Source organism: Alligator mississippiensis, chromosome 3, assembly GCF_030867095.1.
Source record: "Alligator mississippiensis isolate rAllMis1 chromosome 3, rAllMis1, whole genome shotgun sequence".
Lineage (NCBI taxonomy): Eukaryota > Metazoa > Chordata > Crocodylia > Alligatoridae > Alligator > Alligator mississippiensis.
This window is the reverse complement of record NC_081826.1, coordinates 35,511,114-36,609,773: the sequence shown is the minus strand read 5'-3', so window position 1 is coordinate 36,609,773 and position 1,098,660 is coordinate 35,511,114. Positions and strand designations below refer to the sequence as shown.

The 1,098,660-nt window shown below is 43.1% G+C and overlaps 4 protein-coding genes and 1 long non-coding RNA gene across 13 annotated transcripts; 3 read left to right on the top strand and 2 right to left on the bottom strand.

The window, feature by feature from the left end:
* The first annotated feature begins 18,659 nt into the window (after positions 1–18,659).
* On the top strand, positions 18,660–28,389 carry CTHRC1 (collagen triple helix repeat containing 1). Its single transcript, XM_006277334.3, has 4 exons — positions 18,660–18,886; positions 25,040–25,261; positions 26,582–26,798; positions 27,937–28,389. Exons 1-4 carry the CDS (start codon positions 18,749–18,751, stop codon positions 28,077–28,079), a joined length of 720 nt encoding a protein of 239 aa, XP_006277396.1. The 5' UTR covers positions 18,660–18,748; the 3' UTR covers positions 28,080–28,389.
* SLC25A32 (solute carrier family 25 member 32) lies at positions 28,376–44,403 on the bottom strand. 2 transcript variants are annotated; one of them, XM_006277335.4, is made up of 7 exons: positions 44,141–44,403; positions 42,267–42,417; positions 41,110–41,195; positions 39,713–39,873; positions 33,524–33,637; positions 32,814–32,959; positions 28,376–31,851 (listed from the first exon to the last, which is right to left on the bottom strand). In XM_006277335.4, the coding sequence occupies exons 1-7, from the start codon at positions 44,316–44,318 to the stop codon at positions 31,716–31,718; spliced, it is 972 nt and encodes a 323-aa protein (XP_006277397.1). In that variant the 5' UTR covers positions 44,319–44,403; the 3' UTR covers positions 28,376–31,715. The 2 variants fall into 2 exon arrangements, with proteins under 2 accessions (XP_006277397.1, XP_059579809.1); XM_059723826.1 differs by having other exon boundaries at positions 31,687–31,846.
* A 7-nt stretch (positions 44,404–44,410) lies between these two features.
* Positions 44,411–91,904, top strand: DCAF13 (DDB1 and CUL4 associated factor 13). The gene is made up of 11 exons (XM_006277329.4): positions 44,411–44,540; positions 48,507–48,706; positions 50,170–50,277; positions 52,393–52,482; positions 58,436–58,591; positions 63,758–63,835; positions 70,802–70,884; positions 74,602–74,766; positions 78,614–78,749; positions 90,047–90,210; positions 91,128–91,904. Exons 1-11 carry the CDS (start codon positions 44,471–44,473, stop codon positions 91,213–91,215), a joined length of 1,338 nt encoding a protein of 445 aa, XP_006277391.1. The 5' UTR covers positions 44,411–44,470; the 3' UTR covers positions 91,216–91,904.
* A 51,516-nt stretch (positions 91,905–143,420) lies between these two features.
* On the bottom strand, positions 143,421–144,588 carry LOC132249248 (uncharacterized). Its single transcript, XR_009460647.1, has 2 exons — positions 144,496–144,588; positions 143,421–143,961 (listed from the first exon to the last, which is right to left on the bottom strand). It is a non-coding gene; the product is annotated as an uncharacterized LOC132249248 (long non-coding RNA).
* RIMS2 (regulating synaptic membrane exocytosis 2) lies at positions 144,075–1,077,885 on the top strand. 8 transcript variants are annotated; one of them, XM_059723817.1, is made up of 37 exons: positions 144,075–144,587; positions 276,292–276,324; positions 276,722–276,808; positions 314,777–314,987; positions 387,110–387,420; positions 557,911–558,836; positions 655,534–655,742; positions 658,400–658,519; positions 663,019–663,118; positions 664,159–664,282; positions 671,255–671,301; positions 672,343–672,455; positions 683,316–683,363; positions 694,867–694,997; positions 697,549–697,720; positions 700,299–700,452; positions 718,587–718,613; positions 724,764–724,832; positions 765,386–765,542; positions 770,183–770,299; positions 794,764–794,829; positions 795,451–795,558; positions 800,671–800,736; positions 804,849–804,911; positions 824,890–825,069; positions 826,157–826,266; positions 881,067–881,099; positions 897,682–897,717; positions 905,027–905,127; positions 943,354–943,526; positions 944,456–944,737; positions 979,441–979,658; positions 1,070,791–1,070,932; positions 1,071,993–1,072,105; positions 1,072,823–1,072,924; positions 1,074,335–1,074,474; positions 1,074,952–1,077,885. In XM_059723817.1, exons 1-37 carry the CDS (start codon positions 144,436–144,438, stop codon positions 1,075,168–1,075,170), a joined length of 5,460 nt encoding a protein of 1,819 aa, XP_059579800.1. In that variant the 5' UTR covers positions 144,075–144,435; the 3' UTR covers positions 1,075,171–1,077,885. The 8 variants fall into 8 exon arrangements, with proteins under 8 accessions (XP_059579800.1, XP_059579801.1, XP_059579806.1 ...); XM_059723818.1 differs by lacking the exons at positions 655,534–655,742; positions 683,316–683,363; positions 718,587–718,613; ... (4 more) ...; positions 897,682–897,717; positions 944,456–944,737 and adding an exon at positions 655,341–655,408 and having other exon boundaries at positions 979,417–979,658; XM_059723823.1 differs by lacking the exons at positions 655,534–655,742; positions 683,316–683,363; positions 718,587–718,613; ... (5 more) ...; positions 897,682–897,717; positions 944,456–944,737 and adding an exon at positions 655,341–655,408 and having other exon boundaries at positions 979,417–979,658.
* Positions 1,077,886–1,098,660: the final 20,775 nt, after the last annotated feature.

Here is a 1,098,660-nt window from a genome sequence, read left to right as displayed (position 1 = left end):
GTAGAAGGACATACAGAAGATAATGATCCTTTCTGGACTTCTTAAATCTATGGAATGTCTGTACCACACTGCTTCTCCTTTGTCTTCTCCTCTTCCTTCTCCTTATTTTATGCAAAGTGGATCTCTATGATAAAGCACTCTAAATGGGTATTTAAGTTGATTCCTAGATTAAACGTGAAATATGTTTCAAAGATCAAAATTTATGTTTATTACAGTATACTTTCTGTGCTGTAACCCATTGGCTAGAATCGCCAGTCTACCAGTTATTTTGCAGTATTTTCTGTATAATGTATTATATATATAATTTATAAGCTGTAGTTATTTTTTTATCAGACAGCATTCTGATGTGGTTTTCCTGGAAGATGCAATATAAAAGAGCTGTAGGATGTATAAACTGAATATAAACCAGACCAGTTTTGCAGTCAGCTTACTAGGGACATGGGGGCTGGGGGTGGAAAAGTAAATTACTTTAAAGGTATTACAACTGAAAGAATTTAATGTGGAAATAATAAATGTTATAAGGAAAGCAATTGAATATGATTTATCTCTTTAAAATATCCCTTTAAACTCAAAAATAAACTTGGATGACACAAGACCTGAGTGGAACAAACCAGTTGACTAATCCTTCCCCCCCCCCCCCCCCCTTTTGAGGTTTGGCCAGCTGCTTCACAAATGGTGGTCCTTTCTTTTTGTTGGACACAGACCTCACCAGTGCTTCAAAGGCAGCCAGGTTGCATCTTAGTTAAATTTAAGAAACTAAATCAGGAATTGTTTAAATGTTCCAATAAAGTAGCTGAACTCAGAAAATTTTAGCAAATCTAATGTTTTATAAAGTACTGAAGAGTTCAGTGGCTGAATGGGCTAAGGAATCCTTTTTTCCCTTTTGAAGTTTGACCACCCACTGTCAGAGGCTATCAGAAAACCAACCACACAGCAGCACAGGAAAATGCTGCATCTGTCAACTGCCACTGACTGCTGTGTTCAGTAGCACTTTGAAGATCTCTGATTGCTTTGTTTGGCTATGTTTATTAGTAAAAGTCTTTGCCAATATTAGCAAAACCTTAGATGATTGGGACCAAAGGTGATTCATGGTTTAGAGTCTCACGGGAGTAAACATTCCTCCTGCCTCTAGCTCTTTTACACTTTTGCTTGCTTTCTTGCATTACCCCTTTATCATGTTCACCCTCTTTCTTATTTATTTTTTTCAGATAGATTAAAAAACTCATACAAGCCTCAAACTCTCTTTAATATAAACATTTTTATTTTAAAACCAGAGACCCAGTTTCCTGTACCTCATGTCTGTGAGTTGTCTGATCTGTATCCAGGCAAGCTGAGTTAGGAATCTGTTTCTGATGTACTTCTACAAAAGCATGCAATCCTACATTCCCCAAATGACACTTTGCTAGTGAATGCAGGAGAAATCTGCATACTCCAGATACATCAGTGAATCAGTCCAATTTTATTTTCTGTCACTGGTAGTTTGATTATCACACTTACGATATTTGAAATATTTTTGTTGGAATGTTCTGGATATCATCATAGCATTTGTTTTCTGCAGTTCAGTTTTATTCATCAAGAAACGAGAAAGTTAAGTTGCATTGCTTGTAAAAGGGACTGCAGACATGAGGACAACCAGTAGCTGCTTTTACTTTTAGTTTTAAAGCTGATGTGACATGTATACATAAAAGAGGATATTCTGATTTCTATTCTTTAATGAAGCCTAATTATTGAATTTCATTTTATTATCTTAATGTTGAAAGGCCCCAAACAAGGCTGGTGCATTTTTAGTTTCGGTATTGGTAGAAACCAGATACAGATCCCACTTTGTCTTATCTGAGATCACGAGGAGCAAATTGACATGAAAATAGAAAGAAGTGAAGGAAAATCAAGATAAAAAATAAAGATAAAAAGATTGCATATAGGTTAAGTGTCAGCGACTTAAATGTGTATCTTTTATTAGACCAACTAAATAGTTGGAAAAAATTTTCTTAGCAAGCTTTTGGGTTTAAAAACCTTTCATAAGGCTGAGGAAGCATCTGCAGTTGGTGTGTGCTTTTCCTGGATGGAATGAATAGTAAAGAAGCCAGAGGCTGGTATGCATGCAAAGAAGCCAGTCAGTGAAGATGTAAATTGAGAAGTCAGTGGGTGAGACAGGATGTGGGGGTGGGGAGAAGAGGGATGTAGCAGGTAAAAGTGGAGAGGTACCAGGGGAGTTGGATGTCAGGCAGGTTATAATGTGTCATAATATAGACATCCAATGTGTATATTTAGTCCATGATTTTTTTTGTATCCAGGAGATTGAAGTTCATAGGCTCGTCTGTGAAAAGTGTTTTATAAATTTCCTTTGAGGATTAGAACTGAGAGATTGAAGAGAGAGTAGTTTTCTTGTGAGAAATGTGCCCCCACAGGTAATTGGGTATTCTTGTTTTTAATAAATTTCCGGTGTACATTCATTCTGGTTCACAGTTGTTGTTTGGTGTCTCCTACATATTTTCCACCAGGGCATTTGGTGCATTGGAGTTGATATTTCTGGAGGTGCAGCTGTAAGATCCGGGAATGCTGATGGTTCTGTTGTGGGGTGTAGTAATTGTGGGAGGTGGTGGGGATATGTTGTCAGGTTTTACATTTCTTGTCATGACATGGTCTGGATCCATTCGGTGTGTTTTGGGCCATAGGAAGCTTGCTTCTGGTGATGAGGTTAGTGAGGTTCAGTGCTTGTTTGAAGGCTAGGATGGGTGGTTCTGGGAAAATCTCTTTTAAGAATTGGGTCTCCTTCTAGTATGGGTTGCAATTGTTTGAGGATTTTCCATATAGGTTCGAGGGAGGGGTGATATGTCATAACCAGTGATGTGTGATTTGTGGGGGTTTTCCTTCTGTACTGCAGCAGGTCTTCACGTGGTATCCAGGTGGCTCTTTCAAACATGCGATCTATCTCTCTGGAGGAATGTCTTTGGGTGATGAAAGCCTTTTTAAGATTTGTGAGGTAGCAATCCCAAGTGTTCTCAGTGCAAATTCAGTGTTATCTGAGGGCTTGCCCGTATATATCACAGCTTTCTTGGTGTGTTTAGGGTGATTGCTGGTTCTGCGCAAATATGTATGTTGGTTTGTGGGTTTCTTGTATACTGCGGTCTGTATTTTGCCATTCTGGATAGTGATCATTGTATCTAAAGAGGAGATGTTGGTGCTGAAGTATTCGAGAGAGTTTGATGGAAGGGTGATGATTGTTGAATTTCTGATGGAACTCCATCAGATTGCAGATTTTCAGTCCAAATGATGATGTCATCGATTTATATCTTAAGTATAGCAAGGGTTTGATGGTGCAGTCCTTGACACATTCTTTCTCCAGGTGGCTTATAAAAAGGTTGGCATACTGTTAGCATTGGATTTATGACACATGCCTGACATCTGACTCTCCCACGTATCTCTCCACTATTTACCTGTTAAATTCATCCCCCCTTCCTCCCGCTGCCCCTCCTCCACCTGCCACCCCCAGCCTGTCTCTCACCCACTGGCTCCTCAATTTACATCTTTGCTGACTGACTTTCTTGCATGCATAACAGCCTGTGGCTTTACGATTCATTCCATCTAGAAAAACACACATCAACTGCAGATGCTTCTTCAGCCTGATGAAGGGTTTTTAAACCTGAAAGCTTGCTAAGAAATTTTTTTCCAACTATTTAGTTTGTCTAATAAAAGATATCAGATTTACTCAAAGAACCTTGTCTGCCTATGTCCTTAGACCAAGACAGCTACATCCTACACCTGAGAGACTTAAATGGAATCTGATGATTCCAAATTATCTTAATTAAAGAAAAGACATGACTTGCCTTAACTGCCCCATCCCATGGAATGATACTGGAGGCATCATAGTACAAATGGGTGCTATGGAGGGATAGGAAGCTAAAGTCTAGTATTTAAAACCAAACAACTGCGTACCAAAATGAATGCACACCGAAAATCTATCAAAGACGAGAATCCTCAATTACCTTGGCACATTGCTCACAAGAAAACCGCTCTCTCTCTAATCTCTCAGTTTTAATCCTTAAAGGCAATTTACAAAAGACCTTTCACAGACCAGCCTACAAACTTCACTTCATCAACCTACTGGATACAAAAAATCATGGACTAAATATAGACATTGGATTTATGAGACACAATCTGCCTAACATCAGACTCCTCGGGTAAACTCTCCACTTTTTACCGGCTATATTCAGTCCTTTCCCCCCTGCCCCTTCCTTTGTATACAGCTGATTCATTCCCCACATGTCTCTCACCTATTGACCAACCCAATATACATTTTAACTGACTGGCTTTCTTGCATACATACTGGCCTATGGCTGCTTTACTACTACATCCAGGAAGAGCACAGGCCATTTGCAGATGCTTCCTCTGCCTGACAAAGGGTATTTGTACCTGAAAGCTTGCAAACAAGAATGTTTCCAACTATGAGTTGGTCTAATAAAAGATATTGGACTTAACCAAGGAACCTTGTCTGCCTGTATTTAACTAATTCATTCATCCATTAATCTGCTTCAGGGAGGTTGTAGAAGAAAGTAGAAAGCAGTGGGAGAAGCAGTCAAGTGGACATCCAAAAAGGCTTTGATGGAGTAGAGCAACTGGTGGTGATACAAGACATGAGGAGATAAGGAGGTGCAAAGATCTGCAGAATCTCTAAAATGTGCACAAGTAGTTGAAGAGAAGAGGGAGCCTATGCAGCAGTAGAGAGAGAGAAAGGTAACAATATAAACATTACAGGCAAGAAAGGGATGATCCGAGTATCTGTGTTTTGAAGGGATTGGAGGGAGCATTATGTATGTTTTGGGTTCTTTCAAAGAGGAAAGTTGCAAGACAAGAATTGAGTTCTAGCAATGTGGACAGAAAGTAATGTTGAAAGGAGAAATGAAAGGATAAGCTTTGTTACAGGCCTGAGTGAGAGAAGATGCTTGTCTTCAGAAGTTGTGACAGTGGTGGTGAAAGGTAGCTGAATGAAAAATAAATTAATTGTAGTCCATGTATCTATTTTTATTAGCATCTGCGTTTCAGTTTCTGCTTGGTATTACTGTGCTTGACTACATAGTGATAAATTAAGAGGCTGTTAGGAAGGAAAGCAACCTGAACCTGAAACCATATGGCAATGTACAAACATTCAGTTCTAGTGGTGGAAAACTTCCACTGCTAGTCTGGGAGAAGGAGCAATTCAGATGATCAGTGTGCAAATGCCCATGTTTCCCTCCCCACCCTTGCATCTTTCCCAGACCAAGGCAATCCCAGTCTGTGGACAGTGTGGACTGCTCCAGTCCTGCCACTTCCAGATTACTGGAGCAGCAAGGCAAAGCTTCCTGTCTGCTTCTCACAACAGGGACTCTGAGAGAAGCAGATAAGGAGCAAACAGCAAGCTAAGCAAACAGCAAAGCCCCTGCTCACTCCGCACAACTGGTGCTCTGGTATTAGGGGTGAGCAAGGCTTTGCCTAGCTACCCAGAATAGAGACTCCCTGAGCCTGGTTATTCCCTGTCTGGCTGGCTTCTGAGTAGCAGGAGGGTTGGCAAAGAGAAGCAGTCTGGTTCAGGACTGGGCTCGGAGGCTTGCCCTGAGCCTGGGTCCTGGCTCTGCCAGCTTTTAAGTAGCTTCCCAGCTGAGCAGCAGGGGTCAAAGGGAAGCAGGCAGGTGGGGGGGTGGGGGGCAGTACTCCTTCCTGTGCTCAGCATCTGGTCCCCAGAAGCTGAACAGATGGAGGAAGGCAAAGCTCTGCCTGCTTCCTTTGCTCAGCCCCTGGTGCCTAGCACTTAAGTGGAAGGAGCAGTGCAGCAAAGCCCCTGTTTACTTCTCCACCAGAAACTGTGGTGTGAGAAGCATGTGGGGAACAGCTGGTGGCTGTTCCTTTTGGCCATCCCAGTTGATGGGATGGGCAGGAGCATCTGCCCCTGCACTTCTCCAGACCAGGGTGACAGGTCTCTGGAAAGCATGGGAGCCTCTCCCCCAGCTCCACTCCTTGTTCCCAAGACAAATTGTTCTGGGAGTGATTTCTACCTTGTTGTTGTTTGGTGATTCCCCCCCCCCCCCCCCCCCCCTTCTGGAAGAGCCATTTTTGCTCCAGGGGAAAAAGCTTGAATATCTGTGCACCTTGTTTTTTCCCAGGATGGCAATTCTCTCAGTAGAAATGGAACATCTGTACATGGCCTATGATATAAAGACAAGGTGCCGTCAAGTTCACTAGGAAATAATGAGGAATATTCTAATAAGGTTATGTCCACCCACCCAGACTAGAAATATTCATTCATCCTCTGTCCAAATGTAACATCAGAGGGACTATGTAAACCTTAAAGGGATGGCGTATGGAAGAAGAGAAGGTGAACGAGCATACATTAGCCTTCTGTTGCTTTATCCCCTCTTGCTGCTTGCTGTATACTAGATGAATAAATGATACTTGTGTTTTGAAGCAGCTGTGATTTTGAAATGGTTTTAACCAGCTGCTGGTCAGAGTCCCATAGAGGAAAAGGGCTCATAGGTGCCATGCACAGTTGGGAATTGGGGTTGCCAGCCAGAAATCCTGTTCATGAATAGAGGTTAAATTTGATGGGTTAGAAGGGGTCTAAAGTGCAGCATGTCCTATAATTTAAGGGGAAAAAGTAAATTGCCAATAAGACGTTTATGAGATGTTTTCACCTGACTGACTTCATACCTTGGCCTCTCTCAGACAAGTCTGAAATAGAAAGGGAAATTATTTTGTAATCCTTTATCCTAAACAGGTGGTTTTAGGTAAGATTGTCCGGATCAGGGGAACAGCTAGAGAGATCCTGGGTGAGCTTGGTAACATTCCCATGGACAGTGGAAAGAGGGAAGGAGCATCACTAACTGAAAGAGAGCCAAGGAAGCAGTAGGAAAACCAAGAAATTACTGCATAATAAAATTTAATGAGGGACTTATCCTTTCAAATGAAGATAGACCCTGTGGCCATCAAATTTATATAAGCTGCAAGTATTCAAGGCTATTGCACCTGGCAATGGGAAATAAGACATGACATTTATAATACCTCTAGTTATTTAATCACTCCATAGGAAGTACTGCTTCAGTAATTCCAGTGCAGTATCCCTTAGGTAGGGACAGGAGTCAAGAAACAAACTTAGAAATAAAATATTGCAATAGGGGTAGCTAGATGAATAGCCAAGGTAAAAAAAAAAAAAAAAAAAAAAAAAAAAAAGGCTGATTAAACATGATCTTTCCAAAAGTCTTGCATTTGAAAGGGAAGGCATCTGTCAGCATTCCCAGAAGACTGTTTGGGCTCCACATGGGGCTAGTGAGTCAGTGTTGCTGTGTTCAAAGCAATTTCTAGATTAATTATTCCAGTCAGATTTAGCTGCAAGTGCTTAGGCCCCTGGAAGTCAGACAATATGATTTAGGGTCACTGCTTTGTTTGTGTTGCTTTAAAAATGTGTTTTGTGGTGGTGTGTTTTTTTTGCTAAGTGTGCTACCCATGACTTATTTATAACCACATGCACAAAAGAGGGCTAGCCACCCATTCTGGTACCAGTTGCCATTGCTTCTCCCTTACCCAAATCCTGCAGATTTTGTTTATGATTTGACTTGGAGGATGCATATTTCCATTCCGTAGTCCCATGGGAGTCATTACCCATGGTTCATAGTAAAAACTCCTTACCAATTCAGTGTTACTCTTCAGTTTGCTATAATTCCAAAGATCTGTTAAGTGACTAATGGTTATGGTAGTTCACCTTTGCAGTCAGGCATGTTTATCCTTGACCATGGTTATTGTAGCAAGTCACCAAATCCTGTCTCTTTTCCTTACTATGACTCAGCTTGGTCATCAGAATTAATGTGAGAAATCCTGTTTGAGGTCAGCAAAGGCACATCATCTTTATGACAGTCACTATGACTCATGTTGGGGTTTCAGACTCGCCAAGGACATCGATGAAGGTCTGTCTCAGTCGGTTGGATCATATGATATCTTACCAAAATGTACCAAACAGAAACAACATGAATGTATAAATGTTTTCTCCCAGGAATCTCCTTTTTCACTGCTCTGTTGGAAAGATCCTTAGAACATCTGAGAGAGAGAGAGAGGTTTGTCTCCACACTTGGTAACAATGTCTCCAAAGCAGGCTAGGGAACACTTGTGAATAATTTGAAGACCCAAGGTTGTAGTCCTTCATTTATGTAGAAATATACCAGAATCATAAATGCATTCCTCTAGCTTGCAAGGCATTTTTGCTTATTCGGGGCACCATTGTCCAAGCTCTGAAGGACAAATCTATAGAAATATACTACATAAAGGCAGAGAGGGTCAAAATCCTGATCATTATAAACTCCTCACCTTGGACATTTTAAGAGCTGTCTTGTTTTATTCAAGTAGGACAAAGCTGTTCCACAAATTGCCAAGGCAAAAAGAGCAGAAAATTGGCTCTTTCAATAGCCTCTCAAAATGGGTGTCGACACATTTAAGATTTCTTTTGAACTGAATAAGATAATCCTGTCACTTCATAAAACCTGACTTGGAGCTCCACACATACCTTTATAAGCTGCTACTCTCTAGTTGCAACTTTCAGATACAGATTTGCAGGGTAGCATTTTACCACTTCATTTAAATAGAACTAACTCTCACCATCCATGGAAAGCTAACAGCTTGCTAGTCAGCTAGGGTGGGAGCCATGTAGACAAATATTCAAAGAGGGAAGAATGGTTATTTTCCTCACTATAAAAGTTTATCTCTATGGTGATAGTGGCAGCATAGTGTTGAGACTTGCTGTGATGATTCTGCAGGTTCAACAGGTTCCACCCTGGATATACTGTAGCTTTAATAGTATGGGACTGTGCACAGGCCAATAAGCTGCTGAGTTGAATTTATTGCCTTCATGAAGTGCCTTGCTCACACACCTAATACTTCCTTCCCCATTAATGCAGAGTTCTTCAGCTTTGGGGATCCTTGGTAAGTGAAGGAGTTCCTGCAGTTGGGGATGGCCCGCCAGTTTCATAGATTCATACATGTAGGGTTGGAAGGGACCTAAGTAGATCATCAAGTCTGACCCCCTGCCCTGGGCAGGAGAGAATACTGGGCTCATATGACCCCAGCTAGGTAATTGTCAAGCCTCCTCTTATAAGTTATTTTTGTTGTTGTTTGCCCTCATATGAGGGAGGCTTGGGGGTATGTAAAAGGCATGTGTGGTGTCAGTGAAACCTAGTGACCAGAAGAACTTGACTGCACGCATGGGTCATGCACAACTACAGTTGGAGCCAGATGGACAAAACGTCTTTGGTCACTTACCCTTCAGAGTAATTTTTCTTTCTCATGAGGTAAGTATCAACACATGCCAAAAGAAGGGTAGATTTTAGGAACAGTAAAGTTCTCCAAAGTTTGGTGAGTTTACTAGCAAAATAACTTTTCTGGCACTGTAGTTATCCAATCTTTTGAATTATTGCAGAACCTTCTGGGTTCAGGATTAGGTGAAGTGCTGTTTTTAACTCTTGGGATGATCAGTATTTGGATACCTGAAGTAGTGGACACTGATGGTTCACAGTTCAAGAGTGTAGATGCTTCTGCTTTCGTTTCACTGCTGCTAGGCAAATTTCATTTAGATTAGATGAGAAATTCCCAGAAATTTTGAATTGTTGCATGTTTCACATGCATCTCACTCTCTAGATTACTTTCTAGTAGTTTACTGTCCTCAGATATGTTAACAGTTTTCTGCTGTTCTGAGCAAAAAGAGAAAGTTTGAATTCAGGTTGGTGAAATTCCTCCCTCTGCAGAGATCCTGCACTGCGTAAGCCTAGGGCTCAAGTAGTGCATAATTTCTGAGCAATATCTTCTGTCTGGGGATGAGTTCCACCCAATGTGCATTTCAATTCTTGCTTTGCTTTTCAAAGAAAAAAATCAAACCAGGGAGCATCATGAACAGATTTAACTGTAAAATAATAATAATAATAATAGTAATAAATGTCTCTTTGAAAAGCACCACTTCTCCAGTCAAGTTGTTAAAGAAAAAAAAAGTTACTGTATCTACTGATCCCCCCCCCCAATGCAAAGCTGTCATTTTTTAGCTCATATATCAGGAGAAACAAACTGTCAAATACAAGTAATAGAACAGAAGGAGAAATGTTCTAGTTTACCTAAAAATATTGCCCTTTTATACAAATGGAACTTATTTAATTAAAAGTTCATATCTAGCTATTTTAAAGGTTTAACTAATTAAGGGCAAAATCATTTGGGATGTCTTGAGAGTTTCTGTAAGAAAAATGTTTTTCTTAAACCTACAGTAAGTTTTAGTTTCTAAGAGTTCACATTTTGGCTTGCTTCTCCTGTAGTACAGACTGTCCTTTGTTTCTTAAATTAGCCACACAGCCTGCACAGAATCTTCTGAAATAGCCAATAGCTTTCTCTGATCCCAACCTTTTGAATCTGATATATTTTCACATACTACTCTCTAGATGTATACAATACTCTCAAACTCCTACTCCTCAATCTATACCATATCCTATACCAGCAAAAAAGTTAACAGGAATTAAAAAGCATGACTGGTGAAATTTAAAAGCACATAGAGATAGAGAGAGAACCACAAAAAATATGATTTGAAATCCTGAGTGTTGCAGCACCTAACTCGGGCTCTAACTCTCCTTATACATAGAATCATAGAAATTAAGGGCTGAAAGAGACCTCGAAAGATCAAGTCCACCCCCGCTCTGGGCAGGAATACTGCTGAGATCAAATGATCCCAGCAAGGTCCAGTCTCCTCTTGAAGACTTCCAAGGCTAGGGACTGCACCATCTCCTTGGGAAGTCTATTCCAGATTCTGGTCACCCTTGCCATAAAGAAGTTCTTCCTTGCATCCAACCTGAAACCATCCTCTAACAGTTTATGGCTGTTGCTCCTTGTCCTCCCCTGGGGCACCCCAGTGAACAGGTTGGTTTTCTTTCTCTCAGCTCCTGATATTCACCCCTTATATACTTATAGACCGCCACAAAGTCCCCCCCACCACTCTGTCTTCTCTTCCCCAGGCTGAACAGTCCCAGATCCCTTAGTCTTTCCTCATAAGGTTTGTCCTCCAGGCCCTTAATCATTCTTGTGGCCCTTCTCTGGACCCTTTCAAAATTCTCTGCACCTTTTTTGAACTGTGGTGTCTAGAACTGGACACACTATGTTGCATAATGAAAGGGTCCTCAGAAACCAATTGAGCAGACAACTCCTAAAATAGCCAAGAGGTTAAAGCAGAAGCAAATGAGGTTTCGGCACTTGGTCTGGGGGCAGCCAGGCACCTAAGTCTTGTTTTCCTACTTTCAGAGAGACCCAGAATAGCCAAAAAGTGTAATGGTTAAAGTGCTCCCCTATGATGTGGAGACGCAGGTTCCACCTTCGGCTTACAACAAATCAGGTAGAACTTTTGACTCATTCCTGGAGACTGTCCAGCCACCAAGCTCCTGGGCATTCGTAATCTCTCCTGTAGGAACTGTTCTATTTTGTGTAGGTCCTTATGCATGCCCATTGGCAGAAGCAAGACACCTTATAGTTTCACAGTAGCTAGGGTCAGGAGGGACCTGAACAGATCATCTAGCCTGACCCCCTGCCACAGGCAGGAATGAATGCTGGGTTCACAAGATCCCAGACAGGTGATCATCCAACCTCCTCTTGACTTTGCCCAAGGTAGGGGTGAGGACCACTTCCCTGGGAAGCTGGTTCCAGATTTTGGCCACCCTAACTAAAAAATTGCCTCCTGATCTCTAACCTAAACCTGTTCTCCATCAGCTTATGACCATTGTTCATCACCCCAAGTGGTGCTGAGGAGAAAAGAGCTCTACCTATTTGCTGTTGATTTCCCCTGATGAGTTTGTAGGCAGCCACCAGGTCCTCACTCAGCCTCCTCTTGCTGAGGCTGAACAGGTTCAGGTCCCCCAGTCTCTCCTCATAGGGCCTGTCCTGCTGCCCTCTCACCAAGTGGGCGGCCCTCCTCTGAACTCTCTCCAGGCTGGCCACATCCCTTTTCAAGTGCGGTGCCCAATACTGGACGCAGTACTCCAACTGCAGCCTGACCAAAGTCGCATAGAGGGGGAGTATCACCTCTCTGGACCGGCTTGAGATGCATCTTTGGATGCATGACAAGGTATGGCTGGCCTTGCTGGCTGTGGTCTGGCATTGGCAGCTCATGTTCATCTTGGAGTCAATAATGACTCCAAGATCCTGTTCCACCTCTGTGCTTTCAAGAGGGGAACTCCCCAGCCTGTATGTATGCTGTGGATTCCTTCTCCCAAGGTGCAGCACCCTGCATTTGTCTACATTGAACCCCATCCTATTCTCATCTGTCCACTTTTGTAGTCTGTCTAAATCTATTTGCAGCCTCTCTCTCCCTTCAAGTGTGCCCACCTTGCCCCACATCTTAGTGTCATCAGCAAACTTGAACAGTGTGCTTTCCACCCCCTCGTCCAAGTCACTGATGAAGATGTTAAACAGTGCGGGCCCGAGGACTGAGCCCTGAGGTACCCCACTGCTTGCATCTCACCAGGTTGAGTACAACCCGTCCACCACTACTCTCTAGGTAAGCCCCATCAGCCAATTTTTTTACCCATCCAACTGTGTAGGCATCAATGCCACAGTCGCTTAATTTATTGATGAGGATGGGGTGATAGACAGTGTCAAAGGCCTTCTTAAAGTCTAGAAAGACTACGTCCACAGTGACACCATCATCCAAAGATTTAGTCACCTGGTCATAAAAGGCAACCAGGTTGGTCAGGCAGGACCTGCCTTTGATGAACCCATGCTGATTGCCGCTGAGCATGATCTCCCCTCCAGGCCCCCCACAGATGTGCTCCTGGATGATTCTCTCCAAGATCTTTCCGAGCACCGAGGTGAGGCTTACAGGCCTATAGTTACCTGGGTCCTCCCTCCTCCCTTTCTTGAAAATTGGGACCACATTAACCAGTTTCCAATCCCCCGGCACCTGGCCAGATGACCACGAATGCTTGTACAGCCGGCCCAAGGGCTCCGCGATGACCCCTGCCAATTCCCTCAACACCCTTGGGTGGAGGGCATCTGGACCTGCAGATTTAAAAATGTCTAGCCCTTCCGGAAGATCCCTAACTACATCTGCACTGACTGAAGGCCTGACAGAGCTATCCCTGAGATTGTCCCTACCTCTGGTAGGTGGGATGTCCTGGTCCCTGTTCAGGAAAACAGAGGCAAAGAAACTGTTAAAAATATCAGCTTTCTTGTCTGGCGTAGCCACAAGATTACCATTTGCGTCTTGCAGGGGCCCTACATTGCCTGGTGCCCTCTTCTTGCTCCCAATGTACTTGAAAAAGGACTTTTTGTTGTCCTTAATCCTGCACACTACCTTGAGTTTCATCTCTGCCTTGGCCTTCCTAATAGCCCTCCTACACTCCCAGGCCGAGGAGGAGTACTCCTCCTTGGTGATAGCTCCTCCCTTCCACTGGTTGTACGCCCCCCTTTTAGTCCTCAGGCATTGCTGAATGCCCTTGCTGAGCCAGGGGGGTTTCTGAGCACTCTTACCCCCCTTGCTTCTCTCAGGGACTGTTATCCTTTGGGCCTGGAGGATTGCCCCCTTACGGTACAACCATCCCTCATGGACTCCCATCTCCTCTATCTTCTGGGCCCTCAGTGCCTCCCCCACTAGTCTCCTAAGCTCATTGAAGTTGGCCTTTCTGAAGTCGAGGGCTTTAGCCTTGGTGCAAGCCCTTGACGCCCTGCGATGGGTAGCGAAATCCAGCAGGTGATGATCACTATTGCTCAGGTTGTCAAGGACCTGCAGTCCTCTCTCCAGGTCATCCCCCGTGGCCAGGACCAGGCCCAGCAAGGCGTTACCCCTAGTGGGGCTGTGCACTTCCTGGATAAGGTGAAGGTCCTGTAATACAGCCAGGAACCTACGTGAGCGGTCAGACCTGGCTGTCTGCTCCTCCCAGCAAATGTCTGGGTAGTTTAGGTCACCCATGACAATGACATCCCTTGACCTAACCGCCTCCAGGAGCTAACTGAAGAAGTCCTGGTCCAGCTCTTCCCCCTGGGTGGGTGATCTGTAGTAGACACCCACCATAAGGTCCCTTTCACCACACCCCCCTTGTAGTTTGACCCATAGTGTCTCTGCCTGACCCTCCTCTACCCCAAAGCTAATTCTTGATGATGTGAGGTACTCTTTGACATAGAGCGCAACCCTCCCACTTTGCCTCTCTGTCCTGTCTCTTCTATATAGGGTGTATCTCTGAATGCCCGCCACCCAGTCCCAGGTTTCTGTGAGCCCTACTAAGTCTGGGTTCTTACTCGCAATCAGGAAGCACAGTTCCTCCTGCTTACTCCCCATACTACAAGCATTAGTGTAGAGGCACTTGAGGCCTCCTGAGGGTGCACGTGCCTCCCTCCCACTCCCAGGACAGTTCTGGCCCCCTACTCCCAGGATGTTGATGTTTACCTGGGCTTCCCTTCCTCTTGTCACCCTGCGTACTGGTGAAGCATCCTTTCCACTTGAAGCGGCCCCTTCAGGGTTAAGTGACAGCTGAATGGTAGTTTTGAGGATTTTAACAATATCTATTAGACCAAAATTAAGGCTCAGCTTCTCAAAGGTACTGAAAGATGTCAAACGCATTTGGTCCTACAGACTGGATCCAGACTGCTGCTTGTGAACCAGATAGCTCACCTCTGGCAGTGGGCCAAGAAGCAGTGGCATTAATCCCCTGGGTGCTGGCCCTACAGCACCTCTGATAGCGGTGTGGGTTAACACTGCCATAGCTCATCTGCTGCTGACTTTATGGCTCTATAGGCCAGATCCAGAGATGGGTTTTCTGGACCACTAGAAACCCCTGAGATTGGGTGTGATTCTGCCCATGGGTCTTATGTTGAACAGCCCTGCTCTAGTCCAATTAGATGGGCTTAACTGATGGAGTTGCTAGGTAAACATTTATAGTTTGAGTTATGAAAAATGTCTATTCATGAGAGTAAAACAAACTCATCCATTTGATTATGCTGGTGCAAGCTAAGTACCATACCTATGGGGTATGTGTATAAGGAATGACACCACATTCATTTGAGTGCACACACGCACGTGGCTGGCATGCAGCCTGGGCAGCTGGATGCAGGTAAATCTATAGGGGGTGGGGGCTGGAGGGCTAGGGCTTGGGGATTGTCCATGGTGCCCTGTGTGTGTGGCAGAGGTGTGTGAGGGGGAGGGGGTGCCTGCCAGCACTGGGGGAAGGTGGCCAGGTACTTGGCGGGAGGGGGGGAGGCATCTGCACCTCCAGTAAGGGAAGGGGATGGGTGGGGGGGTGCCTTTTGGGGGCAGTGGGGAATTGCGTGGCCAGGCCAGTGGCACCAGGGCTGGTGCCTGAACTCAGAGGAATGGGGCAGCCAGGAGACACTGTCCAGGGGGGACTGTGGCCAAGCCTCCTGGCACAGTGTCAGAGCCCCAGCCCAGGATGGTGGGGTGCCACAGGCCTTTCCTCCTCCCCTCCAGTCCATGCTGGGGCCAGACTCATTTCACTGCTGCCTGCACAAGACGGAGCTGCCACAGCTGCTAATCTCCGGCCTGGGCGGGATGGGGCAGCTGGGGGCCCCCTCTGGCAGGGCTGGGAGAAGGGGTGGGGGGCTGCAGGTCAGGAGTGAGGGCACGAGCAGGGTGAGGGGCTGCTTTCTACTTAAATTATTTATTGGGTTGGGACTGGCCATTGATGGTTACAAATGGGTCCTGGTACAAAAAAAGGTTGAGAAGCACTACTTTATACCACTCTGACAAAGTAAATGGACCTAAAAGAGAGTGTAAATCTAAATCTGCATAGGCAGAACAATGTGAAGGGAGCCTGGTTTAAATAAAAATGGGCCTTGCATTTTTCTAAAAGGGAAAGGTTCTGTTAGTAGCACAACTAGGGTGGCATGAGAGGGGCACTATCCCCTGATGCCAACTATGAGGGGGTACCTACATAGTTGTCTTTTCCCAGGAGCCTTTCCACAGCAGCCATGGCCATGCCCAGCAGTGTATGTAGCCGGCAGGACATGGAATGATGCGCCTTCCCCCGGGGGGGGGGCTTTGCCATGGGAAGGTCAGCGCTGCCCCATGGGCTGGGGCTATGAATTGGGTACCAGGAGGGACCTCTGGCACTGCAGCTGATCTCTGTGGGAACAGCCCAGCCTGTGCTGTTAAAACAGCAGCAGTAGTAGTAGCAGTAGTTACCATTCAAGTGAGGAGAGCCTGGGCAGATGAGATTCCTTTCCCTCCTCTTCCTCCCCTGCACTTTCAGTGGTCAGTATAATTTCTCCTTTACCCTTCCCCCTGGCACTGAAAAAGCTTGCTATGCCTCTGGTCTGTCTCTGCTAACCTGTGCAATCTTGCATTTGAAAAATAGGTTGAGGAATATGTGGTATTGCCTAATGCTTTAGAAAAGACATTGAAGAGTATTTCGTTCTGCTGTAAATTTTACAAGCTTGCTGCTTGCACTGCTTATTTTTCATATCGGCCATTTCCAGTCTTAATGTGTGGCAATATTTAATATACTTTATTTGATGTATCATCTCTAACATGCTTTCATCATAAAATAGTATTTTAATTAAATGCAGCATGAGATGTCTTGTGCTGGGTTATAGTTTTAATATTCAGCGAAACTGATGGATCAAAAATACTCAGTGGGAGGCAGTTTAACGTCATCTTGTAAAAGTCTAATTTTCTGCTCTTGGGCAGAAGGATTTTGTGTCCCTTCTCCTCCACTCCCATGAAAATTAAATAGATCCTGTCATCTAAACATTTGTACTTAAATACTATTTTAGAAGTAATTATGCTCATAGCCTTATGCCTCTAATGGGAAATTATACTTTGACATCATGCTGCCTTTGTAGACTTTTGAACTGCAGATTCCTGGAGAAACAGCACTTAAATCAGAAGGGGATTCTCTATAAACAGGGTCTTGAAGGTTTAAAATGAGATACTGAGGGATCATTAGGGCAGTAACAAGAATAAAGGAAAAATAGGTCAGCTATAAAGCTACCTCCTGAGTATTCAGCCACACTGTAACGTTCTGTTCATCTGTCTTCTGCACTGTGGCCCCATGGCTTACTGGATATTGCTGCAGAAATGTATTTTTTAAATAGCGTCTGAACATGATGTGGAAAACTTAGAGAGGGTCCAGAGGCAGGCAACAAAGGTGGTCAAGGGCTTAGAAGGCAAGTCACAAGGAGAAGCAGAAGAGGCTGGGCATGTTCAGAATGTGGAAAAGGTACTTTAGAGGGGACGTGATAGCAGTCATCAAATATTTGAAGGGCTGCTATGAAGAAGAGGGAAAGCACCTTTCCTCTTGTTGCAGAGAGGAGAATGTGGACTTGAAATTGCAGAAAAATAAGTTTAGATTGAATATCCAGAAAAACTTCTTCAGTTGAGACAGTGCAGCCGTGGAATAGTCGCCTAGGGAAGTCGTGGACTCTCCATCAGTGGAGGTGTTCAAGAACCGGTTGGGAATGATCTAGGCATAGCTATGCCCATGTTCTGCCATGGGTGTTTCCTATGCTTCTGGCCCTTGCAGGTTGCCTGTGCCCCCCTCGCCCCTTGCTTTCTGTTATATGCCAAGGTATTTTTAAGCCTTCCCTGAGGCACTGGGTGCTGGTTACAGCCAAGGCTGAGGACTTTGACTGGGATGTCAGTGCTCCTGTGGGGACCAAAACCAGAGGTTCCTGGCTAGACGGTCTTGCTCCTCCACTCAGTGTTAGGCCAATCGTCATATTTGGGTTCAGGAAGGGATTTTCCCATGTGGTCAGGCTGGTATGGACATTGTGGGTGTTTGGCTTCCTCTATAGTGGAGGGCATGGTCCTCTACCCTGTTTCGCATGTATATTGACAACATTTCGTAGAAGCAGGATGTTGGCTGCCAGGTTGTCCTGCTTTACCTGTGGCAGGTTAGGGTGTCAGGTCTGTGCTGTGTCAGGGTTGAGGGTAGCCTCATGTAGTTTTGAGTATGGAGCATATGGGATGGTTTGGATAGGGATGATTCTGCCTCGGGCAAGACAGGTTTGGACTAGTGACCTCTGGGGGTCCCTTCCACCCTGCGTCTCTGTTGCTCTGTGATTCAGCTCAAGGTTTGCGGTGGCTCCTTGGGTGAGTGATCCCATGTTCACAATCAATGAGGGTGCAGTGGAGCCAGTAAGGTGCAGCCAGGCACGGGAGTGGGAGGGCAGGAAGGGGCTTTGGGGTGCAGGGCTGCAAACAGACACCCAGCTTCGTGCACAGCCTCGTCTCCCTCTGTGACTGGTCTCACAACCGGGGGGGCAGCACGTCCCTCACGCCTGAGGCTTGGCGCAAGTAGCGGGCGCTAGCTGGGCCTGCTCAGGGGCAACGCGTCGCCGCGGAGAAGGGCTGTGAGGCGAGCAGCAGCGGTGGCCCAGCGGAGCGGGTCAGCCGTCCTTGATCTGCTGCGGCGGGTCGCCCCTGGTGCGGGACGCGGGCCCGGGCGCTCCGGCGGGGCTGGGGGAGCCCGACCGCTCTCCCTGCCGGCGGCGGGGCCGAGGGGCCCCTGGCGGGTCGCGGTCGCGGCCCGTGTGGCGGTGGCGCGGGGGAGGCTGGTGCCCGGCGCCCGCACCTGAGACGAGAGGGGCCGTGCAAGGCTGTGCGAGGGGCGGCGGCGGCGGCGGGGCCGGGGCTGTGCCCGGGGCGGGGCCGCGTCCACACGGGACGCTCCTGGGGCGCGGCGAGGGCTGAAAGGCTCGTGTGTCCGCTCCGCCTCGCCTCGCCTCGCCTCGGCCCGGCGGCAGCTCCTCGCCCCGCACCATGCGGTGTCCTCCGGCCGCCGCCGCCTCCCGCCTGTTCCCGGCCGCGCTGCTGCTGCTGCTGCTGGCGGCGCCCGGCGGCTCGGACAGCGCCAAGGCCAAGCAGAAGGCGCCGCGGCAGCGCGAGGTGCTGGACGTGGTGAGTGTCGGCGAGGGCGGCCCGGCCCGGCCTTCGCCTCCCCTGCCCTGCCCTGCCCTGCCCTGCCCTCCCGCGCCGGGCGCTGCTCGCCTGGGGCTCCGTGCCGGCCCCGGCCCCGGCCCCCGCCCCCGCCACGGGCGTCCCGGCTCCGGGGCACCCCGCGGGCCTCGTGCGGGGCCGGCTCCGGCTCCGGCTCCGGCTCCGGCCCGGGGAGCGGGGAGACTGGAGCCCGCCGCCCGGCCCTTGCGCGGCGCCGGGGCCGTCCTGCCGGCGGGCCGGAGGAGCCGGCTCAGTCAGCCGGGCCTGCCCCCTGCTGGGCCGCCAGTCGGACGTCCAGGTGGGCTGCAGGCAGACAAGGCTCTCTGGGTAAATGGGAGCTCTTTTCCAATACTTCGAGAACTTGTTCTTTGCAAGGTTTCGGGCACAATTAATCACCCTTCTTCAGGCAGAGGCTGCCGGTGTGTTGTGCTGTCCCGGCTGGGATGGAAGCCAGTCCGCTGCGCAAGTGCGAGTGCAAACGCGCTGTGGACAGGCTGGCCTTAGCGGGACGGTCCGAGCCTGGTGCTCCGCCGGCCTCAGCCTGCCTCGGGGGCATCCGTTGCAGGACAAAGCGGGACCAGACAACAGTGCAACGGGACTACATAGGAAAGGAAAGAGCTGGCTGAGCACAACCGGGCTGTAAAGGTAGCAAACAGCATCAGGTAGCTCTCGCCCGGGTTGAAAGCGGCTCTGACCTTCACTGCATCTTTACAAGGACCTGAACAAAGGTGTCGTTGTCACTTCCCATTACTATTTGCTATTAGGGCATTCACTGAGTCTATGCTCTTTGAGTATAGCGGGCCAGTGGCAAAATATCTTTTTTGTGAGTCTCTCTGCTGCCTCAGGAGGACTTTATAGGTATTTATGGCAAAGGGGAAGTTGAGAGGGATTTGATAGGGACTTATTATTTACTCTCTCCTGATAGAAGAAGTAGGGGACACAAAATGAAGCTAGTAGGTAGTAAGTTTTAAAACTAACAAAAGGAAGTTTTTTCACACCGTGTGTGATTGAAGCGTGGAATTCTTTGCCCCTAGATGTTGTCAGCAGTTTAGCTAACAGTTTAGCCAAGTTCAGAAAGGGATTGGACAAATTCCTGGAGGAAAGGGGCATCGGTACTAGGTAGGGCTGGATTAATCCTTGAGTGGGCCCTAGGCAAACAAACTCATGGGCTCCCAGGTGAAGATGAAATGTTTATGTTACTTTTTCACTCAATAATTATAATATGTAAAATAAGCACAACTGGGCCCCTTCTTCACTTAGGGCCCTAGGCATGTGCCAGTTTGCCTATGCGTTAATCCGGCTCTGGTACTAAGTATTGAGCCTGAGAGTTAGAGATACAACCTCTGACTCAGAACTTCCTAGACTATAAAGGCTGGAGATTGCAAGTGGGAGAGGAACAGTGGAGAAAAACCCTGGTCATACTCAGTTCACTCTCCCTTTCAATATCCACTCTCTGCCACTGTGTGACACAGGATACTGGGGGACATGGACCATGATCTGACACAGTAAATGGCAATTCTTCTGCTCTTATTTACAGTAGACTCTTCCCACTCCTTCCCCCCCTCCCTTCGTCTTGGTTCTGTTCACACAAAGCAAGAGACAGCCCTTGCCTTGAAAAACTTAGAAACCACATAGACAGCAGGACTATAGTAACAAGTAGGCTGACCCATGTGATGTTTTGTGGGTGTTGTCAGAGTCTGACCATCCTTTTTTGATTTTGGCAAGGGTTTTTTTTGGATGCAGTTGTGTTAGTTGGGGATTAACCAAACAAGGAAGATGAGGGAGGTAAGTGAGGAAGAGAGGAAAACAGAAGAGCTGAGTATGGAGGGCAGTAGGAGTTGGCTGATATGAAGAGACATGGTGGAGGGGTGAGGACTGGAACAAGCAGCCAGTCAGCAGATGGCAAAAGAATGCTGAAAATTAAAACTGTAGTTGAGTATCCTGACCTCATCTGTCTTCGAAGTTTCCTACTGCAGCTGCTTCTGTCCCTGCTCTGCTAGGTCTGTCCAACTCCACTCCTCCCTGGACTGACTCACCAGAACTCGCATGCTTGGGGTGAGTTGGAATTGCATGAGTCTGCACTGCACAGTTCAGGGTCCAGAGATGGAGCGGGACACAAGAGGAGGTAGTCCTAGCCAAATTGTTCTTTCCTCTCTCCCAAACATTCTGTTTATGCTGTTAAATGCCATATTGTCTCATATACAACATGCATCTTCCCCCCCCAAAACAAGCTGCTGAAAATTGCAGTGTGCATTTATATGCGAGAAATATAGTAGAGAGCAGTTTCTGACTTACCAGGTGAAAAGCAATATTAACATTTGAAGAAGAATCATTGGGAGCAGAACAATCGCCAAGCTCAGTTCCGTAAGCAGCTGCTACTCAGGCCCCTGGTAGATGTTACACTTAAGACATGATGAACTCGTTAATCACGCCTTAAGTGGTAGCCTGGCCACACATTCAAGCAATTAATGGCATGATAGGGAAAATAAGATACAAAATGATTATTCATCATTAGGGATCTACTCAATTTGCAATTTTGCAGTTCTTGTGGAAACTGCAACTATGATAACTGCAAAAACTGCTGTTCCCCACAATTTTCATAGATTTCATAGACATTCGGGCTGGAAGGGACCTGGAGGATCATTGAGTCCAGCCCCCTGCCCCAGGGGCAGGAAGTCAGCAGGGATCATAGGATCCCAGCAAGATAAGCATCCAAATGTGTCTTGAAGGCATTCAAAGTAGGTGCTTGAACCACCTCCGGCAGCAGTCTATTCCAGACCTTGGGGGCTCGGACAGTAAAGAAGTTCTTCCTTATGTCCAGCCTGAAACAGTCGCAGAGGAGTTTGTGACCATTTGATCTTGTCATCCCTTCAGGCGCTCTGGTGAACAGACGTTCCCCCAGATCCTCGTGAACACCCCTAATAAACTTATAGGAGGCCAGATCACCCCAGAGCCTGCACTTTTTCAGGCTGAAGAGTCCCATGGCTCTCAGCCTCTCTTCATAAGGTCTGTTTTCCTGACCTCTGATTATGTGCGTGGCTCTCCTCTGCACCCTCTCAAGCTTCTCCACATCCTTTTTGAATTGTGGAGCCCAAAACTGGATGCAATACTCCAGCTGCAGCCTCACCAAGGCCAAGTACAACGGGAGAATGACGTCCCGGGATTTGCCTGAGAAGCATCCATAGATGCAAGCCAGCGTTTTGCTCACTTTACTAGCCACAGCATCACACTGAAGGCTCATGTTCATCTTGTGGTCTATCACGACCCCCAAGTCCCTTTCATCTGTAGCACTGCCGAGCCTATAAGCATGCTGCAGGTGTTTCCTCCCAAGGTGGAGAACCTTGCATTTTTCAGTGTTAAACACCATCAGGTTCTCATTCACCCACTTCATGAGCCTGTCAAGATCTGCCTGGATCACCCTCCTGTCCTCAGGTGTGGATGCTTTACCCCAGAGTTTGGTGTCATCGGCGAACTTAGCGAGCCTGCTTCTGACACCAATGTCTACATCATTGATGAAGATGTTAAAAAGTAAAGGCCCGAGGACAGAGCCACGAGGGACCCCACTGGTCACTGGGCACCACAACTGACTTCCGTCAACCCACCACCCTCTGGGTCCTACCGCGGAGCCAATTCCCCAGCCAGTGGATCGTGGTGAGGTTGAGGCCGCAGTTAGCCAGTTTTGCCAAGAGTTGATCATGGGATACCAGATCGAAGGCTTTTTTAAGTCAAGATATATGACATCAATCTCTTCCCCCTTGTCCAGTTGATAGGTCACCTGGTCGTAAAAGGAAATGAGATTGGTCAAGCAAGACCTACCCGCTACAAACCCGTGCTGGGTATCCCTCAGGATATTGCCGTCAGCTAGCTTGTATAGGATGGCCTCTTTGATAATCTTTTCCAAGACCTTCCCCAGGATAGGGTCAGGCTGATGGGTCTGTAGTTTGCCAGATCCACTTTCCTCCCTTTTTTTGAAGATAGGCACCACATTGGCCTTCTTCCAGTCGTCGGGCACTTCACCAGAGCACCAGGAGTTCTCAAAGATCCGTGCCAGGGGCTGAGCTATGATGCTTGCCAGCTCTTTGAGTACCCTTGGGTGTAAACAGTCAGGGCCGGCTGACTTGAAGGTATCCAGCCTGTCAAGGTGTTCCTTCACGAGGTCAGCTTTGATGGATGGTAAGGAATGTCCCTCACCTGGGCCTCTCTGTCCCGCAGTGGGCAGGGGCGTCCCGTGGGACTGGTGAAAAACTGACACAAAGTACCCATTTAGCAAGTTTGCTTTTTCCTGGGCATCAGTTGTCCCATCTGGTTTAGCAGGGGTCCAATGTTGCCCTTGCTTTTCCTCCGGATCCCCACATATCTAAGAAAGGACTTTTTATTGTCCTTGATATTTGTAGCTAGCTGGAGTTCTGTCGCAGCCTTGGCTTTCCTGGTTTGCTCTCTGCAGGTCCGGACCAGAACAGAGTATTCCTCCTTGGTGGTGAATCCAGTCCTCCATCCTTTGTAGGTCTTTCTTTTAAGACGCAGGAGGTCCGCTAGTTCTCTGGAGAGCCAAGAGGGCTGCTGTGCCCTTTTGCTGCCTTTCCTCCGAGATGGGCTTTGCTTGTGCATCCAGGAGCAATCACTCGTCATGAACTCCCCTCCCCTTTGGGTGGATTCCATTTTGCATGGAATCACCAGAAAAAAAAAACTTATTAAAAATGAAATGTTTAAATTAAACATTAAAAAAAAGTTGATGGTTTTTACTTACCTTTTGTGCCCTCTGTGTATTTTAAGTAGATCCCTACCCATAATATGCATAATGCATGTAATTTTGTTGTTGGTTACCATCATACCTTAATTGAACATGTGGTTGGTAGGCTTCTGGAACTAGGAATGCCAGTCAGCTGATTGTCACACCCAGCCCTGGGAGCGTACCAGAGCCTTTCAAGACTGGTGTGCTTTCAGTGCTGGGAGCACTGGGCACCCACCTTGCTACTTGCCAGTGCAGGGGGTGCCTGGGATTATGATCTCAGGTTCCCTCTGCCCTGGCAAAAGGTATGATTGGGGTCTGATTCCCAATCCCACAGTCGCACCTTCTGCCATGCATGTATAGCATAGCAGGAGGTGTGATGGTTGGGATCACGGATCAGACCCAATCGCACCTTTAAATAAACATTTGTCAGTGGTCTCAGTTTCATAGATGTTAGGGGCTGGAAGGGACCTTACAGATCATTGGGTCCAGCCCCCCTGCTTGTGGGCAGGAAAGACTGCTGGGATCAAATGATCCCAGCAAAATGGGTGTCAAGTTACTTTCTACAAAAGATTTTTTTTTCATTCTGCCCTTCAAAAATGAGGTTAACACTTTATTCCAGGGAGCATATGAGAGAAAATATGGTATTTTTGTTTAAAAGAAATTGTTAATATGTGAAAGCAAAATTTGCTATCAAATAATTTGGGGCCAACATTGGACCCATACTGACATTGCATTCCTAAAGGCTCTGGGGCATTACTGTACAGTTTTGTGCACATAACTCCTGCAGGTGTGAGACAGTGTCCTGAATGCAGGTTCATTGCAGATTATGGTTGTCAAATCCACATCACTCAATTTTTTTAAACCTGCCATTTAGTACTTAACCTCCAATACCTATGTTTGAGCGCTGTGGTCTGCCTTGCTCTAGGCAACTGTGTGTTTCTGCCCCCTAAAAAAGAGTGTGTTGACTGTAGCTCCACAAGAAAAGTTTGCTAATTTATAAGGAAAAATGTTTCTACATAAGTATTACAAACACTGGAGGGAAAAGTGAAAATTAACTAATTTTAAGCTGACTGAAAAGTAGTCTTTTATATTTTTCTTGTCTCCTTACTCTTAGGTTCTGAGAACTTACACTAACTGCACAAAAAGATTCTATATGTTTTTTTTCTATTAACAAAATAACCATTGCTTTGGACCTGTCTCTGGTACTTCATTTACAGCAAATGCAACTGCCAGTGCTAATATATTCACTTATGTGTTTGAGAGGTATGTGACACTGCAGTTTCTTTATAAACAATTGTTCACTTGAGCAAAGCAAGCAGTCTTGCTTTCTTAAGCATCAGAATTAGTAAGCAAGTTATGAAACAAATGTTGTGTTTTTTCAGTATAACGGGATGTGTTTACAAGGACCTGGCGGTGTTCCTGGACGGGATGGGAGCCCTGGAATCAATGGAATCCCGGGGACACCTGGAATCCCTGGTCGAGACGGGCTCAAAGGAGAAAAAGGAGACTGTATGCGAGAAAGCATTGAGGAGTCTTGGACGCCCAACTTCAAACAGTGTTCATGGAGCGCATTGAACTATGGCATAGACCTTGGGAAAATAGCAGTAAGTTAGTCCCATAAGGAACCTTATGTTCTTACATTCAGGAGCACCACAGCACATGGTGAAGATGCATGTCTATAGAGATGCATTTAAAATGCATATTTCCGGTGAGAACTTCCTTTTGTTCTTGTGAGTGGTCCCATTTACAGATTTAGTTTAAGCACCTGTATTATTCATTTCTGTATAGACAACTAGGCACCTGTATTACTCATTTCTGTGATAGTTTTAGGTGAAAGACAGGTGGTCTGATGGTACGTGCAGCAGACCTTGGTTGAGGCGGTCTCATGGTATATGCAGCAGAAGATAGGGTCAGCACCCCTTTCTGAAGCAGGAGGCTGGAAGCTGAGCTATGGCAAAGCAGTATGTTAACAGGCTGAGGTTTTCAGCCTGTGCTACAGAACTGACCCGTGGGAGAGGTTTGAGGTTGAAATTGTGAAACAGGAAATAAAGCTTGGACGCACAAAATGACTTTGTTAGTGTAGTCTTTGAGGCAACACAGTTGTTGGGCATTACTGCAGAAAGAGTCAACTAGACATAGCCTATTTTGCCAATTTCTCAGGCTGGAAATGGGTGCAAGCCTTTAATGATGAAATTTTAAAATAAGAAAACACAAAACAGTTTGTAGCAAGAGTGCCCTACAAGCAAACAAAAATCCTAGCCTCAGAACAACTAGGTGAAATGGCTGCTGTTACAAGAACCACCCCTAAAGTAACAAGTAGTATTTACTTCAGAATGGCCTATGGGTTGAAGCTCTTTAGCACTATATGGGAAAAGCAGCATATTTTAGGAAAGAGAAAAATTTCTTATCCAACTTTGTAATGTGCATCAGAATTAATAGAACTTTATGGTTTTTACTGATTTTGTGATTGCTAAATCCAAGGTGCCTACTAAGGAGAACTCAACAATGTTATATTGGGAGTTAGAAGTCAAGTTTGGATATACTTACCTTGCTTAGAACCACAGTAATATAGAACAGCATCTTTCTACCAACTTTTCCTGGCTGCTAGTTGGTGTGGCCTGTGGACTGTCTTGAGGGAGCTGATAACATCATTAATATTTGCAAGGAAGGGAAAGTGCTTGAGGTCCAGAAAACATAGAAAGATATTTAAATACCTAATGTTCTAGCACGTTCCTTACCCTCTTTGGTGATTGAAATACAGATGAGAATTTTGTTGTGGCATGCCTCCCCCTCCCCCCTTTTTCCTTTTTTTTAGTGAATGGGGGAGAGGGTGGTTAGTGTATTCCCAAACTAGTTAGTAGAAATAGGTTTAGAAATTAATGCAGTGCAGTAGCCAACAATTTCCCTCTCTCTTCTCCTATTAGGAATGCACGTTCACAAAGATGCGTTCTAACAGCGCACTGCGAGTTCTCTTCAGTGGCTCACTTCGACTCAAATGTAAAAGTGCCTGCTGCCAGCGCTGGTATTTTACGTTTAATGGCGCTGAATGCTCTGGGCCACTTCCTATTGAAGCTATAATTTATTTAGATCAAGGAAGCCCCGAATTGAATTCTACTATTAATATACATCGTACTTCTTCAGGTATGTATGTCAAGGCTATGTGAGTAGGGATAGATTGAAAAAAGAGTCTCTGAGCACAGTGGGAATCCTATAGAAAGGTGCACATTAGAAACCTGAAGGCCCCTGAAGGGGAAGCAGAGGTTCCTGGACTATTAAATACAGCACTTGCATTAATTTTGTTGTGGGTTTGGGTTTACAGTTGAGTTCCATTTTTACTGTGGTACTTGCTTTAGTCAGACTTCATATCCTAGAAGTTATAAACATAAGAGAATGACCTCTAATCAAATCGACTGACCTTTGACATACCCGCAACTGTTTTAAATTACTGTAACGGGGCATACTGTATGAAGCCAGCAGCTCAGCTCTTTGTGGAGAAAGACATTGCTTTCCTTTAAACAGTACAGCTGCTTGCATATGTTTAAACAAAATTAAAAAAAAGCAGCAAAATATGTGCTTTACCAGAAGCAACAATGTTACTTTGACCGGGCTCTATAGCATCTGTATAGATTGGATGCATTAGCAGGGTTTTTGACATTTTTTATCTAAAGCCGAGTCGGTTGGCTGCTAGATAAAAACACCAAAATGTCCTCCTCCAGCTTCTGATCTGTGTAGACACTGGGCAACTCAGGTCCAACTAAGGCACTGCGCCTCTTTTGGACATGCATGGGGCTTGGTGTGGGAGCCCGCCAAGTTAAATTCAAGTGCAGTTTTTTTGTGTTTAACATCTGCAAGCACTGTATTTCTTCAGTAACAAAAATAGTGAGACCCTTTCTGTATAACCATCATGGACTGTTTTGGAAGGGGTTCATTACCACTATTTAGTCATCTCTGATTGCCGCTGCCAATATAGTGGAGACTGACAAAAGTGGAATGGTCATGCACGATTCAAAAGCCTACTTCCTATAGCAGTATCATTAAAAGATTAAAAGACTATTTTGCTACATCTATTTTCTGTTGAGGCCAAGATATACTGTGATGGGCTTTTACCTTTTTAGAGAATTACCCAGTTAAACATAGAAGTGAATAAAATTTTAACACTGGCAATATAGCACCCCTAACTTCAGATAGCTATGGTAAACTGCTGGTCTTTGATTTAAAAAAGTTAAGGGAATATTAGGCAATATTACACTGGTTGAAATAATGTTTTCTCTTTAAACAGTGGAAGGATTATGTGAAGGAATCAATGCTGGGTTGGTGGATGTTGCTATCTGGGTTGGTACTTGTTCAGATTATCCAAGAGGAGATGCTTCTACAGGATGGAATTCAGTCTCTCGTATCATAATTGAAGAGATGCCAAAATAGATTTTCTTCCAACACCTATTTTAACCCATCATCTCCAAGACTTTATCAGACTTTTGACATATATTGCATACAATTTACTTTGAAAGTGATTATTTCTATAATTTCGATAACTATTGAACAGAAGGCACAGGTTTGCTTAAGTTTAACACAAGTTCTTATGATAGCGTTTTAGCGCACAAATATCGGAAAGAAGCTTATTAAAGTTTTTTTATTCATTGGTCAAATTTAGTTATGGATATGTATCACTTTTTTGTAATAGCTGAAATTACAGCTTTTTATATCTTAAATAAACACACTTTTACAAAACAAACAGGATATTTTATTGTCAGTATAATGCAAAGAGTTTTTCAATGGCTATGACAACAAGTGCATCAGTATATACAATTTTTGATATTCAGAATTTTATAGGAAGATCTGGACAAAACACTAAACTTTAGCCTTCATTTCAGATTTCAAGTGCACTACTTATCCTATATTATCTACAACCTTACTACACTTCCAAGCCAATGTCCATTGACTTCGGTGAGAACTTGCTCAGGGACAATTTTAACAGAATAAGTTCAGCAGACCTTCAAACTCTTTTCCTGCTCCATTCAGTAAGTTAAGAGGTTGTTGGCACCCCCTGTTTTCAGTATAGTATTTGAGAATAATAAATGTGCAGACAGTAATAGTAAATAATTTTACTGCTATAAACTAGTAAGTAATTTTAGTGTTATTTCAGTTTATCAACTAACTTGGATAAGAGGCACAAAATTATTACATAAATACTTGCATTGCAAGGAAAGACGACAATAACTATTTAAGGATAGGCTCAAATGCTTTGAGCTTTATGGCCTTCAGGAAAGTGTGCAAATAATTGTTAAAAACTAAATCTCATTTAAAAAACTTTGCAATCAATCAGTCTCTCAAGACTAGATAATAAATTATCATACCGACCATTCAACAACTCACAGCCATGTAAAACATGCTAAACAGTCACTCCAACAGTGCAATATGTCCAATGATAGTACCAAATAAATAGTTTCTTTGTTTTAATTATTACAAAATATTTAGGAAGGAAAATTGCTTGGAACATGAAAGCCAGTTCTATACTAAAGACATAAGAAATCAAAGGAAATTACAAAAGCATGTATAACATGCAAAAATGTAACAGCTGCATCTCTCAGATCTTTTTTAAATGCCCATGTCAGTCTGTCAAGTTATGCAATATTTGCTTTTCAGACTGCCCCTGCATCTCTTCAATTCCCAGCTCCTAGTTTCAGTTTTATTCCTGTAGGACTAACCCACTTAAACCAAGGGCAGCCAAGTTTTAATTCTTGGAAGCAATGGATGTGATGCTGCTGAGCACTAGCAAGTTATGAAGCTGGCATTTTTCTCCCAAGAAGTTTGTCCTTGGTCCATTTTCAATGTTGTGATTGGTAGATTTCAGAGTAGTTCTAAGCCTTGCGCTGAATGATTAATAGCTCAATGCCCTATTCAGTCAGTTGTACATGCTAGCACATAGCTTTTTAAAAAAACCACAAACACACTTTCTTAAGGCACAAGTTAACACCTATTAAAGAGTAATTAGTTAATATAGTAATTCACCTGGTAACCTTTCAAGTACACATGAAAGGTAAATATAGAAATAAACATGATGAAGCCAGTAGACCCCATCTCTCATCATTTTCAAAATGAAGAAGTTCAGTTAAGTGTGAGTGTGTGTATAAAAGAATTAAACATTACTGAAGAAAATATTCCCCTTCTACTGCAAAGGAGCTCTTTGGATGGCTTAAGTATTTTAAATTAATTTTTGTTTCCTAAATTCCAGACTTGTAAGCTAAAACTAGTTCTGTATGTGTAAACTAAATCTTACTCAGATCAGTCATGGGTTCCCTCATAGATTATCCCACTATTGCATAGCAAACTTGCCAAGTTTCTTCAGGAACAGAGACTGCATGTCAGCTGTCTGGCTTGCAGAGATCCTCTAACCTACATTCTGCATAAAAGTGTTGCTCAGAGATTTATTAGTTCCTGTCTCCCTCAGTTAACTGATATTTTACACAAAACCACTGAATGTCTTATGGCACTGTTAGAAGCCTGATTATTACTAGTTTTCCAGATGCATAATTAAGAAAAACAGACCACTGAAAAACATTTCCCTTGAAGAGTGTGTTCCCTTGCTATTTTTACAGATGAATTTCTATGAAATGTACTTTCATCCACTTATTGGGCAAAGGGCTGCAACAGATTAGAAAAGGGATACATGACACCTGGTCTGTGCAGCTTGTGCCCCTGCCCAGTTCCAGGCGAGGAGCTCCACCTGTGCTGCTTCTCCTTGCCTTCTCAGCTGTACTCAGATATGGGCCAAATGGTTTCAGCAGCCTGTTTGCAGCTGGGGGCTTTGCCTACAAAGGGGGCTTGGCAGCTGGGAGCTGCATCTGCATTGCCACTTCCCCTGGCCTCCTGCTCCCTGGCATGGGTACAGGGAAAGCCCTGTCCCCAGAGGCAGTCCCAAAAGCCACCTAGCCTGTGCCAGACTGGAGGCTAGTTGTTCTGGCCCACAGCTTACAGAAGGTTGCTGGCTCCTGGGTGAGAACAATCATTCCCTTAAATTATAAAAGAGAAAGCATCTGTTGTTTTATTCTTAAATAAAAAAAGCCTTCCCCTGTTCAAGCTAGTTTTGAGACCACATAAGGACATGTATACTCTACTGAGCTGTCAGACCATAATGCTCAAAAGAAAGATGATCTGCACTGAAAAAGCCATACTCCATATTGGAAAAATGCAATTTACAAAAATAAGCACCAAGTTTTGTTTTTTAAAATTAAGTCCATCTAAACATCCATTTATTAGCTCATCCCAGAGTTCAAATGTAATGCATTAACAAAGATAGGAAGAAAAAGTGGGGTAGATGGCCAGTGACAGATTAAAATGACTTTGGTCTGATGCAGTAGAAATGCCCCATTTTGCAAGATACTGTGGGTGTTATCCTAAAACTGGGACTTCAGCAGATTATGAAACATGCCGAGTAGATAGCATGCCCCTCCCACTACGCTGTACTGGAGAAAACCGAATCTCTGCCTTTTTATACTGTACCCAGCTGCCTCATCTCATGCAACCCTTGCTGCAGTGGAGGACACTGGCTTGGGACATTCTAAGCAATGAAACTTATCTGTGCAATTTGTCAGGATTTAGGAGATCCTGAATTTCACTGAGAAGTGTATATACGATTTCACAAGGAGACAGCAGACAGAGGACCTGCACTAGCAGATTTGAAAGCCATCAAAATTTTGACACTACACTGTGGACACCAGCAACTTCATTAGAGAGAAGTAGAAGTTAGCTCCCTTTCCTTTTTTGAGGGATCAGTTCAAAGGACTGAGATAATCAGAGCTGTTGCAAGACTGTTTTTATCCAGCCACCATGTTATTTCAGTTCCACTCAGAGGTTGATTCACAGAGAAGAGGTAAATGGAGTGATCTGGGGACAGACACTGCCACACAAGACAAGGAAGCTAGAGCTGCTGTCTCCAAATTCTCTCATCAAATCACTAGATCAATCCACAAGCAAGACAGATTTGTGTACAATATTTGCCCTAGATGAAAAAACACTTTAAGACAAAAGATAATTTTTTCTTGATGCAAATGCCTACGTTTAATTATTTTCCTTTTTTAAACCAAGCAAAAAACTAGATACATGTTCATACATTGCAAAGGTAATACAACAGGCAGGAGTCACTCTGATCACATTGGGAACAATTCCTTTATAAAATCCTCGAACTCCTTCTTTCCTTCAAAGACAAAAAAAGTATATTTACTTTTACCATAAAAAAGAAGAGTAAAACAAATACAGAACCTCAGGATGTCTTTGCTTTATGCATTTTAGAGCCACTTTAGATTAAAGCTATATTTCCAGATTTATGGATCTTTATATTCTTTAAGGTGAAAGAATGAAATTTTGGAAAAACCTTACTCTTTTCATTGACCTGTAAAACTTTCTGTGCAGATGTCATTTATTGCACTCTTCTCTTCCTGTATTTTTAGATACAAAATAGCCCACTGAGTTTGTACCTGCTTTTGCAGCATGATACAAAGAATGTATGCAGCTCTGAATCCAGACAACATCCTTATTCTAGAAAATTTAATACATGCTAACTCCTATCCTAAACTGATAATGCTTAAGGGCTTTGCTGAACTGAGGCATTAACAGCTGAGAGGAGACTGAGGGGCAATAGTTCTGTTTAGTGAGCTGTAGTTGATGCTTTCTTTCCCCCACTATAAAAGATTATCACCTCCAGACTCTTCTGGTCTCACTGGCCAATAACTAAGGACCTCCAGCTATTCCCACCTGCAGATACACCACCTATGTTAATGCTGTAGAAATTCAGAGAGCCCATTTAATGCAAGAGGCACTTTTGTGACTAATTCTGAGACAGATTTTACATTAGAGTATATGGGGCTTAGTTTCTCACCTTTTTATGCAATACAAGTCAATAACAGGTTTGTCAGGCTAAATTATGTGTTCACTTATCCCCATCTTTTGTCTTCACATGTAACCCTCAAATGAAACCCATAAAACTCCAGACTTGAGTGGCTTTGTACAGCTATAATCTAATATAGTTCTAGCTAGGTTGGTTTTGCAGGACTAAGAAAAATGCAGTAGCAGGAAACCCCTCATCACTAGAAGCCAGCTTTGACTACACAGGGTGGTTTCATTTACAGCGGAACCGTGCTTTTATTTCTACAAGCTTACCTCCATGTCCTGCATATAACATCAACCACTCCAGAGTACGTATTGTGCTGATCCTGAAGACGAGCTCGTACTACTTGATATGGATATGTTGCTGACACAGCAAATATTTTGGATAGTGCTGCCATTGTAATGTATTCTGCAGTGTTCTAAAATAAAAATTACTAAATTTAGGTTAAATCAAGTTACAGACAACAAAATAAGATGCTGGGAAATATCAAACTGCTTTTGAAAGTCTGAGCTAAACAATACCCTGTTTTTTCCTCCCGAAGATACATATATGCGCTGTAACAAAATTTACTTATTACACATTAATACATACCACTTCAGGTACCAACACAAATTTAATTCGTGAACAAAAGTGTACATAAAAAAATATCTGCATAGATTTTACCTTTTTCTGTTTGTAACTGTGAAATTACAGGTGTTCCAAAGGGAAAACAAATTTTTAAAAAAATCTCCAAATTTTCGGTCATAAAATACTCAGCAAAATTGAAGTGGATTTCCCCAACATGCGAGAACAATGCTAACTGGCTAGCAAGGAAATAATTACTTTTACCGAGTAAGTCAAAAGTGAAAAAATATCAGTATTTTCCATTTTTGTGCTTTATAATCTGCCACAAATTGTCAAAACCTACTAAAATGACAACTGCAGAAACAACAATCTAAATGCTCCCAGACCATAAGAGACGTTTTCTTTTCAGCTGTCTTACCAATTTTGTATCTGATGGTCTGTTTTTATATTTATTGTATCTTGTTTTCAAATCCTCATATGCCATGAATTGAAGTGCACCGTGTGAAGTTCCAAACAGACCAGGCACAAATCCCTAAAACATATAGACAAATAAAAATCACAAGTTAAACTGCAGCCCCAGCAAGACAGGCACCCTGTTAGATCAGCTAATGTTAACATATAGCCCCTACCATAAAATATGTACCAAAAAAATACATTTACAACATAGTAAGAGTTATAGTCTACAGCAGGGGTGGGCAAAATGCAGCCCACCAGGCCATTCTATACAGCCTGCGGGGCCCCTAAAAAATTTAGAAAATTAATATTTATCTGCCCCTGGCTGCCTATCACGCAGCCCTGAATGGCTTGCCAAAACTCAGTAAGCGGCCCTCCGCCCAAACTAACAGTCATGTTTAGGTCTGTTGTCCAGACACTAGAACATGCACATACAGCCAACCAAGACAAGCAATTATGGTCTTTCAAACCATGTTCTTCTATGATTCAGGGTACAGGTGATGGGAGTCAGGGTAACAAGCTAATGGGATGTATACAAATCTCAGCTACCCAGTAGCAGCAATCATTATTGTTGGCTGCCTAGTCACTCTTCTGTTGTGCTCCTGTGAGTAGGTCACAAATTGGCTGGCCCTTTTAAGGACAGTGGCTCCACTTTACCCGATTAGTCAGCCAGCTCCCAGCAGAGACTGATCAGGAGCACAAAAGCCAGCCAGCAGCTTAGCTGGGAAGCCAGCTGGTATGGAGTGGAGAGTAGTACACAAAATAGGATGGCTCCTGATAGGTCCTAGACCATGTCAACCCTTAAACAAGCTTTGATTTGTGAAGAAATGCTATCTGAATTGTTCTGTTGTAAAGAAATGCTGAGGCTCCTAAGAGATGGCCTGAGCCAGACCGGGGAGAGAAGACAGGAACAACAAAGCACACTCCAGCATAGGGAACTTTTGAAGAGAAGGGTATAGTGACTCTATGGATTTGGATGAGGCTTTTCTCATTTGCAAAGGATAGTGTGGGAGAAAGCAAGCTACAGAAGCTAGAGATGATTTTAAGAACCTTGGAAAAAAGCTGAAAGAGGCAAGTTCAAGTGATATTCTTGGAGACTGCTTCCATTCTTGAGAGGAGGCAGAAAGAACACAGTGGAGAAGAATGATTAGCTACATGGCAGGATGGGAGGGTGACCGTTTTGGTTCTGTGGAATTACAGGGAGAGATTGCAACTGGGAGATAGAGGGGACATTTTTGTTTGGAAACTGCATGCAGCAGTTGGGAGTGCTTTAAACTGATGATCAAGTGAGAGTGTGGAGATGAGAGCTGTAAGAAGGCAAATACAATACAAGCTTGGCATGTTAGGGCAAGATGAAGTGATGAAATGGAAGAGAAGCTTCAACTGCTTTTCTGCCAATGGTGGGAGGTTGGATAAACCAGGAGGAAATGGGATGAAGTCTCCTCATTGTGAGAAAACTGAGCAGTGATTGGCATTGCAGAAACCTGGCAGGACAATTCACATTCTAATCAAGTGGTTCTTTCAGAATCTGGATGAAAGGATAGGTCTACAGTAACACTTCACAGTAAAACACCATGATATACAGTTTAAATCTGGAGTGCAGGCTCTTGAATGCCTATGGATCCATGTGCTAAATGGACAAAGCCTGGGATGGTACAGGTCGGGGTTTATTACAGACCAGCAACTCAAACCAGAGAAGAGGGTGAGCAGTGTAAGGTGCATTTGTATGCTGGATGTGGTCCACGGGCCTAATCCAGAGCGCAGTGTTGGCTCTGCCAGACCTGATGCAGCCACAAGGAAATGGCTCAGGTGGGCCGTTCCTGCATGGCAGAAACAAAAATCGGGGGCAAATTTGACATTCAGCCCATAACAGTTCAGTGGTGAAGTGAAAGTAGTAATTAGAAGTTAATAAATAAATAAATAAATAAATAAATAAATAAAAGTGCCAAATACTGAAGAAGGGAACAGCAGGTAACAACCAAAGTAAACCAGCAGCATGGGGGAAAGTATATAAACATCTAAGGACATCCGTTCAGTGAAAAGTTCAAGCTGGCAGAGTCAATGACAATAGGTATACTAGGAAGAAAAAAATAAATAAAATCTAGCAAGAGCACAGGTCCATTACTACATGAAGATGGTAAACTTATTCATTTTTGTAGAAAACAAAAGCAGAGGACAAGTGTTTCTTGATTGCTATTTGGAGAGAAGTAGGATGGACTTGGAGGACAACTCTAATCTGCTGGTAATAAAGCAGTGTGTTACACATCTGCTAGGGAAAAATATTGCCCCAGCATCCTGTTTGCCTGATGCCAATCTTATCTTCATGTCAATCTTATCTGCATTTTCTAGTCCCAAGCAAAATAGTACAGAAAGCTAACACAGAATCCCACCAATACAGTAAAGAATAAAGATGATGATAAAAACCAACATGATTTTCTGGAAATTCTTGGCAAACAAGCCAAAATTCACTCTTTGAAATTACAAGTTTGGTTGATAAAAGGTAACCGAAGAGATATAACAGACTTCTGTAAGATACTTAACTTAGTACTTAATGGATGAAAACTAAAAACAGACTAAAAACAACTAACACTAGACAATGTCACAGCACTCTAAATATGTTTTATTTGAATGGAACTGGCTTGCCAGTCAAGCCATGCCACATAACACAGCCAAGCGTGAAGTTATACACTTACAAAGAAGGAATTCCTACAGAATAAGGGGCCGTTTACAGGAAAGCCACGACTCCAAAGAGATGGGAATCAAAAAACATAGACTTAGTAAGATCTTTGAGCATGAGGCAGAGGTGAGTGAGAATCCACCACTTCCCTTGTTCAAATTGTTATTCACTCTGCTTAAGATTTGTGTGTTATTTCCACTTTAAATTTGGTGGCTGGTTTCAGATATTGAATCAGTTTTTCCTTTTTCCTGCTTTACCAGCTGAATCCTCTATCAGCTCTTACATTTTGCTGGGATCAATAGCAAGCAAACCAGTCTACCAATATGCAAATAATCTGATTTACCTAGATCAGGGGCAGGCAATTATTTCGGGTGGAGGACCGCTTACCCAGTTTTGGCAGGCTGTCAAGGGCCACATGGGTAGCCCTGCCCCTTGACAGGTGCCCCACCCCCTGGTCACCATCTTGGGACTAATGTCCCAAGGCCAGCAGCCGTGGGGCCCAGAGCAGGGCACAGGCTTGCAGGGGTCTGTGGAGCCAGGCTGGACTGCATCAGCAGGGAGAGGGGGGAGCTGGCCCGGCTCCATAGAGCCCCTGCCGACTGGAACCCTGTGCTCCTGCCACCCTGCTCTTGGCCCCACCAGCACTGGCCCTGGGACACTGGTGTGGGCCCCATGCCTCCACTGGCTCCCCACCCACTCACTCCGTGCCCCCTAGCCTGGTGGTATAGGCAGGGGGCAGCACACACCCCCAACCACTCCCTGCTCGCTGGCAGGGAAGAAGCTGGTGCTGAGCACAGGGAAAAGCAGCCCCTCGCCTGCCCCATGGTCAGCACTCCCTGCTGCAGGTGCTCACAGCCCATGCAGGGCTGTCCTGAGCAGTCACAGGAAGCCCCACGCGGGCTGCAAGCAGCTGCAGCATGGGGCCCTGGCCACAGGTGAGCTAGGGGCCGCTTTTCCCCATGTTCAACACCACCTTGTAACCCGGCCCCACTGCCAGCCTGGGCCCCGTGCTGGCTCCAGGCTCATCCATCAGGGCTGCGCATGGTGGCAGCAGCAGCTGTGGCCCACCCGCGTGCCGCGCTGGGCAGTGTTTGCTGCTGCCTGCCCGAAGCTCACACGCTGGGCAGCACAGAGGCAGAGGTGGCAAACACTGCCCAGGGCGGCAAGCAGGGGGACCATAGCTGCTGTCGCCACATGCAGCCCCCATGGGTGAGCCTGGAGCCATGCGAGGCCCAGGCTGGTAGTGGGGCTGGGTTACAAGGTGGTGCTGAGCATGGTGGCCAGGGGAAGCAGCCCCTTGCCTGCCCCATGGCTACCACCCCACGCTGCAGTTGCTCACAGCCTGCCTGGGGCTGCCTGTGCCTGCTCCAGACAGCCCCATGTGGGCTGTGGGTGGCTGCAGCAGGGAGCACTGGCCACGGGGCGGGGAAGGGCTGCTTTCCTCCATGCTGGGAAGGAATAGGGAAGGAGCCCGGGGAAAAGCTGGGGGGGGGGGGAGTGGCCGGCACACCCTGCTGCAGCTGCTTGCCGCCCCTGCGGGGCTGTCTGGAGCAGGCACAAACAGCCCCAGGCAGGCTGTGAGTGGCCAGTGCCCTGCGCTGCATCCACGGGGCAGGGGAGGGGCTGCTTCCCCCGCTCCGTTTTTCCCCAGGCTCCTTCCCTCCCCTTCCCCCTTATCTGTGGTTCCGGCGCAGGGCTCCCAGGCCAGAAGCCCCCACTGGGGCTTCCGGCTGGTGGGGCAGGGCTGGGTATGCCCTGCTGTTGCGAGAGCCTGCCAGGGCTTCCCCTGGGTCCTACTGCCCTTATTTCCTGTCATTTTTGACAGGAACCAAGGGCAGAGAAATATTAATTTTCTAAATTTTTTAGGGGCCCCATGGGCCGGATAGAATGGCCTTGCAGGCCACATGTGGCCCGCAGGCCATATTTTGCCCACCCCTGACCTAGATACTGGCACATTAGCACTCTCCCAATCTTTGGGAATTTTCCTAGCATTCTAGCATTATTTAAATTAACACCGGTGGCCCTGTGGTCTCCTTGACCAATTTATACCAACTCCTCCAAATATGGAGGTGAACAGTCAGGGGGAAAGGCTAACTATAGCCTACGGTGTAGCCTGTTTATTATAGCCAGACACCTGGAGAGTCCTAGCCTGGACTAGAATGAGTTGAAGCAACCATAATCTGAAGATAAAGTTGCTTGGAGTAGATTGTTACATGGGGTACCAGGAATCTGGGGTACCAGGAATCTACAAAGGCCACTTCCTGTACAGTATTGCAGGCAAGTCATTTGCTTCGGCCAAGAAAATACTTTGCTTAGCTTCCCCAACTGAAGATCAGTGAGTGAGAGAACTGCTTGGTGCCAAAGCAACGCTTATTAAACCACATGAAAAGTCTTAATGGTCATTCGCTGGGAAGAGTTTAAGTAGGTCCAACAAGAGCAAGAAATAAGAACCTGTGTTCACAGGACAGAACATGAAGACAGGAAAACAAAAAGAATCTCCATCAATTCTGGGTTAGGAACAAGATATTTCACTTACTCCTAAATCTGCCAGAGCCTGGCATTCATAAGCATCTGCTTTCAAAATAATGGGATTAGATTTCCCTCGGCAAATAGAAGAGGTGAATGCTCAGTAACTTAATCGTTATTCCCCATGCAAGAGACCCTGTTTCTTCACATTAGCAGCATTAGAGAAACTGAATCAAAAAAGCCCAGAGTTCTTCAGGCCCCTCTAGAACTGGTAATTACCCTAATGTCAGAGCTTTGGGGAATGACATGCACTATGGAAGTCTAAACTAGCTACTGCTTCCCTAAATTCTCCTGGGGGTGAGGGGGTGCAAACAAGCATTTCTGTGTAGCCATATTTAAAATCCTATAAAGCACATGGGTCGCATGCTGACAAGACCCAAGATGACAGATTGCAGAGTGGTGTGTGACTGCAGCACTATCCATTGTCATGGAGAAGGAAGGGGGAAAATTAATAATTGTTTTAGCTGAACTGTGTCTAAACTGATAATTTAAAAGAGAAAAATCAGACAGACAGAGACAGAGGGCAACTACTTTCCATCTAATTCAGTCAGCAAGAGCAGCAAGCCTGCAGCCCAATGTGTTCTGCCCTATCTTTTAGAAAACAAATGTTAAGTTGTTAAAATGCAGTTCTTGGTCCTCCTTTCCATTTCAGTCACATTCCTCTCAACTGAGTGCCAGCCCACAATGCAAGTGTCCATACATATACTTGCAGTCTTCTCTTCACTGATTTCACTACACTTCAGCAGTCTGCTGGCTTTACTTTTCATTAAGTTTTTTTTGCTGAAATCTTGCCGTGTGGGGAAAAGATTAGACAGAAGAGAGGGTAGCTAAACCGGGACATGTAACAACTTCCCAGATGATAATATGTTTAGGAAGTCACCAAACCCACAGCACCATGACATCCATGATAAATTACAGAATTACTATCCATTAAATCGCAAATATTATTACCTTGTATAAACCACGTATGCCCTCCTTCTTGTATATCTTTGCAAGAGCATCAAACATTCCTTTGTACTGACGCTTTGACGGATCAACACCAGCCTCATACTGTAACACAAGCCGTGTCTTCGTTACCCATATTGGGTTTGTAATGCAAAGGGTCATGACTCCTGAGAACAGATGGAAATTAGACCATTATGCCAGCTCTGAAAGTTTCTACCTGCTTGTTTAGTTCAATACAGCACAGGCTTCTATGACAACAAAAGCTAATCGTTCTAGAGGATTACTCGTGTTACTTACAACAAACAGAGTTTAAGTTTAAACACATGCTACTACCTCCCTTTTCCTCAGCCCTCAAGGTTGAGCGCCACAACTAGTAAGTAAATAGCGTTATGGCAGGCTTATCCTAAACTGAGACACAATTTTGCTAAAGTAGAAGCAACAGCTGGTAGAATTTGAGGAGTCCATGCAGATGGCATATGCTGCAGAAGCCAGGGGTCCCTGTCCATCTCTTGCAGAGGTGCTAGAGAAGATACCCCTCCTTTGCTCCATCTTTGCACAATCCATAGTGGAAGCTAAACAAACTAGTCATTTCATGTGCTTCCAGATTTTCTGAGTTTGGTCTTCCAAGTGCATGCATTTTCAAAATTGCTTAGTCCTGTATAACAGCTGTTCAGCTATGAACCACAGATTTCTTGCAATGACTGACCTGATATGGGTTTATACATTAGTGGAAAACACTATATTTCAACACAGTCAAACTACTCATGTAATTTGAGGTTTACATCCTAGTTTAATACATGGCTATCAACAAAATACAGAAATCTGATTTCTTGTCTGTGGTTATCAATTTTTCATTCCTAACGCATGGTACAAGTTTCTCTACTTGAGAGGTCAGTCTAAGGAGCTTTGGAAGACCACTCCAAGTAGTGCTGCACCATACATTCCTCTTCAATATTAGATAGGCTACATGTCTAGTCCAGTGCCTATTGAAGACATTCCATTCCAATGCTGGATTTCAGTGCGTGCTGAATTAGGCCTTGGGTTGTCTTTTTTAAGGGGAAAGTGTTCAAGGTAAACTTTAACATTATAGCAAAAACTGACAACAGTTCTGCTTTTTATGCACAGCTGCTTGGTCTGGAATCTGCAATTTTAATGTATATAAATTAGCTCATTCTTGCATGGGGCTGTAAAAAGTTTTAACTGTTGCTACTGGTGAACACACACAAGGAGTTCGGCCAGCCAACCCAACATCATTAATTTATTTACATGCATTAACCCAGTGCAGCTGGACCGAAACGCTTATACTTGCCACCTGGACAAAAAACAGCACTGACAGACAAAGACAAAAAACAGCGTATGGACAGGCTAGAGGTAAATGTCAATCTTATCTGCATTTTCCTCACCAGCCTCTGCAGCTGACACTAGGTGTTCGGTTGCACTAAGACTTTCTAGCTTCTCCTCCTTCTTGTAGGCTTTGATGGCATTATAGCTGGAAGAAATGAAACAAATTTAAGTAGAGATGAGAAAAATCCAGATCACTTAGATTCAACATTAAGCAATGCCCTTACAGAGCAGAGGCAGAGGTGAACAATCTCAGATGCAATACAAATTACTGAATTAGTTTCAGGCTACTTAAAGCACAGAGTTGTGGTAGACAGCTGGGTAATAAAATATTACTGTTGATAAAAAATAGGACTGCCTCATCACATTTAAAATTGAAGAATTAGTTTGGATGAAATGCTAACAAGACAGATGTCTCCCAGCAAGGTTTTATGAAAAGGCAGTCTATACTGTCATCAGCTTTATCTGCTGAACTGGTCCTCTGGGTTAAGTAAGCCATTGAGAGGTGAGCAATATGCAGTAAGATGAGAAGTGAAAGTCAGAAAAGAATGAGGACTAGAAAACCAGTAGGACAACTTCATATAAACAAGTAACTGGTTTCTTTGATTTCCTGCTGCCCTTGAGTTAAGTAATTTACATATTAGTAAATATAAAATGCAAGTGATATGACATTGAAAAGACCCTGAGGACCAAAAGAAAAAACAACAATTACCTCAAAAAAGTAAGCTAACTTGCAAAAACAGATTTGTCCAAGTACTAAATGCTTCCAACTTTAGCAGACTAAATCATTTCAGGAGCCAAATTAATTCCCCCAAATCAGGCTAAGGCTAAGTTCTTTTCCCCCACAAGGTTTATTTATATAGCGCAGCTTCTGGCAAGATTCTTAGTGGATGAAACCATACAAACTACCAGTGCAGCTAGTTAACATTTCTGCAGCAACTTGTGCAGGCATTTGCTTTACAAGTGTGTCACGCTGCTCTACCCAGCAATTTATATTACATATAAGATATGAAACAGCAAGTGATGACTGAGGGTAAAATGTTCAGAAGTGATTTAGGTGCCTCTGAAAGTTCTGCCTATAGATTATATAGTTTGTAAAGCTGCATGAATCTTTCATAAAATGTATTTTTTATCTTTTTACCTCCCTCAAAATGAAAGTGCGACCTACAGTCCACAATCACTTTGCATAAAACATCAAAGGTTTTATGGTTCTACTTACAAGAAAAAGTACAGGCCCCAGGAAGCACCTGCCCCCCACATGTTTGGAGTAACCCCCTGGTACAGGCCACGTAGTCCTTCATGCTTCCAGACCGTGGTCAAACAGTGCAGAATCCCATTGTACTTTGGTCTAAATTCCAATCCGTCACTCACTGAATAAAAGAGAGATTACACTGGAAAAACAATGTTCTAGAAAGAGTGAAGCCAAGTGGCATAAAACTATGATGCAAATACACCTCCCTGTTTATCTTGAAGATAACATGCAGAGTTGAGGAAAGTCGCAGAGAATAAGCAAGCCTGACTAGCTGTATTCTGAAGGCACACGAGAGTTATGGTCTAAGAGCTCATTAGGAGAGTGCCTTACCCTGGGTTGAAGGAGAAGTCTGGCTGACCTGTTCCAGGTAAGCAGTCCTTTCCTACCAATCCAAGATGAACTCTACTGCTGTGTACTGCAGGCAAGTAGCAGCATTGGCTTAAAACTGCCTCCTTTTCTTAGTGCCCCACAGCTCTGTGCAATCTCTAGCCTATAACCTTTAATCTTTTTGCAGGGGGACCACAAAAATGTTATTTCAAAAGAACGTTTTTTTTTTGTTCTTTGCAGGAAACCCCCAGTTATATGCACCATGTGTCGGAGGTATAATTCTCAAAGTATCATGACCCAGTACGTTCAAAGTCAGTGTTTGTAAGTGCATTCAGGTGGTCTTCCCCCCTCCCACTGCCACTGACTGGGTCACGTGATTTAAGAAAAGAGATGCATCAAATTACTTCAACAGGAAAAAGTAAATCCTGCCCCCTTCCCACCCCACAGATGCATCTACTTTTCTCCTATTTGAGAACTACCACAGGTAACTGGTGTGGGGGGGGGTCCCCCCCCCCCCCCGACAGTGCCCAGGAGCCCGGAGTGTCAGAGAGCGCTTGCTCGGCCAACCAGAGTGCTGCCCCCCCCCCCCCGCCCAATCTGGACCAACGACGAATGGGGGGCCCCCGAGGGACTTTTGGCCCGCCCCCTGGGCCTGCCCATGGGTCTGCCCACAAATTGTGCCCCCTCCCAGACTCAGGAGGCACCAATTGCTCATGTGAACTACTTTACCCAAGTTTTCTGAGGCAGGCACGTAGGGCGCCTACAGAGCAGGGAGGCTGTGCCACCACGCTGCAATTCCAGCACATCAGAGCTGGCTTGATTAATTAAGTCTGCCGGAAAGTGGCAATTACCACACTCCAGCAGTCTCATATATTAGCGTCCCCATGCTCCAAATAGCGTGGAACGAGCTTTACATAAAGCACCCCGCCGCCGTTTTGGAGCATGAGGACGCTGATACACAAGATGCTCCGGGCGCTTTAATTAGAGCAGTTCTTGGAGCTGCTCAAATTGAAGTGTCCCCCCCAACATGTGTATAAGCAGCCTTAAAGTTTCAGCCCAATAAGGTTCAGTGAGAACAGAAATCCTGGTGCACCCTGAGCTGTGGCACTCGCTTTCGCTGCTACGATACAAGAGCTAACACTGCTGCCTACAGCATTTGTGATCCCACACCAGGAGTTTCTCGGGTCTGACTCGAGAGGGAAAAGGAAGAGGAGGTTCAGCAGGGCCTGAACCGTGAGGATGCTGTCTCTACCCACGGCGACGGGGCAGGACTACAACACGTGCACACGAGCGACTGGACCACAGCGCAGCCCCCGAGCTACCGACCGACGGCCGTGACGCTGCACCCGTGTGCGTGGCGGGCCGTGCCCGGGCTGCCCGTGGGCCGGGCCAGCTGGCGTGGTGGGGGGACGGGCCAGCCCCGAGTGGCTTTGCAGGGGAAGGGGACACGACACGGCCCGGCCCCGGCCCCGCAGAGAGAAGAGGGTGGGTTAGGAGGCGCGGCCGGGGCTCACCGGCGAAGCGGATCTTGACCAGGTCAAGCGGGTGCAGCACGAGCGTGGAGACGACGCCGCCGCTGAGCCCCGCCACCAGGCTCTCGTAGCGCACGTGCCGCAGCGGGGACTGCGCGGGCGGGGCGGACACCGCGCACGTAGAGCCCCGCGGCCCCTCCGCCTCTGCCACCGCGCTCATAGCGCCGCTGCCCGCAGCCCGCGCCCCGGAAGCGGAAGAGGAACGTCCCAAGCGGCTTCTTCCGCCCGCCGCGGGTCTGCGCCGGCTTCCGGTCACGTGGGTCCTGCGCTCCGGAAGAGTGGCGGGCCGGGGCTGCGTGCTCTCGGGCGAGGATGCGGGTGAAGGTGCTGAGCCGGAACCCGGACGACTACGTGCGCGAGACCAAGCTCGACCTGCAGCGCGGTGAGCGCCCGGCGGGGTCGCCCCCTGCCTGCCCCGCCCCGCCCCGCCACGGCCTGGCCGCGACCGCGCGCGGACTGCCGGGGCCGGGGCCGCGGCCGGGAGTGAGGCTGGAGCAGAGCAGAGCAGAAGCGGGAGAGACTCGCACCTCACCTGCCTCTGCTTCGGGTTGTGTGTGCGTACACGTGTGTGTGATGTACACATAGACACCCACACATCTATACCTACACACACATGTATATTTGTGTGTGTGTGTGTATATGTATATGTATATATATATATATATATATATATATGTGTGTGTGTATTATAGTACTTCTCCCTTAACGTCATCCCAGTTACATTGTTTCATTATTACATCGCTGATCTGCTGGAGAGCGCACTCATTTAAACTCGTGCATCATTCAGTTATAGCGTTGTTTGGCCGCCACCTGCTAGTAGGTAACTATTGTGATGTAATTGGATTTGCTTAACATCCTTTCACTTAGTTGCATTTTAACTATGACGTCAAGGCGTGGCTGTATATAAAGAGACTTGTGTCCTGAAACTCCTGCTAGGTACATACATATACATATAACGTATGTGTGGATGTGTACAGGTTTCCCTTGCTAACCATGGTTTTGAGTATCTACGCTTAATATTCTGTATACTATTTTGGCTGCCACGGTGTACAGTTTTGAGTAACTGCGTTCTGTTTTCCCATGTTGCTTTGCACTTGCATAGAGCTTGTTCTTCTGTGGATCTCGTCTGTCATTATGAAGTGCCATATGTCAAATTAAGATAGGTTCTTTGCGTAGATGTGATATCTTTTATTAAACCAACTGAGTAGATGGAAAAAAGTTATTTGCAAGCTTTTGGGCACAATCACCCTTCTTCAGGCATAGGGAGTCTCTGCTGCTAAGTGTGCTAAGAGAAGCTAAGAGTGTGACAGGATGTCAGTGAGACTGTAAATAGCTGGAAATTAGGAAGACAAAAAGGTAGAGCAGGGAAAGGGGGGTACTTGAGTAATGGAGACTGTACAGTAGTAAATTTTCAAGGAAGAAGAGAGGCTGTCTGTGAAAAAAGTAAATAGCTGGAAATCAGGAAGACAGGGCAGAAAAGGAAGGGAGGAAGGAGGGAAAGAAAAGTGTAAGAGTTCAGGTCAAGCCAAATTCCTTTCCTGACACAAAGGAATGGTCTCACAGTTCTGTCCTGTTTTTTAGAAGCGTTGTGATTGCCATATAGTGGATGAGTTCTGGTATGTAAATTTTCCCAGCTCTTCCAGAAATGATCTCATGCTTTCTATTTCTTGGTTGTCCTGTGTGTCACATGAGGGAATAATGAATCACTTAAATTTCAAGGTAATGGAGAAAATTATTGTCTCTTGTTGAAACAGATGGGAATAGACCTCCTGGCTTCTTGGTTCTGATAAATCAAAATACCTTTGACCTAATTTTAAGGAATGTCTCATAAGAATTTCAGACTGCATCTACTCATTGCAAGGGCTAAGTTAAAATTATGCAGTTGTATGTAAAGTAGCACCATAAAGTATACTACTTAGTTTTTGTATGCTTAAGATATGTGCTTTTTCTTAATATTTGCTTGCTTCTCATTCTCTGGGGAGATCCTGGCTGAGCACGTTAGTTTTCTGATGCATATGCGTGGGTTTTAGAAGACATACCCTGTTGTGTAGCACCAGTCTCAACTCTGTCTTCACAAACTGTTTAAGTGACTTTGTTATGCCTTGCATTGTAGGAAGTCAGTAACCTCATCTGTATATTGAACCCTGACAAATAAGCTAAATGGTAGGGATTTTACGGTTTTTAAAGACATTTTTTGCTTCTTCCTGTACTCATTTGTCATCTTTGTGTTTCTTCATTTAGGTGCTGTAGATAGCACTGAAGTGAATTCTTTACTCATGTGATTTTTGTCTTTATATCCAGCACAGAACACAGAAAGCAGAAATAATTATAACAAACTATCAGTATTGGAAAACCTTTTAATATTGGTTTTGTTTTGGGTCTTGTGAGCTTGCTGTTTGATGAAGGAAGGATCCTTTTAATTTTCAGTTCCCTGGTAGTTGTCATCAGGGGGCTTAACCAGCAGCCCACATAGCTGTATCATTTGGCGGGCAGGGATCCCCGAGGGTCCAGAACTTTGGTGGAGGGCGAGTGGTGGCAGTGTTCATTACCACTCCCCTGCTACCAGATGTCCTGACTCATGGGCAGCCCCAAGAGCTAGATGATGTGCCACTGCACACCAGATTGTCCTGACACAGGGGTGGACAATTATTTGGGTTGGAGGGCCACATAAGTTTTGATGAGCTCTTGAGGGCTGGGGGGAGGGGTGGGAAGATGCCAAATGATCCTTTCCAGCCCATTGGCTGCCACCAGGAGCATGGGAAGGGTGGGCTGGGCTGGACTGGACCATGCAGCATGCCAACTCCTTTGTCTTCCTGCATCCATTTCCCCTCCCCTTCCCCTCCTGCCCACCTACCTGTTGGTGCTGTGTAGTCCTGGCACAGTGGCCACCAGCACAGGACAGGGTGCAACACAGTGCGCTGAGTGGCTGTCCTACCCGCCTCCCTGTTCACTGTGATGAGCTGCTGCTGCTGCTACCTCAAACTAGGAAAGTCAGGGGCAGCTGCGCCAGACTGAGTCCCCCCAGCCCTTCGTCTATGGCCAGCACGGCCTCACCTCCTAGTGGCACTGTAGTGGCAGCAGCTTATTGTGGCGGGCAGGTGGGATGGCTACTTGGTGTGCTGCATCACTCCTCATTCTGTGTGGGTCTGGCTGCTAGTGGTCGCAGTGCCAGAACCACGCAGCGCCAATATGAAGCTGGGTGGCAGAATGGAGTGGTATAGGGCATGCGTGAGCTCTGGGTAAGCAGCAACAGCAAACACTGCCCAGCGTGGCAAGCGGAGGGGGTGCAGCTGCTGTCGCCGTGCCACTGCCCTGATGGGCTAGCCCAGAGCCGGTGCGGGGCGTAGGCTGGCTGCGGGGGTGGATTACAAGATGGTGCTGAGTGCAGGGGTGGGGGGGGTGGGAAGGGAAGGGAAGGGAGGCGGCCCCTCCCCCGCCCCGTGGCCGGTGCCCTGCACTGCAGCTGCTCGCAGCCCACATGGGGCTGCTTGTGCCTGCTCAGGACAGCCCCACGGGCTGCAAATGGCTGCAGCAGGGAGCATGGGCCATGGGGCAGGCGAGGGTTCGCCTTTCCCCTGCGCTCAGCACCTGCTCCTTCCCTGCCAGCGAGCAGGGTGTCGGGGCTGCGTGCTGCCCCCTGCCTGTACTGCAGGGCCGGTGGGGGAGGGGGGGGCACTGGGAGTGAGCGGATGTGGAAGCAGGACCTGCACCTGTGTCCCAGGGCTAGTGCCAGCAGGGCCCAGAGCAGGGCAGCAGGGGTAGAGGGTCCAGCTGGCAGGAGCTCTGTGGTACTGGGCCAGCCCCCCCCTCTCCCTGGTGGTGCAGCCCAGCCCAGCTCCACAGATCCCTGCCAGTGTGCGCCTTGCTCTGGGCCCCACCGGTGCTGGACCTGGGACACTGGTCCCAAGATATTGGTCCCAAGATGGTGACCAGAGAGCAGGGCACCTGTCAAGGGGCAGGGCTACCCATGCAGCCCTCGACAGCTTGCCACAACTTGGTAAGCGGCCCTCTGCCCGAAATAATGGCCTGCCCCTGTGATAGATGGACAGTGTGGGGACAGATTTTAGTCTTGGAAAAAAAATTAACTAGGAACAAGTAATCTGATAAGTAATTTATAAAGGACACTGTCAGATTTTTAAATTTCTGAATACCTGTAATGCCAATGGGGCAAATTCTAAATACAAACAAACAGGACCCTAACAAAGGAGCCAACAGACCAATTTTGAAGAAGAACCAAAAGAAGTATCAGTGTTGCAGAACACAAAATTACAAAACATTGGTTGTATTGTTTTCATCCTGGCAGAGAACATCAAAGAATTCATATAAATTTGTATCTGTTTTTTTCCAGTTCCAAGAAACTATGATCCTGCATTACACCCTTTTGAAGTTCCACGAGAATATGTGCGGGCACTGAATGCAACAAAACTAGAACGTGTGTTTGCAAAACCTTTTCTTGCTTCATTGGATGGCCACAGGGATGGGGTTAACTGCATGGCCAAGCATCCAAAAAGCTTGTCTACAGTGCTTTCAGGGGCTTGTGATGGAGAGGCAAGTGCAAATTCATAAACAAATGGAACCCTGAAAATGTTTGTGCCTTATCTTTTGGCTCTTTCTTTTATCTAGTGGGCCTTTTTTTTAGTAACTAGGGTTATATTTTTACTTATACACAGAGAAGGTGGATAATTAACTGTTAATTTAGCATGGTACGATAACTATAAGTCAGTCTGACACATTTTGTATCATTGTTAATATAATGGCAAATAAAAGTACTACAATAGGAAGTGATTACGGAACAAACACCGTACCATTCACCTGTGCTTTTGGTTTTTATACTTTTTATGTAAAGTATATAAAATATTTATGTAATCAGCTGTTTCCAATATGTGTACTTTCACACAGCAATACCGGGAAAATAAACTTGTCTTAAAATACAGTAAATATTCATCTGGGTGTATTGCTAATGCAGTTAGAATGGAAGAGATATTGGGCTTTAACCCAGAATGTAACAGACTCAAAATCTGAAGAGGAAAAGAAAGTTAGGCTTTTTTTTGATTTAATGAACCACAAAAAAACTAACAAATATTTATCAGCAGTAAACCAGTATTGGAGAGGTTATTTGGAAAATGCCAACCTAATACATTCACTGTGAAACTGTAAAATTGCAAAACTTTAAATGGACTGTTGGAATGAAGATTGCTTGTTGGTTCTAAAGATTTTTCCAGCTTTCTTCTTCATAAGCTGACTTGGCTTTTTTTCAAAACAGAGATTTGTGGTTTTTTTCCCATTGTATATTTTTAATTTTTTCAAGAGAAATAAAAAATTACTGGAGGTAGCTGAATGAATTTAAGTCACAACTGCTGTGGTGAGGATGAGGTTATATATGGTGAATAGTTAGATTGTTAGTGTCACACAGAAATTTCTAACTGGCTAAACTGACATCTAATTAGAGTGCTCTTTTTCATAAATATTTTGAAATGCAACTATATGCAAAACAGTCCTTTTCATTGTATTCCATATGGTCGTTACACTACAAGCCAATCCACCTTTTTGCAGCAGTTGACAGAATTGGAGCATATGCAGAATCAGATTCTTGCTAGCATGGCATCAATACTCATTTCAACAGTTGAGTTTTTTGGGTTTTTTTTTTTTTTAAGGAATTATGATTTAGAAAACCAAAAAACACAAAAAATCTATGGGTAGGTTTTGGTTCGAACTGTCTGGAACTAACTTTCTTAAAATCGATGAACCTTCAAGCAAATGGTTTCATAGTTTCATAGTTGTTAGGGGCTGAAAGGGACCTTACAGATCATCAAGTCCAGTCCCCCTGCACTTGGGCAGGAAAGACTGCTGGGATCAGATGATGTGTTGAGATGCTTTTTGAAGATCACCAGGGTAGATGACTGTGCCATTTGACATGACTTGCTATGACATCTTACAGTTTTATTATGAAAAGAAATAGGGAGCTAGGAAACTATCATGTAAAGAAAATAATTCTGGTATATATTTTGCAGGTTAAAATTTGGAACTTGACCAAGCGACAATGCATCCGTACCATACAAGCACATGAAGGCTTTGTGCGAGGGATGTGTGCCCGCTTCTGTGGTACCTCTTTCTTTACTGTATGTATAACTTTAGCATGATTTTTCCAGTAGGAAGCCTATTGTGTTGTGTTGTAGTGTATTCCCTGTGGTGAAATATTAACATATCTGTAGTGTTTAGGACTAGAGTCCTAACTCAGGGTTTGTATTCTTTAAAGGTACACTGATACATTGTTCCATATATTGACACTGATAAAAGGAAAATTGACATTACTGGCAGTCGGCTTTTTTTTTTTGGCTGATGTGGCTGATAATGCCACCAATAAATGCCTCGTATGCGCAGCCAGGAATGCATCCTAGCAGCTTGGAGAGCAGCATCTGGCTGGGGTAAGTCTGAGGGGAAAGGGTCATGGCGGGGCAGATCGAGGCCCTCATGGTGAGAGAAGGAATGGGGCTGGGCTGGGGAAGGGACAGGTGCTGCCCAGCTGGGGTGGAATGCTAGGACAGAGCTGCGGGCTGCTCCTCTTGGGGGGTTGGTGGTTGGGGGGGGAGGCTCCTGCTGTTGCACACAACACCAGGAGAGGCATGGGGGAGCATGTGCCCCCTGGGTCTGTGCATGGGGCAAGGGTGGGCTGTGCCAGCATTCTCCCAGCAGTGGGGGAGCTGCACTTGGGGAGGGTGGGGGTGGGCAGTGGCAGCGCTGGGAGGGGGCCCTACAGGGAGGCTATGGTGAATTTTGGGGTCTCTGTACCCCTCTCATAGCCAGTCCTCCCAGCGTGGTCGCCGCCTGAGTGCAGCCCTGGCCCCTCCCCACCCTGCCCCTGGAAGAAGCTGGCCCAGTCCTTGGCCCTGAACCCTCAGCAGGCAGCCTGCACTTGCCCCATGCACAAATCTCGGGGGGCTGTGCCCCCCATACTTCCCCTGGGGCGTGCACAACAGCAGGAGCTACTCATGTTCCCCCAGACAAGCTGCCTGAGGCTCTGTGCTGTGTCCCGCCCCACCCCAGCTGTGCAGTGCCTGCCCCTGCCCCAGCCCCACTTCCTCCCTCACTGTGGAAGTTGTGATCTGCCCCCCATGTATCTTTCCTGACCCAACAGGCTTACCAGTTGGATACTGCACTCCAAGCTGCTGGGCTGCATATTGGCAGTTGGATTGGTATTGGCCAATATAACTGGTTAATAATTGGTATCGGCCTATAAAATGTTTATTCGTGTATCCCTAGTATTATAAACCTACTTTTTTTTGGTTTCTGTACAGAAATGTTTGGTGATACAATGCATATGTTATTCAAGACTAGCAATTTTCTGGTGTTCACCTTTTCATAAGTGCAGCACAATTAATTAATTAGAGTAAGCTAGTTCACCATATTAAACAAATAGGTAAAATGCATTCATTGAAAGACATGTGAATAGTTACATTTCCAGGTGTTTGATTGAAGATGAGTTGCACTATGATTAATTCAAGCTGGTTCTAGCTGAGTAACTAGGTTCAATAAAGTTCTGTCAGTAAAACTTCCTTTTGTTGTCACCTTATCAAGTATAATAGGCTCAGGTGCATGCTAACTGATTGTCATGAAATACCCTAATTTGGCTGTCAGATGAAAACAGGACTAAGAAGATACAGTGAAATAAACAGTGAATAGAGAATAGATGACATTGACAGCTGCACTTGTTGCTAGCTGGACATACAAGAGTCCTCTTAACTGTTGTATTTTTTTTTTATCTACTGCTGTGAAGCGGGCATCAGATGGTGTTGTGAGGACAGTGGCTGCAATGCAAGAACTGATCTAATTTAGAGAGACTCTCAACTGAAGTTTGTTGTAAGATGAGTAAGACTTTGACACAGTGGGGAAAGATGACAAAATATAAAAGCCTAAGTTCAAAGGAGTAGCTTTTTCTTGTGTTGAGTCTTGCCTTCTCCCATAATTTTGCTCCATTTATTTTTAGTATAGCTTGTGGAGTACAGGGTTAACCCACTGTAAACAAGTGTTGGAGAAACTAGTTTAAAATAAGTTTCCCCTTCTCTTTGTGTGTCTTTTTGAAACCGGGAAAGTATTTACTGGATACAGTAGTTTCATGGAACTTCTAATATTACCTAGAACTCCTCCAGTATGCAACAGGCAGTTGCATAAAATGGAAATGTGTGCAAATTGAATAATTTTGTGTTTATCTGTACATGCTTTCTCTGAACTTTTAGGTGGGTGACGATAAAACTGTAAAACACTGGAAAATGGATGGTCCAGGATATGGGGAAGAAGAAGAACCAATACATACAATTCTTGGAAAGGTATATAGTTTTAACTTCACTTTCACACTTGTATTCTCTTGAAGGATTTGTTGATGGAGTAGTGAGTAGAAGAAGCAGGGAGATAATTTCAAGTGATGCTTCTGGATATAGTGCTGGTGATGTCAGTACCAGGGTCCTGTATCCAGTTCTGGTGTCTATATTTGAAAAAGATATTGCACAGTTGGAGAGGGATAAGAAGTGTCACAACCATGATTCAGGGGCTTGGGTTGAGGGTGAGAGACTGGCTTATTTTCACAGTAGCTCAGGTTCACTTCTTGGGTGATGTTATGTTACAAAACAATAGTTGGGCAGTACAGCATGTGTATTAGCAGCACTGCATGAATAGGTTGAGGGTCGGCAGTAGGGTTGTTAATATCCTTTTAAAACATATTTGTTTAACCTCCTCTAATTATGCCCATTAAAGATTAACCAATAACACAGCAGCTGCTGCTGGGAGCTGCTCCAGGCTCCAGCGGCCCTTTGACTCTGGGGAGGAGGGAGGAGGCAAGCCCAGCCAGACCCACCTGAAGCCCTGCCCTGGGAGGAGGGAGCACCTGTGAATGAGCAACTAATTGCTTAATTGATGAGTTGTTAGGCTGCTTGCTGTTTTCTTCTTAGGCTATGGGTACCCCTTGCCTTTCCCCCTCCCCTCCTCCTTGCTCCTTCCTCCCCCACCTTCCTCCTGCTTGCCCTGCTGCCTTCTGATTTCTGTTGTGGCGTCCTATGGTTTCCCTTCCCCCTGCCAGACTGCCCCACACCCCAGCCAATGGATAACCAGTACGCTAACCGGTTATCACTGCACTTACTGGTTAAATGATTAATCGATTATCACTTAACCTTTCATATCCTTAGTCAGTAGCTCTCTAGCTTTAACCCTCCAATGGGTCAGCACTCTCATTCATTAACCCTGCAAATAAAAATAATTACTTTCATGCTTAGAGGAGTCTAAGTTCTGGACCAGGGCCCCTTTAGAGCACAGATGCCCCTTAGAGAGCACAGCTTAAACTGAAGATTTTTGCGAGGAAGAGGGAGTCAGGTAGGGGCAACAAACATATATATTTTACAAGCTAGGCCTGCCGTAGAACCTGGATACTTCATAAGGTTAGGTTCCTAATCCCGCTTCAAAGATGAAGGTTGCCATTTAGCTGGGATTCACATACAGCCACCACAAAAGCATGTGGGACTTCTCAGGTGCTGCAGCTATTGACTGTAGGTTTTATTTCAAGGGATACCACATCTGTGATCAGTTATGGGTGGGGACAGCTGCTGTGTTCTAGCTGACTGGAACAATGATGTCTTTTGAAGTAAAGCTATTGCAAACACCTGAATAGCTTGTCTTTAATTCAGCAACCTTCTGCAATTGATACAAATGATCCAAGTTTTGTTGTATTGGAAAGTTCAGTCTGCTCAGTTTCTTAGCAGGAAAATAGAGAAATTACCAGTTGGAAGAAGGACACAACAAGAACCAGTGGTTGAGATTTTAAGCCAGACTATTTTGAAATTAGTAATAAAACACAAATTTTTTAACAGAGTGCTATAAATGCTGCTGAAACAAGCTGCTAAAATGTGGTGGGTTCTTTGTCTCCTGATGTCTTCAAGACTCAGTCCTTTTTTTGTTTTAGCCTAATGTGTGTTTGTTTTTATCTGACTCGAATTACTGAGCAAAGTGCAGGGGTAACTGGATGATATGTCATGGCCTTCTCCATGTACAGGAGAGTAGGTTAGATGACCAGAACTTCTCTTTTGGTCTTAGATTTGTAAATCTGTGAAACGTTGCCATGGTTTTACTCAGTGTAACTAGAGAAAGTAATTTAAAAAATACAACCTGTTTTTAAAGCAGTTGTCCAGCATAGCCAAGTTGGCTTGTGTGTAATGTATGATAACTATGAAAGTATTCTGAGTGGGAGAGAGAGTTTACACTTTTAGCTTCAACCATGAAGAAAATATTAACAGAAGGTTTAACTACTACATATTTGCATAATGGTATGGAGCCTGTTTCATTGCTACTCTGAAATTTTTTTTTTTTTAACGTCTTAAAGATAAAGTTTTTTAATTTCTCCTACTTTGTAGTCTGTGATACTGCAATCTTTTTATTTGTTGTGCTTCAGAGTAAAAGATTCAATCAAGGCGATCTTAAATATGTACAAGACCAGACCACATACCTTCTTATTACATCTATAACCCTTAGATCAAGGCTGTCAAATTCATCCAGTCCGGTAGGCCGGGTGAGCCATAAGCAGGCTGGTCTGAGGATTGGACTAGGACTAGTCCTGTATGCAGCATCTGTGGCTCCTGATCCAACCCATGCATCACATGCAGCATGCACTGCCTCTTGGGACTATCACAGGGCACATACTAGCTATCATGCGTGGGTTGGGCCTGCCCTCATGCACACTGTCGGCAACACGGGCTCTCGGTCTAGAACGCTGCGTGTAACCTGCACCGCAGGCCCTCTGGGCTGCGTTCAGTGAGTGTGGCGACTAGACGTGCATGCAGCCTCTCAGGCTGGCATGGGGTGCATGCTGCCTGTGGCACGTGGGATGGACCTGGTACTGTCCAAAGGGTCTGGGATGTGGGCTGTATTCAGAGCCCCAGATCAACCCCCTGTGCTGCCTGCTGTGCCCACAAAGCCTGGTCCAGCTGGGCTGGGGCTAAGCCTGGGGCCAGCACATGGGGTTGATCAACCCACAGACCATATGTATGACACCTGTGCCCTAAATCATAGCTGAAGAAGAAATATGCAGATTGCATTAGAGGCATCAATTATAGTACAACCTAGTAGATATCCTAGCAAGACTATGCGTGTTTAATATGTTATGTTTATCACAAAACTAGAGTTAGGGTGGATTTTAGTACTTTAAATTTCTCTTCCTAATTGTTTCTAACTTTTTTTTTTAGAAGAAGCATCTCATAATTCTTAACGCAAAAAGATTTTTTGAATCCTTTAAAAAAAAATACGCTGGCTTTATGTCCTCCAAAGTCGGTGTCCGGGAATGGTTGTCATCGATCAGTTAAGAATTGTGCTTCAACATTTTTTTGTTTGTATAATTCACCACCTTGTAAAACAAAAATACCAAAAAGCCTCCAAAAGTCCACCAAAAAACAAAAGAACCCTTGAAACTTAACAGGATGTAAGTTAAGCTAGAGAGTTTGTTTTCTTGTCTGCTCTCCCTAGTTTACTGGACCTTGAGTTCATTAAAGTGACAGAACTTCAACACGAGGGATGGAGAGTGTCTCTGCCCCTGAATACCCTCCAGCAGTGTGGGTAGGGCACTTGCTTGGGAGATACTGCTTTGAATACTCTCAGACTAAGGAGAGCACTGAATACAGTCTCTCTCTTCCTTAGTAAGCACTGTAAGCAGTAGGTTATTGTATAAAAGGTGACTATTTTTAAAGGAAAATGGCTGCTGCATGTGCATTTTGTCAGCATGTTAGGCAAACTGTAGGAAATTTTGTTGTATTGTGCCCCTTAGGGAAGGAGGAATGCCTTTTTTCTGGATCCTTGTCAGGTTTAGGCAGGAAATAGTTGCTGAGCTACTCAGACTGAAGCTGTTCTGAGTGTTCATGGAAGCAGAACTTAAGTGCCTAGGGAACTGTAAAGTCAAATAGGGTAATGCCTACTGAGTTTGTTGCAGGGTCAGGCAGTAGCTGAGCAAGGGGTTTTTGTATTGCAGCTTTGGACTTTGGCATCTCAGTTCCATTGATGTTCTTTACTGGATTTAGCCCCTTGTGCCACAACCTTCTGTCTACAAAATACAGCTAGTAGTACCATGCCCATATTACTGAAAGAGGTGTCTTGAGGATGAATATGTTAAAGGTGATCGGATTCTGAGATACCGTAGAATGGCATCAGGGTTTCAAACATGATCATTCCCAAATTTCCAGCCCCACAGTGGAGACCCCTGTCTTAAATAAAGCAACAATAACTTGCTAAGTTATGTTGCAACTTTTTGTCTTTACCAAAATAAAATAAAAATGTTGACAAGTAAATAAATCAATCTAAATAAAGATTGATTCCCCCCCCCCCCTCATTTCTGTAAAGTTAGATTTTCTGGAGCCTTGAGTCTGATTTCTGTTGTAATGGTATAATATACTTCATTACATGATGACCAAGGATCCAGGTTTTCCATTCGCCATGGAAAAACACAGATTTTTCTCTTTTAACATGGGAAACTGTGGGTTTCCCTTGTAGGCTGGCAGAGTTTCAGCCTGCAAGGGCTGCTTGGGGCTGGGAGCATCAGGGCCCTGCTGGGGAAGTGGAAAGAAGCCATGTGGGTGGCTCATCTGGGGGATTGAGGGGATGGCTTCCTACTGCTGTATGCACTCCTGGGCAGGGGGTATGGGGGCATATGCCCCCTCTTCCCCCCCAAGATTTGTGTATGGGGCAAGGGTGGAGATGGGTTACCCATTGTGGGGCTTGGGGGTCTTCACCCTGCTGCCCTCCCCCTGGGGGCCTCCGCAGGCCAGCAGGTGGGTCCCACTGCGGGAAGTTGGAGTGAGGCAGGGAGGCTTGGGGCTTCTCCTGTCCCCACCACCTCTTGGGAGCCCTGCGTCAGCCATGCCACCATGGTGAAGCACCATCTGCCCTCCCAGCTGCAGCGGTGTGGAGTTGTGCCCCTTTGCTGCTGCCGGGCAGGAAGGGGGCAGCTTGCCATGGTGACGTGGCTGGCACAACTCCCAGCAGCGGTGGGAGCAGTACCGAGCCTCCCCATCCCGCTCTGTCCTTCTGTGCCAGGTCCTGCATGCTGGCCCACAGAGGCCCCTGGGGGGAGGGCAGCAGGGCAGGGAGCCCCGAGCCCTGCAGTGGGCAGCCCACATCCTCTCCTGCTTCCCATGGGCTCCGCTCAACTCTGCTCAGGCTATGCCACATGGGGGTGGGCTCTGTGCTCCACTCCAGGTGCAGCAGCTGCCACCTCCTGTGCGTGGCATCCAGGGCTCAGGTGCTGCTGGAGGGGCAGGGGTTTATAGGCCCTGGCCCCAGCCCTGTAGTCTTGGCAGCTGGGGGCTCCCTCTGGCAGGGCTTGGGAGGGTAGCGGGCTGTGGGTTGGGAGTGGGGAGCACCAGCAGGGATGGGGGAACTGGGATTATTTAGTCTGGAGAAGGCAAGGCTGAGGAGTATCTGATGATAACGTTCAAATACTAAAAAGGTTATAACAAGGATGGTGATTGATTGTTTTCTGTGTCTACAGGGAATGGGCAAAAAGCAATGGGCTTAAATTTCAACGAGGACATTTGGGTTGGATATTGGCAAGAATTTTCTAACTGTGAGGGTGACAGGCACTGGAACACACTATCTAGCACTGTGATTCTTAACCAGGGTGCCATGGGGTGATGCATAATGTTAGCACCGTTGATTTTACAACTGTGACTTCAACATAAACCCAGAGATTTCCATAGACATCCACAATTATGGTTTTTCAGAGTCTTAGGCCTAATGAAAAAGCTCCCTGTTTTAAAAAACATAATGCACTGACAAGCATTTGGGGACTCCTTAATTGTTAATTTTTGAAAAGTGTAAAACTGTATCATGACTAACTTATAAACCAGTCAGATTGCATTATTCATTTGTGGTGGTCAGAATATTTCAGCCCATTTTTATTTAGATTCTTCAGGCAAGAGAACAGGTTGGTAGCGTTCAATTAGACCAGTGGTAATCAACCTCCAGCCTGTGTGACTGTGTTGTCTGGCCTGAGGGGAGCTTTGCAGGCCAAAAGACAGTCTTGTGCCCTGGATCGTGCCAGGGCATAAACTTGCTTTGTAGCCAAATCAAGCCCACAGGACCAGAAGTTTGAACACAACTATGATGTTAGAACAATATAAGTTGCAAACAGTTCAGATGCATTTGTCATTAGTGAGAGAGTCATCTGGCCAACTCAGATAGTAAATGTAACAGGATGAAACCTTATTGCACAATTCTGAATACTTTTTCTAACTGAACTTTTTGCCTTTAAAGACAGTGTACACAGGAATTGATCATCACTGGAAGGAAGCCATATTTGCCACTTGTGGGCATCAAGTTGACATCTGGGATGAACAAAGGACCAGTCCTATATGCTCTCTGACATGGGGTGTTGATAGCATAAGCAGTGTGAAATTTAATCCAATTGAGGTAACTTTTTCTTTATATACATTGTACTGTCTGTTGTAAATTCAGAATCGATGTAGAAAAGTTCCATCATAGCAAAACTCCCAGTCAGCCTCAGATAGACAGCTAAATTAAAGACCTAGAAAAATTCAGCTCTTCAGTGAAGAAGTTGTGAAAGCAAGTTGACCTAACAACTCAGCCACCGAGGCATGGTAAAGCTTAACAACTAATGCACGATGCTGTTTTAAGAGCTTTTGGCAAAAAATTGCAAGAAAAATGCAGACTGGTTTGAAGAGCACTCTGAGGCCCTTTTACCACTGTTTGAGAACAAAAGGACAGCTGTTGTAGCCTTGGCCATTTTTAGAAGGGCCTCGGCTAAGCTGCAGAAGTGTTGCTAAGATGAAGGCCCTAAGCCTGTTTTCGAGTGGCTGTAGTGTGAATCTTTGCAGGTGTAACAACTAACTTGCAGCAAGTAAGGGAAACCATCAAACACAGTTAAACAAAACGCAAAGCCTGAAAGGACATAAGGAAAGACTATTCATTAAATAATCCTTATACACTATATCATGGCTTTATCTTAAAATAGTAGTACAGATGACCCTTACCATTCATGGGGGATATGTTCTCATGGCAAGGGTTTCCTGTAGTAGTAATTGATGTAACCAAATGTATTACATGTTATTTTGCATATTTTTGTTAAAATGCTTAGATAATTTTAGGCATAATAGATGTATTTTTGTTTAAATGTTCACCGTATTTTCAAGCATATATCCCATCCACGGGTATAAACCACACCCACGTATAACCCGCGGGAAATTGTATTTTTGTAAATAAATCCATGTATATGCCACACCCGTGTATTCACTGCGGTGGCGTATACACAGGGAGGCGGCGCAGCCCGGCCTGCCTCAACAGTGGCGGCACAGCCCCGCCTGCCTGGGCCCAGCGGGGAGGCAGCGCAGCCCACCCCGGCCCCCTCAGCGGCAGCGGCGGCGCAGCCCAGCCTGCCCTGGCCCTGGTGGCAGCAGCAACACAGCCCGGCCTGCCCAGGGCCCAGTGGGGAGGCGGTGCAGCCGGTCCTGGTCTCCACAGCAGCAGTGGCACAGCCCAGCCTGCCTGGGCCCAGCGGGGAGCAGCGAGGCACAGCCTGGCCCGCCCTGGCTCTGGCCCTGTCCCCCTGCGGCGGCGCAGCCGGCCCTGGCCCCCACAGCAGCGGCAATGGCGGCGCAGCCCGGCCCCAGCCCCAGCCTCTGTGGTGGTGGCGGTGCAGCCTGGCCCTGGCCCTGCAGGGGAAAAAAGTTTGTGGATAGCCCGCACCCCCGTATAGCCCGCACCCATCCATTTTTTTTTTGTAAAATCGCGTATACCCCGTGGGATATACGCGCAAAAATACGGTATATAATTTGTAAAAACAAAACAGCCTTGTCAGAGAAGATAATAAAATAAGGTAAAAAAATAGGAACAGCATTCCATAATGGGGAAGGAAAGGAGATGAGAAACCCTCCCTCTTTCCTAAGAATATAAATCCCAACTAATTGACACCTTCCAAGTTCACACGAGATCTGGTTCAATCTAGTTCCAAAAATTTCAGTGAAACAGAAATTTAAATTAAAAAAAAATTAAAATAAATACAAAATCAAAGATAATTTATTAGAACAGGGGCTGTCAACCAGGGGTACATGCACCTCTGGGGGTGCTTAGAAAGGCCATAGGGGGTGTGGGCAGGCAGGAACAGAGCACGCCCCAGGGCATGACAGCGGCGTCTCCCCATCACGTTCCCACAGTTTGCCTCTTACCTGGGGGAGGGGGAGGAGTGTGCTGGGCATCACTGGCCCCACATGGCGCACTGCAGTGCCTCCTCCCCACACCTCATCTCGCTGCCCTGGCCCCAGCCCACCCCGCATGCAGATTCAGAGACATGCGCCCCCCCCCATGCCCTCCCTGGGTGTGCACAGTAGTAGGAGCTGCTCCCCCTGCACCCTCTGGATGGGCCGCTGGCGGCTCTGTCCTATGCGCATCCCCTTGGCTGTGCAGTGCCTGCCCCAGCTCCACTTCCTCCCTCATCGCGGGGGACCTTGATCTGCCCCTCCCCTTCCCTTCCACCACAACAGACTTAACAGCTGGATGCAGCTCTCCGTGCTGCTAGGCTGTGCTCCTCGCTGCCTGTGTGCTGTGCTGTGGCTGCGTTCATGCACGGGTCATTTATCAGCCACATCAGGAAAAAAAGGCCGATTTCTGATAACAGTCAGTATTCTTTACATTGGTACTGATCTGATATCGGACCAATGTATCGGTGCATCTCTATAGAATATTGAAACCAGCCATCTATAAATGTTCGACATAGACTGGAGGGAAATTTGGAGAACTCGGCAAATTCACAAAGACCCACTGTCAATCTGTGAGCCATCTTCCTCCCTCCTCTTAAGTCTCTCCAGCCTGTATAGGTGAGAATCTATGTTCTGCTGTCATGGGTAGCCATATAGACTTTGGGATAAATGTTTGCTTTCATGTTTTAAGATGCAAGCAAATGAAAGGTTGGGCTGTAGACCTGTTTCTGCCTCTTTTTTTTTAGTTGGTCTACCCATAAGGTTGCCTGTAATCTGGGCAACACACCACTAACCCACTATAAGAATCTTGCAACACCATAATCCTAGGGAATGTGAGAGAGACTCCTTTTGCATTTCTCTTCAAGCCTAAGAGGTGTGCCCCAGATTTTTGGCTGAATCTCTGTGATGATATTCAGAAAGCAGCTGATGTAGGTGATAGTCATGGAATGTACAAAGACATCAATGAGCTACTGGTCTAGTCATTCCTAAAACACCTCCACTGAAAGACTTAAATGGAAATGTCATTACTGATGAACAAAAATAGTTTGAGTATTGGATTGATTTATATACTCCAGTGCGACCCAAAACCAAACGCAAAGAGCTTGAAGGATTACCACAGTTCAAAGTTATGATGGATTTAGACAGCAAAGCCTACATAAAAGATTTGCAGAAAGCCATTAAATTAGTTCATGGGAACAAGGCATCCAGCAACAACTATTTGCCTGCTGAAATCTACAACTGTGCCAATGGCGAATTACTTCAAAAGCTTTGTGAAGTTATACTGCTCTGTTGGAAGGAGGAACCAGTATTACAAGATTTCAGAGATGCTCAGTTTGTACAATTCTGCAAAAACAAAGAGGATAGAAGTGACTTGACAACTATAGAGGTATTTCTCTGTTGAACATCATTGGAAAAACTGTCATTGGCATCATGCTCCATAGGCTGCAATCTCTAGGTGAAAGAATCTATCCCTAAAGTCAGTGCAGTTTTCACTTGAGACGTTCCACCATTGATGTATTTTCAGTCAAGTAACTGCAAGAGAAAAATGTAGAGAAAAATAAACGAAGGTCTTTTGATACAGTCAACAGACGGGGCTTTTTTACTGTTCTGGAGAAACTGGGTTGTACCCCGCAAACTGTTGGGCTTCACACGCTCACTTCATCAAGGCATGAAGACAACTGTAGTGTGTGAAAACAAAGAATCAAACACTGTGTCAGCCTGCCTGCCTTTTAACATCTTTTTTCATTCCTGCTTCTGCATAGATTAAGGGACAGCAATGATGGCATCCATCTTTGAACCAGACTAGATGGAAGGTTGTTCAACGTTGCAAGGTTCAGAGAGAAAACCAAAGTTCAAGAACTGATTCTGAGAGATTTCCTGTTTGGATGATGTGGCCTTGGTTGCCCACAGTGAATCTTCCCTGCAAAACATTTTGGGCACATTTTCTCAATCACACAAGTAATTTGGGATGGCAGTTAGTCTCAGGAAGACTGATAATCTACCAAGGGGTGGAAAAACCAATACCTGACATCACTTTGGTGTAGCTGACAATTTTTGCTACTTGGGTTTTATAATCAGTGGGGAATCTTAACCTTCAGATTGAACTGAAAAACAAAATCAGAAAAGCAGCTAAGATTTCAGGCTATTAAAGAAACATGCATGGAATAAAAGCAGACTAAGATGAAGATATGGATCTAAGAGACTTGTGCGCTGTCATTTCTGCTTTATGCTTCAGAAACATGAACTATATATGCTAGGCACATCAAGAAAGAGACTGAACAGCTTCCATGTGATATGTCTATGCAGGATTCTGAAAATAAAGTGGGAAGACAGAATAACAAACACAGAGGTATTGGGGCATGCAGGATTGACACACTATCAAGAAGAAAAGGTTGTGATGGATCAGGCACATCAGGAGAATGGGAGAAGGTTGTATCCATAAGAATATTTTATATAATGAGATTTGAGATGGCTCTAGAAAGCTGGGTCACCTTCTGTAGCGGTACCACGATGTATGAAAAAAGGATATGAAGTCATTCAGCATCAACATAGAAAGCTGGGAGGAGCATGCATCTGGCACTGGGTGTAGCTCAGTATAAAGCAGCTTTGATCCAGAGGATGTAAACAAATTGAGAAAGAAGAAAGCAGTATGCTATAAATTTGGATTCCAACTTAGACAACATGTGGATCCATGAAACTTGTCACAAGCTGTGTCATTCTTGAATTGTGCTTGTCAAACCTACATCAGCATCTGACTACACCTTTTACGTGTATATCATGATCGATGGTTGCATATTACTGTCGGCACAATATCTGAATGATGTTGATATGATGTTTTAGCTATTTCTTCCAAATATAACCTTCCAAAACAATGCTTTTAACCTCTTGATGTAATGAGGTTACAGCAGTAGGTAAACCAGTGCTAAACCAGAAACCAACATGAAGCTGGAAATATTTTCTTGTTAGATGTACTGTGTTTTATTGGATTTGATGGAGTGCATGTAGAAGACTAGGACTTGCTAACAAAGCTACTTTGTGAAAAGCCTTAGGGTTGAATGGTCAGCTCTTTATAACAAACAAACAAATTGTGAATGTATTTACTAGAGGTTAAAACAAATAGGAAATATTTGTAACCAGCATTTTTTTTATGTAAGAGTTCAAGATCACATTCCTATTCTATGAGTGCCCCACTTTCTACAGTCTTCCTGAATTTTTACAGCTTTATGTGAGACTCTTGCAATATCTATTCTTAAATTAACAGAATGAGAGTTGCTTAAGTATCCTATGTAAAATGCACATCATTGCTTTTGTGAGACAGTATTTACAAAACAATATTTGATAACACATTATGATTATTTTTTAGACATACCTTTTAGGAAGCTGTGCTTCGGACAGAAATATTGTGTTGTATGACATGAGGCAATCAACTCCATTAAAGAAGGTAACTTCTTCTGTTTAATAACTTCTTCGTAACATAAATAACACCTTGAGGCACAAAACTATAAATAGTATTTTAGTATGGAGTTGCCCAAGATGATGAAAGGTAGACCCCTGACAAATAGAGGATTTAGAACCAAATTGGAGTTCCACCGAACATGTTGTCTTTAATTTGAAGCTTTTAATATAATATGCAGAGTTAATTTGGGGATTTAAATCCTGGTAAATTTAGAAAAATACCTTCTTCTTAATTCAGTTATTGTGCTCAGGAATTGGCCTATCTTGACAGTTGTGCCTCCGTGGGAGTGCAGTATTTTAACTTTTAGATGAGCACGGAGGCCCAGATCCCGTTCTACTTCTGTAATGCCCAAGTGACACTTGGGCGTCTCTGGACAACCATACTCATGTCTCTGGAAAATTGTTAATGAACCAACTTTTGTAATGCATCTTCATCTTTGTCTTAAGACATCTAAGTTGCAAAAAGCAGAAAAGAAAAGGAGAACCATCACACTGTTTGCCCAGCAACAGATTAGTGAGGATACTTGCCCAGGAGGTAGGAGACCTGGAGTTTAGGCCACCACTCAGCCTAATGGGATTTGAATTCATATGTTCCACTTTTCAGGAAGTGTCCTAAGTCAGAATATGGAATAGGCAGGGCTGAGAGCATGATTCATCACTGCTGTTGAAGCATGGGCCACTGAATGGAAAGGAATGCAGGAATTGTAAAGCTGAGAAAGCAAGTGAAAGGGAATGTGACCGTAGTTCAGTGAGGTGAACCCTAGCCTGGAAGGTTTCCTATCCTAATGCTGTTTATGCATTTTATCCAGGTCAGTTTAACGCAAAATGCATTATGTTGCAGCTCTGAAGTTACTTTTATATAACAGAGAAGGATTTGGACCACTGAGTCTGTTACTGATAGCCAAAAATGCAGAAGAATAGGAAATTAGATTCTTCATAAGGATCTATGCTATGTGACTTATGAACATTTGTATTCAACATTTTATTGCATCTAACTCCTTCAGCTTTGATATGCTGTTCCTGGTTTGCATGAAAAGTTTCTAAAGGAAATTGAAAGATGTAGTTAGGCATGTTAGTATTCGAGTATAAATTGCTTTCTCGCATTTCATACCCTACTTTGTTCATGTCCTTCCACAGCATTGGATGAAGTGAGTTTGGGATCATGAAAAATTATGCTATATATATTTCTGATTTTAGTTAGTCTACAAGGTCCAAAGGAGATCTTAACTTTAGTTATACGTATACATAAACAAATATAGAGCTCCTCTTTGGGAAAAAAAAAAAAGGGAAGAAGGAGGATAATGGGGAGTTTACACACCAATCAGTCTGATTCCAGTACAGGAAAGATTACTGAGCAAATCTTTAAGGAGCCTGTTTCTAAACACCTGGAGAACAGGATGAGAAAAGCATGTGAACAAATGGATGGACTCAATGATTTTCTGAGGTCCCTTCTGACCCTAGAAATCTATGAACATTTAGACCAATTTAAATACAATTTAAATCTGAAGTGGACAGATATCAAACCAGCTTAAAGCTACCTGAAATATGTATCTTCTGAACTGGTTCACTGTGAACTGGGTTTGTAACTTGTGGACACAGTGTTCTGTGATGTGAGTCTGATTAGTCCCACACTGGCATCCCACATTGAATTGCTCCCCACGACCACCTGCTGTAACAGGCTGCTTTGTCACGTGGCTAGAACTTTATTCCCCCACGTCCCCCTCCTTTTTTTCATCCCTTTTGTTGGCACTTTTTATCAAAGAGTTGCTTTGCACTTTTGCACTCTTGCTTATCAAGTGCAAGTCATGCCTGACCGATTTGATTTCCTTCTATGACAGGAGACAAGCTCTGTGGATAGGAGGTGAACAGTAGATGTGACACATTTTTACTTTAGCTAGGCTTTTGTTACCAGCTCTTAAAGCATGTTCATTAGTAAACTAAGTAAATAAGACTAGGTGAAAATACTGTAAGGTAGACATATAACTGATTGGATCTTTATGTTCAATAAGTAGCTAGCAATGGCCCAATAGCTAGTTGGGAGCAGATATCAGATGGCATTCTCCAGGGGTCTGTCACTGGTCCAACATTGTTTAATATCTTCATGAATGATTTGGAGGGTGGGATTGAGCATTAATTTAACAAATTTGTGGATGACACCTGTTGTGTATTGAGTGTCTGTATATAGTGTATTTACTCAAATCTAAGACAACCCTGAATTTAAGATGCAGCCCCCCCAATAATTAGCTACTCAGAAAAGATGTGAAATCTCCATCCTTAGATGTTTTAAAGACCAGATTAGATAGACATGTGACTAGGGTGGTTTAGTTAGGGATGATCCTACCTTGAGCAGGGGGTTGGTCTAGACCAGGGGCGGCCAACCCGCAGCACTTGTCACAGGTGGCACAAGCAGCCTTTATGTATGGCATGTAGATCCAGGATGGAGCAGGGGACACAGTGATAGATGGGAAAGGGAGCAGAAAGGAGAGCTACTGATTAGAATCACATTAGAATCACTGTTCTGTGATTCTATGCATCTTGCTATCTGCAATAGAAAGAAGGAACTAGAAATAGCACATTTGAAGCTCAAATAAGAATTAAAACTGTTTACCATAAATAACACCTTGGATCTTTCGAGCGGAAGCATTACAGCTACTTGAAAAGTATAAAACCTAGAAGGACTGATAGTACAGAAATATTTGGGGCATAGGTGAAATCATGCAAGAAAACTGGAAATCCAAAAAACGCAGAAGACTTTTTAGGAGGGATTTAATCACTGGAAAAGTTTATACAGAGTTTAAATCAAAGAAAATATGAACAGGAGACAAGGTTAAATATCTGACTAGGTTATTTGAATTGTGGCAAGATTTGTCAGTTACATACAGTATATAATTATGAAACCAGAATTACAAAAGTGTTTCTGCTATGTTTTGAAAGATTATCTGCAACTGGCCTAATCTCATGCCTTAGCATAACTGATGACCTAGAAAAAGCAGAGATCCCTGTCTGTACAGATGCTTTTAGTTTAGGAGATAAGATTCAAGTGGTCAGAAGAGAACTGTAGCTGTACAAAATTAATTTCTTACAGTGGACTGTGCATGTCCTGTCTCTCTCACTATGCACTGTTTTCTACAATTATTTCATGTGAGTCATTATTTATTGTAAAACTATAATGTAATAACTAGCCATATGAATTTCAGAGCCTGGCATAAAGGTAATGTATTCTTATCTTTCTAGTTCTGTTGTCTTGTATTTTTATTAACCATGTGGAGAAAGGAGTCAACAGTTAAGTGACAAAACTTGCAATTTGGGATAGTCATCAGGAAGGATATTGAGGAACTTCAGGAGTGACCTATTATCTGAATAAATGGGCAGTGTGATGGTAGATGAAATTCAGACTTGACTAATGTAAGGTAACAGTGGAAGGATGCTTAAATCGCTCCTGTTTACTGGGTTCTAAATGAATTAACCAGTCAAGAAGGAATCGATGTAAAGATCATTACAGGCAGCTTGAGGAAAACATCTGCTCCATGGGCAGTTAAAAATACATAGCAAATATTGTTTCAGTCAGCGTAGAATAAATGGGATAAAAATCAACACTGACAATTTCTGAATGCTGTAATGTTAAGTCAAGGGTCAGCAATCTGTGGCCTGTGAACTGGACCCAGCCTGTGGAGCTAGGGGGCTTCAGTAGCATTTTGGAAGTATGGGGTATTGCTTGTGCCTCATCCAGCTGGTTGGGGGATGCAGCAGCAGCCAGGTCCTAGCAGTGGCACACCTCTGATCTAAGCTGGGTCATTCTGGCCCACCACTAGAAAATATTGCTGATTGCTGATATAAGTCCAGGGGTACTAAAGAGGGTTATGGCAGAAATAGGAGGAGGTTCAGAGATGAGGAGTGAAAATAATTGCAGGCATGGTAAAACTTTCATATAAAGAGGATGAAAAGACTGACCTGGTTAGTTTAGAGATGACATGAGGACAGTATGAAGTCTATATAAAATGAATGATCTAGAGAAGCTTAGGGAAGGGTAAGTGGGACTACTTATTCTCACAATATGAGAATGGGAGAAGAAACTAGTGAATCTGGAAAATAAGAAACCTCATGTGGACAACTGTTATACGAACCTGTAGGATTCACTGCCAAATAGATCACTGAGGCAGAGTTTAGGATATTTAAATAAAGATTAAGTTCCTCTGCAGTGAACTGCCACAGAGAACAAAATAGTGTTATTTCTTGTTTGAAATGGTAATAAAAGCCTTAGCTGCTCACATCAGCCCAAAATTTCAAACATACTAAAATAGAAGAGATTAAGAAAATCTCCTTATACATGGACAGTCTGCTTTTGTGTTACTTTAATCTCCAAGTCTTCAAACTTTTTACACAGGAAACTACTAGTGCATATTCATGGCTTAAAAATAAACCAACAAAGCTGGTACCCCCAAGGACTTCAGTGCAGCATGCCCCAGTAAAGATTTCTCTTTTTTAAACATCTGAGCATATCTATAATTAATTAAAACGAGATTAGGAGATGGTTCTTAGAAATTTAAATGTTACTGTAGTGGCAATGTAAATATTGTATTCACAGTAGCATAAATATCCTTAAGGCCTGGACTTAACTTCTGCAGTTAGATACCTGTATATGATATTAGCTGTTTATAGAATGCATATACGGTAATGTCCAGACAAAGCTTGTTCTTATTTAAATAATTTAAAATTAAACCATCAACTGCTCAAGAAGCTGATGCATGTTTTCTGATCAAATACCCTTTTGAAACCAAGTCCCTTTCTCAGTCCTTGTCTTCCCCAGTGACACAAAGCACCCCGCCTCCAAGAGTTCCTTATTTTAGGTTAGCTCCTGGGAAGCAGGGAGTGTTTTTCTCTTTAAAGAGTAGTGGTCTCAGAGTGCCAGTGTCCCCAGACAGCACAGCAGGCTGCTTCAAAACTAGAGTGCCATTCCAGTGCCATCTGTCCTCACTTGGACTTTACTCTGTCTTCCCGGAAACTGCTCTCTTCCCTCTATTCTGTTTTCCCTGGGACTTTCTCCATTCTTTCAGAGCCTCACTCCTCTGGTACAGTCAGCCTCACTTGCAGCAAAACAGTTACAAAACTAGTTAACAGGACCAGTACTCGCCCAATACAATGAAACACCTTGACACGAGGAACCAATCAGCTAGCAGTCTGTGGTCTGCTGTAAGGCCTAGACTGCGATCTGCCCTTGTGGTGAAAAGAGCAGAAAGGTGTCTAGCTTATGAAACTTGACAGCACAGCCTGCTCACACTGAGCCCCCACAATGTGTTCACAACAAGAACTGCAGCCTAGGAACTCAGCCCACTCAAACCTTTTAATCATAAGTGTGTAATTTGAGCTGCTTCTATTGTTTAATGATATGGTCATTCATTTCTTATAGATAGCTTGCTGTCTAGAAGGCATCAGAGAATGAATTCATAGTGACAAAGTAACACTGTCTGAATTTGATTGTGTGGATTTAGTGTACATCATTCAAAGTTAGTTTATTGTTTCTGTTAACTAATTTATTCTGAGTTTTAGCTGCACAATCCTATTTTGTGGTGCCAGAGAACCTAACATTTGCATTAATGTAAAATAAGAATAATAAAAATTTGAGTGTCATAAAGAGTAGGCATTCATATTTTACCTTGGATTTCCATTGTAATAGAAAAGTTCTGTTCTAATTGTTCAGTTTGTTAAACGTTTTTATATTAGTTAACATGTGCAAGTGCTGTTTGCTACTGTGATTAGAAACCCCTTCGAGCCTCGGGAGAGGCTAAAGCTATCCTGAAAATCTAGGTGTCAGATGATTCCCCCCCAACTGTTCCCACCTGTCTATGTTACCATTACAGTATTCCAAGGTGGGGCACAGAACATGTGGTGTCCTTATAGCTTTCATCTAATCCAAGGGTGCTCAATACCTTGCCCTAAAGCCAGATTCGGCCCACAAAGCCATGCCATCCAGACCACTGTGTTCCATACAAGTTCTAAAATTTGGCAGTGGGGAGTATTAATTGCCCCTCCTCTACTGCCAAATTTTAGGACCCACGGGGAGCCTGGCAGGCAGACAACATGGCTCTATGCACCATCCCATGAGGGTACTGACCCATGGTCTGGCTCTGAGCCACTCTTCTGGGCTGCAGGGCCAAAATATTAAGCACCAGATCTAGTCTAATCAGTTGCCAGCAGACTTTGAGAGGCAGGTCTTACTAGGTTAGCTGTCAGCTTCATTCCTCCTGCTCTAGGATGTGATTTACTTCTCTTGTAACACATTTGCAGTAAGTCTACAGGTCCTTAAAGCACATGAAACACAATAATTGGCTTTAGGGAATTATGAAATGTTACTTCATACATAACACAAAGAGGAATTGATAATTGATAAGAGGAGGGGCAGTTGCAAAAACAGCAGGAGCAGCATCAAGGCAAAGATTAGTTCACAGCATCATCAACCAGAGTTGTCTTTTAATGAAATAAATATATATATTTATAAGGTTTTTGTGGGTATTTTCATAGATTCATAGATGTTAGGGTCATAAGGGACCTCAATAGATCATCGAGTCTGCCCCCCTCTGCCCCCCCGATTTTGTAAGAGGGGGCTTTAGGAATGATTTATAAGGGACTTGGGTAGCTCAGGAATGGTGTTACTTGGGTTAGGAACAGTCCAGAAGGAACTTTTTTATATGACTCATCTCTGAAAATGTAATTGCAAGACTAGCCAAGAAGCATAACCAAATAACTGGGGCCAGGAGGGCATGCATTCTTCTGCTGGTTCTATCAGTGAAATGCTCTGTGGCCTTGGATATGTTATTTGGCCTCTCTGCCTTAGTTTCTGTATCTCTAGAATGGAATTGCTTACCTGCCTCCCAGGTGTTGGGAGGTCTGGTTTTGGGGAAAAGCAACCACTACTTTTTGTTTATAATAATTTAGCAATATGTACATTTTCTAGGTTATCTTGGACATGAGGACAAATACGCTGTGTTGGAATCCCATGGAAGCATTTATTTTTACTGCAGCGAATGAAGACTACAAGTAAGAATGATCCCAGTCATTTTTTTCAGCTAGATCTTGGAAACTTGTATAATTTTTATAAATCCACTTACCCATTTTGATTTCAAGTCATCTAAGGAATTGTCTTATCTTTTGCTGGATTTAGAACTTTGTGTTAAATAGCAAATTCCATCCCCAAAGGAATGGTCTTTTACTTGGAATTGCTTGGATTAAATCCAAGTTCATGTATAGCAGTAAGGGTCTTTGTCTTTAATGTGTCTGTACTTCATCAGCACTGTAAGCTTTGCCTGTTCATGAAAACCAGAGCAATTATGTGAGGAGGTAAAAGAAGAAAGGGGTGTAGAAAATGACAACTTCATTTTAATTCACAATAAGAAAGACTAGGGAAGTGATGCAAATATCTTATATTGGAACTGGACAGTTAAAACCTCAGTGATCCAGCCACAGGCAGTAGAAATACTTATTTACTTGCCAGCTACCCTGAGCCCTGCCCCAGGGTGCTGATTACCTATTTTGACAAATTTATTAAAAGAAAAAAAATAGTCTCTTGATATTTGTGCCCCCTTCCTCCTAGATTTATTTATTGTGTGGTAGCTCTTTCTGTTTCCTATAGTGCTTTTCTGTTTTCATAAGGCACTGGCCTTCACAAGCCTTTGCTAGTTACCAATTGTTTAAAACCACAGGCACCCAAGATGCAAATTGTACCTTTCTTCTCATGAAGCCAGTGGTCTAACAATGGATCACTGCTTTCTTTGGGAACACAAGAGTATCATGACTTCTTGAGGCTCCTCTTCAAAGGAGCTTAGAAACTAAACTTGAAATTGAAACTGCCCTTAAAGGGGATATGCATTGTGTATAGTCTTCATCCTTTATTTTGGTGACAAGAATGGCCTCCTAAGCTATTTATTACAACTCGTATCTAGTGGCATCACTGAAGTGAAAGTAGCAAACTCTTTCAAGTTGGCAACCACTAGTTCTTGCCTACTGCTGTACATCAGTGAGCTGCACAAGCATTAACTAATTAAGTAGATCGAAATAGCAGGTTGAGTGTGATGCTGCCATTTTTGTTCCTGGGGAATTCAGAACAAGGAAGTGGTGGTTGGCAATAAGCCAGGGAAAAAGACTGCATCAAATTAATTAATCTGTGGTGGAGAGGGTGCAAAGCCTGCTGCTGCAAAAAAATCAAATACCCCAGTCCTACTCCATAATGTACTTAATGTTATCTGTAGTCATGCTGGCTTAATGCTGCTGTGTGCATGTATTGCAGTTGCCCTTGGTCTGAGCTATATGCTGGACGCATGTATAGAGAAGGAGGCCTTGCCCCCACTACTGCATTTAGAGCAGCTGTGTGGAATGATTTTCTATATTCCATAGCAGGGTGAAACCAAGACTTCTCAAAATTTTATTTTCTGTGCATAAAGAACTACAGAAAGGGTGAGCTGCACGCTTACCAACTTTAGGATAGCCGCTACCTTGATGTACTCGAACAAAGCATATGCTGAGAAAGCTAAAGGGCAAACTAGTCAAAGTGGAGTTTATGTATATGGACAGAAAGGAAAGCTGAATCCTAAATGTTGGAGAGATTGAATCCACGTCTTGTTGTTTCTTTCTATGTGTATGGCACAAGGGGAAGTGAAAGGTCTGAAATTTCATGTGATGCTGAAATAGAAGGATTTCAGAGGGAGGAAGGACATTTATTTGTGTTCATATGACATTAACATTGAGACATAGAGGAAGGAAGAACAGAGAAACATGCTGAGGTGAGGCATTGAGTGAAGGGAGATTAGTGGGTCATTAATATAAAGAAGCTATTTGAAGCTCAGTGGATAAGATCAGTTGTAAAAGGAAGTGTAGAAAGAAGAGGCAGGAGCCAGTCTTGAGATGCCTTTGTATATCTGGGTGTCGGGGTACACCAAAGGAAATGCCAAAGAGAAGTCCTTCATTAAGAGGTGAGCCCCAGGAAAGACACTACAGTGGAAGGAAGGGTTCTCCTGAGGGCCTCTGTGCCAGGCCTTTGAGTGTTGCTGTGAAGCCAACCCAGTTGTCTTACTTGCAGGCCAAATGTACCAAATTCCAGAAGTGAGACAAGGTAGCCACCTGCTTTGACTCTGTGTTTCTTGGTATGTGCTCAGGGTCATTGCAGGGTGGCTATCCTGCCTCATATCTGGAGTTTGGAGCAGGAGCATATCATGGAAGCACTCCAGGGCTTAATTTGAAGGCAATCTAGACAAGCCTAAAGGGGGAGAATTACAGGGTTGACAGTATCAGACCCTGGGATAGCAAGGGATTTAAGATATTATGTAACTGTAAGGAAATATTCTCGTTTGCTTAGATATGCCTATATACAGAGAGAGGGAGAAAGGCAGGTACAGAGTGGACTTTCAGTGCTTTTCTTCAGTTGCACTTCAGTCCTACAGCACTTAATTTTTTCCCCCCCTTTTCAAGCCAAGCTCCTTAAAATGGAGCTCACCTCTACTAATAAAAAAACCCCTGTTTGTAGAGGAAAAGATCCTATCCCACAGCTTCACGTGTTAAGAAGAAAACAAAATCTAAGTATTTTAAAGGACAGCCATAAAAACTGATATTGCATCTCTCACTCTTATCCTATACTTCAAGCCAGGTTAAACTTTCTTTTTAAAAGCCAGGGTGGAGGGACATACAGTTCTTACCTGTCCTGATTGATTCACTCTTGCCCCATTCCTACTCTGAGAGTTCATGCAGTAGGAGTTTGTGTAGAAAGCGCAGAGCCAGCAGCTGCTCCACGTGCTGAGATGCCAGACTATGCCCTTGCACCTGCACTGGTTCCAAGGCTAAGAGGTTGGGCAGTGGGGATGGGAGTCAGTCAGATAGGGATTTCTCAGTGGGCTCTGGCAGAGTCATCTTCATGGAAATCCTGTGGAGCTGGCAGGGCTATGCTAATAAGGGTAATTTAGAAGAGTTGAGGGGGACATGCTGGATGGAGCTGAAATGGAGAAAGAAGACTGAGTCAGAGATCAAAACCAGATACTGAGGGTTGAGTGGTGACAGAGACCCACCTTCACTGAAATGAGCAGAGGAAAAACCTAAATCTGACCAGACAGATAAATCTGTCAGCTAGTAGATAGATGTCTTGTAGATTTTTTGACCCTGGGTAGAGGCATCTTCCTTTCTTTTTGTACTTTATTAGCAGTTGTCTGGTTTAAAATGAATGGTTTTAAGACACTGCCTTAAAACCTGAGCTGTGTGGATGCAAATAGCTATGTACATAGAAGAAATCTATAGCAATGTAATCTACCTGACAAGTTAGTTCTTTGATTGAAGAATCATAGGTATTTGATTCACAAGAGAAGGCTGAGGGGGGATCTAGTGGCCTGTTACAAACTAGTCAGAGGGAACCAGCAGGGATTGGGGGGAGTCCCTGTTCCCCCGAGCACTACCAGGAGTGATAAGAAATAACGGTCACAAGCTGGCAGAGGGTAGATTCAGGCTAGACATCAGGAGGCGCTACTTCACAGTCAGGGTGGCTAGGATCTGGAACCAACTTCCAGCTGGCTCCTACCTTGGGGGTCTTTAAAAGGAGGCTGTATGAACACCTTGCTGAGGTCGTTTGACCCCAGTACCCTTTCCTGCCACGGCAGGGGGTCAGACCTGATGATCTGTTTAGGTCCCTTCCGACCCTAAGCACTATGATGATTTACACAAAGCTATATGAAGTGTTATATGAGATGGTATTTAAAATGTGACATGTTTCTTTTACAGCTTATATACTTTTGATATGCGCTTTCTGGAGACGCCTGTAATGGTGCACATGGATCATGTGTCTGCTGTTCTTGATGTGGATTATTCTCCCACTGGGAAAGAATTTGTGTCCGCCAGCTTTGATAAATCTATTCGAATTTTTCCAGTAGACAAAGGTCATAGCAGGTCAGTAATTTTATAAATAAATCTGTCTCATGGGCCCCATTTATTCTCACCCCTCCTGAAGATTCTTCACTCTTACATTAACCTATGTAACCTATAGGTTCTCTTGCTGTGGATATTGAATCTCAGTCTATGAAAAGTTTCAGGAGTGATATTTGACCAAATAATTACTCTTATTTAATGAGCAGTGAATTTTGTTTCTGGTAAGACTGGCTTGTGAAACTGGTTTTCTGCTAAAATTACCATAGGATCAAGGGAATAAAATCTGTCATGTTTGTTAAGACAAGGTTATTTAGGTAAATGTAATATCTTTTATTAGACCAACTAAATAGTTGGAAAAATTGTTCTTTGCAAGCTTTAGGGCACAACACCCTTCTTCAGTCATAGTTTGCTGGTGTTTTGTGTGCTCTCGTGTCTGTTAAATCACTTTTTCCTTGTTTCTTGATACCTAATTCTAACATGCCCAGAGCTGTAGTATGAGAAGTACAGCAGTGTATATTTTGTATAGAACAGGAGACTTAACACTTCTTTGTTGTGTGATATTATTTGCCTTATTTAGGCAACCTGAAGTTTATGGGTCCCCCTTTCCCTATTTTTCATTGCAAATGTTTATTTGGTTTCTGCTATCACTTCAGGTCCCTGCTGACATTATTGCTTTTCAAAGGTATCTTGTGTAGATGTTGGTTCTGAATTACCATATTTTCTTACATACACCCCTTGTTTTTGGAAGGTAGAATGAAGAAAAAAATCTCTTTAGAGAGTGTCTGCTGGGGGTGGGGAGGGTTTGAGAGAGAGCGTCTGTAGTCAGCAGCTAGGGAACCCTGTGTGCAGCAAGTGCAGATATACTTTTACTTTCTCTTGGCAGACACCTAAGCCACAGAAACTGATGCTACTATATTTCCTTGATTTATAATGGGCACCCCAGTTTCCATCAGGTGAATTGTGGGAAAAGATGTGTATTGTGTGTGAAGAAAATGTGGTATTATTTTTGTGTGTTGGTGTGTATTTTATTTCCTGCATATATTGGTAATCTATGTAGGCGCTATTATATGACATTGCAGTGCTTCCCAGTATTGTGGTATCTGTCTTTTATGAGTAGTTTTCCACTCTTGAATGTTTTACTAAAGATGTTGCATAAAACTGTATGTAACACAGGTGCTTGTGGAACTGTTCTAGATGCTTGTTCTATCTGATTCCCTTCCATCTAATTCAAACTTAATTTACAACCTTTTGTGAGTGCTTCTCTGACTAGGTTTTAATCTGTGTTTGTGTGTTGTTATCTCAACCAGTCTGAATTAATTTTTATGTGCGATTTTATAAAGCAGCATATTAAATTTGACATTAAATTTTAGATCACATTTTTTTCCATTAGTTTGAAATAAATGAAAGTCACTAGGCTTATCCAGTGTCACTTGTTTTTCATAAACCTGTGACCTTTCTTGCAGCTGGTTTAATTTCATTATTCTATTGTATGTGCTTACAGTTGTTCTTTTATTGCTTTATTTTACTAGCAGAATTGAAGTTGCCAATGGTTTATTAACTCTTTTCCTTTACGGTTCTGGAATATGTATTATCCAGACCTACTGATTTGCAGGGAGTCTGTTTTGTTACAGATAGCCTGTACCATGCTCGCTTTTTAAAACTGTTTATATGCCTCTTTATCTTACTGAAAGTCAGCTTTTTCAGTTTCCTTGATAATTGATCTACAAGTGTTCTTTATTTTCTTTCAGTCTTGGAATTGTTTCAAATTGCAGTTCCTCCACCAGTTTTTGACTTCTGTATTACTAAGCGAAATGTACTGACAAAGTAGCCTTTTGCCTAAACACTCACGTTTCTCTGAACCAGTCTCTAAGATCTCATCTTGTCCTACCTTCTGCCTAAAAACAGTGAAATATGAAATTTTATTAATGCTATTTTATCAGTGAGGGGGAGATATGAGAGAGTCTATAATGCCATAATAATAGACATCCTTTTTCAATAGTGTGGAATACTACTAGGCAGCCATTATCATAACATTTACCTAAAGAAACTGAAAAATACAATTAGACTAAGGAAGCTGGATTCCTATACACTGTCTGGAAGCAAACTGGGAAATCTGCTGCTCTTTAAAAAGTGGGATGTTGCATGATAATACAATTGAGAGGAGGGTTTTGGAAGAGGAAATATAATCTTGGACTGTTAGTTTTCCGGGATTAGAGAAATGAAATAGTAGTGAATAGTAATTGATTCATCTGTGCTTGTGGAGGTAGAGGCCTGATTTTGTTATCTGTTCACTTCTTTGCACAGTCACTGCCAGAATTGCTCTGTTTAGCTCTGCAGTCCTATATCTGTAATGCTTGCTCAGTATGACATTGTTCCAATGAATACCATTACAGATGCAATTATATTAGCCAGTGTCTGGATGAGTACTTTTGGTAGAATAAGGAGTAAATTTTTAGCTAGTTATGCGTTTGAAGAGAGAGTATATTTTTAACATCTTTTCTAGGGTTGACAGTAGTTTTACAAAGAGTTTAGATTAGGGGTGCACTGATAAAGGGTTTTTGGGTTGATACCAATGGTTAATTATTAACTGGCCACATCAGCCAATATCAATCCAATTGCCAATGTGCAGCCCGGCAGCTTGAAGACCAGTGTAAGGCTTGTAAGTCTGTTGGGAGGAAGGGCTGTCGGGAAGGGAAGGGGTGACGGGAGTGCAGATTGAGGCCTCCGCGGTGAGGGAGGGAGTGGGGTAGGGACAGGTGCTGCACAGCCGTTGTTCAGGGGAAACGGGATGGAGTCATGGGCGGCTCGTCTGGGGGGTGTGACTTTGCCACTGCGTGCACCCTGAGGAAGGTATGTGGGGCACATGCCTTGCCTCCCCCCCCCCGCCCCCCCCCCGGATCTTTGTGTGGGACAAGGGCAGGCTGCCTGCTGCACGCTCAGGGCTGGGGGCTGCAACAGCTTTTTCTCAGCAGGGGTCTGAGTCAGGGCTGTGCTTGGGCCAGATGGGATGGCGTGGGCAGTGACAGCACTGGGAGGGGAAGTTACAGCCAGGAGGGGCTACAGCAACCCCAAAATTCAATGCTGCTACGTGCTCTTGCCCAGCCTGAGCACAGCCTCAGCCCTGCCCCCCTGCCGGAAAGAGACTGGCACAGTCCCCAGGCCTGAGCCTGCAGCAGGCAGCCCAACCTGCCCTGTGCACAGATGTAGGGGGCCCATAACCACCATGCCTCTCCTGGGGGTGCGCACAGTGGCAGGAACTGCCCCCCTCCCTGCACCCCTCAAATAGGCTGCCTGCTGTTCTGTCCCATGCCCTGCCCCGGCTGGGCAGCGCCTGCCCCAGCCCCACTCCCTCCCTCACTGTAAGGGGCCTTGATCTACCCCGCCCCACAGACTTATGGGCTGGACACTTTTCCAAGCTGCCAGGCTACATTCCTAGCCATGTGCATGCTGCAGCTGCGTGCATACACGTAATATTTATCAGCAACATTATTGGCCACATCAGCCAAAAAAAGCTGATTGCCAGTAATTTCAATTTTCCTTTTATTGATGCTGATACATTATGGACTGATATTGGTGCACCTCTAGTTTAGATTATGGATTTGTACAGACTAGTTTGCATAGGGATGATCCTGCCTCAGGCAGGGGGTTGGACTAGATGAGCTCTGGAGGTCCCTTCTAGCCCGACTTCTCTATGATCTGTGATTCTAAATTTTTGCCAGTCTAGTTGGTATGTTGTGCTTGCATTTAATTTGTTGTGTTTCAATTTGAAGAATGTTCTGCGAGTCAAAGAAAAAGCGCCATGATATTTTAAACAGAAATGATTGATAAGGCAACTGTAATACTTCTTTAATATTTCTTTTTGTTTTAGGGAGGTATATCATTCAAAGCGAATGCAGCATGTCATCTCTGTAAAGTGGTCGTTTGACAATAAGTACATTCTGTGTGGGTCAGATGAGATGAACATTCGTCTGTGGAAAGCTAATGCTTCTGAAAAACTGGGTGTGGTAAGAAATCTTTTGTTAATTGTCCCAGTGATTTTTTTTTTTTAGGCAGCTGGAGTGTTTTGTTTTGTTTTTATCAAAAACCTCCAGATATTCCATTTCTTTTAAATATTCAGAGCTTTCCGGATGGAAACATTTGTTGAATTATTGTTTTTAAAATGTGTTAATATGCAAATTAATATATCCAATATATTTAGTATTTCAGTCATTCAGTCAGTATTTCAATCATTATGGACAAAACAGATGAATGTTTGCTACCTTAGGCATTTTCTTTTCAGTCCAGGGCAGTAGAGACAAAGGGCAGAATCCTGGCCTCATGTATCTAGTGCATTCTGCAGCGTCATTACTGTCAATGATGTTCTGCAACCAACATGAAAGTTTTGTTTCATTTCCAGCTGGGGTAGGTGTCTGTGTCACAAAGGTCTTATCTATACTATACAATTTATAGTGATGTGACTGAAAATCTCATTAGCTTGTACCTCCCCTTAACAGAGTGTGGGTTAACCTAGGGGCTTAGCACAGGGGTGGGCAGTTATTTAGGCCTGAGTGCTACATAGGGAGCTTTCCCTATTTCCCCCACCCCACAACAGCTCACCAAACCTTCCTATGTGGAACAGGATTGGGGGAGGAGAACTGGTGCGTGTGTAGGCGGCAGCTTCCGTCTCCATCCTTCTGTCCCAAGGAGGGGCTCGAGCAGATGCCCCGATCCCCAGGGGAAAGCTGCCACCTGTTTGTAGCTGTGCAGCTCCCGAGCTGATATAAGTTGTGGGATGTGCTGGATACAATCTGTTGGTGGGTCTCGTCCAGCCTGCAGGCCATATTTTGCCCACCCCTGGGTTGGCAGCATACAACTCGCAGGCCAAATTCAGCCTGTAGCTTTGCCCGTGCATGCACCTGGGCTGGGCAACTTCCAGTTTATGCCCCCTTGCTGTTGACGGGGTGTTGAAACCACCTGGTCTGCTACGAATCAGAGCCAGCTTGTTCCAGTCTGTGGCTTGTTAAACACTGCTCTGCTGCTGGCTTAAACCATTTAGCTCAGTAAAATAAGCCACATGGGTTTGTGTGCGTCTTTAAAACTAGAAGTTAATATGAGCCCATATAGATGGGTTTTCAGTCATACCAGCAGAAGTTGCATATTATGGATAAGGCCAAAATCCAGTACCACAATTGCTGCTAATTTATATCCTCTTGAGTAATTTTAGTAAGAATATCAAGGCTTGAATGTTCATGGAGACTAAAATTGCCCTATCTGCTGCTTATTTGGAGCAGGCCCTTCACATCATGGTGGAGTCATACCAGTAAGGCCCTTTGGGAGTGCTTGCGTTGCTTGTTTTTAAATTAGTCTGCGGAGTAGTCGGTCAGCTTTAGTTCTCTCAGCAATGTATTTTTCTTTGTAGAAGTTGGAGAGGAAAGAATCTCAAGTTGTAATGTGACAGGTAAAAATGTATGTAGCCTCTAAAAATGTTTATGATAACAAATGATTGCTAAAATTGAATTTTTGTAAAATGTTGCCTGCTCATTTTTTTTTTTTTCTTATTTAAGCTGCCTTTGTAGTTATTTTAGTCTGTTTTGGATGTGTTTGTGGTGATTTTTGCAGGTGCAGTTCTAGATAGGGTTTTTTATAAATATCAGTCCAAAACACCTCTAGGTCTAAAGGCTCCAAGGAGTCCTCTTGGGACTTTACTATGGCTTTTAATTTTATGTTAGGGGTATTGAGGCATTGCAGTAATAGGAGGCTGTATAAAATCCTAGTATCAGTTTATTCACCTGTCTACTCATCTTGCATGTAGTACAGAAGCACCGCATTGCATCTGGCACCAAAGTGTGAACCCAAGTCCATCTCCTTCATTCACTGTTTGCATACAGACCAGAAAAGGCATTGCGTTTACCCCCTTAACCTTCCCACATTGCTCTAAAATTGTGCCAGAAACAATTTGATATGCATCTTCATACTCTGCTCTTAGTGTGAAGAGTGGGCAGAGGACAATGTCCAAATCATACTGAAACTTCTGCAATGATTCTGATATTTTAATACATGAACCCTTAACTGTTACACTATTTAGAATGTTCCTGTGTTCCATTAGGAGGCCAGATAAGGAGTTAGATTTCTGCTTTAATTTTGTGGTTTTTTTCAGTTTCCTGACTAGTAAGGGACTTGGATCACAGTTGAGGCACTGCTGTTTTGAGAAACTACAGGAGGAATACTTGCTTTTAAGAAATGTTAGATCAACTCTGCATCTCTCTTGTAAATTGTAAATATAGCATACTGGATTAGCTATTTCAAATTATTTCAGAATGGATAGTATTAAGTATCTGCCATTTTCTATACCATCTGTATAATCTAATTTAATGTGATGAAATTACATTGATTACTGTTTGTATTCCTATATTTTTCAAAGGCACTAATGGTGTACATAGATGCTGTACAAACACCTAGAAGGAATGCCTTTTTAATTGATCTATTCTAATAACAGGATAAAAATAACTCCTAAAATCCATTCTAGGAGTTGATTTATGCCTGCACTATTTAAAACCCAGTGGTACTGAGTTTCAGAAGTAAAGTTTCAAAAGTACCTCAGTGATTTAGTCAAAAGGTCACAAACTTTTAGTTTACATGTCATTTGTGCTCAGAGCCCCAAAGGGATGTAGGTAGAGCAGCACTTAGTGTCACCACACCTGACTTTTAAGTGCCCAACTTCTGAAGCAGAATTCATAAATGCAAGTGCAGAGTTCTCCATCCTATTCATGGGGAGAGTTTGATGTACACAGATGGCATTCACAACAGCAGGATGCCTGAGCTATCTAATAGGAAATATTGAAGGAGGGGGTGTGAAATCCTGCCTCTTTCTCCGACTGAGGTGCCTAATTTCAGCATTGAGTTAGGTTGCTATATGAGACTGGGATTCACAGTTTGAAAAATCCTTCTGGCTTTAAGTGTCAAAGTTTTCACTTTGGGAGCAGGTGATTGGCTCACCTTTTTCTACCTCAGATACAGCCAGACAAGGGATTGAAGGTGGTGATGATGGATGGTTGTGGGCCCATGTATTTGTGTTAGAGCCCTGGAATTGGGTGACTGGAGTTTTAGGTCCTTAACCTGAGGGGTTTCAAACTCACATTAGTTACCTCCCTAGAAAGTGCCCTGACTAGAGGCCTTGTGCACTTCTCAGTTGAAGCTGCTTTATGGGATGGAAAAGAATCCAAGACTCAAGAGTTTCTCGTGGGAGAGTGAATGTCTGCACATGCTTGGGTTTCTTTCAGAAAAGAATGCAGTTCTTCAGCATCCCCTCCCTGCCCAGGAAGAGACTGTGTCACTGGCTGGACTCTGCTACTTCAGCAGGGATCAGAATACAGCCCCTTCACAATCCTCACATTTTGTTGAAGGGAAAGAGGCTCACTGTGGGCAGTCTGGGTCAGCCAATCAGTGTTGCCCTAGGCAGTGCTGACATCTTTCACCAGGCAGAGTAAAGGAGTCTGTGGAACATCCTGAAATGTGTGTACATCGCTTCCCCTGGCCGCACAGTGTCAGTACTGCAAGCTCTCCACTCAAGGGCCTGAGTGTTTGAATGTGTGTACACATGACTCTGGGTAAATTTCTTTACCAGGAGAACAAACCTGGGAGAATTCTACTAAATTATTTGAATGTGTTTATGCAGTTGAGCTGGGAGTAGGAGTAGTCCTGGGTTCCAGTCTCTACTGTCAACACTGTTTTATGATTTTTTTTTTTTAAATTCAGTAACTCAATGCAAAATACCTAAGCAGTCCTACAATACAAAACTTGGGCATTACTTCTACTTTTCTGTCTTGTTTTATACAAGACCCAGTGTTCTCAGGGTATGTTTGCTAGGCACATTCTGAATATATTTGATACAGCCTCTCTGGGGACTTAGATGCAGGGACACCTAGTTAGTGAATCCCAAATAAGCTGAAGCATGGTAGGTGCTGAACTGCTTAGCTCAGTCCAGCCAGGCAGAATTCCAGCTGCCTAAGAAACTATATTAGTCAAAATTTAGGTACCTAAGGCAGGGGTTGGCAGTGTTTTTCAGCAGCTGGCTGAAATAAACTAGCTTAGGTCAAAGGTGGGCCAGCACTAGGACCCAGTTGCTGCCATCATTGCTTTTCTGCTGCCAAGCTGCAATGCAGCATGGGTAAAGCATCCAGCCATGGCATGATGCAATGTGGTATAAACCATGCCCCCTTGGCTCCATGAGCCTGATTCAGTGGCTCCGTGCTGATTCCTGACCTCTGACCTAAGGGATTAGGCACATATATTGTAGATAACTCTCTTGGGTTTAGGCAGAATTTAGACACCCAAGTGCTTCATAGCAGTGCTTCTCAAAGTGGTGGTCCGCGGACCTGTGCTGGTCCGCAAGCCACCGGTCGCCAGTCCACAGCGAGTTGCCAGGAAAGAAAGAAATATAATTTCAGAAGCATAACAATGATATGTCAGAGCACCACAGTTCATACGTTCCAACACTCCAGGTGACATCATGTTGTGTGAGGTGAGGAAAGAGAGAGAAACAGCCGGTCGCGCATTTGTGTAGCGCTGTTGCATGCAGTTGCTGCCACCGGCTGAACCGGGCACTGGTCCCTGGCCCACTGGGAAAAAAAATTGCCAGTCTGCCACATCAGGTAGTTTGAGAAGCACTGCTTTATAGGATCTGGGCCTTGGGCACTTTTTACGCTCATCTGTAGTCTAGCAGGTTGCCTGAGAGATTAAGGTAAATTCTGAAGATTGGACACAAAGTTAAATGCTAGCACAGATTCACAAATATCAAGGCTAATCACTAACAAGTGTAGTTGAAAGCTGTCCTCCCCTGAACACTGTGCAGGGGTTTCTTTACGAAGGGCATTGCCAAGCCCTTTGGTCTTTACTCTTTAGTGCTCTTACGCTCTTTGCCCCAACACTGAATTCTGTGTAAAACACCTTGCCCAGATTATTTCTGTTGGGATTAGGCAGGTAATGTGCCTTTCATGATGGTATCAAAGCACTGTAATATGTTGATTTGGAGGTTATACATAGGTTTGATTGCTAAGTCAATGCGAGTTCTTTATTAATATAGATTTTGTAGTGTGTGTGTCTGTGTGTAACTTGACATGGTTTCAGGAAGCCCTGAAGTGTGGGGTACTATATAGTTGGTCCAGTAAAAAGGTATCACCCGCAAAAATCCTTCCCTCTGTTTACAGGCATTTATGACAAATCAGAGCATAACATGATTTCCTTTATGACTAAGTTCATAAGATTGTCTGCTTAATACATAAGAATATGCCATTTTATGTAATAACCAGAGATCATTGCTTTGCCCTTATATGATGTTGCAGCACTGATCCCCCTGTCCCAAAACGGATACTGCAAAATTAGAGAGGGTTTTGAGAGAGACAACAACAAATATTTAAAAACATGGAAAAACTCCTGAAGAATTGAAATTGGGGATTATTTATCTCAAAATGCAGTTAAATAAGAGGGGATATGATGAATTGGGAGCTTGTTCTCCTTGTCTCATCATAACACATGAATAAGGGGACACTATAACTATAATGAGGCAATTTTTTTGCAAACAATATCTCACTGCCTCATGCTCCTTCTTCAGATTGCGTTTAGAAAGATTTAATGAAAGTTTGGAGACAACAGGTAACAAAGTTATAGGCTGGAACCCTCAGGGCAGAACCGATATCTCCCCTCTGCCTGCTACCAAGTTCTTGCATCTTTCTTTGTAGCATCTGAAGTTGGCCAGTGTCAGATCCAGGATACTAGACTAGATGGAACTGCTGTCAGTTCCTATATAGCAGTTCCTGTTAGGTGTTCAGCAGTAACTATTTACAAGGTTCAGTTTCCTGTAGCATTTGTCCTTCCTGGCTTTAGTGTGCCTATATTAGTGACAATAAAGGCAGGAGTGCTTGCATTTTTATAAATGTCCAGTCTTCCTGTAGCATGTTGCTAGAGTTCAGAAATGAACATTCAGTAATTCTGGAGAAAGTTCTGAAGTACTTGTTCTGAATACTTGGCTGTTTAGGTGGCTGTATTTTTCTTAGGTGTCATTCTTTCTTGAATGACTCATCCCAAAACGATTGTGTTTTTAATAACACGACAGCATCTTTTTCTGAAGTGAGGTACTGTGTTTTAAAGATTAATTTATTCTAAGGAGGGGTGGGTCCTTTCTTGTTTGCTTACTTCTGATAGCAAGTGTAGCAAGACTTTTACTTCTCATTTGGATCCTGGTTCCAGGTAAATTAGACTAAATGTGCTGTTGTTGTGGTGGCTGGCCAATATTTGTCTCATAGGAAAGTTGTAGCACTATGACTGCACAGTTAGTCATCAGTTATGGCATGCATTTTACCTTTGTTCTTTTAATATAATTGGCATTTCACTCATTACACAGAATCAGTGAAATAAACAAGATTCAAAGGCTGAAGGAGCCAGAGGCATGCTATGCCCACAGTCTACTGACAATTGAATCAGCATGATTCTGTGTTAGGACTCGAATTAAACTAAATTCAGTTGTTCAAGTCATAAGAGAGATTGGATTTTAAAAACAACTTTAGCACTCTGGTCTGTTCTAAAACAAATTGTACTTTTTATATAGTTGTTGGGAGAGAAGAAAAAAATAGCAAATTTTAATATAGGACTTCTAGTTCACAGTGTGCTTTGTTTACCCTACAATTATCCGTCAACCACTATATATACAGTCTGGAGTACCAAGAGTCAATTTTTTAATATGCTCAATGTACTAATATCTTAATCTGGAAGAGGCCTAGAAATTTAAGACCAACTACCTCTGGTTTACATGGGGAAATTAACTCTTAAAAAAAAAAAAAAAAAAAAGTGTCTGGGAGAGAAATGGGAAGTTTGCTTTTTTATGAAGAGGTTTATTTTTCTGAACTGTAGTAGTAAGATGCACAGAACCTACACAAGAGCATCAAGGATCTGTGTGGCAGTTGGTATGTGCCTTTTTTTTTTCATGTCCTTGTGAAAAAGTATTTAGCAGAATTTGCAGATTCATTGGAATCTGACAGGCCGAACTATGAGCACTTCTGCTGTGATCTCAAACTTGTGACCTTTGGGTTGTCAACTGTACGCCTTAGCACCTATGCCACCCCAGCCCTGACTTGACATGTTAAAACATTACAAAAATTCTGATCCAGCCCCCTGACATGGTAGTTCTTCTGTCACATGACAAAAACAGTGTCCGTATCTTTATTTTTGTGCGCTTTGGCATTTTTGTCTGTTTGGGAGCCCTCGGCTGTCAGATGTTATGAGGGATCACTATGTGGAAGTAGCTCTTGTCGATTCCCACATGGTTACTATTCTGCATATTGAGAAACAGGCCCAGATCTGCTTGTCACTCCTCCTTTAGAAGTAAAGAACTGACTGGGAAATAAAGCAGAGTACAGAACAATTCAAAAATGCTTTTTAGTTGGGGAATGGTTTGTATTCTGGCAAGCATAAAGTATTGGTATGGAAAGAATCTTTAATCCATATGGCATGTAGGGTTACTGCTTATCTGCACTATTCTGAAAAAGGCATGAAAAGAGCAAAAGCTCTTGACTTAAGTAACAGAAAAGAGTTGATGGGAAGTTCAGTTACAGCTCCTTGTATTCTGGTTTAGCAAACCACATTAGCAAGAGAGCATCAAGGCTGTCTAAATAATTGACTGTCCTTTCAATCTACTCTGAGCATTAAATTCCATTTTGTGACACAAGGCATTTACATACGTAGTCCTGGGTGGTATAAATGGCATCATATTAGCTTGAGTGACTTCTATTCTTCTGGGGCTGAACTTGCTATAATTTGGGCTGCTGTTTAACATCCATATTTTCTTTACTGTTAGTGTTCTCAATTCAGATGTAGTAAGCTTTAAATTAAGTTGAAAGGTAACAATTGATGACAATTAGTAGCAATGCATATAAGAGGTTGCTTCATTAAGGCAAGAGGAAGTGTAGAAATAAAGACATGCTGCAGCCAGAAATATTTCCAGAATCTGTTAATATTTTATTAAATATTGCATTTGGGCTCTAGCTCCCCTAACCTAAAAGGAATAACCTGGACAGGTTAGATAGCACTTGCCTCATGTTCTCCAGGCTGAATTACAGCAGTTTCATTGCATCCCCAGAATAGTGCTTTTTGAACAGATGTACAGTGCAAATGCAGGCCTATTTAAAAGGACATATTTTTAGCTTCTTAGTTGTCCCCTTGCATCAAGGTTCCTTTGGAAAATGCTTACCAGGATATATTTTATAGAATGGAGAAAGCACCAGAAATGACTGGGTTCTGCCTCTCCCATTAAGGAAGACAGCGATAGGAAAGGGTTGACCTAGGACACACTTTGCCAGTACAGACAATATAGGTGCTACTTCTGTTTTCCCCTTGCTTTTCACTTCAGATCATTGCTCCCATTAAGTGGCACAATTAATCTCCATCCCTCCCTGCATTACTTCTCATGTTTTATCCCTTGTGCCCCCAGTTGCCATTGGCCTAAGGATCAGGATTCTTCTGGTGGTCGGTCATAACTTAAGGTTGTTCTACGTGACAGCATAACACTGCCCTTCTCTGATTTACCATTCATCAAGAGGGATGGGTGTTCTGTTTTGATGAAAACAGAGCTTAGACTTGTCAGGGACACTAGAATGCAAATCTTTTTCTTAATGGTTAAGAGGGTACGGGTTCATTATAAGCTCCCCAGGGCAGGGTCTCTTCACCCATAGTATTATATAAATTCTAATGATGTCTCAAAGTATGTTGGAGTATTTTAGTCTCTAAACACCATGGCCCCAGTCCAGGAAGCCTGCTTTGCTTGAGTGGACCCCATGTTTGCATGAGGCATCACTGAAGTTAGTGGAATGTTGGGTGCTTGTATCCACCATTGCAGAACAGTTATTGGCAACAGGGCTTTCCCCTTTCTGTGCAATATCTTTCTTTCCTCTGGTATCTTAGGCCTTCAGCTTTGGTATTTAGACAGTAACTTTGACCCTTTGGCTTTCTTCACTTAGAGGATAATTCTGACTATAATAGGTGAGATCCCTTTTACATAGCATTTCCCACAGTTAAGTCCCAATGTAACTATCTTTATCAAAAGTATATAAAAGAACTTACAAAACTTGCAACAGACTTTGAAGTATCTCACTTTGCATGCACATATATATATAATATAATTTTTTATTTTTTTTTTTAAACAAGACATCCTGGATGCATCATAAATTAATTTACAGAATCACTTTTGTCTGCAAAATCAGCAAAGTTGTAATAAATCATCAGCAGTTTGTTCCTCTTAAATTAAAGAAAATCATTGCTTTTAATTAAAATAAAAGGTCTTTAATTTGGATTATGCTGGCAGTTTGCTACATAGCAGGAACACTGGGGATTTATTGACTGAAACAGCTATTTAGGCTGGCTCAATAAAATGAACTTGACTACAAGGGGAATATATATATATTTTAACTGGTAAGGACTGCAGGATTTGCTTGCTTGTTGAAATTAAGGGATTATGGCAGGTATTGAAAGGAAGAATTTCTTTTAGGGATTAGAAACCCAGGAAACAAAAATTCAGTGTATTTTTGTGCTTTGATATTTGAATACATTTTCTATTCAAAGGATGGATAAATTACAGCCACACTGATGACACCTATGTTTTTATAGTCCAAAAGAGAGAAACTTTTACCATGTTTTATTAATATAATTGAGGACTTGGAAGCAAGATGTTTCAGACCAAAAGAATGTCTGACTCTGTAGCTGAAGTATCTCTTCAGAATATATTAAAATTTTAGTTGGGGAGGTTATATATTAAAGGTGACCTCCAAAAGGAGAAAGATTTATCCACGTGCCTTTAACCCTCCCCCCAAAACACCTCAACAAAAGAATGTTTTCATAAAGTGGAAAGAAGGTCCAAAATCATTCGTTTAAAAATACATATGTGAATGGGAGTGTTTCTGCTTGTTCTCGCATATTAGAATTTCAGGTTTGGTCTGCCTTAGAAGGTCCTACAATAACTAAAGAATGACTGAAATTATGAACCAAGGAACTGAAATGAGTAATACGAGCAGTGTATATTATCCTTTTGTTCTTAATTTTTGCTACTGAAGTAGTTGCAAAAAGCTGCTGTCAAAATCTTTTGGAATGGAAAAGGTTTCTAGTCAGAAATAGTTTTTTTCTGAGTGGGAAGCAAGTAGAATACAAGAAAGTTGGGGCTGGGAAGAGGGTATGTACAGCTTCGAGTTAGTTTGATAAGCTTGTGACTACTATAGAGAGAAGGTATTTCTGATAAAGATTCAATATGCCCTGCCCTAGGAATGGCGGTGTGAAAGTGCACACAGTACACAGATCTTCCAGCAAACCCACGAAGAACTGAACTTGACATTTCTGGTAGCTGTAGATCTGAATCAGCAGGGTATTTAAACCAAAGCCAAAAATTACCTGTCTTCCTTACACTGCCAGAAAAGGAAGCACTAAAGGGTCACAATCTTCATTTAAGTAACATCCTCTGCATGTTACCCAGAAAAGAGCGAGATCTCACTTCTAATGCTCAGTGCAAAAGAACTGTCAATGTTTGGGTTGTCTGTTTTAAAATTACAATAGTAATAGTTCTTGTAGCAATTTTAATTTGCCCACATACCCTGTACTCTTTACACTAAAGTTTCATTTTATCTGCCTAATAAAAATTCAAACTCAATATGTGCAAAATGAACAATTCAAGACTTACATTTCTCATTTGTACATCCAATTTCTAACAGACTGGTTTTGTTAAAATAGATGTAGATCCTGGTTGCACAGACCCAGTGAAGATACTATTTTGCCTTCAGAAGAAGCTATAAAAAGACATTTTCTTCAGAATCTACGTTGTTAAATGGGAAATTGGCTATGCATCTTTGTTTCATAGCAGAAGCTGATAACCAGCTGGTGCTAACACTCGTTTGCAGTTTCATGTTCTTCTGCTTTGATATAAGATGCCAAATCCTATTCCCCAACCCACTTAGAGCTACTAACAAGTTGGTAGTCTCCATTTCTTCTCCATTCTCTGGGGGTTTTTTGTTTTGTTTTGGGGGGTTTTTTAAGTCTGCTACTTGAGAAATAAAATTAACTACCTGGGTAAAATTTAGAATATGGTGCCACTTTTGCATTTGAGCAATGGAGTCACACAAAACGTGTTAAGGATTGCTATTAATTAGCGTCAAAATCTCTGTTTTTTGGGGTGGGGGGAGGGGTGGGGAGGAGATTGTCAGAGGAAAGCCTGTAAGTTGTCTCCTGTATTCAGGTTTGTTTTGTAGCGGAAGTTATATCATCACAACTTTAACACATCTGTTTTCCACAGCTTGCCCCGCGAGAGAAAGCAGCTATGAATTACAACCAAAAGCTGAAGGAGAAGTTCCAACACCACCCCCAAATCAAGCGCATAGCTCGTCACCGTCACCTACCCAAAGCCATCTATAGCCAGGCCAAGGAGCAACGTATCATGAGGGAAGCTCGTCGGCGAAAGTAAGTTTCCTCTATGGTTTTGTTTGTTTTTTTTCCCGTTTGTTTTAGTAAAACATGCTGTTATGATACTGTAACAATAATGCATGGGGCCTCAACAAGGGAGCAGCTCATGTTAAAAAAAAACAAAAACCTGATATGGATTTGGACAAACTAATATCAGTTATTGGATTAATCATCTCTAGTTTTGTGTGAAGTGCAGGGCAGCCTGCCAGGAGCAGCAGCGGGGACCATGTTATTCCCCAGGCCCTCTGAGGAGTTGGAAAGAATATCAGATTGCGGGGAGAGGCCTCATTCCCTTCCCAAATCTTCTGTGGACTCCAATGATAGAAGGATTAGTCTTAATGTGGAGGCAGGATCACATTTCACTTTGTGAGGTGCCAGGCCCAGAATTTTTGTGAGAGACTTTTTCATTCCCATGAGGCATCTGTACAGCTACCCTAGGAGCAGTAGAAGGTGGAGTCCAAAACACCTGGGTTCCCTTTTCCATGCCAATGGAAGAGGAAACGTTGGCATATGCACAGACAGAAAATAGAGGAGTGGGTGAGTCTGATCAAGTTTATTGTTACTCTGGTCCTGGTACCCTTCCTAGCCAAAGGACCCTCCACCCCACCCCTGGTGCTATAAATGTCTGCAGAAAGTCTTGTTTATAATTAAAAATAACCAACAAAACCCAGTGTTCCTGCTCAGAAGGTAGGTTCTGTTTAAAAATATGGACTTTTTCTAAGTTAGTGTAACAGATTTTCAAATTTTGAATGCAAATATTAATGAAAGTTAGCTGCTTTATTTATTTTTTACTCTGAAAACACTCATTTTTAGGAACTGTAGGATGCTTGCAGTAGTGACTTAAGCAAAAATCTAGCATATCTGACCTTCTGATACTTGCCATTGGGTTTCATCTTTCTCTTGTCTATTTCCAGGGATTTGAACCGCCGTAAGCACAGCAAGCCAGGATCCTTGCCATTTGTGTCGGAGAAGAAAAAGCATGTTGTGGCTGTAGTGAAATAAACCTTTGCAGGTTTACAGCTTTGAATGTTAATTATTTTTACATTTTAAAATAATCACATTTGTAGAATGGTTGGAGGCACCAGCTTTGATTGATGTGACTTCTAATGGATCACGTTTCTTCTTTATAGAGCCCCACAGGTTCTTAGGTTATTTTCCAATTTGGGGAATTATAAGTGGCCCCTACACAGTCTTCTAGCCAAACATGCAGTTGGTATAAATATGCCTGAGGCAACCTGAATATTTTTTTGTGTAGTTTCACCCTCCTAATGCAGGTGGGAGTTTGCCCAGAGAGCAGTGCACCAGTGATGCTGACTCCACTTTTTCAGTTTTTTCTGTGGCAAATAAATTAGTATTTCCTCATCTTAGAAATTGCAGGCCATGTTTTTAAAGGCTAACTTTGTATGAGAAAAACCATCTTCATTAGTTATCTTTTGTACAATAGGGACAGATTATGATTATGCTCAATGACAGTACATTGCACTGCAATGTGTTCTTTTTTTCCCCTTTGTTTATAAGGGATTCAACCAGACTGTCTCAGGCCAAGGACGTAACAGGGTTTTGTTGTGTACGAACCCTTCTGTGGATATAGGACTTGTCAAAACCTAGGAGTCAGGATATTGTGCTAATAGTAATAAAGGTGTTGAAAACATGTCTGTACTTTTCAAGCAAATTAAAACATCTTAAAATGATTTTTTGTGTGTTTCATCAGGTCTTAGAAAACACTTCAGTTAAGATTTATGATAAACATCTTATTTATACATGTAAAGCTTTTTTGGATACAGCTTAAGTATCTTTTATTTCGTCGTTCCCTAACAACTATTTGAAAGATGCCTAGCTTCCATTTTGGGGGCGGAGGTTCTGATAGGTTCTGGTTCCTATAGAGGAATTTGGGTAAGTATATTGATAAATATGAACAGCTTTAACCTGGTGTCCTTCTTAACTGCATGATGATGTTAAGAGAGAGTGGGCTGTGAGCAGTACCGTTTTAGGATAAGACAAACAGAGGTTCTGATCACCTGTGCTTTAAAATTTTGGGTAAAGTTGTATCACTTAATACCTCCAAAGTACCTCAGGTTTATTTTTAAAGTGACTTGAGCGCTTATGGCGAGATCCGAAAAAAACCCCCAAAACTTGAGCACATGAGTCATCAGTGTGACAAAATCGTCAGCAAAGCTAACTGCTCTTTAACATGCATCAGCAGATGCATGACAAATAGATCCAAAGAGGTGATACTTCCCCTTTATGCGGCATTGATCAGACCGGAGTTGGAGTACTGCGTCCAGTTTTGGGTGCCATACTTCAAGAAGGATATTGATAGACTCGAGAGGGTCCAGAGGAGGGCCATTCATATGGTTAGGAGTTTACAGGACAAGCCCTGTGAGGAGAGACTGAGGGACTTAGACCTCTTCCGCAAGAGAAGGCTGAGGTGATCTTGTGACCGCCTACAAATTAATTAGGGGGATGCAGCAAGGGATCGGAGATGCTCTGTTCACCAGGGCGCCTCTTGGGGTAACAAGGAACAGTGGTCACAAATTCACGGAGAGCAGATCTAGGCTAGACATCAGGAAAAACTTTTTCACGGTGAGGGTGGCCAAAACTTGGAATGGGCTTCCAAAGGAGGTGGTGCTCTCTCCTACCTTGGGGGTCTTTAAGAGAAGGCTGGATAGGCATCTGGCTGGGATCATCTGACCCCAGCACTCTTTCCTGTCTAGGCAGCGGGTTGGACTCAATGATCTGTTGAGGTCCCTTCCAAACCTAGCATCTATGAACCTAAAATAGAATTTAGGTAGACTTTAGGATCATAGCAAAGTAGGGCTTGAAGGGACCTCCCAGGCCCATCTACTCCAGTCCCCTGCCTAAGGCAGTATTGTCCCTGACTAAACCTCCCAGCCAAGTGTCTAGCTAACCTGCTCTTGAAAATTTCCAGAGGTGGAGTCCACAACATCTTTAGGTAGCCTGTTCCAATGCTTGACCACCTTTGTAGTCCAAAATCTCCAATCTAACTTTTCAGTGCTGCAGTTTGAGTCTGTTGCTCCTACTCCTGTCCATTACAGCCATAGAGAATAGTCTATCTGCATCCTCCTTATAAACACCTTTCAGGTTTTGAAGACTGTTATCAAATGCCCCCTAAATCTTCTCTTCTCCAGGGTAAATAACCCTAGTTCTTTTAGCCTTTCCTCTTAAATCATGCTTCCCAGGCCTCTAATATTTTTGTTGCTTTCCGCGTTGCTCTTTCCAATCTGGCCACATCATTCTTGAAGTGTTAGGCCCAAAACCACAGTACTCACCAGTGCATAGTAGAGCAGAAGATTCACTTCCTTTAATTTGCAATTGGCACTCCTGTTAATACAACCCAATATAGTGTTGTCTTTTACAAAAGAGCACACTGGTTCATAATCACTTTATGGTCTGTGTAACAGGGGATTAAGATATGCCTGCTCCTTTAAGGCCTAAGCAGCCTGGCCAGGGAGCTCTGCAGGTTAAGCAGAGCTCCCTAGCTGTGGGTCGCCGGAGTAACTGCCTAAGGGGATAATTGGGCAGTTCCTGCAGGCATCACATGACATCACACGAGCCAGGGTTTCGGGACATATAAACCCAGGGCTGTAGCTAGCAGTCACATGGACTCTCTCTGGCAACTTCCATAGAAGGAGTTCCAGCATAAGGAAGCTACCTGAGACCTGGTGCTGCCTGCTTTGCTACCCAATAGGGGTGTGCAAAACGGGCCCTATTGGATTCAGATTCAGCCTGAATCGGGGACAATGATTTGATGATTCGGATCACTGTCCTTGATTTGACTCGGCCAAATCCAAATCTGAAGATTCAGTGCTGATTTGGAGAATCAGCGATTTATACGTAGACACAGCTTTAAATGTTTTTTCTACATACCTTGAGGTACCAGGTGCAGCTCGTTAATGCTGCTATGCTGGGGCAGATGGAACGTCTCACAGGAGCACGGGGGGCTCCCCCCTGTGTACTTGATGGTATCATAGCGCTGTTGTCAGTGATAATGTTTAAGTTATAGCCTAGGGGCTTATGCTTGTGTTTCTGTTTATACTGGAAGACTGGAGCTATGGGGGCATAGAGAGCCCTAGCACCAGAGAATGGCGCAGCTACGAGGGTGCAGAGAGCCCTAGCACCAGAGAGGGGCACAGTTACAAGGGCACAGAGAGCCTTACCGTAAGAGGAACTCAGAAGTGACAGGCAGTAGTATTACACCTGTGAGGCTTGGGACATTATAAAAAGAGGTTGGAGTTGTGTAGTACGCCCTGAGTATTGGGGCATAAATGGGCAGCCTCCTGCCTTAGAACCAATTTATTAATTCTATCAAAGGCATGGCAGGGAAGACAGGTGGGCAGGCTGCCCTTGACAGGTGGGTGGGATGGGCTGGTACTGGGACCAGCCCCAAGACTGCCTCCGGTCACAGTCTACTGCAAACCTAGGTCATAGATTCATAGATGTAGGGTTGGAAGGGACCTTGCAGATCTTCTAATCCAACCTCCTGCCCTGGGCAGAAGAGAAAACTGGGCTCGAATGACCCTAGCTAGGTAATCGTCAAGCCTCCTCTTAAAGACCCCCAAGGTAGGAGCCAGCACTACTTCCCTTGGAAGTTGGTTCCAGATCCTAGCTGCCCTGACTGTGAAGTAGTGCCTCCTGATGTCTAGCCTGAATCTACTCTCTAACAACTTATGGCTGTTATTCCTTGTTACTCCAGGAGGCACTGAGGGGATCAAGGTCTCTCCCATTCCCCGCTGGTCCCCCCTGGTAAGTTTATAGATGGCCACCAGGTTCCCTCTCAGCCTTCTCTTGTGGAGGCTTAACAGGTTAAGGTCTCATAGCCTCCCTTCGTAAGGCCTGCCCTGCTACCCCCGATCATGTGAGTGGTCCTCCTCTGGACCCTCTTGATGTTGTCCACATCCCTCCTGAAGTGTGGCGCCCAGAACTGGACACAGTACTCCAACTGTGGCCTGACCAATGTTATATAGAGGGGGAGGATCACCGCCTTGGACCTGCTCGTGATGCATCTATGGATGCACTACAAGGTGTGGTTAGCCTTCCTGACTGCGTCGCCACATTGGCTGCCCATGTTCATCTTGGAGTCTATAATGACTCCAAGATCCTTTTCTGCCTCTGTGCTGACTAGAAGGAAGTTCCCCAGCATGTAGGTATGCGGCTGGTTCTTTCTCCCTAGGTGCAGTACCCTGCACTTGTCGGTATTGAATCCCATCTTCTCATCTGCCCACCCCTGTAACCTGTCCAGGTCCAGCTATATCCTGTCTCTCCCTTCTAGCGTGCCCACCTCACCCCAAATCTTGGTGTCGTCCGCGAATTTAAACAGGGTCCTTTTCACCCCCTCGTCCAAGTCGCTAGTAAAGAAATTGAAAAGTGCAGGCCCAAGGACTGAATCCTGGGGGACCCCCACTGCTCGGATCCCTCCAGGTTGACTATGACCCATCCACCACCTCTCTGAGTGTGACCCCTCAGCCAATTTGCAATCCATCTGACTGTGTAGGCATCAATGCCATAGTTTCCTAGCTTTAGGCCCTTCTCTGCAGTACTACAGCCTAGCCAGTTATTCCATGTTCTGTATATGTGCATGCAGTTGTTCTGTCCCAAGTGCAAGCCTTTGTGCTTTTCCTTGTTGAATTTAGTCTGATTGAAGGTGGACCACTTCTTCAGTCTATCCAAGTCCTTCTGGACTCTAGCCCTGCCCTCCAGTGTCTACAACTTTACCCAACTTTATCTCATCTGTTAATCTGCTAAGTGTACATTCAATCCCATCATTAATGGAAATGTCGAACAATACTGGACCCAGGACAGGTCCCTGGGGAATCCAGATTTTAGCTGTTGATGATTACCTGTTGAGCACAATGATCTGACAGCTGGGCTTTGCTGCCTGGCTGGAGCTGGAGGTGGGTGGGTAGGTGGAACGGAACCCCTTGTCTCATGGTTCTACCTCAGCTACCCCAGCTGGAATACTGGGGAGAGCCGAGCCGGGCCAGGCCAGCTAGGTGGGGAAGCTCTCTTCTACCCCTACCCCCTCCATCTTCAACTGGGCAACAAACCCTGGCTGGCAGCTCTGGGGGGGGCGGGGAAGACGAGCAGAACTAGGGAGAGGGGTGGGTCGGCAGCCTCCTCAGAGGCTTCTGTAGCTCCTTGGAGGCTCCAGCCCCCCCTGTCCCAATCCAACATGCAAACATGTTGGTTCGGGGGGGCAGGGGAGGAGAGTGGGGAGGTGTTCTAACTCATGGCACTTTGTATAAAGCGCCATGAGGTTAGAGCGCAGCCAAGGTACATCTGGCAGCACACCTTGTTCTACCTGCTTTACAATATATTCCTTGAGGACCTGCTCCATGATCTTACCAGGTATTGAGGTTAGGCTTACTGGTCTGTAATTCCCCAGATCTTCCTTCTTCCTATTTTTATAGATGGGTACTGTATTTGCCTTTTCCAATCACCTAGACCCAACTTCCATGAATTCTCAAAGATGATAGCCAATGGCTCAGAAATTACCTCAGCCAATTGCTTCAGTACCCAAATGTGCATCCCATCCAGCCAACTTGAAGGCATCAACTTCTCCTAGTAATCCCTAACTGGCTGGGAATCCCCTCCCCCCTGCTAAATTCATAAAACCCAAGCCTATCGCAGCCAGTCCAGGTTGGGCCAGACTGGCCTGTGACCCCTTCCCCTGCACAACTGGGCTGTATTGCCCCCTGCTTCTGGATCAGCACCAAGCTACGCCCCTTTCCCTCCCTGTGGGGCCATGTTGGAGCTTGATCATGCCCACTCTTCCCATAGGGCCAGGGTACATCCTCTTTTCTCTCTGTGGGGCTGGGTTGGGGCCTAGCCATACCCCCTACAGTCAGGCCACACCCTTTCTCCTTCCTGTGAGGCTGGGTTGGGACCTGACTATGTACCCCTTCCCCCACAGGGCTGGGCCACATCCCTTCCTCTCCATGGGGCTGGGTCAAATTCCTTTCTCCTGTGGGGCTGCGTTGAGACCAGCCTGCTCCTGCTTGCTTCCACATGGCCAGATGGTGCCCACTGTGCCTGCTTAGGTGCTGGATCAGGAACACTGGCTGGATCAACCCACAGATGGACCAGGCACTGCCAACCTGGCCTGCCAGGCAAAAAGGTTGAGCACCACTGCTCTATGCTGTTTGTTTCCTTCTGTGTTTTTGTTGCCAACTGTGCTTGTCATTTGGTAACTGACTCTCTTTGTGAAGATTGAAGTAAGAAAGCCATTAAATAATTCAGCCATTAAATACTGCATCATCTGTAAACTAGGTTACATGCCTTGAGGAATCTATGGTTTCTTTGGTCCTCTTCTTTTGTCATACTTGTTTGTTGCCTTTTATGTTTCTTGCCACTTGCATCTAGAAAGGTGTCTTGGCCTTTCTAATTTTCTCTCTGCATGTCTGTGCAATACTCTTATACTATTCTCTAGTCATATGAGCAGGTTTCCACTTTTTGTAGAATTCCTTTTGAGTTTCAACTCATAGATGTGTAAACCCAAAATTATGGTCCCCTAAATCCAGCTCTCAATTACTACATAATCTTAGAACCACCTAAAACTCCCTAGGGTGGCTGCAGTTCTGTTTTGGTGTGTGGCCAGAGCATCCCTGGGCTGAGTAGCTAAGTGCCATCCTGTAGGTGTAATCTAAGCACACCAAGAAACTTACACTATTAAGCCCTTCACAAAATGCAGTTGGGGAAATTTCATTTTTAAGACATGGCCGGAGGTGGTGTCTGGTGGGTAGAGCACTAGTTGAGGAAGTATGAGAGCCAGCTCCTAGACCCTCCTTTAAAGACTTCTCAGAAAAGTTCCCTAATCACCAAGGATCCAGGTTTTCCATTTCCCATGGAAAAATGGCAAAACCTGTGGATTTTCCCTTTTACCCAAGAAAAACATGGATTTTTCATTTTAATGTGGAAACGCATGGATTTGCAGTTTTGCAAAGAGCTCTCTGCAGGCTGGCAGAGTTCCAGCCAGCAAGGGGCTGGGTGGAGCAGGAGGAGGGTGCTCAGGCAGGGGGTAGCCTGGAGTGCCACTCTTGCAGGTAAGTCTGGAGTGGAGGGGAGGGGGGAATTGAGGCTACCATAGGGATGGAGGAGGGAGGGAGTTGGGTAGGATTGGGTCTGGGGCTGCTGCCCCATTGGGCAGTACATGGAGCCTGGGGCTGGAATGTGTGACCACAGGGCCCCAGCAGGGAGCAGGATGGGGCTGTGGGCAGCTCGTCCAGGGGGCAGTGAGGTGTTGTACCCCTTGCTGCTGTGGGGTGGGCAGGGGGTACGTTGCCAGGACAGCACAGGGCTCGCAGCAGCAAGGAGTTTCCCCACCCAGCTCTGCTGTGCCCTGCCACACTGGGTCCTGCCTGCCAGACCATGGAGATCCTGGCGGGGGGCATCAGGGCATGGGGCCTGAGTCTGCAGCAGGCAGCCTGCCCCTGCCCTGACCCTGTGCACAGATCTGGGGGGCACATGGCCCACACCCTACCCAGGTGCACACAGCAGTGCAAGCCACCATGCTACCCAAGCCTGAGGTAGGTAGCCTGCACCCGCCCCCCCCCCCATGGGCTCCGCTCTGGCTGCGCCACTCATGCTGGGCTCTACACTAACTGCAGCAGCCGCTGCCTCCCACAGGCAGCAGCTGGGGCTTAGGTGCTGCTGCAGGGAGCAGGGGGCTGCAGATCTGGGTCCTTGGCTCTGTAGCCCTGGCAGCTGGGGGCTCCCTCTAGCAGGGTTGGGGAGGGGCAGGGACCTGTGGGTGAGGGACATGGCTGGGGGGCTCCCTCCTGGTGAGCAAAACCAAAATCAAATACCAAAATGTATAGGTATTTAGAAATGATTTTATTATAGTTATTGAGGCCCTGGTAGGCTTCCAAATAGCTTTAAAATTGTAAATATTATCAATAAAACATTGAGTTCAATCAATACCTATATGTATAGTGGTGTTTCATTTTAATTGCAGATTTGGAGTGGGTTATTAGAGAATTTGCAATTCCTTATCAGAGAAAATGAGGATTGCTGCTAATCACTAGGCTAAAGGCTAAGCCTGGGGTGCATACCCTGTATCCCTCCATCCCTGTTGTTGAGGCTGTGCCACTGTGCAGTAAGGAACATGGAGTCATTTGAGGCAGGAGAGGCATGTATAGCATCAGCACTTAGTATGTGGAATCATGTGAAACCAGTACTGGAAAAAAACCAGAAACCACATAATCCAGGGATCCAAGGATCTGAATCTGGGAATATCTTCTTGCAGGAGAGTACCCTAATAACTAGACTGCATTCAGGCTCTCACTATTGTTGTCTACTTCAGGCTCCATGAACTTGCATTCCTTTCTCATCATGGTGGAACTTCAGCACAGTGGATGAAGGATGTCCTTAGCCTCACATGTGACAATTTAGGGGAATCTTCTGAGTGGTGGGAGATGTGGCTCTCAAACTGAGGAGTGTCTAGCACAGTAGAAACCTCTGTAGACTCAATTCACTCTTCACTAACTTCTGAATATAGTGGCACCCTGTCTGGATGCAGGCAGATGGATGCTCTGTCCCCCCCACCTCTACCTTGATGTCAGGGGCTAAATACAGACAATCAAAAAGCTTGAGGCTGAATTGATTCGGTCTTTGCAGGCTAGTCTAGGATGCAGAGATTAAACTGAGGCAACAGCAACATGTAGGGGGTACATGGAGGTGCACATGCATCCCTTCAGAGGGCTGGTGCATCCCCTAATCAGCTGCACTCGCCACTTAGGTGATGGGTAGGGGTGGCAGGTAGGAGCACTGGTGCCCCCCTCCCCCCCCCCCCCCCGCAAGCACCAGCCAATCGCTGCAGCCACTCCTGGAAGCAGCTGCAGCGATCGGCCATGGGGGAACTGCCTCTGGGCAGCGTGATCTGCCACTGGGGGGGGGGGCATGTGCCCCCCTAACTAAGGTGGCACCAGTTGCCCATGAACTGAGGAACAACTGGACAGATGTTCATTTTAGATTCAGCCACATACCTGCAATGTACCTGCAAAGATATGGGCTTAGAGATTAAAAATGTCAAACTTGAGCCTGGGTCCACTTAACTGAATTCAAAGGCCACGGGGTGTCTGCTAGTTCAAACACCTTTTGCTTTAAAAAAAATAAAATAAAGGAGGAAAAAAAAAGGGGCCTGCTTAGCTTAACATGTTTGAACAGTTTCATTACATTACTCATCCTCAGTCATGACCTCAGCCTGAAACTAAATTCCTGCCCTACAGTTTTAATTACAACAAAAAAAATAAAAAAATAAAATAAGAAGTACAGTATACGAGGGTAATACCACAAAAGAAGTAAATTTAGATTACATTTATACCATCTTATCGTTCTATAAAAAGGTACTTAAACTATTTCTTTTGCATATAAAGAGATTAGAATATTTGGTCAACTGGAAATATTGCTAGGCACAGATGACAGCAACTGCATCAAAAGTATAATACAAGGATTAAAACAAAAGCTCAAATGCTGAAGACATGCTATAAGAACGATGGCGGAGCTACGCTGGTCTTGTTAATTTCTCAAATTAGGGGCACGAAGGTGACAGATAAGCACCTTTCTAATGTGGGATATCCAATAATTCTTGAAATCCTAGCCAAGTATTTAGATGTATGTACAATTTAGAAATGCAGCCACATACCTGCAATGGCTTAGGCCAGAAGCCCAGGGGTGCTAGAGCATAGCCAGAGACATTAGACACACACAATATGTGTGCTCTGACACACAGCCAGCATGGGCTGTGTGTTCACTTCCTTTTCCTGCTGCCCCTGAGGTCTCTGGGATTTGCAGTCAAGACTTACAGCAGCAGGACTCTGCAGGGTTGCTCATCATTTCCTCTTTCTGCTTTCAGGTTCCTCTGGGATTTGTAGTACAAAGTCGTAGCCAGCACTACATTTTTCGTACGGCACGGCAGCTCTGTACTCATGGTAAAGGAAGTTTAACCCCCCTCCCTGACCCCAGCCCCCAGCTGGGGTTTGCCTGGGGGGGGCAGTACCTGCCTCCCCTCCTCCGCCCGCCCCCCCCTCCACCGTCAACCCTTCTCTGCTGGAGCAGACAGCACATCCCAGCCCAGGGCTGGAAAGCATGCTGCGATGCAGGGGGACTGTGATTTAACTTGAACCAGGAAGGGGTCTGGGACAGAAGTTTTATAAACTGGTTTGACCCAAATCAGTTAAGTCTGATACTACATTCAACCAGGCTTATCTTAAACTAGTTTCATTCGTTTTGAAACTGGTTCACGTGCACTGAGCTTCTGTTCTGTTACAGGTTTAAACCAGTTTCTAATGTCTTAAATCAGTTTATGTGTAACTTCTGTCCTTAGCCAGGAAGTCCAAGGTTAGGGGCAACATTCACTATATCTTATCTGTGGTGGTTGTATTGCTGGTCTGGGTTCTCCACCAGGCCAGCAGCAACCACCTCATGGCAACACCTACCACAGGCTGGACTACAGCAGCACATCCCCTCCTGCCACAGCTGTTTCCCAGTCTGCCCTGACACCTTTAAGAGGATCTCATGGTACCACCCCAGTTGAGAATTACTCATCTAGAATCTAGGTCTCAGTCTTACTTAGTTAAATGCTCTGGCCACAAAACTAGTAAATGTCTCTACTGTTTTTTTTTGAAAGAATGGTTGTAGGCGCCTCCCCACAAGAGGGACTTCAGACTCAGGATCCTGAGCGGACAGAGGCTCTTGGCTGCAGCTGAGTCAGGCACCTAAGCCATTTAGAAGGGGTAGGAATTCAGATGTGCTCTGCTGTTTAGTGTTTCTTTAGGTGGTTTCATGCTCTCCTTGTGCAGTTTTTTGGCTACCCCTTCTGAGGCCACCTGTCTTGCCCAATCTATTTTATAGGGAGCCTAGAAGCCTAACTCATGTTTTTGGATAATACTTTGGGGACTAAGTGTGTAAAAGTTACATATTTCAGCACCTAAGACTTCCACTGCACCTAGCCCTCACATAAGTTTCATATACTTTAATGAGACTTGGGTTTGTAAAGGCCGGAGTTTTAAAGCTGTTATTACCTAAAGATACACATAAGCACTAGGGCTGTGTGAAATTTCACCGGTTGTTTCGATTCGACACTGTTTTGTCTCATTTTGAGGTCGAAATGGTGAAATGGTGAAATCAAATCAAAATGAAGGGCTTCGAAATAGCCTTGAAACAAAACGAGGCTAGTCAAAACGTTTCGAAAGTTTCTCTTGCTGCTGGGTTGCGGGAAGCCGATAATAGCTTGGGGAAAGGGAATGGGCTCAGTCCCCCCCCCAGCACTGCAATTGGGCTGGGGGTGGGAAGTCAGCCCAGCTGGGCTGACTCCACATCCCCGGTCGATCTAGCAAAACAGAGTTGAAACAGCCTCACTGTTTTGATGAAGCAAAACAAAACAGCTGTTTTGAATCTAAATGAAATTCGATATGAAATGCTGTTCCATCAAAACCTCGGAACGCAAGGCGAAATGGAATGGTGCCATTTTGCACAGCCCTAATAAGCACCTACACAGATTTTTAGCTGATGCTTCAGAACTTCCCACTAGGTGCCATTGTCCCTTTTTCAGAGTGGGATTGCAGGTACCTCTGAGAACTCTGTGCCTGGGTGAATATTAAAAAACCAGATCAGGCATGTTAACCTCTGGATCCTGGCTAAACCACAGTTCTGGGTAACTATTTTGCATCAATTAGTTGCACGCAGGAAGAGTGAGTTTGAGATTAAAAAAAGTATTAAAGTGTCTCTCATGTGGAAAAAACCCCCAACACAACTGCATTATTATAAATTGTGGATTTTGTTCTGTGTGTTTTTCCCCAGGAAACTAAATTCTTTCTTGAGAAATACCACTTAAGGTACATGCATTGTTTAATGCACCTAATAAGTACCATCCACATGCATGTGTAGTAACCCTCCTCATTGAACCCTATTGTTCATGCTCCAGTAATTGTTTGTGCTCTGTAGACCATGGGTCCACTGCTTGACTCCTTATATTCCCAACAAATCTAAGTGTGTACAAACTAATCTGTAGCAAGAATCCCTAAATTGCTAGGGGGCAATTTGTGACACAGCAAGCACATCTGTATAGGGGTATACAGCACTTCTGTATTGTCTGATGGCTATTCATATCACAAGGGGAAGCAGTCTTTGCAGTCACCTACTGAAGGGTGGAAGTAGAACAGGACTGGGAATAGGCTGTAGAGGTCACAAGTAGATAGCAGGGCATGTGCTAAACCAGGTGTAGACCTAAGGTAGCTTACACCTCTCCTGGGGCAGTGGGGAAAGCATAAGGAGGTTATAACATGGTTGTGGCAAAGCCATAGTTGAGCCATGAGAACCTGGAAGAGCTAGGGAGATTGTTCTGTTTCAGCAAAATGTTTTGCAACCTTCCCTTCCCCTCTATTACCCCTGGGTTTTTTGTTTTGACTTGTAACTTCAAAGTAGGGATACAGCAGTATCCTATGGCCCTGTGATGTGAAAACTTTATAGATTCTACTCCCATTTGTTAGTCTTTCTTTGGACTGTCTAAAGTTGAAGGGATTCCTAAAACAGTTACTTGAAGGGTCAGATTTTGTGTCCTTGTGAATATTGCCTTCTCTTAGCTGATTGCAGCTTTAAAAGGTATTAAAGTTGTCTTACAGCTGTTAAATAAAAAGCTCTTTTAGAGTTAGTTGAGATTTTTGTGTTTTGATCCATGATTTCCAGAATTCTAGTCTGAGTTCTGGCATGGGATTTGTGATAGATTAGCATTGCCAGAGCTGACGTGTATCTTGATTCCATCTCCTCTCCAGCCAAAGCAAATTCTTAAATTAACAGCAATTAAATCTCACTAACAGTTTTCAAAACATATATGAGTTGTAAAACTCTTAAGCTTTTCAGTCATTGGGAGTCTTTTTATAAAAAAGGCATTCTTTGTCAGAATGTTTGCAAAGTTACTTCTTGTATTGCACTAATTGCAGCTCTGCCTTGGAGCAACAGTCATGGCCAGAAACCTACTGTGCTGGGTGCTGAACAAAGAGACTGTCGCGCCCCAAAGAATTTGCATCTAGATCATCCAACACTTTGTATCTGTGTACTAAAAGTATTTAATACCACAATATTTCAAGTGTTAGCTTTTGAAGGCTGGAATGATGGTGTACATGCAATTGTTTGAAAATGTAATTTTTCTCTTGCTGAGGATGGAACAAAACCATTGAATGTTCTATTCTAATACTACCTCTTCCAGCTGTCTGTCCTATCAGAGGCCTTTCCTTAATTAAGTCAATGGCAAAGCTTTCATTTATTTTAATTATGCAAGATCAGGGCTTTTGACCACACAGAGAGACTGGGACAATCGTCTTTTCCAGTGCATTTTGCTGACAAATTCTTTATAAAGAAATGTAAATCGGGGTAAAAGAATGTTGGTTTCAGGTATTATTAATTCTGTAATCTTGTTACCATTCCCATATATCAAAACTTTAAAAGCTACAAAATCACAGAGTCTAAATTAGGAAATTCCAAAAAGAGGGAAGCTTTATTTAAAACAAATTAAGATTGCAAAGTGATGAGAGTATCCTTCAAAATCCATCCATCTAGTTTGTCACCAGGGACCTCTCAAAAGTGGTTTGTTTTCACAGGGCAGAAACACTGTGGCACAGTTTATGGATTTTAGTTCGTTTCATTCAACTAAAAGGTACTAGGTGAGTGTGTCTACATGAGATGCAGTACACTAATCTACTGCGTAGTAAAGTGTTACCATTTACACATGCTCATTATTTACCTCACAGTGAATTCTGTGCAGTAGGAAACTAACTGTGCACTAGATACTGTGCAGTAGCACATGTGTAGATGCTGACTGGGAGAAATTTGTTCCTGGTCAGCCTGAACACTAGGGGCCCACACGGGATGGTAACTCCCCAAGTCCTGGTGCTGCTCAGCTCCCCACAGGAGCCAGGAACCAAGCAGCACTGCCCCCTGCTATCCCAGTGCTGCTCAGCTCCTGGCTCCCAACACAAGCCAAGCAGCGCCGGGACTGGGGAGCTCTGTGGGGACTGGGGAGACTAGAAGTGGGACAGCTCTTGGCCAGCCCCAGACTGGTTGGGGAAATGCTTGCTCAGCCTGGGGCTGGCTGGGAGCTGCCCCAGAAGTGGGACAGCTCCCAGGCAACCCCCAACTGCATGGGGAAACCCTGCTGGACACAGCTTGTACCCATAAGCAGAGAGCTGGGAGAGCTCTGTAGTGGCAGCTGTCTCCTGGCCCTCTTCACCTTAGGACTATCCCTGATGTGTATGGGGCAAGGAGACAACTGCTACTGCAGCTGGCAGAGCTCTCTTGGCCCTGTGTTCATGGGGACTGGCTCTGTGCTCCCTGCCAGCCCCTGGGATACCGCCTTGGCTGTTGCAGGGAGCCAGAGCAGGGTAGGAGCAGATTTGCTCTCAACATGGAGCATGTGTAGATATGCTCCCAGGGAAGGCTTACTGCACAGTATTTTACTGTGTATTAAGCCTTTATACCATTAATACCATGTGTAAATGTGCCTGGTATGTATCCTGCATTTACTTGGATAATTTCTGATGTCATCCTTTAAAAAGTTCCAGCCAGCAGCACTTTATTCGATCAGAACTATTCTGATTCAGCTTTCTTCTTTCAGAACTTCATGGAATGATACAGAGCTTACCTAAAACAAACTTCTTTTCCAATAAAAATGGAGGATATTAAACTTGGGGCTGCTAATTCTGAGAAGCACTTGGCTTTGGCCACAAATTATTCTCCTATGTGTAATTTCTTTGACTGGCATTCTAGGAATTTTGAAAATGATGGGTTTTTTTCCTGATCATGACCACTTGTATCAAAATCTATACTATCTAAGGTGGGCACTGGAAAATTCACAGACTAGATCATAAAGCAGAGGCTACATATTTGACCTCATGCATGGAAGTATGTATATGTGATAATAAATGTTAATTGTCTACAAATTTTTGTACTCGACTAGAGCTACAAAAGCTTTTGATATGCCCTGCCCCCAGGCTTTGGAACATATACATATTTTTAGAGCTTATAAACATATAGAATGGCAGGAAGTGTGGAGAAAGAAAGCTAGACAAATTTTCCTATATCAGCAAAAAACCAAACATAGATTGTGACTGAAATAAAAAGAATAATATTTATGTTTGTTTACCTGTTTTGGAAGGTAATTTCCTGTATAAAACAGTTGCAAAATTCTAATATAATAAAAGGCTTAGTCTGTCCATGTGTCTATCTGTCTGTCTGTAATGCTTTTGGGCAACTGCGCATGCACCACCCCAGGTTTGAGCCACTGTCAGGGAAGTTTGTGGCAGTGGTAAATACACCCTAGTCTCCTGAGTGCAGGGTTTCCCCATGCCTCCCCGCCTAAGGGTGAAGGAGGGATCATGGTGGTGGTGCCCCACCCACCACCTGGCCCCAACACCCCCCAGAACAGCTGGCAGGAAGGGGGAGGTAGCGGGGAGGGAGGGAGGGAGGCAAACGTAGAGCGGTGCGGGGCGGGTAGAATGGGGACAGACCTGGAGCAGTGGGGAGGAGGGGTAGAGTGGGGCTGGACCTGGAGCAGCTAGAGGGGTGGATGGAGTGGTTGGGGGGTGGAGTGGGGCTGGACCTGTTGCCCTGTGAGGTTAGGCCAGCTCTCAGGATCTCAATATTGTGTTGTTAGACAGGAGGGTGTGACACAATTGCACATATACAAACACACACATCAATTGGATGCATACACACACACTACCAACTCAGGCACATACACGTCCAAACTAGCCTAGGCACATGCATACCTATCACCAATTCAAGCACATACACTAGACACCCCAAAAGTTAGACAAAAATCACTTGTCCATACCAGCACACGCAGTACACATACACAGATCACTAATTCATATATCATACACACAATGATATATATATATACACAAACACACACACAACCCGCCTACACATAGGTAAGTTCCTAACTTGGATGGTATGGTATATATGTGTGTGCTTGGGGTACCTGGGATACTTGGGGGAAGGTTAAGGTGAGAGAGAGAGAGAGAGATAGTGTGGGAGTGAAAGTTGCCAGAACTGAGATTAGAACCGGTGACCTAGAGAGAAGCTGGCTGAGGAACTGAGGCTTGGGGTTACTTAAGGTAGATTGGGGTTGGAAACAGGCAGATAGCTGAGATATTTGGGGGTGGGGCAGATAAGTGGTGGCAAGGAGGAGACAGCCAGGAAAGAGAGAGAGAGAGGCAGAAACCTGGGAGCTTGGGGCTGGAAACAGGCTGACAGCTTAAAGACTGGGGGGACAGATTAGTGGTGGCAAGGAGGAAACAGTCAGGAAACAGACAAAAACCCAGCTCGGGGTTTCAAAATAACAGGTTTATTAAACAGTCAACTCACTACACAGCCCCATGAAGTTATTCTCTCTCTCTCACACACACACACACACACACACACACACACACCCACCCACCCCCCCCCCCCCCGGAGAAAGAGACTCAGTGGAAGCGTTGGAGTCCAGGTGGGGAAGAGAAGCAGAGTCCAATCCTTGGTTGAAGAGGGGGTGGGGGGTGATAGCTACCTATCCAGGCTGGATAGGGGTCCTTGTCCAGTAAGTGTTGTCCAGAGGGGGATCGCTGGCAGGGCCTCTGGGTGGATAGGTGGTGTGGCATGGTGCTGGTCCAGATGGAGAGGGCGTCCCAAAGAGTCAGTCTTCACTACCCCTTTTATGGGGCAGACTACCTCTGATCTCCTATGGGGAGGGCCTGTCCAGGCAATGTCAGTCCTGTTCCAGAGGGCTCCAGGTGTTCTTACTAAGCATGTGCAGCCTTGGCAAAATGGTGGGTTGCCTCATCTTTTGTTTCTTGAATGCTGAGGGTGGTTCCAGGGGCTGGGTCGTTGATCCAAGTATTGGTGTTCATGGTTCCGTCATTCAGAGGGAGCTATTTTTAGACCTACTGCCATTGTCTCTCAAGCACCCTCATTCATCCCCATTCATTCAGGAATCAAGTTACATAAGAGGGTTAGGTGTGAGTCATGAGTTACACAACTGGGCCTGGGGACAGGATGGAGACTTGACAAACAAAATGGAAAGCTGACATGACTTATGCTAACTTACATATGTAGGCCTAAATCATATAGTATCAGTAAAACAGTAATATAGAGCAGTAAAAATCAATACGGACATAACAATTATACAATATAAAGAAGGATAAAAAACAAAACAAATACAACTTGCTACCAAAATAAAATGCTGAAACTTATCCTAGGTCTTAAGCATAAGTGAGCTATCTATAGGGAACAGAGAGGGAAAGAAAAAGACAGAAATGGTTGGGGAAGGGGAGGGGAGTGCATTTTAAAAGAAAAAAAAAGAACTGTGGGTTTTGCTACAGACCAAGAGCGGTGGGGAGGGGGTGGAATGGGGCTGGACTCAGGGTGGTGTGGAGGGAGGGGTGGAGCAGGGCCAGACCCAGAGCAGTGGGGAGGGGGGTAGAGCAGGGCTGGACCCAGAACGACTGGTGGGGGATGGGGACCCTGCCCGCTCCCTCATCATTCTTGACAGGCAATTTGCTAGTACTAAAATATTTCTCCCAGAAGAGCCACAATCAGCGCTTTGCAAGGTAGATCATTTTCCTTTTGCACAGACTTCCAGCCAAGTCAGTAGAATATGTTTTATCCTAGCCAGACCAAATAAATGTAATCCTTACAGATTTTCAGTATGTAGCAAATGATTGAACCAAAATCTTTCACTGGGCGTCTTTTGTATTTTTTGGAACCAGGATTATTTTGAATATCATGTAAAAATCAGTGGAAGTCTAGGTAGAATTGAAATGATTTTTTTCTGTTTGTCCGTGTCAAATTATGACTTTTGATGCACACACAATCAAAACGTGAAACATCAGTAGTTCAAGTGAGACATAAAAAAAATATTGCATCAATGAGGCAAAATACTGCATCAGAAATATGCCTGCTCCTGGCCCTTACCCCACTGCTGCCACATCATCCCTGGCCCACTCTTCCCCCCTTCCCCACTGCTGTGGCACCCCTGCTCTTCTCCCCCCTCCCTGTATCAGGCCCGCTCCTCCCCCCACTACTGCCATGTCAGCCTTCCAGTGGCCTTGCCCCCGCCCCTTTGGTGTCCTGACCCCGCTCCCCCCCACGCTGCTGCCGCCGCCACCACCTCCAAGAAGCAAGGGGCAGAGGGTGGCGAGGCCAGCTTTGGTGGCCTCATCCCCACTTTTGCTCCATCGTCACCACCTCCAGGGAGCAGGGCGGGGGGGAGGGCCAAGGCCAGGGCCCCCCCTCTGTCCCCTGTGTCCCTGCCACCTCCTGTCCCAATGCCATATTTGCATTCTGGTTGTTTCAGTCAGCCAATCGGAGTGCGACTAAAGCGATATGGACAGACAGACAGACAGAGAGATTAAGGTTGTTATAATATTAGATGGTGAAGGTTTGAATTAATGCATAGAGTTCATAGAATCATAGAAGTAGGGTCGGAAGGGACCTTGCAGATCTTCAGGTCCGACCCCCTGCCTGGGTAGGAAGAAAAACTGGGCTCAAATGACCCCAGCCAGGTAGGCATTGAGCCGCTTCTTAAAGACCCCCAGGGTAGGAGCCAGCATCACTTCCCTTGGAAGTTGGTTCCAGAGCCTAGCCACCCTAACTGTGAAGTAGTTCTTACGGATGTCTAATCTGAACCTACTCTCCGACAACTTGTGGCCGTTATTCCTTGTTATCCCGGGGGGCGCTAGGGGAAACAAGGTCTCCCCCAAACCCTTCTGGTCCCCCCTAGTGAGTTTATAGACAGTCACCAGGTCCCCCCTCAGCCTTCTCTTGTGAAGGCTGAACAGGTTCAGGTCCCGTAGCCTCTGATTGTAGGGTCTGCCCTGCTGTCCCCGGATCATGCGGGTCGCTCTCCTTTGGACCCTCTCAATGTTGTCCACATCCCTCTTGAAGTGGGGTGCCCAGAACTGGACACAGTACTCCAGCTGTGGCCTGACCAGTGTCACGTAGAGGGGGAGGATCACCTCCTTGGCCCTACTTGAGATGCACCTGTGGATGCACGATAGGGTGCGGTTAGCCCTGCCGACCGTGACCTCGCATTGCCGGCCCATGTTCATCTTGGAGTCAATAATGAGTCCAAGATCCCTTTCTGTCTCCGTGCTCTCAACAGGGGAGTTTCCCATCTTATAAGTGTGCTGCTGGTTACTACTGCCCAAGTGCAGCACCGTGCACTTGTCAGTATTGAAATGCATCCTGTTTTTGTTAGTCCACCCCTGCAACCTATCCAGGTCTTGCTGCAGCCTCTCCCTCCCTGCTAACGTGCCCACCTCTCCCCATATTTTAGTATCATCAGCAAATTTGAACAGGTTGCTTTTCACCCTGTCGTCCAAATCGCTGATAAAGAAATTGAACAGTGCGGGTCCAAGGACCGAGCCCTGGGGGATTCTGCTGCCCACTTCCCCCCAGGTTGAATATGACCCGTCCACCACCACCCTCTGAGTACGACCCTTCAGCCAATTCGCAATCCATCTGACCGTGTAGGCATCAATGCCACAGTCACCTAGTTTTTTAATGAGGATGGGGTGGGAGACAGTGTCAAAGGCCTTGCTGAAGTCCAGAAAGACTACATCCACAGCGACACCTGCATCCAATGCTTTTGTGACCTGATCATAAAAGGCAATCAGGTTGGTCTGACATGACCTGCCCTTAATGAAACCGTGCTGGTTGCCCTTAAGCATCATCCCCGATGCCGGCCCGTCACAGATGTGCTCCTTGATGATCTTCTCAAAGAGTTTCCCCAGGATTGAGGTAAGACTGACGGGCCTATAGTTGCCTGGGTCCTCCCTCCTCCCTTTTTTAAAGATGGGGACCACATTGGCTATCTTCCAATCGTCTGGCACCTCACCCGAGCACCATGAGCACTCGTAAAGCCATGCCAAGGGCCCTGCAATAATCCCTGCTAGCTCCCTCAACACCCTGGGGTGGAGAGCATCTGGACCTGTTGATTTGAACACGTCCAGCCCCTCCAGTAGCACTCTAACCTGGTCCTTCTCAACCTTAGGTCTTGAGGCATTCCCCTTGAGTCCTTCTTGAATCACAGTGGGGGAGTCCTGGTCCCTGCACAAGAAAACGGAGGTGAAGAATTTATTAAAGAGGTCTGCCTTCTCCTCTGGCACGACCACCAGATTGCCCAGCGTATCTTGCAGGGGTCCCACATTTCCCAGTGCATTCTTCATCCTCCCTATATATTTGAAAAAGGACTTTTTATTATCTTTGATCTTGGATGCTAGTCCTAGCTCTATGTCCGCCTTAGCTTTCTTAACAGCCCCCCTACAGGCCCCCCCCCATAGAGATCACCCCCCCCTTCCACCGGGTGTACCCTGCCTTTTTGGCAACCAGGCATTCCCGGATGTCCTTGGTGAGCCAGGGAGGCTTTTGGGCACTCTTGCCCCCTGTGCCCACCTCCATTCAACTAAGCACTCCTGCGCAGCCTTCGCCCAGACTATAGATCGCATCTGTCCCGGGCTCACGGGTGGACCCCACAGGCTACCCCTGCTGACGTCAGAGGGACCCCTTAACTTGCCTGCCATGACTTTGTATGTTGCTTCAGTGGAGGGGTTCCCCCTTGGGGCAGCCTCCCGGATCGTCGCACCTTCCAGCGGGCGCTCACAGGGCTCCGACCTCCCCTACACCCCGGCCACTCACCACCTTGGGCTGCTGATCTCCGGGCCCCCTTGGTGTCCTCGGCTCCTCCCCAACTTCTGCCTATGGCTTGCCAGCCACGCGTTTGTGTCTTCGGGCCTAGTGTAAGGTCCACGAACTCCCACGGCCTAGTCCCTCCAATAGGGCTCCCTATCACCCTATACTAAACACCCTGTGACGTGACGTGCCTGACCACCACTGTGATAACTAAGGCCTCTAAACTACTGGGCCGAGAGGCCCAAAGGGGTGCCTCTGGCCTCTGGGCCGTGTGGATTGCCCTGGGCTCGGGTTCCACCGCCCTAGAGGCTCACCCACTGGGGTGTTGAATCACCGCCTCTCCGTAAGGCTGCTATGGGACCCGAAGGTCCACCGTCCAACCCCACTCCGGGTCTTCGTCTGCCCTCTGGTGCGGCCTGACGAGGCTCCGTTGGACTCGCCCCTCAGTTACCTCGTCTCCGAAGCCCCCGCTGAGGCTCGCTTCTTGGCCTCAGCACCGGCTCGCCCCAACACTGCTCTCTTGGCTCCTCCTTCCGGTTCCTCTGAGGGTGCTGCCGCTGGCCCCGCTGCGGGTGCAGCTGCTGGATCTCCCACCGGTGTTGCTCCCACCTGCACTGCTGCCTCTGTGGCTGACGTCCCTGCTGGCTCTCCTGCTGATCTTCTGCCAGCATTGCAACCAGCTTGCCTGTCGGCTCTGCAACCGATGCTGCAGCCGGCTTCCTTGTTGGCTCTGCCACCAATGCTGCAGCTGGCTTCCTTGTTGGCTTTGTAACCAACGCTGCAGCCGGCTTCCCTGTCAGCTCTCTTGGAGCCCCTCCTGGCTCCGCCCTCGGCTTCCCTTGCTGCTGGGCATGGCGGCTGATCCCCTCCGAGTGAAGGCTCGTTCCTCCAGCCTCCACCCATCAGCCACCCCACCACGTTGTCGGGGCCGCTTTTTATTTCTCCCCGGCGGTGTCTCCTGCCCACGCTGCTCGGCTGCAGCTGTATAAACGCGTGGCAAATCACTATCACCGGTGGTTTTGCCGCACACCTCTCCTCCAGCTCTTCAGGCTCTGCGAGAGGCAAGTGGGGCTCTCTTTCGGCCCGGGGTCCTCCTGCCACCCCAGCTCCCCTGGGACACCCCCTTTGTTTCTAGTTGGGATTGTCACCTCTTGGCCCTGAGTATCGTCTCCTTAAGGAACAACCACTCATCTTGGGCACTGAGTTCCCCTGCCCTCGATAACCCCAGCACCTCTCCCACCAATCTCCTCAACTTCTTGAAGTTGGCCCTCTTGAAGTCTAGGGCTACCGCCTTACTGCAGGCCCTTGTCACCCTGCACTGGATGATGAATTCCAGCAAGCGATGATCGCTATCACTCAGGTGGTCAAGGACCTGGAGGCCCCTTACCAGATCATCACCTGTGACCAGGACCAGGTCCAACAGGGCATTTCCTCTGGTGGGACTGTGCACCTCCTGGGTTAAGTGGAGGTCCTGTATCTCAGCCAGGAACCTCCTGGAACGGTCTGACCTGGCTGACTGCTCCTCCCAGCAGATGTCTGGGTAATTTAGATCACCCATGACAACTATATCCCTTGCCTTAAGTGCCTCTGCAAGCTGGCCCGAAAATTCCCAGTCCAGCTCCTCCCCTTGGTTGGGGGGTCTGTAGTAGACCCCCACCGTTACATCCCTCTCCCCACGACCCCCTTGTATCTTGACCCAAAGCACTTCACCTTGCCCCTCCTCCGACCCCATTTTGCTGGCAGAGGATGTGAATTGTTCTTTGACATAGAGCGCCACACCCCATCCCTTCTTTCATTCTCTATCCCGCCTTTAGATCCTATAGCCCCTAATGCTCACTGCCCAGTCATGGGATAGTTAGCAGATGATGAAAATTTAGTTACATTTAGATCACTAATTGACCTAGTGTCAATAGTTCTACTTAGAAGTGGGTGTGGTTTGAAAGGACTACTTATACCAGTTAGCTGAATTTTTGTTTGTATAGGGAAATTTATTCTTCACTTCATTACATTGGGACTGTGATTGTGACTTCACAAGATACATTGTGACTGTTGAGTTCATTCCTTTGAAATACACTTGGGTTTGTATGCGTACTATTCAGTAGAAGTGAGTGGAAGAAACAAATAATCTGAGGGAAGTGGTTTCCATCCAATATAATTATCTGTTAGCAAATGCATATAATGGGACTACACCTTTTTGCCAACCAGATTACTCTGTCGTTTCACTTATTTAATTAATTTATAAAATATTAACATATATAACATAATTTAAAATTAGTGAACGTGTATTTATATTTCTAAATTGAAAACATTATCTAGGGAGAAAATATATTATATCTATGTTAATGGATCTTGTTTAGAATGTATAGGTCCTTAATATAAAACTGTTGATTGAGTTAATTCAAACCAATGTAGGAATAACCCCTGATGTGGAGGAGGCAATTCACAGGCTAAATTTTAAATATTTACATGTGAATGTAGACCCAGATTTTAAAGGCTTCAGTATATGGATAGCATACACAGTGGCTATACACAGACATGGACATGTTTCACGGGCCTTTTAATTACATAAAAGAATTAAACAGAGGTTTCTCTTATGCCTGTTATTTAATTTAACTACACTACCAAAGGGCAGTTATTTTGGGAAGTAATAACACTATTAAGAGAATTACATTTGAGTGAGAATACATAAGGGTATTCTATATGCAGACAGTACTCTTATTTGGGATATCAAACCTCAAGACAATACATTTAGCTTTGCATCAGTTTTGAGATTTTACATATTACGCTGTAAGCTTCATTATGACTCATATGATTTTTTTCCCAGTTTAAAAGGATGATTCCAGCAAGGCTGCTTAGTTTGAACGTTAAACCCTTCTGCTCTGCTGAAGGGGGCACCTAAAGGAAAAAAAGATTAAGGGTTTTCTGTGAGAATGTCATGAATTAATGTAGAATAATGAGGGGAAAAGGAAGAGGCCGAGAAGCAATTAATGATAAAATGACCTGAAATCCTATAAATGATTGCCTGAGCGAGTTCAGGGTCTATAGAAGCTAACAAAGGCAGCATCCATGCTGGATATGTGCACTAATAATTGAACCACATCTAATAATCTTTATCAGAGGTTCTCATATTGTGATCTATGTACTACTTACTGTCCAATATTTCTCACCATTTTTCCAGCTGCAAAGTTTTTGAGAGTACAATAAAATATGCTACAAGGATGTTGCTTGTAGCCGTGTTGGTCTAAGGACATAGGCAGACACGGTTCTTTGGGTGAATCTGATATCTTTTATTAGACCAACTTAAATAGTTAGAAATTTTTTTTCTTAGCAAGCTTTCTGGTTTAAAAACCCTTTGTCAGGGTGAGATGCTTCCTAAGCTTCGTAACCCAAAAGCTTGCTAAGAAATTTTTTTCCAGCTATTTAAGTTGGTCTAATAAAAGATATCAGATTCACCCAAAGAACCTTGTCTGCCATAAAATATGCTAAATACTTTACTGTTATTACTTTTCTGTAATAGGAGTTAGCTGTGTTTCCAAGGGTATTTATATGATTATGGAGTGGGAAAAAGGAAGGGTTAGTCAGTGAAACTGGGAGTGCTTTTTATTGCCCAAATAAGTAGTCCATGCTTTAAAAAACCCCCACAAAGAGTGGCAGACTCCCAAGTGTCATGGACTCTGGCAAGTCTTACTTCACTATCACATTGTCAAATGAAAAACTTACACTATCTTTTGGAAGCTTTTGCTCTGGTCTTTGTGAGAAGATTAGGAGCCTGTAATATCCTGTATCAGATGGCTTTCTAATCCCATAAGCGACTGATTCTATTAATCAGTAGTAAGAACCTTGATAACATGCCTTCAGTGCCAGAGATTGTTTGTATCCCGTAGCTGTGGTGCAGAAATCACTGGTGAGGAGGCAAGGTAACTTTACACACTACCTTTCTGCCTTTACAATCCTGGTTTTATCTGTAGGCTAGAAAAGGGCCCTGGTATAACTAAGATGTACTTTCTACTAGAAAAGGTCTACAGATTATACAATACAGGCAAACTGTCCTACTGTAGACACAGCACAAAGTAATGCTTTGGCTGTTAATAGTTCTTAACTGTTCCCTAAATAAAATACAATACACTGGTAAAAGTAGTCCTTGCCAGTTTGAAAATACTACAAAGAATTACACTTCTTTCTTACTTTACTATGGCAACAAAAGTTTTAAGTGTAGGTTTGGAAAAAGCAGCTACTCTATTTCTCTTGGTCCCCAGAGAGAGTGAAACAGTAGGGAAAAACTCCCCATGCCTTTCCTAGTGCTGTCAGGGCCAACCCTGGCATAGCCCCAAGCTGAGATTGAGATCTGGGATAGTCTGGGATGGGCTGGCAATCACCTGATTGCTGTCCCAGTTCCAGGATCACCCAGTTGCACACAATTTTTAGAAACTCGGGAGCACTGAGACTCCAGCATCAAGGAACCTCTCCCCTACACTAGGGTCAGTGGGTGCACTTACATGAGACACTTACTGCATAGTAGCCTAATAACACGGCGTAGTAGCGCAGTAAATGTAGTTAATGGACATTCAGTTAGTACTTAATTAAGGAAGTACTAAACTAAATGTGCAGTAACTACAGCACATTAATGAATGTCTAGACATGCCCACTGTGTCAAAAAGCTGCTCATATAGCCCGGCTCCCCATCAGCTGGCATTTTAAAGTGCCTGCCCTGTAGCTCTTGCCTGGCTCCCCTGCCAGGGAACCTTGCAACTCCCATTTTTCTACTTGCTACTTGTACACCTAAATAGAGGGTAAAGTTACATATTACATTTGGACTAAGGGCACTTAAAAAGCAAGTGTTTGCATATTAAAGCTTGTTAACTTATGCTAAATGCCCTCTAAAAGTCTCAAAGTTATGCTGCTTCAGGCAAGGGTTAACTCTGGGCCATGCTACCTAACTTGTGTTAGGGTACCTTCAATTGTGCTCCACAGAGATACAATGAGTAATTTGCAGTCCTCCAGCATCCCAGGATGCAGTTTCCCATGCACCTTCACCCTCCCCCAAGTAAGGTTAGAGCCCAGGTAGCATGGCTCCTTGCTATGCCCCTGCTTACCAGTCCTATAGTGGCAAATCAGACCTGTGCAGGCAAGAAATATCATTAACCCTTAACATCTAGCTGCTCACAGCATGTTTTAACTTTAACAGTACTTAACAGTACACAGATTTAGTATGGTCTAAGTGTAGCATGTAACTCAGGGGTGGGCAAAATGCAGCCTGCGGGCCAGATGTGGCCCACCAAGCCATTCTGTCTGGTCCGTGGGGCCCCTAAAAAATTTAGAAAATTAATATTTATCTGCCCCCAGCTGCCTGTCATGCAGCCCTCAATGACTTGCCAAACTCAGTAAGCAGCCCTCCGTCTGAAATAACTGCCGGCCCCTGAGTAACTTCACTGAGAAATTGCATTGATTATACAACCAAGGGTCCCCTTGAACTCCTTTGGCAACAGGCAATTTAAAAAGGCAACTTATGTTTAGCTGATCTACCATTATCTACCATGACTTCTCAAATCTGAAGTCACTGCTTTTACTATAGACCTTGTCTTACAAGTATGGCCTGCATTCTTTGTTCCTAGATGCATGACTTTACATTTTGGTTTTACTGAAATGCATATTTTTTGCACCCAGGCTGCCAAATGATCAACAGATCTCTTAAGGATTCCTTTAAAGATATTAATTTGACAGGATCTATTTTCCATGCTTATGTAAACATTAGTTGCACTCTTTCACTTATATTTCTCTTTTAATCCATTTTATGATTTAATAAAATGTACGTATTTTAATAAATTCGTCTTTATAGTATAGTCCAGCACTGGCTAGTCCATTATTTTGTCTGAGATTGAGGAGATTATAATAACCCAGGTCATACCATTAACCCTCTCAATTTTTGCTGTACATTAGCTTACTTTCAGTTTGTGGCCCTTTTCAGGCTTCTAAGTGTTCATGAAAATCAACATTAATTAACCCCCTAAAGAGTTCCACAGCTAGTTATTTTAAAATTCTTGGTTGCATATTGCCTTCTGATTTTAAAAGATTTAACTTTCATTAGCTGTTGTTTAGCATTCTCCCAAGTTACTATTGGAACAGAAAGTATTGTCCTAGTTAAATGAATTGCCTGTATCATCTGACTTTTTCTAAACACCGAATGCAAAGATTTACTGGAAAATCCTACTTTTATATTTACTGAAAGTAATTTACTTTTTATGCATCATTATTGACAATTTCTCCCCACCCCTGGTCCTTTTAGAAATGATGAGCTTTGAGCACAACAATAAATAGTTTCTGCTCATTTCACTGTAAATGTAGTTTTCCTTCAGATGTCACTGTCCACTACGGCTTGTAAACAAACCAGTGGTTGGGATGTGAGAGTATAGAAAGAGAAGGGAGTATCAAGTCACAGATTAAGGGATGATCATACCGGAAATTTTTCTCCCTTAGTGAGAATTGTAGTGACAGAAAAAATTAATCTCTTCTGCCACAGGGATGTACAGCAAAATAATCTAAAATGCCTACATTTATTTTTTCTCAAAATGGATAATCCAGCATTTAAATTTGAGGTCAAAGAGATTCATTGACTCAGCTGGATAACTAAAGGTGTCATATTTATAGACCAGCTATTTCAGGAATGGAACCTGTGTTCTTTTGCATTACTTAAGGCAAAATATAACCTTGGCAAACAAAACCACCGGCGATATTTGCAGTTGTGTCATTCTCAAGAGAGTCTTTAAAATAAAATATATGAAGATGTTCCTGATAAACAACTGTTTTAAAATAATCCTGTCTGTTGTGGCTGTCTGTAAGGATCCAGTTGCTCCAGTACAGTATCTTGAATTGTTAATGCTCACTATCAAAAATGAAAGCTGCACAGAATAGATAATTGGATTAAGATATTGATGTAAAATACTGGAATAACTTTAATGCAATTATTGGGAAAATTTAAATGTGATTTGAAATTAAAGTTTATTCAAGATGTGGGGTTTTTTTCAGGAATGGAAAGCATAAATACAGGAATTTGGCCAATGACAATTTCAGAATTTTGGAGCCACAACCTAATTTGCTCTATCAGACATGCCATTTTTTGTCGTGCTGCTTCATTTTATAGAGGCTTTAATGCAAGCTATGTACTCAACATAACCTTACTAAGCTGCATATGTTGTCAAAGAGTCCATATAACGAATTTTGTGGCTGGTCAAAATTCAGCTGGATAAACTGCAAAGCTCAGTTGTTATGGTGATGGGCATGGTATAAAACTCAGACAGAGCAGACTTGAGATTTTTCTTAACTAAATGCACTAAAAGTAATTTTGCTTAATAACCAAGAAATTGATATCCAAGCTTGAAAGAGTTGACATATACTGGTATTAGAATGCTAAAATAACTAGTTAAATCCTCTTTTGAGAGTTTTCAACTTGGAAAAAAATGCAAATCGATCAGGCCTTCATTTAATATACATTAATTTATAAATATAGTACTGTATAGATTATCAATCCAATTTACTTGCACCATCAGCTGTGTAAGGCAGAGGCCAGTTGTTGCTAGTTCCTTTTTCATTTGCTCAAGTTGTTGAACTGTAAGATTACTGCTTTGGTCTTTATCATGTTGTAAAGGGTCCTTCTGGGTTGATCTGTCTTTTGCCTAAGGCCATCAGGACAGGGTGTCTATAGGGAGCCTGTTTCTTTTGCCACGTTTGATGAATGCTGGGTAAGTCCACTGTGCTACTTGTAGCTGTAGGCAGTCATGCCTAATTGCAGCTTTCTTTGTTCTGTGCAACCATTTTACTCCAGTTATTTAATGTAGGCATCCATGCTGCAACTTGTTCCATTACATAGAGTTGTTACCCTCCCATGACTCCACTCCATCCCATGCTTTTTGCCTATATTGCTACTAATCACTGTTAGTGCTAACTGTGTTAGATTTCTATACTGGAGTGAGCTTCCAAAAAGCACCACTTACCTTATCTTCTAAAGCTGTTATACTGTAGATACAGTAACCTATTTAAGTACTGCCTAAATAGGTAATTCATCAACAGTTCTAAAGTCTTCTGGTTTATCTAAAGTCATATCTGGGAATGTGTGTGTATCTTTTTACACACATTCCTGATGCACCGCTGGGAGCTTTTAATTAGCGAGTCATGCTAATTAAAAGCTCCCAGCACTACATCAGGAGCACATTTATCAGCAGCACAGCATGCCTCCGTGCTGAGAAAATGGTGGTGGTGTGCTTTGAACTAAAGCACATCAAACGTGTTTGTTCAAAGCGCACCGCCACCACTTTCTCAGTGTGGAGGCGCATTTCACCACTGATACACTGTAACAGGTTGAAATCCCACTGGTGTGGCTGTGACACCTTCTAGTGGAACTGTGGCTCCTGTCTAGCTCAAACTCTATGGCTTCTCCCTCTGGTTTGCTTGCCCACTGTGCCTTGATCTTACTATTCAAAAGTGATTAAGGGAGGCTGCCAACAGACCTCAGAGTGAGCTTCAATCCTAATAGTTCCCTCCCAGCTTGACTAGGCCCCTGTAGGGCACCTGTTGCCTTAGGGGCAAATTGTGTGGCTCCTTTTCCTCCCCTACACCATGCTCCAAGTCTCGTTGATGTTATGATAATGTTGTTCTCTCCTGTTGGGGCTTCAGCCTCCTCGGCCTCCACCCCTTTATTCTTCCTAGGCCTTCTTAACCTATGCCCATGGCATCAGACCTGGCTTTGAGGCACTAGCATCTATCTACCGCCTTCAGTCTCTGGGCCCCTGGCCTATGTCTGCCAGGTTCCTGACCTGCTATGGGTTGTGCTCCTCTGGCACCGGGCCTTTGGCCCCTATCTCCTTCAGTCTCTGGATCACTGACCTCTGTCTGTCAGGACCTTGACCTCCTCCTATGGTTGTACTCCTTTGACGCTGGGCCTGTGGCCCTTATCTTGCTGCATCCCTTGCGGGCACCAGGCCTCTGGGCCCCCTCTGCTCTGTAACCTTTCACTGCCCCCTTCACTGGGCTAAACCCTGACAGTGCTCAAAGCAATCATGTACCTCACAGGCACAAATGTTACCTCCAAAACCACCCCTTACATTCCTAGCCCAAACCACTGGTCTAAATAGTAACAAAACTGTCAGCCCTTAGGCTATAACAGAAACTCCACGACAGCTAAAGCAGCTCTCTCTGCCCCTTTAAGAGGGCAAACTTTCTTTATCTCCTTTTGGGCATATCTTCCCACCCGGGCTGTTCCCTAGACTATGTACTCAACCCTCTTGGGCTCTGGGCCTCTCTACTGGCACCTCAACCCTCTGGGATTAACAAAACTAAGGCCACTTGCTTGTAAAAGCCTACTCTTTCTCAACCCAGGGCACTTGCCTTAATTCCCCTGTCTGCAGAAACATTCAATATAATCACTGCAGTCTTGCAGCCAGGAACTCCTCCCAGCATGGTAGCTGGGGAAAAACTACCTGACTGTGCAAGCCCTGGGCTTATATAGCTCCAGCCTGAGCCTTCTTCCGGGCAGATGAGCCTCCCATTTGCTCCCCTCTGCCACCTGCAAGCAGTCTCTCAGGTGACTTTTTCCCTTAAAGGAGCAGGCACATCCCAGTGCTCTGCTACACATGCGTGATGCGCGAGGCTGCCAGAGTGTGTCAATTTATGTATTCCAGCAGACTCGATTAACCGAGTCTGCTCTGACACACTGGATTTCCTTGCTTTGGAGCAGGTTCTCCATATGTGTTAAGTGCCCTGCTTTTGTAAGATTACAAACCTCCCAAGACAGAGTCCACAACCTCTCTGGCTAACGTATTCCTTGTAGTGAGAAAGCTTTCCCTGTTATCTAACCTAAACTTCCCTTGCTGCAACTTGAGACCATTGCTCCCTGTTCTGTCATCTGCTACCACTGAGAACAATCCGGCTCCATCCTCTTTGGAACCCTCCTTCAGGTAGCTGAAGGCTGTTATTAAGTCCCCTCTCTGTCTTCTCTTCTCCAGACTCAGTAAGACCAGTTCCCTCATCCTCTCCTCATAAGTCATGTGCCCCAGCTCCCTAACAATTAGCATTGCCCTCCACTGGACTCTTTCCAATTTATCTAAATCCTTTCGGGGGGGGAGGGGGGGGGCAAAACACTTGACACAGTACTTCAGATGTGGCCTCACCAGCTGAATAGAGGAGAAGAATCAATTCCCTTGATCTGCTGGCAACACTCCTACTAATGCAGCCCAATATGCTGTTAGTTTTTTTCACAACAAGAGCACACTGTTGGCTTATATTCAGCTTACTGTCCACTGTCACCCCCAGGTCCTTTTCTGTAGAGCTGTTGCTTAGCCAGTCAGTCCCCAGCCTACACTGGGACTCAAAGATATTAAACTCTTTGTGGAGGAAAGATGTTCCCATCACAACATGATGATTTAATTGGCACAGTTCTGCAAGCCATTTATAACTGGCATTCCATGTACCAATTCCATATGTGCCAGTGACAGTACCTAGTCTATGATAGTCCATTCCAACTTGCACAGTTCTGTCAATGGGGTGCCATGTTGTGGGAATGCTGATGAGGTCCTGTAGGATGTTAAGTTATCTTTCTCTTCATTGTGCTCACTTGTAGGAGTGCTGCACTGGATAATTGTGATTTTCATTTGTCTGGAATCTTGCACATATTATTTGACTGTTAACTGGTTCCTAGGGTAGTACAAATTTTTTTGCAGTGTCACTCATGATCAAGACAACTCCCCCTTTAATTTTTCTTCATCTGGCTCAAGTTCCTGAGTAGATCATCCTTTTATTATTTTTCTTTAATTTGATACAATCTGTTCTTGGCCATCTGCACTCACTCACGCCAAGAATATCAGTACTGTAATTTTCCATTTCTCTCATAACTTGAGCTTATTTTTCAGCTTGTAGCATTCATATTGAATGGACCTGGAGTAGCAGACTCTTCAATATACTACCTTCTTACTGACGCAAGGGTTGGCTGGTACCTGTCCTACAGATTTTCTTGGCTACTACCCACTGACCCAGGGATCTGCTGAGATTGGTGAGAACTTTCCTTTGTTTTCTTTAATAAAATGTTTTTTTAAAGGTGGAGGTTGTCAGCTTCATGCCCATCTCCTAGATCTGTAGGGCTTGAAGATTTGTGTAGTGTCTACCCTTTAACATATTTAGTCTAGGTCAGCCTTTTGGGAGTTGAGCTTTACATGGCTTAGATTATAGGGGAGAATGTTATATGTATATATCCTAGGAATACATCTAGTTAAGTTCTTCCTACTATTTGTTCATATCTAGCTTATAAAGGGTTTCTAAAATCTTAGCCTACAGTCTGGTTTAATTGACCTAGAAAGCAATATTTTTTTTTCATTTTGCTTTGTAGACTATTATAAAATGGTTTTCTTCATACTTTTTTATCATATGCATCTGTATCCTAAAGTACAAACAAACTGATTATGATACATAATCTTTTAATTTTTTTCTATATAATGTGACACTAACCTAATGAATTTTACCATTTTGGTATTGAAACTAATCCTTCAAAAAGTTCCTAAAGATTTTGAGTTATGCCAGAAAAGTCAACCAAAAGGGCTGAGATGGAATAAATTATGCATACTAAAGCTATAACGAGAGGTTGCAATGATGTCATAAATCACAGAAATAAAGTTCCAATCCTGTAAAGGTACCAGAAACTTTCAGTGGAATTATGTATGTGTTAATTAAAAATTATGTTGATTATGTTCTACATATGGATCTGACTCATGGATCTATGTCGTATACAGTTTTCTATTCCTTCCTGAATCATGCTAGCGGTGGCTTCTATTCTCCCTGATATTGCTTTCTCCAAGCAGCTAACCTTATTTTATCCTCAGCTGTTGTCATGGACAGCATTGTTAAGGAGCATTCTACCTCTTCTGCTCCATGTTGAACAGTGGAAAAATCCCTGGTCAGACCCAGTTCACTCTCCCTTTTAGCATCCACACTCTACCACTGTGACACAAGCCTATTTGATGAGCCAAGGTCCATGACCCCGCGACACATCACAGAAAACTATAAGCCTCCCTTAGGAAGGGAGGCCACTGAGGACACATCAACTGAGTACTTGGGATGACAGAAAAGAAAACAGGAATGGGAGTGAGGTCATAGGTTATTAACAAGGGATTTAGAAGGGGACACTGAGCAGAGCACACCAGCCAGTGTCCACTGCCCCCTGATTCAAGGGAGCCTGTTAACACCAACCAGTGAAACTCTGCCCAGAGATGTGAGCAGAGAAGTGACAGGAAGACAGCTCTACATTTGCCCATATTCCCTCCACCCCCCGCCCCCCCTTCCTGGCCAGAGCCTCATTTCTGGTCTTCGAGATGGCCAGCTTGGCCAGAGCCAGGAGGAGTCTGACCAGGAGGTCCAAGGGCTTGGTGGGGCTGTGGATGGGAAGTGCACAACAAAAAAAGTGCAGGGAGAAGTGCAGCCAGAACTTCAGCAGGAGGTTCTGGAGGAGGTAGAAGAGGACCTGCAACCTGGTGCACTTGAGGTAGGTGTATGCCAGGGCCTCCCTCTGTTGGCAAAAGGGGCAGCTGTTGGGAATGTCCATAAAGCACTCCAGATATACTCCCATGGCAGTGGCTCCATGGAGGAGCTGCCAGCTGAGGCCCCTGCTAACTCATGGGATCAAGGTGGAATATAGACTTGTCTGCTGGGGACCGTTTCCACTGCCTTTCTTAGGGTGTCCTGCCACTTGTTGTCGGGGCAGGATGCAAGGAGGGATGATGGTGTGTGCAGACCATGAGTGCATAGACCTGGCAGCAGTGGGCTGTTCGGAAGTGGACTGGCTTGGTATCCCCCAGCCTGCTGAGATAGTGAGGTGGGGAGCGCTGTGGGGGCCTACTGAGGCAGTGGCCCCATGACTAGCTCCAGAGGCCTGGGGGATACTAGGGGATGGGTACCACCCTTGCAAGGGACCTGCTCAATGTAGGTGAGAGCAGCGGGCAGCAGGGCAGTTTTCACCTTCTGGAGTATGTGGCAGGGACCATGCAGCATGGGCAGCTCCATGTGTCAGGTGAGTACATAGAAATCTGCCCACCCTTGCCTAGTATAGTTTGAGAGGTCTCTGATATGAGAGAAGTTGGCCAGTACCATCCTGCAGCACACCCAGAGAACCTATATTACTGGCATACTAGCTGGGGGGGTTTCAGAAGGGGCTCAGTGAGGAAATTGGTGCCCTGGCTGACCATGTCTGAGGACCTGGAGGCAGGGCCAGCCCACAATTTTTTGGGGCTCCCTGCAAGATATAGTTTTGGAGCCCCCTGACCTGAAGAAACCAGTGGTGGTGGGGGTGGTGGTGGTGGCAAATGGCTGGACGTGAAGCCAGTGGTGGCCTTGGCACTGGGGGGAAGGTGGCAAGCAGCTGGACATGAAGTTGGCGACAGGGGTGGGGGGAGGTGGCAGCGGCGGCAGCATCGTGGAATGTTCACAGCCGCAGGGGGCCCCTTGGCTGCGGGGCCCCCTGCGGTTGCAGGTTCCACACAATAGGACAGGCCAGCCCTGCCTGGAGGCAGAGACCAGCCTCCAGGCCCTGAACAGGTTCTGGTAGAAATCTGGCAGCTCCTCCAGGTCCTGCTTGAGGAGATCCTGCAGGTAGAAGAGCTGTTGGTCATACCAAAATCCTTGGAGGTGGTGGAGAAAGGCGCAGCTGATCAGGCACCATGTTGCCTGGGTACCAGCACCATACAGTAACCTCTGCAGAGCCTGAAGGCAGAAGGTATAGGCCTGACTATGGAGGCAAACCAGGCCTTGCCTGCTGTCCTGCAAAGGGAGTCTCGGGACAGCTTCAGAGACCCAGTGCCATTCTGCCCAGAAGAGCCTCCACGCCTGTCTCTGGCCAGGAGCTCTGGGGTCACAGCCAGGGTGTTGAAGCAGTGCCCGAGTGTGGACAGGACCAGCTGGTTGATGATCAGTGCCCTCTCACTGGGGAAAGACACTGCAGCAGGCTCACCAATGCCTGAAGCTGCTCAGACACCCTGACTTCCAGCTGGTCCCAGTTCTCTGGTGAAGAGGGGTGCCTGGGGAACAAGTAGACCTCCAGATAGAGCAGCAAGCCTACACTCCATTGGATGTTCTGGAGTGCAGGTGGGAGCAAGCTCACCCATCACTTACCATCAGGCCAGAGCTCTAGACCCAGTTGACCCAAGCAGAGGAAGCTGCTAAGAAGATGGACTGGCAGGCCTCCACCTGCATTAGGTCACCCATGTCTTGGACAGTGAGAAGCACGTTGTTAGCAGACACTGACAGGACCACACTCATGGGTGGCTCCTCAAGCACCAGCCCTGCCACCCACTTGTGCAGGAGGCAGAGGAAGGGCTCAAGGACAATGGTGTAGAGCAGGGGTCAGCAAACCCTGGAATGCGTGCAGATCATGGCACACAAGGCCGTTTTGCTCGGCACATCACAGCCAGCTGCGTGCACCTGCGCCTCAGAGCAGGCAGCGGGGGAGGGGCCTGAGGCAGTGCAACCCTGTTCTCTCCCATGCTTCTGGCACAGAGCTGGTGACTGGGCTCTGGAGCCCGGTGCAGTGGTTTGTAGCCAGCCTGGGCTCTGGGCAGCTGCAGCAAGTAGCAGGCACGCTGCAAACAGTTGCGCCGGGCTCCACAGCTCCAGCATCAGCTGCATGCTGGCAGTGATTGCACGGGCACCTCAGAGCAGACAGCAGGGCAGTGCAGCCCACCCCAAGGTGCCCATGCAGTTGCCACCAGCATGGAGCCAGAGCTGTGGAGCCCGGCACAGCTGTTTGCAGCCTGCCTGCTGCTTGCTGCAGCTGCCCAGAGCCCAGGCTGGCGGGTGTGTGCCCTCCCTCACAGCAGGTAAGTCTGTGGGGGAAGGGGCAGGGGGAGGGGAAAGGGCCATGGGGGTGCAGACCATAGCCCCCACAGTGAGGGAGGGAGTGGGGCACAGGTAGGAGCAGCGGCTGGGGTGAGTGGGGCCCTGGCCGGGCTGGGTGGTGGGACAAGCGGAGGCCCAGAGGGCAGATGCCCCCCCGATCTGTGTGCAGGGAAGAGACAGCTGCACTTTGCGCTGTACTACATGCTGTACTTTAAGCTCCACTGCCCCAAGAGCTACACAACAACATGCGGCAGACAAGCAGTGCAGCATAGCCCAGTGGTGGGACACATGTGGCATCAGTCACTCCTGGGGCAGTTGCAGCAGTGGCAGCTGTCCCCACCCTGTGCACAGATCTGGGGGGGGCACATGCCCCCTGGGCTTCTGCTTGTCCCTGCTTCTGCCTGTGCCTAGCTCCTTCCCTCACCTCTGGGGCCTCAATCTGCCCCACCGTGCAAGGCAGTGAGGGAGGGAGTGGGGCTGGGGCAGGCCCTGCACAGCCAGGGCATGATGTGAGATGGAGCTGTGAACGGCTTGTCCGGGGCTGCAGGGAGGGGGTGGTGGCTTGCGCCACTGCATGCACCCTGGGAGGCAGGGTGGAGGGGTGTGCCCTGGAACTGTGCACAGGGTGAGGGTGGGCTGCTGCTGCGGGCTAGGGCTGGGGGGCTGTGTTGGGCTCTTACTGGGGGGTGGCCTGGGCCACACTGCACTCAGGGTGGGCAGTGGTGGTGCTGGGAGGGGAGGTTGGGGGGGCTGTGGTGCATTTTGGTGTTGCAGCCACTCTATAGCCCCCTTCCAGTGCCACTGCCACCTAACCTGAGCATAGTCTGGCCCAGACCCCCACTGGGAAAATCCCTGTGCTGCCCCCGATCCCAGCCCACAGCAGCAGCCTGCCCCACTCCGCGCACAGATCCAGGGGCACATGCCCCCCATGCCCTCCCAGGGTGTACATAGCAGCAGGACTTACGCCCCCTAGACAAGCTGCTCACAGCTCTGTCCCACCCCCCGCCCCTCCCTTCTCCCTGGCTGTGCAGCATCTGCCCCAGCCCCAGCCCCAGCCCCACTCCCTCCCTCACTGCTACATGCGCACCACTCCCCACTACTCTGCAGCCTCCCAGAGTCTGCCTTGTGGTGCTACCTGCTGCCCTGCGTTTGGGTGAGCTAAGCTCCATTAGCCCCAAACTTCTACCACCTATGTGCGACCCAGTAAATGGCTGTTCTTATGCATTTGTACCATATGAGGAGAAATCTTTGTGTATATCTTTCTTTGCTCACAAAACAGTTTGAAGCTGATGCCTATCTGATTAAGGAATACATATAAGATGTAACTAGTGGAAGTTGCATAAAAGAAAAGAGAGAATGGATCAAAGCACAAAAACAGAATGTTTTATTCTCCCCCCTGAACATGGGTATTTGAAAACAGCAATACCAGTGATGCTTATAAGACCTCACAGGCACTACAATATAGTGTTGTCAAATGAAAAGCAAGCACTGAGGTAGGAAACAGTGGGCTGTTCTCAGTTTGGTTTGTTCTATGAGCTTATAAAATAATGCTGTCTACACACCCTTAAAATATATCCTTTACTTTACATGCTACTATTGGAAAACCGGGGCAGTCAGGATACTTGGTAGTTAGGCACAAACCGAACCCTAAACAAACTCAAGGCCAGTGTAATATAAACTATGGGAGCCAAAAGGCTGCTAAGAATGTAAAATGAAAATAAACAATTCTAGGCACATACTGCCACATCAATGTATTAAGCAGAAATGAGAAGAGAAACCAGAGGGAAATGTATAGCCACACATCCAATCCTTCCTCTCTGGTATCTAGACGCATGAGCTATAAATTCTTTCTTTTAGTGTTTGGTGTAGAGATGTACTTTGGTTATCTGCTACACTTAGTTTTTGAAATTTTATTCCATATGTACTGGGGGGAAGTGAGTAAGGTAGCTTTCTTCTCCATTATGGAAACTCTGGAGTATTGGGTGCTTGGGTGATAGGTTGACAAAAACCTGTCTGTGGTTGCTTCCACCTTGTTAACTCTGTGATTTTCATAAATACATTGTTGTCCTGGTAGAGAGATTAACACAGATGGCATTATTTAAACTGGAGTGAATTAGTTGCCTCTGAAGTCTCTTTGAAATCAGACCATAGGAGACAAATACCTTATCTTTTTTGGTGGTTTGTCTAATTTTGCTTTAGTTGAGATGCCAGAGACCTTGCTGAAAATGCTTCATCTTGTTACTTGTAAATTGGATTCGTGCCCCACAAGGCTAGGGAAAGCAAGCAAGGAGTATTGGCCCTATTATTGATGTAGATTGTTAACGTTTCTGGAGGGAGGGAGGTTGCCAACTTTGCTGAAACGAGGTGGTGTTAGGAAACTTTTTTTGAAAAAAACTGATTTGCCATTTTTGACCAGTTCCCAACCTTTCTTCATGGGGCACAATGATTATAAAACTGGCAGCAAGGCTGGCAATGATTATAAAACTGGCATCATTGCCATATATAATTTTCAGGGTTCTTTTTTTTTTTCTTTTTCTTTTCAGTAAATTTTCAGGCCTAAGTGTAGAGCAGATACTATTAGTCTCTGTGGATGATGAACTCCTAATGATACAAATTAGATGTTTGTATTTTATACTTCTAACAGTAGCAGTTACTGAGGGATGCTCATATATTAAATCCACAACAGTCATCAATAAGATGCTAAGAATTAATATTGCTAATTTATTATTTAATTACTGATATGCTTGGCACAATAGAAGATGCACAAGTGAGACACTGTGTGACAGGTACACGATCTGGGCCGCCCTTAATGTGGCCCACACACCTGTCCCTGGGGCAACCGCCCGCCTACTCTCCTGCCACGCCTTGTTCTTAATTAATTGTTCAGTGTTAATCAGCGAGAGGCTGCCCTTATACTGCCCCGCTGCTAGGGGCGCTATCTGCAGCTCCGTTTCCTCCCCTACACCGCAGTCCACACCTTGCCGATGTTAACTCAGGTCTATCCCTATCTTGGCCCCTTCCTGTTCTCTCTGGGCCTTCTCCATGATGCTCACGCCCTCTCCTAGGGCTCACTGTGCCCAACTCGGGCCTCTTACTAATGCTGCCCCCTATCTGGGGCTCGCCGTGCCCAACTTGGGCTTCTCAGTTGTGCAGCCCCCTATCTGGGGCTCACCATGCCCCGCTTGGGCTTCCTAGTAATGTTGCCCCCTATCTGGGGCTTACCGTGTCCAACTTGGGCTTCCTCAATCATGCTGCCCTCTATTTGGGGCTTGCCATGCCCATACTGGGGCTTCTCAAACACCCCTCTCTGGGGCTGGGGCCTATGCACCCCGTATGCTGTGCCCTCACTGGCGCTGGGGTCCTCACACTCTGCTGTGAGTCCCCTATGAGGCCTCCTCCAACCCCTAATAGCCTCACCCAAACCACCGGTCTAACAAACAGCAACACAAACTTGAGCCTCCTGGCTATAACTCAAACATAAGCTGCCTGGCTACAACAACATTGCTCAACTCAGGTCAAGCTGTACCTGCAGTTAGGCTTCTCCTCGCATCCTGCCTTAAGGAGCTTCTGCCTCTCTGGCTGCTGGCAGGGAACTGCTTCTAACCTCAGCTCCTGGGCTTTATATGGGCCAGGCCCTGCCCTTTCTGGTCAGCTGACTTTCCCTGGTTGCCCCGGCAACCCACAGCTGTGCTCCTTAGTTTTCCCCTCTTCAGGCACAGGGCACCTCAGTGCTCTGTGACACACTGGTACCTCCTCAGAAGTTGTTATAGTTTAAAAGACTGATGCGGAGAAGCTAAAAACTTCAGGGAGTACCAGAGAAAGAAGGCATATTTTCTTTCTTCACATAATATTGGGGCAGAAGGATATGACCTAACATGGTAGGATATATGAGATACAACAGAAATTATGTAGGCATTGTGAGGAACTGAATTTTATCCTTATAGTACCTGCAAACAGCTGAATCACAACACTGTTGCACATACCCTTGTATTCCTATAACCCAACAGGTTTATGGTTCTGTAGGTCCAAATGCAGAACAGAGCCACTTCCTTGTTGATACCCAAGTTTTGAATGCTTAATTTTTTCTATGGTAAACCTTGGAAATTTGCCAGGAAATTAATCTCAGCGATATACAAGGGCTATGACATCTACCTTTGCAATATGTATTGTTTTGACCTGCTGCCCATATCAGACCCATAACTTTTAACCAGAATTGTAGCATGCTGCATAATGATATGATGGTCTATAGTTGTTTGGTGCAACTATATTGTTGTACAGTCTCTTAAGTACCTGTGGAGTTACTGATTTTCTTTCCATCTTAAAGAAAGCTGGTCCTGATAGATTACACCCTAGAGTACTCAAGGAGCTGGCAGGTGTCATAGCTCAACCATTGGCAAACATATTTGAAAACTCGTGGTGCTCAGGTGAAGTACCTGAAGACTGGCAGAAAGTAGATCCCAGGAATTATAGGCCAATCAGCTTGACCTCGATCCCTGGTAAGATTCTGGAGAAAATTATCAAGGAGACCCTTCTGGATAAGCTGGCTGAGGGCAACATCCTGAGGGATAGCCAGCACGGGTTTGTCATGGGTAGGTCTTGCCTGACCAATCTCATCTCCTGCTATGACCAGGTGACATATCACCTGAACAAGGGAGAAGAGATTGACATCATATATCTGGACTTTAAAAAAGCCTTTGATTTGGTGTCTCATGACCTCCTCATGAAAAATTGGCCAACTATGGCCTCGGCTACACCACAGTCTGATGGCTGGGGAATTGGCTCCGAGGTCGGACCCAGAGAGTAGTGGTCAATGGTAGCAAATCATTATGGCACTCCGTGAGCAGTGGCATCCTCCAAGGCTCTGTCCTTGGACAAGTTCTCTTTAACACCTTTATCAACAATGTGGAAATCGGTGTCAGAAGCACACTGGCTAAGTTCACCGATGACACTAAACTTTGGGGCATAGCGTCCACGCCTGAGGACAGGCTAGTGATCCAGGCTGACTTTGATAAACTTAGTAAGTGGGCGGATACAAACCTGATGACATTCAATTCTGATAAATGTAAGGTACTCTACCTTGGGTAAAAAAAACCCACAGCATACTTATAGGCTCGGCAGTCCTACACCTGCTAGCACCATTGCTGAAAGAGACTTGGGGGTCATGACTGACCACAAGATGAACATAAGCCACCAATGTGATGTCACAGCTGGTAAAGCAAACAAAACTCTGGCTTGCATCCATAGATGCTTCTCAAGTAAATCTCAGGATGTCATCTTCCCACTGTACTCAGCCTTGGTGAGGCCGCAGCTGGAGTACTGCATCCAATTCTGGGCTCCACAATTCAAGAAGGATGTTGAGAAGCTTGAGAGAGTTCAGAGGAGAGCCACGTGCATGATCAGAGGGCAAGAGAATAGGCCTTTTGAAGGGAGGCTGAGAACTATGGGACTCTTCAGCCTGGAAAAGCGCAGGCTCAGGGTGGACCTGGTGGCTGCTTGTAAGTACATAAGGGGTGTACAGCAGGACCTGAGAGAACGTCTGTTCACCAGAGCGCCACAAGGAAAAACAAGGAACAATGATCATAAACTCCTCCAAGACCGTTTTAGGCTGAACATAAGAAAAAATGTCTTTACTGTCTGAGCCCCAAAGACCTGGAATAGACTCCTTCCAGAAGTGTTGCAGGCACCTGCTCTGGACTCATTCAAGAAATGCTTGGATGCTTATCTTGCTGGGGTCCTTTGACCCTAGCTGACTTCCTGCCCCTGGGGCAGGGGGGCTGGACTCGATGATCTGCGAGGTCCCTTTCAGCCCTAACATCTATGAAATCTATGAAAGTTGATTTTGAAAGCATGACACTTTTATATTCAATGCAAAAAGGATGAACAGACTTTGAAAGCTGACACTATTTATGTAATGTCTCCTTGGCACAAACTTCACCCTCAATAAGACTGAAAAAAAACCATTTACTTTTAATGAAACCGAGCTCAACTGAATTGTCTTTTTGGGTACAAGTGGAAATTAAGAAAATTAAAAATTATTATTTTTAACTTCCCAGGAACCCAGCATAGAGGTTTACATGGAGATAAATGCAAATAATTTATTCAAGTAAACTTTTTACTCAACCCCTATATCATCAGGATAAACTAGAATCAAACATTATCAAAATTAATATTTTTTTTTATCATTGAGCATGCCCAAAAATATATGTCCCCCATTGATTTTGAGATTCTAGTGACCAGGATATACTAAGGAATGCTTTCTGACTTCTCATGTGCATTTGCTTCTGTGGAAATATAACCATTTAGTAAAATCTTACTCTGATCATACTGTGATTCTTTCCATTAATATCTGGCAGACTTGTCTTCTGGAGGGGACTAACTGTAGTGTTACTATGCATTTGCTGACTAATTTGGTCTAATGCAATTTTCCCCTTAGCATAGTAAAATGCCAAAGTTGATTAATGCTGTTCTTTGTAAACTTTCATGCTGCACTTTTGTTTGATTTTAGTCTGATGTATGTCAGCCGGCACTGCAGGGACCATCTTTATAAAAAGGTACTAGAAAGTGTCAAAAGACTGCTAATGATATCTGCACACAAGGAAGAAAATGTGACCCAGTTTAGATATTAGTGTATGTCAATCTAGTGGATCCTGTATTCGGAGTGTAAAATGAATTGCAAAAACTACAGCCTTCTTCCCTAAAGGCAAAGAAAACTAAAATTGCAATGAAAACTCTATTTACTTAAATATAATCAAATTGGCTGTTTATTTCACAATTTTTCTTCTTGTGGCAGTTTAGAAATGTTTCTATCTTGACACTACATATTACCTGAATTAAACAAGGTTCCTGATTGATTTTCCAACCACTTGCAGATGTGAAGATAGAGATAGCATTCTCCATTCTATGACCATCCTTCTTGGGTGTAGTCTATTACTAAAGCTGCCATACGGCCTGTCTTAGTTAATCTTGGAAATCTTTGCTGCTGTGCCTGAATTTGGACCACAACAAACAAACTCAAACTGAAAAATATTCACTTCTCACTAGTCTACAGGCCAAAATGTTAACATGTAGGTGGATAAATCTGACATCTAAATAATGGTTTGTTTGTTTTTTTCAGATGCTGAGTATTCACAGTTCCCACTGACCTTAGCAGGAGCTGTATATACTCAGCACCTTTTGATCTCTGCCCTGTAGTAGCACCAGAGAAAAGAAAAAATATCTAGGTTTTTTTCTATAAAGATCAGTCTAATATAACCAGGCACCCTAACCATTAAAGCCCCTTAATAATAATCCAAAATCATAACCATAGAGTTGTGTGGTGCCACTGTTGGGCAGACTTAATGTTGTTTGAATGTCCTGTGTATTTCTGTACCTAGTAATTTTAGATTTCCTTTAAATTTAACCTTAGCTGTTGAATTTCCCAGACTTATATGGTTTGGTTTTGTGACAATTAAAACACCTTTATGAAGCATTATGTTCTAATTAACGAATATATGCCTTTGATTTGAATGCCACATTATTGTATCATAGATTTTGTCTGGGAGCTTTTTAATTATCTGGAAATGTCGTTGAATAGCAAAGTCGCAAAAATATTTATGTTAGTATATTCCAGAGACTACTAGGGGGACTGCTCCTTACACAGCTTTGCTAGGTCTTTTTCTAATATGATAGCAGATCAAATTGAGTGTGATACACATACGGACACAAAATAATACATGCTGGAATGAGTTAACTGCCATTGGCTTAAGTCCACTGTAACAACTCAGGAAAAAAACAAGGCCTCTTTGTGGATCAATCAATTAAAGCTTCTGCTCCAGGTGCAGCTGCAGTCATATAAGCAAGGAAAATACAATAGATAATATACTGAAAATATTGTAATGCTATTTCATGGTTCTCTTGTGTAGTGCAGGGTTCTGTTTTGGTTAGTCTATTTCAATGAAGAAATCAATAGAAAAAGAGGAATGCAGGAAGGGGTGAGAAGGTTGATTAGTAACATAGATAAACTTCCAGATGGAGAAAGATTTATTTTTTCCTCTAAACCAACTAATAGCCTTAAAGAAGAAACATGATAGAGAGAGATATGTAATGACTAGCACAAAGAAAATAAGCATAGTGGTTCTTGTAATATAGTAACAAAGGAGCATTTACTGACAACTGAAAGGCAGCAAGTTTAAAACTGATTAAAGGGAACACTTTTTTAAACACTACATTTTTGGACAGCGGAACTCCTTGTTACAAATTATCACTGAAATCAGTTATCAATCCAAACAAGAGCATCCGTAGTTACTCTGGATAGAGTGTTTTTAAAAATCTCTCCTGGAAGAGAAAGACATCTTAATGCTTTAAAACACAAGTCATTTTCTAACTACTTGGGGATTAAAGAAAATTACCAGCAGCAGGTTATTGCATAGTTGCCCACTTTGGGGTTTCTTGTGCCTTTGCTGAAGCAACTGGTACTATCTGTTGCTGGTGACAGACTGTGGACCACTGGCTGGTCATATGTGGCAGTTACTATGTAATATTTATTTTAATAGGATTCCTTCAACATAACTATTGTTTCCCAAGGTATTTGCTTATTAAATAGATTTTTTTTACCTTCCAGTTAGTCTTCCATTTAGCTGGTTTACTCATGTACATCATAGTGTTTGTCATATTCATGTCTGTCAGTCCCATAACATAGATCTACAATATTCCGAAACTCGCACAAGAGAGAGAGCATCCAGCATTTGGATCAACATGTTGTATAAATCCTTGATTTGGATCTTGGTAATACTGGGTAGTTTGTAATTTCAGGTACTCGGGTCAAATGGTCTAAATGTAATCTAACTTGCTGGAAGTTTGATAGTGCTGGTCCAATGTTTTCCCTATCTGATCTCTACCCTCTTGCTAACTTTTATTTTATGTTTTATGGAATAACCCCTGTTTTTATAGAATAATCCCTGTTAGTGCCATGTTTATTGCCTTTTATTTGTATTTCTGTTTGTTATTCCTTCAATTGCTTTAATTGTATTTAAAAATCATCTTTGGTATAATATTTGTATATACACATGCACAATTTACACATGCATATAAAATAGGAAAAGACAAAATAAAGTGCATAATGCAAAGCATGAAAAATTTTACCAGTACAGACTTGAAGTGTCTAATTTCAAGGGAAATTTATAAATGTGTTTTTCAGACCATCCAAAGCAAGTGCCAATAAAATCTTTATTCTACACTATACCTTCATGTACTTTTTATGTATCATGTGTTACAAACAATTTTCTTAATGAGTAATAGGGTTTTGCATCCCACCTGCAAAGCCAGGTATTTTAGTTACTGTCACTCAGTATTAGGCTTGGCCTGTGTCATAAAAACCTTTAAAAATGAACTGAAAAAACCATTCTGCGCCTTAAACCCTGTCCTTCTCAAATATGCTATTAGTCAGATTGTGTATATGAATTCTGATTTAAGCTTTTCTGTTAACTTTACTTCATTGTTATCTCTTCATCCTAATCTATCCTCTACTGTACTTGCCTGTTTTATACACCTGCTGCATCTTCTCTGATTTTGATTGTAAACTATCTGGGACAAACAGTGTCATCTTTGTTACTGTTCTGTATAGGACAGTTGAGCCCTGGTCTTTGGCAGATGTTTCTAGGCATTACTGTAAGAATAATAACGGGAGTTTACAGAGCAGAATCACATGGTGACTCTCTAAAAAAGAATGGGACTCTCCTCTTATCATGTTATTTTGAACTTTCAAGCTATCACCGCATCAGGAATGAATATCCTGGATTTAATCTAGGAATTTCTTAGGGCAATTTCATCACAGGGAGAAAAAAAAGAAAACATTTATTTAGCAGGTAATTAAAACTAATAGTGATTCTTGGAATCAGTATGAGGATTAGGAAATTACTAGGAGACAGGTATTCACGGGTAGAAGGCAAGCTAAGAAATCCAAGGTGCATAATAAATTGTAGGATCATGTGACAAAATTATATGATCCCTTAATGTTGACTTGAGGATACATCCTTTTTATGAAGTAAGTAGCCAATTGCCCATCAAGTATGATGGGAGGGCTGCGGGAGAAGGGGGCTGGGAAGGAGTGTAGCCACTTAATGCCCCATGCTGCCACTTTTCTGCCTCTTGCAGGGAGCAGGGTGGGGGAGCCAAGGCCTTGGCTCCCCCACCCTCTGTCCAGTCCTCAGCGCAGCTTCAGAATCATGGTGGTGCTCCGCCATGCTTGGAGAACTCTAATGGGCTGTTTCCATCAGCCAATAAGACTGCGAATAAAGCATTACACAGACAGACAGACAGACAGACAGACTGAGGCTTTTATAATATTAGAACTAGCCAATTGCCCATCAAGAATGACGGGGGCCGGGGGGGAGCAGATGGGGACAGAGCCCAGCCCTCCCACCTAGATCCGCTCCCCCTTCCCTCCTGCTGCTTGGGGTCCAGGCCTGCTCCCCCCTCCCTGCTGCAGGATTGAGGGGAAGGGAGGAGCAGGCCTGGGCCCAATGCGGGGGAGGACTGGGCTGAAGGGTGAGGAGAAGCTGGGCCGCCGTGGCGGAGGGGTGGAGGAGGAGCAGCAGGCTCGGGTCAGCCTAGCAGTGGTGGGGGGATGGGAGGAGCGGGCTTAGGGCCAAGGCGGGAGAGCAGGAGTCGGGGAGGAGTGGGCCCAGGCCTGAGGGGCAGGGAGGAAGCCCACTCCTTCCCTTCCCCAGCTGCTGCCATGTCGGGCTGGGCTTGCTGTTCCCCGCTCCCCCGCTTGGGCCCACTCTGCACCTCCACGTTGGGCCTGGACCCGCTCCCCCGCCTGTGTTGAGCCCAGACTCGCTCCCTACCTTGTTACCTGTGGGAGGGGTGGGGGCAAGGCCCCCTCTGCTGGCCTCACCTCCCCTTTCATCCACTCTGTTGCTGTCACCTCCAGGGAGCAGCGGTGGGGGTGGTGGGGGCAGCACAGCTGGCCTCGTCCCCCACACTTAGTCCCCTGTGTCCTCACCACCATGTCGCTGGGCTGCCTTCTGTCAGAACACTTCTTCGCACTCTGATTGGCTGTTTGTCAGCCAATCAGAGCATGGATAAAGCATTACAGACAAACTTAGGCTTTTATAATATTATAGAATTATTATATTAGCCTCTGATTTGAATATCTTCTGAATATGAACAGTGTGTTTGATTGATAAAAATTGTCAATCATTTCACAGTTATTAAGGCAAGAGATATATTTAGATGTCAGAAGTCAAGCAGAAGGCAGGGTAGATTTGCACTTTATAGACTAACCAAAGTTACTGAGGTACCCAAAGGTTTGGGACAAATTTCATGAATTAGTGTAGTAGGAATACTATAGGCAGTTAGAACGGAAAGATCTTGCATATTATTGATATGTTTCTTGAAACTGAATGAGTGAAACCCTAAATTTTTAAAAACAAAATCCATGATTCACTGGCTAATGTCTGTCAGAATCAAGGGATTCACCTATTGTACAATTATTCGGAAATAAATTAGTTATGGAAATCAAACATTTACAGCTAGATTGTTAGGAAACGCATGATTAAATCCTGTAATTATGCAGCAGTAGTAAGTACAATATCTTCACTTGTTTAATTTTAAGTAAGTATAATGCAATGGTTATACTATATTGTCTTTGGGTAGGTGCAGAAGTTACATTTACATCCACCTAACTAGGGTTAGGTTGATCTATATACTGATCTGTGCAGACATTTGGGGAGGTTAAATCAGGCAAAAAAATTCATGGGCTTGATCTAAATTAGTTCACCTGAGGAGGCGTACTGAATTCAATCTGGCATGGGTGAGCCTGATCTAGTAAATGTTGGCACATGTTTGGAACATAGCCCCAGGGGCTGGGAAAGTCCAGCCGTTTGGCCTAGCCCTGGGACTATGCTCTTCCTAGGTTCATGGCCCTGACCTATTTTTAGCCCCCCAGTCCCTCCACCACCTGGAAGGACAGTTCCCTGTGGACCCGCTAGTTTCTTCCCACCCTCCCCCCACCCCAGAGTACTTGCACTGGGTTCCTAGTGTGGCTCCTAGTGCGGCAAATGTCTACACATGCTACTCCCAATCTACGAGTAAAGTAAGCCACATGATCATAGACCAGTGCAGCAACTGTCTGCACATACCCTTTGTGTACCTTGGGCTGCTATGTATTATAATAATGAGTAGTATTCTTATAAAATATAACTTTAATGGCATAAAATACTTATTAATGGGGAGAAAAGAAGAAATAGAAAGATGCAAGAACTTCTTCAGTAAGAAAAAAATTAATTTCTATCCCAGTAATTTTTACTTCTCATAATGAGTGGGACATTTATAATGTCTAGCTTCTTGTTCCACCAAAATTAAAGTTGATTTTAGTTGCTTTTTAAAAAAAGATTATCATTTGAGTTCAGTACTGAAGCAGCACACTCAATTCCATTAATGACTTCTAAAGCTGACACCATATAAATTAAATGTGGAAAATAATAATAAGTCCCTGATCTTGCAAAGCCTCCAAAAAGTCACAAAAAAGACCACCAATAAGGCTTAAGGTTTAGATGTATTCTAAATCCAAGACAGAAATAAAGGAAACTTTTGCCAAAAGTACAGAATATCACCTATGTAGGGGGAAAGGCTTTTAAATTATTGCTTTGGATGTTTGGGAGCCCGTGAAATTTGGCTAGACAGAAAAGTACAGTGTAATCTGCCAAGGTGCCCTCCTCTTTTCTGCAGCCCAAGAAGAGGGCTGAATATGGGGAAGGACCAATTTTTAAAGGGGCAAAAGGCTTTTTTTTTTCCTTTGCTTTCCCAGACAAGCCTCCCCGTCTCTGAAGCTGGGGAAAAGGCATTTCATCCAGAACTGATCTTTAGATATTAGGTGTTGAGAGGAGGGATGTCTGTAGGTTAGTGAATCTTGTAGCAAATGCTTCCACTAAAAGTAAATGGAATTGGTCAATCAGTCAATTAAATAATTGAGTCTTTTGATACTGACTCAGTGTAGTGGACTAGATTTCAGGATAAATATAAGTATCAAATAATTATGGACATCAATTTACTCTTTCTTATTCATGAATATCCAGTGGTCTGCACATCACTCAGGAAAGAACCAGCTTCTTGGAATGGAAGGAAAATCAAACATATTGTAATTTAAATCCCTTTAACTGAAACAAAATGGAAAGTATCGTTTACTTTTTGTCATTTTACTTGCTTTGCTTATTTTGAATGGAGGAGACCCTGAAAGGCTGCATCAATCAAGTAGTGGTATTACTTTTGTGGTGCTTAGAGAAGGAACTACACATTTCAAATTGCTGCAGTGCAAGGCTTTGCGTTTCCTGGTGCAGGATTTTGAGGGTTGTACTTTGAAGCCTCCAGGAATGGTTTTATTGAATTATTAGCAAATTGCCCATCAAGAATGATGAGGGGCAGGGAGGGGTGGGTGGGGATGGAGACCCATGTCAGGCCCCACACCCCCTCAGCTGCTCCGGGTCCAGCCCGGCTCTATTCCCCCTGTTTGCTGCTCCGGGTCTGGCCCCGCTGTACCCTCCCTGCCGCTCCACCCCTCCCTGACTGCTCCGGGTCAAGCCCTGCTCTACTCCCCCGTGCCCTCCCCACTGCTGCTCTGCATCCACCTGGCTCATGTCCACCTCCCTCTCTACTGCTTCCCGCCTACCACTTCCCGCTCCCTGCCGGCTGTTCTGGGGGGCATCGGGGCCAGGCAGCAGGGGGTGCTGCCACCACGATCCTCTCCCTTCACCCTCAGGCAGGGAGATGTGGGGAAGTCTTGCTGCTCGGGCAGCCAGGGCATGTTTGCTGCAACCACAAACTTCCCTGGCAGCAGCTCAAACTTGGACCCTCACAGCCCAGGCCATGCAGCCAATCACTGCCCACTGTCTCTGTGGCACATGTGCAGTTGCTCAAAAGTGTTACGGACAGACAGACACACAGACAGACGAAGCCTTTTTTTATATTAGAATGTTGTTTCTTTAGTGTATGACTGATTTGATCCATCAAGAGCCTGACTATATTCAATCAAGAGTGTAAGAGTGTCTTTCTCCACTTGGTCCCCCAATAGAGACTTTAAAGCTCTTTTCATACCAGACATGAAAAGAGGTTTTGTCAAATGGATATTGGAAAAATAAGGGGAAGAACCAGAAAAAGTAGAATTCTGTGTATGTGAAATTTAAAAATCTGTATTGAACTCCATCTTTTTAAGGAAGAATTGAACATAGAATTCGTATGGAATCATTGGAATGGAAGGATCCTCATGAGATCATATAATCCAGCTCTGCATTAAGGTAGTTTCAAGATACTCATTTCCTTAATTGAATGACTGACCCATTCTATTTGCTCTTTGTTGAAGCATTTGCTACAAGGTAGGAAACAGAAACAAACTCATTTAATGAGACCTCTATCGAAGGAGACTCTATGAGGGTTTGTAACACCAAGTTGAAACACTGCTGTTTCCCTTGGAACTACTCTTGTGCCACAGTACTGAAATAATTAGATACCAGTATGAAGATGTAGAAGAAGGCTGATATGAAAAAAAGCTTTGGTTAAATACCTTCCAGTGTGTACATGAGTAAAAAATTAGGTAACTGGAGCTTTGTCCTTTCTGGAGGTTGCCCAAAGAAATTAGAAGATGTTTCTGATACATAAGAGAAGTGAGAGGATAGTGCTGCAAGTGAATAAATCTAACCAAACGAATGGAAGGATTAAAAAAATGGAGACTAGATTTTTAAAAAATATTGAGCATCCAGACCACTTGTTATAGTAAAAAGAAGTCGTATGTGCTTAAAAGGGAGGAACTTTGAAAATCAAGCCTAAATTTATAGAAGCTTCATTAATGAAGGAATTACTGATATAGTTTCTCTTAAAAGTTAGTTCCATAATTGCTAACACCAAGTCACGTATGTTGTTTAGTTGGTTCATTGAGGACTACTTCTGATGCAATTAGTTTGGACTGTTTGGGGGGACAAGTTTGGCTTTGATCATACTTTCAATAGTAAGTTCAGGTAAGATTTCTATATAAATAACAGCATGGAAGAAAATTTTATGCAAGGTGGCATGGACCCAAATAGATGAAGTGTTGGGAAAAGAGAAAACAATGTGCCTGAATCAAGGTAGAATTTTGGGAGGGTAAAAAGATCATGGGGAGTTTTCTTCAGTAAGTTATAGTATATTTTTTGCTCTGAATTTTGCTTCTCTTACAGAGTAAATAACTGGGTAGGGTAATGGGGAATTGGGCTCCAATCTCTGATTTAATTTATTTATAAATTACAATTTCACTGGCATAGGATAATAAAGGAAAAAGCTCTTGAAATTCTACACTTATGTTTAGAATAATGTAAGTAATTTACGGATAATGTCAACATGCCAATGATTTTCATCACAAAGCCATTCATTATACACCCAGACATTTCAGTTGTTTGTACTCAGAAGAAATTCCAGTATGGTAAGGTGAGTAATGGACATAACCTTAAAACTACATTGTAGTGATGTCATGCAATACCTAATTATGATTTAGGCAGTTTTACCATTTGTAGACTTACATTACTTTTTTTTTAAAGACACATTAGCACTAAAAAACCCTTTTTATCACAAAAGAATGGCAAAAAGACTTGCTGGAAGAATTTCCAGGTGCTAGTTTATATCATAATAGCTGAATGGTCCAGTTACTTCAAGGTCTAGCTCACTATATCAGGTTTACCATATGGTCTGCATACCTTCAGAACACTAGCCCTTGTTCTCTCAAAGGAGTGACATGCATGGATGCTAGTGGCATTTTTTTGGTTAGTAATTCTGCACATTATTTTTCCAGAAGGAATGAATTCAGGGGCAGGAGTAGGAGTAATGGCCTTAAACTGCAGCAGAGGAAATTTAGGTTGGAGATTAGGAGTAACCTTCTGAATGTAAGGGTGGTCACGTGTTGGAACAGGCTACCAAGAGATGTGTAATGTCCATCCCTGGAAACTTTCAAGAGCAGGTGAGAGAGACCCTTGCCTGGGATGGGTTAGCCAGGGCTGATCCTGACTGCAGCAGGGGGCTGCAATAGAGTACCTCATGAGGTACCTTCCAGCCTGATTTTCCTATGATACCTTTGGCTACTTAAAGATGAAACATCAACCTTATCATCAACCTTCATCATGGAGTATCATAGATAGCAGTCTTCTGAATTAGAGGTGGCTGCTGGCCCATTTTGTGAGCAAACCACAGGGGTGGCAGCTGTTTTTGTGGGATTTAAGCAGATGGAAGGGGAGCTGGGGTGTAGACAGTAGTCTTGGGTATCTATACACATACAGTTGTCTACTCCGACATGCCAGAGATTAATCAAGTGAGTTGAGGCACCTGGAGCTGTATCGCATGCATTAGGGCAGAGAAAATGGCAGTGGTGCACTTTTGAACTAAAATAGTTTAGTTCAAAAGTGGGCTGCTGCCACTTTCTCAGCCCTAACAGGCATTTTGCTGTTTGTAAAAATGCATGTGCTGCAGTGCTGGGTGCTTTTAAAAGTTACATATTGCGATTTTAGGCAGTCTCCACCACAAAGCACCAAATTGTAGGGCAAGATTTTTTTTTTTTTTAGTTAAGTTCTTTAACTTAAGCTTCCCAGGGTTATAGTGGAACATAAATACAAGTTTGTAGTAGTAATAAAGCCAACCAGAAACAGTTCCTGTCACACATCTGGTGAAAGAACATGGGTTTTTTATTAGACGTAATGAAAACCGAGACACAGACTAAAGCTGGCCCTTTCCTGGTTGCCACAGGCTGCGGCTAGGGGCTACCTTGGCCATCTTCCTTCTTCACGTGGGACTGAGGGGGAGCAGAGGAGGCCACAAAGACTCCCGAGCGACCTCGCCCTCTTGGGGGGACAAGGGCTCGCGCGTGAGCCCCCCTCCCCCTCCCTCATGACTGGTTTCCGCGCCCGCAGGTCTCCCGAGCCCCCCCCCGGGCCGGGCCCGGCGGCCCCTGCCTGTTGCTCCGGGCGGGAGCTGCTGGGAGGCGGGACAGTCGAAGCGAGGAGGAGTACAGGGCAGTCCCGTCCCGTCCGTCCCGTCCCGTCGCCCTCGGGCGGCACCTGTTGCAGCCGCGGGCGGGCGGGCGGGCGGGCCCGCGCACCTGTTGGCAGCGGGGGAAGCCCCGGCTGGGTCCCCGCGGCGCGCTCGCGGCGCTTGGCTCCTCCTCGTCCCTCCTCGCGTGATTTTTATCGCGTCCATTTTTGTGCGCGTCTAAATAAATAAATAAATAAACCAGTCAGTCCTCTCCCTCTCCCTCTCCCCCGCCCCGCTCCGCCCCGCCCCGCCCAGCAGCACCCGGCAGGCGGCGGCGGCGGCAGCTCGGGCCCGGCGGAGGATGCGGAGCCCGCGGCCGTGACCCCCGCGCCGCCCGCCCGCCGGCCCGCGCGCCATGCGATGGCTTAGGCGGATCGCGCCCCCCCACGCGAGCAGCGGAGCGAGGCGGTCGCAGGCGGCTGGCGGCAGCGGCGGCGGCGGGGAGGGATGAGGCGGCTCCGGCTGGCGGCGGCTGGGACCGGCGCTCGCCCGCACGGGTTTGCAGCCGCTCCGCGCCCGCGGGCGCCCCGGCCCCGGCCCCCGCCCCCGCCCGCCCGCGCCTGCCGCCTGCGCTGACCGCGCCCGCCCCAGCCCCAGCCCCAGCCCCGCGCCGGCTCCGTCCCCGGGCAGCAGGCGGCGGCGCTGCCCAACATGTCGGCTCCGGCCGGGCCCCGGGGCGGCCCCGCTCCGCCGCCGCCCGACATGCCGGACCTGAGCCACCTCACGGAGGAGGAGCGGAAGATCATCCTGGCCGTCATGGACCGGCAGAAGAAGGAGGAGGAGAAGGAGCAGTCCGTGCTCAAGTAAGGCGCGGCGGGGGCTGGCGGGGACGGGAGGCTGGAGGCGGCGGCGGGGCCCAGCGCCCAATATGGCGGCAGGGGCAGGGGCCCGGCGGGCCCGGGCGGAGACGCGCTGCCGGGGCCTAGGCTGGAGCCGTCTCCGGGCGGCTTCGCCGCGGCCGCCATCTTCCCCCAGCGCCGCGGCTGCCGCCCGCCCCGGCCCGCTGCTCCCCCGGCCCGGCCCGGCCCGGCCCGGCCCGGGTTCAGCACCAGGGAGCTGTCCGCGCCGCGCCGCGCCAGCCTGCCCGGGTCGGGGAATGAGGCGCCTCGGGAGTGTGAGGGGACCTCGGGGCACTGTCCTGTCCTGTCCTGTCCTGTCAGGAGTGAGAGCTAAACCAAGCGGGCTAATCCTGCCTCGGCCCCGTCCCTGCCCCGCACTCTTCCTCCCTCAGGATCCGGAGGGGAAAGTCACCACCTGAGTCTGTAGCTGAGATGGATGGATGGGAGCGTGTGTGTGTGTGTGTGTGTGTGTGTGTGTGTGTGTGTGTCTGTCGGGGGCTTTGTTTCCCTGCCAGCCTGGTCACAGAAACGAACCACCAGTTCCTCAGGGGGGAAGGAGTCCTTTCCTGAAACCCTGGACAGTATCGGGCTGGTTCACACTGCTTTTGCTTGGTCAACGTTTCCAAGCGTGCTGCTGCGACTCGGGCACGAGACTTCCAGCTGCACATCTCAGATTTCCACTTCAGGTCGAAATAATCCAAAAGAATCCACCACATCAAATCATTTGCAGTTATACACTTGATTACTATGCCAGTGATCGCGATTCATTTTGTTTGCATTTCTGAATGTACGTCCACACGAGTTTTTGCTTAAAAAAACCCCAAAAAACCCCAACCCACCCATTAGCAATGAATTAAAGTTCAGAATATTCAGCCTAGATATGGCTGCGAGAGCACCGTTGTAGCATTTTACTGACAACTCTGTTTTGGAGTTTATAATGCTTGATTTTTAAATTGTGTTTGCAGTAAGCATATAAAAATATAACCAATTATAGTGCACACTTCTTATAGTAATGCTAAGTTGTTGATGTCTGTTTTAACTGTGATTGTAATACGCAGGAGTAACAAGTTACCTAAAAGTTTAGAAATAAGGTTGTTATAAGGGTAGAAGTTCATAAAATATCATTGATGTATACGTTTTACAGACAGGAGTATTTCCCAGCACATTAAGAAATGGAAGGGGAAGCAAACTTGTGTCAGATGGTTGAAGTTCAAAGGTTACAAATAAAAACAGGGATTCTAATACTTTTTAAAAGGTGTTTGCTCTGTTTTATTATATGACAATGCTTTCAGCACAGAAAGAAGTTTACTAGGGAAAGGAATACGTGGTGTTGCAAAATAAAGACAGACTAGTGGTGTCAAGCCCTTCGTTAGAACTTGGATATATATAAACCCTACATTTCACGGGATTTTGTTTCTCATTCTTTCATGCTTAGTCTCCTCTGGTTGCAACAAGATATACCATAATGTATTCTGGAAGGCATATGCTGGAGCAACTTTTGAAAATATTGCTCCCAATGAGAAAGAAATGCTTTAATAGGAGTTTACAGGATCTTGAGAAGAGATACAGTGTCAGGTAAAAAAGTTTCCTATTGAAGTTAAAAGCATGTTTCTCTGAATAAGAAATGAAAGGTTGTATCAGTCTATTTAATGGGAAATACATAGGAGAATAAAAACTATGCTGGAAACTTTGAACAGACACTTGGGGAGTTGTTGTGATAACATCCCTTCTGGGGAGCAGAAAGGGACAAGGATAGATTTCCTGTAAACTTTGTGGAATTTATGAGGGTTAAACCACAGTATGAATGGTTAGCCCTTCAACAGTGCTTTCCCCCTCTGTTCTGGTTTGGTTCTTATACAGAATTTATATTATTATGGTATTTGAACAGCTTTCCAAATACATTAGGTAATGTGATTATTACCGGTCAGGCAGATTTTTCTTTTATTCCTTCTCCTTTCTCTCCCTGGTAGAAAAGACACATGTGGATTATTAAAAAGTGTATTTATATGATTGCCTTCTCTGTGCATGCTCTACTGGTTTTAAAGGAATATAGGTAGAAGGTACAGAGTTGGAAACTGAAGCAGCTTATGCTGGCCAGGTCAGTGTGAACTACTGGGTTTATAAGGAGCAGATGACATGTAAAGTGTCTGTTTACTAAATAAACTACCTCCTTCTGGTTAGCTCTGACTCCAAAGTGTACACAGCTGTAGTCATCCAGTGTTCCCATGGAGGAGCTTCCATAGTTTTGAAGGGGGAGGAAAGGTAGGATACTGTGTCACTTTGAGTCTCTCAAAGTTTTGGGACCGTAAGTAACATGTCTTCTGTTTTTTCCCCCCATCCTTCATTTAAGTAGTAGAAATGTTGATATGATTTAAGAGTTGCTGGAGTTGACCCATACATCTGATATTATGTTATTGGCTCACACTGTTGTGTGTGTTATTTTGAATCAATTAGAGATTCAATAAATTTAAGATACCTTGCTTGTGCTGATTTGTTTGTGAACCTAAAAGTTATTGTAATATATATTGTTGTGATTTTTCAGTAATGAAGTCTGTCTTAGCCAAACATTACTGTATTGTCCATTGGACCAGTTTTTAAAATCTAGAATGCTGCTTTTTAAAAAAAAAATGTTTCTTTCAAAAAATATTGGGAGTTAATAAGTTATTTGAATGAAAGAGAAGTGAATGTAGTGTGGTAAGAGTGTATATTTATAATAAAGTTACTTATAATAAAGTATTTTTTGAGTAAGTTGAGCCTATACCTGTATTTGATTTGTTGTAGCAGAGCTCATTTGAAGGGAGTGCTTTTTTGGGTAGTAGGATGGCAACTTTATTGTGTGACAGAGTTGGGATTAGCTTATGTTATACAGATCTGCTTGCCTACTTGCAATTTCACTAGCGGCTGGTAGCTACCTTGGGTATTTTTATAGCTTTTTATAGCTATAAAATCAGTAAAAATGCTATTTTTTGTAAAACCAACAGAAACAGCTAGAAACATGTATGTTTGAATTTTTTAGGGTTGTTTAATGATCTTGTTTAGCTATGAAACTGCAGTTGGCCTGCTATTCATTTGATGCAATGTGGGCTGTGACATGATTACGGGATTGAAAGAGGAGATAGATTTGTATGGCACACTGGGCAAGTAATATCACTTTTACAGCCATGGTTTTGGATGAAGTAAAGTGAGTGCCAAGGTGATCTAAGGAATTTTTGGTAGGAAAGATCAATGGCAGGAATAAAGACAAATAAACTGACTTTGGAGAAGTAGGGGGAAAATAGTCAGGATTTAATGTTAAGGGATAGGAATCAAATTACATGCAGGTTGCTAGCCAGAGAGTTTTAATCATTATCTGCTGATATTGAGCAAGTTACATAAACTCTGTATGAGCTACTCAGTAGTATAATTAAGGGGGGAGGGTGACTGTGATGAGCACAAAAATAGTAGCTGCTGCGCTGTTGGCCTGTCTCTGGAAATACTACAGTGTAAAATATGACTGACATTTGTAAGTCTCACAAGAACATTGTGGAGATTGAGGCACATCTAATCACCGCTTTTTGGAAAACACTAAGTGTGTGTAGAAATGGGATTTTGTTGGGTAAAGGTAGGGAGTGATGATTTTTTTTTTCCCCTCCAAAGTGTAAATGTGTGTATGGGGTAGAGTGGAGGGGCAAAGTCCCTATGACTCTATTGTTATCTCCTGAGTACACGGTGCAGGATGGAACAGATGGTTGTTATGCTTCTTTCTGTTTGCTTATGCTGTGAAACATATGCATATGGTAAAGATTACTCTAAAAGCAGTGGCTTGAAATATTGGAAAATAGGGGTAGTAGAAGAAATAATAGATTTTGAGGAAGGACACGAAGCTCCTTTTTTCCCCCTGTCTGGTCTTTGCATCTCAAAAAGGATATCATAGGATTAGAAAAGGTGCAGAGAAGGGCTTTGATGACATGTCAGGGATTATGGAGTCAGTATGCAGTAGTGGCAGTGCAGAGTTGTGCCCCGCTGCTGTGGCTGGGGCATGGTGTTGTGCCCCACATTGGCAGCACTTACATGTTGCCTATGCACAAGGGCAACCAAGATGATCACCAGGGATCCTTTGTTTTATTTTTTTAAATCCCAAATTCTCTGATTTAAAAAAAAATCCCCAAACCCTAAAATCTGTATTTTTCTATGATTGAAATGAAGTGCTACTATACATATAGGTATCAGTTGAACACAATGTTTTATTGATATATTTACAAATTTAAAGCTATTTTGAAGCCTACCAGTGCCTCAACCATGGTAATAAAATAAAATAAATAAAAAAAATACCTATATATTTTGGTATTTGATTTTCAGTTTTTTTATCATGGAAAATCAAAGCTCCCCCTGCCCCCTTTTGCTCACCAGGTTGTGGGTCCAGCTGCAGCTGATCTTTTGATATAAATGCCTGAGATCACTGTTAAGGTTTTGCATTAGAGAGCAAAAATGCCATTACACTAAGGGTTATATACCTCTCTTGGCACCTTTTGGAGACTTTGTAAGAAAAAGCCTCATAGAGCATTGGAGTGCCGCATCCCCAGTGTCGCAGGCAATATGAATGTGCAAAGGAACATGTGATCTCTTCCCTTTATCATCTAGTTTCCATGATATTGGGATTTGGGGGCAGATTCAGTGCACCCTGCAAGCAAACACGCTGCCAGTCCACACAGCAGTTGTGGGTTAGGATGCTAGGAAAGTAGTGGCAGGGGTGCTCAGGGCTAGGGCTGGGGCTGGTATGCAAAACTTGCAGGATATCAGATGTGAGCTGTGTGCGTGTTTGGGGGGAGGAAACTCTTGTGTGTGTGTTTTTGGGGTCTGTGTGTGAGGCAGGGGCCCTGAGAAGTATGTGTAGGGGGGAGGGCAGGGGGAGTGGGATGGGGCAGGGGGCCCTGAGGGAGTGTGTACGGGGCCTGGAGTGAGTGGGTGGAGGGGAGAGGCCTCTAAAGGAGGATGGGGGATAGGGCCCCCTGAGAGTAGTATGGGGGAGCAGGGCCCCCCCTGAGAGGAGGCAGTGGCCCCTGAGGGAGGGGGCAGGGGCCCCTGAGGGTGGGGACATGGGGGGCCCTGAGTGAGGTGTGGGGGCTGGGACCCCTGAGGGAAGAGTAGGGGGAAGGGCAGGGGCCCCAGAGGGGCACAGCTGGGTTCTGGGCATCTATTTCATAGGGTAGTGGCTGTGTTTGGGGGCCTGAGGGTGCTCCTGATCTGCCAGCAATCAGCTAACTGGAAGTACATTCAGGCTCAAGCTGTGAAATGCTCGCAGTCTGCTGATCCTCAAGCCCCCAGGTGCTCCCACTACCAATCATTAGCTCATCATTGGCCAACTCCAGGGACTGCGCAGTAAGTGACTCAAACAGGCCCATGGTTCCCACGAAGCAACTGACAATCAGCTGGTTGTCAGGCAGCTTGCCAGTGCAGGGGGAGCCCAGGGGCTGTGGGGGGCCCAGGCTGATCAGCCCCTTGCGTGGGGGGGCAGGGTGGGGTAGGGCTTGTGCCTGCTGGCCACTGCCACCTGCGCTAGGGGCTTGGGCAGGGCACTGCTGAGTTGGGCCTTGGGCATTAAAACCTGGCCCCAACCCTGGCCTTCAATGTGGTGATCACCTGGTGCTACAGCACCCAGGGTGCAGCAGTGCTGGGTCCCGGTGTGGGGATGCTGCCTGGGTTCTCCCATGCCGGCTTGACAGTGCCTGTGGACCCCTCCCTGTTCTTCCAGCCCCCACCCACACATTCCTGCCCTGCCATGCTTTGCCCTACCCTGCCCCCCATCTCTCCAAAGGCACCCCCTCCCCCCCAGCCCTGGTAGTGTTGCCTGCACCTCCCTGACCTGCCCCTACCCACCCTGCTGGCTTGCCTCACAGGCTCCTCTCCCAGCCCTGATGGTGTAACTTGCACCCCCCTGCCCTACCCCCTTCCACCCTGCTGGCTTGCCCCACAGCCCACCCACCTCAGCCCTGGCAGCGTGACCCACACCCAACCCACAGGAGCCCCCCCCCCCCCCAAGCCTGCTGGTGCCTCTCATTCCCCACTTGCAACCCCCTGGGCCCAACAGCCTTGCTGGAGGGGGCCTCCAGCTCTGCCCCCCTATACCACAAGCCCTACTTACCCCAAGGCTGCAAGAGGGAAAGTGAGTCTGAGCCAGCCCTGGCTGACTCTAATTCTCAGGCTTTGCCCCTGCCCCTGCCCCCTCTCTCTCCCTCTACCCCTTGGGACATGGCTTAGGACATCCTCTGCTCTTTGCAAGCAGGTCTTGCAGGCTGGAATTCTGCCAGCCTGCAGAGACCTGCTTGCAAAAGGGGAAACCCATGGTTTTCCACTTCAAAGGGGAAAATCCGCAATCTTCTCCTTTTTCAAGGAGATTTTCTATGTTTTTCTATGTTTTCCACAGAAATGGAAAACCTAGATTCCTGATGATCAGAAATATGGAGCAGCTGCCATATCTGGAGAGATTTTAGTTTGGAAAGGAGAAAGCTGATTGGGGCGGGGGGGGGGCGGATATGATAGAGATCTGTAAGATTATGAAGGCTGTGGACAAAGTGAACAGGAAACTGTTATTCACAAAGTCCCAGAATCCTAGACCTGGAGGGGCAGCTGCTGGAATTAGCAGAAGACAGGTTTACAACAAGTGAAAATACTTCTTTACACAGTGCACAATTAATCTGTGGAACTCATTACCATAAGAGATTGTAGAGGCGCAGGAGTACAGCTAGGTTCAAAAAGGGACTAGGCAAATTTATGGATGACAGATCCATTAATAGATCTTGATCCAATGGAGTATAGTCAAAATTGTATCCTTTGGCATCTCTAAACCAAAGATGGTGGATACTAGGGAAGATAATGAAGAGGTGCTAGATCACTCCAGATCAGTAATTTTCAACCAGGTGCCACAGCAACCCAGAGTGCCTTGAGATCCTTTTAAGGGTGTTACAGGGTATCATGCAGTTTTAGCACTGTTAGATATGCAGACCGGATTCAAAAGAGAAACCCAGTGATTTCTAATAGGAATCCCTATTATTAAATGCATTCTGACCTGTTGTGGTGTTTCTTAGTCCTTTGGACAAGAAGAATTACTCTATTATCTTTCTGTAGACAAAAATGGACTGAAAACTAAGAGCTGATATTCCCTGAGAGATACCTTGAGTCTAGGGGCGGAGCCAGGAGTTGGCAAGGGGGGGGGTGCAGCAGCCACCTGTGCCCTAGGGGTAGCTGTCCCCCGTATCCACCTTCCTCCCTCTCACTTACTGGTGTGGACAGACTATGCCATAGGAGCCTCTGAGCACTTTTAAAAAGTCCTCAATCATGTAAGAATCATTCCCCAGTTCCCTTCTGTGTTCAAAGGAACATACCCTCTCCTCCCCCAGTCCTGCCTGCCTCTACTGCTTTCCTTGTGGTCCGGGGGGTGAAGGAAACTTCAAAGCCACTCCTGTCCACTGCATCCAGGCAGCAGCGGGACTAGGCTCAGCTGGGGACAGCAGCAGCAGTGGCAATGACCTGGTAGGGGTTTTCCCCTCCTTGCACCTGTTCCTAAGGAATCCACTGCCCATTACTGCTATTGCTGTTCTTGGCTGGGCCCCGCCCCCATGCAGCCCAGCTGGAGCAAACAGAAGTGGCTTTGACGCTTCCCTCACCTTTGGGACCATGGGGCAGGCAGGGGAGGGGACATGCCTTTGAACATGGAGGTGAAGGTAGAGGGGATTCTTATGTGCTTTGGGGACTTCAAAAAAGTCCCCAAAGGTTCCCATGGTCTGGTACTGCTTGAAAGGGGGTTGCACAGTGCCACTACACACACCTTCTTGGTCTGCCCCTACATGAGTCTATCGAGGGGTGTCTTGAGTGTAAAAAGTTTGGAACCACTCTTCTAGATGTATCCTGTAATACTCTCCTTTTACACAGTCCACTATTCCTACAGTCAGAAACAGGACTTGGCTAGGTGGACCATTGGTCTGACCCAGTATGGCACTTCTTATGTTCTTAGATAATGTTCTTTTCTCTTTTATGGGGGTATAGATATTGTGTAGGAGGGGGCAGGAAAGGACAATGCCTCAGGCTGCCGGTTGCTTGAGGACTGTCTAACTGTCAAAGGATTCCTTTTATGTAAAAATGATTACAGATCCCTATCAAGTGCACTCTGACTCCCACAACAGGATAACATAGGGCATGGCTTGCCCTCTTGTTCCCCTCTCCACAATAGAGTGGCTCCCTCAAAATTTTGCCCTACTTCTATGAAAACCTATATATACCATTGGTCTTCCCAAAGAACTGTTTTCTTTTTTTTTCCCACTTGTTGGTGCCTCAGTGTCTTTTCCTCCTATTTGCCCGGCCTCGCTTATTTTTCCCTTCATTTTAACAATTTTTAATGTCTCACTTGCCTCTCCAATCTCTCCTATTAGTCTTTAGCGCTCTTCTTATCTTAAGTATTTAGATATTTTCATACTGTTAAGATGTTTGCCTGGATGTTACAGTTAGCCAAGTTTGCTCAGCTAGAAGATCATGTATTTTGTCTGTTCAGTAAAGTATCTAGCATGCTTTTGGGTACTGTATAGAAAAGCATAGTAGTAGTATTTTCTTGTCAATTAAGCAGAATGTGTTTGGAAACGAAGTAGACTAAAATTAATGCTGCTTATTACAGGTATACTGATGTAACTGTTTAATAGATGGTGGAATACCAGGGAAATTCTAGAGGACCTAAAAAGTACGAATGTTGTGCCAGTTTTTAGAAAGGGTTAGCAGCATAAATGAGTAGCAGTAATCGGTTTATTTGCCAAGTTCTGGACAAAATAATGGAAAAGCTGCTCTGGGTTTCAGTTAATAAGGAATGAAAGGATACAAACCTAATGAATTTCAGCCAATATAGTTTTACAAAAAATAAGTCTTGTCAACCAAATTTTATTTGAAATAAAAAAAAAATTGATTTCATTCTTAATAGAGCCAAAATACTTCTACAAGCCAGGAATGCAGACCACACCGGCATACTAGGGAATTTATATCTTGGAAAGCAGTGACTCTGAAGAGGATTTAGGGGTCATTGTAGACAAGCAGTTAAGCACAAGCTTCTGGTGTGATGCTATGTTAAAAAGGGGTTATATGATTGATCCCTGGCTCACGGGAGTAGAGAGCAGAAGTTCCAGGAAGCATTTTTTACGTCTGCACTGGTGTGACTGATTCTGTCAGATTGTATCCTGTTCTAGTGTGTGTGCATAAAAAAGAATATTGTAAAATCAAAGGGGCTATAGAAAGAATCCACAAAATGATGCAAGAGTAAGATAAAATGCTTTCTAGTAAGAGACCTAAAGATTTCAATCTGATTAGTTTATAAAAAAGAAGACTGATGGATAATTACAGTGTATAAGGGCCACCATGAGAAGAAACCACTGTATTTAAAGGCATTTTATCGTAGTGAAGAAAGGCATAGCATGAACCAATGGCTAAAAGCTGAAGCCAGACAAATTCAAATGAGAAATGACATTGAGAGGATTAATCATTGGAGCAAACTATCAAAGGAAATAGTAGATTCTCTATCTCTCGATAGCTCTGAATTGAGAGAGGATGCTTTGCTGGAAGATATTTTTTATTTAAATGCAAATCATGTTTTAATCAAACCTATGTTATTTGAGTCAGTAAATTCAGTGGCATGAGATGCACAGGACATCAGGCTAAATGATCTGATCATCAAGCCTGGCTTCATACAATGTACTGTGAGTCCCTGAGTTAAATTATTTTAAAGCATAGAAAAACTGAAAGATTGAACTAAAGCCTAGTGACAATACATATTGTCAATTCTCACTTATACAGAACAAATAGATAATTACAAAATTGTCAAACTTCTGATTTGATTTAAAATATGTATTTTTCCTGAAAACAACTTTTGATGTATTTACAGTGAGTTCTTTTTTACTTTCCATAATGAGAGGAAAAAAACTAATAAAAGGGCTTTAACTTTGAAATTTAAGCCAATGGGTCTACTCATGCAAATTTATTAATGTGCATAAGCACCTTTAAAGCAGACATGAGAATTCCCTTGGGAGTTTTTTCAAGCTGAATGCTGTATCTTCCACCTCTCTTCCATCCTCACTGTGCCTGAGCCAAGTCACAAAGGAATGAAGGTTCTTTAATACGTTAGCTGGCTTACCTTTTCAGGAAGGATTTTTTGTCTTTCTCTCCTTCCCTCTTGTCCAACAGCTGCTGTGATGGCAGGGGGTAGGAAAATGAAAAAAAAAAAGAAAAAATAGAACACAAGCAATAAGCAGTTATTTTGGATCTTTTCTCTCTGTGTCTCTGTGGAGAGCTTTCAACCTAGATTACTCCTCATGAGTGGGTCCTCCTTTGGAAAGGATACAACCACCCTCAGCCCATTAAATTAAAATTATTACAAGAATAATTTAATCTCTTAGTATTTTTTCAAACTTCATCAATTCCATCTCGCATACACTATTAAAGTCTTGGTGAATTGGAAGGTTGCTGGTTGCTTATTTTTGATAATATGCTGTGGCTTCTTACTATTGCTGTTTGCTTTAAGGTGGAACAAGCTGAGCAGACTAAACTGAAAATGTTGAAAAATTTAAAACAAGGCAGGAGGGTGTAAAAATGTTAATGTAAAAATGTAGGAGATTAAGAGAACACGTACACACTATATTATAGTGGGTTTTGGCTGGGTTTTTTTTCTGTCGTCACTGAAGTGGAAGCAACTTTTTTTTGCTGTTTTTTTTTTTTTTTAATTTTTTGACTGGGATCAAAAGCTGCTACTGTCATGTTTTACTGGCTCAGGAATAATCTTAGTAGCATCTACAGTTTATGAACACACAGTCTGCCAATAGACATGCAGCAGAGTTGTAATCCTTTAGTTTTATATTGCTTTTGACATCTTGGGGGAAGTTCATAGAATGTTTTTAAACTTTGAGTTTTAACTTTTTTATTCAGTTTGTTCTGATATATCCCATTAATTCCAGCAGAGTTTAGTAAGAATTGAAGTTCTGCTTCAGAGGAATCCAAACACATTTTCTATATAAACATGCAAAAACATTTTATGTCTGCATGATTTCAACTATTAATAGAGTCTCTTAAAATTTAGAGAGTTCAGGAATAGCCTTTACACTTAAAAGAAAGGAAAACCTGTGATGATAATTCTAACTATCCTTGGACACATGGCTCTTGTCTTCCTGAGAAATTGCTTAAGTACTGTCAGGTAAATGATTCAGTAGTAATTAACATGAATATTTTTACACTCATCGTTTTTATATAGTATTTTGTTTTATTATTGGATGACCTGGCTCTATTTGTACAGAAAATATTTGACTAGTCATACAACAGTGTATTTCAGGTATTTATTATATTAAGGCTTTCGTTTAGATACAACATACCTATAAATACACATATGAAAAGAAGATAGTGTCATTTTAAGCATTTGTGGGACAACAAAGATTTTGACTTTAACCGGAAACATGGTTTTGGTTACTTCTAATTGTTCTGTAAAACATTTATTTATGGTTTATTTTGAAAAATCAATTTTACTAGAAGTTATTTCTTGCATCTGTACCAAACTGGTGCGTTGAACAAGGGAAGGCATCCTGATCTTTAAGATGACAATCTTTTTGGTGTCTTGCTTTTTGACCAAATGACTCCTTGATTAACAGCATACCGTTTATAAGTATATTTATAAACGGTAGTGGGTGTGTCTACACATTCATTAATGTGCTGTAGTTACTGTGCATTTAGTTTAGTACTTCCTTAATGAAGTACTAACTGAATACGCAGTAACTATATTTACTGCGCAGTAATGCTGCTGCACGTTTTTTTGGTGATGCTTACTACGCAGAAGCCTAAAAACACTGCACAGTAGGTTATTAGCGTGTTTTTTTATCGACACACTACTGCACAATTTTATTAGGCTACTGCACAGAAAGTGTCTCATGTAGATGTGCCCACTTAAACTTGCACCGATATTCTATGCAAGGCAAAAGCTAATGGTTAGTTACATCTTTCAAGTGAATTAGGAAAAAACCCAATACTGAGTAGTAAAGCAAAATAGAAATTATAAGCTGCATTTCAGAATCAGTGAAACATACATGATAATAATGAATAGAGTTCTAGGGCTAAGGTAGTATTGCCTCTCTGACACGTCTGGTGTCTGTCACTGATTGACTGAAAGGAGGTTTCCTACAAGTTTCTTTAATTCATTTGAGCAGTCTATTTAATAGATTTTGATTCCTTCATCAAACTATGAGCTGTTATAGCCTCTGAATACTGTGAGGATGAAAATAATTGTATCTCTTAAATTCAGTAAGGGCACCTTGGGCACATCCAGACGAGCCCGCATGTGCTTCTTGCAGCATTTCAAACTCCTTTGAGGTGCTCCAAGAGGCAAGTGCAGGAATGAGAAAGTGTTCCCTGCTTTGCAAATTTGCAGCGCGGGGGTAAAATTAGACCCCGGGATATCTAGGGGTCAAAAAAACCCATAGAGGAAAAAAAGCAGGGCAGGGCACGGTCCTGGACTATGCCCTGAGAGAACCGGAGGCTGGGTCCTCTACAGAGATGCTCTGGCTGCCAGAGGGTCTCTATGGTTGGCCCTTGCTCTGGTGCTGAAGCACATTGCCTGCCCTGCATGGGCTCCAGTGCTGGTAAGTAAGGGGTCAGTGGGGGGGCTGGAGGAAGGGGGAGGGGACCATGGGGGGACCCCCACTGGCCCTGCCTGGCCCCATCCCCCACCTGCCTTGCCCCCAACCCCTGCCCTGCCTGGCCCCATCTCCCTCCTGCCCCACCCGGCCCCATGCCCCCTGAACCCCCCCGAACCCTCTATCACTGCCCCACCAAGGCTCCCCTTCAGCCCCCCAAACCCCCTAATCGCTGTCCCCCCCCCCAGCATCCTGGCAAGGAAACCCCCCCAAACTCCCCCCTTGGCACTCATCGCAATTCCAGCTGCTGTTGGGGTTGCTGGGCCCCCCTCCCCGCCGCACAGTGTGGGGCCAGGTGACAGCTCCAGTGGCCCCAGCCTGGGCCCTGCTGCCCTGTCCTGCCTGGGGGCGGGGCTCTTCCAGGAGGCCCCAGAGCCCCTGCTTCTGCGATTAGAGGCTTTTTTTCTCTTTTTTTAAAGTGCCAGAGGCTGGGAGGAGGGCAGCCATCGGGGGGCTGGGGGAGCGGGCAGGGGGTGGGGCTGGTAGGAGCAGCCATGGGGCAGGCTGCAGGAGCTGGCAGGGGATGGGGCCAGGCAGGGCAGCAATCCAGGGGACTGGGGGAGCAAGTCGGGATGGGGCATGTGGGCCCTGCAGGGAGGGTGGTAGCTCCTCTGGGGGCCATTTGGCCCCTGTTGGGGGCAGCAAAAAATATAGGTATTTAGAATTCACTTTATTATGATGATAGAGACACTGGTAGGATTCCAAATTGATTTAACACTATAGATATACCAATAAAACATTGCCCAACTGATTGCTGTCTCTGTCTCTCTGTCTATATATATATATATATATATATATATATATATATATATATATATAGTGGTCTTCTGTTTTAATTGTGGAGGAACATGGATTTCAGGGTATTTAACATAGTGACTTTGTGATTTTTTTTATTAGGGATTTTTCAGTTTTCAAATGGGGAACACCAGAATTCCTGCTAGGGAGGCCAGTGGCAGGATCCTGTCTGCTCAGAGCTGGCACCTTGGACCCAGCTGGAGGTGGCTGACCTCCTGGCCAGTTGGGGCCAGGAGGACATGCTTTGACAGTTCAAAGCAGGCTACCACACCCGGAACGTCTTCTGGGCGATGGCTGCCCACATGGCTGGGCAGGGGGCACACATGGCAGTAGTGCCACACAAAGGCCAACTCTGCAGCCACAGCCCACTGGCAGCTGGCCCAGAGGGGCAGATGCCTCTACTGGCTGTGCAGTCCCCATCTGGGTTTGGCAGGTGCGCAGCAGGTCAGAGCCAGGCAGCAGCCCCTACTGCCAGACTGCTGCAGTGGGTAAAGGGTGCAGGGAACTCTCAGGGCTGCTTCAGCAGTCCAGCTGGCACAAGGGGTGGTGTCCCCAGGTTGGTTGAGTCCCAGAAGCTCCTGAGAGCGAGTAGCCCTGAGCTACTTGCCAGGGCAGCTTTTTGTACTGATGGGGCCAGGACAGGGCAGCTTTTTCTACTGCTGGGGACAGCACAGGTGCTGACCTTGGGCTCTAGCTCCCCTTGGCTACAGATCTGGGAGGAGCCAGGCAGGATTATTTTGCCCCAAGTGGCACAATTTGTCCCACACCAAAGTGCATGTCTAAGCACGTGCACGGAGGTAAAAAGCCCTGGCTCAAATCTGAACTGCTTCTATTTGAGCTGCTGCAAGTGCATGTGTGGACGTGTCCCTTGGGTGCATCCAAACAAGCACGCACTTGTGCTTTGCAGCACCTCAAAGACTTTTGAGGCACCCCAAATGCATGTGGCATGCATGAAAGGGTTCTCCACATTGCATATTTGCAGTGTGTAGGCAGAATTAAATACGGGGAACTCCCAATATCTAAAAAAAATAAAATAAAAAAAATGCAGAGAAAAAAAATGGGGCTGCAAAGTGCACTACCTGAAACTGGAGCCTGGCTGGCTGGAGCCATGTTCTGGCTGCTGGCCAGGTTCTGCATGCCTGGATTGCTGCTGCTACAGCCTTGGGAGGCCCCCCTGGGCCTCAGGTGAGACTGCTGAGGCCAGCCCAGCCCAGCCCCAGCCTCCAGTACCCAACCCGAGGCAATCTGCTGCATGCCACAGTGAGTGTGCAGGGGTGTGCCCAAGGACAAGTAGCTGCGGCACAAACATGTGCTGCTGCTGTTTGTCCCTGGAAAATGCATGTTCCTGCTCATGGGGATGTGCCCCTTCAGAATTGTAATATTCCACTGATTTTAGATTGGATATTAATTTTCATAACATTTTCCATTGATATGATACCCCTTCATACCATCTGGAGCTAGACATCAGGATTGAGTCCAAAGAATCTTTACACTGTTACTTAGTTTTTGTTCAGAGAAGAACTATTCATTACTTGATACAGTAAGAAAATAGCAAAATTTGTTTCCACCACCCAAATCCTTAGGCCTGAAGAGTGAACACACTGGCATGGGCCTTTTGCTACATTCCTCTAATTACCTGGGTGGCAAGGAAGATAAACTAAATCTGAGCAAAGGTCAGTCGAGGCATTACTCTCCAAACTGGCCTTGATTCTGGTTCCTCAGATTTCTTCAGAATTCTCTTTGTTGACCCTGATCCCCTGTGATTTTTCTAAGCCTTTGTTCATCAGGGCATTTTTCACTTGCCCAGATTTTCAGCATCTGAGACTCACTGCCTGGAATCTGAACAATTTTGCTTTCTAAACCCTTTTTGTTCTTGGCACCTAGTATATGATTTTCTCAAGTTCAGTCAATCTTCAGTGAATCTGGCTTATAAACTCTGGAATATGTGATAGACATGATTATGCTTCTTTGCTAAAGAAAACTTGGAATGGCTCATGGATGGCTATGGTGTGCTCTTCTAAGGAGACCTTCTAAGTCATGAAATGGATATTTTACACCATAGGACAGAACATCATGGTGAAGCTGGCTACGTCTCTAGATTAAATGTTAGAAATACAGGAGACAGTTTTTCTTTTAGATTCTTCCTCCACCAATAAAAGTAAGGAAACAATTTACGGTTGAGCTTGACATACATTTTCAATGACCAGGAAGCTCAAATTAAGGTGGTCCTTTTTCTCCTTAACTCACATATTGGCCTGCTTATCATAACATTATGAGTTAGAGCCTTCAGCTCAGCTTTTAATTTCTTGCTTTTGTAAGGTACCTATTGCCTTAACACTACATTAAAGTAGTGAATGTTACTGAATTGATTCCAGTATCTGCAGTCTAAGCTCAGTGCTTTTATACTATTAGAGTCTAAAAGAAAAAAACCTCTGATATCTGTGTTCTTGTGTGGCAGGGAAATTGAATGTATTTTTGCTTAATCAGGCCCTACAACAGTTTTTTTTTTTCCTTTGGCTTACTTTCATTAATATTGTTAGTCATTTTGATTATGATTCTTTTTGTTCTATGCAACCAACTGCTGCACAGTAAGTGACAGCATGCAGCAGGTAGAAAAGTTGCATCCCTGTCACGTTCAGAAGTTTGAGAGTTACATTTTACGGAGCATTGATATGTCTTGTACAAAGGTAAAATAGTTAATGAAAATCCTTATTTTTTGTAGTGAACTATAACTACAAAGAGGTATAAGCTATTTAAGAATAAGAGTTCAGTTTTTGAAAAAAAATTCTGCTTTTTGCAATGTTTCATTAATTGCAAAAATATGTGAAGGGGCTTTGATGATTTTTCACATGATATGAACAGCAGGTTCACACAGCTAAATATAATAGGGTGGGAGCTTTTCTCTCGCCACTCATTTCTATATATCTGGCACCAGAAGAGAATGGTGAGAGAAACTATAACTGTTACTTATTACCTTGAATATATAGGTACATGAGCTTATTGATTATAAATGTATATTAGCTAATGTAGCCAGAGTTAATGGCTTTAAAATAAAAGAAACCCTCATGGAGTTGTTTCTTTGTAATTTATATCTTTTTATCAGTTTATATCTTTCAAGGTCAAAGAAACACAGATTTTTTTTTTTTTAAAACCCTCATTCTGGCTTTCTTGACCCAGAGTTTTAGAGAACGTTCCCCAGGCATTCAGCAACAGTGTGGCATTTCAGGATGGTGTGCGAGGACTGTGTTTAGCATGTTTTAACATTATTGATCTAGCAGTAACAAGAAGGCATCTTCTCTTTCCAGATGATTCTGTTTTAGAATGATGAAAATGTGCATTTATAGTGTTACCTGGATTATAGGTGACCTGGTAGGTTGGCTACTGATAAATCTAACTTTTTATTTCATTGAATAAACAGTTATCTCAGCATCTCCTGGTTAATCACAACAGCTTAACATAGGTTCTTACCTGTACTGCCTGGATAGACTCATGGGCAAAGTACAGACAGTCAAAAAGCCCAAGGCTGAATTGATTCAATCTTTTCAGGTTAGGCAAGCTGCATTGATTGAAGTGATAAGCAATTGAACTGACATTCACTTTTGATTCCAGAAATGCAGCCACATACCTGCAGTGGCTCAGGCCAGAAGCCAGGGGGCACTAGAACACACATCCCTGTTCAACTGAAGCAGGCAGCTTAGGCAAGGCTAGCTTGGCCAGCCTGTGAGGGGGAGTTTTTGGGAAAGGTGCAAAGCATCCTGGGATGCTGGGGGACTGTGAGTTGACTTGAATCTGGAGGGGATCTGGGACAGAAGTTCAATAAACTGATTTAACCCAAATCTGTTAAGTCTGATACTGCATCCATCCAGGTTTATCTTAAACCAGTCTATGTGTGCCAAACTTCTGTTCTATTACGGGTATAGACCAATTTCTGATCACTTATGTCAGTAAAAGTGTAATGTCTGCACCTGGCCCTGTTGTGATATGGAGTTGAACTGGTTTCCAATCACGTGTACCTGTTTGTGTCATTTCTGTCCCTAGCCATGACTGAGGAAGAGAGTGGCATGCGGACTGTTATAAGGTCATCTTGGCTTTGTTGAGTTTTCCAACTTTTCCTGCAGTCTATACCCTATATTCATACATAGTTTATTTTAACAAACACTCTTGATTGGTTTATTTAAATTTCTTTGTTTCCTTGAGGCTTTTGGAACCAGACTGAACCAATCTTTCTATGGATTTGGAAGGTGTCATTAGATGTGATTTTTGCATCCTTGTTAAAATTACAGTTTCAGAAGGGAGGAATTTTTTCTTGTCTCTTTCCTTCACCATTTTGTAATACTGCTTGCCACCATCCTGTTTTCTTTTCACCTTTTCAGTGACAAGATTGCTTTGGCTTTACAGCTTATCTAAGAAACTTAACATATACATCTGTTACAGCAAAATTACATCTAATACATTTCGTTATATCATTTTTTTACTAATATTTTCAAATAACAGTTAAGACATATACTATATTTGGATGGTCTATTTTAAGGCTTTCTAGTACAATGTCTCCTTTCAGGCCTTTTGCTGTGTTTAATTTGATCTCACTGCTGGTTTAGCTGTACATATTAATTGTTCTCTTTGCTTTGCTGACCAGGCTTGTACTATATGCAAAACTTCACTCTGAAACAGGTTTTGGGGCCTTTGCTTTAGCCACATTTCTGCAGCTTAGACTAAACCCACTGAAACTGGCCAAGACTAGCAACAATAGACAGGCCTGTTCAGGTGGCTACACCTGAATGGAATAAATTGTGTACAGATGAATACTGATATTCCATTGTTAGTATATATTTTGCCCGGTCTGGATTTTGTTAAGGTAACGTGACAGCATTTGGGTCTTCAGTTTGTGTTGTGCTGTTTACGAATATATATGTTATCCATTGTAGATTATGGTTGCACTTTCGTATGTTTTTGTCAAAAATATGTTGCTTAAATATCTGAAAAATGTTTGCAATCACAGATACTGTTTTATATGGAAGAGATCTTAAATTTGTGTAGGAGTTTGCCAGAGTTTTACCTATTATTAAATAATAAGCCACTTTCTGTTGATGAACATTTCTTTGCTCTGTTCAGAAGGCTAATTGTAGTTATTAAAATAAACACATTTTTTGCATTGTTATGTATAAATAAATTTACTATAATTATTTAGGCTTTGATTCAGCAAACACTTATGCCTATGCAAGTAAATAATCCTTTTTTATCTTAGTGAATCTACTTATACGTGAGTCTACTTATACTTTATTCTTATAAAACTAAGAATAAGTCTAAGATGGGGTTGGCAACCTCTGGCACCCATGTGGGAGCAGGGCATGTGAGGCCATTTTGCTGGCACGCTACAGCTGGCCTGGACTGTGGGCAGCTGCCACTGGCCATGGAGCCTGGGCTGCTCACAGCAGGTAATGGGGAGGCTGCAAACCCTGCAGCAAGCAGCTCAGGCTCCATGGCAGGCAGCAGCTGCCCTGAGCCTGGTCTGGATGTGGCAGGCATCTGGGGGACTGCAACTGGTGCACTGGGTAGCCTTGGCCTGACTCCGTGGTGGCGGCAGCTGCACATGCACCTAGATTCATAGATTGTAAAGCCGGAAGGGACCTTGGGAGATCATTGGGTCCAGCCCCCTGCACCAAGCAGGAAAGATGACTGGAGGTCAGGTGACCCCAGCAAGGTGACTATCCAGTCTCCTCTTGAAGATTTCCAGGGTAGGTGATCGTACCACCTCTGGTGGGAGCTTATTCCACAGTCTGGACACCCTGACTGTGAAGAACTTTCTCCTAATGTTGAGCCTGAATCTATCATCCAGGAGTTTGTGGCCATTACTCCTGGTTTTCCTCTAGGGTGCCCTGGTGAGCAGTTGCTCATCAAGCTCTTGATGTACTCCCCTGGTGTAGCGGTAAGCTGCTACCAGGTCCCCTCTCCACCTTCTTTTCCTCAGGCTGAAGGGTCCCTGATCCCTCAGCCTTTCTTCATATGGCTTGCGGTATAAGACCCTGATCATACGGGTGGCTCTTCTTTGGACTCTCTCAAGCTTGTCCACATCCTTGTTAAAGTGTGGTGCCCAGAACTGGATGCAGTACTCCAGCTGCGGTCTCACCAGTGCCGAGTACAGAGGAAGAATCACCTCCCTGGCTTTGCTGGAGATGCATTGATTGATGTATGCCAGAGTATTATTTGCCCTACTGGCTACAGCATCTCACTGCCGACTAATTTTCTCATTGCTGGTGGTGGCTGCGTGCGGTCCTCTGGGTAGACAGTGGGGAAGGGACTGGAGCTGCATTACCACAACAAGGATTGGCCCCTTTGCAGCTCCCCTGCCATCTGCCTCTGGCCTGCCAACATCTTCCAAGTTGACGTTGCATGGTTTTTGGCACTCTGTCCCAAAATGTTGTTGACCCCTGGTCTAAGGTCTACAGCCACAAATGGATTTGGACTGGTGACACATGGGACCTGGTAATTTTTAGGCATCTGGCTCTGGTATTGGAATTAACAAGCCTTAATTAAGCACCTATCGGTACATTCCTTATGCACGGAATGGGGAGAATTAGATCTCTGAGAATGGGATGCACAATAGGTGAAGGCTTTGTTCCAGCCAGTAGAAAATGGTAGAGTGGGGTATGTCTGAAATCTGTCTTCTGTCCCAGGCTTAGGTGTCTGTGAGACTGGAATTCAGAGGCTGAAACTCCCTGCTAGCCTAAGACAGCCCTGCTGGCCAGGGTGAAGGCAGGGTTGGGAAGGGACAACTTTCTGTCCCTTCTGTTGAAGCTGTGCCACTCTATAGTCAAGAGTGCAGGATTCATGGCATGATGCAGACAGATGGGAGCATGGTTCTGTAACCTAGAAATAGAAAGTCCTTTGCAAAGATGTAGTTCTAGATTTTGGTCTCTCTTCCAGGGATTGCTTATGCATTTTGCATTGAAGGGCATATTAACACAGCTTAAGGCTGTGCCTGTTCTGTGCATGCTGGTTTCTGAATGAGAAGTAATGCACCTGAGCTAGTGAAAGACTTTATTGATTTCAGTATGTTCTGATGAGAGACAAAATTTATTGATGTAAGCATATTGCCAATGTGAACGTAGCCCTGTTGGTCCAGTTCTGAGGATGCACCATACCTGCTCCAGGCATGCTATCTCACGACAGTGACAATATGTCTTGATATGGAGCTGCCTTGTGCTGTACTGACAAAATACAGATAAAATACAGAAAGTGTTGGGATCATGGAGTGGAACCAATTTTTTTATCCTCTAAGAGCAGCAGGTAGCTAATTGTATTAGTCCAAAGTCAGGCAGAAGGCAGGGTAGGGTGGCACCTTAGGGCACTTGTACATGTGATGGGGGTTTAATCCCCAAGGTTTTATTCTATGCCCCCTAAATTGAAATCGTGGGGCATAGAATAAAACCCTAAGGACTAAACCATTTACACTTTTCTATCATGTTGCAGTGAGGGGCCTGATCCTTTTTTTTTTTTTTTTTTTTTTTGGTCAGTCTAAATCTGCCTGTGGCCGGGGTAGGGGGCAAGCTGCTAGCAGGCTCTGAGGCAGCACCCAGCCTGATCCAGCTCTTCCCTGACAGCTTACCCTGTGGCTGTGGGAGAGGCAGGCAGGCTTCTCCTCCAAAAAATAGAAAAGCCACTTCTGCCTTCAGCAAGGGGCCCAATCTTTTTTATCTGCAGAGCCTGCCTGCCTCTCCTGCAGCCAGGGGGTGAGCTAACAGTTGAATCACTGCAATTTGCAACATGGTAAACTAAACTACATCTGCATGTAGTTTAGTTTTTAGTTTGCAATGGTGCAAAGTAATTAAAAAAACCCCAAAGTCTTGCATGTGTACACTGTGATGTCATTAAGTTGCACAGTGACATTTTCATCATGTGTACATGTTAATGGCATCACGTGTGCAAGTGCCCTTAGAGACCTAGTCATTCAAAGGGTCTCATAGGATGATAGGAAAGCAGGGCTCAAAGGGACCTCAGAAGGTCATCTAGTTCAACCATCAGCTCAAGGTAGGATCATCTCTAACTAAACCTTCTCAGCCAAGTGTCTGTCCAGCCCACTCTTGAAAATTGCCAGGGATAGAGATTGTGTAACTTCCTTAGGTAGCCTATTCCAATGCTTAACAACCCTCGAAGTCAGAAGGTTCCTCCTAATCTCCAGCTTAATTTTCCTCTGCTGCATCTTGAGGCGATTGCTCTCAGTCCTGTTCCTTATGGTCATGGAGAAAAGCCCATCTCCATCTCCAGTCTGACAGCTGACGCCCAGGAAAAAGCCAACCTATTAAATGGGTACTTTGCATCTGTCTTTCATCAGTTCCATGGAATGCCCATGCCTGCTACGGGACAGGGAGGTCCGGGTGAGGGAGATCCTTTGTCCTCCATCAATGCAGACCTCATAAAGGAACACCTTGAGAGGCTGGATACCTTCAAGTAAGCTGGCCCTGACAATCTACACCCCAGGGTACTCAAGGAGCTGGTGAGCATCATAACCCAGCCTCTGGCACAGATCTTTGAGAACTCCTGGTGCTCTGGTATAGCGCCCGAAGACTGGAAGAAGGCCAATGTGGTGTCTGTCTTCAAGAAAGGGAGGAAAGTGGATCCAGCAAACTATAGACCCATCAGCCTGACTTCTATCCTGGGGAAGATCTTAGAAAAGTTTATTAAAGAGGCCATCCTTAATGGACTGGCTGACACCAACATTCTGAGGGATACCCAGCATGGGTTTGTAGTGGGTAGGTCTTGCTTGACCAATCTCATTTCCTTTTATGACCAGGACAGGACCTTTTATCACCTGGACAAGGGAGAAGAGATTGATGTCGTATATCTTGACTTCAAAAAAGCCTTCGATCTGGTATCCCATGATAACCTCTTGGCGAAACTGGCCAATTGTGGCCTTGGGTCCACCATGACCTGTGGGCTGGGAAATTGGCTCCATGGTCGGACCCAGAGGGTGGTAATTGACGGAAGTCAATTGTTATGGTGCCCTGTGACCAGTGGTGTCCCCCAAGGCTCTGTCCTTGGACCCATATTGTTCAACATCTTCATTAATGATGTGGACATTGAAGTCAGAAGTGGACTGGCCAAGTTCACCAATGACACCAAACTTTGGGGCAAAGCATCCACATCTGAAGACAGGATGGCGATCCAGGCTGACCTGGACAGGCTCAGCAAATGGGCGGATGAGAATCTGATGGTGTTTAACACTGAAAAATGCAAGGTTCTCCACCTTGGGAGGAAAAACTTGCAGCATCCTTATAGGCTTGGCAGTGCTACTCTGTCTAGTACTATGGAAGAAAGAGACTTGGGGGGTCATCATTGCCCACAAGATAAACATGAGCCTGCAATGCGATGCTGCGGCTAGTAAAGCGATCAAAACGCTGGCTTGCATCCATAGATGCTTCTCAAGCAAATCCCAGGATGTCATTCTCCCCTTGTACTCGGCCTTGGTGAGGCCGCAGCTGGAGTACTGCGTCCAGTTTTGGGCTCCACAATTCAAAAAGGATGTGGAGAAGCTTGAGAGAGTTCGGAGAAGAGCTACGCGCATGATCAGAGGTCAGGAAAACGGACTTTACAATGACAGGCTGAGAGCTATGAGGCTCTTTAGCCTGGAAAAGTGCAGGCTCAAGGGTGATCTGATGGCCACCTATAAGTTTATCAGGGGTGGCCACCAGTATCTGGGGGAACGTTTGTTCACCAGAGCGCTCCAAGAGATGACAAGGTCGAATAGTTATAAACTACTGCAAGACCGTTTCAGGCTGGACATAAGGAAGAATTTCTTTGCTGTCCGAGCTCCCAAGGTCTGGAATAGCCTGCCATCTGAGGTGGTTCAAGCATGTACATTGAACACCTTCAGGAGTAAATTGGATGCTTATCTTGCTGGGATCCTATGACCCCAGCTGACTTCCTGCCCTTCGGGCGGGGGGCTGGACTCGATCTTCTGAGGTCCCTTCCAGCCCTAATGTCTATGAAATCCTGTCTATAGCTGCCTGTCAGGTATTTGAGGATTGTTATCAAATCCCCACTCAGTTTTCCTTTCTCCAGACTAAATAACACAACTTCCTTCAGCCTTTCCTTATAAGTAGGGACCTACTCAGTTTGCGATTTTGTGGAAATCATAAAATTGGGCATTGTCCGTGAAATTGGGCAATATCCACAAAATTAATGACAAAAAACTTACTAAAAATAAAATGTGGGCTCCCCAGTGGAAGCTAGCAGTTCTCATGGCTGTTGGGGGCGGGAGGGGAGGTGAGTAGAGAGGGGAGTTTCCGGCATGAAGGGGAGCTGCAAAGATGGCTGCTGTCCCCATTCCTCACCACTGATTGGCTGAGAAGGCTGCCTGTTGTGTGGCCTTGACCCTCTTCTCCAAGCAGTGGTGAGGGGCAGAGCCACCAGGGCCCCTCAGCCAATCAGAGGTGTGGGAGGGCCTTGCCACAATAAACCTGCAAAAATGGTTGCTGGCCCCATGGTCTCCCTGTAAAATTGGCTGCCTGCCTCTTTGATTTGGGTAAGTCCCTACTTCTAAGTCACCTCACCTGTCATCTTATCATAGAGAGAAATCAGGTTGGTCAGGCATGATTTGCTCCAAGTAAATTTATGCTGGCTGTTCCTGATCACTGCATTCTCTAGGTGCTTCACAGTAGATTCCCTGAGGATCTGATTGGTGGTCTTTCCAGGTATCAAGCTCTGACTGACTTATCTTTAATTCCCTGGATTCTCCTTAAAAAAAGTATGTGCAGCTGGGCCAACACAGCCTTGAACCCAGGAACTTGTGTTTAGGAAGCTTGCAGGCTGGCCCCAGACTACATACCCAACCAAAGTTAAATCCTGTGTCTTGGCTGGGATTTGAACTCACACATCCTTCAGCAGACCAGAACACCCACAGGAGGAAAAACAGGTTCTGTGTGTGGAGTCTTAAACCACCCAGCCATTCTGACCATATGAAAACAGATATGCAACTGCAAGGATTTTTGGTCAAGGCAATCGTGAGTTTGAATCCAGGATTTTGGGCTTCGAAAGCTTTGGGCTGACCACTAGGCTATGACTGCAGGCTCTTACAGATGTCCTTTTCTTGGAGAGTTATCATCCAAGCTTCCACTCTGCCCTGCCTACTCCCAGGGAGTGCTCACATCATTGGCCCCATGAATCTTGTATTCTTGGCCGCACAGTAATATAGCTTCTTCCAGAGGCACAGAGAGTAGCCTTTTTTCTCACCTGCTGGTCAGGGCATTCTCCTGGAAAATGTGGGTTTGTACTGTGAAAGAAGGCTGCTGAACAAAGGTTTTTCATGTTTAAATGCTAAGGTATTATATAAGAAATGGACACCATTGTCACCACTTAATCCTTTTCTTCCCCTGCTGCCTATCATGTTTTTTCAGTGAAAGTGGGCAATAGTGCTGTGCTTTGTGTTGAACTTGAGATTCTTAGTGTCTTGTTAGGCATGGTCAGTCCATTCCTATGGAACTGGGCCTTGATCTCAGAAGCTGTAGGAGTGGGAATACCTCATCTGTCATTTCCAAATGGCCATAGGCGTCAGATAGATACCGAGACACTCAGCTTTGCCCAGGTGTCAATGCTATAGGGCATGTACAGTAGCAGAACTTCTACTCCAGAACTCCAGTTGCTTATTCAGCACACACTTAGAAACTGGGAGGCTAAAATGTGGTCTGAACTGGATTTCCTATTTCTATGTTTTAACGAGAAGCCTACTAACTATTTTGAATGTGTAGGCTATCTCTTCTGAGAGGGGCAAGGCCAGATGTGCATCTGTGATATTCCATACTTGTGAAAATTGATCTGTTTATGGACAAAGTATTTGTTTGGAAGGTTTTGCTTGTTCCAACATTATTTTTGTCAAATTCCTGAGTAGCTCTGAATCCTGAATTTTGTAAATGTTGATTCTACTCCTTCTGCACCTCCACCTGTAAAAATTCCAGATTTGTCTCTCTAAAGTCTATAAACAACTTTATTTTATAGGCCTTTAATACCTTACACCTGTTTTAGTTTTGAGGAGGAGAAAAGAAGTAAGGGTCTTGCTTTGACACTGAACACTTTTATTATCCATTTGCCATACATGAGGGCAGACTGCTGTAATAACTGCTTGAGCTGTTTATTTGGTAAATTGTGCACTGTCCCTGGCTGTGGTGCCATCAAGTGCTTTGTATTTCTCCAGGTAGTTCACTCTTAAGCAAATGGAACTGTAGGAGCCCTCAAGCTAATTACAGCAGCTGCAAGCATGCAGGCAGGCTACTTCTAATTAAGGAGGTAGCCCACTCAAAGCAGGGCAGCTTGCTTCAGCACATTGTTGCTGGGACTGCTATGTTTGCTGCATAGACATAAGTGCCAATCAAGACTGTGTTGTTGAACTCTCCATTGTCTGCTGTCTCGATTCTCTTGAGATTGCTGTTGCTGAAATCTGCTGTTCTGATCAACTCTTTCCCTAGTCTGAATTCCTCTGCAGATTTCTTGCTCTTTATTCTGTCTGATTGTTAACTTTTTGTCACCCACAAATCCAGTAGCCTTGTGCCAAGTGTTCTCATTTTGTTCTAGTCTGGTTTTTGTTCTTTACTTCTCATTTGACTCTTTTCTTTGTATTCTTTGTCTATGCTGCTTTTTGCCTTCTGTCATGTTGTTCGTCACCTGGAATGCTTTCCTTGTCATCATCTGTCAAGCATTCTTTCTCTCTTCCTTCAAATCTCACCTTAAACACAACCTTTTGAAATGATTCTTTCTTCCTTCCTTACCAAAAATCCCCCACCTGTCTGTTTTGAATCATTTCATGTCTTTTCGCATTTAGATTGTATATGCATCAGGACAGGGAGTAGGCTTATTTAAGTTAGTAAGTGCAACATTTGACTTATTGTGCTGTAGACAGGGCAGGGTAAAACCTCATAGCTTCTGATCACAGCCTTGCTTCCTCCCTCTGGCCAGCTGTAAACTTCAAAAGGGGGGGGGGGTGTGGAAGTAAGAAGGGGGTTTCTTCCTCTGCAGCTGCCCTAGCCCCATGGTTTGCCACAACCCAGCTTGGGAGAATGTGAGAAGAGAGAGACCAGACCCCTTCCATTGCGGCTCCCTGGCTGGGTTGCAATGCACCATGGGCCAGGGTGACTATAGGGAGTGAGAGCCTGGACCCATTCCCCTGTGGTCCACTGGCCAAGCTGTGGCACACTACAAGCTGGGGTGGATGCCAGGGAAGGAGTCCAGGGTCTGGCTGCAGCTGTCAAAAGGCTGGGGTGGGGTAAGAGTGCCCCCATGTGCCCAGCCCAGCCACTGCCCCCTTGACAGAACTCAGCTATGTGGAAATGGGGATGCAGGAAGTGAACACCCTTGCTGTGTGGCCATCTCCCAGTTGCTGTAACTATCCATGTGAGTTCTAATATTTTTTCACAGGTGATAGAATAACTGAAGGATCTGTTTATTGGCTGAGATAACAAGAAAGCTGAGTTTCTCTTAGTATTTCAGTCTTGGACGCTGAAAGACCTGATTGTGCCAAATTATGTAATGATGTTGGCTTTAATCTTTAAGGTTTTTTTTCCTTTTAATACATTTAATATTTTAAATGTGTAGACTTTCTTGTTGTAATGTAATCAATATGAATAAAATACTTTAAATGACTAGTCTTATACATTTCAAAATGTATAGATGTATGTAACTACTATTTAAAGGTCATAGGCTGCTGAGGATATTAATATAAATTAATTTTAAAGCATTTTGTTGTTTATATTAGGTAGTACCTAGGAACACCTGACAATAATTTATTGTACTAGGCACTGTGTAGGTGTATAACAAAAAGATGGACCTTGTTCCAGTTTACATAATTTTAATCATAGTGATTTTTCTTTTCATTGCAGATGGTATTGAACTTTCAGGTTAGTTTATAGAAAACTTCTTTGAAGTAGCTATTTATTATAGAAGGTTCCACAGTTTAAACAAAATCCATGTAAGCAATGACTTCAGATGTGTACTTTTCCATAATGGCAACATTCCTTTTATTTTTCACACATTATAATACCATATTTACTGAAATGTAAGGCAAAGTCCCTTCACCCCCTCCCCCCCCCCGTCCCCTCAAATCAGCATAGGAAAAAAGCTCCATGTCTTATATTTGCATATGAAGTAGAGAGGGGAGCAAGTGGTTGTTGGGGCTTTGACTCTGGCCCTGAGCCTGGGTCAGGGCCAGACAGACTCGCAGCAGCCTCTTGACCACTGCTCCACTTCCCCTCTGCACATTCTGTTCTCTGCACCCCTCCTGCTTACTTCCTCCCTCTCCCTCACTATGAGGCACACTTGGCTCTGGCTCCGAGAGATTTCAGATAGGAATCCATGGTGTCAGAAGCATGCTAATCTGTTGTGGTCTTTCTGAGTTTTTTGCAATAGAAGAGTCGCTCTCTTCTTTTTTTCTCCATAGGCAGAAAGCAAGTGAAACTAAGAGCTGGCATTTTCTGGTGATGCCCTTAGTCTAAGAGGGCAAAAACTACTGCTGTAAGGGCTAATGTCTGCATTGGACAAAACTTTAAGCAAAAAATTTGCTCTGTCTTCTTAGCTTTCTCTACATCAAGGGATAACAAAATAAATGTATTTTCCTTTAGTCTGTGCTTTTAAAAGTATGACATTAAAAGCATGCTAGGACCTTATCACACATTAATTTTAGGTGGCTCCTAGAGCTCTTAACCCCTAGATTGTCCACAAGTTAATACCTAAAACTAGTTTTAAGTACACTTTTAAGTGGCTTAAAGTTATGCTATTTCAGGGCAGGTTTCTCTCTGATCCCTGTTGCCCAGCTTGTGTTCTATTAATGTGTGGCCACTCCCCACAGAGGAGCCATCCAAGTTGCAGTCCTCCAGCATCCCAGGATGCAGTGTCCCCATCTTCTACACACTTGTTCTACGTGGACAAACTTTCTACCCCCTGAACTTTACTGCCCAGAGGGCAGTTTTGGCCCCAAGCCAGCTCCCCCTCCTGTCCTTGGGCATGTGATCTTCCCACCACCAGGGAACGTGCCAATAAGCGCTTGTGTTTGCTTATTTTTGTGCATACACATTATCTCTCTGTCTCTTGGAGACCTCTTGAGTAAACTTATTAGTGCGCACACAGTATTGTATTAAGGTGACTGTTACTTCACTTTCAAGAAGTAGTATGCATGGGAATGGTACCGCATGCCTTACATAGGGAAGGAACTTAATTATTCTATTTGAACAAAATAATAATTAGGGCTGTGAATTGCAGTTAACATGTACGATTAACATGTTAATCAGTTCTTGAGTTTATTTTTTTTAACGTGTTAATTACACTTGTGGTTTTTGAGCCTGTGTCCAGGCTCCACTCTGCTGCCTCTGGGACACAGGCACCCATGACCAGCCGTGCCTGCACGCTGTGTGTAGAGCAGTGCTGCACCAGTAAGCCTGGGGAGGGGAGGGGGAGAAGGAAGGGGTGGGGCACAGGTAAGCATTGTGAGGCCCCCATGGTGAGGGGGGGAGTGGGGCCCCAGCACCAGGGCGGGTCATGGGATGGAGCTACGGAGGGCTCATCCAGAGTTGTAGGGGGGTGGAGAGTGTGGCTTCCCACTGTTGCGCTCACCTCTGGAGGAGGCATGGGGGGCACCTGCCCTCAGACTTGTACGTGGGGCGGAGGTGGGCTGCCCACAGGAAGGCTGGGGCTCTGTGCACTGCTGCCTTTGCCCCGGAAGTCATGCACTGGCTACACTGCACATCTCCTACCTGTCCAGTAGTGGGAGGCACAATATGGTGTTGTATGGCTCCTGGGGCAAAGGCAGCAGTGTGCAGAGCCCTAGCCCACAGCAGGCATCCCAACTCCATCCCACGCACAAATCCGGGGGGCACATGCCCCCCTGCTTCCCTTGGGGGTTTGCGCAGTGGTGGGGAGCCACTCGTTCCCCTCCCCCACAGCCCTGGACAAGCCACCGGTGGCTCCATCCCACGACCTGCTCTGGCCCTGGGTCCCATTCACTCCAGCACCTGCCCCTGTCCCACTCCCTCTCTCACTGTGGGGGCCTCGACCTGCCCCTTCCCTCTCCTCCTTCACAGACCTACTGTTGTGGCTCTGTCTGTGTCCCTCACTTCCAAGCCACAGTACCCCTGCATCCTGCCAGGGTGGGTGGGTGGGAACCCCTCCTCCCCAGGCTCCAATCCTTCCCCCAACACACACATCCCAACCATACAAAGTACCTGTATAATTTTGCATAATTTTGACAGTCCTAATAATAATACCTAGCTTTTACATAGGAGCCCCTGTCAGCAGATCTCAGAGCATTTTATAATGGATGTAGGTATCCCTGTTGTGCAGATGGGAAAACTGAGGCACAGAAAAATGCTACAACGTTGGAAGCTAAGTTCAGGAAATACTTTATATACAGTAAGTATAATCACAGTTAGGAATCCTAACTCCTCCTTATCTCCACAGTAATGACATAATTTTGCATTTACTTTAATTACCTTCTGATATACATCTTAGTTTTCAGTAGATTCCAAAATGAAAGGAGCACATTGCTGCATCCAGTACTTCTTAGGTTTATTACCAACTACTAGTTAGACTTCCAGAAGATGTTATATGCTTTAATTACTCAAACACTCTTTGTATAAGTTGTTCTAGAGGGTTTTAAGAAAGGACTGATTCTGGACTGTGAAGCCAGAATATCAAATATCTTGAAAAAAAAAATGTATAAAAATGAAATTGTTCATTGCACTTGCCAAACATTTTGCTTCTGGAATGCACAGACAACCTTTCCAATGAAGATAGTGAATATTTTCATAAAATCTTGCTTAGGAGACCCTCTTACTTTTTTTTTTACTCATAAAACATTGCAGTACCCTTTTTATGCTATTATCAGATACTCACATTAGTGTTGACTCATGCTGTTTTCCTTCTTTTCATTAGGCCTTCATGTAAGAATGGCATTTGATTGCCTTGAATTATCTTTGTCCGAATATCTTGCTTTTAGCTTTTCTTTAGTGTTGAGCCTGTGAGTGCCTTTCCCTAAAGGAATGAATCTCAATGGGTGGTAAGGACAAGAATAGAATCCAATTTGGAGTTAAATACATCTAATTTAGTCAAGTGTGATACAAAGTACGGAAATTTGAAAAGGAGGTATTTAACTCTGAGATACTGCCACCATTTGATGTTTGGTATTTTTAAACTTTTATTTCTGTACCTTCTGCACCACCAGTTCAAAGGGAAGGCCTGTTTGTTACTTATAACAGACAGACAGGCAGCAATACCAATCAGAATTGGAGATACTGGTTGAATTTCTGCTCATTTTCTGGCTTGCTTTCAACCCAGTTTTTGCACAATTTCAAGCTGTCAGGTATGTCTTGGAGCAGGGGTGGACAAAATATGGCCCATAGAGTGATTTTGCCTGGCTTGTGGCAGGTTCCTTGGCCCTGCCTGGCCCAGGCATGGGGGCAGCCTGGGCTGTGGTATATGCCTGACATGCAGTGGGGCTGAGGTGGTATGGCTGCTGGACTCCATTTTCTGACAGCCATAGCAATGGCAGCAGCTCCTTCTGGCTGCCACTGCTGCTAGACCTAGCCCTGCTGCCAGGCACCCTGGCCCATCCACCCCACTCCCACCCCCAAGGGTGGGACCCATGTGGGCAGGGTGCTTGGCTGGATGGCTGGGATGGACCTGTGGGCCAGCAGGGCAGTGTTTGGGAGTGGGATGGATGGGTGGGTGGGGTCAGGGGGACCTCAGAATCTTTGGGTGGTGATAAAGCAGGGCCGGGGACAGAGTCGTGATATGCTCAGAGCCATGCATGTCCCTGGCCCTGCACTGTCACTGCCCCAAGATCCCAGGGTCTCCATGGCGAATGGTTAGGAGCATTGTGGTAGGGTACTCCACTGGATGGACATGATGGGAGCACCCTGCCTGTGCAGCTCCTGGCTGGTCCCTGTGGAGACCCTACCCCAAGATCCTGGGGTCTCCATGGAGACTGGCTGGGAGCTGTATGGGCAGGGCATTCCATTGGACAGATGTGATTGGAATGTCCTGCCTGCACAGCTCCTGGCTGGTTTCCATGGAGACCTCGGGATTTGGGGCAGTGACCATGCAGGGCCAGGCTGGGGGCAGAGCAGTGATCTGTTCCCTGCATTCCCCTACCCATGGAACCTGCACCTGTTACAGGGACCCCGGGTCTTGGCTCTGCGCTGTCACTACCCTGTGACCCCTCCCTGTGATCCTGGCCTCACCTGCTCCTCCCACTCCTGAACACCACTCCCTGCTGACCCGTGGCCCCATCCCACATAGGGAGTTTTTGTGAGTTGTTGTGTGGAGGGTGTGGGGTACTGACCTGGCTTATGACACCTCAGTTAAACTCCTTATATGATCTGTGGGCCCAAATAATTGCCCACCCCTGCCTTAGAGCCAAGCTTAGGCCTGATTTCTATAGCAGATATAGCTTTCCTTCTGTTCTTCCCTTCCTAGTGTTTCTAGATGCATATTATCCAGTTACTAGTAAGGAATAGGGCTGCAAAAAAGAAGAAATAGTGATGAGCCTGCATTATAGTTGTGGAAATGATATTCAAAACTTGCTATTACTTTCATACTTTGGAGGAAGGAAATTGGGCCTCTTTAATCATTTTACTACATGCTGAATTTCACACTGCTCCAGCTTCCTTTGTTTTAGGTAGAATAGGGTTTCCTACATTAATGTATACCAGTTAACAACACTGGGTCTATAAATATAAGATATCTGTAGCAGTAGTACCAAAATATTGAATGCCTAGTCTAAGGTCATAACTGTGACTGAGCTTGTGTGCCCATGCAATGGACTCTGAAGGGTATGTATGCTTCTGCAATGCAGCCTTTGCAGGACTATATCTGCTCCTTCCATGTAGGTGTATGATGCATTTGCTGGGCACACATGGGAATGGGTGGACTTGTCCCCAGATGTGCTGAACAGTGGGTGGGAAAGAAGGGGTACATGGCTCGAGTTAATATTTGAATGCTCTACCTTTCCAAACATTTGTAGCTTGGAGCAAATGGGTTGCTCCTGGAATACATAACTAGATGCTGCCACTTTCTTAGGACCTGTAGTTAAAAGAGAAGACGACAATCAGTACTTACATTTTCTAGGGTTACCTTGTGTCTCTGGTTCTATCTTTAATAGGAATATGGAGGAAAAAGATACTTTCTGTCCTTGAGAAAAGACGTCATTACTATAGGAAGATTTCAATGGATGCTGGGTAATACATTGTAATCTGGGAATCGAGTTTAGGTTCAGTCTAACTTTTGATATGGAATTGTAAAATGGTGACCTATAGTTGAGGATGCTCTGTCTCTGATCTGTGATTGTACGTATATGATGCAAAACAGCACCATTTTAAAGGCCTCTCAAGTGCAGGTAAAGGCACAATATAATCTAATGCAGTGCTTCCCAACCATTTCATCAGCATAACCCAATTTCCTCAGCATGGCCCTTTACTCCCAGCTTACAGCCCCCTGCCCTGCCAGCAGTGCTGGAGGGGGTCCCTAGCTGCCAGAGCTACAGGACCAGAACCAGGGCCCACAGCCTCCTGGCCTCCTCAGCACTACCTGAGCCCTGGCTGCCACCCGTTAGAGGCAGCGGTTGCTGTGGCCAGAGCAGAGCATGAAACCAGCCTCCTCCCCTGCCCCCTACCCACACCGGTGACATGGCTGGAACAGAGCCCATGGGGCAGGGGAGTAGATACGGGCTGCCCGCTCTGGGCACAGAGCTCCTCGCCCTGGTGCCCTCTCCACCAGGGACCTCCATGGCCCAGCACGTGGGACCTGTCATGGGAGGGTGGGGAGGCTCAGTGCTGTCAGCAAGGGCCTCCCAGTGGTCATACTGCCATGGCAAAGTGCCCCCTACCTACCTGGCAGCAGCAGCATGGAGTTGTGCCCCCTGCTGCTGCCAGGCAGGCAGGCAACACCTTGCTAAGGTGGCACAACTGGTTTGAGATTCCTAGCAGTGGCACCAAGGGACCCACTTTGCTGCAGAGGCCCTAGGAGGTGGGCAGCAGGGTGGGCACAGTGTGGGCATGTGGGGTGCATCTGCCTCCACCCCACATGCAAGTCTGGGGGCATGTGCACCCCCCTGCCTCCCTCCCTGGGTGCATGTGCAGTGTTAGAGTTGCCTCCCACTCTGTCCCCCAGATGAGCTGCTTGTGGCTCCACCCTGCTCCCCCAGCCAGGCCCTGCATTCCTGCCTAGGCCCTGGGTCCCACGCACCTGCCTGGCTGGGCAGAATCCCCAGCCCCAGCTCAAGTGGCTAGAGCTTTTAAAAAAAAATTTTTTTTTTTTTTTTTTTTTTTTATGGCATCACAGGTTTTCCTTAGAATACAGCTAGTTATCCTTCTCCCTCCTCCAGTTCAGCCCTATAGTTTTTGTTGACGTGTGTTATGGAACAGTATTGCTTAACTTAGTCTATGCAGACACTGATACCCTTAACAGTGTAAGCTAACAAGGTTAGTTTGTAATGAGGATAGGCCTTTAATTATCTGAGTAACTGGGGACAAAGCATCAACATGATTATTCTAACTTGGGCTGTGAGCCTGCAAATAGTATACATGTGCTTAATGTTGGTTTCAAAGGAACTACTCATGCTTAAAGTTAAGTATGCACATAAGTGTTTGTAGGGTCAAATCAAACCATGTCATGTAACTGGGACTTATGTGGTTTGGGAGTACTGTTAAGGTTTCTTCTGTATAGCATGATTCCATCTTGCTGTAATGACTTGGTGACATGGAGAGAGAGAAGGCAAATTTACCTTATCTGCACGGCCTCATTTTAGAGGAAAGTGCCCTTACCTTACTTAGGAGTTTAATCTTAAAATTGAACTACTTAATTTAGAAGAATGTAATAGTCAAAATATATAATGATATTTTTTGCAGTTCAATTAAATTCAAAAATATTTCTAAAATAATATTTAAAAATTAAACATTTGTTTAAAAAAAAAAAAAGTGAGAAGCACTTGAAAAATTTGCGATGGAAATTTAGCATTCCAAGATTTTTAAAATTGCAAACAATTTTTCATAAAGTTATGCAATGGAATGTTTTGCAATGGCTGCAGATAACTAAATTTAATAAATGTCAACTACCTACATGTTTCTAGGGTAGATCAGCATACTTCAATTTTTTTTTTTTTTTTTTTTTTGCTTTTCATATGGTTATTTTCCAATTGACTTTGTAGTGACGTATGAAAAAGAAATAAAAAAAGCTATTTTTTCATGCAGTAATTACAAAACACATTTGCAGCTGCAGACTAAGTAGTTGATGTTTTTGGTGAGCCAAAATCTGCAATCTGTAAAGACCAAAATTCATTTTGGAGTCTGTTAAAACTTAGTGCTAGTAACTAGTCTTATCCTTCCAGACAGAAAACTTTTAAAAATGTTCAAATATTTTTTATTCTGAATCAAAAATTGACTTTGGGCAATCTGTCTCTTTCACTGCAATTACAGTTCTGTTATGGGGATTATTTAAATTGAGTATTCCCAACTTGCATATCTGTTTCAAAAGTAAATGTATTCCTCCTTTGGTACATGTGGTCTTCAGGTAGCACGTTATAGTAGCGTTATGGCAGGGGTGGGCAATTATTTGGGCTGGAGAGCCACTTAATGCATTTTGGTGATCTGTGGAGGGTTTGGGGAAGATGAGCCAGGGAGATGCCAAATGATCTTATCCAGCCTGATGGCTAATGCTGGGGGCCTGAGGAGGGAGGGCTTTGCCTAGCACCCCTCTGCTGTGCTGCAGCTAGGGCCAGGCCAGGCCAGGCCAGGCCAGGCCAGGCCAGGCCAGGCCAGGCCATGTAGCCCACAGACTCTTCTGCCCTCTGGCCCCTCATCTTTGCTCCTCGCCCCCCCACTTCCTGTTGTCACTGTGGAGTCCTGTCACTGGCTGCTGGCAGCTGAACCCACATGGGATGGCATGCAATGCAGTTCACCGAGTCCGTCCCACCTACCTGCCTGCCACGATGAGTCCGGGGCCACTACACTTAGAGTCACCATCTCTGTTTGAATCTATTCTGGGAGGTTTCTGGAACTCCAATGTGCCCACAACACACAATGCCCACATGTTTACATGCGTCAGTTATGGATATGGTGCATGACTTTGTCAGGAAGGCAAATACACACTACTATTACATTTTAAAAATCCACTGGACTACCGTCTGTTGGATTCAACATTTAATGAATAATTTTAATGAATGCCCTATCATCTCCTCAGCAGTCTCCTGGAGTTTTATATCCAATTCCTGGAAACTCTGGGGCAATCCTGGAGGGTTAGCAACTCTAGCTATGTTGCACTGAGAAAATCAGGAGCAGCTACCTCAGGCTGAGCCCTGCACTGGCCAGCACAGATTCACCACCTTGCAGCACTGTAGTGGCTTATCATGGCAGGTGGGTGGGATGGCTACTCAGCATGTTGCATTGTGTCCTGGCCCATGCAGGCCCAGCTGCTGGTGGCCATGGTGCCGGAACTGCACAGTTACAGTGCCAACAGGAAGCTGGGCAGGAGGAGTGGAGGAGTCTGTGCTGTGCAGCCCAGCCCAGCCCACCCTGCCTGCAGCAGAGTGGAGCAGTGCAGGACACAGCACTTTTTCCCTTAGGTTTCTGGTGATGGTTATATGACCCACAGGACATATTTTGCCCACCCTTTGTTAGGGTGATGTTGTAGCTCTGATGGTTCAAGAATTATGCAAGCAGCAAGGATTTTTGGCGGTTTATATCTTTTTTTTTTTTTTTTTTTGGCTGGTTGGAGTAAAGTTAGGCAACTTTTATTGCATGGTTAGACTAAAGTTAAACAAGCTTTCAAATGCAAGCTGTTTTTCATCAGGTATCTGATGAATGTCTTGTATTCAAAACCTTGTCCAACTTTGGTTCAAGTGCATGGTTGGAATAATAAAGGATATCATCCCCCTCAAAAATCTTTGCCTCTCAGATAGATAGTATGTGACGTTTGCTCAGAGAACAAGCGGAAACTTGTTTACATAAAAAAAAAAGCAACTTATTCACAGCTGTTTAATAAACGGCATAACTAAAGTATTGTCTTGCCGCTATCCAACACAAATATACTTTGGATAAGTTCCCAAAATATTGTGAAACCTAATTTCTGTTCCTGGAACTATATATACCCAGATAGAAAAGTGTCCGTATCTTGCTGTTGGAGGACTGTCAAGTTGCTAAACAACACCTAACAAAGGAAATAACTTTTAAAAACTTGGTTCCAAGGAAATTCAGTTTTCATATCAGAAATGGACAACTGGACAGAAAGAATTTCTCTGAGACAGAGACCTGCCCCAAATAAGACATGAACCTTGTTTTTGGAAAGGCAGAAGGAATAGAATTTTTCCCAGAATTATGGCTGCATACAGCAGGGACAGAGCCTAATCTTCAGCTCACTCACCTTCCCTGTCCTGCTCAAGCCAAAACAACAATTAACTTTTTCCATAGCTGCAGTGTCAACAGCTTTTTGGCCAAAAGCTGAAACTTTAACTGGTGCGACTCCATGGGTGGGTGAATCTAGGATTTTGAGAGCTAAAAACATTCTGCAGAGCTGTCAGATAGGAAAATCAGGAATAGTTAATAGATGGCAAAATTGCTGAAGAAAGAATAGTTTGATTAATGGTCTTGAAGTTCCATTAAAAGGAGGAGAGGAGCATTAGCACCTGTGGAATGAAGAGCAATAGAACAGGAATCAAATGAGCCATGAAGTCAATTGACTCCATCAGCACTGCCTGAATAGCAATGTCACTGCTGCTTGTGGGCAATTGGTTTTAAATTTTGGCTAGTGAAAAAATAAAAACAAAGTATAACACCACCACTTTGAACCTCCCTCCCCACCCCCTCACCTGCACCTAGATCTGCCCCTGCTGTACTCTGTTCTTCCCTCCATGCAGGTGTTGGAAGAAAAAGAGAAGGAAAAGCAGCAGCAGCTATCTTATACGGCCTCCATGCTTCTAGTCTGGTTGGGGGGGGGGGGGGGGGGGGGGGGGGGAAAATCAACTTGTGTTTAAGATGCATACCCCACATTTGGAAGGCTAAGTTTTTGGTTTTTTGGTTTTGTTTTTTTTTCGGGGGGGGGGGGGGGGGGGAGGGAGTGTGTGTCATGCAAGTAAATATAGCATACCAAAACATAGCTTATAGTTTAAGAAAAAAAAAAAATCTGTTTAACAAAAAGAAGAAATATCATAACTAAAAAGGGAGATTTGTTATTTAATAAAAGATATGGAGAAGCTACCAAATTATACTAACTTGAAGTGTGGGAAGGACTACAAAGCATCAGCTGATCCACAACATCTGTTTTCTAATGTCCCCTCTAATGTCTGGCAGCTTTACACAATGATAAACTGGAATATTCATTTTAGGGAAACAAAGAAACAAAACCCAAATATGGCAAGATTTGAAAGATAATGTTGCACTCCAAAAAAAAATAAATAAAAAAGTATTCATTTTAAACTTTAGTTGTAGGCATCAGTAATGGAAGCATAACTTTGGAGAGAGGCATCATAAAGAAAAATACAAAGTTATGTTCATAACGTAGTGGAAACCACCACTTGACTTGCTGTTTAGATTTATTCAAGTTCACTGAATTTGATTGGGGGTTGTGTGTGTAATGAAATACAGTTTGGCCTGTTGTCTGCATAATCTGGCATGTTCAGTTGTTTAGTAAAACAGGTCTGTGCAGTCATTCTATCCAATGAGAATGGGAGTCTTATGACCCAGGTGTGCTGTCTGACAGCAGGGTTTAGAAAGCCTTCAATTATCAACTATATCATACATGTGTAAGTAGATAAAAGCTTTCACCCAGAACGAACATATGGCTTCAAATGACATCTGTTTATTCTACCTAGATGGCGATTCTTCTTTGCAATTAAATCACCTGCTGAAATCAACATTTCATCAGTATGGGAATCTGACATATCGGACCAGATCTTCAGCTGTGGAATCTGGCTTACAATTTAAAACCTATAATATCTAAATATTCTCTTCCGTTTATAGTTACATGACCATTTAATGATTTAAATACATTTCTAGCTTTTGATAACACTTTAAATAAGTCTCAGTCATCTCATCTGGTCCTCAGTCATCTCATATGAGAAGTTGTATTTAAATCTTCATAAAACTAATTTATTCTCAAGCTTACATGAGAAGAGTGATCAAATTAAATTGGCATTGCCTTCTGCCACTCCACCTGATCTAATTTAGATTGTGAGCTCCTTGGGGCAGGGACAGTACCTTTTAATGTCATCTTTGAAGTGTTTGGTATAATTTGGGGCTTTGTCAAAATCTAACTCTAATTTTCTTTTGCGATTAAAAACTCAAAAGGAACTATTCTGTTACATACATCATTATTCTCATTCATTTTAAAACAGTCCTCAGTGAATGGATTTATTATGAACATAGGAAAAGGCAACAATAAAGAGAAAAAATAGTAAATAAGTGTACTTTCAGCACCAGTATTCACTTCAGACTAATTTTTTTTCCAAAGAACTTCTAGTTAAAGAAACTAGTGATTAGTAAAGCTTGAGCTAGTGCTGAGTGATTACCAATTCCAGACATTTGTTTTTTCCATGTATTGCTGGCTAAAATTCAAACAGGTTATGGCAGGAATTGTTTTATACACTTGTCTCTTCTTTTGTTTCCATTTGTGCTTTAAAAAAAAAAATAAATAAATAAATAAAAAAAAATTGAGTACTTCTATCATTGTAGTATCACCTCCAATACTTGATAGTTTGGCTAGGAGATGTTTTCCAAACAAGCGGGGGTTTCTTATCCCTAGCTTTCTTTGCTCACTGTGAATAGACTCACATGTCAAACTCCCCTTCAGTCAGTAGCTCCAGTGATCCACTCCTTGCCAGCTACCACCTCTATTAGTAGTATCAAGCAAAAGCTCTGCCTATTCTCTTATATTTAGAGGGAGGGAGTACAAGAAAGTCTGCTCCTGAGAAAAACAGCTAGGACATGAACAAGAAGACTGCTGAGATAATGGGAGATAATTAGATGGGTGAAGACATGTTCTACTACATAGACATTGATTGAAACAGCAGTGCCCTGGGATTGGTTTTGAAAACTAGTAATACTTGGTCAAACAGGGTCTTTTAGATGATGCTGACTTACACCAAGTGAGGTTCTGGTTCTGTGCAATCTCAGAGGGATAATATAGTCAGTGCCATCTACTTGTAGACATCTTGTTGAAATTGTCAGCTGGTGTTCTTGAAAGATCTTGGCAGAAGTTCAAGAGGAATTGCACATTGGTTTAGAAACTGTTTGGAGACTGCTGCGTGATTATGTTCTTTTACTCTAGGACAGTGGTACCCAAACTTTCTGCCCAGAAGGCCAGAGTGGCAGTGCCTAGTCCATCCATGATGCTCCTGATCCAGTGCCTGATGCCCAGCGGGACACAGCAGGCACTATCTGGCCATGCAGGGGTGTGGGGAGGGGAAGGAAGGGGACAGACTGGCCTCAGAACAGCCCTGCATTAGAAAGGAACTTGATCCAGCCCTGTGGACAGGAAAGGGAGCATGGCCAGGCCCCAACCCAGTCCCATGGCAGGAAAGAGGCATGGCCCAGTCCTATTGGGAGGGAAGAGGGCATGGCCCTGCCCTGCAGAGGAAGTGGGGCATGGCCAGGCCCCAACCTGGTGCTACAGAGAGGAAAGGGGGCATAACCTAGCCCTGGACATGGGAAGGGGGCATAACTAGGACCCAGCCTACTCCCCAAGAGGGAAGGGGGCATAGCCCAGCCCCAACAGGAGGGAAGGGGGTGTGCCCAGCCCCAGTCTAGAAGTTGGGGGGCATGTTACAGCCCCACAGGGGAAGGGGGCATAGCTTGGCTCCAACTGTCTGTGCAGAAAATGGGATTTAAGGATTTGGGGGGAGGGGGGGGAGGATGGGTGCATTAATGAGCACCACTCCTCTGCTGTCAAATTTCCTGACCTGCAGGGAACCCGGTGGGCCAGAGGTTGAGCACCTCTGTTGCAGGATGTTAACTCCCCAAGCACCAGTGCCAGTCTCTGTAATAGATTGCAACATCTGGTTTTCACTTTCCCAGGTGCAAATAAGGAATCAAGCAGACTCTAATAGTTATGAATATATTCAGGAGGTGGTGGACCTTCTGGTTAAGGTCATGATGTTAGGAGAACCTGATCAAGCAGATGTCCATCATCACTTCTATAAAAGATGAGAAGCTTACCAAAGAGGCTTTGGATAAAGCTTTTCAGAACTGACATAAAAATAAATACAAATACTACTACTACTACTACTACTACTACTACTACTACTAGATAAGGTTCTGGAGGCCTATCGGGCAATAGTCTGAAGGAATAGACCTAGACTGGCAAAGCCTGTTAAAGTGGCCCTGCAGAGATTTTGATGCCAAGGAAGCAAGTCTTCACTACCCTTCTTGCTTTGAAAAAGCAGGTTCTGTTTCTTCGAGCAGGAGTTCAAAAGATCACAAAGGAGCACTGGATACAAATGTCTTGATAACATTCACAATGAGTATGTTCACAGTATTTTTCTAGTTGCCATACATTCAGAGGTGGATCAGGGAGTGCAGTGGCACAGTTGTACCCTGCTTGCACTGCATGCTGGAGACAGCTCTTCAGAAGTCATGCTGGCTGGCTCCAGTTCTCTATGGCCCTGGATGCTTGGGTCCCCTGGACACTCCAGACAGGTGCTGAGGTCAGACCATGGGGGGAAAGGAAATGGCAAGGCATGGATGGAGCCCCCAGACTGGCAGGGGACACAGTGGATGAATAGGGAGCAGGTACAGGAAGGGTGAAGCCAGAGTAACTTACTGGAAGTGTGTGGGACGCCAGCCCCAAGGTGCTGACTTAAGGGTGCCAAAATGGTTCTCTGACCTCTGCAGAGTCTGTGCCCCAGCAGCAGAGGCAGCCCTGTGCTGTTGCTATTGCTATTGCAGCAGCATCCAGGTGCATGCACACCATGCTGTTGCTTTTAGAGCAACAACTGAGATGTGTAGACCAAACTAGGGCAGCAGCAGCTGCAAGGGACTGTTTTTTTTGAGTGCCTGGAGTAGGTAAGGCCTCTCCTCTGGTACTCAGTGGAGAATCTCTTCCCCTCAGGGTTTTCTTAGGGTGCAGATCCTGCTTGCTATCCCTGGCTGTTATGGGCCTGGGGTTGGGGGGGGGGGGGCGGGGACCCCCAGAGCTACTCCTGCCCTACTCCATCCACAGGCAATGGGGACAGGCTGTTTAGGGAGCTGGCCTGAGCCAGGGGCAGTAGGTAGTGGCCTTCAGAGTCCTTCTCCTTGACCCCCACCCCCCTACCAGATAGCAGGGCGTGGAGGACTGGGCAGGAAACAGGAGCAGGAAGGGAGGTTGCCCCCTCTGCTGAACCCAGCAGCCAACACAGCTGTTCCCCACACTTGGAGCCCCCAGGACAGTGGGGGATACCCAATAGGATTGGGCAGGGAGCAAGGGCAGGAAACAGGGTCTCCTTTGCTACCCGAGGCATTGGGAGAGGTTCAGGGTTGCTTCTGCCCTGCTCTAACCTGAGATGCAGGGAAAAGCCAACTGGTGCTGGGCTCCACAGAAGATAGTGACAATGGCAGGGAGACTCCTTTTTCTTGCCACTGCTCCCTGCTTAGCCCTCCTTCCCTGCAGTGTCTCCTGCTGGCCCAAGGACTCCAGCCATGCCTTGCCCCTATTGCCCCATGGTTTGAGGGGCAGTAGATGGTATCTGCAGCACCTGCTTTCTCTTAATCCTGGGTCCACCCATGCACATATTTATTCCAACTCCTATTACTTGCTAGCCAGAGGAACAGGAAGTAGTCAGAGGGCCTTCCTGACATTAAAAAAAAAATCCTACTGGGGTTAAAATGTTTTGCTTCTTACTACGTGCATTTTTCATCAACCCCCTTTTTTCTTTGCATTAGTAACCAAAGCAGCATAGCTTGTCTCTTTCAAAAGTTGGCTTGTGAAAGGACCTTAGAAATAGTAGAGTAAGCCATTTCACCCAAGTTTTGTTATTAATAATGAAAAAAAAAAAAAAAAAAAGACTTTCTTCAGAAATAGTTCTCTTCTTTTCAGTACCACCTTTTTTTTTTTTTAAAAAAAAAAAAACAGTTTCACTTCATAGGGTCTTTACTTGCATTAAATCAGTTACTTATCTCTTCCGCTTGCCTAATCACCTGGCAATTCGTTATTTCCCCATATAAAAAAAAAAAATAAAAAAAAAAATCACCAAATAATTTAATGATTAGTTGTATAATCATAGTCCATTAGTTAAAATCCCATCAATTCTAATTTCTAAAGTTGCCACCAATTTGTCAATCCATTAATCCAGTGAATGGACAACTTCTCTCTCTCCCCCTTATTTCAGCTGGATCACCTCCAAGTTTACTGGGTCTGACCAGGGCAACTGGGATTTCCTAGGTCACAAAGTCTGGTCCCTTGCTAGCATATTGATCCCTTTTAGAAAGTGATCAAATCCCATTATAACAGGTTGCTCTCCCCATCATCATCTTTTGCATCATCTGCGCCCTATGTGGAGGCATCCTTGGAGTCCCCTTAAGGTTTTCTGCTCTCTACTCTCCTGCCATATCTTGATGGAAATATTATAAGCAGGAGACTGCTTATTGTTTTTGTATGTTGGGGTCCTCTGCCAACACTGGCCTTGACCCCAGTCTGTCTCTAGCTAGGCCTCCCCATCTAAACCCACCAGGTAGGGTTTGACTCCAAGGCTCTAGCTCTCTAGTCATAGATTCATAGATGTTAGGGTCGGAAGGGACCTCAATAGATCATCAAGCCCAACCCCCTGCATAAGCAGGAAAGAGTGCTGGGTCTAGATGACCCCAGCTAGATACTCATCTAACCTCCTCTTGAAGACCCCCAGGGTAGGGGAGAGCACCACCTCCCTTGGGAGCCCGTTCCAGACTTTGGCCACTCCAACTGTGAACAAGTTCTTCCTAATGTCCAATCTAAATCTGCTCTCTGCTAGCTTGTGGCCATCGTTTCTTGTAACCCCCCAGGGTGCCTTGGTGAATAAATACTCACCAATTCCCTTCTGTGCCCCTGTGATGAACTTATAGGCAGCCACAAGGTCGCCTCTCAACCTTCTCTTGTGGAGGCTGAAGAGGTCCAGTTTCTCTAGTCTCTCCTCATAGGGCATGGTCTGCAGGGGGTTCTCTCACGAGGCTCTTGGCTCTCCTTTGGGCTCTAGGCTGGAGCACAGCCTTCCTAGCCCAGAGGCCCATCCACCAGCTGCACAGCCAGGGAGGTTGCAAGTTCAAAGCTGGGCAAATGCCCTGGCCCTCCAACATCCCAGTTCAAAGGGGGGGGGAAAGAAAGAACAAAAAAAACTCTACACATAGTCATACCCTAGGTGCACCAGGCCCCCCCTGGCCTTTTAGGCTTGCCCTCTCTGGCATTGGGCCTGTGCCCCAAATACTGCACCTTCTCTGTCACTGCGCATGTGCACCTGGAACACTGAACCTACAGAGGTGCCAGAGTTTCTATGCTATGGTGGGTCTCCAGTGAAGCCTCCTCCTTCCTCAAATAGCCTCGCCCAACCCGGTGTTACTCAGTAACAAAACAAAACAACAACAACAAAAAATGAATAGTCCTGTCCCTGGGCAATAACCACCACTAAGAGAAAATGCAATTAAAGAAGGCAGCACACCAGCTTACATTCACACAGGGGTTCCTGCTTTGGCTCCCCACCATCAGCTACAGTCCTTCTGGGGTTGCTGCTGTCTCTCAGGGGTCCTCCATAGTTCCCCTCCTCCAGTTTGGACTGCTCACCAAGCCTCTCCACAGAGCTCTAGAACACACTCCTTCCCCCTTGGCTGCTGGCCTCTACTGTTGTCCAGCCCAGGGTTTTTATAGTCCCGGTCTGCCCCCTTCCAGTCAGCTGACTAGCTGTCCCGGCGCAGCCTTTAACCCCCACCTTACCAGCCTGCTGTGCCCAGAAAGTCTGAGTCTTAAAGGGAACATCCTGCCTTCTGGTAATAGGGCTAGGGTTCCCTGTTATACCCATCAGAAAGAGTTAGGGTTTTTTTGTCTATTAGTTCTATTGGGAGGCTGCTTCAGAAACTTGCTCCTTTGAGAAGAATGTTTGTAAGCATATCCAAGCTAAACTTATTGATGGCTACTTTATATCCATATCCATTTGTTCTTGTGTCATTGTTGTTCTTGGGCTTGCTCCCTGATGTACTTGGAGAGAGAAGCCAACTTTTTTAGCCCTTGTTTTAAGAGATTTAGTAAGCCAACTTATTGCAGAGTAGGGTCTCCATTTCTCCATCATCCTAGTGACCCTTCTCTGCACTCTCCTCAGTTTGAGGTCACCTTTCTTGAACATATAAGCAAATTTGGATGTAGTATTCCAGCTGATATCTTATTAATACATCTCTATTTCTGATGGAAAATTTAATCTGATACAATTTAGACCTGCATGTAATTTTTTTTCCCCAGCCATATTGCACTGATGGCTCAGTCACCTGTGATTGGATTAATATACCTGTTTTTTTATTCCTCTCTGTCATTTACAAGACCCTACTCCTAGCAGGAAATCATGTAATTGGTCCTTAAGTGCATGATTTTGCACACTGTACTATTGAATTTTATTTTATTTCTTTTAATCAAGTCCTCAAGATTATTTCATTCTTTCATATGACATTGTGATCCTCTTATTCATTGACAATATTTCCCAAATTTCGTGACCATGCTCTTATTTTCTGTGCCAATATCATTACTGCAAACATCAAATAACCTTGGTCTCAAGACTGCTCCTTTGAGTAACTACACTGGTAACCTTTTTCTGTTTCAGTAGCACCTGTTGTGATTTCCCTTTATCCAGTTTCTTTACTCTTTTAGTTTTTTTAAAATTCTTTTACTAACAAACCCCATGTTATAAACCATCTTCTTTGGCTTAACTAACAGTTTATTAAAGATAAATATTAGTTATTCTGGCATTTTGTCTTATATACAACCCATGTTGCTTTTTATCCTATTTTTCATTCTCACATAACTTCTTAATTATACTTCCCCTCAAAATTGTTCTAGTCTTGTGTACTAATGGTGCCAGTCTTACAGACTTGTAGTTGTCTACATTACTTCCTCCTCCCCCTTCTAATATATGCGGCATTTGTTCCTTTTCAATTATAAAGTACCACCTCTATTTTGATATCCTATTCTGCAATATTTTAATATATTTATTTAAAATATTTGCTACTGGGTATCAGGAATGGACTACTGCAATATTCTGGATTAATGCTTGGCAAAGCCTTTAGAGATTTCCAAGCAACAAAAGTCATCCATTCAGGCAAGAATGGAGGGTGGTTAGTGCTCTGGCACTGTGGATATTATTTATGTATCCAAAATTGTACAGGAGAAGATGCATGGGTTATAATTGTGTGTGGAGCTCAGTCAGAGTAAACAAAAACAGAACAAGTAGCTGCATGCATTTTGACAGCCAACTTAAGCCATGACAATGTCCAGTATATACAAAAAGATGTATGAAATACAATTGATCCCATCATTTAGCAAGAATTTGCAAATCTCAGCAGAATGTGCACAGCAAGAACAAAGGATGACAGTTTCACTGCTAACTTAGATGCATTTCTTATGGGAGTAATGAACTACTCTTCAGAGCAGTGTGGGTAGGCTTTCAACTTGGAAGCTAATGGAAAGTATAGTGCTTTAAAATTGAACAGTGTAGTAAGCTGTGTTGATAAACCCTGACTTTAAGTCTAAAAGTCACAGATTGTAGAAGGTAAAAGTCAGGGCTTACAAAAATGAGTGTATTTATCTTAAAGAATATATAAAATAGATTTGTGGGTACCTAAACTGGAAAAATGTTCTCTGCAATAGTACCAGTGGAAAAAAGTATCCACTATTGTGTTAAAAATGCACATATCAGGGACAGGACACCAAAACAAGTTGAGATGCTGTAGAGAGGCTTTCAGTAGAGTACAGATTAGAATTGAGTGTAAATGCCCCACAGTTTACACTTCTAGAAAAGTTCTACTTTTCAGTAGTCTGATTAAGGCAGAGACTAACAACATAGTATGGACAGTATACAAGGTTCTATGGTTTATTTGGATGATGTTTTAATTTCATGCAAAATAATAGAAGAACATGATCAGAGATGCTTTAGAAAGTATTGAGGTTGTTGTGAGAAAGCTAAACAAACAGAAAAGTTAAATTTCATGTAATGGAAAACATACAGTAAAATGTTTTGGTAGTTTAGTGTGGTAAGACCATTCCCAACGGAGAAGGAATGGTTGTAAAGATTTTTTGGAATGGTAAACTATGTAGTAATGGTAACTTTTTTGGAATGGTAAACTAGGAAAACAGGAAATTTGTGCCTAATTTAACAACCCTCAACCAGTACTTTGTTCCTAAGGTGATCAGGATGGCATTGTTGCCAGGGCATGCACTCTGTAGGGCTTGGTTGCGGTTCTGGCATCTCTTGCCCATGCCTATTTGTGCTACAGTTGCACACTGTCCCCTGCCACAGCCCATAGCTGGAACAGTTCAGGAGTGGCTTTGGGGTTCCTCTTGCACCTAGATCAGCTAGGGACAGTGGCACGGGCAGGGTGTGTCTACACTGCCTTACACTCCTGCATCCACCATTTTATAGACGTGACCTGGAAAAATTGTATATGTGTTATAGCCTATTGTTCTCTCTTCGGTTTTCTCTAAATCTAGTCTACTTGGTATAATAATGCCTAGAGAGGTAGTTAGCTGTGTTAGGCTGAAGTTAGTCAAAAGGCAGGTAGATATGCACCTTTTATAGATGAAATAAGATACACACACACACACACGGGGGGGGGGAGAATTTTCTCTGTATATATCTTATTTAGTTAGACTATAGAAGTGCATAGTAATGTCTACCTATGTGTAGACATAGTTTATGAGTTCATGCAATTTGCAGTGAAATTTGGGTTTAGACAGGATCCATTATCTGCAATACAACAAGTTGGTGGGAAATGGTATCAAAATCCTAAAGCACCTACTGGGAAAGGATGGGGGGCAGGAAACTGTTCCATATTTAGTATTGTTACATGCACGTGAAGGAAGAATTGACATTGTATGATGCTTTATTCAACAGAAAAATGAGAACAATAATGCCTGTAATACCATAAATTGATATCAGAAGAATGCAGATTTGCAGAAGTATAGAAAAGTAGATAAGGCCAAACAAAAAATAAATTAGTTAGATTTGGGGTCCTGGAATCAGGACAAATACATGATGCAGTGAATGTTGGTGATGGAAATCTATAGTTGCAAGTGGTTATGACTATGTGAGGCTGTCGTCACAGATAAACACATACTGAGGAGGAATGGGAAACTGATAAGGGAGTCCAGGCCCAGCATGGTATAAAAGGAGATTCCCTGAATGAACAGGGACAGCAAACAGGGGAAGAAGTTTGCAAGCAGTTCGCTGGGAGCAAGTGGAGGAAGGGGAAGAAGAAGAGAAGCCAGGGTGTTCGTTCAGGTGCTCTAGGAGGAGGTAACCAGAAGGGTTTCTACAAGCATGGCAGTTACAAGAGAAGGATCAAGGAAAGTGTGTGTCCCTTACTGAACAAGGGAGGCAGCCTAGTAACAGAGGATGCAGAAAAAGCTGAAGTACTCAATGCCTTTTTCACCTCAGTCTTCACAGGCAAGGTCAGCTCCAAACTACTGCACCTGACAGCATAGTTTGGGGAAAAGGTGAGCAGCCAACTGCAGCAAAAGAACAGGTTAGGGACTATTTAGAAAAGCTGGACGTATACAAGTCCATGGGGCTAGATGGGATGCACCTGAAGGTGATGAGGGAGGTGGCTGATATGATTGCAGATCCACTGGCCATCGTCTTTGAAAACACGACAATTGGGGGAGGTTCCAGACAATTGGAAAAGGGCAAATCTAGGGTATTTATACACATACCTTTTTGTCCCATGATGCACTGGAGATCTGCCAATTAATCGAGTCTGCTCTGCATGCTAACTGACGCACACTGCTGTGTGCTGCATGCAATTGTATAAGCGGTAAAATGCATGTCAGTGTGCAGAAAATGGCAGTGCTGTGCTTTTGAACTAAAGCACCTTCCAGGAGTTTTAGTTCAAAAGTGCACCGCTACCACTTTCTTAGTGCTGACGTGCATTTTGCCGCCTATATTTCGCAACTGTATGACTTGCAGTGCCGGGTGCTTTTCAAAGTGCCTGGTGCTGCGGTGCTTTCACATGTAAAAAAAGCCCCTAGTGCCCATCTTGAAGAAAGGGGAAAAAATAGGATCCAGGGAAGTACAGCCTCACCTCAATCACTGGAAAAATCATGGAGCAGGTCTTCAAGGTTTATCTTAAACTGGTTTTGGCCATTTTGAAAACGGCTTAAATGCACTGAACTTGTGTTGTGTTAAAAATTTGAACCAGTTTCCAATCACTTATACTGGTTTATATATAACTAGAAAGGGAGGAGGGGTGACTCAGGGAATTATAGACCAATCAGTCTGATGTCCATCCCTGGAAAAATCCTGGAGAAAATTGTCAAGGGATCCATCAATACCAGACTAATGGAAGGCAAGCATTTGAATGCAAGGCTTTGTGACTAGCAGGTCTTGCCTGACCAACCTCATCTCCTTCTATGACCAGGTAACACATGCCCTGGACAAGGGAGATGACATGGATGTCATGTATCTGGATTTCAAGAAAGTCTTTGACTTAGTTCCCCATGATGTTCTCATGGTTAAGCTAGGGAATTGTGGCCTTGATCATCTTACAGTCCAATGGCTAGGCAACTGGTTATGGGGTTGGACCCAAAGAGTACTAGTTGATGGGAACAAATGAACATGGCAGAGGGTGACTGCAGTGGAGTCCCTAAGGCTTGGTACTTGGGCCGGTACTATTTAACATCTTCAATAATGATCTGGATTCTGGAGTCAGATGTGAACTGGAAAAGTTTGTGGATGACACCAAATTATGGGGGAGGGTGGTCACACTGCAGGACAGGCTGGGGATACAGGCTGACTTGGACATGCTCTCATGGTGGGCTGACCAAAACCTGATGGCCTTCAGTGTAGAGAAGTGTAGAGTGCTGCACCTTGGTAGGAAGAACCTTCAACATACTTACAGACTCGGCAGTGCTACGCTCACTAGCACCGTGACCAAAAGAGACTTGGGGGTCTTGATTGACCAGAAGATGAATATGAGCCACCAATGCGATGCTGTGGCTGGCAAAGCAAACCAAACTCTGGTGTGCATCCATTGATGCATCTCAAGCAAAACCAGGGATGTCATCCTCTTGCTTTACTCAGCCATGGTGAGACCACAGCTGGAGTACCTCATCCAGTTTTGGGCCCCCCACTTCAGGAGGGATGTGGAAAAGCTTGAGAGAGTCCAGAGGAGAGCCACTCGCATGATCAAAGGCCTGGAGGGCAGGCCATTTGAGGAGAGGCTGAGGGACTGGGGACTTTTCAGGCTAGAAAAGAGAAGGCTTAGGGGAGACTTGGTAGCAGCCTACAATTACATAAGAGGGGTACATCAGGACCTGGGAGAACACCTGTTCACCACAGGTCCCCAAGGGATAACAAGGTTTAGTGACCATAAACGCCAGGAAGGCCAGTTAGGACTAGACATAAGAAAAAATTTCTTTACGGTGCGAGTGTCCAGGATCTGGAACAGACTCCACCCAGAGGTGGTGCAAGCTGTTACTCCGGACTCTTTCGAAAAACATGTGGATGTTTTTCTTGCTGTAGTCACTTGATCCTAGCTGATTTCTTGCCTATGATGAGGGGCTGGACTCGATGATCTCACAAGGTACCTTTCAGCCCCTAATGTCTATGAAATCTATAATTTCTGTCCCTATGGAGTTTCTGGTGGAGATAGGACAAACTAACAGTGTATTTTTAATAGCCAAGAGGCCAAGCATCTTTGGTTTTGCAGTTAATACAAAGAGGAAATGGCTTGAGTGATCCATGGATTTCCTCTCACATACCTATTTGCTTTTTCTCCTGAAGAAAAATCAAAGCAGAAAAGGTTAGTCTGATCCTGACTGCTCAAAATGACTTAGTTGGTTGTGATACTTCCAACTCCCCTCCACCCCCAAAAGTTCATTTCCTCCCCATTCCCAGTTCTCCGAGTCAAGTGCCAGTGGTAAAAGTTCCTGTAATCATTGTTTTAGGAGCATGATTTCCTTAAAGGGAATCCCCAGCTTCCTAGACCTTCTTTGACAAGGGTACTCATCTTTTTGCTAAAGTCCAGCAAGACTCCTGCAAACAGAACCTAATCTTGAATCAACTGATGGGTGTGCTAATAAAGGGTTGAAAATCTTCTCTATCTCATCTTTTATTTTCTGTTTGTAGACTAATGATTATTTACAGAGTACTTCCTAGAGGTTTGAACTCCTCTCCTTATTTCAACCTGTGAAATAGCATCAAAAGATGGCTAAGGTTTTTAAATGAGTTTTCAATCTTTTTCATTTATGCAATTGCTGCATTTGCTTCAGTAATGTTATTTGATTGCAAGAAAGAAATTGATCCATAAGACCTTCTCTTTCTGAAAATATGGTCTATGCCATTCTAAACTTGGAGAGATCTTGCTGTAAAGCTTAAGCAAGTAAAGCAGAGACAGGGTAAATAATTTTAATTATTAACCATTATTTGGTTCTTGTAGTTCTTTGCTAACTGAGCTTAAAGTTACAAAAATGAAAAGTTATGGCAATATTAGAAGTTCAGAATGAAAATAAACACTGTTTACTCATACTTGCAATAGTTCAAGTAATAAATTTAACTCAGCTTTATTCAGAATCAGTTAATCAAATTAATAAATTACTTTTTTCACATCAAAACATATCACAAAATAATAGTTTATTCTAATATATTGATAGGACATTTTAATATCAATAAAACTATTGATCAGTGTAACTCAAGGCTCTCGAAGGTGACAATATCCCTAGAGAACTGCTACATTTGCATTCACCAGCTTATCACTTGCTAAAGTCCAGATAATGCAGATAATAATCTTTGCTTTAATAAACATATTTACATAAATTCTGGGCAGTATTTACTTTCTTTTATAGAGTGATGATTCAATGAATTGATAATATGCATACATAAGTCTGCTATTTATCTGATAGATCCCTTGGCAAGAGGTAGTGATATGTTTTCAAAGTAAGAAAGAAGGTAGTTCAGATCAGGTTTCATCCTAGGTATTATTTATAGCTGTGGTATTGTTCTTGATGTCACTGACAAATTCCCTTAAAAGAGTCAAGAGAGTAAAGCTTTGTATGTCTTTTTGCATTATTTCTTCTTGTGTCTTTGAAAGCTGACCAGTCCTTTCAGTCTTCATATTGTTTTCTTGGGTGTTTTGGCTTATGTACTCAGACATTTCACAGCTGGAAGTGTACATTTTACCTCTGGAAACAATGTGTATCTATGAAGATATCTGTTACTCCTTCCTTGATACCTCCACCAGGATTCTTCAAAAAGTCAGTGTTAGACACAGTTTGGATTCATTTGACACAGTCCACTGAAAAGCTGTATTTGGACATTTCCCCCCAAATCACAAGAGATTCCAGGTTAGCAGGTCTGATTAAGATTTGAAAATATTTTATCATCAACATTGTAAAAATTCTGAGGCCTGCCATGATCTCACTTTCAGGCACTGACTTTAGCATTACTAACTTTATATTCTGATGAATCATTTGGTCATATTCTGCATTCCAGTAGTATAACATGTTTCATGTATAATCAGCACAATACAACCAAAAAAGTCATGGCATAAACCAGTAGTGTAACTGGTGGTGGGGTAGAAGGGGAAAAAGGGGCACCAGCTCCAAGTACCAACTTAGAGGGGATGCTGAAATGGTGCCTCCCCCCCCAAGTCTTTGCTATATCAGGAGCAGCCCCATGCTGCCTGGCTGTAGGAGCAAGGCAAAGAAAAGCAGCAGGAATCTGAGTCTTTGGGACAGGTAAGACCTCCCCCTTCCCCATAATTCAAATAAGAGAGCAGATGGAGTGTTGTCCGCACCAGATGCTGGTATTTTATTTAGTTTTAGTCTGTAACAGCAATTTCCATTTCTTTCATTGCAACTTTTGTCAGGTTTGGCATTATTACATTTTTGACACCACGGGAAGCTTATAAAATGGTTTGTGTATATCATACTTTGTTTGTACAGTATTTTAATATAAAAACAAGAGGAGAACTTGAACTTGAAAAATGTGTTAGACACCTATTAGCTAGAGAGACAGTCTACTAGTCAGAACTAGATTTGGAACTCTAAGGTGATAGCCTACCAGTGAACTCCTGGATCACCACTTTTTTTTTTTTTTTTTAATAAAGCCTATACTCTCCACTATTTCTGCTTGCTGCTGGAATGGATAGGAATGATGAATTTCTATCTAAGTCATGTCACTGGGTCCTTGCTGGGGGGTCTCCGTATTTTGAATCATCCTGGGGTTAGTAGATACATTAGAAATAGAAGCTGTAACCCAATGTTGATGTTAAAAGGGAAAATGAATTTTTGTCTTTCTGAATCTCCTTAATGCTGCAGACAAGAACTGGGGACAAAGGACTGGAAGGGAATTCCTGGGTTATCAAATTCAACCCCCTATTATGTTAGGCAACAGCAGTAAATACTTCCTTTAATAAACTGGTCAAGTTCCATTGTAAAAGAAATTGGTTTTTTTGCTCCCATTATTCAGATTGGAAGAATTTTTTCTGGAACCTCATTCCTCTGGTTAAAAACGTTATTCTAATTTTAATTTACACTCTTATTAATGGCCTGTTTATATCCATTTGTTCTTGTATCAACATTGTCCTTTGACTAGAATAGCTCTTTTCCTGCTTTGGTGTTTACCTCCTATTACATGTATTAGAGCAGTGGGGGCCAGTCTTTTTGGCAGGAATGTGACAAATTAACTTCGCACCCTTCCCAAGTGCCACTGATTCCCTTCCCCTACTCAATCCACTGTTCTGCATTCAGCTTCTTGCCCTGTGCTCCCTATCCCATCAGCTGCTTCTGCTTCCTGTCCTATCCACCATTGTAATGCTGCATATATCACCCAGAGGCAGCCCATGTCCATTGTGGAAGGTGGGCCATCCCTATATTAGAGAATGGTTATTGTTCTTCTTAGTAAGTATTGTCATCTCAGTCTTCTATTAGTTTATGGGCCATACCCAGATTATTTGAATCTCTACCCCCTTTTTACTGCATCAGACCCTTATTTCTTGTTTTTGTTCTCTTTTTATTCATATGGATGAAGAAATATTTTTGATTTGCAGCGTTTAAATCTAAATTTTGGCATTTCTTACTGTTCTTATACTTGTGAAGTCAAAATTTATTTGATTAGTCCTTTATCTCATTGCTTGTTGGCTTTCTGCATATTGGTAATATATTTTAGTTAGTGATTCATCCAGTTAAGTCTGGAAAGTATACTAAGTGCATTTGGTACCTACAGACCCGACAGCAGAACTGAGCTGAAGTAATTTAATTTAAAAAAATATAAAAAATGTCCCCAATATTAGAGAAATTAAAAAGAAATATGTTGTCAAAAATCAGAAGAGTGCACGTGTGGGTTTTGGGAGAGAGGTTGGGTAGGATGGGACCCACTCTGAGATTGAATCAGGATTGTGTAATGAAGAAGATTTCTGTTTATAGGAGCCCTATTTCTGTGGCTGTAGAAGTTGGAAGGTGTGTAATGATGAATGAGGTAGTGAATTGAAGGAAGGGCAGTAGTACTCTGTCCTGGAGAGCTCAGTTATATCCCTGATGCTGCTATAGAATTCGTTTGTGATAAAATTACTTAAATCAAACTTTTCATTAGTAGTCACTAACTTTGTGCTTCTCATTTTTTGGGTGCCTGACTTAAGACCAAAGGTATTTGATTTGCAGAAGCACTAAATACTCTCAAAGCTCTGCTTTTTACATAAAAAGTGCTGTATAATAATGTGCACTCTGAAAATTCAGATAAGTATCTCAAGTTGGGGTATCCATAATTAGAGGATTCTCTTGAACTTAATTTCTCTGTGTTTCATTTTTTCTTCCATAGACATGGCGATAATGTCCCTTTTTTAATAGGTATGTTGTGAAAACAAATTTAATATTTGTGAAAGACTCAGATATGGTAGTGATGCATCATTGAAGGGTTCATAAGAAAATAAATAATTCTTCCTTCAGAGCATGGTGGTGTTATATTCTGATTAAAACATAGAACCACATGCTGAACAAGAGTTAGAAACAAAATATTGAATAGCTGCTTGTGAGTTGAGCACAGTCCATTCTGTGTATTTCTGAGTATTGAATGAGATAGGGACCCTGTGGAAGAACAGTATGTGCCCATGTAATTAAAGATTGTATCAGAATGCAAATGTACAAGAGTCCAAATTAAGTTTGCATAAGCAATCTTTATTTTAGTATTTCCTAATCTTTGAGCACTTCTATTCTGGAACCTGAATGTAGTTCTTTTAAGTGTGTGTGTGTGTGTGTGTGTGTGTGTGTGTTTGTAATATCCTAGGTTTTTGTAAAAAGTAAATTGGCAACCACCCCCCCAACACACATCATAAGGTATCATTTTGACACTCTCCTGGGTCATCAGATATGCTGGAATCTTTATCCATACAGTACTTATCTCTGTCCCTTGGAAATATTGTTAGCAATATTAGGTTATCATCCTAGAAAGGGTAAGACAGTTTGTCAGTGCTATATTGACACGTGTTTTTACAGTATAGAACTGTTGAAACTCAGAAGTCTTATATACCAGGTACTAGAGGAGATTATTCACTAATGGGCACTCCACCCTTCTGCAAGTATGACTCTTTTCGCATTACTCCCTTATAGCCACTACTGTCTCAGCTTTTCAAAGAAAATGTCACTAGAATATTTTAATGCTGCTAAAACAGTACATTTTTCCTGAAGCTTTGTTCTTGGAAACAGCTGAAATATTTTTGCTGAAATTAGAAAATGAAAACAAAACAAAATAAAATTAGTTTGAAAAACATACTTAGAAGAGAGAACGTTAATCCAATGGCTAAAGTCTGACAAAATTACAGGTAGCTGAAAACTAGATCTTATTAAGATATGTGGGAAATTGGAGATAAATACTTTTCAACACCAACTTAGGTTTTACAAGTATGCAAACTTGATATTTTATCTACAGTTTTCTGCGATCAGTGTCAAAGATGTTTGTTTTATTACATCATAATTCTATGGATTAAAATAGTTGGTAGTTTTATAAAAAGCTGATGTGACATTTTTAATTCAGGTTGTCTTACATGTCTGCTATATTGTAATTATTACACTGGAGAACCTAAGTATGTTAAGAATGTCTGTTGCAACAAAATGTTATGTCTGAATTTAGGAAAAAGGTATTCAGTGGTGACTTTTCATAAATCATATTTTATTCATGTTGAAATAAAACCCTTTTTTGGCATGCCAAATGTATTTTTCCTGGAGAATGAGTATTTTGCTATAGCTTTTGTATCTGAAAGATAGTCATTTATCCATGTAAAATTGACATTTGATGCAAGTGTAGCAGTCCAATTGATATTCTTTCATGTTATTTAGGAGTTCAGAGTAATGAAAGTTTTATGGATGTGGCTAACCATTTAGCAAGCATGTTTCATTTTATAGAAACACAAAATAAGGTAGGAATAATCTTCTGATCTCAGGCTAAAGAACTTCTAAGGCTAGGCACAGATATTCAAGAAGCCCGAGGTGGAATTGATCAAAGGTAAGCAGTTTTCTACAAACCGCGTAGTTTTAGATTGGTAGCCAAGAGAACACACATTTGCCCTTTGGTGTGGGAAGGGGAGGGAGAGAGGGTTGGGCAAATCTTAGACAGGTTCTGTCATACTTAAGTTAGCCTGTGTGTCAAACTTCTGTTCTGCTATGGGTATAGACCAGTTTCCAGTCACCAGGAATACTGGTTTTCTCTGTTTAAAAATCACAAATTCTCTGATTAACTCCTCCCTCCCCCTGTAAATTCTCTGATTAAAATGAAATACATCTATCTATCTATCTATCTATCTATCTATCTATCTATCTATCTATCTATCTATCTATCTATCGCTGTCAGTTGAACACAATGTTTTATTGATATATATACAATATAAAAGCAGTTTGGAAACCCATGAGTACTTCAGTCATTATAATAAAATAAATTCTAAATACCTATACATTTTGGTGTTTGATTTTGGGTTTTTTATCATGGAAAATCAGAGCTCCCCCAGCCCTCTTGGCTCACTAGGATGTGGGTCCATCTGTGACTGTCTCCCCCACTGCTTTTGTGGTGCTGAGCAACCCTGATAATCCTGTGCCCTGTCCATGCTATTGCTCCTCACTCCCCACTCACAGCCCCCCAGGCCTGCTGGTACTCCTCACTCCCCAACCACAGCTCCCTGGGACCTGCTGGTGCCGCTCACTCCCCACCCACAGCTCCTCCACTCCTCCAGCCCTGCTGGAGGGGACCCAGTTGCAAGAGCTATGGGGCCAGGGACCTGAGTCCACAGCCCCCTGCTCCCTGTAGCAGTGCCTGAGGTCCGGCTGCTGCCTGTGGGAGGTAGTGGATGCTGCAGCACAGTGGAGTTCAGAGCCTGGCTCCCCCTCCTCCACGGGCAGTATGGCTGGAGCAGAGCCTGTGGGGTGGGGAGTGGATGTGGGCTGCCTGCTACAGGCTTGGGCTTCCTCCCCTGCTGCCCTCCCCCTGGGGCCTCCACAGCCCAGTGGGTGGGACCCAGTGTTGCAGGGCAGAGCGGGGCCAGGCAAGTAAGCTTGTTGCCACTGCTGGAAGCCCTGTGCCACCATGGCAAGGTGCACTCTGCCCACCTGACAGCAGCAAGGGGCACAACTCTGCTCCATCACCCCTGCTGCGCCTTGCCATGGCAGTATGGAGCTTGCGGTGGCAGCATCATGCATCTCTGCCCCACTCTGCCATGGTGGGTCCTACCCACTGGGCTGTGGAGGCCCCCCGGGGGCAGGGCAGCAGGGTGGGAAGCCCGAGCCTGCAGCGGGAAACCTCCTTCCACCCCATCCACAAATCTGGAGAGCACAAGCCCCACAATCTCCTCTGGGAATGTGAGCAGCATCGGGGAGCCAGCCCCCCTGGACAAGCCCCCCTCATCTGATCAGCATCTGTAGGGTCGGGGGAGGTGCTCACCACAAAAAGACTCTGAAAATGGCACCACGAGTGGCCTACAATTTTTTCCTTCGCCTCAGTGAGCTTAAACAGTTCAACAAGGAGAAATGCAAAGTGCTGCACCTAGGGAGGAAAAATGTCCAGCACACCTATAGCCTAGGAAATGACCTGCTGGGTGACACAGAGGTGGAAAGGGATCTTGGAGTCCTAGTGGACTCCAAGATGAACATGAGTCGGCAGTGTGACGAAGCCACCAAAAAAGCCAATGGCACTTTATCGTGCATCACCAGATGCATGACGAATAGGTCCAAGGAGGTGATACTTCCCCTCTATCGGGCGCTAGTCAGAGCGCAGTTGGAGTACTGCGTGCAATTCTGGGCGCCACACTTCAAGAAGGATGTGGATAACCTGGAGAGAGTCCAGAGAAGGGCCACTCGTATGGTTAAGGGCCTGCAAACCAAGCCCTATGAGGAGAGACTAGAGAAACTGGACCTTTTCAGCCTCTGCAAGAGAAGGTTGAGAGGCGACCTTGTGGCTGCCTATAAGTTCATCACGGGGGCACAGAAGGGAATTGGTGAGTATTTATTCACCAAGGCGCCCCTGGGGGTTACAAGAAACAATGGCCACAAGCTAGCAGAGAGCAGATTTAGATTGGACATTAGGAAGAACTTCTTCACAGTTCGAGTGGCCAAGGTCTGGAATGGGCTCCCAAGGGAGGTGGTGCTCTCCCCTACCCTGGGGGTCTTCAAGAGGAGGTTAGATGAGTATCTAGCTGGGGTCATCTAGATCCAGCACTCTTTCCTGCTTATGCAGGGGGTCGGACTCGATGATCTATTGAGGTCCCTTCCGACCCTAACATCTATGAATCTATGAATCTATAAAGTAGAACCCTAAGAATGGGGGATAACTGGTTGGGTGGTTGAATGGGGTTGATCTCAGCATTGCTGAGAGAGATCTGGGGAAATAGAGTGAATCACACATTCAGTATGAGTTAGCAATGTAATGCCATCACCAAAACTGTAAATGCAGCTTCAGGTTGTGTTAGGAAAAACATATTATTCAAGGTTTGGGAAGTGATAGTAATACTCTCCTTAGCACCTAGGTAGGTGGCAGCTGAAATACTGTGTCCAGCTTAAGGTACCGCATTATAATGGGGATGTAGAGAAACCGGAGAGGATGCAGAGGGAGTAGTGAAGAACAGTGAGTAATAAAGGGTTTAGAAAGCAACTTGTAAAAAAATTGAGAGAGCTTATGTTTAATTTGGAAAAAAAAAGAGATAAAGGGAGGTATGAGAGTTTCAAATATCTGAAAGGCTGTCTGAAAGGAGACAGAGAAACATTATTTTCCTTTGCCACATGACAGGACATGAGACAGTAGGTTTAAACTGCAGCAAAATAGATTTAGATGAAATTTCAGGAAAAAATTCTGAACCACAAAAACCATAGCACATCGGAACAAGCTGCCAGGGGAAGTTGTGTAATCTTATTCTATTGGAAGAGGCTGGATAGGCAGCTCTCTGGAATGGGTTATGAGTATTAGATCCTGCATATGGTGAACAGGGTTAAACCAAATGACTTTTGAGACTATTCCAACCCTAAAATTCTGTGATTCTCTCAATCTGTCTCTTTCTCTCTTTTTCACGCTTGACTCTTTGGAAAAGTCAGCTTGAATTTGTGAACTGTTTTGGGCTGACTAAAACTGTGTGTTTCTATGAATCAGTTGTTAACTAGAAAAGACTTATTTAGTCCTATTCAATATGCCCATTTACTAGGTAGTTCGCTGTTGGAGTAACAGAACTTGTTTGCATTTTAGTTACAGCACTGGAACAGCTAATCCAGAGAGGCTCTGGTACCTCCATCCTTGGAGGTTTTTAAGACCTGGCTAGACAAAACTTTGGCTGGGATGGTCCAGCTATGAGTGGGGAGGGGGTTGGACTAGATGACCTTCTGAGGTCCCTTCCAACCCTAATTTTCTGTGATTCTATGAAGGTAGAATAGAAGCCAGAGTTTTCATATTCATATAGTTCACAACCTGTTTAATTTGAAGCAGGTTACTAAATTAAGGATAACTACTTAGCTCAGCAGTTCTTTGGTGGTGGGCTGGAATAGTCCAGCTTGACGTGGAGGTTGGCTGTAGAGTGGGCAAAGCCCCTTGCCACTGGAAGCTGGCCCCTTGCCACTGGAATACTACTGAAGCCCCCCAGCTTTGTAGCCTGGATCCATTGGCTCTGTGGGTATGACTCACACTAACTATTTTGCATACATTTGACGCAGGTAAAATTGAGATGTTCTGTGATTTTTGGAAATCATGTTTCACTGCAAGAGTATGTGAATATTGGAGTTGGAATTTTTTTAAAAGCAGATTGTGCAAATTATGACTAACTAGCTATTGTGAAGCTGAGCATGCTAGAAGAGAGGGACAGGCTACAAGTAGATCTGGACAGGTTACAGAGGTGGGTGGATGAGAATAGGATGGGTTTCAATATGGACAAGTGCAAGGTAAGGTATTGCGCCTGGGGAGGAAAAACCAGCAGCATACGTAGAGGCTGGGGAACTCCCTTCTTGTCAGCACAGAGGCAGAAAAGGATCTTGGAGTCATTATTGATTCCAAGATGAACATGGGCCGCCAATGCGGGGATGCAGTCAGGAAGGCTAACCACACCTTGTCATGCATCCATAGATGCATCACGAGCAGGTCCAGGGAGGTGATCCTCCCCCTCTATGCGACATTGGTCAGGCCGCAGTTGGAGTACTGCATCCAGTTCTGGGTGCCACACTTCAGGAGGGATGCGGATTGCATAGAGAGGGTCCAGAGGAGGGCCACTCGCATGATCAGGGGGCAACAGGGTAGGCCCTATGAGGAGAGACTACGGGACCTAAACCTGTTCAGTCTACAAAAAAAGAAGGCTGAGAGTGGATCTGGTGGCCACCTACAAACTTGCCAAGGGGGGCCATCAGGCAATGGGAGAGTCCCTGTTCCCCTGAGCACTACTGGGAGTTACAAGGAATAACGGCCATAAGCTGACTGAGAGTAGATTCAGGCTAGACATCAGGAGGCGCTGCTTCACAGTCAGGGTGGCTAGGAGTTGGAAGCAACTTCCAAGGGAAGTGGTGCTTGCCCCTACCCTGGGGATCTTCAAAAGGAGGCTAAACAGTTGCCTAGCCGGGATTGTTTGACCCCAGCATCCTTTCCTGCCCATGGCAGGGGGTCGGACTTGATGACCTCCTTAGGTCCCTTCTGACCCTACCAACTATGAAACTATAAAAGCAATGAGAAAGTAGCTGATGTATGAAAAGCCACATTTGTAGAACCAGTTTCCCATGCATAATATAAATTATCAGATTTTTGATGTTTTATTTTAGGCTTCATGTGCTCTCTACCCTTTTACTGCATTAGATCATTGGTGTTCTACCTTTTTGGTTGATTGGCTGAATGGGCAGTGCCTACTCTGTCTCCAGGCTGGATCTGGCCAGTGGTCTTGATCTGGTGCCCAGGATGGGTATGGTGGGGCCCCATCCAGTCATGCATATGGGGGCAGAGGTGCAGCCTTGAGGGGATAAGGGGGCATGACCTGGCCCTGACCCAGCCCTGCTGGGGAAAAGTGCCAAGGCTCAGCTCTGAGAACTGCATGGGGCCTGGGAATAGGGAAGTGGGGTGGGGGTTGGTGTTAATTGCCAATGCTTCTCCACTGCTATATTTTCTGACCTGTGGGGAACCCTGTGGGATGGATGCCTGGTTCTGCAGGCCAGATTTGGCCTGCGGGCCAGAGGTTGAACACCCCTGCACTAGATCAACATGGATGCCATACCTTCCGTGTCTACATATAATTAAACACTTTGTGTATCATGCAAAATACTTTTTACTTGGTCTTTTTTCTCTCTCTTTCAAAGGATATTATTCAAAATACAGTTTTATCTTAATAACATAAATAGGGAGATTAAATAACTGTTGTTCTTGGGTCTTTCTGTCTTTGAGAGGGAACCTGCACTTCTAAAATTTATCCTACTTAAAAAAAATCATGTCCATTAAAATATACATGTTTTCCCAAGCTTATACTGTAAAACTCAAATGACTTTTGTGTATACCTGAGCTCACATTGTTCATGATCAGCTTATTTGTTGCATTACTTCTCCCATTCTTCATCTGTTTATTAAATGTGTAATGTCTGAACTCTTTGGGACAGAGATTGTCATCTTGTGCTTTTGAACACAACTAATTTGAGATGCTGCCACAAAACAAATAACTAACACAGATAGAATAACTGAAGTGTGATTAGGAAAGTGGTTTTATTCTATGTTGATGAAGTAAATGGCCCCTGAGAACTGAAGATGTGAACATGACTCCTTAAGAAACCTGAACAGTTAAAGCTAGTTCAAGGATTTGAGTACAGAGATCTTGGCCTGATTAGTACAGGATTCCCTCGCTTTATGTGGGTTCTGTATGTGTGAATTCGCTCTTATGCAAAGTCCCTTTTTATACAAAAAATTTGTTATATGCGAGGTAAATTCAGTCTTATGCGATTGGTATGGTGGAAGCTTGTAGTCAGCTGCTTTGTGCGGTGCATTGTGGAAGTGATGAACACCAAAATATAGTCTCCTGTGTGGATCTGTGCTCCTAACTCATCCAAAATATAGTCTCCTGTGCGGATCTGTGCTCCTCACTCATCTGCGACACGTGTTTCTGTAGTTGCCATCCCCATTATGATAGTGCCCTGTGCTTGTGTGTACTGTCTGCTGTTGGTGAGTACCAATATTGTCTTGTAAATGTGGTAGAAATGGGTCTGGGGGTCAGTACAGTTTAGATCTTGGAAGTATCCCTATTTGTTACATTGTAAAGTGGGTTCCCTTTGTGCAAATTCAAGTTATGCGCATTTTCCAGGAACGCATGTATAGCACAAAACAAGGGAAACCCATATCATGGGGAAAAATGGAGGTTAAAATAGAAGGAAATAGAATAAAATAGAAAAAGAGGAAAAACAGTTTAAGTATTTGAAAATATAAGTATTAAGTAAGGCTTTCATTTTAACTCTATCTCTTAATGCTCTCCAGGAAAGGGAAAAGGACTTTTATAAGGACTGCAAATTATTGTCTCCTGTCTGACACTCTTTTAGATAGTGTTAAAGGTAACTTTCTCTTGAGGAAAATAGCTCCAGCCCATCACAATTACTTTTTTCTGTTATTATTAAAGTCTTTTGTGTTGATTGTTACTTGCAGTCTCACTACTAGAAAAACACAGTTGCTACACAGTCCTGTAAGCCATTCCAAACTTTCACTAGTACCACTGCCCTACCTTTTGTCCAACTTCAGATTAACACAGCTAACTACCTCTGTCTTCAGCTGTTTGGGTTATTGCTTTCCGCTGCCTCACTGGTCCTGGGCTCACAGCAGTGTTTCAAAAATAGTGTTCTTAGCCATTTCTTATCAAGCAGAAGGCAATCGGAGAAATCAAAAGAAAAGTTAAATAGAATATGAGGAAGGAAATGGACACATGAGGCAGGAATGATAGCAGGAACCCAGGATCATGTTCTAGGTTGCGTTTAGGATTTAGCCAAAGCTGGTGGGGGTGATCATCTGAGTCTCTCTCCTGGCTTGGTCTGCTAAAGGATTCTTTCAGAGTCACAAGTCACAAGTCACAGAAGATACCAGAATCCTAGGAGATGTGCAGTCAGCAGTCATATTGTTAGAGTTTGTTGCTTTCCCAAACTATACTTGAATTTTGATCCTTGCTCATTCGAATCTTCTCTTTAGAGTCCTGAAAAGGGTGTCAGGCAGAATAACCATTGTGGCTTTATTTTGTACCCCAATCAGACCTAGTTTCCAACAAAGCAACAGGAATCCATTAATTTCCAATTTAATTTTTGTGTCTATGAGAGAGAGTCTTTGGGACAGAAAGAGATGTTTTTGTTAGGACTAAGTCTTTCTGTCTTTCTTTTATACCTTTTTCTATCAACATCCATTGCTGTCGGTCATTGATGCATTTTATGAAATGTTGCCACTTTCCATCAATTAAATTCATTATTGGTGGAAGCCTCCAAGATATAAATGATTACAAGAATGCCATTGGCTTGGCTCTGCCGACCTCCACAGTTTTCATGACCAGGGCGGGTATTGAAATGAAACATACAAGACTGTTGTTGCCTTGGAAAGGTAGGGTTCATACCCTCATAGGAATGAATCAAATGGACAAAGCTAAGGTACAAAGCAGAATGCACATTTTTCCAAAGCAAAAACACAGGTGGTGTTGTAGATCTAATGTAGGTCTTTGAACCTTGACAGCGTCTGTTGTGAACTATGGTGTTCAATTTGAAAAATCTTCTTTTACCCACAGTTATCACTTTGGTATCTAAAACACCACAGTAACCTCTTATTCTGAGCATGGTCTCCTAGATGAATAGTGGGTACCCTTTATGGTGAACACTGATTTTTTTTCTACAAGTTCTCCCTCTTTTGTATATTTCTGTATGAAAAAGAGGACCTCAAAACAATGAATATGCAAGAGTTAATTGCATGTTACAGGTTCAGTAATGCTTACTGAAAGACTGAATTGTTTAAGTATTGAGCTTGGTTCTGATCTCATAGTAGTATGGGCTAGGAGTAATTCTGCTCAAATCAATGCAGTTTATCAAGTGTAAATCTATAAATGGGCTGTGTCATGCTCTGTATTCATTGTAATAATTAAGATAAGTGCCTAGTTATTCCTAAAGACTGTTAATATACACATATGAGGTAAATAATTGCCATAAATAAAGCAAATGTGTAAGTGTTCATTGTCACATTTTATCATATTATGAAGATTTTTTTCATGATTTTTACTGTGACATTTCGCTATCAAAATTATTGTACCTATGTTCTTTTAAAAATTCTGTCTCTGACTAGTAGATAATGTGGTCAACATTTGTTGAGATTCCTCCTCACAAATATACAAAAAATTACTAATTGTGATCATAGAGAGGGTTTTTTTAAAACTGGTATATTGACATTTTAGGTCCCCATTTCCTATGTTTGCAATTTGGAAGCTATCACTTCTTTGGAAAATTTAGGGGGTGGGAATATGAATCCAACCAATGGTAGATTTTGAGTAGCTTATTTTATATCAAGAGTATGATGCAAAATAGCTGATTTCTATTGTTCTTGGGACGAAGTGTTTTGATAGCACAATGAAAGCTAATGAGTCATTAGCATACAGGGACAGTTTGAGGCCTTCTGCATTCCAACTGATATATATATATATGATTTGCTGGCAAAAGGTTATTTTTATTTTTATGTTGCATGTTAGTCATAGGACCTTCAGGTTTTTCAAGGTAAGTATTACAAACTCTGTTTTCTTTTCAGATAGCATGACAAAGTAGGTTGCTGCCTATGAAAGGTTATCCCACTTGGCCAGTTAATTTCTAAGGGGCATCCCTGCCTCTACCTACTGCCTGATTAGTTCAAACTATCAAGGATTACCCCTTGTGCCTTCAGACTGTAAAAACCTATTTGTAGTTATGATTCATGGATGACTTATTGTGTCATTATACAAGGGTGGATCCAGAGGGGGTTCAGTGATGGGGTCGCACTCCCCCTTTCAGACCAGGCTGCCAAAGCAGCAGCTAGGGACTTCACTTAAGTTCCTGAAGCAGGTAGGAATCCCTTCCCTCAGTATCCCTTCCTTTTCCTTCCCTGCTCAGTGGCCTTTGCCCCCCACTCCGCTACCACTGTCTTTGGCTGACCTGGGGACAGGGGAAGCTCAAGAGACACTTCTGCCCTGCTTCAGCCAGACTGTGCGGGAAGTAGGGTTTAACTGGGAATAGGGGAAGCAAACAGGTTCCCCCTCCTTGCCCTGTCTCCTAAGGTTTTCCCTGTCAGCCCAGGAGTAGGTGCAGGGTAACCCATTTGTTGCTACTACTGTTCCTGGCTGAGCCTGGGTACTCACACAGCGACTGCCCATAGCCTCAGCTGAAGTAGGCCTGGAGTGGTTGGGACGGTAACAGCACTGGGTAGGTCATCCCTTCTGTGCCCAAAGTGAGTAGAAAGGACAAGGTAGGAGATAAGGGGAGAAGAGCTACTGCTGGAGGGGAAGGGAGGAGGTGTCATGAGCAGTGGGAAGCTTCTTGAGTTGGGGACATGAAATGTCGGGTGAGGTCCTGGACAAATGGAAAAGGGCAAAACTAGTGCCCATTGTGAAGAAAGGGAAGAAGGAGGATCCAGGAAACTACAGATCAGTCAGTCTCACCTCAGTCCCCAGAAAAATCATGGAGCAGGTCTTCAAAGAATCAGTTTCTAAGCACTTTGGAGGAGAAGGTGATTAGGAACAGTCAGCACGGATTCACCAAGGGCAAGTCATGCCTGACCACCCTGATTGCCTTCTATGATGAGAGAACTGGCTCTGTGCATGTGGGGAAAGCAGTATACATTGTGGGCATAGTATACATTGACTTAGCAAGGCTTTTAAAACAGTCTCCCACAGAATTCTTGCAAACACGCTAAGGAAGTATGGGTTGGATGAATGAACTGTAAGGTGGACAGAAAGCTGGCTGGATTGTTAGTAATCAGTGGCTCAATTTTTAGCTGGCAGCTGGTATCAAGTAGAGTGCCTCAGGGGTCGGTCCTGGGGTGGGTTTTGGTCAATATTTTCATAATGATTTGGAAGATGGCCCGGCTTGCACCCTCAGCAAATTTGTGGATGACACCAAGCTGGGGCGTGTAGTAGATACGCTGGAGAATAGGGCTAGATTTCAGAGTGACCTAGACAAATTGGAGGATTGGGCCAAAAGGAGTCTCATGAAGTTCAACAAGGACAAGTTCAAAGTCCTGCACTTAGGACGGAAGAATTCCATGCACCGGTACAACCTGGGGACTGACTGGTTAAGCAGAAAAGGACCTGGGGGTTACAATGGACAGTAAGCTGTCTGGACTGGACTAACCTCTGGCTAGTTTAGTTTAAAAGCCTGTCTTTTAGTTTAGTTTAAAAAGGTTTTTGATCTAGTAGGGAGACCTATTCTCATGAAACCTACTCTAGGCACTTAGAATAGCACAGATATCTTTCCATCTATTGTGTAGAATGGCAAGGGATCTTAGAGCATTTTTTTGGTTTACTTTTTTCTGTCTGAGTTGTTAACCAGTTATTGGATGCTGTCAAGATTGCTTATAGATCTGGGAGCAATAGGTTTTTCATGGTATGCATGCACTGAGGATATGTTTCCTAATAGATATTGGCTATTTCTACCTAAGACGCTGACTGTGTACAGTAACTCATTACTACCATGAAGCGTGTGCAGTAGTAATGAGTTACTGTGCAGTTGGCATCACCTAAAAGCCATTCGGCAACACTACTGCACAGCAACTCTGGTTACTGTGCAGCCATTTAATACTGGTATATGCAAGTACTAAATGACTGTGCACTAGTCAGTGGTCTTGTGTAGATCTGGCCAGTGTGTATGTTTCCCAGTTCTCATCATGTGACACTGACTAACAGGACCACTATGCTCCTGGATAGAATTAAGTGGTTCATTAAGGGTAATTAAGAACAGAGGTTCAAGAAGTGTGAGGCAGAATAGATTCAGTCTTCTCAGGTTTTTCTAAGCTGTGTAGATTGGGCTGATAATGAACTGAACTGACATTCAGTGTTCTGGTGGCCAAAGCAGACAGAAATCTGCATTGGCCCAGGCCAGGAGCCTGGGGACATTCGTGTGTGCCATCTTTCATGCTGGCATTGCCAAAGACTGCCAAACCCAGATTGTTGGCAGCCCAGCTTGATTGGCTGATGGACATGCCCCCTCCCTCTTCTCTCAGCCTCGGGAAAGGGGAGAGCCAGCAGAAAGTGTTTTCCCCAGACCCACCCCTTCCCTCTCAGAGAGGCTGGTGGCTGGCAAAGGGGTGGAAATGGGAAAATTCACCCCCTTGCCAGCTGCCAGCCTCTCTGAGAGGCAGGGGCGGGGTGGGAAACACTCCTTCCCTCCCCCCGCTCAGCTCGGCATTGGATCCCCAGCAGGGCTCTACATGGTGCGGAGGGAAGGAAGCCCCTGTGGGGGGCTTTTCTCCCCTGCCCACAGCCCAGTAAGCTAGGCTGGGAAAGCCCCAGCCCTGTCCCCTTGTCAACTGGTGACTTCTCTGAGAGGCAGGGAGCAGAGGGAGAATGCAACCCTGCCCCTCACCTCTCAGAGAGGCTAGCAGCTGGCAAGGGAGAAAGGCTGGGGTTTTCCCAGCCTGGCTCACTGGGCTGTGGGTGGCAGGAGAATCCCTCTCCCAGGGGCTCCCCCACCCCATGCTGTGCAGACCCCTACTTGGTGGAGGGCAGTGCAGGCCTAGAAGGGTCCATTCTCTTTCCCCCACCTCTCAGGCCAGCAGCTGGCAAGGGAGTGGGGCTGGGGCTTTTGCAGCTTGGGGGCTCACTGGGTTGGGGGAGAACACCTTGGGGGGTGGGGCTTTCACCCCCACATGGTGAAGACCCAGACTGGGAGGGCCTGGGGGTCCTGTTCTCTGTCCCTCAGTCCCGCTGGGCTGACAGGCGTAGGCAAGATGCAGGGTAGAGAGCAGGGGCTTTGCTGCCTCAGCTCTGTGACAGCTGGCGTTGGGGCTGGCAGAGCAGGCAGCATTGTCCAGGGCTGCAAAGCATCCTGGGATGCTGGGGGACTACAAGCTAACTTGAGTTGGAAGGGGATTTGGGCTGCAAGTTTGATAGATTGATTTGACCTAAGTTAGTTAAGTCTGATACCAGCCAGGTTTATCTTAAACAGGGTTCGGCCATTTTGAAAACAGTTTATGTGCACTGAACTTCTGTTACGTCACAGGTTTGAATTGGTTTGTGATCACTTATACCAGTTTGTGTAACTTTTGTCCCTAGGCTATATATCATAGAGTCATAGAGAAGAAGGGCTGGAAGGGACCTCCAGAGGTCATCTAGTTCAACCCCCTGCCTGAGGCAGGAACATCCCTATCCTATACAACTGTAATCTAAACTCGACATAAGACTACCCTCAACCCTGATACAACGTAGTCCTAACTAATGCCCTAACCTGCCATAGGTAAAGCAGGAGGACCATAGCAGCCAATGTAAACACCTTTCAGGTGTATGGGAGCAGTGAATATGCTTACTAAAGGTAGAAAGATAAAATGCAAATATAAGCAATCAGCTTCATATTATTAGAGAAGCATTAAGAAATAGCACTTATTGTATAACTTTAAAACTTGTATAACACAAAATACATGGAATTATGGGTTATTTTTATATAAATCTCCCAACTGTGACAAACATTTCATAGTTTGTCTCCACTTTTTAACGAGTTGTACATTTGGATGTTGGATGAAAAGACAGATTAATCAAAACAAAAGCTATTTAATATTAGTTAAAACTAAACACACTTTTTGACATCTGTCTGTTTTCTCTGGATGAACCCAAGACATTTTCTATATTATATTTTTAACATATGACTCACTGTTTGCTTTTTCCAATAGTACTATTGATACAGATTAATCTATAGAACACTGATTTTTTTTCTCACTTTAGACCCTTCTTTTCTTTACGAAGTGAATAATGCTTTTTCAGTAGGCTACAATGTTTATGGATTGTGAGGATTTAGAACTATCAAGTAAAATCTTTTATATAACTTTGCAAAGTATTTATTAATCAGACTTGTCATAATATAAACAACTGGCCATGGGAATATAGTTGTTATAAGCCCATCTCATGAGTCCGCTCTATACGAGGCCTTATACTGTAGTGCAGGGGTGGGCGGTTATTTTGGTTGGAAGGCTGCTTAAGTTTTGGTGAGGTGTCGAGGGCCGTAAGGGTAGCCCTGCCCCTTGATGGGTGCCCGGCCCCCTGGTCACCATCTTGGGCCTGGAAGTCCCTCCCCTTGCCCTGGAAGTACACCTTTGGGGGTGGGGGGAGGGTACCGCTGTCTTGAAACTGGAAAAAAAACTAATTTTATACTAAAAAAAAATTCAAATGCCCACTATAGCTTATTTTAATTTTATTTAAAAATTAAAATATTTTTGTCCTGATTTATGTGTGTTTGCATAGTATATCTAGAGGTGATTGCATAATTACTCTAAATAGTCTGGCTCTTATATATTGTGTGTGTATGGGCGGGTAAGAGGGTGTATGTGGGGGTGGGTTGGGGAGTGGGTGTATGTGTTGGTGGGGTGTGTGCTCATGGTGTGGGTATGGTGGGTGGGAGTGGGTGTGGAGGGGTGTGGGGTATGTGGTTGGGGTGGGGGCTGTAGGAGGGGTTGTGTGTGTGGGGGGGTTATGGTGGGGGGTGGGAGTTTGTGTGGGAGGGTGTGGGTGTGTTTGGAAGGGATTTGTCCTTGGAGTCCCTGGAGTATTCTAGTCCCTGGATCTGCATGTAGTAGTGGGGAGTGGGGCCAGCCCCACCTGGCCCCATAGCACACAGCTCCCTGTGCGCTCACCCAAGTCCCTGGCTGCACATGGCAGCAGCTTGCAGAGCCAGCCCCGTAGCACTTCTGCTTGAGTCCTCGGCCACACGTGGTGGCAGGGTGTGGGGCCAGCCCCAGCCAGCTCCATAACATGCAGCTCCTGCACTCCCATCCCGGTCCCCAGCTGTATCTGATGGCAGGGTGCAGGGTCAGCCTTACCTGGCCCCATAGCACACTACTGCCTGTGCTCCCACCCCTTTCCCTCAGTGGGAGTCCCTGGTTGCGGTTCGGTGGGGCCCATACCAGAATTCCCACTCTTACAGGCAGGGAGGTCAGGAGACAGCCTTGGGGTGGCCAGGCAAAAGCCTCTGCCAAGCAGAGGTTTCTTGTCTTTCTCACCCCCTGGCTTGAGGCTAAGGCTGGCCAGGCCAGGCTGGGGTGTGGGGTTGGCTGCTTAACAACCAGAGCTGCACCTCCTGCAGGGACCTGCTGCTTGTAGAGGGGCAGCTCAGGGCCAGGGCTAACAGAGGAGCCCCATGGGCAGGATGGAATTGCCTGGTGAGCCAGATCCGGCCTGCGGGCCATATTTTGCCCACCCCTGCTGTAGAAGGAAACTCTTCTCTACATTGGTTTGGTAGTAGGAGAATAGAAAAAGCTCTCCTTTTCTCTTTCCTCTTATTTTATTTTTTACAATTTTAACTACGATTGCTTCCGCTGTTACACAGTGTTCTATCTGCCAAACTCCTGGGCTAGGGACACACATTAAAAAAGCCGGAGCCTGAATTGATTCAATCTTTGCAGGTTAGTCTAACCTGCAAAGAGTGAACTGATTTGCAAGTGAATAGACATTCACTTTTGATTTTGTAAATGCAGGCACATGCCTGCAGTGGCTCAGGCTAGAAGCTGTGGGGGTGCTAGAGCATACCTCCCTTCCCGTTGCAGCAGCCATAAGTCTGGAGGGAAGCTGACCTGGGGGGTGTGATCGTGAAGGGGTTTAAACCCCTACCCTGGCCTGTAGGGACCTAGCCAGACTGTGCCTAGAGTAGGAGGGGAGAAGCAGCCCTTGCCAGGCTTGTCCCCAAGGCCAGACACCAGCTAGGGCAGCACCTCAGGCAAAGGGGGCAGGGGGTAGGGATTAAACTTCCCTGTCTCCAGGCACAGAACCACAGTCAGGGTCTGCCCAACTTTCCCTCCTGGTCTTGCTTGGGTGGCAGGGGGCTGGCCAGAGCTTCCTGGCATGACCCTGCTGTCCGCCAAGGGCTGGGGCTGCAGCTGCAGCTGCAGCTGCAGCTGGGATTGTGGGGCTGAGCCCAGCCAGCCTGCAGGTGTTGCTGAAGGTGGCAGCAGAAGGGCAGCCTGGGCTGGGGCCAGCACAAGCCTGGGGGGTTGTGCAGCCAGATTGTTCCTGGCTCCCTGTGCCCAAGCTGGGTGGGGCTGTCATGGAGCCCCAGCTGACTGGGTAGGGCCCTGCAGGGTTGCCTGTGGGAGCAGGGCCCTTCCTAGCCTGCTGTGGCTGCGTGACAGCCTGGCCCGGTACCACAGGCAGGGGCTGGCTGGGGAGTGGGCTTCCCAGGCCAGCTCAGACATGCTGGCAGGCCCTGAGTCCAGCAGCTGATGCTGCGCCCCCTGCCCTATGCAGCACCCGGGGCTGCAGCTGCGGAACTAGCAGCATTCGGGCCAGGGCTAGGGCCAGGGCCAGGGGGACTCTTCTGCCCCCTTCACCCCCAGCTGCTGCTGTCTTGGCTGTGCTGTGCCTCTCGGGGGGGGGGGGGGTATGGGAAGCTTCAGCCCTGCAGCTTCTCCCTGTATGTGGAGCTCTGGCTTCAGCTGCTGGATGCCTTGGAAGCTGGAAGGCATCTGGGTGGAAAGCATCCAGAAGCTGCAGCCACTCCTGTTCAGGGGTGGGGGAGCTTCTTTCAGCTTGGCCATTTCAACCAGCTAGCTTCACCTTGCCTCCAGTGGCTACTACCCCTCCCATTTCTGCCATTGCTGCCATTGCTGCACTGCTCTGGGAGGCAGCAAGAAGAGCTTCAGCCTGGCGGTTTCTGTTCTATGCATGGAGCTCTGGCTGCAGCCCCTGGCAGCCTTGGAAGGTGGAGGGCATCTGGGTGGAAGGCATCCAGGGCCTGCAGCTGGAGCTCCATGCATGGGGCAGAAGCCACTGTTATGCCCCCCTGACCTCCAGCTGCTGCCGCCGTGGCCACACTGCACTACATTGCTCAGGAGTGGGGGGGCAGGAAGCTTCAGCCGTGTGGCTTCTGCCCCACATGTAGAGCTCTGGCACTAGCTCCAAGATGCCTTGGAAGGTGGAAGCCATCTGGGTGGAAGGCGTCCAGGGGCTGCAGCCAGAGCTCCACAAACACAGCAGAAGCCGCTGGGCTGAAGCTCCCTTACACCCCCTCACTGCCTCCCAGAGCAGCACAGCAGCAGGAATGAAAGGGTGAGTAACTGCTGGAGGCAAGGGGAAGCTGGCTTGGCTCAGCAGGACTGTTTTTTATCCCCTCAACTCCAGCTGAAGCTCCTGCTTCTGTTACACTACACAGCTGCTGTCGCTGCAGGTGGATATCAGGGGCCATGCCAGGTGGCTCTGGCCATGGTTCTTCCCCTGCTCTTGTTTTGGGGAGAGGGGGAATTGCTGACAGGGACTGCATCCCCCAGTAGAGGGGGGTGAAATAAACCCCCTCCCTGCTTCCTTTGCCTCAGGGGGCCATGCATCTGGCCATGCCTCCACCCCTGCTTGGGCTAGACAGCAGAGGGGAGGGGCCAGGCCTGCTTTCTGGAGCAGAAAGCACAGCCCTACCCAGGGCTGCAAAGTAGATGGGATGCTGGGGAACTCTGATTTAACTTAAATCAGGAAAGGGTCTGGGACAGAAGTTGCATAAACCAGTTTGACCCATATCAGTTAAGTCTGATACTACATTTAACCAGGATTATCTTAAACCAGTTTTGGCCATTTTTAAACTGGTTTATGAACATTGAACTTATGCTCTGTCACAGGTTTAAACCAGTTTCTGATCACTTAAACTGGTTCATGTGTAACTTCTGTCTCTACCCCTAGTGGCAGTGGCTGTTAGCATTATTATTAGCAGTAGCAGTTTTATGGTAGTGCTTACTGATCAACTGAGCAGGCTCTTGTTGTGTTAGGCACTGAACAAACGTAGAGGAATAGACAGTCCCTGTCTCAAAGATATTGCAATATAAATTGACAAAGAAGGGTAGGGGAAACTTGTATAACATACAAGCAGAGTGCTCTGCATAATGCATTGCAAATGCCATATTAGCACCATAATATTTTATTTTTCCTCTTTTCAGGGGGAGGGAATACTGGTGATTTTGATTTATTTGTATTCTTTGCAGTTTTATTAGGAGGGGATTAAGAATACAGAAAGGATAGGGGAAGAAGAAAAGAGGAAGGTATAAAGGGCAGGCAGGATGAGGTTAAGGTGATTTGACTTAAAGGTAGGCTGCAGGAAGAGTTTGGAACAAACAGGCAATCAGCAGAGAACATTCAAAGAGAAAACAGTAACAAATAATGTCATCACCTATATCCATCTGTGTCCATTAGTCCCCGCTTTGGTACGCAACAAAGGTGTTGTTGTCTGTTCCTGCTGGCTTTGGTTTCTTTAATTTACAGGTTTGGATCCTCCCTGGAATATCTTTCTTCCTCAAAGAGACTTAGAGTGCAGTGGAATAGGTAGGGAGATAATTACTCTTTACTCTTTCTGACTACTCTGAAAATTCAAGTGATAATTATGACATGTTTATAATTTTGATCAAACAGACCACAGAGAAAAATAGGAGAAATTCTCAATTGCAAACCATTTTTAAATGATCTTACTTTACTTGGATTACTTCCCAGGTTAGAGTGATATTTAAGGTCTGACTTGCTTTCATGAAACTGATGGTCAGAATTTGCATTTTTCTCAGACTTTAGTGAAGGTAGGATCAAGCCTATGAAGGAGAAGTCTCCATGTGGTGTGATGTCTCTGCTTAGGTTACCTAAATACTCACTGTTGTCTTTGCCATGTTGAACTCACAAACTCAGCTATTAGTCCCTGTAAACATCTCTTTTAGAAGCAATGTTTCCAGGTACCTTCTTCTTTTACAGTTTGGATCCAAGAACCAACATAATTTTTTCCTTTTAGTTTTTATTCCTGGTAAAACTAGTCAGAGTACTTTATTGATTAATTTCCATACTGAATTTTTCAGACACAAATATTTTGCATACATTTCTAGAGTCCCATGTTGTCTTCTGTTTAAATATTTTAGCTATGCTTAATCATATTCTCATTATATTCTTGCTGTCCAGAGTCTCATGCTCACTAAATTATAATCTTCACCATTCACATTATTCTAGATATTTGTTATAACTGCATTTTGTATGTACATTGTTCAGTGTATTAATATTTTTTTCATATATTTAATCTTTTATTGCAGAACAACAGTAGTAAGGAGTATATTATTTGAGTTAAACATTTCCCTACCCCATATTTCCTGTTTAACCTAATAAACCTTGCTGCTTTTGAAACCCTGAAGCCAGGGTTCTCCGATTTGAGAAGAAATATTTTTTTTCTCCTGATCTTTATGACCAGGTTTCTGTCTTATCGTGGGTGTCTGCAGTCCTCAGCATGGTAGGGCCTTGTTCATTTTTGGGATTTCTGGTATTCTTGTAACCTAATACTAATAACCAGATGATGAAGAGTGTTGAAATGAATATTTTACTTGAACAGGCCCCAAAGAATATCGAAATATAAAAATGACTATTAATCTAACAGAATTAGATGCTAACACTTAAGACACAAAAGTAATTGTTACAAAAAGAATGCATTAGAGGTGCATGATGCATCAGTCCGATATTGAATCAACACCGATTTAAAGAAAATTGATTGTATTAGAAATCGGCCTGATGTGGCTGATTATTAGGCTGATAAATACCCGTGTGTGTGCACAGCTGCAGCACAGGATGTACGTAGCGAGGAGCATAGCCCGGCAGTTTGTAAATCTGGTGTGGTGGAAGGGAAGGGACATGGGGGTGCAGATCAAGGCCCTCATGGTGAGGGAGGAGTGGGGCTGGGGCTGTGGCAAGCTCTACCTGGGTGGAGTGGGGCAGGTAGCGGATGGAGCTGCTGCTTGTCCAGGAGCCTCTGGTCTGGTGGCTCGTCCGGCATTTGTCCACTCATCCAGTGGCTCCTCTCACTCATCTGGGAGGGCATGGTGGGGGGGGGGTGTTTGTGCCCCCGGATCTGTGCAGGGTGGGGCAGGGATCTGTTCAGGGCAAGCTGGGCAGGCTACAGCTGTAGGCTGGGGCCGGAGCTGTGCGGGACTCTTTCCAGCCCACCTTGCCCTGCCCCACGCAGATCCAGGGGCACATGGCCCTTCCCATGCCCCCCTGGACAAGCAGTGCGAGCAGTGGCGGGAGCCGCCAGATGAGCAGGCGAGCACTGGATCAGTGGCTCCTAAACAAGCAGCACACAGAGGTGGGAACTGCACCCCCTCCCCGCACCTCCGGGACGAGCTGCAGCTCTGTCCTGTGCCTGCCCCGCCCCAGCTGGGCAGCGCTTTCCCCAGCCCCACTCCTCCCTCCCTGTGGGGGCCTTGATCTACCCCCTCCATGCCTCTTCCCTCCCCCCTCCTCTTCCACCACACCAGATTTACCAGCTGCACACAGCTCTCCAAGCTGCTGGGTTGGTATTGGAAATCAGATCGGTATTGGCCTATATGCCTCCTTAAAAATTGGCTATTGATATCGGTCCCAAAAATCTCTATTAGTGCACCCCTAGAATGCATATCTAAAATACTTAATAATAGTAACCACTATAATACGTTGCTAAATTATTATAATGTTTAGTTTCTTTTGGTGTTAGATTATTGGTAGTTTACGGAGGCTAGAACAGGAACTGCTTCTGCATAAACTTTGGACTCTGCCTTAATGCATTATCAGAGGGGAGATGAAATGGTCACAGCCAAACCATCCTCACCCACGGCAGATTTCTGACCCTTATGGCAATGGTGTTATTTACTGCAGGGATAGAGTTGCAAGGTGAGGGGAATTTATGTTTTTTCTATGCCTTCTTTGCATTGATTTAGCTGGCACTAAAGTACTGTAGTATGATGATGACCTTATTCTGGGTATTCTTACAGCTGCACAGCTGCAGTTACAGAGGGTTTCCTTAAGAGGGATGAAATGTACTTTCTAGCTGTATTATCTTCTGTGTGCAACTCCTTGAAAAAATTGAGGAGAGCAAGTGACAGCAGCACAGAGATAACCATTTTCACTGCTTACTTATTCCTGTCTAGGGTATTAGGAATATAACGCTCTTACACTGAAGATAAGGTATCTTTCATGTGTAGATTTATGGACAAGACTGTCTCAGGTGATTAGTGTCAGTGCTTCTCCTTAGGGAGGTAGAAATACTCGTGTGACAATACCGGTTTAGTATTTTTGTACCTCTTCCACAAATTGTTTTTAAAGTGTCATTGAGCAATTATCATTTGAATTACAGGGATTTCTTTTACTACTTGTTAATATTTTGCTAGAAAGGTAACACAATCATTCTGTAATGAGTTCTTCTGATGCTGAAGTCACCCTACCCATTTGCCATTCTCAATGCATTTTGTGAACAGCAGCAAACGTTAGGTATGTTTTGTTCATGATGTTACTTAGTAACAGCTTGTTCAATATTAAACAAAGAAAGATCAATGACATCTGTCCCAGACCACCTGTCATGTTGCTTGGTATTGCTGATTGCTGAGGTGTGTTTTGTTTTAGGTAAGAACACTTACTGGCAGTGTGTTGCAAGTGGTTTAGGTCAAATATTTATTGTCCCAGTTTAAAAAATTTCCATTGTAAGAAATACATAAGAATATGTTTGAACAGTCTCAAAAAAGTGACTTCAGTAGATTTTACTTTTAAACATGATTTTAATTTTCTCATCATTTAAAATTATAAAACTAATTTCATTTTACACCTCCTTGAAAATATTTTCCTTATGGACTTTTTCATTTAGCTGTTTTTACAGTAGTACTTAGGAAGTTCTCACTTTCTTAATTTGCAAATCTCTTTATTTTTCACAAAACTATTCCTGCATCCTCATCCTTATCTTAAAAAAAGATGTGCTAGCAGAGTGCTGAAATGCGGTGTAATATTGCTAAAACTTGACTACTTGTGCAAAATATGCTATAGCATATTTACTACCACTGTAGTAAATACTGTAATTAAACAGAGAATATAATTAATAGGAAACAAAAAAAAAATGGAATGGTAAGAAAGACACATACTAGTCTGGGAGCTAAGGCAGTCATTTCCTATTAAAATACACTTACAGGAACAGTGGTGGTGGTGTTTCAGAAGGAAAGCACTACTCCCTATGCAAGTCAGTACGCACAAGTATTTCAGAGACAGCTTTTTAAATTAGTTTGCTGTAAGAAACTGAACTGGGAGCTACTTTAATAGTTTGAATTTAAATTATTTTAGCCTGGAAATTTTTGCATAATGGACAAGAAATGAGAGGAGCTGACAAAATTTAAACAAAAGAGATCACAGGTAGCTGCTTAGCTTTTCTTCTGTGAGTGGTTTCTGAAATCAGCGGGACTACTCACAGTAGTCAAGTTAAGCATACGCAAAAAAATATGTACAGGATAATGGGCTTAACCATCTGTCATTAAAAGACTTTATGTGCACTTACTTCCAAGCATATGTATAAATTTCTGCAAGATCCCTCCCCCTGAGGGAATGGAGTTCTGTTTTACTATGCATATAATTTCTAGGTTTTTGGGACCTGACCTCAGTTGGGCCTCTAGCTGGTACCATAATGCAAATAAATGATTGAATCTATGCACAACTGTTTAAGAAGTTACTGAGATTCTATGGCTGAAGTAGAAATAGTTTAAATGAGACTAACCGAGCTCTCATGCTGATTAGCTATAATCTCTATCTGTGTCTGCTGAAAAGTTTTCAGCTAATGGAGGGGTCCAAGACTAGAAACCCTGTAAGAAGAGTTCTTCGGAGAATCAGTACAGGTAAGGAATTTTCCATTTTTTTCCTAGAATGCGCATGGTATTTGATTAATTTTTTTCAACTTGATTACTACAAAAGACTGATGCTTTTTTTAATGACCTAAAATGATTTACAACATCTTTAATCAATTTTTTACATCTGTAGAGCTCTATTAAGTCTTTCGTTGAAATTAAAACCAGCTAAATGACATAAATAGACCTCTAACTTTGCATACGTGGAAATGGTAACAAAATAAGCTAAGTCTTAGAAAATCATTATTGAAAGACTACTATTCTAATCTACATTTCAGACAGTTGTACAGGTTTTTTTGAGAAATGACAGTTAAAATCTCAGAGTTAAAAATACAAAATTACAAATCAATGGATAATTAAATGTTTCTAAGATTATTAATGATCTCTTTAGGAATTCTGTTCACTGTGGCATATGTTTTAAATCCCACTGACTTTAATAGACTATAAAGACACTTAAAATTTATCTGCTTTCTTTAGTAGGGATTATAGGAGTTAGTATTTATGTTTTTAAAAGTAATTACAGCTATTAAATCTATAATGAACATTATTTTAAACATTTATGTTTATTATTTTTAATTATTGGGTTTTTTTGGTGCAAATTTAGACCCTTTCCAGACATGACGGTAAAGGCATGATGGGATCTTAAGCACAATTCATAGAATCATGCTTCCTGACTGGGCTTCCAGTCATGGGGGTGCTCTGTAACTAGTATTGGTATTTCTTTATTGTTTCTAGGAATGATATAGGTGTTCAGGTACAGTTTTAAGGACTTATCTGTGCCAGCCTTATAATAAAGTCTCTGCATTTGTATTCTGAAGTCATAAGTAGGTACAATAAAAAATTGCATAAAGTGGGGAGGATGGCTATAGTAATCTGAATGGGGGAGGCAACCTAGTGACAAATGATGAGGGAAAAGGCTGAAGTACTCAGTGCTTTTTCTGCCTCAGTCTTCACAGGCAAGGTCAACTCTCAGACTGCTGCACTGGGCAGTACAGTTTGGGGAGGAGCAGTTGTCAGTGGTGAAAGAACAGGTTAAGGACTATTTAGAAAAGCAGGACATGTACAAGCCCATGGGGCCAGATGGGAGGCATCCAAGGGTGCTGAGGGAGTTGGCTGATGTGATTGGAGAGTCACTGGCCATTATCTCTGAAAAGTCATGGCAATTGGGGGAGGTCCTGGATGATTGGAAAAGGGCAAATATAGTGCCCATCTTTAAGAAAGGGAAGAAGGAGGACCAAGGCAACTGCAGACCTGTCAGTCTTATCTAGGTCCCCAGAAAAATCATGGATCAGGTCCTCAAAGAGTCTATTTCTAAACACTTGGAGGAGAAGAAGGTGATTCAGGGATCCTGGTTTTCTTTGTTTAAAAATCACAGATTCTCTGATTTAAAAATAGCACATTCTCTTATTACGAACTCCCAAATGTGTATTTTTCTGTGATTAAAATAAAGCACAACTATATACATAGGTATCAGTTGAACACAATATTTTATTAATATATTTTCAATTTTAAAGCAATTTGGAAACCTGCCAATGCCTTAATCACTATAATAAAACACAGGCTAAATACCTATACATTTTGGTGTTTAATTTTGAGTTCATCATGGAAAATCATAGCTTCCCCTGCCCTCTTTGCTCACCAGGATGTGGGTTCAGGTGCACCTGTCCCCACCCACTGCTGAGCAGCCCTGATATGCTGATGCCCTGCCCATGCCATTACCCCTCACTCACCACCCACAGCCACCTAGACCCTGCTGGTGGTCCTCACTCCCCACCCACAGTCCCCCAACCCTGGCTGGTGAGTCTCATTCCCCATCCAGAGCCCTCTGAGACATGGAGACCCTGGGGTGAGGGCAACAGGGCAGGGAGCCCAAGTCTGCAGCAGGCAAACTGCCCCTGCCCCATGCACAAATCTGGAGGGCATCTGCCGCCCATGCCCCTCTGGGAGTGTGTGCAGCGGTAGGGAGCCAGCCCCCACACTGCCCCCAAGATGAGCCGCCCATAGCCTGCTCCCCCTTCCCCTCTTCTTGCCTGGGCTCTGCAGCCACACATTCTAGCCCTGGGCCCCAAGCTCCACGCACCACCCTAGCTATACAGCAGCATCAGCCCTGTCCAACTCCCTCGCTATGGGGGCCTCAATTCCCCCTTTCCCCTGCCACCAGACTTACCTGCAGGGAGCTGCTCTCCAGGCTGCCTGGTGGCCATGTCCATGTGTACATTCTTACATGCACATGGCACCCAACTGCCTAAACACCCTCCTCCCGCTTCCACCAGCCCCTTGCAGGCTGAAACTCTGCCAGCCTGCAAGGGGAAACCCACTGTTTCCTACATTTTTCTCCTTTAAAGGAGAAAATCTGGGGTTTACTGTGTTTTTCCATGGCGATCCCTGGTGATTAGGAACAGTCAGCATGGATTCACCCAGGGCAAGTCATGCCTGACCAACCTGATTGCCTTTTGTGATGAGATAACTGGTTCTGTGGATGCAGAGAAAGCAGTGTATGTGGTATACCTTGACTTTAGCAAGGCTGTTAATGGAGTCTCTTACAGTGTTCTTGCAGACAAACTGAGGAAGTATGGGTTGGTTGGATGAATGGATTGTAATGTGACTAGAAAGCTGGTTGGATTGTCAGGCTCAACGGGTAGTAATCAATGGCTCAATGTCTAGTTGGCAGCTGGTATCAAGTGGAGTGCCCCAAGGGCCAGTTCTAGAGCCTGTCTTGTTAAATATTTTCATTAACAATCTGGAAGATGGGTATATTGCACCCTCAACAAGTTTGCAGATGACAGCAAGCTGGGGGGGGGGTGTAGAAGATATACAGGAGGGTAGGGCTAAGATTCAGAGTAACCTAGACAAACTGGAGGATTGGGCCAAAAGGGATCTTATGAGGTTCAACAAGGACAAGTACAAAGTCCTGCACTTAGAACTGAAGAATTCCATGCACTGCTACAGCCTGGAGAGTGACTGGCTAAGCAGCAGCTCGTAGAAAAGGACCTGGAGGTTATAGTGGACAGTAAACTGCATACGAGTTTGCAGTGTGCTCTTGTTGCCAAGAAGGCTAACAGCATACTGGGCTTCATTGCCAGTTGGAGTGTTTCTAGCAGATCAAGGGAAGTAATTATTCCACTCTATTCTGCACTGGTGAGGCCACATCTGGAGTATTGTGCCCAGTTTTGGTCCCCGCACTGTAGAAAGGATGTGGACAAGTTGGAGAGAGTTCAGTGGAGAGCAAGGAAAATGGTTCAGGGGCTGGGGCACATGACTTTTGAGAAGAGGCTGAGGGAACTGGGTTTATTTAGTTTGGAGAAGAGAAGACTGAGAGGGCATTTGATAGCATCCTTTAACTACCTGAAGCAGGGTTCAAAAGAAGATGGAACCAGACTGTTCTCAGCAGTAACAGATGACAGAACAAGGAGCAATGGTCTAAAGTTGCAGCATTGGAGGTTTGGGAAAAACTCTCTCACTAGGAGGGTAGTGAAGCACTGGAACAAGTTACCTAAAGAGGTGGTGGAATCTCCATCCTTGGAGGCTTTTAAGGCCCGGCTTGACAAAGCCCTGGCTGGAATGATGTAGTTGGGGATGCTTCTGCTTTGAGGGAGGGGACGGGGCAGGGAGGCAGAATGAATTAGATGACCTCCTGAGGTCCCTTCCAACCCTAATTGTCTATGATTCCATGATTCTATATTGGTACCATTAAACAACATGACTGGCATCTGTCATGTTTCATTTGCTTTCTCTCTCATTCTCTTCCCAGGGGGAGAATTGAGCGTACAACCTAATGTATTGTTTTAGAAGAGCTTTTGTTTTAAATAGGTATACTTCTTTAATTTTGCCTCCTTTTAACATAAACAAAAACAAATACACCTTGAACTTGGAGCAGAAGGAACTAGTTTTTTTGGATTAAGGACAATCACAAGAAAACTGTCTTCTGCACAGATAATATTTACCTTTATAATTAATGTTCCACTGTGCCTGAGATGCACTATTGTTGACCAAAGTCCTCATCAGATACCAGTCTTCAGGTATTGCATAAAATAGGGTGCAATAATTACGTTTCAAAGAACTTGATAGGACTTCTTTTTTGTTTTCTTCTCCTCCTTTTGGGATACCGATTATGCTTAGTATTCTTACAATTCAATCCAGTGTTCTTGAATATAGCTTTAGTTTTTTGTATATGTAGTTATGGTTCATAACATTTTTAAGTTCCATTGAATGACAAGGTATTATCATTCAGTATTTGCAGTAATAAATATAGAGCATCACATGGAATACTGAAGTAACAGTATTTAGGGCAACATTCAAAACATTGACCACTATAATTCTTCCACAGTTTACAGACTTGTAGCACTTGGAAAAATATAGTGGCTGCCTGAAAAGCACAAATATTCCTTTTTTTAATCAGTCAAGTTCTTCATAATTGTTTACAGAATAACCATGAAGAATCTACTGTGTCAAAATATAGCATAGTCCTGTAACTCTTCGGCTGGAGGGAAAAAAAAAGTCTGGATAGGAGTAGTATTGCTTTGCAGTATGTGTTGTGGGAGATTTTTAAATTGTTAAAATGGGACCAAATATCTAAAAAAACCCAGCTACCACGTAATTACAAACTTGTCCCAATAAAACAGTTTTATTCCTGATACTGGATGGATGACTTTTAATCTGAGTGGTGCAATTTAATGGAAGAACAACATTTTGAATGACACCAATTTTAATGTAAGAGACTGTGGCGAGGTGGCATCCCTCCCTAGCCACAGCTAGCTCCCCACCTGCCTCTGGGCACGCCGCACAACTGTCTCGCCTGCCATGCCTTGTTGGTAATTAATAAGTTGTTAATTAAGGTGGGAGGCTGCCCATTGTTACACCCTGATATTAGTGGGGTGTCTGCAGCTCTGTACCACCGCTACACCATGGCCCAGGCCTCACAGATAGCATCTCAGGCAGTTAGTTGGACCCTCGCCTTCACCCATTAGCTGTGGCCCCCAAACATGGGGACCTTGGGCTTCTGTAAGCCTTGGCCCAGTCTCATAGATTCATAGATTCTGGGGTCAGAAGGGACCTCAATAGATCATCTAGTCCGACCCCCTGCATAGGCAGGAAAGAGTACTGGGTCTAGATGACCCCAGCTAGATGCCTATCTAACCTCCTCTTGAAGACCCCCAGGGTAGGGGAGAGCACCACCTCCCTTGGGAGCCCGTTCCAGACCTTGGCCACTCGAACTGTGAAGTTCTTCCTAATGTCCAGTCTAAATCTGCTCTCTGCTAGCTTGTGGCCATTATTTCTTGTAACCCCCGGGGGCGCCTTGGTGAATAAAACCTCACCAATTCCCTTCTGTGCCCCCATGATGAACTTATAGGCAGCCACAAGGTCGCCTCTCAACCTTCTCTTGCGGAGGCTGAAGAGGTCCAGGTGCCGCAGTCTCTCCTCATAGGGCTTGGCCTGCAAGCCCTTAACCATACGAGTGGCCCTTCTCTGGACCCTCTCCAGGTTATCCACATCTCTCTTGAAGTGTGGCACCCAAAATTGCACGCAGTATTCCAACTGCGGTCTGACCAGCGCCCGATAGAGGGGGAGTATCACCTCCTTGGATCTGTTTGTTGTGCAGGCCCGGTCAGGACCCTGAGCTCCCTCGCTCATCGTAGGCATCCCTCATGGTGTGCCCCTGGCCCTTTTGACCCTTAGGTCCTAGCCCCAGCATTGACCAGTTGAGTCCCTCAGTGGGGTCTTCGCCTCCTGCCTGCACGTTCTGGAGTGGGGTTCCCCATTCCTGGCTCAGGTGCTCCAGGGAGCATGCCTGGCCCTGTGGGGTCTCTCCTCAACTGGATCAGGTGCTTTCCGAAGCTTACCTGGCCTCTACTCCTCACTTTGATCTTATTTCCAATGCATACACCATGGCTGGTGCTCCAGGGTTTTTCCAGGGACTCTCACTCCCCCCCCACCCTGGGGCAGTAGGGCATTGTGCTTGGCCTTAGATGTTATTTCTAACCCACCCGAAAGTGAGGGCTAGGGTTAAGGCACCTCTACTCGCCTTTCACTGGTGTGATCACTGGCCTGGCATTTCCTGGGGCTCCCGCACCACTGGGAGCCCCACCAGGCCACCCACTCCTGGCAGAGTGCAGTTTTAGGTCATGCCCAGGACCAGGAGCCTCGCAAACCATCCCCTACAGCTCCTTCCTTACCTCCAGGATGACACCAGTGGCCTTGCAGCCAGGCACTGTTTCTGCCTGCTCTGCCAGCAGGGAACTGATGAAGTTATAAAGGCAGCCAGGGATTTAAAATGGCTGCTGCAATCAGGCACCTGCTGGCAGCTTGGCTCAGGCCATTAAAGTGGCAGGCACCTACAGTGCCCTGCCACAGAGACAAAATAGGAAAAACTGAATTAAGTACTTGTGTACGCATAAAAATAAAACTAAAGGAAAAACACTGAAGTTAGTTCCTGATGAATTAAAGAACTGTCATGAGCTAGTTTATGTTGGTCAGTACATTTTAAGGATTCATATGTATCTTCCTGTTAAGTAAGCTAGCTGAATTGGTAATAGTTTAATTGTCTCCATTAAAAGCCCAACATTTTCCAATACTTGTCATTGGACTTAATGTGATTAATTTGTGAAAGTCCTTGAATAGATCTGCAGGAGAACTATTACCATATCATGACTACGATGTTGAAAAGCAAATCTTTGAAGTATCTTTACAGCACGGCTCTAACAGCACCACTACTGTAAGAGCTCCAGTGGTAGGAAGCTCAACATGAATAATAATTCATGATGAAGCACTGCTTTGTACATCTTGCACAGATATGCTGCCAGTCTTAAGTAAGGCAAAGTTGGTTGTCATGAAATTTTAAAAATATATATTTTCTTTCTTAAAGCCCAGAATGAAACTCTGGGAAGAAGAATGTAAGAATTAACTAACTTTAAAATCTCACAATTGTTAACTTATTTTTATATACACTGGTATAGAATTCAGATTTTGTTTACAAAGAACAATAAAGATGAGGAAAGAGGTGTGACAGAAAACCCTGGCATTTAAAGTAAATTACAATGAGTTTTGCTTTTCAGCAGAACTTACTGGTACACATAGGGTGTGTCCCCACAAGCATGCACATGCAGGGTTGTGTGTTTCCCATGGGACAAATAGCAGTGGCACGTATTTGTGGTTACCACAAACCATACATGCACAGTTGTTGGGACACGCTCATATAGTGCTGCATGAAATGGGGCTACACTACTTCCAATTCAGGAGGAAGGTAGTTGGGTGAGAATGGTGCCTCTCACCACAGTGACAGCCCATCTCATGCAAGGTGGCTTTGTGCCATATAGACATAGTACAACATTCTAAGAATTAAGTAAAATGGTCTCAGCAATCATTCTGCCTTGTTTTCTACTTACAAACCTTTTCCCCTTGCACAGAATTTTCACAGAAGTTGGGAACTACCATTGGTGTATCTACATTTTTTTATCATCTTTGCTGTTGGACCTCTTTATAAAGTTTACTAAAGCAGAGAGGTGTCATTAGAAAATACAGCAGTTTTTACTTTCTACTAGGGAGAATCACCATTTGCCTGGTAGAAACCAAAAGCATGCAAACTTTAAGCTCTTTCTCTTGCATCAAAAATGGCATTTCCCAGAGAAAAATAAATGGACTCAAAGTCGACCTCGGAGAGTTCCTGCTGAATGCCAAACCAGGATCACACCAGATTTGGGAAAGCAGAGACCAGGGGAGAATGGCAGCTGTAACTTGAATGCCTGTACACACCCTCTCTGACATACTTAATGAAAAGGCTTATGACATGATTGCCTACTACAGCAAGGTATTGGATAAGATGGCCCAAGAGGTTCCTTCCAGGCCTGTTTTCTGTGTTCATAAGCCATTATAACAGACCTTCAGATTGTCTTGTATTATCAGAGAAGGGAATTGAGAAGCTAGCTCATACTGACCATAAACAGACATTAATTTCTACTGGAGAAAATTTCTGAGAAATTTCAAGCTGCAGAAATCTTTGTCAATCTCCATTTTAAAACTACTTAGATATTTTATTTGGAAAAGGATGTGATGTCTTTTGTAATGGAATTTGATGAAGTAATGGCAAATTACTAAAATATTTTGCTGTTGCAGGGTATACACATTTGCATCTGTTATCCTGTAAAAGAAAAAAAAATCTACTACCCTTCATACATCTGGCAGAATAACATAAATTGTATTTTACAGGGTACTTTCATGCATGTGAAAACCATGTTTGTTTTCTTTATCTTTTCACTTACAAGGATCATTCTTTCTTCAGACAAACTGGGCAATAAAATTATGGGAGATAGCATTTCTACACTGGTCAGTGCAGCTAGCCATTAGTTGTCCTCATGTGTGTATGGGGACAGTTGATTTCTTTGTGTGATATAATATTTAGGGCCAGCCCTGCTTATGCTCTAATTCTGCATGAAAAATAGTTTGTAACTGAGTGATGTCAGTGACAAAATTAATGACGTAATTAAACAGTTGATATATTGTGTTCTATAAATCATACTTTAGGGAAAAAAATCAAATGAAAGAAAACGTTTGTGTTTGTACTAAACACTTAGGTGAAAAAAATTCAGGGAAATCCTAACGTTACTTTACAGGTATAAGAAATAAAGCTTATATAATAATACATTTTGGGGTCTAATGCAGGGGTGGGCAAAATACGACTCACAGCCCAGATCCAGCCCACAGAGGGGCTTTGTCTGGCCCATGGCAGGTCCCTTGGTACCCCCTGGCTGAGGTGTCACCCCCTGGGCATATGGCTGGGCTGGGACTGGGGCTGCTCTGCAGCAGGCCTGCCTTTCTAGGTAGCCTGGCCATGGCAGCTCTTTTGCTGCTGCCACTTTCCTCAGCCCCGTGGTACAGGTGGGGACCAGCTGGACCCGCCACGCCATCTCCAGGCTTGCCTATCTGGGCTGAGGAGCAGCAGCATGGGAGAGAAAATGCTGCTTAGTAGAGGCAGAAAAGTTGCCTCTCCGCCTCGTGGTCACTTCCTGGTGCAGCTGCACGAAACCTGTACAGGGCTGTGGTGGCAGTGCAGGGGCAACGGTGGTGGTGCAGAGCAGATGTGGGCTCTGGGCAGCTGCATCAGGAAGTGCCTGCGAGGGGGAGTGGGAGGGGCCACTTTTGCCCTGTGCTGAGCAGCAGTTTCTCTCCCGTGCCACTGCTGCTGAACCTGGGCATCAGTACTGGCTCTGGGCTTGCCCCTCTGGGCTGAGCAGCAGCAGTGGCAGCTGCATCAGGTGGAAACTGTTGCTCAGCATGGGGGAAAGCGGCCTTTCCCCCTTGCTGCTGCTGCTGGGCAGTTTTTGGTGCAGCCGTCTGGAACCCATGCTATGCTGGGCTGCAGTGCAGCTCTGTCACCACCACCTCTTAGCTGCCCTGCAGCTGTTCCACATGTCACTGCTGCTGCACAGGGCAGCCCAGAGGTGGCAGTGATGGAGATGCACTGCAGCCCAGTGCAACGTGCTCCAGGTGGCTGGAGCAAAAACTGCCTGGTGGCAGTGAAGAACCTTGCCCCATGCCAAGCAACACTTTCTGCCTGGCACTACTGCTGCTGCTGTTGCTCAGCCCAGAGGGGCGAGCCCGAAGCTGGTGTGGGGTGCCTGGGATCGGGGTTGTGCATGGTGATCCCTGCTGTTACTGCAGGACTGGGGCCAGCAGCAGCAGCTGGAAGGATCTGCCCCAGCCTCGTTGCATGCCCACGGATGGCAGGATGCACCATGGCAAGGCCATTTGGAGTGGGTGCGGGGCACACTGGGACTGCACACTGTTGGTGATGGTAGGGAGGTGCCAGGGTGCACGGGCTCCAGGCTGTTGTTAGGTGGGGTCGGGTACTGACCAGCTCAGGGAGGTGTGTGCAGGGGGGCTCTCATGGACACCCCACATACCCTCAAACTCTCCCCTGCATACCCTACAACCACACCCTTTCCCCCACACAGTCACACACCACACAAATACTGTACCTACACATACATGCATGCACCTCTGGGGGGAGCTGTGCTCACTGCTACATGCATACACCCCACCACACATGCACCCACGCACACCCCACAGCCCATATCCACACATCTCCACAAACCCCCCCATATCTCCCTACCCATATCCACCCATACCCCCCTATACACCTCCACACACCACACAGTATAGAAGAGTACAACTTCATTTTGAGCTATTATGTAATCACTTCTATATATACAGCACAAACACACAAATTAGGACAAAAAATATTTTTTAATTAAATTAAAATATATTATTATGGATGTTTGAATTTTAGTATATAATTTGTTTTTTTTTCCAGTTCTAAGATGGCAAACCCTCTTCCCAAAAGAAGTACTTCCATGGACAAGGGGAGGGGCTTCCCTATCTCAGGAGAAAGGGAGGGAAAGCAGCTGGTTCCATGACAGCCTTCCAGGGAGTGAAGCGGCTGCCCTGCCAGGCCCATGGGCTGCAGCCCTGATCACCACAGTGGCGGGAACAGCTGCTGCCATAGTGGTGATTCTTGAGGCTGCAGCAGCAGGTGCTCCTCGCCACCTTTCCATGTAGGGCAGTGGGCTGTTAAAGTCTGCTACTGCCCCAGAGACCTGGGAGCTGCAACTCTGCTCTCTCTGTGGCAGCAGCAGTTCCCAGTGCTGGCTGATTAATAGCCTGCCTGGTGGTCCCCATTGCCCAGCAGGAGAAATGGCAGGCAGTCAGTGATCAGTCTCACTGTCAGTTCCCCTTGGGTGGGGAGGGTGGCAGAGAGGCAAAGGAACAACCCCCAATTGCAGCGTACTTTCAGTGCTATAACGTGCTGCAGCACTTGTGCTATGAATGCTTGCTTCTTCACAGCCTGTGATTAGTTGTTGGTAGACACAAAGTTTTCTTCTGCTTCTGAACCTAGGATTTAGTTCTAAAATTATACACATATGCACGAATTGGGAAATTATGTTAAGCTTATTGCAACAGTAACTTAAGCATGTGTCCTATTTATAGTACTTTGTGGGGGGGGCGGTTATACAGGTGAAGCCTCTTAATATACACTGTAAGCAACACAGGCAAATTACATTGCAGTGTAAAATTATGCGTGTAAAATATATTCTTAGGATGGGTTTTTCAAAAATACTTAAATGATTTAGAAGTACCTGCAGCACTAAAGTACACCCAAACTCATAAATCACTTGGGTACTTTTGGAATCAGAACTCATGGCAGAGGTAATATCTTTTATTAGACCAACTAGATATTTGAAAAAAAATCTTTCTTTGGATACTTCTGCAAATTCAGCCTTTAATGTTTAATTAAGTTAAGCTTTTATATGTACTTAGTATTCTTTCTCAAAAAAGAAATGCATTTGTTTTCTTGCTTTGATAAAAGAAAACTACAGATAGTAGTGATTGTGTGCAAATACAATGTCTCAGTCTGTAAAACAAAGAGGAGGCATGAGTTCTTTCCTTGAGGAGTTTACAGTTGAGAGTAACTATGAATTAAGGGTTGGCATTCTTTTACTGAGTAAATGCATATAAATTCATTACTTTTAATGAATTTGAAAACCTACTTTTTCTTTTGTAAGTGTAAGCCCTTGTTGGAATCTGTTACGTTTCTCATTATCTTGATAGCAGGAGTCAAAATATTGAGGCAGAAATTTAATTTTCACTTGTGCACTGATTTGAAATGGGTTTAAGAATATTTATAAACATGTCTGTGCCTATGTCTGTTCATTACCACTTACTTTAGTATAGGATGATGCTAACATGATGATGCCCACATTCTTATGATTGTGTTGGACTGTTTATCTGGGCTACCATTGATTTGATTTAATTATGTATTTACTTATTGCCATTTGCATAGAATTTTTTTATGAATGACAGTCCTATTCATTTTATGTGCACACCAACTGCAAACAGACACGAATGAATGCTTCTGATTAGCTGGTAACAAGAACAGTGAGTTCTTGCTTCACAATAATGATCTATGAGTTAAGTGGTCTGAAACTATAACTTCTGTTTAATTTATTAGACATTTAACCTGTTCTCTTCAAAAGGGTTTTGTGTGTATGGAGTGATGTTCACAAAGGTGCATATTGTATGAGAAACATGACATTTATTCTTTTGTGTTAGAATCATTCTTATTTGTGTGTTGGCAGCTAAATATCAGCATAGGGATATTTAAAAAATAAAATAATGATAAAAAACAGCTATGAGGAGACTGTGAACCATGAGGTAAAAGAGATGGGCAGTTGCTACATTTCATCTGCTCCATGGTAACTGCCAGTTTGCACACATTACACACAAGAGTGGACTGGGCCTCCTGGGACACTGAATACAATTCCCAGCATTCACAGGAAATCATTAATCCATGTATAAGGAGATACAGTCTTCATGGCTAAGTACAGACAATCAAAAAGCCCAAAGCTGAATTGATTCAGTCTTTGCAGGTTAGTCTAAACTGCAGAGATTAAATTGAAATAGAAGTGAACAGACATTTATCTTTGATTCAGAAAATGCAGCCACATGCCTGCAGTGACTCAAGCCAGAAGCTGGGGGGCACTAGAGCATGGCTGTCTGGCATGTAGCCAGCATAGGGTGTGTTCACTTCCTCTTTCTGCTGGAGATCCAGGTATCAAAAAATACCTTGGGGGGAAAAAAACAAGGCAGGGCAAGGTCCCGAACAATGCCATGAGGTAAGTATGATATTATTGATTCAGGTTCAGTTTCTGATCTGCTCAAAGTCTCTGATTTTCAAGAGGCTACATGAGAACCAGTTATTTTAAGTTTGTGTTATGGCCAGTTCTAAATACATTTGTAAAACATTAATTTTATGATAATTTTCTGTTTGTGGATCTTATAAACATACTATTTTTCCTTAAAACCTTTGCAGATCACCTTATTAACTCTTCAGTTAATGTATTTTTGGACTATCATGGTTGGATTATCTAAAACACTTTCATCTAGGTTATCTAACTCTTTGGTAGTCAGCCAGAAATTAATTTTTTCTTTGAAATATTTGGATCTCCACTGACAATTTAGCTAAATTTATAAGCTATCAGAAGAAAAGTTAGTGAAGTTCAAGTAATTCCAGAAATATAACTTCTGATAAGAAAGAGATCTTTTTGACCTATGAGTTAAGTTTTTTCCTCTTGTTGATCCAGTGTTTTTAAAATACCTAACTGTAAAATATTTCTGTTTATATAAGGTATAAAAATGAAATCTTGTTTGTCTTATTGCAAGTAGTGCCACTGATGTTGACTTGAGATTATTTTTGTATGGTGATTAAGATTCTTATGCTCATCAAAAAAGACCAAGGTCTCTAAATATATAATTTAAATTACATTAATATCCAAACCATGATAAGGCTGCATCCAACACAAATAGAAAGACAGTCAGTGCCTAGAAGTGCATATAGGTGAATGGTGAGAAAAAGGATATTACATACAGAGGATTTAAAAGACAAAAAATTACTTATGCACAAATCTTATCAAGTATGTCTTTGACATTTTGTATTACTTAAGCACATGAGTTTTTCTTTCCACAACAATTTCCAGCTTTACTTAAAATCATAGAATCATAGGGCTGGAAGGGACCCTGAAGGATCATCAGGTCCAGCCCCCTGCATGAGCAGGAAAGACATTTGGGGTCAGACAACTGTCCAGGTGACCGTCCAGTCTTCTCTTGAAGACCTCCAGGGTAGATGGTTGTACCACCTCTATGGGGAGCTTGCTTTATAGTCTGGACACCCTCATTGTAAAGAAGTTTTTCCTCATGTTCAGCCTGAAACTAGTTGTAAAGAAATTTTTCCTCATGTTCAGCCTGAAACTATCTTCCAGGAGTTTGTGGCCATTGTTTCTAGTTTCTAGGGCACACTGGTGAACAGTTGTTCACTGAGCCCCTGATGTATGCCTCTGATATAGCGGTAAGCCACAAACAGGTCCCTTCTCAGCCTTCTTTTCTCTAGGCTGAAGAGTCCGAGATCCCTCAACCTCTCCTCATATGGCTTGCCATACAAATCCCTGATCACACGGGTAGCCCTTCTCTGGATCCTCTCGAGCTTTCGCATGTCCTTGTTGAAGTGTGGTGCCCAGAACTGGATGCAGTACTCCAGCTGCGGCCGCACCAATATTGAATAAAGTGGGAGAATCACTTCTTTGGATTTACTGAAGATGCATCGATTGATGCATGCCAGAATTTTATTGGCCTTAGCGGCTACTGCATCAAGTTGCCGGCTCATATTCATGCTGGGGTCTATTGTTACCCCCTTTCATTTGTAGTGCTGGTCAGGTTAGTGATGCCCAGCCTGTAGGTGTGCTGGGGGTTCTTCCTTCCCAGATGCAGCACTTTGCATTTCTCTACGTTGAACCTCATCTGGTTCTGTTCTGCCTAACATGCCAGCCTGTCTAGGTCTGTTTGTATCTGCAGCTTATCGTGGTGTCGTCTGTGAACTTGGCCAATGGGCTTTTCACCCTCTCATCCAGGTCGTTGATGAAGATATTGAATAGCACTGGGCCAAGTACTGACCCCTGGGGTATGCCGCTGCCCACATCTCGCCAGGATGACAACAATCCATTCATTTGGATTGTGTCCTACCCTGCAACCAGTTTTGCATGCACTTGATGGTCCCGCAGTTGAGCCCGATATCCTCCAGTTTTCTGATCAGTACCTCATGGGATACCAGGTCAAAGGCTTTCTGGAAGTTGAGGTATATGATGTCAACTGCTTTTCTCTCATCCAGGTGATGAGTCACCTGGTCATAGAAAGAAATGAGGTTGGTCAGACAAGATCTGCCCGCGATGAAGCCATGCTGGCTGTCATTCAGTATCATACATTCTGCAAGTTTGTGACATAAAGCCTCTTTGATGAATGTTTCTACGATTTTCCTTGGAATAGAAGTTAAGCTAATTTGCTCGTAGTTTCCCGGGTCTTCACGCTTTCCCTTCTTGAAGATGGGCACAACATCGGCCCTCTTCCAGTCCTCTGGGATTTCTCCAGAAGCCTATGATTTTTGAAAGACCTTTGCTGTGGCTCTGTGATTACTTTGGACAACTCTTGCAGCACTCTTGGGTGGAGTTCATCCAGTCCTGCTGATTTAGATACATGTAACTTCTTTAATTGATTGTACACCAGTTCTATGGCAATGGTGGGAACGGTGTCAATCCTGCCGTGCTCATTCTGTGCCCTACCTGGCATGTTGTTCCCCTTGGTCTTGTGAAAGACCGAGGCAAAGTACTCATTTAGGACTTCTGTTTTTTCCTGAGTGGTAGTGACCAGGTATCCTGAGGCACTGAGCAACAGCCCCACACTCCCATTAGGTTTCCTTTTACTTGCTATGTAGCTAAAGAAGGACTTCTTGTTGTCCTTCATTTTTGTAGGTAGTTTTAGTTCGGTTTCTCCCTTAGCTTACCTAATCTGTTTTCTACAAGTGTGGGCCATTGTCAAGTAGCCTTCCTTAGAGGCTGTCCTAAGCTTCCATTGTTTGTATGCCTTTTTCTTTTTCTGTAGGAGGGCTGCAACTTCCCTGCTTAGCCAAGAGGGTTTTTTGACCCTTCTGCTACTTTTTCTCCTCAAGGGAATGGATTTTCTCTGAGCCTTAAGGATTGTATCCTTAAGGAACAACCATTCTTCTCATGCTCCCTTTACCTGTGGTCCTTGGTCTCTCAGGGCATTCTTCACTAGTGACCTGAGCTTATTAAAAATTGTGTTTTTGAAGTCTAAGACTTTAAGGTTGGTATCTGTTTTGTCAGCCCTGTGATGGACTGTGAATGTCATGACTTTATGGTCACTATCGCCTAGGCTGCTCTCTATGTTTAAGTTGGTCACCAGGTCATCCCCTTTGGCCAGGACCAGGTCAAGAACTGCATTGCCTCTAGTTGGCCTGTGCACCTCCTGAATAAAAAAAACCCCTCATCTCCACCTCTCTTCCCTACCCAATCCTTTCTGTGAAGGACATAGCCCTTTATGGCTACTTTCTAGTCATGAGAGGAGTCCAACCAGGTCTCCGTGATCCCTACTAGATCGTAGTGCCCAGTGGAAAGCAGGAGGACTAGTTCCTCCTGCTTGTTCCCCTTGCTTCTGGCATTGGTGTACAGGCACCTAAGTCCTTCTACTGAGGTCACTGGCCACCTGCTGCATTGAAGGGGAGCTGTTTTCTCAGCTCCAGTAAGAGTGGCTTGCTTGGTTTCATTGTTGATGGAGCTTTCCTGTATATTGCTCTCTGGGTAGGCTCCAGTTAGCATTTTCCCTATCTACCTGCAATCTTGGTTTAAAGCCCTAAGAGATTGGCCATCCTGGCCGGGAAAAGGGACTTACCTTTCCGCGTGAGGTGGATGACGTCTTTCCCCAGGAGTCCTCTGTCTTTGAAGTGGGTGCCGTGGTCATAGAAGCCGAAGCCTTTTGGTGGCACCACCGTTGGAGACGCCAGTTCACCTCATCAGTGCATTCTTGCCTCCTTGGACCGGGTCCTGCAACAGGGAGCACAGAGGATTGGGGACTCAGGTAGCTTTTTCCTTTAAGCCCAGCTCCCAGAGCCTTGTAGTCACTCATGACGTGGTCTGCATTGCTCCTGTCCATGTCATTTGTTCCCACATGAATAAGGAGCGTGGGGTAGTAATCTGTGGGCTGGACAAGCCTGGGGATCCTCTCTGTGACACAGACCCGTGCCTTAGGGAGACAGCAGACCTCCCGTGATGTGGGATCCGGGCGGCAGATGTCTCCCTCCATTCCTTTCAGCAGGGAGTCGCCTACTATGATTATCCAATGTCTTTTTGTTGGGTAATATACTTCCTAGTGTTTTCCAACTACTGAGAAACACTTCCTAGTATTTTTCCACTGCTGTCTCAATAGAGATAATCAGCTCACTCAGCAAACAGCACATAAAGTAGGAGAGTCACATGTCATCTTTTTTTGTAGGCTTGCTTCATGGAAGACAGATCTTCAGTAATGACTTAATCCCACATGTGCAAATTTGCCTGGAGTGGTTTAGGGGCCACTTGGAGTAACTTGCAGGAACGGGGCTAAAATGAAGAGGGAACAATATTTTTGCAGGCCAGTTGCAAATATTTTTGCAGGCCTTTCATACATAGTGGGCAGAATAAAAGAAAGCTTGAAAAAAAGTATGGGGGAAGTGGACAAATCTGGGGCAAGGCCTAGTTTTTTGGGATAGCAGAAGGAATGAGAGAGGGTGTGCAGTGAGAGAAAGGGATAAGAAATAAAGGATAGGTTTATGATGGACCTTGGAGGTAATCACAAGAATCCTTAATTTGATGAAGAACAGAGATCCAGTAGTGAGAATAAAAGGAGTAGATATGGTAAGTTTATAAGGTAAGGATAACTGAATTTTGCTTGGCTGGAAACTAGTGATGAAGGTGTCAACAAAGCCCAGCACAAGGTCTCAGTAAGCAAGAGAGGAGCAATCTGGACAGAGGAATCAAATTCTAGTTGTTTTTCACTAGTCCAAAGCTTTGTAATATACAGTTGAAATCAGACCATACTATCTCTGTGTACCAGTAGTATATCTTACAAAGTTTGGTATTATAAAATCATAGAAAATTAGGGCTGGAAGGGACTTCCAGAGATCATCTAGTCCAGCCCATTGTCAAGAGACAGGATCATCCCTATCCAAATCATCCAATACAAAACCATTGTCTAACCTATTAGTAAAATTACACATTTAGTCCTGATACAGCCACAAGGCATAATGCCCTAACTTGCCGCAGGTAAGGCACGGGTACAGCCTTGAAATTGCTTGGAAGGAATTTATTGTCGAAACAGGAAATATCATGAATACGTTTTAAAAAAAAAACAACCCTCTTGGGGTTAAGTTTATTTGTCTTGAAGAATTTGACAGGCTGATTTAGAATCTGTTTTGAATACAGTTAGCAGAGATTAAAGTAACTTCTGTTTTTAAAACAAGGAATATCTTTTGAACATTAGGTTTTATATCCTATAGTTGAATTAATCTATAGCAGTAGTTTTCAACCTGTGGTCTGCGGACCCTGGGGTTCTGCAGACTGTGTCTAAGGGGTCTACAGAAGATAACAATGATCAAAAGTATGTAACTACCTACACTTACAATTCAAAGTGGTCTGTACTTCCATTCAAAATGTTTTTAGGGGTCTACAAAAGAAAAAAAGGTTGAAAACCACTGATCTGTAGTGTGTAATGGAAACTCTGAAAATGGATAGCAGTACTTTCAAGTTCTGAATCTATTGGTAGTATTGTATCACAATCATTACCTGACTCTGATGCATTGATTTAGTGACTATATAGTATACTAGATCAGTGGTGCACAACTTTTTTCCCCAGGGAAGTGGGGTGTGGCCCAGCCCTGCAGAGGGAGGCTGTGTGGTCTGGCCCTATTCTGGTTGTGTTGCTGGGGAAGAGGCGTGACTTGGCTTTGAATCCACACATGGTGCTTGGGAATCTGAAAGCAGGGGAGCACTGGCGATATTGCCACTGCTCCAAGCTACTAAATTTGACCTCAGGCCATATGTTATGACTCCTCAGCTGGCATCTGGCCTGTGAGCTGGCTGTGAACATCCTTGTACTAGATGCTACAAAATTTCCAAAACCTTAAAATGCATGTGGGCTGTGAATCTACTAATAGCAGCATACTCAAATATTTCTGGTGAAGAGACCCTTATCCCTTACAGCAGGGGAGGGCAATTATTTGGGCCTGTGCGCTACATAGGCAGTTTTGTTGAGGTGTCACGGTCTGTTTCAGCACTGCCCCCACCTCTGTACAACTTACCAAAACTCCCTATGTGAGATGGAGCCATGGGTGGGCTGAAAGTGGTGTTTAGGAGCAGGAAGGGCAAGCAAGGCTGGGATTATGGGGCGGGCTTGTGGGGTGGTGACAGGGTGGGGCTGGGCCCAGGGCAGAGCCATGTTCTGCTGCCTCATGCCTCTGTGACAGGCGCACTTTCCATGGGCAGGGATGTACAGAGAACAGATCACAGCTGTGCCTTGGCCTGGCCCCGCAGTCCCGGGGTCTCCATGGAGACTGTCTGGGAGCTGCATGGGCAGGGTACGCCAATCATCTCTGCCCAGCGGAACGCCCTGCCCATGTGGCTTTTGGCTGATCTCCATGGAGACCCCGGGATCTTGGGGTGGGCTGTCAATGGAGACCAGCTGGGAGCTGCACAGGCAGGGTGCTCCAATTGCATCTGTTTGGCGGAGCACCCTGCCTGTGTGGCTCCCAGCTGGTCTCCATGGAGACCCCCAGGATCTGGGGGCAGTGACAGCACAGGGCTGGGGCAGAGCCCTGGTTCTATGGGCTGAGATGTGTTTGGAGCACATCATGGCCCTGCCCTGGCCCCACACTGTCACTGGTGTCTCCTCAGCCTTACACCTGCTGCTGTCCTGTCCTGCTCCCTGTCCTGCTCCCATACGCCACTCCCTGATGGCCACTCAGTTGAGTACCCTGCCCACACAGATTCCACCCTTAGCAGTGGGCATGGGGCAGATAGGCCGGGGTGCCTGGGCAATGGGGTTGGGTCTGGTGGCAGCAGCAACCGGAAGGAGCTGCCACTGCTGCCAGAAAATGGAGTCCATCAGCTGTGCTGCCTTGACCCTGCTGTGTGCCTGGGCACACACCATGGCCAGGGCTGCCCCTGTGCCTGGGCTGGGCAGGGCGGAGGGATTTGTCATGGGCCAGGCAAAAATGCTCCACAGACTGGATCCAGTCCACAGGCCATATTTTGCCCACCTCTGCCTTACAGCATTTGATGCAAGCCACATGGGTCAATAAGAAAGCAAAAGCCTATAAGAATCATGTAGAATTCAAAGTCTTGTACAATCTTAATTTGATTTTAAAATAGTATTAAGTTTTGATGATTAAATGAGCAAAAGTGGACCGCAGCAGCAAATTAATCGGTGAAAAGAGATTAGTTTTCTTTTTTCCAACTTGGATATCAGAACAGACTCTAAAGCCAAAGGACATTTGTCTTTCAGTACATTTTTGGTATGTGCTCATATAACTATATTGCTGTTTTCATCTATAAGCTGCAACATTTCACTGATTTCATCCATTTCAGAAATAAGGATTTACTGTCATTTACAACCAAAAAGTCGGCCAAGTTGCAGGATGTGTGGGTCTAATACTCTTTGCTTTCCTTCTTTAATACGTAAATAGGTGTCATAGTTGTTTCTCATATCTTTTGTTTGTTGTTCTGTGGATGAGATCAGGTCATACTTCAGTGTGACCTACAAAGGAGATCTTATTAATTTATGACTAAATAAAATTACTCAAGACATTTCTGAACAGAGAACTCAAGATGTTGAGGCCAAAATAGCTTTCTGTTTATGCTTTTGTTCTTTTCTTTTACTTATATTTCTATGAGAATATATTTATCTATACTGTTTCCTTAACCAAGAGTGTATTGATAGTGTTGAAGTAACTTCCTTCAAGAGTCTTTTAAACAATAACTGTCAATAATAATATTTTTGCATTTGTCCACAGACCAGCAGTAGTAAATCTGTCAGCAGAAGAGTCTGATTTCTTTTTCTCTTTTGAAATCAAATGCTATCTAATAGAGTGCAAAAACACAAGCAGTGTGGTTTTATTTCTAATTGTTAACTCAGTCATCTGAATAAGGCACGAGATCCTCACTGCTTTGTTCAGTTCAGTTCAGTTATCTTTAAATCGCAGTGATACTTGTGCTGAAATTGCATGAAAATGGGACATAAAGTTTATTACATACATTTGATCAGTTTAACAACAACTACATTTTATTTTTTAAGAAATGATAGCCAAGGTATCTAGCATTTTCCTCCTCTCAGTGCTGTGGGTCATTCTTAGGTGCATTAAGGTTGATCTTCCACAGAAGAGGTTTGTTGGCTATGCGTTCAGGATCAGAGGTATATTAAGTTTTGTGCCTTAGGTAAAACACTGCAATGGGAGAGTGAGGGCAGGGGGAGTTAGGGATCAGTCTTAACCTACCTTGGGAACTGAAAGTCCCCTGATGGTGTTAACACGGAGCAGTCTAGCAGTTGCTCCTGTTGCTGCTAGAGCAGCGTCAAGAATCTCTGTACCTGGCTGTTGCTGCTGTAGTTGTGGCATGCAGTTGCTGCTGCAGGATCTCTTATTTCCAAGGGAGGTGCCATTCTAACATCCCCTTTAAGTCAATGGTAACCTGTTTGCCCACTCCTTGTTACACTACTCAGGATGTTTCATAAGGCGGCAGAAGAGCACATTTGCATGGTTGTTTGCGTGCTTCCATGGTTTTCTAAACATCCTTTCATTTAAGAGAAGGATCTCCCTGGTTTTAATGCTAGAGTGCTAACACAATTCTCTGAGGAAGAGGCATCAGGAAAACTTATGAAGAGGAAACCTCATGGGGTTTCTACTCCCATTACATAAGTAAATCCCAAGGAGATGCACCCTCTGTAATGACAAAGTCTTTTTTGTGTCTTGCATACTGGGTTAAATAGAAGAACATGGGGATTGGAAAATATAGGTATATAACCAAGGTTTATCTATACTACCGAAACCACCATTATTTTAAAATAATAAAAAATAAAATAAAAACAGCACCACCAGTATAGATGGTTATGTAGTTTTGTTAAAGGATTTTATTTATAAAAGAAACCTTAAGACTAAAATCACATTTGACAAAAGTTGCATTGTGCTTGCACTGATAACAGAACTATTCTCATTGCAATAGTTTAAATGTGGCATTTTATAGTTTCTAAGATTTGATCATCAGAATACTTAAGCAGATGTTTTAATTTTTTGCCCAGAATGGGACATGCTTAAAGTAGTTTGCTACATGGGGACTTTTAAAGATATTATTTACACCTAGCTCTATTACAGCATTTTTTGTTCTTTAATATGCCAATACATTATTTTTGTTACAGATTCAGTTACTGAGGTACAGGGATAAAACTTGCCTATAGCATTAAGCAGGCTGATACCTGTGATTAGAGTAGGACCTGTGTTTTGTTTTTTTTTAAGACCAAACCGCCAAGCTTATCTATTGAATTGCGGTAATGATATAATTGTGATTTTAACTGTGAAAGTAGAGAGAAATATTTGCAGGAGAATAACATCCTTTTTCATATTCTTTTAGGAATTGTATCTCAACCCCAAATCCAGCATTCTAATCAAAAATATTTTTCACAAATTTGCATTAGAATAGAGAAATTGCTTGATCTTGTTTTTGTAATGTTGTGCACCATTATCCTATCTCCCCATTTCTTCTTTCTCCTCTGTCCTCTCTCTCACTTTTCATGTATAAATTCTAGATTGTAATCTTATTTTCCATGTAGAGACTATGTTAATTGGTTCAATGAGGAGGTTTTGTTTTTCACTGAGTATAGTTATTAATAGGCTATCCTTAACTGCTATGTGGGCACATCTATATGTGTGCCTGACTAAATGACTGTACGGTAACTGCCATTACTGCGTAGTCCTGGTGGAGTACGGGTTGTTTCCGACCCTACTGCAAGGTAGCTATGAGCTACTACACAGTAGCTTATTGCTACTGCGCAGTAGTGTCGGCATCATGGTTTGTGCCTGCTGATGCTAGGTCACGATAACCCATTGCTACAGCGCCATAGCATCTCGTGTAGACACACCTTGTAACTACAGAGTAATGCTGTCAGTTTTTACAACTGGTTCAGTGGAGAAAATTATCCATCAATCAGAGATGTCCTTGCTGGCCCTTGAAGCATTAACAGAGTCATTACAAAGATTGAGCCCCACCCGCAGAAAGACTTCTTAGGAGGCTGTAACCAACAGTAGTGCTCTTTATTTCCTGCATCAATCCTTGGCCTTTTTTTCCTCGTATTTAAGACCTTGTACCCGCTGGGCCTTGTACATCTTACCTCGGGCTTCCTTGCTCTGTCTGAGTGTTTACTGGTACTCGCCTTGCCGTTGCAGGTGGCCTTACAGGAGGTCCTCACACACGCCGCAGGTTGCCCCTTCTTGCCTGCCATGACTTTGAATTTTCCAGTGGGTGGGACTCCGTACGACACAGTTACCCTCATCAGTCACCTGTTTCGTTGATGTCTTCTGCGAGGTTCCTCCTCCCCTACACCTCACCCTTTTCCCAGCCCGGCAAGTTCTGGTCACTTTCTTGACGGACCATACGCATCCTTAAATTCTTAACAACGTGCCTGCCTCTCACTCCCTCGGTCTGTCTAGATACCTCCTCATCCCCTTCTAAAACGGGGAAAACAAATGGAACACCCTTCACAATTCACCTTAGCAACTTAGTAAATATCACGAGAGGCATAACCTTGCCCCCTGTTGGGCTTTCTCAGGGAACACGGCTAACCCCTCTACACCCCTACTTATTGACTGAGCTACCTCTGCGGGGAGCAGCTCTGTGCCCCCACACCACCTATCCTGGTTGAACGTTACTCCTTCTCCCTGGCGAGACCCTCTCTCTGGATCCCTTGAGGGCAGTGGCCCTCTCTCCAGGTCTCTGCCAAACCGTCGCCCTCTCTCAGGGCCTTCACTACAGAGTTGCCCTCTCTCTGGGTTTTCTCCACCCTGCAGCCCTCTCTCTGGGTCCTCCTCAAGCTGCAGTCCTCTCTCTGGGTCCTCCTCAAGCTGCAACCCTCTCTCTGGGTCTTGCCACAGCAGCAGATCTCCCTCTGGGTCTTCCCAGGTCCGTTGACCTCCCCACGCCCTGGGGTCTCCTTCTGCCTCACCTCCTGGCTTGTGTGCAGGTATAGTCCTTGCTCGAGGCGCTGACTCACTGCTGGGCTCCGCAGCTCCCTCGCAGTCTATACGTGGAGTTGCTCCCGGCATCTCATGCCCCCAGCTAACACTACTGGCGAGGCTTCCTCCCGGCACATACGCGCGCCCCCTCCGTCTCACCACCGGCCCTTTTACATCTGCCGGCCGGCAGTTGCGAGTGACCTCATCCGCCGGCCGCAGGTGCCATAAGGCATGATCAGCGCTCAGCGTGGGCTTTCCCCGCCATCCCTGCTCCTCCACCGCTCCTGCGGTGAGTAAGTTTCCCTTTTTCTCCATTCCACCCCCAGCTCCTGGCCCTGGGGTTCCCCTAGTGGCCCCAGGAATCTCCCTGGTTTTCCTCTCCCTGTGACAGACCTTTACTCATTTCCTGTTCAGGACTGATCTTAGTGTATTATATTCTGTCTCTACCACTTCTTCTGCAGTTGTTTTTTGTCTTGGGTATGATTGTACTTGTCTTAAAAGATGTTTGAATATTACTTAGTTCAGGGGTTGGCAGCCTAGGGCCTGTGAGCCAAATCTGGCTCTCAGAACCTTTGGATTCAGCCTGTGGATCTGGGCTTTTGGTGGCATTTGCCAGTGGGGGAGCCTTCTAGGGGTGCTCTTCCTGTGCTGCCATAGGGAGGAATGCCAGCAGTGAATGCTTTTCCTGTTCTTCTGTAGGGAGAAGTGCTAGCTGAGGGTGCTTTCTGTGCACTGTCAGGAAGACAAGCAGCAGCAGTGGTAGGATCATAGTAACCCATCTCTGACCTGAGGTGGGTCATTCTGGCCCATAGCTGTAAAAGGTTGATTACCACTGGCTTTGGTAATTAAGCCACACAGACTGAGAAACAATGATTTAATGTCTTATAGTCATGCAATAGGTACAGTGTTAATATGTATAAATTCAACCAGCAGAATAATATGATTTAGTATCTGTTGATATATTTTCAAACTTGTATAGTGATATTGTAAAACTTAAGAGAGATCCTGAATCATTAGCAGAATATTTGGCATAGGAAGACTTTTAAAATTGCAACTACAATCAATTATGTAGTTTGAAAATTGATTTTCTCTTGAATCTGTCTTATAAGAATTAAGTTCAGGAACCTAGGCATGCCTTGAAGCAGCTGGTGACACATAAGTACTTCCTGCAGTGGATGGCTAGAATGCCATCTGCTGTTGAAGAAGAAACACAGAAGCACAGAATATTGAATTGAGGCCATCTAACTACATGTCAGGAACTGTATTTTGTTTTATAATGTAACTTATTTATAACTTTTGAGTCTATACACATACACGCTTTGCAGTATACCTTTAAATGCATTAACTATGGTACATTTTATATTTCACTTCAAATAATACTCTAAGATTTTAAGTTTTATCTTGATTTCATTATTAAAACTTATGATTTTGTTTAACACTCCATATAAAAAAATTAAGAAATTTTACCCAGTCTAAAAAAAATCTAAATAGGTAGACACTATTTGCAGTATAGGAAAAAACCATGGCAAATGCAATGAAAGTGAAATATGCTATCCCAAACACTCTAATAAATCATATATATGAAATATATAGCTAAAAATAAAAACAGCATTTAAAAAAAGTAATGCATATCAACTTAAGTGGATTCCATTTATTTGAATTCCATTATTTGTATAGAATTGCATACAAGCAGCAAAAGGAAAATCTCTTGAAATAAATTATGCTTTGTTCATACCTTTATTAAATACAATTTTTTGTAAAACAATTTGCTTTCCTCGTAAAGCAAATACAGAATGGTGAGGGTTTTTTTTGGCGGGGGTGGGGGGGTGTTTGTTTATTTTTAAATTAAATGTATAACACCTACACTGGTATATTTTTCTCAGATAATTGATATAGCCGGAGTTCAGTTTTGTAAAATTGTTCATAAAGGGTGTAGACTTACAGGAATGATTCTGGTAACTTTTTCATATTGTTCTGAAAAAGCATTTTGTAAAGCAGCTGTTTAATACACACATATGAAAAGTTTCATTTTTAATGATATTATGCTTCAGGTACTTAATCTTACTAACTCCTGAAGCCAACAACTCTGAAAAAATTGAGGGAGCAGTGTTCTTTACTATCCAACAGTGAATCATGATTCATCCTACTGTGGGTAGTGTCATACATTGCGCACTTTCTCTAACAATGAGTGAAAATACTTTCCTCCATTATACAAACTCTAAAAGATTGACTGGGCCATACTTGATTTAGCTACCTGATTTAGCTGATTGACTAAACAAATAGTACACACTTTCTAGTACTTCTCTAGTGCATATGTATTTCTTGAAAGAACACATTTCAACTGTAATATAAGTTTTTGTCTCAGGAGTGATACCTGAAGAACACTTTCTAAATGACTGTGTTCTGTTTGACTCATAGATATAATAAAGTCTGACCATGTCAAACAAACAAACAAAAAAGCAGCCTTGGAATTTTTCTGAGTTTGTTAAATAGAAGATTCATCCCTTTGAAAAAAAAATATAGATTTTAAAGTTAGTGTCTGCTACATATCACACTTGATGGTTAGAAATCTGTGCCAAGAAGCACACAAAATTAAGTAATGCGCATGTGATGCAAATACCCTTTGACTCATGCCTCTCTATGGCCCTTTTAGGAGTCTCCCTCAGTATTTGTCCACTTCAGTATTTGCAAGATCAAGACAATTCTGTTGTGACCAGGGACTGAGATTAGTTTAGGTCTTAAAAATTCATACCCTATACCACTTCTCTTGAAAAGGGGTTAATTTTTTTTCTCCTTGAATAAGCTACATGAAACAATCAAGTGTCAACATTATTTCTTGATAGAAGACTTATTAAAACAGAAAGACAATGTATTTCAACCAAAAAAGTTTACTCAACACAACTAAATTACCTGTTTTATAAGATAAAGTAGGTAAGCTATTCTTACCTTCTCTGTAGAAATGAAAACAAGTTACGTGATTGGAGTGTGGTTTTCTTTCAACTTCTTGGTTATCCTAGACTTTAAAAAAAAAAAGATGAGAAGAAAAAGAAAATGGTCCCACATACAATAAACACAAAACAAACAACTCCTGTTACTTTCCTGCTTTGTCCAAAGGACTCTTTCATCAAATTCATAGTGGCTGGGTAAATGGAATGCCCTTGTATCCTTTTTGATTTATGGGATTACCTTCTATATGCAGGCCTTGCAGAGGTATGTTGGTGGAACTAAGCTATATTTTGTTATGTATTTGTCAAGTGGTGTGTAGTGGAGCTCTAGGGATGTAGAGTCTTTCTGAGACACGTGGCAGCTTTTTGATAATTGTGTTAACTCTTGCCTGTTGACTAAGTCAAGCCTGAGGAATAGGTGGATTAGCAAGTCCTGTTTGGGTGTGAGGTATTGTTGCTGGAGCTTTACCCTTCCAAAAGGCCAGTTATGCTTTAACTATCCATTCATTTTTTCCTATTGTCAATGGTTACTTTGAGCACATCTGTGGAATTTTGTTGAAAATTGTCTATGCACAAAAGATTCCCCCAAAACATTATAGCCACTGAACTGTTCCAATAAATCTTATAAGAATGTTATGAATCTTTTAAAAAGACCAAGTGATTGAATGATTGTTAAACCTGCATGAGAGCCATAAAAGTAAAGAGAAATAAAGAAGGAAGCTATAGCATGGAAATTCAGTACTTGTTAGTGAACAGAATTTTAAAGTAGAACAGTTGTTTTTTTTATGTATGAAAAAAATGTTTCTATATGTCATGACTCTATTGCATTTAAAAGTTATCTGCCTGCTGGCTCTAAGTAGCTATTGCCACTAGAGGTATGTAAGATTTCTAACTGCTTACAGCCTTTGAATACTACAGGTTAATCAGTCAATGGATCATTTGGTGAGGGAATGACTGTAAGGCATTTATCCCTCCTGACTATATCATGCTACATTGCTTTTGAAAGTACCAGGCTAAACAGAGACATTTTTGTTGTGGCATCAGATGTGTGCCATTCCCAGGGCACACAGGATTGGACCCTTTAAGTCCCTGGATTTCCTGCCTTGGGGCAGGTGGAAAGTGCAGGCAGATCCAGGGTGCCTGTGCTTTTCCACCCTGAAGCAAACAGACATCCACCACAACAAAGTGGTACAAATTTATACCACTTATTGTTATGGCCATGATGTTGAGCATTTGTGGTGTGACTAGGAGCATAGTAGTCCATTTGCTTGGCCTTTGTGCTGCCATATTTTGTTATTTATGGTGGCACAAAGGTGACATCTATTTCCAATGACAACAAGTTTCACTGATAGCTGTAATGAAAAGTGGCGGGGGGGGGGGGGAGGGGGAATAGAATTTTCCTTATCTTTTAATATTCTTACTTTGAGCTTCTTGTGCCAGTTCAGAATTTGAAGACAAATCCTTTCTTTTACAAAGTTTCACCCAAGCAATATCCCAAAAATCAGTGAATGGGATATCTATGTGTATAGCTTTGTGTTATTTAAAAGATAACATCCTGTGACTACACAGTGGAGACCAAGTTCTGCTTATCAAAATATTATATTAATCAAGAATGTTTGATTCATATTGAAGAGGCAATAGTATAACATAACATGGTACAGAACAGAGGATTCAGAATCTCTATTCCAATTTCTCTAACACTATGGCTCTATAAGAAGAAGAAATTTTGTATTTATAGAAACATTTGAATGCATTTAAAAGGGCTTATCTTTTTTGTCTAAAAAAGAGTCTAGCAATAGAATGGAGGAGACGTTGTTGATGTTTCTTGCTCTCAGAATTGAACTTAAAATAGTATGGTATCTATACAGCTCATGGACTATTTGCGCCTGTTCTTCTTGAGCCGCCTATCTGACAGCTTTCAGATGTTTATAATTACTTCTCTACTTTTTTTGTACTGAATCTTCTATTGGAATTCTTACACAAAAAACAATGGATTTTTCTGGGTAACTTATGGCTAGTACCTGGCTTTTACCTTTTAAAAGCTACCTAATGTTTTTCTTATAATCATTATGTGTGTTATATCAAATTTATCTAACTAGTATCATAGTATTGCATGGGAGTTAGAAGTGAGGCAGTCTAAAAAAAAGTATTTCTGGAATTATACAGCAACTCTTTTCCCCATTCTTTGTTTTTCCTGAACATTTTTACGTAGGATAAAGAAAAAATGAAAAACTTGCCTTTGTCTTTTCATATTCTAAATTATTTTAGTTGCCAGTTCTGTATTATTTTATTCTAGCTTGTATTTTTACTGCTCTGAATTAGGCAGTTTTGCATGATCCTGCAACTTCCTGGATTCAGGAATTACTGCTTTATCAATTTTTTTCTCGTTTTTGTACTTGCATCATTTGTTCACCAGACACGAGATGCCCAAGTGTGAAGCAGCTGGCATATTTCACATGATAACCAATTATAATACTCACAGTTAAAAAGTCACACTTTAGACTGTGCCGTCTAAAATACCATTTTTGTTTGCTTAAATATAAAGGAAAACTTACAGTAGCTCATATTAAACAGGGTGGTGATTTTGGGCAAATGATAGTTTTCTAATGTTGATCTCTTGGTGTTATGTCCATGATTGAGCCTTTTTGCCCTCGGTTTTCAATCACAGGCAAAAGAGAGGACTGATCTTAAGTCTGTCACCACTTGGTTTCTGAAGTAATAGTTGAAACTGCACACGATGCTGAAATTAACATGTATTGTGGGTCTGGCTTCTTTTATTGCAGTTTCTCTGCCTCCTTTTCCTTATATGTTGACCCGTGAGCTTTACCCGTATTTCAAAGGCTTCATATGAAAAACGCCGTTTCAAAGGAAGAAATCTGACCAAACTAGAAGATTTGTAAGTGAGAAGCCTGGGAGCAGACCAGCATTATGAAATAAGAGGAGCTCAATAATGTCTTCACAGGTTTTTGCCACAGTCTTTGAGAGAAATATTTTCTGGTTCTCAAATGACAGAACTAGGAAGCTCCAATGATGACCTTGTACCTAAGTAGCTTCTACCAAAGACTATTCCAAAACAATTTGTAAAAAATGTTGCTATACAGTAGAGAATGACTGTATTTGCACCACATACAATATATTATTAAGACAATAAATATATACATGTTGTTGCTATATAAATGTAGAATAAGAAACATTTTCCCCCAAAGAACTTACATCCTAAGATTAATTAAGTTGTAAGTCTGGTTTTGAAATAAATTTTGTTTTTTTACCAATCTCTTTAGTCTTAGAATTTTAAATACCACACACAGGGCTGTTTACTATTATGTATTAAGCTGTAATGACCCACCTTTTAGTAGATATTTTCTAAAAATGTTGCTGTCAAAAATCCACCTTGAGAATTGATTTTTCTTGAATTGTTTTATCTGAAAAATCTTTGGTAAAGCCATTCATTTTTTTAAATTGTTATCTAAATATCAGAACAACTTTGGTCTCAGATTTTGTTGCAATAGTTCTCTTCCTATATTTCTTACAGTTATGTCGTGAGGTAATTGTCATTTGAGGGTCCATTTGAAGTTCATTCAACCAGCAGTACTGTACAGCAGCAAGAACTAGTGTTGGGTTAGTGTTGACTCTTGAATGCTGTATACTGTTCTTTATATATCTCTAATAAATATTACTGCCTCATTTCAATTCAGAAGGGTTTTTAATTAATTCTGGCTGTGTTGAAGATACTATTTCTGTTCTGAGTGCTTAACTTTCCTCACCTGCTTGTTTGCTAGTATCAAATACCCATTATCATTGCTCCTGATCTCAAATGTGGTTTTGTGATGGAACTTTTTTATATTTTATTGATTATGTGAACAGGTCAGAAATCACTTGCCTATCAAGGAAGCTTTTTTTTATAAACAAGACCTGAGAGGAGGCACTAACATGCTGTCATGTTGTCCAAATGTGAAAACCTTGTTAAGCTAATGGACCATATTCCAACTGCTCATGCTTACTAATCTAATAAAAGACTCAACAGCTGTATAATACAAAGATGTTGACTTGACTGAAAAATATAATTAAGTTTATGATGATCTCCATTGTTTTGTTTTTAGCATAATTAGGCTAATCAATTCAGTTTGCCCTGAAGATTTAAATCTTTCACAGTTATCCAATTAATGTGCCAATTACACTTAACCTGCTTAACTCTCTATTTTAGGAGTCAAACATAGCTTATTAAATACTTTAATTACTACTTCTTACCCATGACAATAACTGAGCAGTCCTTTGATACTATCAGTGTCTTTTCTTTGCCTGTCCTTCAACTGAAGAAGTTCCCTTTTCTGAGAGAGCATTTTTAACAAAAGTTTGACTAATTGTATTATATTAACTTGTGTAAAGATAGCTATGCTGCCCTGTCAGATTTTGAAACATCCTTTCCAAAGTCTGTAATGTAAGCTGCTTCTTGCCTGTTCCTTGCCTGTTAATTTGTGGAAATGGTTGTCGAATGTAAAACAAACAAAAAAGCCCTTTTTTCTAGAGAAATAACTAAATGCTATGGCAAAATGTCTCTTACGTTGTCCAAACTTTAGGTATGCAAATATATATTTATACACATAGGTACATTAAATCCAGAGGTGTAACTAACTACCAGTCTGAGACCAGGCCAGTGGCCAGCAGCATGGGCTGGGCTGAACTAAGTGGGTTCCTGGGCCTGGAACACCAGTTGCTTACCCCTCATTATGTTAGTGATCAAACTCCTGAAGAGTTAATCACTTCATTGTAATCCTCAGAAAAGACACTTGTCTGCCAAGGAATTAATGTCAACAGACTTATATTATGAAGATAAGCATAAAGGAAAATGAAGGCCTAGAATGGACAGGCACAGAAGAGTCATAATACTTCTACTTAGACTGGTAAACTTCTTGAGTGAGCATATACACTCTTGTGTATTCTGTTCTCATAATTTACTAGAACAGACAGTAAGATAAAAGGACACTTTTAGTTATATGTAATCAGTGGGGGGTACTATTTAACATTTTTGTAGAGCTTTCCAAATGCCTTCATTAACTGCTTTGCTATATGTATACAGCTTTTGGAATGATACACCTATGCTGTACCTTTGTGGGAAGGTTGACTATGCCAGTAGTTTTGGTAGAAGGTAGGGTAGATGCATACCATACTGACTTCAGAGATTTAGGTTCAAGTCCCTATTCAAAATAGATTTCTTGTGTGATCTTGGGCACATTAGTTTCTTTGTGCCTCAATTCTCTCTTCATAAGATTGGGATAAGAGCATTTCTTACCTCACAGGAATATTATGAGGGTAAATACATTTAAATGTTCATGAGATACTTGGATGCTTTGATAATGGGGGCTGTATAAATCCTTAAGATAGGCATATAAATAGATTAATGAAAAAGCTTTTTCAGACATGCCAAAGATTATTTGAGTTGTTCATGCAGTCAGCAACCAGTATGAACCAGAGAAATGGATTTTCCCCAGTGGCCTATTTCCACTTATTTATCTTTTTTCTGCAGTTTGATAGTTTTGTATTTTTTGTATTTCAAAAAAATCTAAATTAACTTTTCAAGATCTTTTGTCTTTTCAAGAGAACCCCTCCCAGAAGGATGCAATAAGTAGGATTTTTAATTTAATATAACAGTCATTATTTTGTGCTGATGTCTCAAACATACACAACTCAGTTTATGCTTTTAGTTTCTGTCTTGTTAAAAAATAACATGATTACCTAATTATAGGCTGTATTGTAATACATACAGATATGGGGGGTACTGTATGGGCAGTCTTAATTTTGAGATTGAGTTTAAGATTGAGTTGCCTACTGGCCATAGCAGGGGATGGGACTACTTGTGGGTAAGGCATCTTTTAGGTATTTTTCCTTACAGAATGTTCAGGAAAAAAATGTATTTAGTAATTGCTGCTTTATTCCATGGGAAATTTCATGAGGGGTTTTATCCTCTTTCTTCTTCTTTAATGTGTAAATAGGGCCTAAACAAAGATTAATGAATGAGGAGTCATGGGTTTCAGTACTTCCAACGTGTTAATGAAGTGTGGTTTTACCTTTCCATTTCATCTGAATTAAAGTATGTCTATATGGCACTGTGCAGTGCTGTGTAAACATTACCTGAATATATTGGTTCCTTTATATTTTTTTTAGCTCTGTTTGAGGAAAGGGTGAAAACTAAGGGCCAGGGTCCTATTCAACCTGTTAAGCATGTAAGTGGATTTAAGTATTGTATTTAAATTCAAGACAACCTTGAATTTAAGACAACTCCCCAATAATTAGATTCTATACATGGACAAGTTATACATTTGTTATAAATTTCCATATGTAGAATCTAATTATTGGAGGGTCACTTTAAATTTGTGCATCCACTGCTGCAGCAGGGCAAATGACAGGGGAGCAGGCAGTAGGGAATCAAGTGGCCTGACCCCCACCCCTTGCTCCCTGTTGCCTGTCCTCCCCACCACTACCCCCTGTTGCCTGTTTTCTCACACCTGCATACTCTAGTCCCTGGCCCCCTGTTGCTTGCATCCCCATGCTTGTATGCCCTAATCCATGCCCCCCACCCACCACTATTTCTCTACTATTTCTCCTCTGCTGCCTGCCCCTTCCCATGGTGCCTACACCCCCTAGTACTTGCTTCATTTGCCACCTGCCTTGTGCCTATGCCTCCCCCTGCGGTGCCTATCCCTTCAACACCTGCCCCCACAGTTGCCTCCCTGGCACTTACCCACTTCACAGTGGTTGTGATGGTGGTAGCTCAGGCCCCAGTGCTAGAGCTGGAGCCAGTGCTGCTGCTGTCACTGCTCCACAGCTGGGTGGGGGCTGGAGTGACTATGTGCTCTTTGCCCTGGGCTAGAATGAGTGCTGTGATGGAGGGTAAGTGGTGGCAGAGTGGGGGGCAGGTGGCAGGGGAAGGGGAAGCCCTCCAACTCCAACCCCAAGCCTGGGTCCTGGCCGGAGTCAGAGTTTTACCAGCCACCTGCCTTCCTCCTTGTACTCAAATCCAAGATGAGGGTCCTGCCCCCCCACCGTGTTAAATGAGGAAAATCCCTCTCTTGGATTCCAGTAAATATGGTGTATAAGCCTGGTCTTGTTCCATTTTGTTCTAGTTCCTGAATGTCCATTAACATAAAAGGTGGATAGATCTTCCTCTTTCTTGATATATTTTGTGACTTAAAGCTAACAGAATGCATTACAAAAGGAGATGTGCTAATGATTTTTCAGGGACTTGAGCAGGGTAGAATAGAATTGCACTTAGATACTTAAGTTCACTCAGGTGCCTAATAGGTGGAATAGGATCTGGCCTTAACTGGCTGAGACCTAGTCCCAATCAAATGGAGTGGAGGATCCTGAGTTGGAGACTGCAAGGATAATAACTTTCCTTATGTTTGAGTATTTTTGTGTACCATTATTACCTCAGATTTGTTTATAGTGGTCAGGTTCACCAGCAGAACAAGGATATTGAAAAGGTGGATTGGAAAGCAAGGTCAAGCAGGGCACGGTACTGCTGCAGGGGCAGGTGTTGCTACCAAAAACCAAATTAACCCTGCCCTGGCTCTGTGCCGCTGCAGTTTTATATATCAAGTGAAGATCAAAAGCCCTACATTTTGACAGCTGCTGCTGAACCAGCGAAGAGTTAACCTGGCTTTTGCTGACAATACCTCCTCTTGCAGCAGTGTCCTCCTGGTCCTGCTCCACTTTGCCACTAGGAGGAGGAATTGAAGTGGGGTGCGACTGCACCTTTCTAAATCTATCCCGGTCTAGTTATACTCCCCAACTGATACAAAAAATATTAGGAAGTGGCAAACTGAAGTACTGTGAGGAGAGCATAGATGTTTATAGTGAAGAAGGATATAGCTAATGTTTCTTTCCATTGTAGGCTGTCTGACTGTTTTCCATGCCAGCACTCCAAAACTAACCCTAAAGGAAACAGGTGCTATTTAGAAGTGCTTCAAAATGCAATGCTTCCTTTTACAGATGCTTGACAGGGGACCCCTGTGTCCTCCAGGAAGTCCACAGGGCTCCACTTTCCTCCACCTCCCTGCACTGGGAGAGAGGAATGTGATGTTGGTGAGTTTTCTCCTGCCCACTTTGCTTCTGCTCTCCTGGGGTATCTCCCCACCCTTCCACTCTCCTGGAACTGACAGACTGGAGGCCCGGTGATCCCCTTACCCCACACCAGAACCAGGATTCCTGCTCTCCAGTCCCTTATTCCTACACACATCTCTGCATTCAGTCTTCTGGTTCTGCTGGGGCGTGGAGGAGGCATGGGGCTTTCAGTCTCTTGGTTCTGGCAGAAGGGCACTGCAGGAGAGCGTGTGTGAAGTGGACAGGAGAGTGCTCACTGACACCAGGTGCCCTCCCTCCCACCTCTCCTTTGAGGAAGAATGGAGTTGCAGGCCCTGGAAGACTGGGGACTGACACTGTCCTCCAACTTCCACATGGCCCTCCCTTCCATATTTGGGGGATGGAGGCGGGGGAATGAAGAGAGTCACAGGTTGCCAGTCTTCTATCATGTCCCCCAACTGCAGCCCCAGTTTTGAAATGCTTCACCTGACGGACACAGCAGGGGCTATACTTTAGTCTGCAGCTGAAAGACTCCTTTTCTGAAGCACTTCAAAGTGTGCCTCGTCCTGAGTATAACACCATACATTCTCCAGTCATAATTGGCTGATGGTTTCAAGGTTGATCTTAGGGTTTTGACCTAGATAGATGTAAGTGAGCTGCAACCTCTGCATCTGAAAGAGTGTCTCTTTTTCTGTGCCATGTTGCCATAATTGGGACCAGCAAAGCTGCTGAAGTAGAAATCTGCTAGATAAAGAATTTAGTGGTAGAGTGCTTTGTATTGGAGCTCATTCATTTTATTTTCATTTTCCCCAGACAGAAGTGTGAATCCAGTTTCTTTTTAGATCATACTGTAAGTCCCATCTCTGTTTCCTGACTTTTGGAGAGCTTGGGTAATGGTAGAATCGTAACATGACTGCAAATGTAGTTTTAAAAATATTTCTTATGGCCAGGCTTTTGTTACCAGTAGTGTTGTTATAGGAGTTGTATTCCTTATAATGAAGATTTAAGAAGATTGTTGCTAGAACCTAGAACAAGGGGATATTCTCTTTTATCTGGTTTAGAAAATTAAGTACGTGACAATGCTTGCAATTGCTTGCTTGCTAAGTAGTATCTGCATTTTGTACATTGGACATAGAAGCAGAGAGTTTAAATGACACCAGAGGCTATGCAAAAGATAGCAGCTTCACATTCTGTTTTCTCAGTATCTTTACATTGACATTACAATCCTGATTATCAATAGATCATTTGATAGTTGAAAACACCTGGAAATTAGGAATTTAGTTAATTAGAAGAGTCATAATAAAGTATTTCCCTCAGAGCCCGCATGCTGGCATCCCTTCTTTTGAACTAACTGCTAGCTTTTTATTACCATCCGAGTTTTGGAACCTGGAGTGTAAAGAAGAGCAAAACATAAGTCCTAAGGCCAGTGCTGAGTATAATCAACTTCGTAATGTCAGATAATTGGAATACAGATAGTTGTGTTTTTGTAAATGTTACCACCTATTCAGGTACCTTGGTACACATGCATAACTGGATATTTTGTGTTTGAGATAAAATTATTTTCTCAAATTTGAAATATTTGGAGTTTACCTCTGATACTTTCCAACTGTTTTTGTGAACACTCTGAGATCAGTGTCTTTATTATGCACAGGGGGAAACTAGAAAGCAACATGCTTTCTACAGACCTAATGAAATTCCCTAATTGTTCTGTGCTTTTTCTTTACAGAAAATAGAGTACTGTGCATGCTCTGTAAACAATACTTATTCTCCTCTTTATACTTAACCAAACTATTTCAACACTAGCAAAGCATATATTTTTTTCTTTGAGGACAAGTTATGTAAATGTTTCATTAAACTTTCTGATCCATCAGTCTAACAAGCTTTTCAGCTTTGCAGTTTCATCCAAATTATCTTATGAATGATAGAGCTTGGGAGGAAGTGTTTCCACACGTTGGAATTCATAGGAGCTTCTTCCCTTCCGGACTGGTGTTCAGAGGCTCTCAATACATTCAAAGAGGGATGAGCAACTGAATAGAGATCGCGGAGTATGTAAAGCATTATAGTGGACTAAATAGCTAGTCCATGTAATTGATAAAAATCCATGGTCCCCTTTGAGACCAAAGTTAATACAGTTCAGTCTGTAGATGATTTTGTGTTCTGCCATTTTATGTTCAATTTTTTTTTTCCTTAGGTTTTTTGTTGTTGTTTTTTTGTTTTTAAAGGACAGTTAATTTGAGGTTCGTGATAGAATGTCTCGGGAGGTTAAAGTTCTGCCATGGGCATTTGTGTGCCTCTGGAGCTGATGTCAAATCATTGTCCATTCATTCTTTTACATAGGGATTACCCTGCCTAACCAATGTAGACAGCAGATTTGCACTGAAGCAAGCAATGACGTATGGAACATTGGTGAAGGAGCAGGTGAATGAACCTGGGATGTTATAACGTGCATTGCTCATTCCAGTGATGTTTTGGTCTTTGTTGATGAGAATGCACAATTGGTATCTGGGTCTGTAGCCAGGTCTGATAGTTTGGTGAGAATTAGAGTTAGGTAAACTGTTGTTGGAGAAATGTTATTTGAGGTTGTGGGACTGCATGTAAACCAGGACATGCCTATCCTCTATGGCAGTATTTTTCAACCAATGTGTCATGAAGAGCTCCCTGTTATGCCGCAAGAATTTCAGAACTGCTAGTAGGGGTTTAGGTTGCAGCCGTGTTGGTCTAAGGACATAGGCAGACAAGGTTCCTTGGGTGATTTTGATATCTTTTATTAGATCAACCCAAATAGTTGGAGAATAGTTATTAAGCAAGCTTTCAGGTTCAAAAACCTTTCGTCAGGCTAAGGAAGTTTCAGCAGTTGGTGTGTGCTCTTCCTGGATGGAATGAAAAGAACTGCTAGTAGTTGTTTGTGAAGGTGAAATACTTTAAGTAAGTAACCTTAGAGGCTTTGCAGCATGCTTCAGCTGGTGAGCTGCTTGGTAAACTACCAGCAGATTTTGGCTGTTACCTGTCTGGAAGTGGGTGGCTGATAGTTTTTCAAGGTTATTTTTGTTTTTATTTCCTTTGGGGATCTCGCCCATGCCACCCACCCCCTCACCTGCCAGCGAGTCAGGATTCCACCATTTTGTTTGATGGACCTGCAGCTTCGTCCCCCCCCGCCCCTGCCCCCTCCCCCTCCTCCCTCCTTCCACTGTGCCAGCAAGTCTGTGGCCACCATTTTGGGGAGTACCTTCACAGTGGCTCCCAGCTTGTGAGCTGTGTAGCTGTCCACTACCAGCTGATTTTGTCTGTTTCCCATCCTGAAACAGGAGGCTGGTAGTATTTTCTACGTTTGTTTGTGGACCTCCAGGGCAGCTTACCTTGTGCCCCCCTCCAGTGAGCCAGTTGGCCCTTCTCCCCTTGTTTGCCTCCCATCCCATGGGGGCTGAAAACTGCTCTCCTTTCTCTTTTTCTCATTCTCTGTCTCAGGCACCCTCTGCCTGTGGCCCAGGCAGGTCCAACTGCAGTTGGCTGGGCCCACAGAGGCCTGGTCTTGCCTTCCCCATAGAGGGTAGACATGATATAATAAAGGGGTTGTGATACTCCTAGCTACCTAGTGCCTTGCTAGTGCTAGGTGGTCCTTACTGTGCAAAAACCACTTTGCTGGTAATCTGCAATGGCAGCTAGCCAAAATGAGGTGGCACCGGTGTCAGCCTTGGGTGAGGAGAGGCGGTATGACAACTACCAACCCAAAAGAGACTGAACCTTGTGCAATTCTGTTTGGTGAGTACCCAGGCAGGGACTCTCACAGCGCCAACAGGTAGGCTTTGCCTATTGGACAGCATCAGGCAGACAGAGAAGACTTGGGCATTTATACAAATGTGAAAGGAATGGCGGGGGGGGGAGCGCTTTAATTAGAGTGGCTCTCAGAACCTCTCTAATTAGAGTTCCTGGAGCATCTCGTGTATTAGCATTCCAGTGCTTAAAAAAGATTGTCAGACAAGTTTTAGTTAAAGCGTCCCTGCCACCATTTTTAAGCATGGGGACACTGATACACAAGATGCTGGTCTATAGCAGACCCCCACTACAACATCACCCTTTTTGCTCTCCCCCCTAATCTTAACCCAGAGACTTGCCACAGGCCTATCTCCAGGTTCATAATGGAGCTCTGAGCAATCATATAGCTCTTTTACATAAAGTACAACTCTTCTTCCTCATTTCCCCTGGCTGTCCTTCCTGAACAGTTTGTACCCATCTATGACAGTGCTTCAGGCATGCAAGCTCCCACTGAGTCTGTTATTCCAGTCATGTCATAGTTCTGTGATGGTATGAGGACTTTCAATTCTTTTTGCTTGTTTCCCAGGCTCTGCACATTTGTGTACAGGCACCTGAAGCATCTAGTTGATTGCCCTGATTTCTCAGGAAGTATGAGAGCACCTCCTCTGTTGCCCCCTCCTGCTTGCTCTTTCTCCGGGTCTCCTGCTTCCCTACTTACCTTAGGGCTTTGTTCTCCATCCCCTGGTGAAACTAGTTTAAAGCCCTCCTCACTAGGTTAGTGAGCCTGTCTGTGAAGACGCTGTTCCCTCTCTTTGTCAGGTAGATCCCATCTCTTCCCAGCAATCCTTCTTCTTGAAACAACATCCCATGGCCAAAGAAGCCAAAGCCCTGCTGGCAATGCCACCTGCGCAGCCAGGTGTTGATCTGCAGGATACACCTGCTCCTGCCTGGGCCTTTTCCCTTGATAGGAAGGATTGACGAGAACACAGTCTGAACCCCAGATTTTCTCCACCCTGTAGTCACTTCTGATATGCTCAGGGTCTCCCTTGGCAGTATCATTGGTGCCCACATGGATGAGCAGCATGGGGTACTAGTCAGAGGGCCAGATGAGTCTTGGTAGACCCTCTGTGACATCTTGAATCCAGGCTCTGGGTAAGCAGCAGACTTCCTGAGACAACAGGTCAGTTCAGCAGATGGCTCCCTCCATCCCCCACAGAAGGGAGTCTCCAATCACAACCACCCATCATTTCTTCTTGATGGTAAATGGACAGCAGAATGGCAGATGACCAAAGCTGGTAAGTGCAAAGTGAGGCACATCAGAAAAAATAATGTGATGCACATATAGGATAATGTGTTCTATGTTAATTGTTACTAGTCAGGAAAGAGATCATGGAGTTATTGTGGGTAGTTCTATGGAAGCATCAGTGCAGTATTCAGGAGCAGTCAAAAAATCAAATTAAACGTTAGAAATTATTAAGAAGGGCTTTGAAAACAAAGAAAAAACCTTCATCTTGCCATTGTAAAGACCCATGGTACATCCACACCTTGAATACTATAGAGAAGAGTAACAGCGATAAGCAGACATGTGGAAAGGCTTTTGGATGAGGAAAGGCTCAATAGGTAAGAACATTTTAGCTTAGAAAAAATAACAGCCAATGAGGGCTGTGATAGAGTTCTATAAGATTATGAGCTGCATGGAGAAAGTAAGTAGAGATATACCATTTACTGTGTCACAATACTGTAACTAGTGGACATACAAGGAAATTATTAGGGAGAAAGTTTTAAACAAATGAAGGTGAATTGATTTTCACACAACATGTACTATATTTACCCAAATCCAAAGCTACTTTACATTTAAGACAACTCCCATCAGTAATTTGAATCTATATATGAAAAATTATAAGTCCCTTATCTAATTATTGGAGGGTTCTCCTAAATTTATGTCTGGTCTGAGGTACCTTGTTCAGCCAATGGAGGCACTGTATATGTGTATTTCAGGTGTCTGGTAAGATGGGATCATACAGTTGGTATCTTTCCACCCCTAATTGGGATTTTTAGGTACCAGGATAGATTAATCCTTGGAGCTGCGCTCTTATCTTTGAAACGCATGGGAGATAGGGCTGCTTTTCTTCTCAGGGCTTGTTAGATACCCTCTATGCCCCCCCCAAAAAAACATTTCTATCTCTGGAATGTGTGAGAACTGCCTTGTTAAAAAGGTGCTCCCCTGCTAGGCTGTGAGAACTTTAGTGTGCTAGAAAGCAAAATCGTTTGTCACAGTTGTATTGACTATATTGAATGATAAGCAATAAGCGCTAAAGATCTAAAACTTTGACATTTTAGCCATCACCCCCATGTCTGTTCCTGTCCACCCTGTCACTTGCCCCTTGCCCCCCATGCCTGGGCCTGACTGCTGCTGCCTGCCTCCTCATGGCACTTGCCCCTCTGTGCCTGCCCCCTCCCTTCCTGTGCTCCCCACTGCTGCCTGCCTTCCCATGCCTGTACCTGATCCCTGCCTCCTGTATCTGCTCCCCATTTCCTGTCCCTCCTCAGCTTTCCATTTCCGCTTACCTTCTGCTGTAGCTCTGTTCCAGCTCTGGAGCAGTGGCAGCAGCTCTGGGCCTGACTGGATCAGTGCCAGAGGAGCTGGAGCTGGAGCAGGAGGTATGTGGCAGGGGGGAGGGCTGCGGCAGATTGTGTAGAAAGCAGACCATGTGGTATCCTTTGTGCTCCATGAAGCTGCATACTGCAAATATCCCCTGCATGCTGCTGGCCATGAGCCTCCTCCCAAAAGAGCCACCCTGGCCCAGGGCAGATGGCAGCTCAGCTCCAGCTTCAGGATGGTACCAGAATCTAAGGCTGCTTGTACATGTGATGGGGGTTTAACCCCCAAGGTTTTATTTTATTCCTCCTAAATTGAAATGGTGGGGCATAGAATAAAACCCTGCAGACTAAACAGTTAACATTTTTGTGTCACCTTACAGTGAGGAGCCTGTTGCTTTTTTTTGAGTCAGAGCCTGCCTGTGGCGAGGGGGCAAGCTGTCAGTGGTCTGAGTGGCCCTTAAGTTGTGGGGGGCCCCAGTCCTTCCCTCCACACCAGTGGCGCCCCTTGGGAGCAGCTGGGTAGGCTGCTAGCTGGTCAGGTGCTGCCCCAGCTTGGAGGCAGGATCTAGCCAGATCCAACTCTTCCCTGAGCCTGCCGGGGCTTCCAGATCCCTGTGCACTGTTCCTGCTGCCTGGGACCGCCTGGTAATGGGCTGGCTTACCTGGGACAGTACTTGGAGGTGGCAGGAGAGTGACTGGGTGTGCTGGCAGCAGGAAGGACTGGGGCCTCCCACAGGTCAGGGCCACTTGGCTTGCCAGCAGCTCGCCCCCTGGCTGCAAGAGAAACAGGCAGGCTCTGTGGAAAAAAAAGAAGAAAGGATCAGGCCCCTGAAGGGAGAATTAGTGAGGACCCCAATCTTTTTTTTTTTCAGCGGAGTCTCCCCACCTCTTCTGTGGCCAGGGGGCAAGCTGTCAGATTAAAAAGTGCAATGTTATGAGTGGCAGTGTTGCAAACTAAACTACACGGGGATGTGGTATAGTTTTGCGGGGATGTGGTATAGGTTTGCAACGTTGCAAACTCATTTGAAACCCCCAAGCCTCACATATGTGTATTGTGTGACTCCATTAAGCCATACAAAGGACTTTTTTGTAATGTGTACATGGTGACAATCATCACATGTACAAGTACCCTAAAACAAGGCTTTTCTTCACCCATGTTCATTGGGAAAAAACCTTGTCTTGGATTTGAGTAAATATGGTAATTATGAAACTCATTGCCACAGGAGGTTTTGGAAGGTGATAATTTAATTGGGTTCTGAAGTGGACTGGACAAATTTATTAGCTACAGCATACTGATGGGTGAGCGAGCATGGCACAAGCCCTGGGTACTTCCTAAGCAGGGTGCTAGAGCAGTGCTAGGAGTTGCTTTATCTTTCTGTCCTCCATCCATCTCACTCTACCCCTTCTTCACCCACATCCTGCACCTTCCTTGCAGCAGCTCTGGCACATGGTAACAAGCAGCATAGAAGTAGTGGCTGAAGGGGGTTATGTCACTGAAAATCGGTGTTTAAATGACTGCTTGACATGTGTCAGTGGCCAAAAAAAGGAAGTGACATTTCCTTCCTACTCCCTAGCAGCAGTGAACCCCTGGCTACTGCTCCTCATCAGGGTGAAGCCTTGGCCACTTATGCCTCTTTTAGTAGATGTTAAACATGACAGCTAGTGGGGAATCAGCTTCAAAATTAGGACTTCCTAGGCCTTTAAATGCTGGAAGCTATAGGGAGAAAGGAGCAGGGGACAAAACAGTCTGGATAGGCTGTGCATGAAAACTTTTCCCTCAATCATCTGGTATCTGCCATTCTAAGAGAGGGATAGCTAGACAAGGTGATCTGACCCAGTATAACATTTCTTATGTTCTTAAATCTCTCTCTAACTATCACATCAGTACTGATAAAGTTTTCAGATGATGTAAAATTGGGTTTGTAATAAGGATAAGTCAGTTCTATAAGGCAAGCTGGATTAAATGGAAAATGGAACAACATGTCTTTGGATTTAAAGTTGTATGAAGGTATGTTCTATGGAGGATTTCATAGATTCATAGACATTAGGGCTGGAAGGGACCTTGGAAGATCATCGAGTCCAGCCCCTTGCCCCAGGGGCAGGAAGTCACCAGGGATCATAGGATCCCAGCAAGATAAACATCCAAATCTCTGTTGAAGGTGTTCTAAGTAGGTGCTTGAACCACCTCTGGCAGCAGTCTATTCCAGACCTTGGGGGCTCGGACATTAAAGGAATTCTTCCTTATGTCCACTCTGAAATGGTCATGGAGGAGTATGTGACTGTTCGACCTTGTCATCTCTTGGGGCGGTCTGGTGAACAGATGTTCCCCCAGATCCTGGTGAGCACCCCTGATAAACTTATAGGCGGCCATCAGATCACCCCTGAGCCTGCTCTTTTCCAGGCTGAAGTGTCCCATGGCTCTCAGCCTTTCTTCATAAGGTCTGTTTTCCTGACCTCTGATCATGCACGTGACTCTCTGCACCCTCTCAAGCTTCTCCACTTCCTTTTTGAATTGTGGAGCCCAAAACTGGATGCAGTACTCCAGCTGCGGCCTCACCAAGGCCGAGTATAGCGGGAGAATGACGTCCCAGGATTTGCTTGAGAAGCATCTATGGATGCAAGCCAGCATTTTGCTCACTTCACTAGCAGCAGCATCACGTTGAAGGCTTATGTTTATCTTGTGGTCAATGATGACCCCCAAGTCCCTTTCGTCCATAGTGCTAGCCAGCATAGCACTGCTGAGCCTGTAAGCATGCTGCAGGTTTTTCTTTCCAAGGTGGAGAACCTTGCATTTTTCGGTGTTAAATACCATCAGGTTCTCATCCACCCATTTCCTGAGTCTGTCAAAGTCTTCCTGGATCACCCTCCTGTCCTCAGGTGTGGACGCTTTACCCCAGAGTTTGGTGTCATAGGCAAACTTGGCCAGTCCACTTCTGATACCAATGTCCACATTATTAATGAAGATGTTGAACAATATAGGCCCAAGGACAGAGCCTTGAGTGACCCCACTGGTCACAGTACACCACGACGATTGACTTCCATCAACCACCACCCTCTGGGTCCTACCACAGAGCTAATTCCCCAGCCAGTGGATTGTGGTGAGGCCGGGGCCTCAGTGTTTCAAAATCTGGCTTTGTTGTCCTTTGGAAGGAAACCTTTGCATTTTGAAATGTTTAGCAAAAGGTAATGGAATCCAGCTCTTTGGTTGTGCATCTGGTGGCCTATCCTGGAGCAGTGAATTAGGGCCCCTAATTCTGAGGCAGTCTGGCTGGTAGACTGCCCCAGGCTAATCACTGACCCTGGAAATCCAGACTTTGAGGCAGTCCACTTGGAAGGCTGTCACAGATCCTGAGGCCCAGGGGCACAGGATTTTTAAGCATTTGGCTCTCTGGCAGTCTAGTAGCTGAGCAGTTTAGGAGCTAGATGATTGGTCTGGCAATAAATTTAGGCAGGCCTCCAAAGGAATCCTGAGTTCTGAGTCTGAGTTCTATCAAAGTGTGTTGAAACTGAACTTCTCCACTAAAAACAAATCTTTTCTGGAATTGGTTTGACCAGGTCTAATTTTAGTACAGCTAACTGCAAACCTCAGAAGATCAAGACCTTCATTATGGAAAACACTTAGTCTGAAAAGGACTTGAAATAGTGGTGGAAAACCAACAGATTATGAGCTTGCAATTTAATGTCGAGAATGAGAGAGCAAATGCTATCCTTGGATATATAAGTAGGGAAATAGTGGGTAGAAATAGAGTCATATTTATTGCAGCTATATATGGGATTAGTGAGACTATTAATGGAATAGTGTGTTAAGGTTTTAAAAAGGACGTTGACAAATTAGAAATGGGTCAAAACAAGTGAAATGTATAAGATTCAAGGTCTGGAAAACCTGACTTGCTGTCAGAAACTGAAGAGACCCAGTCTATTTAGTTTATTCAGGGGATAGTTAAGAGATTGGAGTACGTAGGAGAAATGGTGCAATCTTCTCTGAATTTGAGGAATACTCTATTTTTGGGCACATTGCACATTTTTATTGGTTGGCTTTTAGATGTTAGATTTATGAGACACTCAGAAAGAATGCTGCTCAGTTGAGAGATGATTCTCTTGAAGGCTGTATGGGACACTGTGGTGATCTTTATTCCTTAACTATAATGCAATGATCCATAAATACATTTTCTTTCTTTATCATCATAGATCTTTGTGTGAAGCAGGGACTATTAGAGGTAAAGTAGAAAAAGTAATGGTTGGGGTATTCGTGGCATAACTTTCAGTCTGAATCTTACTAACTGTGGCAGAAAGTATTTTTGAAGATTAATGCCATAGCTCTATAGGAGGTAAACAAGGTTGTCTTTGACTCCATTGACTCTACCATGTCATTCTGAAAATCCCAGTCATCTAAATTGATTGGATTGTGGTGATTTATTGTTTTTTTGGTTATCTCCTTTTAATTGAATTATTGTTATCATTTTAATTGCTGTATGTACTGTTGTACTGTACCCATCCATATGAAAGTTTATTTTTAAATTAGAATTTTTTATGGGCAGGATTACTTGGGTTTTGAATGAATTTTTTTGGCTTTTGTGCTAAGAAAAGTATATATGGGAAGGATAGTTGCCCATTTCCTCTGCTGATTTTGGCTAGTGTTGTTCAGCAAAATTCCTGGGAATCATGTTTTCATCTTGTGATCTAGATTCCTGTTTTTCCTATCATGATGGTATTCAACCTTTTTTGGATGGCAGGCCGGATGGGCAGTGCCCAGGCTGTCTGGGCTGGATCCAGCTGGTCCTGATCTGGCATGGGGTGGTGGTGGAAGGGCCCAATTCAGCCTCATAGAGGGGGGCAGGGGGCATCCCAGATCCAACCTGGCCCCATCGGGGAGGGAAGGGGTATGGCCTGGCCCTACGGGGGAAGAGGGTGTAGCCCAAACCCAACCTTGCTCCACCAAGTGGAGGGGGCATGACTCAGTCACACAGAGGAAAGGGGAGTGGCCCAGCCCCAACCTGGTCCTGCAGGGGAAAGGCGTCATGGTCTGCCCCATCCAGCTGCTGGGGTGGGAGAAGGGGGCATGACCTGGTTTCAACCGGCTGCATGGAGCTTAGGGTTTGGGAATTTGGCAGTGGGGGAGGGTGCCTGAGCAAACAGTCCATTTCTTTGTTCCCAGTTTAAATGCAAGAGGGTTGAGGTAGGATGTATTCACTGAAGGATCATTGGCTTTGTAAGTCATTTTCCCATACTTCCTTTGGTAGTGTGACAGAATCGCTTTGTATCTTGCAGGGTATGTGTTTTTGGTTTTAAAAGATTTACAATTGACATCTATGGTGGAAGTATTCTGTACAAAAAGTATTTGCATGAGCCTGTGAAGCTCAGGATAGGCACATTTCTAGATTCTAGCAATCTAAATTAAAAAAATGAAGCGGTTGCTCAGTGTTCATGTTCACTTCACACATGATCTGTAAAACCACCTGAGGAAGGAGCAGGTGGCATGATGAACTGAAACAGAGCTAAGAGGCTGAAAGCTACATCGATCAAAAACATTTAATAGAAAAGTATGCTGATTCATAGCAACCATAATTCCATTTTATATTTTTTTATCTCAAATTCTTTGCAATATACTTTTTCTTATATGTAAGTGCTGTTTCTGTCTCTAGGCTTCTTGTTTATTTGTTTTCCCATCAGCAAAGCTAACCTTACTTTATCATGCATCAGCAGACTCATGACAAATAGATCCAAGGAGGTGATACTTCCCCTCTATGCGGCATTGGTCAGACCGGAGTTGGAGTGCTGTGTCCAGTTTTGGGTGCCGTACTTCAAGAAGGATGCTGATAGACTCGAGGGTCCAGAGGAGGGCCACTCGTATGGTTAGAGGCTTACAGGACAAACCCTATGAGGAGAGACCGAGGGACCTGGACCACTTCAGCCTCCACAAGAGAAGGCTGAGAGGTGATCTTGTGGCTGCCTACAAATTCATTAGGGAGATGCAGCAAGGGATTGGAGATGCTCTGTTCACCAGGGCGCCTCTTGGGGTAACAAGGAACAATGGTTACAAACTCAGAAAGCAGATTTAGGCTAGATATCAGGAAAAACTTCTTCATGATATGAGTGGCCAAAATTTGGAATGGGCTTCCAAGGAAGGTGGTGCTCTCCCCTACCCTGGGGGTCTTTAAGAGAAGGCTGGATAGGCATCTGGCTGGAGTCATCTGACCCCAGCACTCTTTCCTGCCTGGGCAGGGGGTTGGACTCGATCTGTTGAGGTCCGTTACAACCCTAGCATCTATGAATCTGTGAATCTTTCTATTTGTTCATTGTTTAGAGGATGAATAAAAGGTGGGCTCTTAATGCATGCACATCAAGGTTTTATCATGGAAACCAACTGTTTGGCCATCCTAACTTCTCTATTTATAACTATAGAACTATAACTATATTTAGACATTTCAGTTAGTTAGAGGTTCCAAGCTAGAATTTGTCCTGTATACCAGAGAAGCAATGCTGTTAGTAGAGAAGCAGAGGTTTGAGTGTTGGGTCTAATAAGTTAATTTCCTTCATGTTACTTATTTGATGTGGAACCTTGCCCATTAACATCCCCCCTAAAATAAGGCATTACATTATGTAAGGATGACAGAATTTGACTACTATAGACCACCAAACTGGGAGGAGGTTGATAAAGTTTTTTTCTGAAACAACTAACCAAAATATTTAAATCACAGGACTTGGTACTTATAAGGGACTTTAGGTACTGTGACATGCTGGGAAGGTAACAGTAGTACATAGAGTCTCTTGATTTGCTCTTCTCTATAGCAAGGACTTGGTTGAGAGAGCCAGGTGAAAGGCAGCTTTGCTGATAGTGATCACATAATGATAGAGTTCATGATTGTAAGGAAAAAAAGGAAGGACAGCAGCAGACTAAAAATGTTGGTCTTCAGTAAAGCAGACCTTTACAGACTGTTAATCCTATGGGGAAAAGAAGTCCAGGAGAGATCTGTGTACCTTAGAGACAATACTAAGGTCACAAGAACATGCTATCTTGATGCGAAGGAAAGATATCAGCAAGAGACCAGCTTGGCTGTACAGTGAATTGATCAGTGACTTGAAACTGAAAAGAGAGTCTCAGAAGAAGTGGTAAGTGTTAGTAATATATTACTAAGAACAAATACAACAGTTTAATATTGGCATGTGGAAATAAGCAGGAAGTCCAAGGCACAAATTTAGATTCAGCAATGAAGAAACAAAAGGCAACAAAAATGGATTTCATAAGTATGTTAGAAATAAGGGAAGTAGGTGAAGAACAAGAAAAGTATGAGTCCTGTACTGAATGAGAAGCTGTGGCAGCTAATAATGGAGGATGTAGAGAATATTGAAGTATTATTATTTTTTATTTCAGTCTTAAAAAATAATATCAGCTCTCAGATGACAGGCATATTTAGTAGGAGGTAATCAGCTAAGAACTGGAAAAAGAATATGTCAGAGATTACTTAAATTGGATGTTTTCAGTTCAGTAGGAACAGATGATTTCATGCTAGAGTACACAAAGATTTGGCTAAGGTAATTGTAGAGCCATTGTCTGAAAGAGCCATCTTTGAAAACTCATGGAGATCAGGTGACATCCTAAATGACTGGAAAAGGTAAAATATAGTGCAAATCTTTTAATTAAAAAAAATTATGGGTTGGTTGGTAGGTAGATGGGTGGGAGGGAGGGAGTAGATATGGGGACAAGGAAAATTCAGGGAATTACAGACCGGTCAGTCTAATCTCAGTACCTGGAAAGATGCTAGAGCGTGTCAGCAATGAATCTATTTCTAAGCATTTAGAGGACATCAAAGTGATAAAGAATAGACAACATGGATTTATCAAGAACAAGTCATGCTTAATATATCTGATTTCCTTCTATGACAAGTAAAAGAGGGTTTTGTGGATTGGGAGGAGAGAACTGGATACAGTATATCCTGAATTTAGCAAGGGTTTTGACTGTTTCCCTTATAAAAGTATCAGTAAGCTAAGGAAATACGGTCTAAATGAAAGTACTGTTAGATGGCTACAGAACTGGTTGGATATGCTTGAAATGTAGTCCTCAATGGCTTGATGTCTAACTGGGAAGAGGAATCAAGTGGGTTCCCTAGGGCTCTGTCCTGGGTCTGATATTGTTTAATATCTTCATTAGTGGCTTGGGCTAAGTACAGACAGTCAAAAAGCCTGATGCTGGATCAATTCAATCTTTGCAGGTTAGTTTAAATTGCAGAGGTTAAACTGAGAAACGAGTGAACAGACATTCACTTTTGATTCAGGGAATGCAGCCACATACCTACAGTGGCTCAGGCCAGAAGCTGTGGGGCACTAGAGCATGGCTCCCAGCCTGCCAGCCACTGTCAAAGGGAAGGGACTGAAGCTCCAAGGCTTTTCCACTCTCTCTGTTTGAGCGGGCTGGGGGGGCGCATGGGCATAGCCATGCCCTCTGTTCTCTGCTCGAGTGGGAGTGGGGGACAAGAGCCGGAGAGGTACTGCCCCCCCACTAAACCCTGGCTGGGATCCAGGGTCAGGGAGGGGGTTTAAACCCACCTTCCCTGGCTTCTTGCACAAGTCCTGGGCTGGGGTGTGACCATACCCCCTGATCTCAGCTGTGTACATGTGCTCTGATAGACTTTATGCTGCTGAGGGGCTGGAGCCTTTGCAATGTGCCTGTCCCTTTAAAGAAGGGGAAAGCTGCCATCTGATAACCCCCAGTAACCTGCTTGCATTTTACTACCTACATTCTATTCCCAGTTCAACACCCCCGTCCCCTGCCCCCCGCCCCAATCTACCTGCCTCACACCTATTGTCTTTCATCCCCTCTGGTCCTCACTGCTATGCATGTGTATGTTCACAACCTGCATTTTGCGTATTGGCTTCTATTCTACCCAGGAGAACACACAAACACCAACAAACACTCCGTATGCCAGAAGAAGGGTGTTTGTCCCCAAAAGCTTGCAAAAAACAAAATTTCCAACTATTTAGTTGGTCTAACAAAAGATATCCTATCTACCCAAAGAATCAAAGCTGCTTCTCCCACTCTGCCTCTGTGGGTGGACACAAGGCACTGGTATCTGATTGCTTGATGCTAGTTCAAGTGAGTGTGGAGACAGATTGCTGAGACAGAACATGAAAGAGGAAACCTGCTGCAAAAGAGGTGAATGAGGGCATAGAAAAGAATAAGTAACACTGTAGAAAGGAATAGTTTTGAGGGGGGAGAATGTTTGAAAGGAAGACCTTTGGCTGGATGGATCAAAAAATATAGTGAACTATTTTCTCTGAATGCGAGTAATTAATCTAGCTTGCTACTGTAGGTAGCAGGAGAGTTCAGGATTTGCCGCTCGAGTGGAGACTCTGGTTTCCCAATCCCACCCCTTTGTCAGCCAGCCCTCACTGCTCTAGCTAGGGAACAGAGGAGCAGGGCCAACCCTGATTTGCTAAAGCAAATGGCATAACACAGCCCAGGACTGCAAAGTGTTCTGGGATGCTGGGGGACTGTGATTTAACTTGAACCAGGAAGGGGTCTGGGGCAGAAGTTTCATAAACTGGTTTGACCTAAATCAGTTAAGTCTGATACTACATTCAACCTGGTTTATCTTAAATTGGTTTTGGCCATTTTGAAACTGGTTTGTATGCACTGAATTTCTGTTCTGTTACAGGTTTAAACTGGTTTCTGATCACCTAAACTGGTTTATGTTTAACTTCTTTCCCTAGCTTTGGAGGATGAAACTGAATGCACATTTAGTAAATATGTAGATGACAACAGTCTAGGTGAGGTACAAACTATCAGGTTGAATCTTAACACCATCCTCCAAAGAAAGTGGACTACAAATTACTCAGTGGAAGTGCCCTGAAATTAATTAGAAGAAATTCAGTAAGAACAAGTACAAAGTACCACAAAGAGACAATCAAATGTAAAAATCATGGAATCATGGAAATGTAGGGCCAGAAGGGACCTCTGACTCCGGCACCTGCTCTGGACTCACCTGTCTGGCATGAGCAGCAGCAGTGGCAGTGCCAGGAAGAAACTGTTGCTCAGTGCTGGGAGAAAGTGGTACTACCCCGTTACCACCACCTCTGGGCTGCCCTGCACTGCAGCAGTGACAGTGCAGTGCAGCTGCAGGGCAGCCCAGAGGTGGTGGCAATGGAGCCACAGGGCAGCCTGACACAGCGCAGGCTTCAGATGGATGCACCAAAAACTGCCTGGCAGTGGCAAGGGAGAGGGGTGACTTTCCTCCAGCACTGAGCAACAGTTTCTTCCTGGCGGCTGCTGCTGCTGCTGCTCAGCCCAGACAGGTGAGCCTGGACCAGCGCAGAGCATGTGGGGCCAGGGATGTACACTCATTTATGTGGCAAGATGCACCATGGTTGGGTAGTGCAGAGCAGGCGTGGGCTGCACTGGGGTTGGGTGCTGTTGGCAGTGGCGGGGAGGCGCTGCAGGGCGTTGCAGGGCAGGGGTGGTGGCTGACCAGCTTGGGGGGGGTATATGTCAGGGCTCCCATATACACCCCACATACCCTCAAACCCTCCCCCCCAACCCCACAAACACACCCTCCCCCACACAATCACATACCCCACAAACACCACACTGATCTCCCCCTCCATTCACACCTGCATGCCTCTGGGGAGAGCCCTGTTCACTGCTACACACATACACCACACACACCCCGCAAACACCATACCCACCCACACACATGCCCACCCATACACATGCCCACCACATCCTCAGAAACCCCGCCACACCCACCCAACACATCCACACATACCCCCACACCCTTACATACACACACACATCCACCCAATACCCCCACACTTCATCACACACCCCACAATATATAAGAGTAAGATTTCATTTTGCGCTATTGCTATGTCTATATATACAGTACAAATTAACACAAATCAGGACAAAATATTTAAAAAAAATAAAAATATATTATTATGGATGTTTGATTTTTAGTATACAAATTTCCCTCCCTGGTTCCAAGATGGCAAACCCCCTTCCCAAAAGGAGTACTTCCAGGGGCAAGGGAAGGGACTTCCAGTGGCAAAGGTCAGAGGTGAGGGGTAGAACTTCCAGTCCCAAGATGATGACCAGGGGATGGGGCCACCCTTGTGGCCCTCAACAGCTCACCAAAAGTTGTTAAGCAGCCTTCCAGCTGAAATAATTGCCCACCCCTGTCCTAGAATATATATACATGGAGAGATGTAGAGTTTCTTAGTGGAAAAGTTGTAACATATATATATATATATAGTGTGTGTGTGTGTGTGTGTGTGTGTGTGTGTGTGTGTGTGTGTTTGCACGCACACACCCACCCACACACACACACACACACACACATATATATATATATATATATATATATATATATATATATATATATATATATATATTTACAATGATTCCACTAAGAAACTCTCCATCTTTATACTTTGGAGCATGGAAATGAGAGATTCATTCTGGAGATGGGAAATTGCTTTCTATCTGCGTGCAATGTTTGCCCATATTTTTCCAAGTTACAAGCATTTAAAATTCCAGAGTTTGTATGTTGTCATTTCACTTGTTGGAATTTGGGAGTTAAATTCTCAGAAGAATTGAGAAATCATGAAGTTGGGTGATCTCTATGAAGTCTACAGGGGAAAAAAGTAATAAAAATAAAATGCTGACTTGCCAGTGGGAGCGAACAGTTCTCCCAGCCGTGCAGACAGACCGGGGCAAGGTGGGAGGGGGGCTGCCACCTTGGCTCGCCCCTCTCCACCAATGAGAGGCAAGGGGCATGGCCACATGATGGACAGCCCTCTCAGCCAATCGGTGGTGAGGGGCAGGGGCATACAATGGACAGCCCTCTTCGCTAATTAGTGGCAGGGGGTGGGGCCACCAGGGACCCTCTGCCAATCAGAGGTGACAGTAAGCCCTTGAAAATGGCAGCCAGTCCTGGAATCTGCCCATTAAATTGGCCAGCTGCCTCCTCGAGTTAGGTAGACCCCTAATTATAACTATTTATGGCCTTTATGAGGTGAAGGGGAATTAGATATTGGTAGAGTACTGGTCAGTTGAAATGTTTATCAAAGATATTTATAAATTGTTGTGGTAATACACAGCTATTTTCCTTTCAGTAAGTTCTAGTAAATTTTATTTAAACAGAAGTGGGCTTGTTTATTTTTCATAGGTATTTTGTAACTGATATTGATATGATTGATGTAATAAGGATTTATCTTCTAATTTAGTGTACTTCTAATATAAGCTACTGGGTCATAATAGTAGATTTTAAATAATTTGCGTAAGGGTTCAAGTTAACTTTTAATTATGACAGCTGAAAATGTAACTGTTTAGTCCAACCTGAGTATTTCTATATATTAGAAAAATAAAAGTATAAAAAAATTCATTTGTAATTATAATTTAAAATTTTCTTTGTGATTGTATAGTCTAGTATATTTTTAAATATGTTATGATGTAGTAAGCTATTCTGTCTAAAGAATTAGGAACCAATTATAACATATCAGGGTACCTATTTTAACAGAAAATATTTATCTTCAAAATATTATATTACCTCACTTCAGTTTTAGTGGAAGTTAGCACAGAATACATTTATTATAAATATATGGGCATGTATTAAGTGGGTATATTTTACCACAAAATACTTTTTCTTGCCCATTTGATATAGTTTATAGATCTGTAGGTAGATATTGTTTTGCAGTACATTGCACTCAGTTGTGCAAACTTATCTTTTTAGGGTCAAAGAAGAACAAAAACCACAACCGACACAGTAAGTAACATCTCTTAAGAGTGTAGTAGGTTTGACTTTTCTACCTTTGCCATGTTCTGCTTCCTGCACCTTTGATGGTATTAGCTTTCACTAATACCTAATAGGCTGCAGCTAGTTTGTCATCTGCTTCCTGACTGGCTTGTAAGAGAGCTGCCTGCAGCTTCTTACTTCATCCACATGTTAGTTGGATGTAGTTTCTTGCTGCCTGCTTGTGAACTGGTTAAGTGTAAAAGTTTATTTCCCTTACATCCTTAATGGCTGACTTACTATTGCAGCTAACATTCCCATTGGCTGTAGCTTTTCCGCCTGTATATTTCTATTATTATTAGATAATAAAATATTTAAATTAGTGTGGTTTATTTGGTTATTCAGTCACATTATTTGCTTATTTAAACAGGTGGTTTCCCTTTAGTGGGATCACTGAGCTGGTAAATAACGTTCTTCAACCACAGCAAAAACAACAAAATGAAAAGGAGCCCCAGACGTAAGTAAGCTGCTCTCTGTAGCCTAAGTAATGTCTCTATAGCATTAGAACATACTGGAGTGTATGTTTAAAATAGTTGCCCATCAATAAAATTCTTAAAAGGGCATTCATTATACAAGTTGACATTGCCTCTGCTATATGATCTTTGATTGGCAAGGAGAAATCTGAAAATGAAGTGAGGACCCACATTAGCCATCAGGTGTATGATTAGATTAGAGTAAAATTTGTGGAACTCTTTCTGCTCCATTTAAGATCTCTTCTGTAGGTGATCAAAAATGCAAGCCCTGCAGTGAAAGTAATATAAGAATGATAAGAAGCATAGTATTGGGTATAATATAGCTATGCAGAGGCATAGCCAGGCAGTTCCATACCCAAGGCAACCATATGACACCTGGAGCAGCACTGGCTGCCAAGGTGCTGATTGCAATGGTACAATTAGCTACTGCTCTGGTCACACTATCTTTACAGTTCCCCCTCCCCTCAACAAAGGCAGTGCCTGGGGCAGCTGTTCCAGTTGGCTTTCCTCAGTTATGCTGCAGTGTCTAAATATAGCACATATACTGTATATGTGATAAAGATCGTGCATAGAACACTATACAGCTATATGTATTTTTTATAGCAACATAAACCTAATAGCATAAGTGCTTTTTGAAGATCAGGAATATTTTGAACCATTTTTTAATGCTTTTCTAAAATACGTAAAATTTCTTAGGTTTTGGAGATATGAGAAGAAATCTTGGCCTGTTTGCAGTCAGTAGGAATTTTGACTTAACTGGGGCCAGTATTTCAGCCATGGTTTTTTTACGGTGCTAAAGCAGCATGATTTTTCCTTAAAGGCAGCTGTATGAAAAAATAACCATTCTTGCCATTTGAAACCAATACGGTTGAACAGAACCTGGCAAAGCTAGGAGATTCAATCTTATCATTTAATTTAAATACTGCAGTTGCAAATATACTTCTAAAAAGAGGAAAGCTGAGAATAATTTTATTTTGAATTTCCTAGTTTTCAGAATGCTAAATTTCATTTAGGCATACGTTCTTTACTTCTGGTATATTTGTTTTATGCAGAAAAGTATTAACGGTTTATATGAAAATTTTGGTTTTACATTTTGGGTTTAGGAAATTTTAAGACATGCAGATTATTACTTTTCTTGTAGTTTCAGAGACAGACATTTATAGTCTTAGCTAAAATGCATATATTTAAGTTCATTTACTTTTAATTAAAATCAGCTGTGACTAATGAGAACTTACCGTGAAACATAGGAACATAAGATTCTTATAGTTCATGACTTCATAATTAAGTCTTTAAGTATACAACTTTATTCCTAAACAGATACATGTAACAAATATTTATTTATAAAGATGTATATGTACTGTGTTGTTCTTATATACCTATACTTTTGCTTTGACTCGCAACTTTATTTTAATATCTGAAGTAATTCTGTATTGTACTTAATTGCATTGCAATTTATGATACTCTCTAGTTTTCTTCACATCTCTGGCTGGCTGAGAAGGAGGTGGAGACTGCAGCTGGGAGATAGGAGCATCTGCCTGGTTTCCCCCTGCCCTGCCCCTCTTGCAGCTTGGTGCTCAAGCAGGGATCCCCCCCGCTCTCCCACAGCATGGACCTCAGTGGCATGAACCCCAGCCGGCACCTGGTCATGGTCATACAGCCCCCATGCTAGCTAATGCTGAGAGATGTCTGTGTGTTTGTCTCCAATTTCACTGCAACAAAAACAGAACAATGTCCACTTAGGGCTTTTTGGAGCTAATTAACAGGTCAGCTGGTAATATCCCTCTGTTCTTCCTTAAAATCCTTTGCAAAAAGCTGTTTAAGAAGAGCTTGAACTAATGAGAGAGAGGCTTTGCTATCTTGATGGCCTGATAAGCTTTGTGTTTTTATAAGCTCCCTGCTGGCTTGCTGTCAGTGTTCAACAGGGGACAGAGAGAGGTGTGAGAAATGACCTGGTTTGCAATGAATGCAGTGCCTGTCAATTTGCTGCAGACAGTATGAAGAAGCAGGGAGAGGGAGATTGAAGATTGAAAAGATCAGTATCATCAACATGTGTATGTAGTCCACACAAGCAGTCCCCCCTCCTCTCCCCATGGCAACACTCGTTCCTCTTGAGCAGCAAGTGAGGGGGAGAAGCCTGCCAAGGGCTGCTTCCCTCTTCCCCTTCTAGGCACACCCCAGCTGGGGACTCTGCAAGCCACGGTGGGGGCCTCCCTAATCATAGTGTCCTGCCAGGGCCTGGCCATGCAGCCCCTCAGCTCAGTATTGTGGAATAGAAGGGAGGGCTTGCTCTAGTGCCCCCCTGGCTTCTAGCCTGAGCTACTGAAGGCATGTGCAACCAAAAGTGAATGTCTAGCCACTTGCAAATCAGTTTGATCTCTGTAGGTTAAACTAACCTGCAAAGATTGAATCAGTTCAGGATTTTTAAATGTCTGTCCCTAGCCCAAATGTGCATATCTGAACAGTTATTACATGCTAATCTTAGACAGCAAATGAGAGAGAATGTAAAGAACTTCCAGATAAATGACTATGTGGATATGATAATTTTGCTATATTGACCTACTGAAACTAGAAGTACCATGTTCTAGAAGTAGATTTTCTTAATGTGCATAAGTAGTAGTCTGTAATATGAATTAGTAAAACTGGAGGAGAAAAACCGAATTGATAGTTTTTTTCATTTATTATTTGGAACATTAATAGATTTAAGCATACCTGTTTTTATGTGTGATTTTTTTGTTGCAAGAGAGAGAGAGAGAGAGTGACAAGTTTTCTTTTATTTGGTTTGGGTGATACCTCTGTTTTGCCAAGGCAAGTTTAAGGAGAAGCTCAAATCCACTAAAATCATTCATTTGGGTTGCTCACTGTATGGGTGAAGGTTCTGTACTGTCCTCTCCCTAAGCCTGCTCTGTCATGCCAGCAGGGAGAGGAGGAAGGAAATGGGTAATTGTTGCGCAGTTGTACCAGTTCTAAACAAAGGGTAAAAGTGGATGGAAATGTCATGTAAAATAGAAGTAAACAGAATCTGGCAATGACCCACAAGTAGAACTGTGATAGAACAGGTGACATACTGATTTCCCAGGTGGGGACTCAAGTCAGTAGCACCACAAAATTCTCATTGTGAAGCAGCTTGCCCTGCACTGTGAAGTTCTGGACCCTTAGAAGTAACACTAGCATTTCAATCCTTTTGGGTTCAGTTACTAGTATAATTTAGCTTTGGCTTGCTAGCTATTTTTCTGCCTGGTACTGGTCTTCAAGAGGTTTATGCAATTGGGGATTGATATGTGAGAATTGGGAGCAGCTCACTACACTAGTTCTCTCTGTCATAAAGTTTTGTACTATCGCCTGTTGCCATAGAGTCTTGGCACCTTCTGCCTGAAGTTGAGATAACAGTTTGCGCTAAACTTTGCATCATCTCTTGCTTTGCTTTGAGGTAGAAACTCTGCTTGTACTGTTTTGAGGCTGGTGGGGGATGAAATGTATTGTTGCATCAATGTTGCTAATTTCACTCTTGCTACAGCATAAAAACTTGCTTGGGAGGAAAGTTTTAGCACATTACCCAATCCTGGTCAGATACAGGATTTATCTGATGTTCTATGGAAATTTATTCTGTAACCACTGTCTCTTGACTGAGAATGTTTTGATCCTAGTTTTCATATACTTCATCCTGGGCTTGTGGTATGCATGGTCCAGATGTTTGTGTGTCAGTCACCTCCAGTGGCAAAATCCTCAGCTGCCCACGTAAGGCAGCTATATGGCTTCTTTTCACTTCCAGCATTTGATCCAATATTTTGATTACTGCAGATAGCCAAAGCATATATTTTTTACGAAAAGTAGATTCATATGATTATTTCATTAGGAGTTGAAGATACTCAGCATGCCTCAGGATATGGCTTTGAATGTATATATGATTACGTTTTGTTTTGTAAATGATTTGAGACACTGCAACTGTATTATACTCCCTTCAGAAAAAGAAAGTTTTATAAAATGTACTGTTTAACGATATGTTCAGAATATCAGTATTTTATTTCTGTGCATGAATATTTGGTTTGTTGAAATGTTAGTATATATATGCATTATTGTTCTCTTAAATGATTGATTTCTTAATTTAGATTTAAGACTATTGTAACACTAACTTTAAATATAAGAAGGGGCCAAAAGTTACATTTAGGATTAAAGAAATAAATGAAAAATAAATATAGTCAATGGCTAAATTTATCTTTGGAAGTACGTAAACATTTTTTTTTACAGCACATGTGTAACCCTCTTATACTATTAAAGGAAGTTCTGTTTGCATATCAGAGGATAACGTGTTGCTCACTTCATCCATGGCTGGCAGTGTTTTTAAGTTCATTGCATACAGTTCTGTCATGTGTGTTCTGTTCCAGTGGAATACAATGGTTGCTGGATAGAGTGGAAAAATGTGGAAGTTTGAATATTAATAATACAACCAACCTGCATTGTATCTGTATCAACAAATTATGTCATTGTTCATCTCCTCACTTTGAAGATGCGGTTGCTTTGATTAGAAAAAAGGGATGAAAAATCAGGAAGAAATTATTAGAAAGAGCAGTTTTCACAATATGACCTTAGTGCACTCATTAACCCTGAGAGCTTAACAAATGAGCATTTTTAGATACGTTCTTTTCTTTAACAAGAATGTTCTTAATCTTAAGCAGTATATGTTGGCTCTGTCTCAAAAAGTTCAGTTCTCAAAATGAAATTTTCAGAATTTATAAGATTTCTCTTAGAGCAGTGGTGCTTAACATTTTTTGGCCAGCAAGTCAGCTGAGCAGTGCCCAGGCTGTCCATGGGCTGGACCCGGCTGATGGTCCCAGTCCACTGTTGTAGCACGGTAGAGATCCATTCAGCCACATGGAAGAAGGCAGGAGGCTTCCCAGCTCCAACCTGGCCCCACAGGTGGAGGGAGGGGGCATGGCACAGTTTGTGGGGGAAAGTGACATGGCCCAGCCCCAACCCAGCCCCACGGGGGGAAGGGGCTTGACCTGGCCCTGCAGGGGTGGGGGGGGGGTGTTAGGCTTGAGCCCAGCCCAGCCCAGTGGGGGAAAGGGGACATGGCCCAGCCCCATCCTGCCACATGGGTGTGAGGAGGAGACATGACCTGGCCACAGCTTGCTACAGATCCATCCAGGAAGAGCACTCGCCAACTGCAGAGCCTTCCTCAGCCTGATGAAGGGTTTTTAAACCCGAAAGCTTGCTTAAAATATTTTTCCAACCATTTAAGTTGGTCTAATAAAAGATAGCAGATTTACTAAAAGAGCCTTGTCTGATTACAAAAACACCTTTTCGATAAATGTATTCTTTAAATTTGTTTCCAGTATAATATAAATCTATCAGGATAGTAATTGCTTTGCATCCATCTTGTGCTTTTTTTCCTTAAACATAGTTTCTGTCGGTTGGATGAGAATAAGAGGAAATGCGATGGGCTTTAAAATGCTTATAACTTACAACAGTGTAGGTCAGGGGCAGGCAGTTATTTCGGGTAGAGGGCCACTTACTCGGGTGGAGTTTTGGCAAGCCATCAAGGGCTGCATAGGCCCTCGATAGGCCCTGACAGGCCACCAGGGGCAGATAAATATTAATTTTCTAAATTTTTTTAGGGGCTCCATGGGCTGGATACATGGCCTGGTGGGCCGCATTTTGCCCACCCCAGTGTAGGTTGTAGCTATGTTGGTCTAAGGAAATAGGCAGACAAGGTTCTTTGGGTAAATCTGTTATCTTTTATTAGATCAACTAAATAGTTGGAAACCTTTTTCTTAGCAAGCTTTCAGGTTCTTTACTAGTCATTCCATCCAGGAAGAGCACACACCAACTGCAGATGCTTCCTCAGCCTGACAAAGGTTTTTTAAACCCAAAAGCTTGCTAAGAATTTTTTCCCCAACTATTTAGTTGGTCAAATAAAATGCATGAGATTTACACAAAGAACGCTTATAATTTAGAAGAATTTTTTATTCTGTTAGTGTGCAAGAGAGGGGGTTTTAAGCTCCCTCATGAACAAGTAATAATCTGGGAAGATGAGCTGTTGTAAAGGAGTAGGAGCTTCTTTTTCATGTTCAAAGACTTCATTGTTCATGTTATCCTGCTTAAAGGTGTCTCTGCTAATGGGTTTTCTTTTTGGCTCGTAGGCCTGAACTACCCATTTAACTGGCCATCTGATCTAACATAGTTCACTCAGGTGCAGATAGATTCCTAGTTAGGTAGATCTAAGTGTGACCTATACAGAAGTTCAGGAAGTTTATGTTGATCTAGAACTGGCTGATCTGCTCTGAGTTAACTGTACCTTTGAGGTAGTCTAAATTAGATCGGGTCTAGTGATAGCAGCTTAACTGAACTGTACGGTTTTCAGCACAGCACTGGGGCTAGGAAAGCCTGGCCCCAGCCCTGGGGTTGCGCTTTTCCTACCCACTGGCACTGGGTTATTTTTAGCCCCCTGGCCTTTACTCCTCCCCTAGATGGACAACAGTCTCTGTGGACCAGCTGTTTCTACCCCCCGACCTCAAACCTGCCAAACCCACATCCCGCAAGCTGCTCCTGGTGCCAGTTTTACAGGCATTCACTTGTGCTTGGAGCTGATCATAAGAAGTTGGGGTGGACAGAGGGGCAGGTGGGATTAGGGGGCAGTTGCTTCACCAGGAGAGATTGTTCATCTTGGGGGTGGGAGAATCAGAGGGGCTAAAAATACTCCGGGTCCTCAAGGGGTAGAGAGTTCCCTCATCTCCCCAAATCCCCCTGTGGACTCTGCTTGCCATCCTGATTTCCCTCCCACCCATGGACTCTGTTTATCTCTTTGATATCCCCCCTGCAGACCTGGCTTAATCCACAATTCCCCCAATCTTTTCATGGACTCTGCTTGCTCCCCCACCCCCCGGTCCCCACTTTAGACTCTGTTAGCTCCCCCATCTCCCTGATTTCGCCCCCCCGACTCTGCTTGCCTCCCCAATCCCTTCTGAGGACCCTGCATGCCCACCTGATCCTCCCAATCCCACTTCAAACTCTGCTTGCTCCCCCAATCCCCTCTGCAGAGTCTGCTTGCCCTCCCAATCTCCTACATGGACCTGCTTCCCCCTGGATCCCACCAAGCCCCCCACTAGCCCCCCTGCCCTCACTTACCTTAGATCTGTTGGCCATTGCTAACTTGATCTAAGCTCCCCCATACCTTTCTTAATGTCTGTATGTACCCTTTGTAGCACTTGATTCCTAAGAGTGGTATCTTTCCATAGTGACAGGGGCTGCTTTATATTATCTTGGAACTGACAGTGACTGAAATTTTAAATGAATTGAGCTGAGATACCATAAGGCTTGAACTGGGAGACTCAGTTCTGATTTGTTAAAGTTCTTCAACTCCAGTTCATATTAGTGGGAGCTGTAGACATTCCCCCAAATTTTAGCCATTTATCAGCACCTCATAGGTTCAGCCTAGAGACAAGGTTTAAAAGCAAGAGAAATCATGCTGTCCTTAAAAAAATCTTACTGGGGATGAAGAAGAAATACCTCTGTCTGAGACACCAAATATAAATGTATTAGAGATTTTTGTAGAATTGGTGAATAGAATTCCTGCCTCAAGTCTCCTCCTAACAGACTCTTTTTCCCCCTGGGAGGCCTGTGGGCACTAATGCTATTCCGGTGTAAACATATGATGAAAGTGTAATAAACACTTGCATAAAAAACAGGGACACTGTTGAGTGAACGTACAAGTGCCTACTTTCACTGAAGAGTTACCCTGGGCTGATGTAATTCAGTGTTGCTTGGGTCCCCGCTCCCATCTACTCAGAAAAACTCTGAGTGGTCGTGATAACTTTGTACGGGCTTAGTTGGCTTATGTGGGGCAGACTAAAGCTTAGGTGTAATTTTAGCTTGAGTTCTCAAGTCATCTACTTCTCAGGGAGGCTGCAGGTTAAATCACTCAAGTGCTGATAGGTTTTCTCATAATTTTCCTCATGTGCCCAGAAGGACAGATGCATTCTCCCATAGCTCACTAGGAAAGACACTTAAAGTATCTTAACTTACTTTGAGACAAAGGGCTCTGCCTCCCATTCAAATTAAAGCTGAATAGAAACCAGCTTTAATTTTTTTGTAGGCTCTTTTTATAGCTGGATAGTTATTTTTATGGTATTTTTTATGTTATTAATTTGCATGTGTGGCTCATCTAAATTTACTGTGCAGTTAACCAGTTAATTGCGTGATGATTATTTTGTATTTGTGGCCAGCCTTACTTTGCATGTGTTGCGGGTCTAAATTTATCATGCGATTAATCAGTAAATTGCGTAATATATGTAAAGTGTAGCAGGGGCCAACAAAACATGAGAGAACCCCCCTCCCATTCCCCCTCAAAATAAAAATGAAACAATTCTACCAACACATAATAGGTGAGTGCAGCTTCAGTGAGAATACAATAACTTTAGAATTGTTTTTCTGTGCAGTAGCTTACAGTTGGGACAATATTCATTCTATCTTATTTTGGTAACTGTTTATAACAAGAAAATACAAACAAAATGCTGGTGAATTTCCTTTGTTATGTGTTCAAATGATTGAGAAAAGCTTTTTGTTACGTGTACAAACAATTGAGTAAAGAATTACATTTCTTGTATTTTTAAAAATAATTTGAATAAAATTTGGGGAAAGTTTTTAGATTACTAGGAACAATTTTTAATTTAAATCAGATTGTTTTGGAAATAAATTTTCTAAGCGTTTGATTAGTTGACACTAATAAGGGAATTCCAATATTAATTGGATAGTGATCAACAGGGATCTAGGTTTTCCATTTCCCGCAGAAAAATGGGAAAAAAAATGGATTTCCCCTTTTAACCAAGAAAAATGCAGATTTTCCATTTCAGTGGGAAAACATGCAGCATTTCCACTTTTACAAAGAGCTCTCTGCAGGCTGGCAACGTTCCATCCTGCAAGGGGCTGGGGGGAGCGGGAGGAGGGCAGTCAGTCAAGGGGTGCCATGTGCATGTGCACAGTCACACATGTACATGGCTGCCAGGAAGCCTGAAGAGCAGCTCCTGCAGGTAAGTCTGGTGTGGGGAGGGAGGAATGAGGCTCACACAGGGAGGGAGGGAGGGATGGAGTTGGGCAAGCCTGGGGTTGGGACTGCTGCCCAGCTGGGACGCTGCATGGGGCTTGGAGTCTGGGAGCAGAAGGCATGGCAGCAAGGCCCCGGTGGGGGGTGGGATGGAGCCATGGGTGGCTCGTCCACTGAGGCAGTTGCAGGGGGGGGGGGGGGGGGGCTGGCTCCCTGCCACTGTGTACACTCCCAGTGGGGGCAGAAGCAGTATGTGCCCCCAAGATTTATGCATTGGGTGGGGGTGGGGGCAGGCTGCTCACTGTGGGCTTGGGCTCCCTGCCCTGCTGCCCTCCATCCCATAGCCGCTGCGTCCCAGCTGGCAGGACCCGGCATGTCAGGGCAGAGCGGGGCAGGCTGGGGAAGTTCCTTGCTGCTGCAAGCCCTGTGCTCTCTGCCTACCCGGCAGCAGTGGGGTAGTGGCATGGAGTTGTGCCCTTCATTGCTGCTGGTTGGGCAGGGGGCACCTCACCATGGCAGCATGGAGCTCCCAGTGGTGGCAGTGAGTGTCCCTGCCTGGCTCTGCTCTGCCCTGCTGTGCCAGGTCTTGCCCTCTGGGTCGTGGAGGCCCTAGAGGGAAGGCAGCAGGGTGGGGATCCTAAGCCCACAGCAGGCAGCCTGTCCCTACCCCCACCTCCCACAGGTTCTGCTTCACCTGTGCTGTCCATGGGGAAGAGGGAGTTGGGCCTCACGCTCCTCTCTACCACAGCAGCCACCTCCCACAGATGGCAGCTGGGGCTTGGGTGCTGCTGTGGGGGCTAGTGGGTTGTGGACTGGGGTCCCTGGCCCCATAGCCCTGGCATCTGGGGGTTTCATCTGGCAGGGATGCAGGGACAGGGGGCTGTAGATGGGGAGTGAGGGGCACTGACAGGATTGGGACAGCTGTGGGTGGGGAGTGAGGGACACTGGCAGGGCTGGAGGACTGTGGGTAGGGAGTGAGGGACACCAGTAGGGGTGGGGGGCTGTGGGTGGGGAGTGAGGGACCTGGACCTGAGTCCTGGTGAGTGAAGAGGGCAGGGGGAACTTTGATTTTCCACGATAAAAAAACCCAAAATCAAATACCAAAATGTATAGGTACCTAGAATTAATTTTATTATAATGATTGAGGCACTGGTAGGCTTCCAAATTGCTTTAAAATTGTAAATGTATCAATAAAACATTATATTCAATTGATACCTATATATATAGTGCCATTTTAATTGTGGATTTAGGGATTTTTAATCAGAGAATTTACAATTTTTTTTAAATTGAAGAATTTTTGGTTTCAAAACAGAGAAAACCAGGATCCTCAGTGATTAATATTAATAGTTAAGAATTGGAATCAGATTTCATGAAGTAATCTGAATTGTTAAGAATAAAAACAGTAATGCGGAGATAATTTTTATATAACCAATAAAATTCTTGTGACTTTGGTCTTCACAAATAAAGACTTATGAAATAGTTTTATTGACTAGTAATATTGGTAACAAGTGTTCTAATATTATTGCATTAAAAGTGATGAATGTTCTTAAGGAAATGGTAAACAAGACTATAAAAAAAAGTGTGGGGGAGATTTTAGCTACTATGGTGAGAGTTAGCTTAAATTTCCAAAGTTTTCTGATAGCTCTTCTCTAATAAATTTGGTAAGTTTAAACTCCTAAAAAAAGAAATCTAGTGCCAGCAACCAATTTTACAACCTGTAAGCAGTACTTTTTAAATACTCAAAAGTGTTACCAGTTTAGAGATGGAACTTGTGCTGAATATCCTTTAATTCCACCTGATTTCTTCAGGATTGAGTGATGTTTGATATCTCACAAACTAGGTCTGATGTTTAAGCCTGTCACATCTATGATTTCTGCTTAAAGAGATGCAAAACCAAAGTGCTAATGATTAGTGCCAATGCACAGAAATTTTTGCATCTGACTCAGTTATGTGACATGTGCTGCATATACTGGCTATTTTCTGAAGTGTTGAGCACACTCAACTCTTCATGATGGCAATGGAAATTGATATTGTTCTTCATGATAGTACCCACATATCTATTACAACAGATACTTCAATATGCTAGCGTTTAAAGGTGGAACCAGTCCTGCAGTCACTGGCAGTAGGGAATTATTCTGTCTCCTAGAAATTCCTACAATTTGTTTGCCACCCCAGAAGGTCAGCCAGATCCCCCTGATGCAGAGCTTTTCTGAAATGGTGCAGTCTGACATAGTCACTTTATGCTGCCTCCCCCAGGCAGAAAATGAACCAGCCTGGATTGGAAAAGGTCTTGCTTCCCACATCCCCATTTCCACAAGAAGCAGTAAAACTGGTAGGGCAGTGCTGCAAAAAGAAAATCATGTTGAGTTTCTGCATCGCTTGCTAGCAGCCACCTTTCTGAGTTCAGAGTTACTTCTATTTAATTTCCCCCCTGCCAAGTCATGGCTGGAGGGCACTGGACGTATTACTGAAGGTGCCAGTGGTATCTAGTGCAAGAAAAGCTTTTGGGCCCTGCTTCCCCCAGGGGAAATGCACACCTCTTTGGCCTTTGTAGATTCAATACAATAGAGGAGGGGAACCGATTCTTGAGGCCAGAACCTTCCTGGTAAGAGACAGAAGGGTCCTATGTAGGGGAAAAAAGAAAAATCGGATCAGTGGTGACTTGAAATATTTTGGATCAATCTCTGAACGCAGCTTGGCTCCCCATTCTGAATTGGGATTATGGAGACAAATTTCTAAAGGGGTAAAAATGAATGGAGTAAAAATATGAGCATGGTTTCTCCTACCCTCATGGGTGCATCCAGGATCATGGTGAGTGTGCCCCCCACTTTTAGCTATGTGACACAAGTGCAATGAGCTTTCTTCACTACGCATGCCATGATCCTGGATGTCAGGGAGTTCTCAGAGCTCACCAGCATGTCAGTGCAGCTTGTACCCAGAGCTCCACATGTGCCATGAACTCTGAGTTCACCAGCTGCTCAATGCAGGGTCTGGCCAACGTCTCTGCTTTTGCAGGACTCCAAAGCCCAGCAGGTGAGCACTGCTGCTATTCACCTCCTCTCCCCTCTCCACTCCTCCCAAATTCAGTAGCAGGGGGAAAGAGGGGAGGACTGGAGGCTGGGGTGCTCAGGCTCTGTTTTCATGTAGCTCAGGAGCCCAGGGGTTAAGCACTGCCACTGCCACTCATTCCCTCCTTTCCCCTGCTGTTGAGCTAGAGGGGGTGGGGGTTGGTAGGTGAGAAGGGAAGGATGAACAGCAGTCATGCTCACTCTTGGGCTCTGGAGCTGCTCAGACCTTGGCCAGACCCTGCACTGCTCAGCTAGTGAGATCAGAACTCACAGAACATATGGAGTTCCTGGCAAGAGTTGCACTGACATGCTGGTGAGTTCAGAGAGCTCTCTGTACAAGTATCACACAGACAAAGGTGGGGGTCTGACTTTGCCACCCTACCTACTCCCTTTCATGGAATGCATTAGGGCACATCATTCTCAACATCTAGTTTCTTTATCATCTTAATGGACTACAGCATGGCAAAGCAAGGTAAAAACAAGGAATGCAGAAGGCCACAGAAATGTATTCATTCCTCTATCAATGTACATGCTACTATTTTATCTCCTCAGATGCATGTACAGATTCCTGCATACATATACATTAGGGCTGTGTGAAGCTTCAGGTGCTGATTCAATTCAGAGGAGATTTGGCCCGATTCAGTGGCCAAATTGCCGAATCAGAATTGAATCAGGGGACCAGTTAAAAGGTCCAAATCAGTTTGAAGCTCTCTGAATTGATTCACAAAAGATTCAGAGCTTCGGCAATTCAGGCAGTCCCCGCTGGCTGAAGCAGGGAGCTAGACCCAGACTCCATGCTGGTAAGTAGGGGGTGGGGGAGTGGGGGCTGGAGGAGGGTGGAGGGGACCATGGGGGGGGCCCTTCCAGGCCCCATCCCCTGCCTCCTCTCCCAGCCCCCATATGGCTGCCTTGCCTGCCCCAGCTCCCAGCCCTTTAAACAAAACAAAACAAAACAAAACAAAACAAAACAACCCCCCCCCGGACTCATTGGCTGCTGCAATGGCCTCGGGGCTTCTGGGGGCTTGTGACAGAGCCCTCCATGTAGTGGAGGGCAATGGGGGGCAGCAGGGATCACCCCCACCCCGCTTGGCAGGAGTCGGTGAGTCAGGGCTTTTTTTAAGGGCTGGGAGCTGGGGCTGGGGGGGGCAGCCATGGGGGGTGGGAGAGGCTGGGAGAGTGGGCAGGGGTTGAGGGCTCATGACAGAGCCGTCCACACAGCATGGGGCAGTGGGGGCAGCATGGATCTCCCCCTCCCTGACAGCAGCCAGTGAGTTGGGGATTTTTTTTTCAAAGAGCCAGGAGCTGGGGCCAGGCAGGGCTGGGATAGCAGGCAGGGGATGGGGCCTGTGTGATTCTGAGATTTGTCTGATTTGGCAGCAGCCAAATCTCCAAATTAGATTCTGTTGAATTGATTTGGGACAGTGATTTGAATCACTGAATCGAATTACTGTCCCCTGAATTGGCCAAATCCAAATCCAAAGTGAATTCTAGCTGCTTCGTAGAGGCCTAATATACATGCACACAGGAAATTCTTCATCTTTACAAAAGGAAAGCCAGCATTCCAAAGAAGAGTTATAAAACCAGGTTGTATAGCATATTAACAAAATAAAAAAAAGAAAACAAAATACCCACAAAGGGCTTTGGTCCTTATAATCAGCTGCTTAGGCAAATCAATTCTCAGAAATACTATTGATAAAATGGAAAGTGTTGTGGAAAGCTGACTCTATTGTGAGTCATTGGAAAAATCTCAAACTGTGAAACACAACAGGAAAAAAATATCTCTTTGCATGTGGTAGCTAGAGTAAGGCCAGAAAACTTGAGAATATCAGCAGGTCTTGCAAACAGCCCTAACTTGAGTAAGACTCCAGATTAGTTCTGGGGTCCCTCAATCTGGGACTAAAAGGACTATCTGCAAATTTAGGGATCTGTTAAAAAATTTCAGGAATTCATTATTTAATTCTTGTCTCAACAATCAATAAAATATTTACAAAATGAATGAAATTATCATTGTCTTGCTCAGATAGCATTGCAATCTGTTCCTTACCCTGTTTCTACAGCCATAGAATCAGGGCCAAGCAAATCTACTTTCTGAGCCATCTAAAATTGCTAAAGGAAGGTTATCTTTAAATCATTTCTCTTTCCTCAAACAGGATTTTTTTTATATTTATATTTTAAAGCTGGACAGCAGCCTTGCCTTTTACCATCTTCAGCCATTGTCATTTGATTTTGCATGTGTTCCCACAACCATGGAAGCAACAATATCACATTTAGGCATGAAGGAAATCCATGAATCTTTTCCTGGACTTTTTTTTTGTACTGTGGCTCTGTACATTTGCTTCAGCTTTCCCTCTCTTCAATGTTGTGGCTCCTGGAGCATCTTGGATTCAGAACAAACATAGACAGATGGCGCCAGGGCAAGTCAATCAGCAGCCTGAGGTGAGAATGAATATTATCAGGTACAAAGTCTCATCTAAGGATAATGTCAACAGAAGATGAAGATTATTATAATGGAAAGCAAGTGGTTTCACAAAAGCAAAAATCCATTTCTTACTGGGATCTCATGGGAATCCTGGTGTTATAAGCAGGCATACTTCAATGATCCAGAATTCACAATACCTATCCAATAACTTCATGTATTTACTTTGTAGAGCCTTATTGCTAACAGTATATTTTCTACTTCTGCAACTCATGACTGCGGAGAAATGGAGTATTCTTATAGTACTGATGTTCCCAGTTCAGTTCAAGGATGGATAACATCCAAAAACAACCCAGCATCCATCAGCCAGGACATAGTGATTCAGCTCTGTCCATGGCTATCAGACTTATTATGGTCATGTGTGATAAGGTTTTCCTAACAACTAATAAGTGATGTCTTCAGTTGCACCTCGGAGAAACTGAATAAAGCTAATTTTCCTGTCTTCAGGTGCACTGCCCACTAGTTAGGTGATGAACACCAAGACTTGCATGGTAGAAGTTTGATTATCAGTGTAGTTACTGTACTCAAAAATATCATATTTTCTCAAATACAACATGCACCTTGTTTCCCCAAATCAGCACTACAAAATTGGGGTGCATGTTTTAAGTGTGGAAGCTGTTTTATTTGCTGGAAAAGAAACAAGCTTAGAGACAATGTGCATGCCGTGCAGCATCCAAGATGGTAGAGTCCTGTGTTAATCTATTCATAGCCGTAGCTATTGGCTGAGCATTGTAGCTTGTGCCTGAAGTAGCAATGTTCCTGCTGGTAGTACCTTGATGAGGCTTGTGGTGTAGAAACAATAGTTTATTTATTGGATCCTATATAAAGAACTACATACAGTAGAGAATTGAGCAACTTGCTACTGCCCCTGCAAAGGTTTGGGGCATAACTTGTGAGACAGAGTAAATCCACCTGGAAACACAAAAGTGTCCAGGAAGTATTTGGGTGAGGCAGTTGGCACTAGGAACTTCCTGGTGTCACACTTCCTTGACACTATATGTTCCCAAGACTACTTGCTCTTTGTCACACGATCGACCATACCTCTAGCAAAATCTTTTCCCCCCTGTGTTCTGCCTTCTAAAAACAAGGTCTGTACTTTACTTGGAAGCATGTTGTATGCAAGCAAATATGGCATCTCACTCATTGTGAGTCAATTGGTGAACTTGTGATTGACCTCTTAGCACTTGGAAACAGTAAGTAAAGTATCATTTGGATCTGAGATGGTAAATGATGTCTTGTAAGGTTTAGGAAAACCTCTGGTATATTTTCTTACCTTATCCACTATTCCTCAGGACAATACCAAAGATACAAATGAGAGAACTGCAAAGATGTTTTTGCAGCCCTTCTGTCTGAAGAATGCATGGCCCTTAGGCTTGATTAATTTAGAACCAGATCTTCAGATGATGCTAGTTAGTCTCACTGGCTAGGGACAGAATTTACACACAAACCGGTATAAGTGAGTGGAAACTGGTTCAAATCTGTAACACAACAGAAGTTCAGTACACATAAACTGCTTTCAAAAAGGCTAGATTGCTTTAAGATAAACCTGGATGGGTGTAGTATCAGAATTAACTGATTTAAGTTAAATAGGTGTATTGAGCTTTTGTTCCAGATGTCCTCCAAATTCAAGTTAACTCACAGTCCCCCAATATCCAAGGATGCTTTGCACCTCCCCTGCAACACTGGAGGGGGGGAGGGAGGGGGGAGTGGGCTGGCCTTGGCCCAAGCTGTCTGCTCCAACCATGCAGGGAGGTGTGCTCTAGCACCCCCTGGCTTCTGGCTTCAGCCAGTGCAGGCACGTGGCTGTATTTCCAGAATCAAAAGTGAATGTCTGTTCACTTGCTTATCAGTTCAATCTATGCATTTTAGACTAACCTGTGAAGATTGATTTGATTCAGCCATGGACTTTTTGACTGTCTGTACTTAGCCACTGAGATTGCAAGATTTATCATCTATCTGGGAAATAGTAGATTTACAATGCACATCTGACTGGGGTAATTATTGCTGTCAGGAGACCTCAAAAGAAAACATGACAATCAGAATTTACGTTACTGGTGCAAAGTAAAATAAATCCATAGTTTTGCAAAGTTCATAGTTTAACTTCTTTGTAAACCAGTAAAAGTGTCTTGCATTTTCCGGGGAGGGGTTTGGAAAGTGTCCAAGCAAAAGGTCAGATTTCAGTATCATCACATTCATAGAACGTTCCTTAAGAAAAGGAGATTTTGTATCAATCCCAATTGCAGAAATTGTGTTATGGAATCATCCTTATTTTAACCCTGCCAGGTCAGTATACACCATCTCATTCCTTTTTTACAGCATTTCTGAGATGATCCCCTGAAGAGTGAGGTTTTCTTATTTGAAGTTTTGGATTCTTCCTTAGGAGATCCAGACTTTTAATCTAGACAAGAGGTCCTAAAAACTCTCATAGTAATCTTTCCCTAGGTAAACTCAAGAAATATTCCTCCTTTGTTAAGTACCAGAGACCAAACCCGTGGGTCAGGAGGAGAATAATCATGTCTCCTATGGTAAGATTTGTTAAACAACCGTTAACCAAATTCTGTCATCTAGTCTTGGCTAATGCGATTTCCTTTCTTTTGGTTTCTCATTCCTTTTCTCTCCAATGGGAAGATGAAGAGAGATTTGTATATAATCTACCTTGTTTTGGACCCACAATCTTAATTCAAGTTTTGTGATTTGCTTTTGAACTGCAGAAGTACTTCAGACTGAATAGTGGGTATAAAATTGCCAAACAGATTCATCACAATTCTAATATTATAAAAGACTTAGAGTCTGTCTGTCCAAAATGCTTCATTCGCACTATGATTAGTTGACTGAAACAACCAATCAGAGTGCTCCAAGAGCATTCTGGACAGGAGGTGGTGGTGGAGCACTGCTATGATGGTGGGGACAGTGGGGCGGGGGGGCGAGGTCAGCACTGCTTGCCTCACCTATCCTTGGCCCTGCTCCCTGAAGGTGGTGGCGATGGCATGGGGGGGCGAGGCCAGCAGTGCTGCCCTTACCCCTCCCCAGCTCCTTGCAGGCGGCAATGGCAGTGATTCTCTGAATCAGCATTGAATCTTCAGATTCAGCTGAATTGAATCAGGAACAGTGATCCAAATCAACTAATTGAATCATTGTCCTTGATTTGGGCCGAATCCAAATCTGGATCCAATAGGGCCCATTTTGCATACCCCTAATGCTTACCACTGCTGTGCAGGTGTGAAATTTGGCCTTTGTACAGAAAGTCCATCTAACTAGAGACATTCCACTAGAGCCATGTTTTGTGCCATACTGTGAATGAGGTACAACAAAGTAACCAATAACGATGCCCTGTGGTGTGTTGGCCTTATCCACCGAGGCATTGATAAAGAATTTCTAGCTGCAGTGGGTGGAACACATGGCTCAGATGGATGAATCATCAACTGGAGTGTGTAGGAAGCAGAAGCATAGCTGCCCAGGGAAATGCTTTAAGGACCTTTTAAAAATGAATTTGACTGAGTGCAACCTATTAAATTTTTTGAACTCTTACTCCTAAATAGGCAGGAATGCATTGTCAAGGTGAGAAAAAGTGAGGTTCTGAACAGCAACTATGTCTCTGGGCAGGAAAAATGTGGAAAGTGAAGGATGTATCAGCACACTGAGTGATGCTGTGAATTTTTTTTTTCAAGGTGCTTATCCAGGGGCAACATGTGGGAGGTGCGTGCGGGTGCATGTGCACCCCCTGAGCATGGTGGCGCACCCCCTACAAAAAGGCACTACTGATGCTGTCAAGGGCGGTTGCCGCTCGTCCCCCTGCCACCAACATCACCGGTGGCATCTGTGGGTGGTCCATGATCGCCGCTGGCTGTTGACAACACTGCTGGAGGCATCTGTGTATGGTTGGTGACTCCTGGTCGGCACTCGCCACCCTCCCCCCCCACAGTGCCGACGGCATCTGTGGGTGCTTCTGCCATGCTCCCACCACTGCTGTGCCCCGCCAGCCACCGGGGGCACACGTCGTTCATGTGCTTATCACATGTTGGCCTGTACAGTCCTCAGAGCACCTAGCACACTTGACTCAAATACCCCCTGTAATGGCACTGTCATACTTAACTACAAGGGACTTGGGACAATGACTTTTTTTGGGTGTCCTTGTTTTTTTAATCTGTTTTGCTCTGGAAGCAAAAGAATCATCTAGAATAGAGATTAGAAGTAATGTACAAAGATCTGGATTTCTTATTGTTAGATGGGATTTACTTGCTTTGCAGTAGAAAACATTGTTGTGGGGTTTCTCCTCCACAAGGTATATTTTAATTCAGTTTGTAGTTTAGGAAAGTAAATTTGAATTATCTTAGTGGTGAAAGGTATCTCAGCTGGAGGGAACTGAAGAGAGTGAGCAGAGGTGTAACAGGGCAGTGGGCTCCACACAGGGCACCACCAGCTGCTGCATTGCTGGTGGTGGTTATTTTGGCACTTCCTCTGCCCCTAAAGGCAGCAACTCAGGCTGCTGCCTCAGCCACTTCCCATTCCCCCCTCCCCCTGGTTGCACAAGGTGGGGAGTTCCTGCTGCAAGTGACTGCCAGGTCTGGTTCTGACCCAAAACTGCAAACAGGCTGAGGTACCCATTGTAATGGTTCTATGGACTTCCTTACTGAGGAAGAAATTTTTCAGATAGATTTTCCTATTTGAGAATTTATACATAAAGTATACAGAGACATGAGCACTGTTCAACAATGTGAAGAAATGTCAATTATATATTGAAGTGAGGATTGTTAAGCAAGAAGAAAATGGATTAAACAGAAGGCAAAGATAGAACATGGTCTTACCGTAGTGTTTTGAAAGCAGCCTACACAATGAAAATTGTAAGTTATCCTCTGCTTTTAGAATTGTCAGTTACCTCTGTTTCCAAATAGAAAATGCTTCAGTAGAGGGTGTTGAAAAGATGCATTCGGAATAACAGGATGTCAAGCTTCTGAGGTAAAAAAGTTTCTAAAGGTTATAAATAAACAGAATTTCACGCAGTTGTCTAAGTGGCTCATGACATTTGCTCCATACAATGTTCTTTATCATCCAACAGCAGATAAATGCCTCCTACTAGCTGCTTATTTCACCTTAATGGAATATGGGTAACAAAGCAGGTTCACCAGTCCTGCTTGTGCCTCATTAGCACTCTCCTGCAGCCCTCACTTACACCCCGGTAGGACTGAGCCTTTAATGATTAATTGATAAGCTTTAATTGAGAGGTTAGTGAATTAAGTATAGGACTGAATTCTAATCCTGTCTATGCCATTGACTTTGTGTTTGTGGCTTTGAACAAAACATTTAACCTCTATGTCTAAATATCTCCATTTGAAAAATGCAAGTGATACCTCTTAGGGATATTTTGTGATTAACTTGTATTTATACTGTGCTATAAAGATACTAAGCAATAGTCACATTTTATTATCTAATTTTTCAATTACTAAGATAAAATGGGGAAGTACTTTCATGCTTTTTCAACTGACATATTTTCATTGTATTGCATAAAGTTATGAGTTCCTTTTGAGGAAACTGTAAAGGACCAGCGTTATCTATAAATGACACAGTGCCAGTTGCTTTCCACCTTACCCAGGCAAATAGTCCCTGAACATTGAAAGTGAACAAGATTTGTCCAGTCTGTTAATCTCTTACTAAAATAAAATTGAAATTCCTTTCATTTTAGATGGTGAAAGGCAAGATTTTTATTTCTTTCAAGGTCGTTACTAATTTTTTTCTTGATGATATATGTTAAATGTAATGAAAAATACTGAGTTTCTGAACCTACTTTCTATTATTTTAAATATATGAAAATTGTCAGTTTCTTGGACACTCAAAAGCTTTGTCTGTACTTAAATGTTTCATGAGATTTCCTATCAGTATAGCTCCAATGTGCAGCTGTGGGAATGCTGAGGCAAAACTCAGACTTCTTTTACTAGTAAAGTCAACTAGGACTGCAGAGTTAGACAGCCAAATAGTAAATACAATTGAACCTTGTCTACATTAACTTTTCGAATGTTGCCCACCTGTTCATTAAAAAAGAAAACTAGAAAGATAAGAACAGCACTGTCACAGCAGTAAAAGGATAGGGGTTAGTTAATAATTGAAAATGCTCATGAATGTTGTAAGTGATGTGGAATGAACCCATTCTGATCATGATACTGTAATGTCAAGGGGTGTTAAGTTTCGGAGCTAAGGCTGATTGACCTATTATTTCGTGCATATTTATTTTGAACATGATATAATGAAGTCTTATAGAAAGTAACATCCCAAGGAAAGTTAAAAAAAGTCCTTTAGCATAGCAGCTTAGTAGTATTTTGGGTTCTTTCAAGCTACAGAGTGAAATTGATGGTTATCTATTTGTACATCAAGTGATGATGCAAATAAGGTAACTTGAGTGACTTTTAAGAAATATTATCTCTGGTAGTGATGCTCTTTATAAATGTAATAATGTTTCAAGGTGCTTAACAGCCAGTGACTTAGTAATTCTGAAAGGTACATTTTGTAAATATTGTATGCCTTTCAATAGGAAGTGTTAACTTAACCATGGTGTAAAGTAAATAAAAATATATTTTACTGAAACAAGTGAAATGGAAAGTTAACTGAAGCCCTTTTATTTTGGGAAACTTACTCTGATAAAGCAGTAAACTGTGTAATTGTTAATGAACAGGTTGAAGTTTATTTTAAAGATCTGTTTTCTTAATTTGCCAGGGGGAAAAATTCTGTATGATATTTAGTTTCTTCACTTGAAATAATGTTTGATTGTTAAAAATGAGATCAGGGTCAAATTCACTGATTGACATAAATCATGTCTAGCTTAGCCTCAGCTTTCTTGATTTCCAAAATTCAAATGGATACTGAATTTATCCAGCATCAAATATAAAAATATATTTCTGCCACTCTTTGATTACTATAACATGTTTATGGTAAATTACTTAAATGTATGCCTAAAAGTAACAATAATCTAATACTGAAAATCTGTATCTGTGTTCAGTTCTGGTCATCCTATCTCAAAAAAGATGTAATCCTCTGAAAGAGAACCTTTGGAGAGGGGATGAGATGTAATGTTGATATGGGCTAGTAACATGGATTCCACCCAGCTGTAGTAGGTCTTGTTTTACCCTAACAAAACCATCAGCAACATAAAAATATCACAGTGCTTACTGTAGGATCTGCTTCTTGCTGAAGAATATATGGCTCACAGTAAATCCAAGCAATACTAAGCTAAAATCGAGTGAAAGAGGAAAATGCTATATTTAACTAGACAAATTCTGTACTCCACTTCTGCTGAAGACATTGAATCTCCATTCATAGTTAATGAAAGCACTGTTAAGGCTTGGAATTCTTTTCAACTTTATTTCTACCTAAAGGAAATCCCATAAGTCTGAGGCGTAAAATAAGCTATCATGTTTTTTAAAAATTTATTTACAGTTTGCTAAGAAAATCTGACCCTTGAAAAGGATGTAGCTATACTGACCTGTGTGTTTTGTCACCTTTAGTCTAGATTATTTTAATTCATTGTATCTGGGACAAATTGAAGATAATGACAGTAAAGACACTCAACTCAGTGAAGCAGGCTACCATAAGCATAGCATTTGTCATAAGGATCAGTTAATAGAAATGAAAAGTAGCACATGTAAAGATATGAAATATTTTTACACAATACAGAATTGACTTGTGGAGCCTTTGGCTAAAGAATAGGGTTAAAAATATTTAGAGAGGAATATGGATAATGAGTATGTGTTTCAGAGTTACATTAGAGTAGAACATCTAAGAGATATAAAACCCATATAACTTTGCATACACAGATCACTACCTGGGGTTAGTAGTAGTTCTAAGTGTATTTGATTACTTATTTTATTTTGAAAAAGCAAGTCTGAAACATTTTAAAAATGATTTCTTATTCATTATGACATTCTGCTTTTTTTAAAACTTGAATCTAGTCTCAGGTTTTTTTGTATATAATATAATGTAAAAATGCTATGTACAATCCATTTAATAAAATACTAATTTAAAGATAGGAGGAAATTATTTGTCATTAAGCTATTATCTTGCAAACAGTTAAGATAGTTTTAAAATTAGATTGAGCAGAGTGCCAAATAAATCAATAAAAATACATAGTTACATGCTTTTCTGAACAAGACTGAAAACAGTGGGTTCAGTGAAGAGTTAATTTTTTATTTGCTTACATGTAGTTTAACTTAACTCCAGTAAATCAACAGAGAAATGCCATAGAATTAATTGGGCCAATTTTTAAGTGGCCATATGGTCCTAGCCTTTGTATTTACTTTTTCCTCTAGCCTTACACACACAGACCATTGTACTTGCAAACAACTACTGAGTGGCACTGCCAGCAAAGGTGGACATGGTTGATTAGTAAACAAAGGCCCCAGCTTTATTCAATACTAAATATTGTAAGTAGAAAGGACAGGTAAAGTAGCCTTGCCAATTCTAATTCAACTTTTTTTCTTTTCCCCAGCAGCCAGCAGCCCATTAATTCAGGCACTACAGTGACTGCACATGCCTATTTAGCCAGTGTCCTAAGATTTTTCAACTGTATCATTTATCTTTACTCTCTAGTATTGAAGTTCAGTAAATATGGAGCCCTGTGATTCAGCCTATGGGTCTTGAACCGACCTTGCGCCTGGATCCTGTCTGGTACCTAAGCTGGACTGAGCACTGTGGGCACTGCACACAGCACAGGGGGGCAGTCTAGGGCATGGGCTGCATGCGGTGCCCATGCCAGACTAGCCCTGAGTGCTGGCTCCTGGGCTAGGCTCTGCAGGGCCAGTGTAGCTCAGTGTATGTGCCAGCTCTGCTCTGAGGCTTGAGCTTTAGTGGTACATTGGGTATGTACTGCCTGGGATGCGCCACTGGACTGGCCCTACATGTTGGGTCTGGCACGTACAGACAGCCTGAGGCATCCAACCGTGGAGTTACTTGGTAGGACTAGTCCAGCAGGACACCCAATTCAGTGTACAACCCATACACCACATGCAGAGTGAACACTGGAGTGGGGCTGGTGCGTGTTGCACATGGTACAGGGGGCTGGCACAGGGTACATGCTGCATGCAGTGGTCAGGTCCTCTGCTCTGGTTTGGCCTGATCCAGCCCTCAGACCAGCTCAGTGACCCTCATCTTGCCCATGGCCCAATGAGTTTGATACACCTGGGCTATATAATACAATATCTTTCCTAGTCCTGTCCTTTTCCATATGCTGTCCAATGGTTTCTGCCCTTGTCTGGAAGCACAAGGATGTAAAATGCACTTGTGCCTCCAGCTCACATACCTTAGATGGAATATGGATATGGGCTATCTTTTGCAGAATAACAAAAACTTAATGAGGTCATGTTAAGACAAGTAGGGGAGGTATCACTTCAACCAAGAAGAGGATTTATTTGAGATTTTCTCATTCCAAGAATAAAGGGCATTTGTCACAGTGAGCTTAATGTTCTATTGAAAAGATCAAGTTTGGAATTGTCTCTCTAGTTGCTTTTACCACATCCCTGAGATCCCCAAGATCCAAAGGACAAGTCAGCTGCCCCAACCTTAATGTTCCATCTCTTCACATTGCTGTTCATCTGGCACACAAATACTTCCCTAGATTTATTACAGGCAGTGACATCACTAACGTCCCCTTTGCATCCCTCTGGACTCTTTAATTGCACCAAGAGTGTTCACAAAGTACCTAGACATCAGTGTAGACTGACTGAAGCACCAAGTACAGGAAGAATTCAGTACATTTTTAATCATCAACATAAAAAATTTGTGGCCCAATGGTGTTTTGTATTTTTGTCATCCAACATGGAAGACTTCATTTCTGTCAACTCCAAAGTTGGATTGCATCAGTTTATTTGCCTAAACAAGTCTGTACGCATTACCATGAGGATTCCAAAGAAAGTTCTTCAATCTCTAACTTGGTGGAAATATGTAAGAGGTGTTTATGAAGGCATTTCCATCAACCTCATTCCTCCTTGAAGATTATGTTAATAGATACTTCCACACAAGTCTGAGGGGCTTGTATGAACAATCTAATAGTTCAAGAACATCAAGCCCTGCACATCAATATACGGGAAGTGAGGGCCATCCACAATATCTGCAAGGCATTTTAAGGAATATAGGAAAATATTGTAGTTGTCAGGTGATGTGAAACAGTGCAAGAATAGTATTCCAACTAAACAGACAAGTGGAGAGGTAAACCCAGTTATGCTGGAAAGCTTCATAATAAAACATGAACTTGAGCTGATGATTCATGATCAATCACAAATGGTCACAACAAGGCTGTGTCTCGCAATGTATTCAAGAAGAGGCTTCCCTCACTTGAGTCTATTACAACACTAGAAAATAAAAAATGTCTTCAGATCTGCTTAATATCTGATCTAAGCCATCTATCACTGTACCATGTGTTTCTCATTCTTTGTACACCTGGCCTATTTTATGCATTTCCTCCTGATTCCCAACTCCCAATCACGATTCAGAACATTAAACACAGCACGGTCAATTTTGTTTTACTATCCACTTCTTGGCCATAACAAAGAATGTATTTAAACCTTCAGTCTTTGATTTCAGAGTTCAATTCTCAAGGCTATGGACAAATTCCACCTTTGAATCTATAGTCACTACATCTAAAAGTATGGATATTTAGTGTTGATAGGGACATGAGAGAGAACTTAATAAAGACTTGACACAATTCACTTACCTTTCAAATTAAAGAGGATCCTTCATCTGATCGCATCAATGCCATGTTCCTGTTACTTTCCAAAATAGATTAGATGTTTAAACTGTTTGCTGTATCTCAACCTGATTGGGTTATCTCTAAATTCTCTGAGAATACATTTTACTGCAATGTCTGATGTGCATCTGCTGTTTCAAGTTTTCTCGGTATTCTTTTATCCAATAGTGAGAAGGTTTTTAAAGTGTCTCCAAAGTTTATCTTTGTGTTAGGTAACCTACATCTGTATAGGACTTAAATCTAGTTCTGTCCAATTTAATGGATGCCCCTTTGACCCTATAGCTTTGTGTCCTCTTCCATAAGTCTCTGTAAAGAACTTAATTCATAGTATCTGATGAAGTAGGCTGTAGCCTATGAAAGTTCATGCTGCTCTGAATGAGCTAGTCTGTAAGACGCTATGCTATCCTACCCTACCCTGAAGGAGCTGTGCTAACTTCAGACTAACATGGCTAACTACCTCTCTCTCTCTTCAATATTTAGCAAGAAGACTAGGTGAACTTCATGCTCTGATTGTATAGAGCTTTCTGATACTATCATTGATGTAGAAAAAAATCTCTGAGACTGCAAAAACATTTCTTCCTAATATAGTCTTGGAATTTCAGTTCACTTGCATACATTCTTTCCAAAGCCACACATTAGAAAAACAGAACGGGCTCTTTGTACTTGGGATGTTCATAGGGCTCCATAATGTTGTCATATCTGGACACTTCAGGAGTTCCCAAGATTTTCTGTGACACATGTGAATGGTATCACAGGTGAACTGGTATCAACTTTAGTTTCTTGAGCTATGTCACCAACTGGCTGGGAAGTCACTTGATGGGAAGATTGTTTATTCATTCAATATGGGTATGCTTCAGTCTGAGTACATCAACACAAGATGCTGTTGCACAGTGGTTATTGCACATTTATTTAGTACATATATAAGCAAGTACTTGTATAAACAAGTATTAAATAAATGTGCAGTAACCAGAGTTACTGCACAGTAGTGCTGGCGAATGTCTTTTAAGTGATGCTACTGCACAGCAGCCTAATAATACTGCACGGTAACGTATTAGCACTGTCTGCGCTGTGGCGCACTGCTATGCAGTATTATTAGGCTACTGTGCAATCAGTGTCTCATGTAGACACACCCTCTATGTACTTTTTCCAAAACTAGGAACTTATGCAAGCTTCAAAAACTGTTCTGAAATTTGGCTGTTCTGTGCTGTATTTGCTGTTTACTTAGACTCTGCTTGGGAGTCACCAGTAGTAGAATTAGAATACAGAAAGTGACTCAAAGAAGGAAAAGGGATCTAGAATGTTATTTGTATAGCCTGTATGTATATTGCATAACCCACCTTTATCCCAAATACTTTGAAATCTTTGAACCACTAGCTCCTGAGATAGAGAGGGAACTCAAACTTGGCTAGAGGTATGAGGATGTGAAAGGCACGTCTACCCCGCTAACAGATGCTGCTGTTGAGAAACATCTCTGGTCTAGGTGCTTTCCTCTTCCTCTTCCTCCTCCTTGCCAAAAAAGTGGAGTATGTAGATGGACTACACATTTCAAAGAGTATCAGTTACTTTTTAACTTAAGCAAATGGGACCATGAAATTATTAATAAAGTAAGCATAAAGAAATGTAGTGCCCATTCCTTGTACACTAAAAACTGCTGTGGAAGTTGATAGGAGTTCTGAACATATAAGATATGTATGGTCAGGTCAATATTGTTAAGTTTTATTAGCTACAGAAGGCTTGCACTTGCATATTGGCATTGTAACTATTACCTTCATAACTGCATAATAGCCGTGTGATAATTTGTTAGGAGCAGTTTCTGCTGCAGCCTCAAGACCTGTATGAAATCCTGGTTCCATTTTAGGCTGAGTACTTGTAGTTTCTATTAAAATTAACGAGAACCTGGAAGTGCTTAGCACCTCTGAAAATTAGGTTATAGGTTGGTATTTCTAGAACCCTTGTAAATAATTTCTGTTTGGTTCCCTTTCACCTTTCATTTTGCTCTAAGCATACTAGTTTAACACTGTTTCTGATATTTCATAGCTTTTATTCCTTAGACTTTAAGGTTAGGGCCCCGCCATATGTTCAGATTAAAACTGGATAGATTAATGTTGTAACAGCTATAAAGCTGTTACACATTTTTAAGCACTAACTTTGTAGCTGATTGACTCTTTTACAGTGGAATGGACATTTTTATGGTGCGATAATTACTTTGTATGTGTGGCTGGTTTACATTTATTGTATGTTTAAACATTTAATTGCATGAACATTACTTTGCACATGTGACTAGTCTAAATTTATTGTGCAGTTGACCAGTTAATTGTGTAATATATGTAATGTGTGGCAGGGGCCTTAGATCCATATTGTTCATATAGGGCTAGATTAAACTAATTTTCTTAGTGTGTGTCTACATTGCCTATGGCAATGTTGTTACTGCACTGTGCTTTAGCACTTCCTCTTGGAAGTACTAAAGCATGACACAGTAACCACCCATACTGCTCCATACATGTGTTGCATGGTTATGGTTAGCAACTATTTTACCACACTGGCATGCTATAACAGGGGAGCGCGCCGCTATTGCACAGTAGCTACCAGTCATGCTTGGACACCTGTGAATGTTACGTAGTTGTAGTATGTCACTACAGTGATGTAGTGCCACATGTAGATGTGCCCTTTATTTCTGAAACATGGAAGATATTGTAATTAGCCATTCTGAAATGAAAACTTTATAATTTTACAAGAAAGAAGCAAAATTCAACACTGAGACCTGGAAGCAAATGCCCCTGTTCTAGCCCTTTGTTTCAAGCAAATTGACATTTACATGAGTACTTTTCATTACCAGTCCTCCTGTGAAATATGAACCATCTTAACAAGAAAGAAGAAAAAAATCAACATCCTGCTTGCCATCAAGACACTTTTGAGGTAAACAGACTGCTCAAACTTTTATCCAAGCCTAATTTGTCTAAAATGAACTTTTCCACCCATGAGAACTTATACCTCCTTCCAGTTCTCCTGTGCAATATGAAGTTTCTTTTTTACCTGGAAGAAAATTTACAATCTTTGCATTCTCCTTCACCTGAGGAGAGACATGTGAGCCTGAAAGCTTGCAAATAAAGAATATTTTTTTGCAACTATCTAGTTGGTCTAATAACAAATATCTGTACCACACTGATGCATCCTTAGGCACCTAAATAGACTTGGGAAGAATTTAGGCACTTAAGTGCCAAAAAGTGATGTAGATCAACCCCACTCCAGAACCTGCAAAACCACTAAAGGTCATAGACTCCTAAGGAATCTCCATTTTGGCTGGAAAAGTTACAGCCATAATTTGCCTTGATTTTTTTAATACATTTTCTCAAAAGCAGTCTAGATGAGCCACCTGGATAACTCCTGCCTGAGTTTGTTGGAATATAGCCTGGGGTTGGGAGGGATGTAAAATTAGTGATTCCATAGACACATGGCTATCTGCTGTTTGTTGCCAAGAGCATCATTTGTTTAAAATCATTTGTTTCATTCATTTGTTTAAAACACATAGCTGGTGGTGATTGACTGTACTTTTTACATTAGATAGTAATTGGATAACAAACTGGGGCGGCAGGAGCCAGAAGCCAGGATTCCACCCCACCTTTTCAAGGGAGTAGCCTCAGCAGTGAGTCAGTGTCAGGTTCCTACTTCTTTTCTCTTTTTCTTGCCTTATGAGTCTTATAAGTCTTTAAGATGTGATTAACAAGGGAGTGGTAGATTTTCTTTGTGTCTTCTCAGACTGAGGATTCCTAGAACTAAGGTGTTCTATTTCTTGGTTGAGTGTTCTTATCAGGCAGTTGTGCAAAAGGTGAGCACTGCCACTGTGACTATGATGCTTGCGAGTGAGTATGAGGTTCTGTGCCCTATGCTGAACTCAGTGCTGCTGTCAGAGTCACCTAAGTAGTCTGGCTCAGGTTTGTGCTCCCCTCTCACCCCCATTCTAAGTACTCTGAATTCTGAGGTGATATAGGTGCTTAATGTGCAGCTCTGAGTCAGTGAGATGTTAAGGACCTTTGGTATTACTCCATGGAGCATTCCCATTATTGCATAGAATGTATTACCTAGCACAATCTGGATATGCTTCTTGCCCAAAAGCTTCTAACTTTACTACTGTACAATAGTACTTAGCCTGTGTTTTCCTACTTGAATGCACAAATTTAGTATTTTAAGTGCAGTTAAAGTACTACACATCCTAAGTGTAATGTACAACAAAGCTATGAGAATGGGAATTGCCAACCCCAGTGTATGGAGAAAGAATTGCCTAGTCTAGGCGGTGAGGAATTCTAAGGAGCACTTCAAGCCTTGCAGGGCTGGCCTGTCCTATCCTGCAGAACCTGTGGCTGCAGGGAGCCCTGCAGCCAAGGGGCCATGTCCCACTTGCCCCCCGCTGCCTGCGCCATGTTTAAAGGGCTCAATGCAGGCAGGGAGGCCCTTCTCGGCCAAGTGGGGGAGGAGTTCATGGCTCCACTCCTGCCCTGGCCCTGGCCTCAGGGAGGAAACCCAGGCATACCCAGCAAACCCAGGCATCCCCAGCACATGCTGCCCCCACCCCTTGCCCCCTGCAATGTAGCCCACATGTGTGCAGCCTGACCCCAACTATTTTATTTCAGTGAGTTTATACAACAGTTAACTGCAATTTTGATTTTTTTGATGGATCATGGGCCCCAAAACTACATGTTGCAGGGGCCCCCAAAAAATTATGGGCTGGCCCTGAACCTTGCCCCTCTCAGTGGGTTAGGAACCTAATTTGGCTGAGATGAGGCACCTCCTTTCCCTTGGATTTACAACTAGGAAGCATCAGGCAACTAAGATAGGTGAGGCCTTTGTCATACAAAATCAAGAAACAGAAGTCACCTATGTTGTCTTTTTTATCCAGTAACCTAATGTCCAGAGCATGTATCTGGTATGTGAGAGATTCAAATCTGCTTCTGCCCAAGGCAGGTATCCCACCTCCCAGGAAAATACCCGAATCTCAAGGCCTTTGGGTATTCTGGGACATCTCTCTCTCTCAATCTCTCCTACTGAAGGTGCTGCACTTTGTGTAACTAGTGAAATATTGACTGGGCCAGGGATGGACTGAGGATTACTCTTATAACCTAGTAGTTACCATTCGTAGGGAACACCTGGGTTGTGGTTCCTGCTACAATAAATAATTCTGTACAAATGTAGATGCTGAGGGGGTAATACCAGTAGACATTTAGGTACTGAGGGATTGTAAGTGTCTTCAGTGTTAGGGAGCAGCTTAGTGGGAGTTTTGAGGATTCCAATACATAAATGTTGAACTTGAAGACATAACTGCTCCTTTTGTATCTATCTTTTAAATGAATTTGAAAACTCTCCAGGGGCGGTGCTAGGGGGGATTTGGGGGCCTATAGCCACCCCAAAAGTCACCTTAGCCCCTCAGTAGCTACCCCTCCCAGTGCCACCCCTGTCCAAACTCCCTGCCTCCCCACCTGGGCTGCTGCTAACCTTCAACATGCAGCTGAGCCTGCCTCGCTCCTGCCTGCTGTGAGGATTGCCCCATGACCCAGCCCAGCCCAGCCGGGGCCCCATTTACATTCGTTACCCTCCCCCCAGCTCCCCTGCACCATGCCCCTGGATGAGTTGCTGGGCTCTGATTGCCTCATCACTTGGCCCAGTTGAGGCCCCCTCCACAATGAATGGGGACCCGGCCGGGTCTTGGGACAATTGTAGCCCGTGGTTCCTCCAGAGCTGCGGTGCGGGTAGTCAAGGGGAAGGGGTGCACATGGCCCTCGATCTTTGCATAGGGCAAGGGCAGACTGCAGCTGTGCCCTGCCTGCTTCCTGCCTCTGTGTCTCGCTGCAGCCTTTGAAAGTGGTGCCTTGTGCCTTGCTGCCTGGCCCGCTCAGTGGCAGGATGCACATGGCACCATGCCGCTCTCAAAGGCTGCAGTGAGGGGGCGGGGAGCAGGCAGAGTGCAACTGCAGCCTGCCTTTACCCTGTGTAAAGATCAGCGCGCTCCTATGCCCTCCCAGACTGGCGGCGTGCAGTGGCAGGAGCCCCAATCCCTGAATCCTACACTCCTCGTCCCGGCTGGCCAGCTTGTCCCAGCCCCAGCCCCAATCCCTCCCTCACTGTGGGTCATTGATCTGCCCCTCGCCACACCCCTTCCCTCTCCCCTCTGCCCACTTATGCCCCTTCCCTCCCCCCTCTGCCCAAACTTATCAGCTGGAGGCAGCTGTGTCCAGTGTGGTAAGGACTGCTGCCTGTTTAGTCCATGGCCGAATCTCCAAATCAGCGCCAAATCTTTTCCAAGTCGATTCAGAGGCTTCCAATTTGATTTGGGGATTCAGAGATTCAGCCACTGAATCGGGCCAAATCTCCTCCAAATCGAATCAGCTATTGAAGCTTCGCACAGCCCTGATAGACAGACAGACAGACAGACAGACAGACAGACAGATCTATATAGATGCCTCTGCAGTAATATGTATGCCCAGGAGGAATGCAATTTTGTATTGATATGAACATGAAAACAGTAAGATGCATTGTCATACCTCCCCATGCTGGACCACATCAGGCTGCTGTTTGTGTCCCATCATAATAGACTGTGTAGGCTTTTGTTAGGGTATAATCTAGCACTGTATCTTTCATTTGCTTCCCTGTCTCATTGTGTCTTTCATTGGCCACACTGTCACACTTTAATGGGCATGGCCTGTTTGTCTATTACCCCTTCAGAGAAGTGGGAATTTACAACTCAGCTGCCCTAGGACTCCAGGACTAGTGTGGACCCCCCCAAATATCCCAACGTCTTGGGCATGTCTTTTCCCAGAGTCTTGTGGGCAGTGTACCTTACAACTTATGTCTTTGAGGATGTACATGATAGCTGAAGCACACAATATACAGACTTTGTAAACATTTCCACCAGAATTGCTTTTTATTTTTGTTATTAGATAGCACAAGAAATTAACAGATTTAAGTAAAAATCATTAAGCATCTATTGCCAGGCTACAGGGATGTGTGCAGTCAGTCCCGGTGTCTAGGGCAAAGGCTAAGAGCCGGAGTCGAGTGTTAAGCTGAGGTCAAGAGCCAGAGTCTGAAAACTACAGAACAAGCCAGGTCAGAAGCTGGAGTCTAGAAGTCACAGGACAAGGCAGGATCAAGATCCAGTATTGTAATCAGGAACAAGCCTGATTTACAAGTTCTCTAGGAGGCCTGTGCAGATTGTCACTGTTTGGTTTTTAGGCTCTGTTCGGGTTAAGGTAAAGTTTTGGCAAGCATGGCTGCCAATGGCTAGCCACTACAAGGATAAAGGGCATGACAGAAGGATGACTCCTTTCCAGCTTGAACAATAATTCCTTTGCACCATCCCCTGCCTCAGCTACTTCTCCAAATAATGGATTCTCTCTGTATGTCTCCCCCTCCTCCTACAGCAGTTTCTTCTTCCTGAGCTGGTCCCATAATTCTAGACTTTTAAATCAGAATGGATCAGCAGATCCTCCTGTCCCAGCATCTTGTATATCACAGGTCATTGCATTTTACCATCTTGCTTCTTTACCAAATCCAATAACTTGTGTTTGGTTAAAATACATCTTCCAGTAAGGCACCCCCTTGAATTGGAAAGATCAAGATGGTGAATCCCCTACTTCAGTTTTTTTACTCAGTCTCTGTTGTTTTCAAGACTCATTTCTTTTGTTTTTCCCCTTTCTTGGAAAAGTCTTATGCATCAAAGCCCAACTGTTTATCAATACATTTGAGAAAGTTGGTTTCACTAAGAATACGGTCCTTTCCTTGTCCTGAGATACTCCCATGGGAGCTATTCATATTTATGAGTCTCCATTTTTCCTTTGTCTAAGAAAGACATTACATTAGCCCTGAGAACATATGGATGACTTACATCCATTGAAGCAGTTTTTAAATCAGAACATGTAAATCCTTCATAGACAGATTCCATAAATTATCACAACTTGAATTTGGTGAAAGCCACAGCTTTCTTACCCAGCTAGGGTATTCACTCCTGAGTACCTGCCGGGATTGTCCTATTACTCAGCTGGCACCAATGACCCAATATGCTACAAACATGAATTCTGTCAGTGTGTTCTCTGTGAAGGGTCCTTGACTCTGGGACACCTTTGTGCTTAAGTATCATGCTGAACTGGGCTCTAAATGAAAGTGATAATAGCATGCATAAACATCTAGATATTTTTTTTTAAGTGCAATATACAAATCAAAACAATAGAGTAAATGTCTTGCATTTCTTATTTTTGTCATACTGTCATCCCCTTCTGGGGTTTGGTACTTTACAATCACAGAATAGAAAAGGGACATAGTTTCAAACCACTGTTAAAGGACCGACTTATGAATCCATACATTAGTTAAAATGTGACTTTCTGTGTCACTGAGAATACTGTCTTCAATGAGACCTGCTCTGGTGTAACAGGGCAACATTTGGCCTTTAGTTCAGTCAAATTTGAAGTAGTGTAAAGAAGAGCGAAGAGATGGCACTATGAGGAGAGTGTTGGTCAGAGGAAATGTGAGCCAGGGTGCAAGTAGGAGTGAAGCTGTGCAGGACCTGGAAGGCGAGGACAAGGAGTTTAGCCTAATATGAAAACAAGCAGAGATCTTGAAGGGACTCCAGGAAATGGAGGATTAATAGCATGTCTGGAGAGTAAAAATTGATCCAGACTATAGGTATTATACATATGCATATGCTGACCAGTGTTTGCTCCTCTTGTTACATGTCTCCTTCTGTACCCTTCCCACAGTTCAAGGAGAAGGAAGAAATGAGTGATAGTACTTGGAAAGAGAGAAAAAGTGACAGTATTGCCCAGACCACTCATTCAAAAGTCATGATTTAGATTCTCTGAAATCATGAGATTTAAAGAAATATAATGTGTAGTTTTTTTATTTGCCTTCTGGTTTTGGAGCCTTTAGGATGTACTTCTGTGAAATTTTCAAGCCCTTTTTTTCAAAAACCATGAGGACTAGAAACTTAACTCTTTAACATTATAGGTAGGATTCTCATTTAATACTTTGATGCCAGAACCTGTATCTTTAACAAAAATACCTATTGCAAGACTTGTGCTAAAATTGTTGGAGTTGGCAATATTGAGAGAACTTTCCTGTGTTGAAAAGGGAGCTACATAAAATTTGACTTTAATGTTGGCAAAGCATGATTTTGATAAGAAGTTTAAGAATAATTCATCTGTCCCATACTAGAATGAAAAAAGCAATATAAATAGTCTAGGTATATTTAGTACTGAATAATAGAAATAGGTAAAGCTGCACTCTGAAAGAATCAGTCAATCAATCAGACTTCCTTTAGCATAATAATGACAAGTTTATTATCTTGCAGTCTTGTATCTCAGCCAGGGTATTATGTTTACCAGTAGTTGGTCTCACAGTAGAGTGAAGTTACTGTATTTACTTGAATACAAGATGACCTCCCCAAAATTAGATTCTATATATGGAAAATATATAAATGTATTATAATTTTCCAGGTGTAGAATCTAATTATCAAAATATTATTTTGAATTAATCCCCCTCCCACTCCTACAGCAAGGAAAATAGTGGCTGGGAGGGTAAGGTGGCCCCCTTGCCTTCTGCCCTTGCAACTTCTTTCCTTCTTCCCCCTGTGGCCTTCTTCCCCCCCCCCCCCCATTGCTGTCAGGCTCTGTTTCCACCCCCCCCCAAGCAAAATGTGGAAGTGAGCTACATGTCACAATATGGTGGGGGCGGGGGAAGGGACAGACAGGAGGGAAGAAACTGCAGAGGGGAACAAGAGACTGCTGTGGGTCTGATTGGTTGCTGCAAATTTTAACACAGGTACTCCATAACACAACTTTGATATCACTTTTGTACCGACTTATACATCATAAAAACTGTGCTTGGTATTAGCTCAGAACCAAAAGGCTCATGACTTATGATATTGGGCTGGGCCCCAGCAGAGTCAACAGCATTTCAAGCCATTGTGATCCCACAGTTAGCACTGCTCAGTATGTGTGTGTACTCCAGATACTCCCCAAAAGGAACTGTGTGCTAATTAGCCCACTGCTCATAACTGGAACCTGATCTTCTTGTAACACAGGGGTGGGAAAAATATGGGCTGTGAGCTGGATCCAGCCTGCCAGGTCATTCTATCTGGCCCATGGGGCCCCTAAAAAGATTAGTAAATGAATATTTTTTTGCTCCTGGCTGCCTGTCAAAGCTGACAGGCAGCCAGGAGCAGTAGGATACAGGGGGAACCCTCAACAGAACTGAGCAGCCCAGCCCTGCCCATCCCCAGCCATTTCACTCTCTTTCTGCCCCTGCCCTGCTGTGCCACCACTTGGCTCCCAGCTTCATCACTAGACTGGGGAGCATGGGGCCCCACTGGTAAGTGTGTGTGTGTGTGGCGGGGGGGCAGGGGCTGTGTGTATGTGTGGGGGCGGGGGCAATGTGTGGGCAGGGGCCATACACATACACCCACACCCCCCTTACACTGCCATACATTCAGACCCCCACACCCACACCCCCTCATATACCTCATATACCTTTCTCCACACACAATCCCCCACAAACCCCATACCCACCCAGATTCCATATACCCACATATCCACAGCCCCCCCCACAAACTTATATGTATCCCTCCACAATATACAAGAGTAAGATTTGATTTTAAGCTATTGTGCAATCACCTCTGTGTACACTACACAAACACATGGAAATTGGGACACAAATATTTTTTGAAATCAAATTAATGAATGCTGTAGATGTTTGTTTTTTAAAATATAGTTTGGTATTTTTCTGGTTCCGAGATGGCAAAACCCCTTCTTCTGGGGGCAAGGGGTGGGACTTTGGGTGACAAAGGTCAGGGGTTAGGGGGCGGGACTTCTGATTACAAGATGGCAACCAGGGGGTGGGGCACCTGTCAAGGGGCAGGGCTATCCATGCGGCCTTCCATAGTGTGCCGAAACTCAGTAAGCGGCCCTCTGCCCAAAATAATTGCCTGCCCCTGGTGTAACAAGTCCTGGGACCCTCCAGAAATGTATATGCAGATGAGGCTCAGGGCTGTCTGGTCTGTCTCTACGCCATAAAGGGTTAGGCCACACTAATCACATGTGATAGGCTGAGACAGGGGGCAACAGAAGTTTGGTGTTGTTTGCCAGACATTTAAGGTTCATGAGGAAACAGGAATAATTGGAAATGGCAAAGAAAGGCACAGCTCAGCTGTGGGAGTGAAGATGAAGTTGAAATGTATTTGATGTAGTGGCTCACTATGATTGGAATAAGAGCTGGTGGTGATGGGGGCTGAGCGTAATGGGAACTATGTTATTCAGATGGGCTGTACTAACCCGCCCTTTTGGCTAAGATTGAGCATTTTTGATCAAATGCACCAAGATAGCCCTATGGAAAGTGCGCTCCTTGTTGGCTCTAAAGGGGTTGTGCTTTTCCACGACGGAGTGTCTGCAGTTAGCAATGCACGAGCTGCACTTCTATAGAGTCAGAGAAATGAATATGAAAGAAGGAGGGGATGAAAAGTTCTGGCAAGGGCTGGACTTCAGGGGGTTGTTTCAGCCCCGCATAGGTATAGGCTAAGCTAAGAGTCAGCATTTGTGGATAGAAAAGGCGGACGAGGGTTGCATATGGGATAGGGACAACAGAGGGGACCTCTATTGCACACAGTGTTTTTTTGTTTTTTTTTCCTGAAAAAGTACAGGATGACTGACACGACAAGTGTAATATGTGCTTGATAGACAATACTAAGGGATGTTTGTATATGCCGTGTATAAATGAGACAACGGGCAATATGATATCAATTACGATGTGTGTATTCTGTAATTTTTGAAATCTTATGTTGTACTACCTCCTGTGAGCCCTCTGTTGGGGGCTGTTTTGAGACTGTTTGCTATGGTCTGTTTTCTAATAAAATGTAAAAAAAAACAACAAAAAAACCAAAAAACATTTTTGGGACCTAAGGGGAGGGTGTTAGGACGGGTTCTGTTCCTCTTGGTGCCAGCCTGGTATTTCAGTTCCTTCAGACCTGGTGCCAGTTTTCTGGGGAGGGAATACCTACCCCTTTTTTTTTAAGGACCAAAAAATAAAAAAGGTTGCCATCAGCATTTTTGGCACCAGGGGAGGGTGTTTGAGCTTCCTCTGATCTCTCTGAGTGCCTGCCTGGTATTGTAGTACCTCAAGGCCTTGTGCTTATTCCCTACTGCCCGTTTTTTTTTAAGGGACATGCAAAAAAAGAGAAAGAAAGAAAGAATGTATTTTATATGCTCAGCTCAGCATGGGCTGCATTCAGTCAACTCAGTCAACTTTATAGTTGGTTTCCATGTTTGAGCACATGTTGCTTCTAGCAACAGTTTAATGATACCTAATGTATTTAATGTGGCTGGTGGGGGGGTTGCTGGTACATGACTAAGATGACGATGGGGGGAAATCTCATCTTATATTTGAGTCAATATGGTATTTATCCTTTATAGCAGTTGACTTACAGTAAATTGTATGTTGTCAGTGCTGAGACCCTTAACTCCTTTGTTTTTAGCTATATTTCTATATGAAATAAATTAAATCTCTTCATTTTGTTTACTCTGGTATTTTTTATTTGATTTGTTTTGAAAAACGTGTTGTGTCAGTGTATGCACAGATAAAAAAGCTTTTTATTCGTGTTTTCTTTTGTAGGAAATTGCATCAACAATTTGAAATGTATAAGGAGCAGGTGAAGAAGATGGGAGAGGAATCACAGCAGCAGCAAGAGCAGAAGGGTGATGCCCCAACTTGTGGTATCTGCCACAAAACAAAATTTGCCGATGGCTGTGGCCATAACTGTTCATATTGCCAAACTAAATTCTGTGCACGATGTGGAGGAAGAGTGTCTTTACGCTCAAATAAGGTAGGGATTGATTTTCTCTATTGATGTTGATTCCTTTAAAGTGTGATGTTACTTGATACTGAAGTATTTTGAAGATTATTATAATAATTATTCCACAATTATGATGCTTTTCTTATTGGAAAAAGATAGCTGCTGAAAAATGGCAGTTGTCTGTACCTGCCAATAAGTTTGGTATCTGTTGTTCAGAGTCTCTTAAAATGCCTTGCCTTCATTATTTAAACAGCTTTCGTTTCAAGAAGTAAACTACATTTATTTTATAATCTATGAGTTTTTTTCCCCTTTGTCAAAAAAAAAGTCCATTAAAATCTGGTTCCCTTGTGGACCAATAAATGTGGCTTTCATTTTTAAATATGCTTCAGTTTTGCTATTGAATCCATGAAAGTGCATCCTTGGGCCTGTGTGGATGGGTTCTTATATCTGTGTAAAGGTGCTGAAGGGTTTCCTTGAGCTTGCAAGCTCAAACAGGGTGTTTGCACTCTTGGGACAAGGCTCTGCAACAGGCTGTGCACACTGAATGCATGCACGTGATTGGACAGCTGGAGCTCCAGGGCGGGAACCCTGGGAAAAACAGGGGAGACTAGCTGGGGAGAGGGGAGTTGAAGCTGTGTGGAGAAGGGCTGCTTCTGAGGGGGCTGCTACCAGGACGAGTGCTTCTGAGAGGACGACGGGCAGAAGAATTGTGACTGAGTGAGCTGCTACTGAGGGCAGAGGAGCCACAAGCTAATGAGTACCCAGGATTGCCTGGTATTCTTTACTAAAGGAGCAGGGGTTGTGCAAAGAGGTTCCCCTCCCCACTCTTAAGATCCCTGGGTGCAGGGAGTCACTGGGAGGGAGTCAGGGACAGGGATTGCTAGAGGAGGTTTTCTGGGAGAGCTAGAGAAAGGAGCAGGGAATCGTGGCTGTGTGGGAGCCCCAGCAGAGAGCTCTATAATGTACAGCTGAGAAGGGGCACTCCAGGTGCCAAACACAGGGGAGCTGCCTTGGGAAGTGTCTGGGGAATGGTGTGATAGATTGCAGGCACCCAGGAAAGACTGGAAAAGGGAAGAAACCCTGGTCTCCAGAGCAGCCACACCTAAGGTCCTGACAGGCACCCCCATCTTCTGTCCAGATGATGGCATCGCCATCTTTCTTCTGAGGCAGAGCGAGCACCGCTCCCCACTGCAGGCACTGCACAGTGGGCTACTTTGCTGCAGGCAGAGTGATTTTGTGGAGACCTGGCTGACTAAGTGTATATATACCTGTTATAAGTTGCCTGAGTGTTAAAGTTGATACCATAATTGTTTTTGTTACATGATAAGTATTTACTTTATCTGCTGGTATAGATTATTATTGAGCTCATTGAAAATATTTTGTTTTTTATTTATGGGATGTTGAATTTGTCAACCTCTCAGTTACTACTATTGTAAATAATGAATTATTGTAAATAGTTATTTAGTGGTGTGGGGAGGACCATGGGAGAGTGCTCCAAGAGTGGTGCTCCCAGCTTGTAGATGGAGTGGGAGTAGACCCAGACCTATTGGCACCCCAGAATCCCAAAAATTTGGACATGGCTTCAGGTAGCACTGCCGCCAGGGTCACGTATGTAATAAAAAGGAATTTACCTTTTGATAACTATGTTAGGACAAAGCAGACAGCAGTGATTCTCAACCAGGGTGCTGTGGCATTTTGGGGTTCCTTGAGATCCTTTCCAGTGTGCCATGGGGTGCTGTGTAATGTTAGCAGTATTAGGTGTGCAAACATGATTCACAGGGTAAACCAGAGATTTCAAATAGAAATGAATGGTATTAAAAACATCCTGACCTCTTCTGGGCTTTCTGAATTCTTTGCAACAGAAGAATCTCTGTATTATTTTTCTGTAGTTAAAAACACAACTGAAAACTAAGAGCTGGCATTTTCTGAGGGGGTCCCTTGAATCTAATGAGGGGTGCCTTGAGTCTAAAAAGGTTGAGAGCCACTGGGATAAGGAGAGTGATTGTGTACCCAGTGTGAGCACAGGTTCCCCAGGTCCCACACCAAATGGATGCCACTCCCTGCTTAGCATGTGCACATGTGCCCCAGCCCCACACTCAGTCGCAGCCCTTTGATTGTGGGATCCCCTGCTGCACCACACTCTGGGCTCCCCTAGCCCTGTGAGCAGCACTGTACCACCCCACCCTCTGGGATGGAGGCAAGAAATAGAAGCCAGCAGAGTGAGGGGGAACCCGGAGACCCCAGCTGCTGCTGCAGCTAGAGCAATGTAGGGAGCCACAAATTAACCCCTCAGAGGCGGCCTGCAGAGTGCCATTTGGACAGCTCTGGATTACCCGTTCAGAGAGGCCTGAGTTTTCGTAGGCCAAAGCCAACCTGTCCTGTCTTATGTTAGGATAGTTAGAGGATAGAACAAGGATTTGTTTCTGGTTCTGCCTGCCCCAGATTCATTTGAACAAGTCTTTTAGCATTGTAGCCTTAAGTTAGGCATTTAGGAAATTTTATTATTTATCTACTTCCTTGTGTTGATGGAGGTAGTTAAATGAGCTTTGTAAACTGCTTTTAAATTTTCACATAAGAAGTAGTACAAAATGCAGCATATTTACAGAATGTCACTAGAAATGATACTGAGAATAATATTCTTAATTTTTTAAGAGAGCGTTTTTTTCAGAAAATTTATTTTTTGTTTCAGCAGGACAGTTGCCAGACATGCACATAGCAGTGCTCCTAATCTGACTAATTGTAAGAGAAACTTGATAGGAAATTGTTTTCTTTCTAGCATTAAACTAAAGAACGCAGTTGAGATTCAATATGCAAATTGTAAATCAGAAAGTATACAGAAAGTAACAGAGATTATATATTGCGTATATCTATCAACCTGCCTTGAATGTAATGAAAGTTGTAATAAATATATTTCTAAAATTCATGAAGTGCCTTTTATGCTGATGGATTTCACGTGCAATTACTGCTTTTGATAACTAATTAATGTTACTGCAGTATTCAATGTAAAGAAAACAGTCATTGATGTGATAAGTTATCAAAACTAGCTGGAATTTTCCAGTCAAGTACAGTATGAAGAAACATTAATGAAAGGAAGTTACTTCTAAGGTCAGAAACTATCAGTCATTTGGCACATAGAAAATGCTCAGAAGTGGGTAGTAAGGGAAGAAAAATCAGTCAGGTGGTATGAAACACTTCCCTATTCTTAAAGAAGTTTTGTGAGAACTTTGATGCAAAAGATCATGCAGATCAGATAGTATTTAAAGTCATTCACGAAAGACCTATGGATAGCAAACTGCATGATACTTATGGAGCTAAGTACAACTCCTACATGCTTCTGCCACAGTTGGCTCTTTCCTGATTGTACCCTCAAGGCTTTCACATTGATTATTAAAGATATTAGAGGATGGAAGCTGTACTTACAGTTAAGGAATGATTGACAAATGATTGATATCCAGCCATACAGGAGTTTACCATGGAACTGGCTTATTTTATTTATTCTGTCTGAAGAAATAAAAGTTCTCCAATGGTTGTGGTTTGAGGTCTTTGTTATCTATTTAGTAATTCCAGGCTATGGGCCAAATTCTTACATCTTAAAACAGCTTATGCTGTTGTACATTCCAAGGCAGATCCTTGAAGGTAACATATATATTTTAAGGGGAGGCTGCAGAAGTGCGAAGCAAATACAACCTCCATTCTCTTGGAGTGTCCCCAGAGGGACAATACAGCTTAAAAAATGTGTGCTTGTGGCTAGAAATGGAGGATGGCAACAAACCTGAAGAATGTGCTGAAATTGTTCTGGAAACTAAAATCTTTCAATAAATTCAGGGCAGGTATAGATATTACACTTTTACCAGTACAAGTGATTGGAAACCGGCCTATACCCATAACAGAACAGAAGTTTGGCACACTAAGCCAGTTTATATCTGTAACAGAACAGAAGTTGAGCACACACAGAGACTGGTTTAAAAATGGCAGAACCCAGTCTGAAGTTTGCCCCCTTCCCCAACCCCACAAAAGACAAACATGTGGTCTGTTTGCTGCCAATCTAAACTATGCTGCTTATAGAAAACTGTGTAACTTAGATCGATTCTGCCTCTGGCTTTTTGAATGTGTGTACCTGACCTCTGTGACTACAGCTGGTATAACGTTTCCAGAACCCCAGGGAATTTAAAGCTGTCCCTGACTTTGAGTTGTTTAAAAATTCAAGGGTGCAGACAGAAGTGCAGCACCCCGCCTATAATTGAAAACACTTTGCAGGAAGTGTTCTGCATTACAGTGATCCCCTGGAACAAACAGAAGTTTACTGTTGGTTCTAGGGAGGAGGGGAATCTATCTGTTAGCAGGCTGGCTGCCTACAGTCACTTTCTCTTAGCAATGGCCTCTCTTCCCCATGAGGCTGCAAAGTTTTCAGAATGGGAGGGGGGAAAGGGAGCAGAGGGAGCTGGTTCTAGGGGTTCCCCAGCTAGGGCTGGAAGGTGGGGTGAGTGAATTGGAGCTCCCCTCCAGTAGGGGCTGAAAACCCCCCAGACCGAACTCCCTCCACTCCCGTTCCCACCTCTCATTCTGAAAACAGCGGTAGGCTGGTAGGCAGGCAGACAAATTACAGAAGTTGCTCTGTTCTAAAACATATATGAGAACATATCTCCCTGGCACGCTATTGCAGGGAATCAGTTAGACAGGCCAAGGTGGGGCTTGAGCTCAGGCTGGCTTCAACAATCAAGGACAATAACAAGTCCTTCTTCAGGTATATAGTGGGCAAAAGGAAAGCTCAGAGCAACATAGGGCCCCTGCAGGACAAATCAGGACAGTTGGTGGTTGACTCGGGGGGGGGGTGGGGGTGGAAGCAGAGCTCTTCACTGAGTTCTTCGCTTCAGTATTTCTGTGTACCGGCCAAGCCAATTCCCCCAACTCGATCATTGACGGATGTCCACATGGCACCAGTCCGCCTATGGTAAGTTCTGAAATAGCTAAGGAGCTCCCGGAGGAGCTGAATGGGTACAAGTCAGCAGGCCTGGATGACCTCCATCCATGACTGCTGAAAGAACTGGCCAGAGTCATAGCTGATCTGCTGGCACAGCTGTTTGAGCACTCGTGGTGCTCCAGCCAGGTCCCTGAGGACTGGAGAAGGGCCACTATGGTGCCCATTTTCAAAGAGAGAAGGGATGAGCCGGGTAACTTTAGACCAGTCAGTCTTACCTCTATTCCTGGGAAAATGCTAGAGAAAATAATCAAAGAACACATTTGTGCAGGCCCAGCAGGGGAAACGATGCTGAGGGGAAACCAGCATGGGTTTGTCACAGGTAGATCCTGCCTGACAAACCTTGTAGCCTTCTATGACCAGGTCACACACTGCCTGGATACACGAGCTGAGGCTGATGTAATCTTCCTGGACTTTAGGAAGGCCTTCGACACAGTTTCGCACCCTATCCTCATTGGGAAGCTAGCAGACTGCGGAGTGGATGCCTACACGGTCAGGTGGGTGGCCAACTGGCTTAAGGACCACACCCAGAGAGTGGTGGTGGATGGTTCCTTCTTGGCCTGGAGGGAGGTGGGCAGTGGGGTCCCACAGGGTTCGGTCCGTGGACCGATATTATTCAATATCTTCATCAGCGATTTGGACGAGGGCGTGGAGAGCACCCTCTCCAAGTTCACTGATGATACCAAGTTATGGGGCAAAGTTAGTACACCGGAGGGCAGGGAGCAGATTCAGGCTGATTTGGACAGGTTGGATCAATGGGCAGAGAGAAATAGGATGCAATTTAATAAATATAAATGTACGGTACTCCACTTGGGAAGGAGGAACCCCCAGCACATATATAGGTTAGGGAGTGTCCTTCTCAGCAGCTCGGAGGCAGAGAGGGATCTTGGAGTCATAACTGACTCCAAGATGAACATGAGCTGGTAGTGTAACGAGGCCATTAACAAGGCCAATTGCACCTTGTCGTGCATTAGCAGGTGCATGACTAATAGAACAAAGGAGGTGATGCTCCCCCTCTCTGCAGCACTGGTCAGGCCGCTGTTGGAGTACTGTGTTCAGTTTTGGGCGCCACACTTCAAGAGGGACACGGGGAATCTGGAGAGGGTCCAGAGGAGGGCCACTTGCATGATTAGTGGCATTCGTGATAGACCCTATGGGGGGAGGTTGAGAGAGTTGAATCTCTTCAGCCTTCACAAGAGACGGCTGAGGGGAGATCTTGTGGCCGCCTATAAATTTATTAGGGGAGGTCAACGGGGAATAAGGGAAGCGCTGTTTACTAAGGCACCCCAGGTAGTGACTAGGAATAACTGGTGTAAACTAGTTGAGAGTGGATTTAGGTTAGATATTAGGAAGAAATTTTTCACAGTAAGGGTGGCCAGGATCTGGAATGGGCTTCCAAGAGAGGTGGTGCTATCACCTAGCTTGGAGGTCTTCAAGAGGAGGCTAGATAGTCACCTGGCTGGGGTCATCTGACCTCGGCCCTCTTTCCTGCCAGGGACATGGGGTCGGACACGATGATCCATTGTGGGCCCTTCCGACTCTACAGTCTATGAATCCATGAATCTTCATCTGACCCTTCATGCTGTGAGGGTTCAGATTTTCACCCGATAGGCCAATTTTAAAGTGGTCGGCAGCTGTGCACTCATGTTTGGTCACAGCTGTAAACTGCTTTCTATGGCCAGATCATGCCAAAATTGCCACTTCTGTCTGTGCCCTAATAAGTGTTCCCAACTGCAGGAACACTCCTGTCCTTTCTTGAGTTGAGTACTTCTTGAGTCTCCTGATTTTCCTCTACTATTGACCTGTTTCACTTTGTGATCTGATGGTGGTCAAGCATTAGAACAGGTTACCTAGAGAAGTTGTGGAATCACCATTCTTGGAAATTAGCAAGAGCAGGTGTGGCAGACACTTGGGTGGAATGATTTAGTTGGGGACGATCCTGTCTTGAGCAGGGGGCTGGACTTGATGACCTTGTAAGGTCCTTTCCAGACCTGCGTTCCTGTGATCTCTGACTCATAATAAGTACACTTACTTCTGCCATTTCCCTAGCCTCTGTATCTTCCTCTACAACCAACATTTAAAATGAAAATCATAAGTTTACTTAGAATTCTTCTTTCTCTTGTTCATTCCTAGCTGGAGTTTGTCCTGTTTCCATTTGTAAGGTTTTTTGGAGCAGAGAGTGCCTTCATATGTGTCAAGTACAAAGAAACTCCTATTCCAACTGTGACCTTTGAGCTTTACTACAGTGGAGACAATTATTACTGAGAAAATAGTGAAATTTTTAAAGGCAGATAAATGATCTAGTACAAGATCTCATGTTGCAAAGGTTTTTGGTAACATGTACAAGAGACAGCTGTTTTAAGTAGTTGCTTACTGTAATAGACACCCAAACACATCCATACTATCCATATTAAGACAGCTTATCTGTTCCATTCCTTTTTTTGCTGTTCAGATGCTATAAAGTGGATGGGAACTGGTGAAATCCCCCTAGTTAGGGGTTCTCCTTTGTTTTGTGTTTCTAATTTTTAAAAAATTCAGTTGAAATTTTCAGCAAATTCTTCCCAATTTTGTGGATAATTTTCAGTTGACCAGAACCCATATTTTTGGGAATAAAGTATATGCTAAAAACCAAATCAACCTCAAGTATGCTCACCCTACTCGGCAGCAAAGTGTATATTAACAGACATACTACATAGTGACGAATGAAATACCTACTGAATGAGACATTGTCCAATAGTATCCAGGTAGTGCAGCTGAAAAAAATTAAATAACCTATTCGACATATCCAGCTTCCATGCCCTGATAACTTTGTATCGATTAGACACAGGACAAAGTGACAACTCTCTGAAGCAGATATTCTGTGATCAGCTTCTTATCACTCTCCCCCTTTACTTATAGAGGGAGGGAAAAATTATTGTCCAGACAGTCAACTTTCAAGTTAACCATTAAAGTATGCCCAGTATCCCTTTTCAGAGTGGTTGGCACTAATAGCAGCAGCCAAAGCATTCTTATCTCTATGGTTAGGGACAAAAAATTACACACAAACTGGTATAAGTATCAGAAACTGGTTCAAATCTGTAACACAATAGACATAAACCGCTTTGAAAATGCTCAAAACCAGTTTAAGATAAATTTGGATGGATGTAATATCAGACTTAACTGATTTAGGTTAAATTAGTTAATTGAACTTCTATCCCAGATCTATAAGAATATGAGCATCAAAACCTGAAATGTTTTTGAGGCATTCTGGAAAATATAGCAGGTCTGCTAGGTGCTTCTTGTTGAAATTAGGGTGAGGGCACTTTTAATTTCCTTTGTTGTCAAGGAGGTTGCTACATTAATTTTTCAGCAAACCTTTCTACCTCAAGAATACTATTTGACATCCTTTACAATTGGAGAGATGCTGCAGGAAATCTGTTTCTCCTGGCAAGAATGTTATCAATCCTACACTACTGAATAAAAAAGAATGGAAAAGATTTCTTGACCTTTTGATGACAAAAACATCTTAAAAACTCAGTTTCATTCTCCAGTTCAGGAATGGGAGTCAATATGTGATTTATAAAAAGTTCAAGAAGGTTGTGTTTTATGTCTCTTGAAACTACTTTCATTTGAGACCTGAAGAAGGAAGTTTGATGTCCAAAAGCTTGTCCACCAGCTCTCTTGACTATACAGTTGGTTCAGTAAAAGATATGGTAAAAAATCCTTGTCCCTCATTTCCTGGACCAGCATGGTTACAATAATACTCCATACATTTGTATAAGGATGCCTCTAAATACTGGAGTTATCTCATGGATATTTGAATCACCAGTACTAGTTTACTATATTGCGTTTTGGTTTAAAATCCATACAAGTTCACAAAATTCAAAGCAAATGTTGTGGCCATACTTGCCTTGGAAGCATTTCTGTTTCCTTTCCTAAACAATTGGCTGAATAAGTCATCACTGTGGGAAGTACCCAAGAATCCTGTGTTACCACTAGGATTCAGAAATCATTAGGGTTCAAGTTAGAATTAACCCTTGGTTCTCATCTGCAGACAAATGAATCCTGGTAAGATGTAGCTCAATTATTTTTTTTCTGACCAGGACAGGATCTGGGCTACTACAAGCTTATAGAAAAGGATTTGTCCAATCCAGCAGGTTTCTTTTGCTCAGACCATGCAGTGATTATAAGGTCTCACAACCACAAATGTATTCATCGTGTCTATGGCACTTGTACTCTTTAAAGAACCTCAGTTTAATGAACTGAGGTGTTTTAATGAGTACTTGTGGATTCACTGGAAACCTGAGACCCAGTGAAAGCAAGCAGCACGTTGACGTTCTCCAGCTGATGGGTATTTCTAGTGACAATCTCCAATTATCAGTGGGCTTTCACACATTCCTGTAACTTTCAGTGGTATCATCCTGATTTGATTAGTGCACAAAGATAAATTTCACACCTTGGCCTCTTCAGGAACTAGGGATGGTTGATAGTAATAAATATGTATTAAGTCTCAGTATCTAAAATATAGTCCTGATTCATAGAACAACCAAAATAATATGATAAGGAAGACCAGCAGTCTGGTCACTATATTTAGTTTTAGAAAGGAAAAAGGCACTATATTGGAAAGCTTCAAAGTTATAAGAATGGTTGAATAAAAAATTTCTGGTCACTATCTACATAGTGGGAAAGAGCAATAATACAGGTGAAACAAATTATGTGGTTGATCAAGTAATTCTGCTAATACGGCACACTAGAACTGATCTTCTTTTCCAAATCCAAGAGCAGGAAACAATCTTACGTTCTGGTTCTGGCTACAGATTAAGACATCTATAAACTGATGAGTTCATGATGCTTCCCAATGTTATAACTAAACTAAGAAGAAACAGAGTGTACGCTGTCATAAAAGCAATGTGCTACTAGCCCACTGGGTAGTGAAGGTGTTATGTAGTTCTCAAAAGACCAAGGAGTTAAGTTTGTAGAATGATAAAGCTTGTATATTGAGAGAGCAGTACTCTTTCTACTGTTTTGCTATTCCCTCCTGCAACCTCCAGGCAAATGTAACAATGTATACATGCAGGGATTTAGGTTGTAGCCGTGTTGGTCTAAGGATATAGGCAGACAAGGTTCCTTGGGTGAATTTGATATCTCTTATTAGACCAACCCAAATGGTTGGAGAATGGTTATTAAGCAAGCTTTCGGGTTCAAAAACCCTTCGTCTATACATAACACTCTTAAAGGTATCCACACATCTCCCCCCTTAACATGTAACATATCCCCATGTAAATACTAACATTGGAAGTTTAGTTCAACCCATAGTTAAAGCACATTTTAACCTGTCTCTATTAGTCTTTGTGTTGGGTTTTTAGCTCTAAGTGATGATCTCAGTTTCTCTGCATTCTTAGTCCTTATTGGTTCAATTCTTGTTTGGTTTCCTTGTTCAGATGTCTCTACTTCTGTGTCATTTTCAATCTCCTCTGTCATTTCTTGTTGCTTTGATGTTAGCTCTGTTTCCTTGGGTGAGTCTCATAATACTACTTCTTTTCTCCCGTTTATGAGCTGTAAATGTCATCTCTTCCTTCTTAACACCTGTCCTTCTGGTGTGACTACTTTATAGGATCTGGGAGCTACTTGATGGGAAGCTAGTGGTTTTTTGTTCCACGTTCATCCATCTGAAATAAGCACCATATCTTTCTTGTGCAGTTCTGGTAACTCCCTGGAACCCCTTTCATAGTACCATTTTTGTTTGAGTTTGTCAATTTTTTTAATGTTTTCACATTTTGCTTTTCACTCTGATGAGCATCATCCACAAGATTTGGCAGCCTGGTTTTGTATTTCCTGTTAAACAGCCTTTTTGCTGGGGACAATCCATGTTTCATGGGTGTTGGCCTGTAATTTAAGAGTGACAGATAAACACTGGTGTGTGAATCTGTAGCTTTTCTCAATGTTTTCACTATTTGTTCAACATTTTCCATGAAACCATTGGATTGTGGGTATTTAGGACTTGAAGTGTTGTAACAGAATCTATATTTGTGTACAAACTCTTTAAAATCAAGACAGTTGAATTGAGGTCCATTGTCTGTTCTCACAATTTGTGGAATTCCATGCCTAGCAAAAATCAATTTGATGTGAGTTATTGACATGGTTTGCTGTTGTGCTTTTGAGCAATGCAACTTAAGGATGGTGAGAATAATAATCCAGCACTAATACTTAATTTTTTCCCTGCATGTATGAATAAGTCAGTGCCCACTTGATATCACCAAGCTACAGGCTCCTCCATGACCATCAAGGAGCTTTCATTACTTTTTCCTTCAAGTTTTTAAATTCAGCTTCATGTTCATGTTCCCATATCCATTGAGCATTCTTTTGTAGGAGTGATCTAGGGTGTTTGATCTGCTCTCCTAAATTAGGTAGATATTTCCTGATAAAATTGATCATTCCCAGTAATCTTTGTACTCCTTCCTTTTCTGTAGGGGGTGGCATGTTTGTAAAGGCTCTAACCCTTGCAAAATCGCTTTGCACTCCTTTCTCAGAGAGCTTTTCTCCTAGATATACTATTTCTTTGACCTGGAATTTGCATTTGTGTTTGTTCAGTTTCAAACCTGCTTTGCATTCTCTTTCTAGTGCCTTTCTTAGCTTCAAGTCATGTTCTTATATAATATTCCCTGAAAGTAATACATCATCAATATAAAGCATAATTCCATCAAGACCTTCAAAAATTTGTGGCACCTTTCTGTGAAATACTTCAGATGCAGAACACAGTCCAAAAGGAAGCCTATGGAAGCAGTACAAAAGCAGTACATAATTTAGTGCTATTCTTTTCTAGGGGAACTTGCCAAAACCCAAAAGAGGCATCAGAAGTGGAGAAATATTTAGCATTGGCCATGTTGCCAAACAGCTCTTCCCTGGTGGGAATGGGAGAATGCCCCCTTTTGGTGTACCTGTTCATTTGCTTAGGATCCAGACACAATCTCACGGATCCATCTTTTTTTTCTATTATGACCAGTGAATGAACCCAAAGCAGTTGTTTGTTCTACTTTTTCTTATTATGTCCATCCATGTTGACTAATCTAATTCCTTTTTCAGTTTCTCTGTTAGCACAAGGGGAACATTTCTTGGAGCATGGGTGGGAGTATTTAGTTCTCTTAATTCTATTTTATACTCAGTTGACAGTTTCCCTATTCCTTGAAACACATTATAAACTCTCATTCTGTGTTCTTGCTTTATAGTCCCTCAGTGGCATCCATTCTCTTAATCAAAGCTAGAGTTTTATACATCCGCAACCCAGTAATTGGTACTAGCTTTTTTGGGAGTGCTACAAACTGAATTTGTACTATATTACAATGCAGTATACAAACATCCTTGGTTACATTCTAAGTCTCACTTTCTTATTCTCATAGTACACAGCTTTAGTTTTTATTTTTTGAATGATGTATTCTGGTAGTACAGTGACCTGTGCCCCTGTGTATCATTTAAAAGTTACCATTAGTCCATTGGTGTCCAGGGTGACTGTTCAATCCTCAGAAGAATTAACTTCTTGCATTGTGCCAATGAGGAATTTTTCCTTTTCTTCATTGCATAGAGCATGCATCTGCTGTTTTTCTGTGGTACATCCTGCTTTTTTATGCAAACTCTTGCAAAATGATTACATCTTTTGCATTTGTTGCAGTGCTTATCAAATGCAGGGCATTGGATGGCTTTGTTGTATCTCCCGTGACATGGGTTTGTTATAACCCCCACAGCATCTGCACCTGACCAGTGTTTCTTCAAGAAATTATCTTTGGGCTCTGCTTGCCTGCGTCATAGTGAGGTCCTCCTTTCTTTACTGTGTGTGTGGTGCATTAGGTTTTTGTAGTCTTGTAATCCTGTCTAGTTCACCTTGTTCCGTATTTTCCTCCAGCTTCTGCAGCCTGGCACTTGTTATCTCAGCTGTTTGATACATTCTAACTGCCTTTTCCAAATTAAGCTCAGAATCCTCTAGCAGTCTTTTCCTGAGGCTTGTATAACTTATACTCAATACTATTTGGTCTCTGATCATGGACTCCAAAGTTGCACGTCTGGCTCAACAGTCTGACGTCTTTGACAAACTCCTCTATTGTCTCACATTCTTTCTGCTGTCTCGTGTGGAAATTATATCGTTCCAGTGTTTCATTTTGTTTGTGTATACAGTATTCCTCAAGCTTTTTTATTACTGTGCCATAGCTTTTCTGTTCTGCTTCTGACAGTTGTAGGCTATTATAAAGAGACAGAGTTTCTGGGCCAGCTATATTTAAAAAAAGTAGTTACCTTGAATGAATCACTCTTCTCTGTAGCTCCATGGATCATAATATATATGGTGAAGCTCTGCTTAAATTTCATTCAGTTTTCTGGTGCGTTATTGGGCAGCTTTAACTCCTCTGGAATGCTGGAATTTTTTGTCTTTTCTTGTACCCTACTCCTGGTATCATGTGTAGTTGTCGGAAGACTCAAGAATTTAAGCTTATAAAATGATAAAGCTTGCTTATTCAGAGAGCAGTACTCTGCCTACTGTTCTGCTGTTCCCCTGCAATTCCCAGGCAAATGTAACAATTATACATAATACTCTGAAAGGTATCCACACAGGCATTATCTACAACTGTCTGTCTGTCTGTTCATTGTCATGGCTTTGGATAGGCATCTGTGTCTGTCTGAAGTCCCATTGACTTCTATTACACTTTTTGTAGAGTGACTTACTGGATGTGGGGCATTTGGGAGCCTCAGTACTTCTAGTTCCTTGTTTCATTAAGGATGTTCATATCTGAGTTGGCCCAATTTAAAGATCTTTGAGGTTCTTTTCAATTTTGCTGAATATTATTTAGAGGTATTTTCTATCTCCTTTTAATATATGATGCATTTGCCCTTTTAATTTATATTATAAATACTAGTAAGTGCTTTTTTGTTTGTTCCCATTGTCTGTTTCAGTGTTTGTTGCTTTGGGATATCAGTCAAACTATGATAGAGTGAGATTCCTTTAGAGTTGTTATGTTTAATTCAGGGAAACTTACTCTCCTATGATTCTCTTCCACAGAATATTTTCAATAATTTACCAGTGGAGTTTCTCATTAGACGCTGTGCCCCTCTGGCCTCAAACATCCAGTCCCCTGCTGCTCTGGCCCGGATGTTCGGTGGTGTTTGCCTTTCTGTCACAGGTGTTCCGTCGAATGGATATTTACCTCTAGTGTAGTCTTTCCCAATCTCGCCTGCCACAACTTTGAATCTTCCTTCAGTGGAGGGTCTGACCACTGAGAGTCTCTCGACGGTGGGATGTTTGTCTGGCTGTCTTCTGTGAGGCTCCACCTCCCCTCTACTTCGCCCTTACACCCAGCCTTGACAGGTCACCGATGTTCTCTTGCCCTGATCCCCGACTGTTGAGTCCCTGAATATGTTTGTCAGGGTGGTCCTCTCTGCCTACAGGTAAACAGCCTGCGATCTTCCACCCACGGCCCGAGGCCGTCCCCTTTTCTCTGAGGCTACCCACTACCTAACGGCTCAACTAATAATCAGACTCCACGAGCTTTATTCCTCAACCCCTCCGACAGTGGGAAACGTAAAATACGTTTTTATTTTATGCCTCTTATTTCTGCCTGCCCTGGCCTAGTCAACAATATCTGCCCTCATATACTAGTGGGTCTAAGTTCAGCCCTATATGTATCCGAGGTAGGCTACGGGCCACTCCCTCTTCTTGTCCCTCGTCGCTCAGCCTTCAGTTACGCTGGACCTGCCGTGATCCTCCGGCAGACATTTGTCCCCACGTCGCCCGCTGGGTCGGCTCTATGCCCCTGAGGGCTGTGTTTTGCAGCCCCACATGCTGCTCTCGCCTCCCGTCTCCCACCTGGTGCTCCTCTTTGGTTCTCCCGGTGCCCTCAATGGTCCCACCTGGTCAGGTGTCTTGCAATGTGTGGACCTCTCCAGCTCCTCTGCCGTGGCTACCAGCATTGGGATCTTGTTCTCCTCTACCCCTCCGTCCGGGTTCCTGGTCTTGGGAAGCCGCCTCCCGCTCCTGGCTCCTCTCACTGCAACCAGCAGTGTCTATCTTGCACCGTGTCTTGCGGTGTCTTTCCCCGCTGGGAGAAGCAGCCTCCAGCTCCTTTTGCCCTCGCAGGAGCTTTGGGAGGTCCTCTTCTGCTGCTGTGTCTGCCGGCATCGCTCTTCTCCCCACCTCCTTGCCGGTGGCCCGTTTTATTTCTGCGGGCCGGTGATTGCAGCTGACGTCATCAGCCGGCCGTAATTGTATAAAGGTGCGGCTAATGAGCCATGTGGGTCCCTCCTCCGGCTCTGTTGCGGGTCCTGCTGCAGGTATTTTTCTTTTTCTTTTCTTTTACTTTCGGTTCCCTCCGAGGGTTCCTGCCCCTGGGGTTCCTCCTTGACCTCTTTCCTGTGACAGACACTAGAAGCATAAGAGGAGTTTGAGTACTGGGTTATCACACCCACTAACTTAAACTTTACACGGATATTATTTTTTGTGCATCTCTTACATCTTTAATGTATTTTGTTTCTGATTTAATTAGATTTATGGTGAAAAATTGTTTCTTAATTATTTAAAAAATTTAAAATTTTACTGCATATTAAAAATGCTTTTTTATCACTATTTCTTTGTTGAATCTTAGTAACTTTTCTATTCCTTTTTGTGTATTGTAAGTTTTTCCTTCTGAATTTTAAAAATCTTTAAAACATCTTTCTCTAAAGAGAAAGTTACTAAATATGATAAATCTGTTTGTGAACCAGAGGATTATTGAAATATTTCAAGGTTAAAGGCTAGAAAGCACAGTATATACATTTTCTCAAAAGACATCTGTCCATAAACGTATTCCAGAAATTGGATGTAAATTATATCACTTGCAACCTTTGGAGTAAACTCTAATAGAAGTGGGAAAAAATCCCGATGCGTAGAAACGCAGCCTTCATAAATATCGGTATATACATATTTATAGGGGATTAGATTTGGAAAATAACAACAAAAATTGATAATCTAAGAGCTAATTTTTAATAACTAAGAGCATAGGATCAGTTTATTTCAACAACTATTCTTATACAAATTATAGCTTCCATGTTGTCTTAATTCTTTTGAAACAGTATAATTTTCAGTGTATTTCTTGAAATATTATTTACGCTAGTTATGATGCAGTCTCCTGCTTTTCAGGATGTTGTTCATAGTACTAGTGCATAAAGAAAGATAATCAGAAATTAAGTTGTTTATTTTTTAGTAACATTAAGAATGAATGTACTGGGAATAAACATTTTCCCCTCAGAGTTCACAGCTTGAATAGATAGGAAAAACAAGTAACAGTATATTTGAAATGGGCAAGTTAACATATGTGCCATTGATCACATGTTGTATTAGATATTTTATAATCTCTTGCTTCTTTACTAATATGGCTTAAGTTTTATACCCTGTTCATTTGCATTTTTAAAATTTTCTGGTGGTCTCCTTTGTTTGAAAAAATATTGCCTAGTTTTCATTTTAAATATTACTTTTATCTTTTTTCAGTTTTTTTTATTACCTTTTAACTTCCTTCCTCACCCCTATTTCTGGTCTGTTGTTTTATTTCTATATTCACTTTTCCTTATCTGTTTTTTTTTTTAAATTAACTTGCTTGCTCTGCCATGTAGGTAACTTTTTAACCATGCCAAGTTTCTATGATTTTAAAATGAAACCTACCACTCTCACTCCTCTGTTCCCAATTAGTTTGGGACCTTAATCTATTCCCACCCCATTGTCTATCTTCATTATTACATACTCAACCAGAATTCCTTGTTTGTGGCTGAGACAGTCACAGAGGAGGCCGCTAAATGGTCAGGCACTTCTAGGTTTCAAAGGTATGCGTTGCCTGTCTGAGACACTGTGTTTTTTTACTAGAGGCTTCTGCTATTGCTTGTGCTCCCATAGTAGGGGAAGTATTTTGTTGGGCTCAGTATGGTAATGAGGGGCATAGGACTTCACATGGCTTCTGCTTTTCTATGTCTAAACTTCTCCAGTAGTTGCCCCTGATGCTTGAGACAGAGTCCCCCTCTCAGGCCAGATAAAATGACAAAGAATCTGCTGCAATATAGTTAATTTAGGCATCTGCATGCAGAGTGGTCACTTTTTAAAAATTTCATGATTTAAAATCCTTTGTCACTTTCAGCTACACCCCATATCTGTATAATGAAGATATACTACTAGAAATGACACACTTTTGAAAATGCTTCAGATCACTAACTCCCTGTACACTGATATTTTCAAAAGCTAGTGTCAAACACAACGCTATATACAGGTACCTGAATGAGAGCACTAGAACAAAAAGAAAGTAGTCTGTCTAGGCATTCAATTGTATTTTCAACACAAATACTAATTAATCTGTATATTGATGTGTGGAAACTGTTGACTAATTGAAGATCTTTTCATTTTAAAAGTTTTATTCTCCACTCACAACAGATGGATTGGCTGAGAATTTTGATTTAAATAATTTTTTATTTTCTCCTATACTGTTCTTTGTGTTGCAGTTTTAGAAAGCTAAAAGGTAATCTTTTTTTCCCAAGAAAAATAGTGACCAGTGGAAATATTCAGAACTCCAAATGAAGTACTAATGAGTAGCTAAAGAAAAAAAAAGACAATTAAAATAATGGAAAATCTATACAATGCATAATAAAGGCCTGAGAAAATTGTCTTTCTTTACACCTATATTTTAAAAATCTAATATTTTATGAGCTACTGAATGATTCACATACAGTTATATCATTAATAGTTTCTTATTCCAGTTGCCTTACAACTGTAATCCTTCAAATCAATCTCTTCCCCCTCCTCCAGGCCCCCGCAAATCTTTTTGACTTCAAGTCATTGAGTCCTGTGCAAGATAGTACAGTGTCCAACCTTGCTGATCCTTTAAAATATTGGGACTCAAGGCAGTTAGGCCCAAATGTTTGTACTCATTATTAATATAAGACAAACTGACTCTGTTTTATTAAGGGATGTAGGATATGATCCCTAAATTGTTTTTTGTGACAGTAGTTTTCTTTGTGCATGTGATACTTTCTTTAAAAATTTAATCCATAAACAACTTAAAGCCAATCATCCTTTTCCTCATATACCCTTCACAATTAGAAGAAACAAAGCCTGTATGTTAGTCAATTTTATAATATTTGTTTGCTCATTTTACTAATAAATACTACTGCTTGCTTTCAGAATGACAGTAACTGTCTTCCCTTCTTTGTCTTTTCTGTCCTTTCTCTCTTGCTTTCGTGGATATGACCTCAAGGAGGATAAAGTGGTTAGAGTTTTTTTTTTCTGTCTGAATTCATTTCTTATGAGTAGTCTTATTGCTGAAGGCTGGATCTACCTTCACTTACAGTGGTGCAACTCCCATTGAAGTCAAGAGGAGTTGCTCTCATTTAAGTGAGAGTAGAAATAGACCCAATAGTTATTAATATATCATCTTAAAAACATATAAGCTTAAATGTGTTGTAGATCATATGCATGAACAATTCTGTGTATTAATAGTCTTATGAGCATGCACCTATTTTTTCTCCTTTAATTTTGCAATATGATGTGTGCACAGTTGAAAAAAAAGAAAAAAGAAAGAAAGAAAATGAATAATTGGAATAGTACTCATGGCTTTTTTTAATCCAAAAGTACAAATGTACACTTGCATGGCATAAATTTGGTAATATCAGCTTTGTTCACAGTGGTAGCCATGATTGCATAATTAACTGCATGTTGTTAAAATTGTAGGGTTTTTTATTCTTCTGGTTTGTTTGGAATTACAGTTCAGTCATTTAATTTTTTTTTTTAAAGCAGTAATATAAAACATTAATCATTTATCAATAAAGTCAAGAAAACATCTGCTCTAAAAATATCTGAATAAACAATTTACTTGATGCTTTCTAATACCTATAATTTTATAGTCAAGTTAGCAATTACCATTTAACTTATTTGGCTTTTAATTAAACTGAGCGCTAAACATTAATTTGCCATCCACAAATCCTAGTGCACATATTATATTGAGCCTAATGCTGAAATAATGTTAAAAGTTGTGCATGCTACAAATATTTTTTTGGTTTGTTTTGTTAATACTAAACTGAAAATGTCCTCTTAGAACCCAAATTTATTAATTGATGTTTAGGAGAGGATGTGTTAGAGAGAATATGAATATGCCTGGACAGATTTAAAGATTTTATCAAAAGGAATGAAATTTTATTACAAACTGGAACCAAATAAAAATGCCCTGTGTAGAATAAATCTGTTCTATGAAGATGACTGTCACATATTATAAAACCATCTGCAAATATGGGAGCAAGAACTCTTTAGTTCTTGGCAATTAAATTTCTGCCATTTGGTCAGATTAAAGAGGTTTTTTGTAGTTTGCACATGTTCATGTAGGGGCATACAGAGCAAAGTCTTCAGTTGAATTTAGTCTTCTTCGTTGTGCTTCCAGTCCAACCTTTCAATATGGTCTACTCTCAATATTCTGCACAGGCCACTGCTTGTGGTGTTGGCATTGTCAGATCTTGTAGGGTGTATCATGGTGCTACAGGGCAACTCAGGAGATGATCCATGATTTGCTTCTCCTGTCAAACACATTGGTCACTTGCATTGCAGCCCCTTGATTTCATGGGAAAGTTGCATCTACTGAGACCCACTCTCAATCTGTTCAGGCTTTGCCATGTGTGCCATTTGTAGTTGGAGCCCGATGCTAATTCCTCACTGGGGGTAATTCCTTGCCAGCTCCATTCAACAGCTTTGTTGCCTAGTTTCTCCCATTCTTTTTTTGCCAGAGGGTAGCTGTGGCTGATTCTGGTGATGTGGTCAATGGTATGGTACAGGACAAAAAGCTATTTCTCAATGAGAGACGATGGTGTTCTGGTTGATGTCTATATAACAGGTGGTGGTCATCTGACTCTTGTACCTGCTGGTCAATGTTGCGTGCTGCTTTCCTTCTGAAGTAAGGAGGTACTATGCCAGATAGTACATATAGGCAGGGAACAGGGGTGGGTTTTAGGCAGCCAGTTATAATTCTGCATGTATCATTTAGTGCAGTATCAGTATGTTTACTGTGACATGAGGGTCCCCAGGTGCTGCAGGCATATTCAGCCACACAGAAGCAAAGTGCTAAGGCAGTAGAGCATGGTGGGGGGGGGGGCGGGGAGGCAGGCAGGGGTGGGGAGGATGGATGGGTGTATTATAGAATCATAGAAAATCAGGTTTGGAAGGGGCCTCAGGAGATCATTTAGTCCAACCTCCTGCTCAAAGCAGGACTATCCCCAACTAGATCATCCCAGCCAAAATTTTGTCTAAATGGGGGTTAAAAAACCTCTAAGGATGGAGAGTCCACAACCTCTCTGGGTAACCTGTTCCAGTGTTTTACTACCTTCCTAGTGAGAAAATGTTTCCTAATATCTAACCTTGCCCCCGGGGGTTACAAGAAATAATGGCCACAAGCTGGCAGAGAGCAGATTTAGATTGGACATTAGGAAGAACTTCTTCACAGTTGGAGTGGCCAAGGTCTGGAATGGGCTCCCAAGGGAGGTGGTGCTCTCCCCTACCCTGGGGGTCTTCAAGAGGAGGTTGGATAAGCATCTAGCTGGGGTCATCTAGACCCAGCACTCTTTCCTGCCTATGCAGGGGGTCGGACTCGATGATCTATTGAGGTCCCTTCCGACCCTAACTAACACCTAACATCTATAACCTAAGCTTCCCTTGCTGCAACTTGAGACCGTTCTGTCAGCTGCCATCACTAAGAACAGTCTAGCTGCATCCCTTTTGGAACCCCCTTCAGGAAGTTGAAGGCTGCTATCAAGTCCCCTCTCAGTCTTCTCTTCTGCAGACTAAATAAGCCTAGTTCCCTCAGCCGGTCTTCATAAGTCATGTGTCCTAGCCCCGAATCATTTTTGTTGCCCTCCGCTGGACTCTCTCTAATTTGTCCACATCCTTTCTCTAGCTGGGGGGCCTAAAACTGAACACAGTAGTCCAGATGTGGCCTCACCAGTGCAGAACAGAGGGGAATAATCACTAGGGCTATGCAAAATGGCACCGTTACATTTCAACAGAACAGCATTTCATTTCAGATTTTGTTTTGAGCCGAAACTGCTGTTCTGTTTCGTTTCATCGAAACAGTTTAGCTGTTTGGACACTGTTTTGATGTTTTGCCCATAAGCTATAATGGGGAAGCTTGAAACAGCCTATAACTTTGTCATTTCTAGCCTGATTTGGATGAAACTTGCAGGATTGGTATCCCCTTCTGAGGGCATGAAGCCTGCCAAGTTTTAAGGAGATAGGTGCAGGGGTTTCAGGGAAACTGCACCCCAAAGTCTTGAAAGCAAAAGCACATCACGTGTATGTGTTAAGCCACAGCAGGGTCAAAACTGCAGGCCTGCTAGGCCCTGCTGCTGTCACAAAGCCTGCCAGCTGTCAAGAAGATAGGTGCAGGGAGAGCCTGGGTTCTGGGGCCCTGCACCTCTAGCTGCTGACAGGCAACACTTGTGACATGGGTGGGTGAAACTGTGTGTGTAAAGGTATGCCCTCACTCAACTGACACCAAGGCAGAAAGCAGGGCAGTTCAAACAATGCTGCCTTTTATGCAGTTTTTCCATCCCTCCCCCAGAGCACTGGGATTGGAAGGGACCTCGGGAGAGGATGACAGTCACTGGTTAGCTACACAGTCAATAATGAGAGCACTCCTTTCCCTCCCCCCCCCCTTCTCCCTACTTTAGTTTCTGTTTCCCTGCAGGCAACCCCCCTTGAGCTTCGAAACATTTCAAAAATTTCAAAACATTTCAGCTTGCCTCGTTTCGAGGCTGTTTTGAAACTTTCTGTTTCGTTTCGATTTTGCTGTTTCCAGCTCAAAATGGGTTGAAACAGTGTCAAAATGAAACTGCCGGTGAAATTTCGCACAGCCCTAATAATCACTGCCCTTGATCTCCTGGCAACACACCTACCAATGCAGCCCGGTATGCTGTTAACCTTCTTTGCAACAAGGGCACACAGTTTATTGTCCCCTGTAGCCCCCCAGGTCCTTTTCTGCAGAGCTGTTGCCTATCTAGTGAGCCCCCAGCCTGTACTGATGCATGGGATTGTTTTGTCCTAAGTACAGGCCTTTGCACTTGTCCTAGTTGAACCCCATGAGATTTGTTTTGGCTCAATCCTCCAATTTGTCCAAATCACTCTGAATCCTAGCCCTACCCTCCAGCATATCTACTACACCCCCCAGCTTGGTGTCATCTGCTAACTTGCTGAGGGTGCACTCTATGCCATTTTCCAGATCACTGATGAGGACATTGAACAAAACTGGTCCCAGGACCAACCCCTGGGGCACTCCACTTGACCAACACCTGGGGCACTCCACTTGATACTGGTTGCCAACTAGACATCGAGCCATTGATTACTACTCTCTAAGCCTGATGCTCCAGCCAGTTTTCTGTTTACCTTACAGTTCATTCATCCAGCCTATACTCCCATAGCTTGCCTGTAAGAATGTGGTGGGAGACTGTATCAAAAGTCTTGCTAAAATCAAGGTATACCACATCCACTTGTCTCCACCTCCTGTGTCCACAGAGCCAGTCATCTCATCATAGAGGCAATCAGGTTGGTCAGGCATGACTTGCTGTTGGTGATTCCATGCCGACTGTTCGTAATCACCTTCTCCAAGTGCTTAGAAATGGATTCCTTGAGGGTCTGCTTCGTGATTTTTCCAGGGACTGAGGTGAGGCTGACTGGTCTGTGGTTCCCTGGATCTCCTTTTTCCCTTTCTTAAATATGTGCCCTACGTTTGCCCTTTTCCAGTTATCCAGGACCGCTCCTGATTGCCATGAGTTTTCAAAGATGATGGCCAGTGGCTGCAGTCTCATCAGCCAACTCCCTTAGCACCCTCGGGTGCATTCCATCTGGCCTGAAGGACTTCTGTACGTGCAGCTTTTCTAAACAGTCCATAACCTATTCATTTGCAACTGTTGGTTGCTGACTTTCTCCCCAAACTGTGCTGTCAGGTGCAGTAGTTTGGGAGCTGACCTTGCCTATGAAGACAGGCAAAAAAAGCATTGAGTACTTCAGCCTTTTCTGCTTCCCTTGTCACAAGGTTGCACCCCCTATTCAGTAAGGAACCCACAGATTCCCTGATCCTCCTCTTGCTACTGACATACTTGTAGAAACCCTTCTTGTTACCCTTCACATCCCTTGCTAGCTGCAACTCTAGTTACGTTCTGGCCTTCCTGGCTTCATCCCTGCATGCCCAAGCAATGCTCGTATACTCCTCCCTAGTTATTTGGCCAGATTTTTACTTAGAAGCTTCCTTTTTGTGATTATTTTACTCAAGAGTTCCCTGCTAAGCCAAGCTGGTCTTCTGCCATATTTTCTGGTCTTCCTCCACATCGGGGTGGTTTATTCCTGCACTTTCAGTAAGACTTCTTTAATGTACAGCCAGCTATTCTGTATTCCTTTCCTTCTCAGGCTGGCTTCCCAGGGGATCTGCCCATGACTTCTGTGAGTGAGACAAAGTCTGCTTTTCTGAAGTCTGGGTCTTTACTCTGCTGCTCTCCATCCTTCTTTGCCTCAGGATCCTGAGCTCAATCATCTTGTGGTCACTGCTGCCCAAGTTGCCATCCACTACTACATTCCCCACCAATTCGTATCTGTTTGTGAGCAGCAGGTCAAGAAGAGCATGGCCCCTAGTTGGCTGCTTCAGCACGTGCACCCAGAAGTTGGCCCTAACACTCTTCAAAAACTTTCTGAATTACCTGCACACTGCTGTATTGCCCACCTAGCAGATGTTAGGGTGATTTAAGTCCCCCATGAGAACCAGGGCTTGTGATCAGGAAACTTCCACCTGCTGTTTGAAGAAAGCCTTCTCCATCACTTCCTCCTGGTCTGGTGGTCTATGGCAGATACTCACTACAAGATCATACCTAGTTGCTCTCCCCTCTAGCTTTAACTAAGAGACTTTCAACAGGCCTATCTCCAGTTTCATACCGGAGCTCTGAACAATCATATGACTCTTTTACTTAGGGCGTGTGTAGACAAAATGGGTGCCCTAAATTGAAGCGGTGGGTTTTAAAAAACACCGCTTCAGTTTAGGGCTGATTAAACCCTCGTGTTGTGCACACACCCTGCTGACTTACCTACCTCTCTGGCAGGGAAGGGAAGGTGAGCTGCTGACAGGCAGCGTGGTCTCTGGACTGTGGGGGGGATGGGGGAGGGGGCTGGTGCTTCCCTCCACAGCAGTGGTGTCTCCCCCCCCTCAAGCAGCCCCCGACCGTAGGGATCTGGCTCAGGCAGTACCGGGGGCACCACAGCCAAGGAGGGAAGCACTGGCCCCCTCACAACTCAGGCAGTCAGGCTCTGGGGCAGGGACGGAGGGGAGAGATCAGGCTTTTCACTTTTCTTGGATAGAGCCTGCTTTCCCACGCTGCTGCTAGTCTGCCTGCAGGGCTTCCTGCAGACCCATGGAGCTGCACGGAGCCTGGTGCTTTGCTCTGTGGCTGTAGGGGCAGCAAATTAAAACTTCTTGAAGGAGTTTTAGTTTGCTGCGCCCCAAGTCATTTAAGGTGCATTATGTCGCTGAATTTCCTACAGCAGCTGGAATTAATGTGCAATACACCGCTGAGGCATGCAAACACCAACACCATTAAAGCGGTGCAAAAACATTTAGCCCACTTCAAAGTGTCATGCACACATGTCTCGTTTCATCTACGCATGGCTTTAAAGTGCAATTCCTCCTCCTCTTCTCCCCTGCCTGTCCTTCCTGAACAGTTTGTACCCATCCATGACAGTGCTCCAGGCATGCGAGCTCCCACCAAGTCTCTGTTATTCCAATCATGACATAGTTCCATGACTGTGCAAGGATTTCCAGTTCTTCCTGCTTGTTTCCCGGGCTATCTGCATTTGTGTACAGGCACCTGAGGTAACTAGTTGATTGCTCTGATTTTTCAGGAAGTATGAGAACACCTCCCAGTTGTCCCCTCCTGGATGCTCTTCCTCTAGGTTTCCTGCTTCCCCATTTACCTCAGGGCTTTGGTCTTCATCCCCCAGCAAACCTAATTTAAAGCCCCAGTGGAGTTCTTGTACTTTAATTTGGAATTTGTGAGCTTATGCAGAATATTGTTTTGTATGTTGACTTTGGCTTTGGGATTTAATATATGATTTTTGTAACTAAGTGTATGGTCCAGTGTTACCCCTAAATAGACTGGGTGTTTCTGATGTTTGAGACTCTGGTCACCCCAGGTGACATTCAGGGGTCATTCCACATCTCAATTTCTCAGATGGAAAGCACAGATTTGGGTTTTGCTAGGGTTGGGTTTGAGATAATTATTTAGGTAATAACTTGACATCTTGTTCAGTGCTTTCTCCAGGATCTTCTCCATGTCCTCAAAATTCTGCTTTGTGGTAATGCAGAGATCATCAGCATAGATGAAATGCTGATATGTGGCAGGAAATGACTGATCATTAATGTAGATGTTGAATAAAAGTGGGGTAAGCACACTGTTTTGTGATAAGTAAAGCAGTGTGCTTTTTGGGAGATCCATCTACTTTACTGGCCATTTAGCTCCATGTAGAAGTTCCTATTTTCCAAGAGGTTACGAATGATCTGGCTTAGAACTAAGTGATCAGTCATAAATTACAATTTGTGAATCATGATGCAGTGTTGGACAGTATTGCATGAAGCAGGTAGATCAACAAATGCTGCTCCAGTGATCAACTTATGTTGGAAACCATCTTTGATATGCTGTGTGAGGTTTAGTAGTTGGCCTGCACAGGACCTGGTCTAAAACCTGCTTGGTCTAGTGTATGCTTAGAATCTGCCAAGGGTGAAATTCATTGCAGGATAAGACATTTTTAGAGTTTGTAGGTGATGCTGAGGAGGGAGATCAGTCCAGTACTTTTTGGTGATGAAATGTCTTTCCCTGGTTTGGGCAGAGCTATGACTCTTGCCTTCCTCCATACCAATGGTATTTGTTTACTTATGCATGTGTTGAATAGATCAAGGGGTCCTAGGTGTTGTATCATCTCAGAGCATATGACGTGTGCTCCTGCTGCCTTCCCATGTTTCAGTAGGCCTATGCCAACTGTCAGTTCCTCCATAGTAAATGGATGGGTTAGGTCTTTAGGTGGTTGCTTGTCAGATGGTATAATGCAGTGATGGTGTTCTCTGGTATTTCTTTTGTGTGAGTGCTTCCCATTGTTGAGCAGTTGTTGTGCAACCTTGGTGGCAGGAACATTTTGATATAAACAGAGGTGTGATGTTGTCACCTCCTAGTTTTCTTATAGTTGTCCAATCTTTCTTGCTATTATAATGTGTCAGATTGGTGTTCTAAATCATCTATTTCCAGGCATTACATCTCTTTACTCCTATATTGTCTATTAGGATTTCTCCCAGTATAATGGTGGATACTGAGAAGGTGTTGAGATGGTATTCTTTCTTATAGCGTGTGTACAGGTCAGATGTTGAGCTTGATATGCCTGGGATATATCTTGTACAGCAGCCCCTTGGGATACAGTGGCAGGAACTTCTCTTCATAGCCCTTGCAAAATTGTTATAATTCTCATGGGTAGGCGTAATATCCCTGACTTATTCTTCCATTGCCTCTGTGAAGGCTTCCCAATTGGCTTTCTTCAGGTTGAAGTGACATTTTGCACTGTTATTGGGTACCCTAGCTTGATACTTATAGAGCTATAGTGGATGTGAGGTATGGGCTCCAGCACCCCTTTCTTACACAACTGGCTGATTCCACTGCTCACGAAGTGGATATCTGGGTCGTATCCTCTTCTCCAGTGACTGCTGTTAAATGACTTGGGTTGTTTAGCATCATGTACCAGCATCAGGTTACTGGTCTCTGCCCATTGTTCAACTAGGATGTCGTTGTTGTTGTTATCATATTCTCATGCTGTATTTTAGAAGTTACAGTTGCTGATCACAAGGCTATATTTGAAGTTAGTGGGAGCTTGCTACTTGTATTTGTTGGGAACAGATTAAGGTTTTACATAATGTATTTTCTATAGTTTAGAAATATGTTTCTTCAAACAAAATTATTATCAGAGCACCCAAGTCATGGGTGACAGATCAATCAAAGGAAATATCCTCAACTCTGAAGACCTTAATAAAATAGTGATTACTAAGATAGCAACAGGCATATAGTGAAGGAAATTACTGTGGTAAGATTATTTGAGTTCCTGGTTTTATAATAAACACATTGTGGTTGCTTCTTTTTGAAGGAGAACTTAGAAGTTTTAAAGTTTCTGAAGTTATGAAGATTGAGAGCAGAATGCATATTTTGCACCAGATTCTTGTTGGGCATGAGATGATGGTATGGGATAACCTCTTTTGTATATCTGAGAAGGGGACAGCAGGTGTTCTGGTCTTGGTTTCTGTAGTGGCACTAGGGTTGCTGTAGCTCCTTAGCACCTTGTACTCAAGCATCCTAAAAAATGGATATTCTACATCAGGGGTGTCAAATTTGATCAGCTCCTTATGGGCCAGATCTGGACCTGGTGGTGGAGTGAACACTGGCAGTGGTAGTAGCATAGGCGTTAAGGCAGCTGTTGCTTTTTTCTGTCCATCATCGTTCCTTTCCTCCCCACCCACCACCAGTATGCATTCCCAATGGTTCTTTGTACCTTGAAATTCAGTGGCAGGCCCTGTCCCTGCTTGCTGTCTTCCCCCCCCCTCCCCTCCCAAGTTCCCATGCCCTCAAGGAGACCCATGGACCAGGTAAAATGGCTCCATGGGCTGTATCTTCGGCACCCCTACCCCACATAATATTGACTTTTTAAATAATATGGCATATTTACTTGCATATTACATGCAGCTTTCTCCTAAAAATCAGCCACCCAAAACTGAGGCAGGTAAGTTGATTTCCACTTTAGGCAGGTAAGTTGATTTTCTTTGCTAGAACTTCACTGCATGGAGGCACAGAAGAATAGACAGTGTTGTACAAGATGGCAGCTAACTTCTCTGTCCCTTCCAGAAAGCAGGAGGAGTGGGCTGCAGTCCAGTGTTAACCTTTCATAGCTGATTTTTAGGTTGCATCAGGTTTTGGCAAATTTTATCCCATAACAAAGGGTTGGGAGACATGGAGCATTGTGGTAGATGTGACCTCAGTAGTACATTTCTCCCAAAACCTTGTTATGGGATAAAACTTGCCAAAAACTGGTACCCATTTGAGAGTGGCTGTGATAGGGCTAACACTGGACTGTGCCCCCTCCTGTGTCTTGGAAGGGACAGAGAAGCTGGAAGCTGTCTTGTAGTAGTGTCTTCATGAAACACCACTCTAGGTAGAGGTGCCTAGATAAATCAGTCCAATATTGGATAGGTACCAATATAAAGAAAATCAGCTGTATTAGAAATTGGCCTGATATGACTGATAATTTGGTTAATAAATGCTTGTGTATGCGCAGCTGCAGGGCAGCATGCAGGCAGCAAGGAGCAGACCCTGGCAGCATGTGGAGAGCTGCGTGCAGCTGGTAACTCTGGTGTGGTGGAAGAGGAGGGGGAAGCAAGGGGTATGGGGGGCAGATCAGTGCCCCCACCCGTGGTGACGGAGGGGGCAGGGTGTGAGATGAAGCTGCAGCTCATCGGGGGGGTGGCTCCCACTGCTGTGCACACCCTGGGAGGGCACAGGGTGGGTTATGTGGCCCCAGATCTGCATGGGGCGGGTGGGCTGCAGTTGTGGGCTAGAGCCAGGGCTGTGCTGGGCTCTTCTCAGCGGGGGCTGGGCTCAGGCAGGTGGCTATGGAGGGGGCTGCATAGCCTCCCCCCCCAGTGCTGCCGCGTGCCTGGTGCAGCCCTGGCTCTTTCCAGCATGTGGGTGGAGGTGGAACATTGAGCTGGAGCTGCGCTGGGTGCACGGCACAGGAAGCGGGGCTACAGCAAAATTTGGGGTGGCTGTAGCCCCTCTGTAGCCCTTGTCCTGAGCCCAGCCCCCGCCAAGAAGAGCCCAGTGCAGCCCCAGCTCCAGCCCAGAGCTGCAGATTGCCCACCCCGCTGGTGGCACACACCCCACCCGCCCATGCCCTCCTGGGATGCATGCTGCAGCAGGAGCTGCCCCCACTGATGAGCCATGGCTCCATTTTGTGCCCCGCTCTGCTCATATCCAGCATTTGCCCTTGCCCCTGCCCCCTCCGTCCCCGTGGGGGGCATTGATCTGTCTCCCAACGCCCCTTCCATCCCCCCTCCCCTTCCACCACAAAGGACTTACCAGCTGCACACAGCTGTATTAGAAGTTGGATCAGTATTGGCCAATATGCCTCCTTAAAAACTGCTTATTTGTATCAGCCCCCAAATTATCTATCGGTGCAACCCTAACTCTAGGCCATGATTGGAAAAATCAATGTTTCTACATTCTGCCTTCCAAAAACGTGGTGTGTATGTTTTTTGGAATATATGTTATGTGAGAATATATGGTAAAAGATTGGTTAAACCTTATGGTAACTCCTCGGGTGATTGGCATTTCATATTATTTGTTGTTCTTCATTTTTCTGGATTGATGTTAAGGATTTGAAGACTATGTCAATCCAATATTTAAGAACCATGTTCCATTTTTGGTAACTCCAGTATGGCAGACTGAACCTAGAAAGATTTAAGTATAGCCATAGAAATCTGGGTAAGTATTGGTTGTACACTGAACAACATGGATGAGGAAACTCCTCCCATAGATTTATCTGCACCATTCAGATCCATGCTGAGGTGGACAGCAGATGGGTAGTACAGTATGCCCACTGTAGTAGAGAGCCTTTTGTTAAGGATTTCTAGAGAAGGCTAGGCCACTGCTCAGATTTGAATGTGTGCGGCATTTATCTGCAAGTCTTTGTATTGATGGAAGTTATGGGAGACAGACATAGCCTCGGACAGGAAGAGTGTCCCTGTTATCTTTAAATAGACAGGTGGCTGGTGGGTTATTTGGATGTATCTACCAGGACACTTACATGTTAAAAGGGTTCTTTCTTCGCTGTTTATGTGTAATAAAGAGACTCCCTTTGCACTTATCTCTTTTATTAGCTCTTCCTCCTGCATAAAATGACTTTTCCCAGATATTGTAGTCGATGTACAGACGTCTGATGAATATCATTGATGATGCTGGTGTAGTAAGGCCAAGCTAAAAAGCAAAAACTAATCCAAGACACAGTATCTCTTGTCAGAGAGTATAGAAAAATGTTTACTAAATGGAGGACCAAATATGTGGAGAATGAAAAGCCATATTTTTTCTTATATGGAGAATGCTGCAAAATTGGATATACTCTTTGTTTTGAAAGGCAGAATGAAAAAAGAAAAAGATCTTCCCTCATAGTAAGTAATTGAGTAGCAGCAGTAGCTGGGGAGCTGAGCCTTTGTTCTATTCCTTGTGGATCATGTGCAGAGTTACTTTTGCTTTTTCCCAGCTTTGCTTTTGGAAACTACTGCCACCATAATTCCTAACTTTTAACATACACCCCGATTTCCAGCAGCTAATTTTTGGAAAAGGTACATGTTGTATGTGAAAATTGTGGTAATTTATTCCATGTTCTAAAAGTGTGGGGTCATCACTGATGAGTACAACAGCTAAGATTGATGGATAGACTGCTCTAATTAAAAATAACCTATTTAATTAAAGGTTTTCAAACTGCTTAGTTCTTTTAAAATAATTAAAGTACTATACAGAATTTTGTGGCCTTGTGTTAACATGACCGTACTTCATCATTAGTGTTATAATTGATGAATGTTCCCAGGGAATCGAAATCAGACTTGGGTCTGATAGAAACAAAATTATTTAAATAAATCAGTATTCAAGATATTACTTTTTCTTGCTTAGATTTTTAATATTATCTCCTTAATTACATTGATTAAAAGCAGTGCACACACTAAAAGCATAATGAAAATATACCTAAATATTTGAAAACACATGACAGGCCCAAAGGTCAAAGTATGAGAAAGAAATTGCTGTAAAATTTGTCGAAGATACAACTTTGCTGCAAGCATTAGAGAATGAATAAAGTACCAGCAATATAGCTGTAGATTCGAGCCTTTGGACTGAACATTTTTGTAAATTTAAGTCAGTATTTCTTCTTACTTGCAATAGCTTTAAAGTAACTATCAGGGCTTCTGGAAAAAGTCAAGTGAGTAAGCAATCTCACCTAAGAAATCTCCAAAAACAACTGAAAGAGTTTGGGAGTATATGGTCCATTGGAACTAAATGATACTCTCCAGACTATAACATACCATTATTGCTTTAGCAAGGTATCCCTATAAAATATACAGGTTTGGACATTTGCAGCGTTTTTACACCATGAAAAGACTATGCATGAATGCTGCAGTGAAATACAGTGGGTACCTGTAGCTGTGTAGTATGCCTGCTCTGACACACTGTAATTACAGTGCATCAAAGCAGACTCAATTAACTGAGTCTGCTGGAGCGTGCTAATTAGCCTCAGCATCTTGTGCATTCAACAGCTCCGTGCTTAAAAATGGTGGTGGGTGTGCTTTAACTAAAGCTTGTCAAATGAGGTGTGTAACAGCCTGTCTGACAGATGTGTAACAGCCTGTTTGATGAGCTTCAGTTAAAACGCCTGCCAGTTAAAGCATGGGACACTGATACCCATGATGCTGCAGGTGCTTTAATTAAAGCGGCTCCCAAGAGCTGCTCTAATTAAAGTGCCCCTTGCCTTGCGTGTTTTGTGCACACTACACCCTTATATGTAGCTGCTTTCATGTGGTGCCAGGCACTGCCAATAAGCTTGCTGTCTTGGGCATGTTTATGATACCCATCTGGTGACATATTAAGGGGGCTACATTATATCTATTTTAGGGTTTAATGTCCATAGAGCATGTGTTCCATGCTTTGCTGTGGTGCCTCAAAGCGTGGTCATTTAACAGTGTAGATCTTTATCAGTGTAGATATAGATGTATCAGTTCAAGTTTTGTAAAGGCTCATTTTCATTTACTTTCTTTCATAGATTTACCAGACATACAAGAAGAAAGATGAGATGCAAGGATGTGTTTTCATTTTGCTGACACTTTATTAGTTCATCTAGGAAAATTGCCCAGCAATAAATTGGATGGTGCAGTTCATCATTCTTTCCCTGATAATTTCTACCTATTTTGAAAATGCTGTCACCAACCCTAACCTATCCCAAACCAAAGATGGGTGCTGGGACCACATTGTCTTCCACTTATACTAGAGTTATTAAAAAGGCACTGGTGGAAGGGCGTTGTCTTAGTATTGCATCAATTTTAAGAACCCGGTGCCTAAGAGGAAGCCTTTCCCGAGCTCCTAACTTGCTTGGGGAAAGAGGGGAAAAAATGCTACATTGATCGGTGGAGCAGTGAGGGAAAAAGTCCTTTCCAGTCCCAAAAAGAAGGGGATTAGATAATGCCCACAGCAGATCACAAAACATGTCTTCATCTGTTGGTAAGGTTTAAGGATAATTGCATGCTAGTCCATTTTTCCTGTTACAGTGCACCCTGTGCCACTTTTGATTAGTTCCAGCTTTGGAGATGCATACTTCCTATATTGCATAATGTGAAGGAAAAAGGCCCCTAAAGGAGCCATAACCCTCTCCCATTTTTTTGTTTGGCAAGATAAGAACCCCCTATTCAGATCATGAGCACTGTCTCTTGAAGAAGTTAATTTAAAATGTACAGTCTAATCAGAAGCCCATAAAAAAAATGGAAGACTCAGAGCTGCATACACACATTCAAATAATTTGGAGAATTCTCCCAGGTTTATTCTTCTGGTAGAGAAATTTATCCAGAGCTGTGTGTACAGACATTTGAATGCTGAGGCCTTGAAGAGTGGAGTGCTGACACTGTGAAGCCAGGGGATGGAGTTGGGGAGGGGTGGGTGGGCAGTGTGCTGTGTACACATCTCAGTATGCTCTGCAGGCTCCCTTCTGCCTAGCAACAGATGGTAGCAGTGCATAGGACAGCCCTTATTGGCTAACAGCTATTCATAAATTCATAGATTGTAAGACTGGAAGGGATCTCGGAACATCATCGCATCCAGCCCCCTGCACCAAGCAGGAAAGATGACAGGGGGTCAGGTGACCCCAGCAAGGTAACTGTCCAGTCTCCTCTTAGGGTAGGTGATTCTATCACCCCTGGAGGGAGCTTATTCCACAGTCTGGACACCCTGACTGTGAAGGATCTTTTCCTAATGTTGAGCCTGAATCGATCTTCCAGGAGTTTGTGACCATTAATCCTGGTTTTCCCCTCGGGCGCCCTGGTGAACAGTTGCTCACTGAGCCCTTGATGTACTCCCCTAGTGTAGCAGTAAGCTGCTACCAGGTCCCCGCTCAGTCTTCTTTTCCTCAGGCTGAAGAGCCCCAGATCCCTCAGCCTTTCCTCATATGTTGTGCCTTTTAAGACTGTGATCGTATAGGACAGTTTCCTGGATACTGAGTTTCTTTTTTCCATGTCATTCTCTTGAACTGTCCCTGTCTCCACTCAAGGACTGATGGGCCAATGAAGTGCCCTCCAGGAGACCTAAGACACCAGAGGATTTAGCTATGGTGATAATTGATTTTTTTCCCCAGGACTATTTCCTTTCTGTCCAATTTTTAGACAACGGGTAGCCAGACTTCTAAATTGTTCTTAATTTGGCAATTACTTTGGTATAAGCTTTAAAAATACAATAACTTCTCTTTAGGGAGAGATAAGGCTCTGTTTTCACCAGCTTCGGTATTCTGGTAACTGGCACATGACTATACATGAATGCGCTCTGGACATAGAAAACACATGCATTTCTATGCATGCATTTCTGGCTCAAGTGTGAGGCTAGCTGGAGTTTGAAAACTGACCAGGAGATGAAGTAGTATGCAGATGTGAAAATACTTTCTCAGTCAGGTATACATACTAGCATGCTTTTATAATAAGGATAAAATTAGTAGTGGTTTGCCTGATGCTAATTTCTAGAGATCCAAAAAACATCAGGTATTAATGCAAAGGCTCCTAGAATCAAAAAGGATGGCTTTAGTATTTACAACTGTGCCTATTACCTTGACAGGAAAAGAAGATCTAGGCACCGGCAGATTTTTCTTTTATTAAGCAGTTGCAATAGTTAAATGTGTTTGCCTCTTCAGGATTTAGCAAGTGTATATATTGCTTACTAGCTAGTTTACGTTGTTGCCACTTATTTAAAAGTATTTTATCAACAGAATGTGACATATCATATAGCCACATCAGTAAGGCTGCATTTTATCCTTGTTTTTACAAAGCCAGAAGTATAAACAGTTCTTGAACATTAAGTTATATTTTGCTGCCTGTTGCAGTATCCAGAAGCTATATCAAGTGCTGTTAAGTTCCAGGTGTAGACCTTTATCAAAGTTAGCTCAGCAAATCCCTTGTTTCAGTCACAGGTGTGTAACAGCACACCTAGGATTCTTTGAGCACAGTTGGGCATTATGGCACAGCGGGGGACTCTATGAATATTTAATCAGTTAGATTCGACTTCAGTGGCTGGAAACCAGTGCCTATATATATAAATAATGAAGACATCACTAGTAATAGAGTAAAGCAGAAAACATACCAGGGTTTTCTTTTTTTCCTGAGCAGTTTGCTTAGAGCTCTATTTGGATAGTGTCTACAAGAAGTACTTTACTGATAGCCTGAGGATTTAAACGAAAAAGAGTTTATACCTGGAATAAGACTCCTAATTTAATATTGAGTTAATGTGCTTGCCTGCTGTTTCTATCTGCTGTATGAGAATAGGAATTCATGTGTCAAGCATCTGTTTTACATTAAATACATCGCATTTTGGATGTTCAAGCGTGACAGTTGTTACCAAGCTAACACAAGTGACTTTATGCAGACAGCTTTAGCAGATCTTGGACTTTAATGTGTTTATTGTGAGAGATGTAAACAGGGAAAATACTGTGTTTTAACAAGGTTCTTGCACCTAAATATAATTAATCAGGATTTGGAAATTACAAATTTCGTGGTTTGTATAATTATAAAGATGCCTTCATTCAGGAAAAAGGAGATCAACGGAGAAGCCTGGATTTCAGGTAGTTAATTCAATTTCAGTCGATTCACTTGTGATAATGTTTACAGGTTCCTGTAAACACATTTCTGCATAGTTAAGAACATATTTTTGTGACTGTAGGTCTTTAATGCATACATTTATAGCATGTTTAAAGCCATATATATAGGAAAATTAATAAAAGTCTGAGTTAGGCTGGGAATAATATACCTAATCATGTAGCTGCAAACGTTGTAATGATGGAAGAGTTATAAATGTCAATTTATTAACTGAAATGAAAATATTATCTATACATTTGATTAATTTTCTATCTAAACAGACATATCGACCACACATTTTTCAGTGTTTGTGAACATGTTGGGTATTATTCATCAACATCCTCCTTTAATCTGCTCATCTTTCAGTTTCTCCACAGTTCCCATATAACTTTAGAGTCATGACCCAGTTAATCAAGGTGTTCCTGTTACCAGATATTTCAGTCATGAGATTACCAAAGACTATCTTGGATGTCATTACCGTTTTTTAAATAGATTTCCTATACCTTTTACATTGGTAAAATATAACAAATAGCTGTAGTGTCTTCCCCCAAAGTTATGCAGCTATGACTGTGGTTTTTGTTTTGGAGGTGGGTTAAAATGATTTTATTCAGGATTTGTGTAATAGTTTATTGATATTGAGTTTGTAGCTCATTTTTACAATTGGAAACCATGGGAGGAAATTATATATTCATTAATAAATTGTTTTATGTTCCCTACATTAATATATTTCCCTCTTTATATATTGACTTGTTCTCTTAATGTGCTTCACCTAGTTTTCCTCTTGTAATTGTAATTCTGGATTATTTAATAGATAGAAAAAAAAATTGGTGTATTGACTGTTCTGGCTTTCTTTGAAGTAAAGAAATTTTGTTGCCCCGTGGATTAGTTAAACACATGCTTTTATGGGAATGGATAACAACAGCTTGCCATTTTTCCTCTAGGAACAACTATTATATTACTTATTTAAACCCAATATACAGTACTTATTTAAAAAGAACTACAAAACACAGTTAATTTATTTTATCTCCATATGTCAAAGTGCACTGTTATTGAACAGGATGCATTTGATTTGGTTTTGGTGATAATTTGAGTTTGCAGATTCTTTCTAAACTAATGGTTGCTTTTGTTGTGTAATTTCCTTACTGATTCATCCTGATGGAGTCAACATAGTTCATTAGTCAAATGAAACTCCATCATAAAAATCTATGTCCCCGTAATGTTAGTCTTATTGTAATTTAATTATGCCAAAGGCCAATTTTATACAGTGTATATAAAAGCCACTGTGTACTTTAAACAGTATTATGGTACTTGTATTATAGCAGCAGTAGGAATTTAATATTATCTTATATCATAACAATTTAAAACCATTTAGTCCTTTCCTTTGATTATGTTTCTTATTATTTCTTAAATGCAAAAATCTAGAACTCTTGGTTCCCAAATAATACCTCTTATAGACCAACTGAGATTTCATATGCATTAATGATTTTTAGTGCATCCATCATTGTGGTATCCATGCGCCTTACATATTTAAGGACTCCCCCCCCCCCCCCCCCCCCCCGGGTTTCTTTTTTAAAAAGATTTGGCTATCCCACTCAGTGCAGCACTGTCAACATAAATTATCAAGAGGTTATTGGGAAACACCCACATGGTAAAGGTGAGAAGACTTGGGTTCAGGCTTATCTTTCATGGTATGAAATGTAGAGGTGTGTACTTTCTTCAGTTGGCTTGCATGCAGATCAGCATGGGTTCTTGCACTTGTGCATCCCAGTTGAGCACAGCTGACTAGAAGAGCACAAGGTAGTCACTGAGGTAACTATGTTCTGACTCGGTTAAAACTTTAATGCTAAATGAAAGGACTTTGAAGTAGATGTTTTTGGGTCCATGCATTAAATGTTTAGCACTGATGTGAAGTGCTCCTCTTGTGCTTCATTCAAGAGACACATCAGCTGTAGTTTTTAGGGAAGCTTCATGACAATTCTGTGTAGAGATCTAGACAGTATCTTTGTATGGAAATAAATGGAATGTGGGTAATTGATTATATTTGCATCAGACATGAAGTTTGTAGACCAGTTGAAGATACACAATAGTATTGGTGGCCCTCACTATAGTGATGGATTTATAAGCCTCAGTAATTTATTATGCCTCGTGTATGAGACTGTATGCCCATAGTTGCATAGTTGGTAGGGTTGGAAGGGACCTGAGCAGATCATCAAGTCCGACCCTCTGCCATGGCAGGAAAAAGTACTGGGGTCAAATGACCCCGGCAAGGTGTTCGTCTAGCCTCCTCTTAAAGACCCCCAGGGTAGGAGCCAGCACCACTTCTCTTGGAAGTTGGTTCCAGATCCTAGCCGCCCTGACAGTGAAGTAGCGCCTCCTGATGTCTAGTCTGCATCTACCCTCTGCCAGCTTGTGACCGTTATTTCAAGTCACTCCTGGTAGTGCTTGGGGGAACAGGGACTGCCCCAATGCCTGCTGGTTCCCTCTGACTAGTTTGTAAACAGCCACTAGATCCCCCCTCAGCCTTCTCTTGTGGTGGCTGAACAGGTTTAGGTCCCTTAGACTCTCCTCGTAGGGCCTGCCCTGCTGCCCCCCGATCATGTGAGTGGCCCTCCTCTGGACCCTCGTCATGTTGTCCACATCCCTCCTGAAGTGCGGCACCCAGAACTGGATGCAGTACTCCAACTGTGGCCTGACCAGTGCTTGTAAAGCTGTGCCAGGTGTCCCGCAATGACCTCTGCTAATTCCCTCAGCACTCTGGGGTGGAGATCGTCAGGACCAGCTGATTTAAATACATCCAGTCCCTCCAGAAGTTCCCTGACTAGATCTTCACTGACGCTAGACCTGGGTGCACCTCCCCTGGGGCCTACAGGAGTCATGTTGTGGGGGGGGGGTGACCCGATCCCTGCTCAGAAAAATGGAGGCAAAGAAATTGTTAAATACGTTAGCTTTGTCATCTGGTAGATGACCAGATTTCCTAGCGTGCCTTGCAGAGGCCCCACATTACCTGGTACCTTCTTTTTACCCCCTATGTATTTAAAAAATAACTTTTTGTTGTCCTTGATCCAGGTATCTAGTCCCAGTTCCATCTCCACCTTGGCCTTCCTGACCGCCCCCCTACAGCCCCGAGCAACCAAGGTATAGTCCTCCCTGGTGATGGTCCCTCCCTTCCATTGGGTGTACGCCTTTTTTTTTAGCTAGGAGATGTTCCTGTATGATTTTGGTGAGTCATAGGGACTTTTGTGCCCTCTTGCCCCCTTTGATCTGTGTTGGGATTACCTCCCTTTGGGCTTGAAGGATTGTCTCCTTAAGGAATGACCACTCTTCTTGGACACCTGACTTTAATTTCCTCTCCCCTCCGGGATCTCAGTGCCTCCCCGACTATTCTCCTTACTTCATTGAAGTCCACCCTCCTGAAGTCCAGGGCTGCTGCCTTGCTTCAGGCTTTTGCCACCCTGCGCTGGATAGTAAATTCCAGCAGGCGATGATTGCTGTCGCCCAGGTGGTCGAGCACCCGCAGACCCCTCACCAGGTCGTCACCCGTGGCCAGAACTAGATCCAACAAGGCATCTCCCCTGGTGGAGCTGTGCACCTCCTGGGTTAGATAGAGGTCCTGTATCTTGGCTAGGAACCTACGTGAGTGGTCAGACCTGGCTGACTGCTCTTCCCAGCAGATGTCTGGAAAGTTCAGATCAACCATGATGACGACGTCCTTTGACCAAACCACCTCTGTGAGCTGACTGAAGAATTCCCAGTCTAGCTCTTCCCCTTGGTTGGGTGGTCTGTAGTAGACCCCCACCGTTAAGTCCCTTTCCCCTCAACTTCCTTGTATTCTAACCCAGAGCACTTCAGTGTGCTCCTCGTCTGACCTTGTGCTACTTGTTAAGGATGTGTATTTCTCCTTGACGTAGAGCGCCACCCCCCACCTTTCCTCCCTGTCCTATCCCTCCTGTGTAGCCTATAGCCCTTGATATTTACTTCCCAGTCATGCGTTGGGTCCCACCACGTTTCTGTGAGCCCCACTATGTCTGGGTTCGTGTCAGCTAGAAGGAGGGTAAGTTCCTCCTGCTTGTTCCCCATACTATGAGCGTTTGTGTAGAGGTATTTGAGGCCTCCTGAAGATGCGTGCCCTGGCCCCCTAAGCACAGTACTGCCCGGGCCCCTGTTGCTTACCTGGGTATTTGTTCTGCTCATCGTTGGTCTAGGCTGGGCTGTTCTTGTGGGTGACACTTGATTTAGTGGTCCAAGGCTTCCTCCACCCTTGCCTTCCCCTTCCCCCGACAAGCCTAGTTTAAAGCCCGCCGGAGGAGATCCGCCAACATAGAAAAGAACACACTACTCTTTGAATCTGCTCTTTTCTTCCAGTCAACAAAAAATCATTCTCTTTTTCTGATCAAATGTATTTGCTCACTTTTTTCAGGTATTTTATTTATTCAGGACAGTGTTTCCTAAACATTTGCTGACATGGACAAGAAGAGCTGGATATTATCTACCTACCAATAGTGGATAACATATAGCATTATATAACATCCACAGTCATGTTCATTTAACAGTCATGTAATATGAGTAATTGTCACAGCACAAGCTGAATTCATAAGAGTAAATTTCTGTGCTAGAGGAAAATGATATACATAATTCCATCTTTTTCCTCTGACTTCCCTCTCCAAACCCATCATTTCTTACCTTGACTAACAGTAGTAATTAGACCTGAGAGGTGTTGGCACTGGATTTATGACCCAGATACCTTGTTCTGGGCACAATGCAAACCCTCAGACTGACCACAGCTTCTTCCATTCAATAATAGGCAAACGTTATTGGTATACAGTGATAACAGGTAAGAATAATGCAGGCAAGGCAAGAAAAATGACCACCCATGATTCTATATCTACTAGGTCTAGGGTTGTCACAGAGAGAAGGTACATCTGGTCAGTATGCAAGCTTCACCCTGTGGTTCTTTCTTGAATGTCAGATGTCAGCAGCCTGGAGGTCAAGGGGTGAGGCACACTCCCCCCTAGAGGGGTGGGTGAGAACTGGGCTGGTGGTGTGCTGTCTGTCCACCATGGGTTCTCCCCTCATGGACTCTTTGTTGCTCTGAAATCCCTCATTTTGTATTCTTTTCCCCTCCTGATGACTCTTCATCTCTGGGTACCATTGATTGCTTTCCCTGTGGTCATCGTACTAACCATGTTCTGTTCTGTCAACATATTCCTTTGTTTCCCACATGCACACATCTTAATTTGGTCATTTACCGGTATCTTAATTTGGGCATGTCCCAGCCTCCTAATTGACTCCATTCACCAAAACTGGAAATCCCAAGGGCTCTGCACCGGGCACTGTGTCTAATGCCACCTTATTTCATGTTTTAGGTACACTGTTCAAATTTCCCAGCCTGTTTATGGCCACTTATCTGATGACCTCAGTCACGGTGTCTGCCTTGAAGGAAACTTTGTTGCAAACAGACTTTTAGAAACCAATTAACCCTTGCCATTCCCTTGGACCATTGTTCTAATGCAATGACTACTTTACCTTCCAGCCAATTCCTAAAAGTAAACTTCTAAATATCATTTTCTAGCCATCAAGAGGGAGCTTTGAAGCTCCTTCCCTAATACAGGGTCTGGAATTTTTGGGGTGAGAAAACTCCAAGCACTCCTTCTAGCAGGGTAGTAACAATGGGTATCTTTACACATGCTCCAGAGTAGGGGAAGGGGTGCTTTAATTAGAGTGACTTGTGGGAGCCACTCTAATTAAAGTGCCCACAGTGTCTTATGTATTCAGCATCCTGAGTTTCAAAATGGTGGTGGGGACACTTTAACTAAACCTTGTTTGATGAGCTTTAGTTAAAGTGCCCCCATTGCCATTTTGAAGTGTGGGGGCATTGAATACACTAGATGTCAAGGCTGCTGGAGTATGCTAATAGCATACTCCAACAAACTCAGTTAATCAAGTCTGCTTCCACATGTGCTAATTGGCATGCGTCAGTGCAGGCACCAGGCATGTGTGTCGGTGTTTAATGTTTGGATGGATCTTTTAAGCAGTGTTAAATTTGATATCTTATATAGCTTTGCATTATTGTCTATCCCACATGTACCAGTACCTCTGTGCCCATATTTCAGTCATTACTTCTCACCAGATAGAACAAAAACATTCATACAAAAATGAATAAAATTATTACCACTGCATTCAAAATAACACAGCAAAGCAGGTTCTCCCATTGTATAAAAAACATGGAGTGGGTAGGATTCTTTGTTGTGTTTCTGACAGGAGCAGCACAAAACTTAGTCTGGGGAGAGATTTTTAAGTCATCTCTGGTACTTTGATCCTGTGCTGCAGCAGTGTCCGGTATAATTGCAACAGCTTCTAAGTCTGAAATGGGCACTTATTTCAGCTGGTGGGACACTTAGTGAGTTTTGGTGAGCTGTCAAGGGCCACACACACAATCTTTCAGAAAATATCGTTTTAACAAATTAGATAAAAAATCATATACTAAATATCAAACATCTACTGTACTGTATTGTACTGTATTTTAATTTTAATTCAAGACATTTTTTGTTGTGGTTTATTTTTCAGTAGTGTATATAAAGGCAAACACATAATAGCTCAAAATAAAGTTTTCTTGTATATTGTATGTGTGTGGGAGTGTCTGGGGAAATGGGTGTGTGGTGGGGTTGGGGTGTGTTTGTGTGGGGTGCTGCCAATGTACTAGGTCTTGGGAGCTGGCCAGGGGTGAAGGGAAGCGAGGGAAGGGGGTACATGCAGCAGAGCTCTCCCAGGCAGTGTGACGCAAGTGCAGGTGCAGTCTGCTCCCCCTGTCTGGCCCACAGCTGCCCCCATGGCACTCTGCATAGGGCTGAACCCAGCCTGCTATTGCCCACACCATGCTCCTGTCCCATGCCTGCTGGTGGCACTGCCTTGGCTCCAGCCCCAGCCAGTGTTAACAGGCACTTTTCAGATTCCCCTACCACCCAGGTACTGCTCAGCTGCCGAGGCACTACTTGGTACCCCCCACCTCCAGAAGTTCCTTCTCCTCCTCCTCCCCTGTTGTGCAGCTCTGGCTGCCTTCCACTTACTTAGCCACCTGCAGGAGGCTGTTCATCATGCTGGACAGGCAGAGCTGGTGGAAAATAGCCATGAGCTAGAGCTGGAGCCCTGTGCATTGGAGCAGGAGCCACCCAGCTACAGCTTCCCCCCTGCCTGGCTGGGTGTGTGGGGCCCAGCACATACCCCCATGGCTGCTGCTGCTTCCCCATGCTATCTGCTGCTTGGGGTGTATAGCAGGGGCTGAAGGAGGCAGAAGAATTGCTGAAGGCAGGGGGAGTCAAGCAGTACCTGCGTGGCTGCAACAGCAGCTGAAGTAGCCCTGCAAGGAAGCTGTGTGCGCTGGTTGGGGCTGGGGCAGGTGTGGGCATGGGCTGCCCAGGTGGGAGCGAGTGCGCCTCAGCTTCATGCAGAGCACCATGGGGGCAGCCGCGGACCAGATACAGTCAGTTGTTGGGCCATATCTGCCCTGCGGGCAGTATTTTGCCCACCCCTGTTCTAAGTGCTGCTTTATTGGGCACAGTAATCCATAGGCCAGAATTTCCATAGTGGTGTACATTGAAGGTCCACCCCAAAAGATCACATACTACAGCTTTGGATGGATTTCTTGGAGCAGGATGAATAAAAATTGAAGTTCTAAAAGAAACAAATTTCTTCCCATTTTACCATTCTATTTTCCTCTTAAAGCTCAGCCTTCCATCTCCCATATTTTTTTTCTTTTTGCTTATAATATCTGTCATTCCCATCCTGGCCCATACACTTCTGCTTCACTGGCTCAGCTCTAATCTCTAGTATACTTTTCCACTCCACTTAACACTTTCTTTTTAAGGGTTCCATTTTCCCTGCCTCTCTTCCCTTGCTGGTTTTTTTTTCAACATTCCAGTTCACATGCTGTGTTCTTTGTATTCCTGTATGTCTTCCTTAATTCCTTTTTTCTCCAATGTCCATCTTTCACCTTTTGTCATGAGAGAGATTCAATATATTTTGCCTTCATCCTTGATTCCTTTTCCTTTATCCATTTCTCTTTACCCATTATTTCAGCTGCTTACTTTCAAATCTTACAGTAACATCTCCTGTCTGCCTGCAGGTGCATATGTCTTTTGTCTGTTTCTTTTATACTGACTCACTTAAGAAACACTATGTTGCTGGGTTTTTTTTAGGGACACCTTACTTGCCTAGTATCTGGGAAACAGGTCAACTAATTGCCTGATCAAACTACAGGGTTTTAGGAGCCTAGTAAGAGAGCCCAGTAGGATAAAATATCAATTGAGTATTGGCAACTCTTGCAGTTTTATTCCAAGTAAGGCAGTTTCTCCCAAGGCTGGGGTCTGTCACATGGTGATGAAGAAGTAGCAGCTCTCATGAACTTCATGGCTGGAGGACCACCCTCTCTGATTGTTTTTTCCACTTGCTTGTGTCCTGGTAAAACAATCAGCAGCAGCATTGGAGTTTTCATCCTTGGTTAGTTGGGAACAAAAGCCTTCCATATACTTCTTAAAACTAAGATAAGGGTATGTACCAATGCAGTTGGGGGCTGAACAAACATACATTTTTGTGTTTTTAGTGGTGTTAGGGGCTTCTTGCCTTCATTGATGGTGAAGATAGGTGTTTGGTGGCATAGGGTGAAGCTAAAGAAAGTGGTTGCGGGGTGGGACACAGCTTCCTGGTGGCAAAGAGAAGGTTGAATTGTTCACTTTGAGGTGATAGCTTTGCCATATTAGGGAGTTTGGGGTGAGCTTATTTTCTTCAGGACATGCTTTAAGTTTAAATTCCTATGGTTTAGATGAGCCTATAAGGAGGGCTGGCCTGGGTACTAGTAACAGTCCTTTCTAGATTAGGTTTCCTTTTTATTGGCATATCCTTCTTCCTCTTGAGCTTTTAATATGCTTGTATTACTTTTTACACCATATTAGATTGCATGTAATTACATTGTATTTAGATATACTGTAGTTAATTAATTACATGCTTCAGGGCTTCTGCTTGTTGCCTGTAGGGACTAGAATGAAATTTCTCTTTTTGCAAATGTAATTTGGCTTTTGCCTGTCTCTGAAGCCTTGGAGGCTGGCCATATCTACATATGGGAAACTAAGGTGAAGTAGGGTGGTGATAATGTAGATGTGCTACAAGGGGTAGTGAGAAACATCTTAGGTGGTGACATGTTTTGCTTAAATGCCCAGGATTAAATTGATCACCAGATTGAACATCACAAAATAATTTTCTCCTAGGTCATTCTGGGAAGGACCATTGTAATTTTTTTAATGTCTGTGGGGCACTGTCCTCTTCCTAAAATAATCTGGGCATATTTTACTAAATTCCTTGTCATTTCAGGCAGGGGCTTAAGGCAGCAATAGTGTTCTTCTTCTCTTCTGCTCTCTTCCTAAGGCACATTGCTATTTTTGAAGCTGCTGCTTTTTGGAACTAAAGGGTGCCTATATGCGTGCTTTGACATGTTCTAATTAATCGAGTCTGCTCCGTGTTCTAATTAGAATGCTCTAGCATTTCTGTTGTATCACATGTATAAGCCCCCGTGCATTTAAAAATGGCCACTGGGGCACTTTAACTAAAACTTGTTGAATAAGCTTTAGTTAAAGCATCCCGAAGCCACTTTTAAATGTGTGGGAGCTTAATACATGTGATGCTGCAGCATTTTAATAAGAGTGGCTCTCCAGGAACTGCTCTAATTAAAATGCCACCTCCCACACCCTGAGCATGTATATAGGCACCCAAAGATTGTGATAGTGTATTAGGAGCTTTGTGGTTTGTTCATGTGCTGAAGTGGTCTGATTTGATTTTCTTGTGGATCCTTTTGGATTTAATGTGCATTATATAATTATATGTGATTATAGGGGACTGAATTCAATGGCTCAAGTGTTTCCATCCAGTCCTTTGTTCCAATGTATAAGCTTTGGTCCATATCTACTTAAAATGTAATTTTATGATTAAATATATTATTGCTAATTTATATTCTGTCAGTACCTAAACTGTGCCACATGCTGTTCACACACAGGTGGTTAATCTTGATTGTCAAATTGGAATGAAGATAGGAATGAACCTGAAGAAATTCTGCAGCTTAAGGTTTTTGGAAAAGGAAAGCAGTTGCTAATGCAATCAGTTTGGTTTCCAAGAGTGAATTGAGTCACCTTAGTATGACCCCATCCAAAATAGTGAGATCCTTGATGACAAGGAACAGAATTTGATAGTCAGTGGTGTAAAGGTTGGGCCTATGGGTTTGGGCACTTTTGTCTTCATAACATTTGTTCCTAAGGGTTTTTCATTCTAGAGTGATGAAAATAGAATAAACATTTAAAAAATTGGCTAAGTGACTTAGGAACTTAAATTTCATTGACTTTAGGTTGGACTTGAGCTCCTTAGTTACTTAAATTCCATATTCTGCCTCTTAGGGTGTGCCCAGACAAGTGGCAGCATGTGTTTCCTCAGGAAAATGTGTGTGTGGAACACTTTGTTTTGCTGCTACTTGTCCTCGGGGAATGCTTGTGCCATTTATGCTCTGGAACGTAGCAGGTTGCCCCGGGGTGGGGTAGGGGAGGTGCTGGCCCTAGAAGCCTTACCTGGGGTCTTGGGGGCCTCTGGGAGCTGCAGCCACAGTATTCCTGCAGCAGGGAATCTGGCTAGCAGCTAGAGCATGGCTTTGGCCAGCCAGGCTCTGGTTTTGGGCAGTGTGCACTGCCACCATGTGCACTGCCCCACTTCTTTTCAGCATGGATGTTTTTGACCTGGAGATTTCCCAGGGCCAAACACTCTCAGAATATGTGTATAAATGCCCTCTAATATGAGGTACTAAATGCACATTAGGCTGCCCTGTGGCACAGTAGCAGAAGTGCATGCTTTTTTAGTGATGCTTAATGCACAATGGCCTGTTTTTACTGCATGTTAGCGTTTTAGCAGGTATATATGCTTAAGCTAAAGAATTCATTAGCTTACAGTGATTGCTGGGGTAGAGCATTCACTTTCACATACTCATGCATTCTGGCAAGATTGTAAAGGGGGCAGCTGCTCACTCCTCAGTCTCTTTTTACCACCTATGCCTAGTAGACATACTTCTTTGAACCATTTGCTTTTATTGTCTGTAAATAGCCAATATATTGTGTACATAGCATAGTTAGGAACAGTAAGTTAAATTAGTGTGATGTTAAGGTTCTGCTAGTTTCTTCCCAATTGAAAAATATATATTTTATTTTTACACTATAGTTGGACATCAATCACTGGGCTCTGATCATTGCTCAGTCTGCAATGCCATTATGTCAGTAAGTGATGGGTGCACAAGATGTAGATTTTGTCTTAGTGAAGATCATATGCCTTATCAAGCTGATATTTAATAAGTCCTTTTCAGAAAGGATCTACTGCTACAGGCAGTCTTTAATAAGAGTGCTTATTTAGGAGCAGTCTGTGCACCCAGACTCTGTTCCTGATCTTTCTATTCAGAAGAACCAAGGCTTCTGCAGCTAAATTGGTTGATTTATCTGGTTTTGTCACCTAAATACATATCCCATGATGAACATAAAGAGAAGTCATGGAGACCATCATCTTGTGGTCTGGTTGTGAGGTCTCATAAAACCTCTATGCCTCCAGGTGCATAAAATTTACTAGATGGTATCACACATAGGTGACTGGTAGGGAGGGAATGGGGGGCATGTGCCCCCCTGAGATTGCCCACTGCCGCCACAGCCACTGGCTTATGCGGACGGCTTCCACTGACCACCCCCCCACTCCCTCTGCTGCCACCACCATTGCCGGCTTCTGTGGGTGGTCACTGCTCGCCTCCCAGCCGCCAATGCCGCCACCCACAAACTGTGCCCGCCCAGTCTCAGGCGGCACCCCATGGTATCACATTTAACACTGCATCAGTACTGGTATCTTTTCAGTCATCAGTGGCCAAGATATCTGCTCAGATATCTGGTTTGATCTTCAGCTTTGGGGAAAAAACGTCCTTGACAGCCTTATAAGCCCCAAGAACTTACCGTGCTATCAGAAACCACTTCATTATTTTGATATGACATTCACCACACATTCCTCAAGGATGGTTAGAAGTGACTCAGTTTTCTATATCAATGCCAGCCTCTTCTTGATGACAATTCAGTCTTCACTAGACTCTTTGACAGTACTACCAATTCCTTATCATCCTCTGGTGTTAAGAAGAGAGCATTTGCCTGTTGTGAGATCACACAGATCTGTTGTCACATCTGATCCCAACTTCAGGCTCAATATAAATTACAGAAAATTCATATAGCTTTTGAGATTCTTGGTATTATTCACCATGGCTGCTAGTATCTTATTATTTTCAATGCCTGTGTAAATGTTGGGTTTTTGTTGGAGCCATTCCTATTATAGAAGATAGAACCAATCAGCTTATTTTTGACGGAGATCAATATCCTGTGTTAGCTGAGAATGGAGATATCTCCCTTTCGCAGACAAGAATTGGGCCATGATCTTTTCACCCACAGAGAAATTTCAGAAACTGTGACAACCAGCACCTGCTAATGTTTCTTATTTATCTTCAGACAAAGCTGTGGTACATGATCAGATAAACTCTATTTAAGATTACAAAATCTTCCAAGACATGATAAGGAGAATGACTACAGCTACAATCCTTTTGAGGACATAACAGACAGACATGCAGGCAGACAGCACCAGGTATCAGCCACTGATTTTGATCAGTTTTAATCTTGTCTGGTATTAGGATCCTTATGAGTCTCAACATCCAATGAGAAGTCTTGGCAAGGCCAGTAAAGGTTATCTTCTGAGGAAAAAGAGCCGAACTCTTGCACCCTCTTTGCCAGGAAATCCTATTCAACTTCCAGCCTACAGATGAGGTGAGACTAGCAAAATATAGTCACTTTGTTGTCTTGTAGGGCCAAGTCAACTCTCAGGATCTCAAAATTGCGCTGCTAGATGGGAGGGTGTGACACAATTGCACATATACACATGCAAAAATCAGTTAGGCACATGCACACACACTAGGCTCATACACACACTACCAACTCAGGCACATGCACATCCAAGATTACCAGTCTAAGCACATGTACACCTATCACCAATTCAAGCATCTACACACTATACACACCAAATGTTAGCCAAAAATCAATTGTCAATACCCACACATTTAATACACATACACAGATTACTAATTCATATACCATACACATGATGATATATATATATATATATATATATATATATATTTGCCCCTTCACACACACACACCACACCTACACATACACATAGGTGAGTTCCTGACTTGGGTGATGTGGTGTGTGTGTGTGTGTGTGCGTGCGTGCGTGCATGCGCTTGAGGTACTTGGGGTACCTAGGGTGCTTGGTGACTATGGGAGGGGGAATCAAGGGTCAAAGATTTCCAGGAGAGGAAGGAGGGAGATAGATGGGGGTTAAGATGAGAGAGGGAAAAAATAAGAGAGTGAAAGTGCCAGGATTGGAACCGGCGGACTGGAGGGGAGCTGGGGTTACTTAAGGTCAAGTGGCCCCGGAGTTACTCGGGGTCACCTGGTGCCAGGGTGGAAGCAAGGGAAAAAGCCTGGTAGCAAGGAGGAGACAGCCAGGAAACAGAGGGGCAGAAAGCTGGGAGATCAGGGGGGCTGGAAACAGAGGCAGAAAGCTGGGAGATCAGAGGGCTGGAAACTGAGAGGCAGAAAGCTGGGAGATTAGGGGACAGATAAGTGGTGGCAAGGAGGAAACAGTCAGGAAACAGAGAAGCAGAAAGCTGGGAGATGGGGCTGGGAACTTAGAGGCAGAAAGCTGGGAGATAGCCGGGAAATCAAAGAGGGTCGGGAGGTCAATAAGACAAAAACCCAACTTGGGTTGTCAAAATAACAGGTTTATTAACTAGACAACACACGACACAGCCCCTTGAAGTTATTGGTTCCTACACACACACACACTCACACACACAGACACACGCACACACACACACACACTGGTTGCATGAGAGAAAAAGGCTTGGTGAAGGGATTGAAGTTAAAGTGTGTAGAGACAGAGTCCAGGTCCTTTGCTTGGGGAGCGAAGGTAGGTGATAGTTACCTATCCTGGGCTGTGAGTTGATCCTCGATGGCCAGTCGGGGTCTTTTTCAGCAAGGTGTTGTCCAGAGGGGGTCGCCAGCAGGGCCTCTGGGTGGATAGGTGGCATGGTGTAGAGCTGGTCCAGGTGGAGAGGGTGTCCCACTGGGTCTGTCTTCACTACCCCTTTTTATAAGGGCAGACCTTCTATGACCCTAGTGGCAGGGACATGCCCAGGCAAGGGTCAGCCCTGGTGTACTGAGCATGTGCACTCCAGGTGAGGACATGCAGTTCCAGGTGTCTGTGTTGTAATAGTGGGTTGGCTAATTTCTGTAGGGTCTTTGTCTTTCAAATGCTGGGTCCTTGGTTCCTGGGTGAGTAAATGGAAGGCAATGGTTTGGTCGTTGAGCTGATGGTCCAGTCGTTGAGATGATTATTCAGTAGAGGCCTGATACCACTGTATCTCAAGCATCCTCATTCATCCCCATTCATTCAGGAACCAATTTACATGAGACTGATTAGACATGAGTCATAGGTTACACTGGGCAGAGGACACAAGATGGAGACTTGACATACAAAATGGAAACTTGACATAACTTGACATTACTTGTGCTAACTTACACATGTAGGCCTAAATCATATAGTATCAATGGAAAAAAAGAAGTAAAAATCAGTAAAACAGTATAAGCATGATAATTATACAATATAAAACAGTGGATCAAAGAAGGAGAGAGAAAAAAAAAACTTGCTACAAAAATGCTAAAGCTTATCATATGTCTTAACATACCCATACTTATCTATAGGGAATAGAGGGGGAGAGAAAAAAAATCATAAATAGTTGGGGAAGGGAGGGAATGCATTTAAAAAAAAAAAAAACAGAAAAACTGGGGGTTTTGCTACAACTTCATTTGGTGTGTTATGAAACAGCTGATTTATAGAGAAGCATTTAGATCAGACATATAAGGGGATCAGCTGGTTAAAAAGACTTCCCTTCCAGTTGCTTTTGATGTAGCTGTTAAAACTTCTAGAACAGGGACAACAGATACCAGTGTGTCTTTCTTTCCTAGTTATCCTGTTTTATTTTTTTTTCCTCAAGGAATTTTGTTTCTTGATAAAAGCAGATGATACATTAAGAATTCTACAAGATGCAAGGGCAACTATAATCCTTAGGTGTCTGTACAGTAGCATAGAACCACAAGCATTATATGCCCTAGATATACCAGGTTGACTGTATACTGTTCATGCTGTCTGCCCACAGCTTGCAAAGTCTCTCAGAGACAACATTCTCCATGGCTGCCACATCATCTCACAAGCCTCCTTTCTATACCACATACCAGATTGGATTTCCTGCTTGAGGCTAGCCTACTTTTCACTTTAGACTGTCCCAACCCCTTTCACGCTTGTTTTCCTCAAGTGTCATCTACCATAACTATTGGGTGTTTAGAGATAGTAGTCATGATTTGTGTGATATAAATCCCCTCCCCTCCCATTGCACCTCTTTAACCCTCCTTTCCTGCCCATATTTAGGGAACTCTTTCATGAGACTGCATTACAATGGAGGTGTCAAACACATGGCCTGCAGGCTGTATTTGGCCCATAAAGCTGTCATTTGGCCCACAGGACTCTTAGAGGAATTGAAAATTCAGGAGTCATGTGAGTGGTGTGGGGCCACTGCTGAAATATGGGGTATGAAGCCCTGTTGGAGGTGTGTTGACGGTGGGGGCGTGTGACAGCTGCATCAACCCTCCACAGCTCCCTGACACTGCTTGCCAGACCACTAGCCACATGGTCCAGATTCAGCTCCCAGGTCTGGATCTGCTCTCCCTCCTCCAGGACAAGGGAGGACTCAGAGACCTTCCATTCTGTCTAGCCCAGGGCTTGGACCAAGGTGGCCAAGGGCCCCAGGGCCCGCCACAACAAAGTCCCTGTCCCGTTGGAACTCTGCAACAGGTATGAACCTCTTGCAGCCTCAGCAGAGCCTGCTGAGTTGCCAGCTCCTGCAGGCAATACAGGCTCTACTGTAGCTACCACCCCCACTCTCCCCAAGACAAAACATAAAGTGTTTGTCTAGGGGGACTGAGGGGACATTCTGCTGCCCTGACCCCTTAACCTGGGAAGTCTGTTGTTTCCGGGAGCCCGAATCCAAGACATTGCAGAGAAGATCCCTAAACTCCCCCAGCCCACTGACCACTACCCTATGCTCCTTATTCATGTGGGCACCAATGACATGGCTCGGAGCGCTCCCAGCCGGGTCATGAAGCACTACAGGGATTTGGGAGCAGGGCTTAAGGGTCTGGGGGCACAGGTGGTGTTTTCTTCGATCCTCCCAGTCTCAGGTTATGGGCCGAGGAGGGAGAGGAGGATCCAGGTAGCGAACCAAAGACTGTGGTGCTGGTGTCATCGGGAAGACTTTGGCTTCCATGACCACAGTCCGCTCTTTGGTGAGAGAGGCAGCGAGCTGCTGGGAAGGGGCGGCCTCCGCCTCTCTCTGCTGGGGAGGAGGCTCTTCTCAGCCAGACTGGCTGATCTGCTCTACTGGGCTTTAAACTAAGCCCGCTGGGGGGCGGGGGGACTACCACCACTGCTGGCCCACTGAGCAACCCCTGCAAAGCCAACAGGCTAAGGCACTTAAGGGAGTCCACCCCTGCCCCAGCCCTGAAACAATGTGTAGGCAAGGCAAGGGCCCCCAAGGGGACACTTGCCTGCCTGTACACAAATGCCAGGAGTTTGGGGAATAAACAGGAGAAACTTGTCCTCCTGCTTAACACGAAGGAATACAATGTCATAGGGATAACGGAGACCTGGTGGGACTCCACCCATGACTGGACTATGGGTATAGAGGGGTATACCCTGTACAGGAGAGATTGAAGGGACAAAAGGGGCGGGGATGTAGCTCTCTATGTTAAGGAGAGCTACGCGTCCCTGCAATCCGGTATTGGCGACCAGGGTGGACAACTGGAGACCCTCTTGGTTAAAATCCGTGGGGAACATGGCACAGGGGACACAATGGTGGGAGTCTACTACAGACCTCCCACCCAAAGTCAAGAGCTTGACCAGGAGTTCGCCAGGGAATTGGCTAAGGCTGCATGCTCCCAGTCCATGGTTGTCATGGGAGACTTCAACTACCCAGACATCTCGTGGGAAGAGTGCTCGGCCAAATCCGAGCAGTCGCAAAGCTTCCTCCCATGCATGGATGATCTCTATCTGACACAAGAAATCTGTGGGCCAACGAGAGGTAAAGCGCTGCTTGACCTGGTACTGGCAACCGGGGATGACCTAATCAGCAACCTAACGATTGAAGGGAAGCTGAGTGACAGTGACCACGAGCTGATCACCTTCACCATCCGCCATAAAGCTGGTAAGTCAGTCAGCAATACAGAAGTCCTTGACTTCAGGAAAGCTGACTTTGATAAGCTTAGAAGGCTTGTCGGTGAGGCCCTAAGGGACCATGACCCCAAGGGTGGTGGAGTTCAGGAAGACTGGTTGCTCCTCAAAGGAGCGATCCTAGATGCACAAGCTAAGGCTATTCCATCTCAGAGTAAAGGCAGCAAAAGGGCACAGCAGCCCCCTTGGATCAGCAAGGAACTAGCGGGCCTCCTGCATCTAAAAAGAAAGTCCTACAAAGGATGGAGGATGGGATTCACCTCCAAGGAGGAATATTCCGCACTGATCCAGACCTGCAGGGAGTGAACCAGGAAAGCCAAAGCTGCGAGAGAACTCCAACTGGCTACTAGGAGCAAGGATAATAAAAAGTCCTTTTTTAGATATGTGGGGAGCTGGAGGAAAAGCAAGGGCAATGTTGGACCCCTGCTAAACCAGATGGGACAACTGATGACCAATGCCCAGGAAAAAGCCAACCTACTAACCTGGGTACTTTGAGTCAATCTTTCACCAGTCCCATGGGATGTCTCTGCCCATCATGGAACAGGGAGGCCCGAGTGAGGGAGATTCCTTGCCCACTATCAGTGCTGACCTCGTGAAGGAACACCTTGAGAGGCTGGACACCTTCAAGTCAGCTGGCCCTGACAATCTGCACCCCAGGGTACTCAAGGAGCTGGCTAGCATCACACTTCAGCCCCTGGCATGGATCTTCAAGAGCTCCTGGCGCTCTGGTGAAGTGCCCAAAGACTGGAAGAAGGCCAGTGTGGTGCCTATCTTCAAGAAAGGGAGGAAAGTGGATCTGGCAAACTACAGGTCCATCAGCCTGACTTCTATCCCAGGAAAGGTCTTGGAAAAGATTATCAAAGAGGCCATTCTTAATGGACTGGCTGATGGCAACATCCTGAGGGATAGCCAGCATGGGCTTGTTGTAGGTAGGTCTTGCTTGACCAATCTTATTTCCCTTTACGACCAGGTGACCTATCACCTGGGCAAGGGAGAGGAGAATGATGTCGTATATCTTAACTTTAAAAAAGCCTTTGATCTGGTATCCCATGATCACCTCTTGGCAAAACTGGCCAACTGTGGCCTCGGGTCCACCACGATCCGCTGGCTGGGGAATTGGCTCTGTGGTTGGACCCAGAGGGTGGTGGTTGATGGAAGTCAATCGTCATGGTGCCCTGTGACCAGTGGGGTCTCTCAAGGCTCTGTCCTTGGACCTGTATTGTTCAACATCTTCATTAATGATGTGGACAGTAGAGTCAGAAGCGGACTGGCCAAGTTCACTGATGATACCAAACTTTGGGGTAAAGCATCCACACCTGAGGACAGGAGGGCGATCCAGGCTGACCTCAACAGGCTCAGAAAATGGGCGTACGAGAACCTGATGGTGTTTAACATTGAAAAATGCAAGGTTCTCCACCTTGGGAGGAAAAACCTGCAGCATGCTTATAGGCTCAGCAGTGCTACGCTGGCTAGCACTACGGATGAAAGGGACTTGGGGGTCATAGATTCATAGAAGTAGGGTCAGAAGGGACCTTGTTGATCTTCTAGTCCAACCCCCTGCTCTGGGCAGGAGAGAAAACTGGACTCAAATGACCCCAGCCAGGTAAACATCGAGCCTCCTCTTAAAGACCCCCGTAGTAGGAGCCATCACCACTTCCCTTGGAAGTTGGTTCCAGATCCTAGCCTCCCTGACTGTGAAGTAGTGCCTTCTAATGTCTAATCTAAACCTACTCTCTAGCAACTTATGGCCATTATTCCTTGTTACTCCGGGAGGTGCTCGGGGGAACAAGGTCTCTCCCATTCCCTGCTGGTTCCCCCTAGTAAGTTTATAGACAGCCACCAGGTTCCCCCTCAGCCTTCTTTTGCGAAGGCTGAACAGGTTAAGGTCCTATAGCCTCTCCTCATAGGGTCTGCCCTGCTGTCCCCAGATCATGCGGGTGGCCCTCCTTTGGACCCTCTCAATGCTGTCCACATCCCTCCTGAAGTGTGGCGCCCAGAACTGGATGCAGTACTCCAGCTGCGGCCTGACCAGCGTTGCATAGAGGGGGAGGATCACTTCCTTGGCCCTGCCTGTGATGCATCTGTGGATGCACGACAAGGTGCGGTTAGCCCCACTGACTGTGTTCTCGCATTGTTGGCCCATGTTCATCTTGGAGTCTATAATGACTTGAAGATCTCTTTCTGCCACTGTGCTTTCAAGAAGGGAGTTCCCCAGCCTATAGGTATGCTGCTGGTTCCTACTGCCCAAGTGTATCCTGCACTTGTCAATATTGAATCCCATCCTATTTTCATTTGCCCACCCCTGTAACCTGTCCAGGTCCTGCTGTAATTTGTTTTTCCCTTCTAGTGTGCCCACCTCACCCCAAATCTTGGTGTCATCTGTGAATTTAAGCAAACTGCTCTTCACCCCATTGTCCAAGTCGCTAATAAAGAAATTGAACAGTGCGAGTCCAGGGAGTGAGCCCTGGGAGACTCCACTGCCCACTTCCCTCCAGGTTGAAAATGACCCGTCCACCACCACTCTCAGTACGACCCCTTAGCCAATTTGCAATCCATCTGACTGTGTAGGCATCAATGCCACAGTCACAGTTTTTTAATGAGAATGGGGTGGGAGACAGTGTCAAAGGCCTTCCTGAAGTCCAGAAAGACTACATCCACTGCGACACCTGCATCCAATGGTTTTATGACCTGATTGTAGAAGGCAATCAGGTTGGTCTGACAGGACCTGCCCCTAATGAAACCATGCTGGTTGCCCTTGAGCATCATCCCCGCTGCTGGCCCATCACAGATGTGCTCCTTGATAATCTCAAAGAGCTTCCCCAGGACTGAAGTAAGACTAATGGGCCTATAGTTGCCTGGGTCCTCCCTCTTCCTTTTTTTAAAGATGGGGACCACATTGGCCCTCTTCCAGTCTTCTGGCACCTGGCCAGAGCACCACAAGTGCTCGTAAAGCTGTGCCAGGGGCCCTGCGATTAACCCCTGCCAATTCCCTCAATATCCTGGTGTGGAGAGCATCTGGACCTGATGATTTGAACACGTCCAGCCCTACAGAAGTTCTCTAACCCAGTCCTCCCTGACCCTAGGCTTGGTGGAGTTTCTCCCGAGTCTGTCCTGAATCTTGGTAGGGGAGTTCCGGTCCCTGCACAAAAAAATAGAGGTGAAGAAATTGTTAAAGAGGTCTGCTTTCTCCTCTGGTGCAACCACCAGATTGCCAAACGTATCCTGTAGGGGCCCCACATTGTGGTCTACATTGTGATTGACCACAAGATGAACATGAGCCTTCATTGTGATGCTGCTGCTAGTAAAGCAAGCAAAACGCTGGCTTGCATCCATAGATGCTTCTAAAGCAAATCCCAGGATGTCATTCTCCCATTGTACTTCACCTCGGTGAGACTGCAGCTGGAGTACTGCATCCAGTTTTGAGCTCCACAATTCAAAAAGGATGTGGAGAAGCTTGAGAGAATCCAGAGAAGAGCCACGTGCATGATCAGAGGTCAGGAAAACAGACCTTATGACGACAGGCTGAGAGTTATGGGACTCTTCAGCCTGGAAAAGCGCAGGCTCAGGGGCAATCTGATGGCCACCTATAAGTTTATAAGGGGTGTCCACCAGGATTTGGGGGAACATTTGTTGACCAGAGTGCCCCAAGGGACAAGAAGGTTGAACAGTTATAAACTGTTGCATGACCATTTCAGGCTGCTCATAAGGAAGAATTTCTTTACTGGCCAAGCCCCCAGGATCTGGAATAGCCTGCCATCGGAGGTGGTTCAAGCACTTTGAACTCCTTCAAGAGAAAACTGGATGCTTATCTTGCTGGGATGCTATGACCCCAGCTGACTTCCTGCCCCTGGGGCAGGGGGCTGGACTCTGATCTTCCGAGGTCCCTTCCAGCCCTAATGTCTATGAAATCTATGAAATCTATGGTCCGGGGAATTCATGTGAATTTGACACCCTTGTATGAGAACAAAAAGTATAGAAGTTTTCATTAGCTTGCCCCACAGATCCACGTGTTGTCTGAGTTGGAGTTCAAGTTTACAGCACGTTGCTTTCTTCTTTCTCACTTTGCCAGCATCCTCTGGATAAAGGTACTTTGTGTTGATCCAGAGCAGTGCCAGATATTCCCTGTAGATCAGACAGGATTTTGTGTGCTCCACCCAGCTTTCTTCATTGATGTTGAACGACTTCCTATAACTTTGCACATATGGTACTGCTGTAGAAGATAACCCCACTTTCTAGAGCTGCCTCAAATCCCACTATACAAAATATTCTTGGGGATATAGTCTTCTCCCATTTTCCCGACACGGCCAATCCATTGTAACCTTTTCTTCTTGACAGTGGTTTCTAAGTGTGTCAGTCTTGTGTACTTCAGTACCTCTCTGTTTGTTATTCTGTCTTCCCACTTTATATGCACGTGTAGATGCTGACCAGGGCTGGCTGGGGCATGAGGGTTCTACAGTATGGGGCCAGTCCCTCTGCAGCATGTTGAGCTGTGTCAGAGTAGTCCCGGGCTAGCATGCTGACCCCCGGGGCTCTTTGCCAGCTGGGGCTGCTCTGCTCTGGCTAAACATGCTGCAGTCCTGGGTACACATGTAAATGCTGCACCCAGGAGCAATAACCTCTAGCGTGATCTGTGCCTGAGTTTATTGTGTCCAGTTAATTTAATGTGTAGACATGCACAGTAATGACATTTCTGTTTAAGTTTTTCAGCTGAGATTTTTTTCTTCTTGATTGGACCACTTGCTCATTTGATGCCGCCGTATACTCCATGACTATCACCGGTCAGCTGCTTTCTGAATATCACCATAGAGTTTCTGCCAAAAAATCTTGGGCCTACCAGTTAGCCTCCTTTTGCATGTCTCTTTGAGCCTTTCTCAGATTTTCTAGGATTATGGTATTGGGAGATTTTCTTATAGTTGATTAGTGCTGTCCTTTTGCTCTCATCTGGTGGTAGAAGGCTTTCAGAATGCTCTTTAAACTATTCTACATTTTTTCTTGCATTATTTGCCAAACATTGTAACCATGATGGACCAGAAATTATGTGAGAAATTTGTGTCGATTCTTACACAAAGAATAGACTTTATTAGAGTTATTTTGGACTATGCAATCAAAGTATGTGCACCATCAGAAAGGGTTCAGACAATCTTAAACACCTAACTCTCCTTCACTATTGGCCATTTTATTTTCATTTTCTTCTGTTTGCCATCCCAGTAAGGATTGCCTGGACAGGGTAATGTGTTATCCCACCCAAATTTCTTTACTCTCTAACCTACCGGAAGGAGCCCTGGAATGTATGCTAAGGTATTCCTTTTATCCCTATTCCTCTTTCAAAGATAATGGTTACAGGTTTCTCCATACTGGCCTGGGACATACTCCAACAACTCAGTCTGTGGTTTGCACATGGAAAAATTACAAATAAGACCCATAGACAATGCATGCGAGACCTTTGTAATGGACATAAAATATTGCAAGGTTCAAATGATATCTAACAGTATAAATGTTGCCTCCTGCCTGAACAAAGAGGAAGATATAGCAGGCACCCTGGCAGATATAGTACATCAAGTTTCATTCTATAAATCAGAGCAGTAATCACCTGACCTTTAATTCCAGATCTCCTTTCTCAGAACAGAAGAACCCTCACCCCCTATCAAAACTTATAGTCACTGCATGAAGCCACCTGGGTGCTCAGTGGCTGTCATCTGAAGAAACAGAATGTTTTAAGGAGATTAAAAAATCTCATAAGTAGGAGGAAAGACTATCAGATCCATATGTCTCTCAAAGTAGAACAGAATTTCTATTTAATCTGTAATTATTTGTATTTTAAAGTGATTGGGACATTGTTAAGTTTTTTTTTAAATATTTTTAGCTGCCAGGTTAGGCATGTTTGGTGATCAGTGGGTGTATCTACATGTATACTAATGTGCAGCAGTCTATTTTACTGTGCATTAGAGCATCATGTCAAAAACCGTGCTAATATGCTAATGCACAGTAAAATTAAGTTACTGTGCATGAAGCACCACTAAAAAAGTGCGTGCTTTTGCTACTGTGCATTAGGGCAGCCTAATGCTTATTTATGTAGTACCTCACATTAGAGGTATTAAATTTAACGCACATCAGGAAAAGCACATTAATGAATGTGTAGATGTGTCAAGGGATCATCCAATGATAAGAAGATTCTCTGAAAGGTATCTTGAGAGTTTACTGTCCAACTAGGCTGAAGGCCTCTATAAGTCATTGAAATCTATTTTTTGTCCAAACTTATTCACATCCCATTTGAATTTAGGCTGTGTCCCCTTCTATATTTCTCTGTGACAATGGCTTTTTTTTGGGTAACTCTGTCAGTTAGAAGAGTGCCAGTCATTGATAGCCAAGGCTTGTTATATAGTCATTAATAAAGGCTATGGGATCCAAACCAAGGTTTCTTCCTAAAGTTGTAAATCAGAATTTTATCATAAGGAAGTTATCCACTTGCCTGTTTTTTTTTCAAAGTCTTATGCAGGCAAATCAGAGCATATATAGAACTTTGACAGAACCAGCTAGCTTGGAAAGACATCAAGATTCTTGGTAGCACATGCTGAGAGAATGAAGGAAGAAGCAGTATCCATATATATATATATTCTTAAACCAGCGAGGGCCAGCCTTTTTGGTAGGCATGGCACAAATTAGACCCAGAACCTCCCTGACTGCCACTCTGATCCTCTCTGCCTGTATTGGATCTGTTGCTCTGCTTTCTGATTCCTGCCCTGTCTGCTGCTGTGCTCCTGTCCCCTCCCTAATCTGCCATGTGCTACACACAGTGTGCCCATGCCACTTGTGGTCTACATATCTTGGGTTGGGCCCCCCTTACCTTATAACTGGATTAAGTAATTCAGGGATGATTGTTAGTGGGGTCAATATCTACAGACATCTTTTATACGTTTAGCTGGAACACATGTAAAGGGTACATGTTATTGCTGGCTAGTTATGGTTGACTAGAAAGTTTTACCTGACTTGAGCACACCAGGCATGAAATATGTAAGCAGAATAGACATCACAAAACATCAGTAATTGTACAGGTAAATAAACTTTTTTTTAATTAAAAGAAAACATGGGCACAAGTATTGTCAGCATACAGATGATATTTCAGCCTAGAATGTCTGGCAATCTTTCCTATGCCTACCACAAAGCTTTTTTTTAAAACCTAAATACAGTGATTATTCTGCCAATTTTCATAGGAAAAATATCACACCAAAAGGACTGGACCAAAAATAGACATGCTCACATCCAGTCAAATACACACTTTCATCAAACACACAAGGTATTAAAAAGAAAGGAAGAAAAAATGAGGCATATATTAGCATTTTGGAAAGTTCTTAATTTCTTCAATTCATTATTAATTTGCCAATAAAGCTTTATATGTCCATCAAAACTTATGGCATACCCATCGATTCAAATATTGCTCATTAGTTTCATGTATGTTTCGTAGTTTCATAGTTGGTAGGGTCGGAAGGGTCCTGAGCAGATCATCAAGTCCGACCCCCTGCCATGGGGAGAAAAGAATATCTTCTTACAGCATACCAAAGTATGCTTTTAATAATTATTGAGAGCCACGTCTAGTATCTGTAGATATTGACCAGTAAGTGTAATGACATTAAAAAACCCCCCCAACAGTTTTCTTTCACTCTTTCCACTAAAAAAGCACTGACATCACAGGAATGATAACTTTTCAGGTTACCCTAATCACAACATGATCATCTGTTGGATAGCAGCTGTGGTTTTATAAGAAAAGTCCCTTTTCTTTTTTCCTCCTTTTCATTGTCTTTTTAACCCCTCATTCTTACTTCCTCTCTTTTCATTCACTTCTACTCTCCTTGTGCACTTTTACTCAATCACACTTTTCATTGTTCCATCTTTTTCCAACTCGATATGCCTTATCCCATTTTAGTCTCTCACTTCACTCTGATCTTACTGTTCACACTCTCATGCACAAAAATTAATTCCTGGTTACTACTATCCATGCTCATTTGGGTTCTAGTTTTTTTTCTCTTTTGATTAATCTCTCCAGGTTTTCCCATTAATCCTGTACTGTTTTCTTGAATCTGTTTTTGTCTACCATCTTCCATTACTCTCCTTCACAAACTCCTCCTTTGTTCCGATCAGTTCTCCCAAGTGGTAGGTCATTTACTAGGGGTGTGTGAAACAGGTTGTATTCGATTCGGATTTGGCCCGGATCAGGGACAACAATTCAATTCGTTGATTCGGATCACTGTCCCCGATTTGATTTAGCCGAATCTGAATCTGAAGATTCGATGCTGGTTCAGAGAATCAGTGATTCGGCCATAGACACAGCTTTAAATGTTTGTTCTACATACCTTGAGGTACCAGGTGTGGCTTGTGAATGCTGTGATGGTGAGGCAGATGGAACGTTCCACAAGAGCATGGGGCGGTCCCCCTGTGTACTTGGTGGCAAACCCAGAAGTGGACCAGAAGTACTTCTGGTCTATTTCCAGGACCACTATGGGGGGAGCGTGCAGGCCACCCCCCACCAGCTCAGCAATCAGCCACTCCCTGGCGGACTGGAAGTGCTGGGGACCACCCCTCCCGTGCTCCTGTGGGATGCTCCATCTGCCCCACCTTCTCAGCGTTCACAGGCTGCGTGGTACCTTGCGGTATATAGAAAAAACATTTAAAGCTGTGTCTATGTCTGAGTTACTGACTGAATCTTTCTGAATCTCTCTGAATTGATTCGGAAGGGTTCAGTTCCATTTGGAGAGATTAAAGGGTCTCCTGATTTGATCTAGATTCAGAGATTCGGCCACCGAATTGGGTCAGATCTCCACTGAATCATATCAGGGCCTGAAGCTTTGCACAGCCCTATCATTTACCTCTGTCTCCCACTATCAAGTCAGCCTTTCTCTGTACATTCATCTCTATTGCTTCATTGAGAGAATCTACTTGTGCACCGTTTACTTTTCCAACATAATGACCAAAGACTGAATTTAGGAATAAGAAATTAGAGACCTGACCTCATCTGTCACATGATCAAACTAGGGGCATCACAACTGATTACAGATCTCATGGCCTTAAAATTAGATCAGCTTAAAAGCAATTTGGTTCACCCATTTTATATTTCTCAAAGAAGTTGCAGTCACTTTATGATTAACTATGCTGAAAGCTGCTGACATATTTAATTAAGCTAACATGGATAACTAATATATTCTTACAGCATACCAAAGAAATATTGAGCATTGGTGACATGGTTAGCTGTAAAGACAGATAGCTAAAGATCCAAGAAATGAGACACTTGGGTGTGTGGCCATTTAAATGAATGGCAAAGCTGCCTTTAACTTTGGCTGTGCAGAAGTGCTATTGACAACCTGGCTGCAGCTGTATTTACCTTGCCGCTACCTTCTAAATAACTCTTCTTTCAAAAGGGAAAGGTTGAATCGGGATAAAAATGGATGTGTTGTTAATTTCAAGATACATTTTCTTGAACTGGGTTCCTAGAACCACTTGTTTTAGGAGAAGCAAACTGAAACACAAATAATTCCCATCAATAGTATGCTCCAGTCTCTTGCTGCCCACTGATTTATTCCGATCATATGGGGGAAGTATTTATTTAGATTACTTAAAATTCTGTTTCTGACTGGAAATAGTCCAACTCCAGTAGGCTTTGTGTATATCAGAAAAATTCTGAAGGCTTAGACTTCCAGATATTAAAGAAGAGGAAGTGTTGGGTCTGTTTAAGACTGATAAAACTGTGGAACATTTACCACACCTACTTCTCAAGACAGCTACTACTTTAGAATGAAAAAGGCAAATTAACTTTACTCTGGATGCTGGCTCCCTTTCAGTTTCCCAAATATGAGGATGTATTTTCTATTTAATGTTCCTATAATTAATAAATGCATTTATTTATTAAATGCTCTCCACAATGTATCCATATCTTTTTTAAATCATGCTTTTTTTGCAAACATTTTACAAAGCGTTTTTTTTAGTATCAGCTTAAGCATATATCTACCCTGCAGTCACAGTATGACTGCAGCTTGTGTCGACATTCCTATGGTAGCTTTAAATTGACCAGCTCAGGTACTGTCAGCAGGATAGTTGTGCTAGCATACAGCATAGTGTGTGCTAACTGAATGAGGATTTTACTTCAGGATTTTACTCCTGTAGAATTAATCTACTGTGCATTAGTGTCACTTAAAAAGTGTGTGCTGGCGCTATTTGGAAATAACAACAGTGACTGTAGAGTATATATGGCCTTTGTTTGGTTGGTTTAATTCTTTTACATTTTGTTTTAGTTGGATCTTGTATTTGTTCACATTTGTAAGTCAATGTAATTAAGGGCCAAATGCACATCTGGTCTATTATTCCATTCATTTCTGTGTAGTGGTATCTCCATTCATTTCAATGTAGCCCAGTCAGAAACAAAAAAAATGTCCTCCTGGTGTGGTCTCCTGTTGATATTTATGACAGAACTCATAATGGTAAAGGGTACATAAACACTTATATAGTGCTTTCCATCTTTAAACACGTTTACAAACAAACAATTGAATATATTCAGCACCTCTGTGATGTAGATAGTTCATCATTTTTAGTAGTCAGCTCCATAATGAAACAATGCTGTAAGTATGTCACTTTTAACCCACAGTGCAATAAATAACATCTCATTTAATTTATCAACATCTCCAGGTAATCACATAGTCTGTCAAAATCAGATCACTCTAAAACACTGGAACATACAGTGAAGGCACTTAGCAGACCTGTAGATCCTTCCAAGTTAGAACAACACAATACTGTGGTTTGGATTATTTAAAAAGTAGCACCAGAAATTAAGATAATAATTATTTTTATCTGAAGCACCTGACATAAAATGCACTGAATGAACAAAAAATATAAAACGATATATGATATGGCGCCTACTTTGTGCTATAGTGTTCTAATGCTGCACGATAGTTTTTGAAGTCACTGTAAGAAAAGAAAAGTTATCCAGGCAACTACAGGTCCATTATGCTGACTTCAGTAGTATATAAGACTTAGGGAAAAAAGAAAAGAATAATTAGGGACATAAAGGTAAATGAAACTAACTATACCCAAAATAGATATACCCAAAGGTACATAGTGCCAGATTAATCTAATCTCTTTCTTTAATGAAAACTTATTTTTTAGCTGAAGGGAATATGGTAAATGTAATGTGTGTGGACTTCCCTGAAGCATTAATGTTCCCCACATGGGGAATTATTAAAGACAGAGAAAATAGGAATTAGTACAAGAATTGTAAGGTGGGAAAGGAACTGGCCGTAAAGGAAGAGGGCAATGAATGGAGGTTATTAGTGGAGTTCCTCAAGAGATGGTCTTTCAGTAATTTAATATTTATATTAATTACTTTGGTGCAATAAAGAGTATGCAAATGAAATATTCTGGTGATGCTTTTAAGGCTTCAATTGGGCAGATCCAGAGGGGGTGCATCTGGAGCAGTGGAAGCAGTAACTGGGGCCTTGTTTCAAGTCCCCAGATTGAGTAAGAGTTTTTCCCCCACACACCTGTCCATGCTCGGCACCACTTCCTTCCTCTGCCTCTCACCCACTGCTGCCACTGTCCCTGGCTGCTGCAGGGGCAGGGGAGGGTCCAGAGCTGCTCCTGACCATCAGCTAAGCTCCAGGGGGAGGTGGGCTCAGTCAGGGACAGTGGCAGCAGTGGGTGGGTTTCTCCTTCCTGCTTGGTCACCTTTGATATTCCCTGCCAGCCTGGGAGCAGAAGCACGGGAAGGGAACCTGCGATAAGCTGGGAAACTTAAATCACTGCTGGGAATTCTGTGAGCTTATTCAGTAAAAGCACATTCTCTTCTGTGGCTTTCTTAGGACTTTTACTGATCTGAGACATTTGTAAAGCTGATATAGTACCACACGGTAAATTACTAATTAAACTAGAGAGTATGGGAATTGGTATGTGCATGAGGAATTGCCTGAAGGGTAGACAGTAGGGTTGTGCGAAGCTTCAGGTGCTAATTCGATTTGGAGGAGATTCAGCCTGATTCAGTGGCTGAATCTCTGAATCTGAATCAAATCAGGAGGCCAATTAAAAAGTCTGAATTGATTCGAAGCTCTTCAAATCGATTTGGAAAAGATAGGCAGGAAGCTGGACCTGTACTCCATGCTGGTAAGTAGGGGGCAGGGGAGAAGAGGCTGGAGGAGAGGGGAGGGGACCATGACGGGACCCCTGACAGGCCCCATCCCCTGCCCACCCCACCGCCCGCTTTCCCAATTCCCCCCATTGCTGCCCTGCCCGGCCCCAGGCTCCTGGCTCTTTAAAAAAAAGCCCCTACTCACTGGTTGCTGTCAGGCAGGGGGGCAGTCCCTGCTGCCCTGCACTGCCCTACACTGCATAGAGGGCTCTGGCATGAGCCCCCATGGCTGCCCCACCTGTCCCAGGTCACAACCCTTAAAAAAAAAAAAAAAAAAAAAGTCCCCACTCATGGGTGGCTGCAGTGGCCTCAGGGCTTCTGGGGGCTCATGGCAGAGCCACCCACACAGCGTGAGGCAGTTGAGGGCAGCGGGGATCTCCCATGTCCCACCTGGCAGTATCTGGTGAATGGGGGCTTTTTTTTTTTCCAAGGGCCAGGAGCTGGGGCGGACAGGGCAGCCATGGGGATGGGAGGGCTGGGAGAGTGGGCAGGGGTTGGGAGGCTTGTGGCAGAGCCCCCCACATGGCGTATGGCAGTGGGGATTACCACCCTGCTTGGCAGAAGCCTGTGAGTGCGGGCTTTTTTTTTTTTTAAAAGAACCAGGAGCTGGCAGAGCAGGCAGGGCAGCCATTGGGAATGGGTGGGGGATGGGGCCAATTCAGAAATTCGGCCAGTTAGGCTGTGATCGAATCTCTGAATCAGAGTTGGCTGAATGGATTCGGGACAGTGATTCAAATCACCGAATCGAATCACTGTACCCTGAGTCAGCCAAATCCGAAGCAAATACTAGCCCCTTCACACAGGCCTAGTAGACAGTAATGGATAGTATTGAAAGTGTCAGGTTGGAGGGAGATCACTAGTGGTCATCACCACCTAGCTTTTCAAAGCATTCCACATCTGTGCAAGCTTTAAGGGTCAATGAAAAAATTGGCAAGACTGTTATACTTCTGCTGTTCCATGAACCTATAATCCATCCAGTTTTAATGCACATTATGTATCTCAGAAAAACTTTCATTCTCACATAATGCCCATATAAGAGAGAAAGCATGTGTATTTATAAAATTTCCTACTTTGAACACCTACGTATTGATAAAGATAGAGAGACTGTATAATTATAGAATGTGATGCAATTGGTTTGCTTCATAGTTTATGTTGAGTGGATTACATGCATATGACAGGGACAAGAAAAAGCTTCTTCAGGTCATCCCAAGTAAGTCAGCAAACATTATATAATACACACACACACACACACACACACACACACACACACACACACACACGCTCTGTTATGTGAGAAGGAAATTACACAGTGTCTGTCTCTCTTCATACACATGTGTACACATATATGGGCACTTCGTGAGAATGAAATTAGTCTCATATATATATTTGTTCTCTCTCTCTCTCTTACATATATATGTGAGAGAATGAATATGTGTGTGTGTGTGTGTCTGTGTGTGTATGTATATGAGAGAGAGACTGATTCATTCTCACAAAGTACCCAAATATATGTGTGTGTATGGAGAGAGAGAGAGACGCTATATATAACAACATCTCACACATGCACATGCACATACGTGTGTGTGTGTGAGGGAGAGAGAGAAAGAGACTAATATCATTTTCACATATGTGTCTGTGCCCATATATATATGTGTGTGTGTGTGTGTGTGTGTGTGTATGGAGAGAGAGACCGTGTATAATTTCATTCTTACATGATGCCCTTTCTTATCTTTTGCTTAATAGCCACTGGAATCCTTGTGACACTTAACAGAGTTGTTTTTTCCCCTAATTTTTACTGGGGCAAGGATAAACAGCTAAATGGATCCACATGATTATGGGACAAGAGAGGAAGAATTTTTGGCACTTGGCCAAAATCATTGTCTCTTCACTACTGCATAAAAAGGTCTATAGCACAGACTAGTGGTATAGTACAGTACTTGGAAAAGAATAGCTATAATTTTAAGAGCCAGTTCTTCTCCTTTAAAAGACTTCATGGACCAAATCCATCCTGGTGTAGCATCTCTGAAGTAAATTGTGTCATACTGGGGATGGATTTGGCTTACTTGTGTGTTAAGATATGGTTGAATGGATGCAAGATAAAATATAACCTCTCTTTGCTGTGGTACAGTAGCAGGACACATGGTTATTCAGTATCAGTATAATTATCATTTTTTTCAAAATTCAAAATGATGCACATAGTGTAATACTTTCCAGATCCAATGTTTACATGTGTGAGGGTAAGCAGTGTTTAGTTATTCAAAATAAATCATTCTTAATGAATTGATTGAATTTAAAATAGTATGTGATTTATTAGTTGTTCATAATTGTCACTATATATATTCTGGTAATTTGGGGTTTAAGACAGTGCACTTAAATCATGAATCTTGGCATAGCAATGCTTGGGACTGCTGAAAATGTGCTGCTGTCATTTTCCAGACAGTGAATGACTAGATGGGCATTTCTGTTTGGAAGCAACTTGCTTGTCCTCTCAAGTATATGGGGGTAGTTTCTGTCAAATTAGGGAATATGATTAATTGAGGAAAAGCAACATTGCAAATGTAGAGGTAGATGCAGTCAGACATGTATGACATTATGTCCTGCCATATTGAAGAAGTTAAGGAGAATCTGTGCTAAAATGTTTGAATCTCCTTTGTTCCTTGTTGTACAGGTTCAGCCTATGAAGAATCAAAATGGGGTGGAAATTTGAAATAGATTTCTAGTCCTGTTTTGGAACACTACCTACCTGAAAAAACAATTGGGTAAAACCAAAAGAAAATGTGTTTTTAACAAATATACTCACTTCAAAGTTAGAATGGAAATATATTCTCTGTTATACAGTTTTTAGTTCCTTGTTACATGTTTCCTTGCAAGCGTTTCAAATCATTGGAGTGTAGTGACCTATTAGTACATGTTAGGAAATAACCCTCCCTGAAAAGGAACAATTTTGGAATGCTGTGAGGGCACTTAACACATGCTAAATTGCTTGAACGTGCATCTGTTGTATTTAACTGTACTTGGTAAGCATTAAGTTGAAAATGACACCACCATTGTGATGCATTACTTAACATTTATTTTTTTTTAAATATCAACAATTCTTAAAATAGGCACTAGGTGGTGTGTTAACCTTTACTGTGAATTGATGTCTTTCCGTGGAACCCATCGGTATCTTTAGGATGCAGCGTTTCTTTTTTTAAACTCATCTCAGAAAAAAATAATTTTTAAAAGCATTAGATAGCAGAATTTTGCCAGGTTTTCTTTTAACCCAAACATTACTCCTGATTTTAAAGCAATTAACTTCTGTACTTTGCACTGTTGATATGGTAGGTAAAATATTTCTTAAGTATATCTTTGGCCACTACTTGGTTGTCAATAGCTAGATGAAATACAATACCATTTCAGTTTGCAAATAATTTTTAGTGATTTCCTCAGGCCTATGCTTCTATTGAAACATATTACAGTATATTGTGGGTGTTGTCATAAATATTTTTTTAAAGAATAGGAGCTAGTAGAGATTTTAAAAATAAGAAACAGAAGGCAATCCTGTACTCTAATACATGAGTTTTAATTTCTTTTTCTACATTGTGTCAGGTATCCAGGCTGTAGCTGTATTGGTCTAAAGGCAAAAGGAATCAAAACTCATGGAGTAGGCAATATTTTTTAAAATTTATTAATCATAAATAAATATGTCCAAAACTCATGGGAGAGGTGATATTTTTTATTGTTTACAGATATCTAGTTGGTCAAATAAAATATATCACCCCTTCCATGAGTTTTGATTTCTTTTTGTATGTTGGCATACATATGTGTATGTATGCAAAAGCATCATTTTGTTCGCTCTTTAATTTTACTTTTAAAGACAATTGTTACCACTTAACACTTAGTGATCTGAAAGTCTAATTGTAAAAAACATTTTTTCTCATGAATTACCTTTGAAGTCTTTTTGAAAATAAGTTCTTTTTTTAAAAAAAAAGGCATTTCTGACTATAGGAAATACTGTTTAATGACAAAAAGTACCTGAAAAGCAAAGTGCTCTCTCTCCATTTCTATATGTGAGAGGCGAGGATATTTTTGGAGTTATATCTTTTATTGGACCAACTGCACAGTTGGGAGAGATATTAGACAAACTTCTGAGCAAAAGTTACCCTTCACCTCAGACCTGAAGAATATGGGATATGATTATAATTGCTTTGCTGAAATGTGATAAGAATCAAAGGATTTGATCCAATCACAGTGGCAGTTGAGAAAAAATAAACTCTGTACTTTAGAACTGGAAATAAAATGGCAAGGTATGATACAGTGCATGTCTCCCACTAAGATAGGGATATATCTTTAAACATAAGGACAAACAGATGATCAAAATTTTATCATCAAATGTCTGTTTTCTCAGTTATGCTTTCCTGTGCTGAGCAAAGTCCTTAGCTACCCAGCTCTGCAGCACCTTTGGATTTTTGTAGAAGCCAGTCACTAGCACAAGGGGGGTTAAAGTAAAAAAAAATTCTGCACATTTCTCTTTGGCAAACCACAGTGGCTGAACTAGGAAGATAACATGGACACATCCAAATATCTTCTGTAGGAAGGACCAAGTATTATAGCACATGCTTGGGGGAAAACTAAAAAAGTTGATTGTTTTGAAGTGTTGTCCTCTGAGGCAAAATATAGGACTTCAGGATTTGTATGCAGAGTGATTTGACTGGGGATACCACATTTACTTGAAAGTAAGATGAAATTTTTGCGCAATCAACATGCGGGGGCAATGGGGGTGGGGAGAGGAGGGGGAAGCCTCATCCTGGATTCATGTAGTCTCCTGGGACAAGCAGCAGCTCAACTTTGCTTCAGCCCTGGGCTCAGGGCTAAATCTGGAACTGAGCTGCTGCCTGCCCTGATCTGGGGTGATTCGTTTTACAGGGAAGGGGGCTCACAGATGGGGGAGACCTACCTGTATGGCTTGTGGGGAATGCAGGGGACACTGTGTAGCCTGCCCTCCCTGACTGCCTCCTCCTCACCTTACCTTCTACTCTGGCTTTGGTCCCTCTAGTCTGACCTTGGTCAGCAGCAAGCTGCAGCTGCTGCTTTTCTGTGGCTGGGCTGGGTTTGGGCTAGGCCAGAGTTGCTGCTGCTCTTGGCTGACCCAGAGCTGGAGTAGAGCTGCAGCAGAAGCTAAGCAGGAGGGGGAAGGCACAGGGGGACAGATGGCAGGGGTCAGGCGCAGGCATGAGGGGAGGGGCAGCAAGTGGAGGGGGCAGGCACAAGCACAGGGGGCAAGGTACAGGGGCAGGCAGCAGGGGAGGTAGGCCCCAGGGTGGGAGGAATGTGGCAGGGGGGACAGGCAAGGAGTGGGGGTCTGGTACATCGGCCTCTGCCACTCTTCCCCGCCACAACAGTGGGGTGGACAAATTTAAGACAGTCTTCCATGAATTAGATTCTATACATGGAAAATTATAACATATTTATAATTTTCCATGTATAGAATCTAATTATTTGGGGTTTATCTTAAATTCAAAGTAATCTTGGATTTGGGTAAATATGGTACTTGGTTTTAGTTCCTTTTTAGGTACCTAAAGACAAGCTCTGCTATGTCTGTTCCTCTCCCAGAGATCTGAGGAACAGTACTGTGATACCTGAAAGCTTGTCTATGTCTATCCCAGCCATGCAGTTGGTCCAATAAAAGATATCACCCACAAGAATTCTTTCCTCTTACATTTCCTGAACCATCATGGCAAAAACTTCACTTCAACACTTACTCATTCAAAACTGTTGTACCTGAATAATGACTTTGATTGGGGTCTTTCTCTTTGTTAAGCTTGGGCAACATTTACATAATTTGTCATGTCAGTAAAATATGGTTGAATAGAGCTGAGAACTTCTCAAATGTTTCAAATTACTATTAAAAATGATTGAAAGTGAAATAACTGAAGAGGTAAATTGCTATGGTGAGCTGCAAAGTAACCCTCCTTTTAATAGCAGTCTGGTGGTTGATGAGAGTCAAAATCAAATAGTCCAGCTTTAGCAGATGGTCTCTACTCTAAGCAGCCTTAAAAGTGAGCCTTGTGTAGAGACATTTTTTGTTAATCTTGATTAGGAAGTCTTACCTAAATTGTCCTTTGGATAATTCATTGGAGAGTAAAAGTAAAATACATTTTGTAGCTTCTCTGTAAAAGTCTTCTCATACTGGATCTTTTCTGGTAGATTAAGCCAGATGTCTTATGGAGATGAGAGCTAAATTTGCAGGATGTTGTCTTTCACTGTATTGGATCACTGTCTAGCTAAGTTGCTGAGTGTTATACCTTTATGTTAGTTACAGTCATATTGTCATCTAGTTAAAAAGAATGTTCATGAGCCTTTAGTAGGCCTTGGATGGATATTTTATAGTGCAAAATGAATGATTAATTGAACTGTGGTTCATGGGGATGATTAACCATATTCAAGGCTCAGTGTAGATATTCTGGAAATATAACATATTTTTATATGATTTATAAAAGCAGCATCACATTGTCCATAAAGCAATAGAAAGAAATATACAAAAAGAGAAAAGAGCTTGATTAGAGAAACTAAAGACAAGTGAAAGGAAGCGCTACTTCACAGTCAGGGCAGCTAGGATCTGGAACCAACTTCTAAGCGAAGTGGTTGCTGGCTCCTACCCTGGGGATCTTTAAGAGGAAGTTAGACGAACACCTTGCCGGGGTCGTTTGACACCAGTACTTTTTCCTGCCATGGCAGGGGGTCGGACTTGATGATCTGCTCAGGTCCCTTCCGACCCTACAAACTATGAAACTATGAAAAGAGGAAGGAATGAAAAGAGTGGCTATATAGTGGATGAACATATTTTAAAACAAATCAAAACAGTTACATTGTTTTGTTAAATACTGGAACTCTTCATATGAATGTGACGTAAATGGGGTATAGGAATCCACCAGCTTTGTCATGTGACTAATGTAACTAATTACAATGCCCAGATCCTATAGGCAACTACATTTTATAATAATAATAATAACTAATAACTACATTCAAGATATCTAACAGGTGGGAACTGTCATTAAATATTTGAATAATCTGCTATTAATGTAACACCAATGGGATTAGTCACTAGTTTCCACAAATATTTAATTTTTATTTCTTTATTTACAAATCAGATTTATTTACAGTGGTTTTAAAATCAAGCTCATGAACTCCTACAATTAATTAGATACTGATCCTAGCACTATTGCAGTCAATATATATTTATTCACACTACCTGAAACTCTTTTCCAAAGTTCCAAACCTGACTTTAATCCATTTTCTTGCTTCCATTCCATTTCTGTATTTATCTTAATAATAAACCTTACTCCTCTTCTTACACAGTATGCAAATACATTTATGTCCATTTTTTTAGAGTACTCTAAATGAAGAGATTAGAGAGGAAGCAAAATTATTTTCATCTATAGGAAACTTTTCTTCCTATATATGTCCAGGCATATTTTTTTGTTTATAAATAACTTGTTTGTAATCTTTATTTAAAGAGATAATGTTTTATTTCTCTTTCTACCTCCACATATAACAGTGGTCAAATGGCATATGCTTGGCTAAAATGTTTTAACATTGCTTTCTTTGACAAAACTAATGCATTTTTCATTTAAATCTCTGTACAGGTAATGTGGGTATGTAACTTGTGCCGAAAACAACAAGAAATCCTCACAAAATCAGGAGCCTGGTTCTATAACAGTGGATCAAACACACCACAGCAGCCTGACCAAGAAGGTATTAGAGGGCTGCGAAACGAGGAAGCACCTCAAGAGAAGAAAGCAAAGCTTCAGGAGCAATCCCAATACCAAGGACCCTCAGGTGACATATCCACAGCAGCTTTGGACAGAAACAGATCTCAAGGGCTCATGAGACAAGAATCAATCAAAAATGGTTCAGAAGTAAAGCACCAGATTGTGAGTGACACGACTTTAGACAGGTAAGGAACTGTTTCCTCTGTTTATTGATAAGAGTTTGTAGAATTTAACTTTATGCTATATATCTTACATCAGTTGCTTGCATTTACAAACTATGTGTTGTAGGGTTTTATAATGATTCTACTTTAATTAGTAACCAACTGAGGAGCCTTTCATCATGTTCAGAAGGGGAAAAGAGAGGGCTTTTTTTTATATCCTTTATTTCTTTGAAAAGGTATTTTAGTCAAGAAATGACAATGACACTACAGATATTAAAATGTGATGCTAACAGTACTCATAATCCCTTTGCTTAGTTTATCATCTCTTTACAATTCCCCACCCACATGCCGTGTGAAAGGAATAATCCTCAATACTGTGTGACAGTGGCATAACAGGTAGGGTTTGCACCTTGGACAAACATGGAGGGGGGTGGAAGGGGATGGGTTGCAAGGGTCTTACCCAAAACAGTCCTTGGTGTGCAGATGCTGCTGCTGTTGCTACTGCATGTTCCGCTCACCCAAGCTCTTGCTCTTAAAGCAGCAGCAGTGCAGTGCCTGTGCACCAGCTGCTACCGAAAAAAAATGTGCTGTGGGGCTGTTCTTGCTTCTGGGATGCAGATTCCGTGGGGGTGGAGGATGATTTTGGTGCTCTTCCTAAATCTTCCTAAGAGCTGATGCCACTGTGGTCCACCCCTAATTATATTACTGCTGTGTGATATAATTTTATGGCATAATTATTGTGATTTTTTCCAATGTGTAAAAATAAGGCTATGGAAAGTGTTTTGCTGGTGGAAGGAAGGTGGTAGTCAAGCAAACTGTTGGATCATAACTTCATGTAGTGCTTTTGTATTTTGAATGGGAGATTGCAGTGTCTTTGAGTGATGGTGTCAGCATAGAATCTTCTCAAGTGTTTCCAATTTCTTGAACCTTAGTTCTCTTTATTAAAGAAACCAGTTATTCACACCCTTTTCATCTTAATGCCATCTGTCAATGTTTGTAAATTCACCTGTTTTTACATTAATATAATTAAAATTTTCTTTCAACTCAACAGGTATTCATTCTTTTTTCATGGCCTGGTTTAGAAATACATTTAATACAATTGGTCTAATCTCTTTTTGCTTCCCTTATTTTGCCTGATGCCCTTTGCTCCAATCTCTGTTGACGGGTTCAGCACTGAGCGTCTCTGAGTGTTCCTTAATTATATTCATGATCTCTGAAGCTGGCAGCTCAGCTCATTGCTAAGGAGCATTGGTCACAATGGGAGAAAGAAAGAAAGACTCATCATTGCACATTTTTTCTTAATTATTTCTAGAAAATGGAATCATGTACCCCCTATAGTATAATATTGATAATAAAACAGGTTCTTTGTTCTCAACTGCAATTCAGTTCTCTCTTAAAGGCTCTTTCTTCTCTCTCTCTCTCTCTCTCTCTCTCTCTCTCTCTCTCTCTTTCTTTTACACACACACACATATTTGAGAGAAAGAAAGAAGTTTTCTAGTTTCTTTAAATCTAAAAATCTATAGTTATCTAGATTTTTAAAATGCTGTTATCTAAACTCTAAGTATAAGTGTAATATAAATGTATACAGTACAAAGTTAAATAGGCCAATGGGAAAAATGTAGACTCTACCTCTAAAATTATTATTCCTTCCACCCACTGAGATCAGAAGTTTTCAGCAGAGTGATATCAGTTCATGGTTGCTATGCATCCCTCTCAGTTTGTGTCTTCCTTAATAGACACACAAAATCAAACTTGGAATTGTGCCCATAAGTTTGACATACCCTCTTGAAGTTGAGAGGTAATGTCCATCAAACTAACCCTCCTTTCACTGAAGGAGATCCTGAATTGAACTCCCAACGCCTGATCACCTCTCCCTTGATTACAAAGTTGTTGGTAGAGAGGGTTAGAATTAGAAATAGAGAGGGTTGTACAGTCTTGACATTCCCTCTGTCAGAGTCTCTGAGGCATGTTAACCTAGAATTCAGTAGCTGAGCAAAGCCTTAGATTTGGATCATTGTGTGGCAAAACCATTTTGAAAGAGATTTTTACTTATAAGTATTTTTCTTTTTGTTTGTTGTTAAACATCTCTTTCCATTTTTATGTTGAACGTCCACAGTTTCTGTTGGCACTGTGATAATCATTGCTTAGCACTTCTGCATATGAAGTGCTGTATGTCTTAATTTAGGTGGTCAGAAAGTGAGGAACCGAGTTTTCCTGGGAACCAATTTTTGGTTATAGGAGCCATATGGTGTGTGTTTCTGTGGCACTTAGCACATTTTGCAAAGCAATTTAATAGTAATAATGTTGATTAATACACTATTCAATATTAGCTATATTAGCATTCTGTTTTGCCTACATGTATGGCACTACACTGTGGTATGAATGTGAGCACAATGTAGGCATGCAGGGCAAACCAATAGAGCAGTAGCATCATGTGGGGTGGGCGCGCCTCTGTGGGAAGGAAGCCAGAAGGATGGGGGAGGAGGAACTTCACTCTGGAGCTACTAGGGTGCTTGCTACTGCCTGCCTGCCTATCTTGCTCTACTTGCCCCCATTGTAAACAATATGTGTCTCAGAGTACAAGGCGTTCTGGAAATCATAGTTTTGTTGAGTAGCAGTGTAGTTTGCTGCTCCTGGGGAGGGAATTGACTCCATTTTTTACTCCAAAATCAGCACTTTTTTGCCCTCTGGAGAAAGGCTTCAGTGGCAAAAAGTGGGGTGAATTCTCCCTCTCTCTCCCAGGCAGCAGCAAATTCCACTGCCACTATAGATTACCTATGATTACCAGAACAGCTTGCCCAGACAGCCACTTGCTGTTGTTCTTCCACTTGCAAGTCAAAAGATACTTGGAGGAGGCGGAAAGATGAAAGAAGACTGCTCAGGATGCATTTTTTCCATGCTACAACTTTGTAATGGAGTGGAGAGCTTGTTTTATTGATCTGGGATTAGAAATTTACTTTAAAAATATGAGATAGATTTGGACTACAGAACTGGGATGTGAACTTCCCCAAGGCTCTTTAATAAAGGGGTTTTAATTTGGGCTCATCTCTGCTAAAAATAGAAGTAAAAAAATCTATATGATAGATAGCTGTATGTGTTACAAACATATTAGTCTTTCATTATTAAATGTATTTCTAGTCTATATCTGGTATTTCCAATGTACCTCACAATATTTTACATGGCTTTTTGCTAAATAAATTTATGGAGAAGATACAACCAAACGTTTGTGATGGGACTAAGTGTGACACTGTAACATTACTTTGAGTTACTGACCAACCTGTATCTGACAGTGATAGAGCCTAAAACAACCTTGTGACATGTAGGGATTTTAGCCTAGGGCAGTTATAAAATGGTGTTTAAAGATTTAACTAGGTTTTGGGCAAAGTATAGATATTGGAGGAAGCATATTGTAGGATTCTGACAAATGGTGAATCTAATAAGTTTAATGCTAAATGATTCAACATGCTAAATGATTCAATGGCTGAGAAGAGCCTCCTCCCCAGCAGAGAGAGGCGGAGGCCGCCCCTTCCTGGCAGCTCGCTGCCTCTCTCACCAAAGAGCGGACTGTGGTCATGGAAGCCAAAGCCTTCCCGATGACACCAGCACTGCAGTCTTTGGTTCACTACCTGGATCCTCCTCTCCCTCCTTGGCCCATAACCCAAGACTGGGAGGATCGAAGAAAACGCCACCTGTGCCCCCAGACCCTTAAGCCCTGCTCCCAAATCCCTGTAGTGCTTCATGACCCGGCTGGGAGCGCTTCGAGCCATGTCATTGGTGCCCACATGAATAAAGAGCATAGGGTAGTGGTCAGTGGGCTGGGGGAGTTTAGGGATCTTCTCTGCAATGTCTTGGATTCGGGCTCCCGGAAACAACAGACTTCCCAGGTTAAGGCCTCAGGGCAGCAGACTGTCCCCTCAGCCCCCTTCAGGATGGAGTTTCCCATGACAAACACTTTGCATTTTGTCTTGGGGAGAGTGGGGGTGGTAGCTACAGTAGAGCCTGTGTTGCTTGCAGGAGCTGGCAACTCAGCAGGCTCTGCTGGGGCTGCAAGAGGTTCATACCTGTTGTAGAGCTCCAGCGGGGCAGGGACTTTGTTGTGGCGGGCCTTGGGGCCCTTGGCCACCTTGGTCCAAGCCCTGGGCTGGACAGAATGGGAGGTCTCTGAGTCCTCCTTTGTCCTAGAGGGAGACCGTGGTCTACCCTCCGCCTCCCAGGGGAGAAGGGCCTGGCAGTAGGAGTCGATCTCCTGCTCACGGTCCCTGATGGCATGTGGTCTCTGGACTGCGGCCTGGAGCTCCTCCAGCTGGCATGCTAGAGACCCCAAAAGGGAGCAGACCTCACAAGGGGAGGTGGCCATTTATCCGGACCCCAGAGCCTGAAAAAGTGACAGGCAGACCCTGCAGCCAAGAGCCAGAGGCTCTGTCTGCATGGAGCCCAGAACCATGAGCTCTGTCTGAGTCAAGGCCTCTGAGGAGCCAGATGGGGGGGCCGCAGACGCCGAGGGGACCCTCGGGTTGTGGCGCATGCCTGTCCATATCATGCAGCTGGTAGGCCAGCTGCAGCTTGGACTGTCTACTCTAGGGGGCTCACAGGTAGGGCCTCGGGCCTTCCCGCTCGCCCTCCTATGCAAACTCCATGCTAACTCACACGCTGGGCAGACAAGCACGCCTGTTTGCGCAGCCTGTTTGCATGGCTGCGGTCACGTGGCTCCCTGGGGGGCTGGGCGAAGTAGGGGTCGGGGCAGGGCGAGATAAGAAGTCATGCTTCTCACCAACATCAGCACATGAAATATGACTCTGATAACATAAAAGTGACTCAACTAGGCATTAGGAATGGGTTATCCAGTTCAGAGAGTAAGTATAGGCTTTTTCTTATTCATCTATTGCTTATCCACTGTCAAAGCAAAATGCTTTCTTGAAAAAGTTTGGCTAACTTTAAAAATAATTTTATTAGTAGGTACCTACTGAATTTGTGATTTTTTGGATTCCACAGATTCTGTGAAATTTGGCATTACCTGCAAAATCTGTGAAATCTTCAAGAAAAAAAGCAAACTTACAGAAAATAAAATGCTGGCTCCTTAGAGCCAGCTGCCCCTGCTTCACACCAGTGATTTACTCTGAGAGCTGCCTATCATGTCGCCCTTCCCTTCTCTACCAGTCAGTGGTGAGGGGTGGGGCTGTATGATGGACAGACATTGCAGCCAATCAGTAATGAGGGGTGGGGCCACCAGGGCTCTTCAGGCAATCAGAGACAGGGGGAGGGGCATCATGTTCCACCTGCAGAATGGCTGCTGGGCCTTGCATTCTGCCTGTGAAATGCCTTCCCCCACTCCCATCAAATTCAGTAGGTCCTTAGTTAATATGTCTATGTTTCCTGGTTTGTGCCAAAAATCTGACTAGAAGACTATTCTCAGGGTATGTTCTATGAGGTCCAGTGCAAAAAGTAGTAGTAAAAAACCTTAGTGTTTTATTGAGATGTCATGGGATTGCTTTGCTATTGTTGCATCTATTTAATAGCTTCCTTTGGTGGAAAAGAAAGATGCTTGTTCTCTGGATGAAGTAGGTAATTTTCAGTAAGTGCTGACAGGTGTGCGTTTCCCGCTGTAACACATGGCACTTTGCAGGAAGCACCATGAGTTGCATTGATCCCCTAGATCCAACAGATGTTTGCTCTTGGGTTCATGGGGTTGGGGGATTGAGCTCCAGTTTGGAGCTGCTGTGTGTCTGCAGCTGCTCTCCCCTTGTCCTCCCCCCTTCCCCTCGTGCAGCTCCGGTGTTGTCTTCAGAGTGGGAGGGGGACAAGGGAGGGGAGGGAGTTCCATATAGGGTTTGCCCAGCCTGTGCTGGAGGGTTGGGTGGGTTGATTAGAGCCCCCACCCCCCCCTTCCCACTACACTGCTTTCAGAGGGGGGCTCCAATCCACCCGCCCCACCCTCCAGTGTAGGTTGGACAAACCCTAAATGGAACTCCCTCCCCTTCCTTGTCCCCCTCCCATTTTGAAGACAGCAATTTCATAGATTGTTAGGGGCTGGCAGGGACCTTGTAGATCTTTGGGTCCAGTCCCCGTACACTAGGCAGGAAAAGACAGCTGGGGTCAAGTGAGCCCAGCAAGGTGACGTTCCAGTCTCCTTTTGAAAATTTCCGGGATAGGTGACTGCACCACAACTGGAGAGATTTTATTCCACAGTCTGGACACCCTGACTGTAAAGGAGTTTTTTCTGGACTTGAGCCTGAAGTGGCCTTCCAGGAGTTTGTAGCCATTGCTCCTGGCCTTCTCCATGGGTGCCCTGGTGAACAACTGTTTACCAAGTTCTTGATGTACTCCCCTGATGTAGTGGTAAGCTGCTACCAAGTCCCTTCTCAGCCTTCTCTTCTGTAGGCTGAAGAGACCCTATTCCCTCAGCCTCTCCTCGTATGACTTGTCTTGCAAGTCCCTGATCATATGGGTGGCTCTTCTCTGGACCCTCTCAAGTTTTCCCACATCCTTGTTCAAGTGTGGCACCCATAACTGGATGCAGTACTCCAGCTGCAGTCTCACCAGTGCAGAGTATAGTGGGAGTATCACTTCCTTAGTTTTGCATGAGATGCAATGGTTAATGCATGCCAGCGTGTTGTTTGCCCTGTTGGCCACAGCATCGCACTGCCAGCTCATGTTCATGCTATGGTTGGTCACTACCCCTAGGTCCCTTTCTGCCATGGTGCAAGTCATATTGTTGCCACCAAGGGGGTGGGGCTGGCTACATCAGCCCAGCCCTGTTCCTGGCGTGCGCTAATACAAGTTAATGAAGGCACTTCACTTCAGAGTGCCTTCATCTGAACCCTCATGTAATGTAATGAGGATTTACATTGTCATGTGATCAGGTACTTTTAAAGCACTCTGCAGCCATGCACTTCTGTAAGGGCATGGATGTAGAGCACTTCAGGGGCCGACTGCATGACAAACCGTCTCTTCTGTCTGCTCCCAGTATCATGTTTGAAGAAAGACTAGGGAATAGGGCTCTCAATCCCCTTTTCAGGCTAACATGGAAACAAGATTAAATCAATAAAGCAAAAGCAAAAAGTACAAAGAAAGAAAGCAGATACCAGGCAAAACATACACCTCTACCCCCCCCCCCCAAAGAGGTACAGATGGATTTTATGGGTGCTGTTTTTCTCCCCTTGTTTTTTTAACAGTAAAAATGGATTGTTTACATTGTCTTCCTTTGATAGGGGCCAAGGGGCAAGTAATGCACTCTGTTCTGGCAAAGAGCTGCAAACAAGGCTGTAAGTTTGTGGAGCTGTAATGGCTTTTATGCAAACTTTCCTCAAGTAGGTAAGTTGCTGTGAAAGGGAAATCAGTGAGGATTTCTAGTGCATCCTTCTATACCCTCCTTCACTCTACTTCCTTATCCAAGGCAGTGTTAGGAATATTTTTGTTTGATGTTGCATTACTTTTGTCAGGGCATACCTAAGAAAGATACCATTTACTGTCAGCTTTAGGGAGGTTTATGTTTGACGTTAAATCATAAGAAATATAGCCAAGTTACTTTTCCCCAACCTTTCCCAACTGCTGTCTGTTTTTCTTTCTTGACTCCTAGGGGTGTGTACATACCCACACACATACACACACCATTATTAGGGCTGCTTTTAACATATACTGAGTATAAGCTTTTTCTCTTCTTGGATAGCAAAAATTCAGAATAGTTTATACCTTACATTCAGTAGGGCTTTGTCTTATTTATCACCACAGAGCAGAGCCTTGCAGTCCCCTCTTAGTTCTCTAATCTGTCAGCCTTTGGCTTGGTTCCAACAGTTATTTTGGCCCTTGTATCAGATCTCCCAGCTCTTTTAAATCCTTTTTGTGGCCTACTATACAGAGCTTCCTACCTCTCCATTTTTAGAAAAATTGTGATAGAGGACTGCACTTGAGCTGTTGATACCAGAAGCAGCAGAAGGGAAGTGAAGTACCAAGCATGATTCTCAGTTACCTTGTTGCTAGTGGCATAGGGAAATGGTAGACTATATTCAGGAAGCAGGTTCAGAACTGCTGCTGCTGGATGGGCAATCTGAAGGAATGACACACCTACAGGGAAGAAGAGCCCATGCCTCTCTCACCCTCAGATTTCCCTGCAATCCAAGGGTCATGTTGCCAATAACATGGGGATTTTTTTCCTCCATGAAAAAGTATTGGAAGGAGATGGGACCTGAGGGAGAATGGGAACCTTCCTCCTCAATTTTAGCAGGGCCTGAGAAATAAAGTCAAGAGCAGAGTTTTACTGTCCTTTGCTGTGTATCTACCTAATCTCTGTAGGAAGCAGAGCAGTGGAGTCAAGGAGAGGGGAAATGGAAGTGGTCAAAGTTCTTGTGCTTGCTACCCCAGGGCACCATTTTGAAGCAGCAGTCCAAGATTATTAAGGAAGGTTATTTTTCCTCCTTTACAGTGTCTGGGACTTTGGGAGGAATTCAGTTTAAAACACTCAAGACTCTTTTCTTTAGCCTGGGGAATTTCTAGTAAATGGGATGTTTGGTCAATATATACATGTGCTTTCTACAGATGAAGTTATTTCTACACCATCAGCACAGGCAACAGAATGAAACTGATACACTATCCTTAACACTTTCACTCAATTCTTCTGAAGGAAGGCAGACAACATAGACACAGTATTTTGAAATTGCAATTGGGGACGTTAGGAGAGGGATTAGAGAAAGAGAAAGGTTAGGGATGTGGAGAAAAGAAGCCAAAAATTAAAGGAGATAGAGGGGAAGGACAATAGAGAAAAAACAGGCACAAACTAAGGGGAGTTGAGAGACAGAAGTAAGCACTATGAATTATATTGATTAAAACACATGTCCTTGTCTTTTTTCTATTATATCATTCTCAAGTGTCCCTTGTCTGGATACTAAATGATAAGCAATAATGGGCAAATGGGTCATATTTTTTCTTCAGTAACAGAAGGAGCCTTAGTCAGAAACAGATGTAAGAACACCTCCATGAGTGATTTGAATTTAAAGACAAATATAGATGTTTCTTCTAAATGGGATTTTTCTACTCCAGATTGTTTGCCACAGATTCACAATATGCTTCCTTCTTGTCCAAAACCCAGAGGATCTATCTCTTGTTCTCATAACTTTGAATATGCTCAAGATGCTCAAGGGTGATTATTCTTGTACTGAAAAAACTAATTCAGAAAAATAACTAGGATTCAAAACTAAAGCTATACAAACCTTGAAACAGATTTTTTGTCTGCATATAAACATTTAGTATTGTCTGAAATCTTGGCTATGATAGCAACATTCTGAAAATCAAAGAAAAAAACACTTCTACCTGAAATCAAAGATTCTTCTTTTTTCAAATAACCTTTTTACCATGCATGAGTCTCAGCAGGTATGTCAGACTGTGTTGAGCTCACTGCTATTTAAAAATCTTGTGTTTTTGAGATTTCCATGGAGACAGAGGGATGCAATAAATTCTGGATCGTCTTTGACTCAAGAAAAATACAAAGAAAGCAAGATATGGAGACTGCAGACTGCTATAGCACAGCAGTTATGCAATCTGCTGAACTGCTACAAAGATCATATTGGGTAAAAGAGGAGGGGACAGAAAATAGTAGTGTGACACTAATAGACTAGAGAATGACAGTAAGTTTGTACTGAAAGAGAATTAGGAAATAAACTGATAGGGAGAGAGAGAAATGCATTTTGAAGTGGGGAATTAGTCTCCTAAATTAGTATCCTACATTTTGGAGCAGTCTGAATCCCAAATTTCACAAAGCAGCATTACAACCAGAACCAATATTTGTAAGATTTTTTGCCTATTCTCTGAAAGGATGTAATTAGCCACAAGAGTTCATGAGTTCAGTGTTTTTGTATTCTCTGTTGTTCAGCTACTCTGTTTTGAGTTCATACTGTATGTGTAAACAGATGTGAGTACATATCAACATAAATGTGTGCTGCCAAGTCTTCTATTTTCATACAGAAGAAAGACTTCCAGAGTAAGTGGTGGCATTTCTAACATTATGCAGGTGATTTATTAGAAGTCCTTGTTGCCTAGCTCCTGTATCTTCAAGACAAACCTCATTAAATCGTTGAACCTATAAAGAGCCATCATAAAAATGGAGATGAAAGTTGGGAATCTGAATCTATATCTATGTAAAGAAAGTAGATTTTGGAGGCAGAGTTTCCATGTTGAAATGTCTGCTTGCTTTGAGATGAGAGGACTATAAGGGGGCATTGCCATTGTTAATTCAGCTTTATTTGTATTGATCTAAATAAAGAAAAAATATCCCATTCCCATGATCTGTACAAAAATAATCCTGATTTATATATAGCCCAAATATAATTAGTGTTAGTGGAGTTGCAAGAGGAATTCTAATATAGTATTAGCTCTAGTTTATAGCTCAGTGAGAAATCTCTTTGAACGGGCCAAAACAAACATTATTAGCTGGAGTGACCTCCAACTCAAAATTGACAAGATGCAGAAATGTTTTCTAGTAGTATTAGAAATGTGTAACATCACATTGGAGTAGAGTGAGTGATATGAACAATATCAGCATGTATCTGCTAAGGAAGGACAGGAACACTAATGAATAGGATTCAAAATATGGATAAACTTAAATTTCTTTGTCCAGAATAATTAATTATATAAAAAGAAAAACTGCCAAACGAAAGGTGTCAATATACAAATGACATGAAAACACAAACTACCAAATGCAAGTTGTTTAGTGTTTCAAGGAATTAATGAACCTCTAGGTGCTGTTTTGTTTTCCTTTGTCTTTTATTCTGAGAAGTGGATTTGATAAAAGAGAAGAGCAGTTGATTTTATTCTGAGAAGAACAGCTGATAAAGGAGTATCAAAATTCTATTTATTAAGCATATTTTGGTGTGCTTAGTGCTTTATTTACACAACTGCATACAACATGACAACTTTTATGATTTTGAGTTTACTTAAATTAGTTCAAATGGCAGGCAGTAACATAGTTTTTCAGATAGTTCAGGCCAGTAGTTCTCAACCTTTTTAGACTCAAAGCACCCCTAATTATATCCGAGGTACCATTCATAAAGTATTAGGTCGTAGGCTAAGAACAGTCAGTCGAAAGACCCAAGGTGAAATTGATTCAATCTTTGCAGGTTTCTCTAAGATGCTAAGATTGGACTTATAACAAACTGAGCTCTTGTTCACTTTTCAGGTGGGAAAGGCAGCCAGGCCAGAAGGCGGGGAGCACTAGAGCATACCTCCCAGCCTGCCAGCCATTGCCAAGTAAATCTGAGCCTATCTGAGTGTGGGCCACCCCTGATTGGCTTCCCAGAACATGCCCTGCAACACCTTGCTGTCCTCTCCCCACAGGAGGGGGAAAGGAGCCCCCCCCCCCATTCAGGAGCAGGCTCCCACAGCCAGGCATTTGCTCATGTGGGGGGAGCCCCATGCTTCAGGGTTTTTTTCCCACCCCAGCCCAGGCTCCCCCAAGCCCTGGTCTGCCCTGCAGTGGGAGCAGAGAGGGATCCCCCACCCACTTCCCTGCATGGTCAGGCCATGGTTCAGCCTGCCTCTGCAGGTGGGAGGGGGAAGCAGTCCCCCAGGTTGGTGCTGGTCCCCACCCACAAGCCAGGTGTCTGCCCTTGTGGGGCCAGCCTCATGCCTCAGTGGGTTTCTTTTGCCCTGGCCTGGGGTCCCCTGAGCCCTGGTCTGCCCTGTTGAGGGAGCAGAGGGAGATTCTCCCCTCTACCCCTTCCCCTGAGTGGTTGTGCAGACTATGGCTCAGGGGACACTGGGCCAGGGCAGGAGAAACCGCTGAGGCATGCAGCTTTCCCCATGTGGACAGATGCTTGGCTGCTGGGATAGGCACTGGCTTTGAGGGATTGCTCCCCCAACATCCACCTCTGGTGGTGGTGTTAGGGTAGCTTGTCACATTTAGCTTTAGTTGCACCTACCTGAGTAGTGAATTACTGTATTATCTGAACTTTTCTTCTGCATTTTGGATTTGCACTGTCAGCTGTTAAGCTCACTTTCACATTATGTTTTTTTTATCAATGTGAGAAGTCAGCTTATGTTCTAGCATTACCAATGTAGAATGTGTAGAATGTGAGCCTTGTTACTAGGTCAGATTAACTGAACTTGGCACTAACCAATTAAATCAGAGGAATGAAGTGACTGGATATGTTAATGAAAGGTGATAAGAGGAGACCAATTGGACAGTGCCCAACTGCAGAGCTCTTGGAATTTCTGGTGTTGTGGACAGACCAAATTAAGATGTGTGCATGTGATAGGTTTGTTGGAGCAAAGGAATATGCTGATAGGATAAACACATGAACAGTATGATGATCACAGGGGAAACCAATCAGTGGTACCTGAAAATGAAGTCATCAGAGGAACAAAGTTAAAGAAAAAGCATAAAAGGAGGCAGCAAGGAAATTAAGGGTATGTCATTGTCTATCCAGAAAACAACATTTGTCTTGACTGTGCCAGCCAAAAAGACTTCCCACAGCATATCACCCTTCACTTGTTATAATCAATTGGCCTTCTTTTCTGTGAGTGGAGTAACATCTGGGATTGTGTGAGATCATTGGACTAAATCCTTCTCTCTCTCTCTCTCTCTCTCTCTCTTTATATATATATAAAATTACCAAGATAACACTTAACATATTAATAAAGTTAGTTTTTAGCTAAGTTGAATGGTGGACCACACTCATATAGGGCTCGGATGGGCTCAGCAATGGCCGGCAGGCTGGGAGGCATGCACTAACACTCCCCACCTTCTGGTCTGGGCCAGTGCAGTCATCTGGCTGCCTTTCTCAACTGAAAAGTGAATAAGAGTTCAGTTTGTTATAAGTGTTGCATAATCCGTGTTGACTCTGGGTTGATTATACTTTAGTGATCCTTTAGTGTCATCTGATGGATAGTTGGTACAGAAACGGTGGGCCTGAGCAGCAGCCTGACTGTATGGGGGAGGAGGTGGGGAGAATTCCTGTTTGTTCCCAGGGCAGGGTGCACCAGGTTGGGGGACCCTGGGCTGAGGCAGGGGAAACCCACTGAGGCATGGGCCTCCCCCCCACATGGGCAGTCACAGTGGCCCCACAGTCAGGCTGTGGGGGCTGGTACCAGGCTGTGGGAGTGCTCGACAACCCTCACCTGTTGAGGGGGTGCTGAGCAGTGGCCTGACCATGTAGAAGGGGTGGGAGGGGAATCACTATCAGCACAGGGCTCCCCACATCTGGACAGATCAAGGTTCTGGCGCTGGATCTGTGGGTAGAGACTCTGTTCCCTCTTCCTCCTCACCCCTACTGTCTCCCCCTCCCCTCCAAACTGACAGGTGCAGGCAGGACGCAGGCTGGGGAACAGGGGCTTTGCTGCTCAGGGTTGGGGCCAGCCTGCTCTGCTGGAGCAGACAGCATGGTGGAGGCTAGCCTGCCCACCCTGTGATGCACAAAACTTCCTGCAGTTCTTGGCAGCTGTGAGAACTTGAGTCAGGAGGGGATCTGGGACAGAAGTTTGATAGGCTGGTTTAAGCTAAATCAGTTGAGTCTGATACTACATCCATCCAGGTGTATCTTAAACTGGGTCTGGCCATTTTGAAACCCATCTGTGTGCATTGAACTTCTGTCCTGTTACAGGTTTAGACTGGTTTCTGATCTCTTATACCACTTTATGTATAATTTCTGTCCCTAGCCCCAGTTTTAATTTGTTTTTTGACTACAGAAAAATAATAGACCAATTGTTCTGTTACCAAGATGTGAATCATGTTTGTGCATCTAACAGCATTAACATTGCATGGCATCCTAGAAAAGATCTAAAGGCATCCCAGGATGCTGCAGCACCCTCATTAAGAATCACTGGTCCAGGCAGTTCTTGTATGAATCTTAAGGAAATTTACTAAATATTATTGCATCTCCTCATACTTAAAAATGAAGGATCCTGAAATTCTAACTGGAGTTTATCAGTAAAATTTCTCCCTGAGTTTAGGCAAATGATTACAAAACTATTGTGCAAGAATTAAACTGAAAGATGGTTATTTATGAAGGTTATCAGTGTTAGTTTATTGTAACCAAAACATTTGCTCCAAAATACTGTAATGTGGCCTTTGTTTTCTGTGAGCCTGATTTGAGATAGTCTTCAGTGACATCAGTTAGAGTTGTGGTTGCTAAACACACTTGAAAATCAAGATCTAAGTATCTCATGCTGAGTAAACCTAGACTGATATGCTTCAACATTTTTAGTATAATGTTTCTTGAAATAACAATTGAAATATTTTAGGTTCCTGATTTTAGGATGACTTTCATTATTATAGACACATTATTATAGAAATACTATGCAAGAATCAGTTTGATAATGCATCATATGTATTTCTAATATTTATAGACATTAGCAATTAATGAGCGGTATTAGGTGAGGAAAATGGTGCATCCATAAACCTTCTTCAGTCTGCAGGGCTAAGTACAGACATTTAAAAAGTCCAAGGCTGAATCAAATCAGTTTTCTTAGGTTAGCTTAAGCTTCATAGATTGAACAAGTAAGCGACTGAACAGACATTCACTTTTGATTCTGGAAATGCAGCCACATACCTGCAGTGGCTCAGGCTAGATGTTGGAGGGGAGGGGGGCAGGGGGTGTACTAGAGCCTGCCTCCCTGCTCAGCTAGAGAAGACAGCTTGAACCTGGAAGGGATCTGAGATAGAAGTTCAATAAGCTAATTTAACCTAAATCAATTAAGTCTGATACTACATCCATCCAGGTTTATCTTAAATTGAGTTCGATCATTTTGAAAGCAGTTTATATGCACTGAACTTGTCTTGTGTTACAGATTTGAACCAGTGTCCAATCATTTATACAGGTTTATGTGTAATCTCTGTCCCTAGCCCAGGTGTGTAATTTGCATATGCAAGACTATTTCATTATTAACTTTTTTTTTACTATATAACTGAATAAGAAATTAATTACTGAGAAAAAGAAATATATTATTTAATTTATTCCTGAAGTGTGCATTTTTTATTTTCATAGGTGATTATGAAACTGAGTCTTGGGCCTCAATTCTGGCCTTGGATGACTCCCATTAACTTTTGTGGGTGCTAGAGCAGGTCTAAAACTGGGAAATGTCAGAGGAACGTTACCCGTGATTTCACAAGTAGTTAGGAACTAATTTGGGATCTAATTTTGTGGGGCTTCCATGCAGGTATTTGCAGATAGCATTTTGCCCTGTGCTTCTATTGTATTCTTCTATTCCATCAGGTTCCATCACTTGTTGTCTCTCTTGCTTATCCTCAGTCTGCCCTTTTTCAGAATTCTGAAATAAAATTTACATCTGTAAGCAAACTGCTGTTTCAGTACTTCTTTGTCTTGTTCCTGTGCTCTTTGCCTCTCCATGCCAGGGTGCCATATACTTCTGAAGATAATAATGTCAGAACAGCTCCTTTTAATACAAGCTCAGCCCTTCCTTCAAATACAAAGTAATAAAGGTCTTTTGGGGAGCATATACATGTGCAGTTAGTGCATCAAATAAACTCTGGAACTTATTGCTCCAGAGATTTTTGCTCCCAGGTGCCCTGTTTGAATGTGCTCCGAGGAGCAAAAAACTCTGCAGTATATTGCTCTAGAGTGTATTTGTACACAGCACATTGTGCCCAGTTGGAGCAACCCTGGCTGCTCCATCCAGGATCAATATGCTGCAGAGGGGCTAGCTGGGGCATGAGGGTGCTCCAGTGCAGGCAACCCCTCCCTGATGCACCCTCATACCCTAGCCAGTTGGGCAGCATCTACATGTATGCTGATGCACCTGAACAAAACTCCAGTCCTTGTATTTACAAGTACTAACCTGCTGTGGAGTTTATTAGTATAGTAATAGGGGTGCATGTGTAGAACACAGAGACATTTACTGTAGAAATAACGATGCAGCTCTGCAGTAATTGTCTCATGTAGATGCACCCTTTCTCCACTATCCTATGACTACTCCCACAGTTTTTAGTCTCTGTCAGTGCCTTACTTTCTTCCTGCTCATTGTACTGAAGATAGAAGTGTCAATGCTGTGACTGTCACGATTCTTGACAATAGCATTGCTACCCACACAGTCAGTTCTGCTGTAGTGCAGCTAAAAGGGCTTCTTAATTCTATTCTTGTGCTGATTAGCTCATAGGAAGATGACCACTATCCCTAAAAGAAAACAAATTTGTAACATGGTAGTTCAGAGTAAATGCAGTGTTTAAGTTCCATTGACTAAAAACAATGCTGTGTTTATAAGCTTATTATTGCTCTTCAGGAACACAACTTAATGACCTGTAGGCTAAAGCATGGGCTTTACTGTGTTGTGATAAAGATACTGATTTACTTTGGATAGTATCTTAAAGATGGAATATATGATGAGACAACCTCCTGGCTTGGCAATTGGCCACAGGGGGAACCCAGGTGCCCCCCTCCCAGACCCAGAAGGCACCAGTCGCTGAGCTGGGGTGGGGTGAGGAATCCCCCACGTGCTCCCTGGCGGACCCAGAAGTGGACCAGAAGTACTTCTGGTCCACTTCCAGGTCCGCTGCTGGGCGCACTGGGGACTTGCCCCCCCCACCATGCTTCTGTGGGATGCTCCATCTGCCCCAGCATCTCAGCATTCACGAGCCACTTGGTACCTTGAGGTATGTAGAAAAAACATTTAAAGCTGTGTCTATGTCTGAATCATCGAATCTCTCCAGATTGATTTGAGAGTTCCAATTTGATTCGGCGAGATTAAAGGGCCTCCTGATTCGATTCGGATTTGGAGATTTTGCCGCCGAATTGAGCCGAATCTCCACCAAATCGAATCAGAGACCGAAGCTTTGCACAGCCCTACCTAGTATCTATCTTGTTTGTTACAACCCTTCATATGTTCAAAGATGGTTCTCAAATTCCCCACCAGTCTTCTCTTCTCCATACCAAATATACCCATTTCCTCCAATCTTGTAAAAAAAATTCAGGTTTCCAAGACTTTTAATCAAGTTTGTTGCTCTTTACTAGACTCTCTTCAATATGTCTGTTCCTTTCTTGAAGTTCACTGCCTCAAACTAGACATGTTATTCAAGGTGAGACCTCTCCAATGCAGAAGAGTCAGTTCTCATGATTTGTGTATAACACTCACGTTAATATATTTCATTATATTATTGGCCTATTTTGCAACAATAACTCTGTTGACTCATCTGCAGTTTGTGATCCACTGTAACTCGCAAGTCCTTTTCTGTAACGCTGCAGCTTAGCAAGTTCCTCCTAATTTATATTTGCATTTGTAAGGTCAGAGAAAGAGAAAATTGAAGAGAAAGAGAGAGCCATCACCACCACCAGGGCATCTTTTCAAACTGATGTTTAGTTGACCTGTTTAAATGCTAGAGCTCACTGGGTGGTCACAATCCTTTGTTGCACTATACTTTCACTGGTTAATCTCGTTTTTTAGCAGAATAATTAAAAAGGTTTATCTGGTGTGTGTGTGTGTGTGTTTTAAAAATTGATGAAGAGAGAAACAAGTAGCTTCTACAGACTGCAGCACAGTGAGGTAACTGACACAGTTTTCTGCTGTCTCATGGTTTTTGGCTGTTGGCAGCGAAGTGGTTCTAGAACTTGTGGTAGGCCTTTCAGAATACCCTCCTCTATTTTCATGTTTCTATCCATTAACTGTATTTACCATAATGGAAAAAACAAATTAAAAACCAATATTATGAGCCTGAATAATTGTTACTGATACTACTTCTTTTTCTTTGGTCTGTAGACAGAAGCTACAAAACAATTGATTCTGTAGTGTAATTTAATTGTCATTAATCTTTACATTGCAAGATTAGTTGGTTTTACTAGATTTAAATCTATTCCATCTAGTCAATAGTGTTTAAGGAAAAAAAAAACTGGAAAATGCATATAAAATATATTAATGAGTTTAGGATGGCCATATTTTTATAATAAAAAATTACCACATGTCAGATTGACATTTTCTTCTTAACTCCTTACCTTTAACAGATTTATTCAATTCAGTTTCTTCTGCCCTTGTATCTTTTGATATATTTATGTCCTCAACACTGCTATTTTTTTCTTTTAAATCTTCTTTCAGCACCAACTCCTTCCATGTATTTGTCTCTCTATCGTTTGTTAATCTTGGTCTTTTTTCTATTTCCACATTTACCTTCTCTTTTTCTTCTCACTTGTTTCTGACTTCTGGCAACCAAACTGGCCAAATGCAAAAATGGTTTTTAAAGGCAGACTAGGGCAGGTCCTCTGCATCTTTGAAGATTGTTTCTAATTTACTCTCCATCTCCAGGTTTTTTTCTTCCCATTTCATTCTCTTTCCCCAGTGTTCCTCTCTTCTATTTTGCATCAATTCTGCGGTCCCATGCAACACTCCTGCCAGAGTTGCAGAAGATCTGCAACTGTTCTCCTGGGTGTTTATGCAGATCTTTTTGTACCTTTTAGCTAAAAGCAGCCCCCAGTTTGCCAGCGAGGAGACAACAGTTTTGGGGGAGTTGCTACTTGTCTCTGATAAAATGTACAGCACAGACAAGTCTTTCAGCAGAGGTGGCAATCACAGTTCACCTCATGTCCTACAGCTTCTGTAGTAACTGGCTAGAACTTTTTGTGAAACCCACAATGGTCTAGTGTCTGATTGCGCTTCAGTTAAATTAATGGAAATGTTACCCTGTCATTCCAATGGATGCAGGCTCAGTACTTGGAGAAACAGGTTCTTATGTTGCCCTCAGTATTGTACCCTAATTTCTGCTCCAGTGGTATGTCTCCTAATGTTTCAAGAGTAGATTGGTCATCCATTGCAGAATACCAGTGGAAAATAACTTTAGCACTCATGCTGCCATTGGAGTCAGTTCAATTCCACAGAAGAAGTCTTGTCACCTTTGGCAGAGGCAACAATGGGCACAGCAGACCTGCTTTTTATTTCAAGTTCAGATCATGTACAGCAAGGTTTACCTGTCAAATATTCATTCTGGAATGTTTCGTTACTTGTAATAAAAAAAAAATACATGTTGGCTAGTAAGGTAGAAGATCCTAAGCAGTTTTTAAAGGTAACTGCAATAGTGACCTGTGTTCTAAGTTAACATGAGCTTCATTGAATAGATCATCATCAGAAATGCTATCTTTCTAGGTTAGAAACCTCAATTGGCATAAAATTTGACCTCTCTTGGGCATTTGTTAAAATATCTTAGAACTTGCTTAATTTGGGAGATGTAGAAGGATCAATGCCAACATTCTCTAAAGTACAACTAGGTCAGGCTTGTCCAAGATATGGCCTGTGGGCCGCCAGGCGGCCTGCCAAGCCATTTTCTGTGGCCCACGGTGCTACGATGGGAAACGAAAGTAAACGCTGTTTACTTTCGTTCCCACCCCTTGTCCCTCCCCCAGCCCCTCAGCAGCTTCCTAATGGCTGCTGAAGGGCTGGGGAAGGGACGAGGTTCCCACATGCACCGTGTCAGCTTGACATTGCTGATGCGGTGCGGCTCCTCCCCTCCCCCTTCATTTCACTGTGCCCCATCCTAGCCCTGCCCTTCCCTTCCTCATTTGCATGCTGGCCCCACCCTGTGCTGGTCCCGCCGGCCACGCGGGCCGGAGCAGGTCATGGTGTAGCGGACGGGTGGGTGCAGAGGGTTCAGATGCCGGTGCGGAAGGATGTTGCAGCCAGGCCCGCGGGAGATGCTGCTGCTGTTGCTGCTGTGGCTGTTGGGGCGGGAAGCTGGCATCACTTCCGCCTGCCCACATCCCCTTGCGCCCACAGACATCGCACTGGGAGTGGTGAGTCATGGGCCCTGGGGAGGGAGGGAGCCCTGCCGCTCGGGCTCGGGCTGCCCCAGGGAAGAGGGAGCAGGGGGGTGTCCTTGCATGTCCCGCACCCCCCTGTAGGGTCCTGGCATGTCCCCCTGGCTGCTGAGCCCAGGCGCGCAGGTGTGGAAGCATCCTCAAGGCCACCCAGGTCAGAGGGAGGACACGGCAGGGTCAGGGTGCACCCCTTGACCCCTGCCCCCCCCCAGGCCGCGGCCGGACTGGACAGGCTGCACGAGTGCCCGCTCCTGCCGGCCCACTAGGTGATAAAAAGTTCATGATCTGGCCCCACATTCAAAAAGGTTGGACACCCCTTGTCTAGGTAATCAATTACGGTGCTAGACATGGTATATGTGAATATAAATTTTTTTTAAAAGCATTCAGTCCAGTGGCTAGACAAGATTTTTATCATGTCAGTGGTGCTTGCAATATTAAGACCAGTGCTAGTAGTTTTCAAACCCTTCTCTTCAACAAAGATGCCCTGGAAAATGAAGGGCTAGAGTATCTTACTGATTGCTAAAATACTACTGACCTGCACTGATTAAATATGATATGCTTATCTTCTGACTTCTATAATTCTTCAAGTCATGGGTGTCAGAGATCCAGCTTGTTGGATAGATCCAGGGTTTCAGAGCAAGCCTGTATGACAAATGTAGCAAACATAAGCCCTGGCCCTGTGTGCTGGCTCTGCAGCTGGATCAGGCCCGCAGAGTGTCCCTATGAGCTAGAGCCCAAGCATTAGGGACAGTCTGGCACAAGCGCCACATGCAGTGCATACCCTAAGTATGAGCCCTAGACTAGTACAAATGAATACTGCATACAACACACAAGGCTGGTTTGGGACCAACAGTACATGAGCTGCTGATGACAGACTGTTCCTGCACACTTGCTCTGACACATGGGGCCAGCCTGTAGGTGCGATCCAGACCTGAGAGCAGCCCCCTTCTGCTCATCTGGCTCTCAGGGCTGTATGAGTTCAACACCCCTACTTCAACTAATTAAAAAAATAGGAACTCTGTTATATTAGTAGTTGTACTCTGGTCTAGAAGGCCACCATTCTCAGACATAATCCTGATGAAAGTGACAAATCTGCTCAAATTTCCCTTTAGACCAGATTTGTTGAAATAAGACTTAGTGTGATATATGGATATATTTTCCCTGAGCTTAACTTTTTTTTCCTGAAAGGAAGATTATTTATTTTGAAATTTAGATTGTCATCCATTAGCAAGCACCTTAGAACCTTACGTAAATAAAATCAATCAATTATAAAATAACAAAATATGAACCTTTTAGCTTAAAGGCCAGCAATAAAACAACCATTATTTCTATTTAAAAATCGCTAATATTAGAGTAAAGCAGAAATCTTTCAAAAAGAGAGTGCTTTCAATATTGTTTCAAGCTTGTAAAACTCAGGCTCTGGGGGTCTGCCCAGTTTGTTCAAGAAATGTGCCCTTTTCAGTAAAATGTCACCCTATTATCAGTTAATTGTTTTTGTCTCAGAAACTGAAGGCAAAAGAAACCCCAAGAAACATAATTCCTGTAATGTGATAGAAAGAATGTAAAACAGTTTCTCAAAACTGTTTCATAGAGAATATAAGATTTTAGAATGTAGTCAATGCCTCAAATGTCAATAGCAGCGCATGGAGCCTAGAGACAGCTTACAGCATCTCCCCTGCCCTCTGCAACGTCAAAAATGCCCCAACCAAGTAATCGTTTCTCTCTTTCATTCAGCAAAGGTCCAGTGGTTGTTTGCTAAATAATTTGTTTATGATATCAATACTGTAGTGCAAAATATATCTAGGGCACAATAAACACTAAGGCTGCATCCAGACAAGCGTGGCTGTGCAGTATGTGGTGCCGCAAACACATCTACGATGCCACATACCGCACATTTACATGTTCTCCATGCTGCCCATGCATGCACTGCTCCGCTTTTTCCACCCCGCAGGTTTTTTTGACCCCTGGATATCCAGGTGCCATTAACTTGAAGCCATTAACTTGAAGCAGCCCATTATGGGCTCAGAAGTATTTGCAGTTTTTCAAGTAATGTAATACAGCTTCATAAACCTATTGCCACATATTGTTCTGAAAATGTTTACTGCTATGATATATATTCATTGTAAAAGGAACTAGCTAATGTTATATCAAGTCTGAAATTTTAAAATCATAGAAAAAAAATCCCTATGACAAAATATACTGTATCAGTGTGTATACATCTTGATGAAATCTTTCAGTTTATATTTAAAATATGGTTTGCTATGGATTCAAACTTATGTTCTTTACTTTAGCAAGGTTTCTACTAATGGTACGTGATAGATTTCCTGATAAACAATGGCAGGAGTAGGAGCTAAGTTTAGTAGTTAGATGAGGCACATATTATGAAATAAATATAGCAGTAGTAATTTCTTTAATTTGGAGACAATGTTGCTAGCCTTCCAAGAACAATTCAAAATTGCTGCTAATTATATGCTATTTGTGAAGGACTGGTGGCCTTATTGCAGCAAGAGAAATACAAATTTTGCCTTGCATATTTTCTTTCCACAAAATAACATCTGTGTCTCATGCACCATTCAATGTAATATATGTGTTTCCTCAAATTCTCTTGAAAAGCATCTGTCGAATTGCTTGCATGGCTATGCAAAATTAATTATATTAATATAAATGTGTATGTTCCATATTTTTATGATGTATAGTATGTGTCTGTATATATACACACATATATAACTGGATTATATATATCAGTATATTTAATTACTGGACATGTATAGTAAAGTATACAAAAACTTTTAAAATAAAGTTATTAAGATTGCAAAATCAAGCACTCAAAAGTTAGGGTGTCAGATGTAAGAAATGTTGTCTTACACAGGCTTCTGCCATCTCACCTGGAGAAATAACTGTATTAGCTGTCTGAAACAGCAAACTTTATCTTTTATGGATAAACAACCAGAGGAAGCTATGTAAGACAGAAGTGATAGGTTACACATGAAAGAATTGGCATATCCTGCAAATGGAATGATCTAATTAATAGATTTTTCTGATTCTAAGAGGCTGTGTGTCTAAGTTTATGAGACCTGCCTCTGTCATATTCAAAGTTTGTTTTTGTCTCCAAGTATATTAGAAGGACTTGCTGAATAAGTAAGGGGCAGAGAATTATTAACACAATGCTCTGCAATGCTCTAGAATTTATGACCTCCTAGAGCACTATCCTATAGGCCAAAAATTATTTTGATAAGAAAAGCAAGATGATCTATTTTATTTATATCCCCTCTGAAGGTCTGGTAGTATGAACAGCTGAAACCACATTAAAACAAGAGAGGATTTTGTTCAATATTTAAAAATGAAACTAAATCAGAGAAAAGCAAGGTGGCCACCTGTGGGTAATCATAATTAGGGGTCTACCTAACTCAAGGAAGTGGCAGGCCAGTTTCATGGGCAGATCATGGGGCCAGTCACCATTTTCATAGGCTTATCATGGCAGGCCTCCCACACCTCTGATTGGCTGAGGGGCCACGGTGGCCCTGCTCCCCACTGCTGATTGGTGGAAAGAGCTATCTGTCATACAGCCCTACTTCTTGCCACATATTGGTGGGGAGGGGCAGAGCTGCACTACAGACAGCCCTCTCAGCCAATCAGCAGTGAGGGATGGGGTCAGCAGCCATCTCGCTTGCTCCTTTTCATGCCAGCAGTCTGCACCCTCCTTCCCCCTGGCAGGCTATGTGGCCAGGAGGACTGCTGGCTCCCACTGGGGCATCAGCATTTTATTTTTAGTAAGCTTTTTTTCCCCTCACAGATTTTTCGGAGATTACCCAATTTTTCAATTTTTATGAAATTGAGATTTGAATAGGTCCTTAATCATAGTGGATCTAAGGAGTATCAGTCCTGGGGTGGGCAGTTATTTCAGCTGGCAGGCCACTTAATCAGTTTTAATGAGGTGTTGAGGGCTGAGCACATAAAATATTTCAGAAGATATCATTTTAACAAATTCTAGATAAAAAACAAATCATGTGCTAAAAATCAAGCATCTACTACAGCATACTTTCATTTTTTCCAAAAAATGATATATGTCCTGATTTATGCTTTTTGAGTAGTGTATATAGAAGTGATTACATAATAGCTCAAAATAAAGTCTTACTCTTGCATATGGCGGATGTGGGGGAGTGGGGTAGGGGATGGGTATGGAGTGGGTGTGTATGTGGGGTGTATGAGGGGGTGGATATTTGTGTCTGGGAGTGTCATGTGATAGATGTGTGTCTGAGAGTGTGTCTGTGTGTCATGTGATAGGTCCTGGGAGCCAGTCAGGGGTGGGAAGAGTGGAGGGGAGGGGACACGTGCAACAGAGTTTGCCTGGGTAGTGTGGTGCAGTGCAGTTGCAGTTTGCCCCTCACCCCATCCAACCTGTGGCTGCCCCCACAGTGCTTCACATGGGGTTGAGCCCCACCCACTCTCACCTGGGACAGCCTGTGCTGTGCTACCTCCTGCACCCACTGATGGCAACACACCTGGCACCACCCCAGCCCCACCCTCAGCCCCAGTCAGCATGCACAGCACTGCTGCTGCATCTATAGTTACTAAACATAACAGGTATATTATTAAGATGATACCCTTTAATGTTGTGTAGGCTCAGCCTCAGATTCACACCTTTATTTTGAAATTCCCTAATGAAGATACATATAATAGAACATATAAGTATAGAATCATTGGAGTTCAAATTATATTATTAATATACATAATATTAATTAATTCATAGCCTTCCAGATTATTTTTGATTCACTAGATAAAATTACTTTGTACAATCAATCAAACAGAAACTATGAAAACATGAAGAAAAGATATATAATTATTTTTAGACTCTTCATACACTTTTATAAGGGGTTTCTCTTGTTTTGTATTAACTTTTTCTGCCATTCCTGAGCCCTATGCCCCTCTGAATTTTGGTTGAGTGAACATGAGCTCCAATATAGATGTTTTGGAAATCTGCTGCTTTGGGTTTGTGGAAGGAGAATGTCACAGTTCCTGAACTATGAGACATCTGTAGACTTCCATGCACAGAGAAATGCTACAGAGCTGCTATGGGTGGGTATACATTTTACACTTAATGCACTTTAAGCACGCAGAAAGCACTTTACAGCAGTAACAGAACAGAAGTTCATGGCACATAAAGGGCTTTAAAAATGGCGGATCCCACTCTAAGTAAATCCTTGATGGATGTATATTAACCTAAAGCACTTTCTGTTAGACTGCTTTATTGAACGTCTGTGCCAGATCCCATTGAAGGTTAACTTAGAAGTCAATCACCACCATCTCAGGCAGTGTTGTACAAGGCTGTGCTCTAGCCTCAGGCATGGCTTGTGTTATGTCCAAGCGCTAGGCCAGCCCTGCTCTCTTGACTGTCACTGACCCAAGTCAAAGACAGCCTCTGATCCCAGCCTTGCACACAGCCTAGCAGCAGGGGGAGGAGGGGCTGCATGGGAAGGAGTCTGGGGTCTGTCTCCCAGCAGTTGCTGTGGCTAGGGTGCAGTGCACCACTGCTTGGTTGTAGGAGGGAGCTGTGGGAGAAGGCTCTGGAGTTTGTGTCCCTGCAGCAGCTCAGGTCTGACAGAAGAGCCACTGGCTGGTTGAGGCTGCTGCAGGGAAAGGGCTCTGGGGTTTTCTCCCCACTCCTCCCTGCCCACCCTCACCTCCCTCTGCAGCAGTGGTGCATGGCTGCCTAGTCAGGACTCCTTCAGGGAAAGGGCTCTGGGAGAAGGGCTCTTGAGTCTCTCCCCCCTGTAGCAGCAGTGCACTGCTGCCTGGCTGAGGCTGCTGTAGGGTAAGTGCTCTGTGGTGTCCCTCTCTGTAGCAGCAGCTTGCCCCTGCCTGGCTGGGGCTGCTGTGGGGACACAGACTCCCCCATGTGGAACTAGCCTGCCTCCCCAGATACCAGCCAGTGAATTGTGGGAGGGGGTTCTCACAGTGGGGGACTCCTTTTCTCTCCGCTTCCCCCCAGCCACTGCTGAAAGCAGCTGGCAGGGCAGGGGGCTGGGGAGAGGAGCTTCTCTAGAAGCTTCCTGGGAAGCTTGCAGAAGTGCCCCCAGTGGCCATTGTGGGCAGGCTATAAGCCCCTCTTCCCCCCCCCCCAACTGAACAGCAAATGTCTGTTTGGTTCGCTCCTGCTCTAACTTATCACACTTTGAGTAAAGTGTGATAAGTTAGAGTGCTTCCATCAGGAACTGTCTGAACATCTGTACTTAGCCTATATCCACCCCAGGACCTTAGTCTTTGGGCATTTCTACACATGCTTCAGGGGTGGGGCAGGGGCGCTTTAATTAGAGCAGCTTTAAGAGCGGCTCTGCAGCATCTTGTGTACCAGTGTCCCCGCACTTCAAAATGGCAGCAGGGATGCTTTAACTAAAGGTTGTCTGTACCCAGTGGGTCTCAAGAAGCCACTCTCGTGCAGCTTGGGATCAATTGGTCCTGTCCCACCCACGATTTTCCTTGGGTACTTCTGCTGTTCAGGTGCCACCTCCCCAGGGAGACCACTGATACTTGCTCACCATGACTAGATGTTATCTTTGAAGGTGGGAGGCTCCCTTGTTGTTGGAATATCAGCGGGAGATGTCACCAGTGGATGTTCCTGGGGCTCCACCTCCCCTACACCCCTGCCATACACCAGCCAGCGGTGTTTGGCTGGATTGTGGTCAGCCTGGGTACAATGGTCACCGTTCCTATTGACTTGGCCCCAACCCGTTCTTCTTATATGACAGGCTACCATCAGCACTCCCTTCTTGGTATGGGTTGTGTGCTTCCACCCCTTCTATAGTGGGCCTGGGAGACTCCTGTTCTGTCCATCCTCTGTAGGCCATGATACGGCCAGTTAGAACTTCTTTATGTCTGGGCCTGGAGTCTCTGAGGGCCCTGCTTTCCTCAGCTTCAGGGACAACCTGGGAGTTCACCTACTGCCCCAGGGGAAACTTAACACACAACTAAGAAGAAACAAAACAAGATTGGGGAGGTATAATATCCTCCCCACTCACATGTCTCGCATGTGTTGGAGGGGCCTGTCCCTCAGTGTTACTCCTGGTCCACAGTCAGAGTGCTGGGTGACACTCCTCCTCCGAACCCCTTTCTGGGTCCCAGTTCTGGCCATGCTGGGAGGAGCACATAGCAGCTGCCTGGCTGTTGCTCTCCCAGCATTTCCCCCGCCACTGGCTCTTATCAGTGCTGCCTCACGTTCTTCAATGACGTCATCACCGCCCACCAGTCCCAGCTGCATTGAAAAGTGGCTGATGAACTGCTTGGGCAATTTGCTTGTTGGCGGTGTGTTCCCTCATAAAGGTAAGTTATCAGACCACTGTGCCTGATGAAGGTAAGCTTTGTCCTGTTTTGAGGCTGTTCCTTTGCTGCCATGGTGGGTTTTCCCTGCTGCGATCCTGATTGGGGGGGGGAGGGGGAGGCACCTTCCAACCCTCTCAACTCGCCCCCCTGGGGCATTGTCAAACACGCTTTGGTTAAAGCACCCCCTATTGCCGTTTTGAAGCATGGAGACACTGATGCACGAGACTTGAAGGCACGCTAATTAGCATGTCAGAGGCACCCTTTATTATCATGTTCTTTCTTTTTCCCAACAGCATAAGTCAGGAATAATTTTAACACAGTGGAGTTTTGTCAGTTTATAAGTAGGATTAGAACACTGAAAACAAAAAGAAAGAAAATCATAAATGCTCTGACTTTTGTTATTGAGGTTATTAACATTTAAAGTTTAAAAAAGATATATTTTGCAGTTTCCCATGTTTGGTGTCTGTTTGTTTATTTCTTGTATTGCCCTCTTTTTGGACAGTGACACTGGAATGGTATGGTCAGTTTTTTTCTCATGCAAGGCAAGTCTGGTATTGGCAGGTTTTCCTGTTTGAGCTGACAGCAGGTTTCCTGTTGACTTCAGTGGGAGCAACATCTGATCCACAGTTCTGTTGCTTGTTTTAAAAAACTGAATTCATTTACATTAAAAAAACCTCACTCAAACATATCTCTTAAATTATATTTTACAAGTCCTCTCTTTTTTAACAAACTTTTACTCTGGGCAGAAAAGAACTAGACAGGGAACCTTTTCAAAATAGAGAACTTTTTTTCCCAAATTGTAATAAATAGGTAAATAATTAGTTAAAGCTTGTACTTAAAAAGCATTCTGTCACCTTTTATATGGTTAAAACCCCAGAGTGATCAGTGTTTAATAGCTAATCCTTTTATTTTTTTAACTTCTGAGACTGGAACTGGACACTTGAAAGTGAATTGTTTGGTTTCATCACACAAATGCAGCTAATATAATTAGGCACAATTTGCACTCTCTGTTTAAACATCCAAGACTGATCTGGACTATCTCCTCCAGAGTTGGCCTTTGGGACTTGTGAAGTCTATATTCACTGACTTCCTTAGGATTCTACAAATGTCAGGGTTAATTTTGGCTTTAATTTTAAAAAGAAGGCAAATGGTTGCCTTTTCCCTGTGAAGATAGCATGTGTTACATTCAGATACCTCAATGACAGTCATGTTAAAAATATCCAAGTTGGATGGTTTGGGGGCAATGCACCAAAAACCTTGGAATCTTTTGTGCTGATTCTTAGGCCCATTCATGGCCGAGCATTGTTACTCATATTGCATCTGCTAGCTCTAGGTTCATTTCAGTGCCCTTCCAGAAGCCTGCTGTCAGCATGTAGGTGTGTTGCTCTCCTGAGGGCTACTGTAAAACTCACTGAAGTTAATGGCATGATTCCCACTGATTTCAAAAGCTTTGGATTAGGCCACTAGTCAAAGGGAGGGGAATCTTAGTAGATTCAAGACTTGCATAATCCAGCAGACTAGTATATACATTTGAAAAGAAGTGACTGGGATTCTTGAATCTTAATTTGCACTCTGACAGTACTCTCACTAGTGGCTTTAATTAAATAATTTAAGATTTCCATCCTAATTTCTCTTATTATATAATGAACAATTAAAATACTTTTTAGGGCTTTGTGGTGATTGATCAGTTTATTTATAAAATGCAACAAGAATAGAAACAAGGAAAGAACACACTTTTAGGTAGATGGATCAAATATATTTATTTTATTATACTTTCCTGACTAGTGTCCTGTATCTCTGTATGTTTAGAGGTAAGGGATAGCTACTTTAGGTTAGATTCACAATGGGTGATTTAGGTCCCTAAATGTCTCTGTGGGTGCTTAAATCTAACATTTGATATCTTTTATTACATCAGTTCAAATAGTTGGAAAAGTTCTTTGCAAGCTTTCAGGTACAAATATTGAGGAAGCATCTGAGGATGGTCTGTGCTCTTCCTGGATGGAGTAGTAAAGCGGCCAGAGGCCAGTAGGTATGCAAGAAAGCCAATCAGTTAAAATGTAAATTGAGGTCATCAGTAGATGAGAGACAAGTGGGGGTGGGGAGGGGAATGAATGTAGCAGTAGTCAATGGATGAGAGATGTGAGCGGAACGGGGGGAGAGAATGAGAATACATGGTAAAAAGTGCAGGGTTTACTTGGGAAGTCAGGTGTTAGGTTATAATTCCAATGTCTATATTTAGTCAATGATTTTTTTGTATCCAGTAAATTGATGAAGGGGAGTTCATAGGCTCGTCTGTGAAAGGTATTTTGTAAATTCCCTTTGAGGATTAGAACTGAAAGATTGGAGAGAAAGTGGTTTTCCTGTGAGAAATGTGTCCTGGGTATTCTTGTCTTTGATAGATTTTCAGTGTGCGTTTATTCTGCTATGCAGTTGTTGTTTGGTTTTTCCTACATATTTTCCATCAGGGCATTTGGTGCACTGAAAGAGATATATAGCATTTCTGGAGGTGCAGGTGTAAGATCTAGGAATCTTGATGGAGCTATTATGGAGTGTAGTAATTGTGGGGGTGGTGGTGATGTTTTGACAGGTTTTCCATTTCTTGTCATGGCATGGTCTGGATCCATTCAGTATGCTTTGGTCTGTAGGAAGTTTGCTTCTGGTGATGAGGTTGGCAGGGTTTGGTGCTTGTTTAAAGGCTAGGATGGGTGGTTCTGGGAAGGTCTCTTTAAGAATTGGGTCTCCTTCTAGTACGGGTTCCAATTATATGAGGATTTTTCATATAGGTTCCAGAGAGGGTTGATATGTCATGACCAGTGGTGTGCAAATCATGGGGGGGGTTTCTTCTGTACTGCAGCAGTTCTTCACATGGTATCTGGGTGGCTCTTTCAAAAGTGTGAATGCTCTCTGGAGAAGTGTCCTTGTTGAGTGAAGGCCCTTTTGAAATTTGTGAGGTGACAATCATGGGTGCAAATTTGGTAATATTGGAGGGCTTGGATGTATATTGGATCAAAAAGTGATCAGGAACAGGTAGCATGGATTCCCCAAGAGCAAGTTATGTTTGACCAGCCTGATTTCTTACTTTGATAAGGTGACAGGGTCTCTGGATTGGGGGAAGTGTAGTGGATGTAATATACCTTTACAGGAATGTCCAGACAAGTATGGACGTGCAGTATGCAGCACTGCAGACCCATCTGCAGTGCTGCAGATGCAGGCGTTCCCCATGCTGCCAAAAAAAGTGGGACGGTGCATGTGAAAGCTGTGTGAGCTGGCCCCAGTCTCCTGTACTCCACCTAGGGCAATGTGCTGCATGCCAGAGTGTGAGTGACATGGACTTTCTCTGTGGACAAGTAGCAGCTGCACACATTGTGTCACTGTTGTTTGTCTTTGGGGAAACAGATATTCCTGCTCATGGGAATGCACCCTACCTTAGCAAGGCTTTTGAAACAGTTTCCCAAGACGTTCTCACTAACAAGCTAAGAAAATACAAACTAAATGAAAATACAGTAACATTGATATATAACTGCATGGATTATGCAGTTCAACATCTGCTTGGGAGGAGGTATTAAGTGGGGTTCCTCAAGGATGTGCCCTGGGTCTGGTATTATTCATCTTCATTAATGATTTTGATGATAGGGTTGAGTGGACACTTAGTAAATTTGTAGACAACACCAAGTTGGGTACAGTTGCAGACACTCCAGAGGGCAGGGCTAGGATCCAGAATGACCTGGAGAGATTGCAGAAATTTTCTGTAACCAATATGAGACGATTCAACAAGGGTAAGTACAAACTCCTGCATTTGGGATGGAATAGCCACATGGACAAATACAGGCTGGGGAATGACTGGCTAGGTTGCAGTACTACAGAAAAAGACCTGGTGGTTAGAGTGGACCATAAGATGAATGCAAGCTAACATTGTGCTCTTGTTGCAAAAATAGCTAACAGCACACTGGGTTGTAATAACAGGTGTGTCACTTGCAAATCAAGAGAAGTGATTCTTCTGCTCTGTTTAGCACTTGTCTTGAGACCAGGTTTTTGGAAGGGATTAGACCCCAATTTTATTGGGCTTGGGAAACGGCTGACTAAAGGGTTAGAAACTAGCCAAGGTGACCAGCCATGCCACCTAACAGTGCTGGCTCAGAAGCCCAGCTTGGTTTACTTGGTATATATGGCACAACAATCACAATGAGAACCCAGAAAGATTTATTAGTGGGAAAGGAAGTCAATAACAATAGGCTTCAATACAGTTTGGAATGAACAGGAACAGTGAGATAACAGAAGTCAGTATGCTACCGGAAATAACCAGGATTCAAGAACAGGAGCTGACAGGAGGTGAAGCTACTCACTACTGAGATCACCATTCTCCAGAGGCAAAGCCAAAAGATGAATAAGGAAATCACCACTCTCCTTCTTCAAAACCCAGCAAGATCACCACTCTCCTTCCGAGAACATAAGCAAGCATTCAGATCCACGGATTCACCACACATGGACCCAAACTTGTTCTCACACAGATTCAGTTCTGGAATGGTCTAACCACTTGCACAGAGCACCCAGGTGTGCCCAAAGACACCTCTGCAGTGTATTTTTATAGCAATAATACCCTCCAATTCACTGCCTTGTTGTCGGCCAATTATGGGCTGACAATGCCCATCAGTCATGTAAGTTGTTATAATCTTTCATCTTTTCTTTCTGAACCAATTACAGCTCATACTTTGATACTTCTTGCTTTCAATCAAAAGCTGTTGCTTACATGTACCTCAGGATTTTCCCAGCACTCTTACAGACCCATTTGTGCAGGCTCACCCCTTCTAAATGGGTTAATAGTTCCAAGATTCAGCTCTTCTGGGATAAGTACAGACAGTCAAAAGCCCAAGGCTGAATCAATTTAATCTTTGCAGGTTAGTCTGACCTGCATAGAATGAACTGATAAGCACGGGAACAGATATTCACTTTTGATTCCGGAAATGCAGCTGCCTGCCTACAGTGGCTCAGGCCAGAAGCTGGCGGGGTGCTAGAGTATGCCTCCTTGCTGGGCTGGAGCAGATGGCTTGGGCCATGACTAGCCCTCCTCCTCCCCTGCAAGGGGTGTTTGTGGGGGAGGTGCAAAGCACCGTGGGATGCTGGGGGGGACTGTGAGTTAACTCTTAGGATGCTGGGGCACTGTGAGTTAACTTGAATCTGGAGGGGATCTGGGACAAAAGTTTAATAAAACAACCTAAATTAGTTAAATTTGATACTACATCCATCCAGGTTTATCTTAAACTGGGTTTGAAAGCGGCTTTTGTGGACTGAACTTCTGTTGTGTTACAGATTTGAACTGGTTTCCAATCACTTATACCAGTTTTTGTGTAATTTCTGTCCCTAGCCCTAGAGGGTTTCCAGGCCAACCATCACTATGCATGTGTACAACTCAACATTAACCTTGACATTACCAGTACCTAAACAGAATTACAGGTGAGAAGCCCTCACGTGGAGTACTGTGTTCAGTTCTGGGCCCCATACTTCAAAAAGGATGTGGACAAATTCGAAAGAGTCCAGTGCAGAATGACAAAAATTATTAGGGGCCTGGGAGTTAAGACTTATGAGGAAAGGATGAAAAAATAGGATTATTTAGTCCAGTGGAGAGAAGACTGGAGGATTTGATAATGATCTACAAATACCTGAAGATGATTATAGAGTGAATGGAGAGTGGCTTTATTTGGGGCTGTGGGGAGAGGGCTAGGAGTAATGGCCTCAAGCTTCAGCAAGGGAAATTCAGGTTGGAGATTAGGAGGAACTTTCTGACTATGAGGGTTGTCAAGCATTAGAACAGGCTACCTAAGAAGTTGTGGAATCTCCCTCCCTAGAAATTTTGAACAGCAGGGTAGGCAGAAACTTAGCAGGGATGCTTTAGTCAGGGACAATTCTGCCTTGAGCTGCTGGCTGGACTAGATAATTCTGTGAGGTCCCTTCCAGACCTAGTTTCCTATGGTCCTAAAACATCATTGAACTACTTGGTATATCTCTCAATGTGCTGTGCATCTCATTCAGAAAATTGGTGTTCCCTTGGCAAGATCATTTATGGGGATTGGTCCAGTACTTTGAATCTACAAAAGTGGAAGTGGTTTCCTTTTTATTTGTCCAACAATAACATCTCTCATCCTGCACCAAGGTTCAAGGCTCTACTCTGCCTGAGGATATTTGAAACCACATCTCCTGTCTCCCAGTTTTTATAAAATATCTAAATATTCATTAGAGCTAGGACTTGTGGGAAGGCCCAAGCCTTCTCTTTTTGTTCAGGTGAATCCCCAAAATGTTGGGTTATGGAGTCATTTTCACTTCATTATTCTTAATGAATATTTAATGAATTACAAAGACCAATGAATATTGAATTATTCCCTGCAAGGTTATAGGAAGGCACTTCCACAAATCTTTTGAAAGAAAAGATTGAAAAAAAGGGCTTAGTCATTTGACTGGAGGAAAGGCTTCATGGTTGTGAATTGTGAACAGAAACAATCACCTTTCTGCATCCTCGAGTTAAGCACCTAAGTGTTTGAGACAAGTGCATTTAAGTCATGTCCCTCTCTTTGGCAGGGAGAGAATATGTGCTCCACTCTTTCCTTTCTTATGAATTAGTTTAAGCAGCTATCCAGTCTCCTTGTTAGCTTCACTGAACTCACTTTCATAGGTACATAATTTTCTCTATGCATTGCATAAGAAGCATAGATGCCTAACTTGAGGCTTTGAATTCTTTTAGCCTGCAAGGCAGCCAGAAATAAATCCCACTCTTGAGTGCTGATGTTAAACTGTCAGCAAATGTGCACGTTTCCCCAACACAGGCAGTTGAATTGCTGTATTCTTGTAGCATAAGTGGGAAAACCTGCTTTAGAAATTCAACATGTCTATATAGAAAAAAAAAGGAGCTGGGGCGTTTCTTGTAATATTTAATATCTATCCATTAATGAATTCAATAAAGGAAAGTTTATTTAAAGGTGCCCAATTTTATCTAGACTTTAGATAAAATGGGATAAAATATTTAATTTTCCTTACCTAAAGAACTCACACTTCTTTGGCAATCCCTCCCAGTCAGGGATGATTATCTTCCATGATTGTCTTATCTGTGAGTCCAAAGATGGCTGACAAGGCCAATCTGAGATCAACAGACTCTGCTGCAACTCAGGCATGTGTGTCCATGTGGGGTGGGGTAGCTCCGGATCCTTGATTTGGTCTGTGACATACAGTTTCTGCCACTCCCACTTCTCCATAACTTGTTGTTGTAAGGTTTCAAAGTATAACCCGCTATAGCCAACAATCAACAAGAAATCCTTCTCTACCATCTCCCACCTCCTAACAAAAAAACCAAAAATATACTTTATGTCATACTGGATAAATAAGAAGTAAAATTTAATTGTAAATTGTACCTGATATGGCTTTCCAGCAAAGGAAACAATCTTAAATACCATGTGAGTTGCAATTCATAGAGGTAATGAGGTTTCTAACTTTAGTGTTCTTTGTGCGGGCCAGGAGCGATCCGGGCCCTTTTTCGCGCTGCGCGGGCTGTGGCCAGCAGCCCGGGCACGCTGGGTCGGAGAAAACAGGCGACACGCTAAAATTAGGCATGGACGTGTAATGGTTAATTTAAGATTATTTTACTTACACCGAAGATGGTCGCGGTGCAGGCAGGAAAACTTGCTTGAGTTGCGGTTACAGATAGAAAAGAAGAAAGGCGGACTAGAGTTCCTTCCCGTGAACATTCTTCTAGCCTATCCGGTTGGAGGCTCTAAACTGTGAGCCCATCGCACCAACCGAAGAAAGTACTCGAAGTAGAGAGCTCTGAATAGACTCACACGAAGTTTGCTAGGCTCCGTGGATCTTTTTTGCACACAGGGAAGAGGGATACGTCGAGGATTGCACTTGGCGACAGGGAGAGGCTAGAGGCTGATCAGACCCCTGTTGCCTGCTTGAAATACGCTGGGTCCGATAGGCTCCGCAGCGCTTAGAGATCTTCACACAGTGTGAAGTCTCCTCCTCCTGGTGTTCATGGAGTCCTCCAACTTGGGCGGAAACCACTCAAGCCTCTTATACGGCCAGCAAGCCAATTGCTAGCCACCACGTGGGAATAATTTAGGAACAACCAATAGTGGGGCACGAATTTAAATACAAATGGCGGGAACTCCTTGCAACGTGCATTTCTATGCTGCAAAGAGGAAATGCACCCTGCAAAGAAAGCTTCAAACGTCGGGAAAATAATTCAGTGGTGCCAAAGCACACACAAAAACAAAAATCACACCTTTGGGTTGTGACATCCCCCCTTGCTGAAGGCACAGCTGAATTATGCTGCACGCTCATTATTCGAGTGATCAAGAGTTTTATCACGAGTCGCCAAACAAAACAAACAAACATAAAATTTACCAACATGAGAAGTTCGTCCTCCAGGGATCAAACCAAACAATAACCAACACAAATACACACACATAATCAGATTCATAACAAAAACTGTACGATCAGGGCTTCAGTGGGTGTTATGGCGAAGTCGCGCGTCGGGGCCTCACTTCTCGGTGATGTTATCCTTCTCAGGGCTTCTTTTCACCACGCGCTCTGAATTCCGGATCTGTAAACAAAAAACTCTCAAAAAAAAATAAGTTAACGCATCACATATTCATGAAACTTTACTGTTATTTCTATAGGGTACAAGTGGTTGCTACTCTAAACTATCCTCTCTTATACACTTAACTAGATGAAATCGTCGAGGATCCGTCGTCTAATTCTTCTAGGTAACGGAAACCTAGCTCATAGGCCAGTTGCCATTGGCCTGCGTCTCCTAAAATCCGAAGTTGCCGCTTATTGAGTCCAGAACGCTGTAGGAGAAATTCAAACATGTATCGCTCTTCTGGTGTTCTCTGTGGCAATGATGGAAGATCGGATTTGTGATGTCTTGTGCCTTGAATTCCGGTCGGGTGTCGACGGTCCCGATCACCGGATAATCTTGGCTCCATCAGGATACGCAGTCGTGACAGCTGACGGAGGGGCCAGCTAGTCAAGCTTAAACTCCATGGACATGAGCTCCAGTCATGAGACTATAGCCTCATCGGACTCCATTTCAGATTCTTTGTACAGCTGCTGTAACTTCATCCAAGCACGAATGCGACTGGTGGCAGCATCTTGCTCATCAATCACTTGGTTGATTGTGGCTGTAGGACAAGCTGCTCTTTCAGGAGTCGATGTTGTTACAGGCTGAACTGCTGCTGCGGGAGTCACTGCTGCTGTTACTGCTTCAGGCAGGAGGGGCGGATGCACTCCTCCACTCGACTCTCCCTTTCATCGGCAAGAAGGCGTGGTCGTCAAAGGCGGCGCTGCGTCGCTGTGCGGGGTTGCCGGAGACGACGCTGCATTGATGGGCGGAGTCACTGACCGAACTCTCGCGGGTTCCTCCGAAGCTCCACCCTTCTTTTCCGGTTCTTCCACGTGGTCTCCCTCTTGCTCGGCGCCATCTTGGGCTGGCGTTTCAGGATCCCTTCTCTCAGCCGCTTCTTTGACCACTTGAATAGCCATATGCAGCTGGGCTTTCAAACTTAAATTCTTGTTCATTAAATCAGTTACAGTGCAAAAAGTTGCAGTTAACACTCCCCCCTTGTTGTATTGTGGGGCCACCCTCTCATCCGCGGCGCGTTCCTCCGTCTCCAGATCTTTGTGGAGCTCGGATGGAAGCTCGCGACCCCTTAATCTAGACACCAGCATAAAGGGGGCGAACTGGCCAATCGGCACGGGTTCTTCACTCTCCTGAGCACATCTTAGGGAACGGGCACACTCCCGGGTGAGGGTTGGGTTTACTTCGCCCTCCGGGTTGACTCTGGCGAGGGACACAGTGTCAAGGGGCCTGAACAGGACCCGCTCGTCGCCCATTATACACCTGAATGCCGTGGGGTGCAAATACACTTCCCTCTCTTTCGGGGCTCCGTCTTTGGAAGCTCCCTCTTCTCCCTTCAGCGAAAGACGTCCACTGATACATCTCTCACCCGTTCCGCCCGCCTCATGGTAAGCGATATGTGCCTCCAGTTCCATAAAACTTTTCACTTGGCGTTTTTCACCGCGCCAAGGGAAGTTCTTAACTAATTCTAGCTCTAGTGTGCTTTCTTCTGATCCCATCCTCATCGCCATGTCTCAGGCGGCCAGAGCCTACTCGAGGTGATTTAGAAATTACTCAGTCACTGGGCAGGCTGGTGAATGGAGAGGCAGACAAAGCTTAGTGGTTGCAAAAACTTTATTTACGCCGCTTGTAGCCACGATGCAGGTGGTCCGGTCACTTGAACAACTATGTGAGTTGCTCCAGCTGGCAAGGCTCAGGCCAGCTAATCCGTCCACAAATTAAGCCGGCGGGGAAAGGGTACGTCGAGGATTGCGCTCGGTGACGGGGAGAGGCTAGAGGCTGATCAGACCCCTGTTGCCTGCTTGAAATATGCTGGGTCTGATAGGCTCCGCAGCTCTTAGAGATCTTCACACAGTGTGAAGTCTCCTCCTCTTGGTGTTCGTGGAGTCCTCCAACTTGGGCGGAAACCACTCAAGCCTCTTATACGGCCAGCAAGCCAATCGCTAGCCGCCACGTGGGAATAATTTAGAAACAACCAATAGTGGGGCATGAATTTAAATACAAATGGCGGGAACTCTTTGCAACGTGCATTTCTATGCTGCAAAGAAGAAATGCACCCTGCAAAGAAAGCTTCAAACGGCAGGAAAATAATTCAGCGGTCCCAAAGCGCACACAAAAACAAAAATCACACCTTTGGGTTGTGACATTCTTAAGCACAACTTTCTTCTGGCATTCTATGTGTATGGCATTAATATGTAAGTGATGCTTCTAAGTAATATTTGAGATAGTGTATTTGTGGATGTTATCAGCTTTCATTGTATAATAGTTTTATCTTAAGAGTTTTTTGAATACCAGTATCGAAGTTGAAATATAGGTTTAATCTCATCTTTCAAACATAAATATATGTTTTCTGTAAATTGAAAAAATCCAGAAGTTTTGAGGAACAGAGTCAACTAATTTTTCTTCTAAATTATTTGAAACAAGGTATTTTCTAGGATTAAGACCCAAGTACAAATTTATGACTGTTGGAGACTGGTACACCTTTCCTGAGGTCTTTACTACTTCATCTACATATACCAGCAGTACTCTCTCTACAGGTTCCTCTATTTATTTGGAATGGCTGAATGAATTGCCACCTGTAATAATGTTTTTTTTTATTGTTGTTAACTTCTTGATCTATAGATACAATTATATTTAAATGCAAGTTATAACTACTTATCTTCAGAAATAATGTGTGCATTTATAAACATTTGTATTTGTATTTGTGTATGTTATATAAGCCCACAAAATATTACTTTAGAAGAACATTATTAAGATAGTAAAGCCAATGAGCATATGTACACATGGTTGCACTGCAGCGCCAGGTTCTTTTCAAAATTGCCTGGTGCTGTGGCACATGCATTTGTTTAAATGGCGAAATGTGCATTGCACTGAGAAAATGGTGGTGACACATTTTTGAACTAAAACACAAATGCGGTTCACATTTCACTGTTTATACAAATGCATGTGATGCAGCACTGGACGCATCAGCTTGCATGTAGAGCAGACTTAATTAATCGAGTCTGCTCTGGCACGTCAGAGCAGAAGAATATATGTGTATAAATACCCAATCATTCCAATGGTTGGTGTTGTGTTTGCTTAAAAACATTCATAAATAAATCAAGGCCCAGGTGTGAGTAAGAGTGCTAGCATGCTGGCCAGCACTGAATATATAAAGTAATGCTATGGGTTAATTGCCATCAGTAGATTCAGAAAACAAAAAGTTTCCTGATATTTTAATGAGCACATTCAGTACATTCACATGCCTTACAGTAGGAAATGCCAGAAGTAATTTTTTTTTACATACTACTAATCTATTTTCTTGAGCAAATGCATTATGATACAATCTTAAATTCCATGAGTACATATTGTTTCTTCTACATGACCTTTGCTTCCTTCAGTGCACAGAATGGGCCTGGTTAGAGGATGAATCATGGTTGTGTAGAAAAGGAGGCTATAGAATCCTTATCTCATTTGTAACAGATTTTGATGGATGTGCAGTGACTGAGGCTGTTTTTCCTGAGCATATGGCCCAAACTGGGCAAACGTGTTGATGGGAACTTAAAAAAAAAATTAAACTCAATATTTTATTTAAAAAACCAAAACCTCTTATTTACAAACATCAAACATTTATATCATCCAACAAAACCAGGGATCCTGGTTTTCCTTGATAAAAAAAAAAAGAAGCAAATTCTCTGATAAAACCCCCCAAAATTCATGATTAACATTAAAGCCCGCCCCACCCCTAGCCTTGCTGGTGCCCCTCACTCTGCCCCAAAGCTCCCCCCAGCCCTGCTGGTGCCCCTTCCTTCCCCATAAAAGTCCCCCCCCCCAGCCCTGCTGGTTCCCCTCACCCCCAAATCCCCCCAGCCCTGCTGCTACCCCTAAGTCCCCCCCCCAAGCCCCTTCCAGCCCTGCTGGTGCCCATCACTTGCCCCACAACAGCTCTCCCAGCCTGCTCATGCTCCTCACCCCTACCCACAGCCCCTGTCCTCCAGCCCTGCTGGAGGGGGGCCCCAGCTGCCAGGGCTATGGGGCCAGGGCCCCAGGCTGCAGCAGAAGGAGCATGAACCAGGTCCCCCAGTGCTGCTGCCTGCTGCTGGCTTTGTGGGGGGAGGACAGGGCTGGCTCCCACCCCCAGCCAGCCTTGTCAGTACCCCTAGCCATGACCTGCAATCCCCCAGCCCTGCCATAGGGGGCCCCCAGCCCCCTACAGGCCCCGCTTACCTTAGGCTCCAGGAGCAAAGAGCGAGCCTCAGCTGAGTCATGGCTGACTGAAAGCCTCAGGCCCTCCCTTCCTGCTCTCTGTCCTGCTCCAGGCAGGGCTGGGGGTTTCCCGTCCTTTTTGCAATCAGCTTTTGCAGGCTGCAACTCAACCAGCCTGCAGAGCTCTTTGCAAAAGTGGGAAATCCGCAGGTTTCTCTGCTAAAAGGGAAAATCCATGTTTTCTCTGATAAAATGGGAAATCCATGTTTTTCTCTGTTTTTCCACTGGAAATGGAAAACCCGGATCCCTGCTCATAACATATTAACTCCTGCTCATCTCCTAACAGTTTATAATACCAACATTATCTCATCCCACAACTATCCCCCTTCTTACCCTCCCCTCTGTCTCACCCCAATCTCTCAGGTACTCCTTAAGTGAATACATATTTCTTCTTATCTTTCCTCCACATCTCCTCTCTTACTCTCATCTTCTTCCTCATCATCTCTTTGCATGTAATATTTGAGCTCAGAGCTAGCTGTAAACATTCTGTTGTAGTAAAGTCCATTCCCTTCATGATCAGCAAGTTCTTCATCGTCCACAGTGCTGCATTAATACCAACCATCCATGCCCATATCTTCCCTTCTTCCCATCCTTTTTTAACCAATCCATATATCACTGTCTCAAAAGTTATCTTATCCCTCACTTCTAAAATTTGTAAAAATCTCTGTCTCATCCTCCAAACTTCCTGTGCAAAGTTGCATTCCCAAAATACATGTACAGTAAAAGCTGTGCTATTTGGCACTTTACTAACAGGCATGATCTATTAACCGGCATGCCGATTGATGAGGTAAAGGTGAAACCAGAAGTCCCACTGTGGCACTTCCGGTTTTGCCAAGTCCCATGGCCTGGGGCAAAGCAGCCTGCGCAGGGTGCCCCTCCATGTCTCCCGGCATACATTGATATGGGAATAGTAAACTTTTCATTAAAATTCTCTCCTTGCTACTCATCATTTCTCTTCAGGCCCCCCTCCCTGTCCCCCGGCACACTGACACACTGGACGTGGTGGGAGGAGCAGCAGCCTGAACAGGTGATGGCCCAAACAGATGCCTCTCAGATAACCACTGTCATTTTTGATTAACTGGCACTCCACATTCCCCCTGGATGCTGGGTAACACAGTTTTTGCTATACCACTTATTCTTAACCCCCTGTGCTTCCCCCACTTCTCCCATGGGCATTTTGCTGTTCTTCCCAAACCCCACCTATATTGAACCTGAACCTCTCTTATTGTTAAACCCCTCCTCACCAGTCTCCACATCAGGTTTGCATATTCCTCTTTTAAATCTTCCCCTGTTATCCCTTTCCACACTTGCCTTGCTTGTTGCTCTGACAAATCACCCACCTCATTTACTTTGTCTTTCCATCTGATTTCCTTCAAAATCCTTCTTTTGTCTTTCAGACCTTGTATTCCTAGCCCTTCCAAACCTCATACTTTAATAGATTTTCCTGCTGTCCCATAATATATTGACAGTTTCCAAGCCTACTGCCCCCTACATCCTGTCCCATATAGGCCCATCCTCTGCAGCCATTTCCCTGCCTGAAATCTGCAAAAAATTCCCACTTTCCCACTTCCTTCCAATGCTTCCCTCATCACCATTCTAACAGTGTGTGTGTAGATAAATGTCTCTGTGTCCAGTAGTTCCCACCCACTACTTTCTTGTCTCTTATATCATTCCTTCCTGACAATCCATTCTGTTTTAGAACCCCAGAAGAACATGCCAATCAGTCTCTGGATTTTCCTGGTTTGAATCCATGACAGAGGACCCTGGGCTTCTCAGAAAAGCAGACTTTGACTTACTCAGGGAACTCATGGGAAGGATCCCCTGGGAAGGCAGATGACGGGGAGAGGAGTGTAGGAGAGCTGGCTGTATTTTAAAGATGCCTTACTGAGAGTGCAGGAACAAACCATCCCAACGTACAGGAAGATTAGCAACTGTGGCAGAACTGTGGGTCCCTTATTGAATTGGGGAGGCAATCTTGTGCCAGAGGTGTCACTGCCGTGCACTGCAGTGAAGGGTACAAGATCTTTGAAGGCCATCAGGTGGGTACTTATGACGCTTGGAGTGGAATTAGGCACAGACGCTTATCGGTTGCAAAGCAAGATTATTTACTCACGCCGTTAAGGTGGTGAAAGACGGAGGTCAGAGATATTTGGTTAGTTACAGCCTAAGGTTCGAAGGTCGGTCTGCATGAAAGTCTTTCGTCAGGCAGATAAACGGAAAAAAAATCGGGCCGGCAGGTTGGTGATTTACGTTTTAAGATTGGGTCGAGACGCGAGGGGGGCACTGGCAAGTGATCAAGTTGTCAGTTACTCTGATACGTGTGATCAGAGGTCTCCAAGGTTCGTACGGAGGTCCCCCTTCTTCACGGAAGTGAAGATGGGTTTTATTTGTATATTCGCCAATTGTTTTTCGCCATGTCATAAATTTAGTGAGAATTGCCAATTGTATAGTGGTCTTCGCTAGGGTGTTATCATAGGAACACTTCCGGACACTCCCCTGTCATTCCGACCAATTACAATGATTTGTATAAAGCAAAGAAGGCAAAAGTTTTTATCTCTGTTAGCGGCGCAGTAATAAATTTCTTTTTGACATGCGCAGAAAAAACCCTGTTATTTTCATCTTGTTAGTTAACCCTTAGTTACCTTGTATAGATTAAAACTGTTTTGATTAATATATTTCTTGCTTGTGGCATGGTCAGTACTTAATTTGGTTGTGACAAGAGGATGTAGAAAAGGCTGAAGCGCTCAATGCCTTTTTTGCCTCAGTCTTCATAAACAAGGTCAGCTCCAAGACTACTGCACCAGGCAGCACAGTTTGGGGAGGTGAGCAGCCCTTAGTGGTGAAAGAACAGGTTAGGGACTGGTTAGAAAATCTAGACGTGTCTAAGTTCATGGGGCTGGATGAAATGCAGTCAAGGGTGCTGAAGGAGTTGGTTGATGTGATTGCAGAGCCATTGGCCATCATCCTTGAAAACTCATGGCAATCAGGAGAGGTCCTGGATGATTGTAAAAGGGCCCATATTTAAGAAAGAGAAAGGGAAGATCCAGGGAACTACAGACCAGTCAGCCTTACCTCAGCTCCTGGAAAAATCATGGAGCAGGTCCTCAAGGAATCCATTTCTAAGCACTTGGCAGGTTGTCAGCAATTCAAGGGAAGTGATTATTCCCCTCTATTCAGCACGGGTGAGGCCACATCTGGAATACTGTGTAGTCCCCCACTACAGAAAGGATCTGGATAAATTGGAGAGAGTCCAGTGGAGGGTGACAAAAATGGTGGGGGAGCTGGGGGACATGACTTATGAGAAAAGACTGAAGGAACTGGGCTTATTTAGTCTAGAGAAGAGGAGACTGAGAGGGGATTTAATAGCAGCCTTCAACTTCCTGAAGCGGGGTTTGAAAGAGGATGGAGCTAGATTGTTCTTAGTGGTGGCAGGTGACAGAAAAAGGAGCAATGGTCTCAAATTGCAGCAAGGGAAGTTTAGGTTAGATATTAGGAAGAATTTTCTCATGAGGAGGGTTGTAAAGTACTGGAATAGGTTGCCCAGAGAGGTGGTGGAAGCTCCATCCTTCAAGGTTTTCAAAACTCGGCTAGATGAAGCTTGGGCTGGATGATCTATTTGGGGATGGTCCTGCTTTGAGCAGAGGGTTGGACTAGATGACCTTGTGAGTTCCCTTCCAACCCTAATTGTCTATGATTCTATGATACACTACATCCACAAAAAACACAATGTGTAATAACATCTTTTTCACCAGCTTCACCTTTCCTGAAAATGACAAACATCTTGTGCTCCAAACCACTAAAACTTTCCTAACCCAGGACCCTATCTCTTCCCATGCTTTTGTGCCTTTCCCTTCTATATCAAGAACCACCCCTAAGATTTTTATCTGATTCTTAACCATCCTTATGCCAAGCTTCCCTAATTCTCCCCAATTTCCAATCCCCAACACCTCGCTCTTAGCTTTGTTTACTTTTGCTCCTGAAGCTTCACCATAGTCCTCCATATGTTTCAGGATTCTCTTTAACGAGACTGTATCTTGCACCATCAGACTGTCATCCATATACAGTGAGTATTTCACTTCCCCCCACCCTTGGGAATATTAACTCCACTGATTATTTTGTCCAGAGGTTCCATGGCACATATAAAGATCCCAGGTGACAAGGGGCACCCTTGCCTCAGACCTATTTGTATCCAAAAGGCTTGATTCGAGTTCTCAAACATTTTTCTACCTCTGTTATCCTTATCCTCCCTCCCCGCAAGTAATCATTCCTTTCATCCTCCATTGTCTCCTTGATGTCCACCAAAACCCCTCTCTGCTACTTGCTATCAATCTTGAACTTTCTGTACAAATCCTTATAGGAATCTGCCACAGTGTTCAGTACCTCCTCCTGGCCTTCCAGTTAGTCTCCATTCTCCTTTTTCACTCTTTCCACCACTCCCTTTGTTTTCCTGACTCGTGTGGCAAAGTGTGAGTTACATTCTTCCCCTTGCACCACCCAAGGTGCTTTCACTAGGAATATCTTTTCAGAGGCTGTCTCTTTAAACCATTCCTCCACCTCCAACTTTGCCTCTTCCAGTTTATCTTTCAATTCTCTCCCCCTTCCTGCTTCCACAATCAAGTGCTGTACTCTCTCCTGGCTCCTTTTCAGCTCCCTCATCTTGTCCCTCACCCTTCTCTTCTCAACGTTTATGAAAATGTGCTTTTTCTTCTCTTAGTCATACACCACCATTCCCACCTGTTTTTATAACACTTGTTTAAAGCTCTCCATTCCTCGTACTCCTTTGTAAACTCCTTACATACTTTTTCATCATGAAGCAGCTTAACATTCAATTTAGGCCTTTCCTTTTTCTGTTCTGTCCCCCCATTCCCATTTCCACCCATAGCACTTGATAGTCACTAAAACCCACATCTCGTATCTCTTTCTTGTGCACCACCACTCCTTCTGAGACTAAAACAAAATCGATTCTCGAAATTTTTCTTTCTCCTGGCTCCACTTTTGTATGTACTTTCCCTCTTACCCACATATTCTTGAAAACTTCTTCCTTGATAATTTTCATTAACATTTTGAGGAAACGTCTAACTCTCCCTCCCCCTGTCTTCTTTCTCAGTTATGCAGCTGAAGTCACCAGCTACGACTCTGTGCCTCCCCCCACCACTGTGTACAATAAAGCCATCCCCCTGGCTTTCCATGAGTGCATATACATTAAACAACTCTACCTTCATCTATTTTGTTTCCAACAACACTCTCTGCATTCTTCCTTCTACTAAGACTTGCACTTGCTTGACTTTAACCCCCAGCTTTTTAATTAACCACCCCTGTTGCCTTGTACGTGTTTGTCTGTAGACATATTACATCCACATCAACGGACCTTAGAGTTACTGCCATTTGGTCCCGCCTCTTCCTTGTTAATAAACTTCTCACATTTAAAGTTGCAACACATAACACCATGATAAAGAAAAGGTGGAAGCCACTGGTCCTCATCTCTCTTGTTTTACAGGTCATCCACATCACTTCTGATGATCAGTGACTCTGTCCCTCATCCCTGTCACTCTCACTAGATTCTCCAGGGCTTCTATATTGAGAGAGGCTGCTGCTGTCCTCTCCGCTCTACTACTTTCTTCCATCTCCATTTCTGACATATCGTTCTCTGCTAGTGTTGCTTCTCTCTTCTACCCCTTTTTGTCCTCCCATTTTCTTCTTCTGCAACCGTGACAGCCTTTGTTTCTTCCTTGTTCCTACCTATCGCTCTGCCCCCTTTCTCTTTCTGTAAAGTAGAACTTTCTTCTCGGTAAATCTCTGGGATTTCTTTCTCTACTTTTGTTTCCATGCTCGCGCTTCTACATTCCTCCTCCTCTTCCCTCTCTTCCTCTAGTTGTTGTGTTGCTGCCACAACACTCATTCTACCCCTTTCCACCTCCAGTGTTTCTTCCACCGTTTTTTCCTCCAAAACCACTCTAACCTCCCCCACCTTTTCCTCCTCCACAGTCATCAGATCGAAGTCACCCCCCTTCTAGGTTGTTCTCTGTTAGAGAGAGAATCTCAGCATCTGTTCTGCATGTACCCTTCCTTCTGACATAGTCCACATTTCGGCACTTTCTGGCATGCATGGGCTCTGTGCCCTCTCCCACCACACTAGTAGCAAATTGTTAGGCTACCAAATGCCTTTTCTGCCTGCGTTTGCTACACGGATGGGGCTGCCTGTGGTATATGATGTAGCCCCGGTGCCCTCCTACACAAATAACTGATGGCAGGTGCCACACCTCTCCCGGGCTCCCCTCCTTCCTTAGACTTACCTGCACCTGAAACACCCCAGTCCACACATTATATTTGTCTCTCACTTTTTCCACAAACAGCATTCTCTGGACTCTCCCCTCAAACTATCTCTCCACATCCATTTCCTCAAGGATGTCCAAAAATAGTTTAAACACAATCACTTGCTCCCCTTGACTCCTGTTCAGTGGCAAAAATCAGTCCTTGCAGTTCTTCCTTCTCTTCCATTTCCTTGTAGTTTCTCCAGAACTGCTCCTAGGCCCCTCTGTGCCAGAAGGTGAAACTCCATGACCTCCCATTTGGGTAGGCCATCATACATTGTAAGTACTCGGGTTCACTTTCAAAATATCGATCAAAATCTAATAAAAAAAGTCATACCTCTCCATGGTCCATCTCTCCTATGCCTTCTCCCTAGTCATTGTCTCATGTACCCTGAGCCTCAAAGTCTCTCTGGGCTCTTTGTCCCCATTGTTCCAGTTCTGCTCGCCTCCCATGTCCAGATTTCATCACCCGGATCCTCCTCTCTGTTCTTCTTCAGCTCTCTGGTTCTTACTGCTTTTTTGCATGGTCTGGCTGCTCTTCATCTTCTTCCTGTCACTCTTGTTCTGGCTTCCTTTTCCCTGTGCAGTTTCAGCTGCTTTTGCTTTCATCTTCATGCATCACTGCACCAGCTGCCAATCAGATTCCAGCTCTTGGTCTGAATCTCCATATTCATGACTCTGCTCCATCTGGTCTCTTCTCTCCTTCTCTGATCTTTGCTTCTCTGCTCTCATCCCACCATCATTCATAGCCACTGCCATCTCTCAGCTCTCTACTCTTGCCTCTAGGGTCATTAACTGACGCTGCTGTGATTGATCTGAGACCACAAAAGGCCGACAAGCAATATACTGATGGGAACCTACCATAAGGATAGGTTAGTGCAGCGCATCTGAATAAATATATGGTAGCATCCGTTGAGCGCAGTTCTCCTCAGCTCTGACTTTTTCAAATCACAGTGAACAACTACATTGCAAACATTTTGACTTCCTCTTCACTTCCACAGCTGAGCTATGCCTTTTTTCCCCATTTCCAATGATTCCTGTTTCTTCACTAGTCTTAAATGTCTGGCAAACATCACTGAATATGGCCCCAAAAAGTTCACCCAGAATCTCTTTGTTGCCTCTTCTCTCAGCCTGGTGCATATGATTAGTGTCGTCCCACCCTCCATGAGGTGCAGAGGGACAAGGTCACCCTGATTCGCATTTGTATATAGATTTTTGGAGGATCCCAAGACCCATGACAAGAATACCCAGTTCTAATTAACACATGGATCCTTTATTGGGGTTATCTGGAGTACATACACATACTGGGCGGGTCTACATGTGATGCTACATTGCCATAGAAACACGCTACGGTGACTAAGCATCAGCGGGCACAAACTGTGATGCCACAGCTATGTTACCGTAGCCACATACTCCCTTGGTATAGTGTGTTGCTACAGTGATGTAGCAGCCAAAAGTAACTGTGCACTGCCGGCATGGTGCAGTACAGGCTGTTACTGCACCATCATTCAGTACTTCCAAAAGGAGTACTAAATGACACCTCAGGAACAACAGTGCCATAAAGGCATGTGTATACATGTCCATAGGGTAGAGGTGAGCTGTAGGATCACCATGGCTTGAAATGCTGTTGACTCTGCTGGGGCCCAGCCCAATTAACTATATGGGAAATCATGAGCCTTTTGGCTTTGGAATAATATCATGCATAGTTTGTACTATATATAAGTAGGCACAAAAGTGTTGCTTAAATTTGTGTTTATAGTGTACTTCTGCTAAAGCTTGCAGCAGTTTAAAAAAATGTAAATGTATCAATTTTGGATTAAACTAAGGATGGGTAATAAATGCAAATTACTACAGCTATGTTTATTTTAAGGTCACTTTTCAAATTTTGTCCTCCTTATGCTCGGGAGATCAGGGACTGACAGTAAGAAGGGAGGGAAGGGGCTGCAGGGGGCAAAAGTTGCTGGGGCGGAGAAGGGAAAGAGAGCAAGGGGACATTTGACTCCCCAGATTTATTTTTCCTGCTGTAGCAGTGGGAAGAGGACAAATTCAAGGCAAACTTCCTATAATTAGATTCTGTACCTGGAAAATTATAACAAATTTATAAATTTTCTATATGTAGAATCTAATTATTGGGGTGTCATCTTATATTCAGAGTCATCTTATACTTATGTAAATATGATAGTAGGTGGTACTATTGTACAAGTTGTAATATATGGCTGGGAAAAGTATTTGAAAAAGGCTGCAAGGCAGAGAGAAGATGGAATGGTTTGTTTCTTTTTCCGTAACAATCTCTTAAATGTTTTAACTAAAAATACATGCAGAAATACATTTATTTTTCAGTCTTGTAGTGTAACTGTTGCATTTATTCAGGTGAGCATATGATTAAAATTTTTACAAAATATGACACTAATTCCAAACTAATATATAAGCTGAACTATATTAAAAAAACGCACCCTTCTCTTCAATGAGTAAAAAGGTCTTGTAATACAGCCTCAGGTTGAACAAATTATGGTTTTGTCATGCCAAAACAGATGTTTATATTGTTTGAAAGATTTTAAAGCAAGGGCTAAGGTCACAAAACTTGAGTTTGTACAGAGAAGAGTAGATGTGATGATTATTCTGTTGTTTAATCTTATTAACCAAATTTTCTGTTAGTACTGAGTAAATTCTACTTGACGTGTATGTTATTACAATGAAATGATAATAAGTACTATAATCAAAGAAACAGAAGTATGAAAAAGTATTTACATGTGTGTTTTCCTATAAATAACCAATTACTTTCTTGTCTTTTGGGAAAGGCTACTCTATAATGGGTGCCCTGAAGAATTTTCCATTTAAATGCTTATAATTAGGGAAGGTATTATTTACATGAGTAGATATTTTCTTCACTTTGAAGAACAGCACCTTTCCAAACTTAAGAGTAAGTCATTACCTTATCTATGAGTAAGAAGATATGTAGCACATTTTTCAAATGATAATTTTCAAAAGTGTTTCAGAAAGGAAAGAACATATAATTTCCATTTTATCATTTTGCAAGTGAAGGCATGGAGTATCTAGTATAAAAAGGTGCAAATCAGTGATGTACTTAGAGTGGGGTAACTGGGGGATCCTTCTTGGGCACTGACTTGGGGAACAGGTAGAAAAAATGGCTGCCATTGCAGTTGTAAAACTGCACTAGTGGTACAGTGGCCACTTGAAGTTCCACAGCCCCTGCATGTGGCATCTGCTCAAGGTGTCTGGGCGTGTCCTTATGCCTCTGGTGCAAACTGTATGACTGTTTTGGCCTTCATGATCTGACCAATGTTACTCAGAGATAGTAGTGGCATAACTGGAATAGTGAATAAAACACAGATGCCAGGCTATCAATGTTGTAGCTTATCAATGAACCATATTTCCTCAACATTGTTAACTGATTTTACAAGGGAAGCAATAGTGGGACAGTACTTTGAACTACTTTTATACATCTTGGAGGAACTGATGTAATGGAACTTTATATCTTTCTGATGGAATATAGATAGACTAATTTCATGAGATGGACTTAAAAATGTCCATTTCCCCCTCACATGGATTAGTTAGTTTCAGGAATTAACGTTTCTTTTCTTAGAGGAAAAAATCCATAAAAGCTATGCCCCAGAGTCTGAGGAGCCCCATGCAGCTAGCCTACTACTTTTCACTATTTTTATGATGATACATTTTTCAAATATAAATATTTCAATGATGCACAGTATGATGCTATACAGTGAAGTATAGAACCTAAAGACTATATCTTACAGTATTTTGTAGGTCCCAATATTGACTTTGATAATTCTTTTTTCAGTTGCTGTTTTTCTCCATTATGTTTTTTGAAAGATCTAACTCCAGTGTCTGAGGACAAGCTTCTGGACTCGCTTTAAAGCCCTGAAAACATTTCTGTTTCCCATTTACCTTTCTTTCCTCTTTCCTCTGAAAAGCTCAGCGTTGTAAGCACCATCTTTCTGGCTAAGGAGGGCTGTAGTCTCTTCTGAGCACATCAATGCAGCTTTTTAATTAGCTATACTGTTGCTTATTTCCTTTTCCACGGGAGTTAAACTTGCTTTTAGTGCATGGACTTTAATAATAGCCCTCATTTTGTGTTAGTTTGTTTGCAGATTTGTAATTAGTGAGTAAAGTGTTAAAAGCGGTGGATAGAAAATGAGATACTCTAAGGAAAATCTTATTATTTTTTATTCTTTAGTTTGGCAGCTATGGGATGTATTGCAATAGTATGGTATAATTAAGCCTGAATGTTGAACAGAAAGAGTTAAAAAATAATCTTTTGCCTTTGTGAACACCTGTTTTTCAGATTTTAAACAGTATTCAGAGTGCACATTACACTGCAAAATCTGTGTTCCATCAAAATGAACGGTTTTACTATCTGCTCATTGACTTATTGTACTGTATGGACATAAGAGTAATAGGTTTCTAAGACCAGGGTTTCCTTGGGGTTAGGAAGGAGTGGATTACTTGATAAAATGATTGTTTTGACCACTGCTAACATAGCTGATTGTATGCAATAAACTTTCAAAAGCTGCTGCAGACTTATTGTTTTGGTATCTACTGCATATGAGTTATGAGTTGCCATTTATTTTGAAAGAATATTTTAAATTTATGTCATAAATCTATTCCTCATGTCTATATGTATTGTGCCTAATTGAACCATATAACAGAATAGAATGTACAGTATGTTGTTCATTTTACCTGTGCACTGCGCATAAATTAATATGATTAAGATCTGAATATCTTATACATGGTACAGAATAGCTTTTCAAATACTAGAGACAAAAAGTCTATTGTTATGGTCTCATTACTACATATTATCATATGAAGAATATGGCATCTATTTGGAGTGGTCTTTCTGTGTTGTACAGCTGCCTCCACATTAAATGAAAAAAGACCTACATACACGGTCACTGGTGTTAGTCATTTTTACAGGGGAGGAAAGGAGGAGGGGAAGATGCAGAAATCCTCCTCCTCTTAGAGAGTAGTAACAGTGTGAGGATGCCTTGTCCTCATTTTTATTACTTCTGAGATTTTATTGCTGGCAGCCAGATGTGCTGAAACTCCTGACGGCAGCATCTATTCACTGCATGTTTTTAATAGGCTTGGAGAAATATGAGTAGAGTACATGAAAGCAGCTCAGCCTCACACTTCAGCTGGGAATGCCCAAAAAGCTTACTGCTGTTTAGAATTCTTGCTACAGTCAGGAGAAAGCCGCACGGGTACTAAATCTTCTACGACTGAATTAGAAGAATAATGACTGTACAATTAACTATCAACCCTTGCTCATTTAGGCACAGTTTTTACAGAGATCAGGAGAAATATGGAACTTGATTGGCATGTTTGCATTTGATGGTGTCTGCAGAACAGATGACTTTTAAGACAGGTGGTGAGGAAAAATAGAAGGGAAGGAAAGAAAGAAAATGCAATTTGAGACATTGCGCCAGGTCTGCAATTCTGTTTTATCTCATTTTCATGGGGTTTTCTCATCCCCTCCAAATATTTTACAAAATGATCTTTTTGGACAAACACTGAACAACGCTAGGTAAGTAGAAATAAAGTATTTATCCTTATTCATTGCTATGCTAGTCATGACAGTCTGTCTACATGCATGCTCTCCAGTAGGCAGCCCTTATAATCATACTTTAAAACATTTGTATTTTTATTGTGGCAATCAGTCTATTTCATTTGTAATTGTCTGTTCTATACTAGGATTAAATTAAACTTATTCTGCAATAATAAAAACGGCATAATGAAAATATATTTAAAGAGGCTATGTATCTTTGAAACACATTAGGTATCATTATAAGGTAGCATTATTAGGTATAATCTTTAAAGCATATTAAATATGCAAAAGCAAATATGTCCAGGGAAATGATTTCTGTGTGGATGAAGCAGTGAAAGGATTAAATGTTCAAGGATGTGTCTATTTAAGCATAGATAATTTGTTGGAGGATGTAAAAATCGCAGTCCTGCATACAATTGCAAAATATGCAGAAGGCAGTCTCTTGTTTTAAGACTTAGTATCTCTGTGTTGTGTTTTTCAGTAATCTTTTAACTAGCCAAATGATAGATGATCAGTAGATGCTTTGCAGTACCTCAGTCAGTTTTGAAGCCTATTCTTTTTACAAATAGCTATTGTTTTATGGGAAGTGGAGATAGTAGAGAAAAATATTGTTTGCTGCTGTGATGAGATTGTTAAATTATAAAGAGATTTTTAGCTTTATTTTTTCAGGGTAAATTCCTTTAAATGTTACCCATTATCTTTATTGCATTGTTGGGTAAATATTTAGAATGTTTTTCACAATAGTATTAAAGATTGAAAATGAAAAAAATGAAGTATTTTATGTGAAAGACTACCTGGAGGCAGATAAGGGAAAGGGAGGATTCTGTAGTTTTTTTATAATGATAGTGCACTGATGGAAACATTCTGGAAAAGGGGAAGTAATGCACAGAATATAGAGAACATTTTTATTTTCTCTCTGTGGGAAAATCCCCTATGAATGGGATTTCCTCTCTCAAATACCACCATTTTACATTTAGTAAATCATAAAATTATTATTTTATTTCATAGAATATTATTTTTAAGAATTATTATGGTTGCTAATATCTCTTGTACTTATGTATTCATTTTAAATTGTTCTTTTAAAGTTTTATTGCCGTAGGGGTAATTTCCTAATTAGACATGCAAAATTATGTAGGCATATCTTTAATTAAGATACAACAGGAAATTAAAATCAATACACTTAAAGAATTAAAGTATTTTTCCCAAAAACAACGAAAATTCTGTGTCAGAGGTAAGGTTTTTATCCTAAAATGCATTTTTTGTACCCCTTGACATCTTTGAAGAGCTACAAAATAGAGCAATAATTTGTATACTGTCAGTTGTGCTTATAAAACAGTGGACATCTCAAAGTGCAGTCTCAGGCCTGCAGCCACCACCAAAGCCTAAGCAATTGTACTCATACTCCACAAACCTATTCTTGATTTACTCATATCTGCTTTTGCAGTGATCAGAATATACGCTGCATATAAAATAATTTATTTTATGCTCCTGTGTGTATGATTTTTTGCGTAGAAGCTGCGAATGATACCATTTACAAATCTTGAGCTATATTATATTACATTTTATATGTCTGAGATTTGTGTTTATTTCACAGGAGTGGTTAATGAGAGACTCACTAGGAACCCTAATCTTCAACTCAGTATGGTTTATAATTTTAGGCTGCCATGTAGAGTATTTCAAGCTAGATGTGCTCTTGGTGTAAAGAACAGGTTGTACTGTTTTGTAACAGTATACAGCAGTAACAGGGATAGCCTAAGCCATGCTTACTGTGGTAATTACATTTAAACTCTTTTATTAGTTGAAAGTTATTTAATGTTGTTGTGTAAATACGGTCTGTCTGGCTTTGTGTTTTAAATTTGTTTTGATAGGAGGCCTCCAAAGAAGTCATATTTAATAGTCACCAAAGTATAGGTCCTGCTTATATTTGTTTTGGAGATAACTTACCTATATTATTTATTTCATTATTTTAAGTAAGTGATTTTCTAATTAAACCATTGTATACTGCATCTTTCGTTTTAGATGGGTTTTTTTTTTTTCCACTGGAAGGTTTGGTTGGTTAGTGTCAAGCTATTGCTCAAAACTAATTGCTCTGTGCAAGCATTAACCATTACTTTTTTTAGAATTGTGGAGAAGGAAACACCTTTAACAAATAACAGTTTGTGCTTTTGAGATATATAAATACGGTCTTTATCTTCAAACTTAAAAGTCTGTTCATGACATTAAGCAGATATGATCCTGCTTTTCAGGTTTCCATTTTTGTTTCTATTTAGTTTTCAATTTTTATTTTAAAATAACACAGACTATAGAAAGATAACTGCTGCCATGAAACATAACAAGACCACCTCTGTTAATATATTAAATACCACTATGGAACAAGGATATGAATGCTGTATAAAATACAATGTAAAATGCAGACTAAGGTTCATAAAAAGGGGAAGGTAGTTAATGCATATAATTTAAGCAGGAAACACGTACCTGTTAATTTCTTAACATGATCAAGGGTCTTAAACTAGGGATCATTAATCTTTTTTGGAAGGCTTTGGGGTGCTGCAGTTTTGTTTTGAGATGCCCTGATTATTTTAGTATTGGCTTCTCACACCCATGGTACTATATAGCAAGGCCATAGATAAAGCTGTCTTTTATCCTTTCACCTAGGAACCCCGATTGGACAGGCCTTTTATTATTTATTATTTTTATTGCAGGAACATGTAGAAACTCCAAGTGAAACAGTGCTTCTTTTCTTTTAGATTGATATTACCTTTTAAATGGGAGTTAAATGGGAGTTACAGATGCTATAAGGATCTTAGGGTGCAATATTACTGTTTGGCTCACCTGTGCTATCTAAACATTATTCTTCAGATATTGTGGGTGCAAATCTGATTTGCTGATATTTACTTTTCACAGAGCCTGAATGGCTCTTCCCTGACATTACCAAGTGTGGCCAGCTGAAGCAGTAAGAGCTAAGAGTTTATTTCAAAACTCTGGTTTTCTTGCATTGTGGATCATAATGTTATGTACTTGCACACTGGTTTACTTTCTCTTTAACTGTGATTGTTACAAAATTTCAGGTTTGAGAAAGTCACTAGAATTTTTTTGGAAAAAAAAAAGTTCTGTACTTAGTGAGTAGCTAGAAAAAGCACACCTTCCTTATAGTTTTTTTTTCCCTTGCAGTATAAATAAGTGCAGAAAACGAAATCTGTTTATGCTTTATTCTGTTTTACACAGTCATCTGATGTCCTTATAATTATAATGCCTGCATTTGCCACAGTCCAATTTTTAGGAAAGAATCTAAAGGACCCTTTGATTTTTGGCCTCTACAATGGTTTGATGACTTAACTCATTTCTTTTTAAATTCAGATGACTAAAGACACCAAATGAAAGCAGTTTTTTTTAATAAAAGGCCTTCATTAATTGGATACATTAGCTGGATTTTGTGCTTGTATTTAAAGCAGAATGTACAACTATTGTGCTGTATTTTAGCAGCATGCTTTGTCCTGCATTGGAGTTCACAATAGCTTTGGGCAATATTCAGATTATCACATCACTGTATAACGATGAGTATCCTTTGTGACTAAAATTGATACAAACTGTACAGAATGAGTCAAATTTTACCATTTTCGCTATATATATTTACAACTTTTCTTTGTGAATGGAAAACCAAATATTTACCTCAAACTGGTTTCTTTCTTTCTCTCTGTTCCTGTTGCTTCTCTCTCTTTTTTTTCTAGAGCAGGGCGAAGGTGAATTTGTTGTTCAGGTTGGCCACATAGGGGCATAAGATGACTAACATCTTCTCCGAAAAAATAGTAAAAACGCTGTTCTTATCACAGACTCAGATACACAGCAGTGGCCTATGGTTTATACTATAATATGAGAAAGATTTCAGCATTAAATTGTAAAGTATATTTTTATTTAACCAAAAAATAATTATTGGAGATTCTTAGCCTCGCAAGCTTTTTAAGCAAGGTGATAAGCACAGATGACAGTGATTGCTTTTTTTAGAAGATGATTTCTAAAAAATATAAGTGCCTAGCCTGCAAATAAAATCAGATCTCATACTGAAAATACAATAATTCTAGCAATAGCATATTATCTATTTTAGCCTACACATTTTGACTTTTAGCTATAACTATCAGCTATCTAACTACCAGTTTGTTTTCTAATGAAATTATCATGTGATGTTCAGGATTATTGACGTAGAGGTTTGCTATATTAATAATTACTTTGGAACTGAAGGAACAAAAATGAGCTCTTTTTCTTATTTAACAGCAATTTTGAAATTCTGTGTATGCAGTATGCACAGTTTGTGTGTTTCGAACTCTGTGCCAAATCATACGTATATATAATGTATAACATGAGAACTGAAAATATTGTCTGTATTCTGACATATAGTAACGAATATTAACCAAGTATGCCTCCACTTATATTAGACATGTATATTGGCTATCCTTCTTTAATAGTTTTGTTGCTGAGATTTTTCATCACTTCCCTCACCTTTATTTTTTTTTTTACTTCTTTACTAGATCACCTTAAGTCTGTTTTTACTTGTTTTTTCAAAATTTGTGACTGATCAGCTTTATCAGATACAAAAATATGCTGTAAAGGAGTATTTATTTGCATTCTCTCTGTCTTAAGAAAGTACTGTTAAGTGATTGTTAGTAATCAAGAATGTAAAATGTTATCATATTTTTAATTTATCAGCTTTTGTCTTACCTGGTAATCAGGGCTCTAAGCTAGCAGCCTGATAGCAAAACATCTCTGTTTTGCTTTAGCACAACAGTTGCAAAGCAGTAGGCATTCGTGTTATGCACCAATTTTTTGTTTATTCTTTTTGTCGTAACTAGTTTTTACAGTTTCATGGGGCTAATAGAGGCCTAGTGATACTGATTCAGAACCAATGTTTATATAAAGATCTTTGTATAGTTTTAAAACCAACAAAATGTTGTAATGTTCAGTAGATGAGTTCTAGTTTGAAAAAAAAGACAACATTTAATGTCCACATTTACACTTTACATGTTTCAAAAAAGCTGCATAAGTATTTCTAATTACTAGATTGAAAAAAAAAAATCTCCTAGAATGAAAATAGGGTTTTACCAAAAATTATACTTTTGAAAAAAAAATGAGGGTTGAGTTATAATTAATGCTAGTCCTACAATATAGTGACTGTTGGAAGTTGATGGGCTACATGATCATTCATTTAATTTTCTATAACTTATTTTTTTTCCCTAAATCTATGGAAGAAGCCCTCTTAAGATCCACTGCTGTATTATGAGATGGGTAAGGCCAACTGGGACAGAAGCAAGTACCTAAAAAGGGAGAAGCTTCTCTCACAGAATATCAAAGGGGTAATAGGACAATGGCTGTCTGTAGTCTTGAGAGAAGTAAGTTAGCTGTATTAATCTGAAGTTAGGCAGAAGTTTTGTTGTCTTTGTGTGTAGTCTTGGAAGGAGTGGGCAGAAGGGTAGTGGTGGAGTTCAGGTTCAGTAGCCAGCATCTGCATCTTTGTTCTGCATCCCTTTTGCTATATTATCTCTGAGCCAAGGATGACCCAGAGATATTAGGTCTTACTGACCTCCTTCCATTCCTGTAGTGTTCCATTTATAGAACAAGTGTGATAGCCAACATAAGTCCCCTCCACTTAGCCCATCCAGCCTTCCATTTTATCTTGGAAGAAGCAGGAATGGAGCTGCTACTCATCCTCTGGCTTCAGGCTATTAGTCTTAGAGAGGTTCTCTGTCCCATTCCCTCTATCTGTCTATTCCCAATACCCTCCCTCTTATCTACTATCCTATCTCTAAGAAGATCCCTTTATCTTGCTATCACATTTTTCATTGCAGAAGGTAAGGAAGAGGTACTGGTGCTTCCCACTTATCTATCTACACTTTCTATCTCTAAAATTTTTAGTAGAATTTCCCTGGTCCTCCAACCCAGTCCATTCAGATTTCTTGAAGGCACAAAGGTACTCTCTGAGTCTCTTAGGATTGTGTGCCTTCAAAGGATCTGAAGTAGGATTTTTTTCTTTACTCTTCAGGCATCAACTGCTGAAAGTATAAATGTCCACCTATGTAGGCTTCTACTTCCAATCAAGAAGAAAAATAAGAGGGGTCAGGCATTGCTTACTATAATGTTCAGGACTTACATAATATATTAAGCTGACAACTTTAAACACCCATTACAGGTTTCCCTCGATTTTATGTGGGTTCTTTATATGTGAATTTGCTCTTATGCGATGAGCATATTTAGACCCATAATTCGTTATATGTGAGGTGAATTCACTCTTATACGATCAGCATAGACGTCTCCCCCCCCCCCCCTCCAGCCCAAACAGGTAAGTCTGTGGGGGGAAGGGAAAGGGCCGTGGCCCTGCTCACACCAGCTCCAGCTGCAGCAGCCCCACGAGTGGCCAGTGCCAGCAGCCTACAGCTGCTGGGCTGCACTGTGCTCCTCCTGTTTCCCTACACCTGGGCTCACCAAAGCTCCTGTGCTGTGCGATGCTGTGGTGTAGGCAGCTGGTGATTAGTCAGGAGTGCTGTGAGAGGGGTCTGCTGTGCAGGCCAGTCCCTCCCCCCACAATCCTGTATAGAGTCCAGCCAGAATAGTTTAACTGTTTACAGGTTTATTAATACACAGGTAACCGTATTTGGAGACTTATAAGAAAGTATTGGTAAATATATACAATATCAAGATCATTCAAATACCATTATGCTCTATAATCAAAGACCCAAGGGACCACCATCTCAAGAGGGCTTGGGTCTCTATGCAGGTAAGCAGCTGTCAGCAACAAGTAAGTATAACAAAAACAGATTAACACAGGTATCAACAGGTAAATTTAGACGAGCAACAAGAAGTAATACAGACAAATCTTAAATAGATGACATAACCCAGGTCATATTAAAGGATAACAATACATAAATAACTACTTACAAAATATGAGGCACAAGTCCCGCCCCCTTCCAGGTACCCACATGGATGGATCCACTGGGCATTCCCTAGGGTGTCTAACCCTGGCACCTCTCCTAGGCAAAATAGTGGGAGGGTTCCAGTACCTTCTCAGCCCCTGATGGGCCCCCCGGTTACTGATCTCTCGGGGCCCCCCTCTCAGGGCTTCCTCCCTTGTGGGGACCTGTTTCCCAGGTACTCAGATCCAGGGAGCAGACTGGGAGGAGCTCCCGGAGCCACGGGTGCCTTTTTGGGGCCATCCGGGGCCCTACCTTTTGTCCTTCATTGGGGCTCAGGCTGTCTCATGCAGGTGCTGAAGCCCAGGCCTTGCCTTCTGTCCTTCATAGATTTCATAGATTTTATAGACATTAGGGCTGGAAGGGACCTAAGAAGATCATCGAGCCCAGCTCCCTGCCGCAGATAAATGTCCAATTGACTCTTAAAGGAATCCAGAATAGGTGCTTGCACGACCTCTGGCGGCAGTCTGTTTCAGGTCTTGGGGGCTCAGACTGTAAAGAAGTTCTTCTTTATGCCCAGCTTGAAATGGTCTTGGAGAAGTTTGTGGCTGTTTGATCTTGTTATCCCTTGGTGCACTCTGGTGAACAGGCGTTTCCCCAGATCCCGATGTACACCCCTTATATACTTAAAGGCAGCCACCAGGTCCCCCCTGAGCCTGCGCTTTTCCAGGCTGAAGAGTCCCGTAGCTCTCAGCCTCTCATTATAAGGCCTGTTTTCCAGTCCTCTGATCATGCGCTTGGCTCGCCTCTGCAGTCTCTCAAGCTTCTCCACATCCTTTTTAAATTGTGGAGCCAAGAATTGGATACAGTACTCCAGCTGTGGCCTCACCAAAGCTAAGTACAATGGGAGGATGACATCCTGGGATTTGCTTGAGAAGCATCTATGGATGCAAGCCAGAGTTTTGCTCACTTTGCCGGCTGCAACATCACATTGTTGGCTCATATTCATCTTGTGGTCAATCATTGTGGTCAGAAAGGCCAAGGTGGAGATGGAACTGGGACTAGCTACCCAGATCAAGGACAACAAGAAGTCCTTTTTTAAATACATAGGGGATAAAAAGAAGGTACCGGGTAACGTGGGACCTCTTCAAGACATGCTAGGAAATCTGGTCATTACACCAGACAACAAGGCTAACATATTTAACAATTTCTTTGCCTCCGTTTTCCTGATCAGGGACCGGGTCACCCCCCCTCACTGGGACCTCCGTAGGCCCCAGGGGAGGTGCACCCAGACCTAGGGTCAGTGAGGATCTAGTCAGGGAACTTCTGGAGGGACTGGACGCATTTAAATCGGCTGGTCCTGACTATCTCCACCCCAGAGTTCTGAGGGAATTAGCAGAGGTCATTGCGGGACCCCTGGCACAGCTTTACGAGCACTCATGGTGCTCTGGTGTGGTGCCAGAGGACTGGAAAAGGGCCAATGTGGTTCCCATTTTCAAAAAAGGGAGGAAAGAGGACCCAGGAAACTATAGGCCAGTTAGTCTTACCTCGATCCTGGGTAAGCTTTTTGAGAGAATTAGCGCATGTCCATGAGGGGCCAGCAGGGGAGATTATTCTTAGGGTCAACCAACACGGGTTCATTAGAGGCAGGTCCTGTCAAACCAACCTGGTGGCCTTCTATGACCAGGTCATAAAATCCTTAGATGTAGGGGTAGCAGTGGATGTAGTCTTTGTGGACTTCAGGAAGGTCTTCAACACTGTCTCTCACCCCATTCTTATTAAAAAACTAGGGGACTATGGCATCAACATGTACACAGTCAAATGGGTCACTAACTGGCTGGAGGGCCGCAACCAGAGAGTGGTGGTGGACAGGTCATTTTTGACTTGGAGAGATGTGGGCAGTGGGGTTCCGCAGGGCTCAGTCCTCGGGCCTGCGCTGTTCAACATCTTTATCAGTGACTTGGCCAAGGGGGTAAAAAGCACCCTGTTCAAATTCGTGGGCGACACTAAGATGTGGGGGGAAGTGGGCATGCTAGAAGGGAGGAATAGGCTGCAATTGGACCTAGACAGGTTACAGGGGTGGGCAGATGAGAACAGGATGGGTTTCAACACTGCCAAGTGCGAGGAACTGCACCTGGGGGGGAAGAACCAGCAGCATACCTACAGGCTGGGGAACTCCCTTCTTGTCAGTGCAGAGGCAGAAAGGGATCTTGGAGTCATTATTGATGCCAAAATGAACATGGGCCAACAGCGTGGGGATGCAGTTAGAAAGGCCAACCACACCTTGTCATGCATCCACAGGTGCATCTCAAGCAGGTCCAAGGAGCTGATCCTCCTCCTCTATGCGACACTGGTCAGGCTGCGGTTGGAGTGCTGCGTCTAGTTCTGGGCACCGCACTTCAGGAGGGATGTGGACAACATGGAGAGGGTGCAGTGGAGGGCCACCTGCATGATCAGGGGTCAGCAGGGCAGGCCCTACGAGGAGAGGTTAAGGGACCTGAACCTGTTCAGCCTCCACAAGAGAAAGCTGAGAGAGGATCTAGTGGCCGTTTACAAACTAGTCAGAGGGGACCAGCAGGCATTGGGGAAGTCCCTGTTCCCCTGAGCGGTACCGGGAGTAACTAGAAATAATGGTCACAAGGTGGCAGAGGGTAGGTTTAGACTAGATTTCAGGAGGTGCTACTTCACTGTCAGGGTGGCTAGGATCTGGAACCAACTTCCAAGAGAAGTGGTGCTGGCTCCTACCCTGGGGGTCTTTAAGAGGAGGCTAGATGAACACCTTGCTGGGGTCGTTTGACCCCAGAACTCTTTCCTGCCACAGCAGGGTGTCGGACTTGATGATCTGTCGAGGTCCCTTCTGACCCTACCAACTATGAAACTATTATCCCCAAGTTCCTTTTGGCTGTGGTGCTAGCAATCTTAGCACTGCCAAACCTATAAGCATGCTGCTGGTTTTCCTTCTCAAGGTGAAGTACCTTGCATTTTTCGGAGTTCAAGGGCATCAGGTTTTTGTCCACCAATTTTCTGAGCCTGTCAAGGTCGCCTGGGTCACCATCCATCCTATCCTCGGTGTGGATGCTTTACCCCAATGTTTGGTGTGTCATCAGCAAACTTGGCCAGTCCTTTCCTGACATCAATGCCCACATCATTAATAAAGATGTTGAAAATGATAGGCCCAAGGACGGAGCCTGGACATCCTGGGGTGTAAGCCAATTCTCTAGCCAGCAGACTGTGATGTAGCCAAAGCCGTAGTTGGCCAGTTTTTCTATAAGACGATTGTAAAACACCAGATTGAAAGCTTTTTTAAAGTCAAGATATATGATGTTGATCTCTTCTCCCTTGTCCAGGTGATATGTCACCTGGTGGTAGAAGGAGATGAGATTGGTCAGGCAAGACCTATCCGCAACAAACCCATGCTGGCTATCCCTCAAGAAGTTGCCTTCAGACAGTTTGTCAAGAATGGTCTCTTCGATGATTTTCTCCAAGATCTTCCGGGGGATGGAGGTCAGGCTGATGAGCCTGTAGTTCCCCAGATCTACTTTCCTCCTTTTCTTGAAGATTGGCACCACATTGGCCTTCTTCCAAAGCTTGGACACTTTGGCTGAGCGCCAGGAGTTCTCAAAGATCCATGCCAATGGCCGAGCTATGATGCTTGCCAGCTACTTAAGTACCCTGGGGTGTAAGCTGTCTGGGCCAGCTGACTTGAAGGTGTCCAACCTCTCAAGGTGTTCCTTCACATGGTCAACATTGATGTGGGGTAATAGTTCTCCCTTGCCCTGGCCATCCCATACCGTATGGGGCAGGGCCGTCCCTTTGGGGCTGGTGAAAAACCAACGCAAAAGACCTGTTGAACAGGTTGGCTTTTTCCTGGGCATCGGTTGTCAGTTGACCCATATGGTTTAGCAGGGGTATAGTGTTACCCTTGCTTATCCTCCAGCTCCCCACATATCTAAAAAAGGACTTTTTATTGTCCTTGATATGTATAGCCAGTTGGATTTCAGTCGCAGCCTTGGCTTTCCTGGTTTGCTCCCTACAGGTACGGACCAGTGTAAAGTACTCCTCCTTTGTGGTGGGTCCATCCTTCCATCCATTATAGACCTTTCTTTTTAGACACAGGAGGTCCACTAGTTTCCTGCAGAGCCAAGGGGGCTGCTGTGCTACTTTGTGGCCTTTCCTCCGAGACGGGATAGACATTGCTTGTGCTTTCAGGATCGCTCCATTGAGGAGCAACCACTCTTCCTGAACACCCCTCCCCTTTGGGTCGTGTTCCCTTAGGGCCTCGCCAGCAAGCCTCTAGAGCTTGTCAAAGTCAGCTTTCCTGAAGTCAAGGACTTCTGCTTTGCTGACTGAGTTGCCTGCTTTACAGCAGATGGTGAAGGTGATCAGCTCATGGTCGCTGTCTCCCAGCTTCCCTTCGATCGTTAGATCACTGATTAAGTCATCCCCTGTTGTCAGTACCAGGTCAAGCAGAGCTTTGCCTCTTATTGGTCCACAGACCTATTGAGTCAGATAGACCTCATCCACACACATGAGGAAGCTTTGCGAGTGTTCGGATGTGTCCAAATGCTCTTCCCACGAGATGTCAGGGTAGTTGAAATCTCCCATGACAACCATGCACTGGGAGCGTGCAGCCTCAGCTAGTTCCCTGGCACATTCCTGATCAAGCTCTTGATCCTGGCTAGGAGGTCTATAGTAGATCCCCACCATTGTGTCCCCTGTGCCTTGTTTGCCACAGATTTTGACCCAGAGAGTCTCCAGTTGTCCCCCCTGAGTGCCAATGTCAGCTTGCAGGGATGCGTAACTTTCCTTGACATAGAGAGCTACCCCTCCCCCCCGCCCCTTTTGCCCACACGATCGCTCCTGTACAAGGTATAGCTATCTATACCTTCGTTGGGGCTTGGGTTGCCTTGTGCGGGTCCCAAAACCTAGGCCCTGGGGGACCTCAGCCAAACTGCACCGGTGCCTCCCGGGTACCCAGCCTTCTGCTGGGGAGTGGGTTGCAAACCTGAGTGGCCTGGTGCTGCTCCCAAGCTTTGGGATGCCATGCACCACCATGTGCACCCGGGCTCTTCTGGGATACAGCTGCTGCCCACTAGGCAGCTCTCCCTAGGTCTTCTTATCCCCACTGCTGCTTCTCTGTCCCTTGACACATCTCCTGTGTGCTGGGCAGGCATCTCCTTTTATTGACTCCCGAGGCTCTGCCTCTGAAAGCTTGCTGGACCTGCAGGATGCAGGCTTCAATCAGGTCTGGGAGGCTCTTTGCCCCACACTCTGTGTAAGGGGTGGGGCCGGCCCCTCCCAGCCTTTAGCTGATTGGTGGATGGACTCCCCCAATCGAAATGAAGATTTTCTGAGCCCATTTGAGCCGGGCTGAATTGGCAAGTCTGCCACATGTGAAAATCTTGGTCAGAGAACTTAATGGAGTTCTCCAAGATCACACACCAATTACTAGCACACTTGGTATTGAAACTTAGGTTGTCTCTCATCCTTTCTTTCACATCTCTCTGTTTATCCTTCAGTTCTTTTTTGGAATGTGACTGATGTTATGTCTGCTGGACTCTTTTTAAATTTATGGAATTATATAGATTGATTATGACAATTCTTATCATTTTCCTCCTTAGCAGTAATAGTGGTAGTGCATTGTGGGAACATGGTTATCCAAGAAATCAAATGATCCCTATTCGGAGTATAGTATTTGGGATATAACCTGCTTCAACTATTCCTTTCCAAAGTACCAGGTCTAGTGTAAGGCTTTGCTGCTTTTATCATTTATGTCATCTCTAAACATAAAAAGTATGACTTCATAATAGTTTGGCAGAACTTTTTATTGCATAGGACACTGGATCCAGAAAGCAGGCCTAAGTCACAATACATAGTGATGCACACTGGGCCTTTAGAACAGTGGTTCTCAACCTTTTCACAATGAGGGCACCCACCCCTCCACAACTTCCTTGAATGTGGCAGCACCTGATTAGAGAACCAGTGTTGTTCTGCCTCAGCTTACTTCACTGGTTCTCAACTGAGTGATGCTGCTGCCAGGTAAAACTGCCCCCACCTCTGCTGCAGAGTCAGACCAGGAAAGGATGCAAAATGTATGTACTTTTGCCTGCATTAGGGCTCTCTGATCAGCTTAAAGCAGGCCCAGCTCATGCTGTAGCTGTTTCCAGTTTGACCATGCAAGGGGTCTCCTGGAAACAGAGGCACAAAGGGTAGACAGGTGGAAATGGCAGTGTTTCCAGGAGGAGAATGCCAGGGAGCCAAACTAGGAAGGGCAGCAGCACGAGCCAGCTTTTCTGACAGTTTTAGAGTTACAAGAAAACCCAAATGTAGGCACAGTGTGTGTGTATGCCACAGTCTTGCACATACACAGATTTCACAGACATTAGGACTGGAAGGGACCTTGGAAGATCATTGAGTCCAGGCCCCTGCCTGAGGGGCAGGAAGTCAGCTGGGATCATAGGATCCCAGCAAGATAAGCATCTGAATTTCTTTTGAAGGCTTTCAGTGTAGGTGCTTGAACCACCTCCGATGGCAGGCTATTTCAGACCTTGGGGGCTTGGACAGTAAAGAAATTCTTCCTTACGTCCAGCCTGAAATGGTCTTGCAGTGGTTTATAACCATTTGACCTTGTCATCCCATGGGGCTCTCTGGTGAACAATCGTTCCCCCACATGGGGCAGTTTTATTTGGTTACAGCAGCAGCACCTGTTTTGTGGTACCCTGAGAGGGTCCCATAATACTCTGGTTGAGAACTACTGGTTTAGAAGAACAAAACATTCAACATAGTGTACACAAGGAAATCTACACACCTCTAATTAGTACAGAAGTGTTACAAATCAAGTGGTGTCTGCTTTTCAAAACAATAGCTAAACAAAATATTGCCTTAAAAGCTACTCTGCATCATGCAGCCTGGCTGGAAAAAGCTGTACAATTGCTTCTGCTTGCAATATTGGCTTGCTAAAGTAGTCTAAGAGATGCAGGAATACTACTTCCTATAGTTTGTTCTGTCTGAGTTATTGATTTTTTGATTTACTATTTTTTTCCCCTTTTGATTTTGTAGGACAGTGGTGGTACTTCTGAGGGAGAGATGTTTTATATGGGAAACCCTGCCAGAAAAAGCCTGTCAACTACTGCTTGATCTGAGAAAGGGAAGCATAGAAATAAAAAGGGGAATTCAGTTGTCCTTCATCTGAAAAGTGAAGTTTTCTGAAACAAAGTACAAATTATCAACACAGATAAAGACATTTTAATAACTGAACCTTTAAAGCCTTAGCATAATTTGCAAGACTTTAAGAAAAGTAATTCCATGAGAGATTGGAATACTGGTGAATAAGATTAGGGTCAGAAATCTATGGGGATTTTATGAACAAGAATAGTTAGAGAATGGTAATGTTTAACAGTATCTTCAAGAAAATAGTAGATATGAAGTATGATGCAAAGTTGGAAGAGTGTTTAAAACCCTTGGTCTCACTTCAGAGTATGTTTTTGTAAAAAAGGTACTGAAATCTGCTTTAGTGTCATTGTTTTCTTTTCTTAAACTGATACGAAACACATTTTGAAGATGAGAAAAAGAAAAACTTATTCTTTTTATTTAGTCATTCTTTTTATTTGGGATGTTCTGTTTTTATGTTCTAAATGTAAATTAGATTTTGAATTGAAACCCATGTTTTTAAATTTGGAGTAAGAGCTATGAGGAGTGTGGCAGAACACAAATTGTGCCTGCCACTATAAGAGGTTTAAACAGGCTGTGGAACAGCTGGCAGGTGCAGTCAGGCCCAGTTAGGTGGTCATATGACCACAAGGGGGCTACCTGATTGGATGAGGACTGGACAGCCAGGGTATAAGCAGAGCATGCAGTTACATCTAGGGAGCCAGTGGAGTAACATTGCAGTCTGAGGAGAGCAGCTCCTGCAACATCTGGAAGTTAGTGTAAGAACTATGGAGATGGAGGAGGTTCCTTCTGGTCCTGGGTAAGATATGAAATTGCACCCTGGTGGGGCTGGAGGTGGGGTGTGGCAGCCCCCAGGAAATGCCACACCTGTGCCTTCCCAGTGAAAGGCAAGGATGGGGCACCAGAAAGCCTCAGCCCTCACGATCTGGTGGGTTACCCCGTAGAGGAGACAGGCTTGGACAAAGACATGCCTTAAGGCATCTGAGGCCACAGTGGGCCAGCGGCCAAGGAGGGCCCAGTGCGGGGCAGTAAGCCTAGAGGCCAGTGCAGACTAGGGCCTGGGTGGTCTGAAGGTCTGCACAGGCTCAGGCCTGAGAGCATGGAGGATGTAACTGAAGGGCTGTGTAGAGTAGGGCCTGGGTGAGCTTGAAGGACTATGTAGAGCAGAGTGGAGTGAGTGAGGCCCGGTGAGGGGCACCATGAGTATGACCCAGTAAGGGGCAGAATAAGTGAGGCCCAGAAAAGGGGCAGAGGGAGTGTGGCCCTGTGCGACAGGGGCTAGCTCAGGGCTGAGTCTTGAGCAGGCCTGCCCACCTGTCTTAAAGGGGCAGTCCACCCAGTCTCACTTACTATGACTTTGCTGTTCTGTCGACTTTGCTCGTTCTGTCCTCTGTCACTACTGAGAACAGTCTAGCTCCATCCTCTTTGGTACCACTCTTCAGCTAGTTAAAGGCTGCTGTCAAATTCCCTCTCAGTGTTCAGTTCTGCAGACTAAACTGAGTTCCCTCAGCCTCACCTTGTAAGTCATGTGCCCCAGCCCCTGAACCATTTTTGTTGCCTTCTGCTGGTCTCTCTCCAACCTGTCCACATACTTTCAATAGCGGATGCCCCAAAAATGGACACAGTACTCCAGATGTGGCCTCACCCATGCAGAATAGAGTGGAATAATTACTTCTCTCAATCTGCTGGCAACGCTCCTACTAATGCAGCCCAGTATGCTGTTAGCCTTCTTGGCAACAAGGATACACTTCTGGCTGATATCTATCTTACTGTTCATTGTAACCCCCAGGTCCTTTTCTTCAGAGCTGCTGCTTACCCAGTCAGTCCCAAGGTTGTACCATTGCATGGAATTTTTCTATCCTAAGTGCTTGGCACTTGTCCTTATTGAACCTCATGTGATTTCTTTTGGCCCAATCCTCCAATTTGTCTAGGTCATTCAAATCCTAGCTCTACCCTCCAGTGTATCTATTACACCCCACAACTTGGTGTCATCTGCGAACTTGCTGAGGGTGTAACCCATCACATCTTCCAAATTGTTAATGAAGATAGTGAACAAAACTAGCACCAGGACTGACCCCTAGGGCACTCCACTTGATACCAGCTGCCAACTAGACATTCGGCCATTAATTACTACCCATTGAGCCCTACAAGCTAGCCAGCTTTGTATCCAATTTACAGTCCATTCATCCAACCCATACTTCTACAGCTTGCTTGCAAGAATTCTGTCAGAAATGGTATCAGAAGCCTTGCTAAAGTTGAGGTATATTATGTCCACTGCTTTCCCTGCATTCATAGAGCCAGGTGTCTCATCATAGAAGGTAATCGGGTTGGTCAGGCATGACTTGCCCTTGGTGAATCCTTGCTGGCTGTTCCTAATCACCTTCTCCTCCAAGTGCCAAAAAACTCAACAATACCATCAAATCATTTCCACCAAGATTACAAGAAAAACTACAGACCTTGATCCCCCCACTACCTAACCCAGGGACTTTTTACATGCTCCCTAAAATCCACAAACAAGGGAACCCTGGCAGACCTATCATATCCAACCATGGGACCCTAACTGAAGAAATATCAGGTTTTGTTGAATCCATCCTAAAATCGCTTGTCACCCACAGAGCAAGTTTTGTCCAAGACACCACAGACTTGCTACGGAAACTTAAAAACATAGACCACCTTCCCAGCAACACACTCCTCGCCACCATGGACATTACCAGCCTATACACCAACATCCCACACCAGGATGGCATCCATGCCTGCCTTACATATCTACAGGAACAAGATTACAACCCAGAATACAGACCCAAAGACAACACTGAGCTTATACACTTCACCCTCACACACAACAATTTCACTTTTAATAATCAACACTTCCTCCAGATGATGGGAACAGCTATGGGCACTAAAATGGCCCCACAGTATGCCAACCTTTTTATGAGCCACCTGGAAGAAGACTTCCTCAAGAACTGCACCATCAAACCCTTGCTGTACTTACGATATCTCAATGACATCTTCATCATTTGGAGTGAGAACCGGGAATCTCTAATTGAGTTCCACCAGAAATTCAACAGTCACCATCCCTCCATCCGATTTTCTTTAGAATACTCCAGCACCAACATCCCCTTTTTAGACACAATGATCAGTATCCAGAAGGGTAAAATACAGACCACAGTATACAAGAAACCCACAGACCAACATACATATCTGCACAGAACCAGCAATCACCCGAAACACACCAAAAAAGCTGTGATATACAGCCAAGCCCTCAGATACCACTGCATCTGTACTGAAGAGAACATCCGGGATTGCCATCTCACCAATCTTAAAAAGGCTTCCACCCAGCAAGGACACTCCTCCAGAGAGGTAGATCGCACGTTTGAAAGAGCCACCTGGATACCACGTGAAGAACTGCTGCAGTACAGAAGAAAAACACCCACAAATCGCACACCGCTGGTTATGACCTATCACCCATCCCTTGAACCTGTACGGAAAATCCTCAAAAAATTGCAACCCATATTAGAAAAAGACCCTATTCTTAAAAAGATCTTCCCAGAGCCACCCATCCTAGCCTTCAGACAAGCACCGAACCTCGCCAACCTCATCACCAGAAGCAAACTTCCTCAAGCCCAGAACACACCAAAAGGATCCAGACCGTGCCATGACAAGAAATGCAAAACCTGCCCCCACATCTCCACCACTCCCACTATTACTACACCCCACAACAGAGCCATCAGCATCCCAGGATCTTACAGCTGCACCTCCAGGAATGTAGTATACCTCATCCAATGCACCAAGTGCCCTGATGGAAGATATGTAGGAGAGACCAGACAACAACTGCGCACCAGAATGAATGCACACCAGAAATCCATCAAAGACAGAAACACCCAATTACCAGTGGGGGCACATTTCTCACAGGAGGGCCACTCTCTCTCCAGTCTCTCAGTCCTGATCCTCAAGGGAAATTTACACAACACAACCCAGAGACAAGCCTATGAGCTCCATTTCATCAACCTGCTGGATACTAGAGATCAGGGACTAAACATAGACGCTGGATTTTTGATACATTACAATCTGCCTGGCAACTGACTCCCCAGCCCAGCCCAGCCCAGCCCAGCCCAGCCCAGCCCCTGGCTTCTTTACTTTTCATTCCATCCAGGAAGAGCACGCAACAACTGCTGCAGCATCCTTAGCCTGATGAAGGGTTTTTGAACCCGAAAGCTTGCTTAATAACTATTCTCCAACCATTTGGGTTGGTTTAATAAAAGATATCAAATTCACCCAAGGAACCTTGTCTGCCTAAGTGCTTAGAAATGGATTCTTTGAGGACTGGCTCCATGATTTTTCTGGGGACTGAGGTGAGGTTGACTGGTCTGTAGTTCCCTGGATCCTCCTTTTTCCCTTTTGTAAACATGGACACTATATTTGCCCTTTTACAATTGTCCAGGACCTCCCCCGATTGCTATGAGTTTTCAAAGATAATGGTCAGTGGCTCTGCAGTCACATTAGCCAATTCCCTTTGCACCCTTGGATGCATTGCATCAGGCTCCATGGACTTGTACACATCCAGCTTTTTGAAATAATCCCTAACGTGTTCTTTCACCACTGAGGGCTGCTTGCCTTGTCCCCAGACTGCACTGCCTGGTGCAGTAGTTTTGGAGCTGACCTTGCCTGTGAAGACTGAGAAAAAAGGCATTGAGTATTTCAGCCTTTTCATCATCTGTCACTAGGTTGCCTCCTCCATTCAGTAAGGGACCCACACTTTCCCTGACCTTCCTCTTGTTCCTAACATACTTGTAGAAACCCTTCTTGTTACCTTTCACGTTCTTTGCTAGCTGCAACTACAATTGTGCTTTGACCTTCCTGACTTCATCTCTGCATGCCTGAACTATATTCTTATGCTTCTCCCCAGTTGTTTGTCCAAGCATCCACTTCTTGTAAGGTTCCTTTTTGTGTTTAACTTCACCAAAGAGTTCTCTGCTAAGTCAAGCAGATTGCCTGCTATATTTGCTATTCTTCCTGCACATTGGGATGGTTTGTTTCTGTGTGCTCAGTAAGATTTCTTTAAAATACAGCCAACTGTCCTGGATTCCTTTCCCCCTCAGACTGATGTCCGTGGGGATCCTGCCCATCAGTTCCCTGAGGGAGCCAAAGTCTGCTATTCTGAAGTCTAGAGCCTATATTCTGCTGTTCTCCTTTCTTCCTTTCCTCAGTATCCTGAACACTATCATCTTGTGGTCATTGCTGACCAACTTGCCATCCACTTCTACATCACCTACCAATTCTTCCCTGTTTGTGAGCAGGAGGTCAAGAAAGAGCACGGTCTCTAGTTGGCCTCTTCAGCTCTTGCACCAGGAAATTGTCTCTAACTCTCTCGAAAAACTTCCTGGATTGCCTGTGCACTGCTGTATTGCTTTCCCAGCAGACATCAGGGTGACTGAAGTCACTCATGAGAACCAGGGTCTGTGATCTGGAAATTTCTGTTAGTTGTCTGAAGAAAGCCTCATCCAGCTTATTCTCTTGGTCTGGTGGTCTATAGCAGACACCCACCATGACACCACCCTTGTTGCTCTCCCCTCTAATTTTAACCCAGAGACTTTCAACAGTTCTATCCCCAGTTTCATACTGGAGCTTTGAGCAATCATACAGCTCTTTTACATACAGCACAACTCCTTCTCCTCCTCTTCCCTGCCTGTCCTTCCTGAACAGCTTGTACCCATCCAGGACAGTGCTCCAGGGATGGGAGCTATCCCACCAAGTGTCTGTTATTCCAACCATGTCATAGCTCCCTGATTGTGCAAGGACTTCCAATTTTTCCTGCTTTTTTCCCAGGCTCCATGTGTTTGTGTTCAGATAACTGAGGTGACTAGCCAGTTGCCATCAATGAGGCCCCCCTGTCACCCGCTCTTGCTTCTTCCTCTAGGTCCCCCACTTTCTCACTTACCTCAGGGAAATGTATCTTACGTATCTTTATGATTTTGGACCTAGTTTAATCAAACTGAGGGATGCATACTTAAGGAAAAGAGAGCAGGCAAATATGCCAAGTATCTCTTGCCATTGGCCAGACATTGCCTCCTTTTGCACTATATTCAAGCAAAACCCTAGACAGTTTGTAAAGATATTCTTATGCAGGCCTCCAAATGATGCATGATGACTCAGCTAGCTAGGCGTCCTCCTGGCACTGGGTGTCGCAGTTTTGACCAACGTGGTCTTCTCTTGCTTGGTGATAGCTTTCCAAATGTAAGTTTTTCCCTGTGCTTTTTATATTTTTTACAGTCCTCTTTTGTATATTCCATATATGGTCATGCTATAGCTCCTTATCAGTTACCTTTAACAGCATTTATTTCCTCATCAATCTGTCAGTCTTAGCCTCTTGGTTTTTTTAATTTTGTTTTTGTTTAATTTTTTTTTGAGTGGTAAAAACTTTTGCAACTCTGAAGCACAGGCAGAAGGGGCTATTGTTGGGACCGGTACCCAAGGTTTTATCTGCCTCTAAGGGGAAATTTAACCCCTTAGTAGTGAAGGCATCTCAGAGTAATGGACTATTAGTTGGACAAGGTTCTTTGAGTAAATATATCTTTTATTAAACCAACTGAGTAGTTGGAAACAAGTTCTTGGCAAGCTTTCGGGCACAGTCACCCTTCTTCAGGCATTAGTTGGAGGAATTCCAGCTGCCCCAAGCAGGAGAGAAATTTCTGGAGAATTCTGAGAGTCGTAAGCACTAAGGACAATGCTGATGGGGTGGGGGGTGGCTTTAGGGGCTCTTGCTGAGATAGTGTAGATCTCTGGATTTATCCCAAGCTTTACTGGGGTAGGGGGGGAGTCTAAGTCCCTAGTGGTTGGGACTGGCAGGATCAGCAGGAAGTCTGATCTTTGGAAATAGTGGCAGGACTCTGGGGGGCAAGGTGCTGTTAGCTTGATTGTGGGTGTGTTTACACATGCAATTAATTTGAAGCAGTAAACTCTAACATATATCCACCAGAGTTTATTGCTCCCAGATGCCACTTTTGAATGTGGGCCTGAGACCACAGCATATTGAGCCAGATCAGAGCAGCCCTGGCTGGCAGGAGATCCAGGTGGTCAGCCTGGTGGTCAGTCTGGGGCTGTCTGGGATGTGAGGGTGCTTCAGTACAGGAGGGCTGGCTGCCAGTTAGTTAGCCCTGCACTAAAGCACCTTCATGCCCCAACCAACCCTGTCGACATCTACACATTGTGTTGCTGTGCAGTAAATAACTTTGCTGCAGGACAGTACTTGTATTTACCGGTACTATCCTATGGTAGAGTTTATTAGTTTACTGCACACTAATAGGGCTGCACATGTAGATGTGCAGACTTAACTACAGAGCTAATTTGGGAGCTCCACAGTAAAAGTCTCATGTAGATGTGCCCAGTTTGTTCTGTCTTTAAACTATATGATCAGTTTTCTTGTATAATTCTTTTTTCCTGTACATAAATCCTTTTGTTATTTTGTCTTCTTATGATTGCTTGTGGTGAAGAGTGAATTTAGGGCCAGTGGTATTCCATGCTAACCCATTCTGTGGAAAGGGGGACTGTAATAGGGTACCATCTCCAGGGGTGGCTGTGAAGCCCCTGGAGGCCTAGCAAATTCCTTGCACCCTGCTCTCGGGGCAATTTGCCCTTTTTTTTGCCCACAACGCCTTGATGTAAATTGTTATTAAAGTATAGGAGGCTGCCCTGATCTTATACTAATGACCCTGAGCTGCCAGGGGCCTGTGCCTTAAGCACTAATTGCATGGCTCCATTCCATCCCTACACCATGCCTCACGCCTCAGAGTGTTTTGAGTCACCGGTCAGGTGGGACACTTGTCCCAACATTTCCAGGCCTCTTCAGGCCTTTCTTTCCTTGGGGTTTTAGCCTTCCCAGCTTCTGCCCCACTACTCTGGCTGGTCCCGTAGCCAAGGCCCACTGTTCTAGACCTGGTCTCTGGGACTCAGCCCTGGTCTTGCCACTCTTGGGCACTGGGCTCTTGGGCCCTGCCTCGGCCCTACTCTGGCCTCTGTGGCCCCACACTCTGCTCTGGGCTCAGCACCTGCTCTGCTTTGAGCCTGCTCCCAGCAGGGCTTAAGGCAATCATGTGCCCCTAGAACACTAATGGGACCTCCAAACCACCCCTTTAGCCCCATACCCAAGCCACCAATTAAAACACTTCAGCCTTCTGCTAGTCACCCAAGTCCTCCTTGGGCTTAGCATAAAATAAAGGCCACTTGCCTGCATAACAAGCCTCTATCTCTCTGCCCTGGGTAACTCTTCCTTGTTCCCAGTGCTGCAGAGCTACTTTCTTTCAGTTCCCCTGTAGATTTGGGGACCCTTGCCATGCTGCTGGCAGGGACTCCACAACTCTCATGTCTGGCCTCCTTGACTGGGTCAAGCCTTGGACTAGGCTTATATAGTTTAGGCCTGAGCCCTCTTCCAGTCATGTGGCACCCCAGTCAGCTGACCTGACTACACGGCTATCCCTTACCCCCCGTTCTGCTGGCTGCCTGTGCTATAAAGTCTCTGCCCTTAAATGGACCATGCTGCTCTTCAGTAACAGGGCCAGGATTCCCTGTTACAGGGACCTAAAAGTATTTCACAGTCCAAGGGGAATCTACCTGGAGCTTGTAGAGATTCCCCTGCTGCAGCTGTGAGGTCTCATATAAGGGCAGTAAAGCTGAGGTTTGCGGAGATAAAGAGTTATCTTAGGGAAAAGCCCAGTCTGTTCCTTGGGACAGCAGTAGAGATGGAGAAACATGGGACTCTGCAGGTACCGTGTGGACAGATTCGTGAATGACATCTAAACTCTGCCTAAGTCCCTGGGTCCTTAGATGAGGTCAGGGGACTCATGACTGTTTGATGTTGAAACACTAATCAATGTAAAATTCAGCCAGAAAGAACTGGTGCAGATGATCATCTTTTGCCTAATACCTTAGGGCCCTGGAAGTCCAAGACACCAGTTCTCTTTCTTCCCCAGCCTGAGGAGAAGATATGCATTTGAATCCTTTCAGGAGATAGACCACATACCCAAGTTTTCAACTTCCTGGGCATGTGCTCTTACTATAAAGCATAGTTACTACAACCATGAGGCCCATTCAAGGATGAACATATGGTGCCATGCTCTATACTGAGCTCAGTGTTGCTCTTCAATAGGCATCTGACCAATTTGGATGTCAGCATGATGGAAATCCCTCTCTTGTAGCCCTGAATCTATGCTCCAAGAAGGAACGGAAGTTCAGACATATCCCTATGCTTTGTGTTTTATTGGCTACAGCTAGGCTTCTTTGCTGAGTAACTACGTGATCTTGATCGCTTTTCAGAGGCATCTAGATCTTCCTGCTTGCTGTTTTGGAAGCCCAGGCACCTAATAATTCGGGCTGTGCAAAACAGCATCGTTCTGCTTCGACTTCTGTTTTGATGGAACAGTGTTTCATTTTGAGTTTTGTTTTGTTTTGAAAGCACTGTTCTGTTTCATTTCATCACAGCTGTTTTGCTGTTTCAATGCTGTTTGACGTTTCATCCACCCAGTGCCGGGAAGATCAGTGCTGCTGCTGGCCCCAGCCAGCAGCGCCAGCCTCCTGTGATTTGGCAGGCAGAGCAGGGGTCAGCTGCAGCACCAATCTTTCCAGCACAGTCCCAGCCAGCAGCAGCAGCCTCCGGTCATCCAGCAGGCAGATTGGGGCCTGCCTGCATCCCCGGGAGGTCTGTGGGGTCTGGGCTGAACTGCTCCTGGAGGTGCAGGCTCCTGATCTGCCTTCCAGATGACAGGAGGCTGGTGCTGCCACCTGGGGCCAGTGGCAGGTGGGCCTGAGACAAATCGGCTCATGCTGGGACCCACCCCCACCCTGATCCCGTGCTGCATCAGTGCTGCTGCTGACCTGAGCTGGCAGCACCAGCCTCCTGTCATCCTTTAGGCAGATGGGGGACTCTCCTTAACCCCTGGGAGGGCTGCGGGAGCTGTGCTAGACTCTTTTGTGGGGTGCAGGCCCCCAATCTGCCTGCTGGATGACAGGAGGCTGGTGCTACTGGCTGGGGCCAGTGGCAGCACTGATCTTTCTGGCGCTGGGTGTGGGCTGCTCCCAGCTGGCAGCAGCAGCCTCCTGTCATCTGGCAGGCAGATCAGGGGCTTACACCCCCGGTAGGAGTCCGGTACAGCCCCGCTGCCCTCCTGAGGTTGTGGGCAGGCCCTGATTTGCCTGCTGTATGACAGGAGGCTGCTGCTGCCAGCTGGGACCGGCACTGAAGCCAAGTAAGCCTGGCTTCAAAATTCAAAATATTTCAAAACTTTCTAAACATTTCAAGTACCCTTATTTCATTTTGAAGATGTTTTGAAGGCTTTTGTTTCATTTCGATTTCGCTGTTTTGAGCTCAAAACACATTGAAACACCTTTGAAACGAAACACCGGGCAAAATTTTGCAGAGCCCTACTAATTATACTGATTTGGAGTGTCCTCTGGGGAAAAGTGAATGAATTTTAAACATTGTGGTATGTAGCTGGAGGCACCTTGGTGGTCATTTAGGATTTGGCTCTCCATCATGGAATCATAGAAAATTAATGTTTCTTTGCTTGAGTTTACCATACATAATGCAGAGAGAGTACTTCAGAGGGGAATTGTAAGGCTTATTTTTAAATATTTGAAACATACTTTGAGATCCTTAGATTGAGAGTTCTATATAAAAGCACTTCTATTTTATTCTTTGATTTGGATTTTATTGCATTTACAATACTCAACTAAACCAAAGATAAGTTAAATATAAGCTCTATGTTTGCAAGAAGATTCTTAGTAAGAGAGTAGAGAAGATTATACTGAATGAAATGTCCAGATCTGTTGCAAGGCCTATTAAAATCCTGCCTGCAGACTACCAACATAATCAGCTGGTTGAGTTGTTGCACAGAAATGTCTGTTTTGCTCTTGGTGTGTCACAGGAAAGTCATTCACATAGCCTAGCATAAGCTATGGAAAGTCTCACAAAGGAAGACTAAAGGAAGGACTAAATCTGCATTTTATAGATTGTATGACTTCAACACTGCCATGCAACTGGTGCAAAAAGATCATGGCCTGTCTTCTAGCCCAGTGATTAAAGTAGCGACTACATGGATACTGCAGAGCAAACCCATTCCCTGCTTCTGATTCAAGAGCATGATGAATGATGTCTATTGCTGCTCGTTCTGACTGCATAGAGCCAGAATACTTTGTCTTTATGCAGGTGAAGTAGATTTCATCCATTATGAATATGTCCATATTGTTTTGCCCATAGCTAGACAGAGCTAAAGATATCTGAACATCTTCTTTTCCTCTTAGTGAAAATATTAATTTGGAATCCATGTGATTACAAGCATCCAAGTGACATAACAATTAAACACGTCACTGCTGAGGCATGCAAAATGTAGGCAACAAATGTACTGGTTTGTTGACTTGGGAAGTATTTGGAACTGTTCTTATATGTTACAGAAAACTTCCACTGAATATATCCTAGTAGCAATGTTTAGGAGTTGAATCAACTGATTTGGGTCAGAGTGAAAATGAATGTGGATGCTCAGAGATGATCCTAGCAGGGTGCATGACCTGGGGCAAATCAGCCTGTGCAGGGCCCGGATGCGAAGAAGCCGGCAGGGGTGGGATGGCTGGGGTGGGGTGGCGAGTGGCCAGAAGTGAAGCTGCCAGCAGCAGTAGCACAGAGTCACCAGCACTAGGCGGGCTCTGCAGGAGAGGCTGCAGCCGCTCCGCCCAGCTCCACAGGGCCTGGGGCATTTGCACTGATTTGACCCCCCTAGGGATGGTCCTATGGCTATTCTAGCTTGAACTGAAATAAAATGAAGTAAGGAAAAATGAAGAGTTCATATGTAAACTTTAATAGGTATATAATACATGCACTACTCAAGTTCTATAGGTTAAGCTTAAGAATTTTCAGATTTGAAAGTGAAGGTCTACCACATGATATATTTGCTTGTCATTTTTAGAAGTTCATGTGCAAAGGTTTGTTGTTTCACTAAATCTTTTGAATGAAAAAGCTCACATTTAGCTTCAGGAAGAAAGACAGTATGAGGAAGGAGACAGAATAAAAATTGGAGTGCCGTACTTAGTGCTTACTGCTGATTTGCAATCTTCTCCTCCCTCCCGCCTCTCCCCCTTCCCCCCCCCCCCTTTTATTCTGTACAATTTTTCTTCTTAAGTTTCACTGTTGCCTCTGGCTTCTCCTCTACCAATCAAGTGATAGAATATTACTGCTTCCATTTTATCTATACCAAGACTGTTAAAACTATGACTGTGCATTGATGGCTGATACTACACAATTTATGTGAATCTAAACACTTAATGCATGAAACAGTCGTTCTCTTTCTGATCACTTCACACTGCCCTTTTATCTAGAAGTGTTGCTCCTCAGTCCTTCTGTTAGAAATTATTTTTTTTCTGACTTGTGTGGTCAGTTAGAAACAAAGAACTTTCTTCTGTTTTCCTAAATTATTCTGAATTAATGATCAATGTGGATTTTTTTTGTTTTTCGGGAAAAACTATACTGCTTCTAACCATATGAAAGTAAAAGTTAATATACACCAATTAAAAAGTACAGACTGCAGATTTCTGAACTGACCAACATTTTTATCAGCAGTGTTACTAGGCTATTCTGCGTACTGATCTGGATCAAAATGTAGTTTTGTATACTTTTGACATGGTTCTTTAATTAACTAATTAGAATAATAGAAAATTAGGGTTGGATAGGACCTCAGGAGCTCATCTAGTCTAACTGCCTGCTCAAAGCAGAACTATCCCCAACTAGATCTTCACAGCCAGGGCTTTGTCTAAAAAGCCTTCAAGGATGGAAATTCCACAACCTCTCTGGTAACACATCCCAGTGTTTTACTACCCGTCCAGTGAAAGTCTTCCCTAATATGTAACCTAAACTTCCCTTGCTGCAACTTAAAATCATTGCTCCTTGTTCTGTCATCTATCACTACTGAGAAGAGTCTAGCTTCATTCTCTCTGTAACCACTTATCAGGTAGTTGAAGGATGCTGTTAAATTCCCCCTCAGTCTTCCCTTCTCCAGACTAAATAAGTCCAGTTCCATCAGCCTCTTCTCAGAAGTCATGTGCCCCAACCCCCTAACCATTTTTGTTGTCCTCCACTTAACTGTCTCCAATTTCTCCACATCCTTTCCGTAGTGGGGGGCCCAAAACTAGACACAGTGCTCCAGATGTGGCCTCACCAGTGCCAAATAGAGGGAAATAATCACTTCCCTTGGCAAGTTTTCTTGGCAACAAGGGCACACTGTTGGCTCATGTTCAGCTTATTGTCCACTGTCACCCCCAGATCCTTTTCTGCAGAGTTGCTGCTTAGCCAGTTACTCCCAAGCCTCTCTGGTGCCTGAAATTGTTCCATCCTAAGTGCAGGACTTTTCACCTGTCCTTACTGACCTTCATGAGATTTCTTTTGGTCCACTCCTCCAATTTGTCAAGGTCTATATAAATCCTAGCCCTACCAACCAGCATATCTACCACTCCCCCCAGCTTGATGTCATCTACAAACTTTCTGAGGGTGTACTCTATCTCATCTTCCAAATAATTGATGAAACTATTGAACAAAAAGAGCCCCAGGAGCAATGCTTAGTTTAGTCTCTTGATACTGGCTGCCAAATAGACATCAAGCCATTGACTACTACCCTCTGAGCCCATGACCCAGCCAGTTGTCTATCCACCTTGCAGTCCAGTCATACAACCCACACTTCTTTAGCTTGCTTGCAAGAATGTTGTGGGAAACCATATCAAAAGCCTTGCTAAAGTCAAAATATATCATGTCCAAGTCATCTTGTCACGGAAGGCAATCAGGTTGGTCAGGCATGATTTTCCCTTGATGAATCCATGCTGACTGTTCCTAATCACCTTCTTCTCCATGTGCTTAGAAATGGATTCCTTGAGGACCTGCTCCATGATTTTTCCAGGGACTGAGGTGAGGCTGACAGGTCTGTAGCTCCCTGAATTCTCCTTCTTACCTTTCTTAAAGATGGGGAGTAGATTTGCCAGTTTCCAAACATCTGGGACCTTCCCTAGTAGCCATGAGTTTTCAAAGACTACGGCCAATGGCTCTGTAATCACATTGGCCACCTCCTTCAGCACCCTCAGGTGCATTCCATCTGAGCCCATGGAACTGTACATGTCCAGCTTTTCAAAATAGTCTCTAACCTGTTCTTTCACCACTGCTAGCTGCTCACCTCCTCCCCAAATAGTGTTGCCAGGTGCTGTAGTATACAAGCTGAGCTTGCCTGTGAAAGTGAGGTAAAAAAAGCATTGAGTCTTTTCTGCATCATCTGTAACTAGGTTGCCTCCCCCATTCATTTGGGACCCACACTTCCTCTGATCTTTCTCTTGTTACTGACATACTTGTAGAAACCCTTCTTGTTACCCTTCATGTCCCTTGCTAGCTTCAACTGCAATTTGGCCTTCCTGATTTCCTCCCTGCATGCCCAAGCAATACTCTTATGTTCTTCCCTAGTTGTTTGTCCAAGTTTCCTCTTGTAAGCTTTTTTGTGTTTTAGCTCCCTGTGAAGCCAAGCTGGTTGTTTGCCATACTTGCTAGTCTTCCTGGATGTTAGGACAGTTTGTTCTTGTGCTCTCAGTAAGGTTTCTTTAAAATACACCCAGCTCTCCTGGACTCCTCTCCCACTCAGACTGGCCTCTGAGGGGATCCTGCCCATCAGTACCCTGAGTGAGTCATGGTCTGCTTTTCTGAATTCCAGGGTCCTTTCTCTGTTGCTCTCCGTCCTTCCTTTGCTCCAGATCCTGAACTCACTCATCTTGTGGTCACTGTTGCCCAAGTTGCCATTCACTTCTACATTCTCCACCCATTCTTCCCTGTTTGATAGCAGCAGGTGAAAAAGAGCACAGCCCCTAGTTGGCCTCTCCAACACTTGCACCAGGAATTTGTCTCCAACAATCTCCAAAAACTTCCTGGATTACCTGTGCACTACTGTATTGCCCTCTCAGCAGATGTTAGAGTGATTGAAGTCCCCCACGAGAATAAGGGCCTGTGACTGGGAAAGTTCTACTAGCTGTTTGAAGAAAGCCTCATCCACCTCAGTCTCCTGGTCTGGTGGTTTATAGCCTACAACCACCTTGTGCTCTCCCCTCTGACCGTAACCCAGAGACTTTCAATGTGCCTATCTTCAGTTTCATATTGGAGCTCTGAGCAATCAATAGCTCTTTTTTACATAAAATCCAATGCTTCCTCCTTTTCCGCCCTTTCTGTCCTTCCTGAACAGTTTGTACTCATCCACAACAGTGCTCAAGGCATGCAAGCTATCTCACAAAGTCTGTTATTCTAATCACATCACAGTTTTGTGACTGTGCAGGGACTTCCAATTCTTCCTGCTTGTTTCCCAGGCTCCTTGCATTCGTGTACAGACACCTGAGGTAACTAGACAACTGCCCTACTTTATCAGGAAGAATGGAAAGGCTTCCTCTGTTGCTCCCTCCTGCTTGTGTTTCCTCCAGCTCACCTGCTTTACCACTTACCTCATGGCTCCATCCCCCAGCAAACCTAGTTTATCATATCTGTATACCGAATGTTTATACAGAAAGTTGATCTGGGTACACTGGTGAAAAATATAAAACAATACTTAACAACTAGGTCTGTGCGAAGCAGCAAGTGTTCTATTCATATTCAACCAATTCAGAGGGACAGTGATTTGATCCAGTGATTTGAGTCACCGTCCCGATTCAATTCAGCTGAATTGGATTCAGAGATTCGGTGCTGTTTTGTAGATTTGGCCATAGAGTATAATGGGGAATCACTAAAATACCTATAACTTTGTCATATTTTTGCATATTTGGATGAGGGCATGAAACCTGCCAAGTTTCAAGGAGATAGGTGTAGGGGTTTCCATGAAAGTGCCCCTCAAACTCTTGAAAGCAAAACTTGTATCACTTGTGTGTGTTAAAGGGTGTAGGTTGTAGGACATAGGCAGACAAGGTTCTTTGGGTCAAGGACATAGGCAGACAAGGTTCTTTGGGTCAATCTGATATCTTTTATTAGACCAACTGAATAGTTGGAGAAATATATCTTAGCAAGCTTCTGAGTTTAAGCTTCATCAGGCTGAGGAAGCATCTGCAGTTGGTGTGTGTGCTCTTCCTGGATGGAATAGTAAAGAAGCCAGAGGCTGGATTGTAGGCAGGAAAGCCAGTCAGTGAAAATGTAAATTGAGGTGTCAGGGGTTGAGAGACAGGCTGGGAGGTGGGGCTGGGGGGGAAGCGGGGTGTAGCAGATAAAAATGGAGAGGTACCTGGCGAGTCAGATGTCAGGCAGGTTATAGTGTGTCATAAATCCAATGTCTATATTGAGTCCACGTGTTTTTATATTCAGTAAATTTATGAAGTGAAGTTTGTAGGCTTGCCTACAAAAGGTGTTTTGTAAATTCAAACAAGCACCAAACCTTGCTAACCTCATCACCAGAAGCAAACTTCGTATAGCCTAAAACACACCAAATTGATCCAGACCATGCCATGACAAGAAATGCAAAACCTGCCAACATATCTCTAGTAACCCCACAATTACTATACCCCACAACAGAACCATCACCATTCCTGGATCTTACAGTTGCACCTCCAGAAATGTAATATATCTCATCCAGTGCACCAAATCCCCTGGCGCAAAATACATAGGAGAGACCAAACAACAGCTGCGCACCAGAATGAATGCACACTGTTCATGTATTAAAGACAAGAACACCCAATTACCAGTGGGGACACATTTCTTACAAGAAAATCACTCGCCCTCCAATCTCTCAGTCCTGATACTCAAAGGGAATATACAAAGCACCTTTTGTAGACAAGCCTACAAACTTCACTTCATAAATCTACTGGATATAAAAACCTATGGACTCAATATAGACATTGGATTTATGACACGCTATAACCTGCCTGACATCTGATTCCTCAGGTACCTCCACTTTTACCTGGCTACTACCTGCCATCCCCCTTTGCCCCTCCCCTCCCAGCCTGTCTCTCACCCCCAATGCCTCAATTTACATTTTCACTGCCTGGCTTCCTTGCCTGGAGCCCAGTGTCTGGCTTCTTTACTATTCATTCCATCCAGAAAGAGCACACACAGCAACTGCAGATGCTTCCTCAGCCTGACGAAGGGTTTTTAAACCTGAAAGCTTGCTAAGGTGTAAATAAGATATATTTCTCCAACTATTGAGTTGGTTTAATAAAATATATCAGAGTCACCCAAAGAACATTGTCTGCTTTGTGTGTGTTAAGGCAGAGCAGGATGGATGCAGCAAGGATGGTAGCCTGTGAGAAGGGGCCTTCCACCTGCTGGTTAGATCTCAGCCTGCCTACCTGTTTGTGGGCCCACCACGCACCCCTCTTTCTCCTGCCATGCCTTGATAGAAAATTGATTCAGATGTTACTCACATGGGAGGCTGCCCATTTAGGCCCCTGATGTCTAGGGATGACATCCATTCCGTAGCTCCGTACCTTCCCTACACTGCAGCCCATGCCTCGCAGATGGCTTTCCCTAGCCAGGATTGGGCATGTGTGTGGTGGCTGGAGGTTATCAGGTGTCCCCTACCCACCTTTCACCAGGGAGGTTAGTGGTCCTGGGGCTGCTGCACCACCGGCAATCCCACCAGGCCTCCCTACCCTGGCAGGCTGCAGTTTTAGGTCATGCCCAGGACCTGGGGCCTCCTCCTTCCCCTTAGCCCCAGACCATATCTCCAAGATTGTCCTGGCACGGGAGCTCAGCAGGAAGTTGTTCTTCCCCTGCTGGCTGGTGAAAAACTAAACTGCCACCTCCAGCTTTGAGAGTGGGGCATTAAATGGTAGTGAAAGCAACTAAAGAAAGGAAATAGGTGCAGAGTGAGGAGGGTGGTACTCACTCCATCAGCATGTGGAGCTTGGGAACCCCAGCAGTGGGAGGTTTCATAGATTCATAGATGTTAGGGTTGGAAGGGACCTCAATAGATCATCGAGTCCAACCCCCTGCATAAGCAGGAAAGAGTGCTGGGTCTAGATGACCCCAGCTAGATGCTCATCTAACCTCCTCTTGAAGACCCCCAGGGTAGGGGAGAGCACCACCTCCCTTGGGAGCCCGTTCCAGACCCTGGCCACTCGAACTGTGAAGATCTTCCTAATGTCCAATCTAAATCTGCTCTCTGCTAGCTTGTGGCCATTATTTCTTGTAACCCCCGGGGGCGCCTTGGTGAATAAAACCTCACCAATTCCCTTCTGTGCCCCCGTGATGAACTTATAGGCAGCCACAAGGTCGCCTCTCAACCTTCTCTTGCGGAGGCTGAAAAGGTCCAGTTTCTCTAGTCTCTCCTCGTAGGGCTTGGTCTGCAGGCCCTTAACCATACGAGTGGCCCTTCTCTGGATCCTCTCCAGGTTATCCGCATCCCTCTTGAATTGCGGTGCCCAGAATTGCACGCAGTACTCCAACTGCGGTCTGACCAGCGCCCAATAGAGGGGAAGTATCACCTCCTTGGACCTATTTGTCATGCATCTGCTGATGCACGATAAAGTGCCATTGGCTTTTTTGATGGCTTCGTCACACTGCCGACTCATGTTCATCTTGGAGTCCACTAGGACTCCAAGATCCCTTTCCACTCCCATGCTACCCAGCAGGTCATTCCCTAGGCTGTAGGTGTGCTGGGCATTCTTCCTCCCTAGGTGCAGCACTTTGCATTTCTCCTTGTTGAACTGCATTCTGTTGGTTTCTGCCCACTTGTCCAACCTGTCCAGATCTGCTTGCAGCTGTTCCCTGCCCTCCGGGGAAGATGTGTCCACATCTCCCCATAGCTTTGTGTCATCTGCAAACTTGGACAGAGTACATTTCACTCCCTCATCCAAGTCACTGATGAAGACATTAAAGAGTATCGGTCCAAGGACCGAGCCCTGCGGGACCCCACTGCCCACACCCTTCCAGGTCGAAACCGTCCCATCCACCACGACTCTCTGGGTGTGACCCTCCAGCCAATTCGCCACCCACTGGACTGTGTAGTCATCCAAGTCACAGCCTCTTAACTTGTTCACCAGTATGGGGTGGGATACCGTATCGAAGGCCTTCCTGAAGTCTAAGTATACGACATCCACCCCTCCTCCTGTGTCCAGGCGTTTCGTAACCTGGTCATAAAAAGAGACTAGATTGGTCAGGCACGATCTGCCTGCCATGAACCCGTGCTGATTTCCCCTCAGCATAATTTGCCCTGCCGGGCTCTCACAAATGTGAGCCTTGATAATTTTTTCAAAGACTTTGCCAAGGATGGAGGTGAGACTGACAGGTCTATAGTTGCCCGGGTCCTCCTTCCTCCCCTTTTTGAAAATGGGGACCACGTTGGCCCTTTTCCAGTCCTCTGGGACTTGGCCCGTGCGCCATGAGCTTTCAAATATTCCCGCCAGTGGCTCTGCAATGATGTCAGCCAGTGCCTTCAGCACCCTTGGATGGAGCTCATCCGGGCCTGCCGACTTAAAGGCATCTAGTTCTTCCAAATGACTCTGCACCATTTCAGGGTCTATGCGTGGAAGTCTGGTGCCTTGCTGCTGCCTCTCTACAATCCCAGTGAGAGACTTGTCATGCCCCTCACTTAGGAACACTGAGGCAAAGAACTCATTGAGGAGTTCAGCCTTGTCCCCCCTGTCTGTCACCAATTGTTTCTGCCCATTTAGCAGGGGTCCTATTCCTTCCTGGGCCTTCCTTTTACTCCCTATATATCTAAAAAACAATTTCTTCAGAAACACTAGCTGCTCCACCAAACCAGGATCTAACAAGGTGCGGTGGGGTATCGCAACACCCCAGCAATGCTGAACACCCTTACGCTTGGAACACTGGTTGATGGACAGGATAGGTGTTCCCAGGCAACCGTGGCCAGATCCCGTTACATCTGGCTGTGGGTTGCCTAATAGGCCAAGGGGTTGCACTGCAGCAGCTTCACATCCTCTACAAGATGGGTAGCTACCAAGGCCTCAGCGCTACCTTCTGGATGGTGGTGTCTGGTGCCTCTGGACCCCAATGTTGAAGACATGCCCTTGGCCCACATTGGCAGCGGCTGTAGTGGAGGAGATTGGCTGGTGCTTGGAGTGCTGGCATGGAACAGTGGATCCCCCTCTTCCACGTCCCCCTGCCTCTGCCCCTCTGACTCTATTTACCAGCACCTCCATCCAGTGATCAAGGGTTTTGCTGCTGCAGATGCTCCCTTTCACCCTCGGGTTGCACATGCCCACCAGCTCATGGACTGTACTGGACTGCAATGGATCCAGCTGTATTTTGATGCCCTCCTTCAGCCACTTCACGAGTGCCAGCACATCTGATGGAAGCTAGCATGCTCCAGCCAGGAACATTGATCCCCTGGAACTTCTCCATTTGGTTCTCAAGCTCCTTCACTATGGGGATTACATGGCTAAGGAGGGCATCAGCAGCGTTGATGTTCTTGGTGGCCTCAAGGAATGGCTTGAGGACCACCAAGATCTGGGAGATGGTATTCCACTCTGTTTAGTTAAGGGGCTTTCTGATCCCAATCTCCCTGACCAAGGCCATCACATGGATGGCCTTCTGCTGTTCCACCAGCCTTTCCAGCATCAGGTATGTGGAGTTCCACCAAGTCTCCACATCCTGCATAATTTTGTGCTGTGGGATTCTCAGCTCTGCCTGTTTATCCTGTAGCATCTTGCCCCCCTTGATGCTCTGGTGGAAGTAGCCTGCCACCTTCCTGCATCTTGAAATGAGCTGGCTGATAGTGGTAGTGATGGCACCGTCACTGGCCTCCCTGTCCCCCTCCAAGGCTTGTTTGACTATGAGGTGGAACTTTTGTGCCACACAGTGGATGCCAACGAAATTGGCATCACGGATCACCTTGACCATGTTGGCCCCATTGTTGGTGACCATGAACCCGCAGGTGAACTCACCCTGCCCAATGAGTCACCCCAGCACCATGCGGTTCATGGCCACCGTGATGTCCCTTGCCATGTGGGACTCATCCATCACCTCCACTTGAAGGGGAGCCCACCGACAGCCTGACTGACTGTACCAGTGCCCCGTGAGGGAGAGGTACGCATGATCTCCACCCTGGCTGCTCCAGATGTCTGAGGTGAAGTGCCAGGCTACCTGTGGACCTGCCTTGCATAGCTTCTCCCTGAAGTATTCCCTGCATGCCTCATACAGGGAGGACACCACCGTTCTGCTAAAGGTGGTGCATGCGGGCACTTGGTAGGATAGGGCCATGAGCACAATGATCCACCTGAAACCTGGATGCTCAACAAAGGAGAAGGGCTGGCCATCCAGAGCAAGCATCTCCCCAATGCTCTGGGTAACCTCACTCGCCCTTGCAACACATCCCCCTTTGTCTGCGGCTTTCCCCCACCAGTCCAGGGTGGTCTGTTTAATATATATGTGTGTGTAATATATGTGCTTTCCTGCACAGTGATGGATGATGCACTGTCAGGGAAAACACAGCTTTCTAAAAAAAAAGTGTGGGGGGAAAAAAATAATAAGAAGAGGATTTTGGGGGAAAAATAAGTTGAAAGGAATGGATTGGATAGGGATATGTAGAGGGATTCTAGGCAAGGGTATTTAGTAAGGTGTATCCAATCCTTTCCAAGAAAAGAGACTAGCAAGAGACTGACTAGGAAGCCAGTACCTTTGACACACTGTTGTTTCCAGGCAGACAGCTCACAAAAGGAAGAGAAAGGCTTCATACAGAGCCTTATATGTTGTTTCTGTGTCCTTCCCCCAGAGCACTGTGATTGGAAGGGAACTCAGGGAAAGATCACAGTCACTGGCCAGCTACAGATGTCAATGTTAGAGCAGTCTTCTCCCCCTCCCCCAAACCCCCTCTTCTCAGTTTCTGTTTCCCCACAAGACTGCCTTCTGACTCACCAAATCTTTTCTGAATCGATTTAGATGCTTCAAATCAATTCAGAGCTTTTAATGGGTCTCCCGATTCAATTTGGATTTGATGATTCGGGCGCTGAATCAGGCCAAATCTTCTCTGAATAGAATCGGTGACTGAAGCTTCACACACCCATATTAATAACCTGTTACTTTTTCTTAAGCAGTTTACCCTGACTGCAATCAAATATTGCCAGTATGAAACTAGTATAATAGTCACGGGAGATAATACTATAAAAGCAGGATTCTTTATCTACTCCATAAAGAAATTAAAGATACCAGGGTATTTCCAGCATGGACTAATTTCAAACAGAATTACTGAAGGTGATTGGCATGCAGGTGTAAGCAGCTACATTACAAGCTTTCCCTGAGTTAGTGTGCCTTTAGTGGTGCTGCCATGACCCTGAGCACTAGATTGGGTGGATGGGGCATGATCCTGGTCCACAGGGGCTGATCAGCAGCAATGTAGGACCCCAGAGCCTGATCCTAGCCAAGTAGTGGCAACATGCAATCTCTGGAGCCCAATCCTGGCCTGATGAGGGCAACACGGAGCCTCATGCCACCTCTGCCCAACCCCTGCATGGTAGGATTGGAACTGTGCTGCTCCTGTCTGGCTGGGATCAGGTTCTGGCTGGGCAGAAGTGATATGCTGCCCTGTGGCCTGATCCTAGCACTCAGGAGCAACACGATACCTGATTTGGCCTGTGGACTGCTCCTGTGCCATTCATCTGGCCTACAAGGCCAAAACAGATTTAGCAGGAAAACTGCTGATACATGAAGTGTGGTTGTAAACAGGATGGTAATAGACTATTCTCTTTGACTGTAGGGAACAGGTCAAGAAACAAGTTTGAAGCTGAAACAAGATAAATTTAGATTGGATATTAGGAAAACATGTCTCATTATGATGGTGGTTAAACTCTGGGATAGGTTATCTAGAGAGATTTTGAATCCCCATTCTTGGAAATTCTTATGAACAGGTAAGAACATTTGCCTGGAACAGTTTAAACAGGGGGTGATTCTGCCTTTAGCAGGGGGTTGGATTAGAAGACATCCTGAGGTCCCTTCCAGTCCTATTTTTCCATGATTTGATAATTTTGTAATTCCTTTTATTCTTATGGACTTTCCCATCCTGACTACTACTCTTCTGTCTGACAGCAAGTAAAAGTGACATCTTTTTTTACTTTTTCCTATCGGCTGTTTAATTTATTACATTGAAAGTTTGCAAGGAGACTGATGTTTTTTCTCCTTCCTTGTAGTAGGAGCTATAACACTGATTATTCAGACTGTCTGTGTTGGTAGGATGGGAAAAGAAAAGCTAGCTTACAATAAAAGGGATGATGGGTAACTTATTTCCCCTTCTCTTTCATCTCCATTTGTTCTGCATAATGCTTATTCCGTGGTTAACTCAGAAGTCCTCACGCAAATGAATTTAATACAAAAGATCAAATAGTCTTTAATAGTAACAGTGCCTCATTATAGTAATTCTTAGCATGTAATGTTCTTACTGTTCTTGGGCTGTGACTTAGCTCAAGGTATCTTATGCAAATCACTTTTATGTGATTGAGCTAATAGTTTTTGGTAGCATTGGCTTCTTCTGTTGAAACTTTTGATTAGTTAATTTTAAAATACTTATGGGGTAATAATTCTTGGAGGCAGCTTTTTGCTTCTATTTTTCCATCATATTGTTAAATTGTAACAACAGAGTTTAGAGGGTGTGGGTCAACTCCTGAATCTGAATTTCACTCCAGGGCTGTTACTAGGAGATCTGTGTTTAGAGAACATCTATTGGATTAGGCTCTCCTGAGGCTTTGAGCAGAGTTTACACGCTCTTCTGCTTTGCACCTGGATCAAAATGGAGTTTAGGCAGAGCAAGGTATGTAGCTGCTCAGCCCGGAGCATTTCAGTGTATGTACAGAAATCTTTTTAAGCACTTATGAGATTTTATGGTCCAAAATGTAGGTGCCAAATGAATTTAAGTATCTCCCTAGTTTTGTGACTGTCCAGGAGAGGGTTTTCTGGAGCACTTTTGTGGATTTAGGTGCCTAAATTTCACCAAAATTCTGATTTCTATACCTGAATTGCTTCTCTTGATCTTTCCCTAAAGCCATGAATCAGGACTGTTAACCTTTGAAGCAGTTGGGTGCTACACACCCCATGAGTAGCACCAGCAGGGGCTGCATGCCCCACAGGCCACATCATGCGTCTGCGATCCCTCCTGCTACACCATGTGCCCATGCAGGCCCCCCATCTCTTCAGACAGTCCCTGTAACTCCCCCTGCACCCACTGCACTGTGCACCGCAGGCTTATCCTCAGCTCCCTGTGCTGCTGCACAGCCCTGCCCCTGGCACAGGAGCAGGAAGCAGCATCTAGGGAAGGGAGGGGGAGCCCATAGTTTTTGGCTGCTGTGGCAGCTGGGGTACTAGGGGTGATCAGTAGCCAAGAGGAACTAGGGGTTAAAATTTAACCCCTTGTGGACTGCATGTAGCCCATGGGATACCAGTTAATACAGGGTTATCGAAAGCAAACAGTAACAGCCATAAAGGTGTGAAATCTAATCTTATATTAAGTACAAAATCTAGTTGGAATGAATTACATGCCAGCATTGGGTTTAAGAGGACTTTCTAGGACCACCATAAAGATACACTTCAGCATATTTGAGAGACATTTTTGTCACTCATCCCTTTCACAGGTACCAGGAAAATATGCCTATTCCTGCACCACTGCTTCTCTAATGTTGGCCAATGGAAATAGAAATGGCTGTACTTTTTATGGGGTAGCTGGTACTTACAAAGAAGCTTGAGTGCAAGGGCTGCTATTCCCGGAGCAGATTCTTGCACCGTGACACCCCACTTTGTGTCTAAATTGGCTCAAAATTTTACAATAATAATAAGCACTTTTATAGAATTGTATATGTTTAAGCATAATAAAAGCATAATAAACATATTAACCAATTAATGGTAATTATAAAGTTAAGCATGTATAAGTTGAAGTACTCTAAAATTTAGTGCAAGTCTCAGACAAATGTGAGCCAAATAGATGTTAATTTAATACATATTCCTCGTAAATAGGTTGTTTGAATACTATAAGTGAAGTTTTAGTTTACCATTAGCTCTGATCAGTGAAAGATGGCAGTATGCATACCTATATCATGATGATATAGGTTGCTGATGCAAAACATACAAACTTTCAGTGATGATGTAGCCTCTAAGGAAAACAGGAAAGATTAAAAAAGGCTTTACTTAAGATTAATTTTTCCACCCCAGAGTATTCTTTCTGTATTTGTTTGCCTCAGACCAAATGTTTTCTGTTCTTGCTACCTAGATTGGAAGAAAAATAGAAATATTTTTAAGGGAACATACCTGAATAATGATATAAAGAAATCCCAAGCCTTCTTTTCCTTTTAGTAGTTGCGCTGTGGTCTCTGCTCAGAGATAAATGGCTTCGTCATTCAACTAGTCCTATTTTTAGCAAAGGGGCTCTGTAGAGTGACAAGGTTATACTCTGTATTCTTATAGCACAAGTAAAACATTTTCAGTTTGCACCATTTTAGAGCTAGTGATAAAAGGTTAATAAACTCTAATTTTGTTTTAGCTTCCAGCTTGTGGGGATAGAAATTCTGTTTGCAGCCAGTACTATTAGAACAAGTTGCAGAGGTATGAAAATGTCCTTCTCTTTTTTTAAATACTTAGCCCTAATTTGAGCCAACAGATAGTGCAATAGAACTTCTCACAGTTATAATTCCTGCCACTGAAGACAGCAGAAAGTTTCTCGTTGCTTTCATTAGGGCTAGGATTTCATCCTGGCAGAATAAAGTGAAACATGTATATAAGTTGATCCTAAGTTTTTGTTGAATAAGATCCCCACAGCTCAGATTTGAGCCCACATTGGTCTCTTTGTAGGAACCAATCACTTGCTAGTTTGCTTGCTTAGTGTCCTGAATGGTATGTGGGACTTACAAAGAAGTACCTTCCCCCATCTCTGTCAGTTGCAGTCTTTCTAATATTGATTATCATATCCTACTGTTTTGGTTTATAATACTTGTATCCTGTCTCTAGTTTCTGTCTCTGGTTTCCCCTTCAGGGCTTTTGCCTGATGCACTTGGAGCTCTAGCTAGCTGACTAGATATTGCTTCCTTGAGTGAGACTTGGGTTTCTATAAGAGTTTTGTTTCAAGAAGTGTAGTTGACCCCTTTCCTCAACCCTTCTCACTTTTCTGAGTTTGGGATTAGCAATGAAGGATTCGAGTAAACCACACCCAAATAAACCATTGGCTTTCTCTCAGAGCACTTGTTTGAGTTTTAGATGCTTCATTGTCTAAACTTCACTAAAAGTTTATATACAGTTAAAGTATATAAATTCCTGTTTTGTGACAGAGATAATATGACTCCTTCAATCTAGAGAAAAATCTCAGATACTGTCTTTTATTGAAATGATCAGGAAATGGAGTCACAAAGAAGTTACACATTAAACTCAACAGTCTTGGTGCAATAGAATGTCACCTATATCTGTTCTACCAATTTAGTCATACAGTTTTAACCCAAGTGTTTTGATAGTTACTCTCCATCTCCAGAGGAAAACCTCCTTTTTTTCTCTCTTCATTGTTAGCATTGGATTTATGACCCAGATACCTTGTTCTGGGTGGACCCAAACCCTCAGACTGACCATGACCTTTCCATTCAATAATCGGCAAATTTTATTGATACACAGTGACAGCAGGTAAGAATAATACAAGCAATCATATATCTACCAATTTGAGGCCTGTCATCAGAATCAAGGTACATCTGGCCAGGATGCAGGCTTCACTGTGAGGTTCTCTCTTGAATGTCACATGTCAGCAGCCTGGAGGTCAAAGGCCGAGGCCCACATGTCCCCAGTGGGGTGAATGAGACAGGCTGGTGGTATGCCCTCTGTCCATGATGCCTCAGGTTCTCCTCTCGGGGACCCTTTGTTTCTCTGAAATCCCTCTGTTTGTATTCTTTCCCCCTTCTGATGACTTCATCTGTGGGCATTGCTGGTTGGTCTTTCTGTGGTCATCATATTATCCATGTTCTGTCCTGTCAGCATAAGCTGTTATTTCACAAACCCATTACATGCACACATCCTAATTTGGGCTTTCGCAGTATCTTCCTAGTTTGGTGTGTACCCCAAAACTGGAAAGCTCAAGGGCTCTCAGTTGGGCACTGTGACCTGGTACCACCTTATCTCATGTTATGGAGCAGTGTAGAACATGCCTTCAATTTCCCAGTGCGAGTGTCTGCTCGCTGCTTCCCTGTATCAGACACAGCAGGCCGTGGAGAAACTTTCTCACAGACAGGCTTTTTAGAAATCAATTAACCCTTGCTGTTGCCCAGACCATTATTCTAATTGATATCTACTTATAAGCCAATTTCCAAACCTCTAAATACCATTTTCTAGTCATCATTCATCTGATCTCAGCTTCCTTAATTGCTGCTGCTTTCATACCAACTTCCAACACAGGAAACACTTATCATTGAAGTAACAACTCCAAAACAATTCAAGTTTTAAGTAGGATGTTGGGGCAGCATACATGACTTAGGATGTTTGAGGGCAACTTCAAAATTGAGCCTAACTATCAATGTAGATGTACACTAAGCTTTCACATATCAAGTAACTAAAATCCTGCTACAGTGAATGTTCAGAGGCATTACAGTTTTGGAGGATATGAATATCTCAACATCTCTCTCATACATAAGGCTATTTCAGTTTCAAATTCTTACTAGGGGCCCAATCAGTATGTTTGGGCCCAATAAGTACTGAAGGGCCCAATCAGTATGCTTATTCAGAGCACATCTAATTCACCTAGCATGGGCGCATCTACATGAGATGCTACAAGGGGGGACAGTGATCACCAAATAATAGAATTCATCATAAGACGTTGAGTGGATAAGGTAACTAGTAGGGTGAAAGTGCTAGACTTTAGGAAAGCTGATTTCAATGAGCTCAGGAGATTAGTCAAGGACGCACTGCAGAGTAGGAGTTTTGAAGAGATGGGAGCCCAGGAAGGGTGGCTGTCCCTTAAGGAAATGATCCTTCGGGCACAGAGGGAGACGATCCCGATGCGAGGAAAAAGATGGAAAGGGGCCAGGAGGCTTCCTTGGCTGACTAGAGAAATCCAGGGCAGACTGCGGACTAAAAGGGGAGCATATAAAAAGTGGAAACGGGGAGAGATTACCAAAGAGGAGTATACCTCCTCTGCTCGCACGTGTAGGGAGGTAGTTAGATGGGCCAAAGCTACGATGGAGCTGAGGATGGCATCCCAAGTAAAGGATAACAAAAAATTGTTTTTTAGGTATATAGGGAGCAAAAGGAAGGCCCAGGGTGGAATAGGACCCCTACTAAATGGGCAGAAACAATTGGTGACGGACAGGGGGGACAAGGCTGAACTCCTCAACGAGTTCTTTGCCTCTGTGTTCCTAAGTGAGGGGCACGACAAGTCTCTCACTGGGATTGTAGAGGCAGCAGCAGGACGCCAGACTACCAAGCATAGACCCTGAGATGGTGCAGGGTCACTTGGAGGAACTGGATGCCTTTAAGTCAGCAGGCCCGGATGAGCTCCATCCAAGGGTACTGAAGGCACTGGCTGATGTCATTGCTCAACCACTAGCGGGAATATTTGAGCAGTCGTGGCGCATGGGCCAGGTCCCGGAGGACTGGAAAAGGGCCAATGTGGTCCCCATTTTCAAGAAGGGGAGGAAGGAGGACCCAGGCAACTATAGGCCAGTCAGTCTCACCTCCATCCTAGGCAAAGTCTTTGAAAAAATTATCAAGGCTCACATTTGCAAGAGCCCAGCAGGACAAATTATGCCGAGGGGAAACCAGCACGGGTTCGTAGCAGGTAGATCATGCCTGACTAATCTAGTCTTTTTTTATGACCAGGTTACAAAATGCCTGGACGCAGGAGTAGGGGTTGATGTCATATATTTAGACTTCAGGAAGGCCTTCGATACAGTATCCAACACCATACTGGTAAACAAGTTAAGAGGCTGTGACTTGGATGACTACACAGTCCGGTGGGTGGCGAATTGGCTAGAAGGTGGACCCAGAGAGTCGTAGTGGATGGGTCGGTATCAACCTGGAAGGGTGTGGGCAGTGGGGTCCCGCAGGGCTCGGTCCTTGGACTGATACTCTTCAATATCTTCATCAAAACTGTGGGGAGAAGTGGACACGCCGGAGGGCAGGGAACAACTACAAGCAGACCTGGACAGGTTGGACATATGGGCAGAAAACAACAGAATGCAATTCAACAAGGAGAAATGCAAAGTGCTGCACCTAGGGAGGAAAAATGTCCAGCATACCTACTGCTTAGGAAATGACCTGCTTGGGGGAACGGAAGCGGAAAGGGATCTTGGAGTCCTAGTGGACTCCAAGATGAACATGAGTCGGCAGTGTGACGAAGCCATCAGAAAAGCTAATGGCACTTTATCGTGCATCAGCAGATGCATGATGAACAGATCCAAGGAGGTGATACTTCCCCTCCATCGGGCGCTGGTCAGACCGCAGTTGGAATACTGCATACAATTTTGGGTGCCGCACTTCAAGAGGGATGTGGATAACCAGGAGAGGGTCCAGAGAAGGGCCACTCGTATGGTTAAGGGCTTGCAGGCCAAGCCCTATGAGGAGAGATTGGGGCACCTGGACCTCTTCAGCCTCCACAAGAGAAGGTTGAGAGGCGACCTTGTGGCTGCCTATAAGTTCATCACAGGGGCACAGAAGGGAATTGGTGAGGTTTTATTCACCAAGGCGCCCCTGGGGGTTACAAGAAATAATGGCCACAAGCTAGCAGAGAGCAGATTTAAACTAGACATTAGGAAGAACTTCTTCACAGTTAGAGTGGCCAAGGTCTGGAATGGGCTCCCAAGGGAGGTGGTGCTCTCCCCTACCCTGGGTGTCTTCAAGAGGAGGTTAGATAAGCATCTAGCTGGGGTCATCTGAACCCAGCACTCTTTCCTGCCTATGCAGGGGGTTGGACTCGATGATCTATTGAGGTCCCTTCTGACCCTAGCATCTATTAATCTAAGCTTAGTAGACTAATTCTACTGCACATTATTGTAGCAGGCAAAACCTGTGAGTGTGCTCATGTGCAGTAGAATTACTGTACTGCACATTAGCATCATAAAGAAGTGTGCGCCAGCACTGATGCTCAGTAGTGCCAATTACAGTGCACAAAGTTAGTACCTGTAATTACAGGTACTAAACTTAATGCACCATAATTATGGTGGATTAATGAATGTGTAGATGCACCCATTGTGTTATGAATAGCATAAAACATGGCAGCCACAATTACTTTCATTCAGAAACATGGCCAAAGATGGTGGAAGTGCTGATGCCCATCTTTTATCTAGTAGCCTAACGGTCAGGAAGTAGAATATCTGGGTTGTAAGCTGTTCTCAGCCTGAGGAGATGGAAATCCATGTCTCCCATTTCCAAGACAAATGCTCTAATAAAGAGCACTAATGTTCTAATGACATTAATCTGGCTGGATTCACACTCTACCTCTCCTGAGGACAGCTAAGAATACAGGACCATAGGGCCAGAGAGAAAATAACAGGAAGGAGCATGGTTCTGAAATGCACTGATAAGGTTTCTTTGCTGGGTGGAGTTAGGTGAAGTTGGGTGGGTTGATGCTTGGTATTTCCAAGCCCGGAGATGCAACATTTCTGGAGATTTTGAAGGCATAACAAAAATATTTAACTTTTATTTTTTCAGGAAAAAACAGATATGTTGGGAAACGATGAACTGTCTGCAAAACTAAACTTCACTTCTTTAAGAACAAGACATTTATGTAATATTTAGCACACAGAAAGTATTGCAAGGTATATAGTATAAGGCATAAATCCTTTACTTTTGAATAATGCTGGATTAGAGATGCCGCTGAATACTAAGGTACTTAAGTACATTTTTTGTCTGTTGACATATCTCCAAAATAAAGAAAAATTAAAATGCTGAAAATAAAAAGCATCAATAATGTTGACTTCTAAACGAAAAGAAAAGTTATTAAAAGGCAGAGTTCAGAAGTAGGATGGAAATAGAAACCTGATGTATAATACCGATACAGAAGAAACTCAAAAAGCTTGGAAAACGAATATGTCTATATATATATTCATTATAAAGTAGTTAATAGAGCACAAGATGAAGGACTAGTAATAGGTTTGGGTATATATCTAAACTTGATAGTAAACAAAAAAACTTATTGAACAAAGCATGAGCATCCAATATATAGAGTGCCATTAGAGGGAAAAACTAGTCATCTTATACACAAGTATAATATAATTTAAACAGTTTTGTTACTGTTATATTCTTGGAAATACTAATATATTTCAAGTTTTTCTTGTGATTTCTTGTGAAAGATCCATAGCTTTTGATTCTGAACTTTCTGTTTTCTACATGAACTTCATGAAACTGGAGATTTGCATAAATTGAAATAAGCTTCTAAACTTTTTTAATGTTAGTCTGTTTCTTGACTTTGTGTACAAATTGCAAATATCAACCAAATTTTTTTTCACATGTTCTAAGATATGGAGGAATCCAAGCAGGCAAGTAGCAAGAGAAGTAAAAAGGCCTTGTCACCATGTTGTAGGAGCAATGTGCTTCGTAAATTCCCAGATTTCACTTCTAAACCAAGTACCTGAAGAGCTTCTGTATTCTGAACTATCAAGTACTTTGCTTTGTTTGGGAGTGAAATAATAACTAGTACTGTTACCTTTAAACCTTGTATATACTTAATTTGCTACAACGTATACTGGTTGGCAGCAAACTTCCTCCCATTAATAAATCAAGTTCTTCACTTTTACTACTTTTATACTTATGAGTGGAGATTTAGTTAGATGTTCAAAAACAGTTGATCTTACCTTGCCCATGAGTTCAGGAATATCTGACAAAACGCTTTGTTGGATTAAAGTATGGTAACTGCAGAAACAATTGACTGTAGAAGCTTTAGAGAGTTTTCGATATTTCTGTAGGTAAACACAGAATATGTCCTCAAGGACTGCGTCCAGACAAGCGAACACATACATGTGGCACCTCAAAGCAGTTTGAGAAACTGCAAGAGGTTTGCTGGGAATGAAAAAATGTTTTGCACAGTTCATATTTGCAGTGTGGAGTCTAAATAACACTCTGGAAAAAAACAGCACAACCTGAAGCAACTGGAGGCTGTGTCCTATAGCTGCCCCATGCCCCTGCTGCTCCAGCATGCTGCCTCAGAGTGCTTGGGCAAATTGGAGTGGGACAAGGTTACAGCAGTGGATTCACCCAGGCTCTGTCCCAGGTAAGTAGGACGTGGGGGTGGGGGGATTACCTGGGGATGGGGGGATTGTGTGGGGATCAGGAGGGCTGTGGGGGTGGGGAGAGTATGTGGGAGGGGTGGGTTCCCTGCCCATACTCCTGCATGGCACAGCCCCCCCCCCCCCCCCCGCAGCAGCAGCAGTGGCCATTGGGGCACTCGTGCCCATTCCTGGCAGAGGCCCCTGGTGGCATGGCACTATCTCAGATCAGTGGCTGCACATGGCGCTAGGCTGGCTTGGCCCACATGCCCATGGGCAGAACCAGGCTGGCTCCTGCTGTCACCCGGGGCTTCCAGCACCACAGGCAGTGTGCCCTCAGGCTGGATTGGGTCCTGCCTCCATGTGCCCCGCATGCTGCTGGGCCAGACCAGCTCCATGCAGGTGAGACCCAGTCTGGTCTGGCCTGAGGGCATGCAGCTTCTGCCTGTGGTGCCAGAAGTCCTGGGTGACAGCAGGAGTTGGCCTGCTTCTGCCCATGGGCACATGTGCTGGGCTGACTGTGGGTCAGCCGTGGGAGGCGGTGGCGGGGCTGTGGGTTGGGATTGAGGGGCAAGGGCAAGGGCAGAGCACTGGCATATCAGTGCTCTTCAGCACCTTGCATCCTGGTGAGTGAAGCACACAGGAGCAACTCTGATTTTTTATGATAAAACCAAAAGCAAATGTCAAAGTGTATGGGTATTTAGAACTCATTTTATTATGATGATAGAGGCACTGATAGGCTTCCAAACTGATTTAAAATTGTAAATATATCAATAAAACATTGCCCAACTTATCTCTTTACATATAGTGGCATTTCATTTTAATTGAGGAAAAACATGGACTTGGGGAATGTTAGTAAGATAATTTGGGTTTTTGGGGGGAATTTGCAGTTTTTAAACAGGGAACACTAGGTTCTCTGCTAGTGAGGCAAGTGGTGGGACCCAGGTAGAGGAGCCTGCCTAGGGCCTGCACTGAGGAACCAGCTGGAGGGCAGACAAGGTGGCTGACCTTCTGGGCATTTGGGGTCAGGAGGATATGCTTCAACAGTTCAAAGGGGGCCACCTCAATGAGCACCTCTTCTGGGCAATACCTGCCCAGATGACAGAGCAGAGACACCAGAAGACATGACAGCAGTGCTGACCAAAGGCCAACTGTGAGCCAAGGCTCTCTTGCAGCTGGCCCAGAGGTGCAGGAGGCTCTGCTGCAGTGCCTGCACCACAGCTCAGGTGGTTGTGGGGTCCCCATCTGGGTCTGGCAGGCATGCAGCCATGGAGCCATAGGTCCAAGGGGGTGGATGCTGTTGCAGGTCCAGCTGGCACAAGGGGCTAGTGGAGATACCAACTGTTAAAGCCTGAGAAGCTCCTGAGGACAAGTAGCTCTGAGCTGCTCATCAGGGTAGCTTTTTATACTGCTGGGGCCAGTTCCCCTTGGCTGAAGATCCGGGAGGAACTGGGCAGGGTCAGTTTGCCCCAAGTGGTATAATTTGTCCCACACCAAAGTGCATTTTCACACGTGTGCTGAGGCACAAATCTCCAGCACAAATTTGTGCCACTACTCTTTGAGCTGCTGCAAGTGCATGTGCCTGCATGTGTAGACGTGCCCATTGTCTGTTTCTTGAAGGTCCTAAGTTATTACTGTTTCTCAAAGAACTTCTTTAGGTTTTAATAAACATTTATATTGCATCCATATGCTTCCCTATCTTGTTTTGCTAGAAAACATCAGTCTTGCCACTTTAGATTTACCAACCGTTTCTTTCTGTAGCTACAATAGGAGTTGTTTTCCTGCATTTTGTCATCTATTTTGCTCTTTTACAGGGTGATCAGAAGAACCATTAAGAAATAAATTTAGACTTTGAGAAGCACTTTATATAGCAGTAATATATAGCTGTTTGTCTGTTATGTCTAAAACTGCTTCCCCATTACTGACATTGTTAGTCAACAAAGTGAATATCTTTTTTGCTTCCAATAATTTCTAGAACTTTACATGTAGCATTACTCAGATGCTGTGCAGTACGTCTGTTCTTTGCCGTTTCAAAATTCTTGTAAAAACCCAAGACAATTTTAAAATGAAGTTCATGAGTCCTTTTCCTTGTATATTTCTACATCTGAAGTACTGCCAGACAAAGTGCTTCATTGATTTTTTTCTTGCACAGTTTGCATATTCTGACCGTACATGAGGCTTGCACAAAGAATGTCAAGGGAGCTAGTATGGTAGTTTAAATTTGCCTGCCAATAACTGTTTCCAGTGACTGAAAATCGAGCAACAGAGCTGTGCATTATTTTTCCAAGAGATGGGTTAATTGTCTGTTGATATTCAGATATAATCTCCTTAGGAAGCTATATTTGAGTATAGATAGTTGGGATGTTGCTCTCTCTCTTTTGTCCCTGCTGATTTGAAGAGTTGATCTTGAGTGTTTAGCTCTTCCAGATGGTTATGGCACAGATTTCTGGATCAAGAACATTTGTTGAAAGTGAAAACATTGTTAGTGCTATCTGCCTAGTGTTTTTGACCTTCATTTTCACTCATGGATGATTTTTTGTAGTCTGGAGGACTTTACGCATGAGGATGTGCTTGCTTATTCTAGTGGCACTTGGAAATGTATATTGCATTTGACAGTATTTGCAAAATGTGGTTCTCTTTTTGTCTGAATGACTTGCAATATGAAAATGCGTTCATGTTAGAGGTTGGTTGAACCATTTTTTTGTGAGGGAGAAGAAAAAAAATCATAAGAGCTGCTTTGTGACACACATGGTTGGTCCTTCCTGTGGATCTCAAGGTTAAGACTTGGACTGAAGAGCCATTCTAGTTTTTCAAGATTCTTCAGGGCCTTGAAGAATCCTGCCTACCTGTATAGTTTGCCTCAGTGACTTCAGAGGCTGGCAAACAGCAGACTCTTTTCCGGCAGGGCAGAAGGACAGAGGGTATCAACATCTCAGTCTGCTGAGGAGAGGTGATGCATCTGGGATGAATAGGCTTCAGCAAGGCTAGTTGGGAAGATAGCAAGTTTAGTGCGACACTTTCTGTCCACTAGGGTCAGGTACAGACATTACACTTTTACTGGTATAAGTGATTGGAAACCCGTCTATACCTGTAACAAGTTCAACATGCATAGACTGGTTTAAAAATGGTGGAATCCAGTCTAAGATTTGTCATTCCCTTCCTCTCCTCCCTACCAAAGGGCATATGTGTGTTTTGTTTACTACTGATCTAAACTATTCCACTTACAGAAAACCATTTAACTTAGACTGGGCTTTTTGAATGTCTGTACCTAGCTTAGGTCTCCACAACACACTCCACTGCTAGGACAGAAGTCACTTTATGCAGGAAAGAAGAAATCTGCCAGAAAGTGACCGTGTACTCACTCCTGTTCTCTAGTAAAGGTGACTGAGGGCTGTATTTAATATGTGCATGAAGTAATGCATATTTTCATTGTATGTAGGCCTACAATACACAGGAATTACTATATTGCCAAATAACATGAGTATTTTTTTTAAATAACTTCATTTGAAATACTTATTTCAGTAGTAACAATAATAACTTAAGCATTAATCCAAACATTCTTTCACTGTTTATTCTGAAAGAACAAGAATATGTAAAATTTCTTTGGTAATGCTGAAGTGATGTTGTAGCTGTGCTAGTCCAGGAAATTTGTGACAGGCAAGCATTTTTGTGTGTGACATTTTTTATTAGACCAATTGCATGGTTGTTGGATCTGTGAAGAAGGGTACTTTGGTACCCAAAAGCTTGTCTAAGTCTATCCCAGTAAACCAGTTGGTTCAATTAAAGATATTACCCACAAAAATTCTGGCCTCTCTAAACGTTTCTTCCTTGTTTGCCCCCAAGATTTCCAATTTTTGCATTCCAGACCTGGGAAAGTAGAAAAGGGAGATTTATTTCTTCTTAAAGTTTCCATTTTTTTCCTGGAAAACTTAATCGCCATGTCTACACATAGTGTGGATGTTTGGTTCCCTGGGGTCCACCACTGCTACTGGTCCCCAGGGAACACCCATGCCATGCACCCTTTGGTGCACGGCAGATTACGCTGGATGGAGTAGGAGAGCCTGGGGCTAGCATTGGGCTAGCCCCAGCAGCCTTACCTGGAGTCCTGGGGACCTCCTGGAGCTGCAGCAGCGGTGATTCTGCCCCCCACCCACACACATTCCCCCTCACCCATAGGTGGAGAGGGACATTTTTTGTGGGGGGAAGCTGAGTGTGTGTGCATGCATGCACATGCCTCCTGCCCCCAGGTGGGAAAGTGTGTGGGGGAAGGTGGGGAGGTGGGAATGGGGCTTGGGCTGCAACCAGGTAGGGATTCAGGAGGGAGCAGAGCTGAGCCAGGCCGAGGATTGGAATTGGTGCCAGGACCTGCTGTGCCTGTACAGCTGCCCCTTCCCCAGCCCCAGTCCCAGCTCCAGCCCCACACTGCCTCGAGTAGCCCGGAGCTGGGAGCCAGAACAGAACGAGCCTCGGCTGCACTGCCGGGACAGAGGGAATTGAGCTCCCGGGACCCCAGTGCCCACCCCACCCCAAGTTGAAAGAGCCTGGTGCAGCCCTGGCCTCAGCCCACAGCGTCAGCCTGCTGGAGCAGTAGGGACATGCAACAGGCATAGAGATGCTCTGGCCAGGTGCTAGAGCATCTCATTGGAGGACCCAGCCCCCTGGTTGCTTTAGAGCATGCTCTAGGATCGTGCCCTGCACCACTTTTTTCTATTGTGTTTTGTTGGTTTTTTTTATACCAGGATTTCCCAGTATCAAACTTAGAGTTCATGCTGCAAATATGCAGCATAGGAAATATTTTTTCATTCCTAGCATGCCTCCTGCAGTGTCTCAAACTGCTTTTTGAGATGCCGCAACAGGCACATGCTTGCTTGTCTGGACACAGCCAACGTGTCTTTTGATTCTCAACTGAGATAGATGATTAGAAAAGCTTGGAACATGGAATTTTACTTGTTTGGTCTTACATGCAATATTTATATTTGCATATAAGTTTCCATACATGCCCAAGAATAGATAAGAAGCAGGTATGTCTTACATCTACTGTTTTCCATTTCTTTAAAAATTAGCAGATGAAGACTTCCAGAATTTAAAAAAACAAAGAATGATTAAAAACTTTATATAATTGCAATTTAATTTTATAAATTTAAAACTTTATAAAATTGGAAGCAATATAAAAGAAGACATTGTAGATGTATAAAGAGACTGTATATTCATTATTTTATCAGCTAATCAGTTTTACACAGATGCATAGTTTTTTATATTCTGCGGTCATGTTATGAATTGTTGAGATTTTAAGAACTGTAGTTAGGCAGGTTGTAAACAGTTTAACCCACAACTGCTCTGCACTGCACAAAATATGGTTGCTAAGCACTAGGCCTGTACAAGTGGCTAGTATTCACTTCAGATTCGGATTCAGCTGATTCAGGGGACAGTGATTCGATTTGGTGATTCGAATCACTGTCCTGAATCGATTTGGCCGAATCCGATTCGGAGATTTGGCTGCCGCCATATTGGCTGAATCTTCAAATCAAACAGAACCCCATCCCCAACCCTCTCTCCCAGCCCCATCAATGGCTGCCCTGCCCAGCCCCAGCATCCCGGCTCTTAAAAAAGCCCCGCACTCATTGGCTCTTGCCAGGCAGGAGGGCAATGCCCACTGCCCCCCACTGCCCTGAGCTGCATGGGGGGCTCTGCTATGAGTCCCCATCCCCCAGCCACTTTCTCAGGTGTGGGGGGTGATCCCCGCTGTTCCTCACTGGCCCATATTGTGTGGGAGGGCTCTGCCATGAGCCCCCAAGAAGCCCTGACTGCTGCTGCAGCAGCCAGTGAGTGCAGCGCTTTTTCTTTTTTTTAAAGAGCCAGGATGCTGGGACCGGGCAGCGCAGCTATTGATGGGGCTGGGAGAGTGGGTGAGACTTGGGGGGCATTCAGGGGGAGCAGGCAGGGGATGGGGCTTGGTGGGGGTCCCCCCATGGTCACTTTCCCCCTCCTCCAGCCCCCTTCACCCCTTACTTACTGTCATGGAGTCTGGGTCCAGCTCCTTTGCGGCAGTGAGTGGGGACTGCCCAAAACTCTCCAAAGCTGTCCGAACCTTTTCTGAATTGATTAAATAGATTTCATAGACATTAGGGCTGGAAGGGACCTTGGAAGATCATCAAGTCCAGCCCCCTGCCCTAGGGGCAGGAAGTCAGCAGGGATCATAGGATACCAGCAAGATAAACATCCACATGTCTCTTGAAGGTGTTCAAAGTAGGTGCTTGAACCACCTCTAGTGGCAGTTTATTCCAAACCTTGGGGGCTTGAACAGTAAAGTTCTTCCTTATGTCCAGCCTGAAATGGTCACAGAGGAATTTGTGACCATTTGACCTTGTCATACTTTGGGGTGCTCTAGTAAACAGACGTTTCCCCAGATCCTGGTCAGCACCCCTGATAAACTTATAGGTGGCCACCAGATCACCCCTGAGCCTGTGCTTTTCCAGGCTGAAGAGTCCCATGACTTTCAGCCTTTCATCATAAAGTCTGTTTTCCTGATTTCTGATCATGTTCATGGCTCTCCTCTGCACTCTCTCAAGCTTCTCCACATCTTTTTTGAATTGTGGAGCCCAAAACTGGATGCAGTACTCCAGCTGCAGCCTCACCAAGGCCGAGTATAATGGGAGAATGACGTCCTGGGATTTGCTTGAGAAACATCTATGGATGCAAGCCAGGGTTTTGCTCACTTTACTAGCCACAGCATCATATTAAAGGCTCATGTTCATCTTGTGGTCAATCATGATCCCCAAGTCTCTTTCGCCCGTAGTGCTAACTAGCATAGCACTGCTGAGCCTTTAAGCATGCTGCAGGTTTTTCCTCCCAAGGTGGAGAACCTTGCATTTTTCAATGTTAAACACCATCAGGTTCTCGTCTTCCCATTTCCTGAGCCTGTCAAGGTCTGCCTGGATCACCCTCCTGTCCTCAGGTATGGATGCTTTACCCCAGAGTTTGGTGTCGTCGGCGAACTTGGCCAGTCTGCTTCTGATACCAATTTCCACATCATTAATGAAGATGTTGAATAGTGTAGGCCCAAGGACAGAGCCTTGAGGAACCCCACTCGTCACAGCGCACTATGATTGACTTCCATGAACCGCCACCCTATTTGGGGAGCTTTGAATCTATTCAGACTCTTTGATTGGTTTCCTGATTCGATTTTGATTTGGAGATTTGGCTGCCGAATCGGGCCAAATCTCCTCCAAATCAAATCAGCACCTAAAGCTTCACACAGCCCACTAAGCATGTTAAGCAAGATCCAGTGCGCTGCTTGGAGGTAAATTTGTTTTAACAGTAAGTTTACTTTCAAATATCACAGATTTTAAATGGTGAAGTGACGAAGCAGGGAGATGAATATTCCATAGTACAGAGACAAGTGTTGTCCAGTCTTGTCAGTCTAAGGGCAGAACATAGTCTTAAAAATGACATTAGACCACAATCAATACTTGGTATAGATTCTGTACCCTGTTTTATTTTATGTGGCAGCAAGAGTCGAAATGAGTAAATCCATAGTAGTTTGACAAGTTGGTACTTGTGTGTGGGTATGTGATGACCGTGAGTTTTGTTCTATAATTTAAGCTTCCATTCAAACAAACAAACAAACAAGTAAAACCCCCCAACTCAAAAGTGTGAACCCCAGGTAAAAAGTGTGACCAGGATATAAATTGATGCACTCATGTGGTAAGAAGGTACTGTTATCTTTATACATAAAATTAGTCAGACCAGTAACAAAGTACATCATCCAATTCTGGGCCCATACTTCCAAAAGAATGTTGACAAGTCAGAAGGGCTTCAAAAATCTATAGGAATGAGTCAGTCTGAAAAACCTGCTGTAGAGGTGCTACTGGTGTCAAGACGGTACAACTGCTTTTATAGACCTCTACTCATGAGTGCCCCTTGTCTCCTTGGGATCTCTCTCCCCCTTTGTATTCTCACCTTCCACACCTTCATATAACAAATTGACAGAGAGGCTGCCCTAAAGGCAAAGAGAGCTTTGAGTAGTGGGCCTTTGTCTGGACCACGGCTCCCCTAGCCTTGTCCTGCTTTTGCCTTGTCTTGCTTTTTCTGGCTGTGCCCTCTAGCTTGGTGCCCACTGCTCAGGGCCACAAGCTTCTGGCTCAGTTTGAGTCACACCCTTATGATTTCAACTTCTAGGCCCCATAAGACCCTTACACAGGCCCCAGGGCCATGGGGCCCACTTTCACATGTTCTAACCCTGCCTTTCAGTCTCTGGCAGGCTTTATCCCTGACATACTCTATCTTTTGTCCTCTTAACACCAACTCTGAGATCTGGGGTGTCCCCAGGTACTTCTTTCAGTGGTCTCCACCTCCCCTACAGGCACAACTGATCCACTGGATGGAACAAAACCCACAAAACACAGGTGCCTGCCCTGGGTCAAACAACTACCCCACATGGGTTAGCCTTACCCTGCAGCAGTGCTTGCAAAGCAAAACAGAAACAACTCAGAATACTTATCTCACTCCCAATAAGGTTTCTTAGGTTCCTTTTACCCTGGTTGTCCTTTCATAGTTTCATAGTTGTTAAGGTCATAAGGGACCTCATTAGATCATCGAGTCCTGACCCCCTGGGCAGGAAAGAGCGCTGGGGTCATATGACCCCAGCCAGGTGCTTGTCCAGTCTCCTCTTAAAGACCCCCAAGGCAGAGAAGAGCTCCACCTCCCTTGAAAGCTCATTCCAGACTCTGGCAATCTTTACCATAAAGAAGTTCTTCCTGATGTCCAACCTAAATCTGCTCTTTGTTGGTTTGTGGCTGTTGTTCCTGGTTATTCCAAGGGGTGCCGTGGTAAACAGAGTATCTCCTATTTCTTGCTCCTCCCCCCCTCCCCCTGCATTGAATTTGTAAACAGCCACAAGATCCCCTCTCAGCCTTCTCTTGTGGAGGCTGAAGAGATCCAGGTCCTTCAGTCTGTCCTCATAGGGCCTTACTTGTAGGCCCTTAACCATATGAGTGACTCTCCTCTGGACCCTCTCAAGGTTATCCACATCCCTCTTGAAATGTGGTGTCCAGAACTGGATAAAGTACTCTAACTGCGGCCTTACCAATGCCACATAGAGGGGGGAAGTATTACCTCTCTGGACCTGTTTGTGATGGACCTGCTAATGCATGATAGAGTGCAGTTAGCTTTACTGATTACTTTGTCACACTCACGGCTCATATTCCTCTTGGAGTCAACTATGACTCCGAGATCCCTTTCTGCCACTGTGCTGCTGAGAAAGTCATCCCTTAGCCTATGAGTGGGTTGGTGATTCTTTTTCCCTAGATGAAGCACTTTGGACTTGTCTTTGTTGAAGTGCATCCTATTCTTTTCTTGCCACTTTTCCAAAGTGTCCAGGTCCACCTGGATTCAATTCTTTCCCAATAGTGTGTTTATTGTATCCCATCATTTTGTGTCATCTGAGAATTTGGATGGAGTGCTCTCCATGCGCTCTTCCAAGTTGCTGATGAAGACATTGAATAGCATAGGTCCAAGGATCGAGCCTTGGGGGACCCCACTGCCCACATCTTTCCAGGTTGATACTGACCCATCCATCACCACTTTCTGGGTATGATCTTTAAGCCAGTTTGCAGCCCACCTGACCATGTAATCATCTGTCACAGTACTTCCTTTCAAGTCCATCCTTCATAGTCTGGGCTTCTCTGTCTGGAATTCTGTCTCTTTGGCCTGAGACTTGGGCTTATAAAGGGTGTTCCGGGTCACCTGACCCTCCACTTTTGCCCCTGGGCCATCAGAGGCTGCCTGTATCTAGGCTTGGTGGCCATCTTGTCTCAGGCTTCTCTGCCTGCTAGTTCAAAGGAAGCTGGAGTAAAAAGGAAGAAAAGAGGGGGCAGGAGGTAAAAACAACAAAAATGGAAAACAGCAACAAAGGAAAGGGATGAACTGTCATGGAAGAAAGGACCAGGCACCCCTAGACCTTTTCCCTGTTTAGTAAGTAAAAGTCGTAACAAGGTTTCCATAGGTGAACCTGCGGAAGGATCATTATAACAAAATAAGAGTAGAATAATATCTCTATCGGGTGCTGGTCAGACCGCAGTTGGAATACTGCGTGCAGTTTTGGGCGCCACACTTCAAGAGGGATGTGGATAACCTGGAGAGGGTCCAGAGAAGGGCCACTCGTATAGTTAAGGGCTTGCAGGCCAAGGCTATGAGGAGAGACTGGGGCACCTGGACCTCTTCAGCCTCTGCAAGAGAAAGTTGAGAGGCAACCTTGTGGCTGCCTATAAGTTTATCACGGGGGCACAGAAGGGAATTGGTGAGGTTTTATTCACCAAGGCACCCCTGGGGGTTACAAGAAATAATGGCCACAAGCTAGCAGAGAGCAGATTTGGACTGGACATTAGGAAGAACTTCTTCACAGTTAGAGTGGCCAAGGTCTGGAATGGGCTCCCAAGGGAGGTGGTGCTCTCCCCTACCCTGGGGGTCTTCAAGAGGAGGTTAGATAAGCATCTAGCTGGGGTCACCTGAACCCAGCACTCTTTCCTGCCTATGCAGGGGGTTGGACTCGATGATCTATTGAGGTCCCTTCTGACCCTAGTATCTATGAATCTATGAATCTATAATGGGGTAGGGGCTCTATTACCCCTGCCTTACAGTGAAAGATTGAAGGGGTCAAATTATCTAGAAAAGGTTAAAAGGTGACGATTCTTAAATACCAACATGTGAAGAAGATAGTAGATAATCCCTGAAAGGTAGTGGGCTAGAAAATCTAACAAAATCTAATGGCTATATGCAGAAGCTAGACATATTCAGACTAGAAGTAAGGTGCAAGTTTTGCTTGGGGATAAGAGGATTCTCCATCACTTGAAGTCTTTAAATCCAAGTGGATGTTTTTCTGAAACACATATTATAGCTCAACTTTGAATTGTAAGGCTGATGAAAGAAGTGTTACAGATTGTGTTATTCAGGAGGCAAGACTACTTAATCAGAAATGTCCTCTTTTGCTCTTAATGTCTATGAATGTATAGGGTTGACAGACACTACTGTGGAAAGAAAAAACAATACAGGTAGAAGAAATGGTATTTTCCAAGGATTGAGAGGAAAGGTATAAAGGAGACAGGACTGTAACTAGAGAAACACATATTAGAGTGAAGACAGGATTATGCTTATAGGAAGATGGAATGGAGTCAAAAGGAAGAAATACAGGATGAGATGAGAGGGGGAAGAGTGGATAGAAAGAAAATTACTTGGATGTTAGCTAACGTTAAATATAGCACTAACATTTGTCATATTTAGGAACACAAATGTGTGACAGAAGATTTATCATTTTGGATACATAGCATAGGACCAGACATAGGATTGGAATATGTGGCATGACATAGGATTTTCTGTACCAGAAAGACTAATGGTGGTTCAGACACAGTATCTTAGAATCATAGAAAATTAAGGTTAGAAGAGACCTAGGAGGCCGTAATTCAACCTCCTGCTCAAAGCAGAACCATCCACAAGTGGATAATCCCAGCCAAAGCTTTGTCTAGCTGTGTCTTAAAAGCCTCCAAGAACGGAGAATCCACAACCTCTATTGGTAACTCCTCAGAAGTCATGGGCCCCAACCTCCCATCCATTTTCATTGCCTTCCACTGGACTCCTCCCAGTCTGCTCACATTCTTTTGTAGTGGGGGTCCGAAACTGGATGCAGTATTCCAGATGTGACTTCACCAGTGTTAAATAGAGGGGAAGAATCACTTACCTCAATCTGCTGGTAGCACTTCTGCTAAGGTAGCCCAGTATGCTGTTAGCCTTCTTCGCAACAAGGACACACTGTTGCCTCATATTCAGCATACTTCCACTGTAACCCCCATGTCCTTGTCTTTACAACTTCTGCTTGGACCCCTAGGAGGCTAGGGGTCGGGAGTGAGGAACACCAGCATGGGGGGGTGAGGCACCGGCAGGGCCAGTGCATGGGATTGTTCCGTCTTAAGTGCAGGAATTTGCACCTGTCCTTTTTGAACTTCATGAGATTTCTTTTGGTCCACTCCTCCAATTTGTCAAGGTCTCTTTGAATCCTAGCCCTGTTGGCTGCTCAGCCCTACTTTCCAGCATATCTACTGTTCCCCTCAGCTTGGTGTCATCTGCAGACTGGCTGAGGGTGCAATCCATCTCATCTTCCAAGTCATTGATGAAAATATTGAACAAAACTGGCCCCAGGAACAAATCCTGGTGCGCTCCACATGATACTGGCTGTTAGGGGTGCGCAAAATGGGCCGTGTTTGATTCGGATTCAGCCTGAATTGGGGACAGTGATTCGATTAGTTGTTTAAGATCACGGTCCTCGATTTGATTTGACTGAATCCTAATCTGAAGATTCAATGCTGATTCAGAGAATCAGCGATTTGGCTAGAGACACAGCTTTAAATGTTTTTTATATGTACCTCAAGGTACCAGGTGTGGCTTATGAACGCTACAATGGTGGGGTGGATGGAACATCCCACAAGAGCATGGCGGGCGGGGGGGGAGCATGTGTTCAGCAGCAAACCTGGAAGTGGACCGGAAGTACTTCCTGGGAGCCCCTGCTCGGCGATCAGCCGCATGTGGACCCCAGGTGCCCCCCACCCCCCAGACCCAGGACGCACCAGTTGCCAAGCCAGGGGAATGCAGGGGGGACCCCCTCACACTCCCTGGCAGACCTGGAAGTGGACCAGAAGTGTTTCTGGTCCACTTCTGTGTCTGCTGTCGAGCACGCTGGGGATTCCCCTGCACTCCTGTGGGATGCTCCATCCACCCCACCATCTCAGTGTTGATGAGCCGCCTGGTACCTTGAGGTATGTAGAAAAAACATTTAAAGCTGTGCCTATGTCCAAACTGTTGAATCTTTCTGAATCTCTCCCAATTGATTTGGAGGGTTCTAGTTTAATTCGGAAGATTAAAGGGTCTCCTGATTCGATTTGTGTTCGGAGATTCGGCCACCAAATTGGGTCGAATCTCCACCGAAATGAATCAGCGACTGAAGCTTTTCACAGCCCTCCTGGCTATCAACTAGACATTGAGCCATTGACTACTGCCCTCTGAGCCCCATGATCCAGCCAGTTTTCTATACACCTTACAGTCCACTCATCCAACCCATACTTCCTTAGCTTGCTTGCAAGAATGTTGTGGGAAACTGTATCAAAAGCTATGCTAAAGTCAAGATATATCACATGCACTGCTCTCCCCACATCCACCGAGCCAGTCGTCTCATCATAGAGGGCAATCAGGTTAGTCAAGCATGACTTGCCCTTGATGAATCCATGCTGACTGTTCCTGATCACCACCTTCTCCTTCAAGTGCTTAGAAATGGATTCCTTAAGAACTTGCTTTATGATTTTTCCAGGCACTGAGGTGAGGCTGACAGGTCTGTAGTTCCCTGAATCTTTCTTCTTCCCTTTCTTAAAGATGGGCACTAGTTTGCCCTTTTCCAAACATCTGGGACCTTGCCAGATCACCATGAGTTTTCAAAGATGACAGCCAGCGGCTCTACAATCGCATCACTTGATGTCCTCAGCACCATCAGGTGCATCCCATCTGGCACCATGCACTTGTACACATCCAGCTTTTCTAAATAGTCCCTAACCTGTTCTTTCACCACTGTTGGCTGCTCACCACCTCCCCAAACTGTGCTTCCAGGTGCTGTAGTCTGGGAGCTGACCTGGCCTCTGAAGACCAAGGTAAAAAAGGCATGAGCACTGCAGCCTTTTCCTCATCATCTGTCATTAGGTTGCTTCCCCCCATTCAGTAAGAGACCCACACGTCTCTGACCTTCCTTTTATTACTAGCATACTTATAGAAATCCATATTGTTTCCCTTCACATCCTTTGCTAGCTGCAACTCCAATTGTGCTTTGGCTTTCCTGATTTCATGCCCAAGCAGTGCACTTATACTGCTCCCTAGTTGTTTGTCCAAGTTTCCACTTCTTATAAGCTTCCTTTTTGTGTTTGAGCTTACTGGAGAGTTCCCTGCTAAGCCAAGCTGATCTTCTGCATTACTTGCTAGTCTTCCTGCACATCGGGATGGTTTGTTCCTGAGCCCTCAGTAAAGTTTCTTTAAAGTAGAGCGAACTCTCCTTCCTCTCCCCCTCAGACTGGCCTTCTAGGTGATCCTGCCCATGAGTTCACTAAGTGAGTCGAAGTTTGCTTTTCTGAAGTCCAGAAAATTAGTATCCTTCTTCTAGCATTGGCCTGTATATGGTGCTTTAGCATGAGACAGCTGTCCCCTTCCAAAATGTGCCTGGCCGATTGTTTAGTAGTATGGAAATGGAAACAAAGATAATTTTCAGAGCAGCATAACATATTTCAGAAAACTTTTCATAATTTAGAGCTGCGGTGTAAAACTCGTTTGGCCCCGTGGGCTGAATCTAAACCATAGGGTTTCTTGTGGGGTGGATCCAGACGGAGGGACTTCACCTGTCGGTGGTCCCAGAGAGGTTGTATCCCTGGGTCTTTCTTCGTGGGGCTCCAAACCTTTCCTTTACCCCACCCTTACCACATCCACGGCCTAGGAGAGCTGAGCCTCCTTGTACCTTTCCCCAGGGTGATCTCACCCGCGAGGCCCGCCCTGAGTGGGGTCGGGTGTCCAGCCCGTCAATTGCCACTGGATTGATCCTTAATCTTCAGGCCAACCTGCGAACAAACTAAACATGCCTGGGTCTGGGGTAACGATAACTCAAAAGGTCCTTCGCTCGCAGCAAAGGCATTCAGCATCTACTGATGAAGTACAGAGGACTCCGGCTCCCCGGACCCTTCTGCCTCGCTGGGGTGGGAGAGAGACTTGACATCAGTCCCTCTGCTTACTCTTCCCAGGGACCCACAGGTTAGGGGCTTATTACTCCTTTTCCCACCACTGGGTGGGAGTTGCCCCTTCCCCACCAAGCTGTGGGCAAGTTGCCGCCTGCTTCTCTTTCTTCACCCGCCAAGTCTTGTCGTCGCTCACTGCCCTTCCCCACCGGGATACCTGGCCGCTCCCACGGAGCCTGATCTTTGCCCGTGACTGTGGGGACAACCTTCCTCTCCCTGCTGTGCCTCTCTGGCCAACTCTGGCTCCTTGAACTCAGCCCTGGGGGTTTTCCTGCCAGGCTGCCCTGTCAGATGTGGGGGACGCCCTGTGCCCTGCTCTGCCGCTCCTACCTGGCTCCACCGTGTGTGGCTCCTCAATGGCATCCTGCTTCTCTCTGCTGGCACTCTGCTTTTCTCCGCTTGGCTCTGCCTCCCGGGGCTCCTCGCTGGCATCCTGATCCTGCTCGCTGGCATCCTGTTGTTCCTTGCTCAGCTCCACTGCCCGCCTCATGCCGGCAGCCTCTGTTTCTCCCTCCTGGCAGCTGGGTGTCTCCCCAGCTGCCTTTTGAGCAGCCCATGCTGCTCTTAGGCTCTGCCCGCGGGGTTCACCAATCCACAGGCTGAAGCAGCTGTGGAGCTGCCAAGCCTGCGTCGGCATCTCCCAGCTGCTGCTCATCCCAGCCCCTGCGGTAAGTATCAGGGCTCATTGGGCGGAGTCCTGGGACATGCTGGGAGGGGGGCTTCTGTCTCCACTCCCACAGGGATCTTTATACGTGCTCCGGGGGTGGGGTGGGAGTGCTTTAATTAGAGCAGCTCAGATTGCTGCTCTAATTAAAGGGCCCACAGTGTCTCATGTATTCAGTGTTCCACAGTTCAAAATGGCAGTAAGGGATGTTTAACTAAAGCTCATTTGATGAGCTTTAGTTAAAGTGCCCTCTGTACCATTTTGAAGTGCGGGGATGTTGAATAATGAGATGCAGAGGCTGCCGGAGCAGCTAATTAGCATGCTCCAGCAGACTCTGTTAACTGAGTCTGCTCCGATGCACTGTAAGCATGTCAGAGCAGCATCCCTGAACAACTACAGGCACCCTATGGTATCATCCTGCCCTATCTTCTGCCTGACCTCCAACTAACACAGCTAACTACCTTTCTGCAAGGTTGTAGTGGCTCAGTTTATGGAAGGGATGATCTGACAGGACAGACAGTTCTGTTTTAGCAATCACTGTGTGTGTGGGATATGTTTCTAGTCCCCTGGTTGGATTATAAAGGTAGATCTTGTGCTGTGAAAGGTGTTTTGGGCTGTCACTGGTAGCCCAAGTGATTTTGGAGAGTCCTCTATCTTGTAAGTATGGCCTACATTGTTTTATTCTTTCACTAGGACCTAATGTTTGGCTTATAGAAACATGTGTTGCTTCCTTGAGCCTATCCCTCAGCTGATGGCCAAAGTAAATTGTGTAATTCACATTAGACTAACTGGTATGTAATTACACAGGCAATCCAGATTACATTCTTTAAATATTGGCCCCAAATTAGCACTTCATTCTTCTAGTCCTCTCAAATTTCCCTAGTGTTCCAAGATTTATTGGAAACCAGTAAAATCAGTTTTGAGCATTCCTTGACCAGATGTTTTAAAAGACCTGTTAGTTATTAGGTTCCAGTAACTTTAAAACATCTCATTTTAGTAACTGCTAGTTAACATTCTCCCTAGTTTACTGCTGAAATGGAAAAAAAATCGTCATTTTCATAATCTGAGAAGTGTTATCTGGCTTCTTCTCTAAAATACAGAGTAGAAATATTTATTGATTTTTTTTTTTTTTTGCTTTTTCTGCATTATTATTGGCAATTCTACCATAGACATTTAGAAATGGAATCATATAATTGTTAGAATTCCTTTTCTAATCCTAACATACATAATTCTGCTGGCCAAAGATTTTTCTTTTCTGTTTTGTTCCTTCCTTTACAATTTTCTGTAATTGTTAGCTTCTACTTCACTTTTTCAGTTGGTTACATTTTATATCTGATTTCACTTTCTCTCTAAGCCAGGCTGGTTTTGGACCAATTTGGCCATCTCTTTCAGTTTTGAGCATGTTGCTTTTTGGACAGTTAGCAGAATGCTCTGCAACCATTTCCAACCATTTTTTCTGTATAAATTCCTTCTCCTGGGTGTGTTAGCTCAATTGTTTTCAGCTTTGTGAACTTGGCTCTCTTAAAGCACCAGATGCAGCTATTATCAGTTGCATTTATATAACAAATACAATTAAGTCATGATCACATGCACCTAAACAACCAGTAATTTTTAGTGCTATGATGAACTCCATTTATCTGTCAAGATAAGATCTAATAAAGAATCCCTTTGTGTTAAATATAACACTTTTTGAGGTACAAAGCTGACATTTATAATGCTTACAAATTCTGAGGATATTTTAGGATTGGCAGCTTGAAACATGATTTAGGATTGGGTCTTCCATGGTAATGCAGTTTTTCTTCTTACATATTATAGGTAAATACCTAAAATTGTTTAAGTTGGCTGTTTTGTTTACTATTGTTTGATGGCTTGTAGCAGCTACCCTGTGCTTTATGTTAGAACATTGCTTCATAAATATTCAAGGTTATTTGCTTCTGTGTCATCAGGGATTCATAAACAGATAACGTTATTTTTCACATACACTGCCCTTTTTGTACACTCACTTCTTGCCAAACAATGATTTTAACACGCAAGTCTTTCTACCTGGTTTCCTTAATATCAAATCAAAGTAGAATTCATGGTCGTATATATTCACATGAAAACTTCAATTTTACAAGAAAGAAGCAAAATTCAACAACCTAAGACCTGGAAACAAACACCCCTGCTCCAGCCGTTTGAGCTGAATTTGCATACTTGCAGGGCAGCTTCATCGGAACAGAACTTCCTTACCCAGGAGATAGGCAGACAAGGTTCCTTGGGTGAATCTGATATCTTTTATTAGATCAACCCAAATGGTTGGAGAATCCGGGGGTGCTGGTGGCTCTGTTGTGGGGTGTAGTGGTGGTGGGGGTGGTGGAGATGTGCCGGCACATTTTCACCACCCCCACGGTTGCTGCGCCCCACAGTGGAGCCATCAGCATTCCTGGATCTTGCAGCTGCACCTCCTGAGGTGTGGTGTATCTTGTCCAGTGCACTGGTGCCCTGGTGGAGGGTGTGTGGGAGAGACCAGGCAGCGGCTGCGCACCAGAATGAATGCACACTGGAAATCTATCAAAGACAGAAATACCCAATTACCGGTGGGGGCACATTTCTCACAAGAAAACCAATCTCTCCAATCTCTCAGTCCTGATCCTCAAAGGAAACTTACAAAACACTTCCCAGAGACGAGCCTATAAACTCCACTTCATCAACCTCCTGGATACTAAAAATCATGGACTAAATATAGACATTGGATTTATGACACATTATAACCTGCCTGACATCTGACTCCCCAGGTATCTCTCCACTTTCATCCCCCTTCTCTCTCTCTCTCTCTCTCTCTCTCTCTCTCTCCGCCCCTCCCCCCTCCCCCAGCCTGTCTCTCACCCATTGACTCCTCAATCTACATTTTCACTGACTACCTGTCTTGCATGCAGACCAGACTAGAAGCTGGCTTCTTTTATTTTTCATTCCATCCAGGAAGAGCACACACCAACTGCTGAAACTTCCTTAGCCTGATGAAGGGTTTTTGAACCCGAAAGCTTGCTTAATAACTATTCTCCAACCATTTGGGTTGGTCTAATAAAAGATAATCAGATTCACCCAAGAAACCTTGTCTGCCTATGTGCTTAGACCAACACGGGTACAACCCACACCCTTACCCAGGAGACACATTCCATCACCAATCCTCCTGTGCAAAATGAAACAACAAGAAAGAAACAAAATTCAGCATCCTTCTTGCTATAAGACACCTTTGAGGTAAACAGATTGCTCCAACTTTTATCTGAGCCTAATTTGCATAAAATGAACTTTTCTGCACAGGAGAACTTATACCATCCTCCAGTTCTCCTGTGTAATATGAAGTTCCATTTCTACCTAGGAGAAATTTTACAGTGTTTCCATTCTCCTTTGCCAGAAGGGCCCCTGAGCCCGGAAGCTTTGCAACTATCTAGTTGGTCTAATAAAAGATATTGCCTCTACCACAAGAGTTCTGACTGCTGGTCACATATAAGCACTCTCAGGATATTATCATTGATGTGTAGGCTAATAAAGCATTTCTTTCCTTGATGCTCCTGGTGTCTTGGCTAATATTTTTCTCAACATTGTGACAATTGTGCTATATAAATATTCATTTGTTCGCTCTTTTTTAAAAATTTCTTTTATTAGAAATTGAATTCCTTCCAACTATTCTAGACAGCCATTCCTTAAAAGGTCAGTTCCTTTTCTGGATAGCCCCTGCTCTCCTTAGAAGGTGCAGCAATGTTCCACAAAACCAAAATTATATCCCTCAAAACATTTAGCTCACTAATAGTTCACTTCCAGAATAGTTCTTTTTATTCAAGGGTCAGAAAAGATCTTCAAGAAGGTCATTTGAACATTCTTTTCATTTAGCACCCTTCTGAATTCTCTAAAGTCATCTATGATCTGTGAGGTTCACAAGAAGTAGTATCATGAATGCTGATATGCAACATAACAAGCTCACCACCTTAACGACCCTATTGGGCTAAACCTCTGCTGAATCGAATCAGGGGCTGAAGCTTTGCACAGCCCTAATAGCCAGTATATGAAATGGTTTTGCTCACACTTGTGCTTAATGAATACAGTAGTCCATTCTTCAGTTAAATGTGCATTTCTTGGCAGGGTCACATTTGGTGCTTGAATATTGAAGAACAACATTACAGATAATAAAATTCAAAAGTTAATGAGGCTGATTCTCTACCATGTTATTCTAGTTTTACATTACTGCCAATCTGTTGACTCCAGTAAAGTCACTGTCGTGAAAGAGAATAGAGAATCTGGCTTAATATTGTTACTTCTAATGTACGTGACCTGCTTTATAGTTACACGAAAGCTGAATCTTAGTTTTCTATATTACAGCTTCTTAAAAAAACAAAGCAATTTGTTTGTTCCCATATAGTGCAAGTAGATAATATTTTTGGCCTTTAAAATTCTAAATTGATTAGAGCTCAACTAGTTCATAAACAGTAATTTTGACACTTGTATATACTTCTTTTTTTACTCAGGGTGTCCTTAAACATGTATATTAACTGTCTTTGAAGGCCACATAATTAGCTCCCATAGGCATCATGAGGTTTGGTCTATAATTTAATTTTTTTAAGAAATTCACATTATGACTGTTTTTTTTTAAATTTCATTTACCTGGCTAAATGGCAACTTGTCATACTTATATGATATCATACACAGGCTTAGCATGTACATCATGTCTTCTATCCCTTCTATCTTGTTTTTGTTTATAAACTACCCAAAAGCACATAGTTTGTATAGCTATTAAGTAAATATGGGTAAGTATCAATAGTCCCTGTTTGCTCTGCCAGTGTTTTTAGGAACTGATTTTATAAATGAGAACACACTGTACATTAATTAGTTCATCATGTTTTATGCTTGATAAAGTATTCATTTAGCTTCTGGTTTGAACAGGAAGATTTCTTCATATGGAAATACTGTTTACGGAGAGATATGAATAAGTCAAGTATAATTTTAATTTTATCTTCTGGCATTTATATTTTTATCACAAAGGAGAAATCATTCACTTGATGAGTCACAGGATGAAGGACAAAAAGATTAAATGCATTGCATAAAAACATTTAACCCTTAAAATGTAAGCCTTAAATATCTACATGACACTATTTTTGAATAGCTGAATGGTAGCAGACATATTAAATCAAAATGTTTATATGGTATTTGATTTACTTATGCTAAAGAGCCAAGTATCTGCAATTTTTGTAGTTACAGAACAAGTATGTTGTTATACCTGTATTGTGTTTTAAGTGCTTTATTAGCTATTTATAAGCTACTGTAAAAAAATTACATCAGAAATTATGTAGATTATTTAAAATGTCAATTAAAATTGATAATGGTGTTTGGGGTGGAAAATCGGACCCTAAAAATAAGAGTGCTCTAGGTAATCATATTAGGGTAAGATGAAAAAGCACAAATCTGTTGGTTATGAAGAATAATCAAAATTCAGAATATTTTAAATCTGCACATATTTCAATTAAACATCTAACAAGAGCTAGCTGAATGATTTGGCCAATGAATCTGGTTGCATTATGTTTAAGTAGGTTGGTATTTTCTGAACAGAAGCATCTCTTTTTATATGTACCTGTTTATTACAACCACAAAAATGTTCATTTATCCTTTTGAAATCAAATTATTATTGAAACACATGATCATTCACAGTTTCATGAATCAGTGTTGATTATAAAGGTTACTTATAATGTTGAGAAGAACTGTGCTGAAATTTGGTTTCTACATTCTTTTAAAGATCTCCAAATTTGAATGTTTGGACTGAGAGTGAAGAAACAAGGCTGAATTATGTTGATAGTCTGCTCTTTCACATATGGTAAACCAACAACTACCTACACTCCTCTCAGCTTTTCCTTGAACAGTAGAGATGTGGGGTGCGTTGGCCACAGATGACCTACATGGTGTACAGCATTGCTGATCACATCAGGCTCATCGTGAGAAGTCTGTGTTCATGTTGCCAAACTGCAGAGAGAGGAATGCTTTGGTACATATGTAAAAGAGGGCTGATTCAGAGAATAGACAAAGAGAAAACTGCTGTGGTGGAGTTAAAATTACCTTTTATTCTTATATAAATTACACTGGGATTGAGGAATGAACAGATGTGCACCTCTCCCAGGGTAGCTCCTACTGTAGGTGGCCAGTATAGTCTTCCACCATTAAGTAGCAGAAGAGCATATAGTAGTCTGTTTGCCTTTAACAAACAGCTAGTTGGGATGGGTGTGGACAAGCAAAACCTAAATCAGTGTAACTTACACCTTTAGCACCCTTAATTCTTTCAGAGTTCTCTTACTAGCCTCGGTGAAGTTACCCTAGCTTTGAAGTTTGCAATGTCTCCCCTACTTTTTTAAAATGGGCCAAGTACAACATTATAATTTCCCATCTATCCATGTCCTTGCTAGAGAACAACATGAAAGAATAAAGAGGTTTTCTGAATGGTGCTATGAAGCTGTAGTATGTAAGTGGCTTGGTTTTTTTTCTACTGTAGAGATATTTAAGTCACCTTATTCTAATAGATTAAACAGATGAGGAAAGGGGTCCACAGACAGCCATAGCCAAGCACTTTGGTGTCTGCACACGTCATGTTCGCAGTGCCCCGCTGCTTGCTGTTAAGTAACATTACTTCATTTGATTTGGCTACCTCTGTGTAAGGGTGCCCATTGCCAATGCACCACTGGCACTGTCTTTGCTATGGTCTGTCCACAAATACCATAGGTACAAGAATAGCTGCAGCAAATCAAATCAGGGGACAATCGTTAGCCTCTGATGTAATTGTGGAATAGTGCCAGAATTTTCTACTTCAGCACAGATCACAATGTGTTCTTTATCTGCCAAAGAGTTTGGAATTTCACCTAAATCCTTGAAAACATGGCCTCCACTTAATAAGTATAATCTATCTTCATGTTTCGTATAGCACTGAAACTTATTATTGAAAATATCTATTTCCCTGAGGATCCATTTTGTGATAATTATGATAATGCTCTGTAACATTGGAAGATTCTTAGCCAAATTTTTGAACCACTTAAAAGGAATTAACATTTTTTATCACTATCCTTGGAGTGTCCCTATTTAAATAATAATGAAACAGATACAGAGAAAATAAGCTAATTTATGCCACAGCATTTTCGTAGGTTGTAAGGCCGGAAGGGACCTTGGAAGATCATCAGGTCCAGCCCCCTGCAGCAAGCAGGAAAGATAACTGGGGGTCAGGTGACCCCAAGCAAAGAGTCAGGTGACCCCATTTCATTTTATTAAATGAAAATGTACAGACAGGGGTTATTACCACAGATCATTTTCATTTCAGTTTACTCAATATGCTTTTTCTTTAGACTTTTTTTCAATTGAAACTTCATGAATACTGGCTAAAAATGTTGGGGGGAAATTTATTCGAGTATACTAAAGTCTTAAAGCTTGTCTAATATGGACTGTGAAACCATTTGGCATCTTTGAAAGCTGTTAATTGAAGAATCCTCAGTACTAAACAGAATTTTTATTAGGTTGATGGTGTAGTTTCAGAGTACAGATGATAGTGCTTCCAGAATCACAAAAGAAATCATGGAGAGACAAAAGAACTTGCATGCCAGTTGAGTCCATTATTTTCAGGTGATGGCATCTGAGGAGGAAGTGTGAGATGAAGGAGAAAAGAAATATAGATGTAAATAGCATCTGTAGAACAACAAAATAGATATGAACGCAGGGTAAAAAGATCCAGATTTCAAAGAGATAAGTCCTGGGGTTTCTGCATGAAAGAGACACTGTGAGAGTGGGTGAAGTGTGAGAGACCCTCGTGAGAGGAGGGCGGTATGAATGTGTGTGTGTCTGAGGCCTGACAACAAGGGTAAGCTTGGTCAGGCTGTAGACCAGGAGCATTGTGTCATCTGGATGCCATCTGCAAGGCCTGGGCTGCGGTGTAGGGAAGGAACGGAGCTGCAGATAGTGCCACCTGGTATCGGGGCAAGAATGGGCAGCCTCCCACCTTATTAAAACTAATTAAGAAACAACAAGGTGTGGCAGGAAAGGAGGTGGGTGGTTGGCCCAGAACAGGTGGGTGGGCCAATGACAGACCGGCCCCGAGAAAGTCCCCTGTTACACTGCCACCAAATCCCCACAAAGTCTTCTCTTTTCTAGGCTGAATAGTCCCATATCTATCAGCCTTTCCTCGTATGGTATGCTCTTCAGGTATCTGATCATACAAGTGGCTCTTCTCTGGACTCTCTCAAGCTTCTCCACATTCTTCTTGAAGTGTGGTGCCCAGAACTGGATGCAGTGCTTCCTTCCATTTTTTAGGCTTTCCACATAACTGCTTTTTAGAAAAAGAAGTACTACAGACCTTGTTATGAACCATCAGGTTGTTCAATTCTAAATTTGTTCCTATCAGGATGCTCTTCCTATCCAATTCTTCCCATCAGGATGCTCAATTCTAGAGTTGTTTGTCTACCAGACCAAGGGCTATCATTGTTTTAAAACATCATCTTTTCTGGACTCTATTTTGATTAAAATTATTGTGAATGGGATTAAGATTATAGAATGCACCAGGCTCATATGGCTTTAAAACCATTTGTTCTTTTAATAAAATACTCCATACCCCAGTTCTTTGATGCGTTTCCATACAACTCCTTGTCGTTCTTTATTTTCTAGCTAGTAAAGATGGCTTCCTCAACATCTTTGTTGGGGTTGGTAAGATTAAGAAAATATCCTAGACTTTATTATGTGCCATGCTATTTGTCCTTACCTGGAAGTTGGTGAGATTCTTCAGCTCTCTCAGGGAACCGCATGTCCTCTCTCAGTGGTGAGTACAGTCTCTGAAACCTTTCACTGACAATAACAACATCAGTGATATTGGGTCAATAATCAGTGAGGCCAATTAAGATCTTGGTGGTGGTATTAGAATTGAGTTGCAGTTACTGACTTTTTTGTATAACGAGAGGGATTTCTGAAATGGAGACACTCCTTCTATAAACAGAAACTTTAGGGCTGTTAGTCATAGGCTCCTTTAATGGATTGCTTCACTATAAATTCATTTCTTTGAGACTTTTATGACTTGAACAGTTACAAGTGCTGCCAAAGTGTAGATGAGACAGATCTCTAACTATGATGCACCATTGTTAGGGTTACATGTTGCTTAAGTCCAGTCCCATATCCATCCATTCCTGACCCACCAGCAAACCACCATAAATAGGAGGATCTAGGATTTTGAAAACCGGGGAACAATTGATGTGGTGCATCATCACATACAACACAATACATATTTTTCTCCAATTAAAGAGAAACTAGATGCTTTACTAATATGCTAGGGGTCTAGCACTATATTATTCAGTTTAAGATCAGCTCCTTCAGAGCTACTTGAATAGAAATGCCATTGCCCCTCCCAGGCAGATGCCTTTAAAATTTGGATGGAATAGGAATCAAAAGAGGGTACAACTGCACCACTTTACACCCCCCTGCCAATCCATCCTTGCTACCATACAGTGCATAGTCCACTTCTGCCCTCTCAGTCTAGGAGTTAATGATAGGTTTTCTTATTATGTTTTCTTAAGAAATGTTTATTATTCCTTTGTATTTTACCAAGTGGTACAGAAAATATGCTTAAATTCTATCTCTCTATTGTCTTCCTGGTGGCAACTATGCTTCTTTGCAATTTCTTAGCATTTCCTTGTTTCCACCTCTAGTTTATGGCCTCTTAATATATATTTGGTGAGTTTGTCTTATTAAGTATATGAAGTAAAGTATGATTGTTGACACCCTTTTTGCAATGACTTTTAAAAAAATGCAGCCTTTCTGTGGAAGCTAAATTGATGTAGTCTTCATACTGTTTTGTTTTCATGATCAAAGCCTCTTTTTTACTTATTTATTTGAGTAGGTAGTTTGATAATGTCAGAAACAGAAATGTAAAATTTCTCAAGGTCTTTTCAGAGTTCCATGCGTATGTGATTGATTCCTCTTTGATTTGATTTTCAGATGTGGGTGGATGGTGGGGGGGGAGGGTCTTAGGGGCAGAGAGATGCTCAGGAGGGGTGGGTCCCCTGCCCTTTGCAGAGTGCATCCCCCCTGCATAGCTCACAGACTGCCCCCCCACAGGGCTACAGCCCCTCCAACAAGGGCCACATCCCCCATGTAGTGCCACCGCTCCCCCAGAGGGCCCATTTGCCCCCTCCCCATCCCCCCATCCCCTCCAATGGCTGCCCCATCCTCCCGGCACTATTTAAAAAAAAAAAAAAAGCCCTGTACTAACTGGCTGTAGTAGTGCCTGTCAGGGCCTCCTGGCAGAGCCCGCCCGCCCAGCCCCCACTTCCCGATCACTCCCCCTGCCTGGCCCCACCCCTGTTTGCCCTCCTGTCCTTCCCCAGCAGTCCTGGACTCGAAAAAATGAAGCAAAAAGCCCAAAATCCCTACACATCATCCGTAGTAGCAGCCATCAGGGTCACTGGGGCCTCCTGGCAGAACCCTTCTGCACAGCATGGGGCAGCAAGGGACAGCAGGGAATGGCCCTGGTTGCCTGGCACTGGTGCTGCCATTGCCCCATTGTATGGGTGTGGCCCCAGATTGGCAGGGCACTGCATGGCTCTGCGTGCTGTCAGGCAGTTGGGGCCACTGTGGCTGTCCCTCAGGGCTCGGCACTGCCTCGTCTGACTGGCCCCAGCTGCCTGACAGTGCACAGAGCCCCACAGCGCCCTGCCAACCTGGGCCACACCTGCACGATAGGGCAGCAGCAGTGTGGGTGCCAGGCAGCTAGGGCCTGTCCCCGCTGCTGGCCACCGCCCCGTGCTGTGCAGGAGGGCTCTGCCAGGAGGCCCCAGCGATCCCGACGGCTGCTGTTCCTGCTGGTGAGTGCAGAGGATTGTTTTGAGTCGTGGACTGCTGGGGCTGGGCAGAGGGGGGTGATCAGGGGTGGGGCTAGGCAAGGGGGCAAACAGGGCCTGGGGCCGGGTGGGACCCTCCCCACATTGTCCCCTCTCCCCTCCTCTAGTCCCCCCCACCCCTTACTTACCTGGCACGAAGCTGGGTCCAGCTCCCTGCAGCCTGTACTGCTACTTGCCCTGCACAGGCAGGCATTGTGTTTCAGCAGCGGGGCAAGGGTCAGCCGTAGAGACGTTCTGGCTGGCTGCCAGAGCATCTCTGTGGATGACCTGAGCCTCCAGTTTCCTCAGGGTACAATCCTAGATCGTGCCCTGCCCCGTTTTTTTTTGCCCGGGTCTAGTTTTGCCCCTGTACTGCAAATTTGCAGGGGAACTTTTTTTATTCCCCACACGGGCTTTGACATGCTGCAAGAGGCACATGTGTGCTCATCTGGACATGTCCAACTAATTGAGCAGGTCTTCTCATGCACTAAGTCATGTGGAAAATGTTTGTTGCTAACAAAAAGATGAAAAAATTATAATGCTATCTTCACAACTTTAAAATCTATGTAAAATTTGCTTTTGTGCCAAACTCTAAAAGAAAAAAAATGCTTCCCTATAATTATTTTATAAGTGCTCTCATGTAATCATTAAAATTAATTTACCATTTTCTCTCTCTCTCTTTAAGTGACATAAGTAGAAGGAAGTATCATGTCAAAGATAAAGTACTATGAAATGTTGGGAGCTTTTATATCTTCTTCTGGATTGCAATTTTAATATTCCAGTATATCTCTCAGTCTGAAATGCATTAGTTGAAGATCTACTAGGATCTAAATTCTCAGATTAGAAGATTAACTTTAATATTTTTTTTTATAGTAATTGTTCCTTTGGAGTATGGGTTCATTCTTTACCCAAGACATTGAGTCATTGGAATTTTAAATGATAGAAAAATATATGCTGCTAGTCTGGTTATTCAATTTCTAATATATTAGATCCAGAAAACTGATTATATTCACATTTTAATAGACATGAGTTCATTGAGTTATTTTCTAGGTTATCAAAAGATCACATCTTATCTCCTATGATCTATCATGCACAAGATTTAATAAGAGGTGTAATTCTAAAAGAGAACTCTTCCCATAATTCCTGGTGGTTAGGATTTATGTTGTATTAGGGTAAAGAGAAATAAAGCAAAATTGTACACTTCTTAATTTTGCTGCCAGTTTAAAAACAGTATATTAGTGTCCTGCTCTTCCAGTTATTTATTTCTGTCTGTTTAAACACTCTCACAGGCCAAGATCACACCTGTTACAGGGAAACCCTCAGCAGGTGTGTTTCATATAACTTGCCTGGAAACTGGGATGAACCGTTTCCCAACCCCTATTGTGGTCCCTGAGGCCTCTCTCTGGCCTCCCTATAATGAGGCCTTGGTGACTAGACTAAGGGATAGTTCTTAATGCTGTGCTTCCAGGCTTCAGGGCCTAGAGGGAAGGTGCTGAGACTATCTGCAAGCTGGGAAAAACATACTGGGCACGTGTCCCTATGCCGCCGTTGTTACTGAGCTGTCATTTAGTACTTCCTTGTGGAAGTACTAAATAATGGTGCAGAAACAGTCTGTATTATGCTGTGCTGGTGCCACACGGTTATTTTTAGCCACTACATTGCCATAGCAATGCACTATACCAAGGGAGTGCATTGCTACAGTGACATAGGTGTGGCGTCATGGTTTGTGCCCTCTGATGATAGGTTTCCATAGCACATTGCTACAGCAATGTAGCACCATGTGTGGATGTGCCCACTGTCTCTTGCAAGCTGAAATACAGAGGTGAGATGTCAGGTCTAATAATACTGATTTGCAGAACCTCTGCAGATGGATATGGCTCCCCAGGGATCTCCAGGTGTGGGGTGGGCCCTATGCTGGTTTAGTGGGAGGTTATGGGGAACAAAGCACCCCAGTAGAATGAAAGAGAAGAGGTTCCAGGAAGGAACCCAGCAGTGGCTTCATCCCACTGAAGGGCTTCTTCCAGGACTTAAAGGCTAAGAACAGACAGTCAAAATGCCCAAGGCTGAATTGATTCAGTCTTTGCAGGTTAGTCTGAGCTGTGTAGATTGAACCGATTAAGCAAGTGAACAGACATTCACTTCTGATTATGGAGATGCAGTCACATGCCTGCAGTGTTTCAGACCAGAAGCTATGGGTGTTAGAGCATGCTTCCCTGCTTGGTTGGATTAGACAGCTTGGGCTGAGGCTAGTCTGCCCACCCTGTGAAGCGAGGTTTGTGGGGGAGGTGTAAAACACCCTGGGATGCTAGGTGACTGTCATGGCACGGGGTCCTGCAGGATGGCCATGATCTCCCCAAGGCCCCCTTCCTGTGCCAAGTTGGCCCAAAGGGCACCCTCAATTCTTGCCTGCTAGGTCTTTGATATTAGAATACGTTAGGGAGGCTGCCTTTATGTCTCCTTGGACACGGTTTTTGATGTACTCTGAGTCCGTGGACTCTTGGACCTCTTGTAGGCCCCATTCTGTAATGGGTGTTTTGGGGCACCCTAGCCTTATGGGCTATGCATGGCTCCAACCATCCCTTTACCACGCCCCAAGCCTCGCAGATAGAACTGATGTTGTCCAGTCTGGGCCTGTTTACGATTTAGCCCCCTTGTCCTCGCTGGGCTCTCCGCAGCCCCCATTTTCTCACTGCACTCTCCTGGTGCTCAGGCCCTCTGCGGCTGTCTCACTCTGTGGCCTCTCAGGTACCTGGGCTCTCCACCACCCTGCAATGTGTGGCGCCTTCTCAGGCGCCTGGGCTCTCCACTGTCCTGCAACATACGGAGCCTTCCTGGGCGCCTGGGGTCAGTGTACCCCCAAAACGCAGCCCTCTTCTCTGGGGCTTCTCAAAATACAGCCCCCTTCTCTAGGGCTGGGGTCCTCCTGCTACTGTGAGTCCCCTATGAGGCCTCCTCTATCCCCTTATAGCTTCACCCAAGCCTCTGGTTAAACAGCAAACCAAAACACAAGCCCCTAGGCTATAACATGAACTTGAGCTGCCCGGCTATACCAACACTATGCAAGCCACCCCAGGGGTGTTCCATCCCTCACCAGTGTCAGAGGTTGTACCTGCAGTCAGGCCTCTCCCCTTTGCTTGCTTGCTTTGGGAGAGCTTCTTCCCCCTTAGCTGCCAGCAGGGAACTGCCCCTTCTGGCCTCAGCCCCTGGGGTTGATATGGGGCCAGGCCCTGCCCCTTCTGGTCAGCTGACCTCTGGCAGCTGTGGGCCACTAGCTCCCTCTGGTTGTCCTGGCAACCAGCAGCTGGGCTTCTCACTCACTGCTAGGGCTCTTTCCCTAGCTGTTTTTTTTTTCCTACTCTTAGGAGCAGGGCACCTAAATGCTCTGCAACAGGGACTGTAAGTTAACTTGAATCAGGTGGGGAGGGATCTGGGACAGAAGTTCAATCAACTGATTTAACCTAAATTAGTTAAGTCTGATATTACATCCATCAAGGTTTATTTTCTAATAGAATTTTCTCCAAGAAATGTGTGATTTTTCTCAGGGCCCTATGTATAGTATATTTGGAATTTCTTCTATAAGACAAGAAAACAGAAATGTTTTCTGTAAGCCTGTGAGGGTAGATAAAACGGATATGTATTTACATATTATAGAGGTTCTATCAACTTGAAATCTACTCAGGTTTCTGAAGAGAGATTTTTACAGACCCTGATTCTCCTAATGGATAGCAACCAGTTTGTTGTACTTGAACCCAAACATTGAATCCCATGTACTTCTAAGCCAGCTGTGTCTGGGCAGAGTCCAGTAACTGTTTCTATCTTTTGATATGTAAAGTACCCTTTTGGGTTCAGGCTTTTTGTCTAGCTATCTTGCTTGGAATATGGTACTGCACAGACCAAGTACCGTAAGCCTTGAAACCAGTGTATTATTCTCATAAGGATGTCTCGTCTCCTGTGCATGCTTCCACCCCCTTCTTTACCACCCCAAGAACTCCAGAATTTCAGCTGCATAGATGTTTTGATTTTTAATTTTATTCTTTGGAACCTTATGACAGGGAAAGTAAAGAACATTGATTTGCACAGTAAAAACTTCAGTAATCTTTATCTTCAAAGCATGTAAGAGTTACAAATCTTTAGACAAACCCATATGCTCTGTTCTCTTAATCTGTTCAACCTATCTTGTGAGCATATGCCTCAGGTGGATAGGCCTCCTGCAGGCCTTCTGTTGTCAAGCAATAATTAATTAATGACACAAGGGGAAAGCCTGAATAGATCATGTCCTTTGGGTTTCTATTTGTCTATCACATAACTAATGAACTTCAAAGCCTCAATCAGTTGGTTAAATGGGGAGTCCCAGTCATTCTTTCTTTGTCTTCCCAGAGTACAGCCATTCTCTAATAAACCTATTGTTATGAAAATTATTTTTGATGATTGTTGTGTTTATTGCTTCGGGAAGATATCAAACATTATAATGAGATGCCTTGGCTTGTGCTTGGCTTCTTCAGTTACAATTACATATCCATAATGTAGGTCACCTTTTTCAAAATGATGGTTACCATATCAAGGGAAGGTCCTGGTTTCATACAGACTATTACAGACATGTATGAATTAGTAACAGAGTTAGTAGTAGTATCGGGTATTTATTGACAACTAGCCAATTGCCCATCAAGAATGATGGGTGGGGGGTGTGAGCGGGGACAGAGGCCTGTGTCTGGCTCCCCCCCCGCATGGCTGGGCCCATTTCTCCTTTTCCCCACTCTGCCTTGGGGCCGGGCCTGAGCCTCCCACCCTCCCCACTGCCATTGTGGGCCTGGCCCGCCCCTCCCCCTACATCCCTGCCATCATTTTGGGGTTGGGCCCAACCACCCCAACCTTCCAAATGCTGTGTCCAAGCCAGGCTGAGCCTGGCACGCCGCCCCATACCCTCCGTTTTGGGGCCATGCCAGGCCCAGCATGCCTCCTCCCACCCACCCCACCACTGTTGTGGGGCTGATGCCAGGCCCACACCCCCAACCTTCCCTGCCGCTGTTTCAGGGTTGGATTGGGCTGGCCCAGGCCACCCCTCCAACCCACCATTTCAGGGTCGGGCCAGGCCAGGCTGCCCTCCCACCCTCCATTTTGGGGCATGTCCTCATACCCTCCCTGACACCATTTCTGGGCCAGGCCTGCTCCTCCCATCCCCCCACCTCCCTGACATCAGCCTGGGTCTGCTGCTCCCCACCCCCACGACCACGGTGGGCTGGCTTCTCCCTTTCTTCAGGCTTGCTCTTCCCACCCCCCGGCACCACCATGTTGACCTGGGCCTGCAGTTCCCTCCCCCATATTGGAAGGGAGCAGCATGGGAGAGAGAGAGGGGGTGAGGCCAGCAGTGCTGGCCTTAGCCCCCCCGCTTCCATATTTGCCTCCTGCAGGGAGCGGGGGGAAGGGGCAGTGAGGCCAGCAGCGCATCCTCCCCCATGGCGTCCTGACCCCACTTCCCCCTGCGCAGCTGCCGCCACCTCCAAGGAGCAAGGCGGGGGAGACGAGGCCAGCAGAGCTGGCCTTGCCCCTCCCTTCCATCTGCTCTGTTGCTGCCACCTCCAGGGAGCAGGGCAGGGGGTGCAAGACCAGCACTGCTGGTCTTGCCCCCCGCTCCTCTCTGTCCCCTGCGTCCCCACCATCATGGTGGCACTCCGCCCCCTGCTGTCTGAACGGTGTATATGCGCACTTTGATTGGTTGTTTCCATCAGCCAATCAGAGTGAGAATAAAGCGTTATGGGCAGACAGACAGACAAACTATGGCTTTTATAATATTAGATTGATTATGTACAGTAAAAGCTTTGTTATCCAGCACCCATGGGGAATGGGGGGTTCTGGATAACAAAATATGCCGATTAATTGAGAGGCCCAAACAGGTGTCTTTGCCTGTTTGGGCCACCAGTTCTCTCACCACGTCCAGGGTGTCACTGCCCTTCCTATGGCATAACCGCCCCTCCCACCACATTGACACCCCTCCCATGGGCCCTGAGGGACAGGGAAGTGGGCCCCATGCAGCCTGCTATGCCCCGGGCCATGGGGGCTCAGCAGCACAGGCTGCTTTTCCCCAGGCTGTGGGGGCTCAGAGAAACTGAAGTGCTACGGTGGGCACTTTCAGTTTCACTTTACCTTACAAGCCAGCATGCCGGTTAATAGAACATTCTGGCTTGTAAGGTGCCAGTTAACAGAGCTTTTACTGTATTATGAATACATATGAATCAATTCTAGACCTAAGTCAGTTTGGGCCCTACTGGGCAAAGGAACAACCTTTGCCCTGCAAATCTTACAAGTGAAGATTCCAGCCCTTTAAGCTCGTCTACAAAGGTTCATCACTGTGCCTCTGCAGGCACTGTTGGTGTCTAGGATCTGTACAGGCACAAAACTCCCTGGCTGAATTTCAGGGTCAAGTCCATAATTAAGAGTAGATGAGGTTGTAGAAAAGGTAGCATGCATGCGAGGTTGACAGTAATCACAGTTACGCAGATGATATATACAATTTGTAGCTTTCAGGTTAATTATTTTAAATTACAGATAATAAGATCATTATATCCTGCCTTAATTGTCTTTCAACAGGCTTCCCTGCCAGTTTTTGTGGCTTAACAATAACATTTTATTCTTTGAATCACTGTCTTAATATAATCTACTGGTGCGTATGCACCCCATGAATTCAAGAGAGGAATATTTTGGTCAGCTCTGTCTGTTCTAGTCTACTTTCACCCTGAGGATCTTTTTTGCACCTTTCCAGCTTCTAACAAAGATATAAAGGTTGGAGGAGGGCCAGATGCCCCTCAGTTTCCCCTTTATTTCCTGTGGTTGTGAGAATAAGTTGCATTAGTTGCATAAAGTAGTTAATGTATAAGTGGTTTTCATCGTTTTTTATTTGAGTACAGGCAGTCCTCAGACTTATGACACAATTGGTTCCTGGAAACTGCGTCTTAAGTTGAACTCAGAACCAAATTTCCCATAGGAACCAATGTTATAAATGGGGGATTGGTTCCTGAACCAGGGCCCGATGCCCTATTTTCACCAAAAATAACCCAGAATTTTGTACTCACTCAATTATGGATGAGTAATATAGTTACGTTAATGTATTTATATTGTTAATAGCAATCATATTGATTTGGAAGGACTTCTTCGAGGTGACTTTGCTGGACTTTTTGAAGGGCTTTTGGTTGGACTTTTTGAAGGGCTCTTGACTGGAGTCATCTCAGGAGTCTTTGCTGCAGGTTTTTCTGGAGTCTTGTCTGCTTTCTTAAAGAAAGTGTCCAAGGAAGTTTGGACAGATGTTCTCCAGGGAAATGGGTGATGCAGCAAACTTATTTGCTGGTGTGGCATCGGATCAAGCATTGTAAAGTCAAAATTGACATCAGAGTTGAAATAGGGTGTCAATTTATAAACGGTGTAAGTGCAAAAATTTGCAACTCAAAACATTTTAAATCAAGGTCTGCCTGTATTTCTGTCAGGTTGCAGGTATGTTACAAGGGGGAAAGTGGGAAATTTCATTTGCCTAGGATGGCAAAAATCCTTCCGCCATTCCTGTCTATATGTCTAAGTTCATGTCTCCCCATTCTAAATTTTTATCCCCTTGTGATATGGCTGTGACCCACAATAATGGGCAGACTAGATATTTATTTTGTTAGGGAGAGGAGTAGGTCACTGAAAAGTGTGAGGTACACAGTGTTTTCAGCACAAATGCAGAAGGCAAAGGAAATTCACCTACAACCTTTTAAAATTAGATCAGTGAGATTGACTTTGGGTGTATGCATGTATGACTCTCATGAAGCAAAATAAACTTTGAAGAGTGCTTTGGTGAGCACTGACTTCTCTGTTAGTGTCTGAACATTTATTTTAAAAAGACCTGTGCTGCTTTTCCTCCCCTAAAGCCTTCCCTCTTGACCACCAGGAGGCATGGGACAGAGCATTGTTCTACAAAACAGCACAGGTATAAGTTATTTCTGGCAGAACTATGTAAAAATAAATAATCAAATTTCACAATAATCAGAGGTAGCAAACATCCTCAAAGTCCTGCTGGGACCCTGAGGACTTTGATCACTAAGCTATGACACCAGATAAGCAGCAGCTTAAAGGTGATCCATTTCTGGAACTGTGGTGTTATCACTGGAACTCTCAGTACTGACTCTGGGACTCCCAGTGTCAACTCCAATGCTTTTGATACTAACATCTTTGGTACTAACTAGCAGCTTCCACTCTGTTGCTGTTGATTTCTAACAAGCAAGAATAAACAACAGAGCTGTACCAGCTGCCATCATTTTATCATCTGAGGAAGCCAGAGTTCCTGACACTCTATTTCATCCTGCAGTTAAAGAAACCTTTTCAGGGTTTTCAGATTCTATTGAGGTTGTACAAGTCACTTTTGGGAACTCCCTACTCCTGTATGCCAGACAGTTGAGCTATGCCAAATAATGAAGCCAGTAGGGGTGTGCGAAACAGGCCGTATTCCATTTGGATTCAGCCTGAATCAGGGGACAGTGATTCGATTTGTTGATTCAGATCACTGTCCTGATTCGATTCAGCTTAATCCAAATCTGAAGATTCAATGCTGATTCAGAGAATCAGCAATTTGGCTATAGACATAGTTTTAAATTTTTTTTCTATATAACTTGAAGTACCAGGTACAGCTTGTGAATGCTGTGATGGTGGGGCTGATGGAGCATCCCACAGGAGTGCCGGGGGGGGGGGCACATGCTCAGTGATGGACCTGGAAGTGGACTAGAAGAACTTCTGGTCCAGTGCCGGGTCCACTGCTGAGTGTACAGGGGACGCCCCCCGTACCTCCCTGGATTGGCAATCAGCCACGGGAGGTCCCCGGGTGCCCTTCCAGGCCCAGGAGGCACCAGTTGCCAAGTGGGGGGTGGGGGGAGGGTCCCCTGTGTGCTCCACGGTAGACTTGGAAGTGGACTGGAAGCACTTCTGGTCCACTTCTGGGTCCGCCGCCAAGCACACTGGGGACCCTGCCACACTCCTGTGGGATGCTCTATCTACCCCAGAATCTCAGCATTCATGAGCCACCTGGTACCTTGAGGTATGTAGAAAAAACATTTAAAGCTGTGTCTATGGCCAAATCAATGAATACAAATCAATGAAATCAATGAACCAAATCTCCCCAAATTGATTTGGAGGGTTCGGATTTGATTCGGAGATATTAAAGGGTCTCCTGATTCAATTCAGATCTGGAGATTTGGCTGCCAAATTGAGCCAAATCTCTGCTGAATCAAATCAGCAACCAAAGCTTCGCACAGCCCTAGAAGCTAGCATAACACCTCTGGAAGACACTGGCATCAATCCTATCTGCACCAGAGAAGGCCTACAAATGATAGCAGATGACTTCATATGTTTTTAGAAACTTTTACATGTAACCAACCATACCAAGTGGCTGGTGTGGTAACCATGAAGGAAAGATTATGCCTAAACCTAAACAGTTAACCTGCTTTGGAGGACTTGTTACTCTTTTGTCTCAAGACACCATCTGTGATTTTTTTCAGATACATTCTCATCTGTGAAATCTGTAGAGCAGCTACCATATTCAGTACATACATTTGCCAGGTAGTGTTCCTTTGTAAAGACATATAGGTGACATGCCAGTTTGGCAGAGCTGTCTCACACAGTTAATACTTAGGGTAGACTAAAAACACCCACTTCCTATACCTCGTGTTACTGCTTATGAGTCATCAGGACTCAAATGCTATAGACAATCACTCAGAAAACAGGAGCTACTGCGGTTCTTTGAGATGTATTGTCCACATGGATTCTGTACTAAAAGACCCGAGGGATAGTTGGCCTTTCTCCCCACTCCTTTATGCCTTTTGGGTCTTGGGGAGGATAAAAGCACACAGACACTGCTGGCTATAAGATTATGTTCTTGAATGCGTGGGGTGCATGTGCACCCATAGTTGAATATATACGAACAATACACCTTAAAGAACTGGTGTTAGTGCAAGCTAATTATTCTCTCTAGTTTTATATTTCCCTTTCATATTTAATAATGTTAGGTATTCCAGGTAACAGTAATAGGTCGACATGTCAAATGGAAGTGTAATTATGTTGACAGTGTCTCTTTTAAGCTTTAACTTCGTTTTCTGCTGTACATTGATAGTCTTCCATGGAGTTTACTGATAACATTAATCATCCAGTTAATAAGTGCAGTCACATTCATTAAAATACATAAACAGACACAGTTCGTGATGGACTGATCTTCTCGTCATCTGATATCAAATGCCCAGAAGATAACAGATGTTCAGATGTCTAGCCTCGGCTCATAGTCATTGTAAGTTCACCAGCATTGTGTGAAGCAAAGAGCATATTGCTCTCAAAAAATCTTTTAAGTTATAGCTAAAAACAGAATGCCTGACCAACCTAGTCTCTTTCTATGACCAGGTTACGAAATGCCTGGACACAGGAGGAGGGGTGGATGTCGTATACTTAGACTTCAGGAAGGCCTTCGATACGGTATCCCACCCCATACTGGTGAACAAGTTAAGAGGCTGTGACTTGGATGACTGCACAGTCCGGTGGGTGGCGAATTGGCTAGAGGGTCGCACCCAAAGAGTCGTGGTAGATGGGTCGGTCTCGACCTGGAAGGGTGTGGGCAGTGGGGTCCCGCAGGGTTCGGTCCTTGGACCGATACTCTTTAATGTCTTCATCAGCGACTTGGACGAGGGAGTGAAATGTACTCTGTCTAAGTTTGCAGATGACACAAAGCTATGGGGAGAAGTGGACACGCCGGAGGGCAGGGAACAGCTGCAGGCAGACCTGGATAGGTTGGACAAGTGGGCAGAAAACAACAGGATGCAGTTCAACAAGGAGAAATGCAAAGTGCTGCACCTAGGGAGGAAAAATGTCCAGCACACCTACAGCCTAGGGAATGACCTGCTGGGTGGCACAGAGGTGGAAAGGGATCTTGGAGTCCTAGTGGACTCCAAGATGAACATGAGCCGGCAGTGTGACGAAGCCATCAGAAAAGCCAATGGCACTTTATCGTGCATCAGCAGATGCATGACAAATAGGTCCAGGGAGGTGATACTTCCCCTCTATAGGGCGTTGGTCAGACCGCAGTTGGAGTACTGCGTGCAATTCTGGGCGCCACACTTCAAGAAGGATGCGGATAACCTGGAGAGGGTACAGCGAAGGGCAACTCATATGGTCAAGGGCCTGCAGACCAAGCCCTACGAGGAGAGACTAGAGAAACTGGACCTTTTCAGCCTCCGCAAGAGAAGGTTGAGAGGCGACCTTGTGGCTGCCTATAAGTTCATCACGGGGGCACAGAAGGGAATTGGTGAGGATTTATTCACCAAGGCGCCCCCAGGGGTTACAAGAAACAATGGCCACAAGCTAGTAGAGAGCAGATTTAGACTGGACATAAGGAAGAACTTCTTCACAGTTCGAGTGGCCAAGGTCTGGAACGGGCTCCCAAGGGAGGTGGTGCTCTCCCCTACCCTGGGGGTCTTCAAGAGGAGGTTAGACGAGTATCTAGCTGGGGTCATCTAGACCCAGCACTCTTTCCTGCTTATGCAGGGGGTCGGACTCGATGATCTATTGAGGTCCCTTCCGACCCTAACATCTATGAATCTATGAAGAATCTCCTGGTGAAAATGAACATCATTTTTTCTCATTAAAGAGTATTTTTCTTTTTGTAAAAAAAAAATCTTTTTGCTTGTCCACTTATATTTTCCTGTCTCTCTTGGGGTACATACAAACATTTGGGAAGGTTAGAGAGAAGTTAGATTGTGTTAAAAATGGTTATCTGATCTAACCTAGTTTATCCACATACAGACCTTACACTTACCTCCCTAGTTAGGTTCATCTAAGTGCGAACTATACAGAAGTTCCAGGAAGGTTAGATCAGTCAAAAAATGACTGACCCAATTTAACTGTTCCTTGGAAGTGCACTAGGTTAGATCTAATTGAACTTCTGTACAAGTTTGGAGTGCAGGCCTACAGCTGGGAAAGTCCAGCTGCTGGCCCCAGCCCCAGGATTGCACTTTTCTTACCCCAACCTGTTACTGGGCTATTTTTAGTTCACTTGTCTCTCCACTCATCCCCAGATGGAGAACCTCCCCCTGCAGGCCAGCCAGCTCCCCCTCCCCACTAAAGTCTGCCAACTCCTGATTCTATAAGCCACTCCAGGTGCTGGTTTTAGCAGCATTTGTTGGTGCCAGGAGCTGATCAAAGTAAATCAGGGGCAGGCAGAATTGGGGAGTTGGTTCACTGGGGGCTGTTGTTTATTTGGGAGAAGGGAGTTTGGGGAGGCTAAAAATGGCCATTGGATGGAGGGGGAGAGAGACCCTCTGATCCTGCCAGCACACCCCACAGAGCCACCAGCCCCCCTGATCCCATGAAACCCACCCATGAAGCTGCCAACCCCTGATTCTCCTTTCCCTCCCCTCACCCCAACTTATTTCATTTGGGCTCCTGGGACCAGTGAATGCTGGTAAAACTGACCCTGGGAGCCATTTCCAGGTTTGGGGGTGATTTGGCAACATCGGGGGGGGGTGGCTGGGGGGTCCTAAGGCATTTGGCAGGATCAGAGAGCCTCACCACTCCCACTAAGCTCCCCCAAACCTCCCCCCCATAGACACCACTAGCCCCCTGATCCCCCCCCAAGCCTTCCCACAGACCTAACTAGCCCCCCCCATCCCCTTCACTCCCCCCAGGCCCTCCCACTATTACCCACATCCTGCCTTCCTCTCCCTCCATCCTGGCTTACCTTAGCTCAAGTTCTCAGCACCTGTCTAATAATAGGTTATATTGGGAGGGGGACGGGGTTGTTTTAATCTGATCTAAATCCCACACCTTTAACTTCTGGTTTCAATGTCTGTATGCAGCCCCCTTGCATTAGGTAAATTAAATCTTAATTACTATTAGTCAGAGTATCACATGTTGTACCTGGTACTACTGCAAAATTATTTAGAGGGTTTAAGTAGTGAAATATCAATTTTTGTAAGTGTTCAGAATCTTCCTTTCTATCCAGTGTCATGCGAATCATTTTTGGAATGTAGTGCTCCTGTGTAACTAATGCAGTTCTTTCCTTGTAGAAAATAAACACTTCAAGAAAATGTGCATTGATTTCTGGAGCTATTGCTTCTGAGTATTTGCAGTTTGGAAAAGAAGTCTAAAACAGGCTGCTTTGATGCTACAATATTTTTTCCTCTGGTGCTTTTATTTCCATTGGGTCACTGTGAGGCCTCTGCTAAAACATTGTTTTAGTCTGCAGTACACTGAATACCCCCCAATAATAATTTATCTTGGACAATTGATTACATTTTTAAAGCTATAGAAATATAGATTGAGTTGCATCATTTATATTCTTGGATTGAAATGGCCTATCCAGTAGAATGAAATGCATATTTTGTTTTGACAGGGTACATCCTATTAAATGATTCTCTAAAAGAGCATGCCTTTGTAATATTAAGCATGCAATTACATTTTGTATATTCACTGACCTAGTATTTTCTGACATCTTATATGTGCAGTAAGAGAGTCAACAAAAACTAAATACAGGAGCTGTTATTTGCTGGAAGGATCTTATGTTCACATTTTTATTTTATCTCTGAGAGTGAACCTTTTTAAGAACATGCTGGTTGTTTCTTGAATTTTTAAAGGTTTTTTTTAGTGAAAATCAGAGTAAATTGTGCAGTTTTCCTATTCCTTCAATTGTTTGAGTATCATTCAGTCTCAGCATGTACTCTGTGTTCTGATAATGTCATGAAAAGCATGAAGAGGTAGAGTGAGCTGACTAACTGCTGTTAGTATTTTAAAAACCTTATCCTTTTCCTCAATAAAATTTTTTTTGAACTTTTCCAAAAATACATACATTAATAGAATTTAAAAATACTCCAGTACTGAACCTACCATATATGATCATTGTTCGTGATGTACTGATGCTTAAGAATAGTTCCCAACTTGGTCAAAAACATTTGAATAATTCATATATTTGCTCAGAAATAGAGCAGAATAAAATAATTATATGCTGTTCTCAATTTATTTTGGGGGTTCTAACAGCAAATTTAATTTCTTGTCTCATTTTGAATGGGAAAAAATACTGTGTGCCCCAAGAAATACCTTCTGTACCTGATCTGCTAGGGCATGTATACATGTATCTTTTTGTCCTGCGATGCACTGGAGATCTGCCACTTCAGAGCAGGCTTAATTGAGTCTGCTCTGCACGGGAGCTGACATACACTGCGCTGTGCCACGTGTAGTTGTATAAGTGGCAAAACGTGTGTCAGCGTGCAGAATGGTGGCAGTGCACTTTTGAACTAAAGCACCTCTGAGGTGTTTTAGTTCAAAAGCACACCACCACTATTTTCTTCATGCTGTCGTGCATTTGTCCGCTTGTACAACTGCGTGCGTCACAGTGCCAGACACTTTTCAAAGTGCTCGGTGCTGTGGCACTTGCACATGTGAAAAAAGCAACTAGTGACTATTAGACTTTGTTCTCACATAGAAATCAATATGATTTCACTTTATCTTCCACCATTCTTCTAAACTTTTCATAGTCAGCAGTGGCTCAATTGTTAGATGGTATCAAGTGGGGTTCCCCAGCAGTCTGCCTTGGGTCTGATATTAATATCTTCATTGATGGTGTGGTGATGGGATCCAGTGCATGCTAACCAAATTTGTGGATACCATGAAGTTAGGCAAAATTACAGATACTTGGCAGAGTAGGGCCACGATCCAAAGTGACCTGAATAGGCTAGAGAAATGGCCCACAAGCAAGCCGATGAGATTCAACAAGGACAAATGCAAAGTCCTGCACTTGGGCTGGAATAATTGCATGTAGAAATATAGACTGGGGAATGACTGGCTAGGCTGCAATACTGCAGAGAAAGACCTGGTGGTTATGGTAGACCAGAATCTGCATATGAGCCAACGGTATGCTCTTATTGCAAAAAAAAGCCAACTGCATACTTAGCTGCATTAACACGAGTGTCACTTGCTAATCAAGGGATGTGGTTCTTTCATTCTGTTTGCCCCACCTGAAGTACTGTGTCCAGTTTTGGGTGCCACACTTCAAGAAGGATAGTGGACACTTTGGAGAGAGTTCAGCACAGAGTGAAGAAACAATTAGAGGCCTGGGAAGCAAGATTACAAGGAAAGGCTGAAAGAATTGGAGTCATTTAGTCTGGAGAAGCAAATGCAGAGTAGGATTTTTATAACAGTCTTCAAATACCTGAAAGGTGATTGTAGAGAAGATGGAGATGGGCTGTTCTTTGTGGCTGTAGGGGACAAGACTAGGATCAATGGCTTCACACTTCAGTAGAGGAAATTTAGATTGGAGTTTTGGAAGAACTTTCTGACTATAAGGGTGGCCAAGCATTGGAACAGGACACCTAGAGAAACTGTGGAATCTTTGTCTTTGGAAGTTTTCAAAAATAAGTTTGACAGACATTTGGTTGGGATAAATTAGTCAGGTATGATCCTGCTTTGTGCAGGGGGCTGGAGTAGATGATCTTGTGAGGGTCAGCTCCTGTGGTCAACACACTACAGCAGGGAACCATGTGGTGCTGGAGTGGTTGGCAGGAAGGCAGAGGAGCGGGAAAATGGTTGCGGCAGGTGGCAGGAGAGTGGCAGCGAGTGGGTGCATGGGACTGCAGTGACAGCTGGGCGGGAGCGCGTGGTCTATACCAGTGCCCTGGGGCCAGTACTGGTGGGGGCCCAGGGCAGGGCAGCAGGAGTGTGGGGATGGGCTGGCAGAGGCTCTGTGGAGCCATGCCAGCTCTCCACTCTCTCTGCTGATGCAGCCCAGACTGGCTCAATAGAGCCCCTGCCAGCCTGGATCCATGCTTCTGCTGCCCCACCCTGGGACACTGCTGGTGCTGGCCCTGGTGCACTGACACAGGCTCTATGCTCCCGCCCAGCTGTTGTTGGGTTTCATGTACCCACTCGCTGCCACTCTGCAGTTGCCTGCCGCAGCCATTTCCCCACTTTCCTGACTACCGCTGCTGCCGCTCTCCTCCCCACCCCACCCTCAACCCACTGCTCTGGCACCATGTGGTTCCTGGTTGTGCTGCAGGACTCAGCAGGAGCCAGCCTCACCCCCATGATTCTTGGCTGGCTCTGTGTGGTGCTGGCTGGGCCAGAGTGGTGAGCGGGGAGTGACAGGGAAGCAGCATAAGAAAGGCAGTGGTAGCAGACAGTAGGGAGAAGTGGCAGTGAGTGGGAGCTCAAGGCCCGCACTGGTGCCCTGGGGCCAGAAGCAGCAGGAGCGCAGAGCCCAGGCTTGGAGGACTGCTGGTGGGGGCTCTGCCTGCCATGTGGGAGCTGTGGGCAAACCCCTCCCTCCACACATGCCACAACTCTCCCTAGCCACCCTCCCCACACAGACTTACATCCCCCTACAAGCCCCATACCCACCCATACCCCCCACACCTATCAACTCCCCCACAAACACCAAACACACACCCACACCTTCCCCCACACTCCACATACCCACACACCCACAAACCTATACCCACTTACCCATACATGCCCCCAGAATATACAAGAGTAAGACTTCATTTTAAGCTATTATACTATCACCGCTACGTATACTATACAAACACATTGGGGTGTGTGAAGCGGGCCCTATTTGATTCAGGTCCATTTCTGGGTCTGCTGGGGAGCGTGCTGGGGGGACTCCCCTGCACCTGCCCAGCCCGGTGATCAGCCGTGGCGGGGACCCCAGGTTCCCCCCCGACCCAGGAGGCACCAGTCACTGAGCTGGAAGGATGCGGGTGGGCCTGCGTCCCCCCAGCTCAGGGGTCCACTTCTGGGCCTTTTGGTCCACTTCCGGGTCTGTTGCCAAGCATGCTGAGGAGCCCCCTGCGGACCTGTGGAACACTTCATCTGCTCCAACATCATAGTGTTAATAAGCTGCCTGGTACCTTGAGGTATGTAAAAAAAACATTTAAAGCTGTATCTATGTCCGAATCTCTGAGTCTTTCTGAATCTCTTCGAATTGATTCAGAGGGTTCCAATTCGACTCAGAGAGATTAAAGGGTCCTCTGATCCAATTCAGATTTGGAGATTCGGCCACTGAATCGAACCAAATCTCTACTGAATTGAATCAGGGACTGAAGCTTCACCCAGCCCTAAAACATGTAAATCAGAACAAAAATATATTTTTAATGAAATTATGAATATTGTAGTACATTAGATTTTTAAAATATAATTGGTATTTTTCTGGTTCTAAGATAGCAAACCCCCTTGCTGAGAGGAGTACATCCGGGGGGCAAGGGAAGGGATTTCTGTTGGTAAAGGGGGTAGGATTTCTGGTCCCAAGATGGTGACCAATGGGCAGGGCACCTGTCAAGGGGCAGAGTTACCTTGTGGACCTTGATGGGTTCCCAGAACTTGGTAAGTGGCTCTCCACCCAAAATAATTTCCTGCCCCTGATGATAATCCTATGAAAGCTGGGTAAACATGGAATTCAATAATAGATGCCAGAAATACTGAAATCATGATAATATTGCTACAGCTATTTTAACCGACAGAATCTTCAACAATTTATATCTAAATAATACAAACATTTAATCTTTTCACATGGAGCATTTTGTTTTCCTGGCCCAATACTAAGAGAAAGGTTTCCTTATCTCATTTGCCTTGAAGACATGGATCAGCGAATAAAATGTTTCTTATGTAAGAAATCACCTTTTCTTTTCTTGAAAACTATAAACCTGAGCAATAGGAAGGTATCTTCTGTACAATAGTGAATACAAGATTGCACAAGATATATATATATTTTTTTCTAGGTGTTCTAAATACAGTAAAAGCTCTGTTATCTGGCATCCCCCAGGAATGGGGGATAACAAAATATGCCAGTTAATTGAGTGGCCCCAGCCGCCACTTCTCCTGCCACGTCTGGGGTGTCCGTCCTCTCCTCCGTGGCATTGCTGCCCCTCCCGCCACATTGCCGCCCCTCTTGCGGGGCCTGCAGGCAGGCTTGCACAGCCTGTCATGCCCACAAGCCATGGGGGCTCAGCAGCGCAGGCTGCTTTGCCCCGGGCCATGGGGGCTCAGAGAAACTGGAAGTGCCATGGTGAGCACTTCCAGTTTCACTTTCTCTTACAAGCTGGCATGTCTGTTAGAAGAGCATGCTGGCTTGTAAGATGCCAGTTAACAGAATTTTCACTGTACATTGGATTATAGGAATTCAGATACTCATATGAACACTGTTAAGATTGCTGCTGAAGCAGTGATATCTTGTATTCACTATTGTACAGAAGATAGCTTCATATTACCCAGGTTTATGGCTTTCAAAAAAATAAGGTAATTTGTTACATTAAAAACATTTTATTCTGGGATGCAAGGGAGGAATTTATACTCTAAAAGTTATTTAATTTCATATACCTTCCTTACATACTTATCTTTAAGCACATGATGGGAACCTTTGCCTTGCAGAGAAGGAAGTAATAGAAACATAGCTCTTAATCTCGCATTTGGATCTACAGCAGGCTGCCGTCCCTCTCCCAGAGCACTGGGGTTGGAAGGTACCTCAGGGACAGATTGCAAACACTGGCCAGCTATGGCTGTCAATATCAGAGCAGTCCTTCCCCCATCTTACCCTTCTCTCTTCTTAGTTTCTGTTTCCTGCAAGCCCGGTTCCGAAATTTTCCAAAATGTTTTGGATGGTTTCGTTTAGTTTTGGATACGTTTCAGAGCCTTCCATTTCATTTTGGATTCGGTGTTTTGGGTGCTGAAAGAGGCTGAAACACCTCCAAAACCAAATGGCTGCCAAAGTTTCGCATAGCCCTGGTCAGCACAGCTCTGCAGACTGCCTCCTGGTTCCTTTTGCTGTTACACACATTACATTCATATTACAGTATTTATAGGCATGATTATTCATTTGTCTCAGCCAGTTTTCATCTCATAGGCGTATATCTTTCTATATACAGAAAATCTAGTAGTATCTTTGTCTATCCCTGGAGTCACAATCAGAGGTTTGCATGTTTGGATACTAAATATTTCAAAATATTTCAAACTGTCAGGATCTCTGCGTAAGCCAAGTTTAGCCTTATCAAAGAAGGAGACAAGAAAAAGGTAGGGCCTATCTGCATGGATAGTTTTCTTTGCTGTGTAATTTTCTGCAGGTGTAATGATAACTGTGTAGAAAAACATTACGTATATAGGAATTAGAATATCTTTAAGTGTTGTCAAAACTGTTTTGGCATGGGTCCTAGTAAAAGGTGCTCAGCCACTGTTTTGAATGGAATTATACCACAATTTTCCCAGTATTTTTTTTCCCAGGCTGCTTTTACTTCCAGCAACAAAATCAAGTAAATTGGAAGTTCTAGCATGGAGTGTAAAAGGTCCAGTGAACAATGGAATAATTATTTACAGTTCAGTCCTGTAGGCTTTGCTGGAACATTGATCAATATGTACTGCTCACACAAAGGTTTGCTAAAACATTGGCCAGAGTAGGCCTGACCAACAAACCTGACTGATGCATGAGCTCCTTACATAAGCAAAAAATGGCATGTGGGTACTCCTGCCAGAAGATGTGGGGGAGATGGCTGTACAAGGTGAAGGATAGTCCAGTGCCAGCATGATGAGATTAGAACAGGATCACCCAGGTAGGATGTGAAACAAGTCCATGGTACAGAATGATTTGAGACATTCAAGATACAAATGGAATGCAATAAGTAATTTGTTTTGATCATTGTATAAAAGGAGGGTTGGAAAGTATGGGAACTCTGTAACGGCCTAAGGGAGCCTGTGTGATATTGTGCCAGCTACCTTGTCACTTAACTCCTGGCCTGATGTACTTGTTAGGCCAAAACATGTTAGAGCTGTGTTTGTAGACAAACCTGGCTGAATTTTTGCCACCAAACCAAGCCTGTGGGTGTTCTTGAAAACAAAATTGGTGTTGGGATCTCCTAGCCAATGCTTTCCCCAGAACTGCAGTTCCTGAGACCTCAACACTAACAACACATCAATCACACCTGACAAGGAAAGCAGCAATAAGGACACTATTAATACCTGACAAGTCCATTTTATTGTTGAAACAATGACCCTAGTTTTAAAGTTTGAAGAGACTGAGGGGATCTGTGAATATATTCTAGTAAGTCTTGGAAAGGTAGTTGACTGGCTAATATGTTAGCTTGCATTGTGTTACCAAACACTAGAATGTAGGCGTTTTTTTCTGAACAGAGCTATGCTAAGCCTCCAAGGTTTGTTCAGGGAAGTATGACTTTTGTGTTGCAAGCATGTGATACCAGAATAGATAAGATATCAGTCCCTCAATCATATGGGATAAAATAAAATCTTAAAAAGTATATAATGACATTAATCATATAACCATTTGCTTAGCTGTGTAGACCAACTGTACAACATTTTCTTTTTGCTTTCCTAATTTTCATATACTCCATATTCAGTGTTTCAAAACAAGGATGATAAGTCAGGTAGTCTTAATAGTATTTGACCATATGAGAACTACATCAGTAGATTATTTATTTTACTAGAGACAGTGTCTTATTTTAAAAAGATATTTTGCTGAAAACAAATTTTCACTGAGATTTCTGATTGGCTGACTATTATTTACATTGGTTTGCTAGGATGCGTCTCAATTAATTAAAAAATCATGAACATTGCTATCTTTACCTGCCAGTGGCACTTGTTTGAAAAATAATGGCTTTCCCAAACTGTGGTAGTGAGATCCTTAAATATACAGTTTTCTATTTTGGAATATTTGGCACCATTTTTCTGTTTTTTCTTTTGAATTTTATTGAATTATACTATAACGACTTTCTCAGGGTGAAGTTGAACGTTATACTTAGACCAGACACATTCACTTAGACCAGGGCATTTAAGATGCAAAAGTCTGCATGTGAAAACTAGTTAAACTATACTAAGTGTCTCCTGAGCATCTCAAAGTTGTGTCAATTAAGGTTAGGTTATCTCTGGGCTGTGCCACCTAGCTCATTTTAAAGTAACTTCAGTCTGCTTCACAGAGATAAAATGAGCAATCTGCTGTTCTCCAGCATCTCAGCTTCCAAAACTGCCCCCTCCCGCCACCAAAGCAGAGAGAGAGGCCAGGTGTCCTGGCTTCTAGCCACATACTACTCAGTACACTAATTATCTGTGCAGTGCAGTAAACATCTCAGTGTCTATATGTGCGCCCCTATTAGGTTGGATTAAACTAACTTCTCTGCTAGCTGGGGCTGTTCCAACCCAGCTCAGCATGCTGTGTTCCCACGCACATGTTCTAACAGCAATAAACTCTGGGGCAATAAACTTCACATTAATTGCATGTATAGACACACCCTCTGAGCCTGAATCCTCTTCAAAAGGTCACTTTCAAAGAATTCAGTTTCTGTTGGGTCCATTCTTTTAGTAACATGTTCAAAGACGTATCTTCCACATTGCAAGGATAGCTCTCCTTCTCTTTGATGGGCCTTGCTGGGATTGGTGAGTCCCCATCTATACATTAAGGCTCTGGGACCTATCCCACCCATTTCCAGAACCAGGTGATTAATTCCTGTTTCATGGAGAGATTAAGTACTTTGGTACACTTAAGCCAATGGCCACTGTGTGCTCTGTGCTTCAATTTCATTTTTCCTATGCTGAATATTTTTGCTGTATTGTTGGTAAAGCTTGGGCGAGTTGTGGGCCTAGTAAGAGCTTTTATCCATAAGGCAAAATTGGCAAAGTACTGTATTTTACCACAGGTTTAATTTATGGCAGATAAATGCAGTAATTGAAAATATGCCAGAGTCCAGTGCAGTCGGGTTTTTTTCTTTTTAGGCATATGATCACAAAGCAAGGAATTCACAATTTTATGTTCAGATTTTGAAGCCAGCTGATTGCCTCAGGTGTAATATTGTACAAATCCAATAGAGTTCCATTAAATGCATGGAGAGGGCATTTAGAGATTATGTGGTTCAGAGTTTGAAAAGGGGTGCCACAGTCACAGTTCAGTGATCTAGTCCAACCCCACCGATGTAACAGAAATCCACATCTTCCGTGTTCTGTCCTGATTCATTTTAAAGAAGACCAAAGATGTTGAGGGAGATCAAAGCCAGCTGGTCTAATGGTGAGATTTATAATAATAATTTCTGTATTAAGGAGTGAGGTGAGCAGTCTTGCTCAAGTTGAATTGTTGTTCTCCAAGAGGGATGTCTAGATTTTAATCTGGATGTAGTGGGTCTAAGAGATCAATATGTATAGGCAGCTGTGTGTTATTTTTTATTTTAGTCTGTAATTTAGTTAAGGCATTTTTTCTTCTTAATGGGAGAGGATGTATGTTACTAAGACTAGGGAGCCATTGCAGAGGGATCAGATTGTTGCTGCAATGATTCACATTGCTTGGTTGAGTTGTATGTCACCGTTGCTAGTATGAGCACTTTGAACCAGATTGGGGCACAGTATTCTGCTGAAGAGTAGACCTGTACTAAAGCTGTTGTTCTCAGTGCCCTGGTATTGGCTCCCCAAGAAGTCTCAGTGAGTTTCTGGAACAGATTATTATGAGTTTTTAATTTAGCTACTGTCATAGTTAAGTGATTTTTATAGGGCAGTGTTCTATCTAGAATGATTCCTAAATATTTAGGAGTACTGTTATAATGTAGAAGCTGGTTTCTAAAAACCATAACGGTTTGATAATTAGCTTGTTTATTATTCAAGTGAAATGTAGACACTTCGGTTTTCCCAGGGTTTGGGTGCAGATGCTATTGTTTAAAGTAGGTATCTAAAGTATTCAGATCAGATATGAGTATTATTTCTGCTTTGCAGAAAAAAGGTTGTTGTGCAACCAGGGCAATGTCATCACTGTATATGAATTTTCTTGAGGTGGTACCTGGGAGATCATGAATGTAAAGACTAAACAGAAGAGATTCAAGGGCTGATCTGTGTGGGAGTTCATTGTTCAATTGATGTGGTCTACTCTTAATGTTCTCAGAAAAAATCTGGAAACATCTACCGCTAAGCATGTTGTGTTCTTAATGGAAATGAGCAGTTTTAAAACAAGTTACAATTTCCAAAAACTTTGAGATGAGTCTTGCCTCCAGACTGTATCATATGCAGCCAGGAGATCAAGGAAGACGGCTACATTTTGTAGTGACATTTCAAAGCCGTTTTCTATATTGGTAGTCAGGGCCATAATTTGATTGCAACATCCTCTGTTTGGTCTAAGCCCTGCTTTACTTAGGGGGAATATGTTCATTTATGGTCTGAAAAATTCTATTATATATCAGTCTTTTTAACAATTTGTAAGTTGCACTTAATAAAGCCATTGGGCAATAGTTCTCAGCTTTATTGGAATCCTTGCCAGGTTTTACTATTGTTTTTATTTATGTCCATTTAAATAAAGTTGGTAATTTTCCAGTTTCCAAAATATTGGTAAAAAACTTAGCTAGCCACTGAATTATTTTTGTGCCACAGAATTTTAAGAATTCTGTGAATATCTCATCCATGCCTCTGGCTTTACCTTCCTTTATGGCTAAAGGGGCTTTGATAGTGCAGCTGGTAATCTGTAAAGTGCCCAGTTGTGCTCTCTGTAACCAAGTGGGCTGCCTGGGCACTGTTCCTGAGCAATCATTGCATGGTAAGGGTTATACTAATATGTAACTTTATCAAGAGGAGGAGAGAAGGTTGGGGCTCCAGCTTCATGTCACAGCCTCTAGCCAGGCTTGGTGGTGTGGAAGAGATATGCCTTCACTTTCACCTGACTCTAAGTCAATTTATGTCCACTGAAAATCATTAGAACAGTCTACCTAGGTATTTTGGGATGGTTACTCCTTTAGATAATACTATTAAATGAATCAGTTGCCTTTGCTTTAATCATGTTGCTATAACTGGTTTATTGTTGCCATGGCACAGTCCAGGGGTTCCCAACCTTTTTATTCTGCGGACTGGCAAACCATCTAATTTTCGCATTTTCATTTAATTTGCGTATTTAAATTTAATTTTTACATGAGGGGTGGGAGTTGGGGTTGCGAGGATTGGGTTAGTTTGGGGCACTGGGGAACCCTGGAGAGGAGATGCGACTGTGCAGGTGGTGGTCTGGTGGGACCTAGCTGGGGCTGACCGGGAAGAAGGGGCTCTGATGCTTTTCCTAGGAGCAAGCAGCAGAGCCACCTCCCCACCCTCTGCCCCAGGCATTTCCCTGCCTGCATCCCCCCACAGCCAGCCATGGGCGGGGCTGAGGGGTCCTGCCCAGCCTGGCACAGGCCCTGGTACCTGTTTCGTCAGCAGCGCCCCACTGGGCATGGCCATGGCAGCGGGAGTGGGACAGGGCACACAGACCCGGTTGCCTCCCTCCTGGGGCTGCCTTACCGCCTGCACGTGACTGCCAGTGGTGGAAGCCATGGCCTGACAGCTAACCCACCACAGCTTGGCACTGGGCTTGGGAGCCATTAGGTCATAGTCATATGTCTGTTTGTGTTCTTAAACAGCACTACTCAAGCAAAATTGCTGCTTTTATTAACTATATTCTGTCCTTTAAGCAATACCTACAGGTACCAAAGTTATTGCTGAATTTACTTCCATCCTTCCTCGTGGCCTTGTGTGACAAAGTATTTACCAGAATTCACAGTTTTTATTAGAATCTGTTAGGATACACTACATGCACTTCTGCAACAGCCTTGATCTTGTGATCATTGAGTTGTTAACTAGGCACCTTAGTACCTACGCCACCCCAGCCAGCTTGACTTGACTTAACTTATTTGGGGTGTTTTGTTTTCCTGCTTTTCATTATGCAGTTAATTCCAAAATTTAGCGTTATTCTTCTTTAAGGAGCCAGTTCCTTTTTTTTCATCCATTCCAACAGTTAAGAGACAAATTCAGAGATTATGTGCATAGAAATTTTACTAGTGAAGCAAAGTAAGTGTGTACTGTGCATCAGAATAAGTGTGCAAGTATATGCTCAGGAAAAGGATGTAGATACTCCAAATGTGCATCAAATGCCCTTCCTTGAAAGGCTAATAAAAGATATCACATGAAACCCTTGCCTCTCAAACCATTGTTATTAATTTATCATAGGAACATTCTTCGTCTCATCACCTCTCCTTGTATTAGTTCCTCCTTCAGTGGTGTCATTGGCTGATTTTTTTGTATTCTGCTCATCACCTGGAATCAAATATTCTGGAAACTGCTCATTGTATGAATTATATCCCTTAGATTTCACTGTGTACATTGCAGCCACTTCTGTGAAATCAGCTTGTTTCAGTGTCGATTTCCCAAGATGTTTTTGGATTATGACTCAGAAGAGATCTGCATACACCTGGCTCAGGTGAGAAGAAAGAATCCAACCTGAATTTCTAGTTTTTGAAACAATCCACTTCAGAACTGGGGATCTTCACAACTGATTCTCCAAGGCCTTGTGGCCACTTGACATTCCCAGAAGCATTTCAATATGTATTTTTTAATGTAAAACATCAAACACAAAATGCTGTGTTGATGAAGAGAAAGCCTTTCCCTTTTTCAAGGATTTAGAGATGATTTGCTTGACATGAAAGCTGGGTTTAATTGTGGACAACAGTGCAGCACACCGTACTGTGTTGTTCAGAAAACAAGAAGGAAAGCGAAAGATATCACTGCAGGGTACTTAAAGTAAAACTGAGGATGTGGCTGAGAATATGCTATGATCGCAAGACATTGTCTCAGCTAATGTCAAGAAAAGGAAATGCAAACAAGTTGAGACAGAGGAGTAAAGGAGATGTGATATTCTTCATAAGGTATGTTGCTTTTAAATTACTTTTTTGCACATATGGGTGTTGAGGGTGGTCTTTTTGGGCTGTATTGTCAATGTATTTGTGGTTGAACGGGCAGGTGCATTGTTGCAAGATGGTGGAGACTTCATCCATTCCCTTTCCTGACTCTTCTACTGCAGTGTAAGTGGCAGCATTCTCCCTGTTCTGTTTTTTCACAAAGCAGACTGCAAATCTCAGTTGGATGAGATATTCTATACCATGTGGCCAGGGTCAGTACCACAGCCTAGTGAGGAAAATGTTTACATCTAAAGTCATGTCTATAGCCAAGCATTTAATAAACTCAGTTTGTAGATAACGTTGTCTGAACCAGGTTGTTTGTTGCTGTCGGGCAGCTAGCCTGGGACAACTGTCCAGTGGGATCACATTTCATTCTGCTTTCCTGTTAACTTCAGGAAACACTTGCATAATTATTGTTAGATAACCATCTGCTTAGCAAAAGGCAGAAGAAAGCATGACAGGAGGGGAAACAAGGCATCTGTTGATGCCAGTACATCTAGAAGACCAAGCTAATGGACTAATTTTGCCTCAGTTTTTGGAAGTGCTTTGAAAAAACCCCCATCGCTAGTAAGTCAGCATTTGAGTTTGGCAGTTAAATCAGGTGTTAAGCCTACTGTTGAAGTTGTCTTCTGGTTGCCACTAGCCAGTACATCTAGAAGACCAAGCTAATGGACTAATTTTGCCTCAGTTTTTGGAAGTGCTTTGAAAAAACCCCCATCGCTAGTAAGTCAGCATTTGAGTTTGGCAGTTAAATCAGGTGTTAAGCCTACTTTTCTCTTGTCCCCTATCAAAATAAACTTATGAGTCTTCTCTTCCTGAGACTGTCTAAGGTCATTGGCCTTAACCCACCATCACTGTAACAGAATTTCTTAAGGCACCTTTCATTCAGAAGTAAGTAAACATGGAAGCTTTGCCTTTTCAAACTCCAGTACCTCTTCTCCTTTTCAAACTTAATTAGGTTAATTAATGACAAATACATTATAGGAGGACATAGGTGATAACATTCATGCCATCTTGAATCCTCCATCATACTGCCTTCCTTTGAATGTTAGAACTAAAATGTGAATTTAAACCAATCTTATCATTATGTTTGTTATTATAAGAATGGTTAATGCATTTGTTTCTCAGCTGACCTTCTTCTTCTTTATTTGTTTACAGCCCATAGGTGCACTAGTGCTCTCCCATCACAGATCAAGAGACTGAATACCCATGGTATCAATACCAAGAAGAGGACAACACAGGACAGTCATTTTTGAGTTTAAGACCGTGGAAAGCAGATGGAGGCAGCCTATCACGTGCAAGGGCTAAAAGCTTGAGGACAACAAGGAAACAGAAGTCTTTTCTGAATCACCAGGTTTGAGGATAACAATGCCATAATGAACACGTCAAGACAGAGAAAAGATGTGGGAATAGGAGTTCATCAGGGAATACGTATAGATAACAAGACAAACTACAGTAACACAGCATATTTCCACATAAGTACTTCATCATGCAGCATGTGCCAGCTCCTGAATTCAGTGCCATGACAGTATTCAACATTGCCTTGTCCCTCAAGAGCATTTCACTCAAGACTCACAGAGATTGGAGAACAGCAATCCAAACTTTCAGCATTTCCATTCAGTAGTGCCCAGTACTGGAACACTTGCATAGGGCCATATTTTGTTTCATGTATAGTTTTCTTGCATTTTATTTAATTCTCCTTTTTCTTGGTTTTATAATTTATTGCAGCTGGTCTGCACACTTTGTGCTAAATAAAGTTGTTTTTCAACTTTTACCTGTCAGGATGTCAGTAGGAAAAAAATTATTAACCTTCCAAGTACCATCTCATTAATTGTATTCTGTACTTGGCTATTTCACTCTTTACTATTCCATAATCTTCCTTGGCCAAAATGTTGTGTAATCAAATTATTACTGTCTAAGGTCAAACCTATGAAGAAAACAATCTGAAATAACAGTAAGCAATGGAAACTTTACTGGCTGCTTCATTTATGTTTGAATTTGTTTGTGAGCTTAGAGTTCTATGAATTTACAAAATAACACAGTATTACTGATCAAGTACATATTCCTGATCCTTGCAGCATTTACCATGTCAGTCTCGTCTGTTTGTTTCCCTAGCTGTGAATAAATTGCTTTAACTTTTGTGGCTTCCACAGTCTTTTAAATATATCATCTTTACTTTCATGGATGCTGTGTAGAATATAACAGGAGATATGTATGGACTTCATGTGGATTGCATGGTCATTGGATATATTTCCGTGTTTTAATAATGTTCTTGTTGCCTTTTTCCATGGTGGCCAGAGCTCATCTTTCTGATAGTCTAGCACTGAAAGGTCAGGTTAATCTCCCCACATAGATAAAGGTCTCCTTCCTCATTCAGACTTTCTGCACCCAAATTGCTGTTTCTCCCAGACCTTAAGATCAACATGGTCCCACCAGGATGGCATTGAAGACCCAATCCAAAAGGAGCATGGCATCTCAGTAAATCCCCTCTTCCATTCACTTATGGAGACAATAAAATTAATATGAGAGCTTTTTCATTGAGTTACAGTATGAATTCCATTTTCCATTGGTCTTTGCTTCCAAGTCTCTGAATGTGTTCCTGAAGCAGCCTCTACTTGTGATCTTGAACCTCTGATAGCTGTTGACAAAAAATGTTCATGATTTGTAATAAAATATTGGCTCTCTGACTTTTGAGCAAGGTCTGATTGTTTAGGTCAATTAGTGTTTGGGGAATGTGTTGCTGAAGTGTGACATTTCCTAGTGAGTTAGGGGTGTTTCAACTTTGTTCTTATATTTTCCATGCTCACTTAAAATACTCCCTGTGAATTACTGTTTTAAGGAGGTGTTCCTGAAGTTGTGGGATGAGTACATAGTGACCACTACAGCTGTAATACCTGACAAAAGTAATGCATGTGGATATAACAAGAAAATAGCAAAAGTAGAGTGTCTCTAATCTGTCAGTTGGTTACAGATAGTTACTGTCAGTGCAGATGCATCCTTATAGGGCATATGAGCCTTGTTGTAACATGAAGGCATAAAATAAAGCAGAGGGCTCTAAAACTTTTAAAGTCTAAATCAATGCTGTCCAAATAGCAGCCCATGGGTCATATGCACTGCAGAACTGGTTAAATCATGGCCCTCAGGGCTCAAAATTCTGCACTGGGGTAAGTGGCGGCAGAATTAACCCTAGCCTGAACCACTGTCAGTGGGGCCAGCAGCTGGTGAGTTAACACCACCACAGCTTGCACCACTGCAGAATTTCCAGGTTGAGATTCCCATTGAGGACACTTCTGGCTGCAGTCTCATGAGCAGTGGTGGCATTAACCCCTTTGTTGTTGGTTGTCTTACTGCCAAATATTCATGTTGGGATCCTTATTGGGGAAACCTTTTGGCAGGAAAGCCAGCAGTGGCAATATGGTTGACATGTGTGATTTAACACCACTGCCACTTGCCCTGTCACTGGAGAGAGGATGTATGGCCTTTAAGAAGCCCTGTGGTCTGGATCCAGTTGTCACTCCAAATGAGTGGGACAGTCCTGGTCAAAACAATTTAGAAAGGAGGGAAGGCATAGCATTAAATGTGTTCTCCAGCAGACAGGATGTGCCTTATTCTTTTATTTCTGACCTGGAAACCTTATTGCAAATGACAGTTAACAGTTCTCTTTGCTGGGAAACAGATTCATTTCCTTTTCCTCCCATATTTCCACTGTTCTTTGAAAATTATCCATTTAGATCTGTGTGTGTGTGTGTGTGTGTGTGTGTGTGTGTGTGTGTTTATATTGTTAGTGCTTATTAACAAAATGTCTCCCACTACATTATTTCTCCTTGGACATACATAGTTGAAAAATACCAATTCTTGCTCAGTAGTCTTTGGATATTTGAAAGAACAGATTTCTTAATCACGCCAGCCAGTTTTTTAAATTTTTTTCTTTCTTGTTCAGGAATGGTCCAAATACTACTACAGTAAAAGCTCTGTTATCTGGCATCCCCCGGGAATGGGGGATGCTGGTTAATCAGATATGCTGGTTAATCAAATGTGCACGGTCTGGTGCACTCCCCGGCATCAGTGTGCCAGGGGGACAGGGAGGGGGGCCTCACACAGGCTGCTTTGCCCCACACGGGCTGCTTTGCCCTGGGCCGTGGGCCAAAGAAATGACAAAGAAAAACTCGACCCACGGCGGTGAAACTGGAAGTCCCTGGAAGTGGTACTTCCGGTTTTGCTTTTGCCACGTCCCTTGGATGCCGGTTAGTAGAGTTTTCTGGCTAATAAAGTGCTGGTTAACACAGTTTTTGTTGTATTAGTTAGCTTTTAAAATTACTGCATGAATTAACAGTAGAATTTTAGAAGCTGGTAGAGGCTTCCAAATTGGTAATGATGGTTAGCTTGTGCTTTGTTTCCCCTTCACTGTTGACCAGTAACCTTATCTAAGGTATTCATTAGAGAGTTTCTCTAACACTGCATTGGAAAAACTGTCTCCAAAATTATGAGTGGGGAAAGTAACAGAACAGAACGTCTAACCAGGCTAGGCTGAATCAGTTTGTAACTGCATAGACATCCCAGAAATGTAGGTACATGTCTGTAGTGGCTCAGGCTAGATTCTAAGCTGGGGGGTGCTAGAGCACCCCTCCCTTCCCTTTGATAGTGCTGAGCTGAAGGGGTGTGGCCAGGCCCCAGCAGGACACTCTGATTAAGGAGGGGTTCTCTTCCCCTGTTCTGACCAGCTCAGCAGGGAATTTATAAGTGTTTATCACCCCATGAACAAAACAAGACAGGGACATTACCATTACCAGCTACTTGTTGATTTTGCCTTTGTTTTGTCTGCCACAGCAAGGACCATAACCAGGATGTGGTCTGCTAACTAATGCCAAGAGGTGTCTGTGTACGGCAGAGGGGATGGGGGAATCCCTGCTTAGCAGGGAGTGGGGAGGGGAGTAGGGCAACAGGGGGAAGCCAGGCAGATGCCTGCAGTCTCTGCTGAGCTCCAGCCAGGGAGCAGAGGGGAGGAGACAGCCCAGAGAGCATGCCAGAATCATGCTGGGGGAGTGTGGTTTAACTTAAACCAACAAGGGGTCTGGGACACACATTGCATAAACCAATTTGAGACATATCAGTTAAGTCTGATACTACCTTCAACCAGGTTTATCTCAAACTGTTTTATGTGCACTGAACATCTGTACTGTTACAGGTTTAAACCAGTTTCTGATCACGTAAACCGGTTTATGTATAATGTCTGTCTGTAGCCTAAAGGAGCATTGTTTGTGACCTCCAGTAGATTTGTGACTTTGGTAGATTTTTCCTACCCTTTCCTAAAACTCTAATTTTGTCATGCCATTTTTTCTCCTTTTTCTTCTCCTAACATAAACATGATTGCAACCCTGCTTATAAAAATTGTCACCTAATAGGTAGTGATGATGGCTGTTTTCCCACATGCTTATCTAACAGTCCTTAAGAGTTTATATCATTGTTATGATTTTGACATAGCTGTAATTATTTCCAGTATCTCCCTGGGAATTCTACAGATAAGTAAACAAAATTGACAATTAATCCCCAAAATTCAAAGCTCAAAGTAGCATAGCCTTTTTTTTGATTAACCACTAGTCCTAATAAGTAGAGGCACGATGAAGCAGCCGGGCGCCCAGGGCAGTGGGATGCATGGAGACAGTGGTGACTTCTGGCTGCTGCTAATACGATTGGGTGTCTGCAGTGGCAACTGATATTTCTCTCCCCTCTCCCCAAGTCAGCACCTGGGGTGGCTGCTCCCAGTCACCCCACCCTAGTCACACTGTGGTGATAAGGAAATAGCCTATTAATTTGCAATGGAAAGATAACAGATCTTGAGGCTGTGCCATTAGTAGTGCACCATCTAAAAATGAATAATCTAATACTATTATTGCTTAAGGGAAAATCACCTTAATGGTACTTTGGTGCCACTGATAGACCATGTATTATGGATTTAATTTGGTACATTTTCCTTCTCCAGCATAGTGTTGTTTAATATAGCTTCTGAAAAAAAATTCTGTCTTGTTTCTACAGGAGGTCAGACTGGATGATTATGGTTATTCCTTCTAGTCTTAGAACCTCTGAATCTTATACCTGCCTCTTATCGGTTCACTTAAATGTGCATTTAAAAAAATCTATATTTATTGTGAAGCATTCTTTGCAGACTGTAACTATCAAATCTTTTGATTGTTTTTATCAGTTAGAAAGCATTTAAATTATTCAGAATCCCTGTAGGCTTCCTTTATTGTAAAGCAGATGCCTCATCTGAAGCCTGCTTCCCACTTTCTCCTTCATCTGTCAACTTCAAATGTCCCAGAGGTCAGATGGTCTTTTATAGCCTCTATCCTAAGTTGATCCATCTTCATTTTCTAATCAAACATCTAGAAACTCTCATGCTGAAAAGGACTTTGTGTTGGCAGCTTAACAATGAATGTCCTGGCTAACTTTTTATAGATGATTACACCTCCCAGAACTGTACTGGTGTTTGTTTGTTCACGTGTAGTATGAAACTTACCACTAGTCTTTTAAAAGCTGCCATCAGCATTTTCACAAAGTGATTTAACTCATCTCATTGCTTCTCGGGGAAATTATCATTTTCTGTTAACTGACGGCTCATATTCTACTGGGAGGCCAAACCACAGTACAATATTCCATTCACTTCATTTGTTGAGTATACGATAAGCATAAAACAAGCTACCAACCATGCCACTTGCATAAGCTGCCTACCTATATTTCTCTAGCAAATGATTGGGCCTCTTGATGGCTTTGGTTGGTCTTTTTATTGCTCTTGGAAGACTTCCAGAAAGGGCTAGCTTATAGGAAAAAATAATGATTGAGAACAGAAATTAGACCTCAGAACTTTAACATCCTTTGTAGACCAGATGATTATGAAATATCCAGCTTGTCAGGAAATAAAAGGTGTTTTAATGACAGGAGTTGTGAAGCTGGAATTATTTCTGATGTATTTTTTATACTGTTTTAATGACTGAGATGTAAAAATAGAGGTACAGAATAAGCATGCTTCCAGGGTGTAAGAAAAGTCAAGTCTGTTTTGTTTTTAGTTAGGAGTGAGGCAAGCTGAGCCTTTCTCTTTGCAAAAGAAACTCCCAAAATGTAAGAGTTCATCTCCACAGGGATGTCAAATCATATATACTTTAGTTACATTACATGCAATCTTTTTTTTAAAGCATATTATTTGGTATTTGGTTCCACTAAGTATTTCTCCTTGGGACACCAATTCCACTTTGCAGTAGATTTCCTTGCTCTAAGAACTGATTAGATACATTCCTAACTACTGGGTGCATCCACACAATACTGTATAGTGCTGATGTTACTGTGCTGTCATTTAGTACTGCCTTTTGGAAGTAATAAATGACGGCACAGTAACAGCCCATACTGTGCCATGGTGGCCATGCACGGGTATTTTTAGGTTCTATGTCACTGTAGCAGCATGTTATAATGAGGGAGCACGTGTTTCCTTTCCAAAGAGGAAAATGAGCCTGGGATCTCCTGGTGTCAAACCACCCCTCCGCACTACAGGATAGCAGTGCAGGGAACTCCTTCATGTGCGGTCTGTGGCACCATAGATGGGTCTGCAGTGCCACATATTGCATGTCCGTGCTCATATGGGTGCAGCCCATGTGGGAAATGCTAATAGAGCTCTTCTTAACCTAATCAGCCTGAAAATGCTGTGGAGCCATGCTCTGGCAGTAAGTGTCACTTGCTGTGCTACATTATAGCTGCGTAAGGGTATTTAAGGGGTTTGGGTTGTAGCTGTGTTGGTCTAAGGACATAGGCAGACAAGGTTCTTTGGGTGAATTTGATATCTTTTATTAGACCAACCCAAATGGTTGGAGAAGTTATTAAGCAAGCTTTCGGGTTCAAAAACCCTTCGTCAGGCTAAGGACGCTTCAGCAGCTGGTGTGTGCTCTTCCTGGATGGAACACATTTAAGCTACTTTTCCCAGGTATTGGCTGTCTGCTGGCATGTTGAACATAGCTAGCAGCCTCTCTCCACCTGCTTGGCATTTAACCTCCTCCTTGCTAGAGTGCTAAAAATAGCATTCAATCTGAAATTTACAGCTTTATTTCCTTGCAGTATCCAATCCTATAACCACTGGGCACATTTGCAGGCTCCAGATCACATGTGTTAAGTTGTTTCCTGTTTGATTTCCCATCCCCTGACTTTCTCTCCTCCCTTTCTCAAAATGTGGGTACCATGGGAATTAAATAGTCAAACACATTGCATGAAGAGCATGCCTGCTGTCATGCTAAATACTGTTTCTTGCATGTAGTCAGGTCTTTTAGTAATTTTAAAAGTTCATGAAGTAAGTGGCCACAATCAGGCTGTAGAAACACTTTGAGGCAAAGCAGCTGCCTCTCAGCCCATTGAAACAATGTTTCCCTTTCATTTTTTGATTGTGAAATAATTTTGCATCAAATGGATTATTTCTTTGGAAGGTGTGACAGGTATCCACTCTGGGCCACCCTTAATGTGGCCCACACATCTGTCTCTGGGGCAACCGCCCGCCTACTCGCCTGCCATGCCTTGATCTTAATTAATTAATTAGTATTAATTAGCAGGAGGCTGCCCTTATACTGCCCCACTACTAGGGGGTGCTATCTGCGGCTCCGTTTCCTCCCCTACACCGCAGTCCACACCTCGCCGATGGGAATCGCTGTTGTCTCAGTTCTCTCGCTATTCGGCCCCTTACTGTTCTCCCTGGGCCTTCCTTTCTTTACTACACACTCCCTCTGGTGCTAGGGCTCCCTCCAGCCCCCTCTCGCTCTCTGCCCTCTTTTCTGGGGCCTTATCTACAATGCTGCCCCCTCCTGGGGCTTTCCGTGCCCACCCTTGGGCTTCCCAGTAAAGCTGCCCCCTATCTGGGCTCTCCGTGCCTATACTTGGGCTTCTCAATAATGCGGCCCCATTTCTGGGGCTCACCGTGCCCAACTTGGGCTTCTTAATAATGCAGCCCCCTTTTTGGGCTCTCTGTGCCCACACTTGGGCTTCTCAATAAGATAGCCCCCTTTCTGGGGCTCGCCGTGCCCGACTCGGGCCTCTCAAACACCCCTCTCTGGGGCTGGGGTCTGTGCACCCCGCATGCTGCACCTGCTGGCGCTGGGGTCCTCACACTCTGCTGTGAGTCCCCTATGAGGCCTCCTCCAACCCCTTATAGCCTCACCCAAACCACTGGTTGGTTTAACAAACAGCAACACAAACTTGAGCCTCCTGGCTATAACTCAAACATAAGCCACCTGGCTACAACAGCATTGCTCAACTCAAGTCAAGCTGTACCTGTGGTTCTCACTGTTTCTCACATCATTACTCCAGAAGCTTCTGGCTACTGGCAGGGAACTGCCTCTGGCCTCACCTCCTGGGCTTTATAAGAGCCAGGCCCTGCTCCTTAGGGTCATCTGACCTTCTCTGGTTGCCCTGGCAACCCACACCTGGGCTCCTTATTCCCTGCTAGGGCTTCTTCTCTAGCAGTTTTCGCCTCTATGGGAGCAGGGCACCTCAGTGCTCTGTGACAGAAGGACAATTACCCTCTTCACCAGGCAGTAAGGATTTCTCTGAAGCCTTCGCAAACAATGTGTTTTAAAAAGGTTGAGAAAATCTACAGAGGTTCTGCTTGTAAGATATCTCAAGGCTTTTGACCTCACAGACTGAAAATAGCCTGTAAATATATATGGCCTTACAGGCTGGATCCAAACTCGTGTGGTTTGTGGTTCTGCAAACCTCTTTGCAGTGTTACAGACCGCACGTGCTGCACATTAAACCATGCATGGCACTGCTAATTTGCAGTGCTGGGGCAAGAAAAATTGCTACTGGGATTTCCCAGTAGAAAAAGAAAAATGGAAAAAAAAAGTGGTGCAAAGCACACCAAAGTAGCTGGGACAAATGCGGAAATGGGTCACATGTGGGACAAACCCCATCTCTGAATGTTGAAAACCCCTGTGGTGAGCCAGTGTGCACCCCAGTCAGCTGCTGCATGGCTGGCTGGGGCACAGCATGCCTTGAGACAGGGGAGAAGGCAACCCAGGGAATGGCTTGCTGGGGTGCAGGGTGCCTCAGTGTGTGGGCTCTACAGCATGTGGAGACAGGAGACCAGACAGCCCTGGGCTGGCTGCTCTCCCATCTCCACATGCTGCTGCCTGGCTGGCTGGGGCACAGCGTGCTTCAGCATGGGAGGTGTCTGCTGGCTAGCCCCACTCTGAGAAACCCTGTGCCCCAGCCAGCCCCACCCTGCAGCACATGGAACAGCAGGACAATGTGTCCCACTGTAAAGCACACAAGCAGGGACGTGCACTGTAGCATAAAGTAGCAATACAAATTTATGCTGCTACTATTTGTGCGGCTGCAAGCGCACACTCCTGCTCGTGTGGACATGGCCATACAGACATTCAGTTTCTCCTGGGAGAATCATGACTCTCCCAAGAGAAACCATAAGTGTACAGTTGTTTACACTTTTTCTCCCAGGGTAAACATGGCAACTTCAGGTGTAAACCCCCCCAACAACCTGGAAACAACCGGAGTTAAATCACTCCAAGGAGAGTTTATCTTGGGAAAGCAAACATCTGTATATGCTGTGGCTTTTCTCAGAAAGGAACAAAGTAGGGTTACTGTACATCTGGGTTTTCCTGGTCATGTCCTCTTTTTGGGTGCTCCCATCTCTGCCTGGGTCATTTTTTAAAATTATTAACAAATGTCTGGGATTTTGCTCTGCCTCTGCTTTCCAGACACTTGCAAGCTTGTCCCAGCAATAAACTGTTTAGGCTGGGGGCAGTGGGGAATGGTGATTGGAGGCTGGGCCTTCATGTGGTCTGTGCATGGGCCTCAGCCGCTGCAGTCAGGTATGTCTGTGTATGTGTGTGTGTGCACATGCACATGTGTGTGCCTACTGGTACTGCGGCTTCAGCAGGATGGGGAGGCAGGGGAAAGGGGTGGGAGGGTTCTTTAGGGGCAGCAGGGAGCTGCATGGACAGCAAGGCTGGAGGGGCAGGGGGCTACAGGTTGGGAGTGAAGGGGTATCAGGAGGGAGAGGGGGTCTGCAGATTAGGAGTGTGGGGCACCAGCATGGTCTGGAGGGTAGGGTACTGTGGGTTGAGAGAGGGGCAGCAGAAGGGCTGGAGGGCTGTGTCTTGGGAGTGAGGGGTAGGGACAGGGCATGGGCATATCACTCCCCCCTACCCCCTCCAATCATATACCCCTCTCCACCCCCCCCCCCGTCTTCCCACAGATGTCTTCTTTTTTTAATTGGAAATATGGTAACCCTAGAACGTAGTCCTTCAGCATCCCCGCAAGAGACAGTATGTCAATTGCTGGATTCTGCTGCTCCAGCAGGGAGCAGAACACACCCCTTCACAATCCCCACATTCAGGGAAACACAGGCTGACCACAGGCAGTCTGGGACAGCCAGTCAGGGCTGCCCTAAGCACTACTGCCATTTGTCACAAGGCAGACTAAAGGAGTCTACAGTGATGTTGAGATGTGTGCACTGCTTCTTTCCTGCTCCTTCCCCCCAGTAGCTGTACAGTGTCAGCATTGCAAGCTCTCAACTCTTTAGGGCCTCAGCTTTGAATGTCTGTACACACGGCTCTGCGTAAGTTTCTCTACCAGGAGAAAAAACCTGAGAGAAGTCTTCCAGATTCTTCGAATGTGTGTAAACAGTCACAGTCCTCCAGCATCCCCTTCTGCCCTAGTGAGAAAGTGTATTACTCTCTGGACTTTGCTCCTCGAGCAGGGATCAAAATACACCCCCTTCACAGTCTCCACTTTGTGATGCAGGGAAACACAGGCTGACCATGGACAGCCTGGGGCAGGCCAATCAGGGTTGCCCTGTGCATTACTGCTGTCTGTCGCCAGGCAGATTAAGGAAGCCTGCAGATCATAGTGACATGTGTGCACAGGACCCTCCCAGGAGAACAAACCTAGGAGAATTCTCCTAGATTATTTGAATGTGTGTACACTGCCTATGACAATATGCTTACATTTATGTCTGCAAAGACCATTGAGATATGTAAATTTAATTTCTACAAGCATCTTTTTGTATACTCCACTCAGGAGGCCGAAGTAAAGAATTGTTTTTGAATTTGAGCTTTCCCATGAAATACCACATTGACATGGGTAGTATATTTTCTTAAATCAGATTTAAACTGAGAAACATACAAAAAGTGAAGCAATCTAATTTTAGCAGACAAATGGAGCTGTACTTATGAAATAAGTAAACAATGGCCTATGGGTATTTTTTAGAATATAAATGAGGTTATCATATATTTGCTTTATATTACTACAGCATTCACATTGTTTTCTGAATGTGAGTTCTGGTGCTTACCTGTCACTAGAATTAATATCAGTACATTGATTTTCACTAATCCTTTCCCTATATTTATATTTTGAAGAAAGAGACAGCATGACAGTTTTCAATTCTGAAATATGTTCAGCATAAACTGAAGCAGGTTCTGTATCTGGCTTTAACCTAAACTGTTGAAAATGATGTCAAAGTTTGCCCAGTGAATATTTTAAAACAATAAATATTGAATAGTTATATTTGAGACCTATCATAACACAAAGTAGGAGATTGAACATCCCTACCAGTTTGTAAAGTACAAATACTAGAATTAGGCAATTTTAAGAATCGTTTTTTAAAAAAAACCTGGGGCCAGAGTGTACATTTTGCAGTCAGTACTACTGTAGCAAGGCACTAATCAGCTAAGTACCATAATCCTCCTTATAGGGTAAATTCTTACTTGACCTCCAGCTATATACAGTACATGGTAACAGCATTAAACTGTAACCCTCCTCCCATATTCTCAATAGCTTCTCTACTGGGTCAGCTGTCTGGCTTGAATATTTATATTAGTGTTGTTCTATGCCTGTACCCTTTTTTAGATGCCTTATATCCTGTAATTGTATTTTGGAGAGTGGAAGGGATCACAAAGAAACATTTAGGAATTTGTCTCTCCTAATTAAGAGACTATTCACTGAAGCTAGAAGGATTAAATGACAGTGCTAGGCAGAACAGAAATTGATGTATTCTCATGAACATGATGCTTCCTTCTTCCCAGATGTGCAATGGCTGATCAAAAGGTAAAGCAAGGAAGATGTGTACTGCATATGTTTTGTAAAAACAGTGTTTTATGCTCAGGATTTGTTATTCTTTTGGATGATTAGGAAGATTTTTTTTTTTTTAAGCAAACGGTTGGTTGAAGGGATTGGAAGATAATTTACTAAGCAATAGGTACAGGACTGTAGTTGTTGTGCCTTTAGCAAAACCATGTATGCATGTTACTTTTAATTCAGTATTTTAACTTGAATAATACTATTTGCAACTAACACTTTATTTCAAATACTGGATTTCTTTTAATAATAGTAGTTGCAGACTTTTGGAATTCTGCTAACAACATCGTGGTGATTTTATGACTAGACCTCTATTTCTTAAAGTTCACTGTATTATATATTGGGTATATTTCCATTTTATTCACCTGTTCTCTTATACTATTCCCATTTGTTTATTGTTGAGCACATTCTTCATTTTTTACCTTAGGTATTTTGCATACAATAGTACAATGGCTGATAGAAACCCCTCTATTTTTATTGATTTCATTGGGATCAGAATTAAGACAAGTGATGTTAATATGCAAAGTATCTAGTTAATTGAGTGAAAGAATTTTAGTAATTTACAGTTGTTTCTGTTCAATACATTGAATGAAAGGCTTTACTGGAAAAGTAGGTCAGCTGACTGCAGTCCACATAGCTTTTAAATGTAGAATGTTTAAAAAAAGGCAGGAGTTTTGAAAATACAATAAAATAATCCAAGAAAGATAAGTTTTAGAAAGTTTTTTCTTAAGAATGGTTACCATTCATCTGTTCAGCTGACTGAATAGCTTTCAGATTAAAATAGTTTAGCTTGTATTTTATATCTGTTAATATTTTTGAAATTTTTTGCTCCACAAACTCTGAGAAATGTGTGTGTATTTCCAGTTACTGGGCTACAATTCAAAGTTGCCATAACATTTTTAAAGAGGACCGTTTCTTAACTTTGCCTTTCATAATTATGAATTTCTGATCATTTTTGCTATGGCCAAATGTGTTCAAAAGCTTGTATATTAAACAGTTAAACGTTTAGTTTAAACATTTGGTTTAAAAATCTGCCATAAGGGCTAAAGTGTCTTTTGTTATCAGAAATTACTTTGCACATTCAATGCTTTTCAAGCAGAAAATAAAATAAATTGTTTACTTGAAAACTGATTTTAAACAAAAAGGAATCATATATCTGTATTAGAAGATTTGTAGACTAACCAAGGACTATTTCAAATAATTTGAGTTCTTTAACTAAAAATGATAGAATATTTCAATATTTTAGTTACTAGGCAGTGGTTTCTGCTATTCAGTGATTTAGCCAGCTCTCCCACACATCCTTAATTATTGTCTACAAAATAGGTGGTGTTACACTTGTGTTGGACTACATTGATTGTTTAGGATGTGTGTGATTCCAAGCATATGATATTATTTTGTATCTGTGCAATCACACCAAGTTCAAAAGAAAGTTTTTATCAGTGGTAAATTTCATTATGATAATGATTTTGCTACCACAGATTCCCTCCACTAAAATCAGGCTGAATCCACAGTCAGTATTGTTCTATATACCATTTGAAGCTAACATCTGCAGTCTGATTTTTGATGCTTTGGTATGTTTTATAAGCATTGTAGTCTTCCTTAATTATTGCTCAGTAATACTTAGGTAGAAAGTGTTAAAGTGATGCATAGTATTGTAATTTGTACACAGATTGCTGTACTGAGAAACAGGCATAACTAGTGATTCTCAGGGGCTGCCTGGATAGTTGCTTTGCTGGACCAGGGCTGGAGTTGGTTCTGTACACCCTGCTTGTCTGCAATTGCTGGACTACGGGCTGGTGCCTGCTCCAAATTGACACTAGGCATTGGTACTCCTCCTTATATCCCCCTTTTCTCCTCCTGTTATACTACTACTGAGAAATCAAGCAATATTTCAGATAGTTCACTTAATGAATTGCTTACACAACTGAATTCTAGACATACTTTAAGTAGTGCTTTTGAGGAAATACAGGTTAAAATAGCCTGATAAACACAATACTAATAAAAACTATCACATTTAGCCAAAGAACCTCATCTGCCTATGTCCTTACAACAACATGGCTACAATCAACACCCGCCGATACATTCTCTTGTGTAATATAGAATAGGTTGCTGAAGTGATTTAGCATGGAAAGCACAGGGTCAGCTAGCTGCCTGTTTCTTTTTTCTCTGGAGTAAGAAACCAAAGAATAAGACACAGGCACCAGGAAACATTGTATACCTTGGAGTACTGCATGATGTGTGAGAACTGTAAAAGGTGTTCTGCAGAATAAATGAAAGGAATTAAAGCAAAAAAAAAAAAAAAAGCTTATTTTTCTGAATACACAGGAACAGTGTCTGTTTTTAGAAACGTATACAAAATGGTTGCTTACATGGGGTGTGACTCAGCATTCCACAAACATTGTCTGCAGAACAGAAGGAAAAGAGTAGAGACCCAGCCTACTTAACAGTAAGAAACTGCCAACATTTGCTGATTTGCCCTGGTGAGAGGAAAATCTAAAGAATTTTTTAAATGAAAGAATCCTGTTATCGAAGAATAGAAAAGACTGATCATTCAGCCTGATCTTCTGCATTAGGCAGAGTCCTGCAAATCTGAGGTCCAGTTCTGTAGGATTTTGACCTCTCTCAAATCCAATGCCTATCATTGGCTTCTGGGGATGCAGCACCTTACAGTTGTGTAATTAGCCCTTCATTGCTTAGTGACCAAATGTTTTCTCATTTTAGGATCCTGAACTACAACTTCTTGGAGTTCTCTAGCCCCACTTCTCACAGGATTTGGCCCTTTTTAAATGTCTTTTGTGATTGAGTCTTATCCTTCCCCTCAATCCCATTGATTTAAAGTTATGTATATAGTGCTTCTAAAAATCCCATGAGTGACTTGTCTCCATCTTTAGCCATCTGAACATCTTTGAATGAAATGAAGCATTCTAAAATGATCCGTCAAAGTACCAACTGACATGGATATTCTAACAAGAAATTTTCTAATAAGGCGAAAGAAGAATTGTACTCGTTGTGTTCAGGGTTTCCCTGGGTGGTCCTTTATACTAGGTTGCATAATAAGCTTTGTCTCCTACAGCTTGCACTGTAGATTGCCAGTGGAAAATATTTAGCAAGTATAATTTTCATACCACTTCAGAATGACTCATTTGTGTACAGAAAATATCACATTTTGAAAATAGTTAAAAGCTTTTTTTGTACATAATTTTATAATGAGCCATGACTTGTATGCAATGTTTTACTTGTTGTATTCTCATTTTTGATGCTTTGTTTACATGGCTCTGAATAAGTTTTTTCCTCATATACAAAATAATGATCTCTACAACTAAGAAGTAAGATTAGTTTTACTAATACCGAGACGACTGTCAACAAGAAGAGCTTTCTCAATAAATTCCTTTTTATGCTTCATAAATATTAAAGAGAGTTTGTCATGCTTATAATTCTGAAACACTTACCATCATTAAAAATCAAAAGAAAAATAGTTTTTCACAAAAACAAGTACACAGCTAAAATCCTTAACAGGGTGAACCCGTCACTTTTCAAATTCTCTTACATTTCATGTGATAGGAATATTTTAAATTTAATTTTCAAATACGTTTAATAGGAAATGGAAATCAAAGCATCAGAATGCTTTTTTCTAAGTCCTATGTAGGCTATCCATTAGGTGAGTTATTAATGTGCTTGCAAATACTTGATTAGGCCAACACAAGTATTTATTTATTTACTAAATTATTTAGCCATAAAGTAACAGCTCAAGTGTATGAAAACTGAAAGTATATATAGATAAAGTTGAATACCTCTACTGTTTACACATGCAGCACAACTTCTTGAACATTTACTTTTGTGTATGCAGTGCAAACAGATATGACAGCAGTTGTATTGATTTGCATTCTACTGGTTTGAGAACAGAACTGGGATCCAGAAAGAGCTGAAAACCAAGTTTGATTGTGCAATGGATACCATTTGTGTTAAAGGTTTAATAGACTGCAAGGTATTTTTCCAAATTGATGAAAATTTCTCTCAGCATATTTTGTTTCTCCATAAACTCCTGCACTGATTTTTTAAATATTGAAATAGAACTTTAGATTTTATTTTCTGGAATCCAAGTGAAGTTGGAGAATCTCAGCAGGCTAAGTCTCTATCCCGTGAGATTATTGTCCACAAAGGCAGGAAAAGTTATCCCTGTCTTCTCTACCTTGCTTTAAGTTCTTAATTTACCCTCTAACATGAAGTGGGGCTGGAGAGTTTCATGAATTGACTATCTGAAAAGACAACATGCACATTACAATGGACTGCTTGCATTTCCATAATTCTAATGATGTCATTACTGCACTGTAAACAAGGTTTTTCCCAAAACAAAGGTAAAAGGTGAGACAAAAAACTATGTATGCATATAGAAATAAAAACAAAAAATGAAAAAGTTTAAAATATGTGAGCACAAATCAGTAGCACACCAATATTTGAAGATCATAACGGATTACGTTTCTTTGCTGCTCACGTTTATTCTTTGTTTCAGTTTCCATATCTGTAAAACTGCTTTCTTATTTATAGTTTTTATATATTTTATAATAGAAATGATCAGTTACATGCATAGAGTAAAGATATCTTTGTAGTAATTGGAAGTTGAAAAGTGCTGTATAAATATTAGATATGTATTTTTATCACTAATTCAAAGGAGCAGAAATCAAAGCAGCTTTGCTGACCCTAAAATCAAAGGTGACCTTTACAAGAAGTTCAGCAGTTGTTCTGAAAACTATCATATATTGCATTGTTGAGCTGAAAGTTGCATGTTGCACATCAGCATTGTTGGCACATCCTCCAAGTTTTTCAATTTTGAATGTGCCTGTAAACTTCTTCAAGGGCATGAGTAATGATTTTCCTTGGTGCATCTAGTTCATGGAGTGTGATGAAAGGATTTTATAAGACACCTTAAGAGGTAGTTAACAGTAAGGAATGGATTAGACAGAGGCTTATGATGGTCAGTGGGAATTATTCTAGGATCTAAAAATAACAGCAGCTTTGTAATAAAAATGACTTGGCTACAAATTTCATAGGTACTATAGATGCTAAAATGTTTCAGTTGTTCTGGGCATTTAAAACTGGATAACATATTTAGCAAATTTAATATGTAGTAGATATTGTTAGTACTCACAACAAACTATATCTATAGCTAGCAGTGAAGGCAGCCAGAAAATACCCCAAGGGTCATTTTTTTTAAGGGGGAAGGTATGTGGTGGAGCACCAGTGGAGTGCTCACCATTATGGGGCTATTACAAGCTCTGTGGGAGCTTGCTTGCAGAGCAGCAGGGAAAAGCCTCCCACAGGAACCAGTTTAAGGGGGAAGGTGGATGGCAGAACACATTGGGTGTCTGCCACTTTAAGAGCTGGGGGTAGGTGTTGCCCCAGCTCTGATGAGTGGCCATTTCATATCCAGGCCAGCAGAGCTGGAGGCAGCAGTTTGCTGCCTGACACCATTGAAGTAACACCACCTGGTGGACCTGCTGCTCTTGCAACAACTCGGAGGTGAGGGAAGAAGCTTATGGGGAAGGTTTGGAGGCTCTTGGTCCTGGTCATGACTTGAAACTGCACCTGCCAGGGAAGGGTGGCTTGCTGGGGCTCCTAGTGGCTTGGGAGCCCCCAGGAAATGCCAGGCCAGTTACCTCCCTGGTGAAAGGCGAGGAGGGGTGCCTTAACCCCAGCCCCCACCTTCGGGTGAGTTATTTATCATTGTTGGTAATAGAGTGCCAGGCATGCCCTGGTGTGGCACCTGAGCCTGTTTGGGGTGCAAGACCCGAGAGAGTGGGTAGGGGGGCCAGGCATGGCTTAGGCCACCTGAGCCCATGTGGGTACAGGACCCTGGAGAATGAGAAGGGTGGGCCAGGCATGCTGGTGAATGGCACCTGAGCCTGCAGGGGGTGTACAACCCCAGGCCCCAGCATAGGGGGCAAAGTAGGTGTGTCAGTGGAGGTGGGGGTGCAGAGGGGCACCTAGTGGCCTGCACCAGAGTGGCAGTTGGGAGGCCCTGGAGAGAGGGGCGAGCAGAGAGTGGGAGTAATGAGGCCCCGCAAACAGAGGGGCCTGAGATGAGGCCCTGTGAGGAAGAAGCATGACGTGGGCCCCAGTGAGCAGGAGGCTTGAGAGTAGGTCCTGCTAACATGGGGGCCAAGTTAGGCCCAGGTAAGCCTTTGGGCACCTGAGGCCACAAGTCGGCTGGAAGCTGATGGAGTGGGGTGGCTGAGGAAGTGCCACAGACAAACAACAGGGTGAGTCAAGAGCCCCTGATTGAGAGCAGCTTGGTGAGGGACCCGGTGAGAGACCAGAGCCAAAGCAGTGTTTTGCAAACCGTCCAGTGCTCGCTCGGATGAGGGCAGCGGGAGATGCCCGAAAGGCCAAGCGATTGCTGGCCAGGGAGTGCAGGGAAGCAAGCCTGAGGACCCTCTTGAGTGAGGGTGGGGTAAGTGTGGCCCCGGGGAAAGGAGGGGCGGTATGAGTGAGGCCCCACAAAAGGGTGGCATGAGAGGTGGTGAAGAGAGAGAGGCCTCAAAGAAAACAGGGTTTCTTGGCAAAAAGATCCTGACTTCTTTGTTGTACTTAAATGCTCAAAAGTGATAATGAGTATCAGGTGTAAGGATGTAAGAATTTTCTCTCTAGTCAGATTGCCAGGGACTGTGCAATTTTATTGCCTACCTCTGCATGCCTGCTGGGACCATTTGGGTGTATCCCACCTAACCAATTCCCTGCCAGTTCAAGGGACTTGCATGTTGGCTGTAACTTGGTCTTCTGTGGTACACACTCGAGTCTAGGAGGACTGAATTTTTTGGAATAGCAATAAGTAATTTTGGGATTGCTATTGGGTATTTGAGTGATACTTAATGGCCCATTACAAACAGGTAGTCAGACTAAGTGATCCCTGCTGGCCTTCATTTCCATGAAGTTTATGAAATAACAGCATAAGGTCAGTTTAGATTAGCTTGAATATTTTTCCAGGAGTTATAAACTATGTATATTGTTATGGGATGGCTGCAAAAACAATAACAGTGGTGTTAGTATTTATTGTAAATTAAAAAAAAATATTTTTAGTGAAATATTAAAATGTTTTCTTCCATAAAGTTATTGTTTGCTGAAGTGATTATCAGCTATTAATTGATATGCAGCATAGCATATTCCCTTTAGTACAAATAAATGTGCAAGCACACTCAATATTAGAAAGAGCCAACAAAATTATTCTCTTTGAATCAGCTGAACACTGTACTTTCTTAATAAACTTCTGGTAGCAGATGTGTTTATGCTTTGCTGACAGAATTATTTCTTTTTGCCTTGATTGCTTAGGAAAAGAAGTCCATCGATATCAAGAGATCAGAACAGAAGATACGACCAAAGGGACGAGAGGGACGAATGTTCACAGCATGCAACATCAGACAGTGCAATGCCAAGATCACCATCAGATTATACAGATAGGCGATCACAACGTGGGCCTCAGCTATATGAAGAACCTGAACATGGTGACTACAGAGATCCCAACAGAAGAATTCGCAGACGTTCCAAAGAGTACCCTGTAGAAGATGATGATGTGCGTAACAGGGAGGAATATGAAAGGCAGAGGCGGGAAGAGGAATATCAGGCACGATACCGAAGTGATCCTAATTTGGCTCGTTATCCAGTCAAACCACAACCATATGAGGAACAAATGCGTATCCATGCTGAAGTGTCCCGAGCACGCCATGAACGAAGACATAGTGACGTCTCATTGGCAAACACTGAATTGGAAGATTCCCGGATATCTATGCTGAGGATGGAACGACCATCAAGACAAAGATCTATATCTGAGCGCAGGGCTGCCATGGAAAATCAGCGTTCATATTCTATGGAAAGAACTCGAGAGGCTCAGGGACCAAGTCCCAATCGTCAGAGGACCACAAATCATAGTCCTCCTACTCCTAGGAGGAGTCCAATTCCTCTGGATAGGCCTGATATGAGACGCACTGATTCATTAAGGAAGCAACACCATTTGGATCCTAATTCTGCTGTACGGAAAACAAAACGTGAAAAAATGGAAACTATGTTAAGGAATGATTCTCTCAGCTCAGACCAATCTGAGTCTGTTAGGCCTCCACCACCAAAGCCCCATAAAACAAAAAAGGGAGGTAAAATGCGTCAGGTTTCATTGAGCAGCTCAGAAGAAGAGTTGGCTTCTACTCCAGAATATACGAGCTGTGATGATGTAGAGATTGAAAGTGAAAGTGTTAGTGAAAAAGGTAAGAGTTCTCATTTTATATGATTGAAATAGATATAATTTAATTTTTATTCCATTCTATTTTAATCTTATTTAATATATTTGATTAAGATGATAGGTTTTACAGTTGTTCCCATGCAAGTTTCAGTTTCACATAGTGAATTTTAGGGGGGTGGTCCTTTGTTTTATATATTGTAATATTCTTAATGGTATATTGCACTAAGAATCACATGGAGAAGAGTACTGGAGACTAAGTGCTTTTGAAAATGCTGATCATTTTATAAGGGAAAACTGTGCCTGCTGAAAACTTGTCATTAACTCTCTGAAGTATTTGGGCTGTGCTGTCATGTAGGATTCCCTAGGTCAAAATAATTGGATGCAATCCCAAATCTGTTAAAAGCTAATATTTCCTGTAACAGGAAAACATTACAGACTAGAATTATTTGAATTTGCTGATGCAGAAACCAAGTTAATTCAGTACAACAGAACTGGACTGGGAATCAAAGATTCTGGACAGGCAACAAATTTATACCAGTACGTTCTGCCTTTACACTATCGTAAAAGTGGAGTGCCCAAAAGCTTATTCAACATCTCTCCCAATTATACAGTTGGTCCAATAAAAGATATCATAAAAAGATCCTTGCCTCTTGTACACTTCTTGGAGACTACAGGAAAACACCAACCGTATTTGCCACAGGCTGGCTTTCTTCTAACTATTATCTGCTTCCTCTTGTCCAGTGGCTAAGTAAAGATGTAAAGATCTGAATTATATATTGGTATCACTGGAAATATTTGGATTTATACAGCCAGCTGTCAGAAGTGGCATTCAAGGCCATTTCACGGATGGAAACCAAAAGTTCCATCCCTCTAGGTCTAGTTGTGGAGCTTACACGTGTGTAACTGCAAGTAAAATCTGAACCAGAGTTAGTTGGGTACAGATTCATTCAGATTCCTAGGATGAAATGCTGGCCCCAGTGAAATCAATGAGAGTTCTGCTTTTGATTTCATGGGGTCATGGTTTCATGGCTAGTTTTTATGACTTAAATAGGAAAAAGGCCCATGGCTAGGATGAATGAAAATTTCAATGAAGATTACATATAAATATAACTTAATGTAGAAAATGTGGTATAAAATAATGTTACAATACTCTGAGGAATCTGGACAGTTCTTAAGTATTGACCATCCAGGAAATGTAGCAATAATAATTGTTGTTATTTTACTAGTAATAATAGTAGTAACAGTTGCTGGTTTAGGCTGAAAACTGGGGCAGTTCATCACTGAAATTAAACTGAGCGTGTTTTTAATGTTTGTGAAAAATGCATGCAAAATGGAGTAAGAAAAATAATCTTTTATGTGTTGATGACCTGTTTTAGTTAATACATACAGGGCTCATCTACACTTGGCCCTGACTGTGCAACTGTGCAGTTGGTACTGGGGTGTAGGTTGTAGCCATGTTGGTCTAAGGACATAGGCAGGCAAGGTTCTTTGGGTAAATCTGAAATCTTTTATTAGACTAACTCAAATAGTTGGAAAAAATCTTCTTAGCAAGCTTTCAGGCACAAACACCCTTTGTCAAAACAAGAATACACAATTAACTGTAGGTGCACATTTCTCACGAGAAAACCACTCTCTTTCCAATCTCTCAGTTCTAATCCTCAAAGGGAATTTACAAAATACCTTTCACAGACGAGCCTATGAACTTCACCTCATCAGTCTACTGGATACAAAAAATCATGGACTAAATACAGACATTGGATATATGACACATTATAACCTGCCTAACATCTGACTCCCCAGGTAAACCCTCCACTTTTTACCAACTATTCTCATCCTCTTCCCTCCCCTCCCCTCCTGTCTCTCATCCTTTGACTACAACTACATTCATTCCCCATAACCCCCACCTATCTGTCTCCTACTGACCAGCTCAATTTACATTTTAACTGACTGGCTTTCTTGCATACATACTGGCCTCGGGCTGCTTTACCACTCCATCCAGGAAGAGCACAGACCATCTGCAAATGCTTCCTCAGTCTGACAAAGGGTGTTTGTGCCCGAAAGCTTGCTAAGATTTTTTCCAACTATTTGAGTTGGTCTAATAAAAGATATCAGATTTACCCAAATAACTTTGTCTGCCAGTTGGTACTGAGCAGTCAATTAGTACTTGCTTTAGCTTTTAGTACCAGTAGTGCATGAGTCATTTCCAACCATACATCACCATAGTGATGATCTACTGCAAAGTAGCTCATTGCTATGGCAACGTACTGGTGGGGTCATGGCTAGTGCTTGTTGACTCTACATCGCTATAGTGATGAGGTATGTCGCTGTAGTTCATTGCTATGACAACGTAGCATCTCATGTAGATGTACCCAGAGTTTCCTATTTTATAGCATATAGCTCAAATAATGTGCTGTTCATTTTCGTGAACAGCAAGCAGTATCTTTTGACTTAAAGTAACCAGCGTTCAGGTTGAAATTGTTGTAGAGATTTTTCTGTAAAACTAACACTGCCAATAAAATCCCAGAATATACAGTAACCATCAGTAGAAGTATTTATTGCAATATTTTACAAAGAGCAAATAGTTATTTTAAGTGTCTTGTCTCCCCCAACAAAACCAGAGTCAGCTATCCCCTTAGGGCAGATTTAAGATCTCTTTAGCTAAGGGTCTCACACACTGGGACAGAAAATAGAAGTAAATTGATAAAGGCCATAGATCATGGGAGTGTTTATATCCCCGTGAAAGCCTACCAAATCATGACTGAATCATAAACATTTGGAAAAAAAATATCACAGTTTACGCAGCAGTAGATACTTGCTAGAGTTTAACAGCTAAAATTTTTCAATGTTCCATTCTCAGCAAGCATTGGCAAGCCTCTCCTAGCTCCTAGTGCTAACCAAACTGTACATGCACCATCCCTACACAGTGACTATGCATACTATACCCTGTAATGGCTTTGGGGCAAGATTCCTCAATCTTTGGGTGACCCTAGGGTCTCAACTGCTCACTTGCATGCCTAGCTTGCTATCTCCCACTGACTGGGCACTTGATGATGGCAAACTAGTGTCCCTCAGTCCCAGGTAGGGAAGCAAGCAGTCTGGTGCCTTATATCTAGTCTTTCATCACTGGGTGCCCTCCAGCATCCAACTAGGTTTGGTTCCCCGGGGTTGCTGCTCCCAATCAGATTCCTCTTCAGTGGGTCTTCTTCCTCTAGTTTTTTCAGATCCTCTGAGGTCTTTAACCAGCCCACAGCAGTTAAAGGGCAAACTTAAATCACCAATAGCCAGCCTGGGTGTCCACCAGGTCTTTTTAGCCTTGTTGCCTACTAATAGCTCTCACCAATGCCGTCTGGTCTGGAAAATACTCAATTTCAGTCTTGCAAGCCTCCCTCTAGCTCACAAGCAATAGTCCCAAGCTAGTGCTCTCCCCCCTGGTTCACAAACAATAGTTTCCAGTTTTCCCTGTCTGATGGGCTCACTATCTAGCTCCTGGATTTGCCCTCCAGCTCCCTGGCTTCCCTGATTCCAGCTAGCTCTAGGCTCCTACCCTGTCTGGGTTCCTTCTCCTTTACCATCCTGCAGGCAACTGCCTAGCTCATCTGACTGTGGGTCTATATAGCTAGCCAGAAAGGGTCAGGGCCTAGTTTGTACCCACTCTTAAAGAAATTGTCTCCTTTTCTCCCTTTCTTATGAATTGGGGCCTTATGTAAGGGGGTCATTACAACTCTCCACCCCTTAGTTCCTGTGAGTATCTGGACTGCACATTTAATAAGCATGCATCTTCTAACCTGGAGAAATAGAAGCAAAGCTGAATTTTCTTTCTGAAGTTTACTTCTAACTGCTGTAGACAGGGGTACATATGATGTAAACTGGGCTGCATAGTGAGTACATAGTTCATAGTGTCTGTTCTGTGATCACAATGACTATTCTGGTGATAGACAGTATAGAGGAGGAATTTTTTTGAATCAGCTATAGGGGTACAAGAGTCAGGTTTAAGACACTGGGAATGGCTACACAAAGGAAACTGAAAGAGCAAAGCACACTGGGAGACTGGAACTAGACAGGATGTCTTGTAGGGGGAACAAAGAGATTGGGTCTGAGATAAAAAGCCTGAGGAGTAGAGACTCAGGTTGACTAAGTGAGAAGGCTGGATGTGAATGAGAGGCCATTTCACTGGAGAGAGTTTACTAGAGCACATTTCCTCTTAGAGCTTGGAATGAAAGCCAAGATTCCAATGTCAAAAGAGTTCCTCTCGTGCTTGACCATATAAAGGAGAACAACTTAATTCTGCTCCACCTTACTCTATGAACGTAGGTAGCAGAGATCAGTATGGCAGATCTAAATGTTCCATCCATGTGGATGTCAATGGGCATGTTTTCACGTGCAGTTAGTGAGCATGAGCTCTGGAGTTTTTTGCTCCTGGGCATGCCATTTGAAAGTGTGCCCAGGAGCAATAAAGTACAGAGCAATCTGCTCTGGAGTTTATTCGTGTGCATCATGTGGAGCCCAGTTAGAGCACCCCTGGCTGGTAGGGGGCCCCCGGGGTCAGCCTGCCAGCCTGAGGCTTCTCCAACTGGGCTCAGTGTGCTGCAGAGGGGCTGGCTTGGGTACAAGGGTGCTTCAGCATGGTACTAGCTGGTAGGCAGCCCTTGCACTGAAGTACCCTTGTGCCCCAGCCAGTTGGGCCAGTGTCTATACATGTACTGCTGTGCACAAAAAAACTCTGCATTTATTAGCTTCTGCACCCTAATAGAGCACACGTGTAGAGGCTGAGACATTTACTGCAGAGCTAGTCAGCTCCTCTGTAAACGTCTTGTGTCAATGCACTCAATATGATTCCATATGATGAAGTTTGTGTTTCTTTCATTTTGCTTTAAAAAAAATCCTGGAAATAAAGAATGCATGTGCAAATACAACAACCTTGGTGAAAACTACATCATTAAAGTTGCATAGTCAATCGCTGTAAAATTGGAAATGGCAGAATTAAGACTGTGCAACATGAATTTGTCCTTCTTGTATATAAGCATTCTGATACAGTCTTGATTGTGTGACAATTTTCTATTTTTTTTTCTAGAGAGCTATCATTTCACTGAGCACACTGCATGGACAGTTCTTATTTAATGAGCAACTATTCACTCTCTTATTTTTCCTACCTTTTCAGCGTGTGGCTCTGTGACTTGCTGACTGCATTTGATATATGGGACCTTTATTCTCATTTTCTGCAGAAGTTAAGTCTGCAAGATTGGGAGGCTGCAGTTCCCTTTTCAACACTGCTGTCAGTCCTGAGGGATGATGTGGCAGGCTGTTTGATGTCTATAACTGAAGGGAAGCACCCCCTCCTGTATAGTTCTAAGTTGGTAGTATAAATAGAACAAAAAGAATATGTACATCAGCAACTATGGAAACCAAAATATCCTGCCTGTTTATAAATCCTCTAAAATTACAGGAGCAAAAGCTCTTAACCAGTTAGATAAAATGATAGTTGAAATGTCAGTGTGCTTAGAAGTCATTGGTGCGAAGGAAAAAAAATACCTTCAACATGAAAACTTTATTTTTGCTTGTGATTCTATTTGTGAATGAATTCCAAGTTTTGTTTTAAATTGATTTTTAAAAAACAGCTGAAAACCACAAAAATCTTTCTCAAAATTCCAGCAGTTTTCAGAGCCTAGTCACAACCCCCTGAGATACATGCACTTGTAAAGTTGTCACAGTGCCATATTTACTTGAATCCAAGATGAGGTGGCAGGGAATGCCTCATTTTGGATTGGAGTACCAGCCTGGGGCAGGTAGTGGCTCAGCTTCAGCTTTGGCCCCAGGCCCTGGGCCCTGGGCTGAAGCTGGAATTGAGCTGCCACCAGCTCTGGGCTGCAATAGCTTGTTTGGTGAGGGAGGAGACAACCTGCAGCCTGCTGCCCCACTGTCTGCCCTCCATGTCTGTGCCTGCCCCCTCCATCCCCTGCTTCCATCCCCCCACCTGCTTCTTCACCCCTTTACCGTCAGCTCCATCTCTGGTCCCTGCAGCCATGACTCTGCCTGTCTAGGAGCTGCTGCCACTTATTCCTAGCTGGGCTGCACTTGGGTCAAGCTGCTGCTGGGTACCCCAGAGCCTGAGCCAGAGTAGATGTGCAATAGAAGATACGGGTGGGGAACAGGGAGTGAGTGGGGCAGGCATAGGCATGGCAAGTGGTGGAGGGGCAGGTTGTAGAAGGAGGCATGGGGTAGAGGAGGCAGGGGCTGGGCCGGGCTGGGCCCATACTGCTGCTTACTGCCCCAGAGGAGCAGCAGCAGAAGGTAAGAGTAGAAGTGGGAAAGGAATGGAGGACAGGCACAGGATGCAAGGAGTGGGGGGACAGGTTGCAGTGGGGAGCAGGGACAAGGGGGCAGGCATAGGCATGGGGGCAAGGGGCGTAGGGGCTGGGGGCAGACAGTGAGGGCAAGCACAGGCACAAAAGGGAAGGCGGCTGTGTGGGGCAGGTATGGGGGGGACAAGGGACATGGAGTAAGGGGCAAGGGCTTGGCTCCTCAACCCCTGCTGCTTTTTCTGCCAGAGCAATGGGGGTGGATGATTTTAAAGGACCTTCCACTAATTAGATTCTATACACAGAAAATTATAACCAATTTATAATTTTCCATGTTTAGAATCTGATTATTGAATTTACTGATTATTAAATTTGAAATCATCTTGTATTCAGGTAAATATGGTATTAATTGCTCAGAACTGAACAGTGAAATATATCACCTGCAAAATTTCAAAACAAGATTAGTACTGGGAGGTGGACACTTCTATTACTCTAACCTTTTACTGCTATGGGGCTATTTGAATCTCTTTCAGGGTGAGGAGATTTTAAATGGTTTGTCACCTATATTCACAGTCTAGGGTTCAGTTGGATCCTGTCTTAGATGTTGTTAGAAATTCATATAAGAGCAGTATTTGACTTTCTTCAGAACATCATGCTAGAGCTGCGATCAGTTCTCAGCCTGGATCCTTCTCAATGTAGAAAAGACAGGAAATAAAGTGGCTGTTGGTTCTGGAATTAACTCCCATCCTGTGCTGAAACTGCATACTGCAGTCGTGAGGCTGAGAAGTGGATAGGTGTTGGTTCTGTGTTGGAGGAGGGTGTCATGTTATTTGTTTCAATTTTATTTTTTTATTAAAATATGCCTGGGATGCTGAAAGCTCTAGATAAGTTCCCTTTGTATTATAGTAGAAATTCAGGGTGCTTGTACACATGATGCCATTAACATGTACACATGATGAAAAGGTCACTTTGTGTGGCTTAATAGCATCACAGTATACACATTCAAGACTTTTGGGGGTTTTAAATTACTTTGCATTGTTGCAAAATAACTACATTCAAATGTGGTTTAGTTTGCAAATTGCAATGATGCAGTTGTCAGTTTACCCTGCAGCCATGGGAGAGGCAGGCAGGCTCTGCAGAAGAGAAGGATTGGGTCCTTCACCACTTCTGCCTTCAGCAGGTACTTGGAGGGACCCAATGCTATTTTTGTTTTGGTGGAGCCTGCCCACTTCTCTCATGGCTGGGGGGTGAACTGCTGGCAGGCCAAGCAATGTCTGAGCTGCGGAGGGCCCCAGTCCTTACCTCCATGGCAGTGGCACCCCCCAGGGCCTGCCTTGGTGGGCTGCTAGTGGGCTGGGTGCTGCCCCAGCTTTGGGTTGGGGAAGAGTTGGATTGGGCTGGGTGCTGCCTCCGAGCTGGGGCAGCACCCAACCCACTAGCAGCCCACTTGGGCAGCCCCAGGGCGCACTGTCACCGCAGAGGTAAGGACTGGGGGCCCTCACAGTTCAGGGGTCGCTTGTCCCCCCACTGAAGAAGACATAGGCAGTAGGCCTGTGCAAATAGGGAAGTATTTGATTTGGATTTGGATTCAGCTGAATCAGAGGACAGTGATTTGTTTTGGAGATTCAGATCACTGTCCCGAAAGAATTTGGCTGAATTGGCTTCAGAAGATTTGCTGCTGATTCAGAGAGATTTGGTGATTCAGATCAGCTGGGGAGAGGCACACACAGCTGAGCAGCTGCAGCTTCTCCCACGGCTCCTCCAGCTGTGCCTGCCTTTCCCCAGGTGGGGGGAGCCATGGGAGAAGCCCCCCTGCCTGCCCTACTGGCCCCATGCCCCAGCCTAGTCCTGGCACTTAAAAAAAAAAAATTAAAAATTAAAAAGCCCAGCACTCACCGGCTGCAGCAGTGGCAATTGGAGCCTCTGGGAGCTCATGGCAGAGCCACCGCACATAGTGGGGGGCAGTGGGGATTGCCCCCCCTCTGCACGGCAGCTGTCGCATTGTGCAAGTGCAGCACAGCTCAGCAGGACGCCATGCACTGTCTAGGAGCTGGGGCTGCTGGGGCTGAGCGGTGCTGGGCTCCAGCTGACAGGTGGAGCTGCCCCAGCTCCCAGACAGTGCGCAGTGCCCTGTCAAGCTGTGGTGCACCTGCACGATGGGGCAAGTGCTGCACAGGTGCCAGGTGGGGGGGCAATCCCTGCTGCCCCTCCAGTGCCCCTTGCTGTGTGTGTGGGGGGGGGGGGGGGGGGCTCTGCCATGAGCCCTCAGAGGCCCCAAACACTGCTGCCAGAGCCTGTGAGTACGGGGTCTTTTATTTATTTATTTTTTAAGTGCTGGGAGGCTGGACTGAGTAGGGGATGGGGCCAGGCAGGGCAGCCATGGGGACTTCTTTTGTGGCTCCTTTGGCTGTGCCTGCCTCTGCCCTAGCGGGGGTAGCTGCAGGGGCTATGCCCTGTTGCCTCTTGCCAAGCCAGCGCTGGGAGTAGGGGCTATGTCCCGCTGCTGCTGGCCCCTTTCCACCTGGAGTGAGCTGTGCCCACATCCTGCCCCACCCTGCCCTGGCTGGGCAAGCAGCAGCAGGGCACTCTTCTGGACCTGTAACAGAACAGAAGTTTGGCACACAAAACCAGGGTGTACCCACAACGGAATAGAAATTCAGCACACACAGATTGGTTTAAAAATGTCAGAACCCAATCTAAAATTTAACCCCTCCACCAAAGGGCAAATGTGTATTCTGGTCACTGATTCATACTATGCTGCTTACAAAAAATTGTGTAACTTAGATTGACTCCGCCTCAGTCTTGAATGCCTATACTTGGCCTAGTCTGGTAAACAGATACAGCAGTAGATAGGAAGTTATATGCGTAATGTCAGCTCCTAAGAATCCAGTGCATAATGTATGTAACTAGCCAGATGAGAACCCATACTTAATCCTTGCCATGGGTGCAAACTTTGTCTTTCATTTTTTCCTGGGACTAGGGAATGACTTCAGGCCCTCAGCTAGCAGGCTGAGTGAAATACGCTGACAGGAGAATTTTCAGGGAGCCCATGATTGGAAGGTCAGAGACAGTAGTTGATGTTGAGCAGAAGCTGAATGATCAGGTTTAAGGTTCAGGGTTAGATCACCTTTCTGATATTTCTTCTTCTTTGTTTATTTATGTATGACTGTTTGTATCTTAACATATTGTTACTGATTTCTTATGACTCCTCTTGTTTTTTTATAATAAATGTTTTTGTTATCTTTTATAACTTACTTTAGTGTAAGTGGTAAGTGTGATTTCAGAGTATTTGACCATACAGGCAGGCCTCTTCAATGGAAAGGGGGGATCTAAAATTTCTGACCACACAACTGGACTAGGGTGTGCTTCTTTTAGCTGGTGAAATCCCTTCAGTGAAGAGCTGGCAGGACCTAGCTGAGGCTGATAAAGATGAGAGGACATTTGGAGCATCTAAGTCTATTCTCGTCTGTCAAGTGCAGACAACAGAGAGGGTCTGGAGTTGAAGGGCATGCCTGAAGATGTGAGAATACCTCAGGCATGTCTCAAAGGTGCAGTGTAATGTGCTAATTGAAAGGAGTCTCTATATTTTCACTTTTTGTTTAATTCTACAATCATGCAGAAGATGGATATAGGTGAAGGGTGCTCCCTTGCAAGAATGAATTTTATGTATTCTGACATTTCAGTATATGAAAGTACAGTATGGCGATTACACAGAAGTACTGGAACTCAGCAGATTTTAGTTCTATTTTTGTTTTTGCTACCGATTCCTTATATGACTGTAGGCCAATCTCTTACCTGCAGCATGACTTACTTATTTTACAGATGTTAAAACTAAAATAATACTCTTTTCCTCTTCAGGCATGTTTGAGTCATATATAATGTTTGTAAAAGGAATCAGACCTCTGGGTGGAGGTGATATCTTTTATTAGACCAACTAGATATTTGCAAAGAAAAAAATTCTTAATTTTTTTTTTTCCAAATATATAGTTGGTCTACTGATAGATATCACCTCTCCCAGAGATCTGATTCCTTTTGCCTGTAGATCAATATGGCTACAACACGTATCCCTAACATTTGTAAAGCGCTTACTATGTGACTGGAAGAATTAAAAAGAATTACTGGAAGAATTCTGGAAATAATCTGGAAAGCAATTTAATAATGTAAAATTTTAGCACTGACAATTTAAAGAAAATGCTTACAAAAGATGGTTTGGATTGCATGCAGAGGAGCTGAAGTGGCCTGTTTGAGACTATGCTAAATTAGAAAAATGAAAAGCTGCAGTAATTTAAGAGTAGCTTTTGCCAACTTCTTTGCATCCTATTCAGAGGCATAGGAATGCAATGGGGGTTCCTGGGCAGCAGTGATAGAGAAGCACTGGTGACTTCTGGCTGTCGCTGTGAAACTAGCACAATTGTGCAGCTTGCGGTAATAGTGTTTTATTATCACCCCCATCCTAAATCGGTTTGTGGGCTGGCTGCCTCGATCACCCTACCTTAGATACACTAGTGCCTTAGTTCTGCTTTGGGAATTTGCTGAAAATTTGGATAGATTAAAAGTAATATTTTTCATCTCTTTCTCTTCATGGGACTTCCTTGGGCTAAGGATATAACTAGTTTTTGTTATAGCCCTCTATTCTGGCATATTACTAGAAGATTATTTTGGTCAGAAAATTGTACATTTATTCTGAAGGCTAAGTAGATTTATTTTCTTGTTGTAACTTCAAAAGAAACTCTTTAAATTATGTTAAAGTAAAATTTGACCTTTGATATGTAGTAACCTCCTTTGTTTCTTACTGTATTTATTACTTTTTTAAAGGCTTGTCCTTTTGGAATTCCATTTTGTGTCTACAGAGTATGTAAACTTTGCATTTCTAGTACTACAATTTACTTCATAGTTTGGCAAATTTTTAATTCTTCCAGCAGCATTATAATATGGTATTAAGTATGGCATGTGTATCTTTGTATAGGGTTTGAAAGAAGCTAGCTCATTTTTGGACTTTTCACTCCAATATAAATAGGAAATAAAAGCAATAATAGTTAATCCCTAGTCACTATTTGTATCTAACACAAACTACAACTTGGAAATTGTGCTCTTAGTTTTATATAACTATTATTATGGGACTGCAGATATAAGCCAAATGGATTATTTTCTGTATATTTACAATTAAGTTAATCAGAGTGAAAGTCATCATATAATTTATTTCATAGTGTTTTGAACATTTTATTAAATGTTGTTGCATTGTAAGTTAGACTATGGCTTCAATAATACAAATACAATAATACAAATAATAATGGTAATAAACATTCCATGTGGTTAGTGCAGAGTATGTAATGTTTGCATTTCTGATACTTTAATTTCCTTTGTAGTATGGCAAATTTGTTATTCTTCCAGTAAAACTATAATACTCAACTAAAATCTGTATCTCATTGCTAGATAAGTAGATGAGTTTCAGTGGCATTTTTTAAATAACTTTGGTGCTTTACTGCAAGATATTTAAACAGATACTCTTTGTAATGTTGCTGAATTGCTAGGAAGTCTTAAAAGATAACAAATTGTTTAATTGCCTAGCTTAAAACAAATCTAGATTTTGGAGAGTTTGAGGGTTTTAATTTTGGGTGATTTTTTTTTTTAATGAGACAGCACTATGCAAATACAGTATAACCTCATAAATTTGGATATCAAAAAATGGAATTACTGAAAATCCAGCATTTTTTAAAAGTACACTCCATCAGGGAGTAGCAGTAGTAGGTAGCAGCTCCAGTCCTGGAGCAGCAGAGGGGGAAGCTTGCATGCGATGGCTGCTACCACCACCCACCACTCCACACTTCCGCTCAATGTGTGGCCACTGCTCTGGGACCAGACGCCACCATCCTTCCCTCCCACTCCCACTCTGGGGCTGGCTGCCACTCCGGTTTCAAAAACCTGGAATGATCACATTTCTGGCAGGTGCTCAGAGGTTATACTGTAGTAGAGTCTGATTTTTCTAAAGCCCAGAACACAGTTATTTAGTGGTATGATGGGGTCTGATCCCTAATCCCAACAATCCCACCTACTGCCAGGTCATAGGCTCACTGTGACCCTACATCAGAATGCGCTTTGCTGTAGTAGTTGTGGGGCAAGGCAACCAAGTCATGGTGAGTCTTGCAGCTTGCTGTGATCCAGCACCATGCTCTCTATAGGCAAGTGCCGTGCCAGGTTGTGTTGTGCTCTGTGGCTTCCCATAATCTGGCACCCCAGACCAGCTGATGAATTCCCCTCCACTTAAGTCTAACGTCTGCCAGGGACCTAATTAACTCCTTTAATTCTTTTCTATTATTTAATGGTCTTTTAATCAAGGAGCAGGCTAATTGGGGAATGGTGACACAGAGTATAATAAAGTGCTATCAAATACAAACAATAAAGAAACTGGAAATAGTCCTAGAAAATGATCTTTTTTCTTTGCTATCTTCTTTCAGATCTAGTAATCTTAGAGTATGTAGTGGTTCATATGTTTTGGGAGCTTAGATTTGGCAAAAAATGGCTGACCTGATCTAACTTAGTTCACCTGAGGAGGTGCACAACATAGATTTGTAGGTGTTAGGGTTGGAAGGGACCTCAGTAGGTCATTGAGTCTGACCCCCTGCCGTGGGCAGGAAAGAGTGCAGGGATCACACGACCCCAGTGAGGTGCTTATCCAGTCTCCTCTTGAAGACCCTCAAGGTAGGGAAGAGCACCACCTCCTTTGGAAGCCCATTCCAGAATCTGGCAACCCTTACTGTGAAGAAGTTCTGTCTAATGTCCAACCTAAATCTGCTCTCCATCAATTTGTGGCCGTTGTTCCTAGTTATTCCAGTAGGTGTCCTAGTAAATAGAGTATCTCCTATTCCCTGCTGCCCTCCCCTGATGAATTTATAGGCTGCCACAAGATCACCTCTCAGCCTTCTCTTGCGAAGGCTGAAGAGATCTAGGTCCCTGAGACTCTTCTCGTAAGGTCTTGCCTGCAGGCCTCTGACCATATGAGTGGCCCGCCTCTGAACCCTCTCAAGATTCTCTGCATCTCTCTTGAAGTATATAGATCAGGTGGAGCCATGCCTGATCTAACCAAATGTGCATACACTTTTGGAGTGCAGCCCCAGGACTGGGAAAGCCCAGCTGCTCACCTCAGTCCTGGGGCTGCACTTCCTACACCTTCCCACCCTGATAGGGCTATTTTTAGCCCTCCAACCCCCACCCCTAGATGGACAACCTTGCCTCATGGGCACATCACAACTCCCCCACCACCCTGGTCTCACCTGCCTTTCCCTCAACCCTGACTTAAATCGAATTCCCGGCACCAGTGTATGTATGCACAAGTGAAGACCCAATCTATGATCATGTGACTTAAAGTAATCTATGTGATCACAGATTGGGTCCCAGGAGTATCTGCATGTGCTGAAATACTGTATCACTCAAACTGGAAACTGTGTAGTTGTATTTCTGAAATGCTGCTGGTAGGCTAACTAGCCACCCAGTGTTTGACAATACCATTGCCTGCCCAGTAAATCTGCAGTGTAAACATGTCCTTAAGATTTACAAAGAACTATAATATGTTTAAACTGTTGAAATATGACTTTTAAATAGATGTTTCATTAAGTATTTATGTTCCCTTTGTATACATATATAGATTTTTCAGTCTGAATTACACTTGAGTCTACTGAGTGGTGTGTAATATCTCACCAGAGTAACTGAACCTTTTCTAAGTTAATTCAGTAGTGATAAAAATAGAAAGTATTTTGTTCACTTCACAAAGGCCCATTTTCTTCTGTGTTTTTAGGTATGATCAACCTCACTCATTAAGAAATCATGAAACAGACCAACAAAATCATGAATTTACTTAGAAATCACCAGGGTGGGTTTTTTTTTTCATTTTATTTTTTAGTTGGACCAAAATATTAACAAATAAGTGGCCAAATTTAGGTTCCTAAATCTTTAATTAGACACACAAATAAGTGGCCTGATATACAAAAATGCTGAAAATGCAGAAAGCAAAGGGAGCTCCTGGAAGTTTAGTACTTTTGAAAATCAGACCACTTATTTAGTTGTGTTGTGAAAGTATGGTATTATTTCATAGGATCAATGCAATATTTCATCTAACATTGTTCATTCTTTTAATTAATATTATTTTAGGGGGCAAAATACCACCAAACCTTGCAGTAATTGCAATGTCTTCTTTAAAGAAAGAAAATAAAAGGATTTCAGATATGTATTGGATAAAATTGAGATACTGTAGTTTATCAAATTTGTGTTTAGCAGTTATGTTGTAAACTTCTATAGAGAAATTTATTTTGACATGGATAAGACACAGACATTACCTCTGTGAAATTTTAAATATGATGTGCTAACATTTTCTAGCTTTCCTACTGATCTAATCCTATTTGTCATGGAAAGGTTAAGGACAGAGTAATGTAGAAATGAATAAGAGAAAATTAAGACACATTCAAAAAATGGGGGCTATATCTTGCATTACTTTGCTTTTCTTTTGATTTTGTTTTGTTTGCTCAAATCATATAAAATTTTATGGAACAATAATATCTGAATCACTTTCTTAAATATAATATTCTTTTTCACATTGACTTTAAATTGAAAAATGAGTGTATGTGACAACTCTAATTTATTATATTTCTTTAAAAGTTTCTGTAAAGTTATCAGCTTCTGGTATAAAATAGCTATCTAAATGCCTGAAACCCAGATGTACTGAGTCTGAAGTATAGCTGTTGTGTTTCAATTTTTAAAAAAATAAGGGGTTCACATCATTGGGCACTGTATTTAAATATATCAGAAGAGAAGAGCAAGAGAAAGAATGCCTTCAGGAGCTATTTGTGCTGTATAGTAGTAGACTTCCATTTAGTGTAAATTAGTCAAATATTGACACAGTAATATTTCCTGAGTATACTGTACTGAAATTTGCTGTTATACTAGTGGTCATGTTTAGTTCTTTATGTGTATATGATTCCCCATTCTACCTTGAAAAATGATTCATTTTCAAGTATATACTGGGCGTGTCTGACGATTGTAGGTATTGTAGGTCTTATAGCCACTGCTGAGAGTTTGTTTACATACAGGTGGTGACAGGGTGGACCTTAATATCGGATCGCCCAGTCTACCAGCAGACTGATCTTACTTTTCTCACCTGCCACAACTTCGTTGGTACAATGTCTCTGTCTTCAGAGTCAGTCTGTGTCCCCTTTACCTTGGGATCAGTCTCTCATATTCCAAACTGATTAATCTAATTCTGCTCATTAGAGATCCGCATACGTCTACAGGTGAGCAAACACAGTCCCTTGGTAGGATCTCTCTTCTGAGCAAAACAGAGACCCACCAGGGTGCCTCTAACCTTAGAAGGAAGTCTTCCTTGCTTCCCTCCAGGGTTCTTAGCAGCTACTCCATTTAAGTGCTTTCAAAATCCTCGTGTAGTCATGCTTCTCCATGCCTCCTTCTTTTGGTCACTCCCCAGTGTTGCTCTGACAGGGTCAGCAGTACCTGCTTGCAGGATTGCTCATCCGCTTCTCTCAGCAGCTTGCAGGGAATCAACCCTCTCTGCCCCTCTCCAGGACCAGAAGTACCCCCTGACAGCTTCCCTCCTCCAATCCGAAGTGAGAGGCTGGTCCGGAAGTGTTGCTGTGATTCCTTTCATTTTCTCTGGTCTCAGCTGCAGCCTTGCTGGCTGCTCATGCTTTAAGCTCTGTTTACTTTTATTTTCCCTCTCTGTCACTGCCGGCTGCTCTTCCTCCCTTCGTCTCAGGTGCTTGGTATGTAAAGCACCTCAGGGGCTTTATTTACTTCCTTGCACTCCTTCACAGTGTGTCTACATGTGAATTTAACTGTCTTAAATCTAATACACATTAAACTAATGTGCATTAAGCATTTTTTGGCAGGTGTCTATATGTAGTGGGACTGGGGGGATCTCCAGCCTCTGCCCATATGGCTGCCAGAACTTGGCAGCCATGCTGAAGCCAGAGCCAGCTGTTAGCACTTGGCAGCCATCTTAAAAGCTCACCCTAGCCCTGCTACCTCTGGGCCTGCTGCACCAGCCAGCACTGATGGCAGTGCATTGTGCTGCAGAATAGGACAATGACCACTGGGTCAACACATTCCAGAAGACCCAGGGCACCTTTGAAGACCCACCTGGAGCTCCAGGACATGGAGCCCAGCCCAGCCATCCCCATCAACACCCACCCACCTGCCCTGCTGCCAGCACACCCCCTACCCCATGCCCATACCCCAGCACCACTCCAGGACACAGACATGTTTCTAATGAAAACCTTTATTCCCCTTACAACCCCCATCCACATCCCCCCCACCTCCCTCCTCAACTAACAGAGCCCTTTCCCCACCTCCCTCACCAATACACAGAGCCTCTTCACCACCCTTTCCCACCAACAATAAAAAACCCTCCTCCCAAACTGTATACTTCAGTCTCAGTCTTTATCTGAGTCCTGGAGTGGGGGCTGTGTAGTGGAGATGCCCAAGGTGCAGAGCCTGACAGACAGCATCCTGGCCACAGACAGTACCCCCCACTGGTCTGGGGGATATGGAAAACAGGGGCTCCTGTGGACAGGAGGTGGTAGAGGCCCTCCTCCAAGGCCCAGGCAGGGGCCTACTGAGGAGTGATGGGTGGGACTCAGGGGCCCTGGCTGGCCAGTTGCTGCTGGAGCAGCTCTATTCAGCACTGTTCCAGGGCCTCTAGCTGGGCCCAGTGTGTCTGCTGTACCCCGTCCTGTGCCTCCTCCTAGATGGTCTCCCAGGTGATGTCTTCATCCCATCAGGCCAGCTACCATGTCTCCCACACTTGCTGCTGCACCTGCTCCCATGCTGCCCAGTTCACCACCACCACCACCAGCTGCTGGAGCAGGAGGGTCCAGTCCCTGGTGTGCCACTGGTACATCCAGAGCATTTGGGCGGCTCCAGCAGTGGGTGGTGGTGACCCTGCTGTGGCACTCCTGCAGTGCCCTGCAGACGGGACTCGCAGAAAACAGGGGTGTAGGGCTGGTCATGGCCCCACCCTCCCCACAGGAGGCCTCTCCAGGGATGTGCCATGGGGACACTCCCCCCATCCTGCCACTGTGCCCCAAGTGTGCCCCTGTTGCGTGTGCCCCAGGAGGTGTGTGATGAGCTGTTTGTGCAGGGAGAGGGCAATCTGAGCCACTACTCCCTGCTGCTGCTGATCCTGCTGGTGCCCCAGGCACACCTGCACTCCTGGTTTGCGACCCTGAGCTACGATGACGTGGTGGGCAAACTGGGGCTGCCCCACAACCTTTGCTGCCACCTGGAGGGCTACCTGTCACAGCATTACATGACCCTGCCCCCCACTGCCCAGGAGGACATTACCAATGGCATCAACACCTTCTTTGGCATGTGAGAGGCCTGTGCCCACCCATCCGTGGGAACATGGGCTGCTCAATAAAATTTTGAACTGTGTCCCACCTCTCTGCATCCTATGTGGTGGTGGGGGGGGGAGGGGGGATCTTGGGGTAGGGGCAGGGCCAGGAACTGGGAGGGCCCTCTCAGTGCAGGACTTACCATGTGTCTAGGGCTGGCAAAGCTGGAGGCTCAGCATGAGGCTCCCCATCAGTGATGGCATCTGTCTGCACCCAGTGTCCACGGCCTGTGGTGAGCAGCAGGCTGGCACCCAGGGTACCCCCACAGGAAGGAGCTAGCACTGATGGTGCCTGGTGGTGTAGCTCAATGTTCCTCATGGCGGGGTGTGGGGCTGGGCTGAGGGCAAGGCAGGCCCTGGGCAGGACTGTGAGCTGCCAGTGGATGCAGCATCTGAGGAGGTGGGCAGGGCAGGGTGCTGAAGACCCAAGGTCCCTTCCTTTGGTGACACATCACTGGAGGCATCAGGGTGGGGTGTAGGTGAAGGCAGGCTGCCCCTGCTGGTGGCACTCACAGAGGTGTAGCCTGTCTCCCAGGGCATCAAAATGTGGGTCAGTTCCTACACAAAAGTCATGGTCTTCTGGGCACAGCCAGACTGATGATGTTGGTCACAGCCATCCACTGTGCCCACAAGACCTTGGCCTTCACATGGCACTCCCGCGCCATCTGCTAGTGGTCTTGCACATGCATCCCAGCTGAAATGTCCTCATAAAATGGTGCATTTGAGTGCCCACCCTGCATGAACTGTCTCTTGACATTAGCCCCACCTCAGAGTGCTACAAGGTTTCACATCTCCTTCCAGGTCCAGTTGGGGCACTGGGTGTTCGGGATGGGCATTGGGCATGCAGGTGGAGCCAGGGCTTGATGGGGACAATGTGCTGCACATTTCAGGCTGTCTCTGCAATGCTGGCCACGAGGGCTGCCAGCAGCACACAGGACAGTGGCACAACCAGGGATGGGGAGTCACTCAGCAGGGGCACTTCAACACAGTGCCTGCAAAGAGACAGAGCTGGGGTTGAGCAGGAGCAGGGAGCAGGTGCTGTTTTTGCTGCCATAGACAGTAGGGCCAGCAGCCCTGGAGAGAATCTCAGGGCTGGGCAAGGGACATAGCAGGCTGCAGCCCTTTGCAACACTCACCTGTGGCCAAGGAACAGCTCTGGCTAGGGGACAGGATGGGCAGATGCTACTTAGGTCCTGTCCTGGGGGCACATGGGGCCTGATGGGCTCCTGCAAAGAGCACTGGTTCCTTCAGGCTCCCTATGCTGCATGCTGAAAGGCACAAAATGGCTGGAGGGTTTTTTAGCCTGCAGGTAGGGGCTGCCAGAGAGCAGCTCAGCCCTGGAAGAGGAGAGGCAGCTAGCCAAAAGCCCCAGCCCCCTAGTGGCTGGGCAGACTCAGCACTAAAGTCTCTGCGTTAATGCACATTAACACGTCTACACATGCATTAATGCACTTTAACTAATCTCACCTAAATTGGATACTTGCTTGGATACGCATGTGCAGACACATGCCCTTAATGCACCTTAAATTGGGCTAGTGCACATTAAATGTCAATGTGTAGACCTATCCACTAAGCACTACTTAACTACAGGGAGATTTTCAGGTTACTGTCGAGCGATGGTTCTCAACAAGTTACTTAACTAGAGTGGGGTGACTGGGGCAGCTGCCCTGAGTGCTGACTTTGTGGGAGAGGGGGAAGAAACAATGGCTGCCACTGCAGCCACATGATCAGGACAGTGGCAACCAGAAGTAACTACTGCCTCTGTGTTTCACTGCTGGATTGACTGCCTGGCCATATTGTCACACGTTTGTTCTCAACTTTTTTAGATTCAAGACACTCTTCTGTAGGCAGAAACTACTTCTCAGAAAATTCCAGCTCATAGTTTTCATTTGTTTTTTTTTGACTACAGAAAAATAATAGAGCAATTCTCTTATTGCAAGGAATTCAGAAAACCCACAATAGGTTAAAATATTTTTAATACTGGATTTCTGTTTGAAATTTCTGTGTTAATCATGTTTGCAGTGCTAATATTGCATGGCACCCTTGAAAGCATCTCAAGGCACCCCAGAGTATAGTGGCACCTTGGTTGAAAATCACTGATCTCAAGTGCATGATGGTGCATTTTCTAGGTTGTGTTTCCCATTCTGTATCAATGGATTAATTCACTTTGGCAACTTATATTAATGTAACAATAACACTTTGTGCATTCAAATGGAGTGATTGACTATTGCATGGTTATATAGATAAATTAAATTAGTGACTGTGTGGATATGAAAATAATTGAGTTCCAGATTGAAAGTTAGTTCAGATTTGGAGTGGCACAGTGATTATTAATAAACATTACATAGATCAATAATATTCTTAAGCAAAATTCTTTGAAAAATGAGTCCAGTGGCACATTAGATGCTTTACTGAACATTTGGATTATGATTCTCTTTGGGAGCCCTAGTTATATAATGTGTTTACTTGGAGAAGAGAATATGTGGATATCAGTTATGTAATATAAATTAAAGTGAAATTTCAGCTTCTATCACATAGCTATAATAATTTTCTATTTTATGTGCCAGTTCATTACTACATACATCAGGTTGTTTCCATAACAACAAAGGAAGGCCCCTGTACATGACAAATAATTGTGGGTGCCTGGGCAACCTATGCATGCTGACTAGATAATGCACAATCCATTATATAATTACAAATATGATTTTATGTCATGGATATCAGAAGTTCTAGTGTCATTTAGGATATTAACATTCCTTTCAGTGCACTTAGGCCAGATTGTCAAAAAACCCTCAGAATGTGAAGCAGTAAGCTGTTCTCATAATCTGACTGACTGTCTCATTGGGAGCTTTTGGGAACTAAGCTCTTTTGAAAATGTGGTTTTGAGGTTTTGTCTTGCAAGTCTGATATACCTATAAAACACAAACAATTAAAACAAATATTATTTATTTTTTCAAACCTATATATTGCTAAATTGTAAGAGATTACATTTGTTCCTTGAATGTGCATGTTAAAAAAAGACCACCAAATATATAGTCAAACCTCAACTTGATGAACTGGGATCAGTAAAAATAGGATTTACAGTATAAAAAAATAAATTTTGGTGGGCTAAAAGTTCTTATTTTATTAAGACTATCTCATTAGTTCCAAACCAAGCAATTTGTCTAGTACATAGAGCCAAGGCTGGTCAATAATAACAATCCTGATTACTTTTATCCAATATAACCAGGATACAGTAGAATAGATTCTCTCTGGTGGCCTTTCTGTGATGTCCTGAATTTGGGCTCAGTGCAGGCAACATACCTCCTGGGCCCCCAAATCTGGATGAGAAAATGGTGTCTCTGTGCTGCAGAAGGGAGTTACCAACCACCACCACTTTTCTCTTTCTTGGTGCAGTAGTCCTGGAGCTCCTGTCTTTGGGGCCTTGAACTTCCTGCTTTCTAGGCTGCTACCTCCTCTGCCTCTTCCTCAGCAGTTCCACCACAGAGTGCCTTATAGCAGTTGCAGACTTCACCTTGCTCCTCTTCAATTCTGGGAGCTTGTCTTCTTCAAATAGTCACAGTTGCACACATGCAGGGAGCCTGGTCTGGTGCGCTGGAAATCCAGTGTGTCAGAGAGGACTTGATCAATTGAATCTGCTAGAACACACAAATTGACATGCTTTGGCATCCTTGTGTGTATCGACGGCGCAGTGCACCTCCGCTCTGAGAAAATGGCTGTGGTGCGCTTTGAACTAAAACATGTTTGATGTGTTTTAGTTCAAAGCACACCACCGCCATTTTCTCAGTGCAGAGGTACACTGTACTGCAATGCTTTTAATTAGATAGCCGTGCTAATTAGAAGCACCCGGCGCTGTTGGGAATGCATATAAAAAATGCCTATGCTGCCACTTCTCATTTGGCTTCTCCATTACCAGCTTCTCATAACTCTTGTCCCAGTAATCTTCCTGGTCCTGGATGCAATGCAGTGTCGATACATGTGCTTCCAATCTGTGAATCTTCTTCACAGCAGACAGCAGGTTACACTTGGTGCATATGAAGTGCTTCAGACTCTCTGGGAGGAACACAAACATGGCATATCCCTTACAGGTCATAACAGCTGACCCACACTTCATTTGTACCTTTTTTAATCCCTGAAGCAAACCTGTGCTATGAGAATAAAAAAAAAAAGAAGGGGAGGGGGGGGGGAGACACACCACAAGAGCCTGCATGACAAGCACTTGCACCAGGGCCCTTGCCTGCCCACCCACCCACACATACAGACAGATGATCAGAGTCTTTTCATCTGTGGCTCTCTCCTACGGAGAACTCCCTGGGCAAACTCCCTCTCTGTTTGCTGCCCTCTGTTCCCTGTTCCCACAGATCACTAGGGGCTGCCTTTTTATAAGGCTGCCTAGCTTAGCTCCACCCCTCAATTACCTAAACTAGCTGCACCCAGAGCAAGCCCTGTCACTCAGTCACTCAAGAAGAGGGAAGGAAAGAAAAGAATCAAAGGAGGAGAAAAAGAAGGAAGGAGAGAGAAAGAGAGAAAAAAAATCATATACCTTGGGGGGAGACTCCCCAAAAATATACCAGGCACTAGGCAAACACTCCACTGCCAATTAGCCACCCCAAGTCACTAGCACAGAGAAAAGCCTCTTCAAGTAAGTCCCACATCTGAGCTGCTTATCCCAGAGCAACTGCTCCCTGCTTACTGCTTAGCCAAAGCTCATCCATCCTTCGGACCACTACCCCTTCCTGTTTATCTATGTAAGCTCCCGTAATACTGCCAGGAATGACACTGACCAGAACAGAAGTGACTATGAGACTCTTGTCAGGAGGATTAAAGAACTTGGAGCACAAGTTGTGTAAGTAAGGTGGTGGTGTCAATGTGAAGGCTTTGGTTTCTTTGACAATGGGCAGATGTCCTTGGGAGGAGGGCTGCTATCAAGAGATGGGATCCATCTGATAAGAATGGTGAAGACCATCTTTGTGCATTGTCTGGCCAAGCTAGTAAGGAGGACTTTAAATTAGGTTCTATGGGGAATGGTTATCAAAACCCTTCATTAACAGGAAATGCAGTCCAGAGGGGAAAGGACTCATAGATTCATAGATGTTAGGGTTGGAAGGGACCTTAATAGATCATCGAGTCTGACTTCCTGCATAGTCAGGAAAGTGTGCTGGGTTCAGATGACCCCAGTCAGATGTCTATCTGACCTCCTCTTGGAGACCCCCAAGGTAGGGGGTGGCCCTGCTCTGGACCCTCTCCAGACTCAGAAAAGCAACTCAACTCTGGGAGAAGGTCAGAGACCTACAGGACTGCAACAAGTAGCATGAAAGGGAAGTGAGGAGGTCAAAATGCAAAGTACAGGTCAGTCACATCTTACTCAGGGGTTAGGTTTTGAAGTCCGTGTGTAAGGCGAAAATTGCGTATAGTCAAATCGCGTATTACTGTGCCAGCAATTTGACTAGCAGTGACTGCCTCTGCCTCCAAAACCTCCCACTGCTGCTGCAGAGCCGTGCTTAGAGCTGTGTGGCCAGCGGCAGCGGCGCAACGCGGGGTGGTGGTGGGGTGGCTGCGTGCTGCCCAGCCACCACCACGCTGCCAGCGGTGACTGCCTCTGCCTCCAAAACCTCCCGCTGCTGCCACAAACTCAAGCCCTGCCCCCCCTCTCACCCCGCATATAGTTGAATTTGCACAAGTTAAATACGCATGTGATGCAACTGACCTGTATGTTTGATGCATGTATACAAATGTGAGAAGCATGGGGAATAAACAAGATGAACTGAAAACTGCAGCCTGTGAAAAAAAAACTATGTTCTGCTTGGCATCACAGAGACCTGGTGGGACAACTCGTAAAACTGGAATGTGAACATCGAGGGTTACACTCCCTTTCAGAAGGACAGGGTTTGGGGAAAAGGTGGTGGTGTTGCTTTGTATGTCAAAAACATATACACTTGTTCTGTGGTTCAGGAGGAAGAAGACAGCAAACCAGAATGCATTTGGGTGAAGATGAAAGGTGAAAAATATGACACCAATATATTGGTGGACATTTATTTCCTAATCAGGAAGAAGAAGTGGATGAGGAACTCTTCAAGCATGTGACAAATTTATTCAAAAGCTGTGGGATGGCACTGATGGGAGACTTCAGTTTTCTGGAAATCTGCCTGAAGAACAGTGCAGCCAAACATAAAATGTCAAGATGCTTCCTAACTTGTGTGGAGAACAATGTTCTCTTCTAGAAAGTAAAGGCTGCAACTAGGGGATCATCTATCCTGGAGCTTTCCTTGGCCAACAGGGAAGAATTGGTTGTGGATGTGAAGGTGATTGGTAACTTGGGGAGGAATCAATCACAATATGCTAGAATTCCAGATCCTGAGACAGGGAATGCATGAGATCAGCAAAGGATGTTAGACTTCTAAAAGTTGAGATCTAGGATGTTAGATTTCTAAAAGCTGGATTTATTCTGACTCAATATGTTAATAAGCATGGTGCCCTCGGACAATAGATTGAGGATAAAAGCACCAACGAGGGCTGGGAGCTTCTAAGGGGCATGATATTGGAAGCCCAACAAGAAATTGTCCCAACACAATGGAAGCACAGGAAGATTGTCAAGAGACAAGAAGCTTCTAAAATGCCTCAAATGCAAAAGGAAACCATACAGGCAACAGAAGAATGGGCGGGTTACCAAGGATGCATACCAGGAAATAGCACAAACCTGCAGAGAAAAAATCAGGAAGACAAAGATAAAGAATGAGCTGTACCTGGCAAAAGAGGTTAACGACAACAAGAAGAGGTTTTATAAGTATGTTGGCCAGAAAAGAAGGACCAAGAAAGCTGTGGGTCCACTGTTAACAAGCCAGGGGGAACTCCTAACTGAAGATGCAAAGGCAGAGCTACTCAATAGCTATTTTGCCTCAGCCTTCACTAAAAAATTAAGCTGCCAGATGCCTAATAGGGATTATCTGGATAATGGGGAAAGCTGAAAGAGGAGATAAAAGAGACAGAAAACTTTTGTTGGGTCTGAATAAATTCAAGTCTGCAGGGGCAGGTGAGCTTCATCCCAGGGTCCTGAAGGAACTGGCAGAGGAGATCTAGGATACCTTGGCAATGATCTTCATGAGGTCATTGGAGATGGACCAAGTATCAGAGGACAGGTAAAGGGCCAATATAGTGCCGCTCTAAAAAAAAAAAAAAGGCAAGAAGGAGGACCTGGGGAACTACAGTCCAGTTAGCTTCATGTCAATAGCTGGGAAGGCTCATAAGGAAGGCCATTTGCAAACACCTGGAGGAAGAAAGGCTGATTGCAAGTAGCCAGCATGGATTTTTTGGAAAACAGATCATGTCAAACAAACCTGATCTCCTTTGACAAACAAACTACTTGGGTGGATGAAGGGAATGCTGTGGACATAGTGTATCTGGACTTCTGTAAGACTTTTGACAAGTTCTTGCACAACCTTTTAATAAACAAAGAAACGTGGACTGGATAAAGATGGATAAAAAGCTGGTGCAATAGCCACAAGTAAAGAGTAATTATTAATATCTCCATGTCAGAATAGCAGGAGGTTTTGAGTGCACTCCCACAAGAGTCTCTCTTTGGCCCAGTGCTTTTCAATGTTCAGTGCTGTTCAATTAATGATTTGGATGCTGGCATAGAAAACTTCTCACGCAAGTTTGCGGGTGACATGAAACTAGGTAGGATTGTGAACATGTTGGAGGATGTGAGTGTGATTCAAAAGGATCTTGATAGATTGAAAAGTTGGGGTAGAGCTGCAAGAGTGGCTTGAAGTTGCCACAAAGTAAGTTTGGGTTGGATATCTGGAAAAAAAAAATCTTCACTGTTAGAATAGTGAGGCAGTGGAATAGACTGTCTAAGGAAACTAGACTGTCCATCACTGAAGGTGTTCCAGAAGAGGTTGGGTAGCCACTGGTTGGGAATGATCTAGGTGTAGCTATACCTATTTTCTATCATAGGTATTTCCCATGCTTCTGGACTTTGCTGGATGTCCCTGATCCCCTCCTCCTTTTCTGCTACACGTGTTTGGGTGGTTTTAAGCCTCCTGAGAGGCATTGGGTGCTGGTTACAGCTAAGTCTGGGGACTTCAACTGGGGTGTGTTGATTCTCCTGATAGGAGCAAAACAGGAGGTGTCTGGCATTGGGGGCTCCTCCACTCAAGGTCAGACTGATCATCATATTCGGGGTCAGGAAGGAATTTTATCCCCTGGTCTGATTAGTACGGACAGGGGAGGAGGAGTGGGCGGGCTGGTCCTTCCTCTGTAGCAGGGGGTGTGGCCTTCTACCTGGGAATTCTTGAGCAAATATTAACAACATTTTATAGAAGCAAGATCACCAAAGACGAATATACCTCCTCTGCTCATGCTTGTAGGGAGGCAGTTAGACGGGCCAAAGCTACCATGGAGCTGAGGATGGCAACCCAAGTAAAAGACAACAAGAAATTGTTTTTTAGATATATAGGGAGTAAAAGGAAGACCCAGGGAGGAATAGGACCCCTGCTAAATGGGCAGAAACAATTGGTGACGGACAGGGGGGACAAGGCTGAACTCCTCAACGAGTTCTTTGCCTCAGTGTTCCTAAGCGAGGGACACAACAAGTCTCTCACTGGGGTTGTAGAGAGGCAGCAGCAAGGCGCCAGACTTCCATGCGTAGACCCTGAGATGGTGCAGAGTCACTTGGAAGAACTGGATGCCTTTAAGTCGGCAGGCCCGGATGGGCTCCATCCGAGGGTGCTGAAGGCACTGGCCGACATCATTGCAGAGCCACTGGCAGGAATATTCGAACGCTCGTGGCGCACGGGCCAAGTCCCGGAGGACTGGAAAAGGGCTAACGTGGTCCCCATATTCAAGAAGGGGAGGAAGGAGGACCCGGGCAACTATAGGCCAGTCAGTCTCACCTCCATCCTTGGCAAAGTCTTTGAAAAAATTATCAAGGCTCACATTTGTGAGAGCCCAGCAGGACAAATTATGCTGAGGGGAAACCAGCACGGGTTCGTGGCAGGCAGATCGTGCCTGACCAATCTAGTCTCTTTATATGACCAGGTTACGAAACGCCTGGACACAGGAGGACGGGTGGATGTCGTATACTTAGACTTCAGGAAGGCCTTCAATACGGTATCCCACCCCATACTGGTGAACAAGTTAAGAGGCTGTGACTTGGATGACTACACAGTCCGGTGGGTGGCGAATTGGCTGGAGGGTCGCACCCAGAGAGTCGTGGTAGATGGGTTGGTTTCGACCTGGAAGGGTGTGGGCAGTGGGGTCCCGCAGGGCTCAGTCCTTGGACCGATACTCTTTAATGTCTTCATCAGTGACTTGGATGAGGGAGTGAAATGTACTCTGTCCAAGTTTGCAGATGACACAAAGCTATGGGGAGATGTGGACACATCTTCCCCGGAGGGCAGGGAACAGCTGCAAGCAGATCTGGACAGGTTGGACAAGTGGGCAGAAACCAACAGAATGCAGTTCAACAAGGAGAAATGCAAAGTGCTGCACCTAGGGAGGAAGAATGCCCAGCACACCTACAGCCTAGGGAATGACCTGCTGGGTAGCACGGGAGTGGAAAGGGATCTTGGAGTCCTAGTGGACTCCAAGATGAACATGAGTCGGCAGTGTGACGAAGCCATCAAAAAAGCCAATGGCACTTTATCGTGCATCAGCAGATGCATGACAAATAGGTCCAAGGAGGTGATACTTCCCCTCTATTGGGCGCTGGTCAGACCGCAGTTGGAGTACTGCGTGCAATTCTGGGCACCGCAATTCAAGAGGGATGCGGATAACCTGGAGAGGATCCAGAGAAGGGCCACTCGTATGGTTAAGGGCCTGCAGACCAAGCCCTACGAGGAGAGACTAGAGAAACTGGACCTTTTCAGCCTCCGCAAGAGAAGGTTGAGAGGCGACCTTGTGGCTGCCTATAAGTTCATCACGGGGGCACAGAAGGGAATTGGTGAGTATTTATTCACCAAGGCGCCCCCGGGGGTTACAAGAAACAATGGCCACAAGCTAGCAGAGAGCAGATTTAGATTGGACATTAGGAAGAACTTCACAGTTCGAGTGGCCAAGGTCTGGAACAGGCTCCCAAGGGGGGTGGTGTTCTCCCCTACCCTGGGGGTCTTCAAGAGGAGGTTAGATGAGTATCTAGCTGGGGTCATCTAGACCCAGCACTCTTTCCTGCTTATGCAGGGGGTCGGACTCGATGATCTATTGAGGTCCCTTCTGACCCTAACATCTATGAATCTATGATATTGGCTACCATGGTTCCCCTGCTTTACCTGTGGCATGTTAGGGTGTTAAGTCTATGTTGTGTCAAGGTTGAGGGTAGTCTTATCTACATAAGTTTAGATTATGGTTGTATGGGATAGTTTGGATAGGGATGATCTTGTTTTAGGGAGGGGGTTGGACTAGATCACCTCTGGAGGTCCCTTCCAGTCCGACTTGTCTGTGACTCTGTGACACTTCTGCTACTGCAAATACAATAAAACCTCCACTACTTTCTACTACTTTCTTCTAACACTTACATCTTTCTTACTGATTGTGTGGTACTGTTTTGGAATTACATACAACCTTACAGTTGAGGAAAACAAACTTTTTAAAGGAAGTTTTGGGGCTTTTGTTAAATGTGATTCACTTCACAGGTGAATAAACAGGGAGGGAGTGGTTAAAGGAATTGTATCCATATGAAGATGAAACTTCTCCCCCAAAATATTGTACTCTGTATGGATTCAATAACAGCTAAGATTACTATTCTCAGTAGGTTAATATCCTTGAGTATGGAGGGGAAAAGCCCACACAAAAAGAGAGAGAGAGAGAAAGAAAGAGAGAGTTGGTTTTTCTTTTTATTCTCTGTTATTTGTGTATGCTTTTCATGCATGGAAAGATGAGACATTTAAAAATAGGGATTTTGATTGAAAAACCACAAAAACTGTTAAGGAACTAAGGCTAGGTGCCATGATTTAAATTATTTTCAATTCTTTTTTTAAAATTGACTTTATATCAAATTGATGGTATCACTTTAAATGACTTACATGGCAGGGAGAGCAGGAAATGGAACTGAGGATGTTCAATCCTGAGTCTTCTGATTTAAATGGCAGATAATTCTACCATGTACAAACTCTACCAGGTATAGGCAAAAAGTATAAAAGTACAAAGTGGTGGAGCCTGACAGGCGATGAAACAGATATGTGGGAGCTCATTGCTACTCTGAAATTATGTTTTCTTAAAATCAAAAGAAATATCTCAATGAAGGGTATGGCTATGCCACAGTTAAATGTGTGGCTCCACTTACTTAGACATACTTGAGTTTGCTATAAATTAGCTGTCTTATTTACTGGTAACAAAGCAGTTTGAGCAATATATTTCCCTGAGAAGCTGGGGTAATATTTGGGTAATTATGTTGCGCTCAGCTTTATGCTGATGCAGTTTCAGTACACCATAATAACCAAAGTATTTATACAGACATTGTAGTGACTGCAGTGCATGCATAGCCGAAAAGAAGCATCTTTGGTCTCATGGCATAAGGAGAAAGACTTCTGCAAGGTATGTGATTGAGCAAATGTTAGCATATGCCACAATTTATAGTAACTTCTGGAAGTAAAATTGGAAACACTGGCTATGGAGTTAATGAAGAATAATGGATAACATGAGTCACAAGTAGAACAAACTAATTGTAATGGTTTTTATTTTACACATTTCACATTGAGACCTCTAATAAAACAAAGGTTTTGACTAAAAGCTGTATCACTTTGGAACAATACCTAGTGTTTTTGAGAATGAGGTCTGCTATTGCAGTGGAGCTACCAGGTAAGTCATCTTTTGATATATTTGCTTTGACAGGGGTTTTCTTATCCACTTTAGTAGTGGGCACTCAGTGACTGGCTATGCATGTAATACAATATGAAATTCAGAATAATGTATCATTTGGTCTATTGTCAAGGTGAAGGCTGACCTTAATCTAGATGGAGGCAGGAATCCTCCTGCAGGATTTCCCTCACATTCGATGTATGGACCAGGCCAGCTGTGCCTAGGGGTCCAGCATCCCCCTGCACATGCACATGTGGTGACAGCTCTGATATATATATATATACCTCTAGCAGCTTTACCCATCTGCAGATGTCTCTGGATAACAGGTCTCGACTTCCTCAGCAAGGTCTTCAGGGTTACCAAATTTCCATGCCTCAGTGCAGCACTCCTGGGAAGCCACAAGTTTATGTGGCTTAGCAAAACACAAGCTATGCTTTAGGCAAACAACCTATTAGGTTCAACACATGGGAGTTTTAAAGACCTGTGATCTGTGGATGGTCAGATTACATGGGGTGATGGTATCTTTTTGCCTTACACTCTGAATCTCTGTACCCCATTTTTCTCTGATATTTGGAATAAAAAGTGACTCCCTGCTAGTGACCTTATGTTTAATTTAGAACACAACCGCAAATTATTTAGTAAATGCTTAGCTTGTCACCTGAGAAAGCTGTCATTATACTTAAAATCTAGACAGTACATGTAACAAATTGCCCTCTTGTTAAATAAAAATTTAGTACTTAGATTGAGCTCTTATATTTTCATAAACTATTGTCCTTTGGAATAATTTTTTTCCCCCACAAACAAAAGGGGTCAACACGGTATAGAGATGCAATTTGCATCTCCTAATGCCAGGAACTGTGACTCGCTCCCACCAAATAATAAAAAACACATTACCATCACATAATCAATGGTATTCAATTTCAAGCAGCAGAATTATTTTCTATCACTCTCCTCAAATTTTAGTCTAATCCAGATGTCACGACGGGGTCCTCGCGGAGGGCCGTGATCTCCTGGAGGCCCTCTCACCGCGCTACTCCGGCCCGAGGGCACCCTCCATTCTCGCCCGCCGCGTCTTGATCGAATATGTAATAGGGAGGCTGCCTTGTGTTTCCTTGGGCCTGTCAGCTCCTGGACCCCTCGTGGGTCTCCCCGTACAATGGGCGCTACCCAAGCGCCCTAGCCTTATGGGCTATGCGTGGCTCCTACCTCCCCTGATACCACGCCCCAAGCCTCGCAGATGTAAAGGACGTTGTCCGGTCTGTCTCTCTACTGTGGCCCACCCTGGGCTCCCTCTCTCATGCCTAGCCTCTTGCTGGGACTCTGATCTAGCCCACTCTGGGCCTCCCCTGCCGGTGTGGTTCCGCTCCGGGACTCTCTAGCGGGCCTCCGGTCCTATGGGCCAACCGCACGGATACCCTCCCTGACTCTGGCTCCCCGCGCTGCTACTCCCTGTCTTCTCAGGGGCAACCACAGCGCCCTGCCTTGGTCTGAGGGGGATTGTCGCACTAGCCTGTGGCCAGGCTCGCTATGCCCGTGCGCCCACACTGGGCTACTCAATAAAACACAATGGCGTTCCCCCTTTCTGGGGCTCGCCGTGCCCACACTGGGCTACTCAATAACGTACAAGGGCGTTCCCCCTCTCTGGGGGCTCGCCGCGCCCACACTGGGCTACTCAATAACGTACAAGGGCGTTCCCCCTCTCTGGGGCTCGCCGCGCCCACACTGGGCTACTCAATAACGTACAAGGGCGTTCCCCCTCTCTGGGGCTCGCCGCGCCCACACTGGGCTCCTCAGTAATACCACCCCTGTCCTGGGGCCGGGGGTCTATGTTCCCCCACACGCAATCCGGGGTCTCAGTCCCCATCCGCAACCTACGGGTTGTGCCTGCGACCCACTGGCCGCGCTCCTTGCCGCCAGCTGCTCGCGCAGTGGCGTGCGAGCTGCGCCTTCCCTGGCACTATGAAAATAATGCGCCCTCTTGGTGCTAGGGCACCCCACACCCTCTGGGGTCCCTGTGATTGAGGCCTCCTCCAACCCCTACAGCCTCACCCAAGCCTCCGGGTGTAATATACAGAGCCAAACGTAAACTAGAGCCTCCTGGCTATAACACAAATGCAAGCTGCATGGCTAAACTCTAGTGCCCATCCTCTCCGGGCTATCATGAGCTGTACTTGCCACATCCTCACTCTCAGAGCTCCTACCTCCCAGGCTGCTGGCAGAGAACTGCCAGCCTGGCCTCAGCCCTGAGCTTTATAAGAGCCAGGCCCTGCCCCCTACAGGCAGCTGGCTCCGCTTGGTTGCTCCGGCAACCCGCAGCTGCGCTCATTACCTGAGCAGCCTCAGCTGGGCTTGTTATGTCAGGCCAGGGCGCGCTCACTCGCTCCCTGGCAGTTTCTCCACTCTAGGAGCAGGGGCACCGAGGTGCCTTGCGACACCAGAATAAACAGGTTAGGAATGGAGAAGGCAAGCAGATTTCTAATGCACTGTAAAATGTTTGGGTGAAAGAGAGAGATTCTGAATCAGAATGCTGATGAAGGTGAGGTGTAAAATGCAGTAATATTTTTCCTGTTTGTTTACTTGTCATAGGTTAAATATTATTTAAGAATTTCAGTCAGGATTTTTTTTCAAAATAAAATTTATTTTAAAAATATCTTCAGTTTTGACTTCTCATTAAAAATATATATTCCATTTTGAAGTGCTTTGATTTGGATGTGTGTATAGTACAGTACTAGTTAGTAGTTAATAACTTTATGTGTAATAGTTCAAAATTTGCCATTCTTTAAATACAAGAGTACTGAGTTTTTAATCTGCCTAATAGCTATAGAGAACTTTCTCTTTTTGACAATTTTTGTTTCTGAAAATTTCCTACATAGACCTAATTGATACACATTTCAAAATATCCTTTAGTTAGCCTTAATAAATATATTTTCCTAAGTATTAGAGTACATTAGTCTTCACTTTGTCTGTGGTAATGACAGGCCGCATCTACATGAGATGCTTACTGAGCAGTAACTCATTACAACTGAGCAGTAGCGTTGCTGGGCACAAACTGTGATGCAATTCTACTATGTAGTAGTAACGAACTATTGAGCAGTAGGCATCACTAGGCAGCAGTGCTGGGATGCTACAGTGAAGTAATGCTCATTACTATGCAGTCATTTAGTATTTGGTTATGCAAGTACTAAATTACTGTGCAGTAACAACTGTGCAGCAGGTGTCTCATGTAGACGTGCCCGCAGTGTGCTAAATTACTTTTGAACAGCTATTTAAAAATGAACTACTGGTAATACTCATTTATTATTATCACTGTTAGAGTTGTTGCTGTTACCTTTGTCATTGTCATCGTCATCATCATACCTCTTGATTCAAATTAATTCTGTTAGTTGAGTAGCCAAAATTTCTCCATCCAGTGGGTTCAGTCTCTTGATACTAATGTATTAACAGTTAGTGTTAGGAAATAGTTATTTCTAATAGTCATTATGGAATAGCTAATACCAAGACGATAACATAGTTCTGAGAGACTGTCTTATCCATTTATACAAAAACATCAGACTATTGCAATGTGATAAAGTAGGACCTGGTAGGGGAGCTGCAGATTCATGGTCACCTTGGGGACAGTGACCACCAATCAATTGAATTCACCATATGGTGTAGGGTGGGTAAGATAGCTAGTAGGGTAGAAGTGCTTGACTTTAGGAAAACTAACTTCAGTGTGCTTAGGAGTCTAGTCAATGATGCACTGCAGGATAAGAGTATTGGCGAGATGGGAGTCCAGGGAGGGTGGTCGTTCCTAAAGGAAGCGATCATTCGGGCACAGAGGGAGACTATCTCAGTACGAGGGAAAAGGGGGAAAGGAGCCAAAAAACTTCCTTGGCTAAACAGGGAAATCCAGGGGAGCCAAAGGGCAAAAAAGAAGGTATATAGGTGGTGGAAGCAGGGGGAAGGTACCAAGAAGGAGTATACCTACTTGGCCTGCACTTGCAGGGAGGCAGTTAGAAAGGCCAAAGCAACTACAGAGCTGAGGCTGGCAACACAAATTAAAGACAACAAAAAGTCTTTTTTAGGTATGTAGGGAGTAAAAGGAAGGCACAGGGCAACACAGGACCCCTACTGAACAAGAAGAAGCAATTAATGACAGACAGGGGGGACAAGGCTGAGCTATTCAATGAGTTTTTTGCCTCAGTATTCTTGAACAGGGCTCAAGATAAGTGTCTTAATGGGTTCTTAGATGGGCATCAGAGGCACACCGGCCTACCAGCTGTCAACACTGACTTGGTGCAGAGTCACTTGGATGGACTGGATGTGTTTATGTCAGCAGGCCCACATGAGCTTCATCCAAGAGTACCGAAGGAATTGGCCGGTGTCTTAGCAGAACCACTGGCATGGTTGTTTAAGTACCTGTGGCACTTGAGTCAGGTCCTGGAGGACTGGAAAAGGGCCAATGTGGTCCCTATTTTCAAGAAGGGGAGGAAGGAGGATCTGAGTAATTATAGGCCAGTCAGTCTCACCTCCATCCTTGGAAAGGTCTTTGAAAAGATTATGAAGGATCGTATTTGTGGGAGTCCAGCAGGAAAAATAATGCAGCAGGGAAACCAGCATGGAGTCATAGCAGGTAGATCATGCCTGACCAGTCTGGTTTCGTTTTATGACAGGGTCACAAAATGCTTAGATGCAGGAGTAGAGGTGGATGTTGTTTTCTTGGATTTTAGCAAGGCCTTTGATATGGTATTTCATCCCATTCTCATAAATAAATTAAGAGGCTGTGACATAGATGGTTACACAGTCTGGTGGGTGGCAAATTGGCTTAGTGGTCGCACCCAGAGAGTGGTAGTAGATGTGTTGGTATCGACCTGGAAGGATGTGGGTAGTGGGGTCCCGCAGCGTTTGATCCTAGGACCTGTACTCTTCAATATCTTCTTCATCAGTGACTTAGATGCAGCTGTGAAGTGTACTCTGTCCAAGTTTGCGGACGATACTGAATTGTGGAGTGAAGTGCACACTCCAGAGGGTAGGGAACGATTGCAGGCAGACCCGGACAGGTTAGAAAAGTGGGCAGTACATAATAGGATGCAGTACAACAAGGACAAGTGTAGAGTGCTGCATCTAGGACACAAAACTATCCAGCACACCTACTGGCTGGGAAGTGACCCTCTCAGCAGCACAGAAGCGGAAAGGGATCTCGGAGTCATAGTGGACTCCAAGACGAACATGAGTTGTCCGTGTGATGAAATCATCAGCAGATGCATGACAAATAGATCCAAGGAGGTGATACTTCCCCTCTATGCAGCACTGGAGTACTGCATCCAGTTTTGGGTGCCATACTTCAAAAAGGATGTTGATAGACTTGAAAGGGTCCAGAGGAGGGCCACTCGTATGGTTAGGGGCTTACAGGGCAAGCCCTATGAGGAGAGACTGAGGGACCTGGACCTCTTCAGCCTCCACAAGAGAAGGCTGAGAGGTGATCTTGTGGCTGCCTACAAATTCTTTAGGGGGACACAGCAAAGGATCAGAGATGCTCTGCTCACTAGGGCGCCTGTTGGGGTAGCAAGGAACAATGGTCACAAACTGACAGAGAGCAGATTTAGGCCAGATATCAGGAAAAACTTCTTCATGGTAAGGGTGGCCAAAATTTGGAATGGGCTTCCAAGGGAGGTGGTGCTCTCCTCTACCTTGGGGGTCTTTAAGAGAAGGCTGGATTGGCATCTGGCTGGGGTCATCTGACCCCAGCACTGTTTCCTGCCTAGGCAGGGGGTCGGACTCCATGATGTGTTGAGGTCCCTTCTGACCCTAGCATCTGTGAATCAGCAAGCTAACAAACAGTGTTTCAGTTGCTCACTGCAGTAGAACATATTCCAGCATATTTTGGTTTACTAATAAACGTCATTATCTCTCTCTTTTGCAGATACATAAGGCTTTACGGTCTCCTTTAGGGTCTTTTGGATGTAGACACTTTCTTTCCTTCCACTACCTTCAGAAAATTCTTTGGTTATGAAAATGACAGTTGAATGAGATTTATCTATGTAACAGGAGTAGTTAGTGCTCTTGGCAAAATATATTTTGTATTTATATTTGATCAACTTAATCTTAGTTGGTATCTTTGCAGGCTTTCATTCCATATTCAGCTATTGTATATATCTTTTTTCTCCTTAAACTATTTGTTTATTTAATACATATTTGGGAATTATACATTGCCTCCAAAGCTAATGGAAGGTCAAAAACACTCCCATCTCACAAGCTCCATGCCAGGTGCTAGTATATCTGGCTTTGCTGGTTCTATGCCACACGGTGATTTACCACCTCTCAAGCTGGCAAAACATCAACTGGCTTGTTAATCCTGTTTAGCTACTCTGTTGTGACTGAGGAGTGGCACAAAATATCTGTTTCAGGGTCAAGGATCTGGCCCATTAATTAGTGTGTTAAATTAAATGTTAAAGATTTACATAGAAAACAAGTTCATATAGGAAAAAGAGAATGCAAGGTAGGAAGAGGAAATCAGTGTAGTATTTGCTAAGCTTCTGAATTTTTTTCATACTGTCTGAGAACAAAAGTATTCTTTGGCCTCTTTGATTTCTACTTAAATGTACTGTGACTGTGACAGACCCTGTAAAAATTAAACAGCTTGCACTGAATTCCACAATACTATCAGATCATGTATATGAACTACTTATGAGACAAATATAATCCTAGTATTATGACTGTACTTCTGAATGATATTGTGGTCCATACAGAAGGTGGCCCTGGACACAGGCAGATCCAGGACTTTATGCAGGGGGGTGTGGGAGCAGTGACCAGTGTTGCAGGGGTGGCTGTATTTCTGCTCCCAGCTCCCCTTCCGCCCAGCCCTACTAAGGCAGGCAGGCAACACCATGGAAGAAGTAGACAGGAGCTTTTTAAAATCCTGAGGCAGGTAAGATTTCCCCTCTATCTGCTCTTGGCACCCACTCCCTTCCCTTCTGTGATTAGCAACATGTCCCTTCCCTTCCCATTCCTCTCTGGCCTGCCATCTGTTGTATCTGGCTGACCTGGGGAGTTGGGGCCTCCAAAGCCATTCCTGCTCTTTTCCAGCTGTGCTATGTGTGAAGCTGGGCTCAGCTAGGGACAGCGGCAGCAGTGGCAGGGACAGGTGAATTTCCTCTACCTGAACCTTCTCCTGGGTTGGCAGGGAATGCCCAGAGAGACTGGGCAGGTAGGATCTATCTGCCCAGAGCTGCTGTCTCCAGTTGAGCTCTGCTTCCTGTATATTCTGGCTGAAGTAGGGCAGGAAAAACTCTGGATCTCCCCACCCCCAGGTCAGCTCTAGACAGCAGGGAGGAGATGTGCTGTAGAGAATGGAGGAAAAGGGAGAGGGGTTTCATATCTGCTTTAGGGACTTAAAAAAACCACCGTCTTCAGCTGCTGCCCGTGAGATGATTTGAAGCGGGGATGCAACTGCTATCGGGATCCACCTTTGGGCCTGGATCTGAGATTGGCTTTCTTAGGTGCTGTTGCACCTGATGCCAGTGTTCCAATCCAGCCTGGTTTGTGCTTTAAATGAGTATTTTGTCCAGGGAGTATTTTGTCCAGGGCCTAAAGCTTGTAGAATCAGGGCTAGGGATTAACCTTCATGACTCTGTGATCAGTGAGAAGAAAACTATTATAAAGTGGAAAAACTTGATTTGTGTCATGAGAGTTGGTTATCATCTACTAGTTGGATGATCATTCACTAATTATGACAGCTCAAAGCAGTGAGCTCAAAGAATGAGAAATCTTTAGTTTGATTTGTAAACCATGTCATCTAACATACTGGGGCTAGATATTGTTTAACCAGTCATTTTTCAATACTTAATGTCAGTAATTCTGAAATGAAATTGTGGGGGAGAGGGGAGGGGAGAGGGAAGAGGAAGGGAGGGGATGGCTAAAGAACTGCTTTGTATCAGGTAAAAAAATATTGCTGAAGAAAATAAGTGGTATTTTGTTTGGTTGTCTACTGGATTTGGCTGGTTGGATTCAGTTTCCAGTGTTTATGCTTTCTGTATGTTTATATGTTGTGATAGTTGCCCTGTAATTGGATTAATTTTCTTTTAAGAAAAAAATTTAAAGGCAAAGGTAAATCCAGCAGAATGAATTCAGACAGGCTATGCAGTAAGTAGGTAAAGAATTTTTCATAGCAAATGTTTACATTGTTTTAATTTAGTTTATTTAAACCAGTGTGATTAATATTATCCTGACATTTAAAAGGTTGACTTCAGAAATCAGTAGTGATAAAAGAATATTATGCTGTCACTTACCTACACATCTTGTGAGGAAAATATGCAAAGTGAATTTAAAATCAATGGGAAGAGATGTTGCTGCAGTAATATTAGAAGAAAACATGGAATCTAAAATGTTTGCAACCTCTTAGATTCAATGTATACTTCAAAGGAAATAATTTGTTGATAGAATTACTTAATTTGTAACTCAAGGCTGAGGTTTAACATCACACTTTTACCATTGTATACAAATCTAAGTGCTGCAGACAATGCTGGTAGTCTCAATTTAGTATAGTGTACACAGCATTTAAAACAAAATGGACTGGATAGAGCTGATAACTGAAAGCAAAATACCAAAGAGGGAACAGTGATTCTCATCCAGGATGTTGGAGCACCTTGGAGTGGCACCAGATCTTTTGAAGGGTGCCCCAAGTTGTGAGGAGATAAGCAGATGATCTTAGCAGATAAGTGCAGGATCAGGCTTGTCCCTGCCTGGATGATCCATCCCCATCTCCCCCCCCCCCCACTGCTAGATCTTTCTGTAAGGAGAGATACATCCCCATTGTATGCTCTCTTTATAGGGATGAGAAGTTGTGCTGGATTGGTATATTTTTCTAGCATCTTGGCCTGCAGTACTTATTTTCCCAGGTACAGCAGGGTTTGCAGATGCTTTGAAACACTTCTGACCTACATCAGAAAGATTTTATATAAATGATAGTGCCCAGCATTTCTGAGAGCGCAGAACCTACAGTGATTCAAGCTCTCATTTAGAATTTAATTACATGCAAGAAGTACTCCAAGAACCCTTTTTTTTCATGCAGCATTTTCTACCACCTATACCTTGTAGCTTTTCCAGGAGTACTATCTTATACAGAGCATTACAGTATCTCACTCTGTGCCAGCTAGTTTTATTCAAAAAACATTGGATAGAACAGAGTCTTAAAAAATTAATTTGATTCCATAACTTTATCAAATTTGATTAATTTCCAAGTGACAGAAGGGTGGAACGTACACCTATTTGGGTGAAGCTGTGTCAAAACAGGGACTCAGGTTTGGGAGGAGGGCAGTACAGAGATAAATACTGGCCATGGGTTTTGTAGGTGCCTTTCTGATTAAAGCTTCTCAGGTCATATATTGAGGTCTCGAACATACAACATGCTTACAGCAATGTAATAATTGTTTTCACTGGTGTAAACAAGGAGCAGACAGCCCTATGCCAATGTAACATATTTCAATCTGGTACAGAATTACCTTGGAGAAATCGGGTTAAACCTCATGGCTGTGAGTTACCTTCGTGTCAAAGGTCTTGTATCCGGAGCTGTCCAATGTATCCATTTTTATAGGCAACCAAGATATTACCTGTTCCTAGTGATGAGGCATTGTAATATCAAGTAGCTTCCAGTAATACTTGCTTATCTGCCTGCCCTGGATTCTGGGATAATTTACAGAAACAGTTTAAATTACATTGGTATTAATGAGTCATGTGTTCAGATCCTCAATTACCCCATCTATAGACGTCTGGGTTACATTACCTTACAGCTAGCCCTGCCCACTTTACAGGCCTATTGCAAGGATACAATAATACATATGAAGACATTACTCCTGTTTTACTCTTGCAGTAACAAAACAGAAAACTGTGGCCTGCAGGATTTATGTGACAGGTTTCTGGTATTTTACTATAAAACTACACTGTTAGTGCTCCTATAAGCCTTACACATCCAAACAAAATGGAATATTTAAATCTTTAGAATGTAAGTGTTAAATAATATTGTACTTTCTTTTGTATTAAATAGGTTATTTCAGAGGGAAAAATAATTTTTAAATGTCTCCTACTACTGAATGACTTTTTGGGAAAAGAGAGGCACTGCAAGACTGAATTTTATCACATTTATTTTTCTTAATGTTATCCTTGCTCCTTAGAAAATGATGACAAACAAAAGAGGGAAAGAGGAAATGAAAAAGAGAAATTTCTGTGTATTGGTATTTACTTTACCATGTGGTATAGATAGAGGTTATTCATGAAGAAGCATGCCTTTATATCTGGACCTGAGCTCTCTTCCCAGTCTAGGGTGACAGCATTTTGGTTTGATGTATTCCCCTCTTACCACTTCTCTATATCCTTGGAAAAGATTTCTTATTACAGCTTATGATAGTAGTAGTATAACAGTTATAGATTCCAAAAAGGTGGTCAGTCGTAGAAAGGGAAAAAGAAAGCCGAGAAAGAGAGATTTAATGAAAAGGTTCATGGATAAAGAAGTAAAGACACTTCATGAAAATGGGGACACCAACTCCATAAATGGAGAATCAAAGAGTGTCTGGGTTGTGATCGTGGTGCAGTTTTTCAGAGTGTAAAACTTTGTGAATGATTGCCCATTTTGATCATTTTATGGCAATCTAAAATCAATCCATGAATCCCCCAAAGCAGTCAAATAGTTATCAGATTTAGATATTAATCTATGTAGTCCTAAAATGTCATGTGAAAAGAAGAACCATGCTTCTGAAGGCTGTTCAGGTTTCAGCCAAGTAAATATCTTCACTGGTTTCTGAGCTGGTCTCTGTAGCAGTGCAACAAGGCATTTGTGGCATGAATTTATGGAAGTGAAAACGTTTCAAAGGCAAAGGTGTTGACTACTGATGAGATTTGATCTGAAGGTCCCTGAGGCATGATGGCACTTCTGTGTGTCTAATGAAGGGTGAAGTCCTGGTTTCATTAAAATCAGTAGAAGTTTTGCTACTGACTTTACTAGAGCCAGATTTCATTCTAAATGTCTAGAAAGAGATGGCCAACCGTAAATTTCATCAAAATGTCCAATCTAGATGGCTTCTATAATCCAAATATTACCACATCTTTTTATTTCAAATCATTTTTATTTCTGTACTAAGTTTTATCTTCCATAACAACTTCTGGGATCTACCTTACTACCATATTTTCATGCAAGTGAGCTAATTTCACAGTTTGTTTTACACCTATTTTGGTTTTCATCCAGATTGTTTTATGCAGTACATTAAGATGTTTTTCTTTTAATTTTGATCTCTTTGAGTGAAATTCTAGAGCAGTGGTTCTCAAACTTTTACACTCAAATTACAGTCAAAGCATGGCCTGAAAAATGCCAGCTGTTATCTTGCATTCGTTTTTTGACTATGAAAAAATCATAGTACTATTCTTCTGCTGCAAAAAATTCAGAAAGACCACAACAGGTCAGAATGTTTCATCAGACATTTCAGGAGATGTTTCATTTGACAGCATCTGATGAAGTGAGCTCAGGCACATGAAATCTTATGTTATACATCTCTTGTGTAGTTAGCTATAATTTACAAATCTATCCTGGCTTTCGCCCAAAGGTTTTTGACACTATGGCTTCCTTTTTGAAATTTCTGGATTTATCTTGTGAATCATGCACTGTTGTTTGCATGCCTAACAGTACTAATACTTGATGGTACTCCAGGGTACTACAGTACCCCGATTAAAAAATCAGTATTCTAGAGCCATGAGCCACTGAAATTAATAGGAAAGATGCCACTGATTTGAATGGGGCCAAGATGTACTCTCCCTCCAATATATATCTTCTTCTTCCTTGACTTATATTCCTCATGGAACAAATAAGCAAAAAAAAAAAAAAAGGAAAAGCAAGCAATCTATTTTGCTTTTTTACGTAAATAACAAGCAGCCACTGAACAAAAAATTTTTTTTTACATCATCACATTATTAACTCTGATAAAGCTAGGAATACTATTTTAGATTTTAAATATTTAATGTCATGCTCAGACCAAAATGCAGTGAAAGCATTATACTGTAATAGAAACCTGTTCAATCCATAGTATATCCCTAATTTTCTGTCCCCAAAATTGATTGTAGTAGTAGATATCTATGTTTAAAAGAAACCTTTGTTTCCCTTAGCCAAGTTTTTCATGAAGCTTATTAGCACACAAACTTCATGCCACTAGCCTTTGTTTGGCTTTCCTCATTCTTATATTAACAAATGATATGGAATGGGTTGTCAAATCAGGGCCTTGAGGCAAATAACAAGTGAGAGGCTTTTTATGAAGAACAAAAAAGGACTGAATGACAGTGATGATAATGTGGGGAACAGGGCATTGAAATGAATTTAAAGATAATCTGGCTATTCCTTATGACCTTTTCTTTAACATTGTATTCCTTTTTAGTGTTTAGGTTTGTTATTATGGATAGAAATAACCAAGATTTACCATAGGCTACAACTGCAGTATAATATTTAGGAAAGACAGAAGTATTTGTGGGAGATAACCAAATATTAGTAATATCCAGGAATCCTGCAGTACCTTTATAATTGTATTTACTAAGCACTCTAGAATTTGAAATTTCTATATTTCTTTTTAGTAGTTTTGAGATTTTTAGATTTGTAGTTACTACAGAGGCAGTGACTTATCTCTTATTTTTCTGTTTTTATACTTTGTAGCATGAATATCAAAGCATCTATCCTTATAGGATCTTCATGATGGTTAATAATTTTCTGTTTGTAATTAAACACATTTTATCTGAATCTATTCAATCTGAATCTAATTCAGTCTGAATCTAATTTTTACTCATCACTATGTTGTTCTCTGTGTGTCTGCTGTTTTTTCCATAGATATTGTTTTTCAAGGAGACAATCTTTTTAATATAATAGACATTTTTTTAGGATTTATGTAATAATGCCAAAAAAATTCGAGTCTGCCCTTTCAGTATTTAAATTACAAATGGAGACAGAAACTGAAGCTTGTTGCTATAAAAGAAGTGAAGTTGGCTGGACCTGAGTGAACTTTTTAAAACCATGAGGGTACTAGATAAAATCTAACAGAAGCAAGTTCTTCATGTGTGTAGAGTTTAAATTTGCGTTGTACAATCTGAAAACTATAGATGGAGTTGAAAACAATGCACCCAGCTATGGGAGCTATCCTGGGCCATGGTTTGTGTTACCATCCTCATTAGCACATTGGATTCAGTTCTTCAGAACATTTGTTAATAATAGGTCTGGCAGATACTTTCTAAGAGGGGAGCCAGCATGGACCAAGGCAGTGAAAAGCACTGGGCAATGAAATCACTCTACAGTACATCTGCCAGCCTGAGGAGAAACAGCAAAAGCCCAGAGAAAGCTTTTGGCTATGTTGATATGGCATTAGAGGGAAGGGCAAAAACAAGTGGAAAGCAGCATAGACAGAAAAAGGAGAGAGCATGAAGAGGGCAGCTCTGAAAAAGAAATTGGAAGAAGGACAGGACTAAAGGGATAATATGATTGCTGGTTCTGCAGATTTGGGAAGGGGCTCAGTGAATCATGGTTCTAGTTCTGGTTTTGCATTAAAGATTAGTGATATGCTGTGAAATGAATGAGGAGGTGGTCAGGTTTTGTCATCCACCTAAATAGGAACCAGTTTAGGCCTTCAAGTAAATAAAACTGTTTCTTATGTTAACCACTGTATTATTCCTCTTACAAGTGCCAGCCTTATGACCACTTTTTTCATATGTACTATATTAAAAAAAGATTTCTAGCATTATGTACATCTTATTCATGGATCCTTTTCACTTTCCCAGAAAGGTCTGTGGTGTCCACACTTTCCATAAACATTGGCCATATATTAGTCTTTGAATGTGTTTCCTATCCTTACTTGATTATCCTAAAAGATGTCTTTTAAAGCCTACTGAATTCTTAAAAGTTTGTGCTACAGTTCAGCATTTTTATTTTCCCCTTGTGTTATTACTTAAAGGAACTCTGTCAAGTTTGATTTTGAAATTATTCTTTTTTTTCTTAATTTTTTTATATACCAGTATGTATCAGCTTTTCAACTTCTTGAATTCTGGACTCTTTTCCTGGAATTTGGCAGGGGTTTGGTTAAGAAATATGAAGTTGCACAGTATAAATTGTGATTTTTACAGGGACTTGTTATGGAAAGGAATATATCTCCATTCTGAATATTTATATAAGATTTGTTTACAAGCAGAATGAAATAGGCTTCCCAAAATAACAACAAAACTATGCATGTTTAATTAGGCACTTAACTATGCTCAAGAAGAAAAGAATACATGCTTTACACATTTCTTTCCTCCTTTTTGGCTAAGATTTGACAAAACTTGTGGGAGTAATGATTTATGAAAAATATGTGTGTAAATCTTCTGCACTGACTGGGTTGCCACTATTTTGTAAATCAAAAAAATGACACATAATCTAAACTACTTGAAAAGATGGCTTATAATAGAGGCAAAAATGTTAACATTCTCAGCTACTGAAATGTGTTATTGTGTGATTTTATAATGCATTATATATTATATATTTCTAGGAGGCTCATTCCAGTATTGTATGTAATTGTTGGTTCCCCATCCATAAAATGCTGATAAGAATGAATAGAAAACACTACAGGCAGATAGTGATAACTCACATACAGATGGCCAAATCTAAGCAGCCTGGATTTAAGGGTACCTGCCTCCAAGAGATTTCATTCCAAAAAGATAAAGGAAAGAAAGGGTATATAGATATGGCATAATGCAGTGTTGCACAGGTGTAACTCAAGCTTGTTCTGCATGTGCCAATGCTGGAAGTTGACCAGTATAGCTGCATTAGCTTGGTTCTAGGCCCTGGCTTCTCAGCAAATCTAATGGGCCTGAAAAGAGCACTATAGTAATGCTGCTTCTATTTCCAGAGCTAGCTCTGGATGGCACTGCTATATTCTGTGTAGCACCCTAAAAGTTTCAGCTTCTGTTCTTTTTCCTTTTCCCTTATTCCCTTTTTAAAATTAAAATAGTATTTACTAAATCTAAAAACTGTTATTTAACTGTATTATCTGCTATGCAGACACAAGAACATGAGCACTTAAAATATCTTAATTGGAAAGCCAGTGTCACAAAATGTAGTTTCTGAACCTGTTTTAATGTTTTACATTAAAAAAATCAGACCTCATTATATAACACCTGCTCACACTAAGAAATAAAGGCGGGAAGAGGAATAAAACTGTTATTTGTCTTTGGTTTTGGTAGCTATACTTAATATATTTAGTGATGGAAATCCTGGACAGTCATTCCTAAGCTCTGTATTTTTATGTTATGCTGGGAATATGACTTGATGTTGACAAGTGGTGATAGAGATACTGAAAGTTAACAGTATCTGAAATGACAAGTACTTTGTAAACTATAGACTAGGTTCTGTTCCATCTATTGGGCATCTAAGTGGATTTAGGCATCTAATTTGATTCTGTTCCACCCTTTTCAAGTTTCTTAAAACCATTAATGCATCTACTTTTGCAACACAGCATTATCTAACTCTCAGGATTGAGTAACTACCCTCCCACCAATCCCTCCCCCCTCCAAAAAAAAGAAAACCAATCCCCATTCCCCCCAGGAATTAGGAAGAGGACCCACCCACTTCTTGCATAAGCAGGTTTTCAGGGATTTGAGCAGGGTGAAATATGATCACATTAGATGCATAACTCTATTTACATGTCCAATGTAATAGAATCTGTCTCCATGTATCGCCTGTGTATCATTATATTATGTAAGTTATTTAAGGTGTTGGGCTATCAATATGTACCTGCATGTCTCCATATAAATACAATTATCAGTGGCTGAAAAAAGGAAATGACAGAACATGAAACTGAAAATCTGAATGAAGCAACAGGATGAAGTTTACATTCTATGAAAGTTGTAAATATATACTTCTCATTTGTTACACAGTCAAGATATAGGGTAAGATTCAGAATTTGTTACACAATACTAGGACATGGCTCATACAATGTGTCCCCCTGTATATGTTGTAGCATTGATTCTCAGTTTTGTGTACTGTGTTTGACTGTACAGGAGCCATGTTTTAAAGATTATGAACAATGGACAGATTTGGGTTTTGGACATTCACCTGAAGCTTTTAGCACATAGATTTTCACTGCTTGACTTCTCAACCTGAACCTTTCATTATTATTTTTCATTATTTGTTTTTATTTATTTTAATGACAGCCATGTTAGTGAGGACTTTGATTAAGGTTTTCCTCCCAGGTTCTGTGCAGAGATTTTGGGAAAAAGAACATGTTCATAAAGCTTATGGGGCTGTTTCTTTTGTACATCACAATTCTCAAAAGTTGTGCAATCTTCTCCATGTACAGCTAGAAATGTGTCTCTCTGTGAAAAGTGACTGTGTAAAACTGAAACTATTCTGCTTGAGACACCTGTACAGACATTTAGGGAGGCTGTGTGGAGGTTAGATCAGGTTAAAAAAGGCCACCTGATATAAAGTAAGTTGGGATGGGGGTTAATGGGAGAGGTTTGGAGTGGGGGGAGGATCAGGTAGATTGGGGGGTCCAGGGGGGTTTGAGGGAATTGGGGGGGGATAGCAAGGTCTTCAGGGGAAATGGGGGTGGGTGGGTAAGTGGGATACACAGAAGGTGCTAGTGGGGTCCATGGGTTGATTAGGAGTGAATAGTGGGATCTCAGAGGGGGTTAGTGGGGTCTGGGAGGGTTTGACGGGATTAGGAGGGCTAGCGGAGTCTGTGGTGGATGGGGGGCTGCAGGGCAGGCAAAGAGACGAGGGAACAAAAGAGGAAAACAGAGAGCAGCCTAATGACTCATCAGTTAAGCAAGTAGCTGCTCATCCACAGGTACTCTCTCCCTTCCAGCACAGGACTTCATTGTAGAATGGATAGTGGGTTTGGCAGGCTTTTTATGTGATCTAACCTCCTGCTTACCTCCCTGAACATCTGTATGTACCCCTGCTGTCAGAGTGACATCTCCTCAGTGAGCTGACAGTTTCACTATACTGCTTGTTTATATTGCAGCGGTAATATAGATCAGAGAGAATGAGATGGATTCTATCCTGGCTACCTCATCAGTAACAGAATTGTTAACAAAGTTCCGGTTGCAAAATGATTTGTTAAAAATGCATGTGCTAGAAAAGACTGCTTATCTTTCAAATTGCAAATTGACTTTGTAGGCCAGGCAGTAAGGGAAAAAAGTAATCTCTTTTTATGTGTAGAATGGGCATATTTGGTGTGTAAATCACAAAGTTAATAGACATGGAGCTCCACAATGATATTTTTATAAAGTCACCTTAAAGATTGGAAATACACTTGTAAATTTATGCTTTAATGTGATGCTATTGTCAATATTCCTTTTTTATTTGGGACAGTCTCTTTTTTCCCATTTCCAGAATCTTGGTTAGTTACATTTCTGGCTTGAAGTGTGGGAAATGAGTAGTGTTTTCATTGCTCTTCCTGTGATACAGGTGTTGGAGATGTGATGCTTGATTCTTTGGTGTTACGCACCTTGTTTAATTATTTATACTGATGCAAACAAAGTGACTATAGCAAACCAAACCAAATGATCCAGCTTAGAAACCCAGAGAACTCTGCCAAAAAATGAGGAATCTACTCACAAAAAGGATTATTAATTTTGGTGCACTCATGTAGAAATTAATTTTAGTCATGTGGTGCATACAGTTTCTCTGGCAGAAGGGAATATAAAAGTTTGAATTCATTTTTCAATTGGACATGCTAGTATAAATTAGAATTCAGTAGTCTCAGCCAGGAATAAAGAGCATGGCCTACCAAAGTGCAACATGTACAAGTCCTTAATTGAGAATCTCTCTACTTCGTTTGGAAGTATTTACATAGCTTAGTACTACCTTTCTCAGTGAATTAAGTGTTAAAGAACAATCAAATCCTGCAATTTAAATAATGAATTGTTTTACATTCATATTTAGCCCCACAACTTATTCCTTATACAAAAAGTAAATAATATAAAAAAAATGTGTCCCCAGGAAGAGATCCTGGAATAAAAGTGAGAACCTTTCTAAGGCCAGGTACAGACATTATACTTTTACTGGTACAAGTGCTTGGAAACTGGTTTAAACCTATAACAGTACAGAAGTTTGGCGTGTACAAACTGGTTTAAAAATGGTGGAAGATAGACCTGGATCGATTTGTACTCAAACTTAATCAATTTAGGTTAGACTGGTGCATTGAACTTCTGTACTAGATCCCCTATTGATTCAAGTTAAGTCACTGTCCTCCAGCTTCCCAGGCTCCTTCTCACAGTGAGGCCCCATCCTTCTCGCAGTGAGGTATGCTAGCACTTTCCCTGTGCTTACTTGGCTGCTGTGGCCAAGCACCAGCTGGCCCCATCCCTGGGATCTTACAAAGCTGAGTCAGCACAGTGGCTGATGATGACTAGGGCAGAGAGGAGGGGTGCTTGGCTTCCCCTGCAACCTTAGGGCTTCCACCATTCACAGGGTCATGGAGGTCCCTGTGTGGGTGTGTGGGAGCTAACTGTGTGAATGCGCTAATGGACAGTAGAATAGTCCAGTGGGAATTAAGCATCACTTAAAAAGTGTTCATCTGTGCTAATGCACAGCAGCGCTGATTACGGTGCATTAAATTAGTACCTATTACTGGAGGTGAACCGATATATTGGTCACATATTGGATTGGCACCAATAAAAGGAAAATTAATACTATTGGCCATCAGCCGTTTTTGGCTGGTGTAGATGAGAATGTCACTGATAAATGCTGCATGCATATGTGCAGCCACAGCATGCACGCAAGCAGGAATGTAGGCTGGCAGCTTGGAGAGCAACATCCTGCAGGTAGTCTGTGGGGGGGAAGGGGCATGGGGCAGGCAGATTGAGGCCCCCAAACTGAGGTAGGGAGTGGGGCTGAGGTTTGGGGAGTGGCTGCCCAGCCAGGGCGGTGAATGCACCCCCAGGGTGGGACGTGGGACGGATCTGCGGCTAGCTTGTCTGGGGGGCACAAGAGGGTGGGGAATGGGGTGGCTTTCCACTGCTGCACACACTCCTGGGGAGGCATGGGGGACATGTGCCCCCCAATTGGTGTGCGGGCTCTGGCAGGCTGTGGGCTTGGGGCCAGGGGCTGCACTGGCTTCTTCCCAGTGGGGTGGGGCTGGGAGCAGGACGGTCAGTGGTAGTAGTGCTTGGAGGGATAGCTATGGGGGGGGGCTATGGGAAATTTGGGAGTAGCTATAGCCCCCCCAAAAAACCTCCTCCATTGTGACCTCTGCTTGGGGCATGCCACTCTGCTGCCTTTCCCTCGGGAGCCCTGGATCACCCGCACACCCCCTGCCCACCCCACAGCAGGGGGCCCCTGAGGGAAAGTGGAACTGAGCAGGGTCTGCACTAGGGGGGTAGCTTGGGGGGCTATAGCCACCGCAAAATTCCCCATAGCCTCCTGTATCCACTCCTCCCAGTGCCACCATTGCCCCCTGTCCTGCCCCCACCTGCCCTGCTTGCAGCCCCAGTGCAGCCCCCAGCCCTGCTGGGAAGAGGGTGGTGTAGCACCTGGCCCCAAGCCTGCATTGGGCAGAGCTCCCTCACCCCGTGCACAAATCTGGTGGGGCACATGCCCTCCATGCCTCCCCAAGGGGTGCACACAGTGACCCCCTCCCTGCATGCCCCAGACAAGCTACCTGCAGCTCTGTCTCACTTGTAGCCCCAGGGTCCCATGCACTGCCCTAGCTGGGCAGTGCCTGCCCCCCTCCCTCACTCACCATAAGCGGGGCCTCAATCTGCCCACCCCATGCACTGTCCCTTTCCTATGCCCCTCCCTCCCCCCACAGACTTACCGGTAGGGCACTGCTCTCTAAGCTGCTGGGCTGCATTCCTGTAAATTGGCTATCGAATCAGTATTGGCCAATACAGCTGGTTATTAGTTGGTTAAATAGCTGATTAAATTAGCTATTAGTATTGTCCAAGAAATTTTTATCAGTGCACCCCTAGTTATTACAGGTACTAAAGTCAATGCTCCATAATTACATTGTGGTAATGAATGTGTAGGCACGCACAGTAAGAGTAATGCTCAACTGTAATACCAGTAATTTTTCTTTATCAATTGTATTACGTTCTGTACCAGCTATGATAAAATATATGAAGCATAGATTTGGGGACTTGCTTGTATACTGTAAAGAATAACGAAAATGCAAAATGTTACTATTGAATGTATTAAAAATGGTGTAACTTAACAGTCAATATACAATAGACAGATATCACTTGTAGATGAACTAGAGACTGTTTTTGTCTCCTTTAAGTGTTAACAAAATCTATGCATGAGATTTTTAAATTCATTTGTCCCAACCTTAGCTCAGTAACTTACTTTATGACCACATCCATGCAAATCAATAGAACACATTTGCTAATTCCAACACAAGTAGAACACATTATCAATATATGAGACATTATTATTAATTTTAATGCCCTACCAACTAGTGTTCTTTATCTATTACATGAATAGTTTTCTTACCTGTAAATCTGGGTTTTGACTTGAGAGACTTACAGAATCACTTTTTAGCATCCTTAAGCTTATATAGTAAAGTATATTATTTAACTAGGTTAAAAGGGATCATTAATATGAATGTAGGATTTTTCTTGTAATTTAATTCTTTACAGTTTTCATAAGGTCAGTTAAAATCACATGATATTGTTTACCCAAGGCATAATTTTTTTAAATCCTAACAATAATTGAACTTGGTAAATGGAAGGAAAGCATAGCAATTCAGTTTCTAGAGTACTTTTTAAAATTCTACTTTTACATTTTTAAAAGTATGAAATACATTTCCCCTGTTGTTAACACACCAGAAATCTGTTTCAGTTTTTAAATTGTTGATGGCCTTTTACTAGTTAGAACATGATTTATTTTGTTTGTAAGCTTCTCACTTTTTAATATATCATATAAAAAGCAACTGTTAGCACTGGCCAGTGAGCAACACTTATATCTGTACATGTTAGAGGATAAAAGAATGCATATTAATTCAAAGAATGAAAGGAGTATTCCTAAGACAAATGATAACAAAATAATGAATTTATTAATGTGTGTTGAGAAATTCTCACCAAATTTTAGCTGATGTTAATTCTTGCTGTTCCAGCTGAGTACATTTGGGCCGATGTCCAGTGCAGAGTGAAAGCAATTTTTTATTGTTGTTAAGTAAAATATGACATTCTTTTATACCTTAATATTATAATAAATATTATATTAAATTGGGTTAGATAACTAGATATGTCTAAATTCCAGGTCTCTCCACCACCATTATATGTATACATTGTATACTTTAACAAATAGCAACACATATAGGTGGCAGATGTTCTGGCTTGATTTTTCTGGCTCTAATTATTCTACTGCATTGAAGTATATAGTGACAATAATTATTTGTAAGCGTTGCCTTTTACTCTTGCTATATTAGCCCATTTAAATATTTGATGCAGAAATTTAGAATTTTTTCTGAGTGGAGGCTTGAAACTAATCTCCCCTTCCTGCGCTGACTAGGCTAAGCACTTGGCAAAGTGCTGTCCCACAAGCACTCCATTTTGAACATCACCCTTCCATTTCCCAGTTTTCCATCTAGACCATTAACATTAGTGCTTATTGTCATTAGGCCTGTGCGAAGTGGTCAGTATTCACTTCAGATTCGGATTTGGTTGAGTTGGGGGACAGTGATTCGATTCAGTGATTCGAATCACTGTCCCAAATTGATTTGGCTGAATCTGATTTGGAGATTTGCCTGCCGCCAAATTGTCTGAATCTCTGAATCAAACAGGCCCCATCCCCCACGTGCTCTCCCAGCCCTGTCAGTGGCTGCCCCACCCGGCCCCAGCATCCCAGCTCTTTGGGGAAAAAAAAAGCCCCTCACTCTCTAGCTCCTGCCATCCCTACTGCTCCCCACTGCCCCACACTGCATGGTGGGGGGGAGGTTCTGCCACAAGCCTACAGAAGCCCCAATGGCTGGTGAAGCAGTTGGTGAGTGTGGCTTTTTTTTTTTTTTTAAAAGAGCTGGGACACTGGGGCCTGGTGGGCAGCCATTGATGGGGCTGGGAGAGTGGGCAGGGGTTGGCAGGTGCTCAGGAGGTCTGGGGGAGCTGGCAGGGGATGGGTCCTGGCAGAGGTCCCCCCATGGTCCCCTCCCCACTCCTCCAGCCCCCCCCCGCCCCTTACTTACTGACATGGATTCCAGGTCCAGCTCCCTGAAGCAGCAAGTGGGGATTGCCCGAATCTCTAAATCATTCTGAAGTACTCTGAATCTTTTCCAAATCAATTCAGAAAGCTTCAAGTCAATTCAGACCTTTTTATTGGCCTCCTGATTCGATTCGGATTCAGAGATTTGGCTGCCAAATTGGGCCAAATCTCCTCCAAATTGAATCAGCACCCAAAGCTTCACACAGCTCTAATTGTCACGTGTACTGAAGTTGCTAAGAATTGCCTGGGTCTGCTGCTTAATTTCCCATGGGTCACAAAACAGCCATCAGATGATAAATTTCAGGAACCTGTACTGCGTTTGAACCTTTCTTCTGACTCTGTGTGCACGTGCTTTATCATCCATCTTCAGTTACAAAATCCAAACTTTTTTATTTAGCAAGGCCTCCATCTGATTGAGCATAGAGGATGCATGGTACTCAGGAAATGAGGCAGCTGGTCAATCTTATCTTCATTATCTTTCAATTAGCAGTATTTAATGCAGCCGTCCAATTTCCTGATGGTCTTTGTGGGTGTTCCTCACCATAGAACTGAATGCACTGCAATTCAGTTATCTCTATGGTGACAAGAGAATTTTCTTGTCTCCATTTTACAGATGGGAAAACTGAGACAAAGACACTTGCCTGAGATCATTTTGTCCACAGTGACAATGGCAGAGTCAGACATAGTACATAGGATCCCTTAATTTCAAACTCTGGGATCAGGAGCCTGACCTGATTTGGCTTTCTCTACTTCCACAGAAGAGGTAAATGAGTCACTGGGGCTATGTGCTGGTTCAGAGGAGAGTAATTTTGGGTGAGGGCCAGCTCAGTCTTCTCTTCCCCATATGGAAGCATCTGTATGCTCACAGGTTCCTGGTGGAGTGTGTGCTCTTTTGGCAGCAATATTACTCCAGTTGTTTAGAATATTCATCTCCAGACACTATACTGGCAACTTGCCACAACCTTGATGGCAAATGAAGACAACAAATGGCAACTATTTTCAAAAGTTTATAGTTTCATAGTTGGTAGGGACCTAGGCAGATCAGCTAGTCCGACCCCCTGCCATGGGAAGAAAAGGATGCTGGGGTCAAATGACCCCAGCTAGGTGGCTGTCTAGCCTCTTTTTGAAGACCCCTGGGGTAGGGGCAAGCACCACTTCCCTTGGAAGTTGGTTCCAGCTCCTAGCTGTCCTGACAGTGAAGTAGTGCCTCCTTGTATCTCTCAGTCACACCTGAAAAGAATGTCATGGGGCAAAAAATCAAATTTTCAGGGTTTTTGCCATGACAAATTTCAAAATCTGCTGCAAACAGTGAGGTGGTTAGAGCCTCTCAAAAAGAGATTGAAGGAATAATTTATAAATGATGGTAGTTGCTCACTTAAATGTAGTCAAGAGGTGCTGCAAGTCCCCTCTATGTACTGTGCAAAGTAGTCAGAAAAAGTTGTTAATGATAATAATAATGATGATAATATCCTGAGTATTTCTATCTGTATAATGTTCAAAATATGTAAGAACTTCCTAAAATGGATTGTAGGGCAAAGGCTTTTTCTAACAAGAACCAATGACAGTAAAATTTAGGGTGAAGTTACATGTTACACTTAGACAATACCATGGGCACTTAAAACATGAATATCTGTATATTAAAGCTTGTTAACTTGTGCTAAATGGCCTCTGAGCATCTCAATGTGAAGCCATTTCAGCAAGGGGTAACTTTGGCCACGTTTCCCAGCTTGTGTTAGGGTAACTTCAGTCTGCTCTGCAGAGATAAAATAAGCAATTTACTGTTCTCCAGCATCCCAGGGTGCACTGCCTAGCCCTCCCCACTTCTTCTCCATGGATAAACTTTGCACCCTCCTGAACTCTGCTGCTCGAAGGTAGAGTTGCCTGGGAGCAACCAGGGCAAGTTCCAGGAGGGGAGTTGCAGTGGCAGGAGCATGGGGCTAGAAAGAAGAGAGGCAGGGAAAATGGGGGCTGTGGCTTCCTTTTTCAGGCCCATGTGTTCCTGTTCTGGGATTGGAGAGAGAGGGCTTTGCTGCGGGGAGCTCTCCACCAGCCCCTGCCAGTTGATTCCCAGCTCCCTCCCCTCCCCTCCCCTCCTTCCTGACCCACTGCACCCCTAGTCTCCCACCACCTGAGGATGCGCTGCTTCCAGCTATCCCACCTATCTAAAGCAGGGATAGAGCTCAGGTGTCATTGTCCTTAGCCATGGCTTTGATCTCCAGCCCTCTAGTGGCAAGTCAGAGTTGTGAAGACAAGAAACGTTATTAACCCTTAGGTTAGGTACAGACATTACACATAAACCAGCTGAAGTGATCAGAAACTGGTTTAAATCTGTAACAGAACAGACATTCAGTGCACATAAACCAGTTTGAAAATGGCTGAAATAGGTTTGAGATAAACCTGGTTGAATGTTGTGTCAGACTTAACTGATTTTGGTCAAACCAGTTTATGCAATGTCTGTCCTAGATCCCTTCCTGGTTTAAGTTAAACCAGAGTCCTCCAGAATCCTAGCATGCTCTTTGGGCTGAGCTTTGTGCTCCACAGCAAAGCTGGCCCTGCCCCCCTGCTCCCTGGCTGGAGCTCCGGCAGAGACTTGCAGGCACAGGAGGGTATGCCTGGCTTCCCCCTGCCCAATCACCCCCCTCATTACTTATGGCTCAAGCAGGAATCCCTCTCTCCTCTCTCCCATACCACAGACCATAGCCAGCATGTGGTATGCTAGCTAATGCTGAGAGGTGTCTCTGTAAGGCAGACAGGACAAAAGCAGACAGGACAGTGTCCATTTAGGGCTTTTTTGAGCTAATAGGTAGCTAGTAACATCCCCCCATTCCTTCGTTGGAAAAAGTTGTTTAAGAGGAGCTTGAAATAAGGAAAGACATTTTTTGTTGTTGTTGGGCAGATAAATGTTTTGTAACTCCCTGCTGAGTAAGTAAATTCTATATAAATCCTTGCTGACTGAGGGGGGTGTGGGGAGGGAACCCCTCCCTAATCATAGCATGCTGCTGGGGCCTGGCATGGCTCCCGCAGCGCAGAACTATAGATGGGAAGGGAGGGCTACTGTAGCACCCCCCAGTTCTAGCCTGAGCCACCGCAGGTGTGTGCCTGCATTTCTTCAGTCCAGAGGGGATGTCTATATGGTTACAAACCAGTTTAACCTAGCCAGCCTAGACTAACCTGCAGAGATTGAATCAATTCAGGCACAGGCTTTTTTAATGTTTGTCCCTAGCCTTGATGTGCGACTGCTTATAAATTTTCTAACTTCAACACCACTTAACATTCCACAGATTTAGTGTGGTCTAAGTGTAACATATAACTTCACTCTTAGATGGAACATAACAAAAGGAGGCAAGAAATCTGTTAATTTAGGGCCACCAAGTATTGTGAATATTTGGTGACTTCAGTACATGCTGTACTGTATAGGAAACAAGCTTTATTGTTTTCATTTCAGTCAGAGAAGGAATCTTTTAGGACGGGTGTGAATGAGGTGAAGATAGTGGCTTGACAAATAGGTTTTAAGAGAGTATTGGTGAAAGTATTGGTGTCAGTCTGAGAAAGTTGCTAGAAAGACAACAATCAAGACAAAGTCTGTAGTTAGGGCTTTTGGCTGAGAGAAGTGGTTTTTAGTTCCTGCTCCCAGACTGGGTATAAAATTTACTTTAGACAATGATTGAGAAAATTAAGAAATAATTCTGATAGCAGGGACTAGAAAACAGATCTCCTTCTCAACAGAGGGCTCTAACAGCTAGGCCACAGAGTCAGAGTCCCTCTTGCAACACCTAAATTAAAGGTGCCTAAAATGGCATTCTGAGTCTTACCCATATTGCTTCCAAAACTATTAGAAGACATTCTAAGTGTGATGCAACCCGTTGCATCATTTGTCAGGTCTGTCTCACCTTCCCAGACCACATGGAAAATGTCATATTCAGAAGAGAGAGACCCTGACATTTTCTGTAGATTAGAGAAAGGCATGTATGTTGAGAGCCCACAAGTTTTGGCTGTATTCTTTCACTAACTGCTATATAATTTTTTTTTTTCACTTGTTATACTTAATCAAGGTGTTGTTCCTATTCTGTGGGAGAGGCATTATTTACTTACTGCAGAAGGTCAATGCAGATCTAGCTGGAACAGAACCCTAAATCTTGCCCATTTAACCACACTACCTTTGAGAAAAAGCATACTACACTGTTACTTGCCTGTGCTGTTATCAGACCGTTCCTGTTATTGAGAAGATAGCCCAGAAAACCTCATATACAGCTGCTTGGGGTCATTCCCAGGAGTTGTACAGCCCACTGGGAAAGTGCTGCTCCCTCCATTGCAGGTTGGTCTACATAGAGGTTGCCCCTTCCCCCTATTCATTTTAAAGCTGCAAAGAAAAAAAAAACTCCATGCTGTGGACACTGGAGTCAAACCTTACTGTTGACACATGGGAAAAATATATATTATATATATAATTTATCTTGTAGAGCACATATTTGTATGCAGTATTTAATTCAGTATGGATTAACTCAGGGCTGTCCAACTGGTGGTCGGAAGGGTTAATATGCAGCCTGCAGGCTCCTTCTGATCACTGCTACTTCCCTGCATTCCTGCTGCTATGGAAAGCCTGGTTCTCTGAGTCCCTCCTCTCTTCTCTGGCTTCTGTTTGCTGCCCCTTTTCCTGGGGTTTTGGTGGCCTGGGGAGAGGTCTGTGCAGTTTATGCTTTGTGCGTGGCCAGGTAGAGGTCCCAGCTGCCTTCAGTGCCCGTACAGCAGAGGGAGGCAGATTGGTCTGCTCATGTATCCAGGGGAAGCTGGGCTGTCTGTGCTGCTTGCATAGCCAGGAGACGAGTGGACAGTTTGACAGTTTTTGGAGGATATTAAAGTTTCAGAAGGTGGCAAGGTACAGAAGGGAAGATTTTGTAATTCAGGCACCAGCAGAGCTGAGTTTAGTAAAATTTTTCTTTTGAATTTTTTTTTCTTGCCACTATGTATCTTTGTAAATAAAGTCAGTGTCAAGGTACCTGTAGCTCTAGTGGAGATTTTAAAATTATTATTAAGATGTAAAATAATAACATCATATGCAGATTTTTATTACATGCAAATTAAATATACAAAACGTAACATCTACAAACACTCTTCTAATTCTCTTCTCTGAGGAAACAGAGATCTATTTTAACTGTTTGTATGTGGTAGTCCTGGAACTTGCCATTTGAAAATATTGTCATATATGCAACAAAATATTTAAGAAAGTGAGTAGTTTATAGTAGTACTTATAGTTAAACATATGCATTGCCTATTTTGGGCTTTTTTATGCTTAGAAAACTGGGCTGATCATAAAAGTGTTTCTTCTGTATTTCTCTCAAAAACACTGAATCAGAAAGTGTGTGTGTCACTTGCTGCTTTAGTCTGGTACATTTGTTTGCATTCTTGTAAGTTAATTATGTAATACTGGTCATATCTATAGATTCATAGATTCATAGATGTTAGGGTCGGAAGGGACCTCAATAGATCATCAAGTCCGACCCCCTGCATAGGCAGGAAAGAGTGCTGGGTCTAGATGACCCTAGCTAGATACTCGTCTAACCTCCTCTTGAAGACCCCCAGGGTAGGGGAGAGCACCACCTCCCTTGGGAGCCCGTTCCAGACCTTGGCCACTCGAACTGTGAAGAAGTTCTTCCTTATGTCCAGTCTAAATCTGCTCTCTACTAGCTTGTGGCCATTGTTTTTTTGTAACCCCCGGGGGTGCCTTGGTGAATAAATACTCACCAATTCCCTTCTTTGCCCCCGTGATGAACTTATAGGCAGCTACAAGGTCGCCTCTCAACCTTCTCTTGCGGAGGCTGAAAAGGTCCAGTTTCTCTAGTCTCTCCTCGTAGGGCTTGGTCTGCAGGCCCTTGACCATACGAGTTGCCCTTCACTGTACCCTCTCCAGGTTATTCGCATCCTTCTTGAAGTGTGGCGCCCAGAATTGCACGCAGTACTCCAACTGCGGTCTGACCAACGCCTTATAGAGGGGAAGTATCACCTCCCTGGACCTATTTGTCATGCATCTGCTGATGCACGATAAAGTGCCATTGGCTTTTCTGATGGCTTCGTCACACTGCCGGCTCATGTTCATCTTGGAGTCCACTAGGACTCCAAGATCCCTTTCCACCTCTGTGCCACCCAGCAGGTCATTCCCTAGGCTGTAGGTGTGCTGGACATTTTTCCTCCCTAGGTGCAACACTTTGCATTTCTCCTTGTTGAACTGCATCCTGTTGTTTTCTGCCCACTTGTCCAACCTATCCAGGTCTGCCTGCAGCTGTTCCCTGCCCTCCGGCGTGTCCACTTCTCCCCATAGCTTTTCATACCCTACTGGTATGCTATTTTAACAAAATGTACAAAAGCTATACTTTTACCTGTATATCTTCTTGACCACAACCCTTCTGACTAAATGAAACAAGCTTTACCAGTAAACCTGAGATTGTGTCTATACCTGCATCTATATTACAAACTGTTGTTGTCATGGCGATTAGGGGTCATACCTCCTCTCACCTCTGATCAAAATAAACACTTATTCACATACCCCATACCTCCAAATAAGAAGTGCAACTTGTTTTTGGGAAGGCAAAATGAAGAAGCAAGATTGTTCCAGAGTTCTGGCTGCATAGAGCAAGAATAAAGTTTAATCTTCAGCTCACTCACCCTCCTTTACATGCTCAGGGCAAAGCTACGGTCTTGATCCTTTCACAGCTGGATTGTCAGCAGCTCTTGCCCGTCAAAAGTTAAAATTGTAGCTCCAGCTGATTCTGCTGAGCACTGGACCCCAGTGGATCTGGGTGATCTCGGGTTTTGAAAAACACTAAGTGTGCAGAGCTGTGAAAGAGGAGGGGAGAGACCAGGAGTTGCTAACAGACCAAAGAATTACTGGTTAAGGGAAACCATTACTTTCTATTATTACTTGATTAGTAGAACATCAAGACCATTAAAAAGGGAAAGGGTTATTAACACCTGTGAAGTAAAAAGCAGTTAGCAGGAATTAGGTAAATTATAATGAACCCTGAAGTCAATTGACTCCATCACTACTGCCAGAGAAATGTTGCTGATGCTGCTGAGCATCAAACTAAGACAGGTATGACTGCACCACAGGACCCCACTTTGGATCTGTTATTAGTAGCAAGTTAGGACTCAAAACACATCTCGGGGTTTACTGAGAGAGGAAATGACATCAGCCCAAGTACTAATTTACTTTTCTTGAAGATTAATTAATATACAGAGACAATTTGCGTTTAACATTTATTAAGTACAAAAAATGTGGCAAGTAATTTAATAAATTAGATGACAGTCATCTTTTGGCTGACTCTCTTGTCCTTAGGATGAATAAATCATCATAGTTCAATTAAAGTCAAATGGCATATGACCTACACCAACTGATCATAGAGTCCTTCAAATCATCACTCTGGTAAATTTGTTTTCTCTGCTTTTGAAACATTTCCTAACCCTTTTTGACCTAAAATCATGTTGAAACTGAATTGGGAAAAACAAGATGTTCTGATATCTTGTAAATCATCAGTCCTGGAAAAAAACTATACACTCTTAGAAAATCATGGTTCACATCATTCTATTGTTTAACTTTAACTTGTGAGTAGGACTTTTGCTTCTGCTGACACCCATTTGTATTGTTCTTGTGTTTAAAGAGGATGGTAAAGATGTGGAGCAGTCCTATCAGTTAATTAACATGCAGCATAGTAATGTAGGCAACCTTACATTAACCCCCTGGTGGAAGAATATCCTTTGAAATGAAGGAGGAGTGCAGTAGTGAAACTTATTTCCATTCTGGGATCCTCTTTTTCCTACTTGAGACTTTTTCCCCCTCATTGTAGACTAGAGCTGTGCAAAATTTTGCTGGGTGTTTTGTTTCAAAGCTGTTTTGACATGTTTCATCCTTGAAACAGCAAAATTGAAATGATACAAAAGGCTTCGAAACTACTTTGAAATGAAACAAGGGCACTTGAAACATTTCAAAAGTTTCAAAACGTTTCAAGTTTTGAAGCTCCGCTTACTTAGCTTCAGCTCTGGTCCCAGGCGGCAGTGGCAGCCTCCTCTCATCCAGCACATAGATCCAGGGGCCCGCACCCCCGGGAGGGCTGTGGAACTGTGCTGGACTCCTCCCAGGTGTGCAACCCTTGGATCTGTGTGCCAGATGAGAGGAGGTTGCCACTGCTGCCTGGGACTGGTGGCAGCAACAATCTTCCCCAGTGCTGGGCACGGGCTGTGCCCAGTGTTGGTCCCAGGCAACAGTGGCAGCCTCCTCTCATCCGGTGTGCAGATCCAGGGGTCAGACCCCTGGGAGGTCTGTAGGGCTGTGCTGGACTCCTCCCAGGGATGTGGGCCTCCAGATCTGTATGCCGGATGACAGGAGGCTGCTGCTGCTGCCAGGGACTGGCAGCAGCAACAGCAATCTTCTCTGCCAGCAGCAGCAACCTCCTCTCATCTGGCATGCAGATCCAGGGGCCACACCCGCAGGAGGGCTGCGGGGCTGTGCTGGACTCCGCCCGGGGGTGCACGCCCCCAGGTCTGCGCACAGGATGAGAGGAGGCTGCTGCTGCTGGCAAGTGTCATGAGTTTTGCTTTGGACAGTTGGTGGTGAAGTTTCCCAGAAACCTCTGCACCTATCTCCTTGGAACTTGGCAGGCTTCATGCCCTCAGAAGAGGCTACCATCCCTGCAATTTCAGGCAAGAAATGACAAAATTTTAGGCATTTTTATGATTCCCCATTATAGCCTGTGGGCGAAATGGCAAAATGCACCGAAATAGTGAAACATTGTCCTTTCGAAAAGGCAAAACAGAAATCGAAACAAAATGGTACTGTTTTGCACAGCCCTGTTGTAGACCCTCTCTTGTTTTCTGGGAAGGGCAGGCTAGTTGGGAATCTGTGTGTGTAGAAAAAAGCAACAAGCAATTTATATTTTTTAGATGAATTTTACTTACTTCAGTGCAGTTACAATGAATTTTGCTGCCAAAAACAAAATCACTGGTTATTGTTCTTAAGAACCCAGACTCATATATGAAAGTCTTTTAAATAGAATTTCATTTGACAAGAACAAAGTAAAAAATGTGACTAAACAGTGTCTGAGAAACAGTTACATTCTATAAATGTTAGTTGAAACCTGCAGCTTGCCAAAGTTGTTATTCCTAAAGCATGTCACATTTGCCAGTTCTCCATTGGCTTTGACAGAGGGTGAAGTCCTAATCTAAAAAAACTGGCAGGAGCAACAATGTCACTCTAAAAGGTCATTAACTGCTTGATGTGTTGTTTACATTAGTATATTGATGTCATTGCCAAGCTCACTACTGCTAAAAACTTTCATGTCACCACATTTGAAAGACCATAGTTTTGAACTATATAAAATATTAAATGTAAGCCAATGGCACTTTATCATGCATCAGCAGATGCATGACGAATAGGTCCAAGGAGGTGATACTTCCCCTCTATCGGGCGCTGGTCAGACAGCAGTTGGAGTACTGCGTGCAATTCTGGGCGCCACACTTCAAGAGGGATGCGGATAACCTGGAGAGGGTCCAGAGAAGGGCCACTCGTATGGTTAAGGGCCTGCAGACCAAGCCCTACGAGGAAAGACTAGAGAAACTGGATCTTTTCAGCCTCTGCAAGAGAAGGTTGAGAGGCGACCTTGTGGCCGCCTATAAGTTCATCACGGGGGCACAGAAGGGTATTGGTGAGTATTTATTCACCAAGGCGCCCCCGGGGGTTACAAGAAATAATGGCCACAAGCTAACAGAGAGCAGATTTAGATTGGACATTAGGAAGAACTTCTTCACAGTTCGAGTGGCCAGAGTCTGGAACGGGCTCCCAAGGGAGGTGGTGCTCTCCCCTACCCTGGGGGTCTTCAAGAGGAGGTTAGATGAGCATCTAGCTGGGGTCATCTAGATCCAGCACTCTTTCCTGCTTATGCAGGGGGTCGGACTCGATGATCTATTGAGGTCCCTTCCGACCCTAACATCTATGAATCTATGAATAGTAGAGTTAGAATGATGTTGTAGCCATCATGTTCCAGGAATTATGTGAGAGGCAAGGAGATTTTTGGGGTGATATCTTTTATTGGACCAACTGCATAGGTGGGATAAAGGTAGGCAGACTTTCCAGTGCAAAGAGTTTTGTTTCCGTCTGGTGATGAGGAAGGCACAGCCACAAAAAATCCTTACCTCATGCAAAAATACTCTTCTCACAAATATTAATATTGCCATTTAATGGAACAATTAGCAAAGTTCCTTTTTATTATACTTGTCTTTTCCTTTAAAAGATCCAAACAGTCCAACATTGCTTTGATAAATATATGAACCAGATCATCAGTGCAGTTGGCAGTAAAGATAGGGAAGGAGACAAACAGGATAGAGTAGTAAAAGAACAGGTTGGAGTTATTTAGATAAGGTAAATGCATTCAAGTTCATAGATTCATAGATGTTAGGGTCGGAAGGGACCTCAATAGATCATCGAGTCCGACCCCCTGCATAGGCAGGAAAGAGTGCTGGGTCTAGATGACCCCAGCTAGATACTCATCTAACCTCCTCTTGAAGACCCCCAGGGTAGGGGAGAGCACCACCTCCCTTGGGAGCCCGTTCCAGACCTTGGCCACTCGAACTGTAAAGAAGTTCTTCCTAATGTCCAATCTAAATCTGCTCTCTGCTAGCTTGTGGCCATTGTTTCTTGTAACCCCCGGGGGCGCCTTGGTGAATAAAACCTCACCAATTCCCTTCTGTGCCCTCGTGATGGACTTAGTTGGCAGGTCTGGATAGAATGCTCTCTAGGGTACTAAAGGCTGAGGTATTGGCCATCCTCTTTGATCACTCATGGAGGTAGAATGAGGCCCAGATGATTGGATAAGAGCAAATATAGTGCCCATCTTTAAGAAAGGGAAGGAGGAGGACCTGGGGAATTATAAAATCGGTAAACCTGACCTTGATACCTGGAAAGATCATGAAGTGGGTCCTTTAAGATTCTATATAAAGATCCAGGTTTTCTGCTTCCCATGGAAAAGTGGAAAATAATGCGGATTTTCTTGTTTAACTGAGAAAATTGCAGATATCTCATTTTAACAGAGAAACATGCAGATTTTCCACTTTTGCAAAGAGCTCTCTGCAGGCTGGCAGAGTTCCAGCCTGCAAGGGGAAGTGGGGAGTAGAAGGAGGTGGTCAGGTAGGGGACACCATGTGCACATGCACATATACGCATACACGTGGATGCCAGGCAGCCTGGAGAGCAGCTCCCCACAGGTAAGTCTAGTGGGAGGGGATTGAGGCCCACATAGAGAGGGAGTTGGGCAGGGCTGGGGCTGGCACTGGGGCTGCTGCCAATGCCCAGCTGGGATAGTACATGGGGCTTGGGGCCTGAGGCCATTCATGACTGCAGGACCCCAGTGGGGAGTGGGATGGAGCTTCAGGCAGCTCATCTGAGGGGTGGGGGGGAGATGGCTCCCCACTGCTGTGCCCATTCCGGGGAAGGTGGGAGGGGCACTTGCCCCCCAGATCTGTGCATGGGGGGTGGGGTTGGTCTTCCCACTGTGGGCTTGGGCTCCCTAACCCTTCTTGTAGTAGTTTTCACAAACTACTACAAGATCGTTTCAGGCTGGACATAAGGAAGAATTTCTTTACTGTCCGAGCCCCCAAGGTCTGGAACAGCCTGCCGCCGGAGGTTGTTCAAGCGCCTTCATTGAACACCTTCAAGATGAAACTGGATGCTTATCTTGCTGGGATCCTATGACCCCAGCTGACGTCCTGCCCTTTGGGCGGGGGGCTGGACTCGATGATCTTCCGAGGTCCCTTCCAGCCCTAATGTCTATGAAATCTATGAAATCTATGAACCCTGATCCCCTCCCCTGGGCAGGACCCAGCATGGCAGGGTAGAGTGGGGCCAGGCAGGGAAGATCAGTGCTGCTGCAAGCCCTGCGCCAGCCTGGCGAGGTACCCCCTCACCACTTAGCAGCACCGGGGGCAGTAGTGCAGAGTAGTACCCCTTGCTGCTTCTAGGTGGGCAGGGGGCACCTCACCAGGGTGGTGCAGAGCTTGCAGCAGCAACAAGCTTCCCCGCTTGGCCCTGCTCTGCCCTGCTGCGCTGGGTCCTGCCCACTGGGCCACAGAGGTCCCTGGAGGGAGGGCAGCAGGGTGGAGAGCCTGAACCCACAGCTGGCAGCATCCCCCCATGGGCTTCCTTCTGGCCGTTCTGCTTGTGGGGGAAGAGAAACCGGGCTCTGCACCTTGCTTCACTGCTACAGCCACCTTCTCCCATGGGCAACAGCCAGGGCTCAGGTGCTGCTGTGAGGGGCAGAGGGCTGCAGACCCAGGTCTCTGGCCCCATAGCTCTGGCAGCTGCTGGCCCCCTGTAGTGGGACTGGGGGGAGGGGGGGGACTGTGGATAGGGAATATGGGGCACCAGCAGGGCCAGGGGATGTGAGTGGTTAGTGAGGGGCACCAGCAGGGATTAGGGGCTGTGGCTTGTGACTAAGGGGCCTGGATCTGCATCCTGGTGTGCAAAGGGAGCAGGGGGAGCTCTGATTTTCCATGATAAAAAATTCAAAATCAAATACCAAAATTTATAGGTATTTAGAATGTATTTTATTATTGTGATTGAATCACTGGTAGGCTTCCAAATTGCTTTTAAATTGTAAATATATCAATAAAACATTGTGTTCAATTGATCATAGAATCATAGACAATTAGGGTTGGAAGGGACCTCACAAGGTCATCTAGTCCAGCCCCCTGCTCAAAGTAGGACCATCCCCAACTAGATCATCCAGCCCAAGCTTCATCTAACCAGGTTTTGAAAACCTTGAAGGACGGAGCTTCCACCACCTCTGTGGGCAACCTATTCCAGTGCTTTACAACCCTCCTAGTGAGAAAATGCTTACTAATATCTAACCTAACCTTCCCTTATATATTGTCATTTTAATTGTAGATTTTGGGTTTTTTAATCAGAGAGCTTGCAATTTTTTTATCATAGAATTTATGCTTTTTAAACAGAGAAAACTAGGATCCCTGGATCAGGAGCAGCCAACCAAAAGCAAATCATGCCTAACCAACCTGATTTCCTTTTGTGATATGGTGACAGGCTCAGTGGCCCAGGGGAGAGTAAATTTGTGGACCACACCAAATTGGGTGGAGATGCAGACATTCCAGAGGGTAGGTTTAGGATCTGGAATGCCTTGAATAGACTAGAGAAATAATCTGCAGTTAATTGGATGAGATTCAACAAAGACAAGTGTAGAGCCCTGCATTTGGGACAGAATAATTGCATACACAAATACAGGCTGAGGAGTGATGGACTAAACTGCAGTACTACAGAGAAGGACCTGGGGATTACTGTGGACCATAAACTGCTCTTGTTGCAAAAAACCCCCAAACCAATAGCATCCGGCTTGTATTAACAAGAGTGTCACTTGAAAATCAAGAGAAGTGATTCTTTCACTCATTTTAGCACTGGTGAAGATTCACCTGGAGTATGGTGTCCAATTTTGGGCCCACACTTCAAGAAGGATGTGTATAGATTGGAAAGACTGCAGTCTGTCTTTCCAATCTGGCCACACCCTTCTTTGTTGTAGAGCAACAAAAATGTTTAGCAGGTTTGGGGTTTTTTGGGGGGAGGGTGTCAACATTTATGAAGAAATGCTAAAAGAACTAGGGTTATTTAGTCTTGAAAAGACAAGACTGAGGGGGGATTTTGATAACAGTCTGCAAATACCAGACAGATAATTACAGAGAGGATGGATATGGTTTTTATCTGCGGTCATAGTGGACAGAACTAGGAGCAATGGCCTGAAGCTGCAGCAGAAGAAATTTAGGTTGGAGATTAGGAAGAACTTTCTGACGACGAGGGTTGGAACAGGCTACCTGGCGAAATTACAGGGTCTCTATCCTTGGAAATTCTCAAGAGTAGGTTACACAGACATTTGGCTGTGACAGTTTATTCAGGGAGGATCTTGCCTTGAGCAGGGGGCTGGACTAGATGACCTTGTGAGATCCTTTCCAGCGCTGCTTTGCTATGATCCTATAATATTTATCTGCAAAAGAATATTGCAGATAGAAATGCTTAAAATCTCAGCAATATACATAGATTTATAAATACATTTTAAAACATGCCAGAGCTCTTTTAATGAAGGAACTGGGTAAACACAAGATAGAAAACACTTCTGTAAATAATGTATTAATTACAATTTATTAATTGAATTGTATTATTATGTATTAATTTAATTTATGACCTTAGTCTTATCAAGAAGTTTTGTGTGGGTGGAAAATGACTGCAGCATTTTCAGAGCTGAGCAAAAATGCTGTCTCTGTGCACAGCAGAGAGGCAGAATGCTCCAGGAAATTCTGTGAAAAGCTTGAGGAGCAGCCCTTACATTTAAAAATATTCCTTCTATTTGAAAGGACCAGTGGGTGCTTGTCCAAGTGCATGCTGCTAAAACAAATTAGAGGAGTGGGCCTAGTTCTGCTGGAATCCCAGTCAAGTCGCTGAAGGCCAATTGGGCATGCTAACTGGCCCCACAGCCATCTCCATTGTATTTCACTGGCCATGTCTACACAAGACCTTACTAATTTGTTAGTCCTGCGTGGTAATGTCACATGGCATGAAGCATGATGCAATGCTACTGCGCAGTAGTAACGAGCTACTGCGCAGTAGTAACGAGCTACTGTGCAGTCAGCATCACCAAAAAGCCATTTGGGGATGCTACTGTGCCATAACTTCAGTTACTGCACAGTCATTTAGTACTTTTGTATGCAAGTATGCAACTGTGCAGTCAGCATCTTGTGTGGACATGGCCATTGCCCTGCAGATATGCTGGAAACAGCTGACAGGGGAAAGGAAGCTGTCAGTGCCCAGTTTCTCCTGTACTTCATCCGCCAAGTGAACCATTTTATTCTTAACCTTTTTTTCCCTAATATTAATATATTTCTATTGTACATAACCCACTGTGTATTAATACAGATGGCTTTCAGGCATTATTAATGTAAGACAAAGAGAGAAAACTACTTGTGCGTATGATTCGTTATGTTGTCCCAAATAGGTTTTCAACTTTACAGCTCATTGAGAAAAACAAGGTGCCGAGCAGGTAAGGTCACAAGATCCTGAAAGGTTGGGCTGGAGAGAGGAGTATTCTCACCTGTGGTACTGCTGTAGTTTAGATGGATACATTTTCCTGTGATATTGGCTTAACAAGTTGAAAATTACTGTTGTGGGCAGCAGCAATAAGAAAGAATAGTAACTTTGATCTTGTTCAAACCACAAATACTAGCAGGTTGTTTGACCAGGCAATAAAAAGACTCAACACTTTTAAAGCACTGCTGTATTTTGTAGAATAGGTAGAACTGTAAACATATCCATCTTGGATATGCTAATATTTGGATTAAAATTAAAAAAAAAAACACACATAAGAAAGTTAGGAGTCTAAGAGCAAAAGCAGCATAGAGATGCATCTCACAGAATAACAGAATTAGAGATCATATTATGGGTGTGCAAAGCGGGCCGTACTTGATTCAGATTCGGCCTGAATTGGGGACAGTGGTTCAATTTGTTGATTTGGATCACTGTCCCCGATTTGATTTGGCTGAATCAGAATCCGAAGACTCGATGCTGATTCGGAGAATCAGCAATTCGGCCATAGACACAGCTTTACATTTTTTTTTCTACATACCTTGGTGTACCAGTGTGGCTCATGAATGCTGTGATTCTGGGGTGGATGGAGCATCCCACAGGAGTGCAGGGGAGGTGTGGCCCCCATCTGCTCGGCGGCAAACCCAGAAGTGAACTGGAAGTACTTCCACTCCACTTCCAAGTCTGCCGCCGAACATATGGGGGGGGGCCCTGCGCCTCCTGGACTCGGCGATTGGCCGCAGGGGGACCCTGAGTGCCCCCCGCCCCCTGACCCAGGAGGCACCAGTCACTGAGCTGGGGGGACATGGAAGGGGGCCCTCCCGCATGCTCGGCGACAGACCTGGAAATGGACCAGAAGTGCTTCTGGTCCACGTCCAGGTCTGCTGCAGAGCATGCTGAGGAGCCCCCATGCTTCTGTGGGACACTCCATGTGCCCCAGCATTGCAGCATTCACATGCCGCCTGCTACCTAGAGGTATGTAGAAAAAAACATTTAAAGCTGTCTCTATGGCCGAATTGCCAAATATTTCCGAATCTCTTTGAATTGATTCAAAGGGTTTTGATTCAATTTGGAGAGATTAAAGGGTCTCCTGATTCAATTCAGATTTGGAGATTTGGCCACCAAATTCAGCTGAATCTCCACCAAATCGAATCAGGGATCGAAGCTTCGCAGAGCCCTAATGCATATGCTTTATGAGTCCAAGTGCCATTTTCAGAAGTGACTCAGGCTGTGCTGAATTCATAGGTGTGATGCAGATAAATTTTAAGCATATACATGTTTTGGAGGATTTTTCTGGGGTTTTTTCAGTGAGAAATTAGCAATTCCTCTCCTGTAAATTGCTCAGCAGCCTTGTATGGACCTATGAAACTCAGTTTTATGTTGATTTGTAAATTGTAATTCTTGTAATGAACATTTTCTGGATGGAAAATTGGCCACTGGGATGTCAAAAAATGATAGGGTTCCATTAACACTTGTCAACTGAGATTACTTAAAAGATTTCGTAGACATTAGGGCTTGAAGGGACCTTGGAAGAGCATTGAGTCCAGCCACCTGCCCCAGGGGCAGGAAGTCAGTAGGGATCATAGGATCCCAACAAGATAAACATCCAAATTTCTCTTGAAGGCATTCAAAGTAGGTGTTTGAAGCACCTCTGGTGGCTGTCTATTCCAGACCTTGGGGGCTCAGACGGTAAAGAAGTTCTTCTTTATGTCCAGCCTGAAATGGTCCTGGAGGAGTTTGTGACCGTTTGACCTTGTCATCCCTTGGGGTGCTCTGGTGAATAGACTTTCCCCCAGTTCCTGGTGAGCGCCCCTTGTAAGCTTATAGGCAGCCACCAGATCACCTCTGAGCCTGCGCTTTTCCAAGTTGAAGAGTCCCAGGGCTCTCAGCCTGTCTTCATAAGGTCTCCGTTTTCCTGACCTCTGATCATGCACGTGGCTCTCCTTTGGACTTTCTCAAGCTTCTCCACATCCTTTTTGAATTGTGGAGCCAAAAACTGGACATAGTATTCCAGTTGCGGCCTCACCAAGGCTGAGTAGAACGGGAGAATGATGTCATGGGATTTGCTTGAGAAGCATCTATGGGTGCAAGCCAGCGTTTTGCTCACTTTACTAGCCGCAGCATCACATTGATGGCTCATGTTCATCTTGTGGTCAATCATGACCCCCAAGTCCCTTTCGTCCATAGTGCTAGCCAGTGTAACACTGCTGAGCCTATAAGCATGCTGCAGGTTTTTCTTCCCAAGGTGGAGAACCTTGCATTTTTCAGTGTTAAACACCATGAGGTTCTCATTCGCCCATTTCCTGAGCCTATCAAGGTCAGCCTGAATTGCCCTCCTGTCCTCAGGTGTGGACACTTTACCCTAAAGTTTGGTGTTGCCGGTGAACTTGGCCAGTCCACTTCTGATACCAATGTCCACATCATTAATAAAGATGTTGATTAGTGTTGGCCCAAGGATAGAGCCTTGAGGGACCCCACTGGTCACAGCACACCACAACGATTGACTTGACGATTGATAGTAGAGGGAAGCAAGGAAGAGGAACATAGGAACTACCTCACTGGTTCTATACCTCCTGGAAGTCCCCTGTTGATGTGGTCATTTTATGGCTGGATACACTAGATTTAGGGCCACATTGTCCAACTGGTGTGGTGCACAGCACAGCACCCAATCTTGACCCATGAATAGGTTATAGTTTTCTTTTATTTTTGACTGGCTAGTAAGCTGAAATAAAATTTAAATTCTGTGCAAGATTTTTTTCCTTCCATTTTCCAATAATTTAAAGCTGTTGAAAGGAATTTCCTTAGATTTCAAAATATCGACCTGTGGCTAAGACCAGTTATGGGGAAATGTAGTCTCAAAGATACATTTTTAGACAGTTATGAGCATATGAAAACAGGCAGGTTGAGATGAAATCCCTGTGCAACACTTACTTTAGCTTTCACTACCATGAAGGCTATAATTATGGCAGTTGTTCACTGTGACAGTACGAAAGTGTCTGAGCAACATGCTTATTTATAAATTTGACTAAATGAAATAATTACATAGCTCACAGTAAAGCAACACTGCTTCCTTTGAACCTTCCTGTGTTGTGCTGAATTCCTTTGAAACCAAGAATACATTGAAAGTTAGTATTAAGTAGTATTTTTATCATTAAGATTCAAATTTAATTAAGCCACTCCAGGAGTACTCCCCACAATCTCCCTTGAGATGATGGCACCACCTGGCATTTGAGAGCATTGCCTAGAGATGATCCTGGACAGCTTGCCTCACCATTGCTTTTCTGGGTATAATGTGTGTAAGTAGAATTACAAGGGTGGGGCATGTTTTCGGACACTGCTGCCTCAGTGTAGACATTAGGGGTGTGTGAAATGGGCCATATTCGATTTGGATTCAGATTTGTCCGGAATTGGGGACAGTGATTTGATTAGTTGATTGAGATCACTGTCCCAATTCTATTCGGTCGAATCCAAATCTGAAGGTTCGATGCTGATTCAGAGAATCAGTGACTTGGCCATAAATACAGCTTTAAATGTTTTTTCTACATACCTCAAAGTACCAGGTGTGGCTCGTGAATGCTGCGATACTGGGGCAGATGGAGCATCCCACAGGAGCGCAGAGGGGGGTGGGTCCCCCCACACGCTTGGCAGTGAATCTGGAAGTGGACTGGAATCTGATTGGCTATGAAGGGACCCTGGGTACCCTCCAGACCCAAGTGGCACCAGTTGCTGAGCCGAGGGTATGTGGGGGTGGGGGCAGCACGCTCCCCTGGCGGATCCAGGGAAGTGCTTCTGGTCCACTTCCGGGTGTGCTGCCGAGTGCACTGGGGACACCCCCCCGCCCCCCCTCCCCTGCTGCTGTGGGATGCTCCATTTGCCCCACCATCACAGCATTCACGAGCCACCTGGTAACTTGTGTTATGTAGAAAAAACATTTAAAGCTGTGTCTTATATCTGAGTCGTTGAATCTTTCCAAATCTCTCTGAATCGATTTGGAGGGTTCTGATTTGATTTGGAGGGATTAAAGGGTCTCCTGATTTGATTCGGATTTGGAGATTCAGCCGCCAAATTGGGCTGAATCTCCACCAAATCAAATCAGTGACCAAAGCTTTGCACAGCCCTAGTGGACATATCTTAAATTAAGTGGTATTTTTGTGGATTGCTAACTTGGATTTAAGAGTTCAAATTCTACTCAAGTTGCAGTGGATGTGTGGATCTGTGTCCTTCTCATGGACTTGCTCTGGGGATGAAGAAGGTCTGGGTACTAAATAAAGTTATTGTCTGTAAAACCTTTGCCTTATTTATTTCAAAATCTGGAAGCTGTGTAGTGAATAAGTGAAAAACTATAGGAAGAGATAAGATGATATTGTGATTAAAGGTGAATGCTATTCATGTTTGATTCTCTGGCTGCCACAGAGTTCAGGTATGATTTTGGGCAAATTAGATACACAGCATTTTCAGAGATGGCTACTGTGTGTTCTTTCTTTTCTATATGCTGCACTTGAGTTATCAGGGGTAACTCTATTCTCTATAAAGGAGGATATAAGATTTACAAACTGAAACAAATACAAGATGTACTCTGAACATTCAAATTGTACTACAGTGCTTGGAGTGTTGTTGTAGCTGTAATGGTCCAGGAAATCTGTGAGAGGTAAGGATTTTTTTGGTGAGCTGTTGGACAAGTATTTCAGCATCCAGTGCCCTTCCTCAGTTCTAAGAAAAACCTGGGACCTGAGGACGGATATTTGATACTTAACAGCTTGTCCAAGAGCTCTTCTAAACTACTTAGCTGGTCCAATAAAAGATACGACAGAAAAATCTTCTCTGTCCAATAAAATGCTAAGCACTCGGGAAAGTCAGGCTCTGGGCTTCTGAAATTTGGTCCGCCAATTACTTGGGACTTTTGACAATTTTGGCTTTAAGCTGTCTGCCTCAGCACATATGTAAAATGGGGATAATTGACCAGTGTCATTTCATTTCTGAGGCATGCAGTTAAAAAAAAAAAAAAGAATAATTGATTATTATAAAGAACTAATATGCTACAATGAGACCACCATAGACAAGCACTTAAGGAAATAAATAATTCTGTATTCTGTGCAGTATTTAGATGATGTGTGGTAAATAATGTATGAGTTCACTCATTGATAAGGATCAAAAGAAATATTGAATCGCTCCCAGTAGTGGATATGATATCATTTGTGTACTGAAAAAAATAGCACGTAATCATATGGTAAAAGACTGTATCATAAAACGTTTGTACATTAGGGGCTACATTAATGTTTTGTGGGCAACCTTAAATCCCATATTTTACTAATTTTTGGGTGCTTAATTTTATAATCCTATCCTGTAATATGTTGCAATCATAGTTATAATGTTATCTTTCTCTTAACATGGTATGTGTATGTGTTTCTGTGTGTCCATGAGTTTACACATGTAAAATTTTATTATGTATTATTTATTTTATTCCCGCCCCATTTTTCTTTTCAATTGTAACAGGACTTCACAGATCATACCCCAGGTTAATTTGCTTATGCAATAGCATCCTGATCTTTTTTATATGATCATCATTTTGCTGCTGATTTTCTCATTTGTACTTGAGAAATATAAAGCCACCTTTGCAAAATGTTATTGTTGTCATTATTATTATTATTATTATTATTTGAAATTTAAAGGAGCTTCATTTTCAGTCTTGCTGCTTCTGCTATTAGTCTTTAAGGAAATACTTACCCTCATATGAACAGGCTTGACAAAATAGCATGTAACCAAATTCAGGACAAGAACTGTTATTTAAATATATCAAATTGCTCCTTTTATGGCAACTACTAAAGGGGAGGATCAATAATTAATGCTCCAATTACTAGTTTACAGAGGCTTTTATTGAGGTGTCAAAGTGATGAAAAACTCATTGGCGCAGAGTTTACTGAATCAGCAGATGAACTGTGTTATTTTCAGGCAGTGTGCGGGACAAGTGTACTGTCAAGTATAGATGATGCTTTGCATTTACCGCTGTGATGGGCTTCCTGCTTCTCATGCCATGCCATTTTAACAGAGAAGTGAGCTTGTTTTATGGCTGCTCCTGTTTCAAAACCACATTTTTAGGAACTGACATCTCACGTTAATTAAACGTTATCCTTGCTTAAGCATTTAGGAACACTATGGTTGGTATTCTATAGTATTAGTATAGTTAGTGTTCTAGGCTATTGTTAGTGTAATGTTAGACAGCCTGAAGGAAAATATAGGAAAGAGTGGTATGATTTCTATTTGAATGCTGCATTTTATCCATTCTGAATTGCTTCTCCTTAGCCAGATGATTTATATTGTTGTGTGTATCTCCATCCTCCTGGTTAGGTAGAATTTTAAGTTTACCTATGGCTTCCTATAAAATGCAAATTATAAGCAGGAAATTAAGTAAACAAAAATCCTAGGCAGGAAATTGCTAGTCAGTATACTTTACCCATTAAAATTTTACAGGATATGTTATTTCTATTTGTATTTCTGTAATAAAATAATTTATATTTTCAGTCACTAAGCAACACAGAATAAATATGGAGTTCTTTCTTGCAGCCACTACCTGGGGATTACTCTTTAAATTTATCGGAAATACTATGCATAGTTCTATAGACTTGGGCTCTTTGCCAGTTTATTGATTTCTGTGCTCAGGACCTGACTTCGTGCCAGTATAATTATGTAAAGGGCTAAGAGAATAGGACCTTTTCTAATCACCATGCAGCAATTAACAAGCAATCCACCAATGGCTGCAATGAGCTGGAAGACAACAAGGCTACGTGTTAGTGTTTTCTATTAGAAATTGTGCAGACTTTCACTTCTGAAAATGGTTCAGATTCATACTACTTAATCCGTTGTCCAAATATACAGCTAACATTTTTATTGTTTTAATTTGCTATAAATGCATATTTTTAATTTGCTCATTGGTTACTGTAGGGAGCTAAGTCATGTGATCCACGCTTCTCCATATAGTTGCAAAAGATCATCGAGCTTGGTGGGGAAAAGGGGGAACCAAGTTTGATCCATGAAACAGCTAGCAGATCTTTAGTCATGGTGGATAGACAGCCATTATGTTAGAGATGGGAATTGATTTTGGATGATGTGCCCACTATAGGAGTTATCATCATGTTAGCACTGTCTCCTTTCATTAGAACAATCTCTGTAAGTCTTCAGGGATAAAAATACAGGAAGCTTTTCTGAATTAATGTTTTTGTAATACAGACTCCAAGTATTGATTCAAAGCAAACTTTTCTTCTGCTTGTGATAGTAGCCCTGCTGTCACCTTTTAATCCTTGCTCAGAGTTGATCATTTTGTCATTACAATTAATACGAAGTTATCAACAATATAACTCAGAGCCAGCTTTAAAATGTTTTTGTTTGTGCCCTTGATAACATCTTATAAAGGAGACAAATCCATTCCCTTACCCAATGTACTGATTCTCTCCTGTCTGCAGCCTGAAGCTTTTGAGTCTTATTTACAATAGGGATATTCTGGTTCCACATGATTTAGGTTATTTTTTATAATTAATTAGTGTTGATTTTAAATTGATACCAATTTGAAGTATATAAACAGCTAGTGTGGGAGGTTACTTTACATCTGGGAAGTATTCTCCAGAATTGTTAATTGGGGGGGGGGGTGGGGAAGAGAGAGAGAGAGAGAGAGAGAGTGAGAGAGAGTGTGTGTGTGTGTGTGTGTGTGTGTAACATAAGCCCTGTGTTTATTAATTTATTTTGCTTCATTTATTTATTGCTTTTTTGCTTTAAAAGTTTATACTTCACTAATTGAAGAAAATATTAATAAGACCTAACTACGGATGTACAAGACAGTTTATAACTAGATGAATGTTCAGTTCTATTAGACTTGAACTGGCATAAATGAAGAAATAACAAAAGCTGTGAATATCAAAGATATATCAATGCTATATATTTATATATATATATATATAAAAAAATAAAAGGGATTAGTCTGTCTCTCTGTCTATAATGCTCTTGGAGCACTCTGATTGGCTGTCTCAGAAGCCAATCACAATGCTTACTGAAACAACCAATCAGAGTGTTCCACGCAGACAGACACACACAGCAGAGCATTGCCATGACAGTGGGGATGGAGGGTATGCAGCAGGGAGGTGAGGCCAGAACTGCTGGCCTCCTTCCTCTCCCCTGGTACTGCTCTTTGGAAGTGGTGGTGGCGGCACAATGCTAGCCTCTCTCCCCTCCCCACCTCCATCATCTAGCGAATTGCCCATCAAAAGTGATGGCAAGGACAGAGGGAATGGAGCTGGGGGAGGGGGAGGCCAGTGCGATGCTGCCACCACCCCTCACCGCCACCACCTCCAAGGAGCAGGCGGGGGGGTGGCAAGTCCACCACTTGGAGGTGGCAGCAGCGCAGAGTGGTGGTGGAGGGGACTTGGGATTGCCAAAGGGTGGCAATCCCAAAATGGATCAAAGGGGGCAAGGTGCTCAAAAGCCTCCATGGCTTACCAAAAGCATCCAAGAATGTCTCAAAGCTAAGAAGGAGGCATACATCCAATGGAAGGGAGGGGCCATCACCAGGGAGGACTATACCTCCATTGCTTGGGATTGTAGGGGGGCTGTTAGGAAGGCCAAGGCAGAGATGGAACTGGGACTAGCAACCTGGATCAAGGATAACAATAAATCCTGTTTTAAATACATAGGGGGTAAAAAGAAGGTTCCGGGTAATGCGGGGCCTCTGCAGGACACACTTGGAAATCTGGTGGTCTCACCAGACAACAAAGCTAACATATTTAACAGTTTCTTTGCCGCCATTTTTCTGAGCAGGGATCAGGTCATCCCCCCACCAGGATCCCTGATGGTCCCAGGGGAGGTGCAGCCAGGCCCAGGGTCAGAGAGGACCTAGTTAGGGAACTGGATGTGTTCAAATCATCAGGTTCGGATGATCTTCACTGCAGAGTGCTGTGGGAATTAGCAGAGGTCATTGTGGGACCCCTGGCACAGCTATATAAGCACTCGTGCTCTGGCAAGGTGCCAGAGGACTGGAAAAGGGCCAGTGTGGTCCCCATTTTCAAAAAAGGGAGGAAGGAGGACCCAGGAAATTATAAGCCTATTAGTCTTACCTCAGTCCTAGGGAAGCTCTTTGAGAAAATTACCCAGGAGCACATCTGTGAGGGGGAAGCAGGGGAGTGTATGCTTAGGGGCAGCCAACATGGGTTCATTAGGGGCAGGTCCTGTCAGACCAACCTGGTGGCTTTTTGGGACCAGGTCACAAAATCCTTGGATTCAGGTGTTGTGGTGGACATAGTCTTTCTGGACTTTAGGAATGCCTTTGACACAGTCTCTCACCCCATTCTCATTAAAAAATTAGGAGATTGTGCTGTCGATGCCTACACAGTCAGATGGGACACCAATTGGCTGGAGGGCCACACCCAGAGAGTGGTGGTAGATGGGTCATTTTTGACCTGGAGGGATGTGGGCAGTGGGGTCCCCCAGGGCTCAGTCCTTGGGCACGCACTGTTTAACATCTTCATTAGTGACTTGAACGAGGGGGTGAAAAGCACCTTGTTCAAATTCTCAGATGACACTAAGATGTGGGGAGAAGTGGGCACGCTAGAAGGGAGGGACAGGCTGCAATTGGATCTGGACAGGTTACAGGGGTGGGTGGATGAGAATAAGATGGGATTCAATACTGACAAGTGCAGGGTACTGCACCTAGGGAGAAAGAACCAGCAGCATACCTACAGGCTGGGCCACCAATGTGGGGACACAGGAAAACTAACTACACCTTGTCATGCATCCAGAGATGCATCTCAAGCAGGTCCAGGGAGGTGATCTTTCCCCTCTATATGACATTGGTCAGACCGCAGTTGGAGTACTGCGTCCAGTTCTGGGTGCTGCACTTCAGGAGGGATGTGGACAAAATGGAGAGGGCCCAGAGGAGGGCCACTCGCATGATCAGGGGGCAGCAGGGCAGACCCTACGAGGAGAGGCTATGAGACCTTAACCTGTTCAGCCTCCACAAGAGAAGGTTGAGAGGGGATCTGGTGGCCGTCTATAAACTGGCCAAGGGAGACCACCAGGCAATGGGAGAGCCCCTGTTCCCCCAAGCACTACTGGGAGTAACAAGGAATAATGGCCATAAGTTGACAGAGAGTAGATTCAGGCTAGATATCAGGAGTCACAATTTCACAGTCAGGGCAGCTAGGATCTGGAACCAACTTCCAAGGAAGTGGTGCTCACTTCTACCCTGGGGTCTTCAAAAGGAAGCTAGATAGACACCTTGGCGGGGTCGTTTGACCCCAGCATTCTTTCCTGCCTATGGCAGGGGGATGGACTTGATGATCTGCTCAGGTCCCTTCCGACCCTACTAACTATGAAACTATGATGGAGGGGAAGGCGGGGTAAGCTTTTCCCCACCCCAGGAGTCAGTGGCAGTGCGGGCTGGTGAGTGGTGGTGCTCGATCCCTGCCCACGTCCCCTTCCCATGTCATTCTTGACAGGCAGTTCACTAGTATGTTACATCACGGCTTCTGTTACCTTCTCCAATTACGTTGTTTTGGACAAGGCTCATTGTGGCAAAGTGGGGCTCCCCATCTAGCCACAGTGCTAGGTTCCCCACTTGTCTTTGGGCACACCACCCACCTAACTCTCCTGCCATTTCTTGTTCTTAATTAAGATGTTAATTAAGGCAGGACGCTGACCATTTGTTCCCCATTGCCAGGGGGCGCTATCTGCGGCTCTGTACCTCCCCTACACTGCAGCCCATGCCTCCAGATGGCCAGCAGATGGCATCCAGCTGTTAATCTCACCAGCCCCACACTGGGCCCCAGAATCCTCCAGTCATCCCTCTAAGATCCTGCCATTCAGATGGCCTACTCTGCCTTCATTCAGGCTGTCTAGCTCCCTGAAACCATTTCCCCTCTCGGGTGTGGTCCTCCCAGAACCTTTGGCCACACAGGCCCTGGCCTCACCTCCAAGGCCAGTCAGAACCCCAGGCCTCCAGCTCTGGGCATCCCTCGCAGTGGGCCCCTGGCCCTTTTGACCTTTCCGGTCCTGGCCCCAGCATTGACTTGTTGAGGGAATTCTACCTCAGTCCTCTGAGCCTCCAGCCCCACTCTCTCTCTGGGGTCTGCCTTCTGGCCCCTACTAGGCATTACCCTCCTGATGGTGGGAGCTGAGGTAACTTACACCATGACTGGTGTTCCAGGGTCTCACAGGGACTCTCACTCCCCCCCCCGAGCAGCAAGTCATTGTGCTCACTAAAGGTCTTGCCTTTGACCCACACTTGGCCTCTCAGTAGTGGAGGACTTACTGGGGTCAGGACTCGCCCCTCGCTCTTAGGCTGAGCCCCCTTTACTCAGCCTCTGGCCCAAACTTCAGCTTCAGGCATTTAGAGGCATACCTTGGCCTACTCCCCTCACTTGGAGCTCCACACTGCCCCCTTCACTCAGGGCTACTCATCTCTGCCCCCCTTCACTCGGGACCATGGGGCTTCACTCCCCAGTGGGCTCAGGTGGCCATAGCTATCCCTGGCCCCAACTACCTTTCCTTAGGGTCTTACACCCCACACAGGGCTCAGGTGGTCGCAGCTGTGCCTGGCCCCCTACTACCTCTGGTGTTACCAGACCCACCCAAAGGTGAGGGCTAGGGTTAAGGCGCCCCTTCTCACATTTCACCAGGGTGATCACTGGCCTGGCATTTCCTGGGGGCTCCCGTGCCACTGAGAGCCCCATGAAGTCACCCACTCCTGGCAGGGTGCAGTTTTAGGTCATGCCCAGGACCAGGAGCCTCCTAACCATCCCCTACAGATCCTCCCTTACCTCCAGGAATGTTCCATGAAGTGTTGCAGCTAGGCAATGTTGCTGCCTCCCCTGCCGGCACCAAAATACTCTGCTTATATAGGCAGCCTTGAATCTAAAATGGCTACCACAATCAGGTACCTGCTAGCTGCTTGGCTTAGGTCTTAAAGTGGCAGGCACCAACAGTGCCCTGCCATACACCTTCCCCCTTAAAATGGTACCTGGGGGAGGTTTCCCCTGCTGCCCCTCCAAAGCAGACTCCCCTTGGAGCTTGTGAGAGCCCTCAAGTGGCGAGCACCCCCAAATGTGCTCCACCACACTCATCTACATGAGACATTTACTGTAAAGTTGACTAATTAGCTCTGCAGTAAAACATCACCATCTACACGAGCGGTGCTATTAGGCTGGAGTAAACTAATTGACTACGCCGCAGGATAGTACTGCCAGAAACAAGTGTTAGCCTGTGGCAAAGTACTTTACTCTACCTCAGTACTCATGTAGACAGGGACCAGGCTGGCTGGGCACAAGGGTGCTACAGAGTGGGGTCTGTCTGCTGGCTAGCCCCACATCAGAGCACCCTCATGCCCAGCTAGCCCCTCCACAGCATGCTGAGCCAGGAAGAGCAGTCCCAGGCTGGCAGGCTGACCCATTGGGTCCCCTACCAGCTGGTGCTGCATCACCCCATCTCAATGTGCTGCAGTCCTAGGTACACATGAAGACACTGCACCCAGGAGCAATACACTCCAATGTGAACTGTGCCAGAGTTTATTCAGCTGTCTTAATATCACGCATAGATGTGTTGAGTGAACAGAACAAAAGATTAGCTTGCTGCTGTTGCTTTCTTAATTTTTTTTTTATTTTAAGTTTTTATAAAGCTAATTCTTTCTTCCTTGGACTAGTGCAACCTCTCACAGCAGGGATAGAAAATTGATAATACATCTGAAAAATCTAAAAGGAAACAAATACTATAGGATGAATAAGGTTAATTCTGAGGCTCTTATAGCAGTTCTAAAAATCCATTGTTATTCTTCACCACAATCAGTGTGCAATGCTCCTGTGCAGTCATAGAACCTGAGAGACAAGTATGCTTTTGTAGCATATAGCAGGAGTAACACTTGGGAGCATTATTCTCAGTCTTCCTTTTTTAATAGCTTTTTTTTTTTTGCTGATTGATAAAGAAATCAAGCTGGCCAGAGCACAACTGGTGAATCCAAGTATAAAAGACTCATTATTAAAATGATTTTATCTTTGAATTTCCATACGTGCTTATCACAGTTTTCTGGACATATGTAGAAATCTAAATAATATAAACTTTAAAGCCTAGTAAATCTACATGTAGGTATGATTCTCTGTCCTTCACATAAATGTTTAAGCAAATGAAGGCAAGGGTTTTTGGGGTGATATATTTTATTTGACCAACTGCATGGTTGGGATAAAGTTAGACAAACTTTCAAATACAGGGCATTCATCATCAGATCTGAGGAGGGAAGCAAGCAGAGGAACTGTTAAGAACAGTACGTAGATGTGTGAATTTGGAGCGAGGAGAAATTCCCAGGTGTAGCAGACAAACAATTACCTGCAGAAAAGAAGCTTGATACTGGAAGATTAAGACCTATGGAATGAAAAGGTTATCATCACCTGTATTGTGAAGGAAGAGTTTCATAAATCAAGTAGATTATAGTGTCATAAAAATCAATATCGCTGTTCAGTCCATGGTTTCTAGTGACTAGCAAGTTCATATATTTTTGTTCTCAAGCTTACCTTTTAAAGGTGTTTGGTAGATTTCTCTTGAGCTCAAGGTTAGTGAGGTCAGAAAAGGAGTGGTTGTTCTGTGAAAAATGTGCTCCTACTGACATCTGTGTGTCTCTGTCCTTTATATTTTTTCTGTGAAAGTTCATTCTGGCATGTAGTTGCTGCTTAGTTTCACCCACACAATTACCATGAGAGAATTTGGTTCATTTGATCAGTCATAGCACATTTTGGGGATGGCATGTATAAGAGCCATGAATTCTGATGGTATCTCAGTAGATTGGAAAGCTGCTCTGAAGCTAACAGGATGGAGTTCAACGCTGGCAAATACAAGATGCTACACCTTGGGAAGAATAACAAAAAAACAAATACAAAATGGGTTATACCTGGCTGGTTGGAAGCATTATGGAAAAGGATCTGGGAGTCTAGGTAGATCACAAACACAACATGAGCCTGCACTATGATGCAGTTGTAAAAAAGGCAAATGAGGTTTTGGGATACATCAATAGAAGCATTAGATGTAACAGATGGGAGGTGATAGTGTCTCTCTACTTGGTACAGGTTAGGCCTCATCTGGAGTACATGGAGAAGTTAGAGAGGGTCCAGAGGTAAGTGATAAAGATGATAAAGTGTTTGGAAAGCAAGTAATACAAGGAAAGGCTGAAAGACATTCAGCTTTTGGAAAATGTACTTAAGGGGATATGATAGCAGTCTTCAGATACTTCAGATTTTTGTGGAGCAGATCCTCAAGGAATCCATTTCCGAGCACTTCGAGGAGAAGAAGGTGATTAGGAACAGTTAGCAGGAATTCACCAAGGGCAAGTAATACCTGACTAACCTGATTTCCTTCTGTGATGAGATGACTAGCTCAGTGGTTGTGGGGAGTGCATGAGGTATACTTTGATTTTAGCAAGGCTTTTTGTATGGTCTCCCACAACATTCTCGCAGTCAAGCTAAGAAAGTACAGGCTGGATGAATGGATTGTAAGGTGGCTAGAAAACTGGCTGGAGCATTGGTCTCAGAGGGTAGTAATCAAAGGCTCAATGTCTAGTTGGCATGTGGTATCAAGGGGAGTGCTCCAGGGGTCAGTCCTGGGGCTGGTTTTATGCAATAACTTCATCAATGACCTGGAAGATGGCATAGAGTGCACCCTCAGCAAATCTGCAGATGACACCAAGCTGGGGGGAGTAGTAGATACACTGAAGGCTAGGGCTAGAATTCAGAGTGATCTAGACAAATTGGAGGATTGGGCCAAAAGAAATCTTATGGGGTTCAATAAGGACAAGTGCAAAGTCCTGCTCTTAGGACAGAACAGTTCCATGCACCAGTACAGGCTGGGGGCTGACTGGCTGGGCAGCAGCTCTGCAGAAAAGGCCCTGGGGGTTACAGTGGGACAATACACTGAATTTGAGCAAACAGTATGCCCTTGTTGCCAAGAAGGCTAATGGCATACTGGGCTGCATTGGTAGGAGTGTTGCCAGCAGGTCAAGGGAAATTATTATTCCCCTCTGTTTAACACTGATGAGGCCACATCTGGAATACTGTGTCCAGTTTTGGGTCCCCCACTACAGAAAGGATGGCAATGAAAATGGTGAGGGTGCTGGGGCGTATGACTTACGAGGAGAGGCTGAGAGAACTGGGCTTATTTAGTCAAGAGAAGAAAAGACTGGGTGCGTCTACACATGACGCTACATCGCTGTAGCAATGTGCTATGCCAATGTAGCATCTGCAGGCAAAAACCATGATGCCACTGCTATGTTACCATGGCAATACTCTCCCTTGCTATAGTGCATTGCTATAGGTTCCTGTCTAGAGGGTCTTGCCCCTCCAGTCAGAGTCTGACTGATAACCACATTTGGGGTCAGGAAAGCATTTTACCCCCTGGTCAGGTTGGTATGGACTCTAGGGGTTTTTGCCTTCCTCTGTAGTGGAAGGCAGGTTCCTCTTCCTGGGATTTCTTGCACATACGTTAACAACCTCTTACAGAAGCAAGACATTGGTCATCATGGTCCCTGCGCTTTACCTGTGGCAAGCTAGGATGCTATGTCTCATATTATGTCAGGGTTGACTATGTAGTTTTAGTAAGAGGTTAGATTAAGGATTTGTATGGGATGGTTTGGATAAGGGTGATCCTGCCTAAGGGCAGGGGTTGGACTAGATGACCTCCGGTGCCTTCTAGCCATGCTTCTCTGTGATTCTGTGATTCATTGTGCAGGGGGTGTTGATTGCAGTGGCACTGGAAATGTGTTGACAGGGTGTGTATCTATTGTTAAAAAAACAGTTGTCCCCTGTATTGCCTGTTCTGAGTAGTGGAGAGTTTATTTTGCCCAACTCATCATCAGAATCAAACTACCCATTGCTTAGCAGACATCAAATGGGATCTTGTTGTGAAGTGAGTCCTTTTTAGCTCTCAAACTAACTAGTTTCCATGTAGATGACATCCGAGAAGTTATTAAATTATTTTAGGGGTCATTGTGTTGCCGGTGAGGGAAATGCTAAAATGAGTATTGGATAGTATCACAGTATCTTGACCAGGCCAAAGAAAACAGCTTGTTTGATCTCTCTGGTCCTTTATGAGCTGGAGTCACCTGTTCACAAACCTTTGGTCCCTGCTGTGCCTCCTTTCTCTCCTGCCATGCTTTTGTTCTTTGTACTTCTATTCAGGAAGGCTAGCAGCAAAGATGGAGTGCTCTCTCACTGGGCATGTTTGCTAGGCTTCTCCCTTTACTTCCTCTGTCCTGAACTCATGGGCAGGTTCTCACTGTCAGGTCCATTTCTCTATCTCCTTTGTTGATTGTGAAGCCTTCCTGTACCTGTAAACTTTAAGTCTCAGTCTGCTAGCCTTGGGCCATTAGCTCAAGGTCCACTGTTCTGGTCCTAGCTTCTGGGGCCCCAGCCCTGTCTCTGCCCTTCTCAGGCACTGTTTTGGCTCTGAGCCCTAGGGCCCTGTCTCTGACCCTCCTAGGGCACCATTGAGACCTCTACCTTCCCAACAGTCCCAAGCACAAACCACTGGGTTAGGTTATAAACAAAGAAGCAGTGAGAAGGAATGAGCTAAGTGTCCACTTAGCAACAGAAAATCCCAGCCTCATGGTACAATTACACCCCCCTTCCCCCATTAAACAAAACAAAAATCCCAGAAATTGAAAGTAGCACTCCTGCTAACAACAGTCACTCTTTTGGCATTAAAGCCGCACCAGCAGTCTGCCTTTTCCTGCTTGGCAATCTTTATCTCAGCTTCCCTGCATCTGTGTCCCCATGCTTTCACTTCAGGAACTCCAAGCTGTGGCTTCTACCTTTCTCCACAGATGTTGACTCTGGTCCTGCTCAGGTACTCTTCCCTCCCCCCTTTCTGCTCCTCTAGTTGGGGTTTACATAGCCAGCTGTTTCTTCCCTCTCTCCTGGGCTCAGATCTCAGCACCTGTGAATGATCCACTAATCACTTAATCTGTGAGCCACACTACTGCTCGCTGCTTGCTGTTTCATTTTTAGAAACTGGCCCTCTGTTCCTACCCTTTGTCTCTCTCTCACTTCTCAGTCCCTCTCGTCTCTGCCCTCCATCTCTCTCTTTCCCTTACATTCAGTAACAGGGTAAGGGTTCCCTGTTACAGACGGCTATTCTTTACTGGAGTGAGTCCTTATTGGCCCTCTTCCTTTTCCCTCCTCTGGCCTGTGCTGTGACTGTTACTTGTTTTGTTCTGCTGGTGGATGATGTGGGTTCTCTCAGGATGATAGTGGCCTAGAACCCAGGTCTTCCATTTTGTTTTGAAAAAAATTCTTGTCACTGGGCCACTATACAATGTGGGTGTCACCATCACATTGTCTTCTTTTGAACTACATGCATCTTGTCAGCATCAACCATGCAGTGTGACCTCCCCATCTAAGGAATTGGAATTAAGTGGAGTTTATGAGTCTCCCAGACCGAGTTGGATTGAAACAGAGTGTCATCAGGAGTTAGGTTTTTGGTAGCTGGTCTGTATTGCTTCTAAGCATGCAAAGTAGGCCAAATCTAAGCATCTAGGGTGCTTATACACGAGTGCAGAGGCTGCTCCAATGCACTATAAATGCTGTGTGTTGGAGCAGACTTGATTAATTGAGTAAGAAAAAAGGGAGGACAGGTTCAATATAATGGACCATACAGGCCCTTTTCATTAATCAAATCTGCTGGAGCATGGTAATTACTGCAATCCAGCTAGCCCCTGCATCTTGTGTATCAGCGATCCCATGCTTCGAAATGGTGGTGGGGGCACTTTATTTAAAGCTTGTCAAACAAGCTTTAGATAAAGCACCCTCACTGCCATTTTGAAGTGTGGGGATGCTGGTACATGAGATGCTCTGGGTGCTTTAATTAGAACAGCTCTCAGAGCCGCTCTAATTGAAGCATGCCCCAACCCCTGAAGCACGTATATAGATGCCCCTAGGGATCTTTTTAGGCCAAATAGTGGTACCCAATTAATTCAAGTACCTAAACAGCTTTGTTGCTGTTAAGTGGTATCAATTTAGATAGCTCTTGTAACTAATTTTAGTTTAGTGATTTAGAGGAGTGATTCTCAACCAGCGTGGTGCAGCACCATGGAGTGCTGCAATATCCTTTAATGGGTGCCATCAGTATTATCACTTCTAGGTATACAAACCCCTACAGATGATTCACAAGATAAACCCAGAGATTTCAAATAGGAATCCACAGTGTCAAAAATATTCTGGCCAGTTATGGTCTTTATGAGTTCTTTGCAACAGAAGAATGACTATATTATTTTTTCACACTCAAGAAAAGAGTGAAAGATAAGAACTGGCATTTTCTGAGGAGTGCCTTGAAACTAAAATGATTGAGAACCCTTGCTTTAAAGGCTGTTTAGGATCTGGCCTGTATGGTCCTTTATATTGAACCTTTTTCTTACTCAAGCCTCTGGTTCAAATACCTACCAGGATGCCATTGCAAATCATACAAATTTTGTTTTCCAGTTTGATATGCCTCCCTTACTTTCATTCCTAGTAAAATTTTGATCACGATATGTGTGATTGATGGATTGACTTTAACTTACTTTAAATGTAGAAATATATACAAAAATTAATTTTTCAAATGAATTGCCTGCAGTCAAAACCCTTCTGGGAAAGCACACATAAGAAAGCAGTTGCAGAATGCCATACCAGAACTCTGAACATTGATGCTGAAGATCTCTAGGTAAAGGGTAAAGTGAAAATTCACAAAGAAACCCATTTAATTCTACTGAATTGGAAGCCTTTACATTACAAGTGAGCTACATGTGTAGTTTTTGGAAGCAAGCACTGTATTTGGTTTAAGGGTAAGTTGTTCCACTTTTATTTTAAATTTATGAGGATGGTCAAGAGATTTTTAAATCTAAGTCTAAATAGTTCTAGTGTACCTTCCTAATTATGAACAAGGAATTCAATATAATAAAGGCTCTAATTCTAAACCCACATGTCTTGATGATTGTACTAACCACTGAGAATGCATATTTATTGAAATCATGACATAAATCACCTTGTTTAATCTATCTGCCCTGACTATTTAGCCATGAAATGGACTGGGTCTGTCATCAGCTGATCACAAGCTGATCACCTTCACCATCCACTGAAAAGCTGTCAAGTCAGTCAGCAGTACAGAGGTCCTCGACTTCAGGAGGGCTGACTTTCACAAGCTCAGGAGACTTGTTGGTGAGGCCCTAAGGGACCGTGACCCCAAGGGGAGGGGAGTCGAGGAAGAGTGGTTGCTCCTCAAGGGAGCGATCCTAGATGCACAAGCTAAGCCTATTCCGTCGCAGAGGAGAGGCAGCAAAAGGGCACAGCAGCCCCCTTGGCTCAACAAGGAACTACCAGTCCTCCTACATCTAAAAACACAGACCTACAAAGAATGGAGGACAGAATCCACCTCCAAGGAGGAATATACTGCATTGGTCCAGACCTGCAGGGAGCAAACCAGGAAAGCCAAGGCTGCAATGGAACTCCAAGTAGCTACAAGTATCAAGGACAATAAATAGTCCTTTTGTAGATATGTGGGGAGCTGGAGGAAAAGCAAGGGCAACGTTGGACCCCTGCTAAACCAGAAGGGAGAACTGATGACCGATGCCCAGGGAATAGCCAACTTAATAAATGGATACTTTGCGTCGGTCTTTCACAAGTCCCATGGGACACCCCTGCCCATTATGGGAAAGGGATGCCTGAGTGAAGGTGGTTTCTTGTCCTCCATCAATGCTGACCTCATGAAGGAACACCTTGAGAGACTGGACACCTTCAAGTCAGCTGGCCCTGACAATCTACACCCCAGAGTCTCAAGGAGCTGGCCTGCATCATAGCCCAGCCCCTGGCACGGATATTTGAGAGCTACTGGCACTCTGGTGAAGTGCCCGATGATTGGAAGAAGGCCAATGTGGTGCCTATCTTCAAGAAAGGGAGGAAAGTGGATCTGGCAAACTACAGGCCCATCAGCCTGACCTCCATCCCAGGAAAGGTCTTAGAAAAAATCATCAAAGAGGCCATTCTTAATGGACTGGCTGATGGCAACACCCTGAGGGATAGTCAGCATGGGTTTGTTGTGGGTAGGTTGTGCTTGACCACTCTCATTTCCCTTTACGACCAGGTGACCTATCACCTGGACAAGAGGGAAGAGATTGATGTCATATATCTTAACTTTAAAAAAGCCTTCGATCTGGTATCCCATGTTCACCTTTTGGCAAAACTGGCCAACTGTGGCCTCAGGCCCACCACAATCCACTGCCTGGGGAATTGGCTTCGTAGTCGGACCCAGAGGGTGGTGGTTGATGGAAGTCAATTGTCATGGTGCCTTGTGACCAGTGGGGTCCATCAAGGCTCTGTCCTTGGACCTATTTTGTTCCACCTCTTCATTAATGATGTGGACATTGGAGTCAGAAGCAGACTGGCCAAGTTCGCTGACGATACCAAGCTTTGGGGTAAAGCATCCACACCTGAGGACAGGGGAGTAATCTAGGCTGACCTTGACAGGCTCAGGAAATGGGCGGACGAGAATCTGATGGTGTTTAACACCGAAAAATGCAAGGTTCTCCACCTTTGGAGGAAAAACCTGCAGCATGTCTATAAGCTCGGCAGTGCTACGCTGACTACGGACGAGAGGGACTTGGGGGTCATGATTGACCACAAGATGAACATGAGCCTGAAATGTTATACTGCAGCTAGTAAAGCGAGCCAAACCCTGGCTTGCATCCATAGATACTTCTCAAGCAAATCCCAGGACGCCATTCTCCTGTTGTACTCAGCCTTGGTGAGGCCGCAGCTGGAGTACTGTATCCAGTTTTGGGCTCCACAATTCAAAAAGGATGTGGAGAAGCTTGAGCGAGTCCAGAGGAGAGCCACACACATGATCAGAGGTCAGGAAAACAGACCTTATGACAAGAGGCTGAGAGCTATGGGACTCTTCAACCTGGAAAAGTGCAGGCTTAGGGGTGATCTGGTGGCCACCTATAAGTTTATAAGGGGTGTTCACCAGGATCTGGGGGAACGTTTGTTCACCAGAGCACCCTAAGGGCTGAGAAGGTCAAACAGTTATAAACTCCTACAAGACCATTTCAGGCTGGACATGAAGAACTTTTTTACTGTCCGAGCCCCACAAGGTTTGAATAGACTGCTGCCGGAGGTGGTTCAAGCACCTACTTTGAACGCCATTGTCACAGGGAGGGAAAAACCAGGGAGATTCCTGGGGCCACTAGGGGAACCCCAGGGCCAGGAGCTGGGGGTGGAATGGAGAAAAAGGGAAACTTACTCGCTGCAGGAGCGGAGAAGGAGCAAGGGTGGCGGGGAAAGCCCGCGCGGGGCGATGATCATGCCTTATGGCACCTGCGGCTGGGAGATGACATCACACGCAACCGCTGGCGGGCGGATGTAAAAGGGCCGGCGGTGAGACGGAGAGGGGGCGCGTATGTGCCAGGAGAAAGCCTCGCTGGTGGTGTCAGCTGGGGGCACGAGACGCCAGGAGCAACCGCACGCATAGACTGCCAGGGAGCAGCGGAGCCCGGCAGCAAGCCAGCGCCTCAAGCAAGGACTGTACCTGCAGACAAGCCAGGCGGTGAGGCAGAAGGAGACCCCAGGGCATGGGGACTTCAACGGACCTGGGAAGACCCAGAGGGAGGGCTGCTGCTGTGGCAAGACCCAGAGAGAGGGTTGCAGCTTGGGGAGGACCCAGAGAGAGGGCTATGGGGTGGAGAAAACCCAGAGAGAGGGCAGCAGCTGGGCGGAGACCCAGAGAGAGGGCAACTCCGTAGTGAAGACCCAGAGAGAGGGCGACGGTTCTGCAGAGAACCGGAGAGAGGGCCGCTGCCCTCAAGAGATCCAGAGAGAGGGTCACGCCGGGGGAGTACTGAAGAAGGAGTAACATCCAACCAGGATAGGTGGAGTGGGGGCATAGAGCTGGACCCTGTGGGGTAGCTTAGTCAACAAGTAGAGGTGTAGAGGGGTTGGCCGTGTTTCCTGAGGAAACCCAACAGGGGCAAGGTTATGCCTCTAGTGATGTTCATTAAGTTTCTAAGCGGAGTTGTGAAAGGTGTTTTGTTTGTTTTCCCCGTATTAGAAGGGGCTGAGGTGGTATTTAGACTGAGGGAGTGAGAGGCAGGTGCGTTGTTAAGAATTTAGGGATGCGTACAGTCCGTCAAGGAAGCGACCAGAACTCGCCGGGCTAGGAAAAGGGCGAGGTGTAGGGGAAGAGGAGCCTTGCAGAAGACATCAACGAAGCAGGTGATCGACGAGGGTGACCGGGTCATACGGAGCCCCACCCACTGGAAGATTCAAAGTTGTGGCAGGCGAGAAGGGGCAACTTGTGACGCGAGTGAAGACCTCCCGTAAGGCCACCTGCAACAGCCAGGTGAGTACCGGCAAGCACTCGGAGCAAGGAAGCCTGAGGTAAGATGTATGAGACCCGGCGGGTACAGCCTTCAAGAGAAACCTGGATGTTTCTCTTGCTGGCATCCTATGACCCCAGCTGACGTCCTGCCCCTGCGGCAGGGAGCTGTACTCGATGATCTTCTGAGGTCCCTTCCAGCCCTAATGTCTATGAAATCTATGAAAGTCTGTGAAATCAGGACAAAGAAGTCTCACCAATAACAGTGTTGACTGCTGCTTGAACATAGGCAAAGATTAGTGTTATAAAAGGCTTTCCTGGAGAAAAACAAGTGTTACTTTTTCATATAGTAATCATAAGTTCATAAATCATACCCCAAATCGAGTTGTTAATATTGATGGAATCGTGCAAAATGTGTATGCCTCCTAGTCATTTTATTGAAGTCATTTATTGAACCTCAAAATCAGTGTGGGTGTATATGGTGATAAGTGCTTCTTATGGTAATGGACAATTTCTCTTCACATAGTCTGTCAGACACTACTCGTAGGGATATGGTTATTAGTTTATATTTTCTAATAAATAATAATTATACTCCATTTCATTAATTTACATAGTATTTGGAGCTTTTGTTTGGATGACTCATACTGTACTGATAAAGGAAAAGTTTAGATGACCTAAAATGTCTTTTTCATCCCTTAATTCTATGATCATTCTTCAGACTCTCATGGAGAGCTGCATGTTTTAATTCCTATTCCCAGCTATCACAGAATAGGATCACCCTGCATGTATGCCTATGGGAAAAAAGTACAAAACAGCAGGGCATACATGATGAGAAGAAGACTTTCTGGTTGGAGTTGCTGCTTGTTTTTCATAGTTTGAAGTGTTGAGATTTTAGTGAACATTGTGCTCATTGTAGTAGGCCAGACTAAACTGAGAAGGAAACAATTGGCTTCAGAAAAGTCCTGGATAATAACAGTAGAAAGAAAGAACAAAAAAGTAGATGGTGAATTGTGAGTGGTTTTAAAGGAGCCAGCAATAACCTCCTCTCTCTATTTCTGTCTCTCTCGTTTCCATTTTACTAGTAATTACCTGAAATAGACATTTTGTCTGAATAAGAATTATCTATTGGAAGGATTAAGATAAGCAGCAGTAATGGAAGAACAGAGCCAGACAAATTATATCTGTCAAAATACAGGGTGGAATTATTGGGAAAGATATTTTACAAGCTATAGGGACAAACTGAATCAACAAAATGAAGTTTTTACTTCTGATTGCTGTTGTCTTTACTGGGGAACTTGAACCCTGCTCGGCTGTGGGAAGACTAATCTCTGTTGACTTTATACCAAATATGTCTTGCTGACTAGGGGGTGCATGCAATAATTATCAGTGCAAATTTAGGTTCTCTACTTATAACTTACTAAGGAATAATTGTTGTTGCTACAGATTTTAACATAAATGTGAAGTACACGTTTAAATGGTGTATCAAAAATTGTACCAGACATTTCTGTTTATATTAGAACATTCTGGTAAAGCTTTTGGGTACCTATACACCTGCTGGATATCTGCTCTGACTTGTGCTAATTAACATGCATCAGAGCAGACTTGATTAATTGAGTCTGCTGGAGCATGCTAATTAGCGCACTTCAGCAGCCTTCGCATCACATATATTTAGCATCCCTGCAATTCAAAATGGCAGCAGGGCTGCTTGAACTAAAGCTCATCAAACAAGCTTCAGTTCAAGCACCTCTGCCACCATTTTGAAGCATGAGATGCTAAACACACATAACACTGCAGGCGCTTTAATTAGAGCAGCTCTCCGAGCCACTCTAGTTAAAACTCCACCCCCCCACTCCACCCTGTAGCGTGTGTATAGATCTCCTTTGATTGTTGAATTTGCTATTTTTGTACCTTGGTTTCTCAGGTCTACCATAAAACCTTGAAGTATTTCATAAAGAATCTTTAGATTTTGTAGGCTCACCATAATTGAGTACTTCCCATGATCATTTGGGGCATTTATACATGTGATCTGGGAGGGGTGGGGGGCCCTTTAATTAGAGCAACTCTGAGAGCTGCTCTAATTAAAGCCTCTGGAGTGTCTCATGTATCAGCATCCCTGTGCTTAAAAATGGTGGTGGGGGTTCTTTAACTAAAGCACGTTTGATGAGCTTTAGTTAAAGCACCACCACTGCCATTTTTAAGTGTGGGGACACTGATACACGAGATGCTGGAGTCTGCGCAGTAATTACCATGCTCCAACAGACTTGTTTAATTGAGTGCATTGGAGCAGACTCACTGCTTGTGTATAGGTGCCCTTTGACTCTTACTTTGTTATATCTACCAGTAGTTTGTGCTTGTGCTGTGGGCACAAGAATGCCCAGTTTCAAGTAGAGTGGAACCTGGATCTTTCCTATCTGCTTAGTTCACAATCTGCTTTATTTGCAGTGGCTTGCTCACTGATGGATAAGCAACTCAGCTGTTTGCTGAGGCTTTTACTTCAAAGGGCACTGCTTCTCCACTCAGTTGGAGCTGATCAGCAGTTCTGTGTAGCTCTTTGCTAATGCTCTCATATACTCCTGGTTAGCTGGAAAATCCTCATTTTTGAAGGGGGTTAAGCAATTTTACTGTATTATAAATTGGATATAGAAAATTTTCTCATGCTTAAAAATAAATGATATGTCTAAAGCGCCAGAAAGAAATTGTTTCCATCAGCTTGATAAAAACTGGAGAGGTCAAAGCGCCAACAAAGATTGCAAATTATTTGTGTTTATGATATTGCTTAGAGATGTGAAAGTGAAGATTTTTTTTCATTCAGGTAATCACATAATACAGATTACTTAGTTGATATATGTATCTGTGACAAAGAAAACTTTAAAAATATTCAAATTATTTACCCATGTATAGACTCATGTTTACAAGTAAAAGTTTTAACAGATAGGGATTTGGGCATCTACGTTTTACTCTGAAAAATGGGGCAAATACAGGTTGTGTATATTTCAGTGTTAAGTGTGCCAGTGTAACCACCACAAACTGCATTTGTACTAGGAGGGGGTTTAGGAGGCATGACTGAAGCAAAGGGATACCTATGTATGAATAAAGACCACACCCCTGGTACTGTCTGCTGTGGTCTACTAACCACCCAACAGGTACGCCTCAAGGTTCCTCTTCCAGTGACATCATTTTGGCATAAACATAAGCTGTGATTTGGTGCCTTAAGTTCTAAAACCTCACCTGAACCAACTAGTTTAAATGTAGTTCTCAAATGTTAGATATTTACGTCTGAGCTAGTTATCAGAATAAAAATGACCTGGTTGTCAAAAATACTGCGCAACAGCAGCTCTGTATTTTGGTAAGAAGTTGGTAAGAATTATTAGTGCACCTTGAAAATAATGCCAGTTATGTTTAAATGCTCCTTCTGGATTTAAGTGCCTAAATTTAGAGACTCAAGGGAGAAAATGCTGTGAAGAAAGCAGTATAGTCCATCATACTTTTAGTCACTAGTTTAATACATGCTTTAGGGCACAGGTGTCCAACATTTTTGGCCTGTGGGCTAGATGATTGGTTCCTGTTCCCCTCTCAGGCTGGATCTGGTTTGGAGGCCCAATCCAGTTGCACAGTGCAGTGCTTGCCCAGCTGGGACCTAATTAAACCTCAGGGAAGTGGTCTGGCAGGGGCTTGATCTTGCAGAGCTGGACCACTTTTGTGCAGCTGCATCAGGCCCTGGCTCGATTCAGCTGTGCGGGAATGGGTTCCAGTCCGTCTGTGTGAAGCTGGCTCAGCAAGGGCTGATCCAGCTACATGGGGCTTGGAAATTTGGTTGGGTGTGGGGAAGGAGGGAGGGCACTTACAGTGTTAAGTGCCACTGCTCCCTCACTGCCACAGTTCTGGACCCAAGCCAGATTACATGGCTCCATGGGTCAGGGTTGACAACCCCTACAGGAGAGTCTTAAAATCTTTGATTGTGTAATGTAATTAATTTTCCTTTCATGTTAAAATGCTTTCTAATATACTTCTACATTAGGGCTTAAAAGGGAGATCAGATGGTCTAGGAAGGAGCTATTCCCATTTTCCCATTAGTAAGGATGATCATTTACAGAAAGCCCTAGCTGTGACTTATTCAGTAAGGGTAAAACTCCCTAGGGCTCATTTATGACTTACCTCTGCTTGCATTGAAACCCTGTCATTGGTAGCAGAGGTAGAGCAACACTGTATACTTTAAAAAAGAATGTGCTACAGGTTTATGCAGAAAATAATTTTGAATACTAGAAGGAATGTTCTGAGGGAATTTTTAATTTAATGTAAAAATAGGATATTTGTATATTTAATGATTTTTCATTTGTGGGTGGGAATACCAGATATATTTTAAATATTCTACTTTTTAGTAAAATGGGAAAAAGAAACATTTACTTTAAAACATAACTAATGCATGTGACAAACCATAGGGAGTTTGATGGGGGTCTTTCATTTGGGATCTTGTTTTGCTTTCAGATAAATCAAGCAAAACTACAGTGACAACCAGCTCCAAACTTTGAAAAGTTAAATATTTGGAAAACTTAAATTTCCATATACTTTCCATTAGATTTTTTTAACACTAGTTTTATGAAATCAAAGGAAACTTTACGTGCTTAAATAGGTCAACAGAACATTAGTAGTTAGACTTTAACTGTAAATTCAGCTGTGATTAATATTTTATTAATTGGGTAAAAGGGCATCTTTATAAACTAGTCTTTCTTCCATGTTTTGCATGCAGAAATCAACTCTGACCTTAACTATGAAGCTGCCACTATTGCCTCCATAATTGATATCTTGGTTAAATGTGCTCCTGGAGGTTCACATACAAGGGAATTTATCTTGCAAGCAGGAAGAGAATAGTTATGGCGCTTTGAAATTTCTGCTTGTCCTTTGGATTATAGGAATGCACAGAGATGTAACAGCCAGGGGCCCAGGGCAGTTGCCACCTACAAAGGCAGTGGTAACTTCTGGTTGCTGCTGCACTTCTGGCATGATTTTGCAGCTGTGGCAATAGCCATTTTCTTCTGATGCCCTTCTCCTTTCCAGGTTGGCACCTCGGGCAGCTTTCCCAGTCATTACATGCTAGTTATGCCCCTGGAAATGCAAAGGGCCCTTTCTCACTCCTCAACCAGAAATGTATCAAGGACAGCTCATTTTATGGGCTTTCAAAGAGGGGGCACTAGGTTGATCCTGTTTCTTTTGTGCAGTAGCTTCCATCCTCGAAGAAGTGGAAGGTAATATGGTCTCAGTAGTCAGCTGGGACAAGTTTTTAAGGGAGAGGGCTTATGGCAGCCCTTCCTAACAGGTAGGAATTACCAAGGAATGAATAACGACCTATATTGTATAGGTTCTTGCTTGTTAATGAAAACAGATGAGTTATAAAATTATGGCTTAATTAAATCACATTCCTTACATCTCTTTTCTCTTTCTGTGTGACCAACACAGAACTTAGTTGCACTTTCAGATTGCAAGTAAATATGCTAGGCTACCAATCAGGAAGAAAGACACATTGGGCTAAATCCTATTTTATCTTCATGTACTGAAGTAGCACTTACATAGCTACATAACTGCAATTTTTGGCACTTATGCACAATTTTAATTCCATATTACTATGCTTACCTTGCATTTCCCTGCAGAATGTGCTCAGTGGCTGCACTCTAGCTGCATAACTGTCTAGAGGGAGCAGCCACACACAGACATACACACACGCAGATGCAGACAGACACACACACAAACATACTCAGATGCAGAAACATACACAGACACCCCCCCTTGCCCCCAGCAGGTAAGTGTGTGTGTGTGGAATGGGTAGGGCGGGGCCAAATCGAGAATGGCGGGGTGGGAGGGAGTGTGTCTCTGTGCCCACTCCTAGGAGCAAGGCCAGGGGGGCAGGGCAGTGATGGGCTGCACATGCACTGCCCAGATGGCCAGATGCCCACCCCCCCATGCCACTGATGCTGCCATGCCCTGCATCACTTTCTCACAGACAGTTGCACATGCAGCTTCGCAGGCTGGTGACTGGCCTTGCGCCTGGCCAATCGCTTGCCGCCTGTCACCAGCTCATGGAGCCACACATGCGACCGGCCATGAGAAAGCAGTATGGGGCACGACAGCAGCACAGAGCAGTGACAGAGTTGTTGACAATGATGGTAATGATGGCAGTGGTGGCTGCAAGCCCTCCCTCCCCCTCTCCCCCCACAGCTAGTCAGGCACGTGTGTGCGGCCCACAGAGGGACACCGTTGCCTTTGACCCCTGGCCCTGGTCCTGGGCGTTGGCACAGAGTGAGCTGAGGTAGGTGGCAGGGAGGCCCTACGGTCTACCACATGGGGCCGGCAGTGCCCAGCGCACCCCTGCCACTCCCCCTCTCCCAGGTAAGAAGCAAAGTGTGGGAAGGTGCCAGGGGAGACACCACCATGCCCTGCGGTGCACTGTGTTCCCACCCACCCACCCATGCGTAACCCCTACAGCCTTTCTAAGTACTCCTAGGGGTACATGTACCCCCGGTTGACAACTTCTGAGCTAGTGTATGCCCTAGTCCTCCCAAATATTTATCTAGCTCAGAAACACATAACCATTTTTATCAGCAATAGCATTAATTCTTTGGATCAACTGTTCAAAAGCATGGATATCTTTCCATTTAGATAAATCATCAACTTTCCAGTATAAAAATTGCATTTAAATTATATGAACATGTTTTTAAAGATTATTATGGGAAAATACAGCCCAATGATTCCATGTTTAATATTGACTATAATTCTGCCTATGTAAATGGATAAATGTTGTGTCATACAAAGTGATTATCAATGTGCATTTCTTGCAAAATTATTTTATTTTTTTGTAATGGTATTAACATTCTTTTTATTTTTCTTAATCTATCATCTCTTAACAGGTATTTTGACATTCTGAAAAATATTAATACATAGTGGGATATAGTATTACATTGTTTGAAAGGTTTCATTGTAACAGTTAGAGAAAAGTCATTATTTTGTTCTGAAAAAGGCAAGAAGGCTCTTCCAACCAGGCATAACTGTTTTCTAGATGTTAGGAATACTTAGTTGTCTTCCTGCCAGAAATTTTCCAGTTTGTATATATTATGTTCCATATAGTTGGTTATACTGTAGGTATTTTCAAAAGATATTTTAAGCAACTATTAAGTTCACTGAATCAATCATGCTATACTATCTATATTGAATGTATACTCTCTTCTCTCTTTCTCTCTCTGTCTGCATTCCATGTATCCCATTGTTTTGGAGTCAACTTCTTGGATACATTGTAACAAGTGCTACTAACAAAGGTTCTGAGTCAGACAGGATAACCAAAACTCTTACAAAGTTTTTTACCTCTTTCTTTCACTTTTCCTTTACTGCACTATCTTGTCTGATTCTCACAGGAGACATGGATTACAACTGGTTGGACCATACGTCTTGGCATAGCAGTGAGGCATCCCCAATGTCTTTGGTGAGACATGTGGAGCCTTACCATTCAGTTTCCTTTATCATTTATCATTTCACATTTCCTTTGTTTTATTTACACCTTTGCATGTTTTCTTTTTTGTATCTTTTTTTTTTATCCTGCACCTGTAGGGAACAGTCAAAGGGGAAAAAGAAAAACTAGTGAGCAGGCAGTTTTGTTGGATTCTAACACCTTGTCTGAGAAACAAAAGAAAATGGTGTGCTTTGGTGGCCACTCTTTGGAAGAGGACTTGGAATGGTCTGAGCCTCAGATTAAAGACTCTGGGGTAGATACGTGCAGTAGCACAACTCTAAACGAGGAGCATAGCCATAGTGAGAAGGTACTGAGATTGTGGAGCCTGCATTTTAACCTGCTCATTTGGTCTTTGTTTGCTCTCTGTCACTCATTAAAGCAGTACATAAAATAAAGACAGGGTGTTTTAGAGACAATGTAGCATTTCTCAAGGTGCAGAAAAGAAAAACAAAATAAAAAATTCCTGCATGCTTTGCCGCTTTTACTGTTTGGCAGCAAAAGAAAAAATTTATTCAGGCACAAAGGAATGCTTGGTCTTATGGTTGCATAATAATAGTACTTTGTGGTGTTGCATTAAAAACAAAGTGATTATCAGTAAAGATTCTGTTGGATTGGCTTATTTGATTCCCATATATGTATTCCTGGGGCTGAAATTAATTCCATAGTTTAATTCCCAGGTAAAAAGGGAAGAAAATTGGGTCTGTTTGCACAGAAAAGTTGTTTTTCTTTTTTCCCTTTAACTGTCATGTTGGTTCTTTTGTTTTGTTGTCATGCCATTTTTGTGCAATATTGTGTAGTATGAAGTCTTTGCCATCTGCTTTGGTATTTGTTACCTTTGCTGTTAGTTGATGGGGTATATGACAAATCTTTTTGGAGCTATTACATGTAATGGGAGAGTATTTGTCCTTGTGCCTGCTTATTTTGCATGGAATAGAGCATGAAACTAGTGTTTATCTGGGAAAAAGTGCTATGATTACACAAAAAATCCAGAAAGATTATTTAGAATATTTCTCATCACATTATAACAACATACAGTAATGGAATGATGGAATGAATATTCAGTACAAATACACAAATTAGTTAATGCAAATAGTTGCATTAACTATTATCTATCCAATTCTATTCTAAAATATGACATATGAGAGTATATATACTACTATGCCTTTTAATATAATTTATTCCTTTTTATTTTTTTGGATCTTAAAGGATTCTGAGAAATCTGATCTATAATCTGAAAATAAAACTGATATCAGTATATCATATCCATTCAATTTTGAGTTATATTTCCTTTTTGGCATCAGGATTATTTTGTTAGATTTAAACTATTTTTGACATTATTCAATGGTGATAATATATGTACGTACTATATGTACTTGTATAAATATCTGTACTGATTTAGCAAGAAATAAAGATGATTTGATTTTACCAATTGGTATTAGCAATAATTTTTTTAAATGAAGATTTTTATTTAATCTTTAGAAATACCATATTTACTTGAACATAAGAGGAGGTTCCTCTCCCCTCCCATCAGCATGGGAGAAAAAAATCTCCTCATCTTATATTTGCATACAAGGAAATCTCATTAAATACATTTTCTGTCATTAAACTGCTGCCAAAAGCAGCATGTGCCCATTTCCAATTATCTTTCTTTCCCATTTCCAATTATCCCCTTTTCTTCACCAGCCTTAAATGTCTGGCAAATATCACCAAATGCAGCCCCAAACAGTTCACCCACAATCCCTCTGTTACCTCCTCTCTCAACCTGGTTCATATGATTAGTGTGGCTCTGGTTTCCATGAGGCGGAGTGGGAAGAGGTTGCCCTGAGCCTCATTTGCATATACATTTTTGGAGGACCCCAGGACTCATGACAAGAACACCTGGTTCCAGTCATGAATGGGGGGCGCTAATTAGCACATAAATACTTTGTGGGGGTATCCAGAGTACACACACATACTAAGCACCACTGAGCTATGGAGTCAACATGGCTTGAAACACTGTTGACTGGTAGGGCCCAGACCAATGAACTGTATGGCAAATCATGACTCTTTTGGCTTTGGACTAATATCATGCATATTTTAGACTACATATAAGTGGGCATGTCTACATGTTCATTAATGTGCAGTAGTTACTATGCATTTAGTTTAGTACTTGCCTAATGAAGTACTAACTAAATGTCCAGTAATTACAGTTTCTGTGCAGTAGTGCTGACGCAAGGTGTTTTTGTGATGCTTCCTGCACAGTAGTCTAATAACACTCTGCAGGAGCATATTAGCATGTTTTTTGACTGGCAAGCTACTGCACAGTGTTATTAGGCTACTGCACAGTAAGTGTCTCATGTAGACGCACCCAATAGGTACAAAAGTGCTGCTTAAAAGTGTGTTTATGGAATACTTGTGCTAAAGCTTGCAGAAGTTTCAAAAAAGGTAAATGCATCAATTCTGGATGAATTAAGTCTATGGTTACCCACATTAATTTGCTTATAAGTCAGTGTCTTTAAATTTGCCCCTTCCTTCCATGTGCTCAGGGAGAGCAGGGTTTGACAGTAAGGGTGGAGGTTGGAGCTGCAATGGGAAGAAGTTGGGAGGACAGAGGACAAGGGGGCTACCTAATCCCCTCAGATTTATTTTCCTGCTGTAGCAATGGGAGGGGGGCAAATTCAAGGCAAACCTCTGATAAATAGATTATGTATTTGGAAAATTATAACAAATTTATAAATTTTCCATATATAGAATCTACCTGAGGGTCTTATATCACGGTTGTCTTATGTTTGAGTAAATACGGTATTTTGGGATGGATTAACTGGCTTTGTGGGTTTTTTCTAACACTAATTTTTATGAATCTAGTAATTAATAATGGTGTAATCATAGTGCTTTCATGGTGTTTTAAAAATTAGAAATGAAACATGATAAGAGAATTTTCCAAAAGGAATGTTCACTATATTTTCTGTTAACACTATATCATAGCATCCTGTGACCTGGCAACCATCCAAAGATGGAGACCGCCTAATTGGTCGGATTTTGTTAAATAAACGACTCAAAGATGGAAGTGTGCCTAGGGACTCAGGAGCAATGCTTGGATTAAAGGTTTGTAATGGACAATTTCTTCCTGTCAAGTAGTGCCATTTATAGTACAGTAAATGCAAGGTAAAATTATTATACACAGATATATTGAATAATTATTTTTTTCTCTGCTTACCAAAATGTTTGCTTTTCAGGGTCCTAGATGTGCTTAAGAAAATAAATCCCTGGAATTTGATTTTATGTTCATAACATATTTTAGGATTTCATTCATGAATTGTGATTTAGTTATTATATTTTTGTCTCATTGACTTTCAGATGATGGTTTGCAATTCTAGAACTAGGTAACATAGAATGCAAAGAAGCCTGTCATTTGTTTTGAATACATTTCTTCATTATGGCAAATTATCAGCAAGTTTAATTAATCTAATATTCTTCTTTTGGCATCATACTGGCTTCTCTTCAAGTGCACAGTTTTAACTAGTTGTATATCATAAATAAGATTTATACCAACCCAACTAATTAAGAGCAATATTAATCTCATTTAGAATATATTTTGATTTTTTATGGTTACATTTTAAATGGTTACCCTATGAGGAGAAGGGGCAGTGGACATGGAAACTTGAAGCACTGGTATACTTTTCACTGTTCAGATCCAGAAAGCTTAAGAACAGAATAATGTTTGTTAGACATGATTATATTTATATATTGTACATTTTGTTATATTGCTGAATTCTATTTTGTGAAATACATTATCATTTTGATGAGATCAAATAATGTCTGTTTTAATAACGATGTATAATAGTTTCACAATTGTTTTAAACAATTTTGCCTTTCATAACATTTGATTTTGTCAGGTTTTTCTTTATAATGTTGATGCATATTTGATATAGTGTTAGTTCCAGCATGTGTCTGACATTGTTTTGGGTCCAACATTGTTTAACATCTTCATTAGTGATGTGGATGATGGGATTGAGTGAACGCTTAGCATATTTGTATATGATAGCAAAGTGGGTGGAATTGCAGACACTTTGGAGAGCAGGGCTAGGATCCAGAATGACATATATATATATTGGAGAATTGGTTCAAAATCAATCAGATGAAATTCAGCAAGGGCAAGTGCAAAGTTCTGCACTTGGGATGAAATAATTGCATGCACAAGTTCAGACTTGGAGCATGATTGGCTAGGGTGCAGTAGTGCAGAGGAGGACTTGGGGGTTACATGAGTCAACAATGTGCTTTTGTGGTAAAAAAAAAAGTGAACAGCACACTAGGTTGTATTAACAGGCGTTTCTTGCAAATCAAGGAAAATGATTCTTCTGTTCTGTTAGACACTGGTGAGGCCTTACGTAAAGTACTGTGTCCAGTTTTGGGCCTCACACGTTAAAAAAAGATATGGAAATAGTAGAAAGGCTTGGCTTGACGAAACCGTGGCTGGAATGACCCAGTTAAGGATGGCTCTGCTTTGAGTAGGGGCTTGGACTAGATGACCCCCCTGAGGTCCCTTATAGTACCTAATTCTATGATTCTATGAAAGAGTCCAGCAGAGAGTGAAAAATGATTAAAGGCTTGGGAAGCATGACTTATGAGGAAAGGCTGATATAAGTAGGGTTATTTAGCCTGGAAAAGAGAAGACTGGGAGGGGTTTAATAACAGCCTCCAAATACTTGAAAAGTGATAACAGAAGGAATGGAGATGGGCTTTTCTCTGTGGCTGTAGGGGGCTGGACTGGGATCAATGGCTTCAAGCTGCAGTAGAGGAAGTTTAGTTTGGAAATTAGGAAGAACTTTCTGACTATGAGTGTGGTTAAGCAATGAAACAGCCTACATAGGGAAACTGGAATCTCCATCCTTGGAAGTTTTCAAGAGCAGGTTAGGTCATGGGCGGGCAAAATATGGTCTATGGGCTAGATCCAGCCTGCGGAGTGATTTTGCATGGCTTATGGGGGGCCCCAGAGCCCTGCCTGGCCCAGGTATGGGGACAGCCTGAACTGTGGTGCAACAGCTGGTCTGGCCACCCCTGGGTGCATAGTGGGGCTGGGCAGCCAGACTCCATTTCCCAGCTACCACTGCCAGACCGGGCCCCACTGCCCAGGCACCCTGACCCATTTACCCCGCACCCACCTTTGGGAGGGGGACCAGCACAGGCAGGGTGCATGACCAGGTGGATGGGATGGGGCCATGGACTGGCAGGGAGCAGTGTCCCGGAGTGGGATGTGTGATGGAACTGGAGAAACCCCAAGATCTTGGGGTGGAGACAGCTCAGGGCTGGGGCCAGGGCAGAGCTGTGATCCGCTGCCTGCATGTCCCTGCAATGGGCACAGGTTCTGTGGGCAGGGGATGTGGGGCATGGATCATGGCTCTGTCCTGGCCCTGGCCTTGGCCCCAGCCCCATGCTGTCACCACCCCATGATCCTGGCTCTGACCCTGGCCCTGGCCCTGGCCTTGGCCCTGGATGCAGCTTCCTATCCATCCAGCTGCCAGCCCTTCCCACACAGTCTCCATGGAGATCCTGGGATCATGGGGTCGGGATCAGGGCAGAGCCCCGGTTTTGTGGGCAGGGCCATGTAGGGAGCACATCACAGCTGTTTCCTGCCCCCATGCTGTCACTGCCCTGAGATCCCGGGGTCTCCTTGGAGCCTGGCTGGAAGCTGCTCAGGTGGGCAAGAAGCTGCATCCAGGGCGAGGGCTGGGATGTTGGGGTGGTGACAGTGCAGGGCCAGGGCCGAGGTGGAGCCATGATCTGCTCGCTAGCCCTTCTGATAGTCTGGAACACCTACCCTATGGGGCTGGGGTTGAGGCCCTGTTCTGGGGCAGGGATGTGTGGGGAGTACATTCAGTGCACAACAGTGCATCCTGTGCTGTCACCGTCTCATGATCTTGGTGGGGCATGTGGGTAGATAAGGAGCTGTGTCCAGGGCCAGGGTTGGGATCTTGGGGTGGTGACGATGCACACCCCCGCCCACTGAACCCATGATTGTCACAGGAGCATGCAGGCAGTGGATTGTGGCTCTCTGCTTGGCCCCTGTCCTGTTCTGTCACTGCCTCACAATCCTGCCCCATCCCGCTCTTGAACGCTGCTCCCCACCCGACCATGGCCCCATCTCATGTAGGGAGTTTTGGTGAGTTGTTGCCGGGGGGGGCTGATCCAACCTACAACAGCTCAACAAAACTCCCTATGTGGCCCATGGGCCCAAATAATTGCCCACCCCTGGGTTAGGCAGATGCTTGGGTGGGTTGGTTTAGTTACCGATGATCTTGCTTTGAGCAGGGGACTGAACTAGATGACCTTGTGAAGTCCCTTTCAGCCCTACTTTCCTATGATTCTATGAAGGCTACTAAGAAATGTCAAGTATGTATAGAATTTCAAGATTAACCTTTATAATATTTTCTCTTCTGATTCTGAGATATGCTTAATAAGGTCAAATCTGCTTGCTGTCCTTACAGAGCAAATGCTTAATATGAAATGTATTCAGACATGCCAAACCATAGTTGATTTAACTGAATAGTTAAGAAATTTACTCCTTAGAATAAACTCCTCTGTGTGATTATATGAGTTTACAAATTACTGTACTTATCTCTTGAAGGGAGAGATTTATATCCAAGGGAAATAATGCAAGCAGCAAAGAGAGTTAAAAGCACAAAAGCTACTGTTATGCGATCAAGGTTTCACATTACATTTAAATAAAACAAAGGATCATTTTCATATAGAGTTCCTCATGAAACTACTTTATTTTCATTGCTAAGGAGAAGCAAACCAAAACCAGTAGAGAGTATAGAAAAAAGATGATCTATTTTGCCAAATGAAGCACTAAAAGATGTTGCTGTTTGTGACTTCTGTGAGTCTTTTGTTGAGAAGAGAGATTTTTATTGAGCCTAGTAGAAAGTCTGATAAAAAACAGTACATTTTGAAGACTTGTTTTCTTTTGGTAATGGTTGACAGTTACAATATTTCCCTTGAAGAGAAACATAAGGGTATAAAATAAACTTTTGAAAGTAGTTTCTTTTGTAGATAAATGTTTTAAGATGATAATTACTTCTTCAGTTAGTAGCAATGAGTTTTCTGCCTGTCAACTACTAATTAAGAAGTATGATCTCCACACAGTACTCGCACTTAGGCTCCTTTAATGGCAATTGGGAATATTTGACTATAATGAAATCAGCATATACTGTGAAGAGTTTCTTTTTGCTCTAAATCGCAGGTGTGAGGGTATAATTTTTAATGAAGTAAACAGCTTATTCAGTGGTATGTTAATGCTTTTTAACAGCTCCCATTTCTGTGAAACAGTGCACTTAGACTATTAAGATGAACAATACATTTAAAAACCTTTACCATTCTGTATGTGGATTATCTTTAAGGCAGATAAATACCCAGAGTGGTAGTCTCCCAGCCAATGTTGGTCATGTTTTTTTGGATGCATATCTGTATCTGTCTCCTCTAGATTATATCAATACATTATTAATCAATAAAATAATGCATTATTAATTAATTACTGAATTATTGTATACTGCCAAAAAGTATCAGTCTAAAAATTCTTCTAATTTCTTTCTCCCCTTTCAAAAAAGGTTGTAGGAGGGAAGATGACTGAATCAGGTCGACTGTGTGCATTTATTACCAAAGTAAAAAAAGGAAGCTTAGCTGATACAGTGGGGCATCTTAGACCAGGTATGTATTTGTTTCAGAAATACCCAGCTCAGCTATTATACAACAAGGAAACAAATCCTGATAAGTTTAGCTGAAGTACTTCTGTCCACTAAATGTAACGAGCTACCACAGCATGTCTGACAAATTAGAAAGTTCAAAATGAGACACATTCAGTCACTAGATTAACCACATTATCACTCTAGCAGACTCTCTCAAGTCTCACATAATTTTTAAATCAAGTTTTCATTTTTCCTCCCATACCACTGTTGCCAGTAGTTAAGATTGTGTTGTGTCTTCAGTGATGCATATTTGTCCCCTCATTGTATGAAATATATTTTAATTGTAGACCCAACCAAGCCACCCCAAATCTGCTCTAAAGACCCAGCACAACAAAGAAATGTTTATATTTTATATCCTGCCCATACCTCTGTATGCAATCCAGCTCCCTTTAAAACTGCTAAGGATTGCTATCTTCGGAAATTTACAAGAAATATTGTATTTTAATATTAGAATAGATTTAGGATTCATGGAAAGACTGTACAACTGTAAAATGCGAGTAAGGCTTCAAGCTGCTGGTTAAGGCTGTTGTGTGATGACCTGAACTTTTCAAAAGAGCAACTCACCTTAAAAAAAGACTCCCCCCACAAACACTAGTAAAGAGCTATATCTGACATTGGTAATGGCCCAACTGGGGGCAGTAAGTAGGACTCAGGTGGAATTTAGGTACCTAAATTCCAAAAAGTACCCCTGTTTGGCCCCGCCCCATAAGCCACAGAGCTTGGTAAGTACCTAAATTAGATACCTCTGAGACCACACTGTATTTGGCTCTAGATGGGTTAAGTGCCAATATTAGTATTTCCTTGATATTTATTCAATCAAAGCTGAAATATGGAAAGCTTCTCACTGGCTTTTGTGTATTTGAGACATTGTATTTGTTCTACAGTACAGATTGTACAATTCAGAAAACTTGTAGTAGAATGGTGAGGCTGTTGTTGTAAAGGCTGATCATAGGATAAGTTTTCTTTCCTAATTATTCCTTCCTATTATTACTGCATTTGTAGGTGATGAAGTGTTAGAGTGGAATGGAAGGCTATTACAAGGTGCCACCTTTGAGGAGGTGTACAACATCATTTTAGAATCCAAGCCTGAGCCACAAGTGGAGCTTGTAGTTTCAAGGCCAATTGGGTGAGTTGTTTTGTACTGCTTAAAATAAGATGCCATTAGATTTTATTTTAAGCCTCAAACATATAAGACAGCTTCACAGAGATTGTAAAAAATGTAAAATGGTATATCACTTGTAATAAAAAAGTAAAGTGTGTTAGGGACACATTAAAACTCGTGGTGGGGTGGAATCTCATATCCCTTGAGAGAGGTTCAGGAGGCATTTCCCGGTTCACAGAATGAGCACAACTGCTATTATAGACTCATGGGAAAGTGTAAAAGGGCTGGTGAATACCCTGGATGGGGAAACAGGTGACTTTTCTTCAGAAGAAACAACTTGTTTTTTATCCCTTGCACACCACTTGTGTCACATACAGGTCAGTTAGCTCATAATGAACCTGGACTCATTTGCTGATCTTCTTCAATGTAATTATTTTTGTCAAAATATATACTGTATTAATATAATGCATACTCTCATGTAAGGGGTGATTCTTTTGTGTATGAAATCCATTTTTTTTTGCTTGTAAGTGAAAAGACTAATCAACTGTTGGTTAGCATCTGGGACATAGTATACCTTAATGAAGTATTAGCTGAACCCACCATATATATTGTAGTTAAGTCTTAAATTGTTTACCACTTTCCTTTTACTCTATTACATTGTCTAGTTGCTCTTACCTTTGGCACGTAGTTGCTTATATCTATTCTAAACTTTTTTTTTCTATGGTTTTAGGCTCTTTCCTTGTTCTGCTGTCTTCTGAGACTATGAATAATTCTTTTCATTTATATTTTTATTTAAAGGTACTGGTCATGTTCGTTTTCCCTCCTAGACTTTATACATTTTGTTCACTAATTTTTTTTCAGCTAATACCTTCTTCAATACTTGCATCATTTTTGTTGCCCTTTCAATTTTCTCTATTATTTTTCTATTTTTTAACCCATGGATCCCAGTTCTGTATGCACTGTTCAATGTGTGGTCACAGTAGGGCTGTGAAGACAAACATTAGTAGTAGTACCTCCCTAGTTCATTTATATTTGCTTTCCCTAGTCATATGGTTTTGCATTATTTTGTTGTGTATATCCCTATTTGTTTTATACATCTGTGATTCTGAAGTATTTAAAATATAGTATATATCAAGGATGGCAAACATATGACCTGCAGACTGGATCTAGCCCATAGAGTTGGATCATCTAGCCCCTGGGGTTTCTCATAGCTTGGGACACCTACTTCCATGGGACAGATTTGACCCATGCAGCTGCTGGGTGTACCTATGGTGGTGGCATTAATCCATGCTGTGTCAACATGGCTCCAGAACCCAAGGAGTTAACACTGTTGCAACTAAGGCAGCAGTGGGGGAGCGGGGGGCGTGAGTCTCAGTGGCCTAACTAGCTTGGGGTTTGGAGACAAAACTGAAACAGCAGCTCCAGCAGCCATAGAATTAATACTTTTGCCACCACATATAGGTCATCTGGTTTATGGGAAGCCCTGTGGTCTGGATTTGGTCTGTGAGAAGCCCTTCAATCCGAACTGGGTGAATGAAGCCCAGTGAGTTTGACCCTGATATGTATAACTATAAAATTGCTCTAGCTTCAAAATACAATTAGTGATCCCTGAGTATCATGGTGACCAATGACCAAAAATTTAAAGAAAAAAATAACTTTAGTATAGGCCATTCCAATGGGGATATTTGAAGGTGGGCTCAATTTGACATTATAGAATTTATATGATTAAAATTGTGAATTCTGAAGTTTGAAGGTGAAGGTAATGTTCAAAGATTTAATGTGGGTCTTGTCCATGGGGTTGTCTCTTATGTTAATATTAATAAGCTCTTCAGAGCAGAACCAGGTCTTACCATATGGTTTGGAAAAAAAGTCTAAAGTGCTTATGGGGGCTGTAAATATTATAATAATGATAAGTTTCACATGAGGAGATGAGGAAGATTAAGTATCTTTTTTATATACCAGCAAATTTTATTTCTTAGATTCTTTCAACAAGCTATTTAGCTCTTGAAGCCAAAAGAACCTCAGTGGTGATCCCCATCCTAGTATTGTCTTATTTCATCTTTTATTTTTTTCATTTCTGTCTTCATTTTTTTTCTTTTCTTCCCCTCTCTTCCATGTTAGCATCTCTTCTCTGTTGCTCCCTCTTTCCATGATCTCCCTTTTCTTAACTGTGCCATTATTGTTGTCACTATAGTGGGTTTTCTGTAATTGCAGTGAGAAAGGTGATACAGGCTCTTAAGTAGCTTCCACTTTCTATATCAATAACTGCTTGCCCCACTGGTGAAGAAATAAGCAGGAGCAGAGATGGGAGTGCCTGCTTTACATGTGGGCCTCATAATCCCTTTATTCTGGCCTTATGTGTTCCTGTTAGGCTGTCAAAGAAGTGAGGATTTTTATCTTCCAACTCCAGTAGCTAATTTAAATGTATTTATAACTGAGTTCCCAATTGAAAATGTTTGGCTCCCCTTTGCACAGCTGTTACTTGGCCCTCTGTATATTTAATTCTATGTCTCATTTAAAGATAACTGTCTTGGGATACAGGTTATACATCAGTTACTCTTTGTGGTTTGAGACTAAGACAGAATAAGATTTAAGTTTTGGTAGCACTGAAAGCTCAGGATGTCTTCTGATGAGGTTCCATTGTATATGGTGAACTTATTGCAGCAGGGGCAGGTCAGGGGATGTGCAGTAGTAGCCCATGGAACTCTCCGCCCCCAGCCCAGCAGAGGACAATAGGGGGCAGGCGCAGAAAGGGGGGATCTATCCACTGTCACTGCTGTAGAACCCAGCACCCTGCGCAGTTGCTCCCAACAGCTGGAATCTCCAGAAACAGATGCTGGAAAGGGGGAGCTTTCCCAACACTGCTGCCACTGTCCCTGGCTGACCCAGGTGTGGAGGGAACCACAGGACCATTCACTTCAGGGGTGGCTGTCCCACTCGAACCGGGGATGGTGGAGAGCAGCTTTGAGAGGTGCCATGTTCAGCTGGGGACAACAGCAGAGGCAACTGTTCCTCCCTTTTCCTGTCCCTGTTCTATTTCTCCATCACTGGGTCCTCTGCCAGCCCAAGGGCTCCAGCTGCAATTAACAGCTGTGCAATGCTGGGCTCTACCAGAGATGGTGGCAACAGAAGGCAGGTTCCTGCTCCTTGCCCAGCCTCCTCTCAGTTTCTCGTGCCAGCCTTGGGGGCCCACCTGCCCCTGTCCTCCAATTCCCGCCATGGTCAAGCTATATACCCCTTTTTAAAATCCTGAATCCACCTATGTATTGCAGTATCACTGGGCTTCAGGATATTCCCAATCACAGCTAAAATGGGGCTGGAAGCAATGCATCTTATGGGTTTATATCTAGACAGACACAGCCTTAGGCTAGGTTTTGACCTAAGAAATCAAACGTCAAACCATTTAAAATTTTGAAGGATTCATGTTTGGTCAAATCAACAGAAGTCATTATTTCAGTTAGGATAACTAATATCTTGTCCCACCATTTATTCTTATATACTATGTCAGTGCATTGTGGAGCCATTTGGAAAGCTTGTATTTAGACTCTGGCTCAAGCTAGAGCTTTCCAAACTGGCTGAGACTGCAAATTGTCTTCTGTGAGATAGAAAACATATTGTGTCACTCTTATGTGACTCTGACATTCAAAATACATTGACAAATTCTGATGAGTCAGTTTGCTCTGACTGTACTGTGGGTTGTCTAATATGAAAACTGAAGGTGATAGGAACAGGTAAGAAGCTGGGTGAAATGGTAGATCCTGGAGGATCTTCCTCAAAAAATGAAATGAGTTAGTAATTTCTTTGCATACAATTTCCCCCTCTCATTGTTTTAAAATGAATTTTAAAGGATGAATGGTCTTTTCCTCATCTATGTAACTTTTCAGCTGTTTTTTAGTTTTAATATATATTAGCTGTTCTAAACATAGTTAAGACCCATACCAAAGAATAATATCATGTTTTAAGTATGCTATCAAATATGTTTATAGTGAAACATGCTTTGAATGACAACTCAAAAGCCCAGCAGAAAAAAGATTGTATGCTTAATAATGATGATATTGTAATAAAGATGGAACTGAACTGTATTCTATTTGGGGATGCTCCAGGGTAGTTACTAGAGGAGGATGAAGAGGAGAAAGGAGGTTGCAATTAGCATGCTAGATTTCATGGCATCTTGGTGCACTTCATTAGAAATCATAAATCTACTTTAAAAGAGTTCTTAACTGAATATGGAAATGAAAGAATAGTACAGTAATCCCTGTTATGCTGTCTTTTATATCCAGTTTATTTTACAGTGTTACTTCATTTTTAGTGTTCAGTGTGTCAAAAACCTTTCATTTGACAGTACATACCTGAATTGTAGATTCTTTCAAGCTTGAACAGAAGATTTTTAGTCAGTTGGTAGGGGACATTTGGGCCTTTTGGAACCTGAGGAGACTGGGGATAGTTTGGGATAAGCACATAAGTAGCGATAGCATTTTAGGTAATGAAACAAATTGGTCTCATTAGTTGTTGAGGGCTCCCAGGTATCACACATTTTCCTTGACATGCATTGAAGCCCTGCATTCATGCAGCCTGCCTAGATACTCACGAAGTCAGGTAGACTTCAGGGGTTTCTCTGCGCTTATTCTTCCTTCCTGTGGAGGTCTGCTGTGGAGACACTGTTTGGCAAGCAGCCTCTTTGCCTCTTCACCCTACTGCCCACCCACTTCCCTTTCTGAATCCATGTGAAGAAGTAATGGCCAATGGGGACATATTTTGAGATGTCCATTTTTGGCCCCAGCTAAACTCTTCAGCCCCCATAATTCGCAAGATACTTCTTACAATTCAGGTATCCCCTCATATTGCTAACCTCTCTTGTCTGGTTATCCACTCAGTGATACAACCCCAGGAAGCACCTATAAACCACAGACATTTTCAGACTCATTCATTCATTTACCCTAGACCACTTTCCTAACTTGTGACTGAAAGTGAGGGAACTTAATGACTCTCATCTGTAAGAATGATCACATACGCAATTACACAATATTTGTTAGCTATAGTTTCAGGGGGATGAATGGAATAGATCACATCTTTCAAGCTGAAGGCTTTAGCTCTTTACACACCAAGAAGAAATTATTTCATCGGTTCACAGCGGTACATCTTATTGGTGGCTTATTTATAAACATGCTAGAAAAAAACTTAAAAAAATAATAGCTTAGATTCTGGATCACGTTTCTTCCCCAAAAGGTAGGCAAGTAATGGATTTTTCTGTAAATTCTATCTGTGTAAAACAGGTAAGCCCTGAATATGTCTTTATGCAGTAGCCCCAATACGTTTTTTACATATGTTTATGTATTAAGATGACAGAAATAAGAATTCCTTAGTCACTGCATTTTATTATGCCAATTGTATCTCTTTTGAAACATTTGGTTTATTGAATACTGCAGCACCACTGAACTTGGAAAGATTCCTCCATCCATTAAACAAAGGTATCTTTCTAATGATCCGTATCTCATTGAGAACTGTTTTTTCATCAAATTGTTTTTGCATTGTACTAGATTAGCTTTTATATATACATTCTATAGATCTGTTTCATTGTATTGCCAGAAGGATTTATTAACAGGCCCCTTCCCTCATATGCATATCAAAAAAACAAACACATTTAAGCACAAATAATTACTTTAAAGGCTGTTTTTAGTTTGACTCAGAGCTGAAGTCACTATTCTTACCTCATTGTGCCCAGATACCCATTACAGCACTATTTGTTTTTACCAACATATTGTTAATGGAAACTATATATGGGTAGCCTGGGGAGAACAGTCCTCGTTGTGCACCCATGGCCTAATGAGGTGCTTAGTCACTGGAACATGGATGCTTCAAAGTGACATAGCCATATGCTTTGCATCTTCTCGTAGAAATATGCTAGAGCTTTAAATGGTTATGTCTGCTGTTTTAGCTGGAACAACAAATAGCCTGTGTTCAGGGATTCAAATCAAGTCCTTAGTGTTAAATTTATTTGTGACCTACATGGTTTATTATCTGCATTCCAGAGGCATAACTTGACAGCTCTGTGCCCAGGGATGCAGGGCAGGGAGCAGAAGCAGCAGATATAACTGGGCAAGGTGGTGCTGCTGCAGGGGTTAACATGGAAGCCGCTGCTGAATTGAGTATTGAGAGGCAATTTAAAAGGTGAAATTCTGCGGCAAAAAAAAGAGGAAAGAAGATTAAATGACACCCCCCCAGAGGAGCAGCTCTGCCTGCAAGGAAACCTCTGGCCAGGGCCAACTGTATAGTGACTGCTCTGCACTCCTCTCACATCTCGCATGAGTACTGCATCTGGCTGTCAGAGGCACTGAAAAAAAGGTGGAGGGTGGGGACAAGAGGAGGCACACCCCCCTCCCCACGGCCACATCCCAGTACTCTCCCCACTCTTAGTTATGCTACTGCTGTATTCCCATCCAGCTTGCTAATAGTTATCACATAATAGAAAATACTCAGGCTGCTCATTTTTGTCCAGTTGTCAAACAAACCTCATATTTAGTGGTCCCATAGGAAGAGTAAAAGTTTCTTTGTACATTATCCTTATTGAATATCTATTGCCAGCAAAGAACATAGACAACACTGGCAGTGAACCAACATGTGTAAAGTGGTTTATGTTGTCATAACAAGGTCATCTCTGAACAATTCCAGACTATGTTGAACTTTTGAATGATTGTATGATTTTCGTTAATGTACTTGTCTATCTGTGGCTTTACAGGTTCTTAGCTGCATTCATTAAACTGTTTGTTATATAAACCTTTACTTGTTATTGAACTATAAATATATTATGTTTGCATATATGAATTTAGGTGGGAGTAAATCTCCCATTTGGTTGTGGGCAGCCCATATATATATAATCATGTATAAAATGATTTCTTGAGGTATTCTGTGGTGATTTTGAACATTTTTATGGTTGACTGAAGCTTTTATATTACTGTTAGATAAAGGATCAGCCTGTCTTGCTTTTCATGATTTCAGGGATATTCCCAGAATACCTGACAGTACACATGCACAACTGGAGTCCAGTAAGTTTCATTTTTTGGTAGTAAATTTCTTTTACATGAATGCAAACAGAGAAATTGAAAAGATGGCTCTCTCTCTGTCTCTGTATCACTCTAGCTGCTGATCACTCTTTAATAATACACATCAGAAGTCAGGGGCAGTTAAGGTGGCAGTCCTCATTTTTAATTTCCTGTGTTGAAGTTTTATTTATTAAACAAAAATAAATAAAACTTATTAAACAAAAACATAGGAGATGTTTGGGCCACTCAGTATGACTTAAAAATTACCAAATCAAAATTTCTGTGGGGAGGAAAATAAAGATTTATCTTTGCCTTTGACCTTGGATGTCAAATTTCTTTCTGAATGTATTTTCTATGGCCATCTTATAGTTTATTTATTTATATATGCTATTATTAAAAGTATAAACATGTTCATTACAGAAATGTAAACAAACACACTAACTCTCTAGTTATGAATCAGGCCTCAAAATAAATGTGCTTGTGTTTTGCAAGAAATTGGATATTAATATCCATTTTTGTACGGTATACTAACTTATGGTCCTCCTCTTGCTCTATCTGTAATGTCACAAATCTGTTCTGTCCCACTATTTGGAACAACAAACCAAACACCCAAATATTATCACCTGTCTTCTGGTATTTTTATAAAATTTCAGGATAATTTGATTTAATTCAACAAAGTTCTGAGTGCCTTGTGAAACGTGCAGAATGCCTTGAAGACCCAATTAAATCAGTGGAAACTGAGGGGATCTAGCACATAAGCATGTTTTGAAATATCTAGCAAATATTGAAATATACCATTTATTCCTTATGCGTGACATGAATTTTCACAACATATTTTAATTGGATTTTTCTCTGCATCTTGAGAGGCATTTGGTAATTCTAAATACATTACAAGAATGCCAGTTTTCATTACTATAAGCTGCATAGTTATTGTATAACAGGCTTTTTTGATATACATGCCTTTTGTATATCTTAATGTTTTACAGGACTTTGAGAGTAAAAAACATTACATAGGTTTTAAGGTATATACATTTGTATTTTCAGGTTCTAGCTCATTTGAATCTCAAAAAATGGATCGACCTTCTATTTCAGTGACTTCTCCCATGAGTCCTGGCATGTTGAGGGATGTTCCGCAGTTCTTGTCTGGACAACTTTCAGTATGTAAACGTTTGTTTAATATAATCATTTTGAAGTTGGTAATGTGGCCCATTTTTAATGCTCAGTGCCATCTAGTTATAAAATAATATTCCTGCTAGGCATTAGTGAAGAAAACAGCATTTCTCAGTATAGGTAGAGCTGTATGTTTTTAAGAGCAGCCTCTCTCTTTCTTAGCAGGGGTGTGTGTGTGTGCTCATTAAACTGTAATACTAGTGTTTTGAGACTTGGGGTCAAATTTGCAAATGGATCTGAAGTTGGTCTCCTGTCATTGTGCAAATGGGCACACTGACACACACACTTTTAAGCAATAATACAGGAATGCACAGTTTGTAAATTTTATCACTTGAGTGTGTGGAGATTTTCCCATTGTTCTTTTATCATATAGCGGTTCCCCTCTAGCTCTTTCCTCGGATACTCCTTTGCTTGTTTGCTGCTGCTGTAGTCTCTCCGCTGATCTGTCATGATATTCACTTACCCTCACTGCAACCAGAGCTCATCTGTTAGCTCATTCTCTGAAAATATGGCTTTTGGACTAAACTAAAGGATTTGGAGCTTTGTGTGCTTTCCTGTGTTTTTCAGAATATGAAGATGCGATTTTCGAAAGAGCAGCCTTTTCAAAAGTGCTGCATTATGCCCTGCAAAGTCAATGGGGAACGACTTCAGTAGAAGTAGTTAGATCAGAGATAAATGATTTTGAAAATACCGTCTTTTTATTTTTATGTTTTGATTTGTAGGATGATTTGGGAGATATGAACATATACATAAAGTCTAAAGAAAATTTTCATGAGATTCGCAGAAATGATGTGATATGTAGACGAGATAAGACTATATACTATTTCCAGTCCGGTCAGCAGTCTTGTTTGCTACCAGTTTGCTGCGGATGGGATACTTGTTTTGCTTATCAATATAATCACCTGTAACTAGTGTAATTTAATTTCCTGTACCACTTTGCAAGACTAGAGTTAGGAATGTAGATATCTTAAAGAGCTTCTTGGTAGAGGCTCTATTAGGTGTTGAGGCTCTGGAGCTATTTGAAGTGGCTCAGAATACAAGAACAAGACACATGAATGCATGTAATCTGAGCTATTAAAGATATAAGCATTAGGTTTTTTAAATTTAAGAACTAATATATACTTTTCAAGCATTGCAAGAGTTACATTATTGATAACATAAATACAAAATAATATAAAGCTAAATCCAATAAAGGTATTTAGATGTTTATAATTTAGAAGCTGTAATATCTAACATTTACCTTCTGGAATGGAGCCTACAAGGTAGAAATAGCCATTTAGGCTCCTTATACAGTGCATGGAAGAACTAAGCAGATAATAATAGCAAACAAAAACACCTGCACAAGCTGCACAAGGAGCTGGGAACCACCTAGAATTAGCCAGTAGGAAACTCTGAGCAGAGGGTCTGGGGAGGAATCTTTTTCAAATAAGGTTCGTGGTGAGCTCGTGCCCACCCTGTATATAATAGCTTAGGGTTGAAGGACTCATCCAGTTACATTAAGCAGTTATCAGATAAAATTCAGAATGAGTCCCTGGAGCAGGATCCAGAACTCTCCCAGATGAGTGCCCTAACTGCAAGACTAGACTCAGGCTACTTTTGGTGTTCTCCATTTGGATCCACAGCTCTTGAATTCCTTTCTGTATAGTGGCACAGCTTTAACACCGAGTTCCTTTCCAGGCAGACTCTTCCAGATCCTGTGGTTAGGCTTCTGGGAGGTGGAAGATATGGGTTTAAAATATCTCAGGTGGAGGAAGACATTGAACCTGTGCCTCCTATTTCCAAAATGATTCTATAATGACTAATCTATTACAGAAAAGGGGGGCACTGCCAAGATCCTTTTACAAAGTGTAAGATCTAAACACTAGCTTAATATATAAAGGATATGTAACACCACAAGGCATTTCATGAGAGGCTGATCCTCTCACTGTGAAATATGTCTATACTAGCTTGCTGCTGTGTCCAGGACCTACTTACCTCCTTTCAGCATACAGCCAAGCCAGGAAAATTATGCCATGTCTAGAACACCTTCCTGCTGACCCTAGGAGTGCCATCAAGAAATATAACCTTGTCCACACATTTCTGGTGAGCATGCAGTCAGAAACCCTGAGAATGGTACAGGAGTCCATGTTCAGGACTGCTCCAAGGTTTGGCTTATTTGTGGGCTTGGCCACAGACTGAGTGAGAGAGAGCAGGAGAGGCTCAACAGTGGTCCAGCTGAAGTGGTAAGTATGTTTAGAAGATTTTTGTTGAGTCAGGCCCCTCAGGGTATTTAGGCAGAGTTCCCTTGTTCTTAGATCCTGAGTGGAATTCAGTAGGAGATAAGCACTGAGCATGCCCATGGACTTTAGGGGTGTTTTTACATGTGCTCTGGGGGTAGACAGGGCGAGAGGGCACTTTAATTAGAGTGGATCTGAAAGTCACTCTAGCTAAAGTGCCCTCAACATCTCGTGTATCAGTGTCCTCATGCTTCAAAATGGCGGCGGAGGTGCTCATGAACGAGCTTTAGTTGAAGCATTCCTGCTGACATTTCAAAGCATGATACATGAGATGTAGAGGCTAGCTGGAGTATGCTAATTAGCACGCTCCAGCAAACTCAGTTGATCAAGCCTGCCAACATGTGTACGGGCACCCTAGGTGCCTTTATCTTTTATTGGATCTAGTCCTTAGCCAGTTATATGGAGAAAAGAAAAATGTTATGTGCATAACTGCTGTTTTTAAGACAGGGGCAAGCCAAGACTGATTTCCTGGCTTTCTGAATTCCAGAAACACCCTCAGCTATACTTAACTATGGAATCTGCAGGGACTCAAAGTGAGATGTTTAAGAAGGGAGAAATACTGTTGAATAATGGCCACAAGCTAGCAGAGAGCAGATTTAGATTGGACATTAGGAAGAACTTCTTCACAGTTCGAGTGGCCAAGGTCTGGAACGGGCTCCCAAGGGAGGTGGTGCTCTCCCCTACCCTGGGGGTCTTCAAGAGGAGGTTAGACGAGTATCTAGCTGGGGTCATCTAGACCCAGCACTCTTTCCTGCTTATGCAGGGGGTCAGACTCGATGATCTATTGAGGTCCCTTCCGACCCTAACATCTATGAATCTATGAATCTCCAGAATGATAAGATCACACTTCGCAATAATTAAGGCTAATATCAGGGAGTCTGGCATTATGTTCTAATTTAATCAGAATTAAGGATTTCTTTAAAGGAAACACAAATCTAACAAAGGCATATACATTCAATATCCTTCCTGATACCTGAACTCGCTTTAAACTAGTTAACTCAGTCCAAAGAAGCTGTATTAATGCTGCATTCACCAACCTAATTTTTTCTTCTGAGAGGGGTATTAAATTTCACACTGAGAAGCAGAGCATATTAGCTTAGGCAGAGCGCTATATTAATGTGGATATACTGCTTCCTGTCCATAAGATAGCTCTAAATGTGCAATACAGCACCAAATTATGCCGTGTAGATATTTCCCAAGTTTTACTCATGCATATTTTCCTTTGAATCCCTTCTGTAATCAGAGCTTCCTTCATTCTTTGAGACAAACAAATCCTCTAAGTCACACAAATGCTTTTTCCCTTTCTTTTTGTTTGCATCTATAAGTTAACTTTTTCTTTGTCCAACCAGAAATTATTTCACAGTATCCACCCATAATCAGCCATTTTGCAGAATGCCAGGCATTGACTGAAATGAAAGCTGAAGTTGCCCAATAAATGAGACCCAACTGTCTTAAGTTAGGTTCTTCACAGTAATAGGTACACACTTGAAAAGTTAGGTATCTCTTGTCTGTCAGTAGTAGACAGATGGCTAAGGATAAAAGCTTGTTAGTGTAAAATGTAATATCCTTTCAAATTTCACTGGGTAATTTTCTGCTTGAAAATATATTTAATCCTCAATATCCTTTTATTCAAAGTGATATAACCTTAGTAAGCCTATCCATATAGCATTTTGGTGCTGCAGTATTCCCTGGCAGCAGGCACTGGCACAATCTATGTCCTGTACAGCTGCCTCAAGGCTTACAGGACTTGCAATGAGGCCCTGTAGTTACATCAGTAACTGTGATGGGGTATGGATTGTGCTAGTCTGTGTCTTTTGCAGGAAGAAGTCTACTGTCATGCCAAAAGACTACATAGGTAAAGAAAGGTGCAGCATATGCCAGGCAGCTCTTGTACTCAGCCATAGAGCTAGGTAAAAATTTTCAACTTAAATATGTACCCGTAAGAAGATGGAAGCTTAAAAATGAAAATGACTTCAAAGTCTTTTCAAAATTACGTTTCCTTCAATTTTTTATCAGTGTTTTTGTGGCAGTTTAGTGTGCTGGAATTATCATCTGATTTCACAGGGAGCCAAAGAGAGAAAGGGAAGGAAAGACTAATTTCCTAGCTGTCAGGAGTGAGTTTGGCAAGGTGGTTGGATAGGAAAGAGAATGTCGGGCCTGGGGGGAAAGGATTCAGGAAAATTGCTAGATGTTAGCGTATAATGCTGTCATAGTGCCAGTGGTAGAAAGGTTAAGTGTACAAGCATTCAAATAGTTTCTACTTCACCAAAAATGGTGGATCTGGTGGAAACTTCTGCCTCATCCAATGAGGCAGAAGTGGTCTCTGGTAGAATTCTCTGATAGAAGCCTCCTTGCTACCCTCTAGCATCCCAGCATACCTTACCCCGTCCCTCTCAGGGCGCAGACAGAAGTGATATTTTTGAGTGATTCGGCCCCTGAAAGCAGTCTACAGCCATGTCATAACACATATGCATGGCTGCAGAGTTCTTTTAAAATGGCTGGTTGTGTGAAGAATTGGTTAAATCAGGTATTACATTAAGTCACTGAAAAGCAGAGCACCTTAGGGAACTTGTGTTCCTTCTAGGGCTAATTTATCATGCAGTCAGCCAGTAGGGGCTGGGCTGGGCTGACCACCAGCTCAGTCCTGCCATACTCCACAGGCTGTCAGGGGGAGGGAGGGAGAAGGAGAGAGAGGGAGCTTCCGGCTGGTTTGAATGGCCAGAGCTGAGGGGGAGGGGTGGGAACGGAGCCCCCTCGCCTTGTGGGCTTGACCTGGCTCCTCCACGAGATGTTTAGGGTACTTGAACTAGAGTGACTTTCAGAGCCACTCAAAAACCAAACCAAAACAGGTCTGTTCAAAGGGTTTAGGATTAGGTGCATAAATGTTGATACCTAAATTCCCAGTTTACACTCTTAAAGTGACTTACACTCTTAAACGGACTGCTGCCCTGGCCACTGCCAGCACTTGGGACTGTAGTCCCAAATTGAAGCCAGCTGCCAGCACTTGGAACTAACTTTAGTCACAAGTTGAAGCCAGGAGAGGTGGCCAGCCAGGAGCCCTGGGGCTAGGCTGCCCCCCTAGTGGCTGGGCATACCCATCAGGGAAGCCCCTGGGTTACTGCACAGTAACGTGTCTACGTGTGCATTACTATGCAGTAACTAATTGGGCATCAAATTGACACATGCGTGATATAGATATCAAAATTATGTTCAGTCAACCTAAGTTGTAATATTTAGATACACATCCATAGTTCACATCAACTTTGGTTACTGCACAGTAAATGTACATGTGTAGATGCATTCAAAAAGACCAAGCAGCAAACATGCCTATTGAAGTTAATAAAAACATGCCACCTTTGAAATTATGGCCCATTGCATTCATGTCTTTGGAGTTCTGATCCTAAATTCATGCATTCAAGTTTTACATTTAGAACTGATTCCCAAACAAATGTAAGAAAAACTTGGGAGTGTATTTCTGAAAGATGAACAATGTGCTTCTAGTGTCTACTGTACTGTATCTCAGATCTCAAAGGTTGCGATTAAAGACTTTTTTTAGCCAGATTGAGTGTAGTGCTGCCACGTTAGTATTTTGGGCTGCCCTTCTCTGTATATTCCTCTCCTCAGTCATTTTCCTTTCATATCAGTTAGTCTCCATTTTTATTCTGCAACAGAAGACAGTTTGTTTCCCCTGAGGCTGCAGTGTAGCTCCAGCTTCAGCAGTTAGGAACATATTGCTGGTCTTGCTTTTCCACCAAGAGGCTGAAAGTATTACTAGGAGATTACCCTGTGTAACCAAAGAATTTATAAATATTTTCTGTTTAAAACTACTGTTTTTAAATGCATATTTCATTTAAATTAATTCTGTGTACTTGCACAGAATTGTGGATGTTATAATTTATTAACTCATTTGAATAATATGCTGTCTGTGTTTTGCACAGGTTACATTAAACTATATTTTGGGTACTTCTCTTTGTAAGAGAAACTTTTGTTGCTACTACTGTTTTTATTATTATTTGCTTCTCTTGGTACCTTGTTTTTTACTTTTCACTTATTTGCCTTTCTTTAATTGCAGAAAAGGCAGTATTCTTTGAGCATTGCTGCTGTTTGCTTCATTACTGCATTCTGGCTATTTCTTCAGTGCTGCATGAAAAGAATAGCTTGGAGACAGTACTGCAGTGGTTAGCATTTGAGACTGAAAAGATGACCTTAAGAATTTAAAATGATTAGAGATATAAAATCACAATAACTTGCTTTTTCAGGAAATAGAAACCCTGCAGGGAAGAGTGATCTGTCATATATCTTAAGGGGTTATTTGCCTGTACAATTTTACACAGGAATTTTTTGCCTGTACAGAACCCTTTGTGCCTCATTATACCTACTGTGTATATTTTGCTTTTAAAACATTATAGTTAAGACATTAATTCTCATACTTTTTGGCATATTGGAAGATTGTTAGTTGCAGTAGACATGCTGATCCACATATCCTCTGTGTGTGGGGGGAGGGAGTTGAGGGTTGGGGAAGAAGTTAGATCATATGAAACCAACTACTTTCAGCATTTGTTGAATTCAGTAGAGGAAGGAAAAAGAAGCTGGTTCAAGTTTTGTATATTTTTTAAACTAATGCGATTTGAACTAAAGTTGTCTCTGTGTATGAAATTGTTTTCTAATGGTAAAAGGTAATTTCAAAATTAATTACCTGCTTTCTGAAGAATCAAAGCAGAAATGCCATTGTTGCCCTAGGACTCAAATGTGCAAGGCTGTAAGCATGCGATGCACTCGTTGCCCTCAGAACCCACTGCAGTGAGTGAGAGTAAAGGGTGCTAAGCACATTGTAGGAGCTATTCAATCTCTCAGTTGTAGGATTGTGCCTGTATTGCAACATAGACCTATGGCAGTATAATTAGGGGTGGGCGAGCCCTGTGCACTGATTTGGAGGGGTACAAAACTGGTGACTGCTGCTGGTGTCTGCCTGATCAGCACTGCTGCCATGGCCGCTGCCACTGACTGCTCAGGAGGCAAACATTGCTTGTTATACCTCACCAGACCTATAATAAATTTGTTGTTTTTTATGTCATTGCAGTACACAGGTGTCATTGACAGAATTAAGTCCTGTTTCTTACTTTAGTAGAATGGGCCATATTCTGACAAGCTTACTTTTGTTGGGCAACATAGTAATTTCACATTCTGCCCAAGATGAGCAGTGATATGCAATTGCATTGGCGCAGGAGAGGACCAAAGAACAAATTGTGAGGAGTCATGGCTTTTCTTTTGCTCTCTTTTCTCAAGGTGTAAGACTAATGACCTGCTCCTGGCATCAGCACACTTAAAAAGTAGACCTCCTTTTTCAGGAAGGTGGTTCAGATAGATAGGGTTAGTCACCTTGGATCCCTGGATAGTGAATAGAAAATGTTAGGCTCTGAGAAGAGAAAAGCCTAGAGCTAGCCAGTAGGAAACACAAAGCATGGAGGTATCTGAACTCTTGAACACTCTTCAAAGCTTAGGGTTTGCACATTAGGCACTTCTATTCAGTATGGATCCAGGACATCTAGTCCTCTGAAAGTAGACAGGATCATGGTCATGGTGCCTGCCTTGTGCACAGTAATTAATTAGGATCAGAGTACAGTACTTAATTAGGATCAGAGCACTTACCTAGGAAATAGAAGACTTGAGGTCTAGGCTGGGGTGGTCAAAATGGTGGATCCAGTGGGCAGCTGGACTCCATTTCCCAGAACCCCCTGACCCTGTTGCTAGGCAAGTTTCCATAGAGACCCCAGGAGTGGCAGCACTGTGACAGAATGGGGCCAGGGTTTCCATGGAGACCGGCCCCAGCAGTGCTGGCATGGCCCGGACCTGGGCAGGGAGCTGCTCTGGGGCCAGGGCTGGGATCTTGCAGTGGTGACAGCATGGTTTGGAGCCGGGGCAGAGCTGCAACCTACCCGGGGCTTGTGGGCAGCAGATCACATTTGTGCCCTGGCTCCAGACCATGCTGTCACCACTGCAAGATCCCAGCCCTGGCCACAGAGCAGCTTCCTGTCCAGCTGTGCGCCTTGCCAGTGCAGCTGGGGCTGGTCTCCATGGAAACCCTGGCCCCGTGCTGTTGTGGCACTGCCAGTCCTGGGGTTTCCATGGAAAAAGGCCATGGTGACATGGGTTGGGGCTGCTGGGAAATGGAGTCCTCTGAGAGCCCAATCTGGCTTGCAGGCCATATTTGCCCACCCATGATCTAGGCCCTAGGTCAGGGGCGTGCAGTTATTTTGGGTGGAGGGCTGCTTACTGAGTTTTGGCAAGCCATCGAAGACTGCATGACAGGCAGCCCAGGGCAGATTAATATTAATTTTCTAAATGATTTTAGGGGCCCCGCGGGCCAAATAGAATGGCTTGGCAGGTCGCATCCAACCTGCAGGCCACGTTTTGCCCACCCCTGCCCTAGGCTGTCCCCAGTCTTCAGAGATTCTGACTCAATCTCCTACTTCCCAAGAGAGGGCTCTAAATGTCAGGATACAGGATTGTCTGGATGGAGGCATACTCCACTGCTCATGCTGTAGCTTGGCTACTGCAAAGCCAAGAATGCAGCAGTCATGGGAACAAGAGAGCATGCAATGTTGAGTATTACTTTATAGCCTAGTGATATGGGCCCTCCCCTGTGGGGAAAGTTTTGCATTCTGGTCCCTTTGTTACTAATGCCTGAGACTGTCATTGGATTAATAACAGAATAACCCTAACAGCAGGTATTGAACGGGTATTGGTACCACCTTTTCTCCCTTCCTCTGTGGTGATTACTCTCATCACCACATTTTTTTAATTAAAGAAATTATGGGTGTTCAGTTTTGTATGAAATTTAATTTTGTCACTATGTTTTAGGTATTCTTGGAGGAAATGCAATGGATCAGGCCTCTTTGAGGACTTAGGTAGAGGTTAGCTACTATATTTCTCGTCACTGAAGAAGTGAGAGTTAAGAAACCTAGGTGCTCAGACTGGGATGCTTCTGGACTTACATTTAGTTTCCTAAAGCACATCTACACAAGACATTTACTGTGGAGATGCCCAATTAACTGTGCAGTAAATGTCTCAGCATCTACATATGAAGCCCTATTAGGTCTCTGTAAACTAATAAACTCCACAGCAGGGTAGTGCTTGCAAATACAAGTACTACCCTGCTGAAAAATTTTTTAATGTTGACCCAGCTGGTGGGGACACAAGGGTGCTTCAGTGCAGGGGCTTCCTGCCTGCCAGCCCCAGCCAGCCCCTTTGCATGTTGAGCTGGGCAGAAACAGCCCTGGGGTGGCAGGCTTATCCTCATGGCCCCTTGCCAACTGGGCCTGATCTGACCTAGCTCAACATGCTGCGATCCTGGGCGCACATTCAAGCAATGTGCCTAGGAGCAATAAACTCTGATAAGCACTGGAGTTTATTGCTTTGCATTAATTGCACATGTAGATGCACCCCTAGCAACTTGTTTAAGGCCAGAGTATACATGCCAAATGAATTTAGGCACCTAAGGGTTTTTGAAGTTGATGAAGCAAAAATATTCAGAATCTCTAGTGATTTTGGTATCTAAATTTCGTCTAAATCCCATATAAGCACCTAGTTTATCAGTTTGGATCTAATCCTAAATTACTTCATCCTATTTTATGGAGCTGCTTAAGTCTTCTTGTGTGCAAGTAGCTTCTTATTTCCCTCACTTTCGAGTAAGAGTAACGATCCTGGCTGGTTAAGTCAGATCTGAAATGGGATTTAAATCTTTCTGGAATAGCCCACAATTCTGATCTTTGTGGACAGTCCCATTGACAGCCATAAGAGTACCTTCAGGGAAAGGTACTCCTTATCATGAATAAGGGTGACCAAGTTACCAAATTGTGTATAGTGTGACTCCTAAGGATCGTTAAATTCTGCAAGCCCCATTCCACACAGAGGTTTTTTGTATATACCATATGTCATTCCTGTTCTGGTCGCTAGAGAATTAAATATATTCATTGCACCTTCCTTCCCTCCTCTGCTAATATGAAACAACTCCAGCTTTGTATTAAGGGTTGTTACAGGGTTTGAGGTATGTGATTATTAATGCTGCTTTATACTGCAAAAAGGAGGAAATCTAGTATTGCTTTTCCCTGTTGCACAATGAAGTTGGAAATGTATGAACTGTCTTAGTTTCCAGCCCGTGAATATACACTTACAATATTTCTGAGAGACATTGAGTCCGAAATAATATTTTCGTTTTAAATCACTTTGTATTGACATTGCTTTCGTTAATATTATATCTTAATCTGTTGAAAACGTAATCCAGAGACATAAAGGATGAAATCCTTGCTCTTTTGAAATCAGTGGTAACACTCCCATTGACTTCATGAGGGTGCAGTTTCACTCCTAGAGTTTGGATACATGTTAGTAACATATTTGCAGATTTAATTTATACACTGCATTATAAGTTTGTTTTAGATAAATGTAATTGGTGTAAAGTTGTGTTTAAAGTAATAGTTGTGTGTCTTTGTTTTTACTTTTGGTCTTTTAGTTTCCAGCGTGTTGTCCTTTTTGGTTTTGTTTTATTGCTTTTTCTTTAATTTTGCTTACCAGAGCCAAAGCCTTAGTAGAAGAACAACGCCTTTTGTTCCTAGGGTTCAGGTAAAGGCTTCGTCTGCCTGATAGAAACTAAAGTTGTGTTTTTCTTTCTTTTGTTTGTTTTGGAAAATGCATAGTAGGAAAACGTTATATTTTAGTCCGTTTTCCCATTTTAGTGTGTTGCTTCAAACCATATTAACAAGTTTCATATCATTGTGTGAGCAGCTTGTAAAGTTTTGCATGGGGATTCAAAGTATTAAATTAAAATTTAAAGAGACAACTTGCTTTTGTTTTACTATTTACTTGATATATCATTAAATTCATGCAGGTTTTAGTAGTAATAACCAGCATGCAACTCCATACATGCATATATATGTATATTGTATGAGTAGTAAATAATCTTGTACTGTTGATGCCTGATCTCATTTTACTAAGGTTGCTGTCTCTTTAAATCATTCATTATCATTATTTAACGTGTCCTTTTTTTGCATTTTCCAAGTAATAGTAGCACCTTGAGTAGAAGATTGGCAAATAAATTTGTACCTTGTCTAAAGAAACAAATTTGTATATTTTATACCCAGTGCTCACATTGAAAAGTATGTTGAATTAGCCAAAGCTTGCTGAACTTCAAAAATGATTTTTGTCTGCCACTGAATTTATTTAGCTTTACAGATCTATTTGGGTACAAGTTGTTTGCCTTTTTTCATTAGGAAACCCTTAAGGTACTGTAGATTAATGCATATGTAGGTTGTACTTATATGTTACAATGCTTACTTTGCTTTGCTGCATGTTTTTCAGTTTTTTGTGTGTAGATTATTACCTGCTTTATTACCAGATATTTTTACAGTAATGTTAATCTTTTATGTAAGCGTTGTGTGAATTTTGATTATTTTCCTCAATCACTGATCAAAGAAATGAACAGTCCTAAATGCTGACACTAAAGATATTTAATTATCATATAGAAATGAAAAACTGAAAATATTAATTTGGAAGGAAATAAATATGAGACAACGGAAGATGGGTTTATTTGGGACTAAGGTTCATTAAGTAAAGCCTACTTTTTGGATAATATTTATGTAAAGTGGTATAAATTGGGAATAAAAATGGACAGGATAAATTGAGATTAAAAGACTAAAAACCTTGATGATAATATTAAAAATAATTATTCTTTCCATATGCTACCTACATGTACTGGGTATCTACTAAGAACTTCAGTGCATATCTTTTATTATGTGACTACCTGAGAATACTTTTTTCTGATAGTGATAATTAAAATTAAAGAAAAAGTACAGACTCAAACACAAATTGTTAGAAGGTCATACAAGGCAGTACTGGCCACTGTCATATTTATCATTTAGGTAGCTCATTTATGTTTTAATCTGATATATTTTCAAAAGTATGAAATAATCTGACAATTCAGTGTTCAAATGCAAAAGCAAGTTAGCCTAAATGCTGTGTTTTTAATGCAGTATTGTAATAAGTGACACATGGTATTTCTACAACTTTATTGAAATTGCTTACAACAAACACGATAGAAAGCTTACTAATGCTGTTAACAAGGTATTTTTCATTTAAAAAACATAATTTTATTTGATTAAATGATCATGTTAGTAATTATTAAGAGAATAAAATTATTATAACATAGAATGTAGAGTATATGGCTAATGACAAAAGTCCAGAAGAGCCTCCCATACTGATTATTAATTATGATATCCCCACAATGTTCATGAAGCCTTTATGGAACCTTCTGCACAGTTTTTGTAGAGAGTAATTCTAGTCAAAGAACCAGAGGAAGCTTGTCACCATTCCTAGGGAATGCTACCTTGTAGTGTTGACTACATCCTGAGTAGCGTGAAGCAAAACTCAGGCCTCCTATTATGCCCATATTGAGTTGAGAAGATAGGTGGCATTGCACGAATTAATCTAAAGGTACGTATATACTGTAAAAAATGGGGTAGTGTAGAGGTACCCATGGTATTGTGAATGAGCTAGTTCCTGTACTAGGAGCAATCAGGCCACAACACCAAGGGCTAATAATATCATCTAAGAAGCAGGTTATATTAGCTTGCTCAGAGTTCTATGCTGCCAGAGATACACCGTCTGATATCTGAGCTTGCTTGTTTAAAGCTAGCTCTATTTTTTCTACACTCAAGTTCAGGCTGCAGTTTAGATTGTCTGCAGACATCAGCCACATCTTATTTTAATCACTGTTTGCTTGATCAGTTTGAAGAGGCAGCGCACATTCTTACTTCTTACTTTGCTTATATCTTGCTTATACCCAAAGTGCAGTTTGAAACTGAACATGGGGGGGTGGGGGGGTAGTGTCCCTGATTACTCCGTCAAGTTGCCTCACTGTTCCTTCCCTTGCTATCTTCTGAGTCTTCAGACATTTATCTTTGAACACTGTTAAGTTCAAAACAACCAGATTTTTTTTTGTATTTATTTTTTATTGCAATAAATACAATCAGTTTCATGGTTGCCTTTGCTTTGTACTTTCTTCCTTGATTTCAGCTGGTTGTACAGTTCTTGGAAAAGTACAAAATTATCCTGAACTCTGACCTATTCATAATTTCATGGTTCAGGTGAAGATCAGCCCAGTTCAGGTGAACAGGATTCTAACTTATGAGGAATATAAGTTATGTATAAGTTATACAGCATGGCAGTGCTTTCCTGGAATATTATATAGTCTTAAACATTCCTCATATTCATTTAGGCTGGCAGCCAGAATTGTCTTTGAACTCCTGTTTTTCTTGAGCTCACATTGTCTAGTATCACTTATGTTTGGTTGACATACGTCAACAGATTTAACCAAGTATAAAATGCTACACGGTGCCTATATGAACCTGTTTAAGAAGGCATTTTACTTATGTGATACTTATAAGCAGCCTCAATAATTCCATAATTTCCTAGCAGTTATGCCTGAGTAAAATCAAATGTGCACAAGATGGGCATTAATCTTAATGGCTTTTTGTGTGAGTAAATTTCCAGAAGACAAATTTCCTGTCTGCACTGTTACAAAGCACATGTCTATCTCCAAGTAAATCTTGTAACATCTGTGCTCACAACAGTTTTAATTCCTACCATTCTACTGTATATATAGAAAGGAAATATAGTTTATGCAGCTTACCCCATGAAGTTGAACTTTCTGTTTCAGCATCCCAGTATGCTTGCTCAACCTTGAGTGATGGGTCTATCCTTTGTTACTTAACAGCCTCCTCCCATATTGTTCCCAGGGGCCCAGAAAACAGCCAAACAGTATTAATTAAGTTTGTACTAGACTGGGCGTGTCTACATGTGCAATTAAGTCGAAGCAGTAAAGTCTGGCACTTATCACACTAGCGTTTATTGCTTCCCAGGCACCATGTTTACATGTGTAAGCAGTTGTGCAGCACACTGAACCCAGGCAGAACAGTCCCAGCTGGCAGGGAACCTGGGGGGTCAGTTTGCCAGCCTGCAGCTGCTCTGATCCAGCTCAATGTGCTGCAGAGAGGCTGGATGGGGTACGAGGGTGCTTCAGCATGGGGCTAGCTGGCAGGCAGCCCCCACACTGAAGCTCCCTGTACACATGTGCTGCTGTGGAATAAAAAAATGCTGGAGCAGGATAGTACTTGTATTTACTGAGTTAAGTAGTATTTACTAGTTGCATTTACTATTTAATTAGTAACTAACCCTGAAGCAGAATAGTACAAGTATTTGCTGAGTTAATTAGTTTACTCCTGCTTAATTGCCCTGCAAGTGTACACGTGAGACATTTACTGCAGACCTAATTAGTCAATTCCACAGTAAACGTCTCATGTAGATACACCCACTCGGTAGATATCACTTCATAGGTTAATGTTTAAGAGTAGCCAAAACTCATCCTGGCTACACCAGTGAAGTGACATCAGTATATATAGAAACTTAATCTGAATAAGATTTTGATTATTTTATTTCTTTTTTTAAAAATCAAACAAACTAAATATCCTTTTGAGTCATCATTTGCTTCAGAATGACCTAAAACAGAAATGAAAGCATTATTTTAGCTGTAAGACGTTATATGTTTCAAACAAAAGACACATTTATTCCAGAATAATGTACCTCAAATTTTACTCTGCAATAAATTTACTGCATTGTAAAGTACAGTCTTATGACCAGGGATCCTGGTTTTCTCTGTTTAAAAATTACAGATTCTCTGATAAAACGACTACTGCAAATTCTCTGATTAAAAAACCTAAAATCCGCATTTTCCTGTTATTAAACTGAAACATCTCTCTCTATATAGGTATCACTTGAACACAATGCTTTATTGATATATTTATCGTTTGATAAATATTGATCAATTTATTAATTGGTACATTTTATTGGCATACAAAAACAATGTTTTGTTGGTATATTTACACTTTTAAAACAATTTGGAAGCCTACCACTGCTTCAATCACTATAATAAAATAAACTCTAAATACCTATACATTTTAGTATTTGATTTTGGGTTTTTATCATGGAAAATCAGAGCTACCTCTGCTGCCTCCACTCACCAGGATGTGGGTGCCACTGCAGCTGTCCCCCGCTGCTGCTTTGTGGTGCTGAGCAGCCCTGATACACCAGTACCCTGCCCCTGCCTATACTGTTTCCCCTCACTCCCAAGCCACAGCCCCCTTCAAACCTACCAGTGCCCCTCATCCGGGACCCACAGCCTCCCAGGCCCTGCTGGTGCATTTCACTCCCAACCCACAGCTTCCTAGCCCTGTCAGTGCCCCTCACTCTCAATCCCCAGCCCTCCAGCTCTGCTGGTGCCCCTCACTTCTGAACAACAGCCCCCTGGTCCTGCCAGTGCCCCTCACGCCTGACCTGCAGGCCCCTACCCCCAGCCCTCCCCAGTGTGAGGAAGGGAGTGGGTGTGTGGGGAATGTGTGGGGGGACAAGCAGTGCAGTGGGGGGACATGTGCCCCCCCAAGATTTCTGTGCCCACAGTGGGGTGTGGGGCTGCAGCTGAGCCAGACCAGCTCCAAGCAGGAGCTGCCTCTGCAGTCCAGCAGATGGAACCCAGCACTGGAGGGAGTGCTGTGCTGCCATGATGAGGTGGTGCTGATTGCCCTCCTCCTGCTCCCCCCAGCCCATTGCAGGCTGGAAGGCAGCCAGACTACAAAGAGAAACATCCATGGTTTCCTGCATTTTTCTCCTTTAAATGGGAAACTCTGCAATTTTCTCTTTTAAAAGAGAAAATCTATGTTTTTCCCCATTAAAGGAGAAAATCTGTGGGTTTTTCTCCATTTTCAGCAGTAAACAGAAAGTCTGGATCTCTGCTCATGGCTAGCTCCCTAAAGCTGGTTGTCTGCAGTAGGTATCATTACTGTGCCATGTCACAAGGACCATTTGTAGATGGGCTCACTGTTTTCTAAACTGTGTTAACTGATTCATATCACACAGTTCAAATCAAATTCCAATTCAAATTAAGGGTTGATAGATGATCATTGACCATCAGGGAGGTTTTGTGCATTTCTGTACTTCAGGGCCACAAAACTGCTCATTTGCTACACCTGGTAGTGGACACGAGCAGCAGCAAACCCTAAATACCTGCCATATATACTTGTTAATTAATACGGTTTAAATTGCCTAGTTTGGACTGCCCTAGTCTGCATTAATTTTAATCCTCATTCAATAAGGTTTAATTAATTTGGACTGGAGCCAATTTTAATTCGGACTACAGACATCCATGTGTATATAATGATGGCTGTAGTCCAAATTAAACCTAGAAAAAAGTAACGTCTATAAATGTCCCAAGTGCCTGAAAGCCACTTTGCATTGAATAACCCTGGAATCAAATTGACAGTGGTAGCAGATGCACAATAACTGTATTTCTGATTTCTGCAGAGGTGATTTCAACCAGAGAACAATATTTACTATTTTCTGGCAGAAACTCTGAAACAAATTCTTTGTGTTGTGCGTCTGATCCATTTTTCTTCCGGAATAAATTGAAACTACTCCAGAGCAAATACGTTATGTGTTCCTGCTGATAGAAAAACATTTACAAAAATTATGCCAAAAATTACAAAGGAAAAAACAGAAAGAAACCAAGATTGCACCAACACCCAGTGTCCAAGGAGCTAATAATAGCTTGCTTGAGCCAGAGTTCTCCTGGCAGTGTGCAGAAAATACATGTGGTTAGCCCAGCCTCTGCAAACAATTTTGTGACCTCATCCCTCTGTTCCATTAGACATATTCAGCAATCACTGGGATAGATGGGTAAAGAAATAAAATGGATCATAAAATTATGTGGTGTAAATATTTTCTCTTTTTACATTTGAAAGCTACAAGTGTATATCAATGACTCAAAAAGCTACATTAAAAATAAATTATTATGGTTGATAAGTCAAGCACTCAAAAGTTAAGAAATGCCAGAACATAGGTTATATGTTAACTCCTTTAAATGTATGTATCAGGATTCAGCATTCAATTACAGGATAACATACTCTTTTTTCTAGAGGATGCCTGTCCCATCCAGTGCACAGGATGGATGGTAATCATTTGTTGAATAGCACCTCAATTATTTTTTTGCCTTCTGATTGTTCACCACATGGTCCTAAGCCTTGTTTATTGCACTCGATTCAAAATGAGCTGTGAAGAAAAGATTTTTAATTTTCTTATGGGCCTTCGTATGGGATTTATTTTAATATCCAAGTATTTCATAAACATTAAGCATATTCTCTTTACAACACTCCTGTGAAATGAGGAGATTTTATCTCAAATTTACAGATGTTAAACTGGGACTCAGAGGGTGTGTTTACACAAGCCACTTTACTATGCAGTAGATTAGTTGTTGTGCTGTAAAGTGTCTCTGTCTACATGTGCTCACATTTACTGTGCCATGAATTAGTCTGCTGTGCAGTTAGATACTACCTGTAAATACAGGTAGTAAACTAACTGCGCAGTAGATACTGTGCACTAACATGTAGTTGTTGGCCAGGAACAAATCTGATCCTGGTCAGCCTAACCAGCAGGAGGTCATAGTGTACGGGGAGCTCTCTGTCCCTGCTCCTGGCACTTCTCAGCTCCCAGGCTCCCCCCAGGAACTGAGAGTAGATCAGCACCAGGACTGGGGAGTTCTCTGCCCCCTGTCTCAGCTCCTTGCGTGGAGCTGGTTGCTCTGGGGAGTGAGCAGGGGCTGGCAATCCAGCCCTTCCCTGTCCCCTGGAACAGCCAGCTGTGCGCTGCATGAAGCTGGCTACTCCAGGGGACAAGTGAGGGCTGGATTCCCAGCCCCTGCACACTCCCCAGAGCAGTCCGCTCCACATGGTGCCACTATGTCAAGATTAAGCATTAAAAATAATTATTTAATAATAAGATTGTGTGAGACATTGTGCACACTGGGAGGGAACCTGATATGCCCAGGGCCATAAGAGAACTGCCCCTGCAGCAAGCAGCATGGAGGCAGGAGAGCTCTGCTTGCTGCAGGCGCAGTTCTCTTATGGCCCTGGGCATATCAGGTTCCCTCCCAATGTACATGGGGCCAGGAGACAGCTGCCGCTGCAGCCAGCAGAGTTCTCCTGGCCCTGTGCCCACTGCAACCACTCAATGCCCCATGCCAGCCCCCCGGCTAGGACCAGTGGTGAGAAGGGGAGCCTGGAGCTCTCCCTGGCTGCTGCAGTGGGGCAGAACAGAGCAGAAGCAGTCTTGCACTGGTCTGCTCCCATTAGGAGCAAATCTGCTCCCAAGAAGGAGCATGCGTAGACATGCTCCCAGGTAGGCTTACTGAGCAGTATTTATACTGTGCAGTAAACCTACTTTGAATTAATAGCACGTGTAGATGCGCCTAGAGAGTTTAAAGTGAAAAAAAATACACCAGTTTGGATTGCCCAGTTTGAGGACATCTACAACCTGGTTTTTCAAAGTTATTTGCATTAACCTTGATGTAATCAGCACTTTGGCAAATTAAGCTACAGTATCTCAGGTCAGTAATCTAGAAAACGGAGACCACAAAATCAGTGAATACCTTTTGAAAGTTTTAATCAACATATTTAGCATCACACAGAAACTTTGTGGAACAGTCAGGGATAGAATCCAGTTTCCTACAGCACTCCACTGCATTGACCATGACACTATCCTTTCTCTTCCTGCACATTGAGAGGCAGGGGTTTTAAAGAAAAATTACATGTAATTGTGTTCAGACTATATCATAATGCATATGCACAAGGCAGCCAGAATGAAGGCAGCAAAAACAACTTTACTTCTGGCATTTCCTAACTTGTGAATACTTTACTTTGTAACCTTCTGTTTTTAAACATATTTTTAACTGGGAAAAAAACAAAATTTATCATGTGACATTATATTGACACTAAGAAGGGTCATCAACAAGGTTGTAACTGTTAAAGGTATTTCTCTCACTTGATCTATTAGAGCAAGTGCTAACAGTACAATATTGCTATGCTGTATGTGCACTACATGGAGTTGGGGGCACGTTGTCAGCAGCTTTCAGATGCTTACTAAGAGAAGAAAAAGACTGAGCTTCAGGAACTTTTGGCTTCATTTGAGGTTCTGGAAGTGAACATGCTGCAGTGGGCTCTCTTCCATCTTTCCAGGTGTGACCCTTCTGCCACTCCCATGTGCTCCACTCTTCCCTCTTCTTCACCCTCTTCACTCTCATCATTGCCAGTTCCTCTCAGTTCTCTGGCTTCTTGTCTCCAGTTTCCTTTTCCAGCCAGGCTAAGCCCCCTTTACTCTTAATCTGTCTTTCTCCTTACCCTATGTGTCTTCCAGCTGTCAACTGCCACCCCACCTTATTTCCAGTCCGAGACCCTCTTCCTGACTCTTTGTCCAAGATTGTTTCACAATCAAGCTCCTGGTCTCTGTCCTTTTCCCAGCTCATTCCACTTCTCCTTTGTCATTATTATTTCTCATCAGATGTCTTTTCTATTTCTCTGCCCCACTGGTCTCTAGTCCTAGTCTCTTTGTCCTGCCAGACCCTGCCTGTCTCAATGTCCATGCTGCCTGATAATCTCTTTCTTTCATGGTTTCCCAGTATCACTCTCTTTGCCCAGCTTCACTCTCTTTCAGTCCCACCAGCCTCCAGTTTAATTCACCCCTATATCTACAGCTGGTTATTCGTCCAAGTCCACTGTTCTAGTCCCCCTTCTCCCTTTTGCACTCAGGCCAGCTATTTGCTTTCTTCACAGTGATTGAACCAAGCAAAAAGGGGGCTGAACACTGAGAAAAAAAGGAGAGACAGGCTTCCAGCTCACAGTTCCAATGCTGGGATTGGTCCATAGAAATACAGACTTGAAATAATGTCCTAATTAGCCTTGGGCTAGAGCATGCCCAGTGTACACAGAATTTTCAGAAATTTTAGAAGAGAAGTTCTAAGAGTACTTTTCTGAGCATTTGAAAACTGAAACCTTTCCAGGAGTTTATAGTTTGCCCAAATGTGGGCAGGTTTTCAGGGGAAGAGTAGAAAGTACATACTAGGAATGAGTTTCAAGTCCCTGCTCCAAAATGTGGGCATACTAAAGTAACTCATGGAAAAAGTTGCCTGATTTTTAACATGGTCAAAGTATCGTATGTCTCTTTTGCCTCATTCTCAGAAATAAGTGCACCATTTTGGGTGAAATTTCCCGAAAATATTTCAGCATGATTCAGGTACCTGGCACAGAATTTTTTAGCCAAAATAGGTAAAATATTGCAAATTTATAATCAACTGAAAACAGCCTTAAAATGGAAAGTTTTAGTAAACCTTAATACTAATACTATACCTTCATACCAGCCATGCCTAAGATCTGTATGTATGCACAATGCATGTAAATGTAAATATATGTTAACTTTAGAGAGAGAGAGTGTGTGTTTGTATATATATATATATGTGTGTGTGTGTATATTATATATATATAAACACTATTCTGATGTTCTTTTCATATATATATGTAATATATATCTCTATATATAGAGATATATCATGTATATCTATACATCTCTCTCTCTCTCTCTCTCTCTCTCTCTCTCTCTATCTATACACACACACACATGTTACTATGATATCAAATAGAGGGTCATGCTGGAAGTCAAATAGAGGGTCATGAAAAGAGCACCACAGTAGTTTCAGCAATAGTTGGAATAAGTATTTTGTCTCAAAATATTGCATCAGGCTGGTTAATATTGACAGAGTGAGCTGTTGTAGACACAAATGGTTCTGGATGTTCTTTCTCAGAAACCAGTAAACCACTATTTGGATGGTGAGAGGAAAGCACTTTTTCCTACAGAGCCTTGTGCATTTAGTGTCAGGGAACTTCTTGGATTATACCCGCTCATAGCTCTAGTCCATGATCATTTTGCACTCTGCTTAGCCTTTGGTGGTGAGAGCATCGTAGTTACCATCATAGTTACAATACCTTCCATGTAAGAGGGTGATTTTGGAACTGTCCCTACCCACAGAGCTCTGTATTTGGGAATGGTGTAGTAAAGCAGCACCTTCACCCTTTGCTTGGGTAGTTGGGAGCACCCAAAGCTTCTTTATGGGAAGGGGCAGCTAAAGATGGTCACCAAGGACCTCCTCTGTTTAGCCTATGCAGACTTTGAGCTGGAATCAATAGCAGTGGCACCTTTCAAATCAAGAGATTTACCACAGTTGGAACATACCTATGACTGAGTGGGCGTGCAGTGGTAGGTCTGAACACTATTTTCCCTGGGTCTCATGAATGTAGAGAATAACAGTCACATCATCTAAAAGCAATTTTCTCACTTCTGTCTAAAGTGGATTTCCTCATAGAAATTGGCTGTTTTTTTCAGCTTACAAATAATGATGTCATAGTAATGACAGCACACAATCTTATTATTAAATAATTATTTTTAATGCTTAATCTTGACATAGTGGCACTATTTGTTCCATAGTGCTATACTCTAATGTAATGCCCTCTATTTGAACACTATATCATTGAAAGCATCATGCTTTAGCTAGAATGTATAAACAGCAACATGTTATAAACTTTTATAGGGATAACTGGAGTGTCCCTATAGTTAAGGGTGCTCTATAGCTAATCTGATTCTGAAATTCATTAATTCTAAAAGAATGTATATAGATGAGTAACATAACTTGTTCCTCTTTGATTTATTATAATTTGTGTAAGGTTGTGTTAGGTGAAAATGCCACTTGGTTGGGGAAGGCTTTTCTGAATCTGACATACGCCTCCATGGCTCTTCTGAATGTCCTGTGAACAGAATGATAATGTTCACAGTCCTGTTCATTTATTGTTAACAGAATTCCTAAAAATGGTAGAATGTTTAACGAACACATATGAATACTATTCAGTAGTATACACGATGACAAAAGGAACATTCTCCTGAGCAATTCACCATTTGGAAGGCAAAGAAAGTGAAATAATATATTTAGATTTTTAGTGCAATTACTTTTGATACACACTGAAGTTATTACAGTATATCCTTTCATTTTCTGCCTCATTTTAATTTATAAAACAGAGCAGCATAGATGAACTTTATTATAGTAATCCATAAAATCATCAACTTTCAGTAATATTGATCTTTAGGAATAATGTGTTACATAGTTGAAGAAATTAATTGACTAATGAATATTCTCTCTTTACAGATAAAGCTGTGGTACGACAAGGTTGGTCACCAGTTGATAGTCACAATATTGGGAGCAAAGGATCTTCCTTCAAGGGAAGATGGGAGGCCAAGGAATCCTTATGTTAAAATTTACTTTCTTCCAGACAGAAGGTAGGGTCAAGGGACTTTTGAGTTAGAATGAATTTAGCTAATCAGAATTCAGGCATTCAGGGTTGATAAAAGTTTGCTATCTGCTACTTGTCATGCATATCTTCTTGACTAGTTTTAAAGATTGGCATTTCATAATTAAACATGTTATGTAACAAAAAAGAATGTTTTACATAGACATTTCTTTACACACTTTCCGTTAAATTTATTTGGATGACAGAGAAAAGGTAGACTTACCTGAATTGCATGAGGATCTTTTATTTGTAAAGATTGTTATTGTTATGATCAGGCTATTTCTGTGGAGTGGACAGCAAATTTCATGGGTTTATGCTCATGAAATTCCTGACTGAACATTTCTTCAGAGTCCCTGGTTTCCCCTACCTCTGCACAAAAAACAGGTTGAAGCCCCTGTCATGCAGTTGGATCCCTGCACAAACTCACTACACCATAAGCTAGAATATTATGAAATTAGATAAATAGCAATTTATTATTAAAGCAATATAGAATGTCTATGAATTGAAAAAGTTAAATATTTTATTTTATAATGTTTAAAAATAAAAATTTCAAGTCATCCTTTTTCCTTTTATGCAAAGAATATAGAATTTTCCCCTTAATTATTCCTGGCACTTCCTTTCATACACATAAAAACCCTAGTAGCTTATGTTAGTGAGTTAGTTTTCTTCTGACAGCTAAAGTGCTTTTTCTTTTATCAGAAGCAAAAGCCTAGTGGGCAAAAATAAATCTCTTGTATAAGGAAAAGTAATATGCTAGAAGTAAAGTACAATTAAATAACTCAAGCATTTAATTAGGTGAGAAAAGGATGCTCACTAACTAAATAAATTTCACAGGAAAAAACTTGTCCGGTTTAACTTATTTTAGTTCTCTAGGCCATAGAAATCTGTAGTGTTAAAATAAATATTTAAGTTATTTGTTTTAATAATCCAACACATAAATTGTATTTATGAATGAATGAATGAATGATTGAATGAACAAGTAGAATCTGGATAAAATGCAACTTTGTAGTTAACATGTTCTTTCAACTTGTAGCTAGCAGAAGCCCACAAATACTTCAATTTTTATCAATATAGGTAGTATGTTAAAGTTAAGATCATTTACAAATATGACAGCATCTCACTATACCACTTTTAAACCATGAATCAGTACAGCAGTACACAATGCAAAACCTTTAAACTTAAGAAGTTTGACAGTTCACGACACACTCATTATCATGAGCAGAACTGGTTGGGAAGTCTCTGCTGGAATGTGATATTGTCAGAAAAAGCTGATTCATCTAGACAGACGTGTTTCATAGATACAATGATTTCAACAAACTTTTCTCAAGTCATAGGCAAGCTTCCCATGGAACCAGCTCACCTGGAGGCTTGCTTAGGCTCCTGGGCTTCAGGATGTAGGGCAGCATGGCAGCCCTGTGTGCACCCTGTGCAGAGGCTGTGGACTCCAAATTTCCGGGTCCATTGTCCTGTGGCACTGCTGCTCACTGGCTGCATTGACACAAGATGCTGACTGCACAGCTATTACTTTGCAGTCATTTAAGTATTTCCATACACAAGTACTAAATTACTTCACAGTAACCAGAGTTACTGCACAGTAGCATCCCTGAATTACTTCTTCGTGATGCTGACTGCATAGTAGCTTGTTACTACTGTGCAGTAGCATCACGTCATGCTTCATGCCATGTGACACTACTGCACAGTAGTAATGAGCTACTACGCAGTCAGCATCTTGTGTAGATGTGGCCACTGTCCAGATGGGAACCTCAGTAATTTGGGAACACCACCTCTAACTGGGGCTTTCAAGGCTTCCAGACTCCTTGTCATTCCCTGAAATTCCTGAGACTGGCTTCCAGGGTATGCATCTATGGGGCAGCCTAATCATGCAGACTGTTCCAGGGGAGCTCCAACATGTGGGCTGCAATAAGGCTTTAGATTCCAGGATTTCTGGATTACTGGTCCTCTGGCTTGCCAGGCTGGCTAACTTCATAGCATGGGGAGCAGGCACCCTGAGATTTGGACAACTTGGGGAGCCTGGTGATTGAGGAGTCTGGAAACAAGGCTTTCTGGGAACTGCAGGTAATGGAAGTCATGGCTGAAACTGAGTGAAATTAACAAGACTGATGGGGTCCCAGGGAGCACATTTTAGTTTGAATATGCCACGACTGCTGTTTTCAGAACAAACTTAATCAGCATTTATATTTTGCTGGAAATTTCTAAATATTTGCTTTTACCCTGAATTGGAACAGAACCAAATTTCAAAATGCCAGTGTTTTTTATGAAATAAAAATTCAGAGATTTGATGAGCTCTAGTCATGGTTAACAAAACTATGACTTACTCCCATACGAATCCCATACAAATCCTACAGTTTTAGTTTAGCATAATTGCCTCACTGGGTTTTTGGGGGCGGAGGGGTTGAGGGGGCAGAGGCTTTTTGTCAGTATTTCAAATTAGTGTTAGTATAAGAGATCCAACCTGCTATAAAACACTTAGAACAATGTAAGGGCTTTTGCAAGTCTTTAATTTTAATTGTCCTTTGCAGTGATAAAAACAAAAGAAGAACAAAAACAGTAAAGAAAACTTTGGAACCCAAATGGAATCAAACATTCATTTATTCTCCAGTTCATCGGAGAGAATTTCGAGAACGAATGTTGGAGATTACTCTTTGGGACCAAGCCCGAGTTCGGGAGGAAGAAAGTGAATTTTTAGGAGAGGTATTTGAAACTGTTTTGACTCTTCATAATCAGTGAGCAAAATGCCAGTAACACATGGATGGATGGTGATTTGTCTGGCTCTTCTGAATAAAATCATAGAACCATAGAAAGTTAGGTTTGGAAGGGACCTCAGGAGGTCATCTAGTCCAATCTCTTGCTCAAAGCAGAACCATCCCCACTAGATCATCACAACCAAAGCTTTGTCTAGTCAGGTCTTGAAAACCTCCAAGGATGAGTCCACCACCTTTCTGGATAACCTGTTCTGGTGTTTTACTACCCTCCTAGTGAGAAAATTCTTCCTAATATCTAACCTAAACTTCCCTTGCTGCAAATTGAGACCACTGTGCCTTGTTTTGTCATCTGCCACCACTGAGAATAGCCTTCAACTCCCCTTCAGGAAGTTGAAGGCTGCTATTAGGTCCCCTCTCAGTCTCTTCTTTTCTAGACTAAATAAGCCCAATTTCCTCAGTCTTTCTTCATAAGTCATGTCTGGATGCTTATCTTGCTGGGATCCTATGACCCCAGCTGACTTCCTGCCCTTTGGGCAGGGGGCTGGACTCAATGATCTTCCGAGGTCCCTTCCAGCCCTAATGTCTATGAAATCTATGAAATGTCCCCCAGCTCCCTCACTATTTTGTTGCCCTTCTCTGGACTCTCTCCACATCCTTTTTTTGTAGTTGGGGGGGCCCAAAACTGAACACAGTACTCCAGATGTGGCCTCACTAGTGCTGAATAGATGGGAAGAATCACTTCCCCTGGCCTACTTGCAACATACCTACCAATACAGCCCAATATGCTGTTAGCCTTCTTGGCAACAAAGGCACACTGCTGGCTCATATTCAGCTTATTGTCCACTGTAACCCCCAGGTCCTTTTCTCAAATTTTATTTAAAAAATGAAATCCTTAAAAGCTGACATATATTTACTTAGTTTATTGTGTAATGGTAAATCTAACAAACTGACATTTACCATGTGATGCTGATATCAGATTAACTCTATAATTATTTTATCTTCAGAAATATTAGCATGCATATATCTATATTTGTCCCTGGTACAATTTTATAGAAGAGAGTGGACTAAGATTGCTATTTAATTGTCATTAAGATGCTTAGACATTGTTAAGTGTCATTAAGGTGATCAGATTGGTATTAAAGCTATAAGAGGCAATCTAAAAATGATGGAAGTATCCAAAGTATAACTTAGGCCTTTTAAGTTCACCAGAAAAATTCAGCGCCTAAAGTTATGTAACTGCATATGCCCAGAACTGCTGCCACCTTAGGTGAGGTAAGTGACTACCCTGGAGGATCTGATTTGGTAAGCATCCTCTAAGTACATCTAACATTTTGCAAGAGCATTAAGCTCAGTATAGAGTATAAGAGCCACAGTGACTTCCATTAAAAATGTAGCAGAAGGACGAAGAGAATGACAAAGAAAGGAGCTGGTACTGATTGTGACTACTGTTTTTTTACATAACAATCTAGTGTTTAGGGGATAACCCAAGACTAATGCCTAAACAGTCCCGGACATAGTGACCAAACCCAGAATTCCGTCCACTCCCAAGGGAGTGCCCTCATCACTGAGCTACGGAGTTATGCTGCTTACTTTCTCACCCCATGTCTTCTGCATTCCTTTCTAAGAAGTGACCAACTTCAGCGAAAGGAGTGGAGAGTGCCCACCCCAGCTGAGGGCTCTCTCTTGGGAGGTGAAATGTGTATATTTGAAGCTCTTTAGACTGAAGAGGGTCTAGAGCCAGTCTCCCAACTCCTGGGTGGGAGCTCTAAATCATTAAATTATTACATAGACAAGGGACACTGGCATCATCTCTACCTCTACCTCCATCCGTGTCTTATGGAGAAGAGTAAGCCAATCCCCTGTACTCAAAGGGACAACCCAGGTGCCTTAGAGGGGTATTTGACTATGAATCCCAGTTTCACATAAGTGCCTAAACAGGTAGTCACCAAAATCCAGGAGGAATTCAGACACATCAATCTCTTTAGCATTTCCTATTGGCTAGTTCCTTCTCTTAATCCTCTTCCTAGTCACTTGACTCTCCTCATTTGCTACACAGGACATGTAGGTCCATAACACAGGTTTGTGATTTCCACTCCTGGAGATGGTTGCCCAAGTCCTTTGCTGGATCTCGCCCTAAGAAGTTTTAGCTTATTCAGGGTCATGGTTTGCTGGAAGTGGTATGTGCCCATAAGAGGTATGTTTGAGTGGCTGTGTCTACATGAGACTCTGACTGCACAGTCATTACTGTGCAGTCATTTAGTATTTGTATGAACAAGTTACTGCACAGTAGCACTGACGAACGCCTTTTTTGTGATGCCACTGCTCAGTAGCCTAATACTACTGAGCAGTAGTGCTGTGTCGGTTGTTGCCATGCAACACTACCACACAGTAGTATCAGGCAACTGCATAGTCAGTGTCTCATGTAGACACGGCTGGTAAGTACATAATTTTTGTTTTATTTTCAAAATGTGTATTTTTACGGTAAGATAATGAATAGAATAACATATGGAAATGACTATTTTAAAATACTTTTCTACTGTATAATGCTTTTGCATGTTCCTTTTAAGATTCTTATTGAGTTAGAGACAGCATTGCTAGATGATGAACCTCACTGGTACAAACTTCAGACGCATGATGTCTCTTCATTGCCACTTCCCCACCCCTCACCATATTTGCCACGCAGACAGCTACATGGGGAGAGCCCCACACGGAGGCTACAAAGTAAGTTGATAATTTTACAAATGTTGCATATATTTTATCTGAACTCCTGTGTACTTCATACTGCTTCTAGGCCCAAGATTTGTAAGAGCACTAGCTGACATTGTATGTGTCAGTTTTCTGTTCTTATGAAGCACATCTTTTGTGATTACCTCTGAGATTCTTAAGTGCTCAAAATACTAACAGTGAAAATAAAAAGTATTATCATATTTGCTTCTGTACTAAAATGCATTAAAATAAACATTCCAACCTGGAATTTAGTCAGTGGGCAATGGTATAAGTTTGTGGCAGCTTACAACGTGGTCCCTCTTTTATTTTTGTCATTTGATTGTACAATCCAAAGAGAAGGTAGTACTTCAGCCTATTTTTTAAAGGGAAACTAATGACTAATAATGAATTTAATACAGTGGCTTGTTACTGTCTTTTGATGCTGCTATAACAGAGAGACAGATTCTTGCCATAATAGAAAGAAAGACAGATTTACATTTGCTTAAATTTCTGAGAAGTCAGCATTGTCAAACAATGTGCCAGGGCAACATGAACATTTTGTAAACAGAAGTTAGATTTGTATTAGTATTTTTCATCTTTCAGTATAAGTGATTCATGATAGACTGGAGTAAGTAGTAGAAATATTTAAATGGAATATTCATTGTGTTGGTAAAACTGGATCTTTAAGACAGAATATGTGATAGTTATAAATTAATCATATTTTACCATCACTTTCTTCATTTCTACTGCTTAAATTACCCACTAACATTAGGAATTCAAAGCTGTGCTACATTGATGTAGCTTTAAAAATGTCTATAGGCATTGTGAAAATCCTTTATAATTCCTACATATTATTTTATAAAACATTAAAAATCAATTTCTAAGATTTTTTTGCATTTCCTTCTCTATCTCACTGTATGAGCATTTGGCATAATACACATAATTATATTATATTTAATAAATGGACTATATTTCTATGTGTGCATGTGCATATATGCACACAAATCCACAAAATGGGCAGAGAATTCTTTAAAATGTTGGGGTATGGGGGATCAGTTAACTTCCAGTAATTATAAATTCTACATGGATTCTCTAATAATAAATTTACACAGGTAAGTGTTTGTAATAGTTGTCTGCTTTTGGGTTAGTACACTTAAATGTGAGAGGAAGTAGAATGCTCCATATCATAATATTTTGAAATTAATTAAAATGAGTCATGTTTATGATTTACAACCTTGTAGCAGTGATATTATCAATACTTCTTTCTTTCTAAAAGAGTTTTCTTTCTAAAAGATGAGGGTCTCTCTTTCAATCCAGCATTTTTCAATGCCCTGGATCCAGTTTGGGATACATTCTTATGGTATTTAAGTGCTTTCCTTCTTTGCTTTATGCTATTAACTTTTGTGAAATGTTTTAATAAAATAATCATGGATAGTGTAGTAGAGCAGCTTTACTTTTTAGGGTCCATTTGTTTTCAGCATTAGTTAATTATTTCTAGTTTTCACAAAATAATAAATCCCTACAAGGAACCCCACTGGCTTTTAGTATTTCCCATCTGTTCAATCAAGTGTTGGCCATTAGTGATGAATAGAACAACTGGTTGCTTTGTTTTGGGGAAGATTATAGCAATGTTAGATTCAGGATTTATTCAAAGATTTTGCCTCAAATGTTGAGACTCCAAAGGAATAGCTTGCCTTTTCCTGGACTCATTTGAACAGTCTTGTAACTCTGGAAACAGTCATGGAAGGTCTTATCAAACACGGTACACTTAAATATTTGCTCTGCTGAGATGTCTGGACTTTGTGCAAAAATTAAACTTATTCTGATTAGCCCCAAAGCAGTACATAAACATTGTAAAGGTATGTTGCATTTTAAAGGTATGTACAGATGTACAGATGTTAAAGTGCATCCTTTGAAGCCTTTCAAAGGGTGAGCCATACAGTTGTACATACTCTTTGAAGCACTGCAAAAAATGGCTGCAGTGCTCCAAAATATTACTTGTTAGAATGTGATACTATTTCAAAGTGCCTTGTTTCTTTATATGTCTATATGCTTACAGGAAATTCCTGAGTCCTCCAAAATCCCACAGTGCCCTTCTACTACTTCTCCCCAAACTGTCAGTGGGATCTGTCCTACTGCTTCACCTCTGTTCTCCCAGAGGCCCCCTGGTCCCTCATTCTTTCATTCCCTTGTTGCCAGAGTTGGTGACCCCCTGCACTCCTCCCCCCCGACACTGGGAGATCCCCTGTGCCCCCTCCCACTGAAGCCAGGATTTTGGCTCTCTAGCTCCCCATCCCTGCCTGCCTGTCTGCTTCTGGTCTCTTGGTTCTGGTGGGGTGGCACAGGGTGTCCAGTCTCCTGGTTCCAGCAGGAGAGCAGAGGCAGAAGATCAGGAAAACACTTACTGACATGGGCTCTGTTCACCACACTGCATCCACATGGAAGTAGAGAAGTGCAGCCATAGCCCCAGGAGAAAGGGCTGCAGAGCAGCATTGGCGATTCCTTCCACTCCCCCTACTCTGTGGGGGAAGGGGGGAACAGAGGCACAAGGCACTGCAATCCCCTGTTTCTCCCCTGGCTGGAGAGCATGCTGCCATATGCAACTGCAGTTATTTTGAAGTGCTTCAGGCAGGGGGCACAACAAGGACTTCTTGTCTCTCTATTGCCTGAAATGGAATGTTTTTTAAATGTTTTCAAACCTGTTACCCTTAGAAATATCCAAAATGTTATGTCTGTGCACGCACAAAATGTTCCAGAAGCTCCGAAACACCGAAGACAAGAAGAAGTTTTCTGTGTTCCTGGTAAATGATGGAACTCTCACAGTTTTCCCTCTGGTGTAAGGCTTTGCACCATTTTGGAATGATACACACCCAAACTTAGCTGAGGAGCCCACTCAGAAGGATTTCGCACCCAAACATAATCCCTCCCATAGCCCACAACTTCACCTCAGGGTTGTAGGACTGTGCATATTTCACATAAGTTTTCAAGTTATGTAAGTTATTCCCAATTTAAGTAGGAAAAGATTTTGAAAGAGAGTATATTTTGAAAACGATACCCTAGATTTGGTTCTGGGAAAACCTTCAAACTGATTTTTGGTAGCTACTGTAGTTAAGTAGGAATTCTTAAAGGTAAAGAATTCCTACTAAAGCTAGATAGCTAAGAAACTCCATTAATCGGTAACAAGTCTTATGACTAATACATGAATCAGCAGTTTAATAAAAAGCTTCCTTGAATTGTAAAATACTTGTGTTATATTCATTTGCCTGAATCGAAAGTTACAAGTATCTTGTGGAGGAGTGTGAGTGGGCCATAGCAGCAATGAGGGGAAAGAATGCATAAATCTTTATAGAATACTAACAGCATTAAACAGGTGAAGAAAAATTTGGTGTAAGTCCTTTTTGTTGGAGATTTCAAGAGAAGATTAAATTAAACTAAAAAAAATATCACTATCTCTTGTTCTTTATGAAGGTCCTCCATTAAAAGCATCCGTCATTAAGAAGTCTTCTAGGTAACTAAATATTAATACAGATCTCAGATTATAACACTTTATCCTGAGCAAACAAATACTTGTAAGATTAAGTTTTTTACTTTGAAGATATTATTGCTGTTGTCAGTTAATTCATATTATACAGAAGTTGAGTTCCAATTTTTTTGAAGTCTGAGTGGATAGATCATTTAAAGGTCCCCTGGTTTTATTCTGGAGTAAACCCTTAGAAAGTAGGTCTAGCTTGTTTCTTTCCTGTGGCCACAATATATGCAATAGGATATGTACAATAGTGTGCAATAAGAAATGCCTCACTTCCTGCATATAAAAATAGCTACTATGAAAAATAAATTGTTTGTTTTAAAGATATAGGCGTATTTATTTTTTTGAACAATCTTTATTTTCCAAAGGAAAAGATATTGTAAAATATAAGGCTGTTTGTTTTTTCCATAAACAGACAAATCTGGGCTTTATTGTCTCCAGGAGTGTAGGTCTACCTATAAATATGTACCATAAAAGAACTATAAAAAACCCCTTCATTTTTGTTCTCTGAAGACAGTATAATAGGACCGCCTACACTTACTGCTTGCCTTTCTTGATGGAGTTGGAGATGTTTTATTTGACTTAAGGTACTTTCTAGTCTCTTTTTCACTTCAGTGAATTTTAGTGCTCATGAAAACTGCCAGAATGACAGCCCTGAAGAATGCAATCCTGTATTTATGGACAGCCAATGGTGTGTAATGCAAGCTTCCCACAGTGTCCCATATGCTGTTTTTCAGAGACCAATTCTAATAGGGAGAGCTTCCACATCAAATTTCCCCTCATCAGTGTGAAAAAACATGTTATATTGTAGATATGTTCACTAGAAATTGATCTAACCTTTAGTCTGTTTTCATTCATGTCACTGAATGCAAAATAGATGGTGTCTTCTAATTGTGCTGGATTTGAACTGGTGCAGAACCCCAGGAATATCAATTAACCTCCTTTAAAAAAACAACAACAAAAAACCTATTACCTCAGTAACCACCTGAAACTCTCCACCCGCTCTCATCAGTCCTTTCTGCTGGTTCAGTGAAACAAGTGTGTCTAATGCTTTTCACTTCTTCTCCACCTCCTCTTCTCCAATCTCTTCCTTGTCCTGATCAATGTAGTATTTTAGTTTATGCATCCCTCAGCTTCAGACACTCTTTCAGTGAAAGCCAACCTCTTAAAAACCCAGAAGTTTCTTAATTTCCATATACTGGTTGTAACACTTGCTAACACTGCTCTTAATATTGTTTCCTTGGGTCCCTTTGGTATGAGCCCATACAACACCATCTCTTGTGTTAAGGACTGACTTATTTTTGTAACACTTTCAAAAAATGATGTACACTTTCCCACACAACTTTTGCATATGTATACTCCCAAAACATGTCCCACCTTTTTGTCATCCCTGCACCTCTCCCTTGGATACTTTACTGTTCTTGCTAAGCTCCATTTATGTTGTATCTCCCTTACCAACAAGATATTTCGTTATGATCAGCCACACTAGATCAGCATGTTCTCCTTCATGTCATTCATCAGCCACCGTCTTCCACACCTTTTTCACTTGTCCTTCTGTAAGGTCCCCCACTGATGCCATCCTGTCTGTCTCTCTCTCTCACCTTTTTTGTCAGCCGCTTGCAATCTTTCAGGACCTCCAGTGCCACCTCTCCTATTCTGTACATCCTTATAAAACGTGCCATTCTTATGTAATGAACAACACGTTGCAACACCCATGGCTTCTTCCAGGAGCCCCCATATATTCCCCATCTTAAGATCATACCTGCCAAAAATTGGCTAAAGCATATGGCTCTCCCTTCCCACTTCAGTGTTAGTTTACACACTGCACTTATTGTTTGTGTAAATGAACCACCCTATGTACAGCTTCCTCCGTCCTCCCAACTCTCTTGCTCTTGTAGTTCCATTCCAGCTGGCCTTTGTCTTTTCACTTTTCGAAAGAACATACACATTTTCCCTTGTACTTTCACTAACTACAGCCATGATGGGGGAAACACAGTTCTGATGTACAAAATGATCAGCAGTAACAGCACCTTAATTGCTACCACTTTTGCAGCAAAGAACAAGTGTCCTTCCTGTGCACCCCCATAATACTTGCCATACCCTCACTGTCACCTTTTCCCACATTTTATTTATTTTCCCTTCTACCTTGATTGGGATTCCCTAAAACTGATCTCTTCCTCTACTACTTGTATTCCAAGCTTCTTTAGGTCCCTCCAGTTTCCCACTCCCATTATAGTGCTTTTTGTTTTGTTTACCTCCAGTTGCTTCACCATACTCCGTTGTATGTTTCAGTATCCTTTCATTTGATAATTTGTCTCTAACCACTAAATTGATGTCATCCATATAGACTGAGCACATTACCTCTGCCCTTCCCAGTATTATTACTCCACTTACGACTCTATCTTTCTTTATTCTTTGCACCAGTGGCTCTATTGCACATGGGAACAATATTGGTCACAGTGGACACCCTTGTCTTACCCCTGTATGGATTTTAAAGGTTCTGCTCAGATGTCCATTTATTAGCAATTGGCTTTCTGCCTCTCTATATAGCAGTCTTATTCATCCTGTCAGTTTGTCTGAGAAACCCATTTTTGTTAACACTTCAAATATAAAATCACTCTATCATATGCTTTCTCCAAATCCAAATTTGCTACTGCCATATTTGATTTTCTCTCCTGAATGTGTGTCAGTGTATCCCTTATCAGCCTAATCAACTCAGAATTCCTCCTGCCTGGGACTGCACAGGTTTGCTCTTCATGTATTACTTTTTTCAGGTTCTTCTGTATTCTCGAAGCCACCGTCTTTGCTAACAACTTGTAATCTGTATTTAGCAGGGTAATCAGTCTCCAGTTCTTCAGAAGCTTTGTCTCCCCTCTCTTGAATAGTAAAATTGCTGTTCCACTTGTAAAGTCCTTCCTACTTCTCCCTTTTCCTCTATTTCTTCGAAAACCTCTACTATATCTACTCGAAAAACTCTACTATTGTACAATTCCATGGGTAGACCATCTACTCCTGGAAACTTTCCTCTTTTTCAAGATTTTAAGCACTCCTCCACTTCCTTTAAAATTATCTTTTCTACTATCTTCTGTATCTCCTCTTCCTCTACTTTTTCTTCAGTCTCTTACAGAAAATTCTACATTTTCTTTCTATTTCCTTCTTCTGCTATAGTTCTTCATAGACTCTTCTTTTCATTTCCAGCACCTCCTCCTGCATTTCCACTTAAGCCCCAACTTCTGTCTGTACTGCTTTTAGATCTCTTTTCACCATCTTCACTCTGGCTGAAAAGAATTGGGATCATTCTTTGCTTTCGTCCATCCACGGTGCTTGTGCTAAAAATATTTTCTCTTTCGTCTTATTGTTAAGCCATTTTTCAGCTCCTGCTTTTCTCTTCCAGTTCCTCTCATACCTGTCTTTTTTCTGCACCTTCCTTTAGCAGCTCCTATATCTTTCTTTGCAGCTCTAAAAGTTCTTTAGTTTTAGGGTCTTCAGTTTCTTTAGTGTCCTCTTCATCACCATCATCCACCATTTTTTCATACTCTTAAAATTTCTTCAATGTTTTCTACCCCTCCTGTTGTTTTATATATGGTGAAAACACCTCTGCATCTTGTAACAGTTGTACATTTAACTTCCACACTCCCTTTCCTATTATTGGGCTCTCATCCAGACTAATTTCTGCCTTCAGCATGTGGTGATCAATAAATGCCATGCTTAAGGTTTCTTTTTTCCCCCATATCTTTATTTCTTTGTATATAAACACAACATCAATTCTTGATTGCTTCTTTCCACTGGGTTTTGCTCTAGTGAAGGCTTTCTCCCCTGCCCATGTGTCTATTAGTGACTCCACATTTATTATTCATGTTAATCTGGATAAATTGTCTAATCTTCCCCTGTTTTGTCACCTGCTTCTGTTATACAATTGAAATCCCCCACTATTATCTGCAGTCTCCTTCCAACTGCATATACCGCTAGTTTTCTGAGCAGAGCTTTCCTCCCCTCCTACTCTGGTGGTGCATCTACATATAAAATAGCTAATTTTGCTCCCCTGGCTGATAGTATCATTCACTGTAGTTTGTCATTGACAATATCTTCCACATGCTTCACTTTCAACTGTGGATTGTTGAAAAGTACTGCTACACCTGCTGCTTTGTTATCATGTGTTCCTTACCACCAAGACAGTCCCCATTTCCACCTTTAATCAGTGTTTATATTCCATCTCCCTCAATATATCACAATCTTGTAGGCAGATTATGTCTGCCCTTATCTGTTTTAAAACTGATTCAATCTTTTGCCATCTTTTCTTTGTTAAGAAGACTCGTGGCATTAATCAGTGCTATTATCAATGCTTTTGTGCTTGCTTTAACTGATTGTGTCTGTCCTTTTAAGGTTCATCAGTACTGCTGCTCACTGTAGTTGACTCCACCCCCTCCCCCACTTGCATGTCAGCTGCATTAGCTAGCTGATTGATTGCTTTTGCACTCAGGAAGCTTTCCACTTTTCCGCCTTCCCACCATTTCCTGCCTCCTGCTCTCCACTCCAAGCTGGAGCCCAGGGGAGTTAATCATGGGAAGCTGCTCTCCAGTTCTGACTCTGGCTCTGACTCTTCTTCCTCTTTATGAGGTTTTTTTCTGAATTTTCTTTCCCCTCCACCCTGACTTCCAGGCTCTTTTACTTGCCCCAGCTCCATTCCTTCTCCTTGTTTGGTTTCTTCTTTCTTGCCCTCCCCCACCTCCATGTCTGGGCTATCTGCTGCTCCCTCTTCCCCTTCTTTTCCTGTTTTTTCTTATGCCACCTAAATTGCATAAGTCTTCCCCCTGCCCCCCTCTCTGTTCTTCTCTCCTGCAGGATCTCTTCTACCATTTTTACCTTGCTCTCACCCTCTTTTCTCCCCTGCTGCCTCTTTCTGATTCATACTATTCCTCAGAGGTCTGAGCTTACTTGCATAGGTATCGGAACATCTGTGCTGTGAGTAGGGGGCTACTCAAATCGAGGAGGCAGCTGGCAGTTTGTGGGGCCAGCTGCCATTTCTGTGGGCTTATCATAGCAGGGCTCTCCCATGCCTCTGATCGGCCAAGGGGCCCCAGTGGCCTCGCCCCTTGCCACTGATTGATGACTGTCCCTGGTGGGGTTGTCTGTCATGCAGCCCCACTTTTTACCACTGATTGGTGGACAGGGGTGGGGCTACATGACAGGCAGCTGTCTCAGCCAGTCAGCTGTAAGGAGTGGGGACAGCAGCCATCTTGGGCTCCCCTTTCAGCTGGCACCCCACTTCTCCTTTTCCCCCACATGAGCTGCGTGGCCAGGCTGCAACAGCCATGAGGACTGCTGGCTTTCTCTGGGGAGCCAGCATTTTATTTTCAGTGGCTGCATCTACATAAGTGGCAGACTGAGCAGTTGTTACTGCATGGTCATTTAGTACTTGCATAACCAAGTACTGTGCAGTAACCAGCATTAAGGAGGTCCCCACACATTTTTTCCTTGACACTACTGCTCATTACTACTGTGCAGTAGCATCACATCACAGTTGGTGAACCCCAGTGCTACTGCAATAGCATCTCATTTACATACAGCCAGTAAGGATTATTTCCCCCCAGATTTTGCAGGTATTGCCCAATTTCACATGAAATCATGATTTGAATAGGTTTCGAGATATGAGTGATATCCCCCCCCCCCCCCAACCTAGTGCATTTTAGGGACTCATAGCACTCTGCTACTCTATGCCCCTTCACTTTGCACCTGAAACACACTGCATGGGGGCAGTGTACAGACAGGTGTTCCTCCTTTCTGCACTTGCTGTACTGTTTCAGTTGCCTGTCATACATTATAAACCTCTGGTGTTGCCCCAGCAGGATCACAGATGAGAGGTGCTGCATCCCACCTGGGCTCCACTTATTCACTTTTTTACACTACTCATGCCCCCATCCCGATACTATATTTATCCGATGCTTTCTCTACCCATATTACTCTTTGAACATACCATTTCATCCACCTTTCTATGTCTTCGGCCTCTAATAAATCTGTATACAAGCACACTCACCATTGACATTTCTCCTGCTATGGATTTTAGATTTTTTAATTTTTTCCTACTTTCCTCTGCATATCTCTTCCAGAAATTTTCATACATTTCTGCATTCCAGTAGGTGAATTCCCAGGTCTTTTAGTTTTGGAATGTGATCAAGCCGGTTCGGTGCTTTGCCTATACCTCCAATATCTCAAACAGTACCTTTTCTAAAAACTCATAGAATCATAGAAAACTAGAGTTGGAAGTGACCTCAGGAGGTCTAGTTTTGCTCAAAGCAGGACCATCCCCAACTAGATCATCCTAGCCAAGGCTTTGTTTATGTGGGTGTTATAAACCTTCAAGGATGAAGAATCCAAAACCTCTCTGGGTAAACTGTTTCAGTGTTTTACTACCCTCCTGGTGAGAAGTTTTTTCTAATATCTAACCTAAATTTCCCATGCTGCAACTTGAGACCTTTTTTCCTTATTCTATCATCTGCCACCATTGAGAACAGTCATATCTGTTCATCATCTTTCCCATCCCTTTCCCATCTTTGACTAATATTGCCTTTATCCACAGTCTCTGATCCTCTCTGCCACCTCTCATTTAATTTTTGATGTCTGCCTGCCATGCCACTCCCAGTGGGCCAGCATGTCATCATGCCTCTGTTGTTCTCTGCTTCTTGCCCGATATCCCTTCTCCTGATGCTTCTGGTCTGTCTCCTGCTCTCCTCTGCTCCTGTCTTCCCTCTCTCATCATCACCCCTGTTGTTGCTCTGGTTATCACTGCTTTCACTTTTGCTCAGGCCTTCTCTTTCACTGACATCTTTCCCCACTTCTCCATCTGTGTCCATTCTCTAACTGTTTCTGGCAGTTCTTCCCTACTCTTCATTCCTCTCATGGTTACTTGCCACCACTGCCATTTTTTTTGAGCTTCAGGTCTCCCTCCTCCACTCCTTGTACTCCAAATGCTCTGTAGTGTTAATCCATTTATCTGTCTTTAAGACACTGATCAGGCTTTCAATGCTGATGGTAACCTACCACAAGGACAGGTTGGTGCAGCTCTTCTGACTAAGAGAAATGGTAGTGCCTGTTTAGCACAATCCCTTTCACCACTGACTCAAGTCGTGGTGAGCCACTACATTGCATGCATTTTTGCTTCCACAGCTGAGCTGTGCCTTTCTTTCCAATGTCTAATGATTCCTGCTTCTTCCCAGCCTTAAATGTCTGGCAAACATCACAAAATGGGGGCCCAAACAGTTCATCCAGAATCCCTCCATCTCCCCCTCTCTTAGCCTGTTGCATATATTTAGCCTGCCATAAGGTGAGGCCAGACCAGTGTCCTGGGCCTCATCTGAATATAAATTTTTGGAGCATCTCAGGATTCTTGACAAAAACACCCAGTTCTAGTCATGAGTGAGTGCTAATTAGCACATGGATCCTTTGTGGAGCGGGATATCTGGAGTATGCACACATACTGAGCAGAGCTGTGGGATCACCATGGCTTGAAATGCTGGACTTGAAATGCTGGACTCTGGTGGGGTCCAGCCCAATGAACGATGAGGTAAATCATAAGTCTTTGGCTTTGAGCTATTACCATGCATAATTTGTGCTACATATAAGTTGGTGCTGAAGTGCTGCTCAGAAGTGATTTTATGGAATAACAGTGCTAAAACTTGCAGCAGTTTCAAAAAAGGTAACGTATCAATTAAGAATGAACTAAGTGTATTGGTACTACATGCCAATTACTACAGGTCTAATTTTTCAAATTTGCTTCTCACTTCTGTGTGTTCAGGAAGAGCAGGGTCTGACAGTAAGGAGGGGGAAGGAGCTGCCAAGGGCAAAAGTTGGGGGGAGGCAGACAGCAAAGGATTACCTGACTCCACTGATTTATTTTTGCTGCTGTAGCAGGGGGAGGGGTACAAATCTGAGGCAGACCTCCTATAATTAGATTCTATACCTGGAAAATGTTAATGAATTTATACATTTTCCTTATATAGAATCTAATTATTGGGAAATCGTCTTATAAGCAGGGTTGTCTTCTAGTCAAGTAAATGCCGTAAGAATTTGATTGTGATATTATTATTATTCTTCCAACTAGGATAGCTTATGATATAAATAAAGAAAAATAAGTAGCAGTTATTGTCTGGTTTTGCAAATTAAGCAGCTAAGATCAGTGGTAGTGAAGCAAGTTACTTTTGTCTAGTCTTGAGATGCTGTAAAGACAGTTTTCGGTATTATTTGTAGAAAAATTAGGGTTGGAAAGGACCTCAGAAGGTATCTAGTTCAACCCCCAGTTGTAGGCTTACAAATATGAATCCTAATTCTGTATACCTATCTGTGCGTGTGTATAGTATTCATCATATTGAAATTTAAGATATTTTGGTATGTTTTACAGTTAGTTGCAGATGTTGTAGAAGTGTAAGGCAGAATTCTGTCACACTTCCTTCATCCAAATGGCAGTTTTCTAGTTGCATGTGGTGTTTTTGACCCTACGTGCAGAGTGAGATTCTGTTACCCTATATTGAACATTTGCCATTGACTATGTGCTGGGTAGACAAGTACATGGCTGTGTGTGTATTCCTGTAGTGTCTAAGTCATGAAAAAGTAGCTGGCCATAAATCCATGACTAAATGTGCATTAGATTCCAGAACACCCTCTCTAAGTTTAGCCCCTGAGAGTTTGGGATGCTCAGTTAGTGAGGCAGGAAGCAGGAGACTCAGGTTAAGGCCTTCCTTACCCAGAAGGGGTTTGAACATGCATCTCTGTGACTTCCCATCACAGTTCTGAAGCTACTACAGCATAGGTTGAGCACTATCCAGATCCTTGTCCAGCACTCCTTTTGAAGTTGCCTCCTGCTCCCAGGCTGGCCAGGGAGGGAAATATGTGGGGCCAAGATAAGGAAAGCAAGCCAGAGGGTATGTACTTCATTGGGATGGCTGCCACTCGGGACAAAAGAAGGCTTTGGGCACTGGAGTACTGGAGAAGGGTTTGCATCCACAGTGTAGAGGTAGTGGCAAAAATGTCCAAGTACGTAGCTCAAAAACTCATTTAGGTGCCCAATGAAAGTAGAATTCTACTTGTAATGTTTTATAGTTGACCCATATAGGTTAGTACTGATTATTAGGAGGAGGATGTAACATTATTGCCTGTTTTGGGGAAAAGTGATTTAAAAAAAAAGTATTAGTTCTACTTTTGTTTTATAACCATATTTCTCTTGTTTATTAATATTTATTTTTAAATATATTCAAAATATTTATTTATTACAAACACAGCTGACTCCTGGTTTCAAAGTAATTTATTTTAGCTTTAAAACTCCAGTCTGCTCTGAGTTATTGATCCACTAACCACAGCATGGATGGATAGCAGTGATAAGGGTAAAATACCATTAAAGTAAAAAATGTATAAAACCAATAAAACAAGCCTTTTCAGTCCCTGTGGATTTCTAGTACTAGTACAGAGATGGAAACCTGAAGACTTCTGGAGAATGCACAATATGGTTGAGATACTGCAAAAAAAACAAAAGTTTTATATGGTGAGCACAGTGACTAGGGGAAAATGACTACATACCAGATAAACTCACCTTTGAAGAAATATTTAGAAGATTTCAGAAATGGCAATGTTTGGAAATCAACTCCTTGAAGTCCAGAATAGTGGATCAAACTGTGTCATCCCCCCAAAAATTTGAAAATGAATAGAAATGCCAAAAGAGTTTTCAGTATTTAAAACATGAAATTAGGGTGTTCAAAATGCCTTGGAAAAATTAAATTATCAATTATATTTCCTAGTTGGAGAATTTCATATTGTACATCCTTAGAATTGCTGTGCTTGACTTGAATTACCAAGCGGTATGATTCCAAAATGTTATACAAATTAAAACCCCAGGAAGGAATCATAGTCATAAGTGTTTCAGATCAAGGGGACAAGGAATGAATACTGCCAAATGTTATAAAAGACATCTGAATATGGCATATACTTTTTCAAAATCTGGCCTACTTAATCTGAATGACAAGGAGGAGTTTAGAAACTCCATGGGAGTTTCTATAAGAAAACATAAGAAACTTTCTTTTCATACTTCACCTGCCTAAATAAGACATGCTCCTTGCTTTTGGGAAATCAAAAGGCATAGAGTAGGGACTGAGTCAACTGATTCACCCTCCCTTTCCTGCTCAGCCAGAAGCTGAAATGTAGCTGCTGCTGAAAACTTGTCCCCACAGGCAGATCTGCAAGTTTGAAAATAACTAAAAAAAAGTCTGTATGGCTATGAAATGGGAGACAAGAGACCAGGAGTAGCTACCAGACCACAAAATTGCTGAAAGAAAGGTTAGTTTGATTCATGGAACATCTAGACCATTAAAAAGGAGTGATGGTTGATGACACCTGGAGTAGAAATCACTGAGCCATTAAGTCAGTCGAATCCCTCAGCTTCCTGAGCACAAATACCATTGCTGCTTCTGGGCTGTTGTTTTTAAATTTTGGATGGAACAGAAATCAAAACAGAGTGCTTCCATTTTGGGCAGAAAATCAACTTCGCTACTTAAGACATTCATCTGAGTTTGGGATGGCTAATTTTTGGGGAAAGGTACATGTGGTATGTGAGTACATATGGCATTTAGTTTGGCCTGTGTCTGCTTTGTTCTTAGATGTGATGAAGGCCACTTTATGTCTAAAAGCTTATGCAGCATCCCTCACAGTGGTACACATGGTCCAATAAAAGATATCACAAAAATCTCTTGCCCTGGCTAAAGCACTGAAACACTTTTAAAATATTATAATATGGAGCATTTTATGTAAAGAAGCACAGACCCAAAGTGGATTTTCTAGAAGGAATAGTTAACTAATGAACAAGAAAAACATTTTTTTGTCTTTCATGCTTTTCACATAATATTTCTCTTTCTTTTATGGAACACAATCCTTGGGCATGTTAACTTGGTTTGCATGTATGAATGTTTTGTTCATAGGATATGTATATCAATATCAGAATTATACTTTTATTGTACATGGATCCTTTAACAAAATCCTTTAACAAAAAGGTATTTGACATGATACAGGGGTGTCTGAAAATGCCTTAAATCATACAAATCTTTTCATATCAGAAAAATGTTTAGTGATGGTTTTTTTTCTTGTTTTGAAATATTAAAATTAAACCACAAAAATATGTCATGCCTTTTGAAAAGTTTTGAAAGAAGTGAACATAAATGTGGTTTTTATTTATCATTCTTTGGAGCTGACTAGTGCATATAATCAAGTTACTGCATTGCTTTCACAATAATTTAATTTAGATTTGTTTCAGATGGGAAAAATAGAAACAGAAAAATTATTTTTTTCATATAACATTTAATCAATTTAGATGCTAAAGTTTCTCTTCTGTATACCATATAGCTAGTAAATTAGATGGCCTTTAAAAAGGTACCTAAAATATCTGGGTTAGAGCTGGGGTTATTTGGAAAGTTTTTCCCAGTTTATTTTTCATATTTTGCAAATCTGACAGTTATCATGAAATGTGAGTATTGAAAGCTATTTCCACTGAGCAGCACACAAATTAGGCTAGGTACAGAGGTTTACTCATGTTAAAAATGGCCACCCAATCTAACTTAGTTCCCCAGGTGCAGACCTTACACTTAGATCCCTAGGGTACAGATAGAATTGGAGCTCCCAGCTGTAACTCCAAAAGTGTTCTGAGTTGCCACGTTACTCCAGACCAAACAGAAGTTCACTGGTGGTTCCAGGAGAGAGGGGAATCTAGCTGAGGGCTGGGAGCCTACAGCCAGGTTCCCATAGCAACAGTCACAGCTCTCTGCCAGTGCTTGCTGTTTTCAGAATGGGAGGGGGGAAAGGCAGTGGAGGGAGCTAGCTCTTGGGGCTCCCCCCTGATGCAGGTGGATGAATCGGGTCGCCCACAACCTCAGTGGGGAGGGGGTGCCTTCAATACACCTGCCTCACCCTCTGGGGGGAGTGACTGAAAAACCTTCAGACTGAACTCCCTCCACACCCTTTCCCTCCTCCCATTCTGAAAACAGCCACAGGCTGGGAGCTCCGTGGACACCAGTTACAAAAGATGCTCCATTTTGAAGCATCTTTATCCGATACCTCATTCAGGAAGGGGCCAGATTTTCACCCTACTGGCCATTTTTGAAGCTGTCTGCAGCCATGTACTTGTGTTTGGTCACATCTATAGACTTATTTCTGTGGCCAGACTGGGTGAAAATTGTCACGTCTGTCTGTATCCCTAATTTGGTTGATCTGAATAGAAATGGTACAGAAGCTCAGGAAGGTTAGATTGTCCTTAAAATTGCCAGCCTGGTTTAAGTTAACTGTACCTTAGAGGTAGTTTAACTTAGATGGGGTCCAGTGAGATTGATCTAACTGAAATTCTGTGCAGTGCCTGGCATAGCCCCAGGGCTGAGAGCGCCCAGCTGCTGGCCTGAACCCTGGGCCTGAACTTTTCCTATCTCCCCAGTACTAGGTTATTTTTAGTGCCCTAGCCCCTTGCCCCATCCCCAGATGGACAACTCCCCCCACTATGAACCAGCCAGCTCCCCCTCCCATGCCTGCCAGATCCTCCATTCTACAAGCCACTACTAGTGCCAATTTATGCAGCATTCACCAATTCCAGGAGCCAAGAAGTAAGTCAGGGGAGGGGGAGGGGGACAAGATGTGGGGGATTAGTTTGCTGGGGGATTGTTCATTTGGGTGTGGGGTAGAGTTGGGGATCTAAAAATAGCCTCTGGTACCAGAGCTTCCCCAACCTGCTAAACCCCGCCAATGGAGCTGCCAGCCCCCCTGATCCACCCACCCCATCCCTTACCCCAACTGACTTCAGTCAGGCTCCAGGAGCTGGTGAACACTGGTAAAGCTGTCTCTGGGAGCAGTTTGTGGGATCAGGGACTTTGGCAGCATTGGGCAGGAGTTGGGTGGTCCCGTGGGGGGTTGGCAGAATTTGAGAGTCTCTCTGATCCTGCCAACCCCTTCCTGATCCTCCCAAGCCCCTCTGCAGACCCCACTTGCCTTCCCAATCCCCCCAACCGCTCTTGTGGTCCCACTAGCCCCCCAATCTGGCCAAGCCCCCCTATTAGCTGCCCCATCCCAATTTACCATAGATCAGGTGGCCATTTGTAACTCAGTCTAATCTCCCCTTAGCTCCCCAAATGTCTGCATATACCCCTAGGGAAGTTAAAGTTGACACATAGGGAATTTTTAAGAATCTATAAGAATTCCTGGCCATGGCAACTGTTGTTTCCTTAAGATCACGTGCTCCAATGGATTGAGTTGAGTACCCAGTAATTAACTATTTTTACTAAAACCAAAGTATACTAATATGCAGAATGAAAAAAATGCCAGTGGTATGTAGATAAAGGGCATCATACTGTGAAATCAAGACCAACAGAGGGTTAATTGCCTTATGATGCACAGTGATATAGTGGACTATTGTAAGGAGTTTTGAGTTCTGATCTGACAATGACACTGACATCTGGGCAAATCAGTGCCTCACTGAATTTCAGTTCCTGAGGTCTCAAATGGGGACAGTTATATTAAACAATTTAATTGCAATGCTGTGGGGCCCACCTAGTATTTTAAAGCTGCTATTCATAGACAAAATATGACAGCTTGTCAAAGGCAGAAAATAACTCAGGTATCCCAATCCCTGGTTTCCAATCCTTATGCAGACAATGATATCAGCACCTTTCAGGCTATTTTTACAAAATATGAAAATATAGAAAGTGACTTTCCATTTTTTTCCACAAATGTTCAGACAGCAGCAAGTTTGACATATGTAATTGTTTGAACATTATTGAAATTTTGAAAATGAGTTCAGGTTCGCAAATTAACTTAATAAAAAACCCCCCAACCCTAGCTAGATTACATTAATGCTTTGGTATACTCAGCTGTTTCATGGGTAAGTGTAGGAGGCATACAAACAGCAATCAAATTCCTGGAAGTGCTTACCCACATAAATAACTTCACATACATCAGGAGTCTTAAACTTAATGGGAATACTGAAACATAGAGTTATTCACAGATAAAAATGCCCCCAGAATTAGGGCTAATGAGTTACTAAATCCAGAAGTTTCACAGGCATCATTTTCTCACTAAATTTAGAGCACAATTCATGAATATCATCCCATGACAGCCTGTACTTGAGTATTGCTAATAACATTCAATTAGTGACCCCTTCAACACAAAAGTACTATACAGCTATTAAAAGATAGTAATTCTGTGTTAATGTGTATCTCACTATATATTAGTTCAACACTTTGATGGCTGCTATTAAAAGGCACACATTTACCTACAGTGACTCTGCAAATGTATTTCAGAATAGAAACTACCACAAGTATCTCTGGAATATCTGTGCTACCAAATATAAAAGCTGACTTTCAATTGGCAACCAAAGTAACATTTTGTGGTTTAATTTCCATTAAATTACTAGGGTTTTCAATTTTCTGTTTTAATTTTCTTTAAAATATACTTTTCTGGAAATCTTTAAGCATTAATATGGTTAGCATTATTTGCTTCTTCACTCTGACAAAAACAATCTCTTGTTCACAAATTCTAAACACCCCTGTTACATGTATAGCTTTTACATATTTTTTCCTGACATCACTTCATTTTAATATTTGTTTTCCAGATAAAGGCTTATATTCATATAATTCAGGTAATTTTTAGCATGCCTGAAGTACCTATTGCTTGCAGACATATGCACAATTTAATTTGACATTCTCTTGATATGCTTATGCTATATATTGTGCATATGTTAATTTGCTAGAGTTCCCTGGCTTCCTTGTCTGCTTTTCAGTTGTAGCCCTTTGCATTGGCTTTGTTTCTACATTTGTAGCATTTTAGTATTAAGAGCTCCTTGCTAAAATTCAAATGATTTCCAAAGTACTACATTTGTTTTGTTTGTCTGTATTTGAGGTGAAGCTTTGGTAGTTAAGCTGTAGTATGCTTTATTAACTTCATAGGGAAATGTTAAATATTTTGGTCAGAGCTACGTTAGAACTGAAGACAGCTGTATTGCAGCTGTTTTGTAAACTTTCTGAAATAGTTTAACAAAATGGAAATATGGTAAGTAAAATACTATTAATATTGGTTCAAGTATGGTTTAAATATTGAATGGTTTAAGTATTCATTTTTATATAGCTGTGTTATAGCTCTTCAATTTCAAATCATGTTGCTGTATCTGAGAAAGGGAAAGATGATCATAACTTTTCATGTGGGACTTTTCCTAGGTCACAGCTAATACTATGGCCAAATATACTATTGCACACTGAGGGGGGAGGTACACAAAGCAGCCAGTTGTGACTGCCTAATTCAAGCATTTGTGTCCATCTTCTTTGCAAAAACCAGAATTTAGGGTCTGAAGCTAATTTTTGGACTATACCCTCCAAAAGCTACCTGCCAGTTTAAGAGTGCCATAGCATAGCATTCCCCTTATTTGTCTCCTCTCTGTACATTCAACTTTACTCCCAGGGCTAGGAGAGGAGAGATGGGGTAGGCAGTTTGAAAACAGACTATGCAAGCTATGTATGTGTCCACTAGCGACTCTCTGTGTTGGCAAAGTCCCCAGTAGGCGAGATCCATTTGCTATTACTTTTTTTTGTGTTCAGTGACACAAAGAGAAGACATGGGCCATGGAATCTGACCTCTTATAATCAATGCTAACATTGGTTTTTGGGCATATATAAATTAGGTTTATTTAAATTCTTAATTTCTGTTCCCTATTATCTCATTCTGTTTCTATAGTTATATTGTCCAGGGATTGCCTATGAGGGTTTTTGCCTAGAGTTTTCCTCAAATTTAAAGTTCTATATGATACCCTTTATTTGTTGAAGCCTATTTCCATATCTGACAATGGACAGCATTTAGGACCCTGTGATATTTCTGTGAAAGAATTGGCTCCCTCATTTATTAATGGTAGAACTATGAAGAGATCTCTCTCTGCCTTACTGTCAATTTTTTTTTGCCCAATATGCAGTGTAAATTGAGATCTTTCAGAATGCTCTGAAACCCAGAAATTGTCTTACCTAAATATATTTATGAAGAAAGAGAGTTTGATTCAAGTTTTGAAAAAAAACATAGTCTTTAAAACTTTATGATGACCAGGAATGTGACCATCTAAAACTAATGTCTAGATATGATGTATTTATTTTTCCTTAATGACTTCCATATCACATTCATTCAGATGCAAACCAGAAAAGGTTTGGCTTAACACAAACCTGATCAGCACATTCTGACATAACTGACCAGAGAAGAAACTCATCTGTATTTGATGCCCAAGGAAGAATAAAGTAGCTTGCTTTTTCTTCAGCTTTATTGTTTGCATATTAAGCTATAAAATAGAGAGAGATTGGTAGAAACTTATTAACCATATCTAACATTTACAGAAATAAGATACCATATTTACTGAGCCACTTTTCTATTCAACACTTATTTTCAAAGGTGTATTGTGGTATTAACTAATTACTATTAGACGGTCCACAGATTATTAAAGTCAATGAGCTTATTGCCACTGACTTTACTATGCTTTGGGCTAGGCTAGTAATGCTATGAGGGAGTTTTTGAAGTCTATACTGGCTAATGATTTGTGATGGGCTTTATTTTGCTGTCAACACATAAATGCAATAATCATTAATGCCAGTGGAAGTTATAGCACAAGACATTCAGGAGTCATTGTTTGCCATCTGGTACCACAGTTATCATACTGAATGACAGCATTTGCCCTAGAGTGGAATGTTTTGTTAGCAAGTTGTATTCCAGTATCTTCATGCTGGATCCTGATTATTGCTGTTTCTTTCTTTCAAAGGTAAAATTAATTGCCTAAAAACAAAGGTGGTTTTCCATTTATAGTAGGTAACACAGTCCTGTCTGGGAAGCACCCATGCATTTGTCAAAAAATGGGTTTAGCATGCAGATCTTAATGCACTAGAATTGTAGTAGATGTCAGAGAAATTCCCTTTTTGTCCTCATGTCATACACAAACACATCAGGAAATACCTTAAGATATGCTAGAGTTCGATTTCCTCCATGTGGTGGTGGCATTGGAGGGATTTTGTAACTGTGATGGTCCAGCTGTAGCCTGGACCATCACAGCTACAACCTCTTTCCACTATCTTTAGCTACACAGAAGTGAGCTATACCCCCAGCTACAGAGGAAGGCAACCCTCTTCCCCCCAGTCTTGGCCAATCTGGCCATAGGGTAAAATTTCTTCCTGACCCCAATTTTGATGATTGGTCTGGCCCTGAGTGGAGGGGCAAGACCCTCTAGCCAAGAACCTTTGTGTTTAGGTGCCAGCAGGAGCACTGGCACACAGCAGTTAAAATCCCCTGCCTTAGCTGCAGCCAACACCCAATGCTTCTGAGGAAGTTTCACATCGCCATGACACATGTAGGAGCAGGAAGAGAAAAAAATCTCCTTTCCAGCCCCATATGGTAATCAGCAAAGCCTAGAACCATGAGAAAGACCGGCAATACAGCATAGGCATAGCTCTATCAGCATTTAATACCCCATCAGAAAACCAAGCCTTGCTCATTAAAGCTCTTCTTAAACAGCTTTATTCCAAAAAGATGAATGCAGGGCCATTACCATCTGAGCTGTTGATTACCTCCAAAAAGCCTAAAATGACACTGTCCTATCTGCCTTACACAGCATTAGCTAGCATACCACATGCTGGCTACAGTCTGTACTGTAGGTGAGAGAAAGGAAGGGGGCATGGGGAAGCCAGCAGACCCTGCTGTGCCTGAAAGTCTTTACTGGAGCTCTGGCTAGGGAGCAGAGGGGAGGGGCCAGCCCTTCTGTGGAGCAGAGAGCCCTGCCTAGCCAGGGAGCAGGCTGGGATGCTGCGGGTGTCTGGCTTAGCTTAAACCAGCAAAGGGTCTGGGACAAACATTGCATAAATTGGTTTGACCCAAATCAGTGAAGTCTGATACATTCAACCAGGTTTATCTCAAACCAGTTTCAGCCATTTTCAAACTGGTTTACATTACTGAACATCTGTTCTGTTACAGGTTTAAACCAGTTTCTGATCACTTAAGCCAGTTTATGTGTAATGTCTGTCCATAGCCAAAAGGTTGAGAACCACTGCTCCACAGAATCAGAAATCTTATGAGGTCCCTTCCATCCCTAATGTCTATGAAATCAGATCAAGTTCAGGTTAGGATTTGTAAGATACCAGGGGCAAGTACACACCATTTTGGAGCCCTGTATTGTCATTCTTTTCTACCCCCTGACATCTCCATCTTCAGGACAAAGTTGGTCTTCTAGAGACATACTTGACTGATTATCCTAAATATTGTTTGGGTAAGGGTGGATTATGTGCTCATAGCTGTCTCCTGTCTCTTTCATGTTCTCCCCTTAATATGTCTGACCCAGTAGAAGGTCTACTAGGTCTAAAGCATCAGGGACAATATTACGGGTATGACTGATCACCTTACCCTGTGGGGCAGGACACATTTTCATTGAGGGCCTCAGACGCCTTTCCTTAAATGCCATTACAATTAAGAAAATTATCTGATCCAAGTCTGACTTGATTACTTTAATTACCTTTATTCTCAGCATGTCCTTAAGGAGCAGAAGTCTTCTTTTTATTCATGGTCTCATCACTAGACCTTCCCTAGTGGTAAATTTTTAATAATCTGCTTGTTGTTTCTCCTTGCCTTAATCTGATCCATGGAACTTCAAAAGAAAGGCAACAAATTACAGTTCACAGCTTTTCAAATAATTTGAAATACTCTGTTTAATGAATTATACACTGTGTTAGATTCTAACAACTCAGTATACTAGTTATGGCTTTTCTTAAAGTATTAATTTTAAGATGATTAAGTATGATTTTTAAAAATCCTACATTGTAAATATAGCACCAAGTAACACCTTTTGGTGCAACTAATAAACCATGGTGAATATTCCAATATTTAAAGAACAAAAAATACCTTTGCAAGTATTTTCATGTCAAGCAACTTTCAACTTAGCAAATGATAGAATCAGAAGGGAACTCCAGGGCCATCTATTTCAGCCCATGCCCAAATGCAGGATATGCATTTCCTAAAGCAACCAACATATATATTTGTCTAGTCCTTATTGAATGCTGCAATGAAGCAGATTCTGTAACTTCTACAAACACTTTGTTCAATTCTCCTACTGATTTTACAATTAGAAAGATTTTTTGTAAGAGTTTGTCTAAATGTGCTTTGCTGCCGTTTAAATGTACTTCTATACATCCTGTCGTCTGTAGTAAAGGAGAGTAATGTTTCTCCATCTTTTTAAGGCATGCTTTCATATATTTGAAAACTGCTCTCATATCTGTCTGTAATCTCCTGTCCAAAGAGAAAACTCATTCATTTGTTATTATTTGATTCAAATATTTCCTAACAGGTTTTTTTTAACTGAAAACTGTCTTAATTCTTTGAAAAAAAGAAACCTTACTCTAAATGTATTGTTGAGGATTGAATTATAGATAGGGGAATTGAGTTGTGCAATGACCCAGCACACTGGTATCATCACAAATCCACCTGCATTACCCTCCAAAATCCCCTGCCCCCTGTACAGTGGTATACTATACTCAGAAAATATGGATGCCCAGTTTGGGATCCTGAAATCCCAATACTGCCTACTTCTTGTACAGAAAGGTTGTCTGCAAGTTTGGAGGACAGGGTTAACATTCCTGCCAGAAGACATTGAACTATCATTATTCCCTGTCAGCTGAACAAAGTGTTAATTATGACTCTTTTCAGAGTCCCCATGTCTTTACTATATTGAACAAAACTGGTATTATCAATGTCTTTCAGAAGGATAAGTCATCCCTTTCCTACATGTTCAAAACTTTGTAAACAATTCAAGGCCTGGAGATTTAAGTTAAATCTGATAGCTAGTGACATTATCGGCTGATTGCAAAAGTGCAGAACAGATACTCAGTTGTGACCATATTGTTTGTTAATATATTTGCATTGCATATCTTATTATGGAATATTGAGTAACTAAAGTTTCCTTGTCCTGTTTTCACAAAGTACATATTTTTGTGTGTAGTATAACCCACAAGCTACTGTTCAGATTCTAACGTATTGTCATCAGTAATAAAACATGTAGAGCAGCATATGCTCCATTCCTGCTACTTAGAAGATACCAGAGAAGAAAGCGATAAGTAAAATTAAGCTAAACAGAACCTAACATGTTTGTTTGTGCTACCTGATATATATTTTAGATCTCATTATGGACTTATAGCCTACTTTTGCCAGCTAAGGTCTAACCATATTAAGAAATGCTGTGCTTGCTGCAACAGCACTAAAATACCTTTTTCCCTTGAGCCTTTATACCTATAATTTGTCTTGCATGATGCAAACTATTCATATGAAACTTATGGGGCATAATAATGATTATCAATGCCCCGTAGAAAGCATAGTGTTAGTTTAATATAATAGCTATAATTAATCTTCTGACTGTTTGTATGCATAGGTTTAGACATATTGCAAATAGGCACAAAAACATATTCAAACATAGCACAATGTCCGTGATTTAAAGCTATATTTCATTATTTCTTTCCTGAACTATTACCTTACAGTTATAAAATAGTTAATGCAACACCAAATAATAACCTTTGCTATAATATATATACAATTCTGTCCCAATATTCCTGTAATTATTTCCCCTTGCATGTGTGTGTATATGTATATTAACACATAGTTACACTAGGCATATATATATCTATGCCTAGTTGTAGTATCTTATTTCTTAATCTATTATTGCCTAGGAGAGAGCAGTTTCAGCCTGCAATAATAATAATGATGAGTTTGTGACTATTATTTGTTTTGACAGGGTCCAAAAGAATAAGTGACAGTGAAGTTTCTGACTATGACTGTGATGATGGAATTGGTGTAGTTTCAGGTATGAATTCCTACATGCATTCTTCTGTGTTTCATAAAGAGCTTTCTTATTTATAGTTTACTATGATGAAATTGAATAGTGCTCTTCTATATAATAAATTGACCCTAAATATGTATTTTTCTAATTAAGCCAAAGAATGTTTATTTAACACATTTCACTTTGTGTGTCCTGCAAAGGGAAAGAATGATAAGCCATTTTATGCTTCATTTTGATGTATAAAAATAATGTTTTAGAACATGTGATCCCAAATAACCTCTGACAAAAACAAACAATAACAACTAGAAGGATGGATGGCTGGATGGATGCATGTGACATAGAGTAAGTCCTCCTGGAAACACAGGAGTGTCCAGAAAGTGTGACATTCCAGGAGACAGTCTGGGTGGGGCAATTGGAACATCCTGGTATGGCAGGACAGCAACAAGGCTAGACCCCAGACTCTTGCAAGGGCAGTACAAAGAGTGTTATTTCTTTACTGTAAATAATTCTTTATATAAGTTCCTATAAATAAAGAAGTGTTGCTTCAACACCACAAGCCTCATCAAGATACTACAGGCTGAATGCAGCAACTCACTTGCCTTGAGCCAGTTCAATTGTTGCTTCAGGCACAAGATACAGTACACAGCCAATAATTACTGAGAATTCTGCTAGGGCAGCTATGAGAGGGTTAATGTTGGACTCTGCTCTTTCTAGTTGCTGAGCCAGAGAGAATATGGAACCCTTTTGGCAGTCTGTAAAACACAGTAGGCGCATCTACACAAGGTGTTTATTGCGGAGTAGACTAATTAGCTCCACAGTATTTGTCGCACATCTACACACGTGCCCTTATTAGGCTGGATTAAACTAACTCCACAGCAGGGTTGTACTTATAATTACAAGTACTATCCCACTGTGGAGTTTGTTACTCCACAACAGTGCATGTGTGGACACTGCTCTGCTGGGTAGGACATGAGGGTTCTCCAGTGCAGGGGCAACTTGCCGGCAATTGCAACATGGAGTTTAGTGCAGGCTAATTTACTCAGCTTCTCAAGTGGGTTTTGCAGCCTGTGCTGGGACTATACTGCTGCCACTGCTAGATTGCTACTAGCTGCTATCACATTAGTTAATTGCACTATTGTCAGTACTAATGACTGTGGTGTAGATATATCCTAAGATCAAGAATAAATATTTAAAAAAACAACTCCTTTTGAAAAATAATAAAATAAGAAGAAGAATATTCTACACACTACATGCCTTATGGTCACACAGAAGCAGCTAGGGATATTGTGTAAATGGAATATAAAATCCTTTAACTCTTTCTTCTGTAAGAAGTAGCACTATTTGGGAATGGAATACACTTCTTGGTGTCTGGTTTGTTAGCTCAGTCCTCTATGGGCGCAGACAGAAGTGGCAATTTTCACACAATCTGGCCACAGAAAGTGGTTTATAGCTGTTACCAAACACATGCACATGGCTTCAGGTAGCTTCAAATATGATTGATTGGGTGAAAATCTGAACCCTCATTGTATGAGGGGTCAGATTAAGTAATTTCAAAACAGAGCACCTTCTGTAACTTCTGCCGCCAGCCTGTTATGGTTTTCAGAATAGGAAGGGGGAAAGGGAGTGGATGGAGTTTGGTCTGGGGGTTTTCCAGTCCCTGCTGGAGTGTGGGAAGGGTGTATTGGAGCCCCCCAGGGTGTAGGGCCTCCAGTTCACCCACCCCACCCTCCAATGCTGACTGAGGAACCCTTAGAATGAGTTCCCTTTGCAACCTTTCCCCCTCCCATTTTGAAAACAGAACAGGCACTCATGGAGGAGGGGCAATTGCCAGGAGAAACCGGCTGCAGTCTCCCAATCAGCAGCTCGATTCCCCTTCCCCGTGGAACCAGCAGTGAACTTCTGTTTTTTTCCTGGGGGATCGTTGTAACTCAGAAGACTTCCTGCAAATTGTTCTGAGTTACAGTGGGGAACTGCACTTCTGTCTGCGACCTATATTCCTAGACTTTTTCCCCCTACCACTCATCCTTTGCTGAAGCCCACATTTCAGTGCTTCTCTATTGATGTTTCCTGAACTGAGACCATGTCCATATCTGGAAAATTCATTATATTGCAAACTGTATTAATTATTAATTAACAATCTGTTGAACATAACTTAACAGTTAATGCAGATGGAGCAAATCAGATTGCTAGTGTGTTCAGCAGTTGTGATTTAACTTTAGGGATCCCTACAATCATGGTTAGAGAGCAAATTTTTAAACAAAATTTTTCCTTGTCTACACTAAGGGCTAAGTAGTGTTTAACAGTCTAGAAATTAACATATTTCTAAAATTATGTTTTCCTTATTTAGACAACTTGTTGAGGGGTAATTCAGCTCTATTATAGAGACAACCAAGCTATAGTTGTGCCTTTGGAAATACACATTGGTGGGATTGCAGCTGGGGTATGGTTCCATCTTTAGGTAACCTCTTTTGTTCTTTTGGTCTTCTGTGCATCCATTATATGTCTCTTTAGAGGAAATTTCATTCAGGTCACCCTCCCTGGAAAGATATTAGATAATCATCTTGGCTTCTATGAGATGAACCAGGATTAAGACAGAGACCTGAGAAGAGGTTAACAAAAGCGGGCCTGAGGTATAAACTGAAAACCTTTAATCACAGATAAACCCCTCCACCATTGTTTTAAATTCAGCTTTCAAGGACATAGGAATCCTTGTTCTTCTCTCCCCCTAAACTCCTGTATGTTTGGGAGGACCAAGGCGATAATTGCATGGCATTAGCTGTCCCCCTACAAGGTGTCCTTTAGAAATTCCTGGTCCCAGACACAATGGCCAAAAGACCATACATTTGCCCACTGCTGTAAGCCTATCTCCCAGTCCACAAGGACATTGAGAAAATTGTTGAGGAATCCTGAATAAACATGACTGGAAGTCAGCTTTTCTTGATGATTGTTTGGGCTTGATGAATTTTTGCTTACCAGCAACTGAATGAGCAGAAGACCTTTTTTGGAAAGCAGAATTCAGGCTTTATAACCAGCCCATTTAGGAGATAAGATATTTTAGAAAGATAATATAGGGTATGTGCAGAAGTTACATTTAAATGTCCATCTGTGCAAATATTTGGGGGTTTAAATTGGGCCAAGAATGGTGGGCCCAATCCAAGTTAGTTCACCTAAGTAGGTGAATTAACTTAGATTGGGAATTAGTTAACCTGATCCGGCAAATGTCTGCACACATTCGGAGTGCAGCCCTGGGACAGCATTCTTTCTACCTCATGACTTTGACAGCTATTTTTAGCCCCTTCCCCTCCCTTCCCCCCCACACACACAGACAGACAGACCTACTAGCCTCCTGTGCAGATCTGTCAGCCCCTCCACCTGATCCTGCCAACTCTGTCCCCTGGAACAGCCAATCCCTTCGTGGACCCACTACTCCTCATTATCCCACCTGCCTGCCCCTCCCCACACCTTGAGAATGCCTGTACATACCCATAGACTTCATGGTAACAAATATTTTGTCCCAGTGACCCCAAACACCATGCTTACCTTTACAGCATAAAGTACATTCAAGTTTCTGTTGGCTGCCTCTGAAGTCTCTTCAGAATAAAGTTCCATGGATTCCACCAGGGAAAGTTCCTAGGAACATGTCCAAACTGGTAGAGTTTGCAAATTAAGCCACAGAAAACTTTGTACGCCAGTTCCCTTGAGACATCTCCTTTTTGAGAGAAGTCTTCTATCCACCTTTAAACAGCAATGGAGAAAGCTCTGATAAGATCATTAGGTTTGTTTGTTGATTCCCATAGGAAAAATTGTAGATTTTGTACATTTCTCGCCAGGCTTCCTCCTATATGTTCCTATACATAAAAACAGAGAGGAGATTAAGTAGGCTTTACATTGCTGCTGGAAAGACAGTAATTCTCAAATCTATTTCCTGTGGTATGGTTGTTTAGTTTAGATCTGAAGTGGTTCAGCTTCTAGTGTATACTGAATTGTCACAGCAGTAAGACCTGGCAATCATCCTTGTCTTTGTACATTCTTAAAGGTGTTTTCATATCCCAGTTGCTCGTTCGCATCAGAATATCTCTAATTCTCAGGAACCCTCTGACTTGATGTTAACATCCAGAATGCTTTCATGGATGGTTCTTGGCAGTGAAAATTTAATATCCTCATCTAAATCTCTGGAAAGGCCCTAGGATCACAGAAGGTTTTACAGTTATTTTATTTGAGAATGGTGGCCTTACTCTGAAATACCAGGGATTTATAACGTAGTGACAACACAAAGCCAGTTCCTTATTAGATCCTGAAATGTGTATTTTACTTGACGTTAGATGTAGTTTAATTTCTCAGGAAAGAATCCTCAAGGCTGGTAGTTCATCTCTGGGGAACCTGAATCATTCAGTTAAACTGGTGCTTCAGCTCCAACACACAATGTAGTCCATAACTTTTCTAATTGTGGCCCGGAAAATCTGCTTATAACCTTTGCAAGGGAAACATGGTGCAAAAGAAATCCCAAAATGGTGACTTACCCATAAGAATCTTATTGTCAATTTTTGGTCACCAGGTATTTTTTGTCAATTGTAAAGTGTTACCACTACATAACCTGCAGAGTCAAAAAACTTCAAAGGTTTTTTTCTCCCTAAATGATGGGGAGAAATCACTCTTAGTCTGGCTAGACTCTTTTGCTCCTTGGAAAAGACCTCTCCAGATAAATCAGCAGGAAGCTGAGGTTTCACTTTTTTTAATACTGATTTCTGAATTTCATAGCCCTGTCCTGTAAAAACAACACAGTAGTTATTTATATCAGTAAGCAAGGAGTCATCAGGAGTAGGACATATGTAGAGAAAATACTGATTTTTTCATGGTGGTGGACAACATCTGTGGTTCATCACAGCATTCTGTGAGACAATAGATACTGTACACCTTGAGCTAAAGGATCCAGTACTGGACACTGGGTTACATAAGCAATGATTTTTTTTGTGCCTGCAGACACCGAGATTTTTAGATTCTGTAGTTAGGACATTTGAAATTTCAAATTGAGACGGTGCAAGCCTTCTCAGTCAGCTGAAGAGGCTTTGGTGATATATGTAATTTATCTTTTCCCACTGATGCCTTTGGTTCCATGAAAAGACAGGATGGACATACAGGCATGAATGACTGGTGCCTCCCAAGACTAGGGGGGCACCATGGCAGTGAGTGGCAAGTGGGGACTGCCTGCAGCCACCAGCATCGGTCTCAACAGTGATGGGGGGCGGATGCGGGTGGCAACCTCCCGCAGAAGCCGGCGGTGGCTTCGGTGGCAGCCAACCTCAGGTGGTGGCAAGTGCTCGCCCCCCCAGCATGTTGCCTATGCCACCAGGGACTCATTCATTAGTCTGAGGATCCCCTTCTTAGTCATGGTATTCAGAGTTAATGACACTGTCAATCAAAGATCTGATGTTTTTCATTTTTATAGATAAACTGTATGTAAATGAAAGGAAAACCTTTCAAAGCTATTGGGGATTATGAGGATTTCAAATAGCTTATCCAAGCTCATTTGAATATATTGAGGATATCAGTATATACACTGTATTGAGTCAATGCATCCAACCAAGTGACCCCATTGCTAGTTACAGCTGCAAGGAAATGGTTGTTCCTGAAATTTCAGCTCCATTTTCCTTCACCAAGAGTGGGATGAGCAGTTGGTACAGGAAGTTAGGGAGCCACCTGAATCAGCTTTTAGCTGGAGAGAGTCCAGCAAAGAGCAAAGAAAATGGTGAGGGGGGCTAAGGCACATGACTTCTGAGGAGAGGCTGAGGGAACTGGGCTTATTGAGTCTGGAGAAGACAAGACAGAGGGGATTTAATAGCAACTTTCAACTACCTGATAGGGTGGTACCAAAGGGAATGAAGCTAGAGACTGTTCTCAGTGGTGACAAATGACAGAACAAGGAGAAATGGCCTCAAGTTGCAGCAAGGGAAGTTTATGTTAGATATGAGGAAAAACTTTCTCACTAGGGGGTAGTAAAGCACTGGAACAGTTTACCCAGGACAGTTGTAGAATCTCCATCTGTGAAAGTTTAAGACCCTCTTCATCCTCACCATACCACACCGCTTCTGTACCCCCGCAGCCTCGGGCCCCTGCTTTCCCCCTTTTCTATTTCTTTTTTGTGCTCCCTCCTGCCTTACTCTTGATTTGGTGCTGGCAGACTCCATCACCACTGCAACCTGGGGCATGGGGCACGGCCCCAGCTTGGCATGGTAGCAGCAGTGCTGGCTCTGCTCTGTTTCTTTGGGGGTGATGCTATGTTCCTTGCCACAGGCTGGAGTGGGGATGAAGCCTGCTAGACTGGAGCAAGGGTAAATGGGGAAGCTGCATGGGGTAGAGCCTGCAGGGGGGAATGGGGAGAGGAGGAAGGGCCTGAGACTGCAGGGCACATCAGACACAAGAGGGGCTCAATGAGGGGAGAGGGGCAGGCAGCAGGGGGCAAGCTGCCTGCCTCTTACACACTGCCTGTCCCCTACTACCTGCTGCCCCTACTGCCCATCCCCACTGCGATCCTTGCCACCCTTATTGCATCCCCCACTGCCTGCTCCCCATCTGCCTCTCCCACTCCTCCACCTCCTGCCTCCCCCACTACCTGCCTCCCCACTGCCTGCCTCCCTACCATTACACTGGCATGGGGATTAATTTAGGATGACCTCCTAATAATTAGATTTTCTACATGGAAAATCATAGCATATTTATAGATTTTTCATGTATAGAATCTAATTTTGGGGGGGGGTCATCTTAAATTCAAGACTGTCTTGGTTTTGGGTAGATATAGTAATAATTTGTGAATTGAACTCACCAGTTAAAGTTTATGTAGAATGTAATTTTTCAGAGTTGAATCCACTCAAGATAGTAATAGAAGGTGCTAAGGAAGTTATCAGTTTGACCTACAGCAAGGAAGAGAGTGGGTTAGGAACAAACTAGCTGTATCAAAGAGTGGTGGGGTGCAGTTTTTTTTGGACCAACTGCATGATTGGGATAGACTAAAACAAGCTTTTGAATGAAGTGCAGTCTTCTTCAGATTCAAAAGCTCATCTATGAGCTTGTCTCATACCCCCCACCCCCATGCAGCTGGTCCAATAAAAGATATCATTCATTAAAATCCTTGGCTCACATATTTCCTGGACTGTCACAGTTGCGGCAGCCCTCCAACACTATCAAAGAGTAATGTGTTAATTAAAAAGGATACTGGGACTGCATACTGTGTGAGAAAAAATGCATAATTTGACTTTGAAATTCCTTAGCATAGTAGCAGTCCATTCAGTAGCAGCTACAGTTTGGGAAAGCTGGGACCAGGCCTTTATCTCACATGGTTGCAACACTCATTTTCTTAGGATGTTGATAACATTTGCAATTTTCTACCTTTAAATATTATTTGAAAAAAAGGTAAACCTCATAAAATGCTAAATTATTGCTGTGGAGCTTTTTAAGGATTGATTCTCAAATAAAGAAGAATCACTTACCTACTTCATCTAAAATGTGTTCATTTATCTATAGCATTGCTTTTTTTTTTTGTTATGCAATATGTTGAAAGACTGTGAAACCTGTAAAATTAACAAGATTGTTCTTCATTTTTTTTAAGTTTGCAGTATGCCTCAGCAAATTCTTTTGGTACTTTTTAGCTTTTGGTTTTCTACTGACAATTTGCTGCCTTGATTGCATGGTAATTGAGACAGTCTGTGTAGGAGGGAAAGGTATAATGTTCTTGTGGTTTTGAAAAATCTATTTTATTGCCCCTTTTCTGTACTGCTATCAGTCTGTGAACTGCTTTTTGATTTTTTCCTTGTTGTCTTGTCTTACCATTCATATCCATCTCTCAATTAATGTTCTTGTACTCAGCTTGCCAACTCATCACAATGTCATCTTGATTTAAATATCTGCCTTCACTTCATCAAATGGAATATTTCATCTAGTTGCCTCTCCCTTTTTTGTTCTTTTCTTCCTTGTCCCAATTCTTTCATTTTGTGTTTTCAGGTTTTATATAACATGACACTTTACTTTGCTCTTTTCCCCTTCTGTCATATAAATACTGTATCACTTCAGATGAGGTTGCTAACATCTGTCAAGTATTGGTCTTGATCTTTCCATAACAATTCTTGCTTATTCAAAGTATTGCACTTGCTACCCAGGTCTGCAGAAGCCTTTAACCTTTCTGTCAGCCTGTTTCCATGCTTAGAAGCAATTACCTTTGTCTGTCCCCCATGTGGTTGTCCTGAAGTATAATCCAGTGTCAGTTTAGCAAGGGTATTTTACAATTTGCTGAAGACAAGGGCCTCCTTTGATGTTAGTCTGCATTTCATTCTTATTAATAACTAATATGAGAACATGAGAAAATGCATTAAGCATTTTGTTAATTCAGTTATGCATCTATTATTATCCAATAGATGACAGTTGCACTTTATCTACTGTAGCTACATTTTATGTAGTTTTAAGGCCTTGTTATATGGTAATTTTGTGTGGTTCCTGGAGCTCTTAACACCTGGATTGTCCACACATTAACAGCTGAAACTAATTTTAAATGTTTGTTAGGTGGCTCAAAGTTATGCTACCCCAGGGCAGGATTCTCTGATCCATGTTACTTGGCTTGTGTTACACTAGGACAGGGGCAGGCAAAGTCTGGCCCGCAGTGGACTCCATTTCCCAGCAGCCCCTGCCTGGGGGCCTGGGCCAGTTTCTATGGAAACCCCAGCAGCAGCCATGCTGTGATAGTGTGAGGCTGGGGTTTCCACAGAGACTAGCCCCAGCAACACTGGCAGGCAGTAGTGGCATCAGCTTCTTCCTGGTGAGGGGGCTAGGGCGAGGGCTGTGCTGAGTGGGAGGAGGGCAGGCTCAGGTGCTGCCACCTGTGCAGGACCGGTGGTGGCAGCACTGGGAGGGGTGGCTACTTGGGGCTACAGGGAATTTTAGGGTGGCTGTAGCCCACCAAGCCCCTCCCTACTGCTGCCCCTACTGGCAGGGTGCACAGCAGGACGTGATGCTGCTTCGCAGCTAGGCTGGGATCTTGCGGTGGTGACAGCATGGTCTGGAGCTGAGGCAGAGCCATGATCTGCAGCGTACATGCTTCAGGCAGGAGCACGCAGGGAAGGGTTAAACTTCCTGCTTAGCCACCACTGCTGCTATCTGGCCAGGCTCAGCCAAAAGAGCAGCAGCTAGGCAGCAGTGGCAACTGTTGGGCAGGTAGTTTAACCTTTAGTACAGTTTAACCTTTATCGTGTGGGCAGCCACAACTAAAGGGGGGGGGGCGGGCAGAAGTGGGAGCCCCAGGGGTGGGGGAGGGGGGAAACAGGGGAACCCTAGGAGGTGCAGAGGTTAATATTTCAGTTTATTAAGGAAAGTATTGCTCTTTACCACCACAGCAAGACTATATCATTCCTAATACTCAAAGAAAATACATGTAAGACAAACTGGAAAAACTGTTATACTCCTTTCTCTGTTCTGCCTGTTTATCTATTCTGCACTAGTGATTATGAGAGCAGGTCACAGTGATTGAAGAATAAATATGGTGCAGTCAGAACAAGAATATAAAGTGCTTTTTGATAAATTGTAAAACATAGGTCATTTCATCTGCAACATAGAGGTCATGCTTTAGAATCTAGAGATATGAGGTCCCAATTTCTTCTGGGTGTTATGTAGTGATAACAACAAAAGAGCCACTTGCAGCTCCCTCATTCTTAGATTGGCTGTACATTGACCCTGATGCAGAGTAGTGTTTGGGCTGTCATAGACTACACCAGCTAATATTTGCCTTCAGGGAGCTTTCTGCCATCTGGAAATAGCTGGGACACATTAGCAGCGGGCTTTCCCTCCTGTCCTTCTGGTGCAGCATAGGGATGGTGGGGGTGCTTAGTATGCTAACTATATGCCAATAGATTATTCCATCAAACTTAGAAAGGATGTCCAGTGCTTGACTTATTTGTGTGACATCTGAGAGCTGGGGTGCAAAAGCATATCAGAATTATTTTTGTGGATCTCTCCATCGTTACCAGTATAAGGATTTTATTTGATAACTAAGCCAGATGCTTTTATCTTGGGAACTTTGCAAGAGAATTCTGTATTGCTTTATTTAAATACATTATTTAAATTATTCAAATAGCCAAATTGAATGAAAAACTAATATATTTTTCTTCAGTCCTATTTTAAATGCCAAATCTGATGGGTTTCTGCATTTAGAAATGCTAAGTAGGCTTAACAAATTATGAAGCATAACTGGTAGGAACCATTCCTTCTGTAGGTTGTGTGTTGGACAAGATAAGTAAGTAATCTATTGATTCTGACATCAGTAAAGAGCCAAGGACATTTGGTGATAAGAGAGCTGTATATTGGGTCTCATTCATTAAGTGGGTTACAAATGTTTAAACTCTAAAATCAGTACCATGAGAATGTGAGCAACTGTGTTCTGCAAGTGACACCTTGGACACTTTTATGGAGAAGAACTCTTGTAAGTGAAGAATTGCAATAGTCCAGCCTTGAGAAGACAGAAGTGTTATCAGTGATTCTACACAAAGTCTTTCTCATTGTGCAAAAGATAATGAGATGTTTTAGGAACAGAATAAGAATACAAATTAGGGATTTACTCAGCAGGTGTTTGGAGCCAGATAGATTAGAAAAAGTAACAACAGAATAGGAAAAACTCTTATCTAACTCACATAAACTATTCCTTTACCAAAAGGAATTAAAAACAGTGATTTCTCCTTTCCTTGCTTCCTGAAATATTTGATCCTCCTTTTGTTCAAAAAACTGACTTACTTCCTTTCTGATGTTGCATCATTTTCTGAAATGGAAACACAAAGTTCATCCTTTCCCACCATTTGTTTTACAGTAGTTCTCTTCAGTTTTCAAAAGTGCTGGCAATGTTGTCTGAACTCCCATGTGTAGGTTCTATAGGTCAGCTACAGTTCAAGCAGATATACAATGTTAGATTACTTTGGCCACTGCTTGAAACCTTCAAGCAAATAATTAATGTGCAGAATTCTACACTCTTGACTTCTAGATATTTAGCTTTCCCTGATCTTGAATATGTATCAGTCAGAAAGCCAAGTAATTCCTCATACAAAAATGTACCTGATCTTTTATTTTATTTTCTAATGTTCACATCCATACAATTATCCTGGCTTATGTCGATTTTAAAACCAGTTCCTGTGTGTGTAATTCACCTCAATAAGTGTAAAGGAAAGTCCAAAGCCTGTGCATTCAAAAATAGATTCAAAGTGTAATGTATGTGACAAATAGATCTTGAAGGATCTTTCATTCTGGGGTGACTTTACCTTAGAGGTATTTATTACTGGCCACTTATCAGATACACAGAGGACATGTCTACACGTGCTTAAATTTCCCGCTCAGTAAGCGGGAATAAGCCAGCATGTATACACACAGGCGATAAAGCGCATTCACGTTGTATGTGGATTGACTTGGGTCTTAGTCCACACACACAGTGGTACTGCACAGTAAGGCATCTACACGTGCATTACTGCAAAGTAACTAATTAGGCGTAAATTTGATACCTTTATTCTGCAGGTATCAAATTTACGCTCAAGTTGGTGTAAGTCACCATATTTAGTGCTCTGTACAGGCACACATGTGTACGTGCACCCGTACTGTGCAGTAATTTTGGTTACTGTGCAGTAAATGCACATGTATAGATGTGCCCAGAGAGTATTTATTACTTAGAAATACGTTGTTTTTACTTACTGAATACATTTTGTCTTTGTACTTTAGCAACACACAATTCATGGGCTTATTTCATAGATTTCATAGGTTTCATAGATTTCATAGACATTAGGGCTGGAAGGGACCTCGGAAGATCATCGAGTCCAGCCCCCCGCCCAAAGGGCAGGACGTCAGCTGGGGTCATAGGATCCCAGCAAGATAAGCATCTAGTTTCATCTTGAAGGTGTTCAATGAAGGCGCTTGAACAACCTCCGGTGGCAGGCTGTTCCAGACCTTGGGGGCTCGGACAGTAAAGAAATTCTTCCTTATGTCCAGCCTGAAACGATCTTGTAGTAGTTTGTGACCATTCGTCCTCGTCATCCCTTGGGGCGCTCTGGTGAACAAACGTTCCCCTAGATACTGGTGGTCACCCCTGATAAACTTGTAGGTGGCCATCAGATCACCCCTGAGCCTGCGCTATATATTCCTCCTATATAGAAAAACTCCTTTTTATATTTACCTCAGTGAAGCAAAAGGCTAAATAACCAATGATGGAAATTATGTAACTACTAATAAAATAAAGTCTTTATAACTTGCATCAAAATTCCTTTAAAAATCAGTCTATGACCAGAATAATTTATCAACTATACCATACTTACCCAAATCCAAGACATCTTCATATTTAAGACAATGCCCTAATAATTACATTCTATATATGGGGGATTAATAAATATATAATTTTCCATGTACAGAACCTAATTATTGAATGATCATCTTGAATTTGCCCCCCCTCCACCAACCCACCAATATAGCGGGAAAAGCAGCAGCAGAGTTGCAAGCAGCTTCAGGAGGCAGGAAGTAGGGGGGCAAGCAGTGGGAAAGTCAAGCGGCCTGTCCTCTGTCCTATGTCCCCCACACCTTTTCCCCTTCTCCCTCACCACTTGCCCAACCCTTTTTGTTCCTGTGCACCACGGTGCCTGCTACCCCCCTGGTGCTTGGCACCCACCTTCCCCCACCCCCGCACCTACTCTCCTGTACCATTTACCCTCAGTCATGCCTCTGGCTTCAGCCTCACTCCAGCCTAAGGTACAGAACACATGGTGGCTCTAGTCCCTACCTGGCCAGGCAGTGGCGGTTGTGGCAGTGACAATTCTAGCCCCAGCCCTCACCTCAGGTCCAGACTGGATTGGAGCTGGAGAAGAAGCTGAATCTCCCACTACTGCCACTGCTTTTGCTGGGCAGGCACTAGAGCCACTGTGTGCTCCATGCCCCAGGCTGAAGCAGAGTCACAGTCAGAACCGGAATCAGAACTGGAGCTGCAACAGAGGGTATGGGGTGGCAGTGTCGGGGGCAGAAGCAGCATGGCACAGTGAGGGAAGAAGAGACAGCAGGGGGAAAGAGGTGGGGAGGGGGCAAAGGCTGAGGCTCTGACTCTGATCCCAAGCCTGGTTCAGAGCCAGAGCTGCAACAGCTGCCTGCCCCTCTTCCCATGCCATGTATTCAAATTTAAGACAAAAGGCTTTTTTCTCCATGTTGGGGGGGGGGGGCAGGCAAAACCCCTTTTCTTGGATTGAAGTAAATATGGTAATCAATATTCTTTCTTGTTTTGCAAGTCAATACTTTTTTTTCCCCAGATGTGCATATTTTAGAGAGTTAGAAAATTTATCCAACTCTTTCTGAGATGGATTTTGATACATAAAATGCCAACTTCTTTTCTCCGCCAATGGAATTTGAAGCAATGTCTTTAAAAGAGGTCTTGCATCTTCTATGTAGCATTTTTGGTGGGTTATCTCTTATTATTATTATGTTAGTAGATAGTTCCCTAGGGGAACTTAACTGGAAGTTATTTGACTCAAGATACTGCTGCTAAGAACTCCTTTGGAGTTTTATTCATATTCCTCTTATAGATATCAGCTAAACTCTAGCAGGGCCTTCCTTTTATTTTTTACCCCTGCTTGGTTTAGGTACATTTATTTTGTAAGTATTGTTACAGGATAGTTTTATTTAGCTTACACCATATGTACATATATTGTTAAGATTTGAGCACTAATTGTAGTTCCTTTTTAATGATAAAACAATGCAAAGAATCTTTATAGTTCGTTAATCAGTAGATCCTAATGTTTTTTCTAAAAATTTCATAATGTTGACTAAAAAAAATCATGCTTTTATTCTTGCAATTTATAGTAACCATGTTTAAAGATCTCTGTAAACTGTATTTATCATTTTATTCAAGCACACTTTAGTTGTGGTGTTTTCTTGTTTTCAAGTTTGCATTTCAGTCTTTTTTTTGGGTGCACAGTTGGTCTTCGTCCAGCACTGCTGTCATGTCTTCTGGTGCTCCCACTCTGCCATCTGGGCACCTATCACCTGGAACATGTGCTCGTTGCAGTGGCCTGTTTTGAACTGTTGAAGCATGTCCTCCTGGCCCCAAATGGCCAGGAGGTTAGCCACCTCATCTGCCCTCCAGCTAGCCCTGGGCAGGCTTCCCTATCTGGGTCCCACCACTTGCCACACCAACAGGGATCCTGGTGTTCCATGTTTAAAAGTAGCAACATCTATCATCAAAATACCCTAAATCTTTGTTTTTCCATGATTAAAATGAAGTGCCACTATATATAGAGAGATAAGCTGGGCAATGTTTTATTGATTTATTTACAATTTTAAATCAATTTGGAAGCCTACCAGTGTCTCTATCATCATAATACAATGAATTCTAAATATCTATAGTTTGTCATTTGCTTTTGGTTTTTTTTATCTTAGAAAAATCAGAGCTGCCCCTGGCCCTTTCACTTACCTGGATGTGGGGCACTGAACAGCACTGGGATGCTAGTGCCCCTCACTGCCAGTCCACATCCCCACCAGTGCCCCTCACTCTTGACCCACAGCCCCTGTGTGCCCCCACTAGCTCCCTCCTGGTAGCAGCTGTGTCCCAGCACCAAGACATGAGTCCAGCTGCAGCTGTCCCACCCACTGCTTTATAGCTCTGAGCAGTGCCAGGCCTTGCTGTTCTGCTCCCTGAGCCTGTGCCCAGGCCCTACCAATCCCCATGCTGTTCCTGTGAATCCCTCAACTGGGGCTTAGGACCTGGGCTGGGCAAGCCCCTTCCCTTCAGGGCCAGACTCTCCCTGCACAGGCAGCTCTAGGGGGGCTCTAAGCCCCGCTCTGGCAGCTTCTCCTATGTGGAGCACTCCCCCATCCCCTACCCCATCTTTCTCTCTCTCTCTCTCTCTCTCTCACACATACTCTTGGTGCCACCTCCACCCCTTGTCCCAGCCCATCACACTCCCAAGTGGTTCCTGGCACCAGGAGCACCCCAGGCTGGGGCTTCATGTCCCAGCACCAGTGTGGGTATGGGTCAGGGCTGCAGTGTAGTAGCTGTCTCTGCAGCCATGGCTCGTGCCAGTAGGTCCTTTCCCAGCTGGTGGCTGGGCATGCAGGGTGTGAGATTTGTGCGGGGATGTGATGTTTGCAGGTGTGTGTCTGTGAGATTTGTGGGTAGGTGTAGGGTTTGTGGGGGTGAGGTTTGTGGCAGCAGTGTGGGGCTTGTGCGGGGATTTGTGGGTGAGTATGTGTTTGGGGTGGAGGGTTTGTGCATGGATTGTGAGGGGGTTTGTGGGGGTGGGGGGACTGTGGGTGTAGGGAAAATGTGGGGTGGTTGGGACAGTATGGGAGGGGTGGATCCCCCACCCACCCCCCTGCACGACTCCCAGACCTCCCCCAGCAGCAGTCAGCAGAGGACCATTGGTGCACTTGTGGCTCACTGCTGGCAGAAACTCCCAGTGGCACACAGCACCGTCTGAGACCTGGGGGCTCCATACGGCGCACAGCACCAGCCCGACCTGTTGGTGCATGCCTTCAGGCAAGACCGGGCCAGCTCTTGCTGCCACCTAAGACTCCCGGCACCACAGGCAGGAGCTGCATGCCATCAGGCTGGCCCGGTTCCTGCCTCCATGGAGCCAGCCTGGCCTGATGGTGTGAGGCTCCTACGTGCAGTGTCGAGAGCACTGGGTTGCAGCAGGAGCCAGCCTGGTCCTGTTTGAAGGTGTGCGCCAGTAGGCTGGCCCAGCACCATGTACCACATGGAACCCCTGGGTCTCAGGCAGTTCCACATGCCACTGGGGGTCTTTGCCAGCCATGGGCCACAAGTGCTCTGATGCCCCGTTGCTGGCTGGTGGTGCTGGTGCTGGAGGGGGGGGCTGTGCACCATGCAGGGGTGGGCGGGGGACCCATCCCTCCCACACAGTTTTTCCCACCCCACAGTCCTCCCACACCTACAGTCCTCGCAGTCCCTCTCTACCCCCATGTCTCTGCTTATCTGGGACAGAACCACTGCTGCCAGCCTGGTCTTGTTTCTGTTTGCTCCAGCACACTGCCTCAGCATGCTGGAGCAGAAAGGGCGCATAGCAGGCATAGAGATGTTCTTGCTGGGTGCTACAACATCTCTCTGGAGGACCCAACCTCAGGTTGCTTCAGGGGATGCTCCAGGAGTGCACGTTGTGCTGGTTTTTTTCAGCGTGTTTTTTTTTTTTTTTTATACCAGGATTTCCTGGTATGCAGCATGGGGAAGATTTTTTTCATTCCTAGTGTTTCTCCTGTGGCATCTCAAACTGTTTTGAGACGCCACAACAGGCACACACTCAAGTGTTTGGATGCAGCCCATATGTACAAAGTAACCTTTGATTTAATAAACATAAAAACTACAATTCCACTTTTAAAATAAATCCAATTAAGATTTGAATTCAAATTATTTTCACAAAAATTATATTAAACCGATTTTTTTATTTTCTAAAATTATCAAGATCTTTAATTGATCTTTAAAGCATAAGCATAAATAGGAAAGTGACTCCTGTTCTGTATTAGTGTGCTTGTTCAATGGATCTTCCAACAAGAGACAATATATTAGATGATATTTATCCATAAAAGAAAAATTAACATTGCTTGTAAACATTTAACATTAACAATTGTTCTTCCTCAAATGTGTGTCTATATGTATTTTTACTGTTGGTATGCACATTCCAGATGGATTTTTCTGCTTAGCATTGTCTCTTGGGGCCATGCTTGCACCATGAGTGCACTTTTTCCTCCAATTAAGGACTTAAAGTATAGAATATGGGGCTAGTCTAATCTTTCCTCACTCCCTTTGCACTTCTTTTGCCCCCGAACTACATCCTGCCATGTCCCAGCATCTTCAAACACCATGTGGTCTTTCTCTTAAATTGTAAAAATTAGTAAAGAGGCAGATAATTATTGCAGGTCTTTGGGTAGTTAACATTTTTGCCTTTCATCTTTCTGTGACAAACTTTATGATTATATTCTCTGTGGAGTATTTTCAACAGAGTTTAGGAAATGTCTTAAGACTTCATTTTTGTGTAAGGTGGCAATGTCTTTAAATTATGCTTTCCATCTCTAGAAGCAAGCCACATTCCAGAGAGATGTAAATCATTTTCTAAACGATGCTTCAGGACTAGGGAGTCTTAGCTGAAAATGTGTCCCTTGCAAAGTGTTCTAGCCCCAGTCAGCGAGTAAGTGAGAGCAGAGCCCAGTGATATCTAATCAAACATATTTAAGTTATCGAGAAAGTGCTCTGAGATCTAATAGTCTCAGATGGTTAGGTAAAAGGATTTGGTGTTCTTCAGAACATTGAAACAACCTACAGAACAGTGTAGGTTGTTGTCACACTGTAGTCCACTGTGAGTTTAGAGGGGATAATGCTACCTACTGAAATGCCAGTGCCACTTCCTGCTACAATGTGTCATAAGAATGTAAGAGATTCCATTGCCATTAACTGGGTCACACATAGATCCATTTTGCCCAGTGTCCTGTATCACACAGTGGCAGAGAGGGGATGCTGAAAGGGAGAGTGAACTGGGTATGACCAGGGTTTTCTTCCCACTGTTCCTCTCTCACTTGTGGCCTTCAGCATTTAAGGCTAGGAAGTTCTAATTCAGAGGCTGTAGTCCTAACTCCAATGCTATATAACTACTGATGCCTCTTTCCTCTAAAAATGTGTCCAATCTCTTTTTGAATCTAGCTAAACTGTCAGCTTCCAGAACATCTGGTGGCAATGAGGTCTACACTTTAATTACATGCTGTGTGAAAAATAATTTCCTTTTGTTAGTTTTAAATATACTACCTACTAGTTTCATTTTGTGACCCCTAGTTTCTTATATTGTAAGAGAGAGTATTTAATACATATCTATTTACTTTCTCTTCACCATTTAGTATTTAGTAAACCCTTAGCATGTTCCCCCCTCAAGCATCTCTTTTCTAAGCTGAATAGGCCTAGTTCTTTAGTCTTTCCTCACATGGAAGCCCCTCTGTACAGTGGAGTGGCAGTCATCCTTGTTTTCTCTGTGCCTTCTCTAGTTCTTCTTTAGCCTTTTTGAGATGTGGGCAGAGACGATCCCAGCAGGGTGCGGGACCCAGGGCGAAGCAACCTGCACGGAGCTCTCCTCCTTGTCCCATGGCACACTTATGCCAGGGAGTGAAAGCCCTGGCAAAACAGACGCAGCAGGAGGGGTGGCGGCTGGAATGTCCAGCCAGAACAGGCAAGGGGATGTCCAACCTGCTGGGCAGGAGGGTGGGCTAAACTTCAAATGTGACAGCCATGGCCTCTCAGCCTGGTTCTGTGAAGCTCCCCAAAGCATGGGCCCTGGGGCGGTTGCCCCAGTTCATCCCCCCTAGGGATGCCCCTGGGTGTGGGGACCAGAACTGGGCACAGTATTCAAGGTATGGATACACCAAAGATTTATAAAGGGGTAAAATGATACTTTCTATTTTGTTTTCAGTTCCCATAATAATCCTAATATCTTTATGATGGCTGCTGAGCACTGAGCTGATGTTTTTAGCAAACTATTTACAACGACTTCCAGATCTCTTTCCTGTGTGGTAACAGCTAATGTAGAGCCCATCATCGTGTAGATATAGCATGGGTTATTTTTGCCCATCACTTTGCATCACTTTATGCTTATGTATATTGAATTGTATCTGTCATTTAGTTGTTCATTTGCTCAATTGTGCCAGATCCTTCTGTAGTTCCTCACAGTCTGCCTTGATCTTTACCAAGTTGAATAATTTTGTCATCAGCAAATTTGGCCACCTTGCTATTCACCACCTTTTCCAGATTATTTATGAATATGTTAAATAACACTGGTTCCAACACAGATCCCTGGGGGGATTGCCTCTTTCCATCCTGAAAACTGACCATTTATACTCTGCTTTCTATCTTTGAGCCATTTTCTAATCCATGAGTGGATATTCCTTGTAATCCCGTGTCTACCTAATTCAGTTAAGAGCCTCTCATGGGGGGTTTGTCAAAGGTCCTTGATCCATTGGTTTATTGACACCCTCCAAAAACTAGTAGTCAGTGAGGCATGGTTTCACTTTGACAAAGCTGTGTTGATTCCTCCCCAGCAAGTTATGTTCATCCATGTGCTGAACAATTCTTTTTTTTATTGTTGTTTCTAACAATTTTCCAGGAACAGAAGTTGGAGTTAGGCTCACTCGTCTGTAGTTCCCTGCATCCCGTATAGAGCCTTTTTAAAATATGGGAATCACATTGGCAGCTCTCCAGTGCTCTGGTACTGAGGCTGTTTTTAGTGATAGGTTGCAAACTACATTTAGGAGTTTGGCAATTTCTGATCTGAGCTGCTTCAGGACCCTAGAGTGAATGCCATCAGGTCCTGGTAATTTGCTACTGTTTAGTTTATCAATTTCCTGTATGACCTCATCTATTGAAACCTTAATTTGGGTCAGCTCCACTAGCTTGTCCCTAGAGAGGAGTGGATCTGGTGAGGGACTTTTCCCTAACATTTTCTACAGTGAAGACAGATGTAAAGAATGCACTTAGTTTCTTGGCAATGGCCCTGTCATCCTTTATCACCCCTTTTACACAATTATCATCCAAAGGCCCAGCTGATTCCCTGGCAGGGCTTTGGCTTTCACTATACTTAAAGGAATGTTTATTATTACTTTCTGTCTCTCTAGCAAGTGCAAGTTTCTCCTCAAATTCTCTCTTAGCTTGTCTTACTACAGTTTTACATTTGCTTTACCAGGGTCTATGCTCTTTTTTATTTTCTTCATTAGGATTGCCTTCCACTTTTTGAAAGAAGCTTTTTTTATCTGCTCACTGCCTGTACAACTCTTCTGTAAAACCATGCTGGCTTTCTTTCAATCTCTTTCCTTTTCTTTTTTATTTTTTTTTTTGATTTGCAGAATGCATTTCCTTTGGGCTTCCAGTATGGTGTTCTTAAACAGTACCCATGCTGCCTGCAAGATCTTCACCTCTTTATGGGACCCTTTAAACTTCCATTTAACTAGCTTCCTAATTTTGGTGTAGTCTCTCTTTTTCAATTTAAAGGCTACTGCGGTAGGTTTTCTTGCCTCCCATTCTACGTGGACTCCATTATGGCCAATATTGCCAGGTGGCTCAGTAACACTTACCATTTACACCAAATCCTGAGCACTGCTTCAGATTACATCAAGAATTGCCTTTCCTTTTGTAGGTTTCAGGACTAACTGCTTCAGTAATTAGTCTTTTATAACATCAAGAAATTTGGTTTCTGCATCTGGGCCTGATGTTAGATTCACCCAGTCTCTCGTCTCATCCAGAATTGCCACACACACTTAAAGTAAACATGCTACTGCACATTTCACCCCAGATCCTGTCATCTTGAAAGTAACTAAGGAGTCTGATACAAGTCCTTTGAGAAAGTTCCATTCTCCCTATGCATCAAGACTCTGGTGACACGTGCTTCCACATTAAATTGGGGAGCCCACTTTGACAACCTGTATATTTGGGGATATGCAGTTCTCAAAAGGAAAGACTTCATATAAATATCCTGGAGTGAGGAGGTGTTCTTTGAATATGGCATGTGTGAGGCTCGCGCCCCTCTCGCCGCCCAGTCTATTGGGGTCTGCCCCTCCCCTCAACTCGCCTGCCACGACTTGGATGTTAAACGCACTTTAAGAGAGGTCTACAGTGGAGATCTTAGCATGGATGGGACCTCCCGATAGATGATGGTACTCACGGTCATTCAACGCGGTGTTCCATGGGGCTCCGCCTCCCCTACACCCTGTCCACACACCAGCCGTTGGATGATGCGTTACAGATGTTTCCTGGCCTCGTATGATGTCCTCAGACTGGTTCCAGGGTTCCAGTTGCTCTCCCTCCCTTCTGGAGGGAGCTTTCCTTATTTTTATTTTTTTTTTTTAGAAAATATTCCTCCGGGTCAGGAGGAGCTGCAGGGTTATCCCCCTTATTCCAGCTTCCTCCTGGATTCTCAGCTGTTTCCTCTCCCTTACCACAAGCAGGGAGCTCCCTTGCCCCCTGAGTGCAAGCTCCTTCAGGTGTGTGCAAGAGTGCTTCCACCTGCTCTCCTTGTCTGCCTCCTGCTCTGCCTCCCACAGGAGGCTTAAGGCCCTTCCCTGGGCTGCCTGCTAGAGCCTCGCAGGCTGGGTTGCTTCCTCCCCGTGGTGGAGCTCGCCTCACGAGCTGCCAGCGCGTGCTCACTGTCTCCGGCACTCCCCCCACCCCCGCTCCGACGGGGTTTTTAAATCTTCCCACAGCGGCCGATACAGCTACTGGGATTGGCTCAGCTGTTCCCCTCGCCCGGAACAGCTGATGCCACAGCCGGCGTAATGCCGGTTCATGCGGCTGCAGCTGCGAACGCGGCTCCTGCTGCTCTCCAGGAGGTACGTACGCCCCTCTGGGGGCTTGCTGCCAGGGTCTGGGGTCCGCGGGCTCTCTTCTCTCCCCCTTGAGAGCCTGTGGGGGCACCTCACCGCCACACCATGTTTTCCTTTCTTGCTTCAATGGCTTAAGTGGTCATGTACTCATACATTTTTTAAACTTGTGCATTTGTCTTGAAATCATTAATTGAGCATTTCCTCTGCCAAGTATAAACACTTTGCCCATAAATGATGACATAGTTTGATTTTTATTTCTCAAATGGAGTCTCTCCATGGTATGTCTTTTTGTCATGAAGAAACAACTGGCTCCTTACTGTTAGGTTGTTGGGGACAGTAGATTCCCCATTTTAAGTCCATCTGTGGCAGCAGACTGCAGGCTAGCCCATAGTTGTATTTGAAGGTCTGCTATTATAGGTCTCTCTGGATCTTGAGCTCTTTGCTTTCCTGGGTTCTGATCCTGCTCAGGTCTGCTTTTGGACTGACTTTTGGCAGTTCTGCTTGGTTTTGATAACTTTGTCCCTGACTCCAGAACTGTGACTTAGTTTATGACTTGGAGTTTGCCTCTGGAATTCTTCCATAAATTTGGTAACTTGGACTCTAGCTCCTGCCCTTCACTACCTCTTCCCCCATATGCCCCTGGGTCTCCCAGCTCCTATCTAGCCCTCTACCGTTGACCCACTAAGTCAGACTGCCTATGACCCAGTCCTTACAGCTTTCACTTCAATCAGATTATCCATCTTCTGATATTCTTTCCACAATCACATTTGATCAAGGAGGAGGTGTTCTTTGGGAGTTTTTACTTTGTGTTGCTAAAATGAAGTCATCAAGAGCACCCCACCAAACTATTCAGAGTCTATGAAGACTTTGTTAGAGGATAGGCTAAGTCAGTTTAGATGCTCTCCAACTAGGTGTTGGCATACATCAAACTTTAATACCTTTTGTTAAATAGCCTTACCACTGAGGATTATAACTCATTTCTGTAGAGTAAAAGCAATTTTTGTCACTTCTCTAAAAAATTAACCAATCAATGATGTTTGTAGAGTAGCTGCTAGAAAATATATGCAGTCCTATTTTATTGCAGTGGTGTCTAGCTCTAACACAAACTTTGTCCAGGTGTCCTGTGTTCATTATTCTGGTGAATTCTTAGTACCTACCTCTTCCAATTAGATCCCCAGCTCCTTGGAAATCATCATCAGTGGAATATATGTGGGGGTACACACAAGGAAGAAGAATTACTTACATTACAGTAACACTGGTACTTCAAGATGTGTTATTCATATATACAGTCATGCTACTAAAGAGACCATTTCTGTACAGTGAAAATGGAGAGGTAGTTGGGTCAACTCCATCCTCCTTTCCCTTCAGTAGAAGTTTAATGGATTCTCAGTATTGAGGCATGTTCCCAATAGACACCACTGACCAAATAAATTGTCTCAAACATGCTGGACACATATGCAATAATATAGCTAGACAATATATTTTAAAGAACGATAGTTATATAGAATTAGTTCTTTCTCTTCACTATCAATCTTTCATGTTACTTGTCTATATTCAGTATATTTCAGTACAATAAATCAAACCTTTACAATGTGCTTAATATGCATGAAAATATTAATCATATCAATCAATGTACATGATTAATTATTATCACAGTTCTTTTATAGGACATAATGATTCTTCACTGTATGCTCAAATTATCATTAAGCATGAGTTTGCATCTACAAAAGAGTGATTCTAGCTGCATGGCAGGGCTTGGTTAACAGCTCCTGGCATCAGTCTTGAATGGCTGCCATATGGTCCTGGAGCTGAGCCTGACAGTCAGTTGATTATTGGCCTAGCCACAGCCTGGTGGGAGGGAGTCAACCAGCTTCCCTCCCAGGGACTTTAAACCCCATACCAGGTAGCTCTGCCAGGCTGCCTGGCTCAGGGAAACAGAAACTCCCAGCATGGGGGAGATGAGGCTTCCCATACTGGGGACTTTAAACCCCACTCCAGGCAGTTCTGGACAAGCTACCCAGCACAAGAGAGACTTTCACAACACTGGCAAGCACTGGTGGGGAGACTGAGATCTGATCCTCTATCCCAAAATTGTGCCTCTTGCCATGCACATGCGGCATGGTAGGAGGCGCAGTTGTTGGGATTGGGAATCAGATCCCAATTGTGCCATTAAATGAACCTGTGCCAGGGGCCTGACATGTTCATGTATCAAATTTTGGCATGTTAATTATTTCTGGCAACTTGACTATGTAAACATTTTTAGTTGGTACCTACTCTAAGCTCCAACATTGTCATTCTTAACTTACATCAGGTAGTACAGATATTCATGAAGGGAATCTCATTTAGTGTTACAATGTGAAACAAATCAGGAAGGTACTGTCCACCCTACCTCACCTATGACTTAGTTATTAGGGCACTTTTTTTTTAAAGTAGATATAGGTTCAACCTGCCTCTTGCTGTGGTGAGGGGAAGGGGACTAGATCCTGTATATCCCACGCCCTGGACAAGCATCCTAATTAGGCTGTTAAGCTGTAGATTGCTTTTGAGCATGTGCAGTTGGCTATGCCTAGATGCACAGGATGAAATATGACATAATATTAGAGTGAATGTGTCTGAGAGTGACTTACATGTCTGGGAGGAAGAACAGAATTTGTCTGGGACTTAAATGTCTAAGTAGAACTTACATAGCAGGTTAAGTTGGATTATGTTTGAAGTAGTTGTTAGAGTCAGGAACCATATTAAATGGCCTCCAAGTCTAATAAGCACTGTACAAGTTATCCCTTTCCCGCCTAGTTCCTAGAATTCACTCCACTTTTCACTCCTAGTCTCTCACTCCTTCCTTGCCCTGGATGAAGCAGGGTTAAAGTTGGAGCAATTTTTGCTACATTTATATGGCTCCCAGCTTGTCTACATGTAACTGTTACAAGGTAACAACTGCTGCTAACTCCTAGTCAGCAGCTCCCCCTCCTCCTTTGAAATCACTCCTAGTGTACATTTGTCCATGCCCTGGTAGTACACCAGCTGCTAGTTGCAGCTAAATACAAACTCACTTATAACTTTCCATAATTTATATCCTGCCCTTAGTCCTTCCTAATTTAAAACCAGGGTGCTCTAAGACAGTATTTCTAAAAATTTTCCTCAGCAAGACCCCATTTCGTCAGCATGGCTCTTCACTCCCAACCCACAGCCCTCCACCCTTGTGACCCCATCCACTGATGTTGCAAACCCATTTGGGGTCATGACCCACAGTTTGGGAGCTACTGCTCTAAGAGGTGCAGAAATTCACTGCATACCCTGACAGTTTTGCATTAAAAGAAAAAATCTGTTTCAGTCTGTAAAATTGATGAATGGCCAGATCTGAAGCATCTAGGAAATATAATTCAAATTATAATTTCATGATAGGGCAGGATAGTTGGGGCAACAACAACAGAATGGTTGCTACATGCCCCAACTGTTTCTTCTGTAGTACAGGGTGGGAATGCGAGATAAAAATTCCCTTCCTCCTCTGCCCTTCCTTGATGCAGCCTAACTGATTCCCACAACACATCTATAGTTTACCATTTTATCATATTTATGTATTCAGACATGATATCTCCATTTTCTTGATACAGATATTTTACATTACAATTTACAATACATTTGCTGCCAATCCAGGCTATATACTTAACTTTTTTTTTTCGTTAAGCATATATATAGGTGATTCTGCCACAATCAAACATTTCTAAAAGAGTTGATATAGTACTTCTATTCCTGTATTGCTTTTGGAATTTCTATGCCAGGAAGAATCCAATAGACTTTGTCTTTTTAATGAAATTATGAAGCTTGCAAAGTTCTTTGTGAATGTGCCTCTGCAAGAAAAACAAATAATTTAAAATTATATCATAGTTCCTGAGAAGCACAAATTAGATTACAAAGCACTTCAAAGCAAATAATTACAGGACTCAGCATTTTGCATATGTGAACGTAAATTAAAGTGTGTCATGCTTTCTAATACAAAATCAAAATAATGGTAGCTAGTAATATTCTGATTTTAAAATAAGTTTTTGGGGTAAAGTGTTATTGATTTTTTAAAAACAATCTATTGATGTTGAAGGAACATCTTCTGTGGGCATTCCTTTGGCACTGAAATTTGTTTCAATAAGAGCTGAAGACTTTTGGCACATTGTAGAAAATATTAATCACATCATACAGTGGGACCTTAAGTTCTTTTTGAAATGTGCTTTCATTTCACTCTTGCTGTAGTTTAAAAATGTTTGAACAAAAATGTATTAAAAAGTGTAAAATGTTTATGTTCAAATCACTCTTTTTATGATATAGAGAAAAGTTTTAAAAAGTTTGTTATCCTATAGCTTAGCCAACAGCATTTATAAATCAGTTATTTTATAAGGTATTTCGCAACCATGAACATCTAAGTGTTAGTATGCACTGAAGATATTGGAATTCACAGAAAATATAAAAATTGGGATGAAAACAAAAAATGTAGAGGTGAGGTTCAGTAAAGGACTTGTGATCTCCCCCCACTCCATGTGCCAGGGAAGGTTGTAAAACCCTACAGGCCAAGGTGGGGGTTTAACATCTCCTCAGTCATACTGAGGCCTGCCAGGGCCTGGCCATGAACCCCCCAGCTCAGCTTCCCTGCGGAAGGGAAGGGAGGGCTGCTCTAGCACCCTTGGTCTTCTGGCCTGAGCTATTGCAGACATATGCCAGCCTTTCCAGAATGAAATTTGGATGTCTGCCTACTTGCAAATCGATTCAGTCTTTGAATTGAATCAATTCATGCTTGGGCTTTTTGAATGTGTGTCCCTAGCCTAAATATATATCTGTACATGGCCTCAGTCTTTATTACAAGCAGCTCAAAGACCCTTATTCAGCAAAGGATTTTAGCATATCCATAGCTTTAAGCACGTTTGTACTTCTGTAACTTCACAGTATTCACAGGTTTTTCTCTACCACAATTAATTTAATTGGAAATATTCATTTGCTTATACTTAGGTAAGTTATTACGGTCCTGATCTTGCAAACACTCATGTACTTACCTTATTTTAAATATGTGAATAATCAGTTACTTTATTGACATTGTCCTTGTAGTTAATCTTAAAAATGTGTGTAAATGTCTGCAAAATTCGGGCATTAATGCTTTTCTGGATCATAACCTGTGTGTTGCTTGTGTTGCCTGGAGATGAATATCACAGTTAAGACGGCCTTTGGCTCAGTGGTTATGATCTCCCAGTTATAGCTGCAAACAGGTTCAAATACAGTCCTTCTGTAACTAACTAGTCTGCTTTTTACTTTGTCTTAGTTCCTCAGCTGAGTTTCATTTTAAATCCTAATTTTAATTGTCCTTATAATGTTCCACAAAATAAGGGTTTTTTTTCCTTTTTTCATCCTGTTATCATGCTACACTAGATTTTTTTTAAAGCTTTGCAGACAAATAGTAATTTTTTAAAGATGAAGGTCTTAAAATAATACTTTTTAGAAATGTCAGCCCTAATATCAGAGGCTTGAATTTTCGATTTCCTGGGAAAGCAAATTGCCTAGAGGGGATTTATTCCCCAGGTCAGAGCCAGCAGGCAGTTTTTGCATCTCATTCCATTGTGACCAGTTCTTAGCAGATCTGAATACAATTTGGATTATGTAGGAGCCTTGGGTAACTGTTGCCCACAACGTGTGATGAATTTGGACAACTGTCTGTCTCTATCCATGGCTAGTACTAGTTGGTAATTAATACCCGACTACATATTTCACCAAAAGATGGGCTGGGATGCTTGTTTTACAGCCCCAAGCTTGAAGTAAACATAGCTATACTGAATCCTAGCAGAAGATCTGGCCACTTTTTTCTCTCTGTCTTCATCTTTAACAGCAGCAAGGGAGCCAGAGACATCCTAACTTCTCCCTCCACAGTTTCAAGGGGAACAGTGAAAGACACACATTTACCACATGCAACGGTATTCTGTCTAGCCAGTAGATGCTTATTACAGCAAAGGTAGTGGAATCAGTTTACAGAAGAATAAAACTATAAGAAGAATACTTCTACGAAATAAGATGCTAAAAAACAATACTGTTTTCTCAAATTGAAAACTACTTTTTTAACTTTGGTTGAAATGTAATGTGTAGGCACAAGCTGGATCCTGAAAAAAAATACTTAGACATCTAAAAGCGAAGCTAACTTTAGGCATCTGGCCTCAGGAGTGGAGTCTAATGTCAAGTCTTAGGTGTCCAGGAGCCTACCTTAACTATAAGATTATCATTTGACAGATCCTGGGATACAGATGCACCTTAACAGAACAGGAGCTGGGTAGAGAGGATCAGAGATTCATAGATTCATAGATTCATAGATGTTAGGGTCGGAAGGGACCTCAATAGATCATCGAGTCCGACCCCCTGCATAAGCAGGAAAGAGTGCTGGGTCTAGATGACCCCAGCTAGATACTCATCTAACTTCCTCTTGAAGACCCCCAGGGTAGGGGAGAGCACCACCTCCCTTGGGAGCCCATTCCAGACCTTGGCCACTTGAACTGTGAAGAAGTTCTTCCTAATGTCCAATCTAAATCTGCTCTCTGCTAGCTTGTGGCCATTGTTTCTTGTAACCCCCGGGGGCGCCTTGGTGAATAAATACTCACCAATTCCCTTCTGTGCCCCCATGATGAACTTATAGGCAGCCACAAGGTCGCCTCTCAACCTTCTTTTGTGGAGGCTGAAAAGGTCCAGTTTCTCTAGTCTCTCCTCGTAGGGCTTGGTCTGCAGGCCCTTGGCCATACGAGTTGCCCTTCTCTGGACCCTCTCCAGGTTATCCGCATCCTTCTTGAAGTGTGGCGCCCAGAATTGCATGCAGTACTCCAACTGCGGTCTGACCAGAGGGGAAGTATCACCTCCCTGGACCTATTCGTCATGCATCTGCTGCTGCACGATAAAGTGCCATTGGCTTTTCTGATGGCTTCGTCACACTGCCGGCTCATGTTCATCTTGGAGTCCACTAGGACTCCAAGATCCCTTTCCACCTCTGTGCCATCCAGCAGGTCATTCCCTAGGCTGTAGGTGTGCTGGACATTTTTCCTCCCTAAGTGCAGCACTTTGCATTTCTCCTTGTTGAACTTCATCCTGTTGTTTTCTGCCCACTTGTCCAACCTATCCAGGTCTGCCTGCAGCTGTTCCCTGTCCTCCGGCGTGTCCACTTCTCCCCATAGCTTTGTGTCATCTGCAAACTTGGACAGAGTACATTTCACTCCCTCGTCCAAGTCACTGATGAAGACATTAAAGAGTATCGGTCCAAGGACCGAGCCCTGCGGGACCCCACTGCCCACACCCTTCCAGGTCAAGACCGACCCATCCACCACGACTCTTTGGGTGCGACCCTCTAGCCAATTCGCCACCCACCGTACTGTGTAGTCATCCACATCACAGCCTCTTAACTTGTTCACCAGTATGGGGTGGGATACCGTATTGAAGGCCTTCCTAAAGTCTAAGTATACGACATCCACCTCTCCTCCTGTGTCCAGGCATTTCATAACCTGGTCATAGAAAGAGACTAGATTGGTCAGGCACGATCTGCCTGCCCCAAACCCGTGCTGGTTTCCCCTCAGCATAATTTGCCCTGCCGGGCTCTCGCAAATGTGAGCCTTGATAATTTTTTCAAAGACTTTACCAAGGATGGAGGTGAGACTGACTGGCCTATAGTTGCCCGGGTCCTCCTTCCTCCCCTTTTTGAAAATGGGGACCATGTTAGACCTTTTCCAGTCCTCCGGGACTTGGCCCGTGTGCCACGAGCGTTCGAATATTCCCGCCAGTGGCTCTGCAATGATGTCGGCCAGTGCCTTCAGCACCCTCGGGTGGAGCTCATCCGGGCCTGCCAACTTAAAGGCATCCAGTTCTTCCAAGTGACTCTGCACCGCCTCAGGATCTACGTATGGAAGTCTGGCGCCTTGCTGCTGCCTCTCTACAACCCCAGTGAGAGATTTGTCGTGTCCTTCACTTAGGAACACTGAGGCAAAGAACTCGTTGAGGAGTTCAGCCTTGTCCCCCGTCTGTCACCAATTGTTTCTGCCCAATTAGGAGGGGTCCTATTCCTCCCTGGGCCTTCCTTTTACTCCCAATATATCTAAAAAACAATTTCTTGCTGTCTTTTACTTGGGTTGCCATCCTCAGCTCCATGGTAGCTTTGGCCTGCCTAACTGCCTCCCTACAAGCACGAGCAGAGAAGGTATATTCATCTTTAATGATCTCACCCTGTTTCCACTTTTTATGTGCTCCCCTTTTGGCCCTTCAGAGATAATCTTTCCCTGGAGTGGTATAAATTTGGGCCACATGAGTGCTTAAAACCACTTTAGGGTGTTAATATGCAGACAGTCCAGGGGTTAATAGCTCCAGGAGCCACCCAAAATTACTGTGTAACAGCACCAGATCAACATTTGTGCAGCTCACAATGTAAGGTGTAACCAAGCCCTGACTAAGATCCAGAAACTAGGTCCTAAGCCTCTGAAGGGGCCCAATCCTGAACTGGGTGGAGCATACTCTAGACTTCCAAAGTAGCTTATAGCTCTGTGGTTACAGCACTCTCCTGCATGGGTCAAGCCATTGAACCCGTATCTCATATCCCAAATGAATGCTCTGACCTGCCTATTATAGAAGAGATGCGCACCACCATCCTCCTCTCATCTTTTAAGCAGAACTCACATGTATATTTTTGTGAGGATACTTCCTGTTCCATATGTGTTAGGTATGTTCAAACCATCCCTACCTGGCTCCTATTCTGTTAAGGTGTGACCACTCCCCACAGATGTGCTGCCCAAGTTGAAGTCTTCTAGTATGCCAGGATCTCTCATACCCTTGCCTGTAGTGCAGGGATAGAAGTTGCACAAATGATGATCAGTGTTAGTGCTTGTTTGGAGTTTGGAGCAGTCACACCCTTACTTTAGAAACCTTCTCTGACTATCCCCCACCTGCACAGTTGTGGCTTGCCACTAGAGGCCTGGTGAACAGGGGCAAGACTAGGAGCTCTTGCTGTGAGTTGTCACTACATGGCTGGTGAGCCAGGACAGGTATCTATCCCTGCTTTACAGGCAGGGGTGTGACAGATCCTGGGATATTGGAGGACTTCAACTTGGGCAGCACATATGCGTTGATCAGAGAGAATCCTGCCCTAGAGTGATGTAACTTTAAGCCACATAGCAAGTGATTAAAACCACTTTAAGGTGTTCGCATGTGGACAATACAGGGCTAAAAAGCTCCAGGAGCCAACCAAAATTACTGTATAACCATGCCCTCAGACTTACAGGTAAGATAGAAATTTAGCTGCTCAAACTTGGACAGGTGTCAGCATACAGAAAATTGCAAGACACTTGGACTAGTGTCTTTCTCATGAATTAAAGGTGTCTGGAGTCAGTTTGAGTATAAGTGGTGAAAAATTAATATCCATATCCACCATATTACTTATATATATTTAATAAGTTGAATATCCTTATTGTAAAAAATATTTTTTTATGGAAAACTAATTCCAATGATGTCATAAATCCCCAGAGAATTGAGGACATTTGCAAAATATTTAACAATAGAAAATACAAGTCAGTGATGACTAGAAAGTCATCTGGATCTAAACATACAACAGGCCAGTTATTAATTTGTCTCAAAATCCTTGTATTTCCATATATCCACACTAAAATTAAAATTATTTTGTGTGTTTAAAACAGTAGAGAATATCCATTTTAACTGAATGCTAATGATGGATCCTACAGATGCTGATAGAAAAGTATATGCAGTAGAAGCCTGCCCTATTTTTCTCTCCAGTCATAGTATGGTGTGTTGCTTTGGCTTGAAGCTAGTGGAATTTTTTCATAGGTTATACTAGAGGTTGGGTGCATTTAACTCCTAAGGTGAAATGTTACAGTCAGTGTTACTGTTTAGTGCATCATTGTTTTGTTAAATTGTTAAGAGTTATAGTTATTATGACAAGGCTTATTCTTTCAAATGAATTACGAATTTGAGTGTATTTTTTTTAAAAATGGCATAGGACATATTAGTTCAGTCTCGGAGCAATAACTGACCTATTTTATGGCTTACTTATATTATAATTAACTTGTATGAAGTGGTGTGCCTGAGGCAGTTCCTTTAAAATTGTTATAAGGGAATGTTATTTAGCAGCATTATAAAGTCTACTTACATTTCAATGTAGAACATTCCAGATCATTGTTTTACTTGTAAATTTAATTATGAAGTGGTATCTTTTGTTTTAGAATGGAAAAAATGTCTGGTCTGGTCAAATATAATAAAATTGCAGAAATTTGAGATGGGGAAAAACTTATTAGATCTGCTCTACAAATGTAGTTTCTAACATATTAATAGACTCAATTTAACCAATCTCACTATTAGGAAAAAATCAGATTATTTTGCCTGCCTTTTTCTCTGCTAATTTCTTGTTCCTTCTAGTTATATTTCATTTACACTACTTCTTTCTCTACTGCTCTACTTAAACATTCATAGTTTTTAAAAATTGTATAAAATAACTGATTGGAAAATATTGTTGATTAAGCTACAAATAATTAAGCTTTTTAAAAACTTTCTTTATATATTGTTTTTTTCTGTGCCTTACATTTTATTGTTCTTTAAATTTTCCACTTTCAAATAATTCCCATATCTGTATGCAGGGGTTTAGGTTCTAGCCGTGTTGGTCTAAGGACATAGGCAGACAAGGTTCCTTGGGTGAATTTGATATCTTTTATTAGACCAACCCAAATAGTTGGAGAATATTTATTAAGCAAGCTTTTGGGTTAAAAAACCCTTCGTCAGGCTTAGGAGGTTTCAGCAGTTGGTGTGTGCTCTTCCTGGATGGAATGAAAAGTAAAGAAGCCAGCGGCTGGGCTGGGGAGTCAGTTGCCAGGCAGATTGTAATGTATCAAAAATCCAATGTCTGTGTTTAGTCCCTGATCTCTAGTATCCAGCAGGTTGATGAAATGGAGCTCATAGGCTCGTCTCTGGGAAGTGTTGTGTAAATTTCCCTTGAGGATCAGGACTGAGAGATTGGAGAGAGAGTGGCCCTCCTGTGAGAAATGTGCCCCCAACAGTAATTGAGTGTTTCTGTCTTTGATGGATTTCCGGTGTGCGTTCATTCTGGTGCGCAGTTGTTGTTTGGTCTCTCCTACATATCTTTCATCAGGGCATTTGGTGCATTGGATGAGGTATATCACATTTCTGGAGGTGCAGCTGTAAGATCCTGGGATGCTGATGGCTCTGTTGTGGGGTGTAGTAATGGTGGGGGTGGTGGAGATGTGTTGGCAGGTTTTGCATTTCTTGTCATGGCACAGTCTGGATCCTTTTGGTGTGTTCTGGGGTTGAGGAAGTTTGCTTCTGGTGATGAGGTTGGCGAGGTTCGGTGCTTGTCTGAAGGCTAGGATGGGTGGCTCTGGGAAGATCTTTTTAAGAATAGGGTCTCTGTCTAGTATGGGTTGCAATTTTTTGAGGATTTTCCGTATAGGTTCAAGGGATGGGTGATACGTCATAACCAGTGGTGTGCTATTTGTGGGGGGTTTTCTTCTGTACTGCAGCAGTTCTTCACGTGGTATCCAGGTGGCTCTTTCAAATGTGCGATCTACCTCTCTGGACGAGTGTCCTTGCTGGGTGAAAGCCTTTTTAAGATTGGTGAGGTGGCGATCCCAGGTGTTCTCTTCATACAAATGCGGTGGTACCTGAGGGCTTGGCTGTATATCACAGCTTTTTTGGTGTGTTTCGGGTGATTGCTGGTTCTGTGCAGATATGTATGTTGGTCTGTGGGTTTCTTGTATACTGTGGTCTGTATTTTACCCTTCTGGATACTGATCATTGTGTCTAAAAAGGAGATGTTGGTGCTGGAGTATTCTAAAGAAAGTTGGATGGAGGGATGGTGACTGTTGAATTTCTGATGGAACTCAATCAGAGATTGCAGGTTTTCAGTCCAAATGATGAAGATGTCATCGATGTATCTTAGGTATAGCAAGGGTTTGATGGTGCAGTTCTTGAGGAAGTCTTCTTCCAGGTGGCTCATAAAAAGTTTGGCATACTGTGGGGCCATTTTAGTGCCCATAGCTGTTCCCATCATCTGGAGGAAGTGTTGATTACCATCTGCCTGGCAACTGACTCCCCAGCCCAGCCCCTGGCTTGTTTACTTTTCATTCTGTCCAGGAAGAGCACACACCAATTGCTGAAACTTCCTTAGCCTGACGAAGGGTTTTTGAACCCGAAAGCTTGCTTAATAACTATTCTCCAACTATTTGGGTTGGTCTAATAAAAGATATCAAATTCACCCAAGGAACCTTGTCCACATATGTGTATGCAGCATCTTAAAAGACATCTCTTAAGACTGTAAAGGACAGGACTATCATGTGCTTGATACATTACATTGTGCCTGTGTCCGTGCAGGAAAAAAATCTCATCAGCATTTTTGCCATCACATTACAATGTCAATCCATATCAGATTTGATATTCACAATCATTGCTAGGTCTCTTTCACCATTAAGACATCCCAGGTTTCTGCTTCTCTCTGAATATTTCACTGATTATTTTCCCCAAATGTATTAAGTTGACTTTCTCCACGTTTAATCTCACTCTCTCCATATTTCTGGCATCCCTTAGGACTTCTTTATTATTTCTGTCCTCCCTAATGATGTAACACCTTCCAGTTTAATATAATCAGCAGATTGAATTAACATGCCACTTATCCCCTCTTCCAGGTTTTTAATGATGTTAGATATTACCAGGGCTAGCAGGATCCCTGTGAAACTAGAGAAGGTGCATTGTAAGCATCCTGGCTGTAATACATTACAAATTAGTATATTTAAAGTGCAGCATATTTTTAATTATTCCAGGTTCTCTGTGTCAGTCTAGCATTTCCATTATAAACTTATTTTTCATTTGTCATTTTATTTCAGAATATGGGAGGATAACAGTGAAATGGTTTTAACTCCTACATCAGGGCTGTCCAGTTTTTTAGCCCTTGGGGATCCCACCAGCAGGGGCTGCATGCTGCATGGGGCACAGCTCACCAGGCTGCCCACTGCATGGATGCTCCCTACCCCTGCCTTGCATGCCTATGCAGGCCACCCTGATCCGTACCTCCTTCCCCCCATCTGTACCGCATTCCCTGTTGTAGTGCTGTACTGTGTAGGTGTGATTGTAGCAACTGGAGGAGGGAGCTGGAGCCCAGAGACTCTGGGCACTGTTGTAGTCAGAGCAATGCGGGGAGCAATGCCCAAGTGAGAGCCCAGGGGTCTCAACTTAACCCTTGCAGGCTGCATGTGGCCCATGAGCTGCCAGTTGGACAGCCCTATCTAGATCATTAATAAATATTTTCACAGTGCCATTTAATTCATTGAGCAAATGTATACATGGCCTAGTTTCTTAATAATTAAAAAAACAAAATATAAAAAAATTGTGTATGAGAACATTTACAGTAGTTCTACTCAATCCAATATATTATGCACAGAATTCTCACTTCTGCGGCATATATCCCCAGTGTAGCTCACAACTCTTTTCCCTCTGAGGCCATGTTTGGTTTGCAGACTTCTTCTGCCCAGCAGTGGTGCCCTTAATCACACCCCACAGCTCTCCATGGGCTACTTCCTGAACAGCAGCAGCATAGCCATTTCTACATAGCACATGAGGGAAAGAAACCTATCTCATTTGCATACCCAAATAACACTTCCCCAGCCTTTATTACATTTGCTAACAAGTTTTTTATCCTATTCCATATGCAGTGCAGGCCTGCAAATGTCCCCAAAGCTTCTAAGCATGCACAGTAGGCTGTGCTTGGGCCAGGAGAGTATGAGTCTGTACACAAGTGCCTGAAATGAAAGTCCTAAAACTGAAGCTTGGCAAAAACAGAGAAGATGAAGCTCTCCCGTAATTTATCCCAACATCTTAGTGACCAGAGCACTCACCCAGGAAACAGAAAACACAGGTTGTAGGGCCCCCACACCCAGAGGGCATTGGAACATATAGGTCTTTGCCATTCCTGCCTCATATACTAACCACCAGTACATAGGTTAGACATTACCTAGTCTCTATTCCAGGCCTCCTCTTGAATCTACCTTCCTCATTCTTCAACATCTAGTTCCTGTTAGTCATGATTTTTTTCCATACTAGAGTGTTGGGATTTACACTTCCCAAGGTATGGAAATACAGAAATGCATGCATGTCCAGTCAGAGTGCAGACTACTGTGTTTGCTGAATAGCCATGCAAACGTGTGTATCCACACTGTGCATGGAGTTGAACCACAAACTGTCAAAATGCACTTTTCCTGCTGCCTTAGTATCATTTGGATATGTAAAGTGAAATAAGAATCTGCTTTAGATGGGTTAATTATTGCTGTTAAATGGCAGTACCAATTAGACCACCCCTATGCTAATAAAGCCACTGGCAATGGCATATGGATATGGCTGCATTGATTCTGGTTCAGAAGGCAGAGTGGTGTGTTTGCAAGGACTGCCACTGGGCACAGTAAGTTTGCCAAGTAGATATAGCGTGATGTAGCAGATACTCACTGGTTTGCCATATGCCAACAGTTGCCCCATCCCTGTCATACAACTTTTCAGTCAGTAACATTTTTACCACAGTCATGTAAATTGACTCCAACTTTGGATCCACATGAGTGTTGCCCAGTCACATACCACTTGTATGTGGCTTAATCCATCAGCCGACTGACAATGCTGTGGGGCATGCCTTCCAGCTCCTTTGATTCCAGAGATCCCAAATAAAAGTCTGGGATCAGATCCTACTCCACCTTTTATGTATCTAAATGTAATCTTATTCCACTCCGCTCAAGTACCTGGAAAAAAACTGATACAAAGGATGTGCATTTTCTCCTCCTCTGTATTTTTGTGACTAAGTCTTAAGGCTAAGACAACAGTGACAAACATGGATGCATTTGTGGAGTTTTAGGGACTGAAGCAGGTGGAATAAAATTGTAATTTAGCACATAAATCCACTTATACATCTAATACATAGAATAGGACCAAGCCATATATGTCTATTGGAAGATGGAATGCAAGAAAAAAGATGCCCTCTACAAATACCTTTCCTTCCCCTGCTTTCATTAGAAATTCCTAGTCTGTTAATGACAAATTAATCTCTGTTCATTATACCTTTGCGGGGGAAGCTTTATTTGTTTAGTAAATTGATACACGTATCTATGACTCTATGTAAGTAATAAATAATAATGTATTATGTATTAAAATACATTTTAAATAAAACTAATTTATTAATTATTTATTTATTACTAGGTACCATGCCCAGGCTGCCTGGTGCAGTGCAGGAGCCCCAGCCCAGGGCAGTGGGGGGATGGGGTGCAGCTGCCATAGGCATCCCTTTCTCCTTCCTCCAGCCTGTGTGCTCTGTGGCTGCCCTCACAAGCTGCAGCTGGTACAGCTACTGCACTCTGGCCCAGGTGGGATGGACCTTCTCCTCCTCCTGCTGCCCACAGCATGGCCTGGGCCAGAGCCACACTCTGTTTCATGCTGCTGCGGTGGGGCATGGTGCTGGCCTTCCCCACTGTGCCGCAGCCCCAGCCCCAGCCCCAACCACAGCTGGTGTTGTGGGGCAGTATGTGGTGCCCCAGCTGCTGCCGATGCTTCAGCATGAGGTGTGCTGCATGCATCTCATGTGGGAGGCTGTCCCCACCATGTCCCCACAGACCACCATCCTGTGTGTCCGGGCAGGACAGGGTCAGGCAGGGTGGACAGCACCTGGGGGCGCCCTCTAGGAAGTCTGGTGGGGGGCAGGGGGCTGCAGGTCTGCAGTGAGGGGCACCAGCAGGGGTGGGAGCATTGGGGGCTGTGGGTCAGGAGTGAGGGACACTGGCAGAGCTGGGGGACTGTAGGTTGAGAGTGAGGGGCATGGGCATGGCCAGAGAGGGTGGAAGATTGTGGTTTGGGAGTGAGGGTCACTGGTAAGGCTAGGGGTCTGCAGATCAGGAGTGAGAGGTACCAGTGTAGACATGGGCCTGTGGGTTGGGAATGAGGGGCAATGGCATGGGCAGGGGAAGGGCACTGGCATATGAGGGCTACTTAGTGCCACAAAGCAGCAGGGGGACAGTTGCAGCAGGATCTGCATCTTGGTAAGTAAATGGGGCACAGAGAGCTCTGATTTTCCAGGATAAAAAAACCCAAAATCAAATGCCAAAATATGCAGGTACAGTAAAAGCTCTGTTATCCGGCATCCCCCAGGAATAGGGGATGCCAGATAACAAAATATGCCGGTTAATTAAGTGGCCCAGGCCACCACTTCTCCCTCCATGTCTGAGGTATCCCGCCACCCCTCCTGCAGCATTGCTGACCCTCTTGGCGCATTGCCACCCCTCCCACACAGGGAGGCAGGTCCTGCACAGCCTGTTATGCCCCTGGGCCATGGGGGCTTGGCAGCACAAGCTGCTTTGCCCCAGTCCGTGGCAGCATGGAGAAACCGGAAGTGCCATGGTGGGCACTTCCAGTTTCACTTTATCTTGCAAGCCGGCATACTGGTTAATTGAGCATGCTGGCTTGTAAGATGCCAGTTAACAGAACTTTTACTGTATTTATAATTTATTTTCTTATAATGATTGAAGGGCTGGTAGGCTTCCAAATTGCTTTAAAACTGTAAATATAGCAATAAAACATTGTGTTAACTGATACCTATATATATAGTGATGTTTCATTTTAATCATGGAAAAACATTGATTTGGGTGGGGGGTTAATCAGACAATTTGGAATTTTTAAACATAGAAAAGCAGGACCACTGCTTATAACTCTGCTAGTCATGCTATTGAGAGTACAAAGAGGCTATTGAGCGTCCAGTACCAATATATAATGTGGTGGTTTATGTTAAGGACTAAAAAATTGCACCACTGACAGCTAACTACATCTTGGGATAAACTAAATATGGCAGGTAAGACATAAATGTGGTGCTAAGTCTTGTTACAATAGGAGAAAGTGCTTGGTTCTCCTAGCAGTCTCATATAGGCCAAGATCTGTATGTTTCTCAGCACTGCTGCAGCTACCAGTGACCCGTCCCAGAGCTGATTGGTCAGAATTAGGTCGTTTTACTGTTTCTCATGCTACAAACCCTGGTTTGGACATGGCTGGTTCTTGACAGATTAGCAGATTTCCATCATTCTGCTGTATTTCAAGCCCTCCTGGTATTTCAGAAGTATTTACCAGAAAGATTTATCATTTTATCTGGAAACAATTTACAGTGTAGTGAATTCAGACACATCTCACTAGCACAACTTTTCTTTTAAATGAAGTCAGTTAAATTGATGTTTATTAAGGTCTGTCATAAGCTGTTTGAAGAGCAGTCTGCAATATCTTGTCTTGGGCTACAATTTTTAAATTCCTTTCTCTCTCATATTCCAAACCTCCATGTCAACTGATATTAATGTAGTCCTGACAAACTTGATGAAAGCTTCTTCAGAGCCTTGTGCATTTTCATATTTCTTAAATAGAAGGCACTTAAATAGAAGCAACTTCAGTCTGAAGAACTAGCAAATTTAAACACAAGATGCTGCTATTTTTTGTCATCTTCCATTAAGTCTAAAGTAGGGGACAGATTTCTATCCTAATGACTGTGCATCCTGCCAACTTCTTCTTTATAACTACTGGTATAGGGCCATTCTGGTGAGATCCTCATTAATATATCTACTATTAAAGGTATAGTGCATAGAACAATCTTAGAAAATCTGTTTCTTTCATTCCTTTTCTCTCTCTTGATCATATGTAAAATCCCATGTAATTGCACTCTGTACTGTTACTTAGTAGGCCTTTAATTATGTCTTTTTGTTTAGCACACTGACCCTTGAGGCGGTTAGTTTCAGGTTTATATATAAATAAATAAATAAACACACACACACACACACACACACACACACACACACACACACACACATATATGTGTGTGTGTGTGTGTATATTTATTTATTTATATATATATAATATGTCATCTGCATAGTCCTGCTTACATATATTTACAAAGTAGTCACTATAGTTTAGATCAGTATTTCTCAAACCACGGGCTGCGAGTGCGACCCAAAAGTGGATCACAACAATATATGAAAGGGTCTCGAACAAACTTAAAAAAATGGATCAACAAACTTTTAAAATGGATTCTCCTTTAAAGGAGAAAAATGTGAGAAACTGTGGGCTTCCCCTTGCAGGCTGGTAGAGTGGCACTGGGGGAGCAGGTAGAGGGCAATCAGGCAGGGGGTGCCACACGCATGTGTACATGCACACATGCACATGGCAGCCAGGCAGCATGGAAAGCAGCTCCTGCAGCTCCCTACAGGTAAATCTAGGGGGGGAGGGGCATAGATAATGGATCAGGGGGTAGGGGGACACAGGCATTGTGTTAGGACGGGGTCTGTGGGGCCATGTCCTCCCCCACATTTGAGCACCCACATCAGGCACAGGGCTGAAGCCTGGCCAGACTGGCATGGGTAGGAGCCACCTCTGCAACCCAGTGGGCATGACCCAACACAGGAGGGCAGGGCGGGGAAGGGAGACTCATTGTTGCCATCACTGGGACCCCTGCATCAGCTGTGCTGCCAGCAGCATGAGGAGTAACAGATGGGGTTGGGAGCATACTGTCCTCACCTCCTCCCACTGCCAGTTACTTGCATACTGGGCTGCATCACTACCCCGCCAACATGGCCTGGCCACCGCTGCCACTCCCCTCAGGCTGCAGCTTTACCACAAAGGAGAGATGGGGTGGAAGGCAGCATGGGTGGCCTGAGAGGAGTAGTAGTGGAGTAGTACCCTTTCTGCTGTATTGGGGCCCTGCAATGTGTACCTTTCTTTAGGATCACCAAATTTAAGGGCTTCAACTTAGCAAAATTCTTCTATGTGAGCAGTTATTATGATATTATATTTTATAATCACTACAACAGAGTTTGTGAGAAAACACAGTAACCCATTTTGCATTTATGCTTGTTCTAAATAAAAATCTTGTTTAAATGAATGTTTTCAATGCATTGTACTCTTCACAGATAAATGGTAAATCAGATGCTTATTTGGATACTTAAAATGGATTCTATAATAACTGTGGAAACTACTACACACATTTTTATGCACATCTTAAAACAGGCGTACCACAAATGGTTAAAACATCATTTGGGCTCTAGGATGTGCTCTTTATGGGCATCTTCTGTATGTGCTACAGGATTATTAAAATAGGAAATAAACAAAGGAGCTCAAATGTCATTTCAGTTACATTGAACTTCTGTATTTACTTTTAGATTACCGACATAATGGGAGAGACCTTCAGAGTTCAACACTATCAGTGCCAGAACAAGTGATGTCATCCAATCATTGCTCTCGGTCAGGGTCCCCTCATCGTGGAGATAGTATAGGACGGACTAGGTCATGGTCTCCTAGTGTCCCTCCTCCACAAAGGTAAATCATTGCGCAGGTTTAATGCCTGCAAGGTGTAAAATGAAGTGCTGTTGGAATCTGTGAGGATATCAGAGATAAATATGCACTACACAAAGATAGTGAGTGGCAGATGCATTGGTTTGCTATTATGAAATAATACTCATTTATAAGTTATACTAATTTATAAGTTATATTTTCTTGTTATTGGTTTGATCAGAAGTACAATACAATACAATCTGAAACAAGAGTGGGGTTTTTGGGGGTTTCTAAAAATTATTTTCTACCTTGGAAAGACATACAAGGTTAAATGTTTATGATTAATCATTTTGTCCTTTAAATCAATTTGGTAATGGCTATTTTATACTACTGTCTCTATGCATGAATAAGCTCTGGAAATTTCAAAGGTCCTTTTGTCACTAGTTTTTCTGACACATGCCTGAAGCAACAAAAATACATTAACATTTTTACAATCACACTTTTTATATAGGAAATACACATTTTTTTTCCTTGGGAAGTCTCTGAATATTACATGTGCTGTGAAAGAAAAAGATCAGGTTACTTTTTCTGTACTCCAGCCATTTAAGATAATGCCTCCTAGAGGACTCAAAATACTCTTAAAGAATAATCTGGTTCAGCATGGACAGACATTACCTTCATGAGAGTTTTTCTTTAGGAGACAGAAAATTGGATGTATAAAATGGATTTTTTGTTGGTGTTACCAGTATCTAGGACCAGTCTTCATCTGGTGTGATTCAGCAGAGCTCTACTGAAGCTGGAGTTAGAGATAGATATATGTATGCTTTCTTCCTAGAGCCATGCTATTTTTCTTTATTTCTATTTTCCATTTTATCCATTTTAATAATTTTAAACTAATTTTAACCTATTGATATTCTATTCCTTTATATAGTGATTCACTTTTTTCCTCACTAACAATACAGACTACTTTCCTCCCAATTATCGATAGGCAGGTAACATCATATGTATGTTATTATACACTAGGGCTGTGTGAAATTTTGGCAGCCATTTTGTATCGGAGGTGTTTCAGCCTGTTTCGGCACCTGAAACACCAACTCCAAAATGAAACAGAAGACTCCGAAACATCTCTGAAATGAAACAAAACCATCCAAAAGGTTTCAGAGGTTTTGGATGTTTCGGAGCCGGGCTTGCAGGGAAATGGAAACTAAGAAGAGGGACAGAAGGGCTGCTCTGATATTGATATTTGTAGCTGGCCAGTGTCTGCAACCTGTCCCTGAGGTCCCTTCCAATCCCAGTGCTCTGGGGTCAAGATGGCAGCTTGCTGTCATCCTGCTTGCAAATTCGGGGGCCAACACCCCCAGGGAAGAGTCTGGCACAGCCCTGTAGCCCTCCTGGGGGGCATGGGACCCTGGATTTGTGCACTGGATGACAGCAAGCTGCCACTGCTGACTGGGGCCAGCGCCAGCACCCAAGTCTGCTTGGTGCAGCCTGTGCTGAGCACAGCCGGGGGAGCCTCAGGAGAAACCCCCGTGGCTGCCCTGACTGGTCCCATCCCTCTCCTGGCACTTAAAAAAAAAAAAAAAGCCCACACTCACCAGCTACAGCAGGGGCTGTGGGGGCTCTGGGGCCACATGGCAGAGCACCCCCATACAGCCTCCACTCCCCAATCTCCCCCCCACCCAGTCCTGCCACTGATGGGCCTCCCACACCTGGCCCCAGCATCTCAGAACTTTAAAAAAAAAATCCCCGCACTCACCCTGCCCTGCCAAGCTATGCTGCACCCACACCATGGGCAGCTGCTGCACAGGTGCCAGGTGGGGGAGAGATCCCCGCTGCCCCCCACTGCCCTGTGCTGCACAGGGGGGGGCTCTGCCATGAGCCCTCAGAGGCCCCGATCACCACTGCCAGAGCTGGTGACTGTAGAGCTTTTTTTTTTTAATTGCTGGAACAAGGCTGGGTCTGGGCAGGGGCTGGGACCAGGCAGGGCAGACATGGGGGCTTCTTCCACAGCTCTTCCCCCCCACCCCCAGGAGAGGCAGGCACAGCTGGAGGAGCTACAGGAGAACCTTCAGCAGCCTGGCTGAGCTTGCCGTTCCCTGGCTGATCCAAATCTCTGAAACAGTGTCAAAACAGATTCTGGAACAGACTTGGCCAAATTGAAACAGAGCAGTGATCCAAAATACTGAAACAAATCACTGTCCTCCAAAACGACCAAATCCAAAATCAAAATGAGACATAGCCATTTCGCATAACCCTATTATACACCATCACACAAAAGTAACTGATTTTAGGTTTGCACATAAAAATCCAATAAAAGAGATATGACACGAGTATAAATAAAACCTCACTTAATAAGTCTCTAAATACATGCAGACTGGGGCTTAATTTGATTTTAGTTATACCACATTAAACTAGTATCATTCTATTAACTTTAGTGAGGTTACTCCTGATTTAAACAGGCATAAATGTAGTCAGAACCAGGCTCTGTGTGTTTGTATATACATTAACCAGAGTTGTAGGGTAGATCTGTAGTTAAGGCTGCTTGAAGCTTTCCATTATAAGATCTTCTTTTCAGTTGCTTATAGCTTTGCCCAAGTGTGGCGTTTTGCGCCCTTCGTGCTGCCCAGCCTGTCGGGGTGTAGCCCCTCCCCTTGACTCGCCTGCCATGATTTTGATGAAAAACAACTAGGAGAGGGGGTTTTTCCCAGTGGAGATCTTCCCAAGGGGCTCTCCCAACAGCCAGCAGTACTTACGGTTGTTTGGCGCGATGTTCCACAGGGCTCCACCTTCCCTACACGCCGTCCACTCGCCAACCGGGTGGATGTCTGTCAATAATGATCTTTGGCCCTGTAGGGTGGCCCAGGGCCTGCCTTCTTGGTTGTGGTGGCTTTTTCCCCCTTCTCAGGGTTTATCTTAATTAAAAAAAAAAAATTCCCCTGTGGAGGAGAGGGCTGCAGAGCTGCCTCCTCTACCCCTGCCTCCTCCAGGGGGCTCAAATGCTTCCTCCCTCCAGCTGTCTGCAAGGGACTCCCCTGCCTCCTTGGCCTCCACTTCAGCCGGGAGCTGGAGAGAGGCCCCTGCTTTGCCTCCAGCAGGGGGCTTAAAGATTTTCCTGGTGTTGCCTGCGGGAGCTGCGCAGGCTGTGTCGCTCCCTTCCCACGCCAGAGCCGCAGCATGCTCAGTGAGCTGCTGGCCCACACCCTCCTTCTCCGGCTTTCCCCCCACCCTAGTTCCAGCGGGGATTTTAAACTTTCCCACAGCGGCCGGTATGGCCTCTGGGATTGGTCCAGCTGTTTCCTGCACTGGAAACAGCTGATTAAACAGCCGGCATAACACCGGTTCGTGCGGCCGCGGCTGTGCTCGTGGTTCCTGTTCCAGCTGCTGTGCAGGAGGTGAGTCATCCCTACCAGGGGTTCTGCTCCTGGGGTATGGGGCCTACGGGGTCTGCTCTCTCCCCTTCAGGAGCCTGTGGTGGTGCCTTGCCGCCACACCAAGATTAACTGCTTAATCTGAATTATTTTCATGATTGCTGTCTCTCAGGTTGTCTTTTTTTAAACTTTCAGCAAAAATGGTTCAGCCATTTATTAGATTGAGCTAGGAATAAAATATTTAGTTTTACACATCATTTTCCCTATTTTTTTTAATATTTAACTTGAAACTTGGTAGAGGCATAGTCCTGGTGTTGAAGAGATGCCTTCTGTTGGCCTAATAGGAGTCTAATTTGTCCAAATAATTAGCCTCTGATTATCACTATGTCCATATGATAACTACAAATTTAGTTTTGCTGTTAAGATCATTCTGTCTCCATCGATCATGGTATAGACCTGAATAACTCCTTATATGACATTTGTAATGAGCTACCTACATCGTAGACTAGAGGTCTGGGCACAAGATTCAGAGGCAGAAGTTACTAGTACCCAAGAGTTATAGTTTCAGTTCTTCCACTGGCTCACTTTAATAACTATGTATACTTTGCCATGCTTATAACTGAACAATGTTTCATGCTAACAGACAAAAAGTATCCCCCTGAAGTCCTATTTTAGTAGCATAGCAATGGAGAAAATGTGTATGGTTATTTCTGGTACAAGGGGGTTTAGAACAAAAATCTGTAATGTAGTAGACAAAGTCTGTTCTGCCATATTTATACAATAGGCTGTGCTATAAAAAGGCCAGGAATATAACTTAGTATTCCTGCCTTCTAACATTTCGATGAGATACTCTAAATGTCTGTGAGGGATATGGTAAAGTATGTTGTTGTCTAATTGCTTTTTCATATAAGGGATAAGAGTCTGTTATGGTTCCAGTTAGTCCTTTAGCTTAAGTGCAAGAAATCTTATTACTCTTAAGAATTCATATTGTGGTACTGCAACTTGGTTGAGTCCCATTGTGCTAGGTACAAGCCTGTACCACTCTGTTAGCAAAGGTCATCTTGACAAATATAATGGATCAAATCACTTTGTCCACTAAAATTGCAATATTTCTGGTGCAATAGTGATGTAGTTTTTTCTCTGAAATATTGAAAGGCATTATGCCAGAAATTTACCGTGAGGCTTAAAATTGTGTGGCAATACAAGACATTTATGTTAATGCATCTTATGGCTGACATTTCATTAACAACTAATTTTATAAGTCAGTAAAAAGGACATGGTTCACTACCCTCCATTTGATGTTGCGTATTTCCACAGTAGGAATGTGGAACAGGGACCTCGAGGGACACGATCTACTCCTGCACATTATAATACCATGAACCGAATGGATAGACATCGTGGATTAGATGACCACTACTCCCCAGACAGAGAGAGGTAAATATAGTGCAGGAATTAGAAATTAGTTTATATGATAGTCATAAAAAATAAAATATTTCAATGCATTATAATATTCCTAAAATTAAGTACACTAAAGTAAATAATAGAAATACCCTGCTTTGGTTTGGTATGATATAAATGTATCAAAAAATCAGTGTACACATGACTTTCAGAACTGTCACATTATTTTTCTTCTTCTGAAGAGAAAATGCAGCTCTAATAAAAATCTGTTATGCAGGTGACAAATGGATTCACTGCATTTTGGCTGTGTGTAGACAAAACGAGGGGCATATGTGCACAAGACTTTAAAGTGGGCTAAATGCTTTTGCACCACTTTAAAGGTGTTGGTGTTTGCACACCTCGATGGTGTATTGTGCATTAGGTGGTGTAATGCACCTTAAATGACTTGGGGCACAGCAAACTAAAACTCCTTCAAGGCGTTTTAGTTTGCTGCCCTATCTACCATCCGCAAAGCAAAACACCAGGCTCTCCGCAGCTCAGGGGCTCTGCAGGAAGCCCATGCAGGCAGCCTGACAGCAGCCCAGGAAGGCAGGTTCCACCCAGGAGAGGGAAAAAAAAAGTGGTGAGCCTGATCTTTCTTTTCCCCCCCCTGGAGCCTGCCTGCCTGCCTGCCTGAGCTGCGTGGGGTCTGGTGCTTCGCTCCATGGCTGCAGTGCCCCCTGAGACTGCCTGAGCTGGGTGCCTGTGGGCGGGTGCCACCTGGATGGGTGGGTGGGGGGGGTGCAGCTGCCGGGGAGGGAAGGACCAGCACCCCTCGCCACAGCCCAGGGACCTCTCTGCCTGCCAGCAGCTCGCTCTCCCCTCCCTGCCACCGGAGAGGCAGGTAAGTTGGATGTATCCATGACACGGGTGTTTAATTGGTCCTAAAATGAAGTGGTGTTTTTAAAAACCCACCGCTTCAATTTAGGGCCCCCGTTTTGTCTACACATGCCTATAGGCATTTTAACTATTTTATTTTTTAACAACAGTGTTTACTGTATTTTTAAGGACTCTAAACTGATAGCTATTTTGAAAAATATGTTCCACTAGTCTTAGTTGGTGATCTATATAAAGAACATATAAAGGACATACTTTGCACTCAATATTTATGTAAAACTACTATTGAGTAGTAGGCATCTGCCTGTCTTGTGAGACAATATAATTATACGAAATTAGACATCAACTTGCTGAATGTAATCCTTACTTGAAAGATAAAGGTAAGCTGGAGTGAACTCTCTGGGGCGCAAAATGGTTGAAGTAAAATGCGCATAAGTAAAGTAGAATATAACACTAACCATTCTTATCTGTTCATAGCTTTAGGAACCATTTACTAATAAAATCACTTGTATTGGCACTGTAGTGGAGATGAGAGTTGAATTCTGTGTGTTTAGCTTTCATATCTTACCACGATACACATTTTTGCCTAACAGAACTTTGTAAATTGTGAGCTGAGATGTACTAACCTATTGGAATTTTAATGGAGTAGAAGTGAGTCACAGGTCATAGTTTGCTAAAATAGCTAATTTTGCTGCATTACCTCAGGTATTTTCTGTCAGTTGTTACAAATAAAGATTGGGTGTTTTCTACCTCATTGACTCTGGATCATGTAAAGAACCTTTCTCTTTGCAATATGCCTCTATTTATAAGTCCATTTTATATATCAAGTTGGCAATATTCCCTTTGAATTATACAAGTAAGACTGCTGAATCCTACAGTACTTCTTATTTTCAGATATCAATTAGCAATACTGGTATATTTTCCCATTTGCACTAAGCATGTTTTTCTAGCTCTCATGTAGTTGCTGTAATTACTGTATACCAAGGTAATATATTCGTACAGCTGATTACTGCAGACAGATAATCCCATAAGTAACATCAAAAGTACATAATTTAAGTTGTTAATGAACTATTTTTTATAGAGAATCAGTGGTTTAATTACTGATTTACTGAATAGAAAAGATAATTGTATTTTAAAAGATTAATTGTCTTGTTAATAAATGCAAGTGAGACACCAAAATCTTTAAAGAGACTGCAAATCATAATTTATTTTACTGTTATATTTTTTTAGTACTTCATATTAGAAAAAAGCATTACTCGCAGTAACCAAAACAGAACAAACCTGTAAGTTGGTTGGGGGGAAAGGGAGAAAAAGGGAATGAAATGCAACCAAAATGTTTTCATCTTAAATTTTAACTGTATCACTTAAGCTGTAAGTAGTTCGTATAGTTGTGTAGTTATCTTTCAACATATTTTGTGTTAAAATATTTGCTACTTTCATACCATTACTACAGGAGAGATGTTACTTAGTTGGCTAGTTAGGCCAATTTACTGATTTCTAATGTCATAAAACAGTGAATTGAGAAATCTAATTGATTATTTTTTCACTTAAAATAAATCAGCATCCTTGCAAGAGTTATAAATTTAGATCAATAACCCTTAAAACTGTGGATTTAGATTTGTATGTATCCCTTTGGAACACATACATATTTTGCAGAGTCTGCTTTCCCTTTACTACCTTTTCTTTCCCTATAACATATACCCTAGTGTATGGTATGCTGAACAGAACCACTAGAATCCTTCTCATCAGTTCATATGAATATTTCTTGCTCCACTCAGCTTGGGATACCAGCTAGATATTAGACATTTTGTTAAAAGGTATGGCAGAAATATGTCAAATAATTAAAAAATGCCAGGACTTTGGTGCCACTACATACATTCCAGAAATTGGACAGATAAAATCGTGCACTATGCTCTGTGCAGGCAGCAAATACAGTAATAGAATTTCACAGTATTTTTTCCTTAATATTTTTCCTCAAGACTCCTTGGAGCTTCATTATTTCACAGTGTGGATTTTTAAGTTCCAGGATTAACTGTTTTTCATGTCCATGAAATTCTTGAGTATTTATGTAGACACTTTTCTAATAGTTATTTTTACTTCGCTTTTTCCCCTCTGAACAAATGCTTCATATACTGAAATATCTGTGCATGCATTTAATATCAATTAAAGTATCAATATCAATCAAAATATCAAAGTATTGACCATACATTCTCTATTGTTAAATGTATTTTTGAAATGTTAATGGCTATGAGCTACTAGAAAAAGGAAAGAAAAAAAGATTCAGACTAACCAGTTGATATTTTTTACATATCTAGCAACATAAGTGTGAATAGGAAGATAAGTCACAAGTTAGAATAGATAATATTGGGCATATGGCAGATGCTTCCTTGTGCTTTATAATCTATATGTTTACAGTAAATTCTTGCATGGATTCTCTGTATGGATAACCCCCACCACAGACCCACCAACTTCTCCTGCAAACCTGCCAAACTCTCCCAGACCTGTCAACTGGATAAACCCACTATCCACCCCTTCTCCTACCACCTGTCCCTTCCCCTACCGCAACTTACTTAGATCATGTTCCTGGTGTGACTTCCCACACCAGCTAATGTCTAAAGTAAGCTGAATGATCATAGATTGGGTCCTATTTACCTTTGCATAATACCCTCAGTGAGAATCCCACTGCAAGTCAGGACCAGAGCACTGATGACCCCAATGTCCTCAGATATCCTTGAATTAGTTAAGGATGGGAACAAAAAAAAAAAAATGAAGAAATCCAAGTAAAAATTATAATACTGAGACTAAGCCAGCCTCTTATCAGAGGATATTACAGTCAGAGAAAAGCTTAGAGGACAAAAAGTCAGAATTAGCCAATTAGAATCCTTCAAGAAAAGAAATTAGGGAGGCTGGGTTTTTTGTTTTTTTTTGTTCCCTTAGTATCTGAAAAGCAGTCAGAATAATATACCTGTTGGATTCCCAGAAGGAACAAAGGTAAAATTTAGGGAAATTTTGTGGAAAACCTGCTAAGATCTTTTAGGATCAGTTTCCAAGAAGGCTTACTCTACATCTTATAAGGTTAGGCCCCAGACCCTTGCGAGGGCATAGTTCTTTACCGTAAGTACCGTTGTAAATCAAGTGTTGTTTCTACACCACAAGCCTCATCAAGATGCTACTAGGAGCTCACTTGCTGCTTCAGAGACAAGCATCAGGGCTCAGCCAATAGCTGTGGCTGTGAAAAGGTTAATACAGGACTCTACCACCTTTAGTAGCCATCTTAGCAGCTCCATGGCATGCACAGTAGGGCTGCGTGAAGTTTCGGGTGCCAATTCAATTCAGAGAAGATTCGGTGGCGGATTCTCCAAATCCAAATAAAATCAGGAGACCAATGAAAAGGTCTGAATTGATTCAAAGGTCTCTGAATTGATTTGGGAAAGATTTGGAGTGATTCAGCGATTTGGGCAGTCCCTGCTCACTGCTGCATGAAGCTGGACCCGGACTCTATGCTGGTAAGTAGGGGGTGGGGGAGGGGAGGCTGGGAGAGGACCATGGGGGGACCCCTGTGAGGCCCCATCTCCTGCCTGTTCCCCCAGCCTGCCCTGAGTGCCCCCTGGCTCCCGCCCATTCTCTCAGCCCCTCCCCCCATGGTAGCCCCACCCAGTCCCAGCTCCCGACTCTTTTAAAAAAAGCCCCCACTCATCTGCTGCTGCCAGGCAGGGGGGGCAATCCCCGCTGCCCCCCACTACCTCAACCATGTAGGGTCTCTGCCACGAATCCCCCAACCCACACCTGCTCTCCCAGCCGCCCCCCATGGCTGCCCTGCCCAGCCCCAGCTCCTGCCCTTTAAAAAAAAAAAAAGCCCCCACTCACCAGATACTTCAGCTGCCTCGAGGCTTCTGGGGGCTTGTATCAGAGCCCCTATGCAGCGTGGGGCAGTGGGGGGCAGCGGGGCTCATCCCCCCCCCCTGCCTGGCAGGAGCCAGTGAGTGGGGGCTTATTCTTTTTTTTTTTTTAAAGACCAGGAGCTGGGGTGGGTGGGCCAGCCATTGGGAGGCTGGGAGAGTGGGCAGGAGTCTGGGGGCTCCTGGCAGAGCCACCAACATGGCATGGGGAAGTGGGGGGCAGCGGGGATTGCCCCCCCCACCTGGCAACAGCTGGTGAGCCAAATCCAAATCCAAAGCGAATACTAGCCGTTTTACACAGACCTAATGCACAGTGTCTCCAGGAGTGCTGCTTTTCTGGGGAAGAAAATAGCTTCCCCACTTAAAACATCATCCCCAATTTTGGGGAGCTGGTTTTAGGGGGAAAGTTATGTTGTATGCAAGAAAATATGACATACTAAAATGTAAAATTATGTAAACTATGTATCCTGGAATGCCCATATGGTAAGCGGTCCAAAAAATGTATTTTTTCACTTGTTTTGTAAGAAGCTCATCTCTTGCAAACTGATACCAGTAAAAAGTAGATATGTTTGGAAAACATGTATAGCCTGCTGTCACATGACCAGTTTGGGGGGTTTGTACAGTCATAGAAAACACATGTAAAAAAGTACACTCAAGGCACACTCCTAGCAATTTGTGGGTTTTTTAAAAGAAGAGGATAAACAAAGCCATATGTTCCTTGATACATGTCCTTGCCTCCTTTTCTTTTTTTTCTTTTTTTAATTTATACTGGTTCTGAAGAGGAGGTATAAGTGAAGTCCCTGGTGATTTTAGGATGAAACAGCAGCCCAACCATAAATCTCAATTTGGATCAATTTGCTGTAGCACTGCCTGAATGGAGAAAAGTTAGACCCTTAGGGCACATATACGTGTGCCAGATATCTGCTTGATTATAACTGTATTAAGTTCATGGTTTCAGGGCTTGTCTTATGGCTGTAATAGCTAGCAACTGAACAGTGTATTTAAAGAATTAATCCAGTCTGCTGGGGCATGCTAATTAACATGCTCCAGCATCCTCCACATCACGTATGTTCAGCATCCCCATGCTTCAAAATGGTGGCAAGAGCACTTGAACTAAAGCTCGTTGAACAAGCTTGTTGAATGAGCTTTAGTTCAATCACCCCTGCTGCTGTTTTGAAGCTCAGGACTCTGAAAACACATGACACTGCAGGTGCTCTCAGAGCCTTCTAATTAAAGTACTCCCCCTCCACCCAGAGCACGTGTATAGACACCTTAAATACTCTGTTCAGTTGCTAGCTGTCACAGCCTTAAGACAAGCCCTGAAACCATAAACTTAGTAGTTATAATTCATGGTTCTCTTTTTTTCAGTGACTATTTTTTAATTCTCAAGACATGGCAGTATATGTTGAATAAATGCTCTGATCGCTTTCTGACCATAATACAAATTGCATTCACTATGCCCCTCATGAGATTGGAGACGAGACTTCACCCTCTTTTTCCTTAGGAAACTGTACTGCAGTTTATTCCTGTTTTACTGGTTCTGAAGAGGAGGTATAAATTAAAACTAATTTAATTTATAAAAATCAATAATAAAGGTATGCTATCAGAACAGTTATAGGAAACCATGCTGATATAACATGGCATCACATATAATTTCAATTTTTTCTTAATAAATATTTCCTTCAGTCCAGACTAAAAGACACAGATGTACCTATCTTGAGAAAAGAAACCAAACTTCTCAGTTTCTCAAATCACAGGAAAATGTTAGAAACAATCAGAAGATGATGCCATCTTTCTGAAATCAATCTCAGGGAAAACTTCATGTCAAAGGCACAAAGTCTGGTTATGAAAGGGAAGGAATCAATACAAGTTATTAGTATGGGTCCAATGGTTAAAAAAGCAGTGCTAAAACTGAGTCACCATACTACTTCCTGATTAGTGTATCTGAAATTAATGAGAAATTCTATTAATGTTACAAAGAATTATACTCAGACCACAGCAATAAGAAATTTAGATATTCTCTAGCAAGCATCAATTTCACTATACTCTTTCTCTCTGAGATGTGCTATTTTTGCAAAATGAAGTTACCCAGAGTAAAATTAGCACATCTAAAATGGACTTTTTATTCAGAGGATGAATCACCCCAGTTATATAAGCAATAATTCCAAGAACAGCATGTACCTTTATTAAGTATTTACATTTACACATTTAATGGCATTGACATTTGTTCTGTCCTTCCAATTGATGTGGAGGATTTTCTGAAGATATCACTGATGGTAACATTCCAAAGCTTTCAGGTGTTTCTGATATGTTGTTCATACAACAGGATAGAGATAAAAACATCCCCATAGATGAGAGGTTTAGTTTGGGTCTTGATATGATTATTGAAGAGACAGTTTCAGAGATCCAGAGGGAGCAGTGTAGATTTTATCTGGTGTTGAATATCATTATCTCTTTACTTTATGGGAAAGGGAGCTACCCAGGTAGGGGAAATGCTCAATATTCTCCAAGGATTTCCCTCTAATTGTAGTAAGCGGAGAAACTGCTGGTTGGTTTGGGGTGGGCTGGTAAAAGATCTTGGTTTTCATGAAGTTGACAAGGAGTCCCAGTATTTCATATACTTCACTGAAGCAATCGAGAGTGACTTGAAGTTCTTCAGTTGAGTGGGCACAAATGACACAATCATCAACTTAATGAAGATCAGTAATGGATCGGTATTTATTATCTTGGATTTGGAACACAACCGTTTGATATTTATTCCATGCAATACTGGATGCCTACTCCAGATGGAAGTCTGTCAGCAATAAGATGATGAATAGCTGTGATTCATATGGAAACAACTGTTTGTGCAATCACACATCCTTGTTTGACTCCACTTCTAGTAGTAAAGGGGTCCATTTCCAAGCCATTGCTTAGAACGGCTTGCTATCATGTCATCATGAGCAAGTCTGTGATGGTAAGAAATTTTGGTGGGAATTCAAATCTTTTCAGGATCTTCCATAGGGCCTCTCTGTTGATTGAATCAAAGGCCTTAGCCAGATCAATGAAGGCCATGTAAAGATATCTGTCTTGCTCATGGCACTTCTTCTGCAGCTGCCTAGCAACAAAGATCATATATATTGTATGTCTGAATGATCTGAAACCCCACTGAACTCAGGTAGAATCTTCCCAGCGAGGAAAGAGAGTCTATTGAGGAGAATGAGGGGTCAGCTATGGAGAGAACTGCAATACCACGATAATTAATGCAATCCAATCTTTCTTCTTTCTTTAATATGGTAATGATTCTGACATCCATGGCTGATAGACTTCTGTCTGTTCATGTCTCCAGTTTATCGTAACGTAGTTCATGAGAGAGCTTTGTTCCACTATGCTTATAGATTTTAGCCAGTAGTCCATTAGGACCACATGCTTTGTTGTTCTTCATCTGCTCAATGGCTTTCACGACCTCTTGATAGGTTGCTGGGTCTGCATGGTGCTCCTCAATGGGATGTCATAAATGGCTTTGATGGTGTTATCTTTGATATTAACATTTTGATTCAGAAGCTCTTGAAAGCATTTTTGTCACAGGGCACCAATGGTGGTGGTTCTATCATAGAAGAACGTTAGTCCATCCTTGGACCTCAGAGGGATGCCTCCTTGTGTGCTTGGCCCATAGATAGCTTTGGTTGTACTGAAGAAACTACACATACAGGGGTGACTAGTACCTCCTGAGTCTGGGGCAAGGCAAAATTTGTGGGCAGGCCTGGGGGTGGGTCAAAAGCACCATATTCACTCCTATACTTCTGTGCCACGGCTTAGTGTCCCCACCCCAACACGTTGCCAGCCCACATGGCAAAAAAACTGCCCCGTCCTGAGCAGTGCTAAGTCAGGGGCCAGTCTCAGGGGGGCATGTGCCCCCTGTGCCTCCCCTACCAATTATACACATATTATGGCTGTCAGCAGATCTTTGGATTTCTTTTGCTTTGCTTCTTTGCTTTGTTCTATTGCTCTTGAATTTTCCTCTGGGTCTCAGCTTTAATGTGGTGATAAATGTATTGCTTCTGTTCGGAGTTGATGTCATTCTGTCAAGCCTTGAAGGGTCTCCTTTTTCTATCAACGAGAGCCTGAATTTCCCTATCATTCTCATCAAACCAGTCCTGATGTTTCTTTGTGGAGAAGCCTAGAGCTCCTTCACATGGTTCATGGATGCTATTCTTGAGGCTCTCCAAATGATCAGTGGTGTCAAAATAATGAGAGAAGTTGGAAAATTTGAGGGTCTTGTTTACACAGTCATTTTGAGTGGCTCCTGGAGCTCTTAACCTCTGGATTGTCTGCACATTAACACCTGAAGGTAGTTTTAAGCATTCATTATGCCACTCAAAGTTATGTCACTCCAGGGCAGGATTATCTCTGATCTGTGTTACCCAGCTCGAGTTACACTAAGGTGTAACCACTCAAGGTTACACCTTAGTGGAAACATCCCACCTTCCTCTCCTCCCCTGCTAGCTCACATTGGACCCGCTGCCCCTCACCCAGTCTCATCAGCACCCTGGATCTCTGCTCCCCACCCCCTTGCTTGTGGCTATGCATGCTGTCTATCCTGGGGAGCAGGCAGGGAAGGGTTAACCTGCCTGTTCAGCCACTACCAGGACTGCTTCTGCTCTCTTACCTGGGCTCACTCTAGAGAAGAGCAGTAGACTGGCAGTGGCTGAACAGGCAGGCTGGTTAACCCTTCCCTACCAGCTTCCCAGGACAGACAGCACACACAGCCACAAGTGGCTGCATGTGGGGGCAGGGGAGCCCTGGGGGGAGAAGTGCAGGGTGGGAGGAGGGAGGATTTTTGCAGTCTTCCAGGTCCCTGCTGGCCTGAATATATGACTGCTTCAGACTCAAGCTAGCACTAACACAGATCAATATTTGTGCAGCTCACACTGTAAAATGTAAGAAGGTCCTCTATGAGGCACTGCTGGAGATGATTGCTTTTAGCAGGGTCTTTCAAGCACTTGATATTGAACCTCTTCCTTTACATTGGTTTTGAACAATATGAATGATCATAATGGAATGTATGAAATGATGATATAGACATGGCAACAGTCCCAGGCATGCACTGTGCTGGTGTTTTGAGAAGGGATGCATCCATGGTCTTCCTTTTGTTGCTTCAGTAGAATATGGAAACTGTAATGAAGAACACGTGCTCAGGAGAAGAATCCCATTTGAATTAGCTTCTTCCACCCCTTAATATTCAACTGTTCCTTATCATAGCTCAGAGGCCTGTCCACTCTAGCTCTGAAATCACCAAGAAGAATCATCTTATCTTCTGGGGAACAGATGACAGGACTTGGTTGAGTTTAGAATACAATTCGTGTTTTGTTGCGTCATTTGCATCAAGGTTCAGGGTATATGCAGTGATAACTACTGCATGTTGTCTTTTGGTCAGTGGAAGACAAAGGGTCATGAGGCACTTGTTGATACCATATTCTAGCCTCTTGAGTAACAATCTTGGTCTTCATAGCAAACCTGGTGCCATGGATGTGTCTTTTTTTCAGCTTTTCCTTTCCAAAAAAAAGATGTAGTCACCACCATGCTCTGTGGGTTACCCCTCTTCTGCATGGCTGGTCTATGTGCAGTGATGTTAAGATCCAGTTGTGAAGGTTCTCTAGCCACAAGTGCAGTCCTTCATGACAGTCAATCACTGTTACAGTTGTCCATCAGAGTGAGGATGTTCCAGGTTGCAAACATCATCACTTGATTTGGACCACAGATAGAGGGACACCACATGAAATGAGACATGCTATATTTAGGGTACCTTTTCTAGCCCCCTCCCTTTACGGGGTGAGCAGAGTGGATCCTAAATAGGCTATCTGAGTTGCCACCAGCATTGAAGTCATGTTTATACAGCACCAGCTCCATTGGTCAGGCCAACTCATAAGGATTTCTTATGTGAATTTTTTGGAAAGCTTATACATATTGTATCAATAACTTGACATAGATTCATAGATGCTAGGGTCGGAAGGGACCTCAACAGATCATAGAGTCTGACCCCCTGCATAGGCAGGAAAGAGTGCTGGGTCTAGATGACCCCAGCTAGATGCTTATCTAACCTCCTCTTGAAGACCCTCAGGGTAGGGGAGAGCACCACCTCCCTTGGGAGCCCGTTCCAGACCTTGGCCACTCGAACTGTGAAGAAGTTCTTCCTAATGTCTAGTCTAAATCTGCTCTCTGCTAGCTTGTGGCCATTATTTCTTGTAACCCCAGGGGCACCTTGGTGAATAAAACCTCACCAATTCCCTTCTTTGCCCCCGTGATTAACTTATAGGCAGTCACAAGATCGCCTCTCAACCTTCTCTTGTGGAGGCTGAAGAGGTCCAGGTGCCCCAGTCTCTCCTCATAGGGCTTGGCCTGCAAGCCCCTAACCATACGAGTGGCCCTTCTCTGGACCCTCTCCAGGTTATCCACATCCCTCTTGAAGTGTGGCGCCCAAAACTGCATACAGTATTCCAACTGCGGTCTGACCAGTGCCTGATAGAGGGAAAGTATCACCTCCTTGGATCTGTTTGTCATGCATCTGCTGATGCACGATAAAGTGCCATTAGCTTTTCTGATGGCTTCGTCACACTGCCGACTCATGTTCATCTTGGAGTCCACTAGGACTCCAAGATCCCTTTCCGCTTCCGTTCCACCAAGCAGGTCATTCCCTAGGCAGTAGGTATGCTGGACATTTTTCCTCCCTAGGTGCAACACTTTGCATTTCTCCTCGTTGAATTGCATTCTGTTGTTTTCCACCCATATGTCCAACCTGTCCAGGTCTGCTTGCAGCTGTTCCCTGCCCCCCAGTGTGTCCACTTCTCCCCACAGTTTTGTGTCATCCGCAAACTTGGACAGAGTACACTTCACTCCCTTGTCCAAGTCACTGATGAAGATATTGAAGAGTATCGGTCCAAGGACCGAGCCCTGTGGGACCCCACTGCCCACACCCTTTCAGGTCAATACCGACTCATCCACTATGACTCTCTGGGTGCGACCCTCTAGCCAATTCGCCACCCACCGGACTGTGTAGTCACCCAAGTCACAGCCTCTTAACTTGTTTACCAGCATGGTGTGGGATATTGTATCGAAAGCCTTCCTGAAGTCTGTGTATACGACATCAACCCCTACTCCTGCGTCCAGGCGTTTTGTAACCTGGTCATAAAATGAGATTAGATTAGTCAGGCATGATCTACCTGCTACAAACCTGTGCTGGTTTCCCCTCAGCATAATTTGTCCTGCCGGGCTCTCGCAAATGTGAGCCTTGATCATTTTTTCGAAGACTTTGCCTAGGATGGAGGTGAGACTGATTGGCCTATAGTTGCCCGGGTCCTCCTTCCTCCCCTTCTTGAAAATGGGGACCACATTGGCCCTTTTCCAGTCCTCCGGGACCTGGCCCATGCACCACGAGCATTCAAATATTACTGCCAGTGGCTGTGCGATGACGTCAGCCAGTGCCTTCAGTACCCTCGGATGGAGCTCATCCGGGCCTGCCGACTTAAAGGCATCCAGTTCCTCCAAGTGACTCTGCACCATCTCAGAGTCTACGCATGGCAGTCTGGCGCCTTGCTGCTGCCTCTCTACAATCCCAGTGAGAGACTTGTCCTGCCCCTCACTTAGGAACACTGAGGCAAAGAACTTGTTGAGGAGTTCAGCCTTGTCCCCTCTGTCCATCACCAATTGTTTCTGCCCATTTAGTAGGGGTCCTATTCCTCCCTGGGCCTTCCTTTTACTCCCTATATATCTAAAAAACAATTTTTTGTTGTCTTTTACTTGGGATGCCATCCTTAGCTCCATGGTAGCTTTGGCCCGTCTAACTGCCTCCCTACAAGTGCAAGCAGAGGAGGTATACTTCTCTTTGGTAATCTCTCCCCGTTTCCACTTTTTATATGCTCCCCTTTTAGTCCGCAGGCTGCCCTGGATTTCTCTGGTCAGCCAAGGAAGCCTCCTGGCCCCTTTCCATCTTTTTCCTCGCATTGGGATCGTCTCCCTCTGTGCCCAAAGGATCATTTCCTTAAGGCACAGCCACCCTTCCTGGGCTTCCATCTCTTCAAAACTCCTCCTCTGCAGTGCGTCCATGACTAATCGCCTGAGTTCATTGAAATCAGCTTTCCTAAAGTCTAGCACTTTCACCCTACTAGTTACCTTACCCACTGGACATCTTATGGTAAATTCTATTATTTGGTGATTACTGTCCCCCAGGTGACTACCAATTTGTAGGTCCCCTACCATATCCCCTGTTGCCAATACCAGGTCCAGTAACGCATTCCCCCTAGTGGGACCGTGTACCTCCTGCGTCAGGTGGAGGTCCTGTACGCAGGATAGGAACGTGCGTGAACGGTGGGACTTTGCTGTCTGTGTCTCCCAGCAGATGTCTGGATAGTTTAGGTCCCCCATGACTACCGCCTCCTTAGTTTTTATGGTCTCTGAGAGCTGCCTCAGGAGCCCCGAGTCTAGTTCTTCCCCTTGGTGTGGGGGTTTGTAGCAGACCCCTACCACCAAATCCCTTTCTCCTTGCCCCCCATGTAACTTAACCCACAATCCTTCTACTTTCTCCTCCTTCGATTCCGTCTTGATAAGGGTCGATGTATATTGCTCATTGACATAGAGCACAACCCCTCCCCCTTTCTTCCCCACCCTGTCTTTTCTGTACAGCCTATAACCCTCAATATGTACCGCCCAGTCGTGGGAAGAATCCCACCAGGTTTCAGATAGCCCTACTAAGTCGTAGGTGTTTTCTGCAAGCAGGAGTGCTAGTTCATCCTGCTTGTTCCCCATGCTCCTAGCATTAGTATATAGGCACTTGAGCCCTGTGACTGGTGCCTTTTTTGCCCCCCAGCTCTGATTCCCAAAGGGCCCCTTATTGCTTACCTGCTTATTGCTTACCTGTGCTTTATTGCTGGCCGCTTCATGGATTGCAGGTTCCCGATGTTCTCCTTCTTCAGGCTGGGCTGTCCTTGTGGGTGCCACATGGTTTGGTGGTCCACAGCTTCCCCCGTCCTCATCTTCCCCTCCCCCCCGGCGAGCCTAGTTTAAAGCCCGCCGGAGGAGATCCGCCAACCTAGAAGAGAACACATGCTTACCTTTGGGGGACAGGTGAAGCCCATCCCAACTGAGCATGTCCCTTGTCATGATGTGCGGGTCATTGTCCAGGAAGCCGAAACCTGCCTCGAGACACCATTGCCGAAGCCACCAATTGGTCTCTCTAATGCAGTTCTTGTGCCGTCTTCTGTGTCCACTCACTGGTAGGATCAAAGAGAATACCATCTGTTCACCGATCTCCCTCAGCACGCTGCTCAGAGCATGGTAGTCCGTCACCAGGTGATCGGGGCTTCTCCTGGCCGCATCATTAGTACCCACATGGACTAGGACCATGGGGTAGTAATCAGTGGGCTTAATCCCGGCCTGGATTATTCCTGTCACATCCCGAATCTTTGCTCCGGGCAGGCAGTAGACCTCTCATGTTGAGGGGTCCTGGCGACAGATGGGTCCTTCCGTACCTCTCAGGATGGAGTTGCCTATGACGATCACTTGACGCCTCCTCCTCTGGGTCTGCTTGGATCTCTTGACCTATTGGGAGTGTGGAGAATGTGGTGTTGATTCCTGCCCAAGGGTTTCCTCCTCTCCTTCCATCTCCTGCAGGGTCGCCAGGGCCGCGTACCTGTTCTCCAGTCAGACTGGAGGAACTGGTACTGGTTTACTGCAAGCAGCTCCGGTCCTGGATGTGACTGTCTGCCACTCTGCTTTAGAGGGCACTCCCCAGGGTGCTTATTCCTTAGGTGTCTGGTCCTGCAGGGAAAGGAAATAACTGTCAATTTCATCCTCCACCTCCCTGATACCCCTCAGCCTACTAACTTCCTCCCAGAGCTCCCTCACCTGCGCCTCCAGAGCCCTAAGACGGGCACCTGCCGGACAGGTGTGGGGGCCCCCAATCTCTGCCCCCCCCGGCCCTGCTGGGGATCCCCTGCAGGCCAAGAGGCAGGGGGACACCGGCTCCCCCATGGGCTCAGTCTGGGTGGAGACATATTAATAGTTATATATTTAATTTGCCAAACATTTATTTGCAAAAGTAAAGATAATAAAATAAGTTGTTACAAAGATTGGAGGATTCTGATTTCACCAATGTTATTTTATTAGGTGACAAACTAGAAAATCTTGAAAATCAGATCAACAATATGCCAGTGGTGAACATTTGCAAGTTTGGCCAGGTTCTGTTTGCTGCAGGACTCAATGGAAAGGATTATTGGATTATGCCACTATTAAGTCTTGTACCCAGCTTCTGGGGTTAATTAAGGGAGTTTCTGAGAATCATGTGAATGAAGCAGTGTTTCAATCCTGCTTCTTAACTGTAACCATACACCTGATTCAACTATCATGCTGGTGTGAGGGTGAGATCATTAGTCAATTCCACAGGACCTGGTGACAGAGGAAGACACTGACAGAGTCATTATTTTCTAAAGGCTCTGACCTTCTGTTGGAATATATATTATAAAAGTTAAGAGAGAAGTCTTTGAAGCATAAGAAGATGAGAAAGATTGTCAATGCAGTGTACAGTCTTTTATTTTGATGCCTGTTTTTGTGCATTCAGGTCTGGAGTTTGGTGGGGATGAGCACTCCAGAGTATGCAGTTCATCTGTTGACTTGTCAGAATATGGATTTGGTATTTGGGTTGTGTCCCTAGTCACCCAAATCACATAATATGATTTCTGTTTCCTTATTGGCTCTTTGAACCCATATGAAGAAGTGAAGTATCTGAAGAAAGACTGTTTAAAAATATAGAAAGATTGGTATGTCAATAGATAAGTGGATCCAGGAAATTGTAAGACATATGCAATCTTTTCCTGTTCATTTTCACATATGATAAAACATTATACAGTATTTGGTTACATATGTGGAACTAAGATACAAAGACAAGAGGATTTCTTCCTGCTTGATTTATTTGTTTTTTCACAGAGTTTCACAAAGAGTAATTTTATGCCTGTGAAAATGAAGGGTCAGATTTATGAAGGTTATAGGCATGGCTTTATCTTGCTTATTTAATCACTTGAGTGTACTTAAAGTAATTTCCTGCTGCGTATTCTTTGTGTTCTGCACATATCACAATGCACACTCTTGTCTACCTGACAAGAATGTGGCCCAAATCTGTTAGTCTCCATTTTCATCACAAGGCTTCGTGTGATGCTAATCAGATCATAGTTCATTTCACAGCTACAGCTTCCAGCTCCTCCTGCTTATTCCCCATACTTCCTGCATTTGTATGTATGCACTGGATGTATTTTGCATTTTTACTTACTCGCTTCCCTTTTTCACTGTTTGTTGGAGTCTTGTAGGTCTGACCCTTCCCCAGAGTTAAGCTGTTTTATTAGAGAGGTCCTGCTCTGCTAAGGGTTAATAGTGGCTAATTTGAACTTCCTAACCATGAGGGTAAGGAAGCACTGGAACAGGCAAAAGAAAATGTGGAATCTCTATCCTTGGAAGATTTTACAAACAACTTGACTAGGGAGTTAGATTAGAGAATCTTCCGAGGTTCCATCCATATGCCAACCATAGGTATTGATGCTTTATCATCTATGTAACACATCATCATGTGTTACAACACTGCTGAATCAATAGCTGATCTCGGGACTACCCAAAGCAGGATCTTTTCCCCCCGAATACACTTGTCATATCTTGATGTTATTAGAATCTTTAAGGAGGGGTTCAGTGGTGTAGATAAATGTTTCCCCACTAGGGGTACTCATGGCTTGAATGTGCCTGACCTTGGGGCCCTGCCCCCCCTATGCCCCATCCACACGCCAGCTGTAGGTATTGATGCTTTATGATCTATTACAGCAGCTTCAGCCTTTTCAGATCTACTTGGCAATTGTCAATTTATGTCCAATCTTCTGATGCTTCAGTGGGTTGCTGCCAGATTTTGATGAAGTTTACACAGTGCCCTCCCGGCTGCTTGCTTTTTCCCTACTCTCTGGGCGTTACACCCGAAGCTGGTCCTTACTAAAGACCACAAGGATACTGGCCCAATGGGCTCTTAGAATGATAATAGAAAATAAAGAAGAAAGCCTCCACTGCAGAGGAACTATCTATAAAGGGGCTCAGCAAACCCCTTTGGATTTATATTCTTTATCTCCCCTCCTTTGGGAGATAGCCCCTGAACAAGGCTGGAGCCAGAATCCCCACTTCAGCTTGCTGGGCCTTTCCTGCTCCATTCTAACAGGGTCCCTGTGGCCCAAGTGCCCCACTGCCTCGGCTCCCTGAGGCACCTTCTGCCCTGGCCTCCATTGGCCTGGTGGCAACTACCTGGTCCCTCTCTTTGGCAATATTTTCAGTGTGCTATGCCCAGGTATAGGCCCAGTGAAGTCAGAAGGGCTTCGGATGAATATATCACTCTAGTTGCATGCTGTAACTTGTAGGATGAGAGACTTTGATTACAAACTCTTGATTTATGGATTTATCTGTACACGATTGGCAGACCTGAACACAAAGATCTCATGTGTTGTATTCAGTCAAAAAGACAGGTACTTTTAAATATGAAATTAAGGCCAGTGGCATATTTTTATCCTATTGCTTTATCAGAATGCAAACACCTGGCAAAATATTTGTATAAGATGATATGGGACTACAGTAGAACTGCCAATCATGGGTGTGTGTTTAGTGTTCAGTAATTTAGAAAAAAAATATTGAGAAATGTATGAATGTAAACAAAAAAGAGTTCCATAGAATTCAGAAATACTGTTTTCCATATTTATAAAAATGGCCTGTGTTAGTAGGCTGGACTTTTACTATGTTTACTATGTGCTATTAATGTGGGAACCCAATTTTGAAGAACTTTTCAATGTCACTTTTTGATGGAGTGATGACTTGCAATATACTCCATTTTATTAAAAGCCAGCTATAATGAGGTGACATTCTCCTGTCATATGACAACCAGGTCCTGTTGGGTGAAAGATAGCGCCGTCTTTACGCAAGCTTTAATTGTGAGTCTCTCCTGAGACTTGCAAATCATGCTGCATTGCACTAAATTATATGTAGGTGGTTTCTGATGAAGGCTGCTGCCTTTTATAGAATTAGCTGAAATTGCCAAGAGGAGATTCCTGAGATGAAAAGACTAGTGCCTGATCCATAACTTTGTCCATGCTTTAAAATAAAACAGTTTAATTGGGGGTGGGGAGTCACCTTAGTTAGGCTGGCACCGAACTGGAACAATCTAGTTTTTTCTACTTCCGCCTTCCAAAATTGAGCTAAACATCTGATCTCAGTGAAAACACAGACGCTCACTAGAATGATCCTTAACAAAGGGATGTTTGCCTAAGCTGGTACTAGAGAGCATGACCATATTTAATACTACCCGCAGCATTACTTATAAATCAATTTGATTGTTATCTAGAAAAAGTCATTGCTTTCCTGCTTATCCTTTATGCCTTTAAAATCACAATAAGGCATTGTTAAGCCTTTTTGCTCATTTCTTTTTTAATGATAAATATTTAATAGTAAATTTAAAAATATTAAATTTCAGAACGTGCATCAACTTATTTAACTAGTCAGATCTGCAGCATGCTTTTCTTTGTCTGTCTTTGTTATTACATTTTGAAGGTGCAGTTCAATGTTACATTTTACACTCAAATAGTTATTAACTCAAATAATGTAATTATGTTATGCTATGTTATAAAATTGTGAAAGATGTAGATTCAATTAAAAACACCTTTACCTATTCTTGATAGAATCAAGAAACTTCTGAGGGGGTGCATATACACGTGCACTTTAATGCTGTAGCCTATTTTTTCATTAAAGCATCACATAAAAAACATGCAGTTATGCTAATGCGCAGTAAAATAGGCTACTGTGCATCAAGTGTCACAAAAACATGTGCTTTCGGTACTGCAGATTAGCACAGCCTAATGTTCATTTATTGAATACCTCACATTGGAGGTACTAAATTTAATGTGCATTAGGAAAAGCATAGTAAAGCATGTGTAGATGTGCCCAGAGAAACATAAATATTTCAAGAAATTAAATTTTTTACTGTTTTTTCTTTATTCTTAAATATGAGCATTAATGAAGCATAAAGGACTTGTGATCCTTTAGATTTCAGATTTTGACTGCAATGTTTAATTCTATGTTATTTTTGTACTTGTTTAACCAAATGTTTATAAACATGGTTTATTGCTATCATGCTGTTTTGCAATCAAGTCACTTCCTTTTCTTAGGCTTAGCTTGATATTGTCAGCATGTATACACCACTGCCAGCAGGGAAGCACTGCATGTTTATTGAGGTTCCTTACTGATCACGCCTTTATGAAAGAGGTCAAGAGACAGAAGTACAGATGACTCTGGGAAAAACTGGAATTACATATACTGAGTTGCAGTAAGGGGTGTGTGCATGTGCGTGTGTGTACACACATTCACATGCACATGCATGCATACACGCTGACTTACATGAACTGACAGGAAAAATCCCTCATCATGATGAAATTTTGAATTTTCAAAAGGTACATATTTTTGAAAAGTAGATGAAGTTCTGACATAATCAACTTCTGTCAGTATTCCTTTATAAAACATGGTATTTTTCTGTCATTTTATTTAGCATGTCACACATCACCATAAACAATACTTGGACAAAAACTAAAATTCATTTAGCATCAAAATATGACTTGTTATTTCTAAATGTGAAAAAGCTTATTTGAAAGTTCTCCTTCATTAAGTTTGTCTTAAAAAATCCTTTCTTTTATACCATATATTTTACTACATGTTCTCATACCAAGATCTTTCAGCAGTTACTTTTTAAGCATATCAATTTCAAGCCTTAATTTTCTGTATTCAAGTATGTAAAGTACAGACTAGAAATACTGTACAAAAGGGATCTAAAGTGACATTTTTTTTATTTATTATTGTTACACTACAACATGCATGACTTTTTATGAAATATGAGAGAAGGTTTAAAAATAAGCATTTTGTTTTACAGAAATATGCAGTTTGAAAAACCCCATTAAATTTCATTTTGGAATAATTGAACTCTTTTCTTTAAATCATGTCAAATTATTTAATTTAAATAAGATAGAATTTATTCAGTAATATCAAAACATTATAGTATAAAATATAAGATATAAGATTATAGCTGGTACTTTAAAATAAAAATAAAACAAAATGAAAAAGTTAACATGCAATTTTTTACCCTACTTAAAAGAAATATTGTGACATTAACAAATGGAATGAAAAATTTAAGATGATTAATTTTAATTCAATTATTGCTAAAAAACATTAGAGTTAATACATTTGATACATCAATATTAACACAACTGTATTTTCTGATGGAAAGCTGTTTCATCATATACATCTTGTTCACCCATACAAAGAGTCTGTTCTTTGCCAAAGAAAATACAGCCTAAATTAATTACTCCCCTAATTCAGAACATCTACGTATCTGTCACTTTGCATTTATATACAATAAAATATATTGTTTGTAAAAGTTTAATGATAGGATAATAATGTATTATGGGTTTTGTCATTGTTTGTTAGTGTACTTTTCTTTGAAACATTTGTCTCAGATTGTTAAAAAATGACTACTTTTCTCCATTGCAGAACAGTAGTAAGAATCTCTGAAATTTTCCTCTGTAGGTAAGATCCCATGGAATTCAGTTATTTGGGATCTCACTACATAATCAGTTGCCACTAAAGGGGAATAGAGTAAAAGCTTATTTTCTTGATTGTTAATAGTCATAAAGGTCATAGAATCATAGTAAATTAGGGTTGGAAGGGACCTCAGGAGGTGATCTAGTCCAACCCCATGCTTAAAGTAGGACCAGCCCCAACTAGATCATCACAGCCAAAGCTCTGTGTAGTTGGGTTTTGAAAACCTCCAAGGATGGAGCTTCCACCACCTTTCTGGGTAACCTGTTTAGTGTTTTACTGCCCTCCTAGTGAGAAAATTCTTCCTAATATCTAACCTAAACATCCCTTGCTGCAACTTGTGACCATTTGCTTCTTGTTCTGTCATCTGCCACCTCTGAAAACACTCTAGCTCTAAAAACACTTAGGGAATGAAACACTTAAGAAATGAGGAACAGGGCACACAATATCTTAGGGTGTTTATAGATGTGTTTCAGGAGGCAGAGGGGGGCGCTTTAAATTAGGGCGGCTCTGAGATCCGCACTAATTAAAAGTGCCAGGAGCATCACGTGTATCAGCGTCCCTATGCTGAAAAATGGTAGCGGGGCACTTTGAACTAAAGCTCATTGAACAAGCTTTAGTTTAAAGCACCCTGCCACCATTTTTCAGTATGGGGATGCTGATACATGTGACACTGGAGTCTTCTGGAGAACAGTAATTACCATGCTCCAGCCAGCTCAATTAGTTGAGTTTGCTCCAACGTCCTGTAATTACAGTGCATTGGAATAGCCTCCCTGCACATGTATAGGAGCCCTTAGACACCAACATTTCTTTTTCTGCCTGTTTCTTAGTCTCCAGATGAATAAGATACCTTAATATCATATTTTATTCAGTAAAATTTAAGTGTTATTGGATATGTGTCTACCTTTTAAAAAAATTATTTAGGGCATAGATGTTACACTTAAATTTATGTACAGAAGTTACACTTAAATGTATTTAAGTAGGATTAGATTGAAAGTGCTAAACCATATACGAGTTTAGGAGGGTATATCAGGTCTGACCTAACTTACTTCACACAGGCCACATCTACTGTAGACACTGACTGAGCAGTAGTGTCGTGTGGCAGCAACCATGATTTGATACTACCGTGCAGTAGTCTTGGGCTAGTGCGCAGTCAACATTATGAAAAGGCCATTTTTTCATCCATGCTATTGCACAGTAACTTGGGTTACTGCCCAGTCATGTAGTACTTGTATAAACAAGTACTTGTTTATACAAGTACTAAATAACTGCACAGTAATGACTGCGCAGTCAGTATCTTGTGTAAATGCAGCCACACATGTGGATCTTACAGTTAGAGGGCATGTTTACATGAGACACTTTACTGTGCACTAGACTAATTACTGCACAGTAAAGTGTCACTGTCTACACGTATGTGGCATTTACTGTGCAGTAAATTAATCTACTGTGCAGTTAGCTAAAACCTGTGAATACAGGTACTAGATTAACTGTGCAGTAGTTACTGCACAGTGGGCACATCAACAAATTCATTAATGCAATGCAGTTACTGCGCATTAATTTTAGTACTTGGTTAACCAGGTATTAAAGGTGCATTAACTCACGCTACTGCACAGTAGTGCCAGCACACAGGTTTTTAGTGACACTTTCTGTGCAGTAGCCTAATACTACTGTGCAGTAGTGTATTAGCACAGATTTTTGCCCGGCACACTACTGCACAATATTATTAGGCTGCTGTACAGTTTGCATCTTATGTACACCTGTCCAGTAGTGCTCATGTAGATGGTGACTGGGAGCAAACTTGTTCCTGGTCAGCCACACCAGCAGGGGACCACAGGGGAGTTCTCTGTCCCTGGTTCTGGTACTGCTCAGGTTCTGGCTTTCCACAGGAGCTGGCATTGATCAGTGGTGGGATGGAGTTGCTCTGTGCTCACCCAACCGTCCCAATGCTGCACAGCTGCTAGCTTCCAACAGGAGCCAGAAGCCAAGCAGCACTGGGACTGGGGAGCTCATTGCTTCCGTGCTCAGCCAGGGGCTCACTGGCAGTTGTCTCACTTATGAGGCAGCTGCTATCAATCCTCCAGCTGGCTGGGGAAGCCCCATTGGACATGGGGCTTGCTGGCAGCTGTGTGTCTCAAAGTACATGTGGCCAGGAGAGCTCTGGCAGTTTCAGGGGCAACTGTCCCAATGTGCACAGGGCCAGGAGATAGCTGCCACTGCAGCCCACAGAGCTCTTCTGGCCCCAGCACACATTGAGATCATATCTGTGCCCCCTGCCAGCCACCAGGCCAGCAACCTGTGGGGGAGCCTGGAGCTCCTCCTGGCTGCTGCAGTTGGGCAGAGCAGGGCAGGAGCAGCCCTGTATCGGGCTGCTCCCATTGGGAGCAGGCTTGCTTCCAACAGGGTACACATGTAGATCCGCTCCTGTGGAAGACTTACTGAGCAATATGTTACTGTGCAGTAAACCTATATCACATTAATAGCACATGTAGTTGCTCTCAGATTGACCTATCTAGGGGTTAGGTTAATCTAAGTACTGAACAGTACAGAAGTTCTGGAATGTTAGACTGGGCAAAAAATATACCTATTTATGCCTATACTGAGTGTGACTATAAAACATATAACCCATATGGGGCAAAAATAATAATGGGAACCAACCCCAAGGATAAGTTAATATAACCCATCTGAATAAGATATATGGTAGTGCCCTCCCTCAGCACTGACTCTTTTTCAAGTCATGATGAGCCACTACATTGAATACATTTCAACTTCCCCTTCATTCCCACAGATGAGCTGCAACTTTCTTTCCTATTTCTAGTGAGTCCTGTTTCTTAACCAGCCCTAAAGTTTTGGCAAACATCACCAAATAGGAACCCAAACTATTCACCCAGAATCCCTTGGTCACCCTTCCCCCCCCCCCCAGCCTGTCACATATGATTAATGTGGCCCCACCATCTGTGAGGTGGAGCCAAACCAGGATGCCCTGTGCCTCATCTGCATATAGATTTTTGGAGGATCCCAGGACTTGTGACAAGAACACCTGGTTCCAGTCATGATTGAGGGGGGGGGGGAGAATTAGCATGTGAATACCCTTGTTTTCTCCAAATATTTTTATACATAAACCTTGGTGAAAATGGTAGGTTTCACTTGTAGACTTCATTTAAGAGTATGTGTCAGGCAAGTCATTGGTGCTTCCATGGAGCATTGCTCCTGAGTAATAAGATGAAATTCAATAATATAACAGTAAAGAATTACTCTTAGGAAGGAACATCAAATGATCAAATTCAAAATGATAAATAAGCACCTAGGTAATAGTACTGCAAAATAGAACCTTGGATTTATAGTGAATCATGTCCTAAATATAGGTCAGCAATGCAGTGCTGCATTGTGTTAATAGGTAGGCCATATATAGGGTCTTGAAGATAATTATTCTGCTCTGCTTGTCTCTAACGTGGCCTCAGCTGGAAAAATATGCCCAGTTGAGCACCACACATTAAGAAAGATGTAAAAATTGAAAAGAGTCCACAGTGAGAACAACAAGAATCAGAAGAGGCTTAGAAGATATGACCTGTAATGGAAGGTTGAAGGAACCGAGGATTTTTATTTAAATTTAATTAAACTCTGAATTAGGTTAGGAACAGAAGCTGTTGAATGCCTAGCAATGGAGACCTTTAAGAACTGATTAGACAAACCTCTGTCAGAGTTATTCTAGGTAAAGCTAATCCTGTTTCAGAGTGTGGAACTGAGTTTCCCTCCAGACACATTTCTATGATTTCTGTGATAAATAGCTGATTTGGTCACCAGTTTCCCCTTCTACTTGGAATAATTTACTACACACTGAATTTTAGTAGCTACTCAAGTCAAAAGGAGTAACATGCTATTAACATGTTCATATAATAAAATATACAGTATTTTACCTAGTTTTGATTTTTATTACTTTGTTTCAAATTTGCCATTTCAGTAATTATTTCAGTATTTCTAGGCAATTTGTTTAAAGCTGCTCTGTTCTCATGCTTTCTAACATTTGTTTATTTTCTATATGCATTATTCCATCTTCATTTTATTGTCTCATTTGTATTTTTGTTTCTGCCATGCTTTCAGTCACTATCTCACTCTACCTCGGTCCCGATACACTCAGTCCACTGACCACCAACACAGAGATGCCAGGTATATATTTTTTCTGTGTGACTCTGTGGATAAATGCTGCATGTACCTGTGTGTACCTACATTTCCCCTTGCTCTTTAAAAATCATTGTATAGTGCTAGAAGATAAAAGTAAGAAGCACTGAATTTAGTATCAAAATAAGAAATATAATTTTTTAAAAAACATATGTACTATCAAGTGGTAGACATTTGGATATTAAGTCTTTATTCTTTACATGTTTTAGTTTTCCAAGTCCATATGTGGTAAAATAAAAATGAAACTATATTGCACTGTTTCCGTTGTGTCTTGAAGGAGTCCGTTAAAATTATATAAAATCAACCAGCCTGAGCATCTAATGGAATTAGAGATGTCATATGCAGTTCTTTCTTAAACAGTATGAGACATTAATAAAAGACAGTTCCAAAGCGTGATCATTATATTTTTACCTGCAGGTTAATTTATCTTATTTTTTTTCCTTGTGATTTTACTAAATTCATCAATACTCTTACTTCTCCTTCTGTTTTATATTGGCTGAGTTCTATTTCTGTTAACCCCTTTCTAAAGTTTCCTACTTTTCATGTGTGTCTGCCCTCATTTCATCTTTGTGTTGCTTTTCATTGTGTTTACTATTTATGTTTTGGCAGCAAGGATCACACAATATATCCTCTCTTTTGTGAAGATGCAATCAGATTACTTCGTTCCCGTAAGATGTGCCGTACCTATTCTGAGGGTGCTTACTATGATCTTGAGAGGTATAATTGGTGTAGAGTACTTTATTTATTCTCCCACTTATAGTTTAATCATTCAGGTTCAGAATGAAGCAATCTATGCTTTATGCATTAAACCAGTACAATAAAAATACTGTATAATTTATTGTGATTACTTGGTAAATATGTTAATTTAAGAGTGATTATGCAGAGCTAATAATTGCAGCTTTAAATTCTAAGAGAAAGTAAAAGATTTGCTAACAAAAAACAACCAAGTTCAGAAAGTAGGTTATATCAATGAGTATATGGATTTTTCTTATAGCTTCCACATTTTGTTAGGATTTTTCACAAGTGTGCATTGTTGGCCCTAACTCTTCTCTTTTTGGAATCAATGGTAAAATTTCCATTGACTTCAAAGTAATTAGAGTTAGGTCAAAACTAAGTCTCTTGAAAATTCCACTCTGCTTAGCTGATAAATTCTGGTAGAGGTTTATTTGAATACTTACAGAGTAATGAATATTTTGTTATTCATAGGTATTTGTGTAATGATCATTCTCTAGTTGCTAAGTCCCTGAGATGCATTAATAAATTTAGTTTCACAGGTCCCATCATTGTTCCTATTTACAAACAAGGAAGCTGAAGCAGAGGGAAGTTTAGTCAATAATAGCTTATATAAAATATTCGTAAGATATAATATCTAAGAAAAGTGGTGCTGGTATGGTGTTGCATTTGGAAAGAATAACTAATGTCATTATAGTATTTTCAATGGAACATTAGATATAAAACAATTCCAAAGAATTGTGTGAATGATGCAATAGGAAAATATTTCTCTGAGATGTGGGGAAGAAAAACTGAAATAACTAAGGTCAGCTTGTAATTGCAGATAATGGTAATGTATTACTATTGTTTTAACAAGGGACAGATAATTGGTTCCTGTGCAGAACTCCATGGCAGAAGCTGAAAAAATGTTGTTACAAAGCTCATGATTACAGTCTTAGGGCCTTCTTACACTTTACACTGTAAGCTGCACAAATGTTGATTGGCTTAGTGCTAGCTTGGAGTTTGGTGCAGTCACACATTAAGGCTAAAAACTTTTGTTTCCCACCTACACAGCTGTGACTTTTCTCTAGAGGGTTGGTGAACGAGGACAGGATTCTATCCTTGCTCTGTGGGCAGGGATGTGAGAGAGAGGTTGTGGGGAAGGGTGGGAACATGTAACTGTCCATGTCACCTGCCTCTGTTGGAGCCTGTCATGGGCATGGGCTGGTGGCTCACCATGATGAGGCAGCACCTTCCCCTACTCCTTCCCCCTACTCCACCTCCACTTCCACCTCCTCCTCTCTGCTGCTGCCACTGGGGCTGTTAAGTTCTTCTACCAGTCATGGCATGGTGCTGTGGGAGGAAACCAGCAGGGTGGCACCATGCAATGCTCCTGGGACAGGCAGCAATGGAGCTAGGATGGGCAGCAGAGACTATACCAGAGACTCATTCTGCAGCACCATCTGCATCCTCAACACCGCCTCATGTACCTTTCCTCTTTCTCTAATGTTTGCCAAAGTAACATCTATGTGCCCTGCAGTAGCATCTTGGTGCACTGGCTCCAGCTTTCCATGCCTTACCCTCCTCCCCTTTACTCCCCACCGACCCTGACCTGCTTCGGACTGTTGCTATCTTCAGCTGCATGCAGAAACAACATGTGGGGGAGGGGCCACTGCATCCTAGGATACTGGAGGACTTCAATTTGGGCAGCACAGCTGTGGGGAGTGGCCACACATTAAAGGAACAGGAACAAGGTTATGCAGATCAGAGATAATCCTGCCCTGGAGTGACATAACTTTGAGCCTCATAATAGGTGCTTTAAGACATTTAAAGGTATTTATGTGCATCATAATCCAGAGGTTAAGAGCTCCAGGGACAGTGTAAAACAGCCATGTTGTTTTAAAATTTAGGAACAAATCCTCACAGGATTCAGGAACAAATCCTCACAGATTTTTTTTTAAGTTTCCATCTATAATAAAACTGAAACCAGCTTTACTGCCACTTAAACTGCTTTTATTCTGAGACAAAAGCAAAATGGTAACCAGAACTTTCAGTCACACAGGACTCTTCCCCTTAAGCAGTGGTTGGCAACCTACATCCCGCAGGCTGGATCTGACCCATGGAGCCATTGAAGCTGGCCCATGGGTGTTGGACTTCCACATATTCAGTGACAGGCATCTCTCTGGTGCTGTGGTGGGGAGAAGCAATGGCAGCTGGGTCCTAGTACCACCCTATCCTCTATCACCTAAGCTGGTCATTCTGTCCCACAGCCTGAAAAGGTTGTTGATCAGTGCTAAAGCAATTGGCTATAATGTCAAACCTTGACATAGCAATCAAAATCTATAATGTCAAAATCTTGAAACCTTTTTAATCTTGAAACCTTTTTAAACTCAGGAAGAATATTTCTGTTGAAGTTAAGTTGCTTTATGGGTATAATTCTGAGATTTAACCTGAAAAAGTCATGCTTTTTAGTAGTTTAGATCAGAATGATAAGAGGGAGAGTCACTCAAATTCATTCAGGAAGTAACAGAAACAATAATTTAGCATAATATCCAAACAGAGAAAAATCAAAAGGTACCTCAGTCATCAATACGTAACTGGGTGACAAAAATAGTAGTAATAAATTAAAATCTCTAAAGCATTTTTTATCTGAAGACTCAGGGCTGCATACAGGTATTAATTGGTCCTCACATTGTTCCTCCACGTGGAAGGTAAACATGGCTATTAACAGTTTAGAGATGAGGAAATAGAGGCCTGGAGCAAGATTGTGTCCAAGTTGTCTGAGGTATCAGAACAGTTCTCCTTGAAAGCTGTATATTCCTGGGGCCAGATTTTTAGGTGCGAAAAAATGTGCTGGCTTAATTTGTGCTAGTGGAATTATGCTGTTTTATACCTACTGAATATCTGATTTCATGTCTTCTGAATAATAGTCATGTATTCTTAATACAGTCAGATCTCTTTAAGTGAATATGGCAAAATTAAAGAAGATAATTCAAGCAAAATCATTGTGTAAAGTACTTTTGAAAACATGAGATGAAATCAGCTAATTCATATGTTTAGCTACATACTTAATTTTTACATAAGAGTAAAAAGGTATTTTCCCCTATTCAGATTTCAGGACAAATTAGAAGGAGTAAATTAGTGTAGCTAAAAAATGGAGTTAAGCCAAATTTTACTAACTCAGAGTCTTCTTACAACAGAAGTGTTTCCTAAATCCAAGCTCTGCCAGTTGCTATTTTTTGTTTTTTTCCTGACCATTTCCTATCTCCTTTTACCTAACATGGATTATCTAAAAAGATCACCTACATCACCCCAAATTCAGTTCCTTTCCTAGGTCCATGAAATCTTGCAGGATTATATTAAATGTTCCTTCACAGATGTCATTTGTATTATACACATGATAATGTTTGCAGATTTTATACTATTTTTCAGGATATCAAGCATCATTCTGTAATATTCCTTGTATTAAAGCTTAAGAAAAAGTCCTATCTTTTTCATCTTAAACAAATATGTATTTTCATCTTGATAAAAAAATTCTATATTCCTTAATGTATTACTTGCTGCTGCTTTCTTTTTGATGTTACCGTTTCTGCGTTAGTGTCTTCCCCTGATTCAGCCACTTACCTTCATCAGTCTCCTTCTTGGGATCTTCTTTTTTGTCGAGCTGGAATACCTCTTGGGAGTATCAGTCTTGGACAGCTGCATGCATTTTCTTCATACTGCTCTTCCTTTGGCTTCTAGTCTTCCTAGACACTGTATCCTTCAGCTTTACTTCATCTTATATCTCCAAGCCATCCAGATTTCCAGCTTCCTATATCTCTCCTGTCATTCCATTTGCTCTCTATTCATCTTTTAGTGATTTAAATGTCATTGAATTTTCTTTCCAGAATAGGAATCTGATCGAATTTCACGTATGCGTACCCCTTGTGCTCACAAAAAGTCTAATATCAGACTGCCTTTAGACCATTTCACAGCTTTTCTTTGTAGACTTCGCTATTACTGTGGAATGGCTTTTGCTTGGAGCCTGTTCTTGTAAATATACTGTGCAAACTAAAGAACCCCTTGGTTTCCAGTAACCTACTCAAATTCTACTTGACTTTGTTTACTGTAGTAGCAAACATGGTAGTACCAATTGCCAATATGGTAGTGCTCATACCCAACTCATTTTAGGCACAATTTCATTTGCCCTTACTTACAGAGCATCATTTCCTTTTCATTATCTTGTCTTTTTTTAAATGTTGGCCAATCATTTGGCTGTGTCCCTCTTATATTTACCTCCCCCAATTGACAAGCTCAGTACAATTATTTAGGTTCAGACCTCAGGACATATCTCCACAAACACCCCGTTTAATTGCACTGACAGTTGGATGTGCTCACAATTACAAAACAGTAGAAATGTTCTAACACAAATATATTGGAACATGAAATGATTCCATTAATCTAGTATACCAGTACTCACTACTTACACTCTATTAAAGGGGGCTGGATTCGATGAGGGGGCTGGACTCGATGATCTTCCGAGGTCCCTTCCAGCCCTAATGTCTATGAAATCTATGAAATCTATGGAAGTCTTTTTGGACTTACTCAGTTTCTTTTCTCATTTGCCATCTCAAAGCCCCGCTCAATTTCTGAGGACACCACATAATTCCTTATTCTTTAAATTTGCCTCTATGTTCCTCTTATTATCTTCCTTCCTTTACATTAGAAGGATTGCGCTTTAATGTCATTTGCTGTTCTCTTGCATTGCACTTAAGAATATACAAGCTTTTGATTCATGTTACCAATCAGGGATTTCTCAAAGTCCATCCCATAATTTTTCTAAAATTTCCTCAATTCCTCACTTAAACGCACATACATTCTCATATGACTTTAGCCTGCTAAAAACATATCTGAATGCATCACAAGTCCTGAATACATCATGGCAGAGCACTATTTGAATGTAAAAATGTATTTTTAATGAATTTAGCTATTAATATTTGTTTGGTAGATATTGTTGTACATGAATCAGATTATGTACAATATGTACATCAGTATGGTGATAATGCAGTGAGGAAAAACAGAGTAAAGTAGGCAGTATTAAAATGTCTAAAATATTTGTGCTGTTTATTTCATATTCAGGAGGACTAGGCAGGAGAGAAGAGTGCCTAATACATATTATGACGACACTACTCATACTCCAGAAAGGTACTTCGTTTATATAATAGAAATAGATAAGACATAGTATTTAGAATACTTACAGACTAAGCATACTTACCATATAACAGAATTTTGAATTGGATAAGATTATGGTATCTAGATTAAAAGGGCACATCAAATAGTGCTTATTTAAATTCAGAACAATCTGTGAATCTCTGCCTTGGTTCACATCTACTGTCATGAGGAGATCATAGATCAGTTAAACCAGTGAAGTATTAGTTGCAAACAGGTTATAGTAAATCTACCACTCCAGATATTATTATATTTGAGTCAATATCACCATCTCTGTAACTCAGTTCTATGACTTAAATGTGTTCCCATAGTCCATGATAAGGCAGTTATCATGGGGTTTCTGGAAGAATGACAAATATTTCAGTCAGAGGTCACATTTGCTCCACATCTCTTTTCCTTTTTCCATTTCCATATATCAAATGGAGTAATTTGAATACTTCATGGGCCGTGTCCATATGGGTGAGTACGTGTCTATCGTGGCACCTCAAAGCAGATTGAGACACCACAGGAGGCACGCCTTGAACAAAAAAAAATGTTTCCTGAGCTGCAGATATGTTGTATGGAATCTAAATTTGATACTGGGAAATTTGGGAAATCCTGGTATCAGAATAAAACACCCTGGAAAAAAAATGGCACAGGGCACGCTGCTGGAGCTTGCCTCAAAGCAACTGGAGGCTGGGTTCTCCAAAGAAATGCTTTAGCACCCAGCCAGTGTGTCTCTATACCTGCCACATGTCCCTGCTGCTCCAGCATACTGCTTCAGCATGCTGAAGGAAATAGAACTGGGGCATGGCTGGCAGCAGTGGCTCAGATCTGGCTGGGACCCAGGCTCTGTACCTGGTAAGCAGGGATGTGGGGGTGGGGGGGTGATTGTGTATGGGTGGGGGAACTGTATTGGGGTGGGGGGACTGTGTGGTAAGGGTGGGTCCCCCCTCTGCCCCCCACATGGTGCACAGCATCCACTGCAGCAACCGAAGCAGCCAGCAGTGGGCCCTCATGGCCCGCTACAGGCAGAGCCTCCTGGTGGCAGACAGAACCCCCCAGCAGCAGGCAGAGCCCCTTGGCAGTGTGTAGCACTGCCTGAGACCTAGGGACTACATGTGGTGCACAGTCAGCCCAGTTCACTGGTTCATGCCTTCAAGCAGAACTGGGTCAGCTCTTTCCACCACCCAGGGCTCCTGGCACTGCAGGCAGGACCTGCACACCATCAGGCCGGGCTGGCTGCTGCCTACACATGCCTACCACGTGGAGGCAGGACGTGGCCTGGTTCTGATTGAAAGTGCATGCCAGTGAACCAGGCCAGCTCTGGCTGCCATGTGTAACCCCCAGTTCTCAAGCGGTGCCATGCTGTGCTGGGGGCTCTGCCTGCAGTGGGCCATGAGTGCCCCAAGGGCCTGTTGCTGGCTGCTGCAGCAGGGGCTGTGTGCTGTGAGGTGGTGGGTAGGGGGTCCATCTGTCCCACAAATTACCCCCACTCCCACACAGTCCCCCATGAAGCCTGCACTATCCACCCACAAACCCCATGCCCACAAACCACCTGCACAAACCCCCACTCCACCTACATACCTGCCCACAAAACCCACACTCATGAATCCCCCTAACCCCTCACAAACCCCACACCCAACCCCCCACATCCCACCACAAATCCCACACCCTGCATGCCCAGCCACCAGATGGAATGGGACCTGCTGGCAGGAGCCATGGCTGTAGGGGCAACTGCCCCACTGCACCCCTACCTTTTGCCTACACCAGTGCTGGGACATGCAGCCCTGGCCTGGGGGGACTCCTGGTCCCAGGAACCACTTGTGGGGTGTGTGGTGAACTGTGGGGAGGGGTGAAGGTGGCAGCAGGGGGATGGGTATGAGGTTTGGGGCGGTGGGTTGTGTGGTGATGGGCAGGGGGGTAATTGAGGTTGCAGCGGGGTCTATGGGTGTATATGATGGGCCAGGGGTGGCAACAGGGGTGTGTGTGAAAGAGAGAGAGATATGGAGGTAGCGATCCAGGTAGGAGAGGCTGCTAGAGCTGGGCTTGGAGCCCCCCCTAGAGCAGCCTTTGCAGAGGGAAGCTGGCCTGGAAGGGAAGAGGCTTGCCCAGCCCAGCCGCTAAGCTCCAGTCGAGGGCTTCCCAGACCCAGCATTGGATCACTGGGACCTCGGCATAGGCGCAGGGAGCAGAACAGTAAGGGCTGGCACTGCTTAGAGCTACAAAGCAGTGGGTAGGACTGCTGCACCTGGACCCATGTCCTGGTGCTGGGATGGAGCCACTGCTGGGAATGAGAGAGTGGGGTCAGAAGTGAGGGGCACTGGCAGGGCTGTGGGTTGGAAGTGAGAGGCAAGGGTATGGGCAGGGGCAGGGCACCAGCATATCAGTGCTGCTCAGTGCTACAAAGCAGCTGTGGGTCCAGCTGCAGCTAGCTCCACATCCTAATGAGTGAAGGGGGCAGGGGTAGCTCTGATTTTTCTACGATTAAAAAAAAACCCCAAAAGCAAATGCCAAAGTGTATAGATATTTAGAATTTATTTTATTATGATGATAGAGGCATTGGTAGACTTCCAAATTGGAACATGGATTTTAGGATAATGAGAGAATTTGGGGTTTGTCAGAGAATTTATATTTTTTAAACAGGAAACAAAGGATCCCTACTGGTGAGTCCAGTGGTGGGACCCAGGCAGAGGAGCCTGTTTAGGGCCAGCACCAGGGACCCAGCTGGAGGGCAGATGAGGTGGCTGATCTCCTGGCTATTTGGGGCCAGGAGGACATGTTTTAACAGTTCAAATCTGGCCACCACAATGAGCACATCTTCTGGGCGACAGCTGCCCAGATGACAGAGTGGGGACACCAGAAGACATGACAGCAGTGCTGCTTGAAGGCTACCTGTCCACCCCTGGCCCATTGGCAGCTGGCCCAGTGGTGTAGGCAGCTTTGCAGAAGTGCCCATATCACAGTCCAGGTGGTTGTGCAGTCCCTGTCTGGGTCTGGCAGGTGTGCAGCCATGGGACCACAGGTCCAAGGGTCCTCATGCAGTCGCAAGTGGCAACAGGTCACAAACCAGGAAGCAGCTCCCACTGCTAGACTGCTGCAGTGAGTAGAGGGTGCAGAGGCAGTGGGTTAGGGCTGTTTCAGCAGTCCAGCTGGTACAAGGGGCTTGTGTCCCCAGATACCAACTGCCCGGGCCTTAGAAGCTCCTGAAGGCAAGTAGTCCTGAGTTGCTTGTCAGGATAGCTTTTTATACTGCTGGGGCAAGCACAGGTGCTGGTCCCAGCCTCTAGCTCTCCCAGCTGAACATCCAGGAGGAGCTAGGCAGGGTCAGTTTGCCCCAAGTGGCACAATTTGCTCCATACCAAAGTGCATGTTCAGGCACATGTGCTGAGGCACAAAATCTCTGGCACAAATTTGTGCCACTGGTACTTGAGCTGCTGCAAGTACACCTGCCTGTATGTGTGGATGCATCTATGACATTGTCTTCAACTAATTTTGCTAAAATCACGTTACAAATGTTTTGACTATGTAGCTAATAAAATATTGCATAGAATAATATTAATAGGAAGTCTCGTTGATTTATCTTTTATTGTTCAAATTGAACTGAATACAATCTCCCCTCTTTCTGAAAAATAAACAAATATAATAAACGGTACGAAATACTAAATAGAAAAAATTAAAAAAAAGTTTTTAAAGTGTTTGCTTCAATATTTAGAGGAACTTTTAGTACATAAAGAAATGTGTTGATTTATAGTGTATATGGTATGCTGTATATAGATTTCAAGTTAATTAGGAATAGTATTATTCCACACAAAGAGCATAAATTGTAGGCAGTTTTGTACCAGGGAAAAATTAGGGACATTCCTAAATAGCACAAATTGATAGTTAAGCTAACTGTTGAAAATAATAGAGTTAATTTACTGAAATAAGTTGAGTATTAGGAAAAAATATACATAACCATTTTCAAAAAAGGGGTCCATTTTTCTTTTGGAAAATGTATTAAAAACATATGAAAAATTCCAGATTAGTGAGTAGTGAATATGTCATATGAATTATAGTGTTATTAATATATTTTTATAACACCTCTTTATTTTAACTGCATTGTAAAGGTGTTACAATGGTGCAAGTTCATGGGCAGATCATGTAGTCAATGGTACAGATGAAAACTATGGGTAAGTAAAGAGCATAGTGTTACAGAATATACCTGAAAGGAATATATTCATAATTTAATGTGGTTTGATTTATTTTAGTACTGCACAAAAATAATTTATGTCCTTCAGTTTTCTGTATGCACCTGAAAATGCATGTTTATATATTTGTCTATTCTCGGGATTAAAATATTTCATTTCAGTTTGAGGATAGAAAAAACAGGGGCGATGTTTGATTGATACTAATCTTTTGGACTTTTAAATTTTCATCTTTTTTTAATGTTCTGGGTTGTTTTTTGGAGGGAAGGGAATTCAGAAGAAGAAGCAGTTTGATATAAACTAATGTCCAGTACCAGGAAGTGGATTTAAACAAACTAATATCTGATTATTGTCAACCCTTACTTTAGTGAGCAATACATTTCAATATATATTGAGTGCAGATTTTTGGAAGCAAGTATATAGTGTAAGTTTAATGTAGTGTAATGCATACGGTGACCAATTGTAAAGTCTCCTTAGACAAAATGCCCATTGGTTTACTGGGAATTCGCTGTAGAAAGATCTAACTAAGGTCTTCAAGAAGTTTTTTGGCAAAAAGCTGTTACATTTATTTGAGGATAAATGCAACAGCATCATGGAAAAAAAGTGACCATTGATCTCCCATCCTGTAATATATTACATTTATGATCCTTCTTCCCCCAGGTTTTTAATTTATTCAAAGCAGAGCCTGTAGATCTTTAAACTACTACAATTATAATGCCAAAGTATAACCTATTAAATGGTACAGAAACATATCCATGAATATTAAAATAGTACAAAGTTATATCTCCATTTTGTTAGTAAAATTAATTCTGACACATTTTAAGATTATATATTTGATCACTTTTCTGTGATAGCATAATGTGATGTTTAACTTTGCAGAAACAGTCAAATGTATGTGTACCTGTATATTACAGCTGTATAGTTGTTGGAATAAAAATATTTGGATTAGTGATCCCTTAGAGATTATCTTTGGCCCGAAAGATATTTAAGATAAAGTATTCAGTGTTAGTTCTGTGTGTACTAGCCTACAAGAGAAATTTTCTAGTTTTAGGAAGTAAGAGTAAAGAAGAGCTAAAGTGATCCTAATAAATTGGCCTTTGGAAAATCTTGTGTATTTCTCAGGTAAAAATTGTGATTTTTCTTTAGTCCATTACAAAACTGTTTCTTTAATCCATTACAACCCTGCTAGTGTTATGTAGGTTTACCGTTCCCTCCCTGTTCTCTCTCTGGACAGCTAGATTGGGGTGGGGGAAGAGACCCCCCACCATGCCACCAGCTCTTCCTGCCCCCAATTCTTAGGTCAGGTGGGGGTGGGCCAGGTCTGCAGAACAGGGTGGGCTCCCTTCCCCCACTGCCAGTTTCTGGTGATGCCAGGCAGCCTCATGCTGCAGTTCCTGGCTTCAGCTGTGAACAGGCTGGGATGAGGTAGAAGGCAGCCCTGTGCCATGTACCCTCCCCCCAAGATTGCTGTTCCAGGTCTAGTGCGGGGAGGTGGGCCAGGTCCATGCAGTAGGAGGGCTCCCTTCCCTCACCCCAAGTTCCCACTGTAGCAAAAAGTTGAATCAGGCAGCCTTCTGCCATGCAGACCCAGTGCAGTCCCATCTGCCCCCACAAGACCTAACCCAGCAATCTGGGTGTGTCCCATGTATCATAAGGGCTCCCTTCCCCCACCCCCAGTTCCCAGATCAGTGAAAAGCTGAGCCAGGCAGCCCCACGCTGCAGCTCCTGGCTGCAGTTGTCAAGTGGCTGGGCCAGGTGGGGGAGTAGGCCCCACTGCCATGCAGACCTGGCCTGGCCCCCCAGACCTAACACAGCAATGTGGTGGGGAGGGGGGGCACTGTGTGGTGTAGGGGCTCCCTCCCCACTAGCCGCTGATGACAGTCACCTTTTGGTGAGGGGGTGGGCTTTGGAGAGGGGTCACTCCAGCAGCCTTCTGGGAGGTGTGCAAGAGCACCCCCAAGCTGCTGACCTTGACCAGTGAAGGCAGGCTCTGAGCCTGAATATCTGTTCAGTTGGTCTTGCTCTAACTTACAGTATTTTAAGTAAAGCGTGATAGAGTGCTTCTGGCTAGGGGCTTTTTGAACATTTGTACTTAGGTTCTGAATACAATTTTGGTTACTGACTCTTCCTTTTTGTTTTTTCTATTACTGGTGTCCCTTTTGCAGTCCTATAAGAGAATGCATGTGAGCTCCCTTTGGGAGCTGTACAGGAGCAAGTGGGTCAGTATGCTCAACAAAAGTACTATAAATCAACAAAACTATTACAAATTGCTGTCAGATGTACCAACCAAACATTAAAAGGAGAGGGACAGTTTTCTTCATTCTGGTGTACTCATTTAAGCTATTACTTATAACATGCATTCATTCTCCCATTTAGTTGATGATGTAGTTTTCAAATAGTTTTTCTTCATTACAAGATTCCATCACTACTTCTGCAATGATGTGATTGAATATTGTATAAAATTTATTATTCAGCAGTTTATAGCATAATTAACAATATATTTGCTCCATACTGACATAGTTGGCCCTAGCTTCTATTTAGTCTAAATTAGAAAAATATATATCTAGTCAATTTTAAATGTGGAATTATGCTATGGAGTACAAAGCAATTGTAATTCCAGGCTGCTTTTTCCACTAGAAATTTAAAACAGCTGAATTTTACCTGACATTTCTTAAGCCTAGTACATGATAGAAACTAATATTGTTAGGTACTGGGGTAGAAATAACCCAGCCTTGTAATTCAGGAAAGCAAGCTGTCTGTGTAAGTAAACTTGTGTGCAGAGTTGAAGTAAGGTCCTGCAAAGCTGAGACAAAAAAAAAAAAAAAAAAAAGGGGAAAAAGGTTTTGAGTCCAAGATGTCATTTCAACAGATCATAAAGAATATTGTGTACTTTTTATAAAAGTCTCTAATATTATGCAAGCCATGCTGGTCCCCTGTACTGTGTGCAGGGTGTGCAGCTCTGGGTTCTACCTGCACACCACATGCAGCACACAGGGCCTGGGGCAACATGTGGTGTTGGTCCAGCAACCACAGGCTGGATCATACAGCTCTACAGGCCAGATGCAGCATGCAGGCCATATATCTGATACCTCTGTTATAGGAGATTAAACAGTGGCACTGATTCAGGAAAGATTTGCATAGCTGTTTAACCTCACAGACTGAAATCCTGGCCACAGTCAGTGGCTTCTGTTAGGTCAGAATTCAGAGACACATAGAGCACAAAGTACATCAAATGCATGGATCTTTGCAAAATCAGAACCTGTCTCTAGACTTCTACTAATACAGAGTTTTTCAGGGACTCATTCCTTTAAAATAGCAATTTATTGAAAAAGAAAGGAGATTTAAATAAAAAAATTGTTATCAGTAACATGTAGGACAGTGATTCTCAACCAGTGTGCCAGGGCTGAAAGGTGTGAGGAGATAAGCAGATAAATGCTTCAGGCTTGTCCCCCACTGTATGCTCCTTAGCCAGAAAGTAAGCACCATAATAGATCATTTAGTTTTTGAAATGGGGTTCCTTTCAATGCACAAAAAATATGGAGTGGTGCCTTGAGTCCAAAAAGGTTGAAACCCATTGATGTAGGATCTGGAAGAAAACTATGACAAGAAGAGAGGTTGAAATGGTTGTAAACTATTTTTAGATTCAGTTGTGTGTGTATAAGAGTGTGAGAGGAATCACTCTTATAAAGCGCTTACCACTCTAACCCAATCCAACAGTTACCGGTAAATGCATGCTTAATTTTAAATCCATTAACAATCCCATTCAAATCTGTGGAAATATTGAGATAGCTGACTTTAAGTATGTGCTTAAGTGTTTTTCTGGATTGGATTAGAGCATTCCCCATCCTCGAGGACTAAACCTTACTGAGCATTGTTTATGAATGTACTACCCTCCATACATTTTTCTGTTCATTCATAAATTACACATTCCTTCCAGAGTTTTGAAAATGGCTTTTATTGTACATGCATCTTTCCTTATTACAGGACTTTCTAGCAAGCAGGTGAATTGATGTGTTCTGAAATTATATATTACTCTCCAAGAATTGTATATTAAAGATATAATATAAGGCTCAGTTCTAAGCTTGCATACCTGAGTACCTGGGGCATTTTATTAATCTTTATGTGATTATTTTTAATGATTAGTAATATTCGCAGCTCTTGGAATGGTCTGTTGGGAAGGATGAGACAACAGTAAGGAAATGAGGACTAGAACCTAAGAATTGGACTGTCCACTGTTAATATTCACATATTTTAGTTTAGTTTTTTGTATTAGTAGAAAGTGAGAGCTGAAAATGGCTATTGAGATATGATGTATTGCTGAAAGATTGCTGGGTTCATGACATGAATGAGGAGAATGATAAAATGCTCCATGAGTATAAACAGCCTACAATAAAAAATACATTCTACAGTAAATATAGTTAAAACTATAGCAAAAGCTTAAATCTATACTGTTATCTCATATTTTGATATGAATAATGAAACTATACCTTCCATAAATGTCCTGTCCCACAAATTGGTTATTCAAAAGCTTTTTAAAATGACATTTAAAATGGAATGAACCATACTGAAATAAAAATAGCAATATATGCTAGTGTGTACCTTCATGGGCCATTGGTATACTTTGTTGGCACATGGAAATATTTTATTTTCTTTTTTGAGAAATTATCTTATAGTCTAAAATTTGAAAGTATGATCCTTAATGTCAGGCTAATAAACTGAATACTTCATTGTACTCAATCAACTTGCCTCTCAATGTGGTATTAAATATGATCTATAATGCTTGGATATTATACACATAGAAAGTCAGGAATCTCTTTCCCTATAGTACATATTCCAGTTGTGTCAAACCTTGGTAGACTGTGAGAGAGTTTTATATTAAAATTTTCATATCAGCTAAAGAAAAACAAGTTAGATGATGTTTAGATTTTTTAAACATGAATTAGTCATGTTTCCGTTTCTTCTCAGCCCTATATAACTGGATTCATATTAACAGTCTGGCTTTAGAGATGGAAGAAATAGGAAATACTGTAGGAAATACATTCTTGGGAGCACTCTATAAGCTTTCTGTGCTAGTTGTTCTAACATGAACTGGTGATATGATAGCATTGTCTGGTATGTCATGGTGATGACTAGTATAACTATAGCATTGCTGTTCATAAATAATGCAACTATCCTTTACTAATATCAATGAGGAGCCAGATTTCCTCAGGTGCAAATCAGTGTAGCTCCAGTGAGAATAAGTAGGCTATATTGTGACATCATATGTTCTATTTGTAGTGAGTATGTCTACATGTAAGACTACACATGTAGTGAAGAAATATGCAAGCAGGTTTGAAAGTAGGTAACTCATTCTGATAAGTCTAGAGAGGTAGTTAGCTGTGTTAGTCTGAAGTGAGGCAGAAGGCAGGGTAGATATGCACCTTAAAGATATGTGCTAACTCAGGGCTGTCCAACTGGTGGCTTGCATGCTGCATACAGCTCCTGAGGGGTTAAATTGTGGCCTTTGCATTCCCATCTGGTTGCTGTTCCCCCTTCTGTACCAGCTGCAGCAGCAGCTAGAGGCTTCAGGCTCCCCATGCATCTGGCTTCCCCTTCATGCCCCTGCTTCTACTCTAGGGATCAGGGTGGTGCAGCATGGCACAGCCTGAAGTGCCAGGGGAATTTGTAGCCTGGTGGTGCACCAGGATGGGGAGGGAGGTTCACAGTTGGGGACCTAAAAGTGAGTTGGAGCTCCCAGGGAGGCAGACATGGGGAGCAGCAGAGGGGCACAGAGAGCAGAGGGGAGGCACAGAGGGCAGTAGTGGGGGGTTGTGTTGCAGTGGGGAGGTATGGGGAACAGCAGTGGCAGGCCCTATGGTACAATGGGAAGGCAGGGGGGCTCTAAGTGCAGCAGCGGGGCATGCAGTGCAGTGGAGAACAGTAACAGAGGGACACGGGAACTAGTGGGGCAGTGTTTGGTGCAGTGAGGTTGCAGGGTGAGGAGCAGTGATGAGTAGGGATCAGTGGGGCAGCACACAGGTACTACATGCAGTGAGGCAGGGGAGTTTGCAGCTCCTGGGGCCCATGGCCCCCTCTAGTGCAGTTCTCAGCCCCTTAGAAATTGGACTCACTAAATCAGCCCCTCCCGACACATGCACATAAAGGCGTGATGGGTTCTAATATGCCACCAACACAATCATCCCCTCTACTACAACCTTGGGCATCATGGCTGCTGCAGTCTCCTAGTCTCAGGGGTTTCATGCAACCCAGAGCCTGGGAGATTGCAGCAGCTGTGATCACTGAAGCCTGGGGGTTTCACGTTGGGCATGGTGCACCCCTGAGGCTGGGAGCCCAATCAACGGACAAAGCTCCCTGCTCCAGGGGAGACCCTGCTACATGTGCAAATTTAAACTCATTAGAGATTGTAGAGTCAAAAGGGACCACAAAGGATCGTTGTGTCTGACCCCCTGCCCCAGGCAGGAAAAGGACCGAGGTCAGACGACCCCAGTTAGGTGCCTATCTAGCCTCTCTTGAAGACCTCCAAGTTATGTGATAGTACCACCTATCTTATGTGATAGTACCACCAGATTCTGGCCACCCTTACTGTGAAAAATGTCTTCCTAATGTCTAACCTGAATCTACTTTCCACTAGTTTGTACCCATTATTCCTAGTTACTCTTAGGGGTGCCCTGGTAAATAGTGCATCTCCAACTCTCTGTTGCCCTCCCTTGATAAACTTATGGGCTGCTACAAGGTCTCCCCTCAGACGTCTCTTGTGAAGGCTGAAGAGATCCAGATCTCTCAACCTTCCCTTGTAGGGTTTTGTACGGAGGCCACTAATCATACAAGTGGCCCTCCTCTGGACCATCTCCAGATTCTCCGCGTCCCTCTTGAAGTGCAGCGCCCAGAACTGGACACAGTACTCCAACTGCGGCCTGACTAGTGCTGCATAGAGGGGGAGCATCAGCTCCCTCAATCTGTTGGTCATGCATCTGCTAATGCACGATAAGGTGCAATTGGCTTTGTTGATGGCTTTGTTACACTGCTGGCTCATGTTCATCTTGGAGTCAACTATGACTCCAAGATCCCTCTCAGCCACTGAGCTACTGAGGAGGTCATCCCCCAACTTACAGGTGTGCTGGAGAGTTCTCCTCCCTAGGTCGAGTACCTTGCATTTGTCTTTGTTGAATTGCATCCTGTTTCGTTCCGCCCATTGACCCAACCTGTCCAGATCAGCCTGAATCCGCTCCCTGCCCTCCAGTGTGCTGACCTTTCCCCATAACTTGGTGTCATCTGCAAACGTGGACAGGGTGCTCTCCACACCCTCGTCCAAATCACTGATGAAGGTATTAAATAACACCGGTCCAAGGACTGACCCCTGAGGGACACCACTGCCCACCTCTTTCCAGGTCAAAATGACCCATCCGCCACCACACTCTGGGTGTGGTCCCTAAGCCAGGTGGCCACCCACCTGACTGTGTAAGCGGACTCCACAGCCTGCTAGCTGCCTTATGAGAATAGGATGTGAAACAATATCAAAGGCCTTCTTAAAGTCCAAGTAGATGACATCTGCCTCAGCTCCAGTGTCAAGGCAGTATGTTACCTGGTTTGTCAGGTATAAGGTTTGTCAGGTAGGATCTACCTGTGACAAACCCATGCTGATTACCTTTCAGCAGCATTTTCCCTGCTGGGCCTTCACAAATGTGCTCTTTAATGATTTTTTCCAGTGTTTTCCCAAGGATAGAGGTTAAGACTGACTGGTCTAAAGTTACCTGGCTCATCCCTTCTCCCTTTCTTAAAAATGGGCACCATGTTGGCCCTTTTCCAGTCCTCAGGGACCTGGCTGGAGCACCATGAGTGCTCAAACAGCCGTTTATTGTGTGCTAAGTACTTTGCACATGTAGCTGGTCATATAAGGTAATTGCATAATACCTGTAACATGTAGAGGAGGCCTAAGATATATATATAGAAAGAGAGAGAGAGATGCTTGTCCTCTTACAACATCTGGTGAAGTGAGTTTGAGTTCGCTACAGCTTATGTTCTCTATGCATCTTTTGTAGTTAATCTATAAGGTGCATATCAGTCAGCAGGCAAGGTAGATAAGTCTAGCCATGACTTCATGAAGTCTAGTGTGGTCTTGGGTAAATTAGTTCATGCTGAACTCACTGACAACATGGTGCAGTGAGTTAGATTGCTATCAGTATCTAAGTTAGCTAGTTTCAAGCAAAGTTTAGTGTTTCTAAACTATTCTGCAGTGACTTTGGTGAGTACAGTGTAGATATACCTTATAATTATCTAAGTTGCTCACTCTTGCACGCACCCCAGTTATGACATATATTACTTGACTCAATACTCAGATACCTTAAATTATATTTCACTCATTGGGTCAATGTTTATTTTGAATTGAATTATTTTTTCCCATTAACATTTCTTAACACCTAATGGTTTTATAACATTATGCTTCTGTATAGCTATTTGACTTTAGAACTTTTGGTACTAGCCAAAGATTGCTTTGTGCTGTCACAGAGTACTGCTTCTTCAGATCTTAACACTTGATATTCTGTATTTATATCTGAACATTTCTGTCTGAAATGGATCAAAATTCAGTTGGTGCTAGAAATCTTAGTTGTTTGCAGGCATACATATTTATGTTATGCTAACAGAGGATCTTGTGTCTATGGCTAAACAGAAAAGTTCCTATAGCTAGTGGAAGAACAACATGTCCAAGGATTGAAATCCAGCAACCTTCCACAGACACTGACAGGTATTCCCATTGGATAGTAGCTGGCATGTACTTGAAGTTGTGACTATTAGATATTGCACCTTTGTATTCCTCTTGTTATGTGCTCAGTGTTTCCAGAAGTAGTGGAAGCCTGATATGGTCACTACCATTGCCATAGAAACCTTTGCATAGTTTACTGGGATTCTTCTCAAATTATACTTTAATTTCTTCATTTCTTTGTTACAATGACATAATCAATGTCTTTGAAATTTTGAATGAACTATAATTTTAACAGTCCTGCCACTATAACTTGTTTTTTTGTATATTGAACCCAGTAACATGAATATTGTACATGGGATGGCAACTAAAAGAGCTTCCAATTGTTTTGGGAAACAAAAGTTGTGTGTGTGCTTTTGTTGTAAGCTTTTATAACTGCTTACTTTTGTGCAGTGTTTGCCTCCTATAGGACTTTCTGTGTGAATAGGCTTTGATCAATACTGTTTATTCATATGGTGAAGATTCTTTCTTAAGTAACATTAATCCTGAATAAATTAGAAAGAGCAACTTTCTGCATTGAGAAAAATACTAACTTTTGGAAATCCCAGGTTATGAGCATGAAGAAATATAGATAAATTAGTAGTTAACAGAAGTCATCATAACCCCTTGGATTAGATATTAGTATAAAGAATTTTGAAAAAAAGGGTATCATGAGACTCTCTGTGTAGGATCTTGGTCATTCTAATTTTTAGTATTTATTTGAAGTGGGATTTTTTTGGTATTTTGAGTAGATGTGATATATTTTATTAGACCAACTAAATAGTTGGGAAAAAGTTCTTAGCATCCTTTCAGGTGCAGTCACCCTTCTTCAGACATAAAGAGTCTCTGCTTTTCTGATACTCCAAGGAATAAGAGAAGCTAAAGGTATGGCAGGATGTCAGTTAAAATGTAAATAGGTAGAAATTAGAAAGACAAAAGGTAAAGCACAGAGATAAAGCAGAGAGGGGAGGAGGAAGGGGAAGAGAAGGGGAGAAAAAAGACTAAAGGGAAACATTATAGTAGAATACAAGGTAGCAGAGGCCGTCAGGGGAAAAAAAATTGGAGATCAGGAAAACAGGAATGGGAGAAGCTACAAGTGTAGAAGGATGTAGTGTAAATATAAATAGGTAAAAAGGGGAAACAAAAGGTAAAGCGGGGGTGGGGGGAGAAAGTGACAGAATTGTGTGCACATGTCACCCATACATTGATAAGAGAATACAATACCTAATGCAGAGGTCAGCAGCATTTTTAATAGTGACACAAACACCTGCAACCTCAACATGTAAGATGTTGGAGTGCTGGGGTGGATAGCAGGGGAACCATGAGGGACCCAATCCTTCTTGTGGCAGCACAGCCCCAGCTCCTTCCCTGAGGCCCATGTGGCAAGTAAAATGCCTGAGCATGCCATGCTCTGGTATGTATATAGGAGGCAGAAGGCTGGGGGTAAGGGGTGTAGTGCCCCTCAAACACAGGCAGCCTGGGCTCTGGGAGGGTGCAGCAGGGGGAGGGGGAGGAACATGCATAGACAGTCGAGCAGCCCGAGCCTGCAGGCACCTGGGAAATCAGCCCGGCCCAGCCGTGTGTGGACCAGCACCCAGCTGAGTAGGTAAATGTGTGGATGGGAAGGGGAGTGGGCAGGCAGCTCGAGGCCCCCTGGGGGTGGTGAATGGGGCCCCAGGGTGGATCATGGGACACTTGCTGCCTGGCTGTCTCCACCCCCAGGGCAGACACAGGGGCACATGCCTCTTCGAGCTGTGCTGTGTGCGGGGTGAAGGCGGCTACTGCTGTGGGCTGTGCTTCGCACCCAGCTGCCAGTCCCCTGGCAACCGCATGATGCCACATGCCTCCCACCACTGGGCAAGCAGCACGGGCAGTGCGCAGGAGGCATATGGCATTGCACAGGTGCCGGGGCACTGACAGCGGAGGGGCGTGTGCTGTACTTATCCTGGGAGTACCGTGTGGTGTACTTATCCTGGGCAGTGGCAGGAATCCACCCTCTTCTCCCGCTCCCCTGGACAAGCCGCTCAGGCTCCGAGCCTCCCACAACCCACCCCGACCCTGGAGCCCCATTCACCCCTGGCCCTGTTTTTGCCCCACTCCCTCCCTCACCGCGGAGTCCTCAGTCAGTCCCCCATGCCCCTTTCCTATGACAGACTTACTTGTTGGGGGGTGTGTGCTTGTGCATGTGCACACCCAGCTCCCCCAAATCATATTTTCTTCCTCCACCTATGGGCACATGTGCTGGAGATTGCCTATCCCTAACCTAACATGTTTTTTCCTAGGAAAGATAGATTTCATAGACATTAGGGCTGGAAGGGACCTCAGAAGATCATCGAGTCCAGCCCCCTGCCCAAGGGGCAGGAAGTCAGCTGGGGTCATAGGACCCCAGCAAGATAAGCATCCAATTTTCTCTTGAAGGCATTCAATGTAGGTGCTTGAACCACGTCTAGTGGCAGGCTATTCCAGACCTTGGGGGCTTGGACAGTGAAGAAATTCTTCCTTATGTCCAGCCTGAAACAGTCTTGCAGGAGTTTATAACCGTTCAACCTTGTCATCACTTGGGGCACTCTGGTGAACAATCCTTCCCCCAGATCCTGGTGAACACCCCGATAAACTTATAGGTGGCCATCAGATCACCCCTGAGCCTGTACTTTTCAAGGCTAAAGAGTCCTATAGCGCTCAGCCTGTTGTCGTAATGTCTGTTTTCCTGATCTCTGATCATGCATGTGGCTCTTCTCTGCACCCTCTCAAGTTTCTCCACATCCTTTTTGAATTGTGGAGCCCAAAACTGGATGCAGTACTCCAGCTGTGGCCTCACCAAGGCTGAGTACAATGGGAGAATGATGTCCCAGGATTTGTTTGGGAAGCATCTATGGATGCAAGCCAGCATTTTGCTCACTTTACTAGCCACAGCATCACATTGCATTTTTCAGTGTTAAACACCATCAGGTTCTTGTCCACCCATTTCCTGAGCCTGTCAAGATCCGCCTGGATCACCCTCCTGTTCTCAGGTGCGGATGCTTTACCCCACAGTTTGGTATCATCGGTGAACTTGGCCAGTCTGCTTCTGACTCCAATGTCCACATCATTAATGAAGATGTTGAACAATATGGGTGAAAGGACAGAGCCTTGGGGGACCCCACTGGTCACAGGGCACCATGACAATTGACTTCCATCAACCACCACCCTCTGGTTCTGACCACAGAGCCAATTCCCCAGCCAGTGGATCATGGTGGGCCCAAGGCCACAGTTGGCCAGTTTTGCCAAGAGGTGATTATGGGATACCAGATAGAAGGTTTTTTTTAAGTCAAGATATATGATGTCAATCTCCTCTCCCTTGTCCAGGTGATAAGTCACCTAGTTGTAAAAGGAAATAAGGTTTGTCAAGCAAGACCTACCCACAACAACCCCATGCTGGCTATCCCTCAGGTTGTTGCTGTTGGCCAGTCTGTTAAGAATGGCCTCTTTAATAATCTTTTCCAAGACTTTTCCTGGGGTAGAGGTGAGGCTGATGGGTCTGTAGTTTGCTGGATCCACTTTCCTCCCTTTCTTGAAGATAGGCACCACATTGGCCTTCTTCCAATCTTCGGGCGCTTCACCAGAGCACCAGGAGTTCTCAAAGATCCGTGCCAGGGGCTGGGCTTTGATGCTAGCCAGCTCCTTGAGTAACCTGGGGTGTAGATTGTCAGGGCCAGCTGACTTGAAGGTGTCCAGCCTCTCAAGGTGTTCCTTCACAAGTTCAGCATTGATGGAGGGCAGGGAATCTCCCTCACCCAGGCTTCCCTGCTCCATAGTGGGCATGGGCGTCCCATGGGACTGATGAAAGACCGACGCAAAGTACCCATTTAATTGGTTGGCTTTTTCCTGGGCATCGGTTGTCAGTTGTTCCATCTGGTTTAGCAGGGGTCCAGTGTTGCCCTTGCTTTTCCTCTGGCTCCCCACGTATCTAAAAGAGGACTTTTTATTATTCTTGATTCTAGTAGCCAGTTGGAGTTCTGTTGCAGCCTTGGCTTTTCTGGTTCACTCCCTGCAGGTCTGGACCAGTGTGGAATATCCCTCCTTGGAGGTGGATCCCATCCTCCATCCTTTGTAGGCCTTTTTTTAGCTGCAGGAGGTCCACTAGTTCCCTGGAGAGCCAAGGGGGCTGCTGTGCCCTTTTGCTGCCTTTCCTCCGAGGTGGAATAGCATTAGATTGTGCGTCGGGGATCACTCCCTTGAGGAGAAACCACTCTTCCTGAACTCCCCTCCACTTGGGGCTGTGGTCCCTTAGGGCCTCACTGACAAGCCTCCCGAGTTGGTCATTCCTGAAGTCAAGGACTTCTGTATTGCTGACTGACTTGCCAGCTTTATGGCAGATGGTGAAGGTGATCAGCTCATGGTCGCTGTCACCCAGCTTCCCTTCGATCATTAGGTCGCTGATTAGGTAATCCCCAGTTGCCAGTACCAGGTTGAGAAGCGCTTTACCTCTCTTTGGCCCATAGACCTCTTGTGTCAGATAGAGGTCATCCACGCATGAGAGGAAGCTTTGCGACCTCTTGGATTTAGCTGAGCACTCTTCCCATGAGATGTCTGGGTAGTTGAAGTCTCCCATGACAACCATGGACCTGGAGCATGTGGCTTCAGCCAATTCCCTGGCGAACTCCTGGTCAAGCTCTTGATTCTGGGTGGAAGGTCTGTAGTAGACTCCCACCATCGTGTCCCTTGTGCCGTGTTCTCCATGGATTTTAACCCAGAGGGTCTCCAGCCAGCCACCCTGGTCGCCAATGTCAGCTAGCAGGGACGCATAGCTCTCCTTGACATAGAGAGCTATGCCCCCACCCCTTTTGTCTACTCGATCTCTCCTTTGGATGATGGATGGTGAAGTAGATAATACTAAATGAAGGAGTGGGAGGCCACACTGATATGTCATTAAATTTATAAATAAAAAAATTTGCAAAAATGTTGCTGGCAACGCAAAGGAGTTTCAAATCACTTTAAGTAATTCCATGGGTTTTGGATATGTTGAATTTTTTGACCATTGGAATGGCTTTTAGAGTTCCTACCTAGTAATTTAGGATTACATTTTGAGTGAGATTTTCAGCAGCAGTTGAATTTGGGAGAAAAAATCATACTGAAAGTAATTTAAAAGCAGGACTTTTCCTCCTATAAGTAAATCTCTATCAGTATTTAGGACAAGTCTTGGGTTTGTCATCTCACACTATGAGGTGCACAAGCCATCCCACTTTTATCTATATTGTCTTATTGTTCTACACACATTAAAAAGAAATAGTGAGTGGAGTGATTCCTTAGAAGAGCTCCACCATAAAGGAAAACCCCCCTGAAGATAGTGTCTTTTTAGGAATTATACCAATTATTGGTCTCTCCTTCTGTGCTTCAATGTTATTCGGGGAAGTAGAGACAGGAAGAGAGGCTTAGAAGAAACTGATGGATTCCCCATGTATCTTCTTGCTTAGGTAGGTGACTGTTGAACACATTTCAGAAAAGACCCAGCTAGGGGAAAGTTCAGCTTCAACAACTGCTGCTCAGGAAACCCTGGGGGTAGGAAGAACTGCTGAGGGAAATGAGCTTAACATAGATGTTTGTCAAGTAAGGGCTATGGTAAGGCCTGAATGCCCGTATAGACATATGCTAAGTAATTTAGGTCATGTCTTTGTGCTAAGCTACCATTGTCAGCAGTAGTAGTCTGAAACACAATGCAGTGCTTCAAGTGGGCTGCATTCTAAACCAGAATCAATTAAGTCACTTCTGGACACTTCTACATGTGATGCTTAACTTCTCATTAGCATAGTTTACTGCATAATAAGCATGTACATCTACATGTATACGTGCTTACTTCACAGTAAATTTCCCTAATACTGAGTAAATTTGCTATGTGCAAATGCAAGTAGCAAATTTACTCGGCATTAGTAACGGCGCTGTTGAGCTCATGTAAACACCTGACCAGGAGCAAAATCTGGTCCTGGTCAGCTGCCCATTAGGGGGTGGGAGATAGTTCCCTGCCCATGGGAGTTGCCTGCTGCCAGGGCAGACTCTGTCACAGGAGCCCAGGCAGGGCTTATGTCCTCCTTCCCTGGCATCAGGAAGCTCCAAGCCCCCTGATCACAGATCATGATCCTTATCTCCCAGCTCCTGCGTCACCATAATGATTGGGGGTCGGGGGAATGGGAGACCCTTATCTCTGAGCAGCAGCTCCATGACAGCTGTCCGCTGCTGGGAGATGTGTATTTCCTAGCCTGAGCTCCATGGACTTGGGTCTCAGGCTGGGAGACCTTTATCTTCCAGCCTAAGCCCTGTTGTCATGGGGCTCAGGCTGGGAGACCCTTCTCTCCCAGTCTGAGCCCCATGACCATGGAGATCAGGATGGGAGATAAGCATCTCCCAGCAGCAGTCCCACAGTCATGGAGCTGCTACTGGGAGATAAGGGCCTCCCAGCCCAAGCCCCATGACTGTGGAGCCAGCACTGGGAGCTCCCTGCTGGTGGGGGCAGGGGAGCTAGGTGGGGAACAAGCTGCCCAGCCCTTGCCCTGCATGCCTGGGTAGGAAAAATGTCCCCCTGACCCAGCAGCAGGGAACTTCCAGCCCCTGTTCACCACTTTGCAGTCATGTAGCTGGGGCTGGGAAGAAGCTAGGAGCTTGATACTAGCCCCCACTCTGCAATCACAGTTGTGATTGTGGAGCAGGGGCTGGGAGCTCCCTGCACAGAGACAGTTCCCTGCCCAGTCTGGAGCTGGCTGGGACCTGCCCCTGGCTGGGACAGTTCCCAGCCAGCCCCAAGCTGCACAGGGAAGCACGTGCAGCCTGGAGGTGGCTGGGGACTGTTTCAGGCAGTCCCCAGTGAGCTCCAGGCTGCACATGCAGACTTCCTTGTGCAGCCTGGGGTTGGCAAGGAACTGTCCAAGTCAGGGCCAGGTCCCAGCCCCATGTCCGAATTGAGTGATCAAGGCACAGGGGTTGAAAAGAGCTTCAGGAGTGGGGTAGGTGACAGTCCCCTGCACCAATCTGTTGGTGGGCCAGCTAGCAGTGAGCTAGCTGCTAGCTGCCTCACTGGCAGATTGGGACAGGGGGCTGGGACCTGCCCCACCCCTGCAGCTCTTTCCAATCCCCATACCCCTGATTGGGAAGCCAGGGCCAGGAGCTCCCCGTTGCTGGGGCAGGTGGACATTGTCCCTGCCCCAGCATCAGGCAGCCTTCCAGGGCCAGGAGATAGCTGTCTCCTGGCCCACTGCTCTCTGCTAGCTGCTAGGCTAGTTCTTGTTGGTAGCAAGCAGGGGGCCATTGCAGAACTGCAGAGAGCTGGGAGGAAATCTCCCTAATCTCTGCATGTGTAGACACCTACCCAAAAACCCTTACTTTGCGGTAGCTTACTGCTCAGTAAATTTAGGCTGGAGTAAATGCACATGTAGGCGCACCCTCTGTCAGGCTCTGGGGCAGATAATTAGCACTATTTAATGGCAGTGCTGTTGCCACACTTCCTCTTGCTTGCTCTCCTTTTAATATCATGACTCTTCACTTTTGGCTGCCCTTTTGGCCAGCTTCACCAGACGTAGAGTAGCCCTAGCTCCACAACCAATCCTTTCGGAGGAATGGCACCTAGGGCACAGTAAATGGGAGATGTAGCTTTGGAGCCCCTCAAAGTATAGAGGGACTAGAACCCAGTCATCTTACGTCCTACAAAAGGGTTTTTTCCACCAAGCTATTGAACCATATGTGGGCACCAGCACCACCTTCTGCTGTAAGGACTGTGTTTTGTATAATGTGTTCAGTATCAAGCAGTCACTTAGCATCATCTGTCATGATCTTCACATGATCTAAGGAACTGAGGACTCAAGCAGAGTTTACGTGCCTCCCAGCACTGCTTTTTGTGTACTTAGGTGCTTGATCTGGATTGCTCTTGAGCATGCACCGTAGCTGAAGTCTAGGTGCAGAGAGGTCTTTGTAGGATAAAGTGGATGTGCCATAAGAACTGTGTGCTTAAGGCTAAGTACAGACAGTCAGAAAGCCTGAGGCTGAATCAATTCAAACTTCACAGATTAGTATAAGGTGCATAGATTGAACCAATAACCAAAACATTCACTTTTGATTCTAGAAATGCAGCCACATGCCTGTGGTGACCTAGACTAGAAGCCAGTATTAGGGAAGCTAGAGCATGCCTCCCTTCTTGGCTGGAGCATACAGCTTGGCCCAAGGCTAGCCTGCCCACCTGTGAGGGATGGTTTGTGGGGGAGGTGCAAAGCATCTTGGGATGCTGGGAGACTGAGAGTTAACTTGAATTTGGAGGGGACCTGGGACAGAAGTTCAATAGACAGATTTAACCTAAATCAGTTAAGTCTGATACTATATCCATCCACGTTTATCTTAAACCAGTTTCAGCCATTTTGAAAGAGGTTTATGTGCATTGAATTTCTGTTGTATTACAGATTTGAACCGGTTTCTGATTACTTATATGAGTTTTTGTGTAATTTCTGTCCTTAGCCTAAGTGATTTTTAGGGGGATTTTGTGAGGTTGTTTTAAAGACAAGTAGAGAGTGGGGTCATTTTAGATTACTCTTTGTGATTTAGATGCTTATTTTCTGCCTTGATCTTATTTAGTTGCGTTAGAGGTCAGTTGAATCTGACCCTATCCTTCACATATTAATCTAGCTGTGTGTAATTAATGCTGTGAGGAAGAACCAAAAAAAGCCTCAGCCAATTTTGGCATCAACTGAAAAAAAACATTTCTTGACACAAGAACTAAGCAACCTGACCCACAGAATCCTAAAAACACAACACTTATATGACAGTTAAAGAGACTGAGGGAAGGGCAGTAAGGCAGATCAAGAGACTCAAGACTCCTGGGCAAGCATTTCAGTGAATTGTGCATGAGGAGGAATACAGGCTAATCAGGTTCAATTAGTGGATGGGTGCTCAGGATGAATCAGCTCCTCAGTCCCTCTGACTGGCCAGTGAGAAGGAGAAACCTTTGACAATTCCTGCATTGCCCAGTGTCACTTCACCCCACTCTTTCTCTTGGCTATTCTTCACCCACAGCGCAATCAATTTCCCACTTGAGAAAGTGTACTGGAGAGAATGTGCCTGCCCCCAATGTGGGAGACAAAAGGATTAGAAAGAGAGAGAACTCAGGCAGAGTTCCCTGGGCTTGCTCTCTTTCTTCGACATGTGCCCATGGCCCTTAGGCATGCACTTTTTTAGATTTCAAATTTGGGGAGGAATTCTTTCCTTAGAATTGGTTTTATGGTCAAAGAAAAGTTGTTTCTTCATCAACATATGGATGCCTGATTCCCTTTCTCACCATTTGTAACACTGAAACCTTCTTAAATGGTTATCTAAGCTAAGTAACATCTATTACAAAGCTAAGGTTGCACATCTTTGTTTATCCACAATGTTAAAGAAGCGAGACAATGGATGTTTTGGCAGATCAAGCTTCCCACTCAGAAACTGAACTGATAGAGCCAGAAGAAGAATTGAGGTAATCCATGTGGTTTTGTGCCAAGCTAGTTGTACTTTTCCCCTGATTTTTAGTGTGTTCAGTTTATAATCACCATTACGTGTCCTATTGTAGTGTGTTTGCTTGCTAGGAGCTGTAGATGTAGGTTGTTGGTGGTCAGTATTATTCTGAAGGAGTCTGTGGGAATTTCATTTTCTTCTCTAGGAATCCATTTACTACCTCATGGAAGGCATGAACAGACGTTCATTTTAATGACTCTTTTATCAAAGCATGTGGCTAAGTTTTCAGCCCTAGAGAAAACTTTGCTGTCTCAGTACAGTCTTTTAGAAATTTAATGCTGTTAATAACATAAGACTCTTCATAATGAGTTTGCCTCTGGTAGGTCTCTCTCTTTTAATACTAATTAAAACTTGGTTTTTTGTTTGCATTTAATCACCATTGACTCATTCTTCTTCTTAACTAATTTCATTGAAAAGTATAGGACTTAGTTGTAGGTAGTGGTTTAAAAATTCCACTTCCGCTTAGGTTAATGCTGTACAATTCTGTGGCAATTTGATAAACTCCATTGTTGCTGGAGGGGTGCCAGTTATAACAAAATAAGCCTAATCAATGTATAAAATTCATTTTTAAAAATTTCTTATTGATAGTTTTATGTATTTAAGGGTACTGTTATCCAAGTTATTCCTCTTTTCCTGTTTAGCTTTTTTTTAAATACTGCAAAGTAAGATTATGACATTAAGTGGTGATGGTCAGTTTATGGTATGAATCTTATGAAGAGTGTGTCTGGGATAATCCAGAAGATCCTTTCTAGTCCTGTTCTTAAAATACAAATGTGCTACATAAACCAAGTAAATATTTAAGTAGAAATTAACTTAAGTCCTTCTAACAATTTTATTCTGTATCTTAATGGAATGACTTGTTTTTAAACCTCCTTTAACCTTGGCCAATCCTCTTTGTGTCAATTCTCCATTTTTTCCTCCTTTCATCATTATGTTGGTGCCATAATTTAGGTTAAAAAAAGGGAAAATATTTTACAGAAAATCTTCAGGTTTACTTTGAATCAGTGTATTTTTGTTAACTAAACTTTCTGCTGTTTTATTCCAAGAGCCAAATATTTTATAGCCTAGGATTCCTCTGTATTTCTAACAGCACAAATGTTAGAAATAAATTCATTCTCACCCTGTACTATTTGGGCTGTACACCTCTTCATCAACCAGAAATTTGACTGCTTCAATTGTATGAAGCCATCCTTAGTTCATGGCCTATATCCTTGACCTTTTTGATGAAGTTAACTATTACAGCTGATATCAATAGACTATAATTAAAATGTATTGAGGTTGTCATAATTTACTGTGGGTCTTATTCTGTAAACTTTTGCTTAAGCGAGTAGTACTATTTAATGTAGTCCATAAGAGCTACTGAACTACTCATATGAGTGAGAATTCAGAATCAGGCATTTTATTAACTTTAACTAGGATTAATCTGTAATCAAATTTATATTTTTATTAGAGAATTGGTGCGCTGATTAAGAAAACAATACTTTTTTTTAACCAAAAATTGCACTATAACAGCATGTATGGTCATTATTGAGACATTGAAAATATTTCAGCCCATTTATCAATAGTTTGAATCTGTATGTTATCAAGAAGCGAACTCAGAAACATTGTTCAAAATGTATTTAACAATGATTTTTCTCCAAACCGGTACCCATAATGCAGCGTATTTTATAACTAATAGAAAAGCTAAAGGTCAACTGAGATGCTTTTTGACTAACATTACAGGAATTGTGAAGCAGCAGATAGACAGCCATATCAAAGATCCAGATCAACAGAACAACGTCCTGTATTAGAGCGGACCAACTCCCGCTCCCGATCCACAGAGCGTCCTGACTCAAACCTCATGAGGTCGATGCCTTCATTAATGACTGGAAGATCAGCCCCTCCTTCACCTGCCTTATCGAGGTGAAACAGACAAATCAATCAGACTAATCCCCTTCTGCCCCACCAACTCACCATTTTATTTTCCCAGTAGCTAATTGGTATCGCCTTCCATCCTTGGCTGATCACAAGTAGCAGTAGATACTAACCCTGTCAGTGCCAACACACTATTTATATTCAGCTGTGGATATAATGGTGTGGCTGCCATTGTAATTTGTTTACTAACAGTATTTAACTACATTTGTTTTGTGATTTCTCATTTATCAGGAATCCTGGGTGGTTTCCCACATAAAGCACTTCATAACTATCATATTCTTCTCTTACAGAATGAAAAATTGTTTGTGTCCATTAGACATCGCTTATGGAACAACCATCATAACATTAAATGAAACTATTTTTTTTAAAAAAAGTTTCTTTAAATGGATTGTACTAACTTTGTGTTAACCACCATTTTCTCTGACTACATTTTACTGTGCCATAGTCTGTTTTGTTTCTGTTTTGAGTACAACAATATATTTTTATTGATGAAGTTTGTAATAATTTCTGTAAATTAACATTAGTAAAAGTAAAGATTATACAGATATATATATGGAGTTAATTTGGTTGAGTAGGAAGTTGAATTAAACTTATTCTAGTACCATGAAATGTGTTCTTTTTTGTTTTCTGAAAGTGAATTATATTCAGGCCCTAATCCTGATGTCATTCCTCTATTTTTGTTATTTCATTTTTGCCTAGTCAGGCCCCAGGAATTCATTGTTTATTCAGTAGGAGCTTACCTGAGTGTAAACTGAGTAAAAATATTACAATTTGGCTTATAGATGGTTTTGTTCATATGTGTGCAATATATTCATGTATGCATGAATATTCACATGAAGACAATATGCAGATTTAGCTATATATACATCTATCTTATTGATGTTGAGTTTTATTTTGGCATTTTTTCAAACATAAATTTCTCTTTTTAATCAGGTCTTTCTATGAAAAAGACAGCAGTTTCACTACAGTATCACAAGTGCACCAAAAACAATCTTATTTTTATCAGCTCTCATGGGTATCTAACAATGAATGTGGCTTTTAATGGCCATGGTTTGTTTTGATGTGTGTCCTGTAGGTCACATCCCCGAACTGGGTCTGTCCAAACAAGCCCATCAAGCACTCCAGTAGCAGGACGAAGGGGCAGGCAGTTACCCCAGCTCCCACCGAAAGGGACAATGGAGAGAAGTAAGTGTGTTTTTGTTTAACGTGACTTCAGAATTGCTAGGGGAGTTCAAAAATGAAGGAAGGATTGGTTATGATTTGCTATTGAGGGAATAGAACTTAAAATTCTTCTTTGGATCATTTCAGGATTTCCAGTTGTTTTGTATTTTATATTGTCATTTGATACTTTCAGTCTGTTTCATCATCTCTTATTGTCTTAAATGATGCTAATATATATCATCAAAGCAACACAATAAACAGAGACCAAAATGTACTATGTACTGAATCAATCCTGTTCCTACTCTATTAATTTCAGTATGAGCCAGAGAAAGTCCTATACATATTGTTTAGCATTTTATTAATAAAATTCTCACTATACTGGAAGTTAACAGCATAGCAGAATCTTTTGCAGGGTCAGGATCAATGTGTGTTAGCTGATAAGTAAAAAGCATGTGCACAGTAAATAAAAATCACCCAAAATACAGGGTGATTATCAGATGCACAAATATGGTGATGCCTCTTGAAATAATAAGGAACAACTAAAAAAGGTAATTAAAAAAAATGTCAGCAAGATATTTGGTGATGCACATTGGACTGAACCTGTCATTGCTTTTATTTTCAATGCTTCATGAAAACCTTGTTCAGTTAGGGGGAAAAATATTGCAGAGTCTTATAAATCATAGAAATAATTTTTTTTGCCATCAAATGTGATTTCAGCTTTTCTATTTATAGTATCTAAATGTGCTTTGCAAAACCCACCAATGACCATATACACTGGTTTTTTTCATACAAAGATGCATATTGTACCTTTTATAAAATTTCAGTTGTTTTTAACCCCTGTGCTTTGGTTCCCTTTTTGTTTTATTTTTATTTTCCCTAGACAATGGAGACAAGGAGATAGAACCTTTTGAAGGTCTGTACATAAAGGAGGGTTTGTTTTCTGCTTGAAAGTCTTTTTGGGAGGCTGTATAAGCAAAAAATAAATCCAACTGCAATTGATGTTGCTTGGTTGCATAGACTTGTTTTAGATCAGCAGAAGGATTTTTGTGATAATTGTCCAATCACAGTTTTCCCAGTTTTGTATTAAACAAATTTTACAGTGGTTTCTCCTAAAAACTTACAACTTTGCTTTAGAAAACAATACCTAGATATGGTCCTAACTCAACAAGATACATATATACCTGACGTTAAGCTCATGAGTAGATACACTGAAATATGAGAGGACTTAAATACATGGACTTGTACCTTACTGAATCAGGGGTAATATATTACGGTATATTATGATATACTGTACTATATTGTAATAGAGAGCTCTCCATATTCTACTAAATTAGCCCCTAATCCTGCACAAATTTTACGTATGTGTATGTTTACTTCTGTTAGTTGTCCCACTGAAGGCAACTTGACAACTCACGTACATGATGTTAAATGTAAAGGGCCAAATCCCATTAGGCACCTAAGTGGCACTTTGACATCTAAGTATCTAAAGTTCAATCTACTCCACCCTGCTTGAGTCCCCGAAAAACTTAATATGAAAGCTCCTTCTTCTCCTCACTGTTTGTTTGTTTTGACTTAGCGTAAGGGCTAAGATGAAGGTGTGTTCCAAAGTGAATGTGTTAAGGTTTCATCAAGGAATTGAACAGACTGGAATAGGATCTCACTTAGAGACCTTAATGACTGATGCACTAGCACTTCGGTTAAGTATCTATATTGCTGCTTTCATGATCAAGAATTTCTGCACATATATAAATTTAAGCACTTTGAGTAATCCTTTTAACTTCAGTGTGGTGACTCCGTGTGCTTTATGATATGCATATATGTAAGGATGTTAGGCATACATGTAAGTTTTTACAAGATGCCTTATTGTTTGCTGCAAAGAGCAACACAACATTATTTTGTTGTCTAAAGCAATTGCTGAGCTTTTTGTCACACCCACTGGTGCTGGAAGTAAATAATTCTTGAATCAGGGTAGATGTGTTTTAAAAAGTTTTTTTTTTTTTGAGAATTAATCTCAAATGCAAATGTGATAAAAAAAAATGAATACCAATTTCATTAACCCCATCTAAGTTCCTTCATGATGAACTAAAAGATATCAATTGCAGTCCTTGTTTATGTCACTGAAGGTTTATATGTAGTATTACTGTACCTGTCTCATCAGATTTTTTATTTAGTGCTTATGGTCCTTATATCAATTTTGGAATTAGAATTTCATTAATAAAGAAAACGGTGTTTTCTGGGATCATCTTCCTATTATGCACTTTTCTACATCGAGTTTTGTGTTGTGTAAGTGCTTATATTAAATGTAATCTGGACATGCCAGGAGATAATCCAGTATACTAACATAGGCTAAGTACAGACATTCAAAAAGCTTGAGGTGGAATGAGTTTAAGTTTTCTGTAAGTGGCATAGGTTAGATCAGTAGTGAACAGGATGCACATTCATCCTTTGGTGGGGGGGCACACAGGCTGCCTGCACTAGCCAAGGCCAGCAGGTTTGGGGCACTCCTGCAGACCTCCCAGCAGGCCCTGCAGGCTCCCTGGGCTGCCAGAGACTACTGGGCACAGCTAAACAGCCAGGCCACCACTGATTGGCTGCTGAGAATGGGTGAGCATTTCCCCCTCCTCCTTGCTGCATTGCCTATCAACCACAGGCATCTGTCAGCTGCAGGCTTGCAGCATGGGGGAGGGGAGGAGGGAGACATTAGTGTCCCTGCATGAACCCCATCACAAAGCACCCACAATGTACACACAGACCTGACACTAAGTTCAGGAGAGCCCCTGAGAGCAGGCGCAGACCCGTGAGGCTACTAGGCATGGGCAAGCAATTCCTCCCCCCTGCCACCTACCCCCTCACCACTGCACTACCTGCCTGCAAAATGACATGGCAGAGGGAGGGGGAATGTTCGCCTGAGCCCAATTGTCTGCTCAGGCTCCATGGGGTCGTGCTCACTCACGGGGGTTCTCCTGGGCTCAGTGTCAGGTCTGCATATACATTAGGGGTACTTTGTGATGGGGGGGGCTAGTACTAGTGTGCCTCCCGGTGGGGGGCGGGGAATAGCAGGGGTCTGCAAAGGAGCCTGGGAAGCCAGTGGACAGTGATGTAACTTGAATAGATAGGGAAACTGGGAGTGAAGTTCGATGCACTGGTCGCTCTAACCTAAATTGATTCAGTTTGAGTGCACATCAATCCAGGTCTATTTTAGACCAGGGTCTGCCATTTTTAGACCAGGCTATGTGCACCAAACTTCTGTTCTATTATGGGTTTAGACTGGTTTCCAATAACTTAGACCGGTAAAAGTGTAATGTCTGTACCTGGCCATAACATTTGTTGCCATTGTTCACTATGCTTATGCATTTTATTATTTTCCCCTACCTTATGTGTGTCTTACCTGTTTAGATTGTAAGTCCTTCGGGGCAGTGATTGTTTCTTGTTTCATGTTTGTACAGTGCCTAACATGATGGAGCCCTGCTCTTAGTCATCTCCATGAAAATCATTATAAATATTTGTAAAATATTGTATTTAGGAGAAATCTAGATTTCGTAAATGTGGTAAGTACTGTTGTTACATGAGAAGTGACATTGTTGGCATAAAAACTTAAAGACCTGTTTGATTACTACACAGGAAGCTACAAAGTAGATTTTCAGAAAATCTGGTTTCCAGAAAGCTGTAAAATGCATAGATATCAGATTTTACAATGCAAGCAAAGTATGATTACATGTTCAAGTCAGAATGGCTAAACCTATAGCACCTTAAGTTTTGTGCATATTTTCTTTTTTGTAATTTGTGAAGAAAAAGTATAATATTATTAAAAGAAATCCATAGAATAAATATAAAGGTATTCATTTTATAAACTGTAATTCATATTTCATAATGTTCAGCCATGGAATCTTAGACTCAATCTTCTATATAGTTTTCTTTTATATGTCACGAGTAGCTGACGTTCTGTTCATGAACCAAGTACGTCCATTGTTTGGCTCATTCTATTCTTCTTTGGGGTGGCCACTGCTTGTTCAGAGGCCACACTCTTGACAAATTACAGTGAGTGGTAAGTAAGCTCTGCCAGTGACTCAGCAAAGGTGCATTTTCTGTATTGTCATTCTTTGTGACTGGACTGGAGAGGAAGATTGCATTCTCCAAAATATTGTATGCATTTGTAATTATAAGTATAAAAGGGGCTGGTGGTATCTGCATCAACTTAACTTAAAACTAGTGGAACCTTAAATATCAACTAAAGTCAACAAGTTACTTAATTAACATAACTGAACAGAAAATTAAGGTAAGAGAACAAGATTAAAGAAAAATAGAAAATAATGCCTGAAACTGGATGGGCATTCCATGGATTATTATTTAACTTTATTGTGAAAGTGCTATAAAGCAGAGTCAAGGCTCGGAAATTCGTGTTAAGGACTGTACTGACCTCTAGGAAAATACCATCCTGCATTTACCCTGTAACCATTGTAGATACCTTTGCTATTCAGGGCTATTCAGAATGCACAAGGGTAGACACATTCATAAATTTTGGTAGGATTGATCAGTGTGGCTTATTATCCCTATAGGAGCCCCACTGAAATAAGTTGTCCAACTGGGGGGAAAAGGAAGAGTCCAGCAGGTAGCTATCCAGACAAGTTACATATTTTTGATAAAAAAGCAATTCTGTATGATTTATCTCAAGCAAAAATGCAGTTTAATAGAAGAAACTTAGATCTTTCTTTTTTGTCTTACAATTACACTGTTTTCATTAGGTATAAAATAAAACCACCCTAAGAAGAACTATAGTTATAGACTCTTTAGTTTGAACTTATTTTCTTTCCTGAGAGGGTAGATTATCTCCGTCATATTACTGTATATGGCTCAGTAGCAATTCTGTCATTTTAGCTGTTGGTTGGACTAAGATGACCAGAAATTCTAAAGCCAATGGGGCAGACAAGGGCCAGTCTCTCGCCTTTCCATCCTACTGGATCTTACTTAGGAAAAGTATTGTTTTCTGTGTAGCCTGGTTGTCACCTGGCTGGGGTCACCTGACCCCCAGTTATCTTTCCTGCTTGGTGCAGGGGGTTGGACCTGATGATCTTCCAAGGTCTCTTCTGGCCTTACAATCTGTGAATGTCATAGCTCAAACGGTGATTGCATAAGTGCCAGGAAGCTGTAACAGGAGGAGATTACTGATAAACATATAGACCCCATGGATCCTAAGGTATCCATCAAGTTGGGGGTGGGGAGTGTTAATTTTTCTGTGACTGTGGTCATATCTCGCAAAGCAGACAATGAAATGGAGTATACCCAAAGTATACTCCTCACTGCATGTTTTTTGGTGGGGCTTCTTCCCCTTCAGCCAAATTCCACAGCTTCTTTTTTTCTTTTTAAAGAAAAAGACATTCTGGCCCAGAGTTACTTCTTAAACTGATTTTAAGAGCTTCTAATGTAAATTCAATCTTTTAAAATAGAAAGACTTAGGGTAATAAGTACTTTAATTTCTACTCACTCAATATGGCCTATTTCAGTACCCACACATATTGTAATTATCTATTTAGTTAGGACAACATCCACAGTACTATAGGCATCTTAGTCATTCAGGATGGAATTGCTGCTGCTGCTGAGAGCTCCATAATCAGACAAAGAAACAAAAATTAGAAACAAGGGAGCAGCAAGTTAGGACTTCTTCATGCAAGCCATTTAGATTTATTCTAAGTGGCAAGTTAATAGTGGTCTTTAAAGAAGGACTTAAATGTGAATGGGAAGGAGACAAACTGTCTCATGTCCAAAGAAAAATACCATACTAGAAGTTCTAGGGTTCTAATGGAAAGCAAAGGAGCTGTTTGTAAGCATACACGTCTGCAGCACCACACACCGCACATTGAGTTGTTCACCACACTGCAAGGGAGCAGTGCAGAAGGTCAAAAAAACCCATGGAGAAAAAAAGTGAAGCAGCACATGTATGGGCAGCATGCACTGCTCAAAAGTAGAGCTGGGTCACCCAGAACCACACTGTGGCTGCCAGCCAGGCTCCGCACAGCAGACTCATGGAGCCATGTTGCGGCTAGCCCCAGCCTCCCCTTCTGCCCCTGGGGTAACTTGCTGCGTGCCAGAGCATGCATGGCATGGGTGTTTCCTGGGGACAACTAGCAGCAGCACAAGGTGCACCACTGCTAGTTGTCCCTGGGGAACCAAATGTTCACACCACATGTGGACGTGGTCTATAGGTGATTTCTATCCAGCTTTAATTTGAAAATGTAGTAGGGCTCTGAGCCTCCTTTAGTTTTAGTCTAGTCCTCAGAATTGTGCCATGATTACAACGGGTTGCCCTCTAACAGGAAGCTTTGATGCAAACGCCTGGAGGTAACTTCCTCAGGACAGTTGCACACAAATAGAGAGTCTGAAGAAACTACTTGGCCCAAGTTAAAAAATATCCTGGATTGGAACCATAGTAAAAATGTCCAGATTTGGGCAAATATGTGTTAATTCAAGAGATTATGTTACGAGGTTGCAGTTTTTTATTTCCTTGGGGAGGCTGGCATAAGGCAGGTTTGCTATGGCCTAAGTAAATATTGCTTTTAGATAGTGCTGCCTCTGGGCCTCTGCCAGGGTCCATTCTAGCAGTTGGGGTTTTCATAAGCAGAAAGCCATACCAATTTTTTTGTTGCCCTATACTATAAACTGGAGAAAATCAATGGCTGACTAAATCTACCATGTTTACAACCTCTTCATGCTAATCAACCAGTATGCTGAAAGTATGCTGAGTATGCTGAAACATACCAGGCTGCTCTGTGTAGGTTTTTAACTGAAGCAGAAGCAGGTTAGATATTCTTCTAATGCTGTAGGCAGTATAATTTGCACTGACTCAGCACTCCTAATTGGCTGCTGGTTGGGGAGTTTGTGTGCAAGAAATAGCTTGGTATGCTTGAGCAGATTGCTGCCTGGTATGGTAAATCTGTGGTGCTGACATGCCCTACAGATGTGTTTCCACCAGACTTATTAACTCAGTATAGCTAACACAGCTATATTGTTTCTAGTATTGCAGGTAATTTTTTTAGAGCTATCCTGTGTATCTCCGCATGGCACTGCATTGTTTAGACAGGGTGCGCCCTAAATATCTGACTTTGGAAAAGTGGATATTTTTGGTTTTATTTATATAATTTTCAAAGTCATTTTCAGGGTGGAATGTAGAAAAACACTTTCCTTCCTTCCTTCCTTCATCTGTTATATATATTTTTACTGGTTAGAGACATGAATGATGTTTTCCATTTACTTTGTTTTTTAAATATCTTTATGTTATTTTATAGCTGGAGATTTTGCCTTATATATTTAACCCCATATTTTTCCTGCTATTTTTTAACTCCGTATCTTTTTAGCTATTTGAACACTTTTAGTGTTAAATAGCATCTGTTGTTTGCACTGAATTGGAAATAGACCTCCTAAATTTTTGTGTGAATATTAGAGCTGAAGAAAGCATATTAACATTAGGGTATTTAGCTATTGTGAGAGTTACGTAAGAAAAAGAAAAGGTTTTTCATTATACATGGCTACAGTGCTTTCCTTGATTCTAATTGGTACCGGCTAAGTTCACTAACTACTTTTGAACACCAGCCTTCCCAGTCTCCTACATGTTAACATAGTATACTCAATGTTAGCAGTAAGGCTTCCAATTTTGAACCAGTTTTAAGTAGTAACTGCATTGTGTATGTTCTCTGCCTTGGGCTAATTTTTTTTCATTTTTAGTGAAAATAGTTCAGCCATTTCTGATAATGAGATGAGTAAAAAATAAGTAGTTTGTCAGCTAGTAAAATGTTTTCAAACTGTTTCTGTGTAGAGCTCTAGAAATTCTAGAAGTTGTAGGAAGACAGTCCTGGACTCAAATCCTTTTGAAGTTTTTAGAAAAATCTACTCACAGATTCATACAAGATGTGAGCATTCACACGTGCTCAAAATCACTTGTCAGAAAGAAGCTGCTGAAATTTTTGAATGTTCCGGTTACATTCTGTCTTCTTCATTAGTTCTTTACATGCTGTCTCTGGATTAAGGAAGCTGAATTCTCTCTGTGTTAAGCACAGATCAAAAACTCCAAACAAGAGATGCAGTGCTTGTAGGTATTTCTCTGGCTTAGAGAAAGGTGCACTAGATTGGGAACCTAGAAGAGTTCCAGTTTTTCCATTGTTTGAAATTATTTCTTGTCATTTTACAGACTTCATTACTGTGTAAAGATTTAAACTTCTCCTTTAACAATATCAGATCTGCATTTTACACAAAGGGCAACAGAGATTGCCCAGAGTCGGTTCTGGTGGAAACAGGACCAGCATACAGGACAGAGCTTCACTGCCTTTAGGAGTGAATATACTGAATATTAATAGCACAGCCACTGAACAATCCCCAGTAGTTAGGAACTGAACTCTGGATTTCTAATTCCAAACTTTCTTTTTCTGTTGAGCAAATATTTGTATAGGATGCTGATACTAAGTGTGTTGCATCCCACGGTGTGGTTTGTAAATCCTTTAACTCAGTATATACAGTTCTACTGTGCATTTAAAGGTGCAGGTTTCTAATTCTGTTAATGACCGGTACTGGAAGCAAGGCATTAATATGTTTTAATATATTACATTTTCTGGGATTTTCTTCATTTGCTCTTAAAAACACTGGGAAATTACATATGAAAAATCAACTTTAAAAGAACATTAAGGTTGTTAAGTAAAGAGCATAGAAGTTAGGAAACAGAAGTGGTAAACTTGTCTATTCTCCTTTCATTTGTCTTGCTTGCACATATGCACTAAAATACCATCTTTAAGTTAATGATCACATACTTTTTGGGACAAGTCATGTCAAGGCTTGTTTACACTTGGACAACTACTCTGGAAATAACTGTTCTGGAATAAAAGTGCCAACATATGGGGTTAATCTGGGATAGTTAATTAGGAATGACTCCACGTATAGACAACCCTCATTCTTTCTGGGTCTCAAGTCCAAGTCTGTAAAACAAGCATTATAGAACTACCCTACCTCACATGCATGTTGTAAGGATAAATATATCGAAGGCAGTAAGATGCTCAGATTCTACAATGATTGGGGACCATATACATACCGGGCTGGTTAGTGAAGAAGGGAAAGGGTTGCAAGATTAGTTGAGATAAGGCGTGTTTCAGACTGGATCAGTAACACTGGAGAGCTGGGTTATGTTTTTGGTTTTGCCACAGACATTCTTATATGACATGGAGTAAGAAAATAGTAATGAAAGACCTGGAAGTAAGATATGTCTGACAACCTGAATGGTATTTTCTGACCATAAGGTGCTTGTCTGTATCATATTAATGTTCTTTCAACATGTTTGTTTTACTTTTTAAGATAACACAGTTGTATTTCCCTTTGTAGGAGATGGTTCAAAATAGGTACAGTACACATAAATTAAAAGATGTAGAATATGTTCAAACAATCATGCAGTACACAATAATATGATAAAAGAAAATATCTATTTGTATGTGCACAAGGAAATTACTTGAGTCCAATAGCTCATTGGGATAGCATAGTTAAGGAATACCATGCTAATGGTACTCAAAGAAGTAGTGTGGCTCACACTACTACCAGCCACCCTTGATTCACTAGGCCAGATGACCAGCTACCCAGCTACAGCTGGGCCAACTGGTATCAGTTTTAGACATCAGTTTAGAGCAGGGGGTGGCAACCCCCCCAGCATGCATGCCAGAGCATTGCATATGAAGATGGGCTCTGTCCTTGGACCCATACTGTTCAACATCTTCATTAACGATGTGGACACTGGAGTCAGAAGTGGACTGGCCAAGTTCGCCGATGACACCAAACTTGGGGGCAAAGCATCCACACCAGAAGACAGGCGGGTGATCCAGGCTGACCTGGACAGGCTCAGCAAGTGGGCGGATGAGAATCTGATGGTGTTCAACGCCGATAAATGCAAGGTTCTCCACCTTGGGAAGAAAAACCCGCAGCATCCTTATAGGCTCGGCAGTGCTATGTTGGTTAGCACTATGCAAGAAAGAGACTTGGGGGTCATCATTGACCACAAGATGAACATGAGCCTGCAGTGCATTGCTGCAGCTAGTAAAGCGACCAAAACGCTGGCTTGCATCCATAGATGCTCCTCAAGCAAATCCCGGGACGTCATTCTCCCCCTGTACTCGGCCTTAGTGAGGCCGCAGCTGGAGTACTGCGTCCAGTTTTGGGCTCCACAATTCAAAAAGGATGTGGAGAAGCTTGAGAGAGTCCAGAGAAGAGCCACGCGCATGATCAGGGGTCAGGGAAGCAGACCCTACGATGACAGGCTGAGAGCCCTGGGGCTCTTTAGCCTGGAAAAGCGCAGGCTCAGGGGTGATCTGATGGCCACCTACAAGTTTATCAGGGGTGATCACCAGTATCTAGGGGAACGTTTGTTCACCAGAGCGCCCCAAGGGATGACGAGGACGAATGGTCACAAACTACTACAAGATCATTTCAGGCTGGACATAAGGAAGAATTTCTTTACTGTCCGAGCCCCCAAGGTCTGGAACAGCCTGCCACCGGAGGTTGTTCAAGCGCCTTCATTGAACACCTTCAAGATGAAACTGGATGCTTATCTTGCTGGGATCCTATGACCCCAGCTGACGTCCTGCCCTTTGGGCGGGGGGCTGGACTCGATGATCTTCCGAGGTCCCTTCCAGCCCTAATGTCTATGAAATCTATGAAGATATTTTTCTTGGCACACATGCCTCAGAGTGGATTAGGGGAGGAAGCTGTGAGGGGCCTAATTCTTGTTGTGGCAGTACAGCCCTGACCCCTTCCCCGCCGTCTGCCCTGGGGTGCACATGTACCTGCTGCCAGCAACTAGTTAGGCTGGAACTCCGTGGGCCCTGGTGCAGCTATGTGCAGCCTCTGCTCTGTCTGCTGAGAGCAGCCTGGGCTCCGTGGCGGGTGTTAGAGACGTGCCCAGGCCCAGGACTGGCTGTGGCAGGCAGCCATGAGGCTGCAAGCAGCTGCACCAGGGTCCTCAAAGCCCAGGCCAGGTTTGTTGCTGGTGGCAGGTGCATGCACGCCTTGGGGCAGATGGTGGTGAAGGGGCAGGGTGGGGCTGCACTGCTATAACAAGGATCAGGCCCCTCAGAGATCCCTTGGCATCTACCCCTGGCACTCCAACATCTTACATGTTGAGATTGTGGGGTTTTTTTGGGAGTCTGCCCAAAAATATTGCTGACCCCTGGTCTAGAGTGACACTCAAACTCATGCTGCTGAAGCTGTAGTGAGACATGTTATCTACTCTGCCACACTTCAAGAACAGAGTGGCTCAGCTGGTATATGATTCCAGATTGCTTATCAGGCCATGTGACAATATGGTTCTTGGGACTTTGACTTTGACTTTCTTGGGACTTTGACTTGGGACTTTGAGCAGGGCTGTGCAAACAATTGTATTTTTGGTTTGGTAGCTGAACCAGCAAATAAAATTAATTTAAGATTTTCCCCTAACAATTTTTTTAGAATATTTGGTGAGTCAGAGCTATCTATTTTGAGTCCAATTGAATCTTTTGTTTGCCTCAAAATGAAATATGAACTGTTTTCTTTAGTTTGGGGCATTTTAAACCAAAAACAAAGGTTTCTGTTCACCAGGGGGCTTGGGAAACCATGGAGAAGGTGGCTGTGTCCCTTCCCCTCCTTACTTTTTCTAATCCAGGGGTGTGGGAGATCTGGTTTAAAACACCCTCTCTTCATGAATCTGAGCAGGGGTATGTGCCTAGGTCTTCCGTATCTTGGGAAGCCCTCGAACATTCAGCAATAGGTTATGTGGTGAGCATCTCTAGTTATCCTGTTTAATCTGTTCCCTTCTGTATAAAACACATATCCAATGGGCCAAAAGGAAAGAGAGAATTACTTTATAGCTTGGTGGTTAGGGAATTTTCCTGGGAGGTGGGAATCTGTCCCCCAGTCCTTGGGTCTAGTGGTTGGGCCTTTATAGAGATAAGATCATTTAATTTAAATCTCTGTTCTGAATTGGGCTGAGAGAGAATTTGACGCAGGCCATCTATATCTCATTTGAGTACCTAACCAGTGCACGATAGGAAAGATGTTAGGATATCATAGCTTTTGTTTCCTATTTTTGATGCTTACATTTCCTTGTGAATCTGGTCCTGAAAATTTCTAGAAATGTTCTTCCTTTTTTCTTTGACCAAAACTATTCACCAAATTCAAGCCAAATTCACTCAGAGTTTCTTGTTAGCTAGAATAGAATAGAATATTTGACAAAAAAATTAACCAGTCCTACTTATGACAGCCACATCAGAGCATCTATTAATATACATGGACACAATAATTCAATTCTGCAAAATTCTAATGGAATCAACCTTGCATCTCCATTAATATAATATCAGACCTGAAGATTTTATTCCTTTAGGTACCAGGAGCAGGCTGACTACATAAAATGTATAATTGTTGACTCCTTTGTAATATGTTAATAATAATGTGCACTATCATAAATTTACTGTGACATTACAGAGAAAAAACAAATACCTGTCACTTTCTATTTTACTGATGTTATACATGGCAAAAACATCTCTTCCTATTGGTATTAATCCATTAGCAACTTGAGGTCATGTACACATACTCTAAAATCTCAGTGTAAACAGGTATAGTGATCTAGTTATTTGGATAATATATTCACAAGTAAAATTGTAATCAATCTGGGCAGTGGTGAAATAATTGACAAAAATGTAGAAATACAGAATATAAAAAATCAGTGCAGAAGCAAAATGCAACACCAAGAAAATATTTGTTTAATAATTTCACAAAGAACTGTCAACATATAAAAGTATAATGTGTTTGTATTAAAATAATTTAAAAGTTACAAGTATTTTATTCAGATTTGTGATAAGATGGGAACATCTACATGTGCAATTAATGCGGAGCAGTAAACTGTGGTGCACATTGTGCTGGAGTTTATTGCTCCCAGGTGCCATATTTGAACATGTACCCAGGACTGCAGCATATTGAGCTAGGTCAGAACAGCCCTGGCTGGTAAGGGTCCCCAGTGGTCAGCCTACAAGCTCAGGGCTGCTCTGGCCCGGATCGACATGCTGTGCAGGGGCTGGCTGGGGCACTAGGGTGCTTTAGTGTGGGCCTATCCAGCAGACAGCCCCCACACTGAAGCTCCCTTGTGCCCCAGCCAGCCCCATGAGCATCTACATGCATGGTGCTGCAGAATAAAACACTCCATAGTAGGGTAGTACTTGTATTTACAAGTACTAACTTACTATGAAGTTAATTAGTTTACTCCATCCTAATAGAACACTGCACATGTAGGAGCTGGGACGTTTACTGTGAAGCTAATTAGGCAGCTCTGCAGTAAACATCTCATGTAGACACACCTCAACTTATTATATTTACTTGTTAATTATTGTAACTAAAGTGGCCTTAGATAAGTCTTGTCACATAGAAAATTTTTCTGGTTCTTTTTATGTGTATTGATCAGGACAGTAATTAGTAATCAAATACAGTTTTTATTTTATGTTGTTTTCTTTAAGTGGTATACAGCCTTGTGTAGATTTTACTAAACCTATCACATTATTTCAAGCTTCAGTAATATCTTCATGAACTGATCCTCATAGTTTAATTGTAACTATAAGTTCTGACAAAAATCAATTACGCTCCTTTTTTCTGAACTCTTTTTATTCAGAAATTCAGCTAAATTTCTCTTTGTTGCAAATTGATATTTTTATTTCCTTTCTTCCTTCCTCCCTCCCTTCCTTCCTTTGCAGTTGGTAACTTTAGAGATATACTCTTTTTGTGTTGTGTTGCTTTTTGTAGACATAACCAGGCAACTCACATTTTTAAGGATGGTTTATCCATGAATATAAATCAGCTTTTTAACAACAGAGACTTACTACAAGAAGAACAAAAAAACCCCAGACAATAGATGCTTCTGTTTGAATATTAACATATGCCTGGTTTTCTCCACTTTGCTAATTACTGTCTGCTTTCCTCTGCTTCAGTAACTAATTAAAGAGCTACCAGGCCAGAAATATCAAAAGCCACACCCAACCATCATTCACTCCAGAAAGCACTCATTGAAGTAAATGAGAATTGTGCAGAAAAAACAGTAACAGGATTTCTTGTTGGATGATTTATGTCAGTTTGTATACACAAGATTTTCTCATTAATTAACTCAAAAAGTCATTTGTGCTAAACACTGAGGAATCATATGTTTATTTTATTCTGTATGTCTTTTGTTTGACATTTATCTTTTATTTGATTGGCTTGTAACAAGGCCCGCGTGTTTTTGTTTTGCTTTTTCCCCTCATCTTGCTTGTACAAATGCAGAAGGAGAAGAAGAAAACAAACATATTGGAGAGCAGGGGTCAGAAGTCGAGGCAGGTCTGTCTGGCCACATGTGCATATCCCTTTTAGATCTGTTTTCCCATGAGCACATAAGCAAGCTTTCCTAGTGTTCTTGGAAATATATTAGGAAAAGCCAGATAGCAATAATTTCATTACATTTAAGTCCAAGGAAAATAGTGCATCATATATGATCTAAGGATATTAAAAAGATGAAATTAACACTGTCAAGTATTCTGCAGCCATAAGTTCAGCTTTTAAAATTATTGTATTTTTGTCATTGGGCTTGCCATTTTTATATAATATAGTTTCCAAGAGCAATGCTTACTAAATGCATAGCAACATTTTTTCTTATGCTACTGCAGGAATACCCATCCAGTCATTTGTAAAAACATAGGTTATTTAATAAGCTGTGTTCCCCGTCATTCTTGACAAACAAAGAAATAAACAAGAATTTATCATATTGCTTTGTTTTCCACAAGAAATATAGTTGTTCAGCCATGGAGGAGATCAGTGATTGCTAAGTACAAAAATAGGAAGAAGCATTTTATTTTAAAGCTAGAAATAGACATAGCCTTTGTGCCATAATTTTATTTTTATGGCAGCACAAAGCCCAAGAAGATAGACATTCATGCCCCTTCTTGTGCCATGAATACACATAACTGTGGCTGTGACAATAGGTGGTAAAAATGTGTACTGCATTTTTGCGATAGACGTCAGTTTGTGTTATGGCAGGTACTCCCAGGACTCCGGGGGCCTGATCCTACATGCCCTAGGAATTCCCCTGCAGCACAGAGCTCTGAAGTCCTGGGTGTTTCTGCCTCTGTTTCCCCACTTGCAGAGGCTTGTGCCTGGCAGGGGATTCCTCAGGTGTGCATTTCGTGCTGGTGCACCCTGATTTGGGACAACTGGTGACATCTGTGTCACCCCTTCAAGTGGATCATCTGTTCTGGGACACATCCTGGCACAGATGATCCCACTCCAGGGACAGTGTCTGTTCTTATCCTAAAAATGCACCAATCCTACTTGTATGAACAGGGCTGGGGATTTGGCCCATGGAAACTAGAAACCAAAATTTGAAAGTCTTGTGTAGTTGACATTGTCCCTTTAAACAAAAAAAGATGCACGTGATAAGGACATTAAAAAAATTCTCCTAAATACTCACATGCAGAAAATGTTTCTGATTTCACTTTCTTCTATCGTTTATGCTTTTGGAAGCTGGCTTTCAAAATTCTTCGTTAAACAGTGTTGAAACAATATAAATGCATAGTAACATGCATTATAAACACAGTGAATATATATCTAAATATTACAATTTTCAGGCCAAATTTCAGCTCACAAATAATTTACTTCTAATAATAATATAGTCTTTGATCTGATAGCAGTGGTGTAATTTCACAATGGAATTAGTAGAGTAACGTGTTTTTGTGGTCATCAATGCTTCTTGTTTTTTAATTTAGTTTTATTTTACATTTTTCTTTTTTGTTATGATGTTTGTGTTTGTGCATGTGTGTGTTATTCACTTGTGTGCAGTTTTGTGGTAGCTCAAGAATAGTGCATGGAATTGTTTTCATAATGTTTATAAAATCATCTTGTGTGAAATGATTGCATTTTCTTCATATTAACATTCGTCTTAATTATTAATCATCATTGTCTGTTTTTAATATCACAAAGATTATGAGGAAAAACATCAAAATGCACCTGTTAATGGGAGAAAAGGCAAGTGTTTGACATAGTTAATGGATACAGGTGTCTGGAGATTTACCAACTGTATTTTGTATTACATGTGACTGCTCATTCCTTACATCAATTTAAAGCCATTTTCAGCCTTGATATTTTGTCTCTCTCACACATCTTTTAGAATTATTTTTATCTGTGTGATTAAAAAATCTTTACTGGAACTAAGAGTTCCAACATGTTTTATCTTTATTTATTATGTGATACTGAAAACAGAATTTACATGACTTATTTGGGTAGTCACGTGTAGTTACTTCTTAAGAGTTGTTTTTTTCTATTAGTGCTGATACAAGAGGTCCCAATCTCCCCAGTCCTAAGAGACTGGTTAATTTGCAGAGTAGACTACACTGTCATTCAGTTCTGATTATATATTTACCTAAAGAGACTTTATACTTTACAAGTTTGGCATATTTTTACTTATCTGAATACAACAGAATCTTCTTAATTGGCACATCCTGGTGGAAATAGGGTCCGGCAGTTTTCCCAATTATCCAGACCTCCTAGGTCTACATTGTACTTGATATTCACTTATGTTTCATTCGTTGCTATGAAAATAAAGATAAGTATTGAGATACTAAACATGCAGTTTTATTTATCTGCCATAGACCAGGAAAGCCACAGGACTACAAAACAAGATTTTTATATTAGAAAATATCAATTTATGATTGTTAATTACCTTGATAGCTTTGAAAATGTCAAATGTGTCATTTATCCATATCCAGTGTTTACAGTTACAGAAATGGACCACATTGCATTGGTTGCTTTGCAGTCTTTCCATTAAGAAGGTTTTCTTTTGTTAATGAGTTGATGAAAGGTTATGTAGTGCCATTCCTTTATGCAACTAGGCAACTAAGCCCAGCACATGCCCAAAAGAGGCATTGCATTAGCTGGACCTGGCTCATCCAATGTCTGTATATCTTGGGTGCTTTAGTGGAGCTTTTTTGGTGCTTTGATCTAATAGCTGATTGAATCAGCTTTAGATAAAAGCTCCAAAAAGCCCTGATGAAGTGCCTAATGTATACCGGTGCTGCAGAGCTGGATCAAAATAATGTGTTGCTTCTCCTGGTAAAGCTTGTTTTGGTTGGGTTTTTTTAATGTCTTCAAGCAGCCAATGCCTAAGTTCAAAAACCCCCTATGTGGAAGCCTACAGACACCTAAAATTTACTAGGCACCTCCCTATTTGGCCTGAAAGGTCTCTAGAGACCTGGTTCAAAAAGGCATGTAGTCAGCTTAGGTTTCAGTATTAATGTAGGTACCTTAGAACTTATCTAAACCATTATGGCAGCAATGATGGCTAAGACAAGCCCAAACACTTCTCTCATGCCCTGCCTGCCTACATCTCTAGTTATAGTCCAAACCTAGAAGTTCACTTTTGAGGACATTCAGGAGTATACTTGTGAAGCTGCTCTGGAGTTCTTGGTGCTGGTATGTGTAACAGCAGCTTCTGGGAACACCCCAGAGCTACCTTCTCAGTGGCCTTGTGTGCTGTGTGAGCATAGGTGGGTAGGACATGCTTGAGTTCATAATGGCCTGGACATACTGCTACTATAGAATAGATAAATTCTATGGCACTTAAATCACCTTTTACCTGTGGATACTGGCAATTCTTGGTATATGTAGTTAACAGAACTGATGTGAGCAGCTGGGTATCTATGCTCAGTGTGGACCCTGGAATAAGACAGAGTGGGTTTAAGTGCTCTGAGGGGACGTGATCCTAGAGATGTACTCTGAGCAAGCCTAGCATGCTGATAGGATCAGGACAAGATGCCTCAGAAATGCAATTGTAGCTGTCTTATTTTTAAAATGGGATGCCACACACCTTTTACGTAATAGCCTGCAGGTTAAAGCATTTTATCAGGAGGTGAGATCTGTATTTGGGGCTTTTCTCAGCCTGAGGGGATTCAGACCCACATTTTTCACCTTCTAGAAGTGTCCTATCAGCTAAGGGATATGAGCATGTGTGTATGTTGGATGGGAGGGAAGTATTCACCCTGTTCAATTGAACCTTTGTCACTATGTGAAAAGGAATGCAAGATTCATGAGAGTAGAGCATTCAAGGGAGCCTGATTCCACAACTTAGCAGTGACAGCACTCTTCTGGGAAAGGGAGTACTGGATTCTGGTCCTAGTTCTTAGGATGATTTTTGTTTATTTCCAATGACTGTTTATTATAAACTTGATAAATGATGACAAGAGGAAGGATATAAATCCTGGCTTACTACATCAGGTGAGTACCCTGACTACTAGGTACAGAGTTAATCCCTCTTTTCTGCCCTCTTGCCCTGTCTTTCAAGCCCTGAAAAATCTCACCTGTTTTTTGTTGTTTTTTTTTTGGGGGGGGGGGGGGAGGGGGGTTTGCACTGTATCATGGCTTGTTCAGAGGAGGTGGAGATTGCTATCCTCCCACTCTAGCCTGTAGTCGGGTGGGTTGGACATTTTCTGGGAATGGGGAGCTATAGGTTTGAACCCCCTCAGGCTGTAGATGACCTAGAACTGAGGTCTCTCACTTCTTGGGCATGTGATCTAGTGACTAGGCTATTTAAAAGTGTACCCCCACCTGCCACATTTTAGAAGGAAAACAGGAAGCCCTGCTCCATTCTTTGAAAGAGCAGTTGTGCGTGCCTATCATCAGTAGAGGACAATGGGCTCTGGATTTCTTAGGTATTCTCAGAGACTACTTTCCAGGTCACATTCCACACTGAATATGACCGAGAAGATGCAGATACATGTTCCACCTGCCAAAACAGTATTCTGACTTTTAGGTGTTATAAATAGGTCTCCTAGGATAGGGGGTCTCACTGTTTCCTTTGCTGAAGTAGTTGATTTTGCATGGATTAGGTTTGGGATTTATTAAAACAGAGAGATGATACTTTAATGGTTCGGCGTTCTCCAGAAAGAGGGGCATATCCTAATTGCTAGGGTATTAACCTGAAAGACAGGAAACCTGGGTTCCACTTCCTGCTTCAAAGAAAAAAGAATGTTTCAACCCCAGATCTGCCTTGCCCCTTGAGTGCCATGACCACTAGGCTACAGAGCCTCTCTGTCTGGCACCATGAATATTTAATTTCCTATGCAAAATTCAATTCCTTCAATAAGAGAGTGTGAATTCCCCACCCAGTGATAGCCTGTAGCACAATGACTGGGGACTCTCCTGGAAGATGAAGGATTCAGTCTTAGACAGAGATTGTTTCTTATCTGCCCAGCTACTGGATAAAAGTGTATTACTACCTTCTCCAGTTGCGCTGTGACAAAGTGCTGCCATTGTGCTGAACTCTGGGAGTAAGTTCAGGGTTCTGAATAATAGCTACTTAAATGCTTAACTCCCTGGGAGAGGAGTGATTTAAGACACAGTGTGTACATGTACATGAGACGCTACTGCCCAGTGGTTACTGCACATTTATTTAGTACTTGTATATTGCACAAGCTATTGTGCAATAATACCAGTGAACACCTTTTAAGTGACACTACTGTGCAGTAGCCTAATACTACTGCATAGTAGTGTCTCGGCATGTTTTTTGCCATGTAATACTACTGTGCAGTAGTATCAGGCTACTGAACAGTCAGAGTCTCGTGTAGACGTGCCTACTGGGTGCATCTACATGTGCATTAATGTGTGTTTCCTAATGCGCATTAAATTTGGTACCCCAATGTGAGATACTAAATGAATGTGCATTAGGCTGCGCTAATGTGCAGTAGTGCAAGCACATGCATTTTAGGTGATGCTTAATGCTCGGTATCCTTTTTTACTGGGCATAAGTGTAACAGCATGTTTTTTTACATGTCACTTTAATGCTCAGTAAAATAGGCTATTGATCATTAAAGTACATGTGCAGATGCGCCCACTGCTTACCATTTTAAACTGGCTAAATTAAGCATCTTTCCCCTTAGCATTTTGTGGCTCCTGTTCTTAAGCCCTTAAAACACTCTTTGCATTGTATAAGTAGCCTAGGAATCTAACTTATCACTGTACATTCCACTAGGCAGTGCAAAGGCTAAAAGTCTGGCACTGCAGTGTTTAGCGTTTGGATGCCCATCTCTTTTTAGTGGATCCAGCCTTAGTATGCCAGCAAAGCTGTGCTGTTATAGCAGCATAGCAGCCAACAGCAGTCCCAGCAGGACTTAATAGTGTGTAAAGGCTGAATAGTATATTCAGGATTTCAGGTGAGAATGCTGTGCTGTGGAGTTGATTTTTCTACTCCCATATTCACACACTTTTATGCCTCCTATTCCACCATTTTTGTTTTCCTTCCACTTTTTAGTCAAAGTGGAAAAACTGTCCATCTGAGTTCTGTTGTTTTGCTTCCACACCCACCTGTACTTAGTTTGTCTTTATCAACCTATGTAAGATATGGCTACATAAAGTCTGAACTATAATATTACATTTTTCACTTATTATACATATGTACAGGTTTCCCTTGCTTTATGCTGTACATATGTTCCTGGAAAACAGTGCATAACTTGAATTCACATGAAAGGAACTCACTTTACAATGTAACAAATAGGGATACATTCCAAGACCTTGACTGTACTGACCCCCACACCCATTTCTACCACTTTTACAACATAATTTTGGTACTCATGAACAGCAAACAGTACATACAACCACAGGCCACTGTCATAATGGAGATAGCAACTATAGAAACACCTGTTGCAGACAACAAGCGAGGAGCACAGATCCACACAGGAGACTATATTTTGGTGCATATCATTCCCACAATGCACTGCACAAAGCAGCTAATTGTGAGCTTCCACCATACTGATCGCATAAGAGTGAATTCACCTTGCATATAATGAATTTTTAGTATAAAAAGGACCATCGTGTTCGCTCATACAGAACCTGCATAAAGTGAGGGAAACCTGTAACTAGAATTTATTTTTTTGTGGCACAGAGCACAAGAAATACTCATCTGTCTTTAAGGATCAAAGATTAGATCCAATAAAAGATAATTGCCTAAGAGCTAGGTGCTTCAGGACCAACTTTTAAATGCCTGGATCCCAGAATATAATCTAGAACCCAGTGTTGGGGTCCTTGTATGGTGCACAGAAAAACTAAGAATTCCCAAACAGATCCAAATCAGCCAGCCCATAGGGCAAGAAGCTATCTAAAGTCAGCACCCTTAGCATGCTAGGGCATTTATACATGTGCTTTGGGGAGAGCACTTCAATTAGACTGACTCCAAGAGCCAGTGTAATTAAAGCACCTAGAGCGTCTCGTGTATCAATGTCCCCATGCTTAAAAATGGCTGCAGGGGCACTTTATCTACAGCTTATTGAACAAGCTTTAGATAAAGCACCCCCACTGCCATTTTTAAGCATGGGGACACTGAAACATGAGACACTGAAGGCTGCTGGAGCACAGTAATTACCACGCTCCAGCAGACTTAATTAATCAAGACACGCTACAATTACAGGGCATCGTAGCAACCTTGCCACTCATATATAGATGTTCCTAGTGCCTAGAGCAAGCCATAGAAAACACTAAATTTTTAGTGTGCCTGAGATTTAGGTCTGTGATGAGTTGATCATTATGTGACTCCTTATCATGGAACTATTCCTTTAGTCTTAGGTGCTGGAAAAAAAGCCTTAAGGACTCCATACAGATGCATCTTATTGAGTTGTGTAGTGTAGTGGTGCCCAACCTGCTTGCCCAGCAGGCTGGACTGGTGGTGCCCAGTCCATGTATGGGCCAGATCTAGCTGGTGCTTCCAGAGTGGACATGGCAGCCACCATGGGAAGGCAGGACAGCCACAAATCCATTGGAAGGCAGGCGGGTAGGACAGCACAGAGGAAAGGAGCTTGACCAGCCCTGTGGAAAGGAAAAGGGGTGTGCCCTGGCCTGGGGGGATGGGGGAATGGGAGGGAAGGGAGCATGGCCAGGCCCCAGCAGGAGAGAAGGGGCTGTGGGCAGGCCCTAATGGGAGGGAAGGAGGCTTGGCCTGGCCCTGCAGTGGATGGGGGCATTGCCAGACTCCAACCTGGCCATGCAGAAAGGGAAGGGAGCATGACCTGACCCTGATCCAGAAGCCAGGAAGTGTGGCCCAGCTCCACAGGGTATAGCCTGGGAATTCAGGGACTTGAGGGGGGAGGAATTGCCATATAAATGGCCACTGGGCCTCTGTACCCAAATTTCCAGACCTGTGGGGAGGCCCATGGGCCAGATGCAATGGCTCCATGGGCCACATTTGACCCACAAGCCAGAAGGTGAGCACTACGACTGTGCGAAATTTCACTAGGTGTTAAGTTTTGAAGCTGTTTTGACACATTTCCAGCTCAAAGCAGCAAAATCAAAACAAAACAAAAAGCTTCAAAACAGCTTCGAAGCAAAACAAGGGCACTCAAAACATTTTGAGAGTTTTGAAACATTTCAAGTTTTGAAGCCAGGCTTGGTAGCAGCTAAGCAGAAACTAAGGAGAGGGAGGGGAAGATGGGGGAAGGACTGCTCTGATTTTGACATCTAGCTCCCTGTTCGATTCCCCTCTCTGATCATTTCCCCAGCTCTTCCTGGGGGGCCCATGACCACTGGAAAGAGCTGGGGAAATGGTCAGAGAGCTGGGGAATCAAACCAGAACCTGGGGGAATGTTCAGGTTCCTGACCATTCCCTCAGCTCCCAGTTCGATTCCCCAGTTCCTTGATCTTTCCCCCAACTCTCTGATCGCTTCGCCTAGTTCTTTCTGGGTGGTGTGAGCCTCTGGATGATACGGGATGACAGCAGGATGCCGCTGCCAGCTGGTGATGGCAGCGGCTCTGGGCTATTTTCCCAGCCGGCAGCAGCATGCTGTCATCCCACGCACAGATCTGGGGGTCCACACCTCCCAGGAGGGCTGTGGGGCTGTGCCAAACTCCTCCAGAAGAGTCCGGCACAGCCCCGCAGCCCTCCCGGGGGGTGTGGGCCCCCGGATCTGTGTGTATTGACAGCAGCACCAGTCTTCCTGGCGCTCGGTGTGGGCTGCACCAAGTGCTGGTCCCACCCAGCAGCAGCAGCCTGCTGTCATCTCGTATGCAGATCCAGGGGCCTGTACCCCTGGGAAGAGTCCAACACATCCGTACAGCCCTCCCAGAGGGCTTGGGCCCCCAGATCTGCATGCAGGATGACAGCAGGCTGCCGCTACCAGCAAGTGATGAGTTTTGCTTTGAACAGCTTGAGGTGCCATTTCCTAGAAACCCCTGCAGCTATCACTGTGAAACTTGGCAGACCTCATGCCCTCAGAAGGGGCTAACACCTCTGCAATTTGCATTGGAATCAAGCATGAAATGACAAACATATAGGCATTTTCATGATTACCCATTATAGCCTATGGGCAAAATGTTGAAACGCATCAAAACAGTGTTGAAACAGTGAAACAGTTTCAGTGAAACAAAGCAGAACAGTGCTTTGAAACAGTGAAATGAAACCTTTGCCTTCAGAATGATGAAATGGAAGTCGAAACGAAACAGTGCTGGTTCACACAGCCCTATTGAGCACTCCTGGTATAGTGGATCAGAAAGAAAGTCCACTGCACAGTAGACACCTCAGCTTTCCTGAGAGTCTTCTCGCAGGTTCAACTTGCTTCACTTTGTTTAAGGAGTGAATGTATTTATGGTAGGCTTTATGGTTGGATGCAGTGATTTACTCTTGGTAAACCACTGTCATCAGTCTGGGTGATTCTGTATGCTGTTTGTTAGTTCTGGAACTCTGTTCCTGTTGTTGTATACAACACTGATAAGGTGGTTCCTCAATTTCTTAGATGTCTTCTCAGAACAGGCTGTATGGTATGTAGAATTGAGTGGATTGGTCACCTGAAGTCCTTTGTGTATGATATTCATCTGATTGCACCTGGTCAGAAAGAAGATATCTGAGTGGACCTATCTTTCTCTGCTTTCTGAGGTTTAGGTGCCTTCATACTCTTTGGATCTTCAACCAGAATCTTTTTCCAGAGGCTACCCACCTACAACTTTTTTTTTCAGAGGTCTAATTAGAGCCTCCCTCTTAAGATTTGTGGTGGTGCTACAGTCTAACTTACTTTAGGTAATAGCTTAATGATTAGAACACTCACCCAAGAAGTGATAAACCTGGGTTCAAGTTCCCCCTGAACATGCAGGAGTTCAAGACAACATCTCTCAGTTCCCCAGAGTACCCCATCCCTCAGGTTACAGGGTATCCTGGGGGCACTTTTATTCTTCTCTTGATGAAGCTACCCTAATGTGCAGCAAGGATTTCCAGATTTACTGAGACAGAGAGAGGACATACAAGGAAGTATGGCATAATAATTCAAGCACTCCTCTCTGGGGGGAATGATGGTATCAAGGCCCTCAGTGAATGCCCTCTCATATAAGAAAGGCAGCTGTGTATGGGCTTATTAGATCTTATATTTGGGACTAAATTCTGCCTAAATTTCATTTTAGTTATCTCAGTTGTTTTTTTTTTAACTGGACCTAGCCCTAATGATTTATCTAGAAATAAGTTAGAGAGAAAGTCTCCTTGACAGCTACCCAAATATATCCAAACATCAACAGATTTATTTGGAATGCATCAAGTATCTGAGGCGGTGTATTTCCTGGTTGTGTCACAGCTGAATGTAGCATCTCTAAAATTCATCCAAACAGAAAAGATGTCACCCTATCAACTTAGCTTGGTATTGTCTCTCTCAAGAGAATGCTTTTCAGGAATAATATTTAGAAACTAGGCTGCTGAAATGATATTTTTTATTACATATAGGTTTGGGTGTAAATTTGAATAATAAAAATAGCCAGTTTGTTAATTAGTAGCCAGGAACCCTGATATTCTGAAGTAGCCATGGCTTTCTAGGTAAAAAATGTATACTTTTATCACCTTTGTAGAAGCAAGCTATTATTTCTTGATTAGTTAGTACAGCATACTGGTTTTCCTGAGCATTTGTTTACTGATTTATTGATTTTAGTATTGTGCTGCAGGATTTGACTATAACTGCACAGCAAGAGGTAAAAATTCCTGTAGTGCATTTTCTTGCATTGTCATGCAATGATCAATTTTAATTATTTTTCTGTGCTTTGGGAATTTGCTAGACTTGACTGATTTATTAAAGACATACCTTTTCAGGAAAGCAGCAGCACCTTACTATATGCAAATATCATTGATCTAGGAAGCAAGTACTATAGATGAGAAAAGTTGCTATCTTGCTTAATGTTGCTTTAAATGAGATCTTGTAGTCATTACCATGTACTGTATGATAATTACATAAAATCTTAATAACCTAGGAATAAACAAGGAATAGCATGTTTAAGCTAAAGGTTTATATTTTAAACTCTGTTTGAACAAAATTTCTAACTTGCTCATTGTAACTGATCTTATAATAAAAATCATCCAACAGATTAATCATGGGCATTAAAAATGCAGAATTGTATTGTATAACAATAATTCTATTCCAAATATATGTGTATACATTTATATCTATAACAAAAAGCTGTATAACAGATATATTTGTAGATACACAGATAATATATGAATCAGTGTTTTTTTCAAAATTGATATGAGAATTTTTTGTAAAGGGATTACACCTATGCTTTATGTTATTTGTACAGGCCACATACACTGTGCCTGTTGGTACTATAATTTTAAAATTTATCTGCATCAAATAGAACCTTCTGCATTCTGCAGTGCACACATTTTGATGTCATGCTATACATGGAGCATTCAATGACATCTTTAGGAGTTCTGAATGGAAACTGAATGTAGACAATGCAATAGAGATCCACAGAACAGAAGGGAAGATTATGCTCTGTGTTTGTTTTGGCCATGTCCTGTAATTTTCTTGATTGAAAAGCCTGCTAAATTCCTTCATCATTGAAAACAGAATTGTTCTTATCCTCTCAGAGAGAAACCATTCACCTTGCTCTGCTCTCTGGAGTTAGGCAGTAATTTTCATGAATTCCATAAGAGTTAGGATTACATGGTTAGACTCTGAAGATCACTTTTACACTTCTCTTCACCCCAAACCCATCCCAAGCCCCTCTTGACTTAAGGTTTGATCCTCCAATGCTTATCTAAAAGAGTAACTGATGTGATTCCAGTAGGCCTATTCGCATAAGTAAGACCTACAGAGCCAGGCTGTATCAATTTTTTCTAATGTGTTATGGACTTATAACCAGAAGAGGGAGCAAAACTGTCATATTTTAAACACAAACTACAATATATTTAAATAAAATAAAACAGTTTTGGATAAAAGGGTTAATGTCAGCTTATAAATACCAGCTCTTTGCTGTGGTTTAAGTATTTTTATCCAGTTTGGAACTACGACTTACCAGTCATAATATTTCTTCACATTTCTTAATCTGATACCTTTCTAAGCTCTATCTAATGTTACTTAATATTTGGCAAAATCAATTATATTTATACGAGCAATTATAGTTTATGTGGGATTTGGGTGGAGATTCAGTGTCTCAAATAAGCAGTGGGGCAGATTAGTTAGTTAGTTAGCTCAGTTAACAGCCACTTTTGCCAGTCCCCCATAGTTGTGTCAACTAGAAATTTGATGGAGTCAAGAATCAGACTGGTGGCTTCTTTATTTTCTGGATACTGAAAAAAGACTTTCATTTGCAAAGCATAATTTTTTATAAAATGGACCAGGCATTTTAGATAACTTAAATCTATTCCTAATTCACATTATTCTTTCTTTGCTTTCTTAATGCATGGTTAAAGAGCATGAACGTTCAGTATTAAATGTAATTTTTCAGGTTTTGGTAGTTTACCCCATAGCATTAGAAGGATTTCATTGTATCATTTTCTATTTAATAAGGCAATAGCTAGAGTCACTCTTGATTAATTTTTACAGTAGTTGTCCCCCTACTTTAGTGATAACGTAATGCCTTTCTGAGAACTCATCTTACAGTAGTAGCATTCTCTGGGTTTTCATTTGTAAGGAAAAGTGACTTATTTAAGTTTGTTCTAATCAGAAAAGTGAAGATTTTATGATGACCTAATTACATTTGAACTGATTTGATGAAAAAAATTGATTTAGAGAAGTCTTTTATACTGAAAAAGAACCTGAATTAATTTAATCTAACATATTGCAAACTCAGATAAAAATAAAAATTATAAAAAAGGTTTTGTGCAGTTAATTGACATATAGTTTTAAGTTAATAAGGGAAACTGGTTTTTTTACTTCCACTGAAAAAAAGTGAAAGAAGGACTTGTTTTGGAAAAATCAGTTGCATCTATAGGCCCAGGAATTTTGCTACATCATCAGAGGATGTGTCTACACAGTCTACTTAATGCACAGTAGACTAATTGACTGTGCGTGCCAAAACCATGCTATTACGCTAATACGCAGTACACGTGACCCTTGCCATTCATGGGGGATACGTTCCCGTGATCCCCACAAAAGGTGAAATCCGCAAATAGAGCACGCCAGGAGGGGGAGGTGGGATGACTCCATCAGTGACGGCAGGAGCCCGGCAGCAGCAAGTGTGGAGGAGGAGCTCTGGTAAGTGTTTAAAGTGTATTTATAATGTGGGTTTGGCATTCACGAATATTTGAACCCGTGAATGCTGAACCTGTGAATACTGAGGGTTTCCTATAGCATTAGTCTGCTGTTCATTAACTGTCATGAAAAAAGCATAGGGTAGCCTACTGCACATTTATTTAGTACTTCCTTTTGCAAGTACTAAATTTAATGTGCAGTAGGCACTGCACATTAATGAACGTGTAGATGCATCTAGAAAGTAGCATTGCAGTTTTGCTGGATCATCCCACCTCAGTTGTAAGATTGGTAGGTGCACAGAGAATGCACAGAGGACTTGGTCCAAGTGTCAGAAAGCCTAAGTGTCTCCAGGAGCAGAGCAGAGCAGAGCAGAGCAGAGCAGAGGGAGCAGTGGAGCAAAATTCCCCACCTATTCCCCAGACTATTCTGGACTGGGAGCGGAGTAGAGTAGCAGGGCAATGCCCCATGCCTATTCCATAACTGAAGGTTATAATACACTGTGGACACATCTACATGAGACACTTAATGCCCAGTAGCCTAATAACATTGTACATTAGCATGCTACAGCACGGACAGTGCTAATATGCTAGTGTGCAGTATTATTAGGCTACTGTGTAATAGCATCACTAAAAAGTCACTCACCAGTGCTATTGTACAGTAACTCTAGTTATTGTGCATTTAGTTAGTATTTAGTTAGCAAGTACTAAATTAAATACTCAGAAACTACTGTACATTAATGAAGGTGTAGGCACACCCGAGATGTACAATAACAGTTGTTATAGGATTATAAAGGTCCTCATTGGTTAAACTATATTACATATTTATACTTGGTAAACACTCTTTGGAGAATAAAAGAGATTAGTCAAGCAGCAACAGACTTGGTAATTGAATAAAATAGCGTAAATCTGTTTGAACTATCAGTAGTTTTGGTGTGATTAATGCTAGCATTAAACAGGTACCTAGACAAGCATTTAGAAATTCAGTGGAATGTATTGTACAGCTCCATAGGAGTCCAAAATGTGGCTGAAAGAAAACTATTTATGTTCTTGGTTCAAACCAGAAACAGATCCAATGGATGCTGCATTACTAGATTGTCCAGGTGACATGGATGCCTCACTCATGCCTTATTTGTGATTGAGCCCCCTCTAACATTGCATAGGACCTGCCTAGTCATTCCACTAAGAGAAAATCTTGGTGCTATATAAGGGTATCATAGTGGTTCCATCTAAGAAATACGCTAACAAAACTATTGAGGACTAATGACTTGTACTAACATTTTCAAATATAAATGACTTTGAAATATATATATATATATATATATATATATATATATATATATATATATCTGCATAAAGATTTTCAAAGTCGTGTGTGTGTGTATGTGTGTGTGTGTGTGTGTGTGTGTGTGTGTATATATATATATATATATACACATGACTTTGAAAATCTTTATGCATCTCTGTTCAAAAAACCTTTAGATACTGCCTTTGTAAAGTTTAATAGTTTGAAAGCTGAATAGCCAGAGGATATGGAATATCTGCTAAATAGGTCATGTCTACACTAAGAAAGCAGGGTTGACTTTGACCAGCTAACTCAGTTTATCATCTGACTTGCCCTGGTTACATTAGATGCAAATTCTATTTAAAATCAGGTTTATAGAGAGAGGTTAGGGAATGTGTTTTAAAAGACTACCTTTTTTTCCTAATCCAGATATATCCTGAGTATCAGTTTTAAAGTTATTGCATAATCAGATTGTTTGCTGTTGCTAACTAGGAAAACTTCTTAGTGCTGCATGCATAATATCTAAATACATGTAGTGTATTGGACTAGGATGTGTAGCAACATCCATCTCCTGTGATAACAAGGGGTTACATGATAGCTTATTCTTCATTCTACAAGGTGTATAAGGATCAACAGAAACTTTAATAAGATTAGTTCCTATCAGCATTAATTGGTAGTTGAGGTGGTACTATAAATCTTACATGTATGCTTTTATTTAAGAGTTTAAGGCAAAGAACTTCTTTTACTCCTAAGAAATACAGGTGGCACTTGTAGTAATCCAGTACAGTCACCTAAGTATATAACTCAATTTAGTCTATATACTATAATGCAGTTCCATGTGAGAAAGTGCATGAAATCTCTCTAAATCTGCAAATCCTTACTGGCCAAAAAGCCAGACACACAAACAGTAGTATCCTCCTGTTGCCACCAGTTAAGGCACTTGTCCAATAAGGGTGAAATTACAAACTACACTTAGGCATACTAAGAGCGCTTATAACATGAACATCTGCACATTAAAGCTAATTAATTTGGGGCCTCTTAGTTTCTCAAGGTCATGCCACTTCAGGCAAGGATTAACTCTAGGCCATGTTACCTAGCTCATGTTAGAGTAACTTCTGTCTGCTTCACAGAGATAAACCAAGCAACGTGCAGTCCTCCAGCATCCCAGGATGTGCTGATCCCAGTCCCCTCCCACACCCCCCAGACTCACAACAGAGAAATAGCCCAGGCATCCCAGCTCTTAGCCACACCCCTACTCTCCTGCCCTCTGTTGGCACGTCAGGGCTTTGCAGGCAGGAAACGATATTATCCCTTAACGTACAACTGCTTATCATTCCACAGATTGATATGGTCTAAATTTAACATGTAACTTCACCTAGAAGATTTATTAAGTGGGGGCTTTATCACATACTCTCTTGCAACAGTTGCAATTCATTAGAATGTTGTGATATATTAAATTTAGGAAACAACTTTGCAGTACCATGGGCGCACTTACATATGCCAAACTGCTTGAACATACATCTGCTTGTGTTTTAACTGCACTAAGTAAAAAGGAAGCTAAACATGTTACATTACCTCAGGAGACCTGTGTGCCAAGTCTGCCTCACCCTGAAAGATTTGATCCCACAATTCCCATTTCCTGTGATAGTGCCCTAAGCACCAAGCCATGGGGTGAATATGACTAACAAACTCTGCTTTTGAAACTGGACTGCTAGGCTGCCAAGTCTGATGATCATGATGATAGCAGGAATATGTGTAAGTTGGAGTCTGAGTCAACTCCTGTTGCAGTTAATTTGTTTTGGGTTTGTTTCCTAATAAGTATGTGTTGCAAAAGTGTTGACAGTAGAGAATAGAACTCCGGCTTTCTTTACTTCCCAGAACAGTACCCATCTCACTGGTCTAGACTTACATTCCCTGTTGCTTTCTCTCCATCCATCTCATGTTTTCTGAATTACTTATCAAGCAATAGATAAGCAGCAGCAAGAGGGTACAAGATACCCTCTGTCCTAGCACCTAGTTTGTGAGTCGGGACATTTTCCTAGAAAGTGGGAGATATAGATTCAAACATCCTCAGCTGGTATGGGGCCTAAAACCGTGGCCTCCCACTTCTTGGGCAAGTGCTTTAACCACTGAGCTTTTGATTAAAAAGCATGTGGGTTCTATTCCTCCTCTTTTATAGGGAAAGCTGGATCACAAGATAATACATGGCTCTGAGTCAGACATAACCCCATGTGTCTTGTATGGCAGGAGTGGAGACCAGGAGACCAGGATAATTAGTGCTGCAGAATGATACTGACGGTGATAGTGGACAGTTAGTCCTCCCCCAGTCAAATGAACTCAACTGTCACAATATCTACTCCCATCCAGTTTAGTAGGAAGTCTACCTGGAGCAGTGCAGCATACTTGAGAGTAGTGCTGCCAGGTACAGCAGGTTTACCATATAGACATGCCCTTAATTGTGTTAGAAGTGGAATAGGATTGTTTTCCTGAAAGAGATGAATAATTCTGTGGTGAGCAAAGACTAACTCTTTAGAATTAATAAGTGAAATAGTGTCTGGGCTGAAGTCTCTTTTTATAAGGTACAAACGCATAGAATATAGGAAGATCTTTCCATGAAAGAAATATTCCAGGGAATTTGAGAAGCTGAATTTAGAGAATATGTTACCATAGAATGAGGATTCCTGCTTAATAAGGCTGTGAGTCTAATGGGCTTGGGATACCTTTATAACATTTATAAGTGAAATGGGACAGTTGAATCAGCCATCTATTTTAACTTTTGCAAAAGATAGAAAGTAAAACTTAGGCCCAAAATATTATAATAGCCAAAAAGGGAAAAAAAAAGAAAAGAAATTACAATATACAGTACTTCTAAATGGGTCCTAAAGAGGGGTGGGCATATAAGTGTTGTAACTGATTAATGTACTATCCTTCAAATAATAAATGAAAGAAAAGAACAATATTTGACTATAATCTATAAATGAAAATGTGGGACATGTAGAGCTTTTTAAATGGAAATCTGGACTCTCTTTGGTTTAGATATTTCAATAAACACAGCATATGTTGGTAACTTGAATATTATTTGTTGGTTTAAAAAGAAACATGCATGTCTGATGGTTTAGTGTCTTTTTTGCTTCATTTGTTTGGATTATAAATCTGCAAAGCATTTTTTATCAAGCGTTTTGTTAAGGGTCTTTTATTTAATGTACAGAAACATAAGCATACCGTTAGAATCTGTCATTATAATGTAAGGATCTTTTGAAAATTGAAGAAACATTTTTCCAAATAACACTTCACTTTTTCTGTTCAAAATGTTAAGTGTAGCCAAGAGAGCAAGAAAAATATGTGGTGATTTAAATGGGGATTGATATACATTATATGTCGTCTTCTGTATTTGAAAGCATTCAACAATAACTAATCAAAGACATGAACTAAAGTTTTGTCCTGTCAATAACAGTTTATCTGTGTAGATTAAGTTGTCCCAAATTATGTTAGGTGTTTTATAATGGAAGTTACGTAACGTTTCTGATTTCTTTTGGTTTATGCTAGAAGTTACATGGGAGGACCAGCAGAAAAAGGTGAATGGTACAGTAACTGATGACAAATCATTGCCGAAAAAGAAACACCATTCTGAGCCAGGTTTGTCAGGGTTTGGAAAACCACATGAAAGCATGAGACTATACAAGCATTACATTTCATGCTTTTGTAATGAGTGTGTGCTTGATGTACTTTATTTTTTTCACTTTTGGTGTGAAATTTTTAGTATGTAGAGACCATTTAGATTAGTGTTGTACACAGTTCTGTTTTAGATTAGTAACAATAGATCTGCTTGTGTAAGCAATTGTGTTAGAATGCACATGCATTAGAAAAAGAAATACTTTGGCTTACTATTAGAAGTAGCTTGCTTTATTAGTTTGAATTTGTTTTGACTTATACATGTGTAAGCCTCAGGAATCCACTTACGAGTTCTGCCAGTATTTATTTTGATTAACTCTAATCAAGCTTTAAACTGCATGTAGGGATGAAGACTCAGCTCCCCAAGAGATGAATATGAATCCTTCCTACAATGTCAGACATTGTTTAAGGCACAAAGACAGCACTATCAGCCCTATCTTGCATGCTTCCGAGGTAGAAACTCTTATATTTGAATTGGGAAGTTTAACACCCAATCCTACTTGTATATGCTAAACATTGAGCTCAGTGGTACTAGTCACATACTTAATGTTAAGCATATGCTCAAGTCTTTGTGAGATTTGTCTACAATAAGGGTGAAGCTAGTTTTTCAAGAGACAGAATGCTGTTGGGGGCCAGTCCAAAACTGTGAGATGAACTTTCACTGAAACTAAAGACAAATCTCAGCACCTTCCACTCCACATAGAAGGTGCATTCATTGACTTGCCCTAATGTACATATTTAACAAAATGATATTAAAATAGCAAACAAACAAACAATGAGAAAAAACCCACAAAAGAAAACAACACCAAACTAAGACCTTCCACCTCATTTACATCTTCTGTTTGTGAGAGGAGGAGAGTACAAACAACGTATAACAGTCACATTATTAATGCACAGCTTAAAACCATTCTGGTGCCATGTTGATGAACATGGTATGAAAATAGAATTGAATGGGCCTTAGTTTGCAGCTTCATACTGATAAACACAGTATTCAAGTCAATGGGATTATTTCTGTTTATTTCTGTAGGCTTTGAATAAGATTCAAAGTTCTGAAATATATTACTTCACCTATTTTCAAGTTTTATGGAAAAAAGAGCTTTACTTCTTTACAAGTAATGTGTTTTGCATGTATTACGCAAACATTTGAGCAATGGGGCTGAACTGTCATTCTTATTTTTTAGTACCAACTTTTAGTATCAAGTTGGTATAGACTTTTTAGCTTCTCCCCAGGGGTCTCAATGCAGATGCCAGTTACACATCAACCATCTCAGTCTTCTGTACATCAAAAAGATGGATATAATAGTTTAATTTGTTTGGAAGATATAACCATGACCCAGTAGGTTGTTGTTCTGTGAAATAAAATTAAATGTTTGTAGTGGATATTACAGATGGAAAAGCAACTGCTAGCTATCCCATCCAAAATATCTATGGCCAGATTTTTCCTGTGCTAAGATTCTTTCCTCAGTAGCTGGGGTTGGGGTGCAAGAGCACTATTCGCAGTGTGTATCAGTACTGACATAATTAGAGCAACAGGAGCACTGTTCTAATTTATGACACCTAAGTTGCACTGCAACAGGCTATATAACCCCAAGGTGCTCTTACTGTAGACTAACTGGATGCATACAGGGCAGGCAGTGGGGCAGCAGTAGGAGGAGCACATGGTATAGCAGATGGAGGCAGTAAAGGGGAAGACAGGTGTGGTGGAGAGCAGGTGTTAGGAGAAAGTATTGTGGAGGCAGGGGGGCAGGCAGCGAGACAGGCAGGAAGCTTGGCCTCCACTGCCTGTGCTGCCCACTTACTCCCCATTGTGCCTGCCCTCCTCTTGCAGCCTCTGGCTGCTGTGTGCCCCCTTTCCCCTGTTCCTCCCTCCTTGCCCCTCCACATCACTTCTGCCACCTATAGCCTCAGGTCCCCACACCCCTTCATTCCATCTCCCCCCCTCGAATTCTCACCCCCCTGCCTGCCCCTCAACTCCCCACCTTACCTTGCTTTGCACCATCAGCCTCTGTCCCTGCTGCAGCATGTGGCACTGAGCAAGGCTTGAGCCCAGCTGTGTAACCACAGCACAAAGCTGGCACTGGTGTTCCAGCCCAGCTCCATAGCAGCAGCAGAGTTGTAAGACAAAGGGCTTTTTTCCCCTCATGTGAAATGGGGGAAAAGCCCCATCTTCTTATGGAGTCAATACAGTATCAGTTTCAGATCTTTGATGTTCTTAATCTGATGTAGGACCAGAAATTAGGATATGTGCTCTGCAATTGCAAAGTTGCCTTATTCAGCCACTAAGATTCCCTCTGTGTAAAGGAATCCTAGTATTACACTGAAACCAGTTATAGTTTGATATCATTACCCTGCCATAGAAGAACATGTCTAGGGCTGTATTTGGCAACCTCATGTCTTGAACATCTCTTACTGCCAGAATAGTGGTAAAGAATTGATACTAGTTACAGCAGCCTTGAGTGGGTTTATTGCTCCAGTGCACCATTTCCAGCTACTCTTTGACTGCAATTGAAGATCAAGAACCAAGGGCGGTTTTGAAGTGGATCCTGTCATGATTGGGCAGACAAAATCTTATTGAACAGGACAATGATGCAGTTATGTTTCATTGTATGTAGAACAAGTGCACTCTGTGGTGCTACATTCATTAGACCTGGGAATTCAAATTGCCATAGAGAAGAGAGTTGTGGTGGTCAAAAAAGAGGAACCATGAAGGAGAAATCAGGAGGGTGCATGTGCAAACAATGCTGAGACTGGTTATTTTCCATTGCTGCCAATCTGCTGGGTTTTAAGCCACAAATGAGAGCTATAGAAGGAAATATTTGGGTCCTCTGTGATTGGGAGGAGTTGAGTAGCAGCTTCCTCCATGCCTTCTCCAGACCAAAGACTCCAAGCTGGGCAGGTGCGGGAACATTTCCCTGCAGTGTTACTGTTCCAGATCAGGGGAGGAGTTGAGCTGCTACTGCCTCCTCACCCACCCCTAAGCCTTCCTAAGACCCACTCTGGGGTAGACATAGAGAGCAACGGCAAATGAATGTCCCCTAAGTACAGAGTTGTCCAGCTGCAGCTTCCCCTGCACCCTTCTCAGATTGGGTGGACCCAAGTTTGAGAAAGGTGCAAGGGCATTTCCCTGAAGGTGGTTTCATCTTGTGCTTGGGAGGATTCTGGATGCTGCTGCTGCTCTGTCAACCTTCCCCAGACTGGGGTCATCCCAATCTGGAGAAGGCATGGGTAACAGAAGAGAGAGGATGTGTGCAGGATGTGATGCCTGTACACTTCATCTCTCAGGCAGATTTCCACCTAGTGCAAGTTTCCTAGAATTTCAGGATATTTCCTAGAAATTTGCAACAGTAGAAATAAAAGCCCAAAAAATCTGAACTAAAGAGGAGGAGAGATAATATACCATATTTTCTCATATACCACATGCTCCAAGATAAAACATGCCTTTTTTAGAAGGCAAAATGTGGAAGAAAAAATTGCTGCAGACTCATGCCCAAGAGCTGAGTGTATGCAGCATCTCTCTTATCCTCAACCAGCTTAGTGAGACTAGGCAAACACTACAATGTTAACCCTTTTCACAACCATTGCTAAATTGGCAGCATTTTTTGGCTGCTTAGCAAAAAGATGCTGCCCACGAGCAGCAGCTATGAGAGGATTAATATTGGACCTGGCTGCTTGCTGCCTGAAAGAAATGATAGCCATTACTTCATAGGCAGTGTGTCTATACAAAATGCTTTACTGCGTGGTAGACTGACCGGGGGTTGGTCAGGAGCTGTCCCACTTCTGGAAATCCCTGCCCATCTGAGGAGTGACTGAGAGCTGCCCCAGAAGTGGGACAGCTCCTGGCCAGCTCCTGGCTGTGCAGGAAAATCCACAGAGAGTGTGCAACTGTCTGGGAGCTGCCCAGGTAGCAGGACAGCTCCCAGCCAGGCCCAAGCTGTGTGTGGTGGCCTTGCAGGGCACAGGGCTTGTCACCATGTGCACAGGGCTGGGAGAGCTCTGCAGCAGCAGCTGTCTCCTGGTTCCATGCGCATTGGGATCCCTCCCAGTGCATACAGGGCAAGGAGACTGCTGCTGCTGCTGCAGCCAGTAAAGCTTTCATGGCCCCATGAGCATGGGAACCAGCCCTGTGCTCCCTGCCAGCCCTGGGGTTAGCACCCCATGGGAATCTGGAGCTGCTGTAGGGGGACTAGAGCAGGGTAGGAGCAGCCCTACACTGTGCTGTTCTGATTGGGAGCAGGTTTACTCTGAACAGGGAACACATGTAGATGTGCTCCAGGAAAGACTTACTGTACAGTATTTTACTGTGCAATAAGCCTTTATAGCATTAACAGCATGTGTAGATGCACCCAGTATCTCCATGCTTCTATTCCAGTAAAGAGAAATTAACTGCCCCATTTGAGATATGCACCCCAATTTTGGAGGGCTGATTTTTAGGGAAAAGTTGGTGTGATATAGTGTGATAGTATATACGATATATTGTAATTGAAACTATTGCTTTTGTCAGGAAAGGTCTTTAGTCTTTGAAACTTACTTTATATAAGTTGTGATGTAGCCAAAAATGTACTTGGTCAAAGGAAGCTGAGAAGATAGTCAGGGAAGTACTGATATAGATAGTAGTAGTTGAGCTTAAAATACAGAAAAAAAAGATGTTTTATATTCAATTAGATGTTTTGTATTTTGTATACTCAGTCTAATTTTTCCCCACAACAATTTATGTACATTTTGAAACCTAGTCTCTGACAAGAGGTGCATTTTTATTGGTAGTATGTGGTTCTACTGCAGCATTTGTCCAGGGGACATCAGGTGATTAGACCCTGGACTAGTTATGTTTTCTGATACTTTGATTTGCAGTACTATCTTTAAGTATACTCTTGCTACAACTTGGCATCCATTTATATCTGGTTCATGTGCGGGCAGGGTCAGACCCCGGGCCCTTTTCGTCGCTCTGCATGAGGGCTGTGGCCGGCAGCCTGGGCAGGCCGGGTCGGAGAGGGAGGTCGCTGAGCTAGAATTAGGCACAGACACTTAACGGTTGATTTTAAGATTGTTTACTTACAACGAGATGGTCGCAATGCAGGCTGAGAACTTGCTTGAGTTGCGGTTACAACAGAAAACACGAACACACATGGAGGTTGCAAGGCTCCACGCAGACAGAACTCGAACAATCACGTGGAGCTTGCTAGGCTCCACGCAGACAAAACTCCGGATGTCCAGGACAAGCGCGCATAAAACTCGTCGGTACGTCTTATAGTAGGCTCCATTCGAAGACGGGAAGAGGTGGGCGGTGGATCAGGCCGCCAAACTCCTCTGGGCAACACACAGGGTTTCTATTACCCTGCCGCGCACACCCAGAGTCCCCACGAGATGGATGCGGAGTCCTCTTCGGCTTGGGCAGAAACTGCTCAAGCCTCTTATACGGCTAGCAGGCCAATCGCTAGCCGCCACGTGTGAATAATTTAGCACTAGCCAATTGCGGGGCACGAATTTGCATACGACGAGCGGGAACTCTTTGCACCGTGCATTTCTGTGTTGCAAAGGGAAATGCACCCTGCAAAGACCACTGCAAAGTGGCGGGAACACTCTTCCCTGCACGCGGGTTCTCTGCGCAGCAGAACTCCGTGTAACGAAGCTGTAAACCCACGGGGATAATTCTTAGTGCCGAAGCACACACAAAAAATCAGACCTTTGGGTCATGACAGTTCATATTGACATATTTCTACACAGACATAAAAGCCTATTTTTTAATAAAACTCTTGGCCCCATAACTAAATCCTGTAGTAAGGGACAGAGTTTGAAGCAACAAACACCCAGCTTCATGCAAAGTACTGGGCCTTCTGACTGATCTTCTCAGGCAGTGCATCCTTCATTTGGCTTATGCCAACTAAACAGATATGGATTAAGACATCTCAGTTTTAGTATGAACAAGTGAAGTGGTTTTTTTCTCATGAGGATACTGGATCATTAAACATCATTTTGTTTTGGTTCTTCACCCTTCTTTCTTAATAAACTTGAAACAGAAATATATCAAGAACAACAATGAAAAATGGTTTATAAAGGTTCCTTCTCATCCACTGTAATGTGTAGCTGTCTGTATAAATTTCTCAGGCTGTACCTACATCATCAGAAACAATTTTCTTAGGACCAAGGCTCTAGAACAATTAATTATAGATACTGGAATACTTAATGCAGACAGCAACTAAAAAGAAAAAAAATGAAACTGAGATTGAAATAGGAAAAAAACCTGACGGTAAGATAACATCTACAGAAATAAGCAGGACACATTAGTGCTTGTATGCACTAATGTGTTTGAGTAGAAATATTTTGAAATAAATTAAAAAATATAGTGACTTTTTATGTCACTTGTACAGTAGATCTGCATGTATATTTAAATGTTTAGGGAAAAGAAATTACTTCAGATAATTGGAATGAATAATAAGAAGAAGGAGCTGTTCCTTATAGAGCATTTTCCTATTTGAAAAATACCCCAGAATGCTAAAACCACAGGTGGAGTAAATAATTCTGCTGTAGGACAGTACTTGTATCAGCAATTATTGTTAATTACTTTACTCCAACCTCATGTGTAGACAGTGACACTTTACTGCAGATCTAATTAGTCAGCTCTGCAGTAAAGTGCACATGCAGATACACCCAGTAACAGCTAGATAAAGCCATGTGGTACTGGGAGTGTTTTCTTGATTTTCAAAGTAAACTGTCTGCAGAGCAACTAGAGGAGAGGTGGTACATGCCATATGCTGCTAAAGTATCTCCACAATTTTGTAAATTTGAAAAGGCCAAATGAATTGATTCTGTGACCTGGTATAGCTAGGGATTTGCTCTCTGGATAGAAGCAACTTAATATTCTATCAGGAATGCTTTAGGAACCTTGCTTTCACAGGTAACAATGGGGAAAAAGAAATGCAGTAGTCATACAGGTTAGGACTGTCTACTTTTGCAGCTGTATTGGACAGTTAACAGGACTTTGCTGCCATTTCCCTTCCCTGCCACACACATGCTTTGATAGTTTCTGTAAGGGCCCTCTGCTATAGTCTTTTTTGGCATACTGACAATTCCAGTTCTAGGTCCAACTTGTCCTTTGAGCATGCTGCTGACGTGGTTACCTAAAAAAGTCTGTGGCAATATTATATCTTATAGAGCATTTTTTAAAGTAGAAAGCCTGCTCAAATTGTACATTAAATAAAGAACAGAATCTGTTAAGGGAAAATTGTAAATGAAAATTTTAAAATAATGAAAAAAAGTTCAGGATAAGAAAAGAAGTAATTTTAGAAGCACAGTGTGTGAACGGACTGAGCGCATTTTGGACCTGGCGAAGATATTGGAGGACACTACAACTGTTTAAGAAATGAACTTAAAGGAATGTCATTGTTCAGTTTTTACCATCCATAATTAATCTGAAAGGGGAAAAATCAAAGTATTTTCTTAGTAGCCATCAAAATCGATTAAGTTATGAGGCATTTGGAATATTTGATGTACAGTTAATCACCAAGTATGGATGATATTTTTCTAAAGCTGTGAAGGAAATGAAGAGTAAAATGGCAGAAATATTGATATAGATAAGTATTATATCATCAAAACTGAAACAATTCAAAGCTAGTTTGGAAGCTTTCCTTATGTGGTTTCAGCATGCTAAGAGAGTGCTGTACTGCCTATAAACTGTGCCAAAAAACAGGTGAAATCCAATACTCTCCGTTTGTCCTGAACATTTCATACAATGGTTTCTGCTCTAAATATCCCTTCCATATGATTTGTTATAGATCAAGTATTCAGGGAAGATTTTTTTTTGATATTTTTGTATTTTCTTCTGCACTGCAAGGATGGGGACAGAGCCTACCCATGCTATCAAAGCTGCATATGAGTGGAGCTATCCAGGGATCAATTTTAGCCACGAGGCACAGTATCCTGCATCATGAGGTAGTGTCTCTGACATCCAAGTCATGCCAAGTTGTTTACTAAAGTATAGTTCAGGGAAAAAGTAGGTGCATCTATGTTCATGACACGATGCAGATGACAAAAAATATACTGATGAAGTGAAAAGGTTAATAATTTTTTCTTTCCCTGCTTTTTCTGAAGGTGTGCACTCAGAGTGTCATTGGATCTCTGTCAGCTATTATTTTGTCAATTAACTGCAATAGCTAGAATAGTTTCTGTCATCTTTGCCTGTTGAGAAAATAGCAACATTTAATCAAAGATACTGACCTTGCCACAAGCATTCATAATTTACAAGGAGCAATTAAGCAATATAAATAACCATGAGAACTGAAATGAGTTACTGACTCTCAGAATAATGTCAAAAAGGGTGTGTCCGAGTTGTCATTTTCATGAATTTTAGTAAAATAGAAAAGTGTGTAATGTACACTTCATAGATTTCATAGACATTAGGGCTGGAAGGGACCTCAGAAAATCGAGTCCAGCCCCCTGCCCAAGGCTGAGTATTATTTTACCTTCCTCTTGATTTCATAGATTTCATAGATTTCACAGACATTAGGGCTGGAAGGGACCTCGGAAGATCACTGAGTCCAGCCCACTGCCCGAAGGCAGGAAGTCAGCTGGGGTCATAGGATCCCAACAAGATAAGCATCCAAATTTATCCTGAAGGTATTCAATGTAGGTGGTTGAACCACCTCCGATGGTAGGCTATTCCAGAACTTGGGGGGCTCGGACAGTAAAGAAATTCTTCCTTATGTCCAGCCTGAAACTCTCCTGCAGTAGTTTATAACCGTTCGATCTCATCATCCCTTGGGGTGCTCTGGTGAACAAACATTCCCCCAAATACTGGTGGTCACCCCTGATAAACTTATAGGTAGCCATCAGATCACCCCTAAACCTGCACTTTTCCAGGCTAAATAGCCCCATAGCTCTCTGCCTGTCATAGTAAGGTCCGTTTTCCTGACCTCTGATCATGCGTGTGGCTCTTCTCTGGACTCTCTCAAGCTTCTCCACATCCTTTTTGAATTGTGGGGCCCAAAACTGGATGCAGTACTGCAGCTGCGGCCTCACCAAGGCCGAGTACAAGGGGAGAATGACATCCTGGGATTTGCTTGAGAAGCATCTGTGGTTGCAAGCCAGCGTTTTGGTTGCTTTATTAGCCACAGCATTGCATTGCAGGCTCATGTTCATCTTGTGGTCAATGATGACCCCCAAGTCTCTTTCTTCTGTAGCGCTAGCCGGTGTAGCACTGCCGAGTCTATAAGGATGCTGCAGGTTTTTCCTCCCCAGGTGGAGAATCTTGCATTTTTCAGTGTTAAACACCATCAGGTTCTTGTCCACCCATTTCTTGAGCCTGTCAAGATCCACCTGGATCACCCTCCTTTCCTCAGGTGTGGATGCTTTGCCCCAAAGTTTGGTGTCATCCGGTGAACTTGGCCAGTCCACTTCTGACTCCAATATCCACATCATTAATGAAGATGTTGAACAATATGGGTCCAAGGACAGAGCCTTGAGGGACCCCACTGGTCACTGGGCATCATAAAAATTGACTTCCTTCAATTACCACCCTCTGGGTCCAAACACGGAGCCAATTTCCCAGCCAGCAGATCATGGTGGACCCAAGGCCACAGCTGGCCAGTTTCGCCAAGAGGTTATCATGGGATACCAGATCGAAGGCTTTTTTGAAATCTCTTCTCCCTTGTCCAGGTGATAGGTCACCTGGTTGTAAAAGGAAATGAGACTTATACAAATTATCTAAACTTTTCATATGTTGATTGGCTCAGAACTTAAAATGCCATGAGGTGAGAACATCAGAGGAGCTACAAACAGCTCAGTACATACAATGAATGTATTATAATTTTTTTCATGGTTTGGACATATTCACCAATTGTGCAGAATTATTTTAAATATGGCCATTGTTTATATGCTGTAATAAACATAGTCAATAGGATGCATTAAAACAAGATGGAAAATGGTACGATAAATATCATACCAATGTTTTATCCAATGTTTATTTGTCACATTAAGAAAGTATAGAATTAGCTTTTAATTGACCGAATCCTGAAATCCTTATTCATCTCAGGATCCAGGTGTATGTAAATTTTGCATATATGGAAGGAGACGGTCTGATATCTCTGTGCATCATTTCCCCTTCTTGATCCCATACAGAAAGTCCATCTGGCAGATATATATGTGGGGGGCACTATAGGAAGAACCAGATATTAATAAAATGAAGATATATGTATTCCCCCATGGAGGAACTATTTAAGAATACAGAACTAGACACAGAGGCTTCCTTTTGCTTAGAATGGGCTGTTGACTGAAAAAGGACTATCTTAAAAAGAAGGAAGTCAGCACAGTCATAGGCTTTTGTGCAATGGTATTTAGTATTTTAGGAGGTAGTTAATGGGACGAATTCAACTGGAATTGAAACTAGTGGAAGATTTCTGTAAAAGGGAGGTAAAAGAGGTAAGGATAATGAAGGGTGAAGAGCAGTAGAAAGTTGTAAAGCAAGGTGAGAACAGCAGAAAAATCAGGAGGTGTGGTAGCCCAGAGGATGCAAATGAACAATATGATTGGAAGCTAGGAGTGAAAAATAATTGAAAAAGAGCAAATGGTGATGAGAAAAAATGCATGTATAGAAAGAAAAAATACAGCAGTGTCTGATTAATAATCATATTAAGAACACACTAGCCCAAAGTTGGCAACTAAATGAGAAGGTTAGTGAAAAGAAATGGAGAGGCTGAAAAAATGGATGGATCATGGGTAATTAAACCATACTTGCCTAGCAGAAACGATCAGATTATGATAATGAGGAGAAAAAGAGCCAGGCATTAAAACTGTAGAAGAAGTAAAATGGAGAGCTATCCTCTCTCAGGGGTCAGCTTTAGAGAAGATGAACCAATATAGAACAGACTGGATTTTGAAGGAGATGGGGTAGAAAAAGAAGTATGAACTGGGAATTGCAAGGGGGAAATAAAGAAGAGGAGCTTATTGGTGACATTGGGCTTTGGGGTTATGTTAGAGGAGTAAGAATAGTTATCATCAGAGATTATGATAAAATTCAGAAGAGGCAATGATGATGGTTAGAATTTATGGTAGGTTTTGCCTGTTACTCACGCCTGTAAAATTGCATGTATTATTTAATGTGAAAAGAGGAAATATTGCTTCTGTTAGAATATTCAGAAAGGCTGTGTTAATCAAAATATATGATTTTGTTCTTCCTTTCCAGGGACATTCTATGCAATTAGAGCAGTCCATTTGAAACAAATACTCCATTTTTTATTGTTTTAGAGTTTATATTTTACTTAAACAGCATCAGCACAGATGTATAAAAGGCAAAATAACTCCCTAGTATAAACTGTTATTTAGGAAAAAAAAATGGGAAAAATCAATCTAAAACCCCTCTCATACGAACTCCCTAGAACTGTCATATACAAACTTTTTCAGATGTCTAGATAAGAAAGTTTGCTTTGTGTGATCACCCTATATTTGAAACTTATGCCCTAGCAGATTAAGCAGGGATATGAGTTCAGAGTTGAGGACTTCTTTTGGGAAAAAGCACTGCCCTCCATTTGCTTTGTTTTAATGCAGATGATTAAAAGCTAATTTCAACTGATATACTATTGCATAGGACAGAGGCATACCTCAATTAGCATAGTGATGTCTAGATGCATGACAGACAAATGGGTAATCTAGTGTTCTCTTTCATATTATTTTTGTGTGATATTTTTTGACACCATTGTTTGCCACAACTTTAGATAAAATGCTTAGGATGTCAGTTCTCTTGGGCACATAGAGAGCCTGATTGCAATAGTTAAATCTATTCACATCAATGAAAGTGGAAAGACTAACTTTTTGAGAGCCATTACCGTGTTTACTCAAATGCAAGATGAGGGTCCCCCCTCCCTGCCCCCACCAAAATGGCACGGGGCAAAAGTCCCTTGTCTTATAATTGCATACAATAGACTCTCATGAAATATATTGTCTATCATTATATTGCTGCCAAAAGCAATACATGCTCAGCAATGGAAACCAACTTTGAAGTTGATTAAATACAGCCAGCACTGAACATGACTATGAAACACGTGGCCCACATTGGGCAAGCGTGGTTTTTTTTTGTGTGGTCCTTAAAAAAGTGGGCAGGTGTTCCCTCCGCAGGGAACTGGCACTGGGCCTGGAGGTACTGCAATACCAGGCCAGCACTGGGTGGGCCAGAGCCAGCCCTGACACCCTCCCATTGGTGCCAAAAATGCTTGATCTAGTCAAAATGCCAAGATGCTGATGGGAACCTGCCATAAGGATAGGTTAGTACCAACCATCTGAATAGGACATATGCTATTGCCCATTAAGTGCAATCCCCTTTACTGCCAACTTTTTTTCAAGTCATAGTGAGACAAAACATTGCTGTTTCTGTCACCTCCTCTCTCAGCCTGGCACATATGATTATATGAAGCCAGCCCAGGTTGTGCTGCGCCTCATCTGCATATACATTTTTGGAGCACCTCAGGACTTGTGACAAGAACACCTGGTTCCAGTCATAACTGGGGGTCTAATTAGGGCATGGATCCTTTGTGGGGACTATACACACATACTGAGCAGTACTGAGCTGTGGGGTCACCGTGGAGGGTGAGGCCACACTAATCATATGTGCCAGGCTGAGAGACGGTGCAATGGAGGGATTCGGGGTGAATTGTATGCAGTATTGTGGCTTACTGTGGGTTGAAATGTTTTTGACTCTGATGGGGCCCAGCCCAGTGAACTATGAAGTAAATCATGACCCTTTTGGCTTTTGACTAATAGTTTCATAGTAGCTAGGGTCAGGAGGGACCTGAACAGATCATCTAGCCTGACCCCCTGCCACAGGCAGGAATGAATGCTGGGTTCACAAGACCCCAGACAGGTGATCGTCCAACCTCCTCTTGTATTTGCCTGAGGTAGGGATGAGGACCACTTCCCTGGGAAGTTGGTTCCAGATTTTGGCCACCCTAACTGTAAAATATTGCCTTCTGATCTCCAACCTAAACCTATTCCCCATCAGCTTATTACCATTGTTCCTTGTCGCGCCAGGTGGTGCTGGGGAGAGAAGGGCTCTGCCAAATTGCTGTTGATCTCCCCTAATGAGTTTGTAGGCAGCCACCAGGTCCCTCCTCAGCCTCCTCTTGCTAGGCTGAACAGGTTCAGGTCCCTCAGTCTCTCATAGATTCATAGATGCTAGGGTCGGAAGGGACCTCAACAGATCATCGAGTCCGACCCCCTGCATAGTCAGGAAAGAGTGCTGGGTCTAGATGACCCCAGCTAGATGCTTATCTAACCTCCTCTTGAAGACCCCCAGGGTAGGGGAGAGCACCACCTCCCTTGGGAGCCCGTTCCAGACCTTGGCCACTCGAACTGTGAAGAAGTTCCTCCTAATGTCCAATCTAAATCTGCTCTCTGCTAGCTTGTGGCCATTATTTCTTGTAACCCCCGGGGGCGCCTTGGTGAATAAATCCTCACCAATTCCCTTCTGTGCCCCCGTGATGAACTTATAGGCAGCCACAAGGTCGCCTCTCAACCTTCTCTTGCGGAGGCTGAAAAGGTCCAGTTTCTCTAGTCTCTCCTCGTAGGGCTTGGTCTGCAGGCCCTTAACCATATGAGTGGCCCTTCTCTGGAGCCTCTCCAGGTTATCTGCATCCCTCTTGAATTGTGGCACTCAGAATTGCACGCAGTACTCCAGCTGCGGTCTGACCGGCACCCGATAGAGGGGAAGTATCACCTCCTTGGACCTATTCATCATGCATCTGCTGATGCACGATAAAGTGCCATTGGCTTTTCTGATGGCTTTGTCACACTGCCGACTCATGTTCATCTTAAAGTCCACTAGGACTCCAAGATCCCTTTCCACTTCCGTGCCACCCAGCAGGTCATTCCCTAGGCTGTAGGTGTGCTGGACATTTTTCCTCCCTAGGTGCAGCACTTTGCATTTCTCCTTGTTGAACTGCATTCTGTTGTTTTCTGCCCACTTGTCTAACCTGTCCAGGTCTGCCTGCAGCTGTTCCCTGCCCTCCGGCGTGTCCACTTCTCCCCATAGCTTTGTGTCATCTGCAAACTTGGACAGAGTACATTTCACTCCCTCGTCCAAGTCACTGATGAAGACATTAAACAGTATCAGTCCAAGGACCGAGCCCTGTGGGACCCCACTGCCCACACCCTTCCAGGTCGAAGCCGACCCATCCACCACGACTCTCTGGGTGCGACCCTCCAGCCAATTCGCAACCCACCGGACTGTGTAGTCATCCAAGTCACAGCCTCTTAACTTGTTCACCAGTATGGGGTGGGATACCGTATCGAAGGCCTTCCTGAATTCTAAGTATATGACATCCACCCCTCCTCCTGTGTCCAGGCGTTTCGTAACCTGGTCATAAAAAGAGACTAGATTAGTCAGGCATGATCTGCCTGCTATGAACCCGTGCTGGTTTCCGCTCAGCATAATTTGTCCTGCCGGGCTCTCACAAATGTGAACCTTGATAATTTTTTCAAAGACTTTGCCAAGGATGGAGGTGAGACTGACTGGCCTATAGTTGCCCGGATCCTCCTTCCTCCCCTTCTTGAAAATGGGGACCACATTGGCCCTTTTCCAGTCCTCCGGGACTTGGCCCATGCGCCACGAGCGTTCAAATATTCCCGCCAGTGGCTCTGCAATGATGTCGGCCAGCGCCTTCAGCACCCTCGGATGGAGCTCATCCGGGCCTGCCGACTTAAAGGCATCCAGTTCTTCCAAGTGACTCTGCACCATCTCAGGGTCTACGCATGGAAGTCTGGCGCCTTGCTGCTGCCTTTCTACAATCCCAGTGAGATACTTGTCATGCCCCTCACTTAGGAACACTGAGGCAAATAACTCATTGAGGAGTTCAGCCTTGTCCCCCCTGTCTGTCACCAATTGTTTCTGCCCATTTAACAGGGGTCCTATTCCTCCCTGGGCCTTCCTTTTACTCCCTATATATCTAAAAAACAATTTCTTGTTGTCTTTTACTTGGGTTGCCATCCTCAGCTCCATGGTAGCTTTGGCCCGTCTAACTGCCTCCCTACAAGCATGAGCAGAGGAGGTATATTCGTCTTTTGGTGGTCTTTCCCTGTTTCCACTTTTTATGTGCTCCCCTTTTGGCCCTTAGGCTGCCCTGGATTTCTGCGGTCAGCCAGGGAAGCCTCCTGGCCCCTTTCCCTCTTTTACCCCACACGGGGATCGTCTCACTTTGTGCCTGAAGGATCATTTCCTTAAGGCACAGCCACCCTTCTTGGGCTCCCATCACTTCAAAACTCCTACTCTGCAGTGCGTCCTTGACTAATCACCTGAGTTCATTTAAATCAGCTTTCCTAAAGTCTAGCACTTTCACCCTACTAGTTACCTTACCCACTTGACGTCTTACGGTGAATTCTATTATTAGGTGATCACTGTCCCCCAGATGGCTACCAATTTGTAGGTCCCCTACCATGTCATCCCCCATTGCCAGTACCAGATCCAGTATGGCATTCCCCCTAGTGGGACCATGTACCTCCTGTGTCAGGTGGAGGTCCTGTATACAGGTTAGAAACCTGCGTGAGCGGTGGGACTTTGCTGTCTGTGTCTCCCAGCAGATGTCTGGGTAGTTTAGGTCCCCCATGACTACCGCCTCTTTAGCTTTTATGGTCTCTGAGAGCTGCCTCAGGAGCCCCGAATCTAGTTCTTCCCCTTGGTGTGGGGGTCTGTAGCAGACCCCTACCACCAAATCCCTTTCTCCTTGCCCCCTTGTAGCCTAACCCACAATCCTTCTACTTCCTCATCCTTGGATTCTGCCTTGATTAGGGTTGGCGTATATTGCTCATTGACAAAGAGCGCAACCCCTCCCCCCTTTTTCTCCACCCTGTCCTTTCTGTAAAATCTATAACCCTCAATATGTACTGCCCAGTCGTGGGACGAATCCCACCAGGTTTCTGTTAGCCCTACTAAGTTGTAGGTGTTTTGTGCAAGCAGGAGTGCTAGTTCATCCTGATTGTTTCCCATGCTCCTAGCATTAGTATATAGGCACTTGAGCCCTGCGACAGGTGCCTTTGCTGCCCCCCCCGCTCCGAGTCCCAAGGGGCCCCTTATTTCTTACCTTCTCATTTCTTACCTGTGCCGTAGTGCTGGCCGCTCTCCTTGTAGGGCCTGTCCTTCTGCCCGCTTACCAAGTGGGTGGCCCTCCTCTGAACCCTCTCTAGGCTGGCCACATCCGTCTTGAAGTGTAGCACCCAGTACTAGACGGAGTATTCCAACTGCGGCCTGACCAAAGTCGCATAGAGGGGGATTATCACCTCTCTGGACTGGCTTGAGATGCACTTTTAGATGCATGACAAGGTATGGCTGGCCTTGCTGGCTGCGGTCTGGCATTGGTGGCTCAATAATGACTCCAAGATCCCTTTCCGCCTCTGTGCTTTCAAGAGGGGATCTCCCCAGCCTGTATGTGCGCTGTGGATTTCTTCTCCCAAGGTGCAGCACCCTGCATTTGTCTACGTTGAACTCCAGCCTATTCTCATCTGCCCACTTTTGTAGTCTGTCTAAATCTATTTGCAGCCTCTCTCTTCCTTCAAGTGTGCCCACCTTGCTCCACATCTTAGTGTCATCAGCAAACTTGGACAGTGTGCTTTCCACCCCCTCGTCCAAGTCGCTGATGAGGATGTTAAACAGTGCGGGCCCGAGGACTGAGCCATGGGGTACCCCACTGCTCATATCTCGCCAGGTTGAGTACAACCCATCCACCACTATGCTCTGGGTGCGCCCCATCAGCCAATTTTTTACCCATCCAACTGTGTAGGCGTCAATGCCGCAGTTGCTTAATTTATTGATGAGGATGGGGTGATAGACAGTGTCAAAGGCCTTCATAAAGTCTAGAAAGACTACATCCACGGTGACACCATCATCCAAGGATTTAGTTACTTGGTCATAAAAGGCAATTAGGTTGGTCAGGCAGGACGTGCCTTTGATGAACCCATGCTGATTGCCCCTGAACATGATCTCTCCTGCAGGTCCCCCACAGATGTGCTCCTTGTTGATTCTCTCCAAGATCTTTCCGAGCACCAAGGTGAGGCTTACAGGCCTATAGGTGCTTGGGTCCTCATACTTGTGCATCATTTAAACTAGATATAATAGGCACCCATCAATCTTCTAGATCATGGTGTATGCACAAAAGTTCCAGCCAGGTGCCCAGTGAATCCACCTGTGGCCAAACTATTGAGAGTGATACAGCTTGTTACAAGTTTTCAACATGTGAATTGCTTTATTTAATTTTGGCCAGGATAGATTGGGTTGGGGCATGGCTTTTTTGGCCTACCTTTTCTAAGGCCTTCCTTAAGAGAGGCAAGCAGGCCACCCCTGAATAGGGTTCCTTGGACACCTTGATAGCTGCCTCAGCTTCCTTATACCCCTTATGGAGCCCTGTGACCATCACACCAAGGCCTTCAATGTCTACCCCTAGGCAAGGGTATGGAAGAGCAGAGACTACCCTAGACCTACCACCCCCTTTATACCTTTGAGACAGAGTCCCAAGGCCAAACCAAGTCCAGATGTTCAGTTCCTCAGTGGTTGTGGCTTCTGCCAGAGAACAGCACATTAGAGCTGCCACTGACTGCCTAACACTTTAGCTAGGGTGGTGTCTCTTAGCCTTATTCCAACCAAGAATTACCCACAAGGTAGTGGGGGTTACGGTTTTGAGGCATGCTATACTCGCCTTACTTGGAAGGCTGCAACATTGTGGTATTTTGTAGGAGCTACCACACCACAAGTTTCTCATATTGCCACTAGGCCCTCTAGTCAGATTCAATTTATGATCATACCCAAGACCTTTACTAGATACAAATAGGTGCCAAAATGCTACTTAAAATTGTGTTTATGAAACACCTGTGCTAAACCTTTCAGCAATTTCAAAAAGAGATAGCATGCATCAATTCTGGAGTAACTAAGTCTATGGGTACTCTATGCAAATTGTTACAACCATATTTAATTTCAAGATTATTGTTTTAAAATTTGCTCCTCACTTCCATGTACTCAGAGAGAACAGGGTCTGACAGAAAGGGGAGGAGGAAAGAGCTGGTGGGAGAAAAAGTTGTAGGGGAGCAGAAAGCAAAGGGCTACCTGATGCTCCAGAATTATTTTTACTGCTGTAGCATTGAAACATATTCAAGATAAACCTCCAATAATTAGATTTGATACCTGAAAAATTATAACAAATTTATAAACTTTATGTAGATGCAATCTAATTATCGGGGGGGGGGGGAGGTCTTCTTATAATCAGAGTCATCTTATATTCGAGTAAATATGGTATTGTGATTCAGGAAAAGGTAATATAACCTATGTGTAAATTGTCATAGCATATTCTAAAGGATCTGTTTTATGAGTCAAGATACTTCTATAAACTGATCTATTTGTAGGATTCCTTTACCATCTTTTCAGCTTAGACTTTATTAACTGCATTTTTTTTCACATAAACATCTCAACTGTGTTTGGAATGGAATCATAATGGTTATCTTACTGCATTTCTCATTTGTATATTTTTATTCTATGATCATTTCTATTTCTTGAATTTTATAAAGCGGGAACTTTGACACATGCTGGATTTTTTGTGATCCATAGAGGCAATGTTATTCAGATTATTTAGAGGCTGTGTCTTCATGTATGTTTCCTCACCTCTTTGCAATTAGCCTTAACTGTGGATAAGTGACCATATGTCTGCAGATTCCAACTCTGTTTTTACCAAATCATGTATTTCCTACAAAAGAATAAAGACTGCTCTATTCTCCATAGGGATTTTCTACACAAAATTGATTTGGAAAAAAGACCTGGGTGGTGTATAAGTTTGGGCATTGACGTACCTGCAACGAGGTGGTCAAGTGACCTAGTTTACTGGCCTTGCCTCTGTTTAGGAGAAAGGTTCCACTGATTTTTATCCCCACTTCAAAATAGTTGACTGGCTAGCTATTCTTGCCACCCAATCTCCCTGCTTGTAACTACTGCATATTCTTCTTGAATTACCAACACTTAAGGTTGCCAACTTTTTCTAAAGCCATTCCTGGACAAGCTTCTTCTGCCATTAATTCCCTGTAGACAATAGCCCAAAGTACTCCACTGGCTGAGCCAATCTGTGACTGCTGCAGGGAGGCAGAGATGAAGGAGGGAGGATGAGGCACAAGGTATGGGCAGACCTTAATATGTTCTGCTCTTTAAAGTGACTGGTTTATTTTAGAAACTGAACTCTACCTCATGAAGTTTCAGTTGCCAGGCATTGTGAAATCCAGGTCCAACTGGACACTAGATGAAGACCCCCAATTTGCAGACTGTCTGGGTGATAATCAGATGGGTGGCAACCTTTCCTCCGTTATCTAAGCTGCTTCCATTGATAATAAATAATGGAAGCACTGTTCAAATGGTCCCTTGGACCACCTGCTTTTCCTGACTTCAGGAGGTGGTGTGGCACTTCCCTCTCTTTTCCTAGCCAAATTGTATCCCTTTTAGCCAAATGAATTTATGTAGTATATAAATTCCTGGAACATCCCAATCTTAGAATCTCCTGTATTTTTTAGGATTTGTATGTGACACTGTACTTATGCTGTTCACATGATGTGTGAACAATGTCAAGCAATAAAGTACTGCAGGGCTGAGATCCACAGAGTGCTGAGCTCCTAGATACAATGGAATATCTGTGCTATCTGAGAAAATTAAGACCTGTCCTGCTAGAAGAAATGCTTAACTAATGCTTCTTTCTTCTGTACTACCATTCAAGCATATTCCAAGCATATATGGCAAGGGCAGTTGTCCTACCATGTTGCAATGTTTGGTGCCAGTAACATGTAAAGTTTTAAATATGTCATGTTGTATGCTGCACCCAGTTCCTTTAAATAATTACTTTCCTGTAATAATTAAAGTATTTACAAGAAAAAGCTTTAGAGGATTCAGTGTTGGAGCAAGCTTAAAGAATACTCTGTATTGTTTGTTTTATTTAAAGGTGCTGTTAATAATTGGTATAAATTTTCTTCATAAAAATCTTCCATAAAAGCTCAAGTTGCATAATTACTGTATGATAAGCATTTATACTTGTCCCACTTCTGAATGAACAATACATTAAAACAAGTACTAGTTTAAGAACAAAGCAATGACTATGAAAATGAACAGAATGCCAATTGATACTGTGTAAATATAACACTTTTTTATCCCATAATTTTGAGACTAACACATTTGTATCAACAAAGATTTAATTTAATATATCAAAAGAAATTGGGATAGTTAATGCATCAGAATCCTGATCCATTATCTTTTGGGCCTTTATGGGCCTTGTTGGATCTCTTCATGGTTCAGTTTAATTTTAGAACTTTGACTTTATCTTAAAGGACTACATAGCCAAATGCAAATCTCTTTAAGTTAAGCATACTGCTGGATATGAAAAAATAACCAAAAAACATAGAGTTCAGGAGAGACAGGTGTTCATTGTGACACTTTCTAATAACACCTTTAGATAATGTAAAATGGTTGCTATCACAGATATGGGAGTGCAGCATAACTTACATGCAAAGAGTTTAATAATACAGTATTTCACTTCTTTTGTACAGTTACAACAGTCATATCTACATTTTACCAAAACAGAATACGTATATTCAATGAAAAGAAGAACTTCTATATTTACTTATGTCTATTTTTGTTTATGATATATACGTTCATGTCCATCTCTCAGGATGCATTTTTATCCTGGCACTTTAACTTTGCACTTTAACTGGAACTTTAACTTTAAATAGTACCTACCCTTTATCAAAACTTTCAGCTGTTCAGCTATATATATATGTATCTGTTATGGCCTCACACATACATATATACATGTATATATGTGTATGTATATGTATGTATGTATATGTGTGTGTGTGTGTATATATATATATATGTTTTCTTATATTCTTATTTCATGTGGCAACTAGATATGCATTTCATAATGTTAATAAGTTGCTATTCAGTAATCTATAAATATACAACAGATACGTTTCTTTCACAGAAGATTTTCAGATCCTTAGCATTTGCCAGTATATGGTAGTTTTTAATATGTCAGCCATGGATTAATCTAGCATAAAGTAAGAAATATTATTCAAAGGGTTTAGAATATCATGGTTTGCCAACAAAATTAATTCTTTGTCTTTAGCTGTATTTAGTTTATTGACTTGTGCAGCTGTGTTTTAATTTGAATCACAATTTGAATCACAATATTGATTAAAAAACTAGAGGCTAAAATAATAAATAAGATTTTGTAATGCTCAAGCTTTTATGACTGTTTTTATATAGTGCCTGCACTGAAAATGGATTATGATTAAGTGTCGAATATCTGAAAAGTTCTAAGGCTCACAGTGGATTGCAATTTGGCACTAGCTCAGGGTTTCTTTCTTTCTTGCTTGATTTCTTGCTTGCTTATTTTTTGGAGACAAGAATGAATTTATTTTACTAATGTGGGTAAATTCAGACTTTTAGTAATTTCTCCTACCTTTCCAGATGATACCCTTCCACTCTCTAATTCTCTAGTGAAGCTCTCCTCAAGATAAACTGCGTGTCTTAAATGGCAGTGAGTGGTTTCAATGTTATATTTTAATATCAGATACCAAGATTCAGCAATTGGCTTGTGTATATTTCTTCTAAATCAGATGTATGCGGTATAGAAGTACTAGAAATAAATAGCTCTACATTGAACACTATCTACTGATTGCAGTGTGTATCCATTCTGTTTCTTTATGTCTTGTGTCATGTTCTGTAGTTTGGTCTGGATAACATTGCCAATAGCACAATTGTATAGCAAAAAAGATCCTTTCCAGAGTGTGTTATGTGGATTCTAGAAAACAGACTGTTTCACTCCTTTTCCAGATAACTTTTTATTTATTTTGTGTATACAAAGGCTTGGTTCAGCTTAATTAAAAAGGCAATATTAAATACTTGGAAAGTATAGTTTCCAATGCTGATATTTAAATAATTCAGTTTTGTTGTATTTATGTTTTATTAAAGAAAGAAAAAAATTACTTGACTCCAAGTAGGTACTATTTCATAAAGCTGAATAACCAATTTCATTCACAAAATGGTAACTGCTAGTTAACCTATCTTTTACTATCCTAGTCTTTCCTTAGTCTCACTGTCTGGACTACAGTTGCAGTCAATTCTAACATTTGTTATTTCCTCAGATCTTACACTAACCCTATTTTTCTGGTTCTTTTTTTTCATCTACAGTAGTTTATCTCGTTCTTTCTCAGCCTTCCTTTTTCCTTCTGGTGTCTATTTCGTTATTTTTTCCCCCATCTACTAACTGTGCACAGAAACTTCTTTCTTAAACAACTTTTGGCCCTTTCCCTCAGTGTCAGTTTTTACCTTCTGAGTACATCCACTCACGCCCATCTCCTTTGTCTATGTCTGTCCATTACACGATGTGGTCACAGAAGAAGCGGAATCATCAAGAAGAAGAAACTCAGGTCTGTCTTTTCTATTGCTTTTCTCCGTGTTATTTTTTTATTTAATTTGTCCTGTAGATTTTATCATATCCCATCTCACATACTTTTAAATCTTGTCTTCCTCAATTTGTTTGAATGCTAAAGGATTATACATTTTAATTTTAATTTTATGTAGTCATTTTTACCAGTTGTTGTAGAATATGTAGTCCACAAAAACAATAACTGTTAAAGCACTAAGTTGAATGGCGTTATATATATAGAATACCTATCTTACTCTGCAAACTACGTAGTACGGGTTTTGTTTTTTGTTTTTTTTAAGCTCAGTGTTAATTTCCTATACCCCTTTTCTTTGTATGGTGTCCTCTAAGCTTTGAATCGACTCATGTTATCTACTGATGATGGCCTGTAATCTTAGTACATCGCAGTATTAGACAATAAATACAGAAGTCATAGAAACTAATATATTTTAACAATTCTTTTTCATATTGTAAAGAATACATAGGGATGTAATGACAAAAGAAAAAAAATTACAAAATACTGAAGGACTCCTGTTTTAAGTAGTGTTTCATACTTTCCTTTGGGCTTTGTTGCTTTTATTAATTTGGAGGTTTCATTGCTCATCTCAAGGTTTAGTCTGTAATTTTTAATTAATTTTCCATTTAATTGTTGAGACTTAAGGAGGGATCAAAACACTTTTGCTCTAATCCTTGGCATGGAATGAGTACTTGAGAAGATAGTCTGACCCTGAAAATCCAGTAATTGTTCCAGTTCTTCCTACTAGTCAAACCTCTACTGTGGCATAAAATAGTGTACCCCAAATCAAAAATGTATTCCTTAATTTATTAAAATATTCTCACCATTTGTGGGAAATTCACTATGTACACCTCTGGTATGGGTCCTCCACCCAACAATATAGAGGAATGTGATGGATACCATTTAAGCTCCTAACCAACATTATGAGTTACTGATGATGTAGTCAGAAGGGGTCTACAACAGCCCATTATGATTAAATGATAATCAAATAGTTCTCTCTGGACTGTAAGCACAGGTAATTTCTTTTGAACTAACAGTATCTTTGCCTCTATTGGTACAATCCCTTAGAGATGGTTAACATATACATCTATGAAGCCTGGGATTTGAAGTTTGCCAATCCTTCAGTCACTGATTCCTTCTGTAACAGGTATCAAAATAGCAGTCATTCAAATCAGATCACAACTGAAGTAGAGGGTGGATGGAGAAGGCAAGCTAGGAATTAGACAGATGGTATTCAAAATATATCTTTATGTAAATCATGAGTGTAAGAAATTATCTGAGCAGCAAGCTGTCTTGTGATATCTCAGGTACCCTTCCTCAAGTTAAAAATCAATCATTTATTCTATTGTAAGGCTAATATTAATTGGCATGCAATGTTCTAAGGGTATTCTGTTAGTTCTAAATTAGTATTTCTTAACCTCTTCCATGCAGGAAAAAGTATTTGAGGCCCTCCTCTTATTTCTCCGTATTTCTCCAGGAAAAGTGGTTTCCCCAGACCTAAGTTATGAACCCTTCTCACAGTTAAGAGCCTATATTCTAGAGGTTCACAAGAAATCAGACCAGAGAAAGGGTTACTGGTGCCTCAGAACAACATTGGCATATATTCACTTGCTATATGAAGTACTGAAATGTATAACTGATTTTTTAAATGTGTTATGCCTTAGCTACTTCATTTTGAAATTTCAAAGCGGAAGCAAATATTTGTACATGGTGTAGCTTTCTTGTGTTGATTTGTGTGAACAGCTATGAGAAAGGGTTTCATTTTCTATTATTTTTACCTTTTTTTGGCTTCTTATGTTGGTTTGCAATGTTTTGAGCAAACTCTTTTTTATCTCATGAGTTTGTTTAGTAAGTGTGCTAGGCATTTGGAAAAGTGGTTTCTGGGTACAAAAAAGCAGAAGGTTATTCAGAAGTGCACTTACAAAACACTAAATGGTAGTTTGCAAACATTGCTTTCAGCATGAACAGGCATGGATATGGTATAGTACATGGATTACACTTTCAAAAAGCAAGTGTCTTTCCATTGCATTAAACATTGCATAAAATGATCGAGTAAAGGGATGGGTTATAAATTTTGGTCATCCATTTACAAATATAATTAGGATTTTTTTTTCCTGTGTTACCAAATATTCAGGTGTTCCAAATGTTTAGAATTAAGGATTGACTATTGGTATTCAATTCTGTTAGAAAGTAAAGTAATGCTCTTTGAAACCAATATCAGTTTGAATATTCACCTATAAAAGATAAATCATGGATATTGAAAAATTGTATTGAGACCCAAAGTACAGTATCACCAAAATGCATCTGAATATAACCAATTTTCATAGCAAAAATTTGGACATTTTACTTTAGGAACAAGTTGTGAATTTTTGACAGATGGAAAAATCCCATATAGGTTAACAAGATTTATAGTCTTGTGGTTTAGTCCCAAGAATAAGATAAGGAAATTAAGGAACAATTTAAATGATCTTGATATAAATGACATGACCTGATGGTAAAATGGGATGGTTCTAATTACTATGCCCTTTCTTCCTTGGGCAAATAAAAAACTTAGCCATGAATGGCTTAAAGAATATTTTCAAAAATTGCAATTTATAAATTAGTTAAAATGTTTTATGTGATTTCATGGTTGTGAAATCTCTCAGACTGCTATCCTGCTGTTCATCCATAGTCCATATTCAGTACCTATTCATAATACAGGCAACAGCAGTATAAGCTTGCCTGTGTTACTTTGCCCAGCTGTAAAGATGTTTTGATCCCATGTCTATTTTGTTCTTATTTATTTCTGCGAACAAATTGCCACAGGCACTAATTTTGTTTAAGTGGTAGGAAACATTTTTCAGTTTCATAAAATGAAACTTTGTTTGGATGTGTGGTTACTCAGGTTAGTCTAGGCCAATTAACTTGGCGTTAACCTTGGGTGAAACCATGGAAAAGTTGATATGGGAGGCAGTTCATAAGGAATTAAAAGATGGCACCATAGTTAATGCCAGACGATTTGTGACACTGTTTTTAGGATGGGAAAAGAAGAAAAAAATGTAGAATTGCCCAGATGTTCTTGTATTTTTACTAGCTAGTGAGGAAAGAAGGATACTGAACAGACCAAGTTCTCGGACTGTTTCAGAAATGTATCTAGAGGCACTAGTTCTTTTCTAGAAGGTTTTAGATACAGAACAGCTGAATTGTTCTACATTTAGGGGTAGGGAAGGTGTGACTAATTCTTTGGTGAAGAGGGAGACTAAAAAGCAGAGGACTTCACTGAAGAGAAAGATTTGGGAAAGTGAGAACTATCTATAAATAGCAGTGTTAGCAACTCCAAGCCATGAAAAACAATGAGCCATGACCCCAAATTTAAAAAATGGCTTAAAAGCATGAATATTAAGAAGAGAGATTTAAAGAGAAAAAGTGGTATCTTCTTTTCTGTGTGTTTTCTGTTTTTTGAGCCAACAAGGTTTCAATTTCAAGTTTTTCTTTGCCATCATAAGGGCCGAAAATGTATAGAAATGTATTTTTTTTTTAAATGAATGCCGAGGTTTTCATGTGATAAACTATCAGCTGGGGCTTAGGGTTAAGGAAACCAAAACAAAGTACCATGAAACTTAGGATAAAATTGGTAGAGGATTGGCTAAAACAGCATTAAAGGAGTTTGCAGACAGAGCCGTGGAAGAAGAATGATCAGAGTATTAATTTAATGCTTGGGAAAATCAGAGAACCCATAGTACAAACAAATTGTTTTGAATAGTTCTCATCAATAAGTATTAAATGAGCTTCTTACGATTCAATACAGTGGATCTCTTTTATTATATTTTGGTTAGGAATAAAGTAACTTGTAATCTTGTTAATTTAGTGGTAGGGAGAGCAGATCAACACTACACCATACACTTTTCACAATAAATGAGGATAAAGCTTCCTGGCTGGAGCCTGTAACATTTTAGCACACATTTTGATTAGGTGACTTGCATCTCTGCCCATGTTTTTATATTATTTAGTGTAACAGTAGCTTTGAATCTCATGCCTCTGATTGAGATCCACATGACTATAGTGAGGAAGTCCAACCACTACAGTCCTATAATTAGCCCCATACCCAATCGGGATAGTTAAATGCCAGAGTTAAAACCAAGAGCGTTTACCATGCTGGTAAACCCGTTCTGTTTGAGCAGTTGGTGGTCCCTTTACTGTTAATTTGGGCCCATATTTTCAAAACTTAGATGTCTAAAGATATCCAACAAAATAAAGTCCTGACTTCCATGTACCAAGGGCTCAGTGTTCAGCACTTTTGAAAATCATGGGCTTAGGTGCCTAAATTAGAAAATTTTGAAGTTGACTGATGTCACCTAGATATCTGTGTGCTCATTTTTGGACTGCTTCCCTGGCTGCAGTTATCTCTATGTGCTGGTCTTAGAAAAGCTGCTTACCAGCTGCTACCCAGTTGCACATGTGTGAAACATAGGTGATATATTGGAAACACCCAAAAGCTTTGGAATGTTACCATCAGTAATGTCTTCAGAAAATCCTCCATTTCAGTTGGAAGGGCAGAAGAATGAACACCAGTGTTCTGGATCAAGCAAACACCACTCACTTCAAAGCCCTTTTTATATGGCACCAACTCTATTGGACAGGACATGCCATAAGGATTCATGACAGCTGGCTCCCAAAATAGGTCCTATACTCTCAAGTCACTGAGAATCACCAGTGCATTAAGAGGTGGGCAAAAGAAGAGACTTAAGGACACCTTGAAGGCGAGTCTGAAGAAATGCACTAGTAATATCAATACTTGGGAGACACGAGCACTGAGTTGTCCCCAAAGGCACTATCATGTATGACAAAGAATTTTGAACTAACTCACTTCACTATGGAGGTGAATAGATAAGAGAGATAAAGGGAAAGAGCTTTCACCTAGCATCAAAGGCTCTACTCCAGGAGCTACTCCTTGCTCCCAGAATTGTTTGCCAAATCTGCAGCTGAACATGTGGATCTCAGATCAGACTTCTTAGTCATGAATTATTTCCCTATTTACTGCAAGACTGTTAACCTTCTACTGAGGGACTGATGACAGCTATCTGCCCTGTGCTATCATGCCTGGGCTAGTTGCTGTTGGAAAGGTGAAAATCCAACAACAGACTTAGTGGAATTCTCTAGATTTGGCTGCCCTTCAGTTCCAGCTGCCAAATACCTGCTAAGAAGAGTTGCTGCCATGTATAGATATTTACATTAACCTTTCTCTAACTTCCTCCATTCTCTTTCATCCTTCTGTAGTCCAGCTTCTGTAGTCCATCCTTTCCATTTGCCAACTGCCTAACATTTGTGGGGCTTCTAGTAGGAATTTTGTGGAACATAAATTAGAAAGTATTTTTGTTCAATTTAATTGTAAAGTACCCCCCCCCAGTCTCACAGACTGCAATTTAAGGCTCCGTGTACCAGCACAGTGCGATTCAGCTCCAGAGTTTAGACTCTCTTTATTGTCTTTAGAGAATTAGAATCATGGGCAAGAACTTTTGTTTATGTTTAAACAATTTGTACCTATGAAAAATCATAATGTTTTCAAGATGAGAATATAGAAATCTTTCTTTTTCATTCACCTACCTACTGATACTCCAGGTTAATTTTGTTTTTGGTAATTTTGTTCAGTGCTGCTATATTTAATGGTCAGAGGAGGACAGTAACAAGGATCTGAAGCTGTGTGCCTAAACATAAAAATAATCCATCTTTCTGTAGAGGATTAACATTAAGATTTGAAAAATAGATTACATTTGAGTCTCTTCAAAGTTAAATTGGCAAATGCTCTGAGTTCCCTGTATTTCTGATGACTTCATTGCCTGTGGTCTATTTAAAAATATGTTTTTTTAATATAGTTCACGAGAAATGAAAAAAAAATCCAATAGGCTAAGTACTATTTATCCTGAATGAGGCAGGGATCCTATAGAAACAAATGTAATTAAAGATTACATAATTAAAAATGATGTGTACCATAACATACGCATAAGGAGGCAGAAGTTAAGTGGCCTAAGCAGTCATAATTCTGGTATATCCTACATTTAGAGAGCTTGATTTAACCAGTGCAAATACATTATATTAAATTCGTTTTTGTATTTCCTACATTTTTAAAGGAGGAAGAAACCCAAATTGAATACTCTGCAATTACAATTTCTCCTTCTCTTACTTAAGTTGCAGTCATTCAAGTTTTAGGTGCTCTTAATGTGGGCTAACTGGAACAGATATCTTAGAAATGTTGTGGAATCTTTAACACTGTACATTTTGCAGTGCCAGTTATACAGACATTTGTCTGGGACGGTTTAGTCGAGGATGAGCCTACCCTGAGGTTGGATTAGACGACTTCCTAAGGCCTCTTCAAGCCATTTTTATATGATTTTAAGATTATGTAGGTAGGCCTTTATTTCTTGTGCCTATATTCCTTGTTCCTGCCATTTTTGTGTATTAAAATACATTTTATTTGAATCATCACATTTTAACAAGTGATTCACATCACTCTGTATGACTGAATCATTTGCTGAAATGATAATTTAATTTAGTTAATCTGAAAATATTATCATCAGTGATTTAATTTTTATTTTTAGATTACTGAGGAAAATGTTGAAAAGCAGGGAGCGTAATAATGATCCCAGTAGAATCCAATTCAGTCAAGGTTCCCCATTGACAATTACTTTTTGAAATCTGTTAGTTAACAGGTCCTTAATCTATTTACCATATGCTCTCTTGGAATTGCATCACATGGTGCAATGTAAAGTCAAACACCTTACAAAAATGTATTACATTTATGTATTTGCCTGTATCAAAAAGTTTTACAGTCACATTATTTATCATATTGAATACCATTTTTCCACTGTTTTCCCAGGACCAAGGTCATGCTCCAACATTGCTATTCTTGCAGGCTTCTGGAACTTTCCGTGTAGTCCAAGACTTGTTAAAAAACTAACATCATGTGTTCAGAGATCTCAGTTGATTTGGGATTCTTGGTTGCAAGTGATCTGGGTGTGCTGATTTGAAAATGCTTCTTCCTTGTAGATACTATTTAACATCCTCCTTTCTAAGAAAGTATTCAACATTCACATATTATCTAAGTACCTTGTTCTGCTTCTTTCCAAGTACAAAATAACACATTTATTGAACATGTCTGCCTTTTCCACATCATTATTAAAAATTAACACCTCCATATGTCAGTGGGAGGTGTGTCTTTCATTTATTTAATTCTACCATATTTTAAAAACTCATCCATATTGTCCTTAGCAGTGCCAGCAGTAGATTGTTTCTTGATGCCTTATTCATATATTTCTATCCAAATTTTATGTCCCAGTTGCTTTTGTTCATAATTTTCCTCAGCTTTTGGTGTTTTTGAAGAACGAAGTATATATATTACATCTTGGTCAGGTACAGGCATTCCAAAAGTCCAAGGCAGAATTGATCTAAGTTATGTGGGTTTCCTTAAGCAGTGTGTTTTAGGTTGGTAGCAAGCAAAACACACATTTGCCCGGGGGGGGGGGAGGGGGGTGTTTAATGGATTTCAGCCATTTTTAAGCCAGACTATGTGTGCCAAACTTCTGTTCTGTTATGGGTCTATACCCAGTTTCTGATCATTTATACCAATAAAAGTGTAATGGCCCTTGGGACTGTACTTTGTCCATATTTAATGCAGTCATGATCACCGTTTCCTCAACAACCACCAACTCACAGCCATTGATTAATCAGTCCATCTTTATTCTTCACACTGAGATTCAAAAGAGTTATGTAATCTTGGGTGAGATACCTTTAATGTTTGACTATTATCACCTATTACTTTTAGAAATTCTTGTGATGGTTTCCACAGACCTCTAGTTTCCAAAGTCTCTTAATATGAAGCTCCCAATAGCAATGCAGTTTTTCTTTCCATATCAGCAGATGGTAATTTTCTAGTTTGATCAGTGGTATCCTTTCTTGGCTGTATTCGTTTCCCAGTAGTTTCAGACAATTGTATTATATATTTTCACATCAACAAGATTTTCTGATTCCTCTTGCTTGCTACCCAGATTTTTACTATTGGTATGTATTCAATTGAACTATTTCTTCAAACCTTTTTTTGACATGTTGAGTTTGTGCTATATTTGTATTTTTAGCACCTTTGTGTTATATGTTTGACAGCCTCCTATTTGCTTCAGCCAGTCTCCAACCAAGAAAATAAGTTGCTGCTACCAGTGAAATGTATGCCATGCCATTCAGACAGCCTCTTTTGCCACTGGAACCTGGGCCAGTGTGTTACAAAGAAACAAACAAACAGGAAAACATCAAAACAAACAAACCGCCTTCAGGGCCAGGCCAATGATATAGCCAATAGTTCATCACTAGTATTTCCTGCCTTTTCTTGCTCACAGAATGAGACAGACCTGTGAGAATATCATTTCGGCTTTCTTCTTCTTTGCTCCCTTTAAGATTCCTGATGTCTTCTATAATCTATAGAGATTCTTGAGCTTTCTGTTCTAAAGTTTAGATCACCAAATCACTTTCCTTCAGTTATTTTACTAAGGGGCTCAGGTATCCAGGTTGTAGCCATATGGAAGATATCAAATTTTAGCCAATTTTAAAAATGAAATCTTCACAATTTTACAAGGACAAAGCAAGTTTTACCACCTGAAACCTAAGAACCTACTCCTGCCTTTGCTCGAGGTAATTTGTATTATCACAGAGCCCAGAGATACCTTACCATATAAGAGAGTCCTGCCCAGAGGAGTATTCTATCTTTTTACTCTTCTGTGAAATATCAAACATCATAATCAGAAAGAAATATGACTATACATCCTGCTTGCCACCAAACAACTTTGAGGCAAACTATTCCAACTTTTCTGTGAGCCTAATTTGCATAAATGAGCTGTTTCAAACAGAAGATTTTACCACACCTTCAACTCTCTGAAATATGAACTTTCATTTCTACCTAGGAGAGCTTTTACAATCTTTACTCTTATGCCTGAGAAAGGGTGTTTGTGCCCAAAAGCTTGCAAATAAAGAATTTTTTTTGCAAAAATCTCATTGATCTAATAAAAGATATCACCTTTACCATGAGTCCTGATCCTTTTACTAATGGGGGCAATCATTTTGAAAATGTCGACCAGTTTAATGTAACATACTTTTCATGGATCAGCCATTGTGTCAAAAAATAATGTAGATGGTGAGAAATATACACAAGGTTCCTCTGATATCAAAGACTTCTTTGATACATCAGTCTGAGGACAAGAAAAAATTGTTAATTAATTTTCAAAAAGAAAACAGACAGGGACATGCCCTCCTTCCAAGGATGCAGCTGACTTGAAGAATTTTCTTCTGACCTTTCTCTTTTGAGGACTGTGATTGATACTTCACTCTCATAAAAAATAATAAGCCATATCTTATTTAAAATCACTTTATTTCTCATACATGAGCAGAGAGAAGTATAAGGGCAGAGAGAGTAGTTGGACTTCAGTTAGTGTGTAAGATGAAGCTCTATCCTGCCTTCTACGTTTTTTCTTACACAGGAATATAATTTGTAATTTGTTGCTGCAGCAGTTACTTAAGGTTCTTTGTACTTGTTATTAGTCTTAATATTAGACTTTAGGTGAGGGCAATGAAGTCATAAAATGCTTGGACAAGAATAGTCCACTCTCTGAAGAAAGTATTTATTGAGCACAGCAGTTAGCTATTTCAAGCATAAAACAAAGAAACAAAAGAAAAACTTTGTCTTGGCTAAGACACACTAAGCCACAGGACAAGAGAAAATCTGCATAAGTCAAAATGCAACATAATAAGCCAAAACAACAACACAAAGTTTGCACCAGTCTTACAGAATCCTGAGAGCACAATATATTCTTGCAGCCCAGGTATTCAGAAGATCTTTCTGGGGGATCCACAGTTCTTCTTCACTGATGAGGGCAGTCCCACAGTTTTCATCTTTGCCTGTATTTTTTAGAAGATCTGCATCTCCTTCTTCCCCTGTGTTGCCTTGACAACAAAACATCTCCCATACCTTTTTGTCCTTTCAGGATGCCCATCTGTTGGCTCCAGGGTGTCCCCAGTTTTAACGGGATTTAGTATGTATATGGTAAAAGGTGACACGGGGCACATCTACATGAGATGCTAACTGCACAGTAGCGCATCACAATACAAACAGTGCTAATATGCTACTGCGCAGTATTATTAGGCTTCTGCACAGTAATGGCACTAAAAATGTGTGCACTGGTGCTGCTGTGCAGGAATGCAGGTGACTGCGCATTAATTTAGTACTTGATTATACAGGTACTAAATTTAATGTGCAATAACTATGGTGCATTAATGAATGTTTAGATACACCCACTGTTCACAAAGGGCCTGCCACTCACTTTGAAAGATATAACTTAACTTTTCAAACCATAAGTCATGTACTACAAAATTAAACACAACATTTTTAGATGAAGTCTTGAAAAAGAACATCTAAGAAAACCACTATTGCTGCTCCTTTTCCCTCTTTTCTATACTGTCTGGAAATTAGCAATACAACTATAGCAGTTGTGGCTAACATTTTAAATGTTTATACCTAAAGACACACCCCCAACTCACATATTTAGGCACCTAAATAAAATAGATTTTCAGAGGCCCAAAACTTCTAAAACTCAGGCCATTTTAATAAGATTCTTACATATAGATACAGGGGCTGCCTTGACCCCAGTATAATTAAATTATTGTACTTACATGATTTAATTCTGCTTTAGTGTTTAAACACATATTTTTAAAAATAAATGTTGTGTGTGTTTTTGCTGCTCTTTTCTTAATCAGAAAAAAGACCTATGTGTTTCTTGCCACACAGAGCATTTGGCCATCTGCTTCTACTGTTTGATTGTAAATCAAATTAATTGTTGGTACCACACAGACTGTACTCTAGTAAACATGTGTCTACTCTGACTGCCAAACATTGCTGAAGTCTCTTGTTTATATTTTAACTCATATTGTCTTTTAATATATTGAAACAACAGTCACATCCAGAAGTAAACATTTTTATTTTTATTTTATGAGCACAATACTAATAAACACTGATAAATCAAGGTTCCCCTACTCATCTCAGTTACCTACCTAATGTTGCGTAGCATAAGTTTAATGAAAAATCAGTTCTATTGGAGGACTAGTGACCTTTTTGTGTGTGTGTAGTAAATGGTAGTATGGTACGTTATAAAGTTTGTGTTGGTCTGCGCCTGGAATCATCATAATTAGAGGTTAAAAGAGTGTGATACAGAAAAAGAACCATCTACCATCCACTCCCTTACTTTATCCTTTGGCTGCATTCATAAGTGATGAAACTGTAGTGACAATCAAAAACAACATACCATATGGCATTATTATATATATTTTATCAAAGATGTATGTTAAATGATATGATAAAAGAGTTTCATATGTTATAAGATATCAAACACTGTTTTAGGAATGAAACCAATGATAAATGATAAGCTTGATACATCACTGTCTCTATTTTTTTGATTCCTTAGTAATAAGGACAGTATGCTCTCACTGAATCCCCTTAAAATAGCCTGTATCAGAGCATCAGGGCAAATATGCCAGCTAGTTTATTTGCTATTAGAAAATGATCTGATATTCCCAAGTTAGTTTAATTAATACATTAAAATAAAAACAAACTAAAAAAGAAAACAACAAAATATTTCAGGCATTAATTCATAATTGCTGCTAAGTACAACTTTGACATTTTAACCAGCTTACTCATTATTTCCTTAGCCAGTTAGACTCATTGCTGTAATTTAGCTCTCTCCATTCATAGGAAACCAAAACTATAAAAATATCAACAAATGCAATTTTATGATATTAATTTTTTATAAAATAGCTGTAATTTGAGTAACTAATGGCCACAAAGAATATTAAGAAACAATAATACGATTAAACATCAAAGTACTGTTAGCCTCTTCAACATGGAAACAAACTTGATAAAATTGTTCTTTTTCATACATAATAATAATAATAAGAATAAGAATTTATTTAATTTATATGCCACCCTTCCCAACAAAGTCTCAGGACATAGTATAAGTTAGTCTTACAATAAAAACAACAGAATAACTTAAAAACAGGAGTGACAAGTGGACTAGCACAACTTAAAAGGGAACTAGAGCATGAAGATACAGCAGAGACCCTCTCCCCCCACCCACAAAAAAAGACACCTTATCCTAGTTTTGTTGGGTACATGCCTGCAAAATAGGAAACTTGCAGTGCAGTTACTAAAAGATGTCCAGGCTCAGGCTTTGACCAGCCTCAATAGGGAAGGAAGTCCAGAGCTGAGGAGTAAGAGTGAGCAACCTCCCATGTGTTTTTGCTATGAGGATCTGGTGTATTGATTGTTTTTGTAGGAGGTTGCTCTCAGCTGAACATAGGGATTGTGATGGGGCATGAGGGAAAAGGAGATTCCTTAGGTACATAGGGCCCAGACTGTTTAGGACCTTATGGCTAGGGATAGACATTGCAAAAGCCTGAGCCTGAATTGATTCAATCTTTGCAGTTTAGTCTAACCTGGCTAGGCAGAACCAGTTTGTAACCATACAGACATCCCCTCTGGACTGAAGGAATTCAGGCACATGCTTGCAGTGGCTCAGGCTAGAAGCCAGGGGACACCAAAGCATCCCTCCCTTCCCTTCCATAGTACTGAGCATGGCCAGGCCCTGGCAGGATGTTCTGATTAGGGAGAGGTTCCCCCCTCACCACCTTGCTCCTGACCAGCGAGGAAGACAGAAGGGAGTTACACAGCAGGGAGCTACACAGGGAGTTGATAGCATTTATCAGTCCATCAGCAGAACAACAGCCTCTCTCCTTAGTTCAGACAACGTTCTTTGGGGGAATCTGATATCTTTTATTAGACCAACTTAAAAAGTTGGAAAACAATTATTAAGCAAGCTTTCAGATTCAAAAACCCTTCGTCAGGCTAAGCAAGTTTCTGCAGTTGGTGTGTGCTCTTCCTGGATGGAATGAAAAGTAAAGAAGCCAGAGGCTGGTCTGGTATGCATATGAGACAGGTAGTCAGTGAAAATGTAGATTCAGGAGTTAATGGGTGAGAGACAGGCTGGGTTGGGGGGGGAAGAGAGAGAAGGGGGATGAATAATGGGGAGATACATGGGGGATCAGATGTCAGGCAGTTTATAATGCGTCATAAATACAATGTCTATGTTTAGTCCATGATTTTTAGTATCCAAGAGGTTGATGAAGTGGAGTTCATAGGCTTATCTCTGGGAAGTGTTTTGTAAGTTTCCTTTGAGGATCAAGACTGAGAGATTGGAGAGAGAGTGGTTTTCTTCTGAGAAATGTGCCCCCACAGGTAATTGGGTATTCCTGTCTTTGATAGATTTCCGGTGTGCGTTCATTCTGGTGCACAGTTGTTGTTTGGTCTCTCCTACTTCCATCAGGGCATTTGGTGCATTGGATGAGATATATTACATTTCTGGAGGTGCAGCTGTAAGATCCAAGAATGCTGATGTGTTGGCAGGTTTTGCATTTCTTGTCATGGCACAGTCTGAATCCTTTTGGTGTGTTCTGGGCTTGAGGAAGTTTGCTTCTGGTGATGAGGTTAGGTGCTTGTTTGAATTAGTTCAAGCACTTCTTAAACAGCTTTTTTCAAGGAAGGAACAGAGGGACATTACCAGCTGACCTGTTGATTAACTCCATCAAGCTGTAAGTGGACACTGTCCTGTCAGCCTTACACAGACACCTCTCAGCATTAGCTAGTATACCATATGCGGGCTATGTCCATGATATGAGAGAGGGGAGGGGGGAATCCCTGCTTAAACAGCAAGTTGTTGGGGGTGGGGGGGAGAGGGGGGAAATGGAGCAAGGGGAATCCAGCATGACACTGGTGTACCTGCAGTCTCTGCCAGTGATCCAGCCAGGGAGCAGAGGGGTGGGGCCAGCTCTCCTCTGGAGCAAAGAGTCCCACCCAGGGCTGCAAAACATCTGGGATGCTGGGGGACTCTGGTTTAAGTTAAATCAGGAAGGGGTCTGGGACAGACATTGCATAACCTGGTTTGACCCAAATCAGTTAACTCTGATACTACATTCAGCCAGGTTTATCTCAAACTGGTTTCAGCCATTTTCAAACTGGTTTATGTGCACTGAACATCTGTTCTGTTATAGGTTTAAACCAGTTTCTGATCACTTAAACCGGTTTTGTGTAATGTCTGTTCCTAGCCTTTGAGTTTCAGTCTCCTTTAGCATGAAGCACCCAAAACCACTGATCACTTGATAATCGTGACCAGGCTGTCAGAGATTCTGCAGCTGGCTGGTTTTTATCTATGAGAGGATGATCCAGTATTTTGGAAACTTTTAATGATAAGACATTATCATTTCTGTTATTTTCAAATTTTTGTTGGGCAGCAACATCTTTAAGAGCATATTGAACTTATCCCTCACTTTTGTTTCCCAAGATCTGTCTCCCTCCCTCCCTCCAGCCTTTTCTCTCGCTTTCTATTTTGTCCATTTTCCTAACTGGCCAATGAAACCCAATGCTGTTTACTTCTTATAAAATCTAAACAGTGTATTTTTTGAAGTTATTTAGAATAAATATCAGATAATTTAAACTAAAGTTTTAAGGTATAACAATCCAAAAAGATTTTAACACCAACCTACATTGTGGTACTGTGTTCTGTTACTTTACATAGAGAGATTTTTTACAAATTCATTAGAAAAGTGAGCAAGAGTAGAACAAATTAATCTAGTTCAGGTGCTCATCTTTTTAATAATCTCAAAGCTCTATTATTCAAAAGTCCTATTATCTAGGTAGTTGAAAAAACATGGCCTTCAAAAGCATCTGAAACATATTAATAAAAAAGTCTTCTCACAAATATCAGCAGAATTAGATTAGTTGCCATTTCAGATAGAACGGAAAATTCTTTGTAATATTTATGTGAAAGCAATTTAGAACATTTTAAAGTATTCTTTGCCAGAAATCAAGGATATTATGATAAATGTTTCTTCCCCTCACAGATTTTGTATTGAATAAATACGAAGGGATCCCTATACCCCTGTGGAAGGTATATCAATCTATTCAGTCAGGAGGAAGCAATAATTTTGCCATGGGCTTATATGAAATAATTCATGAAATCTAAAATAACATAACTGAAAACGTTAACATTCTTGAAAGCACAAAAAATAGCACTTTTCTAAATATTACAATAGCAATGCCCACTACCATAGATGTTGTAGGACAGGCTGCCTGAAAATCTTGGCACAACTTTCTCAATACCCCTTCCATATCAGCCTATGGGCTAGTTACTAGTAACCTTTGATATCTACTGACTTGCTTAAATTACTACATGAGCAATAGAACGTGGCTTGCCATATGCACTCCACACTGACTTGAAGAATTCAGTCCCCAAAAGTCCCACCCTATCCTGTCAAGACTAGTGTTCTTCCTGCATTTCAGGAATCTGTTTTTCTCTTATGCTCCTGTATCCCACACCTCTTTTCAACTGTTTGTTAAATGAAACTTAGTCTTTTCTGTTGTAATCAACTAAAATTTGTTTATCACCGCAAATTTATTTTTTGTGTATTATCCTTTTGCAAGAGAGGCAGTCTGTACACTATAAGTTATAAAAAGCAAGTATATGGAAAATGCCCTAATAAGCAGTAATTCTTGAAAAAAGATATTTAATTTAACTAGCATACTATAGTTTAGTTTTGTCACTTGTATGGTTTTTTGTTCCACATTTCACTGGTTTTACATTTATCAAAATTAATATGATTTTGGTTGACAGAGAGAGAGAGGGAGAGCTGAGGAATAAATATATTTCTAATTAAAATTTCATGTTGATTTAAAATGCTTACATATGAATTACCACGCCTGGCTTTCAGGGTCTAGTGTGTGTGCTGTCAAATTATTTGATAGGGATTCACTGCATTTTCATTTTCTTGTGACAGAAGATTCCCTAAGGCCATATAGAGCCCTTGATCTGCATTCATAATGTCTGTTGACATGAGTCAGTAGGAATTATCTGCACAAACTGAGGGCTATATAGTGCTTCCAGTATCTTTTATTTTTCATTGTACTCCAGCTCTACGACAAGTTACAAATCACCATTATTAAACTGCTGAACGGTAGGGAGTTGCAAGGCTCGATTATGTAAAGAAAGGTTTAATGTAGTTACCAAATTATATCTAAAACATTTACATTTCTTTCTTGAATCACTTTACTGTATACTGTATATACATTGCATAAAGAGTATAGCACAATCAAATGTTTGGCTTTCCCTTACGTGTCAACCTATTCAAAAGAATGACAGGCTAACTGCATCTGACACCTGCCTTGCTACCTTTTCTATAGACTTTGTTAAGGAGTCTCGAAGTGTGCAAGTACTCATGGGTTCCCTGCAATAAGACTGTAATAAGGGTGCAAAAATGTACACAGTAATATGCAGGGGATATGCCTCTGAGTAGAGTATTTAATTTGGCTGGTTGACTTTAAAATTTAAAAGAATTTAAAAACATTTGGTGGATTTTAATTCATTTTTCTTTTTTAATATATGATTTATATTACATTTTTTCATTCCCCCCCCTGTTTTTTTTTGGTTTACATGTTGCTTTCATTCATTTGTAGAAGAAAAGAAAGCAGATCCAGAGAATGGGGATGCAGGTAGGGCAGCTTATTCAAAATCTCTTGGTCTTTCTGCCATTTGTGTTGAACTATGGTATTATGCAATGTGTCTGAGTCCTTTAGTCAGCATAAAATATCAGTGCATTTTGATGAATGTGGTATTCATATTAGAAAACAGATGCTGCAAAACCATTTTGGGTTTTATGAAGAAAATAACCTTAGTTTGACTTCAACAGCCAAAGTCACACATTTCCACTCCAATTTGAATGACTTACCTTCTTCCATATATCTGACTCTGTAAAAGAGTTGCACTTACAATAAAATTCATCACTAATTAGACCCTCTTAAAAAAGACAAAATATTTAATTTTCCCTAAGTAATAATAAAAAAGTTGAGTAATCCATTAAAATGGTTGCATCTTGAATTCAAGAATAATGCAAATATAAACTAGGAAATGATTGGCTACATTCTTAATTGTATTGCAGCAGTGATTCTGGTGTCCAGTGTGAACCAGCTCAGCCCAGTACAAGTTAGAGCTAAGAACCCCTCTGAACTATGGTGAGGCACAGTACTACGTTCTGGTGCTACTCAATTTTAGTGGTGACACTCCAGCCACACCACCTTTCCATGGGGACAGTCAGGATTAGGAGTGGATAAGAACAAGCCAGTTACGGTGGTTTTTCACTATCCAGAAAGTCTCCTGTGCCCAAGTTAACTTCAAGTAGTTAAGTAAACCAACTTTCAGCAGCTTTTGTATAGTAAAACAGCCTTTAACATAGGCAAAGCTTGGATATGATGTATATATGTTTATATGTTAGAGTAAAATTCTGAAAACTGATGCACAAGAAACCTATCAGGAAATGTAATCACATCCGTCAAGGTAAAAAAAAAATGGTGTCTATAGGGGTGCTACTTGTATGCACACAGTTGAGCTGACTTGGGGGCTGGACTCGATGATCTTCCGAGGTCCCTTCCAGCCCTAATGCCTATGAAACTATGAAAGCTCAGATAGGTCACATCTTGACTATTAATGATAACAGACTTTGGTACAGTTTAGCAATCCGTGTAAATACCAAGGCTTCAAGCAGGCTTATCCCACCCAGTTTGAAGTTTATGCTGTTGCAGTTCCACTGTTCTTGGTAACTAAGATAGCTTGGGTATGCCTTCATATATTCCATTTCTCCCAATTGCCATAAAGTGATATCAGGGTTTACATTAAAACACTTGCACACTTGTGCAAGCTGTGTTTAGAAGTAGCCGTCAATGGGTGCTGTTCTCCTTATATAAGGCTTTATGTACCTGTAAACTCCAACAGTTACTGGACACTAAGAATGCTGTTTCCTACTTGATTGCCCAAATACAGGGAGATGCAGCTGATGATAATTTATGGCACCCAGTAACCCTGAACAATCTTTCTGCATGTCAGTTCCATGCACTGCAGAACCACAGCTGAGCTGCTGCATTATGAGCTTTCCATTGCCCCTAGGATTCCCTCTTTTTTCATACAACTGAATTAACTTAAGATGTTTTAATATTACATAAAATGTAGAACAGTTTAATGTAATTCTCAGATTGTGTTTTAATGCCATCTTATAACCATCCTTTCAAAACTATTTTTATCTAAATTATTTTTTGAGTTTATTCAAAGTTTTGTACTCAAATTTTAAAAATATTTCTTCTTATGAAATACAATGAGCTGTCTTTATTTTTGATATATGGGGGACTAAGCCATCTCACATTTCCCTTCTGCAGGACATAGATCAAAATGGCTGTCAGCTCTCACTGATTGGTTTGCTTTAGCTCAGGTTCAAAAATATGGGTGAGCATAAGTAGGAATTGCAGAATTTTAATTTACTATAAATAAGATTTTAAGGTCTTGGAGGATGCAGTTAAAAATTCAGACAGGGTTCTTTGGATAGAAGTGATATCTTTTATTAGACTAACTAAATAGTTGGAAAAATTGTTCTTTGCAAGCTTTCAGGCACAAACACCCTTCTTCAGGGATGGGAGAGTTTGCTGGTGTAATGAGTGCTCTTCTGGGTAGAACAGAAGCCAATATGCAAAATGCAGGTCTGTGAAAATGCAAATGGATGGCAGTGAGGTTCAGAGGGAATGGGGAACAATAGATATGGGGCAGGTAGTTTGGGTGGGGAGGGTAAAGGGGGAATGTTCAACTGGTGATAGAGTATAGCTGGTAAAATGCAGACAGGTTACCTGGGGTTATCAGATAGCAGACAGGTCATAATGTGCCATAAATCCAATGTCTATATTGAGTCCATGATTTTATGTATCCAGTAGATTTATGAAGTGAAGTCTGTAGGCTTGCTTACAAAAGGTGTTTTGTAAATTCCCTTTGAGGATTAGAACTTAGAGATTGGAGAGAGAGTGGTTGTTTTGTGAGAAATGTGCCGCCATAGGTAATTGGGTAGTTTTGTCTTTGATAGATTTCTGGTGTGCATTAATTCTGGTACGCAGTTGTTGTTTGTTTTCTCCTACATATTTTCTATCAGGGCATTTAGTGCAGTGGATGAGATGTATTACATTTCTGGCGGTGCAGGTATAAGGTCCAGGAATAGTGATGGTTCTGTTGTGGGGTGTAATTATTGTGGGAGTGGTGGAGATATATTGGCAGTTTTACATTTCTCATCCTGGCATGGTCTGGATCCATTCCTACCTCCAACCCTCCACCACCTACTTGTCTCACATTTGCTGTTCACCATTCCCTCTGATCCTTACTGCCATGCATTTGCATTTTCACAGACCTGCATTTTGTATATTGGCTTCTATTTTACCCAGGACAGCACACATTACACGAGCAAACTCTCCCTCTGCCTGAAGAAGGGTGTGCGCCCAAAAGTTTGCAAAGAACAATTTTTCGAGCTATTTAGTTGGTCTAATAAAGAGACATCACCTCTACCCAAAAAACCTTGTCTACCTATGTCCTTAGACCAACATGGCTACAACCAACAACCATAAAACAATTTAAAATTCAGTAATTCAAGGTGGGGGAGGGGGAGAGGAGGATAGAATTTATTAAAAATCTAGGTCTGCACAGATCTTTCTACAACAAACAAAGAATATACCTACACAGTAAAACAACTGTGCCTAAATTGATTTAAACATTTAATAGTAATTGAAACAAAAGCTTTTTATGGGTATTTATACTGATAATCTTGCTTATCCAAGTAATTCAGGAATCATATTAACTCCTGCTTAATTATGTAAAACAAATTAGTTTGAAGTCAGGTATGTAGAAGATAGAGCAGGGTGGCTTATTGGACTGCCTGGTTCAGAGAGGCATGAGTTTTTGTAGGCAACAGCATCCTTTGTTAGATATATCCTCAACACAAATGTTTTCCTTATCAGATAATATTAGGTTCTGACAGTATTGGAAAGATAGGAAAAATTAGAATTGCAACAAAACATCTGCTTTTACTTTTTACAAGATTGTAGGTAAAAATATATATTCTTGAAAATATATGAGAATTTTTTCTTTTTTCTAATATATTTCCACTTCTTGCAGTTTTCTTAATTTTTCATGGCACAATAACCAAATTATGGACTTTTTTCAAATTTGACAAGAGTTGATTATTTCATAGTACAAGCTTACAGGGATCAAATTCATCCTTTGTCCCTTTGTCTTTGATGAAAATCCATTTTTTTTAATTAAAAATGGCAGAAAATCTGTACAATATCCTAATTTCAATGGAAATATGGGTTGTTCTTTTTAACCAGAACTAACAATATTATTTTCAGTTTTGTTTAAGGAAACTGCTATAATATTTATGCTACTGAAAAAAGAAAAATATTACACTTCACTTTAAATTGTCTGTGAGGTTATATTTATGTGTATTGCTCCAGAGATTATAAAAGAGCAGTGAATAGGTACTTTGCCTTTCAGAGGCTACCAAGCAATTCAGCCACATTTCAAACTTTTTATCAAAGCACTTGCATCTACTATTTCAAATAAAGAAATAACTTTATTATTGAACAGAGAAAATTAATCACTATCAGAGCACTTTAAATTAAATTGAAAGTTACAAAAGAATAATTGTGACCCATTGGTATCTGCCAGCTACTGCCTCAGATATATTAAATGGTTTATTTAAAATGGGTGTGATACATTTGATTTATCTTACAGGATTTTTCACCTGCTGCTTTTTTCTTAAAACTCCATTTTATGGGTAATTAATTTTTCCCATTGACTTTTATCCCCAGGGTTAGGATTTCTGATGAATTCATAGATTCATAGAAAAGGAGGGCTGGAAGGGACTTCAGGAGGCCATCGCCTGCTGGAGGCAGGATAATCCATCCCATACATCCCTTATCTAACCTATTCCTAAAACTATACAATCAGACTTGTTTTGAGGTAGTTTAAAGGAAAGCAGAGGTCAGAAAGGTGTGCTGCTAATAGTACATAATGTTTTTGTTTTTACTCTATACCAGGGGTCAGCAACCCCAGGCATGCAAGGCTAGTTTGCGTGGCATACCACCACCAGCCTAGGCTCTAAGCAGCTGCTGCCAGCCACGGAGCCCAGGCTGCTCCCAGCAGGGAGCTGGAAGGCTGCAAGCCCTGCTGCAAGCAGACCAGGCTCCATGGCCTGGCTGCAGCTGGGAGGCTGCAAACAGCTGCTCTGAGCGCCAGCACGTCGACACTCCGGCACCTTCCAAGACAGACGTTGCGGTTTTTTCAGCACTCTAGCCAAAAAAAAAGTTGCCTACCCAAGCTCTACACGTATTACTTCCATCTTCCTATTTTCTAGCTGAAAGAGACAGGTTTTATACTCTGGGATCCTGGTTTTCTTTGATAAAAAAATCTCAAATTCTCTGATAAAAATGCAGATTATCTGGTAAAAACCTCAAAGTCCACGATTAAAATGAAATGCCACTATATATGTATACAGATATCATTTGAACACAATGCTTTATAGATATATTTAAATTTTAAAGCATTTTGGAAGCCTACCAGTTCCTCAGTAACTATAATAAAATAAATTCTAAATACCTATACATTTTGGTATTTGATTTTGGGTTTTTTATCATGGTAAATCAGAGCTCTGCCTGCCCCCTTCACTCACAGAATGCAGGTCCAGGCCCCTCACTCCCAAGTGAACCCCCCAGTTCTGCTGGTGCCCCTCATTCCCACACCGTAGCCCCCTGGCTCTGCTGGTGCCCGTCATTCCCTGCAATAGCTCCCCAGCCCTCCTAATGCCCCTCCCTCCCCACCCCTGGACCTGCTGGTGCCCCTCACTTCCCACCCACACCCCCCAAGCCCTTCTGGTGCCCCCCACCCACAGCCCCCTGCCCCCCAGCACCACTGGAGAGGGCCCCTAGTGTCCAGGGCAACAGGGCCAGGGACCCGGGTTTGCAGCCTCCTCCCCCCACAGCAGTGCCCAAGCCCCAGCTGCCACCCATGGGAGATGGCAGCTGCTGCAGTGAAGTGGAGTATGGAGCCCAGCTCCCCCTCCCCTGCAGGCAGCACAGCTGGAGCAGAGCCCATGGAGGGGGTGGGTGCAGGCTGCATGCTGTGGGCTTGGGTGTAGGCTGCTCATGGCTCAGTCCCACTCCCCACTGGAAGCCATACATTCCAGCCTCAGGCCCCAAGCCCCACGCATAACCCAGCTGGGCAGCATTCCCATCCCTAGCCATGGTTGACTCCCTCCCTTCTGCTTTATGGGGGGCTCAATCCCCCCTCCCCACTACCATACTTACCTGGAGGAGCTGCTCTCCAGTCTGTCTGATGGCCATGTGCATATACATACACATGGTGCCTACTGCCTAACCACCCTCCTTCAACTCCCCTTGCAGGCTGGAACTCTGCCAGCTTACAGAGAGCTCTTTGCAAATGTGCAAAATCTGTGCGTTTCTCCTTTAAAACAAGAATTCCATGTTTTTCTTGGGTAAAGGGAGAAATCCACATTTTTCTTCATTTCTTATGGGAAATGGAAAACTTGGATCCCTGTTAATAATTAACATGCATCTTTTGTAGTAAGTAGTGCTATCACCAGAACTGACTCTCAAGGATATCCTAAGCCCCATACAGAGGCCCTGCACAAGGCTTTATTTTACAGTTAATGCACCCTTAGAACTGATGCTTAGGATTTAAATAAGATATTGTATATAGGGTATATAAAGTTAAGCTTCTAATTCCATATATAATGGCCAGATTTTCAATAGCACTAAGTAAATAGCAGGTTCAATTTAGAAATTAAAAAAATTAATTGAAAATCTTGTGTTCTTCAAAAAAACATTTAGTATCCTAGAAAAGTTAATCAACACAACTATTAGCCACAAAACCTTATGAAAAATGAATATTGTTGATTATGTTGCTTCAGATAGAAACTTGGCATTCATTAGTCCCCTCTATTCATTTACATTGGTGGTCTATTGATATCAATGGATTTATATGAAACTAAATGGATTTATACTAAACTAAATGGGAGGAGGATCAGGCCTTCTAGCTAAACAATGTGTGCATATTTTTTCTTTGGTGATAGCCCCTTTTTGGTCAGATATTTGCTCACAATATTATTCTAAGACCATTAACTTCTCATTTTCACTTCCACCTCTCCATCTACTTTGGTACTTTTTTTGGTTATTATTTCATTAAAGTAGTGTGTGACGTTGCAGTGCAGATTGACTGAAGAGGGATGCTCCCTTGGGGATAAAACTAGGACCTGTCTTACAGAGACTAATCATGTGTTTGGTCTCTTGTGATCCAGGAAGGTGAATCATGAAATCGTTCTTGAAGCTAAATGTCACTGCAGAGTGATACAGTAAAACCACTGTGCAATTATTCAAAATATATATTAAAATGTATTTATAATAAATTATGATAAATGAAAGACATTAAAGCCAATTAGATTATAGCTGGTCAGCCTTATTTACTCATAGCAGCTTTTGTCCTATTAGTTGATATAAATTGAATATCACCATAAAAGGCTGTATCAGGTTGCCTTCACATTAGTATTTATTTTCTTTAAAGAAAAGTTTTTATTTTTCCCTTTTTTTCGTAACAGTAATAACCCGGTGAAAACATTCTATTCCATTTACATTCTTTCTTCATATGAGAATTATGTTAATTTGTACTGTGTAGATAATAAAATATTTATTAAAGTATTGTTAGAATAATAAAATATACTACTAATTTCCTGCAGTTATGGCTTTTCTCTCATTTTTTTCCACAAAATTGTAATTTTGAAGATAGTTTAATGTATATAGAAGTACATACACAATAATTAAAATAAGATTGTATCTCTTCCATTAGAAATTTCGTAAACTATGTTTTAATCTCAGGACTGAAAAACAGGTGTATTTATTTTATTTACTTATTCTGTTTACTTGACAGGTGCAATGGAAGCAGAAGAGAGAAATCGCCAAATGAAAATGAGCAAGTACAAACAGGTAGCAGGATCAGACTCCAGGCTGGAGCAAGATTATCATACTCAGGCAAGGGAGATATTTTTTTTTTTTTTGAAAAGCATAAAAATATGATAATCCAACAATTGCTACTCCTCTACATAGCCATAAACCAAGCTGTGAATCTTGTATAGGAATGTTATTGTTTTACTAAGAGGTTCTTATATGTTTGTTCTAAATCATTGAAAGAGATGCAAAAATATGTAAAGTTTTATAACATGGAACATAAATCTAAATAATGCTACAACTAACAAAAACATAATAATAACTTGTGTTTAAGAAATAGGAGTTAACTGATGAAAGGCAGTGTTCATTGACTTCAAAAAGTGAAAAATTGGCTATAAAAATTTCTGGTGGAGTAGATAGTAAGAGTCAAGATAATAAAAGATAAAAAGGAAGTAACAGAAAGATTCTAGCATTATAACTCAGTATAAGAAGTACTAAAACCTATGCCTGATTTTCATACTGAAGAGCTATCAGTTGCATCAGCTACCCCAATTGATATTTAAAGTTCTGAAGAAGACACAGACATCAGAATTTTTATTTTGTCTAATAAAGTTTAGCTACTCGAAAGATATTTTTACCAATCTTGTCAGTAAACAAGACTCCAACTTAATTGTAGCAATTTGAAAAAAAAAAATAGTTGTTTTCATGGTAGTAGGTTATACATTTATTGTCTAAAATTTCCTGTTACTGGGAACTGGGTAGTGTCATATACCATGTGTTATTTAAATTTAAGATATTTTCATTCTTTTAAACTCCATTATGGGAAAAAAATATTTAGTGTCTTCTATGAGATTTCATTAAGTTCAGAGGTCTAGGGCTAGACTATGAGAAAAACAGACCTTTGACAAATGAAAGCTTGCAGAGGAAGATAATTTTGTTGTAGACATATATGTTAATGAGGACTGACAAAAATAAGGCATTTGAAATGTGAAAGCGAAGAAACCACCAATTTTAGGCAGTATTATTAGCTCTATAGTTAATTTCAGTTAATTTAGTAAATTGTTTTCTAGTAATGTGATTCCAAATGGTGAAAAATACGTATTGTGAGAGAAATAAATGTCTTGTGAGTAGTAAAAAGAATTAGAATTAAGTGAAACAAAAGGAAAACTAAATTTTTACATGTAGAAAATGTAATCCAGTTTATTTGCTCATAGGTATATTTGCTGCATAGCATAGCATATAGATTCATAGATTCATAGATATAGGGTCAGAAGGGACCTTGCAGATCTTCTAATCTGACCCCTGCCCTGGGCAGGAGAGAAAACTGTGCTCAAATGATCCCAGCTAGGTAATTGTCAAGCCTCCTCTTGAAGACCCCCAAGGTAGGAGCCAGCAGCACTTCCCTTGGCAGTTAGTTCCAGATCCCAGCTGCCCTGACTGTGAAGTAGTGCCTTCTAATGTGTAGTCTGAACCTACTCTCTGACAACTTATGGCCATTATTCTGTGTTACCCTGGGAGGCGCTCGGGGGAACAAGGTCTCTCCCATTCCCCGTTGGTCCCCCCTAGTAAGTTTATAGATGGCCACCAGGTCCCCTCTCAGCCTTCTCTTGTGAAGGCTGAACAGGTTAAAGTCCCGTAGCCTCTCCTCATAGGGTCTGCCCTGCTGTCCCCTGATCATGCAGGTGGCCCTCCTTTTGACCCTTTCAATGCTGTCCACATCCCTCTTGAAGTGCAGCGTCCAGAACTGGATGCAGTACTCCAACTGTGGCCTGACCAGTGTCTCATAGAGGGGGAGGATCACCTCCTTGGCCCTGCTTGTGATGCATCTGTGGATGCACAACAAGGTATGGTTAGCTCTACTGTCCGTGTCCTCAGATTGGTGGCCCATGTTCATCTTGGAAACGATAATGACTCTAAGATCTCTTTCTGCCACTGTGCTTTTGAGAAGAGAGTTCCCCAGGCTATAGGTATGCTGCTTGCTTTTACTGCCCAAGTGCAGCACCCTGCACTTGTCAGTATTGAATTCCATCCTATTCACATTCGCTCACCCCTGTAACCTGTCCAGGTCCAGCTGTATCCTGTCCCTCCCTTCTAGCATGCCCACCTCACCCCAAATCTTGGTGTTGTCCGTGAATTTAAACAGGGTGCTTTTCACCCCCTCATCCAAGTCACTAATAAAGAAATTGAACATTGCGGGCCCAAGGACCGAGCCCTGAGGGACTTCACTGCTCATATCCCTCCATGTCGAATATGACTTGTCCACCACCACCACACTCTGAGTGCGACCCCTCAGCCAATTTGCTATCCATCTGACTGTGTAGGCATCAATGCCACAGTCGCCTAGCTTTTTAATGAGAATGGGGTGTGAGACAGTGTCAAAGGCCTTCCTGAAGTCCAGAAAGACTACATCCACCGTGACACCTGCATCCAATGATTTTGTGACCTGATTGTAGAAGGCAATCAGGTTGGTCTGACAGGACCTGCCCCTAATGAAACAATGCTGGTTGCCCCTGAGCATCGAGGCCCAGAAGCCTCACATCGGTCTCAGGGAAAATCCTTGAAAAAATCATTAAGGAGCACATCTGTGAAGGGCCAACAGGGGAGATCACGCCTAGGGGAAATCAACATGGGTTCATCTAAGGCAGTTCCTACCAAACCAACCTGATGGCCTTTTATGACCAGGTAAATAAATCCCTGGATGATGGTGTCACCATGGATGTAGTCTTTCTGGACTTTAAGAAGACCTTTGACACTGTCCCTCACCCCATTCTCATTAGCAAACTGAGCAACTGTGGCATTGACGCCTACACAGTTGGATGGGTCAAAAATCGGCTAATGGGGTGCACCCAGAGAGTGGTGGTGGATGGGTTGTACTCGACCTGGTGGGATATGAACAGTGGGGTCCCCCAGGGCTTGGTCCTGGGGCCTACACTGTTCAACATCTTCATCAGCAACTTGGATGAGGGGGTGGAAAACATGTTGTCCAAGTTTGCCGATGACACCAAGATGTGGGGAGAGGTAGGCACGTTCGAAGGGAGAGAGAGGCTGCAATTAGACTTAGACAGACTACAGAGGTGGGCAGATGGTAATAGGATGGGATTCAATGTAGATAAATGCAGGGTGCTGCACCTGGGGAGAAGGAATCCACAGCATACATACAAGCTGGGGAGCTGCCCCCTTGTGAGCACAGAGGGGGAAAGGGATCTTGGAGTCATTATTGACTCTAGGATGAACATGAGCTGCCAATGCCAGACCACAGCCAGCAAAGCCAACCACACCTTGTCGTGCATCCAAAGATGCATGTCAAGCTGGTCCAGAGAGGTGATACTCCCCCTCTACGTGACATTGGTCCACCCTCAATTGGAGTACTGCATCCAATTCTGGGCACCGCACTTTAAGAAGGATATGGCCTGCCTTGAGAGTGTTCAGAGGAGGGCCACCCACTTGGTTGGAGGGCAACAGGGCAGGCCCTATGAAGAGAGGCTGAGGGACCTGAACCTGTTCAGCCTCAGCAAACAGAGGCTGAGGGGAGATTTGGTGGCTGCCTACAAACTTGTTAGGGGAGATCAGCAGCAAATAGGAAGAGCCCTATTCTCCCCAGCAGCACCTGGGGTGATGAGGAACAATGGCCAGAAGCTGCTGGAGAGCAGGTTCAGGTTAGAGATTAGGAGGCACTATTTCACTGTCAGGGTAGCTAGGATCTGGAACCAACTTACTAGGGAAGTGGTCCTTGCTCCTACCTTGGGTAAATTCAAAAAGAGGTTGGATGAACACCTGTCTGGGTTCATGTGATCCCAGTGTATGCGCCAACCAGTGGCAGGGGGTTAGACTAGATCATCTATTCAGGTCCCTTCTGACCCCTAACTACTATGAAGCTATGAAACTGTAATCATCCCCGCTGCTGGCCCTTCACAGATGTGCTCCTTGATAATCTTCTCAAAGAGCTTCCCCAGGATCAAAGTAAGACTAACGGGCCTATAGTTGCCTGGGTCCTCCCTCCTCCCTTTTTTGAAGATGGGGACCACATTGGCCCTCTTCCAGTCATCCGGCACCTGGCCAGAGCACCATGAGAGAGCACCTGGCCAGAGCACCACCATATAATATGCATGGCCTTGTAATAACACGTAGAAGGGGTTTGGGTTCTAATATATATTTTATGTTGAGTTATATGGAAAGATAATTTCTAAATTTCTGTATTATGGCCACTTTTGAAAGGAACTATGTTTTTTTTTTTTACATGGATGGATTTAGAACTGTTATTGCACTTTTCCATAAGAACCACTATGATCCTATGCAGTGTAGAAGTACAGTGAATGCACGGAATCTATCTACAATTTATTCAGACAATTCTCCTGCTTAGTCAGTAGCTGAATGTCATCATTAGTCACATTAGGTGCATCTACATGAGACACTTTATTGTGGAATTGACTAATTAGCTCCGCAGTAAAACATCACCATCTACATGTGTGCCTCTATTAGGCTAGGGTAAACTAATTAACTCCACTGTAGAAAGTACTGCTCAACGCAAGTAGTATCCTATGGTGGAGTTATTTATTTTGCCACAATACACGAGTAGACAGTGACTGGGGCTGGGTGGGGCACAAGGGTGGGGACTGCCTGCCAGCTAGCCTCACACAGTAGCACGCTTGTGCCCCAGCCAGCCCCTCCACAGCATGTTCAGCTAAGAGGGAACAACTCCAGGCTGGCAAGCTGGCCCCTGGTTCCCCTGCCAGCTAGGGCTGCGCCACCCTGGCTCAATGTGCTGTGGTCCTGGGTGCACATGTAAATGCTGTGCCTGGGAACAATAAACTCCAATGTGAATTGTGCCAGATTTTATTGTTTTGCATTAATATCATGTGTAGATGCACCCATTGTGTAGTTCCTCACTTCAAAAGAGAACATTGAAACTACTTGAGGAGTAAGAAGTATTTTGCAAAGAATACTCAATATAGCTTAATTTCAAAGAAGCCTTCCTTCTCTCTGCCTCTTTCTTCTCTCATTCACATTCAGTTCCTTCTGCCTTTCTCTCTGCTATGTGCCCATGTATGAGTTTGTTTTCATAATTCTCCTCTTAGGCTACATAAAGGTTTTGGGGGAAGTTAGATCACATTAAAAATGGCCACCTGAAAAAAAAGCCAGTGTTTTGGTCACTTTACTAGCCACAGCATCACACTGCAGTCTCATGTTCATCTTGTGCTCAATGATGACCCCCAAGTCTCTTTCTTGCATAGTGCTAGCCAACATAGCACTGCCGAGCCTATAAGGATGCTGCGGGTTTTTCTTCCCAAGGTGGAGAACCTTGCATTTATCGGCGTTGAACACAATCAGATTCTCGTCCGCCCGCTTGCTGAGCCTGTCCAGGTCAGCCTAGATCACCCGCCTGTCTTCTGGCGTGGATGCTTTTCCCCAAAGTTTGGTGTCATCAGCGAACTTGGCCAGTCCACTTCTGATTCCAGTGTCCACATCATTAATGAAGATATTGAACAGTATGGGTCCAAGGACAGAGCCTTGGGGGACCCCACTGGTCACAGGACACCATGATGAGTGACTTCCAAGCCCCTATGAACCCAACTAGTCCCCAATTCCTCCAACCCCTCCACAGATGCTTTTTACCCTTGATCCCCCCAGCCCCACCTGTAGACCCTGCTAGCTTCCCTGATACCCCCAGACCCCCTGAGGACCCTGCTTGGCTCCCCAATCCTCCCAATGCCCTCCCCCACAGATCCCATTTACCCACCCAGTCTCCCCCAGAGACCCCACTTGCCCCCCAATCCTCCCAAGCCCCCTTCTGGCTATCTCTAATCTCCCATTATCTCCCCCATCCTGATTTACCTTAGATCCCTAGATTGGGTGGTCATTTAAAACTCAATCTGACCTCCCCCAATTTACCCAAAAGTCTGCATGTACCCTTATGTTGGGATGAAAAGTCAGATATGTAATTGATAGTGTTGGAATGATGATGTTAGGTGATATGGACTTTATTTTAAAAGGTAATGCTTTCTTAATTACATAAGCCATATCCAGAAATGTATAGGAAATATTACTTCCTTGCAAGTGTTAACATTCCAATATTTAAAATAGAATGATTTCCCATACCAGATAGTTCAGGAAAAGTCATACACTCAAAATGATCTCTGAATATGCAATAATATAAACTCTTAGAATGATCTAATACTATAATTTATATTATTATAAGATCTAATAATATAATTTTATACTTATATACTTATAAGTATATAATACGAATGGATCTATGTTGTCTTGGCTCAAAATGGCCAGTGGTATCCCTCAGGACCAGTGATTTTCAACATGTTTGTCAATGATTTGGATGGGGGAGTTAAAAGCTCACTGGCCAAATTCATGGATTACACCATGTTATGGGGCAGTTTGGCCATGCCAGAAGACAGGTTGCTAATACATGTGGACCTGGACAGGCCAGAGAGTTGGGCAGACTGGAACCAGTTGAAGTTTAACACTTCCAAGTGTAAGGTGCTCCATCTGGGGGCAAATAACTCTCAACATACATACAGGCTCAGAGGTGACAGGCTGACCCGCACCATGGCTGAAAAGGACCTAGGGGACTGCTACGTAAACATGACTCGTTAGTGTAATGCAGTGGCCAGCAGGGCAAACAACATGCTGGCATGCATTGCCCAATGCATCTCATGTAAAACTAAGGAAGTGATACTCCCTTTGTACTCAGCTCTGGTGAGACCACAGTTGGAGTACTGCATCCAGTTCTGGGTGCTGCACTTCAATAAGCACGTGGAAAAACTTGAGAGGGTCCAAAGAAGAGCCACCCCTATGATCAGGGACTTGCAAGGCAAGCCATATGAGGAAAGGCTGAGGGACCTGGGCCTCTTAGCCTAAAGAAGAGATGGTTGAGAGGGGACTTGATAGCAGCTTACCGCTATATCAGACAAGTGCATCAGGACCATGGTCAACATCTGTTCACTAGGGCACCCCTGGGGAAGACCAGGACCAATGGATATAAACTCCTGGAAGGCCACTTCAGGCTTAATACGAGGAAAAACTTCTTCACGGTCAGGGTGTCCAGACTGTGGAACAAACTACCTCCAGAGGTGGTACAGTCACCTACCCTGGAGGTTTTCAAGAGGAGACTGGACAGTCACCTCATTGGGGTCACTTGACCCCAGTTGTCTTCCTGCCTAGAGCAGGGGGTCTAGACCCAATGATCTGCAAGGTCTCTTCTAGCCCCTAACAATCTATGAATATATGATTCTATGAATCTTATAAGATCTAATAATATAAGTTTGAGAGAGTTTTTATATTCTCTTTTTTATCACTGTTGGTTCAGTTTTTCCTAGTTAAATGATAATATTCATGGAGACAAAATAAATCAGTGTTATTGATTAACTGGTTTCTATCAACCATTTTTTATAGTAGTGATTTGATATGGACAAACTCATGGTCTATGCATAGAACAGGTGTCTGATCTTCAGTCTAGCACAAGTGAGAGGTGAAGTATTGTCTTATCTAAGAGTATCTTTAACTAAGCCATGGCTGACATGCAAATATAATGTAACCTGCTATATCTCCATTTTGTTTCTTTCTTTTGTTGGAAATTACCATCAAGAGATTCCCTCATAACAGCTATGAGGTGAGAAAAATAACCAGTTCATTGCTATGGAAGTACAAGTTGTAACAACATAAATAGGACAATGGGAAAGGTCATACTGAACCAGACCACTGGCCCATACTGTCCTGTCCTGTCTATGCAAAGTTCAGTATAAAATTATTCTAAGAAAGATATAAGACCTCCATCATTGACAGTTATACAGTATTTAACAAGCATGTAGAGAAAGGGTTTTCTTTCCTAACTCAGTGGCTTATAGTAGTTTGCTGAAGTATGAAGTTGACTTTTTAATAAATGTAACCCTGGGCACAATGCTACCTGTGCCCTCACCTGAATAATGGGATCCCGGAGTACCCAGTAGCTGGTGGCCCTGCTCAGCTCCCTGGGTAGCTGCTGCAGGGTCCCCGAGCAGAGAGCCTTCCCTTACAATCAAAGCAATATTGCAAACCATTATAAAATTATTTTAATTATTTACAAGATAACATATAACTAATAAAATAAAACAAATAATGTTACATAACGTAACCCAGTGATGGTGCCCCTCCCCAGTGCCTTTTTACTCATGGAGAGAACCATGGTAGGTTCAAGCAGTCTCTCCCTAGTCCTGTGTCATCCCTCCCGTCCTGTGCTCACCCATTCCACACAGGGGCTTGTAGGAGGGTCTTCCCAGACTCAGAGTCTCCTGACAGGCAGATTCTCTTTTGTGTCTGCCTTGGCAGGGCTGCAAGGGGGACAAGAGGAAAAAAGGATACACTGTTTTTCTCTCCTGTGTAGCTGCTAGCTGCCACCTCTGCAGGACTCTGGCAGGGGCTCTCTGAGGAACGGTCATGGCAAGGTCCTTTTCCTGGCCTCCAGCCTGTCTTTCACCCCTCCTGTTGTTCTCCTCCCCTAGAAAAACTGCTCCTCCCTTTTAAACAAGCCCTCTCAGCCAATCCTCCGCCAGGACTCTTTCCGGGCTTTTGCTAAAGTTCCTCTCATTCAAACCCCTGCTGGGGTTATATCACTCCTCCCACTTCAAAGAGGGCTGCCTCCAAAGCAGCTTCACTCACCCTCAGGGAAAACAATGTCCCTACTGGGACAAACTTTCTGTCTCTTCACAATCTGCCGCTCTGCAGGGCAGCCCTTCCTATCCCTTCAGGGGAGTACAATTTTAATGCTGCTATATACATTTTTCTTTTAACTGGTGTAGCTGGATATTTATTATTTAAATAAGTATCTAATCCTTTTTAGAATCTTACCAAGAATTGTACTTAGATAATATTCAGTGAAAGTGAGTTCCAAAAATGAGTCATATGAGAGATGCCCTATTAAGTATTTCAGTATAGATTTCATCAAGGCAAATAGGGAGTTTAATAAGTATATTGGGATGTGTAATATGTAGACTTACAAACGAAAGACATGAGAGGAGAAACAGGTAAAGGATGAGTTCACTATTTTTGGTATTGGAAACAAATTTGAATGACTGAGTTCTAGTGGAATCTGAAAGACATGGCAGGAAGAATATGGAAATTAGAGAGCTAATATTATAGGAGAACACTAGAGTATCACAGGTATGTTTCAAAGATTAACATGAAAGACAGCAGCCAGTAGTTTTAGATTGCTTAAGTAATTTATGAAGTATTCCTCTAGCCTATTCCTAGGTCCAGTTTCCTCTGCTTTGACATCATAGGAAAGCACGGCTGAATGGGACCTCACAGAGTCATTTAGTCCAACCCCTGCTCAAGGCAGGATCACACCTGACTAAACTATCCCAGCCAAGTGTCTAACTGAGGGGTTCTCAAGTTCTGGCCTGAGTAACCTAGGAATCCAGCCCGTGGGCGTTCCCCATTGGTTGGGAAATTTGGCAGCAGAGGAACAGTGGTATTTAATACCACCTCCCCTCCCCACTGCCAAAATGATAGAATAATAGAAAATTAGGGTTGAAAGAGGGACCTCAGGAGGTTTTCTAGTCCAACCCCTTGCTCAAAGCAGGACCATCCCAAGCCCCAGGCAGTAGTCAGAGCCAGGGCATGCCCCTTGCATGGTTTGATCATGCCAGGGCCATCCCCCCTTCCTCTTGTCAGCTGCTTTGGGGCTGGCTTACTCCTCCTTCCCCTCCTCCACCCTATCCAGGCCATGACCCTTCCCTCTGCCTGACCAAGTTGTGGCCAGGCCACACACCCCACAGCTTGGGGTGGGCCATGCCCCCTTTCCTTGCATGGGTTGGGAGTGGGCCATGCTCCTTCCCTTGCATAACTGGTTTGGGGCTGGGCCACATCCCCTTTCCCCTGCAGGGCTAGGACATGCCCCCTTTTCCCCCACTCAGCCAAGCTGGGGCTGGGGCATGCCTCCTTCTAAATTGAGACGTTGGCCCACCCCCAATTGTGACCTTGGCCCACCCCCACTGGATAAAAAGGTTGAGTGCCACTGGTCTAACCTGCTCTTGAAAACTTCCAGGGATGGAGATTCCACAGTTTCTCTGTTCTAATGCTTGACTACCCTCGTAGTCAGAAAGTTCCTCCTAATCTCCAGCCTACATTTTCCCTGCTACAGCTTGAGGCCATTATTCTTAGTCTTGTCTCCTATCTCCATCCTCTCTGTAATCACCCTTCAGTTATTTGAAGATTGTTATCAAATCCCCCATCAGGCTTCTCTTTTCAGACTAAGTAACTATAAAGTCTTGAAGTCTTTCTACCTAGAAACAGGACTGTATTATTCTGAGGCAGTAGAAGAGATATGTAGAGAAGAGAGAAAGGCCAAGAATAGAGCCTCATGGCATTGTATAATAAAAGAAAAGTAATGGGAGTAGTAAGCTTTGTTATTATTGAGAAAGAAATAGTAAGATTCACATTAAAACTAAAAAATGGAGGAAACATGGTTTATGTTCATGGAATATGTTCATGGAACTTAAGAAACCCAGTGATCAGTTATGTTAACAAGTACAATTAGGCCCAATAATATCAAGAAAGAATAATCATAAGTGGAGGCAAGTAGTAAAAATAATATGTTATTTCAAAAAAGGACGGTCTAAGTATCATGAATTGGTTAAAAGCCAAGCTTTTGGGAACTATATCCTCCAAGAGGAGTCAGAAGAGAAAAGAGTACTTTCTTCAGAATCTTGTGTGAAAGACATATTGGTGATTAGATGGTAAGTGGCCAAGGGTGAAATTATGATGATTAGTTTCATTTTGTATTGTTTTGCTTTTTGTCTTAAAATAGAGGGAAGTGTGGCCTATAGTTGAACGGAGATCTTTAGCCATGTGTAACTGCACTGGATGTAGAATTATTTAGCATTAATGAAGTAAAGTATAAGAGTAGTGAGGCAACTAGCAAGGACTGGGATTTTAGTGGGTCGAATGAAGTAACTGTAGTATAATCTATTAGTAGGACAGGATAACAAATTTATGTGAGAAAGGGGATGTATTGAAAGATGTAAAAGGTCTTTTACAGCTCTGCTTTCTATAATTTTTACTGAAAATGAGATGGATGATATAGTTGATGTTCATATTTTAACAATCCCCCTATAAACCATATATATCATATATACTATTTATATTTTAAAAGTAGTATAATTCCAGTTTATATATAATGATGATCTAAGTCTTGTAGTTTTCAAAAGTTGTGTGCAAAACACATTTAGAAACCAAGACCCTTTAATTTGGGAAAGTAGTAGTATCAAAACTACAGTAAGATGTTGATTTGCAATCTCATCATAAATTAACTAGCCAGTTTAAATTCTGAACAGCAAACTTCCATATAGAACACACATTCTATATGTATACATTTGGGTGAAATAAATGAGTTTGGGGAACTAAATGGGGAAAGATTCTAAACTGCAAAGGCATCATTCAGTCTTTTCACAATGTATTATGTCATCTCACTCTGTAAAAGTTCCTATCTTTTTTTTCTTTTTACTGCTTGAGGTATTTGCTTAAGTATTGCATTTATCTGTGCATTCCTTTTTGAGCTGTGCTGTTATGAGAAAATATTAAAACATTTAATTTAATTTTGTAATGGAGCAAAATTTGTATCTCTTTTTTTTGGTTTGTTTTTATTTGTTTTTGTATTTTGTTGTTGGTAAAAAAAAATTGCATGTCTTATGAGTGGCAACCAAAAGAACATCAGAAATTACCAGAAGTGTAGTGGAGATCTTTTCCTTTCAGGCCATTGATACACCAATGTAATCAGCCTTCATACCATGGTAAAAATGGAGTGAACACATGCCATCCAGCCCTACCCATGGAATACTCTGAGAAAGACTGGGCAGAGAAACTACACTGGTGTAATTTACAGTGATGCATGGGTTGTATGTTCACAGCTTATTCTAGGGTCTTATTTACTGAAGACAAACAGGCTTTTTTTTACCTGATTCTCTCACCATTAACTGGTGTAATAGCTATCTGTGTGCAGCTACCCCAGGATAACTTCATGCCCACTTGCTTCATATCCCAGTGCAATTTATATTGGCATACAAAACCAATATAAATTACACTGATCTATGTATTAGGTGTCCATATCCTAAAACTTCAAAGCTCAGCTTCAAAGCTCAAGCCCTTCTCACATCTTCATACACCAGATGCTGGTGGTCTTTATCCTGTGTTCCTCGGACTGGTGAAACTTTTGTAGCTATGTGCTCTCAGTATGGGCTATAGGATATATATATAGCAAATCTTTGATGGAGCTATGAAAATTTATACCAACTAAGGATCTGCCTTTTGGAGCCTATACTGTAAGCTCCAGGATTAGTGATTGTTTTGTTGTGGGGTGTAGTTATTGTGGGAGTAATGAAAATGTGTTGGCAGGTTTTAGATTTCTTGTTCTGGAATGGTCTAGATCCATTCGGTGTGCTTTGGGCCATAGAAAGTTTGCTTCTGGTGATAAGATTGGTGAGTTTCAGTGCTGTTAAGGCTAGGATGGCTGATTCTGGGAAGGCTGGTGGTTCAGTGTTAAGGCTAAGATGGGTGGTTCTGTGAAGATCTCTTTAAGAATTGGGTCTTCCAGTATGGGCTGCAGTTGTTTCAGGACTTTCCATATGGGTTCCAGGGAAGGATGGTATGTCATAACTCAGTATTTCTCAACCTTTTTCATCCCATGGCATACTTACACGGCCTTTTCCATCCCATGGCACACTGGCCGAATATGGAGCAGGAGGATGGGGGAGGTGGCAGTGCAGGGCTGGCCAGGGCATGGTTGCAGCATGGGGCCATGATGATGGCACTGGCTGGAGCCACATCCAACCTGGAGCCACACATCCCAAGATTCTGTGGCACACCTGTTAATGTTTGATGGCACACCAGTGTGCCATGGCACACCAGTTGGGAAATACTGTCATAACTAATGGTGTGTGATTCATGGGGATTTTCTTTTTGTACTACAGCAGTTCTTCATGTGGTATCTGGGTGGCTCTTTCAAAAGTGCAATCTGTCTCTCTGGAGGAGTGCTCTTGTTGAGTGAAAGCCCTTTTGAGATTTCTGAGGTGGCAATTGCTGGTATTCTCCTCATTGCAAATTCTGTGGTATCACAGGGCCTGGCTGTATATTACAGCTTTCTTGGTGTGTTTAGGGTGATTGCTAGTTCTGTGCAGATATGAGTGTTGGTCTGTGGTTTTCCTTTATATGGTTGTGAAAAGGGTGACTTCTGGGCCTGATGTTAGCTCAGGCCCATCCCTGTCTCTGAGCAAATCACCTGCCTTGCTCTCCTGCCACGCCATGTTGTTAAATAATTTGGATGTTAAAAAGGCAGGAGTCTGCCCTTCAAATGCTCCAGTTGTAACAGGGCAATGTCTACATGCTTTAACCACCCCTAATGTGTCCCATATCTCACAGATGTTATGCTCTTATAGTAAACCGTTCCGGCTCACAGCCAAACCAAATCCAGACCTTCGTAAGGTCTCCAGCATATGGCCCCCACTCTCACAGGGGCCTCTTTCACTGAGCCCCCCCCCCCCCCAACCACAAGGGCCTCTTTCACTCAGCCTGCTAGGCCGCATACACACCACCCTACTTCCATGGAGACCATTAGGCTTGTCCTCTCACACTTCAAGCAGCCCCAGCCCAGCCTGTTTGGCCTCGCCCAGAGCTCTCATTTGAGTGCCAGCTTCCTGATTCACTCACTGTTACCCTTCAAGCAGCCCTAGTCTAGCTTATTGGGCCACACACCGGGCCCTGATCTGAGTGGTGACTGCCTGATTTACCTAACTCTGGACTAACTCTGCCCTGGCCCCTCACAAGGCCTCTATGTCCCTTCCTGAACCAACACTCCACCCCTTCATTTGGGGTCTGGGGCCAAAGACCCCCTTGGACTCAGTCACTTCCTCATAAGCTTATCTGGCCCTACAACTCTTCCCTTTCCCTCACAGGGCTCGGGGTTCCCCTCCTTACAGACTCAGGTGCTTCCTAAAGCATGCCTGGCCCCATTCACCAGGTTCGTCCACCCCTACAGGCTCAGGTGCTTCAAGAAGCTTACCTGGCCTAACTGCTACCACACACTCTCTCAAACCACCAGATGGCTGGGGTTTAGGCTCCCCAACCCACCTTGCACCAGGGAGATTCTCGGTCCTGGTATTTACGTGGGGCCTGCCATGCCACCAGCAGTCCCACCAGGCCTTCCTATCCCAGCAGGGTGCAGTTTTACATCATGCTCAGGACCAGGAGCCTCCAAACTATCCCGACAGCTCCTGCCTTTACCTCCAGGTGTTTTGGGAGCAACTCATCCTGATGTTATCTCCTGGACTGCTCAACCCTGACTGTTGCCTTTCTGGCTGATGTTTGAAAATGGCCACCGCAATCAGCCACCTGGTAGTTGCCTGCTGCAGCCCTTAAAGTGATGGAGCACAAAAGCTGTTCCAGCACAATGGTGGTTTGTATTTTAACATTCCGGATAATGATCATAGTATATAATAAGGAAATGTTGGTGCTGGAGTATTCAAGACATAGTCTGATGGAGGGGTGATGGTTTTTAAATTTGTGATGAAATCAATCAGAGATTGCAGGTTTTCAGTCCAAATGATGAAGATGATGTCTATACTGTATATCTTAAGTATAGCAAGGGTTTGATAGTGCAGTTCTTGAGAAATTCTTCTTCCAGATGGTCCATAAAAAGGTTGGCATATTATGGGGCCATTTTGGTGCCCATAGCTGTGCCCATGGTCTGGAGGAAGTGTTGGTTATTGAAAGTGAAGCTGTTGTATGTGAGGATGAAGTGTATAAGTTCAGAAATATCTTTAGGTCTATACTCTGAATTGTAAACTCACTCTTGCAGATATGTAAGGCAGGCTTGAATGCCATCCTGGTTAGCTGGTAACACCATGGATGTTACCAGCTTATCCTGCCATAAGCTGGTAACATCCATGGTAGCTAGGAGGGTATTGCTGGGAAGGAGGTCTATGTTTCTAAGTTTTCATAGCAAGTCTGTTGGGTCTTGGACAAAACGTGCTCTTTGGATCACAAGAAGTTTTAGGATGGAATCAATGAAACCTGATATTTCCTCAGTTAGTTCCTTGGTTGGATATTATAGGTCTGCCTGGGTTCCCTTGTTTGTGGATTTTAGGGAGCATATAAAAAGTCCCAGGGGTAGGTAGTGTTGGGTATCAAGTTCTGTATTTTTTCTTGTAGTTCAGATGGAAATGCTTTGATGGTGGTTTTGAGTTTTAAGGTTAAAAGGGAATTTGGATCTTCCTTTAGTTTTTCGTAGTAGGTGGTGATAGAGAGTTGTCTGTTGGCCTTTTTAATGTAGTCTTCAATGTTAGGGATATACTAGCTCGTCCTTTATCTGCTGCTTTTGTTACTGTTTGGTGGTTGGATCTTAGAGATTTGATGGCCCTTCTCTCTGAGAGGGAGACGTTGTTATGGTGGTGTGTGTTGTTGATTATTTCATTGTTCATGAAAGTAGTCAATATAGCAGTCAAGGTTTGAATATAGCAGTAAAAATTCAGGATGCTGGGGGGCAGACTGGCAGGAAAGAAATTGTGCTAGGAAAGAAGTAGAGAGCAAGGCTGAGGCAGGATCTGAGAATCAGTACTAGAGATGTGTAAGGTCAGAAAGCTACTGGCAGAATGGGATATACTATGTGGCCAAGTGTGCAGCTGCTTGGACTTCCCTTTAGTCTGAGGCCATGACTATTAGACAAATTGGCTAGACAGGTACCTTCTGAGCATCAGCTGGGACTGACCAGCTCATCAGGGTGCTTAGTGCTGCACTGATTGGTCTCTACCACCAGCTGTGAAGACTTAACTCTTACTTAACACTGTGGCATTAAGCTGATTAGCTGTACTTTATTTTCTGAACAGAATATGATAGTGTTTTGTATGTTTACTGGTCACCAATTTATTTCCAAATTTTGAATGTCTGTTTTATTTTATGTATTGTAGACTTGATAGGTACTATGACTAACATAATATTCAGATGTTGCATTCATTCAGATAGTGGAGCCATTGGTGCAGTACAAAAAAAATGAAATAGACTAAGGCTAGATGTCTTTATACAAGAACATTTTTTAATTCTCTTAGATGCTTCTAGTTTTATTTTGGCATCTGTTGCTGATTATATGTCTGGGAAATGGAGATACAAAGTTTTCCTTGTTCAAAGTGTAAAAGGACCCTACGATACTGGTAAGCACTCCTAAAGATGAGAGACAAAACTGAAGGTTTAACTTGGTTCTGAATGTGTATTGGTTAATTATTGTCAGAAAATGGAGGTTTTATTTATGTAAAATTTAATTTTTATTGAAAAACTGAATAAAAAGTAAAGTTCTGGACTGGAAACTAAAATGTATGTTTTAATATTACAAAACAAGTCAAACTTTTCTGCAGAAATCATACACTTTCAATTGAAAATTTTGCTTTGTTAAATACTCAGCTTTCTATCAAAAAATAGTTTCAAGAGAAAAATTTTGACTGACCTTGTTAATGAGCTCATGTTACTTTTCAGAAAATGTATAGGTGTTAATTCTTTTGTTCTGACTGAGCTTTGAACAAGGCAGTCTTACAGCTGTCCTTCCTGAATTCCTGCTGAAAGTTTCATTGGAAAAGTGTTTTCATTTCCTAACCAAAGCTGCTATATAGTAGTGCTATAAACTCATAAACTGTTAATATATTTTGGCCCCTAAGTGGCTAAATGATCTCAGTATGTATTTTTTATATCAGTTTAATCTGTAAAATGTTTTGGGGTATAAGATTCTATATGCAAATAAGTAAATTTTGAAAAAAATATGGCCAAAGTTGTTTCAGTTGTCTCAGGCACACAATGATTATGCTTATTTTGATTAAAATAGTATCCTAGTTGTATGAAGAAAAACTAAGACAAGCAAGACAGAAGGCAGTTTGGGGTAGCGCTTTAGGCTAGCTACCTCTTTCAAATGAAAGCAAGAAATAGAAGTAGATGGGTGATATTTTGATAAATATTTGAGTGCTGATGTAAATGCCTCATAAAACAATAAAATTAATTTAGTAACTTAATGGAATGGATGAAGGGGTGGGAATATAAAGAAATGGGAAAATGAATATTGCATATCTAGTCTAGAAACATTTAGTCCTAATTAGTTGCTATGACAGACAGAACAGATGGAGAAAGAAAATTACTGACATTTAACTAAGATCAGCAAAGGCAGAGCACTGGTGGAATATAGTCCCAAGGTATTAGGTAAGCCAGGAACAGGAATTCAGTGGGTTTTTTTTCCTTGAGAAAGGTCAAGTCAGGCCTTGAGAAAGGTCAATTCAGACCTGTGTCAGCAAAAGTATAAAATGAGGATCAAGAAATCATTCAAGATTCACATGGGATCTACTAAAATGTATGGGTTTGAAAATGTGGTCCTTGATAGCAGCATGATGTGTTTGAGGAGATGTGGAGAAGATCCTCTGTTGATGCCAAATAATTATCTGGGGGGTACATAGTTAATTTCTTACTCTTCACCCCTTGTCCCATGTATCAAAGACAATTTATACAGCAATGTGGTACTCATACGTGGCTGTAAATTACAAGCCAGCATTAGTAGAACTGTCCTTGGTTCTAAATCTAGTTCAATGTCTAGGTTTAGAACTGGGATTATTCACAAAAGCCAATTTGCCTGGAATTAAGAATTTTGTGAATTGCTGAAGCAGCCAAAAGGGGCTGTGCTCTTCTTGACCTCCTGCTCACAAACAGGGAAGAATTAGCGGGGAATGAAATAGCAGATGGCAAATTGGGCAGCAGTGACCACAAGATGATTCAGCTCAGGATCCTGAGAAAAGGGAGGAATGAGAGTAGCAAAGTAAGGACCCTGGATTTGAGAAAAGAAGACTTCCACTCACTCAGGGAACTCATGGGCAGGATCTCTTGGGAAGCCAGTCTGAGGGGGGGGGGGAGGAGTCCAGGAGAACTGGCTGTACTTTAAAGACGCATTACTGAAAGTGCAGGAACAAACTATCCTCATGTGCAAAAAGACTAGTAACTATGGCAGAAGACCAGCTTGGCTCAGCAAGGAACTCTTCAGTAAGGTAATCACAAAAAGGAAGCTCATAAGAAGTGGAAACTTGGACAAACAACTAGGGAGGAGTATAAGAGTATTGCTCAGGCATGCAGAGATGAAGTCAGGAAGGAGAAAGCACAATTGGAGTTGCAGTTAGCAAGAGATGTGAAGGGTAACAAGAAGGGTTTCTACAAGTGTCAGTAACAAGAGGAGGATGAGGGAAAATGTGGGTCCCTTACTGAATGGGGGATGCAGAAAAGTCTGGTGTTCAATGCCTTTTTCACCTCACTCATTGCAGGCAAGGTCAGCTCCCAAACTCCTGCACTTAGCAGCACACTTTGGGGAGAAGATGAGCAGCCAACTTTGGTGAAAGAACAGATTAGGGACTATTTAGAAAAGCTGGACATATACAAATCCATGGGGCTGGATGGGGTGCACCTGAGAGTGCTGAGGGAGTTGGCTGATGTGATTGCAGAGCCACTGGCCATCATCTTTGAAAACTCATGCAAATCAGATGTCCTGGATGATTTGAAAAGAGCAAATATAGTGCCCATAGTTAAGAAAGGGAAAAAGGAGGATCCAGGGAACTACAGACAGGTCAGCCTCACATCAGTTCCTGGAAAAGTCATGGAGCAGATCCTCAAGGAATCCATTTCTGTTTTCTTGGAGGAGAACAAGGTGATTAGAAACAGCAAGCATGGGTAACGAAGGCCAAGTCATGCCTGCCCAACCTGATTGTCTTCTGTAATGAGAGGACTGGCTCTGCGGATGTGGAGAGACCAGTGCATGTGGTATACCTTGATTTTAGCAAGGCTTTTCATATGGTCTCCCACAACATTCTCGCAGGCAAGCTAAGGAAGTATGGGTTGGACAAATGGACTGTAAGGTGGATAGAAAACTGGCTGGGTCATTGGGCTCAGAGGGTAATAGTCAATGGCTCGATGCCTAGGTGGCAGCTGATATCAAGTGGGGTGCTTCAGGGGTTGGTCCTGGGGTTGGTTTGTTCAGTATCCTCATCAATGACCTGAAAGCTGACATAAAGTGCACCTTCAGCAAGTTTGCAGATGACACCAAGCTGGGTGGAATAGTAGATACACTCGAGAGTAGGGTTAGGATTCAGATAGACCTAGACAAATTGGATTATTGGACCATAGGACATCTCATGAGGTTCAGTAAGAACAAGTGCAATGTTCTACACTTAGGGCAGAACATTCCCATGCACCAGTACAGGCTGGGGTCTGACTGGCTAGGCAGTACCTCTGTAGAAAAGGACCTGGGGGGTTACAGTGGACAAAAACTGAATATGAGCCAACAGTGTGACCTTGTTGCCAAGAAGACTAATGGCATACTATGCTACATTAGTAGGAGTGTTGCCAGCAGATCAAGGGAAGTGAATATTCCCCTTTATTCAGCACTGACAGAGATTCATAGATTCATAGATTCATAGATGTTAGGGTCGGAAGGGACCTCAATAGATCATCAAGTCCGACCCCCTGCATAAGCAGGAAAGAGTGCTGGGTCTAAATGACCCCAGCTAGATACTCGTCTAACCTCCTCTTGAAGACCCCCAGGGTAGGGGAGAGCACCACCTCCCTTGGGAGCCCGTTCCAGACCTTGGCCACTCGAACTGTGAAGTAGTTCTTCCTAATGTCCAGTCTAAATCTGCTCTCTGCTAGCTTGTGGCCATTGTTTCTTGTAACCCCCGGGGGCGCCTTGGTGAATAAATCCTCACCAATTCCCTTCTGTGCCCCCGTGATGAACTTATAGGCAGCCACAAGGTCGCCTCTCAACCTTCTCTTGCGGAGGCTGAAAAGGTCCAGTTTCACTAGTCTCTCCTCGTAGGGCTTGGTCTGCAGGCCCTTGACCATACGAGTTGCCCTTCGCTGTACCCTCTCCAGGTTATCCGCATCCTTCTTGAAGTGCGGCGCCCAGAATTGCACGCAGTACTCCAACTGCGGTCTGACCAACGCCCTATAGAGGGGAAGTATCACCTCCCTGGACCTATTTGTCATGCATCTGCTGATGCACGATAAAGTGCCATTGGCTTTTCTGATGGCTTCGTCACACTGCCGGCTCATGTTCAACTTGGAGTCCACTAGGACTCCAAGATCCCTTTCCACCTCTGTGCCACCCAGCAGGTCATTCCCTAGGCTGTAGGTGTGCTGGACATTTTTCCTCCCTAGGTGCAGCACTTTGCATTTCTCCTTGTTGAACTGCATTCTGTTGTTTTCTGCCCACTTGTCCAGCCTATCCAGGTCTGCCTGCAGCTGTTCCCTGCCCTCCGGCGTGTCCACTTCTCCCCATAGCTTTGTGTCATCTGCAAACTTGGACAGAGTACATTTCACTCCCACGTCCAAGTCGCTGATGAAGACATTAAAGAGTATCGGTCCAAGGACCGAACCCTGCGGGACCCCACTACCCACACCCTTCCAGGTCGAGACCGACCCATCTACCACGACTCTTTGGGTGCGACCCTCTAGCCAATTCGCCACCCACCGAACTGTGCAGTCATCCACATCACAGCCTCTTAATTTGTTCACCAGTATGGGGTGGGATACCGTATCGAAGGCCTTCCTGAAGTCCAGGTATACGACATCCACCCCTCCTCCTGTGTCCAGGCGTTTCGTAACCTGGTCATAGAAAGAGACTAGGTTGGTCAGGCACGATCTGCCCGCCACAAACCCATGCTGGTTTCCCCTCAGCATAATTTGCCCTGCCGGGCTCTCACAAATGTGAGCCTTGATAATTTTTTCAAAGACTTTACCAAGGATGGAGGTGAGACTGACCGGCCTATAGTTGCCCGGGTCCTCCTTCCTCCCCTTTTTGAAAATGGGGACCACATTAGCCCTTTTCCAGTCCTCCGGGACTTGGCCCGTGCGCCACGAGCATTCGAATATTCCCGCCAGTGGCTCTGCAATGACGTCGGCCAGTGCCTTCAGCACCCTCGGATGGAGCCCATCCGGGCCTGCCGACTTAAAGGCATCCAGTTCTTCCAAATGACTCTGCACCACCTCAGGATCTACGCATGGAAGTCTGGCGCCTTGCTGCTGCCTCTCTACAACCCCAGTGAGGGATTTGTCGCGCCCCTCGCTTAGGAACACTGAGGCAAAGAACTCGTTGAGGAGTTCAGCCTTGTCCCCTCTATCTGTCACCAATTGCTGCTGCCCATTTAGCAGGGGTCCTATTCCTCCCTGGGCCTTCTTTTTACTCCCAATATATCTAAAAAACAATTTCTTGTTGTCCTTTACTTGGGTTGCCATCCTCAGCTCCATGGTAGCTTTGGCCCGCCTAACTGCCTCCCTACAAGCACGAGCAGAGGAGGTATATTCATCTTTAGTGATCTCACCCTTTTTCCACTTTTTATGTGCTCCCCTTTTGGCCCTTAGGCTGCCCTGGATTTCTCTGGTCAGCCATGGAAGCCTCCTGGCCCCTTTCCCTCTTTTGCCTCGCTCTGGGATCGTCTTGCTTTGTGCCCAAAGGATCGTTTCCTTTAGGCACAGCCACCCTTCTTGGGCACCCACCCCATCAAAACTCCTACTCTGCAGTGCTTCCTTGACTAATCGCCTGAGTGCAATGAGATCAGCTTTCCTAAAGTCTAGCACTTTCACCCTACTAGTTACCTTACCCACTCGCCGTCTTATGTTGAATTCTATCATAAGGTGATCACTGTCTCCCAGATAGCTACCGATTTGGAGGTCCCCTATCATGTCATCTCCCGTTGCCAATACCAGATCCAGTATGGCATTCCCCCTAGTGGGACCATACACCTCCTGTGTCAGGTGGAGGTCCTGTACACAAGTTAGAAACCTGCGTGAGCGATGGGACCTTGCTGTCTGCGTCTCCCAGCAGATGTCCGGGTAGTTTAGGTCCCCCATGACTACCGCCTCTTTAGCTTTTATGGTGTCCGAGAGTTGCCTCAGGAGCCCCGCATCTATTTCTTCCCCTTGGTGTGGGGGTCTGTAACAGACCCCTACCACCAAATCCCTTTCTCCTTGCCCCCCATGTAGCCTAACCCACAATCCTTCTACTTCCTCAGCCTCGGATTCTGTCTTGATGAGGGTTGATGTATATTGCTCACTGACATAAAGTGCAACCCCCCCCCTTTCTTCCCCGACCTGTCCTTTCTGTACAATCTATAGCCCTCAATATGTACCGCCCAGTCATGGGATGAATCCCACCAGGTCTCTTAGCCCCACTAAGTCATAGGTGTTTAGTGCAAGCAGGAGCGCTAGTTCATCCTGCTTGTTCCCCATGCTCCTAGCATTAGTATATAGGCACTTGAGCCCTGCGACTGGTGCCTTTGCTGCCCCCCCGCTCCCAGTCCCATGGGGCCCATTGTTTCTTACCTTCTTGTTCCTTACCTGTTCTGTTGTGCTGGCCTCCCCATGGCTTTCAGGTTCCCAATGTTCTCCTTCTTCAGGCTGGGCTGTCCTTGTGGGTGCCACATGGTTTGGTGGTCCACAGCTTCCCCTGCCCTCATACTCCCCTCCCCCCGACGAGCCTAGTTTAAAGCCCGCCGGAGGAGATCCGCCAACCTAGAAGAAAACACACGCTTACCTTTGGGGGACAGAGAGAGGATTTAATAGCAGCTTTCAGCTACCTGAAGGATGGTTCCAAAGAGGATGGAGCTAGACTGTCTGTCAGTGGTGACAGATGACAGAACAAGGAGCAATGGTCTCAAGTTGCAGGAAGGGAAGACTAGATGACCTCCTTAGGTCCCTTTCAACCCTAATTTTCTATGATTCTAAGAACTATATGAAGTCATTTTATCACAGCCTTTACTTTTATGAAGGAAAGAATATAGTTGCCGCTGAAATGCTGGGCTCAACACTGGTAGGAGTTTTGCCATTTCATCAGACTTTCCAGAGAGCAGATCTTATTCTTTCCTATATCCTGTCTTTGCCATCTGTTATGTAAGAATAAAAACTGTGGAATTCTCTCAGATTTTCCACAGTATTCCATATTTTACTTTACCTCCCAGAATATTGTATATATGTTATTTCTTAGAGGTATGTAAAGAGACATTTGTCATGACTTTTAATATTTGTGTTGAAGGTATCAAGGACATTTAACAACCCATCAGCAATGAGAATAATCATACATTACTTGTATTCTCTTGGAATCTGATTCTATATTGTTGAAATCAAAGAGCAAGATAAGGATCTAGGAACCCTCTTCTATGTAGTTCTTTCCTTGTAGAATTTTTTCTGCCTCCATTAACTTCCTTTTTTTGAGAACTCTACTAAGATGTGGTATTATAAATGTGATACTTCTGCCTACCTTCAGAAGCAGATCAAGCACTAGAAAAGAAAGTTTTCATTTTTAAGAAAATTCACTGTTTAATGTTAAATAACACATGATTTAATAATAAATCAGGAAGGATATCCTATAGCTCACATGAAAGAAATCAGACTGTTGTCATTGACTTCAGTAGGAGCATACTGTGTTCAGTGGAAAAAAACAGCAAAAGAAGAAGAAAAATGTATCATGTGGTGAAAAGTCCTAAATGTGGATGGAGGTACGATTATTTACAAAAAAAGTAATAAAGGGCTATACATATTTATAACCTGAATTATAAAAGGGTTGGATTATTGAAATGAAATAAAATAATCTATTAGAACTCCATGATGCAGTGTAAAATTAAACGTATAATAGAACTATCAAATGAAGTCAATCATAATTCATCAATAATCAAAATAAACTACAGGGAATGCTCAAAGACATCAATAAAATTAAAGTTCTTTCAAAAAATTATTTAGATATTTATCAAAACACTCTTCTGTCCTTTTCCTTACCATAGGTCACCTCTATGTGTTACAGGTATTGCACAATTACCTGGAGACCAGCTGCACATGCAAAGTAGCTAACACACAGTAAAAAGCTCCAACCAGCAGTCAAGTTATACCTTGAAAATGTGTACTAACTTTATAGTTGGTTGCTATCGAGCTTTAATTTGCACACGTAGCTGAGTCTTCCTTGGAGCTCAGAGCCGCATCAGCAGATGGGGCTCCCAGGCACAGGAGTGCACCATATCCAGCATAAAACCCCCAAGCTCTAGGGCTCATGGCAGCTGCAGTCCCCAGGGTCTGGGAGTTTCCCACACCCTGAGCCCCAGGGATTATGGCATCCCCAGGGTCCAGGGCTGCATGAAACCTCTAGACCCTGGGGATCATGGTTGCCATGAACCCTAATGCTCCAGGTTGCAGGAAACCCCTAGGGCTGCAGGATCACTGTGATCCTCTGGCCCCAGGAGTTTCCCACTCCCTGGTGCAGAGGGATTGCCCTGCAGCAGTCCTCTGGCCTTGGGGGTTTACCCGCACTCCCAAGGTGGAGTGATAACCTTTGCAGCCATCCTCGGGCACTGGGGGCTTCCTGCACTCCTGGAGTGGGGTAGGGGGATTGCCTCTGTGGTGGTCCCCTGGTCCCAGGAGTTTCCTACATCCTTAAGACAGGGGGGATTGTCCCTATGGTGATTCCCCCATGCTCTGGGGGTTTCATACACTGAGGAGGAGGTGGGGGGTAGGGACATCACCACAGTGGTGATCCTTCAGCCCTGGGGGTGCATAGAGTATCCCCTGGCTGGGTACCCTTCGACTGGGGTGCATGGGGCTCCCACCTGCAGGAACTTGCTTCTTGCCAGTTCAAGGTGAGTCTGGGATCGGCTTCCCCTGCGCTGGCAATAAGGCATGATGAGATCTAATGTGCAATCCCACAATTGCTCCTCCTGCCATGCACATGTGGCATGGGAGGAGGTGCATGGTGTGAATCGCGCATTAGATCCTATCATGCTTTTATCTGAATGTTTGGAGGGGGCTTCAAAGACTATTTGATTTTTCATCTACAAACCATTTTGTGTTGTACATGGAAAACATGTTTTGAAAAAGCTATACCACTTTGGAAAAAAAATCTTGTGTCAGTCAAACCTATATATATCGCTTTTATTACAGAGCTCAACATAGTAGTATGAGCTTGTAACAAATTTGTAACAAGTATTTAAGGCTTAATTCCCAAATAGATTTTACTTTTTTGTGCTTTTCAGAATAATAACAATAAAATGATATGCTGTTTCCTAAATTCCAGGAAAGATAACTGAATTCTTATAAGCAGACAGCATCTCAGGGTTTCAAGGACGGTATGGAATTGGTAAATAGAAAGGAAGTAATCTTGGTGGAGTTTAAAAATAATTCCCTGGCATAGTCTAAGGAAAAGCTGTGCAAATAAAAGTGTGTCTTTAAAATGACATCTACAACTTAGAGTCTTACCTTTTGAAGTCATAAATACCTTTAAACAGTTTTTACAATGGTATCAACTAAGCATTCCAGTAAAATTCTTTTCTGAATTATTTTTTCTGAGGTGGTCTAAGTTCTTTGTGCAGTTTCACCTGGATATAACATTCTTTATTTCTTAAAATGCTGTGTATTGTTGCTTTGTTTTATATAACACTACTGTTGTCTTACTGTTTTATGTAACCTAAAACAGAGTTTGAAATTAATAGTTATTCCTCCTGGCAGTTATTTATTGCATGTTGCTTATTTAGATTTATTATAAAAAGTGACTACAGTTTGAGCTTGAGGTTAAATAAAATATTCAAATTATTACAATATTTGCAAAGTATTAGAGGGATTTCACCAGCCAAGGTAGTAAACACTTTGTCTCTCTCTTGACTTCTTTCTTTTCCAGAGGTAGAGTGCAGAGGGATTTGACCAATTTTTCAGCTCACTGATAAAGAGATCTACAAAATCTTTCCCCGTAGTTCTACTCCTCAGGTTCCCAAAGTAGAATAATTATTGGTATTACAGGAATCTATTTGCAGGGAAACAGTTTTGTGCTTTAGGAAATTGTATCTTGTCCATCCGGGCATCCTAGAGTACTTAGATTAAACTGGGCCCATCTACATGTGCTATTAATGCATTTTAGGCTTACTGCACAGTAAAATGCTATGACCCTTTTGGGAGCAGATTTGCTCCCAACAGGAGCAGCCTGGTACAGGGCTGCTCCTGCCCTGCTCTGCCTCCTTGCAGCAGCCAAGCTCCCCCAGGTGCTAGCCCAGAGGCTGGCAAGGGACACAGGGGGACGATCCCAATGTGCACAGGGCCAGGAAAGTTCTGGCAGCTGCAGTGGCAGCTGTCTTCTGGCCCTGTGCACGTTGAGCTGGAACCTGTGTGTATGGAGCAGGAGACAGCTGCTGCTGCTGCAGCTGGCAGAGCTTTCCTGGCCCTGTGTTAACTGGGACTTACAGCTGCCAGTGAGCCCCTCCCAGGTGGGACTTCCCTGCCTGGCAGGAGGTTCACCAGTATCTGTCCTGGGTGTGGAGCAGCTACTGGTGAGCCTCCAGCTGGGCAGGTCCCCCCACTCAGCAGAAGACTGGCTGAGAACTGTCACACAAGCAGGGCAGCTGCCAGCAAGCCCAGTGCTCCCCTGCTCAGCAGGGGACCTGCCAGCAGCTGCCCTGCTTGTGTGACAGTTTCCTGCCAGCCCCACTCTTCCCCTGGGGCAGCTCTGTGCATCACGTAGTGGGGGACTCCAGAGAGCGAGCAGGGGTTGGAGTCCCAGCTCCACGCCACACCCAGCTGCTCCAAAGAGCTGGCTTCCCCACTCACTCCCTGGAGTCACTCTCTATGCCATGCTGGGAGCCAGGAGCTGGGACAGGGGCAGAGAGCTCCCCAGTTCTGGCACTGATCAGTTCCTGAGAGGAGCCAGAAGAGCAGCACCACGACTGGGGACAGAGAGCTATATGTCCCATGTGGGCCCGTACTGCCTAGGCTGACCAGGAACAAATTTGCTCCCAGGCAGTATCTATAAGTGTAGTAGTACCTAGTAACTGTCCTTAGAGGTACTAGCTAACTATGCAGTAACCAAATTTACTGCGCAGTAAATGCTGCCTCACATATAGACTTTGATGCTTTACCGCACTGTAGATTAGTTTATTGCATAGTAAAGTGTCTCATATAGACATGGCAACAGTCAACTTTCTGCTGATTTCCTGATTTTATCCTTTTGCTTCTACACATTAGTCATCAGAAAAATCTAGAAAAATAGTAAGTTGGTAAATGTTATAGGAGTCCTGCAAGGTTTTTCCTGAGCATCAATAAGAATAGAGACTTGGGGAAAAAATTGTGTATACCTCTGTAATCTTATATTTAGAACTGTGTTTGAAAGAATATCTGTGAAAGTCCTAGGACTTTTGGCATGGAGGCCTACAAAGATATAACTAAATCTTGCTTTTGAGCAAATGTGCCACTTACTGCCCTGAGGCATTTCCACTAATGGGAATAAAAACTCACCAGATGGTCCATGTGAAGATACAGCTGTTCTGTTTGGCAACAGTTTCACTGAAGCTGTTGACAAGGACCTGGGACACATTTTTAAAGGGCACAATTAAACTTTTATATTAAGAACTGAAGATTAAAGTGATTATAACCTCACCCTGCTGTCCTCCAACCAGCAAGCTTGTTGAAAGATTTGTTGGATCATAAATGTTAAAAAAAAAAAAAAAAATGTGTTGACATCCTGCAGATATGTGACATGATTTTTATACACATACCATGATTGTGGCCAGAAACATTTGGAAGAAGGCACAACCACAGAGAAAATTATACTGTAATGAAAAGAGAGATTTTAGAGAGATTCTTTTGCTACTATCTTTGTGGTCCATAGTTAGCAAAGCAGCAGGACTTTACAAGGTCCAGAATTTTTATTTTTTTTGTAATATGACATCCTTAGCTCATGTATAATAGCTTTAGGAAGCAGTAGACATAGCATGTGAACCTTCTGCAAAGAACTTTTTTCCAACTACTCAGCTGGTCTAATAAAAGATATCACATGTACCCATAGAAGCTTGCCTGCCTGCTCTGGAGATATTGAAATCTTGAGGGCACAAGAATTTTAGTTAAAGGGATTAAATTCAACTCTACTTGTGAAAGAGGACTAAAAATAATCAGAAATGGAAACCACTGTGTTAGCTGGGTTGACTGGCTTAATGGTAAACTGTAGTAAGTGTGCCCGGGTTCACCAGCAGGTAAAGTATTTAGGAGATGTAGTGAGGAAAGTAAATTATGATATACTTTGGTGAATTTTTTTCTCCAGTGTTATTACTATTACATCAATATAAAGAAGCAGTAGGCATATGACTTGAACCCCATCCAGTAGAAAATTCCCGTGGAAAGAATTATACTAAGATGCTCCTGGGGTAAATTATACCAGTGTAGATTCTATCTGTCTGCATTCATATCAGGATAGTCACTTGCTAAAGGCAAATAAGCTATTTTTTGTTCCCCTGCTGCCTAGTGGCATGGCTCAGTAATAGTTGTCTACAGTGTAAACTGCTCTGGGATAGCTGCATGTCTGTTTATTCTTAATCTCAATGCAAGTTACATGAGTACACACACCAAGAGGGTTGTGTGTATGGGTTTGTGTATGTCCATGTCCATGCCTAAAATAATAATTAAGCAACAAACAAATGAATGATAAATCAGGTCAGAGATTTCCAGGAATATGTGAGTTGGCTGAGACAATGTAGTCCACATTTTCCACAAATGCAGTTCCCTTAAGTAATCAAACTTGAAAGCAAAGATCTAAAAATGAACCAGTCCATTTTCATTTTTTTTCTTTTTCCTGCCTTTCTTTATTACTACGTAATGTGGCAAGGGAAGCTGCACAGAAGGTACATATTTTTCTACTTTTTAGTTTTTCTTCCTATTTTTTCTTGATAAATGCTTTTTCTTCTGAAGTTCCTGTCTATTTATCTGAACTCTTCTCTTGCTGTAGATTTTAAAGTTCTTTACTGCTACTCAGTGACTTCCTAGTTTTATCCTGACTACTGTCCTTAGCTTACATTTCTGATTACCAGTATTATTAAGGAAGTTCCTATTGGACTTTTTAAAATTTCTCTGTTCCGGTAATCTGAATGCTTCCGTCAGACCTGGAAGTAGATTTTGATGAAATATTGCTTCCTTAGTCATTATAATCTATCACTTCACTCAGATTTATAACACATCCAGGTGGAAAAGGTTGTTTTGCAACAGATTCTTTCCTGACAGGTAAATCCCTAAAATGGAAATTCCTAAAATGATACCAACAAGTTTCTGGCATTTTTATCATGTTTTAATCTATACTCTGTATTTTATCAATTGTAACTGGAATTCTCTACAGGAGTGCAGAAGATTAAAATGGCATCCATTCCTTTCTTAACAACTATGGTCTAATTTCAAAACCCTCAAGAGAAAGTTTTCTCAAAATTCATAAATTCTAGCTCTGAGGAAGAGTATGTTTTTGTAAAAAGGAATAGAACTACATGGAATTGTCTTGGTGGAAAATTGGTGTGAATGGGATTTGAATTGGCCTCAGATTTTAGATTTCTTTGCATCAAAAAGAGGTTCTGGTACAGCTGGAGTTAGGATTGTCTTTATTCTTCTAAAAATAATTTCAATGTGGGGAAGAAAAGCAGGGACAACACTTTATTCTTAAAGCTAATTCTTAAATTCACTAGGATTTGTGAATACCTCGTGAATCTCCCTACTCCTGAGTTTATTTTAGGACATAGTTATTCTACTTAATATAGGCCCAGAGTCACATATAGTGCTGCTTTATTTTTATTTACATTGCTGTTCTGCATCCAGAAAGCAGATGGTACTCTTCTGGCTCACCTCTAGGGCTAGGGACAGACATTTAAAAAGCCTGAGCCTGAATTGATTCAATCTTTGCAGGCTAGTCTAACCTGACTAGGCTGAACCAGTTTGTAACTGTACAAGACATTCTGGACTGAGAAAATGGAGGCACATGCCTGCAGTGGCTCAGGCTAGAAGCTGGGGGGCACTAGAGGAGCCCTCCCTTCCCTTCCATAGTGCTGGGCTGAGGGGGGCGTGGCCAGGCCCCAACAGGATGCTCTGATTATGGAGGGGTGCCCCCTCACACTGCTCTTGACCAGCCCAGCAGGGAGTTAATAACACAACATTTAGCAACCCATCTAAACAAAACAAAAGGCTCTCTCATTAGTTCAAGCTCTTCTTAAACAACTTTCTCCAAGGAGGGAATGGAGGGACAATACCAGTTGATTAGCTTCAAAAAGCCCTAAGTGGACACTGTCCTGTTTGCCTTATACAGACACCTCTCAGCAGTAGCTAGCACACCACATGTTTGCTACAGCCCATGCTGTGGAAGAGGGGAGGGGGGGAATCCCTGCTTAAGCAGGGAGTGGTGAGAGAGGGATTGGGGCAGGGGGAAGCCAGGCAGACACTGTTGTGCCTGCAGTCTCGGCCAGAGCTCCATCCAGGGAGCAGAGGGGAGGGCCAGTTCAGCTCTCTGGATCAGACAGCCCCGCCCAGGGCTGAAAAGCATCTGGGATGCTGAGGTGTTCTGGTTTAAGCTAAACCAAGAAGGGGTCTGGGACAGACACTGCATATTCCAGTTTGACCCCAAAAAACTGATACTACATTCAACCAAGTTTATCTCAAACCGGTTTCAGCCATTTTCAAACTGGTTTATGTGCACTGAACATCTGTTCTGTTACAGATTTAAACCAGTTTCTGATCACTTAAACTGGTTTATGTATAATGTCTGTCCCTAGCCTAGAAGCTCATCCTCTAGAATTGCTCTTCTCCTCAGATGATGCTGCAGAGGTAAGTTCAGTGGCAGGTGTGTAAGCCTTGAGCTTGCAATCTGTCCATCAGCTTTTGGAGTCTCTTGACTCATGCTTTTTCTCAGTGCTGTTTTCTGTTGCTCCCAAACTGGACAGTAGGATTGTCTCAATCAGGTTATGGAAGCATGTTCCTTAGGGCTTCCTTTTGGTTTAGGACTTCTCAGATAAGACAATCATGTACTTAATACCTAAATGCAGGATCAGAGCTGGTAAGCAACAGATGTCAGAATCCCAAGTAAGAATGTACAGGGGCCATTGAAAAAAATAGTATTTTCTCCAAAGGTTTGGAGAAAATGCATGCATGGGTTTTGTACTGTCAGGAAGCTTATTTAGGTATCTACATTATTGGCCTGATTTTCAGAATAGCTTATTAGCATTTGTGTAAATAGCAGCTGATGGGACATAGAACCCCTGAAAATCAGATCACTTTTTTAGATGTGTAAATATGTACACACCACATTTTCTTGTGCTGCAACTGCATGACTTTTTGCATGAGCTGGTTTTTCAGATGCTTTAAAAGTTTTTCTGGCACATTAAACTAAAACTCCTCGTACATAGTTTAGTTTGACTTGCCAGGAATTAAAGGGTTGCATCCATGGATTCATTGCATGCAAACACAGAGGCTCTCAAAGACATGTAATGAGCCTCTTTGTCCACCAGATGGTACTGCAACTTTTTTGTAGTTCACACCTTTGAATTGCTTTTGCTTTTGAATTGCTTCCACTTTTTTTTTTTCTTTTGTGGTTTGCTGGCTCCCTGCTTCCACAGCTGTGTGGCAAGGCATGGGCACAGGGTGGGTGGGGGGCCCTGGGGCAGCTCTGGCCCATCCCGCTCTCCTGTGGCGCTGGCCAGGGACCTGGTTTAATTCATTTGAAAACCTAGTGTGTGTAAGCACAGATGTGACGCTCCAAAATAAGCAAGTTTAAATTTTATCAACCTATTTAATTTAATGAGGATTAAAACCCATGGTGTGTGCAGGTGCCCAATATGAGCAAGATACAGCCTTATCACAACATTAATTTAGTTTTGGTGAGTATACACTATACATATCTTTTTGGTATAGCTCTTATCTGTATATGTTTGTCTGTAGAACAGTTTGGAAATTTTATGATGAATGCTGCAATATAAATGTAATTTTATTGTCATTGTTAGAGTTAGTTCTTTTCACTGTTATCACTTTATCTAATTTTGTTGGTTTGCTTCATGGGGTAGTTGTTACTGAGGTTTTAAATAAAAAAAATCTAATGAGAATAATTAAAGTGCTGTATCGTAGCTGAAATTTATACAGCCTTCTAAGGCTGCAAAATGGGGTAGAAATTTCCATTCAAATCATGAAGCAGTCCCTGAGTTGTTGAGCCCTAAGTGCTCATGGAGATACTATTAGCTCAGCAATAACAGAGACAGATTCAATCTGCTTTAATTGCAAAAGTTTAGAAAGTTTCTTGCTATGGTGGAGCAACATACTTTAGTCTGTAGCAGCCCCTCAGCATTCTGATCCTTTGGTGCAATAGAAAGATTGCCAAGAGAGAACACATTATATCAATATGTTCCAATGTAAATGCTAACAAATTAAAACTGATGAAAAGAACACAAGAAAGTAACCATGCTCATTAAACAGGAGAGATTTGGAAATCACTGACATTTTTAATTGCCTAAACAGTTTAGTGATAGTTCAAGATAGGTTAGTAATGCTAGATTAAAACTATATAAATAAATAAACTGTATAAAAATACAATTATTTTTAAACTATGTGTTCCAATATAGAAATATGTATAAAAAAATTAGAATTCCATGTAACCATGTGCTTACATAATGACATTTCCTGGAGATACGAGAAATGTTTGCACTGTTGCTGAAGGGCAATTGTAATAGAAAATAGAATATATTTGTTTTCTAGATTTAATAAGACTCCTGTAAGATTTGTTACCATGGAAAAAACATTTCCTTGCCAATGCAAAGTAACCAGAAATCAAATGAGCTTTTAAATATGAATCTGTTAGAATCTCATGGGTACTTTCATTATCACAAATGATAGAGATCTCAGATGTTTGGTGTCTGATACTATGCTTTTGCTGGTATAATAATGAAATTTTATTCTTTTTTCTGAGACTGAGGTCTTGGAAAAAATAACACCATAATAAGTGCTCCTGTTTTGCAGCAGTGTAATAGTTGAAAGGGAAACAAAAGAAGTGATTGGATGCTTTTGGTAACCCATGAGCATGTGATGAAAAGTAAAATTTTCAAATGAGCTAATAAACCTTGGTCATTTAGAAACTTAAGGTTCACAGAAAGTCAAATGGTATTAGACTACCAAAATAATAGAGAGAGAGAGAGAGAGAGAGAGAGAGAGAGAGAGAGAGAGAGAGAGCGCACAAGCTTTCATGAACCCAAGTTCACTTCATCAGATGCTGTTAAAGTACACGCAGAAAGCAGAGTATAAGGAGATAAAAATTAGAATACAAAAGACAAGGGAGGAGGGAGAGAGAGAGAGATTGTGGGGAGGCATAAGCAATCCATGGGGGGCCTTAGGGGGACACATGCCCCCCTGAGACCACTCGTACCCCCCTGACAGTGAGGACAGTGAGTGCTTCAGCTGGTAGGGGGGCACAGAAAGTGCTAGTGCCCCTCCTGAAATTGGCTCCACTGGCAGTACTGCTGTGCCACCAGTGTGCTTGACAACCAGCCACTGGGGCACCTCCTCCCTGCCAGTTGCTAGCTGGGGAACCTCCCCCCCCAGTTGCTGGCTGGCCACTGGGGACACCCCCCCAGTTATTCCCCACTGGTGCCCCCCCAGATGTAGGAGGCACCAGTCACCCATGGAGGGAGGGGGACAATGTGGGCAGTGCTGAGAGAGAAAAGTAAATGAGCATTAAACCCCTAGGGGTTCAAAAAAAGCTAATCCAGGTAATGAATAAGAATTTGTAGGCCCTGTTTAAACCATACTTTACACAGTTCAGTTTGTGGATGATTTCTTGTTCTACAGTTTCCCATTCAAATTGGTTTGTTTGTTTGTTTTTTGCTTGAAACAGCAATTTCAAGGTCAGGATAGAGTGTCCAGATTGGTTGAAGTGTTCTGCCACAGCCTTTTGTGTCTTTGATTGGTGTCAATGCTGATGCCAGATTGGTGTTCATTCATTCTTACACACAGAGATTACTGTCTGATGTAGACAGCAGAAGGCATTGTATTAGATCACATAAGTACTTCTACCATACAACCTTTAAAAAACACATTATTTAAATGGAATTTCCATAATAGAATATTTAAGATACTACAATCCTGTCTTCTGCCTGGGATAGAAAATAATTACAGTCTATCAGAGAATGTGATAACTATCAACAACTATTGGTAACTTCTGTGCTTGCGATTTATGAAGTGAAAATTATTTTAAAAACCTAAAAAAATAAACCTTAAGAACATTCAGAAGAAGGAGGTATGGGAAATTATGGAAGAGAGATGATATTGGCATGTCTAGGCTAATGTTTAAAACCTCATACAAATATAAATAAAGTATGCAAATATATAACTTTGAAATCAGGATACATTTCAAGAAATGCCTATCTTTGTAAAACTATTATGTTAACAAAACTAAAGGGGTAGTCTGTTGTATAGGGACAGAACAAAGAAAGATATTAGAAGCTTCCCTGTATAGAATTACAGTGGATTTAGGACTTGATACTGTTTTGACATGGTCAGTGGAAACATTCTTGTCAACCTCAGTAGCGTATGCCAGGCCTTTAAACTCTGATATGCAGTACACTTGCTGCTATAACACTTGTTCTAATCAAAATAGTCCACATACATGAGGAGAAGAATGGCAGAATTTCAGAGCAATGTTATGACAAAACAAGGGCAGAACAATAACTTGAGCAGCTCTGTGTGTGCCTGTAAGGTAAGGATGAGGCCTTTGACCTTACTCTAGATAAATGGCAAGACAGTGACGTTTCAGATTAGAGACATTATTGTGCTAGGCAGTTAAGAGATCCTGATAGACTGGATTTGAGAAGATATGCTTAAATATGTGTTTAGTAAACAAAGTAGCTTATATTAAGACTTTGAGAGAGGGCACAATAAGTTATTTCTACTAAAATCATCCTTCATCCCAGATTCACAATACTCTGAAATAATAATGATTGATTCTCTTTATGCTTGACTATGTTGTAAGCTGATCATGTACTATTTAATGAGGTTTAATGCTTACATAAAATACAGCAACAGATCATTCTTTTTAACATAACATTATTTTGAACATAAATGTGCTTGTTAGTACTTAAATGTTTTGGAAAGACAGGAATAGAATGAAATTATTTTATTAAGGAAAATGTCCAGTTTGAAATATTGCAGTACTTTTTTTCCAAACATATATGAAGATTTCTAAGACATAAGGTTAGTTTATATATCCAGAAGGGATGGTGACTGAAAAACATAAAGTATAGTTATTGTTTTTAAATACTTTAAACTACATAGTAGAGTGACTATTAAAATTATGACATTGTTTGCCACAGTAATACTCATATTTATTTTTATCAGGGTTTTTTTTTTCTCTCTCTCTTAAGTGCTGCAAGCTCATTATGGGATCTGTAAATCAAGTTGTGTTATTTCATGCATCACTGCAAGTAATTATGTATTCTGTAATTAGTTAAGAATTCTGGTGATGATTTACATCCAGATATACAACCCCTACTTACTTCCATGCAGCTTAGCTGTGTTGGTTGTGAAATGCTGAGTGTGTTTATGTGCTGCAGCCAAAAGAGTCACTGTAGTTCACAAACAAACACCTGTCCGACTCACGTTAAGCTAGCTAGGTCAGCCACTGATGGTAAGGTGATCACAGCAACACAGGGTTCAGAAAGTTTAGCAAAAGTGTGCCATTTTACATTTCCCCTGATGTCACATTTCTCCTTAATGTGTTTTATGCTCCCTCTTTTGAAAATAATCTCTTAAACTAGTGAATCCTCTACTGCAATGTGTTCCTGTATCTCTAATGATCAGGAGAGCTATTTAAATGTCAGGTTTCTATTTCCACTGGGATTTGCAACTAAAGAGATCTTTATTGTATTCTTTATCAGGCAGTTCTAAGGTTTTTAATGACTTTTTCAATAAGTGCTGCAGAATCCAAATGTATGATCTGTAACTAACTACCTAAAATCTCATCCTTTTAAAGTCTGAAGCAACAGAGTGGCTGGAAATTAGAGTCTACATAGGTAGAAAGGCCATTGTTTCTTTCTTTGGTCCTGCATCTTAAGTTTCAAAGAATAACTTTATTTTTCTCTTGAACCAATTTAGTCATACATAAGAATGCAGACCTAACACCAGTTTGGGGCTATATTATGGAATTTATGCCATAGACTTGCATTAGCAGAAGTGTTAGAAAGATGATCCAGTAGATTTGGGATCCAGCCTCAGAAACCCCATGCTTAATTCTTGGTCACAAATGCCTTGTGTTCCCTTGAGCTAGTCACTTATCCATCCTGCATCTCACCCTCCCAATCATAAAATGAGGATAAGAGTTTCTTACCTTAGAGAAATGGGTCATTATGAGGCTAACATTAATGTTAGAAAGACACTTAGGCTAAGCACAGACATTCAGTTGATCCAACCTACACAGGTTTCTCTAAACTGCGTAGACTGGAATGGGAGTGAATGGAGCGTAAGTTTGCCCTTTGGTGGGGGGAGGCAGGCAGATGCCTGCACTGGCTAAAGCCAGATGGAGGATGCTCCTGGATGCCTCCCTGTGCGCCAGAACTTGCCAAGGGCAGCCAAATGCAGCCAAACATGGGCCATCCCTGACTGGCTGTCAGGTACATGCCTCAACCCCCGGCTGTCACTGCGGTGCCCAGCCCTAGGCTTCCAGAGCAGGTCATGATGGTATGTCTGGCAGCCTAGCTGGTGGTGGCACTGGGAGGGGGCGCTCCACAGATAGAAAGTTTGGGCCTCTCAGAGCAATGGGGGAGGTGGGAATGGAAGTTTCAGTTCTGTCAGATCACAGCCTGTCTGCCAGCTGCAGCTCCTGGCTCAGCTAGCAGATACCCTAGAGAAGGCAGGGTGGAGAGTGAACAGGGAAGCTTCCCAACTCGGCTGGCCAGCTGGGTTGGTCTCCACAGCTCCATCCCCCACACAAAGCCGCTGCCTCTCAGCAGCAGGGGAGTGGACGTAAGTAAGGGAGGGAAACACAGCGCCCACCCAGAGCTGGGGTCTGCACAGCTGGGAGGGGTTTACATGGCAGGGGCTTTCCCCCTCATTGCCTTTGCCCAGCTGACCAGCTCAACTGGTGAGCCCAGCTAGGCAGCCATGCAGGGGAAGCAAGGGGGGGGAATCCCCCGACTACATGGACCACCCCAGCTGTACAGACCCCATCTGGGGCGGGGGGAGGGCCAGGGCAGGAAGCTCCATTCCTCGCTCACCTATCCCTTCTCCCCCGCTGCTGAGAGGCAGCACCTCGTGGAGGGGCAGGACTGTGGAGGCTAGCCCAGCTGGTCAGCTGAGCTGGGCAGGGACAGTAAGGGGGAAAGCCCCCACTGCATAGGCCCCACCAAGCTGTGCAGATCCCAGTCCAAGGGGGGAGCCATGACCAAGGTGGGGAGCTCCATTTCTACCCTCCCTTCTATTACCCCAACCCCCTTTGCCCTGCCTGGTGACAGATGCAAACAGGATGCAGGACTGGAAAGCAGAGGCTTTGTTGCCTCAGCTCTGACAGCCTGGGGGCAGGGCTGGCTTGGAGCTTGGATGGAGCAGAGGAGCATGGGCAGAGGTTAGCCTTCCTGCCCTGCAAAGAAGTCATGGTTAGCAGGGGCCCACAGAGGATCCTCGGATGCTGGAGGACAGTGACCTAAGTTGAATCAGGAAGGGATCTGGTACAGAAGTTTGATAGACCAGTCTAACCTAAACTGATTAAATCTGCATGCATCTACATGTGCACTTTACTGTGAAGTTGACTAATTAGCTCCACTGTAAAGCATCATCATCTATACAATCAGTGCTATTTGGCCACAGTAAACTAATTAACTCTGCTGTGGGGTAGCACTGCCCAACACAGGTACAATTCTATACTAAAGTTATTTAGTGTACCACAGCACATGTATAGATGGTGACTAGGGCTAGCTGGAGCATGAGGATGCTACACTGCGGGGGCTGCCTGCTGGCTAGCCCTGCACTGTAGCACCCTCATGCCCCAACTAGCCCCACTGAAGCATGTTGAGCTGGGTGGAGGGGGAGCAGATCTGGGCTGGCAGGTTGACCTCTCAGGTCCCCTGCCAGCTGGGGCTGTGCCATCCCAGTTCAACATGCTATGGTCTTGGGTGCACGTGTAAATGCTGTAACCAGATCCAGGACTGAAGCTTTGCACACCCCTAATAACTATACCACAATGGTTTTAGGAGACTTCAGATTTTGCAAAGGTTTTGGAAATGCTCCAGTTAAAGTTGTTAGACAACTTATTCTACATGTGTTCTGGAGTAGGAACCTGAGTTTTACATCTTAAATTGAGTGATATACATGTGTATATGGAAAGGATATTTGTAAGCTATACAATATAACAAATTTAAACTTCATTGTAAAAATGAAGAATTTAGTGATGCAAGCAATTAATATACCCAGCAGTTAATTTGTGGTGATCTCACAGACAACGTCTTTATTTTTGTTGTTCTGATTTTACAGTATCGGTCAGGACGAGATCATCAGCGAGGCTCAGACAACATTTCCAATAAATCTTCAGACAGTGATGTCAGTGATGTGTCAGCTGTCTCTAGGACAAGCAGTGCTTCTCGTTTCAGCAGCACAAGTTACATGTCTGTCCAATCAGAACGACCGAGGGGAAACAAGAAAATAAGGTGAGTAGCTGGGAGCTGTAATGTTAGCCTCTGAATTAAAGTTCCAGTGAGTTGAACACCCTTTTCTGGTAAAAATTGGACACCCTTTCCTGTTAAAAGTATGAGTTAAATATGTTCCTAAACTTTAATGTATGGGCTATTAATAATACTTAAGGAGCTTTGCAAAATACAGGATTTGGGGTTCTCTTGTTAATGTTCCTTCAGTTTCTTATGCTATTTATTTTTAAATAGAATGTTTTTCATATGGAAAAGTTTAGCATCATGAAATGTCACTTGCTTGTCAGAAGGCATTTGTGACACCTCAACTTATATCTTTTAAAGACAGAGTTTAGTAAAAAACTCAACAGTTTCAAGGGTAGTTTAATTTACAAAATACTTGGCTGACTATGATAGAGAAGAATTGGGCCTACCTTCCAGTCTTTGTACCCCCAAACTGCCAATCAAACTGTGAAGGAGATATTGTGTACAATGAAAACAAGATCAGATCCTGTGTATTTAGTTGACATGTATATTTGTCACCAATACTTAATGCTGGGAAGGTTTCCCTCCCGGAAAAATTGAGATATTTAAATAAAGGATAGGTTTAGGTATTTCTCAGTTTCTAGGTCTGGTATTGTCTGCAGCACTGCAATATGTATGGAAAATGTTTATGCAGCCTTTTTTGTGTGTGGTTTATTGGTGTGTAAATTTGCATAGACTAAGTGCTTTAGATTGTCCAGGATAAACGATCCCATCTTAATCCTTGTCTAGACTATGCTGGGAAATTGACCAGCATGCTCTTAATTCTTACTTCATTTTCCTTTTTAGTTCATTTCTTTTCTTTTAAATTTTGCTGTCTGTATTGCATATGTGCTTTTTTTCTACACCCCTAACTACTTTGCTTTCTTTTTTGTTTGCATGCCTTCTTCAATTTGTGTTGACTTCCAAAGGTCAAGGGATATAGAGGAGAAAAAAGAGGGAGGGCAGGAAGGGGATGAGCATGAGGAGGTATTTCCTGAGGAGGAGGAACAGGAACATGAGGAAAAAGCAAAGGAACAAGAAGTTAATGAGAAGGGGGAAGGGCAAGAAGTGACAGAAAGCTGTGATAAAGAGGAAAATAAAGAGTCAAGAGATGATGAAAAAATCCAAGATGATGAAACTGAGGAAGGGAAAGAGAAAAAACAGGATAAAAAAGAGGATATACAAAGGCATTTCTCCCAAGAGGATGTCAGGTAAAATGTATTTCCATTCGTAGCTAGCTGCCTTAAGTCCTATAGTTCTCTTTCCTGTACCTAGAATGTATTTGTTTTCTTTTTTTTTTCTTTTCTTTCTTTTTATATTTGATATTATATATATTATATATATGTTTATATTCTTTATTCCCCCTCTCCCCTCCCTTCACCTTCAACCACCATTCTTTAATATCTAAGTAAATCCCATTTTTAACTTTAAATGTGGTAGCTCTTCATCCAAACAAATGAAACACATTAATTTGATCCATTAATATGCATGTACTTGCAACATTTTATTTCTTTTAACCTGTTTAACAGTTTAAATTTTTCTTCAGTATATAATAGAGATTCAGGGATATGATCTTTTATTGGATGATATCTCATTAGCACAGATGTCTTGTTTTGATACCTGTGGCCACAGCAAAATTAGAAATTGGGTTTCATAATACAGTAATGGGTTTTATAGTAACAGCAAAGATGCTACTATACTGCAGTTATGTTATCTTGTTCCATATATAAATGGATCAGCTGTACACATAGATAAAGACTTTCCTTTCATCTCCTGTGAATAAATGGTGTGGTGTGCTATAAAGTGTTAAAGAGTTATGTAGTTGTGCTGCTGTTCTGTGTCTAGAAATATTTTTAGTGCCATTAGATATACTTTTATCAATGAAATTTCTACATCTGCAGTTACACAAGAACTACAGCCTCTTATTCTGAAATTATGATTTTAAATGTGTATATTTCTTACATCTTCCACTTAATTTGCAAGGGCAAATGCAATATTCTGTATTTGATTTTATCATTAGTAAAAAGTGTTTCTTGACTAACTGAATATTTTTGAACCTCCTTTTTGTCATGTAACAATGGTAAAAAAAAAAATAAAAATGTTACTCTTGTTACATTGAACATAGATTTTTTTTTTGGCATAAGGACAATCATTTTTACCAGTGGGGCTATCTCACCCTCTCTGCTTTACTGCAAACTTCTGCTTAGACTTTTTATCAGATTTCTCTTGCTTTGCTTCTTGCTTTCAGTTTAAAGGAACAGTACAAATGTCACTCTTTTGAAATAGGTATGTGCTCACATACAATCGGATATGCAACAAACTTCAGACTGATATGTTGGATGCGTATCATGAGAATGACAGGCTTTTCAAATTGTGTAGGTGTTCAAGAACAGTTCAGATTTTTTTCTTACTACCTGTGGCCAGCCAACTGGTGAAAGCTCTTACCTTTGCTCTGAATTTTCTCTTCCTTCAGTTGTGAGTGATCCAGAAGGCAGGGGTCTGTCACTGACCTTGTAATATATTTTCCATATTTCATAAAATATAAGAACTTTATTGTTTCTCTTCTTTTCTGGTTATTATAGGGCCAGATTCTTTGATCCATTCTTTGGCCTTTGTATAGCTCCAGTGATGCATGGAGATGGAAATAGGCTGCATCTCCAAGCTGAGGAGTCCTCTAGCATGGGAAAGCCTTCAGTGGCCTCAGGTTATTATAGCCAGCTTCCAAATCACCCTACAAGCCAGAGCATAATGGAGGAATGTCCTGGTGTGGGGACAGTGCATGGTAATACTCTGCTATCCAAAATTGCCTAATGTCCCTAAGGGTACTCCAGTCTAAACCAGGACTATAAAAGGCTGGCCCCAGGATCACTAATGTAGTGTCCATTCCATTTTCATGTTACATCCCTTGATATCCTGTACTTTTCCCAGGAAGGAGTTGCACACAAAACATTCTACAATATATATATATATATTTTGTTTTAAGTATAATCTAAACATAGCAGAGGGAAAACATATATATTTTTAAATATTATATTAGAGTTTCCATGGTTGGTGTGTTATGATTTTTCAAAAGAGCCCACAAAAGATTTCTGTGTTTTTCTTCATTGGTAAAAATAAAATTAGCTCTTATTTTAGTTTGGGAAAAGCAACAGTTGTTGTATCTGTTAGAGATGTGTAAATAGGACAGCAGGTTTTTCCAACTGCAAGAGTACTCAGGAATGGTAAAGATGCCTGTATATTGTTCACATTTCTATCCAGTGCATTTAGTGAACAGTAGGAATTTTAAGTGTTTGGGGTTATGTTGCCACAGGTCTAAAATATTATGTCTTTTCATACAACAGTCTCAAGACAATGTTTGAATACTTTGCATTCTGCTCATCTAATTGAATCTTCATAACCTTATCAAAGGCAAGATGCCTGCTATTAGATAATCATATCCTGCAGTTTGTGCAGGAATTTAATTTCATGACATGCAAAAAGTATCTTGCTAACAAGTAGTAAACCACTTAAAAAATAAAATGTGTACCTTCATGTTGTGTCTTACCAGTGTTCTTCAGTGCTGGCTTACAGAAATTTTTAACATAAGAAAAGTAGTAAAATATAAGCAGACAGCCACCACACTCGCACAGAACCTAATATCATAGGCCTTATAAGAAACATAACTTGTTAAGGTAAATGGGATGAGGTGCAAATTCTATACAGTATAACCTCATAAATCTGGCATGCTCGGGACCGAGCACCTGCCAGAAATGTGAAAATTCCAGATTCTTGAAAACAGAGCAGCGACTGATCATGGGGCAAGGGGTCTTTAGGTCCCAAAGCAGTGGCCACACACAGAGTGGTGGAACAGGGTAGTGGATGGCAGCAGCAGCTGCCACATGCAAGCTTCCCCCTCCACTGCTCCAGGACCAGCTGCTGCTACACCCCAATGATAGTATATTTTTAAAAAGTGCCTGATTTTTGAGAATTCTGGATTTTTGATATCTAGATTTATGAGATTATACTGTATACTTAAAAAGAAGTTTGGACTTCATGTATTGCAGCTATTGCATACAGCAGAAAAATACGGCCATTAACTACATAGGGAAACTAAAAAACTAAACAAGGAATGAAAAGAGGATACTTTTCTTACCACAAAAAGTGAGGGAATTGGCACGTGTAAAAGAAGAAATGTAAATTAAACACCTCATGATATTTTTAAAGACTATAAGGTATTCGTATAAGGGTAACTGTGGGTACGTCCAGATGAGTGTGCATGTGCCTCATGCAGCGTGTCAAAGCAGTTTGAGAAACCACAAGAGGTATGCTAGGAACAAAAAAAATGTTTCCTGCACTGCATATTTGCAGCTCTGACTCTAAATTTGATACCTGGAAATTCAGGTATCAAAAAAAAATGCACAGAAAAAAAGCAGAACAAGGCACAGTCCTGGACCATACCCTGAGGGAACCCAGTGGTGAATCCTCCAGAAACACTGTGGTATCTGGCCAGAGCATCTTTATGGTGCTTCTGTTGCCCCAGCATGCACCCTTAGTGTGCGGGGCAAGCAGAAGTGGGGCAAGGCTGCGGCAGGACTTGGCCCCAGGCACTGTCCGAGGTAAGCAGATTTGGAGGGGGGGGGGTACTGTGTGGTTTCTGGTGGAGGTTGTGTGTGTGTCTGTGGGAAGCAGCAGGGTGTTTGTGGGAGGGATGTGGCATTTGTGTGGGAATTTCAAAGGGGGCCACCACATATCCCACCCTCCCACCCCCTGCAGCACCAGCTGAGCTATGCCTACGGCAGTGCTGCCTGATCCAGTCTGTCCGGGGAGAATGGGCCAGGCCCGACCCAACCCAGCCTCTGCTGTGGCTGTGCGGTCCCTGTCCAGGTCTGGCAGGCATGCAGCCTTGGGGTCATATGCTCTCACAGGTGGCAACAGGTCATATCCAGGACAGCAGGTTTTTCAGCAGGATAGAGCTCTAGGTTAGGGCTGCTTCAGCAGTCCAGCTAGCACAAGCAGCTAATGTCCCCAGGTACCAATTGGCCAGTCCCCAGTCTGGCATTGGGGGCTGCTGCCTGGCTGTGACCTGCTGCCATCTGTAACAGCATCCACCCGCTTGGACCTGAGGCCTCATGGCTGTGTGCCTGCCAGACCTGGATGGGATGCCCCTGCTCTGCCATCTGGGCAGCTATCGCCCAGAAGATGTGCTCCTTGCGGTGGCCGGCTTTGAACTGTCAAATTGTGTCCTCTTATCCCCAAATAGCCAGGAGGCCAGCCACCTCATGTGTCCCACACATTTACAAGTTTAAAGCAGTTTGGAAGCCTACCAGTGCCTCTATCATCATAATAAAATACATTCTAAATATCTATATGCTTTGGCATTTCCTTTTGGGGTTTTTGCCATAGAAAAATCAGAGCTGCCCTTACCCGCTTCGCTCATGGACTGCCCCACCACCCGCAGTCATCCATTCTGTCCCCACCCCCCCGCACAGCAGCAGTGGCTGTTGGGTGCTCAGGGCCTACTGTGGCCAGAGCCCTCACCGGTGCCACCTGTGCCACTTGTTGCAGGTCCAGCCCAGTGCAGCACAGTGTGGGGCCATGCACCTTCAGGCAGCCCACGGCCGCTTGGGCTATCACCCAGGGCCTGGTGCCGCTTGCAGGGACCACGTGTGACACCAGGCTGGATACTGTCTCCACATCCCTCCACACTGTGCACACCCGGTGCTAGTAGCCAGCCATGCCATGCCAGGGGCAGCATTGTCAGACCCACCATCTGTGCAGGGAGAAAATGTGCAGTGGGACCTGACTTGGCACAGCCCACTAGTGTGCCTTTGCACAGGCCTGGGAGGCATGGCTCCAGGATGCATGGCTCCTGTGCAAAGGTGTGCACTAGCTGCATGGGCTGTGCTGGGTCACATCAGGCTGGCTGGGTGTGTTTTCCATGAGGTTCAGGCAGCGATGCACCAAGGCCTCTTGTAGGCACAGTGCCATGGCTGTGCATTGCTGCCTAAGCCTCATGGAGAATGTGCCCAATGTTACCTGGCTCAGCTCACCCAGCTATCACACCTTTGCACAGGAGCTGCATGTCCTGGAGCCACACCTCCCGAGCTCATGCAAAGACACACTAGCGGGCCATGCCGGGTTGGGTCCTGCCACATGCTTTCTCCCTGCACAGACTGCAGGTCCAGCAGCACTGCCACCAGCATGGCCCAGCTGGCTGCTACTGCTGGGTGTGTGTGGTGTGGGAGGATGTGTGCTTTGTGGAGGGGCTCGAGTAGGGGTCACCACATGCCTGCCGACCCACCCCCTGCAGTGCTGGTAGAAGCAGCCAGCACAGACATGGTCCAGCTGTAAGTAGAGCCCCGCGGCAGTGTGGTGCTGTGCTGTGTGATGCAGGCTCTGTGCTGAATGGAAGCAGACCAACCCAGCCTGACCCAGCTCACTAGCACACAGCTACTGGTTCGGGCTGGGTTGGGTCCGTTCAGCATGTACAGAGCCCACATCAGGCAGTGCCATGCAACCATGGGCTGCAGGGGGCAGGTGGCAGGGCATGCGTGTGGCAGCCCCCACTCAACCCCCTCCACAAACCCATCCACAGACCACACATCCCCTGACACCCCCACATCCCGAACTTACCTGCCACAGCACCCAGATCCCAGTCAAGTCACAGCCTTGCCCTGTTCTTCTGCTTGCCCCAGCATACTAAAGGCGTGTGCCCCGTGTGCTGGGGCAACAGAAGCACCATAGAGATGCTCCTGCAACCAGAGCATCTCTTTGGGGGACCAGCTTCTGGGTTACCTCAGGGCATGGTCCAGGACTGTGCCCTGCCTCGCTCCCCACCCCCCCTGGCTTTTTTTTTTTTTTTTGATACCTGGATTTCCAGGTATCAAATTTTGAGCCCATGCTGCAAATATGCAGCATGGGGAACATTTTTTCATTCACAGCATGCCACTTGCAGCGTCTCACATTGGTTTGGGACACCACAAGAGGCACGTGTGTGCTCGTCAGGACGTGCCACATAGGTGCAAAGATCTTGCATTTGCAGGATGTATAAGAACAATGTCCAGTAGGTTCTAAGAACAATGTCAATAGTGATAGAAAAGATGATAGGCTAGACTGATGATTATGTCTCTAAATAACTTTATGGTTTTTTATGGTTAGGGAAGAGACAGGAGCAACAATACTGCTTTCAGTATAGCTCAAGTGGTCCTCTCGGGAACGAAAATGTTAACAAACCAATACATAGATAGTTCTATGTAATCATCATTTTAGTTGTCTCATCAAAATTGGAAATGGCCAAGCTGAGATGCCTCATATAAATATTGGACAAAATATTAGGTAGGGCTGAACCTTGCCTTGAGAGATCAAATCCCTAATTGTTGAGAAGTTCAGGAAATATGTCAGATTGTTTAGATATTTCAGGTGGACACCTCATTTCATAAAATTTATAAATTAAAATCAGTAAATAAGGTCATAATCCTCTCAACATTTAAACTTTGTAGAAGTCATCTCATTGCACATTGTTTACAGGACTGTTGTTGTTACCATTGCCTATAATAACTGTATGATACTTTGAATGACCCAAGAAATGTTTCAGACATAGTTTCACTGTTCACTAGTCATCAAAAAACAGTTAAATATAGTCATCTATATCAAAAGCTGCTTAAGAGATCCATGTGACCAAAGTAACTGACTGGTCTCAATATAAAAGGACAGGAGATCATTTGTCAATCTAACCATTATAGTCTGAATCCTAAAACAAGACTAGAATCCAGACTGGAATTTTCCCACAATGTAATTGGTATACAAATGCATCTTCACCTGAATAGCAGTCCTTTTCCACAGAACAGAAATTTGGAGACCAAAGGTCTGCTAACAAACACTTCATCAGAAGCTGGTTCCTTGAAGAGATGTCAGACTGCAAGTTAGAAACCCCCTTCCCAACAATACACAAAGTGCTGATAATGTTTCTGACTAGTAATGCTGCTTGCTTTAGTAAGTCTAACTTTAATACTTAAAATAAGTGTAGCTGAGAAGGCGGGCCTTAGAAATTAAAAATCATGTAGAGAAGGATGGCAGTATCAGATGGCTAGTTGTGTATTCTATGCCAGTCAAAGAGACTAAGTGCCCGCCAGATCATTGCATTAGTCACTGTAGCACTTAAGCATAGAAAGGCAATAAATATTCTTGGGAGCAATAGCTATGATTAAACATTATGAAACAAAAGATTTGTATATGTTTGATATATAGCTAAACATAACAGCATGGTTTTGAGGCAATAAATGGTAGCATAAGCTTAGCATGGAAGCTTCTTTAATCTAATTTTTCTAGTATTTCTTTATTCTGTGCCCATGCTGCCATGTATTTTTGCCTGAGTGAAATATTCATTGTTTTAAGGTCTCTTGTGAATAATACTGTAATAATATATCAACTCCCAAGAGCCTTTAGGCCTAAGGAATGATTAATTATTTTTGTAAGTTCATTATAATTATTGCAGAAAAGCTGTGTCAAATTAGCCAAAAGCTATTTTTTGAACATCATTCTGAATATCAGTCTGAAAGATGGTGGTTGTAGTTGTTGTCATCATTGCTATTATAATTTGTGTTACCATGGGACCAGGATGTCTCAGTGCTGAAGTAGGAACCCATTGAATTAGGTCTTGTACTAGGTAAGCACAGGCACAACAGACAGTCCTTTCCCCAAACAGCTTACACTCTAAGGCCAGGTATAGACATTACAGGTACCTATACACACCATGGGTTTTAATCCTCATTAAATTAAATAGGTTTATAAAATTTTAACTTGTTTATTTTGGAGCATCGCATCTGTGTTTACATGCACTAGGTTTTCGAACAAATTAAGATGGGTCTCTGGCCAGTGACTCAGGAGAGTGGGATGGTCCAGTGCTGCCCCCCTATACCTCTGCCCACCCAGCCTCCACTGCCCACCCCATGCTTGTGCTCTGCCACGCAGCAGTGGAAGCAGGGAGCCAGTAAACCACACAAGAAAAAAGAAAAATAAAGTGAAGCAATTCAAAAGCGAAAGCAATTTGAAGGGGTGATCTACAAAAAAGTTGCAGCATCATCTGGTGGACAAAGAGGCTCATTACACATCTTTGAATGCCTTTGTGTTTGTATATAACAAAACCATGGAAGTGTTGCTTTAATTCCCAGCAAGCCAAACTAAACTATGTCCGAGGAGTTTTAGTTTAATGCACAAGAAAGATTTTTAAAGTGTTAGAAAATCCTGCTTATACAAACAGACACACAGTTGCAGCGCATGAAAGGGCAAAAATAATGGTGTGCACATGAGCCCTACACTTTTACTGGTATAAATGCTCGGAAATCAGTTTAAACCCATAACAGTACAGAAGTTTTGGCATACATAGATTGGTTTAAAAATGGTGGAACCTGGTCTAAGATAGACCTGGACTGATGTGCACTCAAACTTAATCACTTTAGGTTAGACCTGGGAATTAAAATTCTGTACCAGATCCCTTATCAATTCATGTTAGGTCGCTGTCCACCAGCATCCCAGGCACCTTTGTGGTCCCCTGCTATCCCTTCCTCACAGGGAGACATGCAACCACTTGCCCCGCACTCAGCTGCTCTGGACGATTGTCCTGCCCACCGGGTCTCACAGATCTGAGTCAGCATAATGGCTGCTGATGATGGGGAGAATGGGGAAGGGGTGCTCAGTCTTGCCTTGTAGCCTGGTGGTGCTCCCTTGGGATGTGCCTGCTTGTGGGTGCATGGGGCTCCCTCAGTGGGTATGTGGGAGCCCACCTAAGGACCTCCCTGCCCCCCCTCCTCCCGCGAGCAGCCCCAGCTCTGGCCCCAGGGAACACCACTAGGCTGCAGAGGATGGGAAGCATGGATGCCTGTACTTCCTGACTGCAGCTGTAATGCCTGTGGCTGACAGTGACAAGGGAAGGGGTGCTAAGCCATCTGGGCAGCCAGCTGGGGAAGGCCTTGTTACTATATGCCCTCAACAGTCTCCAGCAGCCCAGGGAGCTCACTGGAAAGTGTACAGGAGTGCCCCCAACCTGTTGGCCTCAGCCAGTTCAGACAGCTTGCATGTCCCCCACCCACCACCACCACCAAAGGGCAAATGTTTGTTCTGTTTGCTTCAGAACTAACCTACACCCCTTACAGAAACTCATGTAATTTTGATGGATTCCACATCAGGCTCTTTGAAAGTCTGTACTTAGCCTTTTCATAAGACTATAGAGAGCAGATCAATAAAGACAGGTGATCACAAGAAAACAAGTCCAATATTATAAAAGCCTTAATCTGTCTGTCTGTCTGTCCATAATGCTTTATATGCACTCTGATTGGCTGACAAACAGTCAGTCAAAGTGTGAAGAAGCATACGGACAAGTGGCAGCGTGCCATCAGGATGGCGGACACAGGGGATGGGATCTCCCTGGAGGCAGCAGCAACGAAGTGGACGGGATGGGGGGGTCGCACCCTGCTGCCCTGCTCCAGAGCTGGCCTCGCCCCCCTCTCCTTGCAGGTGATGGTGGCAGTGGCATGGGGGGGAGCAGTGTAAGGACACCACAGGGGGCCAAGGCTACTGGCACTGGCCTCAGCCCACCCCTCCCCCCTTCCGTTGTCACCACCTGCAGATGATGCGGCAGTGGTGGGGGGACAAGCGGGCCCGTTGTGGGTGGGGGAAGAGAGGGTGCACTGTGGCGGTGGCAGTGCCGGTGGGGGGGGGAGAGGAGGAGTGGGCCTGGGCCCAATGCGGGGTGGGGTGGAGGAGCGAGCCTGAGCTGGGGGAAAAGCTGACCCGCCATGGCGGTGGGGGTGGGAGCAGCAAGCCCAGCCCAATGCGGCCCAGTGTGGCAGTGACTGGGTGAGAGGAGGAGCGAGTCTCCTCCCCCTGCATCAGGCCTGGGTCCACTCCTTCCCCCCCCACCATGTCGGCCCTGAGCTCGCTCCTCCCATGCCCCCGCTGACACCGGGTCAGCCCAGGCCCACTGCTCCCCCCCCACTGCCGCAGCCCAGCTTCTCCCCACCCTCGGCCCAGTCCTCCCCCGCATCAGGCCCGGTCCTCCCCTACACCCGCTGCTGCGGCGGGGAGGGTGGAAATGGGCCCAGACTCCAAGCAGCAGCAAGGAAGGGGAAAGCAGGCTCAGATGGACAGGACAGAGCACAGGGCTCCATCTCCACCCAGTCCCCCTCCCATCATTTTTGACAGGCAGTTGGCTAGTGAAATAATATTGGTCATCATGAAGGACAGTAGTCCTATCACACTGGGAGCCTAACTGTACCAGGCTTTTTGTAGGTGTCATGGGAAAGGAGAGTTTTAAAGAAGGGCTTGAAGGAGGATAATGGGGTGGCTTTTCAGACATTTAGAGAAGCTGCTCTTGAGTACAAAGGGAGAAAGCATGAAGTAGCTTGTTTGAAAATATAACAGGTTGGTCACACTGGTTAGGCTGACTGGAAGTGAGAACTTATCTTTTAGTAGAGAATGAGATATGATAGTTAGGATGGGCATAGGCTTTGAAAGAGAAGATATGTTTGATGAAAAGTAGAAGCAGAAGCCAAAAGCGATACATAAAAATCGTTAACATGGTCGAAGTGACAGGCCAAGGGAATGATCATTGCCTCAGCATTCCAAATGGATGTGAGCAACACGAGAAGTAACCATGAATGTCAGAGAAAAGGATGTTGCAGTAACTGAGACACAGGAACAAGAGTTTTAGTCAAGTGAATAGATTGCAGATACCATAGCTTAAAATTATTTTGCAAGTCTTAGATGTAGCCTGGATGCAAAGGCCTGTGGAGATCCAAGTTGAAGTTCATGCCTAGGTTATAGGCAGTGGTGTAAGTGGGGTGGGGTGATTTGGGCAACCACCCTGAGTGCTGACTTGAGGGGGCAGAAATAAGTAGCTACTGCTGCAGCTGCACAATCATAAAAAAGGAAGTTTCTGCTGCTTCTGTGTGTAGCTAGTGCCCTGGGTGTCTGACCACATCATTACACATCTGGTTACAGGGTCGAGTGACAGGCAGAATGGTGTTTGTTCACTGTACTTGGGAGAAAATATAGTGGGGAATGAAGAGTTCTATTTCAGCTAAATTGATAACTATATATCTGCAAGGAAATGTCATAATGAGAGACTGAGATTTTGGTTTGGAGAGGTCTGGACTAGAGAGGATGTGTGAATCATCAGCAAAGAGAAAGGAGTTGAATGTCTGCTTGTGAATTAAATTACCCAGAGATAAGGTGGAGACAGAAGTAAAGAACAAAACAGAGTCCTGTGGGACCCTCTCAGAAAACAAAAGGGATGGGGTAAAAAAAAATGCACCAAAGCACATGTTGAAGGAATGATTAAGATTGATTGAGAGGTATTAAAAAAAAGCAGGAGAGAACAAGGGTCATGGAAACCAAGGGAAGACTAAAAGAAGACCATGACTGGATGTCTTAAAGGCAGCTGACAAAACAAAGACAATGGAGATGGAATACTCAATTTGAGATATGGTTTAGAAGAGGTCTATAAGCACTTTGTCAAGAGTGGTTTCCAGTGAGTGCAAATGATGGAAAATATAGTAGAGTGTTTCTCAGCTGGAATCAGTAGACAGTAACTCCAAAAAGTGATTGTAATCAGTTAATTTAATTAGCTAGGGAGAAAGGGAGAATGAAGACAGGGATAGTGTTGGGAGAGAACAGTGGGATCAAGGAATTTTTTTTTAGGATAGGAGAAACCAGAGATTGATTGTATTGTGAAGAGAGTGACAAGTTAAGGTAAAGCATAAATGAGGAGGAAGAGAGAGGAGGAAGGTAAAGCATAAATGAGGAGGAAGAGCAGGAAATGGAACAGGGTGGACTGTCTGGGACTGCTGGCCAGATTAGAGGAAGAAAGCAGAAAACAAACTACTGCTTCTGTAATAGAAGAGAAAGAGGAGCAAGTTGTAAAAGGAAAGGAATTGCTAGGTAAAGAGACAAAGTGTTGTATTTGGTCCATTTTGAGAAGAAATTTTCTAGAATCTATGTAGGGAAAGAGTGAAGGCAAGAAGAGGGAAGTATTTGAGGAATCTCAGATGTGTTAAGAGGAGGCTAGGATTGTGGACATGGGATTCAATTAAATTAGAGAAGTAAAATTATTTAGTTAGGAATGTGGGGAAGGAGGAGAGAGTGAATTTGTAGTGGAGAAAGTCAGTCTGGTCACATGGTTTCCATCACTTTCCCCTCAGTGTGAAAGCAGGAGCAGAGGAAGCAGTTTTTAAGATAGAGGGTATTTCATCCACCTTTTTTGTGCCCTTCTGGCTCATTTCCTTTGTTTTCTTTTTCTATATAACGTGTAGCCTGCAGTTCCTCTCCATGAAATGTCAGGTCTATGCTGGCAGTACCGTAGCAAAGGTGGTGTCAATGGTCACTGGCACCAGGCTCCCTTGCACCTCTCTGGGTGCTGACTTGGGGCAGCAGAGGGCAATAAAATGCAGCTGCTGCCAGCAGCCACGCAGTTGCAATTGCAGTCATGGTTGCAACTGGAAGTTTCTGCTGCCCCTGGGCACCAGATGCCCAGCTGCATCCCTATGCAGCTGTATGCTGGTGCAGAGGGGTTGCCTCCTTCTTTCCCCTAAAATTAATTTAAAATATATCAATGCTGTAAAAGGATTGGAGGAATGGAAATTGGTGATGTACCTACTTGCATGGCAGTGTAAATAGGTGTGATAAGTGAAGTGTCAGAACTGGACTGTACATTAAAAGTTCTTTGGAGTTGGGACTGTTCTATATTTGTATAGCAGATGACCATGACTGGGGCCTCTAGCTGCTACTGCAATATAACCTACTATAACAGAATTGCATATTGACAGGGAGATAAATTAGATGACCCATCAGTGCTTTTTGAGCATTTATGGTTACAAGCTAGAATCTTAAAGCACCAGGCATCAAGGGGTTTCACTGCTGTGTTGTGAACTGCTCCATTTTACTAGTATATGTTGGTATAATTGTGAATAAATAATCTTTGACAGATTTTATTTTAAAGTGCTCTCTATTTTTTTTCTATTTAAACTGAATAGATGAATGATATGAACAAAAATATCCTGCTTTCCCTTCTGAGTCATCCACATGAGAATGCTTAAAAATACAATAATAATAAAATAAGTGGGTGCATCTACATGAGACATTTACTGCGGAGTAGACTAATTAGCTCCACAGTAAACATTGCATGTCTACACATGTGGCCCTATTAGGCTGGAGTAAAAACTACTAGTATTTATAAGCACTACCCTGCTATGCAGCTTTTTCCTCCATAGCACTGCATGTGTAAATCCTGCCCCAGCTGGCTGGGGCACAAGGGTGCTTCAGTGCGGGGGCTGCCTGCTGGCTAGCCCTGCACTGGAGCAGCCTCGTGCCCCAGCCAGCTCCTCTGCAGCATGGTGAGCTGGGAGAAGCAGCCCCAGGCTACCAGGCTGACCCCCTGGGTCCCCAGAGTTTATTGCTTTGCATTAATTGCACATGTAGACATGCCCAGTGTGTATTAAAAGCAGATTTATAGTAAACAAAAAATAAATTTATTCCTGTTATTTAATGAAAACATTTCCAGTGTAGAACAACTGACTTTTGCTCAGTATAGATTCTCGCTGCTATTATTTTTTTTTGTTTAAAATGTGGTAGTATGATGAGGACTCAGCTGAATTGGGGTCCTATTTTGCTAAATGGTATTCAAGCGCACAGGTGGATTCAACCTTTTTGGAAGTCTATAAACAAAGATTAGATGTATTATTTAAAAATGTATTATAGCTCAGTCAGATGATTTGGTCTTGATGTAAGACTTGCTGAGTGAAAGTATATGTCCTATGTTATCCAGAATGTCAGATGAGATGATCATAATGAAAAATCTATGTATTTGGCAATTTCCAAAGAGATTATTACCATCTTAAGATGCTAGATCCTGCTCCCCTTCACCAGTTGAAACCTAAAGAGAAATGAAGATATGTAGTACATAGGATAAAGTAAACAGAAGCTATAAGCAAGGAGAACAGAGGCTAGCAGAATAGCACCAGCTCCATTTCAGTAGGAACAATATAACAATAGAACAATTTACATGAACAATAGAAAGAGTCAAGGTTAAGTTAAGGGTCAGAAAACGTTGTAGAAATGCAGAAAAGGAGAAACGGAACAAATCTCAAAAGTGTGGATTAGTTTGTATTAGAAGTTTAAAATAATAAGTTCAGAAACTCCTCATCCAGAGCCAAAATGCTGATTAGGAAGACCTGCTTATCCAAATGTAGATGGTTCTCCATACAGGCAGTCCAGCATAATTTGGACCTAATTGAGGCACTGTTCTTGGATTATATGTTGCTCCTGAAACAGGCTGGATCTTTCAAGTAATCCCTGCTGCAGTATCAGTGTATCATGCTCTGATATTGTCAGACTTCTTCCATCCAATGATATTAAGATTCCTCCAAGGCCTTCAGAAAATTTACTACTCTGTTGAAGACTTGACTTCTAATAGGGATTCTAACATTCTTCTAAAATTCCTGGAGCCACTAATTTAAGCTGCTGTTTGGCTGTTCAGTACATCACTTAAGATTCGTCCTTTGGTGATTTATCTCATGGTGGAGGGTCAACAAGCTCCCAGCTCTCATGGCTGGACCTCCACGTGCTTCCTTTCATAGGAAAGCACAGCTGGAAGTGACATCACAAGGTTAGCTAATCCAGCCCCCTGCTCAAGACAAGATTACCTCTGACTAAACCATGGCAACCAGGTGTATGTCTAACCTGCTTTTGAAAGTTTCAAAGGGTGGAGATTCCACAATTTTTAAGGTAGCCTGTTCCAATGCCTGACCACCTCATAGTCAGAAAGTTCCTCCTAATCTTGCATGACCAACCTCATCTCCTTCTATGACCAGGTGACATATCACATGGACAAGGGAGAAGAAATTGACATCATATATCTGGACTTTAAAAAAGCCTTTGATCTGGTGTCCCATGGAAAAATTGGCCAACTGTGGCCTCAGCTACACCACAGTTCGATAGCTGGGAAATTGGCTCCGAGGTCGGATCCAGAGAGTAGTGGTCAATGGTAGTGAATCATTATGGCTCTCCATGACCAATGTCATCCCCCAAGGCTGTCCTTAGACTGGTTCTCTTTAACACGTTTATCAACCATGTGGACATTGGTATCAGAAGCGCACTGGCTAAGTTCACCAATGACACTAAACTTTGGGGCATAGCGTCCACACCTGGGGGCAGGCTAGTGATCCAGGCTGACTTGGATAAACTTAGTAAGTGGGCAGATACAAACCTGATGACATTCAGTACCAATAAATGTAAGGTACTCCACCTCGGGGGAACCCCTCCCCCACAACATAATTATAGGCTCGGCAGTGCTATGCTGGCTAGCACCATTGCTGAAAGAGACTTGGGAGTCATGATTGACCACAAGATGAACATGAGCCACCAATGCAATGTTGCAGCTGGTAAAGCAAACAAACCTCTGATTTGCATCCATAGACGCTTCTCAAGTAAATCTCAGGATGTTATCCTCCCGCTGTACTCGGCCTTGGTGAGGCCGTAGCTGGAGTACTGCATCCAATTCTGGGCTCCACAATTCAAGAAGGATGTTGAGAAGCTTGAGAGAGTCCAGAGGAGAGTCATGCGCATGATCAGAGGGCAAGAGAATAGGCCTCGTGGCTGCCTGCTGCTAGCAGCCTGGGGTCTGTGGAAGGCAGCAGAGGCCTGCTGAAAGCCCAGGCTGCTTGTTGCTGGCAGCGGCTGCCTGTGCACCTCAGGGCAGAGCAGGGAAAGGGCCAGAGCTGCACTGCTACAGCAAGGATCGGGCTCCTTACAGCTCCCCTGCCATCTGCCTCTGGCACGCCAAGTCCAGGTTGCGGGGTTTTTTGGCACTCAACCCAAAAACATTGCTGACCCCTAATCTATAAGGAAGAAATCTTGAAATAAGAAAACATACCAGGAGATAAAAAGTGCTTCTGAAGTCTATTATGCAGGAATAGGACATCAAAGACTACTGGAATTTAAACAGAGAGTATGTCTTGTAATAAAGAACAATTATAAACCCTACCATAACTATGGGTCTTCATGATGTTGGATTCAGTATGGTTCCCACTGCAAGTGGGCATCTGCACCTCCTGCCTATGCAATTGGATTATTGTAAATAGCAGTGTCTATTGTGGACACACTTTTACCCTGAGTCTCCTTGTGCTGCTGTGTTAGGAATTAAGGATGAGGCAATTGTAAGCTTGCACCTGTCTCCATGAAATTCCAAGCCTGTGTGGATGAAGACTCCACAAGATTGGGACAGAGAACAGTCATTTAATATACTGTAATAGGAACTTTATTCTTATAAGCTAAATAACAGTTCTTGTCTCTGAGTATGTCAGATAGAACCTAATAATAGAGACTGGCAAGCAGTATCCCCATATCCCCATGACCCTAAGGGCCTTATCACTGAGGACATTTAGCACATATTTTATTTAGATCGCAGAAAACCTGACAATGGATTCTCTGAGTAGTTACAAGTTAATGATTACTATGCTGTCTAACATGATCCTGTGCACAGCTGGTTAATTGCCAGTCCCAGCCCCTGGACCACACTGGAGCTGGTTCAAGACCCTTACTCCCCATATTTGCAGCTCCTAAGAACCACGTTTGCACTACACCAAAGCCAGTTCAAGACTCCTCTGTGGTGCTGGTACCGACAATCAGCTGATTCCGAAAGAATAGGAGAATACCTTTGTTTTCATCATGATTTTTCCTACTTTTGTGAGCGCTTTAATGTTTTCTCTGTTGGTTCTAGTAGTGGAATGTATAAGAGAGTCAGGGTGCATTTAATAGAGTCACTATTTGCTCTTTATTTCCACATTTACTTTCAAGGAATATATCTGGCTAGCCCTAGGCAATCTTGCAACATGGTTGCATTTTATAATTTAACATTAATACTGTAATATTTGAGAACAAATGGAATCCTTTTCTGACTTCTCCCATCATGAAGGTCAAAAGTCTGCCTGGACTTAGGCAGCCCTTTGGGACAGAAAGGCTAAAGCTCAGCAGTTTCTGCAAGCAAGTCAGGTAGCTAGCATCGCATCTGCCTGGCTTTGACTCCCCTGCTTAAAAGGCCAGGTACTCATTTACAGCTGGGTCAATGGAAAGGAGCTTTTGGGGCAAGCCAAGAGTGAGCTTTCACTCATAACTGCTTGGCCCTCAACATCCAAACTGTGAACTTCTTTAACTTTTGCTCTGAACTGGGAGGCCTGAGATTGAAGCCTAATATTAAAATTAATATGTATTTTGTTCTTACAATAAGCATATTTCATAATTTAAATGTGGTAGTAATGAAGCATTTCTCATCACTTATTTGGCTTGTAGTTAGCTGTGTGGTGACAATTTTCATACAGCTTGGGTGAATCTACATATGTGCTTTACTGCAGAGTTGAGTAACTAGTTCTGCAGTAAAGCATCACAGTCTACATGTGTACTTGGTGTATTAGGGTGCACTAAACTAATTAGCTCAGAGACAGTACTATCCTACAGCAGTCATTTACTGCACTGAAACACACATGGAAATGGTGACTGGGCAAGGGCCAGACTCTTGCCTGCCACCTAGCCACACAGCTCTGCAGGGTCACCACTCTTGTGCCCCAGCCCGCCCCTCTCCTGCCTAACACCACCACTCAGAGCCCAGGGCTGCTCCACCTTGGCCATACTTCTTGCCAGTTCAGGCTGCTCCACCCTGGCTCAAAATTCTGCTGTCTCAGGCGCACATGTAAGATGCGGTGCCTGGGAGAAGATTACTCCTGTGTAAATTACGCTGGAGTTTATCGCGTTGCCTTAATTGCAAATACAGATATACCCACTGTGCCATAGAAAGCTCCCAGATAGATATGTTAAACACAATTCTTATATACCTTTAATAGGGCCATGAGATTACGTTTTTATGCAAGAGGCAAAGATTTTTGTGTGATGATTTGTTGGGCCAACTATATAGTTGGGAGAGATCTTAGGAAAAATTTTGGGCACAAGGTACCCTTCCTCAGGTGTGGGAAAGAAGCAGATACAGGTACATAGCTTAATCTTCTGCCCAAAAGATTCTCTAAAATCTCTTGCAATTATATAGTTGGTCCAATAAAAGATATTACCCCCAAAATCTCACATATTTCTTGGACCATCATGGTTAGAAACATTGCTTCAACACTGCTTTATTTTTTAGACATTTTTCAGTTTCTGATTCTGAAATTTAAGTCTATAAAACCTATGGTTCAGTTTGCTGAATAAAGGCTTATTTGGATCTACACCATATCTTTCAGTGATTCCTAAATTTAAAACTGATTTTGATTCTCGCCAGCATCTAATTTGGAACAGTTACAAACAAAGAACAATACAAACAATGCAAAAATCCTTTTAATATGTATGTATTGAATACAAATCAATTATTTCCTTTTTAAAGGGCAGGGAGAGATCTTTTATTAAAAGTCACTTCATTTCTGTAAAAAAACAACAACACTGTTGTTCTTGGCCTCATTTTGAAGAAGCCATCCACTGCAACATTTTTTTCTTCTGCTTTCCTTTCCAGTCCTAATGACAGCGATACCATATGTATTCTCAGCAGTGTGACCACAAATTATTTTGAAGTTATTTCTTATTTGAGAAGCCCATAGGAGCCTTGATATCAGAGGATGTATATATATTTAAAGTATATCGTTATAACCAGAACCTAACCTCTGACACACTACTGCAGTCACAGTGAGTCTACAGACATCCACTGGGGTCACTGCATTTTTACATTGATGAAATATTTGTGGGCCATGCCTGCAGTTTTTGCTATCACAAGAAACCTTGGCTATATACTTTCCTTATTACTAAATGTTGCTTATTTTGATTTTTATACTAATATATATATATGCTTTGCTTAAAGAGTACTGCGTATAACAAAGCAGATTGCAATCACTTATTTATTCACTAATGAATTTCTCTTTAAAAAGACAAAAAATTTATCTTGAGAGCACTTTTTAAAAGAAATATTACTTATGAGCTCAGTTGCTTTTGGTCAAGCTACTCCTTCCTTTTTCATGTCTTTGTGACAAGATATTTAGCAGAATTCACAATTTTTTTTTCCAATTTGACAGGCCATACTGTGAGCACTTCTGCTATGACCTCAAACTTGTGATCTCCAGGCTCTCAATCATGCGTCCTAGTGCCCACATCACCCCAGCCTCTGTGGTCAAGCTATACTAATTATCATTTAATTAAATACATGTAATAACTGTCTACATCAGTTGTATAAATAGTTAGCAAATGAGTCAATTTGATCATTTTTGGCCAAGTGAGGAGTTGAAGGATGAAGTCATAATTTCATACCTGTAATGTCTTTGTGAATTGACTGATGAAATGTCTTGGCCTGAAGCATAGTTTCCATAGAAATATTACTTTATAACTCATAAATCAACCCCAACTACTATTATTGTACAATTTCTTCAGAAAATTAATGGAATAAAAGCCTCTCTGAATAGGAAGCATCTATTACATTTCTATTAAAGATTTAGATTAAAATTCTTGTCCCACTTGACAAAAGGTATATGAGGAAATCTTCAAAAGTCTGATGACTTTGTGCTGAACTATTTCTCTATCACAAATAAGGAGTCATTAAATTATTTTGCTAAAATATCACAGCACATCAGCTCATTACTTTCCCCATAGAATGGGAAAGATAGTATTAGGACCACAACCTGAGGAAAGCCAGTTTTAGATAAAACCTTGTCTAACTCTTTCCACAACTGTACATTGATTGGTTGAATAAAAGATATCACAAAAAAATCCTCATCTCTTGTTCATTTCCTGGACCATCACAACCACAGCAACACTTTAAATTTACTATTAAAAATAATTCATGAAAGAATTAAGAAAAAAGATAAAGAAGTTAATTTTGGTATTTTTGTTAATTTTGGTATTTTCATTAATTTGGGTATTTTTATTGGGGGGGAAAAAAGTGATTTCAGTGTAAATTGGATTCTAACATTTACCCCAGGTGTGTCCGAGATGCAACTGTGGGCCAGATATGGCCTTTAGAGTCTCATTATCTGGACCCTGATCATGGGTGACTGGTGCCTCCCAAGTCTGGGGGGGCACCAGATCACTGACTGAGGGGCCAGGGGTTGGGGAGCCCCCCAGCAGCTGATTGCCAGCTGCGGGGTTGGGGGCCCAGTGGCCAATCGCTGAACCAACAGTGAAACCAGAAGTGCAGTTCTGCTGGCACTTCTGGTTTTGCAGCTGGTGCTTCCAGGTGGTGTATAGCGATCTCAGGGGGTGCATATGCACCTGCGTGTACTCCCTACATGTTGCCAATGACTCTGATGCTGACCCATGCAGGGCCTGTCCAGGTCCACGCCTGCATGCCAGATCCAGCATCCACTCTGGCCAGTTCAGGATATAAGCTGCATGTGGTGCCCCTCTAGTCAGTCTGGGGAAGGCACCAAATGCAGCACAGGTCCCGAAGTGGGAGCTGTGTGCAGCACAGGTGCTGGATCTGGCATGTGGGGGGAGGTGGGGACTCCATGGGTCTCCAACATGCCAGATTCAGTGCCCTCTCCAGGTGGTCTAGGGCCTGCACTGGACATGGTGTCTGCTCCAGACCAGTAGGAGCAGGTGCCACATGCTGCTCCCATCCCAATTCAATCAAGGTGGGTGCTGCATGTAGACAGTCAAGGATCTGGCATGTTGGGGGTGTGGGTGTCTAAGGGCCAAATTGGGCCTGCACTGTTCATTCAAACTGCAGACTGGTCTTGAGCCATGGTCCAGATTTCAACAGCCCTGATTTACACTTAGCATAATGACAGGATTATATTCCTGGCCTATTGATATTTTTCACTTTAATCCGGTATGCAGGACAATAATTGACAGAACTGTAACAAAATCCTAAAAGCTCCTACAAGATGCAATATTTTCAATGTCATCACTAGATAAAGAATTATATTCTTGCTCTTCCTTATATTTAAAAAAAATATTTGTATTATTATTAATAATGTAAATAGAAAAAAAAATCCTCTTTGGTAATCAAGATCTTAACAAAGTGTACCATACCTAAGGTATAAAAAAAAATAATTGAAATAAGCACGTCATTTTTGGTAATTAGTTATTTTCTAGACCATGCATGATACAAATTTCATTATTTTTGGTATAAGAAAATATAGATTGAATATTTTCTAAGTAGCTGATATGCAATTACTGACCTTCAAAATTCAATTTTCCCATTTATCACTGTAACATATGCAAAACTCATTGTATTGCTACCTGCCATGGATAATCTTCATTCAGGAGCAGATGCCAATAGATATATTCATTCACCTTTCTTAGTAAGGACTACTCTACTAGTAGTCCTTTCACTCTGGTGTAGAGCTAAAGCATTATTCCCTGTAAGTAAAGGTTCACAATTTGACTCCAGTCACTGGCCAGGAAGATTAAGAAACTGAACTACAGCAACACCCTATTAATAATAGAGAATTAAAAATCACGTAGCTTGTAGGTACCTTTGTATGGAAGCTGGTCTGTGCTATAATATTGATAAATATTGACACTTGGAGACTGGTACATGTAGTTAGATATTGACTGACGTGATTACTTCATCAGATTAAAAGGATATATGATTTGGATTTGTTTCAAGTAAAGATTAGAAAATAGGCAATTTTTAGATGTCTTTGAAGTATGTTTGTAGATCATTGTATTGACCTGTGTGGGCTTGAACTTTGAGGGGGTTGGGCACAGCTTCCTCAGGTGATGCATTTTGAGACAGAGAGAAGGAAGTCTGTGTAGCTCAATTAGCCTATAGTCTGTATAGGGCTAAGAGGGAGAGTTGGAGATGTTGGGGAAGGGAACACAAGCCAAAGGCAGAGATTCAGGTTGAATTACCTAGAGGAAAGCAGGAGGTATAAGAGGGAAGGGCTTGAACAATTGTCGGCTATCAGAACCTAAGGTATAGCAATGAACTGTTAAGTTGAAAAAAGACTTGTTTTGATTAAGTTGACATTTGACCTGTGGTATTATTGTAATAGAGTATAAGAAAAAAAAAAAAAAGGTGTTGCATTTTTGAGAACCCAGAGAGGGTAAAAAAAGGCAATCATCGTGTCTGATGCTGCAGCAAATATGACCATGTTATGGTGTGCATGTTCATGAAAAGATTGTGATTCAGTAACAGCTGATTTATCTTACAGTCTGCACACATACCCTCCCAGCCAGGATATTTGTCTTGGAAACAAATACGTAGCATGTTTTTCATTGTTTTATGTCCCATGTGAAAAGGCATCATTTGCTTTATTTTTCTTTTGGGGTTAGGCTTTATAGTCTTGCTAAGCAATTACATTTCCTGCATATGAAATAGGAATTATTTGCTTTTTCTACATTTGTTGCTTTCTATTAGATTGCTTGGATCCAGAGAGTATCCTTACTTGTTCTAGGATATGAGCCACCAATGCAGGGAAGCGGTCGGTAAGGCTAACTGCACCTTCTCGTGCATCTACAGATGCATCACAAGCAGGTCCAGGGAAGTGATCCTTCTCCTCTATGCGGTGCTGGTCAGGCCACAGTTGGAGTACTGTGTCCAGTTCTGGGTGCCGCACTTCAAGAGGGATGTGGCTAACCTTGAGAGGGTCCAGAGGAGGGCCACTCGCATGGTCAGGGGGCAGAAGTCCAGGCAAGATAGACTAAAGGGCCTGAATATATTCAGCCTCCACAAGAGAAGACTGAGAGGGGATCTGGTGGCCATCTATAAACTCACCAGGGAGGACCAATGGGAAATAGATGAGGCTCTGTTTCCCTGGGGACCACCTGGGATAACAAGGGATAATGGCCACAAATTGATTGAGAGTAGGTTCAGGCTTGATATCTGGAGGCATTACTTTATGGTTAGGGCTGCCAGGCTCTGGAATGGGCTCTCAAGGGAGGTAATGCTCTCCCCTGCCTTGGGGGGTCTTCAAGAGGAGGTTGGATACATATCTGGCTGTGGTATTATGATCCCAGCACTCCCCCTCTACGCGACATTGGTCAGGTCACAATTGGAGTACTGCATCCAGTTCTGGGCACCGCACTTTAAGAAGGATGTGTCCTGCCTTGAGAGGGTTCAGAGGAAGGCCACCCACTTAGTTGGAGGGCAACAGGGCAGGCCCTATGAGGAGAGGCTGAGGGACCTGAACCTGTTCAGCCTCAGCAAACGGAGGCTGAGGGGGGACTTGGTGGCTGCCTACAAATTCGTTAGGGGAGATCAGCAGCAAATAGGAAGGGCCCTATTTCCCCCAGCAGCACCAGGGGTGACGAGGAAGAATGGCCAGAAGCTTCTGGAGAATAGGTTCAAGTTAGAGATTAGGAGGCACTATTTCACAGCTAGGGTGACTAGGATCTGGAACCCACTTCCTAGGGAAGTGGTCCTCACTCCTACCTTGGGTAAATTCAAAAAGAGGTTGGATGAACACCTGTCTGGGGTCGTGTGATCCCAGCGTGTGCTTCGACCAGTAGCTGGGGGTTAGACTAGATGATCTATTTAGGTCCCTTCTGACCCCAAACTACTATGAAACTATGAATCTATTTCTGCCCAGGGCAGGGGGTCAGACTTGATGATCTGTTCAGGTCCCTTCTGACCCTAGAAACTATGAAACTATGATGCCCACAGAAACATTAATGAGTTTAATGAGTCCTTAAGAAACCTAATTGTGAACTCAGTGGGTGTGTCTACATGAAATGCTTAGTGCACAGAGACCATAGATTCATAGATTCATAGATGTTAGGGTCGGAAGGGACCTCAATAGATCATCAAGTCCGACCCCCTGCATAGGCAGGAAAGAGTGCTGGGTCTAGATAACCCCAGCTAGATGCTTATCTAACCTCCTCTTGAAGACCCCCAGGGTAGGGGAGAGCACCACCTCCCTTGGGAGCCCGTTCCAGACCTTGGCCATTCGAACTGTGAAGAAGTTCCTCCTAATGTCCAATCTAAATCTGCTCTCCGCTAGCTTGTGGCCATTATTTCTTGTAAACCCCGGGGGCGCCTTGGTGAATAAATACTCACCAATTCCCTTCTGTGCCCCCGTGATGAACTTATAGGCAGCCACAAGCTCGCCTCTCAACCTTCTCTTGCGGAGGCTGAAAAGGTCCAGGTTCTCTAGTCTCTCCTCGTAGGGCTTGGTCTGCAGGCCCTTAACCATATGAGTGGCCCTTCTCTGGACCCTCTCCAGGTTATCCGCATCCCTCTTGAATTGTGGCACCCAGAATTGCACGCAGTACTCCAACTGCGGTCTGACCAGCACCCGATAGTGGGGAAGTATCACCTCCTTGGACCTATTCGTCATGCATCTGCTGATGCACGATAAAGTGCCATTGGCTTTTCTGATGGCTTCGTCACACTGCCGACTCATGTTCATCTTGGAGTCCACTAGGACTCCAAGATCCCTTTCCAGTTGCGTGCCACCCAGCAGGTCATTCCCTAGGCTGTAGGTGTGCTGGACATTTTTCCTCCCTAGGTGCAGCACTTTGCATTTCTCCTTGTTGAACTGCATTCTGTTGTTTTCTGCCCACTTGTCCAACCTGTCCAGGTCTGCTTGCAGCTGTTCCCTGCCTTCCGGTGTGTGCACTTCTCCCCATAGCTTTGTGTCATCTGCAAACTTGGACAGAGTACATTTCACTCCCTCATCCAAGTCGCTGATGAAGACATTAAAGAGTATCGGTCCACGGACCGAGCCCTACGGGACCCCACTGCCCACACCCTTCCAGGTCGAAACCGACCCATCTACCATGACTCTCTGGGTGCGACCCTCCAGCCAATTCGCCACCCACCGGACTGTGTAGTCATCCAAGTCACAGCCTCTTAACTTGTTCACCAGTATGAGGTGGGATACCGTATCGAAGGCCTTCCTGAAGTCTAAGTATACGACATCCACCCCTCCTCCTGTGTCCAGACGTTTCGTAACCTGGTCATGAAAAGAGACTAGATTGGTCAGGCATGATCTGCCTGCCACGAACCCGTGCTGGTTTCCCCTCAGCATAATTTGTCCTGCCGGGCTCTCACATATGTGAGCCTTGATAATTTTTTCAAAGACTTTGCCAAGGATGGAGGTGAGACTGACTGGCCTATAGTTGCCCGGGTCCTCCTTCCTCCCCTTCTTGAAAATGGGGACCACATTGGCCCTTTTCCAGTCCTCCGGGACTTGGCCCGTGCGCCACGAGCGTTTGAATATTCCCGCCAGTGGTTCTGCAATGATGTCGGCCAGTGCCTTCAGCACCCTTGGATGGAGCTCATCCAGGCCTGCCGACTTAAAAGCATCCAGTTCTTCCAAGTGACTCTGCACCATCTCTGTGCATTAGTGCAGTGGGCAAAACCCATGCTAATGCACAGTAGATCTAGTCTAATGTGCAGTAGTCTCACCAGAAAACTTAATCTGTACTAATGTGCAGTGCAGGCACTTAATGCTCTTAATTGGTTCCTGAAAAACCAAGCGTTAAACTAAATGAGCTTTAAGCAAAACTGAAAGTATTTGACGCCCCAAGATGCTGATAGCTATTGTTTTTAATGACCCAAGGTGGCCACCACAAGTGTTATAACAAAACTCACTGAGCGCTAAGTGAAATCAGGTATCAATTTCAAATGAGCGTTATAGCGAAATAGCGCTAAGTGAGATAGTGTTAAGTGGGGGTTGCCTGCAGCACCAGTTATGGTGCATTAAGTTAGTACCTGCTATTACAGGTACTAAACATAATGTGCTGTAATTACAGTGCATTAATGAATGTGTAGACACACTCACTGTCTTTTAGTCCTTCAATACTGCTCTTGTTGGTTTGTTATATATTGTATGTCTCAGTTGGTCTGATAACATAAGGAGACACATGGTATCATCAATGGTATCATCAATGCTTCTGACATAAGTGAAAGACTTCCTGCAGAAATTTAGCACCTGTATTACTATCCAGCTTCTTTCTGTAAAACAATTTCTGCTTGAAACCTATTTTCTGAGGCAAGGATCTAACCAACTGTTGAGTAAATGGGCACCATCCAGTCTTAAAAAATGAACAAGAAAGTAGGCAGCTGAAAGTTTGTGTTCTTCAGAGGTAGATGAAGAGGAAAAAACTCCCATTTGGGAACATTGAAAGGGATGAGAGTTCTTAGCTGCTTTGCCTGCACTTAAGTAAAAAGTGGCAAAAGCCAGCAACAGGTTTAATTAAGTCCTATCTGCCCCATCTCCTATCTCAATGATTGTCAATCTTTTTAGATTCAAGATACCACTGGTTATACTCAAGGCATCCTTAGAAAATGGCAGCTCTTAGCTTTCTCTCATTTTTTGACTATGGAAAAATAATAGAGCAGTACTTCTGACGCAAAAAACTCAGGCCACAACAGCTCAGAATGTTTTGACACTATGGATTCAGGTTTGAAATCTCTGTGTCGATCTTGTGACTCATGTGTAGGTATTTGGACATGTAACAGTGCTAATTTTGAGCAGCATGCTCTTAAAAGTATTTTATAGCACAGCAGGGTGTTGCAGCATATAAGTAATAAAAGGCCAACTCTTGTGCAAGACGAGCTCTCACTGAGGTCAGCACGGAGAGGTTCTAGAATAAGGCCGAGTTAACATACAATTCCATGCTGTAAAATGTTCACTGCTTTCAAAAGGTACATGAGGAAAGCTAGAAAGGAACTTCAGCAAAGCAGAAGGCCAGATGGAGAAATCATTCCTTATTTACACATCAGTCACTGTCACTAGAAACTAAAAACCTATCAACAAAACATTTATGCATGTGGATACAATTAACTACGTGATTCTAACCCGTTTTATTTATGCATATGCCTACATTTCAGCAGATATTCAAGTGCTTTCTTGAATCTAAGTGAGGAAACAAGTTTCTTCTCTGAGCTTCTATCAGGCTGGACTTCTTGGTAAATCAATACATCCATTGCTTTGTAATGGAAGCCAGAAGCTTACCTGTCTGATAACAAGCAGGTTTATTTTTCTGCCTGCATCATCTTCTGCTTGCCAGGCAATTACAGCTGACCTAATGATTTTATTCTTCTGTTTTTGTTTTTGTTTTTATTATGTGTTCCACTACAGTGTTTTGATTAGGAGTATGGTATAATTCAGTTTTTTAAACATTTCTAATTGGGTACTTTTCCCATCTTCCTACAAATTCTGTGGTTAGGCATTTCTTATTAATCCACATGGACCTGTGTGGCAGCTTGAGAGCTGTACTTTCAGTTCTCTTCTACTGTTTGAACTACACTTACACATTAATAATTACACCTTTTCATTCTGTCCTAAAATAGTTTGGATATTCTGAGTTAGTACAATGTACCTCACATGTTAATATCTTTAGAATAGCAATCAAAAGAAAAGCATGAATTCATATTATCATTCTAAGGCTTAAACATTTAGACTGTTGCACTACATTGGTGTGTACAGAGTACCCCTTGGTGCAAATACTGTACATGGGGTTTTCAACTTAAAAGTAAATGCAATCCTTTAATCATGTAGCCATGAGATACGTTCAGGAAGATCTATGGAACAGTGAAAAATATTTTTGTTTTCTTTAGGGAAAAAGTGATTCTCTAGAAAAATCCGTTAAAAGAACAAAAAAAGGATTGTGGTGCTGATTCTCTTTTCCCTTAAATCCCCTCTTAAATTTATCTATGGCAGAAAATCTAGCCCCTTAATTACAGTCAGTTATGTGGTTTTGCTGTAATTAAACTATCCAGTTTAATCAATGGGTACTTTGCATTGGTCCATCCAGTTTAATTAATGGGTACTTTGCGTTGGTCTTTCATCAGTCCCATGGGATGCCCATGCCCACTATGGGACAGGGAAGTCCAGGTGAGGTCCGGGTGAGGGAGATCCCGTGCCCTCCATCAATGCTGACCTTGTGAAGGAACACCTTGAGAGGTTGGATACCTTCAAGTCAGCTGGCCCTGACAGTCTACACCCCAGGGTACTCAAGGAGCTGGTGAGCATCATAACCCAGCCTCTGGCACGGATCTTTGAGAACTCCTGGTGCTCTGGTGAAGTGCCCGAAGACTGGAAGAAGGCCAATGTGTTGCCTATCTTCAAGAAAGGAAGGAAAGTGGATCCGGCAAACTATAGGTCCATCAGCCTGACTTCTATCCTGGGGAAGGTCTTAGAAAAGTTTATTAAAGAGGCCATCCTTAATGAACTGGCTGATGCCAATATCCTGAGGGATAGCCAGCACAGGTTTGTTGCAGGTAGGTCTTGCTTGACCAATCTCATTTCCTTTTATAACCAGGTGACCTATCACCTGGACATGGGAGAAGAGATTGATGTCATATATCTTGACTTCAAAAAAGCCTTCGATCTGGTATCCCATGATCACCTCTTGCCGAAACTGGCCAATTGTGGCCTTGGATCCATCACGATCTGCTGGCTGGGAAATTGGCTCCGTGGTCAGACCCAGAGGGTGGTAATTGATGGAAGTCAATTATCATGGTGCCCTGTGACCAGTGGGGTCCCCCAAGGCTCTGTCCTTGGACCCATATTGTTCAACATCTTCATTAATGATGTGGACACTGGAGTCAGAAGCGGACTGGCCAAGTTCGCCGATGACACCAAACTTTGGGGCAAAGCATCCACACCTGAAGACAGGAGGGCAATCCAGGCTGACCTGGACATGCTCAGCAAATGGGCAGATGAGAACCTGATGGTGTTTAATACTGAAAAATGCAAGGTTCTCCACTTTGGGAGGAAAAACCTGCAGCCTGCTTATAGGATCAGCAGTGCTACACTGGCTAGCACTACAGAAGAAAGAGACTTGGGGGTCATCATTGACCACAAGATGAACATGAGCCTTCAATGCAATGCTGCGGCTAGTAAAGCAACCAAAACGCTGGCTTGCATCCATAGATGCTTCTCAAGCAAATCCCAGGACGTCATTCTCCCCTTGTACTCGGCCTTGGTGAGGCCACAGCTGCAGTATTGCATCCAGTTTTGGGCCCCACAATTCAAAAAGGATGTGGAGAAGCTTGAGAGAGTCCAGAGAAGAGCCATGCACATGATCAGAGGTCAGGAAAACAGACCTTATGATGACAGACTGAGAGCTATGGGGCTCTTTAGCCTGGAAAAGCACAGGCTCAGGAGTGATCTGATGGCTACCTATAAGTTTATCAGGGGTGACCACCAGTATCTGGGGGAATGTTTGTTCACCAGAGCACCCAAGGGATGACGAGATCGAACTGTTATAAACTACTGCAAGACCATTTCAGGCTGGACACAAGGAAGAATTTCTTTACTTTCCGAGCCCCCAAGGTCTGGAATAGCCTGCCATCAGAGTTGGTTCAAGCACCTACATTGAACACTTTCAAGAGAAAATTGGATCTTATCTTGCTGGGATCCTATGACCCCAGCTGACTTCCTGCCTTCAGGCAGTGGGCTGGACTCAGTGATCTTCCGAGGTCCCTTCCAGCCGTAATGTCTATGAAATCTATGAAATCAAGAGGAAGGTAAAATAATACTCAGCCTTACCCCCAAAAAGTCTGTCTGCAGTTCAGCCCATGCTGGAATCCCAGGCATTTTGATCTTGTGGTGGGGAATGAGAATATCCATAACACTCCCAAACTAGGTGAGATTGGTACCAATGGCATCAAACTCCTTTGCTTAACTGTACTCCTGAAGCTGTTCACTCACTCACTCACTCACTCCCAGTGCAAGTTGCAACAAAACTTTGATGGGTCCCTTTTGTGTTTGGAGGCAGTGAGGTAGGGAGAGGGAAGTTCCTTGTTTGCTATGCCAAACTAGACTGTGCCTACTATGCCATAGGTGAACTCAAGTTGACATGGTAACTCTGACCTCTTGAGAATGATCCCTTCCCAATGCCATACAAAGATAATCTGGCTGTGCCCATAACATACCTGGAGACCCTGCCAGGAAATATATATGTACCACCTCTGATTATAGGTCTCTGAGAATGAAATTGAAGGGATCTTTTATTTCCAGAGGGAGCTGTTGCAAGAGCCAGCTGACTTCTACAAAACCCTCACACAAACTGACTTAAGAGGTCATTGTTCAGAAGCATAATGTCCTGTGAAAGATACCTACAATTTATACTTACAAAGAAGGAAAAAAAACAAACCACTACTGGCTGGGGAAAGTGAAAAAATACTCTCATTTCCCCTCTCCTGTTCATTAGGACCTAGGTCATTACTATGATTGTTGCCAGAACACTCTCACCACCGGTCTTGAGGCAGTTTACATAAAGCAAACGTCTAAAAGAAAATCCAATACTGGTAAAAATTAGGGGGTTTTGGCCTACATTTACAAACCAAGTATACTTTCAAAACTGGTTGTTTTTAGTTATTCTTTGAAACCTTTCATACAGTTTAACAGCTGAGTTTGCTTATACTCTAGTTAGCTTTAGAAAACATCCACTTACATTGTCCGTAGGTAGATATAGCAGAACATTGTTTCCATATGTTCTCACCACTGCAGTTAAGAGCTTGGTTAACTAGCCACGTTTTCAAATAGGTACAGATTCCTTATGATCATTGTTTGTTATACCAAAACCTCACTTTTAACAATCCCAACAGTAGAAATCATTTTTTCTTTATTATAATGCAGCAAGTTGACTAACCCTATTATAGTGAACATCCTCTTTTAATTAACGTTTCTCTCAGTCCCATGAGGTTTTGTTATAATGAGGTTGTACTGTACTTTAGTAAGGAGAAATAATGCTCTGTCTACTGAAATTATTGTAATTTTGTTTGCATGACAGCAGTTTAAGCACATCGAGGGCTTGCACATAAGGGGACCTAAATAGCTTAAGGTTATATGTTATGTATACACATTCAAATAATCTGGGAGAATTTTCCCAGGTTTATTCCCAGGTTTATTCTTTGGGTAGAATAACTTTAAAAAAAGCTTAAACTTAAAAGCTATGCGTACAGACATTTAAATGCTAAGGCCCTGAAGAGTAGAGAGCTTACAGTGAGAACACTGTACAGCCAGCAGGCATCTGTGCACACGGTTTAGCATGCTCTGCAGGTTTGCTTAGTTTGCCTGGTGACAGATGGCAGCAGTGCATAGGACAGCCCTGATTGGCTAACCCAGACTGCCAATGTGTTTCCCTGTGATACAATGGGGGGACCTTAGAAAAGATTTATTTTTACCCTCTCCACCCAGTTCCATCCCTAGTAACTGTAAGATTTCCTTCCAATGTTTTGAGATCACTCCGTACTCTAACACTGTATCTGGAACAGCCTTTGAGACCAAAACTGTTCACTCCAAAGGCAAGTTAAAGTTGAAACCAACAGTTAAGACCATGAGTAAAAAAATCTGCAAGTTAGTGGACATAGTTTCTTAATCCAACAATGACATTTTCCAATGTAGGATATAACTGGGTCCTGATTTTTTAGATGTTTCTTTCCTATTTAATATTCATCTCTTGTGTAATGTGGAGAAGCAATTATCAAAGATCCTACTATAAGTCTGTTTTTTTGTCTAAGACACTTTTGTAAATCAGAAATTTACACGCTTTCAAATTTCTCTTTTTATTGGAAACTTTTATTGTTTTGAAGATCAAAAGAAAGGTGAATAAGCATATTTGCTGTTTAAAAGCCTTAAAAATAATAGAAGAGTTGAAAAGTAGGGATCTTTTTAAATCCAATCATCTACTTAGGTAATATCATCCCTACCTAAACCATCCCCAGTGAAGTGTTCGTCTAACCTGCTCCAGGGATCGGAACCACCTCTCTAAGTAATCTATTCCAATTTTTCTCTATAGGAAGAAAGTTTTCCTAGTATCCAACCTACAATTCTCTTGTTGCAATTTAAGATGAGTGTTCCTTGTCCTGTCCCCTGCAGCCACAAAGAAGAGCCCATCATCACCTCTTTATCTATATTCTATTCTCTTTATAACCACCCTTTTATATTTACAAACTAGTCTCAAATTTCTCTTCATTCTTCTCCAGACTAAAGACTTTTTTCTTTCTTAACTAAATGGTATTTACTCAAACAAATTCACTCCTGGCACTGCCATTTCTTTTGTTCATCTTTTCCTTTGGTCCCAGGCAGACTACTTTTTTCTTTTCCTTATGCAGCAGTCAATGGATAGCAAAAAGAATTCCAAATTTCTTCAGGGGCAGATTCATGCCAAATTTGATCCCTCCCATCCCCCCTTCATTTTTACTCACTCTCTCCTACAAGGCCTATGCCAGACATGCTCACCTTAAGCTTTAGTTGTGTCCACCCTTCCCTGTTCCCTGTTCATCTCTTCCTCAGGCTCCCTCTTCTCCTTCTGCCTCAAAGCAAACAACTTACCCTATAGATAGTGTTTGCCTAGAAGGGAGAAGCTGTGCATGTTGCAAGATTGGGTTTACCTAACACAAGCCTATTAATGGCCCCTGCCATTCTTGCTAAACTTTTGTAGGTATGGAAGGTATGGTATTGCTTTTACTTTTCACAATCAAATGTATTCAGTATCCTTCCACATATTTGCCCTTTAGCATTTATAGATAGTATCTAGCAATGTCTTGTTAGATCACTACTGCAGATTGATTTGTAAGCAGATACCAAAATATGTCAGCAGATTTCCAGTCACGTGTTGATGTAACAATTGTTTTGTTCACTCATGTCTGGTTTGTTCACTGGTTTTTCCCATCTTTGTGGAGGGGGGACTAGACTTTGTCACCCAAAGAGTAGAAATTGTAGGTTTGTATGAGTTTATAATAACAGATGAGCTTGTAAACAATAATAAACAATAAGTTTGCAAGTGCTGAAAGAAATGCTACTCTTTAGAACTCTTCAAAATGGATACAAAACAGATTACTTCTGAGTAGCTTCACAAGTAATGAATTGTCATAAAGTTAGCCCCAGTAGGGGTGAACACTTTTACAGTCCTATATTCACCTCCAAGGTAGTAGGAAGGAAGTACAGTTGTGACAACAATTCTTCTTTTCATAGGCCAGCAGAGCTGGCTTTCCACATAGTACATTTATTTTCCAGAAGCCATTTATTTTGATAGTCTAGTGCTGGACTTCCTGAAGCAATAGGGGGAGTACCAAAAAATTAAATATATCGAGCCATGGCTAGAAACCATCCCACTAAACAACAAAGCAGCAGGCAATAGCCTTTAGTAAATGGTTCAGGATAAATACAGATAGTAAAAATCTAAACCTATTTAACTCTCAGGGTAACTCTCCATCAGGTTGGCCAAAGTTCCCTTGGTTTACAAATTTACGTAATCTATCCTCTACTTCTTACACTGATGTAATACCAGTTGCGCTAATATAACTGTTTCATTTGCTCAAGCCATTTATTTTCATTGTCTAGTGTTGTACCCAAAGTGGAATTTTACAAAATGAAGTAGTAAAAGGTCAACTGTTACACAAGAAGAGGTCTCATTGAGGTCAGCATGGGGAGTGTATAGAATCAAACCCAGAGTTAACACACACTGCCATGCTGTAAAGCATTCTGTGTATTTCTGTTGTCTGAAAGATGAATTGTAGCTTTCTTGCTACTCCTGTATTGTGTTTCTCAGATTGACCCTCTCACCTTCATCAAACTGTATATTGGCGGTGACATAGATCTCTCAAATTGTGGTCAATGGAGAATTTTGTGTTGTCACTGAGCTGCTTCTGCAGTAATGGCTTGGCATTTACTGCCTTTCAGGTTAGGGGCATTTAGGGTCTCCACAGTATTTCTTTGACCAAGTAAATCAGAAAGTAGAATTAAGTCCAATCAATTCTTCATCCTTCCCAACCCCCACCAACAAAATCAAACTCCTTTCTTCAATTGTGGGGCCACTTTAGGACATTTGGTCTTGAGTGTTTCTTTACTGACCATTAGAGGACAACAAGCATAGAAGACACAACCAAATTGCATTGTCCTTTACAGGACAATAGAATAGTGGGTCTGTAGGCAACAAAAGTAATATGGCATTACTTAGTGTAAAGCCCAACTGAAGTTCAGTGGAGAAACAAAATGGGAATGAGGGAAAAAAACAAATCATATGTGCTCACTCTACTAAAGTAAGCTTATTTTCATGTGGTCTCTTTACTAGCATCCTTAGATTGCTCTTGTATTGTAATCAAGCACCGTAGTTACTCTGGGGATGGTGTAGGATACGGACAGGGAGGCTGGAAGTGATTTTTGTTCTTGCGAGATTCTCTCACCAAGGGATCAGAAGTATGAAGAGGCCTGAAAAGTGCTGATATACATGAGATGCTGAGCACATGTATTTATAAGAAAACATCTCTAAATGTCAGTATACTGCAAATATTTAATTGCATAAAACAGCCTACTCAAGCAAAATAAAAAGTTTAAAAATCTCCTTATTTAGGGACTCTGCAGCACTGAATCTCTAGTTCAGAAAAGTCACATTATAAATTTTACTTTCTGTACTCTGTTTGCTTTGCCACTCTTGCCAGACTTAGGCAATTTCTACCTAGCCAGTTTTCAGAATCTACTTAGTGGTAATTTAGAGGAACTGATATATGTAATTTGATTAGCCAAGGTTTAAACTTGGAAAATAATATTGGAATAATAAAAAACAAGCAAGAACTGTATATGAGAAATACATAATGATTTACTTGTTTTTACAAATAATACACAAATGTATTTAGCATTTGATCATTCAGATCTAGTTTGTTCACTGGGTTTTTCTGTCTCCACTGAGGGAAAACAAATAAAGTCACCTGAAGTGGGGAAACTGTATTCCATTAAAAATATACTAAACAGGAAGAAAGTCTCAGATAATTTAAAAATAAAATTATGGCATGTCCATTACATGGTAAGGAAAACTTAACAAGAGCTTGACAATTAAAGTTGTTCCTCCTTACTTCCAAACCCCATCTGTATGAATTAGCTGCTTTAACCCTACAACTTCCCCAAACTTTATATCTGAAACCTGTCCTTTTCTGTCTTCCCTTTTCTCCTGTTCTTTTGTCTGCGCTATTTATCTGTCCATCGGCTGACAGTGTCTTTACATCCAAAATGCAAAGCAGACAGATGGGCGCCTCAGGAAAGAACATGACTAAGAGCACCAGCATTGGCGGGGACATGTACACACTAGAGAAGAATGATGGCAGCCAGTCTGACACAGCAGTGGGCACTGTGGGCACCGGTGGCAAAAAAAGACGCTCCAGCATTGGTGCAAAGATGGTAGCAATTGTGGGTCTGTCACGAAAAAGCCGCAGCACTTCCCAACTCAGCCAAACTGGTAGGAACCAGATTTGTTTTTTCTTCAATACTTTGCCATTAAAAATGTAGAATATATATATATATTATAATGTACTCATATGAGTAAAGTGTTGAAGTTGCTTAGTTAACAATCCTAGGAGAAAAGAATAGATTGGTATTATCTGTCTGAACTTTTATTAAACATTTTCTTCTTTTAGCAATCATCTTTCTTCAGATTGGACTGAAGCTTCTATTTTTATGCTTATTAGAGCACACCTAATACAATAATTCCATTCCTTCTCAGGAACCAATGTGAGCTGCTGTGTTTGTTTTGGTGTGTTTTACTAATGTTTTGTGAAGGATCATTGAAATGCAGGTGCACAATTTCTTCTCTTTTGTGGTGAACTTTCTTTTTATATTTCAATCCTCTTTTTTCTCATGTTTAAACATGCTAAATATATTTTGATGCAGAAGGTTTGATACAGAAATTTTCATTACCAAGGTGTGGTATCTTCTATTTATTGTATTAGTACAACACTTTGACTACTCATTCCTTCCCTTGTTTTCAGTCTACAAGTATATTTACCAACAGTTAAAAAAAATTCTCATTGCTTTTTACAGTTCCCAGTTAAAATTTGTTACCTAAAAGTTCCACAGAAACAGAGATGAAGGTATTTACTGCTTTGACACTCTGAACATCCCAAGTCACATATTATCCTTTATATTTATTTTTCATATCTCATCTGGAAAAAAACCCAATCCATATAATGCACTCTGAAAAGCTACCATTAGTAATTACAGTGGGTAAAACTGGTGTCATTGCAAAGAAAAATGGCTATTTGTATTTAAACAATGCATCTATGTGAGTTTTAAGTGTATATTCAGGATACTGTGTACTTAGGATACTCATTAATATCTGTGCTAAAGCTTGTATGCAATTTTTACCATTTTTTTAAGTGTGCCCATTTCTGTTCATATGTATATGGAGACATTATTTATTTGTGTTTATGGCAATCCTAAAATAAGATCCTCATTGTGTTTAATAATGGCCAACAAGTAAATAGCCTGTAAACACACATAACTTTTCCCTTGAAAGAAGCCTTTTGTGCCAGGATCCTACAGATGGTCTGCTTCAAGTAGAGCAGAACAAGGAACAATGGTCTCAAGTTGCAGCAGCGGAAGTTTAGGTTAGATATTCTAAAGAATTTTCTTACCAGCAGGGCACGTCTACATGTGTGCATATACTGTGTAGTAGGGGTGTACAAAGCAGGCAATATTCAATTCAGATTCGGCCTGATTCGGGAGACAGTGATTCGATTCACTGATTTGGATTGCTGTCCCAATTTGATTCGGCCAGATCTGAAGATTCAATTCTGATTCAGAGAATCAGCGATTCGGCCATGGACACAGCTTTATATGTGTGTCCAAAGTGTTACACTAACACTTTGCAGGTTAGCGTAACCTGCCTAGACTGAATCAGTTTGTAACTGCACAGAATTCCTTCTGGTCTGAGAAAATGCAAGCACATGCCTGCAATGGCTCAGGTTAGAAGCCAGGGGGTGCTAGAGCAGCCCTGCCTTTCCCTCCTCAGTGCTGAGCTGAGCGGTGGTAGGAGCGGGGGCAATGGCCAGGCCACCAGGAGGCTCTGATTAGGGAGGGGTTCCCCTACCTTGCTCATCAGCGAGGGAGCCAGCAGGGGTTTTACACAGCATTTATCACCACATTACCAAAACAAAAGCATCTCTCATTAGTTCAAGCTCTTCTTAAACAACTAGTTCCAAGGAAGGAGGGACAGTACAAACTACCAGATGATTAGCTCTAAAGAGCCTTAAGCCTGTCCTGTCTCCCTTTGTCCTGTCTCCCACAGCATGGATCTAGCCAGCATGTGCTTTGCTAGCTAATGCTGAGCGGTATCTGTGTAAGGCAGAGGGGATGGGGGATCCCTGCTTAGCAGGGAGTGGTGGGGTGCGGGGAGCAGGGGGAAGCCAGGCAGATGCCTGCAGTCTCTGCCAGAGCTCCAGCCAGGGAGCAGAGGAGAAGGGCCAGCTCTGCTGTAAAGCAGAGAGCCCTGCCCAGCCCAGACAGCATGCTGGGATGCTAGGGGGACTCTGATTTAATTTTTCAACCTGGAGGGATGTGGGCAGTGGGGTCCCCCAGCGCTCGGTCCTTGGGCCCACACTGTTCAACATCTTCATCAACGACTTGGACAAGGGGGTGAAAAGCACCTTGGTTCAAAGTCGTGGATGACACTAAGATGTGGGGACAAGTGGGCATACTGGAAGAGAGGGACAGGCTGCAACTAGATCTAGACAGGTTACAGGGGTGGGCGGATGAGAACAGGATGGGATTCAATACTGACAAGTGCAGGGTACTGCACCTGGGGAGGATGAACCAGCAGCATGCCTACAGGCTGGGGAACTCCCTTCTTATCAGCACAGAGGTAGAAAAAGATCTTGGAGTCATTATTGATGCCAAAACATCAATTGGCCGCCAATGTGGGGACACAATGTGGGGATACAGTCAGGAAGGCTAACCACACCTTGTCATGCATCCACAGATGCATCATGAGCAGGTCCAAGGAGGTGATCCTCTCCCTCTATGCGACACTAGTCAGGCCACAGTTGGAGTACTGTGTCCAGTTCTGGGAACCACACTTCAGGAAGGATATGGACAGCATTGAGAGGGTCCAGAGGAGGGCCACCCGCATGATCGGGGGCAGCAAGGCAGGCCCTACGAGCGGAGGCTACAGGACCTGAACCTGTTCAGCCTCCACAAGAGAAGGTTGAGAGGGGATCTGGTGGCCGTCTACAAACTGGCCAAGGGGGACCAGCAGGCTATGGGAGAGTCCCTGTTCCCCCGAGCAGTACCAGGAGTAATGAGGAATAACGGCCATAAGTTGACCAAGAGTAGATTCAGGCTAGATATCAGACAGCACTACTTCACAGTCAGGGTGGCTAGGAGCTGGAACCAACTTCCAAGGAAGTGGTGCTCACTCCTACCCTGAGGGTCTTCAAAAGGAGGCTAGATAATCACCTAGCCAGGGTTGTTTGACCCCAACATTCTTCCTGCCCATGGCAAGGGGTCAGACTTGATGATCTGCTCAGGTCCCTTCTGACCCTACCAACTATGAAACTATGCTGGAGGTTAGGACTAGAATTCAGAGTGACTTAGACAAATTGGAGGATTGGACCAAAAGGAACCTCATAAGGTTCAACAAAGACAAGTACAAAATCCTGCACATAGGACGGAACTATCCCATGCACCAGTACAGGCTGGGGGCTGACTGGCTGGGCAGCAGCTCTGCAGAAAAGGACCTAGGGGTTACAGTGGATAATAAGCTGAATATGAGCCAGCAGTGTGCCCTTGTTGCCAAGAAGGCTAACAGTATACTGGACTGCACTTGTAGGTGTCTCACCAGTGGGTCAAGGGACGTGATCATTCCCCTCTTCAGCATTAGTGAGGCTACATCTGGAGTAATGTGTTCAGTTTTGGGCCTCTCCATTACAGAAAGGATGTAGACAATTTGGAGAGAGTCCAGCAGAGGGCAACAAAAATGATGAGGGGGCTGGGGAACATGACTTATGAGGAAAGACTGAGGGAATTGGGCTTATTTAGTCTAGAGAAGAGAAGACCAAGGGGGGAATTTAATAGCAGCCTTCAGCTACCTGAAGGGGTTCAAAAGAGGATAGAGTTAGACTATTCTCAGTGCTGGCAGATAACAAAACAGGGAGCAATGGTCTCAAGTTGCAGCAAGGGAAATTTAGGTTAGATATTAAGAAGCATTTTCTCACTAGGAAAGTAGTAAACCACTGGAACAGGTTACCCAGAGAGGTTGTGAAAGCTCCGTTCTTGGAGATTTTCAAAACCCGGCTAGACAAAACTTGGACTGGGATGATGTAGTTGAGGATGGACCTGCTTTGAGCAGGGGATTGGACCAGATTACCTCCTGAGGTCCCTTCCAACCCTAACTTTCTATGATTCTGTGTGAAACGTTTGAGTGTTTAGGCAACATCTGAGCTCCATTCTCTGCCTCCACTTCCGTCTGCAGGCCTCGTGGCATTTTTAGGTGGGAAAAGTTTATAGTAAATCTAAATCTTCTGTACAGTGAAAGGCCTAAGGTCTTGCACTATTTTTCAGGTCCTTTTACTCTACAAGAGGTCACTCCTGACTATGAAAAATGTTATCCTGGGATGATAATGCTAATAGATGGGGTTTGGGTTTAAAATGATTCCCGTTGCCTGTTCCCTTCCCATACTGATCCTCCAGTTGAACGCAGAGCAAGAAATAATACTTACCTGACAAGGTAAGTTTTCCTGGTAGGTCATATGAAACCATATTGGATCTAAGCAATTCCAGTTCTCACTTGTAATTTATACCCTTCAAATACTTGTAGTCATCATGTAAGTCAATACCTGCCTATTTCCCTAATAATATTTTTGTTTTTTGTTCACTCTTTCTGATGTTGAACTGATCCAGAACTGCACATAGTATTCTAGTTATCACTAGTGCTGTAAACAAGAACTATTGCAAACTGGTCCTTCACATGATATATATATGCATGTGCAAGCCAAACTCAAATGAAGGCTTTTTTTCATGCATATCACATTTGTATAGGCAATTCACTGTCTAATATCTTCAGCTTTTCTAGTGTCAAATCTGCAATGAATTTGTTTGATCACTTTATCCATGGTGCATTACTTTGCATATTCTATTTATTTATTTATATCCTACCCTACCCCAATATTACAAATATGGATTTCATATTTTTGCTTTTTCTAACTCCTACAGGTGCCTTGTTTTTATGTATGTAACATCTCTCAAGCTAGTATGATCTGAGTAATCAATGAGATTTTTGCCTCTTTTGTGAGATCATTAGTAATTATTTTAAATAAAACCATGGCAAACATTCATCCCAAGGGAAAGCTCTTCTCTTACCACCTCAGTACACTACTGCTTATTTTTCACGGTCTCATTCAGTATGCTAATGTTCTTTATGTACAGCTCATCTATTCTCTAGGTTCTTGCTTTACAAGAAACTGAGTACCTTTAGCTACAAGTTGTGAGCACTCAGCTGTCTTAAGGACTTTAAACACTGATCTTCTAATTGCCTTCCTCAGCACAAACCACGAGGTACTGCTGATATCTGTAAGAATTGTCATGTCTGGGTTACCATGCAGTCCTTCTAATTTCTTTCTCACTGTTCATGATGGGTAGCTGCTGCTTCCTCCACATAGAGGTTTTTTATCTGTGTGGTCCTGCAGGACTCAGTCCTATCACCTCAACATCTATGTAGTGCAGTGATGCTCAACCTTTTTAGACTCAAGTCATCCCTCTGGAAATGCCAGCTTTTAGTTTTCCCTCAGTTTTTGACTACCGAAATATAAAAGAGCAATTCTTCTGTTGCAAAGAACTCAGAAAGACCAAAACAGAATAGAACGTTTTTAACACTATGGATTCCTATTTGAAATCTCTGAGTGCATCCAGATGAGCGTACATGTGCAGGAGCATATGTTTCCCACGGGACAATGTGTTGCTGGTTTTTGTCCCAGGACATGCCCCCGTACATGCGCTCCAGCATATGACAAGGGGGGTTAGGGAGAGGGTTGAGTCATGAGGGGTTGGCAGTGAACTCCAAGCCAACTTCCCCTCCCAAATCATCACGCTTGTTAGAAGTGGATGGTAGAACATCACAGGAGAAAATATGTAGGAAAGGAGAAAATCACTTCCTCTTTTTGCTAATGCTGTCTACTCCTATTACTTCACTCTCCTCCCGAGTTTGAAGCCTCCCAAAGCAGCTGTATAGATCCCAGGGTCCACACTGCTCTGAAACACTCATCCCCAGTGTTCAGTCATCATCCTTTAATAGCATCTTCCACTATAGTGGAATAATTTTCAGTTTCATAGTTTTTCATCTCAAACACAGTAATTTGGGATGCTGGGTATGAGAAAGAAAGGGATTAGGCTGGTAGTCTATAACCTGCTCTAAACAGACATCTTCGCAACACTGTGCACATCTACATGTGCATTAATGTGCTATAGTTATGGTGTATTAAGTTTACCCAATGCGCAGTAACCAACGACATTGTACAGTAGCGCTGGCACACACCTTTTCAGTGATGCTAATGTGCAGTAGACTAATTCTACTGTGCATTACCATGGCTTTTGCCATGACACACTAAGGTGCAGTAGAATGAGTCTGCTGTGCATTTAGCATCTCATGTCAATGTGGCTTCAGAAAGGTACCATTGAGAGGTACAATGGACATGATTTTTTGTGGTCCGGTAGATCCAGGAAAAATGCCAAGAACAACACCAGAAAAATGTATATGGCCTTTATTGATTTGACCAAAGCCTTCAACTCTGTTAACTGTGAGGCTTTATGGAAGATCTTATTGAAGTTTGGCTGTCCAGGGAAATTTATCACCATCCTAAGACTCCTTCATGGCCAACTCAGCTAAGGACAAAGGACACAGATCATAATACAGTCATGATGAACTCTTAAATAGATAAAACAGGATACAGGATAGGAAGGAAAATATGGTAAATCTTTAAAACAGGATGTATTAATTGAATAAGTGCCTTTAAATATAACTTTGCATTTAAAATGATTTAACAAGAAGTTAGTACATCTTATCAGTACAAGTAAAACGTGGAAAGATATTTAGTCAGTTAATGTTCAATCTTGACAAAAATGTTTTGAATCTATTCAGTTATAGCCAGCGTATGTCTGTGTTGGAAGTCCTCCAAAGAGTGACTTGCAATAATCCATCTGAAATATAACAAAGGCTTGGGTAAGAAATACTGCATTCTCTTTAGAGTGATAATAACACAACATTGCAATGCTTCGAAGATGATAAATTGCTAGCCTAGTAACCCTGCTGGCCAAGCCCATCAAGAATAACTTACTAGGGCATCATTATGATTCAGTCAGTTCTCAGAATCTCACCTCATTAAAATAGTTACTAAGCACTGGCCTTATTTTCAGTTGATCTTAAAAAGGACTGTACATACAGTGAATCTGAGTGACATTTGAATGCATATGTATTTCAGGTCTTATTTTGTTCTATGGAGTACCATATGTCTTGTATGTGAAAACAAAGAATAATTAATGCTGAAGTTAAGCTGAGGAAAATACAAAAATTTGAAGAACGACCTCTCCCGCCCCCCCCCCCGAGACCGACTTCTGCCCATACCTCCTGCTATCCATTTGTGCTTAAAGAGAGGCTGCAAAATATACCCCTCCCAACTGTACAGCTGGTCTAATAAAAGAAATCATATGCAATCTTTGCCTCTTATATAAAATATTTATAAAAATGTATATTACCACACCTACTTGTAAAAAAAGAAAAATGTGCAAATGGCCACTTGGTATGTCATCCTTGTTTATAACATTAAATGAACATTTTAAATGCCAAAAGATATAGGAAGCAGCATTTTGTTATTAGAAAGGATCAAGTCCAGTGATATCAGTCTTGCCAATTTCTCTCCAGCTATTTATCCAGTGTGAGGAAATCATTCCCTTGTTTTAATATCTATCCTGTACATCCACGAGCTGTTAGAGTGTAAGTACTACAGCTCATGCTTGTTCTAGTTTCTGGAATTGTATTATTACATCAAAATCTCTGTCATAGCTCTGAAGAAAAGCTTGAAATCCTGATCTAAGATAGTCACTGCACTAGTGCCTGACTTTTCAGCCAACTGAAAGAGTAGTTTCAAGTAAAGTGAATTGGCTCTGAGTGGGCTGTTAATTCCAAGGTCCCGTATTCTGGAGCCCCCTGTGTGTACCACCCTGGGGACTCTGTCAGTGTGGACAGATCCAATGCTTAGAGCATTCTAAATGCACTTTAAAGCCCAAGTGTCTAGGCATGCATGCCACTTAAGATCCATTTAAACTTGCAGGCACTTTTCAAAAGCACTCTGGGAAAATCAAGCACTAAATTTGAGCTGGTTTTCCATGAGCAAGTTCAATATTGTGTGTGGGCACAGAACATTCTGTGCCTAGTGTCTGGTTAGTCCTCTAATGCATCCCAAATTGCAGAGCTCCTCACCACCCACATCTGAAACACATGCAGGGCAAAGGGCTGCTCTGGAATACAGTTGTGACACTACTGTCCAAACATGTACTGCATGCAAAGGCCACAGGAGTGAGGAAGCAGAAAGTTTCTATGTCAGTTTTGCTTCTCTGTTCATATGAGGTGGGGAGTGGGAGTGAAGGGGTTACCAGGTGCTGATGGGGACTGTGTGGTCCTCTGCTTGTGCTTTCTTGGGTGTGTTCTATGAGAGTGTGCTTCAGGTTCCTAGGCTTATTTGGGGTGGTGGTGGAAGGCTTTCCTGATGCATGGCACTGTGTGACCCTTGCTTGTGGTTCCCATGGGGGCTGCATGAGGGCTTCCCATGGGGGCTTTTGAACCCCTGCCCTGAAAGCTGAATTGTCGATTTTAGTTCTGGATTAAAAACCCTGTATACAGTGGCCTTTGATTCGTTTGGGGTGATCCAAATGTTTAGATCCAAAGTCTGTTGAATTCAATGGAAGCATTTCCATTGACCTAAGCCAATCAAGCTCTTTTAATCATGGCTTCATTCATTAACATGTGTCCTGTAATATTTCGGCCTCAATCTATGTAAGTACATGGTTCACTTATACATATAAATATTCCCATTGATTTTGATGGTCCAAATTGAAACCCTGATTTGGTCAGCAGTTTAGTATCTTATGGACTGATAAACCTATGTGATATTTCTGTGAATGTCTTTCAGTATTGTCAACTTCTTCCTTAAAAAAACAAATGATCTGTGTTTTTATTGTTTTATTTCAAACAAAATATGGAGTGAACAACAAAAACTAGAAAAGAAGCATGAATGAAAAGATGAGTCTTAGCTTGGCCTTCTAGCAGATTTTTGCTTTTGTAAATAGCAGTCTGACTAAAAGTACTCTAAGTAGAGAGAAGCAGTTAATCTGAAGTTATGCAGAAGGCAAGCCTGAGTGGCACCTTACGACTATCATTCACAGAGGCCTGAGTTTTCAGAGGTTGAAGTGCTCTGCCACAGGTCACAGGCAAAACACTTAAACCTCCCTGGACATTCCATCACTGACCTCATAGCAGCTGTTCTGAAACAAGAAAACTTTAAAACCCAGCTTGAATGGTAGAACAAGAAATTATGCACAGGCTGGGTTGTGTTAATTAGGGTCTCAACAGAGACTATAGATTCTTATCTCATTACCTGAACTAGCTTTTATAACTCCTGTGTCCCTCAATGAGGTAACTACTTTGTTTATCCCCTTTGATCTCTTCAACTCACCTTCACCTCTCTCAGCAGTACCCCTTTCTTCCCACTCTCTTCTCTTATCCTTTGTACTTAAATTACTTTACCCCTTTCTCTTTAGTACCCCTGCTCTCTCCAAGTTCATTCGTGGCATCTGACAAAGCCTGTTGTAGCCTACAGAAGCTCATGCTACTCTGAACAAGTTACCTTGTAAGCTGCCACTCTACCCTCCCTTCTGCCTCAATGTACTATAATATTGTTGGTAAGATATGGCAAAATATATTTCAGTCCACAGATTACCCAGAAGCTCTACTTAAAAATACACACCTCATCAAATAAAGTTTAGAGCTTTTTAATATTTATTTTTACAATAGAACAGGTTTGCTTAAAATGGTGTTACAGAAGAAAAGCCAATGACAATTCCGTATAATCAAATTCAGCCAGAGCTGTGGGTTTTTTGTTTGTTAAGCAAACTAATTTGGACTTTTCATACAGAAGCTGCAATTGGAGGTGAAAGAAGAAGCCTGTGCCAGTTCTTCTGCAAGTGCGTGATATATTACAGCTACATTTCTGGATAGATATTCTGCAGAAAGGAACTTTGGCTTCCTTCTGCTAAATCTTAGGGGCAAAATGAATAGCTTTATAAGTAACTTTCATGCTTTTGTTCTAGTTTTTATTCACTTTTTCTGTTGACCTAAAATTCCCAAAAGACCTATCTATATTTGAGATGACTATACACAGTTATACTTTGGGGAATAGGCTTGGTTTTCCTTGTTTCCTGGTAGAGTAATATTTCCAGTATTTCCATCATTTTTCATAGCCATTCTAAAAAGTAAAAAATTACCTGCTGGTATAAAATGACCTGAGTTTTCAAGAAGAATGAAATTCAATCACTCACATTTTGTTTGTAGGAAGCATTCTTACAGAGTACTTTCAGTGAATCACTGTGGAGGAATAGTGGCTAGGGACATAAGTTGCACATAAACCAGTTTGATCAGAAACAGGTTTAAACCTGTAACAGAACAGAAGTTCAGTGCACATAAAGGCTAAGTACAGACAGTCAAAAATCCCAAGGCTGAATTGATTCAGTCATTCCAGGTTAGTCTAAACTGCAGAGATTAAACTGAGAAACAACTGGACAGACATTCACTTTTGATTCAGGAAATGCAGCCACATCATGCAGAAATCTGTGTGGGCCAGAAATTTGGGGATGCTAGAGCATGGCTCTGTGGCACATAGCGAGCATGGGCTGTGTGTTTGCTTCCTCTCTTCCTGCTGCCTGCAAGGTCTCTGGAGTTTTCAGTCCAGAATGACAGCAGCAGGACTCTCCAGGGTTGCTCATCACTTCCTCTTCCTGCTTCCAGGTGCCTCTGGGATCTGTAGTCCACAGTTGCAGCCACCAGTAAGTTTTTAGCAGAGCAGAGCAGGGCAGGGCAGGGCAGGCCAGCTCTGTTCTTGGGTAAGGGAAGTTTAACCCCCCTCTCTGGCCCAGGGTTTGCCTGTTGGGGGGGTGAGGGGGACAGTCCATGCCTTCCCCCCAACCCTTCTGTACTGGAGCAAACAGCATAGCATAGCCCAGGGATGGAAAGCATGCTGGGGGGGACTGAGTTAACGTGAACCAAGAAGGGGTCTGGGACAGAAGTTTCATAACTGGTTAGCCAGGGGTGGGCAAAATGTGGCCCACGGGCCTGGTGCAGCCTGCCAGGCTATTCTATCCGGCTTGTGGAGCCCCTAAAAATTTAGAAAGTTAATATTTATCTGCCCCTGGCTGCCTGTCATGGCTTGCCAAAACTCAGTAAGCGGCCCTCCACCCCTGGGCTAGACATAAATTAGTTAAGTCTGATACTACATACAACCAGGTTTATCTCAAATGAGGTTCAGACACTTTGAAACAGGTTTATGTGCACTTCTGTTTTGCAACAGGTTTAAGCCAGTTTCAGATTACTTAGACTGTGTAACGTCTGTCCTTAGCCAAACTGATTTCAAAATGGCTGAAACTGGTTTAAGATAAACCTGGTTGGATGTAGTATCAGACTTAACTCACTTAGGTCCAACTGGTTTATGGAACTTCTGTCCCAGGCCCCTTCCTAATTCAAGTTAACTCACGGTCCCCCAAAATCCTACAATGCTTTGCAATCTGGGCCAGGCTGGGCTGTCTGCTCCAGCAGAGCATGGTTTGCCATGCCTCCCTGCTCTCTAGCAGGAGCACTATCAATGCTCTGGCTGCTGAGAAGGGGGTGGGGGTAGAGACGAGGGTGGAAAAACCAGCTCCAGACCCCAACCAGGGTCTGCCTGGCAGGGGCAGAGCAACCCCCCAAAGGCTTTTCTCCCACTTGTTGCTGGAGCAGATCTGGGGGTTGACCAGACCACAGGCCAGGTTGGCAGAATGAGGCAGAGGGTAGGAGGGGACATTAAACCCCTTCCCCTTCCTGCATGGGACTTCAGTTGGGTTCTGCCTGGCAAGCTTTTCCCTGCTTGCCACTTGGGTGGAGGGGAGCAGGGCCAGATGCCAGCAGGGGCCAGCACACTGAGGCAGAGGGGACAGAGGCAGAGTTTAAGTGCCTCCCTTCCCTGTCCACACAGGTCCCCAGCCAGGGTCTGCCTGGCAGGGACACAGCAGCCCCTGCCTGGCTTTTCCCCACTTGCCACTCCAGCGGGTGGAGGGGGGCATGGCCAGATGCTGGAGTAGCAAGTGGAGAAAAGCCAGACAGGGGCTGCTGTGCCTCTACCAAGCAGACCCCAGCTGGTGTCCTGTGCAGGTGAGGGAGGGGGCTTAGACACCCCTCCCCTTTCCATCAGCATGCCAGCCCTACCCAGGGTCTGGCCATGGCTTCCCTCCCCTGCCCCCACTCCACTTGGGAGCATAGGAGAAGCCTGGCATAGGCTGCTTCTCCCTTCCCCTTCAAAGCACACCCTGGCTAGGGTCTGTGCAGGGCCAGGTTGGGGTTTAAGCCTGCCCCCAGTCATACTCAGTGGGACTGCTGGGGCCCAGCCGTGCTGGAGCAGGGACAAGCCTGGAGGTCTTCTCTCCCAACTTCCCTCCAGCCCTTCCAGCTGCTGCCAAAGGGGAGGGAAAACTTGCTCTAGTGCCCCCCAGCTTCTAGCCTGAGCCACCGCAGGCATGTGGCTACATTTCCAGAATTAAAAGTGAATGTCTGTTTACTTGCTTCTCAGTTCAATCTGTGCAGTTTAGACTAACCTGCAAAGATTGAATCATTTCAGCCTCAAGCTTTTTGACTGTCTGTATTTAGCCAGCTTGCTTCAGTTCCAAGTTGGCAAATGTAGAGAGGGCTGCTGAGTTTCTATTAGGAGCGGCTCCAGGCTCTGATTCTATGCGAGCATAATCATAAACTCATTCTTACAACTAGAACAAGTTTCAACATTTGAATTTTCATTTCATTTATATTTTAAGCAATGTTCAAAATTTGAGTTATTTTCTGCATATTTTGTAGCATTCTTTTGATACTTTAAAGCATATATATTGGGTGGCATATTTAACTTAACCTTTTATGTTGCCAAGGAATTCATTGTACTTACAAAGAATGAAATGTGCAATATTATTTAAGCAAATTGAATTTTAAGAATGAAATTACATTAATCACAGAGGCGCTGTTAGAGATACCATAGTGGTGTTATGGTAAACAGGGATTTGTTTCTAAGAAGAAAAAGTAATTTGGAAGATAATTGAACTCCATCGAAAATCGTAAGGACAGTCCTAAGAAATACAACTTTGCAAAACATTTCCAGACAATTCTGTTGGTCTCTGCCTACATACATGGTACTTTGGTTGCAGTATAAAAACATTGTTGTTCCTTTTTTACTAACAAGGAAAATATTTCAGGTTTAAGTAGTCCCCTCCTTTTTCTTATAGTGGCCTAATACAGGAGAGGAGATGCAGAGACCTTCTCTAGGATGAGATTGATGGAGTGGGGGAGGTTGTAGCACTCATTCAAGTTGATATTCAAGTTGCTGCAAGTTGCTATTCACTGTAGGCCATGCAGATACACAGAATGTGATTGTATATGTTGCTGGTCTTTCCTGGACTTCATGGGCACATCCAGATGTGTGTGGATGTTTGGTTCCCTGGGGACAAGTAGCAGCAGGGTGGGGTAGGGACAGCTGGAGTCAGCACTGGGCCAGCCCCAGCAGCCTTACCTGGGGCCCAGAGCCTGGCTGGGATTGGAGCGCAGCTCCAGGAGGCCTGGCTCCACTTTTCAGCAGCACGTGCTGGCCAAGCATGTGTTGCTTTGGTTTTTTTCCCACAGTTATTTTTGACCCCTGGATATCCAGGGGTCAAAAAAACCCATGGAAACATGCAGCATGCCCTTGCAGCTTGGAGAACACTGGATTGTGCGGGTATGTGGCACTCCAAACATGTTTGCAGTGCCACGTACCACATGGCCATGCTTGTCTGGATGCACCCCAGGAGCTTAATTTTCCCTCATTAAGGCTTAAGTGTTCCCAGGGACTCTGCTAGACTCCATGCGCTGTTGTTGTTTTCTTGACAGGAGGAAGGATCATGGTGGTCTTTGCCAAATGCCACCTGTCACAGTAAAATGCACAAAACTGTGACCATCCCTTTCTTTCTCAGAAGGGGAATGAAATTAACAACAGTGACATTTAGATTCCCATTACCTGCAATGACTGCTTCATATAAAATGTGAAAATATTCCTTAGAGAAGGTACTACAACCCGGCCTTGTCCTGTCCAGGTGAGTGCCCTAACCACTAGACTAGAGACTCAAGCTCCCTCTCTTTGATTCAGTGACTTAATGGCACAGTTTCACCTGGAGATTCTCCCCTACAGAGAGAGAGAATGTTTTAGGATCAGGACACATTCCAGGAAAATGAGATGTAGGCTTGACTTCCCCTCAGGCAGTGGTGGCAGACAAACCCAGCTATCCTGCATCCCTCTGGCTGTGTTATAAAAGAAGGTTGCTGCCAGCTGTGTTTTCATTGCTGAAACTACCCCTCTAGGAGTATATTTGATGTTCCCAAAGCACACCTCCAGGGCTTAGCCCTGCAGGGGAGGCTGGCAAAGGAATGTCTGAGGAAGTTTAGGCATGAGATAAGTCCCAAGCTATTCAGTTGTCTCAATAGTCAGGAAGTTCCTGGCATGCAAAAAAGTAGAACTGTAGGCATCAAGGAAACTGAGGCACATCGTGAATTGTGTGCTTCCTGTATTAGGCAGAAGCCGGTACATATGGAATAATAGTAAGTAATGCATTTTTGGCAACATCATACTTTCCTCTTGCTGTCAACTTGAAGAAATATATATCTGTGAAAAACAAAACTGACTGTGACTGTGAGCATTCTAAGAAGGAATACTGCCCACAAGCCGTGGTTTGGGGATTACTGGTTTAGGCAATGACAATGACTAAGTAATATATTGCATACATCAAATAACATGGTAACAATATTTTTAAAAAGTGTTGTTTTCAGATATTCTTTATTATATAGATTTTAAATAGAGTCTAATGTTCATTTTTATTTTAACAAGTCTAGTTATGTTATTATATAGCACCAAGTTGTGCTAGTGTGTAAGAAAATTATAGGTTTGTCGTATATTATATGCATTCAGCTACTGATGGATTAAGTGTATCAGTCACGAATACAAGTTCTCCTATAATAGACATGTGTGCAATATGGTACCCACTTGATTTAAATGTCAGTGTTTTATAATTTGACATTTGACATGAGTTAATCGTCTTTTAATTTTTTCAGTAATGTCAAGAGTGAGCAAGGTTGGTTAGTGTTGAGCAAGCTTCATATCCAGTAATTGGAATAATTTATCTCGTTAAAATTCACGCAGACTGAGAAGGTCTTTAAAGTATAATCACCATTGAACTTGAAGTTCTAATTAAAAGCATTACCTTTTAATCAAACAAAAGTTTGCCTAGCTTCTGCACTGGGACAGAGGAACTGACTTTGTAGAGACTTTGCTTGTGTCATCACATTCCTCCTGGCTGTATTCTCTCAGCAGAGACATAATTAGCCATGTTAGTCTGAATTCAAGTAGAAGGCAGGGTAGATTCACACCTGATAAAATAACTAATGCGCGCGTGTGGGTGTGTGTGTGGGTGTGTACACCCACACCCACACCAGGTAAGAATAGGAATCCATGGCCCCTGTTTAAGTCCTGCTTAACACAATTCAATCTGTGGATGAGTTCTTGCTCTGCAATTTCCCATTCAAATCAGTTTTTAAAGTTTGCTGTCTGAAAACAGCCACCCGCAGGTCAGTGACAGTGTCCAGGGAGGTTAAAGTGTTCTAACGGACACTTGCATGTCTTTCTGCAGCTGATGTCAAAGCTGTGTGCATTCATTCTGTCACATAGGGATTGCCCAGTCTGGCCAATATAAACATTACCCATTAACTGGATTAATTTTTGTGACTTCTTTGTGCCTTTGGGTTTACCGCTTGTTTGCCTGTCTCTTCCAGCACTGCCCCTCCTCTCCCCCCATCTCCATCCTTTGTTTTCTGTATTCTAATTTTGCTCCCCTTGTTATATTCTCCTTTCGCAACATCTGATGGAGAGTGCTTCAGCTCACAAAAGCTTGTTCTCTGTGTCTGTCTCTCTCCCTCTCTCATCTACTTTGGTTAGTCTAAAAGGTGCAGATCTACCCTGTGTTCTTTCAGCCAGTCAGACACTCATGTTTAGTAACTTACTATTTATTTCATAGGTAAAATTGATCTGATCTGGGTTGAGCTTCCCACTGTTCTGAGGGTAAATCTGCAGCAGCGTCTTTAGAGACATTTCAGACAGTTTTGTTCACTGATGTTCTGTAGGAGTTGAGAAGCTGCCTCAGCCCATGTTCTATAGCCTGGATTATTGTGCGTTACCTGATCTAGAATTGTTCTCCTGTCATTTCAGTCAAACGTTGCACATTGTCCAGTAAATGTTGACAAAAATAAGGTGGTTGACTTAGGTGTGACAGTTGAGCTGATCTTATTTTAGGCTGGATCCCGAAAATTGCTGAACATTCTTGGCCCACATCATCCAATTCATATGAACACATTATTGGCTTTCAACACTTGAATACCCCATGAAAATCAACAGTAGTTGCTGTACACGAAGGAGATGCATTGCCACTCAAGGGATAGGAAATTAAAGAAATTCATTCCCAATTCAGAAGTGACCTGTTTTCATCTTCCTTTCCCTCCTTGCTAGGGCCACACATGAATCAGGAGTTATAACCCTTCCATCTAACCACGCAATATCCCATTACAGTGGTTATTGTGTTTTGTAATTTACCTTGTCCATCATATTTGTACCCTATCAAAAGAAATCACTTACTCAAATATAACAAATATAGAAAATCATTCATATATTTAACTATTTATAATATAAATACATTAGTATCCAGATTGGCTCAGAAACAGTAATGCCCATCACTGAAGGACTCACTGAAAACAACAGAAATATATAGGGAGAGGAGTAGAGGGCAATAAGCTAATCATTTTCTTTCTCTTCTGAACTTTCTCATTATCTGCCCACTTGTCTCTCCTCAGAAAATGCCTGCATAAAATCTGCTTTTTTTTTTTGGTTGGCTTGCACAAACTATTTCTTGGGCTGCATTACTGTTTTTGGCTAGCTTCTGATAACCTGAAATACACTGAGCTAGAAGCAAGGGATTACATTTGATCTAGATCAGTTGAGCACAATCCAACTGCAGGCCAGACCCAACCTGTGGAGACATGTCATCTTCCCCCTGGATGTCCTCATGGGTCCAAAAATTTGGCAGTTGGGGGAGTGGTGGCAATTATATTGCCACTGTTTTCCCAGAAATAAATTTCGAAGCCCTGCACAGGTGCACCATTGCAAATTTGGCATGGAGCCTGACCGGGTGTGTGGGGCTGAGACCAGAGCCAGGGCACAATACAGTGTGTGGGGCTGGGGCTATATGTCAGGCTCATTCTGTGCACTGAACGGGGCCCCAGCCAGACCAGCTCCACACACTGGATCATGTCCCAGCCCTATGCACTGCATTGGGTCTATGGACTGGATCCAGTCTGTAGATTGATTCCATGCCACTCATCCACCCCTTAGGGTAAACATTTGGGCACCACTAGTCTAGTTCACTGCTGATTCTCAAAACCAGAAATCAATTGGCATAGAAAACAGAAGTGGGGTAACTATCAGCTATGCTCTTCATGGTAAACCTTTTAAACAGAGACTCTTACAATGCAAATATCTCACATTTTAAAGCTAGGTGCTTCTATATTTCCAAAAACATAGGAACATCAAGCACAGGTTCTCTTTCCAAGTATCATTGCCTTTTCCTCCCTTGACCGTGAAATGAAACAGTACAACTTCTTATCAAGTTCCAAAAGTAATATAATTTGTGTTCATTCCAGAATTGTAAATTAGAACCAGAGAGTAAAAACAGTAGCATGATCTGCTCAGTGTCCAGTTTCTTTTTTTTATCAAATGTGTTTTCTTTGATGCAAATAATTAATGTAAATTTGTAATATTCTTATAGAGCCTTCCATAGAAGGTACTACAGGAGTCCAATGGATTAAGTCCAGTGTATTAGTACTAACAATTACTTGGAGTTTAAGAGAAATCCTAGTGTGTTTTTTAATTGGAACATGTATACCTCCAACTGGATGCTAAAAATACTTGATGTAAAGAGATGGTTTGCAGAGAACAGGAAGCAACTATTCAGTCTGCAGGAATAGAACAAAAAGCAATGGATTTCATATGCAACAAATAAAATTTAGCTCTAATGTTAAAGAGAAAAAGTATAATTAGAAGGGTCCCTGGTTAATGGGCCAAACTGCAAATGGAGATTGAAGCATTTTCAAAGCTATTCAAGGTTAGATGCCCATCTATTAGAATTGATATAAATAATTAAAAAACAATCCTTTCATAATGTATTAATGTAATGAATTGGAATACAACATATTGATAAGCATATTCAAATCCAAATTACTCTAGGAATAATTTTTTAATCCTTATAAAGTACTTTGACTAGAGCTGTACTATGCACTTGTCAAAACAATAAGAGACTTTGCCCCATAACTTCATGGGTAGAAGTATTGTGTCAACCATGATTTACTGTACCTGTTACTGTGACAAGGATAAATTTCCATCAGCGTGCTTGTCAAAATAATCAGGCAGAAACTTCTCAACAAGTGCTTATGTAGTTCCGTAACAACTTTTAAAGACTAGATGTGATGAGGCAAATGCAATATCTCACTGTCTTCAGGAAACGTTGTAAATTTTTTTTCAGATTTTCTACTACAGCTGTAGTGATATTCATAACATTACATCCCATGTTTTCCCATATTCCTCACTACCCCCACCAAATTCTTGAAACAAACATATCAACAAAACAAATAATACTGTAAGCAGATGGCGGGGGGGGGGGGGGAGGGAGTTGTTCCCAAATGGTTAAAAGCCAAAGTCAGCTAGAGATTTCGTTATTAATTTTACACAAAAGGTCCCTCTTGATAGGGAGCAATGTGTAATCCTAAGAGTGAGAAATTTTTTTTCAACTGCACCTATGGCAATCTCTTGGTGTACGCATTTAATTACAGGTGTTGGAAGTAATTTTAGAGACTACTGTAATTTTAGCCAATTGTATTTATCTTTTCAATTATTAATGCATGCTTACCTATATTTTGTTTGAACAACAAGTAATTTAAAAAGTTATTTTTTTTACAGTATATTGTACATTTCAGTAGGTAATACGTATGTAAAATGGGTTTAAACTTTGGGGTCAGTGAGTCAACATGGAGGATGCAAACAATTAAATATGGCCATCTCACTACTTCCTTCCTTTTTCTTTCTGGCTAGATAGGAAAGAGGTTGAGAAACCTCTTTTTTTCACAACATGGTAGTAACATGGTAGCCAACAAAACCAAGGAGGAATTCTATGCCAACCTTGGCCAAGTCATTTCTGATGTCCTGGAGGGAGACAGGCTTATTCTGCTTGGTGATTTCAGTGCCAATCAGAAGGGACTTGAACCTCTGGAATGGAACCATTGGCAAGGAAGGAGTCAGAAAGGTTAACTCCAAAGGTATCCTCCATTTGATCAAATGCGCAGAACATGACCCTGTTACATCAAAAAACAGGTACACAGCAACATATCATGGCAGCACCTGTGATCTAAGCATGGGCACTTGATTGGCTGTGTCATTGTTTATGCCCGGGATTGCAAAGATGTCCACATCACTTGAACTTTGCTAGAATCTGACAGTTTCTGGACTGATCACTGGCTCACCCACTCAGTTATGTCACTCAAACTGGCTCCCAAACAATGGCTGCAGTAGAAGCAATGCTAACAGAAGTTCAACATTGAAGGACTCGAGGACATAAGCAAGCATGAAATCTTCCATCAGTGCCTCAATGAAAAGCCAGAGAATTCCAATCAACAACAATGGAGAATATCAGCAGCCTTTGGGGTGCCTCTAAGTTCACTGTCATCAGCACCTGCAAAGAGACACTTGCAATATCTACCAAGAAACACCAAGACTTGTTTGATGAAAATGACCAGGAGATCTAAGAGCTGATTTATCACAAGCTTAAGGCCTTTTGTGCTTGGCAGAATGACACCAACTCCAGGTAAAAGAAATTGAATTGACAAGAAGCCAAAGCAGAGGTCCAAAGGAGGACCTGCAATATGAAAAACAGATGGTGGGAAGACAAGGTGAAGGAGATTCAAAATCTCACTGTACCCACAATATGTGTGGTTTCTTTAGTGCTACCAAAGACATCTATGGTTTTAGCACTCAGGGACCAACTCCCTTAAGACCTAAGGATGGAGGAGACCTGATCAAGGAAAGAGGAGCTGTCAATGCCCATTGGAAGGAGCATTTTGAAGACATTTTGAATCAAGACTGTTGTTGATGAGAGTGGTGTCAACTCCATTCAGCTCTCAACAACACCCAGAGATGATCTCAGAATCCTTCCAACCCTTGATAAGCAGTCACACATTTAATTCCCACACTCCCCTTCCTCCTAAAGGGAGGAAGTTCCACCTTCAGCACTCCAAGACTCAGTTCCACCTTCAGCATTTGGTGATTGCTAAGTTCTATACTTGTGGTTTCTTTTTTTATCTTTATTTCTTTTGATGCAAACACAAAGTGAATTCTTGATTATTTCTTTACACTGGGCTCACTTTTAGTAAAAACTTTTTCCCCTGCCCACACATCTCTTAGTGACTCTTCTTTTATTGTATTTGTCAACAATCTGGATGAACTGTCTAAAGTTCTGTCTCCTCCTTCCCCTGTTCTGCCACCCCCTTCTATTATGCAACTGAAGTCCCCCACCTATCTGCTGTCCCCCTCCAACCACGTAAACTGCTAGTTCCCCTCCCTTCCCCTCCCACTCTAGTGGTGCATATATTTGAAGGTTTCTGCTTCCCCAGCTGATAGTATCATTAATTGTAGCATTCCACTGATATTGTCTTCCACCTGTTTTACACTCAACTCTGGGTTCTTGAAAAGTATCATTACTTCTGCTACTTTGTTCTCATTTGTGCCTGACCACCAAGACGATTCCCATTTCCACCTTTTCTCAAAGTGTTTATACTCCTTCCCTGGTATACCATATTCTTGTAGGCAGATTATCTGCCCTGACTTGTTTCAACACTGATTCAATATGTTCACATCCTTTTCCTGTTAAAACACTCCTGACAGTGCTGTTTCTCTTGTTATAAAAATAACGCACCTGTCTCTTTAAGGCTTCTTGGTATTGCTGCTGGCTGTGGATGAATCCACCTTCCCACTCACTCACTGCATTCCAGTTGCCTTTGCGAGCAGCCTGATTGCAGTTGCATTGAGGAAGACTTCTATTTCTCTACCTCCTGGCCATTTCCTGCTACTCACTCTTTACTCTGGGCTGATGCCCAGGGGCATTAGTGGTGGGCAGCTGCTGTCCAGGTCTGACTCTGACTCACCTCCCTCTTTATCAGGTTTCCTTTTCCTGGTTTTCAGCCATTGTGTCTTCTTCCTTTTCCCCACCTGTCACTCTGGCTGTATTCCTTGCTCCATCTCCACTTCTACTGTCTGTGAGGTTTTTTCCTTCCCCTTCTCCACCTCTAGGTCTGAGATATTTGCTGTTCCCACCTCCCTTCCATTTTGTTTCCTATTTCCTCCTGTGCTGCCTCAATTACAGAAACTCCACTCCCCACCCTTCTCTGTTTCTCCCCCTTGTGGAGTCTCTTCCACCATTTCTATATCAATCTTACCCCCTTCTTCTCCCTCTCTGCCCCCTTCCAATTCTAGCTGTTCCTTGGGGCATCTGACCTTGTTTGCAAAGGTCATTGGACACCTGCAGTATAAGCATCCCTCCCTGCCACAAATAATACATTTTAGGGGCTCTTGGCACTCTGCCACTCTGTGCCCCTTCCCTTCACACCTGAAGCACACTATGTGAGGGCAGTGTGCGGACAGGCACCCCCTCCTTGTTTCATTTGCTGCACTGTTTTGGTTGCCCATGGTATATTATAAAACCCCAGTGTGCCCCCAGCTGATTACAGATGGGAGGTGTTCCACTCCACCTGGGCTCCACTCATTTGCTTGTAACACTACTCATACCGTCCATGACCCCATCCAAATACTATATTTGTCTCTCACTTTCTCCACACTCATTATGCTTTATGATATATGCAATTCCAACCACCTTTCTATGTCTTCTTCCATTAATAAATCCCTTTACATTTCCCCTATAATCACTCGTTCCCTTGTCTTAAACCTTATCCCTCTTAATTCCTCCCTCCCACATCCCTCTTCCAAAAAATGTCATACCCATTTCCATTCTAGTAAGTAATTTACCAAGAGTTTCTGTTTGGAAAATAAATTAAGGTGGTCAGGTGCTCCAGCTGCACCTCCAGTATTTCAAGCAGTACCTTTTCCAAAAAGTCATATCTGTTTAAGGCTAATCCCATCTCTGTTCAATCAATGATTTATATTGCCTTTATCTGCAGTTTCCAGTCCTCCTTTCCATCTCACATCATGTCTTCTGTGTCTTTCTGCTGTTCTGCTCCAGGTGGGCTGGCTTTCCATTGTGCTCTTGCTGTCTTCCATCTCTTGCCCAACCTTCTCCTGCTGCTCCTGATATCGCCTGCTCTCCTTTCCTCCTGTCTTTTCTCTGGCATCATTACCTCCTTTTTTGCCATTGCTGTTGTTGCTTCTGCTGTTGCTCCAGCCATCTCCTTCTTTCATTCCCACCTCTCCACCTTTGTCCACTCTCTATCTGTCTCCAGACCTTCATTTTTGCACTTCAAATGTTTTTGCACCTCATGCTTACTTGTCACCACTGCCATTGTTTGAGCTTTGGGTCTCTCTTCCTCCACTTCTTACTCTCCAACACTCAGTCAATCCCTTTCTCTGCCCTTAAGATATCATGGTGAGCTGCCCACCACATTGCATATATTCTAACTTCCTTTTCATTCACACATCTGAGCTGCACATTTCTTTCTCGTTTCCAATGAGTCCTATTTCTTCACCAGCCTTAAATGTCCGCAAACATCACCAAATGCGGACCCAAACTGTTCACCCAGAATCCCGTTGTTGCCCCCTCTCTTAGCCTGGTGCACGTGATTTGTGTGGCTGTGCCCTTCATGAGGTGAAGCCAGACCAGGTTGCTCTGCACTTCATCTGCATATATATTTTTAGAACACCTCAGGACTCATGACAAAAACACCCAGTTCCTGTCATGGGTGGAGGCTAATTAGGACATGGATCGGGGAGGGGGGGTGTATCTGGAGTATATACACACATACTGAGCAGTGCTGAGCTGTGGGGCCACCATGGCTTGAAATGCTGTTGACACTGCTGAGGCCCAGCCCAGTAAACTATATGGTAAATCATGAGCCTTTTGGCTTTGGACTAATATCATGCAGTTTGTACTATATATAAGTAGGTGCCAAAGTACAGCTTAAAAGTGCCTATGTAGTACATGTGCTAAAACTTGCAGCAGTTTCCAAAAAGTATCGTGTATCAATTCTAGATGAACTCAGTCTATGGGTAGTATATGCAGATTACTGCAGGTATGTTTATTTGAAGGTCACTGGGAATGTCTATACTTGCAATTAATTAGAAGCAACAAAGTCCACCTTTAGAAGCTTATTGCACCAGAGTTTATTGCTCCCAGACATGCTGTTTGAATGTGTGCCTGGGACTGCAGCACATGGAACCAGGTTAGAGCAGCTCCAGCTGGCAGGGGGCCCAGGGGTGTCAGCCTGCCAGCCCAAGGCTGCCCCAGCTCGGCTCAGTGTGCTGTGGAGGGGCTGGCTGGGGAACAAGGGCACTTCAGTGTGGGGCTAGCTGGCAGGCAGCCCCTGCACTGAAGCACCCTTGTTCCCCAGCCAGCTGCGTCAACATCTACACATGTGGTGGGGCAGAGTAAAAAAACTCCACCAGCAGGATAATATTTGTATTTACAAGTACTACCCTGCTGTGGAGTTAATTAGTTTCCTGTAGCCTAATAGGGCTGTATGTGTAGATGTGAGACTTTTAGCGCAGAGCAAATTAGTCTACTCCACAGTAAATGTCTCATGTAGATATGCCCAGTATTTTCAAATTTGCTCCTCACTTCCGTGTGCTCAGGGAGAGCAGAGTCTGACAGTAAGGAGAGGGGAAGGGGCTGTACAGGGAAGAAGTTGGGAGGAGACAGAGGGGAAGGGGGCTACCTGATCCCTCCCCCCCTATTTATTTTTCTTGCTGTAGCAGTGTGGGAGGAGAGGGGGAGAACACATTAAAGGCAAACCTCCAAGAATTAGATACCTGGAAAATAATAACAAATTTATAAATTTTCTATATAAAGAATCTAATTATTGGGGGGAAGAGGGGTTGCCTCATAATCAGGGTCATCATGTATTCAAATAAATATGGTAATTAATGGAAAATGTGCTTAATGACACTATCTGTTTTCTGCTTGCACTCAAAATATGTTACATTTTTCTGTGTGGTGCACACATATACATTTCTATGACTAACACAGATTCCTTACTTCTTCACTTGATCACTTGCTTACAATCTAGGAAAGCAGTGCTGGAAGGGACCTGTAGAGGTCATCTAATCTAACCTGCTGCTCGAGGCAGGATCATCCCTATCTAGACTTCCCATGCAATTCCTTATCTAACCTACTACTAAAACTACACAGTCAGCCCTATCACACAACTACAAGGCATCTTGCCTGAAGACACCGAAAGCACTCTAACCTGCCCCAGTTAAAGCAGGAGGACAATGGCAGTCAATGTCCTGCTGCTGCAAAGGCTGTTAAAATTCACTCAAAAATCCAAGGAAGAGGTCCACACTCCAAGACACAGAGGAAGGGAAAAACAGTCTGTGCCAATGTGACCACAATGTAAAATTCCTTCCTGTTCCCGTATGTGTTGATTAGTCAGACTCTGAGTGGAGGGCCAAGACGTTCTAACCAGGAACCTCCAGGTCTCAGTCCTAGAAGCAGCACCGGTACACCCCAGTCAAAATCCCCAGCTTTGGCTGCAGCCAATACCCAATGCTTCTGAGGAAGGTGGGAAAAAAACCCCAAACACCTGCAGCAGCAGGAGGGGTACAATTCCTTCCTGGCCCCATGTGGCAACAACCAATACATAGGTAAACCAAACACCCTAGATTATACTCAACAGCAGTAGTCACCAACTGGTAGATCACAATCGACTGCTTGATTGTGGAGCCTCTGACAGTTGATCTCAGTTAGGCATAAAACGGGGGTGTGCAAAATGGTTGATCCAGCCAGCAGCCAGACACCATTTCCTAGCAGCCCCTGCCCTTATGGCTTGGGCTGGTCTCCATGGAGACCCCAGCCACACCTGTGCAGGAAAGCTCAAACTGGGGTTGCCATGGAGACCAACCTGAGCCACTCCGGCAGCATGAATGGCAGAGCAGTGCAGGGGGCTGCTCTGGAGCTGCTGGGAACTTGGGATGGGGGCGGCTTGCTCCAGAGCCACGATCTGTAGCCTGCATGCTCCGGGAGGGGGCAAACAGGCAGGGGATTGCAGCTCTGTCCCAGCTCCTTGCAAGTGATTTTGTGCTTAAAAAGGTTGCAGACCACTGTTCTACAGCCTGGGAGCAGCAGGCATAACTCCACACATTGCACCCTGTTACTGGGCAGCCAGAACTCCCCTTTCTGTTTGTCCTCCATACATGTATCCAAGATCCTTTAATCTTCTTTCAGAACTAAGCCAGTTGTGGAGCTCTGGCTCATTTTCCTGCTACTGACCACTTGTTTTCTTTCTAAGGTACTGTGTCTGTATTGAAGTCCACGGTGGAAGTGCTACACATATAGGCATACCAAGGCTGGCACAGGTGCCAACAGCAATGAAACAGCAGCATGGGGGAGCTCTAGCTCAGGCTGGATAAGCCTGTCGGTGACATTGGGTATTTACTTAGTTGTTGAAGCCCATGCTGCAAGAGCTTCACTGCCATTAATACCTAAGGCTGTCATACGGGAAAGAAGTTAAGCACATGATTAAGCTTAATACTTCAAAGAGACTTAAACCTGTGTTTATTGCTAAGCATACAGGTATGTTCCTAAAGTGCTCTCCTGAAATGGGACAGAATGCTATGATTTAAAGACATTTTTATTTTGTTCATGGAAGATTTGCTGTTTGAATGAGAATATTTTTAATATTTCATTCTGTCCTTACAAGGAAAGGAACAAGCTTACTGCTAGCAGCAAGTGTTAAAATTCAGTGTTCGAGCAGATGGTTTTCATTCAGCTGAACAAAAAAAAATGGTATTTTTTGTGCTTGCAGACTATGCATATTACCATCATGCTCAGCATTTAGATAATCCAGAATGCCACAGGGACCTTGAAAAGTCTTGATAGGCCAGTGTGTTGCTCTTGTACTACTTCAACCCCTGCCAGTCCAGAATGGGTATGCTAATATACTATAATCCCAGAAGCAATGAGGTCTGACTGCTAGAACAATCAATTATTATTTGTTTTGAAGCAGTTGTGTAAATTAGTTCTTCAAAGATTGAGGTCTTGTAAAAGAGAGGAAAAGTGACATTCTGAGCTGTCTAACAGGTTTACCCTATTAATAAAATTATTGGGAAAAAGTAATCCCAGTAATCTTTGAAAAACTAATCTAAACACAAAGATTCAAAGAGACTGATAATCTTGAAAAAGGACACAACAAAAATACCAGAAGACATGTAAGAGTAATAAAGTGTGACGTAATAAAGTAATAAATAGGTGCATCTACATGAGACATTTACTGTGCAGTTGACTGGTTGCACAGTTAGTGTTATGTGTCTATATAGGGGTGTACTTGGTAGCCGTGTTGGTCTGAGACAAAAAGACATACAAAAAACTAGAACTCTTGGTTCCAAAACGATACCTTTTATTAGACCAACTGGAAAATGGCAAGAAAACTGTCCTTTTCTGCAAGCTTTCAAGATCAAAGCCCCTTCGTCAGGCTCTGGGAAAAGTGTAGATGGTATAAGATGGTAAAAAGTCCGCATAGGTAGGAAACACATGCACCCCTATTAGGCTAGAGTAAACTAATTTACTCCACATCAGGATAGCACTTGTAAATACAAGTACTATCCTGCTGTGGAGTAAAAAAAACCTCAGCAGCGCATGTGTAGATGCTGCCTTGACTGGCCAAGGCATGAGGGTGCTTTAGTGCAGGGTCTGCCTGCTGGTTAGCCCCATACTGAAGCACCCTTGTGCCCCAGCCAGCCCCTCTACAGCACATTAAGCCAGGCTGGAGCAGCCCCGGACTAGCATGCTAATCCCCCCAAGCTCCCTGCCAGCTGGAACTAATCCAATCCAGCTCAAAGTGCTACAATCCCAGGTGCATGTCTAAACATGTCCAGAAACAATGAACTCCAATGTGATAAGCACTGGAATTTATTGCTTTGCATTAATATGCAGATGTAGATGAACCCATTGACTCTTGAGTGTACAATGTGGCATATATGGCAGTTCAGTTTGAGGTTTCATACATACAGCTGTCATGGAGCAGGAAGGTACTGTAGTTCTCCAGGCCTCCTTTTACCTCTGGTATGACCAGTCTTTGAAAATTGCTTAATTCTGGATGATAATTACCAGAAATAGTTTCTAAAAAATGTGTTAGAGCTAGTGTAGAAGATAATTAGGAATTTATGAGGAAAGACAAAAAAGAGCTACAACAACTGAGATTTATTTGGAATGGGTTAACATTGTCTTTAGCGAATGTTTAAAATGTCAGGTGAGCTGTATGAGCAGATGCTAACACAGGTTATCTGACGTATATCAGACTTAAGAGACAAGTAAAGGGATGCAGTAGTTTATAAATGCTTGAAAGTTGTATATGCTACAAGGAAAGGAAGAGTACTTGGCTATAGCTGCTAATGAATTCTGAAAAATATAGTAGAAAAAACTGTAAGTAAAGCAAGGTTTTCTCCTGAAGATCATAAATTCAGATAATATATTTCCCAAATATGGTGCAGCTGACACTGACCTATAACAACCCATTCTTTCTTCTGGGTATTATTTTATCTTGACCTGACCACTAGCACTGTTAGAAACAAATCAGTATCAAGTGACAGGGCTAAATAAGAAAACCTGTTGTCACACAATCCTCCAGCTGGATACTCACCAGGCTGCTGTGTTTAGATAGAGCTATGCATGCTAAATCATGCATTCTTAAGCTTACCTTGATCTAGTGGACTCCAGAGGGGTTTCTTTCCATGTACCAACACTTACTTCCCAATTCCTCAGTAGCTGAGACATTTCCTTTTCCAGGCCTCTAATTTTATTGCTATATTGGGTTTACACTTTACCTCATCAGGAATGTGTGACAGGAAAAAGACAACCAGACAACTGGACTTTGTAGGGGCATTATAAAAACCTTTAGTGAACACAAGAAATACACTATATTTACCATACTTTTTAGCTAGCACAAGAAATACAATATTCTGAGAGCCATATATCCCTTCCTTATATAGGCAACCCCCGGTCAGGACTCTTAATTGCTTCCTGTCAAACCGAGCGTTAAGCGAAACAAGTATTAAGTGAAACCAAAAGTATTTGATGACCCAAGATGGTGACCACAATTGTTTTAATGACCCAAGATGGTGACCGTGAGGGTTTCTAGATTCATAGCTTCTAGGGTCGGAAGGGACCTCAGTGGGCCATCTAGCAAGTTGTAATGAAACTTGCTGAGAACTAAGTGAAATCATGTATCAATTTAAAATGAGCATTATAGAGAATTAGTGATAAGCGAAACAGTGTTAAGTGGGTGTTGCCTGTACATATTCCTTACTACTGCTGGCAGACAAGGTTCTTTGGGTATATGTGATATCTTTTACTAAACCAACTAAAATAGTTGGAAAAATTCTTCTATGCGAGCTTTTGGGTACAAACACCCTTCTTCAGGCACAGGAAGCATCTGTGGTTGTTTTGTGTTCTTTTGAGCATTGTTTGGGCTACAGGAAAGTCCTTTTAAGGAGCCTTCCTTTGTTTCTGTACTTCATCACCTCAAGTTGTGACACCTCTACTTTTCTACATCTGCTTCCTCTCTTTTTCCCCCATGAAGTTGATAACATCCAATCTCTTCTGTTAAGTGGGCATCAACCTCATCAGTAGTCAAAATATCCCAGCAGGTGATCTGTTGCATAATTGCTTCCTTTTGTGATTTACACTTGGAAAGTTGGACCCTTGTCTAGGATGGGAGCTTCCATGTGAATTGAAGACTATCAAAATTAAATAACTCTTGGTTATTTTTGTTGGGCCCACATCCTTGGAATTTCAGTCAAATTTATAAATTGAGAGCAGAGACAGTAGATAACCCGTACATTCAAAATGGAGTTTGTGCTCTGACAAAGTTATCCATAAGGAGTCTCCAGTATTAAATACATTTATAAGCTGTACAAAGATTTCTCAAATCTTCACACTCTGGATAACCTAAGTGTCCCAGGGACGCCAGGGTTAGAAGGGTACCCCGGGGCCGGACCAGGGGGGAAGTAACCACTTACTTACCCCACGCAGAGGCCGGGACAAGCAGGGACATGCGCGTGACGAGACCGCCAGTGCGGTTTGTAAGCAGCGCTTATATCCAGCTGGGGCTGGGCGACGCCGGCGGGAGATGCCGCCCGGCAGAGATAAAAGGCGGCCCCGGAAGCGGGGCCGGGAGAGAGGCGGGGGAATCCCTCAGGGAACCCCGAAAGCAGGACCCGTGCCAGCAGGGCACATGTATCCGACCCGACGGGGTCAGCCGAGGCAGCGGCGCTACCTGCAGCAGCTGCCAGGAGAGCTGCGGTGATAGCAGCATCGGCCACGGCAGAGAGAGCCACTGAGTTAAGGGAGCCAGGAGAGAAAGCTGCGGCTACAGCAGCAAGGACTGCGCTCTTAAAGGAGCTGTGCACAAAAAAGAAGACAACGTCGGTAGCACCACGGGAGGAGGAACTGGCTACAGTCATAGCAGAAGTGCGGGTGGCGAAACCGGTGAGGCAATCGAGCGCGGACCCCGTGAGAGAAGGGACAGGCAGGCTGGTGGGGAGCCGGCAGTGGACTCGGCGAGGGAGAGAACGCCAGGAAACAAGACTCCCAGAGAGAGGGAGCCACAAGCTCAGGGAGTAGGCACCCGGGGAAGCCGGTGGCCTTAAGCCTCCTGACAGGCCGGTAGCCAGGGGGGAGCTCATTGGTCAGGGCTTAGGCACCCGGGCCAGAGCCTGGGCTAGGTGTGATATAGGAGTTGGAGTTTAGTTTCAGTATTTCGCTCCCCTTTGGGGCTAGCTCGTGGTTGTAGTGTTGCGGAGGCCTCAGGACCGTACGGGCTAGGGGCAGCCGAGAAACCAGGAGGGGTGAGACCCCTAGGCAGCTTTCAGCCTGGGTAGTTTGGATCCCCGGGATAAGGACCACCAGGAGATTCAGGACCGGAAAAGCGGCGGGGCCGCCGGAGGAAGGCCACTAGAAGATCAGCAGCAGCAGGTGGTGATTGGCTGGGGTGTAGGGGAGGTCAGAGCCCCGTGAGTGCCCGCCGAAGGCGCAACGACCCCGGGAGGCAGCATTAACGGAGACCCCCACCTCTGAGGTTACATTCAAAGTCATGGCAGGCGAGGTTAGGGGGCCTCCCATCACCACCCGAGGCACCTCCCGGGGCCCTCTCGTGAGCTCGTGGCCAGCGAGAACGGCCACTCGGGCTAGAGCAGCCTGAGAGCGCCTGGTCGAGCAGAGGCGGGCACACTAAGGTTTTGGGACAAATCAGTTTTAAAAAACAGATGTTATTGCCCCTGTTGCTTCAGAAGCAGCTTTAGCTAACCTGATAATTCAATATAAATCATGTCTTAGTGTTAAATTCATCTTTTTAATAAAATCTTATTCCTCATCCAGGGAAATTTGATTGAATGCTGAGTTTAATTTAAAGAAACTAAATTAGGCCAATATGGAGTAAGACTGAAGTAGGTTCAATGGAGAACCAACCTGAGTGTCAATCACTGCTTGTCAAATCAAAAGATTATTTTTTGGACTTAGGATAGGTACTTGGTCAAAAAAGCTTTGAGTCTTAACAGCGTCTGTACTTACCATCTGTCCTGAACCTTCAGTGAAGCCAAATTTAGCCATACTTTTATTTGATTTACTTTATTACTATCAATCAGCATTTAGCATGGACCTGACTGATGTTTCTTTCAGACCATTTGGCAGCCTTTGATATCATATTTATAAAAGACAGTTTGAAGCAGCAACTGAGGATGTACATTTTCCAGGAAGAGACTGAAATCCCCATTAAACAGAGAACCTCATTCTTTTTTTTTTAAAGTACAGTTGAGATGAAGTATAAGGCTTGCTGGTGAAGAAGGGTACAACATAACTGAATCTGTTTCATTACTGGACAAGAGTTCAGATGGAGAGAGTCCAAGAAACATGATTCATATATTATTTATAATTCTTCAGGGATATGGAAAAATAACTTTTTTTAAATTACTGCTGTAGTATGGCCAAAGTCACTGAATTTTCAAGTTTTCTGATAAACAGGAATCTTGGACTGGGTATATATGGAGTTCTGGAATGGGCCTATGTTGAAAAGCATTTGCCTTAGAAGTATATATGGTGACAGACTTTCTCCTGTATTTGACAGTACACAATAACGTGAAATATGGTGATTGAGTCACTTCGACCAATCAGTTTTTAGCAATAATAAGGAATATCTATTTTGTGTTTGGCTGATAATTTAAAAAACTGAACTCAGTCACATGCCAAATCCTGAGGTCCTACTAAAGTTCCTTTTCAGTCTTCATTTTGGCAAAATCCATCTTATTTCATTAAACATGAATAAGAGCTCAATGTAGCGGATGCGGAATAATTATTTAAACTGCATTTAAGGGCATTTAAACAGAACAGGCAAAGTTTCAGGGCATTAACCAGGTGAAGTACTCTTCAAGAACTGATTACATTCCCATGGGTAAAATTAACAAAACTAGTACAGATAGGCAAAAGAGACCATTCTGACCAGGCAGCAGCTGTTTACCATGTCATTTCTTTATCTACATGCTGACTGAACATACTTCCAGTTCAGAAGTCCCTTCTAAAGGTATTCCTGGTTAGTCAGTATGGAAGCTCATTCAACACTTGGAGAACAGACATTAGCAACAGCAGCAGTGTGAAGGTGAGTTTGAATCATGATTTTGATGAGCAGTGATTTTGATGAGTTTACACGTTTCTTAAGGGAATGTCTCTATAAAATGATATACACCGTGGAAGCCACTATGGCTGGCTGTGTTCACTGAGTGATGAGCTTAAGCACTTGCTAGCAAGTTTCATCATACAGAAATTGCATTTAGGGGAGTGAAATCCAAAAGACTGACAGAGTAAAAACTGCACTTGGCCTAGGCTCTGATTCCCCACAGATTGCTCAAGAAAATTGTTCTAATGTTTCCTGTTAGAGAGCATTTCACACACACTGTATAGGATTCCAAAAAAACAGTTGAGCTGTCCATATCCTGAACCTACTTGCAGCCTGTAAACTAATAAAAATAAATAACAATGAAAGGCACATGAAAAAAATATGCCTTCGAGATTTCACATTCTGGGCACAGAAACAGGGAGTTAGGGAACAGTCTTTCTTTTCCAGAGATTTATTCCATACACATATATAATCATGGGCAGATCTAGCATTATGAAAAGAGTGGTGCAGATGATGAGGTGCATCATCACATATTAAACAACACATATTTTTCTCCAGATAAAAATAAACTAGAAGTTTTTCTAATACTCTAGGGGCCTAGAGCTATCTGATTCAGTTTAAGATTGAAGCACAAACAAATATAACTTCATTGGAAATAGTTAAAAACCATCTGCAGGGCTGTGAAATAGGAGCTTCATTACCAGGAGAAGCTAACAGACAACAACATTGCAAAACAAAGAACAACATGATTAGTGAAACATCAAGACCATTAAAAAAGAGAGGGTGGTTAGCATGCATGGAATGAAGAGTTTAGAAGGGATCAGGTTGATTACAATGAGCCATGAGGTGCCTGACTCGAAATTCTGTGACCAATAGTAGGCAGTTGGTTTTAAACTTTGCGTGGAGCAGGAACCAAAAGCAGGGTGCAAGTACACCAGTGTACCCCCTCTGGATCAGCCCCCGTACATAATCCTTTTAATTAGGAATCAAATACAGCTATCTTTAAGTGTGATAGGATCCTGTTGCCTTTTCTCACCTTCCCTGGATCAAGGGAGAAATGTCCTGTGCCCTAACCCTTCCGCAGTGCCCTTCTGTACCTATATCTGGGTTTGTGATGCATCCTGTAAGGGTGAAGAGTATCATAACTTGGGAAGTCCCCCTTGGGGTGTCCTGAAGATCTCAAAGAGCCACAAACTGCCAGGTCACTTAGACTTTTTCTCAACTGAAACTGTCTGAAGTTGTTTTAAGGGATGTTCTGAAGACTGGAAGTTTTCAACATATGTGGCCAACATCTGCACTGAAATCAACCCTGCAGTGATCAACCAGATTCTCCTCTGACAAAGAGGTGATCCTCTTTTATACCCTATCATTGAATATTGTATAAATAAATCCTGGTCAGATGAAGCTCTGCTTTAAATGAAGTGGGCATTTGACACACATCTGTATGTTACTTCTTAAAGTTCCCAAGCTATTTTAGAAACTGGAACAGGCCTGGCAATTTGTACCACTCATGGTAAACATGAGATCATGATCCACTCTGCCTCTGTAGTTCTCTATTGTGGCTTCCACACTAAAGCATATATCAGGTGGAGGAAGCTGTGTATTCTGTAGACCTCACTGAGCTTAAATTCTGGAGTCATCTCCTGTCCCTAGGGCCACAACCTTAACCTTTTATATTTAATTATAATTGTTTGGGTTTTTTTAATTTCAATATGTTTGAGATAATGGAAGTGACAGTATGACTGGAAGGTAGGGCCATGCAAATAAAAATCATGTGGCACACTGGATTACCAGCTTTATTCATCATTCTTTGCCTCTGTTCTAGAAAGATGCACTACTACTCTGTCCAGTATTCACAAAAGAGACAGAGGGACAGGCATTGATGCTTTCAGTGTTTGGGCCAGGATTTAGTGGCGAGAGAGTTTGGATCTCACTGGAAGTTGCCAGGCAGTACACCAGCTGTAGCCTCATCATCAGGAGCCTGGAAAAAGCCTTGAAAAATAAAAGGTTGGACCTGAGATGATTGTCCTGCTTCTTCTGAAAGCATTTGCTTACAGGGAAGTGGGTTCTGTTAAAAAATGGTATATGAGACCTCTGAAGAAATAGCAAGAATTACGATGCAGGACTTTTCTTGTCTGAGGGTGAAAGAAGTTGGTCAGATCATGGGATTTTCACCTAACTTGTACTGCAGCACAAGAGCAGTCTGGGGCCACAGTTGGGAACTTGCAGCTGTGCTGGGAGAGGTGGAAAAAAGACCCAAGGGTGGAGCAGTAGTGTAACTGGGGGTGAGAAAGCAAGACAGCAGCAGGGCTGCTGCAGATGATGTGTGCTCCCACAGCCATAGCAACCTATGCCTGCATCACAGCAGCAGAAGCCAGAGTAAGGTGAGCCCATGCTTTGAAGGTAAAAATGTGCCCCACTTCTTCCTCTCCACTGCTCAGCACAGTTCTCCTTTTATCTCTCTGCCCAGGGTGCTGAAATACCTAGCTATGCCTCTGGGGTGGATGAAAATGAAGTGTGGACAGAATCAATAACTGTATCAGGGAAGGCAAAGCAGAGAAGTGCTGACTAAAAGCACATGAGAAATCACCCAATCTAGTGTTGATGGAATGGAAGTCACAAAAAGCAAGTAACAGGAGGAAACTTTTGGGCCTTTCTGAAAGCGACCAGACAATAAGTCACAGAAGGGGAGCGAGAGAGAGAGTTTGGTGATGGACCAAGTCGGGTAAACAGAGGGTTTAAGCCAGATCAGCTGCAGTGAGTTGGAACAGTTCCTTGAGGAGGTCCCTACCTAAGATCCCTACCTACGGCCAAGCAGGCGACTGATTAGCAAAGCTCCCTGCTCTGTGAGGTACCATTATTTTTTCTCACTTGTCATGTAATATAGTCAAAACCTTAATCCCTTAATTAATTTGATAGTGATGTTTGGCTCAGTAAGCATTAAGGGTTCCTGCCTCATTTGTGCTATAATTGCTCATTTTTTAATTTCCAGTACTTACAGGTGTGCCTGATGGCTTGTAATTAATGGGAACAGCAGCTAAGACATCACTATCTTGTCAGTTTAGAAAATCATATTATACAATCACATAGGATATGCACTTGCTCAGAAAAGCTTTGGTTCTGAGCATTGACAGCGTCACTTTAGATTGTTTTTTTCAGAAGGAAAAGCATTCCAGGCCTAGTTTATATACTTTAAGTAGTTATTTTCATTTCCTGTTTAAAAGTAACTTAGAGAAATCTTAGGGTTTTATCCCTGGCCATGTTGTTTGAACATGTGAGGTACCAAGGTGAAAGCCATTTTATGTGGTAACTGTCTAAGATAAAATTTAGAGTTTATGAAAATGAGGGTTGGCAACACTGATTAAAGCCACGCATGTACTTTGCAAGTTTCTTCTCATGTATACACAGTAAATTGTTTGCTCCGTGGTATTGCAATCACTTGTTTGTTTTGTATTTGCATAGGGCCTAGCAAAACAGTGCTTGGGCCCCTTAACACTGCTAGTTGTATAAGAATATATCATTATTTACTGTATTTCAGCCTTGACTTGTAGCATTTTTGTTCTACTTTTTGAGCCAGTGCTTAGCAAAAACTGCAAGAGGGCAAGAGGTGGGGGGTAGAACGATCAATGGGAGGTTATGGTGTTTACAGTTTAGTCTTTGGGATGACTGTATTGACCTTGAATATAAGATGATCCCCTACCACTGCTACAGCAGGGAAGGTAAATCTGGGGTGGGGGGGAGGGTAAGATGGCCCCGTTGCCCCCTGTTCCCCGCCCCACCCTTTTCCTCTGTAGCCTCTTCCTTACTGTCAGACCCTGCTCTCCCTGAACACATGAAGGTGAAGAGCAAATTTGAAAACATTGATCTTGAAATAAACATACTGTTAGTAATTTGCATAGAGGAAAATTACTACAGGTACCCACAGATGATCATCCAGAATTGATGAAGTTTACTTCTTTTGTAACTGCTGCAAGTTATAGCTCATTAATCCAAAGCCAAAAGGCTCATGATTTACCATATAGTTCATTGGGCTGGGTACCCCTAGAGACAACAGTATTTCAAGTCAGCTCAGCACTGCTCAGTATGTGTGTATACCTCAGATACTCTTCACAAAGGATCCATTTGCTAATTAGCCCCCTAGTCATGACTGGAACCAGGTATTCTTCTCACAAGTCTTATGATCCTTCAAAAATGTATATGCAGATGAGGCATAGGGCAACCTGGTCTGGCTCCATCTGAAGAAGGGCAGGGACACACTAATGCACCACACTGAGAAAGGGCACAACAGAGGGATTCTGGATAAGTTGTGCAGGTCACCCCACTCCATGATGTTTGCCAGATATTTATGGCTGGTTAAAAAAAACAGGAATGATTGTTAATGGTAAAGAAAGGTGCAGCTCAGCTGTGGGGGTGAAAAGAAAGTTGAAATGGATTCAGTATAGTGGCTCACCGTGACTTTAAAAAGAGTCAGAGCTCAGGGGGACTGAGAGCAATGGGCACTACCATATATCTTATTCAGATAGGCTCCACTAATCTGTCCTTGTGGTAGGTTGCCATCAGCTTCGTGGTTTTTTCAGCTAATGTAGTGTTGACTGTCACTGTCCTGTGTTTTGTCTTGCATTGCAGGGAGTATGTATCCTATAGGAACCAGTGTTTCATTGGCACTGAAATAGATTACCTGATCTTTTTTATTTCTAATCTTTATAATTATGAAAACTAAAAATTATATGTTACATATATTTTGTTTGATTTTTCACCCTGATCATTGTCCTCTGGATTGAGTGGTGCACAAGAAGAAAGCAAGTGCTTGCCAAAACAAAGTTACTAATCTAACAGTCAGTCTTCAAATGCCAGGCAGTAGTGTGATCTGTATAATAACTTTTGCTGATATTTTATTACATACCACTTTGACTCCCCAATCTATTTTGTAATACTTTCCTAGTGACCACGAAATAGGGTTTTCCCTATTTGGAGTGTTAATAAATGCTTCAAAGATGATGCATAGATCCTTATCCCACTTGAACCACAAACAAAGCTCCACATAGGTGCTGTGGAAACTGCCAACCCATTTTAGGCAGTAAAGGGGAGGTTCACTTACAGGTGTACTCTTCTAAAACAAATTTCTGGAGAAATGATCTCCTACTTGGTTGTTATAGACTAGGGAGTGCTCAGAAATTCGAATTTGTAGGCTGACCCCTAGAAAGATGGAATGGAAAAGTGAGAGAACCTACCACTAGTTAGTGTCTGAGCTGTGTTTCATTGTACTCTATTTGTTATTTATAACATAATATTGTGGGGCAAAGTTTTTGTCTAAAGATGCTTATTTGGGATATATGTTAGACAGAGTGAGATCTAGTTGCTAGTTGATGGGACTCAGAATACAGATACCTGGTGCTACCACTGACTAGCTGTGTAATTTGGATAAATCAACTAACACCCCTCCTAAACTGTAAAATTAGATGTGGATAAATTTAATCTGTTAGGACTAATCCTAGGTACAGACATTTAAAAAGCCTGAGAGAGAATCAGTCAAACCTTCACGGGTTTCTTTAACCTGCATAGAAGAATGGATCAGGAACACAGAGAATGCACATTCAACCTTTAGCCGAGGCGGGTGTGGGGAGGAACATGATTATGCCTGCACTGGCCAAGGCCAGCAGACTGGAGGCACTATTTGATGCCTCCCAGCATGCCAGAGACTGCTAAGGGCAGCCAGATGCATCTGATTGGTGGGCCATGCACAAAATCTCTCCTGAACCCCACCCCTCACCAGCTGCTGGCTGCCAGCAGCAATGATATGGGGAAGGGGGGAGAAAGCAGAGGCCCCTGCCACGTGGACTTAGCCCTCCCAAAACCAGCCAGAACAGTTGGGGAGGAGGGTGCATGATGGGGGCTTCCCCTTTCCTTGCTGACTGGCACAGCCTGGCTTCTTTCTCCAGACCCACCCCCCTACCAGGTGTTAGCAGCCAGGGGAGGAAGCATAGGTCCCCATCCCAGTCCCTCCACACCCAAACAGAACAGCTGGTGGTGGTGCACAGTGGGGGCTTCCTCCTCCCCCGATGACTGACCCAGCACAGCTTTCTTCCCCAGGTTGACTCCCTGACAGCTGTTAGTTGCTGGGGTGGGGAAGGGGAGAAAAGCAGATGCCCCCACCTCTGCCCCCCCCTCCCGGCCCAACCAGAATAGCTTGTGGGGGAGGTATGTGGTGGAATCTTCCCCCCTCCCCTGCAGACTGGCCCAGCATGGCTTGGGTAAAGAAGCGATGCTGAGTTAGCAGGGGAGGGGGAAGATCCCACCACATGCCCTCACAGCTGTTTTGGCTGGGTCTGGGGGGACGGGGCAGGGGCTTCTGCTTTCTTCCCTTTCCCCTCTTTCCCTCCAGTCACTAATAGCTGGCAGGGGGCAGGCCTGGGGAAAGAAACCACACTGAGCTAGTCAGCAGGGGAGGGTAGAAGCCCCCACTGTGTGCCCCCCCAGGTGTTTTGGCTGGCTTCAGGGGTGGGACAGGGCAGGGGTCTTCACTTCCCCTCTTTTCCCTCCTTCCCCTCTGACTGCCAACAGCCGGTGAGGGGTAGGTCTGGAAAAAGAAGCTGTGCTGGGTCAGTGAACAGGAAAGACAACCCCCACCCTAGTGCTCTGGGGAGCCTGAGGTGGGGGGCTTCCATTTCCTCCACTCTCCTGCCTGGCCCGGCTGACAGGCACAGGCAGACTTTGCTGCCTCAGCTCTGTGACAGCTCAGTTTGGCTAAAGCAAACAAGTGCAAACCAAAGCTAACCCACCCACCCTGCAAAAGGGGGTTAGCTGGGGCCCAAAAAGGTGCCTGGAATGCTGGGAGACTGCAACCTAACTTGGGTCAGGAGGAGATCTGGTATAGAAGTTTAATAGACCAACTGATTAGTTAGTTTAATAGACTAACCTAAACCAATTAAATGTGATACTACATCCATCCAGGTCTATCTTAGACTGGGTTCTGCCATTTTTAAACCAGTCTATGTGCAGTAAACATATGTTCTGTTACTGGTTTAAACCAGTTTCTGATCACTTATACCGGTTTATGTACAATTTATCTAACTACTTAAGTGATTATTTGTCATCATTAATGCAATAGAGCAAGGACTAGGCACAATGGGCATTTTTATATGTGCTATACAGGTATGTGTCGGGAGTGGCTCCAAGAGCTGCATCTCATGTATCAGCATCCCCACACTTCAAAATCAAACTGGGACACTTTAACTAAAGCTTATCAAATGACCTTCAGTTAAAGTGCCTCTGCAGCCATTTTGAAGCACAGGGACACTGATACACAAGAAAAAAAGGCTGGCTGGAACAAGCTAATTAGCAGACTCTAGCAGACTCAATCAAGTCTGCTGTGACACACTGTAATTACAGCACGTTGGACCAGCTTCCCAGCATGTTAAGGACACCCAGGAAGCCCCTTTCTTCCATATGTAAAACTATTCAGAAAACAGTGAGAGTTTTGTTTCTGGCTATGGCTAGGATTGTGGAGGTTGGAAGCCAAATAGTATCATGGGCAGAATTTATTAACACAGTAAGCTATAAATCCAAATACTATGAACAGACAGTGCTTTTAGTGGAATGCAGGGAGAAATGTAGGCTAAAATTCTTTACCAGTAGCATAAAAGTGGGTGGATGAGCATAGCACAAGCCCTAGGGACTACCTAAGGAGGAGCAGGGGGTGTGCCAGAATAGAGTGGGGGTACTTTCTCCTTTCCCCGCACCGCTTGACACCAGCTCCAGCAAGGGGAAGGCACAGCAGTGATGGTGGGAAATGTCATTTCTGCTGTGGAGGGGAGATACCACATTTTTTTGCCACTGAAGACCATTCTTTCATTAGGCCACTAAGCACATGTGTCCGCATCAAAAAAAAAATTAAGTGTCATCTCCCCTCGGTAGTGCTGACCCTTCAGCTACTGCATCTGCACCACTGCTTCTGCTTTTCTCCTACCCATTGCTGGAGCCTCCAGAATCAGAGCTGAAGCCAGAGGTTCTGCAAGGAAGGTGTGAAGGTAAAGTGGGGATAGGGAGGGAGGACTGTACATGGCATAGTTCTGGCTACTTGCACTTCTCTTTACATGTATTAATACCTGCCCTTTTTTGCACTTCAACTCTGCTGAAGACAGGATAATTTTTTATAGGCCGAATGCCTTCTATATCTACTAGAGGTACACCTATATATTGGTCCATATCAGATCGGCACCAATAGGAGGAAAATTGACATTATCAGAAATCAGCATTTTGGCTTGTGTAGCTGATAATGTCACAAAAAATGCTGCATGCATGTGTGCAGCTGCAGCATGCATGTGGCCAGGAATGCAGCCCAGCAGCTTGGAGAGCAGCATCCTGCCAGTAAGTCTGTGGGGTAGAAGGGGCATAGGGGAGGGAAGGATGGGAGGCATATTGAGGCCCCCACAGTGAGGGAGGGAGGGAGTGTGGCTAGGGATGGGGAAGGCGGCAGGGGTAGGTGCTGCCTAGCCAGGGAGGGGTAGGGTGTGGGACAGAGAGGCGGGCAGCTTGTTCCAGGTGCACGGGGGGTTGGGAAGGGAGTTCGGCTCTCCACCATTGCGTGCACCCCAGAGGAGGCATGGGGGGCATGTGCCCTCTGGATTTATATGTAGGGCATGGGTAGGCTGCCCGGTGCAAGCTTGGGGCCAGGGGTACACCAGCTTCTTCCCAGTGGAGGGGTCCGGGCTGGAGCTGTACTTGGGTTAGGCTAGGGCTGGGCAGGTGGTAGCAGAGCTGGGAGGGGTGGCTATGGGGTGGGCTAGAGCCACCCCAAAATTCACCATAGTCCCCCCTCCTAGTGCCACTGCCACCCGCCGTGAGCACAGCCCCAGTCCAGCCCCCGCTACAGGGAAGAAACCAGCACAGGCCCTGGCCCCAAGCTTGCAGCAGGCAGCCTTCCCATGCCCCATGTACAGATCTGGGGGGCACATGCCCCCCATGCCTCCCATGAAGTGTACACAGTGGTGAGGAGCTGCACCCCCTCCCCACCCGCCCCCCACACTCTGGATGAGCTGCCCGCAGCTTCATCCCATGCCCCACCTTACCCCACCCTGCTCCAGCTAGGCAGCACCTGCCCCTGCCTCTTCCCCACTCCCTCCCTCACTGTGTGGGCCTTGATCTGCAACCCCCCTACAAATGTCTTCTGCCCCACACTCCTTCCCCCCCACAGGCTTACCTGGCAGATGCTGCTCTCCAAACTTATGGGCTGCATATCAGATTGGTATCGGCCAATATGGCTGGTTAATAATCGACCATCGGCATCAGCCAAAAAAACTTAATTGGTGCACCCCTAATATCTACTGCTAGAGCTGCTGCCCATACCAGAAGGCTCTGATCGTTTATAAGCCCCTTTATACTTGTAAAACAGCTTTGACCCATTTTCAAAAAATGTAGTACATGTGTGGAAAGGAACAGTGCTGGTGATAAGTGTTTGGGAGTCCACATGAATTGTGGATGTTCAACACCTCTCTGGATGAAGCTGGCATGAATTAATTGTCAGGACATGAAAGAACAACAGTGGTTAAAAATGCACATATAATGTCACTTCAAATATTTTATGCTAGTCACCATTTAATAGTTATATATGTAATCCAGGAAGGAAACAGCATATGAAAAGCAGTTATATGTGCTACATAAACTGGGTTAAATGCCTCTTAGTTACTTCACTGAGTCTCAGATGTAACTCCCAGAATGTCACAGCATTACATGTGATCACTCTTTCCCCATTTTTATCAGACATAGGGTGCATATTAATGCAAATGGAAAAACACTGGAGCTTATCGCTCCGGAGTCTATTGATCCTGCAAGCACAGCATATTAAGCCGTGTTGGAGCAGCTTCAGCTGGCAGGGGGCTTAGAGGGGAGAGGAGGAGTCAGCATGCCAGCATGGGGCTGCTCTGACCCATCTCAGTGTTTTGCAGAAGAGCTGGATGGAGCATGGGGCAGCCTTGCACTGAAGCACCCTTGTGCCCCAGTCATCCAGATCCACATCTACATGTACACTGCTGCACATGAAGAAACTCCACCACAGACTAGTACTTGCATTTACAAGTACTAACCTGTGGTGGAATTTATTAATTTCATACCTAATAGGGCTGCACATGTAAACAAGGAGACATTTACTGTGGAGCTAATTAGGCAGCTCCACAGTAAATGTCTTATGTAGATGCACCCACAGTAAACAGTGCAAAGATTTTCTTGCACCATCTAATATTTTTAAGGGAAAAGAATAAAAATAAACAACCTGTAGTATAATAAAGGAAATACCTTTACCTGATGACCAACCTGCATGAGTTAATTGGTAGGAACAGTGGACTCTCCTGCAAAATCTTTCCTCAAGACTATTTTTTCTGTGATTTCTTCAGGTAATTAGACCATTAGTAGTGGCTAGGTTGAATGTTAGTGTTAGCAGATTTATGTATTACTTTTTAAAAAATGTGACATTCTAAACCATTTAGATGCACATATCGTGAGGATATGTAACAATGTAAATCTTTTACTCTTATAGTCGTCCTTTCTTTTTCTGAGTGTTTTGCTTGTAACACCCATATATTGCATTGTAAATTAGACTTCACTGTTCGGAAGAGGAGCCATCTATTCCTATGTATTTGTAAAGCACTTTTCAAAGTAATTTTCCAGTCTTGAGGTGTTTGGGTAGCACTTCAATGCAAATAATAAAAATAACTAAAATAAATACTTATATTTCCAGTGTGCCTAACACAGTAAGTAGACCATGGGAATGAATGTATTATCAATATCTAGGTAGACAAGGTTCTTTGTGTAAATCTAATATCTTTTATTAGATCGCCTCAAATACTTGGAAAAAACTCTTCTTTGCTAGCTTCCAGGTATAAATACCCTTTGGCAGGCTGAGGAAGAGGAAGTTGGTGTGTGCTCTTCCTGGATGGAATGAATACTAAAGATTCAATGTGGAGACCTAGAATAATTCTTCCAATGCCTCTGCCTCAAGGAATATTTCCACAACCAAAATGAATCCACTTCTAACAACAATTCATTCTCTGACAACTTTGGGGAAAAGACCAACCCCCAAGATCCCCTAAAAACATCAGATTGGACCTCACAATGGATTACACTCTAACCTTGATCACTATATTGACTGCTTCAGGGAAAGAACGTGCAATGAACTAATCAACAACACATACCACCATAACAACCTCTCCCTCTCAGAGAGAAGGGCCATAGAATCTCTAAGATCTAACCACCAAAGGGTAATACAACCAGAAGATAAAGAAAGAGCCATAGTCATCCTTAACCATGAAGACTACATAAAAGAAGCCAACAGACAACTCTCTGACACCATTTACTACAAAAAACTACAGGAAGATCCTATTCCCCATTTCACCTTGAAATTCAAAACTACCATCAAATCATATCCATCAGAACTACAAAAAAAGCTACAGACCTTGATCCCCCCCAACACCTACCTCAGGGACTTTTTACATGCTCCCTAAAATCCTCAAACAAGGGAACCCTGGCAGACCTATCATATCCAACCATGGAAGCCTAACTGAGGAAATATCAGGTTTCATTGAATCAATCCTAAAACCTCTTTTCACCCAAAGAGCAAGTTTTGTCCAAGACACTACAGGTTTTCTACGAAAACTTAAAAACATAGACCACCTTCCCAGCAATACTGTCCTAGCCAACATGGATGTTACCTGGTTATATACCAACATCCCACACCAGGATGGCATCTAAGCCTGCCTTACATACCTACAAAAGAAAAATGATATACATTTCATTATCACTCACAACAGCTTCAATTTCAATAACCAACATTTATTGGACCCAGGGGAGGCACCACCATGCCTAGGGTCAGGGACGACCTAGTTATGGAACTTTTGGAGGGGCTGGATGTGTTTAAATCAGTAGGTCCCAATGCTTTTCACCCAAGGGTGCTGAGGGAATTGGAAGGTCATAGTGGGGCCTCTGGTATGGCTCTATGAGCACTTGTGGGGCACTGGCCAGGTACCAGAGGATTGGAAAAGAGCCAATATGGTCCCCATTTACAAGAAGAGGAGAAAGGAGGACCCTGGCAATTATAGGCCAGTCAGTCTTACCTCAGTCCTTGGGAAGACCTTTGAGAAAATTATCAAGGAGCACATCTGCAAGGGCCCAGCAGGGGAGGTAATGCTCAGGGACAACCAACATGGGTTCACTGAGGGCAGGTCCTGCCTGACTAACCTGTTTTCTTTTTATGATCAGGTCACAAAGTCCTTGGACAAGGGTGTCGGGGTGGATGTCATCTTCCTGGACTTTAAGAAGGCCTTTGACACGGTTTCCCACCACAGTCTCTTAAAAAAACTTGGTGACTGCAGCATTGATGCCTACACAGTCAGATGGGTGACAAATTGGCTAGATGGTCACACCCAGAAAGTGGTGGTGGACGGGTCATTTTCAACCTGGAGAGATGTGGGATGCGGAGTCCCCCAGGGCTCAGTCCTGGGGCCTGTATTGTTCAGCATCTTTATCAGTGATCTGGATGTGAGTGTGGAACGCACGCTGTCCAAATTCGCTGATGACACCAAGTTGTGGAGCAAGGTGGGCACGCTGGAGGGGAAGGACCAAATACAGCTAGATCTAGACAAATTACAGAGGTGGGCTAATGAGAATAGGATGGAATTCAATGCAGACAAGAGCAAGGTACTGCATCTAGGAAGAAGGAACCAGCAACACACTTATAGGCTAGGGATCACCCTTCTTGTCAACACAGCAGCAGAAAGGGATCTTGGAGTCATTGTTGACTCCAGGATGAACATGAGCCGCCAGTGCGAGGAAGCTAACCGTACCTTGTCATGCATCTACAGATGCATCACAGGCAGGTCCAAAAAGGTGATCCTTCCCCTCTATGCAGCATTGGTGAGGCCACATTTGGAGTACTGTGTCCAGTTCTGGGCACCACACTTCAAGAGGGATGTGGCTAGCATTGAGAGGGTCCAGAGAACAGCCACTCACATGGTCCAGGGGCAGCGGGGCAGGCCCTATGAAGACAGGCTAAAGCGCCTGAACCTATTCAGTCTCCACAAGAGAAGGCTGAGAGGGGATCTGGTGGCCGTTTACAAACTCACCAGGGGGGACCAGCAAGAATTGGGGAATGCTGTTCCCCCGGGACTCACCCAGGGTTACTAGGAATAACAGCCACAAATTGTTAGAGAGAAGGTTCAGCCTGGACATCAGGAGACATTACTTTACAGTTAGGGCTGCCAGACTCTGGAATGGGCTCCCATGTGAGGTGGTACTCTCTCCTACCTTGGGGGTCTTCAGGAGGAGGCTGGACAGATATTTGGCTGGGGTGATATGACCCCGGCACCCATTCCTGCCTGGGGTAGGGGGTCAGCCCTGATGATCTGTTTAGGTCCTTTCTGACCCTAAGCACTATGATACTTTCTCTAGCCCATGAACACAACTATGGGCATCAAAATTGCCCGACAGTATGCCAACCTTTTTATAAGCCACCTGGAAGAAGAATTCATCAAGGACTGCACCATCAAACCTTTGCTATACTTAAGATATATCAATGACATCTTCATCATTTGGACTAAAACCCTGCAATCTCTGATTGAGTTCCATCAGAAATTCAACAACCGTCACCCCTCCATCAAAATATCTCTTGAATACTCCAGCACCAACATCTCCTTTTTAAACATGATGATCACTATCCAGAATGGTAAAATACAGACCACAATATACAAGAAACCCACGGACCAACGTACATATCTTCACAGTAACAGTAATCACCCTAAACACACCAAGAAAGCTGTAATATACAGCCAAGCCCTCAGATACCACCAAATTTGCACTGAGAAGAACACCCATGCTTGCCACCCCACAAATCTCAAAAAAGCTTTCAATCAACCAGGACAGCCTGCCAGAGAGAGAGATTGCACTTTTGAAAGAACCACCGAGATACCACGTGAAGAATTGCTGCAGTACTGAAGGAAAATCCCTATGAATAGCCTACCACTGGTTATGACATATCGCTTCCCTGGAACCTATATGGAAAATCCTCAAACAATTGCAACACATATTAGAAGAAGACTCAATTCTTAAAAAGATCTTCCCAGAACCACCCATTCTAGCCTTCAAACAAGCCCTGAACCTTGCTAACCTCATCACAAACTTCCTACAGCCCAAAATGCAACCAATGGATCCAGACCATTCCATGACAAGAAATGTAAAACCTGCCAACACATCTTCACCACCCCCACAGTTATTACACCCCATAACAGAATCATCAGCATTCCTGGATCTTACAGCTGCACCTCCAGAAATGTAATACATCTCATCCGGTGCACCAAATGCCCTGATAGAAAATACGTAGGAGAGACCAAACAACAACTACACAGAAGAATGAACACACAGCGGAAATTGATCAAAGACAAAAATACCCAATTACCTGTGGGGGTACATTTTTCACAAGAAAACCACTGTCTCTCTAATCTCTCAGTTTTAATCCTCAAAGGGAATTTACAAAATACCTTTCACAGATGGGCCTATGAACTTCACTTCATCAACCTCGTAGATACATAAAATCATGGATTAAATATAGACATTTGATTTATGATACATTATAACTTGCCTACCATCTGACTCCCCAGGTATCTCTCCACTATTTACCACCTAGATTTATTCCTTCCCCCAGTCCCTCCTACCCCAACCTGGCTCTCAGTCACTGACTCCTCAATTTACATCTTCACTGACTGGCTTTCTTGCATGCATACTAGCCTCTGGGTTCTTTATTATTCATTCCATCCAGGAAGAGCACACACTAATGGCAGATGTTTCCTCAGCCTGACAAAGGGTATTTATACCCAAAAGCTTGCAAAGAAAATGTTTTCTAACTATTTGGGTTGGTCTAATAAAAGATATCCGATTTACCCAAAGAACCTTGTCTGCCTATGTTCTTAGACCAACACAACTACAACCTATACCCCTGTTATCAATATCTATGTAGACAGTACATATTCATACATTCTTCTTTTCATTATAAATGCAAATTTGCATTCCCCTAATCCAAGGCAGATGTTATATCCAATGACTGTGAGTGTGAATTCAATCTGTTGTACCTACATATGCAAGGGGAAATATGCTGTCATAGACAGGAAATGAGAATGCTCAGTGAGGGATAGAAGAACGGTTTGATATGTTTATGGAGAAACCGCAAAGTGTGATTGTGGAAAAGAAGGACATTATTTAGCATCTGTGAGGAAGTGAAATGGTGGACTAGGTAGAGTGGCTAGTTTGGATTCACCTAATCAATGGTGAAAAAATGAGAAGAAGGTGGAGAGCATGGTAGAGTTCAATAGGCCTTTAGTATGTTGTGAAAGCATAACTAAAATTATTCTAATCTTAATGCTGGATTTTTGTGTGGCTTATGTATATATAATGTTCAAATAATACTGGACTCTCTACACCTCAGTCGCTCATTCAGTTCCCTCTTTTGTATGTCAAAAATCTGGTTCTACCCAACTCCAGGCAGCTCTTGATGTCTCCTAAAAATACACAGAACCATCATTCTTAATGTCAGAACTTACACTGATAATAAACCCAGTCACTTCTATCCTGTAAGTTCATATTCATACTTCATGTTATATTGCTACTGTTCATTATCTAGCCAATAACATGTTGGTATTATTCTAATGACACTAACGCTTGGATAAATTTGAGAACAGTATTTTATTTATCATATTTTGCCTGGTCCTAAAATTATATCAGCATTTGCAGCAAATGATGCTACAAATAGGGCACTTGCAGACTTTAAACCCCCCCCAAAAATGGCGCTTTACTTTAAACTTGGCATGTTGCCGTGACAAGCTCCGTGCATGCCCACAAGAAGCAGCGCATTACTTCAACCCGGGTCTGTAACATCTGTAAAGATTGGGCACTTTAGAGGGGCTTTTTTGGCACTTGTATCTAATATCTGTTTGAATCAGTTTTAGCTAAAAGCTCCAAAAAGCCACACGGAAGCGCCCGATCTTTACAGGAGCTGTAGAGCCAGATTAAAGTAACATGCTGCTTCTTCCAGTAAAGCGTGGTTTGGTTTTTTGTTTAACATCTGCAAGCAGCCATAATGCCTACCAATTCTATAATGTAGTTATAACTATTTATAGTAGAATTGCAAGATTTCCTTATACTTATAAAACAACATAGCATCTGTCTATTAAAGATGTAACTTGCAGTAATAGGAAGAGAGTATAAGCATACTACTAGAAAATGGTATCATGAAGAGAATAATGCATGAACTGAATCAAGCTGCTTAGTGAAAATTTTGATGCAAGTAAATGCCACATGTCTATTTTGAAACAGATGGGTACTTATGATATTATTCCCATTGGCAATGAAAGTGAATGATCAATAGTACACATTTTAGGAACAGTAAAAAGAATAAGAAGGCAATTTAATTTCACACTAGAGGTGATACTTGTAAGATTCTGAGCACTAGAGTCCATTTGAATTATCTTTTGATTTTGAGGGAGGGTTAAAGATAATGTTAAAAATGTGCCTACCATGTACCTGTAAAATATAAGGTCAGAAGAAGGACAAATGTGTCCTCTTCTATTGAATTTGCTCTTTTTAAAATTTCCTGTACTGGTAAAGCTTGGGTATTGCCGTGATCTGACTTTGCTTTTATTTTTTAACTATTATTTGTGTAACTATTACTTTTCTATAACAAGGTAATCTACATTTAACTTTATATAAAAGCATAGAAAATTAGGGCCATAAGGAATCTCGGGAGGTAATCTAGTTCAAACCCTTAATTAGGGCCAGATCATTCCTGATTAAAATTATTCTAGGCAAATGTTTGTGTACTCCTAAATAATTCCAGGAATGATTCCATAACCTCTCTGGGTAGCCCGTTACATTCCTTCCCCTCCTCCCCTCCAGTATTGAGAAAGTTTTTCATCACACCTAATATCCACTTTAAATTTCCCTTGCAACAATTTAAGACTTCTTATCTTGTCCTCTGGAGCCAATAGAATAGTCTATTATCATCTTTTTTATAAATACCCTTCAGGTATTTTGAAAATGGTTATCACATTCCCACTCAATCTTCTCTTCTCTAGTTTAAATAATTTCAGTTCTTTCATCCTTCCCTCATAAATCATGTTTCCCAGTTCTCTAATCTTTTTTGTTGTTCTCTGCTGGACCCTTTCCCATTTGTCTACATCTTGAAGCACAGAACCAAAACTAGACACAGTGCTCCACATGAGGCTTCACTATTGCTGAATAGAGCACCTTTGCGTAACTTTAATGGCTAAAAGGTTTGCAATGTTGTCTGGCCCATGTACATTGCCATTTGTTGACCATTACAGGCAGTGAATTAAGAATTAAGAATTATTAGTTCTATTACAGAGGCTGTTTCACCTTTAAAATTGCCACGATCCAAACCATTTAAAACTTTATAAATTAAAACAATCACTTTGAATTGGACCCGGAACCAAACCGGAAGTCAGTGCATATTTTTTCCTACAAGAAATATTGATAAGCAAGGAGTCATTTTGCACCAGTTGAAGTCTTTGAATAGCTTTCATGTGAACCCACACATGCAGCACCTTGAAGTGATCCACTTTAGCGGTAAGAAAGGCACAAAAAAATGTCAGTCTTGCCAAGAACAAGTGAATAAAGAGAAGTTGGTTACTGTGGCTGTCCAAACAGCATGGCACCAAGTAATGTAATAGGGCTTCAGGTTTCAACATAATTAAAAGGATGAACATTTTCTCTGTCATTTTCTCGATTAGCTTCCCCCAGTCCAGCCGTATAACTTCAGCCTTTTTTTAGACCGAATATCAGTTGCCATCTGTAGCCTCATTACAGATGCTGTCAAGATGCAAAGATAGACTCAGAGCAGAATTTTATCTACATCTTACAGATGACTAAGCCCAAAAGTTTCATGGTTTACCAGCTGCCTGATGGACATGTTGTATCTTAAATTCCCTTATCCGCACCATACTTCTCATATTTATTTTTTTCTTGGTCCAGAATTTTTCTTCCTATATAAGATGGTCTATTTCTCCTAACATTGAAATCAAAAAGAGGAGGACAGGGCCTACAACTTTTATCTCTACCCTTCATCTTCTCAATGACATGCTATGGTAATTGGAAAGCAAGCTATATGAGGAAGAGTTGAAGGAGCTAGGTTTGGTTAGTCTTGAAGGGAGAACATCATAGCAGTTTTCAACTGTTTGAAAGGCTAAAAATGAACAAAAAATGTCCTTCCTTGTCACAGAGGGCAGGACTCCGAGCAATGGTTTTGAACCATAGCAAAGCAATTTTAAATTGAATCTCAGGAAAAAAACCTTCCTAGATGTAAGGATGGTAGGATAGCAGAACAAGCTGTTTAGCTGAGTTGTAGAAACTCCTTTATTGGAAATTTTCAAGAAGGATAGGCTGGATAGATGTCTATCTGGTATATCTTGGGAATAGTCAATTTTAAACTATACCAGCTATTATACACAAGAAGTCTAAGACCCTCTTCCTCCCTGATTTGCACAGAACCTTATGCCTGTGTACTACCATGTTGGGTGGAGGGAATTGGTTTATCTGCATGGATTCCTTTGCCCGTACATTCAATAATAGGCCCATTTGCATCCTTCTATACTAAGCCTTTAAAGCTTGCTTAATTATGGAAGCTGCCTAGGAGAAAAGATTTGTAAACTGGTTGTTCCTGATCCCATTTAAATTAGTAGTTTGGGATTAGTGACATTCAATGAATGTTCAAGATGTCCTGCAGCATCAGGATCAAAAACTCAGTATATCCCTAACTTAAACATCCATGGTTTAAAATTAGGATCCCAGAGCACTGGTCTTTAAAAGAGTGTTTCATTTATTCAGATTCTTCAAAGTGAAGCTCCTAATAAAAACATATGGCGGGGGGGACATTAAATTTTCCCCTCATGCTTAATTCTGCAATGTGTCCAGAAAGCATAATGTGCTACCTTAGTAGAATCTGCCTTAAATACGGAAGTTTGATCTAATTTCTTCTCAACCAGCCTAAGGGAGTTAGGCTTCTAACTCCACTGACTCCTCTTCTCAGCTTTCTCCTCAGTAATAAAGAGCCCATTCCTGCTCTCACTGAAATCCAAGGGAGAAGGACAAGGCCTATAGCTTTTATCTCTACTGAACCATTTCTCTCATTTCAGTGACTTGCCATGTCAGTTGTCTATAAGAATCTCTTCACAGATTCATTGCAAACTGAATATTTAGTTGGATGCTTTGCTATCCTTTGAAAATCTGCTGAAGTCCGTAAAGTGGCTTCAGGTTTAAATATATGTCATCAAGATCAGAAGCTGGCCCTATGCTGGTAGCATCAGAAGGAGACCAAATAACTGAGTAGTCTGTCCATAAAACTGAGTTTCTCTCCCCTGCACGTCCCAACTGGGTTTCAGGCTAAACCATTTGATTGTTTTGTCTGCATGAATTCAGTTAGAAAAATATCTATATACTCTTCTTGCTTTTTTCAGGATCTAGAACTGGGAATTGAAAACCACTGCAAGGAGTACATTTACTTAAGGACATTTTCTCTTTCAGTTATACTGGCACACTGTAGACTAAATTCATGTTAAAGTTCATTTGCCATATGTGAACCAGAGAACATTTTGTCATGCATACATTACTGAACTCACCTGTTCTAAATGATCCAAAAATGAATGGCTATCCCAAGATGCATAATAGCATAACAAAGTTACTAGATATAATCAGACTAGGTTTTAATGCTAAGTAGAACAAGTTACAAAAGTTGTTAGAAGCTGTAGTGAAACATTAACAAAGCATCCAAACTTGTATATTAAAAAAAAACACCTCTTTGATGCACTTTATAATAGGCAGATGCAGGAAGGTTGTATTCAAATAACTCATTTGTATTAGTGGGGCTAAATGTATTCTAACTGAATATTGTAGAATTTTCTAAACAGGAGTGTTGGTTCACAACATTGATAAGAATCTGACATTTTGTTAAATCCAGAAAAGACTATTTCAGAAAGTAACAATACTTAAAGCTTCATGTGGCAAAAATGGAATTTTAATTTACAAAATATTTGTTTCTTTTTTGTTCTCAAAACAATAGAGGAGAGAAGGGAGAAAAAGTAGTTGTTTTTTCAGTATGCCCAGTACCCATAACTCCCAACAGCTTCCACTGAAATAAGTAGATTCTCAACTCTTCTATGAAACAAGACGCATTCTGATTTTAAATGCGTGGACAATTATATAATTTACAAATACCTTATTTTCACTGATTACATTAATATTATTTTTTAATGTGCTGGTGTTGAAAGTGCATACAAATACAAGTATCTCTCTGAAACAGTACACAGATATGAATAATAGTCCTAAGTTCTATTTTCAGTCCATCCCATCAACTCTTACTGTCTGTATTGCCTTGGGACCTCTTATATTTATGTGATTATAGATAGTCCCATAACTGAGTCTAAGTAAGATTATAGGTTTCATTTTGTTCAGTTCAGTTAACTTTCTAGCAGTGAAATTTCTTTCTTCCATTTATTATCACTCAGGTTGATTTCTGGTACAATGAAACTGCAACATTTGCAAAAGCATCATTTGACTTGGGACATAACGGAACTAAGGACATAATGAAACCTATAGAAACACTGGAAAGGGGTATGTCTTCCTCTGTCCAAAATGTAGGTATCTCCCTACTACCCATAGTTGGGAAGCTGTGTTAGGCTTTGTTTCAGAGCCTGCAGTACCCACCTATAATTAAAGGCCCAAGTTGTCCCTTCACATCTGGAAGACTGACCAAGTCAAGCGGGAATGGAAATGGGTGCTCACCTCATGCATAATAACTTCTTGGCTGCTATGCTATTGGCAAACCTTGCTTTGACATCCTTTGCAGCCTGTGGGGATTCTTACCCATATCTTCCTACTCCCAAAAGAGTGTCTTAATCCCCAGGCTATAGACTATATTGAGCTGAAAGCATCCTCCACCATAAAGATGGAGCTGGGATACAATGCAGAAAGAATACAAATCTCTTGGAGACAAAGAGGAAGAAAAACCAAGAACCAAGTGGAAACAGGGTGAGATCACTAAAGATGAATATACCTCCTCTGCTCGTGCTTGTAGGGAGGCAGTTAGGCGGGCCAAAGCTACCATGGAGCTGAGGATGGCAACCCAAGTAAAAGACAACAAGAAATTGTTTTTTAGATATATTGGGAGTAAAAGGAAGGCCCAGGGAGGAATAGGACCACTGCTAAATGGGCAGAAACAATTGGTGACAGATAGGGGGGACAAGGCTGAACTCCTCAACGAGTTCTTTGCCTCAGTGTTCCTAAGTGAGGGGCACGACAAGTCTCTCACTGGGGTTGTAGAGAGGCAGCAGCAAGGCGCCAGACTTCCATACGTAGATCCTGAGGTGGTGCAGAGTCATTTGGAAGAACTGGATGCCTTTAAATCGGCAGGCCCGGATGGGCTCCATCTGAGGGTGCTGAAGGCACTGGCCGACATCATTGCAGAGCCACTGGCAGGAATATTCGAACGCTCGTGGCGCACGGGCCAAGTCCCGGAGGACTGGAAAAAGGCTAACGTGGTCCCCATTTTCAAAAAGGGGAGGAAGGAGGATCCGGGCAACTATAGGCCAGTCAGTCTCACCTCCATCCTTGGTAAAGTCTTTGAAAAAATTATCAAGGCTCACATTTGTGAGAGCCCGGCAGGGCAAATTATGCTGAGGGGAAACCAGCACGGGTTTGTGGTGGGCAGATCGTGCCTGACCAATCTAGTCTCTTTTTATGACCAGGTTATGAAACGCCTGGACACAGGAGGAGGGGTGGATGTCGTATACTTAGACTTCAGGAAGGCCTTCGATACGGTATCCCACCCCATACTGGTGAACAAGCTAAGAGGCTGTGATGTGGATGACTGCACAGTCCGGTGGGTGGCAAATTGGCTAGAGGGTCGCACCCAAAGAGTCGTGGTGGATGGGTCGGTCTCGACCTGGAAGGGTGTGGGCAGTGGGGTCCCGCAGGGCTCGGTCCTTGGACCGAAACTCTTTAATGTCTTCATCAGCAACTTGGACGAGGGAGTCAAATGTACTCTGTCCAAGTTTGCAGATGACACAAAGCTATGGGGAGAAGTGGACACGCCGGAGGGCAGGAAACAGCTGCAGGCAGACCTGGATAGGTTGGACAAGTGGGCAGAAAACAACAGGATGCAGTTCAACAAGGAGAAGTACAAGGTGCTGCACCTAGGGAGGAAAAATGTTCAGCACACCTACAGCCTAGGGAATGACCTGCTGGGTGGCACAGAGGTGGAAAGGGATCTTGGAGTCCTAGTGGACTCCAAGATGAACATGAGCCGGCAGTGTGACAAAGCCATCAGAAAAGCCAATGGCACTTTATCGTGCATCAGCAGATGCATGACGAATAGGTCCAAGGAGGTGATACTTCCCCTCTATAGGGCGCTGGTCAGACCGCAGTTGGAGTACTGCGTGCAATTCTGGGCGCCACACTTCAAGAAGGATGCGGATAACCTGGAGAGGGTCCAGAGAAGGGCAACTCGTATGGTCAAGGGCCTGCAGACCAAGCCCTACGAGGAGAGACTAGAGAAACTGGACCTTTTCAGCCTCCGCAAGAGAAGGTTGAGAGGCGACCTTGTGGCTGCCTTTAAGTTCATCACGGGGGCACAGAAGGGAATTGGTGAGTATTTATTCACCAAGGCGCCCCCGGGGGTTACAAGAAACAATGGCCACAAGCTAGCAGAGAGCAGATTTAGATTGGACATTAGGAGGAACTTCTTCACAGTTCGAGTGGCCAAGGTCTGGAACGGGCTCCCAAGGGAGGTGGTGCTCTCCCCTACCCTGGGGGTCTTCAAGAGGAGGTTAGATGAGTATCTAGCTGGGGTCATCTAGACCCAGCACTCTTTCCTGCTTATGCAGGGGGTCGGACTCGATGATATATTGAGGTCCCTTCCGACCCTAACATCTATGAATCTATGAATCTATGAACCTGACTCTAAGCCAGTAAGGTGGGCATTTCTTAGGATGGAAGACTGGGTTATGGTCCACCCATTCCTATTTATGTATTTTATGCAATAACTATTTAATGCAAAATGCATACACATTTCAAGAAATAGGTGTTGATGATGGTGTGACCTGTAGGTAATAACCTCATGGTGTTGAGGCGCTCGCTTAAGAGGTGGGAACCATGATTTTTAGGTCCTCATCAGTATGGAGTTCAACCCGCATCTCCTGCTTCTTTAAGAGTGCCTCAGTCACCCTCTCCTTTAGTGTGGTTGCCTTCCCACTGAAGCTGGGCCATTGTGCAGTCCAGATGCAGGATTCATAGGGCCAGAGGGAGAACAAGCAAGAAGGAATCTGACTCTATGATCCAGTGATGGAATATTTCCCTAGAAATGAGGGAGTCCTAAATGATGGTTCCTGCTCTTATTCTAAACTGAAGGAGTAGAGAGTGCCCTCACCTGGACTAACTCATAATCTGGTGGCTAGGACACTGTCCTGGCAAGTGGGAGATGTGGGTTTTAACTGCTCAGATTTCACAGGATCTATAACCCCAGTTCTCCTCTTCCTGGAAAGTACTCTAACCACTAGGGTATTAAATAAAAAATGGACAACGCCACCACCACTTTTTCTCTGTATGTTTTTTAATGGAAGCAGCAATGACTGTTGTGCTTCGTATTGAACTCATTGCTGTCAATATGCATTAGATGTGTTATGAGGACATCTCTGGGATCACCCCTTCACAGCTTTTAGGTCTTTCTGAATTCCCAGCACCATGCCAGATGCTCAGTTTAGCCAAATTTACAGGAATATGCATGGTAGCAGTACTCTAGGTGCATAAACAAATTTATTCCTGAAAACTTAGGGTACACACAGAAGTGACCTGGTAAATAATAAATCTGGACAAATGTGAAACTTGTTCAGTTGCACACACAAATGAAGTTTTTTACATGAACAAAAGAAGACTGGAGGATGGAAATGTAGAGTACATCAGTGACACATCTCTTCCTGTAATCTTTTTTCTGTTAAACTAGATAGCCACCTAAATCGTACTGTAAAAATATTGTACAAAGTCTGTATGTATGCTTTTGAAATTCAACTTGCAGGTGAATTTGGGGTACTAATGTTTTATATAAAACATTTATATGTACATGTCCATGAGAGACTGGGAGTGAGGAGAAGAGCAGATATAACTGCTGAAAGTGTATCCTTTGACATGAAGCTACCTATTAAGGAAGATTAAATATGGCAGTGTATAGCCACTCTCTTTCTCACCAACAGTCTTCTCTAGGAAAAAAACCCAAAGATATGAAAGGCTTGAAAGCTAAATAGTGATGTCATCGAATTGTGGAGTTCCCTTCTGAAAAAAGCTTTATACCATATTTATGCAAATCCAAGATGACCCTGAATTTAAGATAACCCCCAATAATTAGATTATAAACATAGAGCATTTATGTTTTCCATGTATGGGATCTAATTATTGGAAGATCAACTTAAATGTGCCCCCCCTCCCCCGCCCCCACGGCAGGCTATGGGCAGACAGGTGATAAGGGGGGCAATAATGGGGCAGGTGGTAGAGGGACAAGCAGTGGGGAAGTGGTGGGGGGCATGCAGCAGGGCAGGTGGTGGGGGACGTAATAAGGGGGCAAGCAGTGGAGGGAACAGTAGGGGGCAGAGGTAGGTGGCAGGCAGCTTGCCCCCTGTTGCCTACTTATCCCTTAACTCTCCTTGTGTCTGCCCACCCCCCCCCCAGCCATGGACCCCACTCTTCTCCTCCAGGCTGCTTCTTGCCCTTACAGCCTCAGGTGCCCACCCTCCATTTCCCCTCTCCCCCCCACAAAAACTTATCCCCCCAACCTTCCCCTTCCCCCTTATCTTTGCTCCAGTACCAGCAGGTCTCATCCCCACTGCAGCCTGGGGCACAGAGCATGACCCCAGCCCAGCCCCATAGCAGCAGTATGAAGCCAGCACTGCTGCTACAGGGCCGACTGGGGCTGTGCTTTGTGCTCCGGGCTGTTGCAGGAATGGAGCCTGCTAGTGCTGGGGGAAAGGTAAGTAGCGGTAGACAGAGGTGGTGCAGGGGGAAATGGTGAGACGGGAGCAGGGAAGCAGAGACAGGAGGCGGTGAGGGCCTGAGGCTGCAAGGAAGGAGTGGAGGCAGGGTGCAGAGGCAGTGGGGGGCAGGTGGCAGCTGTGGCTCCAGCCCTGACCTGCACTTGGGCCTGGAGCTAGAACTGCAGTAGCTTCTTAGCCCCTCTTCCCACCCACATCTCATGCTTGACTCCAAGTTGAGGGGCTTTCCCCCATGTTAAATGGGGGATAAAACCTCATCTTGGAATCAAGCAAATACAGTAAGTATTTACTGTTTTTATACTTTAGCCAGGCATTGACTATATTTCTCTAGCAATTTTAAAGCATAAATATCCAAGATTGGATCATTGAGTTCTGTAAGTTTGAAGTTCCAAACATCTCAACTCAGAGCACCACCAGTTGACTCTACTCAGAAGAGCTGATTTATCCCACTGTTCTTTTGAGGCAACTAAAATGAGTGCCATACAATTTAATGTGTAAAAGTCTTCAAATTAGGCCTTTAAAAGTAGGCCCTGTCTAATGTATGAAGTCCCACTGGGAACTGCATTTATCTAAACTGTCTTTCTCCTTGTTGTGTGTGCTAGTTGGTTCCATTATTTATTTAATATCTATTACTAAGTTACAGAGAAGGTAAAGCCATACTGGCTAAAGTACTCTATAACCTGAAGTATCAAAGTCCACTGCATCAACTATCATGGAAATGTACTGTCAGTCTATTTTTATTCTCTGTTAAAAATCATCTCTCTTTATGTTCAGTTTGACAGACAGAAATGTCTGATTTCTGCTTCGTGAGCAATATTAATTGTTGCCTCATTTGATTTTCTTTCTACATGAATGAAATTAGACAGAGTAAGTGCAGCTGTCATAGATGTTACTGGGGTTTTAATGTGCTGAAGATTTAGTGCTCAAGTTGACCATTCTGAAAACAAAGTGCCTATAATTCACAGAGTAAATTATATATAACAATATATAAAATGTTATAAATGTGTTACAAAGCATAACACAATTTATTCAGAAGCAATAGATAATATAGCAATACTTCTGCATTTACCTGAACATTTTAGCTATAAATGCCTAAATGATCTAGTATTTTGACATTTATGGCTAAATCTTGTAACATAGTCTACTTTTTATCCTATTGTTCTAAACTGTCAATGAAAATCTCAAGCACTCTTGTTCTGTGTTTGATCTTCTCGGGCCAAACTAGCACAGTTGGTATGATCAGTAAGATTCACTTTTAGTATGATCAATAAGATTTACATTAAAGGCTTCATTCTGCATCTGCTGCCCACCCTATGGACATTTGTGCCAAAGCTAAGCTCCATTGAAGTCAGTAGACCTAACTGGTTAAGGGCTCAGTACTGCATCCTGTGAATCACTCTTTAGAGGTACTGACTGCCTATTGACTGAATGCCTATTGAAGTTTGTTCATTTGCTTTGCAGAATTAAGCCCTAAATGAAATGAATGCTGTGAATCCATGTAAGGCCCTCCATACCTAAAGAAATCTTAGAGAGAATGTGCTTGATGACTCGTCTGTGAAGCGATGCACTAGGTATCATAAAATTTTCAACAGACACAATCTATGAGGCACAAGAAAATGAACTATTATTGTACACAAAGGCTGTCTCAGTAAAACACTGCAGACAGCCCCGTGATTGCTTTTATTTCTAAAGGTAATGTAACAATGAGGGCAAATCAAATGTCTCATTTAAGTGCTGACATTTGGAATCTCCAAAAGCTTTCATTGCTTGATGATAACGCAATTTTCTGATCATGGAGTGCCATGGCTGACTGAACACAAACTTGAGCAGCAAATCTAACAGAAAATCTTATATGTACTATTTGATAAGTGTTTCTGACTGCAGAAATGGGAAGTGGGATGGGACATCTACATTTTTTTCAGTTTTCTTGTCATCTTTTCTCACAATATTGTTTTCATTTATCATCTACTTATGCTATGTTCAACAGCTTTTACTGGAACTAGTTTCTGTTGCTGGCTACTGTAAAATGTGAAGGCAGGGTAGATTTGCACCTTATAGCCTAATTAAATCAGAAATAGATAGCATAAGCTTCCATGAGCCCAAGCTCACTTCACCATATATCTACCCTGCCTTCTGCCTGATTTCAGACAAACATGGCTAATTACTTTTCATTGTCAAAAATACCAGCATAAAGATCAGAAAGTGCCTCTCCACTATATATATATATATATATATATATATATATATATATATATATATATATATATAACAGACTGCTGCATTAACACAGCTACAATAACCTTATGTATTGATCGTGCATTTTAGCATGCACCACAGGTCCATATTGGGGCTACATTTTTATATAACTGCTGCCATATCTGAATTGAAGACTATGTGCGAATGGAAACAAATAATTTCTTATGAAAACATGGCTTCAAAAACCAAATTCAATTGCACTGTCCTCATCTAGTATATGTTAAGATATGTTGAATCTCTGGAGTCTGGTAGAAATGTTTGATGACTCTGAGAGTTTACAAACTCTGTGTTTCTGGATTTCCCTGCTCAAGAGGGAAAAGGCAGTGTCAAACAGAGATAAGTAATAGGCTCTTTGAATAGGCTCTATGATTTGGAAAATTTTTAAATCACTGTGTATAGCTGTGTAATTTAAATCCTGTTTCGTGTATGTTTCTTTTCTCAAAAATATATTTTTTAAAATAGAAGATAAATTATATTCCATTCTATTACTTTCTCCATCTTAGATTAAAACATTATGCAGTAATATATTTTGCTGAACTGTGAAGCTCCTCACACTTAGCAAATTATCCTGTGATCTTGAAGGTGCAAAATTATTTTAATCAAAACAGAAATGGATTGACTGTCTTAAGAAATCCTGCTGTGGTTCAGAAGCCTTAACTATTGGTGAGCTATATACAGCATGTCAATGCATTATAGACCTTTAACAACTCTGTATGTTAATCATACAGTGTGACTTAGCCTATTTTTGCAACTTCATTATAAATACCAGAGGGAATGATGAGAATATTTTATTTAAATAAGATAATCAGACTTCAAGTTTGGCCAAGTTTAAGATTAAACCAAGAGGGAGGGACCTTTTACAAAGGTCTTTAACGTTCATTAATTTATAACATATGACAAGAGTATTATATGGAGAACTGGCCATCCTACTATGTTGTTTTTAAAATGTAATATCATCTAGCAACTATGTGGATTTTTAAATGCTAGATTGTATTTTCCTGTCCCTGAAGAAAAATAAAACTTTATTTGTGTGATTTTTCCATTAAGTATTTTTGGGGCTCTTTTTAGTTCACTTTTAGAAATTGAGACTTTTGCTGCTTCTTTTTAGAAAACACAAGAGATCACTTTCATCTTTTCAAATAATTGTTAGTCAGAACAGAAAATTAGGAATCAGGATTTTCATATGATCATTCCCCAGGACTAACTTAATCTCAATTGAGATACCATTGACTATTCCACAGAGATTGGCAACTTTTCAGATCTGTGGACTGGAACAACTCGGCTTGAGTCTAAGGTGGGCTGGTGTCTCAACACATCCTCTGTCACAGCTTTCCCCGCTTTCATTTTCCCCAGCCCCCTGCTGTATCATGGGTGCATTTCCCAGCTGCCCTGACAGTTCCTTGTCAACTGGACCTGCCACAGCATCATCAAGCTCCCCTCCACCAAACACCCCCAACTCCGCCCCCCATGCCAGCTTCATGGACCAGATCCAGTGGTTCTGCAAGCCAGACCTTCAGTTTGACCTTATGCACACTGCTTAAGGCCAGGTCCAATAAAAATGAGGTGCTACAATGCCCAGCTTTTAGGTGCCTGGGCCCTAAAGTAGAATCCAAAGCTCTAAGTCACATAGCCCCTCTATAAAGTACATGGGAGGAGTTAGGTGCCTCAGTATAGGATCCAAAACAACCAGCATACTCATCAGGGAGCCACCTGAAGTCAGAAACCTCAGCCTGCAGCTGATTAGAACTAGCCACTAAGGAAGTGATGAGGGCCTTAAAACTACCTCCTCCATCTCCTCGCTTGCGGCTGCAGAGGGGCACAGCCCAGAACCCTCCTGTAGTTTGATTGCACCATTTCTTTCAATAAATTGAGCAGGGGTAACGCACTAAGAAGGCAGTGTGGCCATTTTATAGTTTCATAGTAGGTAGGGTCGAAAGGGACCTGTGCAGATCATCAAGTCTGACCCCCTGCCATGGGCAGGAAAGAATGCTGGGGTTAAACGACCCTGGCTAGGTCATTATCTAGCCTCCTTTTGAAGACCCCCAGGGTAGGAGTGAGCACCACTTCCCTTGGCATTTGGTTCCAGATCCTAGCTGCCCTGACTGTGAAGTAGTGCCTCCTGATGTCTAGCCTGAACCTACTCTCTGCCAACTTATGGCCGTTATTCCTCATTACTCTCAGTAGTGCTCAGGGGAACAGGGACTCTCCCATAGCCCGCTGGTCCTCCTTGGCCAGTTTGTAGACGGCCACCAGATCCGCTCTCAGTCTTCTCTTGTGGAGGCTGAACAGGTTCAGGTCCCGTAGCCTCCGCTCGTAGGGCCTGCCTTGCTGCCCCCTGATCATGCGAGTGGCCCTCCTCTGGACCCTCTCGATGCTGTCCACATCCCTCCTGAAGTGTGGCGCCCAGAACTGGACACAGTACTCCAACTGCGGCCTGACCAGTGTCGCATAGAGAGGGAGAATCACCTCCTCGGACCTGCTCGTGATGCATCTGTGGATGCATGACAAGGTACGGTTGGCCTTCCTGACTGCGTCCCCACATTGGCGGCCTATGTTCATTTTGGAATCAATAATGACACCAAAATCCTTTTCTGCCTCTGCACTGACAAGAAGGGAGTTCCCCAGCCTGTAGGTACACTGCTGGTCCTTCCTCCCCAGGTGCAGTACCTTGCACTTGTCAGTATTGAATCCCATCCTGTTCTCATCTGCCCACCCCTGTAACCTGTCTAGATCTAGTTGCAGCCTGTCCCTCTCCTCCAGCATGCCCACTTCTCCCCACATTTTAGTGATTTTTTTCAGTGTTTCCTTGCTTTTATACAATAGTCTAGTAGTTAGAGCACTCATCTAGGATAAGGGAGACCCAGGTTTGAGTCTCTCCTCTGCCTGAACTGCAAGGGAATTCATTGAGCAGAGAAAGAGTACATGACAATTGGGAAGAGAAAGAGCATGTGAAAATAATGTGAAGCTGTAGACGAATGGTTAGGGCACTCATATGGGAGACCAGAATTTTAGTCCACACTCCCAGTATTCTTTCTGTATTTTATGTTCAATGGTTATTACATAAAATCCAGTCTGTGGAGTGGGTATTGGAACCCAGGTTTCCCTTCTTCTGGATGAGAGTCCTAACCAGTAGGCTGCAAAGGCATACCCAGTCTTGCATGGTCCTTTGCATGGTGCAAGATCTTGCTGAACCTGGTTTTGGATGGCAGTCAGGTTTTGGTTTATTTTTATTTCTCTTTTGGTCTAGCAGGACTAAATGGTCACATTTAGCAAGGTGACATTTGTGTTCTGAAATAAGCAGTTTAAATCTTAATGTGAAAAAAAATGTAGGCTATCAAGAGCTATAGAATCTCTCACCTGACCAGGTAGGGGGGCGGAAAGAACCTTAATCTGTCACCTGGAGTACAGAGTGCACACTGGTACTATGACTTCACTAAATTCTTTGCAATATTACATCGTACAATTAACAAAGAAAGCATTTACATTTTGTCCAGTGATCAGCAGAATTCATATATTATATATTATAAGAACTTGTTCAGAACTCTTGAGTTCTGTTATTAATCTTCTGCCATGGAGCGCTTTCAGTGGTATTTCAGGCACTGTGTTTCTTAGACTAAAATCTAAAGGGAAATGTGCTGGGGTCTGGTTCAGTGTAAAAGCTGCTCAGTACAGATCGTATACAACATTCTCTCTAAGCATGCTGCGCTGCTAGGCTGTGCCCACCACACAATTTAGAGGGAATGCTGATCACATAAAATACTGTTTCTCTCTAAATGGGAAATATTTTTGGGAGTCTTTGTATATCACATTACTTTTCCTTTTTCACATGTAAATATTTGTTTACATCTTGGTGCATCTACACAAGACATTTTACTGCAGAGCTGACTAATTAGCTCTGCAGTAAAGCATTACCATCTACAAGTGTGGAGCTATTAGGCTGGAGTAAACTACAAAACTCTGCCATAGGATAGTACTGCCTGACACTGGGCACATCTACATGTGCTATTAATGTGCAGCAATAAACTCCAGCACATATCATGCTTGAGTTTATTGCTCCTGAGCATCATGTTTGAACATGCACCTGGGACCTCAGCATGTTGAGTCAAGTTAGAGTAGCCCTAGCTAGCCGGGGGCTCCAGGGATCAGCCTGCCAATCTGGGGCTGCTCCAACCCAGCTCAAAATGCTGCAGAAGGGCTGGCTGGGACATGAAGGTGTTCCAGTGTGAGGCTAGCCACCAGACAGCCCCTGCACTGAAGCACCCTCATTCCCCAGCCAGCCCCATCAGCATCAATATGTGCATTCCTACGGAGTCAAAAACTCTGCTGCAGGATAGTACTAACTTGAAGCAGAGTTAATTAGTTTACTCCAACCTAGTAGCCCCACACGTGTAGACACTGAAACATTTACTGCAGAGCTAATTAGGTAACTAGCAAGCGTCTCAGGTAGATGCACTCACTAGTACTATCCTACAATGGAATTATTTACTTCACCACAACACATGTAGAGGGTGAACGGGGCTGGCTGGGGCACAAGAGTGATACATTGCAGGGGTTGCCTGCCAGCTAGCCCCCATTATAGCATCCTTATGCCCCAGTCATCCCCTCCACAGCACACTGAGCCATGCAGGGGGAGAAGCTCCGGGCTGGCAGGAGTTTATTGCGTCACATTAATATCACATGTAGATACACCCAGGATGTGCTATAGTACATCTGGACAGGCTAGAGGCAGACTTTTGACAGACAACTGTAAAAATCTGTAGCTGCTCCCTATATTTAACTACATAATTGATACAATATTCCACTTCATAGCTAATGTTTTTCCAATGAAAATAATGTAGTCAGTCCTTTGTTCTGCCATCAGAATAAGGTAAATGCAGGCTCATAAACCACCTCTTTGTTTTATTAATGGCATTGTTAAATTAGCTGGTAAACCCATTGTAGCCTTTTATCAAATGTTTTATATCTTAAGAGCCAAATTCTTTCCTGTGTAACTGTCCTGGCAGTCTCTACTTACCAAAGATGAGACTATAATAGACAGTAGACTGGCAAGCCAATACAGTTAAAACATGAAAACTGTTGTCTGGATTATGCTTTATAGGACCCTCCCACATGTTGAAGGAGACCCATTCCCTGAAGTGTACATTTCACGGGAGCCTAGAACTGAAAGGGGTCTCATGGGCCACTGAGCCCAGTCCCTCATTGTATTCATAAACCGTGTGGTTAATCCAGTGTCCAGAGCCCACTCTAATATACCACAGCCGCAAAGCACATTATACAAGCAAAAACAAAATACCTAACAATATGCCACAAGTAGAAAGTAGGATAAAGAAGGGCACTGCCAGTACACAATAGGAGAGAAGTCATCAGGTCAGTATATGCTCAGAGGGTCGGAGGAAGAAGTCCATGCTACAGAAATTCCCATAGTCTTTGCAATTCTGACTAAGGGGAAAAATTCCTGAGCCCAAATTCGGAAACCAGTTTGACCCTTAATGGAAAAGCAAGACCCTTCAGACATGTACACAAGAGCTTTCTAGGTACTGGCAGGAACACCAAAACACATCTACAGCTGTTCACCATCTCCTTTTAGCATATGCAGACACTAGAAATTTCTTCACTGGGATGGGTCTATTGCCATGATGGAAAATGGGTAGAAGAGACATATGCCAGGTCTGGACTTAGTGTGCTCTTTCCAATCTCAATGGAAATGGTTTTCCAAGATGTCCAGAATTTGTGGGGAGAAGGCAGCAGCTGCTTACAAGATACCTTAGATTTGCACATAGTATCCTCAGTTAAATGATGTGGATGACATAGTCACAGTGATTTCCACTCCCAGAGATCCTCCTATTTGGTTTTTTTTTTATTTAAAGGATGGGTTGATGTGCTCCTAAAACTATAAGTTTTTAGCCAGCTGCATTAGTTCAGTCTCAGGAGGGGATTGGATTAGATAACCTCCAGAGATCCCTTCCAGCCCTACTTCTCTATGATTTTATGATTTCTTAAGCACCAGTCATACCTCTTGAATTCCAGCACTACTGTAGCCACCTAAGTTTGGCAGCTGTTCTGATAGGCTTTGTGGGTTGCAGCCTTGCCCATTATTATCTCCTTAATAGTGCAAGCTGTGGCCCATCCCTTGAGCTTTCAAAATCCTGTCGGCTGTTTTGGCTCTTTTGCCTGGCACACAGGGCATGATAGCAGACTTGAGGATCTTGACTGGAGTGTAATTAACTTGAATGAAAAGGTCTAAACTAAAATACCTTTGAATCCAGTTAAACATGTTTTTCAGAATATATTTTCAGGACTAGGACTGAGGAATTAAGAACAAACTTTTGCTTTGCATTTTATATATATTTTCCCAGACTTATTCAGAAGGGATCATAAGATCATGTAGCCTGACCTCTTGTACATCACAGGCCAGTAAATTTCACACATTCAGTAACTTCTTTTGTACTTGACCAAAGCATGCCTTCCAAAAAGGGATCCAGTCTTGATGGGAATACATCAAGAATGCACCATTCCCCTTGGTCCCAGGTGTTAATCACCCTTGCTGTTAAAAAAGATAATTTGACCTACAGTAATTGATACACAATAAACATGAAACCCCATGACGCTTTCCTATAGATCCTAGTCGGGGAAGGATTGCACAAGAAATCTAGAGTCCACAACACAGAACAACCCAGCTTGTTGTTTTCATAGGTCTGTTGCTGAGTCCCAGAAATATTCATGAGAGAGCATTCTCTACAAATAGAAGTGCCTCAGGGCACCAATATATTTATAACAGATATTTGAGCTGAATTTGTTTGACCTGGTTTCTCGCTAGTGTTCCTTGCAACAAACTACTAAAAAATGCTAACGAAATATGGCATGCAGAAATGTTTTGTTTTTCTTCTTGGCATTGATTTTTTACTTTGGATGTGTATATGCAGTTCAGTTCACTTTGCTAGGAAAACTATTCATTTGCAAGTATGTACATCATTTGGCAAGTAAGTGTTATATGAGAAGACTAGCATAGTGCACCTGAATATAATTGGGGCTGGTGAGTCATTCTCATTGCAGCATTCCCATTGTTCCAGGGTTCCTCATGTACAGAACGGTGGCTCTCTAGGGATGAAGTATGGCTATAAAGAAACACCAGTTGGCCCATTTATATAATGCAGTAAATACCTGCTATGACCTTGCCCCTCAAAAACCCATGGGTTGACATTTGTAGCAAGAATATAGATCCATAACTGATCCCTATCCTGTTTATTGTCTTCTCATGTTTTCATTTACCTGATTTTGAATCTATTTTTAGGTGAGATCAAAAGAACTGAGAATTTTAAGAAAAATCTGGTAGCTGGCTGAATGCCTAAACTTGTAGCATGATACATTAACACAGAAGTTCTGAATGTGTCTATTCAGCTTTCAGTTCCAGGCTAGCAGAGTTCAGGAGACTTTTGGAATTGGATCTGGACTATATAATATGATTTTCATTATGCTTTTCACTTGTTTTTCACTTAATATAATAGAAAAGATAATTCCTACAGAGGAAGATTAAATAATTTGCCCAAGATATGCAGTGGGTCTATGCTAAACCCAGGACTAGACTCTAGTATTCTTATTTCACAGACCCCTTACACTCACCAGTAGCCTGTACTGTCTTTTTGTTGTAATACAAAGAATATGCTGTAAGTTTATAAGAGAAGAATCACAAATTGATATGGCCATGGTACAAATCTGCCATTTTCCTAAAAGGCACGTTTGTCCTGTTTGCCCATTCTCCTGTAAAAAAATTGTTACTTGCTTGACCATTTCTTGCATGTCCTTCTATCTCCTTACCATATTTCTTTTCAGCATTATTCCACTGATTTTATGAAAGTCTCTGAGAGTTCAACTGAAGTGTAACTAATATTTACTGGTTTTTACATTCCCCTTCCCCTTCCCCTTCCCAAAATATACTGTTCGGTGTAAATATGCAGTATTTACACTGATGCGGTATTGTACAGAAATATGGATTTTAGTGCATTTAGTTTTTAGTAATGAGTGGAATGTCTGTAACCATCAAAACCATTTTACATTTTTAACCATATATTTGAAGGCAGGATGTTTATAGTTTGTAATTTCATTACTGTATTTCAGACATTTTTGTTATTTAAAGGCATACTGTTTTACATCTTTGCTAGTTTAAATTTGAGAGAGGGCTGCAAGAAAAAAAAAGTAAAATGCTCATGTTTCAACTTAAAAACAAGTTGTTCTGTAATTTGAAAGTCATCGAATGTGATGCAGAATATGTCCAAACAGAGAAGACTGGCTAGATAAGAAATTCAGTTGCTGTTAGCGCTAACTAATGCATTCTGTTGGTAAATTGGATCTGCTATCCCAAGAACAAGCAATGTGCACACTTTTTCTTATTCTTTATTTTGCAGTGTAATTTAGTCCACAAATATTCTGGGTGATTTTAATCATAACAGCTAAATATATATGCCCCCTTTACATAGATTTACTAAAGTAAAGTGACACTTTAAACCTAAATAAAAAGTCCTTTACAAAGCCAGAGTGGTGTAAAGGGACCTAAGAATCAGAATTGAGCCTAAATGGGTTCTCAGTGACAAGATATATAATGTACTGTATGACATTTCTGCCTTTAGTTGTCAGCTAGACTAATATCAATATAATGCGCTGTAACACATGGTTTACAATGACGAAGGCATTTATTTCTGGTGATAGAAAATTCTGAGAATTTTCTACCACCAGAAAGTTTTGAGAAATGGTGCAATACAGGCTTTCAGCTTGCAGCCATCCCCTCTCCCCTGCTCCTTACCTTACGCTTCACCTGAAACCCAGGTGATTTTCACCTACATAAATAAGTTGGTCCACTCCTCCTGTTCCTAGAGCAGAGGAGAAGGACTCTATGCTTCCCCAGATGGGGACTGGAGAACAGGGAGGGAGTCTTTCCCCACCACTCCACTGCTCTCCCATACTTTCATAGATTGGTCTCAGGGAGCGGGGCAGATCATGGGACCATGAAGCATCAGAGCAAAGCCCCAGGTCTGTCTCTAGACCACATGGTCCCTAGTCTGGTGAAAGACAGGCTCCTGGTGTTGCAGCTTTTAAATCACCTTCCTGCCACATAGCATTCAAAGCCTCTGGGACCAGGAACCAGGGCAAGAAAAACTTCTCTGAGCCCTCTTCCCATCCCCACTGGTTTTTAACTGCTGGCAGCAAAGGAAAGGCAGCAGGGTGGGGAACTGGCCTTGGGGAGGGCTTCTTTGAGTCTGGTTTCTGACTATAACCCTGCTGCCTAGCAGACAGTCCCTAGTTTGGAAAAGAAGCAGAGATCAATGGTGGCTGTTTGGGAGGAGAGTAGAGCAGTGGGCCAAAATCCCCAGTCTGGGGAGTGGCCCCCCCATACTTTCTTCAGACTGGGATGACCCTGGTCTGGGGAAGGCGCAGGGAGTCTTTCCCCACTGCTCAACCCCTCCTGGGATCTGGGGAAGGCATGGGGAGTATTTCCCTGCTGCTCAACTCTTCAGAGTCCCTGGGAGGAATCAAGAGGCAGGGAAGCTTATGGGTGATCTTTCCTGCAGGAGAGGCCTCTGGCAAGAGAGTTTTTCCTCATTGAAAGGGGAGGATATTTCTCCCACAGGAGGTATTTTTTTTGCAGGAGAGACGTGATGAACACCAGTATACTTGTGGTTTCTCTCAGGAGAGCAGCAATTACCCGCTAGAAATGTAATGCCTGTACATGGCCAGTAGCTTCACTGAGGGCATTTTAATTTTCAACTCTACTATTCTGGAAATTTGAATGCAAGATTTTTTCTTGTTTTTACGTGAGTTGCTTGATCAAGAAGTACATGTCTTTTCCTGTTTCTCAGATGCTCTCTCTCTCTTTTTTTTAACTTTGTCATATGTAATTTATTAGGAATAGAAGAGTACTGTAATTTTGAAATGAAAATGTGATACATGCCAGAAAAATAGCTACCAGGACCTGATTGTAACTAAATATATTAGGGGAGAAATAACAATTTCTTTAAGTCCTTGTATGTTTTAAATGAAGGGGAAGTGCTAATTTCCCCCATACTATAATATGCATTTCAAAGTATTCATTTCAGTTTATAAGAAGCATACAGACATATAGTTAATTCTGTATAGTTAATACAGAAAAAACAGGGATCAAATTTGGCCCCAATGGGTGTGCCCAGATGAGCATGCAACATGTGGTTTGTGGCACCGCAGATCTGGCTGCGGCACCGCAAACCACACATGCTGCACATGCAGGCATTCCCTGCACAGCTAATTTGCAGCGTGGCAGGGCTTTTTCACACCAGATGATTCTAGTGTCAAAAAAAAAAAAAGCGCCAGAAAAAAGTGGGGTGGTGGCTAGAGCCATGCTTCAGCTGCCAACCAGGCTCCATGCACCTGGATCACCACCACTGGAGCCCTGGGAGACCCCCCAGAACGCCAGGTAAGGCTGCTCATGGGGATGTACCCAATGTGTGTAGTCATTTGTGAGTGAATATAGGGAAATCACTTTCTCTAGATGTGTATAGATTCAAAGTATTGAAGGTTTTTTTGTATTAGCTTTCTTTCTTTCACAAAATGGAAGAGTAAGAATTTACAATTTTTGATCATTAGCAGAGCTTTTCATTAAACAGCTCCATCCAATGTACTCCAAGGCCTGATCCTATAAATATTCTTCATGAAAAACTTCAATGGGCTTCAGACAGGCCTTCTGTACAGAGGACTTATGCATTCAGCCTCTAAACAATAATACTCTTTATTAGAGAATTAATAGCATTTAGAGAGTTGAAATGTTGCTTTGTTTTTCAGTTTTCTGCCTTTTGCATTGTCACAAACTGTTATAGCAGAATTCCTTAAATGCTATAAAGGAATTTTAAAACAGTAAATAGCCCTTTTAAGCAGTAGTCAGCACTTGGTTAGTTTTTTTCATTCGTTTGTTTTATTTTTTTGCTTAATATCCCGGTACTGACATCATTATAACTAAATTTGACAAAAAAGGAAAGAATGGTAAAACTAAGTTACTGTGATAAAAATATATTGAAAATAAAATTGACTTTTTATATTGCACATAAATAGGATATGCAATAGCCATTGCCAGACGAATTGCAATAAGGACCCAAGTGTTTCTGTTCAGCGCCTTGACTGTGGAGCATTTAGTCTGTACTCAAACTTAAGGGTTTGTGGGAAATTTCATAGCTGTTAGGGACTAGAAAGGCCCTTACAGATCATTGGATCCAGCCCCCCGGTTTCTTGCAGGATTTGTCCCTTGCTACATACAACTAAACAATTCCAAGAACATCTAAACTCTTTTACTAAACAAGTATCTGCCACAGAAGTCACATATAGGCAAGGATTTTTTTTAAATGGCAAGAAACTGGGGGTGACTTGATTTCTGAAAAGCCTTTAAAGCATCTCCTCTTGGCCCCTGGAGCCCAGAAAAGAACTTGAATGATCTTTCATGCCACATATTGCTCCTGGCTAACACTCTTGGCAAGAGCAGGCCGTAAGGAGAAGCTTGGCAATGCTACTAAGGGAATAAAACTTATATTTTGTGAAACTTCTTCAGATCCAATTTTTTATCTGCAAAGCACAGAGGATGAGGCAGGCACCTAAACTAGGCACATACAGGTGAGTGTGCTGTACCTCCTGCAGTCGCTTGCACTTGGAGAAGTCAGAAAATTTTACAGACCTCAGCAGGGCCAGCCTCAGATACCCTGGGGAAATAGGAAGAAGGCAGGGCAGCACCTCTGGAGCTAAGTGGTTCATAGAATCATAGAAAATTAGGGCTAGAAAGGACCTAGTCATCTAGTCCACCCGCCTACTCCAAGCCAGACCATCCCCAGCTAGGTCGTCCCAGCGAAGACTTTTAGCTGGCTCTTAAGAACTTCCAAGATTCCAGTCTCTCTGGGTAACCTGTTGCAGTGCTTTACTGCTCTCCCCGTGTGGGTTACTACCCCAAGTGAGAGAGGGTTTTTTTTTTCTAATATCTAACCTAAACTTCCTTTGGCACAACTTGAGACCTTGGGTCTTTGTTCTGTTGTCTGCCACCACTGAGAACAGTCCAGCTCCATCCTCTTTGGAACCCCCTTCAGGTAGCTGAAGGCTGCTATGAAATCCTCCCCCCTTCTCTTCTCCAAACTAAATCAGCCCAAATCACTCAGCCTGTCCTCAGATGTAATGTCCCCCAGCCTCCTAACCATTTGCATTGCTGTCTGCCGGACTCTCCAATTTGTCCACATCCTTTCTGTAGTGGGGGCCTCAAAACTGTACACAGTACTCCAGATGTGGCCCCAAGGAGAATAATCACTTCCCTTCATCTGCTGGCAACACTCCTACTAATGCAGCCCAGTATGCTGTTAGCCTTCTTGGCAACAAGGGCACACTGCTGGCTCATACTCAGCTTATTGTCCACTGTAACCCCCAGGTCCTTTTCTGCTTAGCCAGTTGCTCCCCAGGCTGTAGCGGTGCATGGGATTGTTCGTTCCGGCCTAAGTGCAGGACTTTGCACTCGTGCTTGTGGAACCTCAGGAGATTCCTTCTGGCCCAAGCCTCCAATTTGTGTAGGTCGCCCTGAATCCTAGCCCAACCCTCCAGCATATCTACTGCTCTGCCCAGCTTGATGCCATCTGCAAACTTGCTAAGGGTGCAATCCATCCCATCTTCTAGGTGAAAATACTGGGATCCCGCCAGTTTTCTAGCCGCCTTATCCAACCCATATTTCCGTAGCTTGCTCGCAAGAATGCTGTGGGAGACTGTATCGAAAGCCTGATCAAGTCAAGGTAGTTCATGTCCACTGTTTTTGCCAGAACCACTCATCTCATCAGGTTGGTCAGACATGGCTTGGGATCCATGCTGACTCTTATCACTTTCTTCTCCAAGTGCTCAGAGATGGATTCCTTGAGGACCCGCATCCTTCCGGGGACCGAGGGGAGGCTGAGGGGGCTGCAATTCCCGTTCTCCAGGCTCACGGGGGCGCTCGGCGAGGCACAGGCGCTGCCCGGGGGGCGGCTGGGACAGGCTGAGCCCCCCGCCCCGTGACTGCCGCGGCCGCGCCCAGCCAGGCGGCCACGTGCGGGGGGAGGCACCAGCCCCAGCCCCAGCCCCAGCCCGGCGCCGCGGCACAGTCTGGCGGGCAGCAGCCGGCCCCGCCGCACCGCCAAGACGCCGCGCTTCTTGTACCGCGCCAAGGGCGGAGGCAGGATGGGCCGGCAGGGCGCGGCCGGGGCCGGGGCCGGGGCCGGGGCCGGGGCGCGCGGCGTGCAGCGCTCGCAGAGCCGGAGCAGCCTGTCCGCCTCCTTCGAGGCGCTCGCCGGCTACTTCCCCTGCATGAACTCCCTGGAGGAGGACGACGGAGGTGAGCGGCTGCGGCTGGGTCTGTCCCCGCGGGCCGGGCCGGGCGCGCCGAGAAGTTGAGCCGGGGGACGGGGACGGGGACGGGGACGGCGACGGGAGCGGGGGCGGGGGCGGCCCCGTGTAGACAGGACGACTCCTCCTGGGAGCGCCGGCCGCCGCCAGCTCCGGCTCCCAGCCTCAGCATCCCAGGGCAGTGCCGGCCTCTCCTCCTCCGCCTGGTCTGAACCCCTCCATTTCAGACCAGCGGGGATCCGTTTTAAAGCCTGTGCCTGCTTGACGTCCTCCTCCGGATGGCACGGGGATAGGCGAGACAAAGCCAGCAGGTCCTGTGTCCGACAGACCCCTTCTGCGGAGGTCCGGTGTCCATTGCCTTCAATGAAAGTATTTGCATACATAGGGTAGCCTCGTATATGTTACGGGAACTATAGGTCCATCTTGCCCAGCCCGCTGTGTCACCGGTGGCAGAGAGCGGGTGGGTGCTGGTTCCTCTGCCACTTGCAGCCTCCAGCAGCTAAGGTCTAGGACAGCCTCATTCAGAGGCTGTACCACTAAAACCCATGGTCAGTACTTATTGAAGCCCCTTTCCTCCAAGAATTTATCCGATCCCTTTTTTGGATCTGGTTACATAGTCAGCTTCCATAATATCAGGCAGCCGTGACTTCCGTGCTTTAATTACACACAGGGTGAAAAAGAACTTTTTTGCATTAGTTAAACTCGCTACCTACTCGTTTCCTTTTATGACCCCTAGATCATGTAGTGTGAGAGAGAGTAAATCCCTAGTTACTGTCTCTTCACCATTTAGTATTTTGCAAACCCTTATCATGTTCTCCCCTCAGACCTTTACATGAAAAATAATAGAAATGCATTTTCTTAAATAGCAATAGTAGTTAAATCCACATTTGACTGTGATTAAAACAAGATTAGTATAATAGAAAATCAGGCTTTTTTTTTTTTTTTTTTGCTTTTTCAGAAGTCAGTTAGCATTTTGAGTGTAGGTACAGAAAAAGCATATGTGCTTAAGTGCAATACCAAATCTGCCTTCACTGAAGACAAATTGGCATAAGGCATTTTAACAGTTCACATGAAGAACAAATTTGCATTCTGGTTGTTATTTTTTCAAGAAGAATATAAGGTTTTGAGCAATAGTAAGTGTCAGTTTTGGTAGGTCAATAGAAGTATAAAATTAAGAAATGCATTTCTTAAAGGCTAACAAACAAATATACATCAGGCATATTTATGTGTACATCATATATTCTCAATATCAAATGCATACATATACATGCAGCACTTGCTACAGTTAGCACTAGATCTCATGCTTGGCAAAGATGCACGTAATGCAAAAGGTACCAGGTTCAGGAAAACTGGTGCCAGAGACCTGAGAGAAATTCCATCTCCCTGCCTTAGTGTAGCCCAGGAGTTTTCCAGATAAATGATACAAATAGGAAGTCTCCCTCTTAGGATGACAAACCCACACAAATGTCCTTTCTGGAATATTCTTAGTCCACATATCTTTGAACTGAACTGACTAACCCGCATGGTTGATCTGTCTGTATGGATCTAATTTGGAAGTATTTTCAGAAGGAATCAAAGTGTAAATTAGTATCATTTAACATTATTTCTAATTAATTGTTATCAATTGTTAAGTGCCGTGTTTGAGAAAATGCAGCAGAATGAAAATAGTTTGCAGAAAAATAAAATTAGGCCCCGACTCGGCCGTGCTGAAAGGTAGCGGAGAAAGCTGGCAAATGGGAACCAGTTGCAGCTCATTCAAAGGTACCTGACCCCCAGCGTAATGGAAATCCTACTAGTGGGCAGCCCTAACTTACATCACTGGGAATTTATACCAGTGAAGGAGTGCATGTAGCAAAGCTGTGTGCTTCACTTCACCTTTTCCTGTGTTCCCTCAACTTTCCTCTGTCACAGTACCTCCAACCGTGCCATTCCTATCTTTATCCTGACTTGGGGGAAGGTGTAGTTGTCTCTGTCAGCTCCAGGTTCTCTCATACAAGGAAAGTTGCTTTGTATTACTTAGGCTGGAAAATCTAGCCCTTGGTTTGTATTTAACAAATAAAATATATTGCTGAGATATTGTGATTGACATAAATAAGATATGAGCTTCTGAGCGGCTTTTACAGTGCATAGAGAACTTTATATTTCCATAAACTGTAATATGTTACTGATCTGTGTGAACCCCTGAATTCCAGCCACCCTTATTTATTTTGACTTTCATTATTATTCTTATCTAAGGTACAGCTCACTAAAAAAATTAGAAGCTAGTTCTAGGTTAGACCAATTGGAAGAAAAATGTTTGCAGGATGCACATGCATGAATAGAGATCCATGAATTGAGATCCATACAGTAATAGAACAAAGGATGAACAATACGTCAACTTTATCAAAGGAATTGTGTTGTAGCATTACTGCGTCACATTCACTGACAGGAAAAGGTAGTTTCTATTGCAATATAAAGCCTAGCAGTCATTCATATTTAGAATAAAATTAAATTACTTATAACGCTGAGGAAAAATGAAGTGTGGGTAGCTGTGTGCTCTAGTCTCATATCTAGCTGCCAAACCCAAACATTATGGTTAATATTCTTGCCCAACTGAAATTAATGGGAATATTTGCATTGATTTCAAAGGCTTGAAAAATTAATTCTGTGAGTTTAGCTTGCAAATCTAGCTTAGCATCTTGGCCAGTTAGACCTTACACTTTTACCGGTATAAATGATCAGAAACCAATCTATACTTATTCACTGAACTTGCGTTCTGTTACAAAACCAGTCTATACCTGTAACAAAACAGACGTTCAGCACACACAGCCTGGTTTAAAAATGGTGGAACCTGGTCTAAGATTTGCTCCCCCCACCAAAGGGTGAACGTCTGTTCTGTTTGCTACTAACCTAAACTGTGCTGCATACAGAAAGCCATGTAACTTAGATGATTCCTCCTCAGGCTTTTTGAATCTATACCTAACCTTTGTTAGGAGCTCGTCCTGTCACAGTGTGAGATTCTGTCATGATGTAAAAATGACAGGTTATGGATATTTCTAGGCAACAGCACACCCAAACTCTATTGATTTAACTTCCTAATTCCTGTAGAAGTGTATATTTCTGTGTACCACCAAGAGTATAGGCACAGGAGAATATCACATGTGTGAAGAGGTATGTTTAGAGAGTGATGTCATAGAATAAATGTTTGATTTATGTACAGGAATGGTATAGGAAGAATGGCAACTGCCTGACATGTCTTTGTGAGAGAAAAACAGCATTCCAAACAGTTTTGCCTCATTAATGGCACTTTTTTTAGAAGATTAAGTCAGAGCCTACCCAGATTCTGTTCTCCTTACCTATAGTACATTTTCCCCCAGCATTTACATTGGATGCTGAACTTTTGCTTCATATTCCGAATTGCATTGCCATGGTGGCATGGGTTTTCAGAACTTCAGCCATAGACATGCTACTTGCAGCCACACCAACACAGATGTGAGCCCCCAAAAGGGAAGAATTAGAAGTATACTGGCTCCCCAGTTGAGAAAAAGTTGCCAAAGTTTTCACTTATGTATCTTTGTCTTCTATAGGAATGATGTTTCTGTAGTAATGAAACTTAACATTAAAGGAGGTAGGCATTTCTCACACAGGCGCCATGCAAATGCTTAAAGCATTTCAGGAGAAAATTTATTATCCTTTTAGATGTAAATTAATTCAGAAGGAATTGGAAAGCCTCCCTGTCACCCAGCATGTTGAAAAACAAAAGGCAATTTAGAAAAGCCACAAAATGTTCTTCTGCCTAAAGCATCCTTGCCAAAAAAAGTATGAATTAACTGTGTTAACTTAGAAGATTTATCAGAGTTTTTAAGGTTTATATCTTCAAATGAAATGTAATGCTATAGAAAGTTAGAAAAATATGATCAGAGTCTATAGTATTGTTACTAAGGGGTGCATTGAACAAGAACAGCTTTTTTTGAAGAGTCAGTTCAATCCAGCACCAGTTGAAATGAGTGGGAGTGCTACCATGGACTTTGACAGTGAGAGTAGGATATGCATCACTTGAGTAAATGAATAGCTGCTCACTTGAGGAACCCAGTTGAATTCAGTGGCATTGCTCACACATTGGTAAATTCTCTGGGATTAGAACTGTGCAATTCTTAGGTCATATTCTTATGTATAGGATGTTGGATCATTTTTTTCCTCTCTCTCTCTGGAGGATACAATAATAAATAGGATAATTCAAACAGAAATGGAAGATGAAAGAAACAACCAAAAAATCATTTTACATGGCAGCTGTTAGAGGAAACAGAATCTTGACTCAGACCTAATTTATGCTTTTAAATTATCCTCTTGTAAAGAGCAGGGGAATAGTGAGAGTAGACGGCAGTGAGGAAGATGCATGTTCCTGGAGGGACTGGAATAGCTTTGGGCCATCATGATGGGGATAATATTTCTTATGTAGAATGCCTGTAGAAATGATCAAGGGAGAAGATGTAACAAGGAAACACAGCCATTGTGAGAAAGCTTATCAGATATGAAAGAGCTTTATTTTGCAAACCTGTTGAAATATAGAACTGCAGCTCATGTCAGTCAGAAGGTGTTCACCTTGCATCCCTTGTAACAGTGGGTCACTTGCTGCAGAAGGGGAATTCACTTTGAATGGGTTTATATGACCTTTAAATTATACCTGGGGCACCACTGTAGTGTTGTTACAGGGTACCCAGAAGCACTGAATCAGTACATATCTCCTTTATTCAAGATCTAGCGCCCCAATGTTCATGACTGTTTCAGTTTTCTTGATGTCTCCAAGACAGAGGTCTTGTTTGGCAGTTTACATTTCTGCCTCAATCCCCAAGTATATTTGGATACTATGTTGATAGGTGTCACATAGCTAGATAAATCATTTTAAGGAGATGTTAAGAAACAGTTTTATGGATTCTAGCCAAACTAGAAGTATGACTGGAACAAAACTTGCAAATCTAGAAGGAGAACCAATGGAGACAATTAGAAAAGCCTGCTTGAAAGCTGAGAATGTTAGAGGCAGAGCACAGAATCATAGAAAATAGGGGTTGGAAGAGACCTCAGGTGGTCATCTAGTCCAGCGCCCTGCTCAAAGCAGGTCAAGCCCCAACTAGATCATTCAAGTCAAGGCTTTGTCTAGCTGGGTCTTCAAAACTTCCAGTGATGGAGAGTTCACAACCTCTCTGGGTATCCTGTTCCAGTGCTTTACTACCCTCCAAGTGAGAAAGCTTTCCCTAGTATCAAACCTAAACCTCGCTTGCTGCAATATGAAAGCATTGCCACTTGTTCTCTCATCTGCCGCCACTGAGAATAGTACAGCTTCATCCTCTTCGGAACCACCCTTTGGGTAGTTGAAGGCTGCTATTATATCCTCTCTGTCTTCTCTTCTCCAGACTAAATATTCTCAGTTCCCCCAGCTGCTCCTCAGAAATCTGCCCCACCCTCTAATCATTTGTGTTACCTTCTGCTGGACTCTTTCCTATTTGTCCACTTCCTTTGTGTAGTGGGGAGCCCAAGACTGGAGCCAGTACTCAAGATCTGGTCTCATCAGTGCTGAATAGAGGGGAAGAATCACTTCCCTTGTTCTGCTGGCAATACTCCTACTTATGCAGCCCACTTAGCCCTTTTCACAACAAGAGCACACTGCTGCCTTATGTTCAGTTTACTGTCCACTGTAACCCCCAGGTCCTTTTCTGCAGAGTTGCTGCCTAGCCAGTCAGTCCCCAGGCTGTAGCAGTGCATGGGATTCTTCTGTCCTAAGTGCAGGAATTTGCACTTGTCCTTATTGAACCTCGTGAGATTTCTTTTGGGCCAATCCTCTGAGGTCTCTGAATCCTAGCCTATCCCCCAGCATATCTACAACTCCCTCCAGCTTGGTTTCATTTGCAAACTTGCTGAGGGTGCACTCCATCCCATCTTCCAGATTGTTGATGAAGATATTGATCAAAACCAGCCCTAGGACTGACCCTTGGGCACTCTACTTGATACCAGCTGCCAATTAGACATTGAGCCATTGGCTACTACTCTCTGAGCCCGACAATCCAGCCAATGCTTTGTCCACCTTCCAGACCATTCACCCAATCTGTAGTTCCTGCTTAATGGTGAGAATGCTGTGGGAGACTCTGTGCACACAGCAAGGGCCTGAGTGCCAGGGCTGCTGCAGAGACAGGCTGCGCATAGGCGGGTAAGGCGCCATGCGAGAGACGTTCTGGTCTGTTGGGTACTGGGCACCTTTGCAAAAGTAGCTTCTCCCTGGCGGCCACGGGAGCTCAACTACACAGGGCCCACTGGTGCCAAGGCAGCGGTGTGCTCTGGGGCCCCAAAGTGCCTAGCGCCACTGTCCACACTAGAGTCCACCCCGCCTGTCCAGGATGGCAGCATGGGCTGCAGGTAGGAGCTGTGGGTGAGAGGACAACATGTGGGAATAAGGTGGTTGCCACCTTTTTCGTCGGGGGCAGAGACAGGAGGAATGTGTGTGTGTGTTTATAAATGTAAGACAAACAAAAAAAAGGTTTATTAATGTCAGTTGTTTAAAATGCCTTGCACTATTACTAAATATCTGTTATCGGATCGGAATTGGCCAGATATGGTTGGTTAATCATCAGCTATTAGTGTTGGCCAAGAAAATCTTTTATCGGTGCACCCCTAATATTTCTCCTTTTCCAGTCCTCTGGGACCTCACCCATGCGCAGGCCGGGCCCCGATCCCGCCCTCGTCGCCATGTGCGGCGGTGATTCCGATCCCATTCTGGCTGCCATGGGCAAGCCGGGAGCAAACCGGGGTCGTACTGGACCCGTCTTCGGTGCACACGCGGGCTGTGGCCAGCAGCCCGGGCATGCGGGGCTGGAGAGAACTGCGGGGCGGTTTATCGCACGCGAGTTAGAATTAGTTACGGAGGCATAATGGTTGATTGAAAAGATTATTTACTTACACCCGAAGATGGTATTGGTGTAGGCTGGACAGGTTTCCAGGCACAGCTCCTGCTTGAACCCTCGTTGGAGGACTCTGACAAATCGATTGCTCCCACAGAGTTTGCTAGGCTCCGCGGGTCCGGTAAAGTTGAGTTCGAAAAGTTTCCCCAGAGTTACTTAGGCTCCGCGGGTCCAAAGTTACAGGAAAGGGATACGTCTAGGATTGCGATCGGCGACGGGGAGAAGCGAAAAGCTCCGTAAGCTCGGTTCTATTGCCTGCTTAGGGGAGGCGCGTCGGGTCCGCGAGGGTTCGCAGCACTTGGAGATCTTCACACAGAATCTCTCTCGTCCTCCCTCCTCCGGATGTTCGTGGAGTCCTCCAACTTGGGCGGAAACTACACAAGCCTTTTGTACGGCTAGCAAGCCAATCGCTAGCTGCCACGTGTGCCTAAATTAGGAATCGGCCAATAACGTGGCGCGAATCCTAATACAAATGGCGGGAACTTCTTTACAGCGTGTATCACTACGATGCAAGAAAGAGATGCACGCTGCAAAGAAGCTGAAATCCGGCGGGAAATCCCCTGCTGCACCAGATTTCTCTCTAGCAGCAGAGAACTCTACCGTGCAAAGAAAGCGACAAATTGGCGGGAAATAATTTAGCGGTGCCGAACCACACACACAAACAAAAAATCACACCTTTGGGTTGTGACAACCCACTTATCACAGATTTTCAAAGATAATAGCCAGTGACCCAGCAATCACATTGCCCAACTCCCTCAGCACGCTCAGGTGCATTGCATCTGGCCCCATAGACTTGAACACATCCAGCTTTTCTAAATAGTCCCTAACCTGTTTTTTTGCCACTGTTGGCTGCTCCCCTCTTCCCCAAACTGTGCTGCCAGGTGCAGTAGTCTGGGAGTTGACCTAGCCTGTGACGCCTAAGGTGAAAAAGGCATTGAGCACTTCAGCCTTTTCCATATCATCTCTCACTAGATTGCCTCCCCCATTCAGTAAGGGACCCACACTTTTCTTGATTCTTGTCTTGTTGCTCACATACTTGTAGAAAGCAGAAACTCTTCTTTTTGCCCTTCATGTCCCTTAATAGCTGCACCTCCAATTGTGCTTTGGCCTTCTTGATTTCATCCCTGCATGCCTGAGCAATACTCTTATACTCTTCCCTAGTTGTTTATCCAAGTGTCCACTTCTTGTAAGCTTCCTTTTTGTAATTTAGCTTACTGAAGAGTTCCCTGCTAAGCCAAGCTGGCCTTCTGCCATACTTGCTAGTCTTCTTGCTCATTGAGATGGTTCCTTCCTGTGCCCTCAATAAGGTTTCTTTGAAGTACAGCTGCCAGTTCTCCTGGACTCCTTTCTCCCTCAGATAGCCTCCAAGGGGATCCTGCCCATCAGTTCTCTGAGCAAGTTGAAGTCTGCTTTTCTTGAAGTCCAGAGTCCTTACTCTGCTGCTCTCCTTCCTTTCTTTTCTTAGGATCATAAACTCAATTTGACTCTGACTGATACTCCAACAAGTATACTCCAACTTGACTCTAATATGCCCAAAGAAAGTTTTAAAACTGTATTCCTTTTTTCTTTGTCTGTGTTAGATGACATTTGGACCATGGCTGTATTGTAACCAGAGATGTGATTATTATACATGTAGTTATACCTGAGCTTGCTCAGATAACAGAGCAGTGATGCTATAGAACAGTGGTCTCCCTTTTTAAGTAGATCACCTTTGGCATTTAAAAGCAACCCAAGAGCTACTGTGCACTGCCCTCCCTGCCCCCTCCCCAGCAGGTAAGTCTGTGGGGAGGGAAGGATGGGGAGCAGATGAAGGCAGAGAGAGAAAAAACGATTTGGGGGTGCGCCTCCCCAGCAGGTAAGTCCCACCCAGCCGGGGCCCCATTCAACTTACCCATGCTCCTGCCTCTGCAGCACTGTCCCTCACTGTGGGGGCCTTGATCTAGCCCCTGTCCCTTCCCTCCCCCACAGACTGACCTGCTGGGCTGGGGCACAGGCATCCGTGCATGCGGGCTCTCAGCCCCACGCCCCAGCCTCGGATCAAGTTCAAGAGGCTCCAAAATCTGCCGCAAGAGGCTCTGAGATCTACCGATAGATGAAGATCCACTGGTTGGTGACCACTGTTATAGAAGCATGGTTGTCAGTTGTGAATACTTGCCAAGGACTCTGTGTGACTGACACTATGCCATTGCAAGTTTTGCTGCTCTTGCTACCCAGGCTAGCCAAAGTAAAGTTAGACATATCCCATAGTCAGAGTAGTAAAATGTGTTACTGCTTCAAATAGAGATGGCAGTATAAGGTGGTCAGCCCTGCACTAGAGCATGAGAGAATTTTGGGAATTAAACTATGGCAAATGGGGTTTGTTGAAATAATGTTCTTTTTGTTGGGATAATATAGTTATTCCTTTGTTATCTCACCTGCAAAAATAGGCCTCAGAACTGTGCTTAATTGGTGAAATCCCAGTAGCGCCATTCAGCAACTTGACTAGATCTGTCTCTTGAAGTCTAAGTTATATCAGTTAGAGTGAATTATATCAACGTGTTTGCTACATCATTAAAAAATGTTACATGGGCCTTTTGCAGTCCCCAAATAAACAATATTTAACTAGAGGTTGGCTTTACTGTGATTGTTAAATATTTAGAATATATCTTTTTGAAATTTTGATCATTTTATAAGTACAAAAAATGGTTATTAAAAGGCAAGGTTTTTTCTAAATATGTACTACATTTACAGTTTAAAGAATGCATACTAAACTTGACATTATACAGAATTCTTATTGTTATTAACGGGGACATGAGATTATACTGTATAAAGTGTCTATATGCATAAACAATATAAGTTGGAAATGAAATTTCCCTTAAACCAGGGGTTCTCAAATTTTGTGATACTGTGACCCCAAGTGCTGGATGGTGGTGGTGGTGGGGGACGGGAAGCTTGCATGCAGCAGCTGCCACTGCTGCCATCCACCACTCCACGCCACCCCCCACGCCGCAGTGTGTACTCCCTGGGAAGTTTGCAGCCCCTTTTAAGTTGCTCGCAACCCCCAGGGGGGTTGCAACCCACAGTTTGAAAACCCCTGACTTAAACTATCTTTACTTATATATGATTGATATGTTACCTCTGTCAGAACTGACCAGGAGTTTACAGATTTGAGTGATGAGTACATCCGTAATCAAATCTATTAGAGGTGCACTAATATATCAGTGGCATATCGGATCAGTGCTGATAAAAGAAAAAATCATTTTATTGGCCATCGGAGTTTTTGGGTAGGTGTAGCTGATAATGTCACTGCTAAATGCCACGTGCATGTGCGCAGCTACAGCATGCATGTGGCCAGGAAAGCAGTCGGGCAGCATGGAAGGCAAAAGGGCATGGGGAGGTGTAGATCAAGACCCCCATGGTGAGGGAGGGAGTGGGTAGAGGCAGGGGCAGGAGCAGGTCCTACCCAGCCCAGCCAGGGCAGTGAATGCCACCTGGGGCTGGGAGAGGGATAAAGCTGCAGGCAGCTCATCCAGTGGGCATGGAGGGGGAGGGAAGGTGGCTTCCTGCCACTGCGCGTACCCCTTGAGGAGGCATGTGCCGCCTCAGATTTGTGTGCAGTGCAAGGGCAGGTTGCCTGCTGCAGGCTTGGGACTAGGGACTGCTCCAGCCTCTTCCCAGCAGGGGTGGCAGTGGGTGGTGGCGGCAGCAGCACTGGGTAGGGTGGCTACGGGGGGCTACAGGGAATTTTGGGGTGGCTATTGCCCCCCAAGCCCTCCCCTAGTACTGCCCTTGTTTGGGGCTTCCCCTGCCTTTCTCTTGCGCGAGAAAGCCACCCCAAAATTCCCTGTAGCTTCCCCATAGCCACCCCTCTCAGTGCCACTTCACAAGTAACCCCTGCCCAGCCCCACCTCCTCCCCCCGGTGGGAAGAGGCTGGAGCAGCCTCTAGCCCCAAGCTCACAGCAGGCAGCCCGCCCTCACCCTGTGCACAAATCCAGGGGGGCCCATGGTTCCCTGGGCGGTGCAGGCAGCAGTGGAGAGCTGCCCACACCCCCATGCCTCTGGACAAGTCGCTCGCAGCTCCATCCTGCTTTTGGCCCCAGGGCTGCATTGACCGCCCTGGCTGGGCTGGGCAGTGCCTGTTCCTGCCCCAGCCCCTGCCCCACTCCTTCCCTCCTCATCATGGGGGCCTCAATCTGTCTCCCCCATACCACTTGACCCCCACGGACTTATTAGCAGGGCACTGGTCTCCATGCTGTTGGGCTGCAGTCCTGTAAATAGATTATCAGATCGATATCAGCCGATATGACTGGTTAATAATTGGCTATCAGTATCAGGCAAAAAAATCTTTATCGGTGCACCTCTAAAATCTATGCTTTGCACATATAAAATGAGGTCTTAATCCTTATAATAACTTGTTAATTTTTTAAGGACTTTAATATTTTGGAGGTAGACCTGATTTCCTGTTGCTTTTCACATTTTGTCATCATTTTACATCTGTTTATGGAGAATGCAAAGTGAATAGAAAATGCTACGTTCTTATATGGTAGCATTTTACATTGATTGTGAACAGGTGTAGATGATTGCTCAGCTACAAAACAATGGGGAGTCAGAGTCATCTGCAGTTTGAGAATATTAGTTTGAATATGTAAAGATGGGAGGGTATGTAAATTGTGCTGGCTGGGAGACGGGAGCTCTGGAAAATAACCCAGGAGATTTGATTTGCTGTGAAGAATTGTACCTCTGTTTACAGGCGACCCTCGCCATTCGCGGGTGATATGTTCCCGTCATCCCTGCAAATGGTAAAATCCGCAAATAAGGCATTGCATTCATGAATGCAGTCAATGTTCATGAATGCAGTGCCCCTGGTCGCTGGGAGGGGGGCACGTCTCTGGCAGTGACAGCAGGAGCCTGGGGGTGGCGGCAGGAGCCCTGCAGCAGCAAGCGCAGAGATCCTAAGGAGCTCCGGGAAGTGCTTAAAGTGTATTTAAAATGCAGGTTTGGCATTCGCGAATATTTGAAACCACGAATGCTGAATCCACGAATACTGAGAGTTTCCTGTATATCAGATTAGCAAGAATTGTATGTTTGGAAATAAAAGTGGATTAGGATAATTTTAATAATCTTGAATTCGCTGTTTACTTATGTGTCTGTCCTAAAATATGTAATCTATGCCATTGGTTTCAGTGCCTTACCTACTGTTATGCTTTAACAGTACAAATAAGTAATAACCGTAACAAGGTTACACAATTAGTAGCAAGAGAAAGAACACATAGCATAAATTGTGATTATCTTTAGCATGTTTTGTACTAGTAATTCGCTCTTATCTTTTTCTAAATTACCATGTTTACTTGCATATTTACATGCATCTTTTCTCCAAAAATTAGCCCTACAAAACTGGGGGATATGTTTTAAGCAAGGTAGCTGATTTCAGCATTGGAACTGAAGCACAGAGAGACTGGAATAGCTGCCAGGGGCTGTGCCTAACTTCCAGGCAGCAGAGTCCACTCCAGGGACAGTCTGCTCTTCAGTGTTAGACCTAGAGTTATAATCCTGTCATAGCTGCTGCCAAATCAGCAGTGGCTAAGAGGGGGTTAAAATTTTAACTTTTGGCTGAGCAGCTAGGGGAGGGTTAGTGACACTGAAAAATCAATTGTGCCCCTGCTCTGTGATCAGTATTCACCCATGGCCAATCCTTTTTTCTTCATTATGCCTTCCCAAACAAAGTGCATGTTTTATTTGAAGGCATGTAATGTGCAAGAAAATAAGGTATATGAAATCAGGCTAGAGTTGAGCATCTCATGCATCTGCTGAGGTTGGAATATTTCCCCAGTGAGTGGTTTTCAAAATCAGTATATTCCCAAGTCAGCAGTCATAATATAATTTTTTTTTTTTTTAAACAGAATGATGTATGCAGTATTAGTCCACAGATGCGTAGGCAGAGATTTAAGGAAGTGTTCTATCACTCAGTGGGGATGTTTTTATTTTATTTTGACCTAATAAGCTACTAAAGATACAGTGCAAACAACTTCCTTTCTTAGTATATATTTGTGCCTGAAGGTCAGAAATACTGTATCTTTGTCATTTACAAAATGACATGATTGGTTTATTAATTGTTCCATTTCGATTCTCTTAAATAAGTTGTGATTGCATTGTGGGGTTTACAGTTGCTGTACCTTAAGAAGCAGCGAGTTTCTTAAGGCCAGCAGCAATTTAACTGTGAAAATAGTAAGGGGTTGAGTTATGAAACTAACCATGCTACACTGATAAATTTATTTTAAACTGTTCTTTTGTTTATATAGTGTCATTTTCTCCAAAGGAGGCTAAGATGTATTATACTCCTTGGCATTGTCGAGAGCTGTGCCAGATCTTGATTCCCTCATGGAAAGAGAGTGTCTGTTAAGGGAACCTACAGTAAAGCAGGGTCCCCTCTAAAATAGGACCAGGCCTAACAGTGAAAATCTCAATAAGTAGGTATGTCAATCTCAATGAGTAGGTTTTCCCACTTCCTCAAGCTGACAGGGACCTCTGATTTTGCTCCTGCAGAGGTAACATCATGGAGGAAGGCTCTTCCTTCTGGTTGACTTCCAACGTGGTGTGCATGTTACTGGTAGTAAATCTATTATCTAGGGGAGTTTTGCCCCACTGTGTATAACCTCTATATAGAAAAAATCATGTAGTGGTTTTCTCTGATATGTATACGTTTTTCCCTGGCCCTGTATAAGGAGCAAGAATAGCTGTTTAACATTGCTCCATAATATTAGACAGTTCTGTAGGATGGGAAATGAAGACAAGGTGATAGTAAATCATTTTGGACAGGTCTCTTTTGGCTTTTGGTATGTCTTAAAAGCAACACGAAGACCTATCATTCTTTATTAATGATGATAATCTAATCCAGATGGCAGAGGGATTCCAGACAGGCAAAAACTGCATAACATCATTGGAATTTTGGTCAGAAAATGCAGTTAGCATCTCTACATTTGCAAAAAATATTATGAGAACTTTTATGAACACAAGCGCTCAAGACTTCCATTTTGTGTTCCATTCAAATGAAGTTACTGCCGGTAGTTCAGAGTCCATAATCAGTCACCATGAACTAGGTTTCCAGGTTGTTATAAGAGGTGAAATAGAACAAACCACTGAGCAAAATGAAAAAATTCCTCTCTTGCTACAAAATGAAATCTAGCCCAGGGCATGCCATTAGCAGGTCGCGGTTCTGCCCTGGCTCTGGACCATGCTGTCATCACCACGAGATCCCAGCCCTAGAGCATTTCCCCCCCCAACTGCGTGCCCTACCAGGACTTATGGGGCTGGTCTCCATTGAAATCCTGGCCCTGCACTGTCACAGCTCCACCACTGCTGGGGGCTCCGTGGGAATGGAGTCTGCTGCAGTCCAAATCCGGCCCATGGGCCAGGCTTTGCCCACTCTTCAGCTAGGTTCCCTCCGGTAGTGAGATCTGCTTAGTGTGGGAGCTGACAGTACTCAAGCTATTGGTTACAGCTTCCCACCTGTAAAACTGTCTTTCTCTGCACCTGTCTTTCTATGCTGGAGTCAAGGAAGTTGTAGCAAGTGTCTATTCAAATGGCTCTGTATCAGCCAACAGCTCCCCTCTCCCACTGGGGGAGTTCTTAGCTGGACAGGTTCCAGATCTCAGGCAAGAATATATTCCAGTGAGTTACATTTTCAAATTGGCCTTTTCTAGGCTTCTTTTACATTCAGTTTATGGATGATTTTCAATAAGAAAATATAGGCACAAACAATTTTGCATGCAATTTTAGAAAATGTGGCCTATTAAATCTATTTACAGTAAACACATTAGTTACATTAAAAGTGTAATTAACAACAAGAATGATAAATGCCAAAACAGTTATTTCTGGTAATTTCTGGTAATTTGTTCCACTCTAAGGCCACAAGAATTTGAACTCCTTTTTTTCTAATAATTTGTGCTGTATTTTACAACCCAGACATGACATATTGCTTATTTCTAGGGCAGTTAGATACAATTTATTTCAACAGATGCTGTGTTCAATTTTCTTTAGTAAAAGTGTAGTAATATAGTCAGAAATATTGTTTATATTTTGAGGGGATAACAATGTATTTCGCAAGCCCCAGACAAAAATCTTCTAATTTCTACCTTGTTTTGTTTTTGAAAGTTTAAAAAAAAAATTATTTCCCTTTGTATGTGAAGTTAACGTAACTATATAATACATTGCTCTGAATAATAATCTAAATTGGCTCCTCTCAAACACTGTTTGTTAGGTCAACATTAAATTATTACTTTAATACTTTAACATTAAACATTAATTGTTGTGCATTTTCGTACTAATAAATTTGTTTAATGTTTTTAACACTTTTTCATATTTTCATGAAACAAAGTTCATAAATCACAGAAAAAGTTGTCCTCTTTAATTGGCTTGATGAGTTGTGTGAGTCTTATTAGATTGTCTCTCTAGTTAATTTAGCTCCATTTCCCCAGTTGTGGTGCCCAAGGGAATCAGGTATAGACCTTCCCAACACAATCAATTTATGCTGAAAGAGTTTATACTAAACATGCTCTTGCTTCCCTGACACAGTGATGCAAGAGACATATCTGTCAGTTGAGGCTTTCCGTTATACTTTTATTAAAAACAACTATATTCCCCTTTAAGTTTTCATCTATATTCTTGTACTCAATTTCATAGATTTCATAGACATTAGGGCTGGAAGGGACCTCGGAAGATCGAGTCCAGCCCCCCGCCCAAAGGGCAGGAAGTCAGCTGGGGTCATAGGATCCCAGCAAGATAAGCATCCAGTTTCATCTTGAAGGTGTTCAATGAAGGCGCTTGAACCACCTCCGGCGGCAGGCTGTTCCAGACCTTGGGGGCTCGGACAGTAAAGAAATTCTTCCTTATGTCCAGCCTGAAACGATCTTGTAGTAGTTTGTGACCATTCGACCTCGTCATCCCTTGGGGCGCTTTGGTGAACAAATGTTCCCCCAGATACTGGTGGTCACCCCTGATAAACTTGTAGGTGGCCATCAGATCACCCCTGAGCCTGCGCTTTTCCAGGCTAAAGAGCCCCAGGGCTCTCAGCCTGTCATCGTAGGGTCTGCTTCCCTGACCTCTGATCATGCGCGTGGCTCTTCTCTGGACTCTCTCAAGCTTCTCCACATCCTTTTTGAATTGTGGAGCCCAAAACTGGATGCAGTACTCCAGCTGTGGCCTCACTAAGGCCGAGTACAGGGGGAGAATGATGTCCCGGGATTTGCTTGAGAAGCATCTATGGATGCAAGCCAGCGTTTTGGTCGCTTTACTAGCCGCAGCATCGCATTGCAGGCTCATGTTCATCTTGTGGTCAATGATGACCCCCAAGTCTCTTTCTTCCATAGTGCTAGCCAACACAGCACTGCCGAGCCTATAAGGATGCTGCGGGTTTTTCTTCCCAAGGTGGAGAACCTTGCATTTATCGGCGTTGAACACCATCATATTCTCATCCGCCCACTTGCTGAGCCTGTCCAGGTCAGCCTGGATCACCCGCCTGTCTTCTGGTGTGGATGCTTTGCCCCAAAGCATAAGCTTCGTGACTAGCGACAATGTGGCTGAAAGGGCAGAGACCATAATAAGACAGTTGTAGCTTTGTTTCTGTTGAGCACTTTTGCTTTCTCCCGACCTCACCCCAAGGCTGTGGGAGGGGTCAGACATTGTAAACTAGGAACTTGTATCCATCCAGAGCTGAAAGCTAGTTTTTGTTTGGTAGTTTCCATGCCATAGCAAATTTGCACCTTGTTTCCAGCCATCGGTCTGACCCATCTCATCTGAGTCAACACCACTTGTCTTAAATAAAATGAATGTGGGAAAGGAAGAATATTTAAAAATCAGAAACCACAACAGCAACATTCAGAACAGCAGGTGAAACAAATGTTGCTGACCCCAGAATGGATGTTGGTCTGCTGATTTTTGTATGTTTGCTTTAATTGCTCAGCAAATCATTGTGCAACATAAAGTGTTCACTTTTAATGTCAGTTTTGTTGAGGAGTCTAAAGTGTGGAGATTTGGTCTTAACTGCATAAATAATAAAGATGAGTTCTAAAGACGTGTAGTTTCCTTGTTGAATCATGCACCATGGAGGTGATGTGTCATATTTGTGTCAGAATGTTACAACAATGAACTGGAAATGACTTGCAATAAAGCCGAAACTGAACAAAAATTAACAGAGTGATGTAATGAATACATACAAAAGATGCAATATAACTAGTCCCCTAATGAAGCAAACATATGGCTTTGGTATTGTGTGCATTTTATGTGGATTGTACTGTAACACAATGTGCAAAAGATGCCTATTTGGCCAGGTAGCTATGTAAAAATATATCTTTGTTCCTGTCAAATTGATTGGATTTTAGATAAGATCGGGAGCAGTGCTGGAAGTGAGCTGTCAGTTTCCATTAGTTTAATCTAAATTATAAACACAGCAGACACTTGGAACAGCACAAGCAGAGATAAATAAATGGGGGTTTTTTTGCTTTTCTCTCTGGCTTTTCAAAGATAATATCAAGTTTTTAGCTTCTTTCCTGTATGTTTATTATCTCTATATTGATGGATTGCCTCTTAATTAGTTTTGATTTAGAGAAAAATTAGGTAAGTGACTCAGGTTTTGCAGTAAAGTGAATAGTTCTGTTGTTGCTCATGTATACTGTAATGATGACAAGTAAAAGCTTTAATTTATAGGCTTTAGTTCTTTAGTCACAAAACAGGTACACAAAACTGGAATGCAATCTTTCCTGCACAGCTGTATGGCTTTAAAGATACCATTGCATCTCAGGCATGGCTGGAAAGGAACACTTATAGTTTTAGAATAGGGAAGTCCAGTCTTCACGTTCCTTCCATTGTAAATTTTTGGGCTGAAGCTGACAACCTGTATATCTTCTGGGACTTGATCAGAATTTCCAATAACAAATCATCACACCAAAATTCCTACTTCATTAGGGCTTTTTTCCCTCTTGTCCATCAATTCATCTTTATGGATGTCTTCACATCTAAATCTAAATGCTATATATATATTATCACTGACTACTACTTCAGAAATGAAAAATTACCAGGGATTGTTCAGGAAAAATTAAGCATAAGCTATACTTCTTGTGTGATACCTAGATAAAAAATTAATAAAAAGAGAGAAGGAAAGAAAAAGTAGAAATTTAAAGAAGAACTCTTATTTTGTTGTTTACCACCTTCATTAGTAGATAACTTCATTTAACTAATCATGGCCATATCTGTTTTAACACAATAATTCAGCTGCATTAGAGCATTCCTGAGACATTGTAAGTTTTAATTTAATGGAAGAGTTGGAGGGGATGTATTTATCCAAGGAAATTATATTTTTAAGTACACTCAGTTATGCACGTAGTAAGTCTGGTTACCTCTATAAGCTGAATATGCTTCTAAGATCCACGGGTTTTTATGTGCTTTCTCTGCCTCATTACTGCCATGAAAAGCAGTAGTGCTCTAAACTAATATAATTAAAAGATCTATAACAATATAAGTCTGCTATTTTTTCTAGCAAATTGTCTATTGCTGGAATTTCTGTGCACACTATTTTTAAAATACAATTTGGTATGTATTTGCAAATTGTTACTGTCTCTCTCTCTACAAACTAGGTACTTACTTATCTGTATTATCCTCCTCTAAATATATTCATTTGTTCTAATGAAACCACCGATTATTCTGTTATGTTTCTACAGAAGCAGGTGGGAAGAAACTGCGGAGCACAGTTCAGAGAAGCACAGAAACTGGACTGGCTGTGGAGATGAGAAACTGGATGACTCGTCAGGCCAGCCGGGAATCTACAGATGGCAGCATGAATAGCTACAGCTCTGAAGGAAAGTAAGAAAGATTGCTACTTATATAATCTTTTATTTTGTTTCTCCGCCAAATTGGTCTTGATAAAAGTTGGCGAGTTGAATCTTAAAGTTCCTACATGGGTAAATTCCTATTTTAAACTCTTTTGCCACAGAGAGTTTTCCCTGAATAAAACAGTGCATGGAGGGTACTGCTCACTGCCTAGGTAGGAAGGTGCCCACTGTGTAGGTAGAAAGTTCTAATCAATTGTCCACAAAAAAGATTTTTTTTAAACTATTATTGGCCAAATGGTTTCTGTGAAATTTTTTATCTGTAGCTATTTAAAAGCAATTTCTGGCTTTGTGCTTGAAATGTGAGTTGTTTCCCAAGCCTCATAGTGAGATTTCAGAATCAAATACCCATGACTGATATTGATCTGCAGATGCTTCTTCTGCCTGACAAAGGGTAATTGTACCCAAAAGCTTGTAAAGAAGATTTTTTCCAACTATTTGAGTTGGTCTAATAAAAGATATTAGATTTACCCAAATAATCTCATCTGCCTATGTCCTTAGATCAACATGGCTACAACCTACACCCATGACTGATATTTAAATTTGTTTCTATTAATATTGTGCAAGATTCAGTGACAGTTCGCTGTTTCATAAATCATTAGATCATTAGCACTCACTTGCTTGAATGCAGGTAGAAAGGAAACAGAATAATTTTCCTTAGAAATGTGAATAGTATTTGTTGAAAACTTTTACTTTAATGTTAATGTTCACAAACTTTAAGGTAATCACTCGCTTATGTGCCTGGCTCAGTCTAGGCCCATATGAATATGGAGAAATGTCTGAGCGAGAGAAGGATTGGGTTACAGCTGCTTTGACTTATTCAACTATGTGGGGTCCTGAATTGCTACTGGTTGAATACGATAGGGTAGTTTATAAAGCTGTTACAGTCTTGTCAGTGATAGCATGTTTTTATGACAAGGTTGACAAAAATATCAACATTGTCACTAAAGTGGAAAAGGGTGGAAAATAGCAAAGGGTAAATTTAAGCTTCTCTGCTAAAACTCTTTTGATGATTTGTGATACATTTCTTTCAGTCTGATTTTCCCTGGTGTGCGGTTGGCTGCAGACAGCCAGTTCAGTGATTTTCTGGATGGACTTGGTCCTGCCCAACTTGTAGGGCGCCAGACACTGGCAACACCATCTATGGGTAAGCATGCGTGTCCTGTGCTCTCAGCATAATATTATTGGTTTGTAATCAGAACACAGAATTGGGAATCAAGTGATCTTAGTTCTAGCTCTGGCTCTGCCTTGGATTTGCCATACAATCTTGCCCCACTCAGAGCCAAATTTCCAAAAGTTGCTTGAACTCTGGGTTCAACTTCTGATTAAGTTGATTCATTTCATGGATAAAGTTGGTGACTTTTAACACCTCTTAAAATCAGTGTCTAGGTACCTAACGTTTGACACTGAAATACAGAGACACTGTAAAAGTCTGCATTAATTAGAAAACGTAACTAGAGGGTCAGTTTTGACTGTTTGTACCTTTATCTCTGTTGTCTGTTTCTCTGTCTGTAAAATGGATATTTTAATACTTGTCTACCTTTATGTAGCGTTTTTCAGCCTGCATTGAAATGCTGGTTAGTGCAAATGCATTTTCTAACTGTACTTTTAGTGGCTCTGTGCTCACAGAAGTTTATAAAGAGAAAATTAATTTACTTCCAAGAAAGATAAGATGAGCATGTATCGTACCAGTGAAAAGTACAAGTCTTAACATCAATTATAAAAGATTATTTAATTCCTTGTTGAAAATTTTGATTTCATGGGAAGGACGCAAATTGTCACACATTAATTCCATAATAAGGTCACAAGTTATAATAGAATTGGATATTTTTCAGTTGCAGTTCATGGAGATTTTCTTTTTCAGGTGATATCCAGATAGGAATGATGGACAAAAAAGGACAGTTGGAGGTAGAAATAATACGAGCCCGTGGCCTTGTTGTAAAACCAGGTTCAAAGACACTGCCAGGTAAGAAAAAAGTATCCAATTTACATGAATAGAAATACCGTGCTAAAACACTAAGTTCTCTAGAAAATGTAGCGGTTTATACAGTTGTAAAAAAGTACTGAGCTTGTATGAAAGACTACGGTAAATCTAAGTGTTTATTTTCAACTCCGTCTTCACAAAAATCGTGATGATGTATTCTAGGCCATTAATAGGGACAAAAATTATTATATAGCAAATTAAACCTGTTTTTGAAGCTATAAGCCAGGACTGTTCAACGGGTGGTGGCTTCAGTGACCCCTGAAGGGTTAGTATTCACCTTACAGTTGCCACTTGTCACAGTTGCCACTGTCTCCCCCACCCTGGTGTTGCTTCTGCCACAACAGCTGGGTTCTTCAGGCTCCCCCACCCTCCTCCGGCTTCTACGTCCTGCCCCTGCTCTTGGCAGGTTGGTTAAGCAGTGGTGTGGCAGGAGATGGGGATGGGCTCTTCCTGCTGTGCATGAGGGAGGCTGGAGCTGGGCTGCCTGTACTGTAGGGGGTTACGTGGTCAAGAGAGGAAGGGGGATTCTGTGTATGTGGTGGGGGTGGAAAGCTGAGTTGCTTGTCTGGCACATGCACCCAGGGGGCATAGAGCCAGGCTGCCTGGCTCTGTGCATGGTGGGGAGGGAACATGCTGGGCTGTCATGGAGAGCCTGAGTGTGGCCACCTGTGCCATTAGCAGCCCTTGGTCTGTGGCCTGCACCTTATGTAGCCACTGGGACTGCGGCTCACATAGGTGTGGCCCCCAGCTGCTCAGAAGTTGGAAATACCTGATATAAGTAATTGTGGGAGAGGAAAAAATTAACCAAACGATTGCAATAGGTCCCCACCTTGAAAAAGGTAGGAACCTGCTACTTATTTTCTTCTCTTTATCAAATGTATTGTCCTACTGTGTTTGTATACAGCTGCTTATGGAAGGAACAGTGTGGAAATACGTTCACCAGGCTGTCCTACCAGAATAGATGGCATTTCAGGGGCATAACTTTTCCCATTGTACATTATTTCAAAAGAACTGTTTAGGTGCTTGCTTCAAAACTTGCTAAAGTCAGTGCATGCTTTCCAATAATTTGTCTTTCAAATGGACCAAATGGACATGTAGTACTTTTTAGTACCATGTATGCTGAAGAATTGCCAGAATCCTTTCAGTTCAAAAAATTGAATTGTTTTATCAAATATATATTACAAATAAGGGAGGAATGTAGAGAAGGCTGGCTATCCAAAAGATACCAACGTGTTAAATGGGAATAAGTGTGAATAAATACTACGTGCAAGGACTTGCTCAGTTAATGCATTTATGTACAAAATGCCAGATCTCTGTAGTATTAAATATTGGAGCTAGTGTGCGAAAGTCTGCATTTACCTTTCACTTATTATTCTTCTTTCTCTTCCTAAGCACCATATGTAAAGGTGTATTTATTAGAAAATGGAGTCTGCATAGCCAAAAAGAAAACAAAAGTAGCAAGAAAAACGCTGGAACCTCTTTACCAGCAACTTTTGTCATTTGAAGAAAGTCCCCAAGGAAAAGTTTTACAGGTAAGTTCATGAATATTCTTGTGTATCTGAACATGTTTCACTTGTACTGTCACTGAATGAGCTCAGGACTTCTGCGACTTATTCTGTGAGCCTTTCTATTTCAAACCCTTACTGAGCAAATTGCTACTATGACAATCTGTTACGCTCTATTGATGATTTAGCCAGTAAAGAAGTGCTCTGTGCATATTAATACTATATTAAAGCTAGTATATGTCACCTATACCAAATGTATGGGCTCCATTTCACAGTGCACCTCAATTTTCTGCCTCTTTTTTATCCAGTTGGATGGGTTTACAGCCTGGGTTACATTTACTGCTGTACCACTATAGCAGATTGAAAGCTAAATCATGTGAAAATTTATCTTTCATTAGAATTACTTATCTTTTAATAAGTAACTGGGTGCATCTAAAGAATCAGCTGCATTAGATCACGCTCTTTCTTATTTGATTCTGAAATCTCTATTTTCTTTACCAACAGATAATTGTTTGGGGAGACTATGGACGTATGGATCACAAATCTTTTATGGGAGTGGCACAGATACTTTTAGACGAACTGGACTTGTCCAATATGGTGATTGGGTGGTTCAAACTCTTCCCCCCTTCCTCCTTAGTAGATCCAACCTTAGCCCCTCTCACTAGAAGAGCTTCCCAGTCATCTCTTGAAAGTTCAACAGGACCTTCTTATGCTCGCTCATAGCAGCTGTGAAACTGTCATAGCAACCAGCGTTACAAAAAAAATTTACAGGTCGCAAACCCTGGTAACACTGCATGCTTAATGTTGTGTCTTCTGAGCCTGTTTCTAGGGCTACAAAGCGATCCTGTGTTCTCAGAGGAAGTTGCACACATTGTGCCCTAAAGAAGGCCCTCAGGTGAAGGAGTGGAGCTATAAAGAACTAACAGGTTTGGAGTTCAGTGACACTCAGTTTTGGTCCAATCTGAAGCCATGGATTAAACTAAAAGAATCAATCTGTTTCATGCAACAAAAGTCCCTTTCAATGGCATATCTATTTTGTTGCTCCCTTTTCTTTATCTGCCCCCCCAAGCTTGGTTATGCCACAGAAATGGAATTTACCCTCCCATGAAGCCATGTTACAAGTCAGTGGAATAGTAGACATGAGAAGAACAGTGGAAGACTGTAAAGCCGCTGGAAAAGAAAAGTCGGCTGCTGTTTGGAACAGTCATTTAAGACCAGAGCAAACTCTTCATACTAGAAAGGTTCAAGACTTAAAGTGGCAGGCTTCATAGCTCCCGCTATTGCTACAGTGAAACCCCAGACGCAATGGACTCTAAAAAATAAAATTCTGTGGATATACTGTACTGTATGAAATTAAAGAAACTTTTTTGCATGGACACAGATTTAGCTGAACACTTAAATTATTTTCTTGGGGCTGCAACTTGCAAAAAAAAAAAGAATAAATCAGCCATTTTCAACAATTTATATTATTTTTAAAAATAAATTTCACTAGTGCATGGTTTTAAAGGGGAGAGAATGCAACAGGGTGATACAAAGACACACCACGTTTATCATTCTTTAAACCAGTCATGGTCTGTGTTTTTGCAGACGTATATTAAAAATAAAAAATAATTTCTAGCAAATATTTAAAATTCTGTTTATGTGACAAGGAATAAGTGTAATATATTAAATTTATTTAAATGTAAAAGGTACAAGCCTTGTAAAGTTCAACATTATGTGCAAATTGTACACTTCTTTTCCCTTCTTCTTTGTCTATCTCTCCACCCAAATTCCCTTTTCCTTTTGCTTTTTGCCCCCTTCCTGTCTCCCAGGATTATCATATTCAAAACAGCTACCTTTTGACTTACTATTCTCTTATGCCCCATTATTGGTTCAGGGTTGCAGATTATTCTGCATTCCTGAATTCTTTGAGAAAAATATTGTTTAAGAACTTACTTTTTTCAAGCATGTTGAAAAGGATTTTGCAACATGACTTGGGAGTACATTAAAGTAATTCAGCATGTATTTGATAAAGAAAATATTTGAACTTTTTGCAATTTATTGTACAGTGCATGGTAACTTATTTTCATTTTTTCTCACCTTCAAATTGAATTCTACAGCAAAATACTGGAATCATGTGGCCATTGTAAGATGTCTTCAATAAATTTGTTTTCAGCACCAGCATTGTTCATTCAAGGGTTGAACGATCATTCTTGAAGGTTTTGGAGAGAGAAAAAAATGAACTGGAAGTCTGATTTTTATTAGCTAAATTTCAACAGTTTCATTTGCACTTAGACAAATAAATTGCTACCTATTTGGACATATAAGAAACAGCAAAGGTTGCTACTACTTATAATTCTTCCGCTGTAAAGTTCAATTTTTCTTGAACTAATATTTGTGATGGCAGAGACAATTAGGGATTATCAGTCTGCCATAAAAATGGCAAACTTTCGTTTGTAATCGCCTTAAAGAAATTTGAATATTAACAATCGAACAGCTATTTGACACCATCACCAAAAGCCTCAGTGCAGAGTCAACAGATCTCAAAATACTTGTCTCTAATGTAACAAGCAGTTGCTACCATTGGGTGGTGCTACATGTTCAGATTTCTCATTAACTTCTAATTAAAGGGAATGTAACTGGCTAACATTTAATGAAAACTGTCCCTCTTTTGGGTCTCTATATGCCTTTAATTCATACATAAGGTTTAATGTTGAAACCTTGCAATAATTTCTAAAATATACTATATTTATCTTTAAATTAAGGCCATACATAACAGAATTCTTCTGACTTTGTTTCAAAATCTATTATGTTGCCCATTAGAAAACTGTCTGTGCCTCATAAGAGCGCAGAAACATCAATAGATAACACTTAAAATGCCTTTTATGTTTTGGTGCAATATGATATACATCAAGACTGTGTCTTGTCATCCTGAGATTATATAATGGATCAATGTTAAATTAATGAACAGACTGATAAAAAATATTTATTGAAATCATTTAGATACTTATGTACCAGCAACAAATAAATATTAAAAAACATACAGACAATATCCCCTAGATTAAAACAAAAGATACATAACCATTCTGATACTGTGAGATGCAGTCACACATTCTTGTATGCATATTCCTATATAAATTATTTCTAATTTTTAAAGTGAAGGATGTGACCGTACAGAAGGTTTGTACATACTTGTCATTATGCAGTATTTATTTTAAAAATTAATGTAATTTTTTTTAATTTTCAAGTCTGCAACTCTACTTATGATTTAGTCATGTAAATAGCACTATTCCAGTGATCACTGCTGTCTTGTACATAGTACGTTTTAAAAGTTAAAAGGAATTACAGTTGGGGGAAAAAAAGGGCAGATTAGGCCTGTAATGAACACCAACTAATGTAAATCAAATTCATTCTGGTGATGGTATTTAACACTTTAAATAAAACATTTTCTTTACAGAATGTGTACATTATACATTGTCTCTTTCCTAAGCGGGATGATTTGCTCCATTCCTGATGTGATCTTCATGGATTATCACGCTACAAAATAAAAGATCAATAAAACTATTATTTTCAGAATAATGATGTCAGTGAGTTGCTAGAAATAGAACTTTTCTTCTGGTTGGGCTATAGTAGTGAACTTTTAACTGTACAATTCCGATTTGGAGATTCGGCCACCAAATTGGGCTTGAATCTCCACCAAATCAAATCGGTGACCGAAGCTTTTCACAGCCCTAATAGCTATCCCTAAATATCTCAGAAAAACAGCACTCTTTTGGAGCATATCATCCTTTGACACAGGAACTAACTTGGTGAATGAAGAGACTGGAGTGGGAATAATATACTTGGACTTCTGAAAACAGTCCCACATGACATTCTCGTAAGAGAACTGGGGAAACATGCACTATGTAGAATTACTGTTGGATAGATACATAAATTGAGTAAATAATCACAAGCAGAGTAACTATAGCTAGCTCTGTTAGAATGGCAGAATGCTTCACGAGAGTTACACAGGGATCTAGATTTCTGGGTCCAATGCTGTTATATATATTAATTAATGACTTCAGTTCAAAAGGATCTTAATATTGGAGCACTTGGCACTAGATAACTGAATGGAATCCAGCAAAAATAACAGAAGTGCTGCAGCAAGGGAAGAGAAACCAAGTGCACACACAGGGAACAGAAAGTGAGAGTCTAGCTAGATCAGTAGTGCTGTCTCTACAGCTGGACAGGCCAGATGAGTGGGGCAGAGCCAGTATGCAGGCCAGATCTTGCCTGGGGTAGGTCCACAGGTGCCATCCAGCACTCGAGTGTGATCCCATGTCCCCGATCTGGCCGCAGCCTGGTCCCCATTTGACCACAAGCCCAACCCTGCATGGTGCATCCAGCTGAAGAGCAGCTATATGTCAGCGTGATCTGGTACCCAGAGCTGTCATCTGGACCACGGTACTCCTCAGAGAGAAGTAGTGTAGCAGTGTTAATTTCTGAGGCTCTGAGAGCAATATGGCTGCCACTTTCCCCACTGTCAAATTTCCAGACCCATGGGGAGCTCCAATGGCCAGATGACATGGCTCCATGGGCAAGAAGTTAAGTATTACTGAGATAAAACAAGAAGCCATTCAATCTGGCTCACACAACTGCACAGCAGCTTGAGGAATCAGATGGGGTGTGGGAAGGGGAGTGGGGGTTGGAGGTAGGGAGTGCGGGTGGAGAGTCCTAGTGTTTCCTGGCCTATGTGGATGTTGGCCAGAAATCCCCTGAAAAGAGGAAGTGGAGAGGTGAGATAACACTACTGACTGCTCTAAATTTGCAGTGGCAGCAATGGGGAGTTCTCATTGTGGCTTTGCTGGTATAGGAGCAGCAGAATTATCTGAACCTGCAAAGAACACCCTGACTCTCTCCCCTGCTGCGGCACTTCCTTCTTCTCCTCTTATCTCTCTACCACAAAGCCTAGCACAATGCTGTAACAAGGTTTGTACTGTATGTGACCCTTCAGTGAGGCAGGAATGAAGCACTTCCCAAAGGGATTCATAGAAAATTAGTATTGGAAGGACCCTTAGGAGGTCATCTAGTCCAACCCCTTGCTTAAAGCAGGACCATCCCCAACTAGATCATCCCAGCCCAGGCTTTGTCTAGCTGGGTGATTCCACCACCTGTCTGGATAACCTGTTCCAGTTTTTTACTATATGTTTTACTAAGTGCTTTAGTCGCCAAAGATTCAAAAGTGATAATACATCAACTTTCATGTCTGAATTCATAGCAAAGGCTGTTTGTGTTGAACCTAACAATTTCATTGTTTATTCTGTATTATATTTGCATACTATCTTTACGAACTTGGACATACTGTTTTTTTTGGGGAAGGGGTTGTTTTGTTTTTAGATGATCCACTTTAATTGTGAGCCAGGCATTGAGAATATGTATTGAAGTAAGGAATGGTGTTGATAGCTGCCAGTATGTCTTTAAGCTAAGGGTAGCAGTAGACCTCTGAAGCCAATGGAAATGCTAATGGCCTTTTTTTTTTTTTGGCTAAATGTGGGGGAAAAATCATTAGAACTTCTACATCTAGGCTAGGCACAGACATTACACATTACACTGGCTTAAGTGATCAGAAACTGGTTTAAACCTGTAACAGAACAGACATTTAGTGCACATAAACTAGCTTGAAAATGGCCAAAACTGGTTTGAGATAAACCTTGTTGAATGTAGTATCAGACTTAACTGATTTGGCTGAAACTGATTTATGCAATGTCTGTCCCAGACCCCTTGCTGGTTTAAGTTAAATCAGAGACCCCCAGCATGCTCTCTGGGCTGGGTGGGGCTCCCTGTTCCACAGCAGGACTGGCCCCTCCCCTCTGGTCTGTAGCCAGACTAGGGGTAGGGTGTGGCCAGACCCTGGCCCCAATACGAATTCCACCCTCCGTCCCTTCCCGCCCCACTCCCCCACCCCGGCTGCTGGCAAATCCTGTGGACTGCAGCTGGGGTCTGTCAGCCCCAGCTGCACCTCCATGGCTTTCCTGCAGCCAGAGACAGAGTTAATTCCTCCCTCTGTCTAGCTTGCCTGCAGCCAGGTAGGGGATTAATTCCACAGCAGTCCCAGAGGGGGAAGAGAGGCAAGACCTGCACCTGTGAGCCCAGAGCTAAGACCTGTAGGACCAGACTGAGAGGAAGTGTTGGCAAAGAGCTGACAATCATTATCACACATATGTGTTGGAGTTGGAGTTAAGGGAAGTTGCAGACAGCTTCTGGCTGGAAATTGCAGACCAAAGAATGCAGAGAGCTACATTTACATTATAAAGCAGAATCTGTCAAGCCTAAACAAAGCCTTTCTAAATGTCTAGCTATAAGGAGACACTCTGCCCTCAGGATTAGTAAGACTTACGCAAAGCTTTATCTTGTCTTCCTGCTTTACATTTTAAGTTAGAGTAAGTTGTGTATGCTGTGTTTTACTGGGCTGTATCTTAGTTTATGTGAAGAGTTTTGGTAGTTCCCTGTTGTATGCTTTGCAAATTGTTGTGCTCAATACATGCTTGCTTCAGAGAAAGGACTTTTTCCCCATCTCCACTCCTCAGTCTGGCAGCAGCTCCCCCCCCACCTCCGGTTGGTGGCTGCCATCCTGTGTGTCCTGCTAGCCCCAGGCTAGTGCCTGGCCATACCCCCTCTGCTCCAGCAGGGAGGGGTGAGAGCCTTGGAGGGTGTCTCTCTTCCCTCTGCTTTAGCAATGGCTGGCAGGCATGCTCTAGCACCCCTTGGCTTCTGGCTTGAGCCACTGCAAGCATGTGGCTGCATTTCCTGGTTTAATGTCTGTCCAGTTATTAATCAGTTTAAGCTGTGCAGCGTAGACTAACCTGCAAAGAATCAATTTAGGCTCAGGCTTTTTTTTTCTGTCCCTAGCCTTAGTGATGCAGCTGAAACACTAACAGCAACCACCTGAAGCACTGTCCCCAAGGAAAGCAAGAGCAAGGCCTATATTATACAGAATAAGGAGAGGTGCCTTGGGGACCCACTAGAAATTAAGGGAATGGGGTGAATTCAGTCTGGGTGGCAACTGCATGTGTCAGAAGTAAAAAGGCAAAAGAAAATGAAAGAAGAACAGGTAGCATAGCACTAGGCTGTCAAGGCAAAGAGCTTTAAGAAAGGCTTGGAATTGGATGCAAAGAAGCCATATCAGGCATGTCCAGATGAGAGCACACATGCAGGATGCAGTGCTGCAGACCCGTCTGCAGTGCCACCCACTGCACATGCTGCTCTTGCAGGCACCCTTATACTGCTAATTTGCAGCGCAGGGGGAGGGTTGACACTGCGAGATCCTGGTGTCAAAATCCATGCTACAAAAAAGCAGGGCAGCACACATGACAGCAACATGCACTGCCCAAAACCAGAACCTGGACGGCTAGAGCCATACCCTGATTGCCAGCCAAGTTCCCTGCTGCTAGATTGCCACCACTAGAGCCCCAGGAGGACCACAGGTGGGGCCAGCCCAAATTCTGGCCCCAGCCTCCCCTACCTCACCTGGGGCAACTTGCCATGCACCAGAGCGCACGTGCAGGGGTGTTCCCCTGGGGACAAGTAGCAGTGGCACAAGTATGTGCTGCTGTTATTTGTCCCCAGGGAAATGTACATGTGTGCTCATCTGGATGTGCCCATCCTGTTGCTTGTTTCTACCGTGTTTAGGGCAACAGTCCTTTGTGTTCATTCTCTGGAAATAAACAGGATTGTGCACAAAAAAAAACAACTTTGACTCACCTTATAGAAATAGTCCACAAGCACCCCCTCCATCTCCCCAAAATATTGACTAACTGCTGAGAACAAAAGGGTTAGCAACATGCAACTTTGTCAAAAATACTCCCTGATCACAAACTATGATTTGTGTAGAATGAGTCATTGTGTTTGCTATAACTACTTTCTGTTCCTTTTCCCCCAGCCTCCTGCCTCATGATTTACATTGTAAGTTTGCCTGAAAAGCACTCTGCAGATGAAAATGCTAGCATAAGTGCTATGTCACCTTAATTGGGACACTTTTGTGTTTCATGTATCTTCATTGCAGGATGTGGCAGAATACCATCTCTGTCTCTCCAAACTCTGCTATCTGACTATTTGGTTACCATGGTCACTGCAGAGGGCAAACTCCACTGATCCCATCTGCTTCAGGTAACCCTGAGTTGTAACCAGCACTGGATACATTCCTGAGGGGGAGGGGAAACCTGCTCCCTCTGTCTACATGACTGGCATCACACACCTGAGTGAGGGACTTAAGCTCCCTATTGTTCTAAGCAATGTCAACATGACTGGGAGGGGGTTAAGAACCCCGCCAGTCTACCCAGCAACCAATGATGCATTTCAAATTGGTTGACTGGCAGCCATCAGTTGCTGGCCTTCATTGGATCAGGTAAATGAGGTCATAAGATCTATATGAGTTAAGGACTACCCAGAAGGAGGGGCAGTAGCCATGATGAAAACTCACAGAGAGAAGTGGGACCATCTGATACTTGCTCTCTCTCTTGAAACTCATGATCAATTAACTGCCTGCCTCCAGAGAGAATCTCCACCTGCCTCTGGATGATACTTGTGAGTAAGCTACCTGAGGTCTAACTAGTTATATAGCTTGCAGTAATTCAGATGTGTGATCAAAGGCTACCATAGCACTGTTTGCTCTGAGGTATTTCTCTGATATTGCTCTACCCTGTACCCTGTTCCAAACCTACTCCTTGTAACTGATGAAGTTCTCCTTTGTACCTAGAATGGGAGATTTATTGGGAGAGGGTTTAGATTATGCCTTGGGGTCCCCTTGGTTCAGCTGACTAAGGGAAACCATTATTTGTGCTCCAGACTGAGGGAAGCACCCCAAGTTCTCACAGTGGGTCAAGTACTGAAGGACTACTAGGTCTGTGTTTCCCAGAGAGCACAGGTCCCAAACTAGTCCAGACTCTGGGTGGTGGTGGCGTTACCCCCAGGATTGCAGATGTGCTCCAGGAAGGGAGTTGGCCGGATGTGAGGCGCCCCCCAGGGAAGCACTTGGAGCCTGGAATGTGGTTGGGGGCAGTGAGATTGGTGGTTCAATGCAGGAGCGCCTCCTACTGGCCTGCCACACAGGGTTTCAAATTAGTTAAAAATTATGAGACTGTTTCAGAAACGAATGGGAATTTCAAAATAAAACCATTTTGTGTGCAACAGTCATTCATTGGACTACATCACTTCTCTACAGAGTCACCATTCACTGGGTGGAATATCTGGACTGTAGAGCAGATGTGGTAAGATTTCGAAGCCTGGTCTCAACAGTCACATGTGCACTGTGTGCCTTTGCACTGTTATACTAGAGAATTACACCTTGCTTAAATAGCTGGCTTCAGGTGGTTTTGAACAACATGGCAGTAGGTGTTCTTGATTATATACCCATGTGCCATGAAGTGGACAAAGCATGGTTTCATGCAATCACAAAAAAGGGTGAGCAAGATGATCAAGTGCAGAAATTTTGGGGCAGCAGCAATGATGTGCATTTCCTCTGCATGCACTGCCTTTTGTTCTTGAGATTATATTCAAGGACACTGGCCTTGTGAGGAGGCATGAGAGGAACCCCTCACCTTTGTCCCACATATATTCCAGAAACTGGTTGCATGCTTCCCCAGACTGTTGTTTATGCACACCTTATCAGTTACTTTGGCACTCAATGGACATACACTTTCTAGTAATTCAGGCAATCATGCAAAATGGCATGGCTACTGCCAGTACTTAGGCCTCCTTCCACTACTAGTTCAGGAATGCTTACTCACCTTGGCACACAGAGGTTTTGACCTTGGCAATGTCTTCCTTCTCCTTCGTAGCTGTGTTGGGGGGTCCTGCCTGGGTTTTATTCGCTGTGGACATGCAGCCATTTTTTAACTTCTCCATCTACTCCTTCAACTGTCTCCACCCACCAACCTTCTCCCTCAATATTCCATTGAGCCACTCAGTTCTGACTGTATTGTGGCATAATCCTACAGTGAATTTCACAACATGGCACAACCCCCCCCCCTTACAGAACATCATTCTTCTTTGATGCACACCAATAGCTGTGTAGCCATGTTGTTTGCGTGCTCAGTACAGTCACACACTGGAAAGCATGTGCACAAAACAATGGGTATGTTAAAAAATGCTGCCTTCACTGTTCCCTGAAGTACCCACTTTCTTGCAGATGTACAGCATGGGCAGCCATTTTGTTGTTTCATAACTGCCTTGGAAAATTACCTAAATATCATTACAGGAATCTCAATATGTACCATATTTTTCTATTTTTTCTGTTCAATACTGATGCATTTCAGATTTTCCAATCAGAGGAGGCACAAGAATAATAAATGTTGGAAAATCATTCAAGTGTAACCATCTTTCCTGTTCCTTTGTTCTGAAGGACTTACTATAGCTGGTCCTCTGGACAGACAGGTATGGTGAGAAAAGCTATATGTCTTGCCACATAGGCTAAGTACAGACATTTGATTTGGGGAGGTTAAATAGAGTTTAAAATGGTTGCCCTATTTAAACTTACCTTGTCCTGGTACCAACCTTACACTTATGGAACTGGTCTCAGTGACTGGCAATTAGTCTAAACCTGTAACTGTACAGAAGTTCCATGCACACAAACCAGTCTAAACATTGCAGAACTATGTAGTATCAAACTTATTCAATTTTTAGGTCAAACCAGTGCACGGAACTTCGGTCCACTTTCCTGTGTAGCCCCAGGGATGGGAAAACCCCAGCTACTGGCCCCCGCCTCAGCCCCCACCCCCATTGGGATATTTTTTTGGCCACCCCCCCCCACCAGCCAGCCCTCTCAACTCCCATCTCACAAGCTGCTATGGGTGCCTTTTATCAGTGTTCCCCACTGCCAAAGCCAAGCAAGGAAGTCCTGGGGGGGGAGGAGGGATGAAGGTGTAGGTTTGCTCAGGTGGGGGTCACCCTACCCGTGGACCACACCTGCCCCCCACCCCACCCGTGAATTGTGCCTGCTGCCCAACCCTTCACAGGTTGTGCCTGCCCTGCCCACCCTACCTGTTGGTTGCCCCGGCTCCTCCCGCTCCAGCCGTGGGTCATGCCTGCCCCCCAACCCCACCTGTGGTTTGCACCTGCCCTGCTCACACCACCTGCAGGTCGCCCCTGCCCCCCACCTGTCATGGGTCACACCTCCCCCCTATCCCCTAGTGGACTCCCCAAGCCCCCCCCACTAGCCTCCCCAATCCTGACTTATCTGATATCAGGCAGCCATTTTGAATCAATTTAACCTCCCCCTAATGCCCCCCTAATATCTGTACTTAGCCATAAGGATTATCCCACATTTAGTAACTATTCATTAGAATTAAAGAACTACAATACTTTCAATAATTCCCAGCATAAGTTAAACATCCTTCCTTCATACGAAGAAATCCTAAACATCCTTCCTTCATACGAAGAAATCCTATCTAAAGAGCCTGTATAATTATTAGCTTTGGTCGTGTCATCCAACTGGTAATCAATTGCTTGAGGAAGTCATGGCTATGGCAGGACTACAACTGGGAGTCACTAAAACATTGTCCCCTCCACTTCTCCAGGGAAAGACAGCTGTAGTTTGAGTGAGCCTAGCATGATTAAGGCTCAACAGCCTCCACAGAGTTCCTAAACCCTTCTAACTTCCCACCCAGATAACCAGGAACTCATATACAGCTGGATCAACTGAAAGCAGCCGTCAGCTTCCCCCGCCACCCCTGGAGCAGATGTAAAGATGCCCCTAGTTCTATAAAGAGACTGCTAGCCACACCAGTGGTCTGAGGGGGCACAGTCAAAAAGTCTGTCACTATTGAATGCATCTATTGCTAAAGTTGGGTTGTAAAGTTCCTTCTAAAGCATGCTTTGTACTACTTCTGGTTATGAGCTCAGGGGGCAAAAGGAGCACTCTTCTGTCCAGACAGCTTAGAGACACCTGTCCAGATGTCTCTACAAATGTGTCTCTTGGAGATGGAAAAGTAGATTCTTCTAGACATTCTTTGGAAGATCCACAAATATTTTCCAGCAGACTCAAAGAACAGAGTCATCCAAAAGCCTTCTACCTACAAGTCTGACTAGGCACTAAGCAAGATTGGGGTGAGGGGAAGGGCAGTTGTTTTAATTGTTGTTTGTCCTTCGAAGTTGACGATGACCTTGATGACATCACCGGTTGGTTTGGTTTCTGTCAGCATGCGAGTGACTGACTGATAAGGTTAATTTGTGCTTTGAACAGTCTGTGGCACACTAAGCAAGAGATGCCACTTTGGGTTGCTTGATCAACAGCAGATGTTGCAAGACTCATGCTGTTTGTGCTTCTGCTCTCCATCAGTAGTTCTCCTCCCCTCATAGACCGTAGCTCCAGTATGGATGAGGCTTTTCAAGGTGCAATGATCATGAGTGAGATCTTCCCAATACTTAGGGTCAATGTTTTAACATTTATACTAAACATTTCTTTATTTATACTAAAGAGACATGCAATTGTGCCATGTGCAGATATGGCCTATGCTCTACCTCAAAGTGTTTATGAGTGAAAAGACAGGTAAAAGGTAAGGAACAAGAATGTTCTTCAGACAATGCAAATACATGCCTTGCACCCTTGTTTTCTTTCCAAGTGATTAGAAATTTAGAAATTTAGCCATGCCTTTCCTGACCTGAAAAAGGAAGGGGTCTTGTTGAGGAGGGCCAATACAACAAGAAGTCTCAGTATCTGATTATATACCCATGTGCTCAGTATCAAGGGGATCATTTTGGAAGCAATTAGTTCTTGGTTCAAGCATCCTGATGTGATTTACATATTAGCTCTTTCTATGGCCGGCCATATGTTGGAAACAGTAACATTTTCCCTCCTGTACCATATGTGCTGGCTGTGCCCTGATTTCATCCTGACTTCACACCAATGACACATGCACTTCTGAGCTGAAGGCTTGATTACTGTAATTTTTTCTTACTAGGACTTTTAGAGGACTTATTGGTTTCATCATGTACAAAATGTAGCAGCCTGATCACTCAGGAATGATTATGCTGTGTCCTGGCTGTGAACTGAGAACAAGCATATCAGCTCTTTTCCCTGGCTGTTTTACACTGGCACAAAGCCGGGAGGAAGCCAGTAGGCCCCTGACCATTCTCTCTGAAGAGCCAATGACACTGATGTGGACTGGAGTCAGGGGATCTCTCCCTACTGCCTTGCTCTGTGGCTGCTGAAACAAAGGATAGGGGTTCCTCCCCATGTGGCACAAAGACAGACTGATCCACTGCTGGCCACAGAGATTGGTTCTGCCCCCAAAAAGAGGAGGGGGCTGCCAAGATGGCTGAATACCATGTCCTTCACTCCACATCCTAAGTGGAGCACAGCAGAGGTGACCCAAGCTCTAGACTGCTGTATTTATCAGCCATGTTCATTTCCAAAGCCCCTAACCCTTAACACTCTGCACTGAGGCATTTCTAAATACAGTTATTCCAGTCTCCCATCCCTCAACGCTCCCCAAATTAGCCCTGTCAAGCTCTCTCCTCTAAGAAGAGACATCCCCAGCACCTACCTAAAGGCACCTACCTCTTCCCATGGGACTCCCCACTGAACAAGCTGAGAGAAGGGGCCGTGCACCTCCCTGCTTTCATTCACCTGTAAGGTGCCCCACCTGCCTGTGCCACTCTGCACAGCACTATTAGCATTTCTATCAGCAGTTTGCAGCTCTCCCAGCCAGGGAGTCTGATATCATACAAACATCATCTAGGCTCTGCTCCAACAGGCTTATATTTTAAATAGGAAATAAGCATGACCCACAGTGGTGCAACACAGGGGAGGGTGAGAAGAAGATAATCCTTTCCCTGGTCCTTATTTCCCATCGACTTCAACTGGGGACTCAGGCCCAGGGTTTAGTCACTGAGGGGTCAATTTGTTAAACAAGCAGGAGCTTTGCTATTACAGGTCTCTGCTTTACAGCCAATTAGTAGCTTCACTTCAGCTTAACAGACAATTGTTATCAACTCATAGAAGCAAGCTGTCTTTGACCTAGCAAAACTGTTTGACTCAGCATGTTGCTGAAGGGGATGAGGGGGAACAAAACTAGGAAAATTTTAATTTCAGGGTGACCTGAAAGGATTTTTTTTCCCCTTTGGCTTGTCCAGAACACTGGAAAGCGCAGTTATTTGCAGAGCTGTAGCGCTAACTTCACTTGCTTATTCAGTGCTACAATTAAGCCCTTGTGTTTGCTGATTATTTCCCTTCAGTTTTGCCTAGGCAGCACTTTTCCTCATGTTATTCTCTTTGGTGATGAGCCACAGACTGGGCAAAGTGCTGCACTGCCAGCCACGTGATGCTGCGACAGTTAATGTGTGTCTGTTTCACACTTGAAATGTGAATTACTGCCTCAGGCAACAGACTCATGAGCATCTGACAGATTGTCTTCTTCCTACCTCAACAGCACTGCTTTCCTAAACACAACTTTGCAGTATGCGTCAATGCAGTTCAATGGGCCTCTAATCTTGTAATTGGGTCTCTTGTCCCCAACACCAGAGATAGCCATTATGTTGGTTCCCTGTTGATGCCATGGTTTTGGCATTGTACATATGCATGTATATACGTAAATACTGACCCTACAATTAAAATCAGCAGCAGTAGGTAATCTGTTTCTCGGATTAGTTACATCTAAACACCATGCCTCGGTGAATTCTAATGTGCACTTTGCTTTGTTTTACTGTGTAAAGTACACAGAAAATTCAACAAACAAAGCATGGCTGTAATGCCACATCACAGACTGAACAAAAAACAAGACACTGTCTTGTTTTCCATATCCTTTCCACCCAGGACTTCTTGTTCTTAGGCAAATGCCCAGGAAAAGTGATGGGCTCTCTCCTGAGTCTTGAAACACTGTAATCTTAGGTTTTGCCACGATAAGGCTAGGAGTGAGCTCCTTCAAGATTGCTGGAGTGCTGAGATAATCTGTCCTTAGATGGGTAGTCTAGGAATACCATCCAGAACCCTAAAGCAGACATGTAAGATTTATGGGGTTAGTACCTCCAAATGGGATCCAAATGAAGCTGGATGCCCACAGGGAAGCTGCCAAGAGCTAGCCAGTAGGAGGCAAAGTGCACAGGAAGGTGCATGACATCCCACCAATCCCTGGGACTTACTTGACTATGGCCTTGAAAGAGGCACTTCCATCTGTTTGGGATCCATAGCCTGGAGAAGACTCTTCAAAAGGTATGTGCCTAAAACCTGTCTTTCAAAGACCTAAACAAGGGGCTCACTCTTATCTTTGCACAACAGCCTAATTGTCAGAGCATTCACCCAGGAAGCGCAGCACCTAGGTTCCATGCCCTCCCTAGTTTGAGGAGGGCTCGTACCCATGTCTCCTTCCTCCATGACAGTGCACTACTCAGCCACCAAGTTACAGGCTGGGTCAGTGGGGCTCTCACCAGGTCTGCAGCCCTTATTCCACTTGGCAGAAAAGAACTCAAAATTCATGAGACCAGACAGAAAGAGAGCACAAGAGGGAGCATTATGCTATTGCCTAGTACTTAAGTTACAGAAAAGTTGGGAAGCGTGGATTCTGGTCTTAGCTCCCAGGACCACTCCTATACTTTGGATAATGCAGTAATTGGATAAAATGCATGAACAGTCCTAGGACCAGGAACAAAGTCCAGGACTTCTGTCTCCAGGGTGAAGCTACAGAAGTGTATTCCTCCCTCTCGTCCTGGCCACTTAGAAAATCATTGTATCCCAGCAGCCTGTATCATCTGCACATCAGCCTCTCTCAAATTGTTGTCAAATCCCATCTAGAAATATATCTTTCCTTCCATGCCTATCTTTCTTTTTCTTCTTTTGCTATCAGTTGTTGGGTTTCCCTCTGAAAAACTAGTATTTTCTCCCTCCATGAAGCATTTTGGGTCCCATTTAACTGTAAGTTCTATGGAATAATCTCCTGAATTTTTGCATTAGCAGTGAATGTGCTCATACAGTGCTCTTCTCCGTACAGGAGTGTCACATTGTAAGTTACTGTTTTGTAAGCGACAAGCAAAACACAAATACCTTCTAAAGTCTTTTTTTTTTAATTAGAATTTTTATCTGCACATTTAAATTTTTAAACCTGCTTTAACTTAGATACCCTGTCACACAATGTATACAAGGCATGGAGAGAGCAAGGTGCCTAGAATGGAGCTCTAGCCAGCTGGGCTGGGACCTATTTATCCTGACCATCTGGAAATGAGGGGATGGGACCCAAACCCAGCCATTCAAAGAAAATGCCTAATTCCACTCCTGATTCTCAGCTGTAAACTCTCTCATCGAGTTAGGCTGCTGAGCCAAGCCTGTCCTTGCCCCCCAAAAAAGAGACAGAGAGAAACTTGAGTTTAAGCTCCTTCTCCAAATGATGCAGTATGGATTCAAACCTATTTCTCACATCCCAGGAAAGTGGCCTAGTCACCAAAGACAATGTTGCACCACAGAGGCACAAATAAAAATGTAGGGGAGAGTGTAACATGTTACATGTGTAGCATGTAGGGGAGAGTGCAGAATGGGATATATATATCCACAACAACAGAGAGTCCTGGACTCTCCTCTTGCGGGGAGCTCAAGTTGTGTGTGGGGACTATTTACAGAATAAGGTATGATCGAAACAGAAGTGAAAACGAAATGGTTCTGTTTCATACAGCCCTACTAAATACTCACCAAGGGAGAACAGACCTGATTTTTAGCCCAGCAGAAAAAAAGGCACAAACATTCAAATGTCTGGAATGCCAGCTAGACAAAATCAGATGACATAATGCGTTAGCTTTTAACAGTAAAAATAATAAGTCATTGGACAAACTCTCCTACCCAAGAGCTGGAATGTCCATCACATCAGGCCATTTACATCCAGACTAGATGCTGTTCTAATCTAACTGATAAGCTTTAATTTATATGGATGTGTGGCAGGCTTACCAATTCAGCCAGCTCAAACGAGCTAGGAAAATCTTCATTTTGATTGGTGGAACCTGTCCACCAATCAGGTAAGGTCTGGGTGGGGCTGGCCCTGCCTCTTGCTCAGAGGATGGGGGAAGAGCCACCCGGACCTGATTGAAGCCTGTATTCTGCAGGTCTGACAAGACTTTGGGGGCGGAGCCTCTGAAGCAAATAAAAGGAGCTGCGTGCCAGGCATGCGCGGGGACGTGTTCTTCTCCATCGTGTCTTCTCCATCGGGGGGATGGAGAAGAAGGAAGAAGGTGCAGAGAAGAACCAGTGGACAGCTGCCCAGTGGGTGTTTCTCATTGCCCTGAAGAGCCCCGAAGACTCACTCGCCGGAACCCACGCCTCAGCCCCATTCAGTGCGCAGCACAGTGCAAGGAGTTCAGACCCTGGGAGCCACTCGAGGCAGCTCAGGTCTGCAACCCCTAGCAAGCGGCCAAGGCATGGTTCAGCTACACATGGCAGTGCGTGTGGCCCTAGGCCAGGCTGGCAGCAGTGGAGATGGGTGGTGGGAAAGCCCAGTGAGGAGTGGAGCTCAACCCAGAGGTAGCCCTCTGGGGCCATGAAGTAGTAAGTTACCCTGGGAGAGAGGGTCCCCACAGGAGAGGGCCCCCAGGGTCGTGAGGGAGAACCACATGGGCCGCTCCCTGGTGACAGGTGAGGGCTGAGTCTTTGTGGTCTCCCTCTCCTTTTTCTTTCCCCACCTCCTTTCCTGTAGTTGTACCTTGGGAGTGGGCCCCCTGTCCTAGAGGGTACCCAGGTAGTCTAAGGATTGATTATTATATTTGTGGACTGCAGCTTATATTTTATGTGACTAGGATGTAGTATTAGTTTGTATATTAATAGAGTTTTAAGGTTGCTCAATCAATATCCTTTGTTCTGGGTTGTTCTATTGTTCATTTGCATTTTGAATAATAATTGAGTGTTTATATTTGTATAGGGTTTATCCTTTTGTAAATTTGTATATAGTCATATATATATAAAACCATATTCTTCCCATTTAATGGTTTTGTTGTAATAATAAACGTGTATATAGTTAAGTAATTGATTGACTGGGCCTGACTCTATAGGGGACAGAGGTGGCCGCTGGGCAGCTGTGTCCCTCCCCAGCTCACTGCCCTGCCAATAATTCCCTCAATTGGAGAGGGGAGTACAAACTTGTGTACACCTGGGCTACATTTTGGGGGCTTATCCAGGATTTTATTAGCAGGAGCTTAATATTGTGAGGTGTTGTATACCCCAATAGAGTCAAGCAGGGAGAAAACATGTCCCAGGCACTGGGAAAAGATGATGTCAGGGAACCCCCTAGAACCAGTGGAGCAGTGGCCTTGTCATGCATCACCCCGGAATGGGTTGTGGTTATGCAGCAGGTCCTTAGGAAGCTCCTCTGATGACTGGGCTGCATATAAAAGTCTAAGGAACTTGGCTGGCTGAGAGGTGATTTTGTGGCTGCCTATAAATTCATCGGGGAGGGCAGCAGAGAATAGGAGATGATCTATTTACTAGGGCACCCCCTGGACTAACTAGGAACAATGGCCACAAATTGATGGAGAGGAGATTTAGGTTGGACATTAGAAAGAACTTCTTCACAGTAAGAGTTGCCAGAATCTGGAATGGGCTTCCAAGGGAGGTGGTGCCCTCTTCAAGAGGAGACTGAGCAAGCACCTAGCTGGGGTTGTCTGACCCCAGGGCAGGGGGTTGGACTCAATGACTTACTGAGATTCCTTCCAAATCTAACATCTATGAATCTATTAATAAAAACTGGACACGGTACTCCAGATGTAGTCTCACCAGTGCTGAAGAGAGGGGACGAATCACTTCCCTTGATCTGCTGGCAATGGTCCTACTAAGGCAGCCCAATATACAGTTAGCCATCTTGGCAGCATGGGTACACTGTTGGCTTATATTCAGCTTATTGTCCACTGTCACCCCAGGTCCCTTTTCCAGAGCTGCTGCTTAGCCAGTTGGTCCATAGCCTGCATGGGATTGTTCTGTCCTAACTGCAGGCCTTTGCACTTGTCCTTATTGAGCCTCATGAGATTTCTTTTGTTCCAGTCCTCCAATTTGTCGAGGTCTCTCTGAATCCTAGCCTTACCCTCCAGTGTGTCTACTACTCCTCACAGCTGGGTGTCATCTGCCAACTTGCTGAGGATGCACCCCATCCCATCTTCCAGGTCATTGATGAAGATATTGAGCAAAACTGGCCCCAGGACTGACCCCTGGGGTACTCTACTTGATACTGACTGCCAACAGACATTGAGCCGTTGACTACTACCCTCTAAGCCTGATGATCCAGCCAATTTTCTATCCACCTTCAGTCCCTTCATCCAACCCATACTTCCTTAGCTTGCTTGTGAGAATGTTGTGGGAGACCATATCAAATGCCCTGCTAGTCAAGGTATACCACATCCTCTGGTCTCCCCGCATCCACAGAGCCTGTCATCTCATCATAGAAGGCAATCAGGTCGGTCAGGCATAACTTGCCCTTGGTGAGTCCATGCTGACTAGTCCTAATCACCTTCTCCTCCAAGTGCTCAAAAATGGATTCCTTAAGGACCTGTTCCATGATTTTTCAATCAGGATGTCATTTGTATATTTAGGAAGGGCAATAATTTACCTGGAATTTCATTATTTTGCCTTCAAGGGAGCTTTGCCAGGGAAAGGTATATGGGAGTGGTCTCCCCACCATCAACCCAAAACCTTCGTGCTGAACCAGAGAAGAAGCAAACTCCATCATTGTGTAATGTCAATGTGCTGGACTGGCCCCAGTGAGCCAAAAGCTTCACTTAAATCATTTGTGTTAGTTTAGGACAGAAAGCACTTCCATAAAAGTTTTATTACCTGCTTTTAAATCCCTGTACAACAACTGCCGAACATAATGTATTTTCTCTGCCAGAGCCTACAGAATTTAGCAAATGTAAATAAAAACTACCTCAGAGAAACAGAGCTCTCCTGAAAAAGCATTCATCCTGTAGTAGGCTGACATGACTGATCTATAAGGCTATTAGCACCGAGTGCAAGCTATGCTGCCTGAATCCATAAGGATGCTGTAAAGCACAAGGAAATATGAGACAGATTACAGACATTTGGGTTGGGTTAAATGTGAAAACACTGTAAGAGTTTTCTCTCCTGGATATAACCTCCCACTTCCTATGTCAATGGGCTTCCTACAACAAATCCTCATGTTGATGTTGGTCTGGATCTTTCTGTTTTTCAGTGGTTCAGGAAACAGATACAAAAGACTATGCTATACAACTTGCTCTCTGTTAATTAGTGCTGAGGAACCTGCACTGCCTGTGGAGAAGGAGCATAGGCTATTCTGTTAGACTTTGCAGAGGATAATGTTTTACACCAAATTATTTTATTTATACCACTGCAGACTACAACATGTTTAGAAGAAAAAAGCCAAACAAACATGCAATTAGATGCTTACATTACCATGCTTAGCTCACAAAGACCACAGCCTGCCAGCAGCCTTTCTCCTTCCAACACATGCTGCACTCAAGCTATGTTTTGCAGCCTGCATGTGGCAGTTTACAGCAGTCATGCTCCCAGGCATATGATGAGCAGTACAAAGTGGAATTTCAGGTCTGAGTGTAGCTTTCAAGTGTGGACCATGGGCCAGATCCAGCCTAAGAGCTATGTCATCCAGCCCACAGGGCTCTCTCCCCACAGGTCTGGAAATCTGGCAGTAGGGGAGCAGGGGCAGCATTAATTGCTTCTAGAGCTGCAGCAAATTACCACTGCCCCTGCTCCCCTGCTGCCAAATTTCCAAACCTGTAGGGACCCCAAGGGCTGGATGACATTTCCTTGTATGCTGAATCGTGTGGTACATGGGGCTTGGGTTTGGCCAGTGCCCAGAGCTGTTCTGTGGCCAGATCTCACACATAGGATTGGGTTGGCAGAGTAACACCACCCACCAACACCATGCTGGAACTGGATGTGGACTAACCCCATGCACAGGATCCAGCCTGTGGACCAGCTCCATGCCCCTCATCTAGCCTGGGGGCCAGATAAGTTGAGCACCACTGTTCAAGTGCTACACTCCATGAGAAGAGAGGGCCTCTGGCAGCAGGCTTAGCCATTATGCTGCTTCACTTCAAAGACTTCCACACAAATATGTTTCAGCCACTGTCTTTTCAGCTAACTTCGAGCATTTGCTACAGTCTCTTCTCAACATTTATTTCACATAAACAGAGCAGATCACAGCCAACTTTTTCCTGGATTTTTCTGCTATCGTTTACCTTCTCTCCTGAGAATTACTGTTCTGCATATAAGTGTATCAAAAAAAAGTTCAAAAGCTATGGCAAGCCTAGTAGCCTATAGGACTAACATGTTTAAGAGTCACATAAAAAAGTGCTTTAATCAGAGCTTTAATTCCCCAACCCAAATAACCAGGTGCCTGTCTACATCTGGGCTGCCTACAGACAGCCTTTGGCCCAAGTCCAGAGTCATGCTTATGAAGCCATTGCAAGACACCTTAACCACCCTGTTACTATACCCCTACATAAATGCATATTAGACACCAAACTTAATACTAGCATAAAACAATCATAATCATTGTACCTCCTTATCTGGTGCCCAAATTTTATTTAAGTCTATATCTGAGGAGTGTAGTGGAAGCTTAGGGCTTGGTGACTATAACTGCAGACTAGGCCTGTTCTCATAATGGCTTCATTATTTGAAAACACAAATTAGATTTCAACGAAATAGAAACAGGAAAAAAAACAAAGGGAGAATTTTCTGCACAGGTTATATTTCTGAAAGCTCAATTATTCATTTGGAAAGCCCTAAAACGTGGAAACTCAGTGTTCACACCACAAGCATTTATGTCATTAGCGCACCCTTGCTGACCTTTGCTAACTGTGACACCTGCGTTTGCTTCCTAGGTAGTGTCATCCAGATTCATATGATCAGAGATTTTGTGCATAATGTAAATCATTAACCTGATTAGACGTGACTTCAGGATTGCCATAATGTTCCAGGTGCTCAGCTGTCAAATAATTCTGAGATGCATTCATAATGTGGATATTAAATTAATGAGAGTTTAGCATCATTCAAAATGATAAATATGCAATCTCCATAGTGTTGGCAGGAATTTGACCTTAATTAACACAATGTTTGCTCAGAAAACAAACTCTAAATTATGCATTTTAGTACAAAAAATACTGATGCATGAATATATTTTCTGAAAATGGAAAAGGTTTTGGGGGTTGACGTGAACACATTCTTCTGATTACTTATGTGTTAGCAATTAACACCATTACTTAACAAATATTCTTCTCCATAAGAGTAGTTGAACTATAGTTGCTGGAGATGATTTTCCTTAAAACAAAAGGTAAATTTAGGGCTGGATTGAGTGCCCTGGGCTCTGAAGCCTTCTCTTTATCCAAAGAGGCAGATGTGGGAATCACACACACCATGAACTGACTCATATTGCAAAGCTGTCATCTCTATGACATAAATTAATTTAATACAAGACAGTAAATAAAACCAACAATAAAAATCCTTGCACTGACTTTTCACAGAATTAAAATGCTATGCCAAAGAGGAAAGATAAGCTTGTGGCTGAGGCACTAGCCTGGGACTCTGATCAGGTAGGTTTGATTCCTGTCTAGATGGTAGTTTGATTTCTCCAGCTTTCCTGGGTAGCTTCTTCCATTGTCCTGTTGGTCTGACACTTGGGGAGATTTTCCCTGAGATTTGTGGAGTGTATAGTTCCAGGGTTGATTGATGCCTCAAGGTGCTACCAGCACTTAACAATAACAGCAGTAGGAAAGAGTAGTAAAAGGATCTTAACCAGTCACATTTCCTGATTTTGAGTGCTTCATTTCTAATTCTTAACAATGGCTTTTGGCTTCATTTTGGTTATGTAGTCTCTCTAGATTTTCAAAATGTCAGAGAGGAGAGGGAGAAGGCAAGAGCTCAAAAGTTCAAAGCAACCTGACTCTATTCATACTGCCACAGCCATCTAACACGAATTACTAGTAATGCCCTTCCTCTAAGTCACTATTGCTCAAGTCTATTATATGGAAGAGGCTATAGCTATTCGGTGTGAAAAAGGAAGACTGTAAACAACAGAACGACAGATAGCGATGAGACGTACGGGTTCAGAACACTGAGACTCTTCAAAGAAAGTATGTAACGTGCCTATGTGCTACATTACAAACTAACACCACGCAGAACCAGCTTCAGAAACATGCGCCCATGTAATTTATCCACTAGAGTGCAGCAGTACACATATACTAGCCAGTTTATCACAAGGATTTCATTAAATTAGTGGCAGTTTTGCTACTGACTTAAAGGTAAGATCAAGGCCCAGTAGGTGGAAGACACCAGAGGTTGCCCTATTACTATTAGATGATTCATACAGAGCTCTTTGTGTGTTTGCAAAACGCTTCCTGGAATGACATTGTAGCACAAACCCTTGATGCCAATAGACTAACGACCTAGCAAATCCACAAGACTTCAGCACAGTTCTGTAGGACTGAGGGCCCAATGGCAATTCTTGCTAAGAGTCATGGGCTGGAAAGAATGAACATCAGCCAGTCATTCCTTAATAATGAAACCGTAAGCATCATCTGCTTTCAAGGAAAGCCATGTTATTTTTAGTGACACTGAGAAGCTCAGTTCCATATTTTTTTTTAGCATTTTTTTGTTTCAACTCTGCCTTCCCGAGGGGACTTAGTTAAAAAGAGTGCTTAGAGCAGGCATGTGGCAGCAGCTTATATTGAGACTAAACAACATGGCAGTACCCTGGTCCAGTACTGTGGCAAGAAAGTTTGGTGCCCAGGGTAAAGCTCACAGCGGCAGCCCACACTTGCCCTGCGCGCAGATTGTGGGGCACGTGCCCCCTCATGCTTGCCCAGGAGCGCATGCAGCAGCGAGAGCTGCTCTCCCTCCGTCCTTGCACCTCCACCTCCAAATGAGCTGCTCACGGCTCCATCCCATGCCCCACCCTGGCTGAGCAGTGCCTGTTGGCACCCCTTCACTTCAGCGCCCCACTCACCCCCCACCGGGCTCCCCACAGGCCAGGAAATTCAGCAGTGCAGGAGCAGTGACAGTCAATATTGCCACCCTGCTCAGCTTCCAAAACTCCAAGCCCCATGAGATGGGTTGGAGCTGGGCCATGACCCTCCCCACCCCCACAATGGCTAGGTAGAGGCTAGGCCATGCACTTCCCTGCCCCCCCGCCACAGGGTTGAGCCATGCTCCTTTCCTCTATCTGGTCAGGTTGGGGCTGGGCCATGCCCTCTCCCCCTATACAGCTAGATAGAGGGCAGCCCATGTCTTTCCACTGTAGGGCC

Coding starts and splice junctions, on each gene's coding strand:
- RIMS2 (XM_059723817.1), top strand. CDS start 144,436: ATGTCGGCTCCGGCCGGGCCCCGGGGCGGCCCCGCTCCGCCGCCGCCC. Junction 314,988..387,109: donor TGTCTTTACGCTCAAATAAG/GTAGGGATTGAT, acceptor ATCTCTGTACAG/GTAATGTGGGTATGTAACTT. Junction 724,833..765,385: donor TGGAATTGGTGTAGTTTCAG/GTATGAATTCCT, acceptor ATTTACTTTTAG/ATTACCGACATAATGGGAGA.
- SLC25A32 (XM_006277335.4), bottom strand. CDS start 44,318: ATGAGCGCGGTGGCAGAGGCGGAGGGGCCGCGGGGCTCTACGTGCGCG. Junction 41,196..42,266: donor TGGGGCCTGTACTTTTTCTT/GTAAGTAGAACC, acceptor CATTTCTTCCAG/CTATAATGCCATCAAAGCCT. Junction 32,960..33,523: donor GACCATCAGATACAAAATTG/GTAAGACAGCTG, acceptor TTTTTATTTTAG/AACACTGCAGAATACATTAC.
- DCAF13 (XM_006277329.4), top strand. CDS start 44,471: ATGCGGGTGAAGGTGCTGAGCCGGAACCCGGACGACTACGTGCGCGAG. Junction 50,278..52,392: donor GTGGTACCTCTTTCTTTACT/GTATGTATAACT, acceptor CTGAACTTTTAG/GTGGGTGACGATAAAACTGT. Junction 74,767..78,613: donor GTAGACAAAGGTCATAGCAG/GTCAGTAATTTT, acceptor TTTTTGTTTTAG/GGAGGTATATCATTCAAAGC.
- CTHRC1 (XM_006277334.3), top strand. CDS start 18,749: ATGCGGTGTCCTCCGGCCGCCGCCGCCTCCCGCCTGTTCCCGGCCGCG. Junction 18,887..25,039: donor AGCGCGAGGTGCTGGACGTG/GTGAGTGTCGGC, acceptor GTGTTTTTTCAG/TATAACGGGATGTGTTTACA. Junction 25,262..26,581: donor TAGACCTTGGGAAAATAGCA/GTAAGTTAGTCC, acceptor TTCTCCTATTAG/GAATGCACGTTCACAAAGAT.